The sequence below is a fragment of the Molothrus aeneus genome, chromosome 12, assembly GCF_037042795.1.
Source record: "Molothrus aeneus isolate 106 chromosome 12, BPBGC_Maene_1.0, whole genome shotgun sequence".
Classification (NCBI taxonomy): Eukaryota; Metazoa; Chordata; class Aves; order Passeriformes; family Icteridae; genus Molothrus; species Molothrus aeneus.
In genome coordinates, this window is record NC_089657.1 from 9,014,472 (window position 1) to 10,043,864 (window position 1,029,393).

The window sequence follows — 1,029,393 nt, forward strand, 5'->3', positions numbered from 1 at the left end:
ATATGGGAGGATTTCTTGGGAGTTAGGGGGTCTGAAGGTTGCACAGTGGCAGTGCTGGTGCTTAGAAGGAAATCTGCAAGAAGGTTGGTTGGGCTGGGAAGGGGTATTCCCATGGTGGAGGAACACAGACATGATGAGCCCAGGAAAGATGAGTAAATCAAATGGAAAGGATAACATGAAATGGAAGTATAGGCCAGTGCTGGGTGCCCACAGTGGGAATGTGTGTCCTGCCGCAGCCAAGCTCAGGCAGGGAGCATGGCCATGCCTGGGTCTGCCTGGGGCAGGGGTCACAGCCCAGCACTGCAGGGGTGCACAGGGAGCTGGACCAGGCTCTGCTGCTCAGCATCCTGCCATTGGCACAGTCCTCCTGTCTGCTCAGACCTCCTTGGACCCCCCTCAAGCATGGGGCAGCCCCTTCCCTCACAGGGGTTGTCTCTATCCACAGCAGCACATTGAAGCTTTAAAAAAAAAAAAAAAACCAAATAATTATTAACTACCTTTAAACTTAGATATTAGAAGATCAAAAAAAAATAAAGCAACAAAGGCAAAAATGACAAAACTGAAAAACTGTTAGCCTACTTAAGGAAAGTATTTGATGAAGTGGCAGACAAGGAAGGTCTGCTCCAGCTGCTGTTTTCTGCAGCTGGAGCAAAGAAAAGGCTTGCACTGTGCTGGTGGCCTTCAGACTGAGGCTGTGTGTAAGAGTAGTGATGGTATCTCTTGTTAAAGGACGCAGTTTCTTTCCCAGTTATCCCTATCACAGGACTCAGTTTCTGCTCACAGTCAAAAGCAAACAGTTTAAAATACACATTAAACTAGGCCAGTACTTTGGGAAAGGTCAAATTCTGTTTGGAATTCCGAGGAGTATATATTTTTACAGGAAAAGACCCAATAAAGAAGGAAAAATAGAGGAGGCAGCAGGCACTCACTGTATCAGCAATTCAGGCTCCCAGACTGCTGAGGCAAACTGCCTTCAGGGAAATGAGATTATACTTTACCTCTGACATATATGGAATAACAGATTTCTCATTCATCTCTAAATTCATATTCAAACCGATTAGGCAAGAGCTCCTGGAACAGGAGGAAAATCATGACCAAGCCTTAGAAGCAGAATTTGTTTGCCAGATGAAGTCTCAGGGAACATTCTTTTGGAAATGAATACTGCAGTCCCTGGAAGAAGTTAGAGAAATTAAGGATGACTGCTTCATGCTTTCTGTAAATGGAAACCCACTTATTTACTCATTTTTATGAAGACAAATTGCTTAAGCAATATTTAGGGTAAAGAAGGTCCTTATTTATTTTAGAGAAAAAAAAAAATAAGGGTAATCAAGAATGAGTAAAAAATTAAATAGTAAATAAATTCTTAAAATCAGAATTTTTTTGAAGTTTATTTAGAATGAATTTAATTTGAGCTTCATGGCATATGACAAGAAAATCTGGTCTCTTAGGAAAATGGAAATCAAGTGGTAAGGATCATTATTGTCAACATTGAAGAGCACCAGTGTTTTCAGTAACATAGTTACATATTGTAGCAAAATGTGTACTGGTGTTGATTACTTACTCAAAAAAAGGTTTATATTTGAGATATTTTGACAAAAACAAAAAAGATGTAACAGTTTGTCAACTGTTACATTAGTTAAATGCACAAAGAATAAAAAAAATCTCAGAGGAAAATAAGAAAAAAACCACCCAAATTTAGAATGCTGTAAGAACAGAGGATGTTATGGATTATGCCTTCCCAGCTGGATTCTACCAAGCATTTTAAATTTTGAGGGGCACTTGAGTTGGCATCCTGTGTGCCACAAGCTTACACGTGAAAATGAGCCTCTTCCCCCCCAAGATATGTCACCTCCTAATTCACCTGTAGCCTTTGTGGAGTCTGAGAAGGTGCCCTGTCCTGTCAGAGGCAAATGGTGCTGCAGAATGCCGAGGGGAGTCGTGTCCCCTGCAGGAGCTGCAGGCTGTGCCCTGGCTCTGAGCAGAGCCCAGGGGGCTGTGCAGAGCTGGGCAGGGAACCTGCAGCCACAGCTCCAAGAGCTGGTTCTGACATTTGGCACAGAAAAGGCTCTGAAGGGCTGGGGCAGAGTCCCCTCCAGAGAATTTCCTCCTCATCCTCCCCATCAGTAAATGATGCAGACAAAGTGGGTCACTGGTTGACAAGGCTTCGGCCAAATGTTCTGTGGATCTAAGGGTTTATGAATCCCAGAGTTATTATTCATCTGTGTACATAGCAAAGCTGAAATTCTTGTTTTCATCACCAGGTCACCCAGGTGGGGTGGGCACTGCAGCTCACCCTCACATTCCTGGACACATTCATCCCAGGATACCAGGGATTTTGGAAAGATCTTTTCCTTAGAAGCTATATTGTAGGAAATTTCAGAAGTGACACCCAATTGCCAAAGATCTTGGGAAAATACTTGTGGGCAAACATTTAACAGTTCTCAAGGCTCCTAGCAATCATGTTTCAGGGAGGGTAAAACTGCCATGTGGCTAATGTGATCAGCAGCTCTGCCTGCAAGTAAAACATGAGAGACATGAGAATCAAGATGAGCCTTTTCCATGGGCACCTCACTTCAAGATCTTGCCATTATTCTGAGCAAAGCTTTAGCAGGTGAGTTGAAGTGTGAATAAAAGGGACACCAAGGAAACACCCTAAATGCAGCAGGCTGGACTTTGTCAGTTTTGCCACCACCAGCAACAGTCAGGATGGAGTAAGGCCAGGAAATCTTTTGTTCAGAAAAACAGAGCTTGTTTATTGATGGTGTAAATGTTGCTAAGCAATATGGATTAAATTAAACCCCTCATCCTTCCCCAATGTGTACACCACCTTCAGCAAAGAATGGTCTGTGAATATAGTAAAAGTTGGGGTGTTATTCCAGATCAGTCTAATTTAATTATAGAGGAACCTATAGAAGACAGATTATCAGCCAGCTACTCAAGACACTTTTAAGCATATTTAGAGATCAATACCCATTTTGTTAACCAGATGTGCCAGTGCAAGAGGAAACTAATAGAGAATAGAATAAAAATATCAATATGGCTGGTAAAATTATATTTTATTAAAAAATGGTATGTAGAATAAATACAAAATAGGGGGAAAGGCATTATATATGGATAGGCTAAATAAGACATCAGCTTGGAAAAGAACCCAAAGGAGAAGGGCCCAGAAAGTTAAAAACTATTTCAGGAAGGACAAAGGGAAACAATATGTTATTATTTCTCACAAGACAAAATTTAAGTAATGTCAGTGAAACCATTCAGCCAATCTGAAACAAAGCAGCACATAATTAAACAGTGCTGCTCACTGCCATCAGACACTGGACAGGCCAAGACCAGCAAGGTGTCTGGAAGATAATTGTATTTAAAACAAGCCCAGAGCTCTGGGTGTGGATTCAGGCTGCAGCCCCGTAAATCCCAGCCGGTGGCTGTGGAGGGCAGAGCTGATGGCAGCACCCTGGGGAGGCACAGCTGGGTGCTTTGTGCCCCCTGCTCTTCCCTCTGCAGGCAGAGCTTTGGGCTGGGACACCCTCAGTCTGAGGCCCAAACCCATTCTTAATGGCACAGCCTGCTTTTATCTTTCCCAGAAAGAGTACCCTGAGCTGTACTAAAATTCTGTTTGCTGAGGGAGGGAGGTGGAGGAGCTGTGCTTCACGCCCCAGCTCCCTTTGGGACAGGTCTCTGCAGACATTCTCATCAGCCCTGTGCCCGGAGGAGCACGGAATGAAGCAGGGGAGAGGGGAGAGGTCAGCACAGAGCTGTCCTCGGGAAGGGCTGCTTTTCTGGGAAGGTCTGCTCTCCCAAAACAGCAGGCAGCTCTGGCATCTCTGGACATGCCCACACTGGAGAGCAGGACAGCTGCAAGCTGCATTTTGTGAGTATTCATGAGAGAAATGCCAAGAACAGTCTGTGCTTTTGGGGCAAACCCTGTGGATGCTTCATCCTCTGAGCTGCACCCATAGAGAAGGAAATGGGGAAACCCCCAACAATTTGTCACCAGCACCTCGGAGATTCATCCACAGCACAAGGAATTGCTCATGTTGGGAGAGAGGGACATTTCACAGCAGTGCCGTGTCACCGTGCCTCATCCATCATCCCCAGCAGGCACAGAAACACCCACAGGGGCCTCCCCAGCCCGGGCAGCCAAGCTGCCCTCCATGGAACTCTGATGGAGTTTGGGTGGGGGCTCTGAACTTCCCTGTCCGATGGAGTTTGGGTGGGGGGTCTGGACCAGCCTCTTCCCCCTGCAGTGGGTGAGCAAGGACAGAGATACCCAGGGGTACCCAGGGCTGTGCCCGCTGGCAGTCCCTATTGGAATATTTCCCAATATAGCCGGATGGGACGTGCCTGAGCTTGTCTGGCCCTTGCTGCTGAACCAGATATTGGCACTGTGGTGTTTTTATCCCAGAGACACCTTTGGCTATGCTGGGTGCTGCAGCTGGGCACTTGGGGACAAGTCCAGGCTGGCAGGAGCTCAGGTTTACCTTGGTGGAGAAGTTTAAGGTGATGGTGAAGGAAAGGGTTTGGATCCAGAGCTTTATTCCTGGCCCACAGGCCTCTGAATCCAGCAACAGCTCCAACAGAACTCCCAAACCCCATGGTTGCTGTTCCTTTTAACCCTGGGGAGAGGGAAGGGGTAGAAATCCTACTAACCATAAACATATACATAGAAGGAGGTCTCAAGGGACAAAGGACACCTGGATGGCCCAATGTCCCCCAGGGGTAGGGGGCATCCTTTGAATCTGCCCAATCACTCGATGCCCTTCTGGAATGCCAGGATTGACAGACAGAGCTCGGCAGGGTCAGGGGAGGGGGAAGGAGAGGAGACTGACACACCTGGCAGGGAATTATCTGGGAGGAACCCGGGGTATCTGAGACAAACCACGACATCACAAAGCAACAATTCCCCATCTCGGCAGATGCTGTTCCCGGGGATGCTGGCAGAGCAAGGGGAGCCCCTGCTCGGCTCCTGCCCACCGCATCCAGGCTCCTTCCCGGGAGAGGCTCTGCAGCAGGAGCCAGGGCAGGAGCTGGGCTCACAGCTGGGCACGGCTGCTCCCATGGGAGATGGGTGCCGGGCCGGGAGAACAGCGAGTTCCCTCCGCCGAGCGATCTCCTGCCATCCGCTGCCAGATCCTGAACTTTGGCTCGGGCCAGGAGGCAGCGAAGGGAGCAGATAATTGCTTGGCAGGGAGCGATAGGGAGCCAAGGGTGAGCGGGCAGGCAGGGGCGGGGGATGAGCCGCAGGATTATGTTTCAGAGGGAAGTATTTTTTTAGGATTTGTCTATGCAGGCATTCAGGAGCTTTTCTGAATCACATGCGCTTAGCCCCAGGAGAAGGAGAACTCGCTGTAATTTTACACCTTTTCAGCGTTTCAGCTGATTCTGCTGAAATCTGTGTAGGGATTAAAGATGGGAAGGGACAGAGCATTGATTTCCTCGCCTTTAGTCTCCAGGACAAACATTCAAAGCTAAATCACAGTTTAGAATTTTTTGACGGCGTGAGCGGAGAGAGGAAGGAGCCAGCAGCTGACAGTAATAAATAACTATTAGGAAACAGTATTAGGAAATAGTACCAAGGAGAAATGTCTCTGCTGGGATATGCTTTCAGCCTTGGGGAATCCATATCCAGGCAGCTCAACATTTACTTCAGTACCCAGAGCTTGTGTGCAGCTTCTCTCAGGCCCAGCAGGGCTGAGGGAGCAGCCTGAGCTCAGGGCTCCAGGGAAGGAGGGAAGTCAGCTCATTGCACACACAAACATCTCAGGCTTCCACCCTCCGTGCCAAGGGTCAGCAACAGCCCCGTGTCCTTCAGCAAACCAACACTCCAACTGTCACCTGCAAAGGGAAATGGAGCTTATCTGCAGCCTATTGCTAAAACTTTGATACTGATCTTTACAGCCATGTAAGCCTAGGGACAGCCTGTGCATCATAAACTGCTGAAAAGGATCTGTCTGAGCTTGAACTGAACTGTCTCAACTTAAACTGGTGTCCGAATTCAGGGACAGATGTTAGTAAAAATCCAGTCCAATGTCTCCTTAATGGTTACATTTTTACCAGGTTTGAGACACACTTGCAGAACTATTCTAATACATTGAGGTAACGGAAAATGTCCTCGGTTTTATACACAAATCTCCCTAAATTAGAAATGGTTTTCCATTTCAAGCATCCAGCACCAGGCAGCCTGTTTCCCCCCTTCCCTGGACAGTTTTCTCAGGGCAGGGTCTGCTGGGCAGAAAGACAAAGTGTGGTAAAATGGGGTCAGAGAGAGCCAAACTCAGAGCCCAACGTTGTGAATGAGCACAGCTGCCTGTGATCCACTCACCCAAAAGGCATCCTGGAGAGCAGAGAAGAGGCAGAAATCCCAGCAATCCCTACACCCACCCTCCTGGGAAGCCCCCAGCTCCAAGGCAGGCATTTCCCTGCCATCATCTGAGTCAGGAGCAAAAATCCCCAGGATGCAGCTGCCAGGGCAGCCAGGTCTATTTTCAGCCAGCACCATGGAAAGCCTTGGGTGCAGAGCACCCTGGGTGCCACTGTCACAGTGCCACTGTCACAGTGCCACAGCATGCATGGCTTCATGCCACTGACTCAGCAGGCATTTTAGCCTGTGGCCTGGACAAGCCTGGACCAGCAGCGGGGTCACACCTTCCAGCTGGAGCAGGATGTCATGAGGAGGAGAACACAGGCCACCAATATGCCCTTGTGGCAAAGAATGCCACCAGCCTGCTGGGCTGCTCTAGGAGAGCATCACCACCAGGCCTGGGGACAGGAACCTTCCCTGCTCTGAGCGCTGCTGGAGTGCAGGGTCCAGCTCTGGGCTCCCAGCACAGGAGAGGCATTGATGATACACTGGGCAGTCCAGGGAGCCCTGCAGAGAAGGAGAAGGAACTGAAGCATTTGCAGTATGAGGAGACCAGGAGAGATGGAATTGTTCAGCATGGAGGAGGCTTCATGAGGATCTTACTGATGGGTATGGATCCCTGATCAGAGAAGGTTTAGAAGGTGGAGCCAGACTCTTCTCAGTGATATCTAGTGACACTGAAATACATCAAGTTCCTCTTAGACATAAGAGAACTTGTTTTTTTTTATGAAGCTGGAACTGGTTGCCCCAAGAAGCTGTGAAGTTTCTATCTTTGGAGACATTAAGAACCCAGCTGAACCTGGGCAACCTGCTCTAGTGGGCCCTGCCCTGAGCAGGGGGGCTGCACTGGACGGTCCAGAGATGCCTTCCAGCCTCAACTGCTCTGTCATCCTCTGAGCTACATGGTGGTGAAAACCACTTTGCTCAGGCTGTGCACAAGGCTGGTCTCTCACTGGCACAAACAGGATATTGACATAGCAGTCCTCTTGTCCAAGAGGCAGCAGATAAAAAGAACAATGTAGAAATGGAAAACTGAACCATTAGAGGCCAACTGGGCACACGCAAAGCTATAGGTGGTGCTGTGTCCTAGTGCATGTTGTTATTTGAAGGTACATAGCAGCTCAACCTCCTCTGTGCAGACCCCACAGAACTAGTCATTGTTTGACCATAATTTTGTAAAAACACCAGCCAAACTGATGAAGATCAGATTGGAAGCCTGTCTCTTCCTCTGCCCAGCAGTGTTCAGCAGCAGATGCTTACAGAAATAACACAAGAAATAAAACACTTGTGCCTTCCCTAACACACCCTCCAAATCCCATCAACAGCAATTCAGGAACACCCTGTGCCAAGGCTTTGCAGCCCTATCAGTTTTCAGTAGATCCTGATGAACTGTTCTTCTGTGATTTTTTTTTTTTTTTTGCATTCTGTTTAAATATTGCTTGATCTCCTCATTGTATATCTTGTCCTGTGAGAAATATGAGTAAATGCACCCTCTTGACATTGCTCACCATTTGTAAGATCTACCTTGCAATGCCCTTTTCCAAACTGGAGAGTTTGTACTGAATGTGCCTCCCACAGGCAGCTTCCTTTAATTAGACAAATTTGATCAAGACTGACTTGTCAGGGGTGTTCCAAGGACCTTTCTGTCACTGTAGCAATGCTGAGTGTGCACAAAAGTCACTCACCCACAATGGGCAGAGAAATGCAAGCACAGATTTATCTGTCATGGATTACTTCCAGACACCTTGAATCACCACTGGAAAAATCACTTGCATCAAAGCAGAAGGGGCCAGGAGGATGAACAGCACAGGAGTCTCGGGGCACTGATTTTGATATAGCAAACCAAGATGTTATCAGCACAAGGAGCATAAAGAAAATTATCATTGGTATCACTGGCTGGCACCAGTGTACCAGCTGCTGCTGTGTGCCCTAAACAGCAGATACACTGCCTGAATTCACACAAGAACCTGGGCAATTAGAAAATAACATTTGAATGCAAATCTAGGCCTCTGAAAGCAAAAGAGTCCTCAGGGTATAGAAAATTATGCTTGTGCTAAAATCCTTCTCTCTTTCTGAGGCTGCACACACTAGAGGCAAGGAATTGGCAAATTTTGTATGGCAGAATCTTTAGAGATATGAGCAGCTTTTTAAATATTTCCAGGGTGCCTGGGTTTCAGTTTTTGAATAAGCAAGCAGATGTGTCTGATGAGCCTTTGCAAAGCTCTTCTTCTTCTGCCATTGCTGTTGGAAAGCAGCCCCTCATTCCTGATTGTCTTCTGCCATATTTTACTTAGCTAAAAGCACCAAATGAAATCAACCATGGTAAACAACAGAATGTTATCACACAAAATACAAAGCTCTGCAAAAACCTTGGAGTGGGGAAGATATAGAATAGAATATAATTAGGAGAAGTCAGGATCTGAAATGTTTAAGAAAAAGTGTTAAAAGGGATAGTTTGGCAGAAGAAAAAGTCTACAATTACTGCTAACAACTGAAAAAGTAGAGAGTGAAGGGAACATTTCAGTCTTCAGAGCAAGGACTGCCTAAGGCCACAGACTGGAGAGACTCAGCTGGTGACAGCAGAGCCAAGGTAAAGTTTGCTAAGCACCAAGCCAGAGGCCAGGACACAGACTGAGAGTGGGCTCCTTGCTGCTCAAATGCAGGAGCTGTGCTCTCAAACCCAGCAGCTCAATCCAAGGCACTACTTGTCCCTGATTTGATCTCCAAGAATTTTGTTTTTCACAGTCTGCAACACTTGGGATTGATAGGACTGGGGTGGGAGAGAGCACTAACCACAGAGCACAGCTCATGACCAAGCCTTGGGGATCTCAGCCTTCCTCTGCTCCAGCTCTCCCAGCTTTCTGGGAGCTTAGGAGGTCAGCAGGATGCAGGTGACAGGGCAGCTGGAATGGGCAGCTTTAAGCATCACTGCCTGCAATTTTATGAAAGAATATACACTTCTGCTCCTCCCAAGAAGTGTCAGTATTTCTGAGCACATAAATAGAATTGAAAATAAAATTCAGCTTTATAATACTACTTAAAGCTGGAAGTTGCTCCTAGGTACCACAGCCTCAGCATGAAAATCAGAAAGAAGCCAGAGCAGCCACCAAAGCAGCACAGGGCAGCATTCTGTGGTGAGGCAGCACAGAGCCATCAGAACAGACCTGATCAGCTTGAAACTAGCTGGGATTTGGCCTCAGTAAACCCAGAACTGTGTTTAAAACCATTTGAGAGGTTTATATCCTGTAATCACTTCCCCAAACCAGTACTAACTCAGTGTTCACACTAAGTATTGCATTCACCAGAGGAGGGACAGCAGCTGCTCCTGAGCACTGAGGAGCAGGGAAGGCCCTTGGTGGGTACAGTGGCAGTGAAATGCAGAAGCAGCTCCATGTGACTGAGATTTTCCCACATCAGGGCCACCCCTCCTGCCCTGTAAAACACCAGAGGTGGACTCTGAGGAAGGCAGGTTTCCTTCTGGTCTTTCCAAAAAAACTGGGAAGGAAAGTAGAATTCAAGGCTTCTCCATAGCATGGGGTAGAAGTTTTTAGGGCTGTCCTGCCTGTGGAAAGCTGAGGTGAAGGCTGTGTCCTCATGGTACAGGTCAAGAGACCACTCCAGGTACTTTCCACAAAGTATGTGTTATTTGTTCCAAATGTGCTATTTAGTGTGTTGCTTTATAGCTAAAAATTTGCATCCACAATGCAGCACCTAAAAGGACTTTTATGGCAAACATGCCAAGTGCAGAATATTCCTTTCCATAGCTCATGTCAGAAATTGAAAAGCTAAAAGGCAAAGGGTTAGCAATCAAAGACAGCACAGCACAGCTTATTTACCAACCAATCTGGGAATTAAGAATTGGAAAACTTTTGCAAAACTAAGCATGCATGACCATGCAAAAAGTAAATGAACCAAAGCACACATTCTAGCCAAGCAGCACCTAGTTTTATTGAGTTCCAGTAACACTGCATCACAACAAAAAGAAATTAAAATTTGCTATTTGCTTCTCAGTATTAGTCACTTCTCAAATGAAAATGTGATCATGTTTAATAAGAGAAGACCAAAGAATAGGAGAAAGAATAAAGTTAGTCAAAATTGCAGAGCCAGTGTCCTCTTCATGTGTCCCCCTCATGTCAGAGAAATTCAGTTCTTGGACGTGCCATTAAATTTTCTCACGTCGGTGTCAGGGATTGAATGCCAGCACACAGTATTTGATGAATCAAACATATCACAGATTGCTATGAGCTGTGCTATACTTTTGAAATCAGATTTGGGTTCTCTTCAATGGGACTGAAAGGATTTGAGAGAACAGTTCAGGTTAATCAAACACATTTCCCCACTGGCTCCCTCAGTAAAGCTTAGTACAAATGTTAAACATAATGCATTTTGTGTCCTAGTTCCACAGAAAAGATCAGTGTGCAGGACCTGATATGGTACCTGCAACACCTCTAAACCCACTGGGACATAGCTCTGGCCTCCCCTGCTGAGTTGTGTTTGCTGCTGCACATGCACAGGAGATTAAAACCAGTGTTAACACAGAAACAGCCACAAGTGACAAACTACAGGAGATGAGAACATTGCCTGACATTGCCTGCAGACACAACCACGTGCAGCTGCTGACTTATGCCCTGAGAGTTAAGTACATGCTGCCAAAAATAATTTAAAGGAGGTTTTTCAGCATTAATGCTACATGTTTCTTCAGTAAATAAAGAACTACATTTTAAGATGTGTCCCCTTCTTCCATGAGGAAGTACTTAAGGTAGCACGTGTGATAGTGACAGCTGTGTGTTAGCAGTGTCACTGCTGTGGTTGGCTCAGGAGATTTGTCACCCCTAGCTCCTCACCAACTCTGTCAGAGTTACAGCTTGCATTTCTGACTGGCACATAGCACCACCTAAAGAATGAGAGAAAGGCAAAAAGGTATTAGGCAAACAATTATTCCTGAAATATTAAGTGATCATTAATTTATTCCTGTGAGGCAGATTTGCACTCTCTTCCTTCTCCTCTCTCGTTTCCAGACTTCCTAGTCTTCATAGACCAGGTGCAACCCAGTTAAGAAACTTCATAGCGACTTCAAAACCAAGAAAACATGCCTGGAAAAGAGAACACAGAACAAATAAGGATTCTAACAATCTCTTTCAAGCAAGGCTTTTGAACTGCTGCACTATGAACACCTAATGTGCTTTATATGGAAGGAGGAAGAGGACCAAAAAAGTCTTGACCCAGAAGCAGGAATTCTACTGTATCCCTCCACACAAAGGCTGAACTTTGGCTCTGTTAGGCTCATTATTTATTGAAGGGAAAGTGAGTCCAAACTTATTCCATATTCTACAGCTAAAAACCAGTAGCTAAAAACTATCAGAGAAAGTCAACACAGAGCTTTCATGCAAAGCTTTGAAGAAAGATTTACTTGTTGCTCCTAGATTAAAGCACAGTTTCAGAATCTGTACACCAACAGTCAAAAGTACCTGCAGTGACAAGAACCTCTCTGGAATGGTGCACTTGTGTCCCCTCCAGACTGCAAACACTCACTGTGAGCACCCCAAGCCCAGCCGGGATCCCGGCGCACTCACCGCGTTGGCAGGAAAGGCCCTGATCATCACAGCTGTGAAGCCCTTGTACAGAGATGCAACTCCTTCCTCTCTGATGAGCTCCCTCAGCACATCTCTAAAGCCATTGGGGTATTTTCCTGCAGGAGCTGAAAGGGATGCACAACACATTAGTCCAGATGTGTGGCAGTGGCGAGGGCTGAAGGCTGTGCCACAGGTAACAGCCCAGGGTTTTCTAGAGGTTCTCACTGCTACAGCAAACAGACAAGAGAGCTCAGCAAGGCTCAGTGAACAGAAGTTGGTTTGTAAACCAAAGAATTTACACCATCAAGTCATTGCAGGCAGGGAAGAAAGGAGAGTAACTTTTGTCAGGGTTGGAAGTCTGAGCTGTTACTTGCACTGCTGATCACAGCTCTCTCAAGAGCTGCACTTAGGTGATAGGAATGTCAGATACAAAAACTGATGAAGCTGGTTAATAAGAAAATGATCCTATCACATGCCCCAGCCAAGAGCACCGACAGACTTCAAATGAAAAGCACAGGATGTTCCAAAGCTGATGTTACGTGGATATGCTGAGGTGTTTTTTAAAAGCTACTCTATTCAAAACACAATTTCTTTCTTCTCCTGACACTGCCCTGGGAAATTCTGCCTCTGCCAGCCCTCTGAAAAGGTAGCCACAGATCAGCCCAGTTAAACTGAACCACCATGAACCCATGTCATCCACACAGCAGCACTGGAGACTGTGTGGAGACTCAGTAGAACAAAGCTGTGATGGGCTTCCCTCTCAGCCCTTGGTATGGTACAAACAACCACAGCAGCCATTGCTCAGAGAAAAAGAAATGAGGTTTCCTGCACTGATTATCATGATTTGTGACTCAAGAAAAATGGTCACTATCCAATGGAGAGTTGAGTCCACAGAGACCATGGGGAGCCTTAACAAAAATATTCACTGACAGGACTGGCAGAGAAACCAAGGAAAAACCTGTCCAACTCTGCTGAAGCACAAGGTCTGGGGTCATTCTAACTGTAATTAGGCCACAGACATTAAAGAGCAGAGCTGCCAGTCCAAAAGCAATGTTCTCAGCACCCTGTTACTATAAACTGCAGATAGCACAGGCTACAATTTATACAATTGTGTCTGAGGTGAAATAATAAAACCTCTCAAAGAATTACATTTGTTATAAAACAGCTATTACAATTCTACTATTATGAGTTCTATGCTTAGGTTTCAAATCAGGTACCTCAAATCAAGATCATTATATTATCAAGGATTCAGAAACAGAGCAGTGCAGCCTGATGTGCCAAAAATTTGTGAGGAAACCAACTAGAATGCTAGGAACACCCGTGGGTTTTTCATGCAGTTGTCTCAAGCACCACTCAAGACCTTCCATCCCTGCCCAGCCCATTCCCAGGAGTACCACAGGAGTGTGGCTGTGACACCCTGGAATGCAACTCACCAGTCTGGAAACGTGATTTCAGCACGTCTGGTGGGATGGCAACTGCCCAGTTGAAGATCCCAGCCAGGCCTCCAGCAAAGAGGATCCTAGGCACACTGAGGTCACTCACACTGTGGCAGGATCAGAGTGGGGTGGGAGGAAAAAGTGAAAAAAAGATTTAAAAAAGGAGAAAAAGTCAAACTTTTTGTTTTGACTAAGGTGACAATCAAAAAGACAGCCTGGTTGGCAGCCAGAAGGCAGCACAATGCTGCAGACAGAGACAGTGCAGTATGTGAGCAACCTTTCCAAGATGGACCAACTACACCCTAAAGATTCAAATATTTTTATTTAGCAGCACACACACACATGCTCTGGGAAAAAAAAAAAAAAACCAAACAAAAACCAAACCAACCAACCAACTAAACCCCCCAAAAAAATCCAGCAAAGCTCTCCAGCATTCTGTGTGCATACAGGCTTGAAACTACTTTAAGTATTCCTTACTTGGCTAATAAGATCCAAACTGGAATCTGAGAGAAACTCAGAATATTATTTTAATTGTCAGCTAACCCCAGACCAAACCAGTTCAACTCACTAGATGAGCAACCATTCTTCTCTTTTTAAAATTTGTTTTGATGATACTGCTGTAAATCTCTTCGTAGCTGGGGAGATGAATCAGCAGTGTCTGGGAAGTGCAGAGAGTGGTGACTGTGAGATTTCACTGACCTCTTTCCCTGAGGGGTCAGAATGTTCTTGAGCCACTCGTACGTCATGAAGTACATTCCGCTGGCCGGGACGTCTGGTGGGTAAACAGCAAAGGCTCTGAGGAGTGGGAAACCAAAGGAAGCCCAGAGGCACCAGCCCCATGCCAGCCCAGCAGCACCACTAAGCACATACAGATTTTTTTTCTGAACCTCTTCTACAAACAAAATAAAAATCTTCTGCTGCCTTAGACAGAGGAGGCTGAACTTTCCCATGGAGAGCAGGTGCTAATGGCAAGAACTGGAAAATAACTTTTCTGTCAGCAGCCTATCAAGCCAGGCTGTAACCTGGTTACATTACACTAATGATGAGACAGCTCTAAACTGTCCAAATTTCTGCACAGCACATCACAGCATCGCAGGAACTTCATGAATTTTGCACACTATTAGTTCTAATGATTCTGTTTGGGGATTTCTTTCTGCAGGTGATGGGTCTTGTTTTGGTTTTTTTTAAGCTACTCCCACAGCCTATTCTTATCCCGTGCCTAAACTGGAGAACCAGCCCCTATCTAGGGACACTGCCAGAGTTACACTGCAGGCTGCTACACTTGTGTGAGAAGCAGAGGATAGAACCAATTCCTAAACTGAAGTAACAAAATACAGAAATTTCAGTTTTTCAAAGTGGAATTACTAAAATACATAAAGGATTCTGGGTCTGGCACAATTACTTAGTTGTTGTTGTATTTGAGAGAGGGGTCATGACATCCCAGTTCAAAATAACCCAGTCTCAAAAGGGTAGAAAGCATGACTGCTGCCACCACATTTTTTAAAGCAGTCAGTATTATACAGCAACAGTAACAGACAGGCACAATCTTTCTCTCAAGGAGAAAAAAAGAAGAAAAAAAGAAGAAAATAATTTTTTTAAAAGGCCCACTTCTGCATTTTTCTCTTCTCTTTGTTCTCTCTGCTCCTCTCCTGAAGTCTCTCATTCCTCTTGGCTCCTCAGATCTTAATTACTTCCTATATCCCTCTGATCCTTGTCATCTAATCTCTTCCTCACCCACTGAGAATCTCATGTTTATTTCTCAGGCCCTTTGAGGCACTGGAGTAGCTCTGCAGACTGAAAAAAAAAAAAAAAAAAAGAAAAAGAAAAAAGAAAATGGGTGACACAACCCCTCCAATTGCCTAAAGGGACAGTGAGATCTCCCATCCTGTGTCAGGCTTGCCATCCTGCAGCCCCCCAGCAGGGATGGGCCAGCCCTGTCCCTCACCTCTCATGAGGGTCAGCACGGTTCCCTTGTACACGCCGCGGATCCCGGACTCGCGGTACAGCTGCTTGGCACAGTCCAGGGAGCCACTGTACTTGGTTTCACCTGTAGCTGCCTGGATCTGCAGGGTTAAAGTGAGAGTTTCTGACCACTGAAGGTTTCTGGTCAATGCAGAATTGTTCAGCCAAGGGTTAGAGAGCCTCACATGTGTTTCCAGAGAGGAAGGAGCACACGCTCCTGCCTAGGGAGCCTCTGCCTCACTTCTTCCAGCAGCTCTCACGTTAAAGCTGAGGCTGTGGTTACTGCTCCATGCAGAGAATAGATTCTCCTTTATTTTTTTCACAGTGTAAGTTTGAAATAACTCAAGTCACTTAGATAATTCCACACAGACAAAAAGTAGTCTTCAAATAGTGAAATTCAAAGCCATTTGTATGTGTATAAAATCTTCCATGATAATATCCTGTCTGTCAGAACTAACATGTGACCACCCATCACTGTATTAACAGAGTTCAACACAGTCTGAAACAAGCAGAACTTCCCACACCTGCTAAAGATGGCATTTCATTTCTTCAGGTTTGCATTTTTCAACAATACTTTCAAACCCCCGCAGAAGGTGCAGAGCTAACAGCCACCCAAATGTCAGAACACTGTTTGGAAATGCATTCCTTAACTCTGCATGGGAACTGTCAAGGTAACAGAACTTCTTTGCACCAGAAAGAGTCTCATGATCTAGCAAGTTTACACCTTTTTTTTTTTTAAGGAAAACTTTCATTCAAAAAAAGTTGACTTTTCCATACTTTGAAGTGGACTGAGGCATCCATGGAAGCCTCATGTAGTGTCCCACAGCATAAGGCTTGGGCTGTGTAAAATGAATAGAGCAACTAATGCTGTGTGTACTTATACTGTCATGGTGGGTTTGTTTAATGCTTCTTCATGACACAGCTGCATTAAATGACAGTTGTCTCAGTCCTGTCAAAAAACAGAACAGAGTAAATGCACTAACCAAAGAAATTCCTGCTATGGAAAGACAAGACCCCTAAAATTAAATTCCCATCACCACCATCCAATGCCTTACCTGTAAAAGGCACTTGATTCTCTCTCCTGGAGCCATGATTACTGTTGTGAACACTCCTGACAACATGCCAGCAGCAAACAGCTGAGGATATCTGCCCCAAGGAAACAGAAAAGACCCTAACACAACACAGCACACAGGAAATGAAGGGCAGAAAGATCCCTACATCCCCAGGTGATGCTGCTCCACATCAGTGGAACTTGAAATGCAAACACTGCTTTTATCAGTGCAGAAGTGCCTTGTCAATGCAGAGCTAAACATTTAAGATCTCTAGGACTCAAAGCACTGGTTCCTACAGCAACCACAACTCAGCTCTTCATATCCATTCTATTTGCTAATACCCCTTCTACTTACATTTTTTGCTATAGCATTCCCCATTCATTTTTATTCCCTTTCACTTCAGTCTCTTCCTCCTCCAATCCCCCATACTCTTCTCAGTGACCCCAGCAGCCTCCTTTCCATAATCTCTCACTCCTCCAGCCTCTGCCAAAGTTGAGTCTTTCCTACCAACCTGTCATTATCCCAAACACTCAGCACCTGCTTTCACATGGCAAAGTCTCCATGACAAGAATCCCTTAAACAAGTTGAGTTTCTCCATCACAAAACTATCTTTACATCCAGCCTCCTACTACCTCCCCTAGGAAGAAGGCCTAACATCTCAATGTAATCAAATTCCACACCTTCCACTTCTCTCCACTTGCCCAAGAGATGGCATTCTATTCCAATTCTTGCACCTTTCTCTACTCTAATTCCCATGATATCTTCCAGACCATTCAGACCTCCCTTGCCACTCCACACCTCCTACTCAAACTAAGTTTAGAGGTTTTTAGCTCACCTTGGGATCATTCAGCCCCAGAAAAGGCAGGATAGGCTCCTCAGGTTTCTCTTCATCTTCTTCCTTCCACAACTTCCCTTCAAAATCAGCATGGGAAATACAACCATCCAGCCTGCCTCTAGACCCATAACCACAGCACCAGGAGTCTGACCTTTATTTTTGGGTCTCATGTCCCAAGCTCACTGTACCTTCACTGTGTCAGGTCTGCACCCACAGAACAGCCCAGCTGAGCACAGTGACACTACATACACTATTTGTTCTTTTCCACTGCTCTGCTCTGTAGAATTCCTCTGCTGAGAGGAATTCTACATAAAGACTCCAAAAACTACACTGTCCTTCTCCAGCTTGCTCCTTAAAACTTCCTGTTGGCACCATGTGTATACAACACAAGGCACTGAGGTGATAATAAGTTCATGGTGCACTTGTTGTTCAGTCCCTACTGTTGCCCTGTCCTTTCCCTTCAGTCTTGCCTGCATGAGGACACTGCCATGGTGTGAGAGAGGGTAAGTGAGAGTTCCCCAGCACCTCAGCACTGCTTCACCCTGACCAATGGCAGCTGTGTTGGCAGCAGCTCGTGTTGCAGGGCCAGCTGTGCTCACACCAGCCCTATGCAGACAAGGCTCCAACAGAAACCAAAACACCCCACCACAGCTGGCTTTACATGATGGGCTCCTGCTTTCTGACAGAGCTCCTACCTAGCACACAAATAATGGGATAAAATCTTGCTAAGCTACAGCCCAGTCCCTGTGGAGCTGTAAATCACAGCTCAACAAGCCCATTACAGGAGTACCTAATGGCAGGGAGGCTTTCTTCATGCACAGGTTGGCTTGTAGAAAGCCCCACCAAGTTTTCTGAGCTTCCTATTGCTGTTTCTGAAGGTCAGGCATGCCTGAGAGGAGGGCTGCTCATAAACACCTCTTTTCAGAAATACTAATAAAACATTTTATAGCTGTTTTCACATCCTAATGAAGGGCCACAAGAAGACTCATAACTAACAGGGAAAGGAGAATCAGGGCTGTAAATGTTATCAATTCATCCTTGACCATGAATTTATTGCTCCCATAGTTTCTGTTAATAGCAAGCCTGTTGGCAGGCAATCATTACATAACTCTCACTGTGCTCATCCACACCAGAATTGTTCCTTCATGGCTCCTTCTTGCGTAGAGAGGGAATTGCATCTCACCTGCCCACACAGTGCCTGTTTTAGCCTGTGCTATCACTCCCACGCTTCCAGAAGCATTAAAACATGAGTGGTTTATCTTTCAGAACTATATTTATAACCTAGGAGAAGACACCAATTTACACCACAACTCAACGTGTGACAATGCAGCCTCAGGATGCCTTTCCCAACTGTCTGATTAACCAGGAACTCACGTCAAAACATCGTCAGGATTTCTCTGCTGGAGTCTCTTTCCCAAGCCAAATCCAAAGAAGCACACAGCAAACATGGGTGTCACCCCGATGATAGGAGCTGCCATTCCTCTGTATAAGCCTTGGACTCCCTGCAAGAAACATTATCACAGGAATTACTTGGTTTGGCATAAACTTTGCACACATTTCAGCTTGTTGAGAAGGGAAAGGCAACAATCCAGGATAGGATCTATCTAACACTCAAATTGATCAGAGGAATAAAGGGGCTTATTGCTCATTTGCAGTTATACATGTTTAGCTGAGGCTCAGGGACTGCTGCAGAGGAAAGCTATCCTTCCTGGGAAACCCTGGGACCACTGATGCCCTTCTAGAGCAATACTCATCATCTGCACGTTCATCTCAGGTATGAGGAAGTGAAGTTAAAAGCCCCCTGAATAAAAGCCTTAATAGATATGTCAAGAGAGAGCACTCTCAGCTGCACACCTGTGTTTTATTGGTAACTTGTCAAATGCAGTAGTGTAAAATCCTGACACTGAACCTGAGAACACTGAAAGGAATTCACTTTTTAACTAAAGGAAGAGCTGGGGAGAGCAGCTGGAATTCCTTCAGTCCCCACATGAATTCACTTTGCAACAGAGTCAAGAGCAAATTATTTTTTGTTTCCTACTCTAAATCGAAACTTTTCCCCCACACACCATCATATTCCTGATGTTTCCTTCCATAGACTACACATATGAAAAAGTACTAATGCAGACCCCAGTAGCTGTATTATTTTCACTTATCTTGCCTTTAAGTCGAACTTTGTCCAATAAAAAGGAGAGTTATCTTCCTAGATAAAGGCTAGACATATAAATCAAATATTTGCTGGTCTCTGCACCCCTTTCTTCCCCCTGTCCCAATAAACCAGCTCATCCCAGTACCTTCTGAAGTCTTACAGGCACAACTGGCTCTGCCATGAAATTGCACCTGGCTGAGAGATCAGCCACTGCTGCTCAACCTCCCCTTGGGCACTGGGAAGCAAAAGGCCTTGGCAGAGAGGGTTAGTAGTTTTCCTCACAGAAATGGATGAGTATTGAGTAGGAGTGGAGAGGCAGCAGTGCTTTTGAACTTTCCATCACAAGGCTGTTATTATGGCTCAGCTCTGACGTCCGTGCTGCAGCAGGGGTGTTAAAAACTGCCAGGGATTCAGAGCTGGCACAGCATTCCACTCCTTTGTGGGAGAGACCAGGCAAACAAGATTTGGTTTGGTTATATAACAACCTGTTAATACCACAATGGAAGGAGATTTCAGATTTTGAGGCAGATCTTTCATTCAACAAGGAGTTACCTAACGAGATCCAGCACTTAGAAATGAGACTTTAGGCAAGCAGATAAACAGCTGGGCTTTACAGCCATAATTTCCAAATGGTAAATAGCTGCTGAGAAAACTTAAAAAGCAGAAAATTGGACTATCTGTCAATTAAAGACTTTAAAGCAAGGCTGTGTGCCTTTCTAAAAGCAAAACAAGACTAGCTCAACAGCATGATCATGATGATTCAGGAGTAAAAAACACTGTCCACCTTCTAGAGAAGGTTGAACAATTACTATAATTGACACTCTGCTCTCAAAGAAAGAAAAAGAGAAAAAAAAATCTATAAATTAAAGATCTTCTGCCTTCTCATAGGTGGCATTTCTTAGCAAAACAAAGATACATATACCAGGAGCACATGTATACTAAGTATTCCCCAAGCTTTGTAATCTGCTTAAAAATGTTAATTTAACTGACAACCCAGGAACTGTAGGGTTTCTCTGTAGGATTCATTCCTACAATGTACAGAAACAACTGATACATCTGGCAGGTGTCACAGTACCTCTCCAACAAGAGTCTTTCTGAAGCAGTCAAAGGTCCCAGAATAGAGTGGGGCCTGGCCAGGCTGTGGCTTAGGCTGGGTTTGCAGTCGGACCTAGTAAGAGGGAGAGGAAAACATGATTTGATTAAATATTTCATTCTAAACTTTGCTCGACAGAAACACCTCTGGCTACTATGGAGTACGTTTTGTGACTGGACCTAAAGATCATGATAGAAACACCGACATCACTTTAGCCCTCTACAGAAGAGAAGAGGTTGAATTTTAATGTCATGAGTAGTGAATGTATTTAACTAATTAATTGCTGGGATAATGTCCGGATGAGGACCCCAGCTCCCTGGACCCCACAGGGTCACTCGGGGCCTCCCCCTGAAGCAAGGGAGCGGGGTCCCGCCGGGCTGGCGGGCCCATCCCAGCTCCCATCTCCCTCCAGCACCGGGAGCACCGAGGCTCTTTAACCGCGGCTCTTTTGCCGATTTTTCACTAAAACCGGCATCGCCACACGCCCGGCCACCGCGCCGCCAGGGGGCGCCCTAGAGAGGCCCGGCGCGGCCTCCCCGCGGCGGTACCGAGCCCCGCCCCCCGCGCAGTGCCTGCCGGGAGCTGTAGTTCTGCCACAGCGCCCACCGGGACCCGCGCCGCTCCCGCGCAGTTTCTGCCGGGAGCTGTAGTCCACCCTCCGGTGCCCCGACCGCACCGAGCACCGGCCGCCTCCCTCGTTCCCGGGCGCCCCGCGCCACTTTACCTTGATGGTGTCCAGCGGGTGCCCGACGAACACCAGGCAGACGCCCCCGAAACCGCCAGCGAAGAAGTTCTTCAAGGGGCTGATGGGCTGCGGCTGCTTCGCCATGGTGGCGGCGGCGGCGGCGAAGGGTGAGAAGCGGGACCGGGACCAGGGTCGGGGCGCTGCGTCCCCGCCGAGCCAATGCTGCCCCCTCCGCGCCGCGACCTTTAGCCCAGTGCGGGGCACGCCGGGAAGCGGGCGCGGGGCGGGCCGGGACGGCGGCGGTGCGAGGGGCCGCTCCCGGCGCGGCCACTGGGCGCTGTCACCGGCCGAGCCCGGCCCGGGGGCCGCTCCTCAGGCCGCGGGGCCGCTTCCCCCCGCACACCCGCAGTGGTTCAGCCGCTCCCCCCCCCCCCCCCGCCCCAGCGCCGTGGCCCGGCCCGGCCCCGCCCCGCCCGGCGGAGGTGACGCACCGGGCCCGGCGGTTCCGGCGCGCTGAGGGAGCCCGGGGCGCCGCTCTCGCCGCCCGCCCGGTAAGTGCGGGGCCCGGCCGCGCCGGGGCTGGCGCGGGTCCGGCGGGAGGGATGCGGGGCCGTTTATCCGTGCCCGGTGCTGAGCTCGGCGCTCCGCCCCGGCGGAAGCCGCAGCCCGAAGCTCTCGGGCTCTGGGCGGCCGTGCGGGGGCCCCTCCTCGCCCCGCCGCCGCCCGGGCTTCCCCGCACGGCTTCTCTCCCGCCGCGCTCCTCGCTGCCCTCCCGCGAGCCTGCGGCGCTCCGGTGTGCGGGACGGGCGAGGCACTGGTCTCGATCCCATTCCGAAAGAATGGAGCCGAGGTAACTTAAACGCGCTGGGTGCCCGAGCCCGGAGGTGCCCTGGAATACGCAGGTATCCGTAAAACAACTTGTTAAAAGTGACGGTAGGTTAGAAAGGGCAGGAGTGAAATGGATAAGTTGGCAAAGACAAGGCAGCCGTGCGAGTGTGAACCAAGGCTGGCAGGAGGAAGGAAAGCAGGTTTGTCCCTGGGGAAGTGCGGTACAGCTGCAAGGAGGTCCCTGCAGTCATCTGTGGTGAAAAGGGTCAGGCATCTTCTGGTTTCTCAGTCTTGGATGAAAAATTCCTACCTAAAAAACAGTGGAGAAGGAACAGCGAGGTGTGCACTGCATAGGTGAGGAGGCAGTTGGGGATGATCCACAAATTATGAGTTTGGGTGGCATAGATGAAGATGCAGTTAGCGTTGATGGCCAGCATGGAGCTGAGGCTGTGGATGGTTTCAGGGAAAAGGAAGAGTGTTAGCCTGTCTAAAGGTTACATGGATAAGGAGTCCAGGAAGCAGACTTAAGTTGCACTTTCTCTGTTTCAGATAAATAAAGAGGTGAAAGAAGAAAAAAACGTATGAAATGGTTGTGAAATATCAACAGAAAAAGAGGAGGAGCATTCTCCAATTGGAGGAGTCTCCACCAAAAGAGTTATTAGAGGAATCCCACAAGGGTCTGAATAAGAAAAGAGTGATGTATTTGGACTAAGAATGAGGTGGTATCACATAATGTGGTGGAAGGCATTTTGTTTCAATCGACCTTGTTAAGAATTGTGTTGCAAAGCAGGAGTCAGGGAAAGGGCACTGTTGGAGGTGATAGATAGCAGAGGGTAGGGGTGGGTGTGTTCAGGAGTTCCTGCAAGAGACTGGAGCGAGAGGTGACTAAATTGTATCAGTGTTAGTGAAGATACAGGAGTATCTTGGATTAAGGTGGTTAAGGAGGAGATCATCCTCCCTTGGATTGGAAAGTGATCTAAGTGTGGTTTAAAAATTTATAATTTGGTCTTGGGAGTTATGGTCGTTATTTAATCTAAATAAACCTGGCTTTTTGACCCTATCTTTTGAGCTTAACATCTTTATTATCTTAAAAATTAGTGCTATCAAGTAGTAGCTCTGCCTTGTCTTTGTATTCAAGGAGTTTGATTTGGGCATTGGGCTGATTATAGGTGAGGTGAGTTTTGTTCCTGGTTTTCCAAGTACCCTCCTTTGCTTTGTCCACAGAGCATGTGCCTTATGCTTCCTTTCCCTTCACTTGTGTCACTGTGGTGTCCAGTTATGCTGGAAGTGAGCTCTTTCCTAGAATCTTGGGACAGGAGTCACAGAAGTCACCCAGTCCTGCAGACTGCTTTCCACTTGATAAATCCACGTGTCCATTTCCTGTGCAAACAGTTCCTCTGTTTGCTCACAAAACTGTGCCAGTGGCACGCTGAGACATCTCTGCACTCTTCTGAGCCCCTTCCCAGGGACTGGTGTGCAATTGGGAGGTACTGGGCAGGCCCCTGTTCTACCTGGATATCTACAAACATCTGAGTGCTTGGGTGTGACTTGCCATGTGTTGGAATAGCAGAGGGCCCAGTGTTTTCATGGGTTTTTTCTCTCTCTAGAGTGTGGAATGATCTGAGTGAGTTTGAGAAGTTCCCTGGCCTGTGAGACTTGCTCAGGCTTTGTGGTGGCTGAACAAAGTTGTTGCACTCTGAGCTGTTGATGGTCCACACTGGGGTTAGAGGCTTAATAAGTAATTCTTTCAACATAAGTTTTAGCAGGTAAAGATCCATTACTCCTTTGATGCAAGAGCTCAGTGTCAGTGCAGATTAAGCCCAGACTCTAAGCAGGGTAGAGGGAACGATGAGGGTTTGCCTTGTGTCTGCCAAATCAGATTTCACATCTGTCTCCTTCCAGTATGGAGAGACTGTGTCTGTTCCTCTGAAGTCCTGTGGAAAGCAGTGCTGTAAATTGTTTGTGTGCTGCATATGCTGTGGATAGCTAAGGAATCAAGAGGCAAATGAAAGGAATGAAATACCTCCAGAATTCAGGAGGTAATTTAATTAGGTACTAGTCTTCAGCCTCTCTGGAGGTTTGTACCTCCTGAAATCACTGAAGCCCCTCAAATTAATTGTACATCACATCTCTTCCTGGTTATTCTCTGCTGCCTGGTCAAGTGACTGGAAACAGGAAAAAAAAAAAGAGTTGAGGAAAAATAATGAAAATTTGTGGTTAAGATTTCCTGTACTCTAAAGTCAGGATTATCAAAGCTTGATTATGGTTTCCCCAGCAGCTACAAATTGCAATACTGAGGGAATATATTTGAGTGGCAGAGCTGACAACATAGTCATGCAGAATGGGAGTGTTTTTAAGGAACCAAATACATGCTGCTTATGGAAAATAGACCTTTGATTTTAATACATGTTTTTATATGTAAAATATGGTTACAGCATTGTTTTAATTCTTCTCTATTTAATATATTCTCTCTAAATGAAATAATTTGGTTAAATGGAAATTTATGACTAAATATGAGATGACCATAATTCAAGGTTGATTCATGCTTTACTGCTGAATCTTTTAGAGCTCAAATTCATATGGTTCAGTTACACAAGCAGAAGATTTGTAGTTCAGATAAGTATCAGATGTGTGAATTTTCCAAAACAAGTGACAATCTTAAAAAAAAAAGTTAGCTGTTCTGATTCTTCTTCAATAACAGCTATCAACACCCGAGCATAAATTTGTACATTCAAAAGGTAAGAAGTATATCTTGGGAAGGCAATAAATAATAATTTTATTTCCCCCTTCAGATATAAGGTCCAAGCCACATCACATCCAGTAGAACCAATTTAAAGGGATGAACTAGCATCACAATTTCTTTTGAGATGATATTGAAGACTGTTAAATTGGGTGCATGTGAGAGATCTGTTTGCTGGTCTTATTTTCCTAAGTCTCACTTAATGTCTGTGGTCCTGAAGCAATATGGATTTGTACAGAATATCACAAGTTGTACAGGATATCACAGGTTGCCTTTCTAGCTACTATGGCCATAGTTAAGGGGTTTGTGTTTTTCCTGTTAATTAGAGAGGATGCTACAGTATTGCAGGCTGTTGATAAAGAACTTTGTGATAAATTCAGTTTTTTCTCTGAGAAGATCTTTAGTGAAGGTTATGCAGCCAGTTTCCAAGTGTCAGAGTCACGGGGCCTGCACTGGGGACTAGGATGCAGTGTAATAACCCAATCTTGAAGGATCTGAACCTGTCCTGTAAGAGCAGCCTTGCTTTGGAGGTGCAAGAGTCACAATGGATCCAAACCAGGGACATGCACAGCAGAATCCTCTTTACTGGGCCCTTGGGTTGGTCTGTTCCTACCTGCTTGATCACCTATTTGTTGTTGACGTGGCACCTCTTACAATTTCTTAGGCACAGAAAAAACTGTTTTTCCTCCCTTAGGAGACAGAGCTCAGATGAAATCAAAAGAACGATAAAGTTTGGAGGAAAAAAAAGAAGCTGCACTTGCTTTCCTGGTCTGCAGTTGGGCAGGGCATTAAGATGTCCGTGGACATGAACAGCCAGGGCTCTGACAGCAATGAAGAGGATTATGACCCTAATTGCGAGGAGGAGGAAGAGGATGAGGATCCTGGGGATATTGAGGATTATTATGATGGGGTAGCTAACGACGTGGAGCAGCAGGGAGCAGATGCCTTTGATCCAGAGGAATATCAGTTCACCTGCTTGACTTACAAGGAGTCGGAGAGCACTCTCAATGAACACATGGCCAGCTTGGCTGCCACGTTAAAGGTGAGGAAAGGTTTCTGCATTCACACAGCTGTGAGCCACGTCTGTGGTTGAACAGGCAAACGCTGAGATCACAGTTCTAATGAAAGCTGTGGCAACATTGCTGTTCCGGGGGGTTGGAGGAGCATTGTTGAAGGTCCCTTGTTCCAAACTGACTCAAAGCTTTACAATTGTGACATACTGGGGCCTGAAAAATCTTCCTTATTGAATGTTGATTCTTTTTTTTTTTACAGAGCTGAGCTTCATGACCAAAATGCCTGAGTTATAACTCTGCATTAACACAGTGCAAAGAGGGTATATAGAAAAGAAACAAATCAAACCATAAGTGGTGCAGTTTGGTACACCTGTGTTTGAGAAGATAACTGACAAATAGGAAGACATGCTAAAACTCTGTAATTCTAACAAAACCACTTTTCTTGGTTGGTTCTGAGAGAATAATCACAGTTTTTCAAAGACAGATCAGCTGTCATGCCAGTTGTTAACCCTGCTGTTGCAGTGACAGTTCCAGTACAGTGAACTTGCCACCTCTTGGAGCAAGTGTGACTTAATTCATCACGGAAAAATCTCACTCAGAGTCAGCTCCATTGTATTATGCTCAATAAGATTTTTGTGATGTCTTCTTTCTCTTTTTGTAACTGATTAGTGTAGTGTCAGTCAAAAGAGGAGTCAGGCCCGAGGAAAGCAGAATTTTCTAGGCTCTAGATGTGGACACTGGGTTGAAATTACTGCTGCATCTACTTTGTAACAGACCAGGTCTTCTAGTGCTTGCTCTTGTCTGGAGCAGCCCCTGAAAGCAGGACAGGTGATGACTGCAGCATGTCAAAAAAACGTGTTGGGTAGGTTTTGAGTCCAACTCATTCTGTCTGAATCAAATCTAGTTTTAAAAATGAGAGGGATCTCTTGATTTTTATTTGCACATCAATGTCCTGTAGAAGGAGTATAACCATAAAGCCTGAAGTCTGTGAACCGTAAACAACAGGTTTTAAAAAGCACCCATAATTTGGTGATTTTGCCATCTGTTGTGCTTGTTCCCAGCATTTACCACCTCAGAAAATGAAGTTGTACTTTTTCTTGCTCTTAAACTTCTCTGTAATTACCTCAAAATATGCATTCTGAGCTCTGAATGCCTGCAGTTCCCTACATATTGTCAGAAACTGGAGGCAATAGAAAAGTACAAATGAGAATAGCTGGTCAGCACTTGTGGTCCAGCTGCCTGTTGCTTTTGGTTCTTAGCAATTAAGATTTAGAACAGCTTTTCTGTGCCTTATTTTCTGCCTTTCTGCCTTAGGAACACCTCCCTAAAAGGTGACCCCTGCCATACTGTTCTCTTGAATTAAATTACAGAAAGCAGTAGTTTTTGTCCTTGAAATCAGGCTTCCAGTGTTAAAATAAAATTTTCAGGAGTTTTGAAGGTCTCATTGAGCATATGTTGTAGTTGCCCAGACTATACCAACCTGCTAGCTCAAATCTCATCCCAAATGGTACTCAAGGAGAGAAAATCTAGATATTTTTAATATCAGAAATATGCCTGCATATTTACTGTTAAAATTAAGTGCTACAGACTTTGGTTTGTGCCTAAGAAGATGAAATTGAATTTGGGTAGCAGTTTGGAATGATGTGATCTTGTAAGCCACACACTCAGGCTTTAACCCTTGAAGTGCCACATTAACTCTTTTCTCCAGCAGCAATAGTCCCACAGTTGCACTTTTATTGGATATCTCTTATGTGTCTGCAATATTTGCTTTTTGCTTCCTGGCATACTTGCTTACAATTCTTCAACAACCCTGTCTTCCTTCCCCTCTCTCTTCCCAAAGGAAACTTGTGATTTTGTTAGTTTTGAGCCAAAATGGAATAGAAAGAATTAGTATGGAATTAGCAAGCATAGAAAAGAAAGAAATGGAATGGAGCATGCTGAACTATTTATCATAATTATTTTCAATGGACTTAATGGATATGAGTAAACAGGGGTAGGCTTTTAAAGAATTGTATTAACTTCTTTTCTATTTGCTTGAGCTGTAAAAACTGCTTTTTCTTTTTAAAACTGCCTTTCACAATGTCTCAGGTTTCCTTGGATAGTGATTATTGTTCTTGTAATTTTGATTTCATCTCCTTTACTCCTTTATGATAGATACTGATTACATGGTGCTTTTTCAGCACTAGCCTGTATTTAAGGCAGAGTGTTTGCCCCAACAGGGAAGGCTGACAGTAAATGAAATATTATCTTCAGGAGGTACAGTGTTGAAGCCAATGGATGACTTGGTATTTGAGTGATTTACTATCACAGATTAATTGATTAACACAATTCCCTAAAGGGGATAAAAAATAAATGCAATGAATGGGCTTAAAGCTGGGTTGGAATGTTCTACCACTGTCTGTTCTCAGGAGGTGTTTCACTTTCTGAAGGTTAAACTCCAGGACACAAACATGTGTATTGAGTGGCTTTTTTCTTTGTGACATATTGTCTACACACTTTAAAGACCAGAAACAGAATTTCAGAGCTTTACATCTTCATATTTGCTATCTGTGCTGGTAGTGGCTAATAAGAGTTTAAATAGATAGTATTTCATTTGCTCTGCTCATTAACCTCAATACTTGTTTTTCAAATTGTTTTGCTCAGCTATTTCAGACTGATTGTTAAATTCCTATTTTATTTTAAAGCATTGTAGTGAAGGGTGGTCTTTGGAAACCTTCTTGGCTGTTTGCATTCCCCATGAGTTATAGCTGACCTTGTTCTCATTCTTGCTGAAGGCACTGAACTGAGCAAACCTTGCACTGGCTGGTTAATGTCAGGTCAGGTGTGAGCACCCTGCACATGTTTAAAAGTTTTCATGAAATATTGAAAGAGAATCTCTCTTAAACAAAATGCTTGTGTTTTGTTTACCTCAATTAGAAAGAGCACTCAGTTAAAATCTGGAGTCTGATACAAGCATGAGACCCTGCATGTAGGTAAATGTGTGTCCTTGTATCTCTTACTGTTGTAGGAAACTTTTGCCTCAAAATCTTCTGACTTGCTTTTTGTCAGTGGGGAAATCTGAATAGAAACATTGGTGCAAACAAGGCAGCAGTAGGTCAAACCAGCTGTGCTGTGTGACAGGCCTGCAGCTGCATTAGTGGTTATTCCAGAACCATACAGAAGCTGGAGAGACAGAATAAGTGTTACTCTGAAAGTTTCTCCTTAATTTTGGTTTTAGTAAGAACTGTGAGTTCATTGGTGTTCAAGGAAAAGAAGAGGAAATCTTTGCTCCTTGGTTGGAGCTGTTAATATGAAGATCTGAGGAAGGTTCTGTTTGTTAATACCCTGAGTAAAATTAAGACAGGCTATCTCTGTTGAAACATACCAGAAGAAAATCTTGAACGAATACCCAAAACTGTGCTTCTCTGACCAAAAGGCCTGTGAATTGAAGCAGGTCACTTTTAATTCCTCAAGAGGTCACTTGACTGCAGTCAACACTTGCAAAGGACAATGCTCACAAAAGCAGAGTGGCCTGTATTGCCTGCAGACCAGCAAGTGAATTCACAACAGTTCTTTTTAAGAAATACATAGAATTATAAGATACAGTATCTTTCAAAAATAATGAATTAAAATGGTATAGTAGTAGCTATGCTTTCGAGATAACTCTGTCAGTTGTCATTGAGGGATTGTGGCTTCTGGAGTGGCTTATCAGTACATGCAAACAGTGTGATACTCAGCAGTTGTACAAACAAAGCTGAGCCTGTCACTGGCAAGCAGTAAAGTGTGTGATGATGTCATATTGTTTTTGTTTGTTAATGATGCTTCCTGGCTCTGCTGAGGGTCTCCATACATGCCTGGAGTATCTAATGTTTCAAATAACTGGCAGTGGTTTCTCTGTTGCAGTGATGATGTGGATTTTTCTAGTGTTACCTTTTTTATTTTCTTAATAAACCACTAGATAAAACAACTGCAATTAGAATTTATGAAAAAAAAAATTACCTTAACTTTAGGTGTTAGCTGATTGTCATGAGGAAGCTGTGATCTTTCTGCATATGCAAGCTAGCAAGGGAAGGTAGTCATGGGGTTCTACAGGCAATTGGAACTGATGTCTTTCCACTAAAACCAAAGAAATTGTAAGGCTGAAGAACTTGTACTTCTCACTTCACTAATTTGAGTGATCTGCTAGTATTTATCAGAGAGCAAAAAGCTTATTTCCTGTGCTTCCTGAAATTACAGCTTTTGATGTGGGTTTTTTTAGCTCTGTCCCTTGAAGAGTAAATCTTGGTAGATGCAAAAAGTATTTGATATCATGATATAATTATGTTATTCTGTGTTATCTCTACTGATCTTTCAGAGATAAACCAGTTTTCATATATTCTGGCTCACCATACTGATGTTGCATCTTTTCATGGAACCAGATAAGTTTTTACTCATGAGGCTGCTCCACACACTCAAATTGCCCTGATACAGAGCAGTTAGTTTGTAGAGCTGCTTGGTGAGAGCTGGCAGTGCTCCTTTGGAAATGCCGTCTCCAGCAGAGCCAGGGTCATGTGCATGGGGCTGGCAGCCCGTGTGAGCAGCCCTCCTGAAGGAGCCTTGTGCAACCACAAAGTGTCTGTAAAGAGCCCTGTGCCAGGAGCCTGGTGTCTGTGTGTGTCTGTGTCTGTATGTGTCTGTGTCTGTCTCTGTGTGTGTGTTTGTCTGTGTGTGCCCTGCTGTATTGCTGTTCAAACCGTGCCCCAGAGTCTGCTGTGGGTGCTGCTTATCTGAACCAACCTGCAGTGCCATCCTTTCAATGCCATAAGGACTTCATGGAACTTTCTGCAATGTAAAATGCCACTGTTAAAGCCTCACTGTGCCTGGGTACCTCAGGTGCAGGAGAGGGGATTAAAGGCCCTTAATGTATTAAAATGCATGTACATAAGAGCAGTGTTTCAAAAATTTATGTTCAAAGTTTAAATCCATAAGCAACAACATTGGTAAGCATTAGTAAGCAGCAAATATTTAAATATAATTTTTTATAAATGGCAGAACCTGATAGGCAAATTTGACTTTTTTACAGAACCCCTGTGGTGCTGTTTGGCAAAGATAACATGCTGTATTAAAGTACCAATAAACCCCCAGATGAGTCAGGGCGTGCAGGTTTATATCTATACTGTGCTCTGTATTTAACACCAAGCCAACATTATGTGGGACATCCAGTCTGAAGCTGTAACCGTTAGGATCACTGGTATTTGAGACATACCTTTGTCCTTTACCTGTTTTTTCTTCCTGAACAGAAAGATCCTGAAAGTTCTGCAATGCAAAGTTTTGGTTTTGCCTACACATTCACAATGCCTGTACTTCAGTAGTATCAAGAGGATATAAATGTGTCAAATATTTTTGTTTTTTTTTAAAAAGGTATTAAATTTTTGTAAACTTCCGGTCTGCAGAACAAGAGAACTGGCCCAGACCTTGCAACCTTGTGACACTTTCCTGGAGTCATTTGAGGAGAGAAAACAATTTTGTTACTTATTGCCCAGGACTGCTGAAATTCTCAACTTGACTGAAAAAATGAGCCACAAATGTGTAGGGTGATTACAGCCCACACATTTCTTTGTGATTCACACCTTAAGTGTATTTTAGCATTAGTATGACTCTGCAGCGAGGAGAATAATCTGTTCACAGCTGTTGATGAGTGTGATCTTGGTGGGAGGTAGAGGCAAGACACAAGTCAATAAAAATGCCAAAACAATCTTTCAGTAACTGTTTCAGGTTGCAAGCTTACAGCTGGACATCATGATCACATCAGCAGCATGGAGCAGCTGAACACTTTGCCAAGTTTGTGCTGTGCCTATTAAGGATGGTGCAGCAGAAAGGAGCTGTGCTGTGCACTGTGAAACATGGTTGTGCAAAGCAGATGTTCCTCCTCTTCATCTTTGTATATCACCAGTAAAATGCCTCAGAGCTGGGGTTGTTGAGTGAAGGACTGTGTTATTTGGGGCTGAGCAGGGATTACTCACTGCAAAGTTCCCTAAGCCCTGCCCCACTGTGGCTGTGTGCACACACCAGTGCTCCCAGTTTGGAGCTGGCTGCCCAGTGTTCTGAGCCACAATTCTGTGGGTTCAGGTTATTACCAGACCTTTGCTTCTTCCCTGTGCACCTTCTGCATCATCCTCTCTGTCAGCCAGAAGGAATTGTCCCCTCGTGCTGTGCTGGGAGAGCACCTGGGCAGGGGCTGTGCAGTGGGGTGAGGTGCTGGGGTTGGCAGCACTCAGGGAGCTCAGTGCAGCACTGGTGTTTCACACTGTGTTGCTTTGGGAATAATAACTGCAGGGAGGACAGCTGGGGACTCTCATGTCAATCTTATATCTGTGTGCTGTCTTACAGCTCTCTTGCTGCATTTCTCTCGCTCTAAGTCTTTCAAAGAAGGGATCTCATAGCTGTTTTGTAATAATGCCTTCTGGCATACCAGCTTGCTTCAATGTTTCTGTTCTTTTAATATTTATTTCTGAATTTCCTCAGGAAGAATAGCCTAACAGCTTGAGAAATACGTATGTTGAGATTTCCTAGCTGAGTCCTACTGATCCTGTTTGCTGGCAGCTGCAGCTGAAAATTGTTGCTGTCCTTGTGTAGGAGAGCAGATGGATTAAAGCCATGTGTAAATGTGGGGAAAGAGGTAGAATTTAACCCCAGATCCCCTTTCTTCAGTATGTGGCCAACTAGGTTATGCACCAACAGCTTCTCAACAGTGGTGTAACCCCAGCACTGTTTGTCATCCCCAAAATGCAGTCTGCCTCCTAAATATGCTTCTAATCTTGCAGACTGGCACCAGGTCTCTGCATGCCAGAAGGTGAGTGACAGGGTACAGATTAAAACCCTGTGATGAAGCAGAGCTTATGGAGTGCTGGTTGACAAAACCTTTCCATGGTATTGAGAGTGCAGCTACAGTCTCTTAAATGGCATTTCTTACCTGCTGCAGCCCGCAGTCTGTAATCAGGAGAGGGCCTGAAATGTCAGACAAATCATAATCTATCCTCTGTGTGAAACCTAAAGGTGAAGGGCTTTTTCTCACTTTTTAAAAAAAATTGACTGAACACAGGAAAAAAAGAAATACAGTATATATGTTTTTGTTGTAAGACTATCTGGTTTTCCTGTTAGATGAAATTAATTTGAGTTCAATTTTGAAAACAATCTTCTTATGCTCAGAAACCTGTAATAGATATGAAAGATTTTGCTACAAGACTGAACACTTGGGATGTTTATGGCAGGTGATGTGAATCTTCATCAGTTTTCTACAAGGATTACATATTGGAAGTCTGCTTACAAGAGGTCGATCAAAGGACAAAGTATGGTCCAAAAAAAAGCTTTAGGTTGCCCTTTCTTAATTCTTGATACTGCAACAGTTTTTTGACAAACCCTCCAGTAAAAACAGGGCAGTCACATAAGTTTTCCAGTGGGGCATGGAGGGAGTCAGATCTACTTTCCACAAGAAAAAACAAGTATAAAATTATTTTTTTCCATTTGTGGGTTACTTTCCTTACCTCAGTGTACTGAAGTAAAGCATGTCTGAAGGGATTTTTTTCTTCAGTGAAATTACTCAATACAAATTATGGTTTCTTTATAAGGTGTTACTCTACTGCCAGCTCAGCTCAGTCTCTATTTTGCCATAGTTTCTCACCAACAGAAACAATTTCAGAGGCTTTTGCTCTGTGTGCCTTTCCTGTTGTAAAGAATTTTAGTGTGTTTTTAGAGGTTTGGGTGCAACACACAAACTAGTATCTTTTGAAGTTCATCCTTTCATTGTAGAACTAGCAAAAACTATTTGTGGATTAAAGCAAATACTTCTCAAGATTAATCCTATTTGTTTAAATCTATTCGTATAAAAACCTTTGATTAGGGAAAATAAAAGAAGTGGAAGCTACATTTCTTTATGCCAGATTTGTGTTCTTCTTGGGCAGACATTTCAGTGCAATCCTGATCTAACAGGAATTGTCAGCTTGGTGCAAAGCTGTGGGGTGTCAGCTCCAACCAGACTCTATCATCACCAACTCATTCTGAATTGAATCTTTTTAAGAATCATGTGATGATCATTGTTTTAAATTCCTGATACCACCATATCTCTGTAAAAATGAGGATTGAAATGCACCTCCAAAAAATAGGCCTTCCCTTTGAGAAAATGAAGTGAACTGATGAGATATGCATGTGATATAAATATGCTTGAGCAATTTCTGTAGAATATAAGCTCTACAAAAGATGGTGGTTTTTTTAGCTTTCAGGAAACATTTTTGTCTGATTTAGCAATTGTTAAGGTGGCATGGCTGAAAAGATTTTCTGTTGTAAAGAGATGAAATATCAGCTCTCCAAACACCTTGGCTTATCTAAGGTAGCAAGTTGAGACAATTGTTTTAGATCCCTCTGAACACAGCAAGGGACCTGCACAAATTCTTTGCAAAGTCTTTTGATATTGTCTTATCCTAAAGAGTGCTAGACTCTCTTCCACACTTCAGAAGTGTGAGAATTTTGCTTATCTTGGAGACTAAAGAACCTAGAAGATAAATGGAGATGGAAATAATAATGAAAAAAAAATATTGTGCAGTCTTCCAGAAAATGGATGCATTTGTGTTTGATGCAATGGCATTATGATTTTGTTCCACTTTCAGAATCTGATTTTGTTCAGCATTATGTAAAATCTTCGACTTTTTCTACAATTCCTGTAGAGCCTTTTCCTTATGCAGAACAGCTTCCTCATGGCACCCTTGCTCTGTGCAGAGGCACTGTGCCCCTTTTCCAGTGCACTGATCAACATTTGGTGCCATTCCTGGCAAACAGCAGCCCTGGAATCTCCATAATTCTCAGAGTTAAACTGGTGGAGGTTTGGAAGAGGCTTTGGAGATGATAAAGTTCCTGTTTTAAAATAAAGCTGGAAATGGCAGATTGGATGAGATTCAGTCTGTTCAGCTTTGCTGCCACATCATGGAGAAAGAAGTTTGGTCTTCAGTCTGACATGTTCCAGGTTCAGATTTGGACCGGGCTTATCTTTGATATTAAAGTTTAAAGCTGTTGGTGCAGAAATGAGAAAATGAGGAAAAGAAAAAAAAAATAGCATGAATATTGCTTTCAGCTTCTAAACTTTAATAAATTTAATCCCAGATAGAGGAGTTTGGGAGAAGTCAGGCTGTATAGAAGTCCTGGCTGGGACAAATAATTGATGGGTTGCAGGCAAATACTGGAAGAGTGCAACATATAGAATAAACATTCCCCTTTGCACTGGGGTCTGTAGAAGTATTTCACTGAAAGAAGCTGCTGCCAGCAAGACACCAAGTGGGCTGTGTTACTGCCTTTTTTGGTTCTTAGGATTCTGAAATGAGAATAGAAAAGTTTAAACAAAGCAGACAATTTATCAGAGGCCTATTTTTTTTAATGTGTTTTGTCTGAGACAAAGCATTTCTGTTCCTGAGATCTTGTGGCACCCAGTGATTGATAGGGGACTGAATCAATGCTCTTTCTGAAGTGTTTTGTAAGTTTGAGATACTTCATTGGGTGAAACTTCTGCCTGTCAGGGAAATGCTTCATTGGACAGTGTGCCAGCAGTATCAGCTTCTGTATGTTGCTTCTTCAGTACTGTAAGATACTGAGTATGTACACATGGACCAAACTTCTGATTGCAATGGTGTTTTTCTGTGTTCAGCATGTTTTTGCTCCTGCTTACAAAGAAATACTTCAACTGCTCTGGGGTGTTATTGTGGAAGAACTGGCTGACTTGGTACAATCATTCAGTCATTGTGAGTATGCAGTCATTGAAGAGAGGCTGGGGAGCGCTGCTAATCAATAGAAGCAGGCTTTTGTTAAACAATTGTTTTTCTTCTCATGCTTGTTTTCTGGAATCTCCTCAGTAGTGTTGGCCCCTGATGGTATTTACATTTGTAAATTATTCTGAATTCCCAGCCTTGCTGTCGGTGAGCAGGACATAGCATGTGGTGAGACTTCACTCAGCAGGCACAGCCCCGGCATCATCAGCTGTTTGCTCCTCTCCCATCCCTCGTCCTTACAGTCTGAATGTAACCTGTCTTTAATCTGTGAGAACTGGTGCTTTGTGCCAAGGAGAGTGTGCATTTGTTGCTGCAACTCTCTGACTCTGGGACTTCTGTTTTGCTCTGATCAGGTAGTATCAAACATTTTTCTGCTTTAGGGCTTTTATGAAAGTGGTCTAATGTCATGGATCAGGCTTTATGAATTGAAAATTTCTGGTTTTTGTATTCTTGTGTGCTTTTATGATGAAAGTACTAAAATTAGCACTAGAGCTGATCCAGTCAGTGCTTGTAGTTGGAGTTAAATAGGAATAGTCACAGAAGCTTTGTTATTCTTCTAGATCTGTTAGTCTGGCATCCTTTTGGAACATTAATTCCACATTTTGCCTGATGTATAATTTGGCTCATAAGCATTTGTGCATATTGTGTTAGGATAGTTTGTTAGATTTCAGAAATGTCTACTGGTATTTGTCGTTCTCTTTCCATACATCTTCAGTCTTAAATGCACTTGACTCCTCCTCAGGGAACAACTAATTCCATGGAATTGTGATGCTGCAACAAATGCTATACCTCAGGCTCTGAAAATCCTACTGAAAAATACTAATTTTCCTATGTTACAAATCAGCTTCCCATTTAAGTCCAGCAGTTTGTTTTCTTCTGTCAGTTCTTCCTTCCTGCTTCTGAGAAATAGTTTCATTACTGCTAAAGAATGATTCATTAGCATGTGGTTTGCATTTGTAGGAAGCCAGTCTTGTAGAGACCGCATTCCTGGTGCTTGTTTGTTTTACAGACTCGAATGCAGATGTTTTCCTTGTACAGACAAGTCAGAGGTGTCTGTCTGGGTCTGCCAGGCTGGGGGCTTAAGATAACAACCCATCCCAGGCTGGCAGTGTCACTGCATCCATGCAGACTGTGTGTGTTGGCAGCAGCAGCCCCGTGTGCCACGCTCCATCTAATCACAGGCTTCTGTGCTGGGAGGGAGGGAGGGCAATGCTGCCTGGCAGCCTTTGTTTTCAGAGGGTCACATCACATTGCTGCTAAAGTTGAGGAAGGTGACATGCCAGATCTTGCACAGCATGAGCTAATGCTTTGGTTCTCCTAGAAAAAGGGTTATTTGTATATTGAAAATTGCTCTTTTGTTAGTGGGATTTCTTAGTGGCCAGCAAAGTGGGCACATCAGAATGTAGAGATGATAGGAGTCAATTAAAAACCACATCTGCTTTGTGTGTTGGTGTTGCCCTGGTTTAATTCACTGACCCAACTGTCCAGCACTGAAAAATGCCAGTGCAGGATCAGGGCAGTATCATGTGGCAGCAATAGGTCAGTTGTGTTGTGAAACTGCACCTCTTCAGCTGGGTTGACTTAGGAAAGCAATGAATATGCTGCTTCTGGGTGTGCAGAGCCTGACTGTTTTTGTAGGAGTGACCATTGCTTGTTTTTCCTTCCAGTATTGTGTTGGTGTGCTGTCTGTACTACATCACATGCTGTGATTCACCTGTAGCAGGGTTCAAGAGGGCCTGTGGCATTTCAGCCAATGATTGGGACTGACAGCTTCTCTAGGAGAAAAAAACCCCAACTTTTCCTGCAGCTAGAACAGAAGGAGTTGTTTTCTGTGAGCAAAGTAGAGAGATGGCTTGGTGATAGCTCATCTTGGAGTGAGGGAAGCAGAGCCCTTTAGTGTCAGAGGGTGTTTGAGTGCAGAAGTGCAGACACTGAACTTGCCCAGGTGCTTCCTAGCACAAATAGCAGTGAGGAGACAGGCATTGTCAGCCCTCTGAATTCCCCTGGAAAAGGTCTGTTGTTTGGAGGACACCTGCTTTGTTTGAGCTCTAGGACCTGAAGGGCTTGAGAAGCAGGGTGAAGGTCTATCAGCTCAGCAGATGTCTGTCCTCTTGGTGGCTAGGAGTCTTTTTGTGCAAGCAGGGAAGTCTTTTTTCTTCTGAAATAAACTAATACATAAAATGAAGGAGAACTTGTTTGCTTGTACCCTTGTAGCATGACTTTAAATGTCACATTGCATACTCTGATGGTGCTCAGGCTAGCACGGATTGTGCTGCTGTTTGCCAAGAGTCCACGTAATGCAAGCAGCTCTCATGGAAACAGGGCCTGTCACTGGAGTTTTCTATCTTCCTCTCCACTCCAGCATGTAACTTTCTTCTCTACAGTGAAGGGTTGGCAAAATGTTTTGTCTTTTCCCCATACCCTTTGCTGTCACAGTTTGCCTGTCACATTTACTGTCACATTTGCAGCCTGTTGCTGCTTCTCCACCTCATTAAGGGGTATCTGTCTGCCCTGGGGTTCCTACTTTGCATTTTTGGTGAGGACCCTGATTGCAGTCTAGTGTGGCCCTCTGGAGTGATGCTGACAGTTAGGAGTGAATGTGGGGCTCCCATGAGCAGTTAAGCTAATCCAGTGCATTCTTGATTCCTTCCTCTCTGTGCTATTGTAACCAAGTACATGAGTTAGTTTTTGGTACACCCATACTGCATTCCAGCTTTTGTATTGCAGATGTTGCTGGCTGTGAGCATCATGTCCAGCAATTTGATATGAATTGGTTATCACTGGGATACTGTACTGAGATTGTACAATTTTTATATGAAAATCATAATCCTAAGCAGAAGTGTGGCTTCAAAATGTGCGAAGTTTGACCTTTTATTTCTTTTATTTTCCACCCAGGTATCACATGCTGTTGCAAAGCTAGTATTAGTTAGTTTCCACTGGCAAATCTCAGAGATTTTGGAAAGGTAAGTGTAAATAGTCTTATCTCATCTGTGCTTAGTGCTTTCCCTCCTGGCTTTGCAGAAATGCTCAGGGTGCTCCATAGGTATTTTTGGCAAGTGTCTTTGGACCTGGAAGCAGGACACACAGTACATTTTAGGGAGCAGAGGAAAGCTACTGATTTGTTGAGGCTACACTGCCTGTAAGAAATTTTTAAGCAGGGAGAGGGTAGTAATAGTAAATGTCTTTCAGTTTAGGAATTATTGTTATGCTAGGAACCCTCTAGATAGATTTATCTTAAATTTTGAGATAGCAGATTGAGAGTGCTGCATCTATATTTATTTAATAGACATAAAGATAACATATGTTCTGCTTTGAACACAGGTGCCATAAATCATAAAGGAGCACTGACCCTATACTGATGTAGTCTTTAGTAGTACACTCACACTGAAGTTTTTGTTCCTTTTGACCTTAAGTGATGTTTTTTTTCCCGAGCTGGCCAGCATTTGGAGAGCAGGAGAAGATAAAGTGAGAGAACTGAGCACTGCAGCTCCCTTGTTTGGTCAGTGTCACTGTAATTAACAAAGCTCTCCAGCTGATTTCAAAAAGAGGGTTCAGACTCAACCCAAACATATGTGGGAAGTGCATTGGGAGGCACTGCTGGCTGCAGCCCCACCACAGAACATTGGCTCAGAACTGAACATTGTCTGAAAATAGAGAGCATATCAGCTTGACTCATTCTGCCCAGACATTTTTGGCCCTGTAGCCAGCAACTTTATCCAGAGAATGTATGGAAAATGCATCCTGTCTATGGATGCTGTTGCCTCCTTGGTTACCCTGGATCCTGTGAACCTTTCCCTGGTATTCAAGGAGGGTGAGATTCCTGCATAGCAGCTCTGGGTGATACTGTAAGTTAACTGATAAGGCTTAAACAAGAGGAAATTTGAGGAAGGGTTTACTTCTAAAGTGATGAATTTCTCCAGTTGATCTAGTCCTCAAACTTCTCTCTTGGTAGAAAATGAATTGTCGAAAGAAAGCTCACTAGTACAACTAAGAAGTGCTGGTGAGGAGGGAGGACTTACAGCAAGGCCACAACAGTGATGCTGCTGTTTCTGAATTCAGTGGGATATAAACATTTGTCTGCAAAGGAAATCACAAACAGCAAAATGTGTTTAATTATATGGCTGCTGATAGACAGCTTCATATGCCCAAAGGGTGATAATCTGTCACAGAGTAATCACTTAAATAGAAAATAGTCTGGAGTTAAAGTGAGACTTAACCAGGACAGCTTAATTTTGCAGAGGAATAGGAGACAGTCCAGAGCCTCACTGATGTGGGTTATTGTGGACAGTGGCTTAGGACTGCTCTAGGAGTGTAGATAGAAAATCTTAGCTTAAAAATAATTTTTCAGGGAAGGGAGATAGTTGTAGAAAAATATTCATCAAGATATATAAGGGAAAAGTTAATCCATTACCAGGAGTAGTATTTCTGGTTCTGAATAAAATCTCATAAGGTTTTGTTGATGAGAGCTCAGCTCTCTGTATGAAGGAGCCTCACACAGGAGACATTTCCACTTTCCTTGTTGAAACCTACCCTACTATTTGCACAGAGACAACTGTTTATTCAGGCAAGAAGGATCAATTCAACAATGTAAAATGTATTCAGAACTTGATTTGATCATTCTTCAATTGCCTTTTCAGGCACAAGTCTAATCCTGCCCAGTTGCTAGTAGAAGCTCGAGTTCAGCCCACCTCATCCAAACATGTAAGTATGCAAACCATCCCGTCTGTTCCCTTGGCAGACACCTCTGACCCCCCTCCTGGGGGATTGCATTACTAATGGCATCCTCTGCCCAATGTTAACCCTTTGCAAGCTCTGGTCTGACACCCTGATTCATTGCTGGGTTTACTTCTGAAATGAGAATGCATTCAAGAGGTCTCTAATATTTAAATAGCAGCTTTCTCTTGGCTTGCAGGTAGTCTTCAAGAATTACTTTCTTCAAGAAAATTAGGATCTTTTTTTGGCACAAGTGATGGCAGACAATGGAAGGAGCAGAGTGCAGGGGCTCGGCTGCCTTTTCCAATTCTGTAAAGACACTGAAGGGAAGTTCTGGCTGCACAGAGTGAGCAGAGCTTGTCTGTGTCTGGAACAGATTTTTTAGATTTTTTTTGTCTTTTACCTTTTTTATCTTTTTTATCTATTTGCACTGCTCAGCTCAGGGATGCTTAAGCTAAATTTCCCAGTGAATTGTGTTGCTGCTGAGTCAGTCAGTGCTGATATTTGAACCAGCAACTTGTTTTTTGTAGCCAGGGCTACACAGATCTTCAGATACTTCCCACCCCCTTTAAATAGAAACTTCCTGTTGCATGCTTATGGATTTCGTTCACAGTGGGTGTCTTGGTACAATGAAGAATTACCCTAGGAACACATTGCCATGTGTCAGATTATGGGTGATAAAATACTACATCTGGGAAGCATTCAGGGTTGTGGGGGAGAGGAGATCTTAAAAGTCTGATTTGGCATCTGAGCTCTCTTGTAACTAGCAGATAGTGAAAAAGCTAAGTTGACAGAAGTGTAAGCTTCATGGGCTCAAATTATCTGCTAAAAGTCCAGAAAAATAAAACCTTTCTAATTTGACATACCTGAAAATTAGCCTGTGTATTTCAAGATTTATCCAAGTCTTGTATCAGCTGTCCCTTGATTATTCCCCCTGCAATGGGCCATTCCAACCTCCTTGGCAGGCAAGGTGAAGACCACCAGCACATCATTTCAGTCAGGGTCCTGGGTTTGGACCGAACACTTTCCCAACTTTAATTTACAATAACTTCATATTTTGCTCCAAGGAGGTAGGAACTGGTATGGGAATCTTTTTCACCCAATATGGCAACCCAAAACAATGCTTGAGGCAAAACTGCTAAACTGAAACAAAACATTACAAATATAAACATGACAAAACTACTGAGACAAAATGCATGCAAATAATCCATGCATTGAAGGACAGTGTAACTCTTCAGTCCTGTTGCCACTTCATCTTCTCATGAAATACCTGTAAGAGGAAAGAGAAAAGAAATCCCAGTCCCACTTGGACTGGTTTTAAAAAGAAAGAACTCTCCATCTGGTGTTAATTTTGTGTTCTCTGCCATGGGTATCTGTGGCTACCCATGGGATCCATGAGCTTTGCCCTTTGTACAGCAGTCTGACTCCTCATTTGCAACAAATCCTACTTATGACAGCTGCCATAGGTTACCAGCTGTCCCCATGTAAGAGCAGGTCCTGTCTGCAGTCCACCCTCACAAGCAGCTCTAAGCAGTTGAGTTGCCTAAAGCTTCATGAGTCAGGTAGTCCTTTAATCAGGGGGTTTATTCTCTGGCTCAGCAAACAACAGCATGGGAGAAGACTGAGAGGTTGCAAGACCCCCCCTCATGTATCAGTTGGAGACAAGCAGCCTATTGCACACCCTTGGTCGGATCACCCAGTGCTGGAGTGGGGGTACAGATGGGTTCTCCCCTCCCCAGGGGGTCTAAACCTCCTGCCCAGTGAGCTGTCCTGTGGGTCAGAGACTGGGGCTCTCTGCCATTATGCATTGTGAAGGACACTCTGGGACCCCAGGGTCCTTGTGTTTCATCCTCCAACAGCTTTATGCTGTCTCCCCCATCAGTGAAATCCTCCACACATAATGTTTTAGTTTCCTTTGCATGCCTGCTGTATTTTTCTCGCAGCTGAGCCAGCTCAGTTGCAGAATAAGGCATTTGTTTAGTTGTTGCAGCGGGTGCTGCCTCTTCACGCTCCATCTCATAAACAGCATCAGTCTTTATAAGTGGGCAGAGTTTAGGGAGAGGTTGGGGGTCTGACTTTGCTGTATAAAGCTCCTCCCAAGGATAAAGGCAAGTGACATCATTGTCAGTAAGGTGTCCCTCTTAAGTGAGTCTGGAAAGCCTCAGAGGCTCCAGGCTCCAGTAGGTGGGATGTGGAGCAGTGACCACCCCACCTTCACAGACCTTGCCCTGCCCCCACCCAAACACACACTTTAGTTGTTTTGAGCTAGTCATAATTTCTCCAGTCTCCTACAAACTCTGATTTTATTTTAGGGAGAAAGATGATATGGTTAAAAGGTTAACTTAAACTTGATTTGCTAGGCAATTCATGACAGTCTGTGTGTGCTAGAGCTCTGTGCTTCAGCTTGTAATGCAGAATGATTCTGGGGACAGATGCTCCTAGTGAGTGTCTGTAGAGGGACTGACCCTGTAGGGAGAAGCTGTAGTGGTGAGCTCAGGGAGGCAGTTGCAAGAGTTTGAGGTAGCACATGAGCTTTTCAGGCTGAGCAGCTGATCCAGGTAATCAGTGCAATTACAGACTCAGTGAATCTTGTTCTGGTCTGGAAGTGAGGCCATTTAGAACAAATTTTCATTACTTCCTCTTTGATGTGGCCATGCCATGGAATCAAGCTCTGTCAGTCATGGTGCTGCTGCTCCATGTCTCCAGCACAGAGGTCAGCCTGGAAACTGATGGCAGGCTGACACCAGCTTCTCCACCAGAAGCAAAGTGATTATATGACTTCTTTGTGAAAGGAAGACTGCAGCTGACAGCTTTGTAGAGCCTTGGTTTTGATGATGCTGGGCTAGACCTAGTTCTGCAGGCCCCAGGGGTGAGTGGAGCCGTGTTGAAGCTGGATCTGTTGTCTAGGGATCAGCTCTGCACTACATAGGAGGAAACCAGACTACTTTCAGTGGTTTGGTGAAGTAATAACAGTTCTGCCTGATTTGAAACAAACCCTCTTAATCCTTTTCAGCTGAGGGGACGATGCCTGTTTTGCCAAATGTAGCATAGGCAGAAGATAAGAGATGGGAGGTGATAGTTTGTGAATTCCCTTTCCTCTCCATATAAACACTCTACAATTATGTCTTCCATTACTCTAAATTACTGTCTGGTAAAAGGGCATTGCTAAACCTGTTTGCAGTGACAGCTGCTCTCCAGAGCCTGTGGAGATAGTCTGGCCCAGATAACAAAGAATATCAGTAAATCCAGGGAAGGACTAGCACAATGACATATTTCAAACAAGGACCAGAGTAAGAACCAGAAAAGTAAAGGGGAGTTCTGGGCATCACTAGAGGAGAGGCAGACACTCTTCAGTGACTGTCAGCTTGTGCTCTGTGAGATTAGAGGTTCTTGAGAAGGACTGACTGTTTGGGGCAGTGCAGCACCTTAGCACACCAGCTGCTCATGAACCTGTTCTGGCCTGGACCTCCATGGAGACCATTGTCACAGTGAGGGTGATGCAGGTGTGTGAGGATGAGCTGAAGACGCTCTGGGAGCTCTGGGATGCTTTCCCTGCATTGCTGATTGGTCTCTCCCCAGGCAATGGTACATTCCTCCCACCACTGCGCCGTGTGCATGCAGTTTGTCCGGAAGGAGAACTTGCTCTCCCTGGCCTGTCAGCACCAGTTCTGCCGCAGCTGCTGGGAGCAGCACTGTACAGTGCTCGTCAAGGATGGCGTTGGAGTCGGTGAGTTCAGGCTGGATCTGCCCCACTGGCCATTCTGATGAGTCAAGAGCATGACTGTAACAAGTTAAAAACTGCAAATCTGTTGAACAGAATTTGCATCTGTGATGATGTACTGTTGCAATGCCCCTGGAGTGCTTGTGGATGCAAACATCTGTTCCCTTTGTGCTGGGGAGAAGCCAGTAGTTGCCAGAGCTGCTTTGGGCTTTTCCAAGCCTGTCTTTCATGTTGGCATGGCAGTAACATGTAATTTTCTAATTTAAGTATCTGACCTTGTAAATACTGGTTGAAGCACTCACTGGTCCTGGATGCACATGTGCCCTGTCATTTTTTTGGTGAAGACAGTTGGGCTTCAGCTTTTCAGCAGCCCTGATTTGTTTCACAGTTATATCCCTCTTGCCACAACAACAGATGGCACTGAGGAAACTGTGCTGAGTACTCTCTGTGCATTCACCCCTTAGTATAAGCTGCACTGTTCTAAGATGCTGCTTTCTCTTCTCAGGGGTGTCCTGCATGGCTCAGGACTGTCTACTCCGGACACCAGAAGACTTTGTGTTTCCATTGCTGCCTAGTGAAGAGCTGAAAGACAAATACAGGCGCTACCTCTTCAGGGACTATGTGGAGGTCGTAGATTTTTTCAGTTTTAAAATACCCTGGGTCAAATCACCAATGACTTGCAGAAATTTTGTTTGAAGTGTCTTGCATTTTTGATTAGAACTGCAGTAGCTGCAGCAAAATTGTCCTCAATAGACATGATGTGGCTGCTTCTGTAGGACAGGTTCACTGACAAAATGCTCTAGCAGGTTGCCAAAGTAAATTCTGCTGTAAGGTCATCTACTAACTCCTTGGCTGGGGCTTCAGAATTCTCAGAGTGTTGCAGCTGAGAATTTCAAAACTTCAATCTGATTATTCTAGTCCTTCTTGTTCTTACATAAATATTTTTAGGTTCAGAAAAACAGGTCCCTCAGCTTAGGGTAGTCCAGCTGAATTGGCTTACTCAATTACATTTTATGTGAGTTTTTTTTTTAATTAAAGCAGCAGTTGTTAAGGTTAAATATGCAGGAGTATTCTGATAACTGGAAACAGACAAGGAACACTAAAAAAGCAGCAAAGCAATATGAAAGCATGGTGTCACCTCTTCTCGAGAAGAGACCCTTTGGGAAGAAATGGCCACTACAGGAGAGCAGCTAAATAGCTTCTGGAAGATCAGGATAAGATGGGGAAAGAGCTCAAATGGAGTAAAATAGTTTGTTTAGTGTCATTGTGGGGTTTTGTTTGTTGTGCTGACTTAGTTTTTAACCATCCATTTGAATTCCCTGTTCTAGAGAAGCTGTAAGTAACTAACAAACCTCTTCCATACTCGGAAGGGCAGGATCTGCTCTGATAGCCAAGACCTGGTGACACTTTCCACTAATTTTTAACACAAAACAACTGCCTTGTATGTTTTTGAGGATAGGAATGGTTAAAATTGAACAGATAATGGTCTCCTCCACCCACTGCTGATGTTACTCCCTTGTTGTGTCCACAGAGCCATTACCAGCTGCAGCTGTGCCCTGGTGCAGATTGCCCTATGGTCATACAGGTACAAGAGCCAAAGGCCCGGCGAGTGCAGTGCAATCGTTGCAATGAGGTCTTCTGGTAAGAAACAGAGAAGGTTACAGATCACAGGGAAAGTGTGTGCTGTCCTCAGGGCCAACCCTTTCGCTTGCCAACAGTTTGGGTGTGTAGAAGCATCTGAAATGCTTTGCTAGTGTTGTTTGTAACTTGAGTTAGCCTGGGTAATTGGATACTTGTGATTTGACTTCTGCAGGTGGTCACATGTCCCCTTGCTTCCTAAACTCCTGGGAACTTGGGTGTTCTGACAACCAGGGAGCACAGCTTGAGTAACCAATCTACAAATCTACCATTCTCACATTTTGGCTAGGTTAAAAATTTTCCTACAGAGACATTGATTGATATAGATTCTGGTAGTAAACATGGAGTCCTTCTTGCTATCTGCTGGTATTGAGTTTTTAAGTTTATTAAAAACATTTGACTCTCAGTTTAGAGACCCAGCTTTCTGGTATCTCCATGCAATGGCCCTTACTCACCTGGGGTTGTCAAGTTGTGCTAATACAGATGCCTGATATCTGCCACTGGAGTCAGGCTACTTGTAAGTGACTGGTCCACCCCAGAACTCTGCAGTCATGTTAGAGGAGACATAGGTGGGCTCTAGGAAGGGACAAGTCAGCCCTCAGACACGTGATTTGTCAGGCCTGGGTTCACTTCCATCCTCACTCTTCCTTTTACACAAGAAGGGGGAATTGGAGTTCAGTTTTGGTCTTCACGCTCTACTAATAGACAAGAGCATTTCCATCCCTTACTGGGCCCCCAGATTTTGGTCAGGAAAACCTCAATCCTTGAGTCATTTCTGTAGAAATTGATATGTCTTTTTCTTTTTTCCCCCCCCTTTTAAGCTTTAAGTGTCGGCAGATGTACCACGCACCCACAGACTGCGCTACCATTCGGAAATGGCTCACCAAGTGTGCAGATGACTCTGAAACAGCCAACTACATCAGTGCTCACACTAAAGATGTAAGGACAGGCACCTGCATGTTATTTCTTGTCCTCTTGCCCTGCCTGGAAACCAGGATAGAATTCTATACACACATAGCATTGTGTTCTTCTTTTTTGCAGACTGCAAATCCTTACAGCTCCCTAGGGACTGTCAAGAAGCTTCTGTCAGAAGCTACTGTCATATGTGAGCTAATTACATCCCTATGGCAGTGGTGTAACTCAACTGAATGCCTTGGGAAAGCTTTGTGTGGGAGGCTCAGCTGCCCTCCTGCAGTAAGGACCTGGTGGTCCTTATTCCAGACCTGGTGTGAATGTCTTTGACTGCCAAGTTTGTTGTCCTCCCACACGCAAAAGAACTGTGGGTACTTTGAAATGATCAGTGGAGATGTATTTAAAATGGAAGGAGAGGCTGTGCAAAGTCAGTACCAAATAAGGCACCAGTGGTGTTTAAGTCTGCAAAACTTTGTGCAGTACTGTTAGCTGGAGGGCAAGGGAAAAAGTCTTGATTTGGCAAGGACTGCAAAATGGAGTAGTTGAAATCTGTAAATTAGACATTGGAGTACTTCTAGTAGGTTTAGACCCAAGACAAAGAAATAGTATTACATATGGTGCACACTAGCCTACCTACTATAGAATTGTTGTATACATATACTATCTTTATCCTCTAAATTACCTGTCTGAGATTGAAACTTTTAATGTCTTTTGGGTATTTTGTGGCCTGACTTCAAAATAGTTCTTGGCTACATTTGTGCTGCCATGGCCAGTGGCAATTGTGACAGTGGTGATTAGCTGCAAGCTTCAGTTATGTTAGGAAAGGGGGTCAGAGATTAGATGGACCAGAGATTTCAAGTTCCCTTCCTTCTCTGGAGAAGGTGTCAGCACCTGATGGTATTGTTTCTGCTATGCTTATTTGTAGAAATTTTATTTTATTGAGCACTGTCCTGACATACATTTTGCCTGACATGAAAATTTATACAAAGTAGCAGAACTTAGTTCCTCCTTTTTACCTATGCAGCCCAAAAAATGTATCTGGACATTCCAGGGTATCTGTGGAGTGGGGATATGTGCAGCTTTCCTGTGGTTAGGCAGATTCTGTGCAGGTAGCTGAGATGTCATTTGTTAGTGGCTGCTGAAGGCAGAATATAGTGACAATTATCTGTAGTCAAATGATACACTGTCAATCATGTCCCTGTGCCTGAGTAACTGCAGAGGGGTAACTCAGCAAGACCTTCAGTTTTACATGGAGTAACAACAGTAAATTTGTTTTCTTGAGCAAACAGTCCAGTGCTGCTGTGAAACTTCCTGACTTTGCCTTTCTGCCATCTTTTAAGTGGAGCTGTCAGGAGCTGGTGGGAAGCAGGGTGAAAATGCTAATATTCTTATATGAGAATATTTCTCATACATGAATTCATATTTTTAAGAAAAAAAGGCAGAGAGGAATAATCACACAAGTGCTGTCATTCTTCAGAAGGTTGCTAGAGTTGGATCTAACAATTGTGTCTGTTTCCTCAGTGTCCCAAGTGCAATATCTGTATTGAAAAGAACGGAGGCTGCAATCACATGGTGAGTAATTCCCTGAACACGTCAAACCTCCCTTGTTCTAAGTGGAATTTTTTTCCCACACTTTCTGCTAACCAAATGCCTCTTGTCTCTTCTTTTTCAGCAATGTTCCAAATGCAAGCATGGTAAGTTGGGCTTGGAAGCTGTTTTCTCTGCAATGTTTGTCAGTGGTGATGATCTCTTCTATTTTTTTGTGATATTAAGACAAATTGTGAACACAGGCTGAAATATTTTGTCCCTAGTAAAAGCTGAACAGGATATTAATTACAGATTTCTGTGTGATAGCTTTTTTTTCCCCCCACTGGCTGTGATCTCAGCTGAGTTCTGCAGTGCTGTTTTGGCTTTTGCCCCTGATGTCTATTGGATATGAGAAGTCTTCATAATATTAACAGTGGAATCCATCTCACAGGAGAGCTTTCCATATAATTGTGTTTTTAATCAGCTGAAAATATTGTCAAATGTAGCCATTTACTCAGATCAGCTTAAGTCCTTCTGCTTAGTGATGGAAATAATGAGCTTCAGCTCAGATGAAACTGCAGGAGCTGTGAATTGTTATATGGAGCAGCAGATATTGAACTTCTCAGTCCACTCTTGTGCAATTAGCAGCCTGAGTGTCTTTGGCCCATTGTGTGGCCCTGTTCTTGCACTTACCTTTTCATGGCAGAATTAATTTCTGTTGCCTTGGAGTGAGATAACTCAGAGGGCTGAATACAACTAAGTGTACCCCTAGAAACTATTGTAATATCAGAACCTTATTGGGAAGGTGATTAAAGATAACTGTCCTCTCATTTCCTTTGGGGTTCTTGGCAGCACTGGATGTGCTTTGATGGAGCTCTGTGACAAGGGGGAGCAGGCAAGTGCCAAGATACCATGGTGATTTAGCACTTGAGAAGGCTGATGAACTTGGAATTACAGTTTTCAGTCTCATTATCATAAGTAAAACAGAAGGGATTCTTATTGTAGCAACTTAGTCTCTATCTTTTTTCCTTTGCAGCAGAACACTCACAGCCTCACTCCGAAATCAGAAAATTGCCATGTTTTGCTATTTTTATTATTGCTCTCTTTACTCTGCCTTCTTCCTATTTCAGCTGCTTCTAACTCGAAGTGTCATAAGCCAGTGGCATCTGACCTGGGTTGTTCCCTCCTGGAGAGAACTGAGGGCAGGCTTTCTTTTGCATTACTTAGTTCACTTTTGGATCCAATTGTTTTATTCAGACCGAGGTTTGCATGGGGCAGTGTGCCCATGGTGGGGAGGGTGCAACTCACAAAAGAGACTGCCAGCCTCTTTTCTAACCCAGTGACAGTATGTGCAGGGTGCAAGTGCAGTTCTGCCCAGTGGTTTTGGTGTACAGGATGCAGAGCTTCAAGATTTACTTTCCATAGTTGAATGAGAGGCTGTGCAATTAAAAATCTTCAAGACAGGCTGGTATTTTTGGCTCACTGTTGAGTTCTGTTTTGCAAGATGATACAAAACGTGTGTGTTTCTTGGCTTAGCAGAAATATCTGAACACAGATGGGCTCTGTCTCCTGAAGTTTTTCTTTCTCAGAGATTTTTTTTCTGTGCATCACAGTGGGTTTTTTGCTGTTTTCTACAGACTTCTGCTGGATGTGTCTGGGAGACTGGAAGACTCATGGCAGCGAGTACTACGAATGCAGTCGGTACAAAGAGAATCCTGATATTGTAAACCAGAGTCAGCAAGCACAGGCCAGGGAGGCCCTTAAGAAGTACTTGTTCTATTTTGAGAGGGTAGGAGACATCTCCTTGGCCAGAGCTGCTGTAGCCTTTTAATGCTCCCTGCCTGGTGCAAAGGTCGTTGCCAGCAATCTCCGTGCAAGAAAGTGCCCAAAGAGAATCTGTGCAGAATTTTCAGGCCCTGTTGTTTTTCACTCAAAATCCTGCCCTGAAAGTCCCATCCAAACCAGTGATGTCATACCCAAAGCAATTTGTATTCACTCCTATATTCCCTTGTGCTAGAGAAAATGAGAATTATCTATGTGCCACTGTACTATGTACCTGCAGGCTGAGTGCTGCTGCAGTAGATAGATATTGCTCCAATCATTTCCTTTCAGGACTGAGGAACTTCTGTTCCTTGCAGTACATCTTTATACAGATAAAAACTAAATAAGTTGTACCACATTCAAAGCTCCATTGGCTGTAGCAAAGTCTTTACTAAAATTTCATGTAATCACATTTTTAAAAGTTGCTATCAGAGCATGTCTGTCCACACAGCAGGCTCCATGCACCTGGCCATGCAGAGCAACTCTACAGCAGTGTCTCTAGAAGAGAATGTGGTAGATGTTAAATACTGCTGCGTTTCAGTTTCCCCATTAAAATGAGTTTATCCTTCACAGCATGAGCCAAGTACTGTCATAAAAAAGCCTTCATTCCTGGCTCTCCAGACCAACAGGCTTTGGGAAATAGCCATGTTTACAATGTGCACATGGATACTGGAGTTCACTGAGCCCATGTCAAATGTTAATTTAATCTCTTGACCTTCCTATAGAAATCCTTTAAGTAGAGGAATCACCATGACTTTCCCCTTGTTAGACATGAGGTCACTGTGTGACCAGAGGGCATTCCCACTCGGAGGAGCTGGGTTTGCTCCCTGTTCTTGCTGCTGTCAGTCTGTTGTCTACAGCCTCTGCCACTTGCTACTGGAGGTGCTGTCTTGCCATTCTTTCCCACAGCATGTCTTGCCTTGCTGGACTCCTGCCCCACTCCAATTTCTGCTTGCTAGAGCTTGTGCTTTTACAGCAGTAGTACTCTATTCTCATGCTGGTTTTTTCCTTTCCCTGTCTCCCCACCTCTTGCAGTGGGAGAATCACAATAAAAGCCTACAGCTGGAGGCACAGACATACCAACGAATCCAGGAGAAAATCCAAGAAAGAGTTATGAACAACTTGGGAACATGGATAGATTGGCAATACCTACAGAATGCTGCAAAACTACTTGCAAAGGTGAGGAATTGTCTCTTGTTTGGCACAGCGAAGAGAATACCTGCCAGAATGCTAAATTCATGACGCCAAGTGAGGCAGGAAATTTAAGAGTTGTGGTTATCTGGGACAGTACTTCTGGTGTAGGACATGAACAAACCAAAAATCATCTAGGACTGACCTCTGTGAAGTCATGCTCCACAGCACACAGACCTTCCAAGGAAGGTGTAGTAAATTCTACCTGCACAAGTCCTTCCAAGGAAGGTGTAGTAAATTCTACCAAGAAGTCTCCAGTTGTCAGGAGGTAGCTTCTTAGCCTGTAGTGGTTGCATAAATATGACTGTGCTGACTTCCAAGACTGAGACTCCTGTCTTTTTCTCTCTCTCTCTCCCACTCTTGGACAGTGTCGTTACACCCTGCAGTACACATATCCATATGCCTACTACATGGAGTCTGGTCCCAGAAAGAAGCTGGTAAGATGTTCTGCTCTTATTTTGCTGATAACTTTTTGGGGTATAGCTGGCAGCATGCTGGGCTGAATTCCAGAGCTGGGCAGTGTCTGAAATACTAGTCCTGAGTCTGAGGTAAGGACAGGATAAATAGGTGGGTTTGCACCTTTCTTCTTCACTTCAAGTCGACCAGCAGCTCTGTCCTCTTATACATTACATTATTTTCCCAGGGGACTTCACTGCACTTTCACTAACAAGCCATTTATCCAGAATGTTTTGAGGCTGGAAGTGTGCATTTATTTCTTGGTAAGATTTATCACAATGCTGTGGCCATATTTCCTGTGAAGAGCTGCTGGAGGAGAGCTTTTCCTTGGATCAGGGTGCAGCTTTGCTTTTTATTCCTGCTATAAGTTCCTTGCTAACTTGGTGCATCTCATGGGCTGAAAAAGTACAAAAAAACCCCTTGAATTCAGGAAAAGTTTTTTCTTTGACTCAGCTGTCCTGTAAAACCTGTTACAGAATCTTTCTTCATGGCATCCCGTGTTCTCTAAGGCTGTGGACAGATGTTCTCTTCTGGATCTGACTGTGCCTGTGGAACAAGTTGCTGCTCCCAGCAGTGGTTAACAGTCCCTTCACTCTGCCTGCAGAGCTACTTATGAGAGCATCTTGTGACCTGTTTATGGCAAAATAAGCTGAATTAGAGGATACTTGTCACGTGCAGTGTTTTTAGGCTGACTGGGTTAATTTTGAGTGATGCAGGTTGGGGAGTGCTTACACAAGAAAAGCCCAAAAGGGGTGATCCCATCTAGGTGAAGGTGGATAAGGAGGAGACACAATCCTGCTCTGCCAGCACAGCAGGACACATTTGTCTGTTCCTCAAGTGTAATGAAACTGCTCCACTAAACTAGTTTCTTGTTGATATCTCTTATTTTGCTCTTTGCAGTTTGAATACCAGCAGGCCCAGCTGGAAGCTGAAATTGAAAATCTCTCATGGAAGGTGGAGCGAGCAGACAGCTATGACAGAGGGGTGAGTGTTCTGATTGCTTGAGCTTGTTGGCCAGATTTTGTTTGTTGGGCTTAACGCTTCTGCGGGAGCACTGAGGCTGTCAGGTGAGGGTCTGAGAAACTAGATCCAGAAACCACCTTTAGCCAGCAGATGATGTAGAAGCAGAGTGCTCACTGCCTTGTGGGAGAGGAGGGAGGGCTGCAGGGATTCCTGCACAATGAAACAAGTCCCATGCAGCTCTGGAGGAGACTGCGTGCAGCCTTGTGGTGAAAAGCAGGTTTCTTAAGTGTGTGTAGCATTTTAGACAGAGCTAGGTAACTGCAGAGGGAGCCCACATAAAAAGGAAGAGGATCTGGGATCTTGTAATCCAGAGTGTGCATGAAGTGTGTGATGGTTCATGCTTCTCAAGCTGGAGTTCAGTGTCCCCTAAGGCAAATGAGGTCTTCTCCAGGGATTTTATGCTAACAGTTTGTACCTTCTCTTTTACCAGGACTTAGAGAATCAGATGCACATAGCAGAGCAGAGACGGAGGACCCTGCTGAAAGACTTCCATGACACATAAGAGAGGAGGAAGTGACAGTGCAGGGGTGAGAGCAGCAGTGAAGTGATGGTAGCTTCACTGGGATAAGCAGGCACTGCCTCTGGGAGAACACGGCCAAGGACAAAGCCACCCCTCCCCTTGCAAGTCAGACACATGCAAACACCACCTCTTAGTCCAGTTTGTTCTCTTATCTTTCTGTTTCTGTTTCTGCCAGGCTAGAGGCCAGAGCTCAGATTGGCATATTTCCTGGGCCATTTCCCTCCTGCCCTTGATGGTTTCAGAAGGGGAGGGAGTTTTTTTCTGAATGGCTGTTAATAGTGTTAGATCATTACAGTTTATGTAATTTTCAACGGTTGTACAATTATACAGACAAACCTTAGAATAACACAAAACCCTTTTTAAAAATAAATTGGCAGTGGAGTGTTTTTCCTTAATCTGCTTGTAAATTTAATGGGCTTTTCCCCCTCTCCTTCTCCCTTCCTCTGACCCAAAAATCCTCCTAGTCGTTGAAGGAGGTTAAAAAATATCTCAGCTAGATTTTCCAATGCTCCTTTAACCAGGGCGTTGCAGCATTGGCATTGCATGAGGAGAGTGGCTGGTGTTAAGGGTGGCTGCTGCTGTGTCTGGTCTGACAGTACCAGCAGTGGCTGTGATTCAGTATGATCACATGTGACATCTCTTTTTCTTGTAAATCAGCTGTGCAAAATCCAGCTACACTAACAAAAGCAAACAGAGGAATTGTAGGGGACAGACCGGGTTAACATTGGGGAATATGCTTGAGTTTGAGAGAAATTGAGAGAAATCAGATTCTGCATTTGATGAATTTAGGTCTTCCACGTAGATTTTTGCTTTACTTGTTTTTGTGGGGAGGATGTTGTATTGCCAAAGTGAGTGATGAGGGAGTAGTAGCATACAGTTGTTAATCAAGGCTTGGGGCTTTTGCAGAGTGAAAGAATCCATGTTATAACAGTGCCATGCAGCCTGATAAAGATTATTTGTGCCTGCTGGGTAGCATGGCTGAGAAAAATTGATCTCGTTCATCAAAGTGAGACTAAACACCACTACATTGAGGAGGAAAGATAATGTACAACACACTCCCTGGCACGTGTTGGCAATGTGGACGGGCACTTGAATACAGGTGCCCTGCTTGTGCAGAGCCTGCACCAAGCCAGGCAGAAAAATAACTAGCAAAATTAATTTATTTGTATATTAGTATTGATGCTGGTGGGAATTTATCAGAAAATTGATTGTTAGGAGCATGTGGAGCTTTTTTATTAACATTCTCTTTTCTAATGTAAAATATACACTAAAATAAAAATATGAAAAACCTAGTTCATTTTAGTAGGGGTTAACATGAAAAAGGTTACTTAAATGCTGACTCTTGCCTGTTTGCTACAGGAAGCAGGCCATATATTAGGATTTCACAGATATCTGTGTCACTTGCACCAGGAACTTCTTGTTTGCAGCCAGATGCAGCTGGAGTCTGATTCGAGGAAATTTTCACCTCTGTGGGGAACTCATGGGATTCTCTTCTATGCTGTATTTGGAAGTGTTGCCTTTGATGCATCCCTGTATTGTTCTTATGCAATGTCACTTGATAAAGATTAAACTGGAGGGGGGAAAAGTGCTAAATTCCTCGTGTCAGAATAAGCTAACTCTGCTGTTGGAGCCTCTTTCATGTACCTGAGACGTGCCCCAGGTATTTGCAGCAGGTGCAATTGGGCTTATAGATTTTATCAAGACTGATGCATTAGTTTAAACGAGGAGTAGCTGTCATAGGAGCTAATCCTGTGGCCATGCTTGTTGTACACAGCAGAAAATTTCAAACTTAGAGGCCTTTTCCTTCCTCCCTCCCATCCCTGGTGTGGGATCTATCCTCAGGGAACGAGGGGATGCACTGCGAGGAGCTGCTGGCCTTGGAGTGAGTGTTACAGCAGAAGCAGCTGAGGTAGGGCAGGTTGTGGAGGGATGGCTGGAGCCAGGGAGAGGGCAGGGAAGGGAGCTGTGGTTTCTGGGAGCAGCACTGCTTGCTGTGCAGGAAATCTCCATAGCCATGGCTCCTTACGTTCCTGCTCTGTCCTGCTCTGGCTCCCCTCGAGGCTGGAGCTGTAGAGATAGATCTTGCCTTGCTCCAGCCACTGTCTCTTGATTTCATTCCTTACTCTGCACCCAGCAGCAGCCTCTCTGTGCCCTCCTCATGATATATCCTAGAGGTCAGTCTCTCTTCCTCTCCCCTTCCCAAATGATTGTCTTGGCATGCTGCTTCCACGGGAGGGGATAGTGGAGGGAGGAAGGTTTGCTGAGACCCAGCAATTTGCAGTGAATACAACCAATGTTTAAACTATTCTTTAAAAATGTAATGTGCAAAATACTGATTAGGATAAAAGCTGGTGTTCTTGTTGTCTAAACATAACTATTTTAACACCTAATCCCTTTACAGAGCAGGTATGTGGAGTTTCCTAATCCCAAAGAATTTTCACTTCTGTTACATAATTGTCCAGCTTTGAGCTAAATGAGAATGAGGTTTTGTCTCTCCTTCTCTCTTTCCTTCCCTCCCTCCCTCTTCTATGCCCCCACAAAATATTTTGCTATGAATTCTTGTTTGTAGACAAGCCAGACCATATAGCTGTGGTGAGGCTTACTGAACAGGCTGCTGAGATGCTTGGCTGAGGAACAGTAATAAAGATTGCACAGTGCACCCACTAATTCTTTCAAATTTTCTGAAACTACAGCTTTGTCAACAGTTCCATTTATTATTAAACAAACCATCCTTTCTGAAAATGGTGAACGCCCTGGGTTGCACCCACAAATCCTATTGCCATACTCTGGGAAAACAACAGGAATTGCTTTTGCAGCCCAGGAAGGACCACTTCTGTGTTGGTGTTGTACAGAAAGTCGTGGACTGCAAGACAAAGTGTGCAGGGCACAGGGGCTGCTGGCTCTGTGTGTAAGGTGAATGACACTGCTCAGGAGGCAGGCGACAGGAAGGAAATGAGGGTTCTCAACACCAGAAGAAAAGGCCATTTCCCCCCATGTAATAAATACATGGCCCTCTTTGAGTTAGCAAGGTTATATGGATGTAGGTAATAAAAAGTGGCTCAGGAGTCATTAATTCTGAGGTACAAGTTTCCCTTTGATGCGTTAACTGCTACAGACGTGGAATGTTTGCTCTCTTTTTTCTTTTTTGCACTTGTTTCCAGCTCCTGTGCCAGCCCGACACCTCTCCATCCTTGCATCTGGTACTCTTTTATTTGGGCCTCGCTTGTGTTAGTGCATTGGCTGCCTCATCTCTGTTCGTCCTCAGGCTTCCCAGACTGTAACAAAACGTTTTCTACTGACACCATAAACTGCATGACTGCTGCCCTGCGCAGCGAAGTCTCTGTGCCCGCCCGCAGAGGGGGCAGCAGGAGGTTTCTGTACTATAGTCTTGCACTCTAAATTTTAGACTTTTTAAGCAGGTGAAAAATAGAACTTTATTTTTAAATGAGGCACTTGTTCTGGGAATTCCTTTCTCGGCCCCGGTCTGGTTGGGGCTGTGGGACAGCGCTGAGGCGTGTGGGAGGGCACAGGACTGCTCCCACCCCTCGCTTTTCTTCGCAGGCACCAGAGAGGGGCAGGGGCGGCGGAAACCGCCCGGGAGACGGTTGCCAGAGGTGTGCCCGTGGTTTATTTGAAATAAATTGTGACTTTCTAACTTCGGCAGTGTCCCGGCTGTTCTTATCGGTGGCGCGGGGAGGGCCGGGGGGGGCTCGCGTCGCTGTCCCCGCCCCGCTGTCCCCGCCCCGCGGTGACGCAGCCCCGCCGGGCCGTTGCCGTGGTGACGCGGGGCCGGGCGGGCCGGGGCGATGGCGGCGGCGGAGGCGCGGGCCGAGGGGCCCCCGCTGCCCGGCCCGCCGGGGGGCCGCCCGCGGCCCGTCTGCTCCCGGCCCTACTTCCTCGTCCTCATGGTCTTCGCGCACCTCTACGTCCTCAACGTCCTGGGGCTGCTGCTCTTCGTGCACCTCAGCGCCGGCGAGCCCGGCGGGCCGCCCGCCGCCCCCCCGCCGCCGCCGCCGCCGCCCGCCCGCGCCCTCCCGCGCCTCGAGGGCATCAAGGCAAGGCCGCGACCGGGGACCCGGGCCTGGGCCGCCCAGCGCTGGGCGCTGGGCGCTGACCGCTGCTCTCCCCGCAGGTGGGCCACACGCAGCGGGTGGAGCTGGTGCCCGGCAGGGCCCACGCCGTGCGCACTCTCAGCCTCAAGCCGCTCCTGTTCGGTGAGTACCGGCCCCGCCGGGGCAGCGGCTGCCGGGCCCGGGCACGCCGGTAGCGGGGGGGTTTCCGCCCTGCCGGCGGGGCGGGGGCTGTGTGCGTGTCTGTCTGACACCGCCGCTGCCTTACACCCACCGGGGGGAACATGACTCCCCGCGCCTCGGCATCACCGCCCGGTGCTGATGTTCCTCGGGGCTGCGTTAAACTGAGTGTGGTATCCTTCAAGGTATGTTGATGTTGATACAAAATTGGCAGAGGTTACGTGTTCTGGATGGCCCACTTTGAAGAATTTGGAAGATGAACCTTTCCAGGTTTTTCAGGTTTCTGTAAAATACTAGTTATAGACAGCAGATCGCTGGCAAGAACCTTGAAGAAGCTGCTCAATACAAGGAAAAGACAAACTTTTGTTAATAAATTATTAAAAAACAATTTAGTATTGATGCTTCAGCACTGAGGAAATGAATAACAGGAGAATTGGTGGATTTAAATTCTTCCACCATTTTGTGTCCTGTTCTAGATTTATCTCTATTTTTGGCTTCTCTGATGCACAACCACACAACATCTGCCTTTCAGATATTTTTAAATCTTCTTTACCTTTCTGTGATGCTTTGCTGTCACTGGTCAAGTCTCACTAATTGAACTCTCTGTTCTGGAAAGTCACTGACAACATGCTAAATAATTTGAGGGGTAGGAGTCAATCATTACAAAATTCTTACTATTGCAAAGTCAGAGAAAACCTGTTGTTTCTGAAAAGATAGCACAGAGAATCTTTCAGATTCTCAATAAAGGGATTTTTTCTGATTCCAAATAGATCATATACACTGAAAACCTCACCATGAATTTCTGTCTGACATTCACTAAACAGACACACCAACCTTGAACTGATAACCCCACGGCATCACAAAACTGGTGTCATTTCCAGAACCACAGTCTGAGGCAATTGCTTTGGTTCTCACTGGGGAAAACTCCTGTTTCCTCTTTCCCTGCCTTTCCAGTACCACTGAAGTGAAACAGTTGGTCCTGGCCCCCAAGGAAGGTGCTGAAGATGATAAAAGGCAGGTTTGTCCTGGCAGCAGTAATCCTGCAGTTTTTGGCTTCTTGTTCCAGCACCTCCATTGGTTTTGAGGGAAACTTTGCTCCCTGAGGATGCCATCACAGACAGTGACAGACATTCTCGATTTGAGATGCCATGAGTCTGTTCTCCTTTGTCCTCTGATAAGGAGTCCCTTATTTAGAAACTGCAAGTTGCAAGACAGTTCTTATCTCCTGGATGAACCTGCCAGGAGCCAGCTCTGACTTTAAAAGACTTCCAGAGACTTCTCTATCTATGCAAGCAGTACCAATATATTTCAACTGGTTTAAAAAAAAATTCATTGTATCTCTGTTACTTAAATTAGTGGAAGTGTGTATTTAACTTAATTGTGTTTGGTGAATACAGAAGCCCTTAGCAAAGACTCTTGAATTTCTGGGGATTTAACACAAAATGCTGCAGCATACAAGAGCCAATTTAAGGAAACAGGAAAGTGCCTGATCTGTCATCTTTGCTTTCAGCAGAGCAGGCTGCAGTGGGACCACAGCAGCAGACACTCATGAATGATTTAATGTGTTCTCTGGGCTTCAGAGCATGGGCTGGGCACTGTAGGGGAACTTTAGGTTTGGTTTTTAGTTGTGGCTAAGTCACATCTGCATGGAACCCAAGCGTATTTTATGGAGCTATGAAAAAATCCCTGCCCTATTTTCCCCCCCTCTGTCTACAAGGCATCATTTCTAAAGCTTGTAAATCAGACCATCTGTGCAGTTTTCAGTTGGGAAACTCTAGTAATCAAACAACCCTACTAATGGAAAACAAATCAGACAAAGCCTTTTCAACCTTCAGAGCTTTTATGTGTTTTGTTTTGCAAACGCAGTCTGTTCAGAAGATACTGCCATTGCAGGGACCACCTGACAGCAGATTCAGTGGATTGGGCAGCAGTTTCTAAGACAAGACAGTGGAGAGGAATAAAAATAGGAAATTTGGTTGTATTTTTCTTCTGAGCCTCGGGGAAGAGAAGTAAGCACTGCACAAATGTCAGGGCGTAGCTGAATTGCAGTGTGTGTGTCTGAGCGCTCGTTCCAGCCCGCACCAGTGTGAGGAGGAGCTCGCAGCGAGGGTTGCCGGTGTGCCCTGTGAACACGGGGAGGCGATGTGTGCCCTGTGAACACAGGGACAATGTGTGTGTGTGCCCTGTGAACACGGGGACAATGTGTGTGTGTGCCCTGTGAACACGGGGACAATGTGTGTGTGTGCTCTGTGAACACAGGGACAATGTGTGTGTGTGCTCTGTGAACACAGGGACAATGTGTGTGTGTGCCCTGTGAACACGGGGACAATGTGTGTGTGTGCTCTGTGAACACAGGGACAATGTGTGTGTGTGCCCTGTGAACACCGGCACAATGTGTGTGTGTGCCCTGTGAACACAGGGACAATGTGTGTGTGTGCCCTGTGAACACAGGGACAATGTGTGTGTGTGCTCTGTGAACACAGGGACAATGTGTGTGTGTGCCCTGTGAACACGGGGACAATGTGTGTGTGTGCCCTGTGAACACGGGGACAATGTGTGTGTGTGCTCTGTGAACACAGGGACAATGTGTGTGTGTGCCCTGTGAACACGGGGACAATGTGTGTGTGTGCTCTGTGAACACAGGGACAATGTGTGTGTGTGTGCCCTGTGAACACGGGGACAATGTGTGTGTGTGCTCTGTGAACACAGGGACAATGTGTGTGTGTGCCCTGTGAACACGGGGACAATGTGTGTGTGTGCTCTGTGAACACAGGGACAATGTGTGTGTGTGTGCCCTGTGAACACGGGGACAATGTGTGTGTGTGCCCTGTGAACACGGGGAGGCGATGTGTCCCCAGCAGACCGATGTGTCCCCAGCAGACCGATGTGTCTCCCGCAGACCGGCTGTCTCTGCACGGCGTCACCAGCAGGGCAGAAAGCATTCCTCCCAAAGGCTGCTTTTCCCGCTTGTTTTGGTTTTTTATTTCAGCCACAGGTTTCAACCAATATAGAAAACTTTCCATGGACAGTGCTTTGTAGAAATCCTACTTGTTTCCTCATTTGGGGGTTTGCTCTTTTCTGCTCTGTGGTCTGGAGCACAGAGTGTGCCCCTGCAGGGAGTGACAGTCCTGCTCGAGTGAGACAGTGAGCTGCAGAGAGACTGAGTTTTCCGATATTTTTCCCATATTTTCTATCTTCCTTATGTACAGATGGAAAGCCAGGCAGCTGTGAAAGGTTTCTCCCCTGCTCCCATATCAAAACTGCAATATCCTACTGTGCTTGGGCTGGAAATCACCTCCCAGTCCCGAGCAAAGCTGCTGTTCACACCAGAGCAGAGCTTTGAACAGCTGATGTCTCACTCCTGCTCTGCTTTTCTCAAGGTTCTTGTGATATCCCCAGTTACCAGAATCTTCTGATCCACACTGAATTTCTGATGTTGAAAAACAGGTTTTTTCCCTGTTATGTAGAAACCCTCAGCTATCTGCTCTGTGCCTTTCCTGTTTGAGAATGGCTCAATTTCCTTTTGCTTGTGTGGATACTCATCAACTCTCAGAGCAGGAAGCTGAAGGGACAGCCTGAATCAAGAGCAGACTTGAGCATGCAGTTTTTAAGGGGCTGGGCATAGCCAGGGTGGGTTCCTCTCCCCATTAATTTACCTCAGACTGTTCAAGAGTAAAGTATTTGCTCCATTACGTAAAAAGTATCACTTCACAGTCAGGGAGACTCATGTAATCTCTGGACAGAAAATAAGCAGGCACTTGGACAGCATCAATGTCTCAGGGTCAAATAATGAATCTGAAATACCAGCTCTGATAATGAGAACGAGAAGGAACTGTTATTAAACGTTTCTTCTAGTTTGTCCTCACCTGCATAGTTTTGTTGTGATGTTGGATCCTATGCAAAGCTGAACATAGCACATACTGGATCTACAGAGCATTGTGAGAGGAACATGTTAAACCTGCATCCTTAAGCTCTGTCTTGGTAAAACAGGGATCTGTAGTGAAGCCCTATCTGTGCACTATGACTGCTTCAAATCACCTAGAAATATCACTGTACATCTCCAAAACACCACCTGCCAGGGAAAGGAGTTTTCTAGCCATAGGGAGGGGAGCAGTTTCTTGTTGCTGGAGTTGAGCTTTTTCAGACCTTCCATCCTGCCTGTTCAGGGCAGCGGTGATGTTTCCACCTCCTCACTGCCTGGTGCAGGTTCCTGTTCCTCTTCTGCCAGGCATAGGCCTTGTTCACCACCACTTTGTCACTCTGCACGTCACCACTGACAACGAAGACCCCTGCCTGAGTGCCTCGCATGATGTTGTGGGCGCAGGTGGCATCTATGTCCAGCCACTGCTGGAGCCTGGCAGGGATTTCAGTTCTGAGCAGTGGGCCGTGCTTCAGCACCTCCACTTTGGAGGGGTCCAGGTCAAAGTCTGAGATGGTGGTGGTGGTGTTCCTCCTCAGGATTCGGATTTTCACTGCTGCAGGGGTTGGAAAAAGAGCTGTGAGTTCTGTTTACTCTTCATAGCTCTCTCCTACCTCAAGACATAGAGCCAGCTCAAGGCTTCTCTGTTGTCTCTGTAATGTGAGGAAGTATCTCTCCAAGCTTTTCCAATTGCAGTGAACTTCTAAAAGTTCTCATTTGTGGTTAGTCTCCAGTACTGAACACTGTTCATAGAGTCACAGAATTATTTAGGTTGGAAAGTACCTCAGAGATCAAGTTCAACCACTGACCCAGCGCTGCCCAGTTCACCACTAAACCATGTCCTCAAGTGCCACAACCACATGTCTTTGAAATACCTTCGGGGTGGTGACTCAAGCCCTTCCCTGGGCAGCTGGTTCCAGTGCTTGATAATTCCTTTGGTGAAGAAATTTTTCCTATTACCCAATCTGAACCTCTCCACTGCAACTTGAAGCCATTTTCTCTTGTTCTTGTTACATGGGAGAAAAGGCCTCCTTCTCCTTCTCAATCCATTTCCCTTCTAAGAGTGGCAAAGATGTATCAGTACCACTGCAGAAACCCTGGAGGAATCATGGGCACAAGCAGGCAGATGCATCAAAGTCCTGGTCTTGTGCAAATTACTTGACTTTTCTCTGAGCAGAGATTTCAGGAAGTGACATGAATGACAGCTGCTCAGGATTTGTAACCTTTTTTATTGAAAAATATCTTTATTTTGCTATATATGTGCCTGTATTCAGGACAGTATCTTGAAAACTTCCTGCCATGTGATTGAGCAGCACCAGTGCTGCTGCTCGCTTGGGCTAGGAGAGGAAGAGTCACAATACTAGAACAACACTATTAAAGTTTGAAATAGCTAGTGTGGAATTTGCTAAAGATTCTTATAGGCACTGATTGAAATGTTTGTCTGCAAGGGAAAACTAGAGTACTGCTTGTTTTTAGCACTCACAGACCAAAACCAAACCAGAGCCCACAGAAATAAATCAGATCTTCACTTTCAGTGCTGCAGGAGCTGGGTCCTCCTGCTACCTCACAGGTAAGGTGGAAACTGAAAATCCCTGGGATCTGCTGTAAAAGTTGCAGTTTCTCCAAGTCAGTGTGTTATGGCAAAGCTATTTTCTGTCCATGGCACTGCTTGGCTGCTGGAGGGAGTGGTGGCAGTTGAGAGGAAAAGGAGTGTACTCACCAAAATCATTTGCACAGAGGCTTTCCAGGATCTCCCTGGCAGTGCTGGCCTCCTCAAGCTCACAGTCCTTGCAGCTGGCTCGGGGCACTGCTGCAACAGAAATGAGGTTATAACACCCTTGTCAAGCTTCACTGGAAAAGGCACAATGAAATTTTGAGATCTGCAACTGGTGGCTTGCTGTTTATTAGTGATGCTTCTTCCTAAGCTACCCAAGCCCTGGAGAAGTACCTCAGACAGGCAAGGTGGGAAATATTAGACTCTCCTTCCTGTGAAGGCAGACACTGCTTGTCAGTGCTTTGTTCAGGCTTGTGTGTGTTGCTGCATGTTAAAGCAGCAGTGAAAATGCGTAATGAAGATCTCCTAATTTGGATGAAACAGCAAAACCAGTGGTATGGCCAGACTCCATCCAGTGATGCTGAAATGATGTTGAAATGTCTGTTCTCCCCTTAACTGCTCTTGAATCTCCCCAGTGTTCATCAGGATCTGGGTGTTAATTGAGTCCTTCAGACAGACTTTTTTCCAGTGTAACTCATGTCTGCAGAGGCTCATGTCCCTTCATGATGTTTCTAATGTTTAGAGAGAAAGCTTGCAAAACATTTCTTTTTGCATGTTTTTAAGCCCTAGACACAGCTGAAAGATCCAGGCTGCAACTCCATAGCTGCACTGGAAGCACATCTCACTCACTGCTGGGAGTCTGCACTCCATGAGCTCTCCCACTGTGCCTGGGCCGGAGGCTTTGCAGCCTTTCCTCCCCCCTGCCCCAAACCCTGCGGGGTCTGATGGCACCCAGGGAGATAATGAATACAGCAGAGAAAGGAACAAGCCACAGCCAATGTTATGCTAATTTTCTATACATGGTTCCCAGAGAGAACAAAACCAGAATTTGTATTTTTTTTTAAATACAGCTTAAAACCAGAAATATGCAGAATAGAAACAAATATGCAGAATAGAAACAAGTCATAGGATCATCCTTTTGAGCTTTCAGTGTTATATATGGGAAAATACATGAAGAAAAAAACCTCTTACTTCTCCTGCTTGAGGAATTTTCATCCATGGAGACTGCTGCAATGCACAGCTCATGATCTGCAGGGAACTTGTTGCAGTTGAGGATTTCGGGCCAGGGGTAGCCGTAACAAGCCATGACGGGCGCACAGCTTCTCTTGACGGCTTCGCAGAGGCTGCGGCAGGGAAAGATGAGCCTGGGGAGGGGATGGGCATTCAGCGCCTCCGTGTGCCTGCCCGGAGGCTGAGGGTCGAGCCCTAACACTGCTGCCTAACAGGGCTGTGTGAAGGGTTAGCAGGCAGTTTGGGGATCTTTGACTTTTTTTTTTGAACATTCATGTCCAGGAAGTAAGTGAGGAATTTTTGAGGACAGGAGGGATGAGGCAAGCTGCCAGAAGCCCTTCACCTTAGGGGTCTTCTCTAGTTGTGCAAAGACTGCTTACCTGGTGCCTGATTAAACACCAAATTTCCTTAGCAGCTTTGTACTTTGAGAACTGCACCAAAACTGGGGATTTCTTTCTACTGCTGGAACTGTTGGGAAACTGAGAAACCATATGTTGGGGACAGGAGCTGGGGTGAGGGGCTGCACAGGAGGTGGGAGGTGGAGCTGGTGTGTGCCAGCAGCTACTGCAGTGTATGAGGGGCTGGCCAGGGCATGTGGCAGCAGTGCCTTGGGTGAGAGAGCAGAAGAACCCCAAGGAGGGAACGTATTTCTGCTCCTGTGATGTGAAATGCTCATGTTTTGCTTTCAGAGGAATGATCCCTGCTGAGTAATCCAGTTGTCCCTTGCCGAGAGCAGCAGCACTGCTTGTTGGGCACTGCACAGATCACATTGAATGCATTTTCTCTCGGGAGGCACACGGAGTCATGCTCCTGCAGGGAGTTAACTTACACTGAAATAACTCATAAAAGCATCTTACCTGTCCAAACAGATGGGTGCAAAGAGGGAGCAGAGGAAAATCCTAGCGTCTGGGTGGCACTCCCTGGCTAGCAAGGGCAGCCAGCTGGAAGACTGCTGGATGACTTCTGTCATGGTCTCATGCTCCAGCAGGTTGGGGATCCTCATGTCGGAGTAGCCGATGTCGTAGCACAAGGCCATGCGCTGAGGGATGGGCATGCAGCTGGAGGATCTCCTCAGGTAGCTCGCCCAGGCGCCTGGAGAGCCCCAGAGCAGCAGGCGGGCCAGGAGACCCAGCAGCCACGGGCCACCCAACCTCCAGGGGTGCCTGCCAAGGGACCTGACCATGCTTGGAGCGAGTGAACCAACAGCACACCCCGGACTGAGCTGCTCCTGACTGTGGAATGCCTTTTATAGCCTACGAGCCACCTCTTTGTCAATCCATCCTCATTAAGTGCGGCCCTTTCAGAGCCCTCATGGGGAAGACAATGCTCCAATTTTCATTTGCCAGAGGCCCCGATTGTTTGTATTTTAGCAGGGGTTTGGCTTAGATCAGCAGGTGTGGAAATGAGGGCAGTTGGGGAGGGGTGAATGACTTGGCCCATGTGTCTTGGGGCTCTTTCAGCCAAGATTGAATCTCTGTTTGACACCAGCGCTCCAACCCATCCCCTTTCTCTTGCTCCAGGATTAGTCATTATTTCATAAACCGTAATGTTTTCCTCTCTTTTGTTTTTTGTAAAAGCAATCAAGTGTTGCTTAAAGTCAATTAGGAGGCATTTGTTTAGCTGGATCTATTGTTGAGCAGGCAGGGAGATAGGATGGTCTCACAGCCACAAGTTAACTGTTTGGGAGAGCTTAGGGCAGAGAGGAACTAATTTGCAGCTGTGGAGCCAAGTTGTTTGCAGACAGATTTGGCAGCACTCAGCTGGAAACCCCTCACCTTGCAACCCTGCATGACCACACACTTTCCAGTTAACAGAATTCCTGCTTCATTCTGAAATCCCCTTACTGCCACTGAAGAATGGAATTGTCCTTCCTCCAGCATGTAATTAAGGTTCCGTCAGCCATCATTATTGTAGCCCAGTTTGGGGAACTGGAAATACTGGGGGTGTTGGTTGCCAGTGCACATGGTTCATTTGGACCTGGTGCTGTGCCATGGGGTTCAAACTGGTCAGTAGAAGCTCCAGCTCTGAAGCACCCTCTGGCACAAGGACCCTGTGCTGCCTGTGGCAGAAATTGTTTCCTTGGAGTGTGTTATGGATACAGCTGGCTGCATTGTGTTCCTGGGGCTTCCCAGGAACAGCTCATTTTCTACAGGCCTGGTTCTGGTCTGTGCTTAGCAGGAAGCCAACTGCTTATTGACAGCTTGAGCCGATAGGGTTGATTTCAGGTCATGAAAGTAATTAATTTTTCCCTCCATTTGAGGACTGCTGCTGTAGTTGATCTATAACATGTCCTTGGCACATACCTGCAGGAGCTCTAGGGAGCTGCAATTTGGAGAGCAGGACCTTGGGTCTGGGAGCACTTAACCTGTCCTGCATTGGTGGTTTTCCTTTCCCTTTTCAAAAGTCTCAGCAGCTCATAACAAGGTCACCATAGCTGTGACAGACACCAGCCAGGAGGATCCTCTGAACCTCCTGGGCCACAGTGCAACTGTGCTCTGGAATGGGACCTTGCCAGTGCTTTCCAAGTGTGTGCCCAGTGTACCATGCAGCTAGAATTCTCCCAGCCTCATGGCCATCCATGGATTTCTCTGCACTTTAATTTGCTTGGGATTGTGGAATTGCCTGATTGCTGCTGGGTTTGTGCTGCAAAGGAAAGCTGGAGATACCCGAGTATGGAGTCTGGCATCATCCACATCCAATATTTTCCTCTTTAACACTGCATTTGAAGACCATTTTTAGTGGGAGAATCAAGAGAATGAGTGGGAGTAAGTTAGAATTTTTCTCCTTTCTGTTTGAGTTTCATAATAGAGCACTGTGCCATGCTCCCCTGAAAGGGATTTGGTTTTGTGCACACTGCCATCCTCTCCACATGAGAGCAAGGAAGTCTGAAACCCTGGCCATCACCACTGCCCACTGTAATGATTTTTGGCCTCCCTTCCTGTAAAGCAGCAGTTCCCAGACTGTGATCCACATGGCACCTTTGAAATGGTAATATGCACTGATATGCACGTGTTTGTTCACTCCTTTGTCCATTGTGGTATCTGTGAGAGAGTTTAAGGGCTTGACCCCAGGATCCAAACATTTAGGAACTGCTGCTATAAAAATACCTGCCTCCAGCAGCTCAGGTGTGTGGTGTATGCTCTTTGAGAGCCCTTTTGGTAGAAGGGTGGATGTTTTTGAAAGTCCCAAACTTAGTTCCTAAATTTTCCCCCTACTTATTTTGATTTTTTTTCCTGAGAGTCCTGCTACCAGCATGGGATCCCACTGCAACAGTTCCTCAGTCTCTGTTCCTGCTCACACTTTTGCTGCAGAAATCCCTGACTTCCTGACAGAGGAGGAGTGCAAGCTCATTGTCCATCTGGCAAAGCTAAAGGGACTACAGAAGAGCCAGATCCTACCAACAGAGGACTATGAGGAAGCCATGGAAATGATCGAAATCAGCCAGATGGACATTTTCAATCTGCTGGATCACAATCAGGATGGGCAGCTGCAGCTCAAAGAGGTAGAGTGTGGGCAGACTGGGGAGGTGTGCTGGAGACCCTCTGGCACATCCCCTCATCAGATGTTTTCTTGGTTACTCATGTGCTTGGGTGGGGCCAGACCCCAGGATATACCAATCACAATTTGCTTAATTTTAATGCCTCAGAATTTGTGCTGGCCTTCAGAATGGAAGCTTCTGGGCAATGTGCAGCAGCTGTCATGCTATTGGGAGGCAGCAACAGTCCTTGGCAGCATATTTTGAATATGCTGGATAAAATGTTCCTGTGCTGTGGGTTGTTGCCTCTTGCTGTGTGTCCTGGGAAGTGAGTTTGTCACGTAGACCCTGCTTTGTGCAGCTTGTGGGGAACTTACTGTGTGAATTCACAAGCCCCAGCAAAGCCACCCCTATTGATGAGCCAAGGGGAATAATAAGCCTCTTGTCCACAGCTCTTCAGCACCCTTGCCCTGCATGGCAGGGTGCATCAGGGCAGGTACTGACAGTTCAAGTGTCTCCCTCCTCAGGCTCCCATTCCAGGTGAAGCTGGGAGTCTGTGCACCATGAGTGCTGTGGAGTATGGGGAGCTGTACCAGTGACAGCCCAGGGCAAGGCTCCTTTCTCTCAAGGTCAGAGCCTGCTGAGAGCTGTTCAGGCTTCTGCCTCTCTCTGTTCATGTTGAAGGGAAGAATTTTGTTCCAAGCCCTTACCTTGGATAAGTAAAAGCATTCACTCATCAATATCAATATTATCAATAGCTTTACTTTCCCTTCAAGAGAAAGCTGTGCTCTCTCCACCTCAGGGCTGGTTAACCAAGTCCCAGCAGTCATTTGCCATGACCTAAACTGGAAATAACAGCACTCATCAGCAGCACTCTGTGTGTGGCTGCCAGATGATTCTCACTGCAGTCATCTTTCTGCAGAAATGTGCTGATGCCTGTCTGGCTGATGTGCTGTGGAAGAGATCCCACCAGGCCTCCTGCAGGGAATCTGTAGGGTCTCAGGAGTGCAAGAAACCAGTGGGTTTTTTTGATCCATTTATGAATTTCAGGTGTTGACCCATACCCGACTTGGAAACGGCAGGTGGATGACCCCTGAGAACATCCGGGAGATGTACACAGCGGTCAAAGCTGATCCTGATGGGAATGGTAAGAGCAGCTCCATGGAAATCCCTTTACCCTCAGCACCTTGGACACCTTGCACAGCCATATGGGACAAAGCAAGAGCTGTGTCCCTGCCCAGGCCTTTTTTTCTGGCTGAATTCTTTGAAGGGAAGTAGCACTGCCCTAGACACCTTCTCAGGGAAGTACATGCAGGGTAACCCTCTTACTGCAGCACTCCTGCATCACCACTCTAGTGACTAACTGGTCCCACTACCTGGGCTTGGATCTTGCTGGAGCAGGACCAGACCACAACTCTGCACTCCCTTTCCCCTGTCAGACCTGCCTTGGTTCATGCCCTGCTGCAACAGGGTCTTAGGATCTTCTGATACAGAGCTTTTGTTACCTGGGATGCAGGTGTTCAGGCACACATTGCATGTGCCCCCGTTTTCAGGGAGACCTTTGCAGCAGGCCAAGAGGCCCATGTCACTGTGAGGGGAGAGGGGAATAAGTGGAGGTGGGGGTGATCTTGTCTGTCAGCCTTTGGGGCTGAGTCCCCTCTCTGCCACTGCAACCTCTCTGTATTCCATGAGGCCACTCCTGCCCCTGGCCTCCCAAGGGCTCCTGCTGGTCCGGACATACACTCTAACCTCTGCTGCTCTAATTAGAGTGGCCTCAATTAAGCAACACTCCATTTCCTAATCAAATTAAGTGAATGCACAGTCTCTTCCAGTGACCTGGCATTGAGAGCTGCCCAGGAGGAGCTGCTTTGGAGTTGAAGCAGTAGCAGTGTGAAAGCATAAATATCCGGAGGGCACCCTGTGCAACTCTCCTTCAGGCTGGTGGCATTCTTGGCAGGGGTCTGACTGAGTCCTCAGTGGCTTTTCCACCATTCTGGACATTAACAAATGAAAGGTCCTGTTAAAGGGCTATTGGCAGGACCTTGCTTCCAGAGTGCTGCTTCTCTCTGTTGTTAGATTGGTACATGACACTGGGAGACCAGGTCACAACCTGGATGTGGCACTGCGTCATGAAAGACTGTGGGAAGTAAGGGGAAGTGCAGACAGAGAGACACTAGGAATAATAACAGTGGATCATTTGGTCATGACCTGAGGATATGGCACCTGAGGAACTGTCCCTGGCTGACCCTTGTGGCTGGTCCTTCCTCCTGCCAGGGGGTGCTCGTGCCCAGGGAGCAGAGCTGGCACCCAGCAGCACTGGGTTTGCTGCCTGAGTGAGCTCCTCTCCCAGCCCAGGGTGTGTGCAGGGCAGCCCAGGGCAGTGCACTGCTTGCTGCTATCAGGGAGCTGTGCAAGGCTTCCCTTCTCCAGAAAGAGGAAACAACAAATGTAAGGATTTTCCTGAAGCTGAGAAAGAGTCCACCCCTTGCTGATTCCAGCTGAGTGCAAACAAGAAATACCTGTTTTAGGAGAAACTGCTTTATACTTCTTTCTTTTCTGTTACTTCTATTTACGCAAGACCATACTGTCATGCATTCCTCATTTATGTTTTGAAGTTACACAAATGCAGGAGAATGTACTGCTTGTTTTGGGTTTGGCTTTTTCTTAATTACCCTGCAAGATCATATAGAAAATGTGGTGTGAGGTCCCACTCTGTCCTTAAACATGTTGATTTAAATATCTAAATAATAAGCCTCAGGACACTGGGCGGCACAGACTTTCTTGTGCATATCAGAACTGTAGTGTCTGTTTCTCTCTTTTGATACATTGATTTGTGGGTTTCAGGAGCTTTTTAAAGTTTAAAATGGTGTTTTGCCTGTCCCAGTTCTGACCCTGCACAGTTCACTTTGGCAGGTTGCTCTGTGTCCCCTGCTGCAGGCGAGAGCACTGCTGGAGCCCATGATCATGGGCAGAAGGGGTTCAGCCTGTGCTGCACACAGTGAGCCCTGACTGGGGTCTGTGTGAGGAAGGCAGTTTCTGCAGTGCCCTCAGCTGGTGGTTCTCCAAGTACAAGATGCAAGAACCGTTACCTGCACCAGAGTCAGGTGGCTTTTCCTGTGTTCCCATAGGTGTGCTAAGTTTGGAGGAGTTCAAGCAGTTGAATATCCGTGATTTCCACAAGTACATGGGAAGCCAGAAAGTGAAGATGAGTGACTTGGTGCGCAACAGCCAGCACACCTGGCTGTACCAGGGCGAGGGGGCACACCAGGTCATGAGAGCCATTCGGCAAAGGTAAGGGCCAGGGAGCTGAGGGGAGGTTGGGTTTGGGTAGGCACAAGCATCACCTATGTGCTGGGAGAGGCAGTGGCAGACTTGCTAATATTCACACTTCCTAATTGTGTGAAAAGTCCTTGGAGTATAAACAATGAACACAGACACAAAATGGAGAGAGGAGGTTTTCATTAGAAGAAGAATTTGCATTGTCCTGTGGAAAGGGAAAAAGAAAAAATCGAGCCTTTCAGCATCTCCATTCACTTTTGGGAACAGCCCTATAAAACCAGGAAGATTTGGCAGTATATGAAGTCATTCATTCTAATTAGTAACTGAGCTTACTGGGAGAAACTGCCCGGTTCCAATGCTGTCTAGGTGCCAGCAGTTACTGTCATTTGCTTTAGTTACTCATGCATTTCACTGAAATTTGTCTTTGCTGTTCAGAGCTGACTTTTTAAAAAGCACGACTTCACCTTAAATTAGTCAAGTTAGTTTAATCCTCCAAGCACACATATTGTAGGGCAGCTCATGGCAGATGGGAGAACTTCTTACCTTTCCCTTCATCTCAGATTTGGTACTGAGAAGAGCTGAAGCTCAGCACAAAGGCCAAATCATGTAGCTGTAGTGAGTTTCAGATAATTGGCTGGAGACTCGCTTGTTCTTGTGGTGCTGGTCCTCACCCCAGAACGTGGGTGGGTAAAATCTGTCCTGAGGCCTGAAAAACAGCTGTTGGCCCCTCCTTTTCTTCAGTGCATTCCAGTGGGAAAATAGGGTCACATATTGCCTTGATTAGAGCAGACTGTGGCTGTCACCTTCTCTATGCCAGCTAGCCAGCACACACAGGCATTGGCATTCCGCTTGCACGCTCTGCAGTTGGCCACTGTCAGGAGGATGTGAAGACACAGCACTGAAGGAGGCTGTTGGTCCTCCTGGGACCAGGCAGCGCCTGCAGGGGCTTTGCCATCCTGCCCGGGTGCCACATTGTCCTCGCACCTGCCCCAGGGGCTTCACCAGTCCGGATTCTCAGAGCTCTGAGTGTTCTTTGGCAGGTCTCAAGACGTACCTGCTTGCCTTGGGGATGATCTCAGATGTAGCAGTGGAAAAATCCCAGAGCAGGAGGGCTCCGGTCTCCTTGATCACTTCCAGTGCCCCTCTGCCCTGGGGGAGGCTGCTGAAAAGGCAACAGGGAAAGGTGAGTTAGGTGACAAGACTGTTCCTAGAGCTAGTCTCTCGTTCACTCTCAGCAGGGGTCCTGTGCTTTGCTAACTGTCCCTGAGGTCTGTAGGTGGTGTGCAGGAGTCCAGAGAAGTGATGAAATGGCACATGAAGGCTCCAGGGACATGCACAGAAGGGATCTTGCTGAGCAAGCAAAGTCTTCCTGAGAGCAGTCCTGCTAGAGATGCTTCCTTCAGTTTTGTTTTGGTTTTTTATTAACCCTGATGAGGGTTTTCTGAGCCGATGCTGATGGTCCAACAGATGAGTAAGGACCTGGTTGTCTCTTGGCATGCTCGCTGCAGCCCATCCGTCTCTCCGGTCTTTTGGGAAGGGGGTTCTCTTTCTCTGGGTTTATTCACTGCTTGGGAGTAGTGGCTGACTGGGGTGAGGGTGGCTTTGCACTCAGCAGCTCTGCTCCTCCCCAGGGTAATGCGCCTCACTCGCTTGCCCCCCGAGATCGTGGAGCACAGCGAGCCCCTGCAGGTTGTGCGCTATGACCAGGGAGGGCACTACCACGCCCACATGGACAGCGGCCCCGTGTTCCCCGAGACTGCCTGCAGCCACACCAAGCTTGTTGCCAATGAAAGTGCTCCCTTTGAGACGTCCTGCCGGTAAGCTCTGCCCTGAGCACCTTTGACAAGGGGTGTGAAGAGCCATTTTGCCTTGCCTCATCTCACCTGGGACTCAGTGCTCAGGTTGTGGGCTCACAAACCAGCTCAGGACATCACAGGCATGAAGGGGTTTTAAAGGGGACATGGGCAAATCCCACCTGGGTCCATGCAAGGAAGGTGGAGTGGGTTGGCCTGTCCCAGCAGAGCCTACAAGCACACTCCTTACTCTGGGTAGGGGTTTTCTTTGTTGTCCTTGTGTTTCTCTTGGAGCAAAGCTGATGGCGTAAATCACGTGCAGTGTGATGTCTTGGAGGAGCCACGGTATTTATAGAGGAGCAGCTTGGCATGGGGAGTCCCTGTGCATCTCCTCCTGCTCCAGGTGTGTCTCCTGACAGTCTCTTCTTGCAGGTATGTGACCGTGCTGTTCTACCTGAACAATGTGACTGGGGGAGGTGAAACAGTCTTTCCTATTGCTGATAACAGGACGTACGAAGAGATGGTAAACTAACCTCCCTACGTGTTACCCCTGGGGATTCTGAGTCCCTCTTGGAATGTCTTTATTCATTGTGGCTGCAGAAGGGGTCTGGTGTTTTGGGTTGGTGTGCATTAGCATTTGCAGCTAGAGCACTGGGGAGACCATGCTCCACTTAGAGTCTTTTTCCTCTGAGGACAGGGGAGGAGGCACAGAGCTTTGACAGCTCAGCTCTCCCTGCTCAGAGGTGTGAGGTGTCAGGCAAAGTGTTAAGAAATGGCAGCTGCTCAGAAACAGGTTATGAACCTCCTGGGGCCTGAAACTGGCTGCTCCAGGGAGGTTATGAAAGCTCCTGCATCAACCTTAAGCCATCCTGTGGAACACTCAGGCAAGGGTGAGGGGCAGGGGCAACCCAGTGCTTGTGCCTTGTTCCAGCCCTGTTTGTGACATCTTCCCTATGGTTTCTGTCCAGTCTTTGATCCAGAACGACATTGACCTGCGAGATACTCGGAAAAACTGTGACAAGGGCAATTTGCGAGTGAAACCTCAGCAAGGCACTGCTGTCTTCTGGTACAACTACCTGTCAGATGGAGAAGGTACAGGCTCACTTCAAAACTGGGATCTTGGGAGGGGTGGGACTGCAGTAGGTGACAGCCATCATCTCCTTGCTGCAGCGGGGAGCTCGAAGAGCAGCCAGAAAAAGGGTGGTAGCTGCCTGCTAGTGGGAACTGTAGAGTCTTTTTGTCAACAGCTGAGTAGGAGCTTCCTGACTCTGAAAGGCCTTTGTTTACAGGCAGTAGGTCAGTGGCTCCTGATGTCTTTGGGGGACAGGACTAGCTAGCAAACAAAGACCTTGGCTGCACTCGCCATCACCAGCTGCCTTCCATCCCACTGTGCAAGCTGAAACTCCTGCTGGAACTTGGTCTGCAATTCAAAATGTGTCACTGATGTGGTGTTGCCCAAAGGGGTGGGGAGGGGAGGTAGACAAAGGCACAACCATCAGCTCTGCAGCATGAGGACACATGGGCCACCCCATGCCACGCTTGGGGCCAGTGCCTGCTTTGTAGCTCAGCCGCAGCCCCACAATGTGTCCTTGGGCTGTTTTTGTCACGAAGCGCAGTGCGGTTTTCCCTGACATGCTGGGAATGAACATGAATCTTTAGGGCTGCTGGTGAGTTTGGCTCCAGAGGATTTCCATGGCAGATTTTGAGCTTTGGTTGGAGGAAGGAGTGTAATGTCCCAGGTCCCCTGAGAGCAGCCCATGTTTCCATCTCCAGAAAATCCACAGAGGAGGTCACAAGACCAGTGTTTGGGGTGTTGGGTGGTAATAGCAAGAATTGTCGCTCTCCTACTAGAAGAGCCCTGTTGTGTTTTTACGAGCAATTTGTTCCTAAATGGAAAGTGGCTGCTGATGCAAGTCTGCCACAGAAAAACGATAGGGTCATTGTAAACAGATCATTTAGAACTGCTGAAATGCAATCTCTAAAACGGCTTCAAGCCTCTGGCTTCTTCAGGCCTTCTAGTGGCAGAACCCATCTCTTCTATTCCAGCCTTCCTTTTTCCAAGAGAGCTGAAAAAGACAGGCTGTGATCAGGATCACAATCTGGGGGATTGTGAGAGCCACTTGTGCTGAGTGCAGAGATGGAGGCAGTGGGCATTTTGCACTCAGGGAGCCTGCCCTGATGAACTCCTTGCAGGCGCTAGGGTGAGATAGCGCTAAGATGGAGGGGTGCAAGGAAAAGTAACTGCTGGAAGATGTATCTGAGCTCAAATCCAAGCAGATAGTGCAGGAAGGAGAGATGGAATCGGTGTTTGCTGGCCTTGTGTTCCTGTGTGGTCCCAGCTGTGTCTGCCTTCCTAAGCCACAGTCTAACTCTGCTCCGCAGGCTGGGTGGGGGAGCTGGACGACTTCGCTCTGCACGGGGGCTGCCTGGTCACCCAAGGCACCAAGTGGATCGCCAACAACTGGATCAACGTGGACCCCAACCGCCGGCGGCAGCAGCAGTTCCAGCAGGAGATGGAGCGCTTTGCGGGGTCCGAGCCGGGGCCCGGGGCCGGAGCCCCGGGCGAGTGGACAGTGGACAAGGCCTACAGCGGGGTGCACCTGGAGCTGTAGTGCCGGGAATGCTGCGCGTGCCCTTTTTCCGCGCAGGGCGGGGGGGGGGGCGGGGCCGCGGGCCGAGTGCGCGGCGGGGCCGCGTCGCGCGCCAATAAAGCGTGGAAGACACCGGCGGCGCCTCCGCGTGCTCGGGGCGGGGCGGCGGGACCGGCCAATGGGCGGGGGCGGGGCGGGGCCACGTGGGACTCGGCCAATGAGCGCTGAGGGGGGGCGGGGGCGGGGTTGGTGCGGCCAAGATGGAGTCGGTGGCTCTGGTGGCCCCGGTGACAGCGCTGGAGTTCGCGGGGGACGTGCTGTTGGCGGGTGAGCGCTGGGACCGTACCGGGGCGGGCGGCGGGGCCAGCGGCAGCGGCTGACGCGGTGTCCCGCAGGTACAGGCCCGGAGGTGGTGGCGTTTCGGCTGAGCGGCGGCGGGCCAGCGGCGGCGGCGGGCCGGCGGAGCGTGCTGCGTGAGGCCAGCGTGCAGGGGCTGCGGACCGAGCCGGGGCCCGGGCCGGCGGCGCGAGTAGCGGTGTTCGGCGGGCGCTGGCTGGCAGTGCTGGCGGTGCGGCGCGGCGGAGCGGGCGCTGGGCCGCTGCTGGCGGCGTGCGGCGGCGGGGCCGCGCGCGAGCTCCGGGCGCGGGTGTGGGAGGCGCGGTGGGCGGCGGGCGGGCGGCTGGCGCTGGCGCTGGGCGGCGGGACCGTGGCGCTCTACGAGTGGTGGGGTGGCGGGCGCTGGCTGCGGCAGGCGAGCTGTGGCGGGGCCGGGGCGCTGCGCTGCGCCGTGCTGGCGGGGGTGAGCTGGGGGCGGCTGGCGCTGGCGGCCGGCACGGCCACGGGGAACGTGGTGGTTTGGCGGGCGGCGGCGGCCACGGCCCCGCAGCGTCAGCTGTGCGGGCACCGGGGCGCGGTGCTGGCGCTCTGCTACGCGGCGTCGCGGGGGCTGCTCGCCTCCGCCTCCGAAGACCGCAGCGTGCGCCTGTGGGCCGTGGGCGAGTTGGGCGGCGGGGACGGGGCCGGCACCTGCCTGCTGGTGTGTTACGGGCACGGGGCGCGAGTGGCCGCCGTGGTGCTGCGGGGGCCGCTCCCGGTCAGCGCTGGGGAGGACGGCGCCTGCCTGGAGTGGGGCGGCGGCGGCACCGTGCGGCGGGCGCGGCGCGGGCACCGCGGGGCCCTGCGCGCCCTGGCCCTGCGCCCCGCCGGCGGCCGCGTGGCCACGGGCGGCGACGACGGCGGCGTCCGGCTCTGGCAGCCCCGGCGGGAGGCTACGGAGGCGGTCCCCGCGGTTGCGGCGCTGGGGGCCCGGGAGCGGCCGCGGGCCGTGCTGCTGGTGGGGCCGCGGCGGGTGCTGGTGCTGGACGAGGCGGGCGGGCTGGAGGCATTCGAGGTGGCTCAGGGTTGCTGGACGCCGGTGCTGCACCCCGCTGCCAGCGGGCCCCGCGCCGTGCTGGCGGCCGCCCCGCTGCACGGATGGGACGAGACGCTCTGCGCCGTGGCCGGCGGCGACGGGCGCCTCCTCCTTTTCGCCTTGAGCTGCCCCGGGGCCGCCACCAAGCTCACGCTGTTCGAGGGGGCCGTGCACGGGCTGAGCTGGGCCCCCAGTCCCGGGCTGCCCCCCGACACCGCTGCTGCTCTTCTGGCCTCTGGTCCCGACGGGGAGATGCTCTGGCTGGACGTCACGCACCGCCCCGGGCAGGCACCTTGGGTGCGGCTCATGGGTCGGTACCTGCTGCCCCCCTGCAAGCAGCGCTGGCACACCTGTGCTGCCTTCTTGCCCCAGGAAGGGCTCCTGGTCTGTGGGGACCGCCGGGGCTCCCTCCTCCTCTTCCGTTGCAGCAGTTCCTTGGGGTGGGCTGCAGAAAGCACCAGCATTGTCAATGGTGGCACTGACCCCGTTATTAAGGACTCCAGTAATGAGCTGGAGCCCTCTTGCTCGTTGCACAAAGGATCTCTTCCTCTTGAGTCCCCACTGTCAGTGCTCTTTGGACTCCACGGGAAGACAGGAGTTACCTCGGTGACCATCCACGGGGGCTACATTTACAGCACAGGCCGGGATGGTGTCTACCGCCAGCTCCGCCTGCGGGACCAGCAGCTGGAGGTCCTGCAGAAGCACAGGCCCTGCAAAGGGCTGCAATGGATTGAGGAGCTGCACTTCACCTCGGATGGGGACCTGCTTGTGCTGGGCTTTCACGCTGACAACTTTGTGGTGTGGAGCAGCAGGACCGGCGAGAACATCCACTGCATCCCCTGCGGGGGTGGGCATCGCTCCTGGAGCTACTGCAGCAGCCCCTCGGCCGAGGTGTTTGCCTTTATCAAGTCTGGGGATGTGATGCTGTACCACCGTGAGGCCGAGCCCTGCGAGCAGCAAGTGCTGCTGGAATCCCTGCACGGGCGGGAGATCACCTGCGTGCGGCGCCTGGGGGCCGTGCAGGTGCCCGGCCGTGCCACCGTTAACATGTTTGTCACCGGCAGTGAGGACACCACGACCTGTGTCCTGGTGCTCAGTGAGAACTCTCGGGCAGCTGTGCCCCTTGCCCGCCTCAGTGACCACATTTCCAGTGTGAGGACGCTGGCATTCGCCATGGGACCTGGAGATGAGGGCTTTGGTGATGAGGGCTTGTCTGCCCTGCTCTTCTCTGCAGGCGGCCGCGCACAGATCGAGTGCTACCGGCTGCTGTGCACTGGGGACACGGCAGCTCAGAGTGCTGTGGCCTGCCAGGTCATGCATGTGGCCTCCCACCGGCTGGACAAGCACTGGGAGAAGAAGAAGAACAGGCACAAGCTTGTCAAGATGGACCCAGAGACAAGGTGATGATCAGGGACTACCCAAGGCAGGATTAGTAGTGATCACAGTGTGGGAGGGTGTTGGGAGCTGTACAGGCCTCCACTGGAATACCTGCTCTGTGCAGCTGCAGGTTCAGCTGAGGCAAAGAGGGCCGGCGTGGCTTCGTGTGTGATTCCTGGTGTACAGTGCCCTGTGGGCCTCAAGGGGCTTTTGGTGTAAGGGAAAGGCTCAGGGCTGCTCTCCTGGGCCACCCAGCTCCATGGGGCCAGAGAGGTGTTGGTGAATGTTGTGTCTTTGCTGCAGGTACATGTCCCTGTCAGTTGTGCCTGGGACGAGCACCAAGCAGCTGCCAACACCCTGGAAATTCCTGGCTGCTGCCTGCAGCGATGGATCAGTCCGGTGAGGAGCCATCATGGGGCCTGACAGGGAGAATGGAGCTGGTGATGGCAGCAGAGCAGGCTCAAAACAGGAGGCTGCTGCCATGGGATGTGGCCTGCTCTGAGCTGGCCATAAGACAGCGCATGGTGGGAAATGGGCCAGAAGCTCCTACACTCCCACAGCCCTCTGCTCCATTACAGGATCTTTGGGCTGCTAGAGGCTGCTCGGAAGTTGGTGCTGGTGGCAGAGTCATTTCACCACCAGCGCTGCGTGCTGAAAGTGGAAGCATTCCTGCACACATGGGCAGGAGGAGAGAGGTGAGCCCTGAATGCTGGGCTGCCATCGATGGGCTCTGGGTAGAAATGTCAGTCCTTGCAGAGATGGCAGCTCTGCAGGCAGAGGGAAGGGAGAAGTTAATCCCTGGGGGCTGTTCTGCCATTTCCATGGATCTCAGTGGGAACCCCCAGGGCTGCAGCCACAGACTCCCTCTACACTCCCCATTCTAGGAGGCACCTCCTGTGCAGCGCAGCCACTGATGGCAGCATTGCCTTTTGGGACATCACCGGCCCCATCATGGATGCGGCAGACGCCCTGCACCAAGCAGAGGGAGAGATGCAGCCCTTGGGTGAGTGCTGCTGCCCAGCAGCTCTTCTGCTCCCTCTAACAAGGTGAGCATTGCTCTCCTGACCCAGCCCGTTTTCCCAGCTCTGGAGGCCCCGCTGGTCACGGTCATGGCGCACAGCTGCGGTGTCAACAGCCTTCACATCCGCCAGACGCCCGAGGGACGGTACCTGGTGGCCAGCGGCAGTGACGATGGCTCCATCCATGTCTGCCTGCTGGAGGTAGCCCTGGGCAGGGCTGAGGCCACGGCAGGGACCTGCCTGCGGGTCCTGGAGCGGGTGTGCAGGCCCTGTGCCCACGCTGCCCATGTGACGGGGATCCGGGTGCTGCGGCCAGACCTGCTGCTCTCTGCCTCAGTGGACCAGCGCCTGACGCTGTGGAACTGCTGCCCAGGCGAGCTGGTGCCCCTCAGCACCACCTTCTTCCACGTGCCTGACCTAGCTGAGCTGGACTGCTGGGAGGTGGAGGAGGCCGGGGGCGAGCTGCGGTACTACTGCGTGCTCTGTGGGCAGGGCCTGGAGATGCTGTGTGGCACAGCCTCCCCCAAACCTCCTCCACAAAAGGCTCCTCAGTAATGGGGCAGGTGTATGACACATCTGGGTCCCTGCCTGCATTTGGAGGGCACCCTGCATGTGGGCTTTGCCCGTCACTGTGGTCCCTGCCTCCAGCCTGCACACTCATGTGTCTTGTCCTGAGGGGACAGGCATACTTGGCTCCTTCAAGCACATGCCATAGTTGTGGTGCTCGAGGCCAGTGGTCTCTGGGAAGAAGGCAGATGTGATCCCTCCAGACAAGCCTAGGGCTTCCCCATGCAGTAAGGAAGTGGGGCTGTTAGCCCCTGCTGCCCAAGAGCAGCTCTTCCTCTGCAAGGTGTGAAGGATCAATGTCAGCTTTCCAGTCTTGGTCTCAGAGAGGAACCTTGCTTGGGAGGCACTGAAGATATGGCCTAGTCCTGGGAGCTTGAGAGCAGTAGGAGGCCAGGAAGGGTCAGGGACTGGTGTGACACATGGTGGGCTGCAGTCCTGTGTGTCCACAGACAGCCCTGTGTGACAGTCTTGACCCTGCAGAGCTGAAATCCACAGGGACACTGATCCTCCACAGCAGCACCCTTGTGGCATGGGGGTGGCTGGGCTGCCCACAAATACCACCCCTCTCAGGCCAAGTGGGTTTTTCCTGCATAGAAACAGGATCCAGGACAGTCAGACCAAAGAAAGGAAGGAAGGACAAACAACCCTGAGGTCAGACACATAGAGGAGTTGTCCAGCAACAAGTGTATTGGACCCCAATACTGGGGCCTGGCTCAGAGCCCAACAGGAGCAAAGAGCCTCAGGAGCTCCCTGCCAGCACAGAGCACCTTTCAATAAAGTTTTGAGGGAAGTGAAGTTGGCATTTTTCTTTGTGGTGACTGGTCCCTGCTGCCACCTCCCCAGTAATCCCAGCCCAGCTTCTGGGGTGCCACAGGAGCCCTTTTCCCTTCTGCTGGTGTGGATGTGGAGGGGCACCCATGTCCCACACTGGACAAAGCTGCAGAGAGCACAGACCAATCCCCAAACACCATGGGAAGGGAAATGCCTCCATGGGGCTGAACTGTGCCTTGCCTGCCACTGGAGCAGCCCTTGCCCTGCCAGGACAATGTGCCCTGTTCTCCCCCCCAACGTGTGGTGTGTAGGTGACTGTCACACCATGGTCTAGCTCTTCAGGGGTGGCTCAGATCTGGCTGAGAGGAGGGAGGTGCAGGGTTGCCAGGGCACTGTGGAACACATCTCTCACTGCTCCCAGCAGCTGGAGGCGAGCAAACATCTGGTCAAAGAGATGAGGGAATGGCTCCTGCAGGGAGAAAGGCAGCTTGGGACTGGTGGCCAAACTACCCCTTGACAGGCTGGCCCTGCAGGCACTGCTGCCTGTGCTCCCTTGGAGGATGGGACAGGGGGACATCACACTCCTGGCACCATTCCCCACATGGCTGCCCCCCAAGAGCAGTGCAGCCCCAAAAGGACTGCAGGGGCACAAGGTTGAGGCTGGCACACCTAACTCACCCCCAGGATGTGCACCCGGTTGTAGTAGGAGCTGAAATCCATGCTGAGCTGGATCAGGAACTTGCACACCTACAAGGCAGAGACATTCTCATGGTACAGTGAAGTCTGGCTGGTCTTGGGCCCTCACCCACCCCAAGCAAAGCAGGAACTGCCCCAGGGGCATGGCCATCTATTCTCTCAGCACTGTGCCTGTCTTGCTCACTGATGGGGAGCACCTGTTGGCCTGAAGCTTTGCCCTGGGCTGGGACTGCTGGAGCAGCAGCCATGGATGCTGTGGCACATGGCACTTACTGTCTCTGTGCTGGCAGTGATCCGGATCCCCTTGGAGGGTGGGGGCAGCTGTGCTGCCTGCTGCAGGACTTCAGGGAAGGGCAGGAGATAGTTGAAGAGTAGGAGCCATTCACCCTGTGAAGGGATTACATGTCTAAGTGTCAGATCCTCTTGGGCCATAGCATCCATCACCAGAGCCAAGAGTGCACAGATCCCCCCATTCCTCATCTCAGCACTCACCTCTTCTCGGAGGCAGGAGAAGTTCAGTTCAGACACTGGTGGCAGAGGTGGATATGTGCCTGGAAAGCAGGGAGACTGTTGTGCCCAAAGAAGCCCCTGTGGCTCCAGCAGTGGCTGTCAGAGGAGGGTGCTGAGGCTGGTGCTCACCCTGCTCCACAGTCCGCTGGAAGGTGCTGAAGAGCGTGGCCAGTCGGGCACAGTTGTACATCACAAAGGCACCACTCTTTGTTCCTTTTGTGCAGATGCTGTTGTTCTCCAGGTCCAGGGTGATCTGAGGGCAGGCAGAAGCCACAGTCCAGGCTGCTCAGCACAGATCCACTCCACTCTTCCCACAACCCGCCAGCCCTGGCTCCATGCAAGCCACTGTCCTACCTGACTCCGGTGAGCAGTGCTCAGCATCTCAAACCTGATGGCAGCCACTGTCAGGGTATCAATCACCTCTGTCCAGGCCTCATCTGTGGAGAAGGCAGGTGCCATCAGGGACAGCTTGCTCCATTCCCATGTACTGATATCCCCAGCACCCAGGCAGGACACCCCTGGTTGAGCACCACCACAGCACCAGCCCTGGCTCCCATCAGGAGTTGCTCTGTGCCAGTGCCCTGAACGTTCAAATGCCTTCCCAAAGCGAGGGCAACACCTGGCTCGGTCCTGGAGGGGAGAAGGAGCACCCTGCAGGTGCAGCCCCACTCATGGGAGCAATGAGGATGGGATGGAGCAGCATCCCCATGGAGCCCCAGCTCTCACCTTGTGCAAGCTCCCCATACTTGATCACAGAGGCCTCATACATCTGGCGCCTCCGGAGTCTGGGACAAACACAGACAGAGCCACCCACTGTGGGCTGAGCTGGCCCACAGGGAGCCTTAGCAGCAGAGAAAGCAGCAGGTGCCTTGCACAGCAACTTACTGGAAGTACTGGTCTGCCCCAATGGGTGATGAGGGGCTGGTCACCTTCACTGGCCCACAGACAAGGTGTTTCTGAAAGACACAGAGGCTGAAGCTGGGAATGGAGCGAAATCCAGCCCTGTTCTAAACCTAGAGCCAAGGATGGATGCTGGGGGCCACACTGAGAAGGGTTAGAGGTTGCTCTTGCTCACCTGCAAAGCTGTGTGGGCTCCCGGATCCAAAATCCTCCAGAGCACATCCAGCTGCTGCTGCTGGAATTCCTCCTCACAGTTCACCACATGCACGATGCTGCAGCAACTACTCTGGCCTTTGGCCTGCAGCAGAGCAATACAGGGAGCTCAATCCCATTGCCTGCCAGAAGGAAGGGACACTTGGGAAGCAAGAGGCAGGCAGTGCTGTGGGGTCACTCACTGGGCACTGCAGAACAGCTTCCTGCAGCTCAGCCAAGGACCGCAGTGTGCTCTCTGTCACTGAAAGAAGGAGGGACACACAGTGGGACATGGCGTTCTCCACCCTCCAGCATCGGGTCTGCCCCAGGATCAAACCAGATTGAAGGAGAACAAGAGGGGCAAGCCACTTGTGTCCACCACCCCACCTTATTTTTGTTAAAAACAGCTTAAAGGAAACAGGCCTATTTGCACCCATTCCACCCCCACTGCCACACCTGAGCTGCTGTACATGTGAGGCTCACCGAGAAGCACATCTAGATTGGGGTCGTAGCCCAACAAGCCCTGCTGCTCCACGAAGCTCTTCAGGTGCACCCTTGAGAGGACACCCTCGGCTGTACCTGGCCCCTGCTCACAGGCTGTGGCACAGGGGCACCGGCCCAGCGCTGCCTTCAAGGTCGAGATGGCATCAGTGAGGGCCGAGCCACCGGAGCCGGAGGGCCAGCAGATGCGGAGCTGCCGCAGGACGTCCCAGCTCCTCTCCTCGCTGAGGGCAGGGACCAGTCGCACGTCGACCCTGCGAGAGAGGGCAAGGCAGGCGCTGAGAGCGGCGGGCGCTGCGGCGGGGACCGGGAGCAGGACTGGCCGGAGGCACTCACCCCTGGGCGCGCAGCAGCTGGGCCAGGTGGTCGGCCAGCAGGACGGAGCGGAGGTGGCGGGGCCGCAGGGCAGCGGGGCTGCTGCGCAGGGCCGGGCAGTGCAGCACCACGCAGCCCGTGCGCGGCCCCGCCGCGGGGGCAGGCGGGCCGGGCAGAGGCCCCAGCAGGCGCTGGAAGGCCTCGGGGCGGTGCACCTGCACCGCCAGCCCCGCCGGCGTCTGCCGGCAGATCCGCAGCGGCAGCACCGCCGGGCCTCGCAGCGACGGCACCGCCGACACGGCCTCGGGGGGCACCTGCGGGCGGAGGGCGAGGAGCGGTCCGGGCTGCACGGGCACAGGACGGCCCCAGCCCCGGCCCCATCAAACCGCTCCCGCAAATCCCGCTCCCGACCCAGCCCTGCCCACGCCGCCACGGCCTACCTGCCCTCCGGGAAAGGCGGCGCTCAGCGCGGCCCGCGGCGCCAGGAAATCCCGGTGGCGCAGGTTGCGGGCGCCGCTCTCCTTCACCCAGAGCGCGGCGGGCCGCCCCAGGGCCCCGTTCAGCGCCCGCAGCGTCGCCGCCACCCCCGGGCGGCCCTCGCCCATCTCCTCGCCCATCGCGCGCTTCCGTAACCGCGGCCGGAAATGATGTCACGCCTCCCCCAGAAGGCCGCCATGTTGCGTGCGGCGCTCCCGGGCGGCCATCTTGGTGACGGGCGCGTTGGCCGGGCAGGGCGGCCATCTTGGGGGGACGGGTGCGGAGCCGCCATGGTGGGTGTGGCGGGCAGCGGGCGCCGCCATGATGGGTGTGTCAGGTCAGGACCACAGAGCTGCAAGCAGGCACCCCGAATGGCCCGAAAGGGTGTCAGTCCCGCTCAGCCTCACCCCAGCGGGGCCATGGTGTCACCCTGAGGTGTGTAGGAGTGGTGTCCCCTCTTCTCCAAAACCGGGGAGCCCAGACCTAAAACCCTCAGGAACTGAGCAGGAGCAGGAGCAGGAGCCAGAGGCTGTGCCAGGATCAGAGAGGCCCGGGCAGAAAGGGCTGCCCGGGGCAGGGAGTGCAGCACAGCCGTGGGCATGGCCCAGCCCAGAGCACAGCCTGGTGGTCCCTGGGCTGCTGGGGACAACAAGGGGCCCTAGGAGCAGGTCCAGCAGCCTGAACTGTGGTGGGAAGGGAGGTTTGGATGGGCTGGAGTGTGTGAGACCAGCTGTGGGCATGGTGTCACTGGCAGGCCCTGGCTGGGCAGTCCAGCCTGTCCACCATGAGCCCCAGGGCTTGGTTGGACTCTGACACGATGGCTGAGGAACGTGAGCAGCACCCACGTGCCTGTGGCATGGCCTCTGCGTGGCACAGCGATGAGCAGCTGTGCATGCACGCCCTGCCATGTTCTCCAGGCCCACCCTAGAGGGCTGCTCTCCTGTCCAGCACATGAGCACTGTCCCCCTTATCAGCCCCAGGAAGGAAGGGGAAGCGATTAGATCGTGGTCTTGATTACATCTGCAGAGCTGAGCTGCTCCACAGCAATGGTTGAAGCACAGATCTGACAGAGAGCTCACACTGCTGGCAGCCCCATGACAAGTGTGCCAGTGGCTGCTGAACTGGCGACAGGCCAAGGGCCCAGCACAGCCCCAGCCCCATGGCACCAAACCTGACTGACAGGAGGAGGAAGCGCCAAACCCCACCACAGCACAGAGTTAGGGACCTCCCTTTCTGCTGTGCCCTTCCTGCCCTCCCCGTTAGGCAGGTGGGGGCTGCGGGGAAAGGAAGGAGCTCTGCCCGCAGGGCCCAAACCGGTTCCTCCAGGGCTTGTGTGCGTGGGGGAAAGAGGGGGGAGCAGGGTGAGGGCAGATCCTGCTGCATGGGCTCTTCCAGGAATGCAACAACTGCCTTTGGGGCTCCTCAGTCAGCTCTGGAGCCCCCGGGCTGCAGCCCACAGCCAGTGAGAATCTGCAGCCCCAGGGCAGGAGTGAGAACACGTCCATGCCATGGTGAGGTGCTCCCTGCACCACCCACAGCCAAGAGGTGATCTGAGAATCGCTGCTCACACCAGACCAACTGCTGACTGTCCGCAGTGCAGGAGCTGCTCAGGACCCCTGCCCGGCCAGGGGGACTTGCTGGACCTTGTGTCACCACTCAAGATGGGTCTAGGCTGGATCCGTCCACATCCTCAGAGCGTCTTGCAGGCCGCCCACGTGGGCCCCGGCAGCGCAGTGGCCCGGGGAGGGCTCTCGGAGGCGCCGAAAGAGCTTTGGAAAGACACGACATCCCCGATGGCTCTCTGGCTGCTGGCTCAGCGGGAGTGATCGTGTCATTCCAAAGCCATCTCTCTCCAAGGGCTGGATCCTGCCCAGCCCTGTAGGCACTAGGGTGCTGCGAGGGCCAGGGAGAGCCGGCATGGGCAGGAAGTTTGGCAGTGTCACAGCCTGCACCGCCGTGGTTCAGGGGACCACATCCACGCTGTGGCAAAGCAGCCATGCTCCCCATACTCTCCCAGGAAGCCAGCTGCTATTTTTAGCTGTTGGGGGCACAAGAAACAGAAGCGCCCCCCAGCCCGGTGCAGGGGCTGAGCCACGAGGCTGGGCACCGGCGATCCCCCATTCTGACACCACCCTTCTTCCAGCGTGGCCCCAGGCGCTGCCCCAGCCCCGGCAGGGGCTGCAGTGGGACACGCGGCTCTTGCCCAGCACGGAGAGGTGGGCAGGGGTGGGGTGGGGGGGTGTGCGGCGAGGCGGTGGCGGGAGCGCGGGTAACGAAACCCCAGGGCAGCTGGGCACAGTGGGAACAGCTGCTTTTGGGATTCCGTTGCCCGCGCTGGCGCCGCGGAGGGATGGGCACGGGCACCACGGCCATGCCACCCCAACCCTGGGGCAGTCGGTGGGCCAGGAGGGGAGAGGGCGACTTACCGGCGGGGAGCGGGGCGGAGGAGGTGAGTGGGAGCCACCGCCGGGCCGTTGTGATCGGGGGTGTCGACAGAGACCGGGGTTGTGCTGCCGGCTCCCCCCGCGCCGCGGGCCGGGTGCCAAGGGGAGGGCGGCACGGCCGAGCCAAAAGGAAACGGCTCCGAACAAAGCCCCGGTGGGGCTGGAGCAACTGGTGCCAGCCCATCAGCCCCCGACGGGGCCCGGAAACACGAGCCGTCCCCGAGGGAGGGCACCTGCCCCGGCACCTGCGCCTAGAGGCGGCACGGGCCGGCCCGCCGCTGCCAGCGCCTCCGGCCCCCGCCCCGGCGAGGAGCCCTCGGCAACGCCACGGGGGGAATTCAAACCGCGCGGGGAACCCCACCGGCCCCGTGCGGAGCTCCCGCGGTGCTGCCCGGGGATCCCTGGGACCCTGCGCTGGCCAAGGCTGCCGGCTGTGGGAATTTCTGATGCCTCCGGCACGGCACGGTGGCGGGAAATGCTCCGCCGCCACTGCCAGGGAGCTTCCCGGTGGCCCCCGCAATGTCAGGCTACGGCTGGCCCCGAGCGGGGTGACACAGGTGGGGACGTGGGTCCCCTGTCCCAGGGCACCTCTGAGCCCGAAATGCCACCGGCCGCACCGAGCGCGGCAGGAGGAGGGTGAGGGTGCAGCGGGAGGTGCCGGCGGCGGCGGCTCCGGGCGTTCAGCCTCGACTGGCAACAGCCGCCCGCAGCGAGGCACACGGGGGCCCAGGGCGCCGTGCCGAGCCTGGGGCAGCCCAGGGGCACCGGCGGGGCCGGGCCAGGAGCGCAGCCGAGACCCGGGCCCGCTCCCTCCCGCCCGGGGAGCCGCCCGCTCCCCTCTCACCTCCGGCCCCGCAGCCTTCGGCACAGCAGCCCCTCCCGGCGGCGGGGTCGGGGAGGCTCCAGCGGGACACCCCGCTCCCGCCGTGCCGCTCCCGCCCCGCCACCGGCCGCTTTCGGTTTCGCTCCGGCGCCCACCTGGGCTCTGCAGGTCGGGGCGCGCCCGGGCCCGGAGGCAGCGGGTGTGTGAGTGTCGCCGCCCTCCCGTCCCTCAGGACCCCGGGCGGGGGGACCCCGAGGGCTCCCTGGGAGCCCCACTCCGATCCCGCTCCCCCAGTGGCGCTGTCCCGACCCCGGCCGCCAGTGGGCAGTAGCGGCGGGGGCGGGGCCGCCCGGTGGTTCCGGCGGGGTCGCGGCCATGGCGGCGCTGCGGCGGCTCGTGCCGGCGGTGGGGCGGGCGGCGGGCAGGTACCGGCACCGGCAACCGGCACCGCCGCTGCCCTGCGACCGGGGGAGGTGCCTGTGGGATGCCGTAGGGTGTCCGGGAGGTGTCCGTGGGTCCCCCGTGTCCCAGCTGCTCACTCTCCCCGCAGAGCGCCGTACCGGGGTCACCGGCTCACTCCGGCGGATGATGAGATGTACCAGCGGACGCGGGTGATGGTGCTGCAGCCGGAGTCCCCCAACATCATGTTCATCGAGGGCTACAGCACCCGCGGCTTCACCATCAGCGGAGACCTGGTGGTGGGGCCCTGCGCCGTCCTGCCCCGCAGCATCCTCCAGTGGAACGTGAGTGCCCGGCGGCGGGGCCGGGGCTGCCGGGCGCCACCGCGCGCCGGGGGCAGCTCCCCTCAACGCCCGCCGTGTCCCCGCAGGTTGGCTCCCACCGCGACATCTCTATCGAGAGTCTGTCGCTGTTCCGGCTGCTGGAGCCCCAGATTGGTACGCGGGGCAGGAGGGGCGCGGGCTGCCCCCCTTCGGGCTCCTGTAGGGGTGGCTGTGCGGGAGCCATTGGTGCCTGCAGGAAGGGCAGCTCTGGACCGAGGCAGCTCGAATGCTGCCCTGCTCACCCTTGTCTTGCCCTGGTTGCAGAGATCCTGGTGCTGGGCACGGGGGACAGGGTGGAGCGGCTGCACCCTGCCATGATGAAGCAGATGCGGGAGTGTGGGATTGCTGTGGAGGTGCAGGACACGGTAAGGGTGGGCACAGGCAGCACCCCATTGAAAGGGAGGGAGGGAAGCAGGGAGGGGGTCATGTGCCATGTGGGGAAGGGCCGAGTCTCCTTTCTGAGGGCCGGAGCTTCGCTCACTCCCTTTTCTATTCACAGGCGAATGCATGTGCAACCTTCAACTTCCTCATGAATGACAGGCGCGTGGTGGCTGCTGGGCTCATCCCCCCGCGGGGCACCTAAGGCGTGTAGGCACTGCCTGCCATGCCTATGGGCTGAGTGGTTCCTCCCCTGCCCGCCTGAAGCCCGCGAGGGTCACTGCTCCATAGTGAACTGTGGAGCTGTCGGCTCAGTGATGACTCTACCACAGGAGGGATGTGAAATACATGGGCTTAGCTCCTCCCTGCAGTCTCTGGCTTCTTGGCCTCCCTGCCAAATCTGGGCTGGAGACTGTGGGGCACAGCACAAGGCTTTGCTGGTGGCACTGCTCCTACAGCCCTGCCAAGGTCATGCCCCACACCTTGGCAGCAAGAGGCCTCACCTGAGGGAGGGTAAAGGCTGGTGGGGTGAGCTGTACATCCCCAGGCACACCCGGAGCTCCACGAGGAAAATAAAAGTAAGCGGGAAGTACAAGAAATTGTGTGGTGGTTAATGCACAATGCATTGAGGCTGTAACAAATTGAGGGGGCGTGTGCTCACCTTGGGCACTAGGCAGCATGTGTGGTGGTGGGATGCCATGTGCCAGCAGCTTCCTGACCACAGCACAAGCAACTTGTGTGTCCCAGGTGGTGCTGCATCCTCTTTCATTGAGGGCTCAAGCTCCAGTAGGGGACTTGGAAAGGGTCCATGTCCTGAACTGGATGGTTCATAGTTGGGGATGTCACCTCTGGGGAAGAGGGTACATGTACCTAATGGAAGCCTCATGCCCTGAACTCTGCCACCTTGCCAGGCAAAGGCAGGGAATGCAGCTGCAAGGTTTGGGTGGCTTTGCTTAGCAAGTGTCTCACAGGTAAACCTGCCAAGCCAGGGAAGGTTGCACTGCTCAGGCCTGCAGAAATGCAGACCAGCTCCTTTATAAACTTGTGCCCCTCCCAGTGCATTGCCCACCTTCCAGCAAACAACTGCTCTGTTGGAGCCTGGGCAGGTACTCCACAGTGAACAGCCCAAGGGGGTGCAGCCACTGAGCCTGGAGGTGTGGCAGCTACAAGATGTTTAGGGGAAGAATGAAGCAGCTGCACCAGGAATGGGGGCCTGCAGCATCCCGGCTGCTGCCACAGCTGGGTTTGGCAGCTGCTAGCAGGAGATGATGGCAATGTTAAACTGTTTGCTTTCTTGCCCAGCAGTCCAGCCCTTGTTTTCTGCTCTCAGGAAGGATTTGTAAAGAAACCACACTGTTACCCACTCAGCCCTGTCTCAGGGCTCTCCCTTCCCTGCTGCCCTTCACATGCACACAGTCCCTTCTGGGGTTATCAGCTGCCTCTGACAGTGTGGGAAGCAAGGGACAGAGCCAAGGACAGAGACCAAGGGAGGTAAAGAAGGAAGAGGGGCTCTGGGCTGACACCAGCTGCACATCTTTTCATTTTTTTATTGTAAAACATGGCCAACACGTGCAAGGCTTCAGCCCAGGCTCAGCTCCTGGGTGGAAGGCGGGCCCCGCAGGTGGTCAGAAAGCAGCCAAGGGACAGCAGGAGCTCCAGGCAGCCCAGAATAATGGCACTTCTGCAGCAAGAGCAGCTCCCACGCAGAGCAGCGCAGGGCTGGGTGGCACAGGGACAGACACAGATCTGTCTCAGAAGAGGCGTTTCTCATACCTGTGAGAAAGCAGCACCAGGGAGCCCCTTTATGACCCACCTCACTCAGGGCAGGGACCAAGGTGCAGTATGGAACAGATCCTCCCAGCCCAGGGAGGGGAACAGCCTCAGCACCCTGAAAGGCCAGGGCTTGGCCCAGCTGTGGTGCCAGGGCAAGCCAATGAATGGCACACCAAGCCAAGGGCATGGCAGCTGAGGTACAGGGTGGCTGTTCCTCACCCCCAACAGCCCCCAGGGTGACAAGGATCCTGCCAGAAGCACTTACGAGTGGAGGCCGTGCACCCCTCCTTCAACCTGGGCAGATGTTGTCCTCTTCTCAAATTTCAGCTCTCCCGAGTACATCATGGCTCTGAGGGGGAAGAACACCTGTCACAAGCCAGGCAGAGTCCAGGGAAGACAGTACTCTGGCACATGCTGAGCTGGAACATCTGGGATGAGGGTCACTGGTTCCTCCAGCTGTGGCCAGAATGGTCTTTGCTGTGCTCCCAAGAACCAGATTGGGTAATGTAATCCCAACATTTGAGCCCAGCCAGCTGAATATGCCACAACAGACCATACTCCTGTGTCCCTGGGGCTGGCAGATCCATTATGCACTGCCCACTGGAGATGAGGGAAGAGAGCTACAAATTATACAAATTATACACACCACAGCTTGAGTACAGCTACACAAGGACTCCAGACAGCAGCACCATGACCCAACCAGAGCACAGGCAGGGGGGAAGCACTCACCGGACTTGGGTCAGGCTCTTGGCACCGATATCCTGGCAGGAATGCTGGATCCCAGCAATTAGGTATGGAATGAATTTATGGATAGAGCCTTTGTCTTGCACTGCACCGGAGACCCCCTGGGCCACTTTAATTTTGTCTGTCTCACTGCATGAAAGCACAAATCAAGAATATTTGTGAAGCACAGAAACCCCAAAAGCTTGATCTGCTGCCCCAAAGCACCATCTCTGACCTGAAATACCGATTCTGGCTGCCCAAGTTCTTGTCCATGGCATCTAGGGAGCCCATGCCGCGGTATTTCTTCAGCCTGATGCCATCCGAGAAGAAGTACTCGCCTGGGGCCTCCGTGGTGGCAGCCAGGAGAGAGCCCATCATCACTGGACAAGATATCACCAGGAACAGCACATCAGTGGCAGTGGCTGCAAAACCCCTCAGGGTTCCTGGGCACAGCACTGGCTGCAGCCCTGTGCCCCCAGCCACCTGCAGGTAAAGGCCCTCATGCCCAGTGTGATGCCATATGGAAACACCTCCTGGGAGACTGCCCACAGTGGAGCTCACCTGTGGAGGCCCCCAGTGCCAGGGCCTTGGCGATGTGCCCAACCGTCTGGATGCCTCCGTCGGCGATGACGGGGACGCCGAACCTGCGCGCGTACTCGGACACCTTGTACACCGCCGTGGCCTGGGGACGGCCGCACGCCAGCACTGCAGGGACAGACACACAGCTCAGCCCCAGCCTGCAGCACGGCCCCGTCCCAGCAGGCTCGCTCAGGCTCCCGGCACACACATGCTCCAGCACTCAGAACGCACAAATCCCTGGGTGCTCCTTCCCTAGGCTGAGTCCAAGAGAAGCAGATGCCCGGGAGGTGCCTGCTGAGACGTCCTCACAGCCCTTGGCTCCAAAAAGCTGGGAGTGACCTCAGGACTGGGGGCTTTGGTTGGATGCCTGGGATCAGACAAGACTCGTGGGTCAATCCTTGTGCAGAGCAGACATGTGGGGAGCTTGGGAAGGAAATAAAGCAAACTCCAAAAGCCCCTCTCCAAAGCATCCCTGGCATGTAGCCATGTCCCACTGCTGGCTCTCTCCTGGAGCTGCCAGACCCCTTGTCCATGTACCAAGCATCTGTAAGATGTGCCTCTTGAATGGAAAGGCAGTTGGCTAGGAGAGAGCTCATATGCCTGTATATGCTATAGATATAAATATATCTATGCATACAGGTCTGCATATACACACAAACACACATGCAGCAGTGGAAAAGGAAAGAGGCAGAATGGTTTGGTAATAATTTATCTTCCTGCCCTGCAATGTAGCAAGGGATCTATCAAGTTTAGCTGCCCCATGAGGAGAGAGTTTGGATTTACTTGTTCTTCCCAGTCAGTAGCAGTTAAGCTTCCCGTTATGTGAGGAAAACCAGCACAAGGCATGTCTTGTAACATGTTTGTCAGCCACAGGCATGCAAGAACACTGATATAAGCTTCTCTCAGGGAGACGTCCCTTCCCCACCATCAACTGGAAGCCTTTTCTTCAGTCATGGTTAGTCCCATAAACTGGGAAAGATTAAGGCCATTCAGTATTAGTACTTTGGAGTGTGAAATCTGGGTGTGGTTCAGCCTGCACGCGGCAGTGCTGGCAGCATGTCCCTGGCAGAAGCCTGCAGAGGCCAGGAGGCTACAGTTTCTCTACTCCCAGCACTCAGCAGCAGCTGCTGAGGAGGGCAGCCAGACTGCAGACTGAGATTGTGACAGAACTAAATTTAATCAGACCCCAGCGTTCAGCTCAGGCTCAGCCAGCCAGGGAGAGGCTGCCAGCTTCATCATCAATGCCCTTAAAGAGATGGTCTTGCAGTTCTGCACTGCTGAAGGCCACAGTGCAGCTGCAAAATGCTGCTGTGGAGAGAAACACCCATTTCTGAAGGGTTTTGAGTCCAGGGTCTATGGGAGTGTGCCATAGACAGTGCAGGGCCTGCAGAAACCTCTCAAGCACAGAGACCAGCCCTTTTAAGGCACAGCTGGGCTCAGGGCCCCTGGGAGCATCCGAGTGTCCCAGTGCCCAGTGCCACAGCCCCGCAGCGCAGGCGTCCCAAGCAGGGTTCTGAGCACACACACACATCACACGGTCAGGGAAGGGTTTGTCCCTTTCAGTGCATTGGCAAAGGGTGGCCCTACAAAATCATCTGCTAGAGAAAACCTTCCAGGATCTGCAAGAGTAAACCTCTCCCTTTGGGGTGTGTCAGAACTAGGAGAAAGGACAAAGCCTAAGGCTTGCCTTGCAGGGGCTGCTTGGTCAGAGCATCAGAGCAGAGAACCCTGCACCCTGTGCTGGGCAGGCAAAAGCTCCTTCTCTCCACAGGACTTGGTGGGGAAAAGATGGAACACAGCTGCCAAGGTGGCCATGTGCAGTGAATTCCCTCTGTAACTCAGGGGAGCCAGCTCCATGGGAAGGGAGCACAACTTGCCCAGAACTAGGGCTACATTTTGAGCACGATCAAGAACTGCTCAGGGATCACCTCCCAGTACTGGATCAGCAGGAGCATGCCTGGCTAGGGATCCAAAAGGTGCAGTCAGGCTCCTAACTGGAATTTGGAGTGGAGAGAGGACAGGCCTGAGTTCCTTCAGCTTGGACGGTTCAGATTCTGCTTTATGAAATTAGAGAGGTTTCTCAGATTTAATTTTAGATTCAAAACCAGTATCCAAAGCCACAAAACCCCAAGTGCATCTACAGCTAAATTATTCTCAAACAAGCAGTAGGGCCATGTGCAGCCAAATCAGGGTCCTGCTTCAAGACACATAATTAGGGTTGGGAACAGGGCAAGTGACTTACTATAGGTGCCCGTGACAGTAGAAGGGCATTTGGGGCTGTGGGACTTTAGGTCTGGAGGGATCTTTGGAGCAGCTAAACAAAAACAAACACACACATTTTAGAGACAGAAGAACAGCAGCAGAACAAAGGACCCCAGAAATGACCTGCTACTGGGCAGAGCATACGGTGTGGGACAGAGCTGACTTTGCAGACCCTTCCTAGCCTGAGCCAAGCCAGAGGCCAGATCCAAGGCAGCCAGGCCTGGCTGTGCACAGCGCATGCTCGCCCTACCCCAGCAGCCACCCAGAGAGGTGACCCCTACCCCAAAAAGTCAGAGTTCTTTCCCTTAGCAGTGCCAAAAACCTGGGAAGCTGCAGGCAAGAGTTCTGCAACCACATCTCCTGTGAAGTGCCACATTCTACCTCTGCTCTACACCTTCACCAAAACCAGCACCCAAGCCCATTCCCAGGGCAGCTGGAGGAACCCCAGGGACATTCACCACTCTGCAGATCAGAGCATGCCTTTGCCTCAGAGCCAGGGTAGGACATGTGTGTCCTGGCTCTGCGCTGGCTAAGGAAGTGTCAGCCCAAGGATACTCCTCCCTCCTCAGAAAGCTGACCTGAGACACACTGCCCTGACTGGGAACTCCTGCAGCCAGGCAAAGCAGGAACACAGCACAGGTCCAGGGCTGCTCACAGGCTCCATGCTGGAAAGGGCAGAGCGAAAGCAGCTCCTACAGCCAAGCAGCTGCTCACTTGCTGCCTCCTGTGGCACAGGCTAAGGACCAAAGCAGTGAGGGGCTGTGCTCATGGACTGCAGCGCCTTGCTGCACCACCACTCTGCACAAGGACTGAGTCTGTCCTCAAGACAGACTTTCTTCAGGCCCTGGGGGATGCCACTCTTCCCTTTTAGCTAAGGGTGGAACAGCCTCTGCTCCACACAAGCTCTAACTGCAGAGACAAACGCAAGAAATCCCATTTTGGCCTGGAAACTGCAAAGGCATCAAGCCCAGATCAATAGTCAAGCATCACGCACACTGCTGCCAGAGGAAAGGGAGCACAGACAGCCCAGTGTGCTTCACCCATCAGCACTGGGGATCCAGTAAGCCCCTCTCCCTGCAGAGCTGCCTGCCAGCCCCATTCCACACCGAGCCAACAGCTCCCCTCGGGCAAAGCCACCATCTGCCACACCGGCTCTACTCAGTCTCGGTCAGTCCTGGGAAATGCCTTTGCTGCTGCTGCCACCCCAAGGGTTGGAAGTCCTGGACAAAGGGGGTGAAAGACGTCTTCCTGATGGACACTGCCCTCAAAGGAAAATTCCATCCCAGCCATGCTGCTTTTCAGCGGGGAATTTCTACTAAACATGTGTCTTCAGCCTATTTAGGAGGCAGGCGGATCTCTCTCACCTTCCTGTGTGATGCAGATGGAGCCACTGCCCATCCCGACCCTCAGGGCATCAACCCCCGCGTCAATCAGGTTCTTGGCCTGAGCTGCAGTCACCACTGTGGAGAGCAAAAATCGGTTTGAAAACAGAAAAACACAGCAAACAACACTTCTCTGTCCTGGAGGTTCCCCCACCCTGGGCAAGAGCCTGTGGCAGAGCCAGGCCTGTCAGGGAGAAGCAGTGAGTTTCTGTTCCAGTGGCCAAAGTGGATGAGGTGACACTGCCCCTTTAGGCTATTCTGCAACTTCTACCCAAAGGCTGAGGCAGCAGAAGTCATGGCACGGTCCCAAACACTCTGCACCGCACGAGGTAGGGAGGGCAGAGTACAGGGTAACAACAGCATCAAGTAAAGACAAGGACCACTGGGCTCTGCTGTCGAGAGACAGGGAAAATTGCCACTAGATTTCCACATCAAGCAGTATTCATTACTAAGCAAAATTTTAAACTGGTGTGTAAAATAAGCTAATGCATAATGTGCTATGGAGGACTGTAACACACTGTGCTGCAGAACAAAGGTTTCTAAGTACCTGCAGCAGTAAGGTACTGCCCTGTGTCTGCAGTGGTCCTGCTCCATTCCACAAGTCAGAGGAAACCATTTTAAGCTCACAGAAATGTATCAAGATGATAGTTTCATTCACATTCCTGCAGCTCCCTCTGTGTCTAAGAAACAAATGTCATTTAAAGACAAGAGTCTTCAACACATGCCTACCGTTTCCTCCAATAACTTGTAGGTTGGGATATTTCTCCTTAATATATTTAATCATATTGATCTGGAAGATGGAATTCCCCTGAGAGGAATCCTGCAACAGAAAGAAAATCAGTTTCAACCACAATTTCTGCAGATTACAAATGCAGCTTCAGAAAAGTTTCAGATTTTCACTCTGCTTGCTGGGGTCTCTGCTAAGCTGAGTAATGGGCAAAATGACTCCCCAAATTGGGCATGGAACCCCAGCAGAAGCTGCTGCCAAGACAGGAATGTACTTCCCTGCACAAGGGAAGTACATTGTAAAGACTTCAGTATTGTAAAGACTTCAGTAATATCCTTCAGGTTTAATCCTGTAGCTTCTACAGAAGGCAACAAGCAGAATATCTGGCTGTGGATAAGAACCATCTGGCTCTATCAGCAGGACACTGTCAGCCCTGTCTCAAACTACAGGTGAAATGGAGAATGTTCCTTGTGAAACCCAGGAGGGCTGGTGGGGGGATGCACCTCCTTACTGTGCAGCAGAGCAGCTCAAATACCAGATGTGGGGCACTGAGCCCTCAGTCCCTGCCAATCTCTGTGACCCAGTCAAATGATGTCTGTTAAACATTTCCCACTGCACAGCCGTGCCCTCAGAGCACAGCACACCCACAGTATCACAATCGATGAGAAAACCATGTGCAAATACAGGCACTGACAACTGTGCCTGAAAGTTTACAGGCCAGAAAGGGAGACCAGCAGAGCAGCTCTGGGCTCACTGATCACTCCTGAACATCAGTTAGAGAGAAACACAGTAACAAACACCAAAGGGATGAAGGGAAACTGATAAGCTGAATATTCAAAACTAGTCAGGAACATCAGAGAAGCTGGTGGCAGAGTGCAAGAGGTATTTGTAGAAGATTCTGCATTAACTGACAATGTTTCTCTTCACAGCCTTCAGGGCTTCAATGCACCCTACCAACTTCTTCAGGTCACATAAATCTCCAGGGAAGAGGAATCCCTCCAATCTGAGGATTCTAACCTGAACAAGACTGAGAGGTCAACAAACTGCCACATTCTAACACAGAAAGGCCTGTGACAAAGACAGTGACATTCATCCAGCCTGGGGACTCAACCCCCAGGGTGCCAGGCTGACACAGTGTCCATGGGTGCCCAGGGGTGCTCACCAGCACGACAGCGTCCACGCCAGCCTGCACCAGCAGGTCCAGCCGGTACTTGTCATCCTCATGGGTCCCGATAGCGGCACCGCACAGCAGCTGCTTCTTGGAGTCCTTGGAAGCCAGAGGGTAATCCCTGTTCTTCTTGAGATCAGTGCGGGCAATGATCGCCACCAGCTCGTCATCTTCATTAACAATTGGCAGCTTGCCTGGAAACAGACAGAAAGAACATCACTGCAGATTTCTGCAGGAGACAGGCATTAGCTCAGAGCAGTGCAGCAGTGGGCAGGCAAAAACTGCTACAAGATGGAGACTCAGATGTGTTACCAAATCTTGCTTGGCCATGGATGCCAGCAGCTCTGGCTCAAGAAACAGAGAAAGGAGTTTATAGGACTGGAGAAGGACTCAGTATTTTTACATCAACCATAGGAAACGTGTGCATTTTTTAATAATTAGACGCACAACACCCTATTAAAAGTCAAACTACTAAACCCTAAGAGGGATGAACTGAGCACTGAAATGCGAAGGCCAGGCTAGAAAATCAAAGACATATGGCTGGACAGCCGAACACTGGGCTGCCAAGAATCCCTCAACTCCAAACACATTTGAGATGAAGGCATGTGAACTCTGTACCCAAGCAGAGGGCTGCGGGCACTGTGTTCACCGTTGTCTCCCATGTTTCACCCACACAGGGACTGTGTGCCCACATTCACCCAGCACTTCCACAGCTCTCCCTCGTGCCACAGACAGCCACAGGTACCTTTTTTACTCCTTTGCAGAATTTCATTCGCTTCCTTCAACATTACACCAGCTGGGGCCACAACAAGATCCTCCCGCTTTGTCATAATCTAGTGGGTGGGAGAAGATAAAAAGTCACAAGAACTCCTTCACACTGATCTGAAAATACCAAACCCCCCCGCCCACGTGAAACATTCTGCAGTGGCCGTGCAGGAGTGCTCCTCAAAGAGCCCACAGCACAGCAACACGCCTCCAGGAACGCACAGGAAAAGCCTCCAGTGTGCTGTCCCCATGCAGGCTCTGGCATCAGGCCCCAAGCCCATCAGTGCACTGAAAACAGGAGATGGCAGAAGGCCTCAGGAAGACAAGTGAAAGCACCTGGAAACAAGGGACAACTCTCAGATGACCCTTGTTTGATATATCACCCTAAGAGCTCTCCCTTTCATTGGAGCACACGCAAATAAGGGCTGGAGACGCCTTGGGAGTCTCATGCTGTGCTGGCAGAAACGGTGCCCTCAATCTTGTTTTCAGGCAGCATCTCCAGTGCACAGGCCCTGGAAGGGCTCCGCCCAGAATAACCCACTGCTGCTGCTGGTAAGGTCAGTGGGGCAAATATGCTCAGCCACACTCACTCTGACAAACAAGCACCAAAACACAGTGGAAAGCAAAGGGCAGTGCTGAACATCTGACCTGGTATGGTGGTTTTCATCACAACAGTGCTCTCCCACTGGGGGAGCAGCTCAGAGAGATAATGAAATCTCCATCCTTGGAGATTTAGACACAGCCCCACAAAACCTCCTTGGAGATTTAGACACAGCCCCACAAAACCTCCTCCAGCTCAACGTGCCTTGAGCAGGTGGCTTGACAAGAGACCTCCAAGTCCCTTTCCAACCACAGCATTCTGTGATCATCAAGTCCCCATGAAAGGTTATTTGAGAACCCTGGGCAAAGCTAAAAGGGAGCATTCTCTAACCCTTCAGGAAGGTAGGTCAGTTGTATACAAAGAAGGAGCATTTCAGTTATTTATACCTTAAGAACAGACATTTTGTATCAGAAAGAGGCTGACCATGCCTCCATCTACCGAAAATGCTGTGACAGAACCCACATTTTAAGAGAAGCCTGAGACATCACAGACATATCACAGAACCACTAGGTTAGAAGAGACCTTCAAGATAATTGAGTCCAACCCATGCCCTAATACCTCCATTAAACCATGGCACTGAGTGCCACATCCAGTCTTTTTTAAAACACATCCAGAGATGGTGACTCCACCACCTCCCCAGGCAGACCAGTCCAGTGCTTTATCACTCTTTCTGTAAAAATCTTTCCTAATATTCAACCTAAATTTCCCTTGGCACAGCTTAAGACTGTGTCCTCTGGTTCTGTCAGTGCTGCCTGAAGAAAGAGACCAACCTCCATCTGACTACAGCCACCTTTCAGGGAGTTGTAGAGAGTGATAAGGTCACATCTGAATCCCTTTTTCTCCAGGCTGAACACCCCCAGATCCCTCAGTCATTCCCCACAGGGTTTGTGTTCCAAGGCCCTCACCAGCCTTGTTGCCTCCTCTAGACATACTCCAGTGTCTCAGCATCCTTCCCAAACTGAGGGCCCAGAACTGGACACAGCACTCAGGGTGTGGCCTCACCACACTGAGTGCAGGGGCAGAATGACCTCCCTGCTCCTGCTGGCCACACCATTCCTGATCCAGGCCAGGAGCTGTTGGCCTTCTTGGCCAGCAGGGCACACTGCTGGCTCGTGTTCAGTCCGCTGTCACCAGTACCCCAGGTCCCTTTGTGCCTGGGCACTGTCCAGCCAATCCATCCCCAGCCCAGAGCACTGCAGGGTTATTGTGGCCAAATGCAGGACTGGGCACTTGGACTTATTAAACTTCATCTTATTGGACTCTGCCCATCCATCCAACTGTTCCAGGTCTCCCTGCAGAGCCCTCCTACCCTCCAACAGATGGACATGTGCTCCCAGCTTAGTGTCATCCACAAATTTACCAATGACAGACTCAATCCCCTCATCCATGTTGTTAATGAAGATATTGAACAGAGCTGGCCTCAGCATAGAGCCCTGAGGGACACTACTGCTGACTGGCTGCCAGCTGGATGCAGCACTGCTCACCACCACTCTGGGCCTGGCCATCCAGCCAGTTCTGAACCCAGCACAGAGTGCTCCTGTCCCAGCCCTGGGCTGCAGCTTCTCCAGGAGTGTGCTGTGGGACACAGTGCCAAAGGCCTTGCTGGAGTCCAAACAGACACATCCACAGCTCTTCCTGCATCCACCAGGAGGGCCACCTGGTCATGAAAGGAGACCAGGTTGGTCAAACACGACCTACCCCTCCTAAATCCCTGCTGGCTAGCTCTGATACCCTGGCCATCCTGTGAGTGCTGTGTGATGAAACTCAGTATAAACTGCTCCATTACCTTACTGGGTACTGAGGTCAGGCTAACTGGCCTATAATTACCAGGATCCTCCTTCCCACCCTTGTTGTGAATGGGTGTCACATTGGCCAGCTTCCAGTCATCTGGAACAAGCACCACACACTGACAGCAGAAAGTTTCCTGCTCTGCAGTGCTGAATGACCCAAAGAAAGTATGAGGAAAGATCCTTATCTGGCTCCTCTGATAGGCAGCATTGCCTCAAAGGGCCACATGCACTTTTATAACCTGCTCCTAGTCTAAGGCTCTTGTATCATTATCTTGTATTTATAGCTGATTTCAAACCAAACAGGGATCAGCATGTGACACCACGTTTGGTCAGCAAGAGCTAAAAATATTTGTGAGCCAAGAGGAAAGCATGGCCAAGAGGCACTGGTGGTGTAACCTGACAGCACCGCAGATCTCCAGTTACACAGCTTGTGTAACTGGAATCACAGAACGTTCTCCTGCATGAGGGGAGTCTGACAGTGAAGCATTATGAAAGCCAGACTGCCAGTTAAGGGGGTTATTTGAAAGAACAAGTAATCCAGATGATGCACAGAGAGAGAGGCAGCCCAGAAAAGGAAGCTCAGCACTTGGAGGGTTTGCTGGGCAGAGCACAGCTGCTACAAAGCTGGCCAGTGCCAGCATGTGGGACTACAGCAGCAGCCACAAATGCCAGCAATTAATTAGTGAAGCAGGGCTGAGGTTCCACAGCACTGAAAGATAATCCTTATGATTCACATGAACTGCATGGTCTGCACTGCAGGAGTCGCTCAGAGAGTGCAAACAAGCAAGACACTCTCTCCTGGAAACGCACTCACAGACAGATCTGCTGAGCTAAGCTGGAGCTGCTCCCTCCCACTGGCAGAACACCCTCACAGCCACACACTCACCCTTATCCTTATCACAGGCCACATGGCTTCCTAACATAGTGTTCACACCCCTCAGGTGTGAGCACTTCTCACCTCACCGAGGGGCAGGTCATGCTCTGACTCTTTCAGGAAATCAATATCTCTGGACGAGATGATCCCAACCAGCTTGCCCCCCATCTTCCCATTGTCCGTGATGGGAATCCCACAAAATCCATGACGAGCTTTTGCTTCAAACACATCTCGCACTCGGTCATTGGGGCTCAGCACCACGGGGTCTGTGATGAATCCTTGCTCGTATTTCTGAAAGGAAGCAGATCCAGCAGCCAGGCTGAGTGGCACTGCCAGGCCAGACAGGAGCGAGGCACGTGCCTGCAGGTTACTGCAGCCACTCACACGGGTCTGCCATCACCCAGCCTAGCCACATGCTCACCAACAGGACGACTCTCAAACCAGCAACAAGGCTCACCCAAATAACGCTAACATCGAAGAGCTTCCAGGCTAACCTCCTCCCTGAAATGATGGGGAATATTCCCACATCAGGAGGACTCAAGTCCCAGGCTGACCACAGACAGCGCCTGGCACACAACAAGAGGGCTGTGCCTGCAAACCCTGGCGGCACTACAGCTCTGAAACACGAAGATCGGGCACACGTCAGCAATCTCCTCACACAGCTCATTCAGCGAGGCCAGACCCGCTCCCACCTCCACAGAGCGCCCTGTGCCAGAACGGTTTGGTGCTGCCGTTACAAGCACTCACCTTCACCTTCCGCACCTCGTTGGCCTGGAACTCCGGGGTGCAGTTGTGGTGGATGAACCCGATTCCTCCGGTCAGCTGGGGACACAAAGGCGGCTGTGAGTCACCGCAGACCCTGCTGCCCGGTGCTGCACCAGCCGGCTGCAGCAGCGGGGCCGGCACCGATGGAGCTCCGGGCCCGGCCTCGCTCCGAGGCGCTGCGGGACCCCGGGGCAGCCACGCGGGCGCCTCAGGCCCCACCAGCCCGGTGAGGGCGGCACAGGGGACCCGCCCGCGGGGCCGCACTCACCGCCATGGCGATGGCCATGCTGGCCTCGGTGACCGTGTCCATGGGCGAGGAGACCAGCGGCGTCTTCAGGGTGATTCTCTTGGTCAGCGCCGAGGTCAGGTCCTGGCGGGGAGGCAGGCGGCGGCGGCGGGTGAGCGGCGGCACCGGCGCAACCCCCGGCCCGGCCCCCGGCCCGCTCCCCCGCCCCGGCCACTCACCACCTGGTCCGCCGTGAAGTCGATGTACCCCGGGAGGATGAGGAAATCGCTGCGGAGGAACGAGGGGAGACGCGTCAGCCACCGCGGCGGCCCCGCGCCCCAGGTCCCGGTCCCGGTCCCACCCCCGTGCCGGCCGCACTCACTTGTAGGTGAGGCCATCGCCGCAGCTGAAGAGCTGCTGAGCCGTCAGCCCGTCGTCGGGCACGTAGCCGGTGCCGCCGCTGATCAGGTAGTCCGCCATGGCCCCGCCGCGTGCCCGCCCCGCCACACCGAGCGCACGCGCGCCCCGACGGCCGCCGGGAGGGACCCGCTGCGCCCGCCCCGCCACGGCGTGGACAGAGCGCCTCCGGCAGGGTCGGCGCCGACAGCGCCCCCTGGCACCGCGGAGGGCCCCGGAGCGGAGGAGCACAGCCGCGGCCCTCGGCCTGCGCTGCGCCGGGCGGCAGCGGGCACACACCGGGCACACACCGGGCACACACCGGGCACGGCTGTCGCTCTCAGCACCTCCTGAGCAGCTTCTCAGCATCGAGCCCGTACGTCTTCAGCCCGGTGACATCGGGTCATGGCGGCTGTTCCGTGCTCAGGCCGAGCAGCTGGGTCCGTATACCGGCAGGAGGCAACAGGAGAGAGCTGAACTCCAGTGCAGCCCAGTGGGCACTGCATGCCAGGCTCTGCCTTAGCTGGCACCAGCTTGTGGCACCAGTACAGTGCGATACCTGCTATAAGACCACCTAAGAAAGCCCAGCTACGGGTAGCATGGTGACATGCACAGACTGAATTGGGAGCTGAGTCCAGGTACTCCTGCAGCTTGAGAAGACAAGAATGGACTTGTTGGGTTGGTGAATGCAGAGCTGGGACAAACCAGCAGAATCCAAAGCAGTTTTGTAAGTCAAAGGGAGCTACACGAAGGATGAAAGTCAAGAGGCAGCAGCGAGGCCAGTCTTGCACCTTGAGGGGAATGAAAGGCAGAGAGGCAGCAGTCTCACCAGAGAGGATCCAAGGTGATCCCAGCTAGGCATTAGCCCCCTCTTCCCAAAGTCACCAGGCCAGGCTGTACAAACAAGCAGTGTGAAGAGGACAGCTGCACACTGGGGATGGGGGTCTAACACCTTTAAATTTGTGCCACAGACTGGGGCTAGAGGGAGGATTTTGGAGAAGAGCAGGGGGACTGTGCCAGGAGGAGCAGAACAGGCACAAACACAGATCTGCCTCAGAGGAGCCTTACAGGACAGAGCAGTTGGCTTTTTCCAGGATGAGATGTTCCCATCCCTGCAGTTCCACTTGAGTATCAGGAAAAGTTCCTGTACTGCAGGGTTACTGAACAACTTCCTCCTCCTGGTTTACTTGTGACATTCCAGATTCAGCCTCAGAGCATGAGGTACATGAGACAACCACACCCCTTCTGATCTGCTCCCCATAACACCCTGCCCAAGGCAACCCCCTGTCTAACACTAACTATTTCAGGGACTAAAGTACAGTGCAGTGCTCCTGTGCCTACAACTCCCTGCTGTTCAAAGATTAGAAAGCAGCTTCAAGAAATGTGTTCCTCATGTTGCCCTGTAGGACACAGGAAATGTGAACAGAGATCGGAAAGCGCCGCCTGCCAAGGACACGCACTCTCGAGTCAGCATCACCTGTCACAGGATCAGCACAACAGGAGGCATTGTGCCAGACCAAGATCAGCATGACAGATCTCTCTACCCTTATTTTAAAAAAGAACAGGCTAACAAAGGTTTGCTGAGCCTACCTGGGAGGGACACACGGATCTGAGCTGTTGTGCTACGGGCACAGGCACAGCAGTAAACAGGCGTGTTGGCTTCTGTTCCAACAGAAACATCAGGCAAAGTTTAATGGTTCTCAAACAGACTACAACAAAGGCTGCAGGGAAAAACATTTTATTTCCAAGCAGATTACAAAGAGCAGAGAATATAAGAGTAAAATTAAATTAAAAAAATAGTTGAGTGCATCTCTTTAAAATGATTTGTAGTGTGAGTTACTCACGGGGCAAAGCTACTGGAGAGTTCTGAAGGTCACTTTGCAGGATGCCAATCACATGTGCTGTTTAGACCTGGGTCAACACAGGAGGGACAGACAAGATGTATTTTGCATATAGGCTGCACACTCATTATCAAGCGAGGTTTTGGGCTGCAACTGGACCCTGCCTTTTTGAGACATCCCCTCCACCTCATTCTCTCCTGCAGTTCCCTCGAGCTCTAGACATGGTTTATTGCTGCTGTAAGTGGGTTTAATCTGCCTTCCCGTTCTGATGAGCTCCAACGCCAAAGGAGAAGCAGGCAAACGTGTCTGCCATGCACAAGGTTACAGGGAACGTGACTGCAGTGTCAGAGCAGAGCTTCAGCCACGCAGCAAAGGAAACCGACAAGTAGGGACACAGCAATCGCTTCAGAGATTTGGGGGAAGCATGGCAGCAAGACTTCTGGAAGAATTGAGATGTTCCTTAAGGTAGGAAGAGGTATAAGCAAGAAGGGCTCTTTCCTAAGCATTGGCACCAACGAAACAGAAGAGGCTGAATCATCAGGATAAGGTGCATTCCCTGTAATGTTTTAGAGGAGCAGCTCCAGCAATAAGATGGGGAGAAAAGCCCCATATAGGGTGGAAGACAGTTGATATCCCACTTTAATAGTGATTTAGGAGTCCAAGCACTAATTCCAAGTCAGTCAGTATTAAACTTGGGTAAGAATGTGGTATGGCTGGACAGCTGCACAGCCATTCAGTGTCCAGCAGCACTCAGTCCAGCAAGAGGATGAGCAACTACAGTACCAGCAATCCTCCACCCCCTCTACACTCAACGGGCTCTTTTCTACCATTTCTGGATCTGCTCTTATCACAGCATAGGAATATTTGAAGCCTCATCCCTTCTATGTATGCCAAGGCAGACAGTAGCCCTGATGCAGCTGAGAACAAGACTGGCTTAATTTCTGCCCTAGCAGCAACAGTGCAGGAGAGGATTCTTATTTAGAAATCAGATTAAGTCTTTTTGTATTGTCCAAGGCAGAACAGTTCAGGAACTACTTCAGATCTTGTGACCCGTCTGAAGTCTAGACCTCTAGGGGAGAGGCAGCCAACAGGTGAGAGCCCAATGAAGTTCTTAGACCATTCCCTTTATATACTGCTTTAGACAGGAGTGAAGAACGACTCCCTAGTCTGCTCTCCGCTGCTTCAGCCATTACCACCTAAAGAGGAAATGCTTGACCTCTTGAAAGCAAATGAAAATCTAATGGTGCTGTGGACACGTGTAAGAGGCTACAAGTTTCCTAAAGAAAGCAACACTGTTAAATGTCAAGAGCTTGGACAATACATAAGTCTCATGTCAGAATGTGAGGTGCTTTACAACAGTCAGTCTCTGCTTTCTATGGTTCCTTTCATACCAAAGTGACAAGATGGGCACAGTTCAAAATCAACAACACAGGGTCTCTAGCTTGACTTCTCAGCTCTATTTATTTAGAGATGGATGCATTTTGAGCCTGTCTCGTACAAGGCATAGGGCACGGAGAGTTCCTGTCAATATATACACACATACAAGAGCAGTACAAGCAGTTTGGCACTCTCAGAGCCAAGGGGGAATGCCCTTTAAGCAGCAGTCAAGCTGGTTATAGGAAAGTGTTAAAAAGCTATTTTACATGTTTGACTGGGAACATTTCCCAGAATGTGGATAGCAACCCTAAGCCACAGCACTCTTCTGTGCTACTCTGTGCACATCTTCCTACGAGCCCCTACAAGGGAGCAGATCATGTTCTTCACTATCAAAGAACATAGTATTTATATTCTAGAAATACTGTACCTTTTAAACTAGCTCCAGAGAGACAGACTAGAAGCCAGATCCAGGAAAATAATCCTTAAGTCACAGTATATCGATTGTCTCTAAAAATAGGGAATGAAGTGAACACAGTGGACATTCTGATGAGACAGTACAGAACAGTGCAGCAGTCCACGTCTGCATCAGCAGATCCTCTCCTATGTACATGTGGACAATGAGAAAGAAATGGAAACGCTCCAGTCCATCAATCATCAGGAGATCTCCATAGCTCACCATGTGCCTAGTTTCCCTGTTCTTAACCAGTATCCTCCAAGGAGAACTCTTCCCCCTACAAACACTTGAGATCATCTTGCAGTTAAGAGTAGTAAGGAAAGTGCACAATCTAGAATTTTAAGGTAACATGGAATTTTGTTTCCCCAGAAAGCTCAGCTGAAGTTCCTGTCAATGTGTAGTGTTAAGAGGTGACTCTCAAGGCTGCCCAGTAAAGCAACTGGTACAGTGTGTATTGGGCAGATTGTTTAATATCTGCTGTATTTTGATAGAGACAGCCAAGGCAGCAGGATTTCCAACTCTGCTCTGATGATGGGACAAACTGCTCAAAAGAAAGGGAAAGCCACTCTGTGCATGCCTATTGAGCATACCCTGTGCAGCAGGCACATGCAAACTGCTTGGAATAATGGAGCCTGCCCCAACCATGTCTCCAAAGACTTAAAACAGGGCCAAAGATGGACATGCCAGTCACTACGATATGGTGAAAGGATTAGAGGTTTCTGACAGCTGAAGAACTGGTGATCCCAAGAGCCACCCTACAATGGGGCAACTGCTGGCTCCCAGCAGACAAACTGAGATCTCAGTACTTGCTGCCAGCACTACACCCACCCTAAGCACCATCTTCCCAGCTGACCCACTGGGATCTAGGCAGTGATCCCAGGCTGTTTTCCTCTGGCCTAGTTCTGAGGGCAGACACTGAGCTAAGAGTCTAAAACAAAACAAAAGTGCATTGCTACTTCACCTCTCTGCACACACCTACTTGAGCACAGAGTCCTGTAGAGGGAACAAACTGCTCATACTGACACTAACTCAAGCACACCTGCCTCCTCAGGAACACCAACATCAATGTGAAGCATCAGGGGCTTGGGAAGTCTCTCTAAGCTGCACACCTCAACACTGCTCACAAGCACAAAGACAGGAAACATTGGCTACTCTCATCAATTTACACTCTTGCACAACCAACAGAGAGGGCAGACCTTCCTTCTCAGTACAGATAGGTGCTGGACAACAGAGGCTTCAGGAAAGTTGCTTGCCTGTACACAAGTTTAAGTTATTTTACTGTAATATATATCTAAATATTTATCTGTGTATTTTGGAACAGGGAAGGGACGTGAGGTGGAGAAGCAGGGAAGACAATTTCAAGAAGCAGAGTCATTTCTCTGCATCCAAGAAGCTGGTGGCACAAGTAACAAGCCTGGCAAGTGATCTCCCATTTCAAGCACAGTTGGCTACCTGCTGGCTTCAAAAGAGCAGACTATTTGTTAATGATATAAAATACAGCAACCATTTAAGATGCAGCAAGGCAAGGCTACAGGGCTGGGGATTATGATCATGAATGATGCCAAAAGCTACACAGCTGTGTTAAAAACTGTGAAAAGGCTGTTAAACAGCAGGAGTAAGCCATATGCTGCTCCTGGAAGGCCTTCTCCCTCCACTACCCCTCCATCATGCCGTTGTTGTGATGCATTTGAAAAGGTGGAAAGAGGGGGATTTGCCTAGGGGTAAAGCCACAGAATATTAGGACAGTCTGATCTGGTCTCACAGATCCCACGTTCCTAGCCTGGAACTGAGCTTCCATCAGCAAGCAGACATTCAGGTCCTTCAACAGAAGTGTATGCCCTTCTACCTTCGTAAGTTGTAGGGGTGAAAGAAATCCAGCAGAGTTGAGCTGGAAAGCATGAACAGGGATGAAAACAACCAGTTTGCATACTGATCTTTGTATAATGACCCCCCCCACCCTCACAGCTCACTCTTCCCCAAATAAAGACACATTGTTCAATGGCATGTTGAAAAGACGTGCTCGTCATTCTTAATAAACAACTAGAGTAAGAATACATAAGAGAAACAGGGTGGTATCTTTATATGATACACAAGTGTATGTTACAAGAATTCCATCAGGCACAGAAGCCTCAAGCTTTAAGGCCTCAATGTTAGGCCAAAAAAGAAGAGTGTGGTAAAGTTTGTACTTTTAACATCTAAAAATGTCACTTAAAGGTCTGAATAGAAATTGTTGGTTTGTTTTTTTGTATAAATCATAATTGCAGTTCACTCTCTCCTCTTTCTTCCAAGATAACAGCAAATTAACGTCCAAGCACAAGAAAAGAAGATGCCTGCCTCTCCTCCACTGGCTGAGCAGGTCCATCCATCATTCTGTGCCCTCTAGGCTGCACGTGCTCCAAGGAGACAGAGGCCCCAGCCAACCAGGCCAATCCTGTAGTTCATGTTTTCTACATCATAAAAAAAACCCAGAGTCAACCAGCAGCTTTCCACAGCTCCCAGCTTGCAGGGGATATGCAGCCTCCAATGGTTCCAACAGTTTGGTGTGTTGGGTAGGATACACAATGGGTAGGTTTTCCTTTAGATTCTTTTAAAGAGAAGAAGCCTAAAAGGGCTTCATAACTACACCAATAAAAAACCAAAAACTTAGGCATCTCCTTTAGTGTAAAAGTCTGTACAATTTCTCTTTGCTTGTCCCTCCCCCATCACCCTGCCCCACCCCATCTGAGCCACGAAGGATGCCTTAGTGCATGGTGCTGGCATTAGCCACGGCAAGAGCTTCCTGAATCTCTCGTATGACCAGGATCCGGGTGAGCATCTGCTCCATCTGCTCTCTGCTGATCGGCTGGATGGAATACCAGATCGGGCTGTTGGGGGCCACCACTGGCTCCGGGGTCAAGTAAAATGTGTCATTCCGGCCTTTCACACTCTGGGGGCTGTGTGAGGAAGATCAGAAATAACCAGACTAACAAAAGGTCCTGGAACAGAGATACCACCACTGTCCTCACCCCAGGCTTCACAAATCCTGACAGTGAACATCTGGCTGATGACACACGAAGGTACAGAGATACATCTAGGGGCAACATTCATTCCAAAGTTTTAGGACGTGGCAAGGTTAAAAAGCCATGGTGAGGACTACAACAAAGTAGTTTTTATTTCACACTGGTAAGCATAACACACACATGACTTTAGGGGTCCTGCAGAGTGAAGAAAGGATGCGGCATTTTCACATTCAGACTACCTGCAGATCCATCTGTGCAGATGAACCATTATATTAAATTTCAGAATCATCATAATTTAGAGATTAGTCCTTTAAGGCACCCTCCAATCTCCACAGCAAGTTCCTTCTTTTTGTTCAGAAGCTAGTTTGAATAGGACCCTAATCCTACCTTCAGTAGTGGATGCTTCCAGATGATTTGCAACTCACAAGCAGAAGAACAAGTTCATGTCAACACAGCAAACGTCCAAGATTAAGAGCAGCCAGTTCACAAATCAGGATTTGTCTCTTAAATACCCCAAAAATTCTATTTCCATGCCATAAGAGTTAATCCCACTCTCTCGCATCAGCACCCCTCTCTATTTAAGTAAATTTATGACAATATAGAAATTGTGCCAGTGCTATCACACAGCACTGAAAACTCAGCCAGGCACAGGGTGCAGCTCCCCAGTCACAGAAAACAAGCACCATACACACGACGAGAGCTCTCACCATTTGAAGAGGTAGAAGTCATACAGCTTTATGGGACACCTCAGGGGGTTCTCTGGATTCTCGGTCTGCTCTGCATACATGTCATCTGTAACTACAAACCAGCCCCCCAGAAGTCTGTCAGACACTCTGTGTAAGCACAGCACACCGAGCAGTACCTTAGAGCCTCAACCCTGCAGCACCTTGTCACTGTACAAGAGCTAGCAAGAGACATATGGCTGTTCCAGGGCAGAGGCACCTGGCTATAAATGCCTAAAGCATTATGCAGAGCTTGCTAAATCTTAAAGCTATAGAAGATCACAACCTATCCATATCCTTCTTTCCATTTCTCCTCAACCAGTGCACAAAATGAGGGAAATATCACTACTGAGACTGCAAAGCCTCAGTTGCATCCTGTGCTTTTAAGAGGATAGATTGTACTTACATAGGAATTCTTATGAGTTCACATGAATCAAGGTAAGAGAAGCCCTCCCAAAGAATTTTCTCCATCTCTTCATAAGCACTTACACCCAATAGTCTCTTTGCCCATAAAAAAAAAAAAAAAAAGAAAACCAACAAAAGTAACAAAAAAAATATCCTTAGTTCTTGATGAGTCCCACATGCCTCAGGTAAGGTATGTCCCCAGGGTTATGATTAGAAGGTACTATCCTCTCTTGGAGAGAATGTATGGAAAACACATACTGCCAGGCTCCAGGTAACTGGCAGAGCCTTGGATTCCCCACCTGCAAACATCTCCAGGTTCATCCACTTCTTCAAGCACAAGTAAGTAAAATATTACCAAAGAAACCTCCTAGACACTACCTTTCTGTCCTGTCTGGTGCATGCCTGGAGCCTTCATATAGCGGATACTCGTGCTTTTATCCTTGGGATTAGAAGGGTTCTTCTTGGTCTGCCTCAGCACCTTGGAGAAGGCCAGCTTCATGTGCTGGTCTACTGTTTTCAACAGGAAGTATCTGAGCAGCAAGAACAGAACACAGGACATTCAGAGGCAAGCAAGGGACATAGTCACAGCAGCAAGGTAGTTATCTTTAGTCATCATGAGCAGGCTGAAGCTCAAACCAACCACTGGGCTAAGGACTCTTCCAGCAGCAAAGCATACAAAAGCCCCAGGTTCAGTCTGCCCTCTGCTAGCTCACTTCCTTTTTATACTGCATCTTTGTCTGATGAAGCTACAAGTGGGCTCTGTGTGCAACCATTTGAAACTTGTGATTTTGCCCTACGCAGTGCAGCAGTTTCAAACCAATCCTGTTAAGGTCTCTGAAGTTCTTTTATTCCCCAGAATTCCGTAAGACCTCAGTACTTACTTTGTATTAAAAAACATCAGTGTAGTGAGCAAGGTGGAAGGGGAGTGAGCTCCAAGCTGCTTACACTCCCACAGCATCTCTTCTGTTACATGACTGGAGAGGATGTAACCTGCAATAATCACAAGTCAGCATCATGCCAGGGGACAGACACAACATGAGCACAGGCAGCATTTTACAGTCTGTAAGTACTGGAGAGCATATAAATCTTAACAGAAGGAGAAAGAGGAAATTCTCACTAATGTCAAGATTCAGTGCTCTGCAAATAACTTCTTAAATAGCAGGTACAGTTAGGAAACACTTGTAAATATCCATCAACCTCTAGCTGTGGAGAGTATGCTTGTGCAACATGCTTATACATCCCAGCCCATAGAGAAAAGAATATGCACTTAAAAGCTTTTAATTGTTGGCTTGACTCCAATGCAGATGCTCTTAATCCAATAATATGTGAAAGCAGGCAGGCCAGTGTAACAAATCAGTTCTTGGCCCTGTGCACAGCTTCAGTGAGCACAGAGTGCCAAGTGATGTATTTGGACAAATGAGTAATCCTTTTGATTCTCAGATATTTTTTTCCCTTTGTGTAGAAGAAAAATACTACACTCCAAATACACAGATAAACAGAAAGACAGCAGTATGAACTCCAGGGCTTGTGGAATGTCAAAGCACTGATCGAACAGCCAGACTGAAAACAAAAAGATTCCAAAACTCATGGTACCACTTAGCCACCTAGCCTGTAACATCAGCTACTTTACTGAACATAAGAATTAATTTCTGCACTCGTGTCCAAACATATCAAAGGAAATGAAGCAATGAGAAACCAGGTTTCCATGCTCTGAAAATGCAATTTTTATCTAGTTCTCATACAGTTCTCTGTATTGCCTATATCTCAGTTCTCTAGAATTGCCTCCCCCATCCCTGTTGCCATGATCTCCTAAAGGTAAGGTTGAGCTGCAACTGACTGCAGCACTGGAGGTTTTACTCACTCATTGTTTTTTCCTTTTTTCCTTTCACTCTCAATTGGTTCTGCAGACAGTATCCATCTGGCTACATGGCACTAGGACAGTGCTGTATTATCTCCCAAAGAAACAATACATATTAGAGGCAGGATGTATTACCACTTCATATGAGGAAACCTGACTCAAATCAAGGATCAGCTGCCTGCCAAGTAAGTCAATCTTATGACACTACAAAGTCCCCACAATGTGCCTTCTGATTGGTGACAAGTGACAAATAATGCTCAATAACAGTCAGGGTTAGAGCCTCACAACTGCAGTAACCCCAGCATTCACTGCAAACATCACATTTTTCTCCCTGATCAGCATTAGCTAACCTAGGGATGTTACATACTTAAAAAAGATTTCTATTCAGACTATGCTCATACTATAAATTCAGTTTAAACATTTCAAGCTCTGGAAAGTTTTAAAGTTCTTAAACAATGGCCCTTACCAAGAGGTGAAACACGGGGCTGTATGTCCTTAAGAACTTCATGCAGCCATTCAGTGAACCGAATGTAGTAGAGATCTGAGAAGATGTCATCAACTCGGCCATTTTCAAAGAGATACTGTAAGAGATCACAACACAACCCAGTACAGTGGGAGCAAGAGTGTTCCTCAGAGCAGACCTCATCCTAAGGGCCCACATCCTCAGGTGAGCATTTTACAACACAGCACTGAAGGCTAATACAGTTTACTTAAAGAGTGAATACTCTTGCACCAAGGTGAATACAGAGTAGGCAATCTCCATTACTACCATGGCAATGCCAGGACAGAAAAAGGAAAAACTATCTTACAAAGTAAAGCTGATTGGATTTCACCTTTTATTTCAGGTGTGTTCACTCCTAGTTATTTCACAAGACTAGTGGATGCTACTTTTTCAGGTTAACAACAAGGATGCTCGATTTCCCTGTCCAAGTATAGCTCTGTTCCTGTAGTTCTTCCAGAAAGCTCGTACTTCCCATAGCACATAAAGCTAAGTTCTTGCCTGTTAAAGCTTTAACTAAATTTATGTCTTGACATTGACAACTTCTTTAAACATCATCCAACCCTTCTCCTCCCCATCAAAAAAAGCTAAACTGATTTATTATTTTCACTGTGATACTGAACTCAGTTATTCACAAACTTAACTCATAGACTAAAGCATTGCTTGCACTAAGGACAGACAAGTCATCTCATGTTTTCAAGGTTTTTTAAGCAAAAAGATTTTTTTCTTATAAAATTGTTGGTAAGCTTAATAGAAGTCATAGTCTCTATTTTTATAACCAGGAGTCGCCCTACACATGCTGACAACAGGGACAGTTCTGCAGCACATACAGCTGTCCCATCCTACCTTCTGAATACACAGGAAGATATAGTAGAGCACATCTGGATCATAGGGTTCACCATCACCATTCCGAGCTTCTCGTGTCATTAAGCACAGACCATAATTCAGCTCAGCCACAGCTGAAGAGATGAGATCTTCCTGGAACCTCAGCAGCTGACGCCCTGAAAAAACAAAACAAAGCTATATTATTTAAGTGATAAAGCCATATTATTTCTTAACATTTCAGGAAAGATTTCCCACATTGCCATTCTATCTGGCAGGCCCAGCACTACCTTGTTCTCCCAGTATAGTAACGCAAGCTGAAATAAATCCGTATCTTAGGCTGTCAGAAATAATAAAAGATAAAACAGGCAGGAGTTTGATAAGAAGATCTTCTGCCAAATGTATGGCTATTGCCTTCTTTCACCATGTCCCCAGTGAAATGCTGCCCTGCAGCAACAGGAAAAGAGCAACTCCATGAATGTTCTACCAGCTTGGACGGACAGTTTGTCCATCACCACAGCCATGCAGTGCCCTTTTCTATTGCTGTCAGCCCAGGTGCTCAAGGGGGCTCAGCACAGAGCTAATACATGTCCTGTGGCACTGGGAATACACAATAATTAGTACTGCAGAGTAAATTAAAATTTAAATTTAGGAACAATCACTGATTAAACAAAAGGGTTTTCCAGAGCAGTACACACATAACATTTTAGTCACTCCTAATCCTACTTGAAAGGAAACAAACGCCATATTGTCAACAGCACTTACTTCCAATAGGTGCTAGTCTATTTTGGGCTTCTTTTTCCAGCTCTGCATTCTTGGTCTGTGCCCAGCTTTTCCACACTTCAAGACCTTCTTCTGGCTTCAGAGAATTTGGAAGTAGAAGTTCAGGTGAAGTCTGTGGCTGCGGCTGTGGTTCAACTTCAGCAACCTGAACAGTTTGAGCCTATGAAAGAAAACCCTTCAGTTTATACGCACACTTCAACATGCAACAGCTGGACAAAAACCAAGAATCCCACAATACCTGTAGCCCCAGGATACCAACCTTCTGCAACACTCCCAACAAGAAATTAATCCAAGGAATGCAACTTTTGCTGTTCGACCTGAATTGCTGCTCATGAAAGAATATTCTACACTCCAAAAACTCTTTCAGTTTGAATGGACAGATCTATCTTTTCAGCTCACTTGTCACTCTGAATCGCCACTGAAATCCATCTCACTACAAGAGCAGCCCACTGAGACCACCAGCCCCTGAACAGGAAGGTGGCAACAGCTTTTTCACCACTGTTGCTCCACACCTAGACTGCCCTAAGGAAGGTCCTGGGTACAATCACATGCCATACACCACTGGCAACCCTCCCTATCCAGACTCTCTTCTTTAAGCAGTACATAACAGACACACAGAATAAATACATTCTGTTCTTAGCATAAGTGATAAATAAGATTAATTCATTTGTAAAAGGTATAAAGCAGTAAGACTAGAACACAGCATCAAAACATCAATTCAATTTCAATGCAATGTTCTCAAAATACCAAATACTACTGATGGGGACTAGCTACTATTGTGTGAAGAGTGACTGCATGACTTATTACAGACCTAAGGCATCTCCAGACCATTTGGAAATTTACTTTGCAGTGGGACCTTAGGTCATCAAGAATTTCAATCTCAAACTGAAACTTATTTGTCAGACAACCAATAGCACCAATCTAAAACCTGCAGCAAGCCCTTCAGCTGCATTAATCGCTACAGGTTTTCCATTCTATGCCACAGTCTCATAGCTACCTCAATTAACAGCTTTACAGACCTTAGTCAAACTCTCACTGGTACCCTGAATGTTACAGAAATAACAATTCTTATATCAAAACAGTTTTGCTATTTCCTTCCTAAGACCTACTCCAAAAAGCAGCTTTTCCTTTGATACTGCTAAGTGTCAATATTAGTGGAAGTTGCTCTGACAGTACTAGAAACCGTGGCATAGGAAAACAGCACAGAGACTTTAAATACCTGTACCTTACTTAGTATAAAAAACCAACAGCTTAAGAGGCAAAGTCTGCAAGAGTCTCAGACTGAAGCCTTCCAACTCCCTCTGGCTGGCTTTTTATTCTCTGCATCAGTTCTTATTAGCTTTTTGCTTCTCAGCCCCTGCAGCTGCCGCAGGGAGCAGAGAGACTGACGGAAAAGGCCCAGCTTTAATCAAGGCAGATGGCGACTAAGTTGTGAAGCAAAGCCTCTCTCTGCCTTCACAAGTCCAAGGGTGAACTGACACCTTGTCTTTGTAGGAGCCAGGACTGAGCCTCTGCTCTCCTCCAGAGTGCTGCCACATTACTCTCCAGAGAGCTGAAAGCTTTCCAGAGCCAACTCCCTCTATCAGCCCAATCCAAGGGACAGTCTTGTGCCCAAACCTCACAGACACCTTTGTTCAGTGTGAAGGCTGGACATAGGCTGATGTAAATCTGCTGAACTGGCACATGCTCCTTACAAACCTGTATTTTTCACAAATAGAGCAAAATTGCTGCAACTTGCTGTGATCCCCTAGAAGCACAATGCCAGAGGACAGCACAGGGCAGGCAGGCAAATTCTTTCTCAGTTTCACAGTTTTGAGAGGGTCAACCCCAAAAAGCACGATGTTCACCTCTAGTAGCTTTATTGCCCCCCATAGAGAGAGAGTACATTCCTCCTGGAATTGTATATATATTTAGGGTATTTTATTTTAAATACCTTATGTACTCTAAAGTACATTTGATCCCGGAAGTTTGCTCACAACTAGTCAGATTTCAATACTTTACCCGGGCACCAGATCTGCTGTGGACTCCCATGTCCAACATAACACAAAGTAACTGATCATGACTAGTACATATTAGCACACTTTATTTGGCTGCAATTACCCCTACCTGTCCACTGCAACCCCTGGAACAGCTCAGGAAAATACTGCAGATCTCAGAATACCTGCTATGAAGAGTCTGGCAATCAGTATGCATCTATTAATTTTTAACACTAGACTGTAGGCAATCAAGACTGTACTTTTCTTTTGGAATGTTTTGAATCTTATAACTATGTACTAACATTATCACATGAAAGTCTTAAACCCATCAGGAGTCAAGTGCCCTGTGTCACATTCAGGCTTCTGGGACAGATGCATCTCTGCTTCCCAGACACCAGCTGTCTGTTGGCATGCTCCCTCTCCAAAACATTTGTAAGTTGTTAATCACCAACTGAGACCAAGAGGCAGTTTTAACTTACTGAGCAAGTGACTTGTAGCTGCTGCTGCTGCCCCTGCTCTTGTGGTGTGGGTTGCTGCTGTTGCTGCTGTGGGTCCCATATGTGCACTGTCTGTGCTGTATTCTGGTATGTCCCTGCCACAGCCTGCACTGCCACTGGAATGTGGATGTTGCCATTCATAAACTGTGCTGGAAAGATCGAATTAGCAAGAGTCTGCACCACTTCCTCATGAGAGTTCTTCACTACTGAAGTACTTCCCACCATCTTATCCTTGTCATCTTCCAGCTTCACTGTAGCCAGAGTTGTGGGGGAGCCACTGACGTGGACGGCATTGTAGGCCTCCTGAGGGATGGCAATGTGGGTTATGTTTTGCTGCTGAAGGTCGCCACGTGGTTGAGCAGAGTAAACAGGGATGGTCCACGTCTCTCCAGTGGGGCTAGTAATGGTCCCAGTGGCACTGTACAGGTGGGCACTGTCCACTGTTAACAAGTCTGGCCTTAAAGAGACATAACTTTGCTGCTGGCCCTGAGGAATGGCCAGCACTGTGGCAACTGGCTGCCCTGAAATAGCATACGATACAGTAATAGGCATATCCACTTTACGTTTCTTCACTGGCTGCAGGACACTCGCAGAGCTGATCCGCCTCTCTCCCTCTCGTGGGGAGCCTTGTTGAGAAGGTGGGGGTGACAGTGCCCCAACTGTCTGGATCTGGATCTGCTGGCCACCAGTAATGGCCTGTCCTGCCACAAGCTGGGCCTGGATCTGCTGGTGTTGTATGTGTTCCTCCTGTAGCTCTGCAGCCTGGATCTGTTGGGCAGTCTGCACATGCTGCACTTGGATCTGAGCTGCCTGCAGCTGCGATGGGCTGGGGCTCTGAAGAGACTGACTCTGTATTGTCTGGGATGCCTGCTGCTGTGCCTGGCCCTGGATCTGCACCTGGACCTGTATTGGCTGCTCTGAAGCCTGATGGACAGAGAGCTGTGGAGAAAGCTGCTGGGCGGAGACCTGCTGCGGTGACTGCTGGACCTGGACCTGAACCTGCAACGACACCAAGCCACCAGTTAGAGATCAGCAAACATCAGTGATTCAGCAGAGATGGTCTGTGACTCAAGGGCTATGCTCCAGGTCTTTTATGCTCCCTTTTGATTCCATGTATTAATCCATTAGTAAAGATTTCAGGAAAATGAAGCAGAGTTATTCTAGAAGTGCCTGGTTGATAACAGTGATACAGTAGATGTGTTTGCTCAGCACTGCACATGACTCCCAGCACAGAGAGAACAGCATGTGAGCTACATCTCCACCCTCAAAGCTCTATGGGCTCAAGCCAACAGATTCCATCCTTGGAATCCAAGAGTCTTCAAAACAGTTTGCATTGCTAAAATGTTACTTTAGCACAGGTCTTGCAATACCAAGACTTAAAGGTCATTCACATTACACTCACAGGAGCTTGCCTCATTCTTACCATGCTCTAAAGATTGTTCTACTGCTGCCCACCCCCATCCCAAGATGGCCACAGGATCACTTGCTGGTGACAGGCAATAAGAAATATGGGTAAGTTGAAACCAGCACTTGGCTCTTTCCTCATAAAGCACAGGAATATTACTCTGAAACCCATCATTAATAGTAACACTACTCAAGCGGGTACCAACACAGAATGTGGCAAGTTCAACCTCAATCTTTGTCATGCATTAATGGCCTATGCTGCAGCATGTTTTATAAACTCTAGAAGAATTTCTTTGGCAATAATAATTAAAACCAACCTTTTTTTTCATTATTTACTTATTCAATTTAATACCATTTATTGTCCAAACTACTCAGTTTTATTTTCTAGCTCACGCACTTAGACAATGCTGAATAACACAGACAAATCTGTTGACTTGATTCCCAACCAGTTCCATTATTTTCGAGGAAAAAAAAAAAAAATCACACCCTCTCATTTTAATGCTCATTTGTCCAAGGTCTGCCCAACAGCTTCACATCCCTTGTCCAGACACTTCATTTTTCCTCACATTTACAGAGACAACTTGTTACATTTGCCTTGTCCTAGAAGCATATCCCAGGTACTCATGACCATCTGTTTCTCTAGGTTTCATTAACACTTCATCTTAAGGGAGGCAATTAATTACTCAACACCTCTTTCTGAAGCCAACACGGACTTATTTAGTTGCAAGACTAAATGTCTTCCTACTCACAGTTCTCTCACCTTTTTCTACCTCACTTCCTGGATCCAGGCAGACTAATGCAGCATTTGCACAGAGACAGCACACTAGTCTGACAATACCAAAAGGAACTACCATGCAGGCCTGCTGTGCACAAAATCTCACTTCCCAGCATCACTGCTAAGAATTCTTGAAAAATGTTAAGGACCCATTTACAGCCAATTAAGAGTTGCTAAGGAAAAAAACTGGGGTAGCAAAATGCCCCACTGGCAGGCCATTTATAAGTCACGTCCTGTTAAGAATTAATTTATTTCCAGGAAGAACAGGGTATAGTTCCTTCTGGGAACTCTGTGCAGTATACTGTAATCCAGATGACGTGGTGAGTCTATAATAATTTCCTGCAAGGTAACAAGAAGCATGTGACCTTATGTCAGCATTACAGTTTAAAAAGCTTCATCAGTGAGTGATTTGATCAGGCAGTCAATTGAAAAAGATGAACTCACCTATGGGATGTTTCCTCAGGTCTATTTGATATTGTTCTGCCCTGGAGCATGAGTACTGCCTCGGGCAAACAGGCCCAAACACGGATACCAGGTAAGGGCTCAGTTTAAGAAAGCCAGTTGTAATCACACCCCTAAAGCAAGAATTCTCCAAAATATTTCACTTTAAAAATCACTAATATGGTCTTTACTATTAATTTAAATCCTTGTTCAGAAGATTACCTGCAAGGCAAAAGCCAAAGATTGAACAAATTACATGTTTTATTGCACTGCTATTTTTGGTCTCACACAAGACACATTTGCTCTATCTGCTATGATTACAGGCCTTACCCTGGTCTGAGACCAGAGGCTTCTAATATTTACCTTATTGTCTAACTTGCCATCTGAGGAAAAAAAGGACAAAGAATTACACTCAGCAGCAGCAGACTTTATAAAAGACTCTGTACAAAGGGGAATGTTTTAAATTTACAGGCCAAGACCAACAGGGGACTTTAAATCTTCATTTTATGCTGAAAATTAAAGTAAAAACATGTTATGCTGGCAATTCCTGGGTTACTGGTGCAAGAAAGGAACATGCCAAGTTACCAGTACTGAAATACTATTTATTGCCAAAAGTCTGGATCCAACAGCATGAAAGAATCACCTCCCAGCAGGCTACCATGACACAGAGAAATGCCTTTTCACCATGAAGTAGCTGGAAGCTGGACCAAGTACTGCCTAGAAATAACCAAAAGTGTCAGAAATCAACCCTGTATCGTAACAGGAGAGCAGAACTAAATTCACTTAAAGGAAATCTTCTGTCACATCAAGCCCAAAAACATATTCTGTCCTGAACTGAGCAAATGCAAAGAGTAAATATGTAACCCTAGGACCATGAGAACATCTGAAGCCTGGTTGCCAAAACTTTTTTTCCTAATGGTTGATAGACAAACTTTCAAGTAGGAGCCATAACATGTCTGCCCTGTGTGGATTCTCTGCCCAAAAAGGAATCACACTCAGTTGTTTCAGAACAGCAGTTCTGAAACAACTGAGATTTTCTTTGCTTGTTAATTCTTTCATCTGCAGACTGACTGGATTCTAATATTTCCTAAAACCTACCTCTAAACGAGCACACAGAGCAACTCTTTCCTGAGTGGATTTTTTATATGTAGCTTTTCATAGAGCACCAGACAGGCTCTTCAATGCACCTTTTCACAAAGAAGATCTTGGTTTCCTGAGCAGTTTTTAAACCAGCAAGCAGTAGTACACACCAAGAGCAGATCTTCAGAGCAGGACTGGAGATGTACCAACATGTCCACACTATGCCTTCCAGAAGACTGTTTCAAATTTAGCTCTAGTTTTGCCCACCAGCCAAGTTTGACATCACCAAAACACAAGACTGCATCTTACAGCTTAGTTTCATCTGGAGGGAACCCCAAATGACAGGCTCCAAACCTACAAGAGGTAAGAAGGCTTCGGCAGGTGGCCAACTTGCAGCAGGAAGTATGCTCCAAATGCCCCCAGAAGTAATGTGGATGCATCTCAAACTTCCCACACAAAGTCAAATACTTGGGAAAAAAGTTAGTGACGGCATGAGAAGAGTAACCTCAGGGTTTTTAAGCCAAATTTAAGGACAGAAGACTTAAAATATAGTTCCCTAAAGAATAGCCCTAAGCTAAAGCAAGTCCAGCACTAAAAACTAACACTGTAACAAAGAGTTCCCTCAAAAGCTACACCAGAAAGTGTACAAGCAAGTACAGAACAGATATGAAAAGTGTAAGTGAAGAGTAAGTGAAAAGACTGATCAGTGAAGTAGCAGGAAGTATCAGAACTTGTTATTTAACTACTTTACAGGAAGTCCTCTCTATCTAAGTAAACAAGGTCTATGGGAAGGGTGCGAGTCAGCTTTTCAGAACAACTGCCAGACTGACTCTCACTCCAGGCTTTTCCTCTGCTCATTCATCAACATCAGAGAGAGAATTCCATCAGCTAAATTAGGCCTTGGGTGTGTTTAAACAGTTACAATATCAAGATTATGCTGTCAAGCTGTACACTGGGGAGGGATTTAGGTCTAAGACAGTTAAAACACATGAACCAAGGAAAAACAGCTTACCTCTCCAACAGAAGAGTACTTCCATATACAAGTAGATGCTACCTCTAAAACACCACTCTTGACTATAACCACTCTTTGAATTGTCCCTCTCAGCCCTAGGAAATGCTAATTAATACCTGCTGCTACACTAAAATCATTCTGGCATGTTTTTCAAATGTAAGCAAATAGGAACTCTACCTTCAAGCTAAACTTCAGAACCAGTACAGAGGCAAGAGGAAGGTACAGCCATCAGAAGCAAAGATGCATTCTGTGCAGAGACAGAGATGAGACTTTTTTCTAAGCTATTTAAGGGCATCTTTCCTTGCCTTGTGTCATTAATAATGTCCAGCCTCCTATAAAGGCCTGAAGTCACAGAATAGAGTGAACAGTAAACACATAAGGAATTGAGCAATTAGAAAGACACAAGTATTAAATTAAAGATATTTTACACGGCATTCAACCATTCCCCATACAGTTCTGTGATCTTGCTCACATGTAGCAGCCCTCCCCCAAGCCCTGCCCAAGAAAATCTTGCCACCTAGACATCAGAGTGTTCAAAAAAGCTGAAACAGAGGACTTTCTTCACACACACCATAAGCAAAGATACTTTCTGTCCTCTGATATTCTTTCAGTTAAAGCTTCTTGGGTAAGAGGCACAAGAGGTACACTGACCTCTGCAAAAGCACCATATTTGGGAAGCAAGCAGCACTAAACACCTCACTGGCATCATCAATTCTATGGCCTCTATGCACAGGACCGACAAACAACAATCTCACCAAAAGCAGAGCTGATAAAACACTTCCTTGACTGGAGCAAAACACGGACCTTCCCTGCCACTCCCTGATCCACAACAAGGTATGACAACTTGACATACTAAATTCCTTCTCAAGGTCATTTATAGCACCCCTGTGATAGTGGGTGTGGAAGGAGCTCCAGGACACTTAAACTGTAGCAATGACCAGTGTACATAACCCAACAGTTGCATCCACTCATCCTCTAAAATAAACATTTGCTAAGACTTTTTTGAGCCTTTTAGGCAAGAACACCTTAAGGCACAACTTCTCCAAAGAGCAAATTTATTTTTCTAGAATAAATAAAAGCAGCAAGCAGTGACACACTGTCTTTAGTTGTTCACAACAAGTAAAATCCACCATGAAACCTGAGCACTATCTCCATGATTGTAAGATCACAAGCAGCACTTTCAACTGTGAAGCCATCTGACTGGTCAAAGTGTTAGTCACCCCCAGCAGCACTGTCACAGTGCCAGACATAAGCATAGTCCCTCAAAGGGTCTTCCACTGACTTACAATTGGATTAGCAAGAACTAAACAGATTACCAATCCAAGCACCAGGATGACAAGTTTAATCAAAAGCTAAGAGGCTTCGGCAGATGACCAAAATTCATCATAATAAAACACAAGCAGTACTTCAGCACAGGGAGCCAGCTGGAGCAGGTGCACTGCTATGGTGGAACACTGTCACTCCCCAGAGTCACAACAAAATCCAGCTTTGTCCAGAAGATGAGCTCTGCCACTGCTGCCACAGTGACAGTGCAGAGATGAGTGAACACTAAATAATGAGTTTAACATAAATTATGTCTCAATAAGAAATCCTGAAAAATGCAAAAAACACTCTTGCAAAGAGGTAAAGACATTCTTCTCCACCCTATTCTTGCAGAAAAACTAAGATAATTCTGAGCTAGCTGCTCAAATACACCTGAGTTCAGCTGCACTGCTGATACACAAAAGCTGCAGCCACATCTAGTACCAAATGTGTCACCTAAAGTGAGCAGCAGGGTAAGCAATACAAATAGTAATGATGATTTGTACAGATGGGAAAGCAGGTATCTAAAAGCGGAGGCACATCAAAAACAAGGAGAAGAGGGTAGAGAGCATTCTTCAGGAAAGCTGCTGAAATCTTTAATTTTGAGAAGCTTTTCATATTCAGGGTGCAGGTCACTCAGTTCCAAAATCAGAAACCAGTCTCTGGCAGCAACTCTATGCTTATTTACAAGAAGGTCAGGTTATTTTTCTCTGGAGCACAAGATATATGACCTCCCTCCCTATCTCTGTTACTAGAAGACTTGCAAGGGTCAAGCCTGAACAGTGGGTAGTTCTGAAACGAGGCAGCAAGAGTGAGAGGGGATAAAAAAGATTCCTTTTGACTTTTACAATTGGTCTGGGGGCTTTCCCCATCTTCAAGGCTGAGGCACTCAAAAGCCAACCCTCCTAGCTCTTCTGCTGCAAAAAAAAAAAAAACTTCTTCCAGAAAATATACTAGCTGGTAAAACCAAACACACTCTTGATCCATTTTAATAGCCTCATGCAGAGATCCAAGTCATGCCTGAAAGAGCTCAGGTTTTTGTTCTTCAAAAGCCTTTCAACACAAGTCACTGTAGGGCAACAGGTTACAGAAGTCCCAGTTAAGCATTCATTTATTCAATAGAGAGTAATTGGAGACAAGTTACCAGTGAAGGAGTTTTGTCTTTGCTGTAGGATAAAAACACACAAGTGAGCTGTTGACACAAGTCTACTGCACTGCAGCAAGTACACACTACCTGATCCCCAGTCATTTGTGACTCCATACCCACACTTGTTGTAAAAAAATCAAAAAAAGAAAAGAGCTTGCAGCTTTACATTCTGCTACAGAAACCAGAAAGATTCATATCTCAAGTGCAGTGTATCAGAATTACAGCTATAGCCAGAGTTCAGCTGTTTAGAGACATATCATAGAAAAACTTTAGTAAATGCCCTGCCACCTATGAACTCTTCAAATTACAAAATGTATCTGAAGACAAAAGCAATTTCCTAAGTTATAAAATTGTTGGTTTTTTTCTCTGATAGTGGATTTGCTTACTTAACACTGAATAAAATATCTAATGTAATATCTACTTAAAAAAAAAAAACAAAAACAAAAAAGACAACTCCTTCCACTGTGCAAACATATAATCTACCTTGATCCATATGCATCCTTTAGAATTCCTTTCCAGTATCTTCCCCTGACTCATATCCTAAAGTTGACTCTCTTGCATTTCCTCCTTGCTTAAAAGTCAGTTTCAAGAACAACTTTTAGAATGTTCAAGTAAAACTATTTAAAGATTATTGATTTTATTAAGAAAAAAAAATTCCTTCAGGCAACCTCCATCCCACAGCCACCCTGAACAATCAGACAGTCAGAGGGGGCTGGTATTTATAGCAGCTTCAGAGCACAAGGCTTCTGGAGTTGTGTACATGCCAGAACTGTGACCGTTTCTCCAATAGGTGACACCACTCCATTGCTATGTATGCGGCTCCTCCTACAGCAGGGCTCCAGGGAGGCACAGGCAAGAGAGCAAATTTACTACCAAATTCCTTAAATGAAAGGGAAATATTGCTGTTCTATTTGAAGTTAATTGGCCCTGCCTCTTAAGTACTTGTCTGAGGCTTAAGGTTAAGACAGCACCTCTGAACACTGCTCCATCAGTTGGCAAATCACATATACATTCAGAGATGATTTCAGATGCTTACCTGCACTTGCTGGGGTTGCTGAACCTGTATCTGCTGCTCTGGCTGAGTTTGTTGCTGGATACTGGTTGTCACAGGACAAGCAAGTTCAAGCAAAGACCCAGCCACCTCTGTGCTGTCCGTGTAAATGCAGTTGCCACCTTGCTGATACACCATTGTGGTGGTGGCTGTCTGTTGAAACTCCTGGAGAGCTTCTGGCCCCTTGGAAGCAAGGGAGTCTAGAAACTCCTTCATCCTGTGCTGGGGGATCGTTCGCGCCTTCACACGGATGTATTCTTCAAAGGAAATGGTGTTCTCCAGAGAATTATTCATATTGCAAGGTCCTCAGGGTTCCTTAAGGAAAGAGAAAGTAAAAGTCTTAACTACAGCACTTCCTTGATGAAAGGATATTCTTAACTCCAGGAACTAATCTCTCATACCAAGTACTGTATGAAAACTGGCAAACATGCACAGCCAGATGCCCAGGACAGATGCTTTAGTTTTATGAGGCATTTTGTGCTACTACACATTTCTCAGATTAACCCTTGGCAGCTCAGGGGAGTCTGAATGATACCCTGGTGTGACTCCTCCTCCTCCCAGAGATCAGTGCCATGTAAACTCCCCTAGCTCTGTACTTCACCCAGACCAGGCAAGTCCTGTACCAGACAAATCCAGTCGTACATTCCATTTGTTTGCAGCATGCACTGTTAGCGAGAGAGGCTCAGAAATCAATAGCTGCGGCCCTGCTTTGCAGCCGCAGAGGTGGGAAACTGAGCAGTGTGTTCTATCAGGCCGTGCAGTTCTATTCTAGGCAGCTAATGGGAAGCACAACAGAAGAGCAACAGATGTAGCACTCAGCTCATTGCTATTAGGACTAGGACAGCCTCATCGATTTGAGCATAGCAAGCAAAAGGAGAGCACTGGAATCGAGATATTTCCTCAAACTGGAAACTACACACATGGAGAAACAGAGCTCTGGAAATGACAAAGGCAACTGCAGCATCAGTTCTTGATGTCCTTTTAATATAGGAAGAGGTTAACATGAAACATGCCATGTGTGAAGACAACAGAAAGACAGAAAAAGAAGTTAAGATGATCAGGGCGGAAGTGAAAGCAAAGAAAAAACCACCACCACCAAAGATAACTCCACCTGAGAACACCAGACAGCTCTAGGGTATACTCTGACAGCATTCTTCTCTTATTGACTTCTCTTGTTTAAACCCACAAATTGTTTTTGCAGTGAGTATACTGGTTATTTCTAAGGCACTAATTTGCCTTGATATAGAGCATAAATGCATTTGAGCTATAACATCACCAGATAGTGAGACAGTTGTGAAAAGATGTGAAACACCACAAGATCAGGACTAGAAGAGGTGATTCAGCACTACTAGATCAAGCTGCATAAAGAAGGAAACACAGACAGACATCACTATGTACATTATGACTGTAGGTCTAAAGAGAACAGGTACAAAAACAGAGCTTTAGGTATCCTTTCACCATGATTTAACAAAGTAGAATTGAGACAGGGCTATCGTTGAACTTAAGGCTGCAAAAGCCTGTGTGAAAACAGGAGTTAACTCTAGGCTTTCACTGGCACTCAAGTACACTGGAAGTCCAGTGCGAGTTATCACCAAAACCTGGCAGAGCTGAAGCAAACACTAACCCCTCTTCACTGTTATGTGACAGCAGTACAAACATACAGTTTTTGTTTACATGGAGGTTCATGGCTAGTGCATTGGACCAGGCTCACAAGAGAAAAAAAATATTATCAAAGGTAACGGGAACACGCATGAGGTAACTTGCGCTCTATCTATGGTTTCTGAAGTCTTTAAGACATATTTGTTGCTGTATGAGATTTCTGTAGAAGATATTCTTAAAATATACAACATTCTTTAGGAAAAAACACCAAATAATGGTGTTCACATAGCAAATCCAACAGCTCTGCAAATATCAGCATACAGAAGCTCCTGTAGAGCCCACATCTGTACAGAACAAACATTCTTTCTGAGACACCAATCTGACATTTTCAAGCCAACTCTGGGTGACAGAGCCAGTAAGATTACTCACTTCTCCAGGAGCTACCCAAGAGTACTCTATACCTCTATAGCACACATAGCTAACCCCTTCCCAGGTAACCATATGGCCAGGGTGAAACCAAGGGAGAGCAACAATGTCAGTGCATCCATAGGGACTCAGGACTCAAGACAGCAGGCACACTGAAATGTGTTTTGCATCTAACTGCATGATGCTCCATTATATACTCTGAGGAAAATAGATTTTGAGCAATTAACTTGTCCCAGTCTTCTGCTTGGAGCTTTCAAGTATTTGACTTCAATACTACAGTGAGGCTTTCAGAACAGCATCATCATTCTCCATGTCCACCCTGAGGGGCACTAGCAGATACAGCTTTGAGAGGGAAGACTCTTTTGAAGAATAAGCCTCAAGGATGCCATGCTGGGATCCCAGACATGAATGCCACAGATGTTCTTTGACAGCCAGCTGCTGCTAAATTGGATGGGCTCACCTCTCCCAGGTGCTCCCTTCCTGCTCCTGCATTGGTTTTTAGTACTTGTAACAACTCAGGGGATAGCTATCCACCTCCTGTTAATCTTGGCAAAGGAGAAAGTCAGGAGGTAAGCAGGGCCACTGTTCCCAATGGGAGCTGTTAGCCCTCACTTCTACTTTTGAAACTCCAACTCTTCTTTCACAAGCTACATCATTCTCCTGTGTAAGAGACCAAAAGCCACAAGACACCCAGAAGCATAAGCAGCAGAGATCCACCACCAATCACCAGCCTCTTCTGACCACCGAGCAAGCACTGATTTCTTAAATACAAATCTTAAAGCAAGCACTGCTTTCTTAAATACAAATCCTTCACCCTACTCAGCTGGTCCATTTCAATTAGTTCTTGTTAGCATCAAAATCAAGAGCCTACTAAGCCAGTCTTCCCCTACTAGCAAATCTTCCTCAATCACAATTTCTTCTGTCAGAAGAAATCTCTTTCCTTTCTTCTACCATGGAAAAAAATTCATTTACAATTTCTTGAAGTGACTATACTAAGAGCCACTAAGCTGAACCCCTGCAGTATTCCAAGTGCCAGGCATGGACCAGAGCCCCACCATGCCATGAGGATCTGTTCCTGCCCCAGAAGATCAGCAAGATCTTCCTTGGGTTTTCTCTACAGCTGCAGTTACAGACCCCGGAGGTAAAAGTGTCTCTCATTCATATCAGTTTTAAGGCTGCTTGAGATTATTTAACTAGAAGCACTGAAACACCCAAAGCTGCACTTCCCAAGACCCTGTGCAGCAGTGAGGTACCAGGTCCAGAGAAAGATTCAGAAATGTAATGCTGCACCCCCAGAAATTTTACTTATTAAAACTAAACCAACCTGCATTTATGGCAGAAAACCTCTGTAAGGCTCTAGGGTGTATTCAACAGGCTTCTGTAGGGCAACACATACAGCTTGCTGCTGTAGTCACTACTTTTAGTTATTAAAACACACAAATTTGCGCATTCCATTTATCCCACAGACACACACTGGAAACTGCAAACGTCCACCCTCACTGGATCTCAGCAGCATGTTTTTAATATTGCATTTTAAAATTAAAAAAAGAGCATCCAGGCAATAAGTTTCTCCAATAAAGGAAGATAATTCCTCTCTGTGCAGAATAACTGCATTTTTTCAAGAAGTAAGTTCAAGAAATTCTTTGAAGATTATGAGCACATACGGTTAGTTGATAAAACTTAGACTGAGGTTACTGAAAACACACACACAACTTGCAGCATGTGGACAATCTGGACTCACCAGTCACCATGTTGCATGTATTTCTGCTGCTCTTGTCCTGAGCTCTTAGACTTGTAACGTTCTGGAGAAGACAGAACAAAGAAGCCCTTTCCATCCCCAGTTCCTCTTTCTTTATTGAGTCATTTTATGTTTAATATGTATTCCATTAAGAAAAAAAATAAATCAGGAAACAAAGATATGATCATCCACGCAGCTAGCAGCTCCTACTGAGGAATTGCAAGATGCCCAATTTCTAACCATCGTATCATCCCTCAGCCTGGTGGTACTGAGAACGACTGTGCGAGCACATCTGTCACAGAGCGCCGTGCGGCGACAGGCGCGGCACGGTGGGTAACACCGGAGTTACTGGCACACAGAACTTAGAACAAGGCAGCAGCAGCAGTGACCGCATCCAGAGGCACCCCCCCCACCCCCTGCCCCCGCAGGTGTTCCCGGTGATGCCTCGAGAGACAGCCGGGAACGCTACGGACCGCTCGGCCACCCAGCCGAGACGAGGCGAAGCTCCGTGTTTAGGCCCTGAGACGTCGGCTGCAGCTCAGCCTCGGTCCTGCCCGAGCGGGGACGCGGAGCCCGTGGGGCTTCCCCCGCCCGCGGGGACCCGGCACTGCCCCAGCCGCTCCCGCCGCCTTTGTCTGTCGGCGGGGCGGCCGGGCCGGGCCCGCAGGCGGCGCCGTGACACCGCCTCCCCCGCCCCCCCGGCAGGAGCCATGTCGGGGGCTCCGCGAGGACGGGGCCGCCGAGGGCCGCGCACAGGCCGCGCCTTCCGGTGCCTCGCTGCCCGGGCGGGGGGGGCGACGGGGACGCGCCCGGTTCACGGGGGGGGAAGAGCGGGGGGCGCGCCCGCGCGGGCCAGGAAAGCGCGCGCGCGCGGCAGGCGGGGCCGCCCCCTCCCCCTCCCCGCCGGGCCCGCGCCGCCCCCGGAACCGCCGCCTCCTCCTCCCGCGCCCGAAGGGGGGCCCCACCCAGCCCCGCCGCCGCCGCGCACTACCCCGGCCCGCCGGCCCGGCTGCGCCGCGGCGTGACCCGGCCCCGCCTCACCCCGGCCCTGTCGCCGCCGCCGCCTCGGCCCCGAGTCTTTTCCCCTCACAGCTCCCTGGGCGCCATCTTACATTCAACCCCCTGCAGCCAATCACGGCGCTGCCCCAGCCTCGCGAGAGCGCGGCTCCCAAGCCCCGCGAGAGCTCAGCTCCTAGGCCCGCCCCGCGCCTTAAAGGGGCCTGGCCGCGGCGGGGCGCGGGGAGGGTGCGGCCGCTGGGGGGCGCCCTGCGGGAGGGGCGTGCGGCCGCGGGGACACCGGAACGCGGCGGGGACACGGAGGGACAGGGACAGAGCCCGCGCAGTCGGGATACCCGGGACGCCACCAGCACCGCGCGGCCGTGGAGCGACGCCGGCCGAGAGGCTCCGCGCGGCCGCTCCGCTCCTTCGCGGCATGCGGGTGCCGCCCGGTCCCCATCCCCACGCAGCAGCTGGGGCCAGGCTTCGAGTCGCGCCCGTCTGGGGCCGGACACGGCGGACGGGCTCCTCGGGAAGGGCGCCGAGGCCTGCGCGGCTTGTAGCGGAGGGGCTGCGCCCTGCCCCGGGCAGCATTGCGGAGCGAAGTGTCCCCATGGAGGCGGAGAACGCCCCGCGGGACCGTGCCGGGTCTGCTTTAACGGGCCCCCATGTGCTCGGCGCGGCCTCGCCAGCCCCGGCCCCGCTTAAGGTGGCCCGTGGGGCTGGGCAGGGTCTCCCTGCATTTGCTTCACCTGCAGGGGCACAGACACGGGGCTCAGGGCACGGGGTTCATGCCAGTTCCGCGGGGACACCGCTCTGACCCCAGCCCGGGGCCGAGCAGGGAGCACCCCGCTCGAGTCCACCTTAAGGGGGGAGGGCGCTCCGGCGGTGTTTGTACACAGTGTGCACACCCCGCCTGCAGCCCCCGTGCCCTGCTGCACAGCCCCTGCACCCGCCCATCCTGCCTGCACCTCTCGGAGACACCTCTCCCTTCCACCTCAACACCCTTGACCCCAGGCCAACCTTATGGTGCTGGCTGGGGCAGCTGCAGCTCCCGTGGGGGTCACATCAGTGCTACACAGCAGATAGGAGCAGACTCTGTGCCCCCAGAACAAGGGAGACACCCCACACACACACCCTGCCAAAGCCCATCAGGGGGACAAACAGGAGACCACCCCCACCCCAGCACGCTAAGACTGAGCAGGAGAACAGGAGGCAGTGACAGTGCAGTGACAGGGCTGGGATCTCTGTTTATTGAGGCGATGCTGTGGGGCACCCCAGGGGACTGCACCAAGGCACGGTGGCACTGGGGGTATGCAAGGACCCCCAAGGAAGCAGCACCACGGTGGTGTAGCAGCAGCAGATCCCTCAGGCCTTGCCAGGGTCCTCCTTGAGCGTCACTGTGCGGTTGAACACCATCTGGGGAGAAACAGAGGGTCTGCTCAGAGCCCCATGGCGGGCAGGGGGTGCTTGCACACGTGTGTGCAGGCTGCCTCACTGCCCCCAGCCCACAGGGCTCACCTTCCCCTCCTCACTGTCGGGATCCACAGAGAAGTAGCCCAGGCGTTCAAACTGGAACTTGTCAAAGGGCCGAGCGGAGCAAACAGAGCTGTCGACCAGGGCATTGTGCACCACACGCAGGGAGTCCTGGCAGGGGGAACAGCTCAGCCAGCCCTACCCTTCTGTCCTCTGCACAGCCCAGCTCACCCCAGCTCCTCTTCCCCTTGAGACACAGTAAGGCCCTGCCCCAAGCGGGGTAGGGTGTTCATGGAAGTGGGTGCAGGAGGTCCCCACTTCCCCCCCGGGCCCATAACCTCAGCTGCTGCCACTACTCACAGGGTTGAGGTCACTCAGAAAGCCACCAGGTACCTCTGACGGGTCCTCAGGATTTTTGTGCAAAAACCTGCCATGAGATAAGAGTCTTATCCCAAAGCTGCCAAATGAGGGAACAGGGTGCCACTCATGGGACCCCCAAGCATCATCTTCCCCACCAAAGGTCTGGGGCAGACCCCAGCAGGGCCTGCTGCTGTACAGCTGTGCTGCTGCTCCAGCACCGCTGAGTTTGTGCTGGCCTTGGCTGGCAGTGGGATACTCACAGCCGTTCATAGAGCCGCACTTCACAGGCCAGTGGCACTGACACCCAGTGGATGAAAGCCTTGGGCTTTTCTGCCACATCTGACTTGGTGCAGGTCACCTCCAGCTCAATGACACGCCCACTGACGTCCTGAGGGAGAGGAGACAAGCTAAGCTGTCAGGCAGCAGTCTTATCCCATATGGCAGGCCCAGGGCTGAGCCCCCAGCCCCACAGCTCGGGGACACCTTGTTCCCCTCTGTAAGGGACAGGACAGGCAGACAGCAGCCACACAGGCAGCCTGAGCCCTCCCTGTGTCCAGAGCAGCCAGCATGACATGACCATAGAGCTGTTCTTCCCTGCTGGGGCATGGTCATGTCCTGACTTTCCACAGCCCAGCCTCATGTCACCAGTGCCCACAGCCACGCACCTTGATGACATTCTGGACAGTGATGATGTAGCCAGTGTGGCGCAGCCCCACCGGCTGCCCAGGGGCCAGGCGCTTGTAGCCCTTGTCTGCCTCCTGTAAAAGAGTTCACGGCTGCATGAGGGGTCCCAGCATGGGCAGCAGGTCCCCCTCTAGCATGTCTCTGCCAGCCCAGGGATCAGTGATCCAGGGCTGTTTGAACTCCCATGTTGCTGTGGGATGTTCCCACAGACAGGCCAGGCTGAGAACCATTGCTTGGACATGTCCTGGCCAGGCTGAGGCAGCATTTGTCCAGTGCCCATCAGAGCTGCTGGCCCATTTGGGAGTCACAGTCAGGTGCTCAACACCCACCAATGACCTCTGTGTGCAGCACGAACACCACTTCCAGGGCTGCCAGGCTCCTGCTGCACAAGGAATAGCTTCAGGAGTGAGGGTCGTATAGCCCAGTGGGCATGGCTTACCTCCCTGAAGTCTGTCTCCTCAATGTAGACGGTCTGGTGGAAGGGCACTTTGTGAAAACCACGGCTCTCGTCGGCTGGAAAATTGGGCACAAGGACCTCCAGTGCCTGGGGAGAGAGAGGGCTTGAATGCTGATCTCAAGGAACCCCACTCCCACAACAGCCCACGGCAGTCTCACCTTTGGAGCAGGGAAGTTGGTGATGGTGACCTTGAGGGGCTCCAGGACAGCCATGGCACGGGGGGCCTGTTCATTCAGCACCTCCCGGGCACAAGCCTCCAGCAGATGTGGCTCCATTGTCGCCTGGGCCACTGTCACACCAACCTGAGGAACAGCGTGCTGTGACCATGCTGGCCAGGGGATGCAGCAATCTGCCCTGTCCCACCCCACCCAAAGCCTACCCGTGCACAGAAGTTGTTGATGGCCTCAGGGGGGAAGCCTCGCCGGCGCAGGGCTGTCAGCGTGAAGAGACGTGGGTCATCCCAGTCCCTGAGGAAACACCAGTGTGATACCAGGCATGCTGTGGGTGAGCCCCATCATGGCAGCTGGCCCTGCTCCTACCTCACAGCACCTGTCTCCACCAGGCGGATGATCTTTCTCTTGGAGACCACGGTGTAGAGCAGGTTCAGGCGCCCATATTCCCACTGCACAGGGCAGTAAACATCCAGAGCATTGCACAGCCAGAAGTAGGAGGAGCGCCTGCAAGGGAGGTACAGGCACAGCCCAGCTCAGCCACATGGACACACTGTCCCCCAGCACTCTGGCAGCCACCAGGTGCTGCTCCCAGGTCTAGCTCAGCCCTGGGCCATGCCATGCATTGGTGCTCACCTGGCCTGGAACTCCTTGGTGCAGAGGGAGTGCGTGATGTTCTCGATGGAGTCGCAGAGGCAGTGTGTGTAGTCGTATGTGGGGTAGATGCACCTGCAAGGCAAATGGAGTCAGCTCCGGGCAGAGCATGGTGCTGCTCTACTCCTGATACCTCCTCACTACCAGGAGATCCAGATCCAGCCCCACCACATGTGCCAGGACATGGCAGGCCCTCCCTACCACTTGTCCCCAGTGCGGTGGTGTGGAGTGAACTTGACACGGTAGGCAACGGGATCCATCTTCCCATCCTCCATCACCAGCTTCATCCTCAGTGTGGCTTCCCCCTCCCCAAACTTCCCCTTTCTCATGTCCTGTGGAGACAGGGGAAGCTGTCAGCTGAGCCACAGATCCAGAGCCCAAAGGCACACAGCACCTGCCCCAGCTAGGAGTACCTCAAAGAGCAGGAGTGACTCCTCCACAGGCCGGTCCCGCCATGGCGAGGGTGGTGGGTTGTGGCCCTTGATCTCCTCAACCTTCTGATGGCAGACATATGCCTGACCCCTACAGAGAGGAAATGCCATCACCAGACTTGAGTGACCCTTCTCCTGGGCAAGGGGGAGCCCTGACCACGGTGCAGGATAACACCACCAGCCCAGCACATTCCTACTGCCCCACATGCTCACCTGCGGATGAGCTCCAGGGCCCAGGTGTAGAGTTGGTCAAAGTAATCCGACGCATGTGTCACTGCATAAGGCTGGTAGCCTGTGGGGATGGGTGAAATGGAACAGGTTGGAGGAGCCCCAAAGGTCCAGCAGCAAGACCTGAATGCAGGGGTGTCCCTGGCACCTAGCTTGACCTGCCCTCCCTGCCCTGAGCCATACCCAGCCACTCCACCATCTCCCGGATGGCTGTGAAGTATTTCTCTTCCTCCTTCTCGGGGTTGGTGTCGTCATAGCGCAAGAAGCACACGCCACCATTGGCCTGGGGATGAAGAGACAGTGAGCAGTTGCTCCCTGAGGGACCAGCAGCCAAGCAGCAGGGAAAGGCAGGGGCCAGGGTGGCTTGGTGCTTTTTACCTTGGCATAACCAAAGTTGAAGTTGATGGCCTTGGCATGGCCAATGTGCAGGATCCCGTTAGGCTCAGGAGGGAAGCGTGTCCGTACCTGAAGAGGCAAAGGGGACACTTCTCTCCTTCAGCAGGAGATCTTTACCTTCTCTGACAGCAGTGACACTGACATGAGCCTCCGGCAATCGTGCAGAGCACCCTGTGCTGCGTGGGTGCTGCCTCTGCTGTGCCCCCTGTGAGCTGGGTGTTCCCCACCCACCCCAGCTGTGTCACTGTCACGTGGAACTGCTGGGCTGTGGGATACGGCCTCACCTGCCCACCCGTGATTGCCAGGTGCTGCTTCAGCAGGGCCATAGTGTTGGGTGTCACCACGTAGCCCTCAGTCTTGTAGTTCTCTCCTGCAGGCAGAGGATGCTCAGGGCTGCAGCAGTGCCCTAACCTTGCCAAGCCCAGCAGCCAGGGGGGAAGGACACAGGACCTGTCAAGTTCTCTGCAGCACGGAGAGCTGGGACCAGGCAGAGCCAGTGGAGTGGCCCCATATATGGCAGCAGCACCTCGCACTCACCTGGCTTGTGGAACTTCAGGGCTTCTCCTCGCAGCTGCTCCAGCAGTGACTTTGTCTCTGTGCCCATGTCACCTGCAGGGAGATGGGGCTGAGCTCCCTGATCACAGCTCCCAGGGCCCAGCTCAGAAGCAGGTCCAGCAGGAACTAAAGGATTGGGGAAGAGGATAGTCTCTTACCATTCTCCACCACAGCCACCTTCTGTTTCTCTGCTGGGGCCAGACGGGCCTTTGCCACCTGCAGAGACCAGCACAGCATGCTGAATGCCCAGCTGCAGCACATACCTTCCCCTCCTGGCCCAGCCTGCTGGCCCCAGAGCTCCCTCTAGACCTGTACCCATGGTGGCAGAGCAGCTATTTGGGATCCTGTCGGGACACTTGGCAAGGAAATACCATCCAAGTCTGCAGCCTCCCCTTCTCCTTACCTTTGGTTTCTTTTCCAGATCAGCTTCTGTCTTTGGCCCAAGCAAATGCAGCACCTGGAGAAGAGTGACACAGTCAGGAGTCAAAAAGGCTCCTGGACTAGGTGTGTCCTAGTGTCCTGTCCAGTCATCACTCCACTCACCCTGCCTGCACCTAGGTGGGGCAGGCTGTCCCCAGGGCTGGGCACCCTAGGGGACTGGCTGACAGGTCACAGCACACCCAGGGGACCACAGCAGCACCTGACACAGTAACCTCACACCCACCTGCAGGTCCACCTCATTCTTGATGGTCTTCCCGTCTGCCCACCGCAGCTGGCTCCGTGCCTCCCCTGCAGACAGGGCACCCCGTGGGCAAGGGGCAGTGCCCAAGCCCGGGGGAGCTTCAGCCAGGGAGCTGATGCAGAATGCCACACCCTTTGCCCCAGGGCTGTCCCTGTTGCTGGGCACTATGGCCCTGCCTGTGTGTGGGATCTGGCAGGATGACATCTGCCCATGGCAAAGGGCTGGCTCTCGGGATTCAGGGGAGCACAGTGGCACTGGCAGTCAGGCACAGGGACGTGACAGCCACCAGCACCAGGCAGGGGCTGCCCCGGTGTCACCACTCACCCATCAGCAGTCCCATGTTGAAGTGGTAGCGCTCTGCCAGCAGCTCTGCTCGGTGCTTGTTGATCACAGCCTCCACCTGGGAGCAGCACAGGGATTCCGGGGTGAGCAAGGCAGGCAGGAGCACAGCAGGAGCCAGTCCAATGTCCCCTGTGCTGTCTCCACAGGGTCCCAGCCCCACTCACCGCCTCCTCGATCTGCTCGGGGGTGATGCAGACCCCCACACCGCAAGCCCGCTCAAAATCTGCCACGTCCAGGGGCTCCAAGGGGTGGCTCCTCACGTACTCCAGGGCAGCTGGGGACAGAGCAGGGATGAAGAACGGTGCCTGCGGGGCCGGGACCGGGCGGGGCCAGGGCCGCACGGTACCGCTGAGCTGCAGGTCGGTGAGGATCTCCTTGCGAGCGATGTAGCCGACGAGGAAGCCGAGGTGTTTCGGGTCCTTGAGGCGGGCGGCCGCGTTGTACAGAAGTGTCCCGGTGGCCTTGTCCAGCGCCGGGCCCAGCGCGCTCCGAGCCTGTCACCACCCCGGAGAGCATCAGGACAGGACCGAGGCCCGGCGAACCGGCGGCACCGGGGGACAGAGCGGGACAGGGGAGTGCCAAGGGCCGGGAGGCTGGGGGATCCCGGCAAGGCTGGGGTCGAGGGGGTGACAGCGGGACCACGGTGCCAATGTACCCAGGTGACACCGGAGATCGGGTTACCGAGTGACACCGATACCGGGGTACCGAGTTTCCAGGGTGGCCGGGTCCCCAGGTGACATCGGGGTGACGGGGTACTGGAGATCGAGGACCGGGGACCAGGGTGCAGGCCCGCGGCGGACGCACCTGCAGCACAGCCCGGCGCAGCAGCGCGCTGAGTGCCCCGTTGCGCAGCGTCTCCCGCGCCTTGGCCTCGCTGAGGCCGATGCCCGTGAACAGCCCCAGGGTCTCCTCCACTTCCTCCGCCGCCATCGCTGCCGCCGCCGCCGCCATGCTGCCGCCTCCGCCCGGGGGCGGGGCCGTGCCCAGCCAACCGGCAGTGAGAGCGCTCCGTGCCGGCCAATGGCAGGCGGGGAACCGGCGCGGACCGGGCCAATGGGCGCGCGGGAGGCGGGCTCAGCGCGCGGGCGGTTGCATCATTTAAAGAGACCGGCGGCGGCGACCACGTGGGGGGCGGGGCTGGAGGCGGGCCCCGGGCGGGGCTGGAGGCGGGCCCCGGGCGGGGCTGGAGGCGGGCCCCGGGCGGGGCGGGGCGGGGCGGGGCGGGGCGGGGCGGGGCGGGGCGGGCTCCGATCCCGCCCGGCGCCCCCGCGCTCCGCGGCTGATGCCCGCACCTCCGGTGTGCCCTGTGAGTCTCTGTCTGCCCCGACGGGCACGGGCCCTGCGGCGAGCCCCTGGGGATACACGTGCCCAAGGTCCTGGGGTGGAGAGCGCGTCGCGGTGGCGGCTTCAGCACGGTGTATGCAGGGCTAGGCCGGCTCGGCGTCCCCGGCTCCCCCGGATCGTGCGTGGTCGTTTGGCCCTGCCAACCTAGTGTCCGCCCTCTTCCCATCTCCCCTGTCCCCCTCGCTGCCCTAGTACACCCCTCATCCCAATGTCCCCAGGCTTCCCTAGACCGGTGGAACTTTGGCTGCCTCAGCCCAGTGTCCTCCTGCCCCACCCCCCGCCCCATCTGATGTCTTGTCCAGTCTGGTGTCCCCAGCTCTCCCTTTGCCCCGCCAGCTTCCCCAGCCTGGTATACTCCAGCTCTTCCGGCCCGGTGTCCCCGGGTGTCCTCCACAACCCCACGTTTTCTGCCTCAGCCCGGGAGTCCCTGCCCCAACCCGATATCCACCTCCCAGCTTGGTGTCTCCTCTTAGCTCAGTGCCCCCCTAGCCCAGTGTCTCATCCATCCTACTCCCACCTCAGCCCGAGTAGCGGCAGACTCGAGTGGTTGTGGAAGGGGGTTTATTGGAAATACGAGGTGGGAGGAGGCACTAGCAGGTCCTGCCAGCCAGAGCCACCAGACACAACCAGACAAGGCAGGTTCTGGCTTCTCCATGGGTGGGTGCTGGAGTCAACGCTGGTGTCACAGTGAGTTCCACACCACGGAGGGAACAGCCATGGCTGAGCACCGGCACAGAGCTATAGTTCCATCCTGGTGCCAGGCACTGTGTCTGTCCCCTTGGTGGCCGCCTGCTCCCTGCCCGAAGCTGGCAGTGGCTTTAAGCTATAGCGGGCACTGACATTGGTACCTGAGACGCTGCGGTATTCGCCCATCTCCGTGCGCACGCTCTCGTTCTGGGTGATGGTGAGCAGCACAGGCACGGAGAGCGTCACCTCCTTCCGAAGCACTTGGATGCTGAGCGCTGTGCGCGGGGGGATCTTGGCCGGCAGCTGCACCTCCACGCGCTGCCGGCGAGTGCTGCTTTCGCTGTGCCCTTTCTGCACCGTGAAGATGTTGGAGGCTTCCACGGTCAGCGTGAAGGAGAGCCCGGCTTTGAGGCTGGTGGCATTGCTGAAGTGGAAGCTCTGCCAGAGTGTGGTGCCGTACTCCCGGCTGCTGCTGGCCGCCAGCGCCTGCTCTGACTCGGTCTCGTTCACCCCCTCAATCTCATCCACCAGCACCTCCCGCTCCTCCTCCACCCGCTTCTGTTCCCAGAGGAGACGTGCTGAGACCAGGGGCCGCCCAGGCCGTAACGGGCGCAGGTGGGACAGCCGAGACTGAAAGTTCAGCTCCAGTTTGTAGTCGGCGAGGTGCTCCCCGGGCCATGCCAGGCAGTGCCAGCCGCCCCGGCCAGGGTGCTGGTAGAGCAGCCAGACCCCTCGCTGCACTTTGTGGGAGGCCACCCGGTCGTTGAAGTACCCATATGCCAAGTTGGTCTCCTCTGTCACCACCTTGCAGGCACCTTGGAAGTTGGGATGCTCGTAGAGGGTGATCTGGGGGTCCCCCAGGTCGTGGTGCACGAGGCGCAGTGCTGAGAAGCTGTTGGGCCGATCCACAGAGGGGTACTCGCCCTCCTCGAAGGCATACGGCTCCCCCTCGTATTTGGGGTCCGTGTAGGCAATCCATGGCTGCCCCTCCACCTTCAGGGAGGCGATGCAATTCCCAAAATCCAGCTCGTGCAGGTCAGGCACGTCGCAGGTGAACTCTCGGCTCAGCCCCTCGAAGTTGGCGCGCTCGTACACTGTGATCCGGTTCATGGCGCTGTGGGTGCCTGCCCCTGCCAGGGCACAACAGGGGCCACGTCCCCTCCTATGGGCTCAGGGGGTGCTACAGGAGACCCCTGAGGAAAGCCCAGCAAGCAAAGGCAAACCTCGGCACCCCTTTAACTCTTGTCTTCTGCCTTTCCTTTGCCCACCTGCTGCCTGGGCCCCGTGCTCTCACCGTCTGTGCTGGCAGCACCCTGCAGCTGTGCCTTTTAGGAAGGGATGGTGGGACCAGGGCGTGCTGTGGCACGAAGCGAAGGAGATGACAGTGCTCGCCCCCGCACCCTGAGCCCAACCCTTGTCCCCACTTGGTGCTGGGGAGTCAGCCAGGCCCCGCACACCGGGATGCCAGCCGGTCCCACAGACCAGCCCTGCCGGAAAGTCCTGCCGTGCCCCAGGCACGTGAGGCTCCTGCTAAAGAGTCACCGCCAATTATCAGTGATGCTTCCGCCCTGCCCGCGCTAATTACAGTGTGCATTGCCGGTGGGGCAGGAACTGCTGGCTCACCCCACCAGGGTGAGAGGGCATCGTGGTGAGGCAAGCTAGCGCCCCAAAACAAGAGCCTCTGAACCCTGGTTATCCCAGCAATTGGATATGGACACCTGGCATGGTGGCACTGCTCCAGCCCAGTCTCTGAGGATGGCTGGGGCAGATGGGAACACTTCTTCCCCCTTGTCGCTTCATGTGGTGCCCAAGGCACTGCTGGGGTGGGATGCTGGGCACAGCAGGACACTGACATCAAACCGAGGCTTTGGCACATAGCCACTCCAAGCTGCCTGGTGGTTTTCCAGCCACAGCATGCTGGTGGTTTCCTCCGGGCTCCATGCAGATTGCCATGGCATGAACTGGAGCTGGCCTCCCCAGGAGCTACTGCTGTGGGGCACAGGGCACGTGCACTCCCTAGCTGGCACCCTGCTGAAACAGGGCTCAGGCAGCTCACAGCTTCTGGGGCAAGGTTAAGCCTTTGACTTCTGGCTACATGCCCAGAGGCTGCCTCATCCACTTGTCCACACAGCCCTCACCAGCCCAGGGTTTTTTCCAAGGCACAGTGCATGGAGTAGGGAGGCACAAGGCTGATAAGAAAAGCTCCCGGTGGGGTACAGCTGGACCCTGACCCACCCCTTGGGGACAGTCAAAACCCTCAAAGCCTCTGGGCTAAAATCTGCCTCTTGGAGCTGATAAGCAAGGCCAGCCCTTGGCTGCATGGGAACCCCCAGTCCCACCAGGGTTTGGTACAGCCTGCAGGCACCCACATCCTGTGGTGGAGAAGGATGGAGACCCCATTGCTCCACCAACAGCCTGTACCCCGCAAGTCAGCGAGAGGAACCCAGGCGTCCCTGAATTCTTGAACCCGATTCCCTTCAAACCTCTTTCCCCCAAAGGCCAGTGCCACCCCACACCTCACCCCTCAGTTGTCCGCTGCTGGTGCCCCACTTCCCCTGCCTGCAGTGCCAGGACTGCCAGGGTCTCCCAGTTTATTGCCAGATGTCGGGGCGGTTGGGGTTACACCAGACAAACGCTACGGGAAGCAGTTAGTGAGTGGGGGGCCATGGGGGCCGCGGGCAGGGGCCAGGGAAGGGCTGTCCCACTCGCTCCCCCAGCCGGCGGCCTCCCTGCCGTTCCCCCGGGCTGCCACGCTCCCCCGCGCCGGGGACCCCTCCTGTGCCCCGTGGCTGCCCTGGCTCCGTGGCCCCCAGCACCCCCCAGCTCGCTGTGTTCTCCCCCTGAGCGAGGCCGGCGGCCGGGGCGGCGCGGGGGGCACGGGGCAGCGTGGGTGGGTGGGAGGCGGTGCTGGCATTATTGCTATGGCGGGCGGGAGCAGCGCGACCCTCCCCACGCTCAGATCACAGTCTCGAAGAGCGTCGCCTTCTCCTTGGGGGGCTCTGGGGCCAGCAGCTTGGCTTCTGCCTCTGGCGTCAGGTACTCCAGGTGGTGTTGGCCCCAGATTGGAGTGGTCAGGAGCTGCCAGCGCTGTGGGGACATCGCGTCAGCGCCCAGAGACAACAGCACTGGGACTGCCTGGACCCAGCAATGCACAGGGAGAGGAAAGGGATGGGATTTGGGTGGGGGTGGAGGTGAGACTGGGACAGGAAAGGGATTGAAATGGGATTGAGAAAGAGAGAGAGATTGCACGGGGACAGGGATGGGACTGAGACTGACAGGATTACGACAGTGATGTCAGCAAGGATGGGGTTTGGGTGAGGCTGGGAGTAAGACAGCAGTGAGGATAGGAATCTGAAAGGAGTGAGAGAAATGAAGACAGGAAGAGGACTTGGATGGGGTGAGTCTAGGATGGGAAAAGGACTAAATGAGATTGAGAGAAGGACAGGAATTAAAAGGAGACAGTGATGGGGACGTGCACAGGATCTGACTGCAATAGGGATAGGGATAGGATTGAGACAGTGATGTAAGCATCGGTGGGAATCAAGTAAGAGTGGGAATAGACAGCAATGGGGACAGGGATGGGATTTGGGTGGGAGTGACAAAATAGGGACAGGCACATGATTTGGATGGGAATGAGACAGTGATGAAAACAGGGATGAGACCTTGTTGTGGATGAGACTGTGATGGCAATGTGGATAGTGGTGGGATTTGAATGGGAATCAGACAGTGATAAAGACAGGAATGGGATCTGGTGGTGGAAGGGACTGAGACGGCAAGGTGGAATTTGACTGGGGCCGGGACTGGGCCATGGACAGGACTAAGAAGGGGACAACCATGGCTGAGAATGGGGTGGGGACAGAGGCGGGAGTGATCCCGCTGCACTGCCCTCACCTCGCGCAAGGAGCCTTTGCAGCGCAGGAGCTTGTAGATAACAGTGCAGGGGATGCAGAGCATGGAGGAGAGTGCCAGGACCCAGCCGATGGCTTCCCCCCACCACGGGTACACGTATGTCTTATTGTATGTCAGCGGCTTGTAGTTCACCACGTGGAACACGAAGACGCCCTGGGTGGAGAGAGGGAGGTGAGGTCCGCACCCCGACGCGGTCACCGCCGAGCCCCCGAGCCGCGCGCTCGCCCCACGGCAGCGACACGCGTGTGCCGGCAGCGGCCGCCGGGGGGCGCTCCGTGCCCACGGCGCAGCGCGGGGCGGGGGCACACGCGTGTCCCCACCCACGGTGGCCTCGCTCACCACGCAGACCAGCGGTGTCACCACAGCCCAGCACCACTTCATGACGGGCAAGGGCCGGTAGCCGATCATACGGGCCACATCGTCCATGAAGCGGTCGGCACCTATGGGGAGGAGGGCGTCAGCTGGGGCACTTGTGTCCCACCTTGTGTCCTCCCTTGTGTCCCCCTCCCCGTGTCCCCCTGGCCTCACCATAGACCCAGGCAATGACCACGCACTCCCAGAAAGCCTGCCACAGCAACGTGATCCCGCTGGCCGAGTAGTTGTCAAAGAGCTGGAATACGTACATGCCGCCCTGCCAGGAAGGTGCCCGTGTCACCAGCATTGTGCTGGCTGCCCAGCTCGCCGCCACACTGGCAAGTCATAGCCTTGCCAGCACCGGTACCTCGCCTGGCATTGTCACCCTGCATGCCATGGGCACCCTGCTCCCACAGCACCCCTACGCCACAGAGACCCCCGTGCCATGGGCAGCTCCATTGACACGAGGGCAGCAGCCCCAGTGAGCTCCCGTCCCACAGTGGGATATCATGGGGAGTGATGCCTCAGGAACAGGTACAGGTGGCCGGTGTGGGGCTGGCCGGCAATGTCCCCCACCTGTGTGACCATGGAGAGGTCAATGAGGCAGCAGATGATGCAGCAGAGTGCAGCGGTGAGCTCACGGCGCAGGGAGCCAGCCCCCGGCTGGGGGAACAAGTCCAGGATGCCCGTGATGAAACCCTCCACACCGACAAACTGTGGCACAAAGCAGAGCTCAGTGGGGACGGGCCACCCATCCTCTCTCTGGTCCCCATCTCCCTGGTTGCCACAGCACCTGGCTGTCCAGCCCCAGCACGAGAAGCATGATGAAAAAGAGCGTGGCCCACAGCGGGGACAAGGGCATCAGCGTCACAGCTTTGGGGTAGGCGATGAAAGCCAGCCCGGGACCTGCAGGAGAGTGGGGTCAGAGATGCCACTCAAGGGGTGACACAGAGGACACAGTTGGCATCCAGCATCCATCACTTACCAGACTCGGCCACCTTGGAGATGTCCACGCCCTGCTCAGAGGCCATGAAGCCGAGCACAGAGAAGACAACAAAGCCGGCAAAGAAGCTGGTGCAGCTGTTGATCACAGCCAGGATGTAGGCATCCCTGTGGGCACAGCATCTAAGGAAGTGCTCGGGGGTACTGGGGGACACACCAGAGGGTCACTGGGGCACACTGGGGGGCCTGCCTGCAGCTGGCACAGCCCTACCTGTAGCAGTTGTTGTGGAAGCGGTTGTAACTGCCCAGTGCTGTCAGGGCGCCCAGCCCAATGGCGTAGGAGAAGAACACCTGGGTGCCAGCATCAATCCAGACCTAGGGTGTGAGGGAGGATGTCATGGGGTGATGGCAGTGCCAGGGCGTTGTCTAGCACCCAACTCCCTGCTGCTCTCCCCATTGCCCTCACCTGTGCCTCAACCAGCTTGGACCAGTCAGGTTTCAGGTAGTAGATGATGCCACCCAGAGCGCCAGGCAGTGTTACTCCGTGGACCAACAGGAGGATGAGGACCACATACGGGAAGAGTGCCGTGAAGTAGACAATCTGAAGAGCAGTGAGTGGCCATGAGACCCCCCCAGGCCAGGGCTCTCTGTCACATGCCACAGGTGTCCCAGCAGGACCAGAGCTTGGGAACATCCCCAGCAGCTGGAAGCACCTCCCGGACACATGGAGGACACAGGCCTCCCACCCCTGTGGGCTGTGGCACAGGAGGGCAGGAGCCAACAGTGCCACGTGTTGCAGTCTTCTCTCATGCCAGTGGCCCTGATGCATGTTCCCCCTGCCAGCATTACCTTCCCAGTCGACTTGACACCCTTCCAGATGCAGAAGTAGACAATGACCCAGGTGGTAAGCAAGCAGAGGATCATCTCCCAGTTCATCTCCCCTGGCTCGCTGAGTCCCCCAGAGAGACGCAGCACCTTGTTCCTGCAGAGTGGGGCTGTGCTGAGCACCAGCATGACACTCCTAGCCCCAGAGAACACCCTCCTGCTTCCCACACTCACTCCCAAAACTCAATGACAGGTGAGCGCTTGTTGGTCATGTTGGTGCAGCTGAAGTTGGAGGTCCAAGTGCTGGCAGTGGCGTTAATGCTGACATTTTGGCACAGGTCCAGGTTGAAGAGCTCCGTGCACTGCTCCGTGTTCCAAGAATGGCCACAGGTGGCCCAGGGCAGGGTGTCCGTCAGTGAATGCACCAGGTAAAAGAGCCCCCACACCAAGATCATGATGTAGTAGGAGTTGCAGAAGAAGACGATCACCATAGAGGCCAGGCCTAAACCTGTGGCACGGGGGGATCAGAGCCTGCAGGCACCTGTGGGCATCTGGCAGCCAGCATGGAGTGGGATATGGGGTGTTGTAGGGATGGGGGAGGACAGAGAACGGACAGGGACAGGACAGGGAAAGCTGGCAGTCCTGGACAGGACAGGAGAGAGCTGGTGGGAATGGGACAGGGAAGCTGGCAGCCCCAGGCAGGACAGGACAGGGTGGGGACAGCTGGAAGCATGGCACAGGACCAGGGGGGAGCCGGCAAGATACCTCTGGAGCTGGGGATCCAGCAGCTGCCCGGGATCCTGCAGCATGCAGGCAGGGAGCCACAGGGGCAGGCAAGGCAGGCAGGGCAGCACGGGGTGCCATGGGGCACAGGTGCAGGCAGCTGCCATCCTTGGCCATGGCAAAGGGCGGCAGTGGGACGCGGGCAAGGTGCAGGGGAGCAGGAGGGCGTGGGCAGGGTGCTGCCAGCCCCAGCAGGCTGTGTGCAGCCTGGCACAGTCAGGGTGCAGACAGGGTGCCGGGGGCCCTAGCCAGGGTGCAGGGGCCGCGGAAAGGGTGCAGGCAGGGCGCGGGCAGGGCGCGGCGTTACCCTTGAAGAGGGGGGCGATGTTCCAGGCGGCGATGCCCCCCTGCTTCATGAACTGTCCCAGAGCCACCTCCAAGAAGAAGATGGGGATGCCGCCCACGAAGACGATGAGCAGGTAGGGGATGAGGAAGACGCCTGGGGCCGGGGGCAGGGGGCCGGCTCAGCCGCCGCCGTCCCCCCGGCCCCCCCTTTCATTCCCCCCCTTCCCCGCGCCGCCCGCCCGGACGCAGCGAATGGCAAAGGCGCCTCCGCGCCCTCCCCTCGCCGCGATGTAGGTCAGCACGGGCAGGTAGTGGGGGGCTCCCGCGACCCCCCGCCCCGTGAGTGACTCCGGAACACCGCGGGCTGCCCCGGGAGCCCCTCGAAGGCGCAGGAGGAGCTGACCCAGCGTGGGGTGACCCCCAGGCACACACTCTGGGGCGGGAAGGGGGTGCCCCCCGCGCCGCGGGACGCACCCCCGCGGCGTGGGGCGAGCACGAGGCTCACCTCCGCCGTTCTTGTAGCACAGGTAGGGGAAGCGCCAGACGTTGCCCAGCCCCACGGCGAAGCCCACGCAGGACATGATGAAATCCATCTGCCGGGTCCATGTCTCCCGTTCGGGGACGGCCTCTTTGGGGGGACCAGGGGGTCGCACCAGTGGTGCCGTCACTGTTCGCTCCTCGCCCGCCGTGGGGGGCTCTGTGCCCTCCGCCCCGCCGGGGCCTTCTGCCGAGACGGGGGTTGTGGGGATGCCCACGCCGCCGTCACGCGCGCCCGTGGGGGCGCCGTGGCGGGGGGGAAAGCACCTCCCCCCCCCCGCGCGCCCCTCTCCGCGCGTAGGGGCGTGACGTCAGATGTCAGACCGGCGCGTGACGTCACAATGCAGAGCGGTGACTCACCCCGCGGCGGCGGGAGGGGGCGCGCCGCGGTCGCGCGTGGCCGTGGGCCCCCCTCTCTCCCTCCCCAAGCTCATCCCTCCCCGGCGTTCCCCGCTTACCGGAGCCCGCGGGGGCAGCGGCGGCCGCGGCTGTGGCGGTGGCGGCGTCGCGTCGCGGGGCGTCGGGCGGCTGCGGGGCGGCCGTGTCGGTGGGGACGGGGGGCATGTCGCGGGGGGCCGGGGAGCGGGGGCGGGTCGGGGGCGGCTCCGTGGCCGAGGGGGGCTCAGAAGCAATCCACGAAGCACTTGAAGGTGAGTCGGAAGAACCTCATTGAGGGTGGCGGGGCGCGGCGGGGCGGGCCGGGCCGGGCGGGCGGCTCAGAGCCGGGCTGCGGGGCCGGCGCCGCGCGGCCGCTCCGGGGCTCTCTGCGCCGCGGCACCGGGCGGCGGCGGAGGCAGCGACCGGCCGCACCGCCCCCCGAGCCCCATTGGCCGCGCCACCCGCCCGCGGCTTGACGGGACTTGCAGTTCCGACGCACTGGCACCGGCCGCGGGGCGAGGCGGGGGCACGGGGGTACGAGGCAGACCCGGCGGGATTCCGGGCACTATGGACAGCGAGGGACGGCGTTGGTAACGGGGGATACCGGGCACGAAGGACACAAGGCAGTAGGGCACGCCCGGGGACACCAGGGAGCGGAGCGCTAGGGACAGCAGGTGACAAGACAGGCAGCGGGGAACAAGGCACTTCAGCGCACAACAGGCACTGGAACTCCGGGACTTGCACGGCTCGTCCCACCAGCACCAGGGCACAGGAGAAGACACGAGGCACTAAAGCGGCAGGATTTGCACAGGGGACACGAGACAACAGGGTGCAGCCAGCAGCAGAGCACACAAGGCACCAGGGAACACTGTGTCCCCTGCCGCTGCTGTGGAGTGCACCCGGCAATGGCACCGGTCCCTGAGGGATATTAGGGGATAGCGAGCACCAAGTCACACCAGGGAACACTGGAGCAGGAGGGCACCTGTGGCAGCAGGGTGCTGGGGGTCCTAACAGCACACCGGGGACATGGTGCCCTGACTCACCAGGGGGCAGAGGGTCCGAATGGATAGCAGGCAGCAGAGGCGAGTGGAGTTCAGAGAGTTTAATGAGCCCAGGACAAACCCCGATTCCCCCATCCCCCCACCCCCCAGTGCCTGGCCTGGCCCACACCCCAGGCCAGGCCCCCCATGACACCCTAGTCGACTTCTTCCATGCTGCTGTAGGAGGGGGCTGGGCGCTCGGCGGGGCTGGCAAAACGCTCGGGGAGGCCTTCCGCAGCCAGCGGCGGGGCTCCTTCAGGGGCCAGGCCGGATCCGAACGGCACCGGGGGCAGTCCCTGCAAGCAGAAGGTGGGCATGAGAGGGAGACTTGCACCCTGCCCACCCATCTCCCTCCCTGCTCCCGGGGGGCTGGAGAGGTGCCTGGAGGGGACACAGCCCCACATGCAGAATGTGCAGCCCCTGGGCTTAGAGAGCAGCAGCTGGTGGCAAACCCCACGGCAGGGCAGAGGGAAGCACCGTGCCCAGGGCCGCTGGAGGCAGCCCCTCTGGCCGGACAGGAGGGCCAGGCTTCAGAACACTCCTGCCCCAGGGCGGAGCACAGCCCTGCACCCCAGCACAGGCAGCAGTAACGGGCCACAGGCACGCTGCCAGTGCCTGCTGGAGGTCTGAGGAACAGAGCAGGGCCAGAGGGGATTTCCAGGGCTGAGAGCACCTTGTCAGGCCTCACTGCCAGCCACCCACTGGCTGGTGAGGTCAGGCAGGTGCAGGCAGCGGCGTGTGGGCCCCAACCCTGGGGTGCCCGCACCAGCCGGAGCAGAGGTCAGCCCACCAGCGCCGGGCACTGACTCAGACCCACGAGGCCGGCACCGTGGGTGAGCGGGGGAAGCTGCTGAGACCCAGGGCTGCAGACAATGAGGCGACTGTTCCAGGACAGGCACCTCATGACCACGGCACGGCCCTGCCGCGCTCCCAGGCTGGAACCTGCTTGGGAGGGGAGTAAACCTCAGCACGTGGAGGAGGGGTGTGGGACAGAGGCAGGGGGAGTCCAGCTCAGGCCCCAGCCTAAAACGCAGACGAACCCCTTCACTGCAAAGCATCCCTCCCAGGCCAGCTGAGGGCACTGCCAGCAGAACAGCAGTGGAGACGGAAAAGAAAGTCACAGGGCTCTGAAGTCACCTCTCACACCCAGATACGCCAGAGCTGTCTGAGCCACACGCAGCCAAGGGCAACACGTCTCAATGTCAGACACTGTTGGAGCAGCAGCCTGTGCCCCAGCCTCAGGGGACTGCCTGCTCCTGGCCCTGCCGGGCTCCCCACACCCTGCACATGTCCCATGAGGCTACCACTCCACAGCCGGGACTGGAGCCCAGCCTGCGCCCCATGGCATGGGCAGGCGGAGCTCACTCCTGAGCCTGCTGCCACACAAGGTGCACCAGGCACCCAGTAAAGCCCAAGGGATGGTCCTGGTGCCAGCTGGGTCACATAGTGGCCTCAGGTGACCCCAGTGTGGAGTCCTCGCCTCTGTGTGGGAGTCCCAGCACACAGGACAGGAATGCTGCATTTCTTTGGAAAACCTGGCTTTATTAAAGCACCACAGCCATATCTGTGCTCCCTGACCCCACGCCTCTCCCGCAGCATGGGCAGCTGGTACCCTCGCAAATGAGGTGCTGCACCACACTGCCCTGAAGAGACCAACTCCCCCAGATGCAGCCAGCACACAGCCCCACGGACTGGTGGGCACAGAGATAGGTGCCCACTATGGGCACCTCAGTCTGGATTGCCAGGCTCCCCAGCACTGTCTGGGGCTGAGCAGGGAAGCACACAAGCCCTTGGTGACAAGCCCGTCCAGCCCCAGCACAGGAGTGCAGCACACACTCCCAGCGCACAGGCAGCTGGCACCAGAAGGCTCAGCAGAAGGCTAGCAGGGCAGACTGGGCTGGCCAAGGACCGTGGGTAGCCCCAGCCCCAGGGGAGCTCAAGGCTCCTGCAGCAGCACAGCTGAGAGAGGTGGCCAGCCAGGGCCCGTGTCAGGGCATCCTGCCCTTGCTGCAGCCTCCCGGCAGGTCTCCATTTCCTTCTTGGGAGCCAAGCAGAGATGTTGATGTGCCCACAGGGCTCTGAAGCCCCAGCAACGCTGCAGCAGCAAAGTCCCTTCTTGAGCAGCAGGTAGCCTTGAGGCCTGCCCCACTCCTGGGGGCAGCAAGGAAGGGCAAAGGAGCTTCTGGTTCTGGGTTGTGCCTTGGCAAAGTAGCAGGCTGGCCACACAGGCCTGCCAGCTGGCACAGGAGATGCCAGAGCAGACAGACAGGAGCCGACAGCCCCATGTTTCCCTTGGCGAGTCTTTCCCAGTGATTTCTGTCCTGCTGCCTCATGTCTTGGTCTCAGAGCGTCCTAGGACGGCGCGTGCCCTGGCGGCCCTGCTCCCGCAGCTGGCCACGCGCCTGGGCCTATCTCCAGCGGGGCTGGTAAATGAGTGGGTAGAAGACGTTCAGGAAGAGAGCCACAATTGCAGCTGTGGTGGCCAGGACAAAGTATCTGACGCAGCCTTCATCTGGGTGCTGGGGGGTGCCCGGACTTCGCCTCTGGCCACAGGGCCTCCAAGAGTTTCTTGCAGGCCTTTGGGGTGCCTCAAGCTGCAGCTCTTGTTCTTCAGCCTCCAGTTCCTGCCAGATCAGAGAAGCCTGCGATGTGGAAACCTGCGTCAGCACTTGGAGAACACAACGGGCAACACCCCTTGCCATCCCCCGGGGCAGGCGGCTGCCTGCAAGCCCAGCCCCGTGCCCAGCCAGCCCGCCTCCCCATGCAGCACCGTCGCGGTCGCGCCCACCCCCGCAGCTCTTCGGGGTCTCTGGTGTGTGGGGCTCCGCTGGGTGGCTCTGTGGGAGGCAGCGTGGGCAGCTGCCGGGCAGGGTCTTCACGGGACTGCAGGGAGTGAAGCCAGCAGCTGGATCCCGACGGAGCAGATGCGCTTGCATTGGTGGGTCCGGGAGGCAAGGGAGCAGGCAGCAGCCAATCACAGCCCAGCTTCTGTGATCCCAACAGGATCTTTCAAATGACAGCCAATCCAGAGCCAGCTGGAGCAGCAGGAGCAGGAGGCACAGTGCCAGTACAGCCAGTCACAGCTCTGCTTTGGTGGGTAGGAATGCTCTGACAACCAACTGTAGCCCAGGTTCCAGGAGGATTTTCCACAGGCAGCCAACCACAGCTTGGCCCTTCATGGCGGTGATCGTGCAGAGCAGCCAGTCAGGGAGCAGGTCTCTGAAGGGCACCCAGTGCCACGGAGGGTGCAGGTGGTCCAGGGTGCTTGGGGACCTGCTGAGCCCCACTGGGATCCAATGCATCCCATTACTGCAGGGGAACCGGTGCTGCCAGGGGCCCAATGAGCCCCAGTACCACAGAGCAACCTGATGAACCCCAGTGCCATGGGGCATACAGTGAGCCACAGTGCCAGTTTGGTCCCTGAAGCCTCTCACCACCAGTGTGTGAAAAGCAGCACAGCTTTCTCACTGCTCAGGGTGCCCCCAGTGAGCGGGGCTGCTCCAGGACACACACGCAGGGCAGGAACAGCCCAAGCAGGCAGACACCAACATGCCAGATAGCCCTGCCGGCCTCAGAGACAGACAGCTTGTCCTCAGGCAAGAGGGCAGAGCTGGGATGCCTAACCAGCACCAGTCCACGGGGAGGATGAGCCGAGGGGCAGGGAGGCCAGGCCAGAAGGGCCCCTCTGGGCACACATGTGCGGTCATGCTGGAGATGAAGTGAGCATTGTCCTCAGACTCTGTGGGCCCACAGAGGTGCTGAGCACGGAGGGAATGTCTGCAGCACAATAGTGCATGGGGTCTCCAGCCTAGGCCTTCCTGACTTTCACAAGAAGATCAGCACAGCCATTCCCTACCACTGAAAGCATTCTGAAAGCACCCTGACGTCTGGCCCACCCCCAGTCCCTCCCTCCCAGGCCACCCAGCAACAGAGCTCACTCTGGCAGGTTTCTCTACAGCACCCTGTGAAGGCTGCCAGGCCTCTGGCTCAGCACTGGCATTTACCTTTTTTGCACTTGGCTTGGCCCTGAGTTGGGCCCCAGTAGAAAGTTCCCCACCCTGCCTTGAAAGCAGCTCTGGAGGGCAAGTTCTTACTGCTCCCTGGCACGACCAGATCCTACTGCACAGCTCACAGCCCCTCCTCCAATGCAGACCCCAGTGAGGCTGTGCCCTCCTTCTTCCTCTTCCAGTGCCCTCCCATCAGCACTTCCACACTGATGATGAAACCAGTTCTCCTGTGACCCCTCAGGACAGGGACTGTCCCAAGCCCACAGTGAGAACAAGGCAAGACAGGCTCCAATGCCCAGCTGATGCAAGCTCTCTGGTATCAAAGGGGTACAGGCACTGCACCACAGCTGCACCAGGCTCTGTGGGTGCAGGTAAAGACAGGCAGGGCCCTGCATGAGGGCCCCTGAGCACATTTCAAGCTCTGTGGCTCCAACAGCGGCGAAAAGGACGCAAGTGCTCACCTGGCTGGCAGCAGCTTCGGCAGAGGGGGTGCGCTCGGCGCGGTGGTCTGAGGGATGCCCTGGCAGGGGTCTCTCCACGGGAGAGTTCCTCCGGCGGTAGAAGAGGACATAGGCGTATCTGGTCACCACCTGGCTCTCATCCACCGTGGTGACTGTGCTGTCGTCAAAGAGCCGCCAGCCTGAGGAGGAGGAAGGGTTAAGCAAGCAGACAAGTCACGGCTGTGGGAGCAGAGGGGCGGCGAGGGTGACAGATGCTCACCCACGTCGCTGCGCTGGCTGTTCTTGTCATTGGGCAGGCGGGCGTACGCTGTGTAGTGCCCTCCAATCATGCCTCCATAGTGGTTGATCACAGCATACAGGTCATACATAGGCAGCTGCTGCTCACCCTTCCGACCAATGCAGAACTTGCTCAGGTCCAGACTCCTGTAGAGAGATACAGTGACCGTCAAGGGTGATCAGTGTTATGCAGCCTGGGTTGCAGGTCAGCAGAGGCAGTGCCAACCCAGGCACATCATCCCCTGGGCTCTCACCGGACAGGAAAGTCCACCATGTCATTGATCTTGTCCCTCCAAATAAAGCTGCGGAAGGAGAAGCGCTTGAGCTGGATGATGAGGACGTTGGGCAGCCGCCACAGCATCAGCTGCTTGGAAGCCTCGCGGTGCTGCTTGCACTTGGGGCAGTACCTGGGGGAAGAGTGTGCTCGTTACTGGCATGGAAAGAGCCTCAGTCCTTGCAGCCCATTTCAGCCCCAGGGTCCCCACGTGCAGGGCTGGCAAAGGGTATGTGGGAGGGCTCAGCCTGCTCTGTCAAGGGCAGGCCAGTACAGTCCTGCAGAGAACTAGCTTTGCTCCCTGCTGGCTTAGCCCTTCCGAGTGCACAGGCAAAGCCAGCCCATTGTTCCTGGCTGCCAGTAGTAACAGCGTGCAGGCCTGGGCAGCTCCTGGGAAACCCCTGCTGCTGTCTGGGCCTGTTGGCTGGAACCCACCCTGCTGCCTTCCTCACCACGCTTCCTCTGGGGCCAGGACTTCAGGCTTCGTGAAGAGATTGAGGCACTGCTCCAGGGTGAAGTGGCCAGCCCGGGCTGCTTCGCTGGCTGAGCCTGGATCCTCCACACACTCCAACTCCTTGGATTCTACCAACACGAATTCCTTGAGGCGCTCATTGTTCTTCCACACCAGGGCAAGAGAGCAGTCGTCTGTCAGATCCAGGGGGGTGTCACCTGTGAAGTGGCACAGACCTCAAACACTTACCCCACCAGGCTAGACCAGACCACCTTGCTGGAGCAATCCTGCCCATCCCAGTTAGATACAGAGATCAAAAAATGCTGCCAGAAAGGGACAGGTACCCCCCTAGCCAGGTTCATCACGCAGAGCCCCTCAGCCTGCAGGGTGCAACACTGGCACAGCCCTCTTATCAGCAGCACCCTCACAACCAGCACTTGGTGTGGGCATCCTATTCAAACAAAGAGGTGACCCAGAGATCAGAGACCCTCTGAGAATACACGAGGTTGGAAGGAATTGGCCTATTTGCTGAGGAGAGCAGGAATGTCATGCCCAAGAAGAGCTTCTAGACAGAGACTCTGTGCAGCAGAGCCCTTCCCTCCCCTGTCATATGCAGCTTTTACTGTCCAGTGTGGACACCTGGGCTCATCTCGTGCCAGGCAGACTCTGGCACCCTGGCCAGGCAGATCCACTGCCCTGCCAGAGGCTGTAAGGGATGAAGGTGGTACTTTACAGGGCTCTGGCTCACCTTTATCTTCCAGCTTGTGCTCTCGGTTGGCAGCGTCGATCTTAGTGATGTAGAACTGTGTGGCGCGGGCACTCAGTGAGTCTGGAGTGTGTTGGTACCCAGGGATGGCAGCTGTGAAGAGGCAGGGACAGATTTGTGGTGGCACTGCCTGTCTGCCCTGCATAGGGGCCAAGAATTTGCAGTGCCCCCACCCCCACCTCACATGCTACAGCCTTGAAGGGACACAACCACGTGCCCGTGTCCTTGACTATTTTTAGCAGGCGCCTGCCCCTGGCAAGCTGTGCTCCTCTGCCTGCCTTGCCCCTTCACTGCACATTGCTGCCATCCTGAGACGAGTGTCTGGAAACGTGACAGCCAGGCAGCCGAGCGCAAGAGGCTGGTCCCATGCAGCTGAGTCAGAGCCAGCCAAGTGCTTTGCTCACAGCCCCCAGGGGCTCAGCCTGCACCAGCTCTGCCTTGCTCCCACAGGACTTCTGCCAGCCCCTGCATTCCCACCTCTCCCACAACAACACAGCACTCCAGCCTTTCTGCTCATCAGGTCTCTGCTCTACACCCTGGGCTTTGCCAGGGCAGGGCAGAGCGTGGGTAGACAGGCATTTCAGGTGAGGCAAGAGTACCAAAACAAAGCTCCCGTGGCCTCATCTGTGATCCAAGAGTCTCCAGAACAAGCTCACAAGGGGAGAAGAGATGCTGTGCTGGGAGGTCACCTCAAGAAGGGAGAATTGCCCGAGCTTCTGGCACAGACATAGCCAGCACTTCAGCACCTCTTACCTTCTGGCTTGAGGGCTCTCTCATAGGATGGCTCCTTCTCACAACAGCTGTCACCCTGCGATTCCATGTGCTCAGAGAACCCTGAATCCAAGCTCAGGAGGGAACTCCTGGCTGTCAGGACCTTGCTCCGGACAGTGGTAGTATCCCCCATCTCTGGCTGCAGCTCAGGCACAGCTGGGGAGAGTGGGGGCTCCTGAGGGAGGCTGGAAACCCTGTCCCCATCTCCCAGCTCGGGGGCAGAGGTGGCTGCTGCACAGCTGCTCTTGGCCAGGGGCTCCAGCTTGTCCGAGTGCAGAGGCTGCAGCCCCTGCTCCGGTGACATCCGGCCCAACTGGAACGGAGGCTGGAACACGCTGACTGAGTACCTGGGCATGGAGGTGGGAGTTAGGGCTGGCCAGACACGGGGCTGAGCTCAGCTCTGGGGCAGAAGCACCCTCCTCCTTCCCCAGACTCTCACCTGGCGTAGCCCTCCAGCAGCTGGGCCAGGCGGGCGTACGTGAGGCGGGACTCAGGCACGCTGATGAGGAAGGGGAAACCGATGTTCTCAGGACGGCACGAAGCCTTGTGGTCTGGCCAGTGTGTTTTCTGACATGTCCTGTAACACACGCACGGCATGTCAGACATACATACAGCCCCTGCTGAACTCAGCGTCCTTGAACAGCCTGGGAGGGAGCAGTGCAGGGCCAGAGGAGTGTGCTGGGGACAAGGGGAACACCAGGAGTTCAACTGGCTCCATCCCAAAGGGCAGATCCATCCCACCTTCTCCCAGCAGGCAGAGCTCTCCCATCCAGCCCTTCACAGCAGGAGATCCTGCATCCCTGCCAGGCACCAAGCCAACTCACACGTTGCAGTAACCAACTCGATAGCACCTCGTGCAGCGCTTGAGCTTCTCATCCTCTGGCAGCTGCTTCTTCTGGCAGGCTGCACACTTGGCAACAGGGCCACTGGGCACCTGTGGACGCTGCAGGAGAAAGGACCCGTTGGACAGGGAAGGGCACCTGGGCAGGACAAGGCAGCGTCGGTGGGCATCCATGCTCACTGTAGCTAACTGCCCTTGTGTGCAGTTCTGCCCCTCCTGCTCAGCGCTCAGCCTTCCTGCATCCCTCCCAGTAGTCCCAACAGGCCTTCTTACCTGCTGGACCTGAAGCTCCACCACACGCTCCTTGGCCAGCTCTGGGGACAGCACCTCAAAGCACAGCAGCAGGTCCGTTGGCGAGACTGTGTCTAGTGAGTTAGAGGGCAGGAACATGCGGTGGAAGTGATTCTTGATCACCTGCCAGGAAAGCAGTGGAGCATGGCCGTGTGAGGGCTGCCCTATGTGTCCTCTCCTCAGAGAGCCACAGAACCCAGTCTCACAGTGAGCTGTGGGAAGAGCAGCAGCCCAAGGATGCTGTGCTCAGCTCACCACCTCACAAGGGAAAAATGGGCATTCCCCAGGCCCTACTGTGGTGGCCCAACCCTCCAGAGCAGGTATCTGCCCAGCACTCTCACCTCTGCCAGGCGCAGGTTCTCTGGTTTCACACGCACACTGTGAGCAACTGAGTCAAGTACCTCCATGGCACTGGAGTTCTCCTTGCTGATACTCACGAGGAACTGCCACCGAGAAAGTGCCACATTAGTCACAGCACACTAAGGCATGAGGGCCCTTACTCAACACAGGGCTTAGCCAGTTGGCACATGACCAGCTGCCTGGGGCATCTCCAGGAGCCTTCTCCGGCTCCCTCCCCAGGGCAGAAGGTATCCTTTACCTTGATGGGTTTCTTGTGTGGCTCCTTTGCAAAGTAGTAGACAGTCAGCACCTTTTGCTTCTGTGGGAGGGGCACGGGAAGGTACAGGAAGGGGTCAAAGGTAATAGACACCTGCAGAACAAAAACACACTCAGCTGTGGGAAGTGCTTGTGGCCGAGCAGCAGATCCAGTGGACCCAAGATCCAGCCTTGCCCTGTGACTTGTGCTCTCTGAGGGTCAGGAGCCTACTTCTGCACAACCAGGACAGGGACAGAATCTTCAGGGCTCTCCTACCTTGGAGCACATCGGGCAGACGAGCTTGGATTTGTACTGGCCCTGGAAGAGGTCTACTATGAATGAGTCATTCCTCATCTTGTGTCGTTGCCAAGCCTCCTCAGCTACCACCTGCAGGAAGAAAGGGCTTAGCATGTCATTAAACCACCCAGGCTGCTCTTCCCTGGTGACTTTGGGGGAGGAACACCCTCACCTCATCAGGCCTCCCATCCGAGTCAACAGTCTCTGTGTAGGGCTTGTTCTGGATGCGGTTGAGGTCCTCATGCAGGCCATCAAGCAGGAAGGCCATGAACTCCTGAGCATCATGCTGGGCATAGCCAGTGAACTGGCTGGCCTTGCTGGCCACAATTGCCTGTGGGGAGCACAGTAGTCAGGGCTGGTCAGCAGACCTCTGGCAGCACTGCCTGCCCCATGCACAAACCCTGGCTGCACCCACCCACACCCACAGCTCACTGTGACACTTGCAGGGCAGCCAGGTGCCCACAAAGGAATGCTGGAGACCCACAGTGCTCCTGTGAGCACCAATGCCAGGGGCCCTACCTTCAGTTTAGAGGGCTGGAAGGCATGGTGTGTGCCCTTCCACAGTGCTCTGAGCAGCATGGCAAAGCCAATGGCCAGGCGTCCACCCGTCCCCAGCGGGTTGTTATAGTTGATTTCTGACTCAAAGGACCGATCTGTAAGAGATGCAGGAGCTCAGGGTGGCTGCTGGCTTCATCATCTAAGTGGTCAAGCTCTGCTGGGCTCCCAGTGTGGGCTCACCATGGAAGTAGTCACGCAGCTCCCGGGTGTTGGACAGGGACTGGATGACGCTGTTCATGAAGCAGGTGTTGCCCAGGTTCACCAGACCTGTGAAGCCAGGCAGGCAGACCTTCTTCTTCTCATCCTCATCCTCATCATCCTCCACGCTCTCAGCACTCACTGGGCTGTGTGTCATCGGGGGCACCATACATGTTGGTTTGGGCTGCCAAAGCAGAGGAGGTGTGAGGGTGTGGCACTCAGGTAGTCTCTCTGGGAACACCAGAGGAACTCAAAAGCCCAAGAAAACCCCCAGAGAGGGCTGGAGCCATCACACTATCTCCCACATGGACTGGGACAGACAGGCCAACAGTTGCCCCCAATCCTGCCAACTATGAGTGAGGGGCACCACCTCCTCCTCCCAGAGTGGCACTGAGGAGGTGTCTCTCTTTCCCCTATCCAGGTCAGACCCAGTGTGACCACACTCACCGAAGGAATGTGTGGCTCTTGCTTCACTGCCAAGTGCTCTGGGGCCGTACGGGCTGCCACACCATCCAGAGCCCCATCTTCCACACGTGGCTTCTCTTTGTCGCTGGTTCGGGCCTCTTCCTTGCTGGAGAGGGGGTGCTGGTTACTGCCCGGAGGGTTCTTATCCAGAGGGGTAGGGCCTGTAGGCATGGCAACCTTTGCACCACCCACTGCACCTTAAAAAGGGGGAAGGGTGGGCCTGTGGTTAGCAGCACCACACACTGCCCACAGCGGGGCTGAACTGCTCAGTCCACACTTGCAGAGGCTCTCTCCTACCCGTGAGCAAAGGAAACAGCAGCGCCCTTCCCCTATCACTTGGCTCACACCCTGCCTCACATCCCTCCCACCTGCACCCACTCAGCCCCTCTCCTTCCCCACCATTCCATGCCAGAGAATGCAGCACCAGCTGGCAGCTGGCACTGGTGAGGAGGGCCCACGGCCCCCTGCAGTGCAGCAGGCAGGCAGGACAGAAGGCAGGACACGAAGGCAGGGTGCAGACCTCGTGTGGCTGGAGCCTCCAGCCCCCCCCAGCGCTGGCTCTGGCGTTTCTTCAGGCAGACATCAATGCGAGACACCGTGAAGTTGTATGTGCACTGGTCCGGCTCAATAAGGTTCCTACAAGGCACACAGCAAGTCAGAGGTGCCCCAGACCCCACAGCAGCCTCAGACATGTCAAAGCCTTTGCATAGCAGACCCATGGCCTCCAGGCAGTAGGGACCCTGCTAGCACCAATCCTGAGGTAGCCCTGACAAAGCAGGGTGAAACCCTTGAGCCTGGCCACACTGAGCACACAGAGCACCCCTTTTCTGACAGATCCATTCTGCTCGGCTCTCTCCTGCTGTACATCCTACCCAAAGGGCACAAGGCTGGTCTGGCTCTGTCCCCAAGAGCTCTAGAACAGCCTGGGGCACACTGCAGGCAAGGAGACACTGGGATTTCCTCCCCTGCAAGAGAGCACACAGCCAAGGCAGACCAGACTCAGGGCACCAGTATAGCATGGTATAAGTGAAACCTCCAGATGAGGAAATGAGCATTCCCTATACAGAACCTCTAGATGGGACTGGTTCCTGCTCCAGCTCTGCACTCTCACCTCCCCTGCCCTGGTGTGGCTTAGAAGGACAGGACTCATACCTGAGCTTCACCTGCCACCGGAACACCGTGTGGGGCCCACAGCCAGGATGGAGACGAAGGAAGTTCGTATCACTGCAGAGAAATTGGGAGTGAGCAGAGGTGAACAAACAAGTAGCCCAGCCACAATCAGGAGCTCTGCAGTGGCCTGGCATCATCCCGAGGCAAACTTGTACCTCGTCTGGAACACTAGTGTGAAGTCTTGTTCCCGGAACAACACCTTGGATGTCTCCTTGTGGATCTCCTTCACATAGACATGCACCACCACCAGATCATTGCCCTTCTCATATGAGTCATTCTTGACAAAGGTCAGGCTTACAAAAGGCTCTGGCTCTGAGTAAGGAAAGCCACAGGGAGAGAGGTTATCTTCCTTGCATGTTGGAGCTGCAAGCTGACCCCGGAAAGGTCCTGAGCAGATGGACCTTCCTGACCAGGCTCACCCCATGGGCTCTGGCCACTCACCATCAGCTGCTGCTTCCAGAGCCACGTCGTCCTTGGACCAGTCCCTCTTCTCACCATCCCTGCCCATGGGAGGGGTGGCCACTGGGATGGCCTTAGAGCTCTCTCCCAGGACGGGCAGGCAGTCCCGGCTCCGCAAGGCCTCAGTAGGGCTGCCTGGCTGCAGGACTCTCTTCTCAACACAGGTGGCCACACGGTGGGGGAGCACCTCTGTGGTAGCTGCGAGAGGGGGCATCTCCACAGGAACAGTCTCTTTGGCCAAAACTACAGCCTTTCAATACAGAAAGACATAGTGAAACACAGACACTGTCACCCCTGAGCTGCCCTGGCCCACCCACTGTGGCTCCTGCCAGCCAGTCAGGCACAGCTCCATACCACCTGCTTCCCCCACACATCCCATGCCAGCTCAGCCCCACTAGCACCACAGCACAGCAACTGCAGGGTCCTCACTTCACTCACTCCTCCACCACAGGTCCTCCTATCAGCCCTCAGCATCCCGGACCCTACCTCATCCTCATCAGCAGGGATGGCTCCTGCATCCCCCGCACAGGGCAGAGGAAGCAGGGGCACCCGGCCCAGCCAGTCCCCAGGTACCTTCTCGAGCGGCAGTGCGAGGTCTGCAAGGGCCGCAGGTGCATCAGCCTGGCTGGCTCTGCCGTTGCGGCGGCTGCCGGCCCTTCCGCCGTGCCCTTTGCTGGGCTCTGTGCTCGCGCTGACCCTGGCGTTCGGCTCCTCTTCCGTGGGAGCTACTTTGAGGTACACTGCCCGCTTGGCACTGGGGCCACTCTGTGTCCCTGGGCTGGCTGGACTCTTCCCTCCCAGGACCTCACTTCTTCCTGGAGCACGCTTGGGGTTGGAGGGCTCCCGCCGGGATCTTGATGGCTCCGTGCCTTCAGCCCTCGGCTCTTCAGGGGTCATCTCTGCAGAAGCAGCCTTCTCCTTCCCGTTCTCCCAGCACACAGCCCCTTTGGCCACTTCTTTGGATCCATCTTTCCTTTTCTTCTGTAAAAAGCAATGCAGCACAGTGGGAAGGTACTCAGGTAGCAGCATCTTTCAGGATCCCTATCAATCCCTCACCCTCACTCCCCCTTCCCAGACTGCAGCAAGACTCTACTCCAGAACCTGGGAATGCGTAGCAGGCAGAAACAGGGGTATGACTCCCTGGGACAGTGGCAGATGGCTCATGCAGCAGGTAGATGAAGGATGTGTCCCATATTGCTCCCTGGGCAGCTCAACAGCAGGGACTCGGAGCTCACCCCAGTTCCCCAGGGCTCCACAAGTTCCCTTAACAGACAGATCATTCCCTCCTTACCAGAAGTGAAGACCAGTTATGGAGTGGGATCTTCTTCTGCAGCACAAGCTGTAGAAAGTTGCCCTTCTTGCACTGGATCTTGCTGCAGGAGCCCTCAATCTCCTCATAGAACTGACAGCTCCACTGGCGCCCGTCTGTAAAGCAGAGGGGAACCACTACCTCAGGCAGTGCTCCAGGCAGCTGTCACCTAACCCACAGCCCCCTTTCACCTGCCCCCAGGATGAAGGAAGCACTCATTCAGAGCCAAGAAGGCTGCAGGCAGGCTGCCACCATACCCCAGGAGCCTTCCAGGGCTCCAGCCAGCTTCCCTGAACTTGCTTTGTACATCTGGCTGGCCTTCTTCCCAGCGGGAAGGCCCTGGGCCTCCCTGCCCTCAGGGGCACAGTCACTTTTCCAAAGGATACCCGGGACTGACTCAGCCATCCCAGCAAGCAGGGGACAGAGACGCACTGGCGCGGCTGTGGACATTTGTTCACTTGGCACAGAGGCCAGCTCCTGCCCTCCCCAGCTCTACAATGCTCTCCTATCGTCCCTGTCTGCTGCCTGAGTGTGTGCCAGCTGAGAGCAGGGCATTGCCTCTGAGGGAAAAGTTTGATGTCTGCCTGCAGCAACCCCGTGCTTGGCCCAGAGCTGTGCCAAATCCCAACGCATAAAAGCTTGCAGCAGTTGCTCTGTTCCCATACCTGGTAGTTTGACCACACAGTCCGTGTCAGTGAAATCAGCACGTACATCCTCTGCCTTCAAAGCTCCAGTGCCCAAATTCAACTTGATAATGATCTCATCGGCATTCTGCTTCCAGTCCAGCAGCAGCTCTAGGAAAAGGGAGGGAAGTGTCACCCACTTGCTGGGGAATGAGCCTGAAGTGCCCACTCCTTGGCTGGGGAATGCAAGCCTGAACACACACGCAGTTAAGGAAGTCACCACAGGGAACACAGATCATGACAATTAAAAGGGACCTGCCCTCATCAGACAGGCCACAAACAAGAACGCATGTTGCAGCAGGGCAGATGAATCCCAGTGGGAACCAGAGAGATCAGAAAGGCAGCGCTGTTCTTGGCAGTGCCACAAGCAGCAGTGGCAGCTGGGAAGAGAGGGTGGCTCCTGCCAACGACAAAGCAATTACTGCTTTCCCAAGGAACGAGGAAGCCACAGAATTACTCTGGGGGATTTAGGTGGACTCTGACCACAATCAGAAATTGCCACTTCCCTTTTGCATATGCAAAACAAGCAGCCCAACTGCAACCATCAAAGCACTGTACTCCTGCCAGGTGAGTGTGGCTAACACAGATTAAAGATGGGCTGGCTGGCCGGGGGGAAAGTACACTGTAACGGGTGAGAAAAGAGTGCAGCAGTGATACTCTGGTGCAGGCAAAACTTCCATTGTGTGCCTGCCACGCTCCAGGTGTGGCCTTTGATGCCCTGAAGTCTTCAACACAAGGAAGTGATTTGATCACCTTGACTTCAATCAGATTTGTTCTACCCCTGGGGCACAAGGACATCCTACTCTGTCCTCAAAGCAGGCCTGGACTGAGACAGAAACCAGCCAATGCTGCCCACAAAGTGACACAGCTTGGGATGTTCCCAGCACAGCATCATGTCCTACTCAGAAACAAGCAGAGCAGGTGTCAGCAGCGAGGCGTCCCAGGCTTGTGCTCAGTGGCACTGTGACCCCTGAGTTGCAAGCAGCCTGCCACAATACCCAGGGCCTCTTCCTTGCAGACAGCCTTTCTCCACCCCTGGGAAGGCCACATACTGTTAAGATAAACACTGAGGCAAGGGAGTGCTCATGTTAGCTCTGCTCAATGCCAGAGCACTGGACAACAAGGTGAGAGCTTCAGATCCCTTGGCAAGGGCACTCCATGGCCATGCACTGACAGCTGGCACACACCTCGACTTACCCTCCTCTGAGTCCTTCTCCTGGGCAGTCTCAGCCTGCTCGAGCTCAGGGCGAGACACTGGTGGGCAGAGAAGCAGAGCTCAGGCAGGTCTGTCATTCTGTCACCTCACAACGTAGGCCAGCAAGCTGATGCTGAAAATTTCACGCATCACCTCTTTCTACCCTGAATCTGTGTCTAGGCCTTTCATCCTGCATGTGTTGCCCACCTGCCTCCTCTGCTTTCTCACATTTCTCCTTCCCCAGAGTCCTGCCCGCAGCACTGCAGCAAGTCAGTGCCAGGACAGCTGCTCTGGGCCACACCACCATATCCTACTCTAAACAGTACCAGAGTGGGAGCAACACAACAATTCTGCACCATGTAGGCACTGCTTTTTTCAGGCACATCTCATTGTGAGCTTTTGGCCTCCAGGCTCAGCTGTGTTGCCCAGCTCAGTACACCAGGTCCCCGCCTCCAGCCATATAGAGGAGTCCTGTCTTGATCTGACAGAAAGAACCTGGTGTTTGGTCATGCTCAAACTAATTCTGCTGTAACCAGAGAACCACGTGGCCCAGCTGCACTTTAACATTTCCATTCCTGCACAAGCTGCCAATGTCCACATCTGAAAACCTCCTTCCAGATCAGGGTTGGGAACCAAACTGACCTGACACCTAATCCCTGCTACTCACAGAATTATCTCCAACAGCCAGAAGTGTCTCCAGGCCTGCTCTAGCCCCACAGGATAGTGAACTCTGACAGGCAAGGAACCCACAGCGACAGCACCTTCTCCTGAAGCAGAGAAATAATGGCAACAGGAACCATGATCTCCTCTCAGGAACACTCAGAGGGCTGTCACTGTGTCCCTTGACTGGCTACAAACCAGTAGGAAACTTCTGCTGACCACCACAGCCACTGGTCCAAAGGTGCTGGTGGGGCTGGCAGCGTAAGAAGCATGGCAGTAGCACTGCCTGGAGGATCTACAGCTCCTCACCACCACTCACAGAGGGGACAGGGGCAGCACAGTTGCCCTCAAGATGGCCCCCACGTCAGAGGATGCAGAGTCAAGCCCTACCAGTGGCACACTCCTCCCACACAAGAGAAAGCACAGTGCTGTACTCTGCACTGTGGGATTTCACATCAGGGACTGTGCCCGGCCACTCTGGCACAGAGCTCACCAAGCACTCAATTACCTTGGCCTATAAAACACCCTGTGATTTTGAGGTTACAGTAATCATAACAGAGCAGGCACAGAAATCAAACAGCTTTCCAGAGCCACAGAAACTCTTGCAGGCATCCTGCCCACAGGCATTCCCTGCACCCGAAGCATCATTTTTGTCAAAGGATACATGACAGTTACAGAAGGAATTACTCTACAGCAACTACTTCACCTGAGCCACACCCTGTTCTGACTCAGAAGCTAAAGCACCAGCCCCACCCGCAGGCCTTGCACTCCTGGTCACTGCCTCACAACACTGGCAGCAAACTGATGGGAAAGAAGCAGCACTGCCTCCAGCTGCAAGAGCACTCACAGGTTTCAGTTCCACTATCGCTGGATTGGGGCAGATCACACCATGTCCAAAGCAGAGTCTAGAAATAATCACCAAGGCCCCCTCCAGACTTTAGCTAACAAGGCCACAGGCCCAACCTTCCTAACATTGCTGGGGCTAAGTAGTGCCCAAAGGAAGGAGGTTACAGGTCCAGGGAGGACACTGTGTCGAAGAAGATCCCACATCACACGGGTTACCATAAGCTGCAGGAAGTGATTAGTCAAATCTGCTTATCCTGCAGCAGATGGCTGAGAGGCTCCCAGGCTGCAGGGCTGAGACACCACAGGCCTGCTCACCAGGGATGCTGAGGGGCTCTCACCTTCCTTGCTTTCCTGATTGGCTCGATCCTTTTGCTTCTTCTTGTTGGTGGCATCATCCAAGCCCCGAGACGCTCTCCTCTGGCCAGGGGCATTTGTGCTGCTGGACATTTTCAGCCGTTTGGAGGACACAAACAGCCCGCCGGGGTCGGTAATGGAGTCTGGGTCAGGGGTGCGACGTTTTCTTCCTGGCCCAGCTATCTTGGCGACTCTCTGTGGTCAAACTCTCTGGCAAGGAAGTATTGGCCTAAAGAGAGGAAAGAGCAAGCATGGCAGGAGGAGCAGGTGGAAAAGGCCCAACAGCAGCAGGATCCACTCTTTGCCTCAGGGCCAGTGCCCTTACATGACCTTCACCATGTTGTTTATGGGAAGCCCCATGCAGCACTCAGTGAGGAAACCTACCTCATCACAGCTGCTACAATGCTTACTGCCAAAAGCATGGGCTTGTCAGAGCTCCCAACATACAATCAGGGGTCTTCAGTATGTGGCACGCATTAAAAACCTGGAAAGCAAGTGTCATGCTCATGGCTCCCACTATAGCAACACTGGCCCAGAGCAGCTGTTGGCACTAAAACCCAGAGACACAGCTGAGGGCAAGGACATGAGGAGGCCTGGATCTGCAAAATTGAGCCTCCAGAATCAACGGGGGGAGCCTGTCACACAGCTTGGAGCGACAGCTATTTCAGTCAAACAGTGTCCTGTGCGACAGCACCAGAATAGGAGCCAGTAACACCCTAAGAAGGAAGCAGACCTGGGACAGGCTCCCGTGACAGATGAGAGCAGAGCTCCCTGGCAAAAGGAGAGTTCCTCCCCCTTCTCCCACTAGCTGGGAACTTAAACAGCATGACTGCACCTTGAATATTTATCTCCCAGCCAGTTTACAGACAGCGTCAGCGGGGCCTGGCCTGGAAACAGGACACCTCTGCTCCTCATGCCCCAGGAAGAGAGTAGGCTGAGCAGGGCATGTAAGTTGTTCACCCTGCCCCCTTTGTAGACATTCCCTCCCTACAAAGCCAGCTCCCCTATAGGGTTTGGGAGCTGCTGGCCCAGGTGCACTCATCAGTGTCACCACACAGTGTTCAGGGCTTTGAGAGAGCAGAGCCAAAACAACCCACTGAAAACAGTCCCACTGGAGGTGTCTCCATGGAGGCGGTGAGAGCAGAGAGCTGGGAAGGTTTCCTCCCTCGCTGCCCTGGCTGCACACCCTGACCCTGGCAGTGCCTGCCAGCCTGCAGGGGTTTGCAGCACGGAAACAGGCCCAGCCACTCGGATCCTGCCCACTCCCAGGTGCCAGCTGCCTACCACAGCTCCCAGGGCACTGTTTCACAAGCCCAGCTCCCATGTGAGGACGTGGAGCCAAGCCCAACAACACCTTGGCTTAGCCCGGCTCCACTGAGCCTGCCTCTCCACCAGTGGGAGGCAAGCTGTCCCTCAGGAACACCCTGTTCTGCCTGCACCCATGTGCCAAGCACAGACCCCTTGCTGTGCATGGGCACGGCCAGTGGCAGGAGGCACCTCCAAGGGAGGCACCCTGACAGAGGAAGGACACTGCCAGCTCTGTCCTGCTGGCCCCATGTTGCCAGGGCATTTGTTGTCTAGAAATGTTTGGGGCAACAAGAAGCCACAAATGTGGAGCTGCAGCCACAAACTGAGAGGAACCCCAGAGAGCAAAGCAGCCTGGTCTTGCCCTCAGCTCTGGCAAAGCCAGCCCCATGACCGGTGCTGCATCCAAACCACTTCTCTTCAGGCCAACCCGCCCTCACCACCAAGAACCACTGAAGCCAAGTGAAAAGCTGAGTCCAGCCCAACTGCCTGGCACAGACAACTCCTGCCACCCACGGTAGAGAGGCCCAAGTGATCTGGAGACTGAGATGCTGAGCAGGGTCCAGCATCAGTCCCAAAGAGCTTGAAAGAGTGTGGGAGGACAGCAGCATCACCCCCATGCTGCTGCACTCACTGGGTCTCTCCAGGATGCAGAAGCATTTCTGGCTCCAGATGGAATGGGAAGGGCCCCCACAGCGGGGAAAGTGGCAGTGATTCACCAGGCTAGGCCTCTGATGCCAGCTGCATGCTGTCACTCAGCTCCAGTCCCCTGGTGCTGAAGAAGCTCATCTGGGCTTGGTAAACATGGGAAAGCATTTTTTGCTGTATTTCTTTTGCCTCCAGGGTGAAAACCCCAGGAGAAATAGGATTCAAGAAGCAGTGACTGCTTCATGCAGGGTCAGGCGAGGCCCTGTCACCTCCTTCCTGCACCTCCAAAGGGGTGGCAGAGGATAACTGCTGGGCAGGGCTGAAAGCAAGCTCTGAGAAGGGTCCTGGAGGGCTGAGAAAGGACAGGCCTCTGCCCAAGAAGGGGTGAGGAAGAGAGACAGGGTTGCATGCCTGCTTGTCACTCCTCCAGGAGAAGCCTGCTGCTCTCATGCCTCACTGAGGCTCAGCTCCCCCGTGTGCTTTGCTGACAGCTACTCCTCACAGCAGGCAGGAACCAAGGGGGCTGGAGCCCTGCCCATTTCAGCTGCCAGACTGATGGCAGCCCGAGGCTGCTGCACACACCCCAAGGTTTTGGAGGAGTGAGGGCAAAGCACAGGTTCCTCAGGGATTAGAATAGGTGAATAAGAGACTTTTTGCCACCAGGAAATGCTCACATGGGCAGCATGTTCAGCCCTTGGGTGCACAAAGGTTTTGGCACCACTCCTGTTGGCACAGTAGGAGTCACTGCAGGGGAGAGATGGCGAAAGGCTGCTCTGGCTAGATGCCAGGTGAACCTCTGGGAAGCACCTGATGAGCTGGGCACTCCCACAAAACCTTACTCAGTCCCCAGAGCCAGGGAAGCCTGGCCATGCTGCTGCAGGGAGCAGAAGTGCTTCCCTGTCCTCTGCTCTCCCTGCTGTGGGCTGAACCAGATCCAGATCCAGCCAGGGCTTTCTCCTAACTGTGTATTACCCCTGAGCAGTTTCCCAACCCAGCTCGTGCTGAGACTGCAAATATTTTGACTGGCCAGAGGAAAGGGAGCAAGAGGACAAGGAGAAGGGCCACTCCTCCCCAGAGCAGCACCAGACCAGGAAGGACTCTCATTGAGCAGAAAGGGCTCAATGAGATGCAATTTGTGTCCCATGTCTGGGGCAGGTTTAGCACTTGGCAGGAGGAGCTCCCTGATTTTTGTCCACAGCACTCCCCATCAATGCCCAAAGGCCTTTCCAGGGGTAGCTGCAGAGAAGGTTGGCTATCCCAACAGCATCATCTTTCCAGGGATTTTTGGATCCTCCATGTTCTAAACACAGCCAACAGAAACATGTCCCTCATGTACACAAATACTTCAGTCACCTTCTGTTTCTTGCTCCCCTGAGGGACCAGAAATCCCAAGGCTCAAGCTTGACTTTTACTTTTGTTTCTGGGCATGCCTGACACACGGGTGGAGCCGGGGCAAGCACAGAGTCCCCTGGGGCAGCTACTCAAGCCAGCACTGTCACACAAAATGTTTCCAACCCACGTGGAAATCACTGTGCACCCAACGCATTGTGACAGCAGTGAGCCTTCTGCTGAGTGGGGAACCCGGCAGGCCCAGCTCCCTCGTTCTGGGGACGATCACTGCATCACAGAATGGTGTGAGCTAGAAGCAGACCTTGAAAATCATCTAGTTCCAACCTGCCGGCTATGGGCAGGGATAGTGATGAGAGAGTCCAGACAGCAGCCGGCGGCCCCTGGCCTCCCGGGCGACGCTGCCCAGCCCCAGGCACCGAGAGAGGGCAAAAGGAATGTGACCGGTGTTTGTTTGTGTGAACGGTGTTTGTGTGAGCGGCCCCGGCGGGCAGAGCACGAGGTCACCGCGCCGGCTCCTGCCCGGGGCTGCCGCGCTCGGCCCGTCCTGCCGAGCACCGCTCTCAGCCCCCGCGGGCCCAGCTCCGGCCGCCCCGCACGTTCTCTCCGCTCAGGCTCGGCACAGGCCGCCGCCACCGCCATCCGCTGCCTGCCTCGCTCTCCGCCGCCCCGGCTCCCGTGCCCACCGGCCGCATTCCGGTCTCCCTCCGCCCCCGGGCCCTACCCGCCGCTGCGGCCCTCACCCCGCGCTGGCCCAGGTGCCGCTCGCCGCCCCCGGGCCCCGCCGCCGCCCCGGCCCGGCCGGCCCGGCCCTCCCCGCACTCACGGCCCCGCCCGCCGCTCCGGTCTGTTTGTGCCGCGCCGAAGTTCCGAGCGGGCCGACAACGGAGACAGGCCCGAGCCCGTGACGCACTTCCGGGAACCGCCGGGCACGCCCACGTGACACGGGAGCGCGCGGAGGGCGAGTCACGTGACACGGGCCGGGGGTGGTGCCGGCGCGTTCCGGCGGCACCGGGAGCGCGCGGGGCCCCGGGCCGGTCCGCGGGCGTTCCGGGGCTGATCCTGGGACTGCCGGGCTGCTCTGGGGTTCCCGGCTGTGTTGTGCCCTTCAGCCCCGCTGCCGATTCCCGCCCCGCTGTGCCCTCCAGTCCCGCTGCCGATTCCCGCCCCGCTGTGCCCCACACCCGGTGGCGGCCAGCTCCCACCCCGGGGGAGCACGGGGCGGAGGCGGGATTTGCTCTGCAACTTTATTCACACGGGGTACCCTGCAGCGCCCATCCCGCCTGCCGCTGCGGGGCAGGCGGAGGCCGGGCGGCAGGAGGCTGGGTGCTCCGGGGGGTCCAGGCCCCTCCGGGGATCACTGGCAGGTGTTGTAGATCTGGACCTGCTGGTTGATGGTGGCCAGCACCTCCCTCATTCTGGCCTCCAGCCCGCCCAGCTGGGCTGCTTTGGCATCCAGCACCCGCTCGTTCCGCTCGTACTCCTCCTCCAGCGCTGCAGGGACACGGGAACATGAGTCAGCCTGGCCTCCCACCGCTGCCCCCAGCCCCGCCCCAGCATCCCCGCTCCGGCCTCACCTCGCAGCCTCTGCAGCTTGCCCTGGGCGTCCTGCAGCAGCCCTGCGGCCTCCTCCCGCAACTGCTGTGCCCGGCTGCCCGCCTGCTGCACGCCCTGCGCCCGGTGCTCCACCAGCTCCTGTGCTGTCCGGTACCGGTCCCGAAGTGGCCCGTCCAGCACCTGCTGGGCAGCCGGGCTGGTCAGCAGGATCATCACGGGACCCCTGCTGCCACATTGTCCCCCTGATCACCCACCTGCTTGGCCTCGCCGGCCCGGTCCCGCGCAGTGCTGGCTGCCTCCTGGGCACGTGTGGCTGCCAAGCTGTTGTTTGCACGTTTCACCTTCAGGGCATCAGTGTGCCTGTCCAGGAGCCCGATCTGCTCCATGGCACCTGCCAGCTGCTGCTCTGCACTTCGTGTCTGGGTCTGCATCTGGGGATGGTGGCACGGGAGTTTGGTGATCGTACAGTGAGGATTGGGTCCCGTGGTCGTAGGGATGGGGCTCTCACCATGCCAAGGGCACTCTCGCTGTGCTGGATGTCACCGGCAGCTTGCTGCAGCGCCCGCTCAGCCATGCCCTGGGCTTGCCGTGCCTCCTCCAGCGCCTGCCGCACGGCCTCGGCCGTGCCCCGCACTCCCTCTGCCCGTGCCCTGCAGCCACACGGCAAGGCCTCAGCATGGCCTGGGCTGGGATCCCCAGAGGGACTGTGTCCTCACATCCCTGGACTCACCTGGCCCGCTGGGCATCCTGCAGCAGCTGCCCAGCCTGCTGCACGTCACTGGCTGTCTGCTCCAGGATGGCATCCACGCTGGCCAGGCTGCGCACCCGTGTCTTGATCTCCTCGGCCAGGCGGTGGATCTGGTCCGGTGCAGCGGGGAGTGACAGCTCCAGTACCCGACTGGCTACCACCTCAATGCTCTCAGGATCAGCCCCCTCCTCTGCAGGTGGAAGCAGTCAGTGTGTTCCCTACAGCACGCTGGGCTGCAGGGGGCAGGCAGACCAAAGGGCTTCCAGAGGGGAACATGGGACAGGGCAGGGGGGCAAGAGATGGCTGGAGGGCACAGGATGGCTGGGGCAGGGCAGGGACCAGGCAATGCAGCATGGGGCAGGGGTGGCACAGCCCACATGCAGTGTTGGGACAGTGCAGTGCAGTGCAGAGCAGGGTCAGTGCAGTGTGGTGCAGGTGCAGAGCCACAGAACCCACAGAGCATCCGGTAGGGATGGCCAGCCCTCCCGGCATGCCGGCACTCACGGCTCAGGAAGGCCTTGACATGGCTGATTAGCTCCCTCAGCTCCTTGTTGGAGCTCTCCACACGGGCCCTGGTCTGGTTCGCCTTGTCCAGGGCTGCCTGCGCTCGCAACCGGGCCTCGTCTGCCTTCCCCTTGGCCTCTGCCACCTGAGCATGGGCAGAGACCCTCGGTGTCAGCCCCAAGGGCTGCAGAGCGTGGCTGTGCCACCAGATGCCACCAGCACCCATGTGCCACACACCTTGTGGGAGAGCTGGGCCATGTCGCTGGCAGCCTGACGCAGCTCCTCCTGGGCATGGCGTGCCCGGTCCAGAGCACTGTCAGCGTTGGACACGGCTCCACCACAGCTCAGACCACCACAGCGTCGTCCCCCATCCTCATCCCGGCACCCGGCACCGCCACAAGGGCTCTCAGCACAGGGCACATCTCCCACCACACCGCAGACCTGCAAGGCAGCACGGGATCAGGGCAGCTCTGGGTGCCATTCCCAGCTCCCTCCCTGTGTCCCACCTTCTCGTTGAGCGGCTGCAGGCTCAGTGCCTGTGCCCTCGCTGCCAGGTCCATCAGTGCCCGCCGGCTGGCTGCGTTGCGGCGGTTGAAGCCATCCCTCTGGCTGGCCAGGAGCTGCTCAGTGCGCTGCCGAGTGGCTGCCGAGGTGCTGACAGGGCTGGGCACGGCACGGGTGGAGGCATCCGCCCGGCGCTCGGCCTCCTGTGACTCCTTATAGGACTGACGAATACTGTCATAGGCACCTGGGGGGCAGGGACACTGTCAGACCCCTGGCCATGGCCTGACCACCCTGGCCTGGCTCTGTGGTGTGGCTCACCAAGGAAATTGGAGGTCTTGAGGGTGTGTAGCCGCTGTTCCAAGTCCTGCAGGCTGTGGTTGAGGGTGCGGGCACCCCGGTCCACAGTGTTCAGCACATGGCTGGCATTGAAGTTGGCATCCTGAGCAGCCGTCAGCTCCCCTTCCACCCGTGTCAGCCTCTCAGTTGCCTCCTCGATCTGCCGCCTGCAAAGCAAGGGGGTGAAAAGCTGCCCCTAGGCTACCCTGGGAGCCGTGCCCTGTGCCAGGTGCTCACCGCAGTCCCTCCATGGTGTGTGTCAGGTGGGCAGCAGTGGCAGCAGTGGTGTTGCGGGTGGCCACCACGTCACGTACAGTGGCCAGTTTCTCCTCCAGCTGCCGGAAGGTGCCCTCGAAGGCACCGGCAGCCCCGGTGTGCTGCAGGAGGCTGGCCCGCTCTGCCAGCGCTCGGGTACGGGCGGCCAGATCCTGCACCACACGGTCCCAGTCCCCAAAGCAGGGGTGGCAGGGCTGGCAGGCAGGGAAGGTACCAGCAAAGCCCCGGGCACACTGGTCACAGCGGACTCCAGAGATGCCAGGCCGGCAGTCGCAGTGGCCACTGCTGCGGTGGCACTGGGCACTGGCTATGCCACGGGGGTCACAGTCGCAGGCTGCAGGAAAAGTAGTGTCAGGACACCACAGGCTCCCCACTGTGGTCCCCCCACTGGAACTGGCTCTCACCTCGGCACTGCTGCCGTGGGTCACCCCAGTGGTTCTCCTGGCAGTCCGTGCAAGTGCGGCCACCAAAGCCTGGCCGGCAGGAGCACTGCCCTGTGAACTGACAGACATGGCATGGCCGAGGCTGGCACTGCTGCAGCACACCCCCAGCCCCATCCCATTCCCCAACTCCTGTCCCTGTCGTGTCTCACCTGGTTGCAGGTGGGTGTCAGGGAGTGCTGGGGGTGGCAGGCACAAGGCTGGCAGCCTTGCCCGCTGGCCAAGTTCCAGAAGTTGGGGCTGCAGCGGTCACAGCTCTGGCCCTCCACATGGGGCAGGCAGTGGCACTGCCCGCTGTGCCTGTCACAGTGGCACTGCTGGGGCCCACAGGTGCTGGCATCAGTGCCCAGGGGGTTGCAGGAGCAACCTGGAACCAAGAGGCACTGAGCAGAGATAGAGTTGAGGGAATGAGGTCAAGGATGGGAATGAGATTGGGATGGAGATGGGATGGAAGTTCTGATGGGGACAGAGCAGGAGTGGGATGATGATGGATGAGGGTGGAAGCAGGATGGAGACAGAGATTGGACAAGGATGAGGTGGAGACTGGATGGAGATGGAATGTGTGTAGCATGAGGACCACTGGTGGGGATAGGATGGAGATGGGACCAGGGTCAGGATAGAGCTGGAATAAGGACAGGATGGGGACAGATGGATGGCAGTGGGGATGGGATGGCAATGGGGACAAGAATGGGCATGAGAATAGGATATAGATGGGAAGGAATAAGTTGGACATGGGGACAGGGACTGGGCCACAGTGCTGGGGCTGGGCAGAGGAGACAATCCTGTTACAGGGCAGGGCTGCAGGGACTCCACATCCCTGTGCACAAGCAGGGGCACCCATTGGTGCACATGGTCCCCAAGGACGTGTTGGGCCCTGGAGGCAAGTCTGTGTCTGTCTTGGCAGGCAGTGGGTACTCACGCCTGCAGCTGTGTCGTGTGGCATCCCCGTAGAAGCCGGGCTGGCACTCGGCGCAGTGGGGCCCTGCGGTGTTGTAGAGGCAGCGCAGGCACTGCCCTGTGCGCCGGTCACACGCCTCCGGGTCCGTCACATCGATGTTATCGTGGCACTGGCAGGGCAGGCAGCGCCCGCCCTGCAGAGGGTCCCCATAGTACCCAGGGGCACACTCATCACAGCGGGAACCTGCTGACACAGAGCGCTGGGCAGTGCATGGGGACAGGGCACCCCAGCAGGCACTGGGTGTGCCCTGGTAGGTACCCACCTGTGTACCCAGGGCTGCAGTGGCAGATGACCTGCTGGGAGTGGCTGTCTTGGTAGCAGGAGGCAGCAAAGTGGCGGGGGGTGCTGGGCCCCTCAGGACAGGGGCAGGGCCGGCAGTGCTGCCCGGAACCAAGTGCTGGGTTCCCAAAGTGTCCGGCTGCACACCTGCAGGCAGGAGGTCAGCAGGAGCTGGGGCTGCTGGCAGCACCCTGCCCCAGTCTGGCCACATACCCCACCTACCTCTGGCACCTTTCCCCATCCGTGTGGTCACGGCAGCGCAGGCAGCTGCCTGTCTGAGGGTCACAGCTCTCAGCGTGCCCGTTGCACTGGCAGGGCTGGCAGACAGGGAAGCCCCAGTGGCCAGGCTGGCAGCGGTCACAACGTGGGCCATGGGTGCCTTCACGGCAGGGGCACTGCCCAGTGGTGCTATCACAGATGGTGCTCACTGAACCCTCACGGCTGCACTGGCATGCTGGAAAGCACAGCACCCACAGCGTCTGCCCCTGAGCTGTAGAGAGCACCCCTTCCTCATGCCCCCAGCCCTGGGATGCCCAGGCTCCTCTCCCACTGGCACTCACGTCGGCACCCGCCGGGCCCAAAGCCAAAGGTTCCTGGAGAACAGCGGTGACAGCGCCGTCCCATGACATTGGGTTTGCACTGGCACTGCCCGCCCTGGGGCTGGCACTCGGCACTGAGCGAGCCCTGGGGATCGCAGAGGCAGGCTGTAGGCAGAGAGCAGGGTCAGTGTCAGCTGCTGTGGGACAGGGGGCAGGACAGGGTGTGGGGCTTTACTCACGCAGCGCCCCGTCGTGCAGGATGGCCGAGAGGCTGTGCAGGAGGCTGGAGCAAGGCTCAGCCACAGGCGAGGGCCCTGCAGCATGGAAAGGCTGGGCACAGTGGTACCGCTCAAAGGTTTCCCGGCGCTCCATGGAGCTGGGGTCACCCGCAATGAACATCTCCAGTGAGGAGTAACGGGGCAGGAGCACCAGCTGCGGGGCAAAGTCAGTGGGACATCACGTCCCTCTCTCCCTGTGTTCCCTATGGCTGCATCCTATCCCCCTAAAGGGTTGCTGTCCCCCATCCCACTGCCTGTCTGCCCCTCACCGAATCGATGAGCACACTGGCAGTGGGATCCTGATGAGCAGCAGCACAGCCCAGTTCCAGGCGGAGCGTGTAGGAGACACCCTGCTCCAGACAGATGGGCTGGGACAGCACCACATACCTGGATGGGGGCAAAACAGAGCAAGGGCAGCCATGTGCCTCCGGTGACCCCAGCACACCCCAACCCTACTGAGGTGTTTACCTGGCACCAGAGGGGAGGCTGGTGGAGAGCTGGTCATCGGCAGGGATGGTGTTTCCACAACGGCTGCTGGCGGAGACAGGGCTGGGGCGTAGCACCTTCAGCCTCACCTCCTGCCAGGCCTCTGGGTGCTGGCAGCCAAGAAGGGGCAGTGTCAAAAAGCCTCACCATCTGGAACTCCCCACCACTACCTCCCAATCTGGCAATATATCACACTGCTGGCTTCACCATCTGGTGCTCACCTGTGGCTCATAGCGGATGACCACATCGTACTCGGTGGAGAAGGGCACATCACTCACATGGAACTCCACCCAGCCGCCTTCCAACATGCGGGCAAAGCCTATTCCTGTCCAGGAAGCTGGATGGTCTGGGGGCGGCTCACGCTCCACCACTGAGCCCTGGTGCAAGCAGGTGTTGTGAGATGGGACCCTGAAAATCACCTTGGCCAGCAGGCACTGCTCTGCCCTGAGCAGGGAGGCAGACCACTGTCTGCTGGTCTGGGCACCCTGCAAAGGGGCGCCCACTGTGATGCTCTGCCTGATGTCCTCCCCAGGGATACCTGCATTCCTTACCTGATGCAGCCGTGCATCCTCCGCCTCATAGGTGTAATGATCCAGGTTGATGCGGTAGAAACCGGTCTCCACCTGTTCACACTGTCGTCCTATCACATGGCTGTGGCACTGGCACTGCCCTGTCCCCATGGCACACCTGGTACCCCAGCAGCACCATCAGCCCTGATGCCAGGAGGGGTGCCCCTTGCCCTCTGCATCCCCACAAAGACTCACAGGTTGTTGCGGGCACCTCCCACATCGCAGTCACAGGGCCGGCAGCCCGGGAGGTCGTGGCTCAGTCCCCAGTGCTCGGGCTGCAGGGGGTCACAGGGTGTTAAAGAGCAGCTGTCAATGTACTATAGTGCTGAGCACTGTGCAGGGGCCGTGGCACAGCCCCACTCACCAGGCACTGGCTGCAGCTGCCCCCAGTCACCAGCCGCTTGCAGAAGCACTCCCCACTGACAGGGTCACACCGGCTGCCATCAGCCACCGTGCCACGGGGGTCACATTGGCACCCTGCATGGAGAGCCAGCAGTTTCCAGCAATGCCAAACCACGTGCCCGATCCCAACAGGTGCCACCCTGGTACCTACTCCGGCAGCCTTGCAGGTTGTCGGCGCTGAGGCCGAAGAAGCCGGGTTTGCAGCGGTCACAGCGGGGACCAGCCACGTGCTCCTTGCAGCGGCACTGCCCCGCAATCAGGCCCCTGGCTGGGTCATCAGCACCGTCACACAGCCCACCATCCAGAGAACCCTCAGGGTCACAGTCGCAGGCTGAGGAGACAGGCAGGGTGAGCACTGTGACCACCAAAGCACCCCCCTGCACAGCCTGTCCCACACTGACCTCGGCACACTGTGGGGTCCCGCAGGTCCTTGGTGGGGTCCTTGTAGTAGAAGGGCTTGCAGAGGTGACAGCGACGGCCCATGGTGTTGTGCTGGCAGCCATCACACACACCCCCACTGGTGTTCCCCGTGGCCAGGAACACGGCCATGTCAAAGTGGCACCGCCGTGAGTGCTCGTTGCAGTCACAGCCTGCAGGGACATCACCGCTGCATGGCATGTGGCACCACAGCCCACACCTGGCAAGCAGCACCCCAAGTGCCAAAACTCCCCTGCCTGGGCTCTCCTTGCTGACATGCAGCACCACAATCCCAAACCTCCCCAAAGTACATCCCCCTGGCACCCTAGACCCCCTAAGCCAGTCTGCATGATGCCAGTCACCACCAAACCATATCCCACTGTACAACACCCCAAAACCCCTGGCGCAGCACAGACTGGCAGCTCTGGCACTGGGATCACTGTGCCAGGAGCTGGTGCCAGCAGGGCACTCACGGCGACAGGCGTTGGTGCTGGAGCCCTCGGCCGGGCGCCAGGGCAGGTCTTGGTAGAAATCCTCGCAGCGCTCGCAGTTCAGCCCCTGCGTGTGGTGTTTGCAGACACAGCGCCCGTGCACCTGCCAGGATGCCACAGTGAGGGGCTGTGGTCCTAGGTGGCACAGCTACCCAGCTCCAGCAGGGCACACAGGCCTGGCTTGCCCTACCATGCCATCGGTGGTGGCAGGGGCCCCGCTGAGCGGGGCGCACTCAGAGGCGTGCCCGTAGCAGAAGCAGTTCCCGCGCATCACCAGCTCGTAGAGCGCGTAGTAGTACTTCTCCCGGATCTCCCGCCGTGAGTCCAGCAGGTTGTCCCCCAGCGTGTGCAGCTTGGTGAGGTTCACACGCAGGTTGGTGACACGCAGCAGGTCTAGGGCAGGGAGAGACCCCTGTTGGCACAGGGTGGCTGGGCACGTCTATGCACAGCTCACCCCTGCCGGGCACAGCTGGGCTGGGCTGTGCATGGCACAGGGGGCTGTAGGTGCTTCAGACGAGCTGGGCATGGCTGGGGTGGGCTGTGCTTGGCATGGGGTGTCCATGCAGGGCTGCACAATATCAGGCTGGTCTTTTGTGGTTTTCTATATCACACAGTGTTGGCCCAGGCCTGTGCATGGTTTGGCTCACAGGCACGTGGTTGCATGTGGCCAGGCTGGGCTGCACGTAGCTGTGGGGGTTCAGCTCCCACACACGTAGCTGTGCACAGTCTGGCTGTGCGTGGGCAGGGCTCTGCATTCCCACAGCAGAGGCAGGCTGGGACCCCACCAGTGCAGAACAGCACCCTTGGCACAGCACCTTTACATGTCTCAGGACACTCACCATTGGGGGCCGTTCCCAGGAGATGGCTGTGCCTGGTGTGGTGGGTGCAGCCTGGGGCCTTGGGAACACAGGACAGCTTCCCCAGAACTGCAGTTTCCCAGAAGCCCTGCCCTGCCCTGCAGATTCCACCCCTCCTGCTCCCAGTCTAAATTTAGCCTTGGGTGGGTGATTAACCCACTGTGTCCCATGCCCAGCCCAACTCCCCATCTCGAACCACAGCTGGTGTTGGGCTCAGCCATGGCACAGCCATCCTCCTCCATTTAACCCAACGCAGCCTGATCTTCAGCTGCTCTCACAGGGCAGGGTGCAGAGGGGCCCAAGACCCCACAGGCTGGATCAGGTCCTGATCCCTGTGTAGGGCCCAGAGCAGGGAGAGAGCAGCCAAAATAGCTACACCCAAAATAGAGCAGCCAAGCAGGAGCCCAGATGGCTGGCAACTCACTTTGGATGTCAGGGCTGTAGGGGTCCCGGATGGGAATGGCAGGGTCCAGCACCCGGTAGATGACCTGGAAGGGACAGCAAGGTGATGAGAGCAGTGCAGGGAATCCCCTGACTCTCCTAGGACACTACGAGGGCCTCACCTCCCCCTCAGTGGAGGGCTCGATGTCAGAGTAGCGGGACTCGCAGACGACATCATCGATGCGGCGTGGGGGCCCGTGGGGGACGTGGGGAAAAGAAGCAGCGCAGTCATAAGCGAAGTAGCGATACACCTTCCAGGTGTGCCCAAAGTCAGCTGAGCGCTCCACCAGCATGGCCGCGGGCCGGAACGTCTGCGAGACATCCAGGTGGGACAGGGGATAGCCCCACAGTCCCTCAGTCCCTGTGGGCATGATCAATCCTGTCCTGTCTCAGCCTGGATACCCACACGCTCGGACCCACCTTGAAGGTCATGATGAGATGAGTGAAGTGGAACTCGGCCTCCAGGTCCAGCTGGATGCTGACATGCTCCACACCTGGGGGTGAAAAGTGTGACAAATGGAAGCACCCACTCACAGGTCCCGGGGGCTCGTTCCCCCCACCCGGCAGTGGTCCAGGGGCGCGGCCATGGCCACAGGCTGAGTCACACTTCCTCAGTGTGGGAGGAAGGGAAGGAGAGCCCCCCGGGACAGGACAGGATGCTCCACCACCCCCACCCACTACTCACCGTTCTCTGACTGCCACCAGGCTTTCTTGGGGCGGGGGGCAAAGCTGGTGACCACATTCTGGATGCGGTGGCTGTTGGTGTTGGTGCGGGCATCGTAGGGCCGCCGGGAGTCGCAGATGAAGCACTTTTTCTCCTCCTGCGAGTTGGAAGGCTCAATGATGCGTGTCCCCAGCCGTGTCCCGTGCCCCTCATCCTTGTCTTGTCCCCCCAGGTCCCGTCCCACTCACCTGGAGGTGGCTGACGATGCAGTAGGGCTGGGGCCGGCGCAGCCCGCAGGTGGAGGTGGCACTTAGGCGGGCTGCTCGTCCCACCAGCAGGTCCCCGGTGGCCGGGTAGCAGCTGCCGCGGGCACAGCCCTGGGGGGAATCGGGGGCCAGGGCCACCCCCAGCCCTGCGGAGCGGCGGGCGGCTGAGGGCGCTGCGGGGCCGGGGGGGCCGGGGCCGGGTTTCCCCCCTCCGCGCCCGGGGCCCCTTCCGTGACCGCCCGGAAACGGGACGGCGGGGCCGGGCCGGACCCTGGTGCCCACCGGCCCCGCCGCGGCGCGGGGCGCGGACTCACCGGCCAGCAGCGGCAGCAGCAGGAGGACGGTGGGGCTCCGCTTCGCCGGGCTCCGCATCGCGGGGCGCGACGGGGCCAGACGGGACGGAAAGGGGCGCAAAGGGCGCGCAAAGGGGGCGCTCGGCAGGTGCCCGCCGGTCCCGTCCCGTCCCGTCCCGACTCACCGGTTCCCCTTCTCGTTCCCGTTCCCAGTCCCTTCCCCGTCCCCTTCCCGGTCCCTCCCGGCCCCTCCGAACTGGCGGCAGTCGCAGCTCTCGGGGCTGCGCGGAAAGCGCGGGGCGGATCCCGGCTGGAGCGGGGGAGCGGGCCGGCCGGGAGAGGCGGGAGGAGGCAGGAGAAGGCTGGACAGAAGGCATCGGACACAGGCACACACAGTTTAGGGCTTTATTTGCAGGCGCGCCCGCACTAAAGGCGCCTGCAGAGTGGACGGGACTCCCGGGCTCGGGGACCTGCGGGGCGGCGGGGCAGGACCGGCCCCTGGTCCCGCCAGTGGTCCCTAGCAGGTGGCGTAAGCGTTGGCCCTCTCCTGGATCTCCTGCAACAGCCCGGTGACCTGCTCCTCCAAAGCCTGCAGTCGTGTCACTTTTGCTGCCATCATCCGTTCATTGGCCCCAAAGCGCTGCTCCAGGTCTGCGGAATGCACAACATGGTCACAGTACAGCATCCCCCATGTCCCCTGTCACCATCGGGACACCCGGTGGGACAGGCCCAGGGGGACACGGGGAGATGTATTATGGGGAGGTGGCAGGAAATGTACCCCACCATGTGCTCCCTCTCACCTTCCAGCTTCCTTTTGCTGTTGCTGGCCTTATCCAGGAGGTCTCGGGCTTCTGCCATCAGCTGCGACACACGCTGCAGGGCCCCACCAGACACCCTGTCCAGCGTGCCCACCCGGTTCTTCAGCACCACATAACGCTGTGTTACCTGGGCCAGGTCCTGGCGGCACAACGGCATGGTGAGGCTGAGCACCTGCAGCACCCAGTACCTGCTTGCTGGCATGCATAACCAGGCAGGGATGGAGCTCACCTGGCTAAGCGTCCCCGAGGTGGTGGTGGCACGCTGTGCCGCATCCTTAGCTTGCTGGGCCATGTGGCGGGTACCCCGGCCATGCTCCTGCAGGCTGGTGATGCGCTGTGCCAGCTCCTGCAGCCGCCTCTGCGCCTGCGACTCCTTCCTGTCCAGCACCTGCAGCCTGCGCTCCGCCTGGCAGGGATGGACACCAGCTGCAGCAGGCACAGCAACCACCATGCCCATGGTGCCAGCCCCACTGCCCTGGCAACTGCCCAATGCCAGCCACATTTCTCCAGAGCCAGCCTCCCTACCCATAATGTGCCCAAGCCATGTCTTGCTCTGCACAGCACTGATCCCATTACTCCCAGTGGTACCAGCTCCACTCCCCGAGCCCATACTCCTCACCTTCCTGGCTCTCTTCTCAGCCACCTGGATGGCATCCCTGGCGCTCTGCAGGGTGCTCCCTGCTGTCATCGCCTGTGTCCGTGCCACCTCCAGTGCCTGCTGTGTCCCCGCCAGCTCATCCCTTATGCCTTCTGCTCGCTCCCTGCAGCAGCACAGGCATCTCCAGGCCCTGCCGCTGCAGGGGGACTGACCCTATCCCCTGCCTGCCCCAGCATGGTCCCACCACTTGCCTGGCCTCCTGTCCCTGTGCCAGCAGATCCCGTGCCACAGCCAGCCCCTCTGCTGTGCTGTTGAGAACTGCGTCCACCCCCTCTAGCTGGCTGATGCTCTCCTGCATCTCCCACAGCAGCTCCTGGATCTGTCCAGGGCTGCTGGGCAGGGAGATGTTCAGCACCTGCCGGGCCACCAGCTCGATGCTGCCTGGGTCAGCTCCCTCCTCTGCAGGGACAGGGGAGCAGGGTGGGCTCAGGGTGGGCTCGCTGAGTCCTGCCATGCCCATGTGCCCACCCAGTGCTGTCACTACCTGCCAGGAAGGCCTTGATTCGGCGGATGAAGTCCCGCAGCTGGGCTGTTGCCTTCTCTGCACGGCTGCGTGCGGCCTGAGAGCGCCCCAGTGCCTCCTCTGCCCTGCTGCGTGCCCCCCGTGCCAGCTCCTGCACCTCCTGCATCTGAGGGGCACCTGGCTGAGCAGGGGGCACAGGGCAGCCCCGGGAGGGGGCATTTGGGATGAGCAGGGAGTATGAGGGGACAAGATGTGAGCCTGCAAAGGAGCATGCAAGGGGGGTGCAAGGGGAACAGAGGGTACAGCAGTGGCCCAAGGGGGCATGCACACAAGTGGCACAAGGGGCATCTCTGAATGGGCATAAGAGACACATACAGAGCTAACATGCTTGGGGAAAAAGGAAAGGGAAAAAACAGGACATAGAAGGGGGCCATGCAAAGTGGCATGGAAAGGGCACCAACAGGATATGCAAAATGGACACAAGGGGACCCCAGAAAGTGCCATGGAGCAACCACCCCTACCTTCTGTGCCACAACATCCAGCTGCCCTAATGCCACCTCCAGCTGCTGAGAGGCATTATGAGCACTGCTCAGGGCTCGAGCTGAGACAGGCAATGCCCCTGCACACCCAGTACCACCGCAGTGCCTTGTCCCTTCACTGTCTCGGCACAAGGCTCCTCCGCAAGACGCATGCTCGCAGCTCCGGTCTCCAGGCGCCCCACAAATCTGTGATGGTGGAAATGGCAGCTCATTTCCTGGAGGGTGATGCCCACGCCGCTTCTGCCAGTCCTGCTCTCACCTTCTCGTTGATCCTGGCAATGCTGAGTCCCATCACCCGTTTTTGTGTCTCCCGCAAGGATTTCCGGGCTGCAGCTGTGCCACGGCGGAAGGTATCGCCCCGCTGCTGCAGCGCCCGCTCGGTCGCCCGCTGCGTCACCTGCGCCCTCCTGAGCTCGCCAGCCGTGCCATTGACCATCACCTCCGCCTGCCGCGAGGCCTCCGCCAATGCCAGGATGCTGCGGTAAGACTCTGTGGGTGCAGGTGTTAGGCTTTGGCCAGGATGGCTGCCACCAAACCCAAACCTTGCTGGCTGCTCTTACCGCTGAATCCAGCTGCCGCTACAGTGCCGAGGAGGCTCTGAAGGTGGGAGGTGGTTTGGTTGAGACCTCCCAGCTCACGGCTCAGCTCAGCTAGCTGGCCATGGTGCTGCATATCCGCCTGCGCCAGCTGGTCTAGATGTTGCTCCAACTCTTGGAGGTGCTTCCCGAAATTGTCCAGCTCCATCCTTTGGGTAGGGAGGATGGCTTCAAACTTTCAGGTGGGGACAAGAGGGAAGTCCCTCCACCCTAGCCCTACATGCATACTTGCCTGGTGCCACCCAGCTGCCTGGGCAGTCCATCGAGGAGGGGACTACCAGGGCTGTGCCCCTCTCCCAGCAGCTGTTCCACGTGCCCCAGAGCCTCCTCAAGCTCCCGTAGGCGACGGGGGCTGAGTGGGAGTGCAGAGCCCCCCTCCCTCAGCACCTGCACCTGTGCCCCAAGGCGCTGCAGCCCTTCCCGCAGGCTGCCCACAGCCAGGTCCCAGCGCCCAAAGCAAGGGTGGCAGGGCGAGCACTGGGGGAAGGGCTCCTGGTAGCCCCGCTGGCAGCGGTCACAGCGCAGCCCCCCGAATCCTGGCCGGCAGCGGCACTGCCCGTTGTCCTGCTCGCACTGCGGGCTCTCAGCACCCAGCGGCTCACACTCACAGGCTGCAGAGACAGTTGGAGCTGTGTCCCAGCCTTTCCATGGAGTCCCATGCCCCCAGACTGCCACCATGTCCCAGCATCCCACCATATTCCCCTGTGTCTCCAGAATCCAGTCTATCCCCAGCATCTTCTATTGTTCCCACAGTTCCACCAAGTACTGGGTCCCCAAAGTCCTGCATGTCCCCAGAGACATACCATGTCCTCAGTGTTCCACCATGTCCCCAGCATCCCACTGTTCCCCAAGGTCCATCATGCCCACAGTGTCCCACCATGTTCCCAAGATCTCCTGAGTCCCTTGTGTCCCCAGTGTCCCACTGTCTCCTTAGTGTCCCATGTTCAGAGTCTCCCACCATGTCCCATTTCCCTAGAGTCTCACTATGCACCCAGAGTCCCCTCATATCCCCCATCCCCAGAGCCCCTGCTCCTCCAGTCCCTGGGGTGTGCTCCCACCTCGGCACTCCTGCTCGGGGTCTCCCCAGTGGTGCTCCTGGCACTGGGAACAGACACGACCCCCGAAGCCAGGCCGGCACTGGCACTGCCCTGTCACCTGCAGTGACAGCGCCATGCTCACTGTGCAGCTCACTGGGCCCCAGGAGGGCAGTGCAGCTGTAGCAGGGTGGCAGGAGACTCACAGTGTCACAGGCAGGGTGCAGGGCATGTGTGGGGTGGCAGCCACAGGGCTCACAGCCCCTTGGCCCCCCCAGCCTCCAGAAGTGGGGTGCGCAGCGATCACAGCTCTTGCCCACGACATTGGGCCGGCAGGCACAGGCTCCTGTGCCACGGTCACAGTCACAGGTGCCATCGGTGCAGTGGGAGGCCAGTGTGCCCCGTGGGTCACAGCCACAGCCTGCAGGAGGGTGGATGGCCACATGGGGCTCAGCCCATACCCGCTGCCCAGGCAGTGTGCTGCTGAACCCAGCACCCCAAATCTGCCTGACCCCAGTGTCCCCCAGTCTACCAGGCCTCAAACCCCTGCACAGCCCCACCAACCCCGATCCCTGTCCCCTGCCCAGCCCCAACCCAGGCACAGCCCCACACCCCTTCTAACAGCCTCAAACCTCTCCTGGCCCTGAACCCTAGCCCTGCAACACCCCAAAATTCTCCCTGACCCAACCCCAATCACCCACACCCAACCACAGCCCCACACCTCATCCCTGTGTTGAGCCATTGCATCATTTCAACCCCCCCATCCCAAACCCCTGTGCATCTGCAGCCCCGCAGCCCTGCAGCCCCGCATCCCCGCAGCCCTGCAGCCCCACCAGCCCCGCATCCCCGCAGCCCTGCAGCCCCACATCCCCGCAGCCCCGCAGCCCCTACATCCCCGCAGCCCCGCAGCCCCGCAGCCCCTGCATCCCCGCAGCCCCTGCATCCCCGCAGCCCCGCAGCCCCGCAGCCCCTGCATCCCCACAGCCCCTGCAGCCCCGCAGCCCCGCTCACGCCGGCAGCTGCGCTGCAGGGCATTGCCATAGTAGCCCGGCTGGCAGTGGGCACAGCGGGGCCCAGCTGTGTGGTACAGGCAGCACAGGCACTGTCCCGTGCGGGGGTCGCAGCCCTCTGGGTCGCTGGTGTCGATGTTGTTGTTGCACTGGCAGGGCCGGCACTCCCCCCCATCCATCTCCGGAGCCCCAAAGTAACCAGGGGAGCAGCGGTCGCAGCGGGGCCCTGCAGAGAGGGGGCTGTAGGTGCTGGGGTCCCGCAGCCCCAGGCAGGGGGTCCCTGCTGGCCCGTGCCCGCTCTGGCCCTCACCCGCGTATCCAGGGGCACAGAGGCAGACGATGTGGTGTGTCTCATCGTCCGCATGGCAGGCGCTCCCGTGGTAATGCCGTGTGCCAGGGTAGCCGGGGCAGGGGCAGGGCCGGCACTGCTGCCCAGAGCCCAGCACAGGGTTCCCATAGTAACCATCCTGGCACCTGAAAGGACGAGAGGGGACCCAGTGGGTCCCTCCAATCCATCATATACCATCCCACCATCCCATCCTATTCCATCGTATCCCGTACCATCATATCTCACCCTATCCTAGCCAATTGTATCCATCCCATTCCATCTCAATCTCATCCATCCCATCCCATCCCATCCCATCCCATCCCACACCATGCAATCCCATTCTATTCTACCCCATCCCATCATATCTCTGCCAGCCCATCTCAATCCATACCACCATTCCAACATATCCCATATCATCATATCTTATCCTGTCCTACTCCATTGTATCAACCCAATTCTATGCCACAACACCCCACACCACCCCACCCCACCCCCCCCCCCCCACACCACACCACACCACTCCACGGCCTCCTCTGGGAGCTGGCCCACCTCTCACAGTGCCGGCCACTCGTGTGGTCGCGGCAGTGCAGGCAGGTGCCCGTCCGGGGGTCGCACTCCTCGGCGTGCCCGTTGCACTGGCAGGGCCGGCAGGCAGGGAAGCCCCAGTGGCCGGGCTGGCACTGGTCACACTGCCGGCCCACAGTGCCGGGCTGGCACCAGCACTGCCCGCTCACCTTGTCACACAGCTGGGACACTGAGCCCTCTGGGGAGCAGGTGCAGGCTGCAGGGCGGCACAACTCAGGTCAGGCACATGGGTGCAGGGACACAGGGGTGGACAGACAGACAGAGAGGCAGGCAGGGGACCAGCACCCAGAACATGCTCACTCCATGGGCTGTGGCACAGAAGGGCTTATGTGGACACACAGGTCCACAAGAGCATGGGTGGACAGACAGATGAGAGAGTGTAGGACAGCACAATGCTTACAGGGGGCTCATGTGGATGGATGGATGGATGGATGGATGGATGGATGGATGGATGGATGGATGGATGGATGGATGAATGGATACCTGTGACTGAGCCCATGGGCTGCAGGACAGCAGGGCTGAGATGGACACATGCACAGACAGATGGACCGACAGACAAGTGAACAGGGCAGTGAAGAGGGCGCTGATGGCTGGACAGACAGACAGGAGAGACAGCAGTTCCTGGCAGACGAAGATCCCAGTACTCACGGCTGCATCCCAGGGGCCCAAAGCCGAAGCTGCCTGGGGCACAGTGGTCGCAGCGTCGGCCGATGACGTGGGGCTTGCACTCACACTGCCCACCCTGCACCTGGCACTCGCTGCTGCGGGAGCCCTGTGGGTCGCACTGGCAGGCTGTGGGAGAAGGACCAGCATGGGGCCAGGGCTGCCTTTTCTGCACCTGCCCACACCTGCCCACACCCTGCCCACGCCCTGCCACTGCTCTCCTGCCCACCATTCCATGGGCATGGGCATATCCTGACCCACTGCCCCGGCAGGGCTCCAGCCCTGCCCACTTGTGGATCCCATCCTGCAGGCTCCCCACTCACGCAGTGCCCCGCCGTGCATCAGGGCTGAGACGCTGCAGACCAGGCGGGCACAGGCCTCGGCCAGGGGGTGAGGGGGAGCCATGCGAAACACCTCCAGGCACTGGTACCGCTCCAGCTCCTCCTGGCGCACTGCTGCCTCTGCCCCATGGAACCCTGGCAACTCTGACACCCGTGGCAGGAGCACCAGCTGGGGGAAGGGAAGAGGAGATGGGGCGGGGGGGCATAGCCAGCCTCCACTGTGGCACCTACCACTAGGCTGGATCCATGTGCTCCAGGACAGTCCCAATGATGCTGGGGTCAATTACCCCAGCTCCATCAACAGCCATGGACATCCCCAACCCCATTGATATTCCCATAAAAAGTGCCATCCCCAGAAGCTTCCTTATTCCCTTCCACGCTGACATCCCTATGCCAACCCCAACTCTATCTAAATCCCCAGTCTCATTGATATTCCCTTCTATTCCCTTCCCCTTCAACATCTACTTCCCCATTCCCATCCCCATCCCATCCCCATCCTCATCTCATCCTCATCTCCATCCCACCCTATCTCATCCCATCTCATCCCCATCCTGACCCCAAGTGCATCCCCAGAGGGGGGTCACTTCTCACTCCAGCCTCTGTCCCTGTCCCTGCCCATGATCCCACCCCTGCCAAGCCTCAGGCACAAGGGGCAGTGGGACTCCCCTCACCGAGTCAATGAGGATGAAGGCACCAGGGTGGCGCTGGGTGACGCCAGCCCGCTGAAGCCGCATGGTCACCTCATAAGGGGTGCTGGGCTCGAAGCAGAAGGGCCGGGACAGCAGCACATACCTGTACAGAGTCAGGTGTTGCATGGGCACAGCAGGGCCATGGAGACAGCAAAAGGACAGCAGCAGCAGGACCCAACCACCTCCCTTGTTCCCATCCCCAACGCCCCCCAGCCCATCCCATTGCACCTCTGGCTGTGGGGCAGACTCTGGCGGTACATCTGCTCGGAGGGCAGCAGGTTCCCACAGCGAGGGCTGGTGGGCAGCAGCCGGGAGCTGACACTGACCACGGCCTCCCAGTCCTCGGCTGACTGTGGTGACAGGCAAGGGCAGTGTCAGGGCTGAGCTGTGCCATACACGCCGTGGCCGTGGCTGTGGCCGTGCTCACCTCGGGCTCGTAGCGCAGCAGCAGCTCGTAGTCCATGGCGTAGGGCACGTTGTCCACGCGGAAGGTCAGGCCAGCCCCGTCCCGCACCCGGGCAAACCCCAAGCCTGTCCACGTCACCATGCGCCCGGCACTGTCCCGCACCACCTCCTCCACGTCCGGCTGGGCAGGGCACAGGCACAGTTTGGCCCTGGCTCTACCCCCAGCCACTTCTGCCCTGCAGTGCCTCACTGTGCCCTCCCCTACCACCTCACCTTGGGGGGCTGCTGGCGGCTGCGGCGCGAGGGGACAGGGGGCTGGGGAGCACGGAGGGGGCTGTGCTGATGCCGTGAGTGTCCCTTCCGCCCAACTGGCTCCCTGGTGTCGTACTCCAGGCAGTCCTGGGCCACCTCTACCCGAATGGCACCCTGCAGGGATGGGGTCAGGGGACGGTGGCCATGCACAGGGACAGTCATGCACGAGGATAGCCGTGTACAGGGCATGGTAACAGCCACATGCAGGACAGGGTGACAGCCATGCATAGAGCACAGCAGCAGCTATGCATGGAGCATGGTGAACAGTGACGGCCATGCACAAGTACAGTGACCCCCAAGGAGACTCACCGGGAGCTGAGGGTGGCTGTGGCCATGGCCGGTGGCCTGCTCGGCCTCATAGGTGTAGTAGTCAAGGGGGGCACAGAAGAAGCCGGGTTGTACCTGGTCACACTGCCGCCCCATGATGTGGGGACGGCAGGGACACGCCCCATCTTCCATGGAGCACCTGGGGGTGACCATCCTGTCCTTTCATCTGTCCTTCTGTCTGTGTCATCATCCCTCCCTACTTCCATCTCTGTCCCCATCCCTCCCTCCCCCATGTGTGACTCCCAGCCCTGTCCCCACTCTCTTCCCCATCCCTGCCCCACGGGTGCTGTGCTGGACCCCACCGGTTGTTGTAGGCTCCCCCGAAGTCACAGGCGCAGGGCCGGCAGCCCCCCAGGTCGTAGCTCAGACCCCAGAACTCGGGCTGCAGTGAGGAGGGGACATGTAGGGCATGTGTGGTGCCAACCCAGCCCTGGGGGTTGCCATGGGGTTGGGGACAGTCCCTCACAGGTTGGGGTACTCACCACACATTGGCTGCAGGAGCGCCCAGCCACGAAGCGTTTGCAGTAGCAGTCCCCACTGATGGGGTCACACGGGGAACTGCCTGCCACCGTACCCCGCGGGTCACACCTGCATGCTGCCCCCACACATGCACATGTGAGGGGGTGCCAGTGGGACTACAGCCCACATGCTTCATGGCCTTCCTTCCCCATCCCATATCTATCCATCTTCATCCCTTCCATCCCCATCCTTCCATCACCATCCCTCTATCCATTCTCATACAACTATGCCATATCCCTCCATCGTACATCCCCCTCTATCCCAGATCCTTCCATCCTCATCCCTCCATCACCATACCTCTACCTCCATCCCTCCACCCTCATCCATCCCGTCCCCATTCCTCCATCAACATCTCTTCATTCCCCATCCCTCCAATTTCATCCCTTTCTCCCTACCCCTCCATCATCCCCCCATCCCCATCCCCTCTCCCACGCCATCCCTGGCCCCCAGCTCACGCTGACAGCCCTGTGGGTCGCTGTGGCTGAGGCCATAGGCGCCGTGCTGGCAGCGGTCACAGCGGGGACCGGCCACGTTCTCCTTGCAGCGGCACTGGCCCGCAATCATGCCCAGCGCCATGTCTGTGTGCCCATCGCAGGCACCTCCATCAAGCGACCCTGCTGGGTCACAGTCACACGCTGCCAAGAGACAGGATCATCAGTAGTTCTGGCTGCTGGCACCAGGAACCATGAGACTGGGGCAGGTGGCACCAGGAGCCATAGGGCTGGGACAAGCCGTGGGGCTGGGGTCCCAGGACACTCACGGGCACAGGCAGTGGGGGACCGGATGTCGGAGCGAGGGTGCCGGTAGTAGAAGGGCTTGCAGAGGTGGCAGTGGCGGCCCATGGTGTTGTGCTGGCAGCCATCACACACACCCCCACTGGTGTTCCCCGTGGCCAGGAACACGGCCATGTCAAAGTGGCACCGCCGTGAGTGCTCGTTGCAGTCACAGCCTGCAGGGACAGCACCGTGGCATGGCACATGGCACCACAGCCCTCACCTGGTAGGCAGCACCCCAAGTGCCAAACCTCCCCTGTCTGGATCCCCCTTACTCTGATATGCAAAGCTCCCCAAAGTACAGCCCTGGCACCCCAAAATCCCTGGCACAGCACAGCCTGGCAACCCTGGCACTCACGGCGACAGGCGTTGGTGCTGGAGCCCTCAGCCGGGCGCCAGGGCAGGTCATGGTAGAAATCCTCGCAGCGCTCGCAGTTCAGCCCCTGCGTGTGGTGTTTGCAGACACAGCGCCCATGGATCTGGGGGGAGCACCCAGCTCAGTGTGGCTGCCAGGTCCCAAGGGGCAGTGCTGGGGGGTTTGTGCCTCACCATGCCAGGGACAGAGGGTGTCGGGGCACCCGGTGCTGGGGCACAGTGGGCAGCGTGGCCGTGGCAGAAGCAGCTCCCGCGCAGCACCAGTTCATCCACAGCGTAGTAGTACTTGTGCAGCACCTCCCGCCGTGAGTCCAGCAGGTTGTCCCCCAGTGTGTGCAGCTTGGTGAGGTTCACCCGCAGGTTGGTGACACGCAGCAGGTCTGGGGGCGTGTCACTGTTAGCACCTGCCCTGACACCAGCCCTGCATCCCCCACACCCCCGGCAACATACTCTGGATGTCTGGGCTGTAGGGATCAGCTACGGGAATGGAGGGGTCCAGCACCTTGAAGATGACCTGTGAGAAGGAAGGAATGGGTGATCCCATTCCACTCAGACCCCTGGCCCTGCTCTGAACCACCCTATTCCTACGCACCTCCCCATGGCTGGACGGCTCAATCTCAGAGTAGCGCTGGTCACACAGCACCTCATCCACAAGCCCCAGGGAGTGGCTGGGGATTCCAGGGAAGAGCTTGGAGCAGTTGTAGGCAAAGTAGCGATACACCTTCCAGGTGCGCCCAAAGTCAGCTGAGCGCTCCACCAGCATGGCCGCAGGGCGGAAGGTCTGCAGGACACCCAGATGGGATGGGGACCAGACCCACAGCCCCTCCAGATCCATCCCATCCCATCCCATCCCATCCCATCCCATCCCATCCCATCCCATCCCATCCCATCCCATCCCAGGCATCCGTGTGTCAGGACCCACTTTAAACTTCATAATAAGGTGGGTAAAGTGGAACTCGCCCTCCAGGTCCAGGCGGATGCTGACATGCTCCACACCTGGGAGACAAAGAGAGACAGAGATGGCTGAGGCTGGGGAAGACCCCCATGGCCATGCAGCCCCACAGCACATGCATATGGGGCAACCTCACTGCCACCCTGACCTCACCATTCTCCGACTGCCACCAGGTTCGTTTGTCATGGGGGCTGCTCAGGTAAATGACATTCTCGATGCGGTGGCTCTCAGGCAGGGATGGGTCACGTGAGTCACAGGTGAAACACTTCTCCGAGTCCTGTGCCAAGGAGTGGCACCATCAGGGATGGGTGACTGGAAGCTGCACTAGTGCCTGGCTGTGTGGGTCTGTGCTGGAGCTGTTCTGGGGCTGGGTGAGCTCACCTGGAGGTGGCTGACGATGCAGTACTCCTGGGGGCCATCCAGCCCACAGGTGGAGGTGGCACTCAGGCGGGAGGCTCGCCCCACCAGCAGGTTCCCAGTGGCTGGGTAGCAGCTGCCGCGGGCGCAGCCGTGGCTCAGGTCAGGCTCCTGCCAGCCCCCAGCCACCAGTCCCCCGACTGCAGAGAGCATGAGGGCACAGGCTGGGGGCTGCACTGGGGTGCCTGGGCACCCCCTGCTCCCCCATGCACCCACCCCACCCCCAGCTGTCCCATCCCATCCCATCCCTGCATCCCGACCCACTGATGCAGCATGAAGCTCCATGATCCGGAAAGGTGCTGGCAGCAGCACCGCAGCCTCGTGACCAGGGGCAGGGAGCGGGGTGACTGGGGGGCTGGGCTGCCCGTGCTCCTGGGGGCCCGGGCAGCCCCAGGGTTCTGAGAAGTGCCTCGGGGAGTCAGAAGCCAGGTCAGGCGCTTGCTAATCCCGACAGGGCTTAGTGCAGCCTGGATTCCCCGCTGGATTTTGCGGCAGTCAGGCTGTGGGCGCTGCCAGGCAGGGAGCATGGCCACCACCTCTGCTGCCCAGCACCCTCCACCCTGACTGAGGTCCCTGAACCACCACAGCTCCCAGCAGTGTAGGTATGCAGGGTGCCCCCAAGGCCAATGCTTACCCAGGAGGAAAGCAAGCACCAAGAGGTCCATGGGCAACCACGGGATCTGCCTGGTGGAACATGGAGATGGCACTGCGATAGGGCGCAGGGTATGGCATGGGGTGCAAATCAGCTGATGCCTGTCCTCTCCTGGCTCTAGCATGACTGTGCAGTCCAGGATGCACCCCCCCACACCGGCATGATGGTGCTTTCCAGGGACAACACGAGGAATCAGGGTCATTTGGGGCAGCTGGGTCTGAAAGTTCTCCGGGATGACATGCAGTGTCCACCTGAGCAGCTCTGCGGGACTGTCACACACACATCCAGGCACACAGCCATGCTATGCCCCACCAGAGCTGGCACGAACTGTGCCATGCCCCACCCTGCCTGGCTCAGAATGGATCTATCCTTTTGAGAGTCACTAGTGTCCCTGGGGGGTACCAGCATCGGGCCAGGGCCAGCTTGGGAGGGGAGCCAGGAACGCTGGAGCCGGCTGGGCAAGGGCGTCCCTGACTCTGGCCAGGGTCCCGCTGTTAAATTTAGGTTGGAGCTGTCTTTTGTGTTTCCTTCTCTCCCGGTACTTCCCGCTCTCAGCCTCACAAGTGCTGGATCAAAGCCGGGTCTCGGCTCTGCCCAAACACATCTCTCCTGTCCCCCGCACGGAGCCAGCCCAGGGCAAGGGGGCTCGGGGCGATGGGGGGAGCCGCGGCTCCGTTCTGGCACCCGCCCCGCTCGAAGCCATGCCAGGGCGATAGGCAAGGTGGTGCAGAGCCACGTGCTGGCACGAGGGTCCCCGAGCCCCCGAACCCCCTGTACCTGGCGTCCTGCGGCGTCCGGCGGGACCAAGGCCAGGGTCGAGGGCGGCGTGGGACCCGCTGCCCCCGGGCTGGGCGCGCAGAAATGAGCCGGGGCAAGGGCAGCGATGGGATGGCGGCTGGTGGCCCCCCTTCCCCGTGCACGATTCTTATTCAAATGGGCTGCCCGCTGAAAGGGACGGCGGTCTCCAGGCTACGGGAATGTCACTGCCGATTCCTTCTGCCTGGAGGCCCCCGCCGCCCGCCCGCCCGCGGAGGCCAGGCCGGCCAGGCGTCGGCAGCCCGGGCACGCCCCGGCCCCCAGGCGGCACGGTGGGCCCCGCCGGCGAACAAAAGGGCGCCTCGTGGGCTGGCGAGCCAGAGGCACCGCGTTCCCTGGGCTCCCTGCACGGCGCGGCAGGAACGTGCCGGCCGCCGCGGGCAGTGAGGCATGGGGGCAGCATGGTGGGATGGGTGGGTGCCTGATGCTCCAGGAACCGGCGGGTGCAGCCACACAGGGGTCACCGCATCATCCTTCGCCTCAGGTGGGGATGGCCCATAGCGAAAGCACCTGCACGGCTACGCTGTAGGGTGGAGCCGTGCAGGGCATCTGCTCTACCAGGAACTCACCCGGGCACGGCAGCGATGCTGCCGGATGGGAACGTCCCCTCCCTCCCAAGGTACCTGTCCCTCCCCACTGCTACAGCTCCCTGGGCAAAGTCCGGCTCACGTCAGCCACAGGAACCGCATGGCAAGGGTGGGGGTACCCAACCTGTCACTGCCAAGGGACCCCACAGCTCCTTCCTTGAGTGCTGCCTCACGCCAGTTGCCAGCACCCAGCCCGTGCCATGGGCTGTGCCGAGTGCCAAGGGCTGTGCCATGCCCCAGAGTTGTGCCGTGCCCAGGATCTCCCCTACGGCGCACCGGCTCCTACCTGTGCCCGTGGGAGCCTGGGGCGCTGGGCAGGTGGCTGGTGGCCCGGGTGGGCTGCGGAGTCGGAGGCCCGCTGGGCTCGGGCTAGGCTCAGCTGCTGTTCCTGGAGGAGGGCGGCCGGTGCCTGTCTCCTCCTCCGGCAGCCGTGCCAGGCGAGGGGAGGGACCTGCCCGCACCGAGCTTTAGCCAAGGTGAGGCAGAGGAAGGTACACGCTGGCGGTGGCCCACGTGTGACACAGCAGTGTCCTGTGCCTAGGCTGGCCGGGAGAGCATTCCCGCAGGGCTGCTGTGCCCGGTTGTGCAGCACGTGGGGCTGCTGAGACAGGCAGCCTGGCTGGGACTCGCCCCGCACTGCACGGGCCCGTCTGTGCCTCTGCAGGGCGCGTCTCTAGCAGCGGTACCACAAGCCCTGCACTGCACTGCCCCGGTAGCCATGCCAAATGGATCCTGCTCACACCCAGTGCTGGCACTGCCATCCCCCACTCACCCTGTGCTGGTCGGTGCTGCGTGGGATCCGCTGGACTGGGTGCTGAGCCGGCAGCCCTGGAGCCCTGCAGGGAGCACGGCTGTGCACCAGGGCCGGGTGCCACAGAGCCCTCACTGTCACGCAGGGATGGATAGTGCCTTTTATTAGCCAAGGCCGAGGGCAAAGGAAGGAAGAGGAGCCGTGTGCTCTCCACGCCAAGGCCACGCTCTGGCCACCTGCCGCCAAGCAAGGTCATGGGCAGACAAAGAAGCAGCTCTCAGCCATAGGGATGGCAAAACCCATGCCCCCAGGGACACCCTGAGACAGCCAGGCACCTCAGCAGGACAAGAGATGCTGTGCACAGTGCACTACCAGCTCCCTATAGCCATGCAAGGCACTTGGAAGGCTGGAGGAAGGTCCAGCAGGGCAGGCTGGTGGTCAGGCACCATTACCACCTTGTGAGCTGGGAGACTGGCAGGAGATGAGCTGACAAAGAGCTATTAGAGCTGGCCAGCGTGTCTATGTCACGGGCTGCTCTGAGGAGATCCAAAGAGGCCTGATAAAGGCAACTGTAACAGGATCTCTGGCCTTGAAAAGCGAAGTAAAAGTGGGAGGGAAGGATTCTCAGCGGGATGTGAGGGATGAGAGAGGCATCTCAGTCCATATCCAGGCACCTCCTTGAAGGCTGCTCTGACTTCCCATGGCAAGCTGCAATCCCTTCCTCTGCCCCAGAGCCGAACGCGTGGGGGTGGCCCGGGTCTGCCCGGGGACACGGCCTGTCCGGGGGCAGCTCCACTGGCAGAGATCTGCCAGCAGCTCTGTCCTCCATCACCGGCGTCTGAACGCTGCCGAGCATCCCCCGCTTCCTCGGGTGCCCACAGCCTCGCTGCCCCAGCACCTTTCAGCAGTGATCAGGGCACTCTTGCAGCAGCACAGAGACCCCCCCCCCCCGCCCCCCCATCCTCGGCAGAGCCCCTGGGCTCCAGGGGCAGCCTCTCACGCCTGGCCAGCCCTGCTTGGACCGACTTCCGTGCACGCAGCAGGCAGCCAGCACTTTCCCGAACATCCTTAATGAGCAGAGAATTACTTAACCACTTCCCTTCTCGAGGAATGAGCTCCAGCACGGCACCGGAGCTGCTGTCTGCCCAGGGCCACGGTCCCACCAGCATTAGTGCTGGGTCAGTGCACTGACAGCCCTGCAGCACAAACTGGATCCAGATCGCAAACCGTGGAACAATGGTGCTTCTGTTGAATTAGCCGGGCAGAGGGTCCTGGCTGCGGAGTGGGCAGATCCAGAGAGAAGGCAGAGGGTGGGCAGGCAGGCTGGGGCTGGCAGAGAACCTGCGAGCACAGTGCCACCCTGCATGTTTCTAGGAACTAACCAGGAATGTGGATTTATCCCAGTTCGGCACCAGTGACATACATCCGGGGTATTTCCCACCCCAAACCAGGCAATCCTTAATGGAGTTTGAGTAACGCCAAACTTCCCTGGGAGATCTGGGGAGAAGAGCTGGGGGTGTGGTCTGCAGCTGAGCGTGCCCCATGCAGCAGCTGGGCACACGGGAGACACCATTCCATGGAGCTGACACAGGGCTGGGAGCAGAAGCCCAGGGAGGAGCTGTCTGTCATAGCCCAAAGAAACGCTGGACACATTGGGTGGTTCTGAGCACCATTTTACTGAAGGGCTGGACACCTGCTAGGACTTCATAACAAAAAGTTCACTTCATTTAAGAAAAAAGACAGTTTGTTTTTTGTCCCATTCCCTTCCAAAGAGTGAAATAATACTAACGCTGTCTTTTCACTAAGCAATGCCATTCCAAAATATACAACATTGAGTGTGGAACAGCCCAGCTTCATATTAACATTAAATATTATTAGAACTTCAGAAACATTCTACACAAACAAATGAAACAGTAAAAAGTTCACTCAAGAACAAGATGGTCATTTGTAAAATCATGATACAAAGTTTGTTACTCGCCCTCCTGCGGGTTGCAGTTGCTGTTCCCCGGCCATTGCTCGGGATGTCCCAACACCAAGGAATGCCACAGCAGAGCCCGTGCCGCTGCTCTCAGCCGGAGCAGGTCGGTGCAGCTGCATGGAGACGGCTCTCACAGAGATGCTGGTTGGCAGAGAGTGGCTGGGCAGTGCCCACCCAGAGCCCCTGTGTCACTCAGAGCAGCTGCCATGCCTCTGCTCAGGAAATGCTCCTCCTCAGCTCAGGAGTGCTGCACCAGAACCCAGGAGGCGAGAGGGCATCACACGGTGCCTTCCCCGCCATGAACAAACACTGACACTCGTTCACTCCCAATCCCAGCCTGGGCAGGGCGGTGGAGCAGGGGCAGGAGGGGAGGCATTTCTGGGGGTAGCTTTGCAGCACCTTCTCTTTTCAAACAGCACCATGTGCCTGTGTCTGTGGGAATCACCAGACACTCACAGGGGCTGCCTGTAGCCACAGGAACACAGGAATGGAAAGGGCTAATTAAGACAATAAGGAGAGAGTCCCAGACGATAATAAGGCCTTTAAGGGACTCTCTGGGGAAGGTATTTTGGAGGCCACGTCAGCAGTGCCAGATTGTGAGATTGATGAAGGATGGGAATGAAGGGTTGGGGGGGTGCCTGCTCCAAAAGGACTCCCACTCACCTGCAGCACCAGTGTCCATGTACTGCTGCCAGGCAGGGTAGGGGAAGCTCTGTGGCCAGGCAGGGATGGAGGGAAGACAGTGATGTGGAAAGCCACAGCCTTGGCTCCTCTGTTTGCACATCTCCTGCAGCAGACACAGAAGCAGCAGGCTGCTGGCTGTCCAGGTGCTGCTGGCATCTTTAGCTTTCCCTCCTCCCAGCTTCTCGCTTTCACCAGCCTTCCTTAGTGCTCCTAAGCAAAGGGAGGGGTCTGGCCTCAGCACCATGGCTTTGGAGGCAGCTGCTGGTCAACCTGCAAGTTCCAGCAGTGTCACAACTACAGACAAGCTTCATTCCACACTCAGGGATGACCTGGTGACTAAGGCTAGCCTCTCATGTCTTCTGGGACAAGATTCCTCCAAGGCACCTGGCACCTTCCTAACAGCACCCAGCTCCAGGCAGAACAGGCTGCAAGGAGAGGGAAACCCTAGCATGGTGCTCTCTAGCAGAGTCCAGAATGCGAGGGCTCACGAGCATCCTGCCCTGCTGTGCTCTCCACAGGTTGTGCCAGCCCACCCAGCTGGCAAAGCTGAGGGCTGCAGCATTGTCAGGAAGGTGCCAGATATCCCAAAACTGCTATCTTCTCCATGGGCCACCTCAGCTCCTGCAAGGCCATCCCCATCTGAGCACAGGAGCAAAGAGGACAGTGCCCTTTTGAAGACTGAAAAAGAAACTGTCACTTCCACAAAAACCAACCAGCCTGGCTGAGCAGCTGATGCTCCACAGCTCAGCACCAACCCTCTCAACCACAGACAAAAAAAGGATCCTCCCACCAAAATCTGCCTTCCTGCCTGGGAAGCTGCCCAGCTCGAGTCACACTGCCCAGCTGGAGCTGAGAGACAAACCTGTTCTCCATACCCAGGGATCCCTTGGGCCATGGCCAAAGGCCCAGCTTCTAGACAGGGCAGGGAACTTGGATCCAAAGGGGAAGAACTGCTGGGCTGGCTGAACCCCCCACATGCTGGCAAGTTGTGGCCATGAACACGGCACAAGTCACAATTTAAAGGGCACAAACTCTGTGCTCAATTCCAAAACTCAGAGCCTCCCAGCCCCTCTTGCCACAGCTGGAGCTGGGGTGAGAAATGCTCCTGGTGTACTGGGGGCCTGGAGGACAGGACACAAACCAAGGGCAGCTGTGGAGCAGGACCATGGAGCCACATGTGCAGCATCACCCATCTGTGTGGTGCTGCTGCCAACTGCCCTGGCATGTTCTTAGCTGGCAATTGGCTGAACTCCATGCAAGGAAGCACCAGACACAGGGGGGATCTCAGCCCACAAACCCCAGCCCTGGTAGTATGAACTGGTCTGAGAGCTGCCCAGTGGGGTGAGCTCTCCAGGGAGCACACCTCCTCCACACACTGAAATACCACTTGTGGGCTGCCAAGCAGGAGTAACAAAATAATCCCTTCTTTTTTTGCAAAAAAATGTGCTTAAGAAATTCTGTACAAGGATTGCTACAGCAGCTGGCTCATGGGGGATGCAAATAGTTTAGAAGCAGCAGCAGCAATACGCTACATGGCTTGCAGGGAAGAGGCTGAGGAGAAACTTCTACAACCATAAGCAGTGGCAGATGGTGAAATCTGATCACAGTGGACATGAGCTTCAGAACATTTCTACCAATTAACATTGTGATTTCAACTGGTATCTGATGTCAGCTTCCCCTTCAGCTGCCTGCCGGACAAGCTGCTCTCCCCACGGACCTTGCTGACGGACATCTGAAGCATGCAGGAAGCTCAAGGACCTTGTCTGGTGGAGAGGAAGCATAAACTGCTTCTTGGCAGCTGAATAAAAGGAGAAATTATTTCCAAAAAATCAGTTGGAAGAACAGCCCTTTGACCGCTAGCCGAATCGTTTCTAGAAGTGACAGTGGCACAAATCCATGCGTTAAAAGCATTCCTAAGAGAGTCTCCAAAGCTCTCTGCTGTCACAGTGCCCAGAACAACACAGACCAGGTTAGGCACTTGGATGAATTCAAAGTGACTAATACAGAAACAGGTCTGAACAAGGTGCATACCACATGCTCAGCAGAGACCACAGCGCTCTGGGCAATGCATTTTCTCTGTGCCTGCCAGTTACTGTTGCACAGGTCCCTGGAAGTGTTACTCAGCTGCCACAGAATAACACAGGATGGAAGGGACCTGTGGAGGAGACCTCTGGCTAGATCAGGTCTTAGGTAGCTCTGGTTTGATCAAACCCTTCATCTACCCTAAACAGCGGAGAGCAACATCCACACAGAGCCCCTCTGCAGCCTTGTGCACATCAGTGTTACATGCCCAGGGCACCAGGAGCATCCACACCTGGGCATGAGCTGAAGGATGGGGGAGCCAACCTTGCACCAGACTGAGGCACCCTCTCTGCCAGTGCTGGCTGGTACCAGGGCAGCAGTTGCTGGCATTGGCATAGAGGCTGTAAAGCCCCTCTCTACAACAACCTGCAACCCTTTCAGTCAAGTTCCCAAAGCACCTGCAAGAGGAGGAAGAGACAACAGGAGGGCAGGGAACGGAGGTTCAGCACTGCCCTGTTGCTCAGGGCCCTGTGGTCTGTTAGAGATGCACAGGAGTGCTGACAGAGAGGGGACTGATGATGAGCAAGTCCCTGAGCACACAGCTATGGAGTGCTCACTTCCCTGGCAGCAGTCTCAGTGATGCAGAGGTGTTTCCAAAGCTTGTCTCTCCCTGTGGAGCAGAACACCTTTTGCTGGTGGCCTGGAAGGACACAGGGCAAACTGTCACCACCAAGCACGCACAGAACTCAGCTCAGTGCTGGGAAAGGCACGGCAGCACAAAGGCTGGATGCTGTGCTGGATGTGTTAAGCAACAATACAAGTCAAGTCCTTGACTGGCAGAGACCCAAACTGTGAAAGACAAGATGTGATAGAAAAGAGTGAAGAGGCAGGCAGCAGTACAGCTGAGAGAAGACACACAGTGATGAGGAGGGATGTGCCCTGGTAAGTTGGCCTCAGGTGCTCAGCTTCCCACTCAGGCTGGAGGAAAAGAGGCTTCGACCTGGATTCAGCCTTGTTGATGCACATTGTTTTTCCCAGCGGAGGCCAAGTGCTCAGCTGGGACGCCTGCGCTGCATAAGGAGACTCCAAAGACAGCTCTCAGTGCCCTTATAAGGGTCTGGGAACGGGGGAAGCTGCGGAGCAGCCTGACAGCAATACCACAGGCAGGAGTTCAGAGCCCTCCTCGGGAAACAGCCCAAAAGAGAAACACCAGTGCAGGACTTCAAGACCTGGCATTTGAGAGCGTGGGAATGAGAAAGGTCTGAAGGAGTGGGAACAAAAGGAACAAAGCAATTTTTGGCCAGTTGACAGTGATGGAGAGCCCCTGTTCATCCAGCACCAGGTCAGGACAGGGAACTCTCTGCCAGGGCATTTTAAAACACAGAAGCAGAAGAAAATATTTCCTCCTCCTTGGCAGCCAAGCAGTGGCACTCACAGGTCAGTCTCAAACACTGCAAGTTATGATCTCTGACAGCAACTCGGAACCCAAGTGTGGGGTTCAGGGCTTGCAATCATTCCCGGAATCATAAAATCACAGAAGGGCTTGGATTGGAAGGGATCTTAAAGATCATCTTGTTCCAACCAACCTGCCATGGGCAGGGACACTTTACACTAGACCAGGTTGCTTAGTGAAAGTGAACCTCCACCCTGCTCTTTGTGGGTGAGAAGAGAACCCAGATGCACCTCAGAACACTCAACTTCCCTGCCTTCTCACCCCATCATGAACCTCCTCTCTTCTCTCCATACCAGTCATCCTTTCTGTGCTGGGGATCAGATACCGACCCGTTTTATAAACCACTGAAATCCAACCAGGTGCTTGGGGGGTGGGGCTCAAATATAAGGATCTGGGACTTCCCTGGGGAGCTCATCCCTTCAGCCAATGTCCACAGAGATTATTAGGTCAGACAACTGGTATTTTGAGCTGGTAAGAGAATGAGTGGATTACACTACTGCTGCAGACATCTGAGCAGACAGCGATATACAGAGCCAGGCCCATACCCAGCCCAATGCCTCTTCCTTTCCCCAGGACACCAGGTTGTCCCTTCCAGGTGACAGCAGCAGCACTAACTGCTCCAACGAGGTGTTTCTCCTGGGATTAGTAGATCCTTCCCTGTGGAGTGCAGAGAGCACAGAGCTGTGCTCCGATCCAACAGTGTGCCCCCGGTGCAGGGAGGTGACAGCAGCCGTGTGCAGCGGTTCTGCAGTGCCTCCTAGGGATGGCAGAGCCTGCACTCCTCCTTCCACACAGAGCTCTCACACCTGCCACACACCTTCTCACAACATCCCTGATGGCACAGCAAGGCTGTCACCCACCACATGATGCCCATCTCCCCTCCTACTACATCCCCACAAACCACAGAAAGTGACTCTCTATGTTTAAGTACTGGTGTATGTCCTCCCAAATTTTTCACTTTTCTGCTTTAACTCAGGCTCAAGTATCCCACTGAGTCTGGGACTGGCAGTTTGTAGCTAAAGCATTCAAACACAGTGTGTGTTTCTGTTGTGTTTAACTCCAGCCAAAGCCAACAGTTCTCTACTGGCACCTGGGATCTGCTCCTGGAACACCCTTCAACAGCAGAGCAGTTACATGGAGGGCAGGACACTACACAATTCATGCTAACAATTCCAGCCCTTTGGCTCTAACAGTCACACTTCATGACCCATAGCTGCACCTGGGGTATAGGAGAGCAGAGTAATGCTGGGTGCTGAGGAGGAATCCTCTTTGGAGGCAAATCCCTACCATGTGTTCAAAACTTCTGTTACCCACAAAGGGAGGAGGTGCCTAAAGATGTCAGACAGACTTGCAGCCCTGTGACACTCCCCCACTGTTATGCAGAGGTTATACTGAAAACAGGATTAAAACTACCAGCTGGTAATAATTTTCCAGATTGTTTGGCATTCTGGAGACAAACAAGTGGCTACACTGCTGCTGCCTCTGAGCTGCTCAAGGGAGCCCAGGACAGACTGTCACAACAATGAACCATAAAGGAATTCTGGCACCTTTCAACAAAAGGCTAGCTGAAGGGAAAGAGGAACAAAAGCTATCAAACCCAATCCCAAAGGGATGGAGGAAGTGCATCTTCCCACAGTTCCTGGGCCATATGCACATATATGGATATATAGATATATAGATAATAAAGTTATAAAATTTGATCAAAATAAAACCAGTAAATGTACAGCTTGAAAAAGAGCAATATCACAGTGCATCAATGTCATGAGAAAGTCCTGTGTTCTCCCCTGCACAAGAGCACAGCCTGCCACGTTCAGGGGAGGGTGGTGAGAAGTGAACTCTCTGGCCTGCTCAGCTCAATGCTGGCCGGAGTCACTGTCTCACACTCCCAAACAGGGGTTTGGATTTCTGCAGCCAGTTCTGCACAGCAGTGGCAGACAGGCAGGAACAGTATGAGAGTGGGCTGCTCTGTCTGCAGGTTAGTGGGCATATTGGCACCAGAGACACAGAGTCACTCCTAAGCCTCTCTGTGCTCTGGTGCCAGGCTCGTATTTACTTACTTACAAAAAAAAGTGACAAAGTGAAGAAATTCAGGGGACACTATGAGAATGGGACAAGGGCTGAATTTGGATCACAGGGGACAAGTTGACCCTAAGAATCTTCTGTGCTCTCCTCCTCACTTCATCATCAGAGGAAGAGTTGCCCACCTTGATGGTCTGGAATTTCAGCAGGTTCAAAGTGCTCTGAGCCTTTGGAGTTTTCTTTCGGACAGGAATGGTATTTGCTTTTTTCCTCTGTGGTGCTTCTTTTGCCTCTGTAGCTCTCCTCTTCTTCTGCCTAGTGCCCTCCTGGTAAGTGCTGCTGTCCTTCCACTCTGTTTTTCCCAGCAGAACTTCCTTATCTTTGATTTTCAAGGTCTTGGGCTGTGGTGCTGTGGTGCAGTCCTGGGACGAGCTGCCTGCGACTCTCCCGTTGAGAACTCCGGAGGCTTTGCAGGCATTGCTCTCCTGCAGCACTCCACCCTTTGGTCCCTTCAGAAGCTTTAAAGCACGGGTGGCAGAATCAGGTGCTTTCTTAACCAAACGCTTGTACCCCTTGCCTTCGGTTATTTTAGTGCTCTTGCCTGAAGAAAACTGCCTTGGTGGACTTGAAGTCTTGAGGAGTTTAAGGTCTGAGGGAGAGATGCCAAGACGTCCCTGTGTGTACTTGGACTCCAAACAGGACGTTGCAGTTTTCAGTGGCACCAGGGCTTCCAGAACCACTGACAGTCTCATAGCTGGATACACGTCAGGATACATGCTTGTAGGGAAGCCCACTGCCGCTGCCTTGGATGTGCCAGATCCTGTCTGCTTCAAGGAGCTCAAGAGGAGATTTCTGGAATCCCCTTTGGAGACTTTCAAAGAGCTCACTGGAATGCTGGTGGGCAAAGGGGCCACTTTTGCCCCTGAGTTCCTGGCTGGACTCTGGGTGGGCTCAGTGGTGCTGGCACAGTTGCGCTGTGTGTTTTCTCCCATCTGACTCGGTGTGACTGCCGTGCACGAGCTGTACCCGTACACATCCTTACTCCTCAGAATTGTGGGCTGGTAGCCCTCCTCCTTCAGGCCTTGGATGAAGGCCACCAGCTGGGTCTCTGTGTCCGAAAGATCCTTGGACATCGGGTTGAAGACTCGGAGGGCTTCCTCCAGAACTTTCTGTCCTGCAGAGGAAATTCTTGACCAGGAATGGACAGCTTTTTCTTCCTCATTGTTCACTGCAATATTCATGGCATTAGGCAAGCAGGTGCTTCAAAAAGGTCCAAATTACTGGAAAAACAACCCTTGACACCTCAAAAGGAGAAAGAAGACAGTTAGCTTGCAGCAACTGAAATTATCCAAGTTTTTAATATGGGACCTGAAACCATTAAGCCCAGGCGTGGCTGGTCGCAAACCCTGGGTCAGATTCTGGGCTCAACCCAACACAGAAGCACCACCAAGAAAAACCTGTCACTCATTTATCTCTGAAATAAAACTAAAACATCTCTCACAAAAATATCTTCCAACCTAAACAAAGATTTCAGGAAATCCCATCCAATCCACCCCAAGATGAAGGACTACAATGATTAACTCAGCAAAATCTGCAGGTCGTTTCCAGTTTGAGTTTGACCCACCCCAGCTTTGGATAACCAGATCTCATTTTCCCTGGGAAAAACTGAACCCTCATTGAACCCTTTCCCTGTATACACACCTCAACCAGCACCACTGAGCCACCTCAACACTAAGAAATGCCTAAGTACTTCAACTGCATCCCAGCAGCACCTTCAATTTCTCAGCTTCTAAACTGATGCCGCTCAAAAATTGATTCTGAGTTCCCTGCCAAAGCTGCAGCTTCCTCCTGGAGACCTGGCAGCAGGGCTGGAGGCTGTTCCAGTTGTGCTTCATTGATGCTGAATGCTGTGGCAAGGCAGCACTGCTCCTTGCTGTTCTCTTGTTTGAACAACGGTCCACAACTTGCTGTCACAGCAAACTGGTGTTGATCCAAGGACACTTGCTGCCAAGTGAGGAGGAAGCAGGAAATTCAAGCAGGGCGGTATGAAGGAAACACACATCACCAGGGCCATGTGTACAAAGGCCTGAGGGACAACACTGGGATCACACTCAGGGCACTGTGCAGCTGCCTGCCCAGCATAAAAGCATCAATTATTGCTTTCAATAAAAAATAGGCACTAAAGGGCAGTCCAGGCAGGACTTGAAGGGCAGTCCTTCAAGAGAACTCTGATTCTGGTGGCCTCACAGCTCCACAGCTGGATGCTAGACCAACATAAAATCTTTAGCTTTATTGATATCTCTCAAAATAATAATGAAGATTCATTTAAAAACCCTGATCAGGGAAATGCAGGTGGTGCCAGAGATAGTTTTGGAGAGGGCAGTGTACAGGCAAGAAAGCTGTGACAGAGATGTCAGCGCCTGAGCAGCCAGAACAAGGAACTGCTCATGTTCCATGTTCCCCCCAGAACTCTGGTCTCACCACAGCACAGGAGCAGAGCCTGTGCTGCCGCCAGCTGCACAAGCAGGGAAGAGACACAAGCCAAGAGCAGCCACAGAAGGGAAAGCACAGGTCAGTGGGGGAGTAAGAACCTCCACATGACAGACTAATCTCAGTCAAGTGCTCTGCAGACGTCACGGCCAAAGAGGGATTTGGAGGAGGATAATGCAGTTGTTCAGAGGCAGGCAGGGGATCTCCCACGAAGGAGGGGAGGCAGGCAGGGAAGTGATCCCACAGAGCCCCAGCCAGCATCACCAGCCAGCAGTGAGTCACCACGTCCAAAGTGACCAAGCAGTGCCAGGCACAGGAAAGCCAGAGAAGGTGTAATGGTAATTTTGATGTGGTGAGGCAGAGACCAACGAAGAAGCACAAGTAACAACATGTGCTCAACAGGCTGCAAAATGGATCATCTTCAGCTGCAGCAAGCCCGGGAGCAGCTGGGACATCTGAAGGGGTGTTCTGGCTGTGACATTTCATGGGAACAGGACTTTCCACGATCCAACTGCTCGGTGCTGTTTGGTGCAGTGCCAGCCGTATTGGAGGAAAGCCGGCCACGAGCAGACGTACCCCGGGACAGTCTGACCTACTGACAGCAGGTTCCCTTCCGTGACACACTGCTGTGGGGGGCTACGGGAGCACAGCACTCCCGGCGCAGTGCGAGCACAGCACCGGAAGATCGAGGCTAGCATCGGCTTAGAGGCCCGGCTCTCCGAGCATGGAAAGGGCTCTCCCGGTGCACCGCAGGGGGAAGCGGCTGCCGGCAGGGCCGAGACGCGGGACTGGGGCAGCCTGTGGAGCCGGAGGCCGGTGCGCAGTCCCAAGGAGGGCTCGACGGGGCCACCAGGTCCTCGCTCGGCCTCTCCTTCTGGCCCGCCCCTCGGCGCGGACGATGCCCCTTCCCGAGCGCCCGTCCCTCGCTCCCGCTGTACCCTCCCCACGGCTCGGCCCGCCGGCCGGAGGGACCCCGGGGCGGGCAGGCCGCCTGGGCCGGCCTCTCCCTGCAGGGCTACGGGAGGTGATTGGTGCAGACAGGGGGTGCGGCACCCGCGCTCGGCCCGCGCCGGCTCCCGGGACCGGGGGGGCGGGGGCCGGGGCGGGGCCCTCAGCGCCGCGGCTCCGCCTCCAGCGCTCCGAGGCCGCCCCAGCGGGCGGCTCGGCAGCGCCCTCGCCCGGGAGCCGGCGTGGGGCCCGGGCCCGCCGGCCCCAACCTACCGGCTGCCGCCAGACCCGTGCCCGCCGCTGCGCCGCACCCGCCGCTCCAACATGGCCGCCCGCGGGGCACCGGAAGCGGGGGCGCTTCCGCTTCCTGTCCCTTTCCGAGGACCGCGGTCACGCCCACAGTCACGGAGCCCTTTCGGTCACGCCCCCGCGCTCCGCCCCTCCGCCCCCGGCCCCGCCGTGACCACGGCAACGGCGGCGAGGTCCGTCCCGGGCCGGCAGGGGGCGCCGCGGGCGGAAGCGGCGCGGGCGGAAGCGGCGCCGTCACCAGGTAACGGGGTCGGTGTCGGGGCGATGAGCGGCGGGGCCGGGCGGCGGCGGCGCCTGGTTCTGCACGTGGACCTGAACAACACGGTGGTGGTGGCGGACACGGTGACGGGGCAGGCCCCACGAGCGGCGCTCAACACCTTTCTCAGCACCGTCACCTGGGGCCGCGCCGGGGCTGCCGGTGAGCGCCGGGGCCGGGAGTACGGGGGACCCGTGTGGCGGTGCAGGGGCTGAGCGCGTTCCTCTCTTCCAGGCGAGTGGGAGTGGGTGAGCGACCGCCCGTCCCTGCGCCCCCCGTGCCCCGGCGCCCTCAGCTACTACAGCCGCCACGGCCGGGACCCCGCCTTCACCGAGGCCGGCCCGGGCCGGCGCTTCCGTGACCTCCACGCCCGCCACCTGCGGCTGCTGGAGTGGCCGGGCCGGCCGCACGACGCCCTGTCGGTGCCAGGGGAGCCCGGCAAACGCTACCACCTGATTCTGCCCTCCTTCTTCCGCCTCCTGGACACGCTGCACCGGGATGGCAGGGCCTTCGCTGTTGTCTTCAGGACCTTCGGCACCGACCTGCCCCGCGCCCTGCAGGCCGTCAGCAGCGCTCTGGACGGTCAGCACCCGCAGTTCCCTGCCCTGCGGGACGTGGCGGTGAGTGGCGCCCTGAGGGTCCGTCGTGATGGGGAAGGGCAGCCGGATGGTCCCACGGAGCCCCCCCCCCACGTCAGACTGCTCTCCAGCTGCTTGGCCAGACTGCTTTTAAAAGCATCGAGTTCTCTGAATGAAGCTGTGAGCTGTGGGGGAGCATGTGTGTGCAGATCCGATGTGGAATGGTTTCCTCTTGGGGTATCCCGTGTTGGACAGAGCATGCCTTCTCCCGAGCAGGAGCTGCTGCAGCAGAGCAGGGCTCCCTGGCCCAGAGCCGATCACAGCTGCACTCTCCTCTCCTGGCAGCACACTGGGCAGGAGTGCTGGGAATGAGCTTTAGAAGATGCTTTAGTTATTCCTTGGAGTGTTTTCAGATAGCAGAGATTGAAATGGGGGCAGTGTGCAGCTAGGAGGACATTCCTTTCCATCCCTGGGGAAGTCGTTCCTTTCCATCCCTGGGGAGGGGATGATTTTTGGTTGGATGCATTCCATGCCTCCTCTTGTCATCTTCCCAGCACCATCCTCCCACACTGTTAGTGGTGGGGAATCTCCACCCTGCTGCTTAGTGTCTGTGCCAGTGAAACAACCTGTCTGCTTTGGAAACTTTTCCTTCCCCATTTTCTGTGGTCCTGCAGCTCCCTGTGGACCTTACCCCTGGCCAGATACGCTGCAGCAAGAAAGAGGTGGTGCTAACACGGGGAGCAGAGCGTCTGGCCACCCGGGAAGACAAAAGAAAGCTCTACAACTACTTCAGCTCCTTTGAGGGAATTGGAGGCTTCCAAGACCACTTTGACTGGTGAGAAAGAGGCCACTGAGAAAGTGGCTTGGGCATTATCTTCTTTCCTGTGATTCTCTTCGTTTCTGGGATAGCTCCTGGTTTTGAAGCCTTTATGTTGTTGGGGTCCCTATCACTTAGGCACTCCCCATTTTGCCTGTAAGCAGCCTGATAGGACTCTCACACCATTCTGGAGGTCCCCATCCCCTGGTGTACCTCCTGCTTTTCTCCAAAGGCCCCCTGATTTGTCACCTTGATGCAAAATGCCTCATTCCTAGGAGGGCATGGGCAGCAGGACAGGACATCTCTGTTCTGCTTCCCTGGCTCAGAGGGTGCCCTGGGCCTGCAGTACAGTCTGCCATTACCTGGGAGCTGTCACCCTCTCCCTGCCCTGACTGTTCCTTCTTCACTTACTGTTTCAGGTGGGCCAGAAATCAGTTCTCTTCCCGGGGTGGGAAGCCCCTGTTGATAGACCCCCATGATCCTGACATTCAGCACATCTTCATTGATGACAACATCCGGCTGGACGATGGAGACACCATTGTTCACCCCCAGGTAGGTGGCTGAAGGCCCCTCTGGTACCAGCAGCCTGCACTGGGGTATCCCTGGCAAGGTCAGACATGTTTTGTCCCCTTTGCATGAGGCTGCAAAGGGGAATTAAGGCATAGCCCTGATGTCACTGCATCATGTGCCACCAGTGTTGGTGGCAGCGATGCACAGGGAGGGTGAGATCAGCTGTCAGCAATGCACAGCGGGTGCTGGCTGCCTCTGCTCCCCTCTGAGTCAGCCCCGTGCCTGGAGGCAGCAGCAATGATATCAGGGCTGCCAGCCTTGTCACCTGCCTGAGTGAAGGAAGGGGCAGTGTTTGTGGGGAACACACTTGGGAAACAGAATGTTTACACAGAAAGAACCGTGCCTGGCCATTGGACAGCTGTCAATGCTCAAACAAGAGCTGCAGGTCCATGGGTGATCCTCAACCCCTGCCTGTTTCCATCCATATGGAGACGGTGCAGGGGGGACACGGCAGCCAGTGAATTGTCTGCAGTGTTTGGCAGGCAGCCTGGGAATGGAAAGGGGTGGGATGCTCATTGGATGTTTCCTTCCATACAAGCTTTCTCAGCTTATACATTTGTAGTTAGTGGCAGGAATTGTTCCTGCCTGGACAGACTTGTCAGGACCAGGCTTTGGTCTGTGCCATGCCTGGTTGAGGGGAGCCTCTGCAATGGCATGCAGATCTGCAGCAGCTGGAGTGTGGCTCACACAGCTCCACTTGCTGCATTTCAGCATCAGGCTATCCTTGTGTGATCAAGGAGTTCCTCCTTTGGCATTGGTAGCCTGCACAGCTGGTCAGTCAGGCTGCTGTGCTAATCTCATGGCAGCGATGCAGCCAGCCCTGGGGCTGCTCCCAGGCTGGATCACACAGGTAGGATCCAGTTATGGTAGCAGCAGACCTTGTGGGAGTCTGGGCAGCAGCCAAGCATCTTCCCAGCAGGGCTCATCGTCACTGCTGGGACCTTGCTGTCCTGCAGCCAGGATCGGTAGGTGGAAAGCCATTCTCCCCTCCTCTTGCATCACCAGCTCTGCAAGGCTGTCCCCATTTCAGTGATGGTGACAGAGCAGCACTAGGAGTGAAACAGATTGCCAGGTGTCTTTAAGCAGGCCATGGTGAAGACCAGAAGGTGAAGTCCCTGTTCCATCCTGTGGTAGCTAAAGGAAGAGCTGTTGGCAGAGGTTTGCCTGGAGTCAGCTGCTCCACAGAGCATTTTCTTCCAGCTGCATGGTGTGGCCTGTTTACTTAAGGGAGCATCAGGCACATGTGTGACATGCTGGCTCAAAGTCAAAGGCAATTTCTGGGAGAGGGGGAAATCTCAAGAAATTTCAACTGCTGTTGCATTGGAGATAGGATCACCCTGCCCTCTGCCTCTGACACACACCATGGAGGCGCCTGGCTGAGGGGAGGGCAGAGCACACCACGGGGTGTGTGCATTGCTGCTAGGCTCTGCTCTCCCTGCAGGTGTTCTCAGAGCAGGGCAGCAGCAGTCCCAGGATCGTGCCCACCTCAGCACTGTACAACATTTGCCTGGTGCAAACCAATCTGCTGGAGGCCATTGCTGATGAGGACTATTTCCTGCACTGTGTGAGGAGGTGTGAGGAGAACTACGACCGCTACCTGGCCTGCGTGGAGAAGGACACCCCAAGCCAGCAGTGGGATGGACAGTGATAGCACCTCATGGGGCTGAGTGGCTCCAGACTGGGACACCACCCGCTTCCTGCTGCATGCAAAGTCCCAGATGGGCTCCTGCTTCGAGCTGTTACCTCTCCAATGTGCAATGTGGGTGTTCAGTCCTATCAGGACCTTCCATGAGCAAACACAAGCATCCTGGGAGCTTGTGTGATGGGATCTTTGGAGGAAATGGTTTTCCAGTCTTTGGCAGTGTTGCCTGTGGTTCCCACTTCTGCATAAGGGCTGGGGCTCACTGTCCCTCTGCAGTCACCAGGCAGATCCCTTCCACCATCCTTTGATGCAGGCAGCCTCGCAGTGTTTGTGCCTCACTTCCTGCTCCTGCAGTGATGGCTGGTGCAGAGAAGGTGCCAGGATGAGTACAGTGTTAGCAGCAGCATCCCCAGGTGGCATTTGTGGTGTGGTGTTCTCGGCGGATGCCTTGTCACTTCTGTCTGTTTTTAAAGCAAACCTTTTTAGCTCATTTATGTGTGAGTTTCCTGCCTGTACAGGCTCTGCCTGTACTGGTGGGTGGGAAGTGCCTTTCCCAGCGTGTTCATTTGCCTGGCTCAGCCAAGTGGGGACAAAAGTGTTGGTGGAGGGTTTGAGACCCATGTGCACCTTTCCTGATGCTGCTGAGAGACCCCAGCAGGGTCGTGCTCAGAGTAGGGCTGAGCTGATGTTCTGTCCCTGCAGTGGTGACAGGATAGGGGTCATCTCTAGGGTAGGACGGTGGGTTCCCGACTCCTTGAGCCCAGCGCTGCGTGGCTCTGGCACCGGCAGCATACAGCAAGGGAGGGCAGATCCAGGGTCTCTCCAGTCCCTCTCCCTGCGATGGTTCCTTCCCGGCCAGGTGAACGCGGCAGGGGCACGGCGGGCCGGTGGCACCGGGAGGGCCGGGCGGAGGGGAGAGGGGCACGGCAGGGGGGCCGGGGCGGACGCGGCGCCGCCCCCACCGGCAGCGGGCGGGCCCGGGGCGGGCAGAGGCGCGGAGCGGCGGGGAGAGCGGCGGAGCGGGCGGAGAGGTGAGTGCGGTCCTGGTGCCAGTCCCGGTCCTGGTGCCTGCCCCTGTCCCTCTCCCAGCGGCGGCGCGGAGCGGAGCGGCCGTCCGGGGCTGCGGGCGGGCATCCGGGGAGCGCCGGGGGCGCGAGCGTTGCAGCGGGAGCCCGGGGGACGCTGGTGCCAGCGAGCTGTGGGCGGGAGCCCTGTGGGTGCGGGCTGCGGGGCAGTGCGCCGGAGCGCCGAGGGTTGCGGGCGGGAGTGCGGGCAGCACCGGAGGTGAGGACGGTGCGCCGAGAGCAGGAACCTGCCGGCGTCCGGATTGTGAACGGGAAGCCGCTGCAGGGTACGGACCCGGGGGATGCGGGTAGAGAGCCCCGGGCGCGCGAGGGTCCCAGTGAGTGCGGGCTGTGTACCAGCAGCACCGGGTAGTGGGAGCCCGGGGTGCGGGAACCTCGGGGAGCAAGAGCGCTGGTACGTGCGGGCAGAGAGCCCCAGGGAGTGGGAGCCCGGAGGGGGCGGACAGGGAGCCGTGGGGCGCAATCGGGAGCCCGGATGGGGTGGGCAGGCAGCCCGGGGTGCAGTGCGGAGCCCCGCGAAGCAGGAGCTGTCGCACCGCCAAGAGGAACTGACTAGCTGGGGCTGGGGGAGCGATGGGTGCCTGGGCTCTGATTCGGATGCTCTCCCCGCAGGAGGCCGTGGGCCGGACCAGTGGCGAGCCGGGCCGGATGGGCGGCACGGCAGGGCCAGAGCCCGGGGACCCCCGAGGCGGCTGAGCTGGCCCATGGCGGCGGGCGCGAGCGCCTTCGCGTGGGCCACCTTCCCCGCCATGCCCACGCGGCGCGTGTACTGCAGCGCCGCGCACCGCGACGGGCAGCTCTTCGTGCTGGGCGGCTGCGGGGGCGGCGGGCGAGCCCTGGGAACTGCTGAGGTGCTCGACCTCCAAGCCCAGCGCTGGACCACGCTCCCACCACTGCCCACGCCGCGGGCTGGCGCTGCCGTCCTCGCCCTGGGCAAGCAGATCTTGGTGGTGGGAGGTGTGGATGCGGCACAGAGCCCCCTCGCCTCCGTTGAGGTTTACCACGTGGATGAGGGCAAATGGGAGAAGAAGGCGGCATTGGCTCAGCCCTCCATGGGCATCTCAGCTGTGCAGAGAGGTGAGGGATAGGAACATGTTGTGACTCTTGCCCAAAGTTTGCTAAGCATCCTTGGACTCTTGCTACAGCACAGCATGCCAGGAGCCAGGGTTGGTCCCTGTATGTGGTGCCCATGTCTACTTCTTGGACAGGGATGCTTGGTATGGACCAGGCTGCAGTGTGGTGGGCAGGACAGAAGAGATGTCAGGACAGTGGTGGGAGAGGGCCGGGGTGCCGGCCGCACTGGAAGCAGGATTTGGCAGTATGGCTGTGTTGCCATGGTGTCTCCAGGGAGATGATACTGCCGAGAATAATTAGAGGATGGCCCTGTGCTCTTGTCTGTGCCTGATGGATGGGATGGAGAGGGGGGTGAGAGGGTCCCAGTGCAGCCAGGGCATTGCCAGGCTCAGGCCTGGCTGTACTCACTGTCCCCTGGCTGCCCTGGAGCAATGTCTGGCTGTGGGGCTCAGCAGTAGCACTGCTGCCTGCCCTGGGAGGCATGGAGGGACTCCCAGCCCTTCGGTGTTGCCCACAGATCCCCCTGCCTCACTACTGCCTCTTTTCCAGATGGGGCTGTCTACGCACTGGGGGGAATGGGTGCAGACACCTCTCCCCAGGCTCTGGTCCGTGTCTATGAGCCAGCAAAGGACCACTGGCAGCCCCTACCCTCCATGCCCACACCGTGTTATGGGGCCTCTGCCTTCCTGCAGGGAAACAAGATCTTCATCCTTGGTAGGTGCTGCTGGGGCAAACCAAGCATCCCCTGTGCCTCTACCCTCTTCTTCCTCTGTTCCCAGGCCAGAGAATGACCTGGCGCACCCCAGGGTGGCTCCATAGTGCCCAGCGCTGCAGCCAGCAGGCCCCATCCTGCTTGCTGAGCACACCAATAGTGCCAGCTTGGGGCACTGGCAGCTACATCTCCTCTGTGCATAGGAGGTCGGCAAGGCAAGCTGCCTGTCACCGCCTTCGAGGCTTTTGACCTGGAGACAAGGAGCTGGACACGCTACCCCAGCGTGCCCAGCCGCCGCGCCTTCGCCGCCTGTGCCATGGCTGATGGAGTTGTCTTCAGCCTGGGGGGGCTGCAGCAGCCAGGGCCCCACAACTTCTACTCCCGTCCCCATTTTGTCAACACCGTGGAGATGTTTGATCCTGCGCAGGGTGAGCTCCATGTCTCTGGGTGAGGTGGGAGCATCTTCTGTGGGTCCGGGATGATTCTGTGGGTTGGTGAGAAGTGTCTGTGCCTGAGGGACATAATTATATGGGCTCTGAACATTAGCCCCTTGTACCCATGGTGAATGAATCCTGTGCTCCCTGGTCCCAGGGAGTGATTAACCTGTGGGTGTTCTGGCCTTGTTGTATAGAGGGGAAACCCCAGCGGGCAATACTCACTCCATCTCATACCCAGGTGTGTGGAGAAAGCCAAATCGCACCATCCGTATGAAAGAGAAGAGAGCTGACTTCGTGGCTGGATGCCTGGGAGGAAGAGTGGTGGCTGTGGGTGGCCTCGGTAATGCTGGGGATAGGAGTGTGGCCGTGTTCCCATCCCCATTCTTTGGGGCACATCAGTGATCTGCATGGCAGTAGGGGGTTACTGCAACACTGTCTGCAGCAACATCTCTCTGTGCTCTCACAAGTGGTGAGGAGACCCTACTGCCCTGTTCCCCTGGCTGACCCACTGTGTCCCTTGCCCCTTTCACTCCCCAGTCAGGCTTTTCCCTGCTCATGTGCAGCGTTCTGGGCTCACACAGCCCACGGTGGCTCAGCTCTGCTGTGCAGAGTTGCAGTGCTGCATCCCTCTCCCGAGAGAGCTGGGGAAAGGTTAGAGCTGTCACTCAGCAGAGGGCATACAGCAGAAAGGGCTGCCTGGGGAGCTTGGTGCCAGCCACAGCACTGCCAGCCCTGCAGTAAGGGCTGCCAGACCCCCAAGATCACTCTGGGAATAGGGAATGGTGCTGGCTGCATCCCTGCAGTGTGGCATTGCTCCTGAGTCCTGCTGCAGCTGCAGCTGCCTTATCCCTGCAGAGTGCTGGCACGAGGAGGGAGGGAGGGCGAGGAGTGGTTGAGGGGGCAGAGCCAGCAGGTTTTGTGCCAGCAGCCATCCCTATGGGGACTCTGCTAATCCTCTTGTGCCCCCACTAATTGCCTCTGGGATCTCAAAGCCTGTGCAGCTCAGGGCTCCTGTTGAGGCATCAAAGGGATGTGGAGGGGGAAAGGCAGAGCCTGGGGTGAGGGATGGGGAGCTGCACAGAGGCTGATGTGGTTCTGTCTTCCACAGGGAACCAGTCCTGCCCACTGGACTCAGTGGAAGGGTTCAGCCTCTCACAGAAAAAGTGGGAGCCGCTGCCCCCCATGCCCACTGGCCGCTGCTCCTGCTCCAGCTGCCCAGCACCCAGCCTGCTCTTCATCATCGGCGGTGTGGCCCAGGGTCCCAGTGGCGCTGTTGAGGCTCTGTGCCTGCGTGATGTGCCCTGAGTGGGACCCCGGGGACCAGCCCTGGCCAAGCACCAAGTGCCTGAAGACGGGGACAGGGTGTGTGAGCACCCATGTGTTCACCCAGGGTGACCTGGCTCCAGGAAGCCTCTGTCCCATGATGCCAGGCACCAGAGCAGCTGCGGTTGTGGGAACTCCCAGCTCCTGCAGCGCTGTGGCAATGAAGCCCAGGGCAAACTCCTGCCTGGTGGGATGGCCATCGCCAGCAGCGTGGAGGGAGCAGCGGTGGCAGGACTGCCGCTGGCCTCACTGCCCTGTCCGGCCCCATCTGTGCCACGGCGTATCTGTGCCGTGTGTGTAGCAGTGAGTGCTGTGTCGTCGTAGACCCAGTCGATGTCTCATGTAGCACAGAGGTGCCCTGTAGCTCAGTGCCTGGGAGGTGATGTAGCACCTCAAATAAATGAAACGTGGAGTTTTATCCTACTGGAGTCATGTCGTCTCTGGTTATCCTACTCCAGGCAAACACATGCTGCAGCCTGTCGGGAAAACCCCTCCCAAGGCAGAGTTCAGTGAGCCCATACGGTGGAGCAAGGGTAACTCTTGTTCTCCCCACCTCCAGGGTGAGCAGAGCAATGTGATGTAGAGATCCAGTCCCTGTTTGGAGAGGAGGAGCTAAGCAGTGACTGTCCTGCCTTGGCACAGCCTTGTTCCTGCTTGGCCTACTGTGGGTCAAGGCTGTGGGGGGATGAAGGCAGCAACAGAGGAAGGACTTTTTTGCAGTTATCCAGGGTGTGAGAGAGGCAGGGAATGTTGAGGGCTGCCAGAATGCTGAGAAGAAAGAAGAGATGGCGAATGTCAGGGCTCGTAGGCCCCATCCAGCACCACAGCCCCATCTCAAAGGATGAACCATGGCTGGTGTGGGAGAGAGCTGAGCCCAACTGTGTCCAGCTTCTGTAGGCAGGAGCACTGCAATCCTGCTTACTGGCAACCAGGAAGGGAATTTAAGCTCCATACTGGTGGTGTCTGTGGGTGGTGTTTAGGGGTGCACTGTGAGATCAAGGGAGGTAACACTTGAATTACCCAGTGCTATGGGCTCACCTGAACCTTGCTGCTCTTGGCTCCACACAGAGTCTCACACCCAAAGCAGAAAGCAGGTGAGAGATTTGATCCTTCATTGGTACACTAGAAAGACCTCACAAGTCTGGGTAAATATTAAGTACAGATGCCTGACCTTTCAGAGAAGACAGCCAGCGTGAGCCTCGGATGGGCTGCAAGGCTGTAGTGACAGGAGATTGAATCCCATCAGAGTGAGGCAGCATCCAACACACTGCTGGGGCAGGCTGTGCCATGTCCTGGGGGCATCACAGCATGGGAAAAGTGGGAAATTATTAATAAAAGAGCATTCAGAAGACATTTTCATGTTGCTACTCCATTGCCTCTGGTGCCCACCTGGCACAGTGACTGCAGGATCTGTCCTGATGCACTGCATGTCTGTTTGCCTGTGATTTGGGAGGAACAACTTGGGACACCTAATCTGGTGGTACCTCAGCTGGAAGCATCCCTGCATCTGCCTCTGGAGTTGCCATAGAAACCACAGTTGTGCCAGAGCCAGCATCAACACTGAGCCCCAAATTAGAGCTGGGAGGCAGCTGGGGAGGAGGTCAATGGTTTGTGCTGTGACTGGGGGCTGGACAGAGGGACACCTCCTCTGAGCGCAGCGTGCTCCAGCCTTCTATGAGTATTTCACAGCACTCCCTAGTCTGTGCTCAAACCCTGGTGGGCTTGTCCTTCTCAGGGTCCTGGAAGGTGATAGACCCCTTGCTGCCAGTTTTGTATGTCTCCCCATCCTCACAGCTCTTTCCAGAATCCACCAAGGCATGTAATAATTCCAATCCTGCTAAACCTTTAGTCATGGGGGACCCTAAATCATGGAGCTGCATTGGAAACACAAGCCTGATTAATAAGCTTTTCCCGCAGGAGCGTTGCATGAGTGGGATAAATCAAGATGCTGAGTCACTGGCAAATTGACATCCCTATGTGCCAACTTCACAAGCTCCCTGCTGCTGATGGGGTGCCCAAGGCTACTTTTCTAAATTCAAGGCGGTGGCAGCTGCAAGAGCCAGAGGATGCTGGAGGGGGAAGCTGGAGCTCAGGAGTGCCTCACCGTTGTGGCGTTTCCAGCAGTGAGGCTGATGATCCCCGCCCCACAGGCATTTGCCCTCTGTCAGCAGCACTTTGCCTCCTGCACACACTTTCCTGGCACATCGACTCACTGGAGTGCCTTTTGTCTTGGCTCCTTCACCCGAGTTCAACAGGAATCCGTGACCTCTCATTAAGTGTGGAATTGTCACTCTTTTCTATCTCTGCTTTTGAGCACAAGACCAGAATCCCATTTGAATGAGGAGAGAAAAGTTACCAGGAGAATGTTCAAGGACATTTCAGGAATGGAGAGATGAGGGTCCTGGCCACTTTTGCAGACTGACATGTTATTAACTCAGAAACTCATGTGAATTTCTAATGAAATGTGCTATGAAGTCAAAAAAGTTGAGAAATGTACCAAGTATATTGCTGTCTATCTCCTGGAAACTTCTGCTAATTTTTACTAAAGGAAAGACTACTGGCTACCCTCCCTAATGCTAGAAGCACAGACTGTTATTTCAGATATAAGAAGAGCTATGAGCTAGTGCCTGGCAACGTGGTTCATCTCCCCAGAGCATGTTATGGATGGGGGAGATGGAAATGGAGGTAGCTGTCAGACCTATAATTAAAAAAATGTGTTTCCATATTGAAATTTCTTTCCGTTGTCAGGAGAGATGGAAATACAAAAATCTCATTTATCTTATTCCACAAACTTGCTAGACGTTCATACCAGAAGGCTCCAGCCACATCAGAAATAGGAATAGCTCTTTCTAAGTACCTAAAATAACATGTTGAGCCTTATCACCAGCGCACACAGCACCAGCAATTCCTTTTCTAATGGCAGTGGAAGCACTGCAAATGGGTACAGGACTCTACAGTCTCTTCTGCAGGGAGATCTGGGCCAACTTTTCAATCATGAGCAATAAAATTCTGGAAAATCACTGTTTATGACGCAGGACCATATAGGGCCTGGATGCACAGCAAGGCTTTCGGCAGCAGTGCCATGTACTTGCCTGTACAACAGAGCCATAGGCAGTTCAGGAGCAGAGCAAGGCTTTTATTTACTTAAAATTTGCAATAAACATTAACATTTCCATCGGCTTGGCATTCTGGAGGAAGGTTTGCCTTCCAGCCCATGGTTGCCTTGGACAGCCCAGCCACTATCCCATCCCTGAGGTAGGAACACAGCCCAAGCTGCAACTCCCTACTCTGGTCCTAGAAAATCAACACATCAGAGTCTCCTCATTGAACTGGGAGGTATCAAGGTGCCTTGATTAATCCAAGCTATTTAAACCAACCCTAGTGCTGTAATGTCAAGCAAAGCAATGCAGTGAAATTGCTCCAATAAGTTTTTTAATGGGTAAAAGACCAGAATTTTATTTTTTTATCTAAAGCAAAAGTTTTATCTACATGGGATTTGATTAGGAAACCAGATATATAAATCAAGAAAGCCATTATTTTGACACCCCTGAGCTCTGGGCTGCCTTTAATACTAAAGGCAGAAGAAAATAAAGGGGAATGTAAGTAATTCCCCTGATCTATCCATGAATTTATGTCAACCTTATTCCTCCAGTGGTTTAGTGCTTATGGAGTATCTTCAGAGCCAGGAGACAAACATTTTAACTAGTATTGAAATAGTTTTGAATTAAAGGAGGAAAAAATAGGCAAGCAAGCATGCCTGTTCTACATTCCTAAACATGGGTGTTATGGAACCACAAGGCAAAAAAAATCCAGTAAAACCATATTTGAGAATGTTTCTTTGGGGAATGTTTAGATGGTGGTTATTTTTGTCATATTTCTGATGGATGAAATTAAGTCCTTCTGCATTTCTGCCAGAGGTATTTACGTAAGAGACCACATAGACCCTGGAAATAAAGGAAATTGGTGCTGTGGCTGCCATGCTCACATGGGAGCAGCTCTCAGTGTGCCAGGTTCCAAGCTTTCGGCTTTCTCATCCTCCCAGTGTCCTGTGATGACCCCCTGTGCCTGGGGCTGTGCTTCCAGGTGAGGAGCAAGGGCTGGCATGCAGAGCGACCGGAGCTGGGGCTGATCCTGGGTCCATGGCCACAGGGTGAGATCCAGGGACCCTCATCTCCAGGGAAGGAGCCAGGGACACTCAGTTCCAGGGTGAACCCAGAGACCCCCAGAGGACCCTGAGGCATCTCAAGCCTCAGGGTGAGGCCCAGAGGTCCCCAGCCTTGAGGTGAAATCCAGGGACCTTCAGCCCTGGGATGAGACCCTGAGACCCCCGTAGGACTCTGAGGCCTCTCAGGCCTCAGAGTTTGATCCAGGAACTCTGAGTTTGGGGTGACCCCAAGGACCCTCAGGCCCAGATTGACCCCAGGGACTCCCAGCCCTGGGGTGAGACCCAGGCACTGCCGCAAGGGTCCCTCAGGCCCCACAGGTGGGCAGGCCCAGTGCTTGGCTGCATCCCAGGCCTGTGGAGGGCCTCGGGCCGGGCCTGCCCCGGGCCTGCAGGGCCGTGTCCCCCTGGGCTGTCCCCACAGCGACAGGAGACAGGTGATGCTGCCCTGAGTGGGTCTGGTCATCTTCTTCCATCTCCCTCCTCCCTGCAAGGCACTGTGGCACCATGGCCACTGCGGGTGGGGAGAGGTCCTGAGGGCCACGGTGCTGTTTGGGGGCTCCCTTGCCAGGGTGTCAGCCCTGAGAACAACATGAACTTCAACGTCTGGAACATCAAGGAGATGCTGAGCACACCAACAGCCCTTGGGTGAGTGTGGGTGGGGGAAGATGGAGAAGGGATGGGGTATAAAACCAAACACTTGGCAGGGGTGATGAGAGGTGAGGTTAAACATGTCCAGAACTGATCTGTGGCTAATTAGGGGAGTCTAATGGAAATTCATTAGCCTGCCCTGGGATCCTGTTTATGCCCCCAGCCTGCCAGCACTGCCATAGATCCACCATTGGTGGGAATCTAAAAATCAGCATTAACTGGAAGCTGGACCCTTGTCTATTCAGAGTGTATTTGGGGAAGCCCTGTGAGCCGTGCTCATCTCATTAGATAAGTCAAGTGTTCCTCTTGCCTGTGCAGAGGGCAGATAGAACGAGTCGTGATGTGCAGTATTATTGCACATTATGTAACTCAAAAATTATTCCGTATCCTGCATTTATACACATGGCTTGTTTTCTTCCCAGCAGAAGCCAAAGAGCAGCTAGAGCTCCGCACAGCTACAATCTACAGTGAAACAACAAATATTCCGATATAAACATCTGGAGGGCAAATATGTAAGACAAGCTGCAATTTGTACTTCAGAGCATCCTTTGTATCACATGGCTAAAAAAGGCAGTGGCACTCATCCCCTTTTTGACTCCAGAAAAGCTAATTGATGAATTTGGTACTCTGGCCCTCTGTTAGTTAAATAACCCACTTACATAACTAACTTGTTCAAATTCACAGTTTTAGTCATACTGTCTCTTTGGCCAGATGTTACCAAAGTGATGGATGATAATGAAAACATAATAGTCATTTTCTTGCCCATTATAGAAATGCTTGTCATATAGATATTAATTAACTGAATTTTGCACAGATGCAGGGGGCAAAGGGGAGCCAATTCAGGGGAAAATTTATTTCTATCTCTCACAGTTTTGTCTTTATAATTGGGCATTGCTTAACTCTATTGTCTTCTTGGTACCTGCAGATTAATTTTGTTTGCTTTATGGGAGGTCTGTTAGTTTTCAATAAGTTGTTTCTAAGTTTGAAGACCTGTGACTTTCTTTCAAGTCAGAGACTAAGGAGGGGAAGTTTAGAGAATATATTAAAAAGACATAATATATATAAAACATATAATTGCATTTTTATATTATATCCATGATATATAAGATCTATTTTTAAAATATATAAATAATTCTGTGGAGTTGTGCCATATGGAAGAAAATGAGTGGAAGTACAGATGCCTATTTGGAAAGGGATCACTTGGATTTCTTTCTCCAAAGTAGCCTATGACCTACAACATCTTCCCTTTTAACTCATTTATTAACGCAGGAAGAAAATATAGGCAAGATTTTAACACCCACTCCTCAGCATTTTCCACATTTTTTACGAGTGAGTTCAAAAGGGTCAAATAGGGCATAAAATATTACTAGAAATGCAGCTGGGTTTTTAGAGGAGGTAAGAAGGGGGAGAAAATTTTCTGTGGACAATTAACCTTTTCTAAAGGAAAGAAAAGTTTCCCACAGGAACATGTGAATGTGTGTGTGTATTTAAAAAGGGGGCAGAAGTGTTGATTACTTTTCCTTGGCTGACTTCTATTACTAGAAACCTTTCCCACCACAGCAGGGTATGCTGTTTAATCCCCAGAAAACTCTGTCAGGGAGCTTTAAAAATGAAACATAAAATCAGCGTATAATCTAGGCAGAGTATGACTCACTCTGTGAGTTCTTTGCAAGTTTGAGTCAGGGTGTTACTTCTGAGAGCAGCTGCCACCAGGTCCCCAGGAAATGCAGAGCTCCAGTGATGCATTGCCCTCACAGACACAGCTCTGCACAAGCCCAAAAGTGCTCTGTATTTTATTTGTTATCTGTCAGACACACAAGTGCTTCTCTGCAACCCTAACAGCCTGAGAAATAGGGTGTGAGGAACCAGAACCCCTGTTCCACCTGGTTTTATGTATGAATATTGACATAACAGAGATTCGAGAAATGGAGCAGAGGGAATATGATCAGGTTGGACAATAGTATCAGGGTGCCAGTTATTTTAGAGGGTGGAAGGGGGACACTTAACAGCTATACTGGGAAAGCTTAGGCTCAATTTGAGTGTATTGACGAAGAACACAGTTTTTATGGATTGAAATGGCAGCTTTCATTAGAGAAAGTGCCATGTTAGAGCAGTGCTGCTGCTTGCCCAGCCTGGAGGGCTGGCAGAGGGAGATCACAGAGGATGAGAGAACAGCAGCCACAAAAGCACTGATGCTTCAATCAGCCTTTGATTGACTGGATAAGCATCACAGGGGCGTGATGCTGAAAGTACATTTTCAGACACCATCAATACCTGCCTTGGCCAGGGAGCTCTCAGGGGAAGGGACACATCTTGCCTTGGCCCTGAACTGAGCACAAGATCCCTGTTCAGGCTATTTGCTCTTGTAGTGCTACCATGAGAGTGGCAGTAGGGAACTGGAGTCAGTATCTCTGCAGGAGCAGCAGAAGCCAAAAAATCCACTGCTGTTAATTAAAAGAAAAAAGACACTGGAATAGTAATAATAAACCTCAGTAAAAATGAAATTAAACTGTAGAGCCCAAAGGGTTAAATGCTTGCCTGAGGGAGAGAGATTATTTAGACTTGATTATATAGATTTGAAATTGAAGTTATGAGAAATTTCTTGTACCATGAGAAAAGAAGTAACTTGCTATATGCACAAAATCTATTCATATACTGACTTCCAAAGACATCAGAAGCAGAAAGCCTGCCAGAGAATGTGTAAGGCCAAGAAATTATGAAAATATTAAAGAGGCATTCTAAACAGCTTCTTGAAGTTAAAGCCTACTTGGGTCACTACTCTGTATGGTTTATTTCTGCAGTTGAGAATAACTTCCAAGTTTAAAAACCTCATTCAATCCATTATCCATGGAATTCCATCCCAAATCACAAGGTCACATATTTTGAAGTTCCATTAAGGTTCAAGAATAAGCAGAAAATGAAGAAGACAGCCAAGACAAAGACCAGGAGAGCAGCTGTAAAATTCTAGAGCCTCACAGGAATGAGAAACCAGGGCTGTAAGTGCAGGCTGGAAGATGGCTTCAGGCTAGAGAGGGGGGTAGCAAAAAAAATCAATCTCCAGATGCCTAACTTTTAATATGGTTGGGATGAATTTTGAGGGAGGAAACAGGGCTACTCTGCAGGAATGCCAATCTCCTCTGAAGGAAAAGGCCCTGTTGTAACTGGCAACCAGCTCAGGACAAAGGGCTACATGGATGCCAAGGTAAGGATGTCTGGGCAGTATTGAATCACAGCTGAATGAATAATGAAGAAACTCATAGAAAGTAAAAATGACCTTGAAAAATTAAAATAAGACCAGAGGGATTTGGAACCTGAAATCTGGAAACTGGAGGCTGTGTTTGAGCTGAATAGCTGAGAGGGATTTCATCGCGGTTAATGCATTAGGGCCACTGCCAGAATGTGTTTGTAAAAATTCCTTTTAGGAAGTGGTGCAAGTTACTTCCAGCAAGCAGGTCATGCCATTCCAGAGGACAGGAAGCAGAATAATAATTTTCTGCTGTGACTGTTTCCAGTGAAGAGATGGCAAATGGCTGGAGGCTGCAATAGCAGATAAAACTCCTTGATTTTAACTCCTCCAGCTCCCCTGTACCCAAAGCCAAGGCTGATCCTTGCTCATTTGCTAAGCACATTGGCAGGCAGCTGATAGTGAGGATGAGAGCAGAATAGCAGAGCTAGAGACAGTTCCTATAGATACAGGCTAAAGGCAGGAGGGAGAGCAGGTGAATGGCAGCTCCCAGAATTTATACTGGATTTGTTGTGATTCAGCCCTGGTCCCTAAATGAGGAGGAGCAGAAAGGGCTCTGAGATTTTCTGGAGGGAAACCAGGGGAAGAGAGACTTTATGGCACTGATCCTACTCAAGACACTGCTACTAGGAGAGAAGGATTTCTTTGGGAAAGAGGCTTTACTGCACTTTGAAGAAATGTGTCAGAAAAGTGTAAGTGAGCTTCACCCACAGTGCTTGAGAAGAAGAAGGATATTGGCACAGGTTCAGTGGGGATGACAGAACCAGAGAAAATCAGTGCTTATAGCAGCACTGCAGATAAATGTTACATTGCATATTGTAGAAGTTTCAGTTTACTTTTTCAAATGACTCTTAAACCTTGGTGTTGACACATTAGGATGGATCCAAATAACAGAATACAAATATCAGTTCTTAAAAAAAGATTGATGAGGCCTATGGCAATTGACAGTTATGAAGCTTTAGTTTGTCAGTGTGCCTAGAATATCTAGGAAACTTTAAAAGAGGGTATTTATTGCATGCCATGTATGTTTTGAGGTAAGCCAGAACCTTTGAATGAAAAGTGAATGTTTGCATGTGTTTGTGTTGAATACTTGGAGTGGAAATCAGAAAATTAGAAAAATGAAAGAAGCTCCTGAAAGTTCTAACTCCTCCTATAAAGGGGGAATTTCCACTGACAACAAGGAAACAGAGCCTGGGAAGATCTAGCTGACCCCCCAGATATGTAGAACGCTGCAGATTTTTTAGATCATGCTCATATCACGAGAAAGGTTGGAGCTGCCAATATTGCAATACCTTGCATTAAGTTAGGTTGGAAAATGAAGTCATTTGACCATCAGTCAGCAGAGGATGATTTACCATTTTTTGGAGCTGTCAAGAACTTGTTTTACATATCTAAAGTTGGTTTTGCTTTGGATGCATATGCTAGTGCCAGTACCAAAGGAATGTTATGTGCACCAACACAGACGATTTGGGGCACAGCTCATGTTAGCAGAAAGCCAGAAGTTCTCCTGAGGTAAACTATTGCACTCCTCACTTAGTAGGGACTGCTAAGTGCAACTGCATACCTGGGATGTTTCCTTGCTGTTTATGGGAAAGGGTTTATATTTAGGACAGAACATGCATCCCTGCATCTCAGGCATTCTGAAGGGAATGGTCAGGTGGTTAGAAGAGCTGCAGTTGCCTGATCATGGATCTGATCCCACATGTGATCATCGTGGTCTGATCTCTCTCTCAGGGACAGGCCTGGGCCAAGCATGGCCAGGCTGATGGCTTGCCCAGATGGTCTTGTTAGTAAATTAATTGCCAGCAGTGTTAAGCAAGGGATAAAGAAATCCATTGCTCAGGGGAATGAGTGTATTCAAAAGAGACATCTGTTTCACCTCGCCCTTTAATTTGCAAAAGTGTCATCATTCCTAAACCAACTGCTGATGTAGTGGACTTAAGACAGAAAACTGGGCTCCAGAGCAGCCAACTGCTGCCTTTGGTTGTAGTGCAGAGTAAGCCTAGGAAGTCGCTTGGCTCATAAAGTCCTGTCAGCTCAATACTCTTCATAAAATCTTCGTTATAAGAATCTTGGTGCTTCAGGTAGTAAATAACACAAAGCATCTGAGAAAACGAGCGTACTATGGGGTGTGATGTTCACCAATTATACTGGACAATTTCAAAGGCGTTTCATCAAGACCACAAAGCATCTGAAGATTATAAAAACCCTTCCTCAAACTAAGAGGCAGCTTTTTTGTCTGGAAGACAGAAGGATTTAGAAAACTGGTGCAGGAGATGTAATACTTACATTGCAGGCAGGGCCTCTGCCTGTGTGGGGTCAGGGCAGCCCATGTGCTCACATCTTCACATCTCCCCCACATACTGCCTGTAGATTAAGAATTTTTTTTTTTTTTACAAAGCTTAGCTGAGATGGAAACAAGAAGCTGTGCAAGTAAAACTGTAGTCAGATTTTTTTCTTAGCAGATTTGGGGTCCAGAGAGGGATTAAGGGAGAAGGTTTGAATTCAGACAGACTTATCAGGCTTTTTGAGAATTCAGAAAGCCATACCTCATCTATTTTTGCCTGCAGCTCAGTGTAGTCAGTGAGCTTAAAGCCAAAAGCATTAATATGATATTGTCAGTGACACTACTGTATAATGGACACTGAGAAGTTCAAGTGCTGCTGCTAAACCCTTTCCCTGTTGTGTCTATGATGTTTGGGCTCCTTCCAAAACAGGGGATTAACCAAACACGTCACTGCTAATAAATGTTGAGGTGATCATCTCTTGTTATACACATGAGTTATTATCCTATTCCTTCTCCTTTACTTGTATCATTTGACATGGAAGAAAAATCTTGTGCAAATTTTTAATGAATTATTTTCATTTATTTTGGTCTCTAGTTCCCAGCTCCAAAGGCAGCAACACATCTCTCCATCTTGGTAGCTCAAAAAAAGCAAGAGCTGAGAATATAAACCTGGCACGTTTTTTTTTGTGTTTGGTCCTAACCTAAACACTCTGCCAGACCTCGTGGATGTGGAGCAATGGAATAGTAATAATTGAAACTGAAAGATGGTAGATTTAGATTGATTGGTATGAAAAAATTCTTTCCTGTGACAATGATGAGGGACTGGCACTGGTTACCCAGAGAAGCTGTAGATGCCCCATCTCTGAAAATGTTCAAGGCCAGACGGGATGGCATTTTAAATAACATCATGCAGTGGAAGGCGTCCCTGCCCATGGTGGGAGGATTGGAACTAAGTGATCTTTAAGGTCCCTTCTAACCCAAACCCTTCTACAATTCTTTGTGAAAAATGAAAGAAGTCTTTTATGTATACTTTTGCTAACAAAAAAATTGAAGTCAGCCTCCAACACAATGAGAAGCGGTGCAGCTGTGCAGGGAAGCCCTTGTCTGAGGGAAGCTGGTCCTGTGCCACAAGCCTAGTCCATAAAGCAGGAGAGGAGTATGAGAGTGCTTCTGAAGAGGAGTAGAATCAGAGTAACACAGCAGAAAATCAAGGGTATCTAGGAAAGATTTATTTGAGTAACGCTCAAGGGAAAGAAGAGCACTTTTGAGTAGCATGTTAATATGTTTGAAATACTTCCAACAATTCATATCAGTTCATCCAGCCATATGCTACCTCTATTTATTTGTTGTTCTACTGTGTCAGACTTAAGGCATCTGGAGAATAAATGCCCAAGAAATGTCAGCTATAAGTCAGAAAGCTTTATTGTTTATTCTCTTGGAGCTGCCTTCCAATTTATCGAAGCAACACCTGAGTTACAGCAGAAATTGTTATCCAGAGTAGCACTTCCAGCAGGCCATATAGGGAATTTTGTTTGGCTTTTTAATTACTCCAGACTCATTCACATCCCTCTCTGCCCCATTTCAGGCCCAATAAGTTTTCAATGAGGAGCAGCACTGCCAGTGACCACTCGAATCTGAGTGATTCTCAGCTGCTCTTTGGCTCCCAGTTCTGCCCGGAGAACGTGCAGTTGGCAGCAGCACCGCTGGAGCTGGGCACGCAGCTGGGACAGCAGAACTCCCAGGATGTGAGTCTCACTCCTGTCAGCCCTTTGCAAGCACACAGACACCATTCAAAGTAAATGGAAAATGCTGAAATCAGGTGGTAACATTTGCAAATGTCAGTAACTGCTGAAATCAAGTTGTCTTCTTCCTACATACACATCCTTACTGTGACAAGACAAAGTAGCAGCCTGGTCAGATGAATGTGGTATTTATAACAGATTGCTATAAATTATTATTGAGATAGGTATTATTTTCTTCAAAACCATTTTTTAAGTTACTGAAATAATATGAAATTATTCTCAAGCTAATGTCTTTAGACCACCTACCTAGCTAAGTCAAAATATTACATCTATTTTTCTTTCAAAAATGATGTATTTCACTTCCTTAGCTTTCTGCAAGGATGACAGAGCTACTCAGTGTTTGCTTCCCTGCACTGACAATGACCTTGCTGCTCTGTTGTTAAGGTAGATGCTTGGATGATTTTGGATAGGGGTGAAGAGTTTCTATGCTCACAATATTCCTCCTACAGCTCATGGTTATTGTTTCTGGTGTTGCCAGCCTCCATTAAAATAGTTCCTGCACAGCTAACGGAATCAGATCAGAATAAACACACCTGGAGCAAAGATTAGGGAAGAGCAGTGGTGCCAGCTTGGAGGCCCCAGGCTGTCCTTCAGTTCCAGATGCTATCTGCTGTCCTATGTATTTTGCCTAGGAGCAGTTTTCATCAGACACAAAACAGGAAATTCACTTTTCACAATTAAAAAACATTGATGGAATTTGCATTTTTTTATGTTTTAAGGAAAAGGCATTGCCATTTTCATCACACAGTGTCTGGAAATTTTGTAGAATGAAGCTTTTATATTAATATTAAATTTCTGTTCTAAAATGTGTATTGAAGCATGTGAAAAACTCATCTACAGTCTGTCGATGTTGCTAGTTGGCAGCAAAATGATGTCATCCACCAGGCAATTCAATAAGATTTTTTTTTTAGATTCCTGTACAGGGACATTCTACTGACAACTTGAACTTTTCTACAATTTCAGGAACACTGAAATTCATTTATAGTCCCTGTCTTGAACATAGAAGGGAAAAAAACCCAGCACACCTTATAATTGTAGCAAACTGAAAATCCTCAAGATGAGAGAAAAGCCTGTGTCTGGAGGAATTTGGGCTGGGTCTCAGATCCACAGAGAGTTGATCTAACTAGGCACACTAAATGAGGCATAATCTCACAAAATTCTTAATCTCCTCATCCAATGTAATCTGTCATGTCCAATCACTGTGAAGTCTGTCTGCACTGGATAAACAAATGGTTTCTTCTAATTAATGTTCTGATTATTTTTGTACTTCAACAGTTTTCTTTTGTTTGTGTCACAGAGTGAGCCCAGTATTTTTACAAAATACCAGACAAAACCACAGTTATTTGATGAAGAAACAAGAGAAAAAGGTTCTCTTAATTTTGGTGCAGGAAGAGTAAAAAGTGTCTTGGAAAATTTTGAAGCAAATAAGAACAAAATAAAGGACAAATATGACCGGTATGTAGACATCCACTGGAAATTCTTTCTCTTCTGGTGGTTATCACTCTCTGCAGCTCCTTCTTCCCCTCTTACAAATCATACATGGCATATCTGCATATTTCTCCAAGAAAAGTATTTTCAGATTTTAAATAATTTCTAATTAGAAAGAGTTACAAGGTAAGAGAATAGTGTTTATTTCCAATTTATGTAACACATTCAGCCTTAAGCCCCACTGAACAGCAAAACTCTAACCTGAACTTACCTTTGTCTTTATCTAATCAGCGTTGTTTCTTTTTTCTGTATTGATTCTCTGTGAAAACCCTTTTTTCTTGAACTTTCATAGGCTATGTGGGGAGTGATAAAAGGGACTCTGAGTATGGCCTTCACATTTGGGCCAGATGAGGGGATTGCCAATCACACATGTGTGCAGATTGCATCTTTATAAACCCACACATATCTCTAGAATTTTATTTCCATACAAGATTTTTATGTATTGGTTTTTTGGTAACAGACAAGTGTTATTTGATAATGTAATTTGCATCTACTCTTTGTCAGATGTCAAGAATTACAGGCACCTGTAGGTCCTGAAGGACTTCAAGGAACAAGCCAGCAATTTGAAGCTCAAAAATGAAATATGGCAAACTCCCCAGTGCACCTATAAATAATTCTTAGCACTGTACATTTTGTAATGTAACATCCAAAGTGAAGTGTGTTTTTATTAAAAGCCTTTGATCAAATCTGGCTATGTATCTCTCTTGCCTTTTTAATGGGCACTGCATTTCTGATAAGACAAAATTTTATTCTCAATTGCCTATTAGAAGAAGATCTTTGTAATGAAATTATAAAGTATTTTTAAATGTTTAGGCATCACTCATAATTATTCCTTATTTTTTCTTTAAATGGATTATGCTTCTTCCTACACTCCAGACTTGCTCCCAGATTAGAAGCCTGTTTTTAGAAATAACTATATTATCTTTTCAAAGATAAGTGTATAATTTATCAATTTGTATCCCCCTCAAGTTTGACTAAGAAAATTAGTATCTTCCTTTCCATAAGGCTAGAGAGATTTCTTGTAACTAGATTCTACATGGCCTCTGCATATTTTTGGCTGTTGTAATTTAGATCACTCAAATGATTGACTTCAAATGACCCAAATCTTCAGAGAGGAAAAGGTTATCACTTTGCTTAGCAACCATCCGTGCATTTTGGTGTGGCAAGTTAATCATGAATATAGCCTGGTTCCTGATACGCTGGCTCAACTTAAAAGGGCAGATAACAGAAACTGCAGGCATAATCTCAGGAGAAAAGGATTTGCAGTATTTGTTCTTCCTGGCCTGGCCTTTGTTGATGCTGAAGCTTTTCCCGTGTTTTTCCCACAGTTATTTTAGTCCAAGCACAATACCCGTGTATCGCAGCAACTGGCACGTCACCGCACAGGCTGGGTCCTTCCGGAGCTGATAACACAGTGCTCACACCCCAGCAGCTAATGGACAGCTGGGTAAATGCCAACTAAAAATTTGAGAGAGAGGCCAAAAATCTTAGAGTAAAAACCCCATTGCTTCATGTATTTGATATATATGAGCATGTGTGAATATGTATTTTTTTTCCCACTTTACATTGCAGAGTCCATGTTTTCCTGAAACAACTGAGGTGACTTCAAAGGGTTATGCCCCCTGAAGTAATCATGTTTCTGTGCTAACATTTCATACTACACTATGCCTTGCAGTGTTTCCTGTCTCATTTTTACAGTGATCTTTTCAATTTTTGTACACTTCAGTAATTTACATTTCTGGTTCATACTTGTTGGTTTTTTCCATTTTAGTGAAGTCCTAAGCACCTTCATTTCCAGCATCAAAGACAAGCTTCAAGAGGTAAGTTACTTCAAATTCAGAATGTAAAATAATGAAGAGTTAGAAATACTACAGACTCTTCAGTATTCACTTTCTCTCCTTTGCTATGCTGATATCTAAAATATTACATTCTGTGTCTTAAGCACTCAAATACTTTAAACCAACAACTGTAAGGGGTTTTTTTTTGCATACACCATTGCCTTTGTGTCCTTAGGGTCAAGGTCTTTAGGAACTTGCCTCAGAGCCAGTGGTGGAATTTCTCTGGGTCTCTAGAGCAAAACAAGCTGTAGTGGCAGCCTGCAAATATCAGTTCTTTTCCCCTTCTGCCTGAAGAAAGCAGTCTACTCTCAGGATTAGTCATTGTGGTCTGAAGGTGAAGGTCTCTGACCGAATATTTCTAGAATTCATTTTATTAGTTATTATTAATCCTATTTTACAGATCAGTATCTCTTTTTTGAAAGATGTTCAGATTTCATGAGCCTTTTGAGCCATCCCAGATCTTCTTTGGGGTTGCAACCAACAGCTGGACAAATTGTTTCAAGTGACAGATAAACAACCATTTTCAGGCTGCTCCATTTCATGAATTGCAGTCATTGTTCTGTGGCATCTGGGGATGTGATTTTGCAAACAAAGAATAGGCAATGTTTTAATTTTCCCATTTACCTTTGTTTTTACAGCTGCCAGTGTGCTTCGAGAAGTTTGAAGAAATGCTTGATTCCAAACTCAAATCCAGTTTGGTTGGCCTAGAACCCCTTTTCAAGACATGTAAGTCCTTCCCGTGTTCCTGTTAACAGCAGAGGGCACAGTCAAACTGCCAAATGTCAGCGTGTTGTCTGGAGGTTGGAGTGAATTGGGCAAATCATTCTGCTCACAGCTGTTCTCCCTTAGGGAGGAGAGAAAATAAGATTTATCCATGGTATGGACTTGTCAGTTTTTCCATTCCTACTATCTCATTTTTTCCTTTTCTCCATTCTCTTGTACTTAGGTGTGGCATGGTTAGACACTGTGCTCAAATTGATAAACACACCTCTGGTTTTGGGTTTTGTCTGGAGTATGATAATTTTTAGGCTATCTGGAGTACGAATGGAATACACAGTAAAAAATAACTTAGATATTTATATCCTGAGTATCCACTTTCAGTTTTTAGGGCTTTCTCCAATTTTCATATGTTAGTTTGAAGTCTTCCATTGCTCCTCTGTGCTTGAAGTGATTAAGTTTGAGATGTAAACACAACTAGTATTGCTCATTTCTTGAATGAGAAGCACATAGTGAAGTACACTATTGCCATGATAAAAGGGTGACCTCCAGAAAAGCTAATAATATAAAATACTTTTGAACAACTCTGTCTCTCAAGTGGCTAATCACAGAATCTTTACTGAGGGAAAATGCTTCAAGAAATTGTTTCTAATTTAGCTTAGATCTGAGCCTTTGAGAGTACATTAATTTTTAATGCTGGTGTGATGCTTTATCAACACTCTGTCAGGACTGCTCAGAGCTTGCTCTGCTCTGTGCCAGAACAAGAGGCCATTTTCAATATACAAGAAACATGAAGTGAGTTGTATCTTGTGAGATGAAGGCAGCAGACCTTCACAAAAGCACAGTGGTATTTACTGTGTGGCAGAATGTGGCTTCCACAAAGCACATCTCTGACAGATAGCTTTTAAATCAACAGAGCCCTCTCAAGCAAAAATAGTGGAGTCTGATTCATTATGCTGGAGGACATGATAGGCTGTACATTTGAAATACCATTCTCATTGTGCTAAGAACATTCCCTTGCTGTGCTTGGCAAGTGCTCTTGGTGGGACCCTAATGTAAACAAAAATCTGTCTGCTTTGGCCAGCACAGCAAATTCCCTCTTACACATTTTCCCACCTCCTAATTACTTCAGTGCCTCAACTTGTCCACTCTGCAGCAGGACTTTGCCTAATTTTGCATAGCTCATGAACAGAAATTGTTGTCATGGCACTGAAAATCAAATCTATTATTCATGGCTCCCCCTCTTCATTCCATACCATTTACTCAGTTGTCCTGTTTCCTCTCCATATCCATTTTCAATGAATGTGCCTTGAATGAAATGAGAAACCTCCCAGAGGTGCATACTGCTAGATTTTCAAAGCAATTGAAAAGAAAAATTGGCAGTTTCTGTAATGCATCATGCTGCAGAATGTTGAATATATAATGAAAATCATCACATGCTGCACAATGTTGTTCTTTTTATATTTCTGGGAGGTTCATCTGTCACTGGTTAATTGCAGATAAACACTGTCATTTGACTGATATCACAGTGATGGATAATTAAGTTCCCACTAAATAGATACCCATGCTAGTGCCTTGAAAAGAGGCAGTTCCCTTGAAAAACTGGTATAAAATTCCAAAACTCAGGTGAAAGAGCTAAATTCAGAGCTAATAAAGTTCTGAATGCCAGTGAGTGATGATACAGTACCTTGGGATGTGGGTGACATGGCAGAGATGTTAAATCACTGGCAGTGGAGGATTTCACAGGTAGGAGAGGAATGCAGAAGATGAAGAGAACTAGTGCACCAGAACATTGCAACAGCTCTGAAAAGCAAAGGAAGGTGGAACTTGAAATCAAGTCTGTCTTCATTAAAAGCTTATAAGGAGTATCTCAGGTTGCATTTTTAGCAGTGGGTAGCAAGCACATTTGGCATAGTCTGCACAGCCACCAGGCAAGAGCAAAACAGAAAATATTTTTCAAAATGTATTTCCAAAGCATTTCCAAGTGCTGTTGGGCTGGCATGGTCTGTGCAGGAACATTTTTTTAAATGTTCTCTTTTGAGTGTTTGTCCATATGTGCTTGCACACAGTGGATGGAGCTGTGTCTGGCCCTGGAGATGATACAAGGTTTGGCTGAGCAGCTTCCACAGAGGCACAGGTGCCTTGCTCACATCTTAGTGTGCAGTGCACAGGGAGGCAAAGAGGCAGACAGACCCTGTGGCCTCAGTTCTTCCACCTTATACACATACGGTTTCTCTGGTTGACTTGCCCACTCATTATTTTCTCTTTCCTCCTGGTTTCCACTCCTGTAGCTTGTTTCTTTTCATATTTTTCACATTTTAATTTTCAAAGCCACACTTCTAGTAAAGCCTTCTATTTTTTTATACAAATGTCAACTTTCACCACTCAGCCCTCTCTGTGCTGCTTTGCTGTTCTGTATCTGGTAGTTCCAGCTGTGACAGCTCAGAACAGCTGAATCCTCCACAACACCTTGTCTGCAGTGCACACGAGCAGCATCCTGAGTGCCACAGGCAATCCTCTGACACACTGCCATCAAGGGTGACAAAGTAATGTGCAATATGTCACTTGCAGAGGTATGAGGTGATGCAGTTCTCTGACAAGATGCAGGGCCCAGTGAGCAGTTTTCAAACATGACTTGCTTCCAGACTCCCCAGACCCAGCAGCTGCTGGCAAAGTTTCCAGGGGACATGGCTGTGTTTAAAATGGTGAGATTTGAGCTTGTTTACCTTGAACGGTATGGTCCAGACTGGGCCACCCAATTCAGACTCCCTTATGTCCTGTATGGATTAAACAGTCAAAAAGTTTGAAACTGATTTAAATTTTTTTTTCCATGTAGCTGCTAACTAGCCATGCAGTGACTGACAAAGCTGTTGAAGGACTTAACCAGACTCCAAAACAGCTCAGTATGGATGGTGAGAGGAGGTGTGGATGTTCCAGTAGATACCGGAACCCCTCATTGTCACAATTCAGGGCTTGGAGCAGTGTGTGCTGTAGCACAGGGTGAGATGAGGGGCAGCTCATCCCATGGTCCCCTGATGCAGATGCTCTCCGATGTCTTGTGGAACGGGACCCAGGCTAAGCCAGCACAAACCTGCCAGATGACTGCTTGGAGTGTATCTGAGCAGGATGCAGCCATGTCAGCCCAACTCTCTCACCCTCTGGCACAGCTCTATGGCTGCCCAGGGAGAGCATGTAGTGCTCTGCTGAGCTCCAGAGCTGTCTTCCCTGCCTGTGTCTCACCAGGTTTATAGCACCTCCAATTTCCCCTACTGAATCTGGGCATGGGGGAACCAACCTCCTTCCAAAGTGTTATTTAAAGTGACTGTGCTGTTAGTGCCAATCTCAGGATGAGCTGCATAGATGATGATAGAGAGACATCAGAAGCAGTTGCTGTTTAATATTCCTAGGCTGGGAGGCTGGTGCTCCCTCCTTTGGCTGCTCAGGCTGTAGTTTTCAGCTGCTGGGAGTGCAGCTGCACCTGGGCACAGGCTGATTTGCAGGGAACTCTCTGCAGCACAGGGTGGCAGCCCTACCCCAAGGTCCTTCAGCCTTTTATCTCATGCCAGATTTCATATTCCAAATGTTGTTATTGTAAACAGCAGCATCTGAACACAAGGGTACAGCAAATCAAAACAAAGCAATGTTTCAGATTGTAAAAAACTGCTTTGTTTAAATTACCTCGGGAGAGGCACAAGTCTGTGCATAAGTCACCCATTAACTGAGTAAAGATTTCCTGTCTGTGATCAAGTTATTCAATAACTATCTGCTGCAGGGTTTATTTGAAGAAAACCTCTGAACCAGCCCTTCTTGATCATATTCAAAGAAAAAAGACTTAACAGAGTCCTTGATCTGATCTAATTTGGCTGTCTCAAAGCCTATTTTTTTTTGTAAGCCTTTATTAACACTTATTTTTACCTTGTTTATTAGTGTTTGACAAGTCTGAACACTTCTCTGGGTATGGAAGCAGGGAGGGAAGGAGAGTGCCCCTCCTCTGTACTGAGGGTTTTTTCTGCAGAATACTCCTACGCGTATAAACGAAACACATTCAAAAGGCTGGCTGCTGCTTGCTTGCCGGCAGCACGCTGTGCTGAGTCAAATGTATGTGCAGATCACAAGCCCAGTGGATGCAGGACTATTTTTAGACTGAGGATAGTATGTTGAAGAAGAATAGATAGATTAGCGAAACCAGAAAGTTTCAAAAATAATTCTGAGCTAAAATTAAGCATATGGGGAAGAGCAGCAAGGTAAGCTTGCAGATGCTGCCCTTCCTGTATCTTCCTGATGTAGACATGGAAGGTGATAAAGTGACACCAAAGGAGTTTCTTCCTTTAGTCACTACTGTTTTCCTTCTCTTTATAGGTTGGCAGGCTCCCCCAAAACCTCCTCTCAGATTGCAGGTAGCCTTTGTTTCCAATCAGGGAGATGAAATGTCTTAAAGGCCCACTCAAACATTCACTCCCCTGTTACATACCCATTCTACAAATTATAGATTTCCAGGTTTCTAAAACAGTCTAAATCTGTCAGAGCAAAACACTAAAAGATTAAAAACAACAACCAAACTGACTGCAACAGCATATTGTTAGAAATACCTGCAGATAATCCTCAGAAATCAGCCAAGCTCCTACAGAGAACAAGGCAAAGCCATGTGGTGATGTGCATCCTGAAATAATGGAGAAATTCCCCTCGAGCTCAAGTCTGGGAGGTGGTTTTAATTCAGTGTGTGTGAGGATGATGCACAGATAAGGCAACTGCAGGGTTCTGTCTCCCAAATGACAGCTGTGCCCAGCAGGGCACAGAGGATTCCTGGTGCCAGGAGGTGCCATTCCCTGTGCCCATCCCTGAGCGGCACCTCCAGCCCTGCGCCATCCCGCGCCTCAGCTTTGCGTGGCTGAATGAGACAAACACTTTCAATCTCCTTTCATAAGAGGAGATTACCATGTAAGCACTTAATTAACTTGCAGCTTTTCTCTGCCCATGTCTAGCTCAGTCTCTTTCTTTCCTTGCACATAGACAGCTGGGAAGGCGTGTGGGCTTCCAGACATCCTGGGGAGCATAGCAGTTCTGTCAGCCAGAGCTGGTGCACTGCCACTCACCCCAGTGCCCAGTGTCACCTGTAGCCTCCGGTGCTGGCATTTGCATCCTTGTGTCACTTGCTAATTAACTGAATGCCCTTTGGCTTTTGCACCCAGGTGACTAGAGCAGATTTTAAGCCTGTTTGGCTCATGAGAAGGCCTTGATGAGCACCTGTCAGAGCTGCCTTGTCCCCTCATGCCACTCAGCTCAAGAGCTGATGTTTTCCCTTTAGTTGAGGCTTACTTTTTAAGCTTCCCCGTATTTTTTCTCCTTTTTTTTTTTATATTACATGACCACTTCCAGTGAAAAGCTTTGTTTGAATCTACAGAAAGGCCACTATGTTGTCTTTGACAAAGAAGTCACCTGCATTGTCTTAGAGCATTAAATCACAATCCACCTTTTATAAAATCTTATTCTATTTCCCTTCTTATCTTTGAGTACTTTTCTCCTCAAAGTCTGTTCTAAAACATTGCACCATATGAGAACAAATTACTAAGCCCATAATTGCTCAGATTTTTTTCCTTTCTTTCTTCACAAAATTTCAAAAACATCCCTGTTTTTTCAGAAGTAAAGCCTATACAATCACTTTCTGTCTGCCGCTCCCTAATAGTTATTAGCTCTTTAACCAATTCCATCTACAGTTTGACAGAAGGCCACAGCTCACTGAGATAATTAAGTCCCTGGAAGCTTAATGAAAAGAGCTGAGCAGGAGGAGAAGGGATCCCCAGTGCCCTGCAGCTCTGCAGCCTTTGAGCACAGCACTGTGGGGCAAGAGGTGCTCAGCGAGGAGCTGAGATAAACACTGGTGAGCAGGAACAGCTTCAGATGGGCTCTCAGCTCCTCTAACACCAGTCAATCAAACACCTTGGATCTGTAGCAAAAGAAGATTCATTAATTGCAGAGCTCTTGTAGCAGCTTGTTGAAATGTAGGCTTTATTCTGATTTTTCTCAGGTATGTAGTGCTCCAGCACTCCAGGGTTTCAGTTATCTTGGCCCATTGGTTTGGCAGTGCTTTACCTTAGCAAGAGTGCTTTGGATCCTGTTCTGTACCAACCAGCCAACATTCCACACCATCTATACACACCTTCCTGCACCCTTCACAGGAAAGAACAGACATATTTAGCTCTTTCTCTCTGCTCTTTCTCAGCTCTTTCTCTCTGTCCTAATTTACAAATTTAAAGTAGACTTCCACAAGATTGCTAAAGATTTTTCATCTCCACACACAATGCAAACTGTGTTCCTACCCCATAGTGTATTAGGCACAGCAGTGGTTCCTATAAGAGTAATTGAAGCTGTATGGGGGGAGTTATATTGTTATACAATCATATAACACAAATCCCTGGGGTTTTATCAGTTTTTCAAAAAGACTGATGAAGCCAAGAGCAACTTACCCGAATTTAAAACCCTCCCAGGGAGCCTGTGCCTCCACAGGACTCTGCTGGGGCCCCCACTACTAAGTGCTGGACACAGCTGCCTGGTTCAGGTGATTTCTGACCTCATCTCTTCCTATGACCAGCAAATGAAATTCCAATTCTTTTGACAGTCCTTCATAATTTCTCTTTATCACTCTAGCAGTTTTCCTTCAGTTTTCAGCCTCCAGTGCATTTGTGACACAGTTTCTCTGGTTGCACTTCTTAGCCATTAACCTCTTACACCTCCATCCAGTTCAGGCCCCATTTCCCATCACCTGGTTGCATGAGAGTGTTGTTTATACAGAGGTGGATCAGCTATGCTGGGGTCCCCCTGCCTTGGCCATGCCTGTTGTGCACTTGGCAGACAACCAAGCCTCAGCCTTCCCTGCATTCAGCCTACCAAATTCTGCAGCTCTGCACAGCCTCTCTTCTCCAGCTGCCACATTAACAGAGGGCAGTAAATGAGGTTTGGACTATGTGCAGCATCTTATAAATGTCAAGTGCCTTCCATTAAAAATCCACCCCATTGTTCATTGCTCGGGGTTTGGGGAGATCACAGCAGGAGAATCATGTGGTGATTCATGCCAAGCCATGCAGAGAGTAGCAATAGTACTGATAGCACTTTATTCACATTTACAAATGAAAGACCAAATGTGGTTTTTATTGATTTCCCTATTTAGTGGAAGATGTTCTTCAAAGTCACTACAGCTTGGTGCTAAAAGCTTTGACAGAAAAAAGCCAAATGGAGCAGGCACTGCTGGAGATGGAGAGGAGACTTGCAGCCGTAAGTGAAGAAATTAATCTTTTATTCTGAATCCTCATTCTGAATTTCTCCTGCTTCTTCAAAATACTGACTGAATATTAAATTGCCTTCGAATGGTGGATTATAAAGCAGACTGCTCCTGTTATAATGAAGGGGAAAGACATTAAAAAGCTAATTCTAGGCCAGATACTGACAGAGGCTTACCTAAGCACTGGCTAACAGCGCTGTAAGCCTTGACAAAGCCCTGGTCGGTAAGAGAAGAAGCCAACAGTGCCTTGTTGTGGCAGGCTGTGATGGAGCACTCACTGCTTCCTCACCTGACGCATGCCTTTGCTGGAGACATGGTACAGAGACTGTGAAGGGAGAGCACCTCATCCCTTCAAGCACCTTGTCCTTTCAGCCAGGTGTGTCACAGGGAGAGGAAAAAAAACGTGAAAAGAAAACAAGTGGATGTGAGCAACACAAGAATGAACTGTCAGAGACCTCCTGATCAGGGCTGGTTTCTCCAAAGGCCCTGCTGCAGGAATTGCTTTTGGCAAGGATGTGTCGCACCAGCACATGAGAAGGCAGTGCTCCTAGGAGAGGGGGCACACACTGGGTTAGGGGGATGCTCCAGTCCCAAACCTCTCACCTTTGTGGGAGAGTTTGAGGATATCTATTACACAAGAAGATACAAATTGCTAAACTTTGGGTCGATACCAAACTGACACATAGTACTTAAAATTTCCTTACTATTGTGCCTTTTTGTGTGTTTTTTACTGCTTCTGCTCTGCTTTCTGCTTCCCCAGAAAGATGCTGAGATTTTGGATATGAAATCCAGTATGCAGCTGCTAAAGGAGGGTCTGGAGTCCCTGCCAGCCCAGCTGAATGACCAGTTCCTGAAAACGTGCAAAGAACTTGGCTTCCTGAAGCCGTGTAATTCCTCAGCTGAGCAGCACATGCTTTTGTCTAGTGCCAGCCTGCCCCCTCACACGACAGATAAATCTTTCCAGACCTCCCCTGGGCTGTGCCAGCACTGTGTCCTGAGTGAGGAGTACCTGCACAAACCATGCTGCCCAGGCAGGGGTGTTTGCAGCTGTTCAGGCTGGTCTCATTTCCCCTGTGTGACAGTGGGACAGCAACACAGAGCCTCCCCTGGAAGGAACCAGGTCACTGGAGATGGCACATCTAAGGGTGACCTAAACCCAGCCTCAGAAGACAAAGCCAGCCCCATTGCTACAGCAGCCTGTGGCAGAGCAAACACCTTTTTGCAGGAGGTGAAATGCAGCTTGGAGACACAGAGCTGTGCTGCCCATCCTTGCATGTGCTGGGCTGGCGGACACTTTGTGGAGAGTAGTCAGAAGAAACAGTGTCCTGTACCACTGGAAGGGCCTCTACCAACCCCCCTGAGGAAGGCATTCAGGAGAGGCACTCGAGGGTTTAAACCCCTGACACTATCACAGCAGCAGCAGCCTCAAGTTTACCACCATTCTACACAGAAAGCTACACCTGGGCAAAGACACAGCAGCTGGTCCACAAACCATGAGGTGGAGAAGGCAGCTGTAGGGAACAAAACAAAACTGAGTCCAGGAAGGATGTCCTGGAAAAAAGCAATAAGGAGAAAGACAACGTACTCCAATAAGGGGAAAGGCGAACGCTCTGAATGTGCTGACAGTGGGCTGAAGCAGAGGAAGGCAACTGGGATTATTGACTTGGAAAGCTCCAGAAAAAATACCCTTCACAGCTACTTGGTTGATCTCAATTCAGAAAACTCTGACCTGGTTTTTGCAGCTCCCCATCAGCAGATCCTCGGCAGTGCTCAGATGGGGCTTACAAAGAATTTCACACCAGTGCCACACTCTGATAAAAGCCTGCAACAACCTGAAAGCAGAAGAAAGAGAAGTCTTGAAATTAAAAAAACAATTAATGCTTCCAGTGTAAAAAGGTATCTCTTGGATTCCTCTCCCGAGGAGGATGTACTTTCCCTGTGTAGCACAACAGGTGTAAAGCAAATGAGCTACCTTAGCCTCCAAAGCCCCTCAAGCTCCAAGAAACCACATCCTGTCAATCCACTGGCTCAGCAGAAAACAGCCTGTTGCTCTTTACTGTTAGATTGTGATTCTTCTGATTGAAGGGGCTTGTTTCATGCTCGGAGCCCTTAGAGCAGGATGACCATTTCAGTTGCAGTTTATTCCTCTAGGTGTGTTACTTGCATAGTAGAAGCAAGACTCAGGCCTGCATGCTTGAAAGTGCTATTGCCCAGTTGGAGATATTGTAAGGGTCTAAGCAGGGCTCTCCCCTGGCTTGGAAAGCTGAAGGGGTCTGTACTGCTTTACTTCCCTGCTCCCAGCAGAAATGTCATGGGCTTGAGTTACCATAGCATTTACACAGCAGTGAGTACCTGACATTCCCAGGGAGGACAGGGCTGGCAGAGCAGACTGTCAGCTCAGTCAGATTTGGCACTGAGGTCTACTGGAAATTCCTCAGCTAGATTGATACAATGCTATCTCTGTGGCCCGAGGCTTTACTCTATTTCTCGCTCGTAGTATCTCTGTTGGTTTGTTATGTAAAAGTTTAGGTTTTTAGAGTTGTGTTGTTCTGATTGATTTCGATCAGGTTCAGATTTGTCTCAGGAGTTGTTTGTGAACTTTGGGCAGGGAGAGGTTTAACTGAGGAAAACCAAACCCCAGGGTCTCAGGTTCGTCCAGTATTGTATCTCTTCTCCTTACAGGCTGAAATTCCTCAGTTTCAGAGATTCCAGGAAGTTATTTTGTTTCTACTTCATTTGTCTTTTGTATCTCTTGGCTGATTAAGGAATTCTCCAACATACCCTTTTCAAGGCCAGCAGTTCTCAGAAACCAAAGATACAACAGGCAGATCCAGCAGATGAGAGGTCTGCACAGTCCCAATTCCCACAGAGCAACTCTCTTCAGGGTGCCCAACTGTGGGCAGCTCCCACTGCTTGGGGCATTGGTATCACGTTTGATTTTTGATCTGAAATGTTACTAGCAAAAGAAACATTTTGGTGTTAACAAAACCAGAATGCCACAAATTCAAATTATCCAGCTTTGCCATACCAAAGGAAATGGCTGTGATCCCTTTCTTCTGGCTTTAATAAACTCATCTTCACCAGAGCCCAGTGTCTCTATGTTGGGGTTTTTGCTTTTGGTTTTTTTGGGGGTTTTTTTGGTGGTTTTGTTTTGGGGGGGGCGGGGCGGGGGGGGGGGGTGTTGGGGAGGCAGAGTCCTGTTCCAGCAGGAGAACAGGTAGCTGTTCTTTAGCTGTTTAACTCCCCTGGATCCTGGAATTGGGAGGATTCTTTTTTTAGCTCCTCTCTGGTGTTTAAAGACGGAAACCTTCACCCTTCCAGCTTATCATTGGTCCAGTGATATTAATTAACAAGGAGAAGCTGCGGGGGTGGTGGGATAGTTAGATATGGGGATCCCCCAGAACCTTGGGACCCCCCTGTCATTGAAGGGGGTTGGTGATGGCTGCCAGCAGGAGCGGCTGTTTGTTTACATTGCCCTTGTGTACCCGCCCCCCTGGCAGCCCCAGCACGCTGGGCAAAACCTGTTTGGTGGGCTTGCCACTCCGTGCGCTTTGGAATTAGCAAGGACCGGCGCAGGTCTCTGTGCAGCCCCTGGTGTGGATGCAGGGAGCTCGGCAGCACATGGCTGAGCTTGGAGGGACCTCTGGAGGTGTCTGCTGTAAGCCCCTGTGCAGAGGCAGAGCAGGGACTGGCTCTTTGGCATGCAGAGATGGAGCATCAGTGCCGTGGGGTGCAATGCAGGGCTGCCCTGGGGACCCTGCAGCTCCTTGCCACACACACGCTGAAACACAGTGCAAAACAAAATCCCTGGAGATGGAGGTGTAACAGCCAGAGCAGCCAGCAATGCCTCCCCTTGCACCGGACAACCTCCCTGGTGAATGGGATGAAGCCCCAGCATGCCACCCTGGCCCCCACAGTCCCCCTGTCTATTCCCACTCAGGGTCTCCTCCAGGGCTTTAGCTGCCAACAAGGGCATTTGTCCCAATACGGCTGTGAGGATGGCAGCTCCTCTCCCAGCCTTGCTGGACAAAAATGGAAGAGTGCGTGCTGCATGGCAGCAGATTTCCCAGATACTCTGCTTGCACCCTGGTGGAGCTGGTCCTGCCTCCCAGCCTGTACTCCCAGCTCACTGTCACTGGCTCCTTGCTGGATCAGCCATGCCCCAGGTATGTGTGGTTTCTCCTGGCCTTTGTGTCCACAGAGCTGCCAGTAACCAGTGTTTGTAAGGGTCTTGTCCCATCCTTCAGCCAGGGAAGGTGCCAGGGTGGTTCCTCCTGCATCATGGCCAAGAAGAACTGTGGAGGGCCCAGGGCAGAACCATAAAACACAAACAATGGCCATAAAAAAAGCAAAGCTGGGTTCCAGTCTGCCTGAAGGCATTTAATTTGGGCCATTTTCTCTGAAACTCGAGTTTTGGACCTTTCTTGGGGGCGAACCCAGGAGAAAGGGAAGAACAGTGATCAAAAGCCTGTGACACCCAGGTGGCCATGGGCACAGGGGTTGAGAGAACTGGATGGTGCATCCTCCACCCAGCATCCCCAGCTGTGCAGGCAGCAGGCACGTGGCTGCTGCAGCAGCACAGAGCAGGGGGCTCAGCTTTTCATCTGCCAGTGAGTCACTTGGCAGAGGAGGAAACCTCTGACAGCACTGAGGATGTGGAGGTGGCTGCTGTGCCCCTGCCTGGTGCTGAAGGTGCTCCAATGACTGTGGCATACAGGGCACAGCCAGCTCCCTTCCCACAGTCCCACTGCACACTCAGCACTGCAGCTGCACCTTCCTCAGGATGAGACCATCCAGCTGCAGTGGTGCCCAGTGCTGGCAGTGCATGGTGCAGGGCAGGATCACCTGCACTCTTCCTCTGTGCGGCCTCCCCAGCACTAATTCCCAGACCAGCTGCCTACCCTGCCTGCCTTCTGGGGCCCAGTGTGCCCAAATTGCCCAAATTCCCAGACCCTGCGCTGAGCTGGCTGCCACAGCCTCCTGACCCCACAGAGGAGGGGATCAGGGACCAGAAATGCCTCATGTGCTACCGGTGAACACAGTGCCCTGGGAATGGAGAGGTGGCAGGGAGCAGGAGTGGGGCACTGTGTGCTACTGCCAGCACACCGGTGCTCTCATGGGGACCTGAGGTGTCACATGTACCTGCTGGCCTGGTGAGAGAAGAGCGATGGTGATGACAGGACTTTGCCAAGGCTTTGGTGGCTCAGGCACTGCTGAGGTGCAGGCAGGGAGGAGCAGGGGTGAAGGCAGGGAGCTGGAGTGCAGGTGTCACCCTGCAGGATGGAGTCCTGAGCTGATGCGACTTTTTGACACTTGACCATTGCCAGCTCAAGCCCGGGCAGGGTGGGCAGTTTTCCAGCCGGACAATTAAGCAGATTAACTAATTACCTGAACCTTGGCAGGGTCCCACATCCCAGTGGCTGCCAGGGTGCTGCATATCCGTGCTGAGCGTTTGAGAGACAAGTGTGGGGCAGGGCCCCCTCAGACCTTCCTCAGGACCCTGCCTAGTGGGTCCGACTGCCCCCTCCCTCCGCCTACCCTTGGCGGCCGCGGGACCAGCCTCGGCCGGGCAGCCTTGCCTGCCCCGCTGGCAGCATCCCCCCCTCCGCCGCCCCGCCGCGTCCTGACCCCCGGGAACCTGCCCTGGTGCCCCTCCGGAATCCACGTCCCGGAGGAGCTGCGCCACGGAGAACCCGTCCCCGGGAGTCCACCCGAACCTGCCCCGGACTGAGCTGAGCCTCACGGACCCGCTGGCCCCCCTGGCCGGCCCTGCGGATCCCGTCCCGGCGGCGGCCCCGGCCGTGCCCCGCGCCCCCCCTCCCGGTGCGGGCGGGCTCCCGTGCGGGTGCCCGCGGCTCGGGGCGGCGCGTGACCGGCTGCCGCTGCCGCCGCCGCCCGCTCCGCCGCAGAGCCCGGCCCGCCCGCACCGGCACCGGCACCGGCAGGTCAGCGCGGGGAGCTGCGGCTCCCGGGGCACCAGTTCTGGGGCCGCCAGTGCTGCGGCGGGCGGCGGGAGGGGGCTGGCGGCACCGCGGCCCGCGCACCGCGCACCGGGCACCGAGCGGTGGAGCCGGCCCGGCGCGCTGCGGGTGGGGTCGGCGGGATGCGGCGGCCGCACCGGCCCCGCTGTGGTCCCGCACCGGCTGTGGTCCCGCACCGGCCGCGGCCCGACTTCGCTGCGCAGCCCCGCCGGTAATCCGCACCGCGCCGCGGGGCCGCCGCCGCAGCACCCTGGCGGTCCCGGCCCCGTTCCCGGCCCGGCGGGTCTGAGCCGTGTGTGCGGCGGCAGCGCGGGGCTCCGGACCGAGCATCCCCGCCGGGATGCGGCCGGGACGCGCCAAGGTGAACGGTGCGCGGCGGAGCGGGGCCGCCGGCGGCGGGGACATCGGGCGAGGACACTGGGCATAGAGAACCGGGGAGGGGACACCGAGAGGGACGCCAGGACTGAGCTCCGGGGAGGCGACATTAAGGATGGGGCACTAGGAAAGGGACACCGTGGATGTTGGGGGTTGGGGCCACTAAGCACCAAGGGCAAACCCACACCGGAGACACCGGGATGGGGAACACCAGGGGACACTGGGAAAGGGAAGACTGGGAATGGGGCCACTGGGGACGGGCACAGCTGGGAACAGAGCCCAGGGCTACCCGGGAAGGGACAGCCAAGCCACTGTCTCTCTCCCTGGGCAGTGGGTGGCCAAGGGCACAGCAGCATCACGGCCATCTGCACAAGTTACCTGGCATCTGCCGTGGATCCTGGCTCACCACATCCCCATTCCCACAGGCTCGACTCGGTACTCACCATGGCTGCAGCACAGCTCGTCACCTGGGGGATGCTCCTGGCCACTGGAGTCCCTGCCAAAGCCCAGGGGGTGCTGCCAGCAGGGCTGTCCTTAGGTGGGGACCCCTTGCACAGCCCTGCCTGGGAACAGCAGTGGCCAGGCCCATCCCCTGCCTGGGAGGCATCAGGGGAGCCCAGCGGTGCCGGGGCCCCAAGGAGTGAGCGCTGGGGGGTCAAGCACCCCGTGCACTGGTCGCTGCAGGCAGGGGATGGCACCAGGGCACCCCTGGAGATGGAAACCACTGTGACAGGTGCTGATAGCAAGGTCTGGAGGGACGGCAGCACAGTCCCGGCTGTGACAGAGGAGCTGCTTGTTGCCTGGCGAGGGCACGAAGCTGAAGTCCAGGACAGCTCCCTGCCCCACGGCTCTGCACTGGGTATGCCGGGCCCTGAGGTGCCCACGGACAGAGGGGCAGACTCTCCAGGGCCACCCTGGGCAGGGCAGGGCCTCTCGCTGTCCGGGCATAGCATCTCCAAGACAGCCAGCACCCCCAGCCCTCAGCAAACCGCATCCACCACTGCCCTGGACCCCACGCTGGCGGCGGGGATGAGGACAGCAGATGCCCACAGAGGGGGACACACAGCGGCAGAGGGACACACAGCAGTCCCGGGCCTCTCTCAGGATGCCAAACTCACTTCAGCCAGCAGCCAGTTGGTCCCGCCAGGCACAGCCCCCGATCCCACAGGCACGGGGCCAGCCTGGGGTCCCCCTGCCAGCCCTGGCTCTGTGCAGCTGGTGGGCAGCTGGGGGGACACGGGAGGGCCCCCCAGCCCCTCCCCGACTCTGCCCAGCTCTGCCCCACGGCTGCGCCACACTGCCCCGTCCTGGGGGCTGGCTGAGCCCTGGACTCGAGCGCTCCCTTCCCACCAGCGCAGCACCCGGAGGGCCCCACTCAGCCACGCCACCACCAGCCCTGGCGATGCAGGCCCCCGGACGGACCCTGGGACTATGGGGCAGCGGGGACCCCAGCCCGCCCCAGGGTCTGTCCTCAGCACCGGCCCTGCGCCACTCCCCGCCTCCAGCACGGCCACCCCCGGTACCCCGAGCAGAGGTAGGAGCCAGCGCAGTGCGGGGGGACCCCTTGGCTTGGGGGGGACCAGGCCCTGCAGGTGTCAGCGCCCTGCTCTGCTCTCTCTCGCAGGGCTGCTGCCCGAGGAGGACGTCGGCTCCCCGCAGCAGGTCCGGGGTGCCGTGGGCCCTGTGAGCGTCCAAAATGTCACCAAAACGACCTCACAGCCAACGACACATCCCACCACGGGGACGCTCGGGACAAGGCACCCAGGTGATACAGGGCTGCGTCCAAGCCCATCCGTTCTGCAGACGCTGTGGGAGCCCATCCCTGGGGCGTCGGGGCTGGCGGGGGGATGGCAGCTATCTTGGGCTGCCCAGCCGGGACACAGTGACACCTTCAATCAGGATTGCCACCTGACAGCGGCCCTAATCTACTCCTGCCCGCAGGGATTAGCGCTAAATGCTCGATGGGTGGGGGCTTCCCCAAGGGGGTGGGGGATGTGACCGGGGTTGTGCCACCCCTTGAACTGCGCGTCCTGAGAGAAAACCCCGGGAGGCACCGCTGGGCATAGCCCCAGCCAGCACAGGGCATGCCCCGCTGCAGTGCTGGGGTGCCACATTTGATGCAGCCAGTGCGGGGTACAGGTGTGGGCCGAGTGGCACCAAGGCCCCCACTTCCCCCGACTGTCCTCGTCCTTCCTACCTGCAGACACGCCGGAGACGCAGACCGCAGCCTCCAGCACTGCGGCCCCCTCGGCCACGTGGCGACGGGCAGGGATGACGCCTCAGCCGGTGCCCCGAGATCCATCATCGCCGCAGCCACAGCCCACAGCCCGTGCACCCCCGGCGCTGGGGGCCAACGCGACCGGGCTGCGCTGGGCCGAGCTGCAGCACCAGCTGGGCTTCTCCTGGGAGGCCCATGTCTATGGAGTGGCTGCCGTGTTCCTGCTGCTGGCGCTGGGCTGCCTGGCCGGGCTGGCGGGGACAGCCATCCTGCGGCCCCCACACCTTCTCCACGTTGTGGGGGCCCACGGGCTGCTGCTGGCCGCCTGCCTGCTGCGGGCCACCTTCCTCCTGCTGGATCCCTATGGGGCACGGGGCCGTCTGCCCACTCCGGCGCTGCTGCTGCTCAGCACGGCCCCTTTCCCCCTGCTGCTCGCCGCCTTTGCCCTCCTGCTCCAGCGGCTGCAGCGCCTGGCCCAGCTTCAGCTGCTGCCCTCCCGGCTGCGGGGGCTGCCAGCGCTGGGGGCTGCTGCTGCCCTGCAGGGTGCGGTGATGGGCGCCGCCGACCTGCTGCCGCCTCGGCTGGGGCTCACGGCCGCGCTGGGGCTGCAGGCGCTGGGCTGCGGAGCGGGGGCTCTGCTGCTGCTGGGGGGGCTCTGGGGGTGCTGGCGGGCGCTGCGGGCGCCCTGCGAGGGGCCGGGGCCGCAGCCGGGGGCGCGGGCGCTGCTGGCGGCAGCGGTGGCGGGGCTGCCGGTCTGCGGGCTGCAGCTCTTCAGCGCTGTGTGGCTGCGAGCGCTCCTGGGGCCCCACGGGCGCTTCTCCCGGCCCAGCTGGGCGGCACAGCTCTGGCTGCGGATCGGCGAGCTGGGCACGGCCCTGGCGCTGCTGGCGGCCGCCGCCGAGCCCGTGTGCTGCCGGTGCCGCCGCCGGAGCCCCGCCGGCCACTCCTGCTGGGCCAAGGCACTGCGGTACTTCTGCGCCGGCCGCAAAGCTGAAGCACCCGAATACCCCAACAACTGCTACGACTGGGCCGGCGGCGGCACCGGCGGCAGCGGTGCGGAGCGGACACCCGCCAACGACATCTCCAAAAACCTCATCCGCAACCCGGCGGAGCAGCTGCCCCTGCGGGCTCTGAAGGACAGCAACGAGGTCTGGGCAGCTGGCACCGGGATGCCGGGGCTCAGCCCCAAGTGCCCCAACATGCTGGCCGCCCGCTCCTGCGCCGCCTTCGAGCAGGGCTCGTCCCCCTCCCTTGGGGAGCTGATCTTCCGCCCGCCGTCCCCCATCGACCTGCGCCGCAGCATCGACCAGGCGCTCTGCCGCCGCCACCTCCTGCACGACGGCCTCTTCGGCCGGGCCCGCCGCGGCTCCGGCTCCTCGCTGCACGGCTCCCCTGCCCCTGACAAGACCCCCAGCCTGGGGCGCATGGTGCGCTGCAGCTCGCTCACGGAGCTGCCCGGGCCCCGCCAGCCCCACGGCACCATCACTGTCACTGTCACCGCCTCGGCCAGCTCGCTGGAGAGCAGCTCGCTGAAGATCAGCTGGAACCCCTGGCGCCATGGGCTGTCCTCGCCCGACAGCCTGCCCCTGGACGAGGCGCCCAGCCGGGCCCCGCTCCTGGTGCCCGCCGGAGCTCCCGGCTGGGAGCGGGAGGGTCCCCGCGCCTTCCCAGCCCTCGGCAAGGCGCTGGACTCCCGCAGCCTCTCCAGCGACACCATTGAGCTCTGAGCCCGGGACAGGCAGAGACTGAGGGCGCAGAAGGACAACGTGAGGGTGAGGACACTGTGAGGGTGTGGGGGTCTGATCCTGCGCCCCTGTAGGGCTGGGCAGGGGCGGTTCCATTTGTGCCAAACGAGAGAAATAAAGAGTTTATGCTGGGAGGAGACAGTCCTGTTGGCATGTGAAAGAGATGGCGGGCAGCAGCACCCCCAATCCCCACCAATTCCTACTCTGAGCAGCCAAGCTGGGTGTGCAGAGCTTTATTTCCTGAGATATGGACACACGGACAGATGGGCACACCCCGACGGACAAACCACGGACAAATGCAATGGCCACACTCATGCATCCAGCAGGGCCCCCTAACCAGCACAGCACCCTGCCAGTGGTGAGGGGGCCCTGGCCCCCAGCCTGGGAGGGGAGATGGGCTCTGCCCAGGGATGGGGGGCAGCTCTCCCAGCCACACAGCTCAGGGCATGGGGGGACCCAGCCCCCCGCTCTCCCACAGGGAATGGCCTCATGGGAGGGGAATCCTACAGGGCCAGGAGCCCCAGCCTGGGGGCAGATAGCAGGTTCCCTCCCTCACCTGCCCCTCCACCCCCTCACCTGTCACAATGCCAGGCCTCTCCTCCAGAGCACGAGGAGCTGGGGGCAGCATGCTGTGCCCCCCACACGATGCTGCACTGCCTGGCATCACCCCTCCATCCAGAGGGGGCTGTGTGGGAGCCCCCAGGATCAGGTACTCCTGGCTCATTCTGCAGGGACAGGGAAAACAAGACCCTATGCTAAGGGGGGCTGGGGGACGCATGCAGGGCACAGCATCATCTACAGGATGCAGCCTTGGCAGCCAGCCCTGCTTAGGGGAGGCCCTGCACCCCAAGCTGAGTCTGCCCCTCTGCTTGTGCCCAGCAGCTCCAGAGCTATCTGCCCTTCATGAAGCCATCGAGGACACGGTCACTGCGGTCAGAGAGCCAGTAGCCAGCCATGGCAGCCACGGCGCCAATGAAGATGGCGGTGAAGACCATGTCACCCTTGGCAGCCAGCGTAGCGAGGGCACAGATCATCACACCAAAGAACATCTGCTGCAGCACCACCACCTCGTCATCAGTCACGTCATCAAAGAAGCCCTTCTCTGGGGCATCTGCATGGACAACACTCATGGAAGGGCACAGCTGACCAGCAAGAGCCCCCCCCCCCCCCCATGTCCCACATCCCCTGTCTAATGTCCCCCTGCACTGCATTAGGCCATACCAGGGGGCTTGTCCTCCACGCACTGCCCGTCTCGGCGGACGTGGCCTTGGGCACAGATGCACCGGTAGCTGCCCTCTGTGTTCTCACACACCTCCTGCACCCCTGTGCACACTGGCTCCTCGGCACTGGCACACTCATCCACGTCTGGGGGGGGAGACAGGGGTCAGGCAGGGATTGGGCAGTGAAGAGGGGGAAGTATGGCCCCCCAGTTCATGGGAGGCACTCACCCAGACACTTGGCTCCGTCCCGCCAGTAGCCCTTGTTGCATTTCTTGCAGCGAGCCGGCCCAGCGCCCATGCAGCCGATGCAAGCCGTGGAGCAGTCTGCCTCAGGGAATGGAGCCAGAGTTGCTGCCAGAGCTCCTTCCCAGCCCAGACAGGGTTGACCCCAAGCAGGGAAAGCCACCTGCATGAAAACCCCCCCTTCCCCCTGACCTCGGCACTCATAGGAGCCCTCTGTGTTGACGCAGTACTGGTTGGCTCGGCAGTGTGCCATCTCTGTGCCACACTCATCTATATCTGCAGGAGAGATGGGGATGGCCCTGCTGAGCCTCAGCTCCAGGAACGCAGCCCCCATGGCCCTGAGCTCACTCCTGGCCTTCACTCACCAATGCAGCGGTGCTCATGCAGCACCCAGCCCCTCTTGCAGCGAAGGCAGCTGGAGTCCTCGGGACCCGTGCAGCGCCCGCATGCCTGGTAGCACTCTGCGGATAGTGACAGACACGTGGACACAGGCAGGGGAGAGCTGCCTGTAGCCAGGCTGGACAGCACCAGCAGAGCCCCCACCTACCAGCACACACGAGGTGGCTCTTGTTCCGCGAGGCCTCATAGTAGCCATCCCCGCACTCGGCGCAGAAGGGGCCGCCGTAGCCCGGGCTGCAGACGCAGAGGCCGGTGCCGCGGCGCGTGCCGTCCCCATCGCATCGCCCGTTGCCGCTGCAGGGCTGCCGGGGCCCGCCCGCACAGGCTGCACGGGGAGAGACCAGCCAGCTGGCACAGAGGGCAGCAGCCAGGGGAGCCCCTCCAGCCCCACCAGCACCCTGCTCACCCCACAGTTACTCACACCGGCAGTCCGGGCCGTAGGTGCCGGGCGGGCAGCAAAGCATCAGCCTGTCCACACACAGCCACTGGAAAAAGTCAGGGTGCTGCTGCTGCCTGGGGAGGGGAAGACACAGCACTCAGCCCCCTGCCATCCGCCTGTGCCCCTTGCCATCCCTCTGTCCTTGACCCCACACTCACTCATGGAACCACCACTGCTCCACATGCTCCTCGCTCCGCTCCAGCAGCTGATGACAGGCGAAGTCTGAGGGTGCACAGACACCCTCCAGCACCTCCAGCAGACGGGTCTCACTGAAGGGACACAAGCCAGTGTGGGGTATGACTTCTGCAGCTGCTGGGCTGCCCCAGCCCCTCAATGGGATCATTTACCTGTGCTGGTACTTGGACAGCTTCTCCTCCTCCCAGGCTGTGTTACCCCCACCGAAGCCCTCATGCTCTGTCCGCTCCAGGCCCTGGGTGCATGGGGGAGCAGCAGTGCAGGCATGGAACCCTTCCCCCCAATAACCTCTCCATCCGTAGGGTTCCACGGGACACATCATCTCCGGGGACCTGCCACCCTCTCCCCTCCCCAGAGCCTAGGCATGGTGCCCCTGGGAAGGCTGTAGGAGTGCCTCCACTTCACCACTGTCCCCCGCAAACTATCCCTCTATCGGGCCCTGTCACCACCCTTATCCCCCCGGTCTGTGATTCCTCTGGGCCCCCCAACCACATCACCCGACCCAGAACCCCCCTCGTCCCCGCTCACTGTCACCTCCAGGCCATTTCCCCCACGTCTGCCACCCGTGGGCCCCTCCTGTCCCCTGACCCCCAGCTCCCCCACGAAGCCCCCCTCGGTGCTATTGCCCCCATGTGCCCCCTCGCCGCGGCCTCCATCATTCCTGTGCTCCCCCGCCGCGCACCCTGATGAAGCTGTCAGCGAGGCCGCGGCAGGCTCGGCACGGCTCAGCCCCGTCTCGGTGGGGGTCGGAGTCGGCGCGAACGGCCAGCAGGACCCCCCCGAGGAGGGCGGCCCCCAGGAGGGCCCCCCCCAGCCCGGGCCCCCTGCGCCGGGGCGAGCGCGGCAGCAGCGGCAGCAGCGGCCCCATCGTCCGCCCGCCCCGCCCGCACCACGTGGGCCGCGCCCGCTGACTCAGCGCCGCCCGCCCCCGCCAATGGCCGCGCGCCGCCGCCGCCCGCCCCCCGCTCCCAGCCAATCAGCGCCGCGCCCTGGGCCCGCCCACCCGCGCCTTAAAGGGGCCGCGGGTAAAGGCCCGGGACGGGGGTGCCCGGACGGGCTGCAGTCGGTGACCCCGCACGGAGCGGGGATGGCTGACCGCACCGCACTGCACCGCACCATCCCGTCCTCTCCTGGCCTGGGCGGGACCCTCTAAATATCCCTCCCACCCCCAGCCAAACCAGATGGGTTGACCTTTACCCCCTCCACTCAAGCTGGTCCAGTTCACTCTCACTGTACCCAAATTTGCCCAGTTCCCCCTCATCTCACCCTAAACTGGTCCAATTTGTTCTCACATTTTTCCCTCAAACTGTCCCAGTTGCCAATCATGCCCCAATGAGCTGGTCCAGTTCCCGATCACCACCCCGAATTGGTCCAGTTCCCCATCCACCCTCCAACCAAAAAACCTCCTTCCTCTTCACGGCCCAAACAGCCCAGCCCCCTTCCTGCCCCTATACTTCCCCATCATCCCTCTCCAAGCCATCCGAGTCCACCCCATCACCCCTTCCCAACCCATCCCAGTCCCTGCTGGGCTCAGAGCTGGACTCACACTCAGCAAAAGCATTGTCACCCCTTTATTCTCCTACCGCCCGCTGCAGAGCCTCAGCCACCGCCGCCACGTGTGGCTCTAGAGACCTGCCCCTCTGCCGAGCTGGGCCTGCCAGCGCCTGCAAGAACCGCTCCATCTCGCTGGGCAGTGCGAAGGCAGGGGCTGCCTGCAGCGCTGGGGGCACTGCTGGCACCAAGGCCTCCAGCCGGGCCACCACGTAGTGCCCGTGGGCCACCGCCAACACCGGCATGGCACAGGACAGAGCCGCCGCAAACACCTCGCAGGGTGCCACAGTGGGGAGATCGTCAGGGTCAGGGTTGTGCCAGGGCCCAAGGCTGCTTTCAGCAGCCCCGGACTCTGGCACAACCCTGGCCCCAGCGTCCCACTGCTGTGCAGCAGCCACGGCTGCTGGAGAGAGGAGGAGGATGATGGTGTCACTGTCACGCAGCGCCCGGTGGTGCTGGGCGTGCAGCCAGGGCAGTGGCCCCAAAGCTGCTACCCCGCTACCACCTCCCGGTGCTGCCACCACCGTCACCCCCAGTGAGTGCAGAGCTGCCATCAGGGCACACGCTGCCCGCTCCGCCACCGGCTCTGCTGCGTGCACCAGCAGGGCCCGCCGGCCCTGCAGCGGACCTGAGGGGGAGATCATCAGTGCTCGGATCCCTCTAGGCACCCTGTACCCACCCTGTGGTGGGAGCCACAGGGAAGCACCCACGATGGGGGAGACCATCCCCTGCCTCTGTCAGCCAAGCCCTGCAGCACCACCTGTACCCAAGCTAAAGAACAGCCACGATGGGAAGCAGCTGAGACCACCACTGACCCGAGTCCCCCAATCCCCTTGCCAAAACTTTTACCTACCCTAAGGGACAGACATGGTGGGAAGCAGGTTGTAATCTGCCCCCTCCCACCCCCCACAGGGTTCTCACCCTCTTCTCTGTTTCCCTACACCCCTACCTACCCTGTCAGGCAGGCAAACATGAACTAATCTGGGTGGGGGACCCCTCAGTCTGTCCTCTGAGCCCTCTGGGATAGGTACAGACTGCCCACTCCCCCCGAGGCCCCAGGCTCAACCCACACTCACCACTGGAGCCATAGCCAGCCCTCAGGGATTTCAGCCATCCTACAGGGAGGAAAGGCAGTGAGGTCCCAGGAGGGGTCCCAGGCCAGGCACAGCCCCCAGAAGTGCACCACTCACCTTTCATGTCCTCCTTCTTCATCAAGAGCAGCAGTAGGAGACAGGCAGCTCCCAGTAGCACCCCCATCCACACCAGTGCCCAGCGGGTACGCAGGTCTGCAGGGCAGGATCTGCATCCACGAAGGGCCCCCGGCACCCAACAAAGGTCTCTAGTGGCTCCACAGGGGGAGGGTCTCCAGTGACTCCACAGGGGGGGTTCCCTCCCTCAGCCCTCCTCTCCCCCACCGTGGCTGTCAACACTCACACTTGTGCAGGGGACAGGTCCAGAGTGTAACCCCAGTTCTGTTTGATGGGTGCCACAGCTGTGGGGGACACAGGGACATGTCAGACACTGCCCAGTCCCTGCCCACTGCCCACTCACACTGACCTGCTGGCACTGCCCCGCTGCCACATCCTGCTGCAGATCCTGCTCCAGCAGGCCAGGGGGCCCTGCTCCCTGCAACAACACAGCAGGTCAGACAGCAGTGCCACCACTGCTGGACACAGGGGTCCCTGTGCCACCAGTGCCACTCTGCCAGGACATGGGGGTCCCTTGCTCTTTACCCTGCTGGTGAAGCTGGCCAGGGGTGTGCAGGCACCCCTCTCCACGGCACACAGTGAGGCATTCCCCTCCCGCTCCAGCAGCAGGAGGTCATCAGGGTGGCCGGGCAGCGCTCCTGGGAATGTGCCAGAGGGCTGGGTAGGTGGTGAGGGGAGGCCAAGGAGGGGTCCCCCCCCAGCTGCACCCACAGGCTGCCACTAACCTCCCACCCCAGCAATACTCACGGTCCCGCAGGCACTGGGTCAGCCGGACCTGCCCACCGCTCCACACCTGCCCAGAGAGTGGATTAACAGTGCTTGGGGGTGATGTGGGGCTGCCCATGGGGCAGCTGTGGGGCAGAGTGGTGTCCTACCTGCACGCAGAGGTTGGGGTGCGGCCGCAGCCCTCCAAACTCCTGTGGTCCCTGTGAGTGCAAGGGATGCTCCATAACTGTCACCACCATCCTTCCCAAAGCCCCCAGTGCCCCACAGAGCCCCTCACCTTCCCCCTGGCAGGTTGCTGCAGGCCAGGCAGGGGTTGGCAGGGCCCGGAGGGCACTGGCTGCCAGCAGGGCACCAGCTCAGCCAGGAGGTCACAGGGGGCTGAGAGGGAGCAGGTCAGCACCTGCCCCTCGATGTGCAGGACCAGCCGGCTCTGCGCCCACAGTCGCTCCCAGGCCTCAGCATCTGCAACAGCACCAGGAGAGGAGTGTCACTCCCGGTGGTGTCCCCTCAAGTCCCCCTGTGTCCCAGCCCCCTAAAGCCCAGCCTCAGAGTGAAGGTACCGTGAGAGAAGGGGCACAGGGTGGCCCGTAGTGGGTCCTGGGTTTCTGGCCAGACCTGGGAGTGGGGAAGAAGACAAGAAAAGTATTCATGCTGTGACCGTGATCTGGCCGGCCCCTTTGGGATGCCAGAGGGAGATCTATGGAGCTTAGAGCCCCTCTTTAGTGGCCACTTATCCTGGCACTCCTGCAGTGCCCCGTCAGATGCCCACCTGCAGGCAGAGACAGGGCAGCACCTCATCAGCAGACAGGACATAGTTCATGGGACTGCTCTGCTACCAGCAACCAGATGTGGGTCACCCCGTGGCAAATCGCCACCAGCAGGGTCACCCAGGGGGATCTGCTCCCAGGGGACCCTCTCCCAGCAGACTGCCTATAACACAGACATGGCTTCTCGGGAACAGGGAGGAGGGCAGCAACCGGAGAACAGACAGGGTAGGGGGTCAGGGAATGGGGTGCATACTCACCATAGTCACCACACGCCCTGGCCCACTGGTGCCATGGCTATGGTTGTGGTAGAGCCAGAGTGTGTAGCTGTGCCCTGCTGCAGCCCCCTCCACCTCCACAACCACCTCCTTCTGCCCCAGGGAGACCCGCAGCCTGGGCACTGTGTGAGAGGCAGCTGAGGTAACCCCGGTCCTGGCACTGCCTGCCCAGCACCATGGCATGGGGCACGGCACCCCCAGGGTCACTCTCACCCCTGGTGTCCACTGCCCGGCTCTCCCCAGGGGATGCAAACCGAGGCGGGGTGATGCCAGCGCCTACCTTGGCACTGGGGGACAGCATCCTGTGCTGCAGGCCACGAACAGTCTGTGGGGACAGTGAATCAGTGGGCAGAGGGGCTGGGGCCACTGCAGGGGACGTGCCGGGGCTTACCTGGCACCCGCTGCTGCTGGCTCAGCCTCTGCCGGCCCCGTGAGTTCATGTATGCTGAGATGTGGAGTTCGGAGCCCAGCGGAGCCTCGAAGCACCGGAAGATCACCCAGCCCTGGGCAGGAAAACCACCACCCCACTGCGGTGAGGCACCGGCACTGCCAGCACCCACCCCACCTCCCTGGGGCACAGGAACGGGACCCCCATGCCACAGAGATGCGCTGATGCCAGCACCCACATCCCCAGTGCCCAGGGACTGACAGTGCAGGGACACTGACCCCCGGTGCCCCACATCTACATACCACGGTTTGGCCGTGCAGTGTGGGGCCCAAGGGTGCCCAGACCTCCACGGCCACGCAGCGGGATGAGGCAAACGTGTGCCCAGAGAGCAGCAGCAGCCCAGTAACGTTGGGCTGGGACAGGGTGGCCCCAGTCGCTGGTGACCACTGTCCCCCATCACCGCTGTCCTCTGTCCCAGCGGTGCCCGGCTGCCCGGAGAGGCGGGACTCGGTGGCGGTGCCGGTGGCAGGTGGCAAGGCCAGGCGCACCCGTGCCTCCAGGCAGGGCGCACAGGCCGTGGGCTCGGTGCAGCGCAGCGCCGGCTCCAGCCGCAGATGGGCCAGGGCCAGCTCCTGCCTGGGCCCCGGGGGCTCTGTCCCGCACAGCACATCGGTGTCTGGGGGGACACAGAGGGCAGTGTGGGGTGGAGTCCCCATGCCCCGGGTGGGGCGGGGGCCATGGCAGGGTGATGGCACTTACCCAAGAGGCGGCAGGTGAGGCCCTGGGGGAGGCAGGGGTGAGGCCGGCAGTGGTGCCAGGTGCCCGATGCCTGCGCGCTGGTGACACCAACCCACCTGGGAGCAGACCAGGGTGTCGCGGGGGTCCCCACGGCCACCTGCCAACCCCATCACCAGCACCAGCAGGAGCTGCCCCAGTGGGTGCATGGTGGGGCCGGGGCCTCGGGGTGCCCCGGCCCCACGCCGGCTACTCCCCGGCAGCCCTCTCCCGGCTCCACGGGCCCCACCGCCGCCAGCGGCTCCCGCTTCCTGCTCTGATCCCGGACACCCGGCTCCCTGCGTGGCGTCAGCAGCCGCCCTGGGGTGGGGCCTCCTGCGCCCGCACCGGCCGCGGAGGGCTCCGCGTCCCGCCACCCTTGCGGAGGGCTTGGGGCCCCACAGAGACGAGTCGGCTCCATGGCACGGGCACGGTGCCAGACTGGCCCCAGGCAGCCGCCACGGCTGTGGGACACGGTGTGGCAGCCGTGCCGATACAGGCTGTGCCCAGCCGGGTGCGTCCTCTTGCCCCTCCATGCTGCAGAGGAGCACTGGGCAGCCACCGGTCCTCCAGGGCACCAACAGATCTCCCCCGGTACACCAGAGAGACAACAGGGCAGGGTGAAATGACACCTTTATTGCTTCCACCCCAGACCAAGTCCTGCTGGCAGTGTGGAGGCAAAGAGCCGGGCCGGGCTGAGCCCAGCACCCGCCCCTCCAGCCACCTGTGCATGGGCCGGGCAGGGAGCTTCCCCATCTCTCAGCTTCTTCCTGCACCACCCTAACTCCTCGCTCGGCTGTGCCGTCCAAAGGGGCTTCTACGGGCTCTCCTCTGTGGGAATAAAGCTGCCCCTGCTCGGGACAGCATCTCCGTTCCTGGCCACAGATGACAGCTGGATGCTCACTCCAGCCCCAGCAGCACACTCCATGGCTGAGGCCAGTCCTGCTTGGACCCCTGCCGCCCTTCCCGGGGCACCCACGGGTGCCCCTCCTGCCGCCGCAGTGGGCACACGCTCTCCTGAGCCCTGCCTTTTCCTGGCAGAACCCCTGCCCTCACCGGGGGGCTGCACCCAGCCCTGCACCCCCTGCAGCCATGCCCAGCTCAGGCCCAGCCTGGGCACTCAGGTGCCAGATGCTGCCCCGGGGGGCCGGGGTGGGGGACTGCCCTCCCTGGCCCCCATGTCCAGCAGCCGGTGCAGGAGGCCCCCTGCCCTGCCCCAGCGGCAGTGCCGAGGGGCCGGGGGGCTGCCCCGCAGGGCCCCCAGCAGCCCAGGCAGCTGTCGGGGCAGGCGGTAGGTGGGCAGGGGCCGAAGGGGTCGGGGGACGTCGCGGGGGCTGCAGAGCCGGCTGAAGTACGCCAGGACCCACCCGCCGCCGCGGCTCGCCGCCCCCAGCTCCCCATGCAGGCAGGCCATGGCTGCCCCAAAAATGTCATGGGCATCCCCAGGCGTCCCGTCAGCCATCCCGACCTGCCACCGATGGAAGAGCCGGGCACTGCCCCGGCTCCAGAGGAGCAGGACAGTGCCACGCTGGCGGTCCACGCGGCCCCGCTGGGCGTAGAGCCAGGGCAGGGCGCCCGCCTGGCCCAGGCCACCCGCTTCCCACAGGTCCAGGCGCACGTCACAGCCCAGCCCTGTGCGCAGCCGCTCGGCCAGGGCACACACCAGCCCCAGGTGCTCCTCTGAGTCGGGCGAGTACAGCAGCAGCACGGGGCGCCTGCCAGGGACACCTGCAGGGTGGAGGGGACAGTAGTGACAGCTCAGCTCCATGTCCTGGCATCCCCTGGGATGCAACAGCATGTGCCATACACCACCCTGGGACCCCCTGCAGCCCAGGAACTGGCACCCCCTGGCACTCCAGTCCCTCTTGCCATCCCTCCTGCAGCCCTCTTGGGTGCTCCTTACCATCATTTGGCCTCCAGGCACCACGGCAGTTGAGGAGCAGCACAGTCACCACCAGTCCCAGTGCCAGCACCAGCCCCAGCAGCCCGAAGTGCCTGCGGGAGACTGGGAGAGGGGCAGTAAAGGGGCTGTCTGCCCATTTCCACTGCCCCCTGAGTCCCCTCCAGAACCCTCTCTCACCATCGGGACAGAGCAGCTGCTTCCGAGCAAAATGCACGTCCGAGCGCCACACCTGGGGAACGGGCTGGGTGAGAGGGGGACCATGTTGGGTCCCCCACAGCACAGATGACTGCACAAGGGTCACCTTACCAGCACACAGCTGCCCAGGACCTGCACTGGCAGCAGCAGCGCCAACTCCCCTGGAGCAGAGCCCTCTAGCTGCAAAGTACAAGGGCAGGGTCGGTGCAGGTCTGTCTCCACCACGTCCCCCCAGCCCTGCAGCACTCACCTGTGTGACAGTGTAGAGTGGGGCCTCGGGTTCACACTGCCCACCCCGGCGCTGGCACAGGGCTGCGCTGAAGGCTGCAGGGATGCGGGAGGTGAGGTGCAGGTGCAGCTGGAGTCCCCAGACACTCACTGAGACATTCCAGGCAGTCTCTGTGGCCCTCAGAGAGAGAGGGGAGGTTGGAGGATGCCCAAGAGGGTGAGGGGTGCAAGGGACCCCAGGGCAGGGCTGTGCTTAGCCTAGGGCTGCCTCCTGCTCATAGGACTCACCTGACTGGTGGGGACACTCCACATGGCTGCTGTTCTTGTAGGAGAACTGAGGGGAGGTGGGATCAGCAAAGGGCAGGGTAAGCTGCCCTCACCCACCACAGCCCCTCAGCTCCTTCCGAGATGGTGCCCACCCACCCACAGAGACTTACTCGGAAGCAGAGCTGGGGGTGCACATCCACCTTGTCCAGTATGTACACCTGGAACAAATGGAGTGTGTCACAGTTACCATCTCTGACCCACACAGCCACAGTGCCCACCCACTGCCCTACAGGGATCCTGAGATCCAGGGGATGCCCCAGCAAGTGACATGGTCCCACATCCTGTGACACCTCAAGATCAGGAGCCCTCACCTGCTCATCCTCACTGGCCGTGGAATTGGGGATGTCGTGACAGGGTGCAGCCTCATCTGCTGCCTCCCTCCAGCAGAGGGTGGCCCGTGGGTGCAGGGCGCAGCTGGCACTCAGCACCATCGCCATCTGGTCCTTGCTGCTGGTGCTGAAGTCGTGGAAGTGCACCGAGGACCACAGCTCAGGGCCATCTGTGGGGCACCACATCAGTGGGGTGGGGTGACACCCAGGGATACCCTTGGGACTCAGCTCCCCTCCCCACAGGCACCAGGCACTCACAGGCATCTGGCCGGTCATGGAAGGGGCAGTGTTTGCTCCGTGGGCTGTCGTGGTGGGAGTAGGAGGCCTGGGGCAACAGAGCATGATAGTCAGAGCAGCATATGCCCCCCACCCCTCCTCATGCGAGGACAAAGGGGCTCTGATGGCCGTAGGGGAGGGCAACCCACCTCAATGCACAGGCAGGGCACCAGGAACTCATACGGCAGTGAGATGTGGTGGCCTCCGGGCACCAGCACCTGCAACATGGAGGGAGCATCAGCTGGCAGGGATTGTGTCCCTCCAGTCTGGGACGGGGGTGTCGGGGGGCAGAGCCGTTACCTGCTGGTGGAAGGGCCGGGGCAGCTCCTCACACTCCAGGGCCAGCTGGTGGCACAGCCGCACCATGAGGGGGGGACCCGCGGGCACCCGCACCTCAATGGCCCGAACCTCAGGGAGCCAAGCATGGGTAAAGACAGGCCCTGAAGAGCAGGCAGGGGGTTAGCTGGAACCGGCGTCCCCTCAGGACACCTCCCAAGCCCTTCAGTCTCACCGGGTGGCTCAGCGGTGACCGTATGGCTAGAGCTTAGGGCCAAGCCCCGATCTGGGATGGTGCGAAGGGAGACGTGGACTTGCCGCCCGCTCTCTGCCGGGAAGCAGTCGAACTGCACCTGCCACTGCGGGGAGCAGGGGGTCAGCGCAGGGTCCGGGCCTCGGTGCCCCGCTCCACGCCCAGCGCAGACTCACCGCTGAGCTGCCCGACACCCGGCGTCGCTGCCAAACCTGCAGCCAGCCAGCCCGGTTGGAGCCCAGCTCCAGGAATGTGAGGTGCAGTCCCCGGACACCGCCGAGCTCTGCGAGAAAGCGGCGTGGGTGCTGACATGGGTGGGGGGACTGGCTGTGTGTCCCCCGCCGCGGGGATGCCACCCCCGGCCGTACCTGAGGCGGGGAGGGCCAGGCGCACCCGCAGGCAGGGCTGGCAGGGCTGCGCGGGCAGGCACAGCCAGGCACGGCTCAGCGACAGCGCGGGCGGCTCCAGCGGCGGCCCGGGGCGGGAAGGGCGGCGGCAGCGGGGGCGGCTCAGCGTCCTGTCGGCTGCAGGGGGAGAGCAAACAGGGGGCGGCCGTGCGCCGGGGGTCCCGTAGGCAGCAGGAGCCCCGGGGACTGGGAGTGCTTGGAAAGGGGGGAGAGCCCCGGGGAGTGCCGGGGAGGTGTAGTCGGAAGGGAGGTGCCCCGGGGATCGAGAGTCCTGACAAACCAGGAGCCTCGGTGATTCAGAGTCCTCGGAAGCGGGAATCTTTGGGGGTCGGGAGTGCTCGGAAACAGGGAACCCCGGAGATCCGGAGCAGCCTTTGGAGGCGGGGAGCCCCAAGAGACAGGAAGTTTCGGGGACCGGGAGTCCTCGGAAGCGGGGAGCCCGGTGCCCCAGAAACCTGGAGCGCCCCGCCCTCGCCCCCCCATCCTCCCGGCCCCAGTAGCCGCGGGCGGGGGAAGCCCCACAGTCCCGCCGCACCCCGGAGCCGGTATGGCCGGGCAGGAGCAGCTCCGCGCTGACAGCCCTGCCCCGCCGCTACTCACCGGTGGCCCGGCACTCCTGCAAGCAAAGAGACGGGGTGAGCGCGGAGCCGCCCGCCCCCCACCTTCCCCCGCCACTTCCCTTCCCCGGCGCTCACGAAGTTGGCGGAGACCCGCAGGCGGGTCACGGCAGCCCCGGTCCCGGACGGAAGCAGCAGCAGCAGCGGCAGCAGCGCGGCGGCAGCGGCGAGCAGCACCGGGCGCCCCATGGTCGAGCGCCGCCGCTCCCCGCCCCGCCCCGGGCCGGCCCCGCCGCATTCCTGCACCGGCACGTGCGGCCCCGCCGGCCCCCCCCACCCCGCCGGGCGGCGCTTCCTGCGGCGCAGACACGCGTGGGGGAGCGGACGGTGCTTTATTTCCATAGAGCAGCGCGCGAAGGAAGGGGCACGCACCCCAGGGACCCTCCACGGCCCCGGCCCTCGGGGGTCTCCCCCTTGCATGCGAGCCCGGGGCCGTGGTGTGGCTCAGACACCCACCCCGTGGCCCCGGGGATCCCCCACCCACCGGAGCTGCGCCAGCGCTGCCCCACAGGACTGAACTGCAGAGCTTCAGCACCTCACGGAGCCCACCTATCCCCACTCATTTCTTCTTCTTCTCCTGCGTGCTAGTGAACCAGGAGTCCAGCAGCTTCTTGCTGTAGTAGAGTTGCCAGCCATGCACCTGCGCGGCCACCACCACCACCAGGTACATGACAGAGACGGCCGAGAAGCCGAAGATGAAGCGGTAAGCTTTGCCGTGGCGGTACAGCTGCTGTGCCATGGGGAACATCTCCATGGCCCCGTAGATGAGGGGAGCTATGGAGAAGAGGCCGGTGCTGATCATGGAGAGTACCAGGTAGCTGATGTTGTTGCGGGGGAAGGACAGGAGGCCCAGGAGGGAGGGCAGGATGCTGAGCAGGTAGGGATACTCCCACTGGTAGGGCATGGCCACCTGGTCGTGGGGCAGCAGCTTGAGGTGCCCCACGACCATCTGGGTCAGGAGCAGCAGCCAGATGACCACATGCGTGTAGATCAGCTTCTTGATCTCCGACTTGAGCGTCACGCTGGGGAGAGAGTGCAGGGTCATCAGGGCCTGCTGGGGTCGCGTGTCCCCCCGGGATCCCGGGAAAGGGGACACCTACCTCATCTGGTAGTGCGAGGCCACGCGCTCCCGGTGCTGGAAGTCGCTGCCGTCGGTGCCGGCGGCGCGGGGACCCCCGCGGGAGGCCATGGCGCTGTCCTGGGGAGACACCGCGTCAGGCGGGGCCGCCCTCCCCGCCCGCCTCCCCTGCGCAGCCCCGCCACAAGCCCCCCGGGCCTCCCTCCCACAGCGACAGCCCCGGGGCTCCCTCCCCGTGTCCGCCCTGCCCTCCGGGACATCCCCGCGGTGACCCTCCCGGGGGTGACACCCCCGGCCCGCCGCTCCCCGCCGTGCCGCACCTGCGGGCGGGACCCTCTGCCCGCGCTTCCGCTGCTCTATGGCCGCGGCCGCCGGCTCCGGATGCCGGGGGCAGCGCTCGGCGCAGGCGCGGCCCCGCCGCCATGGCGGGCACCGGGAGCGCTGCCGCTGCTGCCGCCGCCGCTGCCACCGCCGCGCGCGGGCTGGCGCGCCCGGGACTGGGAGTGCGCGCCGCGGGGTCAGCGGGGGGCAAGGGTGGATACAGGGGGTGCGTGCATGTGCGGGTGTACCGAGGTGCGTGTGTACGCTCAGGGGTGCACGCCCACGGGTGTGCTGGCACCAGGAGATGCACACGCGCGGGTACAGAGGTGTTATGAACTGGGGTTATGGGGGGGTTGGGGGATTGGGGACGTACCTGTGGGGTTGCAGATGTGCGAGCACAGAGGGGCCGGGGAAGCGTGAGGGTGCAGAGGCACGTGGAGAGGAGGGCGGACAGTGGTGGGTGAGATTTATGGACGCGCAGAGTGGGGTGCAGGGTAGGTACTGAAGGAAGTCCCATGTGTGTCCCCCTGCCCACTCCATCCCCTGCAGGTGGAGGCGGCTGCTGGGCCCCAAGGAGACGCTGAGGCTGCTGGAGGGCTCCGTGGTGCACCGGGAAGGTACCTGCGACAGGGGAAAATGGGGACAAGGGACACTGAGGGGGGTACATCCTGACCAGACTTTCCCTCACTAGGAGCCCTGCTGGCACTGAACAAACCCCCTGGCCTCCCCATTCTGGGTGAGTACAGGACAGCAGTGGAGGTCTGCAGGGGTGGGGATGTCTGCATGGGGGGCTCAGCAGGTGCTGACCTGCTGGCATCTCCACAGGGCGTCCTGGGGACCTGAGCCTGGATGTGCTGCTGCCGGCACTGAGACGACACCTGGGCCTCGATGCTGATCTCCACGTGGTGAAGGCTCCTGCCAGGTGTGGTAGGAGGGTTCAGGCTGGAGGTCCTGGGGTGGAGCTGGGGCTGCCTTTCCCCCTCCAGGTCTCAAGCAGCCATGTCCCACAGGGAGTATTCTGGCCTTGTCCTCCTGTCCAGCTGCTACCACACCACTAAGAAGCTCCAACAGTTCTTCACTGATGCTCGTTGGAGAGGCCAGTACCCTGCCACATATCGGTGAGTCCTTGGGACCCTGCCATGCTGGCATGGGAGTCCTGTCCCCTTCTCACCACCTTACCCTGCAGTGCCATCACCGTGGGAGTCCCAGCAGAGGTGGAGGGTGAAATCTCCACAGGGCTGAGCTGGCAGCAGCAAGGGGACAGAGCCATGGTAAGGGGGTGCCAGTGGGCTGGGGGCATAGGGCATACCCCAGGGAGTGCTGAGGGCTGTGCTCTGCAGGTGGTGCCAGTCCCAGCCCCAGGACGCCGCAGCCTGGCCAGGAAGGATGTGAAGAGCACCCTGACACGCTACCGGGTGCTGAGTGCCGTGGGGGGCTGTGCCCTCCTCCAGCTCCAGCCCAGGACGGGTGAGTAGCCCCCAACACCTCCACCACCCCAGGCACCCTTCCTCACCCCTGCAATCTCACCTTGTCCCTGTTCCTCCCCAGCCTTCCCAGAACAGCTCCAGGTGCACCTGACGCTGCTGCTGTGTCCAGCCCTGGGTGACCACAAGCACTCCTCCCGCGTGGGCAGGGTGCTGGGAGTGCCCTTCTTTCTGAGCCCCGAATCTGCCCCCACCCACACACAGGTCCGTGGCCAGGCTGGGTGCTGGGTGGGGCTTTCAGCACAGCCTTAGTGATCCCACTGAGCTGCCCACTCACATTGCAGGTACTGGACGAGGAGTTGCTGTCCCGGCTGGGGCTTTCTCCACGGCAGCTCCATCACCTCCCACTCCACATCCACCTGCAGGAGCTAGTGCTGCCTGAGGGCCCTCTCCGTGCCCCCCCACCACCATACTTCCTGCACACTCTGCGCTGTCTGGGGCTGCCTGAGCACTAGGAGCCATGGTGCTGCCATGGACACCCTTCTGCTCTCTGCCACCCTATTAAAATCCCCCCGTTGTCTGGGAGGCCCAGCACTCAGTTCTTTTCTTGGCACACAGAGGATGCATTTCTCCTGGCTGTGCCTCTGGGGGCACCAGCCCTGCCGCCACTCTCTGCCTGCCCTGGTTCCAAGTGCTGGAATGCAGCAGCGTCATCACCCACCGCAGCTCTGTCTGGCAGGGGCAACCGTAGGCAGGAGCTGAGGCAGCTTTTCCTGCCTGCTCTCTGCCCTGGCAGCCCCAGTTCCCACCCACAGCCCCATCCCAGAGGCAGTCCTAGCCCTCCCCACAGCTCTCACACACAGAAGGTCCAAGACAGACTCCTTATCACAGAATCATTTTAAAGCGTGGGAGGAGCTGGGTACCACGACACAGCAGTGGGATCTCTTTGGCATCAGAGGCAGCCGGTGTTGACTCAGCAAGGACAGGCAGGGTGCTGTCCACTCCTGGGGCTGTCTCAGTGTCCCAAGTCTTCTGCATCCCATTGGGAGCTGCTGTGTTCTTCTGCTCCAGGCATGGGGTGGTGCTCTGTGCAGACTGAGGTTGTTGCAGGGGCTTGGCAGGAGGGAAGGAGCGTGCAGAACCTTGGGTTAGCCAGGGGTTTCTGGGGGTTCCCCGGGGTGGTGGCATCGGCACCCAATCCAGGGGACAGACACTGATCTGGGGCTGCTCAGGTGGGTGACTGAGCCGTGGCAGCCCCTGGCTCCCAGCAGGGGAGGCCCGAGGCTTTGGTGGTGCTGGGGGGTCAGAGGTGGCGGAAGGGCAGTGGCTCTGTTGCTCCAGAGGAGGCAGCTTCTTTGTTGCTGCTCTGGGCTGGGTCCCCTGGGTGGTTCTGCCCGCTGGGGACACAGAGCACTTGTAGGCACTGGGCACTGTGGTAGGAGATCGATGCCGTGCTCTCCGGGACACCTGGGTGGTTCTGCCCCCTGGCGACAGGGAGAGCTTGGGGGCACTGGGCACCGTGGTAGGAGATGGATGCTGTGCTCTCCGGGGCACCTGGGTGGTTCTGGCCCCTGGGGACAGGGAGAGCTTGCGGGCACTGGGCCCAGAGTTGGAGAAATGGCGCTGTGCTCGCTTACGTGCATGGATGGCTCTGGCCCTTGGGGACACAGGGAGCTTGCGGGCACTGGGCGCAGTGGTGGAGAAATGACACTGTGCTCGCTTGGGGACACGGGTGTCTCTGGCCCTTGGGGACACAGGGTCCTGAAGAGTGGTGGGGGGCTGGTCCTGGGCTTGCTCTTGTGCTGACTGGAGGCTCTTCAGGGAACAGCCTTTGACCAGCAGCTTCACACGTCCTGACAGAAGCTTGGGCACAGCTGCCTGCAGGGAGACAGCAGGTGTTGGGAGGGCTCAGGGTGTCTGGGGGGTGTGTTGGCCCCCTCCCTTCAGCCTACCTCCTTGTAGATGAGCTCAAACGCTCCAATGGGACAGGTGGGGTTGTCCTTGCGGTCCAGCACGAGGCACAGTGTGTCCCGCTGGACATTGGCACAGAGCTGTCGGGTCACTGCCGAGGAGGGGCTCATGGTGGGGCAGGAGTTGATCTCCAGCAGCCAGGGCTGGAGGTTCTCCCCAACAACAAAGTCGGCCCCATAGAGCTCGAAGTTGCCTTTGCGGAAGCGCACCCGGTCCCGGGCACTGCGCAGAGCGTTCAGGATCGCCGCCTTCATGCCGGGCACCAGCACCTTGTGCCAAGCATCCCCCTGCCCCACCTGTGCCAGATATTCCTGGAACTGCTTGTTTGACCAGATCTTGTCGGGGGGCACACGGGGGTCCTGGTCTGGTGACGTCTTGTACCACTTCTGGACGGAGACATTGCAGAGGTGCCTGGCACTGGAGCAGGGAGAGCGGGGCTGGGTCAGGGGGTGCCGGGGTGCTGGGGTGTGGGGAGCCACGGTAGGGGCACTCACCGCTCCAGGTGATGCAGGGAGAAGGGCCGGGAGCAAAAGCGCAGGTAGCAGTCTTGGTAGAACCAGACAGTCAGTGGCTTCCAGTCAGTCACAACAAACCATTGCCGGATGTCGAATTTAGTGCCAAAAATGGTCAGCAGCTGCTCCACGTACTTCTGCACCACCCATCTGCCCACCTGCACCGAGGGTGCTGTGCAGCTCCATGCCAGCTGCAGCATCTCCTCCAGCCGCGTCATGCAGATGATGCCTGGAAAAAACAGTCATAGTGGGACCCCTCCTAAATGGGGAACTTCTGTGTGCTCCCCACTTCCCCCAGCCTTACCCCTGCCTTGGGATTCAGCACCAGGCTTGAGGATCCAGACGTTGAGCTTGCCCTCCATGTCAAGCTGGGGCAGCTTCTCTGCCAGGCTCTGCAGCAGGTTCTGGCACTGCTTCCGCTGCTGCCTGGTCAGCACCAGCCCTGCCCCCTCACTGTGGGGGGAAGGGGGCCTCAGCAGCAGCCCTGCCATGGTGCCCCCTGTCCCCCCATCCTAGTCAGCACTCACTGTGCCACACGGTAGTATTGCTGCAGGAAGTTGTCCCAGTCGATGCATGTCCTGCAGGGGGATGGGGTGTTCCTGTCGATGTCCTCGTGCTGCAGAACGCCCAGGTGCTGCTTACAGACCTCCAGGGCTTCCTCCACCAGCTCAGGGTACAGGGGGGAGCCTGGCTGTGCTGTAGAATGCTTGGGGTGAGATGTGACTCCTATGCCAGCTTTGGGGACAGAGCCTCCCTGTAGGATGGGTGGCTTTGGGTGCATGGGGATGGTATTGGGAGCAGAGCACCCATAAGCTGGGCTAGTAGGAGGTAGTGGGGGATCCCAGGCCACAGCCACAAGCAGAGGCTGTGTTTCCAAGCTCAGCCATCCATTGTCCCTAACTCTATACTCTCTGCCATCATCCCCAGGCCCAGCTTCACGTACTCACCTTCCCCATTGTCAGAGTTTGGGACCTGCTCAGTCCTCACTGGCCTGTCCCCAGCCTCCTCCAGGGCCAGTTTGAGCAGGCTGCGTGCTGCTGTCAGGCGGAAATCCTCTGCAAGAGGGAGGCATCATCCCCAGCCAGTCCTGCACAGCACACTGGGGCAGTGGGAGAACAAGGAGGGACAGGAGGGCAACAGGCTTCAGCTCACCAATGAAAGCTTCTCGATCATCTCTGGTCCCCAGGCGGTAGCACCGGGGGAAGAAGGCATTGGGGTCAGCTTGCTCAATCCACGGCAGGTTTTGTAGGCTGAGGCACAGGCCCTCCTGTTTAGAGGAAGTTGTCAGTGCCTACTGGACCCCATCCCCCTGCCCAAGGGCTCCAGCCTCCCACCTTGGTGGTGAATGCATCCACCCGGGCATAGTGGTTCAGCACACTGTCATCCTGCAGCAGCTGGCGGTCAATGGTCTCAAGGAAGTTGGTCCAGATGAAGTTTGGCAACTGGTCCCGTGCCAGGTAGGACTGGCGGAGGGAGGAAGCCAGGGTGGGACACAGAGCCCCCATCCCACCCTCATGCCCTGTCCAAGGCTGTGCCCATGCCTGGGGCAGTGGCAGAGCTCAGCCCCAGCCCTCTGTGCTAACCATGAGGTCATGGATGCCGTGTGGGTCCTCATCACACTGCTCTTCCTCCTTCTCAGCAGGTAGCCACGGGTAGTGCAGGGGGTCTGTGGTCCCCAGAACAGGCTGTGCCACACCACGTGGGTTCAGCAGCACCTCCCTCTGCCTAGCACCACCACTGCCTGGCGCTGTCTGCAGGCGCTGCCTGCTTTGGTCACTGCAGTGCTGCTCCAGCTGCCTGCCCGTGCTGGGTGCCTTCCTCTCCACCCAGCCCCGGGCTCGCAGCAGGCGGCGGATGATGGGGTAGGGGCCCTGTACCATGAAGATCTTCTTCTCCTGTGCAGAGACCAGTGGGCTCAGCCTGCCCCAGTTCTTGTTCCTCTAGCTCGGCTCTCCTGAGCCAGAAACGCAATAAATGCAAGCAGGTGGCATTTGAGGGCTGTGAAATCGGGTCCCTCACCTTAATGGCCATCTCTACATGCAGCTTGGCCTTCTTGATCTGCTCAAGGTTAAGCAAGTGCTGGCAGCGAACCTGGTGGCTGGTGGTGGCTGCTGAATGCCCTGTGAGGACAGTCCTGTCTGAGCCCACTGTCCCCACTCCCACAGGGCAGGCATGGAGAGGTAGAAAGCACTGACCTGCCTGCCTCTGGCATGACCTTCGGGCCCTTGAAAGGGTAGTCTCCGACCTGCTGAGCCTTGTGCCAGCATCCCAGCTGCAGTGCACAGTCCCAGGATACCCCGCTGTACCCTTGTCCCCAGCCTCCTGGGCCATGAGGTGGCTGAAGTGTACCCTGCTCAAGTATTGTCCCTGTCTGGGGGACTGTGTGCCTGCAGTGCTGCTCTCTGGGTCACATTGTCCCATGGCAGCCTGAGGAGAGCTCTGGGTGGCTCTTCCTCCTCTGTGCCAAGCAGCTTGGCCTATTCCCCTGTCTTGCTGGGGACTGAAGTCGGAGTCCAGCACAGGACATGGCCTCTGAACCCCAGTACCACTGATGTTAGAATGCAGGACATGGCTCCCCAACGCCAGCACCACTGTGATGTCACAGCCCCAACTCCAGCCACCACGATGGCTCCACTGCACACAAGGGGGGACACAAACAGCCCCCTACATCCACAGCCAGCCATCCCCCATTCAAACCTCACACCCTGCACAAAATCCTTTTGTGCCCCACAACCCAAGCTCCTTGCTACCCCCAGGGCAACTTCAAGTCCTTTCATACTCTCCTGACACCCCCCATGGCCCCTCACACACCATCAGGGCTGACCCCACTGTTGGCTGTTGCTGGACTGTGCCCGTCCAGTTCCATTCCTGCTCCCATTCCATGCCCTCCCCCATCCCCCGGTGTGGCCCAGAGTGGCGGGAGGGAAGAGACGGAGGCGGTGGGTACAGCAAACAAGACCGTTTAAAAAACAAGACGAGACAGGGGCGGCGGCGGGGCCGCGCTGCCGCAAGCAGGGGCTGCTCCCGCCCAGCCCAGAGAGGGGCGGGCAGGGCCCGGCCCCGCCCGGCGATCCTCGAGAAACGGGAGCAGGCACAGGCACAGTGCCCGCTGGGCACAAGCACAGGGGAGCCACGGGGTCCTGCACCACGGCCTAAAACTGGAGAGAAAACACACAGCTGTTAGTCCAGTCCCTGCTTGCAGTGCTCTGAGAACCCTCACCACCCTCCTGGCACCTGGGATGGAGGCTAAGGGTGGCCACTGCTCACAGGGATTCATGCTCAGCTTCTCCTGCTGCCTCCCCAGGCACTGCACATCCATCTCAGCACCCACCAAAAGGATCTCATCCCCTAAGGCTGCTGCTGCCACTGAGCAAGCTCTGGGAGTCTCAAAAGCTGGCACTTCATGAGCAAAGGGGATACAAGCACCTTTGACATCCTTTCCTCCCTGTCCCCAAGAGGTTCCTTGGGCAGGGTGTCACCCTGTCCTCACTAATGGGACTGGGGGACTCTGGGCACAAGGGCCACACTGGCTTTGACCCCACACCCCACTCCCAAAATCAGAGACCCCTCCTCCCATTTCAGAGTCTCACATTCTTAAGGAACTCCTCTGCCACGATGCGGGCCCTCGCATTGACAGAGAGTTTCATCTCGCTGATTTCCTTGTCAATCTCCTCCATGAAGTGGATGACAAAGTCCACCAGCTTGTGCTTGTACATCTGCTCCGTGTGGAAGTTTGTGATCAAGAAGCTGATATCGTAACCCTGCACAAGAGAAAAGCACCCTAGGGTTTAGCACCCAAATGCTGGCCATGCAAGCTCACATCCCAGTTCTGCACTGGACACCCTCCCAGTGCCAGGAGCAGAGCCAGGAGTTGCTTTGTCCCCTCCCTGCCACCTCACCTCCACAGGCTTTCTGCGCAGAATAAAGAAGTTCTCAGCCCTCATCATCATAAAGCGCATGAATTTGTGGCACAAGATCTTCTCGATCTCGTCAGCCTGGAGAGACAAAAGGGAAGTGAGGCTTCCCCACGGGCTGAGCTGCCAGTCCCCTGCCCGAACCCCCCTCACCTGCTTCACGGCGATGCTGACGCGCACGGAGTTAATGGAGCCCTCGATGAGCACCTTCTCCTTCTCGTTCCTGCTGATGATCACCGGCTGCAACAGCAGCTCCTTGCTGCTCCTGCGAACAGAGGGAGGGCAGGAGTGACTCATTTACTGTGGGAAACAGGGAAGGGGAGCCGCAGGGATCAGGGGCATGTGGGGGCTTTGCTACAGGATGCTCCTGTGTCCCGAAGATGTTCCTCCTCAGGGCAGACATTTCCTCGGTCCCAAGCTAGATCCCCTTTCTCCTCCCCGCAGCTCCCCCGGCTCCCTGCCGGCACCGGCCTTGCGCCTAAGGGCTGGGGGGGGGGGGGGGCAAGGCACGGCAGGAACGGGCCAGCGGCCCCCGGGGCGGGCAGCCAGGGCCCCGCAGGGCTCTCTTGGTGTTCCCTCCCGCCCCCGTACCTGACTTCCACCTCGGGCTTGTTGTGCCGCTCCACCACCTGCGAGGAGAAGTTCTCCAAGCACAGCGCGGCCTGCAGCGTAGCGCGCACCGCGTTCAGGTACGGGCGCAGCGTGGCAGTCTGCGGGGACACGGCGGCGGCGTCAGACCCCCGACCGGAGCCCGGGGTCGGGTCTTTCCCCCTGCCCCAGCCCCCGACCAGCAGCCCGCTGCCCCCGCAGCTCCGCTCACTCCGCCGGCCCCGGTTCCGACCCTCCCCGGCCTCCCCGCTGCCACCGCCCCTCACGGGGCGCCCCCCGCCCTACCATGGTGGCAGCGGAGCTCCGGGCCGGCCAGGCGGAAGTAGCTGATCACCTCTTCCGGGATGCGCGGCACCTCCCACTGCGGCGGGAGGGAGGGGGGGCGGCGGGAGGCTCCCGCCCTGCGGCCTGGCCCCCCCGCGGCACGGAGCCGGGTGGCGGCGGCGAGACTTCGCGCGGCTCCCCCCGCGCCGCGCCGCGCTTGGTACGGGCCTGTCAGCGCTTCCATATTAGGGAAGGGAGATGGAGAGCGGGCTGAGCCAATGAGCGGAGGCGCGGGGCGCGGTGCGGCCAATGGGTGACGAGGGGCGGGGCGCCCGCGGGGCCGGAAGGGGCGCCCGGCCCAGACCCGGCCCCGCGGCCTCCGCTGCGCCCCGGGGCCGCCCCCGCCGCGTCCCCGCCACCCCCCGGTGATCTCCCTCCGGTTCCCCGCGGTGATCCCCCCGCCGGGTTCCTCGGTGCCTCGGTGATTCCCCCCGCCTTGTTCCCTCAGCGCCCTGGTGATTCTCCCCACGTTCCTCTCAGCGCCCCGGTGATCCCTACCCCGGTTCCACAGAGCCCCGATGCCCCCCGGCCCTCCGTAGCCCCTCACTCCATTCCATTCCCTGCCGGCTTCCCCCGTCCCCGGCTCCCCCGTGTTCCCGTCGGTCCCCCAGAGCCCACTCGGTGCCCAGCCACCATGAGCGAGCTGAAGGACTGCCCGCTGCAGTTCCATGACTTCAAGTCGGTGGACCACGTGAAAGTGTGTCCCCGCTACACGGCCGTGCTGGCCCGCTCGGAGGACGATGGCATCGGCATCGAGGAGCTGGACACGCTGCAGCTGGAGCTGGAGACGCTGCTGTCCTCTGCCAGCCGCCGCCTTCGCGTCCTGGAGGCTGAGACACAGGTGCTGGGGCCGCCCGCGTTGGGTCAGGGACGGACTCTCTGTCTGGCTCCTTCCCACCGAGGGGCTGCCTCTGATCTGCCCCTGCCCAGTGCTGGGCACAGGACCTGATGGGACACCACTCTCTTCCAGATCCTGACGGACTGGCAGGATAAGAAGGGCGACCGGCGGTTCCTGAAGCTGAGCAAGGACCACGATGTGGGCCCATCTGTAAAACATGGGAAGCCCAAGAAGCAGAAGCTGGAGGGCAAAGGGGGCCATGGGACTGGGCCTGGGCCCGGCCGGCCCAAGTCTAAGAACCTGCAGCCCAAGATCCAGGAATACGAGTTCCAGGATGATCCCATTGATGTGCCCCGCATCCCCAAAAATGATGCTCCAAACAGGTGTGTGGGTGTTGGGAGGTGTTGGGATCATCTTTCTCCTTCCTTGGAGCACATGGCACAAGGGCTGCCTCTAGCCCGAGAGAAGAGGGGCCACATGGGGAAAGGGGACATGTGTCACCTTCCACATGCTCCCCTGCAGCTCCCTCTCACAGTTCATCCATTCTTGCAGGTTCTGGGCATCGGTGGAGCCGTACTGTGCTGATCTCACCAACGAGGAGGTCAGAGTCCTGGAGGAGCTGCTCAAGCCGCCGGAGGATGAGGCTGAGCATTACAAGGTGAAAAGCTCCTAAGCCCCTTCCTCTGCCCTCTCTCCCCGTCCCCTCTGGCACCTCTCAGTGACTGTTCCTGCCTGGGATGCTGCCGTGGCACTGGTGAGTTGGGAGGCAAGGCAGAGGCTGCAGGAGCTGTGCTGAGCCTTGCTCTTGCAGATTCCACCTCTGGGGAAGCATTATTCCCAGCGCTGGGCACAAGAGGACTTGCTGGAGGAGCAGAAGGATGGAGCCCGGGCTGCAGCTGCTGCTGACAAAAAGAAAGGTGTCCTGGGGCCGCTGACTGAGCTGGACACTAAAGGTGCCCCAATCCCACCCCTGCCTTTGCCCAGAGGGGCTGGGAGTGCTTGTGCCCAATGGAGCCAGGCCCAAGAAAGGCTGAGGTTGCTCTGGCCCACTGCTCATCTCTGTGTCTTTGGGGTTGCTTTTCCCTCTCTCCCACTTGCTCCTAGATGTCGATGCCCTCCTGAAGAAGTCAGAAGCCCAGCACGAGCAGCCAGAGGATGGGTGTCCCTTTGGTCCCCTGACACAGCGTCTCCTGCAGGCCCTTGTGGAGGTGAGGGGCTCTGATGGTGCTGTGCCATGGTGGCCTGGCACTGTAGGGCATTGCAACCAAAACCCAGCACTGTAACCTTTCCCTGGTGCTCCCTGTGCTAGGAGAACATCATCTCCCCTGTTGAGGACTCCCCCATCCCCGAGATCACCGGCAAGGACTCGGGAGCTGACGGTGCTGGCACATCTCCCCGCAGCCAGAACAAGCCCTTCAGGTGAGCAGCTGGGGTGGGCCCAGAGCTCAGCACTGCCCACGGGTGCACCGAGCACACCGCTGGCTCCCTGCCACTGCGAGTCACAGGGAGCAAAGGGCATGTGGTGGGCAGCAGCCACTCTCCACCCCGGCAGTGTCCCCCACACCAAGTCACTGGAGGGGCGGATCAAGGAGGAGCTGGTGGCCCAGGGCCTGCTGGAGTCAGAGGACCGTCCGGCTGAGGACTCGGAGGACGAGGTGCTGGCTGAGCTACGCAAGAGGCAGGCAGAGCTAAAGGCGCTCAGCGCACACAACCGCACCAAGAAGCACGAGCTGCTGAGGTGAGAGCCAGCAGGCTGGGGTGGGTGCAGGGAGGGAGCTGCCTGGCAGGGCCTGACACCCCCCTGTGCCCCCCAGGCTGGCCAAGGAGGAGCTGCATCGGCAGGAGCTGCGGCAGCGTGTCCGCATGGCAGACAACGAGGTGATGGATGCATTCCGCAAGATCATGGCTGCCCGGCAGAAGAAGCGCACGCCCACCAAAAAGGAAAAGGACCAGGCCTGGAAGACCCTGAAGGAGAGGGAGAGCATCCTCAAGCTGCTGGATGGGTAGCAGGGACCAAGGACCCCCCCACTGTGTGTGGACCTCACCCGCAGGGGGCTGCCCTGCCTGAGCCCTGCCACCACGGGACGGAACTGGCACAGCCTCCCCCACGCCCTGAGTGTGCTCAGCCTCCCTACTCGGATGAAGGAGCCCAGCTGCTGTCTCCTCCCTGTGCAGGGCTGTCACTGACCCAAGCTGGGCACCCCATGGAGCTGTGGAGGTCCCTCCCTTCCACTCCCATGTCGCCCCTGCACTCCCCTGTTACTCGGGTGACATCAGCCAGGTCACTGCAGGGGCCAAATGTGATGGTGTGATTCCCACGGTCCCGTGTCCCTCTCTGTGATGCGGGGCAGGGCGAGATCCCAGCCCCACGGGTGGACTGGGGGGAGTGGTGAGGGGAAGCGGCTGGAGGGGTGAGGGGCCTGGTGTGTGGGTGGCCAAGCTCTCCATGTTCCGGTGGTTTCTATTGCCGCGAGCACCGGCAATAAAGGCAGCCGTGTGCAGGTGACGGTGTGGTGACATTGGGGGACAGCCCTGCCCGGCGGTGGGGGTTGGGCTCGGTCTGGGGAGGGGGGCGAGGAGTTGCGGGGCTGGGTCTGTCCTGCACTCTACTCGGGTCTCCCCAAGGGATGCTCTCGCATCCCCACAGCAGCTGCGGGGGGAGCCTGGGGGTGATGCCGCGCCGCGCTCGCCGCCCTCCCCGCGCTTTTCCCGCGTGTCCACGCGCGCCACGGTCACGCGTGTCCTCCCCCCCGACACCGCGGCCGAGCCGCCCCCTCCCATTGGCAGCGGCCGCGCGCTTGCCCGCCCCTCACCGTGACGTCAGCGCTGTCCGGCGGCGCCGCGCCGGGAGGAGTCGCCGCTGCTCCGCCGCGGGGCCCGGGGCCGGGGCCGTCGGTAAGGGCGGGCCGGGGCGGGGGCGGCGTGCCCACGCGCGGAGGTCGTGCCCACGCGGGACACTGAGTAGCGGCGGCGGAGCTGCGCATCAGCCGCGCCACGCAGCTCCGCTCCCACGCGTGTCCCGTCCGGCGCCGCTGTGCCGGCTGGCGGGCGTGGGGAATGGCGGTGGGGACCCCCCGGGCACCTACGCGTGTGTCTGGAGCCCTCCCGCTGCCTGCCCGCCCCGCACCCGCCCCATGGGCGGGCATCGGGAGGGTCCCAGCACGTTCCCCCACTGGGACAATCTACGCCAAAACTCCTGCGTCGACACAGCTTGTTCCCATCACCCCAGGATGACAACCACCGCCCCATAGCACCCTGTCATCCCCGTGTCCCCATGCCATCCCAGCACGCTGACAACCTGTCCCCACTCGTGTCACAGGTGGGAGTGGGTGGCCCTACAGGGCACCATGCCGCTGGGGCAGGATGGGCCCAGCTGGAAGAAGAGGATCGAGGATATTCAGCGGATCTATGATTTCCGAGATGTCCTGGGCACGTGAGTTGCAGACTGGGGTGACACACCAGTGACAGTGACTTCTAGTGATGGGTCTGGCCCCTCAGGCTTTGCCCAACCCTCCATATGGAACCAGCTCAAATCCTTGCCCAAGGTGGGACTTGCATTTGAGGGGACATGCTGTGGGGCACAGTTGCCACCTCCCTCTGGCACTGGCTGGTTCCTGGGCTGTGCTGAGGGTACCTGAGGGTGGTCCCCTTGCTGGCAGAGGGGCTCCTGGCAGTGCCCACGGCATGGTAAGGCTCTTAGGCTGGATTAGCAGGTTAATTATGTCAGGGCTTAGAGGCCAGCACAGCGGACACACTGCCTGTCCCTCCTGTCTCTTCACCACCTGGGCACTGCCAACAGCTCTGGCTGGCTCCTGGGTGGCCCTGGGTGTTCCAGGATGGCACAGCAGACGGATACTGCAGCCAACCCACATGGGGGCTCAGCCCCAGCACAGCTCGACCTCGGCAACACCACAGCCTTACCCTGCCTGATATGGGGATGGTGCAGCCACCCTCGGAGGGCGGAGGGTTCCAGGCATCCTATCGCTGGCAGGGTCCATGTCCGGCCATCCCAGCCAGCCGCTCCTGCTTGCTTTTCTCCTATAAATAGCTGGACTTTCTGCCTGTCGCCATGACAATCGTGGCATGGCGGCATCGGCAGCTCTGCTCGGGCTGTGGCCGCCGTGCCCTGCTCATCTCTCACCCCCCCAGGGGGGCCTTCTCCGAGGTGGTCCTGGCGGAGGAGAAGGCGACGCGGAAGCTCGTGGCCATCAAGTGCATTGCCAAGAAGGCACTAGAGGGAAAGGAGACCAGCATTGAGAACGAGATTGCCGTCCTCCACAAGTAGGGGCCATCCCAGCACCGGGGTGGGGGTTTCTCTCTGTGCCCCCCACTCGGCACAGCCCCCCAGTGCCAGCACTCATTGCTGCGTGTTATTGCCAGTGCCCAAAATAGCCAGCGGCGCGTGATGACCTGCGGCACGGAGCCTGGCTGCTCCCTGTCCCCTGGGGGCTGGAGTGGGGGCAGCCGAGTGCCCTCTCACCACCCCCCTGTGCCTCCCCCTGCAGAATCAAGCACCCCAATATCGTGGCCTTGGATGACATCTATGAGAGTGGCACCCACCTCTACCTCATCATGCAGCTGTGAGTGACATTGTGGGGCTCCTGAGGGGCGGGGGGGTGCCATGCTGACAGGTGCTGCCCATCCCTGCAGGGTCTCGGGGGGGGAGCTCTTTGACCGCATTGTGGAGAAGGGTTTCTACACTGAGCGCGACGCCAGCGCCCTGATCCGGCAGATCCTCGACGCCGTCAAATACCTGCACGACATGGGCATCGTCCACCGTGACCTGAAGGTGAGCAGCTGAGGGGGGACACACACAGCACTGTCATGGCACCAGGCAGCAGGACACCCCAGTGTCACCCCTCCCTCTACCCTCCTCTCCTCACAGCCCGAGAACCTGCTCTATTACAGCATGGATGAGGACTCCAAGATCATGATCAGCGACTTCGGGCTGTCCAAGATCGAGGGCTGTGGCAGTGTCATGTCCACAGCCTGCGGCACCCCTGGCTATGTGGGTGAGCGCCTGCCATGGGCTGCCACCATCCTAGGTATGGGGTTGGGATCCCCACACAGGTTGGGGTCACCCCCTCACTGCTGCCATCCCCCCCAGCCCCTGAGGTGCTAGCACAGAAGCCCTACAGCAAAGCAGTGGATTGCTGGTCCATCGGAGTCATCGCCTACATCCTGTATGTATCCCCCCTCCCACTCCCCTCCCCTCCTGGAGGCCTGGCACCTTGGGGCTGCCTGGGACCAGCAGCCCCCTCCCCACTGCCCCTCTAGGCTCTGTGGTTACCCCCCTTTCTATGATGAGAATGATGCCAAGCTCTTCGAGCAGATCCTGCAGGCAGAGTACGAGTTTGACTCACCCTACTGGGATGATATCTCAGACTCAGGTGAGCTGGGACCACCAGGGCAGTGGGGCCTGTGAGCCTGGTGTGGCTTCACAGTACCCAGAGGAATAGAGGACACTCAGAGCTGCTCCATGCTCTGTTTCAGCCAAGGACTTTATCCAGCACCTGATGGAGAAAGACCCTGGCAAGCGATTCACCTGTGAGCAAGCCCTGCAGCATCCCTGGTAATGGCGAGACCTATTGCTGTCTGCCCCCCTCTCCAGCTCACCCCACAGCAGCCATGGGATTGGGGTGCCCTGGCTAACTTCTCTCTTGCTCCAGGATTGCCGGGGACACAGCCCTGGACAAGAACATCCACCAGTCAGTGAGCGAGCAGATCAAGAAGAATTTTGCAAAGAGCAAGTGGAAGGTGAGTGTGGGGTGCTGGTGGGTGCTAGGGGGTGCAGCAGCCCCTCAGGCACCCCATACAAGCTGACACTGGGGTCAGTAGCAAGCTTTCAATGCCACGGCGGTGGTGAGGCACATGAGAAAGCTGCAGCTGGGAACCAGCCAGGACATCCCTGGGCAGACAACTCCCACGAGCCCCGGCGAACCGTTGGTTGGGGGGACCAGCAATGGTGAGCCCTGAACCCCCTATCCCCATCCCAGACCCCTCAGGGCTGCCACCAGGATCTCACCCTGTTCTTTCCTGCAGGGTCAGAGTGTGGGCACCCACCCCCAAGCAGAGCTCAGCGTCTCCCACCAGACTGAGCACGGCCCCACATAGCTGCCTCCAAGGGGGCCCAAGGGGCTCCAGCCATGTGGGGTGGGGGGCTCTGCAGTGCAGGAGCAGGGGAGATAGTGTGCAGGCACCCTGCTTGTCTTGTCCTGGTTATGTGGAGCTGCCCCCACTGCAGACTCACAGTAGAGTTTTGCATTGGGGCAGGAACACATCACAGAGCCCCCCAGCTTGGGGCTTTGTCCCAGGCCCCTTCCCACACACCTTCCCTCCCTCCCTCCACACCTGGCCTGCCACTGTCTCACACCCCCAACCCCAGCATGTTCAAGGACAATTTTCCAAATGGATGTTTCTATTTTATTGCTTGTAATAAAGACAAGAGGCCAAAGGTGCTTGGCTCAGCTCTGCACTGAGGAAGCTGGACACAGCCCTGACCCCCCCTAGCTTCACTGCCCAGGGCAGCAGCCTCCCCCATGCACACAGTGGGCAAGCAACAGGCAGCGGCCCACACTCCTCCATCCCAGGCTGGCAGCAGGTGCAGTGTCCCACTCAAGTCTCTGTTCCTCCTGGGGTGTCCCTAGAGGAGTCCACCCCCATGGCTGTCCCAGCCTCAGCTCTCAGGCCTGATGCTGGCTGCCAGCTGGCTTCTGGCCCTTGCGGAGGTCAGCACAGAACAGGACCTGGAATGGGGAGATAATGGGGTGGACATGGCTTGGGGTGGCGGGCAAGGGTGACAGGAAGGGGGGGTACTCACTGCCTGCGCCCAGCCGGCACGAGGGCCCCACAGCTCCCGGAAGAAGTCACCTGCAGAAAGAGGGTGAACACCAGTGTGAGGGTACACTCGCACCATCTACCATCCCTGAGGGTCCCACACCAGGATGCAGCCCTGCCCTCACCGATCTCCTGGTAGGCCCGGGGGGTGAGGCTTTTGCCACCCAGCGCCACGCCATAGCGCTGCCGTGCGATTTGCCAGACATGGGTGTCCACAGGCACCGCCTCCGCCTTGTCCAGGGACAGCAGGCACACACAGTCGGCCACCTGCTACCAGCAGCATCCAGTCAGCCCCCAGTGCCTGCTTTCTGCTCCCTGTCCCACCCCCGTCCTGGCACCCACCTTAGCACCTACACCAGGCAGGGCACACAGCACCCTCCTGGCCTCGGCATAGGGCGCGCTGCGGAGCTGGCACAGCCCCTCGGGGCCAAGCCCCTCAGCGATGGCCCGCGCGCTGCCGCTGACAAACTTGGCCCGGTACCCAAAGCCCAGCGCCCGCAGCCGAGCCTCGGCATCAGCACCTGGGGGAGGCACAGCAGAGGGACGTGAGTGGGCGCAGGCGAGGCCATGGCGATATCGCAGCGGCAGCAGCGAGGTGGTGGTGCACCTGTGAGCGCCGAGAGGGATGGGAAGGCATGGAAGGGCCGGGAATCGAGGCAGCAGAGGCGGCGGCCGAAGGCCTGGCAGAGGCGCTCGATCATGGCAGTGATGCGGGAAATGTGGTTGTTGGAGGTGCAGATGAAGGAGAAGAGGCACTCGACGGGGTCCTGCCGCAGCACCCGCACCCCTGCAGGCAGGATGCGGTGAGGGGACGCCGAGCAGGTGCTATGGCCATCCCTTGTAGCTCCGCGGGGCCGCCTCACCTGGGAAGTCATTAGCCACCTTGCGGAACAGGGGATCGGCCGCCCCCCAGGCATGGTACAGGGCCGACAGCCCCACGTCCAGCTGGAAGTAGTCACGCAGGATCCGCTCCGTCTCTGCGGCGTTCAGCTTCGCTGTTCTGGCGGGGCACCCATCCCGCTCCTCCTCCTCCTCGTGTTCATCCTCCTCGCCGTACACCGTGTACCAGAGGCGGTCCCCGTCCTGCCGTAGTGTCCAGACGCGGCCCCCTAGCACACCCGTCCACGCCCCCGGGCTGCTCTCCCACCACCTGCCGCACACGGGGGGGTCGGGGCCGGCTCGGACGCGCCGATCTGGGCCGGGGCACACCCGAGACGCCCGGGCTGGCTCACCGGAAGCTCTGTCCCGAGGAGAGCACCAGGTCCAGGCGTAGCTCGGCCGGCGGGCACGGCAACCAGCGCCACAGGGACGGGCAGGAGGAAGGGGCGTCCCGCAGCTTCATGGGGGCCGGGGAGCAACCGCGCGCCGCTGCCCACGGGGGCGGCGGGTCAAGGCACCGCCCGGCGCTGCACCTCCAGCTACCCCACAGCCCCGGCCCGGCCCCACACCTCCTCAGAGCAGCCCAGCCCGTGCCCCGGCCCCGCACCTCCCGGCTCGGCCCCGCCACTCCCCACCATAGAGACACCGCGTGGGCGGAGCGCCCGCCGCTCCCCGCCCCGGCTTCCGCTCGCAGCCGGAAGCGGGGCCGGTGCCGCCGCACATGGCCGCCCCGCCTCTGCTCCCGCTCCCTCCCCGCCCGCAGCGGCCGCGGCTCCGCAGTGGAGGTTTATTTTCTAAGAATCAATAGATTTTTTTCTTCCTTCAAAATAAATACAAACAACGTCCGAGCGCGGGGCCGGCCAGGGGCTGGGCCCAGGGGTAGGGGGCAGCACGGGGGTGCGGGGCGCGGGGGGCCGCCCTGGGGCACGGCGGCGGCCAGAACAGCATCCCGGGGAGCGGCGGGCTGGGGGGAGCGGGCACCGGGAATGGGAGAGTGGGGGGGGCACGGGGGACCGGCCCCACCCCTCCCGGTCCCCCGGCCCCCCGTGGGTGCAGGCCAGCTGCACGGGGTGGGGGTCACCGAGCCCCGTTTGCCCTGAGATTCGGCGGGGGAGCGGCCGGCGGCACCGGCTCAGTCGCTCTCGCTAGAGTCGCTGCTCTGCTCGCCCTGCACCTTGTTGCGGTGCTGCATGGCGCGGTGGTAGGCGATCTGCACCGACTTGCGGATGTTGGACTTGCGGCCCTCCAGCATCTTCTCCTTGTCCAGGTCCTGGTTCACCCCCAGAGGCACCAGCTTCGTCCGGGGCAACCACTGCCTGTGGAGAGCGGGGGGCCACCTCGTTTGAGGGTTACAATCGTCTCTGGGGACCCCCCCAAAGCCCTCGGCCCCCTGGCCTTACCAAGTGCGCTTGTTGTCAAAGAAGAGGACAAGGTAGAGGTGCTCGCGTGCTTCCTGAGTCATCTGCTCCCCCAGCTTCAGCACCTCCAAGGGGGGCACGGGGATGGGGACCCCATGGTGGAACATGCCTTCCCGCGGCATCTTGGGGTCAATGATCTGTAAAACGAGCAGGGGAGGGCTGAGAGGAGAACAGGGACCCCAAGAGCCAGTCTGCAGGGAGGGGACATGGGTTTCAGAGGCCCCGATAACAGGCAGTACTCACCAACGCCGGGTAGGAGGGGTAGCCCCTGCACTTAGCCCACACCAGGTCCAGGGCATCCAGGGAAGAATCCTCATCCTCAGACAGCCACCCTGCGCCTCGCCCCATGCCCTTACGGACCACTGTACGGGGGGAGAGGGCAGTCAGCTGTGTCCCCCCAGGTGATGGTGCCAGCCAGGCACACAGCTGTGCAGCCACACTACTTACTGCCGTGCCCCACACCTCGTCCCGTGCCCACGGAGTAGGACTCGTTCTCTGTCCCTGATGTGTCCTCACTGCTGTCCTCTGGGAAGTTCACTCGGGAGAAGGAGGGTTTCCCTCTGCCCTGCTTGGAGGGTGTTGTGCTGCGAAGACAGGGAGCAGACTCACGTTAAGCTTCCAGAAACTGTTTTCCAGAGGGCCAGGATGGTGGGACACCAGGGCTTGTGGCCTCCAAATGCCAGCCTTGGCACCGGGAAGGACTTGGCAGCCTAGCAGGCAAAAAGGTGGGATGGTGCTTCTGCCAGGGTGCAAGCCAGACCCTCACCCAGTTCCACCTGGGAGGACCAGAAAATGTGCCCTGATCTGAATTACAGGCGCAGGCAGGAGGTTGCTGGAAGGGCCAATGACAGAGCAGCCACTGTGCCAACAGAATTCTCTAGTTCATGCTTCCTACTAGCCCTTTGCTGCACACTTGCACCTTTAGGTTTTACATTAAAAAAGGCACAAACCCCACAGACTTCTAGGGATTAGCAGCTGAGCTGCAGGATGAACGAGATGGGGACCACCAAACGGGGTGCTCGTCCAGAAACTCAAAGCTGAGAGCTGCCCACTGCAACCCTGGGCAGCACTGCTGTCAGCAGAGCTGGGCCAGGAGCAGTACCTGGTGCGGTCTGAGGCAGCACTGCTGCTGCTGCTGCTGCTGGACTCCGAGTCGGAGCTGCTCCGGGGAAGATTGCAGTCATTGCGGTACACCAGGAAGCTCTTCTTCACGGGCTGGTTCCCGCTGCTGAAACCGTTGGCTGGCAGGTCTGAAAAACACCCCAACAAAGAGCATTACCACTGCATCAGAGCCTGCCACGTGCTGCCAGTGGGACCACAGGTGGCCAGCTGCACTCACCCATGGTAGCATCCTCCGTGGATTTGTCACTGTCACTGTCAGAGCTGGAGCTGGGCCGCGGGCTCCGCCCTCGCTTCCTCTGCCGCTGGGAGGACCCCATTATTGGCAGCTGGGGGGGCCCAATGGGGCTGCTCCCATGCCCAGGGGGGATCTGGCTGTCTCGATTCTTTGGGGGGCGTCCTGGACGTTTTGGAGGGCCTGCAGTTTTAGGGTTCTTCTTGGAGAAGAGCACAGAGGTCCTCCTGCCAACTTCATGCGCTGGGGTAGAAGAAGAATTGGGACCCAGACCTGAAGAAGGAGGAGGTGTCAGCTGCAGCCCTGATGGCAGGGACTGCATGGCAGTGGTATCACAAAACAGCTTTGTTTCTGGGGAACATGATCTCAGAAGATCCTCCCTCACTATAGGAAGAACCTGCTTTTTCCATGATTAGATGACAGGACTGGGATGCAGAGGTGGCAAATGCCCAGTGACACATGGTAGCTCTGCCTGGTGCTTTTGCAGTGCTCCCCAGAGCAGAGCCCAGCTCAGCATCTCCATCCAGGGAGCTGGCAGCTGGCCTGTTTGACTCTCAGCCCTGGGAGAGCACTTGGAGCTCAGCAGTCACTGCTGCTGTAACTCCCTCCCATGCCCTCTGGCAGGAAGGGACACCTGCTCCACAATGCCCCTAGAAACCAAGCAACATGGCCAATCTGGTAGGCCCTATCAGAAAGAAACAATCCACGTCATGCTCCATGTCACACAGCTGAAACTGTGATCTCTGGAACAGCATCCAGTTCCTTGGCTGACAAAGAGATGAATTCACCAGGTGACTGCTGACCACAGCTGTGAACACCAACGACCTGCCAATCCTCCCCAGGGGCAAACACACATCAGGCTGTGGCTGTTCCAGACACAGGACGAGGCCTCCTTCATCCAATCCCCCCTGCTTGGCTGGCACAGCTCACCACAAACTACCCAGTGAGCATGCTGGGAGGGAGCCCTGGGAGACACAGACATCATACTTGGCACCCGCTCCTAAGGGAGGCACTACAGGCAACAAGGAGTCCCCACAGGGGGATGTGGGATAAGGGACTGTCCCACAAGAGGCCACTGCCTCATTCCCATGGAGGAGTGAAGAGCAAGGTGTGTGTGGGGAGCTGCCCACACAGTCCTCCTGCCTAAGGAGACACCTGCCAGGGCAGCCTCTCCCCAGACAGGCCTGTCCAGAGGCAGCTCTCCATGGCTCCTCAGACTGGCAGTTCTGGAGGGAGTATTACCTTTGCCAGTCTCCTGGCTGCTGCTCTCCTCTGCAGCGCTGTCTGTCTGCAGGTCCTTCTCGCAGGGGTTGTGGGACTGCAGGACTCCCCTGGCAGAGGAGCTGTGCCGCTCCAGCCCCTCCCGGCCCAGGTCCCGCGGGTGAGCGAGCTTCCGCCGCAGCACTGTGATCTCCTTCTTGATCATCTTGGCCCGGCGGGACCGTCCTATGCTCTGCTTGCCAGCGTTGACCTCGTCCAACCGCTCCAGCAGGATCTTCAGCTGCTCTTCCAAAGGCAGGTGCTTCTGATTCTCTGAGAGCAGCAGCCGCACATCTTCTGGGGAAACAAAGAGGAGCAGATGGATTAAAGAAATCGGGAACTCCAGTGGAGCTCCTCTACCTGAAAGGGCATGAGGCAATCCAGGTTCTCTGCAGGGGAGAAGGAGCTGGCATGTCACCAAACCCTTTAGGGAAGTTATCCTAGAAGACCAAGAGAAAGAGCCCTCTGGGAACTCAGCCAGTTGGGGAAAGCTGGCTGATCAGCAGTGTGGAGAATACTGGAGTTCACATTGTCTGGAACAAGGATGCAACAGGAAAGAAAGGACACACAGACAAACCACAGCCCAGAACCAACCTAATGGGGCTGATAAGTACCTGGCTAGCAAAACCACCCCAGGTCTCCAGGGAGTGGGGACACACAGCCCAACATGTGACTTAACCTCCCAGAAGAGGCAGCTCAGACTCTAGAGTGCCTTGACTCTGCCCAGGCTTTACCTTTTAGTAGCCCTCGAACCCCAGGGCAGGGACCGAGTACCCACCGTCCTCAATGTCTTGGATCTGAGCCTCTTCCACTGTGACACAGTGGGGGAAGTGCATGCCTGTCTCGAAGTCAATGCCCATTTTCTCTGCCTGCCGGCGAGCCTGCCGGAGCACAGCACCTCCCTGCTCCCGCAGGCGGATGGCTGCCCGGTAGAAGATCGTGTCTTTGGCATTGTATTTCAAACAGTTGTTAATGATCAGGTTGAAATCCTCCTCAAAGTCATCAAAATTCAGATAGCGATAGGCTTCTAGATTTTGCTTCATTGTCTGAAAATCCATTGGCTTCTTGATGTGATCCAGGTAGTCTGGGACCTGCATGAGGAAAGAGGCAGAGTTAAGAGCCCAGCAGCCACAGTTAGCAGTACCTGCTCCAAGAAAACAGTTGTTAGAGGAATCAGGTATCCCTCCCTGTGCTCTGCCCAAATGCACATCGGGGAATGCCGTCTGCTTTTGCAGCTTGAGGAACAGCAACGCCTCCGGACTAGGAAGCCCATGTGCTGTGCTCAACCTGTTAGAGCGGATACGCACTCTGAAGCATTTTTACAGCTCCAGCACACATGCCAGCATCCTGTCCTCAACTCCTGCCTGCAGGCAGCTGGGATCCAGTATGCTACATGTTATTCCCTGGAGAGGGTGCTGCAAGTGCAGCCCCAGGGATGAAGGTGAGTGCAGAAAGGTAAAACAGAGCTTTCCAGGTGGCAGGTGAGATGGTGCAGCCTTCCTCCCCAACTACTAAGATGCCTTCATGCTGACCTGCTGCCAGAACCTTGCAGAGACCATGTGGACTTTTGCCATGCTCCCAGGCAGGGACTCAGTGACAGTCTCAGTAATTATCTCTCCTGCCTGCAGCAGTGACACTCTAAGGGTCAAATCCATCTCTGTGCTGTGCTCAGTCATCTAGCAGAGGCCTTCACAAGAGCACAGGTAAGAGCACGCTGACTGCTAAGGGCTGGCACTTTGCCTTTCCCAGTGGGAATCCCCAACTGCTCACAGACCCTGGGATGTCACCAGTAACATACACAGAGGAAGAGTCAAGTGCTGTGCCCCAGCTGTCACCAGCTCAGCTGTTCTGTATTTGGCTCACCCAGGAGGGGCACTGCTGCACACCCCCTCTGGTGAGCGAGTGGTGCTGGCATGAGCCAGCACCAGGCTGCTCAGAGTTCTTCTGGACCGGAACACACCCTGGGCAGCCCTTGGCACGAGCAAGGGACAAGTTTGAGTGAAATAGAAATCTGGGGAGGGGATTCTTACTTCGTAGATTTCTGTTACCTCAGACAGAGGGACCGGCTCACTGAAGATGTTGCCTGTGTCTTTCTCCTGCAGCTGCTCAAGTGTCTTGCGGAGGAGGATGAGGAAGGGGGTCAGCTGCATTTCCAGTGCCACCTGCTGCACTTTGATCTGAAACAAAGGAACAGAGCAGGGCTGAGCCCCTGGCCCCAGCCAGGCAGTGGGGACTGTCCCCAGGGAGCAGCAGTGCAGCCCTGCAGGACAGCAACCCCTCTCCTCTCCTTGCTGAGGGTAGGGAGTGCCCCTCAGCCCCGTTTCTGGGGAGTAGAGGTGAAACACCGGCTCCAGCACCTGTGCGTCCCACCTGTGCCTTGCAGAGCAGCCACCTTTGCTCGGAGCCATTGGAGCAGAGCGCAGCACAGCCGAGGGGACCCCGGCACACCTAGAGCACCCTAAGGAGCCCCTGCTGATGCCCACCCCAGCAGCTCCCCAAGGAGGGGCAGTCGTTACCGTCTCTCTCTTGAGCTTCTCCCGCTTGCGTATCAGCTCCACCAGCAAGCGCGCACGCTCGAGGTCATGGCGCAGGCGCTGCCATGACTTCAGCTGTTCCTTCAGGGCCCAGTTCTTATCCTCAGTGTCTCTCTGTGGGAACATCAGAGACCATGAGCTGATAGAAGATGTGCTCCCATCTCCACCTTCCTGACTGTGTGCTAGGGTTCTTCTCTGGCAAAGGGAACCACCATGCCTGACCTGCTGGTGCAGCAAAGGTCACAGCTCCTTTCTTGTAACCTAGGCAGGTGATTCAGTCTCACCTCTGGCAAGAGCTAAATACCTGCCCCTTGGTCATCAAGCCCTTAGGATGTCAGGAGGTGAACATCCTGAGCCTCTGGAAACACTCTTCCTAACATGACTGACTGACTGACTGCAGCTGCCCAAGAGGTCTGTGCTGCTGCTCACAGCTCTGACAAAGCACAACAGCTCAAAAAGGGAACAACAGCTCTACTTGCTTTCATTTTTGGAGCACCAAAAAAATTACAGCTTTTATCCTGCCATAGCCAAAACTGAGCATAAGCAGCCTCAACTCTTCTCCAGCAAAAATAATAAGAGCAGACAAAGGTAGGAGAAAACCCTGCCCAGTCACAGTCATCAGAGGGCTCAGAAAGAAAGATTTACAGCTCAGATGGGGAGCCAGAAGAAAAAATCTTCCTCTCTGGCACCAGATTTCACATCTGTGAAGTGCTGACTGTGGGCTTGAAGCCGCACCCAGAAGGAGCACTCTTGGAGCAGTATCAGAAGCTAGAAGAGAGGCCTTGGTTCAGTCCAGACTGTTTCTAGAGATCCCTGGCCATCTCTCTCAACACTGCCTGGCACAGTGGCCTCATATTAGAGCCATTTCTGACAGGTTTGCCATCACTACTGGCTAAATGCAGGCACAAGAAAGGAAATACCTTCAGCGTGGCAGCTTGAGAGGGCAGGATTCCCTTCTTGTGGCAGGCTGCCAGTGGCGTCGCTGCCTGGCAATTCTCTGAACACTGAGAGCGGAGGAGAAGGTGAAGCAGCAAAAGCAGCTGGGGCTGCCCTTCCCTCATCTGAAAGCTCATACCCTTGACCCCCATTCTGCATCTGCAGGCATTGCATGCAGCAAAGGCTCCAAGCCCACAGCTCCAAAGGCGCAGGAAGCATGCACACAGCCAGGTTCTCTGCAGCCCCCACCAAGCAGCCCTTACCTGGTCGCAGTTTCTCTGTGACTGCAGGTGTGTCTGCAGGCGGCGGAGCAGGGGGACACCATTGCGGGACTGTCTCTTCAGAGTCCAGTAGCTGTGCAGCCTCTGCATGAACTGGCTCTTCCTCTGGATGGTTAAACGGTTTGTAATCTTACTGAGCCTGAGGAAAGGAGAAGAACCACAGAGTCCATCAACAAATCAAGCCTGGCTGCTGCAGGAGAAGCCCTAGCTAGGGATAAGTATCAGCAAGGCCATCCCAGCAGAGCTGAGAAGCTCCTCAAGCAGAGAACATCCTTTTATATAGCAGGACTTTCTGTAACACTAAGTCACACAGCCTAGGCACAACAGAGGATGCCAGGAAATGTGCAGCCTTGCCTCTCCATAACACACTTTTCCTTTCTACTTCCTGTCAACTTTTGGGCAAAGCCTGGGGCAGGTTGGGGTGCAAGACAGCCACACTGGGTGCTGGACCTTTAACAGCTCCCATGGTCCCTGAGACCACGAGTGTTATGGTGCTACTACCCCAAAACCATTATTTACCTGGCTGAGGGCCACTTGCTGTGACGGGGGAGTCTGGCCAAACTCTACCAGAGAAACTCAAACCCTGGCAAAGCACAAGGAGGGAGCAGGACGCACGAGTACAACAGACGTCCCATCCAAGACTATCCTGAACAGCCCAGAACACCACAAAAGGGATTGCTTACTTCCTACGACAGCAGATAGTCTGGAGGGGCTGGGACAGCCTTGTTCAGCAGAGTTGGACAGAGATGCCCTGCTAGTAGAGTGACAAAGGGATGAACCCTCAGCATCTGCCCACCTCCCAGGGACAGCTTTTCCCAAAGGATGACCCAACCTGCATCAGCCTCAGCTGAACAGACTGGGGACAGCAGCCTCATATGCCATCACTGGCCAAGTACAGCTCCCACAGGAAGACGTGGCATTCTGGCAACAGCCCCTGAAGAATAATTAATCCCAACAGGATTCTAGCTCAGTGTACTTTCACTGTGAACGCAAGAGCAGCAAGACCCTACAAACTGCCAACATGTCCACACATAAGAAAAAGAGGCTCTTGCTATGGAGCAAGCCCTGAATGAGCAAAAACATAAGTCTGGGACACAAACAGACCGTGGTAAAAAGCCAGCAGCCTTGTGGCAGACCTGTCTCCCCAAGTCACCAGAATGCTGCCCAGAGAGCATAGCCCATGGCTTCCATGTGCTCCTATCCAAGTGCACAGGAGAGAAGTCTTGAGGGTTTAAGGGTCTTGACAGTGTCCTATGGTCACAGCCTCAGCACAGCTCCTGCCACAGGAAGGAGACCTCAGCAGCTCAGGATTGGTAGCTCACCACCACAAAGGCAAATGCTTCCAAGCTCAACCTGTGCTCAACTGGGTGTCGCCTGCTGTAGGGTGACAATGAGATCCAAAAACATCCTAGGATGCCCTTATGTGCTTTTACATGCTGCTGAGGACATCCAGAGTTATAAACACTGACAAATTCTGGCAAGGCTCTTATATGCTCTTGTTTTGGGACTTGCACGCCAGCCCAACAATCTAACAAGAGCAAGGCACAAAGCAGTTGCAACTGTAACTACAGGGTGTTTGCACCTTCCCATGAAACCACAGGTTTGGAATGTGACAGAAACAAAACCCCTCGTGAGGCCTCACACTGGGGAGTCAGCCTTAGGACCGTGGTGTTCCTTGGCAGGCAGGATCCTGGTGCTCTCCAGCCACCCCTCCTCACAGACAGCTTTCAGCACCCGTGGCTGCCCGGCCCTGCTCCAACAGGCAGCGCTGAAAGGGAGCAGCAGCTGCTGTGCCTGGCAGAGAGCACTGAGGCAGCCCAGCAAAGAGTACGTGGCTGCTGGGATGGATGAGCTCTGCTCAGCAGAGCACAGGGATCCCAACCCCAGACCTCTCTGCTCCAGAGCCAAAATAACCCCAGGATTAGCCCGTTTCCCAGGCCTGAATCACTCTCACACTTCTGTCTTTTGCTTGACACAGCCTCAGGAGAAAACAGACCTCAGCAGAAAGGAGAGCAGTTCCCTCCTCCTCCCCGCCTCATTTACTCCAGTGCCTGAGGTCAGCGCAACAGGAAAGGAGTGCTGGGAACCTCCAGCTGCTTCCTGACACATCCGGCCAAGTTCATTCTCTACTGTTAAACTAACAACAGCTATTTCCTGCCATGCCGAGGGCCCAGACACCTTTGCAGGGCAGTGCATGGCCCTGCCTCTCTGCAGGACTCCCAGAGTAAACCACCACAGCTCTCTGCAGCAACAAAGTGAGAAGTACCTGAGCAAAAAGCTAGGGAGGGGAATAGGATAATGCCCACATGGGAAGCAGGACACAAAGCATGGAGGAAAGGAGAAATTCCTCCCCAGTCCAGGGAGGGCAGCAGGTCGTACCTGTGGGGGGGGATGCAGGGCACAGAAACCACAGGTGCTGCAGCTCGTTTCTCTGCCAGGATCTTCCGCGCCTTCTTCATCTTGATCCTAGACTTGGCCTTTGCTTTTTTGACTTTCTCAGAACTCCAGCCCTTCCCCTCCTCCTCTTCCTCCTCATCCTCCTCCTCCCCCTCACTGTGGGAGAGGGCGGGCAGCCTGCGCACGGAGCCTGGCGGCGTGTGGATGTCGCAGTAGGCGGTTTTGCGCACACTGAAGGAGGTACCATTGGCACCCGTCTCCCTGACGGGCTCCATCTTCATGTACAGCCCGGCCTGCTGGGCACAGGTGACATGGAAGGCAGTGTAGCAATTGGCTTTGTGACACTGGATGCAAGCCCCAGAGCCACGCTGCTTGCAAATATAACAGGTCAGCTTCCAGCGTGCGGGCGGGATGTGCTCGATGCTGTCTATGGGCTCCAGGAAGACGGTGTTGGCAAAGCACACCTCGGGGATCCAGAGGGCACAGACCACGTGTGCCCAGCGCCCATCGTCCGTCTGCTTGAAGGCCCCCCCCTTGTTTGGGCAGAGGGCGCAGTCCACAGCGCGCGAGGGTGACTGCAGGCACCGTCTGCAGAGCCACTGTCCCTCGGGGATGTAGGGCACCCCATAGCACTCCTGGTGCACGGCCAAGTTGCACATGTCGCAGAAGAGGATGACGTTGCTGTTCTGACACTCCCCGTCGTTGCAGATGCAGCAGACGGCATCCTCATCCACCAAGGCGTTTGGGTCCCCCTTGTTGTGGCTCTCGAAGTAGGATTCCTTCTCTAGGCGGTCCATCAGGTACTCAAAGATCTCCTGGGGAATAGGACTCACGCCTTCGTTCTTCCGCCTCTCATTCATGATGTCCAGCCAGATGTAATCCTCCTCATCCATGTCGTACTCCACCTCCTCGTCCAGCTCCTCTGCCGACTTCTCAATGTACCTGGTAGAACAGCATTAGAAAGTAAGGGCATGTTTGACATGTTTGGAGCTGCTGAGCCCCAACTCCAGGATTTGTCTGTGATTGAGGGAATGTTCAAATGCTCCAGCTGAGCCATAAGCCAAAATAAAGAAACAGGGACAAGGCAGGAATGTGCAGAAGCAGAAGGTGCTACTGCACGCTGACTAGCACAGAGGCACAACAGCAACTTGGAGACAAAACAACACTGGTCTAAGGAGCAAGGTCAGGCCTTGGAGACTCATCAGTGCAAGGAGGGGCCCTGCATGGGCCACCCAGCAAGTGCCAGTGCTCTGGAGAAAACAGCCTCACAACCAAGACACGATAACCACGCATGGAGGTGCCATGTTTCATTAATTCTGGTTAGGGGGCTCTGTTAACTCCTGCCTGAGGTATTAAGTGGGGCCACTGCATCCACCAAATCTCTCACAAAGTACTGTAAGAAAACAAGAGGTATACCCACAGACAGATCCTACAGGTACACCTTGGTGCTGAAGGGCTCTGAAAATATCTCAGCATACCTCCAAAGAGAGACTGAGAGGCAAAAGGACACATTGGGGTTCTGTTTTGATTTTAAGTGCTGTTCCAGCAAGGAAAGAGCACAGCAATCAAACTGCTGGCAATGAGCTAAGCAGCAACTAAGAGCTCTGTAGATTCACAGACCTCTCAGAACTGTGATGTGACACCAGGCAGAGTCCCAGGAGCCTGAAGCCATGGAACAGCCACTTCTGTGAGACCTGGGAGAGGCAGACAAAGGCCATTTCCAGGAACCACAGGCAAGCCACTTGAACAGAGTGGGGCCAATTCCACCTCCAAACCCAGGGCATGAGCCTAGGAGTCTCCTTGCACCCAGCCACGGACAATACCTGTAGTACGAGGTGGGACGAGGCGGGGCATCAGGGGTGTCCTGCTCCAGCTCTCGGTACACCACCTCGGGCAGCTTGGGGGTAGTGCTGGCCGAGGCGTTGTGGTGATGGTGGTTGGAGTCCTTGCGCTTCTCCTTGTTCTTGTGCTTCCCAGATTTGGGCGGGACGCTCTGCGTCTCCGTGTTCTCCTTATTGCTCCCATTCTCGGGCACCTCCTCGGGAACATCCTCGTCCTCGGACACCACGTCGAGATTATCGAAGATGCTGATGCGGTGGACGCGGCCGTGCAGGTCCACCTCCACCATGCGCTGGGCCTGGGCGTAGGTCATCACCTCTCGGCCGGGCGACTGGGAGGTCTCGGAGGGGCTGGGCGACTGCTTGTTGGCGGCGCGGGCCTGGCGCCCCTTCTTCTTGTGCTTGCGCAGGGGGGTGTGCTGGGGCAGGGGCGGGTTGTCGTGGTCATAGTGGTACAGGTGGTACTCGATCCCGCTGTAGCTCTTGTAGATCTTGCGGCAGGTACCCACGGGGCACTCGTAGGGCGGCTTGGTGGCCCGCAGGTTGTGGCAGAAGGTCTTCACGTCGAAGTCTACGCCCATGGCTGGGCCGCGGGGGGCCGAGGCCGGGCCGGGCCGGGCCCCCCGCCCCGCCGCCCCCTCCCCGGGCCCCGGCCGCCCTGGCCTGGCTCCCCGCTGCCCGCTCCTTCCCTGCGGCGGCGCTCCCCGGCGCGGGGCCGCGCTCAGCGGGCGGGCGGCTCCATGGGCGGCGGCGGCGGCGGCGGCGGCGGGCCCGGGCCGGCCCCAACAATGGAGCTGCGGCGGCGCCTGGCGCGGGGCGGCCCTGGGTAAAGCGCCGCGCCGCCCTTAGCAACCGCACTTTCGCCACGGCACCGCCGGGCAGCAGCACCGGGCGGGATCGGCGGCAGCGAGGACGGAGGGGACGGGGAAGGCGGCGGCGGCAGCGACGATAGCGCGGGGAGGCCACGTGGGAACGGCGGGAGCGGGCCGGGTCGCGCCGCGATGGCGGTGACGAATCTGCCGCCTCGAATCACACACCCCGCTGCCACCGCCCGGCCCCGCCCCAGCCCGACCCCCCTCGCCCCCCTCACCCTTTCGGTCCTCCCGGTCCCTCCGGACCCCTCTGTCTCCCAGGTCACCCCAATTTTCAAGGTCCTCCCGGCTCCCCCGGCCTGGCTACACGCCCTCCGGTACCTTCGGCTCCCCGGCCACCCCCGCCCCACCGGTCCTCCCGCCCCCCTTGCTCTCCCCGCTCCCCCTGGCCCAGCACGGCAGCAGACCCGGTTGAGCAGTTTATTTACAGTCGGTAACGCAGTAGAGACCCGCCTGCCCTCCGCCCCGGCATCCCCCGGCGGCGGGAGCCCCGGCCGTGCGGCAGGGCGTGAGGCAGGCCGGGTTAGCAGAGCCGGAGGAGCGGGCACAGGCAGGAGCGGGGTGCAGGCAGGAATGGGGTGCAGGCAGGAGCAGGGCGAGGCCGCTGCCCCGAGGAGCAGCGGGGCTGAGACCCCCGGCAGGCACTCAGGGTCAGCCTTCCCCTGGGGCAGAGGCCAGGCTGCTCTCAGGGACACGCACACCGTGGCACACACCGTGTTCCCCCCGGCTGGCCCTGCCCGCACTGCCACGGTCCAGGGACAATCCCGCCTTGCTGCTGGACATCGGGCAGGAGGAAGGGGCAGCCGAGGATGTCCAGCCCTGTGGTCTCACTGCTAGAAGCGGGTCCCAGCCCCCCTGTTTTGACCAACCATAGCAGCTGATTATCTCCCTAAAGAGGCCACATCTCCATGGTTAAGCCCTGGGCCACCGGCAGAAAAAAGGTGACATATCCTCGCCCCACCAGTCAGTCCCATGGCTCGTGGAAGAGCTACTCGGGATCTGCCCGGCGAGGCTTGATGTCACGGGTCTTCATGTAAGAGAGCAGCTGCTCAGGGATCTCAGCCAGCACGTCCTTGGCCAGGCGGGCCATGCTCAGCACCTGGTTGCCTGAGTCGTCCACGTAATCCCGAAATGGCACAAACTTTGAGGGAAAAAAGTTCGCAGTGAGGTTGGAAACTCTATTGCTGTGGGGTTCAGCAAGGGGGACTGAGCATCTGTCACCCACAGCAGGTCTGGATTCAATGCCAGACTTACCTGTACAATGTCCCTCTCAGCATACCGTCCCCGGGAAGACAACCGTACCTCATCACCATCCAGCTCCTCCATGGCTGGGGGTGACAGCTGGTGTCACCAAGCCTCGGTGGGATGAACACCGGGGATGGAAACACCAGCCCTTTGGATGTCTTTGGCATCCCAGAGGAAGAGACAATGTTTCCATCCCTCTTCCGTGGTGTCCCCAAGTCCCAACTCACCCTCAAACTCAGCTGGGCCTACTCCCACGATGATGATGGACATGGGCAGGGAGGAAGCCTGTGGAGCAGAGGCAGGGTGTCAGCCAGAATAGTGTCCATGTGAGGTGAACTCAGAGTAACAAGGGTGCACTCACGGTGACAATGGCTTCCTTGGTCTGCAGCATGTCAGAGATGACACCGTCAGTGATGATGAGGAGGACGTGGTATTGTGAGCCATCGGTCACCTGGGCAGCTATCCTATGGGGAAAGGGATGGGGGCCCTCAAGCACCCCACTGGTGTTGGGCCATTGACCCTGCTGTGGGGACAGATGGCATTTGGGGCTAGCAAAGGGGACAGTGCCCCAGTGCTCACCCAGCCACCTGGTTGATGACGGGAGCAAAGTTGGTAGGACCATAGAGCTGGACGGTGCGCAGGCTTTGGAGGTAGGACTCCAGCACGCCTTCAATGCCGGCACAGCTGGGGTTCTCCACATTGTTGTTCTGGGGGACAGAGATGGGGCACTTGGTGGGGGACCACAGCTCTTGGTGTCCCCCAGGCTGTGGGACGCTGGGGCAGAATGTTGCCAGGGTGCTTCCCCTCCCCGCCAAGCTGCTGTGGGCACCCGCAAGACCAGCTCTGCCCCACATCCAGGGGATCTGGGTTCACTCTCAGCCCCATCCCACAGGGAGGGCGCACCAGAGGAAACTGGTGGGAGATCTTGCCGTCAGGAGGGACTTTGGCACCAAAGCCGTAGGCAGGGAAGAGCTTGTCGCTGTCGTAGTCCTGGATGATTTCCCCCACTGCCTTCAGTGCCAGGGCATAGGCGCTCAGCTGGTAGGGGCTCGCGTAGTGCAGCGAGGTGGGCTGTGATGGCAACCCTGCAGCACAGTACCCATCACACCCGCCCCATGCCCAGCCCCAGGGTGATGGGGACCCCCCAACACCAGATGCACTCACCATTGGAGGCCGTGAAGTCAATGGCAACAGTGAAATTCAGCTGCGTCCTTAAGGGGGAGAGTGAGGGAGGCTGCCGGCCCCACAGCACAGGGACACCATCTTCCAGCCCCACAGTGCCAGAGTTTCCCTGCCCAGACCCATTGCCTCGGCTTCCCTTCCCCAGCCAGCACCCCACAGCCCCACGCCACCGTTCTGCATCTACTTCCCAGCCCCACTGTCCCCTGGTCACCCCCAGGCTGAACCTTCACTGTCACCACTGTCCTTGCCCCGAGACTCTCAGCCATGGGGGATCTCGAGGAGCCGGGGGGCTCCCGGCCCCCCACTCACCCGCCCCGTATGTAGTCAACGAAGGTGAACTCAGACTCAACAGAGAAGGAGAGCAGTGTCACCTGTGGGCACTGGGGATCAGATCTGGAGCCCCCTGAACCTGGCACACACAGCAGGTGGAGCCACACCAGACCCTGGCAGGCAGGAGGCCCAGGAACTCCCCAACCCCACTCACAGTGCCAGAATTCACATATTTCTTCTTCTTGCATTTCTTCCTGGGGTTCAGCACCTGCAGGCACAGGGGTGAGTCAGTCCCAGCATGGAGTGCACCCTGCCCTCACCCTGCCCCACCACCCTACCTCATACACTGTGAACTGACTCTGTGCTCGAGAGAGCTCCCGGTAGCTGGTGGCAAATTCCCCAATGAAGTCGTGGCTGCAGGAGGAACACAGGCTCAGTACAGCCAGGCACCTGGGTGACAGGTGCCCTGGGAAGCTTCAGCAGCACCCTGGTGTGTAAGAATTTAGTGCAATACAACACTGGTGTCCCATCCCTCACCTCCCATCCCGGTCCCAGTCGTACACATCTATCTTCACCGTCCTGAAAGTGAAGGTACATAGGGTAAGCCACCAGCCAGGCTGGCACAGCCCCTCCAGCCCCTGATTTGGGGACACCCAGGCCCACAGCCCAACCCACAGAGAGCAACCTGCCCACCAAATTCCAGCAGAGCCGCCCTGCCTGCCCAGCCTGCGGCTCTGCCAGGAGGGAGCGGGAAATTTGGGTCATGGTGGGGGCCCTGGAAAGGAGGGGGATGCCTTTATGTAATTTGGGTTGCAAAAGAGAAAAAAACCCAATCGGGACCCAATTCTGAGCTGCCTGCTGCTGCGGGGCCAAGCCCACCAAGAACTGCTCACACCCTGCTCTGGCCCCATGGCTGCCCATGTCCCTGTCCCATCCCCGTTCCTGTACCGGTCGTAGTCGCCGTTGCAGAGGGCGCGCACGGGGATGGTGAAGGGCTGCCACACTGGGTTGAGTGTGTTCTTCACCACCTCTGTCTTATGGCAGATAGTAAAGCTGGGGGGACAGGGCAGGGTTGGGCCACGCCGTCTGGTGACGTTGGCACCCTGTCTGCCCCACTGGGTCCCTGTGCTCACGTGCCATCCTCATTGCTACGATAGAAGACGAGGAAAGGATCGGATTTTCCAAAGAAGTCCTTCTTATCCAGCTTGTTGGCACACAGCTGCATTGTGACGATGTCCTGGGGACAGGGACTGTCACTGCCAGCCACCTCCCCACCCCTGGCACCAGCAGCTGCTGTACTGAGCGACCACCAGCCCTCTCCACCCTGCAGCCGATACAGGGGAACTCACCCGGCAGTTGCTCAGTTCCTCGGCCAGCAGCAAGATAGTCCCACATCGCTTCCCTGGGACACCCCTGGAACCAGAGGCACACAGTCAGCTTGGGGACAAGGAGGACAGTTCAGGGACAAGAGAAGAGGTCAGGGTTGGGGCTTCTGTCCCACAGCTGGTGGTGCTTGGCAGTGTGATCAGAATCCCCAGCACATGACATGCAGGGAGGGGTCCAGTGGAGCAGGTGTGGAGACACAGTGTGGGACCCTCCTGCCTCACCTCACCACACAGTGTGACTCACGTTAGGGGTCTCTCCAGGCGTCCCCGTTGGGACCCAATCACCTCTCCCAGTGCCACAAATGCCTGCCCCAGGAAGTCCTGTGCCCCAAACAAAGCACTATGAGACCATGGAGGGCGGTTTCCCCAGTCCCCTACCACCCACACCCACCACTTTTTCTCCCAATGCACCCATGAGACCTGCCAACAACTTGACTCTAGGCCACCCCATTTCCTGAAGCTGCACTGTGACCCAAGAGCCACCTTGCAGCCCAGGACCCATTGTGCATCCCCAGGACTACCCTAGGTGCCTGCTCCGTGTGCCTTACACTCATTCTGTGACCCCAGGGCCAGCCCACATCCCTGGACCCATCCTGTGTTGCCCCCCACAAACTGCCCTCCATGCCCTGACCTGTCCTGGACCCCTTGGGCCATCCTAGACCCATCTTACCCCTCAAAAGCCAACCCTATGGAGTGTCCCGGCCCCATATTGCCCCAACAGGCACTCCCAGGTTCAGGGTTCCCAGGGCAGAGCAGGGGCAGGTGTGTGGCAGGCACCTACCTTCTGCCAGTCCCCATGGGGCATGGAGAGATGGAGAGCAGGTTAGAGCCTGCCAATGAGCACTTGAACCCCCCCCGACAGCACCCACACAGGGCACAGCCTCGGGGTGTCCCCCTGGCACAGGCTGTGCTCACCTGCTTTAAAATGGAGCAGCTCTTGGAGTCCACATTGTAGCTGGTGTGGGAGAGCAGAGCCCTGAGCTGGCGCCTGCAGGGATGCTTCAGCACACAACCCTGCTTCCCCACCCATCCGTGCTATTCGACACTGTATTCTTATTTATTATCCTTATTCATTACTGACTCGGTGCTTTGTTCCACCCTCAGCGGGGCCAAGCCCTTCCCTGGCCCCCCTACTCACACATCGAAGCGCAGGTTTTGCTTCTCCTCGAAGTAGTAGTCGAGGACGAACTTGCGGACAAAGTCGGGGTTCAGGGTGTTGTCGATCACCTCGGTGCGTCCGAACTGCAGGGAGAGGGGTGAGGGCGGCCCCCCCAGGACCCGTCCCCATCGCAGCTGCCTCGGCGCTAATCCCGGTGGGGGATTAGCGCTGCTGGCGGGGCCGGATCATTAGCGTGGACGGGGAGGGATCATTAGCGTGGACACGGGCGGCCATATGGGCCCGTTTAACCCAGCCGGGGATTAGCCAGGAGAGGGGGCCATGCTCACCTCCTTCCACTCGCTGCTCCCCGAGACCTGCACAAAGAGGACCACCACTGCGGAGAGAGGAGCAGAGCCAGGCTGCCGTGCCGTGCCGTGTCTGTGCCACGCCATGCTCCCTGCCCGGCTCTGCCACCCACCTGGGTCAGACTTGGAGAAGGTGTCTAGGTCCAGTAGGTTCCTGGGGGAAGAGCCAGGCGTGAGCCAACCTGAGTGCCATCCACCTGGCCCAGCAACGGGTCCCCATGTCCATCCCCCTGATCACAGGTCAGCACCATGCCAGAAGGCCGTGCTAGCACCCATGGATAAGAGCATCGGCACTCCCAAGGAGACACGCTGGCTGCCTCTACAAGGTTCGGTGGGGCAGCAGAGCAAGCGGCAAGCAGCGTCTCCAGCGCTGATGATGATTGAACATGACAGGGAACCCATTTACAGGATGAAACCTTCCCCGGTGCCGCCGGCGCCGGCTGAGTGCCCGCCGCGCCCCGGCAGCAGGAGCTGGGCTAATGGCAGGGTGCAGAAGTGAGAAGAAAGGAGACACTTGGAGCAGGGGCTGAGCAGCCAGTGGGCATCCCCCGACACACCTACCGGCAGAGCGATTGATCGTCGTCCTGTGCACGGTGTGACACCGGGAAGTGCCGGGGAATGCTACCGGCTCTGCTGGGATACTTCCCGCACCCCCGGGGCGGCAGCACAGAGTGGGCTGGGGCACGGCCGGGGGCTGGGGGCTAAGCCAGCTCCCCTGGCCCCAGCACGCAGAGGAGAGACCCCACCCTGGTCTGGGCTGGGTCCTCGGGCTGTGAAGCCGAAGGCTGCCCTGGGTTGTCTCCAGTTGTGACCCCCGGAGCCTGCCTGGAGCTGCCCGGTCCCGTGGACCCACAGTCCCTCTGCCTGCTGTGAGGGAAGCTGGCAGCGGGGGCCAGGGCTCAGCCGCGGGGAGGGCACAACAGCCCCCGGCCCGGCCCACAGTTTGCATAGCTCGGGGATGTGCTGGAGGTACCCACCCTGGTCGGGGCACTCCGTGCCACAGGACCCATGGCACGGGGACGCTCCCCCCCAGCAGGACGCCGGTGCCTGTCCCTGCGAGCGGGACCCCCGGCTGCAAGCAGCGGTGCCTCCGACGGGCTATATTTAGCCGCGGGCAGACCGGCTCAGCCGCCGCCGCTTGATCGGCGGACCCTGGCCAGAAGCTGGGGCACAGAGCAACCCCTCTCCCGCAGCCCCCATCCCGCTGCCACGTTCCCGGTCCCGCTGCCTTGCACCGAGCTCGCAGCCAGCGCCGGCACCCCGCGTCCCGCCACCATCACCCACCTCCCGCAAACATCGCCCCGCGAGCGGCCGTCCCGCGCCCCAGCCGCGGGCATCGGGTCGCTTCACGCAGCCGTTCTCGCTGACAGCATCCCATGGGACCCCAGGAAAGGGACGGGACGGGTAGCAGCGGGGTAGAGGGACGCTGGGCATACGCCCTGGCACCGAGAGCTACCCGGGGAGAGAGGAGGACGCGCAGCTCACAACGCCTCGAGCCAGGGGCTGAGCGGCGGGCAGCGGGACGCAGCGAGCAGCCCCGCCGCGCATCCCGGTGCGTTTCGCACCCACCCGTCTCCACGGACTAGCCGCCGCCCTCCCGCTCCCTCGCCCGGCTCCCGGCTCACCGGCAGGACACGGTGAGCTCCACCTTGGTGCCCGGGACGCTGCCGGCCGCCGGCTCCAGAGCTCCCGGAGCCGCCATCCCCGCCCGGGCGCCGCCGATGCTCCGCGCCGCCTCCTCCCGCGCCGCCGAGGAGGCGCGCCCGGGGGCGGGTACGGCACGGGCACGGCTCGGCTCGGCACAGGCACGGCTCGGCACAGCTCGAGCACGACTGCCCTTCCCTGTCGGCAGCAGTGGCACCAACCCAGGCACGAAGGGGTTCGGCTCCTGGGGCTCGACTCCACCGGAACGTCCCGCCCGCGATTCCCAGTCAGGGGCAGAGGGGGCTCAGCCCCAATCCCGCCCCGCCGGGGGCTTCCTCCCGGGTTCCGTTCGGTGTTATTTCGGTGCCGACGCTCGCGAAGAGTGGGCCGGGCTATTTATAGTGAGCGGCTCCCCCGCGCCGCCCCCGCAGCCCCCGCCCGCAGCCCAGAGAGGAGGCAGGAGAGGGCACAGCTCGGGTCATTTACTGCAGAGACTCGCCGAAGACCCCGCACCCCCCAGCCCCAGGCAGGGGGGGCTGGCGGCGGGCGCTGGGTGCAGCAGGTGCCCGCACCAAGGAGAGGGTCCCAGGACTCTGCTGGGGGACGTGCCAGCCCCAGTTTTCCAGGCAGTGGTCTGGGAATGCCGTGTTCAAAGGGTGCTGCTGCCTCTCAGTCCCACGCCCCGCACAAACTGCTCGAGGAGGCCACCGATGGCCCCTGAGGGGCTGGGGGGCACGGCCTTGAGGCCGATGGTCCGGCTGTAGCTTGCCAGAAAAGCAGAACGCACTTCCTCCAGACGAGACTCACGGTCACTCGCTGACACCAGTCTAGGAGAGAGAAGGGGAGGTCAGTGACTGCAGCCATTTCTCTCCACATCCCAGCTCTCACTCCTCACACAGGGCTGTGGTGCTCAACGGGCTGCAGTGGCTAAGGCAGTGCAAGGCAAAGAGGCTCTGTCCACAGAGCTGGTGGCAGCTGGTGCCACTGACTCCTCATCCAACCCACAGAGCCAGCTGCAGCCTCAGTCTCCTGCTCCTCACAGGGTTTCCTCCTTCACACACCCCACTGTCCCCTGTTTCTCCCACCACCATAGTGTTCATAAGGCTGCAGTTCATAAACAAAGTGGTGCTTCAGCAAAGTGGCTGCTGACATCAGTCCCTATGCCAGCTCCCTCCCCTCCTCACACAGATGAAGCCTGTCCACATGTGCTGTGCCTGGACAGCTGCTTCCAACCTATCTGCAATCGTCCCTCACTTCCACCAGCCCCAGCCTCGTGTGCCTATGCCAGCACAGACAGCTCTGTGGAAGGGGGGATGAGAAGGAGCAGACAAGGTGACAAAAGCCCCAAGGAACACTCCAGCCATAGGAAGAGGAGAGCTGAGCAGCGCTTTACTTCTGCTCCCCAGCATGGCTGCTCTCGGCAAACAGGAGCAGAGTAGGGCACGACTTCCCATGGGACCTGCTCTCCTCTCCTGCTGATCCACACACCTGGTTAGGGGCAGGGGGAGAACAGCAGAAGGAAGGCAAGACTAGCCGAGGGAGCAGGGGAAAGCAAGACTGGGGCCCAGAGGCAGCTGTTCCAAGCTCTCCAGCCTCAAACGATCCTTGCTGTGGTGCCTCTGCGACATGCCAGTGGTTCCCAGAGAGATTAAGACATTCCTCAAAGGTCACTCCAAGGGCACAGTGCGAACCTTCCCCATAAAAAATTCTCTTTAATCTTCCAGTGCCTGGGCTGGCTATAAATTGGCACAGCTCATTTGAATGGAAGTGTTAACCACCCACAGCCAACAGCTTCGGTCCGGAAACAGCAGCAAGAGGATATGGTGGGAGGCCTATAAACAGCAAGCGATGCCGAGGCAGCCAACCAGGCCGCTGTTTACTGTGTCTGATAATAAAGAGAAGCCAGAGGGCAAAAAAAGGCAACAACATATCTAAACACATTAGCGATGCTTTTTGGCAACCTAATTAGGACGTGGAGCTCACAAACCTGCTAGCATTTAAAATAAACTCCGTGAAGGCAGGACTTACTTGCACCCGAGTACAGCGATCTCAGATGTCACGCGCAGAGGTAAGCGAGGGCGTGCAGCAGTGAGGTCCCGTGTCTTGTGGCTCTCACACCTCTTTACAAGGCAGATTTTGTATTTGGGTTTTTCGGTTTGTTTCGTGGAGCGAGACACTCCAAGGCACAGGGTCAAGCAGCCAGCCACTGCTCTACACCAAGCCCTGCAGACTGGCTGCAGCATCTCACCCTGAACTGCTCACCGCGGAGGCAGGTCGCGCTTCCCTGCCAAATCCACGGCACTCTGCCCCGCTACACTTCCTACAGCCTGCCCGCTTGCCTGCAGCTTGGGGTGCGGGATGAGAGGAGGCTGTCAAAGCCCCAGCTCGAAGGAAGCCCTGACAAGCCCCACACAAGCACAAGAAGTAGGCTGTGAAAAGCATACCTTCATCGAGCTGCTGCCAGTGAAGATGCAAAGTGGGAACTTAAATGGAATTAAAAGAAAAAAAATCATACTGTGTTGGGCTGCAAAAACTGGGATAAAACCACAATGGAGTCCTGAGCAAACAAGGCTGATACAGAACAGAGAGAGGGTAGAGGCTCTGGGTTAAGCTCAACACGACACCACTGGGAACTCTTCATCCTTTCAGTGCAGTGCCTGGTCCTAGCACCTTCAGTTGAGCAGTTCCCAGCCCTCAAGCAACCCACAGCTTTAGTGAATAGCTGAACAGGGCAGAGCACCCACAGGAGAAGCACCACTACTGTGCTCTTCCTTTTGAATCCACTGCTCCAAGCAGTCACTTTCCAAACTGCATAAGCCTAAGGCGTATCAACTTTGATTCATGTTTCTCTACTGAATTCCCTATTCTGACATTAGATCCAACTCCAAGGGCAGCAACAACTTGCTGGTGGATCGGCAGTGACCAAGCACAGCCAGGCTCAGGACACAGTAAAGCAGTCACTATTCAATGCCCATCCTTCAGTCCCTTCTCCCTTGCCCATCTGCAAAATACTGCAGGAACAGCTCAGTGTGTCCTCAGGAAAGGAGAAGAACAAATCCTGGCCAGGCCATGTCCAACATCTCTTGCAATGTTTTGATCTATCAATTCATGGATCTTGTAGCTTCACTGTAACTTGAAGGCAGCTGCTCTGCTCTGTTCAGCAGCACAGCACGCAGCCACACGAGACACAGAGCCAGGGCAGGCAGCCTGTCTCACAGGACACACAGGTTTTCATGTCGCCTGCCCTCAGCCTCCAAAGCATGTACTCAGATCTCAGTAAGGGACTGAGCATCTGGCAGCACAGCTCTAGCATTGCTTGCTAGCAGCAGCCCCTGATCTGCCATTTCAGTTTCTTGATGAAGAGCTTGCAGCCTGAAGGCACAAACCAAGGCTCTCCTCTAACAGCAATTAAAGTGCATCTCCAGTCTTTCAAGCTTCCAGAGGTGGATTTCTATTTGGGGAGGAACATTTGCCTCCCAGCCATTTCACAAGGCAGGATGTGGCAGGACACAAGGTCTCTGTGGCTCTGCACCGGCCAGGCACAGCACCTGAAAATGATACTGCACAAGCCCAGACAAAATTTGGGTTACAGAAGGAAAGTCCTTCTCTTACTCCAGCAAGGATCTGACCCCAGTGGGGAGATGTAGGTGAGCAAAATCGAAAAGCAAGAAATCTGGGTTACCAGTCCTGTCCTGACAAACATGAATCCTCAACTGCACTCAATCATACCCAAATTCAGCATCTTCAAGGAAGAGAGAAAAACCTCTTCTTCCTCCAGAAAGCAAAGAGCTCCCCCATCATTAGGCAGAGAAAGTGCCATTTTCTTTCCGTGTTCAGCATAAGCAAAGAGTGCTCAGGGACTGAGTTTGTGGATAGAAACCGTCTAGGCAGAGAAGGTGGAACAGTTCGTTATGGGCTCCCAGGCTTCTCCAAAAGTGCCAGAGTGATAAAGTTGCAGTGCTTGCAGACAGCCAAGAGACCCAAGAGAGATCCTGCATTTAAGACACTTACAGGCAAGTGTTAGAGAACTCATCCGGGAAGCTGCAAGGGAGAGAGGCGTCTGCGCTCAGGATTGCCTGCTCCCGAATACTGCCACACCCTGTCACCATCTGCCAGCTGCCAAAGTCTGTGGAAACGGAAGATCCGGGCAGAGAATGGTCGGCCGATCTGGGGCAGAGAGAGAGGGAGACGGCGCCATCAGTCAGAGCATTCAGCCACGAGCTTCTCACTGCTGCTGCTGCCAGGGACCTGCCGGGCGTGCGGCCAGCACTGCCCGTGCCAGCACTGTTGACACGCGGGGACCAGGGCGCAACATGCAGCTCGAGCTGGGCCCCACACCAAGCCTTTCCTTTGAAAGTGAAGGGAGAGCCAAGCTGGCTGGGGCCAACAAAGCAGCAGGAACACACCAGGAGCTGGACAGGAGAGAGCCAGAATGAAGCAGATGGCCATGCAGAACTGAGAAACCCATTAGTGAGATGGAGCAGCATATCCCGCCCTGAGTCCTTCACAGATGTGAAAGCTGTGCTGTACAAGGGACATTCCCCTGTTGCACATCCCAGGGCAGCAGGGCAAATCAAGGTTGTGACTTGGTTAGTGCTGGGAAAGACTTACAGCTCATTGTCCTGGCAGCAGTTAGAAAGCAGATCATTCCTGAGACATTACCACCAGATCTGAACAGAGCCAAGGCTCAAGGCATACCCAGGACACCTACCCCCTTCATTTCTGTATTAAAGAAAGGGCTGTGCCAGAAAGCAGGTGACAAAACATCTTCAGGACAGGCTAAATAGCCAAGGAAGAATAATTGTTTGATGTATGCAATCTCCCACCAGGAAAGAAAGAAGCATGAAACATGGCAAGTGAATCTGAGGAGTCCCTCCAAAATCTCAGAGAAGAGGGCACAATCACTTGAGACAAAGCCAGAGCTCTTGGCTTCCAAGGGAGCAAGCAATTATTAAGCCTTGCTGCACAGCAGAGTGTACATAGCTGGAAGCACAGCCTGTGGCAGAGCTGCTCAATTACACACTACCAAGATCTTCTGGATAATTTATCTGAGTTCTGCTGGGCAGAGAGCAGTGCTCCAGCTCTGCTGGGCCAGGTACTTGCACGCTGTCTTCACAGCTAAGAATAGCAGTGGCGCACTGCAGCTGCTCCCCAAGGGACCAAGAGAACAGCCACAAAGACAGGCTCTCCCACAGCAAGAAGGACCTGAGCTAGACTGGAAAGCAAGAGTGGGAAGAGATGCACAGCAGGAAACCTATTTGCAATCTCCATCTAATTCCAGGCCTGCCATTTAATTAGTCTGATCAATACAGCCAAGTTTGAGCAGTGTGAAATGTCCTGAGCTGGCTGTACAAGCACAGAAAGGGAGTCACACAATTCCCTGTGTATCAGCTTCCCATCATGGTTGCAAGTCTGGGGGTAATACCCCTGTGTGGCAGCTCAGGCTCTGAAAGGACATGACAGCAGAAATCAGGGAGAGCAGAGCTTCACCTGTCTCACACAGATCTTGTTCTCTGGCTGCTCAGTGAACAGAGGAGTGAGGGTCAGAGTATTGGGAGAACCCTGTATTGCTTTTCCTGGGGTATGTAATACCCAAGTAAGAATGAGGGCACTTCACTGAAAGCAAAAGCGAAGCACATACTGTTAGAAACACCTTCAGGACATCAGACAGGGATAACCTTCCCTGGAAAGCAAAGAATTTGTAAGCGAAGGGGAGCTGCCGTTCAGTGACATCTACCTCTCTCCACGCCTTTGGAAGATAAAGTGGAGGGAGTCAGTGTGAAGGAGAGCAGGCAGAGTGTTTGAGCCCACAGCGTTGTGCCATGATGGAATCACAGTGGGAACAGTGCAGGATGCCAGGGAGAAGCATGGAGGAATGCTGCTTCAGTGCAGAGTGAAGAGGAAGATGTCACCTCCCTGAGAGCACAGCACAGCCAGATAGGAAAAACAGGAGTGTCACACATGGTGACACAAAATTGAGCTAAAGGAGTAAAGAGATCTTTAGGCAATAGGCTTGGGCTGAAAGTAGGCAGAGACAGGATTCTGCCAGAAAAAGTAATTAGCTGCTGAACAGAGGATAGGTTTGTGGCCAGATAGAAACAAAGGTTTTGGAGAGGGCAAGCATGAATAGCAGAGGAGGGCCTGGACTACAGCAGGATCTCCAGAGAGAACAGAGTTCTGCAGCTCTTGCAAAGGGACAGTAGTATCTGTAGCCTACTCAGGAGACTCTGCCCACATGGCAAGCCATGATCCAGGGCACCAGGGATAGTAAAAACATCCCTCTGCCCAGTATCATCAACCACACCAGTCAGGTACATCTGTGCTAAAGAAGGTGAACAGAAAATTGTTTTTTGGTTTGGGTGTGTGGCCACAGCTTCCAGCTGCTGGTCACCTTCCATGTTTGTCAGCTAAGATTAAACTCATCTTACACCACCTCTTAGAGGTGGATCAAGTAATCTTTTGAATTCTGCCATGGACAGGCTGATAAAAGCACAGTGCATCTCCTGCAAGACTGACTTGGTGACTCTCTAGTCCTCCAGCCCTTCCTGGGGTCCCCAACCCTGTCAAGCAGCTGTGCAAACTTAGTAAGGTTTCATCTAATGCAACAACACTGGGGTCTAAGAGTTCAAGGCAGTCAATTCTGTGTCTTGCCTCCAGGCAGCAGAATAAACACTTGTCGATTCATTGAATAAACTGATTGACTCTGTAAAGAGTCTAAGTAATTTCTTTCCTGGCCCAGAGATCTGAGCCTGGCCAGCAGAGGTAAGATACTGTGGCAGATCTTCCCCTCTATTCCCAAAGCCTTCTCAAGGGAGGCTCCTGAGGAAACGTCACAATCAATAAGCATCTTGAACAACCTCAAGAGACAGCAGGGGCTAAGCCTGGGAAGACACAGCATGGGAAATTTTGTGTTCTCACTGCAATGGCAGCAGAGCTTCTTAAAAGTTGAGCTTGGCTTGAGACCAAGACTAGATGGGGTGACTGCACCCCAATGCAATCCAGTCGCTGCTAGAGGTAAAAGTCTTCCTGTAATTTCTACCCTGAATATTTCTTGTAAAGTCTTACTGCAGAGCCCCAAAAGAGCTTCAGTGAGGCCCTGGGAACAAGCTGGAACTGCCAGGACACCAGAACCAGTTCCCAAGTCTGTAAGAACAGCATGCCTGCAATACATGACAGCCATGCCAGAGGCTGGCTAGGAGTGAGGGCAGCACAGAGTGTTGGGAAGCACCGGACAACAGCAGAGCTGACATGGTTAGAGGAGATGAGATACAGCCAATCTTCAAGTTGCTGTCTCTGCCACAGACATCTAATGGCAGACAGAAAAAGAATCAAAGTGAGCTTCACACACCCACCTCTTCAGGTCCACGAGTGGGAAGAAACTCCCTCAAAAGTGCAAGATTAACTAAATTAGATTAGCAAAACAGAGATGAGCTGCAAGCTGTTCCTTCACACAAGAAGGGACCTCTCGCAGGCCATAAACTGGCAGCTCCTAACCTGGAATGGTTCCTTTTAATTAGGTCAGTGCTTTCCATGCAACACGCAGCACAAGACAGCATTTCAGAGCACATGGACACTCACTTGCCTGCCAGAGAAGAGTCAATACTGGAGGCAGAGCAACAGTCAGGGATCCTTCTCTTTCTTAATACGTAACTGAGATGAGTGCCAAGTGCCAACAGCTAGGCTCCATCCTGCCCCTGCTGCTCCTGCTCACCTGATGTATTTCCACACACCTAGGACTATTTGGGAAGCAGCTCATTTGCCAGCATATGCTCTTGCCTCAATCTGAAGCATTAAGTAGGTTCTGTATGTACAGGCAGACTGTGGCAACCTGGAGTAAAGGGCAGCCCTTCCCACCTTTGCGTGGGCAATATTGGCAAGAAGTATGGCACCCTGCCAAGCACTGCAAATCCTGGCTGAATCCCAGACAGTTATCTACAGGCTGGGATAGTGCCCCAGCAGCCTGTTCTCTGTGAGCACCATTTCTGATTGCAGCACATAGTCATGTGCCAGCCACCAAGCCCATTTTGTGGCATGGTCATGCAGTAATTCCAGAAAACATTCCTGTAAACAATTCCTCTCCTGCTGTGGCCACTACCCCAAGCTGTCACATTGCATGTACACCTTCCAAGTGAGGTGGCTGTAAGGAGCAAGACACACAGTGCACACACACTCTTCTCACCACCAACAAAGCACCCAAAGCCAAGGGGCAGCAGCTCCTCTGTCCCACTCTGCTCCCTCCAGACCCACAGCTCAGCCATCTGCAGCCCTTAAGTAAGGGAGTTCTCTGTGACTGCTGGTCAAAGCAGATCCTCTGCAATTTAACTCCTCCAGATCTCGACTCTCTAGATCATAGTACTTTGGGTTTTGTTTAATTGACTTAGCAAAAGCACATTCAACCAAAGATTATCCAGCTGCTAATCCACATTAGTGCTATGTAGACACACGCTAAATCCCTGACACAGATACAGAATTTTTCTGCAGTGTCATGGTACACTTAGATTACTGGTGTCAAATGCAAATACAGAAAAGGCTGGCAAACTGCAACCCCACTGCATGCAGGGGGTTCAATCTGAGGCACATTGACTGCCATACTCAGAGTTCTCTGTAGAACAAGCAGCACGTTGCTCTACTCTGCAAACAGTCTATGCAATATCTTCCTCTGTGTTTGTCTTCTGCAGATGTGATCTTACCATCATGTTGAAATAAGCTAGAAAGACTGATAGGAATTGCCTTTGTACTGCTTTGCCTAAGAATCATCCTGGAATTTACTCAGGACCTCTGGATAAGAGCAAGATTCACAAGATGGGCTGGTAATGTGACAGCAGCAGCCTGTTGACATTGCCTGGCCTGGAGAGGGGCTTGGCTCCTAATGTCTGACTGGGCATTTGTGACCCCATCTTTCAGGGCAGTCCAGTTCCCCCCTCCCAGGCCATGCTCATGTCTCCTGCTGACTTGCCTTTTTGTTCCCTCCAGAGCCCCCCTGCCTGCCAGCACCTGGACTGGGCTGTTGACCTGAACTACCTGAAGGACACCTGCTGGCATTTTACAAGCAACCATTTTAACCACTGCAGCAGAAGTTGAGGAAAGTGTTTTGTTGCTATGGCCACGCAGAGGATTAGGAAGTCAAGTATAGTGGTTTCTTCATCTCAAGAGCCTTGGGTGTTGACCTGCCAGCAGCACTGCAGGAATAAAGGTATTTTTGGCATCCTGATCAGTCTCTGTGCTCCTGCTTTTCCATCTTAGTACCACAATTTTTCAGGAGGTGAAGAGACAGAAATTACCTCTTCCTCCCGTCACAGTCCTCCACCCAAAATGGGACCTACTGTTTCCTTCAGGGTAGAAAATGGTGGCTGAAGGTACTGTGTTACCTGCCAGACCAATTCAGACTACCACAGCTGAAGCAAGGAGACCAAAGGCCAAGTGGAATGACAGAACCTCTTTCAGGAGAAAACATACCATGCTTAGAATCCAGAAACTGCAACCCATGACAGTGTCTGATAAGACAACCCTAACCCTCACTATGGTGCTCTTCCACCTACTCCTGTTTCTCCTCTTTGCTCTTGCAGAGCAGTCTGGCTGAAGCATTACAAACTGCTTCTTCCTGAGCACTGCTGCAAGCTTGCTACCAGCAAGCACTGAAAGCCTGTCAGACCTTGGCAATGGCATGGGACCACACACAGGAATTGTGGCACTACCACTGTGAACAAAGCAGCTCCCAAGACAAGCTGTTTTCTTTCCAATATTTTCTTCTCTTCTCAGGAGATTCTTTCCATCTTACAGAAAATGCAGAGGTGGGCCCCAGCAACAATTCCAACCCCTCCTATTGATATCTCTCCCTGGGGAGAACAGTTACCCTCATTTATGAAAACTGTCAGACACTGGGGTTTTTCTCTGGAATCGTGAGACACTTGTTAAGAAAGTCTTATAAATTTTCAATGCTTTGCTTGTTTGTTATTTTATTTTCCATACGATGAGAGAGTACTCAGATTTGGCTGGTGGCTGATTCAGAATCACTACAAAAAGACTCATCAGAAAGCCTGCAGAGGCTACACGAGCATATGACGCTGTTAGCAACCTCTTATCTCAGGGTCTCTTTATTCCATGTTGGCCTGAACACACAGTGTTTGCTCCACAGGCTCTGCTCTTTCTTCCCCAGGCCAGCTCAGGGCTCAACGCTGCCCTATCGCAGTGTCAGACTCCAGAAGGGTGCCTTTGTTATGGTGTGAGATTAGGCTCAGGTCCAGGGTCCCCATTCCCCAGCAGGAACACTCAGCCTTCAGGGCAGAACTCCTTTGTGCTGGCACAGCGCTCAAAGCTTGCTCCCAGCAGATTCCTACCTCTGCTTGCCACCAGCACCCAGTTTTTTCCAACCTGTGTCATCAGGAGGGTCAGCAGGTGAAAAGGGGGACAGGATAGATGCAGAGTGAGGTCTGCTTGGTTTGAAAAGCTTCCTTCCCCAAACACCACAGCCATTTCAAACCCTGGTGGATGTGTTAGACAGAGAAAGTGCTGTGAGCTGCAAGCATGCAGGGCGCAGAGATGCCAGAGCTCAGAGTTGAGGCATGCGCTGAGGACAGGCATATGACAGCTGGCTGTTATCAGCACAGCTCCTTGCTCCTCTAGGGGCTCAGGCAGGAGTGTCTGTGTTCAAGGGCCAGCACTTCAGATAAGGTCAGACTAGAGAGGAACAGGCCTCCCGAGGTTTATCTGTAGACACAAACACAGGTGCTCCAGTGTTTTCAGAACCATACAAGTGCAGCCCTGCACTCCCTTTACCAGACACTCATTTTGCTGAGAAATGCCTTGCTCCCACCTCACCTGGATCTGGGCACTTCTAGTGGGCTGCTTCCAATCCTCAGGAAGTTATCAGAATGGGTTGATGAGGAGGAGCTGGAGGACTTGACTTCAACCATCCCTGTGGAAGGCAGCCTGTCATCAGACTGCTGTGCTCTGCTCCAGAGCATGGCTTGCGGTGACGATGCACAGCTCTTCCTCCTGAGGGATAGAGGACGTGGGTGAGAAAGCTGACTTCTATGTACTCCAACTAGGAAGCCTTTCCACTGCAGGCTGGAGTTTAGCCCAGCAGCTACAAGCTCTTGTTTTCACTGAACCCGCCCTCCTCCCTCCCAAGGAACCATGAGTCACAGTAAGGGCTCAGCGAGGGGGTACGCTGAGCTCAACCCATCTCAGCCCATTCTTTTATAGATCACCATCCACGTGACCTGCAAATCAGAGATGGGAGAATGCATCAGCCCACACACACACAGCGATTGCTTTGTTTAGTCTAGCAGCAAAAATGCCTTGAGCAAGGGGCCTCCCAGCGGGGAAAGACCATTTCAATCTGCTCCAACTCCTCAGTATCAGCCCAGGTGGGCGTTCGTGCGCACCGAGAGCGACAGGGACACACTACCAGTGTTATTTTCCCTTTCAGCAATTCCCTTTGGGCACCACTGACCACACTTCTGACCATGTGCCTAGAGCTGACACTCACTCCAGAGGTAGGTACACTTCAGTTCTTTCTCTGTCTATGCTGACAGCCCAAACTGCTCTGGCTTCTTTCCTAGCCAGCACATTCAGACTCAGTCATGATTCACTGTCCATTGCTACATCAGGCCTTAGCTCACAGTACCATCCAACTATATGCCAAACAAGTACACATCTAGGACTAATTCATATCACTTCTGCACGTTCAGAAGATTTTCCTTCTTACAGTTTGGTTTTTTTTTTCCCCTGGAAAAGTCACAAGAATTTCTCCCCTTCCAAGACCACACTGAATTAGACAAAGACTCTCTATGTAAAAAAGTAAAAAAGAAAAATTCTAAAGCAAATAAACTCTAGGGGAACTCTTCCTAAAACATGGAAGGGGATCTCAGCTTTGAAATCTCAAACACTGTCAGCAAGTGCAGCTAAAGACAGGCTCATTGTACAGTGGAAAGTGCGATATCCTCCCTTCATTTTTTGAAGGGTGTCCACCCTCAAACATCACACCACAGCCTCTCTTAAGCTTTATTCATCTCATGTTATCATAGCTGCCAACATCTCCAAGTACAGCCTGCAGAAACAGGTCTGAACAGCTAAAAATCAAATGCCTCTCCCTGCACAGAGACTGTGAGGCCACCTGTTTTCAGGGCAACACAATAAAGTGCATCCCCTCATGCTATGCAGAGCACAGCTCATCCAGCTTGCAGCAAGCCCTATGTATTCTCCAGACTACAGAGCCACAACAGCCTGCAGTAAAACGCCCGTGACCAGTCTTCTCACTGAACACTCATGGCAAGGCTCACAACCTTCCCCTTTCCCAAGCTCATGCCCCCCAGCACGGCTCAAACCATCCCTGCAGAGCAGCTGCTGGCCCCATCACAGTCTGAGGTCTCTCACAGAAATAAAAGCAACCCAGAGTTAGGAAGCACATTGCAAAATCAAGCCCTGATCCACACAAGTGCAGATATCTCCTCCAGCATGCTCTGGTCACCTCACATCTTGTAAAAAAGCACACATAGGTTCTGTGCAGCAGAATCCAGTCTGTATGTCCTGAGCACTCAGAGCAACACAAATGCTTCCAGTTCACTACCCTGCAGCCCTGCAAGTGGAAAATTGTTCTCTACTCAATGCAGTCACTTTGATGTGGATAGGCAGGCTCTGTGTGTTAAGAGGACTCCGTGTTGCTCACTTGGCGAAGAGTTTGGGACATTCCATCTCCATTTTGTGATTCTGCAGGGATATTCTCCTTTCCCTTCTCAGCACTTTAGACTGAACATACAATGTGCTTTAGAAAGGCTGCTGCCACTAGCATGGCTGCAAGCTCAGTCCCAGAGGATTTCAAATGCCTCCAGCACAACCCAGATTTAATTTAAAATAATTGCAATATAAAATAGCATCTTCACATGTGCTGAGGGAGAGGAGAGAAAAATTAAACTGAGAGGGGCAACCCTACAGCAAGGCTCTGAAATCCCCAAACAGCACCAAAAATTCCACAAGCAAGTCCAAAACCTGTCCCAGAGCAGCAGAGTTGCCAGACACCTTCCCCTCTTCCAGACAGCCACCTGCATCCCCAGGAAAGTCCTCTGTGACCCTCTATCAAGAGGCAGTACCGAAAATTCTGTATTCTCCCCTGGAAATGTCTCGAAGCAGTGCTGCAGGCAGGAACCTGCTTTCAGCTCACACACCTCATGCTGGTAGAGGGGCTAAAATTTAGAGGGAATTTTTGGCCACCCAGCCCAGCTCCCACTAACTGCAGACACTCTCTGTGTATAATGTCTTTCCTAAACTCTGATTAAGCTTCATTTTAGGGCAGCTAAACCATCTCCACTTTTCCCTGGGGAGGCTGCTGTGAAATGTAATTTTTCTGGTAGTTTGGAACAATCTTTTAAAAGTAATAAAATCCTTTGTGGATGAAGTTTAACAGAAAAACTGGTGAAAATGAGACAAATGTGCTTTACTCTCATCTATGTACAAACTTCGGAGCATCCCTGCAGAACCCTGACAGCCTTTTAACATGGGGTGGCCTCCAACTTTGGATGCAGAAGCTCTGGAGTACAAATTGCAGCAAAGCTTCTGACAGCCAAATTCCTCCCCCCACTGTAAGGAATCCATGCTACAGAGAGCAAACCTGGAGGGCAAGGCACTTCAGAAATATGTTTTCCATCAGCCAGCCCCTTTTGTTCAGCCCACCAAGTGGTTTTCTCCTCACCATGCTGCTTGAGCCTGTGCTCCTGCTGGCATCAGCTCCACTGCTTCATAGGTAAAGCTCCCAGCTGCTCCAGGGGAACTTTCCATCCCCAGGGAGAAGTCACTGCTCAGGCTTGTGGTGCTGCCTCGGTCTTTCTGCTCTAGAGAGAAGAAAACAGAGCTACCTGAAGACCAGCTTGGTTTCATTCACTTTCTCTCCCTTTCAGCAACACACTTTCCCATGCCCTGTGTTCTTGCAAGGCCCCACAGGCAGCACACCCATTTGGGGTCATCCTGAAGCTGGGAACCCAAGCCCACAAACAATGAACCATTAGCAGCACACAGGGGCACTGATGCTTGACACTCACTGAGCATGCAGATCTCTTCCAGGGTGAAGCCAGGTGGCAAACTCTTCCTTCTGGGGAAGGAAAGACAAAGTTACCTCAAGCACACTTCAGGGCAGGCTGGCCACAGCCAGGTCTCTGTCACACACACAGCAGATCAGAGTAGTGGGGAATTAGCTATGCAGGGGCAGAGGGGAGAGGATGGGCCAGTGTGCACTGTCTGACTCCTAACAGTCCCCACCCAAACTCCCTATGCTGTGAGAAGGTGGCAACAGGCAACACTGCACATGATGTGCTTATTCAGAGCATCCAGGGTGGGCTCTGCTTCTTTCTGTCCCTTCTGAAATAAGGTTTTATGCTGGGCAGTCTGTTACAAACCAGCCACCCCTCTGTGCCCACCAGTGCCTGATGAAGCTTGCTGTGCAGCCTGCTTGAGCCAGAGCACACATCTCTGGGCTCACCTGTGCTAAAGCAGCCATGGACAGTCATTAGGCAGAGAGCACATTTCAGCATGGACAGTTTTTCAGAGCACAACGTGGCATCTCACAAGCCTCGGCCCCATTTTGCAGCCTTCAGAGTGCAGAATAAATTAAAGAAAACTGGGCCAGGACACCAGGGCTTCCATCTCCCCAAAGAAGCAGCACTAACAAGCTCCCTGGCTCTGTAGCCCATGCAGCAGCAAGCACAGGCTCCTTACCTCTGTGACTTCAGAGCAGAGAACTCCTCAGAGGTGATGTGCTTCAGAAAATTGAAGCAGAAAAAGAAAATCTGAGCAAAGGGAAAGAGAAAAGCGGTTCAGGAATGAACCCGAGGGCTCCATGAAGCCTCTTATCTTGATGAGGAGGTGCTGGCAGGAAGGAGATAGCAAAAAATCTGCAGCTACCAGCCTCCAGTGTGCCACGGGCTGCCAGCATCCCATCCTGGGCCTTCTCTTCCATCTAAACTGCCCCTCTGCTCCCTGCCACAGGGAGGCCCAGAAAGGAAGGGGAACAAGAAGTCTCCTTATCAATGCCTTGCACACATGCTGCAAGCCCACAGCAGGTACTTATGCCATCAGTGCAGAATGTACAGAGACGGGAGCAGCTGCTTATACACCCAGGTGAGCAGCAAACCCAGCAGCATTTGTGGCCCCAAGCTTGTGCCCTGCCACACCCCAGTCTGCTCTGCATCACTCACTGTGCCTCTGCCACCTCACCCACCCGTGCAGAGCTGTGCCCTTCTCCTGGGAGAAGTGGGGAGCAGGGAGTGCCAGAGGCAGCCAGGCACCCCCTCTCCTGCTGCAGACACTGACTCCACCCATGACCAAGCAGGCACCAGAGCAGAGCTCTCAGGCTTGAGCCAGCAGAACTCCAGGGAAGGAATGAATAGGAGGAATGATACTGACTCTTTCAGGGGATTCTGTACCCCTGAAAGATAGAAAATAGTCCAGAGCTGTGTCTCTGCTGTTTGAAAGCAGAAGATTCCTTAGTATGGTGAGAGTTCAAGGAGCAAGGGAATAGCAACAGGGTTAGACAAACACCCCACCTCTTTTCTATTCAGAAATGATAGTGCACTATACTGCAACTATAGTCAGAGCAATCTTTTCTTGTTGTTCAACAGTGAAAGATTTTGAAGAGAATTACTTCCACTAATTTTAAGTGTCCTCCAGACCCACATGTGCACCCACAGACACATCCCACCAAACTCACACACCAGAACCAGCACAAGCTGCTCCATGAGCCTGTGATGACATGCAAGCCACATGCAGCTGCAGCACCCAGGCAGGAGGGCTGGCACTCAGGACAAGCACACAAGACTATCCAGCTTTATTTTCAAGGAGTCACACACCTTAAGCATCCTTCTCACTGCTGAGCTGAACAGCAAGTCCTAGCACCCTCTGATGTGGGGCCTGAACACTAATGGCACAGGAAAGAAACTGACAGGAGTGACACCCCCCAACAAAACTGTAGCCTGAGAGAGAAGTGACCCCACAACTTATGCATTACAAAGTGACGGGGCAAGGCTCTTACCATGTATTTCCAGCACCTGAACAATCTTTTTAGAGCCCAGCCACACCACTGATACTACCAGGAGCAGGCAGTGAATGCTGCTACCATAAACAGCTATCCTGAGAACACAAAGCAGTGCTCAGCCACTGCCCCAGACCAACACTCACCTCTTCTCCTTTACTGAGTCGATCAACTAACATGTGCCTGAAAGAGAGCAAGGGAAGCTCAGTCACATGCCAGAATCAGCAGAAGAGCACAAGCTGCCAAGAACAGCCAGATGCCTCAGCCCTCAGGTAAAAAAAAAAAAGGCATCAGCCCTTCTTGTCCCAGCTTATTGGGACCTGCTCAAACATCAACCTTTGGCTGTGAACAAATATCAAAATGACCCCTCAAGGCTTCTCCCCTGTTGCACAGGGATGCACATGTGAGTAAAACTTATCATGCCTACCCAAAGAGAAACCAGTCATAGGCCACTGTCAGGTAGAGAATCTCAGATGGCTCCAGGGACGTGTGGATCAGCCCATCCTGCAAAGCAAACAAAGCCTTCAGGCAGCAGCCCTGAGGACTAGAACTTAGGAAGTCATGATCTGCTGAAAATTGTCATTGTAATCCAGGGTGCCCATCTTCCTCTACCTGCCTGTGACAGCACATCTGAAGGAAGATTAACAGCTCCACCACCGCTGCCTGGTGACAGTCACTCACCCTCCAAGCAATCAGGCCCAGAAACAGAGGAGGTCAGCCAGGTACTCACAGCCCATAAGGAGAGGCGCAGTAAGGAGATGAAGAGAGGCGTTCGATCCCAGCCGGATATACAGTGCACCAGGAGCCCGCTGTCATCTGCTCCAGCAGCAGGAAGGAGAAGGGAAAAAAAGGATGTTGCAATGAAAGGAATGATTTCTTTATGGCAAATCTGTAGAGACAAGCTACTCTCTGTACCCACAGACCAGGCTCAAGAGCAGAGCTCAGCCAGAACATTCTGTCTTAAATACAGCAGCCAGCCAATTGCTCAGAGTGTCCTGGGCTGTCAGTGGCACCAGCTGATGTGCTGTCCTGGTCCTGACAGCTGCTCAGGACACAGAGTCATTAGGTATGAACATCACTTTACTACCCTGAACATACACCTACCCAGCTGTAACCCACTATCACAATCTATTCCTACACTGGTGAGAAAACAGCTTCAACTGAACATTTTTTTCAGTCTCACTACTCTTCCTACTGCACACTGAGCAGAGGCACACAAAAGGCACAAATCCTACACCCTACAGAAAACCTGCAGTGTGTCCCAACACAGCTACTGCATGAGACTATAGCTGGCCATGCTGTCAGAGCCAGCCATGGCTCCATCCATCAGTGCTAGGTCACAGTGCCCAGAGGGAATGGGATGCCACACAGGGCAACAGACACTCTTTGGAGAGTTGGGATTGTCCATGGTGAAAGGGGGTGGAAGGGGCTCTTAAACAGGCACCAAATGAGATCCTGTGTTGGTGAGACAAAACACAGGTAACCAGCAAAACAAGAGTCAAAAAGTAAAGACACAATGTTCCTACTCTTCAGGTTTAAAGTAGTAAAACAATAGGCTAAGTTTTCAGATATCCCTTCATATTCAGGAGGAAAGGGTTTTCAAGGAATCAGCAAGTTCCTCTCTAAGAGGGGAGTTGGAGTTCTGAGATGGTAGGACCATCACCCTGTTTTGAAGGGAGAGAATTAAAAGTGACTTCTGTACTGGGAGCTGATCCACAGTGGCACTAATACCATCAGCTGTTCTTCCAGGGACCGTGACTGCTCCAGTTACACTGCTGGGAGCCAGGAGTTTGCCTTACCATCACTATTGATAATGGAGATCAGCAGCTTCAGGTAGTTCTGTGTCTGCTGTACGAGGTCCCAGCTCTGCAGGAAGAGGAATGTTGATGGTAAGGGTCACAGCCAAAGGCTGCTCTGCAGTTCAGAGCTGCTCTATCCAGAACAGCAGCAAAGCAGAAATAACCACATAGCCATTCCTCAAAGTGACAGACTTCCCCATTGTATCAATTCCCCCATCCTCTGCAAAAGGCACTCTGGGACAAGATAACAGGTAGACAAATAAAACAATAAAAGGCCATCTCTGCTGTCTTCCTGGCTGGCAGAGGACCTGCTTTGCTTGCAGCCCCAAAGCTGCAAGCAGCCCCTGCTCAGAGTGGCAGCAAACACCTGCAGAGCACTGGCCCAGTTCTGCACACGTGCACTTTTCCAAGTGGCTGAGCCACATTCCAGCCACATGTGCAACAGCAGCAGCACAATGGGATGTGCAGGCCAAGGCCAGAGGGCTGTTCCCACAACCCAAGCACTTTGCTCAAAACTCTGTGGTCCTTGAAAATATCCCCACCTGGCTGCTGACCCTCACCCACCCTCCAGACAGGCATTGGACTTCTTCAGTAACCCCCAAGTAGCAGCAGAACTACAGAAGGGCTCTGAACTCAAGAGAACTCCAGTACTACAGGACATACAGGTGAAGAACATCAGAACAAACCCAAGCTTGTCACTTGACCATCATGTCATGAGCAGATGCAGGGAAATTCCGTGGTTTGATCAGAATCAGGACTAGCTCAAGGGAAGTAAGATAGCACGGGCAAGGAAAAAGCAGAGTGGGACACATTTCATGGCAGAAATGTTAGTGGTGCAAGCGACATGTGACCACAAGCAACAGAACCCTTGCTGTGTGCCTGCACGTGTGCACATCTGTGTGTAACCACACTGAAGACTAGAGTCAGACACAGAGCATATTGCTCAGCCATGAAGCCTGCAGAGCCACAAAACGTTAGGGAAACGGGGAACACAGTCAGCCTGCAGCAGAAAAACACATAATTACAAAATCTTTTATCTGCCCAATTCAATCCATCTTCTGCTTATTTTAGAAGGCATCATCCAATTATCCAGTCTGATCCCTCTGTATCACGAATGAGAAAGTTTCCTTCAGTTGCCCCACGTAAAGCCTGAGGCTTGCACTTGGCAACATCTTTGCCCAGAGAAGCATCTCAAAAGGGGTGACAGCTCATTACTCCTTTGGCAGCATGTTCCAGCAGATTATCCTCAAAAGTAATGTGCAAGACTCCTTTTCCTTATCTGAAGTCTTGATTTCAGATGCAGATATTGCTTCCTGTGCAGCTCTTCTTCCCCAGATTGAAGAGTGCTTTAGAATTACTATTTTCTCCCTAAAAATGTACTTATACATTAATCACCTTAGTGATTAGCTAAACAGACTGACAACTTCAGTTTTGAGTGAAGCATGTTCTCCAGGCCTCAAATAATTTCTGCATCTATTTATTACACCCTCTTCAATTTTTAATATCCTTTTTAAAATACGGGCTGCTCAGTATTCTAGTGAACAAGTTTCTAGCCATACACAAGCTCTACTTCTATTAGTTCTGCTTCAACTTTTCTGTGATTCCGCTTATGCTGGCACTTAAACAGTATTTACATCACTGACAACAAACACTGGCCCAGCGCAGGGAGCTCTGCTGGTTCTGTGGTGCTTCCAGCCACAGGGCACAATAACGTGACATGCTCCAGCACAGTCAATCCCCACAAAACCTGGTAGATCCACTGATGTGTGAAATTGAGCATACTAATCAGTAGTATAAGGTGATACTCCCTGTTGTGAACAAAGGTAGACTTTGAAGCTTGAGCAAACAGAAGAGTTCAATTACTGTTTGCCACGCTGTCCATAGTACAGAGTGGAGACCTGCCATGGCCAGTTATGATTATCTGCTCCTCTCCCATAGGAAGGCACCTTGCAGGGCCATGAAGAAGGTGCCCAGCCCCTTGGCTCTGCCCACAGAGGAGAAGGCTGACCTCTCTCAAGACTTCCCACAACCAAGGCAGTCTGCCCAGGGCAGGTCCATGTTGAGCTGAGACTGAGAACAGGTAATACTGCTTTCTGTTTCCTGTCTTGCTCTTTACCTTTGTTAGCAACCTATCTCCCTAATGGATTGCAAATTTTTGAAAGCTACAAAAAAAGGTTTGACTTTACAGTCAGCTGCCTCGGGGCACAGCAAGCCACAGAGCTTTTGGGTACAGGATTTCCACTGCTGTTCTGAACTGTCAAGCAGCCTTGCCCCCACTGGGATGCTATGAAGTGAGCCAGATTACAGCAATAGGAGCAAGTCAGATTTCAAACCTCTCCTGATCCCTCCTGAATGCATCCCTGACCTCCCACAGAGACATCCACTTTGCTCACCTGGTACTCACTCCAATCAATATTCAGAGACTGGGTCAGAGAGACTGGGATATTTAATGGAGCATCTACATAGTCCTGTAAAAAAACCCAAACACAGTTGGTCAGAGAAAAGTCACGACTCAAAGAGACTGAGTTCCAGAAAAAAACAAAACAAGACAACAAATGCCAAATGGTGCATGAGAAGAAAACATCTCAGCAAAGCATCTTTGGATGCAAAGTCCTGAAAACGTAAGAATAAACTCAGACTCTTGGAAGGACTAATGGACCAGAGGAGCTTTTATGTGCTCCCAGCAGTGACATCTGGGCATATTAGTCTCTGAATTTCTATAAGACTGTCCCACTCAAGTATCCTCTCAGCAGGAGACAAAAAATGAACTGTCTGAAGGCAGTTCAGAACTGAGAACCAAGGCTATCAATAAGGTCAGAATTCAAAACTGGGAGCAACCCATACCTTCCATGAGAGGTCAAGCATCCTAGACTTCAGGATAATGATTCATTTATTTTACATATGAATTTTACAATCAATAATTTAGTACATTCCATATCTGTTTTGTTTATCCTGCTGATTTCCTCCTTGTGATTAGAAATAGGCACATGACATACAGACTATCACTGAGGAACTGGGAGGCAAGACTTAAACCCAGTAAAACACACAGCTCTCCATTTTGTAACATCCATGTACCTGTTTCCAGTTAAATATGAGACCTTCAGCTGTATAATCCCGGTCTTTGTAGTCCTTAAAAAATTCACAGCCTGCAAGAAAAGGAGATAATGAACAACGATTCAGCTAACTGGTATCTAACTAGTGAAGTGCCTGTGGGACTAGGAGTGCTGGCAGCCCCAGGCTCCAGAAATCCAAACCAATCAAAACTGCTGCCTGTGGGAAGAGAAGAGCAGTAATTCTCAGTACACTGTGCAGCAGGCCTCCAGCAACAACAGCCCAGGGCACTCAGCAGTACAGACACTCACACAGCAAAGGGCAAACTCCAAATGCAGCAAATGGGGAGCTTGAGGGACTGATTTAATTTTGTTCCTGAACAAAAGGTTTCAGCAAGGAACTATGTTTTGCAGGGCCTTGGACTTTTGCACAGATCTAAGGCATCAGCTTGACATGCTGAGTGAGAAGGAAGCACCAAAAGAAGGTGCTGGCAGAGCCCCGGGGAAAGCCAATTTTCACAGGGCATCTGCTGCAGGGAACAAGAGAGGGCTCTGTCAGACGTGGCTTGATTTCTCTCACATTTAAATCTTCTCTTTCAAACACGGGATTTACCCTATCTGAAGGAAGGGGGTACATAACCACTCCCAAGCTGTCCCCCAAGCCCTTCCCTCCTGAAGTGTGTCCTTTGGCTCGGCTCTTCTCAACAACTATTTGAAGTCTTTGCTGCAAGCTGCAGTCACTTAGTCACAGCTGAGCAGCACCATTAGCACTGCAGCTGCCTGCAGGCTACAGAAAACACCTCTGCCAGTGTGCTGTGCACACCTCAGCAGTGCCACAGAGCCCACACCACCCAGACACCCCTGTGTCAGGCACAGATATGGAGAGAGATTCCCACCCTGCAAGTCACAAGTAACTTCAGTGGAAAAAAAATTAAGGAAAGAATCTGTGCAAGGACAGGACTAATCCTCAAATATGCAGTCAGGACACAGTCTGCCCGTTGAGATTTAACTCAAATTAAACAATGACTTCGTGCAAAGAATGGGGGATTATGGCATAAGTGTTGGCATCCACAAATACCAAAAGCTTCTACAGATACCCCATTTTAACTTAAGTCTTTCACTCCAGACAGTTCTTACTCTTCACTTGGTAAAATCTGTCTGGATGGCTGAGCCCAAAGAGTGGTGGTGAACAGAGTTAAATCCAGTTGCTATTTGGTCCCCAGCTTTTGTGGTATTCCCCCTGGCTCACTACTGGGGCCTGTTTAATATATTAACTGATGATCTGGATGAGGGGACCAAGTGTACCCTCTGCAAGGAGTGGAGTCACCAGCCCTGGAGGTACTTAAAAGACAGGAAGATGTGGCACTCAGGGACATGGCTTAGTGGGGGACTGGGCAGCATTGAGTTAATGACTGGACTCTATGATCTTAAAGGTCTTTTCCAACCACAATTCTATAACTGCGTTTGGACACTGCCTTGCTCACCTAAGGCAAAAGGATCTCAGAATAACTTCAGAAACAAATTACAAAACAGAAATTCTTTCAGTGCAACCCTGGAAACATCAATAAGAATGTATCACAGCATTTGGCCAGTCACTAGAGGGGTTGCTGATCCTTAGATGTGTATGCCTTAGATTTAACAGAATGACAACATTCCCCCATGGACCAGCACTGCTGAAATCAGGCAACATCTGCAGGGAGTATTTGCAGTTTTATAAGGTTTATCTCTAGTGTGGCAGTGAAGAGCTGCTAAAAGAAAGCAGCTGTCCCAGAGGGCAGAAGAGGAAGGACCATCACTGAATAAGATTGCTTACCATATGCAGATCCTCATACAGAAACAACTCTGCAGCTTAACTCTATAGAGTCACTTCTTCATTCCTTACAGCCCTACAGAAGACCTGTGTACACAGTCTTTGTCATGTTCCAAGTCTGGCGATGTGTGCAGCAGCAACATGTATCTGTGCTATGTACTACAGAAAGCAGTAATACTCTTATTTCTGTACACTTTGGCAACCTGCATGGCAAACTTGATAAAAATCTTCATGCAGACTCTCTGAATTGTCACTAATTTCTGTATAAAAGGAAATATACTTAAAAAATATTTAAGAGCAACAACTAGCAATCAAGGAAAAGTCTTGGTCTGGATCATCCACCAGAGTTTTCCTGGTTTTGCTTTTTTCTCCTCTCCCTTTCTTTGTGCAGTAGGGAGAAAGAAGAGTCTGCAGACAGACCTCAGCACAGCAGCCTCCCATCTGATCCTGTCGCCAAGCCTGACATCAGCAGGCAGCAGGAATATTCAGTTCATCTGTAAGAGTGTGAGTGACCCAGCAGTGGTTGCTAGGCACAGGGATGGATATAGCCAAGGAGACAGGCTGCAAAGGGCTGCCTCTGTTGAACACTGCAGGCTCAGGTGAACTGTTCTGCAAGCACTGAGGATTTCTTACAGTGGAGCTCTGGAACACTAGACTAGAAATTACCCTCAAGAATTGGGTCTTTACATAACAAAGAACAAGATATGTATTTTGCATCAAGTAGTAGTTCAGAGTTGCAGAGATGTCAAAGGCCATCTTAACCAGCTCCACCTCTGGGAGTTTTCCTCTGTGCTTGAATTAATAAGGACTGCTGGGAAATTATTTTGCCACCTCAAAGAGTGCCTCATGCTGACTCTGACAGAGCATCTAGGTTCATTGCACTGTTCTCAGCTTAAAGGAGTTTTTCTCCAGAAGGAACATAGGAAACATTCAGCAAGTCATGGTCATTTACATATACACACCCAGAGTTATTTCCCAGTGCCCAGAAACAGACTGTCACCTGTCCCTTGTGAATCCCTCTGGACATCATTCCTGTACCTGGATATGGGATGGAGAGAAGTGTGAAATCAGCATAACGTTGAGCTTTGTCCACCTTCTCAGAAGACGTCACACTGCACAGAACAAACAGAGAACAGCAGATATTCACAGAGTGTTTTTTGCACAGACACCAGCACCCAAAAATCCACCTGTTGCATCTCCCTGGGCTATGACTTGACTCAGCTGTGAGCAGGGGCAGAACTTACTCAACACATCCATATAAATAGGTACAGCCCAAAATCACTAAGGCTTTTCTCTAAGATAAGTAGGAGAAACGGCTTCCTCTGTTCCTATGCACAGAGGGCTCCGTTGCTGTCTCCCTTCTGAAGGGGTGACTGTCTCATTGCTATAAGCTCTACAGGGAAAAAGCCACTCAGACTGTAGAAGACAGATGAAAGCAGCTATGTTGCCCATTGATACAGTTTTCTGTGGCCTAAAACCTTGGGGTTTTCTTTACAGCATCAACTAACCTATCCTGCTGTAGAATTCTTCCAGAAACTGCTCCCAGGATGCTGAGTGCACACCTGACAGCAATTCACATGTAAGGGCTACACTATCTGCAAACCAAAGCCTGCAAAAAAGCAAAAGAACCCAGACTCACTTCAAGCCAAATTTCACCTTCTTGTTTTCCACCATCAGGTCACAGATGTATCGGACAGACAGGTATCGTAGCAGCTTGATGTCATGCCCTCTGACCTTGTCAAACAGCTGGGAGTCTGCATTTCTGCAAGACAGAATGAGGCAAGCAAGGTGAGCATGGAAGACTGACCAAGCTGAGTCTGATTCTTCCAGCTGAGCCACAGTTCTTCCCTGAACCACTTCTAGCTGTAAGCAGCACAGCATGAGCCAAGTCAGACTCTGTAAACTGACACTGCAACCTTTGTGCTCATGGTTCCTTCCCACATCTCACTCCGTTCTGGAACAAACACATAAGATACAACACAATTTCTACAGCCTGGAGATGTACTTTTAGGTGAAGTAAACACAGCCATGCCCTTCAAATGCATTTTTAATGGGTCTACATATTCCTGTGTCCAGCCCTTCCTCTGAAAATAGATTAGCAAGCTTCAGCCAGCCATTAATACTCAAGACTCTTTTCTAAAAGCAAGGAAAGTAAGACCCTGAGCCTCCTGATGGGTCTCAAGCCTGTGCTCAAAACCCAAACTAGAAAAGAGCAGAACTGAATGGCTGAGCCAGTCAAACTCCCTTTTCCTCACCCCAATCATGCATACAAACCTAAACGCAGAGTCTTCCTCGGAAATGTCTTCTGCATCTGCCCAAGCATCATCAGAACCTCCTGCAAGAAAGGCATTCAGAAGTGAAGCTTTTGTGAACCAGCTTGATCCTCAATCTGACAAGATATGTATACAAACAAAAAGGTCATGGCTTAATGCCTAAGTGTGGTTCCCCATTATCCCTCTTCCTGAAAATCTTGTTTTCTAATGTAGCCCACACTTTCCTTGTCATTGCAAAGTACCTGGGCAGGTCAAACCCATGACTGACAGCCAGAGGACACCTCAAAAATGATATGCAGTGTTTTTTTAAGCCAAGCTTCAGCTGTCACACTATAGACACCCATTACTCCCCTAAGAGCTTTCCCTGGAGTCCAATGTATCTCACCATTAGCAGCATTGATTCCCAATGATTACTCAAGCAACAGCAAGTTGTAATCCTCTTTCCTCCATTATTCCCATCCCCACTGTTTGGGAATTGCTACCCTGAATCCTCTGGGATGCCTTTATTTGCCTATATATTTCCTGTAACTCACTCTTCAACCTCAAGCTCTTTCATCACTGAGGTTCTTTCGAGCTGTGGCACTGTCCCGTATACAGTGCTTGGAAATGGACATGAAGTTTCATTCTTTGCTCTGTTATGCTAAGCCTGATACAAGCAGCCCATGCTAGAGCTCCCACTGGTTTTGGGAAGAGCTTGGCCTCATGTGTAGCTCTCTGTCCCAGCACTGACCAGCCTTACCATGCAGACAGTGACAAACGGCTCCTCACTCACCAGAGAAGATGTAGTTGTAGCCAGTGCGCCCATAGAGCTCTCCCCAGCCAGCCAGTGTTGCTGATCTGCAAATATGCTGGAGAAAGATTTTTTTTATTAATCACACAGGCTCCATGAGTCCTTCCCTTATCATGCCTCTTTGCTGTCAGGTTACATAGAAAGGGTTGGTATCTACAGCTATCACCTCTCAGCTGTCTGCTCTGCAACCCTGGTCCATACTGAGTTCTCCAAACACAGCAAACTCCCAAGTGCCTTCATCTGTAGCTAGTTTTTAAATCATATTTTCATCTCCAGTTCTCCAATGCATTAATACAGTCAGTTCCTGCCAAGTTTGCAACACATGCTCTGTTAATACCCTGCTTGAGCCGTATTCCCACATTCTTCTGGATGAGATTATGGATGGTCTCAAGATGACTCTGGGCAGTTCACTCCTGCAAAAAGGTCAGCAGATGCACCCCACAATGGCTTCAGTCAAGCCAGATTAAAATTGTCACAGGTATGATTTTGCTATTCATACAGTGTTTCTAAATTCAACTGAGAAAACTGAATTAAGCTACTTAAATTCTAAGTGAGACTATTCCTACATGGCTTCAACACAGTTTAAGTAATTCACATAAAAATGAATCTAATTTCACTTTCTTACAGATCCCCTTGCAGACAAGCCCACACATTCATAAGACCATTTATGCAATCTTGCTTCCCAAGGGAACAGACAAAGGAAACTTCTCTGGAGAGAGGAAAGTTACTCAAAGAGAGCTGCTGGGAAGAGTAAGGGACAAACAGGGACAATAATTATCTTTCCCCTCTGAAATGCCAAATATCATAAGGACTTCAGAAAGGATGTATATAAGAGAAAAAAAAATTTAGTCCTTTTGTGCAAGGCTCATGATTTGGTGAGGGAGAAGAGCCTGAAGTGCCTACAGACAACTTATGCAGCCTAGACAGCAAATGCTACCTGCTACTACAGGCTGCCTGCTTGTACCTAAGCACAGATTTTTACACCATTTGGAAAAGTGACAAGTGACTGAAGGCATGGCTGCACGGCTCAAATGGCAGAGAGAAAGGTCATTTTCTCAGTAAAGACAGGCAACTCATGAAACTTTACCTTTCCCTTGTACAGAATGACTGGGCAAACAAAGCGTCCTCTACACCTGGCCATCTTACTCCGGTTGATGAGGTCCTGCAGTTTGCCAACCTGCACAGTGCTCTCATACCTAGTGGGCAGAAATTCAGGTCAGTACACAGAGCATCTTCCCACACGTCTTTCAGCAAAGCCACCACAGAAACCCTGGGCTGCAATCCCATCCCTTTCCCTAGAAGTCAGCTCTGAAGTTGGTAAGCATGAAAACACTTTGAGAATTGCTTCTGCTGCTGTACAACACATTTGGACACTTTTCTGGCTCCTTTTCTTGATTTGAAAGACCGGTGCACAGTACGTGATGGCACCATCAGGAACTGGCAAACATGAGCACCACCAGTAGGGTCTGCCACAGACTAACATGTGGATTACTAGGGAAGGACAGTCAGTGACTACAAAAATACATGTTCTGTTTGCCCTGCTATCACCTTTCCATTCAGAAGCAGCTCAGCACTACTATCACAGTGAATTCACTATCAGAGGGATAGTTTTGCAAGAAAAAAAGAAATATAATAGAAAATCAAATCTTGAACACTCCATGATCCTCAAGCATTTGTGTTGCGAGGTAATTAAACAATTAAATCAGCTAGTGGGTTGAGCAGGGTACTTGAGATTAATGTCAGCTGCATCTGCAGAGATACATTTTGTTTGGTTTTCTTGAAGTTAAAATAGAATTGTGTTTCATATTGGGAGACATTTTGGAAACATGTTAAAATTGCTCCAGTTTGTCTAAGTATCAGCCCACATTTGACAGGAATCCAAACTCCTTTCTGAACTACACAGACCTCAAGGGGGAACTGTCAACGTAAAGAGGACTAGAGCTGGAATTGGAGAAGCATCCAGAGTGATGTATTAGAAACAAGGTTAAGTCTGGACATACAAAACTGCATGGCTATGCACCTGGAGATGTTTAACAAGAATTTCCAGTTAGCCTTTCCAGTAATGGAACACAGTAGAAGAGGCAGATGAACTGCCTGATCTCTGGATGTTAATACTTTATCAACATGGTAAATCTGAAAAAGGGGAAAAATAAGATCATGGGAAATTTCCTAGAGGTGTAGAAGTACCAGCATTACTGTGCAGAGCACAGGCTCTCAGCTGAGATAAAGCATCTGATTCAAGTGACCCACCCCTGCCTGAAGAGGCACAGGAAGATGAGTTGGAGAGTCTATGCTGCAAGAGAAACCACCAGGGTCAGATGGAAAGAGCAGATGAAGATGAGCAGATGCACAGCAATATGTGCATCAGGGTGAAGGAGAGTACAATGGAGGAAGAGAACTCATACACAAAGGACAACACTGGCCTAAGAACAAATTAATACCTTTATAATGGAGTTAATGAAAGTTGCTAAACTTCAGAATCACTTAGAGTGTGGAGCAATGTACCAGCAGCTGCCATTCTGGGAAGGATTAAAAAAAATAACCTATTATTAAAATGGAAATCAATCTGTTTATGGAAAATATTATACAAGGTGGTGCCAGTAAAAGCAGGGAAACAGAAAACATGTCTTCCAAGCACTTTTTTTTTTAATAGAAGGATTTGGTTCTCAGAATTCATAGTGGTGGTTCAAGTTTTTTCATGTTTTTCTGCATACATAATTATTTTGCTATTCAGCTCCAAAGACCTTTGACATACACCAGAATTTAAAGAAAAAAAACCTAAGCTAATCTTCTTTAAACAATGTGAACATGAGGGTGCTAATTGGAAAGGCAGGAAAATGTGAGCAAGTGTGAAAAGAGATGACTTCACATATAATTCCCAACACCAAACTATTTTGAAACTCAAAAGATTCTGAGGCACAGATTTGGTTGTGGGGCTGTTTTTAAATGAATGCATGCAATTAAGAGAGATTCCTGCACTCTGCTCCAGTTCTCTTTATGTTTCCTTTGCAAAAGCAAATACAGAGGGAAACAAAAACTTAAATGCAGTGTTACCAAAATAGCTCCATGGCACTGCTTCCAAGTCCAGAAGATGAGAGTTAGCAAAACTGAAATACCCAAAAGACCAGAAATTATAAGAGAAGAACCTCTCTGGGAGCTGAGACAAGACAACAGGTCTCACTCACTGCATTTCCCTGGAGAGGTTTCTGCAGCACCTGCAAATGAGTGTGAGCAGCTTGGCAGGAGCCCCGGACACGGAGTGAGCAGGAAGCCCTGCACTCTGCTGGGGACATGGAAGGACAAGCCCCTCTCCCAGGCACACCACCCCTGTTCCTTGGGAAGCCTGCACACGCACTGGAGAGACCCATCTGCCATCAGTCATGGCTGTGCTACAAATAAGGCTCTCAGATCTCCTCTCAATAACCACCCTCAGTAATGCAAGAGATGAACATGGTAAAACAAACACAGTTGTATCAAGACTCCTGTAGCAAGGGGGAAGCTGCTCTGAAGAACAGGTGTAATGCTTTTACAGGATTAGTGATTAAATGCAGCATAAATAGGAGTAAAATCTAAAGCAAAAGGTTCAAAATACACAGAATTCCTCCTGCACCTGCCTGGATTTCAGAGTACTGTTAGCAAACTTTGATCAAGCAAAGTCCTTTCTTCCCCCAGCTGCCCAGCTACAGAATGAACTGATTTGGGTTAAAAAATATCAATTTTTTGCTTTTTCCTCACATGGCTCCAGAAGCAGCTGTACTGACAGAAATGATGGTACAGCAAAGAGTTTGTACATGTGAAAACTGCTTCCAAAGCACCTCAGTATTCTCAGAGTTGAGAAGCTTCAAGTAGATCTTACCAGCTGATTGAAAACATTACAAAGATAAAAACAGAAGCCTTTGAGGCCAGGTTGGATGGCGCCCTCAGCAACCTGATCTAGTGGAAGTTATCCCTGCCCATGGCAGTAGGGATTGGAACTGGATGATCTTTAAGATCCTTTCCAACTCAAACCATTCTACGGTTCCACAAGAGGCAGCCAAAGAGACTCAGTCCCGGATGGAGTGCTCTGCTCACTGGAAGAGGTTCTTTCCTTCCATAACAAAAGAAGTGCAATGGTCTCTATTTCATAATTATTCCATAGGAGTAAAATGATTAAACTAAAACCTGAATTTGTCTAAAAATGACTTGGCAGCTTTTACAAAAATCATCATGCTGAAATCAGGAAGTGTAGTCTGGTTTTGTGACTCTCTTTCAGACAGTAAATCAAAACTCACCAATAATCAGTATAAATACAGTTAATTGTCACTGCTGGCTTGCAAAGGTCACAGAAGAAAATGGGGTACCAAGTGTAGGTACTCTTGTTTTGAATACTTGTCAGAAAAATTAAGCATCCTTTCCTCTTGCAAGAGCAGGAAAAGCAGAAGCACTCAGTTTCTCTTCCCTAAAGCTTCCCCTAGTTACACTTAATAGCTTCAAACTTCAGTTTCCTATTTTTTGCAGCAAGGGGTTTAATCTTTTCTAGTCTCATCCAACTGTTAGGCAGAAGCTCTCCCACCTGGCAGTCAGTTGTGGCTGGTTTCCAAAGACCCCCGCCTACAGCACCCAGCCTACGTGTCAGCATGGCAGCTGATGGTTTTCCTTCCTCAGGCAAAGCAGCTGGACATGTGAGAAGGACTTGTTGACCCTCCTTTTGAACACATCACTCTTGTCATGGACACACAGTCAGGACTGCAAAACTGCATTATGTTTTGTTGAAGGAAAAGGTAAAAATGAGAGGCTGTGGTTGGAGCTGGAAGCAGCAGCTCATACTCAGCCAGAAGTGAGACCAACATGATCCTGAGCTTGTGGGTCAAAGTCCAGAGATGTGTTGGCTCAGATGTGCACCAAACTGAACAAATGTTTCCCATTAGCTCACTAAACCTCAGTGCCCACTGACCTGTTCACCATGGCGGGGAGAGACAAAATAATCTGGAACCTGGTCTGGAATGGCAGAAATATCTGTCTAGACTGTCTCGTCTGCCTAGCCCCTATCAGCCAGCCCCCTGCCCCGAGATGATTTGCACACTAAAATTTCCCACATCAGAGGCCTTGCTGCAAGACCACAGGTACTTCATCAAGGCGGGGAGAGCATCACACAGGCTTGCTCACAACCTTGAGCCTTCGGGCAAGCTGCAACACAACAATCAGCAGGAGCCAAGGCTGCGCTCGGGTTTGCTCCAGGGCCATATGCAGCAGAGCTGGTGCTGCCCTGGAGCAGCCCCGTTTCCTTCTCAGCCCCCGAGTAACAGGTTCAGCTTGGCAGCTTTCCCCAGGGCGGCCCAAGAGCCCTGGGAGGAGCCCCACGGGAGCCCCGGCAGGCAGCGAGGGGAGTCCCGGGAGCGGCTGACACCACCGGCTATAATTAGCGCAGCGCAGTCCGCAGGGCTTCCCCCGGCCGGCGGGAGCCTCGGAGCGCCGGGCGCGGAAGCTCCCTGGGACAACAACTCCGCCGGGCGTCACTGCCCGGGACGGGACACGGGAACCGGGGGCCTTACGAGTCACGGCTGGCGCCGGCGTCGCGCTCCAGCAGGACGATGTGCCGCGGATAGTGGGCGCAGACCTCGCCGTGCACGTTGGGGATCACGCTGTAGCGATAATCGCGGCCGAAGAGCTCCAGGCACCGCCGCTCGATCCGCTCCACCTGCGCAGAGCCACCGCTCAATGCCCGCCGCGCCGCTCCCCGCTCCCCGCGCCCCCCGAGCCCCGGTGCCCTCACCTTGGCAGCGGCGACACCGCCGCCGTCCTTGGCGCGGTACTGTGCCCGGGAGAACTCCAGCAGCAGCTCGGCCAGGGAGCGGTCCCCGGAGCCCGCCGGGGGGCAGCCGCGGGCCGCCGCCGCCGCCATACCCGCGCCGCTCACCGCCGCCTCGGGCCCATCGTCCCGCCCGCCGCTTCCGCCCGCCCGCGACGCGCCCCTTCCGCCCGCTCCCGGCGTCATCGGGGCGCGCCGCGCTCCGCCCCGGGGTACCGTGCCCCGCTCCGGGGGTACCGGGGTCTGCTGCGGCCCCGCGTTTACACCCGCAGCGAGACGCGGCAAACGTTGTCAGGCCTCACCGAGTGGGTCCGACCGTGGCGTTGGCGGGCGCGCCTAGGGCGCTGCCCTAAAGAAAGATTCCCGAAACGGGTTTTAATTAAAGAAGCCCCTCCCGCAGTGTGGTCGCACACACTGAGCCCGTGGCAGAGGAGCTGCGGGGTGAGCGGTATCGCTGCCCGGACACGGCTGAGGGCGGCACTGGCTCGTGTGCCTGGGCAGTGTCACGGGCTGTGCGTGCCGAGGGTGACGGGCACTGCCCGTGCCCAGCCGGAGGCACACGGCTCCTTGGCTCTTGCAGGGGAATAAAATGTGGTTTTCATCTGCATATGTCTGATTTGCAAATCAGCTGCGAATTTCACAAACATTTAATGACAGCCGAGTTCAACTGCGGCTAGCGCGGTGCATCTCGTTGCCTGAGGATGAAACTGGCCCGACATGGTTTGGTCTCTGCTGGGTTTGGGACAGCTGTGAGGGTGACGGGGCGGTGGCAGGATTTCGCACGGGCACCTGCCGGCATACAAGTGCTGACAGCCTGTGTGACACTTCTGGCATAGCTGTTTACCCCAGCCCAGCCATTCACCACACCTAGCCTGGCGCACGCTGTGCACCCCAGCCCTTCCACCACATCTGAGCTGGCACAGCCGTGTACCTGGCCTCGCTCTGTCAGAGATTTTGGGTCGACTTCTGCTGTCCCAGAGGGGGTGCAGCCACAGTGGTGGCACCTTACTGGCTCCGTCCCCGCCAGAAGGGTGGGGAAGGTTTGCTGCCCGTCCGGGGGGCTACGCCGGCACCCCGTGGGCCTCCCCCGGACTCGTGAAGGGTGTGGGAGGATGGACGCGCTCCCTGCGGGCGCACTCCGGCCAAAGGCGCTACCCCGGGCGGGATCGGTCGGGGGAACGGTCCTGCCGGACCGGGGGAGAGGAATGGGCCCGGTGCCCCGGACCGAGCCAAGCCGAGTAGATGAGAGACGAACCGAGACGAGCCCATCGCTCAGCCGAGCCCGAGGCGAGCGCAGCAGAAGGCGGCGGAGCGGATCCCCGGGGGGCGGGCTCGGGGGGTCTCGGTTCGGCTCGGGCTCGGCTGGGCTCTGGCTGGGCTGGGCTGGACGGGGCTGGACGGGTTCTAGCCCGGGCTCGGCTGGGCTCGGCTCCGCAGTGGCGGGGGGGCGCACGGCCGCGCGCGCGCGGCGGGAGCGCGCGGGGCGCAGAGGCGGCAGCCAAGATGGCGGCGCTGGTGTCGCAGGGCCCGGCAGCCCGCGGGCGCTCTTAGGCCGCGGGCCCCCCGCCCCGCCGACCCCGGGCGGGCTCCCCGCCGCCCCGGCCCCTCCCGCCCTCCGGCAGCGGCGGCCGGCAGGATGCTGCCCTCGCAGGAAGCCTCCAAGCTGTACCATGACAACTACGTGCGGAACTCGCGCGCCATCGGCGTGCTCTGGGCCATCTTCACCATCTGCTTCGCCATCATCAACGTGGTGGTCTTCATCCAGCCCTACTGGGTGGGCGACAGCGTTAACACGCCCAAGCCGGGGTACTTCGGGCTGTTCCACTACTGCGTGGGCAGCGGGCTGGCGGGCCGGGAGCTGTCGTGCCGTGGCTCCTTCACCGACTTCAGCACCATCCCCTCGGGCGCCTTCCAGGCGGCCGCGTTCTTCGTGCTGCTCTCCATGGTGCTGACGCTGGGCTGCATCACCTGCTTCGCCCTGTTCTTCTTCTGCAACACCGCCACCGTCTACAAGATCTGCGCCTGGATGCAGCTGCTGGCAGGTACACACCGGCACCGGGAACCACCGGCACCGGGAACACCGGCCTGCCCCGGGTCTGGCGGCGGGGAGGGGTGGGGAGAATGTGGGCAGCGCTGAGCGTGCGGCACCCGCAGAACCCCCGGCAGTGGGAGTGGGGTCCCTGGCTACAGGGAACAGCAAGGTTGCTCAAGGAAGCTGGGCTGAGTCCAAGCACTGCAGGGCCGTGGATCCAGGAGCCAGCCCCACAGTTTCTTGGGACACCCAGGCCAGGTGCTAGTGCTGACAGATGAGCACCTGTTTGGGACACTGGCACCGAGGGCTCCCTGGTATCCCCTGGCCACAAGGAACACAAGGGCTGCTCCAGAAAGCTGGGCTGGGTACAGGTACTGTGTATCCATAGGGCATCCCAGCCAGGAGCTGGCCTTAAGATGTCCCAGGCCTTCCTGGGACAAACAGGCCGGACACTGGCACTGACAGACCACCACAAACAGGTGCTGACTCTAGGCACTGGCTCCTGGGTCTCCCCAGGCAGAGGTTGGCCACAGGGAACATTGGGATCACTCAAGGAAGCTGGACAGGTACAAATGTTGTAGGGCCATGGGTCTTCTCAGCCAAGAAATGTCCTCAGGACACTCCGGGGCTTCCTGGGACATCCAGACCAGGCACTGGCACCAGGAATGGTCACCCCTGCTCGGGGCACTGGAGCCTGGGATTCCCCAGGCAAGGTCTGACCCTAGGGAAACATAAGGTTCCCTGGGACACAGCCATAGAGCTGGATCAGGGACTCATGTCAGGTGACCCCAGAACAGGTACTGACCCTGAGACACCTGGGCTGTCTGGACAGTCTGGACCCTCAGGATATCCTGGGCTAGGGACTCACCTTGGGGCACTTCAGTACACTCCAGTCAAGGACCAGCATTGGGACACCCTACAACATGGCCTAGGACACACTGGATCAGCCCCCTGAATCCCTGGGGATTCAGACACCCCAGCACACTCCATATCAAGGACTAGTCTCCCATCAACCCCAGAGATGTGGGATTGTCCCCAAGAGATAGTCATTTTAGAGGAACACTCAGCCCCCAAAGGGATCCCACCACTGGAAAAAGCCCGTGCATGGATCCCCCATCCCTGTAAAAGCACCCTTCAGCTCCCCCTTACAGCCATATTGTATCCAGGCCCCCTCTCTCCTGCATCATGAAAGGGCTATGAGGACAGGCCTCTCCCAGCTCTCTCCAGTGCTTCCCACAGAGGTACACCATACATCTCCCCAGACATGACCACTCAAGCCCAGTAATTAACGCGCCCCAGTCGTGATCCTGTCTTTAGATCCTCCTTAGGTCCCTCCACAAATGAAACCCCACTGTAGATGTACCCCAAGACTGTCACAGACTCACTCCTCAAAGTGACACTGTACAATAACTCAGACCTTTCCTCAGAAGGGGACCTGATGCCTATATTGATAGGGATCCCAAGTATCCCCCTATGCACAGACTTCCAAAGTGTCCTCACACAGGGTCTGTCCTTTTGGGAGAAAGATCCTGAGGAATGATCTTGAACTTCCCTTGTAGCAACACCCTTCACTTCCTTCTCTGCACAGTTTTACCAGGTGTGGACAAACACTTACTCTCCCCTGCATACTAAGTGTGAATAGACCTTGAGCTTCCACTGGAAGGACCTACAGTGCCCCTTATTCCTAATGGAAGGACCCCATTCATCCCCTCTGTGAGAAGAGCCCCAGTCCTTGATGTGGAAGGATAGAGCCCCTCTGTGTGAGGACCTTTCAGCTAGCCCAGTTCTTTCCCTTGCAGCTGGCTTGGGCTGGAAAGCCTGACCTCCCCTCACCCAGATCTAGACCTGGAGCTGCCTTGGCTTATCAGGAAATTCCCTCATCTTTAATTTTCCCCGTCCTGAAGATTTATCAGTTTAAAGCAAGCTCAGAACTCAAATCCTACCGATTGTCGGCAGCTTAATCAAGTGGTGTGGAGTGCCCAGCTGCTACTGCTGCACAGGGAGCTGTGTGGCAGAGGGCACTGCACTGGAGGCAGCTCTGGGTCTTCTCTCCAGTGCCTGCTGTCCTGTCCTGGCTCAGGTTTGGGTGGCCATGACAGCACTTTGCTGTTGTCACCCCTTCACCTTGCCTTGGGGCTTGTCCTTGGTCACACTTTGCACCTTGTAATTACACATGTTGCTGACAACTGCACTTGTGAGAACCCTGAGTGCTCAGCTCAGTGGGGCTATGGGCTGGCTCTTCTGGCCCCAGCCAGGCCAGGTTGGCCCGGAGCTCTCCCAGGGCAGCATGGCTCCATGGCTTCTCTGCTGGGGAAAGTCCAAGGCACCATTAATAGACTGGCCCTCCACCCTACCCTGAGACAGGACAGCCTGAGAGAGCTGCTGTCCTACAGGACAGGCTGATGTTCCTGTCAGAGAGGGCCTGGATGCAGAGGTGGTGGTGTGGTGTGTCTCAGCAAGAGAGGCTTGTCTGGCAGGGTCAGGCATTCCCTGGGAATGTCTGAGGCAGCCACAGGTGGATGTGTTACCTTGTGCATGGAGAATGAGCTGCCATGACCTATAGAGAGAGTACCATAGGCCAGATCTTACTGCAGGGACATAGCCTGATACAGGCTCTGGCACATCATGGTGGCAAACTTCAGAGATTCACCTGGCTGGGAGGTTGGAGGATTCTGTCAGAGCAGAGAGTTTGTAGGAGCAGAGAAGGAAAGGAAATTCCTCCTGCCTCAGTGAGGGTTTGGCTGAAGAAGGACTTGCACTACAACCGCAGAAGCAACTGTGAGGCACAAAGTCTCTTGGTCTCACTGGTGAAGGCCAGGTGAGGCAGGTGATGGGCAGAGAGATGGAGCAGAGGTGTCCCCACCCCACCCCTGTGGGATGGCAGGTGCAGAGTAACGAGCTGCTGATTGTGGGCATGGATGGGCTCTTTAGAGGAGAAAAACCAAGTGCAGGAGTGTGGGAGAGGAGGATGAGGAATTCAGGATCTCTTTCAAAAAATCAAAAAACCAACAAACTTAAAATCATCGATGTCTAATTAGTGGACAACAATCAAGGCAGGGTTTAATTAGAGCTTGACAGAAAGCTCCAGCTCAAAAGCCACTGCCCCCCTTGGAGGAAACTGGATCTAATTAAGAGGAAAGACTCTGCTTTATCGCAAATTGAAATGTGGCCATCTGCCCTGTTCAAAATCCCAGTAACGCAAAACTGGAGATTTTGCTAAATCCTTCTGTTATAAAACCAGAGATGGGCCCTTAACATGAGCATGTCAACAACTGTATGACTGACAGCACCTGATGCCACCCCACTACTCCAAATTAGCAGAGGAGCACCTTCAGAAAGTTCCATGGGATGACGCTTGAAGAGAAATGGGCTGTGAGGGTGATCCCCCCTTGGGATTTGTCTGCAGGAAATCAGAGCGTAGGAATACACCACCACCAGACCATCCAGGAGCCTGAGCATTTCCTCTGATTCCCCAATACTCTGCTGTAGCATAAGACACACTCACCCTGTGAGTTAACTCCGAGCTTTGAACAAAGTTGTCCTGGTGCCCAGCACTAATGCTCCTCAAGACAGCCCAGCCAGCTCTGAGTGACACTGCATCCATGTGCCTCCCATCAGGATGATTACCCTCAGTGGTACCCGGGGTTGCTTCCAGAGGGTCTTTAGTTTTGTACTTAGAGTCCATTGAGGGTCAAAAGAGGCAGCCAGCTGAGCACACCATCCTGCTTGCATGGAAGAATTGGCTGGCCACATTTCAAGGTGTTTCCCTGTGTTCCAGGTCCAGCAGTCAGTGTGATAAGACCTTCACACTCCCTCCCTTAGGGATACACAACACACGGGGTGCCTTCCCACCTGGGGTCATGCTCTTGGCCTTAGGGCTGGGCTTTTTCCTTATCGGTGGCATTTTGGCATTGATTGTGCCATGTCCGGCCACCCTTCCTGATGAAGAATTTGGTGATACATATCCATCTGAACTCTCTTCTTTGGGAGACTCCCTTCAGAGCTACACTCACCTCTTGGATGGGCCCTTCCAAGGCCTGAGAGCAGAGGCAGCTCCCTAAGCAGGACTTCATCTTCTGCACCTCAGCTGTGTTTGCTACAGTCTCAGAGGGGATCCCTTGCATGGCATGGTTTTGGTGTACCCATGGAGAGGAGTAATGAGGGAATTGTTGCCAGCTGCTGGGCTGAGCATAGTGGGGCTGTGTGGTGGTGTGGCCTCAGCCCGAGGATCTGGCCTGGGTGAGTGCTCTAGCCCCAAGACCCTCCCTGGTTCTGGCCGCAATGCAGTGGCTCTGCTGAACCACATCAGGACAGGCTCATCTTCCTGACTGTGACTTGCTGGAGACCCAAGTCCTTTCAGAGACTTTGAGGTTTCAAAATACTGTTTTCATGGATATAAAAGTCATTCATTGAAATTCTTAATGAAAAAATATGAGGCAGATACCACTGCTGCAAACCAGCTTGGAGTGTAACTGGGACAGCTGCTGAGCATGAGACTGCCCAGGGAAGTTGTGGGGTTTCTGTCTCTGGAGTCATTCAAAACCCATCTGGACACGTTCCTGTATCACCTGCTCTAGGTCACCCTTGGCAAGAGGGTTGGAAGGGACAGAGGTCCCTTCCAGCCTTAACTATCCTGTGACTCTGCAGTTTATCCTCAGGCCCTTTCTCTGTCAAAAGGAGAAGTATTGCCCATATACAAACCACTTCCACCTGCTGACCTTGCAGCAAAAATAACAACACTGCTAAACCCCTCAGCATTTGCTGAATTACTGCCTTCTGGACCCCCAAAAAAGCTTTCCTGAAGATTCCCCTCTTCCCCCCCTACCACCCAGAGGTCTTGCAGAGGGGACAGGAGCAGAGCTGCAGCCCATCCCTCGCATCCGTGCAGCGCCGTGTGCGCGGCAGCGCAGCCCTCCCGTGGCGGCTCTCAATGTGCCTGGCTACGCGCGGGGAGGGGCTGAGCCGCTCGTGTCCTGGAGCTTACATCCCTGAACTGTTGTTCCAGATAAAGTAACTGTCAGTTCTGATTCATACAAACTCATAACTCTATTCTGAATCCTGCTGATTTTTTGGCACAAAAGCAGCCTGTGGAGCAAAACGCCGTAAGGGAGCTTGTGTCTGTGTAAATGGCTGGTGCTTGCTGTCCAGAGCACGTGGCCCTAAGTGTTGATTTATTTTTGAGGGATTTCAGTTTTTAGGGGGAGGAGGGGGGACTGTGTTTGTCCCCTTTCATTTTGGTACTCAGCTCTCAGGAGGTTTTCTGGTGAGAAGCAGCCACTCTAGACCCCAACAGCACAGCCCAGCCCCTGTTCCCCAGGGCTTTTGGATGTGCTGTCCCCACACCAGTTTAAAAAGCCCTTTCTGGACGCAGTGATTGCTGGTTTCCCCTCATTACCTCACATCTCCCCGTTTGTGTGTTCTGTGGCGGTGTGATGCTCTGGGGGAGGTCACATCTCAGCTGCAGGGCATGTCCTGAGCTCCTTCCACCCATGGCAGGCAGAAGCAGTAAAAGCCAGTTTTCATTCACACCTGCAGACTAAACTAGACAGAAAAAGTAATACAGAAAATCAGATTTTAATCCTGCAGGCACAGCTGCTCAGGAGAGGGGCAGTGGTACTCAGCAAACATGGGGGTTACTCAGACAGTCCAAAGTAGCTAAATGCACCTTGTACCAGGAGATGTTGTCCTGCCAGGAGGAGCCTCCTCTTTCTGCTCAAATCTTGCTCCAGTGTTGCAGCCTGAGTCATAACATTGCATTCCCTTTGATTAATTTATTTTGTGAGGATATCAAAAGCCCTTGAGATGCCCATGTTGTTTCTAATGGACCTTGACAAGGGAGCACTGAGGAGTGAGAAGCCATGAACCAGCTGTAAAGCCAAGAAATGCCAGCTTTATGGGGTCAGAGCCCCAGCCCCAGCAGGATCTCATCCCTCTGCATGCACCCTGTCCCACTGATCACTGAAGTGCCTGCTCTCAAAACTGTCTTTACAATTGGAAAAACTCTAGGGAAGGGAGTTGTAGCCCAGGGCCCAGGATGGCAGCTATGGGGTGTGACAGACCAGCCCGCCATTCTTGGTGCCACTGACAGTGAGGACTGGCACCACATGCTCAGAAGAACGGGAATTAAAAAGCAAAATGGACAGGAGTTGGGTTATTTTTTCCTCTTTAATAGTGGCTCTCCATAGAAGTCATCACCTGGTGTTTTTCTTGTGGTTGCAAGGCATAGAAATTTGCTATTTTAAACAAAACCCAAGGTTTTCCTGCAGGTCTGCAAGAGGTCTTGGGGCATTTGGAGGTAGGTGCTGGCAGAATGGTGCTAGAGGGATGGGCAGGCAGAGCTCCTGACCCTGCATCCCTCAGACCTGTTGGAGAAGCCAGCACCGAGGCCTGTGGACTGTGTGGGCATCCCCTCCTTGTTCTTGCTCTGCTTTTCAAAGTCACTCCTTGCTGCAGGCACGGGAAGGTGTTTCCAGGACACTGGGTGGCCTGGGGAGTGTAGAAAAGGGAATTGCTTGTGACAGAGCAGAGGACTCAGCTTGCTGCTGGGGACACGTGGGGCAGATGGGAAGAGGAGAGCACTGAGCTGCTCTTCACCAGGAGAGCACCTGCCTTCAGTAGCTCAGCCACTTCCAGGGAGCTGTAGAGCAGTGAGGGGTTTTGGGAAGAGGCCAGTCGCCCTCAGGCAGAGGCATTTGGGTATGTGTGGTGACTTGGGCACACACCTCTCCCCAGTGGTAAATTTGTTGTTTAATTCTGTCAAATGGGCTGTGTGGGCATGGGCAGAGATCCTGCAACTGCTCGGTGGGACAGGGCACAGAATCCCTTTGCCCTGGTGCAGTACAGAGCAGCACACGGGGATGAGAGGGATCAGAACAAGCAGACACAGGCTGGAGCCAGGCAGTGCCCTGGCAGTGGCCATCAGTGCACATCCTCCATGACTGTGCTGTCACAACCCACCACACAAGTGTCTCCCATACCTTTTCAGCCGCCCTACTTTTGCCTTAAACCCTCTCTCTCCTGTCCTCCATGAGTACCATGACATCACTGCCTGTCCTGACATTTTTGGGACCTGCAGATGTCCTGGGAGACCCTCTCACCTGCGGTGTTTTCAGAGCAGTGAGCTCTTGGCAGGTTTCTGCTTTACCTGGGCAGCTGGACCCACCTTTACCCTGAATAATAGCTCAGGAATGCTCCAGGGACAGACCCAGGGGCTGCTGTTCTGCTCCTGTGAAGGACTGGCTGAGGGCTGTGCACAAAGGCTGGGAGCCTGCCCAAGCCCTTGCTGGTGTAGGTAAAATTGGTGCCTGACTTTTAAACTCATAATTGCCTACTGTCTTGGGCACAGCCCTGTTCTCCTTTGGGCCCAGAGTGGCTGTTGCTGAGGTCTGCTGCCCACCCAGGCAGCTGGAGCTGCTGCTTTCTGTGTTTTCCCCCAGCCTCACTGTGTACCTGTAGTCCTTTCCTCCTCCTCTATGATTTCAGCAGATTTCTTATAACTGTGCCCATTTCCAGGCTGGGTTGTGCCAGTCTGAGCAGTGCTGTGGGGGTCAACCCACCCCTTGCTGGGGATTGTCACAGAGCACCTTAGCTTGTTTCACAGCTGCACTGCACTGGGAGCTCAGGGGATCCTAAAATCCTCTTAGCATCTCTGCTTTCACAGGAACAATCCCTGGCACAGGTCTGCTGCACCTGATCCCCTTTAATTCAGGCCCTCAGCTGAATTAATGCCATCCTATTCCAAGGTGCCCAGGTCAGCAGCAGGCCAGGCTGCTCCTCACCATTTACCATGCAGTGCACGGTGTTGGTGCTGACTGTGTTTCCTTGCAGAGGGATGGTTTTGGGTTGGCCCAGTCCCAGACAGGCTGTGCTTGGCTGGGAGTCCCTGGTGATGATGTGCTGGAGCTTGGCTCTGTGCAGCCGTGGGGTGCTGGGGTGGCACCAGGGCTGTGCACTGCAGTAAATCAGAATGCAGGGCTTGCCACTGTCCACAGACACTTGTACCAAGGGGGCTTGCTATGTGTGTGGAGGAGTCAGAGACCAGGCAGCAGCTGCTGCATGACATTATGTGCCAGCATCCCTGTCCTTTCCTGGGTGCAGTGTGATGCCCTGCAGGCACTTACCTCCCTCCTGGGATTTCCCTTCCCCATAGAAAGCAGTGCAAAACACATGCCAGCACCCAGAAAGCTCATGCCAGACCGCCAGCTGCCTGCCTGCAGGGTGTTTGCTGAAAGGGATGGAGAGAGAGCTTCTTACTGGTGTGGGCACAAACCTCTTGTTTCTTCCTTAACTCAGGGCAAAACTGCCTGCAGGGCACCACAGCCAACATCATTACTATTTTTAGCTTTTCCAGCTGATATGGGGTGAGGAGCTTTTGTACTTGCTGTAGTCAGAAAAAGTCACCTCCTTACCTTGATAGTCACAGGCTTTGTCTTGGCATTTCCATCCCTGTGTTCCCTGATGTCTCCTTGCTCAGCACAGTGTGCTGGGTGGGGGCCTGCTGGGAAGGTGACCCCTCTCCTCTGGGAGTGGTGCTTGCAGGCTGTGGGGTGCTCAGGTGTGGGGGCTCCTGGGGATGCCAGTCCTCTCCACAGGCAGCATCCCTGCCCACAGTGCACCGGTAGCTCCTGCCCACGTGCAGGGAGCTTGTAGTGATGAGGAAAGCCCGTGGGCAGCCACCGATCCTGTGGCTGATGCTGGTAGGAACCGAGAGCCTGAAGTCCCTATTTGTGCGTGGGCCGGGTTTGGGACAGCCAAAAACGCAGTCCTGGGGCTCCTGAGGCAGTGGTGGCTGTCACCTGCCACGTTGCCGGGCTGTCATGGGGCCAAGATGGGCTCCCTGCCAGACATGGGCTGCACTTACTTACTGACTGGGGGGCTCAGCACGAGCACTGTCGCTCCATTGTCTCTGATGCTTCCCCCTCCTCTCCCTCTTGCAGCGCTCTGCCTGGTGCTGGGCTGCATGATCTTTCCCGATGGCTGGGATGCAGAGACCATACGGGACATGTGTGGGGAGAAGACAGGGAAGTACTCCCTGGGCGACTGCTCTGTACGCTGGGCTTATATCCTGGCCATCATCGGCATCCTCAACGCCCTTATCCTCTCCTTCCTGGCCTTTGTTCTCGGCAACCGGCAGAACGACCTGCTGCACGAGGAGCTCAAGACAGAGAGCAAAGGTCAGCACCGTGCTGCTGGGGGGGATCCTGGGGGGGAGCAGCCTGGGGAGGGGGTTTGGCCCCTTTGGCAGCCTTGCAAGGGTCCTGTTGGCTTAAATGTCACCTACAAGGCAAGCCAGGCTGGGCAGGGTGGGAGGGAGCTGCTGAGCCTCTGCTCTGCCTGACTTCTCTCTCTTCTGTTTCCACAGATTTTGTTGGCACTGCGGTAAGCCATGAGTGTCACTGTCCTGTCCCCTGTCCCTCTGTGGTGTCTCTGGGTGTGACTGTGTTTGGTGTCTGTGTGGGATGGGATGGGATGGGATGGGATGGGATGGGATGGGATGGGATGGGATGGGATGGGATGAGGGACCCTGGCTATGCAGGCAGCAGGGCTGGGGCAGTGGGGAAGGGAGGCAGCAGAGACAGGGTGGCAGGGATGGGGACAGGCATATGCCTGGCACATGCAAGTAGCATGATGGTGCAGTAAGAGCAGCCCAAGTCCATCCCCAACCTGCTGTGCTTTCCCTGCAGAGGATATAAGGCCGACCGTCCGCAGCAGGACCCTCTTCCCATGGCCGGCAGCCCGGGCGCTCCCTCCCTGTCCTGCCCTTCATTTGCTGCCAGCGGCCACACAGCGTCCCGCGCCGCCCTCCGGGCCCCGGTGCCCGTGCCAGGGATGCGCCAGCCGCCCGCCGCATCCATGGCCACCTCCATGTCCACGCCGGCACCACCATCCCACGCACCCTGCCAGCTCCGTACCCACCGCTGCCTGCGGGCCGCCGCCGGGGGAGGATGCCTCAAACCCGCTTTGTTCAAGAACAGAATCCAGCTGCGGTTTTGTTTCAAGGAAAAAACAGTCTTGGAGTTTTTAACAGATTTCTACATCCCCAGGACTCCTGACCTGCTGCCTCCCACCCGAACGCGCACCCAGTGACGCCCCGTGCCGGCTGCTCCGGGTCCCGGACCCCTCCCCACTCCCATTTTGTACAGCTCCGTGATCCTGTCTCCACAACCAGGGGACCCGGTGGCCGAGATGGGGCCCAACCCCTACTTTTACATGTAAATTCATATTCTCTAAACAGGGTAAAGTGACTCGAGCCCCCTCTCCCCCCGCCCCGGGAGTCCAGCCCAGGACATGGTGTTTCCTGGTGCGTGGCTGGGGCCGCAGGCTGCTGCTCGCTCCCCTCAGCACGGGGACCGCAGGGGCCTCGCTGCTGCCGGCCGTGGGACACCCGACTCGCGCCGCCGTTGAATGTAAGCCCTGGTAAGTGGGAGCAGCTGAACATGCAAAACCCCCGGGCGGGCACAGGAGGACCCCCCCGCCAAGACCCCTCCCCGAGCCGGCCGCGGGCTGTTGCCAAACGCCTTCCCTCCCCATCCCCATACGGTGCTTTATCTCCACTGGTGACAGCAAGGCTTTCCCTGCCGCACGGCACGGCCGGGTGTACCTGAGCACTCCTGTACCCCCCCGGCCTCTTGGCTGTACCTCGCTGGCCCGCGGTGATGGCGTGCGGGGAGCCGGTGGCTGCTGCCCCGGGCAGCGCCGGCGGCCTCCGAGGCCCGCACACAGCACCCGAGAGCCGACACCCGGCACGGGTGGCTGCAGCCTGGCTGTGGCTCTGCTGGCCAGACCAGCGTGTGTGTGGGCTTCCCCTGGCCACAGGGGCTTGGGTCACCACAGCCCTCCAATGCAATAAAGTCCTCAGCACTGGCCGTGTCTCAGTGCGAGCAGCTGGGGCTCCTTGCAGGGCCCAGGGCAGGGCCCCCAGGGGCTTGTGGAGCCCTGGCAGGGCTGGACCGAGACACTGGGCAAGGCCAGGGAACAGGCGAGTGGGAGCCGGGAGCAGAGTGGGACCACGGTCCTGGGATGGGGCCACGGAGCGTGGAGGCTGCTGGGGGACGGCAGTGAAGGGCTCTGCGGGACCCAGCGCCTCAGCAGGCACCGGGGCGGGCTGGAGCAGGTAAGTGGTGCCCTAAGGCCCTGCGGGGGGGCGGTGGGGGATGGAGCTGTGCCGAAACACCATCTGGGAGCCAAAGCCACCCGGGATGGAGTGCGTGCCAGCACTCCTGCCAGTGCCCTCCGCCAGCCATGAGCCCAGCGGCACCCACGTCCCTCTGACAGCTGCCCCCCAGAACGAGGTCAACAGGAACTCGCAGCGCCCGGGTCTTGCCAGCTTGAGAGTGCTGTTGCCAGATGAATTGGAAAAACAAACCAAGAAAATCAGTGGAGAAAGGAATACAGTAGCTGTAATATATCTGTATTTTAGTACAAAGTTTGATACAGTGTTTCACAAAACCTTATTGAAAAATATAATTCAAACCAGACGAGCTCGGAGCCCTGTGTTGTGGGGAGGGTTGGGATGGGTTCCTCCTGGCCATCAGCAAAGGAGGTGGGAGGCCACAGAAGCCCCTGTGAGTGTCTTGAGCTGTGGTGGGGAGCCCACCCTGCAGCCTGTGGAGCTGAGCCTCCGCCCACATGGGCTGGCACACAAGGAGGGGCTCTGGCCAGAGGGAGTCCCCAGAGAAAGGGTCAGTCCCACAGACAGAGCAGGGGGTGGAGCAGGATCCCATACATCCCAAGGAGCCTTTGAACTCCCTTCTGCCTGTCCACAGTGCACGATGAATCCTCTGTCAGCTCACTGACTAACATAGACTGATAGGAAAATCCATGAAATTAATCAAAAAACTCCTGAAATTCATCAAATTCCAGTGTCTTGATGGAAAAAAAAACTATATGGCCAGTCAGTTTAATGGCATCCTCTGGTAGAGGAGTGGGGAGAGCATTCCAGGCTGTGTGAGGGCAACACGGGGAGCTCTGGGACTTGCAGAGAGCTTTGGCCAGGTCTGGCTCCCCTGATGTGGGACACACTCACAGCCCAGGTGAGCCCTGCAGATGGCAGAAGAGCAGGGTTGGTGCTACCCACAGCTGCTTTCAGGGAAGGAGTAGTGCATGTGGAGCCACCCTTTTGGGGGACAAAGGGACAAAAACCATGACAGATGCTGTCCCACAGTGTCAGGGGGAACGTTCTCACATGTGAGGGCAGTTGAAGACCAGAAGCCGTGGGCACCTCAAACCAGCACTTGCAAACACTCCTGGAAGGCCCCATGCCAGCCCATGTCAGGCTTCCTAAGGAAAAGGCAAGCAGTATGAAAACCCTGGAAACCAGAAAACAGGTTTTAAAGCAGGTGCAGTGGGTGCAGGAGACATCCTCCAAATCCATCTCCTCCCCAAATGAGCTTGGGCAAGAAGAACAGCAGCAGCAGAGCCAAAAATCTCACAACCTCAGCCAGAAGCTCAGGGAATTTCGTAAGGAACAGCAGCTCCCAGCCTTACCTGGCAGAAGGCAGCAGGGAGGTCTGCAAGGCTGCTCCTGCAAGGATTTGCTTACCCTGCAGGAGACAGGGAAGAGAGACTTACATGCCCTCACCCTCTCACCCTATGTCCTGGGCACCAGTGCTCAAGGTGGTAAGAAATTCAGCAATACTAGTTTTCAAGTTAAGTATTTTTATTATCAAAATTATTACATCTCTTGTGAAAGTTCAAATGTTACAGCATGGTGTAAAAACTCCACTAGAGTAAGAAGCTACAGCCCCCACCTTTCCTAGAGCTTTCCAGGGTCCCTCCTTCCTGCCCCCCTGCTGCGCCCGAAGGTGCTGGAGCCTCTGGGCAGGGCCCCCCGGGCCCCCTCCCGCCGCCTGGCAGGGCAGAGCCCGTCTGCCCCGTGCTGCTCAGAGCACGAAAGGGGAGGCTGCACCTCCAGGGCTAAGCCAAGTGAAGTTTACACCTATGTTATACAGTATACAGACACCCAACTGCGGGGTGACAAGTTCCATCCCAACACGCTCACAGCCAGACAGTGTGAGAAAGCTACTCTTTGTTTCAATATTTTAAAAGTCTCCCCTAGGCTGAACAAACACCTGATTTCAATTGTGAATTAGAGAAATCTGTAACAGTCCTAAAAAAAGAGGAAGAAGACTGTGCATCTGCAAGGAGAGGGGAGACAGACTCACAGCATTATGTTATCCAAGAGAAAGGAGAAGTTCCACTGCAGCACCAGGGATGACACCTGTCATATATTAGCTAACCTACTATGGTTATAACTGAATATAAAATTAGATAAATAAAAACACGCCCGATATTACAGTAAACAAGTGAGAAAGAAGCTGGCAATCGTATGGAATTGAACACACAGCGCACTGTGTCTGGGCTGGCTCTCCTGCCACGCTCGGTGGGTGACAGTGGCTGGGAAAGACCCCACATGGCACTGCCTGGAGAGCCTCTGGCTCAGCACAGACCAGGGTGCCCACCCTCCACCCCACCACTGCCCCTTGCAGCCTCCCGTGTGCCGCAGCATCATTTGACTGCTCAGGCCCCCGGCCATCCCCTGTGCGTTGCGCACCAGCAGCCAGAGAGCCCCGGCGCGGCAGCACGTGGCAGCACGGCCCCAGCCGTGCTCCTGTTCACAGATTCCTTAAGCGACCTCAAAAACACTCGTTCACCACAGACCTGCAATGAAGCAGTACAGGACAGCGCACCCCGGATCCTCTGCAGCCACAGGCACACGCTCCAACCCCTCCCGTGCTGTTTGCATTTGTGGAGACTCTCCCGTCCTGGAAAAGCTCCGACGGCGGCAGTGGCGACCCAAGCCCAAAGGCAGCCGTGTGCGCTCGTCTGCTTGTGACTGGAATGATCGTAACGGATTAAAGCCCTCCCCAGAACGCACTGAGAACCTGACCTATAAAGAGATGGGAGTTAACTTCCCCCAACGTTTCCTTTAAACTGCTTTTGAATTCAGAACTGTGTCCGTGCTGCATGTGTGACTGTGGCCATGGGCACGGACCAGAGACAGAGGCTGTGCCACAGTCATTGCACTTGAACCATTTTCTTTTTTTTTTCTTTTTTTTTTCTTTTTTTCTGTTTGTTTCTTTTTGTTTTTGCAATGTACCCACATGTCAGGGAACTGCTTTGCTACAGTCTCTGCCTCAGAGAAATCTGTGTTCTCCTACCAGGCCAGAGGCCAATACTGCTCACAAATCTCACCCGTGCATTTTTGACCTCAGCCTCCAACCCCTGGCACCCCAGCATCAGGTGCAAGCTTTCAACACCAGCCCAGGAGCCACTTCCAGGGGTGACTGGAAGGAGCTATGGGCAGTTTTGTCCTCCCGAAGTCCAGGCAGCCCTAGGAAAGTCCTGTTTGAGTCTTTACTCCAGAGCCTTGAAGCTGCTGCAGTCTGTACTGATGGACACTGCCTCCCCCGCGGTGCGGATAGTGTTGTGCATTGGAAATCACTGCGCCCCGGGAGCCCTGGTAGAGCACAGACTGCCCCGAGCTCGGCAGGCTGATAGTCCGCAAGTCTGACTGTAGTGAGCGAGCACTTTGGGGAGCGGAGGAAGAGCCCGACACGCCTGTGCAGGGCTGGGAGCCCGACTCCGAGGAGAGAGAGTCCACAGCTGGCTGCTGTGCCGGGCTGGCAGCCGCAGGGCAGCTCTTCCTCAGGAGGCTGCTGCTGACGCTGCCAGAGTGCTGCTGGCTGCTGAAATACCCCGAATTCCCTGCAAACAGGGCAGAGGAGTCTGTGGAGACCGAGTGGGCAGGGCTGGAATATGAGGTGGAGGAGAGGGATGTTTCCGAGGAACCGTGGGACAGGCTGTGTCCTGTCCTCTGTGCTGCTGCTCGGTAGCTGTATCCAGGAGATGCGAGGTGCCCTCTGTATGGGGAGGAGTTCTGCTGGAGCAGGGTCTGTGATTCTGCCTGGGGACTGTCAGACTGCAGCAGCTGAACAAGGCATGTGGGAAAAAAGGAAAATGCACGTCAGGCTGACTTCCCCCTTTCCTACCTGCTTCTCATCCTAAGGTGCTTAGTACAGCACTGTGAACAATGGCAGCTAAGCACTGTTTCCCTCCTTATAAAAGCTTTATTTCAGAATGGACAGATAAGATATGAAAGCATTTACCTGGTAGCTGTATCGAGAAGGACTGTAAACTGCTGGTCCTTTGTGGGCTTCTGGAGTGTCTCCTTCTGCTGCATCTGCAATGTACAGGCAAGATGTTAAAGCTCACCCGACCGACTGAGGCCACAGCAGCTCCTTCTCACATGCCACTGCACAGTCCAGCCCTTGTGTTCCAGTCTCCCCAGCCACCACCATTTCAGAAACTGAAGAAACCCAGCAAAAGACAATTGGGAAACCTTAACATGTGTGAACAGCCACATGTGTAAGAGTGGCAGCTCCCCTCACACCAGTGTGCTATGGTTTATCACAAAGCCGAGCTGCCTTGGACCAGCCTGTCTGAATGACCACACCTGGAGATAATGCACAGACACAGCCAGGGCTTCCCCAGCTCTTTAGTGTATGAGAGGCAGAAGATGGTTTCTAGGGACTCGGTAATTTCTCACTCAGTCTTGGTTACAGGAATCCACACTGGATACAGCAACATCTCAGGAGACAAAACTGCCCTGCATAGAGGGCTGTCGGCAGGATCCTGTGGTGGGTTTTCCTCAAAGGCAGATCCAAATGCTTCCAAAGACAGACATCCCATGCTGCCATTTTGGGGACTACGGTTTACAAGCCAACTGAGCTGCTACAAACAGAGATACTCCTGGAACTCAGAAATGCCTGTTTTTCTAACAAGCCAAGATGATGGAAATGCTTTGAGGTTTGAAGGGCGCCGGCAGCATACAACACACTCTGATCCACCTCAGATATGTGAGAGACCAAGAGGAATAAAATGCTTCCTGACAGAGTAAGGCTTTCCTGCACTTCAAGGGTGGGTGAGCTTCTTGTCCTACCATATCACTAAACTTGACCTGGGGTAGGCAAGAGGCACTTACTGCAGTGACACAGCCACTGTGTGCCAACTGTGTGCTTCAGCTGCTACCCCTGTAACCATGGCTGGTGATCCTGCTTTCTGCAGGAGGGGTGAAGCTGCTGAGACCAGATGATTTCACATCAGAATTCTCTGCAGACTAATGAGACAAAACTGTTTATCTGCAGCATCTCAGGGATTCTCAGCAGCCGTGTTTGAAATGCCTTGGTGGAACAGTGTTGGGATTAGTATCAAATTTATATGACAGATGTGTCTCAGTCATGAAACAGGACACACTGCCTCAGTCTGCTCTGTACTTCTGCCAGACAAGTCTGGCTTTGCCCCAGCTGCACTGACACAAGCATCAGCGCCAGTAGGCCCCGTGGTTCTGCTGTCATTGTCCTCTCTGTGCTATACCACTTAGCTAACACGGATCTGGATGGAGCCCTTGCCTGTTCTTGAGGCTCAGAAATTCCCTCAGGGCACAGGCCTGCACAGAGACTGGGGTGTGAAGCTTCCAGCATGTGTCCTGTGCCACCTTCCATTTCTGAAATGTCATTGATGCAGCAAGGGGCTGTTTGGTGACATTCCAAGTGATGCCTTAAGTTTTAGCTTTTATATTTTTCAGATTCTGTGCTGCTTTAGTGTGTAGCTGTAAGCTTCATATTACGTGTTAGCAAGTTCTCTTCACAGGGTAGGTAGACAAAACAATCCTTTTCCAGCTTGTCCAAGGACAACTGTTACAAGCTCCAGGCCCAAAAAGTATAAACAACAGTGAATTGAAAAGAGAAAAAAAAGGAGGATGGAACTTCATAAGCTAAAGCTATAATTGCACAATTAACTCCAATATGCAAATGGACCAAAATTTATAAAAGTGTGAGACCTTGTGACTGGTCATCCATTTTTGGTTCATCTTGGGTGTGGCCTGGCCAGGCTCTTGTGCTGCCCAAGGTGTATCCACCATTAAGGACTTTTAATAAATCCCTACTTTATTCTTTAACTCTGTCTAGCCTCTGTTCTAGGTCAGCTTTCTCAAGGCATTACAAGTACTGCAGAATGGCAAAATTCAGAAGTTTAGGGTATGTTTTGTTAAAAAGTCATGCACAGAAGAGCTGCTCAATTCAGACATTGTTGTGATTAACAGAACTCAAGTATGAGAATCACAAGAAATCTAAAGATTTCTGGAAGAAACTGTTTTCTTAAAAGGCTGGGCACACCAGTAGGGCTAGGCAATTTACTGGCATTGCCTGTTTCCAGAAAGAAACCTTGACAAGTTAAAGCCTACTGAAAGACTAAATTACAAATGGTAAATAAAGTATGACCTTTCTGAATTTGCTTTATGTAAACTCAAAAGCTAGAGCCAACATCATCCTCCCCTATTCTCAATATCTGCACAAGGGAAGGACATGAATAACTGCTTTTCTTGGCTGTACTGGCCTGTGTCAACCTAAAGCATATATGAAGTGACAGGTTTTGCTGAGAGCAGATGCAGTTCTCAGAAGCGTGCAATGCACACAAATTACACAAATTCCATTTCATTGCTACATGCTTCATCAGCAAACCCTCCAACTTTGGGATTTTTTAGTTCCTGTTAATATTATGTTACAGCAGCAGCAAGTGAAAATGTGCCTCTTCATAACTCCTCCAGGTGCTACCAGGAACAGCAGGGACTCAGCCACCCATTTGTTTCACTAAGAAGCAGAGCAGCAACTGGGGGAGGGGAGGTGGCTCAAAGAATCTAAACAAGAATCTAAACAAGCTGCTGAAGAAATTGCCAGAGCAAGCAAAAAAAGAAAAAAAGTACTTTGCTGTGCTAGGATGAAGGAAACAAGATGACTTTTGTCAGCTGCAGCATTAGGTTTTCACAACTCAGAATGGGATGGGGTTTATGTAACAAGAAAGAATTTATCACTGCAGATAAAAGTTTAACTCCATCCTAAGTCTTGGGTGACACTGAAGAGCCAGAGCTGTACAAGTTACATTGGGCAAAGACCTGTTCCAAGAGCCTGGATTTTGCCTACCCCTCCAAAAAATAACCAGGAAAACCACTTCCACTGGTATGGGAAAGACAGGGAAAAGACTCCCAATGGGGTCCCATGAAAATGTGACATACTTGATAGGGAAGAGGACTTCCTCTCAAGACTAGATGAAGAAAAAGCACTGAAAGAATGAGCTTAGGTGTACAAAACCAGGAGAAGTCCAAACGAGAAGCCAATTTTCAAAGCTGGTCTCAAACACATCTTACTACAGCCTGATTTGGAAAGAAGGAAATACATACTTGCCCTAAACTGCTCAGAAACAAGGTAATACACTTGTCTGAATGTTCACCCAATGTCCATTAAATGACAGCTCTTTCAGAGCATAGGAGGTGCACCCATCTGTCCAAGGACAAAGAAGCTGTCCCTGTCAGAGTCAAGGTGCAGGGAGTCTTGGATTCAATCCCTAGGAAAAAATCTAGAAGTCTTCCAGGTCCAACAGGAGAGGGATACAGGCTCAAGCAATATCTGAATAACAGTAAAGTTTGGTTTGCAGAAGGCAATGATAATGTCAAAGATGAAGGTACAACTAACCAACTTCACAGACAAGCTGGCAAAGTTATCCAAGCACATCATGTCCCACCAAGCAAACATGCCCAAGTTTCACCATCCTACCTGCATCTCTCTCAGGAGCACCGTCCTGGGTAGGGGAGGATTCGTGTCTCTGGGCCACCTTGGCCCCACTCCGCAGCACCTTCTCCAGCATCCCCCGGCCCTCCCGCAGCCGCTCCACCGACGTCGGCACCATCCTGCAACAAAACCCAGCTGAGGAGGGAGCAACATCCCCAATGCACAGGGGATCAGAGACCACCAGCTCTTTAGATGGATGAGGAACAAACTTCTGAACTGCTTGTGCCATGTAAAAAACCTCCAGTGGGGTTTCAGACTGCTGGTCCCTGCTATCATGATGCCACTGCCCTCAGAACACCAAGTCTTTAATCAAAAACATGGTATGAGCATCCAGTTCAGTAAATCACCTGGTTACAGAAAAATTTGAGTTTCAAACCTTTTTTTGAAAATCCTGGTATGGGCTTAAGATTAACTGCAGCTATTTTGCATAATTACATTCATTCAAACTAAGCAGAGGCAAACTCAATACCTTTATGATAATACAGTGCCAAGACAATATAGTTGGATACTGCAATATTCTGGAGCAGAGCTAGCTGGGCCATTTTGCCCACTAATGCCACTTTGTCCTGTTAATTTTGTAGTGTGAAAACGCTCCACTCAAGATTAATGCTAGATATTGTTCCATTTTATAAGTGTCTTGTCTAAGGGTGACAAAGAGGTGAAGCGGCTTTCCTAAAGCCAAACTGTTGAAGAAAAACAAGAGCTACAGACAAACCTCAGGCCCCTGGGTCAACATTCCATCTACCATGCACAGAACCATCCAAATCTCTTTGGAAATATGTCTTTTAACCTAGAGACAGCATCACCATGACTAGGGATTTACAATGCCTTTACTCTGGACATTGGTGAATTTGTGCCTTACACATGCCTGAATTTAAATATTTAGGTTATGGTAAATGCATTGCATATGATGGAAGCATGCATATTAACTGGATATTGACTGATTTCCGTATTTAATTTTTGTTAATATATTGAATACTGTGTTTTCCATTAGGGTTTTTTATTATTTTGTTTGCTTGGAGACTTGTTTTCTACAAGGCTGGCTTTACTGGGCAGCAGCACATCTGTTTACATTGTGATGGCTTTATCCTGGCAACTGAAATAGAAAAACCATTGTGGTTTTCTTTTTTTTTTTTTTAATGAAAGCTATTCTCAATTATTGCAGAATTCAGCAAAAATCTGGAAGATTCTACACATTAAGGCATGGAATTTTAGTTCTCGCCAATTTCTTCTGTTCCTAATATTGTGAATGTCTGGAAATGTATCTGATGTATAAGCACGCGGAGTGAAAGACAAAACTGGGTCACTTTACCTCAGTAACAGGTTCTAATATATTTTTAAAAGTAGAAAGCGAGTGTACGTTTGTCAGCCATGCCCATTAAAACAGAGAAACCCAAGGATTTAAAAGGCATCAAATCTGCTTAATCCCACTTCAAAACATATCAGCATGGTTTCAACTTTATATCCAGTGTGCCATAACAATAGGATCTTTATACCCACACAATACTTACTCCTGAAACCATGTGGGAAACTGAAGCCAGAGCAGGACCTGCTGAGGGAGCAGCAGATGAAGCTCAGAGAACACAAAAGATGGTACTAAAGCAAGGATGCCACACTGACACCTCACCCTGAACTAGTTTTAGTTCATTCAGCTGGTTGGCTTTTTTCCTGCTCTTTTACAGGCAGAAGGAAGTAGCACAGGAGGAGAACAACATGGGCTATTACCACTTTTATAGAATATTTGAAAATAAAATAATGATGATAAACTAATCATTAGCAGACTGCCTCAGCTGTGGCCAGTCCCAATATCTGGCAGAAGGTCCTCTGGTAGACAAAAAACTGTCAGAGAGGTAAAAGACAAATTGTTTCCATTAAACTCTGTTTGAAAAGTGATGGAAAAAGGAAGGAAACAGATCTATTACTCCTCCAAATTCACCCAAGTGCTTTCAACACAAACTTCATACTTCTCATTGCCCTCAGCACTGCTTTGAATTTCTCCTCATGCCAACCCCCTGCCATTACCCGAGCAGTGACCCAACCATGTATGTGGAGATCAGCATCAGAAAAGGGGGTGTGTGTCTGTGTGTGCCTTTCTGCTGATGGTGTGCACAAACCAGGGCAGCAGAGCCAGTGCCCTACACAGATCCAGTCAGCAGAACCTCCCAGCCATCACTGGCACCATAATGCCACACTTGGCAATTCAATGCACCACTTCATGTTTTGGACCAGGTTCGAAATTTTTGAAGACCTTCCCTTTATCAAACCTTCTCAGGGTAACCATGATAAAGGTGGTTTGTCCATGCCTTAGGCATGCCAGAGTCTGGTAAATTAGCAAAGCTGGAGCTGTTGCACAGTCCCTGCTTCTCAAGTGCAAAGCTACAGAGGTCTGCGAGCTTTCCTTCAGAACAGAAGCGGACTTAGTATCACTCATGTCCAAGAAGAGTGAAGGTTCAGCCAAAAAAGACCTGCATTAGACTTTCATTGCCTGGCCAAGACTTTACAACCCAAGACCTCAAAATGGAACTTGTGGAAGAGCAACAGCTGCTTAAGTTTGTACCTTTCAATACAGATTTTTGATATCTAAACCAAGAACTAAAAGACAGGCTGAGAAGAGTGCTGGTATCCTTCACAGTTGTTTAGCAATTATGAAAGAGAACAATACCAAGAGACCCAAATGAATCCATCTCACTGCACATATTGTTATGGAAATGCCCCCTGGGGAGTTTGGTCCTCCCCTTGGGGGAATCTCAGGCTTGCTTGGAAGGATAACACTCACCACCTACTGCTGATGCTCTCCTGGGATTTACTGAGCGATGATGAGGAACTACAGCCCCTTGAGTCTGGTGGGCTGATGTCCTCTACGTGAGGCAGGGAGGGATGAGAAGGGGAGAAGCCACTTTGTGGGGAGGACGGAGTTCGTGCTGTGGAGCCCGAGGGGCCGTTCCCGTCCGTGTCGGCCCCGGAGCCGCCGCTGCCCTGCCGGGTGGGGGTCCCTGCGCCGCGCCCGCCGTCGCCGCCCTCCTTGGCCTCCTGCTTCCGCTTGCGGTACTCGAGCAGCGACACCTGGGGAGGAAATACAGCCATGGGCCAGGGAACACAGAGCACCAGGACACGGGCAGGAACAGGCCCACACACCGTCCAAAAACATCTTCTGGGTCTGCAGGTAAAACTTGAAAAGCATATTGGGATTATCAACTCTTGGTGGATCTGCAAATGCTCCAGAAAAGAGCTAAGTGGTGCAAATTCAGACTGCCATGATCACCCTCCTTTTACTTTTTATGACCAATACAGTAGTAGAAACATCCAGCTTGTTTGCTTCTCTAACCACCTGGATTTTCACATTACTTCGGGAGATGGATATTCAAAAAACAAGCTGCTATAACCTCCCTCCTCTCAAAACCCTCCATACAGACTGTAACTTTTTTCAATATCTGTACATCACCAAAACAGGTAATGACTCTTTTTCACAAAACTGGTATCTTCAGTGCCCAGTTCATCTGCACTAGTTCAGCCACATTAACACTAAAAGCTTGGTGAAGCCTTGCGCCGAATTTTAACTTGCTTAGAGCAGGTTCCTGCTATGGAGGCATTGCAAACTTCAGCCCTACCACCAAAACAAACTGCTTGTAGCCAAGGTAGAATGTGTTTTGGGCAAAGCAGTCTCAGATTTATCAAAGACACCAACCAAAGATAAAAGCAGCCTCGGAACACAAGGTCAGCAGAACCAAAAAGAAACAAATATTTCCAGCTGAGCACTTACCTTTCAGCCTGCCTTCTCTCAAAGTTATTATAAGGAAAGGAGCCATAAAGGACTCACAGAAGGCAGCTCTGCTGAAGAATTTATCAGCTATGACTCAATGCCCGTACAGAAGGCTTTATGATGCTAAAATATTGAACAAGTTATTTCCAAAAGTAACTCAACATATGAAGGTTTTAAGTTAAATGTAATTTTAAAAGAAAAAACAAAGAAAAAAAATCAAGAGACTCCAGAAATGGAAAAGAAATAAGATATTCCATCCAGCTGGGCCCTTTTACAAGTTATCTCAGTTACCACACTTGCCATAAAAAAAAATTCCAAGCACAGGAAAAGGCACTGATAATTTGTCCCATGAGTACCCAATTTTATCACAGCACTACCTTAACATTTTACCTCAGTTTTAGTCCCATGAGGGTAACTGGCCTGCTGTAAGAAACCAGTATGTATTTACTTTTTTTAAACTATATTCCTGTGTTTTTAGTTTCAAAGAGCTAAAATTTAAATAACCTTCATCTTACTTTTGTTGCAATGTTATGGAAATGTTCTAGTATGTTCTAGTAAACAGCCTATGTTTTCTTTTGAAACATTAGCCTCTCTTTCCCAGTAAGAACCCTTTTCATCCTGATAAATAACACCTTCACCAGCTGTACAGCTGCACTGTGTTATTGCTTTGGGTCTTGTCTCAGTTTAACAACTGTTAATGAAAGCTGCCAGCATCCTGCTCTTTTTTCTGTGATCCCAGAAGAGGTATTTGCACCATGGTGTCTTTTTTTCCACTTCTCATATCAAAATCTTGCCTAAAGGGTAGCTCTCCCTCTTGTCACTGTTTTCACCCAGGCATTGGATGCCTGGATAACTTGCCCAGACTCTCTCTCTGTTCTGCCTGTCTTTGCAGTAATCTGAGTGGGAACAGTAAACCTCACAGCAATGGAAGGATTTCTTTTACAGGAGTACTTGCCTTCTTCCTTTGTGGCGGATTCTGGGGAGCAGCTCTGGTGCCTTCAGCAGCCCTCTCGCTGCAGGGGGACATGGACCCATGTGCTGTCTCTTTGAGCAGCCCTGACTCGTGTCTGCTGAAATACCCTTCTGCAGGAGAGCTGCAGCATCCTGCATCCGAATTCATGGGCTTCCTGTCAGCCAAAGGAGGAGAGCCCCGCAGCAGCCCATCCACGCGGGGCATAGCGTTCAATGGGGAGAAGGCATACATTAAATTAAACTCTGTCCGAAAAGCCTGATCAGAGCTTCGTAGCAGCATCTGTGCTTCCCCACTTTTCCCTGGGAAGTTCATCTCTGAAGTAGAGTTTATGGAGGATTGTGGAGCCACATCAGAGGATGCAAAGCTGAGCAGCGACGGCCGTTCCTGGCAGGTGTTTGCACTGGAATCCAGGTACCCACCCTTGGAATCCAGGTCGGATCGGAGGCAGACCTGGGAAATCCGAGAAGGATACAGGAAGGGGGTGGGTTGTCAGGAAAAAGGTCAAGCAAAGGTAGGGAGAGAAATTTAAGTCAGAAAACCTTCTGTACAATGCTTGCTTCCCTTTCCCCATTCCTTTCTAAATACCCCTTTGGTTCTTTCCTGCACTGTTCTGCCCATTCAACAGGGGAATGACTGAGACTAAACAATGATCAGTTCAGCTGTGCAATACAGGATGCCCCTTCCCCTTCAGCAGTCTTTCTGCAGCAAGAGGATAAAGCTCAACACTATCCCCAGGCAGTTAATGAATTAAACTCAGCATTTTCAATTGCCTCATACATCAGAGGCATACTGCTCATACAGAGCAGTAGCCAGGAGAGAATAGAACAGACCTGCTGTCCTTCTGCTATTTTATTAGCCAAGTTCTTGCCTGTCCCAAGTCAGCCACTACTAACTTCCTAACAATAAAATACCCAGGACCTCTAAGCCATTTGTTTCACTTATTGTGAACTTTGGAAATCTCTAACAATAGTACATTCATTTAATTTTTACTGCATTTTTACATTTCAGAGTTTCCAACAAAACCACAATGGCATCATCTTTGTGCTGTCAGAGTTTGTGGAGCGCTAGGCAATAATACAACACTATATTCATTTATCTACTTAAAGTGCCAAAAACCCTCCAGGACAGCAGAATAATCATCTCCTTCACCACATTAATATGTCAGGATCTCAAACAATGAGTATAACTGACAAGATTTCATCCTCTTTGCAGGACTACAGTGCAGAGGGAAAAACACAGCAGCACCAGGCATCAGCTCTGCCCTCCCGCTGTTGCTGAGAACATTTCCCTGCTGTATTACAGCTCCCAGTAATCCACCACATTGGAGATGAGCAGGAATTTTCTACTATGAAACAGTCACTGAGCAAGGCAGTTCATCTCGTCTTTTACAACAGGCTAAGCTGTCAGGCTAAGCAAAATAGGACATTTTACCATCTCCTCAACATTTTCAGTCTGCAAGTGAGTAGGTGGTAAGGCAAGGCTGAAGAGAGCATGTCAGGTGTACCACTGTGTGCTTGTAAGTCAAAAATAGTGGTGAATGCTTTCCCTTCCCCAGCAGTCACTTGGCCACTACTCAGTAAATTTCACAGACCACTCATGGGCTGGGCTGAGTCTGAAATTGGTGATGGCAATTCCAGGGTCCCCAAATCTCTTGCCTGCATCTCAGTAGCTGAAACATACTGAGTCTTTGCACTGTCTGATTCCCACCAGGGTCAGCAAACGAATCAAATTCCAGTCTTCAATTTGTTTGTTTTGTTGTGATAACCTTGAAAACTCTCCTCAGCCTTACTGTGACTAAAGCTCCACCCTTACTCCCAGTGCCTGCACACTCCTCCCTCCCCTCCCAGCACGCTCCCATAATTACCTCAGGTGACATGGACTCGGGCCTGTGCGCAGGGGAGCTCTCGGGGGAGGACACGTTCTAGAGGAGGGAAAAGCATCTAGTTATTCATCTACTTCAAAAGTCAAGAGAAAATTACAATGTACAAAAGCACACAGGTTAGTAATGGCTATTCTAAACAACTGGCCCCAGCCTGGACAGCATCATGGTTGGTTAAGTAGTTTCTAAAGCTTCCTGGAAGCACAGACAGGACTGGGTTACTGCATCTCATGATGCAACTTAGTACCCAAACCAGAGCACATGAATGTTGAGAAAAGCAGCAGCTACCTCTATATTTCTGATGCTGTCACACAGACTTTGCACCATGAAGTATAGAGAAAGACACTTATGGTTTTTAGTCTGAGAATATGGGAGAGAAGAAAAGCCTAGTTTAGCCCCGAAAGTAAACTAAGATCCCTCAAAGACTAAGATGACCTTTCAGAGACATATACTATAAAACAAACATGTCTCTTTCAATCCACTGTGGGCCACCTTTCAGCTCAAGTCAAGAGAAGAGGTGTGAGCAGCCAGCTTTGTGAAATGTTGTATCATCTGGGCACCTGTATCAGTGAAGGCAGTGTATGCATGTGACAGCACCGTTAAGGGCTCTTCCCAACCACTTCCCTTTGCATGCTACTGAGCAGGCCTAAAATAGAATCAGAGAGGCAGGGTTCCCAGAGCTATGCTGCTATCAGAAATATAGCAGGAGTCACTGTTTTCTGCAAAGCAGAAAACCAAGGAATCTCAGAAATTTCTTAAAAAAAGTTGTGACAAACTCCACAAAAAAAGCAGAAGCATCATGCTTTTGGCCACTCTTATGAATATGGAGGAGGCAAGCATCCTCTAAATTACTTCACTCTAAAAAGATCACAAAATTGAGTCTGAAAAACCTCAGGCTGTAAAACCAAAGAATACAGTGGAAGACAACATGAAGTAACACTACCATACTCTGAGTTACTGAAAGCTGTTTGAGGAAAGAGGAGCCAAGGATGCTTTACAGCCTCTGAGAAATGGAATACTTGTACCCTTTGGAAATGGCAGGGTGAAAACCCCATTGGCACAGAGATCTGAAGTGGGGGAGATGATTAAAGGTCACTGAAAAACATGAGAAATTAGGAGCTACTCTGCAGAAATAGAAAAAAAAAGATAAGACTAATGTTACTGATAGCTACAAAGTGAGGGCAGGCTGGGCTGTAGGAAAGTTTGACATTTCACAGAGCAGGAGATATGTCCAGAAGTGAAGCAGAAGAGCAAGGCAGCAGTGCTCTTGAGGCTGAGACTGTGATGCTGCTTAGGAATGCATACTCAAAAAGGAAGGTCCTAGTGCCAGCTCTGCTGCAAATATTGCTGTTTTGTTTTCAGCACACCCAGTCCCGGGCAGATTTACCTCGAACTGTAGTGGAGTATTGCAGCGGCTGGCAGCCAGAGAGGGGATGGGTGAGAACATGATGCCGTAGCCATTGCGAGTCTCCTCCTCGCCGGGCAGAGACGAGCAGGGCGTGGCCAGCTGAGGGCTCGCAGCGCCGGGGACCGGAGGGACAGGAGGAGGGGGCGTGACAGGGGACAGCGGCCGCAGCAGCTTCTTCACGTTCTGCTCCATCAAGTAGCGAGACTTCCATTTCTTCAGGGGACTCAGCAAGTCTGAAACACAAACTGAGCTGAGGACAAGGCTGACCCACTGAAGATGAGCACATCACATGCTGTCCTCTTCCCTCTGTCCCAGCCCAAATGAAACCCAGGAGTCTTCGACTCCCAAAAATGAAGTACCTCTGAGTTACTTCTACATCAAAGTCTAGAGACTGGTAACAGAACAATACAACATCAGGAACATGCACTGAACAAGGAAAGCAAATATTTCAACTAGAAGCAAGCACAAGAGGGAGCTAGGGGAAAGGAAGGCAAGAAAGGTTAAAAAGAGGAGAGAGAGAATAGAGGTCAGAGAACATGTCATTGTGATTCTTACAAACAAATCAGAGACAGCTCCATTATCATTACCTGAACCTAACAGTTCCCTATAGGCTACATCAATACAGCCCAAGCACACGTCCACTTCCCCTTAGGATTAAAACCTTTCCCCTCAGGCCTACCTCTCCTCAAAATAATAATATTTTTTGATGCTTAGTTAAAAAAAAAAACCAAAACCAAATCACAGTAAATTCTACAGGTTAGGTCTTGCTCGAAAGGTACATTTATTGGTTCTGGCATTCTGTTTATTTCCTATTCATCTCACCTTTCAATAATCAAATTTGTATCATTTGTGTGATGTCTAGCTTCCTGTCTGTCATCCTTGGAAAACTGATCCCTGACTGGGCTGAGCTGCACTCTCTTTCTCTGTAAATTCAGACACAATTTTTAACCCTTCTGTTGCTTTACTCAGAGATTTTAGCTTCTCCATACTTGAGACTTACTTAATGATTTATTGCACACATGCCTGTAAGACTTTGCTACACCTTCCCACAGTCAGCAAGTATTTAGTTGACCTTCCAACAGCACCTTGCTGAAAAGAGATGATCCTGGGCTCTCTTCCCTCTAACCCCTCCCTTCCATTGTTGAAGACATCCCAGAGCACTGAGATTGATAATGCAATGTTAAGTGATTATCTTTTGACAAGAAAATACTGAGAAACTTCACAAATGCTCAAGCTAGAATGAGTCTGCAGAAATTTGAATGAACAGCAAAGCAACATTCTCACCTAGCCCATAAGCTGTGCCATCGGGCAGCAGGACATGTTAAGATGTCACTTGTACAGCTCCCTTTGGTAGTCAGAACCTTCCCCAGTCTGACTCCAGTGCCCATGCTGCCCTGATGGTGCTGAGCACTTACCTGTGTCATCTTTGCAGATGCTGGAGGAGCTGCTGTTCTCATTGCTTTGGTATAGACACTGGGTCCTGTTCTCTTGCGGAGCTGCTGAGGTCTGAGTCATCCCCTCTTCCAGGGCTTGTTTGATCCAGCGCTGAAACAGAACGAGACTGCATAAACGTGAAACTCCTCGGGTACTTTCTCTGCAGTCCTGCAGGATGCACTCCAACTCCCACACTGCTGTGGAGCAGGGCAGGCTGCTCAGAAGCCTGGAGTTACCTCGCTGGTGTGCGCTCAGGTGGGAGCGCGTTAGAACACGGCTGTCAGCACTGAGCCCGCTACCTACTGTGCTGGGGCTGTGCCCTTCCTGACACGAGCTCTGGGAGCAGCAATCATCAACAGTAACAGAGATAACTAAAGAGCAAATTATAACTATAAAAATGCTGGATGGTGGCTCCTAAAACTATTAAAACAATAGTAATTTAAAAGAAAAGGGACACGAATATAATGAACTATGTACAACCACTGATTTTTGCAAAAAAGCCGTTTCCTGTCAAGGAGAGCAAATTTGAGCAAAAAAAAATCTGATTAAAACGCAAGCAGCAGTTTTAAAGGAGCATAAACCAAGAAAAGAATAATAAAAGCAAATATTTTCTTCAGCTTCTAATAAAAAGGTAAGTCACAGTAGTCTTCTGAACACGGACAATTAAGAATGTTTCTCACACAAGCGAACATGAACTGAAGCCTCAGCAAATCAGCTGCTGCAGTGGGTGTGCTAGCCCTGTATCTTGATACAGACTGATTCCTGATGGCAGGCAGGAACCTTTGCTTATTCTACTGTAAAGGTAACTGCCACAACATAAGGGAAAACACTCAGGTGATCCAGTGAAATGACAGCAAACTGCAGAAAAAAATCAAACAGCAATTTTCATTTGTGTAGTTTACCAGGGGACTCACTGTACCAGACTCCTCTTGTCCTAGAGAGGTTTAAAATTGTACTTTTACCTTTCAGGAATCCACAGTTCATCTGCATGCCAGCAATGTGTATCCTATTAGAGATACACGTGTGTGTCTTATGACTCCTCAAAGCTATCGTGAAAGTACATCACAAACTCAGTGGCCACAATCCTCAAAGTGAAAACTTCAACGCGAGGATGAAGAGCAGGTGACAGGATCTATTTTGATGGCCTTCACTACCGTACAGCAGACGCTTCTTCTCTGTTCAAATGGAACTCAAGGCTTTCCACTGTGGCCGCCAGCAAAAGGGAGAAGTGGCAGCCAGTCTGGAGCACCTCTACCTCAAAGGTGGCATCTGATCTGACAGCCAAGTCACTGCACAGGGTGTGATTAACGTGAGAGCAGGTTACAGTTCAGTTTCCTTGCGAGGTTCAGACACTGCCATGCTTTGGATGCAAACTGACATCATCAGCTGAGTTTTTTGGCACAGTTCTCAGTAGTTTAAGGATGAGGCCTGCTGACAATCCAAGAAAATATGTGATCTATTTCAACAGCCTTTATAAATCAACCTCCTTGGCTGAGTAGTCAAAAGTAGACAAGACACAGATCAGGTCTTGAGAGAGCGTATCTATCATCAAGTTCTGGACCATTTCTAGACCTCAGCTGGCTGAAAAGAAGGTATTCCCTGTGAGTTTTCTAAGCATTCCTGAACATAAGAAGCAGATTTCTAGATCTCTAGATGGTTAAATCATAAAACCACCAAATGCTAAAAATAATTTTCCAAGAAAAAGCCGGGGATCTCCTACAAAATGGATGAAACCTCTCACTAGAACAGATAACAATTATTTACATTCAGAAAGTAGAAATCTAACAAATTATTTCTGCAACCTCTGTTCTGGACACAGCAACTTTCAATACCTTATTAACTATTTAATGCAATAGATACTGTATTTAAGTTTTCAGATTACGAAACAAGAATGCTAGATGACACCATTAAAAATTTCCCTACTAAATTGGGAAATGGATAGGGAAAAACACAACAGAGCTTAGCAGAGTCTAGAACAATCACTTCTACAATTACAGGCTACCAAACCAATGGGTTGTTCTAACAACATACAAAATCACAAACTGAACATGAGTTTAAATCAACCTGTTAAAGAAAACTCAGTCATACTGGGATGCACAAAATGGGTACAGGTCAGAAGACACAAAGCAACTTTTCTGCTTTGAAAATGTCCCAGCTGCAACACAACACCCAGTTTTGGACACAACTTCAAAGAAGGTGTGGACTAAACAGAAGTCATCAATAGTGAGACTACTCCACTCCCTGTCCAGCAGTGAGAATTAACATTTGACTAGAAAAGAGTCAAATGCAGCAACAGATTGAAAGACTTGTTCCATGACAATAGTTTTCCCTCAGTTTTGAACTTGCTGGCCAGTTGTACAGCAACAGCACCAAGCACCGAACTCCAAATAACTCTGCCAGCTTTTCTCTGGGTGTTTCTCTTTTCCCTGGGGCTCAAAGACACTGTTAAGGTTCAAAAGAAGCTCAAACCTTGCAGTTCTCAGCTTAAAGATGCATGAGGAGGTTGCCCAGGCATACAGAAACAGACAAGGTGTTGTCATACCTCTACATACGAACCATGAAGAGCTTTACCTATGAAGGAAATACTGAAGAGACTATTAGGGCATGACAACAAATTGGCTGAAGGTGGAAAACAGTAAAGTCCAAAGATTCTCTCTGGAAAAATACCCTCAAACAAAGGAAGGCAAAGAAACCAGGACATGGTACCTGAAAGCCACCAAGACAGGGAGAGCAGAAAAGATTTCTGTATAATTGTCCTCAGGTAATCACACAGGAACTGGAAAGTCTCTGAGCAAAACCAGCAGGCAACAGGAAAGATGGATTCCAATACAAATCTGACTGAGTGAATGACCCTGCCTTCCCTGCAGATGAGTAAATAGTGGCATTTACTGGTCATCTCTGGAGGAACTAAATCCTTAGCTGGGCAGGCCCAGCTTCCTGCATGGCCTCAAGTATCTGCTGTAGACAGGCAGTCTGTGATGCCAAACAAAGAGCTGTGGACTTGTTCTTGTGAACAGGCAAACTCAAAGCTTTTAAACCACAAAGGCTCTCCGAAGACAATGAACCTTAACTGAGGCACTGGATTCTTGAGGTCCTCTGCAACACTGTCCTATCCCCACAATGCCAACCATCCTCTGACTGTGAAAGCAGTAATATTAAACTTTCTAAGGGAAGCAATCAACACTCTTTGAATTGTGTATGCTGGAAAATAAACAGCCACTGCAGATCTGAAAGTACATGTTTCTAAAAGGGCAGTCACAGAACAGTTGTTCTACCACGGCAAAAGGCAAGGATGAAAACTGAACTCTGGCAAGGAGGCCAGCAGTCATAGCCTGGACATTGCATCAACACATTAGCTCAGTAGGAATACACAGAAATAAACTCCAAAAGGACACAACAACTTTACAAGAGAGCCAGTAAGATGAGCACACATTGTGTAAAGGTAAGACACGAGCAAACATACCTTCTTACAGGAGCTGTAAATGCCATCCAGCAGGAAGGGCCTTCGACGTCTCTCAGGGTTGAAAGGTGAACCAAAGCGAATGTAGTGTTTAGGTGTGGTACAAATCAGTGGGGAGTGCACGAGACCTGGCAACATATTTAGGGTAGTTGCCAAAACTGTTGGGTCTGTAGTAATGCGCAGAGGACACTCAATTGGACACTCCTGCTTTTCTGCCTTGTCATTCAGCCATTCGGTAACCAGGTACTGAAGGAGGAAACACACAGGTCAGTGCAATCAGCACAGGTGAAGAAGAAAGGGAACATGGCACAATGGTGTATGGGAAGCAATGCTCAAGTCAGCCCACTGCTAAAACCCTCCTCCTTCTCAACAGAAAGGACTTCCTGTGTCAAACCCAATTCTCACCTGTTGGAGACACAACCCAATGTCACAGAAGTAGTTTGATTTTATGCCCCATTCATCTTATTAGAGATTCTCCAAAAACTTGATCACCCTGTTCAAAACTAGTTTCTAAACACAAACAGCTAATTTATGCCCAGTATGTGGCAGCTGCCTGTTAGCTTCTGCAATTTTTCCTCCCTTCCAACTTTATTCTAGCTTGTACATGACAGCTGCAGTCACATTCCTTCTTGGTCTTCAATTCTAAGCTGAAAGTTAACCTCTCTGCTGCACCCTAAATGAATACCTGCCATCCTGACATCACAACTTTGAGCACTTGGTCATATTTACCTTTTTTGTTTTGGGGTACTTTACTGCAGCTTTAGACTGGGATCCTGTAGCCAGGATAGCAGTTGGGTCAGATCCCGTCAACTGTCTGCCTTCTCCTGGCCCTTCCACATTGCTGACATCTGTTGTGGTTACCAAGCTGGCAGTGCTTCCTTCCTCTGGGACAGCCTGTGTGAGTTCAGCTTGCTGGGAACTGGCTTGTTTCTGCCTTCTCAGTCTTTGTGCTGAACTGGTCCGGTATCGAGAGAAGCGACTTTTTGGTCGGGGCCTGGAGGGTTTTGCTGGAGCTGGCTTAGCCACTGTTTTTTCAGGGACAGCATCCTACAAAATAAACTGTCATTAGTCTGAGCACCTCTAAGAGTATTCCTTTTCTCTGCATACAGGATCAAGAATTGAGATTTATTTATTAACACTACCTGACTCTCAAAATCTTGTTGGACTCTGTGTTGGTTCATAAGATGGCCTTGGGGACCCTTCAACACTGGCACATTATCGTTTTGTCTTCTGCATTCTTAAAGGACAGAACATGGGTCTTTAGGAAGAAAGCAGCAATAGGAAACTTGCTGCTTGTCTCAAGATAACTGCTCTTATTCCTGACCTGAGCTGACATGGAGCACTCCAGGCAAGTGTCTGAGCCCTGCCATAAAATGGGAACACATGCATCCAAAGTAGACTGGGTCAAAAAAAGCCCAAACAAAAAGAAAATAACTTTCCATCACTGCACTTACGCATCCAACTTAAGCTCACACCAGTTCTCTTCCTTGGAGAAGGAGCTGGACTTGTTCAGCCCAGAGAGGACTGAGGGAGATGTAACAGCAGTCTTCCTACAAACAGCCTGAAGCCACTAAGAAGATGCAGTGGTGCATCAATGGACATACACTGAAATGAGAGGTTCAGACTGGATACACAGCAAATTTTTCTCAACCTAACAGTCATGACCTGGAAGAGATGCAATCTCCATCCCTGGAGGCTTTCAAGAGAAGACTGGGTAAAACACTGGCCAGCCTGGTCTAGCTTCAGAGCTGTCCCTACCTAACTCAGAATGGGCTAGAAAGCCCATAAAGCTCCTCCCCACCTGAATGATCTTATGATCAGAAATGCTGCACCTGAGCTTTGTACAAGATAGCAAACAGTTCTATCTTCATCTTACCGCTACTTGTGAGGAGCGTCGTGTGTTCACCCCAGTACTGCTGGTACTGTTAGAAACAGGAGGAGCAGGAGGAGGAGGAGGAGGAGGAGGAGCCGGAGGAGCAGGAGGAGCACTCAGTGCTGAACTTCCATCTTCAGTTTCAGGAGTCTCTGTTTTCACTTCTTCCAGCTCAGGAGCTTCAGAATTGACGTTGATTTCAGCATCAGTGCTGTTACGGTCTGATGGTTGCTCTCGTCTCCTCTTTCTCTTTTCTAAGTTCTCAAACATGTGCATGATGGCTTCCACCTTCCTGTCTTCCCGGGACTACAACACAAGGGAAATTGAAGTAAGCACGGTGAATTATGCACATAAACAAGGCAAGAACAGATATGGGAAGCAGCACAAAGAGAACAACCGCCAAATAGCAATGACAAAAGCCAGACAGAGGACAGAGAAAAGCAGTTCTTATCAGTTATTTGCATTTTTCAATATGGCAAATTTCCCAGAATAACAACATAATCATGTGTTTGTAGTGCAAGTAGAAGAACTTGACTTTGTTCTTAAATAGGACCACTTAGATACTACTGAGTTATATTAATAAAACAGCCACAAGGAAATGCATAATTTTGAAGAATTAAAAAGCGTAAGAAAGTATAAGTAGAGTGGAGAGATGACTTGGAAACAAATACAGCTATTCGCCAATGACCAACCAAAGAGAAGCCAGGGGCAATAGATGTACATGATTAAGTAATTTGCAGCAAGTGTAATACACCACACAAACTGATAAAAATGTTCCAGATTCATTCTTTTCCCAGCAAGAATGTCAGAAGATGACCCAGCTCAAAAATAAAAGCTCTGGTCTAAGCAGCTTACATAGTGGATAAGAAAAACAGAACATGAGAGAATAGAGAGGCAAAACAAGTCAATTTATTAGGTAAACACAAAGGACAGGAAATCTTATCACCAGGCTGTGTCAGGAATAATTGGTACCTATGCTATAAAAAGCCCAGTACAATAATGTTGCAGTGACTGGCGAGAATCAAGAGGGTTTAAAGAAGTGGGGTCAAGTGTCTTCTGAGATTTATAATGAAGAAAGTATCTTGGAGTCCATGGCCTGGCCTTTACAGTTTTCTATTAAAAAATACTACACACACACACACACACACACACACAGAGACCGGGGAAACTACAGAGATGGGTATTTACCTGATGCCAAGTATAGAAAACTGAATCGCATTAAAGCAGATTAACTGGTGCAACCTACAGGAACAGGCCTTACAGGCTGACAGGAAACTAACACTTCACTTAGGCTCACTGAACTATTCTGTCCCAAAAAGAGATCAGCCTTCCTGCATTAAAATGAAATCTTCCCTCCAAAGCTTTAAGGCCAATCTGATGGATGACTGCTCTCATTCAAATTTCAGTGGAAACCGACTGCTTTATCTCATCTGTTCTAAAAAAATCCATCAGTTAATCCAAGCATCTCTCCACTGGATGGCCCTTGGCTCTCCAGGTTGCTGCACTATCTTAACATTTAAAGCATTCTCAGGAAATTTACACTTGGCAGATTCATATTCCTGACTAGAGGAAGACAGGTGATTATGATACTGGTGAGCAAAGAAGAACAGGGAATTCCTAGCTTCAATACATTTGTTGGCTGGTTAAAGGATGGGAGCAATTTTTCTGTTTTTCTTCCTTGGGTTTCTGGTTGGTTGGTTGTTTTATTTGTGTATTTGCATTTTTGTTTGGATTTTTCTCTTGTTTATTTAAATTAACGAATTAGGAGCCAGAACAGCTCCATTCACATGCATAAAACATTCTAATCCAGGCAGCAATCCCAGGAGCCATAAGCAACACAAGAAAAAAACCACCAGCTCTACTCAGTAAAGATGAAGCCTAAAATAATCTCTGTATAATAATATATAAATAATCTCTGTATTATCAAATATATATAATAATAGAAAAATAATATAAAAATAATCTCTGTATTATCAAAGATCCCAGAGCACTAAGATATAAGTAAGTAATATATTAAGTAAGTGCCAATACTACTGCTGGTCTACTCCTCTTACTGACTTTTGCAACTCGATCCCACTCTTTTCCCCACATGGCAACATGTTTATGAAACCATACACTGAACAGATACCTGTTTACAAACCTAACCCAGCAAAAATGACCAAGTTTTAAGAAAAATCAGGTTCTGGTTCATGGTATGATTGAATTGAAGATATCCCTGCTGACTGAGGTGGGGTAGGAAGTAAGTGACCTTTGATAGTCCTTTCCAACTCAAACTATGCTATGGTTCTATATAGCGCCATAAATTCTTGTACTGGCAATAAGGAAGGGCAGCAGGAACATAAAAAAGGTACAACTGCCTTTTTGAAATCTAGTGCTGATGGTTCTGCTAAAGGTGTGTTTTAGACTATAGAACAGCCCTGAAAGTAACACTTAAACCTTTCAATGAGGAAACAAATCCATAGTGTATCTCCTAATCTGCAGCACCCTAATCCTGTGACTTGAAGTCAACCAAACCTCGGTGGTTTTTTGCTCCCCCCTTTTTTTCTTTTGCTGTTGCTAATCAAATTACTGAAGATTGCTAACAGATGGGATTTGTGTTCAAACAAGTGAAATATCCAACTGGACCTGTTGGTCACTGCATGAAGTAAGTCCTAAAGAGGGTGATACCTAGACAGAGAGAGCTACTTGCCCGTCTGCTGTGGACCAAGGCTCCCTGTTCATCTACAGGCTCCTCTTTCTCCCCTTCTTGTTTCTCCTCCTTCTCTGGCACCTGAGAGAGAAACCCAGATTAAGTAACCCAGTACTGTTCCAAAGTTACCAAAATTTCTATGGTAATTTAAGGCACTAAAGGTTTAAAAAAAGGCTTCCTGCAGTTTCTGTTCTGCAGATTCCAATGCTATTGGATTAGACTCCTGCAGCACTGAATGTCAACATATATAACAAGGGGGCAAAGGTTTTACCTCATTGTCACTGACTGCTGCAGGTCCCTCAGGAACCTCCTCAGTTTGCTGAGTGCCGTTCTCCTCCGACGCAAGGCTCTGCTGCTCCATTTCCAGCTCCTTTCGTCGGGCCTTTCGCCGGCGTGTTTCTGCCCCAATCAGTGTGCCTAAAACAGGTGGAGGTAGGTGTTCTGCAGCATTTGGGCTACGTTTCTGCACAGGGCAATTCCGGTTCCCCTTGTGACACGCACAGTCCACTTTATAATTGCTGCTCCAAAACACAAACATAATTCGTGTCACTCTTCATTTCTCAACCCCTGCACAGAGACATTCAATACATCTCCTACTAAACATCTCACCACGTGCCAAAGCAAGGACAGCAGGCTACCTTATGGCCTCTATTGGAGAATATGCCAGCAGAACTGGACAGAATAGCCGGGAAATGCAACTCAGTAGAAAACGGAGCAATATGTAGAATGCGAGGAAAGGGCTGGAGGAAGATGTCCAGTCCAGGAGGGCAGTGGAGAGCTCCTGGGCGAGGTGAAGGACTCACCAAATGTTGTACTCATAGTCAAAGGCGATGGTAACCTCTGTGTCCTTGGCAATGGTGGCAACAGCATAGATGCACAGGTGGATCATCCCATCAGCAATCACATGACGAACCTTGTTAAACGAAGTAGAAAGAAGCTGACATCTGCACAGGTTGCATTTCCTACTTCCAAGACTGAAGTCTCCTTTTGCAAAGTAGCTCTTATTCTACTCTATGAGTAATTATCCCAAATTCTCCATAGGGAAAAGCCTGCTTCACTGCTCTTGTCTCATACTGTGCTTTTCCACTTACAACTACTACCACCTGCTTACCCTCAGTATCATCGTGCAGCCAAAGGAAAGACATAAGAGAAATCTTTCTCTTCCAAAAAAACCTCCCTCATGTTCCCAAACTGTCTCATATTCCAAGTATAAACCATCAAACAGGCAAGTGACACAGAGAATTTACTGTATTTAGTGCATTTTAAGTTAGGGAAAGCACTAAGCTTATGTAAAACATGTATTTGCAGTAACAGTGATGATGAAAAGAGAATTTACCTCTGCATTTGGAGTGCAGGACCGCCTGATGAACCTGGCATCATTACCAAAGGTGCGGGCATCAACACACATCTCAACGCCATTGAACTTGGAGTAGAACAGCACAAAGGGATATGGCCTGAAGAAACAACAGAACATCTCAGTCCCAAAATAGCCAATTCCCAAAGCACTGTTGTTAACAGGTCCCTCACTTCACTGGAAGCAGAACTTCCATCAGCACTACTGCTCTGGGGTTAGGTACTTCCAACTATTTAAAAGATCTATTTCAGAGGGTTTGGTCCATAAGCAAAGCATCAAGCTGAGGTGATATATCTGATTTCCCACTTCTATGGAAGGCACAGCTGACAGGACCCTCTAAGTGAGCACTATCCCATAGAGACACCAGTCTCTCTGTGCCACGATGCTCTCATACCCATCATTTCATAGTACTCTTACTTTTTGAAGAAATGCCCATTGACCTCGAATTGCTGCCGTAACATAACTTTCCCTCGATACTCAATTATAAGGGTATCTAGTGCCAAGTCTCTTGCTGCCCTCAGGATCTTCCGGTGCTTCTGAACCCGAGTCACCCTTCCCAGCTGCAGCTGTAACAAAAACCAGAGCAAAAGAGGAACATTTGAACCAAAGGCCTCTAACTCATGAAGAATATTTTACCTATATAAAAAGAAAATATATTCTAATAGCAACACACAGAAACTCTGCCAGGTGAATATGTTGGTTATTTTATAATAATTTAGTAATGACCAATAACCTTGATAATATTTATCAAAAGCAAACAGTATTTATTCATTTCCTTCAACAATAGTCTGACAAATCTATCAGACTGAGTATTTCAGTCTTGTAGCTAGGAGGCATAACCAGACCTGTCACTTGCTACTAACTGGGAATTGCTTTGCAATTATGGCCACTTTCACAGCCAGAATAATTGAGATCTTCCCTAAATTGTGGGTTGTCACACATTCAGAGGAAAAAAAATGCAAGCTTTTCCTTCTGCAAGGATGGTAAATTCCAGCAAACAGGCCAAAGACTTAAGCTGGCAATTTCCATCTCCATCTAGAAACTTCTCTGTATATCTCTGCTCAGCTAGTGCTGTTGATTTAATTTTTTTTTTAACATGAGGAACTAAATTTTTAATGAAGTAGTGACAGTTCATTAAAACATACGTTAAAGTCTACAGCTCTATTACAACTGATTTTCACAACCATGTGTTTCATGTGACAGCATGAAACCACAACATTCTTTAAGTACAGACATCCAAATATGATATATTTTATGGAATAATGGAAGGGATATTATAAGCACTAGGGTATAGGAAAGACTTATTCCATAAAAACTAAGTACTTTTCTTACTTAACAGATGAAACTTCTCTGTAAGTAAAGATTATCTGAAGATGACTGGCTGCCTCACCACCACTGCTGTGCCTGTTCCTTCCTAAGCATTCTATTCCCTGCTCATAAGGGCCCAGTTTTGATACTTTTCCAAAGTGAACTGAAGCATAAGTGTTCTGACTTCGGTAATAATGACAATTATGTATCTAAATTAGGAGTAAACCACAAAATTTTACTGAAAGCACATTCTCAACTTTTCCTGAGAGAACTTTCATTAGAAACAGCTACTGAGCACTCTGCTGAAATGGATAAAAATTAGTTTAAGGGGCTCAGCCTAAATAATGACAGAACACATGATGTTCTAACCTTGTGGAAATAAAAGTTAATGTCTTAAGGCAGTACTCAGCACTGGGAACCCAGCAAAACCCTCATACTGAGCACATGAAAATATTAAACCAGAGCCTTTTAAACTTTTTTCTGACTGGGATCTTCTATCTCCTCTGTTTAAAACGCCCTCAAGAAAATGACTTTTGTTGTTTCTATAAGACATTATACTGCAGATCTTGGACGAGCTAGTAGAGTAACATATATTTGTTGACTTCTCTCACTCAGATGCAGGATAAAGACAGCTTTATAAAAATATTTATTTGAAACCTATTCAGATGGGAGTAATGGTCCAGAACTCCTCTTGAGATACAATCCAGTGCCACATTTGCCATGCCCATGGGGTTTATCTGTCTTACACCTGCAATGGTAAAAATGTCTATCTGCCAGCAATTGGGAAAACCTGGATATATGTACTGGAGACTCTGAAGAGCCTTGCAGGGTGTTCATCTCTTCAGGTCTTGGTCCTGACAGAGGCTCACAGAGGATTCCCTAAGTCCACAGAAACATGTTATTTCCAGTCTAAGAAGCCACACTGTTGGTCCTGATTTCTGATCAACAAACCCATGATATGAGCAAGCTGTAGGATGAGACTGTTTACACTACATGGAGTAGTGGCTAAATTACTTTTAGCACTCTACTATCCAACTGTGGCAACAAAGAATAAATAAATGGGACCAGATTTCCTAGTGTATGACAGTACATAAGAAGAAAGTATCTGAAGCTATTAGATAAATTAGGTCCCAGTGTGTTTCCAGTTGAATAATTCTGTTTCTATACTATCACTGATTTGTTTTTATACCTTCTCATCTAAGCTGGCCCTGCACAGGAGGGTTGGGCCAGATGACCTTCAGTGGTTCCTCCCAATCTAAACTGTTCTACTACTCTAAGAGCATAACAAGATAGTATCTTTCAGAAGTTAATGTCTGGTAGCCTTCACTCTCACCTCTGCCCCATGACTGACTGCCCCACTACTCTTCACCTCATGCCAGAAAACAGCTTGGGGAATATAGGTGGGATAAAGTGGGGTGGTCAGAGGAGGAGAAAGTCCATGCAGGAAAGAGAAACTCTGCATCTGTGTAACTTATTTATCTGAGTTTGGTGAAACAGGAATGATCTCACAGCTCTTCTGGTAAGACACAGCTCAGCTTGTTTTCATTTTCTGAATTTAGAAATATGAAGTGGATTAGCTGCCATGCTTTCATGTGTGAAAAGAACAAATGATTTTATTCATGTCACAGGCTAGGGACTGCTGACTGCTAATCAGCCAAAACTGTTCTGATATGTTTGCAGAGCAGCATCTGCATAATACTCAGTGGCTTTATTTTATAAAGGCCCTTTTGCTCTTCACTTCAGAATGTGAAATCAGTCAGGGTTTTGAGCTCAAGTCAGCAATTATCAGAGGCAGCAAAGGGCAAATACTAACCCTGGGTTTGGCTTGGCAACAGCAGTCAGGAAAGTGATTCACAGCTTTCAGTTTGTCGAGCAACTGGCAGTAGCCAGGACTAAGATGATTTTATTCATAACACTAAACAGCTTCATATTTTCACAACTTTCCCTTTGCATCATGAGGACAGCTGAGAACTGGTTTATCATAAAATCACAGAATCATTTAGGTTAGAAAAGCCCTCTAAGACCGAGTTCAACTGTTAAGCCACCACTGTCCAGTCCATTACTAACCCATATCCTGCAGTGTCACATCCACAAGTCTTTTAACCTCCAGGAATACTGACTCCACCACTCCCCCAGGCAGCTATTCCAGTTTGGTAAACCTTCTGGTAAAAAAAAAAGAAATCCTAATATCTAATGTAAACCTCTGCTGGTGCAACTTGAGATCATTTCCTCTTGTCTTATGCAAAATATTCCAATGAACAAAATCCCATATCCTCCATGTATAACTCTTAACCCATCTTTCCCTACTCTTCCTGATTTGAGGAAGCTTTTAGGTCACATCTCAATCTCTTTTAAGTATATACTTGCATCACTGTTGACTGAAGTCAAATGACTCTCTGAACTATTAAGAGTATGCAGGGCATAATAAAACATTATTTTTATTCCTTTCTCCTCTCTTCAGAGTCTTCATGGCCAAAGAGAGCAGCAACAATATTACTACACAGCTGGCAAATGTATACTTGCACAGCCTCCTAATTTTTTTCTAGCTCAAAGTACCTATTTTCCTTTATCTCACAGAAAAGCTATTTTTGTATTCAATAATGATACCTAGTTAATAGACAACTGATGCAAACCAAGAAGCCTTCTCAGTTTGCCTACCAAAGGTGAAGACGAGTGAAACAAAAATAGAACACAGTGCACGAGAGCACGTGCTCCACACCTATGCAGGTGCCCTCCTCACAACACTCCACAGCCACCTCCTGAGCAGAGACAGCAGGACACAGGAGTGACAAGCAGCAACCCAGGACAGGCACCTGTTTTTTTCTCAGTGTCCAACGGAAATACAAAGTCCCCTAACACCTTCCCAGCATGTGCAATGACAAGTACCTGCCAACAGCTTGTTTACAGTAACTACAGATCACTAACAAGTTTTGCAAGTTTCAACTTTTTTGTTTCTTTGGCATGTATCACATTTGGAGTCTTCTGATTTGGAATGCTGGCCACATTTTCCTATGGGAAAACCTAAGCCTGTACTGGGAAGGGAGAGGCTGAAAGAACATGGCAAGAACAAGCACATTATATATGTGTATTTTATAGTCTTGTGTTGTGCTGTACACATATCAAGAAACACAGCATGTGTTTTATTACTTATTTCAGGACTTCTCCTAAAACCCATGTGAGGGAGACAGAATTGGTTACATTTAGTCTCCAAAAATATTAAGATTTCTAGAGAAGTAGAACTTTCTCATATCTGCATTTCCTCAGCTGTTTTCTTTAGAAAATCTATCAAGAAATGTTTCTTACCCCCCCACCCCACCCCCACAAGAAATCTTATTTATTGCAGAACCAGAGGCAAGAATGGAAGAAAGTTTAGTCCAAAGTCCTCTTTCTGCACTCTCCCTTACTGGCAATATCTGTGCTCTGTCTGAAGTGCTTCACCTGCATGAAGGCAGAGGGAAAGGCAGGAGGGAGCACATGAACTTCACTGAGTGAGTCAGCTGATATAAACAAGAATGATTCAAGCACAAACATATGCCTGATATTCAGGTTTCTGACTTTGCTCCTTTTACACTGAAGAAATGCCCCCTTCTCTTTTGGAGCCCACCCTTTCAGATGCAACTATCTCCATTCTCCTGGACAAGGAAGGCCCAGAAAAGCCTAAAGTGGGTAGGAAGGCTGTACTTTGTTCAATAAAGCACAGATAAGATGAAACAACAGCTAACAAGAGTATGAATGGGGAAGACATACACCACACAAACACATTGTTTTCCTGTTTCTGCTTGTTTACATGCACTCCATAAAGATGGCAAGACACCAACCACTGCTCATCGTTGGCAAATTAGGGAGAGACCAGATTCCTAAAATCAGTTGTAGTTCTGCAGTATTTGGAAGTTACAAGAGTCCAAATAATCCAAAATACTGAAATAATGCTGAAAGGTTCTTTAAAATAGCCTTCCACACAACACAAGTCAAGAAATAAAATAAAAAATAAATTAAGGGGACTGGAAAACTCAGGTGGAAAGCAGGAAATTTCCTATCTCCAGCAAGTGACATATCTGGTTCTGTCTCAGGCCGCTCAGTGACCAAGGTATTTATGGCAACATACCTGTTAACCACATTACAGAAATGTGCAAAATATCCCCAACTTTGCATCACTAATTTAGTTTAATGCAAATATTTGTTAATCTCTCTCTGACTGGCATGATTTCTGATTCACTATGTATCAAATCTGTGCCTGTTGGCCTGAGCTACAATACTGCTCACCCATGCCCTGACCTACTCCCCGCTCTGTCCTGCTTGTTCTTACCTGCATCTGGGACCCAATGACAGTATTATTGCAGGCCAGCTCTGTTTTGTTGATTGTGTCCAGCATAGCAGTTTTGCCCACATAGTCTTTATTAGAGTTGAGGTGACGCTCCAGCAAGTTCTGCACATCAGCACTGTACTGGTTGGTGAAGGCTTCCTCGTACTGGTCCGTCCAGAGGCGAATCCGATTCTCCCACCCTTCAGCTGTGTTTTCATCCAAGGCATGTGCTTCAGAAGGGGAATTCTGCACCAAACAGCAAAGAATGAATGGATAGTACACAGCAGGAAAACCTATCCACAGTGCTCCAAGCACATGAATAAGCTACAAAAAAAGGCAAATCAGTGCCAAGCTATGTAAGTGTTGGTTATGAGGACACATTTTTCAGCATCTGCACCCTCCAGAACATTGTACAACAGTGTCACTCAGAAATCTACTGAGATTTCTGTGCAGAACTAAGACCTCTTGAAAGTTGGTACTTGGCACTGCTACATAAAATAAAATTAGGCTAGCACATGGCCAGAAAAAAAATTTAAGCCACTTTGGAAAAATAATTAAGTACATTAAAAAAGCAAAGGCACAGAACACACAAAGGCAAATAAATTTCATGTAGGCTTGTCCTGCAGTCAACCCACTCATGGCTAACACAGTGCTCAATGATGCTGACTGCATCTCAATCTTTGCAGTGACTGATCCAAAAATAGTCCTGAACCTTCTAGCTAAATGGTCACCAGAGTTTCAAGAAACTGAATGTAGAGCATAAGCTAATACCCACAGGGTTAAAACTGCAAGTCCTAAGCAGAGTAAAGAAGAGAGGGCAAAATCAGGTAATCCGTTTAGACTGTCTTGTAAAGGAGGGGAAAACAGAAGCTGGTAGAAAGAAAAAGGCTTAAGCTTCATTCTTTACTTGGCAGTAGTTGAAGTAGTTCAACAAATACTCCAGAGCTCAGCAACTCAACTGGCTTCATAAAGCACTGAGACACATATGACACTGAGGTCTTAGTAACAAGGACAAGTGAAGAGCAATCATTATTTTAATCACATATATTAAAAACAGTAAGAGTTGCCATGCATTTTTACCCTCTCAAGTCACTTGCATACTATGGAGATGGTGCATAGGGTCACCACAGTACTGTCCTCTTTTCTCTGAGCCACCTGCCAGAAGCCACTGCCAGTGGCACGACTGGGGTCAGGTGGAACTGAGCAAACCTTAAGACACCTCTTGTGTGTCTAGAAATAAATGCAGCTCACAATCCAAGTCTACTTTTTTTGTCAAATAACCTTCCTATTCAATGGCCACACCTACCACTACTGCAGGAAGTCAAAGATAAATATATTGTCCCATCCATTCCTAGTAAGAGGATGTGGAGACAAACAAGGCAGCACTACTAGGGACTCCCAATATTAAACTTGTGAACTACTTTGATGTCCAAGCTTGAAATAGCTTTGATGCAATCAAACAACAACTGCCCTCACAGAAGAGCAGCCACAACCAGTTCTACATCCCTTACATCAAACACCCCACTCCCAAGTGCCGTGAATCAATCACCTCTCGGGACTGGATTGCATTATCTGACTGGAAGCTATCAGAAGCAAATGGAAGGTTCAAGGGGCAATTCCTGTGAAAGCCTTTTGAATAGGCCTCCTTGGGGTGCACTGTAAGGTTTGAGTTTATTACAAGGCTGGCCCCACAATCAGAAATTTCCCAGGGAAACCAAAAGAGGGACAAAATAAAGGGGGAAAAACCCCACCACCAACACAGAGGGTTGTCATTTCTACTCACCTTCATCCTCAGAGACTTTCGTGAGCCCTCTCGAAAAGCCTGTCCCCCAGACAAGGAGAGAGAGAAAAAAACAAAGTATTATAAATTTCCTAAGAATTAGGATCCCAGAACCACACTAAATCTTACTCCAATTCTTAATAAAAGATGGCAAGAATTACAGGAAAACCTACACAAGAAACAATGAACCTGAACAAAAAGAGACTCTGCAATGCAAATCCAGTGGAAGCTGCTGAAAAGCTGGATGGCCAGGATTTCTGAACTAAAAAAGCCTGCCTCACACTTAGTAAAAACATCAAGATCAAAACCAAAACTTTCCCAACTAATCTCACTTGCTTTGATAAAAGAAAGGTCCAGCAACAGAATTAAGGTGGTTCACAACAACAAAACAACCCCTCCAGACCACACATAGCTCCTGCCCCCAGCGTTTTATTTAATTGGTGCCTACCAGAAGAACTTCAAGGGAAACCTAGCCTGTGGAAAATCATGGTAAAGCTGGCAGATGATGGGAAAGAACCAGCTGCTCACACACTTGCATTCCAATATAAGCAATTCAAAATTATTTCAGTCCCCAGATCCTCATAAACAAGACAGTAAAGTCATCCCTCAACAAATGTTCATCACTACCTACATAGTTTTCCACACAGGCACTATCTCTGTCCCTGAAGAACAGTGCCAAGAAGCTCTGCAGCCCAAATTCCTCAACAAAGCCTGCTAAAAAATACCATGCTCCCTTCATTTTTCATTCTATTCACAGACTGACCCTTTCCCACAAACAGCCAGACTCCAAAAGCTACTTCCCCAAATCCTAATACAGCAAAAGGAAAAAATATGTAATTGAGTCCAAGCGCTGAGCATGAATGGACAGCATTGGGAAATAAGGGTGGAGCTCCAGCAAGGTAATTTTTAAACCAACAGCCACGTACTCCAGCAGGTCACAAATACAAGGCGTCCCATTATTACACCCGAGAGAGCAATTCTTGAAGAACAAAAATATCTTGTCTACTGCCCGCTTGTCAACCTGCTCATAACAACACTCTGTACAGCATTTGGTAGGAACTGCAGCAACCTTGTCTCTCTCCACATACCTTGATCTTTTTGGCCTTTGGAGCAGCACGAGCCTTTTCTGTACTCCTCTTCCTCTTCTTGGGTTTGCTCCTGCGGACGCGGTTGACGGTCAGCGTGATGCTGGTCGGCGTGTGCTGCGTGGCCGTGTACAGCACTGTGGAGGGAGAGAGTTCTTCATCCCAGCTCTCAGTGGCACTGCTGTCCCCGCCTAGAGAGACAAGTGCTTCATGAGAACGGCTTCTCATCCCTGAGAGCACAGCTTACCCTTATGTCCATTTTCATCAAGACAACTTGCTGCCCCTGCATAGCTCTTCCCTGAGAGAATTATACCATCTCTGTTTTCCCACCCAAACTGGGAACAGGTGTTCCAAACTTCTGATATGTCACAGAATGGCACTGATGAAAACTCTCCTTTTCTGTTCACAAGATAATCTGATTTTCCCTAGAGCTAACTGAGGTGAAGCGTAAGGAGAGGAGAAAATCCCAGTGGTTGGGAGGCAAAGAACATTAGCTGGCACTGATCACAGTTAAATGATTACAGCATCCAAAAGACAAAGGTCTTGAAGAAAGAAAATAAAAGTCGCTGTTATCAGAATTATAACCTCAAACTCACCTGACACGTTGTCCTGCTTCCGGTGGCGGAGTCTGATCACCTTCCCCCTGCTCATTCCTCTGCCAAAGGAGAATGCACAATTGAAGCTGGTTTGTAGGAGTAAAGTCACTTGAAATTCAACAGGATGTCACAAGATGCGTGCCCTCAGTGGGGCCCAGGATGATAAGAACATCGATTTAACATCCTCATCTCCACTCCTGGTGCCACCAACACTTGTCAGGCTGACAACGCAAAGGAGGAGGGTCAATACTGGGTAAAGCACTGGAAAGAACGCTCCAGTTAGCAAAAGGAAGTCTGTCCCACAGCCCAAAGGTGACACGGTTCAGTGTGAGCAGTCAAGACAAGGAGCAGCCCAGATCTGCACTGCACCAAAGCTTACCTGCACTTTTCACACTTGAGGAGGAAACCATCTTGAGAGACACTGCAGTGGCACCAAGTGGGAATTGATTCTCCTTCTGAGGAGCTCTCACTATCCCCGGAGTTCTCCTCATCAGGCGAGTGCAGGCCATTCAGTTCTGCACGAGGTATAATGGTCTGGACAGGAGGAGAGGCTGGCGGCGTTGGAGGAGGAGGGGCTCCATAATTATGATCCTGAAAATGAGTATTTGCAGTACTACTTTTAATGTGAAGATATGATGCCTAGAAACTGAAGTCCCAAATCCACAGTTCCCAGGTTAATATTTAACTGGCGTAAAACAATAGCCCGAATTCCTCAACCTATCAAGAAGGTACAGTAATAGCTCTGAAACATGTAAATTATTTCCTTCAGCACCAATGAATTAAACTCAAAACCTATGAAAACAACCAGGCTATTTCGACATTAACTGTTGTACTGCTAATAATCTGAGATGACATAAGTGTTTAAACAGTGGAACCAGCTGCCCTGAGATGTAGAGTTTCTGTCTGTTGAGATATTCAAAACGCAACTGGACATGGTCTTGAGCAACCTGCTCAGGCAGAATCAGCTTGAACAGGGAAGTTGGATTATGTGATCTCAAGAGGCCCCTTCCAACCTCAGTGATTCTGTGACACCCTGTTCATCCCACAGCTTCAAGCCATGCTCCCACTCCCATGCTCCTGACTGCTCCTTGATCCTCGTTCCTTTAAGTTACCACTGTGAAAATCTGTGCAGTTGAAACAAGTATAAATAGCGCACAATAAACCAAATGAGGCATAAAATTACCACCAGGAAAATATTATATATTCATATATATTCACACTTCATTCATTTACTTCATTCAGTTAAAAATCTATCACCTAGAACACTAATAAAGTTTGCTGTAGAGTATGCAAGATTTCACAAACAATAAACACAGAAATGAAAAACGTATGGCAGAACTCAGCTCTAACTCAGCGTTCCCTAAGAAATAAGCCAAAATTCCTAAGGCTTAATAGGCAAAGAACTATGGAACAAGCAGAAAAGAGTAAAAGTAGACAGTAAAGAGCTGATTCACTGCAGAGAGAGTACTCACTGCGTAAGGCAGCCCGCGATAGCTGTGTTTCTGGGTGGCCCCATAGCCGTGGCTGGAGTACACATTCTTCTCACTGACAGCTGGACTAGCTTCCACAGACTCTGGGCTGCAGAAAGGGCCAGAAGTAAAACCCATCAATACAACATCATTTTTTTTAGTGCCAGTATTTCACTGCTCTTTTCTATTGAACACATGAGCTCTGAATGAAGAAACTCCATGAAATTGAGGTGGTGTCATGCGTTTCACCAAGCATCATGTGTGCAGAAGCTGTACAGGATGAACCTGCTCTCAGAGGGAAGGAACTGAGTAAGGGCCACCCTATATAGTTCATTAAAACTAGGTCTCAGTCTGGGAAGTTAAAAAGGTAATTAGCATGTAAGAAGCTCAGTTTCCTTATTGTTGAGGAAATTGGGTCTAGTTCAGCATTCGCATCTGAACCCAGCTAGCCTAATCTCAAAGCCACTGAACAGTACTGCCATTTTATCTCTGCAACAGCTTATTTCAACTGCAGCTAAGCAGCTTTCCTGCACCTGCGCTTGCTTCTCTCTCCCTCAGATACCAATTGTTACTGAGTCCAACATCCTGTGATAAAGCCTGCATGAAAACTGCAGCTATCCTGACAGCAACTACCAGGAACTGGAGATTCCTGTTACAAAGAGACAACAAAATCCATGTCCTGGACAGACAGTGGCCACAGACAGATCAGATTCACCTGGTCCTTTCTATACAGCAGCCTGCAACGAGCAGAACAGGAAATCTGCTGCTAAGGTACAATGCACTCTTCCACCACAGGGTGGTGAAAAAAAACAGCTAAAAATCAAAGCTATATCCTCAGCAGAAAGCTGCAGAAAACCTACTCAGAGAAGGGACAGCTGCAATTCAATGCAGGGGATATTAGATAATGAGGCTACAGACAGAACACCAGCAAGGAAACATGCTGTCTTCTGTTACAAGGAGAAGATACAAGAAGTCAGATAACCTGCACAGATCAGAAGCAGGGCCTGTATCAGAGTATGGCAGAATATTACTGAATCATGCCTGCAAGATGGAATCTTCATCAAAATTACAGCATGGAGCTGAGCAAGCAGGGAAGAAAAATATAGAAAAGGAAAACTTTATCTCAGACCTCTGCTGCTCTGGTGAGATCTCACAGGATTCTCAGTGGGTCCTACATAGTCAGCATGAATCAGGGACCATCAAACAATGGCCAGCAATCACACGTGGGGCAGTGCTTAGGCACCCAAGAAGAGTAACCCCTTGCCCTTTGGACTTCCTATTAGCTCTTGAAATCTCTGCTGCACTGAAGTTTGCCCCACCCTGCCACTCAACCTCATCTATTCTCCAAGGCATCAACCTCTGAGCTTCTGGCTTATTCTGGAATAAGGTGGATCTGTCTTTGCCACATAAAGGAGCAATAATTTATCGTACAAAGAACTGCAGAAAGTAGAAGACATTACACCTATGCAAAAAACACCTCTGTAGCTCAGGATTTAGATGCATGACATGATAAATTCAGTCAGTTTTCAATGTGACTACAGCCAGGTAAACTGTCAGAAGCAGGAGATAGAGATGTTCTCTCTCAAAGGATGTATTTCTTAATAAAAGGTACCATGTAGAGCTTGCCACATAATCCAGCCTTTGCAACAATCCTTTAGGACTTTCAGATTGGTACAGTGTCAAATCCATTCAGGTTTAATAACCCTTTCAGAAATATTTCAGTATTAGAAGGAAAAGAGCCTAAACAGTCTAAACAGCAGATATGTCCTCTGTCCAAGTCACCCACATTCCTAACCACAGTCAGACTGGAATACCAGCAATGCTGCCGCAAGCATTAGCAATAAAACTTCAGAATTGTTGGTGCAACGGTGTCCAGGGGCAACAACACTGGGGCCCATGCTTCCTCAGCAGCAGCATGCCAAGGAGCTTCCACACCTTCCAATATGCAGTCAGACTAACACAGCAAAACTACTCTGCAGCCTCCATATCACCCTCAGATGAACAGCAACACCCTACACCATTTTCACCTCCTCTCTATATCAGAGGCTGGGGAAGATGCTAAAGCTCAGCCTGTAAAGAGGATCAGCTTGTTTCCTTTTACCTTCCCCACTGCCTTCATGATGTACATCTTGGAATCAATTCCTTTTAAGAGGTACGAAGCTCAGGTACCCCAGACTTTATGTATCAAACCAAAGAGTTTGAAAGGCAAAGTGAAGGACAGCCTTAACTTTGAACAGGCCCACGAAGGACACTTCAGCAGTAACAGCGCATTGATGCAAAGCCTGGAGAATGAAGTCCTGGCATTCCCAATTTTTAGAAAACAGGCAGAGAAACCAATTCAGAAATCTTCAAACACCTTTTCTCGAAGCACTCCAGCCTAGCCTCAAGTTGGACCTACAAATTTCTTACAAGGGAGAAAGAAAATGCTTTGCAGAAGGTTTACAGTCAGTCTTTTGGTACTTAAATGCTACAAGGGACACATGCGCAGACACATCTGGCTCTTCTCCCTACCACGCTCAGCTTCGAAAGCAAAGTACATGAGCAAACTATTTAGCACTCTTCCTCCTGCCATAAACAGTTTAAAATTCCTGCATGTTGAGTCTTCAAAGTGCTGCTGTGGGAGAAGCAGGGTGACAAGCAGTACTAAATGACAGATCTTGAAAAGTGAAGGATCATGTAACCAGTGCAAATGAGTGACTTACTAGATTCTGATTCTCTGTTTAAAAACAACATGTAAAAATGTGGGCTTTAGGATGGAATGAAGCATCACAAAGAAGAATGGCTAGAATGGGGCCAGTGCCAAGACAGACAAAAAAGAGCATTAGCAGTCTTGCAGAGAGTACAACCATGTAGTCAAACTCTATGCATAGTCGAATCAGGGTGAGATGGAAGGGAAAAACAGTGATTCAAACCTGAGCCCACTGCTCTTACAGATCAAAATCAATAGTCTGGAGCAATTTCTGTTCTACACTGATCCAGCTGACATGCAGGTATTTGCACAGTAGATACCTCTAGATAATACATGGGAGAAATCTACCTCCAAAACATCATTTGTAGATTTTTGTAAAGAGATACTACAGTCTGTGTTTCAAAGAAGGATGCAGGCAAGCAGGAGGTAGAAGCACACAGAAATAAACTTCAGCCCTTGCTCTCATCCCTGACAAAAACATACTCTAATCCTAGCTGACATCATTCTAACAAGGGTTTTAGGAAGAGATCACAATGCAGTATTTCCTGATTTTGAAATGCTCCCGACTCTGCAGAAGCAGAATGTTTTTAAAGAAATTTAGGTCCCCTCCAACAGGCCTCAGAGGTACGGCTGCAGTGAGAGCCCTGCACATGGTCCTGTGGTGGGGACTCCAAAGGATGCTCTCTGAGATGTGCTCCTTGGAGTCTGGTCAGGGGCAGAAACAAAATAAAGGTGCCTACCCAGGCTGATGCTGTCTCACATCTCTGTCAAACTCCAAAGATCTCCACAAATCAGTCACACAAGACTGGTACCAAGTCTGAGCTAATAGGCTCTACTGAGAGGAAGGTTCAGCATGCTGATCCCTCACATTGCAGCTGTTGAAAAAGGAGCTGGTTTGTATCATGCCAATGTCAAGCCTGGGTACAGCAAACGCACGACTGCCTGCACTTGAGTATAGATTTACCAGCCAAGCTGATAAAAAACCCAAGGTTGAGTGCCTCATACTGTCGGAATTCTCCTTTTCCCCATATCCTCTGTCAAACTTACCAATTTCCATAACACTGCATTTGTTAATACCCATCTCTCATACAGCCAGTGGACCAGCAGCCCCTTTCTCCTGAGTGGAGAAAGCACTGGCACCAATCCTACAGCCCAGCTCCAGGTCGGCCCTCTGGCACCCTCCCGCTCTCCTTTCTCCTCATCCGTGGGGTAACACTCACTCCGATCCTGCAGCCATGTCGGAGTAGGACGTATCTGGTGTGGTGACTCCCAGAGGGATTGCAATGCTCATGACGCCCGTCGGGGATCACGGAGTCCAGAGGGCAGCGACTGGCCGCTCCGAGGGCGGAGAGGAGCCGCAGAGCCTCGGCCAACACGTCACGGACATGGGGAAACCTACCGGGGTAGAAACAAAGCATTGCATCTCTGTTATGGGGTGAGGTCTCCCTGTATGCCTCTAAAGAAGGTTTTCACAGCAAAGAAAAGCAGAAATAGATTTCCATCAGTGACATGCCACATCATTTTTACTTCATTTTCATATGTAGGGCCAGGGAAGAGGTAGATGGCAGAAGTTTGGTGGGGAGGTTGGGGGTTTTTTACAGTGTTGGACTGGCATGCAATGAGCTGCTTTGCCTTAAAGCTGATAATGACAGTTCCCTCCTCCCCCAAGTAAACTTAGGACTAATTATCAGATAAGTAATCTATTAGCTCCTTCTGCATATAAGCAGCAGCTGTCACCTATCACTCACAGCCCTCCATCAGCATTTCCTAACTCTTTCCCCAAACAAGCTGCAGGTAAAATCCCATCTCTGTGGACAACTAGACAATGCCGGGGTGGACCGAGCTGAGACCTCTCCCTGGAGATCAGTTTGTACGTGCACTCGCAAGGCCTACTGCACAGGTGAGTGTGAGCGGCAGAGCAGCTGCTCCCACAGCACCGAGGGCTGCCCAGGGCCACGAGGCCCATCCCGGACTGCGCGGCGTGGCTCAGGGAGCCCTGACACAGCGGCCTCGGCTGTCCCTGACACCTCCCCGCGGCAGAGCCACGTCAGACGCCTGGGGAATGCGGCGGGACCATTGGCTGTGTGCGGGGAGCCGGGTGAGTCACGGCGGCACCGGGGCGCAGCCGCCGGCCGTGAGGGGAAGCCCGGGCTCCACCTTCCCTGCTGACCACAGCGCTTTGTACGGCCGCGAGAGAAATCGCCGATAAACGCGGAGTTCCTCGGGTCGGATGGCGGCCGGAGGTGAAATGGGATCAGCTCCTCGTTATGTAAATAGCCTCAGTAACACAGATGAGCATAAAGGAGCTATTATTCTACACAGCTCGAGAGAACCCCCCACAACACAGAGAGAAGCTGCACTTCTGCACGCAGCAAAGGTAGCTCCAAAACCAAAGAAAAACGGTGACAACCACCCTCTCTGCACGTTAAACTTTAAGGGCAGCCTTGAATACTTTCCACTGCCTTTCCCTGGCTCCGGCAGCACAGACAAGCCAGCCTGCTGTCACATGCTCTCCGGCATCTCGGGGCTCTGCCAGCAAACCCTCCTGGGCTACAGAGAGGCCGTGAGCCAAGTTTTCCTGTGGGTAGTGAATTTCTCACAGGGAACTGCCTTTGGACACCACAGTCCAGCCATTGTTTAATACACAAAACCCCCAGAAAGACAAAAACACACACTCACTATAAGGGCAAATGAAGAGTGAGAGTCAGAAAGTTTAAATGCTACATGCTATGTTGCCTTTTCCTGTCTTAAAAGGCAGGTCACTTCTCTTGGCACAAGGAAATACTTTCCTTCTTCAGCATACATCCCTATGGAAAATCTTTCAGAGAGTATGACAGGCATACAGTGAATTACAGAAGTAGCACATAAAGATTTCTAAGTGGTCTATGGCAATTCCCTGTTATGCCCCAAAGCAATGGTCTCACAGGGAGGTGGGAGATGAAAAAGGAAACAGGCAGGACTAAGCTCACAAGCAGTTCCAACCCAAGACAGCCCAGTGTCCTTGAGTGTGTTTTCTGGGAAAAAAAAAAGGAAAAATAAAAGGACCTTCCAGACGTGTTTTATTTACCCTTTCTTGTGCTTGTGACAAGAGTTGTGATTTCTACGCTGCCACAAGATGAGACAAACTGCTCCTAAAATACAGCTAAAAGCTACAGACATCAATCCCTGCTTCAACCGAGTCACGTAAAACTCTAGCACAAGGTTAAAAGCAATAAGACAAGTTTCTCAGTGTCTGAAGCATCCTTCCCTTTAAGGAACATGGAAAACTCTTCCTCACCCCAAACCCAGTAATCTTTCTAAATACTTGTTTAGATGTTTTCCCTCTATTGATCTCATGCCTTTGCCAATGACTGTACCCAGCTGGCAGCAGCCTGACAGTTCAGGATGAATTCCAGCCTCCCGCCTGCCTGTGACTCAGCAGAACTGGAGGATTTCAGGTGCAGCTTCTGGACTGGAGAGTCACAGGATACCTGGGCAGTCCAGGAGTAATTGGGACAAGTTTTCACCCACTTCTCATAGAAAACCCTCTTTCTATCAGTACTGTACAAATGCTGCTGCACTGATATGGTCTGAACTCCCATTTTTGGGAAGGAGATTACTGGAGAAACATGAAATAGCAAACCGAAAGGTTAAACAAGGCAAATTCCACTTCACTTTTATGTTGACCCAGCAATACTTGCCCAACTATCACCCATGTTCAGATTTTACTGTTTGGTGCTATTTTATGTGTACTTTCAACTGTGACAATGTGACAATTCAAATTGAATTGCTGAGACCAGCTTCAAGTGCTGTCCAAGACCACATCACCTTCAGGCTACATTACAGTCTGGACTCCATGACACTTGGCCTGCTAACATGGAAAACATCAGCCTGACAGAAAACTCTGGGGTTGAGATCTACATGTTCACCTACCAAACTGGGCAATTTCCTTTATATTCAATCCCCAATGTCCCTCCTACCTCTACCCCCAAAAATACAGCTGAAGAAGAAAAAAAACAGAAGTCACACCCAGTTCTCTCAGCTGCCACTGGAAGAAGTTTTACTAAATTCAAAGTCTCAATTAAAATCTAATGAGCTTCAGACCACAGCAAAAATCTGTCTGCCTTACAACACAATTCTTCTTGAAATCAAATGGGAACGGGAATTTTGATGGCCTAACAGGTAGGTAATATTTAGCTGGTTTTGAAAGTGCAGCATTTAAAGATATTTTCCCCCCACATTTGGCACTTACACACCAGCCTCCTTAACCAGTCAGACTGGTATAAAGATACTTGGTCTTCCCCAACATCATCAGAACAGCCCAGATGAGCATCCACCTACACAGCCAGCCCAGCTGGGATCCCCAGTTCTCTCTCAGCACAGGTCACATGCCAAGGGACTGAGCCACTGTGAGTGGCTGCCTTGGCTACACTGTGAATATATGCTATTCAGTTATTTCAGGTAACATCCTGCATTGACAGAAAGGACTGTAATAAATCTAAGCTGGCCAAGCGAAGGTTAAGCAACACCTGCTGCTGTAACAGTGAATTGAATTTTCAGAACACTGTTTAGGATGCAATGGCTGCAGTGCTGCATTGGCTTACTTCCACAGCCAGTGCCATCCATGTACAAATAAAGCAGATGCAGAAAATTTACTGCTGGAAACTCACTTTATTACTTGTGGTGTTAAAAGTCTGTACTAACAGGGACAATCAAGCATGGTGAGTCAAAGAGCTCACCAGAGCTTCCTCTTTCAAGATGTGGTTGTACCTGTCTTCACTCATGTCCCAGTCATACACACACCTCTGGGCACCCATGGTGCGCAACATCTGCTGACAGACTCTACAAAGTATTTGTGAGCGTCTTGAAAAATTCACCTGCAGAGAAAAAACCCCGGGCACAGCCTCACAGATTGCATGTGCTACCTAAGTTCAGACTCCATCACCCTTTGGTGCTGCTCAGGTGATGCTGTACAATGTCAGGGGGGACAGAACGTGTCCCTTGCACTGTCCCACGGTCACAGATTCAAGGGCAAAGCAGTTACCAAGCAGGGGGAGGACAGAGATTCATCCTGCTCCTCAGGAGGGTCAGTGCACATCTGTGAGTCTGTGGCCACAGAGAGCCTGAAATACTTTACCATTGTGCATCCAGTGTCTTATGCATGGCCAAAAAAGATAAAAAGGTAACACTGGTAAAACCGTATCGTGGACAAACTGACAAAAGCTTTTTCTGATTATGCAGAACTTCAACATGTGAGCCAGGGCAGGGAGAACAGGGAAATCACCTCTATGTGCAATGACAGCAACCACTTCTTGTTTGCAGACAGTAAAGGACAGACAAAGCGCTTCCTTTACCTCTCCCCACACTTCCCAACATCTCCAGTTATTGAAGTCCCAAACTGGAAACAGATTCCAGACTTATGACAACCCAGAATTACTAGTGTCTGAACAATAACCACCATCATCTCTATGCTCAGCAATGGGCCTCTAAGTCACCTACAAAGGATGAGCTCTGTGTATAATGAGTTGCAGATTTTTTAAGCTCCCACACCACTACCAGTCATATCAAATTCAAAGCACTTTCTTCTCCTGCACCTCATACTACCACAGGTCAGTCCAGAGCTGGTGGAAAACTGGTAATAGCAGCTCTGCCATGCAGCCTTCTTTGGCATCCTCTCAGCCAGCCTCATTTGGGACAGAAACAGCAAGGTCTCATGAGTTCATACTTACACTGTCATCTGCACCAGTGGCAAATCACTTGGCATGTGGAGCAGTGTAACAAGTGTTAGCATCTTAGATTTTCATCATTCATCTTTTCCCCTGGAAATTTCAGAATAATCAAAATCTATGGGACATCTAATGTAAACAGGAATAGCTTCCATTACCATGCTGAAATAGTCCTCTCATCAGCCAGTGCCACTCAAATATGTGCACAGTCCACCTGAGTCCAATCAAGCACTCCCTGTACATGCACAAACCTCATGTCAAGGTCAGATCCTTAACAGAAGGGAAAGCACCTTTAGAGCAAACAGAAACAGATCAAGGTTTTCTGTATTTAACAGTTAGGTCAAAAAAATGCATCAAATTCCCTGAATTTCAGACATGTTGTTCTATAAGGACATCTACACAGACATAGGGGCAGAGCAGATAAAGCCTTAGATAATTTAGCTCCAACTGCCTGTGAAACAGATTGCTAAAAGTACTTGAATTGTGCCTCAATCTACCAATATGAATGCTTAGCTCTGCTCTGAAAACAAGCTGGGTTCACTAAGCAGCAAGGAAACAACTGTGCCAGTTTCAAAGAATGAAATACTGATATAAGTATTCACTATTATCATTAGATCCATACATCATCTGCTGGTGGGCTGACAAAGCAAGACAGCAATTCCATCCCACGGGGTCTGGGAGAACTCAGTCCTGGTCTACAACAGGAAGGATCAAAGTAACAGGCAACACTGGAATTCACTACTAGCTATGTATACCATGATAACCAAATTATTGACAAGTACAGCACAATGGTTAAAGATTTGTCTTAGGCCTTTCTCAAAATTGTCCCCTGGTTTACATGTATCCAACCATATGCAAAAAGAAATGCTTATATGTACATATTTGGTTCAGAGTTCATTTTGCTCTCTGGGATCTAGAAAACCTTGAAAAAACACCAACAAGCTCTTACAACAAGAATAACAGCATTTTAAAATTGTAAAATGTCAAAAAGCAAGAACCCAGTGAGAGCTGTTCCTGTTCATCACACTCACAAGAGCTGGAGTCAAAGATCAGGGAATAGCAAGACTACTGCTTTTAGAATATGGATGATTAAAAATGCTTTTGGTATCCATGGGCCTATGCATCAGTCAAGTTGTTCCCTACAAGATATGAAATCATATTAACAATTCCCATTATTCTTGAAGTGGTCTGTGAAAGCACTACACACTACCTCAACACATGTTTATGCATACACCTACTTAGCCAACGTCAGCATGATAAAGTTGTTCAGGGAAGGCTATGTAAGCCATTATTAAAATTGAGGTACAAGCAAGTTAAACTGATTTTGATAAAATTTGGAAACAGATGGAAAGTAAGTAAATTTAATAAAAAAATTAAACTAGGTTTAAGCCATTTTAAGGCAATTTTCACAATATCCATCCACACAATTCCATCGTTTTATCTCATGAAGGAAACATCAATTTTAGTTAAACTCCTCTGTGAACTACACCTTAAGGGACTACAAATAACGAGAGAGCAACTGATAGAAATTAAACCAAGCAGAGAAATTACAAAATGCATAGTCAAGTACTCTTAGCAACTGACCCAAGACTGCAGAAATTACTTTGAAAAGCAAAAAGAATAACCTCAAAACTTTGCTGCTGCTTTGACAGTCAAGATATTATGCAAACCAAAACAAAATCCTGTTTTTCTTTTGAAATCATTAAAGAATTCAGCTACTATGATAAAAAATAGAAGAGAAATTTAGTAAGAGACAAAAAAAGGGCAGGTAAGACTTTGCCTCCAGAAATACTTTGTCCTGGACTATTCATTCACATCCTTGACCGTTCAATATGCTCCAGAGGTAAAGATGCCAGACAAGGGTTTGTTTGGACTTTCTTAAAACATCCAATTTGCATCACAGAACCTTACTGTAAAGTTTAATTTCTATTGATTGTAAATTGGTTGAAGAGTCATTCATAAGGCTAATTCCATAAAAATGCCGTATTAGAAAGCAGAAGCAAATTGCAGAGTAGCAGTGATCCATGGCAGACCAAATTATTCTGAGGTATGCTTATATAGAGGTGGCAGGCACACGCCAGGGAACTTTGCCTGCACCCCACACTGATGAGAAGGGACCTGGCAGCATCTGCATGGTCTGCACACACAGTGTGCTGAGCAGGTGACACAGACAATGTTTTAAAGGCAGGACAACAATGCAATGCAAAAAGGACTATCCCAACCAGGAACGTCATATTAAAGCCCACATAACTTTAAGGGTCATAAACAGAGGAAGTCTTCAAGAAAACATCACAACACTATGAAAATCTGAAATCATCAAAATAAAATTAAATTAATAACAGAAATAGTGGAGAAATTCAGAAAAATCCCAGACTCAAAAAGAACCCCTTTCTATGCTAAAAACATTACTTTACAGTGGCTCTATCTCACAGCATTCCAAGCTGCTGGTGAAGGTGACAAATTATTCTAATAATGAAGCATTTAAAATTGTATTTTTAAATTTAGTATATTTTATTATATTTATTACATTTTATTTTTGCAAATACAGTTCTCTACTATTTTCTGGAAAATATATAGTAATACAAGAGAAAAAAAGGATTACACATAAGACACCACAGTTGAAGACACAGAAACTACTAAAGTACATGGAATAGGAGAGAGGAAAAATATCCCTTTTCTCTTTCAGTTCCACAAACTTTTGATTTTGTAACAGTCATGGGGCAAAACTATTCTGCAGTGCAGGGAACACATCCTAATTGCTATGCTGGTCCTATACTGTGAGGTTGCTGCTCTCTTTTCCCATGAGGTGAAGGAGAACAGTCAAATGCCTGTATGTCACAAAAATGCAAACAAAAAGGTTCAGAACAGATACTCTGAGATTAAGAGTTTGACAACCAACCTCCAGTGAATCCAGCTGTGGCAGCTGATGTTACTGCTGCGACCGTCTCCTCTAAGTCTTTGCCAAAACAGGTGGCAGGAAGGAAACACTGCCATGTCTTATCAATTGCAGCTGATGCCAAGAAGACTGGACTAAAAGCAGAAACAGGTAAAATATATATTCCCATTTAGACACTGTTCTAGGGGCAATCAATTTCTTCAATGGGGCTGATAACAATGAACAGCAATATTGGAAACACCACTGCTCAGTTCACCACACCTTGTCCATATATATCCCTATGTTTTCAGGTTTTAAGAGACCTGCCTACACCAGAAAACTGCTACAGATCAAGTAAGACTCAAGATTCATTTAAATAATGTAAATAACATTGGTTCAATCTCAGCAGACCAAAGTGCTTCCTTGTTCTAAATTTTGTTGCTTGTGGATGCAATAGTATTCACATGAATGGTTTAATCCATGCAACTATTAAACTTTCCTAAGCAGACAAACCTTAAATTTAAAAGCTTGTTAGACAACCCCCCCACAAAAAGAAAAAACCTTTAGACCCTGAAATTGCGTTTTGAAGGTATTTCAGAGAGAAAAGCCTGTACCACATGCAAGGTCAGGGGGAAACTCAGCAATAAAGGGCAATAACTAGGATCAAATCCAAAGCCAGAGAATTACAGTTCCCATGAGAATTCAGACAGTCCAGAGTCACGGGAAGTCGCTGAATATAGAAGGGGAATCAGCAGGATTTACTGGCACAGAGCAGTATCCTGAACTTACAACCAGTGGAAGCCTAACCACTAACAAGTTGCCAGGAGTAGGACTGCAACCTCCAGTCCCAGTATCGGAAAAAAGATTTCTGCATAATCCCACTAAATACTCTCTGCCTGTGCCTCGAGGTCTCGCTGTACGTCCTTTATACATCTATTTAGGGCCTCCACGTGACAGGGCTGCCTGCCCGGCCACTCCCCGCCGGGGCAAACAACCCAGCTTCAGAGGAGACTCCGGCAGCGCTTCCAAGGCAGACGTTGCATCAGCCAGGTGTGCAGGAAGCGGCGGAGAAAAAGCAGCTGTTGACGAGGGGGCTGTCGGACGGAGGCCGCTTCAGGAATCTCATGGAAAGGACGACAGGAAGGAGAGAGACGCTCCGCACACAGAACAAGCTTCATCGGCTTCAGAAAGCCTTTGTGCTGGGGCTCCGGACCTGGCCTTTCTCCCAGAGATGATGCAACACTAAGGAACAAGGTCTGTGCCAGAGAAAACTATTCACAGGCTATGCAGATGGCAAGGCAGCCAAAGGCTCTGGGATCAAAACATGCCAGAGTCCCCCAGGCCCGGCAAGCCCCCCCAGGCCTTCCTTCATGCCCTTAGGATTCTCCATTTCACATTGCAGCCTCGCTCCTAGCACGACCCCGGCTTAAGGCAGAATGAAGAACTTTACAAGGGAGAGAATAAAGTAAAAAAAAAAAAAAAAAAAAAAAGGTGTTTTAAAGTCCTGCAAAAATCACAGCCTTTTCTCTGATCTGTTGGGAGGGAAGAGATGGGGAAAAGACTGAGCTCAAAGCCTCCAATCTCCCACACAGGGATCCTCCCATCACCGCGGCTTGCCAGCGCACGCCTGAGCTCCCCAAACACGTAGGGCAGCTCTGCGCTCGCCGGCAGCCTCGGCCTGCTCTCACACATCAGGAAACCACGCAGGGACTGCCCAGGCAGCCATGGCAACATCACACAGTGTGGCAATTATGGAGCCGCAGCTCCCACGCGAAGGTTCAGCCCTGCTTTCCATTACAGGACTCGTTTTGACCCTTCGCCCCTGCCCAAAGCATCACCGAGTGCCATTCCAGCTCCAACTGGGCCTCTGTGGTTTGTGACTGGCAAGTTTTGCAGCCTTGCACCTGGGCTCGATATCATGCAAATACATTTTTCTCCGTGTTGTAAGGAAGTTACTCCAGGCTTGTGTAACGCTCTTGAGCCACGTTCCACAAACACCAGTCTGTCTGATGGGCCTCGAGTGAGAAACCGGGTGACAAAATCACCTGCAACCCATGCTGCACATGGCAAGAGTCAGATCCATTACCGAGCTACATAATCACTGTTAGGCATTAAAATCCAGTGAATTTTACAGGATTTTGGCAATATTCCCACATTGAGATACGTTTCAAGACTCAGCCCACTGCACTGTCCCACCACATCGCTGTCTCAGGGACATCTTTCTAGGAGACATCACCAACTGTAGCCCAGGACCTGGTGCCCAGTTGCACTCATGGTCATGTAAGATGGTTCTGGGACTCCTAGCAAATTCACACATTTCTGGCAAATGTGCTTTTCCCAGCCCAAAACCTGTTAGAGAGCAGACTGAGTCAGTAGGACAGTGGTGGAGAGCACTCATGAGGCCCAAAGGCAGCATCAGCCAAAAACCCTTAGCTCCCCTTCTGGGGCTTCCAGCCACTCAATGATGCTGAACAGTGTCCAAGAGATGTTCTTTATCATGTTTCACTTTTCTGGATGAGTTGCATCTCACATTATATGGTATTTTGGCACTGGTAAGATATGCACTGGTCCCAAAATGCAGGTACCACTGACTCAGCATGCCCCAGCTCTGCATGTTGGATCCTCCATGCAGAGAGGATGTTCACCCAGTAGTCAGATTTACAGAATAAGACAGCAGCCAGCAATACTTTGGCCCAACCAGATTTAAGGAATATAAATTTTTAAAAGTCACTTTGGTATGTTTTTTTTATAAAACAATATAATCACAGACTTGCTCTTACAATCGCAGAGAAAAAGGTGTAATGCTTATTCAGGAAACTCCCAAATACCTACTTCCTAACTGCTGGCAAGAAATGCAAAGCTTGGCGAGACAGTGCTGAGAGCCATGATCACTTTTTTGAATAGCCCATTTTTTTATTAACAAGATAAAAAGCAGATAATCCAGTTGAACACATTTTCAAAGTAAATGCAGATGACCAGAAATTAGCAGTCAAACACCTGCAACCAGTGACTGAAAAAAGACAGAAATCACTTAAACCTGACTTATTTCTGATGACTTGCACATAAATTAGTAATTTCTTCCTTTGAGAAGAGCACAGCACACCAACAACCACCTTAACTGTTTGTGGGTGGTAACACAGGAGCATTGACATCAAACAGTTGGCCAAGAGTGCTCACCTAAAGCTCACACGAAAGCCATGCTGAGTGAGTGGTTCTGTAATACGTCTTTGTAATGCTATCTGCTACCTCCATCTTTTTTGAATGTTGAATTATGAGCAGAGTAATACATTCAGGGTATTTTTCATGATTATCATAAATGCAACTAAGCAGATGTATGTACAACCACAGGACGAAACAAAGAGGTTGAAATGCGAAAAGTTGCTCAGGATGAACAGACTGACAGCCCTTCTCCAGCAGGTCCTCTCCATCAGCCTCGTGATGCTGTGGAGAGGGGGACAGTGACACATCTGAGAGGGAAGACAAGGAAGAGGCAGATTTCCCTACTCTTAAACTGAGCCCTCACAACCTCTTTTGTGTGCAGCTGTGACTTTTTCCTGCAAGCTGCTCCTGCAGGTTAAGGCAGACAGGGCTGTCTGGACAAGGTGAGTAGCAGGGGTTGCTGCACTTGATCTCGAAGCTGGAGGTCTTTGCTTTGTGCTGTGTAGTGCCCCAACAAGTTCCTGCAGTTTGCTATCCCTCTAGCCCTAAGCAAGGAAACTTCCAGCTGCCAGACAACTTCTTTCCCACCTCAGAAACAGCACAATTTATGTGACAAATTGATAGAAAATGTTCAGAAAAACGTTCAGCTGCCTTTTCTTCCATAGGACATAGAAGCATTTTCTTACTGCACAGCTGCAGAGGTGACAGCAATGGGGCTCCTCCCTTACTGGACCTGGAGGAGGAAGAGAGGAGAGGCAGGAATGCAGCCACACAGGAGAAAAGAGCAGCCCAGGTAGCTCAAGGTCCTCCTCTGCACAGGCAAGGACGAGCATGCACTCAGGCAGAACCAACCGCGAGAGCTCCACCTGCACAAAGCAGCAGATTTTGAGAGCTGCCAGCAGGGAATTTAAGAGCTCTGCATGTCTGCAAAGGCATCTGGAACAAGGTAATCTATGGAAATACAGAAACTTGGCAGCCATCAAGGGAGTGGTGGAATGCACAACTGCAAATAAAAAGTAGAAGCATGATCTGGAGCCATTACCAAACTGAGTCACTCGATTCCCCAGGTGAATTTACAATGTGATGGACAAGTAGAATTGCTAAAGTACTCTCATTTGGACAGCATGAAAACCAGCAAACAAGTGCCATCAGAACACCACTTCTTACAATTATTTGTTTCAAACACAAATAAACTTTCTGAACAAGTCCAGTTAACTTGAGAGATAGATAATATCCTACATTCATTTAAGAATGAAACCTACCAGGAGAGTTTGTGCTTACTATCAGAAGAATTATAATCATATTGCCATTGTGCAATTTTTTTATACTGTTTCTAAAAAAGGATGAGAAAGATTTACAGACTTCTGCTGCGGCCAACCAGAATGCAGGAATGCTCATCTGAATATCGTGAGTGTACACAGTTACATCAGGGCTTCTCTGTAGGGGCTTTCAGAAAGCCTTAACCATATCTTAAACATCTGAAGAAACACAGTATGGGAAAGAGCTGCGTTCCAGTGATGCAGACCACAAAGCATTAAATTTCAGAGTTCCCTTCACATCTCATGTGTGTTATGCAAGGCAGTATTCTAGCACCAGCTTAACTATTTCTCCTCTAAATTCATCTTAATTTCACGATCTTGGCTGTGACTGCAAGTTCATGTACCTGAACTTGCACCAACTGATCATGGCACAAAATCTCCAAAGATTCTTAAACCCCAGTGTCAGGAAAGGCATATTATCATAATTTTAAAAAATAAATTGCAATGTATTTTCTCCAAAAATAACTAAGTTGGGCCTTTCGTAAAAGACTAAGATGAATGTTTGCTCCTTTCCCCTTGTCTGTAAACAAATCTGATGTTTAATTACTATCATTGTGATGAAACTGTACTTCAAAATTGAATTTGTCTAACCTCAGTTGATATTGCTATGTCTTTGTCAGCAAATCTCACAAGTCCTTTTACAGAAAGATCAAGTCCTCTCTCAATTGTCTTTTCAATAAGCTGAGTAAGTTGAGCTCCTTTAAACCTCACATCATGAGGCTTATTTTCCAGTCCCTGGATCATTTCTGCAGCTGTCCTTTGAATTCTCTCCTAATACACTGGCATTCTTCTTGAAGCATGGAAACCAAAATTCAATTCCAGTATCAGTCTCAACACTGCTGTGTTTATAAGATTACTTATTTTGCTTCACATTCCTTTCCCCCACTTTTTCCCCCCTCCTCTTCAATATGTCCAGGAATCACATTAACACTTTTAAATAAAATAATGGCCCAAGTACAATGTAGAGGCAACAAGCTGTAAAGACCTTAAAGCCCTTTGAGCTACTGCTTTTCAAGACGCTGTTTCACAATTTATAGGTGGGTCTGCTGTTTTGATAACAAATGCATCACCTTGCATCTGGATGGATTCACATCTTTGGTTGAAATGTGGCAAAACAATTCAGAGATCCCTAAATATACTTTATTACCCAATAGCACCTCTCTAGTGATCAAGAATCATCAAATATTTTATGCTATGCAGATGAAAAGAATCTAAAGAACAGTGAATTAAAATCTGGTTTCATCTCACAAACATCTATAAAGTTAGGTGTGTCCTTGCCAAGTTCCAGTCTCAGATATTTCAGGTCTCCACTGTTAATGCAATTTCTCCAGCACAAACATTTCCAGTATCAGAGTATGGCCTTCCTCCTCCCATCTTTTGTCCTCTCCACCTAAAACAGGCATGTCCCCCCAGACCTCCTACACCCAGTCTTGCATTAAACCACTGAATAATCCAGATTTGAAGGGACCACTGAAAGTTAAACTGACTGAAACACTGTCTTCCTACCCCCAAAGCAGGGGCCAACTTGGATCAGTTGCTCAGGGCATTGCTCATTTCTTCTCCAGGGTCACTAAGTCTTTGCGTAACTATGTATTTTAAGGCCAAAAATAACCTTCTGATGATCTGACTTTCCACCTAACAAAGAATGGAAAATCTCACCTAGTCATTTTTACACATGGCATTGCAGTTTACATGAGAGCTAGGCCATGTTTGTCAAGCACAGCCTGAAAAACAGTATATGGATTTACCACAAAAATCATGCAATGCACTGCAGCCTTGAGGTCCCCAAGCAGCATCAACCCAAGCTATTAAGTCTTCACAGTGAGCACAGTGTATCTGTAGTTCTTATGAAAAAAAATGTAGAACTTTTATTTTAGAACTAAAACTACATCAAACACTTTCTCAGAAGCCTTTGAAGAATGGCTCCAACTACCCAAGTGAAGCACAGCTCCAAGTACCCCTCCTAAGGAGACCTTCCCTTGCATACATATGTGACTGAAGATGCCAGCTTCCCCAGTTTCATGAAATGTGTACTAATGGGAAATGTATTGAAGAATTTTAAAAGTCATCTTCTATGTCCACAGTCATAAGATTTATCAACACCTCTCTTCATCAATACATTTAACAACACACTCAGCAGTGTTGCTGCTGTACAACATCAGTTTTCTTGCCTACCTAAACAAGGCTGTCCATCATCCCTTAACTAGCACAGAATATCTCTCAACTCACACATGCCAGTTCCTACAAAGCTTACAAGTTCCTGCTTGTCACTAAGAAAAATCTCCCCCACCCCTCCAAAACCTCCATAATTATATAAACAAAGGACCTGTGTGGAAACACATTTATCCATATAAAAGCATTTCATAATAGTCAAGTTATCCCCCTTTCCTTAAAGAACAGCTATGTGAAATCCCAGTGACTAAGAGCAGGGCTGCATGTAATGTAACAGCAGGAACTACTACACTGAAATTAGTAACATTAGCCAAGATCCTGTGATCTCCTCACCTTACATTCTTCCTCAAACATCAATTTTTGGCCCTGTCACAGGCGAACAAAACCTTCAGTCTGATTCAAGAGTCACCCCTGTTCTCACGTTACGTTCTCTGCTCTCCTGTCTGGAATTATTAGTGCTGTATTCTCTGCCAACAGCAAGGAATCTCTCTAAGCTTGAAAAAAATGTGGAACAGAATAAAATAAAAAAAATCCCATCACATGAGTAAATGAGGCTTGACAGCATGATGGATGCTGCAGGTTCCCAAGTATGAAGGTACTCCTAAGATGATGCCTTGCGCCTGTTACAGCTTCCTATCTTCACACAGGCATAAAAGGTTTGCCGCATTCAGGAGGGAGATGCTCAACTATTTAGACTGGATGCATTTTATATAAGACTGAAGATGACTAAGTCACAGCTGGACAGATTATGTTCTAGAAACAAGTTACTTGTTCCTCCCTGTACCTTAAACAACAGCATTTCCTCATCTGCATCTTTTCTCCTTTCTCTTTCAAACACAAGACGTTGAATTCTCACAAGAAAAATAAAAACAGCCTGGAAATATTCAGGGCAATGTACTTTAACCAAAAGGAATTTCACATGCACCACTCATAGGGCTAATTTGATTTTGTCATTATGGAAAAACTGAGAACTATTGAGACCTCAGCTGGGTAAGAGTTGGATAGGAGAATGATCTAAACACAGAAGGAAAATAGCACAGACAAGAATTATCTTCCTGAGTAATGCAGATAGATTTTGTGCACACTACATATCCAAACACAGTTTGCCAAAGTACTCTGAAGGCCCCTTTACATAGCTTATCAGTCCTGTGGCTACAAATCAGTAGCAGCATTGTTCATAACCCAAACTACCTTGGAGCATTACAAAACTAGTGAAAACAGACAGGGAAAACACCCTGGCTCATACTACCATGCTTCCCCATCATCAACTCACACAGATGTTTTCACCTGTATCCACTACGCAATGCACTCCCCACCACACCTACTAACAGCAGTATTAAAACCACTGACAACTTTACTGAAAGAAAGTGAAGGTACATAGAGAAGGAACACAACACTACAGAACATGGACATGTAGGCAGAGGTGATGACTGGTGTGGGTGAGAGAGCCACCTAAAACTGCAATTAGCACCGCTAGACCAAAAGCCAAAAACACCCCCAAACCAAATATGTAGTACATCCACACTGCTTATAAGATGTCCTATGCAAGTCCTTTTTTGTGCCTTAATATTTTTACCAGTAAAATCAAAATACCACTCCTGAGATGTCACATACAATGTTTCTAGACATGAAAGCCAGGGCTGTATCTAGCTCTAAGCAGAACAGGTGTGGGAGCCCTTCATCTTGCCAGCATTTCATCTTGAACTTTCAGGGTGAAAAACATTTCAGCCACTGGCCATTTCACACGTTTGATTCCTGGTCAGTAAAAGCTAAGGACCCACACACATATCCTGGGAGGGAAGCATCAGACTTCAGAAATCAGCAATGATCAGTGTAACTGCAGAGATTTTAACCTAATCTAAATGATACCTTTTCAGTACTAACAGAATTTCATAGAAAGTCCAATTGTTTAAGACAAATTTCTACATTTTAAAATCATGTACCATTTCAGTAAAACCATCTCTCAACAACTTCAACAAAAAGTTTCCAACATTTTTAAAATATGTGTCAAAGCTACTTTTTTCCTCCTTCACAACCTTCTCTTCATGTGAAACTGAAAATTTTAGAATTCCTTTCAAGTATTGCCTCAGCCCAGTGACTCTCATGGGAACAGACTGCTTCACTATTACTCAGAAAAAGGAATGACGCCTAAACTCTGACACTGGAAGAGCAACAGAAAGCTACAAACTTTGCTTACAGGAACAGCCTGCTCCCCATCCATCTCTGCTGTGCGACACTGTTTAAAAACTGTTAAAAAAAAATTTTCAAATGAAGGATTTCACAGAGAGGAACCTGCTTACACTTTCATACAGTTCTGCAAAAACCATGGAACTTAGATGAACATTTGAACATCCCATTTCATTCTCCCTGGGATTCTCTTTGCACGTGTGATTCAACAAATTTCTGCTGACCAGCTTCAAGCTGACAGTCCCAAACTGCATCCAAGAGAGGCTTAACTAATGACTGCAGGTTTCAATGCATAGTCTCACTTTTAGAACATGCTAGTGCTTTATTCTTCATTAATTTATTACTGCTGTCTACACATGTAAGACTTAGAAATGCTGGAGCAGGAAACAGGAACTGTGACACATCAATTTCAACTCTTATGTTGTTCCATGGCAGCCTGTGGGGAAAGTCTTTCCCCAGTTTGGGAGTTTTTAATCTTCTTACAAATTCTGTACCTGAACATTTCATAAAAGATACTTTGAACCTATAGTGGCCAAAGAGAATCCACCAGAGATCAAACTTGTGTTGTCAGATGCAAACACTTCTGTGCTCAGCTTCTTGACTTTGAGCACACCATGCTCCAAGTGTTTCAGGAGCTAAGCTGAAAGGTAACAAGCGCCACTCTCAGCAGCACTGATGGTGATTTCCACAGGTGTGGAAAGAATGCCAACAGCCTTGGGACTTGGGCATCCAAGTGCCTCCCACCTCAGGCAGAGCAGGCAAGAAACAGCCCCTCCGAACAGCACCACTGCAGGGTAGAGTTAAGGTATTTCCTTTGCCTATCTCACAAGTCACAGCTTTAACCTCAGCAGAGACCTTCCTACTGATAAGGGACATATCTAAAGAGACAGATTTGGGATGGCATACCCCAAAAGGCAACGTCCTAGAATAACTTTCCACCTCCTGCCCAGCCTGTCATAGATAAATGATGTGTTCCAAGCCTGAGACCTTAGCCTGGGGCATGGGTGGGGAGCAGACAAAAGCACTCAGATGGAGTCCCCAGAGCTCTCCATACACATCACCCAGTGCTCACCTGGGCGTTCAGCTCCACACTGCAAAACCTCACAACTGCTGTCGCTGTAAAGATAAGGCAGCACATACACTCTGCTTGGTTCTCTTATGGCAAAATGATTGATTTGGGGCTATTTGCAAATGTTTTCATTAAATAAAAGATTACCCTTGCAACAGATGAGATTTCTTGCTTATGAGACATACTGCTCACACCCATCATGAATTTTTTTTGCACAGCAATACGCGTTTGGAGATGTCATGACATGCTAACATTTAAATACCTTTATTCAAACACAAACAGCCAAAATGCTGCCTCAAGTTCTGTTAAACCAAGTAGTCTCACTAGGTTTGAGACAAAGCCTCAGCTTACAGTGAGCAGACAGAGCAGCATACAGGATCTGTGTGCACAGACAATTGCTTTATTTCAAATTCGCTATAACCAAGTTTTCCATATTGAAGAAATAGGATTGAAGTTTCTGCTGCAACTGACCTTGGCTGAATTACATTTTTGTGTTGTTCCAGTCATACTTTATTTATTTTCAGTGAAGTTATATGGAATTCACACCATTATCTTTTTTTATACATTTGACAGTGTAGCTTCAGTAATTTATAATTTTCTGCACACCTTGATATTTCATTACCCGTAACAACTGGCAAGCAAATACAAAACAAAGACTTTCTAATTCCAAGGTAAATATATATATATATATATATATATATATATATAAGAAGCACTGTGTGGTGCATTTACTTACACAGATTAGTAATATTTTTATACTAATTAACTTTTTTCCATCTTCCAAAATGAGCCATCACTCCAGCTTTCAGCTGTATTGACTTTCTGCAAAAGTATACCTACAATATTTTGGTGGTTTGAAACAGTTAAGCAGCAAGCTTAGGCTGTAGCACTTCTCCACCATCACAGATCAAGCCTACATTAAAACCCACATCTGACCAGCTTCTCAAACAAACAAGAACAGATGAAGGCAAGACTACATCACCAATTTTCAAGCAGGGAGCTAAGGGTTTGTCTAAATAAAGCGCTCCACACACAGTGATCGAGGGCACAAACTCAGGGACTGGCACAGGTTTGTCAGCATGCAGGGATGGTGGCTCACTCTCCTTTCAGAGGAGTGTGAACTTACAGGGGACAGCCTGAGCTGGCCACACTGGGTGCGGCACCGAAAGGCGGAGACCCTGTTCCCCTTCTCCGGTCCCCACCACATCCTCTGCACTTCCACCCATATGCTCTCCCCTATTTATTTTGTGAGGGCTCTGGATGCCTGACAAGTCTCTCAGTGAGCCAGTTCAGTTCACTATCTTGGCAAAAAATAATCCAGCAAAACCCAAAACATAAAATAACCCCAACACAGCTTTCTGCTGGGTTAGCAAGCCGGAGGAGTTCAGGAAAGGAATCCAGCAGGAACCAGAGCTGGCAGACAAAAAAGGCAGAACTCCCCGTTGGGTGAGAGAGCAAGGGGGAACAAAACTTCCCCCATTCAGCAGCAGAGCAGTTGGATATGCTCAGCTGTCTCGTGTAACTTCACCCGGAGTAACCTCGCTCACAGGGTGCAGTTCTGCAATAGTTTCAAGCTGACTTCAGCTGGCACGACTTCAGTGCAGCCTCCCCATCCCTCCCTGCACTGGTGCTACCCTGACCCCACAGTCAAGCAGTTCAGGCAGAAGCCAGCAGAAAACTCTTCCTTTCAAAAATGAAATGCACTTGTTTTCTGAATGGTAATCTTCCTGAATAGTTCACTACTGGGGCAGGCATGGGCCAGAAGAGAGGCAAAAGTGACATTGGGAAGAACAGGGCTGTCAGCCTGAACTGCCACGGAACACAACTGTGCACCAAAAACCTGCACAAAGCTGTACAGTGAATATACTGTGCGTCATGAACACCCATTCCAGTTTAACACATAAATTTCCATATACAAGCAAAGCCTGAGGTGGAAATTAGAAGAACCGCACAACAAAGCGAGTTTGTGACAAGCTCAGAACCTGACTTTCACCCTGCAAGCATGCTTGTTCCCTCTTAACTTCCAGGCCATCTCAAACCCCAACATCCTTAAGTTCATAAAACTGCAAGAGAACTCTGAACCAGCAAGCCAGTCACCTCTGCAGTCAAACAGAGCCTACTTAACTCCATCAAGCAGTCATCTTTTCTTCAAAGGTTCACTTCAGATGTATTTATACAGGAAGCTTCCAGATCTTAGCTGTAGTGAAAGTTAATCTACAGCCACGTTACTGAAAGCATTCTTGTAACATTATAAGCTATTCAAATTCAATGCCACTGAAACACAGCAAATAATGTTTTAGTGTCTTTAAAGGCCACACAAATGCAAAAGGCTTGTGCACTCTTCCAAGTATCTATAAATTGATAGTGCAGCTCAGGTTGAGGCATGCTATTTTAAGGGCTCCATGTTGAACCCCCAGGGCACTTCAGTTTCCCAAATCACTGGTTCTCAAACTTTTCCCAGTGTACTCCTTCCTGCCTACAAGCAAGGATACATTCTCACCTCCTCACTCTCTCCCATAAAAACAGTTGAGAACTGCTCCTTGGCAGCAGTTTCCACACCAGCATCCTGCAGGGGTTCCAGTCCTAAAGTCTGACTTAAAGCATTCCCAGAAAGATGTAATTTGGGCAGAGGCAGCGCTGGGAAACATGACCACACTGAAAAATATGCCTCTGTTCCCATTCTCTGCACTACCTGGAGCTGTGATGAGAAGTTTCAGTCTTCCTGGTCTTATCCTTCCACCAGCTATAACCTCCGCACCTCCCATATTCTGCTCCCAGAAGCGACTTCTGTCCTACAGTGTGGGCAATATTGTCTTATGTGGGCTTCCTTATCCAAATAAGACCATCAACATAATCCTCAAAAATTCTCTGCCACTTATTTTCATGATTCAAAGTCATGCAAAACCAAGAGGCCACATAATCTGATGCCAATGAACTAAAACTCCAAGCTGCATCCTCTTTTTCTCTTTTTTTTTTTCCCTTTACTGAATCAGTAGCAGCAGGCATGTTCTGTTAAAAAGTTCAGTGGCAGGGTCTCACACGCCTTCCCTATCAACAAGTTGCATTTCAAACTGCTTGCTTTAAAGTCAAGAAAGAAAGAAAGTATCAGAAAGAACTTCAAACTGTTTTCCAGGTTGCTGGCACGGTCACTGAAAACATTTTGTCCTATAAATCAGCAAGGCTGCAGAAGAAAACTCTGGTATGAGTTCTGTGAGGACAACAGGAATAGGCCTGAGTCACTAAATGAGCAGCTACCAAATCCAGACAATATCTTCTTGTCAATGTGTATGATTGCAATTGTAATCATGTTCTAAATATGAACACATCAAAAGCACCGTGACCTTTCTACTATGAAATTACTTTGAAATATTTTAGGGCATTTTGGTTTTAAAGCTAACTCATATTCTGCCTCAAAAGGCTGCTTGTAAGTGAAAAAAAAAAAAAAAAACAAACCCAAAAAAACTACACCAAAAAACAAACCCTAGGCTTGTTTAGAACAGGATGAAAACAGAAAAGTTTCCTGCCTTGAAAACTAGATATATCTGAGTGTTTGGGATACCTCCCCTTTGCTAAACTTAGCCCTTCTGTGACCCTCAGGGAGGAATGCAAGACCTGTCTACGTTATCAAGTTTATAAGGATTACACTTTAGCATAAACAACAGATCATTTCTGAACTTCACTCTAAAAGTCAAATTCCTGACCATTTCTCAATGCCACTCTTCTACGTTCCTCTCTCTCAGTCCCCCTTGTTTCTTCATGTTTGGTGAATTTGAGACTATTAGATTCCTGACCACAAAAGAAATTACTTCTCCCGCTCACTAAAAGCTTGCCACTCAAACCGCTGACAAATCCTCCCACATTTTTCCACCTTTAAGTCTGAGTACATCAGTACACTTTGCTCATTAAAATAATTTGGGTTTGTGCATGTCTGGCAGGAGGGAAATAAAACTCACCAAGAAATACTTTATTTCTCAAATATATTATTTAAAATATAGTTTGTTCTACTTGTTTCAGCATTTAAATTAGATTTAAGGATCAGAATGAAGCAGATTTACAATTTAAAGAACCATATTGATGCTCCTATAGGACTTGTGGCAACAGAAACTAGCATTAAGACTATTATTTGCTGAAGGTTTCTTTTTTTGGGCTACAGCTTTTCAAGTTCAGACTCATCAGTTGAAGTGAGGGAAAAATCTCTTTAGCTATTTTTGTTACAGGAAAATACTACTTCACCACTGGCTCGGGAGGGGGGAAGGGGGACGATGAACCAGAACCTCCTGATTTGTCCCACAGATCGTCCTTCAAGACAAAGAGCATCTTTGCTAATTACAGAAAAAAAATTTAAACTAGGAGCAGTTGAAAAACTGTTTCTCAGCATGCTCAGCGGGCATTAGCTGCGATTTCAGCAGCTTAGCAAGTCCCACCCCTGTGTGAGCTCAGCAGGGAGGCCTGGAGCACTGCACATTCTCCCTGCTCAGCAGGGACAGGGGCTGCAGCTCGGCTGATTTGCTACAGGAATACTGGAAAATTGCCACCAAAATAGCAAATCCTGTGGAAAAAAAACCAACCCTAACCAAGATCCCCCAAGCAACTTCAATAAGGAATTAAAAGGAAAAAAAGGAAAAAAAAATCTCAGCTCCCACAGTTTCAAAATGCTGAACTCTTGCTGCATTATGGTCTGGGGCTTTTTCCATGATCAAAATGAGCAAAAGGTTTAGGTTAAGCCAGATTTATACAAACCCCTCCCTAACAATGCAAGTGCAAACTTACTGTGCTAACTCTTGCCACAAGTTGGTCATGGGAGCCAAAGACTGGCTGTAGAATCTCTAACAGCTGTAATACCCATAGCTATTTTTCTTTTAATTTGGAAGAGGGAAAAAAAAAAACTAAATAGACAAGTAAAACACAACACAATTTTTATTTTAAAATCAAATAGCAGCTGAAGTTTCATAGGGGCAACTGAGACTTAACAGCTTACACACTATACACTTAAGCACATTAAACATTTCAACTCAAGCACTGCTACTACATCTTGTACACATAAAGAACAGTTTGCCTATTGCAATCTTTCTCATACACTGCACACAACACAGCATTTCATTGGCAAAATTTCAGAGTTACACACACAAGCAGCACCAGAGTAAAAGCACAAATGTGCTTTTGTAATACAGCAATAATGTCATGAGAACAATGATTTTTGAATTTTCAAACCTCTGAACAGTCATTATGTTTGTTTTAATATTGCCAGAATAGATAGAAACATTTTTATCTCATCACATCATTCAACACAAGTTTGAAAAAGTCTGGTCATCCAAAATGAGAGAAAGCACAGACTGGACAGATTAATAAATTACATGTCTGGGACATCACACATTTAGTTCTCCCTTGCACATTTTGCACCTGGAACTTTGAATAAAAAATGTTTTGTTTTTTTTTTTTTACTTCAAGGAACATTTGGAAAATTTAAACCCATTATTGCTGGTTGGGTTTTCTCCCTCCAGGAAAAAAAAGAGCATAACTTTTGCATGTTCTGAGATTCCAGTTCAATGCCATCCCTCTCCTGTGTTTTTGCAACTTTGACCTGTTAGTTTTAAAATAAAATCTTGCAGTAACTGAGGCTCTTTAAAAAAGTGATTCAAATGTACATGGGATTTCATCACCCCACCTTGCAGTAGGGAAATATCAGACAACATTAGCTAAGGAATATTACTTTCAGGTCACTTGGGATTTGACAGTAAAATGAAGAGCCAGGGCCTTGTCAAAGCAGTGCCAGTTATCCAACAGAATGTGAGGCAATGGACCAATTCCCATTATAACCTACAGAGAGACTGTAAACAACCTACAGAGAGACTGTAAACAAAGACTAAAGGGCCATGAAGATCATTTTCTGTACTTCATTAAAACAAGGAGCAGTTTTCATACTCACAAAATTCAGAGTTCAGTACTGGTGTCATGTCACTCCAGGTTAGGCAGCAGATGACACCTCCAGCCCCAAAGACTGATGTGTTTTAAGGGGGTTAAAACTTGCTCACCCCACCTTGTGAGGCAATTTGTGTGCTACAGATCCTCAAATATAAAAGCTACTCATAGTTTGGCATCTACCACATGATTGCTGCCAGTCAAGTGGATTTAAGGGCATAATTTAATCTCTCACATTATTCTGGTCCTGGAATTTTTTGCTTCGAGCTCACAGTAATTCTGAGTTGGGTAACTCAGGCCAGGGCAAGGGGCTCCCCATGATAGGTGTTAGTTTACGAAGATGGCAGTGTTTTCTAATGCTAATGTATTCCCATGCTGCATACCTCAACTAACAGTTTCATCTCTAACAAACGAACTGGAATATGCTGATAGCTCTAACTCGACAGCACAATATCATACAGACAGGGGCCAGTGCCAAATGGTTAGTTAAGCAGATAAGAAAGGCACTCATTCTTCCTTAAAAAAAAAAAAAAGGAAGCTATTGCAGTCAGGCAGACAGAGTGTGGATGGGAGCTGGCAGATTCCACAATACAGAGTCACGTCAAAAATGGCCTCCTGCAAACTGTTCCTTCCAGCATTTGAGTCAACCGAAAGGGAGGAATCTTTCCCATTATCCACAGGAGTTTTACCTCCCTGTTCCACAACAGAGCAACATTTCCTATACATTTTGACATAAAAGCGCGTAAGAAGCTCAGAGAATAAATTGTACTCTGCAGCAGAGGAAAACTCCTCTCCCCACTTTTTGTTTCCAGTCCTAAAGTTGAGTCGGGACTTTATTTTGACAGTTCCCTGGTCTGTGAATGGAAAATCCCTCCTCAGCACTAGCAGGCTGGTGTCTGCTGCACACACCCACTGCACACAGCAGAAATTCCAGTCAATAAGGCAAGTGGGGCCCAGGCGCTGGGAGGGGAGGAAGGAGACATACAAACAATAAGAAAAGCATCTGGCTCTGTTACTGGCTGGGAAAGAGACTGGAGTTCAAAAAAGACACAACTGCAGCCTTCACTTCACAGGAAGATCATATCAATTCTTGCTGCCCTACTTTTCACACAGACCAAAATATGTGGAGAGGGTAACTTGGGGCTTCCAACCCACACTTTATTGCAATTCCATTAACTCAAGAACGGTGGTGAAACCCACCTTGGACATTTTTGTCCCACAGGACCAAAACATATCCCTGCTCCTGCTTTAGGCCTGTGGAAACAGCCCAAAAAGTAAAGCCCTTTGCTGAACATGAGTGAGCCATCCCTCTACCACCACACTAATGGAGGCTGCTCTGCTGTCCTTCCCTGGAGATAGCAGCCAAGTCTAGTGAAGCTTTTCTCATAGCAACCAGAGCTCCAGAGCCAACAGCAGCTGCTGTCACTGCCTTCAACGCTTACCCACAGGATCCAGAGCACAGCAACACCCTCCTCCCTGCACCTCTACAGCAAAAAAAAGCCCTGAATGCCAGCAACAAGATGACTTCCTGGGTCAACCACAAGAAGAAGAAAAAAAGAAATCCTAGTATTTCCTATACAAGTGAAAAGAGGAATCTCTGATTATTGAAAAAAAAATAAAAATTCCTTTTTTGGGTTTAGATTCCGGCAGCAACACCCAGCCAGGGTGGGGGCAACTGCCTGAAATCCATAATGTACCAGCACACCATCAGACACCAACATCAAGTTCTTCCCTCACCCAAGGAGAGAGATTCGCCCCCGCCGTACCCTCAACGCTCTCATTACATCATAGCCCGAGCCCGCAGCAGCCCCAGGAGCCCTGCAGCACCCCGTGACCTCTCCAGCCCCGCAGAACACGCTCTGCCCCCCCAGCAGCGCAGCCAGGATCTCAGCTGGTGTCAGAGGAACACGAGGACACGGCCGGGAAGGGGCTGCGAACCCCCCCTCGCTGCTACACCCATTTCCCCCGCTTGCACAGGGCCACACGCGGCCTCGCCTCTCTCCCTCCCCCCGGGACGGCGAGACGCTGCCCGGCGCCGCTTCCCCACTCGGCCCAGCGGTGAACTCCGGTCACCGGCACCCAAGGACGAGCCGCCGGTCGACAGTGACCTTGCCGGTGCCGTCGGCGGTCGGAGCGGGGCCGGGGCGCGGGCAGCGCGGCGGGGAACCCCCCCTGCGCCGGCGGCGGCCGCGGTGACGGGCGAGGAAATGCGGGAGGATCCGCGCTGCAGCCGCCGGCGCCGGGAGCGGGGGTTACGGAGGAAGGCGCCGCGCGGGCACCATGAGAAAGCAGAAAATGCAGGTCAAACACCGCCTCCACCGAGGCCTGGAGGGGCCGGCGGTTCGGGGCGGGCAGCCACAGCCCGGAGGCTGCCCTGAGCCGGACAACGACCGCCGCGGCCCCTCGGGACAATGCGAGGACACGGGGGCGCGGAGAAGGCCGGGCTGCAGCGGGGCTTCCCCGCCGCTCGCCTTCACCGACAAAGCCCCGCGGCCGCTCCAGCCCCAACTCCGGCCCTGGCACTGCACCGGCCGCCAGCGTCCCGAGCCCGCGCACCGTCGGGCCCGCCATGATGCCCGCACACCGCGCCGGACCGGGTCAGCTCGGGCCGGGCCTCCGGGGGCACGGCGGGGCGCTGCCGACCGGGCTGCCAAGGCAGCGCAGGGCAGAGCGTCAGGCCGAGGGCCGCGCAGGAACCCCCGCAGCCGTCCGCCCAGCCGCCCGCCCCAGCGTTCCCTCCCGCCGCCGGGTACGGCCAGTTCCCGCCTGCCCGCGCCTACCTGGCCGGCCCGTTCCCCGGGCCCCTGCGCGGCACCAGGCCCGGCTCGGCGCCACGGCGTGTCCCGGGCAGCCGGCGAGAGCGAGCGCTCAGCCGCGGCAGCGGCGGCCCCTCCCCCGGCGGCAGCGGCGGCTTTTCCCCGGGCCGGGCGGAAACGGCACTGGGTACACGGGGATCCCCGGCGCCGGCGCCAGGGGCGCCCCGGGCACGCCCACCCCACTCCCCGTTGGCTGTCACGCCGCCGCGTCCCGCCCCGCCGGGGCGCCCGCCGCCGCCACAGCCCCGCCTTCCCGCCTTCGCCATTGGCGACCTCGCCTGGCGGCCCCGCCTTTGCTGCCGCCTCATTGGGCTCCACGCGTCCGCCCCGCCGCGCGCCCCACGGTCCCGGCGCCCCATTGGCGCGCGGGGCTGCCACTCGGCGCGGGGAGCAGGGGGGCGGCCGCCGGCAGCGTCGACGCGATGCGGGGCGGGCGGGCTGCGACAGCGCCCGCCGGGCGAGCCGCGCTACGTGCCGAGGGGCGGGGCCGGCGGGGCGCGATCGCTCGGCGCGGGGCGACTCCCGCGTCGGGACACGTGGCAGAACGAAGGGGCGGTGCGGGGGGCGGCCGGGAGCTCTGGGCGGAGGGGGGCGCAGGGCGCCTGCGCAGCGGCACGCGCGCGGGGCCTGCCGCGCGGCACGTCCGCGCGCGCGGGTTTGAGTGGGAGGGAGGCTGGGCCGAGGGTCCCGTCACGGGGTCCCGGCGGGGCCGCCCGGGGCTCAGACCGCCCCTGCTCGGGCCGGGCTGGCGAGACAGCGCTCCCACAGCTGGCCGGTCGCTGTCCCTGGAGCCCCGAACAAAGGCCACGGGGCAGTGAGGCGGAGGGACGGCCCCTCCGCGGTAGGAGGGGCGGCCGAGCCGGGCAGGAGGGGCCCCGCGGTGCTCGGTGCCCAAGCTCGGCCCAGGGGCTCCGCCCGGTTCCGGTGCCCGCGGCTGCGGCTGCTCGCAGTGAGCGATGCGTGCGGTCCGCAGCGCTGCAGGGCCGTAGGAGGAGGGGAGTGGAGCTCGGGCGCGGAGGGAGCCGCGGGATCACGCAGGGGCTGCGCAGCTGCCGCCCCGCTGCGGGGTCGCTTGGCAGAGGCGGCGCTCGGGGGTTGCGGGCGGGCAGCCGCCCCCGGCGCGACAGCCGGCCCGGCCCCGCCGCCCCCGCGGGAGGGTGGTGCGGTCGCTGCGGCGGGTCCCGCGGTGCCGCGAGGCGGGGACAGCCGGCTCGGGTCACGGTGCGGTGATCCAGGCGTGCCGCAGGCTCTGCGCGGCGCTGGCGCGGCGCTCGGGCGCGTAGTGCAGCGCGGGCAGCAGGAAGGCGGCGAAGGCGGCCGCGTCCTGCGGTGTCCAGCCGTGCCGGTCCGCCAGGATGCCGGGGAGGCTGCGGGGAAAGAGCCGGGAGAGCCGCAGGAGCGCGCCTGGCAGAAACAGCGTGGGCACAGCGCCTCAGTCACACCGGCACGGCTGGGGCTGCCGCGCCTCGCCTCAGAATTAACCCAAAGCATCCCGAAAGATCTTTGCCTTCTTCTTGCAATTATCTCTGTAAGCTCCATCTGCGCTGCCCCTTGGGGGTTTGGCTCTCGGGTGCTTCTCAGGAACCACATTTTCAAGCTAGTGTTTGGCGTCTCCCTGATCCTGAGTACTTTTCTTAGGTGAGAACGTGCCAAGAGTGCACAAAGTGTTCCCAGAATAACCATGCCAGAGCCATTGCTGCTTGTACCCGGTGCCTGCCCACAGGCACCCGGATGCATCATGCTATTTCAGTGTCAGAGCCTGCTAGACTCTTGTTGAATTTGTTACGTGCCAGCCAGCTCTGTGGGGCCCAGCAGAATGTATGGCTGAGCAAGAAGCAACTGTCGTCCTGGGGAGTGCACGGTGTAAATACAGTGATTCAAGTTAGGCATGTGTGGTCAGGCCTGGTTGGTTCACAGGGAGAGTGAATATAGAACTAGTTTTGACTCATTTCTTTTGAGCACCATAGAAGACATAAGTGTGAGCAGAGGATGTGGATGTGCGGGGAGGTGCTTGTTAAATTCCAGCCTGGGACCAGTGCTAAGCACTGAATGAACTGTGGGTAGGCTGGTAAGCATGAAAGCAGAGAAGGATGATAGGCCAAATTGCAGAAGGGTGGAGTCATGTGATGCCTTGTGGTTAAAGAAGGGTTTCAAGACTCATGAGTCAAAGGGAAAGGAACTGGGGAGAATAAAACAGAAGAGATGTTGCAGTTGGGTCAGAGGACTAAATATAGCAGCCACATTGGAAGGATATGAGTGTCCCATTCCTAGTCATCATTGTTCTCTGTCAGTGAATGGGTGAAGTGCAGCCTGTTAGACACTCTTCAGCCTTCCTGGCATGGAACTGTTTCCTGTCTGTATTTCCATTTTCTCCAAATCCAAAGGAGAAATAATGGAAATGCTTTCCCTGTTTGGCGTTTGCTATGACCATTTTTCAGGATTTTGCATTCGTCCCTGGAATGCTCGTGGATTGCAAAGAGGGCAGGGCAGGGAGTGCTACTGCTCTTTATGAAATTTCCATTTATGTTCCATCCCTGCTTGTAGCCTGCATTGTGTGAGTAACTTTTGGGGGAGTTCAGCATGAGCTGAGTAGGAGTGTGTCAGAGATCTGCAGTGATTTTTAAAATAAACTTCCTTATGCCAGTTCTTACCTGGCCTGCTGAAAAATTTTGTTGACTTGTTCCATGAGAAAACAATTTGAGGAGGAATTCTTCCCAAGAGTTCAATAATACGAGCAACATGATCTAGATGGAGGGAGGGAAGACAAATTTAGATACAGACTGTGACACTTCTGTCAGTGAAATGAATAAAACTCATGGAGTCCTACCATCATCTCTGGAGAAGTATTTTCCAGGTTGAGGATCAAATAGACACTCTCCAGTTGCCATTTCAAAAGCCTAGAAATGGAGTAGCACTGTTAATTCACTAATTGTATTGGAGTTTTCCTTGCCCAGTAACTGATATTGCCCTCTTTATCACACAAAACTGATCCTAAAACGTGGAAATATTCTCACTGGCTTGATCTGTACCACAGAGAAACAACACCTTTAGCTCCATCAGGATGAAAAGCAGCCTGTGCCTGATGCAGGCAAGAGTCTGAGCTAATCTTCATGGAGTGTGAATTGCCTTCGAGCTTAAACTAAATTAGGAGTGGGTTGTACCAGCAGCAGACTTTTGCCCTAAAGTGAGTGAGTGCCAGCAGCCCCTTCTGCCTTCTCAGAGAGGAAGCTTTCTGTACAAGGACAGGTGGATGCTAAGGACATGCTGCCCTGGCCAGGTCAGGTCTGTCCCCTCCCCTGCAGGCAGTGTTGTCCCAGTCCTACCAGGCAGGCTGTGCTCCAGATATCCGCAGGGGTGCCATAGTCTAATCCAAGGAGCACTTCCAGGGCCCGGTACGGCTGGGTCTGTATCTCCTTGGAAAAAGGCTTGTACTAAAACAGAAACAAACTCCTTAAACCAGTCACAGCAACACTGGGGACACAAGCTTCTTGTGCAGTGACAGGACATTGGGGACACAAATGAATGTGTGTTCTCAGCTCTGTGCAGGGCACAGCCAGCACATTCCTGGCCCCACTGACACCAGTGGGAATCTACCTCCCACCATTTCACACTGAACATAATTATACATTTCTAATTGTAGGGACTAACTGCAAGCTGGAGAAACATCCAAAACTGACAGTGGCTCAGGGAAGACCGTGCACGGCTTGGAGCTGAGAGTGGCAAAACACCCCCCAATATCAGCATCTCTGAAATAGCTGTTCAGCTGTAAAGGGACAGACAGACACACAGTGTGGGATGGAAAGAAGCACAGAGCATCCCACAGTGTCATGGGATTGAGACTTGGAGCAGACTCACTGTCCAGCATGCGCTTCCTAGATCTGCAATTTTCACCTCCATGCTCATTAAATCAGATTCCTCCAACTGATTGCCAAGATCACCTCCTAGATGGAAATGACAAAGAGAAATCAGGTCTTTCCAAACCAGCAGGTACACACCACTCACCACAGGAGGGGTATGTCTGCCTTCCCTTAACTAAAAGCTCCTAAATACTTTGTATCATAAATGCCACCCCTCTTTTTTGAAGGAACACAAAAAAAGAGCTGGTATACAGTAAAAATGAGAGAATTGGAGAACAGTAGCTTGGAGTGGAACAGTGTGACCATATGCTCCCGTCCTGCTGTAGGGTTCCTCTAGCACCAAGGTTAAATTACTGTGGGCCCAGAGGAGAGCACCAGTCAGAACCAAAACAGCTGTAATTTCTCCTCAGCCTTCAGCAACCCTGGCTGTCACAGGCCTTGGACACAGCCTGCTTGGCAAGCAACGTGGAGGTTATGCTTCCATATGATCCCAGAAAAAGGTAATTCCTGGCTTAGTGTCTTACAGTGAGCTGTCAGCCTATGCTTAACATTGTGCTTTTCTGCTCCAAGCAAAAGACTCGGTCACTAATTTAGCATTCCCTGATTGCCCCAGAGTTTGAGAGACAAAACAACACTGTCATGGGAGAAATGCTCACAGGAGAACCTAGTGCAAGGATAATATGAAAGGTCTCACTGCTGGGAGATGAGATAATCTCTCGTGAAACTCTCCAGCCCTACATCTTATTCAATTTTCACACCATTCTGTGCACATAAATTATGTCTCAGAAAGCCTTGAAGATTAGCAGCACATACAAGTCTCCCACAAACCTCAGAAATGAGGGAAATAAAGAGCAGGAGTGTCATACAGCTTTCTGATCAAGCCTTTTTGTATGTAAACCTTTCAGCAGCTGAAAACATCAGACACAGGGAACTGTCCCGTACCTAAAGCCTTGAGAGTGAGCTCTGAGGTTGTGGTGGGGCTGTCAACAGATCAAGATATCTGGGACCTGTAGTTGTCCTTCACACAAACCCACCACACTTCTGTAGGTGCCTTGAGCCCAGCCTGGTGTTTGTGTTAAGGAGAGAAAGGAGAGGCCTTTCAGCACCATCAGCTGCCTATAATGTTTTATACTGGCTGTCATGTTTTGTACTGGCTGTTGTAGGAGATGTGAACCTTTCCTAAGGCATCTGTACCTGCTGCCTCTCATTTCTCTCCTGCCAATAAACACCTAAGTCTGTTTTTTTTTTTTTGTTAAAAAAGCCCTGGAGTGCTCACCTGCTCCCTCTAGCCTCCCTCCTGTTCCGTGGTCGCAGTGGAGTGTAGCCAGGAGAAGCCTTTGGAGCCTTTTGCTGTGCCCACAGAGCAGGATGTTCTCCGGTTTGATGTCTGCGTGGATGATGCGGCAGCACTTGTGCAGGAAGTGCAGCCCTGCCAGCACCTGGCCAATGAGGCAGCACTGTCACACCAGCCCTGGCAGGGTCCCCACTGCCTCTCCTGCCCCAGCTCTCTCCCCCCAGAGTGGGCAGGCGCAGCGGGGGTGCAGGTCAGGGACAGTCTGGGCACCGGTGGTAACTCCTGGCAATAAATGGTTCCTGTTGGGGTGGACTATGGGAGCAGGCACAAGGGTTTCATCACCCCACACAACAGCAGAGCCCCAGGAGCAAGTGGAGGCCTGGACAGCCCAGTGAGGAAAGGGCTGTTTGGGGTGACACACAGCAAGAGGCAGCGTGACAATCCACAGATACCAGCACAGATGGGCCAGCCCAGGGAGGTGGGAGGAGGGAGGGGGCTATGAGGAGGCTATTATGATTACAAAGCTGAACTTTCTCCTGAAAAAACATTCTTGTTTGTATGGCTGTTGTGTCCTGGGACCTCTGTGTCTTGCCACTGATTATAACCAGCCCCCAACTTCCATTTGAATGACAGTGACATGTAAAGGGACTGGTGTCAATGACAGGCATGAGAGGGTGTCCCATCATACAAGGAAAGAAGAAGACACAGGATAACACAGACAGGAAGGGGAGAGACCATGAGTGAGTGCAGAGAGAGGATTTCAGGGCCCTGCAGGAGAGCCATGTAGGGAAAGAACAGCTTGTGATGCAGCAGGGAGAGCCTGGCCTGTCACAGGGGAAAGATAAACAACACCTACCAGAGATGAACACTCATTATCAGAAATCAATAACAGAGAAAAGGCTATGGGGAGATTTAGGTTTGTTTTTTAACACTCTGGTCAGTCATAAAGGACTGGTAAATATTCTCTGTATTATCAAATTCTATTCTGGGATGAACACCAGCCCCAGGGAAATATCAGCCTTAAATGGTAACTGTGAAATGTGGGGAAAGATTTAAATAACTAAACTGGAATGAATCAGAAGTAAATACTGCCCTGGTGCTGATCTGAAGGGGGAAAACAGAACTGAGATTTTACAATTAAAGCAGATAATGTATGAAGCAAAAGCCTGAGTATGAAAGGGAGCATAGAAGTAATGTCACTACCTTTTTGTGTAACTTACTCAGGTGTCAGTGGAGCTTCTTTAGAGGAAGGAGAGGCTACTACAGAAAATAGGATGAAGGAGGAAGCAATTTTCTTTCTTAGTATCCCTAGAAGGGCACAGGAATCAGGGTAGCAAATCTTCATCTTGGCAAGTGTGCAGACTTCTGATGAATCTCAGCACGAGAGGCAAAAAGTAATTTTAACTATTCTGAGGCCTCACTCAGGTTTCCCATTCCTTAAGCAGAGCCAGCCCTGAAGAAATTAATTTTTCACCATCTTTTAAATAGGAACAACACATCCTTACAGGGGATGAAGGAAAAGTTGGCTCTGCACAGGGAAACCTCAGCATGGAAAGAGAACCAGCTGACCAAATCAGCAATTTAGAAATTCATGTAAAGATGGAAGGGAGACCTTGAGCAGCCTTCAGTGGTACCATGCAAAAGCTGCTGGGACTGACAGTGCTACCCACGGCTGGATGCCAAGGCAAATGCCAGCAGTCTGGCATTACTGCCAGAGGGGACTTCTCTGGGCAGCAGGAGGGCAGAGATGGTTTGCCCACAAGAAGTAGAACTATGGCAGCCTGTTTGTCCCCTGCTACTTCTACAAGCAGCAGAGAACCTAATGATTACTGAGCTGATGGGAACAGAAGTTCCAGCCCTGACTCCCTGGTGTACATCTGCAGGCTTTTGGCACTTTGTGGCCCTGACTGCTTCCCAAACCTGAGGAGGCTGCAGGCTTGGGCAGTAACACCCAAGTCCTTCCCCTTAGGAGAAAGACTGTGGCATGTCCCACAGCCAACAACCCCTTGGCACCCTTGCCTGATTGCAGCTGAATTCTCACCTGCTGTAAAGACTTTTTCACAAAAGGCAAGGGCAGTCCCTGGGCTGTGTAGTTTCCCATCAGACATCGAATGGAAGGACCCAGCACCTCAAACACCAGGCAAGCATGTGGGAAAGAGTTAGGGATTCACTAACAAGGAAAGGTGTTACCACCAACCCTTTGCCTTTCACCAAAGCAACCAAATGCCTCCTGGTTCAGCCTCTCCCCTCCAGCCCTGGGCCAGCTGCAGCCCTGCTCATCCTCCTCATGGCAGCGCAGCACTCAGGTTTACACCATCCTGTGGCTCTCCAAGGCAAGCCCAGGCTTTGCTGGCCCAGAAAAGCACTCTCCACAGAAGGATATGGAAACCATTCTCTCCAATCATTCTGAAGTCATCTAACAAACAGACGATGTTTTCTCCTGCCAGGTCCTTCTTCTTCATGCAGCTTACCTGAGGGGGAGAATTCCAAGAAAGCTGCAATCAGAGACATATATGTGCACAAGGACACTTTGCACCTGTTTTATCCTGTCTGACAGACTTTCTCTTCTAGCACTTTGTGATAAATCCCATGAAAACAACATCAGGAAAACCAGGAATGAGTTTCTGCATGTTTTGTCTTGCTCTTGACCAGGTGGGACCATCACAAGGTCACAAGGAGGTGCTCTCCCAGGGGGCTTGCTTTCCCAGAACACTTATCCTGGTACAGCAATTCATGCTGGTTTTTTCCCCTCTTCATGGCCACAACTGCCAGGGTTTTGGTTGGATCTGGCTCATTTTGCAGATGCCAGATCCACCTGCATCGGTGCCAGAAGGTTTGTTCTGGCACAACAGAAGTGAGCAGCCCTGGAAGCAGAGACCAGATCATCTCTTCCGGCAGCTCTGCAGGCACCAAGCCCCACTGCTGGTGGGAACAAGCCTTGGGAAACAGCTGTATGCTGCTGAATGGGCAGGCATGTCTCTCAGAATTAATAATAAATCAGGGGTAAGCCTCACTCTCTACACAGGGTTGTGCTGATGTGTGGAAAAGCAGCCCTCTGATTACATTAAATTAGTGCCACTTGGTACTTCCTCTTGCATCACTGCATCTGGCTCATCTCCTTTTAGATAGGGCCTACAGATTTACAGGTGTTAACTAAATCTTTCTCAAACCTGTTAGAGAAAGGCCACAGTAATTTAAAATGCAGAATTTAATAGCTTTTACTCATCTGAAGCTGATGTAACTTTGTATTTGAACAAACTTGAAGAATTGTAACCACAAGCTTTCAAGAACTAGCAGTTCAAGCCAACTTCAAAGGCAACTTGCTACAACCCAGATATAGGCATCTAATTATCACCTCCATTAGCAGAGGCCAGAAGAAGCTTTCTGACTTCAGATGTTTATTGTGTTTTGGTACATAGTATCTTTTTCTTTTGCAGATATTTCCTTTTACTTCAGTATCAGTGTTGTGGTACAGCAATGTCCCCTGAGTGATGTTCCTCTGTGAATGATACAGGTATAGAAGACATGCTCCCATCTCCTGCTTAAGGTCATTACCACTTTCTTCTGTTGATTATCCACCTTATCATTCTGCAGATTCCTCCTTTTTGCTGGATTTCTGTCTCACCTAAAAGAAATGGGCTGACAGGGCAAGTGGGACATTTCCCAGTATGATGCAGAAAGGAGAAAAATGCCTGTTTCAGAAACCAGTGATTTCTATTAATTTCCCAGCTTTTGGGGTTTTTTTCCTATTCCCCACCTAGCTCCTTGGACTGAGACCTGCAGGCAGAGGGGATGATGAGGCTGACACTCAAACCTGGACTCAGTGGCCACCGGCTGGAGCACAGCACAGACCCACAGAATACACTTACACAGCGGAGGAAAGCAACCTCATCCTGGGCATTCTCAGCAAAGCCTTCCCTGCTTTTCAGAACCTTCACAGCTACCTGCTTCTTCCTCCTAGGAAATGAACCACAGCTGTCAGCCAGTGCATGTCAGTGGCCCTGACCAGCAACACTTGCCTTTCTCCCAGTCAGCCAGCCCTGGGCTCCCCGGGGAAGGTGCTGCCCTTCTGCAAGAACACTTGGCCTTGGTTTGTAGCACGCCAGGCCCCTGGGCATCCCTCCCTCTGGCATCTGGCAGCACAACTGCCCCAGGGACCAGCAAGAGACTGGAGAAAAAAAGCACATGGATACTGCAGGGTCTAAACAAGAAAAGAAAATGTAGAGCAAGGGCTGATCCCACCTTATTTACATTCTTTGATTTCTGGGGACCAGCTCTGCTTGTTGCACCCCACTGATCTTGCTGTCAGGTTTTCCCATGTGCTCAGGGATGCCTGGCATGTTCCCAGACTGTGCTCTGCTGTTTCTGCAAGAGGGGCCAGCCCCGCCCAGGACATCAGCCACCCCTTTCCACCTCCCTGAATGGCACTCAGCCCCTCACCTCATGTCCTGGCACAGCCAGACAGTGGCAAAGGCGCCACATCCCAGCTTGTGCAGCACCTGGTATCGTGTGTTGAACATCTCTCCCTCCTGCATGGGGTAGTGGCCTCCTGTGGAAAACCATCACCAAGAGGTATTAATGACATCTCTAAATGCTCTTAGACTGAAGGAGCAGCTGAGGACAGGCTGACAGGTCCCAGTGGGCCTCCTCTAGCCTGGGAAGAGCCTGACATGATCTCATCTCTGGAGCCTCATGGCCAAGGACTGACCTGTGTGCTGGGCTGATGGCATCTCCTGCTGCACCTGCTCCTCCATGGCCCTGGAGCACAGAAGGTCCTGGCACAAGGGGATGGAGGCAGTGGGACACCAAGCTGTGGGACATGGGCAGTGTGAGCTTCAGCACTTTATTCCTTTCAAGAGACCTGCAGGGTGGCCATACCCCTGCAGTGCCCTCACCCCTTTCCTTCCCATTCCCTTCAGCAGCTCTTGGAGTCAGGCTGTTACAAACACTTTTGGCACTTCAGGGAGATAGGGATTATTTTAAGAGTTCAGAAGAGGAAAGCTGGCAGGCTGGTCCCAGGCCAGGGCCAGGTGGGAGTCTCAGGTTTCCTAGTGTGTATTTTCAGGGGCTTAGCGGGGTCTGTGGGATCCCCTCCCACAGCCAGGGAAAGCACCCCCTCCCTACCCCCATCCTGGCTGAGGAGGGAATTTGGGCTTTGGCTGGCAGGAGAAGGCTCCTGCTCCAGAGGGGTGTGAAACAGAACTTGCATTCTAAACATTACAGTGCTGCTCCCTCTGCCCACAGTGCAGCCCTGGGGCTGGAGCACGGGTTTGTCACTGACCATCCTGTGACATCCCAGCAAGGCCATAGGACATCCTGGCAAGGGGCTGCTCCTGGGGTTTGTTACTATGACAGTCCAAAGCATAAACACCAAGGCAGCACAGACAGACTGATCCAACTGCTGTCCCCCAGTGCTGTAGCACTGAGGTAGGACTGGATTCAGTAGTGGTCACCTGAAATAGCAGCCCAGAGCCCTTGTTGCTAATGAAATACAGATTTAAGCCACAGTAGCTGGGGCACTTCCAACCCAGCCTTTCATAATTTGGAAATGTCACTTGCTGTACAGCTGAAGCTTCAGGCTAACACACACTGTCAGAGCTCGAGACAGGTGATAGTAATGCCCACAGAGCATTAGCACAGGTAGAAATATTAAACTTTAAATCCTCCAAATCAGGTCACTAAAGCTAAGAACTCATCTGAACCAGAAGATTTTCAGAAATAGTTATAGAGGGCTGGCAGTGCCGGTGGCTGGGAGTTGTTCTGGAGCTGTAACATCTTCCAGCTGCTGAGACAGAGCACCTGTTTTGACTCAATGTTTTGACTTTTCAAAACATTGAAGTTTCTTTCCATGTGCTGATGTTCCTCTCCCAGCACAGCAGTCAGAGGCACAGCCTGCCTTTGGCACCCAGCAAGCTCTGGGTTACTCTGTTTACCCATGTCTGCACAGAAGTCTGAAAGGAGCTCAAAAAGCCTCCCCTTCCTCACATTTCTACATCTCTAACCCTTACATTTATGCTGTTCAGAATCAATCTCCTTGGGTATAAACCCCCTGGATGCTGCATGTCTGCATGGCCACTCTTTACAGTAAATCTCCCTGACATCTCTATGAAACAGAACTGAAGTCAAAATTTTCCTTATTTGTGCACAGACTAAGCTGATCAGTACCCTCACACACTCCTGCACCACCAGCATCTGCCTGAGCCTTCTTCACTCACATCATGAGGACAGCAGGGCCTGAGCTGAGAGCAAGCAAGCTTTAATCATGCAGCTTACCGTTTACCTTTTCAAAGGAAAACTCATGGGTGTGTGGAGATGGGAGTTCAACAGCTTCTTCCCTTGGTGGAGTGTTCTGGTGACAGGAGATTTCAGTCAGAAAATAGGACCCAGAGGCAGACCCAAAGTGTAAGACTCAGTCCTAGGGTGGATGGAGCTTTTGGACAGTTCAGGCCCTGGTGGTCTTGTTGTTGCAGAGGCAAGCCAAGTCTATCCTCAGGCATGCAAGATTTACCTCCATCCACCCTCTCTGGATGGAAGCACTGGCAAAAGATGAAGAGTGTTGCTATGCAACTTGGTAAGGAAAGTGAAATGCACTTTTCTAAGCTTTGTGATAAAGGACAATTGGTGCTTTTAATCCTTCATTTCTTGACACTTTCACATTAAATACAACTTATTTTGCTTTTGTCATTCCAACTATTTTGTGCAGAACCTACTGAATTGCTGCAGGCCTGGACTAGGTCAGAGAACTTCAGCCTAAGAACTGTTCCTGCCTGGTTTGTGAGAGCCATGGACAAGGAGTGATGCTTCACATCTGGCCTGGACTCCTCCACCCAATCTGCATGGAACAATGTACAGACCTGCCCAACACCAGTCATGCCTTATGACACCTGGACCTTTGGAGTGGCAGAACTCACCAGAGCAATACACACTTTCAGCTCCTGCACCATCACAGAGCTACAAGCCCTGGCTGAGCACAGCAGCCCTGCAAGTCACAGCATGCAGCACACAAGCAGCTCCAGCAGGGCTCTGAGCCCCAGGGCCCAGCACAGACTCACCCTGCAGCAGCTCACAGGCAGGACACGCCATTCCCTTTGTCATCTGGCTGGCTCTGAGCTCCCCAAACTGAGATACCAGCTGGTCCTGCTCTGATTTTAGTCTGCACTGCCCCAGGAGGGATGGCCTTGAGCCCACCAAACTTCTGCATTGCTGGATGGACGTGGTGAGGAGTGGGGCAGGGTATCAGATCACAGCACCACTTCTGGGAACAACCTTGGCTTTGGGAGAGCAGGAGACCTCAGACAGCTGCGGTGGATTCACTTTACTGCTGGCCTCTCCCTGCCTCCCTGGCAGCAGGCCTGTCAGCCTGCAGGAGATTCACAGTCTCCACAGCAACTATTTATAGCGGGAAATTCACAGCTCTACCGAGATGGAAACAGAGAAATCCTCCCCCTCTGCTCTGCCTTCTCCAGACCCAGAAACCGTGGGGCTGCCTGACTCTGCCCCCTGCTCCCAACAGTGTGTCAGCAGGACTTGCTCTGCTGCACCATCTTCTGCCTGGCAGAGCCATCCCTGCTCCCAGACCAGCCCGTGTGCCACACTGCCAGACCTGAGGAACCTCAGCCTCTCCAGCAGTGCCTGCACACAGTCAACACCACCTCAGCATGGTGCTGGTGGCCACAGAGCCCCTGCTTCCCCTTGTTCCTGTCTCTTGGAGAGCAAGCACAGCAGCATCCTCCCCACAGCCCTGGGGGGACACGAGCATCCCAGCACCACACAACACAGGGGAGGAAAAGGCCACACACAGTAAGAATCACATTTTTTCCCCCACTGCCACAAGCTGCAGCCTCACACCGGAGCTGGGCATGGCTGGGCCTCCCCCTCACAGGGGCCCTGGGCTCGCACAGCTCGGGTTTCCTGGCTGAGGCTGCAGAGAGCAGGCCCCAGCCCTGCAGCAAAGGGTTAACCCTGCCTGCAGTAGCTCTGCTGCAGCTCCAGGCTGCCAAACCCAGGCCAGGGCCTCCCAGAGTGGCTCTCCCCCTGCCTGTGCCCCTCTGCTCTCACCTGCCTTCCCTGCACTAAAAATACCAAGGGAGGCGGCAGAGGCTGCCCCAGGCCGGGCGCTGAGGCCTGCCGGGCAGCAGGCAGGGGACAAGTGGCTTGTGACCCCTGAAAGGGCAACAAGGACACACAGAGTACAGAGAGCAGGGACTAAAAGAGGGGGAGAAGCAGACTGTACAAAACTCTGCTAATAAAGGAAGGGGAGGGAAGAAAAGAGGACAGATGGGCCAGAAGCCAGATTGCTGTCTGGGAAGAACTGTGAAATTCATTTACGAATTAAGTTGTTTTGGTAAATTAGGAGCACCACTTCCTGCCTCACGCTGGTGGACAGCAGTGACCAACAGTGACAAAAGTGAAGGTTCAGCAACCCTTACCCGCAGTGAGACCACAGCCAGGGCACCATGTGGCCCCAGGGCCAGGCCAGGATGAGTGTCTGTGGAGGGAGGCTGCCTGCTCCTGTGGGCAGGGATGGTATTTGAGCTCTGGAAACTGCAGAGGGATGCAGGTGGAAGGTGGCACAAGGTTATCTTGAAGAAACACAGCCTAGGGAGGAGGGAAAAGCCTCACTCCTCACACAGCTTCCAGGTCCTGGTGCTTCAGAGTACAGTTTCCACTTAGGAAGGAAAAGAGGCATATACATTCTGTGAAATTTGCAATTGCATCATCATGCAATACCAGCATGACACAGAGGTTGTATATTAAAATTTATTGAATTATTGTGTAAGAATTCTCTTTATTAAAATCATTTTGACTCTAAACTGATTATTTACAGACAAAACCTCTTATATCACCAATAGATTCCTACATCTCAGAACAGTATCTACAAACAGTTATTACACTATGTAACAAAATTCAGATTTTTTTTTTCAAGCTTTTTATATTAATTATTAATTCAAACTTGAGAAAGACAGTACCTTGGGTGCTCTGAGCAGAACCTAAGGTGTGGCAGGGCATAAATGCAGGTCAGGCCATACCATAACAGACAGACAGACACCAAGTCACAAGGCTGGGACAGAGCAGAGTCACCACGACACAAACCAGGAAAAAGACTACAAGAGCAAATGCCCTGGGTGTTCTGGAAACCAAAATAACCATCCCCACAAGAAAGGCACACATAAAAAAAAAAAAGGAGGAAAAAAAAAAATCCAACAACAACAACAAAAAAAAGCATCTTGCTGCAACCAGGGCACCCCCTGAAAAAGATGGCATTCCACCAAAGCAGCGGCATCCAAGAACCCTCTATTTTCATTTAAAAGAATCAGCCATCATTTCTACCAAAATAAAAAAGCTTTCAGGTACAGCCTAAATTTGCCATCAGACAGATGAAAGGAGGAGCTCTCACATCTACATCACGTGGGCACCAGCTGTGCTTCATCGAGCCAAAGGGAGAGACATTCAAATACACTAAGGGAGATTTATCTTAACACTGATCAGTTCTCAGCCTTTCACCCAGACCACGGCAAAAGCAAGTCCCTCCTTCTGACCACAGCACTAAATAAAGCTGGGTGCCTGCCACGGGGAACATCGAGGTCCTGGGAGTCCCACTGGAGCAGTGACATCCCTGTGTCCCACAGCAGGCTGCGGTAGCAGGGCTCTCTCTGCTGGTGCCCACTGAACTTGCTACCTTTGAGCAAACAGGAACATCCACACAGGATTCTCTGTCCTTGACAAGGAATGTCCGGTTGGTTGTGGAATCAGGCAGAGACTGGAAAACACTTGGAAGGATCAGGAGGAATAAATAAATAAGTTTTTCCCTGCAATAGGGAATTTCATAATAAAACCTGTTTTGTGCAAATTTAAATGCAACAGAACCCTGCCACAGAAATGGATTTTGCCACAGGAGAGGGGCACGGACGGAGGTAAGAGGGGCCATACCTAAACACCCAAGCTGATCCCAGTGAGGGCCTTCAGTGTGTGTCCACAGGGAGCAGGATGCTGGTGTCTACAACACTGAGGACAGATGGATGGGAGGAGATGGGCACTACCAGCTGTCCAACCTCACTGCACCTGCACTGGGCAGTGTGTCCTGTCCAGCCATGCAAGGACAAGCTGAACATGTTAAGTAAGTCAATCACCTATGTTTAGCTCTATTTTAAAGTCTTGATTATCAATCTAATAAAAGCAGACTTTCACAGATACACTTGGAGAAAGGAGATGATTTCCAACATCCAGGAACACAGAAGCAGAGAGAGTGGATACCAGTGGGAGGTGGAATGAGAATTAAGCCTCAAGCCACTCTGTTCTGGGAAAGTGCAGAGATAATTCTGCAAAAATAGGGGCAGACACTGACAGTCTGTAGAGCCAGAAATCCAGCAGAGAGTCTGTGGCTTCTGGCAGACACTGAGCAAGTTGGAGAGGCCACAAACCAGGCCTTGTTTCCTAGGGTAGAAAGTCCATCCACCAACACACAAGGGGACAATGCTACTCCACCACTATACCTGCACCTGCCTCAAACCAAGGAATCTCCTCCTGCAGTCCCTAAAGGAATGGGCTTTACTAACATGCATTGTATTGGCGTTTTCCCATCCAGCAGTCCTTTCCTCTACTCAGCTTTTTGGGGTGACCAATTCAATCAGATTTAGTCAAGACAAAGGTTTCAGAGATGCTAAGTTCCCATGACTTTTGTGGAAATGGATGGTCAGGCAGAAGTGAGACCCTAACTGGTCATCACCTGGGGAAAGAGGCAAACTCTGCATCCCCATTTTTGCCTGGCAGCAGCCAGCCAGCCACCCTGCTGCTCTGTACAGCAAGATAGGAGCAGAAGGTTGCACAGGGATGCTCATACTCTGGGCACACCATGTACCTGGGAACACTGCTATACTGCTGAGAGAGGGTCACAGAAGAGGAACAGAGGCCAGCATTAGCCTGCTCCAAGAACAATTCTGCAACTGCACAGCACTTGCACCAAGCCACAGGGCTGATGGAGCAGGCCTGGAATTACTGCTATTTGCAAAGTAAAGAGAGGTAGGGATGTGATCCTGCTCTGTTCTAGCTCTGCTCCCTCCTGGCCCACACAATCACCACCTCAGAGTAGTGGCAAAGTCAGACCTGTCTACCTGCCCCAGGCACACAGGACATCGAGGTGGAATTAGCAGCTGGGGGGGGCAGGGGTGGGGTGAGCAGGAGAGAGAACAAATAAATCACCCTTATAAATTAGCTCCTAGAAGGGCAGAGGACTGTTCACAAAGTGGAGGAACTAAGGAGGGAGCAGTGAGGAGCTGCCCAGTGACAGCTGCCAACTAACTGTGCTTGTGCCTGCTCCAGGCCTCTCCTCCATGCACAAATCATTCCTTTTTGCAGGACACTCGACCCTCCTTGGGAACATCATGGTTGTGCTTGACAGCTCCTTTGAGTTCACAGATCACCAAATAACCCTTCTATGTGCCACAAGAGGAGAGTTTGAGCAGTGGAGCTGAGAGTTAGGTGTAAGGCAAGCCTAAGAGAAGAGCACAAAGAGAGCCTGGGACTGAGCCGCGGGGAAAGGCGAGCTGCTGGTACGACAACGGAGACACCTACAAGTTATCCCTGCAGACAAAGCAGTGGAGAAAACTGCTCCAGTGCTGACAGACATTTGTCAGTAGAAGTGCACAGAGATACTTCTCCAAGAAAAGCTTTGTCTCAAAGCCACAAAGTTAAACATTCTCCTTTAGCATTTAAATACATTAACTTTGAGGGTATTTACAAGTCCAGTTCAGAGCAGCAGAACAGCTGGACACTGGAGGAAGGGGGAGTGGCACAAGGCATTTGTTGTGCTTTTCCAAAGAGCAGGGCAACCTCTGACCACAAGGAACCGGGAAGACAGATCCAAGCTGAGTCAGTGGAGACCAAAGTGAGCCAGGTAGCGACTCACACACACTGAATTTGTCCTGAGGGAAAGGGTGAGGGGTGCTGTTCATTTACAGTGGGCCCTGTGGCAAACACCCATGCTGGTGAGCACATTCCAGCCAAGCAGGTGCCACACACGAGCTTCAGAGACCAGAGCACTGGGGAGCAAGAGACCTTCACCATTTGACATTCTCCTTTCCACATCCAACATCTGGGACCAGCAGGGACATTGCTACAAGGAGTTTCTCAGGAGTGCTTGCTAGCTGGAAACAGAGGTTAGCACAGCCATCAACCCAGGAAAAGCTTCCTGATCCCCAAGGAAGTGAGTGGTTGCAGCAGGGAGTGTTCCAGCACTGGAAAGGGCATCCGTGCAAGGCTGAGGACTCCACAGACAGTGCTCGGTGTTGTCACCTGACTCTTCAATAACATGGTTTGCAAACTTGGCACATTCACATAACATCTGTAGGAAGGACCTGTGTGGTCCCTCAGCAGTCTGCCAGAGAAAAACCAGAGTTTGTCCTTTTTTTTTTGTTTCATTTTGCTTTTAAAAAGAAAAAAAAAAAACTGTAAAAAAATATTCTCTGAGATGCAAGGACGCATGTACTTTGTACTGCCTTGGCCATCCCCTTGCTCACGTCACCCGCAGGTTCCTTGGAGAGTCTGGTTCCAATGGCAGCAGGACACCCTGTTTATCAACTGGGATGAGCACTGTCCCCATTCAGCCAGGGGAGAGCAGTCTGCCTGTCACAAATCTGTGACTTTATTCTCCACAGCTGCTGCAATCTGTTGCAGTCTATATCCAAGCTGCATCTTCTGTGCCGTTGGGTCTTCTTCCAAGGCAGTAATGATCTGCAACCAGACAGAGCTCACTGGCAGCCTTTCTCCAGCACACAACACCCAACCAGCTGAACACCATGCATTATGGAGAGCCTCAAGCTGAAATTCAGCATGCTCTAGTCTAGAGTGGGTATGTAGTAATTAATCTCAAACTAACCACAAAAGAAGTATTCTAGATTCATTGTACTAACTTACAGACTGGACACGGCAAAAAAAAATGCTAAACTCCACCTGAAAATTAAGTCTTTAGTAAATTAATCTGAACTAACTGCATTTCTTCTTTAAGTAGAGTATTTGGATATTGGAGTAAAAATAAGGAAGCACATATGAAATCCCAAGAAGCTCTAAGTTAGAGATAACTCCTCCCTTGCTCTTTGATAAGAATAAAATAAACTCATGACACGAGTTATGCATGCCAATGAAACAATACAGTGTTGGAATAGTCTGGCTGCTCTTAATTGTTAATTTTTGTAGCTTTTTTGTTTGGGTGGTAGAAGAAGAAAGGTATATTCATACCTGCTGGAAATACACACTCACCTGGTCATAGTACTTATTGATGTATTTGTACAATTCATGTAGAGCCACCAGGGAATTAAGGTCACCTGAGTAATTCTGTTTATAAGAGAAGAAATTAGACAAAACTGTGAGACACCTAACAATTGTCCTGTCAAATTCTATGTCCTCACAACTCATTAAGAAAGCAACAGGAAAGAGAATTCACCAACAGTTGCTAGCAAAGGAAAAATCACATGTATTTCTTGCCCTGAATCCTTGACTACCCCCTCTTCTCTCCAGTGCTTGCTGGGCAGACCCTCACCCTCTCTGTGGTGTAGGGCAGCCACTAGGCACAGTCAGTGTGTTTGAGCAGAACTGCACACTCAGCTGGAATATCCCATCTTGGCATTAACAACTCTCTCCTGGATGCACAGGTGAGGGGCCAAGTGACTTCTGAAATACTTTTATTTACCCGTGACAGCTCAGCCAGAGCAGAGTTCATCTCCTGGTCACTGGCAGAGATGGTCTGACGAATGTCTGCATAGTACCTAGACAGGAGCACACAGGAATTAGTGCATGGTCCCCCGTCCTCCCTGCTGAAACTACAGCTCCTCACACCCATCACTCACCTTTCCACCATCTGCTTGTAGCGAGGAATGTCCCGGGCATAAAGCAGCTTATTGATTGGAGAGTCCTTGAACATCCAAAACCAGAATTGGTTATGAAAAGCTCCTTTATTGTGCTGTGGACTAATCTCAGCAGGTAACACACTTCTATTTTCTGCCATTTGTTCAGAATCAGGAATTTTTTGTCCTCTGCATGGAGAGGCACTTCAAATAACAGGCTCTCTTCTAGTAATGCAGTCTGAGGTACCCTGAGATGTGCTGATGAAGGCACTCTGGGATCCCTAGTCCAGCCTTCCCCCTGGAGCTTGGTGATCACCAGTATGAGATCATACTGGCTATGGCTTTGCACAGCTGATGCCCGATGTGCTCCAGAGATCCACCCATCCTATCTGTGGTGACCTGTGCAGGACTGTTCCACCCTCAGCACAGGATGAGTAGTGATGGTGGAAAGCCTTTCTGATGGCCAATGTGAATGTCCCAAGTTACATCCTGTGACTCCCACTGTCTGCCACAGCCAACTGCCAATTCAGCTCTGTCCCCCAAATAACTGCAAGCTGTAAATAAAGAGCATTCCTCAACAATTTCTTGTTGCTAAACAAAATCTGATCCTCCCTCCTCTCTTCCCAGGAGTCCCCATTCCTCTCCAGCTGCACATGGAAGCCAGGGGGAACCTGGCCTGCTGTCCCCATGGTGCTTTGTAAACATTACTGCCTTCCTAAGGCAGCACTCAACTCTCTGTGCCAACCATGGTCCTTTCTCCTCTGTACTCACCCGCCCTAACTTATGGTCAGCTATTGTACAGGAATCCATGAAGGTCTGTGCAATGACCAGCAGCACAGCGTCCACATTATCCGATGTCTGAACATCAAAAACAAACTGGGGGTTCTTGATGATGTTGATCCAGAACCGCAGGGGGAGGCTGTAGAGAGGAAGGAAGTGCAAAAGGGCATCAGCAGAGGTGGCAGCTACAGTGCTAAAAGATATTCTACATGTTACTGCATCTCTCTGCTCTGCCCTCCCTGCAAAACCAGCTCTTCACCTTATGGTTTGCTGCCCTGCACTTGAATTTTGCTGCTCCTCAGTAGGCAGAGGTGGCTGTCACTTTGCAAGCTCTAAGCAAGTCAGCAGTGCCTCCTCCAGGGCCCGCAGGAACACCCTACCTATTTGTCTTCCAGATATGGATGGTCTCAGGGTCTGCAATGCCATAGTGCATGGCCTGCTCATCTAACAGGTCAAAGAAGTACTTGACTGCCAGAGGAACAGGGCGGTTGGTACTGAGGATCACCTGGAACAAGTCATCCACAAACTTCTGCAGAGTGCCCTGTGGAAAATCAAGCAGGACAGGGTCAGCACAGGCAGAGGAGAATAGAGAGCCTAGGCCTCAAAGATGAGAGGTCACCCTCTTCTCCTCAGTGACAGCCCCTCACCCATCCAAGGACACTCCACCCCCACTGAAGGGAGCAGCCACAAAGGAGAAAGGAGGCCCCTGTGGTGTGTGGAAAAGAGGTCAGGGAGAACCTTGTGAACAAAGCAAAATGTAGAGGAGACTCAAATGTTCTCAAAGCCACTGCAGGTAAAGGGTATTGCTTCATCTTCACACACACCCCTGCAATCTGCTGGGGGGTATGAAGGAAGGCAAGATCCCAAGCACAACACAATCTGTGCTTCTTCTCACCTTCATTGAGAGCAGACGTGTGAGATAGATCTCTGGGATTGCCTTGGCCCGCTCCCGATCTCTTAAGCTCCCACGCCGATGCTTGGGAAGCTCTGGCTCTTCTGTTGGTTTTACCAGGTGCCAAAGTTTGATCCCACCTTCATCTGCGTCCTCCAGCATTGGTGTTTCTAAACCAAGCAATTGTTTACAGATGAGTGTTGGCTCTCTCACAGTAGACCTTGGCCAGGTGAGGCCCAAGAAAGCAAGATTTCCCAGTATAACAGAAACACAGATGGGAAGGAATCTCTAGAGGCCTCTATCCAGTCTTCTGCAGAGTACAAACATTGCCAACTATACAGCAGGTTGCCTTTGTTCACCTAAAACTTCAAGGTCTTGGAAACTTCCCCACACAGAGATCCCCCACCACCCCAGTGGTCTGTTTCAGGGTTGAACCACGCTTTTGCTGAAGAAATTTTTGTTCCATATCCAATTTCAATCTCTTAAGCTGCAGCCTGTAGCTACTATTCCTCATGCCATGGAGTTGTCCACTCTGCCAGGCAGTAAGGAAACTGCCTGACATCCCATCATCCCTCTCAGGCCATGCTCAGCACCTGAAGGCACAAAGATTTCTGTAAGTTGCAGACTGTGGTCAGCCCTAGAGAGTCAGACAACTGTGCTCATTCTGCATTTTCACACCCAGCTGAGCCTTCCTCTGCTCTCACACTTTTGCTTTTCTCTGACCTCACCTGACCAAGCTTTCACATTTCCTGACAATCCTATGAAGATCCAAGGCATATGTCAGCCTTCAATATCAGCATAAAGCTGGGGCTACAGCAAGAGACTTGTCCCACTAACTGGCAAGTGCTCTGAAGTAATTTTATGAGAACAAGTCATCAAACTCACTTTCTCCTGGGATGTAATCCTGATTTTCCCTGTGGATGTGCTTGGTCAGGCGTGGGACGAGTGCTACTGTTGCTCCATCAGGCACCTGCACACAAGGAAAGCAACAATATTCAAAGCAAATGGCAGGTTTCTCATCAGCATAATAGGCAAGTGCTTGTAGAGCATAACAGGCTGTACCATCACTAGAAACAGGGACAGAAATAGGGATTTGGAGGCACCATCACTGTCTTTCCTGAGGGTGAGAAAATCTTGTCTGTACCAATTAAAGAACAAATGTTCAAAGCACAACGAAGATAATACTCAGGGATTGAGGTCATTCAGATCTAGAACACGTTGCAGCAAGGTACTAACATACTGCAAGATACAACACACTGGTGCAAGGTAATTTAAAAAATCCCTCTTTCCATTGTTAGAAGGTACTTGGCAGCTCAGTGTGTCATCACCTCCTGACTGATCTGGCCTGGAACACAAACAGATCCAGCACATCCCCTTCACTGCAGTATGAACTTGTGCCTATCCTTCCAAGCCCTAGACATGTCCACATCTCAGGTATGGGATAAGGACAGGGTTGTGTTTGAGGATGTCAAGCTGCAGCCACAGCACTGACTTAATTTGAATATGCTCTGCAAGAAAGGTCCAGCCTTCTGACAGTGGTCCACCAGGAGCCAGAGCTACAAACAGAGCCTGACAGTGTGTAGAAGGATGAGAGGAGAGATAAGGCAGACTGAGTTCTGACCTTGTAATGCTGAAGAGTGTTCAGACGTTTCCAAGTTCCTTGAACAACAGATGTCACATCCTCATCGGACAGTATCAGATGACCTGCCAGCCCTGATCTCCACTCTACAGCCATTGAAACACAGAAAAGGAAAGGATTAACTGCTCATCATCTGCGTCAGCCTGGCTGACCTCATTAAACACCCTCTGGTCCTTGTCAGCTTTTACCTGTGCTATTTCACAGACAACATAACCTGAGCAAGGGCCTGTCATGATGCTGAGTCCTGCAGTCACAGGACAGACCTCTCTGAGCACAGGGACAGGTGGCCTCATGGCCTCCCATATTCCACCTATCATGTTCCTACAAATTCTGTTAGATTGTGACTCTTCAAGGAGGTGGCTCAAACCACAAACATGCACCCAGAGTTCTTACCAGCTACTATTTCCTCGGTACCATCTGATCCCTAAATCAACAGAATTAAGAAGATGGAAAACTGAGTGTTTTCTCTCCCAATCTAAGTTCTACCATTCATTAGCTACCATGGGCAAAATCCTCCCTGATGTATATTACTAAGAGGCTGCCAGGAAGTGCCAGTCTATGCCCACAGCATCTTTGCACTGCACTCAAATCCTCCTCCCCCCCTACACTTCTTCTATATCCCTTTGACCAAGCCATTGCTGTGGTCTGAGTCTGACAAAGAACACCATGAAGTAAAAGAGGGTGAACCCAACTGCTTCTTTCCCACCCCTGTCTCTTTCTGTTACAGCCTCCTCCCTGTTGTGCCCAGCCAGAGTGGTCAGTGATTCTGCACACTCAGCACAGAATGACAAATGTCACACATGCCAGGATGCTGTGCACAGACACTGAACCACCATTCCTTCACCTCTTCACTGAGTTTTGTCACCAAAGAGCTCTGCTCACCGAGGTCCAGGGTGTCTGGGTCTGGCCGGTGACAGTATGGCGTCCCTTTATAGATCTGATCTAGGATTTTCTCCTTCACCTGCGTTATGGTGTCACAGTCCAGCACTTTCGCAGAAATCCCTTGAGAGTCTTCTGCCCCTCCTGCACCAACTCCTGCTTGTGTCAAAGCATTTAAGGTCTGGGGAAGAAAAGGTCACAGCTACTTAGCTGATAAGATTACATCTGACACATTTACACCTTTGATGGCTGGCATTCAGGCAAGTTAACAGCTAGTCCTTTCACTGGGAGATTCAGAAGACAAAACATCACAGATGTTAAACACCTCAGTCTTGTGTTCTTGGCCTTGGGTCAAGAGCTGGAAGCCAGTTCAAGAGCATTGGGCAAGAGCTTCGATGTGCCATCAGCAACATCACTCCCTTATTTCTAGACACAGCACAGCACGTACACCAGATGAGTGTGGTGAAGGCTTCCATCAGCCTGGGCCAAAAGTGCCTGATTTAGCAGAGCTCTTCATCATCTACAAACTTGTGATGCTGGAACAAACCTGGCTCCCAGGAGACAGTGGCAGGATGTGCTGCACTTGTGCTTTGGTTATGGCAGCAGAGACATCCAGCCCTTCTGTACAAAAGAGGACAGAAGATTTGGCACTTACCAGAGTGCGGTACTCCAGGTCCTCTCTCAGAAGGCGGTTGTCATTCAGGGTATATTTGGCTTTCCCTGTCACCCAGTCAACTGGCCCTTTGTCCACCTGATGTTTGATTCCTCGAAACAGCATGTAAAGGGGCTCCCCAACAGAATCCTGGCATGGAAAGAAGGAGAGAAATTCAGCTTGCTCCTCCCAGCAGAGCCCCAGGCATGGAAACATGGATATCAAGCAGGACTGAGGATACAGCAGCTGAGCCACAGTAGGCAAAGAAAGATCCTGTGCCAACAGCTCCTGCTCCATGCACAGGAAAAGTGCACTGCCCAGCTACAAGACCAAGGCATTGTTCTACCTCTGTGTCACTAATCTGAGAGAAAATCCTTGCTGCCTCCCCAGCCCTCTAGAAAAGGAATTAGACCAGCATCTGTCCTCCCATGCACAGACCAGCCTCTGTCCTGTGTATTTCAAGATAAAGGAGCTACACTGAGGCCTCCATGACCTGGTGACACATCCTGGAAACAAGTGGTATTGATGCTGATTTAAGAATCCCCATTCCCAGTGAGCAGCCCAGCCCTTATTTCTCACCTGAAATACAAGGTGACCCTGGCACTATTTCAGTATGAGTGAGGCACAAAGCAAAGCTGTGCCTGTCTCCCCTCTTTCGGCCCCTCTACATTACAATGGGACAAAGAGCTCACCCTCACAAAGGCGTACAGGCAGATGGACATCCAGTTGGTCAACAGCTTCTCTACCACTGTTTCTGTCCTGAAAAAGAGCATCAGATTGGTCACAGGACTGTGGTGCAGAACCGGGGAAAGATTTGGAGGTAAAGAGGACTCCCTTTGGAAGAAGGGCACTCTAAGTCACAATACAGAATGGAGAGGAAAAAAAAGCCTTTTAAGACCAGCACAGTTAATGCTTTTTACATTGCTTATTGGAAGCACTTGTCAGCCTGAAGGAGGCACCAAATTACAGAACTGGAGAGACAAGAAGCAGGGAACAGTGGCAAGGCTCTGGTAGGTCTCAAACAAGGGAAATATGTTCAGATCAGAAGGATGGACCAGATAGGAGACTATTGGGGATCTAAACATGGGAGATATCTCAGTTTAGCTTCCAAACATGGCATGACTGTTAACTCAGAGACCTCTAAACAGGAAAGTGTGATTAAAAGACTTGGCAGACTTTCAGAGTTTGCCAGCCAGGCAGAAGGCTCTACCCCCTCAGGAGTGGGACCATGGCTGGCTCACTCACCTCCGCAGCATCAGCTTGGGGTTCTTGGCCACATACTGCTCCACAAGGTCGTTCAGGAGTGTTTTGAGGATGTCAGTGAAGTACTCCAGCTTCCCATGCAGCGACACCGTGAGCAGCGATGCCACATAGGCCCGGTCTCTGGGAGAGAAAGTGCGCTGGATCTCCAGAGTGTGGATGAACTGGTGGAGAGAGAAAAGCCGGTGTGTGACTCTGCTGAAAACAAAGCAGTCACAGCTGCTGGCTCTTGGAAGAAGCAGTGCAGAGAACTATTAAGGAATGAACCTTAACAGGCACTGCCCACCTCCTGCTGCCAGTGCTGTGGCTCCGGGCCCGCAGCAGGCTGCCAGCAGAGAGAGAGGGACATTACCTTTGTGAGGAAGAGTTTGCTGTTGAGGAGGTTGGAGAGCTGGACCAAGCCCTGCTCCACTGTTTGCCGTCGGCACTCAGGGATGTCAAGGTCCCTTTGCAGTGGTGACTCACGGTGACCCGGAAAGAAAATGCGTTCTGCATAGGACTTGTAGTCCAGGAAGGGGATCCCTGTGCCCACAAGGTCACTTGTGAGGTCCATCATCTCAGTCATCAGGTCTGAGGGAAAGGAAAATGCCTATGAGGATGACACAACTGACATGATCTCAACTGATAGTGCAGAGCATGAGGTAAGTGGAGGAACCAGGGCCAGCAGCATGGGACTGAGAAAAAGGAAGGATGTTTCCTCTCAGGAAGAGGCATATTGGGGTGTCATTGTTAGAACATTAAAAGCTAGACTAGGCAGCAGGAGAAATAGCATGAGGAATGTTCCAATCAGGAGTTGGTTTCCAATTTTGTAGAGAGGAAGCCACTATTCAGCACACATCTGTGGTTACAGGCATTACCTACAGCAAAGATAGAGTACTAGAGACCTGCTCCTCACTCCTTCACACATTAATTGGGGACTACAGTCTCAGTCACCTGCAGAGTTTCAGAGCCCCATGTCTCCCACAGTTGTAAAGAGCTGAAGTACAAAGTTTGTAAGCTTAGAACATGGGCTGCAATTCAACTTGCCCTACACAAAGACTGGGCTAGTAGTTGTCCTTAAGATCCCTCCAAGTGTGCTGTCTTGACTTTACCTCTTCACCTGAGTCTGGAGGATGAAGTGGAGAATGAGAGAGGTCTGTAAAAATCACTGTGCCCTGAATTAAAGAATTTAAAAAGCAAGAATTTGGCTCTACGTTTCTATGCACTGGCACAGGATAAATTATCGCCTGCTCTGAGCTACACAGACAAGTACACAGGAATGGGAAGAGAGGTTGGGTTGAGGGTGGTTCTCCAAGTTTCCCTGAAGCTGCAAAAACCCAGGAGATCAGTGACTGACCTGTGAATTCCTTTTTGCATCTGTCCCGAACACTCGTTTCCAGATTTTCCAGTTGGATTTGAACTTTCTTGTAATCCCTCAGAGCCTGTTTGCTCTTCCTCCTGCAATAAGAAGAAAAATTGTTCTTGGTGGCAGCAGCCCAGGGACTGTCCTTGCTAGCTGCTGTGTTGCTGCCAGGGCAGTTGGTGCTGAGGCAATTTCTACAGAGCATCATTTTTGCAGGACACCACACAGTGTACCATAAACTAGATGTGTCTATTGAAGTACCCATTAGAGTCTCAATGAACCACAGTGCAGACTGTGACTAGCAGTGCAACATGCCTCCTGCATCCAACACCACCAGGAGCTCAAAATTTGGCACAAAATAAAGAAAACTGTAGCCTTGTTTAGGCCCAAGATGTACACACTTGGTGATACCCACTGAAAAACATTGAGAGGAACTTAAAGGCCTCATCCATGCCAGAACTTCTTACCTGTATATGAAGACAATGACCAGAACAATCAGTGCCACAAAGGATGCACCAACACCCAAACCAATCTGTGCCTCCAGCGGGAAGGTGAGCTGGCTCTCTGTGTCATACTGCACCCGGCCCAGGAGGAAGTTCAGGTTTCCCATCTGAACCTGCAAGAAGAAAGCATTTGCCATGATGATTCCATTCCTCTGTGCAGGAATGAAGTACAAAGCCACAAGGCTTCTCCAGAATGAGCACAGGGGGCACACAGCTGCCCAGAAGAGCTGTCCCACAGCACAGTGAACCCAGCAATACTGTTTACTTTCAGGCAACTTTAGCCTTTAAGAGCAGAATTTGAGAACAAAGGCCAGTTCCCTGCCACCCCTGTTACCTTCCCTGTCCCTCAGCAGGGTTTGTACCTTTCCTAACTTCACATCCCACTCCCAGTTCTTGCACATGCCTCTAGAAATGCCGGGGTTCCTGGCAGTGCTGCTGATTCCCTACCGTGAACTCTGGGAGCAGGTCCGTGCCCTCGCGCTTGGTGCGGTGCCGCGGAGCCGGCTGCTCCGAGGGGGGCTCGCAGTACAGGTGATTCCTTGTTAGTGTCTTCACCACACAGATGCCTTCCCCAATCATAGCCATAACTTCATCCTTGGAAATAGCCAGATCTAGATTTTCTCCCTGAAATACATTTGGACAGCACATGAGATCAGTGAAAAAACAACTACGTATTGCCATGGCTTCAGAGAAGATGGAGGAGACCAATACCATGAGATGAAAGCAGCCTTTTTTCTTCTTTGTTTAGGCTCACATGTGAATAGGCTGCAGGAGTTAAGTTTGTAAGCTAAAAAATTCAGTTACATATGATTTAGATTTAGCTTTAGGACCTGTAGCACACTGCATAAGTACAGTTATAAATAGCCTGTCCTCTTAAGGCTCTTCAGCGAAACCCAGCTAAGCTCAGCTCTTCACTCTGTATATTTAAAAAGGTAGTTTCATGTCAGTTAACCTGCACACTCAGCTGAGTCAATCAATGCCTTTCAAAGGTATAACATATCTGTGCTATTTCTCTTATTTGCTTTAATTTTGGGGGATTAAGACTTTTTCTTTTTTTAATAAAACCATGCTGACTGATGTTAATTACATTTTTATGCTTTAATGCTTTCTAAGCCCAGAGCTCTGTCAGGGTATCCCAACAGGCTGACAGATCAACCTCCTTGTCTTTTAAAGTTCTCTTCCAGTCTTCTCAAACTGCCCTACATCTCCACGATGCATTCAACTCCAATGGCAGTGGTCTAGGCATTTCTATGCTCTTACATCCTCACAGTTTTTCACCCATATGCAAAAGGACAGCATGTGGAGAATTTGCACCTGCAGCTATTACTTTCTTTAAGAGTACTGGACTGAAAAGTACCTTTCCATACAAACAAAATACCTCAAAATTTTTTTTTTCTTGCACGTACAGTAAAATAGAGTCACTGTGCTCTTCTGTATCATCTTTAATGAGTGACGTTTCTGCCTTCACTTAGTAACAGGTCTTTCCCACTGGCAGGATTCTTTTACTCCTAAGTTATTTCTGGATGAAACTGAAGTAGTTATGATAGAATCAGCAGCTGAAAACAGGATGTGGGGATAATGTAGTACTAATACCTCATATACAAACAGTTTATTAGGATTAAATAAAACCCAAAAAACAAACCACTGAAGTTTCCATAAGCCCTACAAAGCCCTAGAAATGATTTATCGACTCAGGAGGCTTTTTTGATGCACTTTTCCCTCCTCTTATGTACTGTTTCTCACAGGCCAAAGCATATGTGCTGTGACAGGTTGCAACCTGTCAAATGCTTTAAAAACCTTGGATGCTGTACGACACAAACTTAAAACTTCATACAAGGAACATGAATTCCAGCTGGTTTTTGTCTTACCTCCACAGAGATGACACTTCCTGGCTTGTGACGATATGGTTTGGCAGGGTCCTCAGCATTCAATGGTTTTAGAATGGGGTTTACTTCATAAGAGAAAGGCATGGGATGCAGTGAATTGAAATCAAAGCTCAGATTATCCAGAATAAATTCCAGTTTGATTCGGACACTCCTCAACAGCAGGTTAATGGCTGGAGTTTTGCACAGGATCAGGTAGGAAGAGTTAACGAGACATGGTTCTTCAAACTAATTGGAAAAGGCAAAAAAAAAGTGTCAGTAATCAAACACCAGGGCTTCTCCTGCAGCTTGGCAATACTTTCCACCCCAAACAATCTGGGGCCAGTCTGCATTCTTCTAGTCTGGAGAAATGCCAGAAGAACCCTGCTTAACTGTAAAGGGGAAAAATCCAAGATCTGAGGAATTCCCCATGTTCCTCTAAAGGAAAGCTTTCATAGCACTGGTTTTGTTGGAAGGTCTCAACAGTGGGAATCAACTCTGACATTCCCCTGGCAGCAAATTCTGGAGAGCGACCAGCTTTAGATTTCCCTGCTCTGAGAGAATAGGACCAAACATCTTCAATGCAAGGCTGTTTTCCCAGTCTGAATGCTTCTGTGAAAGTGTTCCCATGCCTGGTTGGATATGTTTTATACATTCAATGAAAGCATTAGAGTATTTTTTTCTGCCCTACAGTCACAAATCTTTCGTAAGAACCAGCTTTTATTGATGCATGTGCATCAGGAGCACATTTATGACAGGAAGCCCTTCATCATTTGCACTAATGATGCAAATCCTTCTTGTACTCGGGCTGCCAAACCACTGTCTAACATCTGCAAATTCTGCTGCATGCTCTGTGACCTTGATGACCACATCAATATCTCTGTAATGACCCATGTCAGCAGACTGGCAGCAGGAGAGCAGAAAATAATTGTGGTGCTGGTAATTTCACTGCCTGGTTTTGTATGTCAGAGTGAAAGACATCCCAGGAACTATAGGGAAAGACTGAAATATGCAAAAGGAAGAATCTGAAGCACAGACGCATTGAGCAACACAAGCTCTCTGGCTCAGATGTAGATTCCTTTACCTCCACACTGCTGCATTGCTATTTCTGTCCCACATCACAGTCCTGCACATCTCTAGGCAGAGGCAGACCCAGCCCATGGAAATGTTTGTGTAAGTGCTTAACCTCACAGCCTGGCAGAGAACACTTCCATGGGCCAAGACTGTTAGTACAATCCAAGCAGATAACAGCAAGTGGTGGGAGGAAAAAAGCCCTAGGGACCGAAAGACCACTTCTTCAGAGGTGGAACATCAACCCCTGTGCATCCACACCCCCAGAGAGTGCTGTGCTACCTGCTGGATGCTGCACAGAGAGCCCTCAGGACACTCAGAGTCTGGGACGATCCTTCGCCATCGCCCCACTCCTCTGCGCCGGCGTTCAGATGGAGAAACTGTAACTCGGATCTTTGGCTTCTGTACAACATCCAAGTTGTATCCATGAACTCTGAGCACTCTCCCTCCACTGAAAGACAAAAGTAGTTGATATGACTCACCTGTTATTCATTAGCTCAGTTTTGTCCATGCTCCCATCCTTCTGTTTATGCTCATTCTGACAAGCCTGGCTTCACCCCAAAGTGCCACTCAAGAGAGATGACACTGGTGCTGCAGCCCCAGCACACTGCCCAGCAGAAGGGACACTCATTCCTTCTACCTGAGGAAGCTTTTAGGTGGCTCTGCAAAAGTGATGTTGGGATCCAGAGTATATCTAAAGAGGGATCCTTCCAATCTCCGCTCTTGCTCGCCGTATTTGATGGTGACTGGGAGTTCTGTGGACACATTGCTGGGACTTGTCTGGCACGCCAGCTGATCCTCTGTCATCTCAGAGAGGCTTGGAGAGACAAGAAAAACAAGGGATTAACACAGCCACTGCAGAGACAGATTTGATAGTACTGTGCCTTTCTTTTTGCAGAGAGTCTGCAAACCTCTTCTGCTATATTCCTAAATCTCACAATAAAAGCTCTTGTCCCTTATCTGTGCAAGTAATAATTGCTGGGCAGCTGTTGGGAGCAGCACACAGACAAAAAGCAGGTACAACCACTGTCCAGACTGAAGGGACTGGACAAATGCTACCAAGGCATGTGCACCTCCTCACCAGCAGTGAGGTGAGGCAGGTTTATGTGTCCCTGGGTGCAAGGAAACAAGCAGCTCTTGGGATCAGGCTGCAGGAGCCAACTGCAGCTCCCCACCAGCAAAAGCAGAGTGTCAGGCTGGGTTACAGTCCTGTCAAGGGGCAAGCAGAACAGAGGGGCACAGCCCTGCTCATGCCCAGATAAGGTGGGCCGGAATCTAAGATGGTTGAGGTTTCTGCCATGACCCTCACAGGGAAGATCCCCTGAAACACAGAGGAAAGCAGAGCTCCAGCTCCTCCAGGCAGCATCACACCCTGGGAGGCTCTAGGAGGTACTCAGGATAGTGCACAGATAGCAAACTGGCAAGTTCTGATCTTACATTTGACAAGGGAGGTCTCCAAGCAGGACACTGATTTCATTAGGATGCCCAGTCAGCAGCTTCGAGCCTAGAAGGGTAAGGCAGGTTCCTCCTGCTTTGGGACCCTGGGTTGGAACAATGGATTTCAGCTCTGGATTCTAGAAGAGGGAAGAAAAAAAAAAAAGAAAAAATAAAAGGTAATTGAATGACAAGGACCTCAAAAGACAGGACAAGAAAGCAGCAGAATGTGTTCAGTAGCCTACAATGCTCTGAAAATAGAAGCTACAGATCCAAACCACAGGCAGGCCCCAGCCATACTCCAGCAGCTACTTTACTGAGCAGAGGAGGGATCAATAACACCAGCAAGAACCACAAATCAAGGACCTTTCCACAGAGTGCCAAAGGCATATGGATGCTGCAAACAGCAGAGCTCTGAGCCTCACACACAAACCTGAGGATTAACAGTCCAAAGGGATTGTTCAGATCAGTAACTGGATTAATAACTCAGTTTAGGAAAAACAAGGTAGCAAATAAATTGCCTGTTTGCCTAGCAGATGAGGAGATTACCAGCAGGGAGCCCTAAGAATTTTTGTTGAGACCCGTGCTGTAACAAAAACAAACCTAGTACCACCAAGGAGCTGCAGCAAAATTTAGCAGAGTGACACAAGTAAGTCACTGCTGACAAACAAAAAGCAAGATCCATGAAGTAAGATGGAGGAAGGAGACTAAAGGATAAAAAGCAAACATGTACACCATTGCTAGTCTCTAAATAGTATCCTGGTGATAACCAAAAGAAGAGCAACAAACATAATCTAGTACATAAAATGGTTCTATCAAGCCAGAAATGGAAGAACTTAAGACTTGTCAGAATCTCTTGTAAATTGCACATAAAGGAAGAAAAAGAAGCAATTGTATTGAAAAGTTACTTAAGTATTATTTCATAGTTGCTGGGTTTAAGATATCAAAAAGTTATCAGAAACATGTTTAAAAATGATAGGAAGCATTGCTCCACACAATGCACAGGAATTTTGGATTTACTGCCACCAGCTGCTGAAGGTCAGAAGATAAAAGCATGTTCAAACAGCAATTTGCATATTAACAAAAGAAAAGTCAGAAGTCTTTGTAAGATGCTAAGCCATCAATAAAAAAAAAGTCTTCAAGTTCAAAACAGAGGAAAAACACAGATTATCTCTAATCTAAGCATTTAACAGCTATCATTGTCAAAAAAGAAATAAAATCACTGGACTATAGGATCTTTAGTATTACCAGTACAGCTGTTCTTATAATCCAAAGGGGGGTGAGGGAGGAACAAAGAAAACCAAACAAAAAAAAAATCCCAGTACACCACACAGCACAAGCAGCAGAAAAATCAGACAAAAAATAGCAGCAGCAAGTGCCCGGTAGAGTCCTGCAAGTTCATGCAATAAACAGCCATTTAGCAGAGGTACTGGGAAAACAGGGGAGATATTTTAGTTATATTACCTGATAGGTGAAAACATGACCAGAAACCCCACGACCTCCTCCAGGCACCTCCACCACGATATGCCCAAACCTCTCTGTCCAGCTCCCGCCGGTGACGCACACGATGCTGCAGGACAATCCAAGAACAAAGTCACACCAGGGGAGAGTAGGGGAGCTGCATCCACTGCAGCATGTCCTAAAAACATCTAGCAACCACAGCTCCCTTCTTCCAGACTTATCTGATGCTCAGGATATGCAACCAAACATCAAGAAACACCTCTAAAAAAGCTGGGTTAGGTGCAGCAGAAAAAAGCAGGGAGTGGTTCCAAACAGGCTCATCCTATCTAAAATTATTCTTTCTGGGACAGACAGGATGAATCCCACTGTGTCACAGATACACTGAGTCCAAGAACTCTTCTATATTCCACAGCTGAACAAAATCAGTTGCATCTGGAGGGACCTCAGGGCAGCAGTGGTCAATCCACACATTAGTGCTGTGTCTGAGGCAGGAGAATACTCAAGACCTGGGTTTAGCTGTCACTGGTCCTCAGCCAGTGGCCTCTCCAACCAGCCAGATCCCCTGATCTGCACCAGCCATTCCTCCCAGCCCTTTTTCCAGACACAATTTGCTATGGGAGATGCTGACAAGATGAAAAGTCAAACTGTACTTAGAACAGAGCAGCAAGGAGTCCCATGTTACAGCACTCATTTGGTAACAGAAAAGCTGATCTTCATGAGACTTCTACATAGCAGGAGATTAATTGTGTCTGGGCCTTGCTCAGGAGCGGGTTCCAGGTTCACAGCTATCCCCTCAACTAAAGAGGCTGAGGAATTTGAACTTAGGCAGTGCAGTCAAACCAAGACCCTGTGAAGCCAGGTGATTTACAGATACAGAACACAGACGGTGCTAACCCCAGAAAGATTAAGCTCTAATTCTAGGATGAAAACAGAAAGCAGATGGATCCAGACAAACAAATTGCACAGACAGGACAACACTGCTCAACACAGCAAGCCATTCCAGGATCTTACCTGGCTCCTAGAGGGAAAGGTACAACTACTGCTACCATGGAATGGAAAAACGTGTTTGCGATAGCTCTGATAAGAATTTACTCACAATTTCCCTCCTCTTCTCCTGCTGGTTGTTTGGTTCCTCTCCCTCCCTTGTCCAAAGTTCCCACCTACCTGCCCTGCCATGGGCCAACTACACAAATGTCCTTTTCTCCTTATCCCCCATTCATACCTCTTAACAACTAACTACTGCTTTATTATCTTGTTCTGCCCTGGCCAGACACCGACTGCACAATTCTCTATCACTAACATGAGCCAGATTCAGGAGGATAGGTCTTTCTGCTTCTCATCCTTGTCCTTGCCACTACTTTTACAAGCACTGTGTGACCTGTCAGGCATTCCTGGCCACCAAAAGATTGGCACTGGGCCCACCAGGATTTCCTCATCTGTCCCTGGCAGAGAGGATCTTTTCTTTGAGTTTGTTCCTGGGGGGGGGAAGTCTTGCTAGCAAGTGAAGACTGACAGTCTAGGGGTGTGCCTTCAACCACATGTTCCCATCCTCACCCTGTGTTAACACAGTCAGGCTATTTCCCTATCAGTGACACTTGCATAAGCCATGTCCTTTGCTTTATTGAAATCTCCTGTGGCTGAGTGAGACACCCATGAAATTGCAGGGTTCTGAGCCCACAGCTCCATGCTGTCTGGGCAGTGTGGTTGGAACATGGCATCACTGTTTGGCTGTCACCTCGTACACACCCTTATCTCTCTAGGGACATTGCCTGAGCAAGTGCTTACACAGTGACCTTACTCAGGGCACTTCATGGGAATGGGCAGGGCTCAGCACCTACTACAGCAAAGGCAAGGAGATCTCAGGCTGGGTCAGCAGCCAAGGGAAAAGCCAGCGCCTGCCTCTGGGAGGAGGTTTCACAGATACTCTACCTGCTAGAGATCTCATACTCTTGAGCATCTACGGCACAGGGAATTCCTGCAACAGTGACAGTTTCTGCAATGTCTTGATGTTTCTGCCCGAGGTTTGAGCCAGTGATGGTGATTCTAGTGCCACCTTCCACTGGTCCAGACAGGGGGTACACCTGCAAAGACATCCGCGCACGTGTAAATGTCACAGTATCTCAGACCTCCACAGTCTGGTGACTGATCTACAGCACAGGGCCCTTCAGCTGCCCTGGTGCAAACTGCCTGTTCAGGTCACTGCTGTTGACTCCTTTTACTGGCTTGGACTAGTCCCAGGCTGCAGTCTCACCAGAAGAAAGGCCATAAAGAACATCACAGTCAGAGCCTTCTTTCCCGTACCTCGCTGATGCCAGCAGTCCCCACCCAGAGGTGATAATCCACTTGGAAGGCAAAGACTGCCCTACTTTGCCTTCCCATCAACATGCTGACCACTCCACAGGGCACTTCTGCTGAAGAGTGGGAATGCACAAGCCAATACATGTTACTAGTATTGAAGCAGTAAGCACCATTCCCCCCTCAGCATCAGGACGACAATGAATTGCATGCTGCACAAATGTCAAAGCTCTGTCCCTGAGCAGCATCCAAGGTAAACTAAGACAAGATGCAGCACATGGATGTTGTGTGCCACTGAAGGGAGGACAAGCTGACAGCAAAAGGGACACATGGCTACAGACACTTGTCATGTGGCAGTTAGCAAGAAACATTTAAAATAAACAGACAAAAAATAATTATTTCCAGGAACCTGTCATGCCTTTCCCATCATTGCTGTGCTGTTGTCCTTAGGTTTTACCCTCCTCTGCCCCAGGCTTAGTTGGGCCAACCTGTTTCAGGGTCTGGTTCAGGACAGTTGGAGGATCCATCCTGTGGACCATTTCCCAGCTCCTGAATAATTCTGGTGTTCCAGTTTCAGCTGAGATACACATGAATCATTCCCCACTGTTATCTATTAGCAAACTGAAAGCCCAGCAGCAGCAGTCTAGAATCCTCACAACACTGGGGGACTCCAATTGAACTTCCTCTTCAGAAGGTCAATAAATGAATGAGCTGCACTGTTTGCACTCTGAGTTCACAGCCCTTTGATTTCCACTGCAGAACAGAGCCCTCCTTGCCCTGTGTGCAGTACACCAGTGAGCAAATTACTCACAGAGTGAATGAGAGGTGCTGGACACAGGTCTTCAATTTCTTCCTTGCAAGAGCCCCTGAAGATACAGCTGGGGTTGTCACCTCCACACCACACACAGTTGTACTTTGAGTCAGCTGTTTGGCAGCGGCTACAATCAGTGTGTCCCACAGAGCAGTTGTAAAAAGTCACTGCAAAGGAGAAAAATTCAGAGGTACCTGCAAACATCCCCACAGGGCACAGCATAACCCAGCAACCTGGTGTCTTGTACAGACCCCACTCCTCCTCCTGCCCCCGTGACAAGTGACAGAAGTGCAGCTCAGTTTTCCTTAGTTTTCTTGTGATAGGACTACCACAAGTACAAAAAGGCTCATTTGAGGATTTCTCAATTCCCTTCCACCTCATCTGCTGTGTTTTTACTGGGAAGGTGTTGCACTCCTACCATGAAGATCTGCAGCACTGTCCACTCGAAGGTGCCGTCGCCTCTGTACAAACACCACAGCATTGAATTCGAGTTGAGGTGCTGTGTAACTGTACTGCAAAGACAAAGATCATCAAGAGGACTTAACAGAGGCAAAAACAAACCAGCTGAATGGGCAAGAAGCACCAGCATCCATACTGAACAGTGCATGGCACAAACAGCCTACATGGAACTTCCATGCATGTAGACAAGGCTGTATTAGTTGGGGCAGTGGCAGCAAAGGCTTGTCCTCATGGTTCACAGTCACAATTCTGCTCCAGAAAGAGTAGCAGGTTTAGGTTCACTAAGATGAACACTGAAAACCAAGTCTGTGCTCACAACAATACTTGTCTAACTTCCTAACTGCATTCCTAAGTGGCCAATTCCTATCTACAAGCCACCTGCTCAGAAAGCTGCTCAAGCTGGCATTTTTGTAATTTCAGTAGAGCTGACAATGTAGGATCACAATTGGTCTGCAGGGCTCATGCACAAGAGCCTGTGTTGTTCTTCTCCCTTAACTATATGAGTTTGTAAAGTAAAAATAACATCTCGGCTTGCAAATCTTGCCTTAAGTAAAATTCACACAGCATCCAGAAGTGTACATGTCTGTTTTAGCTTTCCCTGATAATTTTACAATCTACAGGCCTGCTTCTATCACCAAGGACAAAATCAGTACTAGAAAACAGCATTTTTCTTCTCACAAAAGAACAATCATCACAGGAGTCATGATGCAGAGAATGACAAACAACAGTGCCTCAAGCTAAAGCAGGAGTGGCACCATGCTGGCCAGTTCAGAGACAGCACCATCCCTGCTACAGCTAGTGCAGCAACAGATCTGCAACAGTGGCTCAGACTGCACAATCTTCCTGAGGTTGAAGGTACCAGTACTGGCAGGCAGCAGCATCATAGCTGAGGGCCCCAGAGTGCTAAATATTCTACAAATACTTCTGCAAAATATGCTCTTTTCTCCAGAGCTTGCCTTCCATCCTATTCTCCTGCTGAGCAAAACCAGCACCTGTGTGAACTGTGAAATGGCACAGCACTCACCTGGTTCATCTGGCAGGTGATATAACAGAGGGACTTGTTTGTTTCTTCTCCTTCCACATAAGCTTCCATCACCACTGTCCTCCCCTCCAAATTCAAGACACACTCATAGTCCCACTGGTGGTCCTGCAGGAGGAGACACATGGCACCATTCCTCAGTGACACAGAGCTTTGAGCTGCACAGGTGTCATCCTGCCTCTCCAGTTCAGCACCTTTCCCCAAGCCACCAGGCCAGCAGCATGCTCCTCTCCTTCCCCTTGTTATGCCACCTCTATCCTATATTCAAGGGCACTCTATGCTAAATTCAAGGGCTCTCTATGCTGTGACTGCCTCCATTATGAAGGGCACATCAACATAAAACACCCAGAAAGGAGCATGTGTGTCACTGTGTGAAGAACTTAGCATAGAGGGAGAAATAAAAAAAAACCAAACAGTGGGACTGAAGTTATGCCAGTACATCCCTGTGAAACACTAGCTTGGAAATGAAGAATAGAGTACACAGATTAGGAGAGAGCATGTCAAAATCATTAAGTGTGTATTTCTCCTCCCTGTCTCTTTCCTGTAAACTTTCCACTGAATTGCTTAGATACTTCCTGTAAAAAAGCTAGATATGCATCTCTCTGGAACCAGCTCTGCTCCTCTGAGCAGTGCAGTGTGTCAGGTTTAATGTATAAAGTAACAACTAGACTGTGGGCTGCATGTTCTGAGTTGTTTTTTGTCAAAGGTTACTAAATCATCTTGTCTTGAGAAGCAAAGAGAATTTTTATCAGAGGCACACCCAAGAAATAGCTGTCAAGGGTGGTTTTCCCCACTGCAGAAGTTTCAGGTATGGCAGGAGTAGCCACATTAACATAAGCATGCCAGAAAGGAAAGGGAACAGATGACTTGTCTTTAACTTATGGAGAGACAAACAGGATGGATTCAGCAGAAAGTTATTCCAAGAACTACCATCTTCAGTGCAGCACAGGTGCAATTTAATCCAAATACATGCAAATCTTCCCCAGCAGGTTGGTGCACACCTGTACTCTCCCTTTCTCTGGGTGACCTTCTACACACAAATACATCCAGCTATGGAATTCTTTATGCACAGAAATAGGTTATTCCTCTAGGAGAAACCTAGGCAGAGTCACACCTGTATCTTACACATATTTTTAGCAGCCCAGTGGCCAGGTTGTCCAAACAGTGCCCTGCATGAATGCAATTTCTTGATGGTGATGGCATTGAGCTGACTACCTGATAGAGGTGGAAGTTCTTTCCCAGCAGGGTTATCTTCCTTGCCACATTGACTGGAAACAGCGAAGACCCCTGGATTCCCTGCACACAGGGACATGCATTTGGACCCCAGATAGGCTCTTCACTCTGAAAAAAAAAACACAGGACACAACCCCTCCTGTGTGCTGAAATACCAGATTAGCAATCTGTAAGAAAATTTCAAAGAGTTACAGCCTTAGACTGTGAATTACAAAAGGCCAGTAACTTACCTCCTCCCAAAACTCAGGGGCATCATACTGATAATCAAGGTCAGGGTGAAGGATCCTGGGAAAGTCAGGGACATCCCTCTCTGAAGAATCACCATCACCCGACAGAAGAGTAGAAGCAGAGAAAAGAGATGTGTCATTCTCAGCCTGCAGCAAATCCATCCAGTCCTCTGTATCCTGGAGCTCTGTGCCTTCCTCCAGCAGCCACTGTGGGGGAGCTGATGTTGGGAGCCCTGAAACAGGGAGCTCAGTTCCTGGCAACCCAGGAGAATCATCGGAGACAACAGGGCTCCCTGGCACCTGGCTGGGGGTCTGGGGAGATGAGATGGCAGATGTCAGTGCCTCTGTGGTAGGAAAAGGACTTAGAGGCCACTTGAAACTCGTGACATGAGGGGAAGGTGTTACAGCTGCCACTGGAGACGTGTGCAGAGGGCTACCCCCGAGCGTGCTGGGTGGGTCTGTGTGCTGGGCCACCTGGGCTGTGGCTGGCCCTTCAGTGGGCAAGGCTATGTGATCCATGTTCTTAGACGGGCTGGAGAGGACAGATGCAGCAGGAGAAGTTGTCTCTGGCACAGTGACAGGTTTGTCTGCTGGAGGTGGCAGCGGGGCCTCTGTGGCAGCCTGCAGAGAGGCGCCCTCGGTGGGCAGGCTCAGGTGGGTGTAGCTGGGGCTCTGTGCTGGCTCTGTCGTCGCCTCCCAGGCTGCGGAGGGCGTGACGTGGATGGGCTCCGTGTGGGGCACAGTGCTCGGGCCCACGTGCACAGGGGTGGTGACAGGTTTTGTGGCCATGGTGGGGGCTGTGGTGGAGGATTTGGTGAGGGGAGCAGCTGAAGAGGGATACACACTCAAGGCTGGGATCTGAGCCTAGAAAGAAACAACACAGTGAGAAGAGAAGAGGGAAAGAAACGAAACAGAGTAAAACTCAAGCAGAAAAACACTCTGTATGACTTCCCACAGACAAGACACTGTTCCACCCTCTGGATTTTAATGAGAGCTATATCTTGTACCATCTTGTGCGATGGGATTGGGGAATGTTCACAGTGCAGAAGATCCAGCAACACTCCCTCTTCACACAGATGCCTGCACTGTCCTCCTCTCAGAGGGAGGTCTGCTAGTCTTCATCATCCACAAAAATGCAAGGCCACCTGTGACAGCCACACACTGGGCACGTGTTCCACCTCCCTTGCAGCTTGCTCTTGTCCTTCCACTTTGACAATACTGGCTGCATAACCGCAGGATAGTGACCTGCTTCATCTGATGGTACTTCCCCAGACACCTATAGTATCTATCAGGGATGCAGAGCCTCGTGTCACTCCAAAGAGAGCTCCTCTTTGCTCCAATGGCTCATCTCCTTGTTTGATGTAACTGACAGCTGCTATTTTACCTGAGAAGAGATCTGACCCACTGAGGCTGTGAGAGCACACAGGACTAGGACTGAGCAGGAGACGTACCCTTTCATTGTAGATAATGGTTCCCTCCTCACAGGTTGCTTTGTGGGTGCAGAGGTGCTGCTGGATGCACCAGTTACATCCCCAGAGACTGCTCACACACTTCTGGCACCTGGAGGAATGACAGAAGAGCAGCTGCTAAGACAGAACAACCCAGAAAGGGACTGCCACCCTCCCTAAAACTACAGAAGAGAAAAAGCAGGTGCTCACGGTGCCGATTTCCACAGCAGGGCCACTGCAGCACAGTCATAGAAAGAGAAGTCCACAGAAGCAATGAAGATGTCATGGAAACGCACTACAAGCTTTATGGTGACATGATCTGAAAATGAAAATAAAAATTTCTTAGAAATGGAGCCCCTACAAGTTTGCCATACTGTTAGGAGACGCAGCATGCTTTAGGATAGACACTGTCAAACACTGAGGCAGATTCCCTTCCATGCTTTTAGCACCTCAATCACTGGATTATCCTACGGACACTAAAAACAGGTTGGACAAGTTCATCAGGAGTAGTTTGTGACAGCTCTCGCCAACCCATGGGAAAGAAGCCTAGTCTGAAGATCTGTCCACCTTTATTTCTGTAATTCCACTGCCATCTCTGTATTACAGGAAGAAGTAACATTGAAGCTCAAAGCTGATTGCCTTCTTTTGTCATCCAAAGGAAAACAAAACCTTAGAACTGATGTGCCCTTCACATGCCGCCTTTACCTTGAGAGCTTTGTTCTATGACCAGACTAAGAAGTGAGTCAGGGAAGAGGTTTATAAGATTTGTAATCTCACTTCTCACGACTGAAGGCTTATCTGCTTTAAAATCCAGGTCTCACATCAATTACAACCCTCAGGATAGCCCTGTTCTCTTTGGGAAGAGACTGTCACTGTTTTCTGTAGACCAAATAGCTGCAGAGATGGTCAAATCTTACTGCAGCTGAAGCATCAGCTGGAAGGAGATATTTTGCATAAAACAGTACTAAATCAGCTTATTAATCTTGTCCCAGACAAATGCCTTCAACCTTAGAGTTTGTTACTAGTTCTCCAAATAATGGGAGCATACTGCATTCTCTGATCAACCCCAGGAGCTGCTGGTTTCTCTCAGGCAGTTTGCAATAAAAGCAAGTAACAAGAACCTTGTGCACTGTTCCTCTCAGAATGAGATTTCAGAGCTCCTCTTGCAAGCAATCTCTAGTCACAGCAAAACAATCAATATGTGAAGAACCAGTCAGGTCTAAGCTGGGTTCCTGACAGGATGGCAAGGGAAGCAGTATGCTAACAAAACAGTGATGGGGGGTGTATTGAAACCCTGGATGTGCAGAAAATAAGGGTATATCCTATGCAGCTGGAGGCTGGAGTCACTGCAATACTGCCAACTCCTATCACTGTCACAGAGGTGATTGCATTTGGCAGTGGTGGAAGGGCTAACACCTCCCAGGATTTCAGGGTTATGACACCATATTTATAAATACTCCTTTCTCCAGAAAGGCCATTATTTCCCATGACTGCCAATAATACTGTTTGACAGTACAGAAGATGAGGTCGAGCACTTGCAGATTGAGAGCAAGAGTTTGTGCTACTAACTTGGAGTTCAACAGCTACACATGATGGATGAGCTGGTATGCAACCTTTAAAATAAAGCTGAAAAATGGCTAATATTTTAGTGAACTAGGGAAAGTATTATAAGTAGGAATAAGAAAGTGTTGGTATCTGAGGCCCTAATGAGATCTCATTTAGAAAACAACGCATGAATCTGGTTACCAGCTTCAAATTCATCTTAGCAGAGTACAGAAGCCAGAGAAGGAATAACAATACAGTGAAGGAGAGAGGAAGTCTGAGAAACAAAAGAACACGAAGAAGAAGCTGGCACAGTCAAACAGCAAAGCTCTGTGCTAGGAAGGCCTGGCCATAGCTCACTGAGTGGGAGAAGCACTGCGGAAGCAAAGGGACAACACAAATAGATCAAAGGGACAGAAACCATCCATGAGCAAGCTCATGCCACAGAACAGGAGCCACTTGATAAGTCTCAGACAGAATATGAAAGTAATGTAGGAAAGGTATCTTGCAATAAAAGCAAGGCTGACTTACAAAGGAGTTGATAAGAATATCTGAAGCCTAGAATAATGAGAACTAGACTGTGGCTTTATCTACACTGATTTTTCACAACTGTGCTTACATTCAAGCCCATACAACTACACAGAGAAGCAAATCCTGCCCACTCTGCTTGCAGTGGCACTGCATGAAGCCCTCTTCCCTCTGCCTGACCACCCTGAATGGAGATCTGGTGGGGTTGTTCCAGACTAAAGCAGTGTGAAAGCCAGGTATTAAAATGCTGCAAATAATATTGAAAATGAAGGAGTTTGAATGAGTGTGTTAGCTGAGTTCTGGTGTCATGTTATGTCCATGGAGATTGCTTCATACCTATTAGCCAGCTGCATACTTGCACAGAAAAATCTGTTCAGCCATTTAGGTGAATGGTGTGGGATGTGTCCCAATGGACACCTGCCTTTTACTTCAGATGAACAAGCTCTTTGAAGAGATCAGCTCATCAGAGCTCACACTGACGGGCTGGGTAAAATCCAATGCAAAGAAAACAAATTGAGAACTTTCCAGGTTCTTTAAAGTGGCCAATCAGCAATACTCAGCCAGCTATTGTTCACAGGTGGACTGGGTATTTTCTAAGGTTATGCCGCATTGCAGATTCATTTATATCTTTAAGGACTCTTCTTTAAGAGACTTTAAGGCCTCTTCTTGCCTTTCCTTATGTGTACTTCCTTCTCCCATTACATGGATTTTGAGAAGGCTGCATTTTGCTTGGTTTTAATAATAAAGCAATATTTATGAGAGTTTTCTCCCCAGATTTAGGAAAAAGCTGCCAAACCAGCCACTCTCTAGACTGCATTTCAGATCACATTCAGATTTGCATACACCCCTTCAAACACGATCTCCTTTCCAACTATCAGTTTGGCACTGGAATTTGGCAACAGCCCAAAATAGCACAGGATGTGTGTGACACAAGTAGAAAGCAAACAGATATTATGAGGAATGAAATGAACACCTGCTGACAGTCCACATACATTCATGGCTGTTAATCCTGGCAATATGATGGCCTACAATATACTTTCTCCCAACAATGTTATCAGAGCTATCATGCTCCATTTAAAGCATTTCACTAACCTGTTCCTGTTGGCAAAGCTGGTGCTTGGCTGGGATCTGGAGAAGGGCACATGATTCCTGACTCTGTCAGAACTGCTGGGCTTTCATAATCTTCAAAATAACAGGAATAAAATTCTTCCTCACGCAGAGAAGGTAAGTCCGAGATGGCCAAGAATATCTGTCAGTTCAATAATAACCAGTAAATAATTTGCCTTCATTTAATATAATTTTCTTGTTCTGTTTTTTTCAAGAATCTCATAAAGTAGTTACCTACAAAAATGCTCATTTTCCTATAATGTCTCCTAGGACTGACTGTTCCATTCATCATCTCTTGCTATTCCTGAACGGAACTTGGCATCCCTCCAGCAACTGACAACTTCCCCCACTGCCCAAGCCTCTAGCAAAAGACAGGTTCTTGCCACCTCCTGACACAATGACAGACTTCAAATCACTCCAGCACCTTCTTAGCTTTTCTGTCAGCTATCACATCCCAGACAGGAGCTGTAATTTTGGGCCACTCCTTTCAGGCCTTCCTGACAGCAAGTGACAGAAACACTGAAAGCACAGGCACCTTACAGACACCAAAACAAGGAGGATCCCCATCCAAGCAGGCACCACATACTCCAGAATACCCAGTAAATCTTAGCAGGCAAGGACACTTAGTTTCAGAGAAAACAAAGAAACAATCAAACAACTGAATTAACAGCTTGGCTGCACCAGGAGATAAGTCCCCCGTGTGAGGCAGACAACAGGCCTGTAGGTTCAGTATTTCAGCACCCCAGTTAAAGCAACAGAAAGACTTGTGACTCCTTAGTTTGCAGAGGACTTTCTATAAGCTTGAGCACCATCAGAGGATCACTACCACTCACATTTCTCTTTTCCTCTCTGCTGATGTTGGCTGGAGTTAGTGACTGGACAGACAGACACTGCTGTGTAGAGTTAAAGCTCCAGAGCCACTGCTCACTCAACCTGGACCGCAAGCACTCAGAGCGACGGCTGCACCTGCAGGGAAAGAGCAAGGAGCCCCGTGAGAGACCTGAGCAGCAGCTTGTGCTTGGCTCCCAAGCAGACACTGCCTGTCTCAAGCCTTGCTAGACTCTTGGGGAAGCTGCTGCACAAACCACTGAAGTTCCAGCCTCCTACCACCTTCAATAACAGGATGAACTGTTGTGAAATTATAGATAGGTAAGCACTTCTTGGGCTTCAGGGATCATGAACTAATTCCAGTGACTTTCTACTGGGAAGCAGAGCCAGCAGGCAGACACAGACACTGGAATAAACCATGTCTCATTAAGCAACATCAGTAGGGGAATAAGTAGTGAAAGAGTGCTAAATAAGACACCAGAAGAAGAGACAAGATAGTTTCTCTAAACTTGCAATGTGGTAGTTTGAGCTGAAGTCAGACTAAAACCAGGCTGAAATCTAATGAACAGGTGAATCATGAGTGGTGCCAAAGACCCAAAAAGCAATGGAAATATGCCCCTGTGTGCAGCTGCTATTGCTGCTGGCAGTGTTTTAGGGAAGCAGAGAGAAGAATGTTAAGTTAGAGCAAATATCCTATAAAGGAACTAAAAATAAACAAAATCTAGACACAGATATAAGGAAGAGAGTAAGCAGAGACAATCCCTAGGCACTCTCCCTCCAAAATCCTTACAGTGAAGAGGGATCTATCTTACCTTCCCTGAAGGACACACCAGCCACAGTAGGGATCTTTCAGTGCCAGACAGGATTCACAGTCCAAGTACAGGGAACATTCCGTTATGGGAACCTTTACCACCTGTCAGAGAAAGAAATAAAAAGTGGAAAACACAGCACACACAACACAGCTCCCAGGTTATTGACTTCTTATGCCTAACTAGCAAGTCTCATCATCTTTATGCTCATCAAAACAACTTTTTGATCCTCAATTTCTCCTCCCTTAAAAACAAACAAAATGGGAACAAGTCTCCAGAGCCCATGTGAACGGCCATTTCACACATTGGTGAAGGACATCTAAGCATCAGGCTGTAGAGAGACATTGAGGAAAGCAAACTGTATTGCTATTCATTGGTTATTCTGCAACCCATTTTGCAAGGGGGAAGTTGTATTTAGTCATAAAATTGCATTTTAACAAAGTGAATTATAGAATAGCTGACTGAATATCATCCACTCTTTTGCTTTTCTGGACTCTGTCATATGAGATGATCTCTCCTGACACACAGGTGACTGAAGCTGGAGACAGCAGCTACGGTTGAGGTCTCTGAATCCATCTGCACTATGGCCCAGCTCTACCTGGCAGAACTATCATTTTGACTGAAGCAGACCCTGAAGCTTTGATCAATGCGGAACAAGAACTTTCTGCCATCTCAGGGTAAATTTTACTTGCAAAATTCTTCTGCTTTAACTTACCATCCTTGCTGATTTCAGCCTCTTGTCCTCTTTAATCTGCTACTACACTTCAGCTACTACTGTCAGCTACTTTGAAATACCAACTTCTAATCCCAGACCTATTACTTTTGCTAAGTACATTATTTAATTTGCATATTTTAATTGGCAGAATAACTACTGTTAAGGATATATTTCAGATTTCCCTAATCTTCTTCCACTCACAGATTTCAACTCCTGCTTTGAAGTGTTACAAATTTTACAAGTATCTCAAAGTGCACTGGGGGAGTAAAGGGAAGCAGTGGCTCTCATTTGTTGTTTGTTCTTTCCTTCAGACTAACTCAAGGACTGCTTTTCCTTTGCCAGGAGGATCCTTTTCTTTCCAGTTCAAGGAGCTGATACAAGTGGTGGTAAAAATCCTCTCAAATAAAGTATCCATAGTTGGATTTCCTACTCAGCAGACACCAATATCTCAAAAGCCTGAGGCATTCAACGCCTCTTCTCCTCCAACTGCCTCTAGGCACAAATAGAATTACAGAAAGCAGGGGTAAAGAGAAAGGTGCCTCACATGGGTCCTTCCACAGCCTGATTTCATCTGCAAGACTGTTATTATATCCCTGGTCAGAGAACACCTCTGCTATCTGAAGACATTTCCCACACATTTCTGCTTTTTGTAGGTTACAGAAGAACAGTGTGATCTTTTAACTGATTAAAACCAGAAGTGACACAAATCCTTTCTTTTCTCTTTTTAAACTCCTGCAAAACCAAGATGGGTCGCATGTGAACCCAGAGGCTTTCTTCTGCTCAAATGGAGATGCAAACTGTTGTCCAAACAGTTCCTGCTCAACACAAGAATCCAGGAATTGATGGTCCCTTGTATTCATGCCAGCAGAGCAGCTTTTTACAGCCTGCAGTTCACATTCCTCCATCACTGCTGACACAGCCTGACAGACTTCAGAAAATGCACACGCAAACAAGCCACGGATTAGGCTAACAAGGCTTTCTCCATGCTTCCTCCAGCTTTTGGGAGAGGTCAGCTCCCATTTCTGTAAGAAGACTGGCAGGCAGCTGCTGCCCAGCACAGGCTTAGCCAGGTGCAGCTCCCGTGCCTCCCCTGCTCCTGTCAGCAGTTTGTCTGGACATCTAGTGCTTTCAGCTCCTCTGTGAAAGGATTGTATTGGTCTTACCATTGACTGGGTCATGACAAAGAGGTGCTCCTGCAACTGGTCGAACAGCAGGTCTCCACTCACCATGCTGTTCACCTGGATAGATACTGAAGCATAGGTGTGTGCCTCTCCCTGGGCTCCCAAGTACACCTGCAAGAGAGCCACAGTTGTGAGCAGGCAAAGCACCACCACAGCTGGGGGCACCTGTTCGACAGCAGGAACAAACTGGAACTGCTGCTGTGTGCAAGGGTTTTAATCTCCCACCAGAACCTCCGTGCAGTGACTTCAGCCACGTGAAGCACATGCCCAGAAATACCTGTGCAAACCATGTAGGATGCACCAGCCTTGCTGCTGGCTCAGTGCAGGTGTAACCAAAGCCAATGTGACCACGTTTGGGGCGTTCACATTTTCCACAGGCAGTAGAGGGTGAGAAGAGACCATCTGATAGTAACGATCTTTAGTAGAAACCCAACTTCCCAAGGAAAAAGAAAAACTGCCCTTTTCCCCTTTTACCTGAGCACCCCTGGTTAGTTTAATTCTTTTTGCTGCATGCAGATCATACCTTGTGCAGCCTTCCTCTGCTGTCTCCCAGAAAAGCAATGGTGTGGCCATCTTCCACATTCACTGCCACAGCTGTCAGACGGGCCTCAGTTTTCTCCAGGAGCGGGGCAGCTTCCAAGGGTACCCGGCTGGCCATAGGGCTGGGAGTGTGGTCAGAGCCACAGGGGTAGGCATACAGGGTGTCCTTTTTGGAAGAGTGAAAAGAACAGGAAAATCAGTACCAAAAAAAAAAGGTCCAAAGAATGTTAGCACATGAACACTTCCCACCATCCCCCTTCTACCCAAATTCTCCAGCAGCGAATTCAGCTTTAACTCCTCTAAGCTTTTTTACTGAGGGTAAAACCACCCATATTTTAATAATTAGTTTAGGTATGTTGGCTGTCTGTACCCTCACAGAATCCTGCAGACATTTCAGCCAGTTCATTCAGCATCAGTAATGAAATGCATTGAAACTCCCTCAAGTTCTCCAAAAAACATTGCTGTTACACGCTGCCATGATACTGCATTGGGGAAGATTAATTGTGTTCTTCTGAACAAAGGAAAAAGAAGAGGATTTCTGTTTCCAGTGCAAAGCCACCTTGAGACAAGTTCCACCTCAAGCAATTTGCATGGTTTTGCTGTAACACCCGCAAGTTAAATTCTAAGCCTGAAGTAGAATCCCAGTGCATCAGGACATACGTAAACACAGGCTGGGACACAACCTGCTCCAAAGAGCTTACTAACTGCACTTAGGAATCAGAGAGCACATACAAGAGACATCATTGCACACTGCTTCAATCCTTCTAAGTCTTGTGAGAGCGAACATTAACTCCACTGCTCTGTGCAGAAACAGTCATTCCTCTGTTCCAGTTAGTTCCCTCCCAGTGCCACCAAACCTTCACTTACTGCATTCTAAAGAAGGACAATGAAAGCTGCAAACTTATTTACTATTTGTTGTGTGCAGAGAAAAGATATCCCATTATGATTCATCTTTTTCCTAAGTAACAAATTCAGTCTTGTCTAGGATAGTTCCTGTGTTGCTTTATATCTTTCTTGGTGCCTTGTTCCATGTCCATTTCAATTTTACAGTATCCTTTTGGAGAATGAATGCAGGATTGTTCACTCAACAATTAGTATCTTAAACACCATTTTTTAATTGATCAGTGTCTTGTCTTCAAACAATGTGGCTTGTGTAAATTCAAGATTTTCATCATGAAATCCCTTATGGATAATGTTTTCACTCTCTTCTCCAGCCCCTTTACTAATTACTCTGACAAAGCTAAGCGTGGAGCAGCACATTAACTGTGCAGTCCATACTGACTCCAGCTCTCTCTCTTGCCTCAGGCAATGTGGTTCAATTTAGACTCCCTGTGAGCAGCATTAGATATTCCTTCTGCCTGATGTCTGTGGCTTTGCATTTGGCAGCTCAGGCTGCGCGGTACCAACCGGCACCAGGCAATGGAGCTGCCCCTGTCAGAGACCCATGATAACAGCACATCATGGCATTCCTGAGGTGTCTGCTTATCTCCACTCACTGATCCCATGGAAAACCTGGCCCTCTCTCCCCTCTCCTCCCATTTCTCTTTTTTTTTTTTAATTTCTTTAATCTTTTTTTTTGTGTGTGTGTGTGGTTTGTGTTGTTGTTAGCTTTGTTTCTTTTTTAAATACTTGACTACTTCCTGGAGAAACTAGAAGCAATTGGCAGCTTTTAGTAAGGTCTATGGAAATCCCACATTAAAATATATTTAACCTGCTCAGCTCTGTTCCCTTCTCAAATGCATTGTTATCCTAGCAGGGAAGAAAGGCTTGACACAGCAGTCCTATTAACAAACCATGCCAGTTAGACTAGCACTGCTTTCAGTCCAGTGCTTTACTGTTTTCCTTTCAAATACTACTTCAATTTTTTTTCTGCACATTTGGTGTAAGGTTCTGACAAAGTCTGAGGAGGCTATAGCTTTTAATGATTGCTAGTTCTTATCATCCTCTAAACTAGCATTCATTTTTAGTAGTATACATTTTTCTTACCACCTGCCATTTGATTTTTAAGCTTCTTCCAATCATCTTCTTGTAACTTCAAGACTTCTATTTCTCCAGCTATCCAATTCCTTTAAGATTTATTAGGAAGCAGGCCACTGCCAACATTCCATGCTCCAAAGCATCAAGTGCTTATTTTGAAAGGGATTCTAGATATCTTTTGCAACCTTTGTAAAAATTCTGAAGCCTAATGACCCCACTACTGGCTGATTTTTCAAAGACTGCTTAAAAAATGTCCACATACAAGTCAGAAATATTTGTAAGCCAGTCGTGCTCAGCACTGCTGTTGCCTTTATGTGATGCCAAGGGCAAGTCACCTCACACACAACATTTATCTACCATAAACCAACATGACCTGTGCAAGCTCTCTCAGCACTGGCACAGCCCAGCCATGGCCTCTCAGGGCCTGTCTGTATAAAGTACTTATATAAATTTACATAGAAGCTCTTTGAATTGCTTGCAATGAATAACATCTTGGCAACGTTGCAGAAAATGCACTTGAGGAATCATCCAGTGTCTTAATGAAATGCAGCAGCTGCTGCTGTGAATTCTGCTGTGTATATCCTATCTGCACAGGTAGGAAACAACAATAGGACAAGCTATATCTATGCATGAAGAGGACTGAAAACAAAAGGGCAAGATACATGCCTTGAAAACTACACCCACAGAAGACATGCAGCCTTCCCAAGCCTCGTAGAAATGTTTCACACTTCCAATTTATCAAGTCACTAAACAGCATCTACACAGCCTCCTGCATCTCATAAGTAACGAATCTCCAGCAAACTGAACAAATGAACTGGGTCTGAAATTTTTATAAAAACAAGCTGGGTTTGGGTTTTTTTTTTTTTTCCAGTTCAAGAGATTGTATTGAACTGTAAAACTCAATTTTAGCCTCCCTTTTTAGGCTGAAACCCAGAGGCAGATCTAAGGGAAAGGGCATACCTTATGCACTAGTTGGTTTAGAGGCAGAAAAATGTGAAATTAATTAGCATTATCCTTACATCTAGCACAAGCTGCCACCATTGAAAAGAAGTTAAAACTGTTCCTGCATAAAATGTCCATTGACAGCCACTTTGACTCAGCCCTGACTGAAGCAGGCTGGAGCTGGCACAGACCTTTTTACATGATGTTGGATACAATGTGAACGACAACCGCTACCATGTGCTGAATGGTGAAGGATCAGGTTTGTTAGGACATTTACATTTCATTGGACACACTTGTTAATAAGACATCACAATATGGTCAGCCCACTCAAGCCAAACCATCCAGCTGGGACCCTGGGATCATGCACCAGGAATCACAGACAGACTGTCTTTTTCTACCACTCTGTGCATCCACTTCTCCATTGGCTCAAATGGTATAAGGGTACTCTACATCATTTTGAATGAAGGATTCATCTGCTCATACCTGTTCAACATTTAACTCCCTTAAGCTCCCCTAAAAATCACTTGTCATTCCATGTGGCCTTTCAAAGGACTCACAGGGTATGCCTAATAAATACAGTGAAAGCAGGACATCAAGCTGGGCAGTCTCCTCCTTCCCAGCTCTTACATACTCCTCCTACCCTCACACTCATCCTGCTCCAAGTCTGCTCTTTACCCTTCCCTTGTCCCACAAGTACTCTACAGTCAGCTTTAGCTACTGAAAGGAAAACCATAATTTTAAGACTGGTTTTGAACCACACACCCAACCCCAGAAACTTCTAAAGCTCTGTGGTAACACTTTGCTCTTTGCAGCACGAGTTTGGGAAGAGGCAATTCTCTGGACAGCCTGTTCTGTGGAGGGAAGACACAAGATAACATACTGTTCTGTTAAGGACCTGAAATACCCTTGGTGCAAACAGGCTGCTCATAGTCACAGAGCCTCATGCCAGGACACCGCATCCAGGAGAGCGCTGCTGCCGTGTTTGAATCACTGTCCCTGATTTTGCAGCCAGTGTGGCTGCCAAACGGTGAGAATTCAGGGTCACAGCCACTTTAGGTCACATTTTTATCCTGCAATATCCCATCATGCTTTTGTGACTGAACTTAAAGGATTGCCACCTCTTACAGCTCTGAAGAAAAAGATCCAGCTCAGGAGAAGCTGAGCCCAAAAGTCTGCAGGACTAAAGCAGTCTATAGGAAACTGGGATTTTTCACAGAATCACAGAATTATTAAGGTTGGAAGGGACCTCTGGAGACCATCTAATCCAACCCCTCTGCCAAAGCAGAGTCACTTAAAACCTGTTACACAGGAGCACTTCCAGGAGGATTCTGAACATCTCTTTGATGACACTTGGTTTTGCTAATGTTCCTTTTTGTTCCTGAGTGCCCTTGCAGGAAGCTGTTGTGAGGTGCACTTAACCATAAGCAACAGGGACCCAGCACACCCCTTAAATTCCCTTCCCAACACATAGGAGCATGTACACATGCTCCTCTCCTTCCCTGCAGTGCAGACCAGGAGATGACACAGATAAAGAATGACTTGAACAGCAGCTTCAGTGCTCTTGCCGGGTATTGCCACAAGACAGGCCTCAGGGCCAGGTCACACCAGATGCTCTTCCCACTGCCACATACAGTTCCTCTCCCTCTGCAAGGAATCCTGCCCATGTGGGGCACAACAGACTGAGCCCAAAGGCTTTTAACCCAGATTTCAACATCCATCTGTGTTAGCAAGATAACTTCAGGAACGCAGAGCGACACAAGAACATGCTGCAGACTGCTCAACAGCACAAAGCCACTTACCGCTGGCAGCTGGACACAGTTGGAACTGACATCATACTCAATATATGCCACTTCTGTCCCTTCTTCTGACTTCCCATCTCTCATGTAGCAAACATCCCTAGTCCAGTTGGTGAGGCGATCCACCTCCTCCATTGTGTAGACACAGAGTGCAGACTCCTCGCTCAGTTTCCCAGAGGAAGCCTGCCAGGCAGAGAAAGCTGCGAACAGCACCTCGCCCTCGGTGTCCAGCTGTCCCTGGGCCAGCTCCTTTCCCGGCCGGGTGACATAGGCTGCTTGCAGCAGGCTGTATGTATTGGCTTTGCTCTGGCAGAGCAGAGGTAACTCCACGTACGAGTAATAGTGGGAGTCATCCAGGCAGATGCGTGAGATGTAGGTCTTGTACTCACGCGACTGGGATTTGAGGTCCCGCCGGTAGAAGAGGAAATAGACACTGGAGTGGTAAGTGAAGGATTTGATGAAATGGTGGTTGTACTCTGACAGCCGGCCCACAGCCAGTTTTGCTGTTTCTTCATAGGAGAAAATGGAGTGAGAGTCTGTGGCTTGAACATCCCCTCCATGGGCCCTGAGATTCCGGGTCGTGATGGGAGGAATTCCTCCTCCCACTCCTCGGCTGGTGTACCCTCGTCCCACGAACAGCAAGGGCACCTCATCCTTCGAGTAGGCGATGAGTCCCACCGTGGTGATGTTGGGATCATTGGCAGCCACGTACTGAGTGTCACCAGGGCTCTCCGGCCGGAAGAGGACGTGGTCGATGGACTCCAGGCTCCTCTTCTCACAGATCCCCTGGTGGACGCTGCCACACACGATGAGCTCCTTCTGCACAGTGTTCACCAGCAGCAGCTTGTTGTGATTGTCAGTGTGGTGCGCCTGAGGGCACTCCAGCTTTGAGACCGGTGGGAGGCAATCCTTACTGTCCAGAACTGGCCCAGTCTGAACCATGTTCTCCAACAGCAGGTCAGATGTCAGCTGAAAGAGAAAGTTGGTGGCCCCCAAGTAAATGGTCCCAGATTCCAAGTCCATGGACAGGTGGAGGAATTTTGTAGCATTGTGTGAGAATGTGACATACTGCAGTCCCCGTGGAATTGATGCTCCCAAGAAACAGAGAACAGGAAGGAGGAACGTTCCCAGAGGCATGGTAAACACTCTGCAAGAGAGGAAAGGCTGTTGTAACTCCTTGGAGCCAGAAGTAAAGACTTATACTCAAAATCCTTCAATTACACCCACAGCAAGAGGCCTTCAGGAGTATCAGAGATTTAATTCAGTCAGATCCACACCAAGATGACAGGCACAGCATCCTCAGGAGAAGATGCAATACTGCAAGTAAATGCAACATTGAAGCTGATCACTACTCTTCTAACATCAGAAAAATTTACTGAAAATCTAAAATTTACTAAATCTACATTTAACTCTACTCCTGCACAGCTGAGCTATGATGCTGTATTGGAAGTTCACTAGGACAGGACCAAATCTCCATAGGAGCCAGCCTGTTGCATATGGTATTAATGAGCAACACCACAGTAAAACAAACCACTGTCTAAGACAAACACAACCTGCAGGACCATTGCTTAAATAAACTGCAGCTGAGATCCAATTTGGAGCAAACTTACAAGCCCTTCACTCTGTATTTGATCTAGATATCATAATTAAACCCTCTCTTTGTTATCACTTATGGCTATCAACAGCCTCTTGTGGGTCTAAGGCTGTTCCACCCATGCTTCAGAAGAAACCTTCCCATGCCATCTCTGCCACTGAGCATCACCCACCCAAGCAGAGCCTGGGCGCCAGGATCAAGCCTCTGGAATATCAGTCACATCAGCTCCTAGCCTCCCCTCTGGGGCTACCAGTCTGCCCCCAGTCCCGCCAAGCCAGACCCTGTGGGACCCCATCTTCTTGGAAACTCACACAGCACATCCAGGTGAGGGGGAGATCACCTTTACCCGTTTACCTGTTACTGCACTCTCTGGGGTAGAAGTCTTTTACTGGCACTCATTTCTCCACTGCACTTCTCCCAGTACTGTGAAAGGTGATTTAAACATGACTGCTTTGTGGACAATGCTCCATTCTTTTCCATGTCTCAAAGTGCAAGCAAGTCCAGGGTAGATGTTGGACAGACCCAGGGAACCACCAGACTTGTTCAGGTCCTCTCCAGGAAATATTTAGACCAACTCCTTTTGAAACCTACTGTGATCCACTCAAGCCATGCCACAGATGGGAACAACTGCTCTGGACAAGATGGGGAGCCCCACAGCCTGGTGGAAATGTGGTAATAAGTACCTGCAACATTTAGATTAACACTTTCCCCATGGAGAAAGGGAAACAGCTGCAAGTACTCAATAATTTACTATGAGTACCACCTCATTTAAATTGAGAAGTAGGTGGTGATGCAGCTGTGAATCTATTTCCTTCCACCCCTCCCTCCCTCTTGCAGGCAGGGTATCAAAGCTGCACAGCTGCCAAGCTGGGTCGGAGGCTCCGTGGAGCTGATGAGTACAGTATCTCCTCCAGAACTGCCCTGTAATCTGCTGTGCTCATTTTGGCAACTCAGCTCCTCAGGGGTGATATTAATTTTGTAGTTAAAGTTAAGAAAACTATCATCACTTCCCTCCTAGGGCATCAGCCCTCTCGGGTCTTCCTGGTGGGCTCAAAGTGATTTAGCTCAGAAGTGCTTAAAGCACAGAGGCAGAAAAATATCTGCAGCATTTCAAGAGTAAACTACTCCAGCATTTACTGCAGGACTTAACCAATTTAGGCCACAAACTCCTCAAACTATAAACTGTGTCTTAAACTCATTCTATACAATGCCCAGCACACAATGTGCAGAAAACAGTAGCAATGCTGAGAACAATAGCTGTAAGACTAGATCCATCTTCTACTCCCCTGCTATTGCAGAAAAAACCCCAGAAGTCTGCTTTCCGGCTCCTTTGTCAGTAAAACTGGCATCTTTGCTCTACCTAAAGACCAGCTGAGAGGATTAGTTTACTTGTGAAATCCAGCGGATGGAAGGTATTATAAAAACAACACTTTATTAAATATAGGCTTTGTGAAGCTCTGGAAAAGCTCCACTTCACACGGTTCTTGTAGGTAAGTAGGCAGCACTGTCAGGATATGCCCAGGCACAGGAATGCTGGCTCTGGGCTGGCAGCTTTCCCCCAGAGCACACAGCCGCTGATTCACACCACACCAGCGCCGTGTTTAGGCTACGTGCACACTGGGGCTTTTGTTTGCCCTGATAATGGACACTTAGTGCTTTCTGCTTCAGAGCTATGAACACACTCTGCTTCACCCAGACTGGCAAACAGCCCTGAACTACCCTAGGAGTCCCTTTTCCAGAGTGGTAAGCGAGTGCATTGTAGCACCTGAGAGAAACCTTCACCGTGTGGGAGACATTATGTGGAAAATCCAGCAAGAAGATACACACAGACTGAAGGAAGGAGATCTAATTTGACTCTATCCCCTCAGATCAGCAGAAAAGATCTTGCTCCAACTCCAACATGTCAGTTATTTTTAATGCTTTTTCATCATTTCTATTGGAGAGAACTTGGTTTAAGGAACCCCCTAACCACACAACTGTCTCTATACCTCTGCACTGCCATCATGCAGATGTCATGATGGCTTGTTGTGCAACTGTCTGGAGTCTCCTCAGTTTCAAAGCTGAAAATGCCTGCAAACAAAACAATAGGCTGATGGCCATCCAACAGCAGGAGCTTGACTATGTTCTGAACAGCAACAATGACATGGAGAAGAGAATCTTTGATCTGGAAGCAGCTGAGAATCACAAGACATCATTATAACTACACCACTCTGAGGAATCTGTAATCTTCTTTTCAGCTAATGCAACCTTCCTCTGCCAGCACTTACAAAGTAAAATGGGCATGTGTCTCCAGGATTTATGGATTCTGAAACAGTGGCTTTCTGGCTAGAGGTTATGCCTACAACTCTGCACAACTCTGCTCTGTGTCCCACAGAGCCCCACTGGCAACTGCCAGGGCAGAACTAACCAGTACTTCAACTCACATGACACAACTCCAGCAACATGGATCTTGTTACAAGCTCATTGATCTGTATTTGAATCTACCCCAAATGTTTCACTGAAAGCATTTCACCTATTGCAGCACCTCTACTGGAAAGAGGTTGGAAAATCAACTAGTCCTTCATTCCAGCAGACAATAATCAGATCTTGCTGTGGTCAAGGCTCTAACATATATCTACTCTTCTTTCAGTCACCAATATTCCCCTGGAAGTCACTTTGTGAAGAGCTAGTCCTTAAAAGTGATTCAGATAAGAAACTACTGTCTGGTCCTCATGACTCTGTGAGAACAGAGAAAACAAAACAGAATGGTAGTACAGCATGTTCTGCAGGCTGGTTCTAATCACCCTGCACAATGGATAAACACTGAATATAGTGCTCTTTGTTGCTCTTTGCTACAAAGACCCATTAGCAAATGAACTTGCATTTATTGCTAGGTGAGCAAACATACATTAGAAATGAGCATGACTGTGTAGCTATCATAGCTGGAAGCATTTGCACCCTACATGAGAATAGAGAGGGAAAAAAAGCCAACAATGTGTTTTGATTCCATTTTCCAAGTTGTTTCTCAAGCACAGCCATCACTGTCTTTTTTATGCTTGCCTTTCAGTTAAGCCCATGACAACCTCTCTGGGAGGACAGGAAGGAGGAGGATAACCTACATTTAAATCTGATGGTTTCATGACAGGCTACACTACAGAGCTCTTTATGGATTTACTGAACCGTTCTGCTTCCTGTGCTCACTGCTAGTGTTAACACAGCTGTTGCAGACAGATTGCACTAAAAGTGTGTAGCCTTTAATTAATTCTGAATGCAATTGCCAAGGTTTAAAGATTCATTTTAAATATTCCATTTTTTTGATGAATTCCCGTTAAACAGGAAAATGTTCCAGACAATACTCTGAACATTGCCTCTAACTCACCGTAAAATATTAATATCCAAATAATACTGCTGAGTTTCATTTATTTAATCTGGATCACAACAGAAGGGCTGGAGGATTAGTCAGTTCTGCTACAGAATATTTATATCACAACCATGTAATGACAACCAGTAACATTAAAGCAATGGCACTATTGTGTTACTTAAAATTTGAAGTAAGATCGTGTTTTCTGTAGCACTATTTTTACCTCTCTGACCTCACGTATCCCTCTGAAAAACTTTGCTTATTTAATAAAGAAACAAACCCAGAACTCATTTGGGCACATTTTAACAGCGTATCAACACATAGAGATTATTCCAATCCTCCCAGATTATTTCCCTAATACCACATTCTATCCTCCAAACATAGAGAGGTCAGTTAATGTTCCAACTTCTAGGCTATATTTAATACTCACCACCAAACCCAGCAAAATTAGCCTTGGGAAAAAAATAGGTCTCTGAAATCTGCACCTGCAATTTCCACCTTATCGTTTGCAGAGCCAATCCACAGTGTGAGCACTAAAAGATTTAAAAATTAGAAACACCATTCTTCCAGCTGCACGATGACCCTTGTGCTCCAGCACATTCAAATGGCCCAGCAGCAGGAACATGACCACTGCTATGTTTTCTGCACAAAAGCCCTGAATTATAGCCCCCTTCTAAGCTTCACATGCTCAACAGAGACTTGCTGTTTTCTGCTGTGAAAGATGGCATTCCCATTAAATAAATAAATCTTCTTTGAGTCTTATTTACTACTAACCAGGCCAGTTCCCTGCTCTGTTGTTTAAGAAGACTTGCAGCAAAAAGCTTCAGCAGAGATGAACATAAACCACTGTTTTCCAAGTAAAATTGACCCCAAGGAGAATCCCAATTTCAAGTAATCCTATCAGAGCAGGACTGGCACAGACAAGGGAGCTCTGTTATACCAGATGTGAATAACACCAAAGCTGAGGTCAAAATAACTTATTAAAAAACCTCAAACCCTTAAAGACAGTATCAAATATGAAATGGCAAGGTGGCAGAAATTCTGTACTACAGAATTAATAGCATTCTTGGATAAATACTTGGGAAAAGTATGTTTTCTAAATCCTTGATAGTTATTGCTGAACACTACAAGGTACCTTTCTGGATGGTGACTGAAGTTATACTGAAAGAAGGTTTCACAAAATATTGTCAGCTATGCGATAACTTCAATAATGCTTGTGCATTGCTCTTTGGAAAAACTGCAGAAAGTGCTTCTACCTCTCTGGGACTACTTAAATATTAATTTCAGCTGTACTGGAATTAACTGATGATAGTGAATAGGTATTTCCTCTAAACAGCTATAGCACAACCAAACTTCATCCTTTCACTGATGAAAATGTGTTATAAACACTAAGCTTCCAGTACAACTAGCTCATGAAGTGTTAATGATTAATACAATGTTAAATAGTGAAATTTTTACAAACCAAGACCAGCTACATAAACATTTACAAGGAATATAAAGTAACCACAAGATGCTTATTGTTGAAGAAGCTTTTTCATGTATACACTATCATTGCAAATCAAGGATTGACTTTTCCACTTCACCATCCTCTCAAACACTAACTCAATGTGAACTCAAGACCATGTTGCATGTGCATTTTTAAAAGGGAAAATCAAGCCAGCTGGTAGTTTCACAGCATCTTAACACAACCAAAAGATAACGTTCTGCTGGTGTTACACATTTGAAGATTAAAGTCCTTTAGGATCTGCTCCAACTTTCTGTGTAATCAAAAGAAAACCACTGAACATCCCTTCTAGCCCATGAGCTCCTGACTAAAGTCTCCTCATGATATCAGGATTTTTTCTTAGGGCTCCTAAGTTATAGAAACTACCACCTTAACCCAGCAAGCTGATACCTGAGGGTTCTCTACCCCAAGTAAAATGCCTTCTCATATTGTCTAACTTGTCACAAAATCTTCCAACTCAAAGAAGCTTCTAGTCACTTTTTGCATGAACAGTTTGAAACCTAATCCTCCTTTTTAATCCTCCTTGGGCAAGAAGATAAAGACAGCTATTCTAAGTCTGACAGAGGTCCACCTACACAGAAACCCTAGCTGCAGTAGCAGACAATAATAGATGCCTAAGAAGTAGACGAAGGGCAGACAAGCATAATGCAATCCTTCCCTTAGACATCCTGCCAGTTTTGAGCTTTCCCAAATCACAGATTGCAGCCACGTGTAATCCTTTGGATGGATACATTAAGTGGTCTGAGCTTCTTCAGTCAGAAAGACTTAATTTTCCTAGTAGCTCTCTGGTCTCATCCCAATTTGTCAACACCCTACTTTTTTAGCTACCTGACCTGGATAAGCAATCCCTTTTGACAGGACCTGACCTGGACAGGTCACTCCTTTGGCTGACACTGCACTCAAATGTTATTTTACCCAGTTTGAACCCACCAGTTCTCCATTTACTCATCCAAGAACCCCTTGATCTTCTAGCTGCCACATCACATGTTACATTTGCATCAGTGACTTAACTTTCAATTAGGGAAAAAAAAAAACTAGTTAGGAAAAAAATATCCCATTCTCTTAGAGTATATCCAAAGAGCCTAGACAGGTTTACAGCTATAATAAAACCCTGTAAGGAAAGCAGGGCACACTGAAGTTAGCCATCCAATTGGCTCTGCTGAGCAAATTCTCTGTTTCTATGATAATCTACCTAAATCTAAGCCCATCACTCCACATAAAAACAAATTTGCTTCCATGACTTCAGGAAGCCAATTATTTCCCAAAATATAGATGAATATGGGGAGCACAGAGAAACCTCTTCAGCATCCAGGAAATTCTAAGTGCAGATTTCCCATTTCTGTTTAACTGAGATCCAAGAGACAATTTTTAATCTGGTTAATATTAACTAAACTGATTTTAAAAGAACTGTCAGCTAAGACTCTTGAAAAAAAAAATAACCTATTGTGGAAATAAAGTCACAGTCCCTATCATGATTTAATAAGTAGTTAAAGGACAGGTGTTTCCTTGTCAGATGTGGGTTATCAGTGAGATCTGCCAAGAACTTATTCTGCAATCTGCACTGTTCAGTACATTCACATAAGATCTGAGAAGACAAATATGTCTAGAAGTGGCAAATTTTATTATTAAAAAAAGTTCAGTATTGAGTATTTAAGCAAAAAGGCAAATACAGCCTGTGGGGTAATTAGGAAAGAAAACACGTATCCCCATTATGCTGTCAAATGCTGAAGGCAGTTCTGATTCCCACATCTGAAAAAGGAGACAATAACAAAAGGGACAACAAAGATGACCAAAAGCATGGAGCAGCTTCCATATAAGGAGTGACTGAGCAGAGCAGGACTTTGGACAGACAAAGAAACAACCAGGGGGAAGATAAGGAAAAGTCAAGAGGTCTGAAACATGACAGTGTCAAGATGAAAAACATGGAGTTACGGATGGAGTTACATGGTTATACTGCCATATTTTACAATGCAGAAATAAGAGAACACTCACCAAAGTTACAGACAACTTTCCTAAGTCAGCTCAGGGACATCGTCACTGGATGTAGAATATTTCAAATAACATTTAAAATGCATAATTAAGCTGTAGTGCTCACTGCTGTAGGATGTCATGGAGACCAGAAACATAAACAAGTGAGAAGAGAGATTATACAAATTAATGGAGAATAGATATAGTCAAGATCAGATGATGAGATACAACTCCTCATGCCAAGCAGGGCCCTAAACTGATGATGGTCATAAGCTGGGAGGCAAATCGGGGTGAGGAAAAATTGAAAAAAAACAAACCCTAAAACAAACCCACCACATTATACATGCCCTGTTTCTTACAATCCTCATTAAGCATCTGCCTCTGGATCTTGTCAAAGGCAGGACACTGAGCTACACAGAGCTTTGCAATTTGTCCCAGGATGATATTCTATTTAAACTTCTATTTTATGGTACATTTATAGACTTTATTTATTTTTAAATATTAAGAATGTACTCCAGCCCTGCCTAATCACATATTTAGAAGGCTGAAAGCCTAACCCCCCTGGCTGTTTCTGAAGGCAGTACCTCTCATGTTAACATTCAGATACCATCTAACTGAATCCTGACAGCGCAACACAAAAGTTAATGCACACCATGGGAAAGCAAACCCAGGGCCTGAGCCACAAAGCACAGAAGTGGCAGATCCAAGTTAAGTGCACCCACAATCCCTCTTTTGGGAACAGCTCTTCCTTGTCTGCCAGAATTTGATGGAAACTTCTCACTCAGAGGGAACACAGCAGATCCGTGTGTGCCGTCGGAACAGCCAAGCCTTGGGCAGAACCACGACTGCTAAAAGTAGGTCAGGACCATCTGTTCTAAGCAGGGAGAAAGGAAAGCTGGAGCACACCAGACTGTTTGGCCAGGTATTACAGAAAACCTTCATCTGGGATTTCATCACTACTTCAAACAGATGTGATTCATATTTTACCGGCCTCCACCTCAAACAAGGCACACCTTCCCGACCACACTGCCCTCCCTGTCATTAGGGGCACCTCTCCCAGCCTCAGCCAGGATCCTCCTGTTCTCAACTTTGGCTCCACCAGCTACAAAAGCCAGAATCCTGCTCTGCCATAGCTGTTTTGTGCCAATTTCTATAAAGCAGAAATGTCCAGCTGCTTCATCCCGAAACAGCCAGGACAGCACACGATCTCCACATAATCTCTTCTGCCTTAGAGTCTATTTTCCTTGGCAGGATGCCCTGCAGAAGGGAGAGAGAAAATCTCTGCAACCAGCACATGCTTCCCAGAGGACAGGACCATGACCCCTAACCAAGCTCTCACAGAGGCAAAGGCCACACCCCCAAGGCAAGTTCTTTTGGTTCCAACCTGGCCTTGGAGTAACCCGGCAAGAGAGGAGAGAAACTTCAAACATCCTCTGAAACTCCTGCGAAAAAGCATCAGTCCTACACTTTCATTCCAAGAGGAAACCCCATGGTTTCCATGCCAGCATCAGCCCTGCAGGTTTGCACAGTGGAAGGGAGAACAGAGGCTGACCACAGAAGGAGTTCATGCCAGCAGTGGTACAGACCACAGGCAGACACACAAGGACCACATCCCAAGCTCCACCATCCAGGTGTCAAGATGCAAATGAGAAATGTTAAGCACTGTATGTAGCCTGTCTTGAATAAATCATTTTGCTCGGAAGACATTGAGCAGAGCAGGGTGCTCTGTTAAAAAAATTTTCTTGACACCTTTAAGTCTCAGATTTAGTTCCACAACAGATCAATAAAGAACTAATGTGCCCTGGGTGGACAGGAAGAATTCTTGGTGTTTTCCTTCATTTCAAATAAAATTCACTTTTCTGCCTTCCCCTAACCTTCTGGAGAACCATACATCCTGACAGCAATTTGACAGTCTTCCCCTTTCACTCCAAGAGTGTCAGCAGTTCTGGCTGTAGCCATGAATACAGGCAGTAACATGCAAATACATTTAATGCAATGCAGCCACATGAGTAGTACCTATCCCCTCCCACCCATAAGAGACAGCAGAATAAACAGAACTCCACATCACTACCACAATCTGCTTGTGGTTTGCCTTCAAACCAAGATGAGGTATATTCTACCTTGCATTACTCAAGTTATGTTAAAGCATTATCAGAAATGATGCTTTGATCAATTATCTGCCATGAATTAATGCCTCAGCCTGCAAGGTTCTCAGTCATCAGCTGTGAACTACCAGGCTCAATAGTCTGGCAATTAGGTTACACAGGTCTGTTAGATAATGATCCAAACTGAGGTGACCAGACATTTTCTTCCACCTCAGGAAGCCAATGCCAAGGCTTTCATAAAGCCAGTAACACATAACAACACACCATGCTGTTCAAAAAGCCTGGGGACCTTCCCAAGCTTGGGAAGCTTCACACCTACATAACACATCTAAGGAACATCAGCTCTCACCACACAAGAGCAGAAGCCTGAACAGGTTGAGTGCAGACCTGAGGGCCAGGATCAACTTCACCCCAGTCTCAACAACTCTGAACAAAGACTGTCCCATGCAGGCTGGATATTCAGTGCTTTCAAATGGAGTCCAACATGGAATGGTGGCCCAGGAACCATCCATGAAGGGCATTCAAGGTGCACATGGTTGAGAAGTCACAGGCTGGCAGCAGCCATGCAGCCTTATCCTTCTGTACAATCACAGCCCTCCATGCCACACACTGCCCACGCTTGGAAGTTCTTGTTTCAAAGATAAAATTCAGAGCACCAGACCGCATATAGAGAGGGGTGAGAGAACTATTGCTGGGCACAGGCCATCAGGCAATACTCTCCCTTCATACCACAGTGGGTCCACAGCCTGGAGGAGTGAAAATAAGCAACAGGAAAACTAAGTGGCAAAGGAAGCAGAAGCTGGGACCCTGCAAGATTTGGTACTTGGAGGAATAAACCATGTAGAGCAAGAGTTCTCCAGTTATTTTGTTAACATGCAGATATCTAGTCATGTCTTATCCAGAACAAGGGATTGTATAACAAGAAAAAATTCCCAATAAGAAATTTTATACCTTCAAGTGGCTTTACCAACATGAGTTTCTGTTCACTCAGATTAAGGAGATCCTATTTTTTTCTGGCAAAATATTTGAGCTCCTGGTTCAGGGCTGAGAAAACCTCTTTGGTGCTGTCCTAGAGGCACAAAGGTTCAGAACCAGCTACCTGCTCATGAGAGCCATGAATTTTAAAGACTTTTTGTTTGCGACTGTTCTTCATCTGGTTTGCTACCCTCCCACCTGCTCAGTCTGACAGCCACTGGCTGAGCAGGACTGACTGGCTCATCCTTTCCCCTTTCAGAGAAGCCCAGACCTTCACCCTAGGGCTGCAGAGATGCACTAAACAGGTCTGCAGTGCCAATCTGAAATGCAAACTGCCATGAGCAGGAATTTCAGCCAGTATAACTGGCTGACTGTTGGCATTTCAAGACCATGCTGCCTGCCAGGGTCACCCCTGGGCAAAAAAGTGCCCAGGAGACAGGAAAACCAGATTTACAGTAGTTTGTTAGGAACAGCACCGAGTTCTACAGCTGAGTGGCTGCTCCTCTGCTAGAAGGAACAGCTAGACAGAACAGAGAGGAAGGAAACAAGGGAGAAGTATGCACATCTGTGCTAGAAGGATAAACCATAGCCTGTAGTCATCACAGTTCTGTTTGCAGACTGTCCCAGGTCCAGGCAGCCCTCCTCTGTCCTTTTAAGCTGTGTACTCCACACACATGGCAGGGACTGTGCCTTCCTCTGGGAAAGGAAACAGTTTACTCTGCCACACATAGATAACTAATCAAAACCCCACAAAAGCGTGGCTCAGACTTATACATGGACCAAACTGAATAATCAGCCATCCAATGTCAACCCTGGAGTCCATGGTGGGGCTGACACAAATTTAGCCTCATGAAAAAGTTTTAGTTTAAATCTTCTCAGGGCTTAGTAGGAAATACACTTGTTAAAATCATGGATCAGCTAGGAATAGAAAAGATCATGCTGGCTAAAGATGGGTTCAAACTAAAACTAATCTGGACAGACTATCTGGGGAATGGCAGACAGGTCCAGCACACACAGGAGCAAGCTGAGAGAGAATCACTGCTTGAGCCAAGCTACTGATGAAAACAATAATTGAGAAACTGAGAACAAACCAGGAAAGATACTCCATGTAAGGGGTAACAACTGAGCACATTGCTACTCTGCAATGATGAGACTTAGGGGTTGGGATAGAAACTTCTTCCTACATTAGAGTTGACTAAATCAAGATAAAGGGGGAGCAATCAACAGGAAAGGAACTTCAGTTCCTTCCACCTGGATTCTCCCTCAGCCCCAGGTCTGTCTGTAATCTGAACACCCAACTTCTCAGCCACTCCATGGAGTAATGTTCACTACAGAACATGATACGCACACAAGACTGTTTCTGTATCCCTGGAGAGGGGCTGTAGTTTCCCAAAACACACCAACTCAGTTTTCAGTCATAAGAGCTGTCTCCAAGAATACACAGCACCGTAGTTCCGCTACCGGTCAGCTCTGCATAGCTGCTCCCCAGGGATCACAGCAGCAAAGTTAGTCAACAAAAAGTTTTAAACCCCCCACTCCCAAAACTCAAAACAGCAGAGATCATGTCTCTAGAGACAAAATAACAGATAGCCTGACGTTGTTCTCTTCCTTCTGAAATTAAAAGTTCAAAGGAACAACCAGGGCTGTTCTGTACTGTGCCCTCTGTACATTTGGGTAAGCATCTAAAACCAACTGCAAGAGCTGGCTTTCAAGGGTGAAGCATCTAGAAGTGAGCCCTGTTTGAGTTATTTTTAAATGTTTAGACAGGACTTAAAATAGGACCAGTGTTTTGAGTACTTCTGAAGAATATGAACCTCACGTAGGCCATGACATTTTTAGTTTGAAAAGGCTTTGGAACAGAGGTTTTACTGTTCATGCATCAACTTATCACCCATTTTAGTTCAAATTAACTTAGAGTCCATTACAAAGCAAGAAACACCCTTTCAAAGGAGGGAAATTAACACAAATAAGATGTAGGCTATCAGGAGTAAGGCAGTCTCTGTATGTCAATAAAACCTACCATCCCATAATAGCAGGAACAGTATTTGCCACAGAGAAAAGGGGAAAGTCTCTGCTTACAATATTCATTTTCACCACTTTTCCTACCTGTGTAGTTTCTAGACATACTCTCTGCCTCTCTTCAAGTTCAAGTCAACAGCCTGCAGACTCCAGCAGCCCAAGGCAGTGCCTTCAGCAAGCGAGAGGCTGTACATCACAGGCAGCACAGAACCAACCTAGAACACAAGCTGTGCCACTCTCCTTTTTCACAAGTTTTATTAGCATCCCCCTTCCCACCCCAGGCTGCACTTGTCTGGCTCTGGCCTGAAACATCAGACTGAAGCAAAACCACAGAAGCACTTCACCTCCCTGAATACTCTCCCAGGCTTCAACAATGAGCAGCTCAGGGACCTCCTGGGATAAAGGTGGCTTCTATGCATTCAGTAACCTTCAATAGCTCCCTCTTCTACAGACCTGCCCCTGGTCCTCACATACACAAAGATATTTGGCATTCACAACATCCTGTGGTAAGAAGCTTCCCAGGTTAACTGCACACATCAAGGACTAAGTTGTTACTTGTTTTAAGCTTACTTCATGCAACCTGTTCATACTTCTAATGTAAAAGGAAAAAAAAAGGCTGCTCCCCCTCTAAACTTTGCAGCTGACTCAGGAATTGATGATAACTGTCATTTATTGTTTTTCAGATGGAAGAATCCCAACTTATTCTGTTGTGCTTTGTATGGAAGGTAACACTCACCTCTGTTCACTATTGCTGCTGTTCCATTTCTAAAAACTGAAGATACCTCTATTAAGATGGCAATGGTTTTCCTAAAGCTGTAGAAAACTCAACTTCCATAAGAGCTGGAGGAACTAGTGTGATGGTTATCAAATACAGCAGGGATTCCCCACTTCTATAGTGAATTGCACATCTGGTAGCTCTCTGTTAAAATATTCAGCCTAACTCCTTAAACTGACTTTGTTCAAAAGTAAGTTTACTTTCAAGCCACAGCATTCAGCTGCACCCTTCATCCACCAGAACAGGGAGTATTTTTAAAAAAACTTTCTCTCCCTGTTAGTTCTTTGAAAATACAAATTATCTTTTGGTTGAATCAGCCTGCCCTGATGAAGGGTAGATCCCTCACAAGATCATGTGCCAGAGCTTTATTCTGTCATGCATTCTTCATGAACATTTAAATCCAGTAGTTTTTCCTCAAGTATGGGCACAGTGTTTATACATTTCCTGATGCTACACAGAACAGTATTCTTACCAGACCTTGTTCTCCTGCAGAGTCATATAAGAATATCTGGGTTTGGAGACTGTTTGTATCATAACTCCCAAAAATCCTGAGTGATTTCTTTCACAAATGCACTAATTGCTTCCCACATTGTTTATGAGATATAGAAGTTTGTTAATAATACATGCTTAGCTGACTAAGAAACCTAAACCTTCCTGTCAGGCTGAAATAACTTTCCTGGCTTTACTCTTTCCTTTGCCAGTTTTACTATTAAGAGTCAAATATGTGTTTTTTAAAATGCAGATATGTAGAAGTATAACTGGAATTAAAAGAGAGAAAGAAGGCCATTAAAACCCAACAGAACAATACATTACCTAGAGTTAAAATACTCGGTGCTAACAGCTTCTTGAAAATACAAACCTATCCCACAAGTTTTGAACCACACTCTAAGGGTTAGAAGGAACACCTCACCCCCCAAATTGCCCATAACTCATCCTGATAAAAACAAAGAACCCTTCTTCCAAGGTTCTATGAGCACCTGGGGTGTTTTCAGAGGCAAAGGTGAATGTTTCTCCTGAAGAATTCTTGCCTTGCACACAGCACCGCAGTTGTGTGTTTATTCTTAAAAACTGGTGGTTCACAGTAAATAGGGCAGAAAAGCAGTCCCTGAACTGCTTAAAAGGGAGGGGAGGGAGGAGGAGGGAACAAGTAACACTCTCCTAGGTAACACCAAGTCGCTACTCCGGCTGCACAGGAATGAAGCTGAGCGCGACTCAGATAATAACCGTAACTCACATTTCAGAAGTTAGTTTGTTCAGACATATCTTTCACACTTCAAGGTACTAAAAAGCATGTCCTCTAGTGCACTTCTGCTGGAGCACTTTTTCAATAGGATCTGGACAGAATCACCTCAGTATCTCAAAGAATACAACAACATGCAGTCCTCTGGCCTCCTTACAATCTTGTATTTTTTTATGTACCCTGAAAGCATGGATCCAGAACAGACTGGACTGAATTCAAGTCATCTCAAGTACTTACTCATTCCCTATTTCAAACTGCTTTGATTTAATGGTTTTACTGGAACCACCCAGAGCAATGCAAAGCTGAGGCAACCAGACTCTCCAATCTTTGTACATTTGTTACACGTATTCAGGATTTATTCTTGGATGCCTGGATTGAAAGAGATTTTCTGAAAACTTGCTCTTTATTATCTAAGAGTTCCATCCAGGTTTACTACCAAACTTTCAGGGTGCACCCCAGAGAGGTCTGGGCAGGGAGTTGCTGTCTCATTTTGTTCACTGTTTTTATTTCTGCTGATTTCATTTCTTCTGATGTTAGAGCTGCAAATCCAACAAGCAGACATCCTTCAGATGAAGGGCTCCCGTACTCCCAGTGCTCTAACATGATACTCATCTCTCCAGTGCAAAAGTCAGTGACTCATCTACATCAGCTCCTAGTATCCAGGTGCCAGGGTTTCACTTCCCAGACAGAGGTTCATGCAGATTTGCAGATCTTCAGCATCTCATTCAGTCTGGGATCTCTGGTGTACCACCCTACATTTGATATTCAAATTTCTGTATTCAAATTGCATGTATTCACCTACAGAGTGCTTCACCAGGCAAACTGACAGCAGAGTTGTAACTATCCTGTTTAATAGGAAGCAGCCTGAAAGAATTCTGTTTCAGGGAGAATTTCTTCAAGGGTCTATAGCTGTCAACACCACAAAGCTCAGCCAGCACAAAGCAGCTCATCACACTCCATGGTGATTGACAGACAGAGATGAACATCACTCCTGCTCCAGGAGTCTCTCTTCAGATTTGGCAACACTCACTGGCCCATTTCTACTTATAGATCACCATCAGAAACTCACAGTTTTGTTTTGGTTTTTTTGCTTTGTTTCTGTCTATAGGTTAAATTAACTGACTTCTAGAGAAAATTCAAAGTTTAAAGGTTAGTTTTTATATTTCAAGTGCAGCACCAGAGGTGCCAAGAAGACTTGCAAATGGTGTACAGTAGCCTGACTTTGGCAGCACTGCAACCCACAATTCCCAATCACTCTCTCAAGAAAGTTGGGGTGAAAAAGGAAAAAAATGACAAGCAAATAGGCAACCTCTGGAGTAAATACATGTGCTTACAGCAGAACTCTACAGAACTGAGCTTCTGTTGAAGAGATGTCCTTCATCCTTCACGGGATTTATGCAGGATTTCCCTGCATAAAGAGAATGCTCCCTTTGCAAAGGGAACAAGTGAACACTCCCACATACAGCCACTCACTCTTTCCAGTAGACCACGTGCCTGGAGAACTCGTCCAACTAATCACAGGTGGTACAGTTGGTCAGGTGGGTTCGTCACGCAGCAGCATCCAGAGGCTGCCCAGCATGACAGTGGCCACACACACAGAGATGATCAGGAACACGGAGGAGCCCAGCGGGCTGCAGCTGTCCATGGGCATCCCAGGGCGGACTCCCGGCACATTTTGCTTACCATCTGGACTCTTGGGAACGTTGAGACACCTTCATTTCTCTTATTGAGGAGTGTGCCTCAAGCTGGAAAAAACAACAGAGCATGAAATGCAAAGACTATTTTTCCAATAAATTAAATCTGTTGCACTTGACTCCTGCTGTGGTTCCCTTCCTCCGAGAAGGCATGGTCTGGCCAGCTGCACAAAGTCCAGGCAGCCCTGGGAAAACAATGGGATCTTTTTCTTGCCAGAACCAGCCTTCCTGCTCACCCTTCTAACCATGGCATGGAGGACACCCCCAGTGTGTGTCTGCAGAGGAGAGGAGTCTGTTGGCATAGCAACCGCACACGCTAACTCTCTGCTAATGAACAGGGATAAAATGTTTTGTTCTCATTAGGAAAAATACAGACACATTCCTGATTGGTGAGTAATGTCTCTGCCTCTGGGAGATTAGCTCAGAGCTGTGCAGCCTGAAACAGCCTCAATTCAGCCCACTGCAGTGCTTCCCTTGAACAGCCACTCTCCAAGGACCCCGCATCTCTCAAGGGAAAGCCCACAGAGCTTTCTGCAGCACTTTGCCTTTGGGCCTGAGACAGCTCAAGGCGAGAATAATGAGAAGAGGCTAGACAGGAGCAAACCGGAACAGGCACAATGGGAACACACCCCCTGTCCCTGCAGGGGAGCCAGCTCTCGCTGGTGCCTTGGCTGCACCTGGGTCCCAAGCTACCTCGCAGCCAGTGAGAGTTTCTCTTTGTGCATCCACTGCAGGTCTGCCTTGCACAGGGCTCAGATCCACCTGGGACCCCAGCTCCCACTCCAGCCACATTTCCCAGTGCTGGGTGAATAAATGGACAGAGCAAAGAGCTGCAGAACACTCACAGCAGAGCTCAGCAACCATTATTAGGTGCCTGGGTGCAGAAAAGACAACGAGGGCTCCAGCCTACCTGTTTTGGGATTTGGGCATTAACAATCAACAAGATCCACCACGAGTCTGGTATTTGCAGAATATTTGCACTCTGTTGTTTTACCACTAAGGTCTGTATCTGGGTGCTAACCCAAACTACCCAAAGCCTCTGCCCACACAGGCAATACTGCTTCCCAAACCCTCTCCCCTTCAGATCCTCCTGCCACAGGAGCCAGCACGGCAAGTGGGAGGATCAGAGTACTTCACTCTTTGCAAAGAAGATCTGGGGCAGATGCAAGGCCAAACACCCAATGCACAAGCAAAAATCCAGCCTCTAACCACAGTTTTGCCAGGCTTTTGGCATAAGCACAAACACAGCTGGTCTGGACAGCACAAACACAGCCCAGCAGAATCAAACTCTAAGCCCACAGCTCATCTCTCCTTTATGCTGCTACTGGGTCCCATTTGCTCACATCGGTTCACCTTGCCTTGAATTCAAAAGCTATTGATAATAGGGACTGCACACCTTAGACCTCAGAGGGGACTTCAGATTTCTAGGGGCTGAACAGGTACACAAACTCCCTTCTCCCTCTGGTGGGAGATAGGTGCTGGCTGGGTTTAGTACCTCACACAGATACACTCAGCTCCACAGCAAACTGGGATGAGGCAAGTCTCTCTTGCTCTCCCACACCCCTGCACTGCTGATGGAGAAAGAGTGGGACTTAGGCTCACAGGTAGCCGCAGCCGCACTCTGAGCATTCACTAACTCCCTCACCCAGCCTCTCAGACTTTCACTTGCCCTTTTCCTGCTCCTCAGGACTTCAAACACCTCAACTCAGCAGCTCAAAGTGATGCAGGAGAAGGTAGAGTCAGCATCGGGAAGAAAGGACTCCGTTCCTTTATGCCTTTGAGAAACGTGCCTGTGCAGCAGGGAACTGCTCTCCCTCAGCCACAACACCTGGGTGTTAACCCTGTACTGTGATCTGCGCACAGGACTGCTCGGGCTTCCTTTCTACTTTACACCCTTCCAGCTGAGAATTCTGTTATTCAGTCCCTATGCAGGCACTCTACTGCCTGCAAAGCCATCTCTCTTTGCCTAAAGGAGAGAAATAACCCCGGCTCTTGCCCAGCAGGGACAGACCCCGGCCTTGGCTGGCAGCCCCTGCCCAGCCTGCCGTGAAGCACACATCCCTCCCAGACCAACACAAGGCCAGAGGGGCCGGGGTGCTGTTTTCCAGCCTCCAGGCATTTTACTTGTTCCAGGCGATCCCTCCCCCAGCCCTCAGAAAGGAAAAGCCGTGGGAATGGAGCTCAACACCCCGAAGCAGGCTCACCCCCGGGCGATGAGGAGCTTAACTCTCTGCGCGCCGGCGGGCAGCCCTTCGCACAGGCTGGCAGGACCTCGGCACACGGGGACATCCCGGGAATGGCCCCGTCCTGCTCTCGGCACTGATACCACAGCCGCCAGTGCTGTGCCAGCAGGGAAGGGACAGACCTGCCACTTGTCCATCACAGTCCCTCTCACTTTCCCAGGACGCTCGTCATTGCTGCAGCTCTACTTTCCAGTGTTTCCATCCTCCACCAGCACACAGCCAGCAAGCCGCAAGAGGAAAGCCCTTTTTTCATCTTTCCACTGTCCCAGCAGGTCCCAGAGGCTGCCCACTTAACAAAAAGTTATCTTTACCATGTCACCAAGGCACTTTTCCTCCCTTCTGCCCCACACGCTGCGGTATAAAGCCGCCCTCATGGGCGCGGAGCCTGCGGTCAGCCATCAGCCAGCATGTCAGGAGTTAAGTCCGCATTTCCATTCTCCTGACCTGCACCAACGCTGGCTGAATATCGAGCTATTCTTTGCAGCTTGATAAAGCATGAGAAAGCTAAAGGCCTCACACACTCCTCTTTTCACAGCTTGGCCTGCTGCCCACAAGCTGTCACTCCCTGGCACCCAGGGCAAAGAGAGAGGGGAGGCCAAACTGCAGCCAGCTGCAATGAATCACTCGCTCCCCGTCCCTCCTCCCCAGGGAGCCCGGGTCCCTCCTTCCGGCAAGGGATAATGTCTGCCTGGCCTCCCTGCCTTCTTTCACAGAAAAAGCCATCCTGGGCCGGGGGGGGGCTCCTATTGCAAAAAGCTGCTGCCACAAAAAGGCGCAGAGCAGCTCCCAGCAAGACTGAAGAACAAGGATTTCTGCTCAGCAGCTGGATGGGAACGCACGGCTGCAAGTGTTCAGCACAAACACCACTTAAAAAAATGTGAAGTTGGTAATTTGTCTAAATTGCAGGAAATTCTGGAGGAAGGCTCAGACACAGAATCTGATTTGAAGGAGACTCTTTATGCCCCACTCATGCAATATTTATTTTGGGGACTGATTTCCATTAAGTCCCTTCCTGGCTGCCCTTTTCCTTCCCGCTATCCCCAGTGTGATAGATGAGCGATTTCTCACACCAGCCCAATTACCAGGTTTCAGCCAAGCTCTCTCAAGCACCACCACCATCCCCTCAAGTTTATTTTGATGCGTTCCATCACACAAACTGCTTCCACACATTACAGTTTGTTCTTCATTTTTAACACAAAACAGCAGAGGGAAATGTCCAGATCTCAGGGTCACTGGCATCCCAGACAAAAAGTGTAGCCAAGAAGGCACAGGAAGACCAAGGTCATCACATGCATTTCTTACACTATAGACCTACATTTGGAGAGCAGTGTTTTCAAAAGGTAAAGATGTTCAAGCCTTTGCAAGGTCAAGATGTCAGCTGTTTGCTTTCTGAGAAAGGGGATATTCTTCAGAAAAACACATGCAAACTCAACCCCTCTCCATCAGCCAAAGCATGAACTGAGCAGTGGCATGTGGATCCACGTGGCACATGGATACCTCCATCCACTTGTTTCTGTCTCCTGCAAAGAATAACTTTGCTGCACAGTAGTCAGTCCCTGTTCAACAGCTGCATCTCTCCCAGTACAGAGAAAGGAGCTGCAAACTGCAGTTTTATTGGGAAGAGCCCCAAGCCCTGCAAAGGCAAATTCTCATTACCTCCAGGGCAAGACGAGAAGTTGCTTTCCCAAGAGCATGTGCTACCATGTCCAGCATCCCTCTTCCCCCGCTAGCACTATCCCAGTGCCTCATATCCCTAACAGCCATACTCTCTGCCTTCCTTTCCTACTCAAGGCAGCCTTTTAGGCTCCAAATTCAGCATACCTGTCTGGTAGTGTGCTTCAAATTCAGCCAGTGGGAGAGCAGGATTAAATAAATTCCTCTTATCTCTTCCTGCACTTGCAGGGTGATAAGGGAAGGAAGAGCTGCACAGTTCCCACCTGGCAGACAATGTGTATTCAGTGAGAAACTCATCAACTTTGTTTGGCTCACAGAGGTGATCCACAAAGGGTTTCTTTTATTATTGTTATTGTTTGGGCTTTCAGGGTGTTTGTTTTTACAAACTCTGAAACAGCACAAAACAAAACCATGAAAAGATACCGTTTTTTTAAAAGAGAAACGGAAGGACCTTAACTATTCCTAAAGCCACCTTCATCACAAACTAAAACAAGTCTTAAAAACACTCTTCCAGGGGCATAGGTTGTCAAAAATGACAAGTAATCACAGTCAATGCCATTTTATCACAATCTCTGCCAGATGACACACTATGTATGGATTTCCCCTTATGACGCATTTATAGCACTTTGTAAAGTCTCTCCTGCACATCTACATCAGTAAGTGTCTCCTCCACAACCTGCAACTACAAAACAAGTACATTGAAAAGATTATTACACTGAGCACCCATAAGTTAGCAAGCTCTGGAACTCTGGTTACCCCTTGTGCAAATGAAACACAAAACACTCCCTAACCATGCTCACACACACTGCTCTGCTGTGGGAATGCCAGCTCGTCCAGCATTGCCCCCCTGCTCTGACAGAAGGATCTCTAAACGCAAAGCTTAATAGAAACAGTTAATATCCTGAGTGTGGCTCTGAGCCATCTGAGCTCTGTGTGTAATATAATCAGGTTCATAATGCCCAGAATAGCACTCTGGAGTCCTAACACAGACTAAGACCTCACTGTATTAAGTGTTGTGTGGATAGTTGCAGTGGTGCTGTTTTCTCTTCTGTAAAATTACTGAGCACCATATACAGGAACCAACCATAACCCATATTTTACAGAAGCTGGGACACAGGAGAGCAATGTACACTTTTCAAATGTCTTTTTTTGGCAGCTAAATCAAGTTAGTATTTTCACAGACACACTGAGGGAGGGAGGGAGGGAAGGGAACACTGAGGTTACTCTCTCTCCAGAGCAGACAGGCAAAAGCCTAGTTCAGCCAAAGCTCACTGAGGCTCTTTATGTTCCTGTTCAGTGACAGAGGTCACTTGTCGAAGCCTGAACCAGATCTGGTACAGGGCTGCCTGCTAAGCATGCTGGCAAAAGGATCTGAGCCATACCCTTCTCTGCAGTTGTTTGTGTTTCTTCAGGAACACCAAAGACCTGGAGTCTGTCCCAACACTGCTTGCACTGCCTTTGCTAAAAACACGCCTTTTAGCTCCAAAGTAAAATTTGTCTTGAATTCTTTGTGCTCTGAAGAAAGAAATCCCATACACAGGATCCACGAAGAAATCAATTGCATGTGTTTGCAAAATCATTTCACTTATGCAAATTCTAATTTTCAGCACAGATTCCAGGTTAGATAAATACAGGTTAGATCCATGTTTGAGCTGATTACCCTTTGATGCTCTTTAGGATCACATTGCACAGCAGGTACTGCTCATACTTCCAAAGCATCCAGAAGTCACAGCTCTTCAATTCATTGATTTTTATGAAGCACCAGGTCATGCTTTCTGGCCTTCAGCTGATCACAGTTCATGAGCCTTCTACACATTTTGGGCTAAGAAACTGTATGTGTTTGAAGTGAATAGAGACTAGATGCCTTTTGGCAAGATGCCTGAGGCAAAGCCTCAACAGAGAAATCCACCTTTTCCCAGGCTGATATAAATGGACAGGCATCCCCTTGCTTCAACTTTTATTCCCTATTTGTGAACTGGCTATGAAGAAGGACGTTCTCCTCTCACCTAAAAAAATCTGTGGTTTTAGCACTGCTTTGCCTTTTTTTCTGCTGCGTGTTTGTCCCCAGAGAAGAGGAGCCCCATCAGCCCCATGCAGTGTCTGATCAGAGCCCATCCTGCCCTGGCAGCATGTTCTCCTGAGCTAAACAGAACAGGTGGGGAGGCAGGAAGACGAACTTCCACAAAGCTGTTTCTTAAACCAGATTTACAGGGATACAGTGAAACAGAGGAAGGGTCAGGGAAGACTGAACACATTTGTAGCTAACCAGCAAGACTGCAAGCAGAGACCCTGACCTAAAACAGATTTTCTGGAAGAAACACCAAATCCAACAATCACTTGCAGCCCAGCTGGGAGCTACCACTGCCTCCACTCTGGCTGTACCACTGCAATGCCATCACAACCACAGCACCATCTTTCCCACTGAAGTACCTGTTCCTCTACAGGAGGTCATAAAAACTACGTCAACTTTTGCATGCCATGAATGATGAAGATCTGAAAGTCTGGGTTTTGGCATCTACAGTAACTACTGTGAAAATGCTACAGGAGATTTTTGCCAGAAGAGTGAAAAGAGCTTTCCAACTTAACAAAAAAGATAACGTGTACATAGGCAACCCAGTGCAGAACTGCAGGGACAGCAAAAATGGAAGTCCCACTGCTATGGTGAACATTCCTGAAGCTGTCAGTGTGGGAAGGAGGAGAAAGCTGGTTGCTGCTTTACCTGTAGTCACTCAGGAGACAAGCCATCAAGATCTACAGAAATTATGATTATTTTCTGAAATAATAGATGCAGTTTCTGGGAGAAAGATTTTTCATAGGGATGTTTTTGACTATTGGTTGAATAACTTCTTTGTTGCAGACTACAGATAAAAAAAAAAGACCCTTCTTGCTATTGCTTTGTCATTCAAGACATTGTCATTGTCACCTTTCAGATGTGTAAGTATAAGAGACAGCAGCAGCTGAGCTGTAGTAATTAGGAGGGAGAGATGTGCAGACCTTGTCTCACATCTTCCTGTTAAGATGCAGTTTACACTTTGGCAGGTTTAACAGTCCCCAGTGAAAATAAGCCATCTGCATCTGCTCCAGCACACCATCCTCATTTCTGAACCCTTCAAGCAGTTCTGGAAAAATCAGCATTGCCTCCCTGCTTTTTTCAGGCCTAAATGCAGTCACAAACCCATTAATTCTCTTACAGTAATGCAGGAACACTGGCTCTAGACCTGTTCACAAAGAATCTACTTAAAAAAAAACACATTTCCCATTTTATTCAGGCATCTACTGAGTTCCAAGTTTCGCTGCTTTCTGTACTTGCAGCAGGGAAGCCAAGAGGGACGCAAGCAACCTCATTCAATTCTATTCACAAGCACCCTTCCCTGGGAAAGCCAATAACTTTCAGAGGGTCTCTGCAGACTTTGCTCCACTGCTTTGCACACTGGAGAATGGCTGGTTGGTAATCCTCTTTTCACTCAGTGAGCACAGACCCAAAGGTTTTCATTCCTGTGAGCTCAGAAATTTCCATTTCCATTTGAGAGAGACATTTTCCTGGCAGTTCTCAAAAGATGCATTTGTAAAATAGGGAAACAACCTCAAGGAATGCTAAAGCAAAGGAATAAAGCTGTACGTGGACAGCCTTTCTACCTCAGCCAGGAAAGGAAATTCCTTCTCAGCACCAATGCCCCATAAACACAACCTATTCTGCAACTACCAAATACTTGATCAAAACAAAGTGACCAGCTGACCACCCTACCCTGTACAAACACCAAACATTTTCAGATCACCTAGGGCAACAGCCTCCAAAATCTCAAGTGAAAGTCCAGAAATGTGCATTTGTGTGTGCATACAATACAAGCAAAGAAAAGGGGTGCACATCAGATGGCTGCAACACATTAGAGAGGTGAAGGTGTTCTGCTGAACTCACTACAGGAAGACATGCTCGCATCAGTGGTTTTTAAACTTGTAGTGCATAGACTTTTGCTGTCTCCAAAGGTAACTAAAAAGCCAAATCCATTGTTGTATCCATACTGTAAAATGTTTAGAAGTTTCCAAATCCAAAGAGGTTGAAACTTGCTTCTTCCAAGAAGGAAAGATTTACGTGACCCAAAGCCAAGTCCCAGAAAAAAGCCCTAGTCAGTGGCTCAGGAATGCCAGCTTTTAACACTGACCAAATGCATACAAACCCTCTGGTAGGGCAATTCACAGTATCATCTCCCACAAAGACTCACTTAAAGTTGCAGCTATCATTCATTGCCTTACTTCTGTGCCAGGGAAACCTAAGTGAGTCTCACTTTGACACCCTCCAAAGTAGTCAGCCGAGTGAGCTATTTCCCTGCCTTGCTTTAGGGGATTCCTGCTTGGTGTTTCTGTAGAGAGGAACAAGAAGGCTTCACACTGCAACAGGCAGGATCCCCTCCATCACTCCCAGCTCCTTAGCAAAGGCATTCCTGAGGTGCACTGTGCCCTAACAAATCAACAAAAGCACTCCAGGTTTCCTGGCAGCTGGAAACTGGAATTCTGCAGTGAAGGCAAACACCTCTCCAGCTAAAGCAAACACAGCCAGGGAGCCCCTGCTGAGCACCACAGCTACTGTCAAAAGAGGGACAGAGGGAGAAGGTGGGATCATGAGCCATCTGACTGACAAAGGGCAACCCAACATAGACAGGAGATGGTCATAAGCCCAGCCCTGACACAGGCATTCCTCTATGCAGGCATGTGCTTGCCAAAATGGTTTAGCAGAATAAACCCACAAAGCTTCATTTTCAGAGCAATGACCATCTTGCCCTGATACAGATGGTACTTTTGCCTTTAAGAGCATTTATTTTAATGTTTAGAGGATCCATGTAAAAGATCCTGCAAAAACACAGAACAAAAATAGCCTAGTCTTAAACAGCTTAAAACTTAACTCTAAAATAAACGGAGACAAAGGGAACAGCAGTGATCAGTGTGAGCAGCACTCAGCTCAGCAGAACAAGACGACTCCTGTTTCCAGGGGTAAAGAAAGGCATTTGGGTTTTTTTCTTTTTAAACTATATAACAGAAAAAACCTGATGAAAGATTTGAGAGAAGAATTATTAGGTGGGTTGGAATACATTTATGGGCCAACCACCTCTCAAAGAGAAACCAAACCAGCATTTTTCAAAAGCAGCACAAGGAAACAACAGAGGGTAATGTTACCAGACAAACAGCAGCAAGAGCCCAGTTTCCAACACTAATATTTGCTAGATTGCATACAAAAAACTAGATGGGCTGCCTCAGTACCTCGTTTTCAGTTGCACTTGGTGAGTAAGGGAGAGGAGAAACCAAGCAGGGCTGAAATAGTGACAGCAAAAGCAAGAGAGCTGCCTGCCTCAAATGCTCTTACAACAGGCACAAGCCCATCAATACCATAAAATATCTCTCATTCAATAAAACAAAGGCATCTTCCTCAGATGCACCCTGAGAGCTGGAACAAATACCCAGATTTTACCATCTCCCCCTCCTGATGGTTATGCTCTCCCACAGGGAGTTTCCTGGTAACACTTTCAGTGCATGGATGGGAGGCAGCAGAGGGTAAGTGTGAACAAATTTACTCATGTCAGACCCGATCTGGAATGCAAATCCGTCTTCAGCTTCCATGGCATCATCTGGAGCCCTCACTGAGACCACTGTAAGGCACACTTTCCTTCCCACTCCCTTGAAGAAGCACCAGATACCAGTCCACAGGCAAATACTGCCTTTAGGGTAAATCCTGGTCTACCTACACGAGGTTAATTGAGACACAGAGATGCCAGGCAGCTGACAGTGCACAGCAATGGTGCAAAGCCAGCAGCCCCATCAGCAGGTGAGTGCCAGGAGCTCCCACAGCACAAATCATCCACCCCCAGCCTGAGGGAGATCCAGCTGGCAGAGTTTGGCTCTGTTTGGGAAGACCCTGAGTGGCACTTAAAACCCTGAGTCTCAGGAAAGAAAGAACAGCTGAATGTGCAGGGTGAAGGACTCCTACATATGTATAGTGGAGAGACACACACAAAGGAGGGCGGGAGGTGGCTGGGAAGAGTGACAGCAAGACTTGTCTCTGAGCCTTGTGCTTATTTTGACCTTTCAGTTAAAGATTCTCCAAAAAGGCACTGCTCAGCCCCAAGCCTGATTAGATGTCTTGGGAAAAACAGAGCACAAAGCATCACACATGAATGAGCACAGAGCCATAACACGATCTTGATATTCCCACCCATCCATATGGCCAAAAAAAGCCACGTTCTTCAATGCAAACATTGGCAGCAGCAATATGAAACGAATGTGTTAATTAGCAGATTTTGCAATCCAGCACACAGCAGAGACTGCTGATGGTGGCTATTATATAGTCAATCAGAAGTGAAACAGAACAAGTACCACGTTACTTAAACCATTCACAACAAGGTTAATAATTTGCTAATTGCATATTTCTGGCCTGAGCAGACCAAGGTCTGTTTTTCAAGCTTCTTTTCTCAAAGGTATTTTGAAATGTATTTAGTAGGGCAAGCTCTCCATCACTTCCAACTCTTCTCTTTGTTAACATTCAGTCTCAACTTGAATGTTTAGCTTAAATTCAAGAAAGGCTACTGCCTTGCTTTACAGAGCATCAAACTAAATGAGCTCAATGATTTCCAAGCCTTGTGAAGTTCTTTCATTTTCAGCCTGTAAACAATCACAAGTTATTCTGAAACAATCAGAGGCTAAATTACAACATTCATCAGATTTACTTCTTGTATAGGATTTTCACATTGAATGCAGGAGAAGATTATGAAACTGAATTACTTAAATGCCACTGGAATTTAACATAATTCCTTAGAGTACATGGGTTTACACACTAAATGCTTAATAAAACTCTACTCTCCTAAAAAGTTTAATCAATAAAATAAATACTGCAAGACAGGTAAGATGCACCATTACACTGATATTTCTAAGAAATATAAAAAATATAAAGAAGATTTCATTTTCATGAGATATTTGAAGTACAAACCTCAAGCTGACATTCCTGTCATGAACAATATTCTTTGCATCCAGGATGTACCACTTATGGTGCATAAAACATCTAGACATAAACAAAGTTTGGAAGGAAAAGAACAGGGATGAAGAACATGACTGAATTGGTCTTGGGGTTATTTCTAAAGCACAGAAAAACAGAAATCAATTGCACCAGGACTAGTCAGTCACATAATTTAAGGTACAGCCGCTCTGATTTCCTGCCTAACACACAGGCACTGTTCCATTTTATCCACTCACACCTCCATAAAGCCCATTAAGTGGTTCTGTGAAATGCAGTGGTTTATGGCATCCAGACTAAAGGCCTTTGGAGGTCAAAATCTAAGTTCACTACTCTGCTAGTAGTTTGCTACAATGGCTCCATCATTCTTTCTGGCAGCGAGGCCAGACTAATTTCTTATTTGTTTGCCTTCTGCCTTGAGCCATTAATTCCTTCTCTGCTGGATTAAAGAGGAGCTCCTCAGAGTCAATTATGCACATGTTTTAACCAACTCACCTCTCAATAGCTTTTTTGGCAATCAACAGATTGGTCCTGTCAGTGTCTCAGTACAAGGCATCTTTTCTTGAGTCCTTGAACAGCTTTTTACTTTTTTTGTTTGGTTGGGTTTTTTTTTAAATATCAATTTTTTTGTCCTCCCCCCACCTCTTTCCCCTTCTTCAGGGTCACTGCTTTGGTGAGGCACAACCAGTGAAAAATCAGCATCTCTGGCACACAGAAGTCCAAACTTGCCCGTATCAGATGGATGCAATTTCACTGGACTCATTTTACAGCATAACTGAGGAGCTACAGAAATCAGGCTGCTAAGATGGTATCAATTCACTTACAGTCAATTATCTGACTGTACTGAGGGTAAGGAGCTTGTATCTTTCTTAATCACCATTTAATCATTTCTCCAAAACCTCTAAGGTAAACTTCACTACCTCCCCCATTCTGCCAAAGATTTACATACTATTCAGAATATTCAAGCAAGAAAATCCCAACATTCCCGTCATTTCTAGCCATGGTTTTGAATTTGTCCTCAGCATGGCCTGCTTCTCTGCTGAATCAACATAAGCAGTGGCTTTAGACTTATTTTCAGAATACTGATGAACTATTGAACAGCAGAGTACACTACTGATGCTTGCTGAAGTCACCTGCTAGGAATACCACTTTCTGAATTGCACCCAGTAATCCATGATTTCAGAAGCATCAGCCTTTTATTTTAATTAAATAATTATGAGGTATGCTGTTGCTGTTGGCACGGATCAATTATTCATACCATTCTATGACTCTAAGTCAAACATCCAAGAAACACATGAACAGTCACCTGCTGCCATGTTCCTTTCCAGCAGCACTTTCTTACTATTAACACAATTCATCCCTTCAGAGGGATATACACCTCTGAAGTATGCACCAAAATTATAACTCAAACCTCCCCAAAGACCTGACTAATTCAAGATGACTGCATGGAAAGCATGAATCCCTTGTAGGCCTTAACCAGGCACTCCATATCACAAGGACTGGTACCTTGCTCTACTTCTGTTCTAGCAGCAGGCCCATTGAACTTCCACCTCTAACCAGATTTCCATTGTGTGGCACTTCTCATTTTGTGTTACTTCTCATTTGGTGTTGTACAATAAACCCACACCTAAGTTTGCAAGGAGCACAAGGCAGAGAGCTTATGCTCTGTGTACAGGCAGGAGCACAGGCAACCCTGGGTGTGGGTCAGTGTGACAGCTGGAAGGGCTCTGTCTGTCACACCACTAGGAAGAAAATAATTCCAAGGCAATAGTAGAATGAAACATGTGCCTTTTACCAGTCCTTACCGTGGCATTTTCAAAGCAAGAAATTTATTTCCCATTGTGAGCCCCCTGGCCCAGTTACCTGGGAACACCAATACCTGGCTGTCTGTCAGGGACAAGATCACCAAGACAGCTCCAAGTAGTAGGAACAAGCAGCCTATGGAAAACTGGTTTCAGGGAAGGCTACCCATCAGTTTGAACAGCAGAAAGTCTGCTCATATTTATGCATGACTGCTCAAGTGAACTGCATGACTGCTTTTGTTGATCTGCTCGCAGCGATCCATTCTTTCAGTAGGAACACCAGGAGGAATCCACGCTGGGACTGGGCAAGGGAAAAAAAAACACCCCGTGGACATACTGAATGGGACAGAAAATTCCCCTACAATTTCTGTAAGTTCATGTCCAGCAATGCCCTGCATTGACTTTTCCAGCAGCTTTTTGGGACACCTCCACACATCAAAGCCCAAGCCACACCACAGTAATCATTTTCACTAAACCTACTTTAGAAATTGATTAAAAAATTGATTTTTTTCATAGCTTAGATAGATACAAAGTGACCTTTCCATCCCACAAAAAACCAAAGGGAATTAACACATGTAGACATTCTTCACTTAAAAGGGAGTGTTTTGTTTTCTTAGAGGGAAAGTCCTGCAACACTTTATTTTTTATTGCAGCTCTCAAAAGATCCATTCTCCTTCCTCCACTTGGGCTTTTCACCTTTCTGTCCAAATCAGGCCAAAGGCACAAGACTTCTCAGAGCATACACAGAAAAGCAGCCTGAAGATAAACACAAATCTTCCTATAGGTCACCAAGACATCAGTACTATTTTGTCAGCTAACAGTTCTATTTCAGTCTGTGAAGCAGCAACACAGAGGACAGTTCCCAGTAGAGATAAGAGTTTTACACGCACAAAAAGTTTTATTTTTCTCTATACAGAAAAGAGGTTTTTGAGATGTATTTTTCATTACTGAGGAATAACAAGGATGGGCCATGTGTTTATATGTTTGAGACCATTTCCCTTGTGAATCACTGCATACATAAAATTTCTACCTGCTTAAAATAAACACGTGTTTTGGGCAAAGTTCCTTCATTAGCACCTTGTGCCTTCTGATACTTTCTACATGGTGCACTTGGGGATGCAGATTACAATCCTAGAGCTGAACAGCCAGGTGTAATTTGTGTTTTGATGATCAAACAGGCTCTGGCAGCCTGCAGGACACACAGTGTCTGTAATTGTCACTGTAGCACCCGTTAGGATCTCACTGTGCTGGCAGCACTGGGAGGAAGGGAAACAGATGCATACCCCAATGGCTTTCAAACACTCAGGGAAAGATGAAACCACAGAACCGGGAGTGCAGGTCATTCTCCTGTAACAGCTTTGCTCAGTGCAAAGCAGCATCCCAGCAGCATCCTGGGACTTGCATGTGGATGCTAAACACCTGCACCAGGCACAGACACAAGCCTTTGATCAGCAAGAGAATGCCAAAATCCAAAAGTACTTAAACAGAAATGTTCTTGGGACTGTGTGAGCAGCACCAGCACACAAATTCCTCCCATCCCTGTCACCCACTGGAGGGTAAACACTATTCAGATGTTATTTGTCTGTAGCTAATGAGTTTGGCATTCATAGGTCCATGGCAAGAGCTCTGCTACAGCAGGTCTGTGATGGTTGGATGCTGTAGGATGTATTTGGATGGCTGGATCCAAAATAACACTGTTATGTGATATGTCCATCAGCTTGCCCACTCTTTCCACTCTTCACAATCCTTATTCACAGAGTTCAAGAGAGACAGCTCTCCACAGTGGTGGAGCCTAGTTAAGCATTGTGAACAGTGGCCATTATCAGTACAGGTCATTAAGGAAAGCCTCATGATGCCACCACTCTGTACAGACAGGCATCAGACCCACAATGAAACAGAACAATTCCTTGCAAGACCATCGATGGCAGGGGACTGCCTGTGTTCTATGCCCAGAAAATGCATTCACAAAGCTCAAGTATCCACAACAGTACTGCCACTACAACATACAGGAATAACTAAAAAACATAATTAGCAAGAAAGCATGATTGTCAGAAGCCTTTATATTAGTGGCACTCTGCTGAGCTTGTTACTGAGGCTACTGACACAGGCTTTCACCTCCCCTGCAGACCAGTTCAGTGTGGAGAAGGACGGGGCCATGGTGACTTGGGCACTGTGAGGACAGAGACTTGACTGTCCCAAGCCCAGAGAAAGCAAAACAGGCTAAATGGCTCTTTCATCTGGTCCTGTGCAGCTGCTTATATGGCCACAATGCCAGCAGCACAGTCCCTACTGCCCATCTGTGCTGCTGTGGGAGGTCATCCTGCAGGTACCTGCCCTCTGGACAGCACAGAGAGCAAGAGCAGCATTTGTATGGCAGCTGCTCTACCCCACCACTCCCTTTTCTTTAGCTCTGCATCATCTCAGCAGTGCTGGGCACAAAGCACAAGCAGACACTGCAGCTCTGGGGCTGCAGCTGCCTGTGACTGAGGCCAAGGAGCTCAGCACATCGAGTCACTCCGGGATGGCAGTGCCGCAGGGGCTGCTCTGCCTTCCTGCCAATTCCAATTCTGCCTATGCTGCCAAGAGAACAAGCTGGTAGCAATCACCCAGGGCCATTCTGAAATTGCACATGCACCTCTGTTGGCTGTCACACATCTGGAGAACAGTTTCTGGTTACAAATCCCCATAAGAGAGGAAAAAATTTAGATCAAAGGAGGAAATAAACAGTACGAGTCAGTGTTACCCGTTAGAGCCACAGCAGTGCCTCAGAAGGCACAGTCACACAAGGGAACCACACCTCTCCATCACAGCCATGAGAAAGCTGCACTGCCACGCAGGACAAACAGCAAAAAGCCCTTGCAATCTTTGTCTTAAATCTCTCTCAAGTATCAGATTGACATGAAATTCAATTCAAAATACGTTTAAGGATCAGAACATAAATTCACAAATGCTGTAGTCTCCCCAGGTACTTCAGCCTTTCTGCAGCCTCATTTCATCAATTTCTATCAAAATGCTGAAATGATCTGGCAAATAAAGCAAGCCCCTGGTTAGTACTTCTCCATTTCCCACAGTGGCACACAGAAATCTCATGCAATTAATTCAGTTGCAGATCGGCTTTACCATTCTCTGGGGTGGAATCATTCAGTAGCAGACTGCAATCTCTATGCAAAAAGTCAAGCAGGAAGCAAATAAAGATCAAAATATTGATGTCAGTGCAATTCAAAAGTCCAGGAACTGCTTCTGCACTTGAGATCTCTAGCACATACAACTTTTGGCTACACTAGAAGTAGGAGACAGTAGAAGACAGGTGAGAAGAGCTTATGACTCTGGTGTGTGGAAGACAGCAAACAGATGATCAAAATTCTCATCATGTGTTACCAAAATGCTCTCACATATGATAATTTCATAATTCACTAACACAGTCGCTCTCTCCAGCATTTTAAGAAGGTTCAATGTAAAAAAATCTTGGGATCAAGGCTGAAAGTACTAAAGAGAGAGTTGCTTCAGGACCATTAACTAACTCCAAGCTGTCCAAAACCCTACAACAGCCTCAGTGAGGACATTATTTCTGACAAAGCCTGGTCTGGCAGGACCATCTCTGAACCCATGGTTCCTCTGCTTCAAATATTTTTTGTCTGAAGGACTTCCAGCTGAGCAGACCACTCAGCAGGCAATGCCAGGAGCATTTTCTCAAGCATTTGCTTGGCCAGCTGTCCACAGAGATTGGCATTTCTTTATGGAAACTAGAGAACCCAAAAATTCTGCAGTGTTTCACACAGGAGGATGAGCGCATGGGCACTTGTAAGCACAGAGATTTCAAGAGCACACAACCTCCTGGAGTCAGGATAAGAGGGGGGGAGACAGGTGGCACTCCAATCCTTAATGTAACTCCACACAAAGAGCAGGGAAGCCACTTAACCAAATTGGGAAATGGTGCAGTGCAGGAAAGCTAAAAAAGCAGAGATTGAAACAAAAATTATTTTGAAATTACATACATGGGCAGAAACCCTCAGCTGAAAACACTACTTCTATGTAGTAATTTTGAGAATTATTATAACAGGGTAAGATGTCAAACATACCCATTCTATTTATAGAATGACATGCAATTTAGTCAGAAAACAAGTTTCATCAACATAAATGCTTGAACACAATCAGCTTCCTCCACCTGCACAGTTCCAGGCACAGCCCCCCTCCTGTCACAGCAGAGCTGCAGGGAAGGGTGGGACACAAGGACTGCATTCTCCCTGGAGTAACTTCAGCAGCAGGATGAACCCCATCATTGAGACTCAATGCCACATTATGCTGAGATAAGCTGACACACATGTTTTTTTTCACTGAAACCCAGAAGCACTGCCTTTAATTTCAGAATTAAGGAAAAGTGCAAAGAGAGGGAGAATGGTGATGACTTGAAATTGTCTGCACCTGCAGATACAAAGGAACAGCAAACCATTTAGTCAATACCTTACAGCTGTGTATCCCAAAGGCTCACCACAGATTCTGTGTGGGTATCTGGAGCAAGTGGTGACACAATTCCCGAATTCCAGTTCCCAGTACAGAACCAGCCTAGCTAAACCACCACCAGAAGCAAAGATCAGTCCCCTTACAGCCTGTGACACAGGGACAAGAGACTTCCCACATGAGATAGACCAGGAATAGATACAAGTAGCAAGATAAAATTACAGCGTTCAGATACTTCAAAAAGGGAAATGAATTATCATTTTCTAAAAGGGAGTAGCTATGAAGTTGCAAGAATTTTGAGAGCAGCAGCGCCGGTGCAGAGCAGAGGCTGGGGAAACTCAACAGTTCCAGGCTGTTCCACAGTTAAACTTCAGAGCCAAAAGCAAAGCAAAATCTCACCTGTTTACCAGGCACAAAAGTGATCCCAACAGTATTTGCAGTTTTTACACTGCAAGTACATCACTAAAGTTCCCATTCAATTAAAGTCTGGCATCTGAAAATTTCCTTAGGATCTGTTTCATTAGAAGATTCATTTCACATTTTGATCAACATCTAAAATGAGATCATGCCACCACAAATTTCTTTTCTGCTTTCTTTTCCCCTCTTTTTCTTTCTTGAGATTGGGAGGCAGGACTTGAAAGTGAAGGTGTAAAATTAAATTCAGGATATTAGAAACTACTTAAAAATTGATTTAATAACAAAACAAAACTAAAGAACCAAACAAAAAAAAGTCAAAAAATCCAAAACAAAACAAACCAACAACAAAAAAAATTACCTAAACTGAAACCATTTGTTTCTTTCTTTTTCTTTCCCTCACAAGCATTGGGAGGCAGCACTTACTTCTCATTAATGAAAAGAATACCAAAATTGTTTCCTGGAACCTCAGAATAGCTCAGATGTCTTAGTTAGTACTTGGCTGAAAAAAAATTATTAGCAGTGAAAACAAGTCCTCAGCATTTATTACTTCAGCAGTTGGGGAGAGGAGGCAGAGCCTTAGAGAGCTCATACCAAAGCACTGTGGTTCTCCCATTAGTCAGGGCTGCATGTTGGTACAGGTTGGAACATCCTCCTTTGTGTTTTTGCACCTTTGCAGCTCTGCAAGTCTGAGCTCCAGCAACTACAACCCTGGCCAGTTTATTAAGCAGGGGAGCATCTCAGTTATCATTGTGGCAAACCACAGCACGCAGGCTGATTCTTCACGGTGCAGAGAAAAATGCAGGTAGCAAAACCCCCTCCATGCTGATTTTAGAGAGTCTCCCAGATTCAGTGTGCCACCAGGAAAGGTCCTTTGGCTTTCACCACTGTGTTGGAGTAAAGACAGTGCAACACATGAGTTTACTGTTTCCCAATTAAATTAAGCATCTCCTCTGCCTCCCAGAACAGCAGTATCATCACAGTCACGAGACTGTGCACGTGCTCCCACTGCCTCAGTCACTTGTTTCTGAAAAACACATGCAAGAATTTATAGGAATTGTCTTCCAGCACTGAGAAGAAACCAGACAAAGCTCAAATAATGATCAATATGAATCTTCTCTAAAGACATCATCACAACCATCAGGTCATCAAAGACGCCTCCAGTAACAGGACAGGGAAAATGATACCAGCACAACGAAAGAGCAGCTGGCACATTCCCATAAAGGCAAAAGCAGCCCTCCTGTGGTTTTCATGAACAGCAGAAGATGAATCCTTTCAGATACAGTAATCCTGCAATCAGATACTCACAAGAACCACAAATAAATGCAAATCAAATCCAGGGCTTTAACAGATTATAGGGAATGCAAAGGAGAGTCAGTAGAATACACCAGATCCCAGCACACAGAGCACACAGACATTTCACTGAAGATCCAGGTGAGCAAAAAGGGCACCAGTCCAAGCCCTGCTTCCTGAAACTAGCTTGTATCTAGAGGGCTAATTCTTACAAGGAAGCAGGCAGGCTCATGCCTCCTCTGACTGCTACCACCCTGCACAGTCTCCAAGCTGGGATGAATCAAAGTCCTATCATCTTCCTCCAAGATGCCCTTATGCAAGATTGGGAGGGTTCAGCTCAGAACTTGGCTACAACAAACAATTTGAAGTTTCAAGAGAAAAAAAAATAAAACAACAGCTACAAACGAAAACAGAACAGACGGAGAGGCTGTCAGTGAGGAGAAGAAACTGATGTCCTTGAGTTTGCTTTGACAGGCAGCAGGAAGGACTGAGACAGAGAAGAAGACGACAGAAGAGAAATAATGTACACTACCCAATTCAGCAGTAAAGCTTTTACCAGAAGAAAAATCTCAAGCATTTCTGGGGAGTGGCTGCTTCATCTTCTTCTGAAGTTGTCCTTGTCTGTTGCTTTCCCTCTCCAGCTGACACTGAAATTTACACTGAAAAAGATACCATGCTTCTCTGTACCCATCACTGCTGGCTACAGGAACACTCCAGAAAGCAAACAGCAACAGTGGAAGACAGAAAGTGCCATTACTTTTGTCTTCTGTTGGACAGGGCTGGATAGCACACACCCCACACAAGCAACCTGGGTGGGTGCTTTTTCCTTCAGAGCACACCCAACATACAACTGGCACTGCTTAATTTGGCAGGCAGCCTCTCTCCAGGCTCACGGGGCCACCTTCGGCGGCAACAGATACTTTTCAGGCTGGTTTAGTCCTTGCAGGCTCTGCTGGCATTGCCAGGAAAGCCCAGGCGTGCCAGCAGCAGCAACACTCCAGCAACAACCGCGCTTCACACAAAGACTGGCACTGAAGGGAACAGCTCTGCACACTCATTACAGCCTCTGTCAGCCATTCCCTCTGCCCTTATATGGGAACATCCCGTGGCCCCGCTGGGAATATGATGCTGTTGGTGGACATGAAAGGTAAGGCAATACCTGAGCTGTCAGCAGGCGAGGGCAGAATTTCTCTGTTCTGAAAAGCAAGCAGAGTCTTGGAGCCTGAACTCTTTACAGCACTCACATGGGAGAAAGTAGAGATTTAAAGTGTCAACTGCTGACAGTCTGCACCCACCTTTCTCAAGAGTTATGCTGGTGATTTTAATCTTATTAAATATTGTTAATCGTATTACTAACCTAACTCTTTTCACATGTTAGGAAGAAACTTAAGGCGAAAATTCCATATATGACCACGCTATAGTAAATGCTTTCTGGCCAAATCTCAGTTCAGGGCAAGTCCCTGGCTTGCAGATTCCAGTTAAGTTGCACACAGGTGTGGATGTGCATAGAAATAGTCTGCTCAGCACCAAACTGCCTACAAGTCACCTTCCCTGCCAGATTCTTCTCAATCCCTAACTTGTTTGCTTTCTTCTCCTGTGATTCTGCTAGGCATTGCTGGCCTCTCAAAGTGACCCTATTAAAACCTGTGAAATTCCATGCCCCATTTGTAGCAAGGGGAAACACCAATTTCCCCATTACAATGCAAAACCACGTAGCACAACATCGCAGTGCATCAGCCTCCCCCTGAATCAGGGTGAATGCTTCCATCACTGGCTTAGCCCCCTGACGTCACACAGACACATCATTAATAAAAGTCATCGATTTCTGCATTTCATACACAAGGCAGAACACTTCTGTGATCCCTGTTCAAAAAGTGAGGTCACAAATGAGCAGATCACATTCAGCCTCACACAGAATAGAGCACATGTTTAAGTAAAATACTGACCCCGCTGTTTTACAACACTCAGGGTTGTAAGCCCCTTCCTCTTTGTAACCAGAGCAGCACTCCAGATACTCTCCTAGGACTACTCCTGTTCCAGACTGCTGCCCTGAGATAAAGCAGCAGCCACAGAAAGTTTAGATTTAAGAAAATAAAGATCTCAAATTGCAACTCCTGGAACACAAAACACACCTGCTCAGAGGGGCCCAAACACTTGCTGCAAACTCTTTCAAAAGGAATGTGCTCAAGGTGGAGAACGAGATCTCCAGGCAGCAGGAACTGCCCGGTCAGGGCGCTCCGCGGAGCGGGGCCAGGGCCGGGCAGCTCCTCCAGCGCGGCCGCACGGGCAGCCCGACCCTCGCCGCGCCGCCGCCTCCCACCGAGCCGTGCCCTGGTCTCGGGGGGCTCGCCCGGTCCCACCGCTCCCCGCTCCCGGTAGCGCTACCGCCGCCGGAGGGGCTCGCCAGCCCCGCCGCCCGCTCCTGCTGCTGCTCCGGGGCGCGGAGCCGCGGGGACCCCCGCCCTGCTCCCCGCAGAGCCAGCCGCGGGGGCGGCTCGGAGCGGGGTTTCCCGGCCCACCGGAGCCCCTCGCCCCGCCCGGGAGGCGCCGCCGCTCCGGAGGGGCCGCGCCCATCCCCCCACGCGCAGACAAAGCGCGGCCCCCGGGCGGCACCTGCCGCCGGCCGCTGACCCCCGGCAGCGCTTCCCCGCCCCGGGCCGGGCGCGGCGGCGGCAGCAGCCCGCGCTCCTCTCCCCGCGGCCCCGGTGCCCACCGCCCCTCACCTGCCGGGCGGCCGCCCCACTCCGCTCCCGCCGCCGCCGCCGAGCGCTGCCCGCACGGAGCCGCGGAGCGCCCGCCCCGCCCCTCTCCCCGCCGGCTGCTCCGCCCCCTGGCCGCGCTCCTCCAATAGCAGCCGTCCTCTCCCCTCGAGGCCCCGCCCCCAGATCGGCCCCGCCCCGCAGGATCCGGCTGCCCCCCTCCGGCACGAGGCCGGCGGCGAGATCCCATTGGCTGGCGCAGGGAGGGGGCGTGGCCAGCGGCCCCTCCGCGCCCCGGGCCGTGCCCGGGATCCCCATCCCGGGGGCCGGCGGCGGCCGAGGGCTCCTGCCGGTGAGCACGGCCAGCCAAGGGCTTCTGCCGCTGGGCACGGCGAGCTCCACCTGCACCGAGCGAGGCCCAGGCAGCGAGAGTGTTCTGCACGTTGCCGCCAAAACGAGCGGCGGCTGCCGGCCGGTCCGAGCGCACAGCGCTGCGCCAGAGGGGTCCGCGGCGCCGCTGATGAGAGCTGGGCTTAAAGCTGTGTATTTTGGAAGAAATCGCAGCGTTTATCTCCTCTCTGCGTTTGTAGCAATGTAACTTTGCAGTCAGGCTCGACCAGCCTTTGTGCTCGGCTCTCCCCGCCGGTGAGAGGTGCGGGGGAGTGGGGAGTGCAGCGGGCACGGGGCACAGGGAGCAGAACCTGACAGCGAACCCAGCTTGTCCCCCCTACACACACAGCACAGGCAGGCTTAGGCACAGCCCAGCTCCAGCTTGCAGCCTATGTGGGAACCAGCACACGAGCGAGATTGAAGAATGTGACAAAAGCATAGTTATCTCTAGTTGCAAAACAGCGAAGGACATACCATTCTAGCTGGAAGTCGGTGGAGACAAAAGCACCATAAAGCAGAAGCGCCTGAAGTGATATGTGTGATATAAACTGACTGCTGGTTTTGTGATTTTTATTCCTGTGAAGCTGGAAGCTCCAGTTATGGGCAGAGCGGAGGCTGGTGCTCTGTGTGAGAGACAAAAGCATTTCTTGCCACTGAGAACTGACTGCATAAAATCCTCTCTCTGAATTAGGGGTAAGTTCTGTCAGTGACAGTTCTACAGAGGGACAGAATTAATGCTCCCATTTTTCTCTCTCACACTGTAACTTCTGTGTTCCCCAGATGTGCTGTGCTCTGCTGTGTTGTTGATCAGTGAATATACAGTTAGTCTAACAACTGACTTGCTATACATGCAGTGACTGGCTGTAAGTACTGGTCATTTGCCTGCTGAGCTGACTGCCAGATGTTTGGCAACCCCAGAAAAAAGATGGAGTTATGCCTCAAGCACCCAGCCACAAATTCTGTGTGCAGGAAAGAAAACATCTCTGAGGATGGGAAGAAGTGATTCAGGAACTGTAGGTAAAAGCAAACTGAGGAAGAGTGCACTGGCCTGGGTTGTGCAAAGTACAGAATTTGCCTTATGCTGGGGTGCCCATCACTTCTCCTTTTTGGCTACAGATGAAGCTACAGATCTCCATTGAAGGCATAATGCTGCTCTGAAAGTCTGAATTGGGCTTTCCTCCCACGTTCATTTCTGACATTTCTGAGGGACATAGTTAGTACAAATCCCACGTTCAGAAGTGTCATTAAACATCTACTGTCTTTGTTACAATACATCAGTCTCTCTTAATCCCAGCCCCCAAATTTTATGAAGGAAAAAATATGTCTGAAAGCTTAGCGATGCTGAACAGTCCCGAGGACCTGGCAGCATGACCATGGTCTCCCAAATGAAGGATTATTTCAGAGGTAACTGCTGGCTGCCTCTCTGGACCTTTGCTCCTTGGCCCTTCGTTATGCTGGAGTCCTTGGAGGCTGCTGTGTGCAGAGCCCATGAGGGCTCCATGAGGAAATGATCCCTTACTTGTTCTTCTCCCAACACAGAAAAAGCCATCCTATTACCACACCCCACTCACTGATCCCTCTTTAGCTTAGAGCTCGCTGAATTATCATCTCACTAATCAGACACACTTTAACTGCACTCAAATTGCATCTGCCAAAATCCAGTTTTGGTGACTAAGAGCATTAAAAAAAAAAATCCCCTAACTTTCCTTTACTCTAACCCATTCCCGACTCAAAACATTAATCCTCTTTGTGCCTTTCCTCCAGAGCCAGTCCCAACCTGCAGCCCCTTCTGTCTGGTAAAAAACATCTGCAAGCTTCACTTAAAAAGCAGCAAAACCCCCTATGAGAGCACATTTGAAAGGAGAGGCTTTTCCTTCTGTCCCATGGCAGGGTTGGTGCAGGGAGCAGGAGCAGGGCAAGAAGAGCTTCTGTGCACTTTAGGGATGCTACAGTGCCCCTCTCCCACCCCTCTTACAGCCCTTCTGAGTGACAAGGGTGTTGTAAATTCACTGTGGGATTAACCATTCCCCCTCCTGAGAAGAGTTTTTATCAGTCTGCACAAAAATTTTGCAGTTCTTAAAAAAAAACCAAACAAACCAATCAACCCTAGAGAAAAAGCTAATTCTCAAACAATATACAGCTGAAAATGGTGTCACACAAAGAACAAACATTTTGAGGAACAAATGAAAACAATTTTTGATTTCCATTTGTTCAGAAGGTTTGTTTTGTTGTGTTGTTTTTAGTATATTTAAATCCCTAAAGGATGCTTTTTTGTAAAAACTCTTGTTAATGTCTGGTTCTAAGCAGGTTAGCTAAGTTTCTTACGTAACTATTATGATAATCACAAGGCAAGCAGCTGCTTATGCTCCTTTTGATTTCCTTCTTACTCTTCCTCCCCTCCAAGTAGGGGATGAGACAAGTTAAGGAAGTCACAAGGGATATGTGAATACTGTCTATAGCTTCTGGGAATAAAGTGTATTTAGAGCAGTAATTCAGGGACTAGCTGAAGGTTAACTACATCTGCCCTACTTCATATCTGACTCCATTCCTTCCAAGCTTTCAGTTGTCAAAATATTCAGAAACAGCATTAAGGTATTTGTTTTGGCCATTTGGGCACCTACAGATCTGCTGGCAACAGTCTGTTGATGTTTAAGGATCTGATTTTGAGTAAAAAATAGCCAACACCCCAGAACCTCAGGGGTAGAGCAAGAGACTGAGCACACACCTATTTGCATAGGTTTGCCTTTCTCCCTGCAGAACACAGCAAAACAAGCTTGGGACGCTCGTGGCAATCCCTTTATCTTGGAGCTCTGCTGCTGTGTTTAAGCAAAGACCTTCTCAGATTATCCAGCTGCCGAGCACCAGAAATCTCACTTCTCTTTGCTTTATGAGTGAGGTCATGAATGTAACTTCCTAGCTAAAATCTGGCAATAAAATACAGTTCTAAATATAATGTGGACAAATCCAGCATTGTCTGCCTTTTCCTACCTCACAAACCTCATTCCTACAGCAAATCTCTAACCTTTTTCTGAGGTAAACAGGACATCTCTACCACTCCTATGCTCCACAAAGAGGGAAGTATTTGTTTTTAGGAGGTATGTTGTGAAAGGAACTGTCTTTTCCAAACAAACAGATACAAAGAAATCAACAGGAGCACCTGCAACTTCCGACCAGGATCCTAGAATGTTGGAACATTCAAAACCCAAGTAGTAATAAATAAATAAATAAATAAATAAATAAATAAATAAATAAATATACATATCCTGATTGTTGCACAACATCTAACTGCTTTTGTCCTGTGTTCTTAAGCAACATTTTCTAGTTCTCTCATGAGTGGAAGGACGGGCAACTCTTCAGAATGCACCTACTGTTAGAAGTCTGCAGTGACCTCATTCAAAGTTATTTCCATAGCCACAAGCTGTTTGCTTTTGAGTTACTGGTGGTTTCTCAAGGAGCAGTAAGAACCCAAAATAGCTTAGCAAGGGCCAAGCTCAGGCCACTGCCACCCATTTTTCTATAGTTAATATCTATCAAAGGGCTTCCTGTTGCTCTTACCAGGTTCTCCTAACTCAGCTTCTGTGTCTTGCCAGACAGAGGAACTAATCTGAATGAGCACTGCCTTCCTCTGACCTGAACACAGCACCCAGGTCAGTTCTGGCCTCACCAGTCCTGTATTTTGCAGCCACCATCCCCCTCAGATGAGCACTGGGGCCCAGGGCTGGCTGAACCATCCTGCCTAGAGAGGTCTTTGCTCACAGAGTAAGAATTCAAGTCTCAAAAGGCCTTAGCAAGCAGAAATTATTCGTTGAAGAAAGGATCTGCTGAGAGACCTCATTCCGAAATGGAAACTCAGCTATCTATTATAAACCCTTCTAATAACCCAAAGGTATGCAACAGAACAACAGAATCCAGGTTGGTGTGTGTGGTTTCCTTAGTTGCCTTAGTTGTTTTTTGGGGGTTTTTTTGGGTGGTTTTGGTGGTTTTTTTTTTGTTTTGTTTTTTTTTTTTTTTTGGGGGGGGATTTGCTAGAATAGACCTGAAGAGCACAGGCAAAAAGTATTCAAAGTATTCACTTAGTCCTGGCTGAATCATCAGGAAACATGCACTGAGATGTCATGTGCTTGTATAAATCACAGATGTACCTGAACTGAGCTGAGTGCCCAGGTAAACACCCTCTGTACAGCTGCGCTGGTTTTGTCCAAACTCCTGTATTTGCTGCCTGTGTTACCATGACAAAGGTTTAGCACAAAGTACTAAACAGATTATACATATAGTCCATGTTTTAGCATCTTCCTGGATATTGCCTTCAGCCAGCTCAGGTACAGCTGCCACTGCTGCAGCCACACCTTCTGGCTTTGGGGTGCACATACAGTGCAGTGCCAAGCTACACATTTAGATCATTGCCACAATGGAGTGATGATTAATCCAGGATTGAGGGAATACTTAAATCTTCTCTCCTAATTATTATATAGTCACAGTTAATTACAAGGGTTTTTCCCTAATTGAAATTATTCTGCTGTCACTTCACATAGGAGGATTTAGCAAGGAAGAGCAGAACTAAGTGAGCCATGGTAATTACTTGTAACACAGAGCTCTGCCAGCTGCACACAGGATCTGTTCCTGAGTCTTCAAAACTTCCTACAAATGACCAGTCATTTTCATCTTGATACATACACCTTGCAGCTCTTCTCAAATTTCAGGTGTTATTTCAAACAATCATTTATTACAGATTTGTATGCTACTGTTCATTGACTGTTCATACAGTCCTTGACTGACTTTTTCTTCCTGTAACTATACATAGAGTTAAAGCTACAAATGATCATAATACTCTCTTTAAATGGGTAAAAAGAAGATTTCTTTAGAGCAATAAACAGCCCTTAGTTTTGTATTCTCATTTATTGTACACAAGTTTGGCCTCAGACCTCTGCTTGTTTTTGATGCCACTGAACACAAGTCAGTGAGTGCTCCCTGACTTTCAAGTTTAGCTGCCTAACCTTCAGCATTTAAAAACCATGCTGATATACACAATCCACATGTTCAGTGATGTCAAATTAAAAATTCAGCCAGTTATAGTAACGGGGGCCGAGTTTATATAGTTAAACTAAAAAAATACCCCAAACTCCAAGCCAGAACAAAATTTTCAGTTACTAGTGTGGCAAATTACAAATAGAACCATTGTACTAGTCCTTCCCCTTTAACTACACAGTTGCCTGATTTTCATCAAGCTCCTACAAGAAATATAACCTGTAAAAATATTTGTGAAATGATAAAATGAAATATTATAGATTTCAAAAATTCTATTGATCTGTATGCACACTTCTTGATACAGATAAGTGTATGGGAATTTTTATCCCAGCTCTGAAGCCAGCAGATAAAACTGCTTCCCTGACAAATATTTGTTACTCACTTCACACTCTAAATAATCAATGTATAAATCAGCAGTGGCACTTCCCAAAACCACCTTTTGCACTTTCATTTCTCTTACAGGTAGTGAATCATCAAAGATCATTCCTAACTTTGTTTCTTTATTATGTCATTAGCACTCAGTGATACCAAATGAAGGTGGTGCCACTAACATCCCTGTCCCAAAGATCTTGCAGTCTTAGGAGCTTGCAATCAAAACTTCAAACTCTCTTAGAGCAGGAGAAAGTCCCACCACAGCAGTGTGTACCAGACAGGGGAGTTGCTCACACAGAAGCATTACAACATGAAGTGAGCACGCTGCTCCTTTGTCTGCAGAGGTCCCACAGAAGTGCTTGTGAAGCAGGAGTTCCACACTGGATTTGCCTGTCTGCTGCCATCACAGGGAGAAAATGATTTCTTATCTGAGCCATACCAGAAACCTTGTGTGAGGCCACACACAGATACTGATGTTTAACTGTTCAGGCAAGTGTTTAGCCTCAGTCAGCCAATTTTCATCCTTCCAGGAAAAACAGGCAGCTGGACCTTTCACTTCTTTCCAAATATTATTTTGTAGTTTGTGTCTATCACTGCTAATGTACTGGCTTAAAAGCACCTGCTGTAGAGTAGCATTTCAATTGCCAGGCAGGACAAGATTAAGAAAAAACCACAAAACAACAAACCTGGAGAAAGTCCCAATGAGATATGAGCAGGATAAGAAAGTGATTGCTCCATAGATGATTGCTGAAACCACAAAATACCTTGGGAATGACGGGTTAAGGAGGCTGCAGAGAAAGCATAATTGGCTTATATTGTCAGAAAAAACACCATCATACTTAATACAGCTCTGTATCTGGACCCTTTCCCTCTTTTCCTGCCTGAAGGGACATGTAGTCATCAATAACAAAAGCTGAAGCTTCAGAAATGTTTTGGACACTTCATGACAAACCATCCTCAGAAAAGGTTACCATGTGTAGCTTCAATGTATTTTAAATTCATCATCCAGCTGTTTATTAAGATAACTCCTAATGATTTTGAATGAACTAATGGCAAAACTATGAAGAAATAAAGAGCAAAATACAGAGAATTATACATGAGGCATTTAAATCAATGACAGAGCAAAGGAGTAATTGGAACAGGAAATCACAAATCCAGCTCCAGAGTGAAAATCACTGTATATTTAATCAGTTGTGTCATGTTCATCTTTGGGTTCATGTCACTTGCTCCAGTAGTGGCCACAGTGTGGAGTGGTGAAGATGTAATGGGACTTCATGGTGTCCTGGGGGAGGTGACAGGGGAACAGTGATGGCTCTGAGGGGATTCAGGATTTGGGGGGCTCACCTCAGCTCAGTTCTGGCACTGTGCTACTGAAGAAGACTCCTCCTTGTGCCCACACCTGGGGGAGAGTGGGACAGTGGGGATGGAGGGACACCACTTCATGAGTCAGGCCCCAAAACCTGTCTGTCCCAGCAATAACTATGTCTGAACCCCAGAATCTCAAGGGGTCTGGGAGGTGGCTGGGGGCTGCAGAGTGGCTTGGGGCTGGGTATAGGGATCTGGGGGTCAGGGTACCCAGGATATGTACCTGGTTACACTGCAGGGCTTGTCCTGGGCTACTGGGGCCACTGGGGATGCAAACTGGGGACCATTGGGGTGAGTTAAGAGTCTGATGGGAACAACTGGAATCATTGTGGGGTGATGTGGGACACTGGGAGCAAGCCGGGGTACAACTCAGGGTCAGAAGGGGCCATTTTGGGCCTCGTAGATGCAATTTGGGGCTGAGAGGGGCATTTTGGGTGCTGTTTTGATACACAAGACTAGACAGTAAGAGTGACACAGTGAATGAAATGAACAGATCAAGCTGTGGCATTTCCTTTGCTTGTTAAAAAGCACAGTGTGACAGAGACTTGACATGGAGCCCGCAGCAAGGCTTTTCAAGTATTTCAAATATACAGGAGAAGGCATAATGAGAAACGCTACAGCAGCTTTATTTGGACTTGTACTCCAGGTACTTAGAGTGCAAGTTTACCTTTATTAATCTACTAAGTTGTGGCAATTAATTAGGGATCAGTTCCCTTTCAGGATGATATAGAGTACAGGAAGAGTAATGGCAAACATAGCACATGTCAATGCAGTGCTGTAAATAGAACTTCTCTTGATTTGTGTTTCCAGTCTCCGCTCGGTATCACACAGCTCCAGAATCACATCTCTCACAGCAGCAGCCTGGCCCTTGCCCTCCCCTGCAGGCCTTGGCATCACTCTTTCTGTAGGTCGGGACTGGATGGCAACTTTGACACTGTGCAGCTCAGACAGCACCTGTGTGATACTTTCCTGTAGACTGTTAAACTGCTGTTGTAAACTCCCCAGACATGAACTGACTTGTTTAATGTAGTTTAGCTGCTCATTTAAGGGCATTAAAAGAGAATCTATTTTTATGGAGTCATTCCTGGTTTCTCTAGCTAACAAAGCCCCTTCTTTCCCTCCCTTCGATGCTGTTGTTTGCAGCACATTTTTTAGGTCTTCTATGACATCACTGAGATCTTTCTGCTGCAAGTAATGGCTGGAGGCCTGTTCTTTGATTGCTTCTTGTAAATTTACTGGGCCTTTTTGTGCTTCAAGCACCAAGACTTTCAATTCTTGCAGCCTTACTCGATTGACATAGGTGGAACCAAGAACACCTATAACAGCTCCCAGCACAGAGCCAATAATAGACCAGTTCTTTGTTTTTTCAGCTCTTGTGCGTTCCTTCTCGTGGCTTTCCCTGACAGCTGCAGAGAAGAGAGAGAACTTTTCTCTCTCAGATTCTTCTGCATTTAAATATGCAGCTCGGTACCTCTTCTCTTCCTGCAAGAAATAGAGTGATGAAAAGAGAAGGTATAATATGAAGCTATAAAGTCTATACTAAAGGAAAAACCCCAAGCCAACCCCCAAACTCCAGTGCAGGTGAAGGAATGGAAATTTGGAACATCTATTAGTAGTTTCAGGAATTTTCCCTTGCCTGTGAGATTTTCTTTATTAATCCTACTTAAGTCAATGAAGCATCATTCTAAGTCTGAGAAATGGAAGAGGTTATCAGGAATCACAGCTGAAGGTCCTGTACATGAGAATCTGCCACATGATGATAGGAAATGGGTATGAGTGAGCAAGGTCTTTCACTCCCCATAATGTTCACTGTTTCACCCCTGCTAACTTCTCCAGACACCAGCAGAAAGCAGCTGAGAGAATTTCCATGGATTAGCCAGAAAGAGTTTCTCTCATCCCATGGAGAGTTAATTCATCGAATGGCAGCTTTTTCTTAACTACTCATGTACAGGTCACCACTACAACAATTAATTATCTAGGCTCATTATCTTCAGTTTGATTCTCCAAATTTACTACTCTGCTTTAGCATTAACATATAAAATTTGCACAGGGGATCAAACCATTGATAACAACTAAGTAAAACAAGTACCCTAAGAAATTAACTTTGATCACTTCAGAACTGAACTGCATCTACAAAAACAATCAATCACTAGTGAAGGAAACAAAGCACACAAATTTTCAACATATTCACCAATGCTTAAGTACCAACAAATTACCTGCAGCAACCTGTGTTCCAGAGTAGCCAGTTCTAAATACTGGGTGTCATCCCGAGAGACCCTGTCTAAGCGATCCCGAATTTCCTTCAGTTTAATCTGTTGGGCTTCTACATTTTCACGAGCCTCTCGTACTATCCCTCGAGCTATCATAAAGACATTTTCTGCCTGAGAGAGAAAGAGCATTTATTTTAGAGACTTACTACCATACAGACCTAAATTGCTAATTATATATAATTTTTTTTGGGGGGGGGGAGGAAAAAAAACACCAACAAAATAAAACACACTACTCCATTTCAATTCAGAGGATAAGCTCTATTTACTACATGCATAGCCTAGAACACATTCACAGTATCTGCACAGACAGCCAAAGCAGAAAAAGACATAATTCTCCTTGGATAACCTTTTCTGCCTCAGACAGTGTTTATGCTGCATACACCTCTATTCATCATTTTAAAAATTCCACGTTATCTCCATCTTTACCTCTGTCACTTTTCCCTGAGCCTCTCGAACTTCATTGATTCCAACAAATTCTTCGTATCTGTCCCACCAATTCCTGCACGTTGCAGACACTTTTTGGAGGGAGTTTTTCCCCATAGCAGTCCCAGATTCTGTGATCCGATGAAGGAGCCCCATGGCCATTTCCACTGCAGACTTGGCTTCGGGCCTCTTGGGCGCCGATGGGCAGTAAGTCCTCACCACGTGTAAATTCACTTTGGGACTCCACTTCATCAATGAATGGTGATACTGCAGACCACAGGACACTGAGGACACACTTGATTTGTATTTCATAGGCCCCATGTCTTGAATTTAATTGCTAAATAAAAGTGCTACAAGGAAGAAAAGAAGTTATTGAATATGGCTGATTCGTAGCTCTTCAACTACAAGTGTGTCAAAACTAATGAATTCAAGAATGGCTAAACCATTGCTACTTTTACACCACTGCTCACCTAGAGAACTTTCCAAAATTTTCAACAAAGTGCAATTGTGCCACAGATTCCTGATTTTCTGTTAGGAAGTACTCCCACCATGCTTCATGCTTCTTGACAACTAATTCACCCACGGCGTGAGCAGCGATCATGTGCAGATCCAGTAACAGCAGGAGTAACTTCAGAGAAATTCAGAAATTCAGTGCTTCAGCAGAGCAGTGACTGCACAACGTGGTTTGTGCCTCAGGTACTCACAATTCTGCAAAAGAACAGAAAAGGAAAAAAGGCAGAGAGGGGACAAAATCTTGATAAAAAAAGAAGTGTGGCTCGATCATTCCCTTTATCTCACATTGCACAGATACAGGAAGTGCTGAAGGATACAAAGACAAAAACACAAAGGACAGAGGGAAAACCCAGAAGTGCTGAACCAAATACAAGCACTCCCATGAGACTGCCTACAAAATAAAAAACCATGACCAACCACAAGAATAGAAAAATCTCAGGCAGTGAATATACAGCATTCTAACACGCAGGGCTGCATTTTAAAATTAGCTTAAAATTCTTGCTTACCCTGCAAAAGCAGGCTGCTAGTTATGTTTTACTGTCTACTGATTTTAAATATGATCTTAGAATTCTACTGAGGCACATTATTCTAAAAGCTAGAAATTGGAGAACTTTTCAGTCCAGTTTTATATGAAATTCGAGTATGACTATATTAGATTTTGACTAATATAATATGAAAACATGAATTACCGAGAACACTTGATAGCTGCTGCATAGTTTAAAAATTTATTTAAAACAGATTTCCTTGTTAATTTTAGGTGGTTAATGCAGGCATCTCCACAAAAAAGTACTGAAACAGCGGGAAAATTCTGACCACCACAGGTTCATTCCCCTGCTGACTAGTTCTAACAACTAATAATAACTCCAAGTGGCATTATGAAAATCTTACCAGTTGTTTTACATGCATAACATGTAAGATCAAACCCACAAGAACATGGAAATGAAAGAAGTTCTCTCTCCTGCCAGCATCACTCACACATCTACTGTCAACAGCAGTGTTGAAGACCTACTCTACATTGCAGGCCACAACAAACATCAGCTCAATTTTGTCTGCTCCAGAGTGCAAAATTCCCCTCTCTTAATTGCATTACTTCCTGAAGAGTTTAACCTAATATTCAGGATACTGGAGAATAGAAAAAAAAAGAGGGAGAAAATTGAGATTTGAAGAAGAATTTCTATGCAAACAGTCACAGACTGTGATGAACGTGATCTCAGCCTGAGCTTAGAGGACACAAGAAAGTTGTGACAGCTTAACCTGACATTACGTGCCTGGTTCTCTCTTGCCTCCCTCGCAAGAAGCATTTCCTCTGCCTGCCGTCTCTGACAAACACGCTCTCAAAAGCTGCCGCACACAGAGCCGGTGGCCAGCGGGACTCCGCTCCCCGGCTCCCGCAGCGCTCCCGCGCCGGGCCGAGCGCAACCCGGCACTGCCGCGGCGCCCCCGCATCCCGCCGCCGGCTTCCTCCGCACCACAGACCCCGTCCCTGCCCGGGGGCCCTTCCACCGACCCGGCAGAGTCGCCGCTCCCCTCCCGGCCGGCCCCGGCCCCGGCCCGGCCCCGCCGCGCCCCGTACCTGCCCCGGCCCGGCGGCGGAAGCGGCGGCGGCGGAAGCGGCGGCGGAAGCGGCGGGAGCGGCGGGAGCGGGCGGAGCGAGCGGAGCCATGTCGGGCCGGGAGGGTAAGGCCGGGCCCGGGGCCGTCGGTGCCGCCCGCCCGGCCCCGCCCGGCCCTCACTGTCCCCTCTGTCTTTGCAGGCGGCAAGAAGAAGCCGCTGAAGCAGCCGAAGAAGCAGACGAAGGACCTGGATGAGGTAGGGGGCGGGAGAGCCGCGGCGGCGGCGGCGGCGGGAGAGCCCCGGCCGGGAGGGAGCCGGCGGGCCTGGCTGCCCGGGGGTTCCTGCCGACATTTACAGGAGCAGGCAGTGACAGGACGAGCGGGAATGGGCTCAAAGTGAAAGAGAGGCGGTTTAGATTAGATATTAGGAAGATATTCTTGCCTGTGAGGGTGATGAGTCCCTGGCACAGCCCAGAGAAGCTGTGGCTGCCCCATCCCTGGAAGTCTTGGCTTGGGCGAAACTTGGAGTAATCTGTGCTTGTGGAAGGTGTCTCTGCCCATGGCAGGGCTTTGAAACAAGATGATCTTTAAGGTCCCTTCCAACCCAAGCCATTCTGTGTTTCTCTGATGCCATGACGACATCCCGCCAGTGTTCCACCATGCTGGTGGATGCAGCAGTGCTGGCTGTCAGAGCAGCTTGGAATGCCCTTGGCAAACCATCAGACTGCGAGCTGAACTCGGTCAATCTCTGCTGTCCCAGGAGCCTGGGATTATTGTGTAGCTTGGATGAATTAAGTACTAGTGAACGTATTAAATTATGTACTAGTGAACGTATTAAATTATGTACTAGTGAATGTATTAAATTATGTACTAGTGAATTGCATGTTAGAAATACTCTGAACCCTTACATTAAAGTATGGATGTCAGCTCCTATTTCTGAGAATAGTGCATGATGGATGAGGTGCCACTGTTTGGAAAAAGGCAAATACAGTACCTCTTTGAAAAAGGAAAAAACCCATAGCTTTCTAAATAAGCTTTATTGTTAAAGAAACGGTAGAACTAATAAAGTGCTTACAAGGATGCAAGTTAGAAACATTTGTGTGTCAAATGATGTAAAATTTATTTTTGTCTCAGCTCTGCAATACTGCGAGCATTTGGGAGCAACACATTGCAAGAAAAACCCCACAGAAGTGGATAAATGTGAGGGATTGATTTACTAGGAAAGACACATTAGCCAACTGGAGACAGGAAAACCTGGAGAGAGAAACAGAATATTCTGTTCTGTGAGGGGTAGGTAGGGGAAGTAATACAGTTACATTGCAGCAAGGGAGGCTTTAATGAAAGAAGAGGAAAGCTTTGCAGTTGTAAAGATGAGCCATGGTGAAGAATCTGTGGAATCTCAGTTATCAAGGTCCTCAGTTCAGTTTCCACAAAGTTCTGAGTGCCAAGTTAAAAGTCTGGGTCCTTTTCAGCCTTGGTGTCTGTGAAGAATGTCTGTCTAAGGGACAGAGTATGTCTGACTTCTCCTGGATTTGGAGGCTCATCCAGCAAGGAGGCTCAATAGCTGCCTTGCCTGCACAATTTGCCAGCAGTCTCATTAGATTGCTTGGAATTAATACAAATTTATTAAACCCAGAAGAAATGACATATATGTGGGAGGATTTAAAAAAAATATGCTTTTACTTTAGCCTTACTTTATTTACATTCTTTATAGCCTAAATGTTTTTGTTAGTGCCTGTTTGCTGGGCTTCATGTGTCACTGAGGGTATGTTCATGAATGGTGTTAGTGCAAACATCTATCAGTCAGAGGAATCATAATCTCAGAATGAGAAATAATTCCAGGAAGACCAAACATACAGAGTTAAAGTTCAGTTTGTGGTCTTTGTGATAGTTTTGCAATGTTCTGCATATTTAGCATTATTCTGCCTCGGTCCAGTCAGGTGTTTGTTGCTGCTGGAATAGTACATTTGTTTTTCCTTGCTTCTCAGTTGTTTTTGAATTTGTCTGTGGAAGAGATGTTAAAAAATGCTGCTGTTCTTTCCTTCAGACGGATCTGGCATTCAAACAAAAACAGAAGGAGGAGCAAAAGAAACTTGAGGAGATGAAAGCAAAAGCTGCTGGAAAAGGTCCCCTGGGTAAGTGAGGTGCCATCCTGGCAGGAGAAATGGGGGTCTTGCTGGCTTCAAAAATTTAATGTTTTTGTTTGACAGACACAAAAAGGCAGGTGCCTCTGGGTTTTTTGACATAGATAAATAAGTTGATGGCAGGTATAGATGATATGGAACAAATAGAGGCTATTTTTTTTCCTATGCATTTTCATCCCCAAATGATGCAGGTTCTGGTTCAGCAGGCAAATCACTGTGTCTGGCACACTGACTTATTCCACTGGTATGTGCAGGGACATTTCTGCTCTTTTTGTAGTAAATCAGTCTTTTCAGATGTATTACCTGTAGGCTTTGCAACAGTCTTCCAAGTTTAAAAAATCCATTGCTTGTCCTCTGAGAGGATGAATTTCTTCATTATAAAAATGTGACTGGAAGCCAGTCTGGCTTCAATCCCTCTGCCTGAGTGACTGTAAAATATCTGAGGCATGGAGTGAGTTCACAGGGTGTGTCCTGGTGGCCCATGGAGGCCATCCCTGTCTCAGTGACAGTCACAGAGTGCTCACATGGCTCTGCACTCGCCTTCTGCTCTTCCAGCTTTTGCCATGGTCCCATCAGAGGTGTTCAAGGGTGCACCCTGCCTGCCTCTGTTCTGTCCTTACATCCTAAACTCATTCTGTGTAGGGTGCTTGAGCTCACACATCTCTTCAGAGTTCTTTCTCTGCCCTTGTCTAGACTCAGTGTCAGTCATCTGGCCCTTGTCTGATGCTTACCAAAGCAGGTAAGGACTGTTGTGTTGCTGTGGCAGGGTCAGCCTATTTCCAAGAACCTTAGCAGGGCAATGCTGTTGGAATCAAGTTGCAATGCAGAGTCTGTTGCTGACTCTCGGCCCTTGCAGTCTGCCTTGGTGCAGCCTTGCTGTTCTCTTTCCTTCCCACTGGTCATATCTGACACAACTGGAGAAAAACAGCAATTACCACAAATGTCACACTTGTTGCTGTGTCAATACCTGGTGTTCTTTCTTTAGTGTCTTAGACTTTAGCATCTTCATTAATCTGCAGGGAATTCCAGTACCTGCTTCTGTAGAGCTTTGATCCCAGCTGGGGGCTTTGGTGTAGGGATACAAAAGCTTTTATTCCCTTAGTCTTGATTTTGATTTGACCAGACTGCTCCTGCTGCATAAGAAATAATCAATGGAGAAACAAAGTAACTGTTGGAATATTTCTTCCATTGTAGAATCAGGGGGCATATTTGGTTCCAGGAGAAACCTTATTTCTAATGTTAAATAAATCACTGTTCACAGTAAGGTGTGAGAGATCAAAACCACACAGGAGGAGTCACACGTGCAGAAACAATTCACCAGTGGGAACCAGGGCTGTGCAGGCTGTCTAGTGGGGGGATTCAGCTTTCTGAGGACCTGCATTTGGAGCTAAGCTCTGTCACAGTCACCTAACCAGCTGTGTTGTTTCTTTTGGCAGCCAGTGGTGGAATAAAGAAGTCTGGCAAAAAGTAGCTTGATCAAACTGCAGGGTAAGAAGTGATCAAGTTACTCAATGGACCTGCAGACTTCAGAGAGTCTTGAAAACACTCTGTCATTTGGGAAACATTGTACATTTTGTTTAGTCACAATAAATCCTTTTTGTTAAGATGTGATATTTTCTCTTTACCTGTAGGTTTTGTTTAAAAATGGCTTTACTGTTTTATACCGGAAATGAAACTTTTACTGAAGACCATGTGTGTCCTTGTGCAGCCTGAGTGCCTCTGATCATTTGTTAGTCATTTGTGAGAATAAATTTCAACTTCTCCTCTCTTTTGACTGTGGAGTCAGGGCCTGAGTGTTAAAATCTGCAGAGTTTTATTCTGGAGGCTTAGGTCTAGCTGCAGTTGTTTGAGATGCAGCTATAGCAGTATGTGCTCTCCTAAGAGCTCTAAGTTTTCTTTAAACAAAAGTTGGGTTGTACTTCCATCACCAGCACCTTGGGGCAGCCACTCTAAAACAACTCCTTCCCATGTTCCTACTTTGGAGCACTGCTGTGCCCTGTAATCCCCCTGCCTGCTGAACATACACTTGCCTTTGTCCTACAAATCGTCACTGCATCATTTTCCTGAGCTACATCTTGACATCACAGCTCTGTCACACTTGTGGAATGCCTTTGGGATGGAGAGGGGAGGGGAGCAGGAACTGAATTCACGAAATGAATGGCCCTGACTGAACACTGGTTATGGAGACTTGAAGGAAGGAATATGCTGTTCCCAAGGTGGGACTTACAGGGGAAAGAATCAATTCAAAAGCCTTATTACTGAAGAGAAATGGTGATACAGAGACTGTTCCTGCTGTCAGGCAAGGCAGCTGATGGCTGCAGAGGGGGAATGGCTTCTGAGAACAGCGAGACTCGGCCTTTAGTGGCACGGGGGAGTTACATGGGAAATCTGGGCCTGCACAGTTTGGGCTCCTAAGGAAGAGACCGCAGGTGTTGGGTGTTCACAGCGTGCTGCTAAGAGGGTTTCCTTGTTAAAAAGATATTTTTAGAGGACTAGAGGCGTTTCCTCCTTCCCTCTGAAACGCGAGGCTCCGTTTCAGCAGGGCGGGAAGGGCGGTTGCCCTGGATACCTGGGAGCGGGAGCGCAGGCCTTACAGTGCCATCAGCCCGTGCCGAGGGCCGCCGGCAGCGCCCCTGCCACGGAGCGAGACCGGGACCGGGACCGGGACAGCGACCGGGAGCAGGGTCGGGGTCGGGACCGGGCGGGGCCGCGCGCGAGGGTCCCGCCCTTCCTTGGGCTCTGCCGCCCCCGCGCGGCGGCCGCGGGAATGGCGGGGCGCGGGCCGTGCCCGCCGCTGTGCGCATGTGCAGCGCTGCCCGCGGCGGGCGCTCCCTCAGCGCGGCCCCCGAGCGCTCCCGCCCGGCACGGGAGGCTCCGGCCGTGAGGCCTCGCCTTGTGCTCCCCCGCCGTCTCTGGCCGAGCCCCTGAGCTCACACAGCTGCAGGCACGTAGTTCCTACCCCGTGTATGAGCCTCATCTCACGTGCCGGTGGTTCATAGGAAGATCAGAGCCCTGGTGTCCTCCGAAAGGGGATAAATCAGCCCTTGGTGATACTGAGGAAATTAAAAGTACTTTTCTGAACATCAGATTGAGTCCTGCCAGCCAGATAGAGCGTGTGAAGGCTGAAATTCAAGATTGCATCATTCTTCCATTTTGGGTAAGAGTACCTTTGGTAACACAAAACTATTCACAAAAAAAGGTAGGACAAAGCTGCCTTAGCTACAGAGCAGGGACTGCTTCTGGCTCTGTGCAGAACACTGAAGGCCACACAAGGCACCACTGGTACCTCTTGGGGCAGAGCTCCAACCCATGAAACACAACCAGAGACAGAGTGTGCTCACAGCTGTGCACACTCAGTGAGAGCACAAGCTGGCTTTACTTCACTTTTATCAGTCACGCACTGGTGGTGGCAGATCCCTGCCCACACTGCCCACCTCACCCCCATTCCCACTGATGTGTAACTAACCTGGGGGGTGGTTTAAATGAGGAAGAGGGACAGGGAGACAACACGGTCCAAAATATTGGAGAAATAAAACTTTGGCAGTGTATCAATAAGGAATTGTTTGCCCCAAGAATTACTGAATGAAATGAATGAGGTTGCTGATCCCAGCCAAGCTAACTTGAGGTGGTCTGAGGGGAGGAGAGCGAACAGAAATGTGTGCTCCACAGCATGAGACAATATGCAAAAAGCATTTCAGCAAAAAAGCAAGAGAAGAGGGAAGGAGACCAAATGGCAAAGTGACAGATCACTGCAGTGAGAGCTGTTCTCAACAGGCTTAACTTTAATGTAGGCTCTGAACCGCCCTCCTGGCCAAAAGCCCTCCTGCTTAATATTAGGCTGTGGAAATGAAGTTAAACAAAGGAACACTTTCATTGTATCTTTTTACATAACACTATGTAATAAATGGCATTTCATTTCTTACTGCAGCTCCAGCTCAATGTTAAACTAATGCAAAGACAATATAACTCCTAAACCATAGATACACATAAAATTATCACAGTCTGAAGGGCACAGAAAAACCAAAGTCCAAAAGGCAGCTGGAAATGGATGTCAATTAAAATAGCAGCAAAATAGAACAAATATTCTTTGTAGGGAAATCTATTGAAGGATACAATTGCCATAATCAATTCAAGTCAAGCTCTAGTGTTTGAAAAGACTTTGCCCACTCTTTAGAGTTAGTGGAGCTCCAAGGAAATTATACCCTGTTCTGAATGGCTTCCAGATACTGATTCTGTGAGGTCTTAGAAGAGGAAACTTCCTTAGTGTAAATCAGCCAGCCTGGAAAACTGGGTGTGACCTTCTCTAAAACATTTTCCATCCTCATTTTCTTCAAAATTGGGATAGTAGTATTATATTACTTCAGAATAGTATTCTGAGGTTAAATTAATGTATAATTGTAATGTACTGTTCCTGCTCTGCAAATTCCAGTGCAAAAGCCAGTGATGTAGGAGCTGAGGCTAAATTAGAATTTGGGGACAGAATATATTCTTCTGCACGTCCTTCAGTCACGCTGAACATCTTCATGTTCCACCAGGCTTGCAGAGCAGCCTGAGATCTGACTGAAGCAGACAAGGGGAGCAAATCAGTTTTGTCTCCTTGGCCAGTTCACTGTTGCATTTAAACATTCACTATTTTATCTCTGCCATTTAATGATCTATGCAATTGCCCATTCTAACGTGCTTTTCTAGGTCTTATCCTTGTATGAGGCTTTTAAAATACAAGTGATCTAAATTACCTTCAGAAATAAAAATCTTCTACATGGCAAGTAAGTATTCTCATTTACTAAGATTCTGAAATAAAAGTTAGTTCAGTAGATTGGTCTGCTTTTATATTTAATGACTCCAGTATCACAGTTTTTGGGAAAAAAGTATTAAATAAAGCCATATATGTAACTCCTTATGCAAGAAAAACACACTTGGAGAATTATGAGAGGATCTTCTAAACCAGTAAGACAGTAATTTCAAGTGTCAAGGCTTCTGCTTCAGTGTTTTGTTTATTTTCAGCCTACCCATCATTATTTATTGATTTCTGCAATGTCTCCACTCTAAAATGCTGCACAGAATTATGAGCTATATATGGACCTCAGGAATGCAGAGGCTATGTGAACCACCACTGTTCACTAGATAATATTCTGCACTTCCTAAAAGACAGGAGATTAAGTGAGGAACAAAATCATTCTGTTTGGCAGCACTGACCTACCATTTCCATACTGTTTCTATGGATGTCACTGAACTTGTAGTACCTCCAAACCAAAAGGCAGCTGGGAGCAACCAACTAAAGGAGTTTAGTTGGTTTCTCTTGACAACAAGTAATTAATATACCCTTAAGTTCAGGTCTAAGTGTCAAAGAGTTGAATTTTAGTAAAGAGGGAAGAATAAAAAAAAAAAACAACAGGGCAAAATATAGCTGTGATGTAAACCAGCTTAGGTGTCCAGGAGATTTATTCTGATGAACTAACAGAAACTTATTTTTCCCATATGTGAGAAAATAATATTCTGCCAAGCACACTATTATATTCCAGTTCTTTAGATCATGGTTCTTGCTTATCTTTTTGCTCAGCTCAAGTCACTTGTCTATAATAAGAGAGCATATCATCTAAACTTTGGTAAAGTGGTTCCTGATTTGGAGTGTCACTGCTGTCAGTCTGTGCTGGAGGTGCCATATCCTGAGTGCTGCAGCCACTGTCCTCTGTTCCTGGTGGCACATCCTGGGTGCTGCTGTCACAGGTGTCTGTTCCTGGTGGCATCTCTTGGGTGCTGCAGTCACAGGTGTGTGTTCCTGGTGGCACATCTTGGCTGCTGCATTCACAAGTGTGTATTCCTGGTGGCACATCTTGGCTGCTGAGGTCACAGACCTGTGTTCCTGGTGGCACATCCTGGGCGCTGCATCCACAGGTCTGCATTCCTGGTGGCACATCCTGGGCACTGCAGCCACAGGTCTGCATTCCTGGTGGCACATCCTGGGCGCTGCATCCACAGGTCTGCATTCCTGGTGGGACACCCTGGGTGCCGTAGCTGTAGGCCTGCATTGCATAGGGCATCTCAGGAGTGCCATAGCCGTACCCATGCATTGGTGGCACCATTGCTGGTGCTCCATAGCCATAAGCCTGCACTGGGAAGGGCACCTGGGCAGTGCTGTAGCCATAGGCTGGCATGGGTGGTGGCACGGCCCGGGCGCTGTAGCCGTAACCCCGCAGTGGGGGTGGCACACCTCGGGCACTGTAGCCATATGCCTGTGCTGGTGGTGGCATGTCCTCGTCATCACTGCTGTCATCCTCTGCTGAGGACACGCCCTGAGTGTCACGGCCACTGGGCTCTGCTGACCCTGGCTTAACTGGAACGCTGCTGTTGGAAGGCTGTGGTGACAGTGGCACATCTCCAGTGCTGCTGCCACTGCCCCCTGGCACCGATGGCCTCTGTTGGTTTTGTGCTCTCTCTGTTTCCAGTTTTTCAGAGGAGGTTTCTGAACTGTTCAAATTCCGACTTCGGAGATAATCATCTTTCTTTTGTCCCAAAAAGTAATCAGAAGGTGGTGCAAATTCTGGGTCTCGCTCATCTCTAAGTTCTTCCTGTTTCTTTTCCCATTGTCCAAACATCAGTTCTGTTAGAAACAGGAAAATGGCAGATTTAGCAAGGTCTGAAGGTCAATCAGACAGCAGGGAAAACAAATTGGCAAACAAAGAAGATGCAACTGTGTAAAGCCACCTGAAGTTCCTTTCTCACTTCATACTATATGGAAATACAAGAATCTAGTGGAGATTCCTTCAGTGAACCACAGTTAGTTCACTTTGCATTTTAGAGTAAGCTGTCCTCTGCTTTCTGAGTGTAGTATTTGCTGCAGTGCTGCCTGGGTGTTGGTGAGACACCAGGCTTCATCAGAGGAAGGAAAAAAAATAATGTCAGAGAGGATAAAGGTTTATGAGATAGGATCTGAAAGTTTGAGGGTTTAATGGAATCGTGAAGTTTCCCTTCACAGTGATGTTCATTAATGGAACATAAATATTGAAAAGTAAGAAGAATCTGGAAATACCAGTATTGCATAGAAGAGGCATACTGCTGTTATGGTACTAAAGAAGGTGAGCATTTATGTGCTTTGTCTATTCCTTGTTTGCTTTTACTTAGAAGCCATGCATCAGATTAGAATGTGCATGAGCTTAGATTAATAGTGCAAACTGAGTTAATAGGTTTGGGAAGGACCTACAAGACAGCCATCACTTTGTGACAAGGATGATGCTTCAAAATGGGACACAGGCACTGAAGTGGTCTCTGCTTGCATCAAGCTTTAGTATCGTGCTGTACCTGTTTGTGTGATACAACCTATCAGGTAGCAGAAGCCACAGGAATATATCAAGAAAAGATCACACTGTACATCTTATGAACTACAGAATTTGTCATTGTGTCAACCTGTCAAGATCATCCAGAAATGCAGTAACTCATATAGAAGAAAACTTTTGGAGACATTACAGCAGCTACTGGCACTAAGGCATCCTTGTCAGTCACTGCCCTGGACACGGGAGAGTCATCACTACCATGGCAGAAAGGGTTTCACTGCTTCTCAGTTCTTACCATACTTTGGTCACAAAACAGAAATGAAAGTGACAGTGTACAAACTCTTTCCCCACAATGTTCCTGAATCTACATTTCCTTACCTTTGCCTTTATCCCACTCCCGGACATAAGGCACTCCAGGCTTTGTATCTCTCCTCTCCTGGATAATGACCTCTACCTTCCTACTTGCTGCAGTAACTCTTGGAGGTTCTGGTTCCTCAGCAGCACCTTTCACCTCTGTGTTACAGGATGAGATAGTAGAGATTGTCAGTTACAGAATAAAATCTATATGACTCTCACAGGTAAAAATAAGAACATTTATTTCCATATATCCCCAATAAGAACAGTATCTCTATTTCATTTACTGGAGAAAACAATTTGCATTCTTATTCTTCTGAATACCCATAACAGTGAGCAGTGGCATGATGCTGTTCTTCATTTCCAGAACACTTCACAGTTAATCACTTGCATGGAATTCTGACACAGTAAAATATCAGCTACATTTTCCAGTGGGAGACAGACAGTACAAGTTGACTATCAGTGTTTTAAGAGAGACAGCACAGACACAGGATTAGAATTCAAATTCATTATCCTAAATCCTAGAGTCAGCTGTATCTCCAATTCACACACTGCACTCAAACTGTCACAGTGTATATTGGATGATATCAAAATGCCTTGTTACTACTTATTCTACCTCATCTTCATAGAAGAAAAAGCAAGTACAATGTCAGCAGTTCTAGCCTCAACGTGCATAATTAACCCATGTAATTCCTGCTGTCAGGTGTGAATCAGAAAAAGGCTACAATCTACATACTGTATTTCTACCTGCATTATTAAGCTATTTCTGGCATGATTTTATATCTATACACAATTACATCAGCTCTCATCTTAACAGTTATGTTAACTGTACATATAGAATATACAATACCAATATATTGAATGTCTAAACAAATACAAGTTAGAATCTGTCTGTCCACAGATCAAGAACAAGGTGAAATAGCAAGAATTTAAGTTAAAAAGGCAACAGATCATACCTCCATTCTCCAGTTTTTCTGCCTCTTCCTCTAATCCAGCTTCCCTTAACTTTTTAATCTTCCGTGCTCGAAGTTTGGACAGCCTTGCATCTAGAGCTGCTTTCCTCTTCTCCTTCAGCTGTTCACGTTTATTTCTCTGATCAAGTGTCTTAACAGCAAAAGAAAACATGAATTATTCTTCCTTTGTTATTATAAACAAGTACATATCTTCCTTCACAAAACAATGAAAAGCAATCCTAATCAAGTACTGTGTTTCAACAGGAAAAAAGAAGCCAAATTTCTCTGGCTTCTTTGGGTCAGTTGCAGGCATGACCTAAAGTAGCACTTACACAACAAATCAAAGACAGTAACCTCTGAAACCACTCTACCCTGGCAGCCCAGTCTGCGCTTCACTCTCATACCTGCTCCCTCAGCATATCCAGGGTTGCCCGTTGTTTATGCCTGAGTTCTTGGTCCCGAGAAAAGGCAAAGTAACCAACACCAAGCTGCCTGGCCTCTGAGAAGGAGAAAAACAATAGGTTTCAGTTAAATTCAGTTTATAGTTGGCAGTAACTACAGCCTCCAGGCACCCTGCTTTCAGGTGTGGAATTATTCCCAACACTGGATTGGTTTTAGATGGCTAAAAAAGGCTTGCTTTAGATAATACATAAAGTGAAGCTTCTTGAAGGAGAACACAAGAGGAGGTAGAGAAACATTTGAGAAAAATACAATTTGAAGAAAAAGTAAATCTAGACTTATGTACTGGTAACTTTCAACAGTTATTACACATGTGGCTTGACACACACCTACACTTTGCCAGACAGGCACGGGAAGGAACTTTCCCTTGCTCCCTCTACAATTGATTGGTGGTACAAAGGTAAGTGATATAAACTATGGCACTGTACCATTTTCTCGAATGTCCTCATAATGTATGGGTCCCATGGGTTTTCTGAGGGCTTCTTCCTCTTCCTTTTCCCACTGCTGCCTCTGAAGTTCTCTTCTCATGTCTTCAGATAACAGAGTATTCCCATCAAGTTCTTGCCTAATTAAAACAAATTAAGCATTACAGAGCAGAATTTACCAGTTTGTCAGTACCAAACAGTGCAAGTATGATTTAGTCTGATCCACTATTGCAGTTTCCACAAAACACAGATCACTGTGGACACTACTTAGTGATACAATGCTGATGACTATGGTACATGGTCAAGATAGAAATACAAAGCTGCCTCTAAAACAAGGTACTGGTAGAACATGTTATTAAAAGACAAAATAATATTCTTTCTCAGAAGATTTATGAAATAATTATCAAATCACAAAATGGGAGAAGAAATAATCAGTTATTGGCATCTGTGGGAATTCTAGCAATCACATACAGGACCATTTCAGATTTAATGTAAGAAAATAAAAGGTATTTGAAGTAACAAAACAATGCTTTACCCAAAAGATCGACTCAAAATATTAATATTCAAATATCGATACCCAAATATTAAGAAGGAAGTAATTTTAACAAAAGAGATGTTAAACAGCTGTTTAACAGAAGGACAGAACCAAACAAATAGAGGTCTAACAAATTCACTTTGAACATCATGAAGAATTTGGAATTGCTAAAAGACTATCATAAATTTCCATGTTAAACAGAACTGGAATCACTTTCCTGGCATTTTATGGAAGGTATAATGAAATACAAAGACCCCAGTTTTTAAAAGATGCAACAAATATCTGAGTTTGCTTAAAACCTTTCTCTACAAATTATGCAAATCTAGAAAAAGCAGTAACATTAATTCTGGATGGAGAATGGGGTGACAAAGCACAGCCTCTCTTCCTTCTCATTAAAAAAATATGTTAGATACTGAGAGGAACATGCAGCTCCTTTAGAGAAACCACACCTTTTCCCTTGAAGCTCCTGATCCATTTTAAGTAGACTTGGTAAATCCTTCTTCATACAGCGTCTAGATCGGCCCAAGAAATCAACATAATCAACCCTGTAATGAAAGAAAAAGAAAAGCGATGCAAAACTTGTATTTGCAGATTAACAGAAATCTTACCCAGAAGACAGAAGCAGTAACCCTTTCCAAGGAGTATTCCAAAGGAGATTTCCAAAGAGCATCTGCTGTCACCTCCCAGTGCGTGTGTGACAGTTGCTCCTGCTTTTCACTTAACACACTCCCAGATTAAGAGGACAGTTCTGAATGGGGCATAGGACAGTTCTACCAGACATTTATTCAATCTCCCTTTGAGATCCCTGTTCACTTGGGCAATGAAATGGTGTACAAAATGTTCAAAAGTAACCATGTCACGTAGTTTTCAGAACAAAATAGAACTCAGCCTACTCTTTGCTTCCCATGGTGAAGATAATGAGGCAGCATTGACTTCTTGTGGATATGAAATTGCTACAATACATTTCAATTATTGGTCTAAAGGCCATTCAGAACAGACTGATAGTGTGCATTCAACTGGCATAACAAAGGCTGACTAAAACACAAGCAAAATGTTCCTCTGAAGCTATTGTGCTTCTTATTCAACTCTTTATAGTACTGAACATCTGATTTACAGTTGTTGAAAAAGCTGTTAAGAGCTACACTTACTGTCCTGTAATGTGGAAAGCTCTTTAGCATCAAGTTGCCTCAATTATCCCATTCTAAAGAATATTACATCTGAAAAAGTATGACTGGCAATCTAGCTCACAACTCCCAAACTTTTAAAGATCTGTGCTTTTAGTAAGTCCTTTACATAGTTTCTAAGGATATCTACACTAGTATTTGAAGAATGGGAGTGCTGTTTTGTATTGGTTACTGCAGGTTTAAACTGATTACCAGAAGTAAAATCTCTTGTTCCACAAGCATTTTAAACAAATGGGCAACAAATTGTTTAGTCAGGACTGGTTTCATAATTATTACTAATGTCTCAGATGAAAAAATAGTGGTAACTTGGAATGACACAGAAAGCTGTCAGAGACTATTTGTCAGCACTATTTGCTTCACTGTGCTGCAGCAAAGTGGAAGAAATGCTGAAAACTGTTCTTATGCACACCAGAGTTTCTCTCCTTTAAGAGAAAGCTGTACAGTTAAATGACTGCTCATTTTTAAGTCACTCACAATTAAAGAAAGGAAGATGAATACCATAAAATCCTCAAGTTTTGCTAAAATACATTTCAATTCAGCACATCAAAGCATAAAATGGTACCAAATACTGTGATAACTACTCGCATAAACCATGCAAGAAAATAACAGAGCAGATTACGTTGTCCCCCTTATAGCACATTGCCTTCATTGCAATTTCTCAAGATCCTAGATGTAGATTCTATTGCAGTGTTACCTATGTGGAAATGAAAGGGTCATGGAGGACTATCTTTATAGGAGAAATGAAAGAATGTTAACACCTCCTTGTCAATGTGTAGTAGGAAACAAAAATGAAAAACAAAGGTGCACTTCACACATTTTAAAAAAGAAAAGTATTTTCTCAAGAAATTCTCAAGATTAAGAGTGGCCAGGACAGATGAGCCTAATCAGTAGCACCAACCATTCCTCATCTGGGTCCTCTGGTGGTGGAATGTCTGCTTCAGGCTCAGTTTCCTCCTCATCTGTGTCTCTTCCTGAAGTCTTCCCAGCAGCTTCGCTCTGCTGCAGCTCCTGTACTTCATGCTGCTTATCTATGATCTTCTGAGTGAAATCCACCAGGTACAAATCTTCAGTTTCTTCATCTAGGGCAGAAAATCGATTCTTAGCGAACAGCCATGAAAAGAACAGAACTGAGCACAAAATCAATACCAAATAGCTACAATCAGCTTTTCAGCTGCTGCCAGCAATGCCCTTGACCACAGTATTGGGGAGTACTTAAATCTCATTCAGTGCCAAACAAACCCAGAGCTATTAAGTGGCTCCACAGTGATAATGTCTATTTCTGAATTGAAGTTTCAGGGCATTGTGTGCAGTACAGAAAAGGCTGCATTCTCTGCAGTAAAACATTCTCTGCTTGTTAACTGTTTCATAAGCAAAGGATTTGTCAAGGCTCAAATATTTTTTTGATGCTTAACATTTGGTATGTTGGCAGGAGCCAAGTATTCATGAGGGTACTTTTTAGGAAAGTAGAGGAAAGTGGTGGGATCATGTAGATGAAGATGGACACTGGTAAAGAAAACAGATTAATTGTGAGGAGATTTGTATTCTATTTTAATAATTACTTTTTGAAAGGGACTGAATGTGTGAGAGAAGAAAGGAACAGATTAGCATTCCCTATCCCTATTAGCTGCATGACTGGCATTCAGATATGGACCAGCCAGACTCTTCTGATCCTCTTCTCCTCATAAAGGCCCAACAATTAGAATACAGGACAGAGCATCAGCAATGCAATCCAAAGATTGCACAATGGAGAACAATTTTTTTTTGTTTTTCTAAGATACTGTATTGAAAAACCAGAATATACTTCACTCACTTAATGAACGAATGAAACAAGCCCCTAGCACTTTACCTGGTCAGGCTGCCCTTCAAAAGTAATTTTATTTTCTCCAGTAAAGTATATTTTTTCCTTTTCAAAGTGGAATAAACCATGTCAATCAGTTTGAAAAATAATTCCAAGAACTTATACATATATAAATGCTTATTTTGCAATAGTATTATTCACCTGGGAAGTCTCCTTTTGTCATTTTCTCATACAGCTTTGCTTTCTCTTCAAGCTTCTTTCTGAAAAAGAAAAAAAAAATGAACCTTGCAATCCCACCAATTCCAAGCACATTTTAAAGTGACCTATTTAGCCTTAGATAAATGGAACAGGAAAATCCTGGGACTGCCTGAGGTGTAAGAAGCTGACTTATGCCTGGCTTTTGTTTTGAACTTCACTAGCGTTTCTAAAGATACAATATTTTCCAGTTCCAGAATTTATACTGAAAATAATTTTAGTGAAGTTACAAATTTAATCTCAAATGTAATTTGTCAAGTAGGCAGAAACATGATGTTACAAGAATTCCACCTTTATCTAAATACTGTGGTCTGTCAGATAAATACTAGAAACCAAACCATTATTTGCAGATACTGAAAGACAGTTTTACAGGAAAAAAAAGAGATAACACAAAGTTACACCTAATCTTAGAAACTGAAGAGAAAACCTTAGCTAATTTCTGGAATTTCAAAGAGCAAGGAACTGCTTACAGAAGCACAGCTAATGATTTATAAATGGCATTTTCCACATATATCTTTTTGTACAACCAACCCATTTAGAAAATGAGGTAATTCTTGAAAATGTGAGCCATTTTCTGTCAAGCCCAAGAAACACTTTGCTACAGAATTCTAACAAGTCACTGCACTGGCTGGTAATTCTAAAGATGACTTTAAAAAAATCAGTAACCTGACACATTTAGACAGCTGTGATAATGTGAGGTCATGGGAGCATGAGACTGCTGGGATGCAGTCTGTATGCTACTGGTAAAAATTATGGATGATACTGGAATTACTGGCTGGTCTAAAGAGAACTGCTGGTCCAAAAGACTTCTTTCTGTGCTTTTTCTAAATACCAAAGAACAAATTCTGCAAAGCATTCCTTTCTTACAGAGCCTAAGAGCTACCTTGATTTATCCAATATATCCTGCTCTTCTGCCTTCTGCTCAACATCTTTCGCAGCTCGATTTACAACTCCCGTGTTCTGCTTGGTCCAGATACTTGGTTTCTGTGGAGGACAATTTTGTAACAACAAATAAATAGATGAAAATATTGAAATGGTAACAATTAAAAAAAAAATTGAACTCTATAATGCAAATGATGCACAGGAATCATGGAAGGCTTTGTAAATAACATCTTACACGTGTTTGATTTGAGACCATTCCTGTGCTGTACAGGCTGCAGGATGGTATCATAGTTAAGGGCAGGCCTAGAAGGCCTTAAAAATCCTAAAGGTACTCAGAAATCAGACAAAATCTATTCTGGCAAGGATGTTAAGGTTAAAAAACTCAATCATGCAATCTTGCTGATTAAATACGTACTAACAAAGCTAAAAAATGTTTCTATTCTCTATTGCCTCCATTTTAGATAAAAAATAGAATCAGGTGGCCTGTTTGCAGCATAACACTGTAAAAGCTGCACGTGCTTCAAATATGGCAGGAACAACACATTCTGCTTCTAGAAAGCTACAGAATGAACAAAACCCAAAGTGCAGTATAGAGCAAAACAAGAGAGATAATTGTGTACATTGTGTTCATTATTGTGCACCACAAACAGATAGCAGAGGAATTATCAAGGAAATTCAGTGAGTTGAAGAATCTCTCATCCTCCATCCTGCAGCATCATACAAAATCCTCCAATAAAAAAAGAAACATCCTCTCCTATAATTAAAGGGTGTGGATCCTTGGGGAACGAAGATTAAATGGGGATTTAGATGGGCACAAGACTAAGCTTTCTGCTGTGCACAGGAATTTCACCCAGAAATGAACTTTAAATAATGTTCTCATAATTTTATATTTGACTAGAAGCACAGTTCTGAGTATTTACTATTATTTAGATTAGAATAATAACTTCCTTACTTCCAGGATATAGAATGACAAAAACAACAATGGAAGATTACTTTTACCTTATTAGAGGTTCTGGGCTTTGCAAAGACACCAGCATCTTTCAACAGCTTTTCTTTCTTGAACTCCTCTTGCTTTCGGAAGAGTTCGGCTTTGAGATCTACCAGCTACACCAGCAGCAAAACAACACATAAATAACAGGTCACAGGCACCAGCTACTGCAATAAATAACTGCAACTCCAGGAAAACAACCTGTTAGTTACACTTATAGGAGCATGTGATTGCATTTTTATGTGGAACTTGGAAGCACTGATCTGATCACCAAGATCACCTCTTACAGCAAACAAAATAAAAAAACACAGAATGCAAATTATGATTAGGGATTAAAACAATCCCCAAAAGATATCCTTGATCCTTTGCTACATAATGAGGATAAGAGAGGCATAGCTCTGCCTAGATTTTACCTGCCCCCTAATGGCAAACAAATAGAGAAGGAGCAATGAAAAACATTACTGAATATGAAGAGGGAACTTTTAACCATTAGATAATAAATAAAATCCTGTCTCAGAAAATAACTGATAAAAGTTTGCTATAGTAAAACACATATTTACCCTACTGCTTTATGCACTGTTTAATAGTTTTGGATTTTTTTTCTCCTTCTTTTTAAATAAATATGTGAGTAGCATTGCCATCTGTGACCAAGGTCCATCTCAGCTTTTATTAAGCAACATCATCAGCAGGGGTGTTATCTTGGGATTAAAAATCTAGTTTGGAAGAGGATCTTATGCTACTTTTCCTGCTAGTCCTACAGATGACAAAATTCAGAACTGCACATTAAACCAGAAAAGTGCAAAACTTTGGTATTAATATTTGTCCCAAGCATTTGCTTTTCAAGTTGCTGGGACAAGGAAGTGCAGTGTCTTAAAAATCACTCGTTCTCCCTTCTGCTTAGAGGTGATCATCCAAAAATTCAATGTAAAATATTTCACAGTTAACTATTAGCATACATTAACTATTTACATAGCTCTTCATCTGCAGTGTTTGGCAGCTCTCGTGAGTGTCCTGGAGAGCAGCGAGGGGCAGCACCTCACCATCCCTAAGGGTGGGAAGTTAATCTGCCACAGCACAGACATCCCTGTTATGGGCTAATTTAATTTAATTGCGTCAGGAGCAAACCCAGGCCGGGCAGACTCGGGTTTGGAGCGCAGGGCGTGTGCCTGCTCAGGAAGGTGAGAGGACAAACTCCCAGCCCCGACACTGTCACAGACCGAACATGCGGCACACGGCCTTACACAGCCCTTTAACCCAGCATGTGCTGCAGTGACTGCCCATGGCAGTGGGGTTAAGGGAGCACACAGAGCATCGACCCTTTCTCCGCTGCGCCGCCCTCTCCGCAAGCGGCGGCACCAGCGGATCCCCGGTGGAGCCTCACGGCCTGCGCGGCCAGGCCCACCCCGCCCGCGGCAGCCCCGCGGCTGAGCACACCTCACAGCCCTACAAGCCTCCTGGGCAGGCGGAGGGGTTCGTTTTACCTCTCCCCGCTCAGTCACTCACCGAGGACGCGGCCACGTCCAGCGGTTTCTTCCTGCGGTCCATGGCGGGACCGGCCCCACCACTGCCACCCTCCCCGCCGGGCGGCCTTGCCGTAAAGCGCGGCGGAGCGCGGCGCTATCGCGACAGTTCTGCTGAGGGCGGGCACTGCCGCCATGTTGGGAAGGTCAGGGGCGGTCCCGGGGCTCGGCCCGCTGTGGGTTGGCCGGGGCGGAGCGCTTCTGTCCGGGGCTTCCCCGGTTTTGCGTAATCCCTGCGCTCAAACTGAGAGAGAAAATGTGCGTTTCTGGCGGCTGTGGGCCAAATCCTTCCGGCGTCCCACTGGAAATGTCCTTGTGGGCCGCGGGGCTGGAGCTGCTGCTGTTATGACGGAGCTGGGACTGCCCTGGCTGGGGGTGGCCGCTGTGGCCAGAAGTTGACAGGATTGCAGGCTGGCCCAGAGCTGGGATTGGCTAGATGAAGAAGATGGTTCAAACTTGGCATCAACATGAGTTCATTGCCTGGTGCCAGAGCCAAGTCACATGCTGAGGCCAGGTGTTCCTGTTTTTTGCTCTCGTTTGTGCAGAGTAGGGAGCTGAGTGGTGACCTATGGAAGGTTAATTCACCAATCATCCAAACTTCACACTCTTTATACAATTTAATAAACAAAGGCATCAACATTCCTTGGTTACAGATTACTCAGATTACACCCCAATTTGCTAGTTCCATCTCTTGCTTCCCCTGCTAATTAGTCTGCAGGCACAGTTCTTCCCTCCATTTGAGTCTGGGGCACATTTTGAGTAGGTGGTCAATGAGTTGTCATGATCTCCTACTGCCAGAATCACCTTTCCCCAGGTACTGCTCAGTTCTGACTTCACTCCTGGTGCCTCTCATCCAGGCAGCCCATTCATTTGGGGATTGTCTTCTCTTTTTCTTAAAACAGCAGATTAGCCAAACATATGCTCACAATGCAATTGCCTAATCATAACCACCCAGCCGTAGCTACTGATTAACACCTAAAAAAAAGGGCAAAGTTTGACTCAACCCCCTGTCAAAACCTTGAGAGCCTCAAAACTTGAGGGGTTTTGTATCATCAAGAGAAAAAACCCCAAAAACTCCAAAAAACAAACCACACAAAAAAACCCCCAAACACAACCAGGAAAAAAAAAATCAAACCAAACCAACCAATCCAAACTGAAACTGTCTTTCCTGCCGTAGTTGGTGAGTGCACAGAGATCAGACCTGAACATAACAGCCCACAAACATGTGGTGGATCCAGCTCTGTAACCTCAGAGAGGAGCACAGGAGCTCTTGGGGAGTGAGATTCAGAGTTTTAATTGTACTGGCTAACTCTTTATATCATTTTTCATCCCCATGAAGAAAAAGGACTCTCTGATAGGTTTTCATTGAAATCATGAAGATCATAGTTATCTGTGGTTGCAAGAAGAAGCTGCCTCTCACTTGTCTTTAATAAAGTGGAAAAATACAAGGTGCTCTGATGTTGTTGCTTGGCAGTGTGACAGCTGATAGAAGCACCAGATACAATTCTTCTGAGTTTGGAAATGTATTGCTTTTGTGTTTGGCAAGCTGGGTCAGGCCTGTGTTTAATACTTTATGGGCACAGAATTGCAAAGCTGATGGGGATAATCAGTTGCTAAGAAAGCTGCACCTGTATTCCAGGGAGTGTGAAGTGTGCAATTGAGAAAGAACAATTTCTGGCCCTCATGAAGCAATTTCTGACAGCAAAGCTGTCTTGTTTTTGGCTGTTTAAAAGGGGAATTGGTGAGAAACATCAGGTACAGGGAGGTGCAGGTCATATTAGAGCCATGAAGTATTTTAATCTGCAATGGAAGAGGAGAAACACGCTTTACTGGAAAATAGGACAAATGAATGAAAACATCTGTGCTGTTCTAATTAAATCACACTTCAACAAATCATTTATTGTTGCCTGTTCAAACCTCATCTAGTGACAACACTGAGAAGGAAAAACAGCCCAAACCCAGGCCTAGGTTGGTTTATAAAATGTTCCTTTCTGGTTGAGGGTGAGATTCATCACCAAGTCGGTAAGGAAAATCTGTGCTATTGAGTTGCACGACAAGATGTGGGAAAAGGAATTAATTCTAGAAATTCCAAGCTGGCTCGTGCTGCTGTGAGGATTGCAGAGCTGGCACTTGTGTTCCTGCAAGAAGCAGTGGATTGTTCTGTGGGTAGCAGAGATCTGGCTAGGCATTCCTGGATTGGGAATGAGGCAGTGTCAGTGATGCTGTACAGAACATCATGGAGAATCAGCAGGCAGGGAAAACCACAGAGCAGGACAGAGGGGAGCCCTGCTGGAGCCCTGCTGGAGCCGTGGGATTACTCTGCTGCCAGGCTCCAGGACAGAGGGGACACTGCTCCTGCCCAGCTGTGGGATTGCTCTGCTGCTGAGGGATTCAGCACTGAGAGCACACACCACAGATGGCTTTGGGAGCACCGTGTGTCGCTTCAGTGGTCTGGGATTTACAGCCCAAGAGCTGACAAGCTTTCACACTTATGGCTCCCCCAGAAAGGCTCCGTGTTGACTCTAACCTGTGAAGGGCTATTCTGTGCATGCTTTTAATTCAGCTCACAAGAATTAATAAAATTCCAGTGAGGGAGGAATAAGAACACTTCAAATTGCGGAGTAAAACCAGCTTAACATAAAGAAATGAGGTGGGGAAGGGGAGGAATCTGTTTCAGTGTACAGTAGAAGCTCAATGTGGCTTTTCTGTGTTTATTTTTACCAGGATTTTGTGAAAACTGTATAGACTACTATGTCTGATCTCAGACTGCTGATAGCCTCAAATTCCTGGGGAATAATTGATTCATCACCTCCAATTAGTATGCTGCTCATTTTAGAATGAGGTCTAATTGTGTTTCTTTCCACAAAGCTGCATCAACACAAAAAGCTTGTTTATTATTTTTGAGGAAGATTGAGGATCACAGTGGATTGTTCTAAGGGGATTTTTTATAAAACAGTGATGTTTCACTGTCTCATGAAATTGATGAGAGGTGCTGCACAAACTTGAAATGAATCAGTTTCAAAGCTTTGGTGTGGATTTCTCCTACACCCCCCACCAAAACTTGCAGGAGCCCCAGACCAAATGATATTGATGTTTGGAGGTTTTGTTTTTCTGAGACAGATTCTCTTATCTCAGACATTAAGGTTTCATCCTACCCTAAGGCCTTGATATTCTATCTTATTTTTCTACATCTTGGCTTTAAGATGAAATAAAACTGTGAGTAAATAACAGCTGGACATTTTGTGAGATAAGCCCTAGTGCTAGGGCATTCAGTCCTCATACACTTCCAGAGCCACTCAACATAAGACAACTCATCCATGTTGTTCTGAGGGATGCAGAAATTCCTTCTGGCTTTCTTTTATATTTTTTTTCAGTCTCTTAATATCAGAAGTTATTGTATGAAAGAATTTGTGTTATGTCAACAAAAATATTTTTTAAAATAGTGGAAGTTTTTCTTTGTTTTCCATAGTTTGCAGGCTCTTGGTTAGCAGGAGTATTTGTGGAATTTGTGTGTCTTAGTGTGTGTGAGGCCAAAAGTGACAGTGGATCAAGCAAAATTGTTTGCAAACTAATCCTTGCAGCATCAGAGGTCCAAAAGTGTTTCTTTCCTTCCTAGAAAAGATTACATCTCTTCCCAAAATCAAGTCCCAGCTTATCTGTTTTACTTACTTCTCTATATTTTCCTAAGGGGACCTGAAGCATAGTCTAGACTTTTATATTTTTGTATTGTATTTTCAGAAATGGGCAATTGCTGCAGCAAAACAAACAAACAGAAAAAGAAACAAAAAGCCCTTTGGTAGAAAGTCTAGATGGACACTGGATTTTTTTTTTTCAGGAAGGCTAAAAGTTAGAATCATTTGGGTAGGTAATTGGCAGGTGTGCAAACTAAGAGAAAAAAATCCCAGGGGTTTGATAAATGTTTGAGCTCTTTTGCATGGTCCTAGGCAGAAAGTCAAAACTGGAATAGGTACACAGTAAGTGTTTAACTGGCATGTGTGTGGCTCTGGTTTTTTTGCCTGTTGGGTCACAAGCTGCAATGCCAGATTGCTTTTGTGCTTAGTTTTGCTTGCAAACGAAAAATTACTTCAAAAAAAAGGAAAAAGGAAAAAAAATCTGATGATGACTTAATGCTAAATGAATGGCGTTCTAAAGGAGCCCTGTCCTGTTCTATGGGAACCTGTACTTTATGTTCAGTTTTATGATGCACTTTAAATCATGTCTTGTGTCTACAGTGTTGTCCTCTCTTCTGTCTTCATATATGTTGTGAGAGAGGGAATGCTGTTATGTGCTAGTTGTATAGAAATTGTAATTCCTCTCAAATACAGCTTGAAAGTAGGGATTTCCTAGGAGCATCCAAGAGTTTCAATCAGAAATAGGCTTAATGTCATCTTGCAACAAAATCTGAAGGAGTGACATAGTTACTACAACCAGAATTAGCTTAGAAAATTGTTATTGATAGCCATGATTTTTTTAGTATACATTTTAGTGAGCTTTGCTGCAAATAATCATAGTGACCCTTCCTCCTTTGGGGAATGTGTGCATGTTCTTAAGTCTGATGAATATAAGAAAAAAAATTGAGCATAAATTCAAAAGACTAATAGGTTTTTGCTGTTTTCCTGTAGAGATACCAATAGATATATTTTCTACACTGAAGATGTAAAAAGGAAATGTCCAAAGGAAATTGGCTTATCAATTTCATTGGTGTGTTGCTATTTTGATCCCCTTAACAAGAATTCTAATTTGTTGGACTACATGTGTTTTCTGTGGTTTCTGTCTGATTGGCATAAAAGACGAACATGCCCTTTAAGGAATTGCTCAACTCCTTGTGATTTACCCATTCATCTGTCCACCCTTCTTTCACCATCTGCTTCTTCTGCTGTGGACATGCGAGGTTGCTCCATGCCTGCAGCAAAGAGCAGCCTGGATGCTTCACAGTCAGGCTTTGCAGGCAGCAGTTTTCCTGTCCTTGCAAGCACGGATGGACTGCCTCTTTGTCAAGGTGTAGCCCTATAAAGAAGCTGGGTTTTGTATTCCAGCTGCACATCTGCAAACTCCTTTGAGACACTACAGACTTGTATTTCTTTGTCTCTAGGTCGGGGATGCCAGGCTGGAGGAAGTGCCTTGTTTTTTGTCTGCAAAGAATGCAGGGTAGAGGTAAGGCAAGAGGGGAACATGACAGCAAAGGGGAGATTATAATCGAGGGGATGTCCTTGGGAAGGGGTTGAGTTCAATGCTTCTTTTTCTGCTCATAGATATTGTTAAAACTGCAGGATTCATCCCAAAACTTATGATTTTTATTTAAAAGAAATGAATCCACAGTGTAGCTTTCCCATAAGAAAGCACATTTCCATCTTGAAATCTGTTCCCCTTCCAAAGTGCTGGTCTAGATGCTGCTAGTGAATGCATACCTGCTTTGCTTACAGCTCTGTCTTTAATCTGAAACTGGCCTAAAAGAGCTTTTATGGTGATAAAGTTGTCTATCAAAAGCATCTACCAGAGCATAACATTTGGGAGCTCTAAACCTCATGTACCTACTTTATGGTCTTTTTCTTTTAAAGCAAACACTGAGCTATTGATTGTGTCAGGTAAAGAGACACATGCTCGTTGTAGCTGTAACTTTCCAAAGAGGCTACTTTCTAGCTGTGAGTTTAAACCCTGTTATTTATGTTCATTTAGTGTCACAATGATGATGTAAGTCATATTTATATCACTTCTTGTAAAATGCTTCTGTTTATATCCTGCTGTTTGAGCTGAATTATTTTAAACCAGCAGGCTCATGGTAGCAGATTCAGGTTTTCTGACATGTTGGCAGAAATCTGGGTCCTATAGCACATTACTAGGTTACTTTGGAGGAGGGGAATAATTTATATTACTAGTCTTTGCACAATAATGTTGAATTGCAGTTGGTTTTTTAAAGTATATTGAATGGTGCCATTACAATCTGAACTGGGTGGGATTTCTGTTCAGTACAAAGCAGCATGGTTTTTTCCCTTAGACCAACAGAAATCTCTAGCCTGAGGTCTTTCATTTGTCTTCTCAGGCTAGAAATGCAAGAAATGCAAAGATGTGACTCTTTTAAGATAAATAATAGTGAAAAAAAAGTATACACAAATCTTTGTTCTGTGGTTACGAATGATCTTTGAATTGCACTTTGAGATGCAAATATGAAGACATCACTTCTGCACACTTACTCTTTATGGAGGGTCTGGTGTCTGGTTCTTGATACTGAGCAGAAAATGGGCTGGCATAATAGAACAAATTATTGCTGTATGTGTGGTTTCCTGATGCATTGGAAAAAATCAGATCTGTGTACTTAGGTAGGACACAGCTCTGGCACGGGGTCGTTTTTACCTCGATGCACCAAAGAGATTTAAATCATCACGATTGGGGATGGGGTTTCTCTACCATATGGGCATTGATTACCTAGCAGTCATCCACCATCTGCCTGCATAGATGGCTAAGTGGCAGCTATGATTAATATATTAAGAGAACAAAACTCTCTTGTATATATAATCCTTCTCAGATACTCTGGTAGTGAAAAGCTGCTGTTAGGTGTTTTAGAATTAAGGGAATTTCTTTTCCCTCACTGTAGCTCAAAGCCTTGGTCCACTCTAGTTTGGATTTCTCTTTATTTTCTGCAGTGAGGTTTCTCTGCAATAAAGTGCTCTTTCACTATCCGTCATCCTGTCATTTATTCCAAAAACGGAAGTGAAAGACATACGTTGTCTTTCTGGTCAAATTAGCTGAGGAGAGGCTTGTTTGAGGAGAGGCTCAAAGGCTGTTTAAGGTGATTTTCCCAGGAAAAGAGAGCAGTGTCTAAGGAAGAAAGGAATAGCGGTGGATGGCTCTCTCCCGGCTCCCCTCTGCAGCGATGTCCCGGAGCTGTCACTCGCGCTGGCAGAGGGACCTCAGGGCGGTAGATGGCACTGCGAGACTGTCATTGCACTGTGTAATTCCCGTCTCGGCGGGACCGTGAGCGCTGGGCAGAGGTGAGCTCGCATGAATGAATGTCTCCCCTGCACCTCCCTGTCATCTCACCAGCACTGGAGGGGTAAATTGGTTTCTTCTCCCCACTCCTCCAGTCTCATGTAAATTTAGGTGAGAAATAAGACAAGTGGAGAACCCAGAATTGCAAGAAGAGCTGGTCCCAGATTTCCAGCTGCCAGTCTAAGTTTGGTGAGAGTCAGTGGGACTTGAGTTTTGGGTTCTACTTTGGCCAGGTCTCTGCAATAAAGGTTGGACAAGTGCTTTTATGTTAAGAGACTGAAATAGCTGCTATCCTTTCAGTCTCCCAGCTGAAAATGGCTTTTCAAGGGCTGAGATTGAAGATTAAATAGGTAAAGAGTTATCCAAAAGGGTTGTTAGTTTTCTAGAGACACCAAAACACACATCCTAAGGAAATCCATGTTCCTTTTGCTTGAGTGATCCCTGTCCTGTTGTTGAATGGGCCTTCAGACCCTAATATGAAGGCTACTCCCCATACAGACCTTCCCATACAAATGTTACTTTAAATAGAACTCCAGAAGGCACCTAAGTGTTGCTATATGTATCATGAAAGTTTAGACTGATTGTAGATGTTATTTTAGCAATAATTGAGAAAAGAAATATTGAGTTTCTGTGCACAGAGAGAGCTTGAAAGTGTGTGTGGCACTGCTGCTATTAGTCAAATATAGACAAGTGGAATGAGAACTAGAATAATACTTCAAAATGAATTACTACATCAGGCAAAAGCCCAATGATTTCTTTATTAAGGCCTTGATGAGTGCCAAGCAACCCCTCAGCTATATCAAGGAGCCATACAAAATATGAAACACTGGAGGAGGGAGCCCACTCTGCAAGGAAGTGAAGGGGGCTTTACATTTTTTTAGCTCTTGTCCACAGTGCTCGTTTCCTTGCCAGCTGATTTGGGAGACATCAGAATACTGAAATGGCAATTATTGTATTTTTCTATCCCTTTTGAATGTACATGCAAAATTACAGAGTGCTTCCATTAAGACCAACAGTCAATATCAATGATTTGCAACTGTCTTGCCTCCTTCTCTGATCTGAAATAGACTGCAGTCATTAATGTGCTACTGACAGCTGGAGCTGGGTCACAATGAGAGGGACCAGGAGGCAAGACAGTCACAGCAATGACTTTTAACATATGTTGACAGAGATGTAGTGTTGCTTTCTGCACCCTGCTCTTTGCTTGAACTACTTCTGTTCATCAACCAGAAAAAAGAAAACCACTTAATTTTTTCTAATGGCAATATTGAAGTTAGTTTTCATGAGATTCAAACAGTCATGTGCTTTACTGAGAGATGGATGGATAATGTTTCTCTGCTTACTATCAAGTGCAGTGGGTTTTGGTGGAGTAGATGAGTGCTTAATGTCAACTCTGGTTAAGGAGGGAGCCTGAGACTGGCATGAGTGAAGGCTGGGTCCAAGCCTGTCTTCATGTCCCGAGTCATCTGCCAGTGCTTCACAACAGTAACTCACCTCATAAATTCGTTTTCCACAGCTTCTGGTTCATAAGATTCTGGATAGTGTTGGATCAGCAGGGCCAAACTTTTGGGAGTCAAACCTGCCAGTTGCTACCCCGAGCCTGACTGTCCAGAGCAGCTGGGATTGGATTTGACTTCCCTTCCACTGTAGTTCTGAATGGACTTCTGGGCATGGCAGATACTGTAGTCATGTTAATAGAAGGCACAGAAGTAGTTCCATTGTGTATTTTTTTCATGGTTGTTAAAAGACACTGAGCTTCTTCTTCTTCTTCCTGGAAGAAATGACAAATCCCTGGTGATCAACTTTTTTTACTTGCACAGCTGGTAACCAAGAAAAATGCAGTTTGGGAGTGCAGAAACAGCTTAAAGATCCTTTCACATAAAGAACAATTTGTCAATCAGAAAAACAAAGCAAAATGTAGAGCATGTCCTAATGGGAAACCTTCCCAGGCTGTCTGGTACCTGGCATTCTGGGAGGTGCAGAGCCAACTATGCTATACCTGATAGCTCTTTCACTGAAGTGATCTGTAAAATTTCCCTGGGGCACCTCTGCAATGAGGAGCAGAGATGAAACCTTACATAGCCAGAGGCAAATCTGGCTGCTAAGTGGATGCCTGGAATGAAAACCTCTATTTAGCAGTGGGATGGTTTGGAGATTTCTGCTGTGGGTAAATGGTGGTAAGCACAGTACTTGCTTGAGAGGGTTATGTGGCTTTATGAAGGTAAACATTCGGACATGGTGCAAATGGTGACATTTTATTCATGATGCTGTGTATATGTCTAAGGCAACACATGGTGTGTGCAGGGAAAAAGCTAATATGATAAAGGATGGTGTTCTGAAAGCAGTTTGAAAGAGAAAGAACTTGTTTCCAGCAACTCCATCTTCAATCAAAAGTTAGAAAATGGCTCTTCATTGCTGTGACCAAGTTCAATCTTGTTTTTAAATTCTCCTGTCTTCCAAAGTAACACTCCAGATCACACAGCAGCTTCACAATGACCCAGACAAAGCTGTCTACTGGCTGAATTGCAGAGATTTTCACACAGGATGGGACCAAAAGTATTGTCTCTTATGTTGCATGTTTGTAAACAAATATTAACAGTATCAAGCAGTTGTATCAACTGCTAATGCTTCAGACTCTGCTGTCTGCTTCCATGTGGAGGGTAGTACACAGACTAACATGTAGCTTGCATGGCCACCTTGGATATTGAATTTCTGACATGTTTCAGTAGCCTGGAAATCAACGGGCAGCAGGTGCAATGGAGCTGGGGGCACTGCAGGGCCCTAAATCCTGCTGTCAGACTTTGGAGTCTTGTTTCAACACTGATGGTTTGGGGCATATGAAGTGAGGAAGATGCAAAGCTTCTCTGTCTTGCTACACTGTGGTCCTCCCAGCACCATATTGTGTGCTGGGTCACTGGCAGGTAACTGGGGATGGTCTCTGTGGTGGGGCATTGGCAGTAAGTGACAAGATTAGGTTTGGGAACAAGGTGGACAGCCAAATGTTGTGTTGTTGGCAGAAAAAGTGACTGATGTCTGTGACTTGCTCTAAACAGCATCTATAAGTTAAGAACCCTCAAGGGAAGCAAAACCAAAGCTTCAGCACTAGCATCAGCCCAGGAGTCATCTCAGCAAAGACAGGCCTTGTGCCCAGCAGAAGAAATCTGCTGACAGTGGTGTTACAGAAGTAGAGAATCAAGCAGGGAAACCCCTGGGTTGGTTGGTCACAGGCAGCCTCACTTCTTCAGCACTCAGAGTTTGTTGTACATGTACTTTATGGGGTTCCTGTATAAGGAAGATGACTTTGGAAGGAGGTGAAGGGTGGGTCTGAGCCCCTTCATGCTTATGCTGTGATTTCCAGCAGAGGAGGTGAAGAATCAGCTCCGGAGCTGAGTCCAAGCGTGCCTTTGGGACAGAAACAAGGAGCACTTCAGCTCCCTTCCAGCACAAACAGAGCACAGAGGTGACCATATCCTCAAGGAGCCCATGAATGGGGTGTATTCTTGTGTCAGTGAAATCCAAAGACATCTGTCTAAAAGGTATTCAGCCATTCAGAGAGATGAGTATCACCCAGAAGTGGCAAAATGACAGATTGCCTCCAGCCTTCAGAACCTAGTTGGACATGAACACTTCTGCAGAAATCCATAGTATGAAGTGCCTGACAAAAAGCAGGCAACAAAACAAGTAAACTCTTTGCACTGCCTGAATTGAAGGCAAAACCAGAACCAAGTTGGATTACTAAGTAAAGTTGCTATTAATCAATCTCTGGTGGTAGCAAAGTGCAGATAATCCATTTTAAAATTGCCTTTAACCTTCTACCATGACAGGATCATTATTAAATTCCATGATCTCACTGCTCTGTAGGGGTATAAAAGTGAGTGTAGCAGCCAGTGAGACAAACCCATTGTGACGCTGTGTTGTGACAGAGATTGATGCTCTATATCCCCACTACCCTTCCATGTGCCTGAGAGGTGAAAGTAGAGACTGATTCTGCTTTAATGCAGCCATGTGCTATTTACATATCATGGTGGGATGGAAATAAATTTCCTATAGTCCCTGCCTTCTCCATGTACAGCTGTAAGGATACAGGGTGCACTGCTTCAATGCTCAGCAAAGTAGCCCAGCTTTGGTAGAGAAAGAAAATTTATCTTTTACTTAATTAAGTCTAGGAGTGGGAGCGAGAAAGGAAAAGATTATTCTAGACACCTAAATAGATTTCCTTTGTGTAGGATTACATAGGTCAAAGTAATTTCTAGCTTGATCTGAACTATTGAGTGCTGCCTGGCAGTAGCACCAGGCCAATATGGAGGGGAGGGAGCCCACAGTCCTCTCTGTTTCCCCAGAGGGTTTCATGATACCTCCAGATCACTGTTGAAGTAATGCCACGTCACTAGTGACACATCTGCACTCAAGCTGCTGGGAATGGTGGGTGGGCAGAACACTCCTCCTAAGGGTCTCCCAAGTGCCAGATCCTCATGGATTCAGACATGGCAAGAGAGGAGCTCTTAAGTCACTTGGTTTGGGGCTGAAAGTGGAGATTGATTCATTTCACTGACTTTCCTTGTTGCAGGGAGCCAGCTTACTCTTGCTGTGAGATGATGCAATGAGTGACCCTCAGAGTGAGGGAACACATGACAGGAGAGTTTGAGCTGGAGCTGTCTGGAGGCAAAGAGTTCAAGTCCACAAAATGGAAGCTAAAAAGTCTGGACATTCTCCCTTAACACCTGCAGGAAAATGGGACTTTTACATAGGAGCCTCCTCTCGCCACACAAGTGGCATCACTGTCTATCATCCGCCATGTGCATGCAACATGCAGGACAAGTGAGATCCATCCCATTTGCAAATCCTGGTTTGAAGACTTTGACAGGCCTGAACCATTGCTCAATTGCCAGCTCCTGAGATTGGAAAATGTGGTATTTTAATACTATTTTTCTTACAGCTATAGTGGTACTTAAAACACAGTGGAGCCATCTATCCCCTCTTCTGTGCCACTGAAAACTGCAGGGAGGGAGAGTTAGGATTTGAAGCTACCCAGGACCATAGAGACCATGCTCTCTACAACCCATTAAGAGCAAACCTCTAATTCAAGACCTCCCATTGTTACTCCAGCCCTAGCGAGATACCCTGTAGGGGGATAGAATATAAGAAAATAAAGATAGTGTAGAAAGTAATCTTACCCTTAAGGAGCTGCAGCTGGGCCAATTATCAAAGATTGGGAACAGGCCTGACTTTAACAGGCCACAGGTGTAACCAATGAGAAGAAGAGTGCTATAAAAGAGTGGGGTTGGCTGGTTAAGAGAGGATTTGCGGTCAGTTGGTGGCTTTGTGAAAAAGAAAGAGTCAGTGCTTGGAGGAGCAGCAGCAGCCCACAAGCACCACTAAGAAGGTGTGACACTTTTGTGATAAGGAGACAACAGTATGGAACCCCTGCAATAAGATGACACCAATCCCCCAATACACATGCAAGGAAAGCTTGGTTTCTGTACTGAGCCATGCTGCCTATTTAGGCTGCACACACTGCAGGGCAGAGACCTTTTCTTTTGCCCAGCTTAGGAGCAGCTGGGACTTTAGTCTTGCTGTACTCTGTGTTCCTCAGTGGGGCAAGGACCACCAGCTGCTGAAGCAGCCAATGCACAGGGCACAGAAAAGTCCTCAGTTGATCAAACCAGGTCATCCTGTCCTGGGGCATGTGGCCAAAGAGCAATCTCTGCCTCACAAATTTTGTTTGACAACCATTTCTGCAGGATGGGGGAGGACAGCAGTGCCTTCTAAAGTTGTGGCAGTATCCATGTCACAGTGGTGCCTAAAATCCTGCATCTGGACATTTCAGTTATACAGACAGGTTAGACGTTGCTCAGTGACATAGCTATTCACTTCTGAAGTTTTCTATGGGCTTTCTGCTGCTTGAAATGTCCCTCCACATCTTCCCTCCAAAGAAGTACCATGGAGTTGTCTTATATTGATTGTGCTTATGAATTCCCTACTGGTACTTCTAGGTATGTTTCATTTTCTCTAAACCAGTTTCCCGTGTGAGTACTGAAGTTAGTGCTCAAGAAAATCTCACCACACTAACTTTGGCTCTTTCTACAATAATGCATATGTCAAATTTTATTCTTAAGACCTCTGAGGTGCTTTTTCATCTAGTAATGATGCTTGCTATTTTCACGTTTAATAATTTCTGTGGTAGTAGTGTCCATTACAAAGCAGTACTGCTGCAGCCATGACAGTCTAAAGACACTTCAGGGAAAGAGTCTTTTGTGAGAACAACCAGTGTAAATGGCAAAACCAGATGAGCTTTTAGGTACAAAAACTAACCTTACTTTTAAGAGCCCCTTCCTCTATCATGTTTGTTTCAGATCTCATTACTTTTCCTGAGAACAATATTAGATCAATAACAATTGCTTTCCTGGAAATAATTTTCTAATGCCCAGAATCTGGTCATCATCATGCAATTATAAAATACAGCTGAGGAAATCAAGGCACAGAAATGCAGGTGATTTGCCTGTGTGGGTGGTTGAGTTAGTCATATAACTCAGCAGCACTTGCCTCTGTGTGCTGCATTTTAACTGTTGAAGGAGCAGCATTTCCTTTCCCCAGGATTTATCCTGGCTCAGATAAGTCCTTCTCAAAAAAGCTTCTGAGTTGTGCTATCAGAATATTTGGGGCATATCCCAAACTTTCTATAAATTAGCATGGTGTGCCCTGATCCAATCCAGCTGTGGAACTGTGATTTGTTGTGAGTCCCAAAGGTACAGAAAAATTGCAGGGAAGGGGTGGTGGTGGAAGGGGTGTTGTGTTTTCCTCCAGGGAACAAGCTGTGCAAATGTGCTGTATTTAGCACAAGGAAAGGAGCTCTTCAGGAAGTTTAGCTGGGTGGGGAGTCAATCCCTTCTTATGTTTCTAGTTTGAAGGTAAATGTGGGCAAAAATATATTTTGATGTCTGTGAATTTTTCTGTGCTGCTAGTGGGGTATAGCAGGTCTGAGCTATATCTGTGCTCCTGCTGCCAACAGTTCTCAGGAAATCTCTCGTAGAAGTGATTGCTCCAGCTGGCTGGAATAAGCCTTCAGGTGCCATCACTCCCATCACTGTCCTTTAAACTGATGGGTAACTCTGGTTAGAAATATGGAAGGGGATCAGCTGTCCAGTGCTGCTCTCTCCTGTGGTAGGAACCTCCCATGCAGTCCTAGGGCATTGCATGCTGCTGTCTGCCTCTGCAGTGCTGCAAACTCATGCTCAAATGAAGAGGGTTGTCTGTTCTCATGAGTTTATAGTCATCCCAGCTTAACTCACTGCAAAAACCTGCTACAACAGTAACTTCAGAAGACCCTCTGCAGCCCAGCTCCCACATTGCTATTCAAGAACTTGGGGGCATGGGGAGAAGCTAATTTAACTGTAGGCCTTTAACTCAAGTACCTCAGTTAAGATTCTCATCCCCCAGACTGCCCTAAAGTCGTGGATTTCTGCTTTTGCCCCTTCCTGCAGAAACAGATTTTCTCCCTTGGTGTGCTCAGAGCTTTAGGAGGTTGTTTCAAGAAGATTCCCAAGTACCCCTGTGTAGAGCCACTTCCATCTCCACCAGGCACTGAAAAGGTTTCCAGACTCCTGCTGCCCAGCTTGGCATATGCCATGCCACACTTGGCTGGTGGCTCCTGAAATGGCAAATGCTTCTCAGATGTGAGCAGAACACAGAGGGTGAAGCTGCTGCCCCTTGGCAGGGTGCTAGGCTGTCCTACAACAGCTGCTTTTCATGCAGGTAGGGACAGAAAGGCTGAACTGAAAAGCCAAGGTCCATATGGATGCATGCTCTTGCTATTATAGCTGCCCTGTTCCACCTGAGTGCTGTGACACACCAGCCTCTGAAACTGGAATTAGCTCATCCAATCCCAAGGAGAGCCTGGTCCCTAATATTTTAGATTATAGCAGATGTTGCACATAATGTAATAACTCTCACAAAGGGAGGCAGAGATGCAGAATGAGACCTACCAGATAACTAATAAAAGGCCTCATGAAGAACAAAAAAAGCTGCTAGTGATTGCAGAGATATGTTGCCCCCAGGAAATTAAAAACAGGAATGCCCTGGCATATGCAATAAAGCATCTCCTTTGTGTCCATGTAAAAGTGCTGAAACCTCTGGTCTATTAAGTAATTGAAAAGATACTTGTAAGTTCTCCCTATACACTTCAGCTGCTTGAAAGTGGTAGCGAAGAAAATGAAATAGATCAGCCTGGCTGCTGTGCAACTTTATTTACCAGAGAAGCCAACTTCAGGGTAAACACACGCGTCAATGCACGCACCTGTGCGGGGCTGCCAGGCAGCTGCCGCTCGGTGAAGGGAAGAGGCGCCAGGCTAGAGCTGTAACGGGAATGTAGAATGGGAGCAGTGTGCGCTCCACATCTTCCATGAGCGTGTATCTGTCCAACGTCAGCCGGAGATTTGGGACCCGCAGGGTGCCGGTGTGGGTCGGAGCCCGGCGCCTGTTTGTAGGCGGGGCCCATCCTGTCTACGCAGACCCCATCGGGGGAAAAATATACAATATACCCATATTGACACGATTTCTCTGTCCCGCTTCCCCGAGTTTGCCGTTCGCCGCCCTCGGCGGCGGGGGGAGCGCACCTGCGCGGCGGGCGGCCCGGGGCTGTGCGCAGGCGGGGGCGGGCAGCGCTCCCCGCCCGGCCCCGCCGCCGCATGCACCGCCCGGCCATAAAGCGCCGGGGAGCCCGGCCGCGCTCGGCAGCGCCCGCCGCTCCCGCCGGGCCCCCCGGGCCCCTCCAGCCACGCCGCTGCCCCGGGGGGCGGCAGCGCTGCCGCGATGCCGGGCTGGAGGAAGAGCCTCGCCCTGTGCCTGCAGCGGATGCAAGAGGACGGTGAGAGCGGCGGGGGGAAAGGAGAGCTGGAGGTGCTCGGAATTACCCTCCGCCTCCCCTTTTCCTTTGGGTTGGTGGTGGTGATGGGTGTCCCTCTGGGAGGCGGACGATCCTCTGCTGGCATGGAGCTCCGCGGATGAAAGGACTGGAGGGGGGATGCTCTTCGTGCTGATAAACTTTGCCGCAGCCAATCTTCCCTTCCATCCCCGGGCTCGCTTGGTTTCTGCTTTTGTTTATTTTTCTTGTTCAAGCGGTGGGGGCAAACCTGAGCGCGAGGTGGATGCGCGATCCTTTCTGGCTATTTAGAGGGGCTTGTAGTACCTGAGCCCCAACTTTCTAAAGGTGCTGGTGATGCTGTTTTCAGCTGGTAATTTTCTTCAGCGCTAACTCCACCTGGGGAATAAAGGGTTTGTAAATTGCACAGAGAACGTGTCACGGTAATCTGATTCCTATTGTGCCGCTTACTGTTGCTCACAGTGACTGTGAATTTTTTTGTTTACGTGTTCAAGAGTGTGATGTTAAATAAATGCTGGACCTGCGGCTCATAAAAGCAGTGAGAAGACATCCACAAGGTGGCACAGCGTAAGGGAGGTTTAAATGTTGCACTCCGGCTCCTGCCTTTGTAGATGAACAGAGATGAGAGTGGTGGGGAAAGTTTATGTCTCTGAAAGCAAGTGCGTTTCTCCTGTACTCTCATGGGACTCAGGTGCAGGAGTTGATCCGGGATAGGCAGAAACAAGCAGGAATGCGTGTTTTAGAAAACTGCTGCTTTTGTGCAAAGTCGCTAATGGCAGGCTTTTCCTTGGACCCCTTCCCAGACTACCTCTCTAGACCGTTCTAATCTGTAAACAGACTTAACAAATATGTGAAGTGGCACTGTTGCAGCATTTAATGTGAGTAATGTAAGAATTGTGGAATTCTCTGAACCTGCTGGTTAATAAGCACAGAGAGAAATTGTGCTGTTAGATCCCCTGCAAGGTGTTAGGACAGAGTCATTAAGCTGCTGTGCCTTTCTGATGCTGATTCCTGGCTCCCACTGCTTTGGGAGAGCACCATCTATTTCTGCTCCTGGTTTGCTCTAGTACCATGGCTTTCCCTTGGAGCCTCTATCCACCCGAGATAGAGCTGTTAAAAATCTTGTCCTGTAGAAGAGTGAATCAATCCCCAGCTCAACACACCGAGACCTGTTGGCATGAGTTCAGCCCTGTTATGGTGCAGTGCTTTGTAACGCTGCCTTGCTGCAGCTGGCACGGATGCTTTTGCACCATTGGATCAGGGTGGCTTTGGGAGCCTTATTAAACATTCACAGCAGGGACCTCTTTGATCTACAGCTGCGCTGGGTTACTTTATCTGTGACTTCATATGTGTGTGTACTGGTTCTTGTGCCTGGCTCTCTGTAATGCCTTTCCTTCTCATCCCCCTTCCCTCTGATTTCAGTCCCAGCACTGCAGTGAGTCTGTGGCTGGCCTGCGTCCCTTTGAGTACATTGCATTTATTTCCGTGGGTGGTTCACAGAGTAGTCAGTCTTAGGAAGGTGCCATTTAATCACAGAATGGCTTATCTGGATGGATAAATCTTGCAGGTTTGAGCTGATACGCTGTGTAGAGAAAGATTAGCTGAGCTTGGAGGGAACTTCTTTCCCTTTTCTACAAGGCATCCAGTTTGATGGTTGTGTTATATCATATACCTCTGCAGGGGCAGCAGAGGAAGTATTTGGTAATGTTTTTGTAGCACTGCAGTGTTAACAGGTATGTAAGAGAGGGTTTTGCATCATGACGTGTCCCTGTCTGTGACAGGAGGATTGGAGCTAGATGATCTTTAAGGTTCCTTCCAACCCAAACCATTCTATGATAACACTGCAAGAAACATCTGCACTGTTCAGATTTTGATTTTGCAAACCAGCCTCCAGCCAGGACATGAAGAAATATTAACTTCTGTTTTTCTTTATTCAGAGCAAGTTATGTCTGCCTTGTTGGCATCTCTATGCCTGTGTGGTTGTGATAGGTTTGGGGTTTTTTGATGTCTAAGCTGGGGAGCTTTTCCCCTGGGCATGTGTACTCTGGCCCATCAATTTGTTCACTTCCTCTGAGGACCATAGTACTTAAGCTTCCAAAGGAAATGTTCTGGTGTTCAGCAGGAGCACAATTGTAATTAGAAGAGTGGTATATTTTGGTTACTGAATATTAAAGTGATGAGCACCTCTTGCAATTTGCAGCCATTCAGAGATGATGAATTGGAAACTTCATTAATCACAGTTGGTAGAAAAGGTCAGCCATGGTAAGTCATATAGGAAAATGCACAGTATACACAAACTGTGCTGAAGTATGATTGCCATTTCAAACACCATGCACAGCGAGTCTCTTCATGCACGTTTTGCCTTAAAATTTCTGTCTCCTGGAAGATGGAAGTGACTTCTGGCCAGTAGGCAGAATGCTTCATTATATAATGTGTTGGTTTTCCCCACCACAAAGAGATTTGTAGATGGGATGTTCCACTGCTTATTGTGTTTCATGCAAGGAAAAAAAAAATTGATGTCAATGACTTAGAAATATTTGGTGGAAAATGTGTTTGCTCCAGCCTGCATTGATAACATACCTGTTACTCCAAAATCATGAGGTTCATCAGCTCCTGCCTTACTGTGGGGTTGTCTCAGGCCTGAAAGAAGAGGTTAAAGCATATGGTCTGGCTTTCTGTCCCTCACTGTGTTTGCAGAGCTTTGTGGCCAGATCTTCTGCTGATTTCTCTTCCTGATAACTCATCCTCTTTTGAGGCAGTGATGAGAGCTAGTCAGCCAAGCCAGACCCTTTTCCATCCCAGTTTCCACCCCTCCTGTTGCTGTCCTTTTTGTGAGGACTGAAGGATTTGAATTGCATTCTTGCTGCTCCAAGGTTTTCAGTAGCAGAAGCAGCAAAAGCTAATTTCTGCGTTGGTAGCAAGAATGTATGTGGGCAGGTGGGAAAGTCTCTGTTTTTGGCACATCTGAGTAGATATGGAAACTGTGTGTCTAGAAAGGATAAACTGTATCTGTAGACTGAGAAGTGGAGATACTTTTATCCAAACTGGTGAAAAGCAGTGTTAGCTAGACGGGTAAGTCTTGTGTAAGATGGGCCACGGTTGTGGGCAGACACCCTTTGCTTAACCTGAGATTTTTTTTTGCTGTTAGGGGGAGGGAATACAGAGTTTCAGTGTAAATTTAGGTTGTTGATACAATTGCCCTTCCTCTCCCAGATGGTTTATCTTGAGTAAAAGCTGAAAATTTTACTCTCACCTTTAAAACCCCAATATGATGACTTATAAAAAGAAAAAAAATCCAAACCGAGCCTTATGAAAGACTGAGGTAATGAGATTATAAAATGTGAAGTGAGTTATCTAACCCTTGCTTGAATCATGAGGCAGGTGGCAAGGAGGGGAAGGGGAAAGAGACAAGTCACACCTGCTTCAAAAAGTGACAATATAGCAGGGTTATGTTGCTGCTATTTGCTGCCTTCCCTACTATACAGCTCCATGCTCGTTACCTTGGAAACAGCTGTAGGAGCATATAGGGGCATTTTGCTGCTGTGCAGCCGTGGGCAGAGGTGTCCTGTGGTGCATGGAAAAGAGAATCTTTCATGGTGCAGGTTGAGGGCAACAAAGTAAAAACCCATTGGAAGATCTCCCTTTCTTGGCTGCCCTGTCTTGCTGCAGGTACAGTTTGGCAGGAGTGGGATCCTGGGGAAAATTTAGCAGGGGGGTGGATTTTCATGGTTTTGGCAGAGCTATTTAAATTTTTATAATAGGAAGGTAAAAATATCTCAGTCTGTTTTGAGGAGGCTTATAACAGCTGGGCTGTGGACATCAGGTTTTTATTCAGATCCTCAGAACAATGTACTGGGATGTTTTGCTCAATAGCTCTGAAACTATGTCCATGACTAGAAATGGGATTCTTCTTTACTTATTCACATGCATCAGGGTGAAACATTCCACTAAGATGGAAATTTCTGGGTTTGCATGATTAGCAGAAAATTAGATCTTTCAACGGGTTCCATGTTTTTTGTGATATGCATGTGATGTGTAGAATAACTAAAATAGAATAACTGCTAAAAATAATGTGAATTGTCTTTTGTTCACTTACCCATAAACATTTTGATCTTGCAAATGGTATGGTGTGCATAACTTTAAATCAGTTGAACTATTCTACTGTTTAAAATAGTGTTTTTTCTTGTGCTTACCGCATCAGAAATAATTGAGTCATTTGGAAAGGTTTTTTTGTTGTTATCAGGTTGTCTTAGGACTATCTTTCAATGCCAGGTTGAGTCTATTCCATTTTAATACGTTGCTTTATAGAGTCCTTTTGGCCAAACCTACAATGACATGATCTATTATACTGGCACTTAATGATCAGTAAAGAAATTTGGCTGTGTAGCTGTCACTTAAGTAGTATGCAGTTGAAATGGTACAGCTGAAGGGCTGTTACATCTGTCCACTGTATGTGGTGTATTGATGTGTTTCTGCATGTGACAGTTTTGCTTTACAGTGTGTCCAGGCTTTGTCAGAGATGAGGACTTGCTCACATGGAGCTCAGGAATTTATGGGCTGCTGTTTGTTGGTAATACTCATTATACAGGCCACTGCTTTGAAACAAAATGTAAAAATAGAGGTTCTGACCCTCCAATGAAGTGTGGTGGGGAATTAGGATTGCATGAAGGCTGTGGTGGTAGTGCTTAAGGGATAATGCTCACTTATCAACATGATGGAACAGCTGAGCAAATCCTGCTGGACTTTGATGGGGTCTTTTTTCACTCATTAATATGCTGATGGGGATTTGGCACCCATTGAGTGAGTAATAACTCAGTGCACCCGAGCACTGTGCTCACTGCTCCCCTCCTTGCTGCTGTCACACTGCTCTGACTTTGGGCTTCTGCTTTTGATCCTGCACTTCAGCAGTCTGAAAATGTAACTCTGATTGAGAAGTCCTGCACAACCTGGGGATGAAGCCACAAAGGTTTTATAGAATGACTCCAAAGCCTCATTGAGATTTGATTAAGGACAGAGATTAATCATTATTTTGCTTTTTGAAGTGATCTGCCAGATTTTACAACCTGAATGTGCTCCCATATCTGCAGGCTTTGGCCCTATGAAACTGAATGGACACTGTGGGTTCTGCTCTCTTGTTTATGTTATACTCTGTGGGGATTCTTGTGAAGAAGTTTTATTAGCAATATTGAGTGATGATGCTCAGTGCTGACAAAAGCATCAGCTGCAGTGGTTTGGCATGCTTTTCCTTTAGAGCTGCCAAGGTTGGAAAGTGTGGGGGGAAACCATTCAGGATGCTGAAGACCTTGATGGAAACCATGAATTGTGGTAGCCAGGAAAATTTCAGAGTGAGAAGAATTGCCGGATCTGTCTGGAATCAGGCCATGCTTGATGTTCTCCAAACCTGTTGGTGTTTCTATGGACTCATGCCAAGTGTAGTGGAAAAACACATGGGAAATTCCCAAGAAATGAATGTGGTCTTTGAAACTGTTCCAGAGCTGCGATTGCAGCGCCTGACCCAGAGATCCTCTGATGCTCTGGGTTGCACTGAGAGGAAGATTGCTCAGGTTAAATAAGGGTGTGTGAGCAGTCTGAGGTGAATGATTTTCTGTGCCTTTTTTTCATTTTGTTTGTTTCTTCTAAGTAGACACAAGTGGCAGAGCTGCTTAGTGGTAGGCAAAAGAAGGCTGTCCACCAGGGCATGAGCTCTGTGCCTGGTCTCTTTCTATGGTTAAGACTGTGTAAGCCTTCCTACAAGTGTCCCATTTTACTGACTGTTTTGTTAATTATTAGACTTCATTATAACAGAATAAAAGTATATATTTTGAAAATGAAGTGAATTTAGAAGTATAAATATAGTAGAATAATTACAGGGGTAGTGCTCTATTGAAATTGCCTCTTTGTAGACAAGCCCCAAGACAGTGAACCAGGCATTTCTGGAGCTCTGCATCACATAAATGGAGCACATTTATTTTAAAAGTCAGACCTAACCCTTGACATTCAGAACAGTGATCTGTGTGCTGAAGGCTTAGATTTTCTAGGTAAAAATGGAAAAATCTCTTTTCTAGAGCAAGGGGAAAACTTTTTTCTCATGATGGTCTCTTGAAAGGACATGTGTCATGTTCCAGTGAATGTTGATGATGATCCCACGTGTATGGGAACTGCTCTTGCATTCATGTCTTGTGCCAAAGGCAGTCATACCATCTAAATATCTGTTTGTGTTCCTGAAAGGAGCATAGCTACTGTGCATTGACACTGGTGTAACTGGGAGTGGAACATGGGCAACATTTGATTGAGAAAATAAATCCCATGCTGATGGTCTCTGTTGGAAATGGGAGCATCTCTTCTGCAGTGCTTGGTCTGGGTGAACCACATAGTGGAATGGAACATTCCCTCTTGGAAGGGTCTGCGTTTCGACCAGTTATTTTTGGTCTTGTTCTGTGCTCTGTCTGTTGAGAGAAAAATGTAATGAAACTTCTCATTTAAAATCTGAATAGAATTTTTCTTGTCTGCTTGTTTTGTCAAAAGAATGAGTTACCTTTTTATTTTCTCCAATTTTGCTCCTCCTCTTTGTCTTTGGAAAATAAAGGAATTCAAATAAGTTTGTAAAATTTATTTGTTTTAGCAATTATGGTGATTTCCCTGTTACTGACTCTCCCCCTCATTAATGTTAGATGAACTTGGCATCTAGTAATTACTGGCTTTCACTTTTCAGCCAAAACTATTTTCTGGCTTCAGCAAAATTTGCTGATTTCACTGAGAGTGTTGGGAGAGCTGCTTTCCACTGGGAAATTAGTTCAAGCCTTTTCCTTTGACAGCTTCAGGTATGTGGCATCAAGACCACTCTGCATTTAAGGAGAAGGGTTATTATGGTATTTGAGCTCAAGGAAATGCAGTGCATTAGGATGGGGTTAGATCCATGTCTTATCTGCATTAAGTGGAGGTGTCAGTGACCCTGCCAGCTAAGCTGCTGTGTCTTGATGAGTAGAAACCTCTTGCTGAGGCCACAAAATAAATTCAATGCTACATTCTTCAAGTTGTCTATAAAGTAACACAATTTTTTGCTTGATGTCTTCTTTTCCACAGTGAACAAAGCACTAGAGAGCTTTTGTTTTAGCAATTATATTAACATTGGCTGCTGCTTTGTTGCCAGTCAGAGGCTTTTCAAGGTATTTATTTGGATTACAGGTGTTGCCTTTTCTTGTACACGTGATACTGTTAGTCATCCTGGTGACATTTCATTCATTTTTACAAAGAAATAAAGGTTCCAGCTCACATTTGAGTATTGCCTCATACAGCCCAAGAGGGGAGCTGCTACTTACATAAAGCCTGAGGGATCTCACTTGAGTCCCATGGGATGGAGCTGAGATTAGGCCCTGTTTTTTTTTTTTTTTTTTACTTCTCTCTTTAATTTATAAAAAAAATTCAAATTTCTTCTCTGTTTTCAAGGCAAAGTTGAGCTGAATGTACAAAGCCTGTGCACAGAAGACTCCAGTCTTATCTTTGGTCCCATTTTGATGAGAGCTGTAACCACAGGAGAGGGTGTAGACTGTAGGGTTGGGGGTGGAGGGCTTGTCCTCATTTGCATCCCCTTGCAGCAGAGGCCTTGAAGATTTAGCAACAAATGAGATGCAAAGAAACAAGGAGAAAAATAAGATAATAAGGCAAACTGTCAGGCAGTGTGACAGTTTTGCAGAAATTAGTGATGCTAAGTTGCTCTCTTCTTACTTGGTACCAATGTGCTTTTCTGGTTCAGTTTCTCTATGTGTGTTCAGGAAATGATGATTCAAGGAGTGTGGCCTTCCTCATTAAAACTATCTTGCCCAGATGCATAGCTTCTGATTATTGGAAGCCAGGGGAAATTCCCTGGGGTTGTCAGAATGGGATGAATTTAGTGAAGAGCTGGGAGGAAATGTTAGTATTCATAGCAGCTTGTCTCAGGGCTATGTGTTAATCCTGAGCACAGGGCACAGTTGGGAATGAATATTTTGTTTCTAGATTAAATGTTCTTTTGTTTTCTTTCATCTAGAAATAGGAGGCAGTCAATCTCAATACTGTACATGCAGTCATGTCTGTCAAAACACTCTCACAAACTTCCCCTTTGAGGTTAGAGGGCAGGTAGGTCTGTGTGAGGTGGGGTGGTGCTGTCTCAGTCTTCTTCCTCTTGGGAGCATCATCTTTTCAGCCTTCCTCCATCTCTGTTCTCCCCTTAAAGTTGTGGAGGTTCCTTCTCAGCTGGAAGGTGGCTGCAGGTAAAATTCTTGGGCCCTGTCCCCACAGATAGCTGAGCCTGGTGTGCTACCTCCAGGTTGTTTCAAACAAAAGCAAAGTTCAGGCATGCTGCAAATCCCATGGCAGGCATTTAGATATTGATGCTGTGAGCATGCTCCAACTTGCTGGCCATGCTTTGCTACTCCAGAATCTTTCACAGACTTTGTGTCCTTTACATCCTACCCAAACACCTTGTGCAGTAGCAGCTGGCTGCATGAAATAGCTGCCTTGCTCCCCGCAGATGAGGCTGCAGCCCAGTGGTAACTGCAGCAATTCCAGTGTGGCTGGCACTTACTGATGAGTTGGTTGGTATTGGGGATTGAGCCACAGGCCTTTTGGTCCTGTGCTCCTGCCTGAGCACAGGGCTTGCAGCAAAATAATTTTATCATTTAGTTTATCAGAGTGATGGGGTATTTTTCTCATTTGAGATTAGTAGGACTGAGGGGTTCTGTGCCACTCTGAAAACCTCTGCATGCCCCAATCTTTGTGTCTGCAGAACATGGGTAATGACTACATGTTAAAAGGTTTTGATGCTCAGATCAAAACAAATATGGAAGTGCAGTTATTAAGTGTAGCTTCATGGCTGTCTTCCTCTACTTAGTATCTTCATATTCATAATGATACCAATTGTGCCAAATATTTGAACAAAAATGAGGTAGAAAACATCTTTCTGGCACAGGGTTGCAAATCTACTGCAGCATAGAGCTGGACAGAACAAGAAGTTCTGTTTATGTGGATAAAAATTTCCCTGTACAGTAATGAACTGTGCTGTGAGTTTACCAGCTATCTAATCTAGTTTCCATCCGTTACACCAAGTGATAATCCTCTAGCAAATTCGGTGCTGTTAGCAGCATTTCTGTCAGCCTGGCTCTGGCTGCACATCTAGGCAACCTGCCTTTGAGGAATTTCAAAATTTGCTCTAGTCAGTCATGCTGCTTCCTCAGCCTCTGGAGACTGCATTTCACATGTAACAGAAAGCTGAACTGTCTTACTTTTGTAATTGTATTTATTCTTCTTTTCCTCCACCCACCACCTGCCAAGGCTATTTGGCCATGTCTAGAGAAGGCTCCTGGGTTGTTTTCTTGGAATATCCATTGTAATTGGCTTTCTGGTGTATCCTGTCCTACTTTAATATAATTCCTTCACTGTTACAGTGCTTATACAGGGACTTGTTAGTAAGTGGGTGAGGGGATCAGAAAGCAAAATGTGTGCAGACCAGGCTGAGATGCTGATTTCTCCAGGGCTTGCTGGCTGTAGGGCGTGCTTGCCTGGGGATGAGCTGTACAGCCCCATGTGCCTTTGGCTCCCAGAGCCAGGCTTGCTCTCTGGTGAGCCCTGTGCTGCTGTAGCAGCTGGCCCGGCCCTGCTCCTTGGGGCTGCCCCTGCCAAGGGTCACTGCTGCCTGGGGAGGTTCAGTGACAGGCAATACTGCAGTGAATGCCATCCAGTTTCTGTCTCTGAATAATTAACAGAGGGAGTGTGGCTTTTGGCCAGGGAACGCCATCCTCTGCCACCCATCTGCTTCCCTGCTGTTGCTTGGAGCAGCTGCTTGTCTCCAGGGGCTTCTGGGCAGGCCGGGGGGGCAGATTCCTGCCTACCCTTCATTGTCTTGCCACTGACACACTTAGTGAGCTTTAAGTCCTTGGGGTGCTGTTTTTCTGTGCTTCTCTTTTGTGCAAATTCACACCATGGTTTTTAATTGCAAGCTGCAAAGGTAAGTCTTGGTTTCAATGCTGTGGTGGAGGGCACAGAGGTGGGAGTGAGGGACAGGGACTGGAGGAGTGCAGAGTGAGGAAGGGGCATGTTTCACTGTTATCTCCCTCTGCAGATGTGAGCTGCTCATAGAAATCCAGCTCCAGCACAGCTGGCTGTGGGCTGGAGGTGCTGCTCAGCAGCATGCAGGGAGAGAAGCACTGAATTGCTCTGCAGGCAGATCTCCCATGCTCAGGTGTGATGGACCTGCTGGTAAAGCCCTCATGGAGAAGGGGGAGGCCTGCTCAGCCCCGTGTAAAGCAAAACCACTGACAGAGCAGCCCTTGCACTGGAGGAGCAGGTGATGATGGCAGCCTCTGCAGTTTCAAAACAGCTGAGGGATTCCCTGTGTATATGACCATGTGCAAGTTTTTTAATGTGACTCTACCTCTAGAGTGAATTGGCTCTAGAGGCTTTTCACAGCCCCTCAGTATGGTAGGATAATGTAATATTTTATTAGCTGTAGCCCTACAGTGGGATACTCCAGCATTTGACCTGTTGAACTTGAACACCAAGTAAGTGATGGCCAGGAAGACACCCCTAAAGGTGTGACAGCTTTTCAAACTCATGTCTGGGCACTGTAGTCCACTGCAAACTCTTCCCCATCTACAGCTTTTCTCATTGTTTCCTGCTGAAGCCCAGCAGATTTCCTGTGATGAGTCACTGTTCTGAGCCCATGTGACAGTTGGTGTGTGACTCCCATCTACCTGTCACCTCCTCAGCCTGCCACTAACCAGCTGGGTGGGTTAGCCACTGGCAACCATTTTAACTCATTTTGACACCATGAGTTAGTTAGTCAGGCTCACAAGTCAGAGTTGAAATAGACCTTATCAGACAACACTCAGACTTTGATTTGTGCTGTGAGAGTATTGCTGATGGTGTTTTGGGGAGCATTTTGTGAGTAAAGGAGTAGAGGTCCATGAAGAATTTTAAAAAAAAATGTATTTCCCTCTTTTTTTTATTCATAAAAATTTGAATTTGAATGAAAAATTTGGGATGGATAGGGGGAGTAGGAAAACTAAGTAATTTATGCAGCTGAGTAAGCAAGAAGATGGAGGTACGCTGTGCCATGACTGGATGGAGGTATTGGGAAATGCATCTCTCCTCTAGTGTATAATATTCACACTTCACTGCATGAGAAGACAGACACAAATCTATCCATCCTCCACAAAAAAATCCTTGTGGAAAGGTGTCCTCTTCCCAGGAGGTATTTGTTTCCAACCAAGAGAACAAGTCCATCTTCCTGGCTGACTGTGGTGACCCAGCACTGGAAGGGACCTCTGAGTCTACTTTCCCTGCAAGTGAGATGTTAAAGCACCAATCATCCAGGATAATCCTGTTTCAGGAGCTCATTGATTTTTAGCAGAGGGAAGTGAGTTAAAATGATGAGTCACTGACCTATTTGAAAATGAACAACCTCCTCAGTGCCATTAGGAGCTGGTAGTAGATCATCCTGGACAAGAGCTGGTAAAAGGGGATTAAAGGGTCTCCTTGCACCTGCTGTTGCTCTACACTGTGTGTGGCTGCTGTTTGGATCAATTTTTTTAATGGGTGAAGAAGCAGCACACATTATATAGAAAAAGCCAACAACTTCTTGTGAGTGTAGTTGAAATTTGAGACTAATCCTTATTAGTCCTGCTGTAATTGTTACAGACAAGGAAAGGGTGCTATGCTATTGCTGAGATGTGGCAGTGCTGGATAGTTGGAGCAGTTGGAGCTGCTGTAAAGCACCTCTCCCATTAGAGATGCCCTTGCATGGGGATATCTGAATTGAACAGCAGGGAATTTACCTGCAAAATTTCTTCTTGGCAGACTTGTGTCTGCCCAGGCTGAGGAGCTGCTTGCTTGTTCTGGGCTGCCACAGGAGATGTGGAGATCTGAGGTCTGGCCTCCTATGTAAAATATTAATTTTAAAATTGAATAATACTGTAATTTTTTTTTTTTTTTTTTTTTTTTTTTTTTTTTTTTTTTGCTTCTTGCATTGTAGACCAACATTGAGCCCATGGTTACTTGCTCTCTCACTATTTAAATGTCAGTCCCCACTTGGTGCCTTCTTTCCTATCTCTGGTGCCTGCACAGGGCTTTGGTTTAATGAAGTGGAAGTCTGGTGCTGAAATATCTTCTCTGTTTTGTGCCAAGTCTTGACTTTGGGAGTTCAGTCAGTGTTGTGTGCAGATATGATCAATAAAGCTGCTAGTGATGTACTTTGCTATTAAGTCTTAGTTCATTGATTTATGGGGTACTGGGAACTAGGGGAATATCATGGTTAATTAAGTTAATTTGATTGTAAGGTCCACAGGGATTGTGCCTTTCTTTGTATTCTCTGAAGCACCTTGGACACCTCTGATCACTATAAAATAATGACTTTTTCTTTTCAAATGCTGGCAGTTTGAACTATTTAGTTGCTTTAAAACTACATGCATTTCAAGGCAATGAATTTCTACATGGGCCATGGAGATATGGCTTTGCAGCCTTTGGCTTTAGAGGCCCAGGTAGAAATGGAGAAATAGATTTTTAATAGAATTTAGCTAAATAGTCCCAAGGTATCTGGAGCTTTGTATCTGTTTGCCAAGATGTCTTGTGGAGTTATTACCCATGCTCTTAGCAAAAAGTCTGTGGGGCAACTTCTACTGTGTTTGTGTTTTATATCTTGGCCTTACAGCTAATTCTAATTATAGTCTTCTTCCATTCAATAAGATATATGAAGAAATAATACATCAGGCTCTAGATAGATTTATTCTGTAGCATCCATTTTTCAGGAAAGTAAACAGATCTCCCCCTGTCTTAAATGGAAATTTATTCTGGGTATATGAAGTCAAGTCTTGTACAGAGGTATTCTTCTGCAGATTTTATTTCATTGAATTTATAGCTTCTCTTCTTCTCCAAGGAATTGGAGACTTAAACCTTCCATTATAGGTCTGTAATTTATGTTTTCAAAATTCAGTGATTGTTATCTCTCAGTGTTTTTATGAAGCTCTGCTGTGGAGGTGCTCAGATAAGGTTGTATATTAAGTATTGGCCAATTTGCTAGGAGCAGAACTGGGATTATAAATTACCAGAAACAGTCTCAGTCAGCACGAGCTGGTTCTTGTGTTAATGTCTTTAACTTCCTTTGAAGAATTAGGGAAGATGAGCTGTAGAAAGACAGACTGATGAAGCTATGATGTGGTGGCTGGAAAAATGTTCTTGTGTTACTTGGGCAGTGATGAATTGTCACTCTCCACAAACAGATTGAATGAGATTCCTCTGGCATCTTTTGAGAGTCTGGTAAAAGTCAACCCTTCTTTTAATAACCTCCTGAAGAGAAAGAGAATATGCTCATTAAATTTTTAAGATGGCAGCATGTTGAAAGATGTTATAAAAACACTGGTGAGAGCATGGGCTTGATCTCTTGAGACATCCTCAGGAAAATTCTGATTTCCATGACTTTATAGGAAAAACCAGGTATGGAGGATACATGAAGACTGCTTTTGTTCTTTGTATAAATTAGAACTTTTTTTATTTAGGAAAAAGGGGGATGGAGGGAGAAAGCGCTTCTGTGCTGCTTGGCAATGCAGCCATCAAGAGAAGAAAGTTCTTGAAACTGGATTTACCTAGTAATTTGTTTTGAAACTGTACTTATCCTTCAAATGTTTAAATTTAAACCTGAGCTATCTGTGCCTTCTTTGCCACCCTTTTTAGGGATGTTCTGTGATTATTTTCCATGTTTTCAGTTCCACAGGCACCAAGTACTCATCTGAATCTGGAATTTAAACACTTGGATTTGCTCTGTGTGTGTGGTTTTTTTTAGGTTGATGTTGATTTTTGGTGGCTCTTTTGGTGGTTATTTTTTGTGTGTTTTGGTTTATCTTCCCCCCCGCCCCAGAAGTTTAACATATTTTAAAATAGGACTTATCCCCAAATCCAGTTGGGAGAGCAACTTACCATTTTTCCTCTTTGCTTGACAGTAATTTTTCTTACTGTTGTTTTTCAAAGTGAAACAAAGTATCATATATAATTCTACTATTTCCATAATGCTACCTGTGATGATATAAATATAATTGAGTCACTTCCCCTCTTGCCCCATCTATCTGTCCTGTCAGGAATACATTTAATCCTAACTCTTGCTTGCCCAACTTGTGTGTACTATTCTGCTGCATATTGATATGAAGCTGTCTGTGTAAAATTAATTTTGATGTGAGAAATTTCAGTTATTTTTTGTTACTAAATAGAAATGAAAGATTTAGTGTGCTTTTCTTTTTTCTTAGGATAAAAAAAAAACTTTCTTTACAAAAATACCTTCCTTGTACAAGTGCCAACATGGTTTTTCCAGGAGTAATTTCTGTATGTGGTTGGTACAAAATCAGAAGTACCTAAGGAATACCTGCTCTGATAGTAGCTGAACTATGTGAGGACAGCTCCAAGTGTTGCATGGCTTGAAGGAGGAATTGATGTTATGTGTTTGTGGTTATTTGTATGGTTGGGTTTTTCTCTATATGTGGATGTGTGTTTTAAAATCTTGCCTGCAGACATCTGTGTTTGCAGAAGCAGCTGTCACTTGAATGAAAGACTGTCTCCTTGTCTGCTGTGCCTGATGTAGGCGTAATCTTACAGTTACCAGTGCCAAAATTATTGGCAGCAGTGTGATTAGATGGAGGCCATTGAAGATGCAAGCAGTGCAGGGTACCTTGCTCTCTTTTGTGTGGTCATCCCTGTGGACAGGAGGGTGCTGGTGTGCGTCTGCCAGGTCATTCTGCAAATGCCTCTCCAGCTTCTCCCCCATCTTGCTTTGAATTCCCATTCTCCAGGATTATTCCAGCTGCTACAAGAAGCTCATATAACAAGCTAGGAGTGTCTGCTTTATCAGCTCTTCCCAATGTTAGTAAAACACATTTTCTCTTTAATTTTCAGTGTGTGGTTGTTACAGGCTCTCAAATTAGTTTAGACAGCTTGTCGTATGTGTGGAACTGAAGCAGGGCAGGGGAAGCCATGTTCCTGGAGGAGAGGGTGAGGGCTTGCCCAGGGCTCCACTGTGGACATAGAGTTTCCACATCTCTAAACCCCCTGGAATACAAATCTGGTCTGGAACAAGGAACTTTTAGTCAAGACTTCTGGTAAGTCTTTTAATCCTAAAGAATTGCATTATTCAGGCTGTAGTCTTGCATTTTTACACATGGAGCTGAACAGATCTGTTCCTTCTTCCCAGCCTACTGAGTCCTCTGGGAGGCTGCTGCTTTTCCCTCTCTCAATAACTGATAGTGGGGTATATATAAAATTATATATAATGGCCACATTAAAACACTTCTGTGAGCAGCATAAGTGTTACCTGCCAGCTTCTCCCAGTGGTGCAGTGCTGGTGTGGGCACTGCATTACCTGTGTGAGTACTGCCAGATTTCAGTTGAAATCCTGAAATCCTCTCTCTCTGCCAACAGTGATGGCTGCCATCACAATCTTTATCCCAAGGGACACAACAAGCATAAATGTATCTCTGTTTTAACCACCTACACCCTGGAATTGCTACTACAGATCTCTCTGCATCCAGCTGCTGTTCAAATGGCAGCATGGTTGTGGGCTGAGATGTCCTGAGTTTCTCTAGCCTGCAGGAGGAGCTGCCACTGAAAAACTCACAATGGAATTCCAGAATAACATTGCTTACCTGCAAATATTTCTGTGAGGGATAAATATCAGTGCTGGAGAAGGAGAAGAGACCACAGCAAATGAGATGAGCAGAAGTGCTGATGCTGATCTTCTTGGCCAGGCCCAGAAGCTGCACTAGGCAAAATGCCATTGTCAGTGAGTAATGAGGGAAATCCCAAGACATCTGGAGGAGGAATGCTGAAGTGCTTCTGGAGGAGAAAGACTGACAGATGGACTTAAGGGCAAAGCACTTGTAAGAGCTCCTGAGCAGAGAGAAACTCAGAAGCTGAACCTGGTGGAGGGATGTGAGGTCAGTTAGGTGCCTTTGTTCTGTGAATCCCTAACTCCCCTTACCTCCATCCTGAACACCTGCAGCAGTGAGCCTCTGGAAGCTGTCATTTTATGTTATCTATGTGTGTAGGCTGTTTCAGGCAAAGCACCAGCAATCCATCCAAAAAAACCAACCAAACAAAAAAAACCCCAAAAAAACCCAACAAACCAAAAAACCAAGAAAAAAGGGAATAGTAAAGCACCTTTGAACTGCTCCAAGTGCTGCCTCTGCAGTGGATACATTTTCCAGCAGCACAAATCACTGCATTGCAAAAAGCAAACCAAACAGGGGAGCACCTGAGTACTGAAATGAACTCTGAAATTCAAAATAAATCCTTGCAAGCAGCCCAGCAACAGCTCATTTAGTTCTCAGGTTGGTGCTGCTTGGTTTTGGTTTCTTTTTCTTTTTTTTGGTTTTGGGGAAGGAATGAAACAAGATTTAAGCCTTAAAAGCCTTGAAATAGACTTTCCCCACTATGAAAGTTCTTTTGCAGCAAACTACTTAAGTCTGCTAGGAAGATTTTGGTGTAAAAAGAGGGAATAACAGTTTGAGGTTGTTTGAATTGGCTGGGAGACTGAGCAGTGCAATGTGTTTCTCTTGATGTGGAGTTGCAAAGACTTCTCAGGGCCTTTGTCCCTTTTGTGCCCTGGTACCTTCTTGGTCTCATCTTCCAGTGGATGTTTCAGTCCTCCCTGTCCACAGTCTCATCTAACCCATCACAGAGGCATTTGTCATCTCTGAGGTCAGTACCAGAGCACAGCAGCCTACACTGCAGGGATCAAGCCTTTGCTTGTCCGGAGCCACTGTGACTCAAGAGAGTTGCCAGCCAGATTTTCACTGATCTGCCTGTGCACTTACTCTGGGTATTTGGCAGGCCACAGTGGACTTGAAAGCTCAGCTATCTTCTGCTCTTGGCATGATGATGCTGGAGTATGTAACGTGAATCACTTCACGTTATTATCAAGGTTGATATGGACCTCTGTAGGGGGATAGAATATAAAAAAGATAGTATGGAAAGTAATCTTACCCCTAAGTGGTTGCAGCTGGGCCAATTAGCAAAGATTGGGAACAGGTCTGACTTTACCAGGCCACAGCAATGAGAAGCAATGAGAAGAAGAGTGCTATAAAAGAGTGGGGTGGCTGGTTGAGAAGGGAACTGGAGTCAGTTGGTTGTTTGTGAAGAAGAAAGAGTCAGTGCTCTGAGGAGCTGCACATGAGAAACACCAGGAAGGTGTGAAACCTTTGTGATAAGGAGACAACAGCATGGAACCCTTGCAATAAGATGACAACAGACCTGTTCTGGCGAGTTTTTTCATTTTTATCGCTTCTTGTCTGCTATGACCTTATGCCATCTTTATTGGTGTCCCAAACCTCTGATGGACATTGTGACCTGAAAGAAAAGACTGTATAGCTTTCTCTAGAGCTTCAAAACTGTGACTTGCAGAAATGAGGCAATAGAAGACCAAGTCTGGATGGAATACAAGAAGATAAATGCAAACTGCTGGCTTTATCTTATGATGAAAAGATGCAGGAGTACCTTTTAGGAATAGTGTTACATCTTGATAGTTTGACTTTGTAAATGTGATGATTTAGTTATTATGGCCTCCAAAATGCACCACCCTGCCCTGCCTCCTTACCCAAATAAGAATTGTAAAACTCTTAAACTGTTGAGAAATACAGTTACAGTTGAGGTCAGAGGCATGCAGAAAGAATGTGTAGGAGTCCCCTTTGCTGGCTTTGAGGCAGGAGAGAATGGAACTAGAGATTTGGATAAAAGTGAAATTTGAGTTGTTCTTCAGTGAGGCTGTGATTAGTGATTCAGATATGCCAGTCAGTCCATTAAATCCTAACCTTACTTATCAAGTCCTCAGAGATCTCACTTCCAAAGCAGAAGGCCTGTGCTGGTGGCTAAGGGTAGAGAGAAAGGAATGATGGAAACATTTGGTGTCCCATGTTGGAGCAGTGTCTGGGCTGACTGGCAGATTGCCTCTTTCATCTTTGTTGGCCTACTCAAAAGACCAGTTAGTTGGTGTAAATCCCTGCTGTGCTGGCTCTTAAAGATCTTCATTTAGGGTAGTCCCTTCTGCCCCTATTTCCTCCAGCATGCTGCAGGCATTAGTTTAATAGAAATAAAAATTGATTAGTGTGGTCCCTAGTGAATCTTTCAGGGGTTTGGCAGCAACTGCAAATAATGTGTGTGCAGCTGTTTAGTGAAGGAGTGAGATGGCTGTTATTCCTCTTAAAAATTGATCAGTGCTATTCCTGGGTGTTGATCTGAGCCTCCTGGACAAGAAGAGGAGCCAGCCCTGTCCAAGGGCACATGGATGGCACTTCTTGAGGAGGCTGGGAAAACAGCTTTCTGGGACAAGAAAACTTATTCTTCATCCCATCTTGTGTTTTAACCTTTTTTTTCTAACAACTTTTCCTACAGTCACGGTTATGGGAGTCCCCACTGTTTAGCACCTGGTGGAAGCTGTAAATGACCCTGTGGCTGAACAGATCTAGCACATGTCAATGTTCTGTATTTGCTTAGGGGAAGCACACAGTGGATTCCCCAGGCATAATTCCCACTGTAATGGATGCAGGCAGGATGACACTGCACCAAGGAGCTTTTCTTTAGCTCATTCCTATATCCTGTTTAGCTGGTCTGTGATAAATGGATTGATGAAAGTGTATATTGGCTGACTGGGAAAAGCAGTGTCTCTACAGGTGGCTCCAGTCCTTGTCATCCTTTCCTGTTGCTCTTCTGAAGGGGCAGCAGCCTTGAAGGGAGAGTCAATGCTGGTGCCATCCTTAGTATGGCATGGAAGCAGTTTTTCATTGCTGTCTGGTACCTCCTGTAGAAGGTTGCAGCAAAATAATCCTTGCTTGAGAATCTCTTGGGGCTTTCATGACTGTTAATAATTAATTCCCCTCTTTTCAGGTTTTTTTTTTTGGGTGTATGGTGCAGTTTTTTTGCACAAATCTCAGTCCCTTGCCACCTTCACATCCTGTCGGAGATTATTTAATGACATACAAATATCTGCACAGAACAGGGCTGCTGGTTTTTGGGTGATGACTGTATTAGCTGTGCTGCTGACAGCTCCTTGCATTTTGTGCTGGAGGAATGCTTAAACAATGAAATAAGCCCCTGGGGAAAGAGGTAGGAAGGCTGCTGTTTGATATTTAAGGCTTGATTGCACAAGGAGGGCATGAAAAAATCAAGCCCCTTGGGAAGGTGCCAGGCACGAGGCCCACACAGAAAAGGATGCTGGAGATGCCTGGATCATGTGCTGGCTGCCCCATCACTGTGTTGGGTGCCTTTGCAGTGACTGTGAGTGTGACCCCTGGGTGACACTGAAGGAATGGAATTGCTGTTAATTGCAGCAGTCTGGTCCCTGGTTGTGGCTTGCCAGGATTTCCTGAGAGATTTGCTTTGCTAGATCAGGCTTCTGAGGTGTTAAACACAACAACTCATGGTAGGTGGTATCTGACATAGCTAATCTAGGTATGTCAAGATACATATTGTGTTCATCTGTTGAACCTCTTATTTGGACCAGTGGGTGATGGTCACTCCATACCAGAAGACATATTTCAGAATTAGTGAGTATTCAGAGGATGGAAGAAGAATTAATGACATGATTAAGCTTTTCTGATGTGAAAGAAAGAACAGACAGGGAACCTACCCCAAAAAAGAGATAAATAAGAAAAGATATCAGTAAATGTGTACCACACTGGCCAGTCTGGGGAAGAACAAATAACATTTTAGTGGTAAATTAATTTCAGAATTTTCAGGTACTAGTTTTACCGTAAATTATAAAATTAAAAAAACTCATAGAAAAATAAATATGAAAGCATGACTTCTACTATAAATGTGTGTAAATACTAGAATTCAGGCATTCATTATGTTTAAACTGAATTGAGTCTACCTGGCATGCTGAGTCTAATTTCTAACATTGCTTGCTTCCCAGTATTTTTGCTATGTCCTATTACCAGCACATTTTTCAAAGCAGTGGGATGCATCTTATAGGTAGGATGTGGGGAGCTGGAGAGATTTGTCCAGGCTGCAAAGCTGTAACAAAACAAGATTTCTGATGATTTGGTAGACCATATGGTCTTCCTTGCAGGGGTGAGAGGCCCCCTTTACAGCCAGAAGCTTTGCAGCTTCTGGGATTTTTGTGCAAGGAGGTTTTGCTCTTTTTATGATCTGGGGACAGGTTTTGGCTGGAGTAGTTTGAGGTGGTGTGGAAACTCATTCTTTGCTGATATGCTGCTCTCAGGCTGTGGGTTTTATTTTTCTTCCTTTCTACAGAGCTTGGGTTTGGAAATGTCTCCTCACTGAAATAAAAAGTGATCTTGAAACTTTATGGCAGGCTCATCATTTCTCAGCGTATGACTGCTATAATAGTCATCAAAGCACTAAGGAAACGGTGGCAGCTTTACTTTACTCTAACTCCTACTAGTCACTGAACTGTAATCCTAGTTTTACAGCAGTATAAAAAGTGTCATTAAGCTGATCATAAATCACTTGCTTTGCTGGGAAAGCTGTTAGGACCATTCTGGTCCCACAGAAGAGGTGCTTGGTTTGTGATGACAAGTTACAATGCAACTGTGAAAAAAATAACCCAGTGCAGTGCAAGCAAGATGCTGGTGTTGGCTGGGAGGGGTCAGTCCTGGCAAACCAGGAGCTGAAAAGAAGCAATTTAATCAAAGTGGGTGTGTTAATGAATCTTTGCTGGGCTTTGCTCTTTCTGGGTGTCTCTGGGATGACTTCTGCCAGGAATGGGGTAACTCACCTGGTGCTGCCTGTGTGGAGCAGTGTTCTTCAGTGGCCATTTGATTTTTCCATGTACAAAACTGCATTCCTACCCTCCTATCACTCTACTCTTGGTACGGAATAAGATGTTTCAGGTGCATGCTGAAGCTGTGCAGTGTTCACCACATCTCCTGGAGCTACTGCTGCAGGACTGAGCAGTGGTGTGCAACTTGCCTGCTATATGACTGTCTTATCTGTCACCTGTGTGTGACCCCTTTAGTACTGAAAATTTCAGTGCTAAAAGCTACCAATTAGACAAATGGTGTGTTCAGAGTTGGCAATTACTGTGAAGTGGATGATTTTATGCTCACAAATTCACAGCCTTTTAAAATTGTCTTAACATATAGCAGTGTTCTCCCCATTCAGCCTTCTGCAGTATAGGAGATGGTTTGTGACCTCCATCCCGTGTGTCTGGCCCAGAAATGGCAGCTGCTTGCCAAGTTCTTCATGTCTGAAGATCATGAATTAAGTAAATCATATGTGGATTAAAATAACCTGCTAACTCCAGGATGTGGAGGAAAAAGGAGGGTTTTGTTTTTTTTTCCTCATGGCTCAAGTCTATTAGACAGGGCTGCTGGAGAGCTAGACACTTTGCTTTCATCCCAGTTCATCTTTCTCTGTGCCTGAGATACTCTGCTTCATTTAAAACGGGGCTTCAAATCGGTTTTTGCTAAATTGCTACAAAATCCTGTGTGGATGCTCTTCAGTTGATTTAATCTTGGTTTATGTTGATTTAGTTTCTTGCCAACTTTTGCTAAATCCATTTGAGGCAGAGTTAAATCAACTTATGAGTGTCCTTGCAATTTAATTAAATCGACTGATGTAGCTAATGTAACTGATTGTAATTAAATGCAAGCAGCTTTTATATAAAGACAAGCCCTGAGGGCGTTCAGGAAATCCCATCTCATGTTCCCATTAGCCCCTACAAGGAGTTTGCTCACAGTTTACCATCTCTGCCTCTGATCTTTGTCCCAGAGCAGAACTTTGCTGTGTTGGGCTGTGCCTTGTGTTTGCAAAAAACTCCATCCCTGATGGCTCAGCTTCATGGTTCTGCCCCACTGCTGCCATCCCTTCCTTGAGTGACCATGTGCCCACAACCTGGTGGAGAATGGCACTGGCTTGCTTGCTGCCCTAGATAAACAATAACCTGCTCAGGTGGTCATTATGAAGTTGCTCATTATGAATTCAGTCATTCTGAATACTGACTTTTGCCTAGAAATACATTGCTTTTTCTTGTCCCAGGCCTCAAACGGGAGGCAGTGGTCTGTAACGACGTAATCTTCCAAAAAACATCCAGGTCCCATGGCCCAAGGGCTGCTTCTGCTTGTTGATCTCCAGCAAGGAGTCTTGCCATTTAAGTGAGCAAAGATCCTGTGTTAACATGAATTTCTGTGGTTTTGAGTGGTAGAAGAGAGGACCAGATGGGAGAACAGCCAGAGCAGGCTGTAGCATACTTTCCCCCAACCCTGCTAGTGCTGCATGGACTAACTGCAGTGACAGCAGCAAGAAGCAAGGAGTGTCCCTCTTCTTCCACCCCTTCTAATAATGTCCCCAAAAGTCTAGGTAGCAGAGGATGAGCAAGGAGACACCATTTATGACCGTGCGAGCCTTTAATTTTCCTGCTCTGTTTCTAGCTCAGTTCCCACATGAAGAAAACATTAATAGCCTCTGATGACAGTTTCATGCTCTGTTTACAACATTCCCAATGGGAGCCCTCTCTCACTGAGCTGAGGTACCATGTGCAGATGTGCCACTCAGTGACAAGCCCACAAACAAAGAGAGAAGCCCACGGGAATTTGTGGGGCTGTCCATGCCCATACTGAAGGCTGATCCTGTGAGCCCCTAAAAGGAGGTTGCTCACAGTTTACTATCTCTGCTTCTGATCCTTGTCTTTAAGGGACTTCAGAAATCATCTTTGGGCCTTGAGGACCCAGACTGGGCTCTTGCACTGCCTTTGCTGCCAGGTACGTTTGTGATGGAGATTCTTTTTCAAAGGGCATCAAACCTTCATGGGGTCCACCTTGCCAAGGGATTCTAGGCTCTTTTTTTCCTCTGTCATCTACCTTTTCTTTCAGCCTGGAGCAGCCCATAATCTTTATTGTGCCCTATTATCTCTCTTGGCAGCTGTGTCATGCCTGCAAAAGCAGTGGGAGAGTGGGACATGGGCTTAGTGAGCTGAGCAAAGTCATTGACCCAAAAGGAAGGTGGCCAAGGAGAAACCCCATGTGCAGGGGGGCATCCATGGCTGAGGAATAGGAAGTCAGATCAGGTGGTGGGGTGGGAGCCAGCAGAACTTCAAGAGCATCAGTGGAAGGGGGTTTGTGGACGTAAAGGGAAGTGATTGGCTTAACAAAACACCCACAAAACCTTCCTTGTGTGATTATTTGTAGAGGGATGTGGTGGACATGCCCAAACCACCTCTTGTAGGATGGAGTTACTGGTGGAAATTGAGGTCATCTTAAAACAGCTGATTGTGAAACGCAACTGTCTGAAGACTGGTAAGTTCCACATCTCTGAGCAGTGTGCCAGAAGAGACAGGGCAGCATTTGGGTGACATATTTCAACAAAGTCTTGGAACTGGGCCAGGCTGGATGGCTGAAGTGAAGCTGACATCTTGCAGAATAGCTGAGGAGAGCTGAGCAAGGAAGCGTTGAACCAATGAACCAGCAGGAATGAGGCCACTGAAAGCCTTTGGGAGTGAGGGAGGGAAGGTACCCTGAAAGACACTGAAGGTAAAAGTGACTATGATACAATCTTCCTCAATCTGTGGGAGTTGAGCAGGGAAAAAGAAGCCTTAAGGGACAGCCCAGATGTTTGTCTGGATGTTAGGTGGAGCAGATAAAACAATCTGCACCTAAAAATAGATTTTGCTTCTGGAAATGCTATAGCAAAGAATCAGTGAATTCAAAACACTGAATTTTGTTCATTTGTTAAAAATCCAATTTGGCGTGGTCTGCTCACCCTTAAAATGCATTTAGATTTTTAATGAGTGAAAAAATTTGGAAAGTGATTTTGATTATTTTGATGCTGTTGAAAGAGAAGTACTTGTAGTGAAGTTAATGAAGGAGAGAAAAAAAGGGCTATTTTTAATGTTCTCAGCCCTCCCTCTAGCACCAGGGAGTGTTTTGTACAGCAGGATCACAAGTGTGTTGCCAACCACCATCAAGGCAGAGGAAGGAAGCAGAGCAGAGATGGAGTGGCATGAGAGGAGCGTGTGCCACGTGCAGTATGTATCTGTGTGAGGTGTGTGTAGCCACCTATATGCAAGTCAAAAACCCACTTAAATGAGTATGGGAAGCTCACATCCTTTTGCTCTCCTCAAAACCATTGTACCAGAGAAACCCTGCTGGAAAATACAGAAGGATAAAAAAAAAATACTGCACCAGCAGTAGTTACTTTATGCCTCATTTTTCCCCATGAAGGCTCTTCTGGAAAAAAGGTATTCCCATGGCCTTGCAGTCAAATTTAATGACAACACATTAGCAAATCCAAGAGGACTGATTGGTTTGAACATCTTGCAGGCTGTCAGCACTGGAGCTGGGCTGCAGCCTGGCCATGGGCGTGTGTGTCTCTCATCAGGAGCTGTGAGCATCCTGCTGCCTTAGCCAGGGTCTCCTGCTTCCCTGGCCCCAGGGTGGCAGGTGGGTGACTGTGGTAGCATTTCTCACCTCCCTGTTGAAATGAGAATCACCAGCAGCTGCTGTTTAAACTTCAGGCCTGAAACTTGGCCATGAAAGCCCCCAGCTGGGGCTGCTGCCAAAGGGAGGGTTAATTTTGCATCCCACAGGGGTTGTGGATCTGGTGAGATTTGTATTGGGGAGTGTAGTTGCTCTGGGGAGAGGTGATCCTGCAGGACATGAGACGTATAGAAGCAGCAGGTGGAGGTGCAGAGGTGGGGGCTGCCAGGGTTGTATTGCTCCCACCACTCCAGCTTGGTGCTGGGCAGCCTTGCTCAGCTCACACCTGGGGCCCAGGTAACACTGGGGAAAGGAGTTTAGTAGAATCTTCCAGTCCATAGGTGCTTTATGTTGTTTGGCTTATTCTGCAACGTCAATAGCTGTTGATTCCCAGCTGGTGGTGTAAAGTAAAACTGTAGCACCACATTTTTGTGGTTTTAGATTTACCTCTTAGAAAAGAAGAGAAAAAATGATTTGGTAGTACTATAAATTGATATTTCCATGCTGGTAATAGGAGGGAAGTGAACCCGGGGCACTGCTGTCCCTTAGGCTGTCCCTCTGTGATAGCAGGTCCTGTCATACAGGCCCATGGAGAAAACCCAAACACTGAGTCACTTCTGCAACTGTTGCATTTGGCTCATGGGATGGTTTTTAGGCACATGATAGCACTTGGGTTTAGCAACTGTTTAAGGAATGTGCAGTTGTTGTTCACTTCTCTATCCCCTCCAAACACTGCTGTTGCTCAGGATTTTGTATCAATCCACAAAGAGGTTGAAACAAAACACAGTGAGGCAGGAATAAGCATAGGAATTAGCTGTGAGGTAACCTGATAACTATTGATAGAAGAGAAACTCACTTGTGACCCAAAGTAGAAATAAAATTAAAACAATTCTTAAAATGTGTTTTCTCTCCACTTTCCTCTGCTGCTCTAGGAGTTGAAATGAAAGAGGACATGACAAAATACTGAGCTGGAGTCTGCTTTCTTTGTTGAGTCTGGCCCTGCTGTAATCCTAACTGCTTGTGATTGAGCAGGGTTTGAAGGATCACAGGCCAGGGATTTTTGATTTGCTCTTTAAAGAGATTCATGTGTGAATGAAGCATCTCTGGCTGTGTGACTCTCAACTGGTCTTCTGTGAAATTTTGTGTATTTTTAGCAAGACTCTCTGCTTCTTGGGCCCAAAAATTTTTGTTTTTCTCAGTTAACAGACAAACCTTTTTGGCATGACTGGGTTTTGTTGTGTGAGCAGCATTTCAAGTTCTTGCCTGCAGAAGTTTAGCCAGCATGGTTCTGACACAGGTTGGAGTCTTGGCTCTGGGCTGCATGTGACCAGCAGAGATGGTGACAAACCCTCTAAATAGAAAACTCCTGTGCTTACTGTTGGAAAGCTTCAAGCCACCCCTCTCCTTTTCTGAGGCTAACGAACTTCAGCCTTTGTTGACTAGCACATGGATCTGTAAATCCCATTGGAGATCTTTTATGCAAAGACTGTACCTCTTGAGGTGCACAGTGACATGGAGGACATTCCCAAGGGAGCACCATCCTCTGCAGAAGGCCCCTGAGCACCATCCTCCCTAGCTCATTGGATTCTTAAGGTGGTCCTTGCAACATGCTCTGTCACACAGGCAGTGTTCTGAATTTAATTTTATTACTGTTTTATTAGTCCCAGAGAAGAGCAGAGGGAATTTCTGCAGGTCACAAGGAAGAGTGGTGGTGGTTTGGCCACAAGAAGTACTCAGTGTGGTGTGGAGAAGTTACTGCACAGAAGCACCTGGTTTTAATTAATCTGTTGAACCAATTTGGTTGTAGCAAACTAATTCCATTAACAGCCTAAGCAGAATAATGACAGGCACAGCTGCTATAATTCCTTGTTACGCTTCTGTTAAAACAAAATCTTCTTTGCATCAAGTAGCACAAATCTAATGTGTTCATTATGAAATCTTTGGTAGTTGGGCACATTCAAATGTTTCACATGTGTTTTCATAATTTTCCCCCTCCCTACTGTACGAACAAAGTGTGAAAATGATGAGGTGATTCCTCCCCAGAGAAACAGAGCTAATTGGTGCATTAATGTTCCTGAGATAAATCAAATTGAAATTCCCTGCTATGCTTAGGTATAGGGTAGACTTTCATATTAGTTATAATGTTCATTGGGAGTATTTCAGTTGGTTTTTCAGTTTTGAGTTGGTTGCTCGCTTACCAGCCAGACCTGTGTTCAAATGGTCAGTTGCTGTCTTCAGGGAACTCAAATGTGCTTGAATTATGGTCTCACTACTAAGAAAAGATAGTGTCAGACTATCTAGCTCAGTTATCTGATCCCTGTTAGTACTAAAGGATGGCTAGAGAAAAGGGGACAGTGTCCATGTGTACACTGGGTGCTCATTCCTTGTGTGCAGTTTGTCCCCTGCTCCTGCCTCATAGTCCTGGCTGGCTGTCCTGCTCCTTGAGAACTGGCTGCAAGTTGGTGATGCTTTGTTGAATCCCACCTGTGATTTTAGCCTCCTCCCCATCCTTCAGCTGTGAGCTCCACAGTGCAGATGTAAACTGTGCAAGAACAGCCCTGCTTCATTTGATTTAAATGATTTGTCCTTGTGTGTGCCCTCCATCACCAGTGTACCCATGTCTCCAGCTAAAAGGCCAAATGCTTGGGGAGGAGGGAAATACTGTGGGGGAAGAATGATCAGGTTGTGGAGTAAGCAAAATATGAACCCCAAGGAGGCAAGAGGGGAATGTGGGTTCAGACCTGACTTGTGATCTAACCCTCAGCCTTGGAAGGAATGCTTCCTGCTTGTCACACTTGCCACGTGCCTGTGCAGGGATGCTCTGTGTGCTGCTGCCCTTCGGAGATTCACAGCTTACCCTCGAGATCTGACACTGCTAATTTCTAAAGTGCTAGTTTTCCAAACTGGATTTATCACTAAGAAACAGATGAGGTTTCATGGATTAGACTCAAATCATCCACCCTGAGAGGAGGAGGGGGTGCTGGCATGGTCTACAGTTCTTCCCTGCTGGAGCAAGTGGGATGCATAAACCAGAAGTGAGCCCAGATTCTCTCCTGAACCTCAGACTGGGCACTGCCTTTTATCCATGCTGCAGTGTTATGACCCAAGTCCTTGCCTGTAAGTGGCCTTCTTCTGGGATGTCATATCTCACTGTATCACTGTGAGGAAGTTGTAAAGCTTTCTGGTCTAGTTAGCAGTGGCATCATCTCCTGGTGTGCTGACTTCAGGTCTAGCTGTTAAAACATCGCAGCTCCCTGCTGCGAGGGTTGACTGTCTGGAGTCATGTCCAAAAGCATCCTGTCTTCAGATGGGATGCTCTTGTAAGCTGCTCCAGTTTCCCTGTGTATTTTTATAATGCATAAAAACCCATTAGAGCCCTGATGTGCATCTGGGGTCTCTTACCCTACAAAGTAAGGGTATTGTTAAACTCTAGGGAAAAGCACTGGTTTGCTATGCTGGAGCTACAGCTGCTTGTATGCCCTTAGGGATACAGCTCTGGCTGTGTGGGTTCTATTGCCTGCAGAGCATATGTGGGGCAACTCTTGCAGTCAGTGAGCAAGCTGGCATTTGTTAGACTCACACTGTGAATGGATGTGAGGAAATGGACTCTTGATTTTTGTGGAAATGATGTTTTCAGTGCAGCATAAGGGAAGGGAAGAGGAGAATCTAAGTTACTGAGATAATTTTGAAACTGTCTGCCCCACTGTGAGATTTTCCTGAGCGATTTCAGAAGTACCATTCAGCACAGCTTATCAGCTTAGTTTAGGAAGAACTAGAAATTAGAGAGTGATGGAGGTCAACCTTCAGAGACCAGCTTTGTTAGAGAAGGCAGCTGCCAAGCAGAGCTTTATGTGACTTGCACGCAGTGGAGCAAGACTGCGGAAATCCTTATGGCTCCAGCTTGCAGTAGCTTGCTGCAGACAAACAAAAGCACAGCCCTCTGCTGGCTGGTCCATCCCCTCCCACAGGTGTGTGTTGGCAGGCACACACCCACACCCTCTTGGTAAGCGCATCCACATCTCGGCTTTCCCACCTGGGCTAGCTCCAAACCTGCTCCAGAAAGGTGAACAGGAAGGTGGATAAACCAGTGCTGTGGTGCTCCCCACCTGGGATTAGTTTTTGCTGTGTTAGTTAGGGAGATGCAGGGTGTCTAAGCTGAAAGCTGCTGGGTGTTTGTGATGGCAGTGTCAGGAGTGCAAGCAGCTGCAGCACCCTGCAGAAGGGAGTGTTGTACCCAGCTTGATCAGCCCCCAGGTCATGGGGCTGCATTCTTCCTATGGAACGTGTCTGTTTTCTTTCCTCTGCTCTCACTCTGTCAGTGCAGATTGTGAATTACGTGGGTGTTCTGCAGGTAGAAAAGATGACATTCAATCTGCTTTTTTCATTGTTAACAGTCCAGGGGCACTTTTCTAGAGAAAAAATCTAGGGTATCCAGTGGAGTTATGCCAGCAACATACTTGGCATGGCAGGCTGATTGGAAAATCTGTTTGCTTCTCTGTGAATAAACCCCTAACACCTCATTTTGCTGAAACCCCCAGAGTGGCATGCAGCTTCTTCCTATAAATACTGGCTGATCAAGGATGCTAAAAGCAGAAAGGCCATCCATTGCAAATTACAAAGCTATTTCTGCCAGGCCATTAAAAGATTATGTTTTATCTACTCTTTGCTTTCAAAACTCACTGTATTTGCATGAATTGATAACAATTTTTCTCTCAGCTTACATTGAATATGATGGCATTTGAACTACAGCTCCCAGAGTATCCAACATAAGCAGTACTCTTAAAATTCAGAAAACCATCAACAAACCAAGGAAACACTGATAAAAAGAAGACCCCTAAACCCACAGCAACAAAGTAATAATCACTGTTAACATTTCAAGGCCTAATGCTTCAGCCATGGTACTTAATCGATAATTGAAATTGCAAGAAAAATGTAATGCTTGAAATTAATGCAGTTAATTTTATTGCTAGCACTTGTAATTTGAAAGCAATTCTGAAATCAATATGACTTTTTTTTTCACAGAATGGGAAAGCCTTTTTTTCACAGAATGGGAAAGGAGTATATTCAACCACAAACAGTTCAGTATTTAAGTGGGACCCACTGTTTCATGAGACACCAGGACTAATTCAATCCATTTTTTCCCCCAGCCATAAATAAGATCTTCCCTATGCCATTTGGGTGCATTTAATGTTTGTAAATTGTTTGATATTGTGTTTCTCAAAGGCTTCAGATGCTAGTCTCAGGTTTTCTCTCTATCCCACATGTTGCTCTGAGTGCCAGTAAGGTTGTGGGAGATGGGAGAGACCTGGAAAGGCAACCCCATGGTGTGGAGAATTGAAGGGGTTGTTATGTGTGTCTTACAAATATGTATTTCATCAGAAAATTGGACTGACTCCGGCCTTAGAACTTCCCTTCTGGGAGAGTCCAGGCAGTTTTGTAACATCCCACCCTCTTTCCAAACTACTCAAGCTTGTGATCCCCCCAAAAAACTCATAAGCATTGAATCCAAAGAAGAGTCTTACTAATTGCCACTGGTGTATGTAGTCTTGTTTTCTTTCTTGTTGGCTGGAGGATCTCCATCCTTATCACTTGAAGCAGCTCAGATACATGGTGGTTTCTGAGCCAGCCCTCCTCAGGTGCCAGGGTGTGAGAGTTGGGAGCTTGGATCCTTCATGTGCCTGTGCTTCCCCTCTTCCAATACAACTGCATTTATGGACACTGCAACAAATATCACTTATTTTGCAGACTACCTCTGGGGGTCCTGAAGTTCAAAGGTTCTTTTTGACAGAAAAGTCTACGCTGACACATGCTGTGATCAAGAGCCTGTGGTGTAGGCAGAGAGCAGCATGGGCCCTTCTCCCCTGAGCAGGGACTGGGACCAAAAGCTGCCATCCAGGCTGTCTCACTGCTTATTCAAACTGGCATCCTCTTGATCTCTGTGGGAGTGCTGCAAATGTAAGAGCAATGGTTTCTTTATATGAAAAATACCCGAAAAAGCTAATTTTAGAATTAACAATGATCTGATTGTTTTCCAAAATACCTTTGGTGTGTAGCTTCCAGTGGCTGACAGGACTTTGTGGGTGGGGGGTTATTTAAATAAGAAAATTCTTTTTTACCTTCAGTCTCATCCTTTAATTTATCAAGCTAATTAACTGATCTTACCCAGGGACACTTTGTTCCTATGCAATGCCCTCCCCCATCAGAGTCAAGGGAAGACATCTGTGCATACAAAGGGTGTTACTCCTGTATCCTGCATGCAAGAGGGGGGTGCTTTCTCATTCATCTGGCTTCATTTGAATCTTTCTCTCTTCACCCCGAGCTCAGCTGAAGTACATCACAGGTTCTTCAGCTAATTAACACGATTACAGCTGTCTGCATCAGGTTGGGAGATTGAGTTAGAAGCTGTCAAGATCCCAATATACTGGAGTCTCATTACTGAGTCTCCAGTGCAGCCACATATAATGAAATTCAAACAGATCAAGTTAAATTAGATTAGCTAATGGAATTCTCATCTTCTCAGTTTAATGTAATTCTGAACAGTGACTCTTTAGTTTACTTACAAAATAAATGTTTCTTTGAGTTGGATTTGACCTGACCCTGCAGGCCTTTGGACCTCTGAGAAGTTGATGTTCAGGATCTGAACCCTGTGGGGTTGGTTGGTTGGTGGCTTTTGGGGACCTTGTGCTAGGGGACCTGGAAGTAACTTGGTGCTGGGAGAGGAGGCTCTGCAGTGCTCTTTGTTGGTGTTTGTGGGGTGGCTCCATGGCACTTACATGGTGGATCTCTCCTGCCCTCAGTAGCTGTAGCTGAGATAGAGGTACACAGCAACTGCCTCTGCCACAGCTCCTGTACCTCAGTGCAGAAACAGAGGGGCCAGAAGAAATAGCCTCTGTTGCACCACACTTTGAAGTGTTTGATTTGTGCTATTAGCAGCTCAATTCTTTGTCCTGGTACTGAGAAAGAGGAAGGATGGAGCAGGCACCTGATAGCTAACTCCAATGGGTTGATGCTCTTGTTTCAAAGTAGACAAATTTTTGGAAATAGAGTAGTGCTTGTTTCTTTGAAAAACTTGAGGGGCGAGGATATTGTGAAATATTCATTTTTTTATGGAGGCAATGTCTTGCACTGTCCCTTAGCAATCCCCAGCTCTGGCAGCAAAAATAGCAGTGACAAAGTGAGCTAGAGCATCCTTCAAATCTTGATGGGGAGCTGCAAAGTTGTGCAGAACTCAGCAAAGCTGCTGAAGTGTCTTTGCTGTGACCCCTTTTTGTAATCAGCAAGGAAACGGGCAAGATGTAAGGAGAGGTCCCTGCCTGTCTGTCACTGGCTTGGTGTGACAGCCTGTGCTGGTGGAAGATGCAGAGTCTTAAGATTTGATGGGAATGGCAGGGTCCCAGTTGCCTGCTGGGGGCTGGCTGGGCTCACTGAGGATCCCTGGTACTGTGTGGCTGCTGCTAATCCTGGATCTTGGTGGAGGATCACTGGATCTTTGTGGAAGTGCCAAAAGCTGCCTCTGTTTAAATTAAAGAGCAAATAGTGTGAGTTAGGAAAGGATTTGTGTCCTGGTATCCTCTTACCAGCAGAAAGCCAGGGAGGCACACAACAGTTGAATAGAGTGGGAAAGAAATTGTATTTGTTGTATTTTTCTGTCTTTACAGAAATTGCTTCGCTTCTTGACCTCTGTCAGTGTGGCACCTTTTGCAAGAACTAAATTCACTTAATGTGCAATGGCATTATCTGACTTGGTGTTACTGTCTGACAGCACGAGGGCTTTTGAGGAGCTGTTGGGGCTGTGTTCAACTCAGATCCCCACTTTCCCTGACTGTGTGGTGTCTGCAGCCAGCACATAAGTGTTTGTATCCCACTGTCATGATCAGAGTCCTGCCATAATCACATGCAGCTTTTGATTCTCTTCTCAGCTTCCAGCAAACTGAACAAGTTTTCATTAGAAAAGTAGTAACTTCTGGCCATACAGTGACACTCCTAAGGGCTTTAAGCTCTTCTCTGGATGGTATTAATTTGGTAGCATCTCCTGGTAAAAGTGAAGGTCTCTGAGCAAATGCAGGTGTCTTCAATCCAATTTTCTTTTAAGAGGCTCTCCTTGCTGTGACATCTGTGCTGTGCCCTCTGTGGGGTTGGTGCTTTGGGGGATATATTGTCCCTGCGAGTGTCCATCTGCTCACCCAGGCTGATGTGCTGTGTTCAAGGCACCAGACACTTTTGCTGGTTATGGGATGCTGCTGGGACTGAAAGAAGTTATTCCCAGCAGGACTCCTCTCTCCTTCCTTAACACACATGTCTTCTCAGCTGTAAATCCTTTTGCCAGCATAACAATTGTTTTCATTGCTTCACTGGGAGTAGAGAGGTTAACATCTTGAGCACCAGCTAAAATAGACACAAGCAAATAGCACAATAGTTTAATCCCCTGGAAATTACTCTTTCAGTACAGAGTTATGTTTCCTTTTTATTTCCTTCCACTTTCTTTTAAAAGGCAGAATTATACTTTATTTGCAACTGGGCCCAGGACCTGTAGTTTGCCACTTCTGCATGCAGAGTTACAGAATAATCCTCTAGATATTCTTTTCCCAAGGGGAATTTCCTGGTTAGAAGGTTGTGAGACCTTGGCAATACAGGGTGGAGCAGTTCAACCACAGTATCTCATCTTTCTTAAATGTGGCCCATTGCAAGTAAGGTTCCTTAATGGAACAACATCTCTTTGGTCCTGCTTGCAGTGGAGCTGGCAGCAAGTTCAAGTTATCATTGCAGAGATGAGCAGCTTCCAACATACATAAATATCCATTCCTTCTCTGTTGATTCTACCACTTTGCCTATAAACAGACACACAGTCACTCTCCAAGTGAGCCATCTGGGTCTGACAGATGTCGCTGGCTTTTTCTGGACCCATTGTTAAGTGGGAAAAAGGGAGGGAATATTCTGAATTGAAGGAAATAGCTTCTGATGGCAGTCTGCAATTTCATGGGCTGAGAGATGAGCTGCCCTTCTTTCCTTCAATTGCCATCATCTTTGTTGATTGTAATCTGCATTCGAAGCCTGGGAAAAATCACTTCTTGTGGGAAGTCCTGGAATTGTCAGTTTTTTGGGAAAGGAAGTTTAGGTGTATTTTTACCCTTGATGCAGATCTAATGGGCTTTTTGTACTTCTGAGAGCTGTAGTGTTGGTTTCTGAAGCTGTGTAGCGAGGTCTGTAAAGCTCTTATCTGGGACTAAATTCCCATACTCTGGATGCTTTTTATCCATCCTGATCCCAGCACTTGGCACATGCTGGTACAAGGTGAAGGCCTCCTTCTCTCAGTCTGAGAGCTACATGTACTTGAATATTCTTGAAACCTCTTGAATCATGATATTTACTTTCTAATGTGGACAGATTCCTGTGTGTGAGCATTTCTGGCAAATTATGAACTCAGTAAAATTGACATTATGGCTAAATACCAGCATCAAATATGAACTTTATGATACCTTTATATATATATATATACACACTATATTTTTATTATTGTTGATGAAAGCATGTGAAAAATACATCAACTTTCTGAAAGTAATGGTATTAAAAATAGAAGGAGAGGTGTCTATGAAGTGCAAAAGGTCATACACCAAAAGTGAATTTAAAGGAATTTATTCAGATGAGAGTCTGTGATGAGATGCTTTTCTTCTCCTTTCTAATGTGTGTGGGGGTGAAGTTTCAAGCTCAAGTTGAGACACACACACACAGAGTTTTCTGCCATGCTGTTGGTTCTGCTGGTGGTGGTGGTGGGGAGGCATCTGGCACAGAAGACGATGTGTGGCTGTAGGCTGAACATGGTCATGTAAACATGCAAATTACCATAAAAATACTTCAGTGAGAGCAAAGTCTGAAGGGCACATTTAGGACAACTTTGTTAAATTGCAGATTTTATGCTTGCTTTTAGGGTTTATTCAATTAACTTTAAAAAGGAGGAGAGGAACAGGGAATGCACTGTACTTAATCCTGCATGTGTGGCAGCATACCAAGTGTGAAACTGTCAAAGATAGAAGTTTGCTAAACAAATGTGTAAATATTGAAAACCTTGTTTTCTCCTCTGCATTATCTTCCCCAAGAGAGTCAATAAAGGGTGATACTACTTAACAACCTATGTTCAGTTCTGAACCCTGGATCATTGTCAGCCTGTTGGAGAATGTGGGTGAAAAGTCTTTGTATAGATTGCTGCTGTGCTCCCAGGTTTGACACCAAGATTTCACACCAGCTGTTGCTCCCAGCTGTTCTGTGTTTGTGCTATAGAAGTGTGTTTCTATTTTGTCAGCTTTAGATGTGTTTCTCCCACAAAGGTTCCTGCCCTGTGCTGTAAGCATTTCTGAAAAGATTTTGTCCCTACTGTGTATCCCCTAGTAAAACATTTTCTTGCAAGTGGTTGTGGAATGGAGCTCTGGGTTCATGCTTTTATGTGACTCTAGGGAAAAAATGGCAATTTCTACAGAAGGATTTGACTGTACAATAATTGTAAGGAAAAACAAACAGAAACTAAGTGGCCAGCATTTTGTATCAACAGACGTTTTCTCAAGTTAAAAACAACTTGTTCAAATGCTTTGCATTTAAGGTGGTATTTGGGGCATGCACAGAGCTTCAAGTACCCTTCCCCATCCATCTGCCCCTTCTGTGCTCTGTGGCATCCACGAGCCTTTCTCCAGGAGTTGCAGAAACATCAGTTCAGTGTGTGGCCACCCTGGTGAGCTCCCACAGTTCCCTTAGCTATGGTAAATTTCTGGTGGTTTTCTTCCTCTCCCTGCTGGACTCTGTCTTGGAGCTGTTTTGTCAGCACCAGATTCTTCTTGTGATTTCCTTGCTCCTCACCTACATCCCTTTCTCTCTTCAGCCCCACTGCTGTGCTCCTTTTTCTTTTTATAGCTTGTTTGATGTGTGTTCTCTGATGGCACAGGAATAATCCAAAGTGCTTTGTCCTACTGAGTGCTGGGGCTCAGCCTGGGACATTTGCAGGACTGGCAGTGCATCTCCAAGACCTGAGCCTGAAGGCTCTTATATCAGGGTGAAACAGGCAAAATTGGGAAACACTGAGTGCTGTGGAGTCTAAACTTCAGTGCCCAGACTGGAAGGCACAGAGTCTGTAGTGTTGAGTAGTGTGAGTGGTATCAGCTTGATGCATTTATTTTGCCCATCGACATCAACTTGCTGGAGGTGCCTGAAGGCAGGACTTTTACTGGTTGTGCTGAAGAAGTGAATGTTAACATGAAATCCGGGATTTCCAGTGGGCTCCATGGAAATGACATACTTAAATCACTGTAAATGGTGGCATTTAGTTCCCTCCGGGGATACTTGGAAAGCCCTACCCTGCAAATGCGAATCGATTACAGCTTTGTGAAGAGAAGTGTGATAAAGGGGTTTGAAAAGCTCAGTGAGGGATGGGAGGCCTCTGCAGAAAGGGATATGTGCTGTTTAGGAGCTGAAATGCTGTCTGAATCTGCAACTGGATGAATTGGATTTGTTTCAGGGGTCAGTGCCCAAACAAATATTTTCAATAAGACATTTATAAGCCTCTATTAAACCTAGACTAAGGCCACCCTGTACTGTCTGAGACAGTGAAGGAAAGAGACTCAAGATAAAAGGTTTGCATTAGTATTGGTAGTTATTTTTGGGCAAGGGTGGTTTTTTTTTTTTTTCCTTACTTAAAGGGCAAAGTAGTCCAGGAGGTGTCTGTGAGATGACAAAAGAAGCACTTGGGACATAATTTTTCCTTTTGCATGAATTTTCAAAACACTTGAAGTTAGAAAAGCTTTCCCTCAATAGTGTCCCATGAAACTCAGAATTAGCTTTCAAATGAAAACAGCTGCAAATACACATGGAGAAGGAGAGGGCAAAATGCTGCTTTGAAGGAGTTAACAAGAATGTGGAGCAGAGTGCTTGGTTGGTAAAACCTGCTTGGATTTTTTAAAGACATTGATCAAAGTTCCTGCAGAAAATGTTCAAGGAGATGAAGCAGCAGTAGAAAAGAGAGGGAGGGTTTTAGAAGAATAGTTGGTTAAAAGAAGATGAACAGACAATGCAAGTAAATGCATTTTCTTGGTGGAGAGAAGTTACCAGCAGAATACTGCAAGAGAGACCTTGTGTCTTTCAAATAGGAATCAGAGACTTGAAAAAGGAATAAAAAAGAAAGTAAATAAGTTTTGGCAACACAGCAAACTATTTGAGGTGGTAAAGACAGGCAAAGTGCAAGGATGTGCAGAAGGATATTCTGAAACAGAATGATGGGATGCTAAAATGACAGATGAATTTCAGGGTAGGAATATGTGAAGTGATGCACATAAAAGTAATTCTGCATGTACATAAGGCAATGAGCTGTGAGATGCCAACAGGCTCTGGGGGCTTGAGGTTCTGGGTTATAATGTAGAACTCAGTGGTGGTATTGGCTCAGTGCTCAGCAGTGATGAGCACCAAATTGAACATTAGAAGTTATTAGCAAAGGCAGTGGGAAGAAAACATGCTGCAGCTGTGTAAGCTTGTGTTTGCACTGCCTCCTCCTCTTTATATCCTGGCTCTGGAACAAACCAAGAGAACTGCAAAGAGGCTCAGAGCAGGGTTTAATCAGAGGTATTGGGTTGTTTTTCTACCAGGAATTTTTAAGGAAACCAGGGTTCTGTAGACTATAAAAGAGAATGGCTAAGGTGAAATCCAGCAGCAGTCTGTAAAAACCATCAGAGGTGGTTAAGGTAAATAGGGAGTGATTTCTATGGTGGTTCGTCTCCAGCAGGTGAAGGGCAAGATTGCAATTTTGCTGGCAAGGGAGGGGAGTGCAATTGTAGCAAAGCATGTGAAATAAAGTTCTAATCATGGGTGCTGTGGCCTTTTTGTAAATGTCTAGGAAGCCTTTAATGAAAGGTTAATTGAGTGTTGGATCGGCAGAAAAGTATCCTGGGAGAGAAAATGGTGAGTGCATGACTGGAGACAAATTGATTTGATTTCTGTGTATCACAGTAGGGTGTTAATTCATTCTGTTCCCTGGCTGGTGTGTCCTGAAATTGCAGTGCTGCTGTTCAGCCCTTGGCTGTCTGGCTGTCGTGGCATAGGTGCCATTTGGCAACGTGTGACATTCCTGTGGCTTGGTTTGAGTCTGGAACTTCATCCCAAGGGAGCATGTAAGTCTTGGGAGAATCATTCCCTGGGAGACCTGGGTGTCTTGCAGACCCCACTTGTGATGGAGATAATTAGCTCCATCAGCCTTGTTGGAATGTGTTCAGAGTGGGGCTGGGAAGCAGTGCACTGCACTGGCTTTGCTTCTTGTCACCACCTGTGCCATGGCATGCTTACACTGAAGAAGCAAAGCAGATGAGATATGCTTCCAAGCATGGTATCTGGGTTTTATCTCTGTTGATAAAAAGAAAATAAAGTTAAGAGGAAGCTCTTCAAGGGGGAACAACCTTCAAATTAATTTAATTTTCAATCTGGACAGATATCTTGAAGATCTCAGTGGTTGTTGCATCAAGCTGAGATCTTTCTCCTTGCTCAGGGCAAGTGTTACCTTGTCAGAATGAGATGTTTCTGGGATCTGAGTGCCTGCCAGTAACAGGGCTGTGGACCATGTCAGGCTTTTTTTTTTTTTTAAGTCTCTTTTATTTCTAATATAATTGTCTGCATTTCACAAATTATCTCTGAGGTTGCTGCTGTAGTTTTGTGTTACTGGGCTATGCCCTGTGCATGCTTCTTTGGCTGCTGCTCACCCAGGTACAGGTCTGTTCTCTCTACCATGGAGGGATTTCTTGACAGTGAGGGTCAAGTAGAGTTGAGTTGGGTCAAAACTCACCAGATAGATGCCAGGTATTATTTAGAACATCATACCTGGTGTTTTGTTGGCATTTGGGCATGGTAGAGACATCTGCATTGGTTTTTGTATGTGCTAAGGACATATGGCTGCCCTGAGAATGAGTATTTTAATGAGCAGTTTGTCTGCTCACCTAAAGATGAGACTGAATGGATGTTCAGTGCATCTGGCTTTGTACAAGGCTGAGAATACAACTGCTCTCCCTTTAGGCTTCAGCTCTTTGGATATACCCCTGGCTGCTGTTAGCTTTCTCTACCCCAGGATTATTTTGGTGATGTGAGTAAGAGGACTTGACCTGTGCTTTTGTGACACTCTTTTTCAAAACATCAGCCCTTTTTTAGATCTCAGATTGCTTTTCAATGCACAACCTTTATTCAGACTTCAATCTACCACTTTTTGTTGATTGTTTGCCTCTGTTTTTCTAGCCTTGAAATTTTAGATAATTTAAGTACTAGTGTCTATTAGAAATGCACATGTTACTCTCCACTCTTTCTCATTTATTAGTTCCCATGAGGTCCTGCTGTTAACTGCAAGCCAAAAAATTTAGCCTTGGACAGGCAAAAAGAGCTTTCCAAGGAGTAGCTGGGGTAGCTGGTGGGAACCACTGTAGTCACAATACTCCCAAACTAAGTTGACTTCTGCTCTCTGAGAAAAATCACAATATAACTTTCTTTGTCAGGCCAAATTTGTAAACTAGAACAATTTTTTTATTTGTTCAAAGGTTTGTCTGCTATTGGCTTTTTCTGAACTGTTGTAGTGAAAAAATGTAATGGGGAAAATAAGCTGATAATTACAGGCTGAATAATTTCTCTCTAAATCTGAGAATTAATAAATCCAGGACAAAGAGTTGAGGAAAATAAGATTTGCAATATCTTATAATAACCCACTGGCCTGGTGATGTGGATGGGATACTGCAAAGGAAGATATTTAACCATATGCTCTTACATGCTTGATAAGGCATTTGCACCAGCAAAATCATGTTCTGTCTTGTGTGCTGCTGCTTGTGGACCAGCAGTGTTTCCTAAATGAAAACCTACATATGTTAGAAAAGGTCACCAATGTCCTGGATTTTTCTAAGTTCCCTGCTTTGAAAGAAAAGCCTTGGACAAACATATGACATCTGAAATGGTGCAATTTTTAAAGGATGCTCCACTATCTCCCTGATGAAGAGCCAAAGTGAAGTCCCTCCTGGTGCAGGCAGGTTAAAGTGAGCAGGATGAACCCTGATGAATATAAATGAGCTTTGAGCCACCTTGCTCTTGTGGGGGTCCCCATGCTCTGTGTCATCCTGAGGCTCTTGGATTGCAGACTGGAGGGGCTACCATGGCTCTCCTGAGCTCAGAGCGTGTGGATGGGACTGTGCTGTCACACAGGCTGCACTGGGCCCCTCTGTGTTTGAAAGCAGGTTTTCCTCCCTATCAACAGCAGCACAGACTCATGAGCTGGCACTATTAGCATGTGTGTTTTCCCCTCACACAGTGCAAGAATAATTATCCTCCCTCAGCAGTGTGACTGTTTCTGTTCCCTCTGATTTATGGAGGCAAAGAACTCATTTGAGAGGATGAGTCAGAAGTAATTGAGCTCCAGGGGGCTGTATTTCATGGCTTCTTCTCTCTTTATTTTTGCCCTGTACTGCACCTCATGGTTACCAGTTCTTTGGCCTTTCAGGGAACGCTCAATAAATCTGAGGAATGAGCTCAGGTCTTGGTTGATGTTTAGAAACCAACCTGATTCTGTAAATCAAGAATGTAACACAGTGATACTCTTTCAAGCTTTGAAATATTATCATGAATATAATATGATTCATAGTTGGCTATTCCCAAATACTTGGCACCTTCTATAAAATGCAGGAATGGTGCAAAAGCTGCTCTGCAGGGAATTCCACATGCAGCTGGTGCAGGAGGGGGTGTGGCAGCTGGTGAGTTGCAGGGACTGGTGCTGGGTTTAGTTGCAGAACATGAATTAAAGAGGATTGCTAGATGTAACTGAAGCTCCTGGAAAGACAGAGTCCAGGGAAAGCTTTAGGGAAGTGTTTGTGTTTCTGCAGAGGAAGCCAAAGTCACGTGTGTCAGTTTGTGTGTATGACGCTGGTGCTTGAGTCATGCAGACAGATTCCAAGCAATCAGGGATTGATGGCATGGCCTGGGCAAAGGTGGGATCCAGAACCATCACTTGCTGAACTGATGTAAGCAATAGATGGGCTGCAGATGTGTTTTGCATGTTACTGGAAAAGGTCTGTGGGCTTGACCTCTGCATGATGTTTTGAGAAGGTTTTTGAGTCCCACAGTGGTTGAGTATCAAGGCAGCATGGAAGACCTGCTGTGGTCTCAGCTGCTGGCTGACCAGCTGGCAGCAAAGAATGAAGTTTTTATTACCCTCTTGAAATAATTCCAGTCCTGTTGTGGTGGTGAGTGAGGCACTGGTGTTCACAGGGCCCTCAATTTCACAGGCAGGATTTGAGCTGAGGAGCCAAATAATCCTTCCCTACCCTTCTAGAAAGGTGTGGCAACCAGTTAATCTGGGAGCCTTGGGTAGTGCAATTCAAGTTGGGATGTCTGCTTTTTTGCTAGTTTGGTTTCTCCTTCTTGTGTATGTATTCTTTTTTTAAGTTCAAAATTTTGCTTGCAGAAGTGCTCTGGTGACAGGAAAGAGTGAGATGGCTCATGAGGTGCCCCATCCCCCTGTGATTTTGCTTGATGCCTTTGCCATTGGCTGAAAAAGCCAAATTCAGTTGCTGGCTTCTCCCAACTTGGGACTGACTGATAAACTTCTGTACAAGCTGCAGTGACTGATGACTCTGCTTTTGCATTTCCATTTCTATTTACAGTTTAATTTATCTCTCTCTCTGCCAAGTGCTTCTTGAGAACACTTCAGTGGCTTTTTTCCTTCAAGTGTAGCAAAACCAAACAAAAGAGCCTGATGTTTCTTTGCTGGACTGAATAAGTCACTGTTATGATTGATAATGGTGAAACTGGTTTATAATTTATATAAACAGTGATGTACATCATTAAAAACAAAGCAGGCAAACTCCAAGTCCGCTGTGGATCTGATTGCTTTGAACAGCAGATGATCTCTGGGGAGCTCAGAGTGGGAGTTCTAGTTCCAAGGGCTCTTTGAAGCATTGTAAGAAGTAATCAGGAAAACTGAGGTGATGGATCAACAATTCATTGATTCATATGTGCCTCTGATGGGTGGAATTGTCTGTTGCAAATGGGCTTTGCTAGCTTTTTAGCCAGTAATCCCTTGGTTGTTCCCCTCTGCCTATTTCTGCTAAACAGAATGCACTGTCTCAGAATTAATCCCATTAGTTAATTACAGTCTTCTTTTCTCTGTAGCTTCTTTAGTCTGCAGATCCAAACTGTGAATGGTGGCTTGGGTGGCAGAGTTCTTGGTTTTTTCTGTGCTGTGGTCAACTCAGATTTGGGGTGTGGATTCTTTTGGGGATTAAATTGAAAACAGAACTGTTGTGGACTCTTTGGCATTTTTCTCGGGTGAACATACTTGTGCTGTTTGTCTGCAAGAAGAGTTTTAGGAAAGATTTGGAAATGAAATGAAAATCTGGTTGCAGCTAAACCCAAGGAACATGCAAGCCAGGACTTGTGGAAAATTTTCAGGTGAAGCTGCCAGCTTCTCTAGGATATATTTTGCAAACTGAATTTTCCTGGAAAGGTCCTTAAGGTTTGCCATGCCCATGTGCTCTGGTCTCTGGTGTGCATGTGGGCAATGTAATGCATCCAGGTGCTCACTGTGGCAAAGCCATCCTTACAGGTGAAGGTGGTGCCTGATGCTTTTCCCTCAGGACAATGAAAACCTTGATTAATTAAATTAAAACTAATTTTAATTGGTTGCCTTTCAATCTGACCTTTAAAACCATGCAGTGTCCTGCCATCTACACCTCTCATGGATAGAAAAAGTTGTTTCTCTGTTGCAGGTAAAGCTGGTGGTGACTTCCAGTCATGCTAAGTGCTGGGGAGAGATTGAAACCCAAATTCTCTGACCTTTGGGGTATCCTTCATCTCTGAGCTGAATTGCTCCATGGACAGTTTTGTAAATGCATGGGTTCCTCTCTCTGAAGCACTTCCTCCCCCACAGATGGAAATACATTCCCATTTCTCTCTGTCACTTTGCAGCTGGAGTACTCAAGGCACCAGGATCATAGAATATCTCAAATTGGAAGGGACCCATAAGGATCATCAAGTCCAACTCCCTGCTCCTCACATCCAACAATCACTGTATTAATCAGAGCTTATTTTGTACTTTGCTGCTTCGAACACAAACATCTCCAAATGGCTTAAAGATGGCATGGTTGAGTAGTCATGTGAAACAACTCCAGCCTTCCAAAAAATCCAAAACACAGGTGGCTGCTAAAAATGATGTTGCCTGGAAAAGTCTTGTGCTTGATTTACTAAAAACAGTTACTGCTATCAGACATTCTGTGGCTTATGTCAAGGGATTTTGAAGGTTAGTAGTAGATTGCAAGTAAGAGATTATTTTCTTATTGCAGAAAAGTAAGGTTGGTCCCAAACTACTGGTAAATCATCTTGGTTAGCAAGAGGAGTCGAGAAGGGAACAGCAGAAGGTGTGGAAGTGGTGTTTGCTGTATCACAGCCTGGAAGGCAGTGTTGTAATTCAGATGGCAGAGTGTAAGATACCAGATTGCTTTAAATGTGTTGCAATCCTGCGGTGTCAAGAGTTTGATGTGTCCCCAGGGGCTTAGCAATGAGCAGCCCCACCTCTGTGCCAGACTCTGGAATCACAAGTTATGCAGAAACTTCTCCTCCACAAATCCACAGGGACAGGCTGGGTCCTTCAAGTAAATGGATTGCTTTCAGTGTTCAGGGAAAGCCTCGTGCTGTGTTTGATGGCACTGCTGCATGGAAGTGTTCTCATTGCCGCTGGCGCTGCCTCGTTAATGCCGCATGGCTCCCCTGCCACGGGGATTTGAGGATGATTTAAGTGCCTTTGCATTGTCTCTTTGGAGGAGGGGTGAGAATTGCACGGGAAGCTTTGTCAGATGTATGGGGCCGGTGGAAAGCAGGCTGGGGTGGTGTGGTAGGAGGATGCTGGAGGGGGAAAATGGGTATTGAGGGATTGGCAGCGTGGCCAGGGCTAAGCAGCTGCCAGGGGTGCAGGCAGGACAGGCAGCTTCCTTGCCTCTGAGATGTGCTGTGCTGGGAGATGCTGCTGGAACATGAAGACATTCCAGTTCAAGGCATCAGCTTTTGTTGACGCTGACTGGAATATGTCTTGTCCAAATTTGTGTGTCTGCACTGACAGCAAAGAGCTGGGTCTTTCCACTGTCACCGTGGGGACAAAGAGCTGGAGAACTCTGGCCTCCTTGCCCCAGGTAGGGATGAAAGAAAAGGGTAAAAGGGCCTCCTTCTATGCTTTGGGGGCAAAGCCTGTGGAAACAGTCTCCTCCTGCCAGTGAGGGGCACTGAATCCTGCTGCTTTCTTCACAATGGAGGGCACACTTATGCTTTTCCAGGAGCACAATCCCATACGGGAGAAATTTTCTCCCTGCCAAAGCCTCTTCTGAAATTAGAATGCCTTGTCACTAATGTGTGCATCAAAGAACGTCAGGGGGCACATGAAAGTGGCACTGCATTTTTAAACCCCTGCATTGCTATGGTGAGGGTAAAAGGTCTTTTAAACATGATTTAATGTCCTTTTGCTGATAAAGATACATGCTATAGATGCAAATACTTTCATCCGATGATACCTGGAGGTGAATGTGTTCTAGATTTTACCTGGAGGGTATTTTGTTGTGTGTTTTAATTTGTTATGCTAAGTAATTGCAAAATTTCTTGCCAGGTTTGTTGTGGTGCAACCACACAATGATTACATTTCCTTCTTCCCTTCTTGCCATTCTACATCACCCTTTCTCTCTCCTCATTATTGTACATGCAAAATGAATTTATACAGTTGAGTGGGCAGCTGCTAAACCCAGGAGGCTCCAAATGATCTTCTTCCAGGGAAAAACCTGAAAGAAACACTTGGGGCTTTTTTTGTCCCAGAATTTTATGTGGAAAAAGACTTGAAGACACAGTTACTATAGCTGTGGCTATATATAATCTTTGTGGTTTAAATCCTTAAACTGATATTTTATATCAGGAATGTTGGAATTATTTTTTTCCCCTCTCTCCCTCTGTCTTGAAAACAGAATTTTAATTGGTGGGAGGAATAGGTTTAGGACTGTTCATTCCAGTGCAAACTGAAATTGGGAGCCTTCACAGCATGTTAGGAGTTGAAGTGCCAAGGCAGGAGATGCAGTCTCCTCTGGGAAAGAGGGCACAGAGCTGGACTGGGGTGTCCTTTGTGATTCTCTCCTGCCAGCTCCAAGCCAGGAACAGGGAGGACCTGACCCTGCTCATGCCCCATCTCCAGCAAGCATCTGACCCATTGAGTCGTAGAGGTGCTCAACTATTTTGATGAGCAATTGCCTTTTGACCTGGGAGAGCATTCTGCAGACGGATCAGAGCCCATCAGCTTGATGTGAATCAGCAGCTCTGGCAGAGATCGCTGGGTGTTATTTTGCTTTGCCATACGAGGTCGTGGATGGTGATTTTAATGAGTAGCCCTGAATGAGAGGAGCATTTCTTGCAGTTGACAGGAGCCCCCAGGGCTGAGCTCATCAGCCACCCAGCCCCAAACCCTGGCACAACTGTCCCCCACCATCCTTGGAGGGACAAGATTTCCCTGAGGCTGTTCATGTCCTCCAAGGAGCCACTTGCCCATCCTTTCCTCTCATTTTCCTGCTGATTATACCTTTCACGGGGGTGTCTGTGTTTGTCCCCTGACACCCTGTCTCAAGCAGGATTGCTTAGGGTTTAGTTACTCAGCAGAGCTGGTGTTTCCTCAGAAGGATTCCCAATGGGTTGCTTCCAGCCTGGTATCTGTGTCCTTTTTATTATTCAAACTGAAATAAATAAATACATGAAAAATGTGTTACTTTAATTGCTATCAGAATATATTTGTTTTTCCCTTAGGAACAGAAGTAAGCAACCGAAATGTCATCTATAATTTTTCCATGCATTTCACTGTGAGATCTAGAATAGTCCTGCAGACCACTCCCCCCTTCAAGCTCAGTCCAACTTTTTCCAATTGCATCTAACGGGATTTCTGCCCCCTTTTTCTCCCTGAGGGCAGTGACTACCCTTCTCTTTATACTCCAAACCAGCAACTATTCTGGGCTAGATCATGGGGGTAGATATTTTATACCAGCACTGTACATGGACTATTGAATGTTGTTTCCTAGATAGGGTGGTGGGAAACTCATGTTTCCTCTGTCTTGTCCTCTATCCCCTTCACTAATTATTTATCAGCACTATGACAGCGGTGTTTGGACGCCTCTGATCAGGTTTCCACTGTGCTAAGCATGGCTCAGAGAATTCCTTCGGGATGATAAATCAGGAGTATGAGGAAGAAGAGGGTGGCTGTGGCTGAAGGGTCAGAAAGATGAGGTACATGATGCCAGAGTAAGGAGCTGCTCAACACAGCATGTTTCTGGTGGCATCAGCTTCTTTTTTGCCATGTTTGTGATAAAGATCTTTTGCTAAATGAATCACTGAAGAGAGAGTCACAGAGTTTAATCTGATGCTGCATTCTGATTACCTAGACTTGCATTTGTAGGGCTTTATTTGCTGACAAGTGTGTTCATGGCAGTGTGCACAACCTGTGGTTATGTGGGTACTTATCTCTGTGCACCTGTACTGCAGCAGGATGGCTGTCCTGCTGTTATCTGTATGTTTGGAAGGATTGGTGTAGAGGAAAAAGGAAGACACCTCGCTTGAATTAATATCTTAATATCTACAACACTTAATTTTATTTTTGCATTTTCAATTAAGTGTTTTTTTTTGTTGTACTGCTGTAACTCCCTCTGCTGGTTAATTTCACAGTTTAACCATCTGTTTTGCCTGATTTTACGTCTAGATGTAGCAGGATTGTGTACTGGAGACTGCCTTGGATGGAAAAGGTGAGGAGTTCTTACCCTGTTGGGGTGATGTATTTGCTGCCTGTTCTTGCTGTGCAGGTTTGCCTCTCTCTGCAGCTGAGTAAACCCATTCCTCTGATCACTTGTCCTCTGACTCACAGCTACTGAGTGAGTCTGTAGCAATTCAAATCCCCATCAGAAGGTTTGAGTCTTGCTTGCGCTGCTGGGCTGCAGCTGACACATCTGCGGCCAGAGATGCTGGCTGGGGCCGTGCCTGGGAACGTGTTGTTCCCTCCTCCACAAGCACCATTCTAAAAGGAAATGCTAGGTACAATGGGAGTGCTGTGCCATGGAGATTCCCAGGAGTTCCCTGACACAGCTAGCAGTTATTAATGCCATGCTGAAGCTGAGACTGGCAGCTGTGCTGGACAGAAATACCTCACCTGGAAGAGACAAAGGTGACTGGGAATTTTGGTCTCTGCACTGCTGGGCTGCAGCTGTGTGTCCTGTGTGGGAACATCACCTGCCTTTGTGGGCATGGCTGCTCTCTGCTCAGACAGACAGCTCTACCTCCTGGCTCCCTGCTCCACTTGCCCATAGGGAAACACTCTGTCTTTTTTTGACAACTGCTCATTTCCCCATCCGTAAGGCATTTTAACACACTGGCCTGTCTGTACTGCATTGACACAAAAATGCAGAAAAATTGCCTTTGCCAATGCCATACAAGAAACACAAAAGAATTGCTTAATGAATATCATCTCAACTGCAGAGTAAATACTGCATTCCTGCAAAGGTGTCAGTTATTTTCATATTTATATGTATATATATATATGTGCATGTCTTTTCAGGAATTTTGGAACACAAATAATGGAGTGTTCTCCTTTTGCCAGCATAACAGAAGAGACAGATACTATCTCTTTGTTCTCTGGGTATTATTCCTTGCTGCTTTGTATTGAGTTTAATTAAATTCTCGACATCTTATACTTAGAGTTGATGAATTATATTTAAAACTACCTGCTAGCTAGAAGTATAGTGGAGAGAGTGATGAAACACTCAGGAGCCATTGGGCAGAGCCCTTTTCTCCCTATCTGGCTCCTAGGGGTTCACCTTGACTTAGTGCAGTAGTGCCAAAGGTGCCACAAATCTGTGGCCAGGAAGCTGAGATGTGGGTGGTTTGGATCAGATTTAAGTTTGGACCCACATGCTGGTGTGTTTCTCCTGTTTAAAAATGGAATTTGAGGTTAGCTCCTCTTTCCTTCTGATTTTCTCTGTGCTAATGTAACTGGCCAATTTGTGTGTGTGCTAAGTCAATATGAGACTGGGGAAAAAAACCTCGGCCTTTTAGCATTGGCTGAGTTACCCCAGGTTTGCTTTAGTTTGAGAAAAGGATGAAGCTGGGAGTTTTCTGTGTTTTCTTGTGTAACTAATGGGTGTACCGAGCTGAACTCTGCATTTCCTTACACACATCCAACATGGTGAGAAGTCTAACTAGGGCTGTGTGTTCTGTGGGGTAGAGCAGAGTGTCTGCCCCAGATGTGGGGATCCCTTGCCACCCCTACTCCAGGAAGCAGCGTGGTCATGTCCAGGGATGCAGAGAGCATCCTCTCAGTGAACAGCTGGGCTTAATTTCTTTTTTTTCTGTTCAGCTTCAGGCTGTTGAAGAGGCCTAAGTAAGGCAACCTGGGGAGGTGGAGAGGTAGCCCAAGAAGTGGAGATGAGGAACACAGTCAGAGATGGGAAAAGGGAGGCAGTAACTGCCTCACCTGGTCAGGGCTGAGCTGAAATCCTCCTCAAAATTTCCATTCCCTAGTGTGTCCCATAAGGGGGGAGTTACAGAGAAGAGGTTGGGTAAGGCAGTTTCCTCTTCACATTTGTAAGAACATCAAATCTGCTGAGCAAAGCTGGATCTGTAAAGTTGCAAAAACCACCTGAATGGATGAGTGTGATCCATTACTTCTTGCAGGGCTGAGGTGCTGTAAGGGTACCATAGGTGACGGCAGGGGTCAATCTTGGAGGGGTTAATCCTCCCTGGAGCTGCTGCAGGCAGAGCCACATTGCCAGTTCTTGGGGACCTGGGAAACCAGCACTAAGCTGAGCTGGAGGAGATAAAATGCTGTAGTAGTGGCAAAGCTGTGCTGCCTCAGCACCCTCCCTGAGGGGTTTATGACTGCAGAGAGCCTCTGTGGAACTCAGGAGCTTGGGCAGTGCAAGTGGGTCCCAAAGGTGCTGCAGACCCAGCTGGACCACTCGTGTCCCTTGTGCTCAAGTGTTATTGAGTGCCAAAAGGAGGAAGATTCATCATGACCTGACTGTGCTGCTGGGAGGAAATTAGTGGGCTCCTCACCTAGCTTGCTGGACATACATCCCATGTCCCCAGCTGTGCTTGTTGCCTATGCTTTATCTGGCAGGGAATTTATGGCTCTGGGAAAACTAGCGATGGAGGAGCTGCATCTCCTTGGTAAAGAGCAGGTAAATGCCCCAGTATAGTGCTTGGAAACTTTCCCAGACAGTTTTGACACATCTTAAAAGCTGGTGTTTGAGAACTGGACCTGAGGGATCTGCTTGCATTGCACTTGCTGTGATTTGTTGTGGCTGGAAAGAAAAATCAAAACTGCAGAACTAGGGAATGTATTACAGTAATTAACTGTGGCCTGAAGAAAGTGAGGGACATCCTGGACACAGAGGAAATTAAATGGAAAGTGGTATTGACCTTATGTGGGATGGAATTGCAAAGAGTTCTGTTTGCTGGGTGGAAATTAATTATTGGATTTTGTCTAAAGCAGAGCTTATGTAAGAGGCATGTCTGTCTTCCAGACTTTGCCACCTTAACTCTTTGCTTCTCTGCTCATTAAAGAGGCACACGTGACAGTTCAATCCATCTCAGTGGGGCTGGCTTGCTAAGGCTGCTGCTGATGTTTTCATTCAGTGATTTTTCAGTGTTAGACAAAAATTTTAGTTGACTGGGGGTGAATCAAATCTGTCTGCCTGTCGCTCAAAATGCAAACCCCTGCAAGCCCTCCACGTGCTGGTGGTGGGATGTTGCCTTGAACAGGGATGCCTTGGCAGAATGAGGGTGAGGATGATGTTGAGCTGAGATCTCCCAATTCCTCCAGGGTTGTGGGATTGCCTCTGCCCTTGGCAGCCAAGGAAAGCAGCTCCCTTGGCCAGTACTGCCCACACTTTGGCTTTCCTGATGCTGTCAACTTGGGCATGTCCAGGATGGGGCATCCCAGTGGCAGGCTGGGGATTTTGTTGACAGCAGCTGACACTGCCTTGGTGACTACTCATCTGCAAGAGAGATTCAGAAGTAAAGGATTTGGGCTGTTATAGCAGGGATATTATTATTGTATATTTTTGTGTGTATCCCACAGGAGGATCAGATTGTAGACCAAGACTGGTAGGCGCTTGTCAGACACAGAAACAGTGTTTAATTCATTGATTGTTCTGCCAGAACCTTGACAGTTGTGCTTTTTCCTTTTTCATTTTCCAGCATGCAGAAAGCAGCTCCAATATTTTTCTCTTTATGTTGACCTTTGTTTGAAATGAAAGCAAAAGAAAATTGTAGAAAGCCCCAGTGAGAAAGCCAGGAATCAGTCTTCTTTCACGTACTGCATGGCTTCTATCTCATAGAAAGGCCATGTGTCTCACTAAAGCATTTTCATCAAAATTCGTTTTCTAGGAGAAAAGATTTTTCAAAGGAAGCAAAACATTACTGAAAATACTTGCTATTTCAGTTTTCATATTTTGCTGAAAGACACTTTTGTTGCCCATTCCTGTTTTTAGGAAATCTGTGGAAAATGTCAAACATTCCATACTTTGATTTTATAGTAGAATATGGCCATCCTTTTTCTAGTTGTTCCTTATCAGTGTCTAGAGAAACTCACTCTTTATATGAACCAGCAAAAATAATAAGATAGATGGGTTTTTTTTTAATAGGCAATTCTACTGAAAAGCAAAGCAAAACCAGAGGAAGGAAGCAAAGCCCTGCCTTGGTACAATGTCCAACAGTCCAGGTCCTACCTGTGAGGTTCCTCTGTCCCTGAAAGAAGATAGAAGAAAACTAGAGCTGCCCTGAAGCACTGCAAGAACATATTTAGGTGGAAATAATAATGATGCAATTATTTCACCCATAAAAACAGCATTTAATTGAAGATTTAATCCTTGCAAAAAGAAAAACAATAATGATTTAAAAAAAAATTAAAAAATCTGTATTGCAAAATTACTTTAGGGATTAGTGGTGGGAGATTCCTTTACTGCTGCTGTTATGGAAGCTTACTATGTTTTATTTTTAATGAAGAGAATATTCAAAATATATCATCAACAAAGACCATATTCTCCTAAAACTGTGTTTTTCATTGGATCAGCAGAGTTTTGTTGCTGAGGTTGAGGGATAGGGTAGCTGTCTGTCCAAGATGCTGCTGAATCCTTGATCTCCTTGCACTATTTAGATTTTTGATTTTGTATGTCCATAAAATTTATGGAAATAGACTTTTATATCTAGCTGTAGTCAAAGAGAGTGTTGGGATGTCTTACCAGTGGGTTTGAATCTCTTTTACCCTTTACTGGAGCAACCCAATACCTTTTCTTTTTTGTGGCTGAAGGAGTGGAACAGGGGTAGGGCAACCTTCCACCTGTTTGGGGACTGTTGTGCTTGGAGTCACCCACATTTATTTCCAGACACAATTCAATGGGCAACTGAGACATGACCTGCTCAATGCACCTGCTCAGTGCCTGTGGTTCTTTTTGTTGGTTACTGCTGTTCAGTCTCTCCTGGTCTTTTCATGGGGAGAAGCTAAGCAGTGGGAATAGGATGTTAGTGCTAGACAAAGAGTTATCTTCTGTAAGATGCCCAAGGGATCAGAGGACAGAGGTAGGTCACTTATTTAACCTTGCCCTGGGTAGAGCAAAGATTGAACAGATCTCAGATCAGCTGTTGGAACCAATGTCCAGACCATGAGCTAAATCCTAATCTGTCACTGATTTATCAATGTGTTCTGAATAGAGCTTGGTGATGGATGTGAAGGGGATTTCCCATGGAAGCACAGCTGCAGCTCCAGCTCAGTTCTGCTCAAAGGGCTCTGGGCTCAGACCACTTGGGATGGCGTGTGAGGGAGGCAGAGCCTCGCAGGCATTGCCTCAGGCTCAGCACAATTAACAGCAAAGTGTGACCCTCTCGAACAGATCTGCAGGGAGCGGAGGAGAGTTTGTCACAGATTTTGGTAGCCCCTTAATTAAATGTGTGACCTTTTCTAATGCCCACACGTGCTTGCTGAGCTGGTGAGCCCCTGCCCTGCTATGCCCTGGACCACTGCTGCCTTGACCACTGACTGTCAGGGGCAGACCTGCAGAGGTAAGAGGGACCTCAGACAGATAGCTGGTGTCTGGCATCACCTGGGGTGCCATCCTTGAGGTGCCAGCCTGTGGTGTTTGGGAGAGAGCTGACAGGATTCCCCTGTGCTGCTGCTTAGTTTCAGACTGTTTTGTTTTGGTCGTTTCAAGTGAGTGATGGATGAATTTCTCATGAGGATTTTGAAGGGTATGAAAAATGTTATCCAATGACGTCTATTTGTCACGTTATATTTTTGACGTAGGAAGGGAAGATGAAGAACATGAGGTGCTTTCCTTTAAATATGTGAGACTTCTGCCTGATATGGTTATATTGGGTATTTTTGATAGAAATAGAATAAAGACCGGGAAGCACTGACCCGGGAAAGGAGTGTTGCATCATCAGGGAGGAAGATGTTGCAGCTGGTGCTGCTGATATCCCACAATGGGAAAGTAGGAAGGCTTACATTGAATGACAGGCTAGGGTGATCCCTCGGTGCAGGCACTCTGAAGCTGATACAAATTATGAGCTTTCCTAAAGTCAGAGCATGTGTGCAGATGCTCTTCCCCCCTTTGTTAAATCAAGAGAGAGATCAATTAATTATTTTCATATTTTCCTTTAATTTTACTATGTGTTTTCATTGACCTGAGAATTAGTCCAGTACATCTGACCTTCTTTGACTTGACTTAACCTGAGCACTTATAAGCTATTTCAGTCTAATCAGGTGTCAACCCCACAGTTCTTGATTGAAAGCATTGGGAGGTAAAGGGTCCTTAAGAAAAATTATTTTTTCATCTGACTGTGCAGTGCTACTGAGAGAGGCAAACAGAGTAAAAACATACTAGAGCTGAAAGTCTTTTCTGTTCCCTGTTGTGTAGAAATGATTTAATTCTCTCAGAAAATTTGTTTCACCAGCATATCAGAGACTGCAGTAAGAATGAGTGCATTTTGTTTCTCTTCTACTAACTGGGATGTACTTTCCTATGACACAGTATCATAAGACTGGCAAGTTCTAACATGTCCAGTAAGTTACAGATTTTTCAAATAGCAAGATTTTATATGAGCAGTGAAACAGAACTGTGCCACACTTCTTAAGTTGCCTGTTGGTTATTTGCACTGAAGGCAGTGCCAGTGAATATTTGATTGAAATTTGAGAGGGGAAAAGGTCAGCAGCACCTCAAAAAGAGAAAATATTATTCAATGCCAGACTGAGTCTCCTTTTTATTTCTTTCATTGCCTTCTGTAGTCTATGGGGAGTCTACTTCAGTCTGCATTAAGCTATTCTTTCTGTTTGCTGTTCACATCTTGGTTTCTGGCTGTTTTACGTTGGTCATTTTTTGACTGTTGGGTTTTTTTTCATAATGTAGTGCATAGTCACATTTGGTGTGTTTTATGGCTGCTTTTGTCTGTTAGTGGAGCTTCTGAAATCCAGGCACTAAGATTCAATAATGAACCTCATGAATCACCTTGGCACTGTGTATATACTGTGCTGTGTTCAGGAGGAAGGCGTGGGACAGGCCAGCCCTGCCAGGAACGTGGGATGGTGACACCAGGCACCTTGTGGCCATTGATGCAGCAGTGGCAGGGCAAATGTGCCCACCTCTTCTGTGCTCTGTGGAGACAAGGTTTGCCTGGAATGGGAGAGGGCTGAGCTCTGTCTACCTCCATTTACCATTGGCTACACCCCTGCATCTGGTTCAGCTCCTGGCTGACCCATGTGAGCAACTGCTTCTGTACCCAGGGCATTTCAAAGCTCAAGATTTTGATTTCCAATCTAATTATGTCAGAAGCTATTCCCTGCTTTTTTCTATTTCTTTAAGAAATTTATCTTATCTCTTCTCAATATCCGTGTCTGAAATCTGCTGCTACCCTGTTCCCATGCGTAAACACACAGAATGGAGCAAAGATAAGTGAGGTGGGAGCAAACACTTTCTTATTAGGACTGCACTTTGAAGTAATGAAAGTAATAACCAGAGTCTGGGAGGTGCTGCCACGTGTCCTGGCGGCTTCATGAAAGGAAGATGAGAAAGGAGTTGTGATGCCTTGGAAAATATTTTAAGTCCTTGTTAAAAGTTTACAGAGTAATTGAATCAACATCAGGCTTTATCAAAGTTTTATAACTCTGTGCTGTCCTTCTTTCCCATCCTCAACAAAGATCTGTGATCTGTCACCAAGCTTTGCCACAGCTGTAACCCTTTCATGTTTCAGCACAGGGTCATGGGGAATGATGTGTAGATCCACAGAATTGCTCCTGCTTTCCGTTGCTGATGGAAACAAAGATCTCAGCTGTACCCTAAAAATTACAGCTAGCCAAACTTGTTCTTGGGACAGGGAGAATGCTCTGTATAGACAGTGTGCAAAATGTTGCACTACAACATTTTGTGTGACAGTCAGAGAGCAAAATGACTGGGTGCAAAATTGAAGTTTGGGGGTATGTCAGGAGACTGGAGCTGTTTGGGGTGACAAGGAGATTTTGGATGTGGTTGAGCTCAGCCCTTCCATCACTAGCCTGAGAAACAGCTGAAGTGCTTCACATGAAATCTCACCCTTCTTCCCACTTTGTATCTATGCACAAATATATATGTGCCAGTGTATGTGTAGCCTGAGACAAACACCTGACATAAGAGAATGTCATCCAATCCATTCAAATTTGGTGGACATTTAAGCAGCAAAATACAGAGTCTTCTAATGGAAGATAGAATGCTCTCAGCACAACTTAGAGTCCAGTAAATTGAGGAAAATGCCTCTTGAGCCTCATTGAGTGGATCAAATATTGAACATATCATGGATTGAGTTGCGCTGAAAGGATCACTGAGGGCACTGTTTCCAGGAGATGCGCATTCCCAGTTGGTCCCCTCAGAGGCTGAGCAGAGGGAAGTGTAATTGTATGGACATGTCTGTAAGTGCCCATGGCTGGATTTTACCTGGTATAAATCAGCTTCATTCAGGAGTCTCAGAATGGCTTTGGTGATTACCTTGGCTCAGGCCAAAGCTCTTGCTAGTGGAATGAATGTGGAGTGCCAGACTCCTGCCCTTCTGTCTGACATCATTCCCTGGGCTGTTAAAATCTCAAGACCCAGGATCAAAAAATGAAGGAATTGAAACAAAAAAAGCATTTCTCTTTTCGTTTACCAGTGGTTTTGAAACTTTCCTCTGCAGTTGGATCACATTTTCAAAATTTTTCTGTCATCTCCTTTGCAAAGGCACTATCCATGTGTGTGCACAAAATTTGGACCAAAGAGAAAATGTAAATGTGGTGTGACTTGGGACAAAATTAGACTGACAGTGCTGGGCTTTTGTTCCTCCATACTGGGCTAAGTCATCATTATTTGGATTTGCTGGAGTCCAGAAAAGGCTTAGCTCTTGTTTTGAGCAAAGCCAGCAGTCACATCCTGCTTTCTTAATTGCTATTTGAGATGAACCATGATAATTTTCATTATGAAGCCAATTTTAATTAAGCAAACAAAACCTCTCTGCTCTTTTTTCTGGCAAGCTTTTGATGACTTCTTCTGAATTGTCACAGTCGGGTTCTGATGTGTTCCTTAAATGCAGCCAGGTTTAGAAACTGCAATAAAGCAGAGAATAATGTGCATGGCTTTGAGCAGCAGCTTTGCATGGCCCAGAGTCTCTCCATGCTGGCCAGTGGATCCCAAGCAGGATTTTAGCCATCAGTGTTCCCTAAGTGCTGGATTGCTCATGGATCTGTAAGGTGATGTGTAGTTTAATGCAATAATTCAGAGGACCAAGAGAGCTTAAATCAGCAGTGAGATGCTTTATTCTGGGTGCTGCTGCTTCCCCCTGAGACTGCAACTTCAATTGTGTTATATTTTCTCTAATAGAGGGAGATACAAGATAACAGGCTGTGGCCAGACTTGAAGGTAAGGCAGGCAGATATGTTTGGCTTTTTGTGTAGGATGTGTACTTGGGGAAAAAAGGCAGAGTCCCATGCAGGTATCAAGGCATGTAGGGTGTATGGGCTGAGGAAGTCACTGAGGAGCTGATAAATCACAGTCCCAGCATGGGAAAATCCCTTTCTGCCAAAGGGTAAGGGGATGGCTTAACATAGGTGGATAGACAAGGACAGCAGGTAATTTATTTCTCTGCATCTTATGGTACATAAATGATCTATGACAGATAATCTGTTACCTGACTCTGTAATATCAAGGTGGAGCACTGGCAGGAATGTGCCTTGTTGCATGTTTTGCTTTCTCTTGTGGCAGGGCAAGAGGAATGGGCTTCAAGCTGTGTCAGGGGAGGTTCAGGTTGGATATTAAGAGGAATTTCTTCATAGAAAGAGTTGTCAAAGCATTGGAACAGGTTTCCCAGAGACTTGCTGGAGTCACCATGCCTGGAAGTGTGTAAGGAAGGACTGGATGTGGCACTTGGTGTCATGGTCTAGTTAACAAGGTGTGGTGACTGGTCAGAGGCTGGATTTGATGATCTCTGAGGTCTCCTCTAACCTAATTGGTTCTGTGATTTTCACCAAATAAAAAGTGTTCTGTGATTCTTATCACAGAGCTAGCAAGACAGTTAAAGGGGTCCTTACTTGGGGCTTCCTTGTGTAGGTACACAGCAAGAGGAGACTTAGAGTTTAATAAACTTTTGGGCCTTTGAGTTGTGCCAGTGTTTTGCAGGAGAGCAGAGAGGGTGGTGGTTGCACGAGTACAGCCCAGGGAACAAGGCTGGGTGGGTACAGGAGGGGATCTACAAATTCCTGTAGATTCCCCTGTATGGCCTCACTGCACCTGTGGGGGGAGGAAGATAAACATGCATTTACCAAATGCTATCTCTCCTTGCAGCAACAACTAAAGCAGTACTTTATTATTCACTTTAAGACTGTGAGACTACTTTTCCCCTACTGTTCTCTGTGAAAAAATTGAGCTAAACACAAACTTTAGAGACAACCCCAATTTAGCCAGTTGGGATAATTTACAACCAATTATAATACTCCTCTGCTTGCGTCCTCCACCCTTTGAGGTGCCTGATGATATTCAGCCATGTGTAGTCTCTTTCTGAACCACTTTTTACAGTCCTTATAATATTAGTTGGGTTCCTTCCTATGCTGGTGGCACTAATAGCCATGTTAAATATTAATACTTTTTCACTAATAATATTGGTAAAAATCTGGGGCTGCTTAGTTGTGATCCTACTGTCCTAGTGAAATGAAATACATTAAGTACCATTCCCCAGTGAGAGTGTAATTCATAAAAGCAGAGTGGACAGTATGTTGTGCCTGTCTGATGTGTTTTAGAGAACATCTCTGCTGATGATTATACTTTAGAAATTGGAAGAAGATGTCCCTGGGACATATGAAGTGACTGTCTATTAGGAACATGTAGAGGATGTGTCAGGTTTTCAAGAAATGTGCTAGAAAGACAAATTAAGTTTGAAAAAGACAGTGCACTGAGGAAGGCAGACATGTCCTTTTTCTTCCAACGTGGATGAAAGTGGATTCTGTTTAGCCATGCATGCAATTTTAAAGCTGCGTGTGCAGGCTCAGGAAGGATGAAAATAGTGTTTTCAAGAGGCTGGCAGAATTTGTCTGAAACAATGGTATCTCATTAGCAGATGGTGATCCTATCAGGAAAAAAAAAATAAAAGGTGTATTTTGCTTCACTGGAGAAGATGCTGCCTTAACCCCTCACTGCCCCAGCAGGAAGGGAAGAGTGATGAAGAGCAGGAGTGATGAAGGGTTGGAGCAGAGCCCTCCTGAGGGGCACCCAGGGTTCAGGCAAAGCAGGGTACCCAGGGTTCACACAGCAGCACTGTCAGTCCTGTTTGGTTTATTCATGGGCCACATTGCAGGAAGGAGATGTGTTTGGAACCCACACAGCCTCAAGTGCAGCTTGGGGAGAGTCTGCAAGTCATGTCTGGTACCACCCATGAAGTGTTGCTTTTAAACAGTAGCTGGGGAGCTCTGAGGGGGTTCCCAGGAAAGAAGGATGGTGGAGGAGGATAGGAAGTGTGTTGGAGGCAGCATGTAGAATCATGGAGAGAAGGAGTAGGCTGCAATTTTATACTCTGAATCTTACAGTGAAGAAACTACTGCTGAGACTGGCAAGCTACTTAGGATTTTAATTTTTCTTGTAATATGTTTAGTGTAGCTATCAGTGCAGTGGGAGGGAGATGGAAGAGGAAAAGGAGGACAACTGAGGTGAAGGTCAGGGTCCTGGAGTTGGTCTTTGATTACTCATGTGTCCATTCAGGTCCTGGCGGTATAAATTTGCTAATAAACCTTCTAGTAATTTATTTTTATTTTTTTAAGAAAGCAAAAGCAATGAATGAATCTTTAAGGGTTGTGTCTCTCATTTGCAATGCTGAAGGACTTGAGGGTAAAAGTTCAGGATAATGAAAAGTTCTCTCAGCTCTACCTGGGCTATAGAGGAATATTTTAGCCAATCTTCTCACCAGCAGCTGCCAGCAAGTGGGGAGGGAGGAGTAGTGGAAAGAACCCTTATATCTAAGTACGTTATATTAATGATTTCCTGTGTGGTACTTACCTGAGAGGAGATTCTGTTCACATCTTCATTCTTCTTCATCTTAAAGGGTTTCATTAGCATCTAATTGCTGCTTATTTTCCTCATTCAGAGCATCCAGGTGCTGAACAATGTTCTTAATCAAGTGTGGAATAACCATTTGTCAAGAGAGTTCCTACTCCTTCAGCAAGGTGCTTCAGAAAAGGTTTGGCCTTTGTCTGTGCTTATCTAGGGGAGGAACAAGTGACAAGAGTCTGGAACCTGACTGAGGATCTTCACTTGATCCTACCAACCTTGTCTCCATGATCATAGCTCACAGTGACATACCAGTGAAAGCCTCATCTGAACTGGAACTAATTTAATGGTATGATGCCAGTTTTGGCCTTGCTGAGCAACTCTTGGGACAAGTAGCTCACTCAGTCAGGAGGCTGAGGGGATGTGAGACATTACTGGAAGCCCTAAATCCTTTGCTCTGTAGAACTGGAAGACTGGCTGGGGAAATGCAAGGTTTGAGCCCAGCTGGCTGGGGTGGTAATGAAAACAGAAGTTATGTGGGTTCCCCTTGGCCTTATGCATCTTGTTTCAGTCACAAAGGGTCAACTGTGAGAGAGATTTTTGAACTGGGATATCAAGGGAATAGTTCTAGTGGTGTCAGCTGTCTCCAGCTGTCTTAGGTTCCAACTTTGTCTTTTCAGCAGTGACCAGGTGATCAGAGTGATGGACTGTTGTGCTGGGAATGCGCAAGGCTTGAGGGCTTGGGTGTGTTTGTCCACACCATAACCAGTGACACTGGGGAGCTCGAAGGGTTAGTAAGGTAGAGAATACTCTTCTTTGTGGAAGGGACAAACGTTGTCCCCTGGCTGATTGAGACTGACTGTAGGAAACACTAAGAGCATTTTTTCCCCTCCACTTTATGGAATTAATCCATTGGAAACAATCTGGACTTAAGATAACATGCCTGGAATCAGAATAAATAACTTTTTTTTCTGGACTGTTAGGATATTTACTAGCTTTTGGCCAAAACCTCTGCTGATATGTCTTCACCAAATTTAGTGAAGCTTGGATCAAGGTCTCCAATAACATATTTTTCATCCAGTTCATTAAGCAGCAAGCAGTTGGATCATATAGGACACAGAAAACCAAAGCACTTGCTGAGAATGTAATATACTTCATTAGTCATCTGGGTTTGCAAAAGAGCAGAGAGAGAATTGTACCCACACCATCAAAGTCCTGTCAGCCCTTGGTGGGTGTCTCACTGTGTGTCTCCAGCCCCTGTGTGAGCAGTGCTGTGGGAGGGCTGGGGTGCAGCTCTATTGATCACTGGCTGGGATGATGTGCAGCTTTTCAGCTGAACTGAAATGCCAGAAGAGGAAAAACTTCTGATGGAGCAAGCACTAAGGGAATAAAAGATAAAAAGAGATGAGAAAGCATATTCACCCTCGCAGAAATCCTATTGGTGCCATGTTGCTCCCAGGCATTGCTGGTGGGAAAGAGGGAGCAACTTTGAGGGCTTCTGTGGAGCAGCAGCCACAGCAACGAGCAGCCAATAAGGGACCTCAAGGAAATGTTCATGATGCTTTTCAAAATGAAGTTTTGTTAATTTTATTTTATTTTTGCTAATGCGGTTCCCAGGAAGTCCCAGCTTTCTTTGGGAGGGGCTGTCAGTGAATTTAGCATGAGCTAAATGTGTACTTGGGGCTTGCAGTGATCTGTAGTAAGTGTGCAGGAAAGGGGAGATATCCCACGTGCCTGTCCAAGTGGTGTGCCAGTCTGTCCAAACCTTCAGCAGGAGCATCTCTGACTGTGTGACTGTGGGAGGAGAGGGACAGGATGGGTGCAGGAGGAAGACAGCAGCTCTGTAGAAATGTGGAACACAGGATGTGGATTACGCCCACAGTGTTTGATATGGAAAAGCAAGGATTGCTGCCTCTGTGTGACATTGTGTGGGAGAGATTAAAGGAACCCTAGGCAAGCAAAAAATGGGTATGAAGCAGGAGAAGAAATGGGGATTAAGTTGGAAGGGATGTGATACAGGAGGAAGGAGGAGTCTTCCTCTGGGTGAAACTGCCAGGTAAGTGTAGGGTGACAGGACTTGGATGGTGTGGATAGTAGGTGCATTGTGGAAGAGGTACAAGTGCTGAAGCATCTGCAGCATGGACCTGGGGTCACTCCTAACCCTCAAACTTCTCCTGGAGATTCCTATCCTTCCAGCTCTGGGAAGCAAGTGATATGAGGCTTACCAGAACAGCAGTCAGCCCCAAGGACTGGAATGGTGCAGGATGCTTCAGAGCCAGGGTGAATTGCAGGGCTTCCTTACTCTTCAGGAACTGGTTGTTAGAGGCTTTCTGCTTTTGGGTGGGTTTCTGGGTTCCCCAAGTGCCACTTGTTATCAGCTCCCTGGAAAGCCTCCTGCCACTGTACAGGAATGTCTAGTCTCCTCATGGCTGAAGTGCCCAGAAGTTTCAGACTAAGTCTTCATGGTGCCAAGTGCTACATTAAAATGTAATAAGGGATATTTTTTTTGCCCTGAGGAGTCTTTTTCTACTGTGTCTGGAAAAGACAAAACAATGTGTGGTATGAACCAGTCCCAAAAAAAAGGCATTTTGTTGGGCTGCTGGGTGCATCCTCTCACGGATATCAACATCAGCATGTTTGGTACAAGGGAAGATCCTGGAGATGAACCTAGTGGGATTTAAAGCTGGCTGGAGTGCTGTGCTGCCGGTTTAAGTGCAAAGGTATGGAGAAGACTATCTGCTCAGTGTCTAAGGCTGATGCTTCAGTTATATTTGCACGTAGGATGCCTTCATTGTTTACTTATGTTTAAAATCCAACCATAAATTTTACTTTCAGTGGCTGTTACACATTTCCTGCTCCAGGAGCAGACTTTCAAAGCCCATAAGAAATATTCAGTTACAATTATGTCTGATTTAAAGGGAAAAGATCTGTAGCTTTGTAGCCTTAATAATTTGCTCAAACAGCTGTAGATTAATGAAAGTGTTGCTCAAGGCATGTTTCCAGAAATAGCTGTAACTTGGCCTGCTCCAGTCACATTGGGTTAGGAAATGTGTTTTTGTTTTTAATGCTGGAAGTACACACAGGAGGTGATCTACCAGAGCTCTCTGGACTCATGGTTTAGCTGGTCAGGTGGTGTCTGGAGAAGCTTGAAAACTGTTTCTTTATGGAGCTGCAGAGGTCTTTAGAATCACCTCATAAATGGTTCTGCCTATTGTAGAGGGAAGGTCAGCCTCCAGTGAGTGACCACCAACAGCTCTGCACTGAGAGCCTGATGTGACTTTCCTGTCCCAGGAGAGAAAGCAGATAAATCTGTCACTTGAAACACTGAAGTGAAAGGATCTACAAAACATTCCAGTCTGTGGTGTTGGACACTATTGAGCTTCACAGATTGAGTCACCAGGAAAATTATGTTCTCCAGAAAAATGCTCTTTTAACTGTATGGTTTTTTTTCTCCTAATTTTATTGAGGACAGAATGCCTAGGGAAAAGAAGATATTTGATAAGAAAACTGCAATAATCAAGTGAAAGCAGTTCTTATTCCCACACAGAATCACAGGGACCTTGCTCTTAAATGTTCAGTGTGCTTTCCATAGAGAGAGGTGCAGTCCCTTAAGGTCCAGTCAGGGGCAGAGTTAGAGTCTTCTCATGGAGTGTAGTTTGAGGTCATGTGATGCCCTGTTGATTGTTGCAGATAGTTGGAGTACCTGTTTTGGCATGCTTCCACATTATCTGTTGGGATGGTTCCTGGCTCTGAAGAGAAGCATCCAGTAATTGGTAGGAGCTGAGCTTTGCCAGGAGGGCAGGGACCACACTGGCCCTTGCTCTGATTTTGTGTTATGGACTCTAATGCATCCTGAAAGGTCCAGGAGTGTCCAGATGGTTCAAGAATAGAGTTAAATGTTATTTGCTCCCTTGTGAAGATCTGATGGCTTGCTGACTTGTGCCCTGCAGTGGGACTGGCAAACTCTTCCTGCAGTCATTGTTGCACAGGATTCCCGTGGTGGGGAGCTGAAGATCCCTCCCTCCTGAGGCTAAGAGGACACCACACTGCTCCCACTTCAGTGAACACACATCCACTGCTCTGTGTAAGAAGCAATAAACCTGCTAATCTGTTCAGATGCTGCTGCCCTGTAATAACACACACCTTTCTTCTGAGACACTCACTTTATTGGGAGTTTTCCATTGATGTCTGGCCTGATTTATCTGTTTCAAACATGACTGCAAATAAAAGCAGCACTCATTGAGCTGATCCAATTTGACCTGACAGGGACAAAATGACTGGAGCTGGATCGTAATTCTCTTCCAAAAGAGAATGACAGTGGTAGATCAGGGAGATATGGATTGGTTGGAATTTTACACAGAAGAGCTCCACTTCTCTTTTACACTGCTTTCATGAGCCTGAATGCAAAGTTTTTTGCTTGTGGGTGCTAGATATTTTTTTGGAGGAGGGAGGCAAATCTCTTTATTTTGGGGGGGAAAAAAAAAATTGGTACTGCTTGAAAATTTTTGTCGAGCCTTAAAAATGTTGCTAGGCTGGATGTCTGAGTGAGGAACATGCAGGGAGACTGCACTCGGTACCCTTCAGCCAAGCAAAAAACTTTAGGTTTGCACATAATCAGTTTTTTGAATTGGATGTTAAGAAAAAGGCTGTGCAAAAATCCACACCAGCTGTGTGAAATCCTGAAGTGATTTTACAACCACTGTATGACCTGCAAGGGTAGGCAGATGATTTTGGAGTGCTTCTAGACATATCTGACTGTATAAAATAGGAGAGGATGTTGAATATCCTTCCCATACTTAAGGCAGTGGTAATTTGCCTGTGCCAGGGACAGGAAACAGTGACAAAGAATTACTGCTAGGAAAACATCCTCTCAAAGAAGTTGACCTGAGGGGCAGCAGCAGTGTCTAACACAGTTGGTGTGAATTTGGAAGCACTGGGGTTTGCCAAGTGAGTGCTGGCTGGTGCTCCAAGTGAGGAGTTATTACTGCACTGAGATGCAGCTCCAGACACTGATTTAATGACTGGAGTATTGCCTGTGGGGTGAGCAGGAGATGGGATGAGGAAAAATTCCCTCTTTCCTTTTTTTTTTGGTTATTTTGCAAATAACTGACCTAGAATGCTCTTGGCTGGATTGGCAGTTTGTGCCTCCATAGAGGGGAAAAGTAGCTTTCAGTACAAAACAAAGCTTTGTGTGGCAGCTGGTGGTTTTCAAGGGCATTGACAAATTTGGAGAAGAGTGTAAATTTTCACTATCTGACAGTACTGAAAGATTAATTCTCTTTGCAGAAGTGATGCCACGGAGACTTACTGTCTTTGCCATGCACAGGTCTCCAGGGAGAGGAGAGAGGTGTGGATGGCAAGGAGCTTGTGGACTTTGATAACATTGCACAGCTCTTGGTTTGCTGGTCTCTTAATGAGATTTAATTGTGGGCTGCTTCCTTGCCACTAGATGACAGCCTTACTCCGTGCACCAGGGCCTTGCTTATCAGTAACAGGGGGCAGGGAAATGACCCTCTTGCAGAACGTGTCCTGCCTGTCTTACTTCCAGATGCCTTCTTGCAAGGCAGGAGCTGGGCACAGAGATGATGGTGCAGATTAGCTTGCTTAATGGAGAAGATAGTTCTTGAACCTTGGACACACTTCAAATGTGAGGACAAATCAAAAAGCAAAATCAAGAATCTGCATGTCTTCCAAGAATGAAGACTCTTCAAACATATCACAGAAAAGTCACATAATCTGTTGCATTCCTTGACTGCTTTTCCTCTGTTTTTCTTGTCTTTGGTTTCAGTCTATCTTGTTGTAGATGCAAGAATTCATTGCATGGGGTTATTTTTGGGCTAGAGCTTCCGACCACCTTCCTTCTGCAGGCTTGTGGGGTCTCCATGATATGTACGTGCTGGGAAGGAAAAATGCAAATTGCCCAGCTAAGGTGACATTGCCATCCAGTCGTTAGCGTGGTGTAGTATATAAAATGGTAGAGATCAGCAGGGCAGATTTAATGGCTTGAAAGCTTTCACACTGCCACTGTAATAGTATAAAATCTGAATATATGTGTTTTATTCAGGGCTGACTTTGAGGGTCTGAATGGAATGCAGGCTGGAGGAGGTAACATGTGAAAGTAGTCAGGGAGATTTTAGTGTTGGACATACATGACCGATTACAGCCTTTCTCAAGGAGGCTTTTGGAGAAAGACCCTTGCGGAGGTTTTGAGTCCTTGGTCAACTGTTCAATTATATTTGTAGCATGCCCTGCCTCAATGTGTTTGTTTTCATGTGATCCTGGGAGCCTTGAGCCCACTTTGCCTGGAGGCAGTAGCACTCCTACCTGAACATGGCTTTTCAGCTTTGCAGGACTGAAGATGTCCTCTTGGCTTGCTCCTCTGGCTCTGCCCAGGCAGAGCAGGGTTGTACTCTAGGCTGTCCTTTGTCTAATGTGTTGTCTGTCCTGGGGCCTTTGGCCAGAGATGCTAAAGGGAACAAAGGTACACACCAAGGTGTTTCAGTGTCCAGAATGTGTTGCTGTCGGGATGATGTTAAAGAAGTTGAGTTGTGAGATCATTATTGACCAGGATCTTCTCAAAGTTTGAACCACTGAGCTTATATAATTGAATTCTCTATCCCTCCTTCTCCTGTCATTAAATTTTTCACCATTATGCAATTCACCTTGGAAGGAGATCAGGGATTGATTCACTGGAGCACATGGAGGGAGATGTATGGGCAGCCACTGGGTCAGCTCATGGGACAGGATCCTGGAGGTAACAAGCGCAAGCCCACTGCTGTGCCTCACTGCAGGCTGCTCCAGGCAAGATATGCAAGGAAGAGATGCAGGATAACATAGCTCCTTTGTACAGTACATTATATGTGCACACAAAAGATGGGATCTCCTGGTTTGTAGAGCTGCTGGATAACCCTTGTGAAACAGCTAATTCCTGGATATAAGCACTTTACCATCTCTCTTTTGATTAGGGTGCTAATACACATTAATATTTTACTACTTTCCACCTATCAGCTGAAGGAGTCATGTCCTTTACTAGTGCTTAGTTAGCTGGCTTATATGGGCAAACATATAAATAATAATAAGGAGGGGGTAATACATGGAGTGAAACTCATTAATTACTATTTATTAATCATTAGGGAGTGAACAAAATGTTAATTGAAGTATTTGAGCTTGACTAGCCATGAATGTTTTCAGATGACTGTAAGAGAATCACTGCTTTTCAAAACACTGTAAGAGCATTTTGAATTCTATTAAATGTGTTTTGTGCCCCTGGTCTTTGCTGAAGGTTTTCAAGCTGTGCTATTGCATGATGATATCTGATAGTAATTTTCAGCAGAACTTCTAGCTCTAGAAAATTATTGGAGACTCATCCTTAAGCTTGAAGAATTGCTTTGGTTTGTATTTCTTTTCACTATTAGTACATGCCTGTGTGCACAAAGTAAAAGGGCAACTCTGTTCAGCTGAGTCTTGTGGTCTTTCTGGGCCACATTCTGCTTCCACTGCCAGCTCTCCGTATTTGCAAACATACCTTATATTTACTGACAGAGCTGAGGTTGGGTTCTGTCCCCAGGTATCTCTGTGTGTGGTCGCCTTCATGTGTGTGCACATGCTTGTGTGCAAAAGTCTCCCTCCCTTATGAGCCATCAATGTAGAGGGCACGTTTTGTTGCTTATTTACAGTGTGTTACCCATCCTTGTTCTGTTTGAGGCAATTGCACAGAAACACTGAATGCTGCGCTCCTTTGTTCTTTGCTTTTTCCTCTTCTGTGTATTTTTTTTTTTCCTCTTTCCTCCTTTCTGCTATTTGGATGCTGAATTGGGGTTTATCCTTGCCTGTGAGGGTGACTTTTCAGGCCCAGCTATGTGGCAGTGGCTCTGGGGTGCCCTCCCCACGTGCAGGGACACACGGGGAGGCGCCGCCGGCCTCGATGCCCAACTGCTCTGATGCTTCCTGACAGCTGCTGCTGCATCCAGGAGGGGAGGTCTGAGCAGGAGCCTGTCTCGCTCCTGTGCTTTTATTTCTGGCTCTGTTGTGAAAAATAAAGCTTTCCAGCACATTAAATATCCTATTGGGAAACAGGAACAGAAAGCGCCATCTCCCAGCTGCGTGTCTGGTTATAGTGGCCAAGCCTTGGGTGAGCCTTTGCCCCACAGCAGCTCTCAGCACAAGGCAGTCGCTTGTGGGTGCCTTTACCAAAGCTTGAGTGTTGTGGGAAAAGTTTAGCAGAGGATTTTCTGCTATTTGTGCTGGTCATGCAGCAACTTCACAGACTGTCTCCTTGCTCCCTTTGAGCTGAAGGCTTGTGGCTACTTGTCCTGGTTTTGCACAGTGGTCCTGGCTTTTAAAGACCTGGATTTGTAGCTGAGCATGGGGACACTCAGTGCTGTTGCTGGGGAACCAAAGGTGGCACTTACTACACGGCAACAGAGGCAGATCCTGGGGACTTGCTCTCATTTTCCTAATGGAGACATAAGGAATTGGATGAAAAACTTGGCTCTGTCAAAGGAGAAAAGCCCCAAATGCATGAGCTCTTCTGTTTTACATCCTGCTTTAGTCCCTGACAGGTTTTTTGATGGACAGGCCCATACTCCTCCCTGTCAAGGGTATGGGTGTTGCACAGACTGTAGCTTGGACACTGACTGGACTGTTTTTCAGTGTTTTGGGTAATTGGTAGCATGAGTGATCCTTTCAAGGACTAGGACCCCTGGACACATTATCAACATTCCATGTGGTTGTGTTCCACTCATGCTCCTCCCCTTCAGCAGAGACACAGGAGAATGCAGCTACAGGTGGTTCAGGTTACACCATGTCCAGTGATGCTCCTAGCCCCACTGGCTGCACAGCACCCACAGTGATAAACAGGAGTGCTACCAGAATTTCTGAGCAAAGAGAGTCCTTCTTGGAGGAGTATGTCCATCAGCATGGAAGCTTGCAGCTGGACTTTAGTTGATCCTTCTGTTTGTTTGAATATTAGCTTGTTAATTATCCTAAAAAAGAGATCTGTGTGCTCTTCTAAAAATAACAAATCCTTACATGCTTTCGTGCCTGAATAATCTCAATTTGGTGACCCACAAACCATAGGCAGAAGCATAAAAGAAATAATTTTCTTTTGCTCTTGGGAAGCAGATGGCTCAGTTCAACTTCTGTGACGTTCCCTAAATGAAATTGTGTTGTAGATGTTCAGCAAGAAGTGGATTTTAGGAGTCTGGGAGAACTCTGGAAGGGTGAAGGGACCAAAACCACAAATTGTGTGTCTAAACAAAGGACAGGAGAGAAGATGTGGGAGGAGAAAGGGAGGAAATAATTATAGTGCAGAATTTATTCCAAGCTTTTCCTTCTGTTTTTTCCTCTGCAAAGAAATAGCAACATTCACATATTTATTCAGTGGTTACATTTAATAGCAACCTTTTTTCAGTCTGTAGTTCTTGGCCTGAAGCTGTTAATTGAACAATTCCTTCAAGCTGTTTGCAATTCATGTTGTGGCAACTCACTGTGTACATCAGCTGGCGATGCTGCACTTTCCCCATATGTGACCACAGCAGCGTGAATTTGGAGCAGTGTATTTGCACATATTGTTTGCAGATGGATGGCTGGATGGCTAGAAATGTGTAGCCTGCAAATATTTGAGTGTCTGAGTATAAAATCTGCTTTTGCCACAGTGTTCACACCTGTAAAGCTCAAGCATCAGAGCTGGTACTGTGGGAAAAAATGAAGTTTGAAGAAAAGACAGGGAGGAAGAGGAAGATGGTTCAGATCAGGCACTGGGAAAATGCAGTGCTGAGAGCATTGCTGTACTTGAGAACAAGAGGGGAAGGGTGAGGATTTTGTTGAGGAAATAAGGGTGTGTAGGAAGAGGAGAATGGACTCAGGCTGATCAGCAGTTGCTGAGGGCTGATCTGGCAGAAGGAAGTATCTGAGCCTGTGGAGTAGGATCCCAGAGGATCTGGATGATGGGGAGATGTGGAGTTCCTGCACTCCTCTGGCTGGCTGAGTTATCACTCCCTGCTCACACTAGGGGTGTCTTTGCTCCTGTCTGTGGTGGGTGAGAAGAGTCCATGAGATCAGTAAAACCATGGGAAGTTGTGGCAACCCTTAATTGTGGTGACTGCATTGCTTTTAGTCATGTGCATCATATTTTAGCAGAGTACAAAATTGCCTTCTGGAGCAGATGAGTGCTATGGGAGCAGCTTGGTTTTAGCCACTCCAGTAGCACAGAGCTGGAAAGCAGAAGATGGAAGGAAAAGGCTGGAAAGGCCTCAAGGACTGATAACATTTTTAAATTTATAAAGCTGTTAAGTTGGATCTCTGGCACTTATATCCACTCACTGGTGATGATTTCTATCCTATTTATAAGGATACTTTCAAACTGACTGGGATGTTTGTGCTACTGTGTGGTGAAAGCAGAGACTGTCACTGGTATCTTGAGCATCCTTGGATAGGTCTTCTCCCATGCCTCATTTTCCCCATGATGGATACAAGTATTGATTCTACTTTTAGAATGTGTTTTGGCACCCTCTACCATAATTCTATAAGGCACTTATGAAAATAGAAACGGTCCTGTCTCTATGGGCCTCTGGAGGGAAGAGGGTACATGGACTAGGAAATGTCAATGCAGGAGCATTTTTGGTCAAAGAAAAAGATACAAGGAGTAGTAGAACAAAAAGATAAAGAACAAAAGTAAGTAAGAATAGAGTTTAATTTCTCCCTCTCTAAACAAATCACTCTGTGTATGTGTGTGTGTGTGTAAATATATATATTTGTATGTATAATTTTTCCCAGGAAAAAAGGTACAATTAATATAACAAAGTCTAATGCATTAACATAAAGGTGCAAAGGTTTGTGAAGCTGTGGAAGTAATTGCTTTGACTCTTGCACTGGAGCTTTAGGATAGCTGGATGATATTGTTTTCTGCCTCTGTCCATTGTCTCCTTGTTCCTGTGCATCACCTAACACAAAACATCATCCCTGCAGGCTTTGGAAACTGTGGCAAATTGTCATCTCACCATTACTGGCTTTTCCTTTAATAGACAGTTTGTATTTCCATAGCCTGCAGCTGCCATCACAGAGTTTGCAAAGAAAGGAAGGAGTGTTTTGTCTATTTGTTTCTCAAATTCTAGATCATTTTATACCCTTTTCTCCAAGAGGGGCTGCATTTGCCTCCACGACAGAAGAAAGAGCTTGCTAAGAGCTTTGTCACTGTGCTTACATTGCTGCAGGCTGGTGTCAGTGTTGTGCTTTATGAATTTTCCCCTTTCTCTCCCCAACTAAGTGCTGTCCTTCCAGCTCACTTGGTTGTGCAGCCTCTGGAGTAACCCAGCAGCACAGAATTCAACTCCTCTTGTCTGTCCTTCCAAGTCCATATTCCTAAAAGTAGCAAAACCAAAATATTATTATCCCCTTGTTGCAAGGAGGAGGTGTGTTGAGGAAAGGAGTTGAATGTGACAACAGTTTCCATGATGCAATGATGTCATGCTCTTGAGAAACTGAGGTGATGTGTCCTTTGAGACCATGAGATGTTGTATAGCAGCCTGGTTGCTCATTGATGGTGTTAGATTTTAACAGTGGAGTAACCAGCTCCAGTGGTGAGGAACTTTGCATCTCTTTGTCCCTTCTGTGGGTGTCCCATCCTCCTCACAGAGGAGCAAAAGATGGCTTTGCTCCGACAGCCAGTGTGTTCTTTGAAGATGGGTAAAGTATGTGAGCTCTAATCTGTTGGTATTTGTAGCTCTGCCAGGAGGATTTGGTCATTTCAGTTCACTATTACTGATTTTTTTGTGTGTGTGACATTCAACCCACAGCTGTGGAACATCTCCGGCTGCTGACCTCTCTGAACAGCCCTGCAGTGCCACGTGGTGGAGCTGTCCTTGCATGGATGATTGGGTTTAAGACTTGGCAGCTAGGGAGGAAAAGTGGAGTGGAAAACCGATCCTGATGAGCAGTGAAGGATTAACTAGGGAGATTGTACTCTGTAAATTTGCATTTCCTTTCCTAGATAGTCACAGGAAATACAGAGAAAGACTGACAAAGCACAAACATCAACATGAAAACCAATAGTCTTAAGCTAGTTTTGAACTTCAAAGAAACATCCAGCTAGTTTAAGGCAAAATTACAGGCCTTGTTATCCAAGCTCATTGGTGCCATGGGGCTGGTGTCTTGGAGCTCTGGGGGAGTAGGTTGGCTTCTTTTTACTCTGCATATTAAAGCCAAAGCCAGCATGGATCTGATTTTTTTTTTCTTTTTTAAAACATGATGTTTGGTAATGTTGCATGAAACAGAAAGGAAGTTATTTGATTTCCCTTTCCCCCTCCAACCCAATAACCAGCCTTAGCTGTTTTGCATGCTGTCAGTTCAGGAAAAATCATGCTGAGACTTTAAATGGAGCAAATAGGATGAGAGAATCATTAGGAAGGGGAAAAAAGGCAAGAAATGCTGTAGCTGTTGGTGTTTGGTTTTAGAGTTGTACAGGGATGTGATGGCTTATCAGGTGTGGTCAGTATTGGATGGGAAACATTGCAGGAACTGGAGGTGGCAACTGTAGTGATGCTGGTGTGAGTTCCAGTCTCAACAAGGTGGGACTGAGCTGTTCAGTGCAGGAGCAAGGGCTTTTCTGCTCTGAAAATCTGAGGGAGACACCCACAGTCTACAGACCACTTGCTGGCACTGCTCTATCTCCCAGTGCTTCCTGAACTGGTGAAGGGGGTGCTGAGATCTCAAACCAGTCTTGAGAACTCTGTTATTATCCAGGACAAAAGTAGCTCTTGAGCAGCAAGGATCCAAGCTCAGAATGGTTGAAGGCTCAAATCCACATCCTCTGATCAGGCAAGCAGCTGGCAAAGCTCACTCAGACTGACATGTGTGGAAACTGGGGGCCTAGAAGCAGTGCTGGAAAATCAGTTTAATGCTTGATATAGGAGACATCATGACTAGCAATGCTTTGCAGTCTTACCACAGCCTTCATGCTGCTGGTCCTTGACCAAAACAATGGTGCTCTCAGGAGCACAATGTGGTTGGCAGTATGTGAGAACCCACCAACCCAAGTAAGTAAAATTTTTGTTTGTTATTAGATCATCAATCACTGAAATGAACACAGCTTCTCTCCCAAACACTCTTTACAATGTGTGGCCATTAAAAACTTCTGAGAGGGGTTCAGAGCTTCTTTGCTTAGTGTTTCATGGAAGTCATACCTGAAATGTCATCATTTTGTGTTTTCATACTTAGGAAATTTTTTTAATTTAGAAGGATGTAGGCAGCAGAGCTATCAGTTCATTCTTGTAACAGCTTGTTAACTTGGTTTAACTCACTATCACTTGATATGGCAAAGCACGTTTTGGCAGCTGAACGGCCTAACCTATTGGATACAGCACTTCCCGCTCCTTGCCTGCATTGATTGCCCTTTCACACTGTCACTGGAAACAGGGAATAGGGTGAGAATGCCATGTGAAATGTCAAGCACACATGTGCTCAATTAGTTTATACAAGCAAAGGGCACCTTTGCTTAGAGGCTACACTGGCTGCAAAATCCATAATGATGTAACAGCGAGGCTGTGGCATAACCTGCCCTGGGAGAGAAGTTCAAGGCTGCTGCTTCAGCTGGCATTTCCTTTACAGAGCAGGTTTCTAAGAGTGTCTGGACTTCCAGCCTCTTGTGATAATGACTTTGCATCACCATGGGGCACCTGACCCTACATGCAATTTCTGGTACAGGTAACACAGAGACATGGGCTGCCAGCACAGCATGGTCCATTGGGAAATCATCCCTTTTCCCCAGGGGCCTCTGTGTGGAGGACAGCAGCTGGGAATCGACCGTGTTTCTAGTGGAAATCATTATCCTCTAGTTTTGATGTGATGTCTGGCCCAAGGACAGCCCTGCATTTTCCCACTTTCTTCTAAATCAGTGATGGTCATTGTCTTGAGATTTTGGGAGCTCTTTTGAGTTTCCACATTTAACCCTGTTTTTCATTCTGTAACACTAGACTTGCTGTAACCAAATCTAGTCACCATAAAGGGAGACCACAAAACTTCATAAACTTTAAAATATGCTTAATAATGACTTAAAATAAATTTAAAAAGCTCATTATTTTATTGAGGAGCAGTGGGCCTCATGAGGCACTAGTAGTGAGATGCAACACCTTCCCTTTATGTGTTGCCAGACCGAGTTTAGTCAGACTGTATGTAAAGCATGTCTCATGTAATAGTTCATCTTCTCTCATTCCCACCTGAAGCCACAATGAATCCTTTGTTGATGTCCCAGTTGTTCTGACAATAAAAGGATGCTGCTGACAGCCAGGGGAATGATCAAGAAGAATAAGCAATAGGGGATGGGCCTGGACTGCTTCTGTAGTAGTGACATTACAGAATTTACTTAGGAACTCCTGAGGACTAATCTAGAGGTGAAGCAGTCAAGCTGATGGTGCATCAGGGAATGGGCATAGCAATGTGTAGGGGTCCTTGGTGACCAAAACTGATGGGAGAATATGGTTTCTCTGGAAATGATAGAGGAACCCCTGTGTGTAGGTTTAGATCTATATTTCCTACACTACACTGAGGATTTATGCATTTATTCATGGTGCTAGAGCTCCACAGGAGCCTATGCATTCAACATAAGCCAGAATCCAGTCTCCACCAAAGGTCTGACCCATTTTTACCAACAGTCAGTGCTGTTGACACTTTTGTCTTATAATTTTGCTTGAAAGTAGAATAATTTCAGGAAAAAGTGAGATTAATTTAATCTCTCATTTAATCTTTTCCCTGTTTTAACGTTCCGGCTGCTTTGAGCTCAGTTGAGGACTGCACACTCTGTGTTAGGAGTGGGTTGTGGTTTCTGAACTGGCTGTTTCCTTGGGAATAAGAGTGAAAGGAGACTTCTTAAGGAGGGTACACTTCTTTTCATTGGGTAAAAACACTGCAGAGCAGCTGTTTCTCCTGGACTTTTCTGGTACCTGCACCTCAATTTCTGAAGTAGAGCACTTAGGAGAGAGAAAAGCAAAACTGAAAGATGAAGAACTGTTTCTGAACATTTTGGCTAGACATGCTCTGTTTTCAGCCTGAAAGTGGGCAAATGTTGTCTTCTCCAGCACAAATTGAAGGGCACAGGTTGAAGTTACTACATTTATTACAGTGAAGTTTTAATAAAGTTCTTGGATTAGTTAGCTGACTTTTTATTTTTGTGTTTTAATTTGTGAAATAAACCTGTGACTGTTTTCCCCTTTCAGTAATTGGACACTCCTAATTATTTTGTAGCTCCTTCTTCCAGCCCAAGTGAGATTCCATCTTCTCCAGAAAAGCCAGCATGCATGGTTTGAGTGGAAAAAAAAAGCCAGAGAAGGGCTTATGACACAAAAAGAGCAATCCTGTATTGCTCCACTGGAGGGAAGTGTTTGCCTCAGTGTCAGAAGTATCAGTGTAATTTTTGTCCTTAAATCTAGTTCTATTTTTGTCCTTCAAGAGCATATGATGGGAAATAGCAGTAAAAAAGCAAGCAATACCCTTGTCTGTAGACTATTTCAGCAAATCCAGTGCCCCTGCTTTCAGTTCAAAATAGGTGCTGCAGTCTTCTAAGACCACCTCTGTTTGAGATATTTAAGCTTCCAGAGGAGGGAAAAAAATGTCAAAATAACAGCTTTTGGCATCTGTTGCTTTTTAGGGATTACTGAACTACTGTCATTATCTCTCTTGATGTAGACCTTTAACAATTGATTGTCTGACATTTTCTTCCAACAATAGTGAAAACTGGTAAGGGACAGTTTTGGGTCATATTTGTGATGTCTCTGCCTACCAGTGAAGTCCTGTTACCAAATGTTTAGCTGATACTAATATTTCTGTTATTTAAAAGCTTAAATTAGAAGGGTGGGGGGAGAGAAAGGAAAAATAGCCCATGAAAGTGTGCATCTGCTGGGTGACAAATGACAGTGTGGCTCAACAATCATGATGCTGCTGACTGGTTTTGGCTGAACCCTCTCAGTAATGAAACAGGACAAGTCTCTCAGGTAAGTGGGACTTGATGAATTCTGCTCCACCTTCCCTTTGCAGGCAGGACTGTGCTCTGAGCAAAATTAACATCACCTGACACTATAAAAACATTTCCAGGAGGCTCCAGCGCCAGCACAGCTGTGTGCAGTGGTGAAACATGAAATTTTCCCCCAGGAGGTGTTTGATTTCTGAGGGGTAGTGCAGGATCAAGCTGACTCCTGGCTCTGCTAGTGCATCCTGCAGTATCAGGAGCCAAGAGGACACTAGTGGTCACTGTTACATTAAATAAGCAGCAACTGTATGAAAGATAATAAAAAGATGGGTCTGTTAGAGGCATTTCTTGGTTGGTATTTGAGAGATTTTTGTTTGATTCTATCCTTTATCACAAGTTCCCTCAGACCCTGGACAAATCACCAAGAGAAGCATCTGCCCCATCTGAGATTTTGCTCCCAGAGTTCGTTCCTAGCTGGGGCTGCCTCTTTGGGGACGTGCAGCCCACATGAAAGCAAGATGTGTGAACTTGTAGGTCTGAAACCAGATCTTTAGCATCTGTGCTTCATTACCTTTTTTTGACATAAGTATGGCAGCTAACAGCATTCCCTTGGGAATGCTGAGAGGATAAATAAAGATGGAGTAGAGAAAGGTGCTGCTGGAGAGAATAAAGAATTAATAGGGGAGAACTAGAAGAATGACAGAAAACCAGTTTTATAGTTAAGGCAGAAGTTAAAAATATGGGCACATATTAATGCAGACATTTGCTTGTAGATTATTTCTTCTCTCCACTGTGAGCAGACAGACCAGCCTGCTTTTCCTCAAACTGCAGAATTTTCTCCTCCAGTCACTGCACATGAATGACTCAGTGGTAATTTCTGATTCTGAGGCAGTAAAGTGACTGTAGGAAAGTGCTGGAGACACTTGTAGCTCTGGGTGAGCAGCAGCAGTGTGCAGGGCTGGTGTGGTGGGTGGGGCTGGGAGCAGTGGCTGCCCAAACAGGTCTGAGCTCTCATCTCTTGTGTTCAAGCTCCTGCAAACATGTCTTCCTCATGCCTTCCCTTTCATAATTTTAAAATCCTAATCAAAAGCAGGAAGGACATAAATGCAGCCAATCTGTTTAAATAGCCCTCCCTTCCCGCCTAGGCCGTGCAGAGCTCCTTAATTTTAATGGGTGCCCTTTGCACAGAAGACATTGTGAAGGATCATGGTAGTTTTCTGCTCTTGGCACTGCCTGCTAAAGGACTGCCACTCTCTCCTGTGCTGTGGCATGAAGTTATGCCTCAGCCTTCTGTCTAAAATGAGATTGAAGGTGCTGCTCTTTGGTGGTTGGTTGGTGGTTTAAGTAGTTAAGGTGCCTTGAAGTTCTTCCTATTGTTAAAAGTATTGAGTCTGGGCAAATTTTTTGTAATCTTTACAAAACGCAGGTGCTCTTTTGGTTTGTTTTGCCTTTTTCTATATAAGGGCAATAGTTCAGATAAATCTGGACTTTTTACAGAGGGCAAGCAGTTAAAAAGTCTGGCTGAGATGCTTGTCAGGGTAAGAGGCTCTTCCTTTATCCCACATGGGATAAAGAGTCCAGAAACTGCTCAGTGCATTTAATGTGTGCTTGATGCCCATGTATGTGCCTTGCTGTTGGTTCTGGAAGTGCTTGGAGAAGGACTTGTTCTGAGGCTTTTGGCAACTGGGGAGCTCTGAGTACTGAAAAGTTCTGGGAAAGCTTCTCTATGGGAGACTTGATTGTCTTTGTGTTGGCTACCACAGAGTATTGCAATGTGAGAACCATGCTTGTTCAGCCAGTGGCCATGAGGCTATTTGTCCTTTCTGAACAGTGATATTTTTAGTGTAAAGTTGATCAAATATAGTCCAGAGGAATTCTTGCTTTAGTTGTGGTTCTCCTCTGTGCTGAGTTCTGTGAGCCTGAGTAAACCTCCCACATGATTTCAACACCCTGATGGTCCCAGATCTTTGGATGCTGGGAGTAAACTTCAGGAGTGATGTAAGTGTGCCTGAGCAGCACTTCAACTCCAAGAAGGTTCACAAATGTTCCCTGTGCCCTGGGAACAAGACATTTTGTGTGCTCTGCTCTTCACAAGGGGATAATTTTTCTCACATTTGTCTCACGAAGTGGGAAGGCTTTCATCTTTCCAGCAGTGATTCAAATAAAGCTTGAGTCACTGTCAGAGAAGTCTTTACTATCTGATAGCTCCTCTGTAATCTGGGTAGAATAATTTGGCGAATGTTGGTTTAGTCCCTACTGGGACAGATGTCTGCGTCACGAAAAATCGATTTGCCATTTGAATAGAGAGGTTAAATGGACTGTGAAGACTGCTCTCCTGTCAGTTCTAGAGGCAATGATGTCTTGTGATTTCAGCATATCAAATATAAGGCACCTTGATAGGACAGGGAAAAGACTGCATTGCCAGGGCACACTCTGCAGCTACTTTGTGACTAAAATGCTCTTTTCTTGGCTTAGAATAACCAGAGTATGCCAAGAATACACAGGTACATTTGTGTGGATGTAAATGAGCCTGTGTGCAGGCATATACACATGAAAGGGTGCACAGTGCATATGAGGAGAAGAGAAAGAAGAGTGAGTCAGATCCAAATGTTGACAGATGACAAGAAAATTCCCATTTAGCCGAAACATCCAAAGAACCTCCGGGAAACCGACAGCTTGACTCTCAGCCTCGAAATGTTCATTGGTGACCTGGTATAATATCATAGTGCAGACCTGTCTCCATCTTTATCCCACTTTTTTTACATGCTTTTATTTGCCTGCCTCATTTTCATGCCCACATCACAGTTCAAATCATTTTAGCAAGACGGCTGTGCTTAATCTGACTCCCTGTGCCATGTGTATGTTGTTGATTACAGACCCTCTTAAGATGCCATTATGAGTGACTCTTTGCATGCCCTACTGTCAGCAGCTTTTCCTTTCCTTAAGCCTTTTGAATGTCTTTGCTCAGGAGATTATAAGCCTTTCAATAAATACAGGACGATTACTGAATTAGTGCAAATTTTGCTCTGGGATTGCCAGTCAGAGCGTGGAAAGCAACAGCAACTGAAGGTACCTGTGGATCTTTGCTAATGTGTGATTGAAGCCAGAAAAGTCATGCAAATATGTCTTTCCATGCAAATTGTCAGGAAGTGATATTAAGGAAAGCTTGATCTTGTTTGAGGTCTGTTCTCATGCTCCAGGTACTTGGGAACAGGTGAAGTGACCTGGCACCTCTGTGTGCTTCCTGCTTTCTGTGCAAGCCAGGCTGGGGTGTGATGGGAGGACACAGAGCAGGGGAGAGCAGGCTGGCAGGTGACAAGCAAATATTTCATTAACGTCTGCTCATTTCTGTATCTCTTGTCAGGAACTCAGATCTTGCAAAGATCCTGCAAATGCCTGCAGCAGCAGAAATCAGGATCAATAGAGATGTACACAGTTAAAAAAAGACCTGGTGGAAATGATCCCTTTGAACACCCTGAGGTGTGTGGTGTGACACTGCTATCTTCCAGCAGCAACCAAAGAAGAGCACATGAGACATCTGAGTGGTCATTTATCCTACTCATTCTAGATCATGCTGAACAAATCTCTGATTTCTCCCTGCATGAAACTGTTGGAGGCAGTAAAACTGGAGATGGAGGTATCAGTGTGTGCTCTTTCATGTCAGCGATCCTGATATGGACAAGTCTTAAAGACTTTTTGACTATTGCCATGAAGTCAGTAACTTTCTGCTTGGAGCCCATATACAGAGAAATATTGCTTGGGAATGACTGACTTTTATGCCTCAGGCACTGATCTGATAAAAACAACTAGTGCAACAAGAAGTGCACTATTCTGGTAGCTATTAGCTTTTTGGGAAAGAGAATATCAGGATTTTTTTTTTTAGAGAGGGAATCCTTAGTTTTTAGAAAGTCATTGTGTTTAATAATGGTTTTTGAAAATTAAAATGGAAATTATGTATTTCAAAAAAATATTCCACATCCACCCCATTAATTTGGCAGAAAATTGTGAAAGCTTTGGGGACTATTAGTGGTTTCAGTCCACGTCAGAGGAAGCACAAACTCCTGAAGCTTTCATTTTAGTAGGTAGTGAGGAAAAGAGGACATTGGTGAAGCTATATCTGAGTCCTCCCACTTTCAGCAAATTTCTTACTTCTCCCTAGCCAAGTGTTGGCATCATATCACTCCACTCTGGTAGGTTTTGATGGTGGTAAATAATGTATTCCCACCAATTATGAATTTGAATTAGTTTTTTTCCCCTTCTTCCTTTGCTGGCTGGCTTTTGGGATAATCATGGGGAGTCAGGCCAGACAGTAGGACAGCTGAGTGGATGGAGGGTGTCAGGATGGTGCTTTCTGCAGCAGGGACTAATGATGTGTTCCAGATCCCACAGGAGACACTAGCTGGTTTTTGGAAATGGCAATTATCAGGCATTTGACAAAAAAAAAAAAAATCCTGTAGCTGTGTTATATGTGCAAGTGAAATGTGATTGTAGACTATTCTTTGTCTTATACAATTTTGTTTCTCTGTTAAATTGTCCATCTACCTCTCTTGGGTGCATATTAATAACAGGTGAACAGGTCTGACAAATGGGTGTCCAAAGCTGCAGAGAACAGCTGAGATGAACAGATCAGCATTTGCCTGCACATCTGCAGTGGCTGCAGCCATGCCCATATTCAAATGTACTCTTGTTTTTAGATAAGGATATAAGGGGCAGGTAAAAACTCTGTCCTTATGCAAGCTGATTTCAGGCAGTGTGTCCCCTGAAGTCCCTGCCTGCTCTAGGAATGTGAGGGGTTGAATATTCCATGTGGCTGTGGGAGGTGGTTGTGATTCTCTGCAGAATCCCTCAGAAGGATTTTACCCCGGTGCCATAGGTTGGCTCCCATACCTACAGGAGGCTGATTCAGGGTCAGTCACTAGCAATCAAGTGTCTTCTCATTTGCTTCATGTTTTTCTTTCAGGCAGAGAAGAATCCTTACAAGCTATATATACCCTCCCTGGTTCCTCCTTCCTGCCTCTGCCCCAGCCCCTTTGCTCTTGGTTTCCTTAGACCATCTCCAGACTTCCTTCAAGCCTGGGTTAACTTTATTGATTGAAGTTTCTCCTGTAGTTAAAGGGAAAAGCAGCACACCTTTGCAGAGCAAAGAGCAACCCTGCTGAGGTAGTAGGAGAGGAGGTTTGAGGAAACTTCTATTGCTAGCTCTTTTTCAAGATGCTCTAATAAAACAGTGTAGCTTAAGGGTACCCAAGAAGCAAAGCTCAGTAGCATCCAAGTTGGTTTGAGCACAGAGCAGGAATGAGATTGAATGCATGGCTCAGCCATAGTGATTTATTTTTACAATAATCGTTTAAGGTCAATATTGCAACAAAATAAACTGCAGCATAACTAAGCTAGACATGGAGGAACCTGGGAGGCAGAATTTATAGTCTAGCTTTGCACCACTACGCTTTGAGGAGATTTTAAAGGGAGCTGTGTTTGCTTAGCACCTGGGAAAAATCAAAAGCCATCTGTTAAGTGTTTATGGGACCAGATTTTTCCTTCTGTCCAAGCAACTCAAAGTTGGACTAGAGGCCTGGAAGAATGGACCCTGTTCAGAAGCTAACCACAAATCAACTCAAGGAAAACTGTTTCACTAACAGAGTTACAGTGGAACAGAGCTGCTGGTTTTTTGTGTGTTTGTTGTCTTTGTTTGAAAGAGCCCCAGTAACTAGCTGGGTTTGGGGACCTGATTTGGCATCTATCACTGTCTTTATGTTGTGTCATTTTGTTTTGTTAGTTCAGTGGTAAGTGCAATAAGTTCATAGTTCTGGGTCCTGTGCTCCCTGCTTGGTCTTTGAGTTTTGGAAAATTTCAGTCAATAGGCTGAGGTTTTGGTAGTTGTTGCTTGCAGGCAACAAGGCAAAAATCATAGAACATGGACTAGGAGAATTGCAAATAATACATTTCAGTGTTGAAGGGAATAGGACAACATTGATTTTTGTTTTCTTGTTGCCAACAGATTGATTACAGTAGTTTTGCTTCTATCCTCTGGTGGCATTTGTCTCCTGGGTATAACAGCAACACAACTTTCTATCTGTGGTTGTTGTATGTGGCATTTGTCAGGGGAACAGCAACTCCTGCCTTGCAAATTGCAAAGAGGCAGAGCCCAGCACTGGGATGCTCGAGGGGCATTGTGCCTCTTTAACTCATGAGCCATTGCATCCTGGCACAGCAAATCTGTTTGTTCACATGTTTGTAGGTTGCCCTCTGAGTTCTTTGTCTACCTGTAAGTTCTCAGTGTAATTTATTCCAAAGTGTTCCCATTTCAGTGTGTGGTTTGCAAAGTCAGCGCACAGTGAACGTGTTTCAATCTTTGCAGGCAATTAAAGAGGTGAAAGTAGGTTGAGTTCATGGAAGGACAGGAGGAGCAGCCGACTGCCTGACTTGAAAGGCTGCTTATTTTTTCAATGCTGCTGATTTCTGGATAATGACTGATGCTTATACTTCAAGGTGAAATGGAACAGGAGAAAAGAGATTATTAGCTGTGTGAGGGGGTCAGTATGCTTCTGCAAGGAATTTGAGGCCAAGGCATTCAGGTTCAGCTGTCTGAAATGAAAGATCTGGAAAACAAAGGAGAAAATCTGGGCTGAACTGGCAGCAAAATTTACACATAGCCTAATGAATGCTTTTGCACTGTGAGAGTTGAATTCTCTTTTTTTTGCTTTAAAACGTGAAGGTAATTGCTTTTACAGTTCTTTGTGCTGTCCAACAAGCTGAAATGCTTTAAAGACAGTGCTGAAGAAACATGTAAGTGTCACCAGGCAGAAATTGAAGGAGATTTAAGAGCAAACAGTAGGTGAAGCTCAGCAGAGCAATAAGCAGTTAAGGCTGTTTCTTCTCCAGGGCTGCTGGACCTCAGCTGCCTGCTTGGGAAATACCTTTGGGGATGAAGGATCTGAGTACTACAAGATCCAGATTTTACATCCATAATGAGTAAGGATTAAATGAAAGGCTTCTAATGTTTTATTCTGTTCTGTGTTTACTGAGCAAGATTTCATTTATAAAGGTGCAGTTTAATAAATGTTCCCTGGTGAGATTTGTTTGGTATGGTCATGGCAGGCACTCTCTCCAGCCAGGAAAGGGTGCTCATTACAGTTGGAAGGGAGCTTTTCTCTATATACTCTTTGATGTTTTTTCTTAGTAATGGATAGGATGTCTTTATTAACTAGATGATGATGATGTCTGTCTTAGTATGCATTTTTTACAGTAGAACAGAGCTGCTGTAAGCACATACAGAATGCAATTTTCCAGTTAAATTTTGAAGCTGCCTCCTGTTCATGGCTGCATAATCTTTTAGACACATCAGGTGTGGTTTGGAGAAGGCAAATGAGTGGCTGTGGACAATCCTCTGTGTCCATAGTGAACAGGCCAAGAAGGAAGTTGCTTAAAATAGCAGATGGGGTGGTTAGGAGAGAGATTTAGGGTGAGGAAAACCACCAAACTTTATCATTAGAGGTAGCTGGTTTCCTTTACCCCTGTGGCAGCCAAGTGCTGTGTTAGTGTTCCCACATCCACAGCAGATTCACTCCTAAAAGTGCCCCACATGGCCTGAGGTTAGAAAGGGAGGAGAATAATTGTGCCAGAATTTTCAACATCAACTATTCTGTGACTCAGCATGCACAGGGCCAAGCAATCATCCCTGCAAACTTCTGAGGGGTCCCTTTTCACCTAGACACTGCAAAGGGCTAATTAAAATTGTGCCCTCCAAGACTTTGATTTAATGAACTGTCTAGTGACAGGGAAGGATAAACAAATTTAAAAATCCTAACAACTTCAATAGGAGGACAATTGAATCAATTTTCCAATAGTTTTAAGATGCATGCAGGTCGTAGTGGCAAGAATTAGGATCCCATTCTTCTGGGCTGACGTGTGGAGGTGCCTTTGAGCATTTCCCCTGGCTGTTCCTGACTTAAATGGAGGAGCAGAGTTCTGGGATGAGGCTGGGCTTTGTCCCACTATTTTAGCCTCTCTGACAGCAGTTCTAGTAAAGATACATTCAAAACACCATCAGCAGCACTGGGAGCGCAAGTGTTCTCTTTTCCAACCTGTTTTTGCAGTTACCTGTGCACAGTTTGGATAGTCCAACCCCAGGTCTGGGAGTCTGTTTTACTGAGGTTTTGCCTTGCCTTCCCTGGCATTCTTTCAGCAGTAAGAATGAAAGAAAATACTTTGGCCCAAAAGTACCCTTGTTCTGCTCCTGTTCTTAGTGTCAAAAATGAAGATGTCCCCCAACTTTTTGAGAATCAGAAGAAAGTAAAGTGATGCTTCTGGGGATTGTTGGTTTTGATTGAGATGCCCACATTTTCCCTTGGCAGGCATGGTTTCCTGTGACTGCTCTCCTTTCCTGCCCTTTCATTCTTTCCATGTGCAATAACTAAAAACACCCAGGTGTGAATTCCCCTTCTGCCACCATCTTTCAACAGTCTTGCTGAGCCTGGGGCAAACTTGCATTGCATCTGGTTTTACATGGAAACTAGGGCACTTTCAAGGAGCAATGGCAGTATTGCCTGTGTTCAGGTTTGCCTGGGATGCCCCATCCTCCTACCCTGACTGTAGTGGTCAGGCTTTTATCAGCAAAGACTTCATTCTGTGAAATGTGGAGGGCCATCTACTTAGACAATATAAAATGATCAAGGACGAGGTCAAACTGTTTTATGGGAGATGAGCTCTGGCCTCCTGCCTTCTGGAAAGAGGGAAAGAGCAGCTCCACACAGACCAAAGGGAACTGTGGGCATGGTGCCACTCATTTTGTACTAAGTCTAGGCTACTTTCCCCCCAAAGAACTTCCTTTGCACTATAAATTACATTCTGTCTGTGTACTATGGCTGCTTGGAAGGATGTGAGTTAAACTTTAATGAGTTTCTGTCCAAGAGGAATTGTGAAAATAAATGCAATTCTGCCTCCTTGCTCTCTTCCCCATGCTCTGGCTCTCTCCACCCCCCTCATGTCAGAGCAATCACATAATCATATGGTGCTGAACAAACAAAAGGGCCTAATGTTCTGAATGTGGTGTAAACGGAGCAGTAATGGCAAATGACAGAGTTTTTAATTTCTTTGATAAACAAATGTGCTCAGGGAGTTGGTTTAGCTCACCAAAGGGACATGTGGCACTCTTGTTCCTTTCTGTTGTGGTAGTAGTTAGGATGCTGAAGGACCAAAGCAGTGGAATTGGAAGGGTTTAGCTGGCTGTGCAGCTCATGTACCAGCCAGATTTTTGTGCTACCATTGCTCTCTGGCTTCCTTGGGATTGTGTTTGCCATGGGCTTCTTTCCAGCTGTGCAAAGTCTCTCTCAGCTGCCTTTAATTTCCAGGATGCTTCTTTAATGTTCATTGCCAGAAGGATAAAGAGGAGCCTGGGAAGCAGCAGCTGTCATGTGAGAGCTGTAGCAGATCAGATAGAGGAGTATTTATTTCAGAATTCTCTTTGCAACTTTTTCACAATTTCACGGTCCTGGATAGGGTAGCAGGAAAGCTGATGTGTACCTGTCAGTCGCAGCATTTCCTGAAGGGCAATCAGGAGCAACAGAGGAGGTGATAACGAAGATAAAGAAACCAAATCAGCTGGGTTTCAGTGGGGTTTTTTATGCCTTCCATACTCCCTTATTCCTGCCATTATTCCAGATGACACGATCAATGGCTGGCCAAGGAATGAACGAGGCTTGACCTAATTCCCATCTCTTTAGGCAAGTTTTTGCAGCCTGGAGATGGTGTCTGTGTTCCCAGCTGCTGCTTTTACCCTGTCTTAGAGAAACTATAACTAATTAATTATTCTTTATTTGCTTTACTTCTGGCAACCAACCCTGTAATATTCAAACCCTTGTTTGGGGAAGCTGACCTGGGAGTTTATGGAAACTCCTGGGATTTGGGATCCTAGGGAAGCCAAGTGCACTTGGGTGTTGTAGGTTTTTATGTTGCCACCTCTAGGTTCCTGTAAGCTCACAGTGTGAAATGGGGGCTTAGAGGTAGAAACCTGCTGATTATTATATTTGGATCAAGTGTGGAGGGACCTTAGATCTGGGTGAGACAACTCCTTAATTTTGCCTTTAACTTTTCACCTTGAAAAGTAACTAATGAAGCAGCTTTCCTTCTCCTGCTCTGTTGGTTTGTGCACATTTAAAATTCTTCAGGAGGCAAAGGAGTCTGGGAGGCTAAATCTAATTTTTCTTTTTCTTTTTTTTTTTTGTGACAAGCAAGTGGGACTGGGTAATGGCTAAATCTTTGTGTGTTGAATGAACAATAAAGAAATAGAGAATTTGTTTAACTACATAAAGTTATGAACCCTGTAGTGCCCTACTGTAAAATGGCTCTGAATTGCACGGGTGGCTCCATGCATTGCATAGCTGTGGGGAACCCATACATTTTGCTGTCAGGATGAGTGATACCCTGTTTTGGTAGGAACAACAGGAGTCATTCATTACTTCAAGAGCTCCTTTCAGGCTGACAAGGTGGTAGCCTGCATTCCCAATAGCATATTTTAAAACTGAAAGCTCCCTCCTTTGTGTGCTCTGAAGAGGTTGGACACTTGAAGAGCTTCTTGCTGCTGAAGTGGTGCTCTAAGTGTCCATAGGATGAGCACCTCGGTGGCTCTCCTGCAAATTACTGCAGGATGTGGAGACAAAATGGATGTATTGAAGGGTTATTGCTGTGTTTGCAACCTCACCTCAAATCCTGATTTGAAGGCAATATTTGCAGGAGTGATTTACAAACCTATGTGGCACAGAGTGGCTGTGGGGACCAAAGTTATTTTACAGCTTTTGGCATGTTTCATCCTCTGGCTATAAATGAAAATGTACTGGAGGATCTCACCAGTAATTATAGAAGGGCAAACTACTTTTGAGCACGTGAGTTAGCAGATGCTTTGTGAAAAGTGCTGTGTTGCAGGAATTGGGCCTTTGGCCCACTGAACTGAGGATCCAGAAACCAGTGGTGTCCAAAGTCAGTGGTGTCTCTGAGGGATCTCCTGCCCTGCAGACCTGCAAGCAGGACAGAACTGTCTGTGCAAATATGAGGTGCTTCTCCGAGCTGTGGAACTGTTTCACAGGCAGTGATGGTGTGGTGTGCTGTGCTCAAAAGTGAGAAATCCTCTCATCTTCAGCCAGAGCCAATCAGCCCCTTGTGCGCAAGAACAGCAAAGTAATACATCAGGAATTGGATCCTATCAATATTCTGGAGATGCAGTTGCTGAAATCCCTCAGTAGCTTTTCCTGGCTCAGGTAATGGTAGTGTGGATACAGAAGTGCTTTAAACCCATCTTTGCATGTTCACCCTTGCCTGGAACTACAATCCTTTTGGGTTATGTGGTCTTGAATTCGAGGCATGTCGTGTGCCTCAGTGTCTTGCCTCTGCCCTTGCTGGTGTTCTCCACTGACTTGTGTTTCCCAGATATTTTCTGTTTGTTGCCCTTAAAACTTTGAAAAATATTTTGTATTATGTTTCTTAAGTCTGTTAGCTGTGCAAAATTGAGTTGTTTGTGACTCTTCTTCCACCTTTCATTGTCTAGTACTAAATTTTCTTTATCTATATTTGCTGTCCCTAATGCCTCAAAATATGAGTTTAGATGTTAAATTATTTTTTTCTTTATAAATGCCTTTAGAGTCCTTGATATGAGGTACAATTCCTTAGCCTTTAAGCCACAATGAATTTGTTTTCAGAGCCTTTTTGTTGGTAATTGTGAAGTTTACAAGTGTGGCTTTTTCAAAAATGAAAACTGAGATTCTCACATTCGCCTTCAGAAATTGCAGATTTAAAAGAAATTCTAAATGTTGAGTCTCACAGTAAAATCATAAGGTTTGTCTGCTCTGGGAATACCCTCAGATTTTTAATTTGACAGTCTTTTGAGTAGTGTATTTCATCCAACAGGAATTAATTTTAAGAGGCTTCTGGTGATTTTTTTCCCAAAATTGAGCACTCAGACTTGCAGAATATAAGCTCTCACATGGGAAAAGTGTGTCCAGTCAGCAATAGAGAGAGAAACAAATCCAAGCTGGGAAGCAACCTGTGAATTCACTCAGAGCTGGTCTGCACACTCTGAATATTAAGAAGTTGTTCCTTGCAATAATTTTTACTTCTGGGGGTGACTGTTGGTCCATCTTAGTCACTGACAGAATCCCTTTGGGCATCACTGGAGCACAGATGTCAAACCTTGTCTGCTGCCTCTGGATTTCTTATGTAAGAGTGTGGAGGCTCTGCAGCCAGGAGCTGCTTTCCTTGGCATTGAGCAGAGATCAGAATCAGACCCATTGTCAGAGGCTTTGTAAAATTAGTTTGGGTTTTTTTCCCCCTACATAACTAGTTTCAACCACAAGATGCCAATGAGGAGGACCTAAATACAAAGGCTCTGTTGATAGCTTCCCCTCTGCTTGTTTTTCAGTTGGCTGATACTAGGTGGTTTATCAACATCTGCTGCCGTCAGCACACGTGCCATCACGTTTGTCACCCTGTCATGGGCTACCAGAGGTGGCAAAGTGCTGTGTGGCCAGCAGCCCTGGTCTGTTTGAACTGAGCATTCAGCGTATGATCAAACTCTTGTGGTTTAAGCAAGGAACTCTTCATCACCTCTGGGAGATTTGTGTGTTTTTGGGATCTGTCCCATCCACCAAGCAGTTTCTGTGCTGCAGAACGTGGCCTGCAGTGGCCCTGGTCTCATGTCTGGGCCTTTGGACCTCCAGAATGGGAGCTTCATTTCAGATAAGTCATAATTTTGTTAGTTCTTGGTTTGAGAAGCTTTAATGAAACCCTTGTTCTTAATCCTCAGAGCATTCCTCTCTCTTCTATGAAAGTTGGTATAGAGAAAATAAATCTCATTGTGTTGTGTTCCTGAACATTAACCCTCCTGCCTGAAGTGCTGAACCATGCTGTGCACCAGCCTGTTGGGTCATTCCTAAAGACATGGAAGCATAAAATTGCCCCTCAGGCTTCTTTTTGCTTTTCCTAATTTCTATGAGAAATCTCTTTGCAGGTGGGCAGAGATGGAGGCCTTTTCTAGGTTTTGGATGCAGTGAAAGAAAAGCTCGTTTACTGCAGTGAGACACTGAGGAAGAGTCAAGTGAGATGCTAATGAACACACTCTGAACTGTGCTACAAATATGCCTGTGTGTGCATCAGAACTGGGGAAGTCAGAGCTACTGCCCTCCAGATTTTTGTGGGTGTGGAAAATAATGGAATGGAAATAGTTTTCTTTCTTCAATCTTGTTGAAATTCAAAGTGAACAGAAACCTGAACTGTATGGGAGAGCTGGGATCTGGAAATTTGAAAGTGCAATATCCTCAGTTCTCCAAAGAAACTCTGAATCAAAAGGCCAATTTTCTCCCATCTCTAGTATTTACAAAAGAGAAAAATTATCAGTGATAATTACTTCTTTTTATCATCAGAGTAGGAGACATTGCATAGGTGAGAAAACACAAACTGATAGGTCATGGATGATAGGATGGAATTGCTCTAAAAATTGTCATAAGTTGGGGTAGGATTTTGTTTTTTTTTCAATGTCAGCTTCATGGTGTGGCTTAAATTCAGCTGAAGATCAGAGGAAGAAATTAGAAAACTGGTATTGAAATGTGGAGGTGATAAAGACACAAAGAAAATGTCTCTAAAGCATAATGTAGCACATGTGCTACAATCTAAGGTTTCTTGCATGTGCTGCCTGAACAGGAGTGACTTCTGAATTTGAGCTGAATCTGGCAGAGAATGTTGCAAACCTGAGAAACCTGTGCAGGTCAGCCCCTGTTAAGGTGCACACCTGGCCAGGCTTGGGTATCAGCACAAGTGCCCAGATTAATTACAAAGAGGGGGAAAATGACCCATAGCAAGCCAATTTTTTCTTTCTAATGGGGCACATTTAACAATTATGGCAAGCTATTACAATCAGAATCAGGTTGTATTATCATGTGCTGCTTCAAATTGCATGCAAATCTCCTCAAAGCCTACCTCTTCCCAGTGGGATGGAAAGAGAGCTTTTCCCCCTATTTTGCTAATGCTGCCATCTCAGTGTCTCACTCCATGACATTTAACATCTTTGCCAAATTTAATTTGTGCAAAATCAGCTGCTTAGTCGTGCTGAGGGCAGTCCTGCTGATTTTAGCAGTATGTGGACAGCATAGTGATTGACACTGGAAGAGGCAACCCCAGGGCTCCTCCTTGCCAGTCCTGCATTACTCTGCTGCACTGGGCCTGTGGAGCAGCCCTTGCTCTGTGGCCAGAAAGGTTCAATTTGCTCTTGGCAGATAAGAATATTTAACTGGTCAACTGAGGAGGCTGCAGCTGTAATTTTATGGTCTGGAAAGCTACAGGGTTTTGGTATTTGATGGAGAAGGGTGGGTGGTTGGCTGGGTGTAATTGTTTTTGTCATATTTGCTGCTGCTGAGGAATGCAAAGAGCAGGTGTGAGTGGGAGCGGGAGGAACCTGTGGCTGACCTGAAGTTTTGTACTCAGTTTGCACTACTGACTTTTTTGTGGATGATTCAGTCACCTGCTCACCCAAACTGACCAAAAAGCTGGCAGTCGGTACAGTCCCTGCTCTCTTGTCCTCTACCAGCCATGCCCAGCCGGGCTGTTGACCATGTCTGTCATTCATGGTTGGAAAAATCAGGGCATTTGTCATGAGTGTGTAAGAGAGAGGTGGAGATTGAGAGAGATTTTCTGATTTAGATTTTAGATGCGTTTTATTAGCCAGTATCTTAGCCTGGAGCAGATGTGCAAGAAAAGTCCTTTTTTTATCCCTAGGGATGGCTGAGCTTCAAACTTTGTTTTACCAAAGGCAGAAAAGCTTCTAGATTCTTGGTACACCTGAAAGTATTATCTGAGTCTGTTTGGTTTGCTTATCAACACAGTTTTGCCATGGCTTAGTTACAGGTTATATAATATAAATATTCCTACTATGGTAAAATACTGGCTATTGAAAAGCTCTTGAATCTAGCAGAGAGATGCATAACAGGAATTAATGGCTGAAAGATGGGCCAGATGAATCTACAGCAGTAGAGTGATGAATGTTTTAAGGAGTAATTTTAGATAATCATTGAGATTAAGGAGGTAAAGAATAGAGGAGAAGTTAACATTTCTCGATACCTTCAGATCATGATTGAATGCCTTTCTGGAAGATATTTTTCAGGAAATTATGCACTGCTGAGCTCAGTATAAAGAAAACTGGGCCAAAGATAATGGTCTGTGTTAGAAGAAAGATGTCACTGGTTATCAAATGGTGTCTCCTGGCTTCAGATGTTATAAATTGATGCAGTTGATGACTTGTATTTTCTTTAAAGTTTCCAGGACTTCTGTATGGACTGAAAGTACAGAGATAACACTGAAGAGTGAGTAATTTTTATCACATTAAAGAAACCCCATAAATCTGAGCCTGGACTAAACATTTATGCTGATGTCTCACTTCAAATATAAATTATATCATAATTTATGACTGCTTTGTAATTGGAGGACATTTTTTGAGATCACTTATTTTATAAAATGACTTAATTTTACAATTTAAAAAATATATTTTAATGGTTTGTTGTTTTACTAGGAAATCCTCTAAAGGGAAAATCTTATACAGGTAGAAGGTGTCACAAAAGGGAGATCCTATGTGGTAAAAAAACCCAACTCATTTCACCTGTCACAACATGTAGTGTGTGTCCCTGGAGAGGTTTCAGTGGAAAGCTGCAGTGAAAGGAGAAACGAGAGAGTATTGCATGATTGACTACTACTTGAATTTTATACTTGCATGGAAACAATGTTGGTGTTTTTCCTCTGCCATCATTATTTAGAAAAATGCTTTTATTTCAGCATTGCACTGGAGGAGAGCTGCAAATATTCCTTCCTTGTGCAGGAGCCCCAGTGTAGCATCACCAGTGGAGGTGAACCCTTTTGTAGGCTGGTGGAGAGTCTCTTGCCACTTCTGTCCCAAGGATGCCACTTCGAAACTGTTTCATATGCAATTTTAAAGTGGACCATTTAAGTGTCTCTCTTCTGAGACCCATCACATTGAACTCCTGTATGTTTTTCACTGAGATGCTTCCTTGAGGAGATTGCCTGTCAAGCCATCAAACCTCTGCAGAGCTACTGGCTTTGCTTGCTGCAGCTATCCCTTCTGCCAATTCTTAGGACGTGTGTGGATCTGAACACTGTCAGGAAGAACAGTGATTCACATCAGTGCAAAATGCTTCTGACAGAGCAGCAGGTGTTGCTCAGTGTAATCTTCCCCATGGAAGCCAAAGAGAGCTTGGTGCCTGAGGAAAGTGAGGAGAGATTTGCTGGTGGATCCCTATCCAGACTTCTATGCAAATACAGCTCTCTTACAACATTGCAGGGCAGATGTTAATTGAGGTGAACATGAATATGGGCTGGGGAAGAGTAACTGGAAGTGAAGGCAGAGATGGAGAGAACTAGTTTCCATCTTGATTTGTTCAGTTTTCATCTTTTTTTCTCATGGTGCAATGTGTGGTTGCTGCATAAGAAGGAATGATGGGCTTGGGTGGACCTTGTATCTGATCTGCCATGTATTAACCATAATAATTTCTGTTGATGACTTGATGGCACAGTAACACTGAAAATCCTCTTCCTTTAGGAGAAAATAATCAGTTTTCTGTTCCCAGTGTGTGTAGTGTTGCCTGGCTGTCACACTTTACCTTCTTGCTGCTAGTTAAGCCTGTATATTAGTGGATTTTGTCTTATGAGACCTGGCACTGGGATACTGCAGTGATGGAAATAGTAAAAGTCCTTTAGGCAGGTATAGTAGTTCACCTGGAAAATTATTATACTGAACAGGATGAGAAATTTTCTGTCTGAGAAAGGAAATGTTGAGAAATGTGGAGTTCTGAAGCCAGTACATCCCTTGTGGGTGTGCAGGCACAGGGGCCAATACCTTGCTGTGTCCCTTCTCTGTGCTGTGCTTTACTCTGAAGTAGGAGCCATGTGATCAAGAGCCACCTTCCCACCAATTACTTATACATAGAGCAGTGCAGCAGCCTCTGAGTGAGGTATTTATACCATGGGATCCTTGTGCTTATAAATAACTGCAGCACTGCAAGCATTGCCTGCTTGACTGTAACCACACTATTTATATAAATCTGACAATGTAACTACAGCTGTGGAAGACGATTTAAATACAGCTGGTGAAGTAAGCACACCCTTAGGAAGATATAACTAACTACACAGATAATAGTAGCAGGTAACTATACCCACAGGAAAGCATAAACATGCAAATAACAGCCACAATGTAAGTGCAATTTAAAAGTCAGAGGGTCTCAATATTGATATAATAGGAGTTGGGTAACTTTACTCAGAGGAGAGGAAAATAACTGTGTGAATAACAGCTGCAGTCCGTGCAGTGATGGGAGAGGAGAGCTTGGAGAGTTACAGCTGTGATATCTATCTAAGTCCCAGTATCAGGAGGTCATCTGCATGGGGTCAGAGCAGGTTTCAAACTGGAACTTTGAGTGTGGGCAATTAGCTGTGGAGGGGGTCTGTTCCTGGGAAGTGGAACACTCGGAGGGGGGTGTTGTGTTCTGGCCCTGGATGATGATGGATGGACAAGTGCAGTGGATTTGGCTTCTGCTCACTTCCCCAGGAATTCAATTCAGTGTATTTCAGAACATGATTTTAAGCTGAAACCAGGTTTTCTGAAAGAGAAGGTTTCCAAACATATGAAATAGTAATGGGCCCATACAGCTGCAGAGCAGCAGCGTCATGTTGTGTGTGCTGTGTACAGGATTAGTAAAGGAACTTGTGCTGGAAACAGGGGACAGGAGAACAGAGATTCTAAAGCAGCAATTTGTGCAGAGACAAACAGCAAACCTAAAGGGAAACTTTAAAGTAATGTCTTAATTTGATATATTTTCTTTTTTTGCAGCCTGATCTAATTGATCTTCTAAATAGAGATGGTTTTTATCTCTCTTATACGAAAATAAAAAGTGAAATAAAAATAATTGCCAATTATTCTCTGTTTGTATACAGCTATTCAGCAACAAACTTGACTGAAGACACAGCAGAAGCAATCCACTTCCCCACTGCCTGCCATGTTAGATTGAGACTGTGGTCTCTGAGCTGTGTTTAGATAGAAATTGGATTGAGTAAAATAAAATGATTGCTGTCTCCTCCAGACCTTCACATGGGCTTTATATATTTCTTAAGATGTATGTTTGACAATAGAAGTTGAACGCCTTAGTTTTAAAATAGAATCAATTTAAGGCTTCCACACAGTACTGATCAGTTAAGTTATTGTGTTAAGTCAACAAACAGGGTTTTGGAGTGGGTTTTTTTGAGTTAATTTTTTCATTAGTTTTATGGAAGATGTTGATTGTCAAAACTTGAAATTAAATACTTGTGGGGCTGTGTTCAGGGTGAGCACTGGAACACCAACAAGTCCAGGGCATGGTGTCTCTGGGTTTGGCAAATCACCTGGTAGAATTCTGAGAAGTTTCTCTGATCACTTCTGATTTTTAGAAACACGGAGCAAAATATATTCTTTGATCTCTCTTTGGAAATGTGGTATAAATACGTAATGATTAGCTTGGTTTTCCTTTGTCCTTGGTTCAATGACAGCTGTCTGAATGCTATGACAGCCCTGTAGGAATTGGTGCTGGGAACAGACAGGTGATTGTCAAAGGGAGCATTGTATCTTAGGACTGACTCACTGGAAATGTGAGTTACCTTCATTTTAGAGGTAAGCTGAAGTGTCTGACTGCTTTACATTAATGTGCCAAGGATATCCTTCACTCTGCAAGCAAGATGATCAGTAAACCCTTGGGCTCAGTATTTAATTCCTACAGGGTGCAGGGATACAGGCACAAAGTGTAAAGTCCAAATGAGATAAGAAGTAAGATTTTCTGCCTGCAGCTTCCCACTTATGGGACTAAGGACATGCACTATGCCCTGCAGGAAACTTCTCAGGGAGTGTGTATCATTAACAATGCATATTCCCTTCTTTAAAGCTCAGCCTGTGAGCCTTTCCTGATTTGAAGTGTCTGGAAAGCGATGGGGCAGCGATGCTGGTGGGTTGGGTATGGGCAGCAAGAAGCCCTAGAGACAGAAGGATAGGTCAACAGGAAGGGGAGGGGGAGGGAAGTGAGCATGGGGAGATGTCAGCTGCATTATTCACCAGTTCCTTCAGGCCAGCTTCAGGACTCACATTCTGTTCTGCTGCATTCAGAAATCACCATGGTGAGTGCTCTGTGTAATCTCCCAGATGATTTAACAACACCAGTGGATAGATTTAGCAGATGGTATCAGACATGAGCAGCAATGTCAGACAGGCCCCCATAATCACTACTTTATATTGGTTGAAACCAAGATTTCTGGAGCAGCATGAAGTGCTTCTATTGGTTGCAAGTTCTGCTTTGGTCTAGTCCTAATCAGAGTCCTAAAGAGGTCAGTACTGCAGAAATGAGGAGGACTTGAGGACAAGTCTGTTGCAAGAGCTAGCAGAGAACAGCTAAGGGGTCCTCTTAGTCAGTGATAAGAGCATCCAATCATAAGATAGTTTGGGTTAGAAGGGACATTAAAGAGCATCCAGTTCTAACCTCTCTACCATGGGCAGGGATGCCATTCACTAGGCTGGGCTGCTCAAAGCCCCATCCAGCCTGGCCTTGAATCCTTGCAGGGGTGGGGTATTTCAGCCTTGGCCACACAGCAGTGAACTTGCTGGGATCTTTACTCTTGCTGGGATCCTACCAAGTTTTGTTTTCCCTTTGAATCCCAAGGATGTAACACAGGAGTTTAACTTCCAGAGGAGCTGCCACTGCAGATGTGGTGTGTTTGGTTTATTGTGGTTTTTTTTGGATCCAACTGATAAGTTCTGTCACAATTTGTTGTCTTTATCGTACTTCTACATAGCGATTAAGGAATTCAATATGCTTTTACTTAGCTAATGACCAGAAATTGTGCATTATAAGGTTTCAGTCCCAAAATTCCATCATATGATACTTTTTTAATGCAGAAGTCAGCTGCTTTGTGTCAGCCTTTCAAAGTAATGCAATAAAATTTAATGGCAATGGGGATTCTTCATTAAATACATTTGTCTTTTCCTTTAGAATTTCAGCATTGCAAATTTTATTTGACTCTAACTTCTGTTTCATAACCATTCTTGCTTAAGGCCATTACAAAAAATTGCATCTCAACCCATAGATGCTTTTTGGTGGTAGTGGGCCAAATTTTCCAGCGGAAGTGGTTTACAGTGAGCTTGTAGAATTCCTTTCCACAGACTGCTATAAATGCAGGAAGTTTGTACAGACCTCCACAGACCTTTCCTTTTAGCTGGGAGAAGTGCCTGGTGGAGCGATGTGTTGGTCAAGTTCAGGCTGAGAAGAACATAGTTGAAAAAGAGATTTCTTGCAGGAGTCATATACACCTGCTCTCTCCCTGGTCTTCACTTGGTATCCTCTTGTGCCCACTGCTGAAGGCAGCAAAGTTCAGTTAATCTCGGTGTTAGACATTCGCTGATTTATTCAACAGAGGATTAAGCTGTTGTTTGGGTGTCAAGTCCTTTTTATTTCATTGTTGTTCTTAGGAGGAAATGTGAAAAAGGCAGAATTTGTGTCAGTCAATAGCAGTTTTCATCAGCATCTTACACAGAAAACCCTACACTAAGCCTGTCAGTAAAAAAGCAGATGTATTTTCCCCTGTATGAACTATTTTCATCCAATATTGTCCTTCCTTTCTGTTACAAGGTTTTATTCCTGTTGTTTTCCAGCTGGCCCAAATACCACACTGCTTAGCATAGCAACCTCTCTTTAACTGAGGTTTTTCTAGCATTAATACCCCTGTATTTCTTTCACTGAAAATTCTGTTGTTGCTATACAAAATTGCTCAAAAATTATCCTGTGATCCAGAGGTTGTCTTTCATGAAGGCACACTGAATTGCTAAGGATATATCTGTACAAAAATGGCAAATCTGCATGAAAAATTGGCAATGTTGTAACACATAAATTTAAGTGAATACCATAATCACAGTTTCAAGAGATTTGTAGCTGAATTGCTGCCTTTTCAGTCTAGGTCATCAGCTTATTCACAGGAAAATGTCCTCACAATAGTGTGGGTGTTGAGTATTTTTTATGAAGCATCATGGTAGTCTCCATTTGTTCCTGTATGGACAAATCTATATGTGATAAATGGACATACTGGACAGAGGCAAAGGGCTGAGAGCAAGTGGAATTTTGGTGCTGAAGATCAGCCTTGGCTATGGCAGGTGAGGCACCAAGGATTTGTCTTGCTGCTGCCACTGCCACATGTGCCACTGTGTAAAGTTTATCTCTCCACATTGCCAGCCCAGCAGAGCTACTGCATGCTGAAGTGTAGTTCAGTGTTAAAGAGCAGTCAAGGGAGGGTGGCTCTTTGTGTAACTTAGTATGCTCTGGATGAAAGGAAAATATGCTCTGCACTTTGACTTTGAGAAGGACTGGGGAAGCTCAACACTACTTAGGAAAAGCAAAGCTTCACAAAGGATAAGAGGTGGGATTTAACTCAGTGGTTGATCTCCTTTTTCAGTACTTCTGTGGCTTTTCAAATTCTTTGTCAGGTGAGAGACAGAATGGTAGCTTGAAAGCCAGAAAAGGTGTCCTGCCTGGGCCCCTCTGCAGCAGGACCTCACTGGTATGAAGATGGCCATTGTCTCTTGTCACCTCAGCCCTCGAGTGTCAAAGCCCTTGTTCTTCTGTTGCTGGTGCTCAGTGTTTGTGTACTGAGCTGTGACCCTAAAGCCAAGGTGGGTTCTGCTGCTAGCAAGTTTTACAGTATTTCTGAGCTGCTTGGGAAGACAGTTCTTCAACCCAGTTTTCCTTCTAATCTTCATTTTTGCATGAAGATAAAAAGTGTTCTCAAGGATTCCCTTGAGGACCAATTTAGAGTTCAGTTTTGATTGAATTAGTTGGATGTATGTAAATAGAATCACACATTTAACAGAAACCCAGATGAAAGACACTTTCAGGAGGGCTTGGGGCAGATGCTGTCAGTTTAGCCTGCAGTAAGCACCTCAGAGCAAATCCTATGCTTCTCCCTTTTATCGTGATTTATTCCTGTCTCCTTCACATCTCAGCCACTGGTGAATGCTGTTGTTCCAAGATGCATATTTGTTTTGGGCACTTGTGCCTCAAGTCTACCTTGGGTCTGTGCCTGGCCCCTTTTACACAGTTGTGGGCCAGAGAAAAAATACTTTTGTGCTGTTCCAGAAGCTCTTGTGTTTGAAAAACTGGAGTCATAAATATGGATGGCACAATTTGTTGGCATGACCAAGGAGGGGGGTAAAGATTAAGGAAAACTGCTTTAATTAGCTGTTTCTGTGTTGGGGGACAGGCACCCCACGTGTCAGCAGTGAGAGAGGGAATGTGGGATGCTTCATTACCTCCCTGCTGTGAGCAGGGCTAAGGAACAGCCACCTGCAAGGCCAACAGCAGGGGCAGGAGGTGCAGTGGAGGGAACAGGCTTGTGAGTACAGCTGCTCCTACAAGTGGGGCAGCTGCTGTGCCTGCAATGCTGCCTCAGTGCTGTGCAACCACTGCCTGGGCTTGCACCAGTGAGAGCAGTGACCTTCCTGCAACATGGGCAGTGTGATTTCTCCTCTTGCACACAAGAAGGAGATGGTGAGCTCAGAGATCTTTGATGAGATAGGTTTTTCTTTCTAAGAAACTTCCCTGTTTCTAGGTCTTTTCCAGCTTTTCCAGTTTCTTGTACCATCTAAGCACTGAGCAGTGCAGTTTCTGCAGAGCACAGCCCAGGATGTACACAGAGCCTGTTGAGAGTGCAGAAGTGAGATGTGTTGTGTTTTTTCATACTTGACATATTTTCTGTGATAAATAAATTCCCTGTGTTTGGATTTCCCTGCTTTCCAGATCTGCCTGTGTGTCTTCCCCTAACCCTTCCATTTGGTGAGTCTCCTCTGTCCCATTGGGGCAATCCAGCAGCAGCAGAGCTCTTCCTCAGGCAGGATCTCCCAGCACACAGGGAGCCATGATCTGGGAGGAGGGGCAGGGATAGTGGTGTATGCATTTACTGTTGTAGTATTTTCACAGAGCTGGGAAACTAAACAGCATCTACAGGACCTGAGAGCTGCATGGCAGGGCTCAAGCAGCCTCTAGCATGACATTATCACAAAAAAAGAGAATAGTGAAAAGAAGAGATTGATGTGAACTTACACTTGTTCTCTTTGAAGGATAGTTTCCTTAATGCCTCCCATGTTCTCTCCTTCACGTGAGCAGCCTTTGCCATCTTCAAGCAGTCCTTGTCCATGCTGGTGTCTGGACTCACACTGGATCTTAAATTCCCTTTCCCGTTGAGCTCTGGTGTTTGGAACATCTTCAGTTTCATCCAGAAGCAAACCCAGAGCAATTCACTTTGATGTGTGAAGTCTGAATTAAAGAAATGACTGAATTAATGTTTTGTGCCTCTTGGGGAAGAGAGCAAGGGGAATGTGTTGGCCTATATTTCATCAGACGGGAAAACTTGTTTAGTTTTATGCACAGAACCAAGATATCTTAGGCTGTATGGTCTCTCTGTTGATCAAGTGCAGGTTCTCCAAACCCATTCCATTTCCCATGCAGCCATTTCTTGCAGACTCTCTGTAGAGCTGCGGGCCAAAACAAGGGCAAAGTGAGACTTTCTTTTGTTTCTTTTCTTGAAAATTGAAACTGAACTTCGAAGAAAAAACCCCATTTTTTCTGGCTGTTTGTGGCAGGACTTTGTTGGAGACCAGAAACCCCCTCACTTCTGAGGAGGAAGTTCAATTTATAATAGTTGTGAAGCACTTGGATGCTGCAGTGATTTACTGCTGTAGAGGAAGTATGACCATGGGACCCTGGATTTAGAGCAGCCTTTGATTGGGATGAGGTGAATTGGGCTCTGAGAGGCCCTGGATCTGTAGATTCATTGGTGTGTGGAAGGACTGTTGCCTTTTGGTCATCACCATTAAACTACTGAATGGAAAGAAGATGAGACTCTGGGTTAAAAATAGTACATATCCTATAATTAAAAACATGCACTTCCATATTTATGTACTCAGAGGCTGAATTAAAGTAATAAAACCCCTTAAATGTGCATTTCATAAGGCTTTCATCATGCAGTTTATAGTTTTAATATTCTTGCACCTGGTTCTGTTTTGTGTGGTTTTTATGAGCAATCTGTCTGGAGTGGCCAGGGCCAGGGCAGGCAGTGGCAGTGTTTGCACATGGCCTTCTGAGCACAGGGAAGTGGGAGCTGGCAGCCTGCAGCTGCCTGGGGCCAGCCTGTCTGCCAGCAGATCAGCTTCCCTGTGCCCTGGCACGGTGGTGCCTTGCTAAATTATGCTCTGAGGTCTTAACACATAATGCCTGATGTGTCCCAGGAGCTGCTCAGCATCTTGCAGGATGAGCTCCCAACTGCAAATGGGATCTTATGCCTTCCCCATACAAAATTGCTCTAAGAGAGTGAGCATTTTTCTGCAGTAACATTGATTATTTTTCTGTGGTGCTTGCTCACAGCAATAATGTGTTGTTGTGGATCTTGCTCATTGTTCTAGCAGGGGATTTAAAAAAAATAATTTTTCTTCTCACAAGATGCTCTTGAGAATTGATCCTGAATCAAAGTTAAAGGAACAGGGCATAACTGAGAGGCAGTTAGCAGCAAGTTTTGTTCATCTGCAAAATTTCCTGGGTTCTGCTTGGTCCTTTTTATTAGCTTTATTTATGTGGGTAGAAACCCACTGAGATTACAATCTCAGTTTCCAGGATGATTTGTCCTAGTCTCCTGGCTTTGAAAAATGGTCTCCAAACCATCTCAGGGTGACACTCTGGCTGTTCTTTTTTGCTACTTGCAATCTGTCCTGTTGCTATAGGAAGCTGTAAATGGTTTGTTTGTTTGCTTCTTTTCCTACACAGCTCCTGTAAATATTTTCTCCCTTTCTCAGGGTGTGAGTTATGACTCCTAGGAGGTCAGTGAAAATCAGCCTGAAAGGGATGGGAAGTATCAATTTGCTGTAAGTCATTTATTTGTAAAGTCTGGGAGAAACACTCATGGAAATCACAGCTCTGGGCCTCTTGAGTGCTCCCCTTGTTTGTGGTGTGGATTGCATTGCTCTCCCCTGGCATGGGATGGCTCCCTACAAAGGGAGGAGCAGGGGTACATTGCCACCCTGTGTGCAGACCCCTTCCCTCCAGATCATCCATGGAAAAAAGGCTTGGAAAAGCTTTGACATCAGTGCTGGCACTGCTCCTTCCCCCTTGCATAAAAATAAGGCTACTGCAGAGCTCAGCTTAGTGGCAATCCTAAATTGTGAAATATTTTCCAATAGTCCACAGCACTGGCAAACCTGCCTGTGGGTGATGTCTTGTCAGGTATTCCCACACGCAGGGTGGACCTGCAAGGTAGGACTTTGTTGGACAAGGAGTTTAAAGGGAGATATTTGCCATAAAAAAAAATAGGTTTTGCAGTGAGAAAGCCTTTAGAAGAGTGGGAGGCTGGGTCTGACTGTGCTGATGTCAGTCTGGATTTAGCTGTCTTAAAGGGAATGAGGTTAGTCTAGACTGACACTGGCATAAAAGGAGAGGGCAGAATTAGGCTTATGCTATCTAAAAAAGTCTTAGGTCCTGATTCTTCAAAGGACTTTAGTATGGCTGAATTTTTCCTAAAGCCCATATGTTAGCATTTTGCTGACAGGGGACGTTTATTTTTATTCAGAAATATCAAAAAGGACAAAGAGGAACACTTTAGAAATGGTTTCCTTCTGGCTAGAAGTATAATTGGCTCTAAATTTGGGGATAAGCAGGAGAAAACATGTTTAAGCCTGAGAATTTCTTGTTTGTTAAGTAATGTATTTTACTGTGGAAAGCAGCATCTAATGCAAATATTGTGTCAGTTTCAATGATAACAGTGGTATAATTATTTTTGATAATGAAGTAATATATTATTATTTTGAACCAAGAAGGCTATAAAGTGGTCATCATGTAGGATTTTTTTTACTAGCTATAACTTATTTCTGTATTTTGTTATAATTGTGACATAATCACAATCTTGAGATAATACAAGCACTTGACTGCCCTTTATGCATCAAAATACCCCAGAGATGTAATTATCTCATGGTTACTATGTTTTCTGACAAGCCTGATAGCTTAAATATAGCAGACCCTGAACATTGATATACACAGAAAACATTAAATATTCATTTGCTGATACATGTATTTATAAAAATCCCATTTCTCCATTGAGTGAGAGGTGGTTTTCAGGTCACCCAATCCAATAACTATGAGCATATTTGAGGACTCAGGAATTCTTGTTCATTTGAAGTTTTCTTTTTTTTTTTTTTTTGCAAAATAAATGCAATCAGTACTTTGCTAGGAAAAGGAATACATTTATTCTACAGTTTGTTCTGCTAATAGGTTCCCTGTGTATTGTATGTGCAACTGTGCCTTGGTCTGGCTGCAGGAGGGGAGTGAAGCTTCCATTTCATCCCTTCTGTCTCCCTGATCATGGTGAACTAAACTTCATTTTTTCAAATTGTTACAAGTTGCTTGACTTTTCTGCAGGATGAGCATCACTTCTCCCACCAAAAGTGTCCCTCATGTGTTTTGAAGCAGTGGATGCCAAAGCAGCCCCTTTTGTTGAACCTGGGTCTGGCCAGCCAACTGCCTGGGAGGCCTCAGATTTTGAAAGAAAAATTAACCAGGGCTAGTAGCAAATGTTAGAAGATGCCTCAGCTTTTAAAAAGCAAAACAATTTGTTCCTTGCTGTATCAGCAGAGTTGTCCAATTCACTTTTGGGGAGTGGCACTTTTTTGTGGCTGTGTAGCCCCTGTTTGTGTGACCTGTGGTGTCCATACTGTGCATGTATGAATGCTGTGCATGCCCTGGGTCCCTTTGGAGTCTATATCTGTGTTGCATTGGCTGCTGGAAGTGCCTGGTTTGCTCCTCTCAAGCTGCTTAGGAAGAGGAAGAAGATGGGGATTTCTCCAATGAGTTTTGAGCAGTGCATTAGTGTCACCTCTGATAGCAGTAAATGACCCAGGAAATCAGCTGGGAGCGCTCACCAGTGATTACAGCGCAGAAAGGGGTACCTGTGCCTCAGGAGCTTTTCTGCTGGTGTGCCCCACTGAAGTGATGGATAAATCCAGGGGCTGCTCCTTCCTCAGTGACCAGCTAAATCTTCCCCTTGCAATTGCCTGAAACACAACTTGTGTTAAGTTGGATAAGCTGAGCAGTTGTGCTGCTGTTTGTGTTTATCCAAAAGTCACAAGCAGTGAGGGGTTCTCTGCTTGAGTCCAGTGTGAGGCAAAGGAGCAGGATCCAACATATGGGCTTTTTTTAAGGAAAAAAAAAGAGGAAAAACACAATGAACCCCAGGTGGTCAACCCAAATGGTTTGCTGCTTTTTCTCCTGCACTGACTAATAATCCATTACAAGAAAAATAGCTTACCTGCTGATGAACACACAGAGATGGTACATGAAGGGAAGATGTTCTCTGGATCCAAGTAGCCAAACTGCTTCTAGCTGGAGCTGTGTCTTCTGTAACAGGTAAGCGCAGAAACAACCTTTGCAGAAGTGAGGAACCTCCTGTGCTACTCTTACTGAAGAAAAAAATAACAAACCCCTGCATTTCTAGACATGCTTCAAGTTGGGGTACTCCTGATGTGGACAGAGAATCATGTGGGTTTGCAGTACCAATCTGTGGTGATGCTTTTGGAATTTGCTGTCCTGTTTCATTCCTTCTGCAGAGCCTAGCTGTCATCCTGCCCTTATGTTATGTTAAAAAAACCCAAAACCAACAAAACCAAAATGCCTTTGTTGTGTGTTTTTGATCTGTTCAGCTCTGAGGAAACCTTTCTGGTGTCACCCACCTCAGGTATATAGCTACTTAGCTGTGGTTTGAAGGGGAGTATCACTTTTATGCTTTAGGTACTTGAAAGGAAGCTAAATAAATAGCTCCTTTACTCCTTTTAGTTTGTCTTGGACTTTTGACCCCTAAGAAATTGTGAAGCCAAGTGGAATAAGAAAAAGGCTGCATAGCAAGCAGTTTGCCCATGAAATGCATTTGTTTTTAATTGCCTCATTAAGTCAGGTTATGATGGATTATATGACCTTATCCAATGCAGTCTGACATAATGGGATGCTGTCAGAAGTTCTGGAATAACAGAGTGATATTCACTTGACTGGGGTTTTCTTGCTTGTGTTTTTCCCTGCGTTGATTGCTTGCAGTGGTTATACACATCAAGAATGTCTTGGCATGAGTAAAGGCAAGGTCATTAATGCTTTTTGTCATGATTACTTGATAAGCTTGTTGTTCCACCAGGAATTAATGCCTCTCTGGTAGCACAGGAAGGAGGCGTGGGGCTGTCATGCTGTGCTGCAGTGGGGTGGGTGTTGGGCTCACAGATTCCTCATGGTGCCTCCCAGGGCTCTGTCCATCAGCTGTGACCAGGGGTTGCAGCCAGGGACAGCACTGCCCTCCCCAGCAACTCACAGAGCAATTTTCAGCTGAGGTATTTTAGATTATTTGGCTGATGTTTAATAAACATGGCTTGAGGAGGCCCCTCTATGTTGCACATCTGTTTTGGAGAAGGGCACAGCAAATGTGGAGGTGTTGTGTCCAAGGCAAAGAACGGTGGCTTGGCAGCAAGAGCTGGCTTTGCTCCCTCCATGAGGGAACAGGAGCCCTCTCATTTCCTGGCATGTGTTGGTAGCTTGTGTAACAGAGAGATACAAGAACATCCTCCTCTTCCCATGATAGATGAGGTTTGTAGGTTTCAAACTGTTTACATAAGACTTTTAGCCACTAAAAAAGTAGAAGAAACAACTCCCACTCTCAGGTAAATCATTATGCTGTGTTTGGTTTCTGAACCCTCTAATAATAATAATATAAAAAAGCCATTTTGAATGCTGTTGCTTTTGCTTTTTCTATTTCTCCCTTGGAATCTCTCATCTGTTAAATTAGTTTTTGGATTCACCCCAAACTTATGAATATTTCTTTGTCCCTCTTCACTTATCTGTCTCTACTCCTCCATTCTCTTCCAGAATAATTTCCAGTGGATGAATTTTTTGGAAACAATATTTCCATGTGAAGATCTTACCCAGCACATCTTTCTTTACATAGCACTGTTGTTTTTTACATCCTGGATGGTTCTATTTATTTGCCAGGAGCTGGACTGTTGACTTGGATGAAGCTCCACTGTGTGTAAGTGCTCTTAAAAGCATTGATTAGGATGGCAGGTTTTGACAGCTGAGTCAGCCAGAAACCTTGAAATACACCATTTGGGATTGTTGGTTGGTGATAATGAGTCTCAACTGCCATGGACTTCTATTCTTTTTATCCAGAAGTTTAGAGCTTTCTCCTTCATTAGGACAAGGGCATTCTTCAGATTCCCTTGAAACACATGAAGCACCTCCTGTTTCCTGCAGTGGTCATTGCTGTGGGTAGTTTTGATGGAAATAAGTGAGATTTGGGGCTTTCTTGGAGATACTGCATTTATTCGCTTATTTACATTAAAGTTCACTGAAAAACTGATTTCCATAATCATTCTTGAAGTTTGTGGGACAAAAATGAATTCTAAATCAGAATACATTCAAACTTAAAAGTTTTCCTAGGAAGTTGAAATTTTAGTGTATTCCTTATGTAAACACTGAAATACATTTCCAGGAGAGTAGATTGCTGTCTGGCATTTCTGTGGGAACTGAACTTGGCATTATTCTTATCAGCTTCATTTGAGTTCCACAGGGGGAGGTGGCAGGAGAGTGAGAGAATTCACATCAAGTCAACTTTGCAGTTACTGGAGCTTGCAGCCTCTGCAGCTCCATGGATCCCTGTGCTTCCAGCCAGGAATGAACTTGCAGGTGTCAGACAGGGCTGAGCAGGCTGCTTGGCCGTTGTGGTGAGTGTTTGTAGCACCTGAAAACACAACTGCATGCCTTTCTTGTTTGGCCTCCAGCCATTTGGTCCAGACACCTTGCACAACCTGACATTCATCCATCCCTCCTCTCTTTTCCATGTTGAACTTTCCCTGACAGACCCCTAAACTAGCTGGTTTCTGAACATTATATATGTTGTGGCTCCTGGGGACATGAAAACCTTGGAGAAACACAGCAGAGCCAGCCAGTAGCAAGGCTCCTCTGCACCTTCATGAAAATGGAGCTGCTTCTATCAAAGGTCTCTTAAAGTCTGTCAGTCCTTTGGAAAAGCACTCATTTAAACAGAAATCTCCTTTATTTCTGCTCCTCCTCTCTCTACTCATCCATTTTCTCATTCCTGTTCCCATTCCCAAGCTTGTCTTTGTCTTTTCCTTTATTTCCAACTTGAAGTTCTGGTATCAAGTGCTTTTTTTGGGCTGCCAGCCCCTTGCAAGCAGCCAGATTTAGCAGGTTTTGGAAAAATGCAAGCAATTTCTCTGGGGCAACAGAGGAAGCCATGGAGATGAAGGCTAGTCCTGATAGAATCCAGGGAGTTTTTACTGTCATGAAGTTCTTTAGCAAGAGCTCTTGTTTGTTTGGAGCTGCTGTGCAGTGATTATTTTTCACTAAGAGCTTCAAGTTCACCTGAGTGTATCTTAGTGATTACAGAACTGAACCTAAATGTCTGGGGAGAATATGCTAAACTTTGCTGCTGGTGACAGCCTTTAGTAATACCTGCTTCCAAAAGCCTGTGGCTTTAGACATCTGCCTCATTTGGGCTTCCTGCAAATTACACCCCCAAGGAGCTTAGGGGATTGAAATAATCTGTACTGACAGAATGTGGTATGGAAATGTCCCTCCTTAACTATTTTGCTGCATGACTTCAGTGTGGAAACAAAGGAAGATTGATGGCAGAGAGCAAGTGGAAAGCACAGTGATGTTTAGGCTTGATCTAGGTTAGGCACTGGAGAAAGAAATAAGTGCAAGAGGGAACTTGGGTCCAGAAGTGTCATTCATTTTGTGTATCAACTGTCTAAGGTGCTGGTGAGGGAACTCAGCGTCTTATGCCAGAAGCAGCACTGTGAATTGCTTTGCTTGGCAGTGCCATCTTTTCAGAGAATTTTGTTTCAATTCCCTCAGAACCTTGGTAGGAGAGCAGAGTCTCTGAACAGCTGTAATGAGCCCATGACTTCACTTCCAAATGGCGTCTCCTGAGGACATCAAGAAGGTGGTGAGATTTGGGAGGAGCAGTGAGCTGGCTGCTTCTCACTGGCTATGACAGCTTCAAGGGTCAGCAGATCCTGCAATTAACAGGGAGCAATGAGCCAGCCAGGATGCTCTGGCACTTGAGCTGAGATCCTGGGTGGAAGCTAAGGGAAGGGGAGGAAGGCAGTGAGAAACTTGGGAACAGCTTTCTTCTTGCAGCTCTCCTCAAGGCTGACCCCTGGCCATAGGACCCCTTCATTTGAAAGAGAATGACATTGTTTTTTCCTCCTAAATAAGCTCAGATCCTTGTATTATAGCCCTGATAACTGTGTCATCTGATTACTTAATGTATTTGAGTTTTCAGAGTAACTCAATGGTGCATGTGCTTGTATCCCTGTTTTTAGCTGGGCGATTGAGGTCAAAGTCCTGCTGATTTCAAGGGTTTGGTTTGGCACCATGTGGTGTGGCCCATCATCTTGTACAGTCCTGAAGCAATGCCATTCACCTCTCCTAGTGGAAAATCATGGATCCCCTACCAAGAAAAGGAAGGGTGTTTTGGGGCCAGTTGGCAGCTCTGAGGTCTCTCCATGATCTGGCCAGAGGTCCTTGAAGCCTCAGCTATTGTCTGTTTGCAGGAGGCTGCCTGTGCCTCCTTTTCTTGATTGCAGCAAGACAGCCTGGGCTATTTCAACTGCAATGATTGCAAGTAGGCTTTGGGAGGCTGATTATTCACAGTCATACCTGACTCTGCTTTCTGATCTGGAAAATAATACCAACATTTGTCAGTGTGAATTCCTTGTGAGGCACTGAGCTCAGAACCCCTCAGTGAGGTGTGGTGGTGTCTGTTTGCCTGCAGAACAGGAGGAGGTAGGAGAGCAAACTGTGCCCACCTCATCCCACTGAAACCTCTAGCACTGTCAGTACATCTTTGGTCTGCTGCAGAGTAAATATCTTCCTAGTTCTTCTGAGCCCCTGAATCCTCTTCCTCCGTTGGAACTATCCACTGAAGACAGGCCATATTTCACCAGGGTTTGGACCAAGTTCCACATCTCATGATCAAACTCCTTGTCAGTTAATGCCTCTTTCTGCATGACCCCCTCAGGCTGATTTCAGACTGGCAGGGCAGCTTCCAGTTTCATTCCACCAATGTTTCTCCAGCCATCCTGTCTTAAAAGCCATGTGTGTAACTGGTCTCTTCTTGCTCTTTCTAAGTCATCTCTCTCAGTGCTGTTTTTTCTTTCTAGTCCCTTACTTATGAGTCTCAGGGTTTCCTTTCCAGATTTCTTTGCTAAACCAAAATAAAGTTTCAGAGGAGCTATAACATGGGAGTGCTGAAGGAGCCAATTGCGCAGCATCCAAACTTCCACAAAACAGAGTTTTGCTGTAGCAGTTCTATGTTGGTCTCTCCACTTTCCCTTCCAGTAGAAAAGTGTCTACTACATGTTCCTGGGCTTGGCTGCAGCCAATGTTTGGGTGTCTGCAAGTGCCAGGGATTACATATCAGTCCCCAAATGTCACCAGATCTGCCACCCCACTTTTCCAGGTTTGTGGCTTTCACCCTACCTAGTGCAGCTTACTGTTTAATCCGTGCTATTATGATCACACAGCAACCTTTGGAAACCAGAAGGGCATTGGAGGTGCTCGAATATCTTGTGAACTACTATCAAACAAGTGAGAGAAATTAAGGCAATTGCAGAAAAGGACCTGGAAAAGAAAATGTGTGAGTCAGATAAACTCATATTTTACTCAGGCATTTTTAATAATTTCCCATGATTAATGGCCACAGTCTGTTCCTTGTTCCCAGTATTGTTGTTGTTACAGTGAAAATACCATGGCCACTGTCAAGCACTGAAATTAATTTATGTGGTTGGTGTGGGTTTTGTTGTCTCTACAGCAATTACAGCTCTTTATTCTTTCACAGGTATTTTGGGACAGCTAGTGTTTTCTGGCCCTAGAAAAAGTAAACAAACAAAAAACCAAATATGCACCTGATGCTTTTAAAATTGGGAAGATTTAAAAAACCATCTGAGCCTTTTTTCTTTGACAGTTTTAATTCTGAGACCACATTCCCTTGAAATAAGCATTAGCTTAGTATGGGTGGTTGGAAGTAGCTGGGTAAATCCTTAATTGCTCTGCCAGGGCTGTGCTCTCTCATTTTTTGAAGATTTTGAAATCCCCAACTTTAATTTCTGTAGCTGCAGTTAAGCTGGTAAGACGCTGCACACAGGTGGCAAAACTCCAACACTATCCTCTTTCTCTTGTGCCTTGATTATTGTCATGTTTATTATTTTGTAGTAAAGCCAAAAGCCCAAATAATTCACTTGAGATGCAGCAGTTGCAAGACACTAAGCTGTTGTCTTCTCAAAAGCTTCTCGTGGTCTTTGAAACAGCTGGAAAATAGTGAAGGGAAGGGAATTGAAATGGCAGGGCATCAGCAGAAACTTGCAGAGGGGGTCAGTGCCACTGATTGGTGTTAAAGCAAGTGAAGACTTCCTGACATAAAGCCTACCAGCAGTGCTGCATGGTGTGATTAATAACTGCAGCATGCTGGGCTGTCTCCAGCCTCACAGAAACTCAGAGTTATGCAGCAAGTGAAGCAGAATGCGGTAGGGAAGGATCAGGTAAGGGCTCACCTGTGAAACTGTAGTTGAGGTAGGATGCAGCTCCTTGTTTGGAGGCGTTTGCCAAGGGTGGAACAAGGACGTGGGGTGTCTGTGGTGTCTCTGTGCTGCAGCAGACCCCTGTGCTCCTGTGATTTCCTGGAACCATGTTGCAGCAGGTGGGGATGGCTTTGAGAACCAGTGCCAAGCACCAGGTCTGGAGAGCAGTGCCTTCAGTTTTGTCTGAGGATTGCCTACCAAAGCAGGCTGGGTCTACTTAAATCTCTCAGCTCTGACAGCTGTGACTTGCGTGGCCTGGCATAGGCAAATAGGGCTGTGCTTTTGCATCCCTTGTTCCTTGGGGTCTTCCTGCTGACAACCTCTCTCCCTTTAGTGTTTGTGGCAGATGCACCATATGCATGCTTTTTAAAAATTCCAAGCAATAGTATTGGTTTTCATCCTGTTTGAAGTCACTTGGCATGTCCCAGTGCTGAGAAATGCTGAATAGTGCTGCTGGTTAGGGAGCAGGCTCTTCCCTCTTCCACGGGGCACAGGATGGCTCTGCAGTTAGGGTGGGATTAGACAGGAACAGAATAAGAGGAGGATTGCCCAGGATGAAGGGCAGCAGGAGGCTGGTCTCAGTCATGTTGGAAAGAGGCAGCTGCCGTGTGCTGCTGACTCACATAATGACCCTTGTGCTAATGCTGTTCCCTATCATTTAACACAAAAATAAAACTGCTAAATTGAGACTGATCTGAAACATGCGTGATTTGCTTTGGAAGACATTTAATAGCAGCTATACTTTGACTGTAGGACTCTGATTGGGAAAGGAGGGACAAGTAAATTGTTTACATTAGCTTAGCAATATTATTGTTATTGTTGAACCTTCCTAAATTCTACCAAAATCGTGGCTCAAATCAAACAGCTTCAGATAATTTGTGAGAAGCAATAGGTGAAACTAAGTGGAAGTAGGACATGAAAAGAGTGTGTGATTACCTGAATGGAAACCGAAGTGTTCCCAGTACTCACAGTAGTTAGTGAGATGCTTTGAAGGTTTTTTTCACCTCTTAAATCCTTAGTGCTTTGAGGCAGCGATTTTGGCCTTCAAATGACTACAGCAGCTTGCTGCCCTGACAGTGGAATAAATTTTAAAAGTGGTGTGAGTGCAATCTACAGGATTAACAGCCAGGCCATAAAGCAGAAATCTTTACAAAATAGAGAGATCTTGTGATTACTTAATAATGAAAAGGTAGCCTGCAAGACCTGGGTGGTTCATGGTGGCTTGTTGCCTTTTATACTGGCAGGTGGGAAAATGCAAAATGGGCTGAGTGCATTCCCCCTGCAGTCACAGGGGACATGCAGGTTGTATCTCTGGTCCCTGAGAGCCCATCTCAGCAAAATCTTTTGCATTGCTCCATGCTGTCTTGCTTTCCTGCTGCTCACTGTATTGCTGGAGCTCTGTAAAATATTAATGAGATGAGAAGGATTTTGCCCTCAGATGACCCTCTGTAGCATTGCTTGCTGGACTGAGAGTCTGGGCTACAGTACAGTCCCAATCTATGTGTTTTGTTTTTATAGAAGTGGTAGTGGTGACTCAGTATGGATGACAACTAGAATTGGTTATGTCAGTTCTAACTAATGACACTGAAGACCAATGAAGTGAATCTTAGATTGGTTTTGTATTATTAGTCTCGTTATTAATTATGGAGACATGACAGCAGCATTAGTGCTAGTATTAACCATCAAAATAAAACAGAATTGTACTCATAAATCTCACTGATTAGGAGTACATGAAGGATTACAGCCATTCTCCAAAGGAAAAGAGAGGAAAAGGAGAGAGTTTGGAGTAGGAGTGAGATGGAGGTGGAAGAAAATTTAGGGACGGGTAGCAATATGCTGAAGATTGTTCAAAGAAGGAGCCTGAGCAAAGGGGACTAGGGCTAAAGTCTGCAGCTGCCTGGGTGGACAAGGTTGGGTTTTCCTGCATGTTAGCAGGAAATATGGACCCCATTACCCCTGAACCTGGCTACCCATCTAGTGCTTCCCACTTCCCTTTGGGACTCTGCTGCTGGCTTGACATCCAATCTGGAAAGCACTGCAAAGGGTTTCTCCACTGTGTGAGGCTGGGCCCATCTCCCAGGAAGCTTGTGGGAGCCTTAATGCCTGGGAAGAGCAGGCAGATCTCAAATGATGGAGACCAGTGCAAACTGGGACAAGCTCTTGCCAGGAGCAGGCTCTGCTTTGGATGCTGCCTGTGGACAGGAGGAAAGGAAAGCAGGAACATCCCTGCAGCCCTGGGGTGGAGGCAGGGAGATCCCTGCTCAGCAGAAGAGCTGCCTTTGCTCCTGCATAGTGAGCCAAGTCTGACTCAAGTGGTAAAGTGCTGAGAGGAGGCAGTGCAAATTACCTCCTGCCCTGGAGAAAGGCGGAAGGAGGAGAATTATGCCTCAGAGTGATGCATGGGAGCAGCACAATTTCCTGGGGTGGTGCAATTTGCACAGTGCCACTTTTCTGGAGACATGACTCATTAAAATATGGGCTTTAATGAGCTGAGAAGCATCTGCCAGATCTTGCACTTGGGGTCTGCTCTGTGGCACTGCTGCTGTGGCCATGTCTGGGTGCTGAGAGTTCAGGCTCTGGAGGGTTACCCAAGGCTGGCAATGGCTGTGATTGGTGACCATGCTCTGCCCTGTGCTGGCCTTTGCAGGGTGTGGGCTGCATCTTGCTCAGTGGTGAGAGTGATGGCTCTATTTATAATGCCTTAAATGAAGTGCATCATAATTTAATTTGTACATCCATTAATACTATCTACTGCAGGGTTTGTACTTAATTATATCACTCTAAATGGAGTTTTAGGTATATTAACAGGCTCTCAGTCTGCTACCAGGCACAACCATGTCCAATCCCTGCACATGGTTGCTTGGAGAAGGTCTGTTCCAATCCACTAACCCCACTGGCCTGGTTGGGGAGGGTTCTTCCAGGCTGGCAGTCACTGCCCAAAAATCATCATTCCTTCCTGAAATAGCCAGGAGGCAATCATGATATTTCTTTGGCATCAGTGTGGGAGATAGAATGGTATTGACTCTTTCTGCAGAGCAGAGACAAAGGGGAAATTTTGGGCCAGGAACTGCCTTGGTTCCCAAAATTTTCCAAGGTAAACTCTTCCTTCAGCCAAATAACTTCATAGGTTGGCTGAGGATTGATCTGACTATAGGAAACTGGTAATCTACTTCTGCTATTTTTTCTTTTGGGTATAAATGTGTTAATAAACATCTGTCTTAGGTCATGTCTTGTGGTCTGGTTTAAATCTGAGAAGCCAGCAGTAAAGGTGTGTGTTTGTCACAGAATCATAGGATAGTTTGGGTTGGAAGGGACCTGAAAGATCATCTAGTTCTGACCCACCCTGGCACGGGCAGGGATGCCACCTGCTCTATTAGGTTGTTTAGAGCCTCACTCATCCTGTCACCCACCTGACTCCCAGACTGTCATTCCCATGCACACAGGGTTGTTTTCCACTCAGCCTCCTGACTCTCAAAACTGTCATTTACAAACAAAATGAGTCTTTCAAATGGAATGCTCTTCTTATTGCTCATCCATGCCTTGGTTTGCAGTGCTAGGATGGGAGCAATGAAAGCTACTCTGAACTCTCTCTCCTTGGAGATTGCTGAGGACAGGAGATCATGTTCAGAGTTTCCCACAGAGGGCTCTTGCCTTCTTCTCAGTGGTTTGATGATGTCTGAGAGCAGCTATGGCCCTTGGTGGACACTATAGGCTGCATGTTATTGTCCATTAAAGGCTTCTCTGGTATTAAAAATACCAGAGGGTCATGTAGAAACATTTAAAGACTCTAAATTATTTGAAAACTTTATAGAGTCTAAGCTTTTGAAACAGGAAAGGAAGCTATTTTCAGGGATGCATTCATTGGTTCTGCTAAAAATGTCTTGACTAGCTACTTCACCTTGCATTGCCCCAGTATCTGCAGGAAACTGGAAAAATTACTTGTCTTTGTCCAAAGATGCTGGTGAGAAAGCAAGTGCTGAAAGGTGAGCAATTGTGTGAGCACAGGAAAGTCAAGTTTTTTTTCTACAAGCTTGCAAGGTTATTTAGCATTTCTCATAGATGCAGATATTATTTGCTGTCTGAGTTAGCTATTTCTAGTCTTTGAAAAGAAGCCAGAATTCTTTAAGAGTCACTGCTTTTTCTGAGCTGATGCTGGCTCTTTTGCCTGAGGAGTATTTGAAATCTGCCAGAATGCATGTATTGTCAAAAACAGAAATTGAAAACCCTATACAGGATACGCTGCCCCTGTGAGTTATGTGCTTTCCCAAATCATCAGGGAGGAGAAATGCCTGCTCTTGTTGTCTGTAAGAGCTGAGGATGGACAGAGGCAAAAGAAATCCCTCTCCCTCCTCCCCCCTCTCCCATCACCACCCAAAACTCTCTCTTTGGGTGGAAAGAAGCTTTTGAAACACACACACATACACACAAGCGCTTTCCCAGTGACCTGCTTCTTCTAGCTGTCCCTCCTTCCTTGGGAGCTGGAGTTGCTGAGACACCAGAGTTGGGGAGATCCCATCCCCTCTCTGCAGCCTTGAGACCAAATGAATAAAGTGAACAAGGTTTTGAAGATCCTTAAGAAGTCATCGAGGAGAAGAAAGAGATGGAGAGAGGAGCTGAGGGTGGAGGAGGAAGGGGAGAGCCAGGAACTCTGTGACCCAGGTGGTTTGTGCCACCTGCACCTCTGTACTGCTGGTAAGGAAACAGGAACATTCCTGCTCACCTTGGGACAATGTGCCTGTTTGAGATCCATTGCTTGTTTGTGACAGGAGAGCTTCCTACAGCCAGACACTGCTGTTCTGCTCTTGGTGAAAAATATTGGTGGGAGACGTGGTAAAGGCAGGGAACTGAAACTCCTGGGTTTCCTTTTATAAACCTTCCCTTGCTTGTGTGGGTGGCATTTTGCACATTTTTTAAGGGAGAGAGAAGGAAATAGGTTCTTTCTGGAAGAATGGTGCTCCTGGAAACGCAGGGAGAATGTGTAGCTCATTCAGAATTTTGTTTAATATGTGTCGTTACATGTTGAGATATTTAAGGCAGAATGTTTATTCTGTATATTTATGCAACTGAAAAGCAATGGGAAATGGATGAATTTAGGTTGCTGTTTTTCTGAGGGATGTTTTTGTCCACCAAAGTTTGTCTGGACCCAGGTCCATTATATCCACCCTTGCCTTCCAAGAAAACAATGCTGTGGCTGTAATATCATTGCAAATGATTCTGTGTTTAGTCTGTCTATAAAACAGCAAAACAAAAGATGCCAAGAATGTGAAAAAGGGTCATTTAGGGCATTCACTGGCAGGTCCCCAGCACGTTTGAACTTTCTGCTGGGGGCTGTGACCCAGCAGAGGAAAATGTGTAGGTCTGTGCACTTGACCATCAGGCTCAGCTTCCTTCCCTTTGCATTGCCAGTGTCCAAGGGATATGAAGCCCTTATGAAACCACACTTAGTAGGAAGCCACACTCAGGTTCAATGTAGGTCAATGCTCTTGCTGCTGTCACAGTTGGTAGTTTGTCTGCAATAGTATTGTTGTACCTTTTGTACATTTTACAGACTCGCTCTTTTTCTTTCTCACGCACCTAATTCTGTTGAGCTGCTTTTGTGGCCCTGTCCCGGAGCACCCAATGGCCCTGTTCTTGCAGGACCTTGGGTTGCTTCATTTACTGCTGGAGATCTGGGGCACAGAGAGTTTACTGACCTTGCCCAGGGTTACACAGACTGGGGCAGGGGTGGGCACTGCTGTCTGAGCTTGAGACATGAGAAAGTGTCATGGTGAGCATCACTGCTCTTGGCTTCAGTTTCCAGTTGTCCAGACTTTCACTTCTCTTACCTCCTTAGGTTTTTCAAGAGTCGGATTGTTTCTGCCAACATTTTTTTCCAGTGAATATAGTAAAATAATTTTGCTTAAATTTTTTGTTATGTTTTTTACCTTATCTCTAGTAAGAAATGGCTCAACAGATAAGAAAGGAAATGAAAACCTGAAAGTATTCAGGTATCAGAATGTGAGGAGGCAGCAGAAAACATTAACCAGTTTTGACAGTTTGACAGTCTGTTTCTATTGATGACCCTGTGTGTATTTTACTTCATCTTTTTAATAGGAAGTTGTCACTGAGAAGGTTCACCCCCAGCCCTGAGTTTCTCATGCTGGGAATGTGATCCCATCATGGCTGAATTTTATATTCCTTCTTGCTATTTCATCTGGTGAGCTCCAAGGTGTTGACCTGAGAGATGGAATGCTTTGGTTAGTTTTTATTTATTTGGTATCTCTTTTGATAAAAAGAATTGCACAGACCTTTTGAACCTGTAGTTAATGCCAAGCTGTGTGGGCAATAGTAGTTAGATAGCCTGAGTCCATCTCAGCTGGGTGTACACTGTGGGCTTCTCCCTCTAAGCCATGGATTCAGGCTGCTTAGCAAGGAAGGGAGAAGAACTGGGGCTTCTTGACCCAAAACATCACGAACTCGTGTGATGAATTCTCTGGAGAATCTGTTCCTCTTTGTTGATGGTAAAGGAAGTAAAACTGAAGGCTAAGATTTCACTTGTGGGCTGACTTATATATGGCTTGTAGGGCTTTTGGGACATGAATGTGTAACTGTCTAAGAACCTTTTGGCTTTATTGCCTGGAAATGCTTCAGGTGAAGAGTCCCCTCTTTCACAGTCCCTGCTACTCTGCAACAATTTGTAAGCCTGAGGCTTTTAAAAAGCTCAACTGATGGTTTTTTTTTTTTTTTTCCTAAATGCAAGATGGGTAGTGGGTTAATGCACTTCTGCCATCCAGGCAACAGTGATAGACATGGATTGACAGAAAAAAAGAGAAAAGCATCAGTTAAGGCAAATGGGGAGAAAAATACTGCATTCCTGCAGTTGGGTTCTGTGCTGGCAGTTATTCCAGGCAGTTATATCTCCACAATAAAATGTAAATGAATGCAATCATTTCTTCTGGAGCCTGGAGGCCTAGTGGTATGAAAAGATAAGCGAGCATTTCCCATTGTTTATTTGGTGGGGGTGGCTCTTCTGTGTCTGCTATTGGCTCTCTGATACCTTGGCAGCATCTAAATGTTGCCTTTATTATTAAAAACATATATATGGGAGTCTAATATCTGAAATGGATTAGAGTGGTGTTTACAGAAGCATCAGCCAGCTCCCACTCCCTGCAGGCTCTCAGCATTTGTGTTCCTTCTGCAGGAGCAGTGCACAGGAGTGGGAATGCCAGCAGCTGGCTGAGCACTGGGAAAAGCAGAGGCACCAGGCAGGGAGTGATGGGTGATGGGTCTGTAACGTGTGTGGCTGTCACCGGTCAGAGGGACCAGCAGGAGGGACTGGGAGTCCCCAGTGAGCTGCTTCTCTGAGATTGAGGAGGGGGAGCAGAGGGAGGGTGGAGAACAATAGGACATGACAGTGGCATTGGGATAATCTCTGATCCTATTAAGGCATATTTAATTGGCCTGTCAGTTTTTCACATCTCATGCATTTTCATAAGGATTTTTCTTTGCCTCTTGTTTTATCTTCTCATAGCTCCTTGGATTTCCCTGCGGACAGTCTCTCTGGATTTCTTTGTTTTGTGTTCCCCCTTTCCCATTGCAAAGCAGCACTGAGTTGCCTGGCTTTGTGGTGTCTAAGCAGAAAGACAGATTCAGCAAAGGAGCTGTTTGGGAAAGCCTCATGTTATTCTCAAGAGAGAAATTTGATAAGGGAGGGGTGATTGTCAGTGACCTAAACATGTGTGCCATCTATCACAGCTCTTTTTGCACTGTTCTAAGGCTCTGAATATAAACCTACATCCCAATCATGTGTAATGTTAAGGGGAACCAATATTTTTTTCCTCTCTGGTCCCTCTGAAAGCTAAGATACATTTATTTTTCTGATTTTTCACCCAGTATTAGCTACCTTAAAAATACAGAGCTGCTGAACTGCTGGGTTATATAAATTAATTCAGAGGGATGTTGCTCAGCCTTTCACATCATTTCTGTTATACTCCTACCCTTTCATTCCTAAGTGATGCCAGACCTAGTTGCTTCATCCTCCCACAAGAAATCCCCTAGGGACATGATTAAAACCAAGCCATCCTTGTAAAGTCATTGGCCAAGCTTGCCAGAATTGCTGGTGTATTTCTTGTGGCTTTGAAGTTCACAAGTACTGGGGCTTGGAGGGACATGAAGACCCACAGAGGGGCAGCCGTGGCAGGGAAAGGAGATCAGAAATTGCAGTGATCTTTGATGGGCAGCTCTCAGAGCTGGTCCTGTCCTGCCTGATCACTGGGGTGAAGACAAACATCTTCAGAGAGGTGCATTGCAGAGTGATTCCCCTTCAGAGGGGGGCTGCACCAACAAGAGAGTCCAAAAGTGCATGGCCAGGCTGTCCAAAGGGTTTGTGTGCTTTGGGAAATCAAGGGGCAAAACTCATGAGAAGGGTATCCCAGACCCTCAGCAGGGGAGGAGATGGGAAGAGCTGCAGGTGGTGGTGCAGTCCAGGAATGGGTATCTCCTACTTTGGGAAGAGGCCTGTACCATAAAATCCTGTGTCCCATCAGCAGGGTGGTTTTCACAAGGCTTTTATGAATTTTGTGATGACAGCTTGGTTTGTGGCAATTTATTGTCCTGCAGGGCTGTCTTCTCTGTTTATATCTGGTGGGTCTTATTGTACAGCAGTAAATCATTGCAAAGCTGATAGTTTAGTTTCCAGCCATAAATTCAAATGCTGGGAAAAGAGATTTGTGTATTCCTATGCCTCAGTTCTTCTAATGTGGCTGTTCATAGAGCTCTATATGCCCCTAGATGTGAGAATGATATTTGGTAAAAGCAGTAGTAACTTAAATAGTGTGAGGAACCTCTAAATAAATTTTTATATAGGATTGCAAGAGGAGCAGTGATTTGGACAAGACTCTACACCAGGGAAGGTAGAGAAACAGGAAAGGGAAAGGGATCCTTTTGCCAGAGCATTGGCACAAGGCTGGGTCTATGTGTGCTGCACTATTTGGTCAAGATTGTGGTCTGGGGATGGTTCTGGAGCACTGGAAGCAGCAGTCAAGCAGCTGAGGTTAAACCTCTGGAGGCCCTGGCACAGCACTGAGAGCTGGCACCAAGTGCCCTGCTAATGAGGGCAGCATTGTTGCTGGTAGAATGGAGAAAACCTGGAATGGGAATTAATGTTTGGCTCTGAAGAAGTCAGGGTTAATAGCATTGAGGCTGGGATGTTTGTAGATAAAGGCAAAGGATCCCAAGGAAGCCACAGGCTGAAGACCCTAATAATCCTCCCTCCTCCAGTGCCCTGCAGTGGTGAGTGAACTGTAAATGAAGCAGTTATTAGCAGCTCTGCTCATATCACAAGATATAAACTGGTCTGTTGAGCAAGAAAGAGTTGCCCTTTTTTAACCTTTCAAAGTGATTTCCCTTGTGGGGACCAGCAGAAGGAGAAAGCTGTGCTTCCTGACTGGAGTCAGGTGCCCTTTCAAAGCCCCAGCAGCCCTGATCTCCCTCTTTGCTAAGAGCCTTGTGGAGCTGCATTATTTATGGCTCCTCCTGGGCACCCCACTGCAGTGCCCATGGAAAGGGAATTGCTGGCATTCACTGGAGATTCAGAAGTGACTAAAAGCTCACCAATGGTCTCTCTTAACTTCCAGCAAAGACAATTGTACAGAGAAAGCTTTTGATCAAACAGATTCAGTCCATTGTAGCCAAACATAAATTCTGCTGAGAAAATATTCTGTTTCAACATTTTTAGCAATTAAACCCTTCTACGTTCGGACTGTTTGGTGCTAGAAATTAATTAGTTGATAATATTCTCTTTAGAATGAAGACAAATGTTTTTACGTCTTTGCTGAAGGCTAATATTTGCAAAAAGAAAAAGTATATGAGTTCCTTAAATCTCTTTAATCTTATTCTGATAAATATACTTTCTTACTGTTAAGTGTTTTTTGAATTTCTCTGTGCCTCTTTCTCACATTTCATATAATGGCAAGAGCTACAGAGGGGGTAAATAAGAGCTGCAGGTTTCAGCTTTCAGAGGACTGGATGATCAGATTCAATCCAGTCCTTCCATCTTGAGATCAACTGTAATAAACACTGAGGAAATGAGTGAAAATGTTTGATGAGACAGACCTTTTTCTTCTTCAAGAACAAGTATATGAATGCTGAAATGATTAGAGGTGGCATCCACACCTTGCTTGCTTATAAAGTAGTTGCAGAAGCTGTGTAGTTCAGTCCTTTTTGCAGCCAGATCTTGAATTTGTCTGTGGCTGAGACAAGCACAGGTGAGCCTGGAGGCCAACAGCTGGAATTTCTAGGGAAGCAGAGACACATACTGAATTAGCTTCTCAAAATACTCTGCAGCACTTGCTTTGGCAGTTTTCTGCGGTTGAAAAATAAAAATAAATAGGCAAAGCCAGGCAGCAAAAGAGTTTTAGAAAAATCCAGACACCATCTTTCCTCTGATTCATCTGAAATCCCACCTGTAGCATGCATCAACACTGACTTTGGAGCAAAGTGTTTTCACTCATTCACCTGATGATGGGACCAACCCATTAATAAGGAAATGCAAATAAAGAGTGGGAGTTTCAGTCTCCCTGACTATAAAATGCAGGTTTGACATTGCTTTTAGACATCAACATAAAATATAAGGCATAGACTGAATCACAGCCTTTGTGAAGGGCTGAGTTTGGCATTGCTGATTAGTGAAATCAATTTGGCAATTCCAGGATGAGGGAAATGTAGGCTATTGGAGTAGGAAAATACTTCAGAAAGGGGGTTAATTTATTAAGTCTGAAGACAGTAGATGTGGGAGATGGAGTTCCTAAAGTCTCCCTTGGATGACAAAAATAAATGTCTCACTTAGTAGGAAAATTGCTGGTAAGTGCATTTCAAAATATCAGCTGTTGGCCAGATTCAATCCATTATTAATTATGCCACCATAGTGATAATTGTAACAATTTAGACACTTCCCAAACAAATCTCTGGTTAATTAACAGTGCAGTCAGTTCTTGGAAAAGTGAGCATTGGGTCACCTCTGTGATGGTGCAGCTCTAGGTCTGATAACCACAGGGGCTGGTAAATCTACACCTACTATCAAATGGGGTAAGAAATTCAAGCCTGGTGTGAACAGAAAAATGCTTAAATGAGGAAAAATTAATGATGATTTTTCAGATGGATATATAGATTTACTCAGGGCTGGGCTCAGTTACCTACCCTGCTGCTGGCTTCCAGTCTAGTGGCTAGGACACTGATGGGCAAATTTTCTGCCAGAGTAAATGGATACAGCTGTTTTGCAGATGAAATAATAATACCAGTTATGTGTGGCATTGGATTTGGTAATGAGATTTGATAGTGGACAAGGATAATTCAGCTTGATGTCCTGTGAAAACACAGGCCAAATCCTTCAGCCATGTATCCCTGGCAACTTGGACAAGACCAAGGCAAACCTGGTTGGTTTACTGGTAGGCAGACATCTGGTTTTGATTTAAGGAAACCAGAATACAGATAATGTGCTGTTGCCTTCATTAATTTGTTATTGTGACTAAAATACCTTTATTGGTATTATTTTGGAAAAAGCATCTGTATATATTAGTTTAAAATAGAGATAATTGTACTTCTCTTGGCCCATTCTTTACCTCTTCTACTTAAACCCTACTCAGTGTGATAGGGGAATATCTGTACACTGTAGGTGACATGAACCCTCAGATGAGGTTTCTGTAAGCAAATATAGTATTGGTGCACTGTGCTTAACAAGAATAATAAAATTCAATTTCATGAGTCCTTAAGACCTCTTAAACATTCTGCTATTGATTAATAATTGCTTAACTTGAAGCTTCCAATATTTTGCTTAAAAAACAAAGTAGTTTTTTTACTGGGTGCTAAATATTCGTAACAGCAAGTATACCAGCACAAACAGGCTATTTTAAAAGGTACATATTCATCCTAGCATGAGCAGTACTGATTCTGCTCAGTTATTCACATTTTCCCTATATAAAATGTCTAAAATGAGGCTGTGTTAATTTCAAAGCTAAGCTGCAGGTTGCAGTGACCGCAGCTTTCCTACCATCCTTTCTGGGGCTGATGGTGCTCTGTAAGTGACAGATTTGTGTGTTATCTTTAACTGTGTTCACAGCAGAGGACTGCAGCTGGCACTTAAACTAGGGCACAAGAACCTGCTTAACAGGGAGATGCCTTTTGGCTTTCAGCTTTCTAACTCGTCTGGACTGTTCCTGGCTAATTGCTTCATTAGCACAGCAACAATGTAAAATAGAGTGAGAGGACTGTTGGGAGTAGGTCCATGAAGGCAGAGCATGACCCCTGTCTAGGCAGGCATCTGCAGCCAGTGTTTGCAGGAGCCTTTCATTCTCCCAAGTCAATTGGCAGTCGGAGCGAGCGGCAGCACAGCACATGCAGATAAGACTATTTTAATTTCTTGCTTCAGGAAACTCAGCTGCCTCCTTGGAAAGACTGATGTCTTGTCCATGGATTCACAGGCTGAGCAAACATACTGTGTCATTTAATTATTAAAGGATAGCTCCAGCATTTCCGAGCAAAATAATCTGTGGTCTTAGGCTGAATCCTGGCAATAGTGTTTCACCTGCAGGACCACTCCTCTTACTGTGGGCAAAAGGCAGTACCACTTTGGTCACTACTCTTTGAGATAATACAGCTCTGCTAGCCCCATTTCCAAATATCAGCTGATAAAATAGTCATTGTAGGAAGAGATGTCTACAAGTAATACTGATATGCCTGAAGCTGGAATCTCAAGAAAGGAACACAGAGGTGAATGCTTAAAGTAGTAATCTTCTTAGCTCTGGGACACAATTCAAATTGGCCATTCACCCATTTGAATTGCAGAAAAGTGCCCAAAAAATCAAATGTGTTCAGCCTTCCTGCTCTTATGGGGTGTGACTTATGGAGGAGAAAAATGGGAAGACATTGTCAGCACATATGGTGGTTACACATGGCTGCATTCCTGGTCTCAGCAAATGCAATGGTGAGAACTAGGAATTTCTCCAAAGAGCCTCTGCTGGTTTCTTGCAGCTGGTGCTACAGAGGGTTGAGGGTCTAGGAGAAGTTCTAATTCAGGAGAAATAATTGCATGTAGCTGTAAAGTAAACATGGCATTTCTTATGAAATATTCTTTTGGTGAGTTTGTCAGAAATTGCACAGGATGTTAAGAGTGTGTGTCAGAAAAGGGGCCCCTGGATGCAGAAAATAAGAACTTTTAAAGTATCACGGGTGAGGGTTAATGACTGAAGCATGTTTTCCTTTTTGCTGAACACAGTTTGTGGCAGACTGTCACCTGCATAAGTTATTGTCAGGGTAATTAAACGTTATAGAGCCACATGACACATCCCAACCCACGTTTTACTCTGTTGGAGGCTGTGGCATTGCACAGGGAAAGCTGTAGCCACGCTAATTAGGATCAGGCAAGGTACTTGTAAAGCATAATTTAGACCATTTCCTTTTGGGAATTGTCTACTAATGAGCGTGGTTCCAATGAAATTATTCATTGTTCACACTGTCACAGAATCGTTTATTAAGGGTAATCAGTTAAAGCAGCACAGGTGTCAATGTGGGTAGAACATCTTCTTCCAAACGTCTGTTATTGACAACGTCAATGTATGAGGAGAAACCACTTCAGTTTGGCTTTGTTGAGCTGCCAGTTTGACCCCCCAGCCTGAACTAACAGCATTTCTTTGCAGCATATTTGATTTAACACACTCCAAGAGAAAATAAACTTGGAGCCTGGGGGAAAGGAGAGCCCCTTCTGGCTACTCTGGTGCTGCTCTGCTTTCCACAGCAGATATGGGTGTTTCTGTGGGAATTCATATGCCAGGAAGGGGGGCTTCACTGCCAACAGAGAGCAGCCAATGAGTCTGTGGGATACCTGAATTTTATAGATCAGCTCATCCTGCCTTTGTTTCAGGACTTACTGTATTGGATTTGTTGTTTCAGCATTGATCCTGCTTGCTTATCTAAGGCAGACTTTTTGTCTCCAAATGCTTTAATGCCACAGTTGGTCAATGTTATTTTCTTCTGTGGCTCTCAAAAAGCTCTCAGGCTCTTGGGGGGAGGATCTGTTGTCTGTTAATTGCAATAGATTATAATAATATTCACTATGGAATGAATGTTTTTGAGAGATACCTTCAGATTGTTGTTGGCCCATCTGTTTGACATATTTTTGCAGGACAGTAATCCCACATAATCTATATGCCCATATATACTCATACACTATTTACAGAGAAAAACTATCTGTGGTGAATTTTGTTTATTTTGCTTTCTTTCTGAATGGAAGCTGTACACTGGTTGGCCACTTTAATGTAGTCTGATCTATATAGATGATAAAAACACTGTTAGTCCAGAATGTGGAAATACCTGGTTTTATTTTTTGCAGACAATGTGCAAATACAGAAAGAAAAGAAAAAAAGGCTGCCTTTCCTTATAAATCTGCATTTTTCTCCCCAGAGCCTGTTTTATGGGTCTGCCCACTGACTGTACTGATAGTCATTGAAGCACATAAAAAATAATGTGGGAACATCCTTTAAACTAGTGAAGAGAAGATGGAATTAATCAGATCAAATTCACAAAGGCAGTATTATCAGTATTTGTAACATTAATACAGTCAGCCATAACTGCACCTGTTAGTAAGGAAATACTGCCTTCTAAAATGCATTTTAGTACAGTGTGTAATTTTCAGGATATGTATTAGACACACAGGATTTTGCTTTATTATTCCCAAGGAAGAAAACAAACTATATGGCAGCTTGAGGGGAAAAATGAACTAATTTAATGTGGGCTCTACTTGGAATAGTTTCTGCTCCTTTAATTTTGTTCTGATACATATTTTTAAATGTTTACTGGAATAGAAGGCTGTTTCTTTTCCTTGCCACTTCTCCACCAGTTGCTGTTATGGAAAAAGCGTATTCATTGTCAGCCAGATAAACGTAGCAGGACATATATATATTCTGAATACTGTATATTCATTAATCACACTGTGTTTTGCTTTATTTTTTCTGAAACTTTGTGTATATTTTCATTATCCTCTTGCATTATTTGCAATGGATTCTATGGCTTGGCAGAGCCACCTCAAATACTAGACATGACAAATGGTAATAGATTTCCCATTATACAAATGCTTTTTTATCTTCTTAGTTCAATTGCTGCATTTCTCACTACTTCTATTGTGCACTCTTGATGACCAGTGTCCCCACAGTCATTTCCTGAGCTGAAATGAGGATTAGATTTATATATGGGAGAGCAGAAAACACATTTGTTTCAGTATCGAAGAGAAACCGCTGTGTTTTGTTTTCAACTGGAATTTCCTCTAAGGTAAAACCAATAGTCTTGGGACATTCAGGCAATTCCCCTTGGCTAAAGAAGTACTCTGAGACTCTTGGAGGAGGGTAAATTGGATCTTAATATTCAGGTTTAAATCAGAATATGCTTAAATTCTAGTGATGAACCTGGAGAGAGAATGAAATGGCATGGTTCCTCTAGTCTTATTTGTAGACTGGTACTTCAGCATCATGAAAGCAAGGAAGCTGTGGTGCAAAATGGTATTTTGATTGGAAAAAGAGTGTAAGACCCTCTGCTCCAGCTCCAGTGAAATTAATTGGAGATGCCTGTTCTCAGTAGAGGGGAGAGAAGAAAAAGCAGCCTGAACAGAGCATGCAACTGTGCACGGGGAGCTGAGAGTCAGCTCTCAGGCTGTCTCAGAAATTAAACATTTGGGGTATAATCAGCCCCCAAGTGGTCAGGCTTTTCCTCTTCTGTACAAGGCTTTAAATACATAATTTACATCTAAATTTATCTGTAGTTAATACACATGTACACACTTATCAGTGCTTTCAACTCTATATAATTTTAAAGAAAACAAGATGGGGACAAGAAGAAAATCTATTGTGTTGTTTCATCAAGATTGACCTCAAAAGTACTGAGGGTTTATTGAGTTTTGTGGGTCTGTAATGGGAATTCCTGAATTTGGAATTCGGTGTTAGCTCTCTTGGATTGTCATTTGTGTGTGCTGCTGACACTTCTACACATTCAGAGCAGCTCTCCATAGCCCCTTCCCTGCTGGAAAGCTTTCTGGGTCAGTCTGGGTTGTTTTCCTTTGGTTCCAAACTTATACCTCTGAGTCTGAATTTGCAAAACTGTTCATGTGTCCCTCTAGCCTGAAAAGTGGGAAGGTAACCCTGATGACTAAGTGCAAAAACTCAGTGGCAAAGCATTGCTGAGATCAGGCACTGGAGGTGAATTATTCTGTGTCATGTCTCTAAGGAGACTCCTGGAAAGCCACAGTGTGTTGTTTCCAGAGACCAATGGCTGCAGGCAGCAAATTGCAATCTCCAAAGTCATCTGTGGGATCAGCAGAAATGTTGGCTAGAGACAAACTCCCAGATGTCCATCTATTGAGGGCAGCCTTTACCCCTCAGGTATTGATTTAGTAATGAAGCTTTCTTGTACAGATCCAGAGTTTCCCTATGGGTTCCTGGAAGGCACCTCTGAGCTCCCCTGTGAGCATGGTAAGAAACAGTTGAGAACCACTGCTGCTGTAGTCTGAGTTCCCATAGAGAGAGGGAAGAATATTTTGCTTATTCAGCTGCTGGGAGAGGCTCAACTCAGCAGAAAAGGTCAACTAAAGTGCTACTCCCAGTGTGATTTGGTCTAAAATTCAGATGAAAGGGAGTAGTAACATATTGGTTGGGCAGAGTCCTAAGCAGGTGTCGTTCTCCCAGAAGAGTGTGGGGGTGAGCAGGGTTGGGCAAGGAAGGGAGACTTGTGTGCCATCATGAACCCTCTCTAAAGTCCTTCCACAAAACAATTGTGTGAAGTTTGTTTGGGAAATTGATGTTCAACATGTAGTTTGTGGGATGGTGGCTTTCCTCTTAGGTCTGCGTGATATTGTCAGTGGTTTCAACAGACACAAAAAGCTCTTCTGCAGGCAAGTTTTGTTAGCAGGACTTGCCCTGCTGGGGCTGTTACCAGAACCTTCCCATTGTATTTGTGCTGGTGCTGGGTTTCTGGTGAACTGCTCCCATAAAATTGAGGGCTTTTATCTCTTTTGCTCTGGTAATCTCTGGATTAGCTTTCTGGTGAAGTGCAAGCAGGCACTCGTGTGTGCTAAGGAATAATCTTACTTTGCAAATTAATATGTTAATGTAGTGCCAGATTCCCAGCCTTAACAGTGGGAGACCCGTGATAGGTTTAAAACATCAATGTGTGATTTTATTCATCTGCACGAGATAACAAAACAGCCCTGCACTGAAAGCGCCAAAAAGGGTCTGTGCCCCCTCTAGTTCAGTCCCTGCCGTTCCCCCCACAAACCCCCTTCCCTCTCACTCCCTGTGCCACTGCCTAGAGCCCAGCTCTATTTCCCAGTCCTCAGACATTAATTTGGAGCCGGCAGCCCCTGGCAGAGGCAGGCAGGGGTGCGGAGGGAGCAGCGGCTCAGAGCCATGTGAGCGCAGCGCTGGCGGCTGCAGAAGATGTTCGCTGTCTCGCTCAAGTGCCGGCTCGGGGTGGTGAGACGGAGGAGCAAAGGTATGGTCAGAGCAGAGCAGCTCGCTGCTGCCTGAGAGGGACTCGGAGGGCACTCACTTGAGCATTTGCTTTTCCTTAGCTGGGCTAGAGGAAAAAAAAGCTCCTTGGTCTGTGATTGATTTTCACCCTCTGTGCATTGGCAGGCGGGAGTAGGATTATTTTAATTTCTTGCATGTCCTATATTTTTCAAATGTGGGATTTTTTTTTCCGTTGACTCTCTGGATTTTTTCTCTATTCATCTACCACGGTTATTACTGCAGTAAAGTAGATTTAGGTGTGCCTCAGAGTCTCACAAGGTTTCCCTCCTCCCGTGTGGGAGCTGTTACTTTGCAGGGAGAAGCACTTGAGTGTTGGACTCCACCAGACTGTTAGGAAGTCATGGTGCCTGTCCCTCCTTACGCTCCTTCCAGAAAGGGAGTGGGTTGAAAGGATGGGAAACCTGGCAGGATAATGGGGAGAAAATCAACTTTGAAAAGGTTTGAGGACAGTAATATTTTATTTCAGAGCAAGTTAATCTGAGACGGAGCAGTTTCTGTACTCACCATCCTGCAGCGTTGCATGCGATGAGAAGTGAAGAAGTTCTGTGGTGCTGGACTGTGATCCCCAGGTCCCTTGTCCCCAGCTCAGCTGTGTGGGTGTTTGGAGGTCTCTGCTCTCCTGGCTCACGGGTGCGCTGCGGCCGGGGCTCACTCTCGCTGCTGTTGCCTTTGATTTTGGGAGGTTTGCATTTTAATGGAGCCTGAAGCAGATCTCACTGCTTGGAGCTTGACTCCCCTGTGCAAGCCCTTCCAGCCAGAGGCACTCCTGCAGCAGATCAAAGCCCTTTGCTGTTAAGGAAGATGACCTGCATTTTTATGGGCACCTCTAAAGCAAAACAGCTTTTAGGGGCTCAGTGTAACTTGGATGCTATCGATTCCAAATGAATGCATAAACTCAGCTTTTAGTCTCACTTAAGGGGAGAGACACTTACATGCTGATGCAAGTTTCTGTGCTGACACACAGAAACTCTGTCAGGACTGGCAGGTAGAAAACTTTGGTAGCAAAGAAAAAGGCCTGAACACAATGCACAAGTTAATGATGTGGACTGGACCTTAAGTCTAGGGTGCAATTCCTGTGTGTGACTTGCCTAGTAAGTAAAAAAGTATTTACTCAGATCAAGGTTGCAATTCTATGGGATGGATGTGAATAGGGAGCAGGAGCCTGAGGGCTGCCTCACTTGACATGGATTACTGGGGTGCTAAGAGAGCAGGTGGGCTGTGATTGCCCCACTGTGCTCCTTCCTCCTGTGTGTGCACAGGCTGTGAGATGCTCTCCTGCACTCTTTGCTGCACACAGGGACATGCTCACCCCGGGGTTACAGTCCTGTTGTGGCACCCTCAGAACTGAACTTATTTCAGATGTATAAATTTATATTTGGCATCACTTGCCTTTGACATTTTATCCTCATGCTTCTTTGTTTCTTTGCCTCCATAGTTTGGAGGCTTCATGGACTTCTCTGCACTGGAAGGAGTTTCATGTTTGCAATAAAACATGTTGGCACAGGCAGGATTTCCACCTTCTAGAGCAATGCCTGGAAGTGCTTGAATCAAACACAGCCCTGGGGTCCCTTTTTAATTGGCAGATTCCAGGAAAAGGTCTGGTGGTGCCTTATTAGTTTTTACAGTTCTTTTTCCCTGGCATGCCTTTTTTGCTACATATCCTTAAGGAATTGGCAGTAGTGTTGGAACACGATGGGTTTTTCTTCTACAATTTTCCAGGAAAGTAAGGAACACAGGGCAGAGTAAGTGCATTTGTGCCTGCAAATCACTGAATATATAGCCTGAGATTGTAATGAAGGTTAAAAAAAGAGTTATCCCTGTACTACCTGATAAAGTTTTAGTGGCTTTAGTTGAAATATTTAGAATTTACTTAGATCACCTGCTTTTCTTAGTGACAGATTTAAATGAGAGAATTGCTAATCCAATGCTAAATTGTACTGCTTTGATCAAGGATTAAATTGAGCTGGAAATGGCTTTTGGGACTTGAGCTTTGAAATGAACAACCAGAGAGAAACGTTGTTACTCATCTTCAGCATTTTGGGACAGATGATGTTTAAGGAACGTACCCAAAAGAATGATCAAAAATAAATATTGCCTGGGCACTTTGGTACTGGAATGAGCCCATCATGACTGGGTAGCAACCAAGGACAGAAGATGCAATGAATTATGTTAGTGAGTAATGAAACTCTTGCTACATTTCACATGTTGCATCCTAGGAGGTGGTCAGGCCGTTATTTGGCACTAAAAATTCCCACCATCTTTTGAAGAGAGACAGGAAGAAATGGCAAAGGAGATGTGTGAAAGAGAATGGCAAATATGGCAGCCCAGGTATCTGTCTGGCCTCTGGTCCTGACATTTATGTGACCCAGTGTCTCAAAACTGTGCTCTGCCTGGCCCTGCAGGTGGATGCTTCCTGAGGGGATGCTCCTCTGCTAAAGCTGATTTTAATTAATTATAAGCTTAGGTGTTCAAATCTCAGCTATGGTGGCTGCTGTTAGTTTTGTGTAGTTTTAGCTTTAAACATCCTCATAGAAATAAGGATCGATCTCCCTGTACTAATTGCTACTCTCTGCTTCCAAACAGACCCCTTCCCCCAACTTTCTGCCTTCTATGTATTCTTTTCCATCCCTAAAACTTTGCCTGCTCCTTGCCAGCTAATCCCCTCACTTTGGGGAGAAATTCTTGCTGTCAGTCCTCTTGGATTCCTGCTTTCCTTCTCTCTGAGCCCTTGAGCTTTTCCTGGCATGAGGAACATTCACAGTTAATCCCCCAGGCATTTATCCGGTTGGCTGGGGCTGGCAGCACTTCCCTGCCCACAGCTCTCAGCTGTCTTTGGCCAACATCAGCTCATACAGTGCAGGGCTCCTCAGTCCTCTTCAAGGACTCCTGATCCTCTGCAGAAGGTGCTACTGAAGACCCCAAGGAACACACAGTCACCTGTCCAATACAATAATTAAACTTTCCTCAGTATTAGTGTGTTTTTCAATTAGAAAAGCTCAATGATTTCTGTCTGGTCATGCTTGTCATTCAGCTGAGCTCAAAAGGGACTGTTTGGGGAGGGTTGGTTGGTGGTTGCCTGCCCTGCTAGCCCCCAGTTGCTGCAGCAAATCAACTGTATTTTATAAATAAGTAAACAGAAGCAGTGAAGAGCCTAAATAATTAACCAGATACATGTGTTGGAGTGAAAAGTAGCAAGTGAGGCAGTTTGAAGGCGTCCTCACTGCTTCCCCTGCTTTCCAAAGCCTGCAGCCCAAGGGGAGGGGGATGCTCTGTGAGAGCTGGTGAGACCAGCAGCTGCCTCAACAAACAATAGCACACACCAAAGGGTCCCCACTGCCATGGCAGAAGAAAAGCTTGGTTACTTGGTTTGAGACATTCAAGCTTAAAACTTTTTTATTTTTGTCCAGTCTAGTTTCTCCTATTGTGTGGTGTGAATGATGTAATGAAAGCAATTTTACTGTTCCTTTGTCAAAAACTGTCATCTGGAACATGCCAGGTATCACATCCTGTAAAAGAAAATACATGTTCTGCTTTCCATTTACATACCTCAGTGTTTTTCAGCCTTTTAAGCTTCACTAAGTCATGTTTCCTACGTTCATTTTTGGACTAGATGCTTTCTCTTGCATTTTGTTCTTCCTCTCTTGTGTTGTCTGGGAACTGAGAAAATAAATAGGCAAGGAAAAAACACTCTGAAGCCCCCAGGAATAAAATAGAAGGATATGTTCAGAAAAACTGTCATATAGAGTGAAATGTTCAATTAAAAAAAAGTTTTAGAACAGCAGCTTTTACTGTGAGACCCAGATTTTCAACGGTAACACATTTGGGCATGTAGGCATTCTTGTCCCTCAGATGGAAGTTACTGCATCCTGTTTGGTGTAGGAAGATGCTTGGTTTTATTTCCATGTTTTGAGAACAGTGTCATGGGAATCAATCCCAAGAGCTGGGAATATGCTCTTGTGCCACTTCACCTTGTTTGCTGTACAGCAGTATCATGTAGTAAAGCATCCTGGCTGTGTTTCATAGCAGGGAGTGTTGCTGCAGTTGTGTTTCTGTCAAAAAAAGATTTGCCCACTGCAGGAGGACAAGAAAAGTTTTGGGTCTCTACTTGGCAAGGGAAAAAAAGAAAAAAAAGTGCAAGCAGTAAGCTGCTTCCATTCTGTGGTGTGGTGCCAAATCCAGAGCACCACACAGCGACATGAGAGAGTGAAAAGTCCAGTGGAGCTTCTACTCCTGGAGGAGATAAACCATTGTTATTTCTGTATTTATCTTCCAGGCCCAGAGGAGCCAGTAAAACAAAGCAGATGGGCAACCAACACACAGAGAAATCAGACTCATCCCCAGAATGAAGCTGTGGTACAGAGGTTGAGCCACTGATGAAGCCGAGTGCAGTGTTGTGGCCTTTGCTTGGCCACTTTTCCTTAGGATGATGACTGCCTGCTAGGATTTATCCTCACCTGCCTGTCTCAAAGCAGAAGGCATCTTGGAGGTGCTGCTGTGAATATTTGTGGGGCTGTTCCTGCTGCAGCCATGAAAACCAGGCAGTGGTGAATGCAGGGAACTCCCTCACCCAAACCACTGAGCTGGCAGTGGCTGAATTCCTTTCCTGTCAGTGTGGCTACATTCAGCCCTTTCCCAGTCTCATCAATAACTTATGATTGGGCATGTTTTATTTATATCTCCAAATGAAGCCCATTTTTCAGCCTGATGCTCTAGCATCCCAGGTGTCTGTCACCAGCTCTGAGCACTGTGTGGTTCCTTCAGCCCTAGCTCATCCCTCATCTTCCTCCAGGCTCCAGGAGGCAAGAGGATATTGATCTCTTGCCCATAGCAGCCCAGAGGCAGATGATAAATCCTTGCAGGGAAGTCAGTGTGCAAAACTGTGTGTCTGAGGGGGCATTATCCCTTCCTGCTGGAAAGATACAGCATGTATTGACATCCTGTGTGCAAATCCTGCCCAGATCCCACCTGTTGGAACAGGAATGAAAGGCAGCCCTGCCTTGCTGTGGATATATTACACAAGAGCAGTTGCATTGGCCCTTTGCTGTGCTGCATGGGGAGAATCAGGCTCTTTCTGGAGTGGTTTGGAAAATCTGAGCCTTCCTTTAGACCCTGCAAAAATTGTAAGGGGTGAAATCCTGATGGCCCTTGTGTGTATCCATGCAATCTTTCTGTTTTGCATGTAAAACTGTGTGGGGGTTTTGGGGGTGTTATTAAAGCTAAACACAGAGGCTAGGGACTCTATCCCATACCTTCCCTTTATGTTTCTGTGATTAACAATTTGTTGTGCAGGTGGTTTTACTGGGCATTTGTTTTCTCTGTGACAACTACTCCAGCTGTCTCCCTTGAGAAAAGTCCACGATGGCAAGAGCAGGTGCCTATTATTGATCAAAGCTTGTTTTTGTGGATGGCTTTGCCCACTGGCTGCAGGACATCACCCATCACCCTCTGTCCCATGTATCCCCTGCCACAAGGACATGTCACAGTGACATGGGGCAGCCCCTGAGGCTGGGAAGTGCTGCTGATTTGCATCTTTGGCTTGCAAGCTCAGAAAGGCATTTTTGGAGAACAAAGAATAATTTCCTTAACCCAGATGACATTTAATCTGCTTTGTCATAGACAGGAAAGCCAGGCCTTGAATTTAGAAAGCTGTAGAAGGTCCACAAGATCACCACTGGCCTATCTGCAGAGTGTGTGAGTGAAGGAAATGCAAATGCACACGGTACTGAGATTTGATACTTGCCATTGAACTGTTTTATAAACAAAACCCAGTTCACTGAAGTTGTAAGATGTAGTGAGTTCAGAGTCAATAGGAACAAGATTTAAAAATATTATTTCAGAATTATCTTGCTGCTTATAAGGTGTGTCTGAAGTTTCTTTTTTTGCATTGTGTATGTGTCACCAGAGAAGGTTTGGATGATAAAACCGTGGATCTAAAGGAAGTTGTTTTCCCTGTTTGTCACTGAGCTAATTTCCTCTTGACTCCATTCCTTACATACACCTGTGGGACATTATTGTCACAGTCTTCTAAGTCAGTCAATAATACAAAGCAGCTTGGCAGGCAGCATCTAAAACAGGTGAGGAAATGCCTTGATTTCCTATTCCCTTGCACCTGTACAACTTTTTATCCACAGCATTTCTTCCCCTCTGTGCAGGTCTGACTTTGCATACTCATGGGGGTGTGCCAAATCACAAATCTTCATTTGTTTTGGAGCTGACAGGGAATCCACAGTGGGTCTGTCTGGAGGCCAATCTGCTCCTGTGCCTCAGGGCCATGTCAGGAGATTGTATTAGCTTCTCTGTTCTTGCAGTGTGGCAGTAAGTACTTCCCTTTTAATTGTAAAAATCCACCTAAATTTGACAGAATTGAAAGTCTAAAATCACCCCATGGGCCCCCTCAGTAAATTCTGTGTAATGCTTTCCCTCCTCCTCAAAGTCTTAAAATTCAAGCTCCTACCAGGCTGATCTGTGCCTCCAGTGTGACTTTGGGAACAAGCTAAAATTATAATCCCATATCAGTAAAAATGAAACTTTTTCTTTAACCTCTTTCTTCTATAATCACCTACAAAATTTTATTCTTTAAAAGCACTAGAAAGGCAGGAACTGAAATTATCTATATACTGATATTACTAATATGGGATATTTTATATATTTACTGGCAGATTTAGGTTTAGGGTTTGTTTAGGGTTTAGGACAAATTTGGGAAGAAACTTCCAAAAGGGTTCCTCTAGAAAGCAGATTCAAGCAGCTTTTCCCTCAGCTGGTTTGGGAAAGGATTTCCTTGCAGAAAAGTGGATAAAGCTGCTTATTAAACAAACAGTATTCTTATTTAACAAGTATTCACGAGCATAAAAAAATGAATAATAATAAACAATAAAACCTCTCACTGTTCTGAAGAGATGGCAAATTCAGAAAGTCCTTTTTGTGGTGCGTAGCTTGGCTTGCTCAGTCTCTTTATCAGTCCCTCCTGCTCTGGAAATGCTGCATCCCAGGCCCTGCTGGGCCACAGGTGCCAGCTCCTGGTGTTCTTCTGGGTTTTCAGTACAGAACAGGGCTGATCAGTTCCAAGAAAAACAAAAGCCACAGTCCAGGGAAATTCTCTGCCTCAGCTAGCTAAAAACTAACTAAAAAGCAAAGGAGAGCTCTGCCCTGCTGTCTGTGCTGCAGACAACAGTCTGAGAAACACAGAGAGAGAAAGCTGAAGCTCTTTTCTCTATGTTTTTGAATACAGCTGCCTCAGGCATTCCACTGATTCTCCTTCTCCCCCCTTCACTCTCAGATCTGGTTTTAAAGGTGCGAAACTTATTTCTGGGCTAAACAGATGAGTGGGGATACAATTCAGCATCATAAAGTCACCCCAGGACAGCTTTCTATCCTGTCTCAATGTAAATACCTGGTAAGGAAGTAGGTTTTTATTTCATACTTTGAAGGAATTACTTTGAATGGTAATGGACAAAATGAAATTAATTTATTAACTAGCAAAATATTTTAACAATGCATTCCAGAAGAGTAAGAGGACAAAAATAATGTGATGTGAAGTTTCAGCATTCTGACTCTGGTGGAGTCCTGAGATGATAACAAGGCCACATATTGGCCAGGTAAAAGGTCTGTATTTTAATTTTGTATATTTGTAGTCTGTCCAAAGAAGATGTTTCTATGAATTACAGATACAAACAGAAACTAGACAACACTGACTTTTGCTGTAGGCTGAAATTACAGTAATTTTTCAATTACTTTCAACAAATCTGGTGGCCACCAGCTGTTCTCCTAATGCAACTGTTAGCTAATAACAAGAAGTACTTCCCCAGCTTTCTGTTCCCTCCAGATATGCTGTGCTGGCTCATTTAGCTCAGTTAAAAGGAGGGATGTGTCTCATTGCAGAATGTGTTGGGAGGGGGTCTGAACAGGATTCCTCTATTCACTTTTTGCTCTGTTGCATGAGGTACTTACACCTCACTGTACTAAGGACAAAGAAAATAGCACTGTGTGCCTCCTCCTAGGGTATAAGTCCTTGGAAAAAAAAATCCGTTGCTTTCTTTTAATATGGGTCTATAAAAGCTTTTCTCTAATTGTGCTGTGTTGTGCATTTGAGGCTCACTGGGTCTGACATGCTGGAGTTAGGGTTGTGTCCTTGCCCAGGCTGGCAGCCTAGTGCTGAACTCTTCTCCTCTTCTTGGTTTCACTCATCTCCTGAGGGTTATTGTAACCTAGTTTTTTTGTGAGCGATTTCCTTTCCTCTCTGTTCCAGTTGCTCTTTTTGCTTTACGGAGTACAGCCAGATTAATCATACAAAGCCATGGAAATCAGCAGTGTGTAATTCAGGGCTTGATAACTGACTGTGGGGAGGGCACAAGGAAAGGGTTGTGCTCTTTACAAAATTGCCACATGATATATCAATCCTCAAGACTTATGTCTGTGTTTCCTTTTCTACAATATATTTCAGGAAAACTGACTAAAAGGAAATTAAGTGCCTTTAAAAATAAATGGTCTGTCTTTGCAACGTATACACCCCTTCTCATCTGAGGGCATTGGAGTGTAGCAGAACAGTCATGAGATAATGTTTTCTCCTCATACACACTCTTTTTTCCACTGAGAAAACAGGCCTGAACAGAAAATGAGTGCTTTGGGCATTTGTCCAGAATCCTGCAGTGGGTTGTTCATGCTGCTGCTGTGTCTGTGCTGCTTGGAGAGGTCAGCATGCATTGCACTGGGGCCAAATGCCAATTAGAGAATAAAAGTGATTACAAACCAACAGTTGCTGAGGTGTTTTTGTGTGAACATAATTTTCACCAAGGTACCTCAGACAAAATATGAAGTTAGCAGAGGCTCAGTGCTGTCTATGAGAAGATATAGCCTTTTCTCAGCTGGCATGTAACCAAGAAGAATTATCAGCCTTTTTCACTTCAAGGCTTTGCACATTACTCTTGGGGTTTTCCTCCCTCCCCTACCTGCTTGCTTATATTTTGTTTTGCTTAAAGCACATTTGTATATCTTTAAAAGTTTTGGGAAATTATGAATTTAACTGATACCTCTGGCAGTGAGGAGGGCAGAGTCTTCCCACCTAATTCCTTCCCAGTCTATTGCAACCATATAAGTGGTCTAAGAAATGAAGGTAATTAAGAGTTTTTAAATCAAAATGGAGAGTCAGAACTCAAAGATGCATGAGATCTGCAGAGTTTTGATGTACCTGCCATTAGAAACTCCTTCAAGAGTCCAGGATGAGCTTTGTAACCACAGTCTGAATAAAAAGAAAAACACATTTTAGTGAGAAATAGGTAATGACTGGGCGGTCAGGATATTCATGTGAGGAGAGAGATCCCAGCTCAGATCCCTCATGTGCCTGATTTAGATCTGCAGCTGGAATTGACATCTCAATTTTAGGTTATCAGCTATGGCATGTACAGCTTCTGCATCATCATAGAAACAACAAACAAAGTTCTGGTTTTGCAAGACAAAAAAATACTTCTCCACTTGGATTCACTGCCAGTGCAGCAAAAAAAGCACAGATATATGAGTTCAATAACACAGGTCTCTCTTCCTGAAATAATTCTTCCTCTGCCTTTAAGTGAGGGCTCCAGGGGTAAGCATTGTGTTTTCCAATATCTGTTCAGTAATCCTGCTGGAAAATAAAATAATGTCCAGTTAGTTTACTTTACCAGCTTCTCTTGCCATACATTAACAATACCTGTGGTCTTATATCCTAGAGGTATTTGCAAGGTCTTTCTTCGACAAAATCATCCTTGATTGGTAAAGCAGGAAGAAATAACTCCTTTTTGTTTCTATGGTATGTAGCTGAATGGTCATAAAGATGAGACGTTTTCAGAAAGCAAGGAATTTAAGTAGTAATAATATGCTGTGTTGCACCTGTAAAGCAAGCATTGCTTCCCTGAGCAGTTCATTTCTTATGCATTTTCTTTCTTTGAATCTATTGTCATTTTTTCTGATGATCTCCCTTCCTGCCCTGGAAAGAGCTATTGCTTACAGTTTTGTCTTCAAGCAGTGAGCATAATAATAGATAATTAAAATGACTCAAGAAATTAAAGCACTAGAGTACCCACATTTATACATTCCTTTCTGGGAAGAAAACAGGAAGAAATATAGGGAGGGGATAAAACAGACTGATTTGAACAACAAAAAGCAATTCTAGCATCCTTCACAGGGAAATTAAAATAATTGTGGTGTTTCTGGTATAGTTTTATTGAAAAATGGTCAAGAACTGAACTCTTGTTGAGCAAGTTCAGGCTCTGTCTGTCTGTCTGGCTGAGGTGCTATCATTTGGCACAGTGGAGCAGGCTGATTTCAGGTTGCCAGCAGCACAGAAGATAGGCTGACGGTTAAAGTCTCACTGGCATGTGCACCCTGATCATGGGAACCTCAGGGCGTGAAGTAAACCCTGCACAAGCCCTGACCCTTCAGCATATCCATATTACTTGGATAACTACTTGGCTATTGGTTAATACAGCTGCATGTTGGGCCCATGCTCCCCATCCGTGGGGACACACCCAATGAGCAAACAAGAGCTGGGTCCTGTTCCTGCTCCTAGGCATCAGGTGAAGTTCAACCCAAGGACAGGAGGATATCATCAGCCTTTAAATGCCATCAAAGCTGAAGGTCTCCAGAGACAGCCTTGTGCCACAGAAGGAAGTTTGTTCATGCATGTCCTACTCATACATGGGTCAGAGCCTGGATATCCTCTGTGTTCGTTCCCTGGGGACTCCTTTCAGGCCTGTGCTGTCTCCCCACCACTGCCACAGGGAATGGGATTTAGAGCTGTAGTGCCAGCAGTGGGTTTTGTGCTGGGACCAGTGGCACAACCTCCATTTCTCACCTTACCCATGGTCTTTTTCTCAAACCCCCATGGTTGGCGTTTCCAGCACTGGCTTGCCAGAAGTCTGCCACACCCAGAGTATTTTCCCCCAAACCCTTTATCTGCTAGTTTTAATGCAGCTTGGGGTAACGTGATATTTTCTTTTTCCAACAGTTGCACTGCTTTTTTTTTCCTCCTGCACATAAGCATCAAATGCTGTTTGCTGAATATTTCACTTGTTCTTATTTGGGCTGAAGGTTTCTGTTACCACTGGCCCTTAGGGGACCAATTTAGCTGCACTGAACCAGTTTTGGTGTTCAATTCCTTCTTTTCAAAGAGCTGCATTTACACATCAGTTGAACCCTTCGTATGCTGGCATCTTCCACACTTCCAGCTCAATGAATGTTTAAAACTGATATTTCTATCCCCACACACAGATATGCCTCTGCCTTCGAAATGCTGGGGGCACATGAAAGTCCTTCTGAGAAGCGGGGGAGATTTTGATGTAAATGATGTCCCGCAAGGGACACAACCTCATTCCAGCTGAGTGAGGTTTTACGCACAGAAATGCAAAATATTCAGTCCATGTATCGTTAAAGTGTTGCAGGAAAGTCTCCCCAAGCCAGTGAGTGCCTCAGTAAGTTCTGAATTGCTGACCAAGTCTCAGTTCTCTGCCCCCACCCGTGCTAGGAGATCAGCCTTTATAATTGCAAACGTGTCCTGCAGCATCCTGATGTTTGTGGGGCTCTTGTCCCTGGAAATCTTGACCCTGCTGGTGTCTAGTGCGCATATCTTGATGGGCAAGCCTACAAAATTCACTCTGTTCTCTTCTAGTCCTAGTAAGAGATGCAGGTAGAGGAAGTGATTCCATAGTCTCTTGTATTTTTCAGATAAAATACACAGGATTAAAGTTCTTTTGGTCAAGAGCTTTACATTTGGATATTGGAAATGTGTGCATATTGTTTTAGGTTATGACTTTCCCTAATGTAATCAGAGTTGTGATGTTGATATCATGGTGGAAGAGAGAAGGCTTTGTATTTTATTACAGGGAATTTTCAGAAGCATCATTCTAACATCAACACATAGGTCTTTTCATGAGGCTGGGTGCCCTGCGATCCCACAGAAGCTGTAGAAAAGCTCATCACACTGTCTTATTTGAATTGTCCTCCCACTCTTAGCTGCTTAGGAATCAGCCTATTCAGACTTCACAGGATAAAGATATTAGAACCAGAACAAGCTCCTGTAGAGGATCCCTGAAGGTGGTGTGTGCATGTATGCTGCACTGAGTGTGTGAATACCCCTAAATTCTATATATTCCTTCTGGACCATTAAGCAGGATCCTTATTTCCTGTCAGATTGTAGCATCTGAGTGATGGATTGCAGAACCCTGCCTATTGCCTGCCTATCAGTTTAACTTCTCAAACCCCTTTGGAAGCCATGGTGCTGTTTAAGCAGAATATATAATTATTTGGAGTTCGTTTTGCTGTAGCTGTTGGCACAATGGAATCCACGTGGTCTTTCATCCTACTTGGCACAACCCTTTCTCACTGTAGGATGGAGAAAGCCTGATGCAAGGGACTGTGATGCAAATGTTAGTACTTAAGATCTCCATCACAAGCTAAAGTAATGGAGATGTGTGCTGGGTCTGGTGTGATGGGCTGGGAAGGAAAGTGATTTAATGCTGGTACTGTCTAAATTGTGTTTTACTAGCTGTGTACTAGTATTAGTAGTATATGATAGCCCTGTAGCCTGCATAGGGATATTCTGTGTGCAGGGTAATACACAATTTCAGTGATTCTTGGTCTGTCCCCTCAGTATGGCTATCACAGACAGAGCATCCAAGAGAGGCATGTCCTTGCATTTCTCTTCCTGTCTTGTGTTATCCCTGACGCCTCCTGGATGCTGCTGCTCAGTTCTGCACTGTGAGACTCTGCCATTTAGGAATGGCACTGAAGCAGCATTATGTTTGCTTTTCCTATTCAAAATGCATATCCTCCCTTTCCTTAAAGCTACAGAGAGAGTGGGGTGGCACGTGCAGAAGGCCTCTGCAATGACCACCCAAAGCCAGGGATGCTCTTCTCTCTCAGGACTCCCCCTGTAAAACATGCTCCAAATTGGCTCCTTTGGTAGCAAAGGTGTCAAGATGATCCCCAGCAGAAGACCAAGGGGGATATTGGGATACATTTATTTATTTATTGTGGCACATCCTCTCAGCTTTGGTAGTGAAGTTATTAAAATGAGGCTTGTCAGCACACTGAAGAGGGTTGGGGGGCCTTTGCATCTTCCATGCGGTTTGATCCTGTGTGGCTCGTTAACACTCAGTTGCTTTTGTGATTAATTATTTAGTCTTCTCCCTTGGCGCTGGGGTATAATAGCACAACCCCCCTTTCTGCTGAGATTCACAGTTCTTTGCTTTTCTCTTCAAGCCTCTCACATCACCTCGAAGCTCAGAGCAAGGCTGTCCAGGCTGCAGCACTTAAAGAGCCCGGCAGCTCCAGAGCTGCTGCTGATCCTGTGGCTCTGCTGGGAAAGAACTCGGGCTCAGCCCATGGGTGCCCATCAGTCCCAGCTCCTGCACTGCCCAAGTCACTAGGGAGCAGTGGGACAGCTGCCCCTGAGTGCTCTGTTCCCCCAAGAATGGCCTCTCACTCCAGTGGGTACTTGTGTGAGGGGAGACATCAGACTGGGCTGGCATCGACTCAGTGTGCAGCCAGACACAAGAATTGCAAATTGGAGGTGAACTTGTCAGCAGGGAGACTTTATTTGGGGAGTCAGCCTCGGCAGCCTTCTTCCCTTTCTCTTTTGGATGCCTTTTGAACAGCTTTCAGTTCAAGTTTTTGTAATCACCCAAGCGTTGCTTCTTCAGCCTTTTGTTTTTGGGGGTGTTACTCATTGCCTTGATTTGCTGTCTCTGATCATTTGTGCAAAGAAGTTTGTCAGGTCTCTGCACATGGCAGGGGCTTGTGCCCGTTATGGGGCAGGTGTGGGGTGATCCTGAGTGTGCTGCTCTGTGATCACACACTGGATGTATGTGGACAGGCATAGGGTGAATTTGGGTCTAGTGGGTGCTGTGGTTGTTACTGGGCTTGTGTTTCAAAATGGGTGAGCTGAGAGCTTGCAGCTCCTGGACCTGTTCTCTAGGGCATCGAGGCCATGGATCATGTGCAACTGGTGGCCAATGCAGGGCTAGCAGGAACCCCCAGTGCTGGAAAGCACCTTCTCCCTTCCCCAGCTGTCCTTGGCTCTGCTTCCTGTCTGAAGCTGCTGGATAAGGCGAAGCCTGGGGTCTGAATAATTAGCAAGGAATTAGCTGTGTTTTCTTTATGCCACAGTCTCTCCCCTTCCTCTGATGTTTGCATCCTTTTCCTTTCATCTCGTGCCTCTGTGGCAAGTGCCTTGGGGATGCGTGGCACAGCCAGGGGATGCGTGGGAGGCTCAGCCCAGGGGCAGGCAGGCGCATCCCAGTGCAGCAGGGGCTGGATGCTGTCCCCACCCTGCAGATGTGCCAGATGTAACTCAGAGGGTGTGAGTCTGTCCTTTGCCCTGCTGCAAACCCCCTGTCTGCTGCTAGATGAGCCACTCTTCCCTCAGAGCCATAAAACCGTGAAGTGCCAGCTCCCCTCCCCACCAAAGATGTTGGAAAAGCCTAGGAAAATGATGAAGGATTAGTCTTGGTTTCTTTATGTTTTATTAGGGCCCATAAATTAAATGGAAACTCACAATAATGTGGAAGAGAGCAATTATTTGTCGGAAAGACAACATGACTAATGGCTTTGCTACGTGTTAATTGAAAGCATTGGAAATTTTAGCAACGTAGCACCTGAAGGCAGCTGGTACATGAGTGTGTAGAGCAGACTACAACAGGCTGCATCACTCACTCCTGTTTAGGGAGACCAGTAGTAACCAAAAGTTGTGGATCAAAGAGCATCTTTAAGACTTGGAGCCAGCTGATGGAGCCACAAAGCCCCAGACCTCTGAACAGGCCCCTGTCTCTGTTTTAAAAGCTGTGGCTCCTGTTTGCAGACCAATTTACTGTCTCTAAGTGTCTGTGCTGCAGTTTCCCCATAGGTTATAATTTTGGAATTTGTCATCCCTTACAGGTCCATTGGGCATATTTCACTTTACCTCCCAAGTCTGTACTTTGCTGTAGATCTGTGCAAATCCCTCCTGGGGCTGCCTGTGCAGAACTGTGGGTGCTCCTGTCCCCTGCCCACATGCTCTCATCACAGCACTTTCCTACTCACATCCAAGACCTCAGACACCTCCCAGTGCTGTGTCAGGGTGAGATCCTGCAGCAGTGGAGCCCTGTGGGCTCTGGCTCCCACCACAGCATGATGGGGACTGTCACTGCATTGGGCAGTGTCACCGAGGCCCTCCCTGTCCCTGGGGGCACATCCAGCTTCTGGGAAAGACATTTCCAATGGGAGAATCCTTGTGTGTGCCTCCACCTCCAGTGTCCATTAATAGCACATTAACAGCCTGCTGGGTCAGAGATTCTGAGGGTAACACATAAGCTGGAAAGAATCCAGAGCTGAGGCTGGACTGGCTGCCCTGGCAATTAGGTCATAGTAAAATTAAAAGTCAAGCTCTAAATGTGCATTTCTTTTTCAAACTTAAGCAGCTCTTCAAATTACTTTGGGTCACACTGCAAGTCTGGGTACATCAGGTATAGTTTTTCCACAGCAAAACAGCATTTTAAGACCCCAGTATCGTAACCATTGAGCCATATTGATAATGTTATTTATTAATAATTACCATTTCAGGGTCTGGGTCTTAGGCTTCGATTCATTCCACTGCTTAGTCTACTTAGTGTTCATGGAACAATTCATGTTACAGGGAAACTAATATACATAATAACTTGCGGGATTCAGGAAGTCTATAGGAATATGTTTACTTTCTCAGTTTTCAAGAAATTAGCAAAATAGAAAGTAGTTCTGTAGTAAAAAAGTGGATGAAGTAAAGAAAGTTAAAATGCATATTATATACAACACCTTGGTAAAGTCTCACAAAATTATTAAATAACTGAAATGATTTTATTTATGTTATGTTGTTTTTATAACATGCTTGATTATATTCTGCAGTGCCCTGAGCACCTTGACTTCATAAATAAAACAATTATGTGGAATCTTCATAATATGAAAATTAATGCTTAAATGCTCAGAGACATTAATATTCCAGCAGTTTTTCTAAGGCTAGTGATAAGGGTTCATAAACACGTTAATTTTTCCACTCTTGAATATTTCAGGTCAATGGAGTAAAAGAGGAGATGTTAACAAAACCTGTGCTCTTTTCATAAGAGACTGGAGTGTTTGGAGGGCAGCTGCTCTTCTGCAGCACTCTAATAGCATCTCCAGATACTGCAATAGCAATAAAGCATGACAGGATTGTATAATAACTCAATTTATCACATTTTTAGTAACATGAAGAGGGTATGTTACAGCAGTCATCTAACCCATGTGTCCTTTCAGAGCCTTGGGCATTTTGGGACAGTTACTGCAGAGGGCCACCATTTATTGCTTTGGTCTCTGAACTCACCAGAACCCTTTGGGGGTGGTGCATGTACTGTTTTCTTCTTGGAAGGGAATGGGAGCAGGACATGCTTGTGTGCCTGTCCCACTGCCTGCCAGGAGAGGCTTTGGGAAGGGGGCAAAGCCAGTTCTGTGCAAAGACATTTTAAATGTGCTTAGCCCAGTTTCCCTCCTGAGCTGATCTGGAGCCCTTACCTGCATAATTTATGTGTTTTCTCCCTAGCTCTGTGACCTGGGGGAAGGGACAGGTGGAAAACCCTGGACTGGGAGTGCCTTTGTGCTGAGTTTATAGTGGGAGCCTGTCTGGCAATTGGTGCCCTCTCCAGCCTGGGATCAGCTCTCCTGAGAGCTGGTGTGGCTCTGCTTTGTGCATGGAAGGAGCCACACATTACCACAGTGTATCCCCCAGGAGGGGAACTGCTCCAAACTCCTCAGTGGCCAAAGATTCATCACGGGATAGCGCTGTAGGCAGTCTCTGAATGGACAGCCCCTTGCTGATTAGCACAGTGTAGGAAAACTGTGGGTTCTCTTCCCCCTTGTGTACAGTTGCACATCTAATGATCACTTGGGTAGCGGACATGTAAAATTGGGTTGGATGGAAGGATTTCCAAAAGGATGCTACTTGACCCCTGCCTCCCACACATTCCAGAGCTTCCCAGTAGCCAGGAGGTGTCCCAGAAGAAGATAATTAGGCTTGTGCTATTTCAACTTCCTCTGATCCCTGAGAAAGAGTTAATTACAGTCTTTTCCCTCTTGCTCAAAGGTGGCTGGGTATTATTATCAGAGCTGTAATTATTCATGCTAATTGCTTATTTGGAGAGGGAGAGAGCACGAGAGAGAGAAGTCCCAGGCTCCCCCTCAGTGATTAGCAGAGCAGACCAGGTGCACTTTGCGCAGGCTGGTCCGAGGTGGTGCTGGGGCTGGAGGGAGGTTGGGGATGCTGGAGTGGTTGTGAGCGAGCTGTGGAACAGCCCTGGTCCTGCTCATGCTGCCACCTCCTTCGGGACTGAGGAAAAAGAGCATGCACTTCTTGCAGACCTTCCTCTGGTGGAGGGCACTCCGAGGTAATTGTACTGCTAACTGGACTCTTCATTTGTTTTGTGGCTTAATTAACCTTTCATCATTTGTTTTGTTTTGTTTAAAATCTCAGGGTGGGTTGTGTGATGCATGTCTGAGGTCTGTGATTAAGCTCGTCTGCAGATCTTGCAGCTGATATTTCAATAACTGAACACAACTTCCACGATCCCTTGACTGCCTCTGCATTCCTGGGTTTGAGATGGGATGGGGAAAAAGAGATGGCGTGTCTGTCCCCTTCCCCAGTTATGGGCTTTTAATTACAATGTTGATTGCCTTTGGAGGCTTATTCCTGTAACCAGATCTGGGGCTTGCTTCTTAAAAGCAGTGGGTTTAAGCCTTATTTGTTGGTGACTAAGGGTATCAGAAGTGTGATGGTCTTGATTAGATGCTTTGAAGGAGCAGCATAGTAAAATTTAGCATGCTGCAGAAGCTGGGACTTTGTGGGAAAACAGAGTGGGAAGCTGTCTCCTTGGGCACACCTGGAGCAGTTTGGAGATAGTGTGTGCTGTGGGCATGGTGGCACGCTGGCTTCTTCTGAAGCGACCAAGTGGTTGGTGAGGTGGGTGCTTGTTGGGAGAACTTGAGTCAGCCCTGAGAAGTAATTATTTTATTTGGCTTTATTTTGTCCTGGAACAGCAGGACTTTGTGTTCTGCTTGACTAGGGTTGCAGACTGCTCCTGGTATCTAATCTCTGCATGAGTCAGTACAGTGGAGAGCAGTCTGCTGTGGCAGTGGGCTGTTTTCTGTTGCTCTTTCTGTTTCCTTTTAAGTCTTTGATTCCTGCTGTTCTTAAGGCTGAGGAAAACAGCCTTAAGAATTGCACTTATAGGTGACATAAACTATGCAGGTTTTAACAAAATAACTGGAAGTAGTTGCCCCTGCCAAATAAATACCTTAGGATGTTCCTCTATCCTTCTATAAAGGTGTCTGTGCTGTCCTCCTTATGGACAGCAGCCATGTGCTGTGCTGAAAGCCAAGCCCACTGCTCTGCTTTCTAGAGATCTAAAATTATGATTCATATGCTTTAACTTCCTAACTGGCCATAATTATGTTTTAATGTACTGAATAAGCTTTTCATCTGGATGTTTTACTACTTACTTAAATTTTGCAGACTTTCCATGTTCCCATCCTCTTCCTGACAGAAGAATTGGCTGGGGACAGAGTGCTGCTGCAGCAGGGACTGCAGTCATCCCCATCCTCTGGGGTGGGAGGCAGGGACAGGGATAGGGAGACATTTCCTTGTGAGTATCAGAGAAGTTTGGATTGACGAAGAGATCAGAGGCTTGGGTCACTGTTCTAACAGGTATTGTGTTGCTGAGCCTCAGCTGAAGGTTTACTTGTAGTTTTCTAAGCCTTTGCATGTTACTTATTGAGAAAACTGTTCACCTTCAAGAAGATACAGAATCCAAATATGGAGCAGTGATGTACAATAGAAACTGCATTTAGTAACCCAGTTCATCCAAATCTGGACCCCCTAAAGACAGCAACTTTTTACTTTGAAAATTTGTAGGAATTAAGAGTCTTTTTACTTCGTGAGGCGTCTGGCCAAAGTGCAGTGATAAATTTTAAAAAAAATTTTCTTCTTCCCATATTTTCTGATAATTGTAACTTCATCCTTTGCTTTTTTGTTCCCAAGTTCTGTGTATGAGCACATTATCCAGCTAATTACTACATACTGCTTTCTGTTATCCAGCTAATTACAACCTACCCTTTCCTATGGACCTTAGGTTTCCCAAACACCTCCTAAATAACACTGTTGTAGAAGATCAATGTACCTTTTTGTGCTTTCCACAGCAAACCTCCCATGCCCTGCCAGCAGTGCTTATTGCATCTGTGTCTGTGGTTTATTCTTTGTGGTGGAGTTGCAGGGCTGTGAGTGAGTTGACTTTCTGGCACCTGTGTCACTCAGTAGTTCACCTCCATGTACAAATCACCTGGGCATGGTCAGAAATCTTCAGGCTTTTTTTTTTTTTTTGCATCACAGGGGTTAAAGTGTGGTGTGCTGCTGCCATCCAGGAGAGGGATGCTCTGGAGGAATGGGCTCTGGAGAATATCAAAGTCCATGGGAGACTGTGATCTCCCTAGTGAGGGAAACACATCCCTCTATGGAGCACCTACACATGGCCACAGTGTGTGCATGGCTCTCATTGAGGTCCCTGATTGTGGACCTCTGCAGGAACAGAATTTGCTTACAATTCCTATATTTTTCAAGTCATAAAGGGATTCCTTGATGGATTTTTGTGTCCCCTGTTCCTACTTGGATATTAGAGTTAGAGCATGTAGGTAAGGGGAATCCTTAAATAGTACTGGAATTTTCCATTAGGCTGTTAGTGGGGAAACAAAAATCCTGTAAGATCCTGTGATCATGATGTCTCTGCTGACTTGTGTTAATGCTGGCTCTGGACTGGCTGGGGTTAAGCTATTGCACTGCTGTGGTTTTCATTTCTGTCCCCCAGGAAGGGAAGTGACATTGCTACCAAGAGCAACTTGTCTACTCAGTGCTCGGTGTTGGGAGCTGACGCTGGTGTGTGTGTGTTCAGTGGCTGCAGGGTGAAAACAGGAATCCTGGGAATGTTAACCACTCTTTTATTATTATTGTTAATAATAATAAAAAATTAAAAATTAGAGCCTTAATGGTGTGGAACTAGCTGAGCTTGTGTGTCATAGGAAGAAAGATCTAGGACGTCCAACATGGGCAAGTCCCAACTGGAGACAGCACTGTTGCCCTTGACCTGCTGACATCCAGATCTCTGGGATGCAAGCAAGGAGGCTTGGAGCAAGGCAGCAGTAAGTACAGGGCTGGGTAAGAAGCTGGGGACTGCAGTCTTGTAGCAGTTTGGTGCTTGCTAAATGCCTGCCTTTCATCTGCTGTTGACCTGTGCTGGACTTGGGAGCGACTCAGGAGCAATCCAGACAAGCCTTTTGGACAGCAGGTGTGTCCAAGCAGGCTTGGTGTGTTTTGATCTGTAAGACTCTTCTGTAAGCATCTACCAGCCTTTCAATTGATTGCTGTGGGAGAGAAGTTTTGGTGGAATGAGATGGCACAGTTGGATTTAATGGATTTTTTAAAGTCCTGTGGTTGAAATCAGAAAATGTAGATGAAAGGCTTTGGGAGTGAGGGGACAGGGGAAGCTGACCCCTCAGTCCACATCAACCATTGCAGTAGTTTGGGCACTGTTTTCTGAAAAGATCCATTAATTAAAAGGTTATATCAATCAGCATTCATTGAGTTTGACAGATTGAGATTCAGTGCTAATTCATGGAGCAGATCTGCTCAGTGTGTGTGTGTATCTTTAGGGGCTGGGGCAGCCAGCAAGTCATCATCTGTCACTCTGAGATCCTGCTCCATCTATGCCTGGCATATCTGGGAGGGGGGAAATGTAGTGAGGAGCCCTTACACAACTGGGTGTGTTTAGTGAACATGACAGAAACAAAGCAACCAAGCAAACTAAACCTCTCTGTGTTAGCTATCGGAGCACAGGAGCTGACAAAAGGTATTTGGGCAATGACGAAAATGCTCTTCACAGAGAATACCCACACTTCTCTATGGCCACCCCTAGCAGGACTCTGGGCCAAGCCCCAACATTGTGGGACTGTGCAGTCTTAGAGTGTTTTTTCTACAAGTTAGCCCTGGGAAACATCCTAGCTGGAAATAATTTTCTGCTCCAAAGTGTAATTCCTGTAGCAGGTGATTTCCTTGGGGTTGGGTTTTTTTCACATTTTCTGAAACAACATTGTGAAGGGCAAGTGCTGATAGTTTTTTTTTTTTCCTTTTTCCTTGAGATATTGTTATTTCCTTTCTTTTCCCTCATAGAACTCATGAGGGCATCCCTCATTATCCTCATCCCTGACAGAACTTTCAAACCCTTGCTCAAATCCTTCCCTGTCATTTTGTCTGACATGCAGTGGTGACATAATGTGACAAGGACATATGTAACAAGCTTCTGTGGAGAGACATATGTAGGAATATATGTATGTGTAGAAATATTTTGGTAGCACTTAAATGTATTACCAGTTTCTCCCACATTCCTTTGCTGGTGCAGAACTGATGGTGGGGATTTTGTGTGTTATCCCCAAGCTCCCAGGCAGACACATTGCAGCTTTATGCTATATTCCACTTTCGTGCTCAACCAGAGCTGAAAGGTCTTTTATAAAGTATCACTGTTCATTTTCTAACATATCCCAAGTAAATATTCTTGAGAGTATTATCTTGACAATAAATAACCTGTGCTGCTCCTGCTTTGTTCTTCTCTCCCCCTCTGTGGCACAGTGCAGTTCCCACTCCAGTGTTTCGTACTGAAGTCTGTAAAGCTTTGCTGTTGTGGCTGCATGAGGGCCTTTTGTACGTCCATGACCCCAAAATGAATGGATGCTGACCTCTTAGGGATCTGATTGAGCTGTCCTGGGTCCATAACTCAGTGGAAATAACAGTGTGTAATCTTACTCCTTACATTATCAATACCATAGTGCAAAAAGCTCGTGTGAGTTGTCTTAACCCACTCCTCATCACCTTCTAGTTGGCTGCTCTGTGCCTTCAAAAACTCCTGGCTTTAGGGGCTGACATATATAATTTTTTTTCTTTCTTTACTCTTTGTGAGACTTAATTCAACCTAGCACATGAATTTTGTGTCTTGCTGAGTTTACATGAGGGGAGCAGCAAAGGCAAATGTCAAAAGAGGATCTCATTTCTGTCAAAATGCTGGAAAAGGAGAAGATAAAGGGTATCCTGTGCTTCAACATGCACTTGATTGTATTATCAGCAAGTTACTATGATGGCCAAGTCAGGCCCTCCTGGCTTCAATACCTGACTTGTGAATCCTGAAAAGCCTGGTGTAAATGGGTTGAAATCTGTTCTGAAGCCTAATTCCCCCTGACATCTGGTGTTTTTGTTTGGTTTTGGGGTGGTGTTTGTTTTTGTTGTTTGGGCTTTTTTAATAATGTATTTTTAAACTGTCTAGCAGTTATTTACTATGGGAGGTTGGCTTATACAGGCAACAAAACAAGAAAAATAAATCAACTGTGCATTGCAGCAGCACCTTCTTTCTTACAGGAAGAAAAGGGACCTTGTATACACGTGCGTGTAAGAGCAAAAATATTAACCTGCATCCCTTTCTGTCCCCGTTGTCCTCCTGCAGCTCTCTGTTAGCCATTTTAAAAGGAGCTGTGAGTCCAAGTGCAGGGACATGCTGCTCTCTCGTGGAGCTCCACGCATTGCAGGCGAGGCTGGAGCACAGCGCTGCTCTTCCTTGCAGCCTTAGGCTCATCAGCCCTGCTGTAGCAGCCTCTGAAACGGCTGATGCTTCTTTCTGGAAGGGAAAATGAGATTTTTACAGGTGATGAGATGAATGGCTTTCCTGTCTTTATTTTCCAGCCAGCCCCTGCCTTGGGATGGAACATGCAGGAATACATTGTGGAGCTGGCTTGGCTTTGGGGGGCGGTAAGGAAGGATGAGGACATGATGGTAGGGACTGGTTTCTGCAGCCTTTTTTAGGGATTAGTCGAGCTGAAGAGCCTGTGTACATACCCAGAATTTTAGAGGCTCGTGTGCATGTCCAGTGTGCTCCTACAGGCAGCCCTGTGTGTGTCTGCAGTGCTGTAGGCAGAGGCAGAGTGCTGGGCACTGCCGAACACGGGCCTAAATTCCTCTGGCAAAAAGCGGAGCACACCTGAGGTCTGCACTGTTCCCACAGAGGAGCAGGAATTGCCCTGCGTGCCTCCTGCTCTGTTGAGGACTCTGCTAAATCCTACCGTCATCCAGCAGCTTCTGTCTCTTGGAAAATTCGATTAAAAAATGATAAATTTAACATGTGTGCCCGAATGAGGTGATTTTCTGGAGAAGAGCCCTCTCCCCCGCTGATGTAGGGCGGGGAGAGCTTGGCAGCCTGGCTGTAATCGCAAGAGGGCAGAGCTGGCTCATGGCTCGAGAGCTCCTCAGCTCATGGCCCCAGCAGGGACAGCGGGGCTGGCCTTGCCTTGCTCAGGTGGCAGCCGGAGCAGCCTGAGCTGTCGGCGCAAATGTGACTCCATCCCTCTGAATGTGCCCTTCAGTGTCACCTGGGGGGATATATAGATGGGACAGGAATATCTCTTGTGACTCTTGCTTTGGAAGGTCAGCAGTACCTGTGGGTGGTCTCTCTATGACATTAATAAAAGCTTCATATTAATATTGATGTTAGAAAACATAAATTGCTTGCTAATTAGCAGCTGCACTGTGGCTTGAGCAGTGCTGGTAATAATGCATGGAGGCAACTTCAGTAGCATTGCCTGCTCTGAACTCTGCAAATAGTATAAATGCAGATCACAGGTCCTGTTTGCAGTTAAAATAGTAGACGTGCCACTGCTAATGAGCATGTTTTCTGAGCAGACTCTTAGCAGGCCAATAATACTGTCACATTTTGAGCCTATCTTTTGTGACATTGCCTGGAAGGAGCTGGAATGATCATGGTGGGAGACTGCCTCCTGGTCACCTGTTGGTGGTTGCTCTCTGCACTTTCAGGTAATGCAGAAATGCAGAGTTTAAGGCTTTTAAAGAAATTCTAGATTGAGAGTCATGGGAGGAGAAAGTCTTGTAGCATCTCTCAGTTCCAGTGGAAAATAATGGCTTGGATAAGTTCAGCCACTCCCTCTGGGATCCTGCCTAGAGACTGAAGTGTAACACAGTGCAGGTACTTTTTGGAAGTCCTTCTTGCTGAGATTGAGCCTCTTATCTCTCTCTGAGCTGCTCTGGCTTCCTGTAGAGTATCCTGGGATGAGAAGACTTTTGTTCTAACTTCATCTCATCAAGAGCAGATCTAAAACATGAGTGCCCACACAGAAGTCTGTGCTGAGTATCTGGGCTGCAAACACAGCCTGGATGCTGAAGCAAGTTCATCAGAGCTATGAAGTAATTTGAAACTGAAAATTTGAAATAGCCCAAGACTCTGTCATGTCTCTGAGCATATTGTCTGTCTGGAGAAAACCCACAGGTCATCCTTCCCCACCTGCATCACTGTCAGTCCACAACTACAGCTGTCTGTCCCGTGGATTGGCATCCAGGCTCCCAAGTGCTTCTTAAGAAAGGTCTGTGGAGGTAAGAGATGCCATCCAAGCTGTCTGCTCCCCTCACCCTCAAGAGGAGGGGATTTGTAGACTATCCCCAGGACAAAGGAAAGAGTGCTGCTCACTTCAGCTGGTTTTCACCCTGCCAAAGGGTAAGATGTGGTCACCCAGATTTCCAGGGCTGTGCAGCACCGTGGTGCAAGGTAGTCCCTGCTCCCCACACTGAGAGTCCAATTAGATCAAAGTTCCAAAAGGCAGCTGAAGCACAGCAGAAACATCTTGTCCTTGGGAGATTAGTGGCTGAGTCATGCTGCCTTTGCCCTTCTGTAGCTTGGGAGCTTCTCTTCCTCAAGGGATTTTTCAGTTTTCTTTAAACTTGGAGGATTTTTGGAGCTTCATGGCAGAGAAACAATTGGCAGGGCTGGATTGCTTTACTTCAGCTTTCCTCCTGCTTTCTTCCCAGCTGCAAGGTGCAATCCAAAACCATTTCCTTGTCAACAGCTTTTCTTCTTGGCTGTTTTAGTCTCCATGCTAAGGAAACAGAGGTTTCTCAGTTCCTCATTTCAGCACTAACTTAGGTTGGCACTGGTTGTTTCCCACTATCGGGCTTAGTGGGGGAGGACATTTTCCTTCACTTTTCCCCCTTTCTTCTTTCTTTTTTTTTTTTTTAATTCTTTCTAACTGGACAATCTTTGAACATGGGGAACTGTTTGGAAGCAGTGTTACCCTTCTGAAGTGTAGCTGAACTGTAGTGTACTTACTGCACAGGTACTTGCTGCACTGGGGAGGGATTTTGCTTTGTGCTGTGCTTGATGTTCTGGATAAGGAGTTATCAGGAGGAAATCATTATTGGGTGTTATTTAGGCTGGTTTGTGTCAAAATAGAAATCCATGGCACAACTCTACTGAACAGTTTGAAGTGTGGCAATCAATACAAGTGCAACCTGTGCAATTTTTAGGTAAGACTCCACACAATCTTTACTCGAGTTTTCTGAGTTTGATTGATGACATAAAGTCCAGCAGTAAAGTTATGATGAATGGACAACTCTACATTCTTTGGAATTTCTCCTGGGGTATGGGAATAGCGTGACATTTTTGGCCCTTTCCTCCAATTCTTTCCTGGAAAGAAAAATTGGAGTTGTAAAACTGAAGGCAGAGCCATGCCATCACCCAAGCCATGCTGGCAATCTCCTCTGTGATTGGGGAGCAGCTCCCATGTGCAGCTTTGTCAGGGTTCAGAGTCAGCTCTGCCATCTCTCCCTCTGTGAGTCTGCAATACTGGTGTCTGCATTACACATTCTCCTCTAATGAGGTGATGGTAGGTGGTGCATGCCATTAACCTTCCAGGCTGTTCTAATTACTCAGTTTCTGATCAGACACAGCTTGTATTAATATGTGATGGCTGAACTCGGTAGAGTGTTGCTGAAGCATCTTAGGCTCTACAGACTCCAGAGCAGCCTCCTCTTTTTGCTTCCCTCATTCCCCTGCTCCATGCACAAGGAAAGTAAGCTTGAAGCTCAGGCTTGGAAGAAGGGTTGGGGAGGGAATAGGGGCAGAAAACTAAAACTAACATTAAAGAAAAATGCAAAAACCTCTCAGTTTTTGTGTGTGATTTCACTTAGTAATTTTCTATCTTTTTCTTCTTTTCTTCTTTGCTTCTTAATTTTTGCCTCATCAGTCCTGGAAGTTGCTTCCAATGGGACTTCCCAAATTTGCATCCCCACCACTCACTTATTTTGTTCAAACACTTCTTTAATCCTCTTTTGTCCCTACCTGAGCCCACCATTTTCACAGGGGGAAAAAGAAAAGCTTCTTTCAGGGGTTGATTGTGTTTGCTCGCCAGCTTGCTGGCTGGGTGACTTAACTCCTTGGGCATGTAGTCCATAGAGAGGTGATGTCTGGGGGCAGACAAAGAGTGCTTGGGGTGGGCTGGACTAGTGGGGGTGGGAAGATGTGTCCCCATAGCTCCTGGAGCAGAGCCAAATCCTGGGGCCAAGGGTGATGGGGTGTACCTGTCTGAACAAGAAAAGCTCCCCTCTAGAGCAGGTGGGTGTCTATGGTGATATAGGAGGCACCAGTGGTGGGGCTGGCAGCTGTGGCCTCCGAACTGGAGCAGTGTGAGAAGGATCCCAAAACCCGGGCACTGGGCTGGCTCTTCAGGATGCTGTGCAGAAACAAAGAGAAGTGGCCCTGACTTCTCCCATTGATCCAAATGTCACTGCAAATCCCGAGGAAAGATTTCCCAAGTACCACAGATGAGTTGACAGGAAGACACAGAAGGAAAAGAACTTTCAAAATCAAACAGGCACAGTGGGAGACGTTGAATTAGCAAGGGAGCTGGTGGTAAACATTGTCCTCATCTTGAAGGTAATGCATGTGGAACGTAGACGTTGGCACGTTTGACTTAACATGACTGAAGAGCCTCATCTAAGATGCAGAGTAATGAATCTGATGTTACTTAGATCTGAACTTGTCCCTAGGCAATGACATTTGCCTCAGTGAAGACTCATCTTGTACTGTATGTTCATTATAACTGAATTCTGTTTAAGGATGCTCATTGTATAGCATCTCATAAAATAAAATCAATTATGCTTCAGCCATCTTATCTCTGCTAAATGTAAAATGGGAATTGATTGTGCCTCTGAGAAGAAAACTCCTTGTAACACTTTTCATCTGTGTCTAAATGTGTTCCTGGTTGGCCAAAACCATTTAGAAACAGCTGCAGTGAGAGCTGGATGCTGGGGCTGGATGGGGGCTGGTGCTGCCTTGTCCTGTCCTCAGAGAAAGTATAGGAAGAGTTCTATTTTGCCTTAATACAGCATCCTTTTTGCAAATGTATTTGAACAACAGCCTGGAGACCAGGACAAAATGTAATACCTGATCAAATCATGCTCTTGGGGTGTCAGATTAGTTGCAGGTGCAATGGCAAAACAGTCTTGTTTAATACATTTTTATCTTCTGTACCAGTGGATCCAAATGGATGAAAAAGATCAGGAGTGCTGGGCCACAGCATGCGTGAGGTAAGCCTGAGTCATGGATGGTTATTAAATGACAGCAGAATTGAAATGCCACAAAAGCCTCAACCATGCACCCTTGTAGGCTGCTAATTGTCGATCTGCAAAGTCCTCGCTGAACTTCTGAGAGTGCTCTATTTCCCTAAAGGAAAAGAGAAATAAACCAGCCTTTTTTGTAGCCTCTCAGCTGAGCTATGAGAACACGTATGACAGAGAAGGCACAGCCTCCCTTGTGCTGCTGGTTGAGATGGGATGGCATCACTGCCCTGGGCCCCCAGAAAGCTTCTCCCCCACTTCTCCTTTGGCACCAAGTGGAGCCCACCGGAGTGGCCTGAAGTTCTCTTGGCATCCTGGTGATGGTGGTGGTAGTGTCCTGTGCCTCTGCAGGTGAAAGGACTAAGGTGCATAGGGCAGCTGCCCCATTTTATTCTGGGGGAAATGAGTCCAGGGAGTGATGCTTTGGAGGCTGGGGGTGTGGGGCAAAGGACTGCTGGATGCAGAATTGCTCCTGATGGTGCTGAGAACCTTTTTTCTTTCCCAAAAGGTAAGGGTGCCCGTCTAGTATATAAAGCTCCAGGCTTTATTTCCTGGGAGAGAACCATCTTCCATTCATCATCCATTCACCAGGTCTCTTGCTTGCACTTGGGTTGGTGTCCAGGCTGTGCTGGAAACTTCCTGCTGAAGGCTGAGGAACATCAGGTTTGACTGGAATGAGGTATTTTCACCAGGTAACAACTGTTGTTTGAGGATTTAGTTGGAAAAAATTCTCAACCTGTTTAATTTTCCTACAAACCTGGTGTCGTGAGTCTAGTGGGACTCACAGCTCTGTGAATCCCTCCCTGGCCTGGGACTGGTGGCCTCAGGGACCTGATGGAGAAGAGCCAAGTTGTGGAGGTGGCATGTGGAGCACTGCAGCATGCTGTCACCAGGTTGCCCTGACAAAAATAGCTGTGCATGCCTCAGGTTGAGGCTCTGTGTGATGAGCACGTACGAATTAGGAGCTTACTGCTCCCTTTGAAGTCAGTAGAAGAAGGACCAACTCGATCCTCCCTGCTGACAGACCCAAGAGATTACTACTCTTCTTTTGTCCCTAAAGCCAGTGCTGACTAATTCTGAAAAAAGACATGTTGGAGCTGTAGCTCAATGCCTGGGGAGATGTTGGAGGTATTAGTAGGTCACTGGTTAAACCTATGTAAAGCTCTCCAGGGCTTAGTTTGAGGTCAGAGCCTTGTCCCCAGATGTCAGACCTGCTTATTGCATGGCAGGGCTCAGACACAAATACTTGCCCCCCTTCCACCCCAGCTCCTTGGGGCTCACAGCACTGCTGGCTCCTTCCTCGCTTCCTTGTTGACTTGGTGATCTCTGTGAAAACACAATAATTTCCTAAATTTAGCTTCACAAAGACTGTGGATGTTGTCTCTTCTCCCCCCTTCCTCAGTTTCAAAAACCATCTTAAAAACTGCACAGCGATTTAAATGGCAGCTTGATGGGAATCCATGGCAAATGACTCTGCAATTAGTAAATCTCTCCTATTGTGACAGCTCTACTATTAAACTGCCATAAATGCCAGGCTATTAATTTGCTGTCTGCTCAATCCCCATGCTTCCCCTTCCTTGCCTGTCCTTTTCACTATTTAATTTTTTTTTTTTTAAAGTTTTAACTGCCTTCCAGCAAGTGTTTTCAGGGAGAGGGTGTGAGGCTGCAGTGGGAGGAAGGCTTTGTGGCACTGTCCTTCAGGAGTTTTTCACCTGTAAGAAAGGTGAGAGAAAACACTGAATGGTCACTCTCAATTGCTTTGAAACTTTTGCTAGTTCAAAACTGAAGTGAAACTCCTAACTTGCAGAAGTCCAAGGAAAGTAAATGCATAGGGAGAGAAGCTGTGACAGCAGCTGGGCAGCAATATTGTCTTGGGAAAAGCCATAGCTCTCCTAATGGCACACTGAACTTTGCAGCTGCCATTTTCTCCATCCTGTGACACAGATGAGCATCACATTTCTGAGCCCATAAATCTGTTCTGTCACCCTGGGGCTTGAGGACAGGGGACAGGCAATGTGCTGGGGCAGAAGCCTGCAGGGCTGCAAACATCAGTGACAGAAGAGCCTCAGATTTCACCCCAGACAGGGTTTCCATAGTAGTGGTATGTTGTGTGAGGGCAAAAGCAGAGGCTGCCAATCCAGGGGCAGAGGGAGCAGTAACATGCTGAGGAGTGGCTGCTGCAGTGTGGGACTGGAGTAGCAGGAAGGTTTTGCATTTATTCTGAGCATTGAGATCAGCCTGTTGAGGTGACACTTCTGTCCTGGGGTTTCTGCTAGGCATGGCAGCTGTGTCCTCTGCAGTGGTGTGAGGATGAGCTCATTGCAGGGAGGTGTCTGTGGGCTGGCAAAAAACACACAGGAAGGTCCCCACCAGCCTTAAATCTGTGACCTCATGGCACAGAGCTGCTGTTGAGTGTGTTCCTGGTCTCAGTGCAGAGGTTTGCTCACCCTGCAGCTCCCCAAGTACCACAGTGGACCACAGAGGAAGAGCTGATGATGGTGCTGTCTACTGCTGCCTGGCAGCTTTGCAGAAAATCTGGATATGTACTTAGAAAATGTGCATGTATAGCTGTCCTGTTCTTCAAATGAAATGACACTGCCCAGTAACCAACCAATATATTTGCACCTGCTGTTTTGAGAAGAGTGTATCTTGCAGTACTGTCTGGACTAGGTCTTTCTCAAAGCTGAAAAATTTAGGATTCTATGGCCTTTCAAAGCTGAAGTATAAAGAAAGCATCTGCCCAGGGATGGGCCTTGGAAGAGGTAACAGAAAAGTGACCCATCAACACAAAATCTGAGACTTAAAAACTGTTGGGGGGATGAAATAAAGGGAAAAATCTCCTCTGATGGGGAACTGCATCTTACTTTTTCAGGCTTTTTCCTCGGCCTCAATGACTTAAACACAGCTGTGACGGCGTAAATCAGCTGTGCCATGTAAACACCTAAATTTTCTTTGTGTCCTGTTGCTATAGAAACTTTCCCAAAGCCTGAGTACCAGCACAGCCATTTTGCTGTTTTGGGAACACTGGATGCTTCTGAGCTGGGGGCATCCAGTCCAGAATATCTCCTGTGGACTTAGGCCCATTCTGGAAAGGACTTTTTTTTGGCTGCTGAGGTATTAAAGAAAGTGAGGATCTGCATCCACTTAGTGCCAGCTTTATTCCCTGGTGACAGGAGATGGGTTTCCGCTGAGCACGCTGCCCTCTGCTAACTGTGGGTATTTGGGAGATTCTTAAATCCAGTATTATATCCCTAATTATGCAGAAATCCTTCAATCTGGTGTGTTTCATCTGGAATTATGCTCGACCGTCAAATCCTGCCAAATTCCTTCTTAGAGTGAGGGAGGCTGGTGCACTTGGGCTGCTCTCTGCAGAGAGGAGAATCCCGGCCATGAGGCCACAGCTCCCAGCCCTGGGCAGGATCAGCAGGTGTGGGTGCTGCTGGAGTGGTTCTGCCACTGTCCCTTTTCACAGGGGACAGCAGGTACACCCACCTTCCCTCACCCATGTGGTCCCAGGGTGAACATTTATGTTGTTGGAAGCTTCCCAAGTAAGGGAAGGGTTTTTATTTGTGGAGTTCTTTCATGGCAGTTCTTCCAGAGAGTGCTTCCAACCCAAGTGATTCCATGAAGAAGGGAAAGAAGAGAGTGGCTTGGAGAGAGGATTGATGTAGTAGCAACAATAATGACCTGTGAAGAACATTTGCACCTTCCTCCTCCAATACCCTTCTCCTCTGGCTAAATCACTGTACACCAGGAGTGAGTCATTCTGGGGATAACTACAGCTGCATGATGCTTTGTATATTTAATAATGTATTTAATGTAGCTGCAATTCAGATCACAAATACCCTTTGTAATGGTGTGACTACTGCCTAAAAAACATCCTGATGGGCTTGAGGCAATACTATTTCTAAAGGAATCCAGTTTTTAATTACTTTGGAACACCACATAAAATGTAAGTAATTATTAGTCAGCCATGCCTGGGCACCATCTACGTGCAATGGTCTCCAGGAGTGTGTGGTTACTGCAGGGGTGCACCTGAAATCTTGCAAGGAAGCTTTAATGTCCCCATTGTGACCTGCCCCTCAGGTGTTGCTTGTTGATTCAGAGCCTCTGTAGGTTTCACTGCTCTGATTGTTTTGATCAAGACCTGTTTGATCCTATTGTCTGTCCCTTGACATATGTGCATCAATTTTCAGCTATAAAGAAAGCAATTCCATAATTTTCACTCAAATTTCTACATCCTACTAAGCCTTGTGCTGCTTCTCAGAAATGAATTAATAGTTGAGTAAATGGGATTTATAGTACAGTATATTTTTGAGAATAAATATTAAGTGATCTCTCTGTAAATAACTGGACAGAATATTTCTATTACAAAAAGCTTTTTCTAGGAAGCTCTTCTGTAATGCTAGTTCAGTTCTGCAGTAGGTCTGTAACTGCATGTCAGGGATGTCAGCTAATGTGAAGGTGGGTGATCAGAAAACTACAAAACTAGGTCTTCACAGTGCTTCTTACAGGTTTCAGAAAATAATTTTCTCTGTGCTTTTTTGTTTTCCTTTGAAAAGAAGAAGACAGTCAAAGCATTTTTTGGCCAAATATACAGTTTTAAAACTTGGTTTTCTTGGCCATAATTTATCCAGTGTTGATTCTGGCTTGGATTCTGTGTGTTCATCTTTGTGGAGTAATAAGGTTTTCCGTATTGTTCCCAGTGGCTCTTGTGCAGAAATGCACTCTTGGAGTAGGAGGTGTAGCTCCAGAGAGTCAGCTTCTGCAGGATTTTTGTGCCTTTGAGTACCAGAAACAACACCCAGGAAAGCAATAATGAACAAATCTCTAACTTTTAATGCCTTGTTGCACAAGTGACTACCACATTTCAGCATGTGAACAGCTGCTGTAGTAGCAGAGAGTATGCACTTGCTACCTCTTCTCATGTGTAATCTAAAGGTACAAATGATAAAGCATCTTTCCCATAAACTGGGTCACTGGGTTAAGAGAGTTTTGAAAATATCCCTTCTAACCCATGCCTCTAGTATCTCAGCATCCATCTAGATTTTAATATGGTCATATGCTCATGACATGTGTGTCTGTCATCTGCTTGCTCTGAGGATTTTCTCCCTTAGTTGAGGAAATACTTTGCAAGATTAAGATCACTGCTGAATGCAGGATGATGCTGTGACTGGCAACAATTCATCTTCATTTGAACACTAAATATTCCAATTCACCAGCTAATGAAAGACTTGAATTAGGATAGCAACATCGTGACTGTTCCAGGAAGGCTTTGAAAAGGCAATATTGAGCTGTACTTCACACAAATTCAGTTTTTAAAAACTAGCTGAGCTTTTGAAATTTCTGAGTATGGTACCCATTCCCTAGACTCTTGTGTCTTCTGCTTCCATGGGTTTGACTGAGACACTCTTGTATGGGTAGTGTTTGCACTGCTTCCTTCCTGGGTTTGAGTATGTTCTTTTTGATAGTGATTCAGCAGAAAATTCTAGATTTTAGGGAGAGGAGGAATAGGGGAAGCAGTTACTAAACTGTATTTGCTGTTCTGTCAAAAGAGATTAATCTCTCTAGTTTACAGATTGCTCAAGTTAGGAAATTGATTCAAGGGACTTGAGATGACCTGTTCTCTAGACAAACATGTCCTTCTCCTCCTCCTCCAGGGAAGCCCTGGAGATGCTGTTAGACAGCTCATACAGGTGGGGCTGGATCCCTTCCCTGGTGCCTTCCTGAACAGCACAGCTGAGACCTTATGACACAAAACATTAGCTTGACTTGTTGATTCCAACACTAAATGCTTCCTCCTTCTCCCCTTACCTTTTGGGCCCAAGTGCTCTGTTGCTTTTGTGATCTCCAGTCTGGGCAGGGTGGGCTGGCACACTGTTACTCCTGGTGTGACCTTCCCTGGTCTGATCACGGGAATAGGAAAAGTTGCTTTGCTAACAGGTGTTACCCTTTGGGACTGGTAATCAGGATCCTGCAAGGAGGTGCCAGACTGGTTTTCTGAGCAGCAGGAGTGCAGATTTCAGGTGAAGAAGGACTTGGTCTTCCTTGTCCTGCAGCAGCAAGAGCTGAATGTCCATGACCTCATTTTGTTCATTTAAGATGTCTTTGAACATATATTTTCTCCCCCTCCTCTCTTTTTGAGAAATAGGCTTCACTCTGCCTTTGCTATTAGGGATTCTCCTCTCCTTTAAGTTCACCTCTCCCAGAGAATTCACAGGATCAAGCCACCCCCTTTTTCTCATGTAATACAAATCCCATCTAGTCCAGGTAGTCAAGATTCCCAACTAGCTTTATGGGCAGTCTGTGAGAGCAATAGGTCGTAGATGTCACTGTGGTTAGCAGAATTAATTTCTCTCTTTTTAAATGGAAGAAAGTTGTTCTCCCAACTGGCTCCTTTAAATCTTCTCCCAGCCTAGAGCTTAGCAGCCAGGTCCCAGCCACCTTGAGGTTTGTGGGATCATGTTCTGACTTTTGTGGCATAATGACTTTTCTGCCCGTGTCCAGATGACACTGACTACCAGTTACAAAAGGAACATGGTAAATTCATCTGTTAGCTTCTCTCTCTCCTGCAAGATTTACTTTCTTCAGGGATTTTTACAGCCCAATGCTGTGTCTTTCGTGATGGGGATGTGTGGTGGAGGAAATTTATTGTTCCCTTCCTAATAGATAGCTGTAATTTCATTTCAGAACAAGCACTTTATGTGCATGAAAGAGGTTCCATTATGGCACCACACAGCATTGGGAGCATCTGTGGTAGTGGGGTATTTGGATTAAAGAGAGTAAAGGCTGCACATCTGCTGCCCTCCACCCCTATTCACAGAACAAAGTGTTAATCCTGAAGAAAAGACAGCAATTAGCTTGTAAACCCTTCCTGAACCCACTGGAAGATTAGCCATTTTCAATTAAAGCTTTTCAGCTGGAAAGATAATGGGCTAAAATTTCCAGCTTTAAAAAAATACTATTATTGACCATGTGGCTTTATTTCTGCCAATTTGCGTCCTTTATAATTAGCTACCCTGGGACAATTAGTAGTGCCTCACACCGTACCCTGATCCCCACTCTCTCCCTTACAACGCAAACGGGAAACTGACTTTGTGGTTGGTCTCTTGGCCGCTGCAGCTGTCGTGGATCCACTGGTGTTGTCCGGACTCACGCTGGGGATGAGCCTAAGCAGTGTTTTATAGGTGGAACACACGAGTGAAAGGATAAACCTTTACAGGCGGCTGGGAGCGTGCTGGAACTGCTCCCAGGGAGACGGGGTGGGAGCAGGGAGGCTGCTCCCATCCTGCAAACCTGCACTAACAAGAAATTTGCAGTCCCACAGGGAGCTCCGCATGTTCTGAAGCCAAAATACGTCATGAATCACCGGTCTCAGCACTTGAGGCTTACCCGGAGCTGTGTGTGGCTCTGCCTTGCCCCAGCTTGAGAGGTAAAACTTGGCAAGCTGGAGCGGCAGCCGGGAACCTCGCCCGGCACACGCGGCTGCACCAGCCCGCTCCGAGGGCGGCTGCGAGCTCCATCGCCCCTGAGCGAGCTCCAGCATTCCTGAGCGAGCCCCAGCGCCCCTGAGCGAGCTCCAGCATTCCTGAGCGAGCTCCATGGCCTCCGAGCGAGCTCCATGGCCCCCGAGCGAGCTCCATCACCTCTGAGCGAGCTCCAGCATCCCCGAGCGAGCTCCAGCGCCCCTGAGAGAGCTCCAGCATCCCCGAGTGAGTGCCAGCGCCCCTGAGCGAGCTCCAGCATCCCCGAACGAGCTCCAGCACCCCTGAGCGAGTTCCAGCGCCCCTGAGCGAGCTCCAGCATCCCCGAACGAGCTCCAGCACCCCTGAGCGAGTTCCAGCGGCTGGGGAGAGCCGGAGCCATCCTGAGGCAGCGGGGCAGCCTGACCCGGCTCCACCCCAGGCTGGGGAGCTGCTGCCTGTGGTGTGGCAGTGCCTTTGGGCTCATGGCTCTCTGCTTTCTGTGATCGGTCCCCCCGCGCTCCTGCTGCCACCGCGGAGCTGTGGGTGGCACTGCCACTGCTCGCCGTGGGCTGTGCTGCTGACCAGGCATGGGCTGTGCCGCTGCCCGCCGTGGGCACTGCCGCTGCCCGCTGAGCTTGTGCTTCTGACCCGCCGTGGGCTGTGCTGACGCGCCATGGGCTGAGCTCCTGTCCCGCCGTGGGCACTGCAGGGGCTGCAGCCAACCCCGGCCCACGGCCTCGTCCAGCACTGTGTGCCCGCTCAGCTGGGCACCCCTTCTGCAGTGCCTTGTGGCCCCTGCTACCACGAGGTGATGTCGCCTGCTTTGGTGGCTTTGGTCCCCACATGTGACTGTGAAGCACAGCCATGTGCTGCTGGTAGTGGCTGTGCTGTGGCTGAGCAAAAGCCGAGGAGGAAGGCTGACCTTTCAGGGGACTGCCTGGCCATGCAGCCTGAGGTGCCTCATATGGGGCACCTCCTCAGCCAAGGACTTCTGAATGAGGTGAGCTCACTGAGATATCTGAATGCAAAACCATCCAGAGCTCTGACTCCTGGGTGCAATGTGGGCTGCGCTTTTTCTGAGTCACCGAAATTATTGATATTGCTTCTAGTTCTTGGCTGTCTCCCACATAGACCTTGGCCAGGTCTCACCTAGCTTTGCCTTGTCTCTTCTAGAAGAGTTGCACAGCATAGATGCTGCATGGTAGCATGCTAGAGCATACGTAAAAGCCATTAAAGCTTTTTTTTTGGTGGAGGAATACGTCTTGGTGCTCTTGGGATTTCACTGGCCTTATCATGCTGCTGATACTAATATTGTCTTTTGCAGTCAGCGCTTTTCCTGCTATTTCTTTGTTGAAACACATATGAAAATGTGCCTTGGAAAATATTTTATATCTGAGCTAGTTAATACAGCACCTTGGAGAGAAGGTGTCTGATGCAACAGAGTACAAATGAAGGCTCATTAAGCAGGAATTCAGTGATTCTACTGAATGCCCCAGCAATTAAATTGCATCTTGTTTCATATGCAGGTCAGGAGAGTTAGGAAAGAGAATAGAGGCAGCAGAGCAGTGTGGCTCTGTACTATGCAAATTAGTGTTAACATGGCATTTCATTTATTGTTAACGCATTGTTACACTGCTACTCATTGAAAAGAAACTGTGTGACAATGGGTAAGACTGATGACCCACTTGCTTATTTTTCCATCTGTATTGGCAGCATTGCCTCTGCAGAGACCAGTGCCAAGATGAATTCTTTAAGGGGAAGATGCAGAGGTTTTTCTTCCCACAGGCAGGAGTGGAGTTGGATGCTGACTAAGACCTGTCCTACAGGTTGCAGCATTGCCTCTTTCTCTGTCTTTTTCTCTGTCTTTTTCTCATGTCTATGGCATGGCCACATCCCTGCTACTGGAAGGGTCTTCTGTTTGGGCTCAAGCACTGCATCCTTTTAGATCAAGAGGAAGAAGCCTTCAGTCCCTACTACTGCAAAGGCCTGAGCTCTTGTGGCATGTAATATAGTAAGGGTTTTGGGGATGCTGATGTGCTTTGCAGCCCCATGCACATGCTCACACCTCTGCTCCCTGCCATCCTGTGGGCTGATTGAACTCTAAGGTTGTGTCCTATTCTTGTAGGGCTGCAGTGCCTGTTTCCCATTTTCTCTCTATATCCAAAGGTCTATAGCAGAATATGTTTTCTCTCATCTGTACTTTGGCTGTGTTGGAGGTTGTTTCACTTAAATTGCTCACCCATAGTGTGGAAGGAAGGTAGATGCAGGCCAGCTGCTAAAAGACCCATCATTCTCTTGGTGACATGAATAAAATATAAAGAAGAAACAGCATTTTTGCTGAAGGAGAGATCACCAAAAGGCCCTTTCAGTGCAGCCACTGGTGCAGATATGGAAGTGCCAAGTGCAGCTGCCACGCACTCGCTGTGGATTGGAATGGTTTAATGACCTTAAAACTGGAAATCAGTCCTATCATTGAAAAGTTTAGATGCTTACTTTGCTTACTTGCCCTCCAGTGTTTGGGGTTTTTTTGTTTGTTTTGGTTTTTTTATGTTGGTCTTTTTTTGTTGTTGTTTTTTTTTTCCTGTCAACAAATTGCTGTCATTCCAGTGCACGGATCACTAAAAGCTGGGAAGTAGGCATTTTGTTTCCTCTAGTGGTGTGGTGCTGCTCTTGCTTTCTGTGTCTGCATGGTTCCTCCAATCACACACATGCTTGAGGACTATACCAGTGTCATAAGGCTGTGGGATACCAGCCAGCTATATTGCCATGAAAGATTTGAGGGGGGTAAAAAGTAAAACCAATTAGGAGAATCTCTAAAGGGGAGGGGGGGTTGTGTATTTTGTCTAGAAAAACCACTTGTTCTATACATAAGGCCACAGAAGTAGAGATAAATGGGAGAAATATGCTCTGTCTACCTGAAAGTGTTGAACTTTCAGATGCTTTGCATGCAACTTCCAGAGCTCCTTTTGGACCAGGTCATAAACTCCAACTTTGCCCTGGCATGGCTGCTGGTTGTTGTTGTATCTTTAACCTCCTGCTGCATTTCTTATTGCTGTGTCTTGTCAAGCTCATCTCCATTTGGCTTAAAGAAAATCATTGTAAAGCCAAGATTCACTTTTGTTGGGATGACCTTTGCTAACAAGGTCCCTGAACGAGCTCTTTTGTATCATTAGAGCTGGCTGGGGAATAAAGGACCTTGTACTTTCTTGCAGCCTATTTGTCTTCCACTGTTTCTCTTATCTGCACTGGGGTCTCCCAGTGTGTCCTACTCTGATTACCCAGCAAAATGTGCAGGAACCATTTTATTGTGCTCTGATGGTGGAGGGAATGGATGGGGGTCTGGGAAGTCCCTTTGCTCTGTAAAGGAGGTACTCTGTCTCAGTGCTCTGCGTGTGTGCGTGCAGCATGGCTTCTAATTGCTTACTGGATGGGTCAATTTATCTTTCAGTGTTCATTACCCGTAATAAATTAATGTTTAGGACTGGCTGGTGGAATTTGCACTTGAAGAACAGAACAATCAAGGACTTCTTCCTCTAGCTCCATTATTAAGTTGTTTAAATACCCTTAAAGATTTTTTTCTTTTCAAGTCCCTTCTCCATTTGCCATAAAAATATATTGATGAAATATTGCATTGCATTTTGGGGTCGTATGTAAAAATCAGGGCATCTGCTTAGACCAGAGCTGAGGCCTGAGGCTGATATGCAGTTGTCTGGGGTTTCTAAATAAGCACAACTATGTAAAATTGGAGCAGATGAAATGGAGCAAATGTGCAGCCAGTGGGTAGCTGGGTAATCAGCTGTGAAGTCTCTTCCACCAAGAGAGTGATGGGTCTTCCTTTTGTCCCTCCTCCTCCTCCCTGTCTGTTGCAACCAAAAATCAATCAAAGAATGGTATAGGCTCTCCAAACTTCTTCATTTTGTGCAGAAATGCTTAGAATTCCCAGTAAAAACTCTCTTTCCCAGTAAGACAACTGGAAACACTGGGTCTGCTGTGCCAGAAACAAGCCTTGAGAGGGTGGATGAGCAGGAAGATGAGTTCCCAGTCCCAGGGGTCCCTGATGTGCAGGTGTGTATTTAAATGGAAGAAGTAGGATGAGAAGAAGGAGATGGCAACAGAAAATCTTAATTTAACATCTGAACTAAAAAAAAAAGTGGAAAGCATCTGTGTCAGTCTCTTCTGAACCTTCCCTAACCCAAAGCAATTTCTGTTGCTATTAATATCATTTTATATGCGGTTGGAACGTCGGTGTTCCTCTGCGCTAAGTGCATGTGGTTGGGGGTTTTTCCTCATCATCTTCTTGTGGCTCACTGTTCATTATGTTCATTCAGCTGTCTTCAGAGAGTCTCCTGAGACTTCCTAATGTGGAGTGATGTAAGATTCTCTCTGTGTTCTCCACAGCTCAGAGCATGTTCAGTGCAAAATGGTTCATATCAGAATCTTGTGTGAGCGTTCCACAGTCCTGTGGCTTCTGACAAGGATCCTTTTGGATGTGGATAAATAAGTAATGGTTGCAAATACCCATCAAACACTAGACTAAATAATGGATATTCTGAATAGCCTGTGATCTTCCCTCTGCTGTCCTCCCTGTCTTGTTTGGATAAAAGCGTATTCTGTAAATGTTGTCCCAACCAATTTAGGCCATGTAAGGTTTGCAGCATCACTCCCACTGAGGTCCTAGGAGGATTTGTAAGGCAGCTCTGGGGAAATTTGTATGAGATTCATGAGCAGGAGAGGATGTGGTGGGTACAAGAAAGAGTAAACCAAGCACTAGTACATGTCTGTGCATATAAGGGTAGATACTCCTTACAACAAATGAACTTTACTCAAAGGGCAGCCTGTTCCTGAGGAAAGTAAATGCCCATTTCTGCAGAGTGGGTGCTTGTTCACTGGCATCACCACTTCAGTATGGATGAGAGCCACGAGCCTGCATGGATGGATGTTTCCAATAGGGACCACCCAGAAGCTCTCTAGCCACGGACTGTCCTCAGCCTGTGCTGCCTTTTTCCTTGAGCATTTTATAATGAAGTGAAGGTGCAAGAAAGCATTTCCTAAACCCTCTTTCCTCCTGGAATGGTAATAAGAGAGATTTTTTTGTTTTCTTTATTTTCCTGTGAAAAAACCTTTTTTAATATCCCACCTCTACAAAATTAACTTATTTTAAAAACCATACATTTGTAGGTGAGGCTTGTATGTAGTTGATATTGCCAGAGAATTTTTTGAAAGTTGCTAATTCTGAGCACACAAATTTTATGTCAAGAAGGTACAGGACAATGCACAGACTGTTCCTGAAACATCAAAACTCTACATATTGTTCCTTGAGTTTGTCACCATAGCTTAGGTTGATGCCTCACACTCTTTTATGACACCTACACACTTTGATGCCATATCATATATTTTTGGTCTGCCTTGTTTTGTTGGGGTGTGGGGTGTATCCTTTCCCTTCCCCATTAGAAACTCAAGCTGTTCAACTGCTTTTAATATAGTGCCACCCAAAACACGAAGAAAGTGTTGTGTTTGTGGATTTTGGCCAGAAACCATAGAGTAAACATCTCTGTCCTCTCCAGGCTCCTGGTGCTCTGGTGTCTTGCCAAGCAACTCAACAAATGCCACCAGCAATTCTGAGCTTGAAATGCCCAAAGACCTCTTCCTTCTTCACCAACATCAGAGGAATGGGGCAGCTCCAGCCAGTTCTCATCCACAAAAACAAGCAACTGTGTATTAGAGTTGTGCTCTCACACACTTTTTTCATGCAGCAGATAACCTGAGAAGAACTTTATGGTGGTCTAATCACACAATTATTTTAAATTTTTCTTTAAGACACTATTTTGGAGACATCCATTTCATGGAATCCAAAGCAATTGGCTATTCTCAAATTAGCAGCTTCTTGTATTTGTGGTGCAACTGGTAATGTTTTCTCCTTTAAGATGAAATTTCTCTGCAGCAAAAGCATTAATAGCTGTGTGAAAAGATTTCTAATTATAAATTTTGCCTCAATTACTAATTAAGTCTATTGTCAGACTGAATAACTTCTTTTAAACAAATTATGGACCAAAATATCTCTTTTGTAAGTAGTTTTTTTATTACTTAGTGATTCTATTGCTTTTGTAGAAGTTATCCTCTCATGAAACAGCTGAATTTGAACCACAATAGAGATGCTGCTGCATTTCAATCTGAACAAGAGCTCTGGCTTTAGGCTGAAACCCAGTTATCCTCCTCCACACATAGTTAGGGCCCCCAGGTCTGTAAAAATTTCCTGCTGGTGCATTCAGATGTGTTTAGTTCCTCTTGATTTATCCTGATTTCTTTCCTAAGGAAACAAGGCTTAACCTTGCTGCCTTTCCATGAGTTTCCTTCTAAATTTGTGACCTCTTGGCTACTTTCAGACAAATCTAGTAGCAGTCTCAACCATGACTGGGCCCTCATACAAAATGAGGGATCCTCTACAAAATGTAGATGCCTTTTGTGCCTTAGTCCATGCTCGTCTTGATCTCTCTTTGCTGTTTGTGGGTATAATCTTGCTGTTATAGATGGCAGTAGTTCTCAAGGGAATAGGGTGACTATGGAGAATGCTGCCATGAGCTGGTTAGCACAGTTTGCATCTCACAGCTTGGCCGAGAAGGGGACCTGCAGAGTGCTGGAGGCGGGATCTGACCCTGTGCACATCCTTATAGCCCCATGGCCAGGGCGTTGGCATACCCTGCATGCTCTGGATCTTCAACACGTCAGCCAACTTTTCTATTTTAGTAGTAAAAGAAGGAGACTCTGGTTTACTGCAACCATTTCTTCCTAGGCCAGTGCCCTTTCCCTACCCACAGTGCAGGGCCAGCAGTTTTGAGGGAAGCCATGTAGCATCTTGTCCTGGAGGGCCAAACTCCCTGTGACCAGCTGGGTCCCAGCACTGCCCTCAAAGCCTCCTCTCGCCAAGATCTCAACACAGGACTTGCATGACTTCTGCCCGTGCTGATTCCTCCGCCCTTCCTAAGGAAAGGTTAAACCGAGTTCTCAGCAAACGCTGTAGGGAGGACACAAGGCTGCAGCCTCATATTCCCTTACGAGCACCGTGTGTGTGTGTGTGTTTGGGAGGCACTGTAATGCTTTGACAGCAGCTTGACATTGCCTTGAAAGGTGCTGGAGGCTCTGCAAGCACTTGCCAAGAGGGGGTGGGGGAGAGGAAAGTGTGTCAGGCAACACTGCAGTCGCAGCCTCTTCTTGTGCTCAGCCCCGCTGCTGCTGCTGCTGCAACTGCAGCTGCAACTCGGGGGCTGCTGCGCGGCTCCGCTGCCGGCCAAGTTCTGGCGCGGGGGCAGCGCTGCCTCCGCCGCAGCACTGCCTGCCCGCCCCCCTCCCGTCTATGCCTTTTTTTTATTCCCCCACGCCCCGCCTGAAATGCCCATGAAAACCTCGGAGGGGCTCGGGCAGGAAGGGGCCAGCGCATCTCCACGGGATGATGCCCGCTCTCCGCCGGCGGGGCGCGGGGTGGAATTCCGCCGGGAATGAAGTGCTCGCTCGACATTTGCTGCATCTGCCGGAGCGTCAGGGTTCAGTGGCTGCCTCCCCTTCTACCAGCTGTTCCGGTTAATCACTGCGCTTCCAACTTTTGCTTGGCAATGCCTGATGGACAGTGGAGCCGAGAGAACTAGCACCGGATTTTTAGGACCTCATTAAAAAACCCATACGCTTAATTTTCCTATTTCTACACAGGACTGGCGAGCCGCACGTTAAACAGCCGTGTAAAGGTATTTCTTCCTAAAGGATTGCCACATTTCTGAGTCCTCGCAAACTGGAGAGCCCCGGACATTGGTGCTCGATCTCGCTGCCGGGCGGTGCGGGAGCCGCGTGTGCGCTGCAGCCGCGCTCGGCGGCGGGAGGCAGCCCGGGAAGCGGTTCCAGCGCAGGCAGGGAGAGAAAACCGAGCGGCTCTTACAATTAGTTGAATGATTTGATAGATAACAGCAGACATGCTTTGTGGACTGAAAAAGGATTTGCAGTCAGACTTTGGTGAGTGAGCCTTGTCTGTATTTTATTTTTTTCGCCCTTGTCCAGTAGTTTACTTTTGTTTAATCTGATTTTCTTTAAGCATCTTTAATATCGTGAACAGTTTCATGTACTACTTTCAAAGCGGTTTTACAAGTCCAAACCGTTGCATGCAAACTTAAGTACTTCGATTTGCGAAATATTTCTCGGTTTCTCTGTAAAGAATTTCTCCCTGTGACCACTGGAGAGTACCCTTCAGACTGCCTTCTCCTTCTCCACCTGGAAGATTGGCAGTCACAGGGGCTGTTTGTATGGCACCTCAGATATTGTGGAGCCTTTACAGCTGTTTTGGCTTTTTAAAAAACAAAATCTAAATGTAGCTCCATATTTTCCAGGCTCAGTGTGTGAATGGTCTGGGCGTTCAGCAATAGTGATTAGGGGGCTGGGAAGGAAGAGGGGAGAAGGGCTCTGCTGAATGTGGTGGGATCACTGCCATTGCCCTCCCTCCTGTATAATCCACTATTACCTTGTCTAATAAATATTTCAGCTCCTGCTGGAAATCTGCCATTTCAATGAGCTGCTAACCCCTGCTTTAGATACAAGTTCACTGTTACTGTGGAGTATAAAAAAAAATCTATTTCATTTCTACAAAAGAGTAGATAGATGAGTGTAGAAGGGCACCTTTACAAAGGGCAGGCATCAAATTCCAGCGTGAGTCTTTCCAGGATGGACAGGCTCTTATATTTCTAGCTGAGTGCAATATTCAGGTACTTTGTTGCATGCTGTAGCTCTGCTTGTTGCAGCTGAATGTGCTGCATGGAGCTTGTCTTCCACTCTGATGCAAGCATTTCCCTTCTGAAAGCAAAGACATTGGAGTTGGAAGTACAGAGGTAATTTATGGTTTCTGAATCATTTTGCACTGCCTGAAGTGATGTAGCGAGACTGACTTCGTCCTCTCCTTGGCATCAAGAAGCCCTAAAGCATGAACCTAATTTAAGAAAATTGTTTTCCCTCCCTAAATCTGAGGGTAAGATAAACCAGGTGGAAAGCATCTGAGCCTGGGTGTGTTGCCTAATCCTACAGATAGTGACTGGAGGCAATGTCCACCTACTGTACCAGCACAGCAAGAAGCATTTTGGGGGCTTAATTTGAAGCTGCCAGAGACACGTTAATGAGTCCTGATAGGCTGAGGGAGTCTGGGCGTGTGACTTGGCAGGAATGTACTTGTTCCATGGAAAGATCAAAAGACAACTTGGCAGGATCTCACACTGCTCTTGGGGTTGAGCCAGGACCTGGGCCCTGGTTTGGAGGTGGCTGACACTGAGTGTGCTCGAGGGGCCTCCTTGGTGCCACCAGCCACAGAGGGGGTCATTTGTGAAGCCTTTCCAATATGACACCAGAGACATCTGGTGCTTCAAGATGGCTGTGTTGTTGCAAATGGTGATGTCTGGATCCTGGGTGATCAAATGAGAAATTTTCCTGATGTCAGCCCCAAACATTTCTCAAGAATCTTGGGCCAATGTTGTGTCATGTACAAGGGAATGGTGCAGTCACTGGGTGGGTAGGAAAGGAAGCCTTTTTACCCTGGTGTCAGACCCTCACAGCTTATGCTTGTGGTGCTCCTGAGGACCAAGATCATGGCTTTCATGGGAAAGCTTTCTGGAAATCTAGAATGGAAGCAATGAAGGGAATTGCAATCTTACCACTCACTTTAGGATTTTAAGTGGAATACGCAAAACCAAATTGATTGTTTCAAAGAAGCACCCAAACATTTCAGAAGTGCTTTTTGGGCCCACCACCATTAGGGTATTGGTGATTTCTTTTCTTTCTGTCAGTTGCTTTCAGACATTTTTTGATGGGACATTTTAATCATAGAGAGATTTTGTGTGTCCTTCAGAATGGAAGAGTCAGAAAACTCAAAGTAGCAGTGATGTTTTATGGGAGGTGGTGTTTATTTTCTATTTAGAGTGAGTGGTTCTGCTGCTAGCAGGGTGATTGTATTTCCACAAGAGCCTTTGTAATCCTGCTGTTGGAGGACTTCCCTGAAATCTTTTATGGCCTTTCTGAAGTCCAGGAACATCCTCTGTGTTTTGCTCTAGCAAACTTCACATTCAGTTAGTCCTTACTGCAGGATCACTGCAGAAATGGGCAGAGCAACAGAACTCACTGAATCTCCTTTGTGCTGCTCCAAGTCACCCACTGAAGATCCCATTCCAAACCAGCCCATGTAAAATGTTAATTCAGGACAGCACAGACACTTCAGAGGACACTTCATCTTTCAGATGAATCTATTTGGGTGACTTAATTATTTTTGATTTTGTAAAAATACAATTCGTATAGAAGGCAAAGGAAGAATAAAGATCGTAGATGAGTGAGGATGTTCAGTGCTTTTCTGTTTGGGTTTGTTGTTTGGTTTTAGGTGTGGAGTTTTTTGTTGCCATTAGAAGCCATGCTTTTAGCATGAGATGGACTCTCTGCAGACCAAGGAGAGCAGAATTTCCTGTCCTTTTTTGAGACTGGCAAACTACACCCTTTATTGCAGGATGGGAATGGCCAGAAAAAGAGACCTGTTAATAGATCTCTGCCCCTTCCTGTTCTCAGTTTTCAAGAGATCAGCTCCCCTGTGTACTCTCTCTGCTTGCCAAATAAGCAGGGGAAAGAATAGAAAAAAACATGCCTGAAAGGGATAGAAAACTAATGTGAGGAGCAAGAATAAGACAGGAGGAAATCTTCATAGATAAATCTCCTAGGAAGAAAGATTTTATCTTTGTTATTGAAGAATTCATCACAATAGTGCTATTTAATATAAGTCCTGCTCATCAGGCTGCTTACGTCACTTGTCAGCTTTTCCTCAGTTGCAGCCAAATGAAAGATTAAGAGAAAAACTAACTGGGGTGTGTGTACCAAGACAAACATCTCTGGGCCTGAATCATTGATCTTAATTTCCTTGAGCCAAAAGTGGGCAATGAGGGTTTGTGCTATTCCTCTGCCTTGAGATAGTATTGGCCATGCCTGTGATATCACCCATCCACATTGCATTTGAATATATCCAATCTGGGAACAGTGCATCAGCTCAAATTAATTCAGTACTCTGAAATATTAAGGAAAAGCTTTGCTTACTTGTAATTTCAGTGCCTTTGTATTCCATCCTAACGCAGATGACAGATTACTCCTTTCCCTCTCTGCATCATGTTCAAATATCTGAAGAGAGTAATAATACTTTTTTTCCTCCTCCCTCTCTTCTTTTTAGCATAGACAACTCATCTCTCCCCCCAGCCTCAGAAGTTGTGGTCTTGCAGATGTCTGACCAGCCTGCGCCAATTCAGCCTGAATGAACTCCAGCTGGGTCACATTGTTGTTGAGCTGTGGTTCCCAAGCCTGGGGACTGCATTCAACCCAAGGCCTTTATCAGTGCTGAGTAAAATAAAAGGATGATTTCACAGATTTTGTAGACTATACCCACCTTGCTTATAGCAGGGTGTTAGCTCTTCTTGCATATGACATGGCACTGTGGATTTACATTTAGTTTGCAGCCCACAGTAACTGAAGAGTCCTTGCTGTCACTTTGATAGTTTTTCCCCATCCTTCATTCATTAGATTTTTCCTGCCTGGGTATGGTAACTTGCATGCCCCTCTACCAAATAGTACATCTGTCCTTTCATGTATGAGTCATTCTGGGTTCAAAATTTACTTCCCAGCCTGCTTCCAGTCCCTCATGCCTTGTGGCTGTCAGTAAACTTAATAATATCTCTGCAACCATCCAGGTCATTAAGAGAAAACTTGGAACCATACCAGGCTGGTGGAGGGTCCTCACAGAACTTCATTTAATACATCTTTCCCTCCTGATTGTGAACAACTGATGAATTTTCTCAGTGTGTGGTTTTCCAATCAGTTTTGCATACACTTCATAATCATCTGTATCCTGCTTCCCAAACATACTTACAAAAATAGCATGTGAAACAGTGTCAGAAGCGTTTCTAAAATTGCGATATAGCAACTTGCCTTTTCTGTCTATCCAGAAATGTTACTCTCATATGGAAAGCAATTGAGTGGGCATGACTTATTTGTGGTAGATCCAGGTTTGCAGTTAGTCCTCCTCATTTGGTGTTAACAGCTCACACACAGTCAGCTCCAGGAACTGAAAGAGAGGGTGATGGATTTGTCATTCTCTCGCCCCCACTCTGGTAGCATGTTGTTTTGGTTTGGTTTTTTTAAACTGAACATTGCATTTTATTCTTCAGCCTTGTGATCTCTTACCTTCTCCTCCCTAGGTTCCTATGGATACCTCCTGATGGCTTTAGGACTTTGGTCACCAGGTCTCTAAAGTTTTGTTGACTAAAATTTTAAGTATAAATGAGCTGATCTGTGCTGTCAAAATGAATTCTTGCTCTTTTCTAGAGATTACCCATTCTACTGAAATTGCTCTTTTATAGAAGAAAACAGATGAAAGTAATATCCTACAGCTTTTCATGGCCTATAGAAACAATTTTTTAAATTCAGTTTTTCTCCTCCAGTATAAAGAGGGATGAGTATGAGAGGGATGTTTTTCAGTGCAAAGGCCAGGGAGATTTGATACAAATGTTGGTCCACAGTGTCAGTTGAACAACTGTTATAGAGGTTTTCTCTCCAGTGTTAAATGTTGGAGCCCAGTTTCCAGCCCAGGCATTAACCTCCTTGCCACCCTCCTTAAGAAAATTTCGTTGCCACTGGAAGAGGTTCACTCTGGCTTAGAGAGACCCACAGAAGGGGACTGAGTTTCATGTGGTGTGTCAAGTCTTTCTTTTGGCTTTATATCTAGGATCATTGCTCTTTATGATGTTTGCTCTGTTTTATTAATCCATGGAAGCCAAGGGTAACTGCACTGCCAAAGTGCTTGCATAAGTTAGAGCATGTAGGATTTGATTTCTTTTGAAAATGGACTGTTAAAATTGATTGTGTGCGGATGTCAATGTTTACTGCTTCTGATATTATCCACCTAACTCAAGGATGGAAATCATGGAATTTTACCCAGAAGGTTAGAAAAAGGTATTGGGCAACTTGGAGGGAAGAGCACCTCTGCTTTTGTGTGTAGGCATGTGTAGGTGTTGCAAATAAAAGCAACAATTGAATCTAACAAGTAATAATAATCAGAAAGATATGCTAATGCAGAGTTGGAGAGGAAAAAGTAGAGCAAAAAGAATATTTAGCAATGTTCATCAATTGACAATGAAATGCTACCAGGCATAAGAACATTTAAGGCTCTTTTCAGCTGTCGGTTCAGCTACTGCATAAATTCTAGCATGTGAGTAATCCCATCAGGATAGGCATGGTTTTAAGCCTTGATAGGATGGGGCCCCCAGGTCATTGTACGCCTGCCTATTCAAGGTGGCAGAATTTGGTTTCAAGACAAACGTGCTTGTGTGGGTGTTTGGAAATTCTGGGTCTGTGACAGTCTGACTGCTAGTCTGCTTCTGATTTTTTATTTCTTATATTATTATTATTCTGTTTATAACAACAACCACAAAAAATTACTAACTGAGCTTGATGTTCTTAGCCACCAAGTTTATTAATCTGTGGATTTATAAATCAGTCTAGTAACTTGAAATGTGCAAAATCACACAGGATGAAGAATTTCTCTCCCTCCATTCCTAACAATTGCCACCCCCGATTTTTTTACTTCAATAGAAGTATTTTTTTTTTTTCTTTGACCGTGTGTTTTTGTTCAAGGATCTGATAATTACATGCTTGGAGATGATGGCTTTTCAAAAGCATCTTTCCCAGCAATTTTCAACTGGAGATGTGGATAAAAATATCTCCCCATTTTTTATCAGAAATGTTTTCAGTAATGTGCAATTATGAGCTCTGCCTTCATTCAACTCATCCTGGAAGAATTTGCTTCACAGGGAAATTTGTTTCCTAGCTGCTGTAGATGCCAGCATAGTTGGCAGCTGCAGGTTTTGTGGGGAGGAGGGAAAAGAAAGGCCCAGAAATTAAAATTGCTGTGAAGTAAATTGATCTCAACACCTGGAAATGATGAAAAGATGGAATCTCATACTTTTTTGTTAAATCATTGTTAAACTGCTTTGCATGTCAGTCCAAAAATGGCCCTGTAAATTATTTAGTGTAGCTGAGGGATGATCCAGGAAGAGATGATCCACTTCATTCCTCCTCACAACTGATCTGTTTCTTACTGTGCAGGTTCATGTTAGCAAGGTGAAGGCATTGTGGTTTTCCTCCCAGCAGTACTCCAACTTCCAGCCTTAATATATAATCAACACTTTTGTGGTTTATCGTAATGAAGCTTTGAGGTAAGACCTGGCTCAGGTCAGCATTGGTGAGAAGGTCTGGGGAGCAGTTTCAAAGGCATAAACATGCTTTTGTCCTGGGAGGCAAGAACTTGTGCTGGAAAGAGGATGATCTGGCTCCCTGCTGCCAGGTGTGTGGATGGAAACAGGACTTGTTGCATTCTTCTGCATCATTGCATCTTCCTCTTTCCCCAAGTAGGGATGTAGGTCCCTGATCTGGTGTGTGCTTCTGTTTTGGAGGTCATGTTTTAGGTTGTTTGCAGAGATTGAGTAAACTAACTCATTTGGAACTTCTTCCCTTCCAAGTTCTGCCCCTCCTCAGAGCCATCTCAGTATGTGGGGAGCCCAGAGGTGCAGCACTCTCAGCCCCTGCCCTATGGGAGCTCTCACCTGAGGCTGAGGGTGGGATGGCACAGCTCCAGACATCTGCTTTTCCAGCCAAATAGCCAACTTCAGTCATGGATCTGCTCCTCAGTCTTTGAGCAACCACATAGATGACCATACAAATGATGAGGGTCTGAGTCAGACCTCCAGCATTCCCCACTGTTGTGCCACCAGCCCACATGGTGGAGATGTTGCAGCAATAAATTTGCTTCTCCATCAGATTTCAGTGGAGGTTTCCTCCTTTTCCCTTGTGGGCATGATGGCTGATCCATGCAGGGTCCTTACTGCAGTGAATCCTTCACCCTGAAATGTAAGGGAAATGGCCTGCTCCTGCCCAGTGATTTATAGAGGATAATTTCTTTATGGAATGTGGTGCCATTTGGGTAGGATTAAACTCTTGGCATCAGATGAAGGTATGTGTTTTGCTAAGGGTTTTTTTCTTTCAATAATGTAATGCATTTCCCATACAACCCACTGTGTAAAGAGATCCTGTTCCTTCCTGCCATGAGATGCTGTGCTCTGCTGCTCCTGCCCCCAGAATGCCTCCAATCTGCAGCCCAGCAGCCCCCAGGAGCAGGGGGGATTTTGGGGCACCATCTCTGCAGGTTCAGCCTCAGCTGATGCCTCTGCAGCAGTGAAGCCATGCAGGGGAATCAGGGGGATGTGAGTCTGAGGTAGGAATGGACTACATGGGGTCCTGGGTTAGAGCCACAGAGCTATGCCTGGAATCAGTGGGAAGATGCTCAAGGATGTGCAGATCTGGATCAGACAGCCCAGGTGACTTGTAAATCTTGTACCTGTGGAGTTAAAACCAGAGTGAAGTTAGAAGAGCTCGGAGACAGAGGGTGCTCATTACTTCATTCACTCATTGCTTCCTATTTCCCTCCAAGCCCAGGTATCACTCTGTGGTCCATTATCCCCTTGCCTGTCTGTGCTGTGCAGCATGTGGATCTTCTCCCTGCCATTCCCTGCTCCTTGCTGCTGTAGCCAGGCCATGGGAGGTGACTGCTGCTGTCAAGGTGGTGGCAAAACCACCCAGCTCCAGGCTGGCTGCAGAGACAGTTGAGAGACAGGTGCTGTGATTTGTGAGGCTGGACTAAAGGCTTGAGACAACAGAGAAAGTTTTGTTTTTAATAATAATAATAATAATAATAATAATAATAATAATAATAATAATAATAATAATAATAATAATAATAATTTAAAAAAAGAATCAAAGAAACTCCTCTTCCCCCTTATATTTCAATTTATCCCAAATCTTTTCACTCAAGTGAGCTTGGCAGAGGGGCCCCATCACTGAGAGGGGGGATAAGCATTCACCTTACAGGAACTGGAAAACAAAATGTTTGGAAACTGTGGTGGAGGCGGGCGAGCTCCACTGGCTTTCCCTCCTTTGTAAAGGACCCTTTATAATTCAGCAGCTGACTCCAGCAGCGTCATGAGCTATAATAGGCAATTAGCTCCTAGCAGATTTATGTGACACTGTGTTTTATAAGCAAACAGTCATGTGTGTTTAGTCATTAAATGGACCTGCTGTATCTGACATTCTCTGAGACAATCTCTTCCCCCTCACCTCCCTGAGCACACACTCAGCTCTCCTGCAGCAGTGTGGACACACAGACATCCATACTTGTGTGAAACTGGTGGAAATGTATCATCAGCTGATGCTTTTGGTTATGGCATGCAGTGGCAAGAGGTAAACTTTTGGCAGTATTTGCTTTTGGAGAATCCAGAATCCATCTGGAGGTTAGAGAGGTGGGAATGGGAGATATCTGGTGCAGGGATGTTCCCCCACAATCCTGAGGACCCCTGGTGAGGTGAGGGGCTGGATGGGCACTTGCACAGCACCCTGCCAAGGACTGGCATCCAAGTGGTTGCAGTGCTCCCCAGACTTCTCCAGACTTGGAAAGTAGTCAGGTTTAATATTCATAGTTAATTTTAGATATACCTGCACATGCAGTTCTTCCACACATCCATTATACACTCTGCAGAACCTGCTGGTTTTAATTTTTATTAGCACAAGTGCCTTGTTGAATCAAAATTAAGTGGGTATTTGGAAGCATAATGTGAAGCATTACATTTAATGGTCTGTGCTCCTGCCTGGAGAAAGGCTGTCACATGCATCTTCTCTCTTCCCAAGACTCTGCAGTCTTTAGCTACACCTGAATTTTCCTGAGCTCATTGCTACTTCCTATTATCTGTAAGCTTTAAAACTCCCAGCAGCAACCATTCAGGTGTGTGTTGTATCTTTTCAGATGTATGGCCTCATTCTGCTGCACACCTGCCTGGCCTTGGGTTGTGGTGTGTGGAGAGTGGGCAGGTTTGGGGTGCAGCTGGAGCTGTGCTGCTGGGGCTGCTCAGCCCAGCCCTGGGAGAGCTCCTGTGCCTCTCCCCTTCTTATCAAAGGGGAGCAGGTGTCTGCCTGGGGCAATGCAAAACTGACTTTTCCTCAGTCCTAGGCATGAGTCTGCCTGTCCCTCTGGCGTTTGTGATGGTTGGGAGAGCTGGGACTCTCACCAAATTGCAAGTGCTGTTTTAACCAGTGTCCCCATTTCCCAGCCTGAGGCTCTTTGTGGCCATACCTTGTTCCTGGCTAATCCTTTGATTGCCATGGTTTTGGGTTTCAAAAAAGGCCAAGGGAAAACTGACCCACAGAACTATGGGGCATGAATTCTTCACAGAGCAGGATTTCCATGTGAAAATCTCAAAGTTGTCTTGGCTTACAGGCACTCACAAGAAATATCTTTGTGAGCTTTTCAGAGGGTCACAGAGCACAGCTTGCAGCATTTTGTTCTGAATTTCACCAGGAGTTTCCGTGTCTTTCGTGAATTCTTGTGCTGGCTGAAGCTGAGACTGGGTTCTCCACCTGTTTTATTTCACCTGTATGATATAAAGCAACTGGAAACCAGCACAGCAGTTTGCATTAAGGCAGCCATGGGGAACAGCTGGAATACATTAATAACTCTGCTGGAGCAGGGTCTCATCCATCTTTCATACTGAACAGATGTTTACTTTCATTGAAGTGGTGCTGTGCTGATCTTTGACATCAGCCTGTTTGGAGGCTGGGAGGTTGGCAGGGTCTGAAGCCAAGTCAAGGCTTAATGGGAAGCAAGAAGGGGGCAAACACAAGAGCTGAGCTTGTTGAAAGCAAGATTTAATGGGCAATTCAGGCAAATTTTTAACAGCTGGTTTGATGAGATCAGGCTGCACCAGTTCCAACATCAAATCACTTGGAGCTTTGGAACTTTCATATTTCATCTTGCTGTCCTGCTAAATCTGATATTCCCTGACTCTTTGATTTCTCTCCTTCTCCCTCCTTCCTTTCATTTTAAGTGAGGTTCTTGCTTACTCTTTCTTTAGTCATTTAGCTATAAGCTTATTCCATCTCTCACACAGCTCTTGTGAATCCTTCTGACAGAGTCTAGGATAAATCAGCCTGGGCTCATACATGGGCCATTGCATAAGAGATGGTTTGTGTGTCAGAGTCTAAAATCTACATATGTTTATATCAGTCCTGAAGTGGGAACATCTGTATGTATTAATATATTATGGCTTTTACCACATGAATGAATAATCCAACTCCCACGATTTGGTATTTACTTTTTTTGAAACATTGCTACTTAGCTGAACACTGAGGGAGAATCACATTTATGGGAATTAAGTCTTAGTAAGGTTTAGCAGAGCTTCATGGATAAGCTGGAAACAAGTCTAAATGGGGTGCCAGAAATCTTTCTTTTAAAATAGTTAATGCTGTCTGGAATTTCTTCCTGAATTTTTGACTCCCACTGGCTTTTAAGCACTTTGCATCAAAATGCAGTGCAAATCTGGGATAAAGCACCTGATTTGCCACCTACTGCATTAAATGTCTTCCTCTGTGATGTCACCTTCCTGCAGCACCAGCTGTCTTTGTAGTGCTAAAATAGGTTCCCAAACCTTGGGGACTGCCCTGTGAGCTGGGGGCTCCAGCTGGGGCATCACCCTATTGCTGGCAGACCTGGCTGTGAGATGCCTTAGTGCACTGGCCCATGGGATGATGCAAAAAGCTGTTGGAGATAAGTTTTACCTGAATCTATTTGCTCACTTCACACCTTGATCCCTAGCTCATGCTTTTATTAAATGTTACTGCCTTGAAATGCACCTCTTCTGTTGCCTGATTTGCCAGTGCTCTTTTTCGTTTATTTTGTTTTGTTCTGCTGTTTTTGTTTTCCTCTGGTTTGCAAGAGTTTTCTTATTGCTGTTGGCACTGAGATTGACGCATACCACACATGGACCTGTATCAATCTCAGCCACCTCTTGAACTGCTGCTGTAAATCTCCCAGATTTGATCCTTCATTTAATTTTCTGTGCCTTTCCTCTGAGTCAGAGCAGACTTGTAATTGGGAGCAGAGACAGGGTGCTAACCTGGATATGTGGTAGGGTGACCTTCCTTGAAAAAGCCCTCCTGGGCTCCCCTTGCACCCCTTGTTATATCTTGCTGGTCCGAATGTTGCTTATGTCAAACTGATGAGATCAGCAGGGAAGCAAGATGTGATTTGCTTTTCCAGAAGCAAAAAGAAGGGGCTTTTCCCAACTCATCTAAGGAGCTGTGTTTTCTAAAAGGTTTCCTTAAGCTTGCTTTACCTCTCTTCAGTTGGTCTCCACATAGACTGCTCTAAGTTTAGAGGTGCTAAAATTTTGCATGCGCTCTTTGGGGCACATAATTTACTTTTGTAACAAAGACTCTCTTTAAAGTCCTATAGAAGTTAAAGAAAAAAAAAGGCATCAAAACTGTAGCTAAGTCCCTCTTTGTAAAGGATTACAAGGTTGAATGTTGGCACAATATCTTTTTGCCACCTCATCTTCCCTGTCTGGTGAAGAATCCAATGGTTTTTCCTTTGCTTTGCTGCTGCTTGACACAAGAGATTTGCTCTTGACAATTTGCCTGCTGAACTGGGAAAAGTTATCTGTCTGTAGCAAAGCCCAGAATTAAAAACTGTTGTCTCAAGCCCCTAATTTACAAACTCCAGGATATCTAGTGATAGTTTTCATTACTCCTGCTTCTATTTCAGAACTCATGTTCTGTTTTTTTACTTCCTATCCAGGTATATATTGGGAAGTGGGTATTCCAGTTTTCCTCTGTTTGAAATTAAATGTCTTTTCACTACAAAAAATGTAGCTCAGGGAACCCTGACAGTCATTACTTTTTGTCTCTGCTGCAGTAATATTGATGTATCCTTCTGCTTCATTTGAGGTGGGATCTTCAGCTTTGAGCTGGTCAAAACTGCAGAAAATATTTATTATGGGCAAAAATTACCCTTTCACTGAACTGTGATATTTCTTTTCAGCCAATTTAATCCCGAATGGCACCTTCACCTGTTTTGTTTTGGGTTTTTTTTGTAAGACTGGGTTGTGACTGAGCCATTCAACATCTAGTCTCACTCCCTGCATAATACAGGTCAAAGAGCTTAGCTCCTGTGAACCATCCTCTGAATTGCCTAAGGGCTGCCAAATGCTTCTGAGAAAGATGTCCATCCATCATGCCAAGACATTCCATAACACAGTGTCCAGGTGGTAAATTCTTTGCATTCAGTGGAAAGAGAGGACATGCACATGTTCCAACATCTAGGATGCATCTATAGCTTCCCTTCTCAAATTCTGGCTCTCTAGCTCTGCCCTTGAAGGGTTCTGTGCTCTCCTGCCAGGCTCACACACCAGACCAGATTGCCTTCTCCCTTCTCTTCAGTACAGCCCTACCTTGTACTTCTTAAACTCCTCTGCTCCCTGGAAAGTTAGCAGCCTCTTGATTTAACAGTTCTTTTGTAAGATCTTGGAGGATGAAAGACAACAAGTACCGTTTTTAAAGCAATCATAATAGGGATCAAAGGAGAGTTTGTAAAAAGCAAAATAGGTGCAAGAATTTGCTATCACTATCACTGCAGCAAATTGATCTCCAGAAGATGGAAGCCCTGACTTCTCCCTGTTCTGTCACCCCCAAGCTGTTGCTTTGTGCTTCATGTTCCCACCCAGGCTGTGCATGAGTATGCCCAGCTCTTGGCACTGCCAATGGCCCTTGAGTCCTGTCTCCCTGTCTTCTCCCTGGACCTCTGTGAGTCCAACCCCGGCCTTAGGTAAGACAGTAAAAACCCCAACAAGACACTAAGATGAAATATATTTTAATATGGAAATTGATAATGTTTTTGGCTTCAACTATTGATATATCAAAAAAATAAAAGCTGTTGCCTGCTAGGGTGTAGATTTTGACAAGCTGCCTTAGTGGGAAGGCAGCTTGGAGCCAAACCCTCTGCAGTGAAAACATTCATGATGATTTTCATTAAAGAAAACCTTGTTTTCCTTTTTTTGACTGACTCCAGGGTTTTTAAAGAAGTAAGTAATAGTGGCCTCTAGACTTAGGTGGCACCAGTGATTTGAGTGCTAAAGTCTAATAAACTGACAGTACTTAATTTCATTTGATTGAAAATCCACAATAGAGCTGTCTTTTATTATTTGATTTTACTCTGCAGTCACTTAGCATGGCATTTGGAGCTTGAAAGAAGGCAAGTCCTCAGGGTTTGGATTCAGCAGGCTGCATTTCTTATCCACCTCCATATTTAAGAAAGAGTTTGGAAGATTACATGGAGTTGATAGGGAGAATTGATTCCCTTGCCAGCTAGGATTTACTGCTGCCTGCTGCTTAGATTAATAAATCCAGTTGTATCTAGTGAAGCATTCTTCCTTGGAAATGATGCTAGACTTTATTGGTAATTTCTCACTATATTACAATTGCTAACTTTGATAATTTCCATGAAAGATCAGTCTGAAAATGTATCTTATTCCTCTTGAACTTTTACTCTTGAAAGTTAGTTTCTTCAGATAACACAATCAATATATCAGCAATATTTCATCTTTCTAGCTTAGTGTTGGACTGTCCCCTGTACACTCTATGCTGCTTAATAAGAGAAATTGCCAGATTGACTGGAAAATGTAACTTTAATAACATCATTTCAGACACTAGAACCATTGAGAAATAATAATCTCATGGAGTTGGTTTTTGCACTATTCTTGTCTCTTGTGCACAGAATTACTGTGGATGCTCTGTGTGAGTCTGAGTGCAAATGACCTGCAAGGGGGTGAGGCACTGCAGGGCGGCCTCTGCCACTGGGTCATCCACAAATATAAACTGATGAAGCTGTCTGAAAATGCCAGGGAGGATGAGAAGGATTGCAGGAAGGGAAGTCTCTCTCCATTTTTCTCTTTGTATTTTTTAACACTAGAAATGCAAATCTTGCTGGGGACTGCTTAAGGAAAATGAACTTGAGAGAGCTCAGTGAGTGAAGAGGGATCTTCTTGGTGTTGATGTTGTTAGAAGATTGTTAGGAAGAGATGGATAAAAGTGAAGATTCTTGGGTTTTTTTGGAAAAGCTATTTGTGCTGAAGATCCAGCCTGTGAAATCCCTCAAGCAGCTCTTAATAAGCCTAACTTAATGCACAAAATCATATCCTCACTGGAATCAGGAAAGAGTCATCCCTGATACTTTTAAATGAAAGAAACAAAATCACAGGCTACTTCAGAAGAACAACCTAAGCTCCTCTGTGAACAGAAGAGCAAAGGAATGCTTCATTTCCAGCTGTTCTGCATCCACTATTCCCTGGTCTCTTCCCTACCATGCAGAGGAAAATGAGTGGTGAAGTTGGGCTAGACCTGGTTTGCACAACAGCTCTTTGCTTTTCTGAGAGCAATAACTTAAGTCTTCTCTACTCAAAACACTTTTTTTATTGAAAGTTACAAGCTTATGAACCTCCTTCAGGCTGCACTCTCTCTTGCCCCTCCAGGTTGATGGATATCGGCCACTGGCTTCCAGAGGTGCAGAGGACAGAAGATGAACAGCATGAGAATTTAACTTTCATACAAAACCAGGAAAGAGAAGAAAAAGGAGCTGGTTTTAATAACTTTTTTTTTTTTGCGTTTGCAAGTACTTTTTCTCCCATCTCTCAGTACAGCTTGAGTGCCAATTAAGAACTGCTTCCAGGTCCTCTATCACAGAGTCCCTTGGATGTGCTGATTAGATAAAGTGACTCTGTGTTGGCTTCCAAAGCAATAATGAGAACAAACAATGCATTGTAGCAAGGTATAGAAATGACATGAGTGTAATGATTCTTAAATTGTGGGGTATTTCTTCCTTTTTTTTGTTTTTTTTTTTTCCCCTTGGAATGTAATGTATTTAATGAAAACAATGAAGAGCACCAGATGTTGGCACTGCAAGCTGAGTCCAGCATTCATTCTTATCAGATGGGACTTGGATCAGTCCTTGCGAGGTGTTTAATATCCTGTGAAAGTTGGTGTGAGTTAAACCTTACCAAAGTCTGTCTTTTCTGCAAAGTCAGCTTAAATGGGTTTTGTGCACACAAAACTTGTTTACTAAAAGCAGAAACTCTTCCCACATCTTCATGCAAAGCAGGAATCTTCCATCAGTGTTATCTGCTACAGTCTTGCAGGGGGTAAGAAATATGCTTTTATATCCCCTGGAAGCCAACCTGCTTGGTAACAGAGACATTTTCTGGCTCATATCTTGGTCCCATAAAGGCCACTGCTGTGCAAATAATTATCTACAGCATTTCAGTTGAAAATGATTGCTTGAAACAAATTGTTCCTTTAAAAGTAATCTTGGTTTCTTAATAAAAATAAAAAAAAAAAAACCCAGAAGAACAAAGCACAGAGTTTCTGTTGAACAGTAGGCTATTGTATTTTCCTAGAACTGATTCCTGTGAATACAGCAGCAGGTGTTATGAAATTGTACATGCCTGAGAAGGGTTGGTAGGTGAATGAATACAGAAGAAGGGAAGGAGAAATGTGGACGGTGTGGGGAGACAAATTTCATGCTGTGTCTATTGAGGAGAAGGAATTAAAAAGTACAACTTCCTTTTGGAATACCTTTGAAGTTTGGACAAGTTCTTCCTGGCTCAGAAGCCGGGAGCAGCAACTACACAAGTGGATGGAGGAGCTGCCACAACAGCCTCTGGTGGCACAAGAAGCTGCAGTTGGTGGAGCACGTTCCCAGGCCAGGGTAGGGAACACAGTGCCATTGCAGTAGGGCTGGCACAGGGACTGGCAGCAGGTTCAGAACAATTTTTTCCCCCAGAATTATCTGGGAAAATGGGATAAAACTCAGTTGTTGTTTTTGGGCCAAGAGCCTTATTTCCAGCAAGGGTGGTTCTTGTACAGCATGGCTGTTTTCCTGGGCTCTTCATTCAGAAATTTGTGATGAGAGAAGTTTCCCCAACTTCTCATTTGTCTCTGGGTGTCTCCTGAGTATGAGCTGGGAGGGGATTTGTTGCCAGTAAAGGGATAAATGAGAGGCTTTTCTTTACAAAAGACAACCTCTGCAATTTTTACCAGATTTGTTGATACATGCATTTATGAAATTAGGGAGGAGCTGCACCCTAAATAACTTGGTCTGTTCCAGTCTGAGCTCACTGGTTAAGGGGAATTTGTTTTTAATCTTTCTGACTAAAAGGAAGGGAAAAGAATTTCAAAACACTGCTTGACTTTGGATTAGTGCTGTGGGAGAGTTACATGGAAGGTGCCCTGGGCTGAGGGAAGGGCTAGAGCTGTGGTGGGCACTGGGTTTTTCACTGGCATTCTTCAAGCCCACCCCACCTTCTCAGGAATAAAAAGTGAGGAAATGCTTGGCCCTTTCAGGGTTGGGTTGGGATTTTTGTTTGTGGTGGCTTTTCTTTTTTTCTTTCTTTTTTTTTTTTTTGGGGTTTTTTTTAATGCTGCAAGCTAAAATCAGTGTGATGAAAATGAAATTGTGGTGCAGAATCCTAAAGCAAAAGTGACTTTCTGTTTTCTTGTTTTAAGCACAGGAGTGTGGACTATCTTGTCTAAGGATTTAATGTATTTGTTGCTGTATGCTTGGATTAGTTTTATGTAGGGCAGGATTATGCTTTAGCTCACCTTTTCCAGTATTCCAGGAAAAGCAGTCTAGAGATCACTGATATATATGTTTCATCTGTTTCTTGGGGTTCTATTTATTTCTTTTCTTTAAGTTTAATGATACAGAGCCAAAGCACTGTATTCCTAGAGATGGGAGAAGACCTGAGCAGCTCTACTGGTTATAGTGAACTCATGTACAGATTTTACAAGGACCTGAGGAGCTGTGGATTTAGATGGGCAGAAGAAAATTCAAGTCACCTGCTGAGGAAGGCTTGGGGAGGTGGGATCCTTTGTGCAAGCAGCTCCTTGTCTGAAGCAAACACATGGGGTGAGCTCTTGCTCTGCAGTGAACTTTGTAATTAAGTAGTTTCAGGAAATCATGCAGCCTGTAACAGTATTCAATGGGCTTTTTGTTTCCCCTGCTGGGCTCTCTGGATCTGCCTGTCTCCCATGTTAAAGGCTAAGTGCTTTGAAGATGGGAGGCCACCACTGTGCTGCTCTTGTGCAGAGCTGACACTGGCACTGCTGTCCCCATCCTGCTGTGGTGGTGCTGAAATAGCCCAAACTGCCCTGGGGAGTTGTGCTGGGGGGGCGGTTGGGTACAGCCTTGCAATCCAGCCTAAATCCATCACTGGTGCATGAAACGCCTCTGGCTGTGCTGCCATGTGGAGTGCCAGCCTGGGGAAAGTGGGGAGGATTGTGTTACTGTCCTCCTCTGATGATGGTCCAGCTCCTGGCCAGGCTGTAGTGGGGGCTGTGCCATGTGTGAGCTAAAAACAAATTTCAGATTCAGAATGGGTGTGCATGGATATACCACTTTCCCCTACCCCTCCTTCTGGTAATATATCAAATTTTTAAAGGTGATGAGATGCCTAAAGATGCAGCTAGATGATTATAGTCTGTTTTTGAAATACATGTCTGCATCTTCAGGCACTCAGAGATCTTTAAAATCCCAGGCACTGGAGGTTTGCTCCCAGAGCTGCAGTTTGAATCATCACTGGTTGCCTGACCCACACTCGTGTACCCTTGGCTGCTCTTTGCCTGACTACAGCTAAATGCCTCCCTTGACTTACAGAATTAACTCTCCTCAAAATGGATCAAATTGCAATTAGTTTTAGTCATTTGGATTTCTGCTTCCAGCCCCAAGCTTTTATTCTAGCAAAAAAAATACCGGCTTGCCTTAGCGTGAACAGCTTTTGGTTCATAATGCTGGTTTGGTATTCATTTCCCTAAACAAGGAATGCAATTACCCTGTAGCAAAACAACTGTCTCCAACTGTCTTTTTTCCATTAAACAAATGGGAAGTTTTACCTCTTGGTCTTTCCATAAGATTAATGCACTTTCTCTGCAGGAACTGTCTTAAAGTGATCCAGGAATCTGAACAACTTGCATACAGCAGTCTAATTGTCACAGAATCTGATTTAGCCAATGCTCATTTTCATTAAGAAGTGATCTCTGCTAATAATAGAGACTAATAGCTCTTCTAAATGAATAAAACCCCAAACTTTCCTTTTCCCCCGCACAGGCAGGGATAATGAACTCCTAAATCACTGCTCTTTCCAAGGAAGCTTTTTTCCCCCCATTTAAACAGTTTGGCTTGGCAGCTAACTGATGTCATGGTGCCTGTGCTTGCAGGGGCAGTAGAGTCTGCCCTGACTGTCCTTCATTCCTGCCCCCCCAGCTAAAGCATGGAGATTTTTCCTGCTCCTTCATCTGTCTGGTTTGTTTTTGAAGCAATGAGATGGGGATTCTCTCTTGTTTACTGTCACTGTACATGGTACACTGTACACTGATGTGTATCACTGTTCTGCACTGCTTCTGCAGGGGGGGAGAGTTCAAAGCTCTGTGGGAAGGTGTGGGGACTCAGAGGTTCTTCTCTCTCTGGTGTTATGTAAATAGTAGGGCATGTAAATAGTAAAAACTCTTGTCAAAGACTTACAGGAGCTTTGTATGTTGCCACAGATTCCCATCAATATAGGGATCAATATATGGAAAGTGTTGCAATCTCAGTTTTATTGAGGGTCTTATGCACTTGGTGAGTTTTTCTGAAAGGTCTAGAGCCAGCATTACCATCACTGCTTGAAAGCCATCAATTACACAATCTTTTTTTGGAAGATTTCTGGCCCTCTTGCTGTGAGAGAAAAAGCTTGATAAATACAACTCTAATCGCTCCAGCATGGATTGCTTGCAGAAAGAACCTGCACAGGATTTAAAAAAAGAGTTACTTTCCCAATTTTAAGGAGAAGAGAGGTTCATGGATTTTCAGTGCTTGGGTTGGTGCTGCAATTTTGGCTGACTGATCAATCAAAGCTGGTTAGCAGCCTCACCCCCAAACCAGTCCTGTGCTAGGCAGAAGAAATTACTGAGAGCACAAAAAGAAGGACTTCCTTTATTAAAAAATCAATGTAACCCCTTGCACAAACTAACAAAAAATTTCATAAAAAGTGACTGCATGATTACCAGCTTGAGTGGCAGAGCAGGAAATGGGCTGCAAATGAACAAAGAGCCGTGCACAGGCGGGGATGCTCTGCAAGCAAATGCCAGTTCCCATTTCAGCAGGCCACGTGTGGCAGACTCCTTTCCTGTTCAAACGTTTTAGCCAGATAATGAGGGGAGAAGCCCAAACATTTTTCACATAATCCACTGAGTTTGGAAGGGAGGAGCAGTAGGAGAAGGGTAGCTGTGGTGCTGGTTGTTTGCTGGCTGATGTGGCTGTCAGGAGCAGCGGCACAGGGCAGCGTTGCTAATTGCCAGCAGGGCCTGTAGCTCAGGTCACTGCTCTTGGGCACTTGGCTGCTGCTGGAAGCTGTTGTTAATGCACAGGCAACCTGGTTTCTTGCTCAATGGGAAGCCAAGGCATGTTTGCCAAAAGCTGTTGGGGTAGGGAAGGCAACCAGTAGCGAATTGGGGTTTCCTACCAACACTGGTCGGGGTTGTGATGGGGAAATGAAGCGCAGAAGGGTGCTGGTGCCTGTCTGCTCTGGGGCGGTGTGTTTATGTGAAACAGATGGTTCTCTGCTTCAGTTTGCCAGCAGATTATGGAGCTGGCTTTGAACCATCTTGTGTGGTTTCCCAGGAATTCAGGGATCCCATCCACAGCAGAACCTCGCTGCCTTGAGCACGTTACCTGGGGGCAGAGCTGGCAGCAGTGCTGCATGCTGGGGTGGTCCTCGCCACCCGCAGTGGCCTGTGGCACCAAAGGCACGCTGATGCTCCAGTGCCAGCAAAAAGTTCCAGCCCTGGGTGGCCCAGGGTGTGTTGCAGATGCTTTTTGCACAATTACCTCCAATGGTGGAAAAGGAACCTTGTGCTGGGTTTCCTGAGCTTTAGGATTCCTCTTCCAACGTGCTACCACATTTGGGAAAGAAATAAAGGGTGGCTGTAGCTGTTGGGAATGTGGGCAGGGAGCAGTTGGATTTGTCCTGCTGCTCTCCTGGGAATTGCCACCTTCCTTTATACACCCAAACCATCCCTGTTATCTGACTCTGCAGTTCTGCCAGGGATGAGGTGACTGATAGAGAGAGGAGAAACCAGAATATTAGGAAAAACCTCCTGGTGAGAGAGACTAAGATTTTACACCATCTTTTTTCTGTTTATGGGGAAAGTGGGCTGCCAGCAAACTGAACATTGGGATTGGGTCCACTCTGTACAGACCCTTGTCTTGAATGAGGCTGCATTAAATCTTTTGTTCACTTTGTACGGAGGGGGACAAAAATTTCTTTGTACCTTAAATGTAACTTATTTAAGGGTTGTGGACAGGAATAAATGGATAAGGTTTTCAATAACCTGTATTTATACTATCATGTACAGCTTCTAAACCTCACAGCTACTGAAAAATTCAAGAATGTGGTCACTGAGAATGGGAGTTATTTGGTACTATATGGTTACTGGAAATTATTAATTGGAAAAGAGCCAGCTTTTTATGAAATGCCATAAAAATAGACATTTTAGATGGATGGAAATGAGATCTGCAAAAGCATGCTGCCTTCTCTGCAGATAAACTCTGTGATAACTCTGTAGCCTTCCAATAGGACAATACAAAGATATTTAGATGCCTTAAATTTCAGCTTATGCTGGACAGTGTATTTACAGTGTATAATGCTATTCTCTCTTCACTCTGACTTTTTTTTTCCTTTTAATCATTTAAAAGAGAGTGCTCTCTATATTGTACAGAGGCTGGAACAGCAGCTGGAAAAGGTGACTGAAATAATGGGATCTATAAGAATAGGCAATTTCACTCAAGTATAGTGATTTAGTGCCCTGTGAGTGTCCTGATGTATGACTGCATTTCCAAACACTGTAAGTTTTTTCACAAGCATAATGACAGGCATGAAACTTGTGATACGAATGCCCCAGCTTTCTCTATCCTCAGCTGTTCCACATAATTACAGGAGTAAGGGAATTTTGTTCTCTCCTAGCAGATTAGCTCCAAGAAGAATAAATCAGATAAAGTTACTGCCTTCCTGTTTCCCTCGCTGCAAGGTGAGAGTCCACACAGTGCAGTGCAAAGCTGGGGCTGGTAATGTTTTTTCTTGCCTGCAGTCTGTGATACAGATGGGATTCCAATTTTGGTGTCACCAGGACAACTTCTTAAAGAGCTCTGGTTCAGTTGCTTGTGGCTTTTGGTACTAATTTCAGCTTCTGTGTTTGCTCTGCTCACAGATGATGGCCCTTACTCAAAGGGGAGCAAGGACTCTGGTGGGATGGACGCAGCCCTGGTCTCCAGGAGGCAAAGCATCCCAGGTAAAGGAGGGGATCAGCTCCTGCTCCAAAACATTGGGGCATCAATTACAGTTTACCTGGATATCCCTAAAATGGGCAAAACCCTTCAAAACACTAATTTTGGTGCATCTATCAGCAAGGCTTTTGCTGGAAGACAGAAATGGATGGTGGTAACTGGTCTCAGTGAGTGGTGTGTTACTGGTACAATCCCTGTCTTGTGTGGGCCTGTTGACAGTAGTTACAGGGAGCTGGAGAAGGACTTATTCCCGCACTGGACTGACACTTACAAAGAAGAAAACAGCAGAAAAGGAGAGAGGGAAGAAATGCTGCCATAGCTGAGCTCATCAAGCTCAAGGATGGAGACTGGCAGTGTCTGGCAAGCTTTGAATTTCCCACATCTGACTAAGTTTGTTTTGATATTTAGTCAGTCACAGCAAATTTTTGTGCGAGATAAACCTTCCCAAGCAGAAACACCCCAGGGGCTGAAGAGGAAGTGGAGAAGAGGTAATTCATTTGCCTCTGCTGGCACTGGGCTTCATGTGCCAGCAGCACTGCAGCAGGTCTGGATAGGCTGCCTTGGACAACTCATCTCCTTCCTAGGAAAGGCAGGGACTTGGTTTTGACTTCTGGCTGCTAATGACCAGTCACAGGGTTGGTTTAGTGTGTTCTAGGTAATGGGGAGGAAGGGGGCCCTTCTGCTATTGCTTCATCATTCAGCACTTGTTCCAGAGGATATTCTGCATCACACCAGTGCAGGGCAGCCCTGATGGGGAGTGGCTCACAAGAGCCAGTGCTTCCAACAACCCCAGCTCAAGGTATCTCAATAGGGAGGGAAAAATTCAGGTGTGCTCTTCCTGCCCTGGGATGCAAAGTCCAATCATATATGCCAGTAGAAGAAATCCAGAGCTGCTTATATATGGCGCTTAAAGACTATGTCTTGAAGGACCAGGTCCTCCTTAACCAGCTCACTTTTACACTGTGTGGGTCTGTGACAGTAGCAGTAGATTTATAGAAGCATGGGTCAAAATTCCTTATGGCTGACCTTGATTGGTTGATCTCTGGGATCTGCCTTTTTTGGAGCAGTATTTTCTCCTTGAACCCATAACAATGGGTAATTTCACTCTGGGAGTTCTCATTTTAAACGCCTATCAAGGATCAAAATTTAACCTCGTTGAAAAGCTAATAATCTCCCCTTGTGGCACCATCTGTGTTGATCAGTCATGTCTGTAGTTGAGAGGAAATTTGCAGGATGGTGCTGGATGTTGTTCTTTTCAGCACGGTGGCGAGCCCCCCCAAGGTTCTGGCAGCCCCTGGGCTCCTGGGTTGGTGAATTGAAAATTAACTTACTGCAGTTGGCAAGGGATCAAAACTGAGTTTAAAGAGCAGAAGTATTATGGACCTGACATTTTTACAAGGAGCTGCCAGTGCCACATTAAATGGGTGCCCAGCAGTGCCTAAATGCCTGCCAGACTGGAGTTGGATTGCAAAGAGGTTCCCTACTCACATTAATCAAGTGCACAGATTATTCTTGGAAGTGCTTTACAAAACAGGTAGTGCATGGCAGGGCTCTAAGTGAGCTGCAATTTCTGGTGTCCTGGTGGCTTTGAACAGGAGCAAAGTGCTGGTGATGAGGCACCACAGTGCCAATAGACCCCGTGTTTTGGATGGATGGAGGAGGCCCTGCACCAGCATGGATCTTCTGTGTCAATATACTGTTTAAGGGGCCCTGCCTTGCTCTGGAAGTCAGTGTGCAAGAGGTTTCAAATGTTCCCTCTCCAAACAGAGCATCTCATTTAAGCCTGGTAAGGTTTACTGTGTAAACAAGCACCTGGGCCATTTGCAACATGGGGGTTTTGTCCACATCTGTGGGGCTGCTGTTTGTTGTGTGCTGCCAGTGCCCATCACCACCTTCTCCTCACAGCCTTGGAGAAAGGCACCCTGTGTGAGGGTGACAGGTTTCCTCCTGTAAAATCATGGAAGACTTCAGTACACTGAGATAGTAGAGGTGGAAGGATAATGCTATGGACAAATTGTGTAAAAGCTTCTGAGAGGAGGCTCTGACAAGGTGCGGATGTTGTCCTATTTGCCCCCCTTTGATCAGAGTGTGAGTCTGTTGTATGCAGTATTGCAGAACTGCCTTTTGCCAAGTCTTTGGAGCTCTTGGTCTTTTCCTTAGGCCAGGATTGATTCTCCTGCTCAGTTACTGCCCTTTCCATGCCAAATCCAAAAGCTGGAATAATTTAGGAAACCTGTTTTTGTAAGACCCAGACATGATCTGTGATGAGATCAAAACTAATACTGGGTTGGGCTTGTATGTAGGTGCTGGACTGACAGGAGTGTTGTCTTGGACTAGAAAAGGTAAAATGTGCACTGCCTGCAGCACCCACAGAAGCAGAACTGGTGCAGCAGGTGTGGGGTGGGCATCCTCTGGACCTGAACCTGTGTCTGGTGGCAGGCAGTGCATGTGGAACAGGTCATGGTGTCAAAGTGACTCCTGTTTTCAATTCCAGCTGCAGATGAGCTGCTAGGAGGGATTTTGACTTGGACTAGTGCAGATGGGTGAGCAAACTGCTGTGAGTGAGTGAAGGTCATGCCTCCCCTTCCACTCCCTGATGATGGCAGGATCTCACTCCACATTGTGTTCTGTATCTCCCAACTATATTGATGTCTCATAATAGTTTTTTTTTAATCACAGTATTTTAGGATACACCCTGTTCAGTCCATCCAGGCAGCTACTGCAGGTCCACATCTCCCGGACCTGGCTGCAGGAGCATCCTCCTCCTGTGTAACTGTGACCACCTGATAGCTCTGTTAATGCCCTCCCCACTCTTGATCAAACATAGTTCCTGAGGTGGTCTTCCTGGACCATTGCTGAGCTCCCATTACCCTGGTTTTGAATTTTTCTACTGCCTCCAGCACCTTGAAACACAAGGTTTTTACTCTCTCATAAGCCCATACTGCTCTGCCTTGTCTTCCTTGGTCCTGCCTGCCAGACCTGCATGCAAACATTGCTGTGGGTCTACCAGGACACACTTCTGTTTTACAACTTAACTTCAAATAAACAGAGAATTTTTCTTAATGCTAGTTGTTCAAATCTACTTTCCCACTCCCTGTAGGAAAAGGGTGTACTTGGGATTGAGGGAATGTGCCTTCCACTGAGTTGTTTGTCTTTATTCCCAATCTTTCAGAGGAGTTCAGAGGGGTCACAATCGTGGAGCTGATTAAGAAAGAAGGAAGCACCCTCGGTTTAACCATTTCAGGTGGCACAGACAAAGATGGAAAGCCAAGAGTCTCCAATCTGAGGCCAGGGGGACTGGCTGCAAGGTGAGAAATAGAAATGGGGTTCAGAGAGTGCAGCAGGAATGGAGAGGAATAGTTGCATGTTCCAGCTACTGAATGAATAGAGTTATAATTAAAGTAGTTGGCACCCAAGACCCTTTTTCCAAGTGCCCCAGAATGCAAAGTTGTTGCTTCAGGAAGTAGAACATGTTCTATTTTGAGTTATTTCCTATGCTCTGTGCAATTATGCTCTGAAATTTTTTTGTAGGGATATTTGTGGTTCTGTGAAATTAGGCGGCCTTGTCAGGGGAACTGCATGGTACAATACATCTTGATCAAGCTAAGTGGTTTAATATTGTATCTGTTCTGAATACTGAGTGTATAAGTAACATTATTGGCTCAGAAAAGAAATGGGCAAAGAAAGGCTTCAAGAAGCAGGAAAAAGGAAAGAGTAATTGAACAATTTTGCAAAAAACAGGCAAAAGGAAAGATGTTTTCTCTTTCCCTGCTGGATTTTTTTCACACAGCTCTTGGTGTGCTTTTCTTTGACTGATTACTCTACATGAATGGGAACTGAGCAACAGCAGAGAGGTTGTGAATACGTACACTGCAATTGCTGCTGTACATACAGATCTGAACACTTGCCACTGGGAGAGATAGATGGCTTCAATTCTAGCACTCCCCTCTGGTAGCAGACACGTGCAATCAGACAGCAGAGATCAGTCCGGCATTGCTGGCTTGTTCAGAAAGTCCTACAGTTACCAGCCAGCTGGAGACTTTGTGCTACCACTGCTTTTTATTTTATTTCTTTGCAGGAGTGACCAGCTGAACGTGGGGGATTACATCAAGTCGGTGAATGGCATTAACCTGACCAAGCTGCGGCATGATGAGATCATCAGCCTGCTGAAGAACGTGGGCGAGAGGGTGGTGCTGGAAGTGGAATACGAGCTCCCTCCAGCCGGTGGGTGCCTCTCAGACAATGCAAAATGCTCTCTCTTCTTGGCTGCTTTTTGGTCCTGGGATGCAGATGGACTTGCTTATGCAGAGGTGCTGTGGCCAAGGCAGTGTCCAGGGGCGTTTTGCCGTTGCCTTCATCTGCTCGCGCGGGCGGTGGAGGCTGCTGAGCTCTGTGCAGTCGGAGCAGAGCACTTTTTCCAGCACAGTGGGTGCCTGCTCATGCACACTGGCAGGGGATGGCTGATTTGGTCTGTCTTGCCTCGGAGTGACTCGACAGCACAAGCCAATCTGCCTCCTGATGCTGCTTCAGCTTCTCGTTTTCCCTTTTGGAGTGTGGCTGCAAGAGGTTTAATTCAGTCTTAAACATGTATTACCAGATGCCCTTTTCTGAACTGTGGCAAGTGCTGTTAGTCCTCAGGATTCTTTGAAGTGTGACGTGTTTTTAGAAGGGAAACTGAAGCAATCTGCTTTCCAGCTAAGGGGCCCTGGCAGAAGATGGCAAACCCAAATAACAGGGCTTATGTCCTGTCATGGGTGACTATGTGCTCTTGCCCCCATTTGTCTTGATGATTGATGTTTCTGGTTAAAACAAATTCCTCGATACAGTTTCTCATCACAGTCTTTCCATTGTGAATACAATCCCCCAGTTACTCCTCATTCATTTACCCAGATCAATCAGACAATGACTGGGCAGAAAAAATAGAACAACTAAAAATAAAATGACAGGAAAAACAAAACTAATGAAATCTAACATTTTGCCCCAGATAGGAAGATATTTTACACTTCAGAGGTTTGCTGTAGCTGCTGCCTTTAGATGAAAAGTATTGAATATAGAAATGACAGTATAAAACCCAAAAGAATAAAATCTAATCTGGAATAGATGACTCTGTATCCATCATTCCCCTCTCTTCTGCTGTGAATGTTAGTGAGTTTTTGCATACACGTCTGGTAAAGCCAGCTGTGGCTCAAGTCTTCCACATCCTCATGCTCCCTAGAGATGACCACTCTTAACCCTTCTCCATGGTATTCCTTATTCTCTGTGATATTCCTTATGAGGAATAATGATAAACTGAACTTGCCAGCCAAGGAGTGGTGCCAGCTCAATCAGTAGCAGCAATGCAAGATGTCCTCAGCTTTAAATGAGCAGGAAGAGCACACTGAGATAGTGACTTCTCTTCAGTGAGATTATTGGGGCTGTTTATGAATGGTCCAAACAAAGAAGCACTGCAAAATACAGGGAATTGTCAATTATTGCTTGATTCCAATTCATTGTGGGCTTTTATCTGCTGTGAGGGTTTGTTATCACTGTGAATGCTCACCATCCCCCCACCTCTGTTTTTCCCTGGGCAAAGAGCAGAAATAGAGTGGAATTCAATAACTTGTGCTTGTGGGTTTGACTTTTTCTCCCCACTCTGTAATTTCCTGCTTTGAAAGGGATCTTGCAAGTCCAAATCTAGTTTTCAGGCTACTGTGTCCTATCATCTTTTTCTTAAATAAACCAAACCCTGTGTTAACACTGGCTTAGGTTTCCCAGCTCTCACTGATCTTATGAGAGGCTGTTGCAGCACTTCATACTTCAATGCTTAGGACAGAAATTGGATGGCTTCTGAACTCATTTGTGGATACTTTATACCCTTTTCTTAGTATTTGAGTATCACCCCTTGGCTGGGAGCCTTCCTGTGCCATGAGCACTCCCTTCTGGAGTATTTCTACGCTGTGTCCCTGTTAGCTGTCTGTGCACAGCAGTAGCACCAAAGTGGGGACAGTGTTTTGAAGGTTTATTTGGCCTCACTGTAGCTGGTCCCCAGGGCTGTCTGCCTGCAGACAGTACCATGCCTCCATTGCATGTCTTTTGGGTTAGTTTAAGGGCTGGGCTAACCCTAATTTGGCTGCAGGTTGCAAGCCCTCAGGGTGCTTGGCAGAAGGGTGAGTGTGGTCAGTGAGGACAGTGAGGAGATTTGCTTTGAAACTCCCCTCCTGAGCCAAGGGAAATGGCAGTGTGGATGTGCCTAGGGCACCCTTCATCTCCAAGTCAAGTTCTTGGGGTTTTTTTCCAGATTATCCTTGTGGCTATTCATGACACTTGGTTTGAAAAGTAGGAATTTTCAGAGTGGACCAGGCTGAAATGTCACCTGCAGTTCTGGGTAGAAAAGACTGGGAAATTGTCCCATAATCACTGCAGTAGTGCAATAAATTGTTAGCTAGTAGGGGACATCAAGAGACGGAAACCATTTCTTTCTTTTTCTCTTTACTTTGTACATTTTGTATTTTGTACAAATAGTACTGTGTATTTAACATAAAAATACTGAATTGCCCTAAGGATCAGTTTAAAGGATTCGCTTAATCTTTTTTAAAATCCAAAATATGAGAGGTAAGGGAAAGAAACCAACTTTATGCATTGAGGATTTGGGATTTTCATTTTCTTTAAGGTCAGCTGGTGACTTGATTCCTTATGCTGCTGCTGGTTTTTTTAATAAGTTTCTATCTGTGGCAGAAGCTTTTGAGAGAAGCTGAATGCATTAAAGCCAGTTGATAAACGAGATGGTTTTACTTGAATGTCAGGGTATTAACCAAGACAAATTTGAGGGGAGATGCACAACACTGAGCTGGTGAAATCATCCTAAAACCTGATGTTGGCTCTGATAAAGGTTCATGTGTCCAGGCTGGGCTCTTTTTGCTTCCAAGCAGAGAAAATAAAATATGGGTTTTGGGCTGGACTTTAATTTCAGTGTTGTTTGGATGAGTTTTGATACTGTTTTTCACTGTGGTTGGAAAAGGTTTATCTGGGGTAACTGGGTCTTTCTCTCTTCCTTTTAGTGCCAGAAAGCAGTGCTGGCATTATTCCCAAGACCATTGAAGTGTCCCTCTACAAGGAAGGCAACAGCTTTGGCTTTGTGCTGAGAGGTTAGTAGCTTCTCCAGTGAAAAGCAGAAGCAGAGGTGGAAAGTGGGAAAAGTAAGAAGGTGAATGACAAAAACCTCAGCTAAGCAGTCAAAGCATGTCCTGGAGAGGATCCCCTGCTGCCTCTAAGGACTGCCGGCTGTCTAATCTAGGGCAGTGATTTTGCTAGCAGGCTGTGTTAGCTGTTGTGTGATAAATGTCTCTTTCTCAGTGCTCTCACTCAGACTTTCAAACCTCTGGTGACTTACGGCTTTCCTGCTTTGATTACAGGGGGAGCCCATGAAGACTGGCACAAGTCCAGGCCACTGGTGCTTACCTACGTGAGGCCAGGTGGCCCTGCAGACAGGTACTGCACCTCCACATCTGCCTTCACAAGACGCACAACAGCTGTCCCCTGAATGTGTCCCCTTCCTGTGCTGGTGCCCCCCTGAGGCTCCCCATGCTGGTGGTGTGCAGTGCCAGCTGTGTTACGGTGCCTGTGCTGTGAGGGGAGGTGGCACGGTGCTCTCAGGCTGGCCCAGTGCACATGTTGGAGTTAAAGGCAGAAACTGCTCCTGCAGAGGCAGCCCCTTCATTGGCCCTGTGCAGCTGAATTGCTGATGCTGTGTTGGAAAGCCAGTCTATCTATTCTTGTGCTCATAATTTAATGTGATGGGCCTGGTACTATAAATAACCCAGACTACTGTCCAAGGAGTGTTCTTCCATCCTACAGGATGAGAGTAATTGACTTCCTAATATGTGTGTGTATGTATATACACACACGCATGCATACGTGTATACACACAAATAAAATGCATTCATATATTTACAAATAGATAATACAGATATATAGCAAATTTATCTATATAAATATAGATATTTATATAACCATATATAGATTATTTATCTAAATATAAATATATATAGACAAAGAAGGGGATCAAGAAGGGAATATGTATATATAAAGAAGGGAATTTATGTATATATATACATAAAGAAGGGAATTGCCTTTGGCTTCTTACAGGGAAGGGTCCTTGAAAATTGGGGACAGGCTGCTGAGTGTGGATGGGATTCCTCTGCACAGCATGACCCACGCTGATGCCCTCAACATCCTGCGGCAGTGCAGCCAGGAGGCACTTTTCCAAATCGAGTATGATGTGACCATCATGGGTAAGGACAAGATGGTTGTGATGGGATTTTTTTCTCTGATTGCCTGGAAAGTATGTGAGATTAGAGACAGTAATTGGGATACTCAGTTTCAGTGGAAAAATTGCTGAGCAATGTGCTGCCAGCATGGATATAGGGGATAAAGTTCGATGCTGGCTTTGTTAAATGCATTTGAAATGCCCTTATGCAGTGATGTGTCTTGATAGGAATGACGAGTGGCTTTAGAGGAGAGGGCAAAAGGGGATTTTCTAATGTAGGCAGGGAGGGCACAGGAGAAGTCAGAGCTAAAGGGGGCTGGAGTGCTCTGCCAGCACTGCAAATAGCACTATTAAATGTGAGCAGAGGAGTGAGCTGCATGCAGGCAGACTTGCTGTGGCCTTGGTTCTGAATTTTGACCCTGCTTAATTCTGGAGCTTCCTTTTCTAAGTAATGTTATTTCAGATCTTCTTCTGAAATAAATGAGAGGTGATGAAATGCTTGACCCCAAATAAAACAGAATTTACTGGAGGGCAGAGGATGAGTATTTCTAAAGAGCATTTTACACAGTTTGAGGGTTTGGTGAATTGGTGGTTGGTTTTTTTTTTCTTTTTTTTTTCTTTTGTTTTGGTTTTTTAATTTGATTTTAAGTTTCAAGCCCTGGGAAAGGGTTTATTATTAGCTACTGTAAAGTCATTTTGAGCTGGCTTTGTGACACACAGCTGTTACTGCAGGGAGCGTTGTTAATGAGTTTAGGGTTACCACAGAATTTGAAGCTGTGATGGTTCTGAAGGCTTGTTGAGCTATGTAGTAGGTTGTGATGTTTCATATCCATCTCCAGAGGAGTTTCTGCCTCCTTGGAGCCATGAACTTAAAAGCTGACTTGGAGCAAAAATAGCCATGAAGGTGATTTGGTATCTAGGTGTTTCTTCTTGGCTAACTCTCTCACCTAAAACTGTGAGGGTTGAGTGAACTTGGAGAGACAGCAGGATTTTATGCAGTGGCTCTCCACCTTGTGTTGCTAATCTGTGGATCAGAACTAGATACTTCCCAAAAATGTAAAACCTGGCCCTTTCTTACATAATTTTTGCCTAGAGAGTGCTCTCTGCAACCCTGTAAAGGAATATATTCATCCTGCTTTCTTTTAAGGCAAGGTGATACAGAACATGTTGCTTACAACAATCTCTGCAGAGAGTTTTGCCAGGCAGCAGCTAATAATTGCAGTGGGAGATGAGTACATTGTCCCCAGTTCACAACTATTACAGCCTCTGGAAGAGGATGAGGGAAGGGAAGAGCTGGTGCTGAACGTGGTCTGGTGATATTTTCAGCCTAAAGGAAGGACTCTTAATTCCCATTTTGAAAACCTGGTGAATGGGCTGGGGACACCACAATGAAGTGGTGCTTGTCCTGTTCATCCTCAGGAAAATAGAGGTTTTTACATGGTGCTCACTCTCTGCTGCAGCTGTTTGTGCTGGCGTGGTGTGGGCTGACCCTTGAGGAGGGAAAGTTGTTTTTCTGCATCTGTCCTTGATGAGAGCCCAGGGTTGCTGTGGGGGAGTGTTGAATCATGGCATTCCCCAGCTGTCTCTGTGGTTTTCCAGCCAAAACTGAGCACCGGGGATGATCTGCATGGGGCCAGCCCTGCTCTTGGTGTGAGGGATGTGGCAGCTGCCTGCCATTGCCATGAGCATCCCCTGCCTGTAGGGAGTTCACCAGGAGGCCAGTGTGGGATGGGACCATGGCAGGCTTTTTGTCAGGTTGGCTAAGATTTCTCAAGGCCACTGAAGGAATTAAAATAATCTGCTATTTCCATTTTAAAAAAGTGCCAACTGCCCATGGACCCTCCAGGGGCATTGGGAAAATCTCTGCTCTTTGCTGATGCCAGATGATCTTTGCAATGAACAGATGCTTTCCCATGGCTGCACTTTATCTTAGGGGCCTTTTGTAAAACAAGGGAGAATGCAAAAAAAAAAAAAAAAAACCAAAACCCAAAAAACCAAAAAAGCCCAAACATCTCAAGTAAACTGACCTGCCAGAATATGGTATTTGAGTAGTTACTTTGTAAATAATCTGTGTGTGCTATATACCAAGGATCTGGGCTGCAAGCCTTTAGGGTTGACTCATGAAGGAGGAAAGGTTGCTGCCAGAGATGATGAATGAGCAAAGCAGTTTGCTGTGTCCTTTTCCTCCTCTCCCTTCCCCTGGCTGCCCCTCCACCCATTCAGTTTTAGGCTGGAGTTTTTTAAGCCTAAAAAGAGCTTAAAGGAGCTTCTAAAAGGAGCTCTCCTGCTGACAGAGTGGAGGGCTGGTAGTGTCCCACAGGTGGGTGACTTGGCAGTGTCTGCTGAGCAGTGGCAGGGGCTAGAGCCTGAAGAGGGGCCCAGGAAGTCAAATGCCTCCATGAGCCTGTAAAACTGCAGGGGTCAAGAGCTGGTGGGCTGTGTCAGGAAGGGGGTAGCTCCCCAGTTTGGTTCTTCTAGGAGTTTTTGGTTTATTTTGTTTGCATTTGCAAGGGATGTCCCTTTCCTTCCCCTCTCCCATTTCTTCTTTTCCCTTTCCCCTCTCCCATTTCCTCTTTTCCCTTTTCCCTTTCCGCTCTCCCATTTCCTCTTCCCCCTTTCCCTTCTTCTCATTTTCCCTTTCCTTTTCCATTTCCCCTCTCATTTTCTATTCCCTCCTCTCTCCCAAAGTGCATTACAGCAGGAAAAATTCATCCCTACCCACTTGGCTTATTCCCCAAGCAATTGCACTTTCCAGGCTGGTTACAGAGCCATTCCTCCTTAGAGATGTGAGCAAAGCCATGTGAGGCTCAGAAACCTAGTGCAAGAATGAAACACCCTCACAGTACTTCCTTAAAAAGAAGCTGCTGAGAGAAAGATCTTCTAGAGAACACCTGCCAACCCCCTGTTTTGAGTGATGGGGTGATCACCTTTCCCAGATCTTCAGCACTGGGGTGAGAGAGAGCCTGGAGCAGGCTCTGCTCCCCTTGTATCCATCACAATATTGCTGAGTACCCGCAGGTGTATGGGTGTGAGCAGGTGTTGCACAGCCCTTTGTGTCCTCCTGGGAGGTTGTAGCTGTGCATGATGGTGCAGAAGCACCTCCTGGTGCCAGTGCAACAATGCCAATTGGCTTCTTACAGTGAAGTTTTTGCATGGCCTGCTCTGTCCTTTCCGTGTTTTCTTTTAAAATTAGCTTGAGTGTAATAGCTCCATGTTAATCACACGTCACAAATATTGCTGAATTGCTGACTCCTGACCTTTGATTTGAGGCAAATCTTCTCCTAGAATAATTAATAGAGGCTTGGCTGGTATTTCCTCAATAAATGCCTCTATAAAATGGATTTGGAGTAATTCTTGTCTGTGGTGGAGATGAGAATTAAAAGGGACACTGAGGTGGCCCATGCTGTGTGTGGCAGCAGGAGTGACCATGGGCTGGAGGTGGGACTGTGGTTTCCTACAGTCTCACTAAATAACCCTGGTCCTGAGGCTCTTTCTTCTCACCATCATGCTGAGACCTCCTTGGGAAACACCTGGCAAAGCTGAGCAGCTTGGACACTGGGTAAACTGGAGAGGAGTAGATGTTTTCCTTGCAAAGAAAGGTCCAATGCTCCAGCAGGATCTTTTTATTTTCCTTATCTTCTTCCTTTCAGGTGGAGGGATATAAAATCTATGTCCTTCTTCTGAGGACATGTGCTGAATGTACACAAAAAACTGGCTGCAAAACTGACATATACCTGGTGTTTGCTGTTGGAAGAGATCCTCAGTCTCTTGGTGCTTCCTTTGCTAACAAATGCTTAAGTGCACCTTCTACAGCTTTAGCTGAGTGCTTTGTGTATCTTTTGATTAAACTGGGACTGTGCTTTTTACCAGACTTGCTGATCTCCACAGTGGTCCTTTTCATCAGAGAATAAACAGTGTTTTATGTGAAGCCTGCATAACCTTTAACGTGGCTCATTCCTCCTGCTTCCTCCCCTGTGAAAAGTGGCATTGTGAGTAGACCAGAGCCTGAGCATCCCTTGGCTGATCCCCAAGGGGAATTTCCAAGGTAAATTTCTATCTCCAGAGACTCAGTATCTTCAACAAATCTCAGAAAAGACCTTGCTGCAGCTTTGCTTCCCAGATCTGCATTAAAGTTCCTGTTTATCAGAGAGCAGGAATGAGCCATGCATCAGTTTGGAGCCAAGTAGCATCAGCATTTTTAGTGGAGCCTATCTTTGGAAGGGAAAAGCCTTACTATGAATAATTAAGGGTTGAGGAGGCATCAGGTGCTCAGAGGGCTCTGCAGGCCTTTCCTTTGAAGTGATGGCTGGGTCTTCATGAGTGCTTTCGTGGGGGCTGTCACCTACACATGAGGGATGCTGGCTATTGGATGTTGGATGGTGATAATACAATTGTGAATCCCACCTCTTTGTGATGGCTTTAGGTAATCTGGAAGCAAATGTGTGTAACAAAGGTGGAGGGAATTTCTGTCTAATCAGCCAGAAACACAGGCTTTCTTTGTCCTCCCCCTTCCTCAGAAGAGATGGATAGGTTTGGTGGAGGCTTATGCTAACAGGTGCAATTTCGTAGGAGTTTCATAGTCTCACTTACAGCGTCTATTAAGCTTATTGCAGAGATGCATCTTTTAAAAATGAGTTGCCCCTGTATTGTCTGATGGGAGAGGAGGCTGTTGTGAGCAGGGGCTTGTCAGTGCTGTGTCTGCTCCCACTGTCACACTGGAGGAGCTCAAACAAGCAGTTGAGGTTTGAGGTGGTGTTTTGAAGCTGGTGCTGAAGCACAGAAGAGTTGATTGGCTTGTCATCAGCCATGAAACTTCTGAATACTTCAGATACTGGGATCCTGTATCCTTATGCCTTTTCATTTTAGTTTGTTTGGGAAAAAGCCAATAACAATGATGTCCTTATGATCTTCCTTTTTTGTGCTTGTAATACCATTGATGTGACTGTTGCAGAACCTTTGAGCAATCTATTCCTCAATATTGCTATTTAATCCAAAGTAAAAAGAGAGTTCTTTCCATGAGTGAATTGATTTAATACTCTTCATTATCATGTAGATTTTGTGCAGAGACAATTTTTCTTCTTGAGTGTTCTTCTTTGTTAAGTCACCATGTGACCTGGACCATAGATGTCCAAGCTAAAGATTTGCTGCTTCACATGGCAAGTAAGCACTGTTGGCCAACCCCTGCATGTAAAGATGGAAAAGCCTGTATGAGAAGTGTCTTCAGGTGCTCTCTTTTTTTGCAGATACTGTAGCAAATGCTTCTGGTCCTTTACTAGTTGAAATAGCAAAGACTCCAGGGTCCACGCTGGGGATCACACTGACCACAGCCATGCACCGGAACAAGCAGGTCATTGTCATCGACAAGATCAAGCCAGCCAGCGTGGTGGACAGGTACAGATCTGAACAGGCTCTTCTTAGCTCTGCTTTTCCTTTCTCTGCTGCTTTTTTGTCTCCTTGTTAGTTATAAGCCATTCTTCTCAGTATTGCCTTGAAATCTGCATTTCCACATGTTCTTAGAACTGTTTGTGCTAAAAATATCTGTGCACCAGCAGTGGGCACTCCTCACCAGCAGTGCAGGTAACTCAGTGCATGTGAAAGCTGAGCTTTAAAAACCTCAGGTCTGACTGTGCTGGAGCTGTGAAATGGCTAAAGCCTGTTAAGGAAGCTTCTGTCTGGAGCCTTTTCCTGCTGGACAAGGCAGGAAACCCTTTATGTGGGGATGCTGTACAGACAGGGTGCTGTGCTGCTCTAGCTGTGTTCAGCTGTGTTGCTGAGCTGAACTCCTGGCTCCCAGGGCATAACAATACTGCTGGGTGAGCCCTTAGCCATCCAGACTGGCTATGAGGGGCACTCTTACAGACTTAAAGGATTTTTTGTGAAGCCACCAACAACACTGACACAAACATGAATATGTTGGTTTTGCACAGCCTGGTTTTTGGTAGTGGGAGGTGCCACAGAGGTGACTTCTGTGAGAAGCTGCTGGAAGCTTCCACCATGTCCAGCAAATCCAGTCCCTGATGGCTCTGAAGATGGACAGGCTGCTGGCCAAGGCTGGGCTAAGTAGACATGGTTTTAAGGCCTGTGTGATAACATACTTAAGAAGAAAACCAAAAAGAAGTTTTGCATGCAGTGTTAATTCCAGCTAGAGAAGAGGAGAAGGTGAAAACATGTGAGGGAAACAACGTGGAGACACCACAGGCAGTGGAGAAGGAGGGGCAGGAGGTGCTCCAGGTGCCAGAGCTGAGATTCCTCTGCAGGCTGTGGTGAGACCATGGTGAAGCAGCTGAGCCCCTGCAGCCCATGGGGATCCACAGGGAATGCAGAGATCCAGCCCCAGCCCGTGGGGATCCACGGGGGATCCAGAGATCCACCCACACCCTGTGGGGATCCACGGGGGATGCAGAGATCCACCCACACCCTGTGGGGATCCATGGGGGATGCAGAGATCCACCCACACCCTGTGGGGATCCATGGGGGACGCAGAGATCCACCCACACCCTGTGGGGATCCATGGGGGATGCAGAGATCCACCCGCAGCCCGTGGGGGAGCTGCCCCTGCTGGAGCAGGTGGGTGCCTGGAGAAGGCTGTGATCCAGTGGCAGAGCCAGTGGAGAGAGAGGGCCCTGCTTCCAGGCTGGAGCAGCCTGTCCTTGGAGGACTGCACCCCATGGGAAGAGAGACCCATGCTGCAGCAGTTTTGGGAGGGCTGTGTGCCTATGGGGGGAATTCACATTGCAGCAGGTGTGGTAGGACTGCTGCTGGTGAGATTGGAATTATGTTGGAGAAGTTCACTTCGAACTGTCTTTGTGGGAGGGACCCCACAGTCTCACAGGGGAAAAACTCCTCTCTCTGTGCAGTGGAAGAAAACTTAGGGTGATGAACTGACCAAACCCCTCACCTCCTGTCTTCCTGCACTGTCAGGGGAAGACAAGGGGTTTTAAGGGCTTCTACTTCTCATTATTCTCTGATTTTGTTAGTAATGAACTCACTTTGTGCCTTGAAGTTGAGCCTGTTTTACCCTTGGAGTGTTTTTTCCCAGTCCTTATCTTAACTCATGAACCCTTTGTTTAATGTTTTTTTTCTCTCCTCTGCCCAGCTGTGGAAGGGGAGGGTGAGTGAGTGCCTGTTATGGGTGCCTGGCATTGGGCCACTGTCAAACCATGACAACCATCCTAGCTGGGTAATGCTTGAACCTGAGGTTCAAACTGGAATTTGAAAAAAAAATATGAAAAGAAATTAACACTTAAGAAATTATTTCTTAAGAAATTAAGAATTTGAACACTAATTTGCAGTTGAATTTTGTGTGTGTTCCCCTTACTGAAAGGACGTGGATTTTGGCTGTGTGTGTAATTACCTCTCCTGCTGTTCCCTTTGCAGATGTGGTGCATTGCACGTTGGTGACCACATTCTCTCCATTGATGGCACAAGCACAGAGCACTGCTCCTTATTAGAGGCAACTCAGCTTTTAGCTGCCACTTCTGAAAACGTCAAGCTGGAGATATTACCTGTTCACCAAAGCAGGCTGCCTTTGAAGCCTCCAGAAACAGGTGTGTCTTCTGTGCCTACACTGTTGGTCACTCTCAAAACTCACTTTAGGTCCCTGCAAGGGGCTCTTGCTTTTGAGTGCTGGCGACAGATTCCAAAGAGAGACATCTGTAGAGGGAAAAAAATGGATGTTTTGATGAAATGTATGTGATTAGATGTTGTTCTTCAAGGATGTGAATAGGAAAAGAGGCAATATCTGAACATCTGTGCTTGAATAGGGAAATTGGAGATGGGAATCCCAGGGTTTTGCAGTGCTGAATACTGTGCAAGCCACTTCCTTAGTGCCTCAGATAAGAGACTTTGATCGAGAGGGAGGAAAACAACCTTGCTGCTGGCAAGTATATTTCCAAGCTCAGTTTTTATTTGCTGATTCCTTTGTAAGGAATTGTAAGGTAAGGCTTTGTAAAGGATGTGTTCAGTAGCTGGACAGGGTCCTGATGAACTTCCAAAGCTGGAATGCAAGTGTTCATCTTTCAGACCAGCCTGCTTGAGAGGCAGCTGTGTCTGGGCAGCCAGGGGTAGAGTGAACCCATCTGTAGCTGCTGGTTTCCACCACCCACACAAAAGAAATACCAAGGAAGTAAATTCTGGCTGCAGTAAGATCAAGCCCAAAATGCCTGTAAAATGTCACTAGAAATTCACCCCGGGGAGCATTCTTGTTGCCCACTGTTTGTTCCTCTCTCCACATGAGAAGCTGTCTCAGGCTCTCCTATAAATTTCATTGTGACCATGGCCTCAGTATTAGTGTATTTGTTGCAGCTCTTGCCTGCAGTTTTGTTACACTCTGTACTGGCAGTCTTGTAATTCAGGTGTTTTGGGTGTGACTGTTCAGTACCAGTCCCTTTTCCCACCATTTTCAATCACTTGTCTGTCAGGGACATGCATTTTAATAATATTGATGCATGGTAGCCCTGGGCACATCTGCTCTTTCCACTCTCTTCTAGGGAGGTTTGGGGAAAGGAAGAAAATATCTTATGGCCTTCCTTAAACTGATACAGTAAAAACTAAAACCATCTCCATATCTAGAAATAAATTCCTTAAATGTCCAGTTCAGAATTGAAGCAGTTTAACAAAGTGAATGGATGACTTGACCTTTGTGCCCAAGAAAAAATGGAAAACTATAATCCTTTTTCAATGGCTGTTAAAATGAAGTATTTTCCTCCTTCCATTAGTGCCCTGCTCCTAATTTTCTCGAGAATATGCGCATTGAGCAGCTGCTCAGGGGAAGGAGGCTCTGTGGAAGGACAGCTTGGTGTGATCAGAGCCTGGTTACCCAAACCCCATCCACAGATCAGTTTGCTGTGGCAGAAATAAGAACACAAACTTAGGTCAACAATTGCAACACATGAGTATGAAAACTCAGGGATGTAACAATTGTTCCCACTTTGGATTAAACTCTTAAACACCTGAGGGATCATAGAAAAGGATGCTGTGCCAACTCCACAGGCTGCTCTTTCTGAATTTAGCAAACAGGGAGAGTGAGGAAACACGGACCCTGCAAAAACAAACTCTTGTGGTTGGCAAGAGACTGGAGCCCAGGGAAAGAAACTGAGGAGAGGATATGATGCAGATCCATCCCTGTTCAGAACTTGCATTACTGAGTCCTTTCAGCCTGTGAATGCATGGTGTTTATCATTATAATTTTTTAAAGTGGTTTCTTGTACAATCAGCATCTGGTTGGAGGAGATGGAGAGGGATCTGATGCTGGATTAGTTGCCATGCAAAAATATGGCCTAATGCTGAAGCATGGGATTTGTCAAACTGAGTTGGATTTCTCTGTGGTTCTGGGGGCACTTGGAGTGTTTGTGGGAGGATTATGCCCTGCTCACAGGATCAATGGGGGCAGATGGTGCCCAGGAGCAGTGCTGGGATGGATGGGTTTCCTCAGGCAGGGATGATGCGTGAAAGATTGGGGAAGGCTGTTGTAGAGGTTTTTTCACAGAATTGTCCAAAATGCATCCTCTCCCAGAATTTGCTGTCAGCTGAGTTTCAAAGGCGCATTTTTTCTGTTGTCAATGTAAGCTAAAAATTAATAGACAAATGGGATAGTTTTAGTTATTATAAGTGGATTAAATTATTTTGTATATATGCCCATAAGCTCTGTCCCCTATGTTCAAAGTGTTTAATTTTATTAAGAACTTTTCTTTTTGTCTAGCTATAGCTATTTTGATTGTTGTTTTTAAAAGCTGCCTGGCTCAAAATTTACTTTTGAAAATACACAAAATAGAAACCCCAGAGCTGGAAGTGTATTTTTAAAAGCTTGATAGACTAACTGCTAAACTCACTAAATGTTTAGCAAAGACTAAATATAATCACTATATTGTCTGGAAAATCTGACCTAAATGATTTAATGCCTGTGATGCACACACAGAAAATGGATTTCTGCTGTTCAAGGCACTAACAGATGACCTTTAGAGGAGAACTCTGGGTGGGCTCAGTAAACTAAATAAGTCCCTCTCCCAGGTTTGCACTCTAAGAAGGTTCTGGTAGTGCCAGTGCTGGTGGCATTTCTGCCTGGTCAGAGGACCCAGAGGCAGAAGGAGATGTCATCCTTCCTGGGAAGGTGCTGGCATGCCAATGCAAGTGGCTGTGATATGAGGAACTCTGGGATAATATGTGGCTGTGGTGATGCTCTGCTGTGGGATGCTCTCTATGCATAGCTGAAAAAAAAAAGCTTGAAATCTTGCTTGTTAGCCAGGAATTCCTCTTGGAGGAAAACAGATTCAGGCAGCATGGTGCAGAGATTTGGAACAGAACACCTGGTGTTGGACAAGGAAAACCAAACTGACCCTGTGCTGCCCAGGGGAAAAAGGAGCATCAGTGAGAACAGACAAGGGACCTGTGCCTGGGCACTGTTTGAGGCACTTCAAAAGAGACTTGTGGCTTTGTGAGTTGGTGTTGCAAAGCTGCAGTTCCTGGACAGAGGTTTCCAGATGATGGATGTCACACTGCAACAGATTCTGCCAGCATGGGCTGGGGTTAGGGTTGAAGTTAAAGCAGTGCTGTGCCCTTGAACAGGCTCTGCCATGTTGGTCCTATGCTTTCAACATGCTCTGCCATGTTGGTCCTATGCTTTCAACATGCTCTGCCATGTTGGTGCTATGCTTTCATTTGCTGTTTGCCACAGCATTGGCATATTTCCTCTGCTGGTGCCCCCCTTAATTTAAGCAGTGGTGTATAAACCCCCTTTTGTTGTGGTGAGCTGGAGGTGGCTCTCTGCTTCTCCTGTCTTTCATCCATGTGTGCATTCCTGTGCAAGAGTAGCCACTAAACAACCGAATGCTGAAGCCAAGCAAAGTGCTCACAGCACATAGGGAAGGCCATTGAGCCTTGTCACAGGGAGGGCAGCTCTGGAGCAAGGTGGCAAACAGCACAAGGAGGCTTCCCTGGTGCTGTCAGAGAGTGCTGATGGCCTCTGCAGGAAACTCCTGGCTGGATGGAGCTTCTGCACGTCGCACAACAGACTGCAAATGGTAATGACATGTGTGCACTGCCAGCACGGCTGAGTCAGGCTGGTGGCACTGGATGCAGAGTTTATTGTGGGAAAGAGCGGGGGGATTTCTGCCACTTTACATCAAGTGTCTTGAGGTTACATGGGGTTGCATTTTTGCTGCTGATGCTTGACACACTGTGGTTGGGTCCTGGCTTATTCAGAGTCAGTATAAAGCTCTTTTCTCCAATCTCCTGGCTTATGGTTCTTACCTTTTCCTTCTTTCATTTCTCCTTCCTGCCTGTGGCAATTTCTGCTCCCCTGGATGCCATCAGTCAAAGTGCAGAAAAGTGACCACCATCACTGTTGGGACCCCTGTGTCAACTACTGTCACACCCACCACCCTGGACACTGCAAGACACCCACTTGGACCCAGACATCTGGACAGGATTACTGCAAATGTAACCTCAGTGCATGGCATTGCCCTCATCCTGCCTGTGTTCGTTCTTGTTGTGACCCTCCATTTCCTTAATATTCAGATCCATAGTGTGGCTTGTCACTTGTTTCCTCCTCAGTCATCTAGTTCTGCTTCCACAGCTCAGTGCTGAGGTACAAAATCAGTATCTGCAGCCCAGCACACACAGATCTGGTAACTGGGACAAGAGCAGTGTGCTGGGCAGGCCCATGCACCCATCCTGTAACCCCACATTCCCATGCCTAGTTTCATTCAGCAAAAAATGAGTTTCTGTGGGATGGGGGAGGGTGTCTCTGGTGTTGTGTAGGAATGTGATACAGCTCATTCAGCTCAGCCCTAGTGCCATACAGCTTGTTAAAAGCAGGATTATGGCTACTTCAAAATCTGTACATGTCTTCTTGTCAGGAGTGGGCTCTGTGCTGCCCCAGGCTTCTTGTCTTGTGGCAGTAAGATAGGGAAGAGGACACATTGCACTGTGTCCAAACTGTTGGAAGTGAACATTCCTTGAGTCTCGCGCCCTGGAGCTGGAAAGGAGGAGCTGCTCCAAACCCATGAGGTGTTTGGTGACACTGTTAGTGAGTGAGGAACTGCTGCAGCCCCCTGTGCACGTCCCTAATGCCCTCTTGTGTGTCCCCAGCTCTGGTGGCTGCCAACTTCTCGTCTCCCACCATGAACGCGCAGGGATTCCCGTGTCAGAACTCCAACACGCTACCTCGCAGCTCCCACCCCATGAGCCCCCGCACCACCATGCTGAGGAGGAGGCAGAAGAAGAAGGAGCACAAGAGCTCACGTAAGAGCAGTCCTGGGAGGGGGCATGCACACTTCCCTTGCCATCCTTGTTGTCAATGGTTAGCTGGGGTAGAGCTGCTCATCTCAGCACTGTCAGTGCCTCCCTCATCCTTGGTCACTGTCCCCACCATCACCAGACCAAGGTCTGGACCCAGGCTGTTATATTGACCATGGCTGCCCTGACCTTCTGCCTCTCTCGCCCTCTCAGTGTCGCTGGCCTCCAGCACGGTGGGTCCTGGAGGGCAGATAGTCCACACGGAGACGACAGAGGTGGTCCTCAGGGGAGACCCTCTGAATGGCTTCGGACTTCAGCTCCAGGGAGGCATCTTTGCTACGGAAACTCTGTCTTCCCCACCTCTCGTCCGTTTTATTGAGCCTGACAGCCCGGCAGAGAGGTTAGAGACCTTGCCCTTGGATGCTGATGGTGCTGCTACTGAACATTTCATGGTTTGGTTTGTTTTCTCTCCTCAGAGGCTCATTTAGATATTTACTATCATCCTTGTAATATCTCCCATTCTTCACTGGGCATGGTTTACTGTCACTGCCATTTCTGCACTCGTCGGCTGACCGCGGCCTCCCTCGCACCCCAGGTGAACGTCTTGGCACCAGGCTGCGGCTGGTCTGGGAGGAGGAGGAAGGGAGTGTGTGTCTGTGTGAGAGTGCCATTCCCATTCCCTTTCTTTCTTTCTTATTTTTTTAAATTCCTCTTTGAAAGAGAAATCTTTTGTATAGGTGCCAAAAGGGGAAAGGTCTAAATAAGTGGCCCCTGCGAAATGTTTTCTGACTGATTTTGTTGTAGCAGAGCCCAGCTGTATAAACTGGCCATAAAGACAAGGCTTTGAGCCACAGAGATAGGGCTCTAGTTGAGGAGCAGGTAGGTGCTGCAGTTAATCCCTCCTGCTTTTGGCTGCGTAATGCTGGGGAAAGTGCAGAAGGGAGGAGCAGCATTAACTGCTCTCTGTCACCCGAGGACAGTGGGAGCAGTGACTCCTCCAGTGGTGGAGCCTCAGCCCTAGAGTTCAGCTGCTCCCAATGCTGGATTTAGAGTGCTGCTGGCTGGATTTATAGTCTGCTTGAGTGTCTGTGCACTACAATCTAGGTGTCTTCTGGTAAGGCTTTTGTTACTAAACAAGTCAAGTCCTAGCATAGCTTGATCTCTTGAGGGGTTTAAAGGAGAGCTGATTTCTTTAGGCTGGAACTTAATGTCCATGTGCTCATTTCTCTTCCCACCTTTGATTACCACTGTGGTCTGTCCTCCTTAAGGGTGCCAAAGGTGCAGCAATGTGGCAGTACTCAGTGCCTGCTGCAGAACCTTTCTTGAAGAAGTCTCTGATGGCCCCATCAGCCTGTGCTGAAGGTTTGGTGTCTCCAAGCCAATCCAGAAAAACAGCACATGGGGGAGTTGTAGAATCATATGGCAGGGAAAGAGTCTGCAAAATGAAATGCAAGTGCTGTGCAGACCAGTCTCTGTGTTTTAGCTTCTCTGGTCAGCCATTGCAGAGGCAAGGTGGAACAGGAGTACCTGGTGCTTGTGTCTGTGGGAGGACAGCGACAAGGGGCTGGCACAGGAAAAAGAGCTATCTTCATGCACATTAAGAGAGATTTTAAAAGCCTGCTATGCCTTTTGTTTATTTGATTGCTTCCAAACAGGGTTTAAAAATTAAGGTGATGGTTTTATGGTTTTTTTATCTTCTATTGTGGGTGAACTTGGTTCATGTTGCAAAGCACCAAATTCCTTTTATAAATCAGGCAGCAACAAAGCCTGCTGTCCCAGGGGATGAGGGAGATGTGCTGAAATCTGCCTGGCTTTGCTTTATCCTCTTGCCAAGCCTGGAGGAAAAGCAGTGAGTTGTGGGGCAGCCTTGCCTGGCTCTGCTGCTCGCCCCGCGCTGCCCGCCCGGCAGCATTCACGCTCTTCTGGCCGCTGCTTCCTGGAGACTGGGAGCAATCCTCTCTGCATTTGCAGCCTGGATTTGATTTGGGGATTAAATCTCTGCTGTGCATTTCATTCTTTCCTAAATCATACTGCTCTTCCTAGCTGGCAGGAAAATTCTGTCTTTCCTCCGCATCTTGAAGTGATAAGTGCACTGGGTTTGCAGTGAAGGAAAAAGGCAGTTTTATGTTTTTATTTCATTTTTTGTTTCTTGCTGTTTTACAAAGCTCTTTGCTCCATTATTCAAGATTCATTGTTCCCTGCTTTTCAGAGGTTCTGCTGTAGCTGCAGCCCAAGACATTAGAGCCCTTTTCATCCCCTATACCAGGCTGGGCTCCCAGCTGAGGCTAGGGTGTGCTCTTTCTTGTGCTGCAGTTTTTGCTCTTTGACAAAAAAGTGAGCTCTGGGGATATAGGGATCAGGTTTAGCACCCTGGATCTGACCTGGATGTTCACACACTCTGCAAAATCTGTGCATCTGAATGTGCTGTTGTACAAGCACATGATACTCACTGGCTTTGTCCATCTGGATTGTTGTGGAGGAGCTGCCTCTGGGGTGCCCAGCAAGTGTGAGTGCTACCAGGGAGGTGCATGACATCACCCTCTTTTCAGGGATGTCAGGCTGCCTCACATTTATTGTCTGCTTTGTGCTAGCTTGTGCCAAGAGGTTTGATGCAAAAAATTCACACCTGCCTGACTTGTGATTTGTTTTACTGCAAATAGCGTCTAATAGACTTCCCTCCCAACCTGTTGTTTTGTTTCCAGGGTGCATGATTAAGCCTTTGGGCTCTGAATGAGACAGTGATTCAGCCCCTGTTATCAGCAGGGAGGGTAGAAGGGGAAGAAGCCTGACATCCCCTCTTGACTGCCTTGAAGCACACAGCTTTTGTGTCCTTCCTCCTCCAGCTGTCATTGGCAGTAGAGGGAGAGTATCTGACTTCTTCATCCTGGTATCCAAAATCAATGCTTCCTGCTGAGCTACATGTTTTGTAGCTCTGCTCAGACACAGTTGTTTGATCATTGTGTTTCTGCCTTCCGGGTATGAATAGTTTGGAAAAGTGAAGTTTAGCAGCTGGCTGAAGCTGTCAGCAGAGCTTTGATCCATTAGGGGCTGAGACTCACCCACCAATGTGCAGGCACAGATGTGCACACACACACAGATGTGCATGTCTGACCTGTGCAGGCTGGCTCAGGGGCATGGAAGGGCACAAGGGATGAGTTTCTGGATCCAGCAGTGTAGCCATGGTCACAGCTGCTCCCCCCACTGCTGAGTGACCACGCAGACGTGGATGATGCTGAGTGAGCTCTTCAGTGTAGATCCTGCCCAAGGCTTGAATATGTGCTGCTCTGTATCAAACAAGACACCTCCGCTGCTCTGTTGCTGTCTTTAAGCCCAAGGAATGAGTCATGGCAAAATGCAAATCTGTTCTACCCCAGGGAGATATTCCCATCATGGACTCTAGCACATCCATAGTGCTGTCTTTCACTCCAGGAGATGCCTGGACTCCTTTCTTTCTGATTTTAAGACACTTCTGCTCCCACGGTCTGAAAGTACTTTTTAGGTGCTGATGTTAGACTGAGCATCTCTGAGACAAATGCCTTCTCTTCGGAAAAACTGTCTGAAGATTCTTGTAGAATCCCATGACAGAGCAAAGGAGAGCTCTGCAAGACTCCCCAGGCTCCACTCCCAGTGCAAGGACTCATCACAGCTGGATGTCTCTGGAATGATTCTGAAGGGTTAACAAGAGATGTCAGGCCTCCTTGTACTTGGCAGAGGAAGCCAGAAGGCTGTGGCATCACACCACAAACTTTTACAAAACTGCAAGACTGGGGTTTAAACAACTGTGATTAGCTGAGGCTAACAATAAAAGAAATAAAATACTCTGACCTAGCAGAGCTGTTGGCTGTAAAAGACTCAGGCAAATGCACCTTGAGTGAAAAACCATGAGAAATGGCTGTTTTGGGAGAAGGCAGCTCTGGTGGGAAAGCTGGCAAACGTTTACTTTGATGCAGTGTAAAAGTATCGTATGAGCTCCCAGCCCTTGTGGCTGAAAGAGTGGTGCTAAAGTGGATTGTGTCCCTGTGTGAACTCTAGATGACAGTGATGTCTGAGTGATGCAGCTGTTGATCCCTCCTTTGCAAAAGGTGCACTGCCAGCATATCAAGAGACCTCTTGGTGACAGAGGAGTCATCTCTGTTCTGCTCAGTGCCATCTTCATATTTATAAGCTGGTATTTCTGCGTGACTGCATGGCCAAAAGTCCAGTAAATGACTGTAATTAAACTTGATGTGATTTATTCACAAGGGTGGGTTCATTTATACATCATGGAGTTGTCTGTCCTAATCCAAGAATCCTTGAACAAACAGCTCTGAATTTGCATCTCATAAAGTAGCCGGCATTTTTCCATGGAGAGCATGAACTCAGGTAGAAGTGTGAATATACTTTCCTATCAGCCTTTCATACACACATCCTGTTGTTTGGACGTGGATAACACAGCCAAGTGTCTGCTGCCTTTGATGCCTTTGTGTGCCTGGGAGCTGTGGTGCTGTGCTTTCTTACAACTGAATTGGGTGTGAGTGATGAAGAGTGACTGGAAGGTTTAGTGAAAAACAAGCTGTCTTCTGTGAAGTATCTGTGAAAGAAAGGGGAAGACAAAGATGTGTTTGATCATTAAACAGGATGGGAATAAAGATTCTCTGGAGAAGGCTTAAAACAGGCTAACTAATGTCTTCTGGAGAATCTTTGTGGTAAAATAACTCCACATTTTGAGGGGAACCTTAGACTTGATGCCATAATCCTAAACCTTTTTTCGAGACTAGTCTGTAGCTTTGTGATGTTCGTGATGAGTGAAGAGTGGTTTCCCAAGCTCTGATCTAGTGGACAGCTGGGTGATAAGTGGAAAGTCTAAAAAGATGTGGTCAAAGTGAACAACTGACAGAGGAGAAGGAAGATAAGCAATTTCTCATGGTTGCAGGGAGCACTGCAGTCTTGTTTTTGTATAGCCATGGGCCAGCCCAGGTGGGAGCTGAGATAATGTGGGAGATTACTTAGAGGATCATGCTGGTGTTGCAGTATATGTAAAAAAAAAGGAGTGTGGGTGGATACTGAATGTAGGAATATGTGAAAAACACTTTGCTTATAAATGCAGGGGGTCCCAAGAGACAAATTGTGCTGTAGCAGTACATCTCCAACATAGCCTTGCCTTTGTGTTCTACTTTCAAAGTAAAAATCCTGCTGATCTCTGTTCCTGGAGAAAGTGGGTCTAAAGCAAGAGCCCTAAAGGGTCAGTTGTGGTTATATTGTCAGGTCATCACACTGGAATAATATTGGCCTTTCAAGGCAGTTAAAAAGTATCCCTGTGCATTTGGCTTCCAGAAATGCAATTAGAAGGGATAAATGATTATCTAATTTGCTGAGACATTTCAGTGAGTTTATTGGATTGTAGCTTCAGTATTTGCCATGAACTAAGCAGAGGAATCTTTGCAATTTTCAATGCCATTAGTTTGTGTTCCAGAGGGTGCAGGTGCATGGGAAGAGCCATTTGTGGTTAGATAGGGAAGGAAGTCACATTCCCTTGTGTTTATCATTGTCATCTCTCAGCCACGGTGTTGATTTTTGGAAAGGCAAGGGTTACTTTTTTCCCCTCTTGGTTGTTGCAAAAAATGTGACCAGAAATGGTTATTTAGGAGCAAAATATGTTTGAACTTTAGAAACCAACAAAGGCTTGCCTCCTTGTGCCCTTCCAGGGACCCTGAGACAGGCACAGCAAAATGAGTTATTTTCTCTTTGGGGCTACCTCTGCAGAATATGTCAGCACTTTGTGTGTCTTGCAACAGATTTGCCTGGCAAAAGTAACTCATGGCTGGTTGTGGGGTTGTTTTCTTCCTCCTTCCCTTTTTTTCCCTTGTCTCCTTGTTCCCGTTCCCTCTTTTCCCACTGTGAACTGCAGGTGTGGACTGCTGCAAGTAGGGGACCGAGTCCTTTCCATCAACGGCATCGCGACGGAGGACGGCACCATGGAGGAGGCCAACCAGCTCCTGCGCGACGCGGCGCTCACCAACAAAGTGGTGCTGGAGATCGAGTTCGACGTCGCAGGTACCTTCCCAAAGGAGCTGCTGCTCCTCTCTGCCCGTGGGGCTCTGCCAGTGCCTTTGCTCACCCACAGTGGGGAGTGTATTCAGCAGGCTCAGAGGGAAGAGTGAGAAACCCTGTGAGGACCTTCTCCATTTCTTGCTGTTCTCTAATGTGCACTGAGGTGGAGGGTTCTTCTGATCCTTTCATAAATATTCTGTGCTCACTGCTTGGCTGAGATAAGCCTAAGAGGTAGATGAAGAGGACACACTTTAAATATTTGCTCATTAATAGGAATAATATTCATATTCATTTATGGCCTTGAGGCCAGGTGGGAGCCAAAGCTATAGGCTAGGGGTAAAGTGCAGTTTTGTATTAAAAAAGATTTTTTTTCCCATTTACATTGACAGAGCTGCTTCAGTTTTGAAATACTGTGTGATGTAAGCACTTGATGTTCAGAGCATGTCTTTTTAATGAGAATCCAAATTTCAACCTGAAGTCCACAGGGCCTCAGATATCCTTATTTGAACCAATAAGGCAGTGCTTTATGGGCTTGTTTTCTTGGTTCCAAAGAAACCATCCATGCAACTGAAAACTCTCTTTTTTCTCCTTTTTTTCTTTTTTGTTTGTTTTTTTGCTTTATAGAGTCTGTCATACCCAGCAGCGGTACTTTCCACGTTAAATTGCCCAAGAAAAGAGGTGTAGAGCTTGGAATTACAATCAGCTGTAAGTATTGCTCAGACTTGCAGTAGCAGTTGCAAGAGCCTCTGCTTTCCACACAGGCATTTTAGAAGATTCAACAGAGAGATAAGATCATGTGGGGTTTCTGTGGCACTCCAGTGCTCGTGATTTATCCCAGAATGAATCAGATGTGTGGTTCCTGCCTCCATGAGCTGGCAGCTGCAGAGAAAAGCAGCTGCATGAAGGGTTGGCACAAAGGATGTGTCTCAACTGATTACCTGATCTGTGGTGCAGAATTATGTTATATGTAATATTATTTTTATTTCCTTGCTCACACTTGTATTATGTTCTTTTGAAAAAGAATTGCCTGGGTCTGGTGGGACCCTTGCAAAAAGAGGTGGAGAGAGGAGAACAAGTGAGAGGTGAACCCCACAGCTTGTAGGGTGGAGAGGGAGAACTGCCAAGAGGAGGGGCATGAAGAGGGTGGTTGGTTTTAGAGACAGTGGAAGGCACTTTAAATTCCAGGGTTTCCCAGGAATTGTTTCATTTACAAGCTCAAGCCATGCAGAAGGAGAGCCATGTGCCAGAACTTAGTATGCACTGAGAGAAGAGAACATAAACCTTTTTTCTTTTTTTATCTCTTCTGTGCTCACTCTTAATTAATTATCTCTGTTTCTCTTCTGAGCATAGTTTTTAATTTAAAGATCTTTTGGCCTCTTTGGAGAGGATGCTGTAAGGGGATGATATAGGCAGATCCATCCCAAATTTCTGGATAACCTGGGGTCTTGTTATGCCTTGTGTCAGTGAATTTTTCCTGTATGGCAAACACATGCAGGTCTCAGATCACTCATCCCTCTCTCACTTCTGGGTAAAGTGAGTTGAATCATCTGAGGTTTGCCATGCCCAGAGACTGCCACCACCTCTGATCTGAAGCAGAGCAGCTTGTGAGATGCAATAATGGGATCTCTTGTCTGAGCCCTCAGGAGCATGGACCCAGCTGTGTCTGGGGAATGGAGTCGCAGGGGACACTTGGAAACTGGGCTTCATTAAAAGAGAAGCTATGGTAATTACCTCTTGACATTTACAGCATTAGTTAGACAGTTAATTGGAGGTGTTCTGGTCTAAGTAGGATAATTCTCAGGAGTGACTGGAACATTGACAGGATGATGCATTTGCACCTAGTGATATTTCTTGTCCCTCTTCTCAGCTTCCCCTATTTGTGCCACAAGGACAATCCTGAGAAATAACAGCACAGTATTTAACATTGGGCTTGGTAGCAGTTAATGTCTGAAGACATCAAAGTGCTTTCTGAAAGCAGCAGGCTGTCTATAATGGCATTTCACTGGTGGGGAGTAGTGCATGGTGCAGACTGTGCTGGGTTCCAACCTGCTGCCCTGCCACTGCCTTGGCATTCCAGCCTCAGGGAGCAATCCAGGATTATGGATCTGGTAGCAAAAGCTGGCTTGAGCAAGGCCCTATTAAGTTTCAAAGTTTAGTTTATGTCTGGGGCTAGAGAGTAAAATGAACTTGGGAGCTGCTGGCAAGAACAGAAGTTTTTATTTGTGAAGTCTTATTTGAACGGGATCTGCTTCAGATATGCATTTACACTTCAAACATATTTTTATGTTGGAAAGGTTTTCATTTCAAATCTGTTAAAAGGAGTGATTTCACACACTTTTTTGAAATCACTGCTAACAGAAAGGAACTGACCCCTGGGTTTTAAATAGATGCCCATTATTCAACTACAAAGCGGTTTTTTGAACACTATAATTGATTTGATCTTTTTGATTGCTGAACATGTTTGTAGGATATTGTTTAAGTAATGCACATGCATAAACCTATATTGCAGTTGTTTCCTGAGTCAAAGCCAAAATTATACTTAAAAATGGAGAAAAACATAGGCATCCAGAAAATGCAGTGGCAAAGATGAAATTCAAGCTTAATCCTAATTTTGTTTTCATATATTAATCTTTATAAACATATGTCCACATGATCCTTAGCAAATTAGATCATAATTTTTTCACTTTGCCTCTGGCCAGGCAGATAAACATACCAGTTTCAAACATTAAAACCAAAGCAAGCAGCCTTATGTTAAGTACTTCCTGCAAAGACATGATGTGCATGCAGGAGTGTGATGCAAGCAGCAAAAGAAAAGAGGTAAAAATAACCCTTCTCTGTTTTGCTGAGTTCCTTTCCTCTCAGTTCTGCTGACTTGAGTGTTTGTGGAGATCTAGAAACAGCTTTTACAGCTTTCCTTCTGATATGGAAAAGTATATAACTACTGTTTTAAAGGACTTGGTTTGCTGGCCTCTTGCATTTCATTCCTGTTCCCTACTCTGTAAAACTGGAGCAGCTTGAGTAGATGAGAAGGTGAAGGGGTCAGAAGAAGATCCACTGCACTGTCATGGCCACAGAATTGGGTTTATTCATGAACTTTATAGTCTAGCTGCACTACAGAGGTAAGATGAGTTGCTCTCACTGAGTTTTACCTCTTGGCTTCAGCTGGCTTCTCTGAGGTTAATTCCTCTGCCTGGGAAGGTTTGCCTCTGCCTTCTTAAATGGGCAGGAGGTGTTACGACCTCATCAGAGGAGCACTACAGGAATAAATGTGATCAAGTTCTTGCTGTCCTGTGGCTTCCAGAGCTAATTGGGAGATGGACTAGGTAAAGGGTGGGGGGAGAGCAGGATTCTTGATGGATAAATTGGAAGAATTCATGTAATGGAGCTGGCTGTAGGAGAAGCCATAAATCTGCTGGAAATGCTCATAAAAGGGCTGAAAGGCCGGGAGATTTGTGTATGAGGAGGGCAGATGCTGCTGGTTCTGGGATGAACATGCAGAGAGGGGCTGTACTTGTTCCTGGTGAGGGGCAGATATTTTCAGAGGGCATTTAATCTTTCAGAGATCTCAAGGTTTTCCAGAAAGAGGAGGCTTGGGCTGGATGAGTCTCTAGTTGTGGTCTGAGAGCATGGATGGGTTTCTTCCCCCTGCTCCAACACAGTGTGGCAAAGGGACACAGTAAATCAAGATGCATGGTGGAAATACATGCATTTAGCACTATTTCCCTTTCCATTCCTCAAAGGATGACTACAAAATCCAGGGGCTGAGCCTCTCACTGACAGTGCTTTGAACTCCTGAGGGATCTCTGTGCCCTCAAGCCTCATTTCAGTCTCCTCAATATGCTAAATGACATACACTGAAGCTGCCATGTGTGTGCTGCTCCATGCACTTTGTCCAGAGGTGAAGGGATACAATGCCAGCTAAACTCTCATTTTCTCTGAGAAAGTACCAGTATTTCAGCCTCTGTTCCAGAGAGAAGGGCATTTGCTTGTAGAGCAGCTACTCTGGCTGAAGAGCAGAGCATACTCCTTTCTGCTTCAAGAGCTCTGAAGCTTACCTGTTTGCAGCAACCTCTGGGGCTCAGAATGGTGAGGATGCAAATACTGCTAAACTGAGAGTTTTGACACAGGAATGTGAAGATTTGACCCTTGTTAGCCTGAACAACCCGTCTCCATTAGCAGAACTCATGCCTCAAATGCTCTGATCTTGCTGGCTGCATCCAGTTCTAATGATACAGTGGCACCTTTGAAGGTTTTCTGTAAATCTCCTATAAATTAAAATCTCCAGCAGTGAGAAGCTAATAGTCACGTATTCTCAAATGTTCAATACCTTAGCTCTTAAAATAAGGTATAGATTTGTTATTCCCCTCAGCAAAATGATAGTTGATTACACAAAAGATTACCTTTTGTATTGAGAGTTTGGGATTTTTTTCCTGTCTCAAATACCCTCTCCAAGGGCTGGTGGTGACATTCACTGTAGGGTAGAGATGTGTTGCTGTTGCTGTTTAAAGAGATACTGAAATTGCCATTTATTTTATATATGCATTAATACTTTATATAGCTTGTTTATCAAATTACCTTTATATATCTTAACAAATCAATTCCTGTGCCCTTGGTGTGAAGCACTGCAGATAAGGAGGAGGCAGTATATCTGCTTGCAGGTGATAAAACTGGAATTTGGGTAGATAGATAACTTCGATTAAGTCGCTTAAGCAGTGTAATCACTGTCCTAGTGAGAAGATGGATCTCTGAGCCAAGCAAATCCAGTTTTGCTGGCTCTGTATCAGCCTGTGCCCTGCCACCAGCGCAGGCGAGCGTGTCTGCAGGTGGGGCAGGCTCAGCAGCCACCTGTCCTGCCCCCTCACTCACACTACAGCTGATTCACTCCAGTGCTTTTATCCTGGTGGGATGTCCTGATCTGGCTTTGCTACCTGGAGGTTGTGAAAGGAAAAGGATCTGTGATGAGGCAGATATCCTGCTGAAGGCACTGATAATTTATGCACCTGCTGCTAAACTTAATGAATGATAGAAGAAAAAGTTCGGTACTGAGGATTTGATTTTCACTGCTGCTCTTTGTAATCAATTTTGATTCACTTTTTTCCTCTTCTCATTCCTTAGCTATCCTGAGATTATTTGGTTTCTGATTTTGTTATTTCCAATTTAAAAATGCTTCTTATTTAAATGCATTCTTATGGCATTATTACAATTTCTTTAATTACACATTGGCAGTGTTGCTTTGGCTTGGTCAATAATGAAGGGCATTTTTAACAGGTTGATGCCTGTGAAATATGTGCTGGTGCTCCTTGGAGGGGAATAATTTACCAGTACAAGTCATTATGCATTCTGTTAAAAACACAAACTGGACATGTGTTCCTGGCCTCGTCATTCATCACAGTGTAAACACTGAGTTAGCCACAATCCCAGCAGAGAGACTGAAAGCAATTTATAAAAAGTAAATAACAGTATTGATCAATTCACCTTTTTATCACTGCCCTGTCACCACTGCCAAGCAGTGTTTTCATTTTGAGTTTCTTCCCCACCACATGCTTCTACCTTTACCAGCTGTTGATTTATGGAACCTTCTCTGGGCCACTGGAGCAGATTTAAACTGTCTTTTGTACTGGTAAATCCACAAAAATTACAAATGGATCTGAAAAAAGGTCTGTTTCCACCTGCAGTGGCTTGCCCTGGCAGATGGAGGCCACAGCCAGGATGCCTGCTGAGAGTGAGCATGGGTTTCTGCACGCCAGCTCCTGCCTCCATCTCTTCCCTTGACTTCCTTTGCTGCCATCTCCATTTCACACACAGGAGAGCAAAACCCAGAGGCAAGGCTGAGTGTCCAAACTGTGTCTTCCTGCAGCAGAGTTCCCAAGACAATGTCCTTTGAAGAGATATAACCACATTAACAGCAGAAATGAATGGATAAGGAGGCTTTATTCATCTGTGCAAGTGTCTTAATGCCAAAGACCACAACCCTAATAATGATGTACTTTAGGTTGGTGCTGTTTTAATTGCAAGCAAATTGGAAATTGTCTATTCAAAATCTCACCAGGGATTCATCTGTCTAATGGCTCTGACCTCTACTGAGCCACCCTTCAGTGACATTGCATTTCTCTCACTGTCAGACAGGCAGTTGTTGCATGGATAAACATTGTCACCCTGTGTGAATGGCCAGGATGGTTAAAAATGTGGGGCTCAGGGGTGCTCAGGGCAACCTGATCCCAGCAGACAGGCAGGAAGCCCATCTGGACACTCTGCTGGGGTGCCAGGAAGGGCTTTGGGGTGCCAAAGGTTAATTAATGGAGTCAGGAACGACAGGTTTTTAGAATGAACAACAAGCCTCTGTTCTGTGCTTTGAGATTTCATTACCTTAACCTTGTATCTTACGCCTCTTGAGAGAACATGGTTATTCATTAAGTCTCTCTAACTTACCCTTCAGATCTGATGGTTTTATAAAGCCTTTGCATTTTGCATTAAGAAATTATGTAATGTGGTGATCCCCCATCCTTGGAAGTGTTCAAGGACAGGTTGGGTGGGGCTTTAAGCAACCTGGTCTGGTGGAAGGTGTCCCTGATCCATGAGCAGAACTACATGACCTTTAAGGTCCCTTCCAATCCAAGTGTTTCTATAATGACTCTGTGATTAATATTTAGAATGTTTTACATTTACAAAGGCAGCCATTTATTGAAGTTTGAGTTCTCTTTGATAGGGATAGTTGTATGCAGTTGTATATGGCTCTTCCATTTAACTCAGGTCTCAAGAGAATCTGTTCTGAGAGCAAAACTTCTAAAAAAAGCCTGCAAACAAAACCCAGAATGATTTTTCCTTAAAACTTGCTTTGTTCTCTAATGGATAAAGCACTTGGTTTGTTATCCTTGCTGCTGTCATGGGAAGCTTGTGCTGTGTTCAGTGCTGACACCAACTGTGGAGCTTCAGAAGGACCAGGTCTTGTTCTCTGCTCAGAGGCTGAGTGTGAGCAGGTCCCCCCATGTGTCACAGGACTTGCAGGGCAGATGCTGAGATAAACATAAATTCTGCAGAGCTCGAGGCATGTTGTTGTCTGTGCTTGTCTTCTTGCTGTTTTTTTTTCTCCCCTCCCTCTTTGCTCTCTTGGTGTTCATGGTCTCTGGACATGTTGAGCTGTGGCTTGGTCAGGTTAGGGATAGCCATCCCAGCCCACCACCAGGACAGGTTAAGATCCACCCTAACCCCTTTCTGTCACACTGCCTCTGCTTTGAAACTAGTAAACAAACCTTGCAGTGAAAAGTATTTTTGCTACCCTGGATTGTTTTGACAGAACCAGGCTAGGGAGTGATTAAACATGCAGCAATGCCACCTGACCCAGGGCTTTGGGTGTGCTCACAGGGTCTGCCCCCACTGCTGCTCGGACACCACTCTGTACACTTCTGTTAGCAGCAAATACATGTCCTATACTGAAAAGGAGAACAACAGTAATAATTATCAGAGTGATACATCTCAATCCCTGTGCTGTTAGTCCATGGTGTGTGGCCTTCTCAGTCAGCATGCGGATTTTTGCATTGTTTTTACCTGAACCTCACCCTTATTCCCACTACTCAGCTTTGCTCAGTGTCTCTTGTCCTGACTGCTGTCTGGTCCATGCTGTGGACAGGCTGAATATAGGCATAAGACCTCTGGGAATCTCCACAACATATCTTCCTCCCTTAGATCTGCAGACAGAGCACAACATGAGTGTCCAGTCCAAAATTGTATGGTATCAGGCTCCAGCAAAACATGGGGAAAAGAATTCCTCCAGGCTCTGAACCATTCAGCAGTCACATTGCTGTGACTATTACAAAATCAGTCACAGTCTGCTTTTTGCTGTCTGACCTCACTGTGGTTCTCAGCCCTGCCACGACTGAGATTGGCTGTCTTTAGTCTCTCTTTAGTACAGAAGGTTTGGTTATTTCTGGGAGAGGATATCCTTAAAGGTGTTGGGTTAGACATATGTTTTCAAATCTCATAAATGAATATAAACAACAGAAAAATCTAGAGCAGAGAGGTTGGTAAACACTTACTATCTCTGACTTTCTGGGTGCTCTTGAACTGCTGTTCAGGCAGGTGGATCTCTGTGTGTTTGGTGCCACGTGCCTCACAGATATTTTAATCTCTGCCCTGCACCTGATATGTTCAAAGGCTGTGAGTTTCTTTCTTCCCACACAGTTTTTGTGAGAAGCTGAGAAGCTCTGTCAACTTTAAATGAGGCAATGCAATTCCCATAGCAAGGCAGGAGGGAAGGATGCAGGGTGGAATGGATGCTCTTTCTTGGTGTATGTTTGGCGTGTGCATGACAAGGAGGTCAGGAGGAGTTTGAGTCATAAATCTCTCTTGGGTATCTCAGGAGAGCAGCAGGTCTTACAGGCAAGTCTGAAAATGTAAATGCTCCCAGAGATGCGTATTCACATTTCGTGGGCTGAAAAAGTTATCAAGGTCATCCAGGAGACAGGAGCTGGAAACCACCCACCCCTTCCAGCTCCAGCACAAACCACCCCTGATTCATATGGTTGTATGATTAAGTGCCCTAGAGAGCTGAACCAGCTGAAAAACTGAGCTTTTTCCCTGGGTTATTTTCCACCTGGAAAATTTCACAGCCCACTTTACTTGAAGAACACAGAAATACTTGTATGGAGTGTGGGGCAGAGCTGGGTGTTCTCCAGGCAGCAGTGCTAATTCTAACTGCAGCCATGGCCTTTGACTCCTTTCTCTTGTGTGTGAAGGGTGGTGAGGGGTGTTCAGCAGTGCTGGGGTTGGCAGTGCCACCTCTTCCTGTTGGACACCTCTTGCTGCTGGACACCACACGTCCTGTCCTTCAGGAGTCCAAAGGAAATTAACCTGGGCAAAGGGCAACCAACAAACTGCAGGGACTTATGTTGGGTTTTTTCCCTTTCTTTCTTAAGAGGCTTTCAGAATTCAACTGTGAAGCATCATTTTGTGATGGGAATATAAATCCCCTTTCCTTATGGCTGCTTCTCGCCATTAACCATCCACCATCCCCATCCCAGACAGCAAACTCACCATCAGGCTTTGTACCATGTGTCTCTTTGCAGCTGCAAGCAGAAAGCTGGGGGATCCTTTGATCATCTCTGACATCAAGAAGGGGAGTGTAGCACACAGGTGAGTGCAGGATTTTCCATCTGTCAAACCCACTGCAAAATGGCCTTCCATGAAGGTCTGCCAGAGAAGCTGAATGTAGCAGTTGGGTCTGGATATTTCCAGAATCCAAGGAGATCTCAGCACTAGAGGTTTTCCTTAGACCACAGTAGGGTTTGCAATAAATCTTATCTGTATTGAAGTGAATAGAGTTGAGATAATGGAGAAGATGACCAGGGCACAGGTTTAGATGTGAGCTGAGTCTCTAGGAGATGGATGTTTAGCATTTAAGAACATGTGGTAAAGGGGTTCATATATCCCAGGAGGTGCTATGGCTCATCAGGTAGTTTGCCATGTCTCAGCTCCTGCTTTGGTGAAGAGAGTGAGTGAATTGTGGGCACTGGTGGAGAACTGTGCAAATAACTCAGGATTTATTGACTTCCCCTCTGTTCCCAAGACCTCATAGCAAGGCATTCAGAGGAATTTAGTGTGTCTGTATTGCTTATTTCTAAGAGTGCTCACACAGGATTTTCCATAAGGGGTAGAAAATCTGTCAGTTAAACACCAGGCATTTTCAGGGTTATAGGTTACCCAGGATATTTAACCTTCCTGGCTGGTTCTGTCTGGATACATGCTCTACACAAATTTCCTCTCTTTAAAATTACAGGTGTCCCAGACTCAGCTCATGGTTGTTTTCCAGAAAAGACCAAGGACAGTAAAAAGTTAATATTGTCATCTCCACTGCAGAACTGAATGTGTTGTGGGATCTGAAAGGCAAATGCAAATGTACTCTTAGTTTTCTTTTCCTCTCCATGTAGAACTGGCACCTTGGAGCCAGGAGACAAGCTGCTAGCCATTGATAACATCCGACTCGACAATTGCTCAATGGAGGATGCTGTGCAGATTTTAAGGCAGTGTGAAGACCTGGTCAAATTGAAGATTAGGAAGGATGAAGATAACTCTGGTACAGAAATCCTCATGCAAACTGGTGCCTGTCCACTGTAATGACATTTCCCAATAGGTAGTGCAAACTAACAAAGATAAGGGCTGCTGCTATCCAGTCACCACTTTCCAATTGATTATAGTCTATTTTTGTTATTCTGCCCTTAAGTTATGTCTGGAAGGTTAAAATCTTATTTGGTATGAGTGTCACTGAAGACTTCTTGCTTTTGCTTCTAGAGGTTCCAAGTCTTTCCTATGACTATTTTTATTTGGGAAATAACAAGAATTCAGCATTCCTGTTTTCTCTTTCAGACGAGCAGGAGACAACTGGTGCTATTATCTACACGGTGGAACTGAAGCGATATGGAGGCCCTTTGGGAATAACCATCTCTGGGACAGAGGAACCTTTTGATCCTATTGTCATTTCAGGCTTGACTAAACGAGGGCTGGCAGAGAGGTGAGTTTTGGGGACAGAGCAGTTGAATTGATTTGAGAAGAGGTCTTGAACCATGCCAAGTTTCCTCTGCTGTCATGAACTCTTCTTTGGTGTCTTAGTCTGCTAAGGAGGAAAGGTGCTCTGAAGGTACCAAGTGACATGAAACAGTGGTGGGAGCTGTGCTGCTGGGGCAATGAGAGAGACACTTGAGGAAAAGTCAGACCCAGTGAGTCAGGTGAATTCTGCAGCCAGGAATACATATTTATTTGCCCCTCTTCCACAGGTGTGCTTCCTGGTCTGGGATTTGCCATGCACACCTTTTGTTAGGAGAGTGCCCAGCCTGCCTACGAAACCACCATAGACTCTGTCCAAGAGTCCCCTGTTGCTAAACTGGCTTATGGCCATTGCAGTGGTGTGTCCTGGTGAAACCAGGGATCTCAGGTGTATTCTGACCTGTCCTGGCTTGTTGCTCACTGTGTTACATGTGAGGTATCTCAGTGCAGGTTGGCGTGCCCAAGCATCAGGCATTTATACTGAATAAATGTAGGGACAGATTTACCTTCAGTCACCGGGGAACTTAGTGTGTACCTGGGTCTGAATATATGTGGATGTGTGGGATTTAAAAGATCAGGACATTCCTGAGAGTATAAGTGGAGCTGAGTCATACAATCTATCTTAATTAATCTTTCTATATGGGAGCTGTGACTTGTAAATAGATCATTTCAGCAGCCCTGACTCATGCTTCTCTGAGGGTCTCTTACTTTGTGCTGCTGACAGGCAGAACAGCAACAAAAAAAAAACCCTGAACAAACTGATGTAAAGTGCAAGACCTTGGGGATGTTTGACAGCAGATCTGGCCTTTTGGTTTTTTCTGTTTCAAGACCACGCTCCCTCTTAGCTGGACTGTGAAACAGCTCCCTGTCCTTTACTGCATTGTGTCCCCAGAGCTCTCAGCACACTGCTGTGTATTTCCATTGCTCCCCTTTGGTGCAGAATGCAGAAGATCTGTGTCACCTGGGGAGGAAGGGGATGGACTTGGTCATTAGTGGTTCTTCTCGCTGGGGATTTTATATCACTGCCTGCTACTGTAGGGTTTGATCTTCTTCTCTATAAAATAGTAGCCACAGAGTATCCAAGGCTTTTCTATGTAGCACTTCTGTACTGTACCTGCAACCCAGCATGAGAGAGGTTAAGAACAGCCAGCTCAAATGCTGTCAGGTGTCAGAAGACAGAATTGTACCTTCGTTGATCTCAGTTCCCTTTGCAATTCCACGGCTGTTCCTCCTTTGAACTCGGACGCACATCGGTGACTGTGCCCAGGAATGCAGCGCGGGCGAGTGCTGCAGTACCACTGAATTTTGATCAGGAGAGAGCAGCCAGTGAGGAATGAAAAGCCTTGTGAGAAGAGTGATGGAGCTGTTCAGCATGCTCACTGTGGCTGAGTAGCAGATAACAGCATGGGGACAGAGCAGCACAGGGATGTCTCTGGGTAACCTTGGCTCCCTGTGGGGAGGCCGAGGAGCACTGGGATGAAGGCTGCTTGTAGGAAAGGTGCATTTTTTTTTCCTGTGAGAGAAGGGGATGAATTGACATTGTCAAGGGAAGAGGGGTGCTCCTAGTGCTATCCTAAATTGTCCCTTTCCTGATGTCTCTACCTTTATCTGTGCCACAGATGCCCTTAGCCAGGCTCTGATTGAAGGATGGGGTCTTGAATCCGAATCCATGCTCGTGTTGGAGCACAGGACATGGTTCAGCAGCACTGACACTGGGACCTGATCCCAGTGTCTGATAACAGGAATCCACAGGCACAAGTGAAAGTCTGCACTGCATTTTGGGCTGCTGGCAGTGGGGGAGGCAGGGTGTCCTCTAGAATCTGTCACATATCTGTCTGTGGGTGACTGGCTGCCTAAGTCAAAAAGGCTTCAGAGTCAGATGATTTAGGTTTTATCTTGACCTTGAACTTTTTTTTTTTTCCTCGTGTCTGATCTTAGAGAAACCTACAAAAGCAGCTCAGGCTGTTAATGTGGTATGGAGCTTTGGATCTCTCCCATGTTACTGTCTGTGTCCCCTCCTTGAGTGCCTGCATATAGCTTAAGCCTGTGCCACAAGACTTGTACTTTCCTTCTTCTTGACCAAGGGAGTGTGCTGAACACTGAATTCTGGTTGAGGTGTAATGGTTCTCCAAGAGCAATTTTTGGCTATTGCTGACATTTTAAAGTGCCAGACCAGCCTCCTTCAGTGCCACCTACTCAAGTAGATGGGGGTGGCTGTAGGAGGGTTTGGTCTAGGAGTATCCAGCACCAAGCCATGTTGGCAGGGAGGAAAAGAGATGGTGACCCTACCCATGTGCCATGTTAATCCCTACAACATGCATACAGTCACCTCTTCCCCAGTACTTGCTGAGAAGTTCTAGCAGCCCCTTTTACACCTCTCTGCTTACCTGTTACTCAATTCTGTTCCTGAATGTCCCCTCTGAGCAAGAAGGGACATGCAGGCCATGGTTCCTTGGGCTGTTTTGTGTTCGAGGTGAGTTAAGAACTGTTGGTAGTAATGGAGAGGCACCAGATCACGAGCTGGAAACTGCTTTCTCTGTCAGTCCTGCTCAGCTTCTTTCTGCCTAGCCTCACAGGGGGGCCCTGAGAGGACTGGACTTTGGTTTGCTTTCTCCCCTTTGAAGAAAAATACCTGGCTGAACATGACCTTTCTCTTTAATTGTTTCTGTATTTTTCCCTGCTGAGAGACTTTCACAGTTACTGCAGAGATGTCATGTTGTCAGGGCTGGGTTGGGCTGGTGTCTTGGATGGATGTGTTCCCATGCTGGGTTCGGGGATACAACAGGAAACTCTTGAATGCTGAAGCACTGCAGTGAGAAAAGGATCTTCTGTAAACTGCAAGCAGTTTAGCTTGATTTTTTAAACTACAATAGATGAAACTTTTAGGACAAATCCTCTGGTCCCAGTTTCATCTGTAATTTGTTTGAACACAGAAATGTTTGCTTTCCTGACAGCTTTTCCAGGCTGATTTGGGTGGGACAAGACGGACATCTAGTGGCTGGTGGGACCATCATGGCACTGCTGAGTACCTCAGCAGCAGCAGAAGCCTGAGCAGTCCTGCCTGCTGCTTGGCTGCATTTCCTGCTTTGATGTACTTATACTGGATGTTTCACAGCAATGTGTCTACAGAACTTTGGTGTTTTGGGGAAAGCCAAGCAGCTGTTTTGCCTGCCTTGATATATCAAATTCCAGTTCTGCAGGAGCTGTCTGCAGTCCAGTTTGGAGATGCAGCCTGAGGGAGACAAGTTTTCAAAAATCCAAAAAGGACAAAAAGATATTGCAGTCCAGATTTTTCCTCCTGCCTCCATCACAGAGGTTCCTGATAGCAGAACTCCCACAGTACTTGAGGAGGAGGTTGGTGCTCTTGTGTGATGGCATTTGGGAGCTGGAGTGTGAGTTTGGGAAGCTCAGTCCAGCTCCAGCCTTGGCAGTGGCTGTGGCAGTGGACACCTCCTGCCCTGCCTGCTCCTCCCTGAGCTTCACTGGGAAGAGGTAAAGTGAGCCTGTGTTTGTGAGCAGACAGAGGGGAAGGATGGAGAAGGGGGAGAATTGCCATGACTTGTTAGTTTGCTCATGCCTGTTGCTGAAACCTGAGGATTTGTCTAGGTGAGAGCAATAGCCAGAGCTGGAATGTGGCTGAGCAATAAAACACAACCTCTTCCTGAGCTGGTGGAGAAAGTCACAGGGGTGTAGCTGAGTAGGTTGAGCTTTAAGCACATTATTAACTGCAGCTGGTTCAGCTCATGCTTGCACACACATGAGCAATTTTGTTGAGCTATTTCGGTTTGGGTTTTTTCCAATAGGTTTCTAGGTTTGTCTCATAATTTCTTTCCATCAGGGTGATCATGTCCTTCAGTTCCATGTTTGATGACTGTGTTGGACTCCACATACTGAAAATGTTTGTGGTTTTAGCCCCGTTGCATTGAAGTGTTTTGTCTCTAAGCTGCTCTGTGTTCCCAGGTCCCAAGGGGCCTGGGATTTGAGGAGGCCATGTGTTCCCATGTGCATTTGTATGTCTGTGCACATGGAAGCTGGGGAGGATCCGGATTCCTGGTATGTGGTGAAGAGGAAGTCGCAGCTATAGAGTGTACCAAGAGGGAACAAAGACATATTTTAAAGCGTTAATTTCTTCCAGCAAGAGCTGAATGTCCTGTCCTCCAGAGGAATTGCTTCTCTGGAGTTCCTGACAGTGCCTTTTCCCTCCAGAACTGGAGCCATCCACGTCGGGGACCGGATCTTGGCGATCAACAACGTGAGCCTGAAGGGCAAACCGCTGAGCGAGGCCATTCACCTGCTGCAGATGGCAGGAGAGACCGTCACCCTCAAGATCAAGAAGCAGACAGAGAGTGAGTTCAGCAGCTGGGCTGGGGAGGGGGAAGGCTCACCCCAGCAGGGACCCTGGGCCATGGAGCAGGCACTGCTGGGGGATTTCTGTCCCGTTGTGGAAGGTGAGATGGGGCAGTGTGGGCATGGGCATGGCTGGGCACTGTGGGAAAACATGTGTGTTTCTTGAAATTCAGACTCACAGATGAAAAAAAAGGCAACCCAAAGCCTCTCTGTGGTGATGGGAAGAGATGAAACAGCAGGTTTATTGGCAATAGTAATTTTTTAGTTCAGATTGACACCTTGTACTGTTGTTGCTTCCCTGACTGTGTTGGTATTTCCTACAGAAGTGAAGAAGTTACTTTTAGAAGTATAAGAATATGGGATTTTTTAAAAAATATAACCCTGCTAAATGAGCAAGGAGACTCTGAGTTGGTAGAATCCATGAATTTCCCACATGCCCCCAATCTTTAATTTAACTTTTTGAAAACAATTGACAATAAATCTGTTACACTTCTTTTCTTGGCTTGGAATTCTAAGATCATCTTTCAAAGCATCTAACTTCATTCTAGGGATCCCCTTGTGTTTCCCTGCCAAGTTCCCTGTGACTTTGAAGGTGTTGTTGACATAGTATAAAAAAATCAGAAGCATACTTAGTACTGGCAAGTCACTGTTTTTTTTCATTCCAGTCTCTCCCACCCCCAGTATTTTCCTTTTTTTTGGTGCCATGCTTCTGCAGTCTGTAGGTTTGGCTGGACTTACCCAGCCAATGGCCCACAGTGCTGTGGGAATTAGAAGAAATCAAGAGATAAACCTTTCTAAGCAAGCATAGCCTGTCCTGCATCTGAAAAAGTGGCATCACTCTTAAATATAGAACCTCTATAGACCTCAAAGCAGTTTGCAGATATGTGGCAATGCACCTGTTTTACAAATGGATGAAGACTGGGCAGGGAGTAGGCATGTAGCAAATAGAGATAGAACTGGGGAATTGATTCCTCTTCAAAATGCCCCAGTGTCTTCCCCTGTAGCCAGATATCTTGGGCTTTGGTCTGAAATGCTCTTTTCTCCCCCTGCTAACACTTAGCATTGTCACAGACACTTGGTGAAATAATTGACATGCAAGTGCCTGTTGGAAACTCATTAATCATTCTGAGAATGAAGCAGGTGTAATTGAAATTTCAAGGTAATCTTGAGTTAATCATGGTGAGCAATCTTCTGAAGGCTTGGAAAATAGGGACTTTCAGGACACCAGGCTTTGTTTGTTAAAATAATCTGTCCTCATTGACAAATGCAGACTTTCAGAGGGCTTTTTATCCCTCAGGTCAGAGATCCAGGGTGTGGGTGGCTAACAAGATTGCTAATCAACAAGGACTTTAAAATATTCAGTACAAAGAAGTGCTTGTGCTGAGAAACCATTCTTTGCATAGCTTTTGCCTGGAAGGAAATTTGATATAATGATAATAAGAGCCTGTTAGTACTAAAATAATGAAAGGGAAGGTCTGAGCTTCATCATTCACATTCAGCTCCCATTTTCCAATCACTGATCAGGGGAAATTCTGCCTCAAAACACCACACCCAGGAATTCCACTGTTGTCACACGTGTGGGAGACTCTGGAAAGGTGGTGATCAGCTTTGAGTTCTGAGGTTGTACATTCGTGGAAGAGGGCTGTAGCTTCAGCAGTGGTGGTTGTCATTGGAGTCTAATTAAAACATCTGTTTGTAGCCAAGTTTGCAGCCAGCACCTGCCCTGGTGCTGCTCTGAGTATAAAGGAGGCCCTCTGAGTCCAGAGAGGCTACAGGGTATTGCTTGCAGGAGCCAACACTTCTCTGGGCAAGGCTGTTTGGAGGAAGCTTCCGAATGTACAGGAAGATGTGCTTGTGAATTGAGATTAGGTCCCAACTCTCTCATATGTGGTAATCCTCAAATCCCCGTGGCTGCTCCTTGTATTCCATGTGCTAAAAACTCAGAAAGGCATTTTTTTTCTTGATTTAGCTTGAGATAAGAGTAATGCATTAAATCCTTTCAGCTTCATTGCACATGCCTTTCTCAAGTACTTTTGAAGAGCTAAAGAGGTACTTTAAAGACTTTCAGCACCTGGGCTTGCTCCCATGTCAGCATCTGCTTTTCCTTGGGGCTTGCTCTTCGTGCCTGCTAAAGCAGGATGTTCTGGTTGCAGAATCCTACCCCAAGAAGTCGGGGAGCATAAGTGAAGTGAGTGACCCAGAAGATGAGCTGACAGACTCCCAGAAAACTAGCAAGCTGTCTGAGATATACTCCACCACAATTCCAAGTGTGGACAATACTGTGGAGTCCTGGGATGGCTCTGCCATTGATGCTGGGTATGGAAGCCAAGGTAAGCCAGGGTTTTGTTTTCTTAGGGGTCTCTGCTCTGTCTGGGTCTTGTCTCTGAACAGGAGCCAAAGCCTGTGGCCTGACCACATTTATACAGCCTATTGCTTCCAGAAAGGAACAAAATACATTTTAGAATGCACTCAAGTGGTGCTTTGAGTTGGTGTATCTGTTTAGGCTTTTATTGGCACATTTGTTCTGGTTTATATGGCATCATACTGTTCTCATCATTTTCAAAACCATTACAGCACTTTATAACTTGCATAATCAGAGACAGTATTCACTGGCCATATGTTTTACAGAGTATTTGGTCCATAGCTTACTTTTATTTCTCCAGAGAGGCCTTGTAGGACATAATAATCCTTTTCAGGATGTTTTAAAATCCACTAGAATGTCTTGTGACTAGAAGCACTTGCTTAACAAAATAATTAAGGTAATACTACAAGAAACTATCTCTCTCTAGTGAGTGATCAGATGAACACATGTCTTCAAGGTCAGGTTTATTCAGCTGTAGCTTCTAGCAGATGTGAAACTGGAGTAGAGGATACTCTATGGGAATATATTTTTACTTGGAGAAAAGCCCTGGAAAATAGTTATACCAGTTCAGATTTAGTGATGTAAGCTAGCATTGGCCTGTGTTGAAACAAACCAAAATCCTGAATCAACACACAACAGGAAACTGGTGGAAAGGCTCCTGACCAGAGCAGAATGTGAAACCAGGGAGGGATGCTGCAGAGTGCTGCTGCAAAGTGTGAATGTGCTGGGCTCACTGCACTCTGGCCAAGTTCAAAGGACAGCACTGCCCAGGTGTCTCTTTCCCCATCCCTGTGTCTTCCTTCAGCCTCTCTTCATCTGAAGTCTTAATTAGGGAGCCCAGTTGGGACTGGAGGCTTCATTAAGGAGGAATCCCCTGGCCTTCATAATGCTGCAATCCTTCTCCATCTAATTGAATGTTAACACAAGTTGGACACTGGGAAGTGATTGCTTTGCCGGTAAATTGAGAACAAGTAATTGAGCACAGCACCCCAGGGAGCCGGGCTGGTGCCAAGCTGCCCAAGATCCACACACTGCAACTTTGCTTCAGGGGCTCTCTTGTCTTCCCTGCTATTTGCATTTGGCTGCATGGTGGTGCAGTGGTGCTGGTTGGGAAGGGGGTGCTGGAAGGTAGGGAGGACAGATGGTTGCCCATGGGATGGCACAGAAGGCAGGGTGCAGGGAAACCTGGGAATCAAAGAGCCTGGAGATTGGGGGTTGCACCCCAGATGGAGAACTACAGATCAGGCTCTGCAGCCTTGTAGGCTTTTAGGTTCATCCACAGCAGTAGGAGATTGCTCAGGGAAGAATTTTGGCAGGGAAGCTGTGCTGGGCCTGGTGGGAACATGCCACCAGGTGGCTCTGAATCCCAGGGATCCCACCCTTCTCTGTGGAAGGAGGAGGTGAATCTATAATGATTCCAAGTGACTGCTCTGGACACGTGCCCCAGTGCCCAGCCCAGACCTGCTGCCCACCCTCTGCAGGGACCTGCATCCAGGGACCTTGTCCTGCTCTGGCAGGCAGTGAGTGCTTCCCACTGCTGTAAGATGTTGGCAAGCAGTTTTCCTGGGGCTTTGTGCAGAGAAGTCTAACCTTTAAAAACACACAGAGGAAACAATCAGTTGAATGAAATAACAGGCCTTGGCATTTTCAGAGAAAGCATTGGCATTGTCTTTGGGTATTTCCAGTGCTCTTAGCAGTTTAGGACATCAAGTCTTCCTTAATTACTTGTTTCTCCATTACTTCTTCCTGTTTGCTTGGCACAGTGTGTGATGGGAGCATATGGTGCTTCTTGGAAAGGCTCTGAGGATTTCTCTGAAACACTGAATGGGCAGTAGGAGGTGGGCAGGGGACTCGGGAGATTTATTTCTACTGCAGATGGCACTGACACTGCTGAGGAATGGTCTGTTTTGGAAGTTTTCTGTTTAGGCATCTTCTCATGAGACTTGAGGATCTTGTGACTTGGTAGTGATGGATTTTCATCTCTGGAGTAAGACACTGCAGTATGGAAAAGTCCATGGGGGCAGATGTAGTGAAACTTAGTCTGATTTCATACTAACAGTCTGTATTGATCTCCTGTCAAATGTGATATAGATGAGCCTCCTCTGCTCTCAAGCCAGCAGAGCTTTTCATCCTATTCCTTGCCTTTCACACACACGTCCCTGAAGCAGCTTCCTGTACCTGCACCAGCTGACCCCAAAGACATGGGAATTCTGAGAGAACTGGCTGGCAGCTCTTAGGATAAGAGCTGATTTTTCCTCATTACCACCACTGAGGGAAGCTTGTCAGGATCTTCCCTTTGCCCTTTGAAGAACTTGTTGTATTTAAAGGTGACTGATTCAACTACATAATTTCTGCTGGGTTCAGTGTGGAAACAGGAGCTATTAACCACAGCTGGCACTGGCTGGAGGCAGGATCTGCATCTGTGAGTATGTGTACTCCCAGGTCTGTGGATCCCAGACCCACACCATAAAACTACTGAGAAGCAGGGGAGAATAGGAGAAATGGGGCATCCCATGTCAACATCCTGAGAAGCTGCTTTGGTTAAAGCCAGAAGAGACTGGAAGAACTGCTTTTGGATGACTGAGATGGAAAGTGTACAGTTCATGTGATCTCACTTTTGGGATCTAGGGAAGGAGGCTCTCCTGGCTCTGCATGTCCTACTCCATTTGGGGTTTCTGATCGGGTATTGCCCCCTCTCTTCCTCCACTCCTTCTGGCTTCCCTAGGTACCTACATACCCCAGGCTGCTGGCATAGCCCTCCATCCACACGAGTGGAGACACAGCAGGCAGAAGAGCAGCACCCCTCCAGCAGACCCCAGGAAAAGCTACCCCTACATGGATGGAAGCTTCAGTGAAGATGACTGGGACAAGCCCAGCAGGTACGGAGAGGTGGGAGGAGGCAGGGAGGTGTTTGGAGTGTCAAGGCACAGGGACAAGGGGGGCATGGGAATCTCATGGAGTGGCCAGTAATGTCCCACTTGGCATCAGGCAGCTGTGGGGAAGGATGCTGGTGGTGTACCAGCTGTGTTGGGCCACCTCCCCATTGCCAGGTTACCCTGAGTGTAGCTGTGTGACAGCTCTGCCATGGCCAGGTGACATTTGTGTCTGGAATTAGGGTGGTCTCAGCTGCATGGACCACAGGTTCCTACCATGTTTCTTACTCCTGCTATGTGAAGGCTGCAGTATTTTTGTACCTTAGGTGTAATAAATAGATGTGGTCAGGGCTGTCCCTGTATGTGTTGGCCAGGCTTTTTTGAGTAAGGTTGCAGCTTCACACCAGCTCAGTGCCACAAAGGAAAAGAGGCCAACCAAACTCTTGGAGGACCAGTGTGAGGTTGCATACCCTTGTTAAAATCTACCAAAACTGTGGCTGGATTCTCTCTCCATCACACTTTGGCCCTTCCATCACCTCAAACAAAGCTACACTCAGTGAACATGGTCAAATTAATTCCCCAGCTCAGCATGGGCAAAATGCTGTGACACCTCCTGAGGCCAGGGAGGCAGCTGCAGCTGCCCTGTGCTTTGGGTGGAAATCCTGCTGGATCTGCCTTGGCCACAGGCTGCCCCTCACTGAGCCACACATAATGGAAAAGCCCCATTGCTTCAAAACTTCCCTCCCCTCAACATCCTCCAGAGTCCCCACAGTTGTGTGTGTTGTGTTGTTACTGTCGGTTCTTTTTTCTCCTATTTTTTTTCCTTAACTTTTGTTTGTCCAAACAAAACCCTTAGAACATCTCATGGCCATTTCCACCTATTTAAAGATGATCAAGCTGGCAGGAAGGCTGGCAGCGCTGGAGACTTTGTTCTTGTTTTGCCTCTCAGCAAGAGCCAGCTCACAGAGGTCACTGCTCCCTCCCGGCAAGGCTGCTGGCAGCTGGAGTTGGCAAATCTGAGCCCTCGAAACCCCCGTGTCCCTAATGAGGACTCCAAGCCCTGATGTCAAAGTGCAAGTGAGATGGTTCATGCTGCTGAGCCCTCTTTATTAAAGAGAAAAACAAACCCTGACAGCCTTTAGCCTGGAAGAACCTGCTGACCCAGTGATGTGGGAGCCCATTCCGATTCATCTGTGTCCTGGATGTGTTTGTGTATTGCTGCTCTGAGAGGCAAGACTGGTAACTAGAAGGGACATTTGCCTCTTAGGGAACCTGGGAGCACAGGAAGGAAATGAGTAAGGGGAAAAATAAAAAAATTCCTTTTTGGGGGAAATTTTGGTTTGTTTTTATAAAGTCTTGCTGGGTGTTTATTTGACCTTTCTGCCTGGCATAAAGGCTACTGTCCTTTAAAAGCTGATGAAAGATAGGGGGTGAATTTAAAATACAATAAGCCATGTCATGTACTGCTCTCTTCAGGAAGTCCATGATCCCACAAGGAGCAAAAGGGTGTGTGAGTGAGTTTCTGCCTGCTACAGACTCCCATTTAAACCAGTGGATCAAAGGGAAAGTGTGTGCTAAAGACTTTGCAGTCGTTAAACATCTGGAAAAAGAAAAAGAAAAAGGGGTCATTATATATTTAATGGAGGCCAAGCTCTCTGTGACAGGTACTCAAGTAAAATGTTTTGACTTTCCTGAGTGGCTCTGGTGAATGAGTGTCCCTTCCTGTCTGTGGAGCTGAAGACCATTAAACCATGCAAGATACTACCACATGGTGCAGAGCTGGAGCATCATCCATGCAGCTCCTTATAAGATATGTATAAGATGCACTAGGGCTGCTCCAATATCACTGTCCCCTTGGGGCTCTTCCCATGACTCATCAGTGGGTTTATCATGATCTTGATTTAACACCACAGAGAGTTTCCTTCAAGAGGCTTCTGTTAAACAGAGCACTTGTGGTCTGAGTTTTCCAGTCTGGTGTTCAGTAAGCAGTGTCCAGCATCACCTGCTTTTTTTGTTCAGAGGATTTCACCATGTTTAATTGCTGTTTGATTTAGAGATATGAGAATTGACCCTGGCTTGTGGTCAGAGATAAAAAGTGCTGCAGCTGCCAAGGTGGGGAGTTGCAGAACCCCCAGCACACAGTGGTCACGTTAACATGTGTTTGTACCAGCTTGAGAGAGGTTCTCTCTAACCTTACTCTCTGTTGTAGACAGAACTGGTGGCAAACTTTACACAGCTGTAAGTGCCAAGACTGCTATACAGCAAAAAAAAGAGAGACCTCCTGAAAGTAGCAGCTCAGTTCCCTGGCCATCCCAAAGCAAATGAAACTTGGTTTGTATGGGTTGTACATGACACTGTTGATACTGCTGGCTGTAGTGTGCGTTTGCTTGTCTAGCCCAGGGCAGTCATTTTTATATACATCTTTGCATTATTTACTCTCATAGAGACCTAATGTATTTATCATTTTCTCACCATGTCTGTTACCCTCTGTGTTTTTCTCTCTCTTCTCAGGTGTTCTGTGTCTCAGATCTGAGCTCTATCCCATCAGCCTTTGTACTAACAATCTCTGAGGCTCCTGGTTTACCCATAATGCATCCTTTTTTCTTTCACTTCTCTATTTCACCAAAAGGTCTTCCTAAACCTACAATCTTCCTACAGGCGCTTTTTAATTTACCCTTTGAACTTTGACATTACTACACCAACTTAATGCTTCCTTTGAAGGACACTTGCCCCGTTAGTAAATGCATGGAGGTCTCGTATGTGGACTCTTGTTTGAAAAGTTCATATTGTTTGCTTTTGTATATGAAGATTCTTCAAGTCTGCTTTTACTGGTGAGACACTTGCTGTAGCCTTGCAGCTTTCACCCCGCTGCAGAAGAGTGCTGACAATATTTGGTTCCTACGTTACAACAGATACCCCAACCGCCAAAATGGCCTTGAGACCACTCATGAGGACAATTTTTGGCGTGTTTTTGGAGAAGCTTTGGAGGATTTGGAAACATGCGGCCAGTCTGAACTTTTGAGGGAGATTGAGGTAAATCACTTTCTGAATTTGTTGCTGATGTGACTGTTTTGCTATTTCCATAAATGTTAGACCATTTCCCCAGATGTTACTTGCCCATAACATCCCTGAACTGCCAGTGGTGTGAATTGGGTTTAATTCCTGTCAGGCCTTGTGCTAATGGGTAACTCTGCCTCATTAGATATCTGCTTGTGTGTGCTCTTTCCCTGAGCCCATGTCTTGCCTGCCAGGAACTCCATGCCCTTTTCACAAACCGTTGCTGGCCAATAATCTTTGCATGACTGTTGGCAAGCCTTCCCTATCCAGTGGTAAACCCTCTGCTTGGAAAGATATTGTCTGTCCAAAGCACTTGAAGGCCAAGCAAGAGGAGCCTCACAGACCCCCACTGGGACTGAAGCTTGGCTTGCTTCAAGTGCCGACAGACACTCGTACCTTGCATTTAGCTGTCACTCTGCCGGAAACCGTTTCAGTGAAATAGGTGATTGGAAGCTTTTCAGCCAGCCTTCCCCATGGAAAAATCTGAGAAAGTAATTGCTTCCTGCAGAAATAAAGGTGTTTCCTCTCTTCACAAACCACTTTCTCTTTTCTTTATCCAAAATGCTTTGGAGGTCATGTTATTGTGTCCGGTTATAGGATGAGAAGCCTGGATTTCTAAGTCATGGGATGCAAATAAAGGGCCCCCTTGAGACTGTGAGCAGCAGGAAGCAAACCTGCCTGGCAGGATGGGGCCTGTGCTGCTCCCTTCCCTAGTTCAGCTCCCACAGCCTGAACAAAGAAGGAGGACCCCATAAGACCATCTCTCCCTGTGCCCTCCAGGTGCAGAGGACTGGGGAGAACTCTCTGGTCACACCCTCCATCACTCCCAGTGGGACTGGTTTTATGTACACTTGCATATTGCAGAGGCTTCAGAGAAAAAAAGGCAACTTCTAACTAATTGAAGGTCGAAGAGGAAAGTCCTGTTTTGGTTTGTATTGTGACAAGGGACTTGCTAATTGTTCTTTCCTCCTTGATCCTTAGCAACTGTAAGTGGAGGAGGAAATCTCAATTAAATTTATTGTGCTGAAGCATGGAATGGTGTTTTTATTATCTTAACTGCTTAAGAAAATGCTGACTTAAAAAATCCCACAACACACTCAAAATCCCAAATCCTCAGCCCTCTCAGACTATAACTTTTTCCCTTGATCACTTATTTCCTGGATCTGAATGTATTTAGAAATGAGTTTAGGCAGCTGTTCTCAGCCTTTCTGAACAGCAGTTGTTGTCTGCTTAAGAGAAAGTGCCTCTCTAAAATCATGCATAAATATTTCTTTTCTGCTGGTATTTAAATACAAAAGACAGGATTTGTTGGACTCTCATTTGTTTTCCAGGGATCTGTGGTGCAATTGCTGTTTTATGCTGTTTGGAGCTTTGATAGTTATAGAAATGTTTTTAAACATATAAAAGAATTTTACTGAAAGCTGAGCACCTCCAGGGTTTCTGTGTATTAAGTATGTTTCTAGAATATTTTGAAACTTTTGAGGACAGAAGGGAAGTGCTCTAGTTTTAGCAGGAATCTGTTGGGTTCAACTCCCCTTTTATCAAATCCAGAATACTACTGATCCTTTCCTCCCTCTCCATGTGCTCAGCCTTTGTGAAGTGCGCTGTGGGATGTGCAGAGCTCATTGGGGCCTTTGCTGTATTGCAGCTTTCTTAGCCCCAGCACTCAGCCTCCTGTGGTTTTATGACAGTCAGAGATTTGATATGTTTGTGTTTTTTTTTTTAAAAAAAGGCCCTTCATACTTTGCTTTTAAATAAGAAGAGGAGTCATGCAAGGTGACCCATGATAGCCTAGAAACAGGTTCACGCACAGTCAGAATCCAATTCCAGGCTATGAGTATGGGAAGAAATAAGCTTTTTCCAGTAAGGTGTGTGTCTCTGCTTTGCTTTGAGGGCAGCCAAGACATGGGAAAAATAATGCAGAGCAGCTACAGGCTGGAGAAGTCTGGAATTGTCCTTTTTGCTGCATGCACTAAACCTAAAGCCTATGGAAAAACTTTAGGAAATTGCTTATGATGCTGAAAGGAGGATTTAAATGCCATGAAGATGGAGAAGGAGCCCAGTGCTGTTGGGTCCTGGTTGGTTGGGGTATTTGCAGCCTGTGGGAGAGGGCGGTGGCATGGTATGCACAGACCTTTCTGTTCTCCCTGGCTCTGTAGTGCTGGGGCAGCACAGCACATCACCCTGGGGGCTGAGGCTACCAGAGGGCAGTGACCAAATGTACCCTGGCTGGCTGTGCTGTTGTTTGTTAGACTGCCTTTCAAGTATGTGGTAAGTCAGTGTCCTTCCACGTAACAGATATTTGAGTTTTGCCCAAATTTGAGCTGATCAAGTCATGTGTGAAGACCTGAAAAGTGCAAAGATGAAAGGTTTTTTGTATTTTATCCAACCCTTTTTAGGATAACGTGGGTAGTGCTGGTATTTTCCTACTGCTACCATAATTCATTTTATTTGCCTTTGTTCCACCTTGGAACAAAGAGCTGGAGGGTCTTGATTAGAGATTTAGTAGGATGATGTTTCCCCTGTGCACAGGAGCAATTGCTCTTTGACTTGCCACATTTAGTGTCGAAGAATTTTGCTGCCTGCTCCATACCTTTCCTTTAATTTCTTCTACCTTTTGACATTTATTGGCACTGCAGACCCTTTGAACTTGAACTTTGAAATTACAGGTTTCATTACACTGTTTAAACGGACTCTATGACCTGGAGCCAGCTGAGGTTCCACAGACTGGATTCTTGACTCCTTCGTTAGCTTTGATCAACATAATCTCATTAGTGAAAAGCATTGCCAAATGGAGTCCAATCTACTTAGGGGCATCTTTTAATGGATGCTATCAAGGATGACCAGGCTTAAATACTACTTAATTTCATATTTTTAACTCAATTTTGCTCAGTGACAGCTCCTATTTACTGACAGATAAAATCCTAATTTTTGTGCTGAATTGCCCTCAGTGGAGTCCAAGGCATTGGCTCCCCTGGGCCATTGCCAGCACTGTGTGATGCTGGAGAGGAGCTGTAGCCTGCAGAGGTAGGCTGGAGAGCCAGGCTGACACTGGCTCCTCTGGGAGCTCCCTGAGAATGGTGTATTCATCCTCCTTGACTCAAGATGGTTCATGCACAAGATGAGACCTGCCTGGCCCAGTTGGTGTGGAAGGGGTCATTGAAAAATAAGGCAATGCTTCACAAATGCCTCCTTCTGAGATTAGCTCCCTGTTGGGGTGGGGGTGGAGAGCATGAAGTGGCTCAGCCATAGACCTGGAAGCAAGCTGCCAAGGTCTGGCAAAGGCTCTTACAGCCAACAGGAAGAGCTTCTTGGTACTTATTTTCTGATTAACGGGAGCAGTGGTGCCGCTGTGTTGTCTGTGGCACTTTAGTGGCCGCGTGGTCTGGCTCTTGCTGCTGCTGACTCAGCAGAGTGACGCTGTGCCCTCGCCCTGCAGGCGTCCATCATGACAGGGAGCGTGCACAACCTGGGCTTGGAGGGCAGCAAGCTGCTCCTGGACTCTGTCAACCCCTCGGGAATGAGCCCGCTGAGGAAAGCCAACTCCAGCTGCACGGACGGACAGACGGAGGGCAGCAGCTCCCCTGCCAAGAAGAACGAGAGGAACTTGGACATGAAGAAGATCGAGAAGGAGATGCAGGAAATCATGTCCCCGACCCCCCTTGAGTTTCACAAGGTTTGTGTCGCCAAGGGTGGGTGTAACTGTGGCACTGAAGTAGCTCAGTGGTTAAAGCTGTAGAACCTTTGCAACCTTGTAAGAAATCTGCTTTGCTCAGGAGGACCCCCAGAAACTGGTCCTTGTTAAAGCTGGCCCTCACCAAGGTCTGCAGCAAAGGTTTCCAGAAGGTCAGATTAAGATGAAGGAGCCCCTTCAGAAGAGTAATGGGATTTAGCTGCCATCATTCAGCAGGGTTCAAACCTGGGCTTTGCTGTTTCTCTTTATATAGAAGATTTCCAGGTACTTGTGTTTTGGCATTTGTTAATTGGTGCTACAGATTAAAGTGAGAGAGCTCAAAGTATGGCCCCCCTGGAGACCCATCAGCTCTCTTCCTATGGTACACTCCATTTAGTAGGCCACTTCTCAAATAAAAAACTACTTCCCTCTGCTTCCACTCCACTTCAGTGATGGGATACTGGTTTGATTTCAGCATCCAGCTGAATGTAGCCAGTTTAACCATTGTGCAAGGCAATGGTAATTAGGAAAAGTAATTAACTGTAGAAGCTGCTGATGTAGAATGCAAGCAGGGAAGGGAGCTGGAGAGGTTTCAAAAATTTGATTGCCTTTTTCTTTCCTAATGTGACTTCAGAATGAAACCTGCAGTTACGCTAGCTGGAAAAAACAACTTTTTCATGTTTGATCTGCTTTTGCCCTTCAGGGCATGGCAAATGTGTCTTTAAATAAAACTCTGTGGTACCTAAAAGAGAAGAGCTATGTAATTAGGCATGTTATAGGGTGACTCTTCATTCTGCTGGAGCATCTGGTGTTGGCTGTGTTTGGAAATGAGGTTGAGACCAGGTGGGATGCTCCTGTGTGTCATCCTGAGCATTGTCCTTCCCCAGGACTGCAGATCCATGAGGCTCACCCAGCCTGGAGCACAGTCATGGTAGAGATTCGCTCCCAGCTCATGGGAGGCAAGGGAAGATTTTGGTAGTGTTGAGGAATCAGTTGTCCCTGGTTCCCAATGTTACCCCATGGTAAGACACTGCCAGCAGTGCTCCTCTCCTTTGGACAAGGCTAAGACATGACATGCCCAAGGGAAGGATGATGAGGTTGCCCATTTCTTGTCCTCAGAGCGTGAGCACTTACTGATATGAATTTTCTGATAATTACTTGTAAGTAATATGGAGAATTTTAGATGTTCCTGCTGAGTGATGTATTAAAAACGAGCTGTCTTCACATTTGACTCACTACATTAAAAATTCCCAGTAAACATGTTGATTTTTCATGTGCTGGTCTGGCACACCCAGAGGATACACAGCATAACCTGAGCCAGGGAAGGCGATGCTCTATTACAAACACTTGTTTGCTGCTCTTTGGGTGAAACATGAGTGCTGTCTGTATTACACTGCAAGTGTTTCCTTCCACATCCAAGAGCAAGGGACTGTCATGGGGTTGGTTTTATGCCAGTCACCAAAGCAATTCTCCTGTGGTGATGGTGTCAGGTAAATAAGGCTCAGTCTGTGTTATCTGCCCAGGCTAAGAAAAACCTGCCCGGGAGACCCAGAGCAGAACTGCTGTAGGTCTGCACACATAACTCATGCTGCTCCCATCCTGGCAACCCTGTACATCCTCCCCTCCTTACTCTGCTGCATTCAAACCTGCTTCTTCTCTTTCTGCCTCTCCAGATGACACTCCACAAAGACCCGGAGAGCGAAGACTTTGGATTCAGTTTGTCGGATGGCCTGCTAGAAAAAGGTGTCTATGTAAATATGGTCCGTCCGGATGGGCCAGCAGATCAGTGTGGCCTCAAGCCATATGACAGAGTGCTTCAGGTAATAAATGCAAAATGCAGTTCTGGAGGCTGGGACGGAGTGAATGAGTGGCTGAGAGGAAGAGAGAAGTGAAACCCATCCATGGCAACACTAACTTTAATGAAAGGTAATAGTTAGCCAACTAGGTTGGCTCTTAGCCACCAACACTCAATGGGACCTGTGTTTTATAATAAGAAATCACTAGGTAGTACCTTCAGGTGGTACCCCAGGTGGTACTCCTAGGTTACACTGGTCCAGGGCACAGTCTGTTCTGGCACTGGCCTTTTTGAGCTTGGACAGCTCAAAACAAGCAAGAAGCTGTGTTGCTCCTTTCCTCACCCTCAATCCTACTCCTAGTTTTTGGATGAACCAGACTGCATTGACCAATATGTGTTCCTGTGAAGCCCCTTGTGGAATTAAGTGAAGTTCATGAAGTTCTGTGCATGCCTTTGACAACTAGAAAAGTTTTCTAGGAAGTACATCCTTCAAGCAAGGTATTTTTAATGGATATTTTTCTTTGAAAAATGCTTCATCTGAAATAGCTGATGCAGAACAGAATAAAAACTCTGGTCAAAAGCACAGTCTGTAATAAATATGCCCTGGGCATATCAACAACTGGAGGGACAGAAAAAGCCTGGTGAATTTTGGAGATTGAAGAGAAGCTCTGTGTGCATGAAAACCAACTATTTTAGCTTTCAGGCAACTCAAACAGCAACTGAAGGAAGTGCAACCTCTGTGGAAAAATTGCTGCCATTTGGAAATGCAGATATTGTGACCATATTCGGAAACACTCAGATGTTTAGTTTTACTAATTTCTAGGTGGGGGTTCTTAGCAGTCGGATTAGAGCCAATACTTTATGTACATCAGGTAACTGGAGGACTGGCAGCACTGTGGGGAACCTTGTTTAAGCTTGTTATGGTCTCTCGCCAGTTGGCTGCTATACAATTATTCCTTCTCAGCTTCAAATAAAAGATGGTGCAAGAATGAACAAGAAGCTAATTAGGCTCTGGGCTGCCTTTCTGTTCAGTGTTGGATGGGCTGCTTTTTGTGAGTGCCAAGTGCTCTGGGAGGTGTGCCCAAAATCCTAAACAGAGCGGCATGGAGACTTTGGACACCCTTTTTCCACACGCTGTGCCGCACAGCTCACACCTACGGGCGCACGAGGAGCTGCCATCACGTTGTCATGTGGAGCTGGGAATGAGGGACTGCAGACCTGCTACAGGTGACTCCCCTCAAGAAGTGCAGAGCTGCATTGCTGAGGATGCTGCCCAGTGCTGCTGATTGTGGGCACGATGATGTGCCCGACGGGCCAGCAAAACACCGCGTCCCTGCTATCTCAGACCCTCTGCCTCTTGGCTGCATGGATTAACTGGAGCATGGCATTGCACTAGTGGCACTTCTGCACTGGAGCTGCCTGGCTGGCACAGAGCAGGGGCAGAGCAACTTGTGGTTTATCTCTCCTTGTCCACAAGTGGGCTAGAAATTGTCCCTCTGCTGTAAGGGGCAGTACTGGGGTCTCTCTGGGGACATGGATGGGGGACACTGCTGCTTTCACAGACCCAGCACTGTGGGCATGCATTAATTCTGGGAAGGGGCTTGGGATGGAAGGGTTGTATGGAGCCAAGTACCCAGCCCTTACTCAGAGAAGGAAGCAATCCCTGGCCCAGGGTTATGTTCACTCCAAAGGTGTATGGGAAATTGCTTTTCCCCTTCCCCACTTCCCATCCCTGTGCTGTTTGCCAGCCTGCTCTGTCCTGGAGCTGTCATGGCACCAAGCCCCAGTGTTCTGGTAGCTGTAGGTGAGAAAGCTGGGGTGATTTCTCCAGATGACCCAGCCTAGAAATGTGCTTGAAGGTCTGCAAGAGCCAGCAGAAACTGCTTTCACTGTTGAACCCTACAGAGGGAATTTGCAGCTGCCTCCTGAGCCCACATGAAATGTGTCCAGACTCTGTGAAATGAAGGATATAAATGGGGAGAGAGAAGAAGAAATTGTTTGGTATAGTCTGGGTTTACCTCTGGCTGAGCTGGAAAATGGTTGCCAGAAGCCTCAGGCCTTTATTTGTTTTCTATGTGCTAGATACTTGGCACCACAAATTTAAGGCCAGTAAAAGCCATTATGGCAAAAAAATAATGGAAAATGGCAACTTTTTTCTACAAGCTTGAACAGGAGAAGTGGTTTTGAGCCCTGCAGTGTTTATTGTAATACTGCCCCAGGCACTGAGGGTCAGGGTTCGTTCCTGTCCAGACTTTTCCCCCCTTCCTCTATCAGTTACTGCATCGTTTCTCAGATAAGCATGGATGCTCATTCTGAAGGGGTGCTTCTGCTCTTCTCCATTGTGAACCTGGAATCAGGGACCCCCAAGAGTTGTGTATTTTTTTCCAGCTGGGGTTTAGCACTAATCTTGCATTTGCTGACTAACAAACATGATCTTTCTGTTGTTCCTTCCCATGGCATGTCCTAAATCCATCCTGGCAGGTAAACCGCGTCCGAACAAGAGACTTTGACTGCTGTCTGGCCGTTCCCTTGATTTCAGAGGCTGGAGATAAGCTGGACCTGGTGATTAGCCGGAACCCCTTGGCACTGGCTGCCAATGCTCCCTCGGAGGGGAACAGAGAGCTCCTGGCACAGGTGCCCCGCAGCGCCGAGGTCAAGGCGAGTGTCCAGACACTCTGAGCAGCAGGAGCAGAGCAGATGATGCCTCTGCTGAGCTCTTGTGGTATTTGGGGTGTTTTTCCTGATTTTTTGCACTGGTATTTGTAAATGCTCTGTGTACCATAACCTGCAAGTGGGGAGGTGGGTCTCCAGTGAGCCTGTAGACCGCCAAATATTGCTGGGAAGGTCAGAGCTGGGTGTGCGTCTGGGGCTGTGGCAGTGATGGCAGCAGGACAAACTGCCAACAGGAGGAAGGAGCATCCACAGCCGTCCCCCATGGCAGGGCATCCCCCTGTGCTTCTGCCATCAACTGTGCAGGGTCCTGCCTCCGACATCCTCCTCACCCTGAAAGGCCTTGGCCATCCTACAAACAGACATGGTGCTATTATGTTCTTTGTTTGCTCAGTTAATCACATACAGCAAGACTGAAATGCCTTTCCTTTTATGTTGTGCCCAGCTCCATCCTTTCAACACTCCTGGCAAATCAATTCCTGCAGCCCCTTGCACTCCCAGTGCAGGGCTGTGGAGAGTGGCAGTTAAAAGACACTTAAAATGTGTTTGAGAGTGGCCAAATGCAATTCTTGTGCAAAAATTGCTATTTGCATCTGTGTCCTGCCAGCCCTATCCACACTCTCCCCTAGGTCTGGCTCACCCCTAGTGGGATTAGGTACCTTGTGTGGCTGATTCCCATGAGCAGTGTTGTTACCTGTGCTCAGTAGTGACTACCGAGTAGAGGCCATACCCAAGGCTAAAGGCCTTGAGTACCTGTCTGAATCCCCCTGTTTGTCTGAGCTTTACAGAGATGTCTTGCTTGCAAACCTGGCCTGTGTCTGGAATTAAATAGCAGAATAGCAAAATTCCCAGGGCTGCCCCTGATGCTTTGGATCAATGAAACCTTGCTGTCTCCCCTGAGGCAGAGGAATGACAGGCCCTTGGTTGGGTGGGGCTGTGTCCTGTGTCCCTGTGGGTTGGGTGGTGTGTGCCCCTTTGCCTGTGCCTGGCCTCTTGTGGCTCTGTGGCCGCTCCCCTCCTGCCCGAGAGCCCCGGCCCCGCACGGCAGAGGGGCTGTGACAGAGGGGCTGTGATGTTTGCATTGCCTGCCCTGTTTCCCACATTAGCACTTTATGATGATGTCCCTGTCCTGGTGGCAGCGTGCAGCTCCTCTTTCCCTTTTGGCCTGGGCCATGGAGTCCAAGAGCTCCCTCTGTCACACACGGCAGCTCCAGAGCCCGCTGCCCCTGTTCCCTGCCCGCCCTTCCAGTTCCTCCATCCCCGGCTGCACGCCAGGGGTGTGTGGAGGGAGTTGGGTGGGTGTGCAGCTCGTGTGTGTCGCTTTGCTGCGCCAGGACTTGTCCCTGCCCTGTCTGTCCCCTCCAGCCCCTGTGACAGCACAAACGAATCCAGGTGTTCCTTCCAGGCACGGCCCCATCCAGCTCTTTGTGGTTGTAGCCATTTTCTCTTTGAGTATGCAATATCCCATACCATTGCTGCCACAGCTTGATAATGTGCCATAATTGATACTGTGGAGCATTGACAGTGCAGCCGAAAGTGTTTTTATATGCAATATTCTGAGCAGTGGAAGCTCACTGGGGCTTCTCATAGGTTTTTAATGAAGACTTTTATTAAAGGCTTTAAAAAAATAAAAAAAAAGGAGGAGGAAGAAAAACTTGGTCCTTGTATCCCTTCCTATGCATTTTGAATGATATGAAGATGAAATGCATTACTTAAATGTGTATTTTTATCCATATATTAGAGTGTATTCCTTGTAAAGTATTTTTATATGCTAATTTTCTTATGTATCTATGAAAGCACAATATTTAAAAGTACAGCATTTCAAAGAATATTTTAGTCCTGTTTTGGACCTATTTGTAAATCTCTGTATTTAAATGGGATTGGAATGACTTTGACTTTTTTAAAATTAAATAAAAGCAAATGAAATGCATTTATTTTGGTTTGTGTTGCTTTCTGCTGGAGGATGATAGTGAGGCAATGCTTTGCTTCCAGCAACATTTTAACTTGCCAGGGGACATTTTGTAAGACACCTTGGAGGACAAGGGGAAGCCACGCAGAGGGTTTTGCTGGGAGGCCCCTGTTTGTAGGGCTGCCAGTGTTGTACCTTCGCACCCACCATAAGCAGCAGGACTTGGGTTGCTCCCTTCCCTGTGCCCATGGAGACAATTTTGCTGTAGCTGTTAACAGAAACAGCTGGAGATGCTCATGCATGTGGTTCCAGCACTGCTTGCAGCTTTTCCACACGGGGAATCTTGGCTCAAAGCTGAGCTGCTCCGTGACAAAACACTGACGCAGCAAAGCACGTGGCAGCCGTGACGTGGCAGCATTTGCAAAACTGTGGTTAATCCCTGGGGATGGGTTAGAAAACTCCTGGAGAATGATGTGCTGGCAGGAGATGTCCCATCTGGTGCTCAGAACCCTGCAGCTCCAGCGGGTGCCTTGGGGATCTGGATTTGGTAGCCAAATCACCCCACCTCTGAAACCAGACATCCCCAGAAATGACTGCCATGAACCCAGAACACAGCTCTTGTGTCCTTGCATTGAGGATTTGTTCCCTATGCTCCCAGTGTGGGCAGCACAGGCTGGAAAGTTCCTGGGTAAGGCCATAGGGAATCTCTGCTCACCAGCACAGAGAGGCTGAGCTGGGTTTTACAACCCTTCATGGCCAAGTGGGTAATGCAAGAATTTTCAGAGACTGAGCAGGGTCTCAGGGAATCATTGCCACATAAACACCCCTATCTGCCATCTCTGGCTGCCCTCCTGGGGTGAACACTTCAGAACAGGATCCTGCACGAGGCCTTGCCAAACGTGGAGCCATCCGAGGCACGGGGGCTGCAGGAGGCGGAAGGAGCGCCCATGGAACGAGAGCCTCGGGGCTCAGTGTGTGTCCAGGGGTTCCCTGTGTGTCCCAGGGAAAGGTTGGAGCAGAGCTTGTGCCTGGGACGTGCCTCAGTGGGCAGCACATCCCCTGCTGATGCCGCTTCTCATCCCATGGGCCTTGGCTGATGGGAGCAACTGCAGCCCTGGGCAGGTGACGGCCACCAGGGCAGGTAGCCAAAACCCTTCAGTGCACTTAATGGCTTTTTAAATTTCCTGTTTATTTATTTTATGTTAACCTGAGACACACCGCAGTTGCTGTCTGTGCTCTCATGAGCCTGCTTAGCCCAGGCATTGCAAGCTGTGCTGGTGAGAGGAGAAACCCCTGACAAAGTCCTCAATCACATCCAGCAAAATAACCAACCAAGCCAAAAAACCCCAACTAAAGACAGCTGTGGAACTGATCCTGGAGGCTCAGCAGTGATGCTCAAATGTTTTATTTTCACAAGGAGGAGCCATCACTTTGGTTTTTTCTTTCCCTACCTCAAATCAGGACTTCAGGAATGGACACTGGTTTAACCTCCATCTGTTTGACTGAAGAGGCCAAAGGGGTCAAGAGGTCAGCAAGCTTGAAATAACCGGCCCCATTCACCAAAAAAAATAAATGTTGGGGTGGGTTTTTTCCCTTTCTTTTTCTTCCTATTGGCTTTTCTGATATATTTGAGCTCTTACAGTAGTAGTGCCATGCATGGGCTGGGCAGTGGCTAGTGAGAAATGGCTTTCTTTTGCATCATTTGGTTTTTTAAAATTTGTTTTTTATCTCTTTGATGTATTTTGTTGTGGGGTTTTTTTTTCATCACCTCCTTTTTCTTTTGGTATTTATTAACTTGTATCCCATGAATTTTTGCACTTTTACCCTTCTGACTCTCCCCCCATCCTCCTGAATGAGGGGGTGAGTGAGTGGCTGTGTGTGGGGCTGTGCATGGGGCTGTGCTGCCAACTAGGGTGAAACCATGGGGGATGTGAAGTTAGATGTATTTGATATATATATAGTTAGACATATTTCATATCTATATAGTATTTTATAAGGTCAAAAATCCCCCACACCAACAACCCCAAAATAAGTAATAGGTTTAAAGGAAAAACTGAGCTACTCAAAGACCAAAAAAAAAACAAACCCGTCCAACAGCATAGGTGGTTTATAAAGGAAAGTTTTATTTTCAGTTATAAGGTGATTACAAACTCATCTAAAAAAGCAAAGATGACTTAAAAATATCCATATACATTTTATTTATCTAAAAAGCAAAACAGAAACTGCAAAATACAAACATTTACCATATACACAAAGGCTATGGGGTTTTAGGATTAAATTACACTCCAGGGTTTTTTTTCAAATACAAAGATTCCGTTTTGGAACACACAAAAATGTTTTAAAATGTTTTAAAAATATTTTTAAGGTTTTTTTTTCTTTAAAAAAAGTTCAGATGACATTTTCAAGGAGGCTATCATCGCCCTCGCCTCCTCGCTGCATGTGCTACTCATTATCACATTACTGTAGTCACAGTTGCTAGGAATTGAAATAATTAAAAAAACACCACTGTTTTTTAGCCAAACACATCAAACAAGATGGATCACCTCTTACAATGTGAAGTCCCTGGCAACATTATCAGGTAACAATCACAACATTACACTGGAGAAAAAGAACATCCTATTGAACAACGAGCACTTCAGAACAGTACTGGGATTCTGCGGTGCTGAGAGACCAGCGCTGGCTTCCAGGACAGGAGCAGGTCATGAACTGACTCAACTTGCCCCCTCAGGTTTTGTTTGTTTTATCAGCCTCTCAACATAATTTTGCCACTGTTTGGTTGTTTTTTTTTATTTTATTTTTTTTTTTTCTTTATATATTGAAAAAAAATTCAACTCTTTCTAACACCTCAGCTGCAGAAGCAGGTACATTTAGGAACAGTGTGTATCGTGCTCGCTGTGCTACAGGGCTGGAGCCTTCCCCCACAAATGCACACACACAGAGCACGTGCACAGCTCCTTAGCATCACTGAGTTTTGCCTTTTTTTTTTTTTATTAGCTTTATTTTTCCCATTATTTCTTCTGATTTCTCAAGTCAGGCCACCTTTTCCCTGTGCTGCAAATGTAAAAGTGAGCAGCACCATTTTGCTGTGCACTGCAGAGCTACAGGGAACAAGCCTCCCAAACTTGTGTCCTTAAAATTATCTTCAATTTACTTTACTCCTGAACTCGTGGTAATTAAATTCTGACACTTCTACTGATTATTTCAAATGAGGACACATCAGCAATACAAAAAGGCTGTGTCTGCCATTCAATTGCCCAACATTACCAGCAGGGTCAGGCTCTTTTCCAGGCACAAACCCTGTCACCAAGGTTTTCCATCTTTGATGGGCATGGGTGGGTGATTTGTTTTCTTAAAGTTTTCAACTGGCAAAATTTTGAGCTTGTCCCTGTTTTCTGGTGAAATGGTGTCTCAAGCTATTTCTGCTCTTTTTTTAGGACATGGGTAAATTGAAATCACCAATTCCCAGTGACAACTGGAAAAAAACCACACAAAGAATGTGACTTTTTCTGTTTATTTTTAATAGAAACAAACAAATTGAGATTTTTTTTTTCCAGAGAAACACTGTCCATGTACATATTTCTTTTGGGCTGGCAGAAAAGAGCCACAATCTGGTGGAGGGCGTGGGGCTGGTTATATTCAGGCAGTTTTCCAGTGGGTGCTGGTGCTGGTTATATTCAAGTCTCTCTTGAGCAATTTTTCCCATAGACTCAAATTGATTGCTAACACCATAAGAATTTTTTTGTGACTAAAATATGGAGCTCAGGGCACCTCTTTTGCACAAGTTCAAGGGTTTCTTAAATGTCAAGTGTCACCAAATCAACTAAATACTTTGTTTCTTAAGCTTATCTTTGATTATAAGAAATAAAACAAGCTACCAGGGTCTGACAGTTCCTGACCTTTGCTCATGCAAATATACAAATACACAACTACACGTCAATCCTAACCACAAGGCTTTGGATGCTGATTTTGGAGAAAACAAGTCCAGGGCAGCTGCCTGAACCCACACCACACCCAACCTCCCATGCCAGGAGCCATGTGGTGCCTACAAGGAGCCAGGAGAGCTTACAAATCAAACCTTAAGGCTTCTTTGGAGGGCCATGGTCCAGGATTTTGTTATTACTTTCCCTCTTCCACCACCCCCATTTAGGAAAGACCATTTGGACACCCTGGCAGGCTGGCTCTTTGCAGGCAAGTGGTGTCTAAACCTCCTCAATCCTCATCCTGAACAGCTTGGCAAGATTTACACACGTGATTTGCAGCCTAGGAATAGAAGCAATGTCCCCACTGTGTGCGTGCATATGAGGGTGGAAGATTTCATCTACTAGTCTACTTAAACACAGATTTATTTTTATTCTTTTTACTGAAAGTGAGCAACTTCCATTGAATCTCCTTGGAAATGATGTCAGGGTCATCTTTCTTCCAAGTGTACTTGAGCTGCTTAACTAACTTGTCCACTGCATTCAATGCACAGCTTATTTAACATCTTATATACATTATGCCTCCACGAGTGATCCTGCAGGGACCACAAGACATGGAAGCTAATAATCAGTTATTCAAAAGTGTTCAAATCCTTCTCCCACAGCTGGAAGTTTGCCAGTGATGCAACAAGTGGGAGCTTTGAACCCAAAAGTGAAAGCACAACCTCAACAAAACAGAAAGTCTCCTTAGCAAATAAAAACAGACCAGGAGGAGACTTGGAAAAGATCTATTGAATGGAGATGTCCATGTGTCTTCAGATCTACTTGAGTTATCTAACGCTGAGACAAAGAAGAGGAACCAGGAGCATCTGCAGCTGGGAAAGGAGGATGAGCACAGGGCTGGAAAGAGCTGCAGGAGGCGCTGTCCTGGCGGCGACAGTAAAAGCTCTGCTGATGTTGTTGGGCTTCTCTTGGTGTTACAGCACCTGTAAGGCTGCACTATTTTTTTCCCCTTTCTTTTTCTCATTTTGTCCTTTCCTCAAGAACAGCAGTGAAAATCAATTTTGCTGAGCTGTTTCAGCAGATCACACCTAACTCCCCTCCACCCCACATGCCAGGAGCTGTGCTGCTGCTGTGGGGTGGCCACCAGCACTGCTCTAGGCTTTTGTATTTTCATTTACAACACAAGAACAAATCCATTGTGGACCTACTATCTCAAACTTGAAAGAGGACTTTTCTAAGTGTGTGGATCTGTTTGGACCAGATGAAAAGGAAAGCTATAGATGAGAAGGAAAAATAGAATAATAACAACAACAATAAAAAAACAGTTCTATTTATGAAATCATACTGTTTAAACACTGAGATACAGACTACTGGTAAAGTCCCTTAGAATAGATACTCAGAGAGATCATCACTAGTGACAGGTGAACTGAAAAGGTTCGGAACATTGAGAAAAATAAGAAATAGATCAGAAAAATCTCATGAGGAAATGTTCCCCTTTACATTTCTACTATCTCTTGATTTCAGTTCAGCTGGAAATAAATACTGCTGAAACTCTGCTGTTTTCAAGCCCAGAAGACCCCATGAATACAAAGGTACATGAAACATGAAAAGGTGTGCGTGTTGTCTTGGTTTATGCTGGCTTAAATCGCAGGGATCTGGTTCTAAAGATCTCATGCCAAAACTGCACTGTTTTCCCAGATCCAAACCAGTTCATCTATAACTAGTCATGATGCTTTAACACAGAGTTCCTCATTTACACAAAACAGGTAAAATACGTCATAAGAGTAACAAGTAAATATTGGAAAAAAATCAGTTGTCTTTGCAGTCAAAATAGGTAGAAAACACAAACAGTTTTTTAAAAATTATGTTTTAATAAATTTGGCAGAGGATCATGTCGAAATGCAAATTAACCACCAAGAAAAGTTTAGAAATCTGATAAAATTGTTAGGTAAAAACCCCAAACTGTAAAAATGCAAATGTGCTCACTGGAACTCAAACCCCAGATAAAACAAGAAGAATTAAGTACATTTTTTCTTTTTTTTCGTCGGAGAAGGGAGGAGGGGAGAGGGGAACTGTTTTCCAGAAGCAATGATTTCTTGGCTCTTGGTGAGTCCCAGCCCTCCCTTGCAGTCGTGCTGAAGAGCACAGCAGGGCCAGGGAAGCTGACCCAGAGAATCTTCAGTGAGGTTGTTGCATATGTGCGAGACCTTTTCCCTTGGAACATGGAAGCGACTGATTTGAATGGCACAGTTTGTACTGAAATGGGGCTGGGTTCTATTCTCTGGTAGTTGTATTTTGAAAGGTGTAGTATTATTCCTCTGGTTCTTCCCACTGAGGCACTCTCCACAACTTGGGAGATGCCTAAACACCCAGCTGACTTGCTGGAGACATCTTTGATGGAGCCAAACCATTTTTTCCCCTAACTAAAGCTTGTCTCAGCTCTGTAGCACAAAAGTCATGTGCAAACTATATAACCTCAAACACAGTTGTATGACAATGTAGATATATAAAAAAAGAAATAAATCAAGCATCAGTGTTTCATCTGTACTCACAAAAAACATTAATTTAGACCCCCCCTAACCTTCTACTTCCTCTTCACCCATGTCTGTTTACTGCAGACACTGACTGTAACTCAAAAATGAGAGTCCAAGCTAAAGCCCACTAAGAGAGTGGTTTTGGTTACATTTCCTTGCCTTTGATTGTTAAAAAAATAAAATCGCTGCATGCATATTTCTTTATTTTGGGCACATTTGATGACACCCACTGGCTCTCAGAATTCCTCCTGTAACCTTGGGTGGTTTCTGCTACTGGCCCAGCAGGTGTCATTAAGATGTTTGCCATCTCCAGCTGTGCAAAAGTTTCCTTCAGAACTCTCATAATACAGCAATGAGAAAAAAGAAAACACAATTCTACCATGGCTGGTTTTGTTGCTGCAACTCAGCTCTCTGTTGTAAAAGTATCTACAAATTCAAACTAGAAAGATTTGGAAGTTAGAGATGCAGCGATGTTTTTCTTTAATAATTAATAATTATTTTGGTCCATCTTTTAGTTTTAAATCTCCCTGTTTCTGTTACAGGGAAACCAGTAAGTTAAGAAATGCTTGTGCTGCTGTGGCCAGTTAGCACATGGGACAAGAAAAAATGAAATAAAGCTACTGTGTAGGAATGTTAAGAACTGTTTATGTTCCTGTTTAAATAAGTGACAACCTCTGCCTTGACAGACTAAGCTTACAACAGAATAAGCAGATAAAAACTCTGCTTTTAGCAAGTATTTCTTCTAAATACCTCTGGAAAGACTACATGTGGTATCATAAGAAAAAACCTCTCTCCCTCTAATACAATGCCCACATGACAAGGCTGAGTTTTGCCAGACAACCCGTTCCCAGCACAACCTGCTCAAGTTAAAAAAGAAAAAAAAAAAAAGAAAAAATAATAAAAAGGCTTTTGTCCATGTTTTGGACAGTTTTCAGGGATCCAATTCCCCACAGAAACATTCACCTGCAATACATGAAGTGGAACCCCCATTCCTATACTCCTTGTAGGGGTTTCTCTTCACTTCCCAGTCTCACCTGGAATGGTACCCAATTCCTTCTGACCAACACAAAATATTTCAGTGTTATGTGTTCCCTTTGCTTTAATTTAAATTTCAAAGAGCCCAGTTTCTTCAGCAGATAAGAATCATAAATATGTTTGTCACCCTCCAGCCCCCTTAAAAATAAAATAAAATAGAATAAAATAAAGTAAAATAAAATCAAATCATGGGTTTATCCAATGATGAGCAAGGAGACTGGGGCCTCTAGGTCCACTACTGCTATTTAGTAACATGGGACAAGGGACTCAGTCCTTTTGTCTGTTCCTCCAACAGCAATGACCTCCCTCCCCTAAATAAATAAATAAAGCAAATCCTGGTTACTGAACTTGGAAAAGCATTTTTGAGATACATGGATGAAAAGCACCTGTTTGCTGTGTGATATTATTATCATCATTACTATTATTATTAACAATGTGTCTGTTATCAATACCAGTTACACCAGGTGAGCGGTTTTGTTCCTCCTGTCAGGGATGACCTGGTTTGTGTCCATCTCTGGACGCTCAGAGTCCAGAAGTGATTCCTTTATTTTCCTGCCCAAACCAAAGCCCAAATGAGGAAGCAAACACCTTAAGCAGTCAGAGAACAGGTGCTGCTTTCCCCTCTTGGCTTCTCTGTGCTCATCCTTGCTACCCTGGGGACAGGCTGCCCTCCCAGTTTGCAGAATTCAAGTTTACACCAATGCCACCACACCAAAATATGGTTTGCTGGAAAACCCAGGAGCAGGTACCCAACCTCCCTGCTCACACACAAACAGCAGGCATTTCACTTATGTTAAAAAAAAAAATCTCAAAAATTTTAAAAACAATTACAACAAAAGACTGAACCATGCCAAATCCTGCAAATGCCTTCCCCAAGTTCTCTTCAGTTTGTGTGACAGGGTGCCAGTGCTGTCCCTGGGAGGTACAGCCACAATACTGCTCATGTCCAGCTTCTCTGCATCCCTTGCAAACTCTCCACTCCAGCTGTTTGGCTATTTCCTTATCCAGGGACTGCACTAAACAAAACTGTACCCACTCCCTGAAGTGATCCTGACACCTGTCGTTTACCACAGTTGAACCAGAGGGTGGAAATACTACACCTTTGAAAATTCTCTTGAAACAGCATTTTTAAAAAAAATGTATCTCTCAACAGAGCTCCTTTTGTGTGTTCTATAGATTACCCTGCTCCCAACCATACCAGCACCTAAAATTGCTTTCTGAGACTTGAATGTATTGCTGGCAAGACAATCAATTCAAGTGGTAAGGTGTATAATATTTAGAGATAAAGATATATATATTTAAAAAAACCCAATAATAGTAAATTCTTGTAATATGTCTAGTCTGATATGAAAGCTCTCCCTCTACAGAGAGACGTCTGCTGTGATTACCTTACAAAATATTAAAAAAAAAAACACACACAAAAAATAACTTTCTCTGTGAGAAATAAAAATAAATCCTAGTGCAAATATAAAGCTCTGTAAACCTGGTCCTATGAGAATCTATGGTTAGTAAACGGCAGTTAAAGCAGGTTTATCCTCTCACAGAGAGAGCTCACATCATGGTTTCCACAATGATATGAGTTGGCTTGATCAATCCGCCATTCGAAGTTCCATTGGGGCAGAAGGGGGTGCCACTCTCTGTTTCTTTGGACCATCGATTCACTTCCTTGGGGGCAGCCACTGCCTTTATCCTCTGCAAGAGAGAAGGAGAGCACAGGTGAGAGGAGCACAAAACCTCTGAGGAGAGCAGAGGGCAGATGAGTAGAAGGCCTCTGAGGAAAGCACAGGTGAGAGGAGCAGAAAGCCTCTGAGGAAAGCAGAGGGAGATGAGCAGAAAGCCTCTGTGGAGAGCAGAGGGGAGATGGCAGAAGGCCTCTGAGAAAAGCAGACGGAGATGAGCAGAAGGCCTCTGCGTCTCCATGTGCAGAACATTCCAAGGACAGGGATGGTGGCTGTGGGAGATGTGTGGCTCTGTAAGGATGTGGGGATCTGTGGAGCCTTCAGCTCCTGCTCAGCTGCAGAGCCTGACTTGAGGCAGGGAAGTCAGACAGGAGCCTTACCCAGCTCCTGCACATTGGGCTTTCAGTGCTGCAAATGGTTTGCATCCTCCTCCCTCATTTAGAAACAGCTCTGCCTCTCAGCCCAGCCTTCACTGCCAAGTGGCAACTTCTGTCCTACATCTCAGTTCACAAAGGAAGAGCTGAATGGCATCTGACCAGTGTTTACTCTCTTTCCTTTCCTAACATGGTCTTTGAGCGGTGTTTTGGCTACTTTTAGACTCGTCTCTCATGGTGACAATGGTGACAATGAAGGCAGGAAAATTAACACTTATGCCCTGGCCACAGCTGAAAAAGGCCATTAACACTTGGACGAAAACAAATGCAAATGTTTGTGCTCTGGGATGTTTGGGTTTGGTATTTTTTTAATTCTATTCTCTTTTTTCCTAACCCAAAGTGTCCCACTTTCTTCCCCAAGAATACCCTGAGCTGCATTTAAGATCAACTTGTTAGACAAAAAGAAAACTAATCTGAAAACTTTGAAGAGAACTGCTAAGTTTCATGTTTGCACAGCCTCTAAAAACTTTACACTGCAAGAAAAAAAAATTACGGGAGCCCAGACTGAACTGCAAAGGGCAAGAGATTTCCTGCAAATCCAAACCTGAGGGAATCTGCACTGTCAAGTCTAAATCAGACACAAAGTTTTCCAACTACCAGGGCAATCTGGATCCAGTTTCTCAGTTTGAAATAAAATACACAAATTAAAAAAGCTAAAAAGTGAAGCCTTCTGTCAAGAGGGTTTGACTTTTATTTATTTAGTCCCCCACAGTGAAGACCATGCCTGAGAGCCACACAATCCACAGGTGTATCTGAATTTCCTTGAAATTCAACGAGTTTTCACACAACCAGATTTGACCCAGGTCTCTCTCTCCTTATCTTGCTTTCCCAGCAATTTTCAGGATGGTGTTTCTGTGTCCCTGGGGACTGGAGAAGAGAAACCTGAGACTCAGATACACCTCAGTCCTTGAATGTTTGTCTGCAAGTGGAGGTAATGATTTGCCAAGCTGGAAGCTGCACAAGTGGGACATGAGTAAAATCACTTGGTGTTTATCTGAGGACAGAAGGCTTTGTGTTTGTTCTCTTTCTACTGTTTGCCCAGAGGCCAGGTGATCTTTAACAGCCTTATTTGCCTTACCTGGGCATGGTGGCAGTTTTCCAAGCATTACTTTGTGTAAAACACAACAAGTTAAAGCTCCCTTTCTCCTCTAGACAGACAATTGGTTGTTCTTACCTCAATGAGTGACCCATCTGACCGAATGATGCGGATGACCATCACCATAGGGATGCAGATCATGGAGGAAAGGGCAAGAACCCAGCCCAGGCCAATTGCCCAGTCTGGGTATGTGTAGACCTTGTTGTAGGTCAGTGGTTTATACTTGGCCAAAGAAAAGATAAAGCAACCCTGTGGATGAGAAAGGAAAACAAAGTGAGTCTCAATAAAAGCTTAAAGCAGCAGGGCTCTCTGGTGCAGCCACTGGCCTGAGGAAGACAGGCAGTGAAAGGCAGAGCTGATGGATACCATATGTATTTTAAACCAATGGGGGAATTGTTCTTCCATTTCAATCATTGGAAGAGCATCTGCATTTGCTTATAGCATCTGCTGTGTGATGACAGAGGGCTATGAGATGGTGCTGAACAGCTGCAGTACACTGCCAATTCTTCAGGGCTCAACTATTTGCTGTACACTGCAAGATATTACCAGGATGTTCTTCCCACCCAATGAAGCACTTCAAGCCAAGGTCTGCCTCACACTGCTAAAGTCTCTTTATTACAACGGCCTAGCAGTCCTATGTCTTAAAGTAGAGACTGCTCTTTGGAGAGTTAGTTTTCTCTTCATGAATGTAGAATTTTGCCAATTCTGAGAAAAATCCACTTAAATGTAGCCAACTGCAATTTGTGCAGGCACAGTAGAGACTAGGGAGCTGTCATGTCAGAAGCTGACATCTGAGAACATGATGTCTTTGAGAGGTATGTTCAAGCCTTCAGCTTCTCTTTGCAAATTTGCCTCTGAATGCAACAGCCTTCCCTCGAAGAGAAGCAGTAAGAGGGGGCTTAGCACTGCCAAGTGCAAGACTTGAAAGAGCACAGGTCAGTACTCACCACGCAGAGAACTGGTGTGATCACAATCCAGCTCCACTTCATCCAGGGACCAGGTCTGTATCCAATCATATCCTCAATGGCATCATAAATATTATCAGCGCCTGGAAGAATCGAGCAAATGAAAGCCCTGTAAATACTGTAGGATTAAAGCTGCTTTCCCAAGCTCCCCAAGGGGTATTTAAAGGGAAGGTGAGGATGTCAGATGTATTCTTCAAATGCTTCCCACAGCTGTGAAGTCCAAGATGATTTTCTTGAAAAGCTCAAAGGTTGGGGGATCTCTCATCCCACCCTCCCCTCATTATTTGGCCGCAGGAGTGTGATGCTGATCTCTCCTGCCCTGTCACACCCTCTCTCCTCTCTCCAGACTCTCTCTGAACTTCCCAGAGGGATCACCATGGGAAACACTTGACAGCAAACAGTGCACCTGCTTCTACAGAAATCTGACTTTGTTTGTTTTGCTTCTCTGAGGCGATGGAATTCATGGACAATCAGAGAAATAACCAGTTCTAATCAGCACACATCTGATTATTCCCCAGCCACAGCTCAGGCAGCTAGAGAGGCCACTGTCAGACCATGGTGCTTGGCATTGCCAAAAGTAATGGGGCAGAATATACTTTCAGCTTTCTTTTTGTACTTTCTATTTAGTTGGCTTGTCCCTGCAGACATTGCAGCTCTGAAAGGAAATTCTCTGAGAGACAAACAGAAATTTTCACGGCTGGCCACACTTTCAACTCTCACCTCTAAACGTAACACATGAAAATGCTTAATTGTGCCCTTATTAATTAGCAATGGAAGAATACTCATTTTTTGTGGAAAAAACACTGGAGTTTGGATTCATCCCAGATGCAAATTTGTCTCCAAGAGGTCAGGGCAAATTTATATTAATGGCATGTGTCTGTTGCTGGGAAGAAGACTCTGGGGCGGCTGATGATTAAATATTTGGCTAGAAAAATTGTCACTGACTCATCAAAAGTTATGAGATTAAAGGATTCTCACTTACCATAAACCCAGGCTACAGCAATACATTCAAAGAATGCAACCCACAAAAGGCATACACCACTAGCTGCATAGTAGTCAAAGAGTTGAAAAACATACATGCCACCCTGTAAAAGAGAGACACAATTGGTTAAGATCCAACAGGAAAAAAAACCCCAAGAATTCAGGCCCAGGTCCCAGTAACATCTACCAACATATCCCAATGACTTCTGTCCAACAAGAAGCAGCATCTAGCAAACAGGTAAGGTAAATATTTGGCATTACCTTCCCCAGGGAATATGCATGTTTACTACAGGAACAACTCCAAACAAGACAATGATTAAACAAAATTAAGCCACTTAATATAATCTACTGAGACACTTAAATCTTTCCTTCCTACAAATATTTCAGGATGGGCATTTAAAGAAACAAATGGTTGCATCCTAACATTAACACCTTAAAAAGACTAAAAATGAAGTCAGTTCATCAGGAGGGTCTTCATTTATTTATTGAGTGAAAGGGCTAATTTCATGAAAATAGTTCATTTTTTGTTTTATAACTCTGTTTATACTCTGCTGTTAGACTCTACTCTTACTACACTGCACTTTCCCTTGAAAAACTGTGGAGTTTGGGCATCTTTGTTACAGGTGCTATTTTACCTCCCACAGTCATGCTCCTCCAGTTGTTTTTAAAATCTGACTTGAATTTTATTTTGAAGATAAATATCACAACAGTGCAGGCACTGGAATATATCCCTGTCTTGTTTACACTAGAATAAACCAAGTGGAATTTAATTAATTCAAATCTGTAAGATAAAAATCTCTTTCCCTGCATGCCACTGGATGGGTTCTTAAAGTGCTCTGCTGAAGGTTTCCTCTATGTTTCATCATTTAGAACTAGATGTTAATACTCATAGTCATGCTGACTAGTACCTGAGATCAGATTGAATTTAATGAGGTTTCATGTTTCTGTTCCTGTGACTGAAAAGGGAAGGGACATATAACTCCCATTCAAAATGCTTTCAGATCTAGGAATGAAAGATGCTCCATCTAAAAAGCACTTCTCCTCTGAGTCACTAATTCTTTGCAATCTCAGTCATAGCTAAAACTGGCCTGAAAAATGGCTAAAGAAGGCGGCAATTTGCAGCACTGGTGCTACTTACCTCAGTCACCATAGTTAGTCCCAGAAGATAGCTAAGGAAACACACTATAGCGATGAAGATTTCCCGTCGGTAACCCTTCCTTAGGAAGGATGGGTGCAGATCAACTAATGACGTGATCTGTCCTTCAACTTCAACAAACTACAGGGGGAAAACAACAGTGGAGAAATGACTTGAAGATTACCTGCCATGCAGTTCATCCAGGCTCCTGCTTGAGCAAACCCTCCCCAGCAACACCCCAGCCCTGTGCTCTGCGCTGCTTTCAATAAAGAAATAGAAACCGTTCCTTTGTAACCCCGAGGTTGGAGCCTGGGGGTGGCTTTCAGGTTGGAACAAGTTTTCAGAATTTCTTTTCATTACCTAGAAGCCTTATGAGCTAAAAAGGGGCTCTGCAAATGCAAGGCACAAGGATGAAGGAGGCACTTATGTGCCTGATGACAGGAAGGCACTTATGTGGCTTTTATGCTGTCACTGTTCCAGATGAACACAGGATGTATGCTACAGAAGAGGCAGAAGGAAAACACTCAAAAAAGTCCAAGCTGGGAGAGTACCTCCCAGACTTTTTCTGATGTGCCAGGAAACATCACAGATACTAGTTAGGTTAATTCCACAATTTGATATAATTCTGCTCTTGGGTTTGTTAGTGAAAATCCAGCCAAGGCAAAGCAAACTGTGATGTGAAACAACACCTCTTCATGACTGAACATGTCCTTTGTGGAGCTGTGAGAGGAGTATCTGACTGAGGCTCTGGGTACTTCTGCAGCAATAATGGAGCTGTTCACACAGTCCACATTCAATGATCTGGCAAACTATTTGCACTTGTAAACCAAAAATGAAGCTCTGAATAAATGAGCTAAAAGTCTTTATCTCGCTTCATGATAACTGTATTTATGCTTACTTGTCTTTGGAAAACTATACAATTGTGTCACTTGAGTTAAACAAATAACCCAAACTGGATCTGAATAAAAGTTGAAGTTAATTAAAAACCAGATCTTTCTGCACCTGGAGGAAAGCAACAACTGAACTTCCCCAATTAAAACCATGGAAGGGATCTTTTGACTGATCTGTACTTTCAACCTGGCAAGGTACAAAAGCTTCAGTACAAGGTACTGAAGACATGAGGATAGGGATTGGAGGTATCCATCAAGGCTGCCTCTGTAGAAAAGATCTCCACTTTAAGTAGATACATCATCTTAACTAATAACTTATCATGAGGAACCTAAGAAGAAGTTATTTCAGAAAAAGCTGCATTTTCCTACCTAGCACCTCACTGCTCTTACAGCACCCAGAAATGCCCTGTAACAACCCTACATTATTTCCTGAAGTTCTATTTTGGAAATACAGACTGTTTTGCAAACAGATTTTGTTCTCCACCAAATTTTATTGCCTCCTGTCTTGTTACTTTGACTTGTGTAAAACTGTTTTTCTTTTTAAATGCAGCCCTTTCCTTTGAGCTGATTTGATCTGAAACTGCTCTGGCATTCCAGAAACCTGCTTGACTGCACTCCAAAAAACCAGAGGGGTGGAGGAGAGAAATTAAGCGCTCCAATTAGTTTTAATCATTCTGTGCAGTGAGGAGCTTTTTAAAATTACTAGACAGCTTCCAATTTGCATAAGCATAGGGTTGCTGAACCACAGCATTGGGTACTTTCACATTTACTTAGGGGCAATTGAGAGTTGCTCAGTAGAGTTCAAAGATAAAGCCATAAAGAGAAATTTAGAGCAAATGAAATAAAAAAAAAAGTTAGAGATTAAGTACACAACAACTTGGTAAAAATTCCATTTACAGAGCTCTCCTCATATGAGAGAGCATTTAGGCTACAGGAACATTTCATCCTTATGAATATATATATATATATTTAATCTTAGTGACATTACATTTGAATGCAGAAAATTTTGGCAATTTTGAATGTGTAGTTACTTCATAATCCCTGGCCACCCTTGTTTCCTGGTAAGTAGACTATCTAGAAATGATTTACAGGTCCCTTGGCAGTATTTAGTCCAACATTCCTACAAGTAACCACTGGGAAAAATAACCTAACTTCCTGACTGAACTTTTTGATTTTTTTCATGCTCACTGATTAATAGCAGCGTGTGCTATAAAGTTAGTACAGCTGGAATCTGAGATGCTTTCTGGCCTGTCTGGAGGTACTGAATGCATGCTGCTGACGTGAAAGTCAGCAGGATCCCACATTGCTCAGCACCTCCAAGCCCAAGGCCACCAAAAAAGGCTGCAGCTTTGTCCTCTCACTGTTCTTGAAGCCACCATGGATATACTGTACAAAACATTATGTGCTTTTTTTGTACCTCATGCTGACTTTGCTTTTCTTTTTTGACACTTGGCAACCATCAAAACCCATACTTCTAGTGGTTATTAATTGCTAGTTTTTTAATGATGGTGTATACACCCTGCAGGTGTTCGCAATGGCACAAAGGACTCTGTGGAACCGACTACTGCAGTCCTTTATGTTTTCAAATTATTCAGCTTTTTTTTACAAAGTAAGAAAATACTGTGACCAAAATGGTCGAATTTTGTGGCCAGACTAGGAGTGAAATTTAGGTTAGAGAGTACTGCCCTAGTGGGATAGACCCCACTAACCCTAGATGACAAAGATTTACTGAGCAACACAATATTATGAATCAACAGTTGTAGATACATCAAGTGCAGCCCCTACACTAAAAAGCAACCCAGATGAATTCCTCTCAAGCAGCATTAGAGGTTTTCTCTTGTTAATTCATGCTTGTAAAACCAGCTTTTCTCAGTGAGCAGTGCTGACACAGTAAGTCACACATCCCTTATCCGTTGTACTAACCTGGCTATCCAGTCCAAGCAACAGAAGCATAATAAAAAAAAGGATTGCCCAAAAGGTGGGCAGTGGCATCATGGACACAGCTTTTGGGTAGGCAATGAAGGCCAGGCCTGGACCTAGAGAAAAAGAAAATAGGGAAGGGGGAAGGGAAGGGAAGAAAAGTAGTAAGTACCAGCTCTTTGGCAGAGGCAGCCACCCTCAAATTCAGGGATGCCTGGTTCCGTTCAGATAAATCCAAACGCAGCTGGGAATACCAGAAATGAAAGAGTTTGGCTCTTTTATCTGAAATCAAAGCACGCATGACTACAGCAGAAACCACGGGCAAACCCCCAAGGCCAGTGCTAACAGATCTCCAGTTTTAACATCTGTCTCAAACATGCCAGTAATGGAGCTGTCCTACACCTGCCCTGCATGGACACAGGACAGTCTTGGGGCCGGGGGACAAGGGGTGACCCAAGGGAATGGCAGAATCCCACTGCTAGCCCACATGGTCATGATGAAGATGATGATGATGAAGCTCTTTTGCATGCAGGGAAGGGGACTCTGCTAGAAACATTCCCTGAGATTTTCACTAATGCAACCACTGCCTCCCTCTATATGCAACCTCCAAACCCTGCATGGCTTTTCTCAACTGGGGTTTGCACTCCAAGGAGTTTGCTCCTTCTCTTCTGCAAACCCTCCCTGCTGCACTGAGTGATCAGGCTACTCCTAATACTATCAACTGAAAATCGAGAAAACTGCTTTTAGGAACTGCTGGGGTGTAAAATCACTCTGTGTAAAATTGCCTCCCCATGCTGTTACACCACCTGCCCCTGTCCAGGCCAGCCTACATGGACCTGCCACGGTGACACTGAGCATGACCATCATCGGCCCCAAGTGCAGGATGGGCTGCAAGTGTAGGAGACCAGCAGGGCTGGGGCTGAGTGCCCAGGATCTCTGCTCTGGAACCCAAAGTGTGGAGTGCTCCTCCCTAGGGGGGGTCTGGCCCGCCCTGTGACCGGGTGTCACCTCTCTTGTACCCACACACAGAGCACAGGTGCAGTGCTCCTCTCCAGAGGCACCCTCACCTGGAGCCAGGTGCTATCAGCTGTCCTTTGTGAGAGCTTTTGTGGAGAGAAGAGCCCTCCACCAGTGGGAGACAGGAATATTGGCAATTCTGCATTTATGGCAGGCTCTCAGAAGAGATGAAGAAATTTGGTGAGGCTGACAAAAAATTCTGAGGGCAGATTACAATTCAGAGTGAAGCCAGGACTGCCTGGCTCATCTGCTTGTTTACTTTGAGGAGCCTTCAAAGTGCCAGTTTTCAAGTGGATTCATGTAATTTTCAATGGGAAAAGGAATTTTTTTAAGATGCTGCAGTGTGGGGCCAAAAAAAATCTTATCTCTGATCTGTACAGAAAAATCTCTAACACTGCTCTTCCTACCTCCCACTTTTCCTTTCCAACAAGAAAGATGGAAAAAGAAGCAAGAGAAAGAGGTAAAATGAGATGACTTTTTTTTTCAAACTTTCAGTCACTGAAAATATTTGAACATAAATAAATACAAATTAGCCAACAATCAAACAACTAATTTTATTTTAATGAAACACAACTAAGATTTTATACGACAGAGGATACCAAAAAATTGGTGAATGTCTCAAATTTTGGGGAGTTTTGCTTTTTTTCTCCTTAATTCAGTGGATACAGTAGATCCTCTCTGAGGGAGAGCTGCTAACAGATGGCATTTGCAGCTGATCTGTGCAATTGATGAGACAGATGTAAAACTGCTCTCCTCAAAATTTGCTGCAATTTGTATGCTTTGGCCAGTGAAACTTTTCTTGAACTGTGATACCAACTAATACCAAGCGCCCTAAGCCCTGAGCTATATTTTGATTTTCCTTTGAAACTAAGTGTTGAAATATAAAAAGTCCATGTGAAAGAAAATGTTCCTGGCAAGCCCTCAACCGAAACATAAATAATCTAAAATTTGTATTTAATTTGAAACCCTGTTGTTTTGAAGAGTGTTTTGCAAAAGTGAAGCACTTGTGGCTGCTATTAAAAGCCAGTGAGCACTGCTATGATCCCAGCCCATGCACTGGCTGATTGCCATGGGGTGCTGTGGCATGGCTGGAGAGCTGCAGAGGCAGAGACCAGGCAGGCACCAGGAAACCCAAGGCACTATTGTCAGACAAGCTTAATCTGAATTTGTTTGCAAATGGAATTAAAAAAAAAAAAAAAAAAAAAAGCAGCAAATCTTGTGCTGGTGTAACAGTGTTTCAAATCGCATGGGTGGCAAAGTATTTTTTCCAGCCAAACAGAGGCCACACGGATTAGACAGGACTCACTATGGTTTTGTTGAGGCCCCACTGCTTTCCTCTCTATCTTTAAAAGAATTTCTGAAAAGAAAAAGAAGCTGTTTATTTAAAATCTCCTTTCACTCAGGAGTCAGAAGTCTGAGTTAACTGTTGAGCAAACCTGCTAAAGCCAGTGAAGGCCAGCAGTGACCAGTGCTTTCAGCAGGAGCCAGCCCTGGCTGACAAGCGTGTCCCAGGCACATGGCACCAACACTGAATTTGGCACTGGGAAAAAATGTGGCCATGAGACTCTGCTGTCAGTAAATTTGCTGATGTTCCCGTGGCTTTCAGGAGGGCAAACAAATGGTGTCATGGATAGGGCAGGAGGAATTTAACTTGCTGGGCAGAGATGGGGTCTCAGCCCTGCGGACAACATCTTCTGCCAAGTGCTGCAGCCAAGTGGCAGCACCTCTGCTTGCTTTGGCCTGACCCAGGGGAGCAGTTCTGACCTTGCATCAAAAGAAACCAAAAAAGGCAAGGCCAGAAAACAGAGGCTCAAGCACCTGCTGAATCCTCCTGTGCTGAGAAGAAGCAGCAAGGAAAACTTCTCCCAGAGCCCCATGCAGTTCCTGGGACACTCATCCCAGGGGGACCAAGGGTCTTCAGTAGCTCTGCACTTATCTCTCTGAGAAAAGCAGCAAGAAAACACATGGGAGGTGGTTTGGATACTTCTGGATAATTTTAGTAGTGTTTACTGTCACGTAAAAATGACTTAGCCAAAGACCAGCAGTGATGGGCACCCACTGCATGGTGAGACAGTTGCAGTCTCTGGCCATCAGTGACATGAATTTAAATAAAGGAGTACACAACAAAATATGCAAGAAAAATCAAAAGCCGAGTTCAGAAGCTAGTTCATGTCCTTGCTGTCCCTATAATGAGCTATTAAACCCCTCCTTTAAGAAAAATGCTTTTTGAGGTGTTGGAAAAAGGCTGTTTAAACACTAGGTGAATTAATTTGTGTTAAAAGATTACTTAACAATCCAGTGTTACTATAGAATTGTTTAATTCTAGAAATGTCAGGTGACAGGAATGTAGCTGCCTCTATCAGAGATATCATAATAAAAATTAGAATAAATATTGACCAGATAAAAACCTAATGTACAAATACTTAAAAATAGTACTCTTGGAATTGATCCACCTACATATAAATAAAAAAATAGGGCTATTTATGATTCATTTAATAGGATTATTCCCTTGCTTCCTGTTTCCAAACAAAGTAATCAACCTCCAATCCAAATAAGCATTATGGCCAAGATTGTTACTAATTGCACTTGCAAGAGCTATGCCAATTGCAGCCACCCAAGAATCCAGCGGTGCCATCAATGTCATTAGTTTTTCATTAGCCCTTGTGAAGTGAGACATTTTTCTTAAAGACCTAACTCTCAGAGCCATGTGATTAGAAGATATATTGACTTTTTCATTTTAACAGCATGTTTGCAGAGGAAAGCTTTCAAATTCTATGCAGGTGAATTAAAAGTGCTCAAAAAATTAAAAAGAAATATCAAAAGTGCACTCAGGTGACATTGTTATTACTAGAATCTGATTAGCTTTAAGCCTCATGGCTGTCAAGGCCTGATTCATTATTTTTCCATGGTAATTCCCAACTAATCTGTCTGTTCTATGTGAAAACACATGCTTACACCTGCCCTCATGGATTAGAAATGCACAGAGGAAAAATGTCATATGTTTTGTTTGAGATACAGTCACAAGCTATGAGGATTGAGCTTCTACCTCTGCCTGTGCATAGGTGAATGTTAATGGGAAGGACACTTCTGAAATAAGGGAGGAATCTAAGTGTACATTAGATTTCAAAATGGACTTTGACAGTTCTGTCAACCTCACACTGAATCTACAGAAAACAAATGTGGGATTGCAACACCTGGAGTTCCTGTAGGTGAAATGGTCCACAAAACCCTGGAGATGGAGTTCTCCAACTTCTCTTGCCTTTCAGTGAGATTTGGGAATGTTTGTGTGTGTCCCTTCAAAAGGCCAAGGTACTAATCCTACTCTAGAGCTGTGAGCAAGCAACACTAAGCTATAAAAATACATAAACATGGGCAATTTGCACTTGAATGAAAATAAAGGTAGTCTGAAAAGAAGGATGGAATAAATTCTTGAATCAATGGCATTCTAGACTCTGGATAATGGTTTAGTTATCTTAGCTCTAATCTCAACTCAAATGGATTAGCACACTCTAGGAAATGTGTTTGCTGCCCTGTTAATCAAGACAGACTATACAGTACAACCCCAGCTAACCCTCACTGCTCTAAATTAAAGCCCAAATCGACAACGTGCTTATTTTTTCTGGCAATTATGGGAAACCTTGTTCTGTTTTATCACTTAGATGTTAGCTGATTGGGTCTGCAGAACTTTGCTCACACGCTGGGCGGCAGTGCCCACCACCACTGCCACCAACACCATCGTACCTGACTCTGCCACATCAGCAATGTTCACCCCTTGCTCTTGTGCCATGAAGCCCAGGACGGAAAAAATTGCGAAGCCAGACACAAAACTGGTACCACTGTTCAGGCATCCCAGCAGCAAACAGTCCCTAAGTCACACATATGTCATGGAGCAAGTTAATTAAAAAAAAAATTAACCCATTGTCCCTACTTTATTTACATCATTTAGCTAAAACACTAAACCCCCTTAGATGGAAACTTGCCTATAGCAGTTGTATTTGTACTTGTTGTAGCTCCCCAGGGAAGTCATTGCTCCTAAGCAGATTGCATATGAGAAGAAGATTTGTGTCCCTGCATCTATCCAGACCTAAAGGGAAAGATAGAATTACTGTTATTACCAGCATTGTTGCATAATGAACACAAACACACGGTTCAAACTAAGCAAAATCTACCAAATAATTGTTTCCATTGAGGGTGAGAGCTAAAGGACCAGGGAGACAGGGAAAGAGAACAACACATTCGCAAGTTGGGCTTTCACAAGGAAAAGAAAATTGTTAGCATCAGAACCCAGAAGAACATAATCTCTACAATAGTTCCTGTTTCCCCTCCCCAGAGATACTCAGTATTTCTAGTTTCTTAGTCATTCAGCTGATCCTTCCTGTTGGTGCAACAATAAACATGTTTCAGTGCAATAGGAAATGCAGAAGTATTTATAACATTGCTCATTTCTCTTGTAACTCATTGCAGTTAGAGTCAGCCGACAAGAGTCCTTAAACTGAGGATGTGAAAAGCTTGAGAAACAGGTTTGTGTATTTGGTCTGTTTATTTCTCTAGCTTTCTGGTTGTTTTTGTACCTGTTCAAATGCAAGATAAAAAGCCATAGGGGTGGGGGGAAAACAAGCAAAATACAATGCACTTTATAAGATACATATCTGATCTTGGTCTCATGATTCTTTGTCCTGATTACATTAAAAAAAAAAACACATACAGAGTGAAATAACCATACACTATGAACGTCTTGGCTAGTAAATACATAGCAAGCTATCAAAACACATCCTCTGAATCCCATCTGTTCTCTTCTTTCTGCAAATTCAAGTCTGCTAACACCAGTGGAAACCACCAAGGAGTTTGAGTAAGTGAGAATGTAGACCGAGGACCATTACCTCCTCCCTCCCACCATCACCTCCCAGCACCTTGCTGAGAAGATTCAGGAGACTACTGTCTCCTCAGAGTGATGCTTTTGCTAGACTGTGGGTGGGAGCCAGCCAGCTCACATGAACCTCTCCTACATTATCTGCTGACACTCTGGTTAGGGCTAATAGTAGATCATAAAAATGATAGGGTTCCATAAAAGAAGATTAAACCATAAAATATAACGTCTCCTGTGAAAAAGGACAAGACTAGACAAGGAACCAAATTTTCATGATGTTTCTTTCAATTACCCTTTTCCTACTTCAGTCCTTTAGCGAACATTGGCGTTTTATTTTAACCTAATACTCATTAGAAAGCAGTAGCAAAGACCAATGTTATTTCCTATCACTGTGACAAACATTTTATTGTTTTCAAAGACCCTTTGTTTGCTTTTCTTTTATTCATGGGGGAATATTGTACTTTTCTTCATTTCTCACATGAACACTGCTGGCTGAAACAATGCTGATCTGCTCAAGTGTCCCACACTGGCACTCTGTAAGCACAGACAGAATTTCTATCTATACAGAAAGAGTAAGCCTGGTTCCCACTAGCCAGGGCTAAGCAAGTATTTCCTGTGCCTCAGAAAGCATTTTCTCCATCTTTGCATGGCTTTTCATTCTTCTATAATTTCATTCATTTCTCTCCCAATCTCCTCCTATTGAGCAGTGGGAGATAAGTGACACTGGTACTCACAGTTGTCGCTTGCTGTTCCATCTGTGAAGCTCACGTGTCTCTCCTTTGAAACTAAAGGCTATCCTCATTAAAAAAATGCATCTCCCTTACCTTACCAACAAGAAAGCTGAGATTGTATAATGGGACAGAGTCTACAGCCTCAGAGTCCTTTGACACAAAAAAAATACACATGCATACACACACAAACATATACATAGAAAGATGCATTAACACATTTAACAGTGACCTTCTCAAGCAGAGCTCTGGAAAATATAACCCAGCATTAAAGTTCATGCTATATTTGGACCTCTAAAGACTGTGGAAAAAAACAACTGATTGCCATTACATCAGCACCATCACCGTCCACCATCCCCCTGGGCACAGGAAATCATCCTGCTCCCCACTCCTGGTTCTGTACCTGTGGGTCAGCTAACCGTGAGATATCAGGGTAAAGATAAAACTTGATGCCTTCTGCAGCTCCAGGCAGGGTCACGCCACGGATGAGTAGAACAAGGAGCATGATGAATGGGAATGTGGCAGTGATGTACACTACCTGGAAATAAGAAAAGAAAAAAGGAATGTTTAGTCTGTGGCAGCCAAAGCTCCAGAACCAAGAGAGGTCAAACAATGGGAATTCAAAGCCCCCTCATACCTAAAAAAGGTCTGACCTGAGTTTCTGTGTCTACTTTTAGTTTGGTGGTCTTAAACACCTTATTGTCTTAGGCCTGAAGGCAATGCATGAATCCTCCAGAGGGCCCAGTCAATGGTCACATCACTCAGACATGATTTTATACAACTCATGACTTTTGTTCAAATTCTGCTTTTGTGTTTGTCCTCCTCACATGACAAGTGCACCTCTGCCAGGGAAGTGAAAAGGTTTACTCACTGAGGGCCGCTGAAACATTATTACCTCATTCTTTATTGGAAATTTAAAACCTACAAATGGCAAACTGTTTCGCAAGTTCTGCTGCTACCTCTGACCTTGCTGTGCAGCCCCACTTCTGCTCCTACAGTCAACCTCCCCAGGAACTGTGTTCAGAGGTGAAGGACATTTTGTCCATGCTCCTGGTCTCCCTTCCTATCTCCTTGAACACATCAAGCCCTTCAGGTTGGCATCAGCCTCAACAGTGGTAATTTCCAGTCCTATAACTTCATTCTTGCCCTTGCTGTCTATTCAGCAACATCATTACTGGAAACTAAGGCTCTATTCATCCAGTTTGAAAATATGTCTTCATTATCTTTAACCTCTATTCCCACTCTCTTTGAACAACAGCCTACTTCTTCTCTTCTTGTTATCTCCTCATTCATTTGATGAAAGAGCCCTTTGCTTTCATCTCTAGCACGAGGGTTAATTGAGCTTGCATTTGGACAGTTCTATCTTTAGACCCACACTTTTTGACCTCTAACATTTTGCTTTCTTTGCTCATCAGTGCTTTCCCTCATTTTTTATATAACTGCTGCGTTACAGTCACTACTGTCCAAGAAAGGGCATTTTTCTTGGAGTCAGATGATTCCCCCCAGGTAATTACAGTTTGCTGCCATGAGTTAAAATGCATTTTTGTTTTCCACAATTTGCTTAACTACTACAAAGCTCCCAGGATGCTCCATTTTTCTTCATAAGTATGTCCTCTGAGAATAACGAGGAGAACTCAAAGCCTGCATTGCCATAATAATCCACAGAGCAGGGGTGATTTCATAGAATAAAAGGAAATTTTTTCATACATGCCTTTCTAAATTATCTCTGAGTTTTCTGTATATTTTCCACAAATAACATGTATTGCACATTAGCCTAGTTTCACCAAAACCAGGATAAAAGGAGGATTTCTGCACCTTATTTTTTTAAATAAGCCAGGACTATGAAAAAATCAAAGTTTTCTTACAAAAAAAAAAATTGACATACTTGCAGGAACTGACTGAACAAAAACCCACAGACAGGTATTTTCACTGCAGGTAGAGATTCTCTCACAATGCTGCAGGAATTTTTAAGATCAAGCACATTATTTAAAGCTTAAGCATAACTCATATTTTTCATCATGATTTCATATTTATTTGTCCAAAGCTTTACTAAATGATTTGAAAACTACAGCTTCCCCCCACCCCCACCCTGCTCTCCAAAGAGCCATTAACACACTGCAAAGCAGGGAAGTGCTATAAACAACCCTCAACTAAAGTAAACTACACTTTTCAAATAATTCAAGTCCTCCATTACAGTTTACAGTTTACTTTTCTTTGACCCCAAAGTTAATGGAGCCACCCAGAGACTTGCCAATGGTTTTGTTGGTCTTTGGCTGCACACCCGCACGAGCTCCGACGCTGCAGAGAGCAGAGAGGGAATTCCTACCAACCACCCTGCTTTAGAGGGAATTCCTACCAACCACCCTGCTTTAGAGGGAATTCCTACCAACCACCCGATTTTAGAGGGAATTCCTACCAACCACCCTGCTTTAGAGGGAATTCCTACCAACCACCCTGCTTTAGAGGGAATTCCTACCAACCACCCTGCTTTAGAGAGAATTCCTACCAACCACCCGATTTTAGAGGGAATTCCTACCAACCTCCCTGCCGTAGACATGAGACCATTGTGCAGGATTTGCAGAGAACACAGGTTTTTAGATGTCTGATTTTAACAGACCTGTTTTCAACCTTTTATCTTCATGGGGAGTGGAAACAGTACCACAGGGAGCTTGGATGTCTCTCTGTGCTATCAGAGCCTTTTCTGAGCAGACACCAGGGTTGTCAAAGGTGCTGCAGAAATGTTCACTCTCACCCTGCTGCTGCAGGAGATTTACTGCACCCACCTTTACCATAGAACTTGCATAATATCCTCATTAAGTCACATCAGTCAGAGGGAATAGAGAAACAAACATTTTTGTCAATGCATGCTTTACAGGGGTGGAAGCTGCTCTTTGGAGGAAAGGTGGAGGGAATCCAGGGCAAGGCACCAGCTTTTTAATGAGGCCCATTGATAAAAATCACAGAAAGCAAGGCAGAAACTGCAGTAAAGCAAATGGTTTAGTCAACAGTGGAACTCATGAGGTCTGGCTTCCTACAAAGTTTTGTCTCCTGGTTGATTCTGCAGTGTGTAACAAGCTAAAACTGCTAAATGATGCTCTCTCTGCAGCTGAGGCACTTGGAATTTCTCTCCCTGACATCTCTGGGGACTTATAAAAGATGAGTTCACACTGTGCCCTTTTTCTTAGGAGGGGCACTAATGGGGTCACTTCCTCCCACCTAGTTGAGAAGAAATGTGGGGAACTTAGTACCTTGAGATCCTTCCTCCTCTGTCAGACTAATCTGAACAGTGCCTCGAGCAACAATTTTGAAAGCTAAGAATTACACAAACACACTGGCTTCAAAAACTTATGAAAATAGGTATAAAACCACTACTGAATGCAAGGGGGAACAGTATTATGCTGCACACCAAGTGACTGACCAAGATGAGCAGGATGCTCAGGATGCAACTGTTGTCCTTTACAAGAAAACATGATTTTGAAAAGCATGTGATGGGACCAAACCCACAAGCTATGTAGGATCTTTGTTAGTGACAATGCTCCTGAAAGAGTACCTAAGTTTAGCCTTGTGTGCCTCCACAGAGCTCTTCTCTAAGCAAGTGGCATTTCAAAAATGCTGTGCCTCCACAACACCCCTACCACAGCTCTGTCAACATCCATCCTGCTGGACTGGGATGAACTTGGCTGGAGTGAGAACACAGACACACAGTGCAGAGCACCATCCATCGCAAGCCTGAGACCTTCTGCTCTCATGACATCAGTGGGATGTTCATCCTCTGAGAGTCAAGGTGGGGCTCAATCTGTGCTTGTGTCTGCTTCTTGATGCCCTTCCAGTAGTGGCTACTTGACTCACAGGCATTTTGGACATTGGTAATGACCTTCAAAAGTCACTTGAATTCTCTTACTCAATGGAAAAATACAGTTTTTCCACGAAATAGTGAATATCCTCCAGAACAGCATTACTTAGTATTCCTAACATCTCTATCTGCAATGATTATAGAATGGGTAAAAGAGCACTTACCTTCCCAGTGGATTTGACTCCTTTCCAAATGCAGAAGAAACATATCACCCAGACAAGGAGGAGACACAGTGCTAGATCCCACTTGATAATACCAATATCTTCAATTCCCGAGGACAAGCTCAGCACATTGCGCCTGAATATTGGAAAGGAAACAAAAGAAGAGAGAGGTGCAGGAGCTCAGTTGATGCAGACTCTGGTTGTGATGGCTAAGAATACATGATGGTGTGCAGGGCTGATGCACAGACAGACCTCTGCTCTCAAAACACGTGCTAAGTCAGTGGCTTATGTGACCAAAGCTGTGCTTTGCAACCCTACATCTCCCTATGTCTGTGGGGCTCCTTAATTCAATATACTGCATTTCAAAAACATTAATCTCTTTTTAGCAGCCCCAATATGAGATGAAAGAGAATTTTCTTTCTTGAGGATCGAAGAACAGCTTGCCCCAGTGGAGCTGCCTGGCAGTAGTACACACCATGTCTCCATCATGGACACTTGCAGCTGACCTGTCTCCACACGTTTCTGCTCCTTTTCAGTTTGTTAGCAAGGCTGCCAGGAGGAGGAAAGGGAAAAAGCAGTGCAGGGAAATGTCAGGCCATGTAACTTTGCAGGGTGAAGGCTGGAGCCATCATCTCTTCTCCCCTTGGGGCCCCTCAAACAATCACTGCCCGGGTGCTGCCACCTGCCCTCAGCACCTCCAGCACTGGGGTCTCATTTAGCTAACACCAGATTATTTAGGACATTTTATTCCCTCACTTAGGTTATTAAATAAAAAGTAATTCCTGAGCTGTGTTTTAAGGGAGCTACATCTGACCATTAAAAGAGTCTGATCCAGAGGGGAAATATTCATTAAGTCTTCTCTCTTTTCAAAATTCCCATGGCTTATCATTAAGTACTTAATTTAAACTATTTTTCAAATAATTTCATGCAACATACACTGTCCTCACACACTGCACAGACCTTGTCATACTCAACACTTCATTTGTCAAATATGTAAAGGAACAAACTGTTTCTTACTGTTCACTAAGCTAAAACTCTGCAAATGAACCCAGTAAACTCTGCAAGATTTTTTTAGTCAAAGAAAAGTTTTGACCTCAATTACCACAGAAATGCCTTGCCCCAAGACTACAGAAGAGAACTTACTGCCTAACAAATTTTTTATTCATTATTACTTAAAATTTACTTTCAGACAGCTGTAAAAGTCAGGCACTTTCGTTCACCAGAGTCAAGGAGAGCAGAGCTCAGAGCAGTCTGGGTCAGGCCCATGAGTGTGGCGTGCACATCTTTGCATGGGGATCCAGTACAAGACAGACCATGGTGGTTTGGCTTTCCCCTGAACTAATGATTTTTTTTTTTTTTTGCTATTACCATGGAAATAATAGTGAATGAAGTCACTGATGGAAAATCTGCAATTAGTTTTTGGAAAAAGCCCTGGATTGACCAGTTTAATAGGACTCAAACCCATGCCCATCTGTTTCTGCATCTCTGCTTGCCAAGCTCACTTGGATTACCTGTGTGACCATGTTCTCACACCAAATGCTTTCTTCTCTCTGAACGTGTGTGTATTTTGTTATGGAAAAGGACTAATGGCACCAGACAGGGTAAGTCTGCCCTAATCAGCCCAGCTATTCAATAGTTATGAGAACTCCCTCAGTAATGAATATTTGGCATAAAGTTGCAGTCTTGCTTCACCTGAGTCTAAAGAAATAAAGGAAAAACCTGCTGTGCATATACAAAAGAAGAAAATACATTTATAAGATGAAAAAGTTCAGCCACAAACTTCTATGCCTTTTTAAAAAATAAATGGCAATTTTCCAATCAAAGGGGCAGTTCATATTAAAAAGGCAATCTATAGAGTTGGCTCTCGGGAAACAGTGAATAATTAACTGCAAATGCCTTTTGGAACAGGGAGCTTTATTAATGCATTCAGCTAAGACTTCTTTGCTTTTTACTGCAGAACTAAAAGCAAGTGGCCATCTCTCCTAGAGTTTACCTCAGCAATTCTTTCAGGATTTTTTGGAAGACACCCCAGTGGGTGACTGAGAGCCAGATATCTTGCTTTTCTATGCTTTTCTTGCTTATCCCATCCCACAAAGACTGACTTCCTCAAGGAATATGCTCAGAATTACTAGGGGAGATTCAGCATTACAATTCTTTTATGACTTCTAGCCCTACATATTTCTGCAGAAGCACTCAACATGGATATTTGACCCTGTAAATTCAAGTTCAGGAAGGAGCATGAGCTGGGCTGTGCTGATAGCTCTTCAATCTTGTTACATAACCCCCATGGTACTGAGATTCAGCCAAGCCCACTCAGCTACCTTCACACCACTCACACACAGAGTTGTTAGTCATTCAGATTTATAGTCTGATGCTGTCATTAACTGTCACTGATTTATAATCAATGGGACAACAGGCTGGGGCTGAGTTTGTTATAAACAGGAGTTCTTGACCCTTGAACACTAATATCTTCTAGTGTGTGCAATATGGAAATGTAACAGGAGCTGTAACTGGCTCTACAACATAAACAAAAATAAAATGAAGAGAGTTATGCAATCCTTGGGGGATATTCCAGCTCATTAATCAAGTGAATGCTGACAGGACCTTTCAAACCAGGAAAGGTGAAGCACCCTTTCATGTTGGATGGATAAGAATAATTAACACTGAAGAGGTTGTACAGAAGAATATTAAAATGAGAATATGAAACAATTTAAAAGACTCTCACATTTGCTCTTAAAGGCAGAGACAGCTGCTCTAGATTTTGTTTAGTTTTTTGTGTTGCTCCCTTTAGGATTACATGCCATTAGCATGTGATGGTCTTTCTTGGGATTTGGACGAATAAAGTCTGCTGATTACCAAATATTTATAAACACTTGGCCAGCACCAGACAATCAGAGGTTTTGTTCAACCCTAATTACCCTATTACACTTATCCCTTATGTATTAATATGTGTGTAAGCCTTTAAGGTTTTGAACTTCAAAATAAAATCTTAAGAAATAAGACCTGAAGCATGTGATACCAAGAGGTAAGTCTCCTCATATAAAGCCTGATTTTGTTAACCCCCTTTTATTGTTGCTCAAGCAAGCATGTGATTTGCACCAAACATTAATTCAAATGAACTGTCAGGCTGCACTATATATCCAGCCAGGCTGAGAAGTTCATCCTGAAGAGGTTAATGCATCTATGTGGTCAATTATACCTGGGCAGCACTAGTTGTACAAAGCAGAACTGATGAGGACACTATATAAATGTCCCACAATAAAAATGGCATTGGGTTTCAGAAACCAAATACTCACAAACCTCTGAATTAAATTGGAATTAATCGTGCCACAAAGGAGATGTATATCTTCAGTTAAAGACTAATTATTTACCTGTCCTTTCAATGTTGGTAGCTGCTTGGCTGGCAGCCAGTATTGTCTATCGCAGCACGGTACCTGAAGTACCTCAAGTAGTTGGTACCTGAAAGTTCTTGAAACTATTTTTAATTTCAGAATTGTAAAGAATAGGAGCATGTCTGGGAAAAAAATGGGGATATTCAGTGCTTGCACCATGTGAAAGCTATGCTACTTTTATTACAACAGTGCTGCATGATCTCTGCTCTTACTTTAAGACATCAATAGTTATTTATGCACAGACAGCAGCTATTTTTAATAGTCCTCTAAGTGTCATGACTCCTGGAGGCAGCTTGCTCTGTTAAGGGCAGTTTTGCCCATGATGAAACAGTGAATTATGGGCAGTGTGTCTGTCCCAATAGGATTACAAAGCCAAACTCCTCCCTAGCAAGACTCCAGGGAAGAGTTCAGCTTACAGTGTCTAAAACTGTTGAGGACACAAGTTAAAGTGGCTGCAAAGTGCAGGGAGAGCTACTCCAGGAGCACTGATGACTGAGCAACCTTTGCTCCAGCTCTGCTACAGACACAGTGAGGGCACAACTGAGGACAGCAAAGTGTGTGAGGATCAAGGATTTGCTGTCCAACCTCAGGCTCCTCCAGCCTGACTTCATCTACAGGAGGATTGGCTCAGCTTGCAGAGGAGTCTTCTGACTTGGTTTCCCTTAGAGGGAAGGTAATGAAAAGCTCCATCACTAACGTGCTCCCATGGGGACATCGTTCCCCTTACCCCTGGCTGCCCTGCCACAACACCCTTCATCAAACACCTGCTGTGGTGTGACCCACAGAGAGCTCTGCTGTTCCCCAGAATTCTGGAGTCCTCACTCTTTTACAATCCCTTTCCCAGCTCCCAGCCCTTTTCCTTTCTGTTGTGGTATCCTCAGTCTCCTGAAGTGAACATGCTGCCTGGGAATCCCAGGGAGACAATCTGGCCCACAAATCTATGCAGCACAGGAATAGGAGCTTCCAGAGCAGCAGGACAATTCCATGGCCACATCAGGAGCCACCAAGCTCACAGGTGCCCCGGGTACAAGAGGACTGTCAGCAAAATCACTGCACAAAAGCAATGATGAACACAGTGCTTTGGGAATCTGGGGCAGCAACTATTTCAGGAGCAGTACTGTAGACCTCTGATTCCTTGGGAGGCCTTGAGAAGACCTTGGAACACACGACCAAACCACTCACTCATTTGGATTCACAGCCTTGAGTCTGAAGTCATTGTGGGAGAGTCCAAAGGAGTGAGAGCTGCCTCCTACTGCAACTTGCCTCTCAGTTCCCCCAAAATATCCAAAGGTACCACTTAACAATTGTATTCCAACTTCCTTCATATTTACAAGGGAGGAAGTCACCTGGGAAAGCAGCTGTCCCCCAACATGGAAACGCAGAGCTCATGCTGCTCTCGGAGCCTGCACCCTGTCTCTCACACCAGCCCCCAGAGCCTTTTGACAAACTACCAATCCCAGATTCAATCTGCCCCTTTATATTTTGGCTCTCAACTTACAAATTTTAGCACAGCTCCTAAGACTGCTTTTTTCTAAACTTCATGCATGCCAAACATCTTCAGCATGAACATGATTCCTGCTGGGGCTTTGGCTGATGCTTATTTTTAAAAATAGAGAAGTAGGTACAAGTTGATCAGAGATGAAACTGCACTTCAAACATGCTGAAAAAGCCAAGCTGGGCCAGAAACTGATTCTACCCATAAGTGACTATCTGAGCAAGCAAGCAAGCAAAAAAATTATTAATAAACTATTTGAAGATACTTTGGATACAGGTGTCTTCCTCAGCTGCTGTGTTTTGACACTTATATAAACATACAAGAGTTTTGAGGTCATGCCTGTTCAGAGATCACGTTATGCAATATGATTTAAAACTTGAAAAATAATAGAGAAATGAGAATAAGAAGCTTATGACTGATGAAATTCAGGCATCTGGCAAAACAGTCTCCTCAGAGATTGCAGAAAAAACCATTGTAACAGAGATGACCTGAGAAACCTAGAATACAGGACAACGTTTACCACCTCTGTCAGATTTATTACTGGTCAAAACCTTACATTGTCATCAGACTGAAGAGAGATGTGTTATAGCTACACAAAGTGCACAGCAAATGCTAACAGCTGGCGAAGAGACAACCACAAAGGTGATGATTTGTTGCTGTTTCCACTGTAAATCCCTGCTATCAGGGCATTTGCAGTGACTTGTTTGTGTTCTCCTGCAACACTCAGAGAATCCAGCCAAGAAGGAAATAAGTTTTCGTTCAAAGAAGCTGTACTGGGCTTTTAAAGCTCCCTGCATGGTCTAGGATAAATACACTTACACATCTGTCACCTGCCTCCACCACTCCCAGACTTACCTCAAGAGAGGTGAGAACCAGTAGCAAACACTGGTCAAAAAACTGACACCCGGATCAATTTTCTTTCCCTATCTAACACTCCCCACTGTGCTTCCATAAAATCTCAGGACTGACCTCTGGCATGCCACCAAAAGCTCCCCGAAGACACCATGAAGAGGGGGTACTTACTCCCAAAACTCTGTGACAGGAGAGGTGAAGTTAGTGGCATTAAGTGATATCCAGAGCGTTTTGTTCTTCCTGAGAGTGTCCTCCACACAGGTGGGGGTGTTCCACTTCTGGTGGCAGTGTGCCCATGGCAGCACGCTCTGGAACGACTGGAACAGGTAGTAGAGTCCCCAGGCCAGGATCACGATGTAGTATACATTCAGAAGGGACACAATCACTATGGAAGCATAACCAATTCCTGCAAAGAAGGGGAGAGACAAGAAAAATGTGCAGATGTGACAGCTGCTGCATCTCCTGGGGCTGGTGCCATTCCCACTGTGCTGCAGGCTTGTACCCTGCCCTACCCCACTGCTGATGGAAACTCAGCTCAACCACACATAAGCACAGACCTGCCACCACCTCTGGCACTCAGGGCTGAGTTTCTGGCTATGGTTTGCTGACACTGAGGGGAGGACTGAAGGAATCTACCCAATTTAACACTAACCCAGCTATTTCAAGTTTTAGTAGAGGTAAGTCAAGGCTTTGCTTGTTTGCTGCACCATCTCACTTCTTAGGTAGCCAAGTGGGCAACCTCACCCTTGCCACACTGTCCCCCAAGCCAGCCTTCCTGGCAGCAGCTCAGCTGGACAGCACCTGCACCACTCAGTTATCAACTGGCAGGGCTCAGTCTATGTGGGGAAAAAAAAAAGACATTTCTTGAAAGAGTTAAAAAGGAATCAGTGTGAAAGTGGTGTTTTCTGCCTCAATTTCACTTGTGCAAAGGAAGCATGGTATTTGTGGATCTTATGGTTACCTGGATCAATCTCTGCTTACACAGTTTGCCACTTAAGAACCACAAGCAAAATAAAAATACTTCCTTTAAAAGTTTAGAGCTGTCTCTTACAAGAACCTGTGAGGCTCCCTTTAACATCACTCTGATGGATATTGCAGCACTTGGGATTTTTATATATAAAATATACTGCCTCATATTTTACAGTTTAAAACCTTGTTACAGCAGGAGTCTCTATCTCAGAGATTATTTTCATGTCAGATGGAAACAAGCAGAGCAAGTGCTATTTATTCTGTACATCTGCATTTCTTTCAGCATATACAGCTAGTCACATTAGCTACACTTTCTCTTTATGGATGCCTGGGAGATTGCTATTTAAACAAGGAACATTCCTTCTTCCTCCTCCTCCTCCTCCTCAAAAAGAAAAAAAAAGTTTTCACAAAAGTGGGAGGAGGAGGAAGAAAATTAAGCTAAAGCAGCACAATTACATCACCCTCAGCAGCATTTTGAGTACTAGGTGGGAGGGTGAGCCTCAGAGAAAACCCCCACTTTTGCTTGGGGTGACATCAGGGGAGAGAGATGCCTGGAACAGCAACAGGGGCAGAGCTAGAGAGACACACCAGTGTGAAGTGCCCACTCTTTCCGAATGGGATTTGAACAGGGCCTCATGTTTAGTGCAGTTATTTCAAATGATTCTGCCTGTGCTGTCCAGCTGTAAAGGGCAATCTACACACAAGACAGGCATCCTCTGTCATTTTTCTAACCTTTCATTTTTCCTTCTAGTTAACTTCCAGAGCAGCCTTCACACTGTTCCTGTGAGCATTGAGCAGGCAAAGGCCCTTTGATAATATCAGACCAACATTTGCCAGGACCTGCTCAGTTATGACCAAAGCCCTGTTCCTGAATCCCACCAAAAAATGCTGTCCAGGTTTTGACTGCACCAGTAACAGACAGATGATGCCAATGAGAAACTTTCAAATGGAAGATGGATTTTAATTTCCAGACCAAAATAACACTTCAAAGATGGTTTCATTAATGCCATCTAGCCTTCCAAGACAACACTTTCTCTGCTACCTGTAAACAAAATGTGCAATTGCCTTAAAAGGCACAATATGCAATTTCTTTCTTGGTTATTGGCAGTTTTGCCAGTTAACAAGCTGATAGCATCAAAATCAATATCTCACTTTGTCCTTCAGACTCTCTGACTTCTACCCTTCCAGGAACCAATATCATACCCTTAATTACTAGAGCAAATAGCTGAGTTAATGGACATGAGGGGAATGGTGCTGCTACATATGGCTTACAGAGGGCTCTTCAAGCAGCAAAGCACAACAAGATGTACTAACCAGTGAAAATAGGGCAGATCTTTTCCCAGCACGTAATTCCGCCTTCGGAGGTATACTGTCCTAGCACCACCTCCAGGAAAAACACGGGAAGACCTCCCCCAAACAGGAAAATGAAATAAGGTATAAGAAATGCACCTGTTGAGAAAATACAATAGTACATAATGAGATTAAATGAATGAACTTATGCAAGATCATAAAAAAAAGTGGCAACAGGCACATATAAACAAAGAAAGGTATTTGATAATTTAATATCACTATGCAATAGTCTTATTCTGGGGTATTTTTGCTCATTTTTTTTCTGCAAAAATAATGAGTATAGGCTGGAAAGGACATATTCTTACCTCTTTAAAATGAATATCTCCAATAACAATGGCAGATTATTAGGCACACAATACTTTCATATGGCTCAGACTGCTCTTATTCTGAAATCCCCTGGTCTGAAATCGTAATGGTCTATATTAATAGCATATCTTCTAGTTAAAACTCAGTTGTAGCAGAAGTAAAAGAGCAGGAAAGGCTCAATAGCACAACATTAGAAATCGCTGCATTTTTTTCCCTAATAGAGTTTTAATAAAAACTATTCAGTGATGAAACAATCTCTCCTGACGACTGGTGAGGGGGGCAGAAAACACAGGTATGAACAGTCTTAACTGGATGAAGGCACTGAAAAACAGAGAGCGTGGGACACAGAGAGTGATTGCTGGGCGTGGATGAGAACTCACCTCCGCCGTTTTTGTAGCAGAGATACGGGAACCGCCAGACGTTGCCCAAACCGATGAATCCCCCCGCCACGGACAGCAGGAAGTCGATCTTGCTCGCCCACTTCTCCCGCTGCGGCGGCTTCCCCTCAGCCTCATCCTCAGGCCGTGTCCCCGGGCTCTTGCCGGGGGAAGGTTTGAGGATGTCCTTGTGGAAATCTTTCAAGCACTGAAGCTTTTCCTTTGTTGCCATATTTCTGCTTTCTACACAGAAAAAGAACAAAAAAACCAAGAGGGGTTTATTAAGCGGTCCTTTCCAGCTGAGCTCTCTAACACTGCAAGAACTGTTTAGCCAAACTCGTTCTATACAAAACAGTGTTGTTTATTAAGCTGAGATAGGAAAATACTTCTGATGACTTCACTGACCAGGAGAGGCAAAGTCCCCCTGACTGTGTGATCACCTCTGTGCAGGCAGAGCGGTGCAGAGCACCGTGAAGCTCTGGCACTGCTCGCTGCCGACCTGCTGCCCCAGCAGCGTTCCCCGTGCCGGCTCCTGCACGTGGTGCTCCTGGGCAAGTGTCTAACGCTGCTTCCATGACCAAAATAAAGTACAAATCACTGCATCTGGCTCCTTCTAAAACATTTATGTGAAATACAGAATAGTAAATCTCACCTTTCCAGATAAAACCCGTTCTTCTCCTTCCCAATAATTTGAGCAATCCTGTATCATTTACTGCCTGCAATTTCCATTCCCTCAAGTACTATAAACCTTTCAGAAAACTATACATTCATAAAAACTGCAATGGAAAGTCATTTTTTCTAATCAGCCTGCAGGAACTGAAGGAATCTTTTCAGTTTATTCCGTTTTCATAACTGTGCTGTCTTCCCTTGACATCAATAAAGGGACAAAAATAAGCCTTTATATTCAATTATTGTGAAATGCACACCTATGCAATGAAACAGTTTGCTGAGAATGATGGCTCCTTAGTTAATTAAAAAGTCATATTAAATCATAGCTGGTTTAATAATTTATATATATAATTAATTATCAAAATCATAGACATTAAAAATAATAACAGAAAGAATTATTCTAACAAGTGCCTTTTTGACCAAGATTTTCTAATGAAAACAATTTAGGAGTAACTCACAGCTTTTATGTTAACTGAGATGTCAGGCATATGTGGCCAATTAATTCCCCACATAACTCAAGCAACTTCAGCTGGCTCTGACCAGTTATTTTTGCAATGTGTGTTGATACTGAAATTTTCACCAGAACCAGGCAAACAAGCAAGTTTGTTCCAGATCACAACCACTCGCTGCTTATACATGCCATTATGAGTATAGTCATAAAAAAATCATGCTGCAGATTATGCTGTTTGATAGCTGCCAGCCTCCCCCATACCTGCACACTGGTTTTGATCTCTAACCTGACTGAGCTTGTGGCAGTGACCCGAGGATTGAGCTGACATTAGCTCTGCAGGAAGTTTTTAATCTGCACTTGATTTTGAGATAGATATGCATCACTGTACATGCAATGCTTTCCATTCACCACGGAAAGTTTCAGAGGGCTAACACTGCCACAAACCACAGCAGCTCCACACTCACCTCACTGGTGGCCTTCCAAAGCAGGCACTGTGACACCAGCTGCCTATCAGGCCATGATCTGAAGAGGGACTTTAATCTCCACAACGTTAATCATTATGACTTTCGATTGGTTTTTAAACCAGGCCACTGGTGACACGAGCACTGCAATACCTCGTGATCAACAGCAGAGAGAGCTCACAGAAGGAAAAAGTGAATCACAGGGTGATGGACCATCACACCACTGCACGGGGATGAAGGCAGGGCATATCCCACCAAAATAGTTCCTGTTGGTCACTGTTAGAGACATGGTATGAGATAAAGCAGTAACGGAATAAAAATGGTAGGGCTGGCTCTGTAACAGTCTTTAGGCACTTAGTTGCTTTTGGGCTTAATTCACTGTACCTAACTTGAGTTGGTTATCATGAATGGAGATTAATGGAGGTGCCTCTAAAAGGGATTCACAGCAGCCTTAACCTCCCTGAGACACCTGCATCTCACACCAAACCCCAAACAGGCACCATCCTGCATAAACTCCTGGAGTCCTCTCTTGAGGGAGAAAAAAAGAAGTGGACATAACTGCTTTTCTTCAAAGAGGTGGTTGAGGTCCTGCTCTCTCTGCAACAGCTACCAGGTATGGATAAAGCTCATTTTTGCTTTCTTTGCCATTTGTGCTCCTTGAATCCCTATCTTTCATCTTACTGGAGCATGTCACAACCATCAGGCAACAGGCTATTCTGGGCTGAGGAATGGAGGGCATTTGGATTGTCTCATGGAAGCTGTTCTTCACAGGGGTTATTGAAACACTCATCAACAGAGGGAGAAAGCGTGCAAGAGAGGCTCACACCTAGTGTTTAGGGTATGCTCTTTTTTTCACACAGTTTTTTGGTGAACCAGTGGGACAGCCATAAACCTGCTTAAGAGGGCACAGAGATATAGATTTATAGATCCCTGCAGGATTAGGTTTGAAATAGGAGCTTAACTACTCCCTGTGGAGACTGATACTGGAAATACCCTGAAACAGACCACTGGGAACACAGGCTCCCCTTATGTAAAAAAACCTAAGGAGACCTTCAGCATTAGCCACCTCAAAGATTAAAAACTCTTCAGGATTGCAATTTTTTGCAATCTACTTTTATCTTGTGACACAGAGCTCTTTATTTTTCTGCCAGCTCTAATCCTCTTGCCTGCGGATTTACTTTGACCCAGGTGTTAGTCAGTTCTACCCACAGTTTGGAAGGTTGACCAATTGATTGCATTCTGTAAACCCTGACTCTCCCTGGGACAAGGTGATCACCCTATGGTTTGTCCCAATTAGCCGCACACAAAATGTCAAGTGGTGCCTTTCCAGACTCTTTCTTTGTAACTGAGTGGAACTGCGTTATAAAAAGGGATTTCTAATTTGTCTCAAGATACCCCAAATTAATGGCTGTGCTTGAAAACCTAATAAGTAAGCGTAAATTATGCTTCAGCCTTAGCTGGAGTGTGGTGACAGATCGTGATCTCTCCCTTAGTCCAGGAACCCTCAAGGTCATGCTTTCTTTTGGGGTCATTTCACTGTATGGGTGGCAGGAGATGAGCCACCAAAACTTTGACGCAGTGACCAGCTCTCAGTAGTGAATAGGGGCACACTACCTATCCAAGGCTTGCACAAAATTAGTAACAGCCCAGTTTCACTGTGTACAGACTTGCTAAAATCCCAATTGTGTCTGGAAGACCGCAGCTGTGGCTGGCAGGCACGTACTGTCCACCAGTACCACAGGAACTGTCACTAAGTGGCCACCTGGGACTGTGGTCCCAGCCCATGTCACGTTCAAGGGATGTTGGATTTATCCCCCTTTGCTGCCAACCATTGGTGTCCACCCAGCCATTCCCAATTACAGGAACTGTCTACAAAGGCTGCAAGGGTGGGGGGTACGGGCGATTCTCCCTGGTGAAGAAAAGCCAAGAAAAGTAAGTTTGTTTAGTGAAAGGCATTGTCTTTTTCCTTAATGCGGTTGGAGTTTCATTTCCTTTAGCTATGTCCCACTGGGTAAGGCTAAAATGGCTCTTAAGGGAAATAGTCTGACAGAGATGCTGAAACAATATGTTGTCACCGCCCAGGTCAGAACCAGAGAATAATAGGTTATTTTTACTGTATCACTTAGTGGGGATGGTATCCGAGATCTAAGTCCATCAGATTCCCCCAAGGAAATATATTGTGAAAAAATGCTCTTACAACCACAGAGTCCAAAAGGAGCGATCCAAGTCTGAGGCATGTGTCTGCCTCCCAGAGACACACGTCTGCCTTCCAGGAGCCACATCTGACTGTGAGAGTACCCCCTCCAGGAAGCTTCAGATGGCCCCAGGAAGCTTTGGCTTCGTCTGATGAACTCAATATGGATAAATAAAAAGCAGCAGTCAAGCCTGCTATTTATGGTGTGCCCCTAGGCTGAGCCCAGTCACACTGCAAGAGCCTGATCCGACAGCAAGGGGAGAAAAAAATCCAGACTGGGCCAGGCCCAGAACTGCTCTCACATACACTGGACCAAACATCATTAACTGAGGATGGAGTAATCAATTATCAAATCGTTGCTGGTAAAATATGGAAAAACAGAATGGGGATCAAGCATGGGCACTTTGCACTTCTTAAGTATCTGCTCACTGGTGCAGCCAGGAGGCCCTTCCACAGGAGAGCCAGATGTATGTGCCTTGCACAAATTTCATCAGGTGAAATACCCTGCAATAACCCAGGCTCTCTTGCTGCCCCCCATGACTGATCAGTCTTTGATGCACAGGTGAAAATACCTCCATAAGTGGAGTGCCTTCACAGCCAGCTTGGCTTGGGCCATCCCCTGGGCTACACCTATCAGGAGCCTGCACCTCAGATAACCCATACCCTTTAAAAAAATACTGGCATTGAAATGTAATCCCTCATAACATGCAAAAAAGATGAGGGGTAGAGGAAGGGGAAGGCTGCACAGAGGGGGCAGATGGTGAGCCATGCCCATGAGGGAAGGCCACCAGCACAGCCAGGAGCTGCTGGCTGTCAAAACAGACACAACTCTGAATACTGCTGAACCACTGACTTTTTTTGTCAGACAACCCATGGATTACACATCTGAAAATACACTGTGTTCAGTTTTTGCTTTGGGATTACAGTAATGATCCTCTCCAAGCTTCTTACAGCCGAACACAAGCAACCAATGCACAGCAACACCTTCCAGGAGGAGCCTCGAGGACAAGCACATCATGGATGCCACCTCATTTAATAGTCACTAAAAATCAAACCTTTCAAACAGTATTTTTCCAAATGCTGATGGAAATGGGAAAATCAAAGTCTGCCTAAAAACACAGATATGTGTTTGTAAATATTTACACATGCTAAAATGCATGCCTTGTCTTGCATCTGAACACCAGAAACCACAGCAATGCAGATACTTATTTTTTGGTCAATGCATATAAACTTTGATTAAAGTTACAGCATACTGAATTGCTGACTAGAGTGGTAACTGAATGTGTTTTTTTCTAGCTTCTCTTTCTGTTGGAAAACTGAAAGCAAAGTACACATTGAGAGTGTCTTTCACCTTGATGAGAATGTTGCTTGAAGAATAATTGTATGGCTGTACCACTGTTTAATGGACTATTTTTGCAATATCATCATTACTTCTGCTTTCAAGGACCCTTCTCTAGTAAGTTCAGCCTGTGCGGAATGTATATCTTGAGCTTCTCAGTGCTGTCTCACCCTTTTCTGCCTCAATGACTTTTGAAAGACATCAGTTTACAACATTATAATTAATTCTTCTAACCCTGTTTAAGCTCACTGATTCTTTAGACATTGCCATCTTTCTTATTTTTCTGTAATTTATTTCATATTCTGCAAATTGAAATAAATTTTATTCCCTTAAAAACTGAGCTTTCCTAGAACTGCCGATCTATTTGTGGGTTGGCTCTTTTAAAAAATTATTATTATTTTACATTCACATTCATGAATATTTCAAAATTAGATGCCCTGATTGCTGGATCAGAGCTGGTCTTCAAATAAGCAGCTTCCACTTTCATTGAGAGCAATGGAAAAACTGCTATTGATTTCAACAGTAGTAGGATCACGTCCCAAATAAAACTGCATTTATTATGTTTGGCTCATTTCCTAGGATTACTTGGAACTTTGAAAGCTGTAATTCTTGATGTTGACAGCTCTCCCTCCCTCCCAGGGCAGTGTGGTTAAGCCAATCGATACATGATTAAAATAAACAGCCCCTTGATCAAACTCATGGCTTCAGTGCAAGTTTTTCTGATCTGGAGGGAAAAAAAGCCTTTATGTCTGCCAGCCCTCAATGCCCCACCAGTATCCAAGGAGCACCTGACTTCATTTATTGTCCCTAATTCACATCCAAGTTCATTCTGCTTCATTGAACAAGATATCTACAATTTCTGAAAAATAACACCACTCTCTTAACTGCACACACTGCCTCTCTTCCTCTAAAAAAGTGCCTCTAAAAATTCCCTGAACTACAGCTCACTGTTCTGTCTTTAATGGACTCCTCTATTTCTGTATACCTTTCCCTGGGTTTGGGTTGTTATTTAAACCCTAGAATCCATTTGTCCTTTCTTCTTAGTTTTTGCTCCAACTTTCTCCATCTCCCTTCTCACTTCTTCATCATTTCCTTTTCTTTCACTGTGATGCTTTTTTTAGTCTTCTAAGACTGACTGGAAAATCTGCTACTGAAAATTTTCTAGGAGGAAAATGAACTTCTTTATAAAGCTGAAGACTACTCTGAAAGAAAAGCCCAGGGCTTAATGCAATTTCTTTTTCATCAGTTGTGGTCTGGACAAAAGGTATCTTTTTTCCCTACATGCTTTTTTTCTTGCTGCTGTTTCTATTCATGTTCTTCAAATGCTTCAAATAGGCACCATGTCACAGCACCGAGCTGTTATAAAATCCTGCATCTTTGCTCAGATTTCAGCAGCAGAAAATCTGCAGTCACATAATACTCTAGATGCTCATTTTGTTCTACTTATTTATGTCAAAGAACAAAGCAGTTACAACTAAACTCAGAATAGGAGGAAATTAAAAACTCCTTTTCTGTTGTGTGGGGTGGAAAGGAGGAAAAAGAATACCCACAAATTCCAATGGATTTCAGAGGGAGCATGACCCTGACCCTAAACAGGGGCTGAGGCAAAGATGATGCTCCCCAGCCTCAGGGATGGAGCCTGATTCCTCAGGAGACGGCACAGGGCAGTGCTGGCAGTCAGCAGGGAGGAGCAGGGGATGCAGTGGAGCTCTGGCACACTGAGCCACACTGGTCATGACTCTGTCCTACTGAAATCCCCTGTGGGATTTCACAGTGGCTCCTGTATGCCAAGTGTCCTGCCTGGAGAGCCATGGTGCTCCTGCTCTGTCCCTCCTCAGAGAAGGAAGCCCAGGGGTCGCTCTGGCAAAGACAGCCAAGGGGAAGGAGCAAAGGGTTGGCAGAGAGATTGAGGGGAAGCTGCTGGTAACTCTGTGCAGGAGAGCAACCAGTTAAAACTTGGGTTTGCTCACCTGAAGCCAACTGCTGACCCAGTTTAATGCCTCTGGGTGTGCCAGCTCACAGCCTCCTGACTGCCAACAGGCTGGAAAGAAACACCAGCTTCCCACTGCCATCCCTGCCTGCTCCCTCTGCTCTACCAGCTCACCCACTGTCAAAGTGGAAAACCATTACTGGGTGACACCACCTCTTTGTCCTTATGAGAGGGCCCTCAACAAAATGCATTCTATCCATGTGGTGTAGCAAGCTGATGGCTTTCCAAGCAAGATGGGCATTGTTGAAGAAGATTCAACAAGTTGTGCACATCCTCAACTCTTCAGCCTCCTTGCACCCTGAAGTTACACACCTGACCAAGGGAATAAGCATTGTTGTATTTTGCTTTCAATTCTGAAGGTCTGCATCTGAATGGATTGAAATTCTCTATCAAGCCCTGGTGTCAATTAAATAATTTCTATTGCCACAAATAAACCACATCAAAATCAATTAAGGGATGTCCTTCATCCTGCTATAAAAAAGGCAAACCCCCTAAAGCTCACAAAGCTTATGAACTCAAACAGTCAGTGGTGTGCACTGTGCCTATTGAATTTTTTGCATGTGATTAATAGTGTATTGATCCTATGTGACACTTCTGCAAGGCACTTGCAACACATGATAATGTCAGACAGCAATTTCCATGCTACAATAATGGAGCACTGCCCCTGAGCAGGGAAGATAAACAATAAAGTAGTCATTTAGTGAGGCAAATGTGCAATAAAACATATGAATTCATTATATCAAAGTAGTTTTTTCTTGGAGAGAAATAATTTCACCCTCACCTATTTTTTCTTTCATGCTAATTCTAAATTTAGCCTTAAATTAACTGAGTTTACCAATGCTAATGTTCAGGGCTTTCTCACAATTAAGGAGTACTCTACTTTTTCATTATGACTTCTAACTAAGTAAAAAACAGATGGATGTGTAAGATTACACATTCTTGGAGAAACAAGTAGAGTCTTCTATACCCAGCAATGGCTTTGATCAGCTGTTGCCATACCTGCCTAGGCCACCTCCACACAAAGCCAGAGTTGTGTTTTTACTGCCTCTATCCACTCATCTTAAGCAATAACTGAGGGCAGATTTTTATCCCACCTGTGGCAGCTGTACAAACATGTCACACAGTACCTTATTCCCAGAAATCTAGATCCCCACACCATCAGTGGAAGGGAACAATCCTTTCTTCTCCTTTGTTCCCATGCCCCATCTGCTCAACACCTGATTTTTTTTTTTTCTAGAGTACATTAATGGAAGGAAGAGTTGTGCAACACAGCACTGTGGGTGGAAAGCAGCCAGCCAACCTGCACCAGGAAAACAGCTATTACACACACGCGATCTGATCCGCAGTGTTAGTCCCATTACAGGGCTATAAAATCTGAGCAGGTTACAAAGCCCTGAGGGCTGGGCCATGAGCACTAAAACTTAATGGTGAGAGTGAGCTACTTTTGATTTTAGCCTTGACTTCTCCTCCATGCTGGCCGTAAATATCAGCAAAAATACGATTTAGTGACAGAAATGAGCTGTAATCTTTTAAGAAGTGGAGTATCAACCCTTTGCTGATGAACCTGGGTACTCAGGTGACTGGGGTGCTCTGCCAGGGCACCTCAGCTCACAGGCCTTCAGCCACAGAAATTTCCTAAGCACCTTGAGGTTTAATTTACTGTTGTTTTCTTTCCTTCAAGCAAAAAACAAGAAAAAAAAAAAGGAACAAAAACATTAGGCGTATGAAGTTTCGCACCGGAAATGAAATTGAAACCACTGACACGGCAGCGCAGCAGCACGAGCGGGTCTGCAGGAGACGTGCAAAAAGAAGAAGTGGCAAAGCTGATGAACAAGCTCAGGGAGAGCACAACTTTGCAAAACAGATTGGTGAAACATAGACTTTCACACACACAAAAATGTGAAGCTCTGTAGCCACTATGATATTTATTTGCTCTCCTGCAGCTGGTGCCAGGTGCTGGCTTGCACGGCCGGACAATGGCGTGTTTTGTTTAATCCCAGAACAGCCTTGGCTCTGTCTCCAGCTGCAGCCCCGTCCTCTCAATTTCCCTGACTGTCCAGAGCCACTCACTGTGCTCCTGGAGGGCATTTGAGAAGGAATAGCATTATGTCCTACAGGCTTTGCAATAGGCATTATTTGATCAAAATAAAGAAATAAAGTTCTGAGTTGCAAATAGATCATTTGGTACTGACCACTAAACCACCATGCTTTTAAATACCATGTGATTCAGACTGATTCCCAACCAGAGGTGTATTTTCAGTTCACTTTTGCCATGGGTCTCTGACATTTGCTTTCACAGACCGAGAGCTGTGCTCATTTTTATGTCAAGAGATATGAAAACCAAACAGTGCCAGAGCAAATACTTCACTTTTCCAAGGAAACTAACACATAAACCACTTCTGCATACCATGGTCTGCAAAGTGCAGAGCACACCCCAAGAGGAACAAAACCCTGGGCTCACACACGACTTGGACAAAAGCCTCACAGAATTCACTCTTGAATTGCAGCCTCCAAAGGGAATCGTATTAGAGCAAAGGCTGACTCCAATACATGACACAAGTATCTGCAGTCCCACCTTCATACCAAGGTCAATCTCACAGCCTACAGGTACTTGTTACTTGTTTTTTGTTGGCTTTTGCAGGTAAGCTTCCCCAAATACAGCATGACAAGATGTGAACAGCCTAAGTATTTTTCTCTATCTCTTCTTATCTTTTCAAACAAATGCTAGTTGATGGTTTCATTGCAGGTTGCTTTTATAGTCCTGGCCTGACTACTATAAACTGAACTTACTCCTGTTACCAGCTGAGGATTTTTCTTAGTGCATTTTCATCTTTGTGAACACACTCAAATAGGATACCAATATGGCACATTAAATTTATTATCTAAAGCTGTCTCCATCATCACTACAATTATTTTTCACTACTTGGTTTTCTTATGCAAAAGCTAATAATGGACAGGTGGGAAATTGTTTGCAGTTCCACTTTAAACAATAGGCACCTGACAAGCAGCTGAGACAGTAACAAAACCACTTCACATTCAAAGTAATGGCAGAAAGTGAGAGACTTCCTTTGGTTGACTTTTTTTGGTCTGAATTTTTGGAAGTGATCTTTACAAGAGCTACACGAACTTGTGATAGCTTTGCAGAAGGAGAAATCACCTAAGTGATTCAAAGTCAGATGCACTGCTTGAAGTTCCACATTTGGATACTATCTGTCCATGAAATTTGACTTGTAACCTATTGCTTGTGTACTGCACAAAGAGCAGTGGAGAAGGGAACTTCAACCCTACTGAGCAACAGTACCTCCCATTACTATGTTCCCTCTACCAGGCACAAAACCCTTTTCACACCTGAAAGAGCACTACCCTGCATCATTTAAGCAGGATCTGTATGAGGTGAGAGTATTTATATGATTACAGAAAAGGGAGGGCAGCAGTGAAAGCAAGTCCATCCTGTTAAATCTTGATTTTAGAATCCTGTCTTGTATAAAAAGGGACAAAAAAAGCTTTTGGTTGCTAATATTTAGTCCTTCTTCAATCCACTATGGTGGCCCCATTTGTAAACTTTACTTTTGATAGAACCTGATGGGAAATCAGGTGTTTACATAAACAATATACTTTTTGATAAAGTAGAGAGATGGAGAGAATGCACCTTATCTTGTCAGACTTGAAAGAGAAACCCAATGAAATATTCCCATGTCTTTTTCTCACCAAGGGAGTTTTTGAAGATTTCTTTTTGCCTTAGAATAGCTACATCATTGTCCAAAATCCCCTAGGCCGATATGGTGAATCTGAGTGCGATCTTGCTTTCTCTCAGCACAATTAAAATAACATTGTTCTGACAAAGGGCGTTTTTTTGGCTAACATATGGGCTGACCATGAAAATTTGCTGCCCGATGGAGCTGGCAGATGCCCCTGTGCACGTCCCAGCTTTCTGGCAGACAGCTGCAGGGCTGGAAGGGCCCTGAGCTGAGGAGCAGATGCTCTGTGCAGCATTAACTCCCTCACGTGGTTACAGCCACATGAGGAAACCAGCACGTAACGGCCCAGCCAGGGCACTTGGTGGCTCACTAAATCCTAAATACCCCAAAGCTCTCTTCAAGGCTGCTAGAGAATGAGATTTGTCACTGAAAAGGAAAAAAAAAAAAAGGTGATATTTACTCCTAAATACTTCCTGATATAATTATGCTTTAAACTCTTCAGTTGATAATTTGGAACTTGATAACTCAGTTGGAACTTACTGAAGATTTGAAGAGAACTCAAGTGAAATCCTGCTACAAATTCCAAATAATTTCAGAGATACCCAAATTTCACCTACTAATCTCATCTGAGGTCACCGTTTACATCTTGATATTGTTCCCATGTAAGTAAAATCTCTGTCTCCTCAGTGACCTTCAGGAGGTCTCTCCTGCTCTATGCAGGTATGACAGGGAGTGAGGAGTTAATGACATGCACAGCACTATGGCTGAATCACTACAGGAAATGGGTATTAAACAGAACCATAAAGTAATTCAGGGTAGAAGGCATTTCTGGAGGTCACATTGCCCAGCCTCCTGCTCAAAGAAAGGCCAATATCAAAATCAGACTGGCTTGCTGATGGCCTTATCTGGTCAAGCTCTGGCCAAGTGTGGAGACTGTACAACCCAACTCATTCCACTGTTTCACTCTGCTCAGGATGAACATTTATCCCACATAAACAACCTGAATGTCTCTATTGGACAAAGAAAGAAGATGAGGAGGAAAAGGGAGAAGAGGATTAATACAGAATGACAAGCTGATACCAAATGGAAGGGTCACTCTTCACTCTTCTGGTACTGCATATACACAATACAAGCAGTTGGAAAGCAAAAGATACTGAGGGGGTCTGTGGTGAGTGACAATGGGTGAGCTCCAGGTTAAGTACAGAAAAAGCAACAGTCCCTGGTGGCAGCACATCAAACAATACCCATTTTATTGTCAGAGTAAAACATATTCCTTTAAGAAAACCAAACAAAAAGCCTTACTGAGTGCTTCAGCGCATGCCAAGCAATTACTGCTTTCCACAATGTGTCCTGTGACTCACTGTGCCACAATGAACTGGCATATGGTGCTCATTCAGGGTATATAACTCACACATTAGCTCTGAAGAGCTAATAGTTACTTGGACTTTGGTTAATTTTGGGGGTTTTTAATTTCCCCACGGCAGTGCAATAAATGTCATGCTTATTATTGTATTATTATTATTTTTAAAAAGTGTTTTTAGTGGCAGGCAAGTGTCATTAATGCCTCAAATCTCTCGAATGCAAGGAAAATCAATTCAGACCAACTCTGGCATGCAAAAGCACATAAATAATTGGGAAATACTACCTGTGGTCTTCTGAGTCCAGATTTGACTGATGCCAAGAGCAATCAACTCCTTTTTGGCTGCAAAGGATAGGAGGGCACTCAATACCTTGCAGAAGGCACTCAGTACCTGGCAAAAATCAGCTTTCTGTGTGCCAGCTCCCCGTGAAAGAGCAAACCATGGAGCACGTGCAACAAAAAAGGTTCTCTTCTCTTGCAAGGGAAGGCAATCTCCCAGAGAGACACAGAGCCAGCTCTCAGTAGGGTGTCAAATACTATTCTGGCCTGGAAAGGGGGCACTTTCTCTTATGAAAGGAAACATAAAAAGTAACAAAGCTTCTCTCTTTGAGTGAGTCTGCCCAAGAGCAGTAGACTAGAAATCTAATTTTCATCACGAAGAAAACATCAGAGATGCTTAAAAGCAGAGACTGAGTAGTGGCAGAAGAAACTGTGTGCAATTACAAGAAAGTTCTTCTCTTGTAATCAAGATGCCTCAAATGAGCCCAGGCTGCACCATGACTTGTGAGTACAATCAAGAAAACATGGCTTCAAGAGTGCTGATGGAGCTTTCCACCCTACCCAGATGACTTCATGGGGGTAAGAATCCTGTACAGGTAAGGGCTACTTAACACTTGTATACATGTGACAAAAGTACCCTGAAGCCAGTGCTATTCATTAGCAAAAGTGGAACAGAAAGATGGAAGTGGCTAATTCAGATTTTGTCCATGTAGGGACTCAGAGCTGCAGCAGAAGTGAACAGGGTTGAAGGCCAGCAGGGCTGATTCCTGTAAAACAGGGCCTGACTTCTGACATAATTTGCACAATAAAGCAATAGCAATGCTACTGGAATCAACAAAACTATGCTGGAATAAATCAGTTGAGAATTATATCCTGAATTAGTATGTCTTTGAGTTAGTTTCATAGGTATAAAACAACATTAACATCTCAAATGTGACTTGGAAGGCAAAACATAAACACTTCAGCCTAAAGCTCTACTGCTCTGATCCCCAAGGACACAATTATTCCTTCGGTGGTTTCCTGTATAGACCAAATGCAATTATTACCAATACAAATATTTTTCCCTGTGTTTTTGCTTTACAAAACATAAATTTGGACTGTGTCATCTCAGATGTTTTCTTTAGCATTTAACAGAACAGTGATGGAAGAATATGGGCATGACTTTACTATGAATGGCTGTGGGGAATAAGGACCTGCTCTGCCTATTTCCTCACCTTGAATCTCCTGAACTCTTTAGTTGAGTGGGAGATAGCTGAAATTGTGCCTGAACAAAGACTCCCAGCATTTTTTTGTCACTGCTCCATAGGTTCTTTGCTAATGGTCACAACATATTCCCCATCTCCTCATAAATATCTTTATTAAAATACTTGTTGCATCTCACTCAGCTACCTTCCTCTAGGAATGCGTTCAAGAAAAGGCAAAAGTACAGAACTATTAAGAAGAACACAGGCCTTTTTCCAATCAAAAGTCATATTCATCTATGCAAAAATGTCCAAGTCTTCATTTCACCCAAGGAAATAAAACCAGCATTTAGGTAATAACCACCTTCTCCTCAATGCAAGGACCCTCCTGCCAGAGAAGGAAATGCTGCCCTCGACCAAATCCCAAACATTCATTCTCTTATTGGCTAATTCATGACAGTGTTAGCTAGATTTTCATTATAGAGCATTATTCGTAGCTGCTGTTTTCATGAAGCAGCTGTAATAAACAAGAGAGATTTATGTTCCTTTTAAAATTGCTTGAAATAATTAGCACTGTTAAATTTAGACTGAAAAAATCTGAGTCTACTGATTTTTCTATTTTTTTAAATAAATACAGAAGCTACAAAGCAATCTACCAGCCCCAGTCAGGCCTGGGTCAAAATAGTATGCATGCCATATAGCAGCCAAAATGTGTTTCAGATGAGGAAATAACCTAACTTCTCCAAACAACCTTTTAAAAGTAAATGATGGTTGTGCTGAATGAAATGTTTTAACAACTGCACTGTGTGCTATTTTTCTCCAACCTAAATGCAGACAGGGCTTTATTTTATTCCTGTTCTGGTCTGTACAGGTACAAATGGGCACTCTGGATGTGGATCACACTGGTGAGATCAATGGAAAGCAGGATCAATACCGAGACCCAGACCCAGACCAGAACTTTGCGGCTGCTTCCTACCCTGATTTATGTGCATCTAAAAGCCCTGACCCACGTCAGACATTCAGATACCAAACTCAGGGCTTGTGGTTTGCCCTCATCTCGGCATCATTTACTTTTTCCACTCATTGCCCCTCAACCACAGCTGGCTGTATTGACAGTCCAGACACTTATTTAGAATAAGCAAACACGGTGCCCTCTCCAACCCAATTTGGCTGTTTAACAGCTGGTGCTGCACTTCAGAGCCTGATCCAACAAACCTGCTTCGTGACAGCACTGAACAAACATCCCCTAAAAAGCTTTCCACTCATACTTGGGGGTTTTTGGGTTGGTTGTTTGGTCAGTTCTGTGACTCACCAGCCTTACAGTATTTTTTGTGGTGCAGGTGCCATGACCTCAGTGGTCCAGGTTTCCTCAGAGCAGTGGGAAAGACAAGATGATATCCCAGGGGCCAGGACAGAACCTTAACAGTTCTACAAGAGAAGTCTAATGTCCAGCAGATGTTCAGCTGACTACAGCCCCAGGAGAGGTGAGGAGAAAATGATCTGCTATGGGAAACATCATGCCATGCATAGAAGAGGTAGAGAAACAATATTCTTATCGTATAATGAGGAAAGGGACAAAATGAAGACAAGGAGAAGGCTAAACCTGCCAGTTTTTATGAACTTTTTTAACTAGAAGAAGGAAAATCAGGGAAGATATACAAATAAGAATGATGAAGCTGGACTAACATGCAAAAGACATCTGTAATAGGTATCAAAATATTAAAATTTTAAGTACTTTTCTCTACATATGGTAAAATAGTAACAACTTCTATGTAAATGATAAAATCCCAGAGCATTAAAATAAATAATGGCATACTGTTTCAAAATATTCCTGGAAAAAATAAGTGGCATGCAATGGGAGGGGGTTTAGTGTTAGGAAGTACAAAGCCCAACATCCCAGGAGTGCAGTAACATTGCCTGAGGAGCAGAAGCAAAGCCATGAATCCAAGAATAACCTAAAGGTGACTGCAGGTAAGATTAGCCAAGTAACAGAGTTTCTCTCTGTGATGCTTCTGAGTGATGCAGAAGGGTCAAAGGCTAAGCTATTTCTGGCTGTGGACAAGGGAATGGGTGATAGAAAATCTAAAGCATAATGCTATGTCAAAACAGCCACAGTGAACAAATTATGAGTTGTTCAAATCTCCATAGATTAGAAAGGAGATAGAGAAATTAAAGGAAATACAAATAAGGACAACAAAAGTGATCTAAGGAGAGAGTAAGAGAGCTAAAATTAAAATGGTCTATAAAAGAGAAGACTCCTGGGCTGAGATCCAGCTATAAATACCTTCCAGGTACTGTGTGTAGAGGAAGGTAATTAATCTAGCTCAAAAGATAGTAAGACAAGCAGCAATTGCTTGAATTTAGGAATGGAAAAATTCAGGATATATAATAAGAAAAAGTTGTTTGAAGAGACACATCTGCTCAACAAGGGCAAACTCCCAAGGTGAGAGCTAAGGCACACTTACTGTATGCAGACCAGAAGAGATTGTGTAAGGATGGGGCTCTGGGAAATTTTGCCATCAAAACTTTGTAATGTCCATAAAGATCACCACAGTCCAACTTACTGATCTTTTAGTTGGGCTCTTTTATGGGTCATCTTCAAGACTGCTTCTCTATTAAAAAAAAAAAAATCCCAAAACAGCACTCAACCTATACATCCAGGTAGTGACAATACATCTACACCAGAGCTCAGAGCTGGGTGTGAAGCACTCCAAGGTGCATAGCAAAACTCTCTGCCTCTTTTCTGCCTATGCAGTGGTGTGGACAATGTGAGTCTATTGGGTCCTGGGCATGAGAGTGTCAGCAAGAACAAAAACACTGACCCAGACCTCAGATTATGCTGAGTACCTCAACACTGAGGTCAAAGGCCAAAGTGGGAACTATCTCTTGTGATACTTGGGGTCTTCCTCATCCTTGTGTGAAGACATCCTGCACAGAAGCTTTCAATGTCACTGCATACATTATGTACTTTGATTTATGATTAACTGAAAACCAATGCTAGCAGTGTTCAACACCTCTCAGGAGCTCCAAATATAAAATAAAGAAGAATATAAAATAAAATCCCCAAAACATTTGCAACAGACCTTACCATTTTCAATGACAAATGGGTACACACAAATGTGAGGAATATAAAACCCAAGTACCCTTAATACCCTCCCTTAAACAAATCCCATCCCAACTGCACTCACCAATCGGGACTTCTGTCCCCTCCTCAATGTAGATGGGCAGTGGTGATTCCTCCATAGGATGAGGCACTGATGGAAAGTAATGAATTGTGGTAGTATTTGTCGCAAAGAGACTAAAATAAGATGGTCCCTTTCTTATCATTACAACTACACATGGCTGGTTACTATCACAAAGAGCCCCTTCTCAAAGCGGTCACCTCCTGTCACAGAGACTGGCCCAAGCCACGGCCTGAGAGGTTAATCCCCAATGAGCTCCCACTGCCACAGGAGCCAACTCTGAACAGGACCTGGGAGAGACCCCTGTCCTGGATGCTTCACCATTCTGCCATTTCACTATAACCTCAATACTCCCATCCCTGGAGTTTAACTCTCTTTTGGAAACTCCCACCGTTGTAGAAGCCAAGGGAAGCCAATGCACAGACAGGCACAAACAGAGTTATCAGTCAAAGTCATAATATTTCATGCACAGAACCAGAGGAGAAAGGCTCTGGTGCTCAAAGCTTGCCGTCAGCCATTGAAAAGCCACAGCATGTGATGGAAGGCTGCACTGCAAATGGCCTCTGGACCACTGACTTTTCATTACTCATTTTAGAGAGTATGTATTGGACTTAGGAATTTTCTTTGGGATACTACAATCTCCAAGCAAAACTCCCAATCTGCACTGTGGGGTTATTCTGCAATTTCCAGACACCCAACAGTCACTGCCGTAGGGTTCATCTCTTTGGGTTCTTCTCTATTTGGGAGCTTCTTCCCTTAAGGGGGTTTTGCTTCACCATTTCCCCTTTAAAATCTATGGGAAGCATATGCCTCACAGGATTTTCAAGAGATTTGAATTTCCCATTCTAGAATGAAATAATAATGAGCTACAAATGTTGAAAATGTTCATACTCAAAAACCTTCTGTATTTTTTTCTTCTCTGTTACCTTGTAAAAATGATGATGTACCTTCTCAAAGATACAAATGCTTAACATAGTCTCAGCTAGGATTCCCAGCAGCAGGAAAGGAGGATTCCTAATCTTTGGTTGGGTATCCTTCACTTAGTACTGGATTTCTTTGGTTTTGGGTTTTTTGGTTTTTTTAAAATATCGTCTTATCCATAAAACCAGCCAAAGAACACTTGTGCTTTAAAGCTATTAAATAAAGCATCTAACAATGTTTCTGCTAGCAACACAACCAGAATAAAGAGTGTTTTCAACAGATGCTTGACTAGCAACAGGCATAATAAGAACCCCACGCTGGTGTTTTGCAGGATGCAAAGGGCAGCTCCTGCCTTTCCATCAGCCCACCCCTCGCTCACGTGGAAGATGAAGGGAAGCACAGGGGAGAGGAACAGCAGAACACGACTGCCTACAGAACTACTGTACAAGCCACAGAAATCATGGTCTACCGGGACGCCTTGCGCAAGCCACTTTTATCTAGAAGCTGAACTAACATTCCAGCTCAACAATAGCAAAAAAACATTTGTTACCACACGGCATTTTGCTACATATTAACCAGCAAGTTGCTACGCAAGCATAATGGAGTGCTGCAATTCCGAGATACATGTTGTTAAAAAAAAAAAAAAAAAAAAAAATTGATTTATGGGAAATCAGCCTGAGGTGAGTGCTCGTGGGCTTGCCATGCCACTGGACACAGTACATGCTCGGAAGTTATGCAAAGCGGGCCCTGCATTGGGAACAATGCAGTCGTTTTCCTTGCTAAGCTAATTTTGCATAAAGGCAATGAGAGTCTTCATCTGTGCAGCCCCGTAAAACATTCAATCAGTTTTATTTACTAGGAAGAAATACCACAGCAGAGTTTTCAATACTACTCAACAGTTTTCAAAGCTGAGATCTGCGAAAAAAGAAACCAGGTCGCTAGATGGTGTGGAAAAAACCTGTTGGGTTTTTATGACATGCAGCTTTCTCAGTCCCACAAGGAGCACTTTAACAGGCTCCCCCAGACTGAGAGCCAGGCTGGAGCCAAATGCTTCCACAAAACATTTGCAACAGTACCTACCACCAATGGCTGGTGGCATCTACTCTTGCCTTAATGGGCATCACCATAGGTTGCAGAGAAGGCCTGAAATACCTACAGGCTATTTGAGGCCAGGTACACACACAGACACTCTCTCTTACCCATACACACACATGCACACACCTGCACACAACAAATGGCTCTATGGGCAGAGCTTGGATTCTGTAGGATCCAAGGCACAAAAGCTGACTCTGTCACAGCGTTTGGGGAGCAAGGACTCTGGGGTGATAAATCAAGCTCTCACTTATGTGTCTCCTCTGCTTTGGGCAAACCATTTTAACATTATCCCTCCATGATTTACACACCGACTTTATGGGCATGCTGCTTAAAATGTCTGCAAAGTGCTTTGCAACGTTTTCTAAATTCTGTGGTGATACACACAGAAGAACTGCACAGACAGATTTAAGATATCAGTTGCTGAGCATTATTGCTGTATAACTACAGCCTATTTTTACATGCTCTATACTTGGTTTCTACAAACAGATGGTAAGTGTTCAGTATTTTAATGTTTTAATGAGTTTTTTAAGCCTTTTTGTAATTTCATAAACAAGCATAAATAACACTTACATGAAGAAGAATCTCTGCTGAACGTATTTTCTTTTCCTGTTTGGAAAAAACAAAAGAGAAAAAGAAAAGGGAAAAATATTTTAAAGGAAAAAAAAAATGGGTCCAGCAAAATAAGTCAGACATGTTTCAATGCTATAATGCACTGCGTTTTCTGAATTTTATCAGTAAAAACTCCTATTTGAAGAACACTAAGACACTGAATGTAGTACCAAAGCCAAAACAGGAGATAATTTCTTGTATGTTTCATCCTATGTAGAACATCACATATTGTTCTATATGTCTCTAGATATGACTATATCCCTCTAAATAGCAGGACAATTACACTGCAGCAGTGAAATAAAATACAAATGCCATGTGATCTAGATCAAAAAATGAAAAAATAAAAGAACCTTTAACTACATTCCAGCTCAGCAATAACCCCATGGCTCAGTGTATGGGCTGTTCTCCTACCTATAGACATGGGACTCACACCGACACCATGAAGCAGGGCCCTCCTACTGCATTTTGGCACAGCAGGGTTGTTTTTCCATGCCAGTGCTCAAGTGTTGACTGCATTCAAGCCCAGGTTGAGCAGCCACAGCAGCGAAGGCATCCTTCGAGGCTGTGACAATTCTGAGTGACAGAGAACCACAACAGGAAACCCAGCAAATGCTGAAATGGGGAACCTTCCCAACAGGCCTTAACAGCCACCTCCTGCAGCCATGGGCCTGCCACCCTGCTGCCACCCACCCACCCTTGCTGGCATTTGATTCACACTCCCCTTCCACCAGCTGAGCTGGTGGGTTCAGTGGATTGCTCTCAGAACACAGTTTAGGGCTGGCACTAAATGGCTTTTTGCTGGTGTAAATCTGGACACGTTGGAAAAAAAAGAGACTGACAGAAATACAGAGGATGCTGTGGACACCAGCCATGGTTTCAGAGTCATGGACTGGCAGCACAGCAGCCCTTCCAACAGCAGGTTTTTGGGGAAAAACGAACAGTGAAGAGTGGAATGTTTAATTAATTTCTACTGTATTACTTTGTATCAATATTAGCTACTATGTAAGCAATTTAAAGTTTACATGCCTCAGGATGTAAACAAAGCTCAGGCAAATCAATTAAATCCATGGCGCTACAACAGCTGAGGGGTCAATTAAATAGGCATGTATGGAAGAAATTCAACAAATATTAAATCACTGAATTTTCATCCTCATGCTTTTCTTCTAAAGGCCAAGGATCCAATCCTGGAAGCAGCCCCCCTAGAGTGCCATTAGAATAAATTTTAGTTCTGTGTATAGAGCTCTTACTGGAGCAGACACAGGATTACTTTTTAAAAAAATAAACCTGATCCATTCTGGTCATTAAGTTAGTGATGAAAAGTCGAAGGCACTAATCTGACTGAGTAATCTATTCAAAGCTTCACTTCTTAAATGATCTACAATTTATTCATATGACCAATCAAATAAACATTACTTACAAAAGGCTGCAACTGCCATGGCTTTCCCATCCATTTTTAAGTGTTGTAATGTGGTTAAATTTAAAAGAAACTAATCAGCATAATCTTTTCAGAGTTGTTTGCCAGCATGATTTAAACCCCAGGCAGGGCACCACTGCAGAGACTCCCCTTACTGGTGGAACTGGCAGCACTGCTACTGGGGCATTGGTGCAAGGTTGCCCCACTCCCCACTGGAACGAAAATATGGGGCATTGGAAAATATAGAAGGGGCAAAATTACAATAATAGGGGGATGCTGTTAAGCGTTGATGTGCATTGATGAAAATCCTAGGAATATCACTGTCTGGAAAGTGCCCAAGAGTCTCTTTGGAAACATCCAGCCCATAGGACCTGGCTGGAAGCCACTAAGATACACTAAGAGTATTGATTTAAAAAACTCCTCACTGAAATATTAGCAATGATTAGCTGTACGACAAGATCCTCACCAAGGCTTTACAAACAGAACTCCACTCAGGCATGGGAGGTTTCCCAAGCACTCTGCAGCAAGACCAAGCCAACCTAAAGTATCTTCCTCGTTTTCCAAGACAATGTGGCACCTCTTTTCTGCCAGCATTTCACACCAGCTGAAGTCTCCTGCCACTGCCCCAACACTTCACCTCTGACATGAAACCTCCAGGCAACCCACACAAAAGCTCCACATTTAAAACTACCGATGAAAAGCTGTATGCCAAATTTTGTTTCTGCTTACAGAAAAAGAAAATAAAACAGAAGTCGGTAGCATTTGAAAGATTCCAAATTTCTACCTGATTCCAGACCAAGATTCCTTAAGCAAACAAACCAAACGCCCCAGGAATCTGATGCAGCCCCCCCCGAGCAGGCATCCACCCTCTCGGGGCCTGCAGGTATCAGAGTGCCACCTGCGACTTCCTGCTTTTTGCCAAATATGACAGAAACGAACCCTCACAGCGCAGGTGGGAGAAGCAGGTTAGTAAATGGCAGCAAGAAGCGGCCCCTCCTGTGCCGGCCGCGGGTCGGGGTCCCGGGCAGCCCCGGGCAGGGGAAAGGTGTCTGCCGCCCTCCAGTGGGAGCTGCGCTAGCACCCAGCAGAGAGGTGCGAAGGGGAAGGGACAGAGGGGAAAGGCAAATAAAGAGAAAAAAGACAAAAAGAGAACATGCAAAGCAGATCAGAGACAGTTGAAGGGGAAACAGGAAGATACTATCTCTGAAAGTGCCAAAAATGACGTTTCTAATGTCAGTTTAACGAGGGCAGCACAGACATCCTCCTTCCACACTCATGCTTCGGACTCGACTTGGTCCGGGTGAGGGACACTGTCACTGTCAAGCTGCTGGCTGCCTCAGCTACTCACACATTTTGCTTAAAAAAACCCCCACAATAACCTTCAAGGAAACCTTTCCGTACCACTTGTGGCAAAGGCAGGCAATGCCAGAAAGCAGTCAGCTTGGCTGAACACAGACCCAGAGGTAAACACCCGGCTGTCAACAACCATCAGAGTTCTCACCAAAGCCTCTCCCATCGAAATTCCACAGCAGCAGGTTTTAACGGGCTGATTTACCCTCAAACCTAAAGCCATAAAATCTGAACCGGTAGCAACTGTCACCCGAGCCCCGAGTTACACGGCCGATGACATCTGTCCCCGTCAGGACTGCCTCACTGTTTTGCCTGTCCAAAACTCAAAACATTTTCACATGCAAGCAATAAAAAAAAATGCAGTTACCAAAATAGCACTATCAACGTAACCAGCTCCTCTCGGCACATTTTCTTAATGCCTTTCCCAATACGGTTAAAAAACATGGGAACTCATCAAAAACCTCCATCTTTACACCTTGGCACAAACTGTGCTGGAATAAGTATGGGGTTGTGTTTCTTCATGTTTATCTGGATGGTCTCCCACTACTTTTTCCTTTCTTTTATTTTCACCCATGCTTCCCTTTAAACATAGCTCTTATTAAACTGCAGAAATCAGCTTCTACAATTTCTAAATTGTAGAAGTTTTGCCACTCTTGGAGCTGCCTAAGGACAACACAGCTTGCCTTCAGTGTCATAAATAACACATACTCTGCACATTTCTTCGCCTGGGTGAAATAAATTCTCCCATGCTCTTATATGGAAACCTTGTGAGTCCTCCCACATACCTCCTGCTATAATACCAGGCAGCAATGGGCATTCATTATCTTAAAGCCAGCGGGTGAATTTTGGATCCAAGTTATCCCCAAACAAACCCAGAATTATCACCCCTTCGCACCATGCTGAGCTTGGTAACCTGCCCTGTGTAGTCCCTGTGTTTTATTTCTAAGCCCCATCAGTACTTTGATTTCAGCATGTCAAGAACCCACAAAATAAAAGGAAAATGAGGGGAATAAAAAGGAAAATGAGGGAAATCACAAGAAAGCAGCAGCAGCGGTATTACCCACCAGGTAGGCCCATTAGCATCAGATGTAGCATTGCCTGTACCAGACTCTTCACTCGAGGTTAGCGCACGGCAGACAGAGAAAGCACAGCGGGGAGGGGTGGGAGAAAAAATGGGCAAAAATAGCCGGGGAGAGAAGCGTGCGCCTTCGATGTGCTGGAGGGCCGCCAAAGAGGAATGGCTGAGAATGTTATCGCCAAAAAAAGTTAACGCAAGGTGTGGGGGGGTGTGGGGTAAATAACCGCTGGGGAGGAAAAACACCGCCGAGGTAATGCGAGAGCTGGGGAGGAGGGGGCTTTAAGGAGAAGGATGAATTAATAAGTAAATGGAAGGGGGGGAAGGGAAAGCGCTCCCGGGGGCACCCCGAGTCGAGGCGGACAAAGGGAGGACGATGCCGCCGCCGCCGGCCCGGCTCGGTTCGGCTCCGCTGGGCGCGGAGCGGCCGCCCCTTTGTTCGCCGCGGCGGCGAGGGGCGATCCGCGCCGCTCCGCGCCAGCCCCGCCGCCGCCACCGCCACCGCCGCAGCGGCAGCCCCAGCGCCCGCCCGCCCTCCCGCCCGGGAGGTGCCGGTACCTGTGTCCGCTGGCCGCGGTGCCTGCGCGCCGCTGCGCCCCTGCGGCGCGTCCGGCGGAGCGGTGCGGCGCGACTAGCAGCGCCGAGCAGGAGGAAACGGTAATTTATAAGCGCTTTCTTCCTGACCTCTCGTGTCTGTTGTCTAATGAGGGAGCTTTGAGCATCACCCATCCTGCTGAGTGGAAAAACACCGGCACGGCCTCTTCTTTGCTGGGGAGGGGGGAGCCTAAAGGAAGGGGTGTGGGGGAGGAGGGGCCATGCCGCAGACACGGCGGCGGAGCCCGGGCTGGCAGGCGGCCGCGGGCCGGCGGGGAGGGGCGGGCGGGTGCGGGGCAGCGGCCGCCGGCTCGGGGGGGCCGCCCGGGGCCGCCCGCCCTCCCCCGCGGCTGCCGCGGGCAGCGGGAGCGGCAGCGGGGCCGCCCCGAGGGACCCGGCCCGCGTCCCGCGGCTGCCGCGGCGGGCAGGGAGCGGAGCGAGGGCTCCCAGCCGCTGAGCTCGTCTCGGTATTTTTCATTTTCGTGCGTTTTTTTAATCGGTATTTTTTATCTTTACACAAAGAGTGCCGTTCTCGCAGAAAAAGCATCCCACGGCGCTGTCACCGCCGCTGCCTGTCCCTGCGCCCGGGCCCTGGCTCTCCGCTTTTCTCCTCGGCCCCCCGGGGGACTGGACTCTGGAGCCGGTGCCGCTCTGCCAGGCTTTGGGGACAGGTTTGCTCCCGGAGCCGTCTGCTGCTGGAGGAGGCAACGCGGGAGCGTGGTCTGGCAGGTGCCTGGGAGGCTGGGACATCCCTGCTCTGCCCTGCCGCCTCCCAAGCGCGATCCCCGGCACCGGAAAGTCCCGGTGGCAGCGGGAGGACAAAGTACGGCCGGGGCGATCGGCGGGGAAAATGAGCAGGGCAACGTTTTGTTTTGCGTCGCGTTTACAGAACCGAAAGCAGGTCCTCCTCCCCTGCAGGCGAGCGGGTTTATGACTCAAACATGTCCTTGCTCTCCTACCTGCAATCCCCCTGGTTCTCTTAATGAAAGGATTCAGCAGCAGAGAGTGTCTTGAGGCATTTTCATATAACCCCTGCTGAAGACTTAGTAAGATCCTCTGCACTGCAAAATACCATTTGCATTGTGGGGGTACCGTTGTGGTGAAAAGGAGATTTTGGGGCCATCTGTGTTTCACAGAAGTCCCACGGTGCTAACCTTGCTCTGGGCACAGCAGGGATGGACCAAAGGAGAGTGAATAGTCCCCACACCTCTGCTCTCTAGGTTTTCCCGAATACAAGATGAAACCTTTCTACACCACAAACCAGAACAGCAGATACTGGGGGACCACCTCCGGAACCCATAACCTATGCATAGGCTGCTGGGGGGATCAAATTCCATCACAGCAGCCTCCAGGGAGGTCTCAGAAAAGGCTGATTTCCTTAGCTGGTTCTTGCAAAAGCTGCACCATTCTGCAGACTTTTTGATGGCAATATAGGATTCCAGAAAACCCCGTGCCACAGTCATACAGCCAATTTTCCCTTACTCCAGTGCATTCTGTGATTTTCCGTATCTGAGCTGATTTGAAACGTGAGTAGGTTTTTAGCAGAAAACCAGATAGAGGTAGGATATACACAGCTAATTGATGACATATCTCCACTGAACAGCCTCGTTTAAACTCCTAATGATGTAGTCCATGCTGCCACCTACGTCTTCTGATTCAGGTTTCTTGTGTACTGCAACTTTGATTCGTAGGCATCCTTTGCAGGAGGCAGCTCACATTTTGTGAGGCTCCACGAGGGACCACAAACAGGCGGCTCTGGCTGCACTAGGGAGTGAAGCAAAAGGTTTCTTACCGGCTCAGCCACTTGTTTGGTTGCAGTGAGGATGCCTAGATGCAGATTAGGAGCCAGCAGTCACATCAGTGAAATGTAAGTAGTGGCTGGAGCCTTGTCTGTGTGAAGGATCCTGCCAGCACAGCTGTACCACTGACAGCAGTGGAATATTTTGCTCTAGTTCTCTAGAGGAATCAAAGTCTGTATTTTGTCTCTTGCTCTCTCTTCTTCTGTTGCTCCTCACTTCTTAAAAGTCAGCCACACAAAGCACATGGTTTCTCCATGTGTTTAAAAATAAAATGTTTGGGGTAAAAGACCAACAGCCAAAGCTGTTTTGAAGTCAGAGGCATGTAAACAGTACCTGGAACCAATAATAACGATAACGATAATAATAATAGCAATAATAATAGTAATAATAAGTCCTTTTGTGCCATAAATGTGCACATTGCTATCTGCTATTTCATTATGAGACAGCACAAGTTCTGAGAATGTGCCTGATGAATATTTGGGGGAGCTCTGCCTTCAGCTGCAGTGGCGCACAGCAGCACTAATGCTTCTGGCTTCTCCACTCTCTTATGTAACCAAAATCACAAGTTAGAGCCCAAATTACAAAGCATAAGCATGTGTATAATATTAAGCATACAAATGGTGCCTGAAATTACTATCCTTTTCATGTAGGTCTGTTTTTAATCTGTTAGAATTTTTGCTTCTGCAGCTTTATTGATTTCAGTGTCCGCTGATGCAGTTCATAATGCAATCAAGCCTAACCCCTTAAAAACCCCACTGTGAAGACATTAACCCGAACTTAACTAAGGCCAAAATCACTCTGGCTACAGGTAGGTGGAGTTCAAATGACTTTTATACCTCGAGTGTATCCTGTATCAAGATGCTGTAGCAAGCAGAACACCATATCCCCACGGCTGCTTTGGCAACCAGTCAGAGTGGCAGGTTTCTGCACCCCAGCCCAAGGCACGGATTTGCCATCACCTTCCTTTGAGGTTTCCCTCTTTCTCAGAGACTATTTTTGCCATTACCATGCTGATCTACTTGCTGGAGTTTTAAGGTGTTGGATGCTGATGCAGCGAGTGCCTCTTGTATCTGTTTAATCCGATAACACAACTCTTTTTTAATCTCCACGTCTGGGTCACAGGGTTTAAAAAAGACACTGGGCCAAATCCCCAGCTTGGCTACAATGTGTGGAAATGTACTGAGATGGTATGAAAGTCAGGAGAGATTCACTGTATTTGCACCCATGTAGAGAGGTCTTGAGGGGCAGGGATGTGAGTGCCAGATTTCAGATGGATGAATATTAACCCAAGGCTGTGGCAGAGGTAATCCAGGCTTCCATAGGGTGAGGTGGAGGGAGGGATATTACACCAGGACCTAAAATATGCTCATCAGCAAATTCTCATTAATTTTGAAATGGTAATCGATTTAATATTTCTTCATTTTTCAGGAGAAAACTTGTTTTCATTGTTTGTCTGCTAGAGGGAACATGATGTTTCATGGACTCAGGACCAAGACTGGGCATGGACAAAGAGGAGATTTTGCAGGGATTGGGAAGATTTTACAAGTAAAGATTGAAATTTAAAAAAAAACAAAGTTCATCCAGGCGTAAAGTCCAGCAGAAATTTTGGAGAGAAATGGACAGCACTGTCTGTAAAGGATTGTGTAAGCAAGAATGGCAAAAACATGGTCTCAATAAATCCATTGCACTAATGATTTTCTATACATGATTTTCCCACACAAAGTTATATGGGGTCAGTCTCTGGGGTTCACCTGTATAGCAGAGAATCCTGAGCCTGAAAAAGGGAAGCAGATTTTGTAAGGGATTTGCTTATCATGGAGTGACTCTGGATTGCAGATTTTAAGCATTACTAAATTGGGGAATAAATTGTTGCTATTGCTGTTACATACCAGGATATCTCACTAATCCACGCAATCCACTAAGTTGCTGTAGTTTTAGTCTGTGTTTATTTTAGATGAAATTATGGCCTGGACAGTTAATTTTTCTTAGTTTATCCTTATAAATCATAAATAAATAAGGTATCAAACAGAAACCAAAACATGACCTGTGTTTTTGGTACACTCCCCATCACGTGAACCTGCCAGTGATAGAGCTCTGCACCCGGTTTACAAGACAAACATAAAAGCAATGAAAAACCACAGATCTTCTTGAAAAGTAGCCAGTTGGCATTAAATTCTCTTGCTTTAATGCTCTGGCTGGCCTATTTTGCTTATATTTGAGACTGCCTAGCCATTATGGGATTGCCTGCACTGGTCCTTTCCTTACATCTAGCTAATTACAAATTAACTTAAGGCACTTAGCAGGGCTGAGAGGCTGGAGCTGGTCCTTTCTGAGTTTGGAAATGCCCGTTGCTTTACAGTGGCTGATTCCTGAAGTGAGGGGCAAACACACAGGAACCAAACAGCCTGGAACCAAAGTGGTCACACTGGCTTTTGAAAAAAGTGAGTGCCTCAAGTTAACTGACAGTCAGCTACCTGGAAATAAAAGCCTCTCATATATCCAAAGGTTTTCACTGGGATTTTCAAGATCTCCTGAGCAATTTAAAATCCTTGAAAGGAATGCACTATAGAATGAAAAATATAAGTATTATTAAAGAATGTCTCTGAACTGAAAGTCAGCCAGTTTCATAAAAATGAGCTAAAAAAGTAATAACAGGTAGTCTGTCTCCTGCTGCATGCTGTATGAACCGTATGTTTTGTATTTTGGAAGTCACTCTAAAACAATGTTTTTTTCTTCACTATTGCTGTTGGGAAGAACAGTAGAAAAACTATGTATAAATGAGATTAAAGTAATCTAATTAAAAAAATAAACAATGTGCTTTCATTTTCAATTCATATCCAGTCATTTGGGATCTAACTTTAAAAAAAAGAAGATAAAAATTTAGAAATTCAAAAAGGATTCTGAAAGACAACTGTTTCCCTTTAAGATTAATGATAATCATACTTGTGTGTTCAAGGGAGAATAGATCCAGGGTTATGTAACAGGATAAGAAACAAAATCCTTTTTCCTTAAATTAAAATAACCAGTATGTGTGTGAATTTTAGTCAATCACTAAAAATTCAGGAAACCCATTTTCTTTCACAACTACATTCCACATGCTAAAATTGATGTCTTCTAACTTTTAAGCAGAATCACAATAATTAAAGACAAAAAAGATTTGTTTGTTGCATTTGACCACAGTTTGCCAATAGAGGAATGTTCCCTAGGGAAAATTCTGTGGCACTTGCCCTGTGCAGCAATCCAAATACATACTCATATTTTTATTTTATGTGGCATTAGCAAATCCAGTTATTGCACTTCCCAGTTGTTGTTTGGTTTTTTTTTTTCTTTTTAATCTGATTACCTAGTACTAGATATATGATAACTTATCTCTTTTAATCATTTTTTTGCCTGAAGTATTACATAACAGTTCTTATAAAATCTTGCAATGCCTGCCTAAATTTGCCAAAACCAGGACAAGAACAACAGGTAATGGATTTTTTGATGTTGGCATTGTGCTTTGCTGGCCTAATCATATAAAATTTATTTTAAAAACCACACAAGAAAATAATTTCCTACCATAGAACCTCCATTTTCCACTTCTGTATTTTACAGAAGCACTCATACCAGAATTTCTGCATCAGAATTTGACACATAAAATTCCTCTATCACATGAGTTCAATTTTCCAAAAGAAGGCAAATGATAGTATTAATAACCAAGATATAAGCACTGAAAAGGCTAAGTCACTGAATGTACTTGCTGAAAAAAAAAAAAGGCATCTTGTTGGATCTAATTCTGGAGTCATTGTTTGACACAACGCAGAGCAGTTGGGATTTGCATAGAAAGGCTTTGCTGAGCTCAGGTGATGTGCACTCGTGCGTGGGAGAAGCTCGTGTGAGCTTTGCTGAGTGACTCTGAGCTTTGTCTGCAGACTAAAATGAACTCTGCAGATGCTGGCCCATCCTTGCACATGTCCACACTCAGCATTTCAGTCCTGAAAGCAAAGCTCCACATCTGGGCAGTGTAAGTGATCCCTCACGGGACCAAGTGCTCTGTTAGCCCTACTGCAGTAGCACAAGGTGTGCTTGGAGATGATGCACATGGTGAATATGCCTCTTTCCCTGCTAATAACACACCTGCCATGCTGCAGATAAATATTCTGCTGCTGCACAGCCTGCAGAGATTTCCTGGGCCTCATGAGCACAACAGGTCCTGCCAAGTCAGGATGGTTACATGGGTGCAGCAAAGGTGATACAGAATCTGGGAAGCTACATCTGGGAGATGTAAGTTGGCAGACAGGGAAGAAGTTGTGGCAGACCCACTCTGAAAGCAATAAAAGGTCAACAGAGTCTGAGACTGCCCTGCAGAACCACTTCCATTTCCATTTGGAGCTGATTATTGAGCTGGGCAGGGCTGGCCTAACCACATCCCAGGTGACAGTAGACATCACAGTGGAAAATAGTCCAAAAATGTACTGTGGAGGCAGCTGAGCCTTCATGACTTACACAATGGCTCCAGGAAAGCTGATGGATTAAACTCACCAAAGAAGGAGAGATTGCTTGAGTGAATTCATACATGCTCATATTTCTTTCTATTTGCCTATGGGTCCCTCTGCTCCCTTCCCTCTCAAAGTGATGGTGAAACAGTTATGAGGAGTGTATAACTGAAAATTATACACTCCTTATATACTTTGTTTATTCTGACAAATTACATTGGAAGATATAGACAAACACTGGGAGAAAATCTGTAAGAGACAAACCCATTCCCAAATGCATGCTTGTACGAGTTCAGACAGATGGAATTTCTAGCTAGGTGAATTAATGCACTGCAAACAGAGAAAGGGCTCCAAATGCCTGAGCATCTAGAAAAAAGAAGAAATTTAAAATGAACCCTGCAAGCTATCCAGCAACTGCTCATCCAGTATCATGATTTTAATTAACAGAACTGGAAAGCAAGCATATAATATAAACTTAAAAACACAGCGTTTTCCAGACTACCGGTCCAAATGCAAAACAAATGGCTTGCATCTGGTGGCGGGGAGGCAGAGCCGGGGCGGGAGCCGAGTGAGGCGGGGGCATCTGCAGCTCTGCCCAGCCCTGCCCAGCCCTGCCCTGCCCGGCCCAGCCCTGCCCTGCCCTGGCACAGCCCGGCCACTGACACCCGAGCATTGCCCGCCTGCTCCAGGAGATGCCTGGGCTTCCACCTCGGCTGGCAGCACGTGTCACTGCGGGGACACCAGCAGCTCCCAGGCTGGGTGACCTTGGTCCTCCCCCAGCAATTCCCTTTTCTGGACCTTTGGCTCGCTCCCAAGTGGTCTTTCAGCCAGAATCTCCGTGGCCGAAAATAAATTCAGCAATATTCACTGCGGCATCCCTGTACTTCTCTTTTGGGACACCTGATGCTTATGTCCCAACCTGGGCAGAGACTGGTTTTGTAAGGTTTATCTGGGTGCAGTGACACTACCAACCCAGCAGTGCATCCTTGCAGAGAGTGATTTCTGCCTGTCTGTCCCAGCCAGAGCAATCCCACTTTTTGTCTGTACATGAGAAGGTCGGGAAGGGGGAGAGGGTGGAATATGCTCAGCACAAAGCACAAACTATCCAGATTTAGGTCTCTAAATCTCTTTGGCCAATGTTAGTCAGCTCTGATTTGTATCAAAGCCCAATATTATCACTTACTGATTATTAAATGTGCCACAAATGGTTAATATTTTGTGAACAGTTGGTCACAGGCTGTCTCTATCACTGAGCAATTGATTCTTACTCTCTGTGTCACCTAAAGTCCTCAAGTTTTCTCCTTTTTACTTCTGCAAGTTTGTCTGTCGGGCTCATGAAGTTCCTGGAGAGGAGTGTGAAGATCTGTCCCTATACTCCCACATTTCCTTGGGAAGCACATCCCAGCAAACTGTGGAGCAGCCAAAGTGGGTTTGGGATGCCCTTGGCACTCACAAAGACATCCTTAACCCCTGTTGCCCACAGCAAGTGCTGCTGGAGGCCATTGGCACCATGGAGGAGCTGCATGGCCAGGCTGGGCTGTGGAGGGACTGGGAGGCAGGCATCCTGAGCAGCAGGGCCTGGGACTGCCTGGTGGCAGGGCTGAGGAACTCATGGAGCAGAGGCACACAGTGGAGGGTGTGGTGGACCCCAGGAGCTTTTCCATCCAGTGCCTCTGGAGTTCCTGTGAAACCATGTGCAGAGGGGTATGGCATCTATCAGGCACATCCCCTGGCCTGCTGAGCTCAGGACATAGGAACCACCTCCAGCCAGAGCAGAAGACACTGCCACATGGCCACTCCACCTGGCTGCAACTCAGCTTTCCCCTCAAATGAATTCATGCCACCCCATAAGTCTTTGCATGTGTCACTGCCTGAATTTTGTGTCCCTACTGGCAGGCTAAAGCTCCCAGTTCTCCCAGCAAGATACAGGTTTAAATACAGGTCATGTTTCTGCTGTTCTCCACCAGCAAAACAGCTGTTTGCTCTAAACATGAAGATATTTTTGTAAGAGCAAAAGCATGGATTATTTCAAACTTGCCTCAGGATGAATTTTCAAGGGTAGTGCGGAGACTGTTTCCACAACAAAACGGGAGCTCTTCTCCTACTGAATTGTTCATGTTACTTTCATGAATACTAGAAAAGAGGCTGGCTTTTTTTAAATGTCAGCAGATACCTGGAACAGGAATTTGTTTCCCTAAATCCTTTGGAAACTATTGTTGTTGATGTTGTCTAATCTGACCAAAAGTTCAATTTGGCAATTTTTATCAAGCCTTGCTGTTAGGTATAGGCAATTAGCTTAAGAAAATATCAGATAGGATCTCTGCTGTGTTGGCAATGCCTGTTGCTCTGATCCTTACCTGGTGGGAAATGGCTTTGGAGGAGCACAGCCACATCTTTGTAGCTGTTTACATCACATTTCTGACAGAGCTCCACCCTGCTTTCCCCATTTGTACTTTGTTTTTCATGAATAAAGGTCATGGCATTGGCATCACAAAAAAATATTGTTGCTGTAGAAGGAATTCAGCCGTCCCCTCTGGGTAATAAACAATAATGTACTCCAAGGCTGGCAGGGCAGCAATCAGAGATGGAAGAGAAGGCCAAGACCCATTGAGATCTGTGCAGACCTCCAGCATCCCACAAGTCAGCTGTCTCCCTGCCTGTGCTGGGCTGCTGCAGACACTGCATAGTCTCTAATAGTTTGGTCAATCTAGATTTAGGCACCCCCCAGCTGTTGGCAGTGGGTCTGTTGTGGGTACCTGCCTCCCAGCCAGTCACTCTACTGGAATTTGTTGTCTAATAGTCAAAGGGCATTTTCTCTGCAACAATGTCCTACATTAGCCCAACACTCCCTGTGTGTGCTGGTGGCCTGGGGACATGGTTACCAGATGTAGTTGCAAAGCACTGGTTGCCCCTGCTCTGGAGGGCTCTCCAAGGAGGTGCTGTGGCCAGGGCACGTTGTTCAGTCTGCTGCTTGTGTGGGACTCTGACCTGGCTGTAGCCCAGCTACACAATACATCATTTTAGCCATGTCGCATCTAGATCAGGGAATAAATGTATAGGAACTACATCCCTTGATTCAGCTATCAAGTAAGTGAGATCTCTCCCATGTTTCTGTATTAACATCCACAATGACCTCTGTGTTTGTGCTCATGTCAAAATCACCACTCATCTTTTGGCTCAAAAGCCATTCTTCTAATCTTTTGTTACATGTGAGGCTCTCAAGCTGTCTGATGTTTTTTCCTCCTTTCAGGCTGTCAGTACTTTCCAGCAAGATGAAATTTCAAATAGCTTCAATATTCCAGGAGTAATTTCATCACCAGTGCCTGTAGAAACACTCCCCTAAACTCATGGTCCATGGTTTTATGATTCTCTGGGCATGGACCAAAATCTCAATTGTTCTGAGGATATGAGGGAAATGAGGAGAAGTTGCTGCATTATTGCTACAGCCAAGGACACACAACAGCCAACAGGCAAAAGCTCAACATCAAAAGCATTTGGAATACTTTTAGCACAAACACTACTCAAACAATTCCCAATTCAGTAGAAAGCATACTGGAGAAAAATCTCCAGGTTAGGCAGACCTTGAACTTTCTTTCCCAGGATCACACCAGCTGAGCAGCAAATCAAATTCTACAGAAGTATTTGGGATTTTATTAGTAAACAGCCTAGAGGTGAATTCCTCATTTTTTTTCTCAATTAGATATGTTTGAAACACAGAATTTTATGAATAATTATTATTACTTGTTTTTCCATGATGCTTTAGCATAATCCAAGAAATTATAATTTACGGAGTACAGATCTTGCTGCAAAGCCCTCAAGATTCCTGTGGCAATAACCAGGAAACAGATAAAATAGAAGCAATTAATAAAGTATTTCATCATTAAAAATTTTCCAACACCAGAAGATTTTGCAAATCACCCAGCAGATTTTTAACATCCTCTGGAATTTGAAATTTTGTCAGAAATGAAAGCTAAATGAATGTTGAATAAAAATATAAGGCTTAAAACAATGTCACAGGGGTGTCACATGTTAGTGTGCACAAAAATAATATTTGAAGGGAGCTGCTCAAATAAAATCAAAATTATTTATTTTTTTATAAAGTAATCTCCTCTTGATTATTAACAGACTAAAACCTGCCTTAAAGTGATTCTAAGGCCACCATGCTTCTATTTTCCCTTAGCATCGACTAAGTAGTGGTCGAATTGACATCCCTATTTAAGGTTTCCACATCTCTTAGTACTTTGCATTGTATTTCCTCTGTGAAGTTTCCTAACTTCTGCTAACCATGAAGGCCTGGGAGGCCTGCAGAGCACATCCACGCTGTATAGGAAGTGGTTTTGGTGTTGCTGTAGCAACCCCAAATCAGTACCGAGTAAGCAGAGGTGCTGCTCAGCAGAGAAATGACACAAATATCTGTACATCCTCACTGCTATTGAGAATGGAGGGAGCAGTTATGATGATCAAGCCTAATGCCCTTCAAGGAAATTGCAATTCTCTCTTTTATTCCTCCCCCATGTTTTAATTTAACTGCTATTCCTGGTGATGCTTGCTGCAGACACTCTCCATGACTGGAGAGCCAATTCTTTCCTTTGCTCAAAGTGACCCCAGACAGGAAGTCAGGCTGAGAAAGGAAACCTTTGTGACTCTGCAGCAATGTAAAGGGAGAATGTTCTCACCCACTGGAGAATCCAGGTCCTCTTTTACTTTGCACCAGAGCTGACTGCATTTTGGAAGAAAGAAATTAATCCTTTTCTATTTTTTTCTAAATGTGAAGCTCCTTTAATTCACCCTTTTAAAGCATTTGGGGATCATCTGATGAAAGGTCCTAAGGAAACACAAGGCATCCCTGCTGCTTGGGTTGCAAAGCTAAAGCTCATGCTCTGAAAAGAGAAGTGTGCTTAGAAAAAAGAGCTTTTGAACACAAAAACAAACAATGGCAATGCATGCTGACAAACACTTCATCTGCCTGCTTCCATTTACATATTTTTACATATCCATGGAGTACTGCTGAGGGCCTTGGTCACCTTGACCTGTCACTGACACAAGTCTGTTTAAGCTTTCTTCAAAATTAGTCCCTGCTGCCACTCAGGTATTTTTTGCTGTTGCTTTTGTTTGCTATTAATCTTTGAATTGTTTTCAGTCTGAAAGCGTCTTTCTGGTCCCAGAACTGTACAGAATATATCAGGCAATCCTCTAGGGGCACTGAAAGAAAATCTAAAACTCTCTCCCCCATGACTCTTACACAGTCAACCCATATCCTTTTGATTTTAGACCTTGTTTTAGGTCTACACAAGAAAGGCTTTGACATCCTTAATTGGGTTTGGTTGTTTTTTTCCCCTTTAGTTTTGATTTCTTCCAGTTTTCTGGATAGATTTCACACAGCTTGCCACCACAGCTCTAGAGGACAATAAAAAAAAGTATGGGAACTCCTCCAAAGTACGTGTTTGCAAGGAGTGCTATGCCAGGAACATCATTACCAGAGTCCCAGTAAATAATCCAGAACCAATGCCATAACTTTTATGTGTACCAGGGGCACTGAAACCCATGCTGAAATACTTGGCAAGTCTGCCCTTAAACAAGAATATATTGTATTGATATTGGCTGTGATCAACCACAGCATTCCTTGGTTTTGAGGTAGTATTTCTGAAGGGGGAGGTTTTGTGATGCCAGTTCTTGTCATATGTTTTCCTGTCTCACCCTATCTCCAAGCCCAGCTAATCTGATGATATCCAACTGTCCTAATGAGCTGCATCTACTTCTAGGCTGAAGCGTTGACAGCTGCCTGTTCTATTGCCAACAAAAACTTCTGAGACAACTGTATCTCATTCCTGCAAGTACGCAAATCACTTCATTTCTAGCACAAATATGAGATATAATGATATTTCTTTTCGTTGATCCAGGTTGAAAAGGAGGCGTGTGAAAAATGCGATCCAGCACTCAATTATTTCCTCACGTGCAGTTTAATCCCTCAGCTGGAAACAAGGGCTGTGTCTATTGGTTACAGAGAAATCAAGGGCTCATGTCCCTTACAGCAGAGGTACAGTCACATGGACTAAGGTCAGTGAGAAGGACATGTTCCTCCAATTAATGTTGGCATGTGTTTATTTATATTTTTATACATTGGTAATTCTTCCATTTGCTGTTCTTGGAGTCAGAGGTCTTGGCAAGAGCTTCAGCTTGTTCTTATTCACATAGGATTTAATGCACTTAATTCTTCACCACCACCTTGACCATCTCAAGCATGTGGGATTTGCTTTCTTCCCCAAGGCTGTTGGACCCATAGACTCATAAACCTTTCCTTCCCCTGGACTGCCTTTTCAAAGCACAGAAACTGGGTTGTAGGTAAGACCAGGCTCACAACAAGCCATTAAAACTACTCACAACTTCTGGAGAGAAAGCTATCTAAAACAGAGACTGAATTTGCAGGAGGAATTTTGTCTTGGGGGACTATAGCAATAACAGACAACAATCCCCAGACAAAGATGGAGAGGAGACACACAGACACTGATTTTGATCCAAATGCAGTCAGAACAAATAGAAGCAACAACTCCAGTGGCAGCTGATCAGGGCAGCTCATCTCCAGGCAGAACTAGTACTTCTCTTTGTCAAAAGAAAAAGTCATGTCTACCCTCTGCCCCTCAAAATTTTTATGACTTGCCAGATTCCAGGAATCACAGAAAATACTACTGAACCAGGGCCAAGGACCAGAAAATCTAGGGGAAGCACATCTTGTAGCAGCCTAGGTCACCACTGTGGCTCCTCCTGTGCCAGCCTTTCACACTGTTTTCCCAGCTGAAGATGGGACCCATTTCTCCAATTCAGTAAGTTTGCCTCAGTGAGTTACTCACACTCATACAAGCTCAAAACTTGAGACTCTTGATTAGGATAAGGCTGGAAGGAGGGAGAGTTTGTTATTGTTCTAAGGGGTTTATGTAGGCTTTTTTAATTAATTCTTGGGATATGCTCAGACATTGAGATGGTGGAAACCATATAAGTAGCTAGTTTAGAGCAACAGACATAGTAGTGGTATTGGATACAGAAATAACAGTCATTGCCAGTTCCTTGGGAAGAGAGGACAAATGAATACACATCAGTCATAACATCTGAAACCACCAGACTTGGAAAAGCCTCTTGATTTTAGGAAAAATCCACTGAAAAATGCCAGGGCTAGATCTGGCGTCTGACTTTTTCTCAGGAGTATAATTCCCATTGAGGAAGAAAGGGATTTTTGAGGAGCCATAAATCCAGGAACCTTCTATGCCATTATCTTTTAGTAATAAGCTCTATGGACAAATACAAGGCTTTGTTTGTTTGGTAGGGCTTATTTTTGTTTTTATTTTAAAGATGTAGTTTTCCCTAAGCTTTTTTTCCAAATATTTTTCATGATGAAAAATTGCATGCTGTCCCAGGATGATGTACAAACTGAATGCAAAGGCAAGCAAAATATCCAAATAGGTCTGACTCTTGGTATCTCCCAAGTACAAGATGGTCTCACCTCTACAGGACCCTCTCCACTCTTAGCAAATCCAGCACACCATCACAAAGGCGGGGAAGAATTCAGGAGGAAGTGATAAGTATATAAGGACTGAATCTCAGTGCAACTACACTATAAATCCTATCCCAGCCTATGAGACCAGAAAGGTAATTTCAGTTTCTGGTGTTATTTACGAAGATGTTTCTGAAGGAATGCAGACTGTGCTGTTTTGGGGAGGGAGGAATTGGCTTCTTTAGAATTACTCAAAACTTATTAAATAAGAAGCTTTCTGTATTTCCTCACAGCTGGAGACCAATCATTGCGACACAGATAGAAAAGCTGGAGGCTGGAAGAAGAGAAATTCTTTTATTTAACCCCAGTTCCTTACACACACAACTAGTGTGTGCAAAATGTGTCCAGGTTCTGTGGAGTGTGACATACTGAATATCTCTGTCTGCCTCAGCAACATTTGAAGCTTTACATTGAGCTGAGTGCTCAAATCCCAGAAGGTGGCATTGAGAGGGCAATCCCTTAGGACATCGTTGGTGTCAAATTCTTTGAGGATATTTGAGTAGACTAAATGCATCACAGCGAGGTGACATTTACCTTCTACAGAGCATGGAGAAGACCATATGTTAAGAAACTCTGTTCAGCTTCCTCAGTAAAAGAAAATTATTAAAATATAAATCCAAACATAACCACAATGAAGTTTCAAGAGGTATTGATTCAAGATGGGGATGCCCAAAATACACATTAAGGGTGGAATGCTGGCACTATGAATATCAGCAAGAAAATCTCCTGGTGGCTGCATTGGAACTGTGTCCATACAGTTTATCCAGACAAAGACAGTATAAACACCAGAGGCTCAATTGTCCCTGAGCTAACAGTGCTCAGTTGTTTAAGCGCAGGAAATGGCCCACCCTTTTCCCACCTTTGTACACCCAGGCAGGGGTCAGACACAGTGTAGCTGCCACAAGGGCAAGGCTGATTCCAGCTGGGGTCTGACACAGGGTGACAGAGGCAGGGGGATGGCAGAGCTGCTGCCCTGGAGCTCTGCCAGTGGTGGCACAAATGGGGACAATGTATGGTCCATCTGTGAAAATGCCCTGTGGGCAAGCAGATACTTTCTACTGGTTATCTTGGAGAAACTGGCTTAAACCACTGCTCAAGACGCAGGTTTTTTTCTTAAAGTCAATACTCAGGTGAAAGAAAAGTTCCAATAGTTTCCCTTGAAAGTCTTATATGAGAAAGAAGTCCAAGGAAACAAAATGACCACAATCATTGTCACAACACAATCCTACCTTCTTCCAGTATCTTTTGCTACCAAAACAGGATCCTGAAGTAGTTGTTTTTAGTTCAGGATTAAGATGATTTCATCTTTCACATTCATTATCTGAATAAACGAGTACATACTTCTCTCGTTCTTCATATTTGTCTTGATTATTCACCTTTGGTAATGGAACATGTAGGAGTGGGAAGGCATGAGTTCACTGCCAGGGAGTGCCTCTGCAGGCAAAATGAGATGCAAGTACAAAAATCAAAAGCCATGAGGGAAGAGAAAATTATTTTTTCATTTTCTCTTAACCTAAAAACTCAAGGCAAAATAGCTGCCCAGACCTCTCCAGGAGCTCTCCACATATTAAGCATTGTGAAGCCCCCATCTTGGGAACAGTGGGATTGGGCATTGAGAGGTGAATTTCCATGCTACATAGACATGCACACATTTAATCCGGCTGTGGTTTCCTTAATATGCAAGGATCCTAAAGCCAGCTCTGGTTTGACTCATCAGTTCCAGCTAATTTTCAAGCTAAGGACTCTAATAAGCAGATTCAAGAGCATCTGGGCAAATTTAGCTCCAACCAATTTGCCTCAAGAACATCCTTTGAATACATTTGCATAGTCTGTGCTCACAGAGCTCCATCAAACATGCTTTGCCAGCTGCTGGCTGGGCCCCTCAGCCTGGCACACTGTTCTCACTGCTAATACCCACTGAAGCCATGACAAAGGGCTTAGAGTCATCCACTCCCCCTTTAGTTGATATTATGTGTACCCCTGTACCATGGTGTGCAACAAATGCCTGGAATAATGATGATTTAAATGCTGGCCAGGCAATGTGCAGGCAGGGAGCTCATGCCCCATGTCACTGTGCCACAACCTTGACCTGATGACAGGATGCCTGAGAGTGAGAATGCAGAGCCATCACTAGCACCAGGCTTGGCTTTCCTTCTGCAGTGCCAAGTTTGATAGTCTCTTTGGTGATGCAGGCACATGCCCATTAAGAAAGTTTATTTTAAAGAGGTCAGGTAGCAGCTGATGGGTGGTAGGAAAGTTTTAGTATTCCAAATCAGGCAGTGTTTGAATGAACAATCTACAGATGCGAATGTCAGGAGATGTATTGGCAATACCACTGCTAGAGACTTTGTGAACTTTGAATACTTGCTCTTTGGTGCCTAATTATAGTCCCTGGAGCAGTTCATTACTTGCAGTGTATTGGGATCTAGGGATCCTGGTCAGATTTGGAGTTCCTTTGTGCCAGGTGCTGCACAAACACGACTGCCAGCTCTGGTAGACCCTGCAAGCTAAGACCCTGCAAACTCTTCCCCATGTCTGAACTTTCTGCACAGCTGTAACTTCACTGGGTTTTGTCTGATCTGTGCAGATATGCAGTTCTTTTGTGTTCTAGCTCATTCTCTATTTAACACCTATTGAACACTCTGCAACTGCTTAAGAGCATGAAGTAAATCATGCATAAATGTTTGTAGAATGTGGGGCTAAATAAAGATCAGCAGTAATATAGGCAAGTGAGTGAAAGGGAAGATAAAAGTAACTGTAAGGGGAACTTGTGATTACATAGCCTGGCTACATACATAGTTTGTGGGCTTCACAGTTTAGTAATTTTGTTTGTTTGCTTAATGTAAATGAGCAAGAGAATTTAAAGAATCCCTGCCACCAACTGAAGCCAGGGCTGCAGTGTTGTAGGCCTCACCCAGAGCATTTATAAAAGTCCTTCCTTGCTCAGCAAAACACTTGGCCATGTTTTGCACTCTAAGAGGAGAATACCAAATAGCATGTTCTGGGCAAGAACTGGGGACCACTTGCCTGCAAAGTGCAAACCCAAATAAACATGCTATCCCCAAAATACTCCTGTACAATCAGCATATGCAGGGAGGAACCTCTGAGGTTTGGGGGTGTTTTTTCTTTCAATATTTGTGAACTCTTTCCTGTGTTCCTTGGCTAGCTCTAACCAAAAGCTACCTTTAGGAATGTTCTGTATTCCATCTAATTTAGATGTACCCAATTTAGATGCAAGTTCTCACCATAGATCAGTTTCAGAATAAGTTTCTTTGTAAGCTGTTGACAGAAAATGGTTATAGTCCTATTATACTTGAGTAAAAATACAAACTGAGTAATAGAGGGAATATCTTTTCCTTTGGTTTATTGGAGTTTATTTCCCTGTTGTGCAAAGTTTTGTCACAAACTCACTTTGTCTTGACTTGTACTTTTTGTTCTCCACAAGCAGTTTAACAAGCTGAAGTTCAGAGAACTTGCAGAGTGCATTTGTTTTGGAGTGACAATATTTCCAGGGAACCAGAATTCCTAAAACAAATTATGTTAATCAGAAATATGTTGTAACTTCTCTGCTTTGGGAACACTGAGATAAGAGATCACCTTTAACTTACTGACACATTTCTGAGTTTTGGCCACTGAATAGTTGCAGCAATCTACACATCGAGTATCAGCTATTTGTAGCACTTGGCAAACAGGATAAAACAGGTGAAACTCTGATTTTTTTATCAGCTCTCTGCAGGTTTAAAAGCCTTATTTAACAAAGAGTTTCTATACTTACTGCAGTTAAGCATACACTGAAGATAAGCAAAAGCCTGAAAGCTTTGCTGAATTCACACTCAGTTAGGTAAGGTTACAGGGCTTTTGCTTAATCTGGGCCACAGCTAACAGCTGAGTAGTGATACTGGGTGCAACAACCAGGACTCCAGGGAGGGTGTGGATGCTATTTTTGACCCACTTACATTGATTACTATTCAAGTTTTGTGTCAGTTACAACATGTTACATAGACACAGAGAATCTATAAACAAGACCAAGTTACCTTCTTGGTTTAACAACACCTCACTTCAGGGCCCTTCAGTTTTTTACCTTGGCTGGTGGCTTTATTTTCACCCCTGCATGCCAAGTTGGCTGATCTTACTGAATATTGATATGTGAAAGAAGCAAGCCTCCCCTTTATTTAACATGAGTCTTGTTTGCTCTTTCTGGCATTGGATCTTCTTACGTCTGCAGGGAGGGTTAGCTTTTAATCTGTGTTATTGCAATGTGTCTCCATCAAGATAGAGGCATGCCCCAGCAGGACAAGATGCTATGAAAGTTCAGGTTGCTGCTCTTTGCTTCCAGCAAAGGAAATAATGTTTTAGCCACCCATGTTGAATCACCAGTGGCCAGCATGGAAAGCTTTTGTAGACCAAAACCTACCAGACTGTTGATATTTGCAACGCCCAAGATGCAGCTCAGGGACCAGCAAATCAAAGGCTGAGTCTTGAATTTACTACTGAAGTCTTGATCTTGTTAAGCTTGACTTGCCTAGGAAATCTTCCTTCATGATATGAAACCTACTGATTTAAACATTAACTCAATCCCTTTCCTACTGAAATCCTTCCTAAATGGCATTAGAAGAAGCCAAAACTTGTGGATTACCCTGGTGAAAGAACATGCTATGAGCAGGCATTATGGGCTTTGGGAGGAACAAAACAGAGCACAGTAATGATTAGAAATCCCAGGATCACACTCTCAAACCAAACACAAGGTCTTTACAAGTTTTCCTCCGAAAAGAGTGGGAGGGTGGCTTTCAGGGCTATGTCAATGCTCTATTGCAACACACCTTTGCCATAACTTTGGTTGACAGTTCTCCCAGTGTACCTGCCTGTGGACAAAACACACTTTCCACAGGTATTTATGACTTTCACATACAGACCTTGTTCTTTCCAACAAAAGCAAATGAAGCTCATGGAGAAAGACACTTAGATTACGACAATCTGCTGACACACATGAAAAAAAGTGGTTTTTTCAACTCAGAATAGCCAGAATACACCTATGAAATATTCTTTCTCACACAACATACTGTTTTCTCATTATGTGTGTTGACATTTTTCAGACTGACCTCAGCTAGATATTTTGTTCCGGAGTCCCCATTTAGTGGAACATTTAAACAATAACACTTTGAAGCATGCTCAGTCTCTCTTTTGAAGTCCATTCAGGCTCTGCCCTAGGGTCAGCAGGCGCATTCCAGCAATGATGCACGGACCATCTGCTGTACAAGTTTAAATCCCACTGGTCCTATACCTAGAGCTACTAACATGTTGCATAACTAGCACTGAAAAACAGCCTGTCAGTTCAGATGGAGTTTGGATTTATTCCTAGAGCTCTCTTATGCTCCCGCTGGAGGGCCTGTGTACAGTAACCTTTGAATGTGGTTTCTGGGAACTACAAAGTAATGAGATAAATAATAAGAAATGACATTAAATTCTTGCATTCAAAACCTTTATTTTCCTGTGCCCATTTACACCCTGGCTCTGTGATTCCCTGGGTTCACTGTCTGGCATATCATTTAGGTGCCTTCCTAGTCCAGATTTTTCACTTAGGTGGGCTCTGGCTTAGTTACTCTAAATAGTGATCCATGGCTTAGTGTCAATTGCTGCACAAGAGAAAACCAGGATGGTGCAATATGAGGGGTGAAATTTTCAAGAAAATGCTAATGATTCATATGACCAGGGACTATTTACTTGGGTAAGGAACCTGGCATCAAAAACATGACAAAAATCCCTGCCAAGAAAAGTCTTTGTCTATATATTTAATCCATTGTGCTTTAATGTCATTATTAAACTTAACAATGCATTGGCTGAAGTTAATGTATATCAGACCCAAGCACTGTTGGTCTCATTGATGCTATGTAAACATAGAAGAAGGAGTGGTCCCTGCCCTTGGGAGTTTAAAATCTAAACTTGGACAATACACTTCAAACATATGGTATATCCTGCAGGCTGAATTACCAAACTTCAATCAGCATGAGCCTTAACAATTAATTTATGTTGCACGTATGTTCTGTATTTGGGGGCAATAGCCACGATGGCCCCTTGACAGAAATGTGAGTGTATATACATTATATACATGCTGACCTTTTAATGGTGCAGAGGGACATGGCAACAAGAGGAAGGTCAGCTGAGACCTGTGGGATGGAGAATGGCACGAGGGTGAGCATGGCAGAGAGCCATAAATAGAGTACAAAAGAGGAGATGTGGAAGTCTTGTGGCATAAGTGAAGGAGAACAGCCATATCAAAGCAAGTTTTTTTCAGAGCAGCTCTAGCACTAGTTGAGCACCAAAAGAAGTGGGCACATTTCCACTTCTGAGTATCTGTCACTTATTTAGATGCCTCCTTGGAAACTGAGTTCTCCGGAAAATCTGTCTTCAGTGGTGGGTGCGGAGCACTAGACAATCTGGCCTGTTCATTTTCTCAGTATGTGGTTCATCTGTTCTAAGGAACAAGTCCTTCTGGAAATGGGGAAAAAAAAAGGCAGAAAGAAATGTTGGATACAGAAAAGCATGCAAGCTGCCTTGTGGGCTAATGATCAAGAAAGCCAGAATAAGCAAAATTTCATAAATCAAATGAAGTCAAATGTCCTATAAACACTGCAGTAGTCCAGGAAAGATGGTGGACATGGGTTAAAGCACTGAGTAGGAGTCAGAAGATATGAATTGGCTGAATTGTTTCATCTCCCTGCACAAAATGTTCATATCTGACCCCAAAAAAAAAAAAAAGGTGGAACATGAATATTTGACCCACTTCCCTACAGGAGGACATTATGAACATTAGTTAAGATCAAAACACAGCCTCAGAAGGAAGGAGCAGGGATCATCTGAGGCTTTCTGCCTCCATAAAACAGAGCTGAAAACTGCACAACAGAGCATGAAGAGACCTAAAGCTGTAGAGCATTATGTGGGACACGCTTCCATGTAGGCAGAAATCCAGCCCCCAGCTGTGGAGGGATATAAATCCCCCATTTGTTTGTCATGCCACACGATGGAGTGTGATGTAGCACTCCAGTCAACTTTTTAGTTAGAGCTCCTCAGACCTTACAGTCACCTCTGAACCCTCTGAATCAAACAGTCACCTTTTGCATAATGAACCTCTCTCTGCGTCACCTCCAAACTTGTCCTTGCATCTCCCTGGTGGGATCCTGTAAGAGGATTGGGTGGGCCACGAGGGAGCAACTCCATTGTGTGAGCACAAAAAGCCACGTTCATTAGCAGGCAGGCATCTCAGAACCAGTAGCGGAAAAAAAGAGAGTGGATTTGCCATTAAATCGGATATTCTTGGAGGTTTTCCTCAACACAACTCCCTCTTTATAGCTAACAGAAGCAATTGAGAAAACTGCTTAGTAATTCCTGAGTTCCAGTCCCAGCTCTGACATGAACTCTGAGGCCAATATAATCCTCTTGTTCCCTACAATAAGGCCTCAATCCTCCCCTGCTGTAAATCAGCCTAACGCCATTCACACAAGTTAGTGTTACCCCATTGGAAGATTTGGTTCAGAAATTAGGGCACCACGGGACAGGGCCATGCAGAAATACCCAGGAAAATCTGTTCCCCAGAGAAGTTTACACTCCAAACCAAGAATATGTGTGCTTGTGAGCTGTCCTCATGACATTGGTTGCCTCCTGACAGGACATGTTCCTGTGAGATGCAGGTTTATGAGTGATAGCTATCTCTCAGGGTAATTAACCATCTTCAGCTGCTGCTGCCAGTGAAGGGAGGGAGCTTTGCAGTGCCCACTGCACAGCCACAGATTCACCCTGCAAAGGAGCTTCCAGAGACTTGCTTTGTGCAGGAACCAGTTCAAAGGGGCCAGGTCAGGAGCTGGGAATGACCCAAGATTTAAACAAGGTTCCTAGTTCACATCCATTGCCAATTTCTAGTTACATTTGCCCTCTTCTTGGTAAACAGCAAATATTTTCTTGGAATCAGTCTAATTTCTTATGCCAGTGGCAAAATAAACCCCAGCTCATCATGGATGTGTCCTTTCCAAAGAATTACCACAAAAATGTCTGAAACCCTATAAAGGCTGTTAATGACTATAAATCTCCATAGGGCTTTTCCCCCCCTTCCTCTTCCCTCTTTTCTCCTTGCTCTGATGAGCTGGTGAGTTGGGAATGGCTTTAAATACCACAATAGTCATGGCAGGACATCAAGAAAGAAAAAGGAACAGGGTTTTGAAATACTTTGTGTAAGGCTCCAAGCACTGGAGTTGGTGCTGAGCTGACTGGCGTGTACCACACAGCAGTCAGATGATCTCTGCAGCTTTGGGAAATAGGAGAAACTCTGGAGAAGGGTGGGGGGGAAATGGTCTCTCCCACATTGGTCTTTATTGTCTTATGGATTTTATCACAGTATTGTTCTTTATTTCCTGCTATTTATAGGCTCTCATGTTTTGTGCTGCTTTCATGTTTGTGTTATCTGCCTTCCCACGACATGCTTCACCCCAGCCCTTGCCTACAGCTGGGTCCATAAAGGCACATGGTTTGGAATGGCACATCACGGCTCATCTTCTTTCCCTGGGCAATAAAAGCAAACTGCCCTTTTCTGAAGAACTGAGCAACCTAAGATGGTGATTTAAATGATGGGGGTTCTGGAAACTCTCAAGACAGGGACTGAAGAGTTTGCCACTGGGCTTTTGATTATCAAGCAATGGCATTCTTTAAAAGTCCCAGACAGTGATGCTGGGGCTGTTTGCTCTGAAGTCCACATTTTACAATGAATTTAAACCATCAGCCCATCAGTATATGACTTGGTGATAACCACTCCAAAACCTTCACCTGACTTCTTTTATAACTCTTTGTGCAAGGTAATGCAGAGAGAACGTGATACAGGGACTATCTCTGTCTTAATTCTCTGTGATTTAGGGATGCAACTCCACTGACCTGAGCTAGCAAAAGTGAAGTTAGTTCTGGTTTGAAACAAATATGAGTTTTCTAAAAGTCACATCCCTAATAAACTTGCCTAAAAGATGGCTCCAAAAGGCCATGGGGCTAGAAATAAAAATGGGAGAGGTGCAAAACAGTGCTGAAATCACTCAATTCAATGATTGAATCCTATCAAGGTCCTTGTACCTTACCCCAAAGTAGTTTCTAGGTAGCCAAAACACCATCTCCCAGCACAAAGCAGAAACCAGGCTGCTGGTTAGGCAGGCTGATGCTGAGGGATTTGCCCCCACCAACAACCCCTTTTGTGTACTTAGGGAGTGACAACAAGACTCTTGCATGATTCCACAACTTGCATCACTTCTTATGTACCAAGCAGCCTGCCTTGGAAGAGTCCACACACCTCAGTGCCAGTAACAATAGGAAAACCCTTTCACCTAAACAGAGAGGAACAGCAAGCCCCGCTCTGGGACCTTTTCACAACACTTACTCAGCAGCAACACCTACTATGGGCTGCTGGAGAATTTTAAAGAAAATGAAATACTTGCATAAAAATGAAGCCAGGCTTGGGCAGGTTTGTTGATGGGACTTTTGGGCAAGTTACTCCCACTCTTTAACTTGTGAATGTGTGCAAAAAGGACACAGAACGTCGTTCTTTGGTGCTGTGGAACAGCATAAAGGCACCTGTTTGCCAAGGGGAGTCATTCTGTTTTGTTTCTCCAATTGTGTCTACTTCGGGAACATCCCTTGAGAAAAGAAGCATTCTTTTCAATTCTGCTGTATGCAGTGTGAAATATAGGTTTCATTCAGACAGTCAGACAGAGGTTTCTGTAGTTGTCCTCACTCTCTGTAGCAGCCAGACTGAAAGAAGAGAATGGAAGGAAATTGGAAGCATCTATGATGCACCAGACTAAGCAAAGATAAAGTATGGTGCAAGGAGAATTATGTGGTGACAAAGAGCATACTCATATTGGTGAATCCCAGGATTCTTTTTAGGTGCTACTAAGAAGCAAGTTTATGTCAAGCCAGGAACATCACTAAAGCACATTTCTTGTCTCCCAAGCACTTGTGAGTCCCAAAAGCTGCCATTAAAAATTTTTAGTATCCATTACAGGGAAATCATTGGTTGCAAACAATGTGGGGAAAGCTATGTGAAAATTCTTTTTCAGGGTGGGATGAAAAAAATGTCAATAGGAACTCCACAACACTGGAAAACAAAGACTGAACCAACTCTCATTCCATCTGAGAACCAATTAAAAGCGTGAAACCAAAGATTTCCAGCAGAGACTGCTGCAAAAGCTTAAAAGATAGTGGCTCTGGGGCAACTGCTGTAAAACACAGCCCCAGCCCTCTCAAAAAGTGCCAAGTGCCTTAATGTCCATGGGAATCAGCTTGGATGGGGGTGTCACCTCTCCCAAGCCCAGCAGTTACATTCTCCTTCTGTCCTTTGTTTCAGCTGGTGAAAATCCGACTGTTCTCAGCTCGGTGTCTGGTGCAAGCTAACTCCTGTTTATCCCCTGAGCCACACTTTTCAGAGTGTCATCAGGTGCCCTCTTGGCCACCATCTAAGGAGCACTGACAGGTTGTGGTAGTTTTCCAGTCCGACTCTGAAATGGTTATTCACACTTTTATCATGGCAAGATTAGATAATTGTAATTCTTTATTGGCTGTCTTCCCAAAGGGGGCTCTGCACAAACTCCAGATGGTGTGAAATATGGCTGGCAGGATTTGAGTTAAGAAGGGACAGTATCATCCATTCTGTTAAAACCTCCACCTTGGCAACTGGTTAGACAGCAAACTGATTTCAAACCTGTCCTTTTCCCCTCTGTGCCCAGCTGAGGCCAGGTCTCTGTCCGCAATATTGTGATTCGTTATGGTCCAGAGTACATTACCCAGGCACACACTACCTAGTAAATAATTCTCTGAGGAGTCGTTTCAAGAAGGTAAGGGAAGTATAAACCTGATTTCCATCTGCTCATTCTACTCCATAGCCTGTGCAAAAGCTGGGCGGGATTCTGCAATTACACCCTTTGCAAACATCACACAGTGTCAAGGATCCATGAGCTGCTCTTAGTGAACTGCCCTAACCAAAACTGCAGCCTAAAAACTCCTGTTCCTGGCCACCTGCCTCCAGGCATGAGACACCAAACCATAGCCTTCCTCTGGCATAGCTGGGGAGAAATGGCAATGCCAACCTTATCCCACTGAGGCAGCCATCTAAATGCAGCACATCCCTAAAGCTCTTCTCATTTTCAGGTGGCCAATCCCTTCCACCACCCATTGTGAGGTGCCAAGGGGACACCCCGACAGCAGCCAGCTCCCTGCTCCTGCCCTAGCACTGCAGGGCCTCATCAGAAAACACAGACTGCTGGTACGTGTTCCTATGTGCCATCTTTCACTTTGTATAAACAGTGGTTACACAAACAATTGATAGGATAATAACTGGCTTAATACAGACCAGCACAAATAAAACCTTCCGGTGTTTTGGGCTTTTGTCTTTTTAGAACTTTCCCTTTCTGGAAGAGTGTGATATGAAAGGTGTCTTCCTTCCCATTTGATTTGTTTTCATATTGAGCCCAAGAGTTAAAACTTTCCCTGATTGTCTCATAGTGCCTAAACTCCTACAGGCCTTTCAGGCAAGGGAAACGTCCTGGGCAGGCTGTAATTAAAATCTAGTAAAGAATGATAATTTGGCTTCTTTTTATCAACTGCTATTTACACAGCAGAATGTGATTTGCTGCATAAGGGGGAGAAGGGCTGGGGAAGGCTTTGCTGTGCACTGGAATGGCATGGCAAACACGGCGTCCTCTCAGCTGTTTACCTTTCCTGTCACTTCTGCAGGGAACCTGTGACCTGCCACTCATGGACGTGGATATAAAAGCTCATGCTGTTTTGGTTGGTTGTTTTTTCTGTTAGTGCAAGACAGCTGACACAGACTGTTTGCTTTGGGAAAACAACCAAACCCTTTTGTTTTGCATGAAGGGGGTGACAAAACCTGTATATAAAGAATTGCCCTGACTCTGCAAACAGCTACTGCACAAGGAAGAATGACTGGTGGTCAGCTCCAGGGCATGCTGACTGTCATTTTTGAACTACAGTGCCACTGTCATTTTAGAAATTTAGAAGCCTTGGGAAGTTGAAGACACAAAAATATTTCCCCACATGTATAAAACATAATTTTAAGAAAAATTACAGCAATGTGAGAGAACAGACAAAATCAGGATGATTTACTTGAAATAATGAGAATTTGGAGTTGAGATAAAATGATCTCTGCACCTTGTGCTACACTGTTCTGCACTTTCTATGGGACTGAGAAGTATACAGCAACTTTTTGTGCTGCTTTTACAAACCATGTCCTGCTGGACCAGATGTTTGGCCATTTTAACACAAGAGATATAGTGAAAAGGGCTTTGGGATGACTGCAGCCTGTACCACCCTGAGAGCAGCTTCAAGGTCAGGAGCTACCACAAAGTATACCCAGCACTTTGATAAAGCCCTGCCTCAGTGCTGCCTTCAGCATACTGCAGCCTATGAGAGTTGAGCTGACAGACACCTCTCAGTTGCCCATTCATTCCATTTCCAGGTTTCTCCAAACCAGACTGTGAAGGTGCCAGTCCAAGTCCCACCAGTACTGAGGTACAGCCTTAGCTTTAATTTAGAATGAAATTTTTACATCTTTTAATTTTCTAACAGTCCATTTTAAAGACAAATTTTATCAGTATTTTTTCAGATGGAGCACTTCACAAGCGGGTGGGCTCTAGGTATCTAAACAGAGCCATCTAGAGCTATTTGAAAACTTTGTGACCCCTCTAAGGCAGGTAAAAGTCAGAGCCTACAGGACATTCACATCCTCTTTTAGGGACAGACAGAGCTCATGTGGGACACACAGAGGCACTGCAGTATATCACATATCCTATACAGTGTCAGACATATACTTAAAACTGTGTAAACTGATAATTGGCTAACTTCTTAAAAAGGCCTGGTTTTTGCAATAAAGCCACTCTCCTTTGCACTGCCCGGGGACTCTGTGTCGTTTGCTTCATACAGGTAGGCAACTCAGCTACTTCCTATGTGAGTCAACTCAATGTTTGCAAAGGATCTGCTCCCAGCTTGTCTGCTGAGAACTGAGCCATGAGTGAATTTTGTGCATTTCAGAAAACTCCCTGAAAGGAGTGCTGGGAAAGGAAATGCCTGCTTACATTACATAAAATATAACAGCTTAGTTGTATTCCCTGAAAAGTCACTAGAAAGGTCTCAATGATACCAGAGAAAACCAAGCCATGATCTGCTCAAGCCTTCATGCACACAAACATCAATCCATTCAGCACATGCATATGATGCTGATAACCATCTGATGAGCCACATGACAGACTAGAAAATCAGACAGCAAACCTCACCCCAGTGTGTGACACAGAGCCCACCAGCCCAAACACATGCCATTTCAAGCCTAGTTCTTTATCAGATGAAAGGAAGGCTCTCCTGATCACATAAACAGCATAATAAGTGCTGGAGCCCTCAGCTGTGAACATGAATGCTCAATATGCCAGGTGGCTTAAGCTGCAAGCATGTAATCTCCTGTTGTTGTGTAGCTTTCAGGCATCCTTCCATGTTCTTAATTCTCCTGGTAAATTTAGAGAGATTTGTTTCCAAAGAACACATTTTCCAGCAATTCATAACATATCACACATCATGAACTCTATCTACCACACTGCAGCCCAGAGTGAAAGAGCTCAGATATTCCTATAGATCCACTCTTGAACAGCTGGGGGGAAGCACATTAAAAAGAGGCATGTTGTATTCTCTAGAGACCACCACTGTGACCAGAAGTGTGAATGACTATGTAAACCTCATGTTATTTGCAAAGCTGAAGAGCGAGTAGAAAAATAAATAGATCACAGGCATTCATACAGAGGCTTTAATTAGAGAGAAGGATGTAGCTCTCTGCATAGGAAAGCTGTGTCTTCATGTGGTGCAAATCAACACAGCTCTATTATGGAATTACATCAGTCTGTGCCAATGGGGATTCAGTCCAGGTATGCACACAAGGATGTCTGTCTTTACCATGGAAACACAACACCTAGGTGAGGGATCACACGAGCAGCTTAACAGCAACTGTATTAATACTTGACAGAACAGGAAAGAAAAATGGAAACAATTGTTCTAATTGAAACGATGGGAGGTGTGTAAGTAGGGCAGAATGCACAGCAATTACCTGATTTGGAGCTGAGCCACAACACCAGCACTGCTGCTCCTGCTCTATGGGACTGTGAAGGAGCCTAAGTAAACAGGATTCTGGTTTTTCCATCTTTGGCTAAAATGGTTGGTTAAACAGAAAAGTTCCCCTTTTTATACAGGGAACTGTGTAAAAAGACATGGTGCCTGCCCAAATCTGGGGACTGAAGCAAGGCCATGAGCTGAGGAGCTGAATTGCTGCCCATACATGCACCAAACAGCAAAGAGGTATGGTGTTCCCTCAGAGAGGTATTTCCTGCCTGGATAATGGATAGGCAGCTGGGGGAAGGAAACTCCAGGTCACTACAAATGAAATCAAGGCTCCAGAAGAGAACATGAACATTCTGGATTTTTTCAGACTGGAAATACTACCAGCTCACAGTTCCCTCTCCTTGCAGTCTACTTGCCACATACTATTCCTATTCCTGCCTCACAGCTATCACCAGCAGGCCTCAGGTACTGCTCCTCACTCACCACCACATCTCTCCATATCACCTGCGGAGGGGCAAACCTGCCCAGAAAGCTGTTGAGAGGCTGGTCCCCAGAAATCCCCCATGGCAGTGGATTCCCAGGCACAGCGTGCATGAGAGGCACAGAGACAATGGTTAATAACAAAATGAGGCTCCACTGGTAGCATGGAGAGGGTATAACCTGGCCTAGAGTTGTTTTGGACTATCACTTGAGAAGCAGCGATAATGTCTACAAGACCAGATGAAGTCCAGCAGGAGCAAAATTCCTTTTCTGAGGACAAGCCAATAGGCAATGGCTAATCCAGTGATGCCATTCATGGTCCAGCAAGCATGCCTGAGTCACATAACAGAGGAACATTTTGAAGCATCTGCTCCATCATCAGTCACTGCTTTGTGGCTGTGCCAGTGCCTGCAGCCACAGGGGTCCAATGCTGCAGGCCCTGCACAAACCCAACACACAGGTCTGAACCTGTGACCTGCAGCTTCTGCAGACCATCACAAATCCCCTGAAACATACAGCTCCCCACAGCCTTGCAGGTTGTTTTTAGTTAGACAAATTCAAATGGCTGCCACAAAAGCTTAATCTCTTTCCAGCCACACTCACGCTGAGTGTCAATAGGAAAAAGTCCCATGAATACGCTTGATAATTACAGAGCCATAGCTGTAGCAAAGAACAAAGTATAATGCAGGCTTGAATACTCAGGAAATTGACTGCTGATATGTTTCCATTCATTGTTTTGTTCTCTGTTCTCAGTGTTATATTAAAATCTCCTACTAAGAATGAGCTTTCTTGTTTAATGGAACTTGTCAGTTAGAGGAAATCTGCTTGAGCTGTTTGATCTATTCTTTAAAATAATATTAATTGCAAATTTAGCACATGACCCTATCTTAGTTAGTTCAAAAACTAAAGCTGATCTTTTCCATAATGTATCTGTTTCCCAGAAAAATCATGGGCCATCACTTTCCCACTTGAATGCATTCACTGTCCCTTTGCCCCACTATTCAGTCCTGGCTATTCATTAGATATGTTGATCAATTGTACCAATCACCTGACATTGTTTTCCTGACTCTATTACTGAAAAGTGATAGCGGTGAATAGCAAACAGTAAACATGGTGCAAATCTCTGGTCACGAGAAAATTCATGAAACCTTGCAGTTTATGAGCATCTTTACAAAATCAACAACATATCCATATCCCTGACAACCATATCCACATTCAAGTGTGACCTCACATCTATAGGAAATCACAGTATTTCTGCTTGCCTCTTCATTAATGGAACTGGCTTGTCTATTTTTAATTCTATGTGGCTCATAATTAAGAACTAAATTTGCATGTTTGCTATTCATCCTGATTCTCAGCATGTGCAGTCACAATAACAAATCTTAATTTCAGGCTCAGAAGCTGGTGTACAGTAGAATCTGAATTTTCCAAGTCCTACAGTTCAATGGTATTTAAATCTGAAGGTTTCACTTGGTTCCTTGCAGACATAAAAGAACAATTTAGAAGAATCAGATGCAGTGGCCAGTTCAGACTATGTAAATTCGTAGAATTATTTCAGCTTGCTGGTTCTGAACCTTTAATAAAAATCTGCAAAAAAGGGTTGCACAGGGTTGTTCATAGAAACAATATTTATTTTGTGTCTTCTTGCACCCAGTTATATCAGAATGATGGAAGAAAGGGGAAATGGCTGGTTTAAGGGCTCATATAATTAGATATAACACATTCTGTCATCATCAGTACTTGGTCCTTTACTTTAGGCAATCTCAAAAGACTTTTGGAAGTGCTCAGAAACCAGTCCATGTCACCATGACCACAAGTGCTGTCACTTTTAGGAATCTGACTTTACAAACAGAGAAGTGGCGCCGTGAACCCGCTCCATGAGAGGCAGCAGCATCAGTTCTTCCCCTCCATCATAACACCTTTGGCAGGCACTGTGAATCCCCTCCCTGGTGTCAGCAGGTTTGGCTGTCCCTGTTTTCATTCATTGATTCACCTGGCCTCGCTAAGAGCGCTGCCCTGGTGCTGTGCACCTCCACCAGTGCAAACTGGGGGCAGCGAGGCAGCCCCGGAGAGGCGCCTGCCTGAGGGACGTGCCTCAGCCACGGCTCGTGGGGAGCCGGAGCGCCCTGCCCGCGCTCCTCCCAGGACATGCACTGTCCTCCTCTGCTCCATCTTCCCTGCTCCTGACTAATTCAGGCAGCTCAAGGTGCAGGGAACTCCTCTCTAATAAATCCATCCTCCCCCGCCCTGCTCTTTTATTAAAGCAAGGGCAGAATTGTTCAAATCAATCATGGGAAGAAACCCGAAATAGGAGGTGACCTCCTTGCAACCCTGAGGTGAGGCCCCCTCCTCGATCTCCCTGTTATTCCCGCACCTTTGCCTCATTCCCTCCTAGAGCAAGGCCCTCCCTCGTGTTTTCTCCGGCCCATGAAGAGCCCTCTGTTCCCGCATGAGTCACGCCACAGGCCGGGCAGTGACATCAGCCCCTCACAGCCCCTCGGGCTGCCCTTGGCCCTTGGGGTTTGTGACAAGGGACGGGCCGGGGCTGCCGGGGGAGCACGGCCCAGCACGGCCCAGCACGGCCCAGCACGGCTGCATGGAGCGGTGCGCTGTGCGGGATGCCACCCGTGGGCAGCTGCAGAAGCTCTGTTTTTCCTGCCTGCCAGCAGGCAAACCCTCTCTAGAATCCCCGGCTGGTGCTGAAGCCCTGCCGGCTGTCACTACCTGTGCCAGCCACGCCGGGACACGGCACATGCTGCAAACACCTTTTTCTTTGACGGCGCTGGCGCTTCATCTGAGCCAGGATAAAGAGGGCGCGGCCGGTTTTCAAGTCTGCTTTGAGACTACAATAAGAGCTCTTTATGGGTTTAAAATTACCATTCTGCAATACTGGCAAACCATTACCTCTTCCAGGAAAGCTGCTCTGTAGCACTGCAGGAAAGTTATCCCTATGGTGTTGTCAGCTGCACCAGCAGCATTGCAGTCCTGTATTCCTGACCAGAGGCTGCTTCAGCAAGGGATTGAATGGCTTCATGACCTTGATGGATGCACAGAGTCAGTTCAAGAGCACTCAGCTGTGCAAATGAAATGCTGGCACCTCACTGATAAGAGGGGAGAGTGCCCATGCCAGGGCAGAGGGGGGGACATGTAAGGATGCAGCTGATAATGGTGGCTTGAGGTGATGGCTCCAGCTCTGAGCTTGCCGTTTTGGGGAGATAGGCACCCCACCAACTTCAAGACAGTCCCTTTCCCTCTGTGGCAGGAGTAGCTCGCCTGGCTTGCCAAGACGTCACTATAAACAAAATGTCTAATGAAGAATTTTTCTAACAATTTTCTTCTTCTGGTGCTGCTGGAGGTCAGCGCCATCCCAGAGCAGTTTGCTCACCCATGGACTTCAGCTACACCAGCACAGACCCTCCATGTCTACTGAGGAGGGGTGACAGGTGAGCTCCCCCAGTCTAACATTGCTGTGAAACATCAATAAGGCAGTTGCTCACAGAGAGGAAAAAAACAAACTTCTCAGTTTCAGTGCAAGGAGAGTTCTGCTTTTGCTCTCAGCTCACTACTTTGGTGCTGTTTGAGGGTTAGACTATAAGTCAGACCTACAATTCTGCTTTAGATTTAGCTGAACCTTCATGAAATGTCATGTACACTTATGATATTTCAGTACAAGAGATGGGAAATGCCTAATGCCTGATATTGCTTTCTAAGGCATTTTTCATCCATGAGACTTCTGTACCCTGAACCCAAATTCTTCCCCCAGTTTGCTCTCCAACCCTAACTCTGTAGCCAGATAACATCCCCCTTTTCTTTTTCCTTCTGCAGACACAGCAGCTGTTCTGTTTGCTGCTGAATGAAGCAATGTTTTACCAGCAACGGTTTCCTGATTTGCAGATTTTGGTGGCAGCGCTGTCACAGAGTTCCCACCACCAGCCCCTGCCAGTGTCCCCCCTGCCAAATAACACTCAGGCCTTTCAGCTGGGCCAGAGCAGTTTTTCCTGGGGGCAATAATGATCAGGCACGGATCTAGTTGAAGCAAAAAGCAAAGCAAACCAAAACACATACACAAAAAAGCAAAAAACAACATCCTTTCTATTTTACAGGGTTTTTTGTTCACAGAATTAACCACCAGCAGCTCCTGATGTGGCTTGCTGCAGAGTCACATGAAGAGTTGTTTAGATACAACTGGGAGGGGGCTGAGCTGGAGTAAAACAGTGTGGAAAAAAGCTGAGATGGGAACATCTCAAGACAGAATTACTACTAAAGCTTCCTTGTCCTTAAAGCATGGCCAAGGTTTCTTATCTTGGACCACAACCAGGAGATCACCATAATTTTCCAGTAAACAGCCAATTCATTTCACAATTTATACATCATCACACATCCCCCATGTAGCAGAGAATCAGCTCTACAGACTCCTTTCAGGCCTTAAAAGGATCCTTAGGCTTCAGTTTTCATTTTTAAATGAATACAAGCATTCAACTGAGCTCTAAGCTAGTAAAGCAAGACATTACTTCACTGATAAACTAAATAATTTCACAATAATTCACCTAATTGTCCGATTCACCTAGGCCTTTAGACCAATGTTTTGGGATTCCAAATAACACAAATAATAACAAAAATAACAGCAGCACATTCCATCTTACTGAACGAAACAGTGATATATCAAAACATAGCTCATGATACATTATCACTGGCTGTGCAGGAGTGTGGGTGGGAAGCAGGAGGCTGCAAGAAGAGACAGATAAAGCAGCTCCTACACGCGACTTTTCCCTCTGTACTATTTTCCTTTTGCTGAAGAAGCGCAGCAAATACATTAACACATGCATGAAAAATGAGCTGAGGTAATTCCATCTATGAGCATGTGATCGGTCCTCCTGCCACAAATGTTTTCCCTCTAGGTCCATATCTGAACCTCACACAGACTGACTCACTCTGCGGCCGCACGCGTCACTACTACCCGGCAGCGTCAGGCTGTCATTTGTTTCCTTTTGGAACGGGATGTTCTATAATAGCTCCAACTCCCACTCCATAGTTTATGAAATTGCAGTTCTTTCACATACTCCTTTGTTCCTGAGCAGCCAGGAGTTTTCAGTTTGTTTCTAATGTGCTAAAAGAGGACCAGTGTGGCCTGAGCTCAGGGATGCCTCACCCGAAGCTCTGACAGGATGTGTCTTTTAATAGAATGAAGGTATGATGGTTCTCAGTGCACTGTAGAGTTTGTTCTTCAGGAAGACAAAGGAAGCACAGTGCAGAACTGTTGCTTTTGGGTTTTCCCCCACAACCAGGAAGAGACTGTCATGGACATGGAAGCTGAAGCTCTGGAAATGCTGATGGAGCCATGAAAGCAGAACCAGCTCTGCTCAGAGTGTCTTGCTATGATGCTCAAATATGCAACACTTGTTTTTCAGCACTGATTAATTTGACCCTCTGCTCTACAAATGCTAATCTACATCTGTGTCTTATTCTGGAACAGGTAAGTGTTGCTGAAGTGAATCCCTGGCTGACTGTGCTTCACTTAATACCACACAGTTTTGAGCTCAGCCTACAGGACTAAACTCATACTAGCCTCAGGTTAAAATCCCCAAGTGTCAAGAGTATAGACATGGAGGTGTCAGCACCAACTGGTTTATTCTGCTGGCTTGGTGCTCCTGTCATACCAATCTACCACTGCTTGCTACCTGTCTTTCAGAGCCCAAAGTCCTGGATCTGTTGTATCTCAGCACACAATTGCAAAAGGAGGAATGTGATGTGATTCTAGAAGTGCAGCAGAAGGGAGGAAGCTGCAGTCCCCCAATGTTCCCTGCCCACTTAAAGACCATGTTCCTCAGGATACACCTGCTGAGTTTCCTGCTGTGAACATCTGACAGGCAGCTGATACAAAAAGACAGAACTGAGGGAGCAGAGAGCCAAAGAATGAAAGGATGCAAAAGATGTTGGCACTTTCCTGCTTACTTTTGGGAAGCTGCTATGATTCAATGCAAGCTAAAATGGCTTTGTCCTCACACTGGGTGCACAGCAAAATGGATGCATTGCTATGTGGAATCCAGTGACCCCTGCTCCAAGTGCTGCTCTCCTATTTAACAAAGAGCTTTAACCAAATAGGGAGCTGACATTACTTCCTAAGGGTGCAGACATTCCTAACAAGGAGGTCAATGACAACTTCAAGCATAGCAAAAAGAGTATTCCTATCATTCTTCAGAAAAATGTTATCACTTATTACCTGTCACTGGGAATACAATAAGAATCTTAAAGATGACTTGGAGACGATTTGGAAAAGAAAACTTACAATTTGCAAACTGCACATAACATTTCTCTGAGACACAAAAAGTTCCTGAGGTTCCTGCCTGCAAGAGGGTGCCATAAGCATCCCTGCAGATATTTATTCTGACCTCCTGGACCTTTGTCTGAGGTTCATTCCTTGGGTTTAAATAAATAAGCATTAACAAACCCAAGGCTCCAGATCTTCCACTGTCCTGCACTGAGCCAAGATCTTAAGCAAAGAGGCTTAAGTCACATCTATATTTCCTTTGACCTAGAGACAGAGCACAGCTCAGTATATCCCAGTTATGGAGCAAAAAGACCTCTATGGCTGTACAACCTTGCGTTCAGCTGCCTGAGAAATCTTTAGAAACTGCTGTAAAGGCAGATCACCACAGGCTGGCATTCCCTGCTTGCTGCAGACACTTTCTCATGCAGCACTGGCTGGGCAGAGCAGCCAGAGCCCCAGCCCTGACTTACTTGCACGACAGCCTCAGGAATCCTCCTGGTGCTGCCTTGCCAGCCTTGGGTAGTGCTGCACTGCAGGAATACAGTGCCCAGGCTCTCAGAGACAGCCCTTGAGCTTTGGTAGCTGCCAGGACAAAAGACAATCTCTAAATGTCAGTCAATATCATCTCACAGACATCACCTATAACTTTACCTGGGCTTACCTGGGTCGCTGTGGAGGGTAGGGCACTGTTTCCCCTGACATTCACAACGAACGCGTGCACCAGAGAATACGAGGCTCCTCGTACACAGCGTATTGTTCTGGATTTCCTATTTCTTCAGGGTTGTCTTGGCAACGAAGAGGGTTTGCCGCTAGAGGTGTGTGAAACACTGGGTAACAAAAAACATCACAACTCCCACTTGTTTCATTCCATCACCCCTTTAAACCTGACTCTTTTTCAACCTGGAACTGCTCTCACTGTGCTGCATGTTAGGAGGGGCAGCACAAATCAGCGCAGACTCCTCTGTCTCCCCCTTTCCCCCAACACAGTGATTTTGAAAATAACAAAAAATGACATTTTTCATTGGAAAATGATATCCAGCCAAATACCCTTACATGCTCTGTTCCCATTCTCCCTTCAACTACCTTCTTAAGGAGTAGTTCCCTGGCAGGCAATGGAACTGACAGCTCCAGAATGGATGAATGGATTTAAGCAAAATCAGGATGGGATTTTTCATTTGTTTGCTTGTTTTAATTAATGACATTTTTAGTGATGTCAGTGAAGTCAATGAGGTGACTGTGACTGATTTCAATATGAACAGATCTGCCAATTTGCCCTAAACAAAAGGAGCCTTTCCTTTTTACAGAGAAGAGATGCTGGACAGAGAATACCACACCTGGTGTGCAAACTAATGGAAGTGCCCCACTTGCCCTTCTGATTCAGCTCCTTCCATGGACAACAGACCTTTATTTACTGTGGATGAGGTCCTGGAAGTATTCTGAAAAGTTTTTAAAGCATCTGGGGATGCACACAGATGCATCAACATCACCTTGCTCATTCATGTAATTTGCCTTTATTTTTACTTACTGAAGGCATTAAAAAATTAACCCAAACAGCTGTTCAGATGCCTCTATTTTTTTATGCAGCAAAGGGAAAAAAAGTCTGAACATCTGTGTCAATGGAACACATCCAGGTGGCATCCCTAAGGCAAAGTTTCTACAAAACCTGTAAGATAATGTTTTTATTATCTTAGTTATTGTATTTCTTTTTTATTACTTTGCTCTTGTAGATTCTTAGAGGTATTAGCTACTTATTTCTTCACCCTTGTCCCTCAGTGTTTGAGCTGTGCTGTAGCTCAACACAGATGTTGCAGTGATTCAGCCATCAAAGGGGAAAATCACCCTTTCAGCAGAATCCTTCTGAATCTATTCTGGGGTCTTAAATGGGATGTAAGTCTGGGTAACGAGCAATTTTACATATCTGGCCATTCTATGGGGATAAACTCAAGTTGTGGCACCAGAAATTGCCTTAGGGACACTCAAGAGCGGAGGGAATTTGTTTTCCAGGTTGTACAACTAAGCTAAGAGACAGTTTTGTTGCAGTTCCTTGACAAGGTAGCTGGGTCATCCTCTAGGAGAGGCTAAGACTCACAATTACACAAGAGTCTGAAAGAGAAGCTGTTTGTGACTCCAGCATGTGTAGCATTGGGGATTAGGGAATAGTTGGTCAAATTCTCAGCTGGGTGATGCTGAAATCTGTATCAGGTACACTGACAAAGACTCATGAAGAAACCCCCTTACAGAAGTTCTGAAATCCTCAACTGGAATCCCAGAAGTCTCCCATTCTGCCTGGAATAAATTTTAGCTTTCTAAACTCTGCTGCCCTTTCCATGCATTCACTATTATGTCTCAAGCATGAGAATCTTCCAAACACCAGTTCCAAGCTCTGCATTTCCTGGCACCACACTCCCTCTGTCCCCTAGGCCATCACACCAGAGTCCAAACCCAGGCCTTGCCCAGTCATCCAGGGCTCATCTGTTTGGTGCCTTCCACATAAACCCTCCTAAGAGTGGGATTCTGTTGCTGTAAGGCAGCTTGCTGAGTTATGGATGTGTTATCCATAAACTGATGGTTGGTATTTTCTGCCCTGATATCAGTCCTTGGATTAACAACTCTGTAGAGCAAAATGAAAGCACTGAAGTGTCTGATAATTGCCAGCCACATCACAGGTGTTACAGCAAATGATATTCATAATAATGAGTAAAAATAGCAATGATAACTGCAGTGATTAAGCAATTTGTTGCTGTCATTATTCTTTCTCTTATTCCCACAATATTTGACAAATATGGGCTCTCCTCTCTGAAGAGTTTTTGAGACTGAAAAAATGTTTTCAGGAGACATAGAGTGCAAAGAAAAGTGTTGCTTTTCAGCTTAGAGCATAATGATAGTAGATAGCTAAATGCCTGAAATCGCTTTCTATACCACTAAGACTTTTTTTTTTTTTTAATTAGCTTGAGACACAAATTATGTAAAAATATCTGTACAGTCCTGAGAAGGACTGTCTTCCAGGGGAAAGCTCAGCAGACTCATCCCTGAGTCTAAAGGAAAATTTCATTCTCCTCTAAATCATTCCCTTTTGGTACATTCTCTTCATATTTAGTAGGTGGATGCAATTCCCTCTGTATGTACTAAGCTTGTGTTATTACAGTTTGAGCACGATATATGTTTATTTGGAGTCTAACAAGATCATCAATCAGGAAATACCACTGCACTTCATATTATGTATTTATTTATGGTGTTAGGATGAAATTTACCTGGGTCCAGAGAACAAAATTAGGCTGTTACAACCCTTGGTTTCATATAAGTTATTTTCCTCTCAATGCTTATGCCCTGTGGACACAAATTTATTTCTCCAATACTGGATGAAAAATCTCCCATTCTTTCACTGCCTCTAGGTAATGATGTCTATACCTTTCCTTCTGCTTCCAATTTTGTGTCCATTACTTGAAGCTTGAAAACATGAAATACAATACCATAAGTCAAAGAGCAAGAAAATCTGAAGTGTGTAGGGAATATTTATCTTTCTTTTCAATCCTTTTGTAATTAAAGAAATTCTACTCAATCATTTGATATCTTCAGTGACATTATCATACTTCTGATCTTAACCTTCCAGTTAAATTTTAGGAGCTGGGTAGCCATTAGAAAGAAGGAGCATTTTGCAGGCAGGTTGTGGTATGCAGATTTGGAAAATCTCAGTTCTTCTCTGAAGTATGTCACACACTGAGCAATGAAAGATGACTTTAAATGGAACCTGTACTAATAAATGTAAATATGAAAGTGGAAAATTACATCACAGGATATGAGAGCTCACTGTAGTTAATCATAACAGTAATTATCTTAAATAATACTAAAAATATCAATGAAAAATGTTGAGAGACCTTTGTTAAGTGTCCAAATGTGTTCTGATTGCTGTATTTGACAACTCTGCAAGAACCTAAGTCTCAGAGACTTGGAATCTCCATGAAATTAGATAGTATTTGCACACAAAATGCAGGAGAGAAGTTAAATGAACAAATGGCAAGTTTATCTCAAGCAGAAGTGTTATAAAACCATTAAGCACATGAAAGCTTATTCAGTTAATTGGCTAAGGCCCAGCAAAGATTTCACAACACTATCAGCAGGGTGTTGAAATACTTATAAAAAAAAAACCCAAAAAACAACAAAACCCAACAAACCAACAACCCAGCAACCAAAAACATGATTTCAGAAAAGCACTGCCATTTAAAAAACACTCTCTTCAGTATTTATTAGATAAGAAACTGTTTATCAGCATGTGTGTACGTTCTTCCTGGAATCAAGGTCCATGCAGTTTATTTCACATACAGCAATATTCTCTCAGAGCTTTGCAATTTTTCCTTGCTCAAGTACCAGGAAATGTGGAAGTAAGAGACATATACCGTTACAAAGAAGTATAACACATTTATATTTACTTAGTGATTTGTGCTGAGATAGACATGCAATCACAGTGTAATGAGTTAACCAACAGGAGCTTCTGGCACTTCTTGTGCGCAGAGGAAAAAAAATAAAATCTCTTAGGAACAGAGATGGATAGGAATGTGTCAAAGCAGGGACACAAGGAAAGGTAGCTTATGCAGCTACTGATACAATAGAAAATTTGAATGTTGTAAAATAAAATAAATAAAGTTGAGGTGTAACCTATGTAAAGCAAATGAAAGATGTGCTCTGGACATCCAGTAAAACTCCAGTGTACTTGTAGTGATCCTTTAGCAACCTTTGAAACAGAATGTTTCTGAGTTTCTGCTCCCTCATGTATCTTTTCTTAGGAATAGTCTGGCCATCTAGGAAATATTTCACTCTACCTTCCAGCACACACAGAAGTTTGAAAACAATGCAAAAGTAAATAGTTCCTGATGCCAAACACTTCAGTTGCCAAGAAGAAATGATGCATTTTGTACCAGGGTTATATTATGACCAAGATTAATTTTTGGATTGTCTCTGGCTATTCTTTAACAAAAACACCTCCTGATGAAACACAGCTTGTAACTCACGGGTTTTGTGTATTCAGGGGAACTTTTCCCAACAGGTGATTTACAGTGTTCATACAGAACAAGCTGTACTGTGACATGCCTTCAATCCAGCTGCCAGATATTCCAGAGGTAACACTGTGGGAGAAGGGATCCGGTGTTTGAAGATGAGCCTATGCAGTGATAAAGATCTTATGGAAAACCAGAATAAAACCAACCAATGAATATACCCTAAATTCTCTTAACAAAAGGGAAATTTCTCATCATTTTGATTTAAGTAACCATTACCCAGTAAGAATTGAGGCCAGGCCTCAAGTAATATTTCACAGCACAAGTTATACGATCAGGTCGCTTGGTGCAACTGCACCGATTGAGTGGTCACACATGTGCTTGCAATGTCTCTAACCAGGTCGGCTCTCTTGCTTTGTAAAAGAAGTCAACCTCCATAAAAAAGAAACCACTTTATATATCTACATTTGTATATGCAGATTCATCAATGTTCAAAAACAATTACTATAAATTCAAAGATGAATACTGGAAACAAACCAGGCATTATCAAAATACAAACCTAAGAAAAAGTAGAAGAGAATAAAAGAAAAGAAGGGAGAACTCAAAAGTGGTAGAAAAATAGTGAGAAAATATTGGGAATGTGTTGGATCATTATCAGATGGAACTTTCTTTGCATCCAATTTTAGTTACTTTTGGGAATAGCATGTGACCAAAATTTGCTTGACTGTCATATCAGAAGAATCATTTGAGTTTTGTGGATTCCTACCATGTCAAAACCTTTTGATTAGAAGTAAATTTCCCTGAGTAATGTGGCAGCCTCTCTTTCCAGCAATCAAACAATATTTGTCTGAGTCAAATGCAGTTTACAAGGCTTAAGTCATTAAGCATGACTGAGCTGACCAATCACACCAACGAACACCGACTCATCACCCCTAAGTGATTTAAAAAAATAACCACATCAAGTAAACCAAAACCTCAGAATCTGGAACAGTGGAGGGACTGAAAAACTTCAGTTTCTACACAAGAAATTTGTCAAAAGAAAAAACACTGCACTTGACAAGGAAATTCTTTTGCTGAAAGTTGCATGCTCAGTTATATGATTTCATTGCTGGTGTCTCCCATTCTTCTCTTTCCTCCCATGTTTCTCTCTAGGAAATATTTCCAGAACTTGCTGGTTCAGTTACCTTTTTCAGAGCTGTGGCATTCAGTAGTTCCAGGAACAAAGCGACATTATTATAAGTACTTCAGCTACAACATTTCTAAGGAAATTAGACTATCAGAATCTCCTGCTGACTCTCACCTCACAATTTAAAATTCTCTAGTGTGGCAGTAGACTCTGAGGACAAAACACTAATTTTTAAAATTTAATTAATAGCAAAAGAATAAATTCAGGATAAAAATTTCAAAGCCTGGAAAGGTGAGTCAAAAACCAGCAAGATGAGAAAGGATGAAAACCAACACCACACTGATGACCCTGGAAAATTCCACGTCAAAGTACATCATGGTACATCACAAAGTACACATTTTGTTTTGGTACAACAAGATGATAAACAGTACACTCGGACTTCAGAGGCTTTTTTTAAAAAGTGTTTTTAACCTTTCTTATTCAACCTTGTACTTGAATAACCGCCCATTCCTGAATTTATAGTCATGAATATTCTCCACACTCACGTTTAAAGTTACATTGGCTTCCAGCAGATTACATTTCGGAGTGCAGACATCAGCCCTGAACATTATCTTCTGACCTTCAAGCTTGTCAAATAACATTTAGTATTTAGATAATGGCTACTATCTAGAAATGAGCCATCTTGACGTGACCAAGGTATTTCACCACTCTGCAGAAGCTCATGCCATGAATCAGCAGCAGCATGAGAGATGCTCTGTCACTCTTTGGTACTCAGTGCTGCTTTACAGAATGACACAATGTCAAAGATAATAGCCAGCCTCTGGACAAATCACAGGCTAATGAATACAGAACATTAAAACCCAAAGTAATTTTCCCTGTACCCCCCTAGAGAACTATAACCAACACTATAGAAAAGTCTCAATGAAATCTCGCTGAGTTCTGTGTGGAGCCCTGTTGAAAGGCAAGAGTGATGTAAGGTTTGCTTGGAGTTTGAACTGAACCCTCTGCATTGTTCTGAGAGCTTACCATTAAAAGAAGAATAAATGTTAGCAATAAAAAGGTCAAGAAAATGAACATCTGACAGCATCTAAAGATCTGCAAGGGACCTCATAAATATATAGCAAACATCCTCCCTGATGGATTCTCCAGAAGAGAAGAATTCTACATCACCCACAAAGCATATTTTTTACAATCTGTTTATTTCTGTCTGGATACAAAGGACTGAAGCAGAGTGTTTAACATATGAGTTGTAAAAACTTTAAAGCTTAGAAAAAATTCAAAGTTTAAAGCTTAGGAAAACAACCAAGATTAGAGCCATTCAACAAAATCCTATCTCCCTTCACAAAGTGTCTTTTTATTCTTACAAATTGTCAATAAACCAACAAATAAGACTCTCCGCCATCAATACTGTTAGGTGCCATGGCTTTAGGTACACAAAAATAAATTAAACAGCATGGGCTTGAATTATACCAACACCACAGGGAACTGCTGAGGGGTTTCCCACCCGATGTGTTGATGAGGGCTTAGGGTATTTGCTGTCATTTTATTCTCTGGTGCCCTAAACTTTGAAGAATCCAATAAGTTCTGGCAATTTTTGTTGGGTTAGGTCCCTTCTACATGTGTCGGTCCCATGTGTTACCAAGAACAACTTCTCATGAAGAACTTAGCAGAAACTTGAGCATGCTCTGCCAAAAAGCCCCTGGGAAGCAGGGATTGTTGGCACATCCCTGCCTTCAAGCAAGCAGGGAGCAGAGGTACATCTTGGGGTTATTAATCTCCAGGTAAAAATGGTCTCTTCTAAGACTTTGAAAGGAAAATTACAGAGGATACAAGTGGTAAACACAGAAGGGGAAGACAGAGAAACATGTACCAAAGAACATGCACAGACAGAATGGGAACATTGTCCTGTCAGAACAGTATTTACACATATAGGATAGAGGTGTACAGGATTCTGTTTCTGCTCCTGGCATTCAGCCCTGGGTGGTGAAACAGCTGATGCTTTAGGCTCTAGTGGTCCATCCTTCTTCCAGCTGGTCAGATACCAGCTGAGGGACCTCTGTAAGCACCACGTAGCTCTGGCAACAAGGACTTGCAAGTCAAGTTGATGCCTGCACATAAATGCTTGGAAGTGGCCTTTAGCTGCTGAAAATTCTACTGCCCTCTCCTCTACCCCTTGTCATCTCTTAGATCACAGCAGAAAAGGAAATGGGCAAAACAGCTACCTGGTCATGAACTAACTCTTGAAGTCCATTGTGTTGAGTTTGTGTTCTGGAGCTGAAGTGAGAATATTTGACAAAAGGAAAAAAACCCGCTTCTAAGAGAAACCACATAAAGCAGCTAGAGAAAAAGAAGTGACAACAAACAAGCTCTGCAGTCAAGAAAAGGGTAAAATCTTGGCTCTACTGAAGTCATTGGGATGTTTGCCAGAAAGCTGTAGACAGCGTGTTTTATCCAGGACTTTTAATTAGTTATTAAATGATTCAATGGCAAGTTGGCTGGTTTAAGGCACAAGAAAAAAATCATAGAATAGAATAGCTCCAGCATGCCTCTCTCTGCCCTGCCTACCCCTTAGGAGATTCAGATCATGCACAGCTTTTTTTATGGGAGACTTGACAGGTATTTCATTGAACCTTAGTTGAAATCAGTAGGTTTCCAGGCCCTGCCTCCTTCCCAAGTTTGTGTATGAAGATAGGAAACACCTGCAAATGACACCAGAGACACAGCAAACATCAAAGTCGTGTGTCAGCAGAAAGCACCCTGGAAACCTGGCCCCTGCAGGACTGACACAGCCTGTCTGGTGGGGGATAGTGCCCATGAAGGAATAGTATGCTGCCTTCATTTAACTGACGTACATTTGAGAGGATTTGAATTATTCTTGAATGACATACCCACAATTAAATAAGGCAGCTCACTGCCTTCAGGCCATAGCCACTTTGTGAAGAGCCTCACAACCTGAACCATCTATTCCCACTGCACACTTCTGGTCTGCCTCATTTTTCTGCTTTCCTCACTCTCCTTCTGCCTTTCCCCCCTCCAAAGCACCCCGGTTTCTATGGGAACAAAACACATCATGGGAATGGACAGAGCTGGGTGACATCCCCACGTGCAGACCCAAAGCAGGGCTGAAATCAGCGCTTTGCAGGTTCTGCCAGGAGCAGACCCAAAGCAGGGCTGAAATCAGCACTTTGCAGGTTCTGCCAGGAGCAGACTCAAAGCAGGGCTGAAATCAGCACTTTGCAGGTTCTGCCAGGAGCAGACCCAAAGCAGGGCTGAAATCAGCGCTTTGCAGGTTCTGCCAGGAGCAGACCCAAAGCAGGGCTGAAATCAGCACTTTGCAGGTTCTGCCAGGAGCAGACCCAAAGCAGGGCTGAAATCAGCGCTTTGCAGGTTCTGCCAGGAGCTGGGCAGGTGACGGGCGCTGGCCCCACGTGTGTGCACACGTGTGAGCACGGGCTGGCCCTGCATGCACACGCTGTCCCCTTGTCACACCAGGCATACACATGCACTGCCACCGGCTCCCTGGGACGGCAGAAGGATCGGCAGAACTCCTTCCATCCCATTCTGCTTTAATATAGCTGAAAATTGCTTTGACAGCTGAATAGCTTCTTTGTTTATAACTCGTTCCTAGCTGACTCTGCTGCATTATGGAGCTTTGTAAAGAGATTACTTTGTCAAAAAATGAACATATATGGTCTAGGCATGAACAATTTAGTGTGATGAACTGCATTCATTTTCTGTGATATGCAGTCTGCACATCTGCTGCCTGTACTGCATATGCCTTTCTCTGTGGGTTTCATTTTCTGATCCCAAGTGTTTTATGAATTTTCTGGGGGTCTTTGGGGTTATCTCTTATCTTCTTTACCCTCTTCTGGACAAATGCAGAGAATTTACATTATGTCAAATCTCAAGACAATTTGTCTTACATTAAATGTATGAAATCAAAATTTTGGCTGCAAAGAACAGATTATCAATGTTATCTACCTTCAAATATCTTATTCCTGCCCTGAATTGCTAGAGGTTTTTTGTATTTGAATTAGGAGTTCAACACAGTAGAGTGCCAGCTTAGAAACTGGACCTGCTATAGGGAACACTGTATGGAACATATGCAGCTTCTTACTGTGTCCCTTCATCCCCAGTGCTTAAACCCTAAGTAGACAGATCTCTATTCATTTGACTTCAGCTGCACCTGAAGCAGTCCATTGTCTTCACAGAGCATTATCTATAAAATATTAAAGCAAATATAACCTGTACTGCACTACAGGCACTTATCAGGGCCTAACACAGTGCCCTGGGTGAACTTTGCAGGCTCTGAAACCATTGCCTTGAGTTGACTGCTCTGGTCATCTCTGATCATCATTGCAGTTTTTACTCCTAGCTATGGCTTGCTTAGAAATTACATTACTGCAGATTAACTTTGTGCCCTGCCTAGAGGCACAACAGAGACTCAGGACATTTTTTATGGTTTCTTCTGTCTTATTCCCTTCTCCCTCACTCAGTTTTTTAAACAAGCAGCATTCATTCTGATGGGTAGATGATATTATTCAGTATAAAAATGACTAAGAACATTAATTGTCCTAAGAGTAAAATTCCTATCAGCTTTGTAGTAGGCATTGATCTTCTCCCTGGACTGGAGATTGAGCATTTTTCTTACAGACATCACTGAAGGCTTTTCTTGTGCAGACACAGAGCTGGGCTTTGCAGCCTCTTGCATTTCAAGGGTTTTGCTCTGCCCATGAACTGTCAAAACTCCAGTTTACACTACACCCTGCATTTTGCACTCAGCCACTTCTGAGCACACCAACCTTGTCTATAAGCAGAGGGGAAGTTGGTCAGACAGACAAATCCCTCCTTATCTCTTAGTCATAACCCTGATCCACCTCAGATGATTTAAAGAGCTTCACACATATTAACCTTTCAAATAAAAAAGAAAAGAAAACAGCTTCTCTGCAAACCACTGTTTGAAAACAAACTGCAGAAAGATTCCTCACAACCTTACTTGCTCCCACTCATACCCCTAATGGGCACATATTTCTCAAGAGATGGCACACTACATGCTGATTTGTTGAAAAAAGAATATATGTATTTGAAATTCAAATCTCTGTGGAAGTCCTTGTATTAGAAACTAGTGCCTTGACTACTTAATTCCTTAACTTTCACGCCTATGGGAAATGATGGACTGGTGTCACTGACAAAAAAAATACCTCTGACCCTGCAATATTGAGGTAAATAATGAAAGGCTGCACAGCTGGTTTAGAAAAATTATACTGGGAATTTTCAGATTTAGCAAGAAGTCATGCGGTCTTCAGAGTCAGTAAATTTCCACAAACAGTTTCTGTTCTTCACCCCCCCTTGTGGCAAACATGGCTGAGCCACCAAACATGTCTCAATCGGTCTGTAACCTGCTCCTCCACTTGAGCACTCGGAAAATCCCAGCCCAGCAGGCTCCAGCTGTAGTGGGGTATGGCCAGTGCCAGTAAAGGCAGCAGGGATTTCCACCCCTCACTGCTCGTGTGCATTGGCCAGAGAGGCTGAAGTGAAATGGCTGAAACACATCAAAAGCTTTGAGCAAAAAGAGACCATGAGGGAGAAGAAAGGAGAGTCATGGTTTGCAGAGGAGAAGTAAATAATTTCCATGGTCAGGGACCCAAGATACAGAGAAAAAATGAGAAGTAGAGAGGGGAAGGAAGGCATGTCATCACCTCACAGCATGATGTGTCAGGAGTAAATACAGCTTCGCATGTGCTCAGTGTGCCTTGCCCTTTCCTTCAAGAGCTCCGTATTGTTCAAATGGTAGATTTCCACATTCATACATCTTCTCATTTCAGTGCTGCTGGCACCTAAAAATCTGAGTTTAAGTTTCCAAAACCAACTAAAATCTCTGTCTCTGACTCTAGTCTTAGCTGTGCTGTGCCAGTGTACGAACATGACTCTCCTTCCATAAGGTCATAGTTGATAACAAGTTAAATATGTCCCACCTAGAGGACCTAGAGGGTCAAGGTGTCAGTCCACACCTTATAAGTAAACATGAGAGCTTATTAAAGGCCACTTTCCCCAAAAAGGACCTTAAATTTTGGGCCATGGCTATGATTCAGTGCATAACTCCTTTGACTAAAGACACATATCCAATATTCTGTTTAGGACTGTGTCAGGGAATACACATCAGATAGTGGACTCCAGGTTCCTGCCACTTTAGACCCCCCCAGCTCACAATACCTCAGATGGTTGACTTGCATCAAGCTCCTCATGGACATGAGAATACATTTACCCAGAAAGGAGATCTTGTATGCGCTGGTTTCTGGAAATGTAACTGAAAACACAGGGATTGATGCTATTAGCAGATGGAGACTTTTCCTGTTCAGAGAGCTTTCAGCCTGTCCTACTAATTGGAAAAGTGGGCATGGTGGGAGCAGTACCACAGGCCCGGCTCTCAGTGCCCATTAGAGGTAAAGATGCTGGGCATGAGCACATAATTAGGATTAGCAGATTGGGCCTCAATAGATCAAAGCATTTAAGACTGTATCTGCAGAGTTGAATAACTGAAGGGAGTCCAAGGCTATTGCAAATGTATTTTTGCTGTCAATGACAAATTTCCCACAAGTACTGGCAACCTTTCTCTGGATCTCATCAAAATAGTTCCTTAAAGAAATTTTGAACACCCAAACCCAGAAAGAATCACCCCAAAGAAGCTTTGAAGTGATTTCCTTTAAAGAGAAGGGATAGGTACAGGAATTTCCTCATTCTCTTGTCTCAGAGACAGGCAGTGGGATTTTGCACAACCACAACAGCCTGGCTCAGCCATCCACGGGATGTTTTAAGTTCTCCCTCAGCAGGGCATAAGTCCACCTGAAAGAGTAGTGATAGGGAAGGAATTGCACAGCCACTGCCCCAGCCTGAATATCATGAGGCTCTTCCAGGCCAGCTCTGTAAACAGGAATTGCCTTTGGACCCTTAAAAACCACGCACCATATCATTCTGGAATGGCGTTAATCTCCTGGTCGTGGAGGTCAAAGCAAGAGTTCTATTATAAGCTCTGTGAAACACATCTCCTTCCCAACTTGCAGGGAAAAAAATCCAGTCAGCCAAAATGATCCATGTGTAACAGGACACCAGAGCAGGCATTTGAGGCAACTTGGGTGAGGCATTTTGGAGCTGTGAGACCTCCAAGCTGGTGCCGAGCCCTTGGTGAGGCAATACTGGCTCAGAGCCACAGACAAGGAAGCAGAAGAGACAGTTTTCTCTTTGCTTCCTTGCAGAGAACAATGGTCTGTTCACAGACAATACCAGCAGGAGAGGCCACGGCCACACCTCTCACCCAAGGTCCAGCAGGGCCTTCCATGGTACTCCCCAGCATCAGCTGTGTTCCCTGCCTGCCCCTGCTGTGCTTCCATCTTGCCCAGATGAAAGGATATAACATATATCCTTCCTCTGCATAGTCCTGGTTCATTTATCTCAATAGCACTTAAAACAGCTGAAGCCCAGGAAAGACTGGACCTTGTGGTTACAAATGACAAAGCCCCAGCCTTGGAGTCACGTTGGCTGAGCAATGATTGACATGTGCCAGAGCACAGGCCAGAGCACCCTGATCCCCAGGGTGTGGCAAGCTGGAGGTAAGCTGAGGACCCTCCACATCTCTTTCTTTAACATATTTTCTTTGTATTTTCCTCGGGGTCCAAAATGCACATTGGATTTGCTGATAAACTTATCAGTAGCAGAGTGAAACATCCGTTTCATTTGTGCTGTTTACACAGAGGCTTTTTCTCCAGTTGGTAAGTTGGGATTCAGTGAACAGGGTGACCCTGTGTTTTCTTCCATTCCTCGCAAACGCTGCTCCCAGCAGTGTGTGCCACATGTCAGAAGATGGGGAGAGACTCTGCATCAGGGACCAGCCCTCCCCCAGCCTGATGCTGGACTCTTCACCTCTACACTGGAGGTGGTCTCTCCCCACACATCATTCCCAGCCCCAACCCAACCCCTAGAGATGAGGAAAGGCTGTGGCACAGTGTGTGGACGCCGATTACATCTCCAAACAGGAGGAGCACACAATCGGTGGGATCCGCCTGCTTTCCAACCCCTTTGTGCTCAGGGGCAGAAATACAAATAAGCCTCAATGTCTTTTTCCTGCTTATATGAACCAAGATCCGTTTTTCAATAGCAGGCCCTGTCAGATAAGTATTCCCTATTCTCAGTGGTTATTTTTGGGAGAGAAAGCCTTTTTCTGGCTCCCATGACACTCCCCTTCAGCACTTGGGAGGTGCAAGGGGATGGCAGGTAGAGCTGTGATTCAGGGATGCTCCTACACCCACTCGAAGCTGGTGTTGCCATGCCAACCCTGTAGCCTGTGCACAGCCAGCCCAGGGCACTGCAGGCTGCTGCAGTGTCTGTGCTTCTGCATTTAGATCAGACTCAGGACCTTCCAGTGGAAGATTTGTTTGAACTTTTGATTGCAGAATGGATGACAGTGTCCCACTGAATTTTCAGCTCACCAGCCCATCTCCCCACTTAGTCTTGTCTCAAAGAGAAGAGCATCACAAACTTTATGAGGGAGTTTTCCTCCCCTAATGACTTATATCACACAACCCTTGCTAATACCCCATGTTGTTTCAGAAAGACCACAGAGAAGTGGGCAGGAATGGCAACAATCCTCCCAACAAGCCCAGGCACCCCTGGCAGAGCCGCACCCATCCTTCACCCACTCAGCATGTCAGGTCATGTGCTACCTGAGACAGCACCCAGAGCCCATCTGAAGCACTCACAGCACGTGACCAATTACCTTTCCTCTGCTTAGACTCACCAAAATGGACATTTTAAAAACTGTTCATTCCAAAAGGCACCAAGTGACAAAGTCAGCTCTGTGCAAAGCCAACAGAGGTGGAGGGCACTGCAGACAGCTCATAGCAAAAAGACTCGTTTGTACTTTATTGCCTTGTTGGAGAATTCCCTGGGTAATTTTCTTGGTATTTTCTAGCTTACTTCCTTATTGCTTTCTGGGTAAACTAGGTCAAAACACTTGCCTTGTCTAAGCCTTGGTTTGTCAACATATTAAATGAAGGCGATGGAACAAGTTGTTCCCTGCATTTTCTGCATGGAGTTCAACCTTACAGAAAGGCCATACAATGCCCTTCATCTCCTCCATTAGAGCCAGGAAGGCCTTTGAAATCCCCAAATTCAGACAAGCTGAGGAGTGTTGCATAATGCTATAGGCAGTTCAAGAGGAGCATATCTGAAATGTGAACAACTAGATTATTAAGGAAGATGTGCTCCCTAAAAGAAAAATGTGCATCACTTATAATTGTTTTTTCTTGATCAACCTACTGGTTAAAGTCGGAATATCCTTACAAATCACAGTGTCTTGAAGTCTCAAGAAGTATTATAGGAACAATGAGACTCTACCACCCACTGCTGGGATTTGCTGCATCCCAGATCTGGTTGCTCCTTCCTGAGATACTGCAGTACATCCCAGCTATGTTGGCTGCCACTCTGCTCCCACTGTTCATTCACCTGCACTGATTTTCTCAATAAAAAGCTGAGCATTTAAAACCACAGTACCTTTGAGGGGCCTGCAGCATGTACAGTGGGATCTGATAAAAGGAAAACTACTGTGAGCAGACAATACAAATAGAGGTGGTCAAGGGTCTTTGAATCTGAATTAATACATGTGGCTATCAAGTTTGCCTTAACAGAAAGGGTTAGTCTACAGCATCCCAGATAAGGAATGAAAAATTCTTTTGAAGAAGGTAGGGGTTTTTTTAATAAGATGTCAGCCAGCAGTAATGTTTTACTGCACTGTTAACATGCAGGTTAAAATATACCAACAGACACCACATAAGACATAAGATTGTTCTTCAGAAAGTTTCTGTATTCAGAAATATGGCAATAAACCAAGACCAATTTTATTGCATGTTACATGGTATCAGCATTCAAATACTTCCTAATATAAGAAGATCCAGCAATCTGGATAGATTTTTTACTTATATGATTCCTTACTCCTTTTGTGTTTCAGAATTTGGGAGCAATTTTGGCATCAGGTCTTCAAAAATGTAACCACAGTCTTTTCAAGGGCAGAGATAACCAAAATGAGCATTTTAACTTAGCAAGACCACATGGAAGTGGAGGAAGAAACTGTTGTCAGAACATTATTGCCATGACTGTTGTTTCCTACAGCATCCTTTACCTGTCTCCCACTCCCTAAGCGGCCCTTACCTGGCTCCTCCTCCTGCCTGTCCCACCTGTGGGCTCTATCTTCTGTTTCATGGCCCTGCATGGGCTGTCTCCAGTTTATGATATCATCACAAGTCATTACTTCGATCCACACAGCCAGGCTTGGTACACAGGTTCAAGAGTGCAAGATCTTTGAACTGCATTCCTCAAGTCCACTTTTCATCCCACTATCAGATTGGTAGTGAACAAGGCCAAGTGGAAAATCCCAGCATGACATTCACAGGCTCTCATTCACATAATGGCTGTGATCAGAAAAGGGCTGGTGAGAGACCTCACCATATACTGAACTATGTGAATTATATGTGTTTAGTCTAACTGGAATGATGTCTGGTATCTCAGGGTCAAAGTCTCACAATTCATAGGCAAACATTTTAGAGGACTTGTATATTAATGATATGTCATTAGCCAGAATCAGAACTTGTTCTGCTTAGTCAGTTACCTTGGATGGAAAACATTCAGCCAGAGACTCTGAGACATGATCTGGCTCCAGGAGTTAAAATGAGGACTGTTTCCCTCACTGCCCAGCTATGGCAATTACACAGCCAAGGCTGGGGATTCCAGACAACAGAGCTACTTGAAGATATTGGGAAGGTCCCTCACTGCCTGTTGAAAAAAAACCCCAGTTATAGGCCAACAAAGCAAACATCTAATTTTTCACAGTTTTAAAGCTTGTTTGCTTGATTTCTTGCTACAACAGAATAAAAAAAGTGCCATAGTGATGACTTTGGGCCATTAATGATCAGGTCCTTTGATGGGCACGTGTCTTGTGCTGCACTGCACTGAGTCTGTAGGGATGTACATCCTGGAGCATCCCAGCACATCCAGTCCCCAGAGGGGCTTTGCAAGCTGCTTAGATAACTGTTGCATTAAATTACATTTAGCTTGAGTGATCAGTAGCTCATCAGTTGACTTCTGGCTCTGACTTCTAGTAAGTGGAAGCATCTGACATAACGAAAGCTGTTAGAGAAGGCACAGGGAAAGAAATAAATGTGCTAATTAAGCTATGCAGAGTGCCTTGGAGAAGAGTGCTCCACTTCAAGGATACCCTGACATTTCTGACCCATTACAAGTAGCAGCATAGAAATTTCAGGAATTTAATGTAGAGTGTTTAATTGAGACACAAGTGAAAACAAATCAGTAGAATTTAAAACTGATTTCTTCCCTATAGCTTAGTAAATATTCTTATCCACTAATGTGGCTGACTTTGATTACAGGAGGTAAATCATCCTCATAAATGTGATAGAAAACCATGCAGGCCCAGCACATTTATGATTAATTCTTTGCTTGCAGTGCAAATGGAAATGCAATAGTCCTATTGCTGTATCCTGTTTAGCACTTAAATACCATTTTTCTCATTTATTCCATTATTTCAACCTAAGGACATGGAGGAATGTAACTGGCTCTCCCTGTCTCAGTCTTGTGCTATTAATAAAGTCCATGTGAAGAACATACACATTTACAGCACATCTGAAACCTGTGTATGTAACTGGTCTCCAGCTAGAATAGTTTCCATGCCATGTGTCTCCATATAGTCCATCTTTCTGGCACATGTGACCCAGAAATGTGTCATCAGGACTCGTGTAGTCACTGGACTGATGAAAGGAATTCAAGGGAAACAGAAGAAGCATGCTGCCTCCAACCTTTGCTCAACTCGCTGCTGCTCTCTGAAAAAGTTAGCAACACATGAAAAAGATGTCCTCATCCCAACCTGGTCATGGTCTTACCTTTTCATACAGCAGCCTTTTATGTAAAGCCCCATTCTCCCAGGGATTATTAAGGAAAAGGTACTAAAAATCCACAGCTGTCAGTTTTTGAAAGCAAATAATCACTCCCACGCAAGAGCTGAAAGGCAAACTTGTACCTAAAGACTTGCAATTGGCATCAATGACACTTTTCATTGTCCAATTGAAATGTTAAAAATAAAAAGAAACAAAATCCACAGAGAAAAATACACTGGATTTTAACATTCTTTCACATTTCATAACCAAAGCTGTGGTCAGCAACACGGAGCAAGAAAGATGTTTGGTTCTAAGTCATGACTATAATCCAACAGTCTCACTGACATCACATGGAAAACTTCCAAATTAAATGGATGTCCAAATTAAAGACATTCAGACTAAAGATGAAGCATCACTAATAACCCTATTTTGTCTAGAATAAATAAAAATCAATCCAGTAAAATGCTCAGGAATATAACTGATGCAACATTGTTCTTTTGGGCATTCTTGTCAGTGATTTACCCAGTGTGTTTTAAATGCCTACAACAATTAAAGTAGTGGACAAGCTATTCTAGTCCTCTGGGCATGAACTGTCCTCCTAGTGTTTGCTCTCCAGGTCCCCCAACAGCCACATCCTTCTAAGGTCTCTCTTCTTCCTTCCAGCCTGCAGCTGGTGACTCAGTATTTAATCAGTGCAGCATCAGGATATTCACCTGCCAGATCACAGCAACCTTGGTCTCACTGCCATGACCTTCACTCTGCCCATTCCCCACTTTTGCTTGTGACTCCCACTCATTGCTCCACATCTAAACTTGAAACTGTCAGCACTTCAGGGCAAAGCTCCCATCATGTGTGGCACCAAGCCCACCCTCCATCACAGTGCCTGCAGACCCTGTGGAGGGTCATAAGCATCTTAACTGCCCAAAGGATGAAAGGATCACAATCCTCAGGCCTAATCAGGTTTGAAATCCAGGGTAAAACTTCCACTGGCATCAACAGTGCTGGATGAAGCAGCAAGGGGCTGATCCTGAAGGTAATGCTAAATGCCACTTGAAGGGTCTGCATCTTCTCAATGGCAAGGGATTCCATCTTGCAAATGGAAGTCCTAAATCCAACAAATCACTTTAACAAAGACTGTGAAACTCCTCCAGCAACATTCATTAGAAAGTTACCTGGCACAAAAGACATGAGGCAATGATGAGTCTGGAGGTGCAGGGGTCACCAGAGGGTATTTTATCCTTCTCTCTATATTCTCCAGAAACAGTAAAGGAGATACAAGATAAAATGTGAGATTATGTCACAGCAGAAGAATTTCTCTACCCAGAGGAAGATAAGCCTTTTTCACTGAAGTCAAGAAATCTTCAAAAGATGACTGAACTGTATTGCCATGCACTCTGCAGCTTTGTACAGTCTTTCCACTTCCTGTATTTTATGAAAAAATATTATATATTACATTATATAGCTCAGCTGATCTTAAGGTGTGCTCCAAGTCCAGTTAGTAATTAGAATAAAGAAAAATATCAACCTAAGTGGCAGGAATTTCATCATGTTAGACTGGCAATAGAAGCTTTAACAAGGAGGACAGTCAAATCATGTCAGACACAGTGTTTGATTACCCATAGATGGATTACCTGAGCCATGGATTGGCCCATTCTGTCTTTTCCCTACAGCTTTGGCAGTGTCACAGCCAGGACAGGGACTCTCACCTGCTTACAGCTTCCAGGAGCCCCAGGTTGTCTGTGGCTCAAAGGAGATGCACTTTCTGCATATTAAAAGATGGAGACACTGACTAGTTACTGTCTCACTGGCACATGTTTCACATTAGCTGGGGACAATCTTCCTCCTCCCTCTCCCTGCCCTTCTTCATTATCTGCATAACTGGCTGCAGACTGTCTCTGAAGGAGTATGTTTGGGAGTCATCACAGGAGTGTATTATGAAAGAAAGAGCTCAACCATGATCATATCCTAATTATAAGAACAGAAAGGCCACATAACACAAAGTTTCTGCCTTCCAGACCCCTGTACTTCAGATCCCATTTTGCATCCAGCAGTCAATGCTGACACTTTTGCACAGGCCAGGCTCATCAGCCCACAATTTGTCTGGTGAAAATCTTCACTTCAAACATGGATTTTGGTGAAATTTCATTATACAGAAATGTATCAAGGCAGCAGACTGCAGAAAAGCAGGGTATAGACAGCAGTGATCTCCAGTTCTCTTTGCAAACACTCTGCTGCAAAGGTGCTTTAATTGTATTTATGTTGATAAATCCCAGAGGGACTTCAGGGTGCTCAGGCACTTTTTGGCCTCCACAGCAGCAGGAAATCTTCCTCAGTGGGGTGGGGAAACCTCAGGCTGAAAAATCTAGCTGGTTACTATCCAGACCACAAGGATTTCAAAACATATGGTACCCACAGGCTGGATCTACCCACTTGCAACACTGTGCTTTCCCTGTGCCATCTACTCCCTCCCAAAAATCCCACAATTTCTTTTATTCTGACTTAGCTCAGTTCTCTTCTCTGAAAAGACACGGTTGTGAAAATACAAACTTTTGGACCATATTTGAAATAATGATTCTATTCATAGTTTCCAAACTCTCCTTTAACCATATTAGGAAGACAGCAAAAGAGATAAATCTAAGTGAGCTGCACAACTCCCCCATAGTGGTTTCATAGGTACCCAGAGAGAAAGGGCACACAGAGCTCAGGACACAGAACCTGCCTCAGAGACACCAAGGACAAGTCAAGATGAGGCAGCAGGAGCACCTTAGGCTGGAGGAATTGACCTATTTCAATGCAGCTGAACAGGGATCTCAGCCCATGCAGACCTTCTTTTCCTAAAGTCTACTTTTTTGATCCTGGTAAATTTGTTACCTCTGTCACATTATTATTTACTTTGATGTTAAAAGTTAGCTACACAAGGGGTTGTACATTTTGTTCAACTGGATACAGTCGTTGTGAGTTTCCAAAGTCCCCACAGCATCATCTACCACACCTAAAATTCAGGGCTGTGACTTCCCTGAACTATTCAGTGATATAAATTCTTGGAACACAAGGGAAGAGAACCTTATGCCATACATATGGGAGCATGGCTACACAGAGATAACACCTGCCAGCTTCAGGAGATTTGTAATGACAAGTTTTTTTTCATTGCTTTCATTATCTCAATTCTATATATGGGGTGTTGCTGGAAATCATGTGAGTTCCTGAAGGTCAGCTCCTCTGCTTGTAAATGTGTTTAAGAGTTTCACTTTTGGACTGCTGGAAAATGAAAGTGAGGCACAACTCAATAAACTTTTACTCTACAAAAAATTAATGTCCATGGAAATAATTTTCATTTCTTATACTAATTTATAACTGCCATGTCCTCCCTTTACAAGGATAGCTTCCTAGCATGAAGGTATGAAATGCCCTAGATTTCATTTATGATGACATTATCATCAAACCCAAAAAATAGCTAAATGAAATTATAATAATTGAATGTACTCAGCTGCATTTTCCCTGAGAATTTCTGCATGCTTTGAGTGTGGGAGAAGTGACTCATTCTTCGTGAAGAGAACACAGTATAAATCCTGCTAATTATTCGTGCTGAGAGTGGTATCTACAATTCATTAATTACATGAAAGTTATAGGGCTCTGGCACTTTTTCATGAAGTGCCATTAATATTGCAGCTGGCTAAGCTACAGACACTCTGCAAGATCTTGAGAAATCATATTTTAGATAGGGTAGAAATACTTTAAATATATTTTTATTCAACATATTTTAGTATTTCTTCTTTGAACATACTCCCCTGACAAATGAAAAAATCTCAGCAACTCCAGCAGGACAAAAAAAGAAAGCCTCAGCTGCAGCTAGAATTCAGAAATAGATATTATGCAGCACCAAGAGATATTGTGCACTGTTATAGGATTCCTGGAATGAGTGCGGGACTGGAAGTGAATCCCCTGCCATTTATCAATCCCCTATTACTGAAGGCCACATTCCAGAACAACTCTCAGAACAAGCTAACAGGTTGTTAATCAGTAGTCACCACTATATAAATTAGAACCAGGGGACTAACAGGAGCCCAGACCCTGTGGCACAGGCTGGAGCCCCCCAGCCCATTTCAGAATTGGTCTCTGTGCTGCCCATGCCCAGCCCCACCACTGAAGCAGCACAGCAGAAGAAGCTGTCAGCAGCAGTGTGTGTTTGTATGAACCAAGAAGAGGTGGCACTATCCAGGGAAGAGGAAAGGAGAAGGAAGGCAAGGAAGGCAACACATGAGGTGATGCAAATTCCATCAAGCTTGAAAGAGCCTGTCAAGTCCTTCTCCTGCTATGGATAAGTTGCCACAGCTAGCTGAGCTGATCCACCTTTGTGATAAACTGAATTCTGTTCAATTGCAGTGCCATTTGTATCCAGGGTGATGTGTGTGCCTGGCTGTCTCTAGGACATACATTAGGAAAATAATGGAAAGCACCTGATAGCATCAGTCAGGTAAGATGGCTGATGTTCCCTCTACAGTCCAAAATGTTGCAAAAATACAAAATAATATTTTAGGCTGGGATGACTCAGAAATCAGCATCAACTTGCCAACTTGGAAGGCCTTAGGATGTTTGCTTCAAATAGTATCTTGGTAACAAATTCATATGTCACATTCACATACACAGATCCATACATAATGAGATTAAAGGCCACAGCTCCTTGAGAGAAACCCTGTTAATACTGAAAAACTAAGAGAGTCTCCTGTCTACAAACAGAAAACTTATAATCCAAAGGCCCTTCATTAAGTGAATAGATCTATTTCTAGAGCTCTGCCCTGTAACAGCCTCCAGCAAGAAAAGCCCATTATTTGTTTATTTGTTTTCATGGGGTTTTTTGTTCATTTTTTGGTTTGTTTTTTTTGTTTGTTTTCTTTTAATCTAGCATTTTTATCATGCCTGGGTTTCATTTGGAGAGTTATATTTTGGATAAAGGATTTATTCTGAAGGCTTAGATTTCTAATAGGCTGAAACCTGCTGAGTTTTGTTTTGTTGTTTTTTGGTTTTTTTTAATTCAGGAAGAATTCCCTTTGGTATTTAGGAGCTCCAGTAGGAGGACAGAGATGAGCCCTCACATTATGTATCAACAATTACTTATGAACCTGAAAACAGTTTATTTTAAGGGTCCCATCACAGAGATGAGCTCTGTGACCAGCAGTAACAGGAAGAACTAAGAATGGGAATAGTCAGACTGCATGTGAGAATCAAAAGTTCCTGACAGTCCCCTGAAAAATTTCCTTGCAAGGAGGATGCCATATACCTTAAAATGTTTTCAGGCAGTATCAAAGGAAAAGCCTTGAACAAACCTTCTGACTGAAGCACGCTGGAGATTGGGTGTACCTGCAGAGATGGATCAGTCCTGGGTCAGCCACAGAACTAGATTGTTACTGCACTAAAGGCACCAAACTCTTAAATCATGACACAAACTGACCATAAAGATCCTGTAACATTAGATCCTTTCTTTACTTTGCATGGTCACCAGTCACATGTGAAAACCATGACAACTTCAAGCATCATGATGAGATTTGTAGTATTTTCCCATGGATTATTTTCCAGACTGGAAAAACATATTTGGGGAAAAATGTTTTGGAAACTGAAGTCACATGCTTTGATGGGAAAAAAACAGCCAGCCTGAAATTATATATTCTGACCTCAGCATTAAACAGAACTCATCAGTTTCTTAAAAGAAAATACAGTATGCTTTGGAAATTAAAATTAACTTCCACATGATTGGAGCAGAAACCTCATACTTGATTTCTGTGCATTTGACATGAAATACAGAAACCTTTGATTTAGAGTTCAGCATGTTTCAGTAGATTTCAGATAGCCCTAAGGGCAACTCGAAAACTAAAGGTAATTATGAAAATAAAACTTTGAATTTCTCAAACAAAACAAAGGTTTGGTTTAAATCCTTAAAAGAAACTTGTGGAGACTGGTCCATGATGGTTCACCAGAACTGGATACATGGACTGCTTCCACACTAATCTGGCCACACCTGAAGCACATCTGTGAACAGTCTCTATGGTTGGCACTCAGGAGAGATGCATGTAAAAGCCTTAACTGAATCTCACTCACAAATTCAGTCTGGACCATCCTGCTAAATGTGCCTTCAAGGAAAAAGCTCCCAAGGCCCTCAGCAGACAACATAAGATTAGGCATCCCTTGCTTGACCAATTAGCTGCTATTTGAAGTTGTACATGCTTGACGTTAATTCCTTTGATCATGAAAAGATCTACAAAGTCTTTAACTTGCTAGAAACAAGTGGAGGCAGAGGGTTTCCCTGTGCAGAAATCTCTAGGTCTGGCCTGCCAGGCGGTTTAAAGCTCACAAAGTCCTACCTCTTGTTGTTCTCAGGGTCTCACTCACCTCTCTCTCTCTCTATTTATTTCAGTCTCTGCAGTAGCAATGGGGACAGACAGGCAACTTGGCCTTGCCCTGTGGCTCACAGAACCTTGCTCAGCCCTGAGCAGGACTTGTCCCTGCCATCTTTGAGCCTAAAAGACAGTACCCAGGAAACGCTGTAGCTGCAGGGTTACAAAAAGCTTCCTGTCAGTGAACACCTCTCAGCACAGCACTATTAAATAAATAGCACACAGTGGTGTTGACTTTACCTCTGCATTGTACCCAGCACGTAGCCACAGCTCACTATTGCACCACACACACCTAATGTTTGCTTTTCAGTGATGGCCTCTGTTGGTTTATCCCTTCCAGGCCCATTTCCCACCCCTGACTTGAACCTGTGCTGTTGCTATACTCCCTCCTAATTGCCAAAAATTGCTTGTCTCCTCCATGACCTGGGACTGTCCAAGGTATCCATTTCATGGTGCTGATGGTCCTCTTGTATTGAAGCCAGTTTGGTATTACAAAAGATGACATTACTAAAACTTAAAATGCTTTTCTTAATAATGATATGATACAAAATTAGTGATGTATGCTACATTAATTTGCTGGTCTGTTCCACTTTCTTCTATTATATGAGCATTATAAAGCAAACCACCCAGTTCCCAATAACGGTGTCTTACTCTCAACACACATAAATGCAGGGCCTAGCTTTGGTAGATTTTGAAACACAAGGACAGTAAAGGAGGCCATTTGGAGACTCACTTAGAGGTAATTATCTTATTCTGTGTATATATTAGCTGTACAGACCTTACTCTGGCTACACATTGATCCCACCTTGTGTTAAATTCCACACCAAGGTATCCAGTTCAGCACCAGGGGCTTCGCCTTCTCACAGGGAAGAAGCACAAGATCATCCCTCAGACTTCCCAAGGGAGAAAAATTTGACCTTCAAAGTTAGACTTTAGAACTCCACTACAACCTTAAAAAGCCTCTGTTCTCTTCCCATTGAAACCGATAAATTTTATTTTTGCTTGGCAGATCCTGTTTCCCAGAGACCCGCCTCTCATCCCCTTCTCCTTGTCCCACATCCTTCCCTCAAGAGCTTTCCTTGCTCCCATCTCCCCAGCCATCTTGGGCTCATTTCCAGGGGTGCCTGTAAAAACACAGCAGCGTGCTATAAACAGCCAGTCTCCTCAGCTTTAAACTTCACTACTTTCTGTTTCTGAGGCAGGAGAGGGGGAAAAGGGTATTCCAAGGGGACCCCTTTGACGTGACCATTCATCTGCCAAATCAGCAGTTCCCAAGCCTGTCTGCTCCCAGCCTCATTTCCGGGCTCATGACCTCCCTTCCATCAGCGCTCCCCGGGGTCGCGACCCCATCTTTGGAAACTTCGCATCTGCATCAGTCAAAGTGATGCCTCAAGAATGATTCTCTAGCTGGTGCCATGTTTGTTTGCGCTCCTGAGGGGTGTGATTACCCTGGGGTTCACGTTCAAACTTGTCTCTTTGCTTGTTTGTAAGTTTGGAAAGAATTTCTGGGTGTCATTCAGGCAGTTGATAGCAAACTCCAACTTTTGACTGTTCTGGTTAGAGACAATTATACCCCAATTGACCTGGTATGGCTTTAAGCTCTTGGTTACAAAGTTCAGCCGTGCTTGGAAGAAGCAAGGATTTTGCTTTTCTGCAGAGTCTGAAAACATCATTGTTTTCCCTGCTTGCATGTCACGATCCCTCAGATATAACAATTACTGTGCCCAGAGCACTCCTTATGCAGTGACACGATTTCAGCCCCCACGCTCTGCACCCTCTCTGCTGCACACACGCATGCAGGCAGCTGAACTCTCACAGCTGGTGCTCTGCACGTCAGGTTGTTTTTCTCTCTATGGTCACTGAGACTGTGGGGGAGAGAATATCGTAATATTCTGATTTCCCCCTCTGCTTTGTCATCTTTGCTTGCTGATAAAAGGGTGGTGGGAGGGGGAAAAGCAAAAGTGGTTTGAAGATATCTTGAAAACACCACTAAAAATGCTAAAACTGTCAGAACATTTGCTGTTTGGATGTGCTGCAGCAAGTCCTGCTTTGGAATTTCCCTGGAATTAAAACAATTGGCCATTTTTCAACTACCTGTTTCTTCTATATTCACATCATATCCTTATTCAGCCTACATGTCTTTGTAGAGTGGTTCTGCTCCTGCATTAAAGACCAATTCCTTTAGCTTTCCTGCCCACAAAATCTCTCTCAGCTGGTACTCTCTTACTCTAAGCCTAAAGCAGCTGTTTGACTTTCTCTTTAACCTCAATGTGTTTCAAAGTTACTGTTTTTCAGTTTAAACAGCCAAGAGATATCTGCCTAGACACACCAGGATGGAATTTGGGGAATGTAAAGTGGAAGCTCAGCAGTAGCAGCAGCACCTGGGCGCAGCCAACCTTCATACCTGCCTTGGGAAAACATAAAATATAAACCTCAAGTAAAGGGAAACCAGGTGATACTGAGTATTAACTAAGGGAAACCAGCTATTAAAGTGTATGAAAGGACACAACACCACCCCTGCACTTGAGAGGGATAAAGTTATTCAAGATCAGTCAAGGAGCAAGAGGGAAGAAAGACATTTGTGACTTTTCACCACTCAGGCACATGTGAGTACATGAGGCAGTTGGACGCAATCCCTTTTTCTAATTATTCAGTCTCCATATGAGATTTAAGCATCTGACTTTGGATGCTGCCAATAAAAGAGATTAGGCTGCAAATGTTTCAGCTTGAAAGGCAACCACTGAAGACAACATCAGGGCTTCTCTCTCCCCCAGGTATGAGGGCAAACCCCACAGCCTGGCAGTGCAGGCCAGCAGGTGAGGAAAATACTTTGTTAGAATGAAACCTGGTGAGCATGAGAGCTCATCATCAGCATGGAGAAATTCCTGTAATGATGTGCATGAGACCATCACTTGTTTGTCACTGTACTGCACTTGCAGAAGGGTTGCAGATCCCTGCTGAATTGCAAATGGTTTTCACTTTTGTCCTGGGTTTTGTTGGCACTCTGTGCTTACAAGAGTGCACAGAGGTCAGGTTTGCCTTCTGCCTTCAGCTGTGCCGTTATAAAATAGAAAACTGCTGGGGATGTCTAAGTGGTGGACTTGAGAAGCTGGTGTGGTTATTGCTACTGAGTTGAGAATACTTGAAATATCTCTGCCTGTGACATCTCCAGTTCCAGCCAGGGGGATTCAGGTGGACAGAACTTTCAAGGTTTGAGGGCAGTTGTCTGGTTGTGGTTGGATTTTGCTTTTTTCCTCATTTTAAATTTATGTATTTGGATTTGTTTCAGCTAGGAGGGAATTAAATATTTTTCCAGAGAGGACAGAGCACTGGACTGATCTGAGATCTGCAATAACTAATCCAACCTCTTGCTTAGAAAATGTGTCTCCATGAATAGTGTTCTACATAAAGGAAAACCTGTACTGTTAAATGCAAAAGAGATTCCAAAATGAGAATAATCTTATTCATCTTGTTAATGCACATTAGAGAAGGATTGGTAATATGCATGGACTAGATGGAATTTAGTTAACAGGTTGACAACTAAAAATATTTTGACCAATATAGGAGATAAAACCTCCTTTTGAAGAAAAGGGCCACTATCAAAGGTTCATGGCTGAAAAACTAATTAGAGCACAGCCATTGTAGCTACATGATATTTGTATAATCAGATCAGACTCTCATTTAATTATCAAATGCACAGGACCTCTCATTTCAGGGGTGTATGGAAACACCCTTTGAAGTGCATATTTGATATCTGGATGAAGCTCTCATGTACAGGTGCAGCTTTTGTAAAACATCCAAAAAAATACAATGGGCCCTTTTAAGAGAGAGCCTCCCCCCACTGGGAAAAGTTCTTCTCTTTGGGATTACAAGGCTATTCATCTAATATTAATATTTGGGCTATTCTTGCTGATCCAAAGGAACCAAACAGCACATGGAAATGTTGGAAGGTCGTGGGTTTAATCTTATCAAAGATACTTTAAGGTTTGGGGTTTTTTTTGTAGAAAGGCCATATGCTTTATTGATGCATTGAAATATGACACTGGAAAATATTTTTCAGAAAAAGTGGATGTCAAAGGGTAAAGGAGTGGAGTTCAGCTGCATCTCCATCCTGGCTTTGAAAGACACATATAACCACAGTGTTTCATGTCACTAAAGGCCCACAGGTCTCTCCTACCACTGCCAACACAGACAGGACTCCAGCAGGTATCATCAATATATGTATTTTAGACCTCAGGGCACCAGAAGGCCTATCCTAAACATGAATAATTTAGGGAAGGGGGTGTTTCTTGGGAAGGTTTTTAAAAGATGAAAGTGCTTTTGAAGAAAAAGAAACTTTGCTTGCAAATCACATAACAGCTGCAGAGCAAGGCATGAAGAGAGAAACTCTAAGGTGAACTCTGCTGGCCACTCTGACAGCCTTCCCAGGGAGCTGAATGAGGAGAGCTGAGCTGGCACATCTTGGTAAGGCTCCCAGTGCCAAAGGCTGTACACTAAATGATGCTAAGGGACCCACTCTGCTCAATTTATTACAGGAAAGATAATCATGTTTGCTCATTTTACTCATTTATCAGTTCTGAATGTGTGCCCATTAACTATATAAACTGTAGAGGGGAAAAAACAGTTGGTGAAATATCCTACAAAGCAGCAAGGGGATTCACTAAAAATCTGTAATTCTGAGTGAGAACAAGTGTCAGAAAGTTCATAGGGCTTCCTGTGTGATCCTATACCTGTCAAAGAAAAGGATCTAGACAAGGTCTTATTTGTGAAACTGAAAAATCCACATAGTCCTTGAAAAGAGATGAACTCTTCGAAATAAAAAGAGGGCAAAGGCAATAATTCACCACAGTTTGTTTCTTCTTGCCCTTCATTAAATTATTATTCCCTAAACCAACCCTGCAGGAAACAGAGACATGGAAAATAAGTGCAAGTATGTATTGCCATGAGAGCAGTAAGCCTTACTCCAACAATTCTCAAAGTAAGAAGCTTAACTCTATTATATGATGATAAAACAATTTCATCTGAGACACCAAATCTTCAGTCCCAAAGATAGAAGCATTTTGTCTGCATCTGAGAAATGGCAATGATTCTACAGATGTGGAGGCTCATGGAATTACAATGGCTTTCTTCGAAGATCTGAAAGGCACAGATGCCAAAACAAGATCAAGTTGAAACTGATAGTGCACAAGACTATATGAATCAAGCAGACAGCCCAGTGATGCAGGGGTCAAACAGATGGGAGGAAGAAAAGAAAAAAGACTGCAGGCCAAGGGTATTTGAACTGTATATGAACACATTTACATTCAGTGTGGCACTATCCATGTGTCATACACAAAAGTGGGACCTGCTCTAGCCCTGAGGAATGCTGCAATATTGCCTTATGACAAGACATTCACTCATGACATGGACACTTCTCTAAATTAAGTGCTTTCTAGTGCCAGATAGTCTTTCAGATTTGCTTTTTTTAGTGCTTTTTAAATAGCTTGCTCTCCAGTGATCAGGAGTCACATGCTTGTGCCTTTGATCATTCAGAGAGTATTTCACAAATTCTTTGGGAAAATACTCAGACCAGCCTAGATAACAGAGCTATGCCTGTCAGAAACTCCCCTCTCTACCTGGAACCAGCTAAAGACAGGGGGAGATATTTCGACAGTCAGCACCAGAGCTAAGACTAAGGAGTAAAAGGGGCTCACCTGTAAGTTTGAGCTCTAGGGCTACTGCTAGCAAGAAGGACCAATGTAAAAGATCAGTGGAATGATACAAGTAAAGACATTTACCACATGAGGGTGTAGAATTGAAAAGGAAGGCTGGGATTGTATCTGGGCAGTTCCTGTTGTGTCAAGAAGCCATCCCTGCAGACAGGGACAGGCAGAGCCAGGGCTGAACTCAAGAGGGTGGCAGAGGTTATTGGGTGGGCTCGGTCACCACTTGGAAAGAGCAGTGGGGACTTTCCTTGGGTGTGAAAGGAGCTCACGGCAGTGGGATCTGAGTGAGCTGCACTGGTGTGCTTTTAGCCCTTGGGCTTCACTGATTTTCATATTTACATGTCACTGGCCTGGGACCATCAGTGTATCTGCAGACAGACAGTTCCCTGTTCCCAGCTGTCCCAACTGCACAGAGCAAGACAGAAGGAGGCACAGCAGTTTTAGAGGGATGGAGTGATTTTGAGGTCCTTGCAGGTCCTTTGTTCTTTCTGGCATGCACCAGAGCACTTGAAGGCAGCTCTGAGATGTTTCCCGGGGTGTGCAATGGGCCCAGCCTGCTGAGCACTTCAGCATGGCCCATTTCCAGGGTCCCTGTGCAGTGAGTCATGAGCTGAAAGGAATACACAAAAGAGGTTGTTCTTGTCTCTCCTGCCCCCTTTCTACAGCCTCTGAGAGTGGCCAGGACAGCATATAGGAGGATAAGTGCAAGCAGGAGTGAAGTCCTGCTCCAGAAGTGATTGAGAAGCCTGTTAAACTAGCTGGTGAAGTCTGATGCATAAGTCTTATGGATCATCCTTGGAAAGAAACTAAACAACTTCAGTTATGATGCATAAGATCACCACAGACCTCAAGAAACAACTCCACAAGTCACCAGGAATTCACTAGTATGAATGAAAGCTGCTCCACTGTATCCTGCAATCCACTGCACAGCAGATTCCCACAAGACTGAACCCCAAAATGCTCCATGGGGGCCCATCGTGTGCCACTGGGGCCTGGCAGCCTCCTCCACCAGGCATCTCTGTGTGGGTGGCCTAACTCCTTCCTTCAGGTGTACCTGACAAACTGAAAAAAAGATTTAGGAACCCAGAATGATGCCTTAAAACTGCACAGATGTTAAAAGACACAAGCAAACAGCACAAGCAGCCCTTCTCCTTCCAAATCCCTAGCCCCTCTCCTAGTCCAAATCTAAGAAAGGATACAACAGAGGGCAGTGATTTTTAATGCATAATCAGAAGCTGCTGTAAAAGTCCTTGTAGAAACATGAAATCTCTTATATTTATCACAAATTTGCTAAGTAAGGTTAATACCCTGGCATTGACCCTGTCTCATATGCCCTTAATAACATTATTATGCTTTGTCCTGTTAAGATTTTACAGCAGAAGAGATAACACCTGGTCGATAATCCATTATAAACAGGTACTTTTCTTCTTCTCCCCTTGCCCACAGCCTCCACCCCATTGCAGCAGGGAAGATATTGCTTCAGCCAGAGAATTTTCCAATGTCAGCCTGTAACCATCATATGCCTGAAGAAAAAGAAACTGATCAGGCATTGTGGTCTTTATCCTGGCAGTGGAAGAGCCCGCATGAATATCAACATTATCATAAATCATTCAATTGCTGAAAGTCATCCTAACATCTGAAGGAGCTGAATAGCAACCATTTCTCAGTCCTTATGCACATCCACTCACAGCAGCTGAGCTGTGGGAGTATATAGACCTATTTTTCAGCTGGCATGATAATCAAGACATTCCTCATTTAAGAGTGAATTCATTTGCCTTTGTATTAGTCCTAAATAAGAATACCAGAAATTGATATGTAATCTCCAACTCAAATGAAGATTAAACTGAGGACACCAAACTCCTTATTCCTTAAAACACATATAAAGCCCCAGCAAGATTCTTATCTTGGTGTGAATCTAAACATACTGAATAAAATTTAAAAGCCCCCATTTCAGACTGGTTTTTCTCAGCAGCCCCAGTGCAGCCATAAAAATCAGAATCTGTCCTTAATATCTCTGCACACCGGTACCGTGCAGAACTAGCTCCAGACTATTTATAGCTCACTCTATATATACACACTGCAGCTTCCAAAGGAATATTTTATCTTTTGGGAGGACAATGCTTTCAGTAAAGTAAGAAGCCAAAGTTTTGCTTTAAAAAAAAATAAAAAACCCCAAACCCTCTGTTCAAACCCTTAATGTAAGAAGCCAAAGTTTTGCTTTAAAAAAAAACAAAAACAAAACCCAAAAAACAAAACCTCTGCTCAAACCCTTAACCTGGAAGAGTGGCCCTGCACTGCCAATCAGATAATGGGCTTAATTCTTACATCACACTTTATTTGTAGCTCACTGTGTAGTTAATGTTTGCAGCTTATCTAACAGGAGAAATGTGAAACCAGAGTTTTAGAACAATAGAAACAAGGCTGTCACCAGCAGGCTGCCAATGAATCATGTCCCTGCAGTCAAGTTCTCCCAGAAGGTCATTTGTAACAGAAATACATCCCTGCCTGAGCTGGCAAAATGCTGAAAAATGTTTCTCAGTTTTATCCTAATAAAACATCGAACAGATCAAGTACCAGAACAACTTCACCTGGTAGGATTTTTAAGTCCTATTGTCTGCAGAAATTAATAGTAAAGGTTACTGAGTGAGCAGGCCTGCTTTCTTCTGTGTCTGGGATTCTAAAGGTGGTTTTACCTTCAATCTAAATTCAAGGTAACAAAAAACCTTTTATAAACCTTAAGAAAAGTGATTTACTGTTCTCTTTCACATTCTAAAAATCAGAAAAAAAATTTAAACACTAAGTAACTTTCTTCCATATCATTCAGAACAGAAGCCCTGAAATCATGGAAAGCCAGCGAGGTCTGCAAGAATGATTTTCCAAGAGACAGAAAGCAGCAGTGATACTTACTTTCTTCTGTTCAGAGAGAGATGCAGAAAAAGGACAAGGAAGTACCAAAAACAAAAACAAAAAACAAAAAACCCCAAAAAAACCCCCACCAAAACAAAAAAGTGCCCAAACCTGAGTCATAAAAGCTGTTTTTTGCTCATATGGAATTATTTTAAAGTAACTGCAGCTTAAAAAAGAAAAAAACATTTTCTGCTGCACTTGCAAAAGAGCTCCAGATTTTCTGCAAGAGAGAAAGCAGATGATGGGGGGAGCTGTTCTTTTAAGAAAAATGTCATTGGCACAAACAGCTGGCACTTGGTGACGTGTTATTTATATGTGCAGTTGCTGTGTTTTTTAACAGATAAGAAAGCATTATCTCATTTGTGATTCAGGTGAGGAACACAAGCAGCTCTGCAGCGCCACTGGCTGCTGCACCACGTTCCTTATCACATCAGAAACATCTGTCACTCTGCAAATGAGTCCAATATAAAAGTGCATCAAATGTGCTGTTTCATGATGAGACAGAATTCTGCAAGGAAACCTGAAAAGCAGCCTCCCCCTGCAAATGCTGGGATGGTCTGCCCCATATTCACCAGTTGGGATAAGAGCAAGGACTGGGAGGGGGAAGGGGAGAAAAAGAGAGAGACCTTGGAAGTGTCATGATTATAAATGATCCTTTCTCTAGGAGCCAGCTGTGCCTGAGAACAACCTCGCCTGTGAGGTTCATGATAATCAAAATGATTATCACATCATAAACAGACCTGGCTGAATCCTGGCTTTGTGGTCCAGAGGACTTTACTCAAGAAGAAAACACTGATGGGCTGGGGTAGGAAGGATGTGTGGAGAGGTGGCCAGCATAGGGATTACCACCAGAAATGCACTTGCAGGGGCTTTGCTCGCAAAGATGGAAATGAATCCATTTTAAGGGCAGCTGAGGATGAACTGGTAAGAGCTTCCACTTCCAGGGAAGGCAAGGTGTGCCTCTAGTCCCAGCTGAGGCAAAAACCAGGGTATGCTCATGCACCCCTGTTCATCCCTGCAGTCATGATGCACCTGGCACAAAGTTAGAACCCAGCAATTCATAGTATGGACCAAGTTTTCCTCTGATGGTGTTCTCCAGAGAACTGGGCTGAGTCTAGAACCCCTGTGAGTACAAGGGCATTTTTGTACTCCTCTCTAAAGGAACAAAGACAACTCAAGGTGGCTTCAAAATCCCTCATGCCTAGAAATGCCTCAGTAGCTCTGGAAGCAGGCAGCTGGATTGAGATCCCCATCTGTGTCACACTGAGCAATTGCTTCCTGCTTTGCCTTTGGGCTTTTATTTTAAAATACAGCAGAGAAATGACTGTTTCTTTAGCCCTTGCTGAGAAATCCCTTGAACTTCAGCTGATACACAGGGGAAAACTAAGGACAGACTCTGAACTGGGTTATTGCTCCTTTAGCCTGTGCAGCGCCACATGCTGCCTTTTCTGTCCCATCAAAGACCCCCCTGGTGACCCTTTATGGCTGCTGTACATCCAATTGTGGATGAAATGTGAAACATCCTCTTTTTTCCCCAACGAGTACTCAAGCCAGGCATGCAACTTAAGAAAAATAGGTGAAAATACCTATTTTAACTTTGCTTCTAATCAGAAAACATATATTATTAAATATGCATACTTCAGCAGAAACAGCAGGTAAGGGCTCCCACTCTAAAACAAACAGAAACATGCACTTTGAACCCTCATATGAAATTGCAGTAAAAGCCCAACCCAATAATTATTTTCCTTGATTTTCAGCCAGACGAGGCACAAGACAAATAAGTCATCAAGGACAAATAAAAGGAGGTTCATTCATCGCATTCAGGGCTGGAATCTTTAATGGTCACCAAATGAACTAAGATAACTAAGTAACCATTGTAAATATTAATCTTTAAAGGAAAACAATACTCCCAACAACAGGAAGTCTGATAAGACATTGGATGTGGCCATCAGTGTTATGGAGTCTCTCTAATTTCCTTAGTTTTTTCTTATGCCTCTAGAGGGATCAGGAAGGGGACCATATGGTATCTCTCAAAGGAAGTAAATTAACATTATTAATAGCTAATGTGGGAGAGGTGAAACAGTGATTGTTCGTTCTGGTTGTTATTGTGCTTTTGTTGGGGGGGAAGCCTGCCTGCTAGTAAGCTTAAGCACTCAGCCAAATTCAAAATCTTGTATTTATAAACAGAGATCTGATAACAGTTGCCTAAGCATCCATGATGCTTTGCCAGCGCACGCACATCGGGCTGATCCAAAGGGCCTGTCCTAGGGTTAGCTCACACAGGGACAGCTCAGGCTGCAGTCCCTCTTCCCAAATAATGCCTCACAAAGACCCCCACAATCTCCTTTGTGTTGGTTTAGTTTGAAGGACAAGGAGGGGCAGACCGGCACTTTGAGGGATGCAGCCTGTCCTCTGGCATCCAGGGAGGGCATCAAGGGGCCACAGAGGGTTCTCACAGGCAGTGGTCACCCTGTGGGACAGCTCCTTTGGAGCCCACAGTGCTGGCACAGCTGCTCTCCAACATCCCTCAGCAGGGTGGTATAGAAGTGGAAGAAGAATTATTTTGTGGGAAGAAGTGATAAAGCGCTGTACGAGGACTGATTGAATCGGTGACTTGGATGAATATGTCAGAGGCCTGGGATCCCTTGCACTTTCTCTGCACTACAAGAAGAATTCACCTTTCTTAGGCCCGTGCTGTTATCCCCCAAATACTTAGAGGGTGGTATTTATTCACTGTAAATAATATTGCCACTAAAGTTATACATTGTGGCAGCTTGAAAGTGTGAGACCCTGGTGTCAGACTCATCTGTTTGTCCCAGAGCACCTGGGATCATAAAATACATTTCTCATTTTTTTCAAGAGTTCCTATACTTTCTACTTTCTTCCCAATAATGAACACCTGAGGCAATTTCTAGCTGGCCTTGCAGAAGTGGACTTCATGATACCTTGCATGTTGAGACAATCTGCAAAATAAATTTAATAGCTAAAACCCAGAGGAGTTGATTGCAATTGCCATTATCCATTGAGCTAGGTAGATTTTAACAAACTTTGGGGAAATTGTTCAATAAATTCCTCAGAAAGAAAACAGTGGAATTTGGTATAATTAACTCACTGGACCTTAATAAAAATTGAGTAGCCTAGTAAGATTACTTCATGCTTCAGGGCACATGGTGATTACTTCATGGAGATAAAGGAATTCCTCCTGCCCTTGAAAGCTTATACTTCAACTGCAGGCTGTCAGCTGGAATTTGATTTCTAGGCCTGAAGAGGACAACTTGAATGTTTTAAGACTATACATACTTCAGTTAAACTTACGTGGAACTGCTCTGTAAGGAAACCGTTCCCTAACAGACAACTCCACTTGCAGAGAGAAGTCAGTGAATTCTGATTAAGTTTGTCTTACATCTGGTCTAAAATACCTCTTCCTGGTTGATGACGGGATGTTTTATTTCTTGAGAAACTCATCACATTGACCAAGAAGTTCATGAAAGGCTGAAGAGATGTGCATTGTTTCCTGGCTCTATGGAGTCATATGACATGGATAAATTGATCTCTGTGCTGAAGCCTGAGTGGTTTATAATGTTGTGAAGTTTTCCACACTGCAAATTTTAGAGCCCTTTTGTATTTCAAGTTACGTAAACTTATAATAAAACTGTTGTTCCTTGGCTCTGCAGAATGGGACTTTCTGCTCCATCAGGAGAGGGTTGGTTTCCAGACACAAAAGAGAGGATGCTTTCATGATAGCTTAGGAGAAGACATTTGCATAATGTCCACAGAAGTATGAGGAGACAGATGTTTTGTAAGGACAAGTCTACAATAATGAAAAACACTAACTCAAAAGAAATTAAATGTGTCAAGCCAAACTCTCTAGTGATTGATATACTCTTTAAGAGAACAAACCTGCCTATTTTCATAATCTTAATTATCAATATCAGTATGATGATATCACCCTGATGATTACAACTCATTACAGTGTGGTCACGCATTTGTTTCTTGTTGCCTGTCCCCCACCTTCCATCCTTGTTGGGCACCAAGTGTGGTTGTTTGGTGGTGGCAGATGAAGACAATTCTACTCTGAACCCACCACAACCTCAAAAAGCAAAGCAAGTTACCGTGCACTTCCAGGGAATGATAACACCACGTCCAAAGGTTTACAGAGGCCCTGTCTTACCCCGATATCTGTGGGGTCTTGGAGTCCACATGTCTGTGGCAGCTAGAGAGCATGAGCAGCACTGGGCCGTGCAAAGGACACAGGCACACAGTTAACCCCTGCACAAAGCTATTGCTCACTTGCAGCTCATTCCCTATCCTTATCATGCAATTAATCACACTTTGTGAGAGCTTCAGGAAGGAGGGTGTTGTCTGGGGTGGCTTTGATAACTCAGTTGCAACTTGGACTCTCCACCCAGGCAAGGGATTATTGGAGAAATCCAGCTCTGCCTCCCTCCCCACCCTGGACCTTCTGGGAGGGCACAGAGCCCATCCCTCCCTTTGGCACACAGAGCAAAGGGCAAACTTGGCTCCTGCCCTGTTCTTGACCGGAGCAGCAGCACCTGGAGCGCGGCCTCAGGTGACGGTGTCAGGTTATTTGTGGTAAAGCTCAGCAACTTGCTTACTAATCTCTGGAAAGAAGGGGGAAGCAGAGGAAGGAATTTAACCCCGAGGTGCCTGTCAGTCAGCTGGCACAGGCACACAGTGCCTCCCAGGGCCACCCCAGGGAAGTGTGCCTCCAGGGCACAAAGCTCTCAAAGCCAGGGCGTGTCTCTGACTGCCACAGGACAATTTATAGGACAAATATTGAGGATAATTAAGGATAATCTCTGCTTTAGGTGTCTTACAAAGAAGGTCAGGTACTGTCTTTCCTTGTCAGATGTGATGAAGTCAGGCAGTTCCCACAAGGAGGAGGTATTTGTTTCTCACAACAAGTAAGAATAAAACCCCTATTTAGATGCTAAGGGTTTCCTAGATTTAATCTTCTCAAAATTTAGACAAGATCATTACAGTGAATTCTGTCTCTAAAGAGCCATAACAGTGAATTACATTACCAGCACTAAGCTCCTTCTGGTACATGCTTTCCTTACTGTTCTCATGCTAGCAAATACAGAGAAGTGCTATAATTCTAATGTCCCCAGCTCAGACACTAACATCCTTTCAGGCAACTTGGCAGGTCAGGGTAGATTCGATGGTCACATGAAAGCAGAGGAGGAATCTGCCCTGGCAACTTGTGCTATTTTTTCTGTGTTTAATCTGATGATTTCATAATATTTGGTCATAAGATGTTGTTTTGGATATTCAGTCATTATCATGACAGGTTTCTTCCTAAATAGCCTTTGGGTTACAGACATTTGCATTGCTGGTGAAGTGGCAAAGTTGGGACTAACCAATTCCTGCTCTTGAAAGATCCCAGTATTCCCCAGCTGACAGGATTTGAGAGGACATGTGTTGCATGATCTCTTCTGCTTATAGATGTGACAACTGAAACCAGAGGAGGTCTGAGAAAAAGGCATGTTCCAGCCTCTGTTTCACAATCCTTGGGTACATAAAAGCCCAGTTACCAAGAAACCAGAGCAACAGCATTTCCCCACCCCTGTGAAGGGGGAATATTCCTTGGAAATATCTGTCTTATGCCACAATGGGCAGGATGCTGAAGGACCAGTAGCCAGAGGAGGCCAATGGGCCTGTGGTCAAGCCAAGACTGCTCTTGCAAGAGAAAAGTTCTGTGATTTCTTTGAAAAGGCTGATTCAAAACATTGCAAAAACATGTGGCAACACAGACACTGTTAGAACTGAGCCATTTGCAGCACTCCTGACCCAGCAATCCCCTTTGTCATGCCTTGGTGTGTCCAGCTCTTTATATCCAAGCACATTGCTGCAGCACTTGAGCAGCTTCAGCAACATTTTTAACCTATCAGCATATAACTATATCTTAATTAAGCTGATGGGATTGAGAGCAGGATTTGATGCTCAAGGCTGCATACGGCGATTGAGTTTCTACAAATTACCATGCCCACATAATTATGAAAATAAGAACTGAACGAAGCCTTGCTGTCCACGTAACTCTGCAGTTCTACATACTTCACCATGTTAAACTAATGCCTGTGATTTTATTTTATGTCTGCTCTGCTCAGTGCTTTCACGATCCTCAGGATCATCAAAAGGATGCAGGATTCCTCAGCTCTAGCTCAGTTCACCTTGTCACCCACGACCAAGTCCTGTGAAAAGGCAGGTGCTGAGTTCACAAGGATACTCCCAGCAATGGACACCATCTCACAAATAAAGCCCGAGGAACAAAGCTGACTTGCTGCATGCTAGTTTCCAGCTTTGGGGTCTTTGTTTTGGAAGAGCTCCCTGGAACTGCAGATGGTCCATAATTCTAGCCAAGAGTTCCACCATAGCCTCACCAATGTCCCATCTAAAGCCTCATCTCATCACAATCCATCTCATCTTTTGCTGGTTCCCAACAGAGTGCAATGACAGGAAAGGGGGCTAGCATTATTTTAAACTCTAGGACACTGTTCTGAAGCTTGCCAAATTTACACTCCAGATTTTTAATTCAACTTGATGAGCACTGAGTCTTCACACCAACTGTGCCTCATGGAATAGATGCTTGTGTTCAGGACAGGCTGCTGTGCCAGCCTCAGCTCCATTCTGTATCTCATGTACCAACTATGTGACCACAAACAGTCCTTAAACCTGCCAGCAAAAAGGAAGGGAAAGACAAGCTCCCTCACCCTTTCCCCCTCTCAGGAGCCCAATTCAGCTCTGTTTGCAACAAATTTTGTACTCAGGCAATAAAAGGTGCTTGCAGTTAATAATATTGCTTGGACAATAATAGGCATATATCCCCCCCAGTACATATGCAGACCTTCCAACTCCTAGACCTTAGAAGAGATACTTACACAAATATAGGTATCATCATATAACTGTAGAGATTGGAAAACACAGGCTTGAGAAAAGTATCAGATTAATCATCCAGAATCCCACAAAACTAGAGGCAGAATCACACCTACAGCTCTCCATTTTCTAATGTCCAACTGTCTGCATATTTTTCAGTCTGGTTCTGCTGAAAACTTATGTTGTGACAAGAGTCTAAACACTTTTTATCACTTTTGACTTACAAACTATGAGATCACATTTGTCAGATGTAAAACTAGAAGTAATGCATGCAAATTTAAAGTTTTCTCAAAGCAGAAGGGAAACATTTTAGCCTGGAATGGTAAGGATAGGGTGGGCTTACTGTAAGAAAGTACTTCTTATTCAAGGTAAAGACATATTCAGCTTCACAATGGATCTTTTAAGTTTGACTGTTGATTCTCATCCCATACCCAGCATGAAGATTTATTTTTATTGTGCCTCTTCCTTACAGAGCTCTAGATATCGCTAATAACTGAATTCCAGTCACAAAGCACACTTGTAGAGATAAGTCCAGTAGCTAAGCTGCTGACTGCATTTTCTGATGTCCTTAGAAAACACCAACCTGTAATTAACCTAAAATACCAACCAAGAAAAATAGTTCAGTCTATAATATACTCATGTAGTGACATCACTGATGCCTTCCCAGAGTGACAGGGACAGTGCAGGATGCACAGTAGCCTAGAAATGGGTTGGGTGCAATACATCTGTAGGGCAGAAGAGTGTTTTTACCACAGGTGTTCTTACTACAGGTGCCTTAAGCACAAAGCTGCGTCAGGCTTGGGGCTCTTTGGAGGTTCTCTCAGCACCATCATGTTTGAAATTTTGGGTCGGAGCTGTGCTTATTCATCCATAATGACAAAGTCAGACTGATCTCTGTTATTCTATTCTGAGCCCAGCTTAACTTCATTAACTATCAGAACAAGGTCATGCTCTGTTAGGTTTGTACTTTCACATCCCATAGTAACTTTGAATCATCCTCACTGTCAATGCACTGACATTTATGGTCTTCTACTATCATCCCTTTGTTTATGTTCGAAGTTCATTCACTCCCTTCTTCCATTAGGGCTCTGTAACATATTCTCTGCCCTAATACCTCTTGGTACCTTTTTCTTACTTGACCCATCAAAAGTTTCTATCTGTCACCAGAGGTAGTTTCCATGGAAACTCTGAAGACCAGGCAAAGTTAACGAGGCATAAAATGAAGACAGTGTCCTCAAGCTCACCCATTTTGAAAATCTAGGTCAGCAATGTTTGCTTAAAACATTCCACTCTTCTAAAACCATGTTCACTTGACTGTTAAGGATGTAATAAAAAGAGAAGCTCTAGTACATCCCAAACTTAGCATGTTTAATATAATACTGGATGTTCATGTGAATAAACTATTTTTACAATTTCTCCCAGCCTGTTTTCCCTTTCAGTTTCCTTGGATAACCCACAGGCATTTTGTTTTGTCATCCAGTTACTTATCTTCACCAAACATTTACTCTGGCCATCATAATCTGTCTTTCAGGTACTGTTCAAAAAACCTTCTATGATCTCACTGAGGGCAGGAGGTATTGGCTCTATCATCCCTTTTAATCTCATTTAGAGGATCTACAGGAATGAGAGAACAGTCTGCATGAAAGCCCAATTCAGTCTTAGCCTGCACAACACACAGGCAGAAGCCCAGTAATGAAACCAATGCTGAAATTTGGAATTTGAATTTCCTTACAGTTGATGTTGTCTGATCTCAGCCACCAACTCCAAGCGCCAAATGCTGATCTGTTGAAATGCAATGGACTGTGCTCCAGTAAATGATTTATTGCATTCAAGGGGTTTCCTTAGTGAGAATCACAGTTTCTCTCAGGAGAAGAAACAGCCATACCAAGTGTTAGTGCTAAAATATGCTGTCAAGTACATAAGGTTATGGAAGGCTGCCTCAAAAAAGCTGCTGTGGAGGGAAATAATGCTGATAATTTGTTCATCATTTCCTCTACTAGTTGAAAGCTGATGTAATCAGCTGAAGTCAAATACCTTTTGAGATGCAACTATATAGCCAGGAATACCCATATTTTTGGGCATGTCTCAATTTGATCTCCACTATTTCTCTCTAATTTATACTGACTGAGGGCCTTCAGTACTTTGGGTAGCTGAATGATGACCTGCTCCTGTTAAAATGTAAGCTCCTGTGGAACACAGAGCTTTTTTTCCTGTTTTTTTTCCCTGTTCACAGTGGATGGTGATGGGATTTCAGCTGTTGATGACAAGCAAGAAACAAAGGTTAAAAAAATACCTATAACCTCATGACTTCCTGAGAAAATAAGGTGCACATGATGACAGCTTACAAAAAAATCTGCTGTCCCAGTAAAAACCTACTGCAATCCACCCTACGTTCCTTGGGCTATCAAATATCAAATCTGAAGTAAATCAGGCCTTTTTCTGGCCAATTTCCTTTTCTCTGCCTAAACCCCTATGTAATGTGTTGATTTAGAAATTATGTACAGCCAGGACTGTTTGAACAACATCTGAAGCAGAACAGCAGTCCCCAAAAACACTTCAGTGTAATCCAATTACACTAATTAAAATAATTATTTCCACTTAGTTTGCTACTGAACTGCTAGCTAGGCACAACCAGAGTCAGTGCATACAAAGGTCAGGTGCAGCCTCTCCAAACTCTAGGGAGGACATAAAAAAAGTAATGTAGCAGGATGCAAGTCTCTAGATGCTGGTTGTGGTTTGGTTTTGCTCAAGTGTGTCAGTTAACAACAGGCAGGTGGAGAGCTTCCAACTTGTTTCTTCTTGTCTACACACATCGTGCTTTCCCCCCTCAGCTCTTACTCCATTCCTCTGTTGTGCTGCAAACTCAACTCCCAGCCTGGAAAGTTTTCTCCAATGGTAAGTTTTGAAAGAAGATGTGCTAAAAACTTAAAATGTTTCTGCAAATGGGTACTTCATGGCACTGGTTCTAGAACAAGATTCATAAGGTAGACAGATTGCCCTCCAAATTTGCAATTGAAACGTCTGCTACTTGTGCCTACATCTTTTGCAGAATTTCTGGAGGAAAAATCAATCCGTTTTAGAAAGAAACAAATAGAGACATAACTGTCAAACTTATTTTCTATTTTTTTTAGTGAGCCTAAAGGAAAGTTTCCTTCAACTCACTCTATGTTGTCAGTATAGCTTTGTCTCCAGCACTTTACAATTTTCCAGCATGCCTGTCTGCTGCCAAATCCTTCCCTTGACATGACCACAGAATAAAAAATCCTTTGCTTCCCTCATTTGAACATCCAACAAGCCACAGTGGCTTTCTTAACTACTGCCTTCTATGAAGAAGCACCAAAAGTAGTCCTCAGTCATGCCCACTTGAACAACCATGTGAAAGAGCCTGATTTCATTTTTCCTTGTATCAGCAGACCTCTGATAGTACCCTGCATAATGCCTCTGACTGGCTACCTCTGCAGGCCTCTGGGTCTTTCAAAGTGCCACCATTATTCTCCCCTACACAAGACAGCAAGCCATTTTTCCCCTCTGTTAACCCAGGACCAGGGGATTGCTGCCCCACCCTCTGCATTTGGCCAGAATAGATGCAGAAAACCCACAGAGATTTGGAGCTCCCAAACCAACAGTGACTTTGGTATAGCAGATGCTGCTGTAAAGGAACCTGGTGGCTTCAAAAACTGGGGCACTGGTGTTTTTCTCATGTGTCACTCATTATCTGATCTGTATCAGAAGGACAAGGCCACAATGTGCACACTGTCAGTATTTCCCTGTGCCTTGGGCTTCTAGATTCTTTGGACATATGAGCCTTTTTGCTGCAGTTGAGATAACACTTACTGTACTCATCAGGAGGTGTGAGGTTGTCTGTCATTGTGTCTTCATTCACAACATATACACACAAATTTCCAGGTGAAAAATGGGTGAGTTTGGATTAGTCTTTGTTTTAATTCTGGGGTGAAATTAGAGAAGTTGCAAGCAAAACAAAGTAATAGAGTTATCAGTCAGCTCTCAGATTATGACAGTGATGGGGAGAAAAAAATTAGCCTCTTCAGTAGATCAATAGATCTATTGATCTATCTGGGGAGAACATAAATAATGGAACATATGCCAAGCACATGTGGATGGAAGGGACAGAGTAATCCATCTCCAAATGGCACCTGCTGAATTGTGGAACATATAAAATATGCCCTTGCAATCTACTGATTGTGATGGAATTGGATCAAAGCACTGATCTCCTAGCACTGGCACTGCTCTGGCCAGAGCCTCAAAGACCAAACTATGTGAGAAATCCCAGCTAAGAATCTTTTAGGTTCCATTGCTTCTGTCATTCTCAAAACTCAGAGTGTTTTTGGTGCATTCATTTATGTTTCTCCAGAACTTCTGAGTTATCTTTAATCAAGACTTACATGTTGATGACAAACTTCATTCTATCCTACTTCTATCCCAGGAATGCAGCTAGATTAGAGTTTGCCTTATCCCAGGAAAATTGGGACATGTTAATCCATTCTTGTGTTACATCTTGGCTGGGCTCCTCACACTCTTTGCTGACAGCTTTAACAAGCAGGGCCATGAATTTATTGCAGTTTAATTTGAGTTTATCTGCAAAAGATGCCACCTGAGACTAAACATTCATGTATCATTTTGCCTGACTTTAGAACCCATCAACTCTCTCCCCAGGAATGTGGTGTATTGATATTAACAATTCCTCTGCTCAGGCTTATTGCCATTCACTGATCCTCTGCAATGGCAAACATTGCTCCAGGCTCATCCTTTCCCTTTGCTCCTGGTGGACAGATTTAGTGATCTGAGTGAGGGAAGAGAGCATACTAATTAAATTCAGATATTGAATCTAAATCAGGAGGTGCTGCAAATACCAGGGAAGGCAGGGAAAACACAGTTCAAAAGGAATTCATAGCCCCTGGGACAAAATGGAAAAATCTGTCAGAATGCAAACAGAAATGTTTGGTAAAGAGAAATAACATGAAAGATACTTTCACAACAGAATCATTGCAAAATTTTGATGTTAAATGGATTGTAGAAAGCAAATCAGATCAAAGCTTGAGGTAAAATATGGCATTAATGAAAACAACACATGATTAAGGAAGTTTCCTTCATCAGAGGCAGAGCACATTTCTATATTTAATTTACCCCCAGGTTGCTACAGGCCACAACTGCATCCATAGAAGCCGAAGTGTAAGAGGAAAACCAAAAGCAATTTATAAGGATAGATCTGAAGGACTAAATGTGAGTGACACAGCCAAATGGATGGGGAGGAGCAAAAAGATTGGCATAAACCTGTTGGGAAAACTACTGTGGAAAGGAGGAATTTGCAAAAGCTCAGGGGACTCAGCTAGGAAAATGAATGAGTCAAACTTTGAAATAAAGGAGGGGCGAGGGTTACTGTCCAGGAAATGGTGAAGTTGAGACATCTGTTCACCTAAAATGTACTCTCCAGGGAGGTATGATGGCTGATGTAAATCTGGAATGGGCTAAAGGGCAATAGAAAGAAAACATTTTTGTATTTTTTGTGCATAAAATGGCAACATTTTTAGGCACCAAAGGATAAATCCTCAGCTGAACTAGACCACTGCAGCTGCACCAAAGTCTGTCAGTTTACACCAGCCAAGATCTGGCATATCTGTCATAATTCACATGCTGGGTTGTGAACAGTGATTAACCCTGGCTCCACCCAGCAGAGTTCCCTTGCCCTTTATATTTGTTAGTCAATATATGCTTTAGGAAAACAGGGCTGAAAGGACCTTTTGGATTGTCTGATCCTTTCTTTTGCTGTTACTGTGAGCCATAACCACTCCAGCTGACAAACTGTAAAATGACTGTGGTTTCTTGTTCCCACTGCTCTTTGTTAAAAAAACTCCCTATATAACTTGTTAGAGAACCTAACTTAACATCTAAAATAACAAAATCCATTTTAAAACCCTCTCTCTTTCTTTGTTAACAATGTTCTTTTCTTATTCTGGTGTTTAACTCTCTATTGTGAAAGAGGGGTGAATGCCCCTTCTAATTACAGCTGATAAATTAGAGGAATGGTGACTTAAGCAAAAGAACTAAAGATGTTACTGTATGGCTTCTTTGGGAGCATTTTCAAAGGTGATGCTTTGAAATGGACCATACTCACATGGTCCCAGGAGGGCCAGGATTGCCAGGACCAGTCATGACAATATTTTGTTTACTTTTTTTAGAAAGTCAACAGTGTTGAGTGGCTGGAGATACCAGATTGAAACCCTGATCCAGATGAAGCCAGCATCAGTTCTGCCACTGGTGATGATTCTCTTGCATCTGCACACCTCGGATACTTCTGACATCTGCCATTGCTCCTCTGCACCAAAATTCCTCCCCTGTCCTAAGTTCACAGCAGCAAAGAGCTCTTGTCCCTCCCCACTCCAACCTTCCCACATGCTTTCAGAAGACAAAGCTGAATGACCTTTCACCAGGCCAGAGTACCATCCTCTACATTCAGTGATGCCTAACTCGCCCTAGGTCATCACCAATAGGTTTTTCACAGGGTTAATGATTTTGGGAAGCTCTGAAAAGCATTAGCACAGAGAGCAATATAGAGCTGAGGTCATGCCAGGGGGAAGTGGAAGCCTCACGAGACTGGCCTGACCACAGTTGTCCCAGAAAAAGGGCATTCACCCCATCCCAGACAAGTTGGGGTGGGGAGAAAAGGAAAAAAATAAAATCAGGCCCTGGCTCATAAAAGGCAGAAATTTAATTAGAAGAAATGTTGTACTTTACATGCAAAGAATTGCACAGACCAGTAATAACCTTTATAATACCAGGGCAGAAGTTCACTGGGGAGCAAATTCACTCTTCAATGCTGCACTCTACAGTGAATGAGGAAATAAAAAGGCCTATTGAAATCCATTTTCCCTGGCAGGTATCTTCAATGAGATTATCAAAACAAAGATACTAGAAATCAAACAGATTTATGAGCCATGATAGTAACAGATCATTTGATACACATGGAAAAGCAACCAAGCTTTCCAACAAACCCTTCAAATCCAGTGCAGAAGTCTCTAACTTGAAACTAAAAAGAGGCTAGGGAGGCCTGAGCTTATATTATGCTTAGAAATACACCTTTTTGAAAGTTCTGTATTTTCTTTTGTAGGGCAATTTTCTGCTCAAGTCCTAAGCAACATCACACACTTTCTTCTGCACAGACTCCCCCTTTTCCCTGCCTTCTGAAAAAGCAAATAACCACAAAGAATAGAGTTCAGGCTTTGTTCTTCCTGTTGTTCCAAGAGCCGGAGACAGGGGAAGGCAAACAGAAGAAGGTTTCTGTGTTACAAGATGTAGATTAGAGAGGAAACCCAGCATCATTTATTGAGTCATGCAAGTTGAAGAGGAGGAAACTGGCTCTTGATGTTTCACATGCTGCATGTCCATGAATATCTTGCAAATATTAACTAACCCTCATGAAACCCCTGAGACAAGTTAATATAAACCATTTATATGTAGGCAAGCAAATATCAAGAGTGTCCAGAACCTGCCTGGGGGCTTTGTCAGTGACTCAACAACTGGAGTAGGTCAGTCAAACATCTTCCAACCTTCTCTAGTCCATTGGCTTCAGTGACATCAGAAAACATAACCAATGTCATGTTAAAGGTCCAAGCAAGGCCCAACCCTCTCAGACAAGCTGGGACATAGCATTTCATGGAAATCTGTGCTGGCATTATGGGATGAGAGCAGTTTTAAAGGGTTGGGAGAAGACCCTGAGAGAAAGGCTGGCCATTTCGGCTCAGCTTTGGAAATTTTGGGTTTCTTCCATGTGTGACTCAGTAAAATTTGCATACATGGCATTTACATCCACACAGACATCAAAGAAATTCTTCATTTAGAGAGTTCTCAGCACTAAGACTGACAAGCTAAAAGGCATTTTCCCATGAAAGGCATACCCTCCTTGTGTGTCTAATCCAGGAATTTAATGCAGCACTTCAATAACTAAATTTACACCCTTATGTTCTGTCTCCTCACTTTATTTAATTTCCCTGATTACTGAGGAATGAATTCCATTCCTTATTTGAGCTGGTGAGTGCAGAGAAATGGCTCTTTTCTTTCCTTTTGATAGAAAAAGTTTCCATTTGCAACAAGAACTTGGACAGTTTTGTCCAACTTTCCTGCCTGAATTATGAGACAGAAAGAAAGCAGCAAGAGAAGATCCTAATCCTACAAAATCCAGTGGCTTGGAGTGAAGTGGGCAGCTGAGACATAGTTTAGTGCAGTAGAACTAAGGGAGTCCTCATCAATCTAGATGAAATAAATTTGGTCTACACTTGACAGCTGAAAATTCAAATACTTTAAAAGAAGTTACCTTAGCAAGAGAAATGATTGCTCAAAGGAAGCAAGGCACATGTAGCAATTTGATATGGGGATGGAATCCAGGATTCCCATGGTCTGTTCCCAGCCTTGGGCTGGCCTCCTGTGAAACTAGGAGGCAATCACTCAACAGCTTTTCCTTCACTTTATTCTTCTTTATAGGTTGTTATAGGACTTAAATGCAAGACTTCACAGAGGATGTGTTCCTACAATTCATTATTTGGGCTGAAATGCACCAGCTTGTGCTTTGATATCATGGGCTGAATAGTGCCTGAATTGCTCCGTGCCTTGGTTTTCCACTGACATAAAGAGAATATTCACGTGCTTTGAGATCTTGGATGGAAATGAAATGCAAACACAAAAGTGCTACTCTTCTATTGAGAGGAAGAGACAGTTAAATTCTGCCCTTTTGCTTCCCTACTCTATTGGGATTGGCATGAAAACATAAAGATGACAGGCTGGGCCCCATTCTATTAAGATTTAAATTTAGCAAGGAACTGGAAAATTACTGGGAGCCTTATGTCTAACCTCTGCCTCAGAAGCAAATATGCATAATTCTTGTTCCATAGCTAAATTTGAGTGAATTACCAAATGTTGGACCAATAAAAGAACTGTCCAACACAAACCTTATCTGCCTGAGATGCACATATCTGCTTACAATATCCTTTGTTAGTTAAACAAAACAGAATCATTGTTGCTAAGAAGTTAATATTGTTTAAGATTCACTGGCTTACACACAGAACACTTTCCTGAGTTCCCCCAAACACATTCCTTTTCTGTTCTCTTCATTCCTTCCCCCCTTTTTTCCCTTTTGTACTGGCTTGGCTAAGGCTGACGTTTCCTTTAGGTTAACTTGCTCATAAGGTGATATGAACTTTGAGGCAGGCAAACATTTCAGCTGATACAGTGAAGGGTAAATAGCTGTTCAGATCAGAGCAAACAATTCATCTGGAGAGCAAAATATAACTGAAGTAATTCCCCAAGCATTGAACAGGACCCTACTTGCTCTACCTCCTACCAGCTCACTCTCTTCTTGCTTGCAATCTTTAAAACCTGTGTTGCCAGTGTCCAAAATTCCTTCATCCAAAAACTGACTTAGGGAAAAATTAATCCAACCACAGTGTTCCAATAAATGAATAAACACCCTTCAGTGCTTTCTGTGATGTATTTTTTAATTTGATTGTCTTTTCTAGTGCTGGGACAGTACATGCCACAAACATCCACATGGAAATGAAAATATAAAGAACCATTTCATTACCAGAGCAATATCAGTGAAGATGCCAGATGTAAAACAGAAACCCAGCAGGACATCACTCCATGACAGCTGCTCAAAGCTACACTTGGGATTGATCTGCTAAGACCATCCCATCCCATTTTCCATGTCCTGCAGCATTATAGGGATTACCATTAAAAGCACATTTCTGTCAGGGTAATTTCACCTGCCTTGTAGGTGTCTGCCAGCAGAACTGTGCCCTGCTGAGAGGTGACCACACCACAGCTCTGACTAATGCTCTGCACAACCAGCTGTGCAGAGCTGCCTGGTTTGTGAGCTCTGAGAGCCCTCCAGGTCCTTGGCCACAGCTATCTGCAGAAAGCTGTGCAGGGTAAATGAGGGCACGGCCAACTCCCTGCCACTGTAACCAGACATCCTGAGCATCTCCCCACGAGGCTGCAGCGTGGGCAGGCACAGATATGCTGGGGGGATATAGATGAGACATAAAACCCAAGAAGAGATGTTCTGGTCTCTCAGAAAACAGCACTGATAAGAGCCAGTTTTTATAACATGTACTTTCCCATCAGAGATTAAAAACTCAAATATTTTTTTCCAGTGGTTAGCAATTTTTCTAGCCTAAGGACTGATGAAAAACATTTTTGAGAGTCTGAAAAATGAAGCCTTTCATTTTACACTCAAAACAGGCAGAGAATTGAAGGCAGCGTTGGAAGCTGCATGATCTAGGATCAGTTTGAGGGTCTGTGTCAGACTTTAATGGGTTTTATTCCACAGGCTGGCAGTGAGCAGCCCCTTAAGCCATGAGCAGGCCTCGTAACTAGACCAAAAGCAAACTCCTCTCCACAAGCACAAGGGGACTGAATCCAACTGAAACTCGTGGCCCATGCACAAATTCACTCTGAATTTCTCCTGGCACCAAGTAGGCCTCATTATGAGGATAACATTCAGATCTCAATGTGTATCACAGCCAAGCAGGGACAGGTGAAATGAGCTGTCTCTGCACTGAAAGTGTTTGACACCACTTGCTAACTCTTCAAGGCAGAGAGGTACAAGATATGCCCCAGCATCACAGAAATGACTGGCAGAACTAAAATGCGATCATGAAATGTGTTGACTGAGTTTGTCTTGCAAAGAAACTTTAAAAGTCTGGCTGTTAGGGGCTCCTGAAATAGCATTTCCCAAAGGTTTACAAAAAACTACAATGAAGTAGTCAGTGAAGATGCATCATTGCCCCATCCCTGGCAGAATTAGAATATTTCATCACATGTCATCAACCACTAAAGGAAGAAGACACATGTTGACTCATCATGGGTGAGGTGGTAGGGATCTGTGGCTTCAGAGGATGAGGAACTACTCTGCTTTACAGTTCTGTCCACTGGGAAATCACACATGGCTGTGACATACAGCACAAACCCTTTATAACACTCCCACATTACCCTGGAGTTTGGGTTTGGTTTTTTTAACTGTATTTCACAGAATCTCAAGTTAAATGTGAATTTAAGAGCTAGATGGAAGAACATGTTCCTTTTCAGATCAAGGAAGATCACTCAATAAAATCAGATTAAATGAAACATTAAGTGACACCAAGATCAAAGAGTTTCTCATCTCAGAAATGCCTCCTTACTCTACAGTTAGATACAATCACAACAGAACATAACTAAAGAGTTCAAAGCATCTATAAAAGAAAATGAAAGGAAAAAAAGAAGACTAAAGAATGGTGCCCTAGATCTAAATTGCAGGACTATTCCCTTCTGCCTTCAAGACATTGTATAATCTGCTTTCTGGATCAATTGGGATATCCTTTTTACACCACAGACCATGAGCACTCTCTGGAACCAGAAACAGAGAAAAGCCTCCCAGAAGCTAAAGGCTGACAAACCTCCCACTTGCTGATCCAAAACATAACTCTTTCAGCAGCTTGCACAGCCCTAAGCACAGAGGATTACACACACACACATTACCTGCACGTACCTCAACCCTAACATGGCCCACGCAATCCATCCCTGCAAGGAGCACAAAGGGGGAGCAGGTGACATGTGACAAACTGGACTTGTCACATCGCTGCTGCTTGGGATAGAGAGAATGGCCAAGCAGGAGCAGACAGGAGGATTCTCAGCCCCAGTCCAGGCAGTGTGTGCTTCCATAAACCCATCACAAACCCAGACCAGGAGTCTTCCTCCCCACATCTCTCTCCCTTACATCACCTGAATGCTCTCTCCTCTGAGAACCTCCCTCAGGTTCACCTGCCATGGACCCTTCCTTGCCCTAGTCCAGCCCCAAAACAGCTCCTATAACTTTCCCCTTTCCTCCAGCTCTGTTACATAAGCTACTACCTGCTATTTTAGATTATACATAGCAACATGATGATAAAAACAGAAACAGCAAGTTTGGGTTAATTTCCCTCCCTCCTCTCTTTGTTTGGTTTTCTGGAACTACTTCATCCCAAACATTTGTAAATAGTGCTTGGAGCTACATTCCAAGTTTCAGCAGTAAACATTAAACTATCTAATATATATATAGAAGGATGCCTGTTCTTCCAGTGTATCCAGGCAACCTTGCAATACAAAGTTAAAGCCCAGCTATTTGTTCAAAAAGTGTTTTCACAGCTATTTCCTCTTCCCCGCCCCCCCGCCTTGACTTTTTCCACTAGGCACTACTTGTATTTATCATCTGGAGATTCTGTTCCCTTTTTCCTTTTTAAAAACTATAACAGCTTGTTTTAAGAGCAGCAAAGCATAGATATTTAGCTTATAATAAAGCTTGATTTAGTTTTTGACAAATGAAAGAAAAATAGCAAAAGTTTCACAAGAACTCCTGAATAAAAACTCCTTTGTCACATGCTATGTAACTTTGGAAAGAAGATAACTTCCAAATATTAAGGAAATCAGAATTCCGTAAGGAAGGAAGAAAATCCCATTTATACAAACACCAAAGCAAGCTGAAAATGTAGTTTACTGCATCCTACTTAACACTAGTTGAAGGTTTCAGAATAAAACATGTTTCCTCAGAGAGCAAAAGTCAGGCTGAACTAAAATTTTTCTAAAGAAAGAATATAAACTTTTATTCGATTTTTCAGTTGAGAGCTCTTTAGAGTAAAAAGTCAACAACTCCATAGGAAGTGTTTTTAATTTCAAAATATTAATTCAAAATGAAAAGTGTTACTTTGACATTTTGGACACCTTTATTTTGGTAGGCAGTGTTGATAAAATTTTTTGTTATTTCTTATTTGAAAACTTCTTCAGAATATTTTTCTACTATATGGCTCAAAATTTCAACTTTTGCTTCATATTCTGATGAGAAACAATTTTTCCTTCTTATAAAGTTTTCTTCTGGGCTAAAGAATTATGCTGAACGTTCCCTGAACATTCCCTGATTTCATTGCCATTCTTTTCTCATTAAGTGCTACAGTACATGGTTGACATTTTTTATCAGAATAACAGTCAATTAAATACTGCACATTTAAAAAAAAAATTGAAAACATTTATTTTTTCAGCCTTTAGGGTGAATGGAGAGGAAAAATAAAGAAAATTCTCTGAGAAAATGTAACTATATTTTGGCAATAGCATTCTCATGCCATCTTTTGCACAGCTGCCTCAGTGTTTTCCAGCTATTTTCATATGCCTAACAAACTAAATGGTGGGTGACACTAAAGTTATGAAATCAACTCTTACTTTCTTTAAAGAAGCAAACCCCAGTTCCTAATGATAGTTTTTGCCTTTACAGAATCTGCAGATTTGGGGTCATGAAAATGAGCTAGGAAAATGAGCCTGACACAAGGAAGAGCTGGAAATTAATGTGCTCAATTTATGAAGTACAGAGTCATTTGCACATCTCAGGCATGGAGAATGAACTTCCATTGCCTTTTCCAGGCAACTTCAGCTTCCAGCAAAGAGCCTTTTCCAAAGTGTTTTGTTCCTCAATTTACCAAAAAGGAAGCAATGGGCACGAGGGCAGATGCTGATTTAGTGAGCATAGACTCCTATTGGGCAAGTGGCTTTTCCTGAAGTTGTTTATGCTGAGAGATGACTTTGAGAAGCTGAGGTCAGCAAGGGAATATAGTTTATTTTTTGGCCTCAGAGTTCTTGTGTAATTTGTCTTCCAAGTTTTGGTGTCCAGAGGGAACTTCAGTCACAGTTTTTCCTCACTTCAGTGCCAAGTCTTATTTTACTTTTGTTTTTTTCTTGAACAGGTAAAAGTCTTGGGTCTTTACTGACTGCTTGAGCCCACAGGGTGGTGTCTAAGAACAAAGGCAGTAGGTAAGGCCTACCACAAATTTCTTATTTTGAAGAATTCCTTAATTCCATCAGCTTCTCTAAAGGATATGCTGGATTCCACTAAAATTGATGGGACTGGTGAAACAAAACTCTTAGTGATTTTCACTTGCCAGTGGCACCCCATAAAACTTAACCCCTAGGTCTTTCATTATATATTATAACTATCTCTCCCAGTGGTAATGCAAGGAGGACATAAAAAATTTCTTAAGTTCAGTTGTAAAGTACTTGAACAAATAAAGTACCTGGCAAATAAAAGAGGTAATAAAGATCTAGAAAGATGCTGTTAAAACACATCAGTTTTCCAGGCCCTGATTACAGCAGTGATAAAATACTAAGAAAGCAGTAAGAACAACCATAATTGTGCGATCCCATTTTCCTGTTATTTATCTATTAAAAGAAAAAAATAATATAACCCAAAGAAAGCAAAACATTTGTAGCAAGTTCCCAAAAGTCTCTGAAATATGTCAAATGTCTGTTTAGGCAAGGCACTACAACACATTTTCTATTTCATTCCTCCCATACATCAAGGCAAGCAATGGTTAAAAGGAACAATTTCTCATGGTTATAAAGTACAGGACTCAGGCAGAAAGTCAACAGTCCTGCTCATGCTTCCGGTGCAACAGAACTTTCTCTTTGTTTTGATTTCTCTTTTTTTCCCTTTTAAACAAAAATAGTCATACAAAAAAAAAAATAGCCAGAATGGAAGGGAAACAGTTCAAAAGGTGTTTTTAAATACTTTTCCATCTCAGCTGGACAACAATTCATAGCATAACTTGCAGCAACAAGTCTGGGTGAGTACAGACTGCCCTGGGTGCTCCCAGGCACAGCAGGGTGACAAGGAATATTGGTTTTACTGGTGATGAGCTTTTTTCTTGATGGTATCAGCACTGAAACATTGGCCACCTTTCTTCTAATGTAAGGTAGCTGCCCAAGCTTTGAGCACAGACAAATATCACCTCCCTTAAGCTTTGTGTAAATAAATGTCTTGCCAGGAGCTCCCATTTCTGGATTACCTCTGCACATAAATATGACTTCATTTCCTTAAAAGCAAAAAGTAGCTAGATGGGGGTAAGAGTTGGTTTGGTCATTAACTCTGCCTTTTCCCCCTTCTTATCCCCTAAAAGTTGGGTATTGGGAAAAAAAAATTCAGACACAAGCCAAGACAATAGCATGACGGGGTGAACTTTTCCAAAGGGAAATGGAGATTCAGCACCAAAGGTGGTTCTCTTGTGGGACAGGACAGGTGCTCTTCCAGTTATCTGAACTAAGCCAGTATCACTGTCCTACACCTCAGGAGTTATCCTGCATCACCCAGGTGGGCAAGGGAGGGCAGAGCCACCCTCCACAGGCTATGGGTGCCATTCCCCCCTTCCCTGCAGACAGTACCTTGGCATCCTGCAGTGGTACCAGGTGCTGTTCTGGAGCCAAGTGTCTCACTGTCCAACACCCCTGCCCACAGACAGCATGGTCTGGTCTCTGAAAATAGGGTTTCACATCCCAAGTAGCTCTAGCAGGTGCGCTCCCACCCTGCTTTCCCCATGTGACATAACAATGATTGCCACAACAGCAATCCTTCCCTCTCCACCAAATCTTCTCTCCAGGATTCTCAGGTGACCATAATATACACCCTCAATGGTGACCTAAGCCTTCTCTACCCTCCTCATTAAAAAATGAGCAAGATCCAGCCATGTGGCTTGACAGAGACAAGGCCAACATTCAAGGCAAATAGACAGACCTTGCCAGCTGCAGAGCAGTCTGCATTGAGGTGTGAGATTCATCCAAGGCACAGCTTCCTTGCCTTCATCTGGATCATACAAAGAATAATTTTGGCCTGGGGGCCAAATTGATCCATCTGGATATTAACTGATAGCAGTAATTAGAGCTGGTAAGAACTACTGAAGCTGCTGGCATCTCTCTTTGCTTGGTTCTTTGCTGCCCAGCAGTCTAGTTCAATTCATCACTGTATTAAGCAGTGAAGCTTCTATTCTTAGCAACAGTTTATCCTGCCCAAAACATCATGTTTCAACCCCGTGTTTCAAATCATGTTTCAAACCTGGAAAGAATCTAGAAATAGGCAAAGAAAATGTGAGACATTCTGACACACAAAGGCATGAAGGAAAAGCCAGCACAGTTCAAGGTGAAGACAAATCCCAGGGGACATGGGAGTGCTATACAGACTAGACAATAGCACAGGGAAAGCTGGCAGTGTCGGGTACCCATGGGGGAGGCAAGAACAATAAAAGTCTTTACTTATACCAAAAGAATTTATCTTCAGTTAAAAGTAAAATTATCTTCCTCTTCTCCAAAACCAAGAGTTAGACACATGGATAATAATTCAGAAATAAGCAATAAATGTCAGGAAAAGTTAGTGAGGTTGTAACTCTGGGTACTTTAGATCCTATGAATAACAATTTGATTTATAAAGAAAATCCCACCTTTCGCCTGACTGTCATCTACAGGCTTCCTTGTGTCCATCTCAAAAATTTGTACTTTGGAGAGGGGATGCTCATCTTCTGGTCACTGGCTTGTCTTTTTTAGGACTTTCTGTGCTTCATTGGTTAGATGTAGAGGGAAGGTGGGTTCAGAAATCCAATAAAATGAAAGTTGCAATTAGAGCATCTAAAAATTCAGGTGTGTTCTGGGGACTGATTGAAGCACACTCTCACCAAAATACTCAGTGAAGCAAGGATGCCTCCTGACTTTTATGGGGTCTGGAATACTGTTTATGCAGGTATTGTATAAATACACCATGGTCCTACTCTCTAACAAGATCAGAACCAAGGATCCTGCTGTTATTAGGAAGGTGCACCTATTCAGTTGCCTTAATCTTGGACCAAGTACGTACCAAGGTCTTCAAAACCTCTTCAGTAATTTAGGACCTGAGTTCATGAGGAACCCATCATCTCCTTATAACTAGGTATAAGGACACTTTGAAAAGATACTCGAATTTGTAGCAGGACTCAGTAGTTCTGTGCTGGTCACCCTGGGACTCTTTGCTCTGCTTAGCATAAAGAAGAGCACACAGATGACATCTGTCCATCTGTCCAACTCATGTTGCAGACACGCTGCAGGAGTAAAACACAGGTGCTTGAAAAGCTTGGCTTCTACTCCAACAGAGCCACATCACCTGATGTGCTTCACTGGGTTTGCATTTTCTTTTTGGAGAAGGGCTGAGAGGTCCCAAAGCCTTACACTTTATCCATATTATACCTGTTGAGAGCTGAAATTCAGCTTGCCTGGTACCTTTCAAAACATGTAAGCCACAAAACTCTCTTTCCCACTTCCTGCCAGCCACTTCAGAATCTGGAAGGCCACGCTTGGGTTGCTGCATGCATGGGCTGTGGAGGGGTGTGCGTGTGACCAATGCCCTCTAGAGGGTGGCCATGGCCCGGCAAGACACAGGTGCTGCTGCCCACCCATCACTCCTGTTCTCAGCTAAATGCCTTCCCGAGAAAGGTGGGATCCCATGGGGAAAAAAAAAAAATCAAAAGTGAGTTTTAACAAAAAGTAAAAACCTGGGAAGGGCCATTCATTGGGGGATATTTGCCAGAGCTGACTCCATGGTGTAAGAGTTTCTTGCACAAACACTGTAGTACTGTAAGCAAAAAAGATGAATCAGAAGTTAATCCTCACCCGAGGAGGTCTTTGCAACAAAGGGCCAGTTTGAGAGCACCAACTGCCATAGGGTCCTTTCCTACCTACCAGCATCTTTAAATAACTTGGCCCATCACTCAGGGCTGTGTCTGCATTTGAGGGAACATGTATCAGCTAGCCAGAGATGTGGCAACACCAAGAGACTTTTAAGTGAGGTCATTTCCATTACCAATGGACTCTTTCAGCCAGGCCAGGCCCACTTGTAAAAAAGAGAGAGAGGCTTTTGGTGTTATCCTTTTGTCTCAATCCATTGAATGTACTCAATATACTTCTCTCCAGGTATTTCTGAATGCTAACTAAAGAGAAGAAGCCTCTTCCTGATCTGGCCTTTTTGAAAGTGTCCACATAAGAACTATCTCTCCAAATGCAACCTTGGTCTAACCTTTCTATATATGACTTTGATCTGCAGACGTAAACACAGCTTTCATCAGGGTGCTGCCATTTTGGAGGAAGGGCCCAATGGAATGACTATATTTATATCTCAAATATTTCACAGAGCTGTTACATACAGTACAATCTATTCCTTTCCACTGCATATATATAAATAGTCTCCTCCTAATCTAGGGGTCAGTTGAGCTGTACCTCAGTGCCACTCAGGACTCAGAAACTCCATGTGTGCTTGTACCCATCAACTGCTCTAAGTACACAGGTCTCTGCTGTCACACATGCTTTAAATCCTTGCACAACAGATGCACCCAAGAGCCTCCAAGGCTCTTTTAAACCTGAAAAGCAGGTGCCTGTCCAAAAATCCCACCTATAAAACCTCATATACCAAATACTGTGGAAACATCCCAAGCTGGGCCTGCCACAAAAAAAACTCCAACAAAATAAACCAGCTAAGGGGACAATAGGCAGAACACTGACTGGCTTCTGTTCCTATTACAGCCAGTAATTTGGGGCCAAGAGCATATTACAGGATGTGGGAAAGTAGAATTCATCCCTGGGCTTCCTAGTTTGGGGCCAGGGCTTGATTCCAGCTTTCCAGTGTCTGCACATATACTTGGCATAACACAGCCTGGGTCCTGCTGCAGCCCAGCCCTCCTGGTGCTTTGGGTTTGCTGCTGCTTGGTATCTTCCTTCACATTTCATCTGTGGCTGCCCACACAGGAGCCTTTTCATGCACTGCATGCTTTACTAGCCCCTGCAGACCAGTATCCCTGTAGAGCTAGAATCTATAGTCCTGCAAGCTGAGAGTTTAATGCATTCATAAGACCTTTCTTTTACCAGGTAAGACCAAAGGGCTCCTGCCTGGTGAGCACCTCACTCATCTCAGCCTTTTGCTGAGATTGAGAAAAGCTGTACCAAGGAACAGGTCTCTGATGCCAACTTAAAAATGAAGGAACCTCTTTGGGCTCCCACAGCATTTATCCTCACTCTAAACCCTGCACAGTATTTATCTGCTCTCCAACACTTTGGCAGTCTGGCTTTAAATGCCTCGAGCATTGAAGCTCCTTGAGTTTAGACAGACCAAGAAGCCAGCAATTAGGAAACTCTTTACCAAAAGCCAGCTCACATATTGCTTTTGCCTCATTTTTATCATCTGACTACTCTTGTTCCAATTGTTTATCCCTCAAGGATTATTTTTTTAATGCTTTCTTTTTTTCTCCTCAGAGTGGAACTTGTTTTGCCAATGACTACTGAACCCTAGCTTTGTATTGGGGAAGCTTCAACATAATAAAAAAATTCGCCCATTAATGTTTTACAGATATCAGTACAAGTTCTAATTCTTAATTTTAGTCATTCTTTAAAAAAAGTGCAAGAAATGATCTTTCCAAACCTCTGGCCAAGTCTGCTGGCCAGGTTTATTTATACATGATCCCAAACTCCTGAAGTCGTAATAGTTCCAGGAAAAGAGAAAAAAGGAAAAGAAACACACTTTATAGGATTTTTCATTGGTTAAGTCCACATCTATTTCTGCTTGATATCCAAAGCCAATTTGAGCTTCCTGATCAGCACAATTCCCTGGTTATTAGACTTGTTTATGCAATTTCTAAAAATAGAGAGCAACTATATTTTTTATGTTAGAACATGAGTTTTTCTTAAAAGACTGGGATGTTAAGGAAAGAAGCCACTAGGGGAAAAGGCAGGAAAAAGTTAAGAACATTTCCTTCAGCCAGCTTCTAAAACACACTGCATTTCCTCTCTGCATGAGTTGGAGAACAGTTTTGGAAAACTGTTGTTTCTCACACACTTTCATCTCATGGCTGGTTTCGGAGACAAGTATTCACAGCTGTGTGAAGCAACTGAGAATCTGCTATTTGCAATTATTATGCTTCTCTTGATCTATAAGAATCTGCAGTGCTTATGCATGAGTCCTTTTGTCCTGTCAGTCCCACTCTTGCCCCCAGCCTGCTGGCTTCATGTGGAGCATCCCTTGTGTCCCTGAGAGGACATCTCCTCCAAGCTGGCACACACTTCTATTCTTGCAGAAGAGTCCTGAACACGTCGTTGTCAAGTGAAGTCATCCCTCATTTCAGCTCCTCAGTCACCTTCATGGACACCATTGGTAGCTCACAGTCTACACCACTAAGATCCATTGGTACTAAAATTGTTTTCTTTTTCCACTCCTCTATTTGCTGGACACAACAGATTCCCTGTCATTATGTTTGCTTTAAGCCTAAGCAAACCCATTTCACACACATTCCCCACCAAAGCACTCTCTATTTAGGAATGTTCATAGCAGTTTCCCTCCTTAGGATTTTTAAGAACTTTGAAAACATAATTCAGCTTCTTCATTCCTGAAGCTGGCAAATCTTAAATATGGTTTTCTGAAGATGTGCAAGCTCAGGTTCATCAACTGGTTCAAGGTTATATGTCTCCATGGTGCAGGTGAGAAAAAAACCCCAGCTGGAGCATAAAGCCTCTCTTCTGCTGCCTGTGAGCTATAACACACTGATGAACAGCCCCATTTTTCTCCCTGTCTCTTTCCCTGCAGGGCTCAGTGAAAAATATCATCTTCTCTTTCCTGGCCTTGTCTTTCTCACATCTGTAAACACCACAAATGATACCTTTGGAAATACAAGTTAGTCCTGTTCCAGAAACATGTCCTTTTCCTGATGACTGTTCATTTGGGGCTGTCAGTGATGTCCCTGCTGTGTCTTTTGTGCAGGTGGGAGGCTTGGCCATGTCACACACACAGAACACACCCTTGCCTGAGAAGGGAAGGCACTCAACTCTTGTTTACAAGAGTACCTGAATTTGGCCCTGAGTGCCAAGACCTGAATTTGAATGGACTAATCCCAAAGAAAGCTCAGTATTAAACTCAGCTATGCTTCCCCATAATTCACTGACCTCAGGTCCTACAGCAGGTCAGACCAGGTGTCCATATAATGGTAACAGGTGGTTCCAAGATGAATGACCTTGCTCTTTAAATACACATCTCCCAGTAAGAAGCTACACCACATTACACAGCACTAGAACATAATTAACATCCCAGCAGTTGGTTCTGAATGTGGAACTTGCACACTGGGAGGGTAAAAACCTGTCACAAGCACCAGGCAAATTCCCATGCTTCTGTTGTCCTGCAGATCATTTTGCTTCCAGCCTTCACTCCCTTCCTCCTATTCCCATCCACCCACTCGGGAGTCTCAAAGGCTGTGTGACAGGGGCACAGAACTGGACTCAGAGAAACAGCCTTTTACTGCCATAAAATATATTTTTCTCATCTGGGTAATTTAACCTATCTTCCACCTAAAGCAATTCCAGGACACAACACAACTGTACATGAACAAGATAATAAAGGTATTTTTTATGAAATCTGCAAGCACAGCGTTTACCAGGTGGGACATGAACAATCATCAGACAACACTTAAGACCTTTATTTATTTTCTAGAGAAGCACCTTCTAAATGCCAGAACCAGGGCAGGTAGTTATCCAAGTTTGCCAGGTCAGTTTTTAGGATGAGCTGCTCCCATTTTTCTTCTTCTCCCCTGTTCAGTGTGTCTGCCCCTCCTGGCAAGTAGAAGCCTTGAGAGGAAAGTTACTGTGCCCAGAAATGGCTTGGCACTGCACTAATGTACTTTGACAGTGTGTTTTCTTCCCTGGCACCCAGCCACACACAAATCCCCTCTCTGAGTCACTCCCAGTGAGAAAACCAACACCGGCATTCTGCTCTGTTGAAATGGTAAGGCTGAGAGAGCAAACATAAAAGGAGCTGCCCATCAGAAGGGGCTGGGGATGAGCTGATGTCTGAAAGCATCAGAGGCAAGGGGAGGGAATTCCTATAAGTGCAGTGTAACACTGATAAGAGGGAAAGAAAGAGAGTAGTGAAGGAAGCTGGAAAACTACCACTTGGCAGAGCAGAGGATGCACACTCCCATCAGTGACTTATGGCAAAGTCAGGCCTCCCACTGGACTCTCACTTTCTGCTTTTCTTCTTATTTTAATTGCCATAACATTTCTTGCAGTTATCAGGGCCAGTTTTGTCCTGCTCCGTACAAATACGGCAGATGCCATCTTGGCAAGTACCAGGGTTGAAACAGGGACCAGCAGAGCAATAAAAGCAGGATTCTCTGCAGCTTGAGGTGGGAAGCCAGGCCAGCAGCTGGGAGCTATAACAGACCAATATCCTCTGCAGATTGGGCACAGATGTGGACATGTAACCACAGGCCAGGGTATTACACAAACACATCATGTGGACAAACTGTGCCTCAAACGCTTACAGCCTAAACTGGCAACAGGCAGAGGAAGAGCTGGACAAGCAGAAGATTGGAGTGAGGGTGAGAAATGATTAGAGAAATTACTCTAATTTTCTTAAGAGTGAGATCAGAGCATGGAAGTTAATCTGGATATTACTAGAGAAGAGTAACCAACCTGCACATCTTCTGACAAATTTAGTGTTTGTATCTGCAGGATCCAGAAATGGAGAGGAACTTTAGGGGGCATTTTCTCAGTAATTTAGCTCCCCTCAGGCTGCTTTGCCAGAGTTATTGAAGTAGTTAGTTACTTTACATGGGAATGAAACAGGTGGAGAATAAGCCAGAGACTTGCTTGGCTGAAGGTAACGTGTCTTCTGCCTTGGAAAAAAAAGCAGAACAAACGTCAGCAGGGCTCCATTCAAGCACTCCAGTGACTAAGCCCTCTTGGAAACCTTTAGACACAGCTTCTTATACTTGTCTCTGAAGGTAAAAATATGACAGGGCATACAAGTCATAGATCGCTGTGTGAAGGCATCTAATTTTGAACCAGGTACTAATAACAGGAGCATCCTAGGCGCGCTTGGGACCATTTACAGAATGAGCAGCTGGTAGTTCCCTCCCAGCATAGGCATAAAAACCAAATATATAACTATGTAACTACAGTCCTGCATATTTGAAAGTACTCTTATGCTCCAGGCTGCTAAAAGCAAGTTTGAAGAGCAGATTTCTGCATTTAAAGCCCTCTATGACCAGGCAGTAGTTAGAGACTACAGAGTTGTTGCATGAGAAAGAAGAACTGCCACAATATTACAGCCTTGCAAGGAGAAAAGGCAGATGAATTAATCTATTTCCATAATTGCAATGTTTGTTCTGTAGACCAAACAATACACAATCCACACATCAACCTTATGCAGTCTCATACACAATAAACCAGAATGCCCACAGGATCAAGTATAACCTGGTGGGTTTAGGCAGATACTCCAGTCCACACAACTCTGAGAAACAGTAATCAATGGAATAAATAAAAATATGAGCAGGCATCAAATTACTTCAAATACCAAGGAATAGCACAGGAGACTAAACCTTTATTATGTGGCAGCCACCGTGAAATGGGATGTATAAATAAAACCAAGTGAAAATGGAAATTGCATGCAAGGCAGAAACCCTATAGAGCTCAGCATCTCCCAGGATCTCATACTGGGCATTGGTGATGCAACCACAATATCTCTGGTAGCTGTTTCCCCAGGCAGCCTCACTGTGTCGCCTGTCAATGTTTCATGACAAGAGCATCTCCCCTTGTGCACACTCATGCTTGTGTTGAAAGGTGCCAGTGTGCAGCACCCACTCACACAGGCCCTCACAACCAGCTGGTTAACACCTGCACCCACAGAATCTACTAGAAGGGAAATGAAGCAGAAAAAGCCAGCACTCACCAAATCAGGATCAACCAAAGCTACTCAGCCTATAGAAACAATGTGAGAGGAAAGCATACTTCTGATGCGTAGTATGAGGCTTCACAGCACTTCAAGTTATAGTAAGAGCCTTCTACACTCAAGCTACATAAGAGTCATCAGTTGCTCCTAGAAGCAGTCAGGGTGCAGAAAGATGGAATTATATCCAAATCTTATGGCTGAGGACTCTCATGAGTATGGATATTTCCTTAGCTTCCCCTCCTTCTCCCAGAATACACAGACCAGACTTGACCACTCTCTATTGTGGTCCACAGACCAGCTGTGACTACTCTCTTTGACCACTTTCAAATTGCTCTGGGATAAAACCTCTACTTTTTCCAAAATATGGCTTCAGACTTCAGAGCTATACATACACATACATGTAGAGCCATCCATGAGTGCCTAAACCTGTGTGCACAGAAGCACCACCTGAGTCATGACAGTGTTTCTGCTAAGTCCAAACCATGGGCTAAGGCAAATGTGTAGCTGAGATGAATCAGCACAGACATGATTTTATTTTCACCACCTGAGGATCTCTTGCTAAATGCCTCTTTGTGCTCATTTAAAAGAAGCTGAAGAGACAAGTTACGGCTTCCAGGGAAAAGCACATGCCTGTTTAAAGATGGAGCAAGCTCCTCCTTATTCTAACAGCAGAACCAGCTGCTGCACTGATATCACTACCCTTGAACTTACCCTTGTCTGAGTCATCTATGAGATGGTTGAAGCTGACAGGTTGTTAAAAATCATTGCCCATGGATTATATTCAGAGAGAGCTTTAAAATATTTTCTAATTATTTTTGCTTCCACTCCACCAAACACTGTTAATCAAGAACTATTTCCAAAACACACTCTATTGTAGCAGAGCGACACTCCACAGGAGAGGCACCAATTGGGTTGGAGACCTTCCATCTCCAACTGTCAGAGGACCAAGGTGTTCTCCTTAGAATAAGGTGCTCTTTATAGGCAGGGAATTTACTTTTTTTTCTTTATTTATTCAAAATGCAAAGGAGAATGCTCGGCTGTGGGGAAACCAAGCTGCCTGGTTGGATTTTGCATTTTGATGACCATTCACTACCACTGATATACATAATGCTTTTCTTCACTTATTCCTTGCTTCCTTTCCCAGGTTGTTATTTCTTCATGTTGCACATAAAGACCTGGCCTCTGCTCTCCCCATGTGGTTGTGACAACATGCAACACCCAACTCCTTCCTGTGGGTTCAGCAGGAGAAAATTGGATGGAATTTTGCAGCTCCAAAACCTTGTGATCCAGCTTTAACTCTTGCACTGGTTTTTGGACTTGGCTAGGTCTGTGTCATACATAGCTGTTTGTTTTCAGAGACTTCACACTTCTCCTGATTTTCCTCTACTTTGCATTCCTATTTTTTTTACATCCAAAGCTCAGTATGGGAAAATGTGAATTCAACACAGAACAAATCGTAGTGCTTCAAACACTGTTACTTGAAAGTACCACAGCAAGTGCAAAAATCAGAACAGAGTCTAAAGAGGAATAAAGAAAAAAAAACTCCACAAAGAAAAAAATTCAGATTTGTCTAACAAGTGACCCTTTTCACTGTGGAAGGCTTCACAGATTCAAAATCCTTTTCATAATTCTCCTAATTTAGAATTGGTAAAACATGAAGTTACCCCTATTTCAGTGGTTTGAAGTTTCATCCTGAAAAATGTTGCGAAATTTTTGAAAGAAGCTTCACCATACATTAGTAGTTTACATTAGAATTGCTATCAATGTGTAGAGACAGTAGATAGATAGATAGATAGATAGATAGATAGATAGATAGATAGATAGATAGATAGATAAAAAGTACTCAATAACGTAATTTCAGTAAAAATGGCACAAGATAATTCACTCCAGGATGCTCTAAAAATTAGTCAGTTTTAAAATAGTTTCTTTTCAAAGAGGGCAAACTGTTTTTACCAAAATAAAATCTTTAAATTAATCTTTACTCAGAAGCTTTGGAAATTTATATTAAGAATTTGAAAATGACTTTAAAAAAAAGTAAGAATGTAGTAATACTTCTGCTAGTTAACTAATTTATCAAGCAGCAGCACTGAATCTAATAAAAACAAGTCCAAGGCACTAAATGTGCTTCAGTTTGGATTTTCCCTCAGCTTGTTTCCATCCATGGTTAGGCATATTTTCCTGGTCACCATGGAAGGTAAAGATGTCCCCAGTTCACCAAAAACCCCACCCCAAACAAAGAGACCCACAGCAAACAAACAAAAAAAACCCAAATCACATCTTGATCCTGAAGATCCTGAACTGTTCCTATCTGGAGTGTTTGTTCAATTTTACGACTACATTTATTTATTCAAAGAGTGTTTTCACACTGGCTCTCCTCCCAGGCATGTTTAAACAAGCAGCAGCGCGCAGTGCCAGGACACAACAGAAACGTGTTCTATAGACAAGTAAACACAATACCCAATGGCTTTAGCTGCCCACACCACGAAGGGATTTTGAGCAAGTCACATCAAATTATGTTTCAGTCTCTGGACACAAAGCAGAGTTGGTTTAGAGCTCTTTGGCTATGTTTTGGGTTGTGGTTCTTTTATTGCTTTGGTTTTTAAGCCATTGGCTGGCCCACGCTCCCCAAAGATGTGGGCTATTCATTCTGTTCCAGCTTAAAGACTCAAACTGGACTTGATTTCAGTAAGAAGCGCGTGGTCTGTAACATGGTTATAATTTAGCCTGGAAACGCAGCGAGCCATCTCTACCATGCACAGGGCTCGTGTGCCCAACCCAACCCGTCAGCACAGACTGGTTTTACTGGGCCCACATGGAGTGCACGTGGCCTGGCAGCCACGTCACAGTGCAGGAACTGCGAACCGCAGCCCTCGGTGTCGGGTGGTCCAGTTCCACTGCAGCCAGGTTAAAAAAAGAACACTCAGAAAGGAAAAAGGCATATTTTCCCTGGAGCTGAGGTTAGCCCTCACCATCAATCTGCTGGCGGTGGCTGGGGTGACACCCCAGCTCCTCCCGTGCGGAGCTGGAGCCAGGCCGCAGGAAGCGGCTGCCCCCGCGCAGGCCCGGGCAGCTGCTCCCACTGCCATGGCTCTCCATCCCTGGGACACTGCTGCAGTCATTTTCCTGTTGTGCAGGCAGGAGGGAGGGGAGCGACCCACACGTGGCTCCTACAGAGATCACAGCCTTGTCAGCAAGAGCTGAAAATACCGGCGAGCTGGCAATGTTTCAGAGCTGCGGCCTCCCCTCTTGCCCTTTCCTCCACAAACACCCTCTCTGAGTCATGGATCAGCACTGGATCCATCCATAAACTCTTCCTGGAAGACCAGCGCATCTTGACCTGGGACCAGATATTTCCCCCATCATCAACATTTCTCCTTGCTTTTGTTAATGTTAGAACGATCCTTTCAAAATTTATTTTCTTAAAAAATGGATTCCAAGTCTTAAGATGATTCTATCAGAGTCCATCAGCACCCCAGAGGGCACCAAGTAGAGCAGCTATAGTGAGTTACCTGCAAGGAACATGACTATGGCTCTCTTAGCAGAACCCAGGAGCCTGCATCTATCTACCAGCCCAGCTGTTGAACTGGCCCTGCCTTACCATAGCTGTGACTCTGGGCTCCCCAAGGCTGCAATTCTCAGCAGCTGCTGCTGAATTCTCTCAAGAATAGCCATTTCAATCTCAGCTCCATGTGGAGCACACGGGCAAGGAAGGAGGTGAAGGTATAACAACCTGCGTGTAGTCCTCCAGCACGGTCACCTGGTGTGGCAGCACCACAGCAGGACACCTCCCTACTGCTTCTGTCAAAAATTTTTGCTATTAGGCAATGCCTGTATTCCATGTTAAATAAAAAAAGCCTTCTCCAAACCTGGAGGACCTTCACTCCCTTGCCTTTCATTCTTTTCTCTGTGCTCATGTCTCCCTCTCACTGGAATATTTACTGTTTTGACGTCAACTTGCACCAAGAACCAGGAGGCATCTGACAGCATTTTGTCAGTGACAGACAGCACAGTCTTCTCCTCTGGTCCCCATTTAGTGAAAAACAATTCCTTATGTGAGGCAAACCACCACAAGCTCAGCATTTAGAGCCCAAGTGTCACATTAGATGGGAACATTAGGATCTTCTGCTGTGTAAGATTTTGGCACCTCCTCACTTTTATGGCTCAGAACTGTTGACATGATAAAATAAAACCCCAAACTGAGGTTCAAGATGTTTATTATGGTGAGGATGAGAATTGTATGGTGTGGGAAATTTCCAACACAAATAATTGTGACCATTATTTTGAGGCATGACCACACTGTTCCATATTTGCAGTCTGGGCGTGGGTAGATTTTGTTTCAAGGCAGCACATCCATCACACCCCACTGCCCTGTGCACAGCCTGACTCTGAGGGGACTCACGTTATGTGCACGGGATTTGGAGCCCTATGGCTCAAATGTCATTGAAAATAACATGAAAGAGAAAGAAGTAACAGAGCACCATGACAGAGCATTTGAAGAGCTGGGCAATCATTGAAGGAGAACAGAGATGACTGGAAAATAAGAAGGCACTGAATGGCAGTGTTTCAGTGGGCTTTCCCTGCAGCCCCTCAAGCACCAAAACATGCTAAGATTATTTAAAAAGGTATACTACTACTAATAGTCATGCTATGGCCAAAACTAACAATATATTTGCCTCCTTCCTAAGGTGTTTGCACTTCATCACTGAGATGACACTTTTCAGATGAACTGGCATTTTATCGTGGAACTATTCTAAAGCAGAGTGTTTTGTTAACTAACATTTGCTGCACATAGAGGTTTATTGCTGAAGGGTTGCTCATAAGTGCCTAATCTTAAAATGAAAAGGAAATGGATTATATTTTTTATGAGAGTTAAAAATATTATTAGAGCTTGGAAGTTCAAAATAAGTCATGTTAAGAGTGGTTTACATTGGAGCTTCAGTTTTTACTTTAGGACCCACAGTTTTTCAGTGTGGCACTTTTATTCCAGCCAACAAATAGGAAAACAAGGTATTTGAGGCTTAACTAAACTTCTACATGTCTCTAAAGGTAAGAAATAAACTGACATGAAATGCCAAATTTGATGTCTCTTGTACATAGTCTCATTTCAGCTCTTCTCCCAAGTCTAGAAAATCTTGTCCCTATCTGCCTAAAATTACAAAACTTGCTCAGGTTTAATGATGCCCCTCACAACAGCAGAATTGCACAGTATTCAAGTTTGCAAAACCTTTTACTGAGGTGTTTCACTTCCACCTGACAATGACCACAGCTGGGCAAATAGCCAAGTCTTCAGTCCAGCACAAAACTGAGAAATCAAGGAAATGCCATTTGCCATTGACTCAAAACATGTTATTAAAAAGTATCAATTGTTTAATGGCTTTTTAAAGCAAAAAATATCTCCAATGCCTCCGAAAGTTCTCTTTTCAGCTTATTTAACCATATCAAAATCTTGCTCGATTTTTTTTCTTAGGGGGGATTTTGGTGGAAATGGGAATGGATAGCAGAAAGGAGAGGCTGTTTGTTATTCATTCTAAATTTAGACCAAGTCATCACTGAATTTCAAAAATGTCAAGCTGTTTCAGTATTTCTGTAATATTATATTCTGAAAACACTGAAGCAGAACATTTACACTTTTTAAAGTAATGGCTCCTTTCAGCAGAAACAATTTGTAAACAGCAACATGAAAACAAGGAATGGAAGAGTTGAACAGAGACTTTCCTGTTCCCTGAAAGACTACCTGTCCCCTTGCACCCCCAAAACCCCCAGAAATCCACCAACCAATACCAAACCTCATAATTTAAGCATATGACTATACATACAAGTAAAAAATAGCACATAAGTACTTACAAATTTGAAGCCTAAGGACTTCTAGAATAAAGCTGTTTGTGAATCCAATTGATTATGATTAAAATCCAAGCATCTCACAGTATAGGCATTCCCAGATAATTATTGCCTCCATGGTATTATTTGGGAAAATAAATATCATCCCAATGAAAGACAAAACAGTATAGTCTCTTCCTATGAGTTTCATGCAAATAAAACCAGGAAACAAATTTCTTTCACGCACTGCCCATTTGAAAGCCTCTATTTTCATTATGAAAACAATCACATTCTGCACACAACAAATACTCCCAAGTTTTTGTCATCCATCATCTTTCCTCTTCTAAAATTGCAATGACCAAACCAACAACTTCCCAGCTCTCAGCTCTGCAGTTCTCTGTAGCAGAAACACCTGGATGAAAGGTTTAAACAGACCATATGCATCATCTACTCCATCCTGTTTTCAGAACAGTTTAAATTTAATTAGTGGTTCATATTGCCTCTTCCCACCTGCTCACAAGTCCTGGAAGCTCCCTGTGCTGGTGATGTGTGTAGCTGCACTAAATCTGCATTGTACTGCTGTCTGCAGGAGAAGGAATGCTTCCAGGGCTGAGGACATGGTGGAAATGGATGAGTTATGGAGCCGTGGGGAGTGTCCCCCTTTCACCACCACACACCTTCAGCAAACCAACCTGAGTCTTTAAAGGGTTGTAAAGCAAACCTCTGCTTTGCACCTATACCTGGGGGCCACCACTCCACTGCCCCCCAAAATAAAAGCAAGAAAGTGGCCCCAGCTGTGTCTGGACACCTGAGCCTTACACTAACTTTGCTGCAGCTATTTTACCTATTTCACTCCCCAGAAAGCAGGTACAGAAGACATCAACCAAGCCACCTGCCTACTCCTCATGGTCCAGCAAACGTGACAGTCCCAGAGCAGCAGTACAGGAGCCTGAGCACTCCTTTCTACAGGAATAACTACAGCAAAGGAAGCAGCTCTAACCTTCTGCCATGCCATCCTGCCAGCACACCTCACCTTTAACCTTCAAGGTTTCCCCCATCCCTGTCCATTCTCTGCTGAGGCTGCCAAAAAGGGTGCAGTTAGTGTCATTTAGTGTCATTTGGGATGGCAGGATCTGCAGGGCTGACATATGACCCTTTGGAAACTGGACTGTACCCAGCACTCCTATTTCCCCAGGCCATTAAACAGCTGCCAGAGTGCTGACCTATAATTCCTCCTGTCCCATCCCATGCAAATTCTGAGCTGGTGACAGAACATGGAAGGCTCTAGGTACTCGCAGTCATCCAGGCATCTAGAACAAGGAGCTGCCTAATCCATGGGCTGCCCGTGCAATGGCCAAAAGGATTTTTCAGCCAAAGATAAACACACCTCACCAGTTTCCAGCCAGCTATAGCTTCTAAGGCAGGCAGCCTTCTCTTCTGCTTTACACAAGGAAGGAACTGGTTGTTCTTCAGGAGGGATGCCAGGCCCACCTGCCACCACCTTCCAAAAACAGATCGGTCACCTTCAGCTCTGGCAGGAATCTCTTCTTCTATCAACAGTGTGTTAAATGGCTTTCAATAAATATCAGCCTGGCATGGGAAATTCAGGATGAGTGATAGCATCATTTTAATGTTGATATTCGCAAATATAAAGAAAAAGAAATCTGTATTTCCTTGGCAGTGATAAAATGCCTTTTAGATCACAAGTTTCAGCAGCAATTTTTTCCCCAGAAAAACTCAAGCAGCTTTCTGGAGGACTGAAAATGCAACATCTTAAGTAAGAAATTCTCTTAATCTCCTTTTTTTTTCATTAACTTGTTTACACTCAGCCCTTTTCCCTCTTCTCATTACCATGTATTTCTTCTTCCCCTCTTCCTTCCATACCCACCTTTTATAATACATACATATGATATGTTTGTGTTAAGGAAGACTATGATAATTTATCTACATGTTGGATGGTAAGACCCACTCTCAGAGTGCAAATTAAGACTGAAACTTGAAAAAAAGTTTTACAAATTGCCTCATAACCTCTCCCTTCAAACCACTTCTAATTCTGCCCTATTCGCTTTACTTCTCTCGTCTGCTATATACAGCAGGTATTCCCCTTGTGGTTGGATACAGCAACAACTAAGAGAGATGGGAGATGAAAGCCTGCTAGCTATTTTTTATTTATGTCCTGTAAAACCCCTGTAAAAGAGCACGTGGAGTTACACAAGAGATCCTGTAAACAAGGTGAGGACCAGTTGCTTTTTACAGCACAGAAAATTTCCATTTCTTGGAATAGGCAGATCAGCTTGGAAGGAAGTCAGCCCACACCTCAAGGTCTTTCTCCCTCTTTAGGGCTCATCAGAAACAGCAGCTAAGCCAGAAGGCACTGCCCAGGAGGCAGGACAGCCAAACAAACAGATCAGTGTAAGGCACAGCCTCAGCTGCAGTGATGTTTCCATTTCTCGCCTGGCCAGGCACCCGGAGGTGGGGTCGTGTTGTCAGACCAGTATTTCCTCAGCTGCCAGGCTCAGCAGTCTGGAGATTTCTGCTAGAGCAGCACAGCTGGGACTGGCAAGCAGCACTTGTCCCAGGGTTAATATATGTCTGTGTGCCTCCCTTGACAGACTTGGGAAGCCAAGGAGAGAAAACCTAAGAACAGTTCCAGAATTAGATCAGATGGCCCTGAGCCATCTTCACAGCCCTGGGTACCCAGAGAACTGGGGGAGAGTCTCAGATATGAGTTTCACACTGGTGGGCAGGTCCAGCATCAGCAAGAGTGAAGAGAAAAGTTCATTTGCACCTCTGCTTCCCTTCCCAGCTCACCTCTCACACCATCTGAATCTATTCTTTCTGCTTTGTTTTCCCTCCTGTACTCAGCAGTGCTCTGACTTTCCTCCCCCCCTGCTCTCCATATGCAGTTCAGCTCCAAGCTGTCACTCAAAAGGTTGACATTTCTGAAAAATGTCCAGATACTTCAGCTATTTCTATTCTGCTTGACATAAGGTGAAAATCTGAGTCAGCTGGCTGTGCTCTGTCAGGTTTTTTGCAGCCAGCGTCCTGCCTCTCAAAAACACCCACCTAATTTTGGAAACGCCAGTCTTAACTTTGGTGCTCCTGATGAGAAGCAGAAAAACACACTCAGCTTAATCCCAGCTGCAGAAAAGGATCCAGAGAAAGGAAGATGCCTGAATATAAAAAAAAAAAAAAAAAAACCAAAAAAAACCCCAAAACCACCAAACTTGCTCCTGCTCACTTACAAACATTTTATGTAGTTTTTATGGGAGGAAGACGGAAGCCTCTTGCCAAAAATATTGTCTGGGCATAATTATTTCTCTCTCCTCCTCCTCCTGCCAAGCTAACCTCCCTCTGAATCAGGCCATAAGGAAGGAATAGAGCCAGACAGGACTTCTACACATTTTGGCTCAACACACTGCAAGTGTAAGCTGTCAGGCAGCACTGTAGCAACAGAAACGTGTTACTGAGTAGTGTGGGAATATTAATAAGCAAGAGATGGACTTTAACTTCTGTCACAAGGCATCCTTCAAAAGCACAAAAAGAATAGAAAGGGAAGAAGAGAAGAAAACAAACTAATCTCTGTTCAGGGCAGTACTCAGTCTTTCTAGGGGGAACAAATTTACCCCAGGCCAAAAGCTTCACCATGACAGTGGCCATTTGAAGTGACTAGTAAGTCTGAGACTTGCAAAATTGGTTTAACTCTGCTCCCAGTGACATCAAAAGTAAACTACAGATAGCATTCAGTGAAAAGTGACATGAATAAATAAAAAAAGCACTTTTGAAAAGCTGAATTTTATGTTCCAGCTCTAAAAGCAATAAAAAACCTACCCCAATCCCAAACCTCAGCTCATCCTATTTCCATGCCACAGGATTAGTTCTACCTTTGTCATGCCTTGTCAGCATTTCTCCAATTGACCTTAGAATTTTGCAGTTCTGAAGGCTTGTACACTCCCAAACCATCTGTCCCAGGACTTCACTGCCTTAAAATCCTATCAAAACCTGTTTTTTCAGCAGCATAAATCCATTCCTTCTTTACAGTTTGTCACAAAACACAGTTTGGTCCCTTTCTTTTTTCAGGGATTTCAATAGAAAAGGCTTTTTTAACATCTGAAAGCTGTAAAGGCTGGGGTCACTTAGCACGAAAACAATTTGCACCAATACTATGGTCTCACATTCACATCACCTAGAAAACAGCAATGAATTCAAACCTGGAGAGTGAACCAAAACACCTCTACTACTTATAGATAAAACTACTGTAGGATGCAATAGCAAGAAACAACTTTTGGAGGCCTCACCATGACCACCACCCACCCCCCCAGATTCTTGGCAATTAGTCTTTTGTACTTACTATTAACAAATAGTCAGCTACCAGCCATGAGATAACTTTAACAACGGTTAAAAAGCCATAGTGAATTCTCAGTATCACTCACCCTTCACACCACAGCCACCTCTCTTCATTTAGCAGTGTGTCTGATGCCAAGCCAAGCCTCCAAATGAAAAACTCTCACCCTTGAGAGGGGAAATAGAAGCAGGGCCTCTGGAAGCTGCACCTCATAAGGGTAACAAGGCTGCCAAGGTGCCTCTCTGCTGGGCTGCTCAGGTGTTCTCTGGCCTTTCCTCACAAATCCTGAGAGGACTCTTCATTCTCAGCTGTGGGGCTTTGTGGTTGAAACCGGAAGGAGCCTGTGTACTATTTCCAGCTTGGTTGAGGAACTTCTAGTGAAAAAGTGAAAAATGTTTCTCCTCTTGGAATCTCTTGGCTTTAAACCTGAATCACTTGTGAACTCTAATTCAGAATTAAATTGTGGTTCTTTGTCTTTTTCTAATTAGTACTATCACCTGTCTGTTATTGGCATTACAAACTGATGTTGCCTGTCATCAAAAGTGGCTTCTGCCTTGTAGTTTCGTTAAGGTAGGCAAGAGAGCCTACCAGGTATTAGCTAGGGAAAAATCAGGAAGAAACACTAGGCCTGTGGTGTAAGCACAGTGTTGGGGATGAAGCTCTGCTGTGCTCTTCACTGAACTTAAAGTATCATTATGGTACCACTGAGGAAATCAGTTAATGTCTCTGGACCTTGTCCTCTGGAATATCATCTCCATTTTGACCACAAAGCCATTGTCCCCAGTTGTCCATCCCTGCAAGGGGACCATGTTTGCACAGTGCTTTGTAAACCTATGTTTTTAAGAATTGTCTGCTGGCACCCGAGTCAGAAGCTGTAAGTCATTCTACATCCTCCAAGTAAGAAATTGGATTCTACTGACATCCCTGGGAATGTTCTCTCTGGCTTGAAGCTGTTCTTATTTAGGTATTGTAAGTGTGTCCTGTAGCCAGTATTGTTTTGTGGCCAACACTATTGCTATAGCTCTATAAATCTGCAGACACTCTGCAGCAGGAGTGCAGTGCCAAAAAACTGCAGAGTTCTCTGCTCTGCTTCCAGTTTGGGAACACATGCTGGAGCAATCCAGCTAGACAGATGTGGCATCCTGAATACCTGATAAAACCTTGTAACTGGAGAGGGATTTCTCCATATCTCTCAACTGAAATGATTTTTTCTGCTCAAATGTTACAGCAAATTAATGAAAAATGAACAGGAGATGTTGCATATTAGTACTTCTAGGACCTATACTCAAAGAGGTATAGTTGGCAGTCATTGGAGGTGTCTGTGTCTTCTCAGTCTTCCTTTCCTCCCCTGCCAAATCAGCTTCCAGGCTTACTTTCTTTGTAGCATGGAGAGGGTAGCAGCCTGCTGGGGGACTGCTTACTGCAGGAAAAGCAGCCCCTTCACAGAGCAGAACAAAGAGAACATCAATCCAAGCTGATGGGGCCAGAGGGGCTTCTCAGTGCTGCAAAACCCACCTTCCCATCTGTGCAGCAACTGCAGGAGAGAGCTGGGAACCCCGGGGATGCTCTCCCTTGGCACCCTCACAGGTTCTCAGCTGGCTGCTCTGCTCTGCTTGGTGTGAATGAGAGAAACTCTGGCTTCAGATGCTATTCTGCCTCTTTCCAAAACCCCACAGTCTGGCAGGAAGGGAGGTGCTTTAGCAGGGGGAACTCAAATTTATTCAGTACAATTCAGCCTGCTGCAGAGGACAGCTCTTGTAGAGCAGGTGGCAGCATTACAGTGACAGCACTACCTACAATAGCTCTGCAGCAATAATTAGCATTATTCCAAAGGCATAACATAGCCTCTCCTGGGCCTGTCTGCTCCACTAACCTCTGCTCCCACCCACAGCAGCTGCATCCCCATCCCACCACCTGCTGCAGGCCAGGTGAGTGAGTTTGTGCCAGTTTAACCCCTGATCATTCCTTCTCCAGCACAGCCTCTGCCAGGCAGGACAGCATTCCTCCCAGGCCAGGTACTAAAGGACAGTGCCAGTCCTGTCCATGGAGCTCCTACCTGCCTCAAAAGATGGAAGGGGAAGAAGGTGGAGAGTTGCCAGAGCTGTGCTGACACCAACTCTGTGTGTCATGTGCTGTGGCCATGGGATTTTGCCTTTGGGCTGGCTCTTAAATGGCTGCTCAGTGGGAGTGGGCTACTGTCTGGCCTTGCAGCTCACAGCACAGGAGGGGAGCTGAAGAGAGCGGCTGTTCCACTGCTGAGATGGGGACAGTGGGTTGTTATTAGTTATGTTGTGGTGCTGCCTAATATGTTCTGGGTGCATTCCAAAGGCAGAGAGAAACAGGGGCCCTGCCCTGGAGGGCCATGTATAATTGAAAGAGCAGTCAATGCATTATCCAAGCTGCGGGCTCTCCAAACAAACCATGCCTCCCATTCAGAGGATTGTTTGAGGCTGAAGGGAGTGCTGGGGATCATGCAGACCACCCCAACTACTGTCATGGACTGGGATTTATTTAATCTTCCCAGAGCAATGGCTGGAAGCTTAGAAGAGATTCCACAGTGTCCCCTGATAGTTTGTTCCAATTGCTGTAACTCTTCTTGGAATGATGAGGTTTTTTCCTAATATTTATACTAAACGTTCCCTGCTGCAGCCTCAAGCCATAACAGCATTTTCTGTCATTTTACTAATGAGAATGTTTCATGTGTGCTCTTCCTCAGAACATCCCTTAATATATCTGAGCACAGCCAGCCTGTCTCCTCTGTGGTACGAGCTATCCCAGGGCTCCGAGCATTTCCTCAGAGGCCACAGTGCTTTTGTGGGTCAGTGCATGCACAGCTCCAGCCAGCTTGCCCGTCTTCATCTCAGCTGGTACAAATGAGCGCTAAACACAGAATCCTCCTCTGGCTTTCTTAATAAGTTCCACATGGCCAATGCTCTCCCTGCCTCCAGCATTCAGGCCCTCTGAGCTCTTGGCACCCCATCATTTAGGAGCCTTCACAACCATTGACACAGTGAGAGACTCTCAAGTTGTAATTGGGGTCTTTTGTTACTGAGGCAGAGTTAACTGGGGGTCCCCAAGGTGCTCCAGAAAAACAGTGGTGAAACTCAGATTGCTTCCAGAAGTGCTGTGGGTGGACCTTTGTGGCATTCACATTCTCTTAAAAAATTCCTTCGCCCAGGATTTTATCTCCTGGGAAGCTGAGAAGCCTCAGAGAAAAGGAAAACAATTCTTATCTCATTTGCTTCTCCTGCGTTTTGCTCCTTTGGAATGTGTTTGGAGATTTACCCACAGGAGATTGTTTCATTGGATTATGGTGTGAGTTGTTTTGACTCTTTGGCCAATCAGGGCCAAGCTGTGTCGGGACTCTGGAGAGAGTCGTGAGTTTTCATTATTATCTCTTTAGCAATCTGTAAGTATCCTTCCTGTATTCTTTAGTATCGTACAGTATTCTTTAATATTATATAGTATCGTAAAGTAATAAATTAGCCTTCTGAGAAGATGGAGTCAGATTCATCATTCCTGCCTTCATCAGGACATTTCCCAGCAAACACAATAGACCTTTATGCCACACTCCCTCCATTCTGCTGCACACGTCTCTGCAGAAGGATGAAGAAATGCACTGTGATGTCCTGTTCCCATAGACCTGGATAATCAAACTCTTAAATAAACTCAGAAGCAGATTCATGAGATCATTCATGAACTGGGGAAATATTTTTTTCTCTCCATTTCTCCTTGTCTCTCATAGATAACAGATAATTTTCTAATCTCTGGTACCCCAGTGAAGCCTCTGGAAAGGACCTCAATTTCTGAGATCATCATGCAGCTATGCAAGAACTTTCATTGATGTCAGAGCACCCAGAATCCTGATCCCTTCTGAAAATGTTGGTCATCATTAGCAAAGAATTGGTTAAAGTGTGCAGCAGCTGCCTGGTTCTTCTGCTCTGGTTACAGCTACCTATCTGAGGTTTCACCAGGAGTAATGAACAGAGAGAACTAGATGGATGAAACCAAGGCTGCACTTCCTGGTTATTTTATCTTGATAGATATAAATCAGTAAGAAAAGGGAAACAAAACAAAACAAAACAAAAAAAAAAAAAAAAAGAAAGGAGAAACAATAGAATCCAAGACAAAATATCTGTAAAGAAAGATGTTTTGCAGAGTTCTTTTATGAGGTTTCAAGCAGCCTTCCTTAATCCTGACTCAGAGAATTCATGAATATTCCTGACTCTAGGAGGACAGATATATATACACACATATATATACCACTTATACATCATACACTATATATATATATATATATATATATATATATTAGTATTCATACAAAAAAGTAGTTGCTTTTGTTAGTTTTACCTGGCCTTTCTTGGGGTCCTGAATCACATCCTAGGCAAGCTTATAGTCAATCAGGAATAATCAGTGACTTTAAATGACCATTAGGCTTAAGTGTTTAGAAAGAGCAGTCACTTAATAATCAAGATCTAGGGGACATTCCCTCGGTTTATTTCCAGGGCCTGCTTTGAAATTCCCCATGCATTAAGGGCTTGCAGAGCAGCCTAATGATTAGAGAAGCATAATTCAAACCTAATGATTAGAGAAGTGTATAATCACAAAGCCTGGTATTTCTTCCCAGCTTAGAATGTGCCCATGTAAACATTGTGTATTGCACTTGGCTGAGCACCCGAGCTGAATCCCATTCTTGCTGTGCTGTCCTCCAGCCACAGAAGCAGGTTCATACATCACAGGGCTGCTGGCAGCCTTTGCCAGCTGCTGTGCAGATCACATCACCGTTTGTGATCTAAAAACTAAGTGTTTACATTGTGCAAAGTTTCACAAAGAAAACTAGACCTCAGTTCATAATCCCAAACCACTGGCATCACCTGGAGGAGACTGGAAGCCTCTAAGGGGGGACAGCAAATTGTTTTGTGACCAACCTCAATGGTAACCATGGCCAACATGGTGACACTGATCATCAAAGGGACAAGTGGAAGAGGCAGCTGTGGGCACTGACAGAATATCCACTCTGAGGACAGGGAGATGAGGAGCTGCACTGCCCATGGAGCCTTGCAGGGACCATATGTGCTGTGACATGGCAGGATTCCCAAAATGCCAAGGCAAATCAGACAGGCTGTGCAGTCAGCACAGCCAGCAGAGCCAATGCAAGCCTTCCACTTTGGAAGAGGAAAGGATGCTGGAGTTTGGGTAGCCCCGGGGCCAAGAGGTTGCAGCTGCCTCACTGATTTTGCTCTGGGTTAAGGCTGACAACTGCAAAAACATTCCCTGACCTTACTGTTCTTTGCAGGGTTTGTCACTCAAAGCCAGCATTTGGCTGGACTCAGAGGAAATCACAGACTCACTCTCTCAAACGTGGGGAGAAAAATGAAAAGCCACAGCTAAACCAGCTGCTTCCCTCAGCCTCCCTGACCCCTCGGGTGGAGACCAAAGCAAGCTGCTTCCCCTGTTCTCCTCACTGGCTCAGAGGACAGCCCTCCTACATGCTCTTCACTCTTAGCAGGGAGGAGCTCCTGAGGGACCTCCTTGGAATCTTAAAAGTGAGGTTTCATGCTGTACTAGAATGAAATGAGATGTGTAAGTCTTCCCTGGAAAATGAATTTATCCTTTGCTGAGACCCCATCCCAGGTGAGTGCCTTCACAGCTGGGCAGAGCCCCAAGGTGCTGGAGCTCTTCCAAATCAGGCTGTAGTGCTATTCTTTCAGTTCCTGCAAGGAAGATGTCCCAGGCTCTCAAAGCAGGGAGTGCCACTCCTCTGTGGTGTGCAATGCTGGGGGCTCTTCTCTCCTTCCCTCCAGCTTGCAAAAGAGAAACTTTCCCAACAGCGTGTTAGCTGAAACTCCCCTGGGAGAGCTGGTGGAGAACATTGACAAACACTTAAATTGTGACTGGGCACAGATGGAAAATGAGCACTGAGATGTTCTGATGGGAGCATGTTTATAAAGAGCTTAGGGTCTCTCAGGTATCTTCAGCTCAAACAAAAAAGGGAGGTTTAACTGCTTCCTTATGTTAGGTGACCCCTCACTGAGGGCAGTGGGTTCAGAAGTGAGCCTGAAATTCCTATTCAACTGCTTAGATCCTGACTGGGTTATTTGAGAGCATGCAAACAAGTTGAAATAGGACAGGAATGAAACCCAAATTCCCTGTGTCCCAGGGTTGTGTTTACCAGATTGTCACTCCTCGCAGACACAGCGCATGTGACTCATGTCTGCAGCGTCAGGAGTGAGCAGCACACCCCCGTGAATGGAAGAATGTTTCCAGACCTACTGTGACCTAAAGTTCCTCAGGATTTCAGCCTCCCTAGGAGGGAAGGCAAGGCAAGGACAGACAATACGGACAACTGTGCAGGAACTTTCCTCATTTATCACAGAGAATCCTTCCATAAAACGATCAAATGTGCCAGAAATCTGTAAAGAAAGATTTACTCCTGAAAGTCACTCCAGAATTGGGGTTTTCTGTCAGAAGCCTGAAAACTTCTCTAATTCTTGGGCTAAACAGATATTTTCAGTAGGATATAACAATACCACTGATCAGTTCATGCTCTTCCATTTCTGCGCTGAAGTTGATTTCAACTTAAATAGATTTTAACACCCTGACTCTGTGTGCTCTGTATCCCATCTTAGCCTCATCTTCTTAGGCAACTGACAACTTCCCTTCAATATTTTTTAACATTATTATCTCCCACCTCCCCTCTAGCCTGCTCCCTTTCAATTTTTTCCCACTTTTGTGGTAATCCCAAATTTCTTAAGCTCTGTTAAAAATTCCCCATCATGACCTTATACTTTTATTATTTCACTGAAGTTTAGACAGATGTGATCTATCACATCTCCTTTGTCCATATCTTATCAAAGAAAACCATGAAGTGAATCAGATATGGTTTATCCTTTATCAACACTTGTTGTTTATCTCATTTTTCCATTTCTTCCTTGTATTTAATTATTGTTTCTTTCAATCATTGTTCTGATAGCTCTGTATGCTACAGCAGTTAGAATGATCAGTTTATAATTTTCCTGATGGCTTCTTCCCTCCATCTTAAGTACATTTTCTATTCTCTTGCAATACAGAACTACATTTAACTTGATGAATTAGTAAAATGTCTTTTAACAAACTTGCAGTTTCATCTGCCAGGTCTCCCAGACTTTGAGGGTGAAGATGTTCTGGTTTCCTGCCCACATCAGTTAAACAGCTTGTGTTTTATTTCCCATTGACCACCCTGCAATTTTTCCACATTCAGTATCATTAAAAGGTACCTATTACAAGTTTGGGTCATCCTTGGACTCCTTAAAGAAAAAAAAATTGGGGTACCCCACATTTTCTGCATCAGATCATTGTTACTGTGTCTGCAAATTTGACTCGTCTCCCCTTCTCCTCCCTGGTATTTCCTCCTCTCTGCTTTTAAAAGAAAAAGTAGGAAAAACCTCTCTGTATCTCCAACAAACTTCCTTTTCTGTCTGTTTGTTCATATGTGCCCTGGTCACCTGACAACATTTGTTTCGAGAGAGAGTGGAGTAACTCCAGAGCAAGCAGGAAAAACTGATTCTGATTATCCATTCCAACAGGAAAGAAATGTTCTGGCTGCTGTCAATGCCTCCCTGGAACACTTCTGTCCATAGGGAGTTCATTTTTAGCTCTATAAGTTGAAACCAGTGTTATATTAGATTAGTATTTCATTTCAGCTGTATGTGTAGTAACGTGCAGAAAGGGTCCTGAAGTGAGACATGCAGACCATACAGATAAAATCTGCACAAGGTCAATTTCCATGTTTTAATTCCAGCTCCAGGATCTTTGAGAACACCCTGTCCCTTTCCCTACTTAGAGGCTTTACTACTGAGTGGCCTTCACTCATTTCAGGTGGGTTTGTTGCCAGATGTCTCCACAGGCAAGATTGCTTTCTGACCTCATTCTCATAATAAATATGAACACTGCTTTCACAATACCTTTCAGCATGGGAATTCAAAGTGTTTTAAATATGTTAAGCATTTTAACAGCAATGAAGAACAAATTTTTTAAATTGTGGTTTAACCTTGTATGAGCAGATGAAAATTAACACTGGGAAGAGTACAAATATAAGCTTTGTTCTTCTGATGGATGAAAACCTACATCAGATCTTTGGAAAAACCTCACCTTTAACAGCCTTTTCCAAGCTCATGGTGGTGCTACAGAGATCCTTTCAGACAGAAAAGATGTTTCCTGGAGAGCAGTTTATTTGAAGGGGCTTTCTGCAGCAGCTGAATAGCTCTTCTCCTCCAAAACAAGGGAATATATTCCCTTTGGATTCTCCTACAGGAGTTTCATTGCTTTCCTGCTACATTGTGCTTACTGTACAAGGAAGCCATTAAACTGATGTTTGCTCCCAAGCTACACCCCAGACCTTCAGGGAAGACAGAGACTTGGAGATCATCTGGCATAAGAGTGCTCTTGCTCTCTGCCAGGCTTTTCCCAGGTAACAATTCTGTCAGCACTGCTGACCACACAGGGATCTGGCTCTGAGTTCCCTGCACTCAACATCCTTCAGTAGGGAAGGCCTGGCTTCTTCAAATCTTCCTCATCCCAAAGAAGATCTGGTGTGCTCCTAGAACATCCTGCAGAGGAAATACCTCATTGCCAGCAAGGTGTGATGGCTCAAATTGACCAGACATTTTCTCTCTATTGGAGGACAATGTGTGAATGAGGAGCAGCCCAACACCCATTATATGAGAAGCTTTTCACCCTGATCCAATGCTTGGACAGACTGCAAGTTATTTTTTGGGCACCACAGCATTTGGTGTCAATGAACCGCCTCTTCTGCAGAAGGGAAGAAGTTTGGAGCTCTAACCCATGCTGTAAGCTGCAGGACTCCCAAATCTGGTTGGGCTCTTGGATGTGCAGGTGGGACCATGGAGCTCTGGGAGCCCCAGTTCAGCACAGCAGAGGTACTTGGGAGCTGCAGACCCTCAGGATCTGCCTGGCTTTCTGCTGCTCATAGTAGTGACAAGGCACAGATCCAGGGGAATTTTGCCTGTATTTCAGAGGGAATTTATTCATTTAGATGAAATAGAGGTTGTTTGTTTTCAGTTAATCATTGCTTCCCAACAAAGAAAACGTCTTGGCAGAGAATTCCCAGCAAATTCACTTTCTAGATTTCAGCAGAGAAGCTCAAAACCAGCTCGGATGCCCTCTCCCACCTCTGCTCACAAAGTTCTTGGCAACCTTTGCCCCTTGAAGGTCCCCTTGGGGCACACAGACCTTGCTGCAGTCCAGCAGCACTGGAGAACAAAGAACCTGTGGAGAGGAGACACACTTTGAAAGTGGGTTGTGGTTTAGCTCCTCTAGCTCATTCCCTCATCTTTTTTTTCCTGCAGCATTTATCCCTGCCTTAAAAGATAATTTTCTCTTCTATCTCCCTCCAGAAGCAGAGTGGCATGGCTGGTCTACTCTTTTCTGAGATAGTGAATTGGCTGGGGACCTCAAAAGTCAGAGAGTGTTGGCAGCTGCCACAATTTTTTCACAAGTTTCTAAAATCTGATTTTCATACAGCTCCAGCAACCAGACCAATGTGATAAATACAAATTTTCACTTTCTTTTACTTTCGATCCTGCATGATAGCAGAAACAGATGTGATGATTGAATGGCAAAAATGAGAGAAAATAAAAGAGAACTCCAGGTCCTGAGGCTGCTAGTCTAAAGAAGTAGGGCTTCCAAATATCTTAAATGCAAGAATTTCATACCGTTTTTTTGCAAATAAACTGATGCTGAGTGGTAGGGACACTTAGTTCTCTCTGAGGGGAAGCTATAGCAGGGTTCAAACTGTATTAGACACTGGAACACAGGTGAAAATCCACGAGACTCCATTAGATCTTGAGCTTTTGGAAACACTTCTTTTCCATGTAGTATTTTGAACTCAGTTTTCCCATTACAAAGAAGGCAGATTTTCAATGTTTTAAACAGTTAGCAATAGAGATGATGAGAGCTTGCTTTTTTGTTCCAGAATAGCAGATTGCAGTACTCTTTCATAAGAAAATATTTTTGTTGAGCTCAACAAAGACGCTTTAAAAAGTGAGATTTTACTGCAGTTAGAAAATATAAACTGAATATAAGTCACTTCGTCTCTTGAGGGTCATGGTTTTCTCTGTCTACAGGTCATTCTCTTTTTTTTTGTGAAATATAAGGTAGGCAGAGCAAAAGTCATGAACATATACTTTAAAAAAATTCTAAAAATAAAAAATAAAAAACTCACTGTGGCCTGACTCCATAAAGAAGAAAAGGTTAAAAAGTGTTCAAACTTTTTTCCTTTAACACCACCCTATGGAAAATCACACCAGCTCTGTAGCACTTGTCAGAGCAGATGCCTTGCTTTAAGCCAGGCAAAGATTTGGTGCTGTGTATTTTGCCCTTTGTGTGTGGAAAACACCATGGGGGAAAAAAGTGTTAGTGCTTTCCATTTCTTGCATTAATACTCTCAGCCTTTTATCATTCCAATAAAAATGATAACAAACACAGCCATCTGCTTAAAAAGTCCAGGCTGGTCATAAATCCACTGGATCCCTTAGATTTAAAAAAGGGGGAAATACTTTGAGGCAATTGAAAATTATGCAATGCCAGCCCCCTCCCTGGGAGTGCTGAAACCTTTAATCACCTAAGGAGGGGGAGATGCAACGAGGCCTGGGAGCCCCGTGTCAATATTATTCCTCTTACATAACATCCTGCTTTATTTGCTGATTGAATGGGCTTTTTTTTTTTTGTTTTGTTTTAACTGAAGTTGTCTCTCAGATGCCAAAAAAGCTTACTGGTGAATTGCAACCTCTTCAGAAGAAAAGCAAACCTCACCCACAAGCAAAACCAAAACAGCATGACAGATTGAGATTTGCTATCTAAAACCAAACAATCATTAACAACAAATAATCCTGCAAAGAAGGTACAGCAAGCACTGGGCACCTTCCTGACACAGAAAATTAGCACCAGCCTAGCAGGACAGAGAGACAGAGCTCCCCCTCTCCCACAAACCTGAATTACCCACTACATATCTTCCTTACCCTCCTGCAGGGAAAATGTTTTATTGATAAGGCTCTCCTGGGTTTGTGCTTACCCCCAGGGCTGAGTGAGATCTGAAGCTGGTTGGTTTGACATCATGTCTAGACAGTCCCTTTCCCTGGCAAACACTCAACCTACCTGAGAACAGACCAGTGAGTCCAAAAATGTGCAAAACTGGGCAGGAGGAGCCTTTAGGGGCACGTTGGACACACTGAGGAGGCTGCACAGAGACACTGGGAGGTGTGTGTAGCACAAGGAGTCCTCCTCCATGGCTGCACTGACAGCTCTGCCCTCTCCTGCCTGGGTACACAGCTGTGCCCAGGCTGGCATCATTGAAGCAGCGTGCATGATTCCTGCAAGCAGCCCCAGCAGCAGAGCTGCCCCTGGTGCCCACACACACCAGGAGTGCCCATGGGCACCACCCCGTGTCCCCACAGGGGTGACTTGGCAGGGCTGCCTCACACTGTGCTGTGCCATGGCCCACCTGGCACCTCCAGCTCTCTGCCCTGGGCCTGCTGCATGGGTATCTGAGCTGCTAGGGAAATCCTTCTGGAGGCTACAGCCTGGTGCTTTAAGGAAAACAAGCTCAGAACCAGTTTTCCTTAAAATACAGCAGCTCTGGATCACCTTCCCAAAGCTGGGAAGAGAAGGAACTATATCTGCCTCTCAGTGAAGGCTCCATTCCCTCTTCCAGCCCCCTGGGCCCTGTGATACACACATTTAGGGGCTCTCTCACAGTGAGTGAGAGAGCAAACACCACATTTGTACATGAAAACCAGACCAGTGCCTTGCCCTGACTTCTTCCAGGGTTAGTGCATGCACAGGGGTGAGTGCTTCATCCATCAGCCTGGCACACAGGTCTCTCTTCAATCTCTGTTCCCTGGTACAATGGGAGAGGGTGGAGACCTCGAGTTTCCTCCAGGACAGCCAGGCACTATGATTGCCCTTGCCATCTTTTAGGCTCACATGATAAAGCTGCTGCCTGCAGACCAAGCCCACGCCAACTGAATTGTTGTCTGGGCAGCCAACACCCACAGGGCCCAATCCCTTTTGTGCTCTCCCTCTTTGAACTGGGTAGAAAATCATCTCTCTGAAAACCCCTGGTATTTTAGGCCAGAGCTGAGCTGCCTGAATGGCTCATGGCTGGTTGCCTGCCTGGCCCTTGGGAGCGGGGCATGCAGAAGGCAGGGAGGAAAAGGCACGGTCATGCCTTCGTGTTTTGAAGCTGTCCTCAGCTGCCTGGGTGCCACAGAGAGCCTGTTGGCAACTTATTCCACAAAAAACATAGACCTGCAGAATCTCTCCGGGAGGGAAGAATTCAAAGGTTGCTAAGAGCCACCTTTGCTTAAAAATGGGGATGGAAGACCTGCAAAGAGCTTCCCTCTGGTCCTGGTTAGCAGCTGGCTGGCTCAGCTGAGCATCCATCACACAGCAAAACGTGATAATTGTCCTGCTCTGTGCTCCCCAAACCTGCCAAGTGTGGCCAATGCCCACTGTGAGCAAATCCCACCCTCATGATCTGCTCCCCATCCTGTCCGTGCGAGGCACTGGCTCCGGAGCGCGTCATGGAGCAGCCGCCATCCCCTCGCTCCTGGCGTTTGTTTGGGAGTGTTTGATGGGAAGCACATGGTGGCAGGGATGGAGGTGTTTGTTGGGAAGCACATGGTGGCAGGGATGGAGGTGTTTGTTGGGAAGCACATGGTGGCAGGGATGGAGGTGTTTGTTGGGAAGCACATGGTGGCAGGGTCGGGGTATTTGTTGGGAAGCACATGGTGGCAGGGTTGGGGTGTTTGTTGGGAAGCACTTGGTGGCAGGGTTGGGGTGTTTGTTGGGAAGCACATGGTGGCAGGGATGGAGGTGTTTGTTGGGAAGCACATGGTGGCAGGGTTGGGGTGTTTGTTGGGAAGCACTTGGTGGCAGGGTTGGGGTGTTTGTTGGGAAGCACATGGTGGCAGGGTTGGGGTGTTTGTTGGGAAGCACATGGTGGCAGGGTTGGGGTGTTTGTTGGGAAGCACATGGTGGCAGGGTCACTGGATGTTGTTGAGGTTTTTTTCCGCTTGCGCCTGGGGGCCAGAGAGCTTTGTGCGCTTCTCAGTCTGTTAAACTCAATTAAAAAAAAAAAAAAAACAACCCAACATTTGGATAACTTAAAGCAGATGTGAGCACAAGCCTGAGAGACCCTTGTGAGCACAAACACAGCCATTTCATTGCAATTCCAAACGGCTTTTCTGGCAAGCCTCCCCCCCATGTCCTACATTCTTTCATTCCAAGGAAGACAAACAATTCAGACTGGAGCAGCAAGGCACGTTTTTCAAATAAACAGGTTCTCTCAAACAGTTTTTGCCTTTGTGTCACCCCAATACCACATTCCTCGCTTAAAGGACCTTCTGGGATGATCTAAATGACAATTTGTGTCACACCTTCCATTTAAATGGTTCAAAGCACCCCACCCAACCCATGTGAGCCTCTCACATGGAAGTGTTTTCACCTTCATATGCCAACACAGTATCTTCATGACCTGAAGTTACAGACAGAATCTGTGGCATTTTTGGATGCTGGGAGAGGAATATGAAGGGCACTACTTGCTGATGACTGGGGATCCTTTGAAAAGCAGGTTGCATGGTCATTTCTGCTCATCAACACCAAGTTTGTGGTTTTAAACAAATAAACCTTATTTTACCTTACAGGTCTTTAAATGGCCCAACCAGAGGGAGATTTTTGGATAGAAGTAGTCTATAGCACATTACTTGATTCCCTTGTTACCTTAATTCCACCTCTCATTTCTCCCTGTGTCCCTCAGACCAGCAGCTGCCTTGTCCAGAGTCAATCATCCCCTCCTTCTAGTTTCTAAGTTTCATGCTTACTTCACCAGCTACTTTTGAGCCTGGCCATGACTTGTGTGACTAATTCCTGGACTCTGCTCCAGCCCTGCTCATGAGTTGTCTTCAGCTCCACATTGCTCCGCCTGTCTCTTGATAAGTAAAAGCAAGGCCAAGTCTGGGACAATTTTAGTATTTCAAAGTTTTGGTTCATTATATGCTTTGCATATTCTCCTCTGTGAGAAAGAGCAGAGGTTGTCTCTGGAGAACCTCAGGAGATGCAGTTCCAAAATCTGCACCTGGGATCCTGTTTCTCCTGGACCTTCCCCATACAAGGAAACCGAACTGAGGCAGACTCAGCTCTAGCCTTCTACCCACAGAAAGAAGACAGCCAGTACTGGCAATTTCCATTTCAAATCAAGATGGTTTGGAGATATCCTGGGCGGCTGTGTGTGGTCAATTTGGAGAATTTCTTAAACCCTTGAGTCAAATGGCATGTATACTAATTAAAACTGATTGTAAATATTTCATAATAGATGTAATAAATGTAATAGCAGGTAAAACATAATGAATAAAAGATAATAAAATGGATTATTTCTCACTGAATAAATAGAGAGGGATTTAAAAAAAAGGAATGCCTTCTGCAATAAGAGGACAGAGCAATGGCTTGAGGACCAGCAGGAGGTCAGTCTCTGGGTGAACAGTTTCAATCTATACCACTTTCTCCCCAGTACAACAGCTTCATCCCAAGTTTCAAAGCTGGATTCCTTAAGAAGACACAGACACAGATGTGATGATCAGTGCAATGGCACCAAAGTGACTCCAGTGGTAGGGGAGAAGCAAGAGAAATGAGATGGACTTTACAGCTCAGCCCTAACAGGAGGTACACTGTTGCATCAGCTAAGAACAGAAATATCTACTCCAGCCTCCTAATAGGATTTTCATATTCCTCATGAGCTTAACATGGGAAAATATGTACAAAAATAAATCGATCATTACAAATCAGGATGATGAAAAATCTTTAAATCTTCCAAATCCTTCTAAATCCCTTTACAGGCTTCTGGATTTCTCACAGTAAGTTCCTTCAGTTAATTCTGCCACTGAGTTAAGGTACCCAGAGGAGAAATAAAAAAGCTGTTCTTGAAAAAAATTTTTCTTTGACTGCTGGACTTTGCAGGACCTGACAATCCAAGGGACAAGCACTCCATATCAAGGACAGCTGCATAAACTTCCTGAGCACAAGAAATTAATCATAATAAAAGGCTTTTAAATTTTTTTAATACAGTTAGGTACCAAAGATAAAAGGGTTATTTCCCAGAATCGTTCCTGTTTGGCTCAGATCCTGATTGCTTAGATGAAGAACTTTTATTATTGAGCTTTTCATAACCTCTAACCTCAAAATCTGGGGAATGCCTTACATGGAAAATACAGAACACAGTAAAATTGCAAGCGTTTCTGGCTTTTGTGTTCCCTCACACCAATATTCCTTCCTGCTCCTCAGCAGCTCAGCCCAGGGCCATGCAGGCAGCAGAGTCTGAAGGCTGCTCCCAAGCCAACTCTTGGCTAATAGAAATAATTCTGAAAGTTGGGTGGTACTGAACCAAGCAAAGTAAATCACTCTTTAGACCTACCCAGATTTGCCTCTACTTGTATAAGATTGTGAATTGAGTGCTTAAGGATTTCAGGCTTCTCCTGTATTGATTGATGTTTCAGATATTCCTGCTTCCAGTGCTCAAAAGCTGCTTGCTGCCAGTATTGATTAAGTGTTCTCTCTGTGGTTCTGCAGCACAAGCCCATCCTGCTGCATGGATGGGTGAGAGCTCAGCGCCTCTTGTCTGGAGCCAGCTCCACAAAGTGACCTGGGAAGGGCAGCCCGGCCCTGGGCAGGGCAGTGTCCACTCACCCACCAGGTTCCCACTGCAGCTGGTGCAGGAGGCAGGAGAAGAAGGAGGAGGAATTCTCTCCTGCTGCCAAAATACAGCATCAGCACAAACACTGCAGCCACTTCATACCTTTGTTCACCCTGGAGTTTCAAGCAGCAGGGAAGTGAAACCAAACAGAGCATGAGGCAGGAGGGGGCCCTGCCCTGGGCTGGCTGGGGCAGCACAGCTGGGGTGGCATCAGCTGACGTGGGAGGGCTCTGGCAGCAGCTGCTCCTGAGGCAGAAGGTCAGGAAGCTCCTCCATCCCCATCTGCCAGAGCTGTGTCCAGTCCCAAGCTGTCACTGCTTTAGTATTATTTCATCACATACCAGCACTGCCTCTGACTCCAAGCTCATCCCATAGGCAGAAAATAAATTTTAGGGACGCACATGTTCTGTCATGGCCTTTAGCATCAAAAACAAATATAAAGCTATTAAGTGCAAGAGGAGAAGCTGGTATTTGGGGATGAAGGAAGACTTGCAACTCAATTCTACAGGGCATTCACTCAGAGGAACAGCCCCTTTGAAATTATCATGCAAATCTGGAGGCTTTTCAGCAATTTCAGCTAAATCCTTCAGGCTTGTGTGCACAGAGAGGTTAATTTGGTTTCAAGCAGTATGGATTAAAAGCAGAACAGTTATTCCTGATTAATTCCCTCTGTGATCACTTCTATTTTGGAACAAAAATGCCTGACTCTGAACCAACCCAACTCATCCCCAGCCTGGTGTAGGTACATTAAGAGTCAGGCAGTGTTTCCCAGCTGACAGCGTTTGTAAAGACAATTGGTTGGGAACAGTCAGGAGTTGCTTCACAGACAGTCAAACCTTTACTAGGTCAGGAAAAACACCTTGAAATATGGAATATTTCCTAGATGAGACTCAGATATCAACTACATCACTAACAAGTTCAGGATAATTCTTCCATGAGCCAATTTCTGATCTAACCCACAATAAGAACTTGACTGCTGACTTTAGAGGAAGTTTTTCCAAGAATTGGAGGAAAATAATGTTATCAGACCTCCAGCAATGCTTCCAGGGGAGTCTGTCAAGGGTGACAGAACTGACCCTTTATTTCCATGCAACTAGTTGAAAATTTGTCAGTTGGAAAGAAAGTTTTATAGGAGGGAAAGCATTGAAGGTCTTGAGTTGCTTGTAATTTACTTTTTTAGCTAGAATTTTGTTTAATCTGTTACAACAAGCAGCGAAATGAAAACAGTGAGAAATCCAAACATTTCACCAGTCAGGAAACTAAAAGTGCAGAGGGACCTTGACCATGGAAGAGTGGCTGAAAGGAACATTAGAGCACAGCAGAGAACAACTAAAACCAGAGGTAAGGAATCAACAAACGACTTGTGGGTTCAGGGGATGCTCTGGGGCCTTCCACTGGCAATATCTAGATACTGACCCCTGATCTGCAGTGAAAGCATTGCCCCCACTCCTGCCTTCTGCTCAGGAGTGATGCCTGCACTGGCTTCGTGCAAATCTCTGTTTCTATAAATCATCAATTCTGCCCTGCAGAATTCAGACACCTCCAGAAGGGAGCATGGCAGCTCTGCAGGTGCTTATGGCAGCACTGCAGGGCAGGCTAAGAGACAAAGTCAAGCACAATTATCCGAGATGGAATATCTGGTCCTGTTGCAACTCATTCAGACAAACTCCAGCAACACATCTCCCTTCTCCTACCCTGCAGGCAGAACTTTCACCTACCAAATTCACATCCCACTCTCACCACAAACTCTTTCCCAAAACCATGTCTTGCCCAAGCTGATCTCAGAGAGACTAATCCTGAGAACTACCTTTATAAATCTCAGTGTAGTAGATGAAGAAATGAGAAATTAATTACTTGACTAAATTAAGTGAGCAATAATAAGGGAATCTTAAAAAGCTGGAAGTGTTAGTCCAAAGCACCTTTCGAGTTTCTGCTGTCTCTCTCAGCCTGGCCTGCTGCTGTGTCCTGCAAGACTCAGGGATTGTTAATAATCTACATCAATTTCCAGTCTCTCAGGTCAGGAAAATCAGAATAAGAGGTGGATTAAGTAATATGAAAAATAAAATTAGGATGTTTGGGCAGTAGACCCCATATAAACATTATTCCCATCAGTCACTGTTATTTACTGCTTGTGAGCACAGCAGAGAGCACAGAACAGGGCAAGAGGGGGCTGGTCACCAGGCTGCAAGTGGACAGAGTTGCCAAGCTATAAATATGCTGATGTATTTTTACACTTGTTGTTGCAAAGTCAGGATGGTCGTTGTGATGCTGGAACGTTGCTGGGGCTGTTTTCTAATTATAATTAGATTCTGTTACTTTTCCAGTGTCATTATCAGAGACACAGTCATGTGTGCTTGCTTTTAAATGCTGCTGGCCCTGCTAATTATTCTGGGCACAAGGAAACTCTGCAGGCAGAGGGGAAATAATTCCAGTCCCAGGAGCGCCTCCTTCAGATGGTGGGTACCACTCTGACACCATCACATCCACAGCAGGGACACACTGCAGGATGCTGTGCTGAGTTTTGGATGCCAATTTCAGTGAGCACCTCTCCAACAGCACAGCTCAGGGGGTGCTGGCAGCCTCTCTGCAGGAGCCCTCATGTCTGTAGGCTCTTTTGCACCTGTGGATTCAAAGGCAGGATTTGAAAGCTAATGTACTGAAACATTTCCAGAATCCAAAATTAAGGGACACCTGTCACTCTAAAATGACTTGCTGAAGCAGCCATGCTTCAACATCTGTGCCTGACCCGAGCATCTGATGCTAAAAGGATTTTTCATTTTTTCTGGGAGCACCATTGTTCTGCATCTCACAAGTACCACCACAGGGACCTTCCCAAACAAACTGTGAGGAGCTGTGCCCAGGAAAAACAGAACCCTGGGCTTTGTGGGTGTAGCTGATGTGCAGAAAGATTCCAGCTGAAGGCATTAGAGGACTTACTGGAGCAGCTCCTCATCTACAAATCCACTGGAAAGTGGAATTAAATGATGGGACTTAACAGCTAGGGAGAACCACACTGTCTCTGCTTAATCTTCCTATTAGGATAAGACAACCAGGACAAGGGCAGGAAACAGCCTACCACACTGATACAATAGTTCAGGAGTATTTTTTCTGGAATTCTATACTACCAATGATATTTCTGATGCTAAGCAAATAGTAGGAAGAAATTTGGGATTTTTCTGTGTAAATGTTTGAATGTTCCCAGAAGCTTTGGCCATTCAGCCCCAGGCACTGCTCTGCCTGATCAGGTTTGGCCAGTGTGCACTTCAGCTCCTTGATCCCAAGCCTGGAGATTCCAGATTCTGCATCTTACACCATTCCCAGAGTGTGTCCCATGCTGTGGATTGGCCTTTGACACATAAATCCTGGTCCATCAGACCCTGCAAACTTCCCTGTATCCCTTGGGATGTATCTCTAGGCCTTATGCATTCCCTTAGGTTTGTGTCTGAATGAGCTGCTGGAGCTTCAGAGGGGAAAGCTTTCAAGATCATCAATGGTGCTGCGTTTATCAGCTGCAGATTCTTCTTGACACATTCTTTCTGTGTCAGAGGAAACACTGATTGAGCTGACTCTTGCATTCAAAATTCCACAGTAACTATTTATGGTTTTCCCTAATTAAACTGGCTTTATGTCCAGAAAACAAGATGTTAGTGCCCAGTGTATGTCTTCCTTTGCTCAGCATCAAGCCCTGAGTTCTAGTTTACTTTTTATTAATAGCTCTTCCCCTTCCTGATAATGATTATTATACCTTTCAAACATTTCTAGATAGTTTTAAGTCACCCTTTAATCACCTTGTGCAGCCAGGGCACATATACTTAGCTCCATTAATCTTACTTTATTTAGCTGCCATACTGCAGGGCAAGATGCTCCCATCAATAACCCTTCCCCTTCCTGGCTCTGTAGGAATATTAATTACTCTCAGTCCCAGGGGGATTGGTCACCTCTGCAGCCCAGGGTACTCCAGAGGTGTGTGCAAGCCAGGATGATGGAGGAGAGCATTTCACCCCACTTTACAGCTTGAAAATGTAGGGAGACCATAGAAAAGAATTCTTTTTGCTTTTAGAAATATTATATACATCCTTTAAAGCAGGAAAGTTAATTAGCCTGGCTGCTCTGAAAGTTTTCTCCTGGGAAAAAAAACTTCCACTCCTTCAGTGATCAGAACTTTTTAATCCTGGTGCCAAACACATTTCTCTGAATTAATATTGGTGGAATGAAAAGGCTTTCTTCTCTGCTGCAGCCCTCTCTCCCAGGATAAATCTTTTTGGAATTTGCTTTACATATTGTGCTTTTGAATGTTCTTTTAAATGTTAAAAAATGAGTGTGAGAGAATGTCGCCTTCTCATTAACAAAATTTACTACATATTTTCCTCCATTGTTACCAGTACAGTTCCAGCAGTGTTAACAATGGGAACCCTAGAGCAAATGGTCTGGCACCAGCACTTGTCATCCAACTATGGCTGGTCAAAAATGTGTTTGAAAAGTGGCCTTGTGGTTTTTTTTAAGTGTGCTTGTTTTCAGTAAGCACTTCCAAATGATTTTTTAAAATAAATAAATAAAAAATTCCAATGTTTATTCATATTTTAATCAGAAAGATACTGAGGGGTTTCTGGGTTTTTTGGGAAAACCTATGGTGGTGAATAAAGGAAAGTATTGTGTTCCATTACCTGCCTTTTTCTTGGCTGGGGAGAGGAAGTTGGTGAAAATAAAACAACAGGAGGGTATAGGTCTCTTCATTCACAATGAACTGAAGCAGTTTTTTTAAATTCACAATCACTAACAAAATGGAAAAAAATCATGAACCTTCTGATGTCTTTAAAAATTCATTCCTTCTCTTTTTATCACAGAGGAATGTCAGTATAATATGGCCCATCGTGACAACAGTGACTGACAAAGTTTTCAAGCTTGCAAGAAGCTTTCAACACTAAGGTAAGGAGACCTCAGCTAAATTCAGCAAAGGCAGGAAATGTTTGAACTGTTTCTGGCACTGGTGGAAGAAGTGTAGCAGCAAAGCTCTCTGGTGAAAGCTCTGCAGGCAGCCAGAATGGTCCCCTCTGATATTAAAATATAGTAATCTACAAAATTAGATTCTATTCATTGGAAACTACTGATACTTTTTTTCCTTTTGCAAATAATTAATTTCCTTTGTTACCAGAAATCTCTGCTGTAACTAAAACACAGCAAAAGCACATGCTCTGAAATCCCTCAGCTGTGCTTTCTTAAAACCATGGAAACAGAGGTTTGCATGTCCAGGGCAAGGCAAGGTGGATTTGTCAGGGTTTTTCCTTTCCCTTGCCACCTTTCACAAAGTCTATTTGCTTGTTGTGGGTATGCAAATCGAGATCCTGGACTCAGACATTTTTTATTTCAACTCAGATCAGGGTCACACCTGGGCATGACTGACACCTGCCTGGCCTTCCTCAGTGAATTGATTTTTATACTCTTCTCATAATGAAAGTAAGTCATCAGCTGTTAATACTTCTGCAAACCTACTGCTTCCTTCCTGGTGTTAGGCGAGGATTCAGAGGACCCAGTTAATGCTCGCAGCTCGATCCAATTTAAGAACAGGATTTTGAGCTCAGTTAGGTTTCTTACTGGCTGCTTCTGAACCTGAGCTGGGACTAAACTGTGTGAGAACCTTCCATTGGGTCAGACAGAAATAACCCAAGATATGTCACCACACCTGAACAAAAGCTCTGTTCCACAGCTGATTCAGTGCTCTGCATTCCCAGTGGTCCTGTGGAGCTGCCTGCAGTTGTATAAGAACCTACTCATTTACAATACAGCCCCTTTTTCTTTTTTTCTTTTCTTTTTTTTTTTTTTTAAGGCACTCATAAAGTGATGTTATTAATAGTTCGTGATCTACTGCGCTTTTCATCTGAGGATCTCTCACAAAGCATTTTAGGAGACTGAATCAATTTTCAAAACACTCCTATGTAATACTATCCCAATTTTACTGGAAGCAGTACTAAGGCAGTGGGAGGCAATTTTCCCAAGGGTTCATTGGTAGTGTCAGAAATAGAGCCCTGGACTTGGACTCCAAATATAGCTGACATTCTCATCCCATGGCTGAAAACTGGATGCAGGAGTCCCCACTTTACCACTGAACATCCCTTCTGCCTTCTGCTTCCCAAACGGCTGCTTGTAGCCATGGCAACTGCAGTTCAGCTCTCTGGACCAGATTTGCCTCTGTTACATCAATGCAAATCATGAGCAAATTCATTGAAAGTGATGGAGCTACCCCAGATTTCTGTGGTCAAGGGAGGATACAGAGCAGATTTAGTCCCTCTGAATTTGATATAAGAGGGGGAAAAATTCTTTGATCATTGCAGGGGGGAAAAGGATGAAGAATATCTTGCAACAAAGGTATAAAAAGAAAATCTGAGAACTTAACTTTGGGGTAACCTGATATTCTCAGATCTACTTCTGACCATTACCAAAGGAAGGCTTTACTGCTCCCAAAGGAGTGTTCTGCTTCCCCCTTGAACTGTGGCAAAGGCCATGTTCATGCTTTTACTGTGAGAATAAGGGATGGTGGAGAATGGAGTCCAAGAATCTGCAGAAGGGTTGTGGACAAGACCAGCTGGTGCTGCTGTTTGCAGGGCAGGATGAGGGAGCTGACAAGAAATCCTCAGGTTGCCTCCCTGTGGGCTCTTCCTGGAGGGGAAGGGTATGCCTGATGGAATGGGAACCCAAACAAACAATTCCTTCAGTGTCTGCCACAGCACTGCGAGGACCTGACCTGCTGCTTACCAGGGAAATGGAAGAAATGTGGGAGGCAAGACATGAAACAGGGAAAGCTCTTCTAGGAATAGTAACCATCACCTCAGAGCTGCCTCATTTCCTGCAGCACCTCAGCTCTCTAGACCAGAGGGCAAAACTGAGGCTGGCACAGCCAGTGTCCCCTCCAGTCACACCCACCCTTTGTGCAGTGAGAACTCGAGGCTGGCACGGGGGAGGAAGAGTATGGTAAAGTACAGAAATGGGAAATGGGGCTTCTCAAAGGCTTAGAAGTTGGTTGGTCACCCTGCACTTGGGCTAATGCACAAATTCTAATTTGAGATTAACTTCTCCTATGATCCTGGAAAGCAAACCATCCTATCCTGTGTCCAAAGCTGAGCAGGCAGCTTCTGTTTCATACAGTTCACAGAGACACTGGAAATAGCCTCCCATAAAGCTCAGTCTGTCACACTAGCTGGGGTTATGCTCTTACTCTTAATGCACTTCAAACACTTTAATCTAGAGTTATTTAACTTCATGAATTATTATTCAACCTTTCCAAGCTTCCAGTCATGCACATTGCACTGTCCCTGACTGCTCAAGGTAAACCCTTTGGGTCAGGTAGATTCAGTACTCAAAGGAGGTGTTACCACCATGGCAAAACTGATGCAAATTTTTTAAGTGGAACTCCTGAAAATCAAAACCGGAGCTGGGAAGTCTGTGTGCAGCAAGGTCTGGCACCATCTGCTGTTCCTTATGGCAAAAATCCTGCCGAGTTTTAAGAGCTGTTTATGCATTTGTGCTGCAAAAAACTTGTCCTGTTCTGGGGACAAGGGGCACATGGCAATGACACTGGATGGGAGTGGGACTCCGCACCCAGTTTGGAGGACCACAGAGCTGTTCCAGAGGTCACTGCAAGATTGATCCTTGCACATATTGAAGATCAAAGGCTGGCTTTGGAAAGCAGGGCTGATCAGACTCAACACAGTGACCCTGCTGAAGATCCCAGAGCTGCACCAGGGACGTGCTTGGTCAGCCAGGCCATGCTTTGGATGCAGGTTTCATAACACTCAGGATCTCTTGTGAAACAAACATTCCTTTTTTGCCCACCTCAAAATAAGAGGTCAATGCTCTGAAGCAGTATCTCATCACATGCTGAAATTTGTATTTGTCCCATAATTTTACCTAAAGCCTAACCTGATTTCAAGCTTTTTAAGGAATCCCATGAACATGAGGTTCAGGCTGAGGAACCAAGGTGAGCACTTTTCACATCTGCTACTGGAAAGAGCAACCAAGCAAAAAATTACTGGTGATAATACAGAAATTAAGTTTCTACATTGTGAACACTTTCAGTTTCTTGGGAAGACACGAATCCAAATTTTCTCTTTAAGCAATTTTCTAATTCTACCCAAAAGACTGGGGGAAAAGCTTGAAAATACAACATAAAATTGAGTTGTAATAAGAGCAATAAAAAACTTTGTTCTTATAAACAAATCTGTGATTTTTATGTCCACTTCATTACATTTTTGAAGGCACAACATATAAGATTTAATTACTTGATGTTAGTAATAGTACAGTGCCATTACTGTGAGACAGCAATATCTATCCATGCATGATAAAGGCAAAAGCTGACTTCTCCCTTTAAGTTCGACCACATTAATCTCCCATGCAATTCCCTTGAAGATTTATACTTCCATTGACTCAGGAAGTCTTGCCACTCTACAGGTTTGGCATAATTTGAAAGGACAAAATGTTTACAAGGAAAGGCAAAAAATCTCAAGATTTTAATTTGTTGATCATTGTTAAAAATTCAGAAATTAGGCAGTCATCTTAATATTGGAAACACACTTTGTAAGCAGATGTTTGGAAAAGGACTTTGCTCCTGTAAAAATGGGATTATTTCTAGATCTGATGGAAACATCAAAAAATGAGTATTTCCACTTCCAGGTGATCCAAACAAGCCCATTTTCTAAAAGATCTTGGAAGAGGAATATTTGGGGATTATTGTCACAAAAGTTTACAGAATGAGCTTCTGCTCCACACACTGATTTTCACAGACATAGCTCTGCTGTGCTCTATAGCAGTAGCTCAGACATGGTGAGTGCTCTGTGTCCAAGAATGGCAACAAAAATTCTTTGGATCTATGTTCTACCAGAACTTTTTGCATCCAAACTACAGAATTTCCTTATTTTGTCCTCCCAGGCATCTCAGAGCACAGCCCTACACCAGGACACGTCAGTGGGCATTATGCCCCATTCCTCATGGCTGCCTGTGGCAGCTGGGAAACACTGCAGCCACATCAATTCTTTGGACTGAAGTTGTAAAAGGAGCTTTTCAAGGTCAGAAAATATCAGAAGACTGAGTGATGATCCCTCTGTGAGAAGGCCTGATACCAGTGACTTTGCCAACACTGCTGGTTTTTGCTGACTTTGCCCTGATTTTTTCAGGCACTGCTCACTGCCTTGTTTCTGACTACCTAACTCTGACCCCAGGGGCACAGGTCAGTTATGGTAACATTCAGAACACAGAAGGATGGAAGCTGAACACTCTGTGTCAGCTAAATATACAGATATATACACACATATATATATACACAGCTGGGTTTGCATAAATGAGCTTAACCCATAAAAGTCAAGAGTGCACCCCTCACTGGGGTATGTAAGTCCCTGATTGCCTCTCCTCAGTAATGAGACAGATCAACAAAACAAAAACATCCACAGACAAACCAGGGGCTAATTACATGATTGTGCCAAAACTGGAGAGCCATACAAAGGGAGCAGCAGCAGCAGTAAATTATCTCAGCTGCTACATGAAAATAGAAAAAAAAGTGTTTGGCTATCATGTTCTCTAGCATGGCTTTCACTTGCTTGAGTTGGTAATTTGCCCATTTTGCACAGGTTTTTGGCCTTGTGAACTCAAAGTCCTTTTTTTCCCCATGGTCAAAACCCATCCTGTCCTCATTCCCTGGCCCCCACGGTGCAAACTGGAGCTTCTTGCAGCACAGCTCTGCCCTGCACCTCCACCATGGGATGGGAAACCCTGAAGAGACCTCTCAGCTGGCTGAGACTGGGCAGGGCAAGGGTAGAGCCAAGTCAGACTTTATCCCAACATGCCATTAATCTCCTCAAAGAGAGTCTATTGTAGTGAAAAATCAGATTTGGGTGAATTAAAGTCAGTCTAACATGGGTGCTTAAAGGGAGGAGGAGGATGCTTTGCTGAATTCCAGGTGAATTTCCAGTGAGACCAAAGTTTTCTCACATAAGAAACCAGGGTGTAAATGCTCCCTTTTCTCAGAGAGGGGCCAGGTGGGTAAGCACTCTTACACTCCCAGTAGAGACCAATTGCCAAAAGCTGTAAAATCAGCAAGAAATTCACAATCCCATTCCACAAGCATTTAGTCTTCATAATAAATTAAATCTAAGAATAAAAAATACATATAAATGGTCAAAAAATGAGGAGGTAAACCCTCAATGATCAAAATTATGTCCAAACATGAGCCTACAAAAGAAGGAGCAGCACTGCTGGTCCCAGCTGAGCTCCTGCCCACACTCTTCCCCTGGTGCAGAGCCTGACCTACTTGATACGTGTTCCTGCACTAAGGCCCCAGCACTAAGTATCTTACACCCCTCAAATCGCATTCCAGACTTATAATTGCAGAGCAGCTGTCGGCCTGAGCCTGCCACAGCACCTCCCCATCTGTTCAGCCCATCTAGCATTACAGCAGGGGACAGCACGGAGCCTGAAACTGGATCGGATGCGGAGCCGGGACCTGCTGCACTGCCTGGGGCTGCAGGGGATCACTTGCACTTTTTCACTGTCTTGAAGAGCCTCAGGCTTCACCAGAGTAGTGGGCAGAGGCTGATCAGGAGAAGGGAGAAGGGACACTGCAGAAGGATCAAATTCTGCAATGTGACTCTGGCAGCTGAGTCAAAAAGAGAGACATCCTTGGCTTCACTGTGAGGAGATGTTTGACTTCTGGCAGGGTTGAGAATCATTTGAGAGCTCCTTAGAGGAAAACCTGATACCCTGACTTTCCCCAAAGCCTCCCCCTCCACATCTTTCAGTATTAACTCTTTCTGTAGTAGCTGATTTTACATAATCTTAAATCACCTGTCCTGAAATGTAAACCTGGAGGTACACATTTCCAAGCTTGTGTGCCATTGCTCAGACAATGTGCTAATGGGGACTACCTGTCTCTGAATCAAACCACATAGGTCTTGTCCTATAGCCTTTTCCAACAGTCCCAGCAAAACTCCAGATGAAAACTGATCACTTTTCATTCTCAAGAAAAACTGTGGAAATATAGAGGAAGGACTCAGATATTTGACTCCATCTGCTTTGCACTAATTCAGTTTCAGGGAAACATGCTGTATTTTATACAGGAACTGGAAGTGCTCTGACACGCTGTGTTGCTAACACAGACCTTGAACAAGCAGTGTACACAATCCACATCTCCTGACTTTCAGGAGTTTTAGATCCTCCCTAACCCCAAATCCTAAGGTATTGCAAGTGGTCAGCAGCTGTTAAGATGTGAGGAACAAAGCATGGTGCCATTTCCCTCCCTCTGAAAGTGAAGAAATTCTTGCCCTCTCAGTCCCAGCCATGCTGAGTAAGGGTGCAGGCAGCTCTGTGCTGAGTTCCAGTGGTTCTTGTGCTGACAGATGTCTTTGCTCAGGGCTGCTGGGGTCACTTCCCCTGTCCTGCCTTCCCAGCTGGGAAGCCTCCTTTAACCCTGCTGCTTATGCCTCCAGGTGGTCTCAGAGCCCCAGTTGCTCTCTGGGTAAGAAAAAGGTTCCTTGATGATCTGCCCAAGGAATTTCTGCAGGCTGGGACCTATCCAGGAGAGACCCAAACCCATAGCACAAGCAGCCCCTCACTGACTGGAGCTCCCCACTGCACACTCAGCACAGCCAGGATGCTCCGTGCCCGGTTGTGGCAGCAGCGCCTCCTTTGCTTGCCCTGGTCCATGTGGGATCACAGCTGCCCCAGTAGCTGTGCCCTGGCACTTGTGCCCTCTGTGTGCACACGTGTGTGTGTGTGCTGGTGGCTGTGAGTGCCAGGCTCCCACATGGCAGCAGATTGGAGGCAGAAGCCAGCGTCTCACAAACTCATTTCCTGGCAGAGCGTGCATGGGGGAAGGGACAAGCGCTCTTTGTCAGCCCACACAGTTTCACCCAGTCCCAGCCTGGATAAGCCAAAGCTCTTAAAGGCACAAAAGGAGTGTGCTGCCAGCAGCAGCTCTGCCCTAAGTGCCCTGGAGCAGCTGGCATGGGGGCAGCTGTGGGTTCAGCCGCTGGGCGGAAGGGATGGTGACGCACAGAGCTTTATCTGGAGATCTGCTTTATCATTTGCTGCTTTAACCTCTGAGCCTTTGGGTTCTCAGGGCCAGATCCTGGGCTCTGGGCATGCCCTCCCTGCTGTCCAATCGATGCTGGCATAGTCACTGTGATGGTTTCCACCAAGACCGTGCACCAGGTGCAAACAAGCCTCGTGTTGCCCACTATCCCTCAAATTCCTCCTATGGATCAGTTTGGAGCCACATGGCCAGAGATGTCAGCCAGGATTTGCCATCTGGGGCAAAGCAAACCCTTTCTACAATTTCCCTGCAGTGCTATGCCAAAGGTGCAGTTTGGTATGCTCATCACTCTGGTATGTGTTTCCTCCCTACTTACACATGGGCATATTCAAAGCTTTTGCAACCTATCCAGAAAAAAAAAAAAACATCACAGTAAGAGGATATTGCCTCCCTGAAACCCCTAAGTTAAGAAAGGCCAACACTTCCTGACTTCTGACTCAAGAGATCTGTAATCTCAGACTGCTGGAAGACTGGAGGCCATACAAGCCAAAGGATCACTCTGTGCTTCATCTGATCGTCTGTCTTCACCAGTGCCTGCTCTGCATCCTAAAGACAGAGCTACAAGATTTTTAGCCTGGCCCAGAAAGTCTCTTCTTATAATGAATAAAGGGGTATATTTTACTGCCTGAACAGCTGCTGGCTCCACACATGCCTCCCTAGTTCAAAGTGGCACTAAGGAGTGGAGCTGAAAGGGCAACATGTCCTTTACTCTGGATCCCCAGCCAAGTCCACAGGCACAGGTTCCACTCACAGACAAGCAGGAATGCTCATGTGGACACTCAGGATTTCAAAGCATTTGGGCAGTCACACAAGTAGCAACACGTGTGAAATCTGCAGCATGAGATGGGGTTTGCTGGCACGTGGGAACTGTTGTCCCCAAAACATACTTAGACTGATGTCCCCAAGCTTAGCTCAAGGGCTGGCACCAGGCTTCCAAACACAAGGGTTCTGAAAATATTCCCTGATACCAGGTGCTGCAGAAGGAGAGAGGAAAGCACAGTCTGCCATTACACACCACAAGCAGGATGGTCTCATTTGGTGACATCCAGAGGACCACATCAGTCCACCACAAACAATTCAGCTCCTTTTCTGATAACTCCTCGGGGGCCAGCCTTTGTTCTGAGCATCTTATATGTCCCCAGCAGTCTAACACAGATCCTGTGTGTATTGTCTGGTGTGCATTCACTCTACTCCATAAAGGCACATGTAGTCCTCTCACATGAAAAATATTGCTGGGGAGAAGGCAGTTTGAAATTCTCACGTATCAACAAGTCATGACACAGCCCAGTCCCCAACCGCCTGTACTTGGCTGGATAACACACAAATAAGAAAAATCTTTCTGTCTTCTACAATGGGATTTTAGCTCATCTTAACCATCTGTCTGATTTTTTTTCCCCATAGTAACAAGTCCTTTTTGGAAAATTCCAAGGGTATCTTTCTAACCATTCCTTATAAGGCATTACCACCTTAATATCAGAAATGGCATCTTTCCTATGGACCAGGAATAGTAGTTTTCACTGATATAAAATGCAATTTTTAACTGCTCCCTTGACAGAAAAGCTTAAACTAGCAGTTTTATAATGAATGCTGGAAGCTGAAATTAGATCACTTTTTTAATAAACATCAAGAGCAACCAACCTATGCCAGAGCAAGATTTCACAATGTTTTATTTTTAATATCAAAAATATATTTTCTTTCTAACATCCAGAAAAGAAAGGATAGAAAAAGAAGTCTGGAACTGACCTACTTTCATTGCCAAATCAGCCTGTTATTGAGCCAAAAGTATTCTATCAAACTTCTTATTGTTCTTAGCAAAGAGATGCCATTTCTGTGAATTCAGAATGATTTGGGAAAAGCAACCTCTCATTTTGTGACCTGAAAAATTTTACACAAGTCTTTCAAACAGTTCCAGAGCACACAAACGTAGGAAACTGCCCCTGTGAGACAATTTCTATAATCTCCTTGATCTTTCCCACTTCTGAAAGTGATAGTGGTTACAGCTGCAGAATAGAAGCTTGCCAAATGTCAGGCTTTTATCTATGTCCTCCTTAATATTTGATAGTTTTTCTAATCCCCAGCTTCTAAATTCATGTGATAAACCCAGAAATTCTGCTTGGGTAAAATAGCAAGGAAATATTTTACCTCTCCTTATCGCAAAGTGCAGCTTCAAGTTATGAACTCTGGAGGGTAGAATACCAGACAACAAATAAAATAAGTAAAAACTCTTTATTATTCTCAAAATGTAAATGCAAACCTCACAATTGTCTGGAGCCCCATGCATGATGCCATGAGTGCTGGGAGTTGAATGAATTAAGCTCATTCCCAAACATCTTACTGAGAAACAAGTTGTTTTTGCACAGTTTCAATTACTTAATTTCTCGATTCAAGAGTTCACAGGCAGGAACTACTTTTCTGGCGAGGTGATGGGGTTTGGAGGAGCAGTTTTTGGGCAGAAGTGTCCTTCTTGCTGCTGTCTGAGAATGCACATGCTGTGCCCAAAGCCCTCCCTGTCACCTACCCCTTGCCTTTCCTGCCAAGTTTGATCCTCAGCCTGGGATTATTTATTTCCACTTGCTGATGTCAACTGCTAAGTGAGTCATGGGAGGATCTGAATAGCAACCACATGAGCCATCTTCTCCAGAAAGGAGGGAGCACTCAGGACAGACCCCTCAGAGCTGGGAGGAGGAGGAGGAGGCTGCCACCCAAACATCAGGACACTCAGACACAGATAGGGTGAAGAGGATGGGATGGGAGGGGATTGTTAGTGGAGGTACCGTCTCCCAGAAAACAGAACCTCAGCAACACCTGGCCTTGACTCTAACCTGAAAGAGAAGCACATCCACAACAAGATACACTTAATGTGATATCTCACAAAGAGCAGCAGCTCTGAAAATTTGTAACAATTTTAAAAGAGCAGACATCCTAATTTTGCAAAGCCTTCACAACCTGCAGTGTTTCTTGACTGTCTTGTATATATTTCTATTTTAGGGGAGAATTTTCTCTTCCCCATGTCTAAGAAGACAGCAAACATTTGATTGTTTCACTGCACAGATCCCCTTTCAGGATCCTCTCCCATCTTGATTAAATCCTAAATGTTTTGCTGGAACACAAAATATGCCTAGCAACCTTTGCCCATGTCTTCAGAAGTTTGTTTTGTAGCCAATCTCCTTTCACACTTGCACAGATAACATAAAATAGTCCTAAATGTACCTGGACTTTACTGTAAGAGAAGTAGAAGGGAGGAAGACGGTTGTCAAATGACAAATGTACAAATGGATGCAGCTTCAGGACACTGTCTTTATAAGAACTTTTTTTCCTTTTCTTCTCCTTTTTTTTTTTCATTTTGACATTTAAGTCAGCCTACACAGGGCACAGACCCTTTTAAAATCCCAGCAGGACCTTAAAAAAGAAAATTAAACTGAGTTTGTTGAGATCAGGTCCCAGCTTCACAGACTTCTGAAGCAAAGCTGTGCTCTTTGTAGGCTGTCAGATGCAGAAGACAACAAATCCAGATGTTTAGGATTTACCACAAGCATGGGTCAAAACAGTAGAAATCAGAACTGTTCCAATTTATTGGGATACCTACCAATTTTAACATAACATATTCAGACCAAGAGTGCAGCATAAAACGCATTTCTGACAGCCAAATCTTTTCTCAAGTGCTTTAGCATTGAGAAGAAAACAGTCCTGTTCCCTCACAATTTAGGCTACAGATGGAATACAGAAATTTCTGCAGATCTGCTTCTGTGGGCAGCAGACACAGCTGGACATTTTGTTTCAGCTCAGTATTCCTATTTCTGTGCCAGAGCATGTCTAAAGCACCATTTTGCATTACATTTTTCAGGTTGTTATTTCCACAAATGAGTGCACAGCTCAGAGAGAGCCCTGAAGAATTGTAATGAACATTTATATCTGGTAAGTGCCACAAACTCTTGTTAATGCCAAAAGCCTGCACCATGGACCTGAAGAAATCTGGAGATTCTGATGCTGCACAGACCTGGCACAAAAGCCCCATTTTCAGCAAGGTGTGTGCATGTGCTGCTTTTGCCTTTTGAAGGGCACACGACCCCAGGTCTCCCAGCCCAGCTCAGTTACTTGAGCCTGCCACAGGCCCACAATTATTGGAAAACAAGGGCCAGGCTCCCACCAGGAACTTCCAGTGGGTGTCTCATGGCAAAGAATAACTTTCTGTTTCTCCAGGCTAATTGCACACCTGTGCTCCCCAAAAAGAGCAGCCAGGGGACAGTTCCATCATGCTGACTGCTTTACACTTCTTATTTTCCCTCCCTTCTCTCTCCAAATACATAATTTACTCTGCTTGAGGGAGCCTACTGAGTGGGTATCTGTGATAATCTCCTTCTGGGAGCAGCTGGACTGGTAGAGGCTGAATGCAAAGGCAGCCCCAGCTCCCCTCAGCCTGGCTCTGTTTGTGCTGGTGGCACCCCCCGTCCCTCCTCCTCCTCCCTGCACTGCCTGTACATTCTGTGCTGCTGCTGCCCGGGATGTCACCATGAATAAGTACAACTGTCAGATTAAATCACTGCCTGGGTGGGATCTGCTGAGCCTACGACACACATTCCGAGCACCTCAGTCATGCCAGGGAATGTGGCCAAGAGAGATTCAACTGGAGCTGCTGCACATGGCAAACCAGCTCTGGGCTGCAGCACGAAATATGCTCTGCCCTGTGTGGAAGGGAGGCATGCAGAGGAGATGTACAGACTCCTTTTGCAGTGAATGCATTTGCAGAATAACTGTGTTCAAGTCCCTGGAGGTCCAGAGCAAGAGGTGAAGTGATGGCTGCTGCTGACGAAGCAGAACTTTTGTGTGCTGGGAGCAGAGTTGAGCCTGTGGGCCCTAAGCAGAGGTGGTCAGAGGGATGGTGAAGGTTTATTGCTGCCACCTGACATCCAGAAAGGGCCAGGCTTTATCTAGGAGCCTCTCCTGATGGCAGTCCCCACTGCAAGCTCCAGCTGCTTGGGAGAAAGGCCTGAATTACTTCACCCCACCAAAGTCCTCCCAGCTGCTGGCACTGTGGTGCTGCATCCATGCATTGTCCATCCTAACCCGGGCTCAGGGCATTTCCTTCCAAGCTGCCCTTCCACAGGTTACTGGTGGGCATGGTGCACAGAAAGCACTCCCTGGGCCAATCCTCTCAGCAAGCAGAGGTATCAATCTCCTTTCCAGCTCCTGGAAGGTTTCCCCCCTGACTCCATGTCACCAGTAGTTCACCAGGACTCCACTCCACATGGCTCACCCAGACATACCAGATCTTGGGGGAAAAAGCATGGAGTGGTGAACAAATGTAGTTATTGGGAAGATAAGGGAAGAGAAGTCATGTATGGACACTCTCCCTCTCACTTGCTGGTTTCTTTCATGTGAAAATATGAGTAAACTTATTCTGTGCCTGCAGTGTCAGCCACAACTCTGTCACCACCAATTCTACGTGTGCTAATGCCTTTAACATTTTGTGTTGATCACTTTTCCTCCCACTTTAAATATTTTTCCTGTCACCAAGGATTTTTGAAAACCGTGCTGTTTGGAAACTGGCTTTCTTACATACATTTGCCACCTGCCTGTGAGTGGAATGCTAATTTTTGATGAATATTTACTGCTGTGCTGTAGCTTTCCCCATGCTGTAGCATGGGGAAAGAGGAGCCCTGCTTGCCCTTGCTTCGACCTTTGGTGACTGTGGCACCAGGACACAGATCTATCCCCGAGTGGCTTCATTCATGGCTGACTATTTAATTAGGAAAAGTGGCACAGTTGAAACAAACTTCCCTTGAACGTGCTCCCTGAATGAATAGTAATGACAATAACATTTTGTTACAATATTGTGTCTTTCACCCAGTGCCTTGACAATGCTTCCCAAAGAGGGAAAGTTTTATGTTTTTGATGGCAAGTGTGGAAAAAGTGAAGTATGAAAAGGTGAAACTTTTGCAGAAGACATTGTTAGGGACAAGGAAGCAAAACCCAATGGGAAACTGCCAGTCTCTGGCTCTGACTACTCCAGCTGAAAACCACAAAATGGGTGCCCCTAGACTTAACCTCAAAGTGTGCTGCTCTCTTAAGAGAATCTCAACACCACCACTGCTCTCTTCCTGTCACTGAAATAAAGAGTACAAACAGTACTGTGGCTGTGTCTGTAGCCTAATCAAAACTGTGAGGTTCTTAATTAGGACAACTGAAAGGCTGACTGACCTTTATCTGATCACAGGAATGACCTTCCCACAAGAAGGTGCTTTATGGTCCCAAAAGCCACCTGAAGGATCCATGTGCGTCCAGGACTGAGCTGCTGATCCACATCGGAGTCAGAGTCTCTTGGAGGTGAGGAGTGTTGTGCATCCCCACGTTTTAGCCACACTTCCCTGCTTTCTCGGGGCCCGGCTCAGCAGCAGTAGAGCCTTGCCTTGGACATGTTGAACAGGCACGTGGTGGAGCTCTGTGAGCTGAGCCAAGCCAAGCACTGTGGTGCTTCTAAGTGAGGAAAGGGAAGAAGCTGATGAAGAAAATGCGGAGAAGAGGGCAACAACAAAATAAAGTTCTAAACAAAGTAGGAAGATAAAACTGAGATTAAAAGGAAGGAGAACTACAGACACAAAGAGAAACTGGACACAGATGGCCACATCGGCACATCCCCGGGCTTTGCCAAGGCATCAGAACGAAGATGCAATTAAAATGAAAGGCAGCAGACTGGTGCCTTCAGCAGAGCACTGCTCCCTCCCCGTGAGATCACTCAGCACACGCCTGATGCTGTCACTGACCCGGCATTGTCCCGGCACAGCCGCTCTCCAGGACACCCTGCGGAGGAGCCGCGATTCGCAACACGCTGGGGGGTGAAAGGAAAATGATGGGGCAGGGAAACATTGGGCTCGCAGTGGGAGGCGTGAGTAACAACCAGACAACCCAAAGCATCCGACCTCAAAGAGCTGGGCACAGGGGACACTGGGTCTGCAATTTTTTGCTAGGCTTACAGAAAGGAATGCAAGCTTAATTTGTGGCAGTGGGAAGCCACTGGGGATTCAGGGAAATTAGTAAAAGGAGGTGTTGCTGCGCTACTTTATAGGAACTTGACATGATGTTCAAATGCTGTCTGTTGGGAGTCTGGATTACTTTATTATTATTTTTAATAACTCCAGAGGGCTTTCTTTTGCAAAGGATCTCAAGCTGAGATGGTGGGTTTGTATGTTCATTATTCATTTGGAGGGAGAAATTGTTTGATGGATGCTGGAGTTTATGTTTCTTTTGCAATGAGAATTGTTGGAATGTTTTGTGGCCCAGATCTGTATTCTCATTTTCACCACGCAGTTATGTAAGACTCTGAAATAATAAAATAATGCTGGCTTTTTAAAGGAAAGAAATGGCTGCATGTGCTCCCAGTGTGATGGCCTGTGTGTGGTATCCAGTGAACAGCACAAGTCTGATCTGCTGGGTCCATTGTGATGGGCCCCTGACATCCATCAACATTCTTTGTTCTACCGCTGGGAAATGAGAAGGAATCTGTGTTTCAGAAGCACAAAAGATACTGAATTTGTGTATTTGCTATAGAATGCACAGATGTGAGTTGACATCAAAGTGTACATCTCTCAGGCTCTTATGTGTGCACTTTGGGGGAAAGAAAAATGGGGCATTTCCAGCACTGATAGGATCTGGTAATTTCTGCTGTTCACCTCATTTCCTGTGTGCACATCCGTTGCATTTTTTAACCCAAGGATACTTCCTTTTACAGAGGAATGAACATAAGGTCATTTAAATTGAACTGAAATATTAGCTTATCATCTAGTCCAAAGTACTTCATCAAGCACAGCACAACTGATTTCTCCATCTCCCACTATTCCCTGAGATGCAGCTGTCTGGTCAAGTCCTGATGTCCTGATATGCTGATTCCATACTGGTCCTGGGCAGTATCATACACAGCTAAAGTACACTACATAAAAGTTTTCCTTTTGCTTAAGTTACCTTGCTACAGCCCAAGCTGATTTACTTCTGTTCCCTCTTCTCTGGCTAACAAGAACATCTGATGCTTCGTTTCCTTCTCTCAGCTGTAATAGAAGGTTGCATAAACTGTTTCCCAATATACTGTGTTGTAACATGATGGGCTGGGTATTAAAATCAAGAGCAATAAACAATTTAAGATAAATGATTAAATTAGTGTACTGCAAAGACTGGGAAACCAAGCAAGAGAGACTCAGAAATTCCAAAGGAACTATATTATATTTCTGCCCTTCTTTGAATGTGAATTTAGAGTAACTCCATTAATTACAAAGAAATCTCTGGTGAAGATTTGCCAGGCTGAGAAACTGAATTGCAGTCTACACTGTTGTTAAAAATACAGAGATTTTTTTTACATGAAGCTTTGTTTCTTCAACAAGTTTCTACCCACTGCAGTTGGTCTGCTACTCAGTTAAGCTGAATGAGTGTTAAGTACATCTATGTAACAGAGATCTACCCATCTACAGCAGGGATTTGGGAAATAATTTTATTAAGTCTCTGTAGTTTCTCTGCATAGAATGACCCTTTTTGTAAGTGAAGCTCAGTGGCTCACAGTACATGGGAGGAAAATCTCCCAGGGTTTTCACAGGCAGTATCCACCAAATGCATCTCCCCCAAGGAAAGCAGATTTGCTGCTGCTTTCCCATACAGAAGAAGAAACAATCAGCTCAAAGCTGATCAAAGTTAGAATAAGCTGCGGCTGCTCCAAGATTTTGGGAAGATTCATCCAAAACCAAGACATGTACAATAATAAGGGGTTCTGCTTTTATGTTGCTTCAAACCATGCTGTGACCATCCCCAAGACCCTTTGCCAACATGGCTCTGGGGAAATGCAACAGATAAGATTTCCTTTGCCCTTTTAAGAGAAAGTTTGAAAGCTCAGGGAGCTCTGCTGGAAGATAATGGGACACAGGCTGTCTGTGTTCTCCAAAGGATTAAGATTAATAATAGGCAGATGATTAATTCAAACAATGATAAAAAATTCCACTGGATTGTTACAAGATTTTATAAATTGCCTTTTCCTCCTTTACAATCTAGAAAATCTGAACAGATCCATTCTCAGAAGCAATTAAGATCACAATCTGGTCCCTATCTTCAGGTTTCATCAGTTCGATTTCCAAATCTATTTGAACACAAATACTAGGAAACCTGAAAGAGAAGCTGTTATGTTGTAAATCAATCAGCTACCCTGTAAGACAGGACCTGAAGCTTCTGCTTTTATTAGTAGAAAGAACTGAGTCATTTGCCATGACTACATGCTTCTGGATATGATTTACTGCTTCTGCAGTTCATTACAGAAAAAGAACCACAAACCAGTGCACAGAGCCTTCCTTAAATTTCATATCAGCATATCCTGGGAACTAGAGATGGACACAAACTGATTTTTGCATCTGAAAATCCCTCTGACGTTAATCTCCCTTTATATTTGCTGCACACATCTTCCTGAGCCACAAGAGAAATGCAGGAGACAACTTGTGACACAGACCCAAAGAGAGGAGCAAACTGGCTCAGAAATGTTGATTTCTTCCTTTCAGACAAATAGCTCTTTCTGGACCCTCTCACAGCAGTTCCTTATCTTTGCTATGAACACTTAGAAGAGGGACATCACATTTGCACAGAATATGGCTAATTGTTTTCAGAAATTCATGACACATGGGAAGTAGTTTAGGTCTCTCTCTGGAATGACAGGGGAAAGAACTGGAGAAAAAATTAATTTCCATGAAGAAGATTGCATCAATCAGAGAGACCAACCATGGTTTGGTGAATACAGTGGGACCACACAGAGCTGTAATTTCAGAAAAGGTTCTACTTTGACTAGCAAGCCAGTCATGCTTTAGATCATTGTTCTATTAGTAACTATTTTCTTCATATTAGTCCAACAACTACTACATTTTCCAACAGCTTCTTACAGTTGTATCATGGAAACTATTGCCTATAAATTATATAAGTATGGCTTATCATATCTCAAAACATATAACTGAATCAGGCAACTCATTCACACCTCCTCTTCCCACCTATCTATGGTATTTCTTGGGTGCTGACGACCTTGGCAATTAAAAGCTGTTTCTATATACATAATACATAGGAAACACAGAAGAATGCTCAGGTTGTGTCATCATAACCTCATCTGCTGAAGATATTACTTAATGCTATATTCCAAGAATTTGTGCTTACAGGACTCAAGGTGAATCATTTGCCTGGAAAATGTCCTTCTTTTCTTAAAATGGGAATCTTGTTTTGGTGCACTCTTATGCTGAGATAGTTTGGCTGGAACCGTGAAATTTAGATTTGAATGCAAACCCCAACTACATTATAAGCTGTTGAAATCCCAAGGTTAATAGACAGACAGGATGGCTTGAGCTCAAATTTTCCCAAATTGTGATTATGTTTGGACACAGGGAGAGAAACAGACTTGTGTAATAAGAGCAGGAGTTGTTGAAACAAATCTGGATTGAGCATGCCCCCCTGGGCCTGCTACAACTGTACCTGCAGGAAGTGAGTAAGAGAAAAGTTTCCCTCACATGGTGCTTGCTCCTGTGCCCCTGTTTGGGACTGTTTCAGGCTGAGCTTTGCAGAATCAAAACAGATCAGTCACAGAAATTCTCACCTGTGCCTAAGAGCACAGTGCCACCACAGTGGCAGAGCTTGGGGAGGGGGCATGCCAGGGGGGAAAAATCAAAAGGCAATGTGCAGGGCTGTACCTGCTCCTCAGCCATCCCAGAGGCCCAGTGAGATCACCAAGAACTAAAAAACTGCTCACTTCCTTTGGGAGCTGAAGCTGAGCCTCCATTTCTTAAGGAACAGGAAAGGCTGGGTATCTTTGCTGCCTCAAATGGAAGCTCAGTGATGCTGATGATTTGTTCTGTGGCTATTGTTTGAGCCTTCAACAAATAATTTTCTCATCATAATCTAATGACCTTATTCGACCTAACAGACTGGTACTGAAACTCATTTCCCATAGAATCTCACACCCAAACAGTATTGTTACAGGTCTCTGTGGACTTGCACTGAAATTACTTTTCCATGTAAAGGGACATTGCTCCTTCTCCCTGCAGACTTGAAACCATTTTCTTGTTACATCTCACATGTCATAGTGCTGTTGATGTCCATAATCCACCTCTCCTCAGAATAGCTTTCCACTGAATTTCACATTTAAAATGCTATAATCAATAACCTTTGTCTAGCACAGCTTTGTTCCCCCCAAAAATTGCACATTCAAACAGCATCACTTCTGTTCCCTCCAGACTTGCATTTACAATCCATTTCCCACCCTAACAACATTGCAAAGGAGATGTTTTAGTTGGTGTTACATTAATGTTGCAGGCAATTTACACTCCTACGACTAGAAATTGCCATTCAGAAGCTTGTGCCCTGTATGAGTGCCTGTCCAAATGGGCAAAACACTGCCATTAGAGAGCAACATTCAAAATGATATGGCACCTAGCTTACACAATAGAGCTGCAACAACCTCACTGATGATATAGTAATGTCAGGCTGTTAACTCCAAATGATCTCATTTTTATCATGCTAGAATTTGCCCTCTTTTTTATGTTGTTATTCTTTCAGCTTTCTCAAATCCTTTCCCTCCCTATGAAGCCTTTGGTCCCTCATTCTTCTCCCTCCTGCGCTGTTTTTGCTGCTGCTTTCTTGGACTGCGGTTTTCCATTTCTCTACTGGAATGTAATTTTAAAGACACTTGCTGATGGCCTTCTCATTTGCCTCTTTGGCCTCTTGCCTTTCAAAAGGAAGGCTCAAATTCACAGCCTATCCTATAGTACAATCAATTCTCACCTGTCAAAACTAATCACATGGGTTAGAAATCAGGAACTCTCAGATTTGCTTGCATGCTTTGTGTTTGTTTCTTCCTCCTCTTCAATCTGCTGTTACCTGAGCCATTGAGGAGATTTAATTTCTACACTTTTCTCTGCAAACTAGGGCCTAGAAACCTTATTTTTATGGAAGTCAAAAGACAGAAATCACATGAGTTGGGGGGTTGTGGTTTTAAGAGTGTTAAATATCTTGAGAAGTGCAGCCTGAATATGTCATGAGAAGTGACTGTGTAGAGACCATAACAGGCATGGTTAGGAAGTTTCCATCTGTTTCAAATCCAAAGAGCACATCAAGCATTGGGCTGGCTCCAGAATTGCTACCTCTTATCTAGAGTTCCGTGAATCCCTGGACTTAACAATCCTGTACTGGGAAAAAAGCCTCAGACTCCTGGAGAGCAGAAAGCAGCAGAATGGCTCAAAAGATGAAATATATGTCAGAGGGGTGAAAAGTCTGATAAAACCTGCTCTTCTTCCCTAAAATCAACAGATTTGTCTTGAAGTGAACAAGAGAACTATTTCCCTTGGCTGCACTACCTGACATGGATTTCAGTATGCTACCCTGTCCTTAAGGCTGATATTCTTTGGAGTTCATTTGGGCAGAAAAACTGAGAAAACCCATTGGCTCAGCTGTGCAGTGACCACTACAGGGGTTCCTGTGTGGAGCACACGTCCTGTGAGCACTGAAACCTGCACAATTATTCCACACAGGGCTCGGTCAGCTCCTCAGGGTGGTGTTTGGGTGCCCCCTCAAACCCTTCCTGAGATGCCATCAAACCCATGGCAGTGAGGGGACAGGCTCAAGGCAGAGGCTCTTGCTGCTGAGTGGCTCCAGAGGGCAATGACACATTTTGTCAATGAGCTTCATTTCCAGCCAGGGGTCCTGGTCAGGGTCAGGGTCTCACTGTACCTGCCACCCTAGAAAGTGAGTAGAGCAAAGGCATTGCCTCCAAGAGCTACTCTGGAAAAAACAAGCTGTGCAAGCCAGGGCTAGGGGCCAAGAGAAGGAAAAGACCAATGAGCAGAGAGCTCCACCTGCTCAGTGCTCTGTGTGCTCATGAAGGACAGGGAAAACACAAACTCAGCCCCTTTTTCTGCCTGAGTCAGGCCTTGGACTCATCCCTGGGTCATCCAACTTACATATTCCAACTGCTATTCTTTTCATCAATTTCTGACCCAGTCTTTCTATTTGGGAATTTCTATTTTGTATAACTAAATTAAAGCAAATTGAGCCAAAACTATGACAGCTCATATGTGTGTGCACATGTGAGAGCACCAGTTGACAGCCTGTCAGAAAAAAGCTGAAGTCCTTCACAGTGATTTGGTTTGAATTCTCCCTCAGTCCTCTTGCAGGTGAGCTCTGCAGCACTTTTGCTACCAGCAAAGCTGGTGTAGTGCTGACTTCCACACCTGATCCAGCTTATTATTGATAAACTATCATTTTAGGAAGAAAAGTATTTGTCAGAAAGCTCCTGAGGCATCCCTTGATGTTAAGCCTGCAGAACCAGACAGTTTAGCTACTGTCCACCTTAACAGCTCTGAGTCATCTCATCTCCAAATGCTGCTCAACTCAGCATCATCACTTGGTTCATTTCTCTCAGCCATCACAGCAAGAGTTCAGCTCAGGCTTGGATTTTGATAAATCAAGGCAGATCTTATTTTTAAAAGCAAGATAATCAGTGTAATACATCTGGTGAGAGAAACACTTTTGCATTCAGAGACAAGAGTAAAGTTTTCCAAATCCAATAGATGTGCTTTAGGTATCCTTTTGTTACAGCCTGACCTATGCCCTGAATGCAGTAGTTGGAGCCTTTGATTTGCCCTTTCTTCCTTCAGGCATTCAATTTGTCTCTTGGCACAAAGCGCACCTTAGGCAATTCTAAAATATCACTGCACTGCAGTGAGCTCTTCAAGATGTACACATGAATGCCTGGTCCCTTCACTGAGATCCCAGTTCAGATAATGACCTTCCCAAAAACTCACGCTGATCACACACTTAGGAGGGAGAAATCCTAAAGATAATATGATGCAGATGAACATATTATCTAAGAGTATCTGAAATTATTCTGTGAGAAGCCCCAGGGAGCACCAATTAACAGGAGAAGCAGAGCATGTGAAAATACCCCTCTCAATGTCATTTTGTGCTGAGTATTCAGAAACCACACACAAACTACATATAAACTTGGTAAGTGCTTCAAGGGGCACAATCACCATAAATCTGGGCTAACACTCCACTCTATTCAAAATGATTTTTTAAAGTACTGCTCTGTTGATGATGTCTTTGTTTTATTTCATCCGGCTTAGGCCATTCTGGACCAGCTTTGTTTTTCTTTTGTTTACAGAGAGCTTCTCAAAGCCATAAGTCTCTGAGAGTCATCAGGATTATTATTTCTGTGGAGACACAGCTCAGATGTGGACAGGCTGAGTACACAAGTGTATACAAGCTGCAAGTGATGCTCGTGTATCCCTCTGCAGCTACAGGACTCACTCCTTGCCCTTGCACTCCTGGAAAACTCTCCAGGTTTAGACCCTGCTCCTCACTTATTAAAATTGGGTTTAGGTTGGCTATATTGCTACACTTTCCACCTAGAAAAGTGTATAATTTATTTGTTCTTGAAATGAGACAAACAAACCCCTCAAAGCCATCCAAAGCAGATTGAAATCAAACCAAACCAAACCTTAAGTTACAAAAGCTAAATAATACTCTCAAACCTTCCCAGCAGTGTATTTTTCCAGGTGACATTATACTTTGGCTACAGTTTAGGATCAAATCAAGCATAGACAGAACATGACATAATCAGTACAGTGTCAAGTTTCCAACCCCAAATTCTGCAGCTGATGGCTTTGGGGAGGATAGAAGAAAGCATGAGAGTGACAAGCCATATATAGGGAATGAATCACAATTTCAAGATTGTTTGTGGCCATGAAGAAAATTAAACATTAAAAGTATACCATGGACTGCACTCAAAAATCTGTTTAGAGGAAGAAAATATAGCATTTATCTGTTTTAAAAATAAGAGAATGTATAGCTTGGGCTACCTCTGAATGTACTTAACCCTAGCATCTGCAAGATCTACCTCTCAAGAGATGAGTCTCTCAATCACAGAGGAAGAACATTAGTTCTTTGTTTTCCTCCTTATTAAGAGTTTACAAACAATTTTCTGATCTTTTTTAACAAAAAGAATATTACTTTCTGGAAAATGTAGAAATGAATGAGGAAAGTTGTATATTTCAGTTGCATAAGTTCTTCCCATTGGTGGATGAATGGTTGGGTTTAAATACAAAATACTTTTTCTGATATCAAACACATAAATTTGGACTGTAAAGGGGTGGTACCCACCAGCAGCTTGCTGACACCTCAAATGTTGAGTCTTATGCCCCATCAAATGAAGCAACCTAGGAGATGTAACATATATTTAAGAACACGTGGATGCTTCAGAACTCAGACAAGTGAAGAAGATAAAATAAGAGGGCAGAGGTCTCTTACAAATAGATGAATATGGTACAGAACATATCCTGTAAAAGCATGTGCTGTCTCTCCCACCCAAAGAGAACAAACATTAGTACAGAGCTGCAATAAAATCACAAGGATTTTAGAGGATCTAGCACTGTCCCTGCAATACCCTGAGTACAGCAGAAGAAACAGTGTGAGGAAAATGAGGGCTGTATCTGGAGGCATCAGAGAGCAATTTGAACAGATATTTGGTGGAGCAAATGATTCCCAGGACTGATTGCCCCTCATTGGGACTGCCACCATTGTGCTCTGGGAGAATGGAATTGGCCCCGAATGCTTTGCGCCACTGAAAAGGAGATGTAATCTCCTCTAGCACGAAATGCAGCCTTGGCCTTTCTTCCTGACCAACTGTGATCCAGCAGAGGAAAAGGGACTAAAGAAGGGTCAGGAACCCTCCATTTCACCCACCTGTAAGGAATGGCTGAAGACCAGAGTGAAAAGTCATTCCAGGTATGATTTCTGTGAGAGAGATCTTTTGAACAGGAACACTTTTACTGAGGGACATTCTTGGTACTTATTTAACATATGAAGTCCTGAAAACTACACTGGTTTATTTTTTTTTAAATTCCTATTTCCCTAGATTGAAATAATCATCATTGCTATGTGGTGAAAAGAAGCTGGGTAAACTCTTTGAGACAGTACACTTAAAATGCAGGAGTCATGAACCAAATGTCTAGGGAGTACAACTCAGGGACAAAAACAGTGTTTGAAGTCAATATTTTGTTAAGATCACACGAAATTGGCAGGTAGAGACAACAAAGGCCCCATTTGTAGAGTTTAAATCAGTTTAAAGCAATGTTTACATGGAATCTTCCTGCCAACTGCTGGCAAACAGTGTTGAAAACAGACATTTATTTAGGAGAATACTCCTCTTACTCCCTGAAATCATTCTCCAGGGCAAAGCCCCTGTGGTTCACTGCTACTATCTAAGAATAAAAAAAGAAATTAAAAAAAGAAGGAAACAGAAATTCAGCTGCTCACAGGGAAAACCAGGAGGCATTCAATTCTATATTGGCTAGTCATTATTATTGAACTCTTACATCAACCATAAATTGAACTGTAAAGAAGGGTTTATGTTGTCTAAAGATTAATCTGAACCACAAAAGAAACTCCTATACTCATTTCCACAAATTCTGAGGTTGTCAGATAAAAGTTTGTTTGATTTCAAATATGTACTGAAATAGTCCTAAATTTCAGATCTGGGTTTGAAAAGAAGTGTGAATTTTCTTTACATCTGAAGAAAAGTTTGACTCGAATCTATACTTATGTCCAGAAATCAGTTGAGGGGGAAGGTTCCTTTCTGACAAACCCCTTTGCAAGACAAAGCTGCATTTTAATCAAACAGAGCTCCTGCCTCTAATTCGTGTTTCCTTGCAGTTGGTCTGTGAATTATATCTGAAAAACCAATCTCAGAACTCATCGTCACCTACACAAACACACCCTCAAAATTAAGATAGGCTCAGCTTTCAATAACCTTTACCCACAGATAGACTGTGATCATTTTCACTGCTGATATTCTCAACACCAGATTAGTGTTATTTAAGACTGGAGAGTGACATTTTCTGTTTCTGTAGAAAACACTGCACAGGTAGGAGCAGTGCCAGTTACCTCACTCTCCTAGCAGCCCTGCTGATTTTGATCTCGATTGGATTGCTCTAATTGACGAATATATTCCTATTATCCTGGGAAAATGCCTTAACTGTGCCATCTATTCCATGAGTTTTACTACAGACACTGTTGCCAACAATACAATACACACAAACAGTGCCTTTACAGGTGCACTCAAAGTTCAGACTAGTCATGAATTACACCTATGAATGAGAGTTAAATAGAACATTCCTTTCTAAGTACTTAGAGGTTGGCAATGAGGCCTCTTCAGTAACGAAGATACAAAGCCTGAAGGATTTGGCACTAAAATGGAATTTCTTTCTGGGACGGAGATGATTTTACTGAAATATTTGATAATTGTAGTTACTATAAGCAAGGGTTGGTAGAATCAATTATTACAAAGGTTGCTTGACACTTCCCATTCATTATAAAATCCTCTTTTCAATTGCTGCAAACATTGCCAACCTTTAGCTAGGCAGTCTGAAATTTTCCATGCTGAGCATCTCTCTTAGGCTGATTTATTTATCTAAAGGAAAATTTTAGCCACAACAGTCAGCATTTATCATGAACTAAACTGGATAAAAATACATCATTTTGCCATATTTAAAAAAGAAGCTGATGTGTAAATTCATATTCTTCAGAAAAGATCCTGAAGGAGAAGAGAGTTTTTATCATTGAAATGTCTTGTGCTGTTCCTGTGAAACTCAGAAATTGTGTTGCACAGACTTCAATCAATATTTCTTGAAGAGGAAAATATCTTCAATTCTAGGTAAAGGTTTGTGAAAAACCCAATGTCTGTTTTCACTGCAGATCTTTGTTCCTCTGCAGCACCTACATGGGATGTGTGTGCCAGCACACTGAAACCCCTAAACTGAGCCTGCAGAATTCAGGACTGTGTTGGTGAACCTGATTTTCTTTTCCGTGCACACTCCCATTCCTATCCCATCCAGGCATGAAAGGCAGGGGAAAATCCTCAGCTGCCCTGGGCTTCCAGTGACCACCTCAGTGCTGAGCCTGTAGCACTGGTGGGGAAACTGTCCTGGCACAGGAGGTAAAGCCCAAGACAAGCAGGAAAGGAAAGAAGGTGGCTGAAACTCTTTAGAGAGGCAAGAAGTGGAAGATAATCAAAAACTGAGCACAGGGCTGCTGAGGATGAGTGTGGATGGAGGGAGGGGGAAGGAGGCAAAACAGCTATTGGGACTGGGAGCCTGGAAATACTGAGTGGGACTTTAGGGCAGCTGGCAGACACGGAAGAGAAGCTCATTTACACTGAGTAACTTCAGCCCAGTGAGGATGGTGTCCTCCAGCAGCCTCTAAGGCCGATGGGGAAAGCACTTGTGCCACTGGGTTGCTGGTAATGGTGACCAGATTAAGCTCCTAGTTTGAATTTCCTTCTGGAGAAACATTTCTCACTGGGGAAAGGAACCTTCAGAGGGGAAAGTTACATGGTAAACGAGAAGCTGTGACAAAGGCAAAGGACAAGAAGATTCACTGCCAGGTTTCAGCTAGAGAGAGGGGTTTGGGAATTCATTTGGGAGTAGAGAAATTCAGTTTCTTCTCCTCCTTATCAGTCCAGGTGTCTCCTACAGATGTGTGAGTGCTGCTCCTGCAAGACTAGATTTCACCTGGCCCTCCACCACTGTTTTTGTGTGTTGCTAAGCAAATGGATTAATCCACATTTCCACAGCTTGTCAGTTGTCCTCTTGGGGATACAACAGGAGACCCTAGAGTCTGATCTGCAAAACTGTTGGGTATTCACAGCTAGAACTGAAATTGGTAGGAACTATTCTTTAAATATATAAAATATTCTGTGGTGCCATGAAGTCAGAGAAAAAAAATAATCAAATCCCAGACAATCAAAAACCTTTGACAATGTTTTCTCTTCATCTTCATATCTCTATTTTCCATCTGTCCAAATAGAGGTGCAGTATCCCCTCATTTCATTGAGGCATTGTAAAAATAGATTATTTCATGTCTGTAAAGCACCTAGATACAATAACAATGACTGCTGAAGAAAAGCTCCCAAGGAAATTAGGATTTCTGTATTCAAAACAGGCTTTGAATGGTGTGCAGTAAATAAGCCATGGGGTACACACTGAACAATGAAGATAAAAGAAAATATTAAATAGCTGCTCATTAAGTGAGAAATATCCATTCTGCACTTTAAACAAAGATTTAATAGTATGTGAGCCTGTGATTAAAGACAGTGCCCTAATGCATATGACACAAAGGCTCTAATGAATTTGTAGCAACAACTTAAGTTCTTGCATTCCCCTAGTTTTGAGTGTCTGTCTTGACCACTTTTTGAGAGTGCCAAATACTCTTAATTCAGCTCCCCACAAAAAAGGGATGTAGATCAATAAATATTAGAATGGGGGATGGGTTCCAGAACTGGCTCAACACAAAGTCCAAGGGTGTCTGGATTCAGTTCATATTAGAGAAGAAAGCTGACCACAGCTTTTTATCTGGATCCAGATGTCCTCAAGTTTCAAGACTGAACAAAACTTGATTCTGCTTTGGCATCCTCTGTACTGATTTGTCCTCCCGGAGATGGGAGAGTTTCTGTGGACCTCTTCATCACCTTGGCCTCCAGAAATGTTGCAGTACTAATCCTGACATTAAATTCTACTAATTCTCAGTACATATAGAGCGTCTTGTTTAGCAGCATCATTACAAGAGTGTAAGGTTTTGTAGTTCGTGGGTAATGCAGGACTAAACAAGCATCGCTGCTCACTGTGAGATTACAAAGGACAGGACAGAGGAGCTGCCACATCAGGGGCACAGGGCATCCCAACAGGGTCAGGATGGAGCAGGAATGGGTGCAGCCTTGTTGGAGCTTGAAATCTCTCCAGCCTTGTAGGCATTCCCATGTCACACCTCCTGGAGATCCCCAGCCACACTGAAAAGGGGACAAGAGGAAACCCAGAAAAATGCAGTGAGAGTGTCTGTGCCACCTGTAAAGGTACAGAAGTACCTTAAAAATGTATTCTGAGCTTTGGCTTCAGAAGCTAAGTGCCATAAGCTGCCATCCAACTGCCCACAGGGAGTGTTGGAAAAGCACGGGCTCAGAGAGTAGGAAATCAGAGCATGCACATAGGAGGTCTCATGTCCAAGACAGACAAATCCTTCAGCTGCACCTGCTCCTACAGCCTGCAGCACCACCTTGAAATTTGCTTCAGCTCTACCATGTGAACCCACAGACAAACAAGAGGCCATGTACCATTTCACATGACAAAGCATTTATATTTGTCCTGTCCTCCAGGCTGTTGGCTTCTGAACTTACAGGTACACAAACAGCAGAACCCACACTCGGGTCATTGTCACCTGGAGTTACAGAGAGGTCAGAAAGGGCTCGTTTCAGACACAGAATCACACCATTCCACATACACATGCTCCTGAAGGACTGCTTTTAGTCTTTACTCTTAAAAACTTAAACAAAATGTAAAGCAGCTGTAAATTTTTTTTGTATGATAATTTATCCCAAACATCTTGAAAAGAATCTGTCAACAAGAATGGTCAGTTGTAACTCTCTATAATAAAGAACTTTGGTTTATGGGGGCTGAAAGCACTTGCTTTTATCCAGTATGGACTTGTCAACACTCAGGAAATTATATGGATGTTTGCTCTTAAGTCCTGAGAGAGAAGTTAGAAGCTCTTGATCCACTTCTCTTGTTTATTCACTATTACATAAAACCTTGATTATCTGTCCAGAAATGATAGAAACAGCACATCAGAGGACAAAACTATTGACCTAACTGTAAAAATAAAAAACCCGAAACCCCAACACCCCAAAAGAACTTACAAAATCAATTCTAATCTATCCTTCTTGCCACTGGATTGGCAGCCAGAATGTTCAATATTCCAATCCTGGCTACTGAATCCCGTTTCCCATATGCGAATACGGGCAATGCTGCTTTCTAATACTTGGAATGCCACATCTGCTTAAGACCTAATTCCTGTTCCAAGGAAGAAAATTTCTATGCTTTCAAAACTACAGAAAACTCCTGCTGGTTCTGAAGCACGAATAAGCAATAATTACATTATAGATGTGCACAGGGATGTCAGGAGTCCCACAGCCCCGCACCCTGACCTGCTGCTGCAGGTACCACAGCAAAGGTGCCACTCCACCCTCATCACAGAGACTTTTCCACGGGAATGCGGGATCTGAGACCCGTCTGTAATCCCACATGAACCAGCCAGCACTTCTGCAGCATTTCCCAGTGTCTTTTCTCTCGCAGCTTTTGGCCGTGCAGTTACGCAGCAAACCCAGCCCAGCACCTGTTCAGCGCCCGAGCCCGGGGCAGCTGCCGGGGCTCTCCCGGCTATCCTGGTACAACACCGGCACCTAGCGGAGAGCAGCCTGGAGCAGCCGGCCCGGCGCCCAGGACCGGCAGGGAGGGGTGGGGAGCAGCCAGCCACCTCTAGCTGAGCATCAGCGTGCTTCTTCTCACTGGTAAACTGCTGCTGCTCCCAAGCAGGAATCCCGTGCTATTCATTCTTTCTTGTTCCATCCTCCCCAGAAAATCCGTTTTGAAAAAGGTGCTGGAAAGAACCATGTTTACTGCTGCCTTACTGGAAGGTTCTTCAAAGCAAGTGCTAGAGGTCTGTGATCCAACATGTTTGAGCACAAGCGCTTTCCAGTGCTGGAATTTGGTACATTATGAACAGGCAGTTACCAGGCTTTGCTGGGCAGAACAGTCCTGTTCAGGCAAACTCTGCAGAAATAAAACCTGATTTTGTGTGAAGGCCATACAACAGCTTGGGTTGGAGGTGACCCTAAAGATCATCTTGTCCCACACCTTTCACTGTCCCAGGCTGCTCCAAGCCCCGTCCAGCCTGGCCTTGGACACTTCCAGGGATCCAGGGGCAGCCACAGCTGCTCTGGGCACTCTGTGCCAGCATCTCACCACTCTCACAGAGAATAATTTCTTCTTAGTATCTAATCTAAACCTGCTCTCTGTTGGTTTGGAGCTGTTCTCCCTTGCTGGGGATCCCAGAGCTGGATGCAGCACTGCAGGTGGGGTCCCACCAGAGCAGAGCAGAGGGGCAGAATCACCTCCCTCAATCAATGTGAGACCAGTGGAACATTTTGAAAGTCTTAAGCAGGTCTGTCTTCTCCCCAGATGGCAAAAAGGAATATTAGCACCCACTCAGAGGTGGTGAAATGCTGTTGCTTGGATCCCACTCCAGCTTCTTTAGATTTGCTGTTTAACAACACATCCAAGTTTGCCTCTTCAGCTTTCTGATTTGAGTAGCCCACTTGAAAAATTTCATTACACACCTTCAGATTGTTCATTTTGCCCAACCCAACTGAACATAAAGAATTTGGTGCTTGCTACATTTGAGAGATTTGTGTGCTGGAGTTTCATGGGGGCAAACCTAAAATATAGAAGCAATGCAAGTCAGCACCCAGCAATGATTCATCAATTTGCTACAAAAGTGGCACTATTAGCAGAATGGGTCTCACTCCTTCCTTCTGTGCAGCTACAGGGAGCAGAGCCATAGCTAGGTTTGAGCTAACCTCAGTATACAAACATTGTGACTCTTGGTAAAATTAACCATCTCAAATGAAGAGAAAACTTCATTATAATATCCCTTGTTTCAGTTACAAAGTTTATTTTCCTCCAAATACATAATCTAGTTTTCAAATGCCAGTTTTATTACACTGATTCCTCGAGTCAGTTTAGAGCAGAGGATATCTCAGAAGGAACATCCCAAAAATACAACTTGCTCTCAGAATTTAGGTTTCTCCTGTAGGCTTCACATAGCATTTTTCAACAATGGAAGCTCAAGAGGATTTTGTGTTCTTTCCTCCCCTGCTTTTACCCCAGGGAAGACAGCATTGCTAATAAAACCCACAAAGATCAACCCTAAAAATAAATATCTTCTGTTGGTCTAGACAGCTCTGGCTCTTGAAAGAATTTGATCTGGGTGGTAATTCCACTTCACTTTTGATCCATATATGAATTCAGTACTGGCAAGATATGCCAAACTTTTATCTTTCTATCCTCCCCTGATCCATCCATCAGCATTTACCAAGCATTTGTCATAGCAGAAACAGTGCTGGAGATTGAAGCCCTTTGTTCATTCACACAGCAAACAACACAGACAACAATGGTGGAAGATTCTTCTTTACATTACCCTGCCACCATTCTTGCACCATGACCAGACAGAACAGGTTTAAGGGTGAGAAAAGCATCCCTTTTATTCATCAGCTTGTGTTATAAATTTGCCTGTCCTTAAAGTCTCTCAAGGAAGGCAGAGTGTGCATACAAATATCTAGTAAAAGATCTCATCTCCCCCAGAGTGCTGAGCTTCCATTCCGTGCCCAGACCACTGGCTATTACATTACTGGTAGGCAGTGGGCTGGGAGGTATCAATTTTACAAGAGAATGGTTGTCTGATGATAACAACACCAAAACCTGGTGAGCACTCTGTTTAGACACAAGAAAGAGAAAGCAAAACCTTTTACCATCCATCTCCTCTGCTGTTTCAGACCCAGTTTCTGGGTTTACCTTCTGGCCTTGGACAATCAGCAGAGCAGCTTACTTGGTGCTGAACAGATTTTTGCTCTTTCAGCTGATGGCCTTTAGAAAGTTCTGTCCTCAAGCTCCCAGACCTTGGTGCAGAAGTAGGTGAATAATGACTGATTAAGCATCAGAGACTGGAAAGGTGTTTTTGTGATGACTGGATTTCCCATTTGGAGCACAATGGTTCTCCTAAGTTCATTTCACTAGCTTCTAACTTGCCAGTTGCCAGGTGATAAGAGGTTTTTTGATACTTAAATAATTCTTTTCCTTTTCTCATTGTTTCTGTAGCTATTTCCACCACCTCTATTTTGAAAACAATTGAAAATGGGAAAAACCAATCTAAGTCTAAACGTCTGCCTTTGCCTCTCTACAAAACCAGATTCTTCTCTTTCGTGGTAAAGATCTTCATTAATTTCACTTCAAGGAAAGAATTTAAAGGGAGGAATAGTATTACTCATTTGCCTGCTGCTCTTGGCAGGCAGTGACATGCACAAAGCAAAGCCACAGGTCCTGTTATTGCCTTCAAGTTAAAGGGAGACAGAAACAAAGGCATTGCTGTTTCACAGAAAGAGAAATGAGTAATGCATATTTTGCGGGTCACATTAACCTGTATGGACACTTCTGAGTAATTCTTTGAATCCTGAGGTCCTCAGAAGGTCACTTGCTTCTTAAACATCCATTTACTGTAAACTTAGAAAACATATAGGTCTGGATGAAATGGATCTCAAATGGATTCTCCTTCCACTTTATGTTGAAAATTTTTGCACTCATGTCAGGATCACTGGTCTAGTTTCAGGTTCAGTGGTGGGGCTTTATACCAATATCAGGCATTACAGATAAAAAAACATGTTTAAAGTTGTTTCATAAAGTGAAGAGAATGTCTTCAGTCTTCAAGAAAAACATATATTTGGGCAAAAGCTGAACTTGAGAATGTCCACTGTTTTCAGTGAAGCTGTGGCAATTCCTACCAGCAATCCCTTATATTTAATTTCCAACTCTGTTTTGATACTCCTTGCTGAACTCAGGACAGACTGAAGACAGAAACATGGTGAGTGTGTTAGCACAGCACCTAAAACAATGGAATCCCAATCTCAGTTTGGCCTTTCAAGCACTACCAAAATATGCACAAGAATAATTAACAAGAAGCAATCACATTTAGGGGCCTTCTGACTAGCACTGAATCCCACAGCTGTCCAGATTAGAGAGTGACAGCCTACTGACCATACCTGACCTATGGGATGAACCTGTCCCAGTCCCAGATGATTTTGCACCATACATTTGCTAATATATTAGTCTGGAAACTGTGATAGTGCGAGAAAAGAAAGGGGCAAGGATATGCAGCCAAACCTGCCTGTGACTGTAAAGCTGATCCTTGACATGTTACAGGGTTTAGAAGCTTTTCCAAAGTGGCCAGAAGCCAAACATTGTGTAGCCAAGTAATCCTAATTCTGGTTCACAATTTCTTCACTTGTACCTTAAATAAATCATTTAATAGCCAGACTTCAACTTTAAACATCAAAAATGCTAATGACAAAGCATTAAGGAGAGAGCAGGAGGGAGATGTGAAGGTCACTCAGCATTCATCTGCTGCTGAGGCTGAGCAATCTCCAAGCCATCCATGACCACAGTGAATGAATCTCCAGTCCCTCTGAAGGTTTGTGGTTGATTCAGGGTGGGGGGGCAGAATTCTGTGTGCAGAATTGATGGCAGCTACAAACCAGCCTTTCTCAAGAATTCAGCCCCAGACATGCTGAGATAGGGGTGAGGGAGTTTAGGAAGGGTTGTGTGGCCATGAACACAATACAAGGAGGACTAATAATGCCATGAGCCACACCATTAGAGTCTGAAATCAAAAGTTTCCAAGAACCTGTAACATGTGAGAATGTAAGAACAATCACACTGAGCCAGCTGACAGCTCCCTTCAGCCCAGTGCATTGTTTTCAGCATAAGGTAAAGAACATAAGAAACGAGGTGTGTGTATAGAGCAATTCTTCCTCAGGGACAGCCTCCTACTCTCTAGCAATCAACAGTTTATCACAGAGAGATCACACCAGAACTATTGAGTTAAACAGTCACAAACACACCAACCCTCCATAAATTATCCTAATCCCATTTTTAACCTTCATTGACTTCTGACCTGAGCACCATCTCATGGCAACAAATTTCTAAATGTAACTAGGAGTTGCACAAAAATGTGCTTCTGTGTTACCAGCTGTAAACACAAAATTGGTTGGTGCCATGTAGCTAGTGGCCAGAGCAATGCTCATCTCAGCACAAAGTACTAGACTTCATTAACATCCTGGGTAATTATGGCACCTTAAGTGCTTTTAAATAATAATGATTTAACACAGCCTTGGAAGGAAAAAAAAAGGTATTTTCAGGAGGAGGCAATGTTGGGTATCATCCAAAGTTCCTCCTCTAGCAATGCTCCCTACCCACTGTCTAGACCAAGAATATTCAGATAAGAATCTGACTCCTGATCACTACACTGGAATCTTAGGCATGAAGACCATCACACATCCCTAGCCAGAATACCTCTCTGTGCTACATGCCACTGCTCTGAGGGCAATAGCACAGTCTGCTGCAAAAGTTATATTAAAATCCTGTAACAGATGGAGGGGAAAAGCCTCCTTTGCCTTCTGCACACAACTGCCTCAATCCCTCCCCACCAGAACTGTTGTGTATCAAAGACAAAAGCCAAAGGATGGCTGCACAAGCTGTGTTCACTTGGCTGCCTGCAGCAACCCAGTGGATAAACAACAGCCATTTCAGCTGAAGAACTAGGAAAACCATCTAAGTGCATTTCTCATTGGTGGCATTTCCAGGGAAGTGCAAAGCAGCAAAGGATGAAACAAAGAAAAGCAAAACCTTCTGCAAACAGAGATTTCAGCATCTGCATAGCTTGCAGGATTATTTCACATTCAGCATCTGTCTTTGAAGGTGAAACTTTCTATACTGGTCACTGAGGGAACAATTACATGCAAATAAATTGACACCATTAACTCAACAGGGTCTGAAACATATGGGGACAAGTCAGTGAACTTTTTTCTTCCAGAAATAAACTACTTCTATCATGGAAATAATCTTTACTGACACTGTAATTGAGAATTAAAGCTGCAGAAAAATGTGAGGTTTGCTAAAACACAATAGATATATTTTTCCATACAATATATGGCACCAAAATAAGCAGCATTTTGGAGAGGATAATTAATCAGTGTTCTCTTGCTGAAGTTCTTTTAATTGTCTATGATGGTCTGTGCTGGGGGAGACTATTGAGTTTTAACAGGGAACAAGATCAGGCACCATGGGGAATACTTACATGAATAAAGATTGCATGATCAAGATTTTTGATCTGGGAATTGCTATTCTGTAATCATGTGTAAAGCACCAGGAGTGCCCCTGGCACTGCATATATAATAATAAACTATTAACAATAAATCATGTAATTAAATCGTCACTTTGAACATTCTTTCCATAATTCTTGCCTCAGATTTAAGTTCCCACATCAGACATGTTAGGTCCTCATAATATTATTAAAGCTCCTACACTTCAGCTTTTAAAATTCCCCTAGGGATCTATTGTTTCTTTGTTTAATGTGTTTATGAACCAAAAGCCCCATTAAATACAATAGGGAAACTCCCAGACCTTTTAAAACTTTGCCACCAGAGACATTTCTTAGGAAACAGGACCATTTTTGTCATTCCATCGTGTAACTATTGGAAAGTCTATTGATCAGAGCAGTTCCAGGAGAAAAACAAAAGAAATATTCCACTTCCATGGGTCATCAGGTCGTTAAGGCCACAAAGCTACACACAAGGCAGAACTGCTACAGACAGAGTTTTCCCTCCTCCATAGCATCTGGTCATTCACACAATCCCATATTAAGAATATTTTCTGTTAAAATTGAGCTTTGTGCCTCATTGCCTTTGTAGACACTGTCTGTAAGGATAAGAGCAACCCCACTTGTATTTCCTTGGTCTGGAAGGTGAGAGATGGGCACATGCTTATGTTCCTCTAAACCCACACTGTACATTGTCCTCCTCAGATTTCAATAGAACATTTGGTCTGAGACAGGATGCTGCCAAAAACAGTAGAAATTTTGATAATCAAACACTGACTTTTAAAAATGAATGTCCATCTACCTTCAACAGGACTTAAATATGGAGAGAGATCTACAGAGAGGAGAAGAGAAGGATGAAGCTACTATCAATGTGCTGAAAAAGCTGGAATTTATCAGAAAAATACTTCATGGTCTGAACCCTTGTTGAAAATTATTTGACACTGTAATCCAGTGTATGCTATGGTTTATTTTAGAAGGGTTATTTTTTCCAGCTGTGAGATTCTCCTCAATTGCTTGCCACATTTCTCTAAAAGGTAAAACTCATCCAGAATTTATTTAAGTCTCTTTGGTGAAGCCACAAAGGATAAGCTGGGCTGCTGTGATTTATCGATCACAATTCAAGGAAGGCACAAAGCTAAGTGGGGAGTTCACACTTGTGTAAAAATACACCCAAGGGATATGCAGAGTTCCTGTGTAACAGCCTAAGTCTAAACTGAAAAATGCCTGGCAACACCATGCCAGTGAAGATGGTTCAGTTTCTCAACATAAAAGAGCTTAGAATGAGGTTAGTGTGAGCCATGGGTGAAATGGAAATTCCTTTCGCCTTGACTAATGCATTTTAAGTGACTCCCACTTAGGGTCAGAAAATTACAAGTTCTGTTTTGTTAAACAGTTAAAAAAACCAAACATAATCTGCGTTAGGCTGGAAAGTTCTACATTCCAGTGAACACGAGGGATGGTGAACATAGCCTGTGGCCAAACACAGCCCACGCAGAGCTTCACACTGTTGAAGCTTTCATCTTCAGCACCCCAAGGTACAGCCCACAGAGACTGCAGGATCCCAACAGGCAGTGCTCCATCCTGCTCCAGCCTAACGCATTCCACATGCCAGGACCTGCATCCCCATGAGCTGCACTGTCACACCACAGCTGAGGAGGCTGGCTGCCCACTGTGCAAGCATGCAGGAGCTGGGGGCTTCATTTGGACTTCACGAGGATGAGACCAAGGTGCAAGTTCTGTAACCAGCACAGCTCCCACAGGGCTGCTTCTTATTCAGGAGTTACTAATGAATAGTGAACGTACTCACCCTTCAGTTTGGTGATTCCTGATAAACTCCATTCTCATGTGATACGTGTCCTGTTGCAGTAAGGCAGAAAAATTATAAAGAAAGGCCTCATGAAATGAAGCCTGCTCTCCTGGAATAAGTGGCTGGCCTTGTCAGGCTGGCCCTTTGCAAGCTCCCATGTGAAAGCAATCCTGGTGTGAGCAGCTCGTTAGCATTACAAGCTACACCTGGGTGAAAAACAACCTGTATAAACTGTTTTACACCATTGGATAGGAAAATGAAAACCATCTCTCACAAACAACTTTTTCTGCATGTACACGCCAAGAGTTTGAGTGACCAGTTAATACAGAATAACAACTTGGTACTAACCAATAAAGTAATTGGCAGGAAAGCTCCTAACCAATTGGAGTCACACAGGAGGTCTGTAAAACTGTATAAAAATGAGGTATGTGAATAAAGAGAGGGGTTTTTTCCACCATGAAGAAAATGGAGTCCAGTGTGATTTATTCCCATATCTCCCATGATAATATTAACAAGTCACTAAAAGATACAAACCAAGTATGTTTTGGAGCATGTCACTCCTATCTCTCAAAATTAATATGGAAATAGAATATCTGCTTAGTTGTGAAGATATCTGAAGAAATATGATCATGCAAAAATTCACATAATCAGGGGAGTTTTCATGGTAGATAATTTATATTTCACAACTCAGTGTTAAATAAGGACAAATGTTAGAAAAATGAAGCTTGGATAAATGAAGCTGCAGCTCCATCTCTGTAATACCTTTACAGGACTTCATGGTATAACTGCAATGAAGAGATCTGGTATCATAATCTACTTTCCCAGATTGCCAGTGGAAAGTTATAACTATGATTAATATAGATATGGTATCTCACTAATAAAAAATGTTGCAGACAAGTCCTCGATACCCCTGTGAAACGGCCACAAACAGGGTTTGCATGCCAAGAGTTCCAGTGGAGTCAGATGACTGCCTAGGGTAGCTCCAAAGTTACTGGTACAAAAACCCTTCTAGAGGTAGCAGTGTGTTCATGACATCTGAGTTCTTCAGCTGTGGTAACAGAATAAGAAAGGACTACAATAAATTTGTAATTTCTCATTCCTAGATCTTGCGCCAAATCTGAGGATCACATCTTGTTTCTTAGCCTAGTATTCTACTCTGTGCTTTGAGTTACCTTTTGTTGAGTTGAACTTTATAGCACATCAGCTCTCTCTCTAGAGAAAGAGATTAGAGATGGAGTTATTCAGGATTGATCCTTTTTTTGGTTTTGTTGGGGTTTTTTTTAAGTCTCACACTCAAAAATATCTTTTCATCTTCTTAGTATTAAACCCATATGGAACCTGATACTCTACTAATATTAATCACTTTTGTTTGCTATATTTATAGAAGGAAACCATATTTTATCCTGTAGGTTTAGTTAAATTCCTCCTCCAGTGCCTTCACTATTGGAGGTTCCAGTGTTCTCCATGGTAGCAGTGGAACAGTGGAAACAATGATCCATGTGCTCCTGGCCAGGCAGCATTCCTGGGTTGGAGACCCTTCACAGAGGACAGGGGTGTACCCTGGTAGCAGTTCTGCCACTGCTCAGCATGCAACCTTGGACAAAATGTTTAATTGTAATATCCTGCTTTCTTTTCTTCAGATGAAAGAAATGAGACAATAATTTATAGCCTCCTTTTAAAATGCTCTCAGATTTATGAATGAAGCAATCCTCCTTCTCTTGCTATTGCATTCCTGCAATGGCTTTTTGTTGGAAACAAAGGATGTCGTGATAGAAGGGTGACTAATAAGCAACCTAACACCCAAAGGAATCTAGTACTAGGACAGCATGACCTGCAGTTATTCTGCTCCTCTTAGACACACACCCAGGTTTAGCAGTCATCCTACACAACTCCCTCGACTGTCAGAACAATAAAAAAAGGAAAAAATAAATAAATAAGGTATGTATTTTGTCCCAAGCTTACTGCTCAAAGGACACAAAATAATAAGTTAATTCCTAACTTACAGAGCATTTATTTGGAGGAAACTCTGGGAAGGAATCCTATGGAAATTAACCCTTGCTTCTCTGGATGTTATTACTACATGCAGAGCTTCCATAATTCTCAAAAATTTCCTAGTCCTTAGAAGTAGAAAGTGCCCTGATTAGTTTCTCACATAACAATCCAACCCATAAATGCTGGAGCCAGGCTGGAGGGAGCAGTTATGCAACAGAGGCCATGAAAGAGAAAAAACTGCTTGAGGCCAATTGGCTGCTTACATCATATATTTTCATGCTCTGTTTACAACCTCTCTGTGTAGGCATCTCACAATTCTGCTGTATAAGTTGTGGGTGAATATCTCTTGATAAAGTAAGAAAAAAACAAACAACTTATTGAATGTTCACATCAAATTTCAACTCAACAGTCTTTTAAGTGTCTCATGTTGAATGAAGAGTTTGCTTCACTAATAGGCTGAGTAGGATGAGTGAGGATAGGTTCTATATAACTCCTAGGAATTATTTTTTGAGACCACAAATCACACCAGATTCTTCTTAACTCGTTGTATGTATTCTTGCTTGGTCAAGAACCAGCAGATCTCTGTTGAAAGTGTGATGATGGGACTGCTTCTCTCTGTGATTTCTCTCTGTGCAGCTGAGCCAGGTGAAGAATATTTTCCCTTGCTTTCCAGAGCTGTGTATCAAGGTTGGCACCAGAGTCAGATGGAGAAATGTCCATTGGGGAAGCTTCATCCCAGCTATGTCAGAGCCCTTCACAAGAATGAAACCTTTTACCCTGTTTGTAGGACAACTGTACTAAAAAAAAAAAGGAAAAGTAATGGAAATTTAAAGTGAACTTCATGTTCAGTACCTGAAAATATTTCCCCTTAACTTAAGAGACTGAACATGAGAGAGGGAAAAAAATCCTTGTATGGGCATCACAGTGCCTCAAGAAAGCAAAAATAGCACCAGCAGCTGGCTTTAGGATTGGGTACAGAGGACAGAGGTCTTGTGTTACCCACAGGATGTTGCAAACCTGGAAGCTGCAAGCAAACAGCACTGCTAGGTTCAGGTTGGTTTTCAGGGAATAAATGCAGGGCAAGGAAGATATAAAGGCTTAACATTTAAACATTAAAATAGTCTCCATTACATAAGAAAATCTCCACTGAGATTAGAGCTTGTGCTCTATGGATAGGATCACATTAATTCAGAAACAGTTCTGAATATTTGAATTACACCCACAGGCTGCAATAATGATCCGAAGGTTTGGTATAAGAAAGTTGTTGAGAATTTTGTTCAATTTAACCACAGTGTATCCTCTTGGGCTGCAGTGGAGCTTTGGATCTCTTGCCTTTTATAAGCAGCACGTCAGTCAACAAGAATTTAGCTTGGAGGAATGCATTACAAATGTAGAACAAATCAAATTAGCTCTCAGATGTTATCCGTTGATATCTCATTTCTTCCTCAGACTTCTAACCACTGGAACACATCTGGGCAGTTGGGGGAGGCAACTGTTTTACTAAAAAGTACTAAATATAGGTGCTATAGAACACATTACAACATGCTGCATTGCCACTCCACCTCCAGCACAGGATGAACTGGGAACAGTTACCTGCTGGAAAAAGATAATTCAGTCTAGCTAACATGTCACCTTTACAGAATAAAAAGGCAACTTAATAATTGCAATTATATGCTAAGGATGAGTGACAAAGTCATCTGTTGCAGCAGCTATTTAAAGAAATCAAGATTTGGAGCACCATTTACTTGTTTCAAATTTTCCCTGCTAGAAATTTGAAGGCTCCTGAAGAATTCAATAATGCATTCCATGAAGAAAACTACAGGATTTATCCTTAATATCCTACATACTTTAACATAAATTTAGAGCAGCATTTTTTCTTCTTTTTAAATGGAAATAGTTTGCTTACCTGAAAGTTGTGATGCCCCAAGAACAGACTGGGAAAGGAATTATATTAGTTGCTTGGTCGAAGTTTTACACAGCGTTTCACCCTGATCAGCATTAAGTGATGAGCTCCAGTGACACACACTTGATGCATCAGACTGGAGGTTTTACTGCCCAACACTTCAGTGGATTCAAGAAGAGCAAATGAAAATTTACTGAAGCAGCAGTGCCACAACTGTGAGTTCTGTTAGGTAGCAATTAGACTAAGAATCACATAATAAACTGTGCTATTGATAGCAAAAGCTTTGCAGCCTCCCTTATCCACAAAGATGGTAATTTTTCTGTGCCATAGCTGAGTGCTGTGAGAAAGGAACCGGAGTAAGTTGCCTGCAGCACTAAGGTTTCCTTTAGAGGCTAAAACTGATCCACTATTGCAGAAGAGTTTAGGAAATTCAAGCTTTGACTTGCCAGTTTAAAGCCCCTGGTGAAAGTTCCTTGCTCAAGTCACCCTGAAACAGGCTAGAGGACTACATCATCTACTGCAGGCACTGACATGGGCTTTGGGGGACATGAACCAACAGACTGAGACCCAAGGCCACCATGTTTAGCCAGCCCAGGTGTGTAAAACATAATTCCTTATCAGAAAATTATTAAATAACTGGTTCTAAAAGTCTAGAGCAATTTTCACGATTAAAACCAAAGAGAAAGTCGCAAAATATGCCTACATTTGAATATCCTGATGCCTTCCCTGCGCACCTTGAGGAAGTAAATGTTCATGTTGACCATGTGCCACCCAGAGGAACACTTTGCTAAAACCCCTCTTTGTGGTGAGTCATTAGCCAGCTCCTCCTAAGGCTTGTGCAGTGCTCTCTGCAGCAGCCTGTCCACCCAGCCAGACAGCGAGCACGCCTGCCTCGTCCCCTGCTGGTGCAGGCAATCACATCATAAACTGATCAAATGCCATTGTACAACTCAATAGGCTTTTTGGACTAAGTTTCCAAAATTTGGGAGTGGGCCTTTCTTCCATTCAAACTAATTTGGGCAACAATGAAAAAATTCACTCATGAACAAGGCTTCTGACTACATCTTTTTCCGTCAGTGGTTCTTGTTTTCCGCTCCAACCCACATCATCTATTCTCTTCCTTCCACCCATTCTTCCCCCCAAAAAAGGCTGGCTTGGACACTGTGCTTCAATTTTCTGCAGAACTTTCTATTTTTCTTTCCCATTCTTTTTGTTTAGCATATGAAAGGAGCTTCCTGTTTAGAAACATGGGAGTCCTACACCCTCAGTAATGATGTATTCAGCCCATCAGTGATCTTGGCATGAATGCCTTAAAACCTTAATAAGTCTGATGGGACTTTCTGTACATGTCATCATCATCATCATCAGTTCAAAAAACAATGCACAGCATTTGTCATCTTGAACTGAATCAGCTCCCTTCCCAGTCCTCTGGTTCTAGTAAGGAAAATCTAGTAAGAGGGCTTAGTAGTTTTTTTCTCTTAAGTATTTCAGATGATAGATTTCCAATGAAATCTACAGAACAGAAACAGAAGCACCAAGAGGAGAAAGTGCTGTTGCAGAATTCCCAACATGATCAATACTGTCCTGCTTTTCCAGCCCTGAATCCCTGCAGTAGCCTGCCAATGCTCACACTGATCAGGGCTTACTATAACTGAATTGTCCAAATCCCGGGCTTGTCCTGTGCTAGGGAATAGGAATGAAATATGTAATGTAATCCCTGTTCAACTTTTTAAAAAACCAAACAAAACACATTCCCCCAAACCCTACATGGCCTAGAACAAAATTATATATTTTTTAAATATGTAGGATGGATTCAAAATCTATTTATGTGGGTCAAAAAAAAAAGGTGGCACCAGCGGTGACTTGAAATAAACTGAAATATTTGTCTCTTCAGGAGTTTAATGTACAGAAACACCTAAGTGCAGGCAGTTCCCCTGGGCTGAATTTGAACAGCAGTGGAGTTCTCCAGTGAAGGCAGTGGGCAGCACTTGAATCAGTGGGTGCAGCAGCAGAACCAACACAACAAGGGCTGCTCCTCTCCAAGCAGGGCTCAGCAGCACAGGGGCCAAGCTCAGTTTATCCTATATGGTGCAATTCTTCAGCTAATTCTTCTCTGAGAAAAGCTGCCAGCCTGGAGCTCATGCATCTTAACCTCTGACAAAGCAAGGCACATGCACTGCTTCACTTTAACTCTTGTGGGGACTTGCTCTGTCCCTACATAAACATCAAAACATATTTTGATTTTTACTTCTGGGTGAGCAGCAGAGTTAATTTAAAACTGTCGGCAAGTGTCATCCTAATTAAAAACAAATGACTAATTGTACAAGTACAGGGCCTGTTGACACAGGCTACAAATATCAAAGCCAACAAAGCCTGAATTTGAGGAAAAGCAGCACCATCTAGTGCCCTGCAGTAGTCAGATCCTAAAATCAATTTCACAAGCCCACAGAGAAATTTCAAGATAGCAAGCACTCACAAAAACAGTAGGACACCAGAGGTTTAACTCTATCAGCACTTCTGATAAAAGGAATTGTGTAGTAATAGTCTCGTTAAAAAAGAGCTCCCAACAGTGAGATGTTTTCAGGAAGAACAGAAATTCTTTAAAGACAAACTAAGAAATTATTCTGCCATCTATAAAAGAGACGCAGTCCAAAGGCTAAAACTTACCAGAAGGCTACTAGTGTCTATAAAAAGCTGCTAGAAATAGAAAGCCAAGCTTCAAGAAGTTCAATAATATTAAAAGTTCTAGCAGACTGAAAACATAAGACAATATGAAGAGGCCTTGAGATTTGTGAAAACTTGAGAAAATATAAAATGAAAATTAACATAAATTATTTTTCAATCTTATCAGGAATAGATATCTTGACAAATGGTTAATACAGCAAACATATGATCAAAAAGTAGGAAGAACAATATGAAAGAGACCAGACTGCAAAAAACTTTTCAAATGCTTTGGATTTTTTAAATTTTATTTGGGGGTTTGTTGTTTGGTTTTTTCAGGAGTTCATTTAGGGTGATGTTCTTCTGTTGTTGTTTTCTTGTTTGTGGGGATTTGTTTGTTTGGGAAGGGATGATTGTTTTCTTTTTTTTTAATCCACATTTATGATGGAGGAGAGACTTAGACTGGCTCCTGCTCCAGACAGCTCATTTCAAATCAGAGGATCAAGGATGCTACTGGCCACAAAACAGTAACAGATCTTTATAATTAGGCAGTAAATACCCAAGAAATCAATTAGACAATAATTGAGCTGCCAACCACCATGATCTCTCACTTAAAAAGTAGCAGGTAACAAATGAGACAATTTTTAATGAGTTTTCCAGAGATTTATGTAGGTGAGCTGACTTTTCCACTGTGCTGATATCCTGTGATATAAAAATATTGTACATACAGATAATTGTGTTATGCTGGCGAATATGGCTCAAGTAAAGGGTATGTGGGACTCACATCCATTGTCATT

At 47.5% G+C, this 1,029,393-nt stretch overlaps 43 protein-coding genes and 2 long non-coding RNA genes across 70 annotated transcripts; 17 read left to right on the forward strand and 28 right to left on the reverse strand.

Annotated features, from left to right (window-relative positions):
- Nucleotides 1-10,284: 10,284 nt before the first annotated feature.
- Nucleotides 10,285-21,490, reverse strand: SLC25A20 (solute carrier family 25 member 20). The gene is made up of 9 exons (XM_066558396.1): nt 21,183-21,490; nt 20,441-20,533; nt 18,594-18,721; nt 16,388-16,478; nt 15,316-15,433; nt 14,070-14,142; nt 13,368-13,477; nt 11,935-12,059; nt 10,285-11,454 (listed from the first exon to the last, which is right to left on the reverse strand). The coding sequence occupies exons 1-9, from the start codon at nt 21,285-21,287 to the stop codon at nt 11,392-11,394; spliced, it is 906 nt and encodes a 301-aa protein (XP_066414493.1). The 5' UTR covers nt 21,288-21,490; the 3' UTR covers nt 10,285-11,391.
- Nucleotides 21,179-56,671, forward strand: ARIH2 (ariadne RBR E3 ubiquitin protein ligase 2). 3 transcript variants are annotated; one of them, XM_066558394.1, is made up of 15 exons: nt 21,179-21,310; nt 25,406-25,753; nt 38,390-38,457; nt 40,132-40,195; nt 43,787-43,934; nt 44,434-44,555; nt 45,460-45,569; nt 46,388-46,505; nt 48,000-48,050; nt 48,151-48,172; nt 49,643-49,794; nt 50,862-51,005; nt 51,386-51,454; nt 52,374-52,457; nt 52,927-56,671. In XM_066558394.1, the coding sequence occupies exons 2-15, from the start codon at nt 25,505-25,507 to the stop codon at nt 52,996-52,998; spliced, it is 1,473 nt and encodes a 490-aa protein (XP_066414491.1). In that variant the 5' UTR covers nt 21,179-21,310; nt 25,406-25,504; the 3' UTR covers nt 52,999-56,671. The 3 variants fall into 3 exon arrangements, with proteins under 3 accessions (XP_066414491.1, XP_066414490.1, XP_066414492.1); XM_066558393.1 differs by lacking the exon at nt 21,179-21,310 and adding an exon at nt 21,624-21,694; XM_066558395.1 differs by lacking the exons at nt 21,179-21,310; nt 25,406-25,753 and adding an exon at nt 21,655-21,694.
- A 151-nt stretch (nt 56,672-56,822) lies between these two features.
- On the forward strand, nt 56,823-75,176 carry P4HTM (prolyl 4-hydroxylase, transmembrane). Its single transcript, XM_066558033.1, has 9 exons — nt 56,823-57,071; nt 57,149-57,230; nt 67,282-67,472; nt 68,496-68,592; nt 70,574-70,736; nt 72,356-72,541; nt 72,950-73,040; nt 73,486-73,609; nt 74,900-75,176. Exons 1-9 carry the CDS (start codon nt 56,823-56,825, stop codon nt 75,127-75,129), a joined length of 1,413 nt encoding a protein of 470 aa, XP_066414130.1. The 3' UTR covers nt 75,130-75,176.
- LOC136561637 (secreted frizzled-related protein 5-like) lies at nt 61,332-65,153 on the reverse strand. The gene is made up of 4 exons (XM_066558035.1): nt 64,828-65,153; nt 63,932-64,104; nt 62,906-62,995; nt 61,332-61,741 (listed from the first exon to the last, which is right to left on the reverse strand). Exons 1-4 carry the CDS (start codon nt 65,151-65,153, stop codon nt 61,407-61,409), a joined length of 924 nt encoding a protein of 307 aa, XP_066414132.1. The 3' UTR covers nt 61,332-61,406.
- A 170-nt stretch (nt 75,177-75,346) lies between the features above and the next one.
- Nucleotides 75,347-88,870, forward strand: NDUFAF3 (NADH:ubiquinone oxidoreductase complex assembly factor 3). 3 transcript variants are annotated; one of them, XM_066558427.1, is made up of 5 exons: nt 75,347-75,435; nt 87,662-87,854; nt 87,941-88,007; nt 88,158-88,258; nt 88,393-88,870. In XM_066558427.1, exons 2-5 carry the CDS (start codon nt 87,705-87,707, stop codon nt 88,474-88,476), a joined length of 402 nt encoding a protein of 133 aa, XP_066414524.1. In that variant the 5' UTR covers nt 75,347-75,435; nt 87,662-87,704; the 3' UTR covers nt 88,477-88,870. The 3 variants fall into 3 exon arrangements, with proteins under 3 accessions (XP_066414524.1, XP_066414523.1, XP_066414525.1); XM_066558426.1 differs by lacking the exon at nt 75,347-75,435 and adding an exon at nt 87,443-87,536; XM_066558428.1 differs by lacking the exon at nt 75,347-75,435 and adding an exon at nt 87,489-87,584.
- On the forward strand, nt 75,369-78,302 carry LOC136561855 (tRNA (34-2'-O)-methyltransferase regulator WDR6-like). Its single transcript, XM_066558365.1, has 3 exons — nt 75,369-75,435; nt 75,504-77,919; nt 78,200-78,302. Exons 1-3 carry the CDS (start codon nt 75,369-75,371, stop codon nt 78,297-78,299), a joined length of 2,583 nt encoding a protein of 860 aa, XP_066414462.1. The 3' UTR covers nt 78,300-78,302.
- Nucleotides 78,306-80,277, forward strand: LOC136561907 (tRNA (34-2'-O)-methyltransferase regulator WDR6-like). The gene is made up of 3 exons (XM_066558425.1): nt 78,306-78,591; nt 78,781-78,899; nt 78,980-80,277. Exons 1-3 carry the CDS (start codon nt 78,428-78,430, stop codon nt 79,468-79,470), a joined length of 774 nt encoding a protein of 257 aa, XP_066414522.1. The 5' UTR covers nt 78,306-78,427; the 3' UTR covers nt 79,471-80,277.
- Nucleotides 80,148-84,286, reverse strand: DALRD3 (DALR anticodon binding domain containing 3). Its single transcript, XM_066558423.1, is given in 16 exon segments — nt 80,148-80,722; nt 80,932-81,000; nt 81,223-81,336; nt 81,442-81,500; nt 81,589-81,712; nt 81,814-81,896; nt 82,186-82,244; nt 82,345-82,415; nt 82,535-82,657; nt 82,755-82,813; nt 83,035-83,306; nt 83,389-83,681; nt 83,808-83,977; nt 83,980-84,027; nt 84,030-84,047; nt 84,050-84,286. Coding segments are annotated over 16 exon segments (1,800 nt in total). The 5' UTR covers nt 84,168-84,286; the 3' UTR covers nt 80,148-80,602.
- A 918-nt stretch (nt 88,871-89,788) lies between the features above and the next one.
- On the reverse strand, nt 89,789-102,440 carry IMPDH2 (inosine monophosphate dehydrogenase 2). The gene is made up of 14 exons (XM_066558424.1): nt 102,289-102,440; nt 102,146-102,194; nt 101,949-102,050; nt 101,663-101,737; nt 101,000-101,206; nt 97,631-97,718; nt 96,880-97,079; nt 95,720-95,810; nt 94,973-95,068; nt 91,329-91,472; nt 91,003-91,147; nt 90,774-90,917; nt 90,310-90,393; nt 89,789-90,044 (listed from the first exon to the last, which is right to left on the reverse strand). The coding sequence occupies exons 1-14, from the start codon at nt 102,384-102,386 to the stop codon at nt 90,023-90,025; spliced, it is 1,545 nt and encodes a 514-aa protein (XP_066414521.1). The 5' UTR covers nt 102,387-102,440; the 3' UTR covers nt 89,789-90,022.
- A 1,584-nt stretch (nt 102,441-104,024) lies between these two features.
- Nucleotides 104,025-129,629, reverse strand: QRICH1 (glutamine rich 1). Of its 3 annotated transcripts, XM_066557883.1 has the most exons (11): nt 129,552-129,612; nt 128,514-128,574; nt 124,733-125,062; nt 116,518-117,534; nt 114,045-114,222; nt 113,304-113,458; nt 112,425-112,539; nt 110,982-111,090; nt 110,479-110,630; nt 109,681-109,771; nt 104,025-108,907 (listed from the first exon to the last, which is right to left on the reverse strand). In XM_066557883.1, exons 3-11 carry the CDS (start codon nt 125,039-125,041, stop codon nt 108,715-108,717), a joined length of 2,319 nt encoding a protein of 772 aa, XP_066413980.1. In that variant the 5' UTR covers nt 125,042-125,062; nt 128,514-128,574; nt 129,552-129,612; the 3' UTR covers nt 104,025-108,714. The 3 variants fall into 3 exon arrangements, with proteins under 3 accessions (XP_066413980.1, XP_066413983.1, XP_066413982.1); XM_066557886.1 differs by lacking the exon at nt 128,514-128,574 and having other exon boundaries at nt 129,552-129,629; XM_066557885.1 differs by lacking the exon at nt 129,552-129,612 and having other exon boundaries at nt 128,514-128,882.
- A 1,107-nt stretch (nt 129,630-130,736) lies between these two features.
- On the reverse strand, nt 130,737-136,892 carry QARS1 (glutaminyl-tRNA synthetase 1). Of its 2 annotated transcripts, none has more exons than XM_066557994.1 (24): nt 136,746-136,892; nt 136,288-136,435; nt 136,106-136,215; nt 135,924-135,999; nt 135,582-135,646; nt 135,321-135,374; nt 135,076-135,133; nt 134,900-134,971; nt 134,647-134,732; nt 134,345-134,431; nt 134,150-134,249; nt 133,952-134,030; nt 133,721-133,829; nt 133,509-133,639; nt 133,290-133,382; nt 133,023-133,160; nt 132,863-132,950; nt 132,642-132,785; nt 132,466-132,570; nt 132,008-132,100; nt 131,603-131,730; nt 131,343-131,409; nt 131,028-131,153; nt 130,737-130,925 (listed from the first exon to the last, which is right to left on the reverse strand). In XM_066557994.1, the coding sequence occupies exons 1-24, from the start codon at nt 136,890-136,892 to the stop codon at nt 130,875-130,877; spliced, it is 2,355 nt and encodes a 784-aa protein (XP_066414091.1). In that variant the 3' UTR covers nt 130,737-130,874. The 2 variants fall into 2 exon arrangements, with proteins under 2 accessions (XP_066414091.1, XP_066414090.1); XM_066557993.1 differs by having other exon boundaries at nt 134,647-134,768; nt 136,746-136,884.
- Nucleotides 136,893-137,829: 937 nt separating this feature from the next.
- On the reverse strand, nt 137,830-140,430 carry LOC136561514 (epidermal differentiation-specific protein-like). The gene has a single exon (XM_066557850.1). The coding sequence runs from the start codon at nt 139,080-139,082 to the stop codon at nt 138,024-138,026; it is 1,059 nt and encodes a 352-aa protein (XP_066413947.1). The 5' UTR covers nt 139,083-140,430; the 3' UTR covers nt 137,830-138,023.
- A 116-nt stretch (nt 140,431-140,546) lies between these two features.
- On the reverse strand, nt 140,547-146,186 carry SLC6A8 (solute carrier family 6 member 8). 3 transcript variants are annotated; one of them, XM_066557848.1, is made up of 14 exons: nt 146,066-146,186; nt 145,576-145,791; nt 145,093-145,224; nt 144,237-144,510; nt 144,027-144,159; nt 143,644-143,778; nt 143,449-143,552; nt 143,221-143,345; nt 143,029-143,141; nt 142,812-142,949; nt 142,410-142,512; nt 142,221-142,321; nt 141,864-142,034; nt 140,547-141,059 (listed from the first exon to the last, which is right to left on the reverse strand). In XM_066557848.1, the coding sequence occupies exons 1-14, from the start codon at nt 146,169-146,171 to the stop codon at nt 140,928-140,930; spliced, it is 1,983 nt and encodes a 660-aa protein (XP_066413945.1). In that variant the 5' UTR covers nt 146,172-146,186; the 3' UTR covers nt 140,547-140,927. The 3 variants fall into 3 exon arrangements, with proteins under 3 accessions (XP_066413945.1, XP_066413944.1, XP_066413946.1); XM_066557847.1 differs by having other exon boundaries at nt 145,576-145,794; XM_066557849.1 differs by having other exon boundaries at nt 145,576-145,698; nt 146,066-146,158.
- A 988-nt stretch (nt 146,187-147,174) lies between these two features.
- Nucleotides 147,175-168,170, reverse strand: USP19 (ubiquitin specific peptidase 19). 5 transcript variants are annotated; one of them, XM_066557909.1, is made up of 26 exons: nt 168,079-168,170; nt 163,937-164,181; nt 160,880-161,008; nt 160,197-160,330; nt 159,479-159,886; nt 158,888-159,155; nt 158,602-158,758; nt 158,429-158,500; nt 157,797-157,912; nt 157,259-157,467; nt 156,794-156,995; nt 156,575-156,708; nt 156,228-156,386; nt 156,035-156,145; nt 155,762-155,872; nt 155,505-155,606; nt 155,146-155,286; nt 154,856-154,974; nt 154,471-154,608; nt 154,014-154,378; nt 153,243-153,353; nt 152,496-152,712; nt 152,024-152,176; nt 151,753-151,916; nt 151,494-151,672; nt 147,175-147,321 (listed from the first exon to the last, which is right to left on the reverse strand). In XM_066557909.1, exons 2-26 carry the CDS (start codon nt 164,043-164,045, stop codon nt 147,181-147,183), a joined length of 4,149 nt encoding a protein of 1,382 aa, XP_066414006.1. In that variant the 5' UTR covers nt 164,046-164,181; nt 168,079-168,170; the 3' UTR covers nt 147,175-147,180. The 5 variants fall into 5 exon arrangements, with proteins under 5 accessions (XP_066414006.1, XP_066414005.1, XP_066414004.1 ...); XM_066557908.1 differs by having other exon boundaries at nt 157,259-157,473; XM_066557907.1 differs by lacking the exon at nt 147,175-147,321 and adding an exon at nt 148,547-149,667.
- A 315-nt stretch (nt 168,171-168,485) lies between these two features.
- On the reverse strand, nt 168,486-178,685 carry LAMB2 (laminin subunit beta 2). Of its 2 annotated transcripts, none has more exons than XM_066558420.1 (33): nt 178,579-178,685; nt 178,247-178,410; nt 178,020-178,155; nt 177,755-177,828; nt 177,457-177,645; nt 177,318-177,381; nt 176,227-176,429; nt 176,019-176,139; nt 175,530-175,718; nt 175,280-175,459; nt 175,091-175,203; nt 174,922-175,001; nt 174,709-174,844; nt 174,379-174,534; nt 174,140-174,267; nt 173,941-174,058; nt 173,633-173,825; nt 173,415-173,558; nt 173,077-173,308; nt 172,838-173,001; nt 172,537-172,758; nt 171,770-171,984; nt 171,582-171,678; nt 171,139-171,511; nt 170,884-171,068; nt 170,568-170,809; nt 170,299-170,502; nt 170,062-170,206; nt 169,540-169,747; nt 169,318-169,459; nt 169,064-169,240; nt 168,830-168,989; nt 168,486-168,746 (listed from the first exon to the last, which is right to left on the reverse strand). In XM_066558420.1, exons 1-33 carry the CDS (start codon nt 178,634-178,636, stop codon nt 168,610-168,612), a joined length of 5,349 nt encoding a protein of 1,782 aa, XP_066414517.1. In that variant the 5' UTR covers nt 178,637-178,685; the 3' UTR covers nt 168,486-168,609. The 2 variants fall into 2 exon arrangements, with proteins under 2 accessions (XP_066414517.1, XP_066414516.1); XM_066558419.1 differs by having other exon boundaries at nt 172,537-172,761.
- Nucleotides 178,686-178,948: 263 nt separating this feature from the next.
- LOC136561856 (laminin subunit beta-2-like) lies at nt 178,949-191,137 on the reverse strand. Its single transcript, XM_066558366.1, has 34 exons — nt 190,996-191,137; nt 190,326-190,501; nt 190,098-190,221; nt 189,915-189,988; nt 189,585-189,773; nt 189,443-189,506; nt 189,167-189,372; nt 188,976-189,096; nt 188,605-188,793; nt 188,300-188,479; nt 187,808-187,920; nt 187,628-187,707; nt 187,308-187,464; nt 186,960-187,112; nt 186,709-186,867; nt 186,510-186,631; nt 186,264-186,384; nt 185,575-185,761; nt 185,237-185,380; nt 184,553-184,784; nt 183,986-184,149; nt 183,677-183,901; nt 182,872-183,086; nt 182,690-182,786; nt 181,864-182,242; nt 181,596-181,780; nt 181,295-181,524; nt 181,018-181,221; nt 180,518-180,662; nt 180,225-180,432; nt 179,995-180,136; nt 179,605-179,781; nt 179,358-179,514; nt 178,949-179,208 (listed from the first exon to the last, which is right to left on the reverse strand). Exons 1-34 carry the CDS (start codon nt 191,135-191,137, stop codon nt 179,075-179,077), a joined length of 5,595 nt encoding a protein of 1,864 aa, XP_066414463.1. The 3' UTR covers nt 178,949-179,074.
- Nucleotides 191,138-194,824: 3,687 nt separating this feature from the next.
- CCDC71 (coiled-coil domain containing 71) lies at nt 194,825-205,126 on the reverse strand. Its single transcript, XM_066558104.1, has 2 exons — nt 205,035-205,126; nt 194,825-202,625 (listed from the first exon to the last, which is right to left on the reverse strand). Exon 2 carries the CDS (start codon nt 202,562-202,564, stop codon nt 201,392-201,394), a length of 1,173 nt encoding a protein of 390 aa, XP_066414201.1. The 5' UTR covers nt 202,565-202,625; nt 205,035-205,126; the 3' UTR covers nt 194,825-201,391.
- Nucleotides 205,127-205,303: 177 nt separating this feature from the next.
- Nucleotides 205,304-209,423, forward strand: LOC136561712 (uncharacterized). The gene is made up of 5 exons (XM_066558145.1): nt 205,304-205,488; nt 205,561-205,946; nt 206,579-206,739; nt 207,141-207,273; nt 208,733-209,423. The coding sequence occupies exons 1-5, from the start codon at nt 205,335-205,337 to the stop codon at nt 208,937-208,939; spliced, it is 1,041 nt and encodes a 346-aa protein (XP_066414242.1). The 5' UTR covers nt 205,304-205,334; the 3' UTR covers nt 208,940-209,423.
- A 124-nt stretch (nt 209,424-209,547) lies between these two features.
- KLHDC8B (kelch domain containing 8B) lies at nt 209,548-213,987 on the forward strand. Of its 3 annotated transcripts, none has more exons than XM_066558142.1 (6): nt 209,548-209,792; nt 210,631-211,095; nt 211,642-211,806; nt 212,008-212,232; nt 212,480-212,581; nt 213,350-213,987. In XM_066558142.1, exons 1-6 carry the CDS (start codon nt 209,774-209,776, stop codon nt 213,544-213,546), a joined length of 1,173 nt encoding a protein of 390 aa, XP_066414239.1. In that variant the 5' UTR covers nt 209,548-209,773; the 3' UTR covers nt 213,547-213,987. The 3 variants fall into 3 exon arrangements, with proteins under 3 accessions (XP_066414239.1, XP_066414240.1, XP_066414241.1); XM_066558143.1 differs by lacking the exon at nt 209,548-209,792 and adding an exon at nt 209,924-209,964; XM_066558144.1 differs by lacking the exon at nt 209,548-209,792 and adding an exon at nt 210,172-210,284.
- A 4,331-nt stretch (nt 213,988-218,318) lies between these two features.
- On the forward strand, nt 218,319-228,650 carry IHO1 (interactor of HORMAD1 1). Its single transcript, XM_066558367.1, has 4 exons — nt 218,319-218,374; nt 225,494-225,653; nt 227,008-227,165; nt 228,527-228,650. The coding sequence occupies exons 1-4, from the start codon at nt 218,319-218,321 to the stop codon at nt 228,603-228,605; spliced, it is 453 nt and encodes a 150-aa protein (XP_066414464.1). The 3' UTR covers nt 228,606-228,650.
- LOC136561858 (uncharacterized) lies at nt 228,650-239,341 on the forward strand. The gene is made up of 5 exons (XM_066558368.1): nt 228,650-228,690; nt 228,970-229,018; nt 229,675-229,762; nt 236,919-237,022; nt 237,790-239,341. The coding sequence occupies exons 1-5, from the start codon at nt 228,650-228,652 to the stop codon at nt 239,110-239,112; spliced, it is 1,605 nt and encodes a 534-aa protein (XP_066414465.1). The 3' UTR covers nt 239,113-239,341.
- Nucleotides 239,342-242,928: 3,587 nt separating this feature from the next.
- On the forward strand, nt 242,929-247,482 carry PRRT3 (proline rich transmembrane protein 3). The gene is made up of 4 exons (XM_066558154.1): nt 242,929-242,974; nt 243,811-244,919; nt 245,010-245,150; nt 245,589-247,482. Exons 2-4 carry the CDS (start codon nt 243,830-243,832, stop codon nt 247,328-247,330), a joined length of 2,973 nt encoding a protein of 990 aa, XP_066414251.1. The 5' UTR covers nt 242,929-242,974; nt 243,811-243,829; the 3' UTR covers nt 247,331-247,482.
- Nucleotides 247,483-247,566: 84 nt separating this feature from the next.
- On the reverse strand, nt 247,567-250,727 carry CRELD1 (cysteine rich with EGF like domains 1). The gene is made up of 10 exons (XM_066558155.1): nt 250,527-250,727; nt 249,997-250,079; nt 249,808-249,918; nt 249,632-249,723; nt 249,359-249,535; nt 249,177-249,272; nt 249,004-249,087; nt 248,797-248,892; nt 248,570-248,713; nt 247,567-248,459 (listed from the first exon to the last, which is right to left on the reverse strand). Exons 1-10 carry the CDS (start codon nt 250,710-250,712, stop codon nt 248,239-248,241), a joined length of 1,290 nt encoding a protein of 429 aa, XP_066414252.1. The 5' UTR covers nt 250,713-250,727; the 3' UTR covers nt 247,567-248,238.
- Nucleotides 250,728-251,400: 673 nt separating this feature from the next.
- Nucleotides 251,401-256,289, reverse strand: IL17RC (interleukin 17 receptor C). Its single transcript, XM_066558086.1, is given in 20 exon segments — nt 251,401-252,023; nt 252,472-252,510; nt 252,586-252,681; nt 252,830-252,887; nt 252,953-253,021; nt 253,129-253,241; nt 253,351-253,396; nt 253,479-253,529; nt 253,607-253,791; nt 253,890-253,944; nt 254,099-254,158; nt 254,354-254,493; nt 254,652-254,696; nt 254,763-254,874; nt 255,062-255,435; nt 255,519-255,540; nt 255,614-255,753; nt 255,756-255,915; nt 255,917-256,246; nt 256,248-256,289. Coding segments are annotated over 20 exon segments (2,745 nt in total). The 3' UTR covers nt 251,401-251,415.
- Nucleotides 256,290-256,645: 356 nt separating this feature from the next.
- Nucleotides 256,646-260,533, reverse strand: IL17RE (interleukin 17 receptor E). Its single transcript, XM_066558087.1, has 15 exons — nt 260,423-260,533; nt 260,328-260,343; nt 259,689-259,844; nt 259,497-259,603; nt 259,303-259,426; nt 259,092-259,231; nt 258,941-259,009; nt 258,774-258,840; nt 258,498-258,685; nt 258,297-258,344; nt 258,148-258,193; nt 257,882-258,030; nt 257,743-257,811; nt 257,437-257,665; nt 256,646-257,261 (listed from the first exon to the last, which is right to left on the reverse strand). Exons 1-15 carry the CDS (start codon nt 260,531-260,533, stop codon nt 256,654-256,656), a joined length of 2,127 nt encoding a protein of 708 aa, XP_066414184.1. The 3' UTR covers nt 256,646-256,653.
- Nucleotides 260,534-260,661: 128 nt separating this feature from the next.
- On the reverse strand, nt 260,662-261,865 carry JAGN1 (jagunal homolog 1). Its single transcript, XM_066557881.1, has 3 exons — nt 261,743-261,865; nt 261,445-261,542; nt 260,662-261,366 (listed from the first exon to the last, which is right to left on the reverse strand). Exons 2-3 carry the CDS (start codon nt 261,531-261,533, stop codon nt 260,904-260,906), a joined length of 552 nt encoding a protein of 183 aa, XP_066413978.1. The 5' UTR covers nt 261,534-261,542; nt 261,743-261,865; the 3' UTR covers nt 260,662-260,903.
- RPUSD3 (RNA pseudouridine synthase D3) lies at nt 261,844-263,752 on the forward strand. Its single transcript, XM_066557880.1, has 9 exons — nt 261,844-261,939; nt 262,293-262,360; nt 262,435-262,479; nt 262,569-262,665; nt 262,754-262,861; nt 262,930-263,014; nt 263,084-263,210; nt 263,292-263,431; nt 263,512-263,752. Exons 1-9 carry the CDS (start codon nt 261,845-261,847, stop codon nt 263,680-263,682), a joined length of 936 nt encoding a protein of 311 aa, XP_066413977.1. The 5' UTR covers nt 261,844; the 3' UTR covers nt 263,683-263,752.
- A 300-nt stretch (nt 263,753-264,052) lies between these two features.
- On the reverse strand, nt 264,053-267,681 carry TTLL3 (tubulin tyrosine ligase like 3). Its single transcript, XM_066558370.1, is given in 9 exon segments — nt 264,053-265,045; nt 265,120-265,555; nt 265,633-266,103; nt 266,178-266,346; nt 266,598-266,705; nt 266,803-266,917; nt 266,985-267,113; nt 267,234-267,545; nt 267,670-267,681. Coding segments are annotated over 9 exon segments (2,745 nt in total).
- Nucleotides 267,682-268,594: 913 nt separating this feature from the next.
- On the reverse strand, nt 268,595-270,588 carry ARPC4 (actin related protein 2/3 complex subunit 4). Its single transcript, XM_066557882.1, has 6 exons — nt 270,459-270,588; nt 270,156-270,274; nt 269,718-269,829; nt 269,550-269,645; nt 269,241-269,411; nt 268,595-268,808 (listed from the first exon to the last, which is right to left on the reverse strand). The coding sequence occupies exons 1-6, from the start codon at nt 270,459-270,461 to the stop codon at nt 268,803-268,805; spliced, it is 507 nt and encodes a 168-aa protein (XP_066413979.1). The 5' UTR covers nt 270,462-270,588; the 3' UTR covers nt 268,595-268,802.
- A 252-nt stretch (nt 270,589-270,840) lies between these two features.
- TADA3 (transcriptional adaptor 3) lies at nt 270,841-273,656 on the forward strand. The gene is made up of 8 exons (XM_066557985.1): nt 270,841-271,338; nt 271,468-271,718; nt 271,888-271,993; nt 272,147-272,288; nt 272,440-272,543; nt 272,645-272,754; nt 272,888-273,073; nt 273,150-273,656. Exons 1-8 carry the CDS (start codon nt 271,132-271,134, stop codon nt 273,340-273,342), a joined length of 1,299 nt encoding a protein of 432 aa, XP_066414082.1. The 5' UTR covers nt 270,841-271,131; the 3' UTR covers nt 273,343-273,656.
- Nucleotides 273,657-274,153: 497 nt separating this feature from the next.
- On the forward strand, nt 274,154-277,789 carry CAMK1 (calcium/calmodulin dependent protein kinase I). The gene is made up of 12 exons (XM_066558161.1): nt 274,154-274,230; nt 274,655-274,768; nt 275,485-275,616; nt 275,841-275,915; nt 275,986-276,124; nt 276,221-276,347; nt 276,443-276,518; nt 276,613-276,725; nt 276,829-276,907; nt 277,005-277,092; nt 277,174-277,300; nt 277,378-277,789. Exons 2-12 carry the CDS (start codon nt 274,683-274,685, stop codon nt 277,431-277,433), a joined length of 1,098 nt encoding a protein of 365 aa, XP_066414258.1. The 5' UTR covers nt 274,154-274,230; nt 274,655-274,682; the 3' UTR covers nt 277,434-277,789.
- Nucleotides 277,736-279,670, reverse strand: OGG1 (8-oxoguanine DNA glycosylase). Its single transcript, XM_066558162.1, has 7 exons — nt 279,405-279,670; nt 279,036-279,322; nt 278,780-278,959; nt 278,515-278,693; nt 278,298-278,439; nt 278,156-278,205; nt 277,736-278,081 (listed from the first exon to the last, which is right to left on the reverse strand). The coding sequence occupies exons 1-7, from the start codon at nt 279,512-279,514 to the stop codon at nt 278,019-278,021; spliced, it is 1,011 nt and encodes a 336-aa protein (XP_066414259.1). The 5' UTR covers nt 279,515-279,670; the 3' UTR covers nt 277,736-278,018.
- A 157-nt stretch (nt 279,671-279,827) lies between these two features.
- BRPF1 (bromodomain and PHD finger containing 1) lies at nt 279,828-291,678 on the reverse strand. 3 transcript variants are annotated; one of them, XM_066558157.1, is made up of 13 exons: nt 291,055-291,678; nt 289,214-290,173; nt 286,817-286,973; nt 285,600-285,731; nt 285,132-285,260; nt 283,862-284,174; nt 283,066-283,377; nt 281,809-282,096; nt 281,572-281,719; nt 280,917-281,053; nt 280,713-280,831; nt 280,452-280,606; nt 279,828-280,367 (listed from the first exon to the last, which is right to left on the reverse strand). In XM_066558157.1, the coding sequence occupies exons 1-13, from the start codon at nt 291,648-291,650 to the stop codon at nt 280,184-280,186; spliced, it is 3,630 nt and encodes a 1,209-aa protein (XP_066414254.1). In that variant the 5' UTR covers nt 291,651-291,678; the 3' UTR covers nt 279,828-280,183. The 3 variants fall into 3 exon arrangements, with proteins under 3 accessions (XP_066414254.1, XP_066414255.1, XP_066414253.1); XM_066558158.1 differs by having other exon boundaries at nt 280,932-281,053; nt 283,066-283,380; XM_066558156.1 differs by having other exon boundaries at nt 283,066-283,380.
- A 669-nt stretch (nt 291,679-292,347) lies between these two features.
- CPNE9 (copine family member 9) lies at nt 292,348-299,241 on the reverse strand. 2 transcript variants are annotated; one of them, XM_066558160.1, is made up of 21 exons: nt 299,113-299,241; nt 297,601-297,641; nt 297,470-297,516; nt 297,162-297,265; nt 296,939-296,978; nt 296,805-296,807; nt 296,268-296,344; nt 295,988-296,051; nt 295,772-295,875; nt 295,587-295,691; nt 295,176-295,217; nt 294,977-295,052; nt 294,853-294,906; nt 294,678-294,739; nt 294,351-294,397; nt 294,090-294,271; nt 293,766-293,893; nt 293,548-293,650; nt 293,414-293,471; nt 293,196-293,269; nt 292,348-293,082 (listed from the first exon to the last, which is right to left on the reverse strand). In XM_066558160.1, the coding sequence occupies exons 1-21, from the start codon at nt 299,187-299,189 to the stop codon at nt 292,930-292,932; spliced, it is 1,641 nt and encodes a 546-aa protein (XP_066414257.1). In that variant the 5' UTR covers nt 299,190-299,241; the 3' UTR covers nt 292,348-292,929. The 2 variants fall into 2 exon arrangements, with proteins under 2 accessions (XP_066414257.1, XP_066414256.1); XM_066558159.1 differs by lacking the exons at nt 296,805-296,807; nt 296,939-296,978; nt 297,601-297,641; nt 299,113-299,241 and having other exon boundaries at nt 297,162-297,353; nt 297,470-297,494.
- Nucleotides 299,242-299,596: 355 nt separating this feature from the next.
- MTMR14 (myotubularin related protein 14) lies at nt 299,597-330,783 on the reverse strand. Of its 2 annotated transcripts, XM_066557934.1 has the most exons (19): nt 330,627-330,783; nt 330,406-330,551; nt 325,962-326,070; nt 324,857-324,932; nt 324,086-324,146; nt 323,451-323,573; nt 322,850-322,923; nt 320,027-320,097; nt 319,345-319,419; nt 316,952-317,018; nt 315,883-315,968; nt 315,580-315,656; nt 315,299-315,335; nt 313,841-313,911; nt 313,168-313,217; nt 312,822-312,960; nt 309,950-310,126; nt 303,143-303,298; nt 299,597-299,958 (listed from the first exon to the last, which is right to left on the reverse strand). In XM_066557934.1, exons 1-19 carry the CDS (start codon nt 330,753-330,755, stop codon nt 299,781-299,783), a joined length of 1,902 nt encoding a protein of 633 aa, XP_066414031.1. In that variant the 5' UTR covers nt 330,756-330,783; the 3' UTR covers nt 299,597-299,780. The 2 variants fall into 2 exon arrangements, with proteins under 2 accessions (XP_066414031.1, XP_066414032.1); XM_066557935.1 differs by lacking the exon at nt 303,143-303,298.
- Nucleotides 330,784-332,249: 1,466 nt separating this feature from the next.
- Nucleotides 332,250-344,174, forward strand: LHFPL4 (LHFPL tetraspan subfamily member 4). Its single transcript, XM_066557937.1, has 4 exons — nt 332,250-332,704; nt 341,631-341,867; nt 342,056-342,072; nt 342,378-344,174. The coding sequence occupies exons 1-4, from the start codon at nt 332,299-332,301 to the stop codon at nt 342,384-342,386; spliced, it is 669 nt and encodes a 222-aa protein (XP_066414034.1). The 5' UTR covers nt 332,250-332,298; the 3' UTR covers nt 342,387-344,174.
- SETD5 (SET domain containing 5) lies at nt 344,084-410,641 on the reverse strand. Its single transcript, XM_066557933.1, has 24 exons — nt 410,563-410,641; nt 384,598-384,772; nt 380,692-380,797; nt 379,599-379,810; nt 379,220-379,278; nt 378,627-378,814; nt 377,542-377,580; nt 375,762-376,004; nt 370,565-370,713; nt 370,130-370,247; nt 369,597-369,706; nt 369,065-369,311; nt 368,794-368,874; nt 366,108-366,410; nt 364,961-365,278; nt 364,235-364,477; nt 360,753-360,882; nt 359,317-359,570; nt 357,915-357,971; nt 356,033-356,500; nt 354,094-354,380; nt 351,303-351,436; nt 347,802-347,875; nt 344,084-347,623 (listed from the first exon to the last, which is right to left on the reverse strand). The coding sequence occupies exons 2-24, from the start codon at nt 384,666-384,668 to the stop codon at nt 347,027-347,029; spliced, it is 4,488 nt and encodes a 1,495-aa protein (XP_066414030.1). The 5' UTR covers nt 384,669-384,772; nt 410,563-410,641; the 3' UTR covers nt 344,084-347,026.
- A 1,173-nt stretch (nt 410,642-411,814) lies between these two features.
- On the reverse strand, nt 411,815-422,204 carry LOC136561570 (SRSF protein kinase 3-like). Its single transcript, XM_066557936.1, has 12 exons — nt 422,023-422,204; nt 420,458-420,559; nt 420,190-420,298; nt 419,619-419,706; nt 418,133-418,220; nt 417,791-417,897; nt 415,732-415,894; nt 414,454-414,539; nt 413,922-414,029; nt 413,426-413,495; nt 413,250-413,342; nt 411,815-412,002 (listed from the first exon to the last, which is right to left on the reverse strand). The coding sequence occupies exons 2-12, from the start codon at nt 420,501-420,503 to the stop codon at nt 411,815-411,817; spliced, it is 1,146 nt and encodes a 381-aa protein (XP_066414033.1). The 5' UTR covers nt 420,504-420,559; nt 422,023-422,204.
- Nucleotides 422,205-424,495: 2,291 nt separating this feature from the next.
- PLXNB1 (plexin B1) lies at nt 424,496-501,732 on the reverse strand. Its single transcript, XM_066558398.1, has 38 exons — nt 501,658-501,732; nt 479,833-480,104; nt 462,843-463,986; nt 458,108-458,290; nt 457,567-457,695; nt 455,692-455,792; nt 454,885-455,017; nt 454,037-454,193; nt 451,085-451,193; nt 450,878-450,986; nt 449,430-450,290; nt 449,182-449,307; nt 447,952-448,074; nt 446,887-446,980; nt 446,469-446,635; nt 445,292-445,443; nt 443,366-443,471; nt 441,905-442,041; nt 441,108-441,284; nt 440,750-440,918; nt 439,403-439,645; nt 437,982-438,158; nt 437,499-437,647; nt 437,026-437,126; nt 436,042-436,259; nt 435,675-435,853; nt 435,122-435,188; nt 434,433-434,579; nt 433,781-433,958; nt 432,881-432,984; nt 432,145-432,229; nt 431,263-431,429; nt 430,748-430,908; nt 430,359-430,506; nt 429,591-429,655; nt 429,434-429,509; nt 429,004-429,078; nt 424,496-428,478 (listed from the first exon to the last, which is right to left on the reverse strand). Exons 3-38 carry the CDS (start codon nt 463,974-463,976, stop codon nt 428,374-428,376), a joined length of 6,612 nt encoding a protein of 2,203 aa, XP_066414495.1. The 5' UTR covers nt 463,977-463,986; nt 479,833-480,104; nt 501,658-501,732; the 3' UTR covers nt 424,496-428,373.
- A 7,655-nt stretch (nt 501,733-509,387) lies between these two features.
- CCDC51 (coiled-coil domain containing 51) lies at nt 509,388-513,587 on the reverse strand. 3 transcript variants are annotated; one of them, XM_066558077.1, is made up of 5 exons: nt 513,565-513,587; nt 511,949-512,186; nt 511,482-511,828; nt 511,002-511,166; nt 509,388-510,267 (listed from the first exon to the last, which is right to left on the reverse strand). In XM_066558077.1, the coding sequence occupies exons 3-5, from the start codon at nt 511,797-511,799 to the stop codon at nt 509,491-509,493; spliced, it is 1,260 nt and encodes a 419-aa protein (XP_066414174.1). In that variant the 5' UTR covers nt 511,800-511,828; nt 511,949-512,186; nt 513,565-513,587; the 3' UTR covers nt 509,388-509,490. The 3 variants fall into 3 exon arrangements, with proteins under 3 accessions (XP_066414174.1, XP_066414172.1, XP_066414173.1); XM_066558075.1 differs by lacking the exon at nt 513,565-513,587 and adding an exon at nt 513,260-513,489; XM_066558076.1 differs by lacking the exon at nt 513,565-513,587 and having other exon boundaries at nt 511,949-513,190.
- Nucleotides 513,588-513,590: 3 nt separating this feature from the next.
- Nucleotides 513,591-517,299, forward strand: LOC136561655 (uncharacterized). Its single transcript, XR_010784380.1, has 4 exons — nt 513,591-513,668; nt 513,745-513,800; nt 515,592-515,679; nt 517,125-517,299. It is a non-coding gene; the product is annotated as an uncharacterized lncRNA (long non-coding RNA).
- A 2,151-nt stretch (nt 517,300-519,450) lies between these two features.
- On the reverse strand, nt 519,451-532,375 carry CCDC174 (coiled-coil domain containing 174). The gene is made up of 11 exons (XM_066558285.1): nt 532,296-532,375; nt 530,804-530,908; nt 529,806-529,906; nt 528,869-528,927; nt 527,768-527,948; nt 526,135-526,230; nt 525,154-525,290; nt 524,671-524,765; nt 524,270-524,417; nt 523,338-523,472; nt 519,451-522,289 (listed from the first exon to the last, which is right to left on the reverse strand). Exons 1-11 carry the CDS (start codon nt 532,335-532,337, stop codon nt 521,250-521,252), a joined length of 2,139 nt encoding a protein of 712 aa, XP_066414382.1. The 5' UTR covers nt 532,338-532,375; the 3' UTR covers nt 519,451-521,249.
- Nucleotides 532,376-548,063: 15,688 nt separating this feature from the next.
- GRIP2 (glutamate receptor interacting protein 2) lies at nt 548,064-797,427 on the forward strand. Of its 2 annotated transcripts, none has more exons than XM_066557950.1 (24): nt 548,064-548,162; nt 737,600-737,680; nt 740,848-740,983; nt 741,754-741,899; nt 744,713-744,799; nt 745,067-745,142; nt 745,800-745,945; nt 751,164-751,311; nt 753,298-753,467; nt 757,231-757,356; nt 758,008-758,160; nt 758,368-758,554; nt 764,042-764,187; nt 764,809-764,889; nt 773,247-773,313; nt 774,108-774,253; nt 774,544-774,688; nt 778,927-779,066; nt 781,221-781,397; nt 784,155-784,308; nt 787,215-787,335; nt 790,799-791,035; nt 792,706-792,852; nt 795,309-797,427. In XM_066557950.1, the coding sequence occupies exons 1-24, from the start codon at nt 548,108-548,110 to the stop codon at nt 795,504-795,506; spliced, it is 3,270 nt and encodes a 1,089-aa protein (XP_066414047.1). In that variant the 5' UTR covers nt 548,064-548,107; the 3' UTR covers nt 795,507-797,427. The 2 variants fall into 2 exon arrangements, with proteins under 2 accessions (XP_066414047.1, XP_066414048.1); XM_066557951.1 differs by lacking the exon at nt 548,064-548,162 and adding an exon at nt 716,276-716,380.
- Nucleotides 797,428-799,509: 2,082 nt separating this feature from the next.
- SLC6A6 (solute carrier family 6 member 6) lies at nt 799,510-857,343 on the reverse strand. Of its 2 annotated transcripts, XM_066558233.1 has the most exons (15): nt 857,189-857,343; nt 852,753-852,788; nt 833,366-833,605; nt 832,644-832,778; nt 830,532-830,766; nt 824,625-824,757; nt 821,011-821,145; nt 818,993-819,096; nt 818,754-818,878; nt 813,999-814,111; nt 811,189-811,326; nt 810,052-810,154; nt 809,052-809,152; nt 808,183-808,353; nt 799,510-806,587 (listed from the first exon to the last, which is right to left on the reverse strand). In XM_066558233.1, the coding sequence occupies exons 3-15, from the start codon at nt 833,592-833,594 to the stop codon at nt 806,447-806,449; spliced, it is 1,863 nt and encodes a 620-aa protein (XP_066414330.1). In that variant the 5' UTR covers nt 833,595-833,605; nt 852,753-852,788; nt 857,189-857,343; the 3' UTR covers nt 799,510-806,446. The 2 variants fall into 2 exon arrangements, with proteins under 2 accessions (XP_066414330.1, XP_066414329.1); XM_066558232.1 differs by lacking the exons at nt 852,753-852,788; nt 857,189-857,343 and adding an exon at nt 850,173-850,236.
- LOC136561774 (uncharacterized) lies at nt 857,202-861,853 on the forward strand. 2 transcript variants are annotated; one of them, XR_010784404.1, is made up of 3 exons: nt 857,202-857,287; nt 857,747-859,993; nt 860,452-861,853. It is a non-coding gene; the product is annotated as an uncharacterized lncRNA (long non-coding RNA). The 2 variants fall into 2 exon arrangements; XR_010784403.1 differs by having other exon boundaries at nt 857,747-861,853.
- The last annotated feature ends 167,540 nt before the right edge of the window (nt 861,854-1,029,393 follow it).

Excerpts from the sequence above, each read along its gene's own strand:
- SLC25A20 (XM_066558396.1), bottom strand. The coding sequence starts at position 21,287 with ATGGCGAAGCAGCCGCAGCCCATCAGCCCCTTGAAGAACTTCTTCGCT. Across the intron at positions 20,534-21,182 it reads ACCCGCTGGACACCATCAAG|GTCCGACTGCAAACCCAGCC; the intron begins GTAAAGTGGCGC and ends CCCTCTTACTAG. Across the intron at positions 11,455-11,934 it reads GGGCCTTTCCTGCCAACGCG|GCATGTTTTCTTGGTTTTGA; the intron begins GTGAGTGCGCCG and ends TCTCTTTTCCAG.
- ARIH2 (XM_066558394.1), top strand. The coding sequence starts at position 25,505 with ATGTCCGTGGACATGAACAGCCAGGGCTCTGACAGCAATGAAGAGGAT. Across the intron at positions 40,196-43,786 it reads AGCCCACCTCATCCAAACAT|GCAATGGTACATTCCTCCCA; the intron begins GTAAGTATGCAA and ends GTCTCTCCCCAG. Across the intron at positions 46,506-47,999 it reads TCAGTGCTCACACTAAAGAT|TGTCCCAAGTGCAATATCTG; the intron begins GTAAGGACAGGC and ends CTGTTTCCTCAG.
- P4HTM (XM_066558033.1), top strand. The coding sequence starts at position 56,823 with ATGGCGGCGGCGGAGGCGCGGGCCGAGGGGCCCCCGCTGCCCGGCCCG. Across the intron at positions 67,473-68,495 it reads GGCAGCTGCAGCTCAAAGAG|GTGTTGACCCATACCCGACT; the intron begins GTAGAGTGTGGG and ends TATGAATTTCAG. Across the intron at positions 68,593-70,573 it reads AGCTGATCCTGATGGGAATG|GTGTGCTAAGTTTGGAGGAG; the intron begins GTAAGAGCAGCT and ends GTGTTCCCATAG.
- LOC136561637 (XM_066558035.1), bottom strand. The coding sequence starts at position 65,153 with ATGGTCAGGTCCCTTGGCAGGCACCCCTGGAGGTTGGGTGGCCCGTGG. Across the intron at positions 64,105-64,827 it reads GCACCCATCTGTTTGGACAG|GCTCATCTTTCCCTGCCGCA; the intron begins GTAAGATGCTTT and ends TCCCCTCCCCAG. Across the intron at positions 62,996-63,931 it reads AAATTCCTCAAGCAGGAGAA|CAGTGCCCCGAGCCAGCTGC; the intron begins GTAAGAGGTTTT and ends TTTCTGTTGCAG.
- LOC136561855 (XM_066558365.1), top strand. The coding sequence starts at position 75,369 with ATGGAGTCGGTGGCTCTGGTGGCCCCGGTGACAGCGCTGGAGTTCGCG. Across the intron at positions 75,436-75,503 it reads GGGGGACGTGCTGTTGGCGG|GTACAGGCCCGGAGGTGGTG; the intron begins GTGAGCGCTGGG and ends GGTGTCCCGCAG. Across the intron at positions 77,920-78,199 it reads AAGATGGACCCAGAGACAAG|GTACATGTCCCTGTCAGTTG; the intron begins GTGATGATCAGG and ends TCTTTGCTGCAG.
- LOC136561907 (XM_066558425.1), top strand. The coding sequence starts at position 78,428 with ATGGGCCAGAAGCTCCTACACTCCCACAGCCCTCTGCTCCATTACAGG. Across the intron at positions 78,592-78,780 it reads ACATGGGCAGGAGGAGAGAG|GAGGCACCTCCTGTGCAGCG; the intron begins GTGAGCCCTGAA and ends TCCCCATTCTAG. Across the intron at positions 78,900-78,979 it reads GGGAGAGATGCAGCCCTTGG|CTCTGGAGGCCCCGCTGGTC; the intron begins GTGAGTGCTGCT and ends CCGTTTTCCCAG.
- NDUFAF3 (XM_066558426.1), top strand. The coding sequence starts at position 87,487 with ATGGCGGCGCTGCGGCGGCTCGTGCCGGCGGTGGGGCGGGCGGCGGGC. Across the intron at positions 87,855-87,940 it reads GCAGCATCCTCCAGTGGAAC|GTTGGCTCCCACCGCGACAT; the intron begins GTGAGTGCCCGG and ends GTGTCCCCGCAG. Across the intron at positions 88,259-88,392 it reads CTGTGGAGGTGCAGGACACG|GCGAATGCATGTGCAACCTT; the intron begins GTAAGGGTGGGC and ends TTCTATTCACAG.
- IMPDH2 (XM_066558424.1), bottom strand. The coding sequence starts at position 102,386 with ATGGCGGACTACCTGATCAGCGGCGGCACCGGCTACGTGCCCGACGAC. Across the intron at positions 101,738-101,948 it reads GCATGGCCATCGCCATGGCG|CTGACCGGAGGAATCGGGTT; the intron begins GTGAGTGCGGCC and ends TTGTGTCCCCAG. Across the intron at positions 91,148-91,328 it reads GGCACTGGGGGCCTCCACAG|TGATGATGGGCTCTCTCCTG; the intron begins GTGAGCTCCACT and ends TATCTTGTCCAG.
- QRICH1 (XM_066557886.1), bottom strand. The coding sequence starts at position 125,041 with ATGAATAATTCTCTGGAGAACACCATTTCCTTTGAAGAATACATCCGT. Across the intron at positions 109,772-110,478 it reads GCACCAGACAGGACAGAAAG|TTACAGATGACATGTATGCA; the intron begins GTAGTGTCTAGG and ends GCTGGTTTGTAG. Across the intron at positions 108,908-109,680 it reads GACTTCTACCTCTTCAAATG|CCCCCAGAGTGTGAAAGGCC; the intron begins GTGAGAGCTCTC and ends TTCCTCACACAG.
- QARS1 (XM_066557993.1), bottom strand. The coding sequence starts at position 136,871 with ATGGCGGCGGAGGAAGTGGAGGAGACCCTGGGGCTGTTCACGGGCATC. Across the intron at positions 136,000-136,105 it reads CCGAGCAGATCGAGGAGGCG|GTGGAGGCTGTGATCAACAA; the intron begins GTGAGTGGGGCT and ends TGCTGCTCCCAG. Across the intron at positions 130,926-131,027 it reads CCGACAGTGAGGAGGGGAAG|ATGGTGTTCAACCGCACAGT; the intron begins GTGAGCCCTGTG and ends GTTTCTCCCCAG.
- LOC136561514 (XM_066557850.1), bottom strand. The coding sequence starts at position 139,082 with ATGAACCGGATCACAGTGTACGAGCGCGCCAACTTCGAGGGGCTGAGC.
- SLC6A8 (XM_066557847.1), bottom strand. The coding sequence starts at position 146,171 with ATGCCCCCCGTCCCCACCGACACGGCCGCCCCGCAGCCGCCCGACGCC. Across the intron at positions 144,511-145,092 it reads CATCGCCCCCCTCTTCAAGG|GTTTAGGCCTGGCCTCTATG; the intron begins GTAACGCCGCGC and ends CCCGTGCCACAG. Across the intron at positions 142,950-143,028 it reads TGCTGGGGCTGGACAGCCAG|TTTGTCGGTGTGGAGGGTTT; the intron begins GTGCTGTGGCAA and ends TTTGTGCCACAG.
- USP19 (XM_066557905.1), bottom strand. The coding sequence starts at position 164,045 with ATGTCCAGCAGCACAAATGCCCCTGGCCAGAGGAGAGCGTCTCGGGGC. Across the intron at positions 156,996-157,258 it reads AAGAGCCACACATTCCTTCG|CCCAAACCAACATGTATGGT; the intron begins GTGAGTGTGGTC and ends CTGCTTTGGCAG. Across the intron at positions 156,709-156,793 it reads GCTGCGTGACTACTTCCATG|ATCGGTCCTTTGAGTCAGAA; the intron begins GTGAGCCCACAC and ends CATCTCTTACAG.
- LAMB2 (XM_066558419.1), bottom strand. The coding sequence starts at position 178,636 with ATGCGGAGCCCGGCGAAGCGGAGCCCCACCGTCCTCCTGCTGCTGCCG. Across the intron at positions 177,829-178,019 it reads CTGGTGGCAGTCAGAGAACG|GTGTGGAGCATGTCAGCATC; the intron begins GTGAGTAGTGGG and ends TTTCACCCCCAG. Across the intron at positions 173,002-173,076 it reads GATGGGGAAAGGTGCCAGAG|GTGTGCAGCCGGACACTTTG; the intron begins GTAGGTGGGGTA and ends TCCTGCCTGCAG.
- LOC136561856 (XM_066558366.1), bottom strand. The coding sequence starts at position 191,137 with ATGCTAGAGCCAGGAGAGGACAGGCATCAGCTGATTTGCACCCCATGC. Across the intron at positions 190,222-190,325 it reads GCATCGTCAGCCACCTCCAG|GACTCGGAGAAGTGTTTCAC; the intron begins GTGAGCTCACCC and ends TCCTTGGCACAG. Across the intron at positions 187,921-188,299 it reads CGACCCACAGGGCTGTCAGC|CATGCAGGTGTGACCCGCGG; the intron begins GTGAGCTGGGGG and ends GTGTGGGGGCAG.
- CCDC71 (XM_066558104.1), bottom strand. The coding sequence starts at position 202,564 with ATGAATATTGCAGTGAACAATGAGGAAGAAAAAGCTGTCCATTCCTGG.
- LOC136561712 (XM_066558145.1), top strand. The coding sequence starts at position 205,335 with ATGAGCGGCGGGGCCGGGCGGCGGCGGCGCCTGGTTCTGCACGTGGAC. Across the intron at positions 205,489-205,560 it reads GGGCCGCGCCGGGGCTGCCG|GCGAGTGGGAGTGGGTGAGC; the intron begins GTGAGCGCCGGG and ends CCTCTCTTCCAG. Across the intron at positions 205,947-206,578 it reads CTGCCCTGCGGGACGTGGCG|CTCCCTGTGGACCTTACCCC; the intron begins GTGAGTGGCGCC and ends GTGGTCCTGCAG.
- KLHDC8B (XM_066558142.1), top strand. Across the intron at positions 211,096-211,641 it reads CATCTCAGCTGTGCAGAGAG|ATGGGGCTGTCTACGCACTG; the intron begins GTGAGGGATAGG and ends CCTCTTTTCCAG. Across the intron at positions 212,233-212,479 it reads GATGTTTGATCCTGCGCAGG|GTGTGTGGAGAAAGCCAAAT; the intron begins GTGAGCTCCATG and ends TCTCATACCCAG.
- IHO1 (XM_066558367.1), top strand. The coding sequence starts at position 218,319 with ATGAACTTCAACGTCTGGAACATCAAGGAGATGCTGAGCACACCAACA. Across the intron at positions 218,375-225,493 it reads AGCACACCAACAGCCCTTGG|GCCCAATAAGTTTTCAATGA; the intron begins GTGAGTGTGGGT and ends GCCCCATTTCAG. Across the intron at positions 225,654-227,007 it reads GACAGCAGAACTCCCAGGAT|AGTGAGCCCAGTATTTTTAC; the intron begins GTGAGTCTCACT and ends TTTGTGTCACAG.
- LOC136561858 (XM_066558368.1), top strand. The coding sequence starts at position 228,650 with ATGCCAACTAAAAATTTGAGAGAGAGGCCAAAAATCTTAGA. Across the intron at positions 229,019-229,674 it reads TCAAAGACAAGCTTCAAGAG|CTGCCAGTGTGCTTCGAGAA; the intron begins GTAAGTTACTTC and ends TTGTTTTTACAG. Across the intron at positions 237,023-237,789 it reads TGGAGAGGAGACTTGCAGCC|AAAGATGCTGAGATTTTGGA; the intron begins GTAAGTGAAGAA and ends CTGCTTCCCCAG.
- PRRT3 (XM_066558154.1), top strand. The coding sequence starts at position 243,830 with ATGGCTGCAGCACAGCTCGTCACCTGGGGGATGCTCCTGGCCACTGGA. Across the intron at positions 244,920-245,009 it reads CCCCGGTACCCCGAGCAGAG|GGCTGCTGCCCGAGGAGGAC; the intron begins GTAGGAGCCAGC and ends TCTCTCTCGCAG. Across the intron at positions 245,151-245,588 it reads GCTCGGGACAAGGCACCCAG|ACACGCCGGAGACGCAGACC; the intron begins GTGATACAGGGC and ends TCCTACCTGCAG.
- CRELD1 (XM_066558155.1), bottom strand. The coding sequence starts at position 250,712 with ATGGGGCCGCTGCTGCCGCTGCTGCCGCGCTCGCCCCGGCGCAGGGGG. Across the intron at positions 250,080-250,526 it reads TCGCTGACAGCTTCATCAGG|GGCCTGGAGCGGACAGAGCA; the intron begins GTGCGCGGCGGG and ends CCATGCACCCAG. Across the intron at positions 248,714-248,796 it reads GGACGGAGCCAAGTGTCTGG|ACGTGGATGAGTGTGCCAGT; the intron begins GTGAGTGCCTCC and ends CTCCCCCCCCAG.
- IL17RE (XM_066558087.1), bottom strand. The coding sequence starts at position 260,533 with ATGGGGCGCCCGGTGCTGCTCGCCGCTGCCGCCGCGCTGCTGCCGCTG. Across the intron at positions 259,427-259,496 it reads GGGTGTCGGGCAGCTCAGCG|TGGCAGGTGCAGTTCGACTG; the intron begins GTGAGTCTGCGC and ends TGCTCCCCGCAG. Across the intron at positions 257,262-257,436 it reads TGCCTGGAGGCCAAATGATG|GTGTCCCTGGCAGGCGCCCC; the intron begins GTAAGGAGCACC and ends TCCACCCTGCAG.
- JAGN1 (XM_066557881.1), bottom strand. The coding sequence starts at position 261,533 with ATGGCCTCCCGCGGGGGTCCCCGCGCCGCCGGCACCGACGGCAGCGAC. Across the intron at positions 261,367-261,444 it reads GCCTCGCACTACCAGATGAG|CGTGACGCTCAAGTCGGAGA; the intron begins GTAGGTGTCCCC and ends CTCTCTCCCCAG.
- RPUSD3 (XM_066557880.1), top strand. The coding sequence starts at position 261,845 with ATGGCGGGCACCGGGAGCGCTGCCGCTGCTGCCGCCGCCGCTGCCACC. Across the intron at positions 262,666-262,753 it reads GTGGTGAAGGCTCCTGCCAG|GGAGTATTCTGGCCTTGTCC; the intron begins GTGTGGTAGGAG and ends CATGTCCCACAG. Across the intron at positions 263,432-263,511 it reads CTGCCCCCACCCACACACAG|GTACTGGACGAGGAGTTGCT; the intron begins GTCCGTGGCCAG and ends CTCACATTGCAG.
- ARPC4 (XM_066557882.1), bottom strand. Across the intron at positions 269,830-270,155 it reads AAGCCCGAGGTGGAAGTCAG|GAGCAGCAAGGAGCTGCTGT; the intron begins GTACGGGGGCGG and ends CTCTGTTCGCAG. Across the intron at positions 269,412-269,549 it reads TGCGCAGAAAGCCTGTGGAG|GGTTACGATATCAGCTTCTT; the intron begins GTGAGGTGGCAG and ends TCTCTTGTGCAG.
- TADA3 (XM_066557985.1), top strand. The coding sequence starts at position 271,132 with ATGAGCGAGCTGAAGGACTGCCCGCTGCAGTTCCATGACTTCAAGTCG. Across the intron at positions 271,339-271,467 it reads TCCTGGAGGCTGAGACACAG|ATCCTGACGGACTGGCAGGA; the intron begins GTGCTGGGGCCG and ends ACTCTCTTCCAG. Across the intron at positions 272,289-272,439 it reads GACTGAGCTGGACACTAAAG|ATGTCGATGCCCTCCTGAAG; the intron begins GTGCCCCAATCC and ends ACTTGCTCCTAG.
- CAMK1 (XM_066558161.1), top strand. The coding sequence starts at position 274,683 with ATGCCGCTGGGGCAGGATGGGCCCAGCTGGAAGAAGAGGATCGAGGAT. Across the intron at positions 275,617-275,840 it reads GAGATTGCCGTCCTCCACAA|AATCAAGCACCCCAATATCG; the intron begins GTAGGGGCCATC and ends CTCCCCCTGCAG. Across the intron at positions 276,519-276,612 it reads GGAGTCATCGCCTACATCCT|GCTCTGTGGTTACCCCCCTT; the intron begins GTATGTATCCCC and ends CTGCCCCTCTAG.
- OGG1 (XM_066558162.1), bottom strand. The coding sequence starts at position 279,514 with ATGAAGCTGCGGGACGCCCCTTCCTCCTGCCCGTCCCTGTGGCGCTGG. Across the intron at positions 278,960-279,035 it reads GGTGGCTAATGACTTCCCAG|GGGTGCGGGTGCTGCGGCAG; the intron begins GTGAGGCGGCCC and ends TCCTGCCTGCAG. Across the intron at positions 278,694-278,779 it reads ATCCCTCTCGGCGCTCACAG|GTGCTGATGCCGAGGCTCGG; the intron begins GTGCACCACCAC and ends TGCCTCCCCCAG.
- BRPF1 (XM_066558156.1), bottom strand. The coding sequence starts at position 291,650 with ATGGGCGTAGACTTCGACGTGAAGACCTTCTGCCACAACCTGCGGGCC. Across the intron at positions 285,261-285,599 it reads AGAAGCTCAAGAGAGAGACG|ATCAAAGTGCAGCAGGTGGC; the intron begins GTAACGACTGCC and ends CCTTTGTTTCAG. Across the intron at positions 282,097-283,065 it reads CAGCCAGGAGACTGGCAAAG|GTCTGGGTCCCAATTCTTCT; the intron begins GTAATACTCCCT and ends CTCCTTCTTCAG.
- CPNE9 (XM_066558160.1), bottom strand. The coding sequence starts at position 299,189 with ATGGCGGCTCCGGGAGCTCTGGAGCCGGCGGCCGGCAGCGTCCCGGGC. Across the intron at positions 293,894-294,089 it reads TCTCCCACCAGTTTCCTCTG|AACAACAATGTGGAGAACCC; the intron begins GTGCGCCCTCCC and ends TCTGTCCCCCAG. Across the intron at positions 293,083-293,195 it reads CTGAGAGGGACATTGTACAG|TTTGTGCCATTTCGGGATTA; the intron begins GTAAGTCTGGCA and ends TTTCCCTCAAAG.
- MTMR14 (XM_066557934.1), bottom strand. The coding sequence starts at position 330,755 with ATGGCGGCGGCGGCGGCCCGCGGCTGCCCCCCGGCGGGCTCCGGGGAC. Across the intron at positions 330,552-330,626 it reads GCGGTGTCGCCGCTGCCAAG|GTGGAGCGGATCGAGCGGCG; the intron begins GTGAGGGCACCG and ends GGCTCTGCGCAG. Across the intron at positions 303,299-309,949 it reads CTAGAAGTGCCCAGATCCAG|ATCGGCCGACCATTCTCTGC; the intron begins GTGAGGTGGGAG and ends TCTCTGCCCCAG.
- LHFPL4 (XM_066557937.1), top strand. The coding sequence starts at position 332,299 with ATGCTGCCCTCGCAGGAAGCCTCCAAGCTGTACCATGACAACTACGTG. Across the intron at positions 332,705-341,630 it reads CTGGATGCAGCTGCTGGCAG|CGCTCTGCCTGGTGCTGGGC; the intron begins GTACACACCGGC and ends TCCCTCTTGCAG.
- SETD5 (XM_066557933.1), bottom strand. The coding sequence starts at position 384,668 with ATGAGCATTGCAATCCCTCTGGGAGTCACCACACCAGATACGTCCTAC. Across the intron at positions 366,411-368,793 it reads CCTTGGTCCACAGCAGACGG|TCCCGGGAAGACAGGAAGGT; the intron begins GCAAGTAGCTCT and ends CTTGTGTTGTAG. Across the intron at positions 357,972-359,316 it reads ATACTCCACTACAGTTCGAG|AACGTGTCCTCCCCCGAGAG; the intron begins GTAAATCTGCCC and ends TCCCTCCTCTAG.
- LOC136561570 (XM_066557936.1), bottom strand. The coding sequence starts at position 420,503 with ATGGAGGAGCAGGTGCAGCAGGAGATGCCATCAGCCCAGCACACAG. Across the intron at positions 420,299-420,457 it reads GCCATCAGCCCAGCACACAG|GAGGCCACTACCCCATGCAG; the intron begins GTCAGTCCTTGG and ends GGTTTTCCACAG. Across the intron at positions 419,707-420,189 it reads TGGCTGTGCCAGGACATGAG|GAGGAAGAAGCAGGTAGCTG; the intron begins GTGAGGGGCTGA and ends TTCATTTCCTAG.
- PLXNB1 (XM_066558398.1), bottom strand. The coding sequence starts at position 463,976 with ATGCCTCTGGGAACGTTCCTCCTTCCTGTTCTCTGTTTCTTGGGAGCA. Across the intron at positions 450,291-450,877 it reads CCATTATCTACAATGAAAGG|GCTCAGATCCCAGCCTTGAG; the intron begins GTACGTCTCCTG and ends GTTTCTTTCTAG. Across the intron at positions 438,159-439,402 it reads GAAGTGTCATCTCTGTGGAG|GGAGAAAATCTAGATCTGGC; the intron begins GTAAGACAAAAA and ends AATGTATTTCAG.
- CCDC51 (XM_066558077.1), bottom strand. The coding sequence starts at position 511,799 with ATGGGGCCTATGAAATACAAATCAAGTGTGTCCTCAGTGTCCTGTGGT. Across the intron at positions 511,167-511,481 it reads CTCAGGGAAAAGTGACAGAG|GCAGAAAATGTCTTTATGAT; the intron begins GTAAAGATGGAG and ends TTTCTCTCTCAG. Across the intron at positions 510,268-511,001 it reads TGGAACACAGGTTGCTGCAG|GAAGAGAAGAGGTACCGAGC; the intron begins GTAATTTGTTGG and ends TATTTCTTGCAG.
- CCDC174 (XM_066558285.1), bottom strand. The coding sequence starts at position 532,337 with ATGGACCGCAGGAAGAAACCGCTGGACGTGGCCGCGTCCTCG. Across the intron at positions 529,907-530,803 it reads AGCCCAGAACCTCTAATAAG|AAACCAAGTATCTGGACCAA; the intron begins GTAAAAGTAATC and ends TGTCCTCCACAG. Across the intron at positions 525,291-526,134 it reads CAGGAGCTTCAAGGGAAAAG|GCAAGAACTTGATGGGAATA; the intron begins GTGTGGTTTCTC and ends TGTTTTAATTAG.
- GRIP2 (XM_066557950.1), top strand. The coding sequence starts at position 548,108 with ATGCCGGGCTGGAGGAAGAGCCTCGCCCTGTGCCTGCAGCGGATGCAA. Across the intron at positions 764,890-773,246 it reads GCTTGGAATTACAATCAGCT|CTGCAAGCAGAAAGCTGGGG; the intron begins GTAAGTATTGCT and ends GTCTCTTTGCAG. Across the intron at positions 774,689-778,926 it reads AAACGAGGGCTGGCAGAGAG|AACTGGAGCCATCCACGTCG; the intron begins GTGAGTTTTGGG and ends TTTTCCCTCCAG.
- SLC6A6 (XM_066558232.1), bottom strand. The coding sequence starts at position 850,227 with ATGGAGGAATCACCACTGCCCATCTACATTGAGGAGGGGACAGAAGTC. Across the intron at positions 819,097-821,010 it reads CACGGTTAGCTGACCCACAG|GTCTGGATAGATGCAGGGAC; the intron begins GTACAGAACCAG and ends CTTTCCCTTTAG. Across the intron at positions 818,879-818,992 it reads TACAAATACAACTGCTATAG|GGACTGTTTGCTGCTGGGAT; the intron begins GCAAGTTTCCAT and ends TGTGTGACTTAG.